We start from the raw sequence: 1066830 nt of genomic DNA on the forward strand, positions 1-1066830 counted from the left end.
GAAAGGCCCGTACAGGACCTGCAACATGCGGTCGTGCATTGTCGTGCTGAAATGTAGGGTTTCGCAGGGATCGAATGAAGGGTAGAGCCACAGGTCGTATCACATCTGAAATGTAACGTCCACTGTTCAAAGTACCGTCAATGCGAACAAGAGGTGACCGACACGTGTAACCAATGGCACCCCATACCATCACGCCGGGTGATACGCCAGTATGGCGATGAATACACGCTTCCAATGTGCGTTCACCGCGATGTCGCCAAACACGGATGCGACCATCAGAACCTGGATTCATCCGAAAAAATGACGTTTTCCCATTCGTGCACCCAGGTTCGTCGTTGAGTACACCATCGCAGGCGCTCCTGTCTGTGATGCAGCGTCAAGAGTAACCGCAGCCATGGTCTCCGAGCTGATAGTCCGTGCTGCTGCAAACGTCGTCGAACTGTTCGTGCAGATGGTTGTTGTCTTGCAAACGTCCCCATCTGTTGACTCAGGGATCGAGACGTGGCTGCACGATCCGTTACAGCCACGCGGATAAGATGCCTGTCATCTCGACTGCTAGTGATACGAGGCCGTTGGGATCCAGCACGGCGTTCCGTATCACCCTCCTGAACCCACCGATTCCATATTCTGCTAACAGTCACTGAATCTCGACCAACGCGAGCAGCAATGTCGCGATACGATAAACCGCAATCGCGATAGGCTACAATCCGACTTTTGTCATAGTCGGAAACGTGATGGTACGCATTTCTCCTCCTTACATGAGGCATCACAACAACGTTTCAGCAGGCAACGCCGGTCAACTGCTATTTGTGTATGACAAATCGGTTGGAAACTTTCCTCATGTCAGCACGTTGTAGATGTCGCCACCGGCGCCAACCTTGTGTCAATGCTCTGAAAAGCTAATCATTTGCATATCACAGCATCTTCTTCCTGTCGGTTAAATTTCTCGTCTGTATCACGTCATCTTCGTGGGGTAGCAATGCCCAGTAGTGTATGATGTCCGTGGAGTGATCCTCCGCGTATTCTCCCACAATTCGTGACGGACGAGGTCGTGCGTTCTCTTGCTGAAATATGCTGATAGATGTACAACGTACAGCTGTAGGCAAACAAACGGATGCACTTTGATCGGACAGTAGGCTCCAGTATCGCCCTTCTGTATGTGACAATGTTAGAAGCGTCAGTGGTCCGTGTAACTATCTCCGGCATCAAGACACCTCTACCGTGATTCGTCAGTGCAGACGACAAAATGCCGGGTTTCGAACGTCCAATAACTGCATTCCTGCGGCCATGCCAGTCGTGTAATTTTTGCAAAGTGAAGGTGGAGAGGGCGGAGAAGGGAAAGGAACGGAAAGGAATTCATGATGCCAGCTGCACCGAGACTTTATGCGAAGCCAGCGGCAGCGAGTGTAAATGTGTGCCGGTCTAGGATCCGAACCCGTGATCTTCTGCTTACTAGGTAGTCGTGTAAACCACTGTGCCACCCGAACACAATGTTTACCGCAAGTGCGCGGACTATCTCGGTACGCTCCCCAGCTGACCCACATTCCCACCCAGCGCCATCTATCTGCAGTCCCCTTCCATGTCCACCTCACTCGCTACTGTGAGATTTTGAGAAGAGGTCAAACGTTGATTGTGCATTTGCACTGAAGGTGGTGGTTTCGTAGCCCGTCTAGGCTAACAGTTATATGAACAAGTTGTTGTTGTCTTCAGTCCATAGAATGGTTTGATGCAGCTCTCCATGCTACTCTATCCTGTGCAAGCTTCTTCATCTCCCAGTACCTACTGCAACCTACATCCTTCTAAATCTGCTTAGTGTATTCATCTCTTGGTCTCCACGCTGCCCCCCAATACTAAAATGGTGATCTCTTGATGCCTCAGAACATGTCCTATCAACCGATCCCTTTTTCTAGTCAAGTTGTGCCACAAATTTCTCTTCTCTCCAATTCTATTCAATACCTCCTCATTACTTATGTGATCGGCCGGCCGCGGTGGTCTAGCGGTTCTAGGCGCTCAGTCCGGAACCGCGCGACTGCTACTGTCGCAGGTTCGAATCCTGCCTCGGGCATGGATGTGTGTGATGTCCTTAGGTTAGTTAGGTTTAAGTAGTTCTAAGTTCTAGGGGACTGATGACCTTAGAAGTTAAGTCCCATAGTGCTCAGAGCCATTTGAACCATTTGAACTTATGTGATCTACTCATCTAATCTTCAGCATTCTTCTGTAGCACCACATTTCGAAAGCTTTCTGCAAAGTGAGGTTAAATACACGTATGGGCAGTATCTTCTGTATCCTACAGCGAGAAGGCCGTTTCCCCATTTACTGTCCGGGATTGAATTGGCGAGAGATCTACTATACCGTAAACCACCTACCTTCTCTTACTATACGTACATACGACGGCCAAATCGTCTACACAGATGGATTCAAACAAAAGAATGTCGATAACTCACGATGCGCACATCTCTGTTCACATTTATGGACTAATCGATTATTCTGTCTGTCAGCAAAAGTGACTGCTTGCATTACGGAAAATATTATTTTCCTGGGGGGCAAAAACTGTCTTCCAGACTTTTCGAGTCTGGAAGCGCTTTGTTTTTAACGCTGAATGGAAAGACAGGGCAACTAAAAATACACCTTAAAGCTCCATGAAATCTACTAGGAGACGTCAGAACGTCGAGTTCATTTGGATAAACGTACACTCTGACGTTGAAGGGAACCAACGAGCTTATGAACTCTGTAAGGAGATCGCCGCGAAGAATTATTATTCAGTATTAAACTCCACAGGACGACTAAGGGAATACCTTTTATACAGTTTTGTTATTTGGGATATTTTGTCGCACTATGAGCATAAGCTTTCTCAGCTTCTAGGACAGAATCACCATGTATTTAACTAGAGTGAAGATGTACATAGTTCGTATCAGCCTTCTCATCTCTATGGACCATAGCAGTCACTGTTCCACATGGAGGTATCATGAATAACTATGTTTTAACAGCAACCAGTTTAATGCAAGGAGCGACGGGCCTTCTGTAGGCTTTCTGACAGCATGTTGCCGCTCGTCTTCCCCGATGCATTGGCGAGTTGAGGGCAGCTGTTCTGCAGCAGCGGCATTCATTCCCTACACAGCTTACACGCATATCATTTAATAATGTTCAAATGTGTGTGAATTCCTAAGGGACCAAACTGCCGAGGTCATCGATCGGTCCCTAGACTTACACTCTATTAAAACTAACTTATGCTAAGAACACTACACACACGCATGCTCGAGGGAGGACTCGAACCTCCGGCGGGAGGGGCCGCGCAATCCATGCATGGCCCCCCAAACCGCGCGACCACTCCGCGCGGCTACGCGCATCATTAATGCCGTCACACATTACTACGTGTACTGTATTGGTATTCGGAGTAAACAGAATGCATACTGACTAAACTGTGCCTTCGACCTGGATATGTGGGGTAAACTAATCTGTGCGTCAGACTTAATTATCTTTCAGCGCTCCATAATCAAAACAGCTATGCTGTCTCAAATCTTGACTAGCTTCTTACGCGAAGTTATTTTATTTGAATGTTCTCCCAATTCGAGAATTCCATGGAATATTGGCACAAAATATCCTATCTGCCCTCAGTATTATACTTCCGTTAATGATTTGCAAATTGCTAGCGCAGTTGATAGTGTTTGACCATGAGGACCAGGGATAATATACCACTACCGAACTGCAACTAGTGCTACTCTCTGCATACGAATCAATTATTCTCAAACATATTCAGATCGTAATTTATAATCAGGTTCTCTCTCTTTGCAAAATAATAGGTTTTGTACTTTTCAGTATCAGAACAACGTATACTGAGAGATATTATTGGATTTCATTTTCCATAATATTCAATATTCCTCTTTCCGTCAATTTTCAAAGTAACTTTTCACTTAAATAATCGGGAAAACAGATGGCGGAAAGGAAAATAAATGTTCTGGACGTCATCTACTTCCAGACACAAAAAACGGTAAATACTTTTCCCATCACACAACTTCACCTTAGATTTACGTATTTTCATCACAGGGTAGGTACAGCATATGCCACGTATTTAAAACTTGAAGTTATTACATATACGCTAACTGAAGCATGGCTCGAACAAAGTACTAAACACTTTTCATTAGATTCAGGAGTTCGTTTATGTCTTTACATTACTGTAGTAGTGCGCAAAGGAGTGGAGTGCAGCGTCTAGCTTCTTCTCGAACACGCGGCCGGCGACTAGGTGAAAATTTTATCCGGTGACGAAAAATCCTCGGGCAGCGCGAAGAACTGCTGTCGGCTCCCTTTCGATGCCACAAAGAAGCATAAACAAAACACTGCGTGGTCATTTTCACATTACATTGCCACTACCATAAAAATCATTATCATTGAACGAAGAAATTATAAACAAATCTCAAAATATGTCGTGGAGGCGGCAAGCTACCGAGTGGTACATCATCACACGACGTATCACTACACGTCTGTACCGCACTACCACGTCCATATTGTAAGTTCGGAGAGTTGCGCCTGTACTTTTACTTTCGTCTTATTTATGTCGTGTCATTTGTTCCACACTGTGACTGAGTTTGGTCGGGTTGAACATGTAATACTCGAATTACTATTATTTTTATTATATTTTCTCATTTAATTACGGAAATGAGTGCATGAACGTATTGAACACTCATTATAATTTAATTGTAATTACCCATCGTGTCACTTAACAACACAAAGTTAATCCAGCTGTTGGCTGATCCTGGCAAGGTTGGCAGTTTCTGGTTTCCTTCTTCAGCAACTGACATAAGCTGACATGAGATGCACGTAGAAACAGGCCGACTAGAGAAGCTTTTTGCTGTTTGACGCTGGTTTTTCTGTGTTAATTTGTACTGTTGACCACTTCTGTATTTATGGGGAAGAAAGCTTCACTGGGGTAGTGAGCACAAGAGTCAGACTTTCCTTCATCGGATTCTTTTTAGCGGAATTGACAAGCAGACTACGAAACACATACATGTTGCGTAACTGATGGCATAAAAGTCAGACAGACTGTGAGAGGAAATGGTTAATTTGCCGAGTTTGCTTTCGTTGCAAGAGGGATAGAACGAATTCTCTACGTTAGTTTGGATGATAACATTTTCCGTGATCTCTCTCTACTCACTGCCTTAAGATTCCCTTAATTATCAACAGGAAAGATTCTCACACAGATGTTTACAGCTGGTACGACGCATAATCTACATCGTTCCTGCCGCGCGGGGTAGCCGCGTGGTCTCAGGCGCCTTGCCACAGTTCGCTCGGCTCCCCCGTCGGAGGTTCGAGTCCGCCCTCGGGCGTGGGTGTGTGTGCTATCCCTAGCGTGAGTTCGTTTATGTTAGATTAAGTAGTGTGTAAGACTAGGGACCAATGATCTCAGCAGTTTCGTCCCATAGGAACTTATCACAAATTTCCAAATTTTACATTGTTCCACGGGGAATGGTCGGGGTGCGATGAGTCCTTATACGTTTAAAGCTATGTTCTCATTGTTACCGACAAAACAGGAAGTCATCATCATCATCTTGGACAGTTTCCAGCCACTGGCTGGGTCTGTCAGGAACACAAGCCTCTCCATCGTGTTCTGTTTTTCCACCATTCCCCCTCTTCCACCTTCGTCCAGTTCTCTCCTCTTCTCATCACACATTCCTTTACTCCCTTCACCCGTATATCTCTTGGTCTTCCTCTGGGCCTCTTCCCCTCCAGTTGCAGATCAAACATCCTCTTTCGAATTCTTCCCTCATCCACTCTCTTCATGTGTCCATACCACTGCAGTCTTGATTTTTCTATCCTGTCCTGTACTGGTTCCTCCTTTAGTCTTTCCCTCACATACAAATTTCGCAATCTGTCTCGCCTTGTTACACCCAACCTGCTCCTCTGGAACTTCATTTCACTAGCCTGTATTCTACTTTTGTCGCTTTTGTGCATTACCCATGTCTCACTTCCGTATGTCAATATGGGGACAAAGTAGGTTCGGTATATAATTCCCTTGGATTTCTGTGGCACCTCCTTGCTCCAAATAAGCCCCCTAATGCATTTGTAGAACTGCCCTGCTTTTCTGCACCTTTCATTTATTTCCATTGCGTTTCCCCCCTTACTTTCAATCACGCTTCCCAGGTACTTGAAGTTCTCTACCACTTGTAGTTTTTCCCCTCCACAAGTTATATCCACATTTGGCCTATTCTTCTTCCTTGTTGTGACGATTATTTCACTTTTCTTTGCAGAGAAATGCATTCCATATTGTGCTGCCGTTGCCTCCCATGCATCTAACTGCTCTTGCACCTCCTTCACGCAATTTCCCCATAACATCAGGTCATCGGCAAAGAGCACTGCTTTCATTTTATGATCTCCAATTGCATCTGATACTTGCTGTAGGATTTCATCCATAACAATAATAAACAATAAAGGCGAAAGTGCACTTCCCTGTCGCAGCCCATTTTCCAGCTTGAACCATGCAGTACGTTCCCTCCCCACTTTCACACAACTCTCACTTCCCTCATACATTTTTCTGACTTTTCGTGTTATCTCTTCATCTATCCCTTTTGCGTTCAGCACATCCCAGAGCTTGTCCCTACAGATACTGTCATACGCCTTCTCAATATCCAAAAAGGCCATGATTAAGTCCTTCCCGTACTCATAGTGCCTTTCCTGCAGTTGCCTTACCGCAAATATGAGGTCCGTTGTTGATCTTCCCGGTCTGAAACCGTACTGCTCCTCTTGCAGTCTACTTTCAATACTCCTTCTTATTCTCTTCTCCAGCATCTTTACATAGATTTTTCCACAGTGGCATAGCAGGGTGATTCCTCTGTAGTTCTCGCATCTCCTTTTATCCCCTTTCTTGAAGATCGGGACTATAATTCCTTTCTTCCAATCCTCAGGAATTCTGTTCTCCTTCCACACCACCCTCAGCACTCTGTATAGCCACTGGGTTCCTACTTCTCCTGCTGCTCGTATCATATCCACTGTTACTTCGTCCCAACCTGGTGCCTTGCCCCCTTTCATCCTCTTTATGGCTTCTTCCACTTCATTCCAAGTTAGATCATCAATTTCCCCACTATTATAATCATCTGCTGCCTTAGGCTCTCCATCGCTGTTAGTTACAGGAAGTGCGTTTGCTAAATCGCTTAACGTGAATACCACGACAATTTCACTCGAGTTTGTGCATTTATCTCTAATAAACTCATCGCGTGTGAGGTGTTAAACCCTAACCTGCCTTCCTCTTAAACCGGAAGAGAATAGAAGGCAGCTGGCTCATCAGGAAAATGTCGAGGGCAATCGCCTACCTTGACATCCCAAACAGAAGCGACCTCGTCCACGCTATCCACGCGACAAGAGGCACTTTTGTGAGTTATGGTCATTTGCGTAGGCTCTGATGACGCAATGGTTTCCTGCCCTTGTAGGTCAAATGATGATGAAAATTCTTATTTCTTCCCGCCTGAGTAGCACCATATCGACAACTTAAATGACTTGATCACATAGACGTCACATAATAATAACCTAATTACAACACTTAGTTGAGAGAATGTCAGAACCCTGCAACAAAAAAAATATATGAGATACCCGGAAAGCCACCGCTGTTGAGGCTATCGATAGAGGTGTTACGTAAGGCGAGCCTCTGCTCTGTCTTCCGCCGTAGGGCAGGCGCCTCTCTCAGAACTGGTTCACCTTGGGAGAGATAGCAGCCAACACACACGGCTTTGACCTGCATTTTACTGCAGATAAAGTCTTTCATAGCAACGGAAGACACAGGAACCTTCAGCCTCATAATAATCGGCCATTTGACATGTGCTCCTCTCGACACTTCCGTGCGTTGCAACCGTGCACATACACGCTGCTCCTGCACGTCCCCCATTAGGTTCATCGTCTCAGTTTTGTCTTATCTCTTCGAATACAGGACTTCCATGGTCCACATATCATCGACACATCTTGCTACATGTCCTCTTCAAGTCCGTTTTGTTTTAAGTACAGTCACAATTACTCATACTAATCAGTTCTGTCCTCTCAATCATTTGTTTATTTTATAGTTCTTTCCAGTAAATCGTAAACAGTTATTGTCTTACTAGTGAACGTATCATCTCCATATGTCAGAACTGATAATACACACACACGTTAACTTTCATTTTGCAGACACATCGGAAACTTATATTTGAAGAACTTGTTTAGCTTACCAAAAGTATGCAAGGCAATTTTTACTTTTCTGTTAATTTCTTTTGCTGTCAACCCGATCGTTTTTTGCGACTGCCTTAAATATAAAAACTTTACAACTCGTTCTTTGTCATCATTGTCTTTTCGATATGGACCATATATACTTTATCCTCCTCAGTCCTGAGGGTAGCTTTTATGAATGAGTAGTTTGTATTGGTGGTGAATGCGTTGTTAGGCGACAAAATGTGACTAAAATACCAACTTAAAAAAATTGGCGCGATTCATCAAAATATCATGGCATGTAGGTTATATGCTACATCAGGATTCAAACACGTTTCTATTCTAGTAATACAAGGTGTTCATAAATGTTTACTCTGATAACAAAACATTGTAACTGTTTATCGGGTACAGTAAATGAAACATCCGCTATACCACATTTGCCTCTACTCACTAATATTTCAACCTTACATAAACTTTTGGTGCAGGTAATACTCTTCAACATTTAAATCACTTCAACTTGGGAACCCCTGGTAATACCTAATGTATCAAACCGGTATTCAGTGTCTTGCCACATCCTGCAACATATCTGGTGTGATTTTGCCAAAGGCACCTCTGATGCGTTGTTGCAATGTCACAATAACAGGTAAAGCCCCTTTGTACACAGTATTTTCACAAAGAAAGAAATATAAAGGGTGACGTCAGATGACCTCGGGAGCCATGGAATTGGGCCGCCTCTGGCAATGCACCTGTTAGGGAAGCATTCATTAAGAAAATCGCGGCGTTATAGAGTCCTTTGAGGGTGAGCACCATCTTGCTGAAAGATGATAGTGTCTTGCATGTCCTGTAGCTGGGGAACGGCACAGTTCACCGTCATGTATAGGTGAACATAGCCACTTACATTGTTTTCAAAGAAGAAAAATTAGCCAGTCACTCATTACTCAATTAACCCACACCACACAGTAACGTTTGGAGCGTGCCGAATTTGTTCTCGTTCGACTTGGGGATTTTCTGATCCTCAGATTCGGATATTATGGCGGTTAGTTGAGCCACAAACATGAAACGTAGCCTCATCGGAAAAACAAACACACGTCAAGAAATCATTGTTCAGCATGTCCACTGCAAATTCTTAAATTTTTGGGCAATCATCTGGTTGTAGTGCCCGAGCAATTTGGACATTGTATGCATACAGTTTAAGACGTTTGCGAACCATTTTATGCACTGTACTCTTTGGCACTTGAAGCTCCGGCGTAGCTTGTCCGATCGATTTCTGTGGCGACGTCGTGAATGCCTGCACAGTCTTCTCTGAAACAGATGGTCTGCAAACTTCCGCTGCACAGTCACCGCTGATTTGGTTTCTGCTAGCCACACAACACAATGAGCTTTCTCCTGGAGGGAAGCAATTTTTACGATACAGCACACACAGCGCTCCTTGTGACGGAAGTGTTGAACGAGACACAGTTGTACAAAACTCCATGGGTTCCCTAGTAGATGAGCAACAAAAAAAAAACATTACCATGATAAATATAATTAGTATTTGATCTCAAAATCAGGGTAAACATTTATGGACACCTCGAAAAATGTTTTGCGTGACTGCTTTGATGGACAACTGTAATACCCTAAATACGTTATGCAAGTGCCACGGAATGTTATTTTATTACTATATGTGAAAATACAATCGGATAATTTTTCAAAATTGTACAAATTTTTTTGTGGATTTGTAAAAAAAGTTTCTTTTTTCTGTGAAACGAAAATATATTTTGCACAACTGTGAAACCCTTGCATCCAGGCAGCTAACATCTCAAACAACCTTTCTGAGTGCTGTTCATCGTTTCAGGTAGGTGCATGGCGAGGAACTTCTTTGCTGTCGGTAATGGCACAGGCTTTGGTGTCTTCTGGCACTTCCTCGTTGGAACTTTCACATCACGTTCCTCTTCTTCTTCTTCCTCCCGAATTCTGTTTTCTGAATGACAGAGTATAAGTCTTTGCCGAATGTAGACACAGACCCAGTGGTATGTAGAAAAAAAATGTGCCACCTTTTTGTTTTGATGAAACAAGCAATCACTTATTCCATAGGGTAGCGTAAATTAGTATACTTTATAATACTCTAAACACATTCTAGTTCAAAATTACCTTCATATCTCGATGTCATGCTGACGCTGCGATAGCCATCTTTCTTCAAGCCGATTCTACGACTTACTGGGAGCTTGCAGAAATCAAAAGAAGTGACGCGCAAAAAGCACGAGGTGCGAAGTACTCGCTACAGTCTGGTACAGCAGGCTTAGCTTATTTCCGAACAAAAAAAAAAAAAAAGAAGTTGTATGTAGTACATACACTACATGAGGACTGAGAAGATTATTGTTGTTATAACAGATTTTTGAGGACTACCTTCAAAGTACTTCCAATCGTTGTTGTTGTCTATCTGCACCAGGGGCAATCACTACCGTGGCATCAGAAAACCGACCATGACTTAGAAATATTCTTCATTTCCCAAGTTTAATGGTCTGAAAATTTCCTCCTGAGTTACAAAGAACTGTTTCTAAAATGTGTGTTTTATTGCTTGATTCTTCTTTCAAATCCAGATTTCTCACTATACTGGCTAAGTCTAATGCAAATTTAAACTTTGATGTATATAGTTTTCAGTTTTATACTACAAATACAAGCAGTGTTTCTCAATGGTACCGTTTTTGCTCAAACAGAATCAAAGCGTTCTCAAACGCTGTGAATCGTATGAAAAGCGGCATTCGATACTCTTTGCTATCTATCTTTCCTTGCAAACATTCTGTAAATAAATTAGCAAGTTCCTTTTCAATTACTTTACTTCTGCCTTTGACCATTTCCACTGAAAAAGCACATCTGCAGTTGCCATCGCTGTCTTCAAACACTAAATCACTTTACATGCCTAATGTGACATTACTTCCGGTATCTCTCTAATTACTTTATTGCTATACTTGCGATCGTGCCTTCTCTGGGTGTCTACGGCCGGACGACTTGCTTGGCGTAGCGATGATAACTTATATACGTAAACTTCCTCGTGAACCAGTCTGTCTGTTAGTGAAAACCGTGTCAAAGTAGCAACAGGACTCCCTGAAATTAGCCTTCATGCACCGACAGAAACACGCGGGGGGACTTAGAATTAGTGATAGGTATAGACGCGTTTGTGATTAATCTCGTGGGGTGTACATATAAACAAAACTTTTAATATTCCTTTAATTTTCTTCTTTTGGCAATTACTGTGTATTACACCATCTGCTATCTGAACTGATGTGAAATATGAAGTCTAACCAGTTTCTTTATTCTCTTGATATTACTGTTTCCACTAGAGATCATTTGAAATCACAAAATAATTTAAGATTGGTTGGTTGATTTTGTAAGAGGGGACCAAACAGCGAGGTCATCGGTCCCAACGGGTTAGGGAAGGAGGGGGGAAGGAAGTCGGCCATGACCTTTCAAAGGAACCATACCGCCATTTGCCTGATGTGATTTATGAAAATCATGAAAAATCCAAATCAGGATGGCCGGACGCGGGTTTGAACTGTCGTCCTCCCGAATGCGAGTTCAGTGTGCTAACCACTGCGCCACCTCGCTCGGTATGATTTAAGACCATAACACCCTGTGTAATTACTATATTTCTGAAGTGTTCCTGAAGGAACCTTCAATCAGAGCGGTGTAAGCAATGTTCATAACCAGTATTCGACCATTGCGAGGAGGAGAAGCGATGGAGAGTAGCTGCTAATCATCAGACCGTGCGGCAGGGTCATGGATTAGTTCGTAAAATTTCTCCAGAATATTTCATGAAGTGAGGGAATGTACGCCGTTGACTGTGATCGGTCAGTCACAGCTGAAGCTGAAAGGTACAATTAACGTCATTTGAACGGTACAGGATGTGTGCCAGTCCTGGATTGCACCTTCTTCCCAGTTTTCATTTTCATTTTCAGGATGTCCAGTGAAGAAGAAATCTGGAGCAGAACAACAAATTGATAGACAGGTGTTTGTTCAAAGGAGAACGTATTAGCAACCCACAGCAACAACCAATCAGAGAATTAGGTTGATAACGCCTACTGTTCTGTTCGAGATTATCATTCCGCTCTCTAACCTCAAGTATTAGTTAGGCCTACCACAGTCAGTTGCAGATGACACTTTAGGCCAGTAAGATAACAATGTGATTCGTGTTCGTCTTTTTTATTGTTTCTCTTTGAGGCGTGTTTATTTTATGCGATAAAATGTCTGAAACTAGCTGCGTTAAGAGCATAGGAAACTGATAAGGCTATACCATAGCGCTAAGCAAACCCAATACTGCACGTTCATTGGGAGTGTGTGACCCTATCTAGACTGAAAATCCACAGCTGTTACTGCTGCAGACATACTGTGTGCGCAGACAAACGTGAATCGACAACATAACCTCCTCTCATGCTCCACAGCCAATCACTTTGATACCTTGGTCGAGGTACAGACACAAGTGGCAATACCTTCCCTCGGTTTAATGTCTTGTATACAGTAAGGTCAATACAGGTTACCAACTTAAACCCCCCGTATACGATCAAATAAAACTTCACGCGTTTATCAAATTATATGGCAGTAAGCTGCTACGTTTGACGTGTTTGTTAACAATAGAATGTGTCTTATGTGTTTAAGAGAAATTTTGAGTGATGGCCGATTTGGCTAACAAATCTGACCGTTTACGCATGCGCTTGCCAAACAATAGGCATTTGCTTACGGGACGATTATCTGTAATCTTGAAATATTTTGCATCTGGAGCAGAATTCGAAGATTTAGTGTTTTTATCCTGCACTGATCGTCGTACATTGCACACTAGTGTCAAAATACAGGTAATTCGCGACACGATACGCGCAGCGTGATAGCTGCTTCAAAAGGTTAACTATGACAAACTTGTTTATTGTCTCTGCGCGCTTGTTTGATGAACTAGTCGATAGCAAACAGCGAATTTGACAAACAAGTCTGATCGTTTACAAGGACCTTTAGAGATAAATTGTATGAGCACACACTTGTGAGTGGAAGTAAATGCTCATGCAGTATCTGAACAGTGCGGTGTATGCAAGAGTTAAATGTTTTGCTTATCAGACTCATATTGGCTGGTACTTTAAAACTAAAAACACCTCTTCAATTCATTGTAACAAGTTCTTTCCCTAACGACGATTGTCATAGGAGAATTATTCATCTGAACTTCTCCACTGCGCTCAGAAACGGGTACAAGGATGAGACGAACAGCACAATGTTGTAATACTGTCGCTTAACAAGGATTTGATTAACAGTGTAGCTCTAAATAGATTTGGTTTCATGTCACAAACATATATGGCCATCGTTGAGTGAGAACTCTAAATGATTTATTTGAATAATGAACTCAGTGCTTTGGCATCTGCGCTATTAAGTATTTGTATCTCATATTACCATGGTCTTAGGCAGGCATGTCAGTTTGAATGCCCTAAATGCTACCAGACTAGTACATCAATACAGTGCTTACCTCAGTAGTTTCGCAGTTTCATTTATGCCTGTTTCTTCTTGCTTTTCTCTTCTGGTAGGTGTGACGTACGAGTACCACGGATAGGATTTTGTCGAAGGAGAAATAGTCCCATTTTATTAATAAGTGAGCTGGCAGTAGTCACTGTGGAAAGTCCATAAGATGATTCTCCCAGAGCTATCGCAAAACAAAAACTTCTGAGTGCGTCCTCATATTCAGAAAAGTTGAATGCACAGTTGAGAGCAATTTGATATGAGGTCCATCGTTAATAGATCAAGTTTAAAATCTCTTCTGCATAGCACTGTAGACATATTTCGTCGACACGGGTGGAATGATCACCATCACTTAATGCATGTACACGAATTTTTCATCTGTCGCTATCAATACTGTCTCATTCGTTCCAACATGCTAATATCTACGAGGGTTATTCGGAAAGTAAGGAACTATTGGTCGCGAAATGGAAAATATAGTGAAAAATCTGATGAAGCTTTGCACAGATGCGTTGGGTACTGTGTCTAGTACGCCCGTCGATCGCTTCATATCGCTCATTTCAGTTCTGAGCTCAGAGTGAGAACGCAAAGATGACTAGAAATTAGCGTCTCCCGCCAGTATGAGGGCCTGACGAAAGATTTCGCCTGAATTTATGCAATCCACGTAACATAACTGTCATGCGGTCCGTTCTGCACGACAATTCTCGGCCGCACGCTGGAGGGGCAATGAAGATGCTCCTGCAGTGTTTTCGATGGGAAGTGTTTGATCACCCACAATACAGCCCGTAATTGGCTACCCCTGAGGTTCATCTCTGCTCAAATGAACCGCTAGCTATGAAGACAATATTTCGACACAGACAACGAGCTGCAGTCCAGAGCAGAAAATTTTCGAAAAGCACTGGCAGCTGTCTTCTATATCGAAGGAATTGAAAAGTTGGTACAACGCTACGACACATGTCTAAGTCTGAGCGGCGACTGTGTAGAGAAGTAGCTGGAAGGTGTAGCTAACCATTGCAAATAAAACAGTTTTGATTTTCACTGTGGTTTCCATTTTGCGACCTATTGTTCCTTACTTTGCGAATAGCCCTCGTATACAACATCGTCTAATGAAGTGAAGGAGCTCCGCTACTCTGGAAGTAAAATTACGTCTGTCGGATCAAGTAAGAAGCATATAAGAAGCAGAGTAGAACAGGCAAAGAGAGAATTCCTCACAAAACGAAGTGTACTAGTATGAAAAACAGGACTTCATTTGAAGAAGAAATTTCTGAGACAGGCGTTCGGAACACAGCATTATGGACAATGAAGAAACCTTAGACAGTCGACGCGTTTGAGATGTGGCGTTATACAAAGATACAGAAAATTAGATGGTGAGGGATCTGCACAGAGTAGAAACTATAGTGAAAAACAGAGATTTGAATATACCAAAAAAATTACTGTAGGTGATGTGTATAAATGCTGCTCTGAGATGAAAAGGTTTACACAAGAGGGTAATTCGTGGTGGACCACACAAAACAGTCAGAAGACTGACGGCTCAAAGAAAAACCTACTGTTACTAAAATAGAGAACCCTTGAGCACTAGTATAGAGGAAGTTACTCACAAAGGCTGACATTTTCTTAAGTATTTAAATGAATTTCAAAAAATAATATGACATGCAGCCCTATGGCTCATGTCAAATCATATATGAACTAGAACATGGTGAATGTGATATGCAACTCCTCAGCTAAGATGTCAGAGCGAGTGTATACATTCTATGGCTCAGATGATGAAGATTTGTAGACCTGAGAACATATTAAGTGTCATGCGAAAATAAATTCAAACGGACATGAAATTCTTTCCATATACACTGAAGAGCCCAAGAAAATGGTATAGGCATGCGTATTCAAATACAGAGATATGTAAACAGGCAGAACACGGCGCTGCGTTCGCCAACGCCTATATAAGACAAGTGTCTGGAGCAGTCGTTAGGTCGGATTCTGCCGCTGCAATGTCAGGTTATCAAGATTTAAGTTAGTTTGAACGTGACGTTATAGTCGGCGTACGAGCGATGGGAACACAGCATCTCCGAGGTAGCGATGAAGTGGGGATTTTCCCGTACGACCATTTCACGAGTGTACCGTGAATATCAGGAATCTGGTAAAACATCAAATCTCCGACATCGCTGCAGCCGGAAAAATATGCTGCAAGAACGGGACCAATGACGACTAAAGAGAATCGTTCAACGTGACAGAAGTGCAACCCTTCCGCAGATTGCTGCAGATTTCAATGCTGGTCCATCAACAATTGTCAGCGTGCGAATAATTCAACGAAACATAATCGATATGGACTTTCGAAGCTGAAGGCCCACACGTTTACCCTTGATGACTGCATGACACAAAACTTTACGCCTCGCCTGGACCCGTCAGCACCGACATTGGACTATTGATGACTGAAAATATGTTGTCTGGTCGGACGAGTCTCGTTTCAGATTGAATCGAGCGGATGGACGTGTACGGGTATGGAGACAACCTCGTACATCCATGGACCCCGCATGTCAGCAGGGGACTGTTCAAGCTTGTGGAGGCTCTGTAATGGAGTGGGGCGTGTGCAGTATGATATGGGGCACCTGATACGTCCAGTCACCAGACTGCCCCACTGCCATGTCACATGGCTGCACCTCACCTCGGGATGAGCAGATATGCACAAGAGCTGTGTTGGTACTGCCAGCTAGGCAAGGAAGGAACTGAACTGTTGCGTCAAGTGGTCGTTATTATTATTATTATTATTATTTACTTTTCATGTAGTCTGCACATTGGCACATTGTAATGTTGACTGAATAGTGATTTAGATGTCAGAGAGAGCTTATGACAGGTAACAAGTACGTAAACATCCTGTCTGATCACCTGCATCCATTCATGTCGATTGCGTATTTCGACCGACTGGGGCAATTCCAGCAGGACAATGCGACACCCCACACGTCCAGAATTGCTACAGAGTGGTTCCAGGACAACTCTTCTGAGAATTAACACTTCCGCTGGCCATCAAACTCCCCAGAGTTGAGCTTATATGCGATGCCTTGCAATGTGCTGTTCAGAAGAGGTCTCCACCCCCTCGTACTCTTACGGATTCATGGAGAGCCCTGCAGGATTGATGGTGTCAGTTCCCTCAGGCACTACTTTAGACATTAGCCGAGTCCATGCCACTTGTGTTGCGGCACTTCTGAGTACATGCGGGGGCCCTACACGATAATAGACAGGATTACCAGTTTCTTTGGATCTTCATTGTATTTATGCGTTTATTTCTTCTGGCAAGTTTAATAGCGCCTTGAAGCTCTCTCTTACATCCAACCAGAAATTAATATTCAGTCAACATTACAATCTGCCAATGTGTGGACTACACGAAAAGTAAATAATAATAATAATGACCAGTTCACGGCACAGTTCAATTCCCTCCTTGCCCAGCTGGCGGTGCCAACACAGCTCTTGTGCTCCTGCCGCTACTGGAACATCCATATCTGCTCATCCCGAGGTGAGGTGCGGCCATGTGACACGGCAGTGCAGCAGTCTAGTGACCACAACTGTAGGGGCAACGATATCCTGGAGCCAGCACGTGGGGACCGTGAACAGCGGCGAGCAAGTCATCGGGTGCAGCGCCAGTGCCACGAATGGTGGTTCAAATGGCTCTGAGCACTATGGGACTTAATATCTGAGGTAATCAGTCCCCTAGAACTTAGAACTACTTAAACCTAACTAACCTAAGGACATCACGCACATCCACGCCCAGGCAGGATTCGAACCTGTGACCGTAGCGGTCGCGCGGTTCCAGACTCAAGCGCCTAGAACCGCTCGGTCACACCGGCCGGCGGCTGAGTTGTGTTGAGTGAGAATTTTTATTAGGCATTGTTTTTGATTTTCACTATTTGACTGTTCTTATTTACAGTGTCCAGACTGATCATACGGTTGGTGCCTTACTGTTGATTCTGTCTCTATCGTATTATCTAGTGTTTTAAGAAAGCCGTTCTAGGCGCTACAGTCTGGAGCCGGGCGACCGCTACGGTCGCAGGTTCGAATCCTGCCTCGGGCATGGATGTGTGTGATGTCCTAAGGTTAGTTAGGTTTAATTAGTTCTAAGTTCTGGGCGACTGATGACCTCAAAAGTTAAGTCGCATAGTGCTCAGAGCCATTTGATCCATTTTTAAGAAAGGTGTTGGCTTTGGTGCAGTGCAGGCCTATTTTAGGATTGGGTATTTTCGTATTCTCCTTTTATTGTGTACTGCTGTTTGTGGTATATTAATTCATACCCCATTTTTTGTATGGTCAGATAAATTCAGAGGGGCTGGTTAATGTCCTAAGGTTAGTTAGGTTTAATTAGTTCTAAGTTCTGGGCGACTGATGACCTCAAAAGTTAAGTCGCATAGTGCTCAGAGCCATTTGAACCATTTTTAAGAAAGGTGTTGGCTTTGGTGCAGTGCAGGCCTATTTTAGGATTGGGTATTTTCGTATTCTCCTTTTATTGTGTACTGCTGTTTGTGGTATATTAATTCATACCCCATTTTTTGTATGGTCAGATAAATTCAGAGGGGCTGGTTAATTGATTCTTTGCTCCATCGTATTAGATATTAAAAAGTTGTTAGTTTTTAATGCTGATTAGTGAATTAATTGACATTTTGTTAAGTGTTTCCATCTGCGCAACCCTCAACCACTTCCACTCCGACCATTTGGTGCATTAAAAGTAATAGTGCACATTGTTAAGATTTCAATAAACATAGTAAATTAGTAGTTCATACTACTACTACTACTAATAATAATAATAATGGTGCTAATGGTGGAGGTTGTCTTGATGATAGTGGTGGTGGTGATAATGACAATACATGTAGTACGGAATATATCGTATTTCAGAAATGCGAGTCTAACTAAGACTGCGGTTAGAAATATGTCGTTATGTCCTGATAGAATGTAAGTAATGATATCTGACAAAAAAAGTACGACAGCAGTACAGCAGGAATCACGTTTGATGAAGTACTAGACTGGCCCTTCGAAGAGTGAGAAATGATTGGCTAAGATGAAAGAAAGAAAACAGAAATGGATAATAAAGTAAGAGTAGCGTTGACGACGTGACACAAACACTCGTTCGCTGTTGGGTAGATGAGCTGAGAAGGAAGCTACGTCGCTGAAGCGAAGCTCTAATCTCTTGAATGCAGTGCGCTTTTGGATAAGGTGCAGGTTCCTAGATAGTTTATTACAGAACAATATGGCTGACATGTAGAAGGACAGGGAGAAAGATTCAGTGTAATAAATGGGTACAGTCAAAATGCTGGTTGTATCAGATTTTTTTATCGCAGCTGTGAAATGATAGGTATTTGATATAAGAGGAGAGATGTTGAGGACGTCAGTAGCTAAGAAACCGATGAAGAAAATAGAGCATGTGAAAATGGCTGCGCCTGTCCACCCTAAAGGTCCACAGGAAAGTCTTATTTCACCAAACAACCGAATGTTGCACACAAGTCTTACACGTGGCTAGCTAGAGTCGAGTGGAGTTTTCACTTTTTGTGCCGTGTTGAAGTACTTCACAGTAGTACAGAACCGGCACCACTGAAGACTGAACTAGTTCTGATTTTATTCCTAGGCTGTCGATGTCAAACAAACAAAATTTATAGAAATATAAAGTACGAGCTTGGATTCATAGTCTGATTAAAAACGTACTAAATAATATTTCTGAACAGACAAAATTTTATTTCTCCACATAATCTCCATCGAGCCAATGAATTTGATCCCGCAAGATTTCAACTTTTGAAGCTCTCTGAAAAGGATATTGTTTCCAATTCTATTTGTTTATTGCACTGACAATTCTTCCACCCAAATAATATTTCTTGTGTCCATCTCTGTTTCTGTGATAACAAGGATATAGGTCAGTAGCATCATACCTGGGGAGCAGTGTGAATGAGGAACCTCTTCTCACTCCAGCTCTTGCGACTACAGATGTTTGAGAAAGACGATTGTCCTAATGTAAAGGTTTTTTTTCCTTTTTCGTGCACTACCTTAATCGGTTCAGTTCACTAGGAGAGCTATCCAACAACTTTGCAATTTAGAGCCGCTAACTGTTAAACTGCTTTTTCTTTTCTTTTTTAAACTGCCGTTGCAATGATATCTTGTGAGTACCAAAAAGCAGCCGCAGTCACTTCTTGTGCAGCGTACTGGTCCTCTTAAGTTTCGATTACGTTTCACCTTTGTCAGCTACACACTGCGACTGCAGTTTTGTCTCCATGTTCTAAGTGTGGTTCCATGTTTCGTCTGCAATCTCATAACTATTTCAGATGTTCTGTGAATTACGTTTGAACCCATCCAAACATTAACTAGAAGTTCCCTACTGTCAAAAAACCTAGCACTTACACTCCTGGAAATTGAAATAAGAACACCGTGAATTCATTGTCCCAGGAAGGGGAAACTTTATTGACACATTCCTGGGGTCAGATACATCACATGATCACACTGACAGAACCACAGGCACATAGACACAGGCAACAGAGCATGCACAATGTCGGCACTAGTACAGTGTATATCCACCTTTCGCAGCAATGCAGGCTGCTATTCTCCCATGGAGACGATCGTAGAGATGCTGGATGTAGTCCTGTGGAACGGCTTGCCATGCCATTTCCACCTGGCGCCTCAGTTGGACCAGCGTTCGTGCTGGACGTGCAGACCGCGTGAGACGACGCTTCATCCAGTCCCAAACATGCTCAATGGGGGACAGATCCGGAGCTCTTGCTGGCCAGGGTAGTTGACTTACACCTTCTAGAGCACGTTGGGTGGCACGGGATACATGCGGACGTGCATTGTCCTGTTGGAACAGCAAGTTCCCTTGCCGGTCTAGGAATGGTAGAACGATGGGTTCGATGACGGTTTGGATGTACCGTGCACTATTCAGTGTCCCCTCGACGATCACCAGTGGTGTACGGCCAGTGTAGAAGATCGCTCTCCACACCATGATGCCGGGTGTTGGCCCTGTGTGCCTCGGTCGTATGCAGTCCTGATTGTGGCGCTCACCTGCACGGCCCCAAACACGCATACGACCATCATTGGCACCAAGGCAGAAGCGACTCTCATCGCTGAAGACGACACGTCTCCATTCGTCCCTCCATTCACGCCTGTCGCGACACCACTGGAGGCGGGCTGCACAATGTTGGGGCGTGAGCGGAAGACGGCCTAACGGTGTGCGGGACCATAGCCCAGCTTCATGGAGACGGTTGCGAATGGTCCTCGCCGATACCCCAGGAGCAACAGTGTCCCTAATTTGCTGGGAAGTGGCGGTGCGGTCCCCTACGGCACTGCGTAGGATCCTACGGTCTTGGCGTGCATCCGTGCGTCGCTGCGGTCCGGTCCCAGGTCGACGGGCACGTGCACCTTCCGCCGACCACTGGCGACAACATCGATGTACTGTGGAGACCTCACGCCCCACGTGTTGAGCAATTCGGCGGTACGTCCACCCGGCCTCCCGCGTGCCCACTATACGCCCTCGCTCAAAGTCCGTCAACTGCACATACGGTTCACGTCCACGCTGTCGCGGCATGCTACCAGTGTTAAAGACTGCGATGGATCTCCGTATGCCACGGCAAACTGGCTGACACTGACGGCGGCGGTGCACAAATGCTGCGCAGCTAGCGCCATTCGACGGCCAACACCGCGGTTCCTGGTGTGTCCGCTGTGCCGTGCGTGTGATCGTTGCTTGTACAGCCCTCTCGCAGTGTCCGGAGCAAGTATGGTGGGTCTGACACACCGGTGTCAATGTGTTCTTTTTTCCATTTCCAGGAGTGTAGTTTCTTCATGTTTGTACCTTTACTCAGATTATTATTTTCTTGATCGTATGGGATGCCGTCATCTCGAAAACCTCATGAATGTTGAAGTCAAGCTCTTGCTTTGCAGAAGAAACCTCTATTGGGTCTTCGGAAATGTGCCCCGCAGAGCTAGTACGCCCACGTACAAATTGATTCATCCAGTAGAAAACGGTCCTGAGTACCGATGCAGAGGCTGCTCCAACTCACTAGACCACGGCGTTCTACCGCTGTATGATATTCGCCTTTATGTGTCTCTACACGACGTGTGCCCCAGATAATTTACGATTGCTGCCTGCCAACGGACAGCGACTCGTTGTGACATGTAGAAGGCCGGGACGTAATCTGTACAAAAACGGCACCTGCTCATGTTCTTACTACCTGGTGAAATTTATCACACGTTTATATGTGTAGTAGTGAGCTTGTCCGGCTTCTTATAGATAGCATTCTACATCTACATCCATACTCCGCAAGCCACCTGACGGTGTGTGGCGGAGGGTACCTTGAGTACCTCTATCGGTTCTCCCTTCTATTCCAGTCTCGTACTGTTCGTGGAAAGAAAGATTGTCGGTATGCATCTGCGTGGGCTCTAATCTCTCTGATTTTATCCTCATGGTCTCTTCGCGAGATAAACGTAGGAGGGAGCAATGTACTGCTTGACTCCTCGGTGAAGGTGTGTTCTCGAAACTTCAACAAAAGCCCGTACCGAGCTACTGAGCGTCTCTTTTGCAGAGTCTTCCACTGGAGTTTATCTATCATCTCCGTAACGCTTTCGCGATTACTAAATGATCCTGTAACGAAGCGCGCTGCTCTCCGTTGGATCTTCTCTATATCTTCTATCAACCCTATCTGGTACGGATCCCACACCGGTGTGCAGTATTCAAGCAGTGGGCGAACAAGTGTATTGTAACCCACTTCCTTTGTTTTCGGACTACATTTCCTTAGGATTCTTCCAATGAATCTCAGTCTGGTATCTGCTTTACCGACGATTAATTTTATATGGTCATTCCATTTTAAATCACTCCTAATGCCTACTCCCAGATAATTTATGGAATTAACTGCTTCCAGTTGCTGACCTGCTATATTGTAGCTAAATGGTAAAGGATCTTTCTTTCTATGAATTCGCAGCACATTACACTTGTCTACATTGAGATTCAATTGCCATTCCCTGCACCATGCGCCAATTCGTTGCCAATCCTCCTGCATTTCAGTACAATTTTCCATTGTTACAACCTCTCGATATACTACAGCATCATCCGCAAAAAGTCTCAGTGAACTTCCGATGTTATCCACAAGGTCATTTATATATATTGTGAATAGCAACGGTCCTACGACACTCCCCTGAGGCACACTTAAAATCACTCTTACTTCGGAAGACTTCTCTCCATTGAGAATGACATGCTGCGTTCTGTTATCTAGGAACTCTTCAATCCAATCACACAATTGGTCTGATAGTCCATATGCTCTTACTTTGTTCATTAAACGACTGTGGGGAACTGTATCAAACGCCTTGCGGAAGTCAAGAAACACGGCATCTACCTGGGAACCCGTGTCTGAGTCTCGTGGATGAATAGCGCGAGCTGGGTTTCACGCGATCGTCTTTTTCGAAACCCATGCTGATTCCTAGTACCTAGGGGCAAACGACTTGTCTGGCGTAGCATATTTTTTTTGCGGGCCACTGCGTAGACTTTAGCAACTGAATATCAGCACTTGCATATAACACGCGATGTAAGCAGCGCACGGCAAGATAGTTGTCCGGAGGCATGAATGTTATGTTTTCCATACTAAACTGGCATTTGCAGTGACATCTCATGGCTATGATGGGAGCACATCGTGATGTAAGTAATATGTTTGCAACCAGTGTGAATATTATTTGCAAATCGGGGGTGCATGTGAGTGCGAGTGATTCAGTATGTAGAAGCTGACTGATGAGGCAAAAATTAAAGAAAAATAAGAAAAACATGTATGGTGTGCAGTCTTAACTCGTGTTACAGCACTCCTCTTGTGAAGCTTACTACGCACTGTGACGCATTGCTGAGACTCACTGGCTCAGTTATTTGTCGTGAACTCTTTTATAACAGACTTCTTCGCCATGCCACGCAAAGAATCGTGTCCACATCTATATCTGGTTCAAGAAAGGCAGAAAACTGAGAGCTGAGTCATCTGCTGCGGTGCTAAAAGAACGTACTATACGTAAACGAAGCAAAATTACTGAAGTAGTTTTTCGGAAAACGTTTTATTTCTAGCATCAAAAATAGAACAACACATATTTCGGATTCGTATGTTTTTGCCATGCAGTTGTTCTCAAATGATTTCAGGGCAACTACTGCTTAAAAATATTTGATTATTCATATTGTAAGTCTCACATCACAGCTTGATGATGAGGTGGTTATCTTTTCGTTATTGGTCATATTTATTACGATACTACAAAGATGAAAACTCACTGCCTATTGTGATTCTTGAAGTTTACCCGGCGTACTGAATGTTCGATGAGGTTTCTGGATTTGCAGCCGGCTCATGTTGACTTCTTGCCACGGTGACGGACACTCACCTGAAGATGGCTGGACGATTGCCAATCGAAATATTGTGGCAAGAAGTCAACATGATCCGGCTGCAAATCCAGAAACCTCATAGAACTCACTGCCTATTTTTCGAATAATTTGCAGTGAATTAAGAGTGCAAATTGTAATCGCTAATCTGAGCGGAATCAGAAATCAGCAGTCTGAAACTGTCATCATATTTCGAAATGTGTATGTCCACATCAGTGAGAAGTGAATATTAGATTAAAAAGGCAGAGTGAAAGAAACTGAACCAGCCGGGTTTCAATTCCACTGTCTTTCGATTTCCAACCACATGCGCTACAGCTATCCACCACACCACATGCGAATTAGGGCCCGCTTACTGCTTTCTTTAGGTACTGATATTCTCTCGAGTTATGGTGGTTGTTCGCTAGGTGGCAAGGAATTGTTTTCACAACTTCAGTTAATTATAACACACACAATTTGCACGAAATATTTATAAATTATATACAAAAACCTTTCTCGAGAAACAGTGCAACTATTAATTAAAAACGGATCAAAATCTCTGCAGCAGTTCCTGGGATGAGCCTGCATATACAGGCAGACACGAGCAAGCGAATTCATGAGAAGAGATTTTCAAACCGATGGTCAGCGTCTTAAATCTGAATCTCGCGCCATTCTACGTTTGTCACGTGTATCCGTCGTGTATCTGCAGAAAACTGTACATCACCATGACGGACGTTTATACATATTAGGATTTTTGACCTTGAAAGAATTTGCAAACAGGGACAAATAAAAAGTTTTTGCAGAGTTGAACATACGGTGCAGGGCTGAGAATGTTACACATTTCAGTGATACCTAACGTCTAAAGAAAAGTATCACATAGAGATTTTAGGAAAGACATATTTATGTATCTACACCACCATCAGCTGCTTCCCGGAACTCTGTTAAGTCGCTACAACTTTTGATCCATATGTGTAGCATGTTTTGGTACTGATCAAAAACTTCGCTATAGAATTTTGCTTTCTGATAGTTTACATATATTTCCCTTAATGTTACATTCAATAGACTAGCATCAGTGTTGCTATTACATGTCGCTAATATAGTTTTGCTATCTACACACTTGTGACCTTTCGCTTCAGAAGCTGGCAAATACATACAGGGCCATTCAGAAAGAAGGAACAGATTTCTGACACTTATTGCTTCCATACTGCAAACGACAGAAAAACAATTCCAACCTTCCTGGAAAGAGAAAAGTTCGAATCTGTATGCACTCAATGTGAGCACCAATGTTTTACACGACAGATCTCTAAAGGGTGACTCATTTTCTGCCACACGAAGCAACTGGTCTCTCGTTATCCAATTCACAACCTCAACAATGCGATGTCGAAGACTTTCAAGAGTGCCAGGTCAACGCGGTCTTTTACGTAACCCCACAGATACAAGTCACAACGTGTGAGCTCTCCTGGGAGGCCATCCGGCGATGAAGTTCATCTTCTGCTCCTGCTCCTCCAATCCAACGTCCTGGATTGGTGACATTCATGTAAAGTCTGACGTGATTAGAGAATTTCTCTAAGCGCGTTCGACGTTACCAGGTTTTAACCCCCCTATGCCTGACACTCTTGAAATCTGCAACATCATATTGTTGAAGCTGTGAAATGAGACCAGCTGCTTCGTGTATGGCAGGAAACGAGCCACTGTTGTGATATTTTTTGTATAACACATGAAGTCGCATTGAATGCATAAACGTTTGAACTTTTCTCTTTCCAACAGCCTTGGAATTGTGTTTCTATCTTTTGTAGTTTGGAAGCAATAAACGTTCGAAATTTGTCCCTTCTTTTTGAATAGCCCTGTAGTTTCGTCATTGTGGTTTCGTGTTAGTCGACGCCAGTACGTAAAATTGAATTACGTCTTCTATTCTCCATCAGTTTCCTACGCAGATTTGTTTAATCGTATGTAAAATGTTTATAGGTTTTTATTGTCAATGTTTATTTAATGTGTCTTAGTTTAAAGGTGTCGAAAAGTTGCCTGTTATTCATAATCAAATGTCAGAATCCACAACGATCTCTTGTAGTAAGCTTAGGGTCTTTACAGAGAGTGTCGGCTCACTCAGAAGATGGCCGAAAGATATACTACTAAAAGGTCTTTGTAAGATTATTTGCCATAGAACCATGACAAAATTAACCATTCTACGTACATAATGTAAGCCGAGTGCGATTTGAAGCATTACTTGACAAAAGTCATCTCTTTTAAACATAAAAAGTATTTCAAAGTGTAGTGCGATCTTTTCTTAAGGAAATATTTCTTGAAGTCTATGAAAAATGTAACAAAACGTGTATGAACTGTAAATTCAGATCAAATAAATCACAGAAATCAACCTATGGCTGAAACGAGTCAGAGGAATTGTATTTTCAAATGTTTTATAACAAAATGTAAGCGAGGAGCTAACGTAAGCGCCTCTCAGCAAACTGTACTCTTTTCTCATGTCTTCATCGTACTGAGCAGATGTATTTTATGTAAGTCTCTCTGTAGTAGAAATAGTTTTGATCTGTTACTAAATATGTTAAAAATGGGTTATATTTATGTCTCATTTGAAAGGAAATTTTCTTCCCGCAAATATTAAGTGGTACATGACTTGCGATTTTTTGTAACATTTGTTTCTGAAAAGCTAGAAAAGTTAGATGGAACTACGAGTTCAGCAGGTCACGATAAAGCGGAGCAATGTGCCGATTGCGATTCGCCTTCAGCCAGCGCGTCCCTGAGATTATTTGAGGATCATTTAACAGTGACTTGCAGTTGTTTCCAGCGAGCACAAATTACATATGATCTGGCTATTGTCTCAGAACTGTGAATTTGCTTCTATCTCGCTTCTGTCAAATACGGGCCCCGCAGAACTGACGGTGGTGTTAAAATTACTTTGGATCGTAAATGGTAAAAATTACAAGAACAAAATACGTTTTAAAAACAATGCAATCTTTTTAGATGCAAATCAGGCGCAATAGGAAAAATACCCATTGCTCAATGACAAACAAACTATAGCCGTTTGCTAATTCGATTTTCACGAATTCCGTCATTTTATTCAACTGTCGGAACCAACACTCGTTAGATTGTAAGTGGAAAAATATGTAATTTTAATCACGTGATGTGCACCCATATAAACGGTGCTCGTGATACTGGTTATATGACTACGACTACATTTTCTCTCATAAGCACGATGAGAGCGGACGCCATTCAATTATAACATGTGCAGAGACTTCTGTGACAAGTTCTCCGAATCACGGAACACATCAGCAAGAGTTTTAACTCCACCATGTCAACGGAAGCACTTTTTATCGACCTCCAAACCTCCTGCATCAAGAAAGGTCACAGTTGGTAGTAACTGACGGAAAGTCGTCGAGTAAAACAGGAATGATATCTGGCGTTCTCCAGGGAAGTGTTAAAGGTCCTCTGCTGTGCCTGATCTGTGTAAATGATTTAGGAGACAATCTGGGCAGTCTTCTAAGACTGTTTGTGGATGATGCTGTCATTTACCATCTCGTTAAGTCATCAGATGGTCAAAACCAATTGCAAAATAATTTAGTCAAGATATCCAAATGGTGCGAAAAATGGCGCTGACGCTGAAAAGACGAGCCTATCCTTGGCTCGAGGTGGTGCAGTTTGGACAAAATCTGTCATTGCTGCGGTTCCTGTAAAAGAGAGGAAGATATATTACCACTCTTGTTGATTGGTCCTAGCTGGTGTAACCTGAAAAAGAGAAAGACACACTCTGGTGGGGGATCAGTAAAACTTAATCCCTCAGCAGGTCAGGCCAACGCGTGGTTGGCCTGTGTTGAGGTTGTTGGCCCAGTCCACGGATGAGTCGGTTGCGGGTGTGTCCCGCGAAAAATGGCTGTTGGCTCTAAATAATGAAAACTGTGAAGTCATCCACACGAGTACTAAAACGAATCCGCTATATTTCGGTTGCAGGGTACATCACACAAATCTAAAGACTGTGAATTCAAATAAATAATTAGGATTTACAATTATGAATAACTTAATTTCGAATGGTCACACAGATAATGCTGCGGGGAAAGCGAACTCAAGACTGCGATTTATTGGCACAACACTTAGAACGTGCAACAGGCCTAATAAAGAGACTGCTTACACTACGATTGTCTGTCCTCTTCTGGAGTATTGCTGCACTGTGAGGGATTCGCCTCAGATAGGATTGACGGAGGACATAGGAAAAGTTCAAAGAAGGGCAGCTCCTTTTGTACTACGCGAAACAGAGCAGGGAGTACCACGATGTGACACACGAATTAGGGTGACAGTAATTAAAACAAAGGCGTTTTTCTTTGCGGCAGTATCGTCTCATGAAATTTCGATCACAAGCTTTTTCCTAAGAATGCGGAAATATTTTGTTGGCGCCCACATACTTAGGGAGCAATGATCACTGTAATAAAATAAGAGAAATCGGAGTTCGCACGGAATGACCTAAATGCTAGTTTTTCCCACGTGCTGTTCGTGAGTGGAACGGTAGAGAAGTAGCTTGAAGATGGTTCGATGCACCCTCTGCCAGGAAATTAGTTATGCATGGCAGAGCAGTCATGTAGATGTTGATATAGATGTGGCAACACAATTTAGTCTACAAAGTGTTGACGCAGGCGACCATTTCGGTCATATATATCAAAACCGTTGACGATTTCCTACGGATTAGAACATTTCTGCCGCGCGGAGTAGCCACGCGGTCTTGGGCGCCTTGTCACGGTCCGTGCGGCTGCCGCGGTTGGAGGTTCGAGTCCTCCCTCGGGCATGTGTGTGTGTGTGTGTTGTCCTTAGCATAAGTTAGTTTAAGTTATATTAAGCAGTGTTTAAGCTTAGGGCCCGATGACCTCAGCAGTTTGGTCCCATAAGACTTACCACTAATTTTAAAAGAACATTTCTGGTGGCACAGAGAGGCAAACGCTACGGCTTAAGCCGCATTTGGCGGGTACCCTCGAAGCTTCGTGCTATCATCCATTCTTTTCAACATATAGCAGGTTGGTGCATAGGTTCGTAGCTTTTTTGCTTTGCACGTTGATATTCGGGTTGCTAAGAGTTTATTTATTTCACTGTTGCTATGAGTTTACATATTATCATTTTGTCATTTGGAGGTAGTGAGCGGGGCTGTGGACACTATAAAATGGAGTGACAAGTGGAGAAATCGGAACATTTCTGACATATTCTTCTGTTTGAGTTCCATAGAGAGTAGCGGAGGCAGCCAGGAACATTTGCGCCGTGTATGGGGATAATGCCATCGAGCAGAGAACGGCAAGTTAGTTGTTTTCTTGTTTTAAGAAGGTTCGTTTTGACATTAGTGATCCGTGTTCAGGAAGACCTTCAGGGTTTGGTGAAGACCGTTTAAACGCATTAATCCACAATGATTCACCTCAGTGTACACGGGTACCGGCAAATGTGATGAACGGTGATCGAGCAGGATTTACATGTAATGGAGAACGCTCAGATGTCGGGTGTATGAGTTCCGCGTGCTCAAAGCCAAAATCACGAAAACAGCTTGCTCGTCATCAATTGGCTCCTGAACAACACCGACCATTCCTATCCTGTGTTGTTACTAGCGACGATGAGTGATGTCTTTTGCTAACACAAGGAAGATAAAGTAATGGTTGAGCCCAAACAAAGCAACAACTTCCCCTACAAAGATCTGCACGCACCCACAGATGATAACGTTCTGCATCTGATGGAACAGCAGCGGTGTAGCGTACTGCGAGCCGCTTTCCCGAGGTGTAAACATCTTGCAGACGCAGTCCAAGAAGAACGACCAGGAAAACTGCGTGAAGTGGTGCTGCTCTTCGATAACGCTCGTCCGCATTCTGATAGACTGACAGTAAACACTACACTGGAGTTAGGTTGAGAATTCATTCCTCACCCACCTTTTCACCTGATCTTGCGCTCTCAGATTTTCACCTTTTCCGCTCTCTATCGAACAACTTTCAAGGAACTTCCCTCCCGGACGAAAATACGCTTCGAACATGGCTCCATGAGTTCTTCGTCTCAAAACTAGGTGATTTCTACAGTCGCGGAATCGAAAAGTTGCCCCAGCGTTGACAGACTGTCGTAAAAGGTGAAGGAGAGTATGTTATTGATGACTAAAGTCTCTGTTGTACGAGAGTTGACTGAAAAGTAATGCCTCCAGCTTCGTAACTATTCAACAGTTGGCAGCATTGGTATGCGGCAGGTACTGGCTTGTTCCGTAGCCTCTTCTCTATAGCTCCAGTTGGCGGGAAGCCTTAGCATTGAACGGTTGTGTTGTTACAGTGTAAAGTATGGAACCCTGCGCAGACGGTTGGTCAATGCGATTTAAGCAACATGCAGTCATTGAATTCGTGGCAGCAGAAGGTGTCTCACTCCCCCATCCCCCCCCCCCCCCCCCAAAGGAGAGTATGAAAGAAGTTTAAGAAGTTTATGATGGTGATTGTGTTGAGGTGAGTACTGTGCGTCGTTGGATGAGTAAGTTTAAAGATGCTGAGGCAGGAACATCTGACCTGCGTGGCAAACAAAGAGTTGGACGTCCTGTGGTAGCAACCACCGAGTTTCAAATGGCTCTGAGCACTATGGGACTTAACATCTATGGTCATCAGTCCCCTAGAACTTAGAACTACTTAAACCGAACTAACCTAAGGACATCACACAACATCCAGTCATCACTAGGCAGAGAAAATCCCTGACCCCGCCGGGAATCGAACCCGGGAACGCGGGCGTGGGAAGCGAGAACGCTGCCGCACGACCACGAGCTGCGGACCCCGAGTTTCACAAGCAAAATGTTGAGAGATTGACTCAGCACGATCGTCGTATCACTCAAAGAGAAACTGCAAGCACAATCGGCATTTCACATGAACGTGTGGGTCACATTATTGCTTTGCTTGGATGTTGGGCACTTCACGTGCCACTACAGCAGAACTTCAGAGACTGAATCTCACGACCGTATGGCATCCTCCACACAGTCTTGATTTAGCACCGTCTTACTTCCATTTGTTGCCGATAATGAAAGACGATCTGCGGGGACATCATTATGCTTCTGATGAAGACGTTGAGAGAACTGTGTGACTGTGGTTGCGGAAACTAGTGTCGACTTCTTCCTTGACGGCTTCAGAAAACTTGTTCATCAAAATGGTTCAAATGACTCTGAGCACTATGGGACTTAACTTCTGAGGTCATCAGTCCCATAGAACTTAGAACTACTTAAACCTAACTAACCTAAGGCCATCACACACATCCATACTCCAGGCAGGATTCGAACCTGCGACCGTAGCGGTCGCGCGGTTCCAGACACTTGTTCATCTCTGGCTGAAATTTATCCATTTGGTTGGTGATTATGTGAAAAAGTGAATATTGGTAATTAAAGATCACATTCTAAGGATTATTTCTACGTTTGATTTATTAGAATATTCCCATATAACCCCAATTAACGAAGGTGGAGGCATTACTTTTCATTCAACCCTCGTATGTATCTGTTGTGTTTATTAAACTTGTGGAAGACTGCTACGAAATTATGCACCAACCTAATACGTTAACGACATGCCGTTAACCCCCCCCCCCCCCTCTGTCACTTAGCCCAGTACGCCTACGATACGGCGCTCTTTCTGTCCGGCCACAACAATGAACTCCTCATCAACCGTCTTCAAATGCAGGCAAATAAAACGATCCAATGGTGCCTTTGGTACAAAGTAGCGGTCAACGCAACCAAAACCACGACGAATTACTTCACTAAGAAACGACCTGTCCTTCGCAACATCGCCACGGTGGCACCAGCAATCCATCGTCCACTGACACTAAGTATTTAGGGGTGAAATTGGACAGTAAACCCCTCTTCCACCGCCACACTGAGTATATACCCGAAAAGGGCTCAAGCTGATGAAGGCTTTTTACCCTTTCTTCATTAGCAGAGGCGTGGCCTTCGATACGGAGCTCCGTCTGTATCGCGTAGTCGATTTACATATCTCATATATGGTTTCTCCGCTTGGACCACGACCAATGGCACGAGGATGCTGACTCTACAACGCCCCCAGAATAAGACACTGGGGTGGAGCCGCTTGCCCATCCTCTCACGAGGATTACTGCACTCCTCTAAGAAACAGAGATGTTGCCAGTCAAATCTATCACGAGGGACGAGGCGTGAAGGCATCTCTCATTCAGTGAATGCCCTACGCGAACGCTCAGTAGACTGCAACACGTTGGCACCACTCACGCATGTACTTGGCGCCGTTATCCAGTTCCTCTTACTCCCTTCGAGGTAATGTCATGGATGACATCAACGAAACTTAAAGCCACTAGCGTTGAGAAAGAATACACATTGGCATCGCAGAGACAGTACTCTCCGTGGGAGGATGATAGAGTACGTCAACTGACACACCTTCAAAGTGTAATTAAGTCAATTAACACACCTCCCAATCAAAACAGACAGCGGAACTGTGCCTACACCGATGTCAAGAGAAAAAAGGCTATTATGATATAATGTGCTGTCGCTGAACTTACGTATAAATACTTGAAAATGATCTCGGAACGGGACTGTACAATGGTACACAAATAAAGTAAAAAGTGACATGTGCAGGCGTATCAAGTCATTCCAACAAAATATCAGTTGGATAAATGGCGATTCTTTGGTTGAACGAGATCTTTTGCTGTTTTCTCTCTTAGCTGTATTCCCGAGGCTCGGCGGACACCTTCCAGACTCGCCAAAAGGGGGAATCCGTAGCCGTCCAGCGAATAGAATGCGCTTCCTCCGTATCGCTAACAGCACAGTTAGTACATAGACTGCGTAAAATACGAACATCAACTTTAAAAGCTTAGTTTACGCAGCAGCTCATTTTCACTGGAACCAACGGATAAAATCTGCATGGTCCCGAGAAATAGCCGTAATATCCTGCGTGTATACCAAGTTGACAAATTTGAAGGTCCCACCCCAGTCGTTGACAAGACAGCATCAATGGAGGCAGTCCACAGCACCTACATCCTAAAATGTATTTCGTTTTCCTCCGTATACTTCTTAACGTTTGAAACCAGTAGCCAATCTCTGTACCACTTTGAATTCTTATCCAAGTCTGACTGAATATTTGTTCAGCTTTTATCAGACAGTACTTCGTTATAGATAACTGCATCATATGCGATAAGTCCGAGGTTACTATTAATACTATCTGTAAGGTCACCAACATACAGACATGAACAACAAGGGTTCCCATACACTTCCCTGGGGCACAACTGAAGAACTGATGTTACTTCTACATCTGTCGATGGCTCGCCATTCACGGTAACATGCTGCATCCTCCCTACCAAAAATTCTCACTCCAGTCACAAATTTCACCGATACCCCATACGGCCATACTTTTAATAATAAGCTTTGATGTGGCACCGAGGATACTGCATCTATCTGTCTGCGTTGATCCGTGGCTTTCAGAATGTCATGTAAGAAATGTGGGAATTCAGTTTCACGTGGTCTATATTCTCAGAATCCATTCTAATTGGCATGGGGGAGATCATTGTGGTCGGAATACCTCATCACGTTTGAGCTCAGAATATGGTCTAAGATTCTACAACGAATGGATGTCTAGGATACTGGACGGTTGTTTTGTGGGTCACTCCTGGTACACTTCTTTTGAAATTTCATTTGTCTCGCAACAACACTCATACTAACATCAATATTACTCATCTTTGTAGTGGTGTAACAGTTCAACTAAGGACATAATTGGGGAAGGAATATTTGAAAACAGAGTTCAGCGCTTCTGTTTTTGCTTTGCTACCCTCGGTTCCAGTCCTTGTCTCGTCCGCGACTGACTGGACACTAACTTCGGTACCACTAACAGCCTTTATAATATATGGTCAAATTTTCTTTGGGTTTTGTAAGAAATCCTGCAACAACATTCTGCTACGGTAATCGTTGAAGGCTTCATACATTCGACAGCCAAAAATCTTTCATTCAGCAACTACTTATCTCTAGCCCTATGCTTTGTTTTATACCTATCATGCAGTAGTATCAGTTCCTAAAGAAGTATGCTTTACAAAGCCTGTATACCACGGAGAGTCCTTTCTAGCACGAACTGCCCTGCTAGGTACATACGAGTATGTATCAACTGCATGTAAATTTTTCTTCCAAATCTGAGTCATAGTTCTTCTACATGCTCCTCTCCATAGATAAAATTTTCGATTTCACTATTGTCTCTCTAGCTAGTCTCTCTACTATCTCTCTATCTAGTTTGCTGAACATATAAATTCTTCTACATGTTTTAGATGCTCTTTGTACTTGGTAATCACTGTTGCTACAATTGCATCATAGTTACTGATGCCAGTTTCTACTTGGACGTCCTCAAAGATGCATTAGAACCAGTATGTTTCCATCATGAGTGGGCTTACGAACAATTTGTTCAAGGTACTTCTCAGAGGGTGCGTTTATTAATGTTACGCAAGACATATTGTCATTCCCCCCCCCCCCCCACCTCACTTACAAAATTGTAATTTTCCCTCTTGATTGTCGGATAATTAAAATCTTCTCCGTAATGGCTTCATGGCTGAGGAACTTACGTACCAGTGAACTTGGGGTTTCTCTAAAAATTTCGGCTGTATCTGGAGTTGAGTGTGGTGGTCGATAGAAGGATCCAATTAAAAGTTTATACCCACTCTTATTCCTCTATGATGCAGAGTTCGAATACAAGTAATCGAGAATATTTTTATCGGCGTGTATTTGTTTTGTTTCGCAACAGATTAGATGCGAAACTGACTTGTCAGCTCGTTGCCTCTCAGAGTTATCAGTACTGTTATAGACAGGTACCTTGAACAATTCCTCGTCGGCACCTGGCATGCAGACATTGTAGTTGCGTGGGAACGAGAATTATGTTATCTTTCATTTGCTGAGTCACAACTACCTGATGCAATATTAACAGTGCGTTACATCATTGTACAAGATAAACGCTTGTAACATTTAAGGATGGTTGTGAAATCCAACTCCTCTTCTTGAAGAGAAAAACATTCGCCTTGAAGCTATATCAGTACTACCTGTCACCATTACGAGCTCATTCTGAAGATTGTTTTAGTTATGTTAGGACAGGAATACGAGTCCAAAACGAAGTTTAGCACCGAGTAATCAGTACGGTTTCTCGTCAATATGGTTTCTCGCCTGAAGGCTGGCTAGTGGAGTAACATGTCGACCTTCAAAAATCTATTTCAGGTTATACAATAAAAGTGAAGTGGTCTGTGTTGATTACGGAAACTCTTAACATTCATAGTGATTATAATTTATGATACGGGTGCATGACGCGGTAAATCACCAAAATTTCACGCAAATACGCGAACTTATCAGCGTTTTAAAGATGGAAATTTCCACCCACACTAAATGCAAACGATGCTGTCCCATCATAAAATACGGCACATGTTCAGGCTATCAAAAACAGGGGGATCCGCGAGTCGGATGGCCATGTGCAGAAATTGGATTCGCGGAAGATTCGACCTGGTAAGTCTTGATACAGGCGCACAGAGACATTTGAACGTGCTATTCTCATATGGTGTATTGCGAAATTCTCGTAAGATGTTACTCTGAAGTAATTATAACATCGCCTAATATCACAATATGTCTGTTGTGTATACGTTTAGACACGACAATTTTTTTTTTTTTTTTTTTTTACTCACTTGTTCGAAATTAACAGCGAAGAGCGAGTTGTTGGATCCTTCTGCCCGGACATTATGCCTGTTGATTTTTCCAGAAAAATGAAAATTTTAGTCATCACCAATGATGAATGATTCGCTCCAATAAACCCTTATACTATTTGGTGACGGCCATAAAACCTTCTCAACTCAGCTGCTTCTTTACGCTATGTTTAGATTGATGTTTACATATTAGCTGCATTTCGTACAGGACTCCCGACAGTCGTATCCGTAGAATTTTCTTGTTGTTTCGCTCTCTCCACAAATCTTTCTTGACTCCGCAGAAAACTTTCACGCAAACTGTCGATAATATCTTCGTATTCGCCTGTCCTTTCCGCAGATCGTCTTGATGAATTAATTTTTCGTTGTCATATTCTCTTACACTGATAAATGAATGTATTCGTTTACGACGATCGCATTTTGTCATTTATCTTTCATGACAAACACCTTTCCACTCCTATGGAACGCACATGAAAATGGGTTCACTTCGCCTGAATTCTCGTTGTGCTAGAGAAAACAATATTTTTGACTTTCTTATAGAACACTAACTATAGAATGCAACAACGCGTTTCCTTTTGTCATATGATGTTTATATATGATAACTTAGTTACATGCAATTGTGTCCATGTCATACTTTCAATATTACACAAGCTGTATAGCTATCTATTTCCTCTTACAGCTCGTCACTACAAACATTATTCATAAGATGTCCACCACTGAACTGATCTGGATTATATTTAGTGAACCCACGGAGAACGATTATATGTACTTTGCGGCTTCAGCATAGCTTCAAGGAAAACCAGTTAAGTTGGTTGTGCAGTACACTTTGTTTCCAGCAGACTGAAACTCCTGGTGCGCACAGTGGATCCCGGTAGGGAAAGGGAGCCCTCTGCCGGTGGGGATAGCGAGCCTAGCTACAACGTGGCTCCAACGATAATCTGGGGCTTCCAGAGCCGGCCGCTGTGGCCGAACGGTTCTAGGCGCTTCAGTCCGGAACCGTTCTGTTACTACGGTCGCAGTTTCGAATCCTGCCTCGGGCATGGATGTGTGCGCTGTCCTTAGGTTAGTTAGCTTTAAGTAGTTCTAAGTCTAGGGGACTGATGATCTCAGATGTTAAGTTCCATAGTTCTTAGGGCCATTTGAACCATTTGAAGCTTCCAGACCAGACTGGAAACGGACAACAGCAGAAACCGAGATAATTTCACACAGAACAGCAGATAGTAGTGTGCCACAACTTACGCCGGCCCAAGGCATGGAAGAATTGAGTAGGGGAGATGAGGAACTGAAGAGTCACTTCTGTGTGCGAGGCGTCTTCTCAGGTTGTGTTATGCCCGTTTTACACGATGAGCGAACTTGTAATCGATTGACAACCAGTTGCGTAAATGACAGCCTTCTGTTGTATGAACGGATTCACTATTATGATCGCGTTAGTAGCGACGTGCAATAATTCTAGGGATAAAGGAATGGGACCAGTTCTAAATTCGGTATTAGTGGTCTCACTGCGCATGCGCGAGCTAGTAGCTGTGTGCTGTGGTCACGTCTCAACTGAGTGCTGAGTCTGCCTTATTGCTTTCTGGTGCACTTACCGCATGTTGAGCCGGCCAGGGTGGCCGAGCGGTTCTAGGCGCTACAGTCTGGAACTGCGCGACCGCTACGGTCGCAGGTTCGAATCCTGCCTCGGGCATGGATGTGTGTGATGTCCTTAGGTTAGTTAGGTTTGAGTAGTTCTAAGTTCTACTACGGCAACAGACGACCGACGCGAGTGTCTTTGCTGACAGCACGACATCCCCTGCAGCGCCTCTCCTGGGTTCGTGACCATATCGGTTGGAACCTAGACGACTGGAAAACTGTGGCCTGGTCAGATGAGTCCAGATGTCAGTTGGTGAGAGCTTATGGTAGGGCTCGAGTTTGGCGTAGACCCCACGAAGCCATGGGTCCAAGTTGTCAACAAGGCTCTGTCCAAGCTGGTGGTAGCTCCGTAATGGTGTGGCCTGTGTTTACATGGAATGGACTGGATCGTCTGAATGTTCGGATACTCGGAGACCATTTGCAGATATTCATGGACGCCATATTCCCGAACAACAATGGAATTTTTATGGATGACGATCCATATTACTGGGCCACAATTTGCTCACAGTTGGTTTGAAGATTCTTCTGGGCAGTGCGGGTGAACGATTGGTCACTCTGATTGCACAACATGAATCCCATAGAACATTTATGGGACATAATCAAGAGGTCAGTTCGTACACAAAATTCTGCACCAGAAACACTATCGCGATTATGGACGGCTATAGACGCAGCATTGCTCACTTTTTCTACAGGGAACTTCCAACGATTTGTTGAGTCCATTCCACATCGAGTTGATTTATTGATTTCCAGAGGGGGGGGGGGGGGGGTGTTGACAGCAGCTTAATACGCTGCTCTACAGCCGAGAGAAGAGTTAAACAAACAATGGTTAGATAACAAACAATATAAAAAAGCCGATAAAACGGTGACTTTGTTAATAACAGTAAAATGGCGGAAAGTTGCGGAATTTAAAAGATAAAAACGCGGCGTTCATGATGCGGTTCAAAAGTGGCTCTGAGCACTATGGGACTTAAATTCTGAGGTCATCAGTCCCCTAGAACTTCTACTTTAACCTAACTAACCCAAGGACATCACACACATCCATGCCTGAGGCAGGATTCGAACCTGCGACCGTAGCGGTTGCGCGGTTCCAGACTCTAGCACCTAGAACCGCTCGGCCACTCCGGCCGGCTCACGATGCGGAAGAAGATACACAGTAAGGAGACAGGCACAAGTAAAAAACACGGCGACAGTCTGGTGTCTGTCCGCACGACATAAAAGACGCAACTAGCAACAGTATGATGGCTGTTCGCAACAGTGACAGGGGACGCACAGCACTGAACATTCACTGAAAGCAGCACTATAGGCGACACGGCGGTAGATGCTGGCGGGGGAAAGACCCTGGCCTATGAAGGGGAAAAAGAGGGGAGGAGTGGAAAAGAAAAAGGGGGGAACCGATGGGGGAAGAGGACATAGAAAAAAGCGGGGGCCGAGCGGACGTGAGAAGGAGTGGGGAAGGTAGTGGAGGAGAAAGCAAAAGGACTCAGGGGCGAGAAGGGAGTCAAAGAGAGGAGAGGTGGGAAAGAACAGCATGGAAGGGGGGAGGGAGCCCACGAAAAGAACAGAAGGAGGGGGATGGGAGGATAAGAGTTGATAGGAGGGATGAGTGGAGGGAGAGAGGGCAATATGTCGGAGAGGAGTTGATGGAAGCCACCTTGGGAAAGGAGATGAAGGGTGTAAAGGTGGAGGGTCTTTTTTTTTTTTGGTCATCAGTCTACTGACTGGTTTGATGCGGCCCGCCGTGAATTCCTTTCCTGTGCTAACCTCTTCATCTCAGAGTAGCACTTGCCACCTACGTCCTCAATTATTTGCTTGACGTATTCCAATCTCTGACTTCCTCTACAGTTTTTGCCCTCTACAGCTCCCTCTAGTACCATGGAAGTCATTCCCTCATGTCTTAGCAAATGTCCTATCATCCTGTCCCTTCTCCTTATCAGTGTTTTCCACATATTCCTTTCCTCTCCGATTCTGCGTAGAACCTCCTCATTCCTTACCTTATCAGTACACCTAATTTTCAACATTCGTCTATAGCACCACATCTCAAATGCTTCGATTCTCTTCTGTTCCGGTTTTCCCACAGTCCATGTTTCACTACCATACAATGCTATACTCCAGACGTACATGCTCAGAAATTTCTTCCTCAAATTAAGGCCGATATTTGATATTAGTAGACTTCTCTTGGCCAGAAATGCCTTTTTTGCCATAGCGAGTCTGCTTTTGATGTCCTCCTTGCTCCATCCGTCATTGGTTATTTTACTGCCTAGGTAGCAGAATTCCTTAACTTCATTGACTTCGTGACTATCAATCCTGATGTTAAGTTTCTCGCTGTTCTCATTTCTACTACTTCTCATTACCTTCGTCTTTCTCCGATTTACTCTCAAACCATACTGTGTACTCATTAGAATATTCATTCTGTTCAGCAGATCATTTAATTCTTCTTCACTTTCACTCAGGATAGCAATGTCATCAGCGAATCGTATCACTGACATCCTTTCACCTTGTATGTTAATTCCACTCCTGAACCTTTCTTTTATTTCCATCATTGCTTCCTCGATGTACAGATTGAAGAGTAGGGACGAAAGACTACAGCTTTGTCTTACACCCTTCTTAATACGAGCACTTCGTTCTTGATCGTCCACTCTTTATTACTCCCTCTTGGTTGTTGTACATATTGTATATGACCCGTCTCTCCCTATAGCTTACCCCTACTTTTTTCAGAATCTCGAACAGCTTGCACCATTTTATATTGTCGAACGCTTTTTCCAGGTCGACAAATCCTATGAAAGTGTCTTGATTTTTCTTTAGCCTTGGTTCCATTATTAACCGTAACGTCAGAATTGCCTCTCTCGTCCCTTTACTTTTCCTAAAGCCAAACTGATCGTCACCTAGCGCATTCTCAATTTTCTTTTCCATTCTTCTGTATATTATTCTTGTAAGCAGCTTCGATGCATAAGCTGTTAAGCTGATTGTGCGATAATTCTTGCACTTGTCAGCTCTTTCCGTCTTCGGAATTGTGTGGATGATGCTTTTCCGAAAGTCAGATGGTATATCGCCAGACTCATATATTCTACACACCAACGTGAATAATCGTTTTGTTGCCACTTTCCCCAATGATTTTAGAAATTATGATGGAATGTTATCTATCCCTTCTGCCTTATTTGACCGTAAGTCCTCCAAAACTCTTTTAAATTCCGATTCTAATACTGGATCCGCTATCTCTTCTAAATCGACTCCTGTTTCTTCTTCTATCACATCAGACAAATCTTCACCCTCATAGAGGCTTTCAATGTATTCTTTCCACCTATCTGCTCTCTCCTCTGCATTTAACAGTGGAATTCCCGTTGCACTCTTAATGTTACCACCGTTGCTTTTAATGTCACAAAGGTTGTTTTGACTTTCCTCTATGCTAAGTCTGTCCTTCCGACAATCATATTTTTTTCGGTGTCTTCACATTTTTCCTGCAGCCATTTCGTCTTAGCTTCCCTGCACTTCCTATTTATTTCATTCCTCAGCGACTTGTATTTCTGTATTCCTGATTTTCCCGGAACGTACTTGTACTTCCTCTTTTCATCAATCAACTGAAGTATTACTTCTGTTACCCATGGTTTCTTCGCAGCTACCTTCTTTGTACCCATGTTTTCCTTCCCAACTTCTGGGATGGCCCTTTTTAGAGATGTCCATTCCTCTTCAACTGTACTGCCTACTGCGCTATTCCTTATTGATGTATCTATAGCGTTAGAGAACTTCAAACGTATCTCGTCATTCCTTAGTACTTCCGTATCCCACTTCTTTGCGTATTGATTCTTCCTGACTAATGTCTTGAACTTCAGCCTACTCTTCATCACTACTATATTGTGATCTGAGTCTATATCTGCTCCTGGGTACGCCTTACAATCCAGTATCTGATTTCGGAATCTCTGTCTGACCATGATGTAATCTAACTGAAATCTTCCCGTATCTCCCGGACTTTTCCAAGTATACCTCCTCCTCTTGTGATTCTTGAACAGGGTATTCGCTATTACTAGCTAAAACTTGTTACAGAACTCAATTAGTCTTTCTCCTCTTTCATTCCTTGTCCCAAGCCCATATTCTCCTGTAACCTTTTCTTCTACTCCTTCCCCCATAACTGCATTCCAGTCGCCCATGACTATTAGATTTTCGTCCCCCTTTGCATACTGCATTACCCTTTCAATATCCTCATACACTTTCTCTATCTGTTCATCTTCAGCTTGCGACGTCGGCATGTATACCTGAACTATCGTTGTCGGTGTTGGTCTGCTGTCGATTCTGATTAGAACAATCCGGTCACTGAACTGTTCACAGTAACACACCCTCTGCCTACCTTCCTATTCATAACGAATCCTACACCAGTTATACCATTTCCTGCAGCTGTTGATATTACCCGATACTCATCTGACCAGAAATCCTTGTCTTCCTTCCACCTCACTTCACTGACCCCTACTATATCTAGATTGAGCCTTTGCATTTCCCTTTTCAGATTTTCTAGTTTCCCTACCACGTTCAAACTTCTGACATTCCACGCCCCGACTCGTAGAACGTTATCCTTTCGTAGATTATTCAATCTTTTTCTCATGGTAACCTCCCCCTTGGCAGTCCCCTCCCGGAGATCCGAATGGGGGACTATTCCGGAATCTTTTGCCAATGGAGAGATCATCATGTCACTTCTTCAATTACAGGCCACATGTCCTGCGGATACACGTTACGTGTCTTTAATGCAGTGGTTTCCATTGCCTTCTGCATCCTCATGTCGTTGATCATTGCTGATTCTTCCGCCTTTAGGGGCAATTTCCCACCCCTAGGACAAGAGAGTGCCCTGACCCTCTATCCGCTCCTCCGCCCTCTTTGACAAGGCCGTTGGCAGAATGAGGCTGACTTCTTATGCCGGAAGTCTTCGGCCGCCAATGCTGATTATTTATCAAAATTTAGGCAGTGGCAGGGATCGAACCCAGGACCGAAGACGTTTTGATTATGAATCAAAGACGCTAACCCTAGACCACGGGTCTAGGGGTAGGTGGGACATAATGGTGAAGGCGCGGCAGCGGGCGAGGGTTGGAGAGGAGGGAGCAACCACAGGATGAGGGGGATCAAGGCGGCAGGAGGTTTAGATGACGTGGATACGTTCTAGGAAAAGGAGAAGATGGGGGAAAAGAATCAGGTCATAGAGGATCTGCGTGCGGGACGGGTGGTGTATACGGAAGGCAAGGTGAAGTGCATGGCGCTCCATGATCAGGAAGGACTTATAGAATTTGGGGGTGGGGGCGGATATCCAAGTGGGACAGGCATAACAAAGAATGGGATGGATTAAGGATTTGTAGGTGTGGAGGATGGTAGAGGAGATCAACCCCCATGTCCGGCCAAAGAGGAGTTTAAGGAGGCAGAGGGGGTTGTGGGCTTTGGATTGGATAGAGTGGAGATGAGGGATACAGGTGAGGTGACGGTCAATGGTGAGGCCAAGGTAGGTGAGGGTGGAGGAAAGGTGTACAGGACGGGCGCAGATGGTAAGGGACATGACTTTCATCACCTCAGTGTATGTATGAAACGACCTACGGGCCAATATACAGAGAACACGTTTTATGTGGAGGGGGGAGAAAGGAAAATAAAGGGGAAGGGATTACTGATGTCAGCTGCATCAGGACATTATGCGGAATCACCGGCGACGAGTGAAAGTGTGTACCAGACTGGGGTTCGAACTGGGGATCTCCTGCTTACGAGGCAGGTGTGTTAACCACGGCGCCATCTGGGACGCAGTGTTATGGTAACAGCTCATACTACCTCGGCACGCCTGACGGCCGATCCACATTCTTACCGAGCACCAGTTATCCGCAGTCCCTGTTCATTTCCTCTGTGTTTGCTCTCTGAGATTCCCACAGCAAGTCGGACGTATTAGTGCACCCGAACTGAACAAGGCGGACCCATTGCCCATCCAGGCGAATCAATTATACGAATTCACAGTTGCGGATTCCGCGTTCTGTCCGAAAGAACAGACACCACTCACTCATAACAGATTTATCGCTTGTTGTAACCTGCAGCAAGACGTGTGGCTTGCATCAGCCCCACAAACGGTGTAGCTGAACTTACCAGTCTACTATGGTTTTCCAACTTCCTCCGCAGAACAAAATTCTGCGTACTATTGCGAGGAAGTACTAGCACTTGTGATCTGAGAGGTGACATTGATAGCCATTTTCTTTATTATTGTTAGCGGACCATTGTGGTATTTCACGCCAATCCAATATGGGTGAGGCGCAAGATTTGCATGTCTTTACTATCAGGTAGACAAGATTCGATAGCAGAATTATCGTGTCTTGAGCACAGAACGGCGGTCACGGTTGCAGAATTTCCGTGAATAAAGCTGCCGTCTTCGGAGGGCGCCGATCTCCCGAGAAGAAATATAAGGAGAACAATGAAAGCAAGTTTCGTGAAATAAAGTGCAGTTCAGTTTGAATGCTCTGCAGCTTCGTATGGAATTTGCGACGCAACAGTATAAATTTTTAATGCAACCATTGAATAAAATTTTAGGCACGTCTGCTTGGTGTGTATTTACGAAATCCAAGCCAAAAGTATGGCTTTCTGAAGTGCATACAGCACTTAGTCTTGCTATAGCTGTTAGTAGGTCACAGTCAAATCAAACCTTCTGGACAACAGACGTTTCTCAGCAAATTACTCGATATAACTACGCTGTAAACTTTTTAAAATTGACTGCAACGTTTTTTTTGTTATTGTATAATATTGTTTTTTATCTTCATAACAAAATTCGCTATGTAACTTATTTGTTTTCTTTCTCTTGTTCCTATATATCTTGAAGTAGTTGGTTTAACTACGATGGTTTATTCAGTTTTTTTATTATAGAAAGTGTTACTCGCACAGACACGATATGCATTACGCATTACCTCTTAGATGTAATATTGTTAATTTATATGTAGTCCACGCTTATCTGACGGCCATTTCTGATGCAGAGTTTCCAATGCAATGTACGCTGATATACATTTTACCTTGACTGGTACGTCATTACTTTTATTTCTTTCCTCACTTTCGAACTTTTATAAATTCGAGGTTTGGTACACAACATTTAACTTAGACAGTTTTCTGTTCTCCGATCTGAAGATGGTTGCTTAGTCAACTGAAACTCGTCAGCACATTTTAACGAGTAAGTGATTCAGGTAATTACAGAAAATTCAAAAAAATAAAAGTGTAAGTAATTTATATTTGATCGATTTCTCTTTTTCTGACATGTCATATACAGGGTGTCCCAGCTATCTTGTCCACCCAAAATATCTCTGGAACAATAACAGCTATTGGAAAACGACTTTCACCGGTATCAATGTAGGGCTGGGGCCCATGAATGTACATATTTGGAAACATTCTAAAACGAAAGCATATGTGTTTCTTAACACAAACTTATGTTTTTTTAAATGGACCTCCTATATTTTTTCTTCAGAAATCCATAGCATTACAAAGCACATACACAATGGTGTTGATTGCATCACAATATTGCCATTACATCCCGAGATATTGAGACGCGAAGTTGACGCTTGAAACACCCGACTTGCGCTGCTAGCGCACGTCCTGAGGCTCAGGCGTGAACCCCATACTGCCCGTAATCGCGATGTGATTGGCAAGTAAGTGTCCCTCTTGACAAGTATGGAGGTGTGATTACACATGTCAACCACATCGCGATTACGGGCAGCATGGGGTTCACGCCTGAGCCTCAGGACGTGCGCTAGCAACGCATGTCGGGTGTTTCAAGCGTCAACTTCGCGTCTCAATATCTCGGGATGTAATGGGAATATTGCGATGCAATTAACGCCATTGTGTATGTGCTTTGTCATGCTATGGATTGCTCAAGAAAAAATATAGGAGGTCCATTTAAAAAAACATAAGTTTGTGTTAAAAAACACATATGCTTTCGTTTTAGAATGTTTCACAATATGTACATTCATGGGCCCCAGCCCTACATTGATACCGGTGAAAGTCGTTTTCCAATAGCTGTTATTGTTCCAGAGATACTTTGGGTGGGCAAGATAGCTGGGACACCCTGTATAACTAGTAGAGTACTGAGTTACTCGTACTTTACACGTTTCTCGTATTGAGCTTCAAAATGAACAAAATGACGTAGCTGTGCGGATGCTGGGCTCGGACAGGAGAAGTGTGTGACAGCTGTGTGCACATATGCATCTTGATTTTGCTATTTCTGTGTATGTCCTAAGGTATTATCATCCAGATATTTTCTGATTCAGAAGCGCTATTGAAGTTAGAGTTGGAGTTGAAACTCAGTGCAGTGTTGATAATAGTGTCTTTGTCGCATTAAAAACATTCTTGACTAACATCAGCTCACCACGACCAATCTCAAAGGTAACTAACGCTGACGACCGTTAAGCGCGTATTTACAGCAAACCTGATCTGCACCCTCATAGCGGCGCTACGAGCGCCACTCTTACGCGACTGGTGCGAAACCTGAGTAGACATCATCTTTCAGATGCAGAAACACGCCTACCAACTTTCGTTTACGTCGCACAACTCCTTCTAGGTGTTGCGACTTTTTCGCATCAGTGAATATAACACATTAAGTATTTGTAAAGTAATCAGACATAGGAAGCTACTTTTTTTAATCTGGTTCAATTATTTTAAGAATCAGAAGGTGGCTCGTTACTACTTAACAGTCCCAGTCTCTAAATTCGCAGGGTTTTGTCAAAAACAAGTCACATTTCTTTTAAAGATTCCTATTGAGGATTCCTGAGTATCTGCGTCATTAACAGCGCATCTCTGAATTCCTTAGACACTTGCTGTTGTGCCTACTTGATAAGAACTTCAAGCTCTGGAGCCATATTCTAAAATTTGCTGCAGAGACATGTTGTAAATGGTTTCCTTCACTCGAGCAGTACAACTTACGGAACCCTTCCAACAAATTTAACTCGTCCATTCACCTTCCTTTCTAGTTTCACATGTTCCTTCCATGTCATGTCGCTTCTCAACATCAGCTCTAAATATTTAAACGCTGTAACCGGATCCATAAGTTTCGCCCTAATCTAGAAATCTGATACCACATTCTCCTTTTTGCTATCGGGGTTATCTTGCACTTAACCAATTTTAAGAACACTGAGGTTTTTATTCCACCAAATGAAAATTCATCCAAGTTTCTCTGCATTTCCTGACGATCATCCAACGACTGTACTTGAGAAGAGAATATTTTGAACACCAGTGGTCGTCTTACGCTTCCTTGAGGCACAGCGCGTGTTACTTTCGATTTTATTAAACATTTACCGGTTGGTCAAAACTAAAAGTCAATCAAACACCAAGGTATGGTTCCAACCAACCAACTGTAGCTACAAGGCAATACGAGGAACGATCTAAGATCGTGGAACATGTGACCAGAACGTCGTCAATCCCTCCGGCCGTTATTGCCAGCAGATGAATTCTGGTGATTCTGCTGCTTCCTTGCTCAAGTAGCTCCTCTTGTGGCCTCACAAAGGCTGAGTGAACCCCGTACCACACCCACTACCGGAGAAAAAATCCCAGACATGGTATGGGAATCGAATCCGGGTCCTTCCTCACCGAAGGCGGCGTTGCTAACAATTTTCTAAGGGATGCTTTAAAAACAGCAATAAATTTAAAAATAGTTGTCATCACCGGTTGAAGTTTCAACAGGATGTAATATTATTTACACACAGTACCTACCAGATATCAAAACTGTACACATCTGTTGTCAAAGAAGAAAAACTTCTGTAGCACTCTAGTTATCAACTACGCAACTTAAACCGCCCTAAGCTTGGAAATGATGTGTTTTGCGTAAATGAGGACCTAAATAAATATATCTTTGCATTACAGCTTCACAACTAGAGGTTTCGTTTATTATAGCAATAAATGTAAAGCAATATCCAGGTTAAAGATGAAAGCTAAAGTCATGTGTGTAGATACAAACAGCAGCACTAACACAGTTGTAGTGATTTTCTAAAACAGTGCTGCTATTTACAATACCACATACGAAGTCAGTTTATGTGAGTGCACAGACAGTTACATTATAAGCTATCCTGTAAGGTATACAATCGGTTGTCATCCCTTATTGGTACAATATTTGTCCAAAAATGTCCGCAGCTCGTGGTCGTGTGGTAGCGTTCTCGCTTCCCACGCCCGGGTTCCCGGATCCGATTCCCGGCGGGGTTAGGGATTTTCTCTGCCTCGTGATGACTGGGTGTTGTGTGATGTCCTTAGGTTAGTTAGGTTTAAGTAGTTCCAAGTTCTAGGGAACTGATGACCATGGATGGTAATTCCCATAGTGCTTAGAGCGATTTGAACCATTTTGTCCAAAAATCATGTCAAGAAGACACGAGAAACCAGCGGCGTATCAGAGAGGCCATCAGCGCCGGCAAAATGGCAGTATAACCATGTTGCCCAGCTGTGTTATTAACAACGGTAGGTCTGACAGCAGGATATAGGAATGAATGACAGGTTATAAGTCAGAGGTGCATTTTTCAGCAAGTTTTTTACGAGAGCAGAGTAATGGTTTAACTGTCTTAGATGCCAGTCATGTATCTGTCAACACTGAAGTAGCATACTGCATGTTACTGTGCAGCTAGTGAACAGAAAAGTAATCCTTATAAATAACACATGCGCACACTTCTCCAACAAATAACATTTCGGTGGACTGAAGTGCCAAAGAAACTGGTATGGGCATGCGTATTCAAATGCAGAGATATGCAAACAGGCAGAGGACGGCGCTGGGGTCGGCAACGCAGTATAAGGCAGCAATTGTCTGGCGCAGTTGATATATCGGTTACTGCTGCTACAATGGCAGGTTATCAAGATTTAAGTGAGTTCAACGTGGTGATATAGTCGGTGCATGAGCGATGTGACACAGCATCTCCGAGGTAGCGATGAAGTGGGAATTCTCCCTTAGGACCATTTCACGACTGTACAGTGAATATCAGGAAACCGGTAAAATATAAAATCACTAACATCGCTGCGGTCGGAAAAATATCCCGCAAGAACGGGACCAACGACGATCGAAGAGAATCGTTCAACGTGGCAGAAGTGCAACGGTTTCCCAAATTGCTGCGGATTTCAATGCTTTTCCATCAACAAGTGTCAGCGTGCGAACCATTCAACGGCACGTCAGCGATATGGGCTTTCGGGGCCGAAAGTTCGCTCGTGTACCTTTGATGACTGCACGACACTAAGCATTATGCCTTGTCTGGGCCCTGCAACACCGACATTGGAGTGTTGATGAATGGAAACATGTTGTTTGGTCGCACGAGTCTCGTTTCAAATTCTGTCGAGTGGGTGGATGTGTACAGGTATGGAGACAACCTCATGAATCCATGGACACTGCAGGTCAGCAGGGGACTGTTCAAGTTGGTGGAGGCTCTGTAATGGTGTGGGACGTGGGGAGTTGGAGTGACAAGGGAGCGCTGATACGTCTAGATACGACTCTGACTTAATCCTGTCTGATCACCTGCCTCCATTCATGTCCATTGTGCATTCCGACGGACTTGGTCAATTCCAGTAGGACAATGCGACACACCACACGTTCAGAATTGCTACAGACTGGCTTCAGGAGTATTCTTCTGAGTTTAAACATTTGCGCTAGCCACCAGACCCTCCAGACATGAACATTATTGAGCATATCTGGGATACGTTGCTGTTCAGAAGAGATCTCTATCCCCTCTTACTCTTACGGATTTATGGGCAGCCTAGGATTCGTGATGTCAGTTCGCTCCAGCACTACTTCATATTAGTCGATTAGTCGAGTCCATGTCACATCGTGTTGTGGCACTTCAGCGTGCTGACGGGGGCCCCACAGGATATTAGGCAGTTTCTTTGGCTCTTCAATGTATTTCTCTGCAGAGCATACCCGTTTATGACCACATGTGGGATACAAGTACCCAGAAGAGGTGTAAATTTCTCAAGTACGTTGGGTCCATAACTTATCGTTTTAAAAGGCAACAGCTTACTTGTAACCTTTTCTTCCGCGAAATCTAGAGCGATTATCAAGCAAAATCTTTTGCATTAAAAAATGTTGTTCGATAAGCGAAGTATTCACTGGGCACCGTTCCATCGTAGGTTGTCAGCCATTCGTGTGGAGTTTTCTTGTGTATTCTCACACTGCACTCTTCAGGAGGCACATTTAAAGATCTGCATGTGTTCCAGCACAACGAGACTTGTCTGCCAACTTCCCTTTTTGTCGACGTATTCAATCATTATGAAATTTTTCTGCATTTGATGAAAACAAACACTGCCATAACCTTACCATTCGGCTACGGCGGTCACTTGTCGAGAGTACTGAAGTTTGTTACTCAAAACGTGTTCGAGCAGATCACGTATCTTGAAGAAACTCACACCCACTGATTCATCAGAAAAGGGGACAGTCCTGGCTTTTAAAAACGTATCTGAGGGTTGAGGTGAAATGGTAAGACAATGGCATCGCATTCGGGAGGTCAGCGTTCAGAACCGGCTTCCACCTATCCAGATTTAGTTTTTCCGTGGTTGCTTTAAAAAAGTTAGGGCAAACGCCGGGATGGACTGGTGGATTCTTTGAAAAGGTTGCGGCTTATTTCCTGGCGATCCCTCCTACAATGAGCTGCGAAGGAAATCGATAACGTCCTTTTCGAAGAAACAAGTCGAGCTTGTGCGCCGCCTCTAAAGACCTGGACGTCGACGTGCCGTTAAATCCGACATTTTCTTACTTTTTTTCCTTTTTCGATCTAAAACTGGTTCTGCTTATTGTCGCGTTCCCAATTCTGGCAAAGAAGTATATCTTCAAACTTCCTTACAAATTTCAAGTACACAGTGGACCTAGACTCGAACGCGGAACTTTGCTGTGATCAGCTGCGCTATCCAGGCCCAACCAACTTCCCGAACCAGATCTTCTATGAGACAGTACCTCACTGCTTCTTCTTAAAGCCGACAGTGGATTTTTCTGCAAATGTTGCAGTACTATCACACGTGGCGGCTGCCTTGCATACGGTTTTCACGGGTCAGGAATTTCAGTTCAGGACAGAGAGAGAGTCATTCTGAACCAACACACCAGTTACAGCGACTGTAACTCACAAATGTGACCTCCAAAAGCATCTGCTGCTACAGCAGCAAAGTTCAAGGTCTGCCAGACTCTTTCCCAATCCTCACACGCAACAAGTCTCACCATTTTCGTTTCTCGTCGTCTAGCGCAGACCTTACTCACTAAAAAATACGTCTTGGAGGCCTGTGAGCCAACACACTCCAAAGGCTTCTCTGTAGAACTGAGGCTGTGCTGTAGTCACATAATAAACTGCAGGTAATGTTGTGTCGTACCAATTTGTGTTTTATGTAATTAGGAATCAGAAATCTGCTAGTAGGAGGTTAACGGGCGGAGGTCGTTGCGGTGCGGCGAGCGGGAATTTGAGAATTTGCATCTGACGGAAAGCGTGCCCAGCTGGCCGAGGCGCTTAAGGCAACAGTTCCAGAGAAGCAGGGCATCTGGGTTCGGACCCCAGTCCGGGACAAATTTTCAGCTTTCGCCGTTGCATTGCCACAACGCCCTGTGCGGTTGGAAGTCGTTATTTCTTCCCTATCTCTTTCCCATCCCGTTTCATTTCCATTCCCTTCGCCCAAAAATATTCAAGTATGTGTGTTACGTCGTTCCTTAGGCGGGAACTGTACCTGTCCTTTAGTATTCGCCATTGTTCTCTCAGATAGCAACAGACAGAAACAACAAAGCAAGCGGCAGCTTTGTAAACGAGAAGGCAGAACTTCCACTCGACGAAACCGACCCGATGTTGCGTAAGTCATACAACGAACACGCGTCCCTGCCGTGCGACAAGTGAGGAGTTGAACCATCCAGACATCTCCACTGCACACACTATTCTCCCACGTCTTAGAGGCCAGAATCATCAGAGGCAGATCACAAGCTCAGCTGGACAAGGATAGTGAAACAATTGGTCTTCGAATTAACCACTGTGGTATCTGACTGCAGAGGTGAAGTCTAAGTTGTGATAGTCAAACAAATATTTGAAATCTATTCTTTCTGAATAGTAGTGCATTGCTTTAATCGTTGCGCCACCTCGCTCAACACCTTCATCGCGTACTGGTGCGAAGAAGTGTCACTGCAGACAAATCTGCCCCTTTCACACTTGGCCATCTGCCGTGATTCCTTGAACGTTTCTTATAAATCACTCCTGCTGGGAAATATGGGGGACGGGGCTTCAGAGCCATTTGGGCTGTATCACAGAAACAGTTAATACCAGCCGAGACATAGATATTGCAAGAATTGCTCTGATAGACAGCTTTAGCTTTAGACTCTTCCCTCTGCCTGCAGTAAGCCGTCACGTAAAAAAGTTAAGCGACGTCAGTTTGTGTAATTGACTTAGCTACCACGATATTTGGACTAGTACTGAATAAGACAGAGTAGGTGGTGTAATGGTTCAAACATGTGTGGAATATTACGGAGGAGAAAGTTTCAAATTCTCAGCAGGATTCCTGATCGTTCTGTTTCACGCCCTATTCGCCTTGTTACAGACTATATCTATCAGTTCACGAGTCTGTTTATGATTTATCGATTTGATGAGGCAACATTTTACAGTCGGGTCTCTTGTCTCAGTGCAGATAGCGCTGGCAAAAACGCAGTACACGTGACATAAACAACCGGATCACGACCATTACGAAGCACTTATTCTTAGATTACTTAACACTGACTGCGTGCGTTCTGTTGCTAGTCAAGACCGGGGCGTTGCTTTCTAAAATCCCAAAAGGTTACCTGAAGAGTTCACCAAGCATAATCTGCAATCTAATGTTTGGTGTGGTTTCTCTGAAGAGTTATCACTTCTTAATATTTTTGCTGTTAGTTGTACACTTTAAATTTACACGCTTTTAATGAAAGTATCACCTGAAATGAAGAGACGCTAGAGAAACGTTTCCCATACGCCTCTGAGGTCTGATATACTTAACGTTGTGCTCCATAACCAACACATCGTAGCCTGTGCCGTGTTGAACAGAGGTTCCGGGAACTCATGTCCATAGCAGGCTATTCGCAAAGGAGCGTATGATGCATTTAGTTACGCTGAGGACCAGAAAGTTTTCGTGCACAAAACGCAAACTCTAATACTGTCAACTGAATCTTTTAATTTTTTTCCAGGTAGCATCGATTCCGAGGGACTATAACGACTTTGAAATCTGCAAATGAAGTGGGGAAACGTTGGTTGTGAGACAATATCTTCACTGACAAATGCTATTAAGTGGCCTGTCAGATTTAATTGACTTTTTTGTTACGTAAATTGGTCACTTTCATTTCAGGCGGGTCAAAAATGAAGAATAACAACTAATTCGTTATTAACTCACGCACATTGTATAGGTTAAACGACGATAAACACAAAGAAACAAACTTCGTCAAAATCGAAAGTTACCAGCATTTGTAATTTGTTGATGCTGACTGCTCACTTTCATTACAGGCGTCTAGAGTTGTAAAACTACCGTAGGCTACCGTAGACTATCACAAGTAAGCGAAGACTACGGTAGTTTCACTAGTAGCTTTGGTCAGTTAAAGTCGCACACGAGTTACCTGTCCATTAGGTGCGGTGCATATTTATCGGGCGTTGCCTCGTAACGATCATTTTCTTTACGTATGCTGTCACTGTCTTCCTAGACTGCCTTAAAAATCGGAAGCAGTGAACCGCCTAGAAACTGGTGATATATAAATGGTCGGGTAACCTTCGGAACGTTTTTGTTCTATACAGTTATCCTCCCGTCTATTGCTTAAAAGTAAACAGCATTTCAAGCAAAATTGGAAATGTCAATGTTTCAGTGTTACAGCCGATTATCTTCGTCATCCTTGTCGATCCGGAGATTGTGCTGACGGTCTTTCCGTCGACGGAGCTTTGAATTGTAATGTCCCTTCTTTTAAAATGATTTAAGTATTTGGAAGTTGGTTATGAGCCACCTTATGGTCATTCTAGTATATAAAGCAGCTAACGGAGCAGCAGTTGACCACCACGCCGAGTTTGGAGGTACGATCACATTCAGATTTTGCAGGCAGAGCAACTTTTAGTGAGGCTAGTACTTCAGGTTTTGTGTCTTATCCGAGGCTGAGCCACACGGTAATTTTGAAATACATGTATGGAGTGGACAGTCAGAACTGAGCGCATTCAAAAGCGGTGAACGTTGAAAAGCGAAGAGGTAGATAAGTACGAAATGAAGAAGTACTGCAGAGAACAGGATGAGAAAAAGTCTACTGGAGTCCTCAATGGCAGAAAGGAGGTCTCAGCACGGTATATGCTCAAGATTTTACAAATTGTTTACATTATTGTGGAAGGAAAAAGAGCAAAAAAACATTATAGGAGAGGACAATTTTTGAATACATAAAACATACTGACGAGGACACTTTGCATCACATACATGAAAGGCTGAAAGATCAGTGCAAAATGTTTAACGTCCCAACAACGACTCCGTCATTGGAGACGGACAAAAAGCTCAATTTAGGGGAAGGGTGGCTAGGAAGTTGACCATCTTTCTGTCAAAGGAGTTGTCCCGTTATTTACGGTAAGTGATTTAAGGACATCTCAGAAAAACCTACATCCGTATGAGCACGCGAGAGATCATAGTAGTCCCGAAAACAAAAGAAGGCGGGCGGTACTGTGTAGTCAGTAGAGAAGCGCTGGCAGCAGAATGGGTCGCTCAGGAGAGGTCAGCGACTTTGAACGTCGACTAATCAGTCACTGGATGTCACTTGAGTAAGAAATCCATCAGAGACATTTCAAACCTTTTAAAGCTGCCCAATTCGACTGTAGGTAATGTGACTGTGATGTTGTTCCAACAACAGCTGAATCAAGAGCCGGCAGGCACCTTGTACTGACTGACATGGGCCATCGAAAATTGCGGAGGATCCTTGTAAGAAATCGTTTGAAATCGGTGGGAGAAATCATTCGCGAGCTCCAGTGTGCTACCAGCAGTTCAGCTTATACAATGACTGTGCGTAGGGAGTTGAAAAGAATCCATTGGTCGAGCAGCTCCTCATTTTTCTGTAGCCACTCCTCATTTTTCTGTACCCAATCCTTACTTTTCTGTAGGCACTCCTCATTTTTCTCTAGCCACTCCTCATTTTTCTGTAGTCAATGCCAAGCGACACTTGAGGCGACGTAAAGAGCGACACCATTGGACAATGGAAACGAGTGCTTTGGAGTGATGAATCACGCTACGCTACACCATGTAGCAATCTCATGGAAGGGTCTGAATTAGTCGAATGCCATCAAATGTAGTGCCAATAGTGAAGTATGGAGAAGGTCGTGCTATGGTATGGGAGCGTTTCCCGTCATTAGGATGTGGTTCCCCTATTCCACTTAAGAAAACGCTAAATGTAGAACCATATGAGCACTTTTTACAACATTGTGTACTGCGTACGGTAGAGGAACAATTCGAGAACGATGTTTGTTTGTACCAGCGTGACACTGCACCATGTCATAAAGCGGAATCTGTGAGGCAATGGTTTGTAGACAACAACAGTCATGTAATGGATGGTTCAAATGGCTCTGAGCACTATGGGACTCAACTGCTGAGGTCATTAGTCCCCTAGAACTTAGAACTAGTTAAACCTAACTAACCTAAGGACATCACAAACATCCATGCCCGAGGCAGGATTCGAACCTGCGACCGTAGCGGTCTTGCGGTTCCAGACTGCAGCGCCTTTAACCGCACGGCCACTCGGCCGGCCATGTAATGGACTGGCCTGACCAGAGGCCAGATCTGAACCCTGGTGGAACACTTTTGAGGTGAGTCAGAACGTCGACTTCGCTCCAAATTGCAGCGTCCATCATCACTACCTTGCCTGGTTCGGGCTGTTGAGGAAGAATGGGCTACCACTCCTCCACAGACGTTCAGGCATCTCGTTGAAAGTGTCCCCAGCAGCGTTCAAGCCGTCATAAAAGCGAAAGGTGGACACACCCGATATTAATGTCCACTTGTAGCTGTCCGGATGCTTTTGGTGAGTCACTGTGTAACGCATTTATATCTGATACATAGTGACCTCTGGTTTTTCATCGGGATTCAGTAAAAACAGTCTGTTGTAATTAAGAAGATGACCAGATTATCGAAACCGGTAGTTAATAAACATTTATTTCATGGGCAGGTTTTGGTGGTTATGAGGTATGACTTTTTTTCTCGTCGGAAAGGTTTTCTTCAGCTCCACATACAATGCCCAGTGTGTGTGAGTTGCGCCATATGTGTTTCTTTTTTGCGTTCGTGACTGTAACGGTGGATAAAGGGTACTTTGGTGTCATGTTTGTCTTTTACGGTACCAGCACACAGTCTTCTCCTCTCAAATAGCACCAAGGAGTTCTACGAGCTTACTGCCCCCATCCGAGTGTCACATGCCCTCACTCCATGAGATACTGCAGAGTCGTAATCAGGAACTTTTACACCACCACCTCTCCTCGCCTCGCCAGCCAAACACGGGCAGTGAAAAACTCTTCCATCGGCAGGATTCGAAGCAGACTAAACAAATATTTTGCTTGGAATTCCCTTTAGTTTCATGCCATTCGCAAATTTCCTTGATATGTTGTGATTTCAACGTGATGTGCCGCAGAATGTACGAGGGCTGTTCAATAAATGATACAACACATTTTTTTCTCGGCCAATTTCAGTTGAAAAAATACGTAGGTTCTAATTTATTATGGGATCTATAGTGGAAATGCGTTCCAAGCACAGAGCTGTCATTGAGAACATCACAGATATTCATAGGCTCTTGCAGAATGTTTACCAAGACTTATCAGTGAACAAAAGCACGATGAGTTGTTGGGCGAGGCACCTGTCATCATCTACATCTACATCTACATCTACATTTATACTCCGCAAGCCACCCAACGGTGTGTGGCGGAGGGCACTTTACGTGCCACTGTCATTACCTCCCTTTCCTGTTCCAGTCGGCTATGGTTCGCGGGAAGAACGACTGTCTGAAAGCCTCCGTGCGCGCTCGAATCTCTCTAATTTTACATTCGTGATCTCCTCGGGAGGTATAAGTAGGGGGAAGCAATATATTCGATACCTCATCCAGAAACGCACCCTCTCGAAACCTGGCGAGCAAGCTACACCGCGATGCAGAGCGCCTCTCTTGCAGAGTCTGCCACTTGAGTTTATTAAACATCTCCGTAACGCTATCACGGTTACCAAATAACCCTGTGACGAAACGCGCCGCTCTTCTTTGGATCTTCTCTATCTCCTCCGTCAAACCGATCTGGTACGGATCCCACACTGATGAGCAATACTCAAGTATAGGTCGAACGAGTGTTTTGTAAGCCACCTCCTTTGTTGATGGACTACATTTTCTAAGCACTCTCCCAATGAATCTCAACCTGGTACCCGCCTTACCAACTTCCTGCATTTCGCTACAATTTTCTAATGCTGCAACTTCTCTGTATACTGCAGCATCATCCGCGAAAAGCCGCAAGGAACTTCCGACACTATCTACTAGGTCATTTATATACATATTGTGAAAAGCAATGGTCCCATAACACTCCCCTGTGGCACGCCAGAGGTTACTTTAACGTCTGTAGACGTCTCTCCATTGATAACAACATGCTGTGTTCTGTTTGCTAAAAACTCTTCAATCCAGCCACACAGCTGGTCTGATATTCCGTAGGCTCTTACTTTGTTTATCAGGCGACAGTGCGGAACTGTATCGAACGCCTTCCGGAAGTCAAGAAAAATAGCATCTACCTGGGAGCCTGTATCTAATATTTTCTGGGTCTCATGAACAAATAAAGCGAGTTGGGTCTCACACGATCGCTGTTTCCGGAATCCATGTTGATTCCTACATAGTAGATTCTGGGTTTCCAAAAACGACATGATACTCGACATGATACTCGAGCAACAAGGTCGCGCAAACCAGTCCTATATCCCACGTGCGGGCCGGCCGCACACATCTGTGAACCCTGCAATGTTGGAAATTGAAGAAACGACTTCAGCGTGTTAGTCGCCACAAAAATGCCAACGAACGTCTCCTTCTCCGTAACAATGAAGGCCTCAAACATGTCTGCGCACCCGAGACGAGCTCACAAAACTTCATTGGACTGATGTTCCTCATCCATCCTGCACCTCAGATCTCGCACCTTCCGATTTTAATCTGTCTGACCTAGTGAAGGGTGCACTCCGCGGGAAACAATACGTGGATGATGGGGAGGGTTACTGATGCAGCAAGTCGTTGCTCCGACGTCGACCAGTAGAGTGGTACCATGCGAATGCACAGGCCCTCCCAGTAAGGTGGAGTAAGGCCGTCGCATTGAGTGGAGATTGTGTCGGAAAACAATGTTCTGTAGCCAGAAGAGCAGGGTGTCTACGGTAAAAATGTGCTGCATTCCTTATTGAACGACCCTCGTACGTACTACATATGATTTGATTATCACATGCAGGTGAGTTATATCCAAAGACAAGATAATTATAGAGAGTAAGAGCAATACTACGTTGGCTCACTGTGGTATTCGATAAATAGGAGCTGCACAGATCGTACTGCCAATTTAGTGTTGCGCGTAAAACCAATGAGAACGGCATAGACAATGACAACAGAATGAAATATAGATTTAGGAACCATTTTTAATATTTCCTCTGTAAATGAAATCATCTGATGTGCACTTGTCGCCTTGCACTTGTTGTCAGAAGTTTGTTACTACCTTCCAAGCTATGAAGTGCCAATGAACATTCTTTCCACCATGAATTTGACGCGGCCGTTGTGGCTTCGTGACCTCGTCTACAGAGTCGCGTTCGTTCCAAGGAGCCGGTTGGTTTTTTTAACTGTGTGTCCAGCAACATGCTCGTGCAGGCTGGGTATTACGTAAGGAGGGATGACGCAGCGAAGTTCGGTGGCAAACGTTCAGAGGAAGGTCGAAGGAGCGTCCTGCGTCTGGAAGGAGTCAGCCTGCCACCACTGCGAGAGCGCCGAGATGGCTTCTCTCGATGTTACTCCTGCCGTCGAATGGCAGTCCGAGCTTCAGGGCGCCTGCATTCGAATCTACGACATTACCAACATTACACTTTCAGCAACGGGACTCTTTTTTTTTTTTTTTTTTTTTTTTTTTTTTTTTTTTTTTTTTTTTTTTACTCGATAATCACAGATTCGTAAACTACATTAAGGGCGAAGGGTTGCTGGACCCGATACGTCGTTCAAGAGAACTTTTTTTTTTTTTTGAGCCAACAGTCTTCTGACTGGTTTGATGCGGCCCGCCACGAATTCCTCTCCTCTGCCAATGTCTTCATCTCAGAGTGGCACTTGTAACCTACGTCCTCAATTATTTGTTGGTTGTATTCCTCTCTCTGTCTTCCTCTATAGTTTTTGCCCTCTACAGCCCCTTCTAATACCACAGAAGTCATTCCCAGATGTTTTAACAGATGTTCTCTCATCCTGTCCTTTCTCCTTTTCACCGTTTTCCATATGTTCTTTTCCTCTCCGATTCTGCGGAGAACCTCCTCATTCCTTACTTTATCAGCCCACCTAATTTTCAACATTCGTCTGTGTAGCAGCACATCTCGAACTCTTCGATTCTCTTCTGTCCCAGTTTTCCCGCAGTCCAAGTTTCACTACCTTACAATGCTGTGCTCCAAACGTACATTCTCAGAAATTTCTTGCTCAAATTAAGACACATGTTTGATACTAGCATACTTCTATTGGCCAGCAATCCCCTTTTTGCCAGTACTAGACTGCTTTTGATGTCCTCCTTGCTCCGTCCGTCATTGGTTATTTTGCTTCCTATGTAGTAGAATTCCTTAACGTCATCTACTTCGTGACTGTCAATCCTGATGTTACGTTTCTCACTGTTCTCATTTCTGCATTCCTTTCGTCTTTCTTCGATTTACTCTTAGTCCATATTCTGTACTTATTAGACTGTTCATTCCATTCAGCAGATCAAGAAACTCTTCTTCACTTTCACTCAGGATAGCAATATCATCAGCGAATCGTATCATCGATATCCTTTCACATTTCTTTTATTTCCATCATTGCTCTTCGCTATGCAGATTGAACAGTAGGGGCGAAAGACTACATCCCTGTCTTACACCCTTTCTAATCCGAACACTTCGTTCGTGGTTTTCCTCTCTTATTATTCCCTCTTGGTTCTTCTACATCTTGCACCATTTTACACTGTCGAACGCTATTTCAAGGCCGACAGATCCTATGAAGTGTCTTGATTTTTCTTCAGTCTTGCCTCCATTATCAACCGCAACGTCAGACGTGCTTCTCTGGTACCTTTACCTTTCCTAAAGCCAAACTGATCGTCATCTAACACAGCTTCAATTTTCTTTTGAATCCCTCTCTATATTATTACTGTCAGCAACTTGAATGCAGGAGCTGTTAAGCTGATTGTACGATAATTCTCGCACTTGTCAGCTCTTGCAGTCTTCGGAATTGTGTGGATGATTCTTTCGCGGAAGTCAGATGGTATGTCGCCAGTCTCATACATTCTACTTACCAACGTGAATGGTCGTTTTGTTACCACTTCCCCCAATGATTTTAAAAATTCTGATGGAATGTTATCTATCCCTTCTGCCTTGTTTGATTTTAAGTCCTCCAAAGTTCTCTTAAATTTCGATTCTAATATTGGATCCCCTATCTCCTCTAAACCGTCTCCTGTTTCTTCATTGGATCCCCTATCTCCTCTAAACCGTCTCCTGTTTCTTCTTCTATCACATCAGACAAACCTCCCCCCCCCCCTCCCCCTTCCCGCTCATAGAGGTCTTCAATGTTCTCTTTCCACCTATCCGCTCTCTCCTCTGCATTTAACAGTGGAATTCCCGTTCTACTTTTAATGTTACCACTCTTGCTTTTAATTTCACCGAATATTGTTTTGACTTTCTTATATAGTAAGTCAGTCCTTCCACAGTCATTTCTTTTTAGATTTCTTCACGTTTTACAAGCAGCCATTTCGTCTTAGCTTCCCTGCACTTCCTATTTATTTCATTCTTCAGCGACTTGTATTTCTGTATTCCTGAATTCCTTCTTTCATCGATCAGCTGAAGTATTTCTTCTGTTATCCATGGTTTCTTCCCCTTTACCTTCTTTGTACCTATGTTTTTCTTTCCAGCTTCTGTAACTGCCCTTTTTTAAGATGTCCATTCCTCTTCAACTGTACTGCCTACTGAGTTATTCCTTATTTCTGTATCTCTAGCCTCAGAGAACTTCAAGCATATCTCGTCATTCCGTAGTACTTCTGTATCCCAATTCTTTGCGTAGTGATTCTTCCTGGCTAGTCTCTTAAGCTTCAGCCTGCTCTTCATCATTACAGCATTGTGATCTGAGTCTATATCTGCTCCTCGGTAGACCTTACAACTCAGTATCCCATTTAGGAATCTCTGTCTGACCATGATGTAATCTAACTGAAATCTTCCCGTATCACAGGTGATACGGGAAGATTCTTGAACAGAGTATTCGCTATTACTAGCTGAAATTTATTACAGAATTCAAGTAGTTTTTCTCCTCTCTCATTCCTTGTCCCAAGCCCATACTCTCCCGTAACCTTGTCTTCTACCCCTTTCCCTAAAACTGCATTCAGCCCCCATGACTATTAGATTTTCATCTCCCTTTACATACTGTATTACCCTTTCTATATCCTCAAATACTTTCTCTAGCTCTTCATCTTGTGCTTGCGACATCGGTGTGTACACCTCAGCTATCGTTGTAGATGTTGGTTTGCTGTCGATTGTGGGAAGAACAACCCTATCACTGAAGTATTCACGGTAACACACTCTCTGCCCTACCTTCTTATTCGTAACGAATCCTACTCCCGTTATACCATTTTCTGTTGCTGCTGATGTTACACTGTACTCATCTGACCAGAAATCCTTGCCTTCTTTCCATTTCACCTCACTGACCCCTACTATATGTAGGCTGAGCCTTTGCATTTCCCATTTCAGATTTTCTAGCTTCCCTAACACGTTCAAGCTTCTGACACTCCGCGCCCCGACTCAAAGAACGTTATCCTTTCGTTGGTTATTCAATCTTTTTCCCATGGTTACCTCCCCTTTGGCAGTTCCCTCCCGAAGACCCGAATGGAGGACTATTCCGGATTCTTTTGCCAATGGAGAGATAATCATGACACTTCTTCAATTACAGGCCACATGTTCTGTGGATACGCGTTAGTGGCACTTTCCCACGCCAAGGACAAGAGAGTGCCTTAACCTCTGTCCGCTCCTCCGCCCTCTTTGACATGGCCGTTGGCAGAATGAGGCTGACTTCATATGCCGGAAGTCTTCGGCCGCCAGTGCTGATTATTAATCAAAATTTAAGCGGTGGCGGGTTTCGAACCTGGGACCGAGGACGTTTTGATTACGAGTCAAAGTTCAAGAGAATACCATTTGGAAAACTGAAATTTGAACTTTGATTCATCTGCGATTTCAGCAAGTATCGAGAAAGTGAAAAATTTTTTTCAAACTGTTCTGGGAAATGGATAGAGATGCCGCTAGAAACTGTTCTGGAAAAAAAGGGGTTAACGACGCCAGCGAAGAGTTCGCAGTTTTTTCGCACCCTAGTACTGAGTAATAGGAGCATAAGGTTAAACTTAAATAGTAGCTACAGCTGTTTTGTAATCCAACATCGTTTATTCAAAACTTGCTACCAGTTTCGACCTCGAAAACCATCATCTTCAGGCCCCAAGTGTAATCTGCCATCCACGCAAAAACCACAGTGACTAAGACCAACAGAGTCTTTAAATAGAAACGATACCACCTAGTAAACATGTCGTCTGCCCACTGGTGGGCTTGTTACTGATACCGAATTCGGTTGATTTTGACACCTCTACCTTTGTTGGTTGCACATGCTGGCGTAACTTTCTTAACAAGTGGTACAGTTTTCATTTGAAGACACCGTTGGTCTTTATCATGGTCTTTCGTACGTCGATGGCAAATTACGCTTGGAGCCTGAAGATGATGTTTTTGACGTCGAAACTGGTAGCAAGTTTTGAATAAACGACGCTGGATTACAATACAGCTGTTGGTTTCAGTTATCACTATTAAACTACTTCATGTCCGCACTCCACAGCCCTCTATGGATTACCAGAGACTTAAACATTCCGTTCACTCAGAGATTACGCTCGGTTGCAAAAGATGACGCAATACCGCTATTTAACGAACTGAGGGTTCTTCCAATTGTATCGTTGTTGTTAACGACGTACGGGCGAAGAACTGCTGTTCTTCCTGCAGATGAGCCAAGCGAGTCCGACCGACCGCCGTGTCACCCATGAGACAATGACTTCATGCGGAATCAGTCTGGAGGATTGGGGTAAGCACATCGCTCTCTTGGCCACTGTCACTTTTTGTGACCTGCAGCAGCTACTACGCGGTCAAGCAGCTCCTCAGCAGAGAGCGAAGCCAACGAGTTATTTGTTGTCTCGAGCTGGCGACGGAATGTCTCGAGATTCTGAGCGTTAATATATATTCAAATTATGAATAAACAAAGGTAAGGCGTGCGCGCAGGGAAGATAAACAAAAAGGATACATGCCGCTAACTGTAACGTGCTAGTCACTCTCACTAGTGGTGTGCCGCTTTGGGTGATTTCCCACAAACAGGATTTACATTTGGAGAATGAGTTCATAATATTCCAAATGTATTTTCTACGTAAGATGTGCATTGCAGATAAATGCATCTAATGGCACAAGTGACGTAACTTGTCAGTTTGCTTGATTCCCCTTTACATTATAAGTACGAGGGACGTTCAAGTAGTAATGCAACACTTTTTTTCTCGACCAGTTTCGGTCGCAAAATTGTGGAAATTGTTGTGGGACATGTGGAATATTTCCGCTTCAGCCCCTATAGCTTCATGAAGTTCCGATAGGTGATGGCGCTATACGTAGGCTTCAAAATGGCCTCTTGAACGGACTTGCGTTCCAAGCAGAGAGCTGTCATTGAGTTTCTTCTCGCGGAAAACCAGATTATCACAGACATTCATAGGCTCTTGCAGAATATCCGCGGAAAACTGGCAGTGAGCCAAAACACCCTGAGTCGTTGGACGAGGCATCTGTCATCATCGCGCAAGGTTGCGAAAACCAGTCCGAGCTCCCACGTGCAGGCCGGCTTCTCACAGCTGTGACTCCTTTAGAACTGGAACACGCGGACATTCTCATTCAAGGTGATCGACGGATAACAAACACCTCGCTGCTTAACTGGATGTCCCTGTTGGTGGTGTTGACACGCAGTTTGTGTGTATACATAATACTGACAGAGGCCTACTTGAATAATGCTCGTGTATGGGAGCCACACCAGGTCTGGCTAACAAAGAACATGGGGCATGTGCGAAGAAGGGCCACCAGTTTGTGTACCCGAAGGTGTGTGCCCACTAGGTTCCTCGCCGCATAACAAAGACCGTAAAGAGCAGCGAAGGACTACCTGTGCAGAATTGGTTGCGCGTTATGATACTGATCGTGAATTTTTTTGTCATCATCCTAGGCTGTGAAACATCGATTCATCACCTCTAACCAGAAACAAAATAGCAATTTTTGGTGTGGCGTCATACCAATTCTCCTCCGAAGAAAAAGTGCAAAGCCGCACCCTCAGCCGTTAGAGACATGGCGACGGTCTTCCGGGACTCTGACGGGATTATTCTGTTTGATGACCTCCCTCACGATGCAACAATCAACTCTGAAGTATTGTGCTACCCTCAGGAAACAACTTCAGCGTGTTTGTCGCTACGAATATGCAAACGAAGCTCTCCTTCTCCGTGACAACCCAAAGCCTAACACAAGTCTGCGCACCTGAGAGGAGCTCACAAAACTTCATTGGGCTGTTCTTCTTCACCCACCCTGCTGCCCGGTATCGCGTAACTTTTTGAAAAGAGAAAAATGTCCCGTTAAAGAAAATCTCTTTTACACCCAGCTAAATTTTTATTTCTCAGGACGTTATCGCCAGAAACATCATACGAATTCCATCGTGAAGACATCCGTCTTACTCACGATGCATAAAAAATATCTTTCTTTAGTGTTGCGAGATAAGCAAATTAAATATAATACTCAAACAATTATTTTGCTCTGTTAGGCTTGATGCTCCAGTATAGCTGCCTACGTGCAGTGGCAGCGTACACAATTAAAATAATTGTTTTCAATAAGACTGTACCTCTGGCCTAAAATGAAATGGAAATTATTATGAGACGAAGCTTTACATTTATTAAGATTAAATCCTTTCAATAGTTTCAGAATTAAATAACTATTAAGAAGTATTTGTCAATTTTAACAGCAATGGCGTCGCTTCAACAATGCAATTACAAATGGCCAGGGCAACATTCAATTGTTACGTAATAAATTAAATAAATGAAACAGGAAAAGTACTTTCTTGCTACTAACAAAAACACATACTGCATTAGATACTGGCATATACATTTAGCAGAAATTCTAAGTACACTACATATGAGTACATTAATTAATTACAGACTGTGATTTATGTGCGACATTCAGCTAGGACGTCAGAACCAAGAAGACAAAAGAACAACAGAGAGAACAAGAAACAAAGTTTCTTTCTTTTATACTACTTGACAAAGATCATGCTTATTATAATTTTTAGAGCACATATATCGCTTTCATTTTCGTTTAATATCGATTATTATATTTTATATTCCTTTTTTCAAGAAACAATACGATACCGGATCTCGAATCTTCCGACTTTCGTTTGTTGGGCCCTATGAGGGGATGCACTCCACAGCAAGCAATACGTGGATGATGGAGAGGTTAGTGATACAGCAGAACATTGCCTCCGACGTCGAACAGTAAAGCAGTACCCCGGGGCACGTCAGCGCCTCCCAGTGACATGGCTAAAGGCCGTTACAACGAGCGGAAATTATGCTGGAAAACAGGGTTTACTAGCCAAAAGATAATATAGTGTATTGGAATCCTGGATGAAACGAACCTGATTTCAGAAAAAAAATGTGTTGCATTAGGTACTGAACGCGCCCCATATTTACATTTCTATGAAATAGATGAAAATTTGTGCCAGAGCTAGATTCGAAATCTCATCTTCGGCTGATAGCGAGCAGTCGCCTTAACTAAGCATGCCATCCGAGCATGCCTGCAAACACAAACGTGCATCCATTCACGTATGGGCAAGACCGGCAGTTTGTATGCCTTTGTGTGAACTGTTTCTCACCTGACTGTACCTCCACCATATCTACGGGACAGATAAGAAAGGATGAAACAATACTCGTGGTTTCTGCGCTGAGGCGATCTTGAAGTTTTCGAAACAGGTTCTCACGGGATGTACGGCGCCTTCCTTCAGGTCGCTGCCAATTAAGTTTCTTCCACTTATCTGTTAAACTGTCTCAGCAGTCAAACAATCCTGTGATCACACTCTTCGCCCTTCTTCGTACATGCCCCATGTTCTTTGTTAGCCAGATCTGGCGTGGCTCACATACACGAGCATTATTCAAGTAAGCCTGTGTAAGTATTATGTATACACACAAACTGTTTTTCTCAGGGCCGTACCACTAAGTCACAGCCTACCTTTTACTCTACCTACAACCACAGACTATTACATACAGTCAGCACAATCTCTGGTGTGAAATCTGTTATATGGTTCAAATGGTTCTGAGCACTATGGGACTTAACTTCTGAGGTCATCAGTCCCCTAGAACTTAGAACTATTTAAACCTAACTAACCTAAGGACATCACACACATCCATACCCGAGGTAGGATTCGAACCTCCGAGCGTAGCAAACGAGCGGTTCCAGACAGTAGTGCCTAGAACCGCTCGGCCACCACGGCCGGCAAAACTGTTATACCCAGAGCGACACTAGCGCTCCAAACGGTGAGAAAGCAGACGTTCACCTGCATCGTAAGGATAATGTTTGTTTACAAATATTTACTGCTTAATTAACGAAATAGTTCTTACATTTGTTTGTTTCGAAAATGTATAATTGCAGCTTACGCCGCTGAAAGCAAGAGACTGTAAAGATATATTGTACGCATGGGAAGCACATATTTCGGTTGTTATTATCATAGGCACTTTCTATGACACCTAAAAGAAATTGTGGAATCTAATGATTCGCCGTTACTGACACTTCACACGACTGTCTAATACAGAGGTTCCCAAACTTTTGTTTGTCACGCCCCCCTTCCGCCGAAAAAAAAACTTCCGTGCCCCCCCCCCCTAAAAAAATATAGAAATTTTTATCAGTTATCAAGAAGCTATTGAAAAATTTGTGATGGTGACGTCATGTAACATGGTGGGCTGTTAATGTATCGAGTCGCAGTTATTACGTCATCACTCTAGTCTAGTGATTATAAGCCACTCCTAAAGTAAAGAAAGTCCTTGGTAAACAAGAACAAATATTTGCGACCTTTGTAGATTAGTGGATGTGGGACATTATTTTAAGTTGAGTGTAGCTTATTGCTTTCACTCATTATCAAAAATAGTCACTCAGTCACGGTGTTAACGAACATCACTGATTTGTACGCCTATAGTGCTCCCCATTGTCATTGCGCATAGGCTGGCATTTATGTCAACGATGACAGTTGCCGAACGGCGACAAACGCCCAGTTCTCAGAACCAGACAAAATATAAAAAATAAGTTTTGCGAAATAATTTTGCAGACTACACAGAACTTTAAAAAATATGAATAAAACAACTTCCTTACCTTCATTATATTCCCTTGCTGCACACCATTTCTTCACCAGTATACGATTTTAGGACTAATCTTCGCTTGCCATATCTAGGATAAACTTTCACTGTGTCTTCATCTAGAAGAAATACTATTATTAGTTGAAATAACATACCACATGTAACATCAGAATCCATAAGGATCACACGCAGTATTTATATTTAAATCAGATTGACTACGTTTATTTTATATTGTTTCTTCGAAATAGTTTTTTATAATTTTACAGTATTACCTACATGTAAGGATAGTTAGCAGAAAAATAACAAGTTCTCTTATAATGTGACGTATTTATTATCAAAATATTATTTCGACACACATATGGCAAGAAAAAAACAAATAAATCAATGTGAGGATGAGCTTGCATACTTTTTACAAGATTTTGAATTCTTGGCTGAATAGTAGAAACTGCACAACGTAAATCATTGGCAATACCGAGTTTGCTTCTAAGCTTATTTTTTATCGCCACTACCGCTGAAAATGCTCTTTCGCAAAAAGAAGTGCTTGAAAATGGTAAATACAGTTTCAGTGCTTGCTCTGCTGTGCTGGGATACACCGTGAGATATTTCACCCAAAATAAAGGCTTATCCATCTTCTCAAAGTCATACTTCGCTGCAGAATCATTTTTAATTTCTAAGACTTCCTCTTGTAGTCTGTATGGCAACACATCAACGTCAACGTAAAATGGAGCGTCGCTAACCTATACAAAATTTTATCATCACAACTGTTAGGGAAGCATCGTTTGAATTCATCAGTGAGGTGCTGCAAATGGTTCGATATTTTACTCTTAGTATCAGTATCTTTAAAATCGTTGGGAAATCGGACTTCTTACAGGATTCCAAACAATCTGGGAAAGCAGGAATAATTGCAGGCTGAAATTTTACGCTTCCATAGTTGCAACTTATCAGTAAACGCTTTGATGGCATCCCGATGAAAAATTATGTTTGACTCTCCACCTTGTAATTTCAAATTCAAAGTGTTTAAAGATTCGAAAATATCTGACAGATAAGCCAATGCAACATGAATACCGGGCTTTCTAAATTCCACATACAATTCAGTTTGTTTGTTATTTTCCAAAAACTGCATCGCTTCGTCTCAAAGTTCAAATAATCTTCCTAGCATATTTCCTTTTGAGAGCCAGCGTACTTCTGTATGAAATAAAAGTGTTTTATACTCTGCTCCCAAATCTTCACAAAGAGCCGTAAATAACCTGGAATTTAACGCACTCTTTTTAATATGATTCACGATTTTGATGCACAATTTCAAGACATCATTGAGTTCGTTTGGAAGTCTCTTAGCTGCCAATGCTTGACGGTGTATTACACAGCGGATAGCAGTAACACTAGGGTTTTTTTCTCCGACCATCTGCACGAATCCTGAGCGACATCCAAGCATTGATGGGGCGCCGTCCGTGCATACGCCTATCAGTTTCTGCCATCATAACTCATTTTTACAAAGGAATTCAGAGACAGTTGCCATTATATGAATTGCTTTTGAAGTTGTCTTTAACTCTGTAGAAAACAGCAACTCTTCTTTAATTGTTTCATTTTCTATATAGCGAACGAAAGCTAGCAGTTGGCAACAATTCGCAACGTTGGTACTCTCGTCTAACTGCATTGCGAAAAACTGCGATTGTTTGACAGCCGTAACTAATTGATTTTGTTATGTCTTCGGCCATATGACCATGCTTTGCCCACAAATGGCGTTCCAGACGAGAAGGTCTCATGGAATCATTGCTCAATACCTCATAGCAAATAACACATTGCAGCATTTTTTTGTATAGAAGCAAAACCGTATTTGATATAATCATCATTATATTTACGTTTTTTCACGACACTCATGGTGAAGTAAAAAGAAAACAAGAAGTTAACAGTATAATTTCGCACTAACACTGATTTTACTGAGGCACAACTGTGAAAGATTCAACGCGATTTCAGCAAAATCCAATACATCAGATGTGTCAGCAACTGCAAGCAACCAACTGAAATAAAGGAAAGCTACTGTCATCTGTCGGCACCTCAGATGACTGCCTGTGAGGAGTGGGGCTAAGAACGGGGAAGCCCAGCCGCAGCGCAGGTGCACTGTCTGTCTGCGACATGGTGGCCGAGCAGGACTCTTGCTGGGAGAAACGGGCTTTTCCCGGATTAGGGCGGAAACAGCCCACAGACACCCTAAGAATTTGCTACCTGTTCTGCGGTGCTGTTCTGAGCAGTGCAGCCTGGGGTTTTATGCGAAAATCGTTTTCGTGCCCCTATCTTTCGTTACTTATAATCGAAACGTTGTAAGTTCTGAGATAACATCAATGAATTGGTTGTCAAATTTCACAGTAATTAAGTAAGTCATGGATACACCTCACACATCGCTGGAAACTGTGCACAGTGCCAAGCAGTTGTCTCTGTACTCGTATCAAAAGAAGCCATTGTCGCAGCAAAGAACGTACACTAATTTCAAACGAAATTATGCCGTATTTCAAAAAGGCAGAAGAAAAATAACTGTTATGTCAGATAAGTAATCCGAATGAAAGAGCTGAAGTACTGAACGTTCGAAAAAAAAAAAATAGCCTCAGTAATGGACTTCATTGTCTACCCAGCTGGGTTATGTTTCATTGTTAGCATTCACGACAATGTTTCCAGAACGGCGTGAAGTACTCTGCTCAGAACGAACACTTGTACTAGTTTCGCATTCACGTCGTGCACATTTTTCTGGTGACAAAGGGCATAACCCTGGCGTCCAAATTACGAACCCGCCAGTTCATTTGAAGCGTATACAGTCTGTTAAAGTCACTGTAATCGCATCACATGGGGATCAGCGCGTTGACATGGTAATAAAACGGCATTTTTGCAGTTACGCAGTATAAGTGATTATTACTCTGATGAGCGGCTAAAAGTTATAACATGATTACGTTCACTTCACGTGTACAAATGTACGGAATAGTTAATACCTGACTTTTCTGTTTTCCAGTTGTCATAAGTAAGTTGTTTACAAATCTTATATACTACAATTAACGCATAATCGCCTACGTAATTTTGAGAGTTTCTGTGTGTGACATTCTAAACGTGACATTCTAAACGTGATCTTCAAAAGCTGTATGTTCTAGGATAGGTTATTGAGATAGGATTGCGGGAAGTGGGACGCCAAATGTTTGCATTTAGCACCGTAATCTATCATTAACACCTGCACATTCATTTTTATTAAAACATCGATATTAAAAAGAAATATTAGGTTTATACCGCTAACTCCAACCGCGCCCCTCCAGGGGGGCGCGCCCAGCAGTTTTCCCAAACTGGTCTAATACATAGATATTTTTGTAAATGTAATTAGTTTTGCTCAGAATTAACAACGGCTGTTGAACTGGTTTCTTCTCTGTTGGGAAAAAGCTTTATTGCTTTTCACGATTTATTATTACGTTTGTGGTTTTCCCTTAAGCTATACGTGTAGTGTCTTATTTGGTACATTAAACAATGTAGATATTACGAGGTATGTTCACAAAGTAAGTCCCATTTGGTTATATAAAACAAACGTGTACAGATACAGAAAAAATGTATATTGTACAAAAACCTACAACTGTTAAACTACTTTTCTACATAGCTTCCGAAATTTTGTAGGCAGTTGTCACAGCGTGCCACAGGTTTTTGTATGCCTTCTTCATAGAAATTTGCGCCTGTGTATTCAACCATGTGGCAACATGTTCTTGCAGCTCGTCACTATCGTTGATGTGTTGACCACCAAGGACAGATTTTAGGTGTAAGAAGAGACGAAAGTCCCTAGGAGCGAGGTCCAGGCTGTACGGAGGATGATCAAATGCGTCCCAGTGAAATCCCCGCAAGAGTTGTTTGGTCACATTCTCCGTGTGAGGTCGGGCACTATCGTGGAAAAAAACAACACTTTTGACAGTAATCCTCGGCGCTTGTTCTGTATTGCGCAGCGGAATTTCTTAATGGTCTCGCATTAACCATGTGCATTGATTGTTTAGCCTCATGGCAAGAAATCAATCAGCAAAATGCCTTTTCTGACCCAAAAAACGGTGCACATGACTTTTCAAGGTGTCAAGATTTGCTTACGCTTAACCTTCGTTGGCGATGAAGTGTGCCTCCATTCCATTGATTGGCGTTTTGTTTCAGGGGTGCCGTACGATACCCAAGTTTCATTCCCCGTGACTATCCGAGAAAGAAAACCATCTCCTTCTTTATTGTAGCGTGTCAAAAACTGAAGTGCACTGCTCATCTGCTGTTTTTGTGTTGTTCAGTAAGAATTTTGGGTACCCAACGTTTATTTATTTATTTATTTATTGTATTTTTTTGCATGGAGACACCAACTGGTGTCTTTTGCAAACGTCATAGCATTTTTTTACAAGTTTAGTACAGTCATATATACATATGTGATTACATATACATGATACATGATACATATACATAAATCTCCATACCCTAATCCATGGATAATTCTGATTGCTCTTTTCTGTAGGGTTAATATCTGTTCATATGTATGTCGGCAGCACAACCCCATATCTCTATCCCGTAATTAATCTGTGCAAAAATGGTTCCATAATAAATTGTTTTTAATGTCTGGTGTGGGACTACTTTTGATAACTGGCTGATTAGATGTAATGAACTGCTGATTTTATTACATAAAAATTTGATATGGTTTACCCATCTTAGATTTTCATCTAGGTGAATACCTAGAAATCTGCAGCCTTCTGTGTCCACTACTTCAATTCCACCTATGTTACTGATAGAGGTTTGGTGTGAGTTTGTAAGTTTAAATGGCAATAACTGAGATTTACTGATATTAACTTTCAAACCTTGATCGTGGAAATAAGTAGTTATTTGACATAGGCCCTCAGTTGCTACCAACATTAACTCATCATTTTGTTTACCAAGAAATAACAGTGAGGTATCGTCTGCATAGGTTACCAATTGGGGGTTGAAAGGTTGCTCTATATCATTTATGTACACTAGGAAAAGGAAAGGGCCCAAAATTGAGCCCTGGGGTACACCTTGCGTGACTGTCTCATATTTGGACTGGAAATTAATGATCTGATTATTGATTTTGTAAGTCAGCTTTGTACACTGCTTGCGGTTAAATAAATATGTAGCCAGCAATTGCATGGATGCAGCATTTACATTGTATGACTCAAGCTTACTTAAAAGTAACTCATGGTTTACCGAGTCAAAGGCTTTAGTGAGGTCTAGAAATATGCCAGCTGTTTGCATTCCTTGATCAAGGGCACCATTTGTTTTGTGAAGAAATTCTGTAATTGCTGTGACAGTACTATGAGCTTTTCGGAATCCATGTTGTGTGTCTGTTAGGAACATATTTTTCAAGAAATAGTCACTAAGTTGTATCAGCAGCACAACTTCAAATACTTTGCTGAAGACAGGTATTAATGATATGGGCCTGAAATTTGAAACCTCTTCCCTGGATCCTTTCTTATACACTGGTTTAACTGTGCTCCATTTCAATACATTTAGAAATGTATGTTCTCTAATACTGCAGTTTACCAGGTGGGAGATTATTTTAACTAATTCCTTATTACATATTTTAATCATGATACTACTCAAACCATCCCATCTGGATGAGTACTTATTCTTTAGGTTATTTATTATCCTGCCTATTTCTTTTTCACTTACTTGTTTGAATTCAAAAGGTGGCTCTTCAAAGGGGCAGAGCTTTACCTCACTACTCACAATTGTGTTATTAACTGGACTAACAGCTGCAGGTATAAAGTATTTATTGAAAACATTGCAGACTTTATTAGGATCTTTAATTGTGTTTCCTTCATGTCATATATTTACAATTTCAGTTTCTGGCTTCGGTGTGGCTTTACGAAATTGATTTACAATTCTCCATGAGGTCTTGGCTATATTGTCTGAATGAGCTATTTCACTGCTGTATATCTGTTTTCTTAGATTTGAAAGCTCTTTCTTAAAGATTTTCTTGGCTTCATTGTGCTTGGCCTTAAAAACCTGCAGGTTTGTTGACTTGTGTAACACATCCAGGTCCTGGATGTTTTGTCTGAGTTTTATCATATTTGCTGGAAGTATCAGTCTGTTGGTTTTTGCACTTTGGTTATGGGTGAACACTCTTTGTATTTTTTTAACAGGGCAGCATCTGTCAAAGTGTCTTAGCATAGTATCATAGAATTTGGCCCATTTGTTTTCAGATCCTTCAGTCTGGTAAACCAGATCCCAGTTCTCTATAGCTAATTTATTTCTTAGGGCAAGGATGTTACCCTCTTTTAGGATTCTTTTATTTTCGGTAACTTTTGTCATTTTTGGGATGCTTGTGTTTACATACTCTACAAGCTGGCATTTGTGATCAGAGTAGTGAAAATCCATATTCCAGCACCTAACACTGTCTTTAATATGTTTACATAGTATAACGTAATCAATTCTGCTAGATGTGGACTTTGTTAGCCTGGTATCACTATTTACTACATTTACGAGATTATATGGGTTAAGAGTATCTATTAACCTCATATTACACAAACTGGAAGATTTTGCCTCAATATTCAGATCACCAAGTATAGTTAGATCTCTGGGACCACAACGTCCCACTACTCTACTAAATATGTCTATGAAGCTAACTACATCAGCCTTTGGTGGATGATAAATCCCAATAACTTTGTTTTCTCATAATCTCTCTACACTCATTGGTGTGGACTTCGATGCCTGTCACTTCAATCAAGCCTTCTTTGTCGTACTGGTCTAGATAGTTTAATTTCTTGCACTCAAGATTCTCACTAATGTAAACTGGCACACCACCATCCTTATGTTGCTGTCTACAATAACTATTTGCTAAGGAGTAGCCCTCTAGTTTACAGTAAATAATTTCATCAGATTTTAATCCATGCTCAGTTAGCACTGCTATATGAGGTGACTGTTCATTTACAAAAACCTGTAATATATTAAGCTTATTTCTAAGGCACTGTATGTTTAGGTGCATGAGCCTGAGTGGTATTTTTAACTGGTCACTCTGATTATCTTCCTTTAAAATGCAGTGAGTTGGTTCACTTACATAAGTTCTGGATCCAGGCATTAAAAGTGTTCCTGTTCTTTGGCAACCTTGCATTTCTCGATCTACTACCCAACCTGGCTTCTGTCTGTCTAGTTGTCAAGCTAGCTGTTGAGGTGCCTTCTTGCTCCGTACAGTCCGAGGAGTTGCCGAGCTGCCTGGTGTTGCAGAAACTGGAGTTGTATACTCCACCACATTTGATTGAGTAAGTGATGCTGAGGAGTCTGCAGTTGATGCCACAGCTTCTGTTGTTTTGACTAGCTGGCTTGGCAAGTTGTTTTTACCCAGTCCTGGGAATTTGTTAGTTGCTTTACTTTCCCACAAAAACAACGTGAGCTAAGTTTTCGAAATTTCAGTTTTTCAGTAACAATTTCATGAATTATTGATCGTGAGATTTGCAGAACTTCCATAGCGAGGGCACTAAATGTGAATTTACGGTTGTGCTTAACCTTCTCTTCAATTGTGTGAACCAGTTCATCAGTAAGCACAGAGGGGCGTCCATTTCGTTCTTCATCGCGCAGTTGAGCACGTCCTTCACTGAACAGTCTGACCCATCATCTAACCATTGAATCACTCATAGCGTTTTGTCCGTAAACCTCGCAGGCTTGCCGACGAATTTCCTTTGGTTTAACTTTCTTTGCATTTAGAAAACAAATCACAGATCTGATTTCACACGCGGCGGCATTTTCAATTACGGCTGACGTTATAAAGAAGTACTACAACGCACACGTCGGCAGCAGCGATCTGAATATGGCGTGCATGTCTTCTCCTCGAGTCAGAGTAACAGCCGCGCATGCTCGTAACTGCGATCGTAGCGCTGCCGCGGATAGAAATAGAAACGGAACTTACTTTGTGGACGACCCTCGTACCTTCCATATAGGTTTTCTACTTGCACGTCCTCTGATTTTGGCTGAAAGTGTAGCGAATAAAATTCTGCATTGTTGGATAGATCCCTCCCAGGGGACACCGCCTTATCGTAGGCACCTTCAGTGTTAGGCGGGAGGGTTTGTGTCCTCTGATGAGGTAGAGAGCTGTACCGGCGGTAGCGTAGCGACTGGCAGGGTCACCCAAGCCGGAGTGGTCTCGACTGAGGAGCCAAATGAAGTGTGTCCCACACCGTAGGGAGGCGGGACTCTATAGGCTAGGCTGTCAACCCTGCTAGGGGAGCTAACCCCGAAATGAAATCCTGGTCCTTCAGGTTCTGGGTTGAGCGCCTTGTAAAAGATATATTATTGCGAATAATTCAATAAGGAACGCTGGACTGTCCCTACGTAGACCAGCTATCCTAGGAAACAGGAATATGGATTTATCGGTGCTTAAATTTTGAACATGGAACGTGTGTGCGCTGTTGCAAACAGGAGCGCTGATTAGTGTTGCAGAAGAGGTGCTAAGGTATGGAATGTGTAAGGGGTCCATAGGCCCTTACTATAACTTTGCACTCGGCGCAGGTCGATAGGGCGAACAATCGATTGTGATGCGTTGCGAGAGCGAGTGTCGAGATGCGCCAGAGTGGTTGGCGGGAATGGTGTGTATGTGGAGGCCATTATTGGAATACAGGGTTTTTAACCGAGAAGGGTGTCACCATCGCCGTGGTTAGACCCCTAAATAATAAATAAATACCTGGAAGGTGATGAAGTATCTTTATAAAAGTGATCAGTGACGTTACTAGTGCCGATATTTAGCTTCGCGTCTACCGCGCCAGCCTAACCTTGGGTTGCAGTGTTGGATGCAGTGATGGATTAGCATGTGACGATAATGGCAAATGAAGAAAGCCTGTGCTGAGATTAGCCGTAATTAGATATGTATGACGAAGGCAGTGGCTGTCTCCTTTTGTGTTTTGAGAAGAATATAAGTTCGTAATTAGTAAAACTATGTTGGTGTTCCTTATTACCATACATTCAGTATTATACACTCCTGGAAATTGAAATAAGAACACCGTGAATTCATTGTCCCAGGAAGGGGAAACTTTATTGACACATTCCTGGGGTCAGATACATCACATGATCACACTGACAGAACCACAGGCACATAGGCACAGGCAACAGAGCATGCACAATGTCGGCACTAGTACAGTGTATATCCACCTTTCGCAGCAATCCAGGCTGCTATTCTCCCGTGGAGACGATCGTAGAGATGCTGGATGTAGTCCTGTGGAACGGCTTGCCATGCCATTTCCACCTGGCGCCTCAGTTGGACCAGCGTTCGTGCTGGACGTGCAGACCGCGTGAGACGACGCTTCATCCAGTCCCAAACATGCTCAATGGGGGACAGATCCGGAGATCTTGCTGGCCAGGGTAGTTGACTTACACCTTCTAGAGCACGTTGGGTGGCACGGGATACATGCGGACGTGCATTGTCCTGTTGGAACAGCAAGTTCCCTTGCCGGTCTAGGAATGGTAGAACGATGGGTTCGATGACGGTTTGGATGTACCGTGCACTATTCAGTGTCCCCTCGACGATCACCAGTGGTGTACGGGCAGTGTAGGAGATCGCTCCCCACACCATGATGCCGGGTGTTGGCCCTGTGTGCCTCGGTCGTATGCAGTCCTGATTGTGGCGCTCACCTGCACGGCGCCAAACACGCATACGACCATCATTGGCACCAAGGCAGAAGCGACTCTCATCGCTGAAGACGACACGTCTCCATTCGTCCCTCCATTCACGCCTGTCGCGACACCACTGGAGGCGGGCTGCACGATGTTGGGGCGTGAGCGGAAGACGGCCTAACGGTGTGCGGGACCGTAGCCCAGCTTCATGGAGACGGTTGCGAATGGTCCTCGCCGATACCCCAGGAGCAACAGTGTCCCTAATTTGCTGGGAAGTGGCGGTGCGGTCCCCTACGGCACTGCGTAGGATCCTACGATCTAGGCGTGCATCCGTGCGTTGCTGCGGTCCCGTCCCAGGTCGACGGGCACGTGCACCTTCCGCCGACCACTGGCGACAACATCGATGTACAGTGGAGACCTCACGCCCCACGTGTTGAGCAATTCGGCGGTACGTCCACCCTGCCTCCAGCATGCCCACTATACGCGCTCGCTCAAAGTCCGTCAACTGCACATACGGTTCACGTTCACGCTGTCGCGGCATGCTACCAGTGTTAAAGACTGCGATGGAGCTCCGTATGCCACGGCAAACTGGCTGACACTGACGGCGGCGGTGCACAAATGCTGCGCAGCTAGCGCCATTCGACGGCCAACACCGCGGTTCCTGGTGTGTCCGCTGTGCCGTGCGTGTGATCATTGCTTGTACAGCCCTCTCGCAGTGTCCGGAGCAAGTATGGTGGGTCTGACACACCGGTGTCAATGTGTTCTTTTTTCCATTTCCAGGAGTGTAGTATTGAACGGGACGAACTGGAAAGTAACAACTTCCGTAGCAGTCAATTCCGATTACCAGCCCCATTAGGTTCACGGTCATGTTAATAATAAATATTGGGCTGCTATTCTATCAGATCAGGTCGGGATGAAAACGGAGGTGTTACAAATGGGAGTTGTTGCAATGCAGGAAATCGGGTGGAAGGGAAGAGGAGAGATTTTTAAGCAGAAATTCTCCATGTACTGCGCAGTGAAAGACGAAAGACAAAGGGAGTATGGTTTACAGTCTCCAAGGATATGCATAGACGAGTTATTGCTTTCACCCCATACAATGAAAGAATACGTACACTGCGTATGAAAGATAAATTTCACAATGTGACCTTCGTGAATGTGTATGCACAAATGGAAGAATCAGATGAAGATACTGTGGACATCTTCTATGATCAACTACAGGAGGTGTGTGACAGAATACTCAGATATGATTCCAAAATAGTTCTTGGCGACTATAATGCAAAACTGGGAAAGGAAGAGGCGTTCAGAAGTGTGTTTGGTAAGGAAAGTCTGCATCATGAAACTGATAATAATAGTATGAGGGTTGCCCAGTTAGCTTCTGCAAACAAGTTGAAGGCAGTAAGTACCCGTTTTTCAAGGAAAAATATCTACGAAGGGACATGGAAAATACCGGGAACAAATGAAGCGAACCAAATAAACCATATATTGATATCAAAGAGGTGGGCATCCGATATGGAAAATGTGCGCACTTCAGGAGGAGCGAATTCTGATTCTGAGCATTAGCTAGTAGGAGCCAAAATGAGACAGAAACTTGCCATGGCTGCCAGAGAAAGTAGTACCAGAGTAAAGAAATGGAATATGGAACCAGAACAGATTGAGAGAGGAGTTACAAACAAAAGATATGTTGTTGTTGTTGTGGTCTTCAGTCCTGAGACTGGTTTGATGCAGCTCTCCATGCTACTCTATCCTGTGCAAGCCTCTTCATCTCCCAGTACCTACCGCAACCTACATCCGTCTGAATGTGCTTAGTGTATTCATCTCTTGGTCTCCCTCTACGATTTTTACCCTCCACGCTGCCCTCCAATACTAAATTGGTGATCCCTTGATGCCTCAGAACATGTCCTACCAACCGATCCCTTCATCTAGTCAAGTTGTGCCACAAACTTCTCTTCTCCCCAACCCTATTCAATACTTCCTCATTAGTTATGTGATCTACCCATCTAATCTTCAGCATTCTTCTGTAGCACCACATTTCAAAAGCTTCTATTCTCTTTTTGTCCAAACTATTTATCGTCCATGTTTCACTTCCATACATGGCTACACTCCATACAAATACTTTCAGAAATGACTTCCTGACACTTAAATCTATACTCGATGTTAACAAATTTCTCTTCTTCAGAAACGCTTTCCTTGCCATTGCCAGTCTACATTTCATATCCTCTCCGACCATCATCAGTTATTTTGCTCCCCAAATAGCAAAACTCCTTTACCACTTTAAGTGACATGAAATACTGGTGTAAGCAAGGAGACTTAGGAATGAAGACTGGTATGATGATGAATGTAGACAGGCAGTGGAACAAGAAAAGGAAGCAGGGTGAAATGCTTGCAGGAGAATACTAGATCAAATCAGACATTATATAATAAAAAGAGAATAGAGGCGGCATGGTATGCAAGAGGAAGAAAAGGGAATCCATGAAGAGAAACATAGAGCACTACCAAAGGAATGAAAGCACAAAATTCTACAAGAAAATTAAAGATGGAATTCAAGAATATAGACCAAAAATAACAGCTTGTAAGGACAAAGAAGGAAATTTACTGACAGATAAACGTGATGTTCTGGATAGGTGGAGAGAATATTTCAAGTGAATTTTGGAAGGCAATCCTACCAGGAATGAGCAGCCACTCGATTATACCGTAGATCCAGAAATAGAGGAACCAACAATAAAGGAATTACGGAAGGTAGCGCATTGTCTAAAAAAGTATAAAGCACTGAGAACTGATAAAATAACTGCAGAACTTCTAAAAAATAGGGGAACTGATCTTGATAAGCGGACCCACAAACTTATTAAGTTGTTATGGAATCAGGAAATAATCCCGGAAGAATGGACTTAAGTGTAATCCACCAATACACAAGAAGGGAGACGAGACCTATTGTTCAAATTACCGAGGAATTACCCTGCTAAATGTAACCTATAAGATCTTCTCTAGTATTATCTATAACAGGTTAGCACCATATGCAGAAGAGATTCTGGGGGAGTATAAGTGTGGATTCGGCCTAATAGATCAACAACAGACCAGATATTTGTGTTGAGGCAAATACATGAAAGGCGTATGAGTATAACACTGAGCTTCATAACCTCTTCATAGACTTCAAACATGTCTTTGATAGTCTCGATAGAGCACAAATGCTAAATGATTTGGTGCTGCTTGGTATACCATCGAAGAATGTCTCACTTATTCAAGCAGCATTGGCTGGTTTCAAGGCTTCAGTGCGAGTGGATGGAGAACTGAGCAATTGGTTTAGCATTAGTAAAGGTGTCAGACAAGGGGGCCTCTCAGAGTGGTTCGAAAACTAAAGAAAGACAAATGTGAAGTAATTAAGGTCGATTTTTATGGCACTACATACACTCCCTATTGCAAAAACTAGTTTCAAATCAGTATTAATGTTTGTATTCGCGCTCAATCGTTACCGTATTCAGAACGGTCGCTTGCTGACCGCTAGGGGCGCTGTTATTGCAGTGGGTAACAAAAACCAGACGGAGTGTTGCGACTGTTATGTTAGACTGTAGTACAACTGAGCTTATATGATCGATCCGCTTCATGTCTCTGTACACTATTACTCCCAAATATTTGTATAACACTGAAATGTGGCTGTGTAAACCAGCTTTCATATTTACTGTTTGATATTGCTTAATTATCACATATGGGTTGCAGAGGCAGTTTTATGTGTGTTACACGCCCTCGGTAAGAGAATACATACAATGCGATTACATTTATTTTGTGTACAAACCAACATCCTCTCCCTATTCTCTCTATTTCCCCAGATAATATCTGCAAAGTATGAATCTGTGGATGCATGTGCGTAAATCTGCCGATGAGGGAAGCAGAGACTTTCTTGTGTGTCTGGCCCGTGCAGTATTAAAATCAGTAGCTTTCCGCAGAGAGGTTAGTAGAGTTGTTTCTTTGCGAATCAGAGCACTTTCCGCCTTTTCCCGCCAAACGTCAGGAGATGTCCATCCCTCACCACCTTAAAAAGAAAATAGACTTTCGAGGCAACTACCTTGGCTGGCTCTTTTGAAGCGGCACTCTCGATCCTATCACTGAGCTAGTAGGAGTTAATGTTCCTTGGAACATAACTTGGCATGGTTGTTGTCCTCATTAGAATGTTCGGGAGGGCATTTTTGTTTCGTTTAGTTCAGTTTTTAGTTAATTTTCAAGAGTAATGCTGGAACTGGTACTGCGACTTTGTCCATACCAAAAGTGACCATGCGCCATCAGAACTGGTCCCTCTTTGATTGAAAGCCTACCGTCTTTTGCTTAAGGAAAATGTATCTTTTAAATTTCCAAGAATAACGATGCTGATTTAAATCATCAGTGGGGCCTATCCTCTATGAAATGGAGCAATACCTACAGGACCTATTGAAATAATGAAGTCTATAGAGCACAAAATGCGGACTGCGAGTAACCAAAGAAAGATGAAAATATTGTGAAGTAGCAGAAATGAGATTGGCGACAAGCTTAATATCTCGAACCACAATGTAAGTGAAGTGGAGGAATACCACTATTTTAGATGAAATAAATAACACATTATGGATGAAGCAAAGAAGATATAAGAAACAGACAATCACAAGCAAAGAGAGCATTTCTAGGAAAATTAATCGCATTTCTATTGATAGCAAATATAGGTGCTATATTGAGAAAAGAATTTCTGAGAATGCACATCTGGGAAAGCCAGAAAAGAGAGAATAAAATCGTTTGAAATGTGGCCACGAGAGAATGCTGAAAATTGGGTGTACTGATAAGATAAAAGAAGGAAATCCTCCCCAGAACCGGCGAGTAAAGGAGTATTTGGAAAACTCCGAGTAGAAGAAGGGACAGGATGACAGGAATTTTGTTCAAGGAATCGCTTTCATTGTAATAGCTGGGGCCACAAAGAGCAAAAAAATTGTTGGTTAAGACAGAGACTGTCTGTCACTGTTGTTTTTACCTGTCATATAGTGGGTGCTCTTTTAAAAAGAAAGAAAAAAGAAAGTTCCTGATGGTGGGTAAGAAGGGAGATCTCTATCATTTTCAATTATTCTGTTCGGTACATATTTTTCTAGAATTTGGCCGACTATTCCTTTGATTTTAGCCATATTTTCTCTACATGTCCACTGCCTGAATGAAATGATTATAGTACCTCTCGAGTGTGGGGGGGAGGGGGACTTTTGGCCTCAGATGTTAAGTCCCATAGTATTTAGAACTATTTGAACCATTTGAACCTCTCTGGGAAATGCGACAATCTCCTCTTCATCCACTTTACTGAACATGTAAACTTTGGTGGGCGATCTTGCTACAGGGCATCAAATCACTGAGCTCAGTCTCCCACTGAGAATTCTCAGATGGCACTGTTTTGTACAAAAAAAGTCCATATTTCCACCACTGTCGGATGTCAAAACATGTGTTCTAGGTCATTTTCAGAGAGTGCTTTTATAACTATTTTGCAGGAAGTTTTCTCTCGTCTTCCACTTGAAGTTACCATTTTCACTGTTACTGGCTGATTAAGCTCTCCTCCAGAACCGAATGGGGTGTGTAAGGATGAGATACTCGTCACCTCCTCGGGAGGGCAATGGTTCAAATCCTTATTCGACTATGCAGATTCAGATTTTCTGTGATTTTCCTAAATCGCTTAGGGAAAATGACATAATGGTGCCTTTTAAAAGAGCACATCCAATTTTCTTTCTGCATCCGAGCTTGTGCTTCGTCAGTGACGCCTCTTCATCAATGGGACGTTTCTTCCTTACATCTCTTATAGCGTGACTAGAAAAATTGTATACTGTGAGGCGGGTGCTTTCTCCAGAGTTGTCAGATACTTCTACAGCTGTGTTGGCTTATAAAAGGATCCAACTACAGTGTTATTCCATTCATGCAGTTGATTCGAGATTCTTGTCTACTGCTACAAATACACCTCCTCCCATCCAATGGGGCCTATCTTTTCGGCAAACACTTCATTTTTTCCGAAGATTTCACTACTGTCAATTTATGACTAGCCAATTCTCAGTTAGTTCAAAAATGGCTCTGAGCACTATGGGACTTAACATCTATGGTCATCAGTCCCCTAGAACTTAGAACTACTTAAACCTAACGAACCTAAGGACAGCACACAACACCCAGCCATCACGAGGCAGAGAAAATCCCTGACCCCGCCGGGAATCGAACCCGGGAACCCGGGCGTGGGAAGCGAGAACGCTACCGCACGACCACGAGATGCGGGCTCTCAGTTAGTGTCAGCGTAATTAATGGTACTTCAAACTCTGGCACATTTTTGCGAAAGCTGCTGCAATTTATCATGAATAGCATGATATTCTTATCTGTTCCTTGATGTCTGATGTGAACGATGTCTGATGTGAACGATGTCTGATGTGAACGATGTCTGATGTGAACGATGTCTGATGTGAGCGATGTCCAGCGCAGTCCTGGATGAAACGTCAGGAACAGAAGAATTTCTTGGACCACGACCTCACATCCCGAAAGGTTTACCAGCAGCTATGTCATCCAGTCATGAAAGCCTTCATTCTATGAATAGGCATCGTTTATTCAGACATGAGTAATAATTTGCACCTGTTTGCACCTCTGCCCTCAACGTGTTCTATAGCTTGTAAGGTGGCAAAATAAATGGTCAGATTCGCACCTTACGTGAGACCTTTATAAATCGCAATGTGAAGGTGAAGATGACACCTAACGTAAATCGGCAGTTACGAGAACATTTGCCTATCAATATGTAATGCAAAAAGGGATGACAGTAAATCGACAGTAATTATCACACCATTCCTATACAATGCATGTCTTTGAGCGGAAGGTAGAACAGGGAACATGAGTCAAGTCGCGCGGGAGGAGTTACGCTGGAAACCACTTAAAGGGGTGGCAGGAAGGAGTACAGCGACCCCGGGCCAGGTGATTCAAGCTGGAGGGCAGCATGTAGCGGGCATCTGCACAAGGGCAGAAAAGAAGCTTTAGAAAACTGTATTTCGGAATTCTAATGGGATACGAACAAAAGAGCGACGCATTTTCGTCCAGCGAGTGCAACGCCCAGAATGGTCAATGTACTTTAGGCGTCTAGAACGGGCACAAAACGTCTGATTGGCGGAAACACACTAGGAAGGAGAAAAAATACTGAAGTTTGATATAAGGGATGTTGCGATTGGTAGAGTGTGTTTCTACAAAATAAGAGGAATGCTCCTATTGGTCAAAAAAATCCGTGACGTAAAAAAGGAACCCAAGTGGAGGGAGGCAGTTCTGCCATGAGTAGGACAAGAGAGAAATTTTGGAGGGACTCTTCTCTGAACTGGCGTCAAGTGCAGAACGGAGTGCTTAACGCTCCATACAACACAGAGAAGAAATTTGTGTGTAAACTGCGTTCACAATGGCTGCACTCCAGCTAAAAAATTAGCTGCAACAACGTTTAGCACCAACTGTGGAGAAACGAACCAGCCAAATTAGTTAATTGTTCTTGCTAGAACTGAGAGGGCCTTGTAATATGCAGGCTGCTCCAACCATGCACATGTATATTGCCTCATAATATGACTAGGGCTGAGTACATGTTTTCTTGCATAACAAGAAACATAGGGAAAGTTTCTGCTGGAAAGTTCAGCAAAGGCCAGGTTAGTATTGTAGGAATTTCAGTGGGAGAGAGCCGCCGTGCAGACAGGAGCACATCGCAGCTTAAGGTAAATACCGCGTGCAGAGGCGTAAACTTTGTTGGTTCATCAGCTTGCATCCACTATAAACTCGAGCGACCTTTGATAATCTTGCGCTCAAATTTGTCACTTGACTAACCATCCACTGTAGACTTGATCGTCATCCTAAATAGTACCCAACTTTGAACCGGAGTCGGACGATTTTCGTAGTACTGACCAACATCGTAACGTATGTGTAGGAGCAATTTTGTAAAGAAATGTCCAATTAAACTTTCATACTACTGTGCTTAGGATTAATGTAAAGAAACTTCCAATTAAACTTACATAATATTGTGTTTAGAACTAACGTGCTTTCAGAGAGTTAATATTGAACACTGTTGTGTATAAACTTATTTAACTTTTTGATGTTGGCAAAATGCGTTATCCATTACGCTGTTTTTATGTTGGCGAGTTGAAAACTGTGTGAAAGCTGTAATTTGGTGAGAAATAGTGTGACATTAAAGTTGTTATTTCACCTCACACAGTTGTTCTCAATTCTACAATAAGCAAAAAATCAAACCCCAACCGCTTACCAGCTTAGTGAGTGCACATCGTTCTCCTTCCGATCACTTGCAGCCATTTCTCTAAGGGACATCATTATTGGCTGCACGTTTGAACTATCGATGATTAATATAACCTTCCACTTCCGAATCTGCTTTGACCTGACGCGGGTTGTAGCCTTCCGATGTTTCCCTTCTGTTACTTTCGAGGAAACAACCACAGGTTCACCTTTCTGAAACAGCACAACTAGAGGAACGATAATTAGGAAGGACCATTGCTTCCCTATCCACAAGAATATGAGTCAGTTGAACTAAAAACACTGAAAAGAAATGAGTTTTATCAGTGGAAGTGAAGCAAATGAAGTACAATGACCTGAAATATCAGTGTAATCCACTCACAAATACTGAACCTTCAGTGCACAGACTATGTTAGAACAAAAGAAAACTTACACCAATCGGGGAATTCGAACGCGAATTTCGTGCCTGTAGCGGTCAGTCGTCTTATCCAAGTAGATAATCCGAGCACGCTTTCAAACTGAATCGTACTTTCAATGTGACTGATTGTTTTGTCGTCTTTGGGGGTCTAAGTGGCTAGTTACGAATGTTTGAAGGCGCATTTATTCTTAATACTTCCAATACTAAATGAGTTGTTGTGGGATCCTTGCTCAGGTTTCTGTTAACGAATAAACTGTAATACCTGTGAAATATCGCCGATATTAACGACGGAACTGAAACGCTTGACACTTTGTCTTTTACCAGTGCCAGGACCCTAAACCATCGACACAATTTCCGTTAGAGTGAACGAGAAAATTCTCTCCTCTTCTCAGTTCAGTTTCTTGCAATAAACAGTGTAGTCTCACTCTTCATGTAGTCTACTGAACGCCTTTTTCACAGGTCAGAACATACGTGGAATTTTGAAGTACGATGTTGCGAAGAGTTTGGTTACAAGGCTTTGCTTGCGTCACTTTGTGTTCTTCGTTTTTGCCTTTCGTAACCAGGAACAAGAGTTGTTATCTCCCTGTCCTATATATTGTACATTGCTGCGCAATTAAAACGGCTTGTGTGCTGTTAAAGATGCGTATTTCATTTTAAGATATCACGACAAGCGCACATTTGCTATCTCGCCCCAGATTATTTTTTCTTGCAACCAGTGTATCTCAAGCCACAGGAAAATTCCAGAATTGCATTCATAAGTATCGCGGAGAACATTAGTGTACCGTTGTACAGGAGGATTAACGTAAGATCACACTGAGGACAGCGAAATATCGCTGTTTTTTTTTTAAATTTGGAATAGTATTGGAAATTCAATTCATGAAAATGGTATTTCCACCGTGTACTGACCTTTTCATCTCTGCATACCTGCTCACCCCTATTCTGTTTAGTCTACTCTGTGTCTCCTATTTTCGAGTACCAGCACTATTTCTTCCCCATTCCTTCTAAATTTCTGATGCTGCCTTAGCTCTGCTCCCACTCCGACCTACTTCTGGAGTCTGCCTAGCTTCGGACAGAAGACCGGTGTTTGTCAACGAGATAAAATGTCAGTCAGTACAAACAATGTGCAGCGCGTAACAAAATCGTACGACCATGAAAGAAAATCTGAACACTTCCGTTCAAATTAACGTTCAAACAGATAATTTTCGCGTGTTTTTGTACCAGTTATTGAGTCAATGAGACAGTTCTACTGCTTACTTCTTGCAGTTTCCGTATATTCGGTTTAGTCTGAGACTAATCATATGTCATGTTCCATGTTAAATTAGTTGCTCATTATTGTTCCATTCCTACCGCAATCGAATGTACACATTCATATCTGTAAGTTGTGGTGAACGGTATCACTAATCCTTACGCTTTTACTGATAAAAGGGATACTGAAGTTAAAATCTTCTGGGTTATTAGGCCGCGTCATGTTTCTTCTAAAATGTTCGACGTTTCGACCCCTCTGCTGGGATTTTCCTCAGGATCTTTTTGTGTCCACTACTGCTAGAACACTGACACCAAAAGATCGTGAGGAAGATCCCAGCAGAGGGTTCGAAACGTCGAACATTTTAGAAGAAACATGACGCGGCCTAATAAACCAGAAGATGTTAACTTCAGTGACAACGGCCACGAAAGCCTGCAGACTTACATAAAAGGGATACTACCAACGACCTGTTACCACAATGTTACCAAATCTATTAGAACCTCGTTTTAGTGTTTCAGTGCATTCCCAGAGACCGAACGTTGGCTCAGATTTCGCTATCTGAAAATATTTCCTCATTCATCGAAATATTTCCAAGAACGCGGCACTTACTTTCCGATTTTGCAGATCAGGAAAACAGATGCTAATAATACTTTTGGTATGCGCAGATTTGATTCATCTGCGAACAACCATTTTTCACTTTTTGTGTTGTTCATTACTGTCAGTTCTTAGAATATCGAAACGTCCTAAACTTCTACGCCGAATTAGTAAAGCTACAATTTGCAAACAAAATATGCAACCTCATTTTGTGCTGTCTCAGTATTTACTCTATTTCCTTGCTGGACAACCTGAACGGATTTATTTCTCTTAACACATCCACCAGGCATGCTATCTGTTATTTTGACTCGGTCGGCAGACAAAAATCTGACATGAAGCAATACCTGAGAAGCTTGGTCGTATCACGTAGCAGTTGAGTGCTTGCAGTAGGGCTGCTAGTAGAATATCGATATCCCGATATATCGATACAATTTTCCAAAAGGCTCGATATATGTGTTATGTTTTCCCTGATATATCGATATCGACATGACAGTATCTAGTACCGATATTTTTATTTTATTTTTATTCGCAATTTTCGGCAAATATTTCAAACCGTGCTTTTGAAACCGTAGGGGAACATAATTTTACTTTCACTGTGTGAAGGAGTCTTTATCACGTGCAAGTCTTCGTCTTTGACTGTGTGAAGCAAGTACAGGAGTCACAAAGAAGTACTCCAGTTGGGCAGGGGGGTGCCAGGGGGGGGGGGGGGGAGGGTTAATGGAATAACAAGATTTCTGATGTGAAGAAATAGCACACCAGTTGCGTTAAAAACAATTTTTAATGCAATTAGTGTGTTACTTCTTCACATCGGTATTCTTTGAAAACAGTTGCTGAAAATGTGAACAAAAATCTGAATGAGAAGATTGGTCTTTGAGGTGGGCGGAGACGTATGGGTAATGCTGACCTAATCAGCGTTCGGCGTTACCGACAAAAACTGCAACGTTTAACTTCACCACGCAATTTTGACAGTACAACTGTTACGTCGCTAGCGTTGAGAGAAATAAAAATGACGAAGACAGGGAAGTCGACACGAAGTGTTTCAGACAAATGCGATTTGTGACGAAACCGAACGTCTACCCATCGGACACCTTTCCATTGCGCCACTTACATTCAGTTACCGTTGTTAACAAAATGGTTATCGCCATGGTGAACGTGCATCGTTTTCCTTTCAATTCTTGTTCTGCGGGGGATAAGCAAGCTGCTGGGTTATTGATGTGCAGAATATCTAATAATAAATAAATCAGCACTTAAATATACAGCTCTAAACTGGCAGTATATTTTATTGTGCAGCCGATATTTTTATCGGCCGATGCGTCGATATTTTTCCGTCTATACATCGATACTTTTTCGCGATATTCTGTGCGCCGATAATGATTTCTTTTTAAAGATCGATACATCAGACTCCTGATATTTTTAAAAAATCAACAGTCCTATGTTGCAGAAAGTTATAATCTACATTTACATATACGTGGTGATCCTTATTAAGGTTTAAAAACCCCCGAAGCGACGTAGATGAAGCTGAGACAAGTAATTTGAGACACGTTGGGCCGCAACTGTCGGGAAATTGCCCAAAAGTGAATGACAGATGTTGAACACGTGACATCACCTGATGACGTGCCTAGCGGCACGTACAGCGACCTGCCGCCACTCATCGTCCTAACCCCAGTCCAGTATTCACATCGGTGTGGTTCCGGGCGTACGTGCGCAACTTCAGCGCGTGGGACTCCGGGTTCGAGTTTTGCGTCTGGCAGGCACTATTTTTTGCATAGCGTTAGACAACTGTGTGTTTACATTGAGGTAAGGTTTATTATTTTATTTACCGGTCTCACGGTCGCCGCTGGTTTATTTCAAAGTACAGCACAGCAAAAATGGTTCAAATGGCTCTGAGCACTATGGGACTTAACATCTGAGGTCGTCAGTCCCAGAGAACTTAGAACTACTGAAACCTAACGACATCACACACATCCATGCCCGAAGCAGGATTCGAACCTGCGATCGTAGTGGTCGCGCGGTTCCAGACTGTAGCGCCTCGAACCGCTCGGCCACTCCGGCCGGCTACAGCACAACAGAAACCTTCCGTATTGCGTCACAAGTAAGTAAGTACAAGCATCCGACTACATCGGTAGCATTCAATGACCTACGTGTTCTTTACTAAATAAACACTGTAAACAAACAGAGGAGGGACAAAAGGAAAGAAACACAAGAATAGCTTTTGGTTGGTTACAGCAAGGACAATAATTTTGTAGAAATTCTTCCAGTCCATATGTGGCATACAGAAAACCAGTGCTTACAGTATTGGTTAAAAACAGCCTTGGTTGCAATATTATTTTTCAACGACACGTTTCGCCTTATGAACGCGTTATGCACATCTTGGTGCCTCTCGCGTCCATCTAGAAAAGATAACCTGAAGATGCCTAAATAAGGCGAAACGAGTCGTTGAAAAATAAAAAAAATAAAATTGCAACCAACACTATTTTTAACCTTTACTAATAATTTTGTAATTTCTACGTTTACAACAGATCACATTTACAAAATATGTTCAAAAACAGAACAGCCTAGCGAGGCAACGTGTAGTACTGTCCCCTGTTGTGGAGGGTAGGATCGACGAACCCAATCGCCGCACAAACGGCGAGCGAGGTACGTCATCTGGTGATTTCACATGTTCAACGTCTGTCAACCACTTTCGGGGTGTATCCGCATGTGTCTTATATAAAATTACGTGTCTCAGCGTCATCTACGACTCTTCGGTGTTTTAAAACGTTAATAAGAAATACCTCTTATACTCTGCAAACCTGTGTAGAGTGCATGACTGGGGTACCTAGCGTTGCATTCGGCATTTTCGCGTGTCTCTCTTTCTCTAGTGGGTTGAATGTACATTTACGAGTTATCAAGTAGATATGATAACGCATAACTGAAGTAGAAACTGTGAAAAAAAAAATGCCAGAAAATGCTAACAATATCAGATGTAGCTGTTACCGTCGTGCTGACTTTCTCTGCATACGCTCAGGATCCTTCGTTAGTCCTTATTGACCCCACGCACTTACGCATTTATTCTGAGATGGGATGTACGACTAATTTGTAAACAGTCTCATTTCGTAGACTCACCGCATTTTCCTAGTCTCCTGACAATGAACTGAAGTCTGTTACGTACTTTACCTAAGACTGAGGCTAAGTGATCATTCCCTTGCACACCGCTAAAAAGTGTTACGCCCTTGTATTTGTGCGAAGCGAACGATTCCAAATTCGGATTTCCAATATTGACTCATTGATGTTATAGTCGTTTGTTACTGTTTTTCTGTGTTTTGTCAAATACAGATTTAAATTGCTGTACACGTAAACGAAGAGCGAAATCTTTACACCACCTTGAAACCTTATCAGGCTGTGACTGGGTATTTGTGCTGTTGTTTCCACATTGTCCGAAATGTGTCCTCTTCAGATCGTACCATGCGTACGCTTCTCACGCGACGTCCGCGGTTTTGACGTTCCTTGAAACCACCAGTTTGACCCAGACGCTGATGAATAATCGCAAACGTAGAATGGTGTGTCTGACGCCTGTCTGGATATCTTTGCCCATAGACGTGTAAAGCTGCTCGCCCATTTCCTCTCGCTTCGCCATACTCGAAATGTGTATCACGCTGCTTTGACCAAGTTAAGTCCTCCATGATGCGACACAACAGCACGAGACAAACTGCGAATATGCACTGTGTTTCTACAGTATGTGTCTTGTCTTTCCCCTCTGGCGACACCGCTGTTAGCGGTCTCTACAGCGTTGTTGTCACAGGCTTTGCATTCATATTTCCTTTCCTTTAAATTAAATAAAAGCGCCGAATTCTCCAAAACTCTGCCGTTATCCACTGAACGCAATTGATGTGGCGCAAACTCCAACGGAGTAGACGGTGATAACTTCTGCGCAGGCAGACATTAGCCAATGTATTTCCGACGCTGTCGGCGTATTCCTATAAGGGACGATTAAAAAGTTTCCTTCTGAGGGCGTTGCTGTAGCATATATGCAACGTGGTGCGATTTCAGTGAGGATATACGAGGGCTATCCACAAAGTACATTACATTTTGGAATTAAAAATAAAGTATTGGAAATTTTTTTTTATTATATACAGATGAAAGCCACACTTAAATACTACTTTTCTACATAGTTGCCATTTAAATAAGGCACTTATCGTAGCGATGGACGAGCTTGGAAATTCCTTCGTCGTAAAATTCGGCCGCCTGCGCCTTCAACCACGTAATGACTGTCTTTTGGGACAGAAAAGGTGTGATTTTTGTGGATTTCCTGGAAAGAGGCACTACAATAAACTCTCAAAGGTATTGCCAAACTCTGCACAACCTCAGAAGAGCAATACAAAACAAGCGCAGGGGAAAGTTGGGCTCAAAGATCTTGCTGATTCACGACAACGCCCGGGCCCACACGGCAAATGCCACTCGTGAAGTTCTCGAATCTTTTAAGTGGGAGTTGTTCCCTCATCCGCCGTACAGTCCCGACCTGGCACCGAGCGACTTCCACTTATTCCCAGCAATGAAGAAGTGGTTGGCTGTGCAGCGTTTTGATGACGACGCACAGCTTCAAGAAGAGGTAACCACGTGGTTGAAGGCGCAAGCGGCCGAATTTTACGACGAAGGAATTTCCAAGCTCGTCCATCGCTACGATAAGTGCCTTAAATTAAATGGCAACTATGTAGAAAAGTAGTATTTAAGTGTGGCTTTCATCTGTATATAATAAAAAAAATTTCCAATACTTTATTTTTAATTCCAAAATGTAATGTACTTTGTGGATAGCCCTCGTATAAGCACTGACATGTATGCAAGATGTTAATGTAACATTCGTGTCTTTCCGACGTGCTTGCGGTAAATGCGGAAACGTAAACTGTGACGACGTTATTACCGAGTGAGTCCAAACCGGGCCAACGTGCTGTTATTCTTCTCTTGGCTGCCGAAGGGCAAACACCGGTCGACATCCATCGAATATTGAAGAATGTGTATGGGGCGCATGTCTGTCTAAAACCAGTGTTGTGAAATGCTGCGCCAAGTTCTGTGATGCTGCTTCACATTAACGCACATCCCATTATCGCAAATGTAACGCAGGAGTTACGCAGTTCGAGTGCGAAACACTCCACTCGCCCTGTAGTTCTGATCTCTCCCCATGTGATGATTACGCCTTCGTCCCTTAAAAAGGACCATGATTGGTCGACGATTTCTGTAGGTCGAGGATGTGGAGCAGGCAGTTACAGACGTCTTCTTCACACAGCAGGCCACGGTATTTTACCAAACGGGTATCTTCAACCTGAATCGATGGCGGGATGATTGTCTCAATGCTCAAGGTTACTTTACCAGATTGACATACTATTTCTGAACTGTTAAGCCCTACGAACGGAAACTTTTTAACTGCCCCTTATGTCACATCAAGTACACGAAAAAAATGGAGATTTTAGGGTGCAAGGAACAAAAACTGCGGATGGAAAACCGTTTACGAAACCGTCATCCACCGAGGCAACAAAGCATCGCATTCGTAGGAGAGAACGCCAGTCTACGCAGCAGCTGGCTCAATCTTCTCCACTTGGTGATCGTGGCAATCAAGTCTATTGCGAGAGGTACCGCCTGCGGTGTATCAGCGAACTAAATCACGTTTGCTGCCGAAGTGGTGGCATAGCGACAGGCGGCAGCGCCTGTAACTTCGAGGCTCTGCAGCATTGTTAAATGACGTTTGCGGACCTGGTTCCTACCCTCAATTTGTTTCTCAAGACACACTCCACAACTCCTCAAAATTTGTCGTATCGTTTTGTAACACCCTCCATATAGTACACATGGCGAAATATTGCTAGTAAAAGTCTCGAAAACTTCTTGACTGATTTACTGCAGATTTTTACACTATACTCTAATAAACATTTGGACATACATAGTATACATATTTTTCAAAATAGATATTATATAAATATATATACAAGATGTAATGGGTATAGGTTGCGGGCTTTCTAACAGAAAATGAAACGAGGTGTGGCCCTCAACTACGTACCCTCCGACTCAGAGTTGCAATATTACAAGTTTTGTTTGGTTTCGTTGTCTAGGGGCTGGGATACGTAGTTGCCGCATTACAGGCCAAATACTGCTGAGTCTACAGTATACGACAAGAATACACACATGAATCGAATAGTTGCACTCGGCAATTGCAAATTATGGATGTAACATATAAATTTATAAATGAAAGATTGCAACTAAATAAAATCTGCAGGTACTATCTCAACGACTTTAAATGATGAGTACGACAGTAGAAGTACTTTTGAGAATGCGGTATATTTCTGCAAAGCACTTATTGGTGTCGACAGTCCAACAATTAAATAAAATATAAGCTGAATAACAGGTAACAGCTACATCTGATATTGTTAGCATTTTCTGGCATTTTTTTCACAGTTGCTACTTCAGTTATGCGTTATCATATCTACTTGACAACTCGTAAATGTACATTCGACCCACTAGAGAAAGAGAGACACGCGAAAACGACGAATGCAACGCTAGGTACCCCAGTCATGCACTCTACACAGGTTTGCAGAGTATGAGAGGTATTTCTTATCAACGTTTTAAAACACCGAAGAGTCGTAGATGACGCTGAGAGATGTAATTTTATATAAGACACATGCGGATACACCCCGAAAGTGGTTGACAGACGTTGAACATGTGAAATCACCAGATGACGTACCTCGCTCGCCGTTTGTGCGGCGATTGGGTTCGTCGATCCTACCCTCCACAACAGGGGACAGTACTACACGTTGCCCCGCTAGGCTGTTCTGTTTTTGAACATATTTTGTAAATGTGATCTGTTGTAAACGTAGAAATTACAAAATTATTTGTAAAGGTTGAAAATAGTGTTGGTTGCAATTTTATTTTTTTTATTTTTCCTGCTTCACGTAATTAGTTATGAACAACAACATAGCTCGCGAGATATTGACTTCTAAACGCACACTACGTCTTCACTGTGGAAACCTCGGAAATCTCACAAGTTCACAAGTCCGCACTCCTAAGTATTTCCATCTCTCGCGACCACGCGCAGACGCTCCACCTCCAAGTCTCTCTTGCGACCGTGCGTCCCTCGCGCCGTACCGCCCCGCCACCTTCCATGTCCTGTGCCGTACTGTCCACACCTGCCGCACTTCGAAAACTACCTCGAGTCCTCTCCAGAAAATCGTGCTCCTCCTCCCCATCCTCCATACGTCTCTCTTAGTAACGAGCGCTGTGATTGGCGAGAGCACTCCCTCCATGTCTGCAAGCCAACGTATTCACACAAACATAATGAAACACATTCGAAATACTGGATTTACACGTAAATAACTTGAAATTAAATAAATATTCCTACGGCTGGACCATAAACACCGACCAACACACATTACTAAATTCATAAACAAATTAAATAAACATATATCAAAGGAACAGCAACAAAAGGTAGACAAGTAGCCTAATGTCTCTGTACTTTCTAAAACACAGTAAATATTTAAGCAATTTTTTTATGAATAGTATATATCTGATATAAACAAAGACATAGATGAATAAATATATTTGTAAGCATGCTGCTACCGTTTTTTCGTGTACCTGTGGAGTACTTATGGCCTGATGCCATCGATAGAAATCGGCCACTTTGACCACCAATAACTCATGTACTATTCAAGTTACATGCCTGTAATTTATACCGATTTAGGTTTACACTAATAGTTTTCTAAAGACATGGCGATCAACAAAATCGGATGAAGCGTTTGGGTTTTGGATATTCGTTGCTAGGTGTTACTTGTATAATTTACCGTCAGATACTGAACTTTAAACTGATGAAGATATTGAAAATCTGATTACACCATCAGAATGTCGTGCAAATAATAGTACTGTGCATGTTTCTTTTTGAGGTATCGTGATTCATCTGGCTACTATTAATTTCTATACGAACTGTGAAATGTCTGCCATTAACGTCTCACAAAATCCGCTATCTTTGGCGCTCCAGGCGCACAGCGTCACCAAGGAATTGCCAGCCACGTGCTCGATGGAGCACGCACTGGGGCTCCCCTCACGCTCAGCTAAAGTTCGGCCCAACGTTGTTGCTGCCGGGCCGCGGCTTTTACGAGCGTCCTGTGCGGCCGCCCAAACTCCGAACATATAATATTTCCAGGGCGCCATAACTCGCCCGTTACCTCACAAGGTGCAGTATTGCTACTGGTGACTGAGGACAGTGTACTGAACAACATTACATCATTTCAAAATGGCTCTGAGCACTATGCGACTTAACTTCTGAGGTCATCAGTCGCCTAGAACTGAGAACTAATTAAACCTAACTAACCTAAGGACATCACACACATCCATGCCCGAGGCAGGATTCGAACCTGCGACCGGAGCAGTCGCTCGGCTCCAGACTGTAGCGCCCAGAACCGCACGGCCACTCCGGCCGGCATTTACATCATTTGCAGACTAATAATTACACATGTTACAAGTCGTATGTTTTTAGGTTGGTACCATTGTAAGTAGGCTGTTTAGGTTCTTATATTGGTAACGCCACCGCCACCTAGCGCTCTGTATGAAAATCACTGTGCTGTGCTGCGTGCAGTCTGTGGCTGGGTGGCATTGTTGGAATTTGCTATTGTAGTGTTGGGCAGTTGGCTGTTAACAGCACTTAGCGTTGCGCAGTTGGAGGTGAGCCGCCAGCAGTGGTGGATGTGGGGAGAGAGATGATGGAATTTTGAGAGCGGACGATCTGGATGTGTGTCCATCAGAAAGAGTAAATTTGTAATATTGGATATCATGGACAGATATACAGGGTGAGTCACCTATCGTTACCGCTGGATATATTTCGTAAACCATATCAAATACTGACGAATCGATTCCACAGATCGAACGTGAGGAGAGGGGCTAGTGTAATTGGTTAATACAAACCATTAAAAAAAGTGCACGGAAGTATGTTTTTTAACACAAACCTACGTTTTTTTGAATGGAACCCCGTTAGTTTTGTTAGCACATCTGAACATATAAACAAACACGTAATGAGTGCCGTTTGTTGCATTGTAAAATGTTAATTACATCCGGAGATATTGTAACCTAAAGTTGACGCTTGAGTACCATTCCTCCGCTGTTCGATCGTGTGTATCGGAGACACCGAATTACGTAGGGATCCAAAGGGAACGGTGATGGACCTTAGGTACAGAAGAGACTGGAACAGCACATTACGTCCACATGCTAACACCTTTTTATTGGTCTTTTTCACTGACGCACATGTACATTACCATGAGGGGTGAGGTACACGTACACACGTGGTTTCCGTTTTCAATTACGGAGTGGAACAGAGTGTGTCCCGACATGTCAGGCCAATAGATGTTCAATGTTGTGGCCATCATTTGCTGCACACAATTGCAATCTCTGGCGTAATGAATATCGTACACGCCGCAGTACATCTGGTGTAATGTCGCTGCAGGCTGCCACAATACGTTGTTTCATATCCTCTGGGGTTGTAGCCACATCACGGTACACATTCTCCTTTAACGTACCCCACAGAAAGAAGTCCAGAGGCGTAAGATCAGGAGAACGGGCTGGCCAATTTATGCGTCCTCCACGTCCTATGAAACGCCCGTCGAACGTGTACCTCACCCCTCATGGTAATGTACATGTGCGTCAGTGAAAAAGACCAATAAAAAGGTGTTAGCATGTGGACATAATGTGCTGTTCCAGTCTCTTCTGTACCTAAGGTCCATCACCGTTCCCTTTGGGTCCCTACGTAATTCAGTGTCTCCGATACACACGATCGAACAGCGGAGGAGTGGTACTCAAGCGTCAACTTTAGGTTACAATATCTCCAGACGTAATTAACATTTTACAATGCAACAAATGGCACTGATTACGTATTTGTTTATATGTTCAGATGTGCTAACAAAACTAACGGTGTTCCATAAAAAAAGTAGGTTTGTGTTAAAAAACATACTTCCGTTCATTTTTTTATGGTTTGTATTTACCAGTTACACTAGCCCCTCTCCTCACATTCGGTCTGTGGAATCGATTCGTCAGTATTTGATGTGGTTTACGAAATATATCTAGCGGTAATGTTAGGTGACTCACCCTGTATATATATTATGACTATTGAACACTATTAAGGTAAATACATTGTTTGTTCTCTATCAAAATATTTCATTTGCTAAATATGCCTATCAGTAGTTAGTGCCTTTTGTAGTTTGAATCTTTTATTTAGCTGGTAGTAGTGGCGCTCGCTGTATAGCAGTAGTTCAAATAACGAAGATTTTTGTGAGGTAAGTGATTAGTCAGGGCCATTCTCTTGTAGGGGTTATTGAAAGTCAGATTGCTTTGCGCTAAAAAAAATTGTGTGTCAGTTTAAACACAGTCATTTATAATTTTTCGAAGGGGACATTTCATATGGCGACCCTGTCAGGATACCTCACTGGAATCTTCTGATTTTTTTTCTTGTAGTTTGTGTAATTAGTGTAACTTTTGTTTATTGCTAGTGCATAATTGTAGAGAGAACCTCCTTTGTAGTTGCAGTCTTTCATTGTTGTACAGTAAAACAGTTGTGGCATGCATGTACATTTGCACCAAATATTTCACGGCTGCGCTTGCGATTAACTAGATATTATTTTCAGTGCTATGTTAATGTGTTTTCTTATTTTTGCTCTTCAAATTGCGCTTTTCTGTGTTATTGTGTGAAACATTGTGACAATAATGGCGTGTGAAAAACGGAATACTAGGCTCCAAAGTAAACTAAGAAATGACAGTGAAGACGAAAGCAGTGTGTTATCGCCACCGTGTAATGAATTAACTAATGTTCAAAGTAGTAATTTGGTTATTGTGCATAGGGAAATGGAGTGGGCTGCCAATAATGGTGTAGACAGTGAAACAATTAGTGAACAGGGAAGCATTATCGATCAATCGGTCGGCAACAGCTCGTGTCAGAAATCCGAAATGACAGCACACAATCTTGCAAATACTGTAGATTCAGGTTTTGCGTCCTCGCCGTTTTCTCAAATAAGTCAAGACACATTTTCTGCTTTTCAAAATGCGAATATTGCTGGTTCAAATGCACTGCCGAATAGCACTGAGGAACATGTTTCAGACACCAGTGCATTGTTATTACAGTTATTGCAACAAATGGGACAAAGGCTACAAAAGTTAGACACAACGCTTGAACAAAATCAGAAACAAATTGGACAAAATCTTAAAAAGCTAGACACAATGGAACAAAATCTTCAAAAGTTAGACACAATGGAACAACACCAGAGACAAAACACAGCAACAGTTAGACGCAATGGAACAAAATATTCACACCACACTTGAACAAACACATGAAGATTTAACTACTGAGTTACATAAAATTGAATCGAAATGTCAAAAAGTCTGTAATGACGTAAAAACACAAATTTGTGAGCATGTTCAACGAAAAGTCTCTAATGACATAAAAACACAAATTTGTGAGCATTTTCAACCTATTTTTTCGCGTCATGAAAATGCATTACAGAAACACGAAGCAGCCATAAAAGAACTGAATAATATTTTTCATGAAAATCACGACACCTTGCACGCTATAATTGACTCAGTTGCATCTACCGATTCTGTTACGCAACTTGCAAAATCTCAGGAGAACTTAAAAGACACAGTAGATACGATTTCAACACAAATGGACACTCTGAAACTTGCTTCAGAAAAACACACTAAGGAAATCAGTTCACTATCGGAGAAAGTAACTGAACTTTCGGATCAGTTCACTAACTTACCTACAAAGGTAGATGATGACCTGAATGACACAAGACCTGTAGCCATCACTGACACAGAAGAGTATGAACAAATTGGAAAATTCAAACAAAATCAAAATCAAATCAATACACAACACCAAAGAGAAATCCGGGAAGTACAAGATCAGTTGACACAGGTAATACAAGAATTACATATTTCAGAGGATACTCACGCTCCAGTACGGGAAGAGGGACATCGAAATACGGAACAGCCACAAAATAATGACACAGGGCACTATGGAAATTATGAAAGAAATTGGCAAGGTACACCGAATTTTGAGATGGAACCGCCGAAACGAAGTAACAATGACCGATATCCGACTTGCCGACATGATGATTTTGACTATAAGCTGTTTGTTACTACACGTAAATTCAAAACATTTAAGAATTCCGACAACGACATTCATCCACAAGCGTGGCTTCATCAATTCTCTCATTGTTTTCCTCCCAACTGGTCATTAGAGCACAGATTAGAATTTATGTGTGCCTGTTTAGAGAATGAACCAGCTGTAAGAATGCGACCGTTCATTCACGATTGTCACAGTGAAAGAGAATTTTATCATGCCTTCCTCTCAGCATATTGGTCTCAAGCTGCACAAGACCGAGTAAAACATAGCGTCATAATGATGAAACATTTCGAACAATCTGAATTTTCCAGTCTTGTGAAATATTTTGAAGACATGTTGCACAAGAATCAGTACCTGTCAAACCCATACAGCCCCTCAGAACTCATCCGCATTTGCTTAATCAAATTGCCTGAACATTTACGACATATTATTTTGGCAGGACGTTGCAAAGACGACATTGAAGCTTTTCAGGGACTGTTACAAGAATTGGAAATTGACATTGAAAATCGCGGAACGCGAAAACAGGAGCATAACAATTACAGGTCACATCCGTCACAATTCCGCGATGAAAGAAATAATAACTGGACACGACAAGGCTATTCTTACAACGCAAATCGCGAACAAAACAGACACCACCCATACGACAACCACTGTCAGAGTAATGGTTACAGAGAAAGATCGCATTTCCGTAGTAATGAATATGACAGAGACAATCATATAAACAGACAATATGGCAACCAGAACTATTATTATCACGGGAGACAGAATAAATTCAGACGTTACAGTTCAGCGCACAATTACGATTCAGGGAGAAATTCTCCACCACGTGACCGACAAGAAAGAAATTATGGAATCTACCGACATGACGACAGACGATATAATCATAACGACAGACCTGAATTTCATCAGAACTGGCGGGATTCAGACAGGGCTGGGCCCTCTCGGTAAGGTGAATTTGTAGAAGTTACGTCTCCTAATCCCAATAACGACGCACGCCAACAAAGAGATAGCGGACAATGACTCGCACGGCAGGCAGCCACGTGCGCCGGCTGGCTCAGAGAAAAATAACATAGACGCTAACCTTGAGAAAAATTTGAACATTCTTTACCGATGTATCATATACCACATGATAATTCCGTTGAAGCTGGAGCTCTGCATAGTAGGAAGAGTAAAGGCTTACACCACATTTCACATGTAAAACCGTTTATTGAAAGATAATCTGCTTTTTAACTTTGTCTTTGCCATAAAACTTTTCACTTCACGTTACTAGTATGCTTTGTCACACTTAGAAACTGCTAACCCGCAACTATGTTTTAAAGTTAACTGTCCAGTCAAGAACCTGGGCAACTTACTTAGACAGTAATTACGAATGCATTGTTATAGTGAACAGACGACACAGTGTTATTGTGTGTGTACATTCTTGCTTGTTAGTTGCACGATTACGTAACGGCTATAAGGCTCACATACTTAGAACACTTCACGTTACTAGTATGCTTTGTCACACTTAGAAACTGTTAACACGCAACTATGTTTTAAAGTTAAAGTTCCTGAAGAGGGGCAGCAGCCTTTTCAGTAGTTGCAAGGGCAACAGTCTGGATGATTGACTGATCTGGCCTTGTAACAATAACCAAAACGGCCTTGCTGTGCTGGTACTGCGAACGGCTGAAAGCAAGGGGAAACTACAGCCGTAATTTTTCCCGAGGGCATGCAGCTTTACTGTATGATTAAATGATGATGGCGTCCTCTTGGGTAAAATATTCCGGAGGTAAAATAGTCCCCCATTCGGATCTCCGGGCGGGGACTACTCAAGAGGATGTCGTTATCAGGAGAAAGAAAACTGGCGTTCTACGGATCGGAGTGTGGAATGTCAGATCCCTTAATCGGGCAGGTAGGTTAGAAAATTTAAAAAGGGAAATGGATAGGTTGAAGTTAGATATAGTGGGAATCAGTGAAGTTCGGTGGCAGGAGGAACAAGACTTCTGGTCAGGTGACTACAGGGTTATAAACACAAAGTCAAATAGGGGTAATGCAGGAGTAGGTTTAATAATGAATAGGAAAATAGGAATGCGGGTAAGCTACTACAAACAGCATAGTGAACGCATTATTGTGGCCAAGATAGATACGAAGCCCACACCTACTACAGTAGTACAAGTTTATATGCCAACTGGCTCTGCAGATGACGAAGAAATTGAAGAAATGTATGATGAAATAAAAGAAATTATTCAGATTGTGAAGGGAGACGAAAAATTAATAGTCATGGGTGACTGGAATTCGAGTGTAGGAAAAGGGAGAGAAGGAAACATAGTAGGTGAATATGGATTGGGGCTAAGAAATGAAAGAGGAAGCCGCCTGGTAGAATTTTGCACAAAGCACAACATAATCATAACTAACACTTGGTTTAAGAATCATGAAAGAAGGCTGTATACATGGAAGAACCCTGGAGATACTAAAAGGTATCAGATAGATTATATAATGGTAAGACAGAGATTTAGGAACCAGGTTTTAAACTGAAAGACATTTCCAGGGGCAGATGTGGACTCTGACCACAATCTATTGGTTATGACCTGTAGATTAAAACTGAAGAAACTGCAAAAAGGTGGGAATTTAAGGAGATGGGACCTGGATAAACTGAAAGAACCAGAGGTTGTACAGAGTTTCAGGGAGAGCATAAGGGAACAATTGACAGGAATGGGGGAAAGAAATACAGTAGAAGAAGAATGGGTAGCTTTGAGGGATGAAGTAGCGAAGGCAGCAGAGGATCAAGTAGGTAAAAAGACGAGGGCTAGTAGAAATCCTTGGGTAACAGAAGAAATATTGAATTTAACTGATGAAAGGAGAAAATATAAAAATGCAGTAAATGAAGCAGACAAAAAGGAATACAAACATCTAAAAAATGAGATCGACAGGAAGTGCAAAATGGCTAAGCAGGGATGGCTAGAGGACAAATGTAAGGATGTAGAGGCCTATCTCACTAGGGGTAAGATAGATACTGCCTACAGGAAAATTAAAGAGACCTTAGGAGATAAGAGAACGACTTGTACGACTATCAAGAGCTCAGATGGAAACCCAGTTCTAAGCAAAGAAGGGAAAGCAGAATGGTGGAAGGAGTATATAGAGGGTCTATACAAGGGCGATGTACTTGAGGACAATATTATGGAAATGGAAGAGGATGTAGATGAAGATGAAATGGGAGATATGATACTGCGTGAAGAGTTTGACAGAGCACTGAAAGACCTGAGTCGAAACAAGGCCCCCGGAGTAGACAACATTCCATTGGAACTACTGACGGCCTTGGGAGAGCCAGTCCTGACAAAACTCTATCATCTGGTGAGCAAGATGTATGAAACAGGCGAAATACCCTCAGACCTCAAGAAGAATATAATAATTCCAATCAAAAGGGAAACCAGGTGTTGACAGATGTGAAAATTACCGAACTATCACTTTAATAAGTCACAGCTGCAAAATACTAACACGAATTCTTTACAGACGAATGGAAAAACTAGTAGAAGCCAACCTCGGGGAAGATCAGTTTGGATTCCGTAGAAACACTGGAACACGTAAGGTAATACTGACCTTACGACTTATCTTAGAAGAAAGATTAAGGAAAGGCAAACCTACGTTTCTAGCATTTTTAGACTTAGAGAAAGCTTTTGACAATGTTGACTGGAATACTCTCTTTCAAATTCTAAAGGTGGCAGGGGTAAAATACAGGGAGCGAAAGGCTATTTTCAATTTGTACAGAAACCAGATGGCAGTTATAAGAGTTGAGGGACATGAAAGGGAAGCAGTGGTTGGGAAGGGAGTAAGAAAGGGTTGTAGCCTCTCCCCGATGTTGTTCAATCTGTATATTGAGCAAGCAGTAAAGGAGACAAAAGAAAAATTCGGTGTAGGTATTAAAATTCATGGAGAAGAAACATAAAACTTTGAGGTTCGCCGATGACATTGTAATTCTGTCAGAGACAGCAAAGGACTTGGAAGAGCAGTTGTATGGAATGGACAGTGTCTTGAAAGGAGGATATAAGATGAACATCAACAAAAGCAAAACAAGGATAATGGAAGTAGTCTAATTAAGTCGGGTGATGCTGAGGGAATTAGATTAGGAAATGAGACACTTAAAGTAGTAAAGGAGTTTTGCTATTTTGGGAGCAAAATAACTGATGATGGTCGAAGTAGAGAGGATATAAAATGTAGACTGGCAATGGCAAGGAAAGCGTTTCTGAAGAAGAGAAATTTGTTAACATCCAGTATTGATTTAAGTGTCAAGAAGTCATTTCTGAAAGTATTCGTATGGAGTGTAGCCATGTACGGAAGTGAAACATGGACGATAAATAGTTTGGACAAGAAGAGAATAGAAGCTTTCGAAATGTGGTGCTACATAAGAATGCTGAAGATTAGATGGGTAGATCACATAACTAATGAGGAAGTATTGAATAGGATTGGGGAGAAGAGAAGTTTGTGGCACAACTTGACCAGAAGAAGGGATCGGTTGGTAGGACATGTTCTGAGGCATCAAGGGATCACCAATTTAGTATTGGAGGGCAGCGTGGAGGGTAAAAATCGTAGAGGGAGACCAAGAGATGAATACACTAAGCATATTCAGAAGGATGTAGGTTGCAGTAGGTACTGGGAGATGAAAAAGCTTGCACAGGATAGAGTAGCATGGAGAGCTGCATCAAACCATTCTCAGGACTGAAGACCACAACAACAACAACAACAACAACTTAGAACATATACCGGCACTGCTAGTGAGATTTTTATGCAACATTTTGGTTTACTTGAAAATCCATTCTGGATTTAAAGTACTTTCTGAAAGATATCAGATGACACAGTGGTTAGTTTATTTGACAGCTACACGATTATATCACAACGCTACTAATGGGTGACACAATTTACATTGTTGCTTTTGCGGTGTATCTGTTTTATCTCTTTGCACAGTTTTTCTGAATTCTTCTGGAAAGGAAAACATGTTTTAGTAGTAACTTTGTGGTATAGCTACAATGAGACAGCCTGTTCCGTAGCACAACACGTTGCAATACAGTACTTACTTCATCACGGCAATAAGCGTAGTAACTAAGATATCTATACGCATAGCATTTCACTTTTGTTTATTACGAGGTAAGTACATTGACTTCTACAGAACTTCGCTTATGGACGACGATAATTACGACACTTGGCACATTTTTACCGATAATTAATGACAGAGATTATCTTACAACAAGACGCACAGTTTAGCGCTAAAGGACATGTATTTGAGTGATTAATTTTGTACTTAAAACATTTATTTTTAAAGGTTTTTGAATCACAAAGATACATTTCATTCCATTGCTGTAATCTGTAAAACCTAAGGGTACAATAACATTAATTCTCAGGGGGATACAGGCTTACTTTGTGTACCATATGTTTGGCAAGCACAAGGAGCCCTACTAATATGGTATTTGCTTATACAACTTTACACATCGGTACCATATTTCTCTAACACATAATTACACAGCTATCTGATCATTTAACTGAGAGAGACAAACATTTTTTTACTACGTCAGTGACACATGCTTACGCAATTACATAGTTGGATAACTTCACACTTATGAAATTGTATTTTGTATGTACTCTGTGAACTGTTCATATATTTTTTCGGAACCATTGTGATACTATGAGAGCTTTGAATGGTGTATTTGGTATGAGATCATGATTTTTAAAGTACGTTTGAGGTAGATGACACTATTGAAATGACCAGAGAATATTTTTTAGGTTTTGAAATTATTGCAGAAAGCTACGACGTTTTTGAGATTTGACTGAGGTGTTATTATCACGATGACGATGTGCATTATGCTGTTGAGGTATGTTTATGATCAATAAGCTGATGCTATATGAGGAATTTGATTATGCTATGTATTCATTATGATGAAATATTGAAGAAGTGTCGACTTATATGTATATGTGTAATAAGGTAAGGAATAATGAGTAGTGGTTAGGGGCTCTGACTTGTGAAAAAGGATGTTGGAAACCAAGAATCGTACTTTAAGAGTTATGAAATGTGTGTATATGTGTGAATGTATCACAATGCCGGGAAAATTTTTTGGACGCTGTTATATTTATAGGATTTTGTTTCTACATATTCGTAACGCAAATTCTCGACCTGTGAAATTTTTTTTATATGAGACTGTCAGTGCTGTCGTAAATATTTCGGTAAGAAAGTTAAGTGACCTTCACGTAATGCGCCATGGACGCCGAGCTGTGCAACCTACCTGGAGAAAAAGCCATTAGATGAAAAAAAAAAAGAGAGAGCCATTAACCTCGCCATTGACATTCCTTTGTAGAAAGCATTGCAAATACGACATGCTCATTACTTGGAAACATATGATTATATTGTGGAGCGCGTACTTTGTGCTACTTACTGAAATGCTTATAAACTGATGGGAAATATTCTTACATCTGCACACCTGATTATGACAAGTGTCTTTCTACGAGAGTTGAGAGAATTTCTACTAACTTATGAAATGTCACATGACTATTGAATGATATTTTTATGCTTTGCTTTTCATGGCTGCTTATTTCATTTGATATCTGGTTTCCAACTGTGTTGCAGCATTGGTTTTATGAAATAAAATTAAATGCATTTGCTAATGTGAACACTTTCTGTCAACAGATCTATTAAATAATAATTTTATGATCCACATTCTTTGAAAAAGGAGCACTTGGAAAGGAAAGAACAATAAGAAGGGATTAATAACAGTTACTGCATACATATTTTCATTTCTACTACTTGGTAATTTTTTTGGTAGAATAACTTCTTGTGGTGCACCACTTTAATGACATAGATATTAAGATGTGAATAGACATTTCCCTTATTTGCATTGTTGCCTTTAGTGTAATATTTTTTCTGCTTGAGCTTTGTCATGTTACAGCATTTGCTGCTGCTGATTGCCAGGCATAGTGCTACTAAATTTCACTTAGTATTACTCTGTTAAGCCAGTTTTACTACTGATTTATTTTTCTTGTTTGCTGCACAGTGTCTTATATTAGTTGTAATATTGCAATTACTTTGCTAATTTAGATATACTGCTCCTTGCTTTGCCAATTTGCATTTTTTGTCATTGCTGTTTGTGTTAATTGTTTTGTACTGCTGCATTGCCTCGTCCCTTAGTATAGATATGTGAGCTCAGTAGATTTAAGTTAGCTTAAGAGGGGGTAGACTATATAAGAAACTGACTATGGAGAATAGGGAAAGAATGCATTGAGAAGTTATATGAAAAAGATTTGGGCCAAAATGAGTATTGTACAATGAGAAATAATTATTTTGAAAGAAATATGAATAGAATACAGAAAGGAGGTATAGATAGGACTTTTTGGGAATAATGATGAATGAAGGGAGATCTCCAAGAAGTAAAGAAAGTTTTGTTTGCAAAATACTGCAGTAAAACAAACCCTGTCCTTTCCTTTTGTATTATTTCGTTATATGTTTGTGTACCATTGTGTGTTTGTGTTCTTCCTCTCTTTATGTGTTTAGTTAATAAGCTTTATGTTGCAGAATTTTTCTAGTACTACACTACATTCACTATGATGAGGAATACTGTTATCCTCAAATATAATTTGCATTTATAATATGTTATTTTCTTTGTAAAGATGTTTAGACATTATTTATTCTGTTCTGTTTTAATGCTCATGTGTGAAATTAATGTTTCAAAAACTATTCTCATTATTTTATATATTTACTTATGTCATAATTCCCGTAACATTGATGTATATGTCTATTTCAATTCTTTTGTAAAGCCTGTATTACTACAAGTGTTATCTGTATTATTATGTTTTCATGATGTTTTCTGTATCTCTGTAGTTGTATTCTCATGTTATAAAATTGTAATGGACACCAGTTCTTCAAATTAAGTAACTTGTAAGCATACATTTCACTACACACATTTCTGTTGGTCATAGTATATGCACAATATGTGAAAAAAAGAGGACTGTTAGTGTTTGGACGTGTGTTGATAATTCAGCAAGGGACTGGTTAACAGCATTGCTGGTTCTAAGGACATTCCAAAAAGTTTTGTGACTGCACAAGTGGTGGTTCATGGACTTGCTATATTGTCCGCAAGACTCTTCAATGGTGATTGTGCACCTGCACAGTCGCAGCAGATGGCTGCTGGCCATCTCTACAAGGACTGCAGTGGGTCTGCACCTTTGACGACCCACCAATACCATTATTTCTACAAGGACTGCAGTGGGTCTGCACCTTTGATGGCCCACCAATACCATACTCTCTACCAGGACTACTGTGGGTCTGCTCTGTGATGACTTACCTTCCAATATTCTTCAAAACTTCGACTGACCCTGACAATCGCCCATCCACCTTTAAAAGGGAAGACAAGATGTCATCAAATATGCCCCGAGATCACGGTTTTGGAGTGGGGTAGAGCGTGTGACAGACAAGCTCTTCTACTACATTGGAGAACGTGATTGACATTGGGGATGAGCTCTACTATAATATAAATCCGGATAACAGTTAGTGCACAAGTAGGCAATATTTCGTTTACCACAATTTTATAAACATGTTCTGCTGTTAACGTGGGCTCCGCCGATCTTTAACCATCAGTAAAAGCAAATTCCTGGGAGCCTTAAGCACCAGATCTCGGGACATAAAAATACAGGGCCGTCTGCCCATACATCTAGGAAATGTAGCAACTGAATGCTAATTCTTAGCAGTCGATAGTTTATTGCTGGAGCTTTATTCCTGGAAATCATACCTTGTAGTTGATGGTCTTGGAATATCTGCAGATTTGCTATAAACGGACTTCAAGCATAGTAAATTTTGCCATGGTAAAAAAGGAAAGGTGATCAACAATGAGAGTGACGTAATGAATATGCAGCAACCTAAGGTAATTGTTGTTCCTTCAACTAAGGAGAATATTATGAATAAGGCAACCAAGTCTACATGTCTGAGTTGAAACCAGTGATCTGACCTGCCAAGAGTTTGTTAAAATATTCTGAACTTCTGAAGAGAAACTTATTGTAATCCTAGGTTACGATACCACCTTGGTGTCACTGCACAGAAGATTTACTGTCACAATTTTTATTCCATTAACTAGGCGAAAAGACAAGCCACATTAATGGTGGTAGAAAAGGCTCGTCAGAAAAGGAACAGCTTTTTAGCAAAATATTCAAAACACAGATGTTTCATTTCAGAGAGAGTACTAATATTAGAAAGTTTCCCAAGTCCTCAGTCCGAAGGAAAAGGAATAATAAATTACAGCTATTATATAAAGGGCTTGGGGAGCAAAATAACTGATGATGGTCAAAGTAGAGAGGATATAAAATGTAGACTGACAATGGCAGGGAAAGCGTTTCTGAAGAAGAGAAATTTGTTAACTTCGAGTATAGATTTAAGTGTCAGGAAGTCGTTCATGAAAGTATTTGTATGGAGTGTAGCCATCTATGGAAGTGAAACATGGACGATAAATAGTTTGGACAAGAAGAGAACAGAAGCTTTCGAAATGTGGTGCTACATAAGAACGCTGAAGATTAGATGGGTAGATCACATAACTAATGAGGAGGTATTGAATAGAATTGGGGAGAAGAGGAGTTTGTGGCACAACCTGACTAGAAGAAGGGATCGGTTGGTAGAACATGTTCTAAGGCATCAATGGATCACCAATTTAGTATTGGAGGGCAGCGTGGAGGGTAAAAATCGTAGAGGGCGATCAAGAGATGAATACACTAAACCGATTCAGAAGGATGTAGGCTGCAGTAGGTACTGGGAGATGAAGAAGCTTGCACAGGATAGAGTAGCATGGAGAGCTGCATCAAACCAGTCTCAGGACTGAAACCACAACAACAACATACAAAAGGCAAGGTGAAACTACGTTAATACTTCATTTTGAAGGCTGTCTGCTTACTTATCACGGAAAAAAAACAAGATTAAAGGGCTTACCCCACCACGGTCTGAAAACATACTTCCAATGATGTTTTATCAACATATTTGCAGATAATTGGATAATACATGTAGTAACTGCAGTGGGACTTTGTCTTACTGAACATGTGTACTGTCAGAGTAAAGAGATAGATAAACAAAAACTGTCAACGAATAATTATCTTACTATGATGTACACTGGGCGACAAAAGTCATGGTATAGAGAGCGATGTGCATGTATACAGTTGGTGGCAGTATCGCGTACCCAGTATGAACGGCCAGTGCATTGTCAAAGCTATCATTTGTATTCAGGCGATTCATGTGGAAAGGTATCACCGGCCGTTGTGGCCGACCGGTTCCAGACGCTTCAGTCCGGAACCGCGCTGCTGCTACACTTGCGGGTTCGAATCCTGCCTCGGGCATCGATGTGTGTGATGTCCTTAGGTTAGTTTAAGTAATTCTAAGTTCTAGGGGACTGATGACCTCAGATGTTAAGTCCCATAGTGCTCAAAGCCATTTGAACCATTTTTGAATACGATGGGGGTACAATAAGAATGCAACATATTTTTTTCTGAAAGCAGTTTCGTTTTATTCAGGACTCCAATACACGACATTATTCCCCAATCTTGGCTACAAAACCCTATTTTTCAACGTAATATCCGTTCAATGTGACTACCTCACGTCACCTTACAGGGAGGACCTGTATATCCGCGTGATATCACTGTACTGGTCGAAATCGGAGCCAACGTCTTGCTGCATCAGTAACCGCCCCATCATCCACACACTGCTTTCTGTGGGGTGCATCCTTCATTGGGCCTAAAAGACGAAAGTCGGGAGGTGTGAGATCCGTACTGTAGTACTGATGGGGAAGAGCAGTCCAATGAAGTTTTGTGAGCTCCTCTCGGGTGCGCAGACTTGGTTGAGGCCTTGCATTGTCATGTTTGCATTTTTGTGGCGCCGAACACGCTGAAACCGTTTCTTCACATTCCTGAGGGTAGAACAATACACTTCATAGTTGATCGTTACATCGTGAGGGAGGACATCAAACAGAATAACCCCATCAGAGTCCCTAAAGATCGCCGCCATGGCTTTACTGGCTGAGAGTGCGGCTTTGAACTTTTTCTTCGGAAAGGAAGTGACGTGGGCACCGCTTCATGGATTGCCGTTTTATTTCCTTTTGGAAGAGATGTTTCATCACCTGTAATGGTGTTCAATAAAAATACTGTCACGATCAGCTTCATAATGCGCAAGCACAGATGGTTCTTCGTTGCACTTTATGCTCCTGTGTTTGGTGGCGAGGAAACCAGTGGGCACACACATTTGAGTACTCCAACTGGTCGACGAGTGTGTCAGCACTACCAACAGAGACCAACAGAGACGTCCAGTTGTGCAGCGAGGTGTTTCACTGTGATCTGTCGAACATCTCGAATGAAAGTGTTCGCACGTTCCTACTTTTCAAGAGTCGCAGCCTGTGTGTGGCCGGCCGGCACAATGGAGATGGACAGGTTTGCGTGACCTCTTTGGGATGATGATAGACATCTCGTACAACAACTCATCGTAAATTTGTTGACTGCCAACTCTCCGTAGACACTCTTCTGGTGGCTATTAATATCTGTGATGCTCTGTTTTTCCGCCAAAAGAAACTCAATGACAGCTTTCTGCTTGGAACGCACTTCCGTCACAAAGCATTTTGAGGGCTACGTATAGCACGGCCATCTGTTGAAACTTCATGAAACTATTGAGGCTGAAGCGGATATATTCCACGATGTACCACAACAAATTTCGCATTTTTTCAACCGAATCTGGCCGGGGAAAAAGTGAACACCCTTGTATTTTCAATTTCGTACTGGGGAAGGTACATTACCATGCGTCTGCGCCTATAAAGATGTTTTTGCATTTTAAATGTTGTAGGAATTTAAGCAGTACTACACTAGAGCGAAAAATGACCTTTATTAAACATTGTTAAAGCTGTCAGTGGCTCAGAAAGGGATTAAGTAAAATGTTATGCACTAACAATAACTAGTCGTATGTACAGACTGATTTCACGTGTAATCCGTGGTGGCAATCTAAAATTGGCACATTGGAAAAACAGTGATTCAAACATTAATCGAGTAAATCCCTTTTTGATGAACACTAGCAAACTGGATGCGACGAAGAATAAAACTCTAACAACGCGTGCTTGGAAGTGTGAATTGTCACTCACTTCCTCTTAGCGATTTCGCCGACGTTGTACAGAAATCTTTATTGAGATGTGTGGAAAATTACACATGAACGCGAATCCCATAGTATCATGAATTGGACGATAAAAGACTCCGTATGAACCACTGAGTGAACTGCCGCACTGCTGTGCACAATCGTTTTTTTTTTTTTTAACAGGGTGAAATGGACACCTGTGATTTGCACGTATTCAAGTGTATAATACTGCGATACGCAAACTGCAAGGACGTTCTATGAATGCCCTTGTGAGTATTATGAGCAGCTTTGAAGTACTGCTAGCTGCATTTCGTGCTCAGGGTTCTATTACGAGGGCACGAATTACATCGAGCAGGTTACTAACTGTGCAAACCACTCGCTGTCTGTTTCTTGGCTTCTGACCAACTAGGGCTATTATGCCCGGTGTATACAGTATTAGCTGTGGGTGTAGATTGCAGTACGTCACCCAAAGTGCAGCGATGCATATCGCAGCGCTGCTCGACCAAAGAGACAAGTGTGTATTGGTAGAGCACGACATCAAACAAGTTTGCAGAAGGATAGTGTAAGTATGGTGAAATGTGTAAATGTGATACATCAGTTGGACACCTGTACGTATGCATCTAGTATGAAAAGAAAAACACGTGGATATATGAAAAGGACGGACAAATGAAAACTATTATTGATGCTTAGCACGAGTAGGCAAAAAATGTGTTTGGAAACAAAAAAAATATTCAGCTGCTAAAGACAGAATTTTTTCTAATCTACATGATAAACATAATAACCGCTTTCATCAACCTTAATACACTATGTACTACTGTCTCTCTTAATATCTAGGAGATTGGGTTTGCTAAACAAATCCGCAGTAGCTGTTGAATAATCCTTTATCAGGTACATCGGAAAATAAAAAACAGAGATTGGAGAAAAAATTAAATAATTTTTAACAAGAGGTCTGGTGAAATAAATATGTAACTTCAATGCTGTTAAGATACTAAACAAACGGAATGAATAATAAGTATCAGGTATACAATAAGCTGAATACTCACACTCAAATAATTTACAGTAAAAACGTAGAGACTATTGGATGCTCCCATCACTCTCAGTCATTTTGTATTTAATTGTCCTTAAAAGAGCAGTACTCAAAATAAAGAGTGGCGCAATGAAAGAGACGGCCATCATAAATGCCTCAAGTTCTAAAATGAAACATGGGGAATAACACACTGATGCGACAAAAGTCATGGGGTAGAAAAATGTACATGAACAGATAGCGGTAGTATCGCATACACAAGGTGTAAAAGTGCTCTGTATTGGCGGAGCTGTCGATGGCACTCAGGCGATTCATGTGGAAAGATTTCCGAATTGATTATGGAACCACGCCGGGAATTAACAGGCTTAGAACGCGGAATGGTGATCGGAGCCAGATGCATGGGACATCCCATTTCGGAAATAGGGAATTCAATATTCCGAAGTCCACAGTGTCAGACACCAAATTTCAGGCATTACCTCTCACCACAGACAACACAGTGGCGGACAGCCTCACTTAACGACCGAGAGCAGTGGCTTTCGCGTAGAGTTGTCGGTGCTGACAGACAAGCAACAATGCGTGCAATAACCGCATAAATCAATGTGGGGCATGCGACGAACGTATCAGTCAGGACAGTGCAACGAAATATGGCGTTAATGGGCTATGGCAGCAAACGACCGATCTAGTGCCTTTGCTAACAGCACGAAATCGCCTGCGGCGCCTGTCCTGGGTTCGTGACCATATCAGTCTGGCCCTAGACGACTGGAAAACTGTAGCTTGGTCATATGAGTCCCAATTTCAACTGGTAAGAGCTGATTGCAGGGTTCGAATGTGACGCAGACCCCACGAAGCCAAGTTTTCAACAAGGTACTGTGCAAAATTTTTATGGATGACAATGCGCTGTGTCACCAGGCCACAATTGCTCGCTATTGGTCAGAAGAACATTCTGAGCAATTCGAGCGTATGATATCGTCACCCAGATCGCCTAATATGATCCCATCAAACATTTACGAGATGTAATCGCGAGGTGAGTTCGTGCACAGAATCCTGCACCAGCAACACTTTGGCAATTATGGGCGGCTGTAGTGGCAGCATGGTTCGGTATTTCTGTAGGGTAGTTCCAACGACTTGTTAAGTCCACACTACGTCGAATTGTTGCACTACGCCGGACAAAAGGAGGTTCGCCACAACATTATATTAAGACGTAGCCCACGACTTTTCTTAACTCTGTGTATAATGAAAACATATCAACCGGATCAAGAACTGGAGAAAACCCGTAAAAGTTTGTGGTATCATGCTCACCGTGGTGGTGGTGGGGGGGGGGGGTGAGGGCGGGGGGGGGGGAGAAATAACCACATCATCGTTTAGGGCCAAGACGTAGACAGTACTGCAAAAGTACTAAAATCTCCAAAAAATAGCGGCTGCGATAGCTTTGTCATTTCCTTCGTAAACATCTTGTGCAAAGGGAGTGCAAAGAGTTTTGCACAGTCGTCTCTAATTTTTTATTTTTTGCAGAAGGAGAATGAAATTTTTTGTGAACATACTTGCGACATTTAGCTATAACTTGGTACATAAAAGTATTTTCTTTTATTTACAGGTGAGCCATGGACCGTGAAGTAGATGTCAGGTTGCGACAACGGTCGGTGATGGAGTTCCTCTTCAAGACCGGTGAAGACTGCACATCGATGCACAGGAAGTTTCTCCCTCTTTATGGGGAGGACACAGTGGATCGCAGCAGTATCCAGCGGTGGTTGGAGAGGTTTAAAGAAGGTGATTTCTCTCTACTGGACAATCCACGATGCGGTAGACCATTGACGGCAGTGAGTAACGTGAATAAGGAGACCATTGATCAAATCATCCAAAATGGCAGATGTGTGACGACACGACAGCTTGCCGAAATGACTCGTTTGTCATTGGGTAGTGTGGTATCACTGGTACAGCCACTAGGGTACAGAAAAATCTGTGCACGTTTGGTGCCTAGATTATTGACAAGAGAAATGAAAACGTTGAGCTAGAATGTGTGTGAGGGTTTCATGAAGACCTTTATTGAAGAGCAGAAACGGTGTTTTGACAACGTCATGGTTGTTTTTGTTCGAACCTGAGAACAAAACCCAATCTATGGAGTGGCGTCATCCGGGTTCCCCTCGGAAGGAGAAACCATGACTTTCACGAACAGCTGGCCCAAAGGTGATGGCCTTCTTCTTCTGGGACCAGAGTGGTGTCATTTTCATTGACTTTTTGGAACCTGGCTCCACAATTAACCGGGACCATTACTGTTTGTCACTGGACAAGCTGCGACGTGCCATCAAGACCCACAGACCACAGCTTCAGGGTCAGGTCATCAGACTACACCAAGACAATGCCAAACCCCATACAGCCCTTATGATGCAGGAGAAAATCAAGAAAATGTGTTAGAAAATTGTTCCTCATCCTCCCTACAGTCCGGACTTGGTTCTGTCTTATTTTTACCTCTTTGGTCGTCTGAAGGCCCACCTGTGCGGTAAAACATTTGATAGTGAGAAAGACCTTATTTCCTGTGTCAAGCGATGGTGTAAAAGTCAATTCCCAGAATTTTACTAAAGTGCATTTACTTCATGGAAAGAACATTGGGCCAGATGCATCACAGCTGATGGGGGCTTCATTGAGTAGGCTGAATGTATGTCTAAATGTTCCATGTATGTTCACAAAAAATTTCATTCTCCTCCTGCAAAAAATAAAAAAATTAAAGATGACTGCGCAAAACGTTTTAAACGCCCTTTTTATTGTGCACGGGTTGTCCAGGAGGAGGCATACAAGTAGGTGGCTTGGATCTTCTTCAGCCCCGCAGTCGCAAGAGGTGTCTGAGCTCGCTGGAAGGATTCCCCATTTCTTCAGGTTGGTGTTGCATAGGGGGACGCCCACTCTTAGGCGGTCAAGGGACCTCCATACAAGGTATTGTAGGTTCCCGCTAGGAGCTAGTTCTTCTTTAGGTGATATGTCTACGGGCAGTGAGTTCTTCCATGTTGAAGGACGAATTGTCTCTGGTGCTCCCTCCACTGGCGCAGTCCTAGCAAGGAAACTCTTGCGAGATTTGAGGTACGATCTTGCTGCCTGGTGACAATACAGGGGATGTCGGCGGTCATTCTCCTGCTTCGTTCTCTCATTGTCGGCAGCAGTGGCTCTCCGGAGGGCTATCCCAACAATCGGATACAATTTCTGCACTGGTGTGGCCTCAAGCATCCTGAGATGATCCTTGCAGTATCGCTGACCGCAATATCGACTTGCTTAGCATGCAATGAAGCGTTCTACACAGGAGCAGCATACTCAGCGGCTGATATACAAAGCGCAAGTGCAGAAGTCCTTAGGAGGAGCGGGTTGGCTCCCCAGCAGCTGCCAATCAGCTTCTTAAGTGTCCCACTGCGAACAATGACTTTCTGTGTCACGTTTAGACACTGCTGCTTGTACGTTAGAGTCCTGTCCTGTGTGACACCTAGGTAGATTGGTGTTGGGCAATGTTTCAGTTGCTCTCCTCGCCATGTGATGTCCAGCTTTTGCTGCGCTTCCCTGTTTCGTAAGTGGAAGGCGCTCACTTGAGTTTTACTGGGGCTGGGCTTCAAGTGGTTGGCATCATAGTACTTGGAGAGTTCATCCATTGCTAGAGACAGTTTTCCCTCTACTTCTTTAAAGGTTGGCCCCTGAACAGCTACTGCTGTGTCATCAGCATAGCTGAAGAGCCTAGTACTTGCTGGTATTGGCTGATCATTTGTGTAGATATTATACAGTGCTGGAGCAAGCACACTGCCTTGGGGGTGACCGTTCTTCTGCCTTCGTCATCATTATTCTGTAATGAAACTTGGAATCTTCTGTTCTGAAGTAAGGTTCTAATAAGGGATGTTAGTTGGTAGTCCTTAGTAAGGTCATACACTTTCTTTAACAGTTTCCTATGATCTACAGTGCCGTATACAGCTGTTAGATCAACAAAAGCGACTCCAGTAAATTACCACGCTGAAAACCGTCCTCGATGTGCTGGGTTGGATTCAAGATCTGACCACAGCATTATTTACTAGCACGAAAGCCTGCTTTTTGTCGGATAAACCTCACTTTGAGTGTGGCGCTGATTCGGTTAAGTACCAGTCGTTCTAATATCTTGAAGGTGTGGCATAAAAGGGAGATAGGTCGAAAATTTTTTGGATCGTTTGGTTCCTTGCAATGACTCGAGACTTCCGCCACATTTTGGGGATGTGTAGCTTGGCGACACATGTGTTCATTAGGCTTAGTAGCCACTCCATCGTTTTACAGCTGAAGTTCTTTATCTGTTCAACTCTAAGGTCATCGACACCTGCAGTCTTTTGCATCTTCAAACTGGAGATGGCAGCTTAGAGTTCAGCCATGGAGAAGGGATCCCAAAGAAAATAGTGCTCTGTTTCTGGGTCACGCTGAAAAGCTTCTTTGGGCGACCTTCCTTTTATTTTGCCTTTCTGCAGGAGCTGGGTTGCCACTTCATCAGAAGTCACACTCGTAAAATTGCCTTGCGATTTTACAGGGTTGTCACTCAGGTTTTTAAACAGTTTCTAGGCTTGTCCACTGTTCAGCTGCATGTTGAGGTTCTCTACCAGGTTACTCCACTTGGCCTTGCGAGTTGGTTCAAATGGCTCTGAGCACTATGGGACTTAACAGCTGAGGTCATCAGTCCCCTAGAACTTAGAACTACTTAAACCTAACTAACCTAAGGACATCACACACATCCATGCCCGATGCAGGATTCGAACCTGCGATCATAGTGGTCGCGCGGTTCCAGACTGAAGCGCCTAGAACCGCTTCGCCACTGTGGCCCGCCCTTGCGAGTTTCTGAAATGGGTTGCAGCAATATTTCACCAGCTTGGATCGTTTCTTCTGCGAATGGATCCTCTTCATAGAGAGTTTGGTATCTTTCTAAGAACAGTTTGTCGTCACTGGACATGCCTGGAACGTACTGAGTTCTGCATCCTTTCGGAATAGTTTTCCTCGAAACTTGTTGGACGCATTTGATGAAGGTTTCGTACATTTCAGGTTGCAGTGGAATGTTTATCACTTTTGAGTCAACCTCTTCACTGAACTTCTGCCACTCAGCCTTCTTGAAGTTAAACCTCCTCTTGAATAGTACCTGTTCATGCGCTACTACAGAATTCACAGTGCATATGACAGGTCTACGTTGGGTATGGGAGATGGGCTCTCCTATAGTCTTCATACAGTGTACAGCTACCTTTGAAGAACAAAGATGTCTGGGTTGTACCCTCTTTTCCACCTGCCACTGTTGAAAAGAAGGTGCGAGCTCGGGATCATGGATCAAATGTAGGTCATGAGTCTCTGCCCATGTTTCTAGACTCGTTCCGTTTGTGTCGGTATCTGGGTATCCCCATGATGTCCCTCTGCAATTGAAATCGCCTATGACAAAGTTCACGTCCTGATCGTTGAAGTTGGCTGGTGTTTTACTGGTGAAATTGGCATCGAGTGGTTTGTAGACCGATGCTACACGGAAGAATGGAGTTCGCACTGTGAGGAGCTCGATGTTGTTGTCTTCAGTCGGTGAGGCTGTGTGATATTCACGTTAGGTCTGACAAAGATGGCACTGCCGTATTTGTCGTGAGGCTTCTCCAGTATTAATTCCATGCAAGCAATTCTTGGGGAGTTTTTACTATTTCCCCTGTGTGTTTAGTGAACTAACAGAATGTTACATGTATATTTTTGACATAAATTTGCTACTAAAACTTCTTTCTCTCGGGAAAATCTCTCAATGTTTATGGAAATAAAAACAAATGGTCTTGAGAAAGACCGGTCAGAATGCAGTCCATTTGAATGGAGACCGGTTGTGAAAGGATCTGCCATCGGCGCGCTTCGTTGCGTCTTCTGACGTTGCCCACGGTACTCCTTTCTTGTTCTTCTCTTATTGCAATCTTCGTTGAGGTTCCTTTCATGTTCCCCATAAACTGTACTGAAATACAGGAATCCACAGTGAAAATAAGAGGAGCGGAAGTTAGAACGAGTGACAAGGAAAACAATATAAACTGAAGAATAAAAATCCTGGGTCTTTACTGTACACACCCAACGTATCGCGGTGAGAAGACGCACGAGCTGTCGCCATCTAAATACTGAGCGTGCGGAGAAGTGTCACGTTGATAAGGAAGTGCGAAGCAGAAGCGAAAATAGACAGCGAACCAAGTGGAAACAAGGACAGTAAATAATAAATATGATTTTTTTTTTTTTTTAAACATAACGCTATGAACGGAAGGGCGAGTCCCATGACTCTCATTGAGGGTCTTCTTTCCTCTTGCCAGGCCGCCTATTTCCGTGCCTGCTTCGCGCTTTCCTATCAACTTGACACGTGTCATGTAAACGTAACCCACAGAAACGCGTCTTTTCGTTATTGAAAGAATGTAACTGAAGTACGAGGGGCGTTCAATAAGTAAAGCAACAGATTTTTTTCTCGGCCAGTTTCACTTGAATACATGTGGAATTTATTGTGAGACATTGTGGAATATTCCCGCTTCAGACCCTCTAGGTTCATGAAACTCCGACAGGTGGCAGCCCTGTGCATTGCCATCAAAATGGCGTCTCTAACAGAGGTGCGAGCCAAGTAGAGAGCTGTCACTGACTTTCTTTTGACGGAAAACTAGAGCATCGTAGATATTCATAGCCCCTTGCAGAATGTCTATGGGGATCCGGCAGTGAACAAAACAACGAAGCGAGACGAGGTGAGGCATCTGTCATCATCGCAACAAGGTCTCGCTAACCTGTCCGATCTCTCGTGTGCCGGCTGAGCGCACAACGACTCTTGCAATGTTGAAACGTGCGTACATTCTCATTCGAAGTGGTCGACAGATGACAATCAAACACCTCGCTGCACATCTGGGTCTCTGTTGGTAGTGCTGACACACTCGTATCCCAGTTGGGTTATTCAGAGATGTGCGTTCACAGGATTCCTCGCCGCCTAGCTAAAGACCCTAAAGAACAACAAAGGACCGTCTGTGCAGAATTGCTTGGACGTTACTAGACTGATCATGACAACTTTTTATTGAATATCGTCACAGGCGATGAAACATGGGTCCATCACTTCGAACCGTAACAAAACGGCAGTTCCTGCAGTGGCGCCACACCATTTCTCCTCCGAAGATAAAGGTCAACAGCGCACCCTCAGCCAGTAATACCATGGGGGTGGCCTTGAGGGATCTGAAGGGGTTATTCTGTTTGGTGACCTTCCTCACACTGCGACGATTAACTGTAAAGTGTTGTGCTACCCTCAGAAAATTACAGAAACGAAATCAGCGTGTTTGTCGCTACAAAAAGGAATACCAAGGCCTCCTTATCGATGACAGTGCAAGTCTGTGCACCCGAGAGGAGCTCACATAACTTCATTGGACTGTTCTTCCTCTGATCTCGTACTTTAGAACTTCCAGTTGTCTGGCCCAATGAAGGATGCACTCCGCGGGAAGCAGCAAGTGGATGATAGGGAGGTTACTAATGCAGCAAGACGTTCGCTCCGACCTCGAAGGGCCAGCCGCGGTGGCCGTGCGGTTCTAGGCGCTTCAGTCCGGAACCGCGCGACTGCTACGGTCGCAAGTTCGAATCCTACCTCGGGCATGGATGTGTGTGGTGTCCTTAGGTTAGTTAGGTTTAAGTGGTTCTAAGTTCTAGGGGACTGATGACCTCAGTAGTTAAGTCCCATAGTGCTCAGAGCCATTTGAACCATCTGAACCGACCTCGAGAGTGGTACCGTGCGGGCATACAGGCTCTACCAGTAAGATGGCGTCAGGCCGGCCCAATGAAAGGATATTATGTCGAAATGTAGCGTCTTTTAGCCAAAACAGTGCGGACTAATATGGTGTATTCGAATCCTGAATAAAACTAACCTGCTTTCAGAAAAAAAGTGTCGCATTGCTTATTGAACACACCTCGTATATAATTCCTTTATTTTCTTTCCTTAAGGTGAGTCCTATGGTTTCAGTAGGTGTAGCTTTAAAAATAGGAATGCTACTTTTATTTATAATACTCAGTAGCAGAAAAATGTTGACAAAAATATCACTGTTATTTTGTCCTCAATAAAGTTTGTAAATATGTCGACCTTTTAACCATTCAACGAATCTTTGTTAGTGAATGCGTTCTTGTGTCCAGCATGCCATTTTAAGCGCGCAGAGAGACTTCTCGGGGGTTAATTATTCAATTCATTATTAAAAAAACATTCGTTTTTAGTATCCGATCGTTGTTAGATACGAAAGACCGCTATCGTTTTATTGCGGTATTATGTTTCACTAAGGATTATGTGCTAAGTCTTTTAGACCAGATATGACGTGTTCCAAAATCCCTGCTTCTGCGTCGAAACTGCTAGTAATCTGGCTTAGTGGTCCGAGTGCGTTCCTCCCGGATTATTAAGTGACAGGCAAATCTGAGATGAGAAACGAAAGTTGAAAGGACAACCTCGCTGTTACCAAGCGAAACGCTAGTTGCTATATCATGGCCATAACGAGTCACGCTAGGCTACTTTTGTATTCTATATGAGTGCTGTTATAGCACTGAAGTTGACCGACAACAGTTCTTTCTTTATTGTGCGCAACACCAGAGTGTTCCAACTATACTTTTATTCGTTACAGAGAGTGCTCACAAATGCCACAAGGCATTTCAGGGCTGCCCTTGCGTGCTTACTTCACCGCGAGCCACTGTGACCTAGCCCTTTTCTATTGCTCGTAATCAGCGCATCAATCAGAACTCATCAACCACAATGGAGTCTTTCTTTAGAGGCAGTCGATGTGGGCGCCGGCGAACCGTGGCTGCATCGCTGTTTACGAGCAGTTTATTCCAGACCCGTCGATGCTTGCGTAAGACCTGGTATCCACTTCATTCATCCTCTACTTTATAGCTTGTCTGCTTGCGACGCACGTCGGGCACACAGTCTGTTCTCCGTGGCTGGGTTGACATACAAGATTCGCAAGGTCTAGGATGTTGTCATTGATCGTCCTGTATAGCAAATTAGTAAACTATGAGTACCAGCTACTGTCGTTGCAGCTGCACTGAAACAAATTTGTTGCGTAAAAACAAATCCAAAATGTCTGCCTTTCACTAATTATTAAAAACTGAAAACATGTTTATTAGTTTTTTCTCTCCCATTGTCTATATTCTGACGTCACTACCTTCAATACCGAACATTTACAAAGCATGGTATCACGAATGGTCACAGGTTTGTTTAACACATGGGTGAGCTTAAAGAAGATGTTGAAAACACGAAATGTCAGATGCTCGAAAATAAACACCAAATAAAATTTCAAGAGGCAGTGTTGGGTGAGGAATCTAGGAATGTACTACAACCACATACGCGAAGGTTACATTAGAGTAAGAACAGTGCGCACCGAAGCGGTTGGGGAACCAGTCTTCCTGCGGTCCCAACACTAATCTAACGGGCAGGGACTTCTTAGTACATGGTTCAGTTAGAAGTACTATCTGCGATGTATTTCACAGTGTTTTGTGTAGATGGAGATGAACAACCTTCCCTCCTATATATGACAAGAAATCGAGAATCAGGAAGAATTAGAAATAAAATCAAATATAAACATATCATTAGCCGTTGCTTCCAGAAATTAGCTAAGGATGTAGATTTAAGGATAAGAAACATATTTTATCAGCATGGTATGCAAAAACTCTCATTTCAAGTAGGTTTCTATTGATATGTTTTGACAGTATTAGTAAGAATATCAATAAAAAGCACAAGGTCACCAGCCACTAAATTAAGAGTAAGATGTGGGTGTGTTTCATATTCTTGCACATATTTGCCATGAGATATTTGTGTGACATGCTAACTTCGTATCTGGTCGACTATATTAGAATTGAAAGAAAATATTTGTTAAGCTTCGTTAAGTATATAACTTAATATTTTTTTTCTAAATTAAGAACTAATTACTAATAATCGCGCAAAGATAATATCTTGTCAAGATATGGTTGGATAATTGTGACAAGTTGTACTGGTAGAAAATAGCATCAAGCCAGAAAAATGTATGTGTAGTGGCTATTGTGTTTTCTAGATTTATGCTCGGAATAATGTCTGTTTATGCCCTCTGTGTATCCTCCGCCATGCTTCTCCCTCCTTTACTCTCACAACTTTCTACTTATTTCAATTTATCTTCTTTCCCTTCTGTTGGTCTTTGTTAACTTTCTCTTCTGTTTAATTTTTCCTTTATTTTCACTACGGTTTCTCAGATCATGTCGGCAATCAGTTCAGGTCCGGTGGTTCTTCTCCTGTCTCTACCACCGCCACTTTTATTAGCTCAGAACTACTTCCAGATATAAATACGGTTTACTACATCAATAGAACAGTTATACGTATTATTATTTTCATTATATCACCATTTTCATTAATATTAGTATGAAATGAAATGATCTTTTGGCACTGGTGGCCGGGAGTCCCCACCTGGGGAATTCGGCCACCGAGTTGCAAATCTTTCCAGCTGACGCCACATTGAGCGGCTTTCGTACCGGTGACGATGAAATGATGATGACAACAGAACACTCGGCCCCCGTGCGGAGAAAATCTCCAACACAGGCGGGAATCGAACCCGGGCTCACTGCATGCCACCCAGCTAAGGAGGCAGACATTAATATTACTATTACCATTAGTATTATTATTAGAATGTTTAAAATGGTAGAGACTGCTCTATAAGAAGGAAGGAAGGTTGGGTTTAACGTCCCATCGACATGGAGGTCATCAGAGACGGAGCACGAGCTCGGATTGTGTCAAGGATTCGGAAAGGAATCGGCCGTGCCCTTTGAAAGGAACCATCCCGTCATTTGCCTGAAGCGATTTAGGGAAATCACTGGAAAACTAAACCTATCTGGCTGGACGCGGGTTTGATCCATCGTCCTCCCGAAAGCGATTCCAGTGTGGTGACCACTGCGCCACCTCGTTCGGTGATTGTGCTACAGCGTCTATGTATGGTGTTTATAGTCCCTGAGAACCCGTAAAAACAGGAGCTCGTGGCACAAAATAGTAGTTACCCCTTTAAAAAAGCACACGGGTCACTTTGCAATGCTGTAGGTAGTGTAGAACTGGCACCAGGCGAAACCGCCACCATTGATGTAAAGCATGGATAATGTTGAAAGGTGGCTACACTGTGCCACTGCGCCAGAGAGTGCGCCAAAGAGTACTATTAAGCCGCCTCCACAGTGTGTGGGCAGAGCTCGTAGTGGACAGTGCTTGGAGAGAACTCGTTGAAGTCAGTGATTGTCGGGAGTCCGTAGCAGTCAGTGCTAGTAGAGAGCTCGTAGAGGACAGTGCGTGTTAAGAGTCGTGCCGAGATGTGCTAGTGGGCACTGCTTGTCGTGAAGTCGGAGCGAGATGTTGTAGTAAAGAGTGTTGTTCCATGTCTTATGCAGTTATTTGATGGGAGAGATAGCAGATGTTATTGTAATGAGTGCATTTCGACAATATATATGAAGGTAAAACTTACAATGTTCTTTTATTGGTTGTGTATCTGAAATAATGTGTCACTACAGGTTCAGTCAACAAAGCATCTGGCTTGTGTTCTTGGATTAGAGTGTAATTGTGATTTTCTTGCGTAATTATAGTTTTTCTAAATTTCTTTTGTCACGTCAGCATAGTTGATATTTAAAAATTCTTGTCTTGTTGGAAAAGAACCGTGCCAGATGTGGACGTTGAGTCACACTCCCACAAACAGAACAGTTACATTTGTGCTTGGATTTTGTAGGTTTTATAGTTGCTGGGGACTTAATTAATTAACTGTGTTTACGAAAATTTTCTTACATTGTTCTTTGCAGTCAGATAGCGTAATAATACTAGTAAGGGCCAACCGTTTACGAGAAACAGCGTAATCGATCATATAGTTACTAAAAATCATTTTCAATCATATATATGTAATTAAGCCCCCATGCACGTGGCGACCCTGCCAGGATCGTCCCTTGGATTCTTCTGATTGTGAAAATTGTAGTATTGTTGTAGTAATTTGTAGTTTAGTAATTGTGGTCCATTTTGCATGTGTAGATTTGGTAATTGTCATTCTTCTAATGGTATTTTTTTTTCTCAGAATTAAATTTGTTGTCTTGTCAACGGTTTGACAATTTAGTGCAATTATTTCAATTGTTCGATTGATCGTGTTTGAGGGAAACATCTAGTGTGAATAGTATTGTTGGAGATAAAGAGTCACGGTGTGTAATTTTCGTACAGTGACGAATCTTTCGTATATTTTGTAAATGATTACGCGATCGATGAAAAAGACAAAAATGATGAATAGTGAGAACGAAATTGTTGACATGGCGAACTCGCCAACACAGGACAACTGTATGATGAATAATGGAGTTGAAAATAATTTAATAAGTCGGGAAGACAGTCCGGAACCATTTCAAAATTTTTCTCAATCGGAAAATTCACAGAATCTGAGATTAACGACAGAAGATTCTGAAATAGTATCGAACACAGATAGCCTTACAGCTGTGACGAAGGAAGTTAGTTTTGCGGGAGATGTTAGGGGCGAAAAGAATTCTGAACAATTTAACATGGAGCAGTTGATGAGTGTAATATTAAATTTTCAATCTGAATTAAAAACTGATATGGGAACAAAGTTAGACTCACTGGGATCACAGATGGGAACAATTAAAACTGAGATGGGAACAATTAAAACACAGATGGGAACAATGGAAACACGGATGGGAACAATGGAAACACGGTTTGGATCTGAATTAAAAACAGAGATGGGAACTTTACGGGCTGAATTAAAAACTGATATGGGAACAATGGAAACACGGATAGATTCACGAATAGGGACATGTTTCAAAAATATGAAAGATGAATTAAAGAAAGAAATCAGGGAAGAAGTACAACCGATTCTGAATTCTCACAATAATAGATTAATTGCAGTAGAAATCAGACAAAGGGAACAGGATAGAGAACAGGAAGAAAGAGATCGCGTGATAGTACAGAATTTTTCAGAGTTAAATTTACAACGTGCAAAGGATAAGAAAGAAATATTTGAAAGAATCGAGGAATCCGTACCAAATGACAGAATAAATAATCTAACACGACAATATGAACAGTTAACTACCAAATGTGACAATACTGAAACCCGAGTCGCGACACTTACGGAAGACGTAAACAAACAGAAAGAAAAAATAGGTGACTTATCGGAAAGAGTTGAGGAAATTTCAGATAAATTGACAAATCTTAGTTTACATGGGGACAGAGATTCGGATGATACAGTTCCATTACCATTTGCAGAAACCGAAGAGTATCAGAACATAAATAAGCATGTTGAAAATCAGGGAAGATTTAATGAACGCGTGAAAAAGGAATTTGAGGCATTACGGAAGCAAGTCAAGCAGATTGAAGGCGAAATTGTAGGAAAAGATAGCAGAAGAAATTTAGAATCACAGGTAGCAGAGGGGTTTGAAGAAAATAATTTGTTTCATTTACGGGATGCAACAAGAGAGCGCCAGGCGCGCGAACTTTACAATAATCGACATTCGGACCGGGACAGACGCGGTAGGTCTTTGTCGCCACGAGGCGAAAACTTTGATTATAAACACTTTTTGACTGTCCGGAAATTTAAGATCTTCCGCAATTCTAAGAATGACATACATCCATGTGCATGGCTAGATCAATTTATGTACGCACTTCCACCAAATTGGCCACTAAGTCACAAACTAGAATTCATGTGTGGATATTTAGAAAACGAACCGGCGACGCGGATGCGCGCACTCATTAGAGATTGCAATAATTTAAATGATTTTTATCATGCATTTCTATCGGCATATTGGTCCGAAAACACGCAGGACAGAGTTAAACACAGTCTTATTATGCAGCGTAATTTCAAACAGTCTGAGTTCCGCACGCCGGCAGAGTACTTTGAAGACATGATTCGAAAGAATCAGTTCCTGTCCAACCCTTATAGCCCGACTGAATTAATTCGCATTTGTTTAACTAAGCTGCCACAATCCATAAGACAAATTGCTTTGGCCGGAAGATGTAAAGACGACATTGAGACTTTTAAGACTTTGTTGCAAGAACTTGGGTATGACAACGACGACGGGACCTCTTGTAACTTTTTCAGTAACAGTATTTACAATAGATTTCCAGAGAAAAGAGATAGTGATCGGAACGGGCGTTATGTGAGTAACTTTGAGAACGATAGACGTAACAGACAGGACAATAGATACCAGCCCTATGACAATAACAGACGTTCTAACAGAAATTACACAGACAATAGCGGTAATTCGTACCGGAATGATCAATCATACGGAAACAGTAATCGGTATCATCAGGACAGAAATTATTCATACAGTAATAGAAATTCTTTCTACAGAAACAATCAGGGTAGTAGATACAACAATAATTTCAGAAGTGACAGTCGAAATTACACAAGGAGTAGTTATGCAGACAGACAGGAAAACAGAAATTTTAATAACAGACACAGACAAGAATTTGCATCCAACAGACAGGAGGGACCTAATTGGCATCCTCCACGTGACAGAACTTCAGAGAGACAAGTGCAAATCGTAGACATTGATCCGCGAAATGACGCGAATACTCAAAGACGTGACGCAAACAATCGACAATGACTCGCAGCTTCGGCTTCTGGCAGCAATATAGACGGCTCAGAAAGTAATGACACTACGACTTTACACTACGTACGCCTGGAAGACATGAGAGACATTTTGTTAGACGAAAAGGAAAATAATGTTGACGTATTTTTACATCCTGTTATTGAAGTATGTGTGGGTAAGAATAAGTTCACTGCAGTTTTAGATTCTGGGAGCCCATTGAATGTCATTAGTGAATCAGTTTTTCGTATATGTGAAAGAACTATTGCCTGTCCTGTGTTACCTATTTCTAAAACTACAATTCGAGGTGCTATTTCTGGAAAAAGTGTGGAAGTTAAACAACAGACCAATTTAAATTTCATTTGTCAAGGATACGAATTTTCTGCTAATTTTATTATTGTTCCATTACTCAGTACACAAATTATATTAGGTATGGAGTTTCTTAACGCACATAAGGCAATTTTGAACTTTAAAGAAGGAAGTGTAAATTTGACTGTTGCTGGAATGCCGAAATGTTTAAAATTTTTCGAGTGTTTAACAAGATCTGAGTCAGATACAAAATGTTTAAGGTTTCTTACTTCTGATGTTTTCGTTGAGCATTATGACGACAATGTGTTTATTCATGATAATGACAACAGATACAGAGACGCGGTGGATGATATAATTAATGGCGAAGAATTAATTAATGAAAAGGTTAAGAAAGCTGAAGTGCCAGATGACGTTGCAAGAGAAGAGCTGCACCACATTTTGACTTCACATGCTACAGTGTTTAGTCATCACACAGGAACTATACAAGGCTTACAATATTTATTTAAAGTAAAAGAACACACACCATTTCGCGGGAAAACGTACGCTATTCCTTTGGCTTACAGAGACAAGGTTAAGAATGAACTTCAGTACATGTTAGATCAGGGCATTATTGAGCCTGCAGTCAGTCCTTATACTAGCCCATTACACGTTGTTCTTAAAAAGGATGGATCAATTCGTCTGGTTCTGGATTCCAGACAGATAAATAATATCATTATTCCTGAAACTGACCGCCCACAAAATTTAGATGAACTTCTTCAACATTTCCATGGAATTAAAGTTTTGTCCACGATTGACATGCGCGCAAGTTTTTGGCAAATAGAACTCCACCCTGATTGTAGAAAATATACTGCCTTTTTAGCCTTTGGTAACTGTTACCAGTTTCGGAAATTACCGTTTGGACTTACTGTATCTTCAGCAGCATTTATTCGTAGCCTAAATGAAATTTTACCTGTTTGTCTTCGTGACAATATTACTTCTTATGTTGACGACATTCTTATCGCTAAACGTTCTTGGAGTGAGCACAACAAAATTTTGGATTCATTATTACGTATTTTTGCACGAGTTGGCATGACAGTGAACTTGGAAAAATCTGAATTTGGTCGTTCTCAGGTGAAATTTCTCGGCCACATTATTTCTACAGAAGGTATTCTTCCTGATCCAGAAAAATTAGATGCTATTCGTAATTATGCTGTTCCTACTACAAAACGTGATGTTCGTAGTTTCCTTGGTGTCTGTAATTTTCTTCGACGCTTTGTTAAATTGGACGATTTGGCCACACCTCGTTTATGTGAACTATCCGGAAAGAAATCTAATTGGTGTTGGGATGAGGAAGCTCAGTCAGAATTTGAACAGCTTCGTGATGCTTTAGTTGCTGCTCCACTTCTTTCACATCCGGATTTATCTAAAGAATTTTGTTTGGCGACGGACTCATCATACAAGGGCCTAGGTGCACATTTATTTCAAGAGATAGAAGAAAACGGCGTTGTAGTACAGAAAACTATTGCATTTGGAAGTCGTGTTCTTTCTAAATCAGAAAAGAATTATTCGATTACGGAACTTGAAGCTTTGGCTGTTGTTTGGGCTTTCACAAAATTTCGCACATTTTTGTTTGGCAGACATACTAAGGTTTATACCGATCATCGAGCTCTGGAATTTCTTATGTCAACAAAATTAACTCATGGCAGATTGTCACGATGGGCGTTGTACCTACAGGAATTTGACTTTAGTATTGTTTACATACAGGGTTCTTCTAATATTGTTGCCGATGCTTTATCACGTGCACCTATGGGTTTGAAACAAAGTGCTGAAGAGGACTGCAAGGAAAACAATTATTGTTTGATGTATATTCAAGGTGTTGCGTTTGAGAACTTTATTTCGTCTTCGCTCCAGGACATCGCTAAGGAGCAAAATAAGGATCCAATCTGGAAGGACATTAAGGAGAAGTGGAGGAGAAAGGAGAGCGTGGCGATTAGACAGCATTATTTAGTTCGCAATGACATTCTTTTTAAACGAAAATCCGTCGACAACTCCGTTTGGTTAGTTTGTATTCCTGATGAGTGGGTCAATAAATTGATTTGGTATACGCATCTCAGTTATGCACACTTTGGTCCCCGAAAATGCTTTCACAAATTACGAGAAAATTGTTATTTCAGTAATATGGAAAAACGTATTCGATCTGTTCTTGCCAAATGTAAATTATGTCAAATGGCTAAGCCTCCAACGATTTCTCACAGAGCACCGTTGTTTCCCGTCATTCCAGCGAAATTAAAGGAGATGGCTGCAGTCGATTTGTTTGGTCCAGTGGTTCGTTCTACTAATGGTTTTGCGTACATTTTCGTAGCAGTGGAGTTGACGTCAAAATATGTGTGTTTTACACCTTTACGCAAAGCAACAGCTCGTTCAGTATCTAACGCTTTCATCAAACATTTTCTTAAAGAAGTTGGTCATGTTGACAAGGTTATATCAGATAATGGATCACAGTTTCGTTCTAAAATTTGGCTTCGTACTCTACAGCGTCGTAAAATTAAACTAATCTTCATCTCACTTTTTCACCCTCAATCTAACGCTTCAGAGAGATGGATGAAGGAAATCAATAAATTGTGCCGTCTTTATTGTCATCAGAATCACGGAACTTGGGATCAGTACCTTCATATTTTTCAAAACATTCTGAATGAACTTCCTAATGACTCAACTTCTTTACCGCCTCTATTAATATTAAAAAATAAGGTACAGACAAATCGCATTTCTGAAATCGTTCCTTTTCCGCCTTCACGGAAACTGCGGCATTCTGAAGTTGTCAACCTGGCTCTACGAAATATTGCATCTGCGGCTGCTAGAAGAGAGAAATCAGCTAGACGTCCTGGTCGTTCAAAAATCTTGTCAGTTGGTCAAAAGGTATTAATTAAGTCCCACCGTTTGTCTCACAAAGGAAAAGGCTTGTGTCGCAAATTGTTTCTGCTTTATAACGGTCCATATAGAATTCGCAAAATTATTCATGATAACACTGTCGAAGTAGAAACTCTTAAATCTCGACGCTCTAAAGGAATACATCATATATCAAACGTTAAAATTTTTGTGGAATGACATACTTGTGAGAAACTAACAGCTAGATGTAAACATGCGGAGAGTACAAGGATACCGCGCTGTGTTTTGGCGGCGGCACATACTCAAAGCAACAATCAAGTCTGCGCGCCGCACAAGGCAGTCGTTGACCGCGAACAATAGCTTCCTACGTCACGCGCCTACAGCTGATCGAGCGCTCAGTGCGAATGCACTGACAGCCGTAAACAAATACACAGTCTAATTTCTCCGACTAAATTCTGTAAAAAGCTATAAGGACTTGTTGAATTGTGTTATTAACATTCAGTATTTTCCAGGATACGGTTGTGTAAAATATTTGAGAACTTCAGGTAAATTCTGTGTGTCTCCGACGTTAAGACGACTTGCTATCGAGAAATTTTCAGGAAGAATGTAATTTCGAAGAAGAAACTAATTAACTAAAAAAAAAAAAAGGGTAACTATTAATTGAGTTTATTTTCAGGTAACAAATTTCCACTTAGGTACGTACTTTAGACGTAATTTGCTGCTCGCAATTACGTGATTCACACTTTGTGCTAATTTCATGTTCTATGAATTTACGTGTGAAGCAACGCGCTTGCGCACAATTGCTGATTTTTGTCAATGTTTATTAATGAACAGGATTGTTATTTGTATATATTATGCATCGCTTGGCTGCTATGCTTTTTCACTGATGTCATTTTTTTTTAATTATGTGCCTGCTGAGCTTATTTATTTAAATTATAATTGTCACCTGATTTATTGTGTTGATGTGATTATGTATGGAAGTTATACTTTGTGATTTATCTGCTTGCGCCTTCATGTTTACTTATTAAGATGACATATGAACATTTATTTGCTTATGCTGATATGATGCTAAAGACCTGTTTATTACGTAAGATATATGTTTGCTGCTTTTTGTATGGATTACATATTTACACATTTCTGTTTTGTTGCCATAACTGCTCTTTAATTTGGTATATAGAAATGCTGATATACTGTGTATAAACATAGAGTTTAGGTCACACTATGGTATTAATTGTAGATTGTTCGCTTGGCAGAGTCTCGTTGTAAGAATTGTGCTGCAGCCACTGGTTGACATTCTGTTCTCTACTGGTATATTTACGCGCTATTGCATGTTTTGCTTACGCTCAGTGCCTTACATTTTTAAGATAAGAAAATTAACTGCTATAATTCGACGAACGACATTAGTACAAGAAAGTCATAGAAGTCACATGAGCTGAGGTTTTATGGAAGCTGTATAAATTTATGCTAATAGGAAGGAAGCTAACGACATGACATACCAATACTAGGTTTAGACCATTAACAGTTATTACACTGCATTTTTCGTGAGCAATTGAAATAGGAAGTGACACTTGACACAAAAAATACTCCACATGTTTGCTTCTGCTATGATTCTTGAAGTGGTGTACACACTGTGAAACATTATGATTATTCACACTCCGTAATCGTACTTAATTACTGAGAGTTATTCGAACTAAGTCTGTTAGAGGTCAGGTATGCATTTCTTTTATTTAATGATGGACAAGGAACCAAAATGTATCTTATAATTCATAATGAGCAGAAGATTTGGGTCAGATGGATTACACAGAGGTTGTGTGTTGGCAATGTGTCTTCAGATTGTATGGAATGATGAACTGAAGTTTGCATTAGGATTTTATCTGTACTTGTTCGAGGAGACTGACTAGAGGAAAGAGTTGTTATGGAAGTGAAATGAGATTGATAATAAGGTTTATATGTATCGACGCATTGAAGAGGTATTATTGAGGTATTATTGAGATTATGTGATGCTGATGATTATTGGAGTTTTGGTGTACAAGAGGTAAAGTAAGTGAGGAGCATTTTTTTTTTTGTTGGTCTTATGGAACAAGGAGGATGAAGATAGCAGACTAGAACACTAAAATAGAAGGAAGATAGTCTATACACACACTTTGTTAAATAACTAAGCAGTATATACTTTTTTTTGGAGAGAGGAAGTAATTGCATATCTTGGCTCACTGACAGTTGTTCAGCAACAGTACATTTTGATCTGGCTTGGCAAACATTGGTCTTGACATGATGACTATGACGTTGACTTAACTATTATTGACTATTATACATTGCTGCCAGTACTACTTGATACACATGATGAACATCAGATTTAGACAGAATTTCATTTACACAATTAACACTATTCAGTTACACAGTAGTACTTAATGTGGATGAGAGATGAGTGAGTGTGTTCTGTGTGTTTTCCTTTACTAATCCTACCCACCTATCTCCTAAATATTATTTTATTTGTTTGTAGTGGCTTGCACTGACACCCATGAATATTATAGGTTTACTGGTATTTGTGTATTGTAATAGTTAATAGGACAATTATCTGACATCATTTGTGTGTTTGTTATGATTTGTATGTTACTGTAAAAGCATTTGTATGTGCATTCAAACTATTGTTCATGCCTGAACTGTCTGATTAGTGAAGATAAATATTCTGAACTGTTACCTGCACTTTTCGACATGATGTGTGACATTTGGTCGTGTTTAATTTCTGCTGATGAACTGTGTGATCAGTGATTGTAAAAAAAAAAAAAAAAAAAAAAAAAAAAAAATTATTATGGACTGTTACTTGTACCTTTTCTACATGATTGGTGCCACTAGGACATGTTTAATTTCTGCTCATAAACTCTGATGAACAGTGTGATCAGTGCTAGTGAATTTTTTGGAACTGCTTCTGCTGAGAGATGAGACTTTTTGGTGTCTGCACCTGCTCAACATTGCTGGGTGCAACTGATGAACTGTTTTTACTGAAATGAAGTCACTTGTTGCTGTCTGCACCTACTCAACATTGCTGGGTGCCCCTGATGGACTGCTTCTACTGAAATGATGTCACTTGTTGGTGTCTGCACCTACTCAACATTGCTGGGTGCCTCTGATGGACTGCTTCTACTGAAATGATGTCACTTGTTGGTGTCTGCACCTACTCAACATTGCTGGGTGCCTCTGATGGACTGCTTCTACTGAACTAATGTGACTTGTTGCTGTGTGTACCTCTTGAACTTTACTGAGTGCCACTGTTAGAACTGTTTCTACTGAAATGATGTTACTTTTTGCTGTCTGCACCTACTCAACATTGCTGGGTGCCACAGATGGACTGTTTTTACTGAAATGGTATCACTTGTTGGTGTCTGCACCTGCTCTCAACATTGCTGGGTGCAACTGGTGAACTGCTTTTACTGAAATGAAGTCACTTGTTGGCGTCTGCACCTGCTTAACATTGCTGGGTGCATCTGATGGATTGCTTCTACTGAACTAATGTGACTTGTTGCTGGGTGTACCTGCTAAACTTTACTGGGTGCAACTGATGGACTGCTTTTACTGAAAAGATGTTACCTGTTGGTGTTCTTTTTTGTATAAACTAATCGTTGAAAGCATTTTATGTGAACATTTGTATAAACTGATTTTTTGTATATTGTGTAAACTATTATGTAAAGTCACATGTATGAAAAGAAGTTGTATTGCTTACTGTATTTCATATATTAGGTTAGTAAAAGGTCAGTGCAAAGCCAAAATTTTTAACTAATTATGTGATACTTAGGTATTAATATTATCTTTTATTTTTGTCTGTATTTTTGTGGACGAATTTGGTGGTATTTTCACCACCAATGCTGGCAAAAATACCATCAAATTCTGGCCTGTGGAGGAGGGGCATATGAAAGGTGGCTACACTGTGCCACTGCGCCAGAGATTGCGCCAAAGAGTACTATTAAGCCGCCTCCACAGTGCTTGTTAGGAGATCGTAGAGGACAGTGTGTGTTAAGAACTCATGGCAGTCAGTGCTTGTCGAGAGATCGTAGCAGTCAGTGCGTGTTAGAGATCGTAGAAGTCAGTGCTTGTTGAGAGTTCGTGGAGGTCAGTGCTAGTAGAGAGCTCGTAGAGGACAGTATGTGTTAAGAGTTCGTACCGAGATGTGCTAGGGGGCACTGCTTGTCGTGAAGTCGGAGTGAGATGTGGTAGTAAAGAGTGTTGTTCCATGTTTTATGCAGTTATTTGATGGGAGAGATAGCAGATGTTATTGTAATGAGTGCATTTCGTCAATATATATGAAGGTAAAAATTACGATGTTCTTTTATTAATTGTGTGTCTGAAATAATGCGTCACTACAGGTTCAGTCAACAAAGCATCTGGCTTGTGTTCTTGTATTAGAGTGAATTCTGGTTTTCTTGCGTAATTATAGTTTTTCTAAATTTCTTTTGTCACGTCAGCATAGTTGATATTTAAAAATTCTTGTCTTGTTGGAAAAGAACCGTGCCAGATGTGGACGTTGAGTCACACTCCCACATACAGAACAGTTACATTTGTGCTTGGATTTTGTAGGTTTTATAGTTGCTGGGGACTTAATTAATTAACTGTGTTTACGAAAATTTTCTTACATTGTTCTTTGCAGTCAGATAGCGTAATAATACTAGTAAGGGCCAACCGTTTACGAGAAACAGCGTAATCGATCATATAGTTACTAAAAATCATTTTCAATCATATATATGTAATTAAGCCCCCATGCAATGTTAATCACGATAACCCAGTTAAGATTTGAATTATTTTGCTTCCAAATACGAGTCCACTTGGAATATACCGGGTGGTTACAACTAGAATCCAGCTACTCACGTAGGTCTAGTGTGGGCTTTAATTATCGTCGGGCAGCGAAATGTCGTAGATACGCTAATGTGTTAATTAATGTGGAACCGGTTAAGCTGGAAAAAAATTACTTCCAAGCTGGCGTTGTGAATGGAAGGAAGACAAACAGAAATGTTTCCATATGTAATGGATTGGGGATGGGACGTGGACAGAAAAGATGAAACAACCGATAAAGACATTATGTCGATTTCATTATTAACTGCCACTTACACAATTTGTTCAATATGAGCACTGGAGACCTCGACGAGATGCTGCACCACCTAAACGACCTGATCAACAGTTGCTCACGCCAGTTCTGCTGGAGTCGGAGCAACGTATACTGGGTTTCAGATCAGGTAGAGAACGAACGTGACCCTGGTAAACGCGTTCTTTTAGATATATGCAGAGCCACAAGCCACATGGAATCGGATCAGGTGATCTTGCAGGCCATGCACTTAGAAAACCTCTGGAGATAACGTGTTTGTGGAAGGTTGCATGAAACAAATCTTTCACTGAGCGAGCGACGTGAGGTGTTGCCCCATCTTGCATGGAAACGGTTGTTTCCAAACAGTTGCACTCTTCCAAAGCAGGAAGCAAGTAGGTTTCGATAACGTGCAGATGTCACCTGACGGGCCCTCTGGGTATGTTCTCTTCAAACAAGAACGGATCAAGAATAAAGGCGCTTGTGAATCCACACCACAGAGTCACATATGGCAAGTGAATGACTTTTCGTGCACAGTACGCGGTTTGACAGTACCCCAGATTTGACAATTATGTGTATTCCTCCTTCCCGTAATGCAAAATGTGCCTCGTCACTCCATAGAATATTGCGCGGCCATATGCCATCGATGTCGACCTATGCCAGAAACTGAAGAGAAAATTCAGAACCTTTCTGTGGATGGCGAAGTTTAATTTGCTGCACCACTTAGATCTTATACGTCCTCAATTATTTGCTGGATATATCCCAATCTCTACATCCCTCTACAGTTTTTAACCTATACAATTCCATCTAGTACCGTGGAAGTCATTCCCTGACGTCTTTACAGATGTCCTGTCATCCTGTCCCTTCCTCTTGTCAGTATTTTCCATATATTCCTTTCCTCTTCAAATCTGCGCTGAACCTCCTGATCCCTCACCTTGTCAGTCCACCTAATTTTCAACATTCATCTGTAGCACCACATCTCACATGTTTCGTTTCTCTTCCGTTAAGTTTCCTGTTTCCCCACAATTCATGTTCATTACTATACAATACTCTGTTCCAAACATGTATTCTCAGAAATTTCGTCCTCAAATTAAGGCCTATGTTTGATACTAGCAGACTTCTCTTAGCCAGGAATGCCCTTTTTGCCAGTGCTAGGTTTTTTTTTTTTTTTTTTTTTTCCTAGGCAGCAGAATTCCTTAACTTCCTCTATATCGTGACCATCAATCCTGATGTTAAGTTTCTAAGTTTCTCGCTGTTCTCATCCCTGCTACTTCTCATTACTTTCATCTCTCTTCGATTTATTCTCAATCCATATTATGTTCTCGCCAGACTGTTTATCCCATTCAGCAGATCCTATAATTCTTCTTCACTTTTACTGACGACAGCAACGTCATCAGCGAATCTCATCATTGATATCATTTCACCTTGAATTTTAATTCCACTCTTGAACCTTCTTTTACTTTCATCATTGGCTCTTCGATTTACAGATTGAACAGTAGGGGTGAAAGACTACATCCCTGTCTTACACTCTTTTTAATCCGAGCACTTCGTTCTTGCTCTTCCACTCTTGTTATTCCCTCTTGGCTCTTGTACATGTTGTATATTATCCGTCTCTCCCTGTAGCTTACCCCTACTTACCTCAGAACTGCGAACAACTTGCACCTTTCGACATTGTCGAACGCTTTTCCATGTCGACAAATCCTATGAATGTGTCTTGATTTTTCTTTAGGTTTGACTCCATTATCAACAGCACGCAACGTCAGAACTGCCTCTCTGGCGCCTTTACTTTTCCTAAAGCCAAACTGATAGTCATCTAGCACACCCTCAATTTTCTTTTCCATTTTTGTCAGCTACTTGGATGTATGAGCTGTTAAGCTGATTGTGCGGTAATTCTCGCACTTGTCAGCTCTTGCGATCTACGGTGTTATGTGGGTGATATTTTTCCGAAAGTCAGATGGTATATCGCCAGTCTCAAACATTCTACACACAACATTCCAAACCCAATACGTTCGTACCAGAATCAATATAACAACTACACTCTCACGTTCTGTCATGACAAGGCCAAATTTGTTTCTTGTGGTTGGGATGCTAACATGGGCGATTGTCCTCGATGGTGAGTGTTCATCGGAGGTGAGGGTATCATCTGGAGTGCCCCAGGGAAGTGTGGTAGATCCGCTGTTGTTTTCTGTCTAAATAAATGATCTTTTGGACAGGGTGGGTAGCAACGTGCGGCTGTTTGCTGATGATGCTGTGGTGTACGGGAAGGTGTCGTCGTTGAGTGACTGTAGGAGGATACAAGATGACTTGGACAGGATTTGTGATTGGTGTAAAGAACGGCAGCTAACTCTAAATATAGATAAATGTAAATTAATGCAGATGAATACGAAAAAGAATCCCGTAATGTTTGAAAACTCCATTAGTTGTGTAGCGCTTGACACAGTCACGTCGATTAAATATTTGGGCGTAACATTGCAGAGCGATATGAAGTGGGACAGGCATGTAATGGCAGTTGTGGGGAAGGCGGATAGTCGTCTTCGGTTCATTGGTAGAATTTTGGGAAGCGACCTATTCTTGAGTACTGATCGAGCGTTTGGGATCCCTATCAGGTCGGATTGAGGGAGGACATAGAATCAATTCAGAGGCGGGCTGCTAGATTTGTTACTCGTAGGTTTGATCATCACGCGAGTGTTACGGAAATGCTTCAGGAACTCGCATGGGAGTCTCTGGAGGAAAGGAGGCGTTCTTTTCGTGAATCGCTACTGAGGAAATTTAGAGAACGAGCTTTTGAGGCTGACTGCAATACAATTTTACTGCCGCCAACTTATATTTCGCAGAAAGACCACAAAGATAAGATAAGAGAGATTAGGGCTCGTACAGAGGCATTTGGCAGTCGTTTTTCCCTCGTTCTGTTTGGGAGTGGGACAGGGAAAGAAGATGCTAGTTGTGGTACGAGGTACCCTCCGCCACGCACCGTATGGTGGATTGCGGAGTATGTATGTAGATGTAGATGTAGATGCCCACCTCCCTTTTCCCTGCTGTATCAATTGTAATGGCGACCATGCCGCCTCATCCCGTGAATGTTCCACATATATCGATGAGCAAGCTGTACAGGAGATCCGGGTGAAGGAAAAATTACCTTACCCTGTAGCTCGCAAGTTGTTGGCTAGCAGAAAGCTCTGTATTTTACCATTCGGCACTTTTAGTACCGTTCTTGCTATGCCTCGCTTCATGCTGGATGTGGTCACACAAACTTGCGACCTCCAATTCAGCAGTGCAGTTATAAACTCGGCCAGTATCAAGGAAGCATCCCCGTCTCCTTCTCCTACAACTGCACAACAAGCCACCAAATCTTCGCCCATGGCAGCGAATCACCTGCTACACTACCAACATGCCGGGAAGGATAACAGGAATACTCCTGTGAAGACTTTTTAGTCTCTTCTGCCAACAACTGTCAGAGTCTTCGTCTGACAATGTGAACGGTCTTCCCCTTCCCCTACTCGGAAATCCTCTTCAACGGTGTCGTCGAGTGATGCCCTCACACGGCCGACTTACATTTCACCGGTACGCGCCGCCTACCGTTTTACTCTTTACTCCCCTCGAATCCGCAGGCCGATCCAGCGAGAATGCCGACGCCTCTGTAGAGTCCACGGAACAGGATCGTCTAGCCTCTGTACCCTGTAGCAGTGAGTCTTCGAGAGCTTGGCAGCCACTGAGGTGAATACCCTTCCTTTATTCCCTCTTCCTCATTCCACATTATGATTCTTCTCCAATGGAACGTTCGTGATATTAGATCCAACAAGGAAGACTTATGGCTGCTCTTGGAATCGCAGCATCCGGTTGTTTTCTGCCTCACAACCACTTTGACCTCTTGCGTTTTCTTCCGGTCTGCTTTGAACTTCCCCTTAAAAATGTCATTGTGTTTCATGGGTGAGTCATCATGCTCCTTCAGGATGATGTCCATAGCAAACCATCTCACTGAACATCGATCTGCAAGCTGTTGCAGTCCATATTTTCCTTCCTCGCTTCACCTTTTCTCTTTGTAACGTCTACATCCCTCCGTCATTTGCAGTCACTAGGGCAGACTTCCCCCAGCTTACTGATCAACTCCCTCACCTCTTTTTGCTGCGCGGTGACTTTAACGTGCACCATCCCCTTTGGGGCTCTTCCAGGACTTGCCCTCTTGGCTGACCTTCTCATTCAACTCAACTTCATCTGTCTTAACAGTGGAGCCTCCAAGTTCCTTTCAGACTACACACACACCTATTCCCATTTGGACCTCTTGTCCCGCCTTGCCCAGCTTGCCCATCACCTCAAGTGGTTAATACTCCCTGACATGTAGTAGAGCAACCATTTCCCATCCGCTATCTGTTTGCTGACTCCCACCCCACCCAATTGGCAGCTTTCAAAGGTTGACTGGCAGCTTTACTCCTACGTGGCGACCTTCAAGGAACAACATTTCCCCAGTTGTGATGACCAAGTAGAATACCTTACGAATGTTATCCTTACCACAGTAGAATATTGCATACCTCACATTTCATTTTTACCACGCATTATTCCGGTCACCTAGTGGACTGAGGTGTGACATAGGGCGATTCGCGCACAGAGATGTGCTCTCCGCGTTTTTAACTGTTATACTACGATGGCGAACTGTATTCATTGTAAACAGTTGCGTGTGCAGTGTCGTCACATTCTTCAGGATAGCAAAAAAGCTAGCTGGATTTCATTTACTAGTTCTTTTAACAGTTTCACCCCCTCTTCCATTGTGTGGGACAACCTCCGTGGGCTCTCAGGGACCAAGGTCCATTCCCCAATTTCCAGCATGACTGTAGCAGATGCTGTCCTTGTGGGCCCTATCGCTGTCTCCAACACTTTTGGCCTCTATTTTACGGAGATTTCAAGCTCCACCCACTATCACCCCACCTTCCACTCAGAATCGTGGGTGCTACATTGCTACCTATAGTATGAGGGAGCTTGACCAGGCTCTCACTTCATACCTATCTTCCGCCCCAAGGTCGAACGATGTTCACATCTAGGCCAGCCGGTGTGGCCGCGCGGTTCTAGGCGCTTCAGTCTGGAACCGCGCGACCGCTACGGTCGCAGGTTCGAATCCTGCCTCGGGCATGGATGTGGGTGATGTCCTTAGGTTAGTTAGGTTTAAGTAGTTCTAAGTTCTAGGGGACTGATGACCTCAGATGTTAAGTCCCATAGTGCTCAGAGCCATTTTTTGTTCACATTTAGACGTTGCAGCAGCTTTCTCTTGTGGGCAAGCACTTTCTCCTTCATATGTACAATCGCATTTGGGTAGATTACACGTTTCCCAGATGCTGACGTGAAGCCATTGCCATATCTGTACCTAATCCCGGTAAGGGTAAACATCTTCCTTCTAGCTGCCGCCCCATTTCTCTCACCAGCTGTCTTTGCGAGGTGATGGAACGTATGATTCATGGATGGCTGGTATGGTTTCACAACCTACTGACCACTGCACAACGTGGACTTCGAGCGCGCCGTTCTGCAGCTGACCATCTCGTCACTTTGTCAACCCATGTCCTGAACTGTTTTCTGCGAAAATACCACACTGTGGTGGTGTTTTTTGATTTAGAGAGAGCCTGCGACCCCTGATCCTCCATACTCTAGACACGTGGGGCTTCCGCGGACGCCTGACCACATTTCCCTCAGGAATTTTTAAAAGACCGAGTTTTCAAGGTATGTGTGGTTCAGACTTATTGGGCATCTTTATCCAGGAGAACAAGGTGCCTCAAGGCTCTGTCTAGAGCGTCGTCCTGTTTGTTATAGCCATTAACCTTATTACAACTTGTCTCTCCCGCCAGGTTTCTCTGGCTCCCTCTTCGACGACTTTGCCTCCTATTGCAGTTCTCCATTGACTTGTCTCCTTGAGCGGCGTCTTCAGCGACATCTCGATCGCCTTTATTCGTGGAGCATCGACAATGGCTTTCATTTTTCCACACACAAAACCGTTTATACGAATTCCTGTCGGGGCAATGGGTTTCTTCCACCGTCTTTACATCTCGAAGCTGTTGCTCTTTCGTTCACTGAAACTACGAAATTCCTGAGGCTCATGCGAGATATAAGACTTTCTTGGTCCCCCCGCATTTCTTACATGGCTGCACGCTGTATCCTGTCCCTCAAGGTCCTACATGTTCTCAGCAGTACTGTAACGCCGGAAATGCATATCCTCGTATTTCCATCTATTGTACTATAATTTTTTTTCCTTATTTTGTTACCTGAATATATGACGTTTCTGTGTCATTGTATATTGTAATTGTTTTACTATTTCTATATACACTCCTGGAAATGGAAAAAAGAACACATTGACACCGGTGTGTCAGACCCACCATACTTGCTCCGGACACTGCGAGAGGGCTGTACAAGCAATGATCACACGCACGGCACAGCGTACACACCAAGAACCGCGGTGTTGGCCGTCGAATGGCGCTAGCTGCGCAGCATTTGTGCACCGCCGCCGTCAGTGTCAGCCAGTTTGCCGTGGCATACGGAGCTCCATCGCAGTCTTTAACACTGGTAGCATGCCGCGACAGCGTGGACGTGAACCGTATGTGCAGTTGACGGACTTTGAGCGAGGGCGTATAGTGGGCATGCGGGAGGCCGGGTGGACGTACCGCCGAATTGCTCAACATGTGGGGCGTGAGGTCTCCACAGTACATCGATGTTGTCGCCAGTGGTCGGCGGAAGGTGCACGTGCCCGTCGACCTGGGACCGGACCGCAGCGACGCACGGATGCACGCCAAGACCGTAGGATCCTACGCAGTGCCGTAGGGGACCGCACCGCCACTTCCCAGCAAATTAGGGACACTGTTGCTCCTGGGGTATCGGCGAGGACCATTCGCAACCGTCTCCATGAAGCTGGGCTACGGTCCCGCACACCGTTAGGCCGTCTTCCGCTCACGCCCCAACATCGTGCAGCCCGCCTCCAGTGGTGTCGCGACAGGCGTGAATGGAGGGACGAATGGAGACGTGTCGTCTTCAGCGATGAGAGTCGCTTCTGCCTTGGTGCCAATGATGGTCGTATGCGTGTTTGGCGCCGTGCAGGTGAGCGCCACAATCAGGACTGCATACGACCGAGGCACACAGGGCCAACACCCGGCATCATGGTGTGGGGAGCGATCTCCTACACTGCCCGTACACCACTGGTGATCGTCGAGGGGACACTGAATAGTGCACGGTACATCCAAACCGTCATCGAACCCATCGTTCTACCATTCCTAGACCGGCAAGGGAACTTGCTGTTCCAACAGGACAATGCACGTCCGCATGTATCCCGTGCCACCCAACGTGCTCTAGGTGTAAGTCAACTACCCTGGCCAGCAAGATCTCCGGATCTGTCCCCCATTGAGCATGTTTGGGACTGGATGAAGCGTCGTCTCACGCGGTCTGCACGTCCAGCACGAACGCTGGTCCAACTGAGGCGCCAGGTGGAAATGGCATGGCAAGCCGTTCCACAGGACTACATCCAGCATCTCTACGATCGTCTCCATGGGAGAATAGCAGCCTGCATTGCTGCGAAAGGTGGATATACACTGTACTAGTGGCGACATTGTGCATGCTCTGTTGCCTGTGTCTATGTGCCTGTGGTTCTGTCAGTGTGATCATGTGATGTATCTGACCCCAGGAATGTGTCAATAAAGTTTCCCCTTCCTGGGACAATGAATTCACGGTGTTCTTATTTCAATTTCCAGGAGTGTATATGCATTTATGTCGATGTATAATTGCTTTGTTGTGTAAAGATTATTTGTATTTTTACGCTGGGTCTGGCCTAGGGAAACTATGCTATCGAACCATTACATCGATAGGTCGTGTGGAGAACCAAAGTGTTTAGGATCTTTGGTAGTGTTAACTCTGCCGCGTGGAGCGCGGGCAGAGCAGAGGGAGTCTGGCTGGGGTGGTTCAAATGGTTCAAATGGCTCTGAGCACTATGGGACTCAACATCTTAGGTCATAAGTCCCCTAGAACTTAGAACTACTTAAACCTAACTAACCTAAGGACATCACATACACCCATGCCCGAGGCAGGATTCGAACCTGCGACCGTAGCGGTCCCGCGGTTCCGGACTGCAGCGCCAGAACCGCACGGCCACCGCGGCCAGCGGCTGGGGTGGTGCAGTGGAGCAGGTGTGTTGTGTGAAGCTCCCGCGAGTTGCCGCGCTTTCGGGGTTTGGCAGCATGTAATTGCGCTCGACTTGCGGTGATAGATTCTGACATGGTGTCGCGGACGGGAAGCATTAGCTGGCGCACATCAAGAGCCCGTTTCGTGTGGTGACCGTGTCGAGAAGAAGGCGCGCCAACATCCAACTTCTGCAACAGCGACGCCCGACAATGAGTGACTGTCGCCACCTCCTCGATCGACGGCTTCAAACCTTCAATCAGCCAACAAGGAAGTTTTAGAACTGTATGGCAGACCTCAGCTTTTCAAACTTTTAAAATCGTTGCATCACAAAATTACAGCAACTTAGCATGAACCTTTGTTGCTCATTGTCCCAATTGCATTGCCAAGCAGGGTCCCTTCCTTTTCCGGAATGAACCCGAGTGTCGTTGAAATTCAAACGCCAGTATCATTCGATTTCACTGCTTTAATTTCAAAGTTCAGTTAAGGTATTCATGGCTGGCTACAATATTTAGATTGCACAAGCACAAATTAAGAGTGCGAGTTTTGTTACCGTATTTTAGTTACCTGTGACTGCAGCTCAGCTTGGTACGTGCTAAATTGTACTATTGTTAATTGTTCAGAATCATTTAATTCAAGTTCAAAGTTAAATCTCTTATTTCTAAATTGCGTAGATTCAAGTAGCTTTTGAAATGATTGTTAAGGTAGTCCAAGACTAACCGTATTTTACTGAATTTCGATGTGCTTCAGAAAGAAAGCTCACTATTAAATTCAGTCACTAAATTAACTTTCGATTTTCCGGTTTTATTAATTCTTTTGCTAAATTAAATCCGAGTGTAGCGAAATTTATTACTTCTGACAAACTTTCAGTTTTCACACTACACGTGTCAACCTTCAGTTGCCACGCTTCTAGTGCTAATTATATGTGCAATAACCTTTCTTTTTTTCAGTTACTATAGTAACTGTCCTTAGGACTGGCGACCGTTATTTCCCCCAAATCTCAAATATCTAATTACCGCTAGTTAATTGTTAACGTAACGGCCGCATATTTACTTTCTTTATTAACTTTACCCCTTTTCAAAATTAATTTCCACCAGTTTCATTTGCATTTTTCCTTTCATTTAGATGTATCCCTTTCCTCCCTCTTTACCGACAAATTGACTTCGGTGACGATTACTTTTTCCCAAATTTTCATTAGGTACACGCGGTTTAATTTTTCACTGTCATTAAGGTCGATAAGTGAGGGGGAGGTTACACGTGGCGACCGTGACAGGACAATCTTCAGATTTGAGGTTGTTCTGGACACGAATTTTGCATTGTGCAAATCTCGTAACAAAGTACTGGTTTCGAAATGGTCGATACGTCAGCGAGAATATTATTGTGAGGAATCCTAATTAGATTTGAGATTTGGCATTTATATTGAAAATTATTAAAATGAGTGAAGGCAACAATTGCCAAAATTTGGTAGACTTGGATACGGAACAATCGGTCGAACAGTGGGAAACGCGCACCGCGGTACCCATTGTTCAGGGGCAGGCGGCTAGCATGAAAGACGCGACCGCCGAAACGCAACAAAGAGCGGAAATGGAATTCCAAACTTTAGAAAATGTTTCGGAATCGGAAGTGAAAATCAAATCTGAATGCCTTGATGACGAATACGGGGGAACAATTAAAGAGGAAGCCGCTACGGAAGTAAAACCGGTAGTTTCCGGGAATTTAACTGATTTACTGAATGTTTTGATTAACGAAACCAAGAGTCAATCGGCAGAAATTAAAGCTCTGTCTGCCAAGCAAGAAGATCAGGCTGCCATGCAAGAAGCTCAGGCTGCCAAGCAAGAAGCTCAGTCTGAAAAAATTGAACGAAAGCTAGACAATCAGAACAAAGCTATTAATGTTGATAACAACAGTGTTGGAGTTGTTAACACAAAAGTTGGTAAAATCAAAGAAGATATTGTTGTGATTAATACTGAAATCGGTAATCTTAAACAGGAAATGATAGGCGTTCGGGCGGAAATTGCGAGCATAAATACTCGTTTTTATTCCGAAATTAGCAGAATCGAGAAAAGTGTAGGAGAAGCAGTTGCTCCGATCATCGAGAATAAGGCGACGGAACAAATTCAATTAGTGAAAAAAAGAGGATCAAAAGAAGGTGGAAACTTTAAAGGCTTTAGTATCCGAAGTAGATACCAAAGTGACGAAGCAGGCTAACACCTGCGAAGAGAAAAAAAGGGAAGTAGAAACGCTTGCGACAACCACTTGCCAAGTAATTACGAGAGTGTCGGAATTAGAAAAGAAACTTGACGAAAAACAGAGCTATGTGCCAATCTGTGCACATAGTTCGGAATTGTTGACGAAAGCCGGCCGCGGTGGTCTAGCGGTTCTAGGCGCTCAGTCCGGAACCGCGCGACTGCTACGGTCGCAGGTTCGAATCCTGTCTCGGGCATGGATGTGTGTGATGTCCTTAGCTTAGTTAGGTTTAAGTAGTTCTAAGTTCTAGGGGACTGATGACCACAGATGTTAAGTCCCATAGCGCTCAGAGCCATTTGTTGACGAAAGAGGAGCGGTTCGACCACTTGAAAAAAGGCGGTATACACGCGACGGATTTCATTAAAAATTGTGAAAGAGTTTTACCCGGATCATGGACTAATGAGAGAAAAATTAATGCGGTTATTGATGTGCTGGCTGGTGATGCCAAGCGTTGGGGCTTAAACCTCAACATTACGAACCTGGCTTTTGACGAGTTTAAAAATTTGTTTCTGGCTGAATACTGGTCAGAGCAAAAACAGCAAAGTGTCTGGCGCGAATTTGTCGTATCGAGGCCTTTCGATGCGAAATCGCGCGGCTCGATGAAGGATTTTGTGAGGGTTGGATCCGCAAGTTGGAATATTTGCGTGATCGCCGCACGGAATCCGAAATAGTCTGGGAACTCTACAAGAAGCTTCCAGATGACACAAAACGCTACGTAGGAAGCAATTACAAGACAATCAATGATTTCCTGGAAAGAGTTGAGGACGAGGACAATTGGCGCAATAATCGCGACAGTGGTAGAGGCCGTGGTAACAACAACGGGAACCACAACAACGATAACCATGGAAATAATGCATACTGCAACCATGGCAGCAATAACAATAGTGGTTCGGGCCGTAATGACAATCGGTACAATGCAAATAATAATAGGAATGACGGAAACCAGTATCATACTAGCGTGATACGGGCTTCGCAGAATAGTAATAACGCCAATGGGTGTGATCAGCCGCCTCAGCAGCATCCGGGGAGCGTATCTGCTGGTACGAGACAGGGAAACCATTAGCCGCGCCGGTGAGGGGCCGACCGGCCGTGGAGAAATTTTGGAGGCCCAATAACAAGAGAAAACCCAGGTGTCGTCGTTATGAAAATTCCGTATGGAATAATCAACGGCGGGAGAGTGTGCCAGTGTTAAGAGAAAGGAGTGCGCCCACAAGTAGTAGATCAGCTGTATACAGGGCAGTAGAAAATACATTCACTGTCAGTGAGAGCAATTTAAGTAGTGTTCCGGAAATCGATTATAAAGTGGCAGCTGTAATACCCACAGCGGAACTGGGGATTGAGTTTAAGAATGATTCGCAAGTGTTGAGAGAAGATCAGATGTCGGATAAAACGTCCGTCATCGAGCTAGGGGATGCAGAGAGGGATGAGGTCTGGTTAAGGCAGTTCGGTCGCTTATACGACGAACTAAGAGATTATAGGGGCCTGTATGGGAGAAGTGTTTATGGGGAGCGCGTGCAGGATTTTCCGCGTCTCGTCCAGCAGGAAGATAGTGTTTGTGAAATGATAGAAAGTTCTGGCCCTAACCGGTAGACTTTACCAGAAACAGTTGATGTTAATGGGGAGCACGAGCAAGATTCGTCGTGTTTCGTCCCGCGGGAGTTAGATGTTGAAGTAGTAACGGAGAGTTCTGGCCCTAACCGGCAGACCTTACCGAAAGTTGTAGTGGTAGAAGTAGCCGACCCATCCGACGCAAACCTCCAGTTTAAACATTGCGAGAGTATTAAGGAGAAAGATTACGAAAATTTTAGTGATAGCCGGACACGATTGGTAGAAAAGCACGTAGATTACAGCGTGTATGAGGTTAGAGCTGACGTTATACGGTCAGACGGTAGCAGTGTGGGTTGCGCAGATCCAGAGGAAGTAATTGCAGATACTACTGGGCACATTCCTCCAGGTAGATTGTCAGATGAGATCAATCTGACCAAAGTGGAATCAACGAAGATGACAATTAGTGAATTGATAGCAAAGCAACACTCGCTAGTTGACGAGTTACAGGAAAAGGTTTCGGTATTGGAGGCGAAGCTTCAGACTAAGCCTCAGGACAAACGTGTTGAAATTAAAACTGTATGTGAACAGAAGCTGAAAAAGCCGCCAGATAAGCCGGATTTAGGATCAAAGCCAGATGGTTTTTTTTCTGGAATGACCTGGATATAGACGAGGATTTACTGTGGGAAAATAAAGAAACAGTCGAGGACAAGTGTAGACAGATAGTAGTGTCTGTTAATATGTACGGCCTACAACTAAACGTGTTGATTGACACCGGTGCAGAATTGAGTGCTGTATCTGGGAAAATATTTGAGTTACTGAAAGACAGACCTGGCATCGTAGTTATGCCAGTAACAGGAGTTATCGGTACTACTGGGAAGGCCAGTAAACCGGTCACAAAACAGATTTTTGTCAACTTCGAGATATGTGGGGCACGATTTGAACAAGATTTTGTCGTCGTGCCAGACTTAACTACGGAAGTAATTATCGGGTTAGATTGGCTATTAAAGTACTGTGCAGTGATTAATTGCGAAAGCAAAACTTTGACATGTACGTCACAAGATAAAGCAATAGTAGTTAGTTTTGACGAGGCAGGAGACGGTGTGCATAGGCAATACCAGCCTATACACATTGTTAACTGGCCGGATGACATTGACTTAGGAATGAATTTGAACCGCCGTAACGTGAGGAATCTCGGCATTGACAAAAGTGTAGAAAGTGAATTGGAAGAGATAATCATATTCCCTCCACGGATTGACATTAGTATTGGTGTGAAAAAAGATCGTTTGCGAGAGTAATGAAGCTAAAAGCCGATGCTCGCATACGTCGTCATGACGCTAAAGCGCGTTTTGCTAAGTTTCCAACCGGAGACTTAGTACTTGTAAAAGCTCATGAGAAATCGAGCGAGATAGACAATGAAATCTCTAAATTTAAGTTTGTTTATAATGGACCATATAAAGTCATTGGTATACCTCACACAAATGCTTATTGCTTAGTGTATCCAAGCTCTGGAAAACTATTAGGTATACGGAACATTGTAGACTTAAAATTGTACCAACCTAGGATCGATTAAAACCACAGAACGGGTAATTTGTAAAGTCTGTAAATATAGAGTGTAAGATTTAACGATTTGCTAGATTGTCATGCTTTTGCCTGACAAAGAGGACATTAAAGAAGTTGTAATTAATAAGTAATTAATTTTGACTAAATGATTTAAGAGAGAGTGATTATTAATCAATCGAAAAATCCAAGCTGCTAATTTGAGTTTTCAGCTGAGTCACAGTAGATTAAGGAATGTAAATATGATTTTGTAACTAGCTGTAAGATTTCATGAATTCTGTGTTTTACTAGTCGTTGCCGATGTACTTAGACGCTGTTTTAAGTTTCAGGCTAGTATATGCGTGTGATGATGGACAGTGTTGAGTTATCCACTGTGATAGTATTAATGGACTCCTTGAGATTACTCGGGAGTGAGTTTTTCCGAAAGAATTCAGTGAAACGGACGTTCTGCAGATGCCGTTACACAGGGCGAGTGAGATCAAGCGTGCCGCACAGGCGGGCGCAACAATACTGGCGAGGCGGAGTCGCTGTCGGCTCTTGTGCCGCTGTCAGCTCTTGTGCCGCTGTCGGCATTCTTTGTACTTGCGGGTACGGAAGGCGGAGTTGTTTTTCTTCCCGGACAGCTGATGTGAAAGAATTCTGCTGTCAATATTTATGTTTTTTCGATCTGCTGTATATTATTTTCTTGTTTAGCGTTAAGTGGACTCTCACATGACGAGCATATTAATTGTGAATAGGTTATATAAAATGTGTATTCTATGTAATTAATTATTAATTTGCGTATTTTGATATACCCGTTTTTTATGACCATGTATTCTGATTAATTTTGTAAATAGTATTCCATTTCTTGATACTGTTAGGAATTTTGACGATTTTAGAATAGCTAAACCATTTTCTATGTTTTCTATGAATTTTAATATGTTGTCAACCTGTTTTCTTTTGTGTAAGATGACAGAGTGGAATAAGATTAGGAGTGTCTCCACTCAATTATTATGGTCTAAAAATTGGTTTATCGTTAATCAGCCTAATGCTAAAATTTCTTGATGTTTTGAGTATATGCATTACCGCTGTTTTTTTTTTTTTTTTTGGGGCATTTTCTGAGTCTGTTTAGGTTACACGAACATCCTCAGACAATGTGGGGCACGTGTAACGCCGGAAATGCAAATCCTCGTATTTCCATCTATTGTACTATAATTTTTTTTCCTTATTTTGTTACCTGAATATATGTCTTTGTATATTGTAATTGTTTTACTATTTGTACATATATGCATTTATGGGAATGGACAGTGTCTTGAAAAGAGGATATAAGATGAACATCAACAAAAGCAAAACGAGGATAATGGAATGTAGTCAAATTAAATCGGGTGACGCTGAGGGAATTAGATTAGGAAATGAGACACTTAAAGTAGTAAAGGAGTTTTGCTATTTAGGGAGTAAAATAACTGATGATGGTCGAAGTAGAGAGGATATAAAATGTAGACTGGCAATGGCAAGGAAAGCGTTTCTGAAGAAGAGAAATTTGTTAACATCGAGTATAGATTTAAGTGTCAGGAAGTCGTTTCTGAAAGTATTTATATGGAGTGTAGCCATGTATGGAAGTGAAACATGGACGATAACTAGTTTGGACAAGAAGAGAATAGAAGCTTTCGAAATGTGGTGCTACAGAAGAATGCTAAAGATAAGGTGGGTAGATCACGTAACAAATGCGGAGGTATTGAATAGGATTGCGGAGAAGAGAAGTTTGTGCCACATCTTGACTAGAAGAACAGATCGGTTGGTAGGACAAGTTTTGAGGCATCAAGGAATCACAAATTTAGCATTGGAGGGCAGCGTGGAGGGTAAAAATCGTAGAGGGAGACCAAGAGATCAATACACTAAGCAGATTCAGAAGGATGTAGGTTGCAGTAGTTACTGGGAGATGAAGAAGCTTGCACAGGATAGAGTAGCATGGAGAGCTGCATCAAACCAGTCTCAGGACTGAAGACCACAACAACAACAACATGCATTTATGTCGATGTATAATTGCTTTGTTGTGTAAAGATTATTTGTATTTTTACGCTGGGTCTGGCCTAGGGAAACTATGCTATCGAACCATTACATCGATAGGTCGTGTGGAGAACCAAAGTGTTTAGGATCTTTGGTAGTGTTAACTCTGCCGCGTGGAGCGTGGGCAGAGCAGAGGGAGTCTGGCTGGGGTGGTTCAATTGGTTCAAATGGCTGTGAGCACTATGGGACTCAACATCTTAGGTCATAAGTCCCCTAGAACTTAGAACTACTTAAACCTAACTAACCTAAGGACATCTCACACACACCCATGCCCGAGGCAGGATTCGAACCTGCGACCGTAGCGGTCCCGCGGTTCCGGACTGCAGCGCCAGAACCGCACGGCCACCGCGGCCGGCGGCTGGGGTGGTGCAGTGGAGCAGGTGTGTTGTGTGAAGCTCCCGCGAGTTGCCGCGCTTTCGGGGTTTGGCAGCATGTAATTGCGCTCGACTTGCGGTGATAGATTCTGACATGGTGTCGCGGACGGGAAGCATTAGCTGGCGCACATCAAGAGCCCGTTTCGTGTGGTGACCGTGTCGAGAAGAAGGCGCGCCAACATCCAACTTCTGCAACAGCGACGCCCGACAATGAGTGACTGTCGTCACCTCCTCGATCGACGGCTTCAAACCTTCAATCAGCCAACAAGGAAGTTTTAGAACTGTATGGCAGACCTCAGCTTTTCAAACTTTTAAAATCGTTGCATCACAAAATTACAGCAACTTAGCATGAACCTTTGTTGCTCATTGTCCCAATTGCATTGCCAAGCAGGGTCCCTTCCTTTTCCGGAATGAACCCGAGTGTCGTTGAAATTCAAACGCCAGCATCATTCGATTTCACTGCTTTAATTTCAAAGTTCAGTTAAGGTATTCATGGCTGGCTACAATATTTAGATTGCACAATCACAAATTAAGAGTGCGAGTTTTGTTACCGTATTTTAGTTACCTGTGACTGCAGCTCAGCGTGGTACGTGCTAAATTGTACTATTGTTAATTGTTCAGAATCATTTAATTCAAGTTCAAAGTTAAATCTCTTATTTCTAAATTGCGTAGATTCAAGTAGCTTTTGAAATGATTGTTAAGGTAGTCCAAGACTAACCGTATTTTACTGAATTTCGATGTGCTTCAGAAAGAAAGCTCAGTATTAACTTCAGTCACTAAATTAACTTTCGATTTTCCGGTTTTATTAATTCTTTTGCTAATTTAAGTCAGAGTGTAGCGAAATTTATTACTTCTGACAAACTTTCAGTTTTTACACTACACATGTCAACCTTGCTTCTAGTGCTAATTATATGTGTAATAACCTTTCTTTTTTTTCAGTTACTATAGTAATTGTCCTTAGGACTGGCGGTTCTCGCTTCCCATGCCCGGGTTCCCGGGTTCGATTCCCGGCGGGGTCAGGGATTTTCTCTGCCTCGTGATGGCTGGGTGTTGTGTGATGTCCTTAGGTTAGTTAGGTTTAAGTAGTTCTAAGTTCTAGGGGACTGATGACCATAGATGTTAAGTCCCATAGTGCTCAGAGCCATTTTAGGACTGGCGACCGTAATTTCCCTCAAATCTCAAATATCTAATTACCGCTAGTTAATTGTTAACGTAAAGGCCGCGCATTTACTTTCTTTATTAACTTTACCCCTTTTCAAAATTAATTTCCACCAGTTTCAATTGCATTTTTCCTTTCATTTAGATGTAACCCTTTACTCCCTCTTTACCGACAAATTGACTTCGGTGACGATTGCTTTTTCCCAAATTTCCATTATGTACACGCAGTTTAATTTTTCACTGTCATTAAGGTCGATAAGTGAGGGGGAGGTTACAGTACTTCCTGGGGAGGCTATCAGACCACCCTCCTCCCATCCATCTTAAGATGTCTGAATACAATACATCATACATATTTGGCCACTGGCGCCTTTTACACTAGCCTGTTTGAGTCTCTATGCAGAAGCTGCCAAACTACCACTGGCATACCAGTGTGATCTTCTCCTAAACAGATACACATGCCATTTGTCTGCCATGCTCTGCCACCCATGTTATGTTCTCTTTTTCGATGACTCACTTGTCCGCCAGTATGGGATGTGCACTTCTTCTCGGTTACCTCCCGGAGTTCGCTTTTGGTTACTGCTCCAGCAGCTTAACTTTATGCTAACTGCCATATTCCCATTGGGTGTGAACCCTTCACTGCCTTGGCTTTTTGCGGCCGCCCGTGTTCATATTGGACTTCATTCGCTTGTCAAGGAAACTACTCTAGATTCGACCTATTGCTGTGAGTGCCGGGAGTTCCATGCGGCTTTTCGCGGATGATGCTGTAGTATACAGAGAAGTTGCAGCATTAGAAAATTGTAGCGAAATGCAGAAAGATCTGCAGCGGATAGGCACTTGGTGCAGGGAGTGGCAACCGACCCTTAACATAGACAAATGCAATGTATTGCGAATACATAGAAAGAAGGATCCTTTATTGTATGATTATATGATAGCGGAACAAACACTGGTAGCAGTTACTTCTGTAAAATATCTGGGAGTATGCGTGCGGAACGATTTGAAGTGGAATGATCATATAAAATTAATTGTTGGTAAGGCGGGTACCAGGTTGAGATTCATTCGAAGAGTCCTTAGAAAATGTACTCCATCAACAAAGGAGGTGGCTTATAAAGCACTCGTTCGACCTATACTTGAGTATTGCTCATCAGTGTGGGATCCGTACCAGATCGGGTTGACGGAGGAGATAGAGAAGATCCAAAGAAGAGCGGCGCGTTTCGTCACAAGGTTATTTGGTAACCGTGATAGTGTTACGGACATGTTTAGCAAACTCAAGTGGCAGACTCTGCAAGAGAGGCGCTCTGCATCGCGGTGTAGCTTGCTCGCCAGGTTTCGAGAGGGTGCGTTTCTGGATGAGGTATCGAATATATTGCTTCCCCCTACTTATACCCCCCGAGGAGATCACGAATGTAAAATTAGAGAGATTCGAGCGCGCACGGACGCTTTCAGACAGTCGTTCTTCCCACGAACCATACGCGACTGGAACAGAAAAAGGAGGTAATGATAGTGGCACGTAAAGTGCCCTCCGCCACACACCGTTGGGTGGCTTGCGGAGTATAAATGTAGATGTAGATGTAGATGTAGATGAAGTTTCTCGACCTTCACGTGGAACTTAGTGATAGCACCTTCATGTACACTGATGACTCTAAGACCGACCGTGGTGTCAGATGTGCCTTCGTCACTGGCACCGACCATTTTCGATATCAGCTTCCAGAACACTGCTCAATATTTTCATTGGAGCTCTTTGCCCTCTATCAGGCCACCCAGTGCATCCAGCGACAGAGGCTATTTGTGTCATATGGTCAGATTCTCTCAGTGCCCTTCAGAGCTTCTGTGTGCTACACAGTCCATCCCTTAGTGCAACGCGTCCAAGGATGCTCCCTCTTGCTCGCTGTTGAGGGAGCGACTGTAATGTTCATGTGACTTTCTGGTCACATCGGTCTGACAGGAAATGAGGCTGTCAATGCTGCTACCAAGGCTACAGTCCTTCTACATCTGCCTGCTAGCTCTTCCATTCCGTCTGATGATCTCGTGTTGCCGAACGTCAGCAGGTGGTGTCACTTCGAAATCACCACTGGTATTCTCTTCACGGAAACAAGGTCCGGGGCCTCCAGCAGCAGCTTGCCCGACTTCCTCTTGGCCGTCTCACCGCGAGATCATTTTAGCTAGGATGTGTACTGGGCACTGTCTGTTTAGCCATCGCCATTTGTTAAGTGGTGATACCCCACCACCTTGTGCTCATTGTCATCAACCTTTGGCTGCTCGTCATCTCCTGGCCGAATGCCCTTTTTCAACCGCTTACGTTCTATTGCATGTTTGCTCTCTGAGTTATCGGCCGTTTTATCGAACGACACGCGGCCTACCGACCGCGTTTTACTTTTTATCCATCGTAGCAATATGTCGAAGAATATTTAATCTTTGGTTCGGGACCTCCGCTGTCTATACCGCGTATTTTTGTGAACCTTTCTCCAAGAGGAAGTCCTTGTTTTTAGCTCGCTTTCCTTCCGTCGACTCGGCTCAAAGTGTAGTCGCATTTAACTTCTTTTTATTATTAGTGTTCTAAGGTTATCACATGGGCGCCTATGACCTCAGTTGTTTTTGCGCCCTAAAGCAAAAAGAAAGTAATCCTGTAATTGCTGCCATTCACGCGAAACAGTTTCACTAACAATGCAGGTCTCTCTTCTCGATAACCAGACAGTTCACTCCCTTCATGGCTTGTCCAATGACGGCGTGGATGTCGTACCATCATACAGTGTACAGCGCCAAATTTGCACGTGGTGGCGAAAACTGGAACTAATTTTTTTCCGGCGTTAATCAGTTCCACATTAACGCATTAGCATTTCTACTTAGTTTCACTGCCATACGATAATTACAGCTCACACTGGACCTCCACGAGTAGCTGCACTGTAATTATAACTACCTGGTATGTGTCAGAAAGCTGTATAGAATAAGCGCGGTAAGGCAGTTCGACTTGGAGACGTGACAAATGGCGGAAAGGAATGATCGCGTTTAGATATATCTATGGCCCCGCCTCGGATCAAGTTGCTTCATTTGTTAGTGTATCAACACGGACTGTCCAGTGTATCTACAAAGAATGGGGTACCGCTCGCGACATGTCTTCCAGTGGTTAATCGGTTTCAAGCCAGACAGGAATTGCTACTGTCAGTGAATGCTTGCCTGTTTCAACTGGCTTCCGCACGAATACTGCAAAAAGAACTGCATGCAACTGACATCTGCAGTCGAGCACCTCGCAAAAGACTATTGCTCACAATGGCACATGATGTCGCACGTCTTAAAAGGAATAAACATCACAGAATGAGCTGTAGCTGACTGGACACTTGTAGTGAAGCACGATGAGTTGCGATTTTGTCCCTGTCGAATAGTGCAAGGTGCTGTGTGCACTAACAGCCCTTTGGGGCTTCAGTCCATAGTGTGTGGCGGTTCTAGTAAGGGCCGGAGTTAATTCTGTGATGTTTTGTGTACCACGTCCTGGGTCTACTCATACAGGTTATCATGAAGAAGAAGCAGGAACTTTATTTCAGTTCCTCAGTGGCCTTTCTTCTACATCTGCATTATGAGTGTGCAATGGACTTTCCCATCTTCTGGTATGAAAAGGGGATGTACAAATACAATCCAGGTTTGATGGACATTTAGGCACTCCATCGTACCTCGAATGGGCCGCTAAATCGCACTATCTTAATCCCAAAGAAAATGTCTGGAGTTATTTGGTACAGTGGTTGGTTGGTTGGTTGTTTTGGGGAAGGACACCAGACAGCGTGGTCATCGGTCTCATCGGATTAGGGAAGGATGAGGAAGGAAGTCGGCCGTGCCCTTTCAGAGGAACCATCCCGGCATTTGCCTGGAGTGATTTAGGGAAATCACGGAAAACCTAAATCAGGATGGCCGGACGCGGGATTGAACCGTCGTCCTCCCGAATGCGAGTCCAGTGTCTAACCACTGCGCCACCTCGCTCGGTTTGGTACAGTGGGTGAAATGTAGGAACCAACATTCCCGCAAGATTTGGTATTTCTATGGGATCTAATAGTCAATGAATGCCCTCACCTGGAAATGGATAATTGCAGAAACTTGTGGGCTCTCTTCCTCGCCAAAATGATGCCCTTACCAAAGCTAAACCGTTGTGCATGATATTAGCGAGATGTCTCCCAAGGGTAACTAATTTCATGTCTGGTGTGCTTATCACATAAAACACAGCTTGCTGCCTTCATACCTTAAGACAGGCAAGGTAGATTCAGTAGTTCACAGCTTTTCCAAAAGTGTCAGTTTAAGAACCGCTTCGAAGCCTGCTACCGAAAATGGATCTACGTCTTTGCAGTTTATTAACGAGACGTTTCCGCATTTTTTTCAGGGCGCAATTCAGCAAAGCGCCCATTTTGCGCCTTGTTCATTCTATAACGAAAATTAATCTAATTCTTCCACCTGCTATACTACGCCGACAGTTATATACTTGTAATTACTGGTTGTCCAATACTTCGTTGCGCACTTTCGGGAAGATTTCATCTGTGGCTTCTGTTTAGCGGCGAGCAACATGTGGATCATCCCCGAGAGAAATATGAACTGCCTATTCGTCCTCTGTTGAAAATGAAGCTACAGTCTCCTTGTAAACCTTTACTGCCTTTGGCAGCCGCGCGGAGTGGCCGCGTGTTTTGAGGCGCCATGTCACGGAGTGCACGGCCCCTCCCGCCGGAGGTTCGAGTCCTCCCTCGGGCATGAGTGTGTGTGTTGTTCTTAGCATAAGTTAGTCCAAGTAGTGTGTAAGTCTAGGGACCGATGACCTAAGCAGTTTGGTCCCTTAGGAATTCACACACTTTTGAACATTTGTCTTTGGTTAGACTGTCCGTTGGTAATAAACGTGTCTACAAAGTATTTTGCAACTGTAGGTTATTCATGTGAACAAAACATACACAACACAATTGCTGTAAGAAGTTGTACAGTAAACAAACCTACTGCATACATCTAGTTGTCATTTGACTTACGTTACTGCGAAACTTGTAATAACGTAAGAAAATCGACATTTCACTGCAATCATCTTCATTTGTTTATCAGGAGACAAATTTTCATCTTGCATTCTTTATATCAACTCTGTGTTCAGCCTCATATCTAACTAAACGAGCAATATGATGCAGTAGACACTTATAGTGAAGGACGTCGGTTCAGATCGGCTACGATCTTTATGCTATTCACTAAGCATGCCTTCAACACTGCTTCAGGTCGCTAAATACCAAGAACACACTTGTCACAAAAACTTTACTTTCATACAGAGTGTTGTGTCAGGTGGTAACAGCATAAGTTTTTTCCTCCTCTGTGTAGACACATGCTCAGAGAGCGATGTACCCATAAGTATCAGCAACAATTGCAATTTTATGCTTTCCACACGAAAAAAGACTGATAAAAACTGAGAACCCAGTAAGTGAAAATAGCGGCCACCACCTATGTTTTTTTGTTCATTCAGTTGGTAACATTCTTGGTTTTAATCTTTTCCCAGTGACAAATTAGTTTTTCAGATCCATCCGAACTGCATCCTACCAATAGAGCCTACCAATAGAGATTTTCGTCTGTGAACACGATTGTCGCTTAAACGATAAAGTGATGTTCCGTAAGCAGCGGTTATTACTGACAGTTTTGGTGAGTTTGGAGACTTTTCCGCGTCATATTGCTCTAGTATTGAAGGCAACGTAGACTACAAGTGGTCTGCATTCATAGACGGTAAAACTTGGTTAGCTTCAATGCAGACGTATTCAATGCCTTGCCGTTCCTTTTGTTGAAATATTCCAATCAGCCCGTCTCGCAAGTTCATCAGTTCTTTTCCGTAATAAACGTCATGATCTGGGAGCGTTCAGAGTTGTTTGAACGAAACAAGCAACGTAGTCACTATATTTTGGTCTAAAACCACCGAGGCTAATTAATAATTATTTTTGAGAGAGAGTAATGCGTTCAAGAGTATAACTTTATTTTTGCATGTCGCTGAACACAGGAACAATACCAAACCCAAGATACATCAAAAGAGATGGCATAGCGCTAGAACAAAACCAAAGAGTAAACACATTGTAAATAACATTCTTCACAGAATAAACACCAAAGTCCACTATGCGATTTCGTTGTGTCACCAGGCGGTTCCTACTGTGGTGTTTCAAAAGTCTAATCAGGAAACATCGCGTTTATTTACCGCTTGATCGACGCCAGGTAAGAAATGTTAATATATGTATTTATTTATTTGTAGTATGTTAAGTGGAGACTTGTTATTTAAAAAGATTTTGTTTATTTTCTTTCATGTCGAGCGTGGCAGCAAGATGATCCAGTGGGGACTCCAGACGCGGCGGACGACGAGAGCTAACCACTATTGCACCGTAGTCGACGGCCGGCGGCTGGAAGAACCGTTGAAACATCACGCTGACCATTATTAAAATATGTTTTATGTTTTTTTTAAATTGAAAAGGAGTTCAATGTTGAATGTGGAATTATAAAGTTGGTAATTGGGTGTCAGTTGGTTATCAACGGTTAAATAAACTTCGAGTTGGAAGTTAAAACAGTCAGTTGACTCTGTTGTTACGACATACATCGTAAATATTACTTATGTGTGGAATTTGACTTCTTGAAGAGATTCTGGCAGAATTTTATCAGGAGTATGGATGATCTTCAATAATTAACTAGTTTAAAGCTTTAGTAATGAGAAGTCGACACGTATTGATATTTTGAAAATAATCGATGCTGTGAAGTGTAATAAAATTCTGTTTTAAAACTTTATCCGCGAATTGTGGTCAAGGAGATCGGTTTAAAGTGGAATATTTCTTTAAATGAGAACAAGATTGATCCTTTAGTGACATTAATTAATTATTTAAGGAAAAATTAGGAGAATTTCAATTTATTCTGGCAAAGATATCAAGGAGTGTCAGACCGCACAACGAACATATAGAAACTCTGTGACTTTGTTGAGCTGTCAGAATTTTTTTTTTTTACGATAAAACGTTTCTTCAACAGGGACTGGTGAATTTTGTTGCGTCTATCCTTTTCTTCTAGGTTGAATCTGCTACAGCTTAATGTTTTTCTTTATGGATTTGTCAAGCAACTGGGAAAAGAAGTTGTTATTTGATCTGCGGCTGACCATCGATATTGGGTACACGGTTAGGCTGTTGTGAAGCCTGTTGGTTTGCAGATTGCCTTTCTTTCCCCTGCTGCAGACATCGTTGCTGCGACAGGATCTGCGGTTCAGCGCACTACACAGCCCCCCAGCCCCCCAGCCCCCCCCCCCCCCCCCCCCCCTTTGTAGAGCGGAGCTCCGGGCACATAAGGATACTTGTATTTTATAATTATGCCCGCCCTAGAGCACTTCTCTGAGAACGGTGGGTCTTCCGATGTGGTTTCCTGCTTCTGGCTTGGCGTGTTGCTCTCTACGGGCAACACCTCTTCGCCATATTATGTAGGCGGCGGTTCTTCACTAGTGTCTTGATTTTCTTCGTCAGCTGCTGGTCACATGTGCGCCGGTTTAACTCTCTCAACGGAAACTTGTTTGTCGCTTCCCGTCATGGTTTATCTGCAGCGTATGTTCATCTCTCGCGAGTACTTTATAAGGCCCAGTATATGGCGGCTGAAGAGGCGTTCGTACAGCGTCTGTCCTCAGCCACACGTAAGGGCAATCGCTAAGCTGCTTGTGAACGAATGGCGTGTTGGTGCCATGTCGAGAACCAGGTGTCGGTCGTAGCTGTGCCATGTGGTTGCGGACTTGCGAGACGTAAGGCATGTCACCCGCTGTCGCTTCCGTCGGTTCAACGAAAAATTTTGCCGGCAGCCTGAGGTTCTCTCCGTTAACCAGTTCAGCCGTGGATGCACCTGGGTCTGATTTGCAGGCAGTTCGGAGACCTAGCAGCACCTCTGTCAACGCTGAAGTCCATCTGTCCTTATGGCACATCAGTTCTGTTTTTAATGTCCTGTGCCACCGCTCAACCACGCCATTGCTCGCTGGGTGATAAGCGGTGGTGCGGTGATGGCGGAATCCACAGAGCTTGGCTAATTGTTGGAATAAAGTGAATTCAAATTGTCGTCCTTGATCGGTTGTCACGTACAGTGAACATCCAAAACGGGAGATCCAAGAAACCAAAAAAACTCGAGCTACCGTCTCTGCTGGATGTCCGATAGTGGAGAAGCTTCTGCCCATCTTGTATACCGGTCCACCGATGTCAACAAATACTTGTAGCCTTCCGAAGGTGATAGAGGGCCCACAATGTCCAAATGAACGTGGGAGAACCTCTTTTTTACCGGGGGAAAATCTCCAACTGCTTTGTGTACATACCGTCCAATCTTGTTCCTTTGGCACAGCACGCATGTTGTTACCCAATCGCGGCAATCCTTCCTTATACTCGGCCAGACAAAACGCTCCGTGAGTAGTTTGATAGTGGCTCTGCTACCCGGATGACCGAGTCCGTGTATGCTGTCGAAAACCTCTTTTCGTAATTGCCTTGGGATGGAGACCTGGGTTTGTTCGTAGCTATGTCGCATCATATCTTCACATTCGCGCCCGCCAGCTGGATTAATTTTAACTGAAGTCCGGTTGTTACGTCCTGTAATTACTGTTAGAGTTGAGCGTCATTAGCTTGTGCTGTGGCTAATTTATCGTAGTCTATGGTTTTTGAAATAACCGAGACCCGCGACAGGAAATCGGCGACTATGTTTTCGACACCCTTGATATGTTTAATATCTGTAGTAAATTGACTGATGTATTCTAAGTGGCGAAATTGACGTGGAGAACAGCTATCCTGTGCCTTACTGAATGCAAAGGTTATTGGTTTATGGTCGGTGTATACAGTAAATGCTCTCCCCTCTACATACGGGCGAAAGTACCGGATGGCTTCATATATCGCTAATAGTTCTCTGTCGTATGCGCTCCACTTCCTTTGTGGGTCTGTAAGGTTTCGTGAGGAAAAACCCAAAGGCTGCCATTTCTCGTTTACTTTCTGATGGAGTGCGGTTCTCAACGTGTCTTGGCTGGCATCGACTACTACTGACAGAGGTGCTGTTGGTACTGGATGAGTAATGAGTACTGCTTTTCCTAACTCGGCCTTTATGTGTTGAAATGCTCTCTCGATATCCACGTTCCATTGCAAAGGTCGTTTGCCATTTGCATTTTTACCTGCGAGAGCTTCTGTCAAGGGCGCTTGTACTAGAGCAGCTCGCGGCAAATGCTGTCTATAGAAATTCACCGTGCCTAAAAATTTTCTGAGTTAATGGTAAGTCTCGGGGCGGTTCATGTTGTCGATTACTGCTACCTTGACCTCTCGCGGTCGTATGCCCTCCGCCGAAACTTCATATCCCAGAAACATCACTTACAGTTTTCGCAGTTCGCATTTTGCTTTGTTGACTATTATTCCGTACTGATTTATGCGGGTAAACACTGCGGACAGTTGCTTCTCGTGTGCTTCTGCCTTCGTTGATGAGATTAAAATATCATCAAGATATGCGAAGCATCCTTTCAGTCCGCGCAACACTTCATCAATAAATCGTTGCCATGTTTGAGCTGCGTTCTTTAACCCGAAAGGCATTCCGACATATTCGAATAAACCGAAAGGTGTTATAACTGCTGTTTTGGGCGTGTCTTCTTCTGCGACCGGTATCTGGTGATAAGCCTTTTTACAATCAATAATGCGAAAGATCGTTGCCCCAGCTAATTCATTTGTGAAATCGCAAATATTAGGCACTGGGTAACAATTTGGTATAGTACCTGCGTTTAACTTCCTGTAATCGCCACATGGTCTCCACGACCCATCTTTTTTCTTTACCAAATTTATGGGTGACGCCCACGGGCTGTCTGATCTACTTATGAGACCTGATGACAGTAATGCCTCGAAATCTGCTTTTGCTGCCACGAACCGATCGGGTGCTAACCTGCGCGGTCGTTGATGTGTTGGCTGACCGGGCGTGGTGTAAATGCAATGTACAGTTTTGTGAGTTACTGCGGATTTTTCTGCGATCGTCTTATCATTTACGGCATGTGACACCACGTCACAGTTTTGTTTGCCAGAGCGGTAAGTGTCACGTTCCGTGATGCCATCTGTTGTTGTTGTGGTCTCCAGTCCTGAGACTGGTTTGATGCAGCTCTCCATGCTACTCTATCCTGTGCAAGCTTCTTCATCTCCCAGTAACTACTGCAACCTACATCCTTCTGAATCTGCTTAGTGTATTCATCTCTTGGTCTCCCTCTACGATTTTTACCCTCCACGCTGCCCTCCAATACTAAATTGGTGATCCCTTGATGCCTCAGAACATGTCCTACCAACCGATCCCTTCTTCTAGTCAAGTTGTGCCACAAACTCCTCTTCTCCCCAATCCTATTCAATAACTCCTCATTAGTTATGTGATCTACCCATCTCATCTTCAGCATTCTTCTGTAGCACCACATTTCAAAAGCTTCTGTTCTCTCCTTGTCCAAACTATTTATCGTCCATGTTTCACTTCCATACATGGCTACACTCCATACAAACACTTTCAGAAACGACTTCCTGACACTTAAATCTATACTCGATGTTAACAAATTTCTCTTCTTCAGAAACGCTTTCCTTGCCATTGCCAATCTACATTTTATATCCTCTCTATTTCGACCATCATCAGTTATTTTGCTCCCCAGATAGCAAAACTCCTTTACTACTTTAAGTGTCTCATTTCCTAATCTAATTCCCTCAGCATCACCCAATTCGACTACATTCCATTATCCTCGTTTTGCTTTTGTTGATGTTCATCTTCTATATATGATGTCATCTACCGTCTCTTAATTTCGTTTAATCTGTGCATCAGCGACATCTATGGTAATGTGCATGTCACAAAGAAAGTCTGCACCCAATATCGCCTCTGACACCTCGCCAGAATGAAGGTACACTGACTGCTTTGTAAGAAACCTAAAGTGACTTCAATTTTACCTGTGCCATGTGCAACAATGGGCGACTTATTTGCTGCGGTTAACTGTATCAGTGGAGTGCTATCCGTCCCTTGATAGTCAGTAAAGGGGAGCACACTCACATCGGATCCCGAGTCTATTACACTACTGGTCATTAAAATTGCTACACCACGAAGGCGACGTGCTACAGACGCGAAATGTAACCGGCAGGAAGAAGATGCTGTGATATGCAAATGATTAGCTTTTCAGAGCATTCACAAAAGGCTGGTACCGATGGCGACGCCTACAGCGTGCTGACATGAGGAAAGTTTCCAACCGATTTCTCACACACAAACAGCAGTTGACCGGCGTTGCCTGGTGAAACGTTGTTGTGATGCCTCGTGTGAGGAGGAGAAATGCGTACCATCACGTTTCCGACTTTGATAAAGGTCGAATTGTAGCCTATCGCGATTGCGGTTTATCGTATCACGACACTGCTGCTCGCGTTGGTCGAGATCCAATGACTGTTAGCAGAATATGGAATTGGTGGGTTCAGGAGGGCAATACGGAACGCCGTGCTGGATCCGTGGCTCTACCCTTCATTCGATCCCTGCGAAATACTACATTTCAGCAGGATAATGCACGACCGCATGTTGCAGGTCCTGTACGGGCCTTTCTGGATACAGAAAATGTTCGACTACTGCCCTGGCCAGCACATTCACCAGATCTCTCACCAGTGAAAACGTCTGGTCAATGGTGGCCGAGCAACTAGCTCGTCACAATACGCCAGTCACTACTCTCGATGAACTGTGGTATCGTGTTGAAGCAGCATGAGCAGCTGTACCTGTAGACGCCATCCAAGCTCTGTTTGACTCAATGACCAGGCGTATCAAGGCCGTTATTACGGCCAGATGTGGTTGTTCTGGGTACTGATTTCTCAGGATCTATGCACCCAAATTGCGTGAAAATGTAATCACATGTCAGTTCTAGTATAATATATTTGTCCAATGAATACCCGTTTATCATCTGCATTTCTTCTTGGTGTAGGAACTTTAATGGCCAGTAGTGTAGATAGCAACGGTTCACCTTGACATCTCTGACATCAAGCCCTTCGATGGTGGTAAGAAAATTATTGACGTTACTCACCTGTCCATAGTCTGTGTCTGTCTCACCTCGTTGTTGCAGGCGTTCTTCCATGCTACCGCGGCCCGCTGCGCCTACTGATGACCCCCGCACACGTTTGGGTACACACATGGCTTGCGAATACTTTGTTGTTTGTTGCTCTAGTCACGAAGCGTTGATGGTACCAACATACCCGTCCTTATTAATTTCGTCTTTGGCCTTGCTGTTTTCATTCTGTAACAATTGTGAGACTTGTTGCTGCAATAATGTCATCTGTCGTGTTAGTTCTTGTATTTGTTTGTTGACGTCCGTACTGAGTCTTCTGTATTGCTGCTATCACTTCTGGCGCTTCTTCCCCGTTAAAGATTGCCATGCAAGCCATCTGTGGATTGCCTATGGTCGCATGGACTTTGTCTGCTATCTCCAAGAGGTTCTGCATTTTGTTTTATTCACGAGTTACTAGTGCGGCTTTTACCGTGCTTGATAATTGATCTAGCCAGATGTGTTTGAGCGTCGCATCTGACAATTCTTCTGCGAAAGAACTTGCCCCCTTTCTAACAGCCGTGTACCGCAAGTCTCTAGAGGAACGGAAGGTTCCAAACGATTGGAAAAGAGCACAGTTAGCCCCAGTCTTCAAGAAGGGTCGTCGAGCAGATGCGCAAAACTATAGACCTATATCTCTGACATCGATCTGTTGTAGAATTTTAGAACATGTTTTTTGCTCGCGTATCATGTTATTTCTGGAAACCCAGAATCTACTCTGTAGGAATCAACATGGATTCCGGAAATAGCGATCTTGTGAGACCCAACTCGCTTTATTTGTTCATGAGACCCAGAAAATATTAGATCCGGGCTCCCAGGTAGATGCCATTTTCCTTGACTTCCGGAAGGCGTTCGATACAGTTCCGCACTGTCGCCTGATAAACAGAGTAAGAGCCAACCGAATATCAGACCAGCTGTGTGGCTGGATTGAAGAGTTTTTGGCAAACAGAACACATCATGTTGTTCTCAATGGAGAGACGTCTACAGACGTTAAAGTAACCTCTGGCGTTCCACAGGGGAGTGTTATGGGGCCATTGCTTTTCAAAATATATATAAATGACCTAGTAGATAGTGTCGGAAGTTCCATGCGGCTTTTCGCGGATGATGCTGCAGTATACAGAGAAGATGCAGTATTAGAAAATTGCAGCGAAATGCAGAAAGATCTGCAGCAGATAGGCACTTGGTGCAGGGAGTGGCAACTGACCCTTAACATAGACAAATGTAATGTATTGCGAATACATAGGAAGAAGGAGCCTTTATTGTATGATTATATGATAGCGCAACAAACACTGGTAGCAGTTACTTCTGTCAAATATCTGGGAGTATGCGTGCAGAACGATTTGAAGTGGAATGATCATATAAAATTAATTGTTGGTAAGGCGGGTGCCAGGTTGAGATTCATTGGGAGAGTCCTTAGAAAATGTACTGTACCAGCAAAGGAGGTGGCTTAAAAAACACTAGTTCGACCAAAGAGTAGTGTATCAGCAAAGGAGGTGGCTTAAAAAACACTAGTTCGACCAAAGAAGAGCGGGGCGTTTTGTGACAGGGTTATTGATAAGCGTGATAGCGTTACGGAGATGTTTAGCAAACCCAAGTGGCAGACCCTGCAAGAGAGGCGCTCTGCATCGCGGTGTAGCTTGCTGTCCAGGATTCGAGAGGGTGCGTTTCTGGACGAGGCGTCGAATTTATTGCTTCCCCCTACTTATACCTCCCGAGGAGATCACGAATGTAAAATTAGAGAGATCCGAGCGCTCACGGAGGCTTTCCGGAAGTCTTTCTTCCCGCGAACCATACGCGACTGGAACAGAAAAGGGAGGTAATGGCAGTGGCACGTAAAGTGCCCTCCGCCACACACCGTTGGGTGGCTTACGGAGTATAAATGTAGATGTAGATGTAGAAGTTGACGATACCGCGCAAATGCTTCCAAAATTCCGACGGTGTCCTGTCACCTACAGCTTCTTCTTTAAGCACCTGCCGTATGCGTTGATTTAACGGTTTACGCATTCTGGCGAGTAATACATTTTTCAACGCCACGTGCGGTCGTTCTGCTAGAGGTCGGAGTATTACATCTTCTGCTGCGGTTGCTGCTCTAGCATCCAGCGCATTCACCGTTATGGCGAACTTCGCCAGCTCATCATGGATCTTGCTTTGGGCAAACGTGAGCTCAATAATTGCAAACCATAGCTGCAGTTTGTCAGGCAGGAACTGCGGTGTTCGAATTTTTACGTGCTGCATGCTTTCCGTAGGGCTGTTGGTTTGTACGGCCGCACGTGTGTTTGACGTTGGAGTAATAGGCGTCTCCAATGCTAACTTAAGTGATTCACGTTGTTCATGTATCTGTTCTTGAAGGTTCATGAGCTGCATCTCTTCATTCCTCCATGAACTTTCTGAAGTCGCTGAATTCTCTTGTTTGTATATCGTAATTTTCTTCATATTCACTGTTTGGGGTCACCACTAAAGCCACTGAGGCTAATTAATTATTATTTTTGATAGAGAGAGTGATACATTCTTCACGCCAGAGTGCACTGTGCAATTTCATTGTGTCACCAGGTGGTTCCTACAGGTGTTTAGCCTTCCGCATACATTTTTGCTCAGTGCCCTCTAAAACTGCAGTAATATGATTCCTATACGTACCTATCGTCAACAGTGTGTATTTATGTTTTCGATCTCCATTTTGCATCAACTGCTTAAGCAGCTCGAACTTCATTTCAATCAAATTAGCGTTTTGTTTTCGCTCTGATTCCTGTAACATAGCATACAAAAAATAAATTTACATTACCTGTATTTGAACAAGAAAAAAAAACACACACAAAACGAGTTTGCCTCAAAGTTCACTGATGTCGACACACAATTAATCGACTCTGGCACATACGTTAACGAATTCGAAAACTGATTGAAGTGTTGCGACCATGCTTTTAGAAATAAGCGGTAAAGTAGCAGCAGTACCATATTAACCATTGTTTATTTTATGCTGAATATCAGTGTGAGAGGAAGTGACTGGCGAACAACATTAATGTGTCCATCAAAATGGCTCTGAGCACAATGGGACTTAACTGCTGAGGTCATCAGACCCCTAGAACTTAGTACTACTTAAACCTAACTAACCTAAGGACATCACACACATCCATGCCCGAGGCAGGATTCGAACCTGCGACCGTAGCGAATGTGTCCATCCCCAGGGAGCAAAATCTTGTGAAAACCGTGAACTGACGGTAGTCAGAAGGTAAGCCGCCAACAAACATCTGATATTCGCCGTTAAGTTGTACCTGAAACACAATTGATTGTACCTTTGTAAGGACGTGTAACCTAAATTCTCAGAGGTATGTGTATTTACTAGTAAGGACAATTTCGATCCGTAAGTTATATTCTGGGTAATCTGATTTTGTAACCCGCTCATCCACACTGTTTATTAAGGTTTGTCTGAGACAGTTTGTGTAGGAGAAGCAAGAATTTTATAAATCTTGTATTTAGAGGAAAAAAAATACATTCTCCTACTTCTCATGCTAAGTGACCACTGTGTATGCTCGACCAGTCGAGTTTGTCACGAAGGTGTCCTGAAACACGTTTTCCAAGCATGTAGCATAAAAATAATTCCTTTTAGTAAGAGTTTCCAACGATTATTGACTAATTTCAAAGTTTATTGTAGGTCTGTTGTCAACTGTGTGTGTGTTTTCATCGTCATGGAAGCACAAGTCTCCGAAGGGGCATCAAATAAAAATATTTGCATTATGCGACCGAACTCCTCAAAAGAGTGTTTCTGGCCAAAAAATACCGCATGCGCGTGTCATTTTTTATCTGTGCGCAATAGGGCTGGCAAGAAACGTCATTATTTCATGCATCTGTTTCATTTTGGTGATAAATAATCTGTAGCAGTGAGTACTTGTATATGACGCTATTGTATACTTCCTCACCTGACACAACAAATATTAATCGTTCACTTCAAAGGCTGGCAGCAGTGGCTGACGGGAGTAGCAATTTTGCTATAGAAGTCCAAAGACGGTATGACATCGGACTGATGTTAACTGTTTCCGATCCAATTTCAGCTTTCACTAGTGTGCGCGAAGTTTATCTTCATTGAATGAATTTAAACAACTTCAAATTCAATTACTTATAGCATTTCTGAGTAATTTCCAAGAATGATTGCCTATCGAAATGGTGGGGTCCAAAAGATACAATCGAACGTGCGATCGTAAGATCAGTTATTTGTGATCGTCATTTCTATGTTTCCCGACGTTCCCTTAGTTGCTCTAAATTACATACCTCCGCGAATTATTTGTGGACTACTTGCGAATACCAGACGATTTATGTGGTTAGTGAGTGGGATGTCTGGTGCTCTTGAGGTTTCTTCGGCGGATTCTCTCATATGGAAAAATTTAATTCCATGTTTATCCAGCGTAGAAAATTGTTCGACTTTTTGTCGCAAATATGGAGTACTACTGGACGAGGAAATAATGGACTGTGTAGACTTCGTAAGAACAGTTTCGATGCTGAAATACCGTTTACAATTTCATTGTGGACTGTGCGGAAAACGAACGAGTATCAGGAAGGATACATGGTTCGACTCTTCCAAATTATCCATCCAGACCACGCTAATGGACTTTCTTTCACGTGATTCCAACACCGACGACGAGTAGGGTAAGTCACAGAACACCAGTATAGTAGAAGTGCAAAGACCACGTTATTATACGGAAACACAGAACGACACCAGCGCTACTTGTGGCCCGTCTGTGAACTTCAATACGAAAAAATATGGCGCGAAAATCTCTTATGTTTATTTCTACATACACGAATTAGATGACAGTATTTTTCCATTTAATCTTTGAATGTGGGCCGCATAGTGCAGTAATAAAGGTTTTTGAGATCTTGCAAAGTAACATATAAAAGAAATCTCAATCAAAAACAAACATTAAGTACTCGTAGCTGCAGTTTACATTGTGAAAATTTTCGTAAATTACGACGTCAGCTTTTGACTGTGAAATTTTTTTGTAAAACTCAACATTGCGATTTTGGCCGTGTGGCCATTAACATGTGGAAATAAACGAGCTTTAGCACATGTCAGACTAAAAAATCATCTGACATTGCATGCATACATAAATGATTTTTACGTTTCCACATATCCTAAAGCACATTATGTCCACTCGCATGATCGAAAGTGGAATAGTATGTTACACAAATAAATAACTACACAGCTAAAGGATAACCAAGGGGTCATTTACAAAAAAAATTGTGCTACAAACCAAGGATGTACTGTAAAGTCTACAAAATCCGATTTATTATTTTTTCTGTTGTTATTTATGGATAGTCAGTCATCTGAAATTGAACTTCTGCACAGTTCAAATAAATTTATTAAACACACAAAATACTACTTTACATCAACTGAAAAACAAATTGGGAACAGAGCAGGTAGACACTCCATGAATGTAGCCAAAATGTTTTTGCCAATGGGACACACAAAGAAAATGAACTGCAAAACATAACATTTTTTTTCTTTTTTCCGCAACTTGGCTGTTATTTTGGCAACACACACAGTGTTTAAATAATGAAAGAAGACGCTGGAACAACATTTATTTTTAACATTTTTATTTATTTACTTCCTCTTTGAAAACTTTGTTTGGTACACTACTGAAAATTAACACAAATTCCCCTTGACAGCACTTTATTCATTATACTTCTAGAGTCCAATCATCACATCTAGAAAGTGTTAACTTATGTTCCTGCTGAATTACCAGATTTTGTCATAACAAATCAAAGGCATGATTTTGATACAAGAACATGTAATTCTCTGCTTTTAACACAACATTTGTATATGTATAGTGAGCTTACTCTTATTGTACACATAATAAACAATGAAATATGAAATACAAAGTCTTTTAACATGATTTGAACTTCTTTTTAAGTTGTTGCATACACAATTTCCTCTTGTTTGTAAATTTCTTTTCTTTCACACAGGGTTGAGGCCCCAGTTATGGCCACATTAAGGGCAATTCGAGATACATCACATTTTTAGTATAGGAAGAAAGTATACAAATTACTTCAAAAAATCGTATCTATTGCTTCAAAGTCTACACATTACAACCATATAAAAACAAATATTGTAAGTTGTATAACAAAAGCAGAAAAAAAATATTAAAAATAAATGGCGCATTTCCCCAGTTTTGGCCACGTTAACCCTACCTTTGGCCAGTTGTTTCCCAACTTATGGCCACTTCATATTATAATAAAACTATGGCTAAAATAACTGTCAATCCATGTGCCAGAAAGTAATTTGTGCTTTATACAAGTATATAAGACAACAGACAACAGACAACAAACATACATAATATGGGTAAAAGGTACAGAAACTGAATGAACAGAAAAAAAACCATTAGGCAAAGTATTGTCCCAGTAATTACTTAAATCAACTTCCAGACAAGTTTATTTCTCACGTGTATCAATTGAACCAGGGAACTTTGTTTTTAATGAACATCCTTCTTGCATCAAGACTGGATCTGGCAGTTTCCCTGTAATATCTTCACCCGTTATAGTCGAAACATCATTTTCAATGTATTCAAAACAAGTTTTCTGAACATTAGAACGTTTTAGGCACTGAATTTCATATTCAGAGTCAGAAAGCACTTTCAAAATTACAGATTCATACTTAAAAATTGGAGGTCTTGTTCTTCTATTTCCTGTTAAACTAAATTTTACCAAAATAAAGCACCCTACTTTCAAATTCTCACTCGAAGATAGTTTCTCATTTTCTGGTGTTTCATCGTCATCTCCTTCTATGTAGTCATTTAAACTGCTCCCACTGTCCGTCTGTCCTTCTTCCTCTGAAGAACTTGTTGGCCTATCACTTAACTCTTGTCTGTTTCTTGTTTTCCCCTTTTTTATATAAGATAATGCCAAGTGCTGATGGTAAACGAGCCCCTGACGGACTGCCAGGAGCACCAGACCGAAGATGGAACACCCAGAAGTGGGACTGGTGGCGCGGACCGCAGAGGGAACATCCAGAGCCGCAGCAGATGAAAAACGGAGCGGCAACGCTCCAACAGGTCGTGGTGAGCGGGCGCGGACCGCAGGGGGAACGCCTGGTACCCCAGACCGTAGATGAAACCCCCAGGAGCGGGTTTGGTGGGCGCGGACCGCAGAGGGAACACCTAGAACCGCAGCGGACGGAAAACGGAGCAGCAACGCTCCAGCAGGTCACAGGGAATGGGCGCGGACCACAGAGGAAGCGCCTGCAGCCGTTGGTGGAGGGGGAAGTCCATAGACATAAATACTGGACCAGGTCCACTCGAGGAGCAGTCTCAGGTCGCACCTGATGAAGGTCTCGAGCTACATGACCGAAATATCGTGCAAGTACGACGCTGATATCCGGCAGAACACCCGACAACCCAAGATGTCATTAGATCGCCGGGAAAGCCTGAAGAGTTACATCAAAAGTCTCTACGGGGAGGAGATGTATCAGAATATCAAGAAGCTGGACAAGCTACAGCAGAAGAAAGGGAAGATGCTGAGTTCTCTCAGTTTTTTGCTGAGGTGTCTAGATGGAGAAGTGGTACCAGTATTTGCCAGAATTAAACATCACATCAACTCCAGAGCGGCGAACAAGATAAAACGCAGAGCTAGCATGGCACTGGTGAGAGAGAGGATTCGAGATATGCGCCACAGGTTAGATGTTGTGGCCAGGGAGCTGTTACACATTCATCTGTACATGGCAGCTTCCTTAACAAGAGAAGATTGGGATTGGGTAGACCGTGCCTCCTGGTCTTTAGCTGAGTGTGCTAGAAGGAATGCCTCATCTTGCCAATCTGCAAAGTTTGACCGCATGAGCAAGAAAGCACAGCAGATGGAAGAGACACGCACGGTGACGAATCTGAGTGGCATACAGTTTGATGATACAACCTTAAAGGTACTCAGCAGCGGTCTCAACTTTGCTACGACCCCTAGAAACGTACCCATTTCAGGTTTCGTCAGTGCAGTAGAGCAAGTTGCAGCCACACTTCCACCTAATGTGGCAGAGGAAGTCCGCCTAGAGACCTGCAGGGCCCTCACCAAGGCCAGGCCGCCGAAATCGAACATCACAACCGAGGAGAGGCTTGCACTCAAGAAACTACGGGAAGACAACAGCATTGTGATACTGCCAGCAGACAAAGGGAACTCCACTGTCATCTTGCAGCGAGTGGATTATGATGAGAACGTACGCCAACTTCTGGAGGACCCTGCATACAGAATTCTGGAGTGTGACCCCACGGACAGAGTGGCCAAGAAGACTAGTGCTCTCTTGAAGGAAACAGGGATGCCCGATAAGATCATCAGACAACTACGGCAAAAAGCGCCAGTGCCACCCAGACTGTATGGTCTGCCTAAAATACACAAGGAGGGTGTGCCCCTACGTCCTATTGTCAGTAATATTGGGGCACCTACGTACACTACAGCCAAGTACCTGAAAGGTCTCCTGGCTCCATATGTGGGGAAATGTATTCACCACATCCGCAACTCAGAAGATTTCCTGCAACGCCTCAAGCAACTGCACATCACAGATTCGGACATCATGGTTAGTTTTGATGTGGTATCGCTGTTCACCAGGGTCCCACTGAAGGACTCACTAGAACTGATTGCAGAGAAATTTGATGGTGCTCTGTTGGACCTGTTCAGTCATACACTGACATCCACGTATTTCCTGTACAGAAACCAATATTACGAGCAAACCGAAGGTGTAGCTATGGGCAGCCCACTGTCCCCTGTGGTTGCCAACATGTTTATGGAGAGTTTTGAGGAGAGGGCATTGGAGACAGCCACATTTAAACCCACATGCTTCTTTAGGTATGTGGATGACACCTTCGTGATCTGGCCACATGGGATGGGCAGGCTCAATGAGTTTCTTGAACATCTTAACTCATGCCACCCTAATATCAAGTTCACCATGGAACTGGAGAAGAATGGCCAGCTGTCATTTCTGGATGTACTAGTCCAGAGGAAAGCAGATGGATCAATTGGCCACAGTGTGTACCGAAAACCTACACACACTGATTTATATCTGCAGGCCAGCAGTTGTCACCACCCTGCCCAGAAGAATGGGGTTCTGAAGACTTTGGTCCACAGAGCACGTGCCCTATCAGACCAAGAGAATCTACCCATAGAGATAGAACGTCTCAAAACAGTTTTCTCCAAGAATGGATACATGGACAGACAAATTGAGAGGGCACTCCGACCAGCCACTATACCACAGGTTCCTGAAGAAGACCAAGATGAAGCAAGGAAGGTGGCATATCTGCCCTATGCTGGCTCTATTTCTGCCAGAATCAGTAGGATCCTGCGTAAACACAATATCAAGTGTGTTTTCTGTCCATCCAACAAGATCGGGGGACTGCTGGGGAGTGTCAAAGACGACCTGGGGTTACGAAAACCAGGGATTTACAATATACCTTGTCAATGTGGCATGTCCTACATTGGCCAGACGACAAGAACTGTGGAGATCAGGTGCAAAGAACATCAGAGGCACACTAGATTAAGACAGGTGACTAAGTCAGCCACTGCTGAACACTGTCTAGACCTAGATCATGCCATGAAGTATGAGGATACCAAGATTCTAGTACAAACACCCAGATTTTGGGACAGTGTCATAAGAGAATCGATTGAGATTAAAATGGCTGACGATCTTATGAATCGTGACACAGGGTACCAGCTAAGCAGAGCCTGGGATCCGGCTCTGGAATTGTTAAAGGAGCAACGGGGCCAGCTGCAACACTACACAAACAGAAGAACCAGAGACATGGAGATGGTAAACGAGCCCCTGACGGACTGCCAGGAGCACCAGACCGAAGATGGAACACCCAGAAGTGGGACTGGTGGCGCGGACCGCAGAGGGAACATCCAGAGCCGCAGCAGATGAAAAACGGAGCGGCAACGCTCCAACAGGTCGTGGTGAGCGGGCGCGGACCGCAGGGGGAACGCCTGGTACCCCAGACCGTAGATGAAACCCCCATTAGCGGGTTTGGTGGGCGCGGACCGCAGAGGGAACACCTAGAACCGCAGCGGACGAAAAACGGAGCAGCAACGCTCCAGCAGGTCACAGGGAATGGGCGCGGACCACAGAGGAAGCGCCTGCAGCAGTTGGTGGAGGGGGAAGTCCATAGACATAAATACTGGACCAGGTCCACTCGAGGAGCAGTCTCAGGTCGCACCTGATGAAGGTCTCGAGCTACGTGACCGAAATATCGTGCAAGTACGACGCTGATATCCAGCAGAACACCCGACAACCCAAGATGTCATTAGATCGCCGGGAAAGCCTGAAGAGTTACATCAAAAGTCTCTACGGGGAGGAGATGTATCAGAATATCAAGAAGCTGGACAAGCTACAGCAGAAGAAAGGGAAGATGCTGAGTTCTCTCAGTTTTTTGCTGAGGTGTCTAGATGGAGAAATGGTACCAGTATTTGCCAGAATTAAACATCACATCAACTCCAGAGCGGCGAACAAGATAAAACGCAGAGCTAGCATGGCACTGGTGAGAGAGAGGATTCGAGATATGCGCCACAGGTTAGATGTTGTGGCCAGGGAACTTTTTTTTTTTTTTTTTTTTGTTTGTGGTTTTAGGGCGCAAAACTTCTATGGTCATTAGCGCCCAGCCCGTGACGTAGAAAACAGGAAAAAAACGAAATTTAAAATCAGCAGCAATGGAAACAAAGTCAGAAAATTTGAGAAACTAAAGGCAGAAGGAATGCTTAAAAGTCCACTATAGAAAGGGGTTGGTTGTCCCCCAAAAAAAAACTTCAAATGACTGACGTCATTTCACTGTCTCTAATAAACTGTAGAACGCGGTCAGCTGAGCGCGTGTCATCTGCTAAAATCGACGATAGATCAGGCGATAGCTGTAGACGGGAGCGTAACGGATTAAAATAGGGGCATTCAATTAAAAGGTGTCTGACCGTCCACAGCTGAGAGCAGTGGGGACAGAGTGGGGGAGGATCACCGCTTAAAAGATGTCGGTGACTAAAAAGACAGTGCCCTATCCGGAGTCGGGCTAAAATTACCTCCTCCCGACGACGCGTTCGGGAGGAAGAGGTCCAAGCGCAAGGAACGGCTTTCACTTCCCGCAATTTATTGTGGGGAAGTGTTGACCAATGCGCATGCCATAAATGAGTGACTTGGCGACATAAACCGCTCCGTAGATCGGTAAACGGAAGAGACTGAAGAGCTGGCCGAGGAAGAGAGACTGCAGCCTTGGCTGCTACATCGGCCGCCTCATTTCCACAGATACCAGCGTGTCCCGGGAGCCAGAGGAACGCCACTGAGACGCCCCCCAGGTGGAGCAAGCGCAGACAGTCCTGAATACGGTGGACCAGAGGGTGCACAGGGTAAAGAGCTTTGAGACTGAGGAGAGAGCTGAGAGAATCTGAGCAGATTACGTACTGTATCCGCTGATGGCGGCGGATGTAGTGGACAGCCTGGAGAACAGCGTAAAGCTCCGCAGTATAAACCGAACACTGGTCGGGAAGCCGAAAGTGATTTGGGGTGTCGCCAACAATATAGGCACTCCCTACACCTAACGATGTTTTCGAGCCATCGGTGTAAATAAATGTGGCTTCCGTCATTTGTGCACATAGAGCAGCAAATGCCCGATGGTAAACAAGTGTAGGGGTACCATCCTTGGGAAATTGACATAGGTCTCTGAGCAAGTCGATCCGGGGACGGAGCCAAGGCGGTGCTGTACCCCAAGTTGTCAAGAAGGTTTTAGAAAAGCGGAAGGAAAGAGAATGGAGCAGTTGACGGAAGCGGACTCCCGGGGGTAGGAGGGAGGAGGAGCGGCCTGCATACTCGACATCAAAGGAGGCGTCGAAAAAAAGGTTATAGGCTGGATTAGCAGGCATGGAAGACAGATGGCTAGCATAACGACTCAGAAGGACTGCCCGCCGATTGGACAGTGGAGGTTCAGCAGTCTCAGCATAAAGGCTTTCCACAGGGCTGGTGTAAAAAGCTCCAGACACTAAACGTAATCCACGGTGGTGGATAGAGTCGAGACGCCGAAGAATAGACGGCCGAGCAGAGGAGTAGACTATGCTTCCATAATCCAATTTCGAGCGCACTAAGGCGCGATAGAGGCGGAGAAGGACCACCCGGTCCGCTCCCCAAGAGGTACCATTCAGGACACGGAGGGTGTTAAGGGAACGCAGACAGCGAGCCGAAAGATAGGAAACGTGGGAGGACCAGCACAGTTTTCTGTCAAACGTAAGACCCAAGAATTTTGCGACGTCGGAAAACGGAAGGTTGACAGGACCTAGATGTAAGGAGGGCGGAAGAAACTCCTTACGTCGCCAAAAATTTACACAAACGGTCTTACTGGGTGAGAAACGGAAGCCGGTTTCGATGCTCCACGAGTGGAGGCGATCGAGACATCCTTGAAGACGTCTTTCAAGAAGGCTGGTCCGTTGAGAGCTGTAGTAGATCGCAAAATCGTCCACAAAGAGGGAGCCCGAGACATCAGGAAGGAGACAATCCATAATTGGATTAATGGCGATGGCAAACAGTACAACACTCAGCACGGAGCCCTGGGGTACCCCGTTTTCTAGGGAGAAAGTACGGGAGAGAGTAGTGTTCACCCGCACCCTAAATGTGCGCTCTGCCATAAATTCGCGAAGAAAAAGGGGCAGCCGGCCTCTAAAGCCCCAAGAGAACAGTGTGCGGAGGATACCTGTCCTCCAACAGGTATCGTACGCTCTCTCCAGATCAAAAAATATTGCTACCGTTTGGCGTTTCCGGAGAAAATTGTTCATGATATAAGTGGAGAGAGCAACAAGATGGTCAACAGCAGAACGATGCTTTCGGAATCCGCATTGGGCTGGTGTTAAAAGACTGCGGGACTCCAGCCACCAAGCTAAACGGTAATTCACCATACGCTCCAAAACCTTACAGACACTACTCGTGAGAGAAATGGGGCGATAGCTAGAGGGGAGATGTTTGTCCTTTCCAGGTTTCGGAACGGGAACGACGATAGCTTCCCGCCATCGCCTGGGAAAGGTACTGTCGGTCCAAATTCGATTATAAAGGCGAAGGAGGTAACGCAGGCTATGGGTTGATAAATGCAGCAACATTTGGACATGGATACCATCCGGTCCTGGGGCGCAGGAGCGAGAAGAAGAGAGGGCATGTTGGAGTTCGCGCATGGAGAAAACAGTATTGTAGCTTTCGCGATTTTGAGAGGAGAAAGCAAGATGTCGCACTTCCGCTGCACGTTTCTTCGGGAGAAACGCTGGCGGGTAATTTGAAGAGCTCGAAATCTCAGCAAAGTGCTGACCCAATGAGTTAGAAATTGCGACGGGGTCCACTAAGGTATCATGCGCGACAGTGAGCCCAGAGACCGGGGAGAAACTAGGCGCGCCTGAGAACCGTCGAAGCCGACTCCAAACTTCCGAGGAGGGAGTGAAGTTGTTAAATGAGCTAGTAAAGAATTTCCAGCTTGCCTTCTTGCTATCGCGGATGACGCGACGGCATCGCGCACGGAGCTGCTTATATCGGATACAGTTGGACAAAGTTGGATGGTGACGGAAAATGCGAAGAGCACGTCGCCGCTCACGTATTGCGTCACGGCATGCCTCGTTCCACCAAGGAACTGGAGGGCGCCGGGGCAATTCGGAGGTGCGTGGTATTGAACGTTCCGCAGCTGTGAGAATAACGTCGGTAAAATGTGTGACCTCATCGTCGACGCTGGGAAAGCGACGGTCATCGAATGTCGCTAGAGACGAAAAAAGTGTCCAATCGGCTTGGGCAAACTTCCAGCGTCGCGAGCGCATATATGGCAGTTGAGGCTGCAGTCGAAGAACACATGGAAAGTGGTCACTCGAGTGTGTATCATCAAGGGCGAACCATTCGAAGCGCCGAGCTAGCGGAACAGTACCGACCGCAAGGTCCAAATGGGATAAATTTGCCGTGGAGGCAGACAAAAATGTGGGGACCCCAGTGTTGAGGCAGACTAGATCCGCTTGGTGGATGACGTCTAGCAATAGTGAGCCACGTGGACAAGGATGTGGAGATCCCCAAAGCGGGTGGTGGGCATTGAGGTCCCCAACCAGCAAGTAGGGGGGTGGAAGCTGATCAAGAAGATGAAGGAGATCAGCTCGTTCCATTGGTGTAGACGATGGAATGTATACCGTACAAAGAGAGAACGTGTATCCAGAAAGGGAAAGGCGGACGGCGACAGCTTGGAAGGAAGTGTTTAAGGGGATTGGGTGATAATGGAGAGTATCATGGAGCAGAATCATGAGTCCTCCATGGGCTGGAGTGCCTTCAACAGAGGGGAGGTCATATCGGACGGACTGAAAATGAGGGAGAACAAAGCGGTCATGGGGACGCAGCTTTGTTTCCTGAAGACAGAAGATGACCGGCGAGTAGGATCGTAAGAGGATCGACAATTCCTCCCGATTGGCGCGAATGCCGCGGATATTCCAGTGGATAATGGACATAGGGTGAACAGAAAATGGAGGAACGTCACCAAGGGTGCTGTCAACTCAACGACTGCTCAGAGCTTGCGACCGACAGGATGGAATGGCATTCAGTCGAAGGCAGAAGATCCTGATCCATAGGTTGGTCAGGAGCAGCTCCTGCCACCAACGATCGGCCAGTTGACCGGCCACCAACAGTGCGCCTCGGCGACACAGAAGATGGCCGAGGGCGATTTCCGCCAGGTGGTGCTGTAGATGGGACACGCCGTGGCGGAGAAGGAGAGGAACTGTGTTTCTTCGTAGCCTTCTTGGAGGTATGTTTAGATGAAGGAGGAACCGATGGTTGTGAAGTTGCAGTACGTAAAAACTCTTCACGAGAATGCTCTTTTTTTGAAGACTTGGCGTCTGACTTTTGGGCTCGAGATTTAGCAGAACTCGACGAAGGGTGAGCCATAGAGTGGGCAGGCGAAAGAGGTGAGGTTGAACGGGCGATCTTTGCGCTGGCCGATCTGACGACCGTGGTACTAAATGTGAGGTCGCAAGTCTGCGTGGCCGCCTCCTTTGTTGGCCGAGGAGAAGCAAGGACAGCGCTGTATTTTCCTTTCTGAGGCACGGTGGGCTGTCGACTGGCGAGTAACTTTCGAGCAGCAAAGGTCGACACCTTTTCCTTCACTCTTATTTCCTGGATCAGCTTTTCGTCCTTAAAAACAGGGCAATCTCGAGAGGAAGCAGCGTGGTTACCCATACAGTTGATGCAGCGAGGGGATGGAGGTGGACAAGCACCCTCATGGGCATCCCTGCCACACGTAACACATTTGGCCGGATTGGAACAGGACTGGCTGGTGTGATTGAACCGCTGACATCGATAGCAACGCGTAGGGTTCGGGACATAAGGGCGAACGGAAATTATCTCATAGCCTGCTTGGATTTTTGATGGGAGTTGAACTTTGTCAAATGTCAAGAAGACAGTGCGGGTTGGAATGATGTTCGAGTCAACCCTTTTCGTAACCCGATGAACAGCGGTGACGCCCTGGTCAGACAGGTAGTGCTGAATTTCTTCGTCAGACAATCCATCGAGGGAGCGTGTATAAACGACTCCACGCGAGGAATTTAAGGTACGGTGCGGTTCCACCCGGACAGGGAAGGTGTGGAGCAGAGAAGTACGCAGCAATTTTTGAGCCTGGAGGGCACTGTGTGTTTCCAACAACAGGGTGCCATTCCGTAGTCTGGAACAAGACTTTACAGGACCCGCAATTGCGTCGACACCTTTCTGAATAATGAAAGGGTTGACCGTGGAAAAGTCGTGACCTTCGTCAGACCGAGAAACAACAAGGAACTGTGGCAACGATGGAAGAACCGTCTGTGGCTGAGACTCAGTGAACTTACGTTTGTGAGCAGACATAGTGGAAGGTGAGGAAACCATTGCGGAAGAATCCCCCATGATTACCGGCGTCTCCGATGGCGCGCTCCTCCCTTGTGGGGGCCCTCACCGAGGGCACACCCGCCTTAGGTGATTGTTCACACCTCAGGTCACACCTCCCGACAAACGGACGGAGGGACCAATCGGCACTTTCGGAAGGTATCAGCTCGGGTAATCACCCCTCCCTGGGCCTGGCCTTTACCAGGGGGTACGTACGTGTCCTACCTGTCTACCCGGGGCGGGGAATTACGCGTTACCCCGTCACCGGCTACGCATGGAAGTGCGTGGGTCGGCCTTCAGACACGCACAGGGAGGAAGAAAGAGAAAGGGAAAGGAAAGAAGAGGGGGTCTCAAACGCCGCAGCGGAGAAAAGGGTAAAGAGAAGAGGTAAGGAATGGAGAAGGACAAAGGAAGGAAGAAGACATACAAGCAAGGAAGAAGAAGAATGCGGTACATTGACAAGCGTCCGTCTCCGGACGTAGGCGCAAACCATACTCCCAGAGGGGGAGAAAGTGAAGGAAAGAGCCAGAGGTGAGGGGGGGGGGTGAAGACAGGGGATGGGGAAGGATGCGGAAAGGGAAGGTATGCAGCCCGGAAAGGAAGGAAGGCCACATTAGCTCGGAGCCCCGTGCTCGCTACGCACGTATCCACAAAAGAGTTGTGGATCCCCTGGGGGGGGCCAGGGAGCTGTTACACATTCATCTGTACATGGCAGCTTCCTTAACAAGAGAAGATTGGGATTGGGTAGACCGTGCCTCCTGGTCTTTAGCTGAGTGTGCTAGAAGGAATGCCTCATCTTGCCAATCTGCAAAGTTTGACCGCATGAGCAAGAAAGCACAGCAGATGGAAGAGACACGCACGGTGACGAATCTGAGTGGCATACAGTTTGATGATACAACCTTAAAGGTACTCAGCAGCGGTCTCAACTTTGCTACGACCCCTAGAAACGTACCCATTTCAGGTTTCGTCAGTGCAGTAGAGCAAGTTGCAGCCACACTTCCACCTAATGTGGCAGAGGAAGTCCGCCTAGAGACCTGCAGGGCCCTCACCAAGGCCAGGCCGCCGAAATCGAACATCACAACCGAGGAGAGGCTTGCACTCAAGAAACTACGGGAAGACAACAGCATTGTGATACTGCCAGCAGACAAAGGGAACTCCACTGTCATCTTGCAGCGAGTGGATTATGATGAGAACGTACGCCAACTTCTGGAGGACCCTGCATACAGAATTCTGGAGTGTGACCCCACGGACAGGGTGGCCAAGAAGACTAGTGCTCTCTTGAAGGAAACAGGGATGCCCGATAAGATCATCAGACAACTACGGCAAAAAGCGCCAGTGCCACCCAGACTGTATGGTCTGCCTAAAATACACAAGGAGGGTGTGCCCCTACGTCCTATTGTCAGTAATATTGGGGCACCTACGTACACTACAGCCAAGTACCTGAAAGGTCTCCTGGCTCCATATGTGGGGAAATGTATTCACCACATCCGCAACTCAGAAGATTTCCTGCAACGCCTCAAGCAACTGCACATCACAGATTCGGACATCATGGTTAGTTTTGATGTGGTATCGCTGTTCACCAGGGTCCCACTGAAGGACTCACTAGAACTGATTGCAGAGAAATTTGATGGTGCTCTGTTGGACCTGTTCAGTCATACACTGACATCCACGTACTTCCTGTACAGAAACCAATATTACGAGCAAACTGAAGGTGTAGCTATGGGCAGCCCACTGTCCCCTGTGGTTGCCAACATGTTTATGGAGAGTTTTGAGGAGAGGGCATTGGAGACAGCCACATTTAAACCCACATGCTTCTTTAGGTATGTGGATGACACCTTCGTGATCTGGCCACATGGGATGGGCAGGCTCAATGAGTTTCTTGAACATCTTAACTCATGCCACCCTAATATCAAGTTCACCATGGAACTGGAGAAGAATGGCCAGCTGTCATTTCTGGATGTACTAGTCCAGAGGAAAGCAGATGGATCAATTGGCCACAGTGTGTACCGAAAACCTACACACACTGATTTATATCTGCAGGCCAGCAGTTGTCACCACCCTGCCCAGAAGAATGGGGTTCTGAAGACTTTGGTCCACAGAGCATGTGCCCTATCAGACCAAGAGAATCTACCCATAGAGATAGAACGTCTCAAAACAGTTTTCTCCAAGAATGGATACATGGACAGACAAATTGAGAGGGCACTCCGACCAGCCACTATACCACAGGTTCCTGAAGAAGACCAAGATGAAGCAAGGAAGGTGGCATATCTGCCCTATGCTGGCTCTATTTCTGCCAGAGTCAGTAGGATCCTGCGTAAACACAATATCAAGTGTGTTTTCTGTCCATCCAACAAGATCGGGGGACTGCTGGGGAGTGTCAAAGACGACTTGGGGTTACGAAAACCAGGGATTTACAATATACCTTGTCAATGTGGCATGTCCTACATTGGCCAGACGACAAGAACTGTGGAGATCAGGTGCAAAGAACATCAGAGGCACACTAGATTAAGACAGGTGACTAAGTCAGCCATTGCTGAACACTGTCTAGACCTAGATCATGCCATGAAGTATGAGGATACGAAGATTCTAGTACAAACACCCAGATTTTGGGACAGTGTCATAAGAGAATCGATTGAGATTAAAATGGCTGACGATCTTATGAAGCGTGACACAGGGTACCAGCTAAGGAGAGCCTGGGATCCGGCTCTGGAATTGTTAAAGGAGCAACGGGGCCAGCTGCAACACTACACAAACAGAAGAACCAGAGACATGGAGATGGTAAACGAGCCCCTGACGGACTGCCAGGAGCACCAGACCGAAGATGGAACACCCAGAAGTGGGACTGGTGGCGCGGACCGCAGAGGGAACATCCAGAGCCGCAGCAGATGAAAAACGGAGCGGCAACGCTCCAACAGGTCGTGGTGAGCGGGCGCGGACCGCAGGGGGAACGCCTGGTACCCCAGACCGTAGATGAAACCCCCAGGAGCGGGTTTGGTGGGCGCGGACCGCAGAGGGAACACCTAGAACCGCAGCGGACGGAAAACGGAGCAGCAACGCTCCAGCAGGTCACAGGGAATGGGCGCGGACCACAGAGGAAGCGCCTGCAGCCGTTGGTGGAGGGGGAAGTCCATAGACATAAATACTGGACCAGGTCCACTCGAGGAGCAGTCTCAGGTCGCACCTGATGAAGGTCTCGAGCTACGTGACCGAAATATCGTGCAAGTACGACGCTGATATCCGGCAGAACACCCGACAACCCAAGATGTCATTAGATCGCCGGGAAAGCCTGAAGAGTTACATCAAAAGTCTCTACGGGGAGGAGATGTATCAGAATATCAAGAAGCTGGACAAGCTACGGCAGAAGAAAGGGAAGATGCTGAGTTCTCTCAGTTTTTTGCTGAGGTGTCGAGATGGAGAAGTGGTACCAGTATTTGCCAGAATTAAACATCACATCAACTCCAGAGCGGCGAACAAGATAAAACGCAGAGCTAGCATGGCACTGGTGAGAGAGAGGATTCGAGATATGCGCCACAGGTTAGATGTTGTGGTCAGGGAGCTGTTACACATTCATCTGTACATGGCAGCTTCCTTAACAAGAGAAGATTGGGATTGGGTAGACCGTGCCTCCTGGTCTTTTGCTGAGTGTGCTAGAAGGAATGCCTCATCTTGCCAATCTGCAAAGTTTGATCGCATGAGCAAGAAAGCACAGCAGATGGAAGAGACACGCACGGTGACGAATCTGAGTGGCATACAGTTTGATGATACAACCTTAAAGGTACTCAGCAGCGGTCTCAACTTTGCTACAACCCCTAGAAACGTACCCATTTCAGGTTTCGTCAGTGCAGTAGAGCAAGTTGCAGCCACACTTCCACCTAATGTGGCAGAGGAAGTCCGCCGAGAGACCTGCAGGGCCCTCACCAAGGCCAGGCCGCCGAAATCGAACATCACAACCGAGGAGAGGCTTGCACTCAAGAAACTACGGGAAGACAACAGCATTGTGGTACTGCCAGCAGACAAAGGGAACTCCACTGTCATCTTGCAGCGAGTGGATTATAATGAGAAAGTACGCCAACTTCTGGAGGACCCTGCATACAGAATTCTGGAGTGTGACCCCACGGACAGAGTGGCCAAGAAGACTAGTGCTCTCTTGAAGGAAACAGGGATGCCCGATAAGATCATCAGACAACTACGGCAAAAAGCGCCAGTGCCACCCAGACTGTATGGTCTGCCTAAAATACACAAGGAGGGTGTGCCCCTACGTCCTATTGCCAGTAATATTGGGGCACCTACGTACACTACAGCCAAGTACCTGAAAGGTCTCCTGGCTCCATATGTGGGGAAATGTATTCACCACATCCGCAACTCAGAAGATTTCCTGCAACGCCTCAAGCAACTGCACATCACAGATTCGGACATCATGGTTAGTTTTGATGTGGTATCGCTGTTCACCAGGGTCCCACTGAAGGACTCACTAGAACTGATTGCAGAGAAATTTGATGGTGCTCTGTTGGACCTGTTCAGTCATATACTGACATCCACGTATTTCCTGTACAGAAACCAATATTACGAGCAAACCGAAGGTGTAGCTATGGGCAGCCCACTGTCCCCTGTGGTTGCCAACATGTTTATGGAGAGTTTTGAGGAGAGGGCATTGGAGACAGCCACATTTAAACCCACATGCTTCTTTAGGTATGTGGATGACACCTTCGTGATCTGGCCACATGGGATGGGCAGGCTCAATGAGTTTCTTGAACATCTTAACTCATGCCACCCTAATATCAAGTTCACATGGAACTGGAGAAGAATGGCCAGCTGTCATTTCTGGATGTACTAGTCCAGAGGAAAGCAGATGGATCAATTGGCCACAGTGTGTACCGAAAACCTACACACACTGATTTATATCTGCAGGCCAGCAGTTGTCACCACCCTGCCCAGAAGAATGGGGTTCTGAAGACTTTGGTCCACAGAGCACGTGCCCTATCAGACCAAGAGAATCTACCCATAGAGATAGAACGTCTCAAAACAGTTTTCTCCAAGAATGGATACATGGACAGACAAATTGAGAGGGCACTCCGACCAGCCACTATACCACAGGTTCCTGAAGAAGACCAAGATGAAGCAAGGAAGGTGGCATATCTGTCCTATGCTGGCTCTATTTCTGCCAGAATCAGTAGGATCCTGCGTAAACACAATATCAAGTGTGTTTTTTGTCCATCCAACAAGATCGGGGGACTGCTGGGGAGTGTCAAAGACGACCTGGGGTTACGAAAACCAGGGATTTACAATATACCTTGTCAATGTGGCATGTCCTACATTGGCCAGACGACAAGAACTGTGGAGATCAGGTGCAAAGAACATCAGAGGCACACTAGATTAAGACAGGTGACTAAGTCAGCCATTGCTGAACACTATCTAGACCTAGATCATGCCATGAAGTATGAGGATACCAAGATTCTAGTACAAACACCCAGATTTTGGGACAGTGTCATAAGAGAATCGATTGAGATTAAAATGGCTGACGATCTTATGAATCGTGACACAGGGTACCAGCTAAGCAGAGCCTGGGATCCGGCTCTGGAATTGTTAAAGGAGCAACGGGGCCAGCTGCAACACTACACAAACAGAAGAACCAGAGACATGGAGATGGTAAACGAGCCCCTGACGGACTGCCAGGAGCACCAGACCGAAGATGGAACACCCAGAAGTGGGACTGGTGGCGCGGACCGCAGAGGGAACATCCAGAGCCGCAGCAGATGAAAAACGGAGCGGCAACGCTCCAACAGGTCGTGGTGAGCGGGCGCGGACCGCAGGGGGAACGCCTGGTACCCCAGACCGTAGATGAAACCCCCAGGAGCGGGTTTGGTGGGCGCGGACCGCAGAGGGAACACCTAGAACCGCAGCGGACGGAAAACGGAGCAGCAACGCTCCAGCAGGTCACAGGGAATGGGCGCGGACCACAGAGGAAGCGCCTGCAGCCGTTGGTGGAGGGGGAAGTCCATAGACATAAATACTGGACCAGGTCCACTCGAGGAGCAGTCTCAGGTCGCACCTGATGAAGGTCTCGAGCTACGTGACCGAAATATCGTGCAAGTACGACGCTGATATCCGGCAGAACACCCGACAACCCAAGATGTCATTAGATCGCCGGGAAAGCCTGAAGAGTTACATCAAAAGTCTCTACGGGGAGGAGATGTATCAGAATATCAAGAAGCTGGACAAGCTACGGCAGAAGAAAGGGAAGATGCTGAGTTCTCTCAGTTTTTTGCTGAGGTGTCGAGATGGAGAAGTGGTACCAGTATTTGCCAGAATTAAACATCACATCAACTCCAGAGCGGCGAACAAGATAAAACGCAGAGCTAGCATGGCACTGGTGAGAGAGAGGATTCGAGATATGCGCCACAGGTTAGATGTTGTGGCCAGGGAGCTGTTACACATTCATCTGTACATGGCAGCTTCCTTAACAAGAGAAGATTGGGATTGGGTAGACCGTGCCTCCTGGTCTTTAGCTGAGTGTGCTAGAAGGAATGCCTCATCTTGCCAATCTGCAAAGTTTGACCGCATGAGCAAGAAAGCACAGCAGATGGAAGAGACACGCACGGTGACGAATCTGAGTGGCATACAGTTTTATGATACAACCTTAAAGGTACTCAGCAGCGGTCTCAACTTTGCTACGACCCCTAGAAACGTACCCATTTCAGGTTTCGTCAGTGCAGTAGAGCAAGTTGCAGCCACACTTCCACCTAATGTGGCAGAGGAAGTCCGCCGAGAGACCTGCAGGGCCCTCACCAAGGCCAGGCCGCCGAAATCGAACATCACAACCGAGGAGAGGCTTGCACTCAAGAAACTACGGGAAGACAACAGCATTGTGGTACTGCCAGCAGACAAAGGGAACTCCACTGTCATCTTGCAGCGAGTGGATTATGATGAGAAAGTACGCCAACTTCTGGAGGACCCTGCATACAGAATTCTGGAGTGTGACCCCACGGACAGGGTGGCCAAGAAGACTAGTGCTCTCTTGAAGGAAACAGGGATGCCCGATAAGATCATCAGACAACTACGGCAAAAAGCGCCAGTGCCACCCAGACTGTATGGTCTGCCTAAAATACACAAGGAGGGTGTGCCCCTACGTCCTATTGTCAGTAATATTGGGGCACCTACGTACACTACAGCCAAGTACCTGAAAGGTCTCCTGGCTCCATATGTGGGGAAATGTATTCACCACATCCGCAACTCAGAAGATTTCCTGCAACGCCTCAAGCAACTGCACATCACAGATTCGGACATCATGGTTAGTTTTGATGTGGTATCGCTGTTCACCAGGGTCCCACTGAAGGACTCAGTAGAACTGATTGCAGAGAAATTTGATGGTGCTCTGTTGGACCTGTTCAGTCATATACTGACATCCACGTATTTCCTGTACAGAAACCAATATTACGAGCAAACCGAAGGTGTAGCTATGGGCAGCCCACTGTCCCCTGTGGTTGCCAACATGTTTATGGAGAGTTTTGAGGAGAGGGCATTGGAGACAGCCACATTTAAACCCACATGCTTCTTTAGGTATGTGGATGACACCTTCGTGATCTGGCCACATGGGATGGGCAGGCTCAATGAGTTTCTTGAACATCTTAACTCATGCCACCCTAATATCAAGTTCACATGGAACTGGAGAAGAATGGCCAGCTGTCATTTCTGGATGTACTAGTCCAGAGGAAAGCAGATGGATCAATTGGCCACAGTGTGTACCGAAAACCTACACACACTGATTTATATCTGCAGGCCAGCAGTTGTCACCACCCTGCCCAGAAGAATGGGGTTCTGAAGACTTTGGTCCACAGAGCACGTGCCCTATCAGACCAAGAGAATCTACCCATAGAGATAGAACGTCTCAAAACAGTTTTCTCCAAGAATGGATACATGGACAGACAAATTGAGAGGGCACTCCGACCAGCCACTATACCACAGGTTTCTGAAGAAGACCAAGATGAAGCAAGGAAGGTGGCATATCTGTCCTATGCTGGCTCTATTTCTGCCAGAATCAGTAGGATCCTGCGTAAACACAATATCAAGTGTGTTTTCTGTCCATCCAACAAGATCGGGGGACTGCTGGGGAGTGTCAAAGACGACTTGTCAATGTGGCATGTCCTACATTGGCCAGACGACAAGAACTGTGGAGATCAGGTGCAAAGAACATCAGAGGCACACTAGATTAAGACAGGTGACTAAGTCAGCCATTGCTGAACACTGTCTAGACCTAGATCATGCCATGAAGTATGAGGATACCAAGATTCTAGTACAAACACCCAGATTTTGGGACAGTGTCATAAGAGAATCGATTGAGATTAAAATGGCTGACGATCTTATGAATCGTGACACAGGGTACCAGCTAAGCAGAGCCTGGGATCCGGCTCTGGAATTGTTAAAGGAGCAACGGGGCCAGCTGCAACACTACACAAACAGAAGAACCAGAGACATGGAGATGGTAAACGAGCCCCTGACGGACTGCCAGGAGCACCAGACCGAAGATGGAACACCCAGAAGTGGGACTGGTGGCGCGGACCGCAGAGGGAACATCCAGAGCCGCAGCAGATGAAAAACGGAGCGGCAACGCTCCAACAGGTCGTGGTGAGCGGGCGCGGACCGCAGAGGGAACGCCTGGTACCCCAGACCGTAGATGAAACCCCCAGGAGCGGGTTTGGTGGGCGCGGACCGCAGAGGGAACACCTAGAACCGCAGCGGACGGAAAACGGAGCAGCAACGCTCCAGCAGGTCACAGGGAATGGGCGCGGACCACAGAGGAAGCGCCTGCAGCCGTTGGTGGAGGGGGAAGTCCATAGACATAAATACTGTACCAGGCCCACTCGAGGAGCAGTCTCAGGTCGCACCTGATGAAGGTCTCGAGCTACGTGACCGAAATATCGTGCAAGTACGACGCTGATATCCGGCAGAACACCCGACAACCCAAGATGTCATTAGATCGCCGGGAATGCCTGAAGAGTCAGATCATGTGTTGCTTAAAGAAAACTTCTGCAAAAACCAACTTTTGCAACACTGACCATTTCACAAAATGGTGTCTCCAAACAAAAACAGACAAAAGAATGATTATGTAGACAAATGAACGAGCGTTTCACAAAGTTTATAATAATCTATAGTAGAACTGGCTGAACTGGTAAAACTGGAAAAACTTAAAAATTAACCTTTGACATCAAGGTGGCCATAGGTGGGGTAGTGGCCAAAACTAGAGCCTTCACCCTACTTGTATATTATAAATGGAATACTTGTCTTCAGAAGTGTCTCTTCAATGTCATGTTTATTACAAATTGTTGTACGAGACAGAACAAATGCTTTTTTAAAATTATCATGTAGTCTTGTTGTGTGATCATGACTATTTAGATACTCATACAGCTGATCATGGAGTGCCCTTAGGAAAATCATGACTCTTTCACTTGCATATTTCAAATGAGAATGCTCCTCACTATTCTCTTTAAATGAGGTAAACAAATGATTTTCAGTCACAACAGAAGAGTAGAGACTGGTATTACATGTTTCACAATCATCTGGTACATCTATGGCTTTTAGTACATAGCCTGCTACATAGGCTAAGGATTGTTGATCTTCTACAGACTCGATGATACCATCTGAGTAAGAATAAATTTGCTCAGGTGTATCAGTCTCATTCATCTCACATTCACTTAAATGTTCACTCCTACCACTAGCTGCCAAAAAGTGACACAAACTGCTCAAGGGAGTGTAATCATCATTTTCACAGTTACTTACACTCATGGCTTTGAAAGGCAAAGTCATATGATTGACAAAACAAGTCTTCAGAGCTTGTACAAACTGAAAACAAGTTGGGTTTGTATTAGCAATACCATGTTGTCTTATACAACAAAAGAAATTTTCTAAGGCATCTTGATTGAACGCCTTTAAATTTAAGTACTTACAGCCAACCACTTACAAGGTCTTCCACAAGAAAATAATAGACTGTAATGTAATCTGCCAACCTTTTACGAAGCTAAACATGTTAGTCTTATTTCTTCCCATTTTTAAATCTATTATTTGCCAGCTGCCTATTTCCCTCAATATGCTATACCACATTTCTAAATGTGACTAATTTTCTGATAAAGCACACCTAAATTGTTTTCCATCCCTGGGATATTGCTCATTACTGTTGAGTGAATCAAAGAGATTATCTACCTTTTCCACAAACTCAGTTATGTGTATAGCTGCAGATGGTAACGTGTGAGTAGAAACATATGTATCAATTGCAGCTGCAACAGTATGGCTCATTTGTGCAGCAGCAACTTTTACCTCCATTTTGACATGGGAATCAGAAAAGTTAAAGTGTTGTGCTTATAATTTGTGTGTAGTTTTGAACCTTTTTTTTTTAATCCAAAAAGAACACTGTACTGATGTACTCAAACTTTGCTGCTTTGTGAGGTTCAAATTGAATTTTATTATCCATCAAAGCATTTCTAGTGTTTTTGAGCAGATGTGGTACATCATAAATGGTAACAATTGGTTGATTATTGACGACAAAATGAAATATACTGGGCTTCAACAAATTTGCTTCACACAGTTGCTTAAGGGCCTTTTGGTTTGTTGCATTATGGTCAGATACAGTACAAACCACTTTGAACCCAATATTCTGTAGTTCACTTATGATGTGAACAATGAGTGATTTCAAATGGGTGTAGTGGAAAGTGGTTGCAGTAAAGTAATATGCTAGAACTTGTTTCCAAGTTCTCTGAATGCCTTTCAGCATAAAAACCAATGCTTGACTAGCAGCTACAGGTAAACGTCCTAAATGACCCAAGTCCTGATACCCATGGATTAGCTGTTTGTGTGCATCATAGTACATACCATCATCCAGAGACATTTCATCACAAAGTAGAGCACAATACTTGTCATTTTCATGCATATTACTTACTTCTCTTGCTAAAAAGTTTAATAAAGCTGGATTAAGTCCTGTATCAAATGGTATGTGGGAAAGCACTCCCTTGAGCAGCCTGACAGATGGAAGGGAGAAGTATGTGGCCAAATATCTGTACAAGCGGGGGCTACGCTTATAAATAGATAAAGCAAATGCCTTATCTTGTACAGACCACCGTACTGCTGTGGGCTGCATATTGGCATTTCTTAACTGACTACTAATAGAAGTTTTAGTCACTTCATTCAACTCTTCTTCAATTAACTGAAATTTCCTGTCATCATACAACTCTTTTAGAATTTTCAATTTATTCCTCTCATTCTGTAGCTGTTTTTTCAATTTACACACTCTGGAAACTGTAATTCTATGCAGTTTATACATTTTGTGTTTTCTTGGGGTTAAATCACGTTTAGAAACGCCAGATCACATTACACCTGGACTACTTTCAACATCATAAACAGGTGAGGATAAAAAGCTGTACTCACCATCATCTGTGCTCTGTAAAGGGGGACTGCTTCGTTGTATTACTGTAGATTTTGCATTGTGACCTGTCTCGTGCACACTTATACTTGCACCCGATGTGGTGAAACCGCCACCACCACCAGTGTAACACAGATGGGTGGGGGGAGGGTGATACAACACCAATTCTATGTGCTTTGGTATAACACCAGGATTTAGCCTGTGTCTAGTAAAGTTCACAAAATCTGCTTCATAAAAATGATCCTCACACACGTAATAATAACTACAGTTGACACCTTCATCTATATTAATTTCCACTTCTTTAAAGTCTCACTTTTTGATGCAGCTGGAAATTTATGGAAATGTTTATTCTTGTGTTTGGAATTTGTTTTTACATAATAACTACTCCTGCATCCGGGAAACTTGCACGAGTATTTCAATTTCAATTTCAAACCGGATTCTTCTCTTCCTGTATGATCCATCCTCATGTGTCTGAAATGTTATTCAAACCAAAAATTAGGAACGAGAAAAAAGATCAGGTATGGTTTACATTGATTAATGTTAAAGAAAACTCAATGTGAAATTAATTTCACTATCAAAAATCATATTAGCTTATGTCTAAATGCAGCTATCCTGTACTGAAGTATTGATAACTGTTATGATGGCTTGTAATCTGATGTGGTATTGCTACAAAATAGTGAAAAAACGAAACCAATTCTCATTTCTACTACGGATATGCACATCACTCTATATATAACTGCGTGGGAGTAGTTGCACTATATTCTATATTCAACACTCCTTCGTTAAACAGTGCTTATTGTACCATTTCAGTATATTTCAGCATGTAGATACCATGGTAGATACCAAATTCAACTGTACATTATCAGTAACAGTTACAGCTGTAAATCTGTATTACAATGTGTTGAGCATTAAAGTGCGAGAAGATTTCTACTGCATCGGATATTGCCACAATAATACGTGTAAATGTCCAGCTGCTTGAAGGACCTGCTTAGTGTGACTTCCAAACAAATGTCTTATTATGTGAGAACACAACCTTTGTCGATACAACAGCAACAAACACTTTTTACCTGGATAGTGTGTTATGTACTGTACAGAATATTTACTGTCGAAACCGGGAAATAGTGCACACTCGAGGCATTACGAATCAATTGTAACACGTCCAATATTTGGTATGTAGTGAACGGCACAATAAATGGTACTTATTATGTCACTAAGAGCACTTCGTGGCAAAAAGGAAGATGAATCAAAGCCAGAATTATATTCCATTACAGGATTCGGAAAATTGAATACCAACTAAGACAAAAGCTGTTAGCATGGGATTCTCTATGAAATACGAGGAAATACGAACACAAATAAGAAATATACTTACCCATTAAGTAAACTGAGCAACGGAAATTGTATTTCTTTGCAGGAACAAATATACAAGAGTCCACAGAACGTAAAGTGATGATACAGAGGTAAAGATGATCTACATGTTGAACTAAAAAATTTAACACTTGTACAGAAGGGAGTAAAGTATGCGGCTATAAAGACTTTTATTGCATTGCCTAATTATATTAAATGTACAACAGAAAATGAAACGCTGTTCAAAGGTATGTTAAAAAAATACCTGCTCGACCATCCACTGTACTCGTTAGATGAATTCTTTTCCAGAAGTAATGCCCTCCCTTAATAATAGATGTATTTAGTCTCTTAGTTATTAGATGGATGATACAATATTATGTTAATGTTATAGTGCTAATGTTATAGTTATAGTTATAATGTTATATTGAGAATTGCTATACTAGTTTAATGACAGCTTGTAATATCTATATTATTGAATTATATTACTATTCTGTAGCATTAATTGTATTTGTACAATTGTATTGACACGTTCCACATCCAGGCGAATCACTCGCATGTACGGATCTATGGAATACGCATACCAAATTAAAAAAAATAATAAAATAAAAATAAAAACTATATGAAACAAAAGTAAAAAAGTAAATACTAAATCATCACACCATCAAATATTACGAATGCATCCAAAAATTAAGCAGAATAATACCAACATACTAACACTGCAATTTAAACAAAAAATCACGATCACGTTGCTACGATATCAAAACAATAATGGAAGACTACGTCATCCAATAGGAACACGAGACTATAAATTGCTAAACTTGCAGCGCTCCAAGTGGCCTGGGACCAAACCAACGTCGTGTTACCGGAAATCCCTATATGAGTTTCACCCCCCTGGGGTAAGTCGTTTCCTTTGCAATTACAAGTATTTTTGTACCGCTCTTCTTTTGTCGTTGCTGTAGCGACCACCATAAGCATACTCATAACGCCCGCCACCAGTGTCGCATGATCGATTTACGATCGCACGTTCGATATGTAACGTTTGGACGCTGCCACTTCGATAGGCAGTCATTCTTGGAAACTACAAATTTCTGTGTGACTTTTAACCATAGTCTTAACATAAGACTGTGCCTTTAAAATGGCATTCCATATCTGCTTTCGTTTACGAGTTCGCAGACGCACTGAACCCAGCGTCATATGATAGCTAAAGTTGTGTAAGTGACTTGCATTTCATTCAGAATGACTTAAAAACCAGTTCTGATACAGGAAAATACTTCACTTGATTGATCGATTTTGCTGATTTTTTCCGTAGATTCTTTACGTTTCTTGCTTTCGGTGCCAGGGACCTGTTATCCTCGTTAGTCTCGGTCAGTGCACCCTTTACCCCAGCCTCGTTACTCCCCTAACTTGTGTACTAAGAAAAATCGACTTTTAAGCACAAACGGTTTGACAGAAAAATTAATGTTCTAAAATAACACGTGCAAGGTAGATAACCTATGAGCATCGCAGCCAGTTGTAGCTACTTTCTTTGCGATGAGCGCTTTGTTGTACCGTATGACAAGATGTTACCAGTATATCGTGAACGGATCTTCTAACTGCGTTGTAGTCTTATTTTTCCAATAGCTTTTAAGCGGCCACACCAGCGTGTGTTGGTAAACATGGTTCTCGATTTTCGAACCATCGCTACACATGCCACCCAAAAGAGAAAATTCATACACAGGATTCTACTTAAATAAGCAATTCACTGGCACGCTAGCTAGGCCTGTATTAACAGCATTTACTCATCTCAGAACGGACAAAAGGGATTCTGCTTTACACCCTCTGTTAAAAATCGGTAAAGGCCACACTGCCCCACAATTTTTGGACCAGCCGCATGACAGTTTGTGCCCATTAGCTCTATCAGCCACAAAGATAGCAACTGATTGGCGTGGCATATCACTGGTAGTGTTTTTGCAAGTGAAGATTTCATTTTAGTTACCATACCTTTAACACTCGCAGGTTATATTACTAATATTAATTTAAATACGAGACACATACAAGCTAGCTGTGATACCATTGATGACAGTTTCCTGTACAGACACATTATTAATAAAGGATTTGTAAATTGATGTCGAAACACTAGTATCGAAAACAAATAACAGCTGAGTTATTGAGTATAGTGGTTCTGTTAGTGGGGGGATTAGAGTTTGCATTTAATGGAAAAATGAATTTGTAATTTCTGAAGTAAGAACAGGTACTTAGCCCACTTTTCGTCTATAAACCCATTAGTTAACACCCACAACCACAAAAGTTAACTATCAAGTCTGAACCTTTATGGCCACAACTATTTGATCAAAATTCGGTATTTTATTAAAAGAAAAAAGTCTGTGTCACCCAATCCATAAAGGGGTTCTGGCCTGACTTCAGATAGTTCAAATGGCTCCGAGCACTACGGGGACTTAACTGCTGAGGTCGTCAGTCCCCTAGAACTTAGAACTACGTAAACCTAACCAACCTAAGGACATCCCACACATCCATGCCCAAGGCAGGATTCGAATCTGCGACCATAGCGGTTGCGCGGTTCCAGACTGTAGCACCTAGAACCGCTCGGCCACTCCGGCCGGCGACTGCAGATAGTGTACAGCCTTTTGTTTGCTGCAGTAATAGGAAGCCCATTGCTCTGGACGTCCTTTACCCCCTGGAAAAGATCCCCTGCACTCTTGTTGTTTAGACCTGTGGGTGTAGTGGAGGAGAAAATGAGGAAAAATGCCTGCTACTATGTGGGATTGAACTCAGTATCTCCAGGATCAGAACAAGCACTCCACCCACTTTTTTAAAAAAATCTCATTTTGTTTATTAATTGAGCATTGTATTTGTTCATGGCAGATGTCCCATGAAGATTGTTCAAGTTCATCGTTGATCCATTCACCCAGTTTTTTATTACAGAGGGCAGCTAACCCCCTGACCAAACATGCTGCGCTACCGTGCCGGCACCCATTAGACCAGCCAGGCCACTATTCTGTTAACTCTTGGATGCTTGATTGGGCCCTTTCAGGTGCAAGAGTGAATTAGTCATCCCTTTACGCATATTAAAAACATTTATAATTGGACCCTGTCTTATGAAAACCTTAAAAATACACCTAGGATTAAGAAACACAATAAAATTGTATTTAATATAGCAAAGATTATATGAAAACGGTGTTCTCATAATGCTATGCATACAGTGAATGAAGGGGGCTTTTCATGCCTATTGTAATATAGTGGTTTAGCAAGCAATTCTCAGCCAGTCTGTGAATGTTGGCACCTGTGATATTTTTTTATACTTTCAAATGTTGCACATGCTAGACTGTAGTAACAACAGTAATGGGCTTCGTACTCATAGTTGAAGTTGAGCTCAGGAGTAAAAGGAGTTGCTTTCATAGCTGATGTAAGTAATTATGTTTGTTACTCTCTCTGTTTTCCTCTCTTCTCAGACAAAGTAACTATTTACACTTTCTTTCTTTCTAACAAAGGAACATTCGTTTCTATACAGTATGGTCTCATTTAGTACTTCTCCAAAAAGACAACCTACTTATACTAGAAATGGAGATGGTCCAGGTGCTTCAAATGGTTATTTCTGAATGGTTGGATGAATGTGAATATAGTATTGCTTCCAAAGATGAAACTGATGTTGCACATAGACCCATGGTGGACAGCTCAGAGTATGAAGAAAGTAGTGAAGAATCTTAGGATGTAAATGATGTAGGCTTACCAATGATAGCTTGGCCTGCTAATACAGCACTGCCTGCAAATTCAAATAATGTAGCGAGTACACCCATCTTGCAGATACAAATAATATGTCAAGCGCAACCTAGAATGAAAATGCAAATAATGTGGTAAATGCAGCCCAGCCTGCAAATGTTTTCAGCGGACACGATGGAACTCAGTGGAGCAATACACCACCACCTTCTAGTAGAATACCTACCCATAATACAATGAAAGTTTGTTCCGGTCTTGTTAGGGTAACAAATACACAAGCCCCAGAAGATGTTAGCTAATCACAAATAATATTTTGGATGAAATAGTTCACTGCACAAATCTGGAAGGACAACATTCAGCAGCTAAAAAGCTCAGACATTGTGTGCCATCACAAATGACAAAATCAGCACATTTTTTGGGATTCTCCTATTAGCTGGCAGCTACAGAAGTTGGGATGTTCATATAAGAGAAACGTTTCACGACTCAACTAGTAACCCTGTTTGTATGGCAACTTCTTCTATAAACAGGTTTGTAGAAATAATAAGAGCTAAGAGATTCAACAGTAGATGCACCCGACAAGCTAGGAGCCAGGATGATAATATGGCAGCTTTCCAAAATTTGTGGTAACTACTCATAAACAGCTGCAGAAACAGATTTTATCCAGAAAAGTGCTCCACAATAGATGAGCAGCTAATGTTTTTCAGAGGGTGTTGCAGCTTTCTGCAATTTATTCCAAGCAAGCCAGGAAATAAAGATATTCTGGCTCTGTTACTCTTTGACATCATACTATGTAGATGGGCAAGTGTACTCTGGAAAAAATTCAGATCACCATCATCAAGCTAATGATGCAGCTCATGTGGTGAAGACCCTGGCAAAGACACTTAGAGGAAGGTCAACTAATTTCATGACAGACAACTACTTTGCAAGTGTTTTCCTGTTTCAAGATTTATTGAAGGATGAAATTACAAATTACAGCAGTCTGTACTCTTCGCTATAACAAACCACATATTCCACATCACATGAAATTTGGATTCAGAGATGACTTGACTGTTGTGAGTTGTGTACCAAAGTAGAATAAAAGTGTGGTGCTATTAAGCTCCATACATCATGCTACCACAATTGATGAGACTTACAGAAAGAAGAAACCAGAAATGGTTTTATTTTATAACAAAACAAAATCAGGTGTGAATTCTCTTGACCACAGGGTAAGTGCTTATGCTTGCAAAAGAGAGACAAGGAGATGGCAGTTTGTTTCATGGGCTAATGTAATGAATGTTGCAGCTATAAATTCTTTCTATTCATAAATCAACGTCCAGAATATCACAATGAGAAAAAATCATATAAAATAATTTTTTTGAAAGACTTGGCCCTATAAACTATTCGTCCACATGGAGTCCAGAGCCAAAACTCCAAACTTGCAAAGAAACATCCTGGAAGCATTGGCTAGATGCTGCATCAAAAGGAGCCAGGAAATAGATATCATCTACCAAAGAAAAATGCCCAAAAGACTATACTCATTGTGTCCACCTGAACTGGAAAGGAAAACTGCTCAGTGTCGTTCTAACAATGTATGCAATGAACGCAATGTGATTGTTTTTGAAGATTGTTTCCAGTAATGTGTACACCTTTGTGACACACAATCTAGTCTTTATGTGAATAAAATGCTGCATAGCTTAATTTTTCTTGTGTCTATGCGTTAAGCAGCTTACCCAATTTCTTTCTTTCTATTTTGTATTTGGATGCTTCATGCATAATGATTTGCATTGTACCTTACCAATGTGCAATTCTTAGTTTATATAAATGCTGATATAAGTTGTTATACAACAAATTAATAATAGAATAAGTAAAGAATAAAGTAAACTTATTCTATTAAAATTAATGTCCAAACCTTTTCTTTAATACTTTCCTAATTTAAACTAACTAAAGAAGTGTTTTATAAGATTGCATTCACTCATTTACAACAGCAAGTTTTCCTTATAAATGTAACAAGACTGAAAAATAATGACATTTATAGAAATCTCAATCAGGGCTCCTAAGTCCCCCATCATGCATTGATGTCAGCCTGAACACTCATGCATCCAAGGGTTAAAATAGTTAGTGATGATTATACTATCATGTAGTGTGGCCAAAATCCATCACATATGATTATTTGAACTGAAAACATGAGACACCATATTTTGCTAATAGGATAATCTAATTTAGGAAGTCCGACATACCACTGATCAAATATGTTTACCTTTGTCATAGTCTAATTTAAACAACAATTAGGTAATGGGAGGGGGGAGACATCATGTTGATTCTGAACAATAGTGTAGCCCAGCTCCCTTCACTTAGCATTGCCAAAGGTGAAGCAGTTCTTTCAATGCATGTTGAAATTTTTAGTTTAAGCGAGAATCGAACACAAAACTTTCAATATACCAAACAAAAAACAAACCAGTATTTCTTAAGCTGTTTTTTGTGGAACTGTGGGGTTGCATGGACATTACTTGAGGATACCACATAACTTACATGCCTTTTTTCAGAAGATTCAAGAAAATAACTTGGAAAAAAAAGAGTCAACAGCTCCACAGGGAGGGGGAATAACAAAAGAAAAAACTATGGAATTACAGTTAAAAGTGTATGTATTTTTGTTTGTAATAGAACTCTAGTTCACTCTCTCCTGCCTACTCTGCCTTTTCTACCCATTAACCCACTGACTGCCACAATGCCACCGGTGACCGCAGAAGGGACTCACCCATGCTTGATGTGTGCTTGCCAGCCTGGACATGAAACATCCATCACTATGTATGTGGCAGTCAATGTGTTAAGCAAATTACATAAAAGGTGATGCTTGTATTAATGTAATAAAGAACTGGACTTACAGATGATTGAAGAAAGATGCAAACTATCCCTTGAAAAGCTACTTAGAAAGTTTCTAGAACCAACATTAAGTGACGAGTCTAGAAATATATCACTACGCCCTACATATCGCTCCCACAGGGATCTCGAATACAAGAGTAGATGAATTACATCAACATGGTGACATTTTAAGCATTCATTCTTCCCACAATCCATACATGAAGGGGAAGGGAGGAAGCCCAAATAAGTGGTACAATGTGACATATCCTCTGCCATGCACTCAACAGAGGTTTGCAGAGTATAGATATAGATGTTGATTTATGTTTATGTATATTCATGTTGCAAAATAGTGTTACTACAGTTCATCAGAAACCTTTCTTTCCTATATCAACTCATAAGAATATAAACAGGACATAATAATATTATACAAGTGCAGATGTCAAAAATTGTATCCTGATGTTAATTTCTGTGTTATATATGCTGACACTTGAGCATGCAAACTTCAAATGAAGCACCCAGTACACAGAAAATAGTGCTGTATTGTGTGATACAATACCTGCTTCAGTATTGTAGTATCTAATGCATGATCTAACATGATCATACCAGCTCAAACATGTTAAACTTACTGAACTGAAATCTGAGTCATCATTCGAAGAAAAATTTAAATTAATACCTTTAGTGGAATTCTGATTCAGTTTTAAAGACGAGTATCGTCAGTGCTGATACTTTCACCAATTACCACTACATTACATGACCAAATCAGGGATCTCAACTTAAATGTCCCCAGAAACTAAACAACACAGCAGACTTGATGCTGAATCTGTCAAGAGAACTCAATTTTCATCTAGGAAGACTAATATTAAACGTGGCTACGAAAATAAGACTCCGTTTGATTAATGTCATCAAAATCTGAATTTAAAAGATGTTATTTTAAATCTAAGCTACTTTAAGAACATTTTTGCTAGTGTTGGAATCACATTTTCAAGCAAACAACTAGCATTTGAAAAGATTGCTTTTTTTTTTTTTTTGTAAATAAATCTTTTGAGAATGTTGCATTAAAAACATACGAAAGAAACAAACCAGGAGTTTTAAAAACGAACCACTTATCGAAAAGATTAAGACACACTGCGTGAGACTATCAGAACCTCAGAATCCACAGAAATGACACACAGAGAGACAGGCTTGGGATGAAATTGGATGTCTTTTCAGAGAATCGGACAGTTTACTTTGTGGAAATCAAAACCAGAGTTGCTGAGTTACTTGTAAGAAATAAAATTTTGTTCAAGCTTCAAATTTTTTATTTTCTTTTTAATGGTAGATACTCTGTGTAAAAATATGGAAAAAAGTTATCTGCACACAAAACTGAAGGATTTAGAAGCTGACAATCTGGTGTGGGTGGTCATGTAGTGGTTCAGCACTGTACTTTGCTGGGACTCAGTCAGCATGTCAGAATGAAAACATGATTTCTCATCAATGACCAAAAGGCGTGTAGTTTCTGGATAGCATCTCTCACATTTGCATAAATAGTGTGTTCCTGCAGAAGTATGAAAATTGGTAATGTGATGATGTGTGTTTTCCTTCTTCCGTTATTTTCTTAACCACGTACCTGTGCTAAAAATATCAGTACGATGGAAGCACAAAGATGATTTACTTCACTTTCTGAACCACAAGTAATAGCAAAACCTTTCAAAAAATTTTCTGTGAAAGAGCTTATGGCTCTGTATTTGTGTCCGAACAGTTTCTTCTCAAGAATTTACTCTTGATGTAGGTGACACCAGCCAGTATCAGCCAAGGTGATCACGACATGTCACATCTTCAGCCCATGGTCTACAGCACATGCTTCTGCGCTCACACTGGTAAGCATAGAATTATTTATTGTTGTAGTTTGATTTTCCACATGAAATATCTATGATGAGTCTAGTGGACACCAAGCAGTAACAACAGTGGCATGACAATTGCTCTTGCAACTTATGACTTCAGGATTATTTAAGTATTAATATACTAAATATGTAACATACTCCTACCAATAAAACTTACCTAAAAAATGTTGGCGCAGAGATCATGCTGCGTTTGGTTGGATTATTGGCCCGCGGGTTGGTATAAGAGTATTTACCAATTATAATTTTTTATGAGGTTATAGTATTATTCTTGTTGTGATGCATTAAATGTTGCACATTTGAAGGTTATGAGGACTGTTGTTTAACTGTTAAAAATGGAGCATCAAACAACAAAAAAAGTGTAACATTTAGTTTCCTTTGTGTTTTGACAGAGGGCTCTAGGCCAGTGGAGGCACCTTGAAATATTTTTCCCATGCATGGGACGAGTGCCATATAAGGAATCTCATCAGAAAATATTATTTTTGTCTGTTTTGCAATCTGGTCATATAAGGGGAATCAAATGAAAATGAGTCAGATGGCAGGGAAAAAAACAGGTACACTGTTTATTATTTCAAAAATAATTGCCGTAACTGTTAATATTTTTATCCCATTGTGAGACAAGACTGTCAATGCCTTCATGGAAAAATGTTTGTGGCTGTCTACGGAACCACAGTTGTACCCAAGTGTGCACCACTTTGCCCAAAGCAAATCCATCACCACAAATGTCTCTCTTCAGGGCTTGAAAAATACAGAAGTCGCTTGGACACAGATTGGGACAGTATGGAGGATGTGTGATGGCTTCCCAGTGAGACTTCTGCATCATAGTCAAAACAACCTTGGCAACATGTTGGCCCGCCCACATTGAGATTGGACCTTGGACCCACTCAAATGTTGCCAAGGTTGTTTCAACTACACTACAGAAGATTCACTGGGAAGTCCTTACACATCCTCCATGCAGTCCCAATCTCTCCCCAAGTGATTTCCACAGTTTTTGAGCCCTAAGAAAGACATTCATGGCTGTCGATTTGCATCAGATGAAGATATCAATGCCTGGGCACAATCCTGTTTCCGCAGGCAGCTGCAAACATTTTTTCCGTGAAGGCATTGACCATCTCATCTCACAGCGGGATAAACATATTTTCAGCTCTATTTTTTCCATGTGTCTCATTTTCATTTGTCTATCCCTTATACAATCATCTTGATATGATATTTCATCTTCTGATGAGAATGCAGTTTGCTAAATTTCGTCAGATTTGAGTCATACCATGAAAGGCAGCTCTTTTATATCCAGCAGAGAACCAAACAAGCCACACAGACTACTGAAATATTGTCAAGGTGATTATATTGTCCAGCTGGAGACCTGACAAGGATATTGTCAATTAATACTTCAGGAAAATTTATATAATCATGTCAGAAAATGATTTTCTATGAGGGTCATTTTTGAAGTAAGAACTGATTTGGAATGGAGTAAGAGAAACTTTATTTATGGATGGAAATTGTATCACAATGTACAATATGAACTTTTTTTTCACTTTTCAACATAGTTGACATGAATGTTTACAACATTTGTCAAGTTGAAACACCTGCTTTTGGATCCCGACATAAAGAACTCGGCCACCTGAGCATTGAACTAGTTCATAACAGTTTCTTTCAACATATCATTTTCCAAGTGCTTTCCACCAAGAAATTCCTTCAGGTTTGGAGACGTATGAAATAATTTACAATGAAACTTTTGCAGTTGCGACTTTGTACTTGCCATAACGTGAGGCTGAGCATTGTCATGAAGCAGAACGATGTTGCTAGAGAGCAGCCCCACCAGTGATTTTGAATAGCATGCCTAAGTTTCAACAATGTTTCACAGTACCTCTCAGCTTTTATCATCATTCCTCTTGGTAAAAAGTCTAACAGAAGACTGCCTTTCAGGTCCCAAAAAATCACGGCCATGATTTTCCATGTTGAAGTTTCTTATTTGAATTTTCATGGTTTTGTCAGGGAATTTGAATGATGCCACTCACTGGACTGACCTTTATTCTCTGGAGTGTGGTGTACAATCCACCTTTCATCACTCCTCACAGTGCGACTCAAGAATTCTTCATCATCCTTGTGATAGCACTCCAAATGGAGAGAGTGTTCCATTCACTTTGTTTTCTATTATTCTGTCAACATTTTTGGCACCCACCTTCCACGCATTTTTTTTATAGTGAAGTTTGTCAGTAACAATATGAAAAAACTACTGTTCTTGAAACTTGTGAAAATTTCTGATGGAGCTTGTCAACACCAAAGTACCTGTTTTGATGAAATGCCTCGTTAACTTTTTGTGTTAAGTCTTCATTCATGACAATATGCTGTCCAGATCATTTTTCAATATGAACATTACCCTTCCTTCATTGAACAACCTACACCATTTATGCACATTTCCACCATTTGTTACACCTGCACCATGAACTTCAACAAGCTGCCAGTGAATTTCAGTAGGACTTGTTTTGCATTTACGAGCTGAATAACTGAGCGCACTTCACAGTCGGTGGGTTTACTGGTTGACATGGCGACAAATGAAGCAGTATAACCATACAGCCAATAGGAACTGAGACCGGGAACATAATGGTGGCGTAGTGAGAGACTGGCCAAGAGTGGCCGACAATGAACACGTCATGTGGCGGATGCACGGATATGATCTGCTGTTGGTTCTTACTATAAAAATGACCCTCGTAGTTTCAAGGAGATTAATTTGACATTGATTAATCTCCACATTCAATAAGCAAGTTTCAAAATTGAAAAACGAGACAAGAATGAAGGCTACGGCTTAACATCCCATCAACATCGAGGTCATGAGAGAGTGAGTGTAGAACCTCCAATTTGGAAGGATACAAAAGGAACCTTCCCATCAGTATTTAATGGGTGGCAGAGGGGGGGGGGGCATAAGGTGGCCATATAAACATGCTTCTTTGCTGCTAGCAGCTGCCTTCCAAATAAATGTTTATGGGTGACTAGGTAGGGCACCTTTATGTTAACTTCATAAAAAGAAATTAATGGTTGAGCTATTTAAAAAATCAAGCAAAGTCATGTGAAAGACCACAAAAGGCAATAAGGCATGTTTTCCATCTCATCTCATAAAGAAGGTGGTGTACTATGAACTGCTCCCTAGGGATGTGTCCATCGTGAAGTTTGTATTTGTTGCCAACAACCTGAGATGCCTTGCAGTCACAATAGGTTATAAGAGAATCAACCCATAACTCTGTGTCAAGTGTTACTACTGCATGGTAATGCCCACATCCACTCTCCTCATTGTACAGAAGATGCTATCTAGCAGCTGGGTTGGGAAGTGATTCCACTCTACACATATAGCACCCTCAGATGATCACCTTTTATGTTCCTTATTGAAGAACCACAAAGAAAATTCACTCTCAAAAATTGGCTTAATGACATCTTTAATACCGAACTGATATGATTCTAAAGGTGTGGCATTGAAAAACTATCAGAACATTGCTCGACTGTTTGAAATAATGTGAGAGAAGATATTGCTGACAATAAATTTCCCTTTTATTTTCACCTATTGTGTTCATTAAACTACCGTAAAACAGCTAGGAAATATGCACTGTACTAATCCCAAAGAATTACAAATCATGATAACCTAATGATGAAAGTCTGTTTCAATACAACTAAGTATCCATAATGTGACCACCTAAATCATTACAAATTAGTAAGATTTCACACACTTTTGATGTCAATCTGTTTCCACCTGCAATACTGTGTTGTATGCGAGCAGCATTACAGGACTAGTGTGACTGTGAGGGCAGATCAATAAAGAGGATGACAAAAAGACTTATGATACTGAAATGTTCTTAAAATTTGCTTTCTTATAATTGATCTGATTGCTTGTAGCTCTGTCATAGGAATAAAAATTCTATCTCCAGTGAGTGTAAAACTAACAACTAAATGTAGCCTTCATTCTTAAGCTCTACCACTCAAACTAAGCTAATGAACTGCATCATTCAGCTCTCTCTTGTTGCCTCAGTGATGGCTAAAGGGGCCCTCACATCCAGTCATTTGCAGTCCTCAGTGTAAAAGATGTTCAGCCATTAGTGAGTGTGTGCCGATTCCATAGGTGTTCCTGATGTGATGGTTTTCCAAATCGTCCTTAGGTGGCTGGACTAGTGCAAAGGCCTGTGGCTGAAACAAGATGCCACGCAAACTTGTTACAGCTCTGATTGCTGCAAATACCTGGATTTTAAACAATTTCAGGGATTGCTGGGAACTTGGGAACCCAGCTCTTGCTTTCATTGAGGGTAGAAGAAAGGTTTTAGCATTCAAAGGGACATTTTGATAAACTCTGGTAGTCTGTCAGTTTCTCAGGACTAAATCGAACACTGGAAAATCCAGAATGATAATCTTATGAAAAGGGTAGATTGTTACTCACCATGTAGAGGAGACACTGAGTCACAGACAGGGACAACAGAAATATTGCTACACATTGAAGCTTTCAGCCAAAAGACCATGTCTTCACACAAATACTATGTACACACATATGAAAAGCTGGTGTTGGTAGGAAGGATCCACACAGCAGAGATTGTGAAGCACTCATTGGAGTGAAGCACACTGCACTGGGAAGCATATGCAGTAACTGCGTGGTCCAGCTACCTCTTTGCCACAGTTTGGCAATGTATGTATGAGACAGGTCTTGCATCTAGGTCCATTGCAGGGATATGAGCCATAAGACAAGGGGGGTTGGGATCAGGGGTGTAGGAAGTACACAAGGTAGAATATTCCCCTTTCAGGGCAAGACAAGAGTTAGTCCAAACCCTGGTGGAGAATGTGATCCCATTGCTCCAATCCTGAGTGGTACTGAGTTGCCGAGGGGAATTCTCCTTCGTAGATAGATGGTGGCTGTGGGGGAGTTGGAAGGTGACTGGAGAGAGAGAACATGCGGGATCTCCTACTGTGTAAGGTTGGGAGGGTAATTTTGGTCTGCGAAGGCCTCAGAGGCCCTTGGTATATTTCGAGGAGGACTGCTCATCATTACAGATGCAGCAACCACAAGTGGGTAGGCTCTAAGGAAGGTACTTCTTGGCAGTTTGAGGTAGGTGGCTTGTTGGATACAGGATGAGCAAGTGAAGTGAAGTGAATGGGGGAGAAGGTGTTGAGGGTGCCCTCGCCCTAAGCCCAGATCACAAAGACGTCGTCAGTGAATCTGAACCAAGTGAGGGTTTGCAATTCTGGGTGGTTAGGAAGGATTCCTTTAGACGATCCACGAATAGGGTGGCATAAGAGGGTGCCACATGGGTGCCCATGCTGTACTACAGATTTGTTTTTGGTTATGCCTTCAAATAAGCCAGTCCCAAGGCTGACATTTGAAATGTATGGTGTCTGGACAAACTGTGTTTCAAGAGCAGAAAGACTGGGAACTCTCTCAAGTAATGCTCCTTTATGTGGCTGTGGAATTTCATCAGCATATTCAGACCTTTAAAGGCCAGTGTTGTGATTTAGTATGGAGGTTCATGGCATTACATTAGCAGCTTTCAGCAGTGATAACTGATTGGGAATTTTCTTTTAGAATTAGCCTCTGTGTGTGTCTTATAAGCTGGTGTTGTTAAACACAGGTAGCCTCATAAGCAAATAAATAGTGATGGGAGATTTGTGGAAGTCAGAATAAACCACATTGTTCCTGTGGGAACAATTTATCTTCGATCCATCTTCTAAATGGGTGGAAAACTAGTGCTGTAGGATACTTTCTATGTTTTAAGTGTGCATAGTGTAATGCATTGAACATCAGCAGTGTACTCACATTTTACAGCACACTGTATCAGCTGTGGCTCAAAACTGCATCATTACCAACCATTCTATGCACCATGACAATGTCAAAATATTTATGTCCTGCCCATTATCCTTCTGGCTATAGTTATTCTGTGCTTGTAAGTATTCCCATGCTTTTCAGAGATTTATATTTACTTTCACACAATAACACTTCTCCTTCGCCCATTCTCCCCCTCATATGCATTCAGTTGATAGCATGACGACATACTCACATTGCATTTTCAATATTCCATGCCCTCTCTGTATGGAAAGCTTGGACAGTAAATTATGCCATTTAACATCAGGTCTGCATGGGAATAATTTGAGTAATGAAAGGGTGGTGGTGTCATTTTATCAATAGAGTTCCAGGTTTCACCAGGCTGGAGATTCCCAGAATTAATTTTTGTTGTTTGCAATGTAAATTTTTAGCTTACTTGTTTTCATGGTTGCAAAAGATTTTTTTTGTTTTCCCACATCATTTATTGGCTTTTATTCCAACATTAGCTAGAATTTACTGTTTTATCAGCAACTGTGTACATTTTAAGGTCTTGTCTTCCCTGGAAATTCCTTTGCTACTGTCATCCATCACCATTGCGTAACATGCAATTGCATAACATGCTGTGTCACCGTGCAGGAACTTCAATTACATGAGCAATCCTCATACAGACAGACTTTCAAGTTTTGTCACTGGAATGTAATACAAATAGACTTTCATAGCAGCGATCATCGTGCGTTAATTCAGACATTCTTCATGCTTTGGCCATTGAGGCAGGACACTGCAAGAAAGTCAGCCAAGTACTACTTTGTAGTGAAATTAGTATGAAAGACCCAAAGCCTGTATATTTAGTACTGATCTACAAAATATGTTTTCAAACATCATCTGTATTTTTATTTTTTATGTAATTAAAAACCCTATTTTTTGTTTGAATGATGAGATCACAGTTCTGTGACAAATTCTCACGTGAAGATTACACTTCAGCACACTTACAACTGTGCAACAAGAAGCAGACCTGAAGCCTGAGAACCTCAAGAGTGTGCAGTTCTCAACACCTGCATCTATCTGGTTTGAACAGACTTAAAAATTTCAATGTGGAGAATGATACTCTTAGGTGCACATTGAAAAGCATGCAAATCATCATTGAGGAACTCCTGAGTGTGGGTTTCAGTATGCTGAAGATTTGCAGCAAGAAATGCTGCCTACAGCGCATTGGAGAGTGCAAACTTAAGCTGTGAGCTCATAACCTGGCTTTAAAAAATTCTGTAGTGGCTTCCTTCAGAAACACTGCAAGACGGAACATTTCTTTCTGTAAATAGGACCAATGTATTTTCAGTACGGAAAGTGTAAAGGGTTGCTATTACACTGGATGAACTCTGGCATGCAGCAAAAAAAGGGTATGGACCAGTTAGCAAGGAGAGAACATGTAGCACTGCAGCCAAATTTAGCCAGTCATGAGAAACTCCAAATAAGCATCTGGCTTTCTCAACTAGCATGGAGCAGCATTTTTTGTAACTGGTGACTGAGGTGGAATTTTCTCAAAAGCAAACTTACAAACATTTAATGCACACACCACAGCATGAAAAACTAGGTCACCTTACTTCTGAATTTCCGCATCCTTATTCAATAGTAAAAATGTGAATTTAGAAAAGAATTAGGTTAACAATAGAATATTCATGTTAAGAAATGGTACAAGAATAAATTGAGCAGTGCATAGTTTGGAACTATTAAAATGAAACATGTTTATTATCTTGACTGAACACTGTGACTGAATAACAGACAGAGAAAACAACCGATTCACATACAGTTATTAACATGTCAATAATGACAGTTTGTAAAACAATGCTTTATGAGAAGCTATTTGTGTGTAGCTGTGTGGTGTTTAATATTTTTATTACGCATTTGAGAGTGATTTTTTGTAAATGTTATTGATGATGTTCAGTTGGTTAAAAAGGTCTATTTATTAAACAGTAAAGTAATGCACATCACTAAGATGGAGCAGCATAATGGGGAAGAGCGAATGGGGGGGGCAAGTTTAAAGTAGTAGTGTATGATAGCATAGTAAGATAGAGTTCGGTATCCATACTCCAGGGGATGGGGATGAGAACCTGGAGGAGGTGGCATTTAGACTCAAAAGTGTGAAGCGCTCTGTCTTCAGGATGCAAACTTATGAAGTTAGAACTTCTGGATGGCTAGTAGCTGTGTAGACTTAGATTATTATGAGTGTCGAGTTCACATCGCAAGTCAAGAGTTGTTGCATGTGTAAAGCCATAGTGGAATTTTGAAGTTTTTTTCAGGGAAGAATGCTAATACACATTGTAGATTTACAGTATTTTTTAAACTGTGAAGAACACATTGAGTCAACTCCTGGGAATTTGGCTGCCAGCTGACATTGCTGGGAGAACTCGTGGTGCCCCAACAGAGTTGTATTACAATGAAGAAACTATTGTATGTAATAGTGGTTTCTTGTGTCACCTAGTTCATTTGATAAAATCAACTCCAGCTATGTCTAGTCATTTATATTTCAATTACAAAGAAACTGCAAAGAACTTTATAAACTTATCCTTTTCCAAAAAAAATATGAACTGTTTTGCAGTGATGTGCAGTCGCTCTCAAGAAAACAACTGATGGGCTAAAATCATTTCAAGTAAATCTGATCAAGCATGTATGTTCTCCTTCCATGATATGTTTTATTACAACAGGTTGGTAGCAACATGCAAACAATAAATAAGAGTACCAAGGTTTGGGAGCACGCCGGACGTAACCACCAGAGAGCAACATACATTCTGCAGTTCAGTGCCCTTCACCTTTTCTTAAATGACTCCACATCCAGTTGTTTTGGAAGAAGGGTGATTTGTAACAATTGACTCAAAAGCATTTATTTCTGTCAATGAACAGTTCAACCCCCCATATAGAATCTCAGAATTACCAAACTTTTCCTGTAAATTCAGTTCCCTGTGAATTCATTGGCACCTCATTTCCCCTGACTGGCATTTGAAGTTGCTCTTAATTTCAGTTTCCTTAATTTGTTATTTCTCATTTTTTTTCACTTAATATGTACAGGTGTCCTTTTACATCCTTCTGTTAGTTCCCCGTAACACAGTTTCACTGGTAAATACCAGTAACTTCATCTCCCTCCCTCTACATGCTTCTTTTGTCTCTTTCATGATATAATCCATCACCATTAGAAATAGTAACAGTGACAGCACACTTCCTTGTACAAGCTCCATAACATTCCTTAAGCAATCAGTTCTTGTAACTTGGGTCTGGACACAGCTGAATCTTTTGTTATGCATTTCAAGAAGAATTTCAATTGCTTATTTTCCAACTCCTTTTCTGCTTAAAATTTCCTATGCCTTCTCTCATGGAATACTATCATATGTCTTTCCTATATGTCATCCTCAGATCTTTCTCATACTCCCAAACCCTTTCCATCATCTCTCTCATACTAATGATTGGGTCTGCTATTGATCTACAATGTCAAAGGCCTTAGTGCTCATTTTCTGACTGACTTTCCACTGCCTCCCCCCCTCCCCCCCCCCCCCCAAATCCTCTTTCCAGTATCCCCTACTTGTGTTATAAGTGTGATCTGTCACTAGTTGTCCAAGAACAGAGACAGAAAAATAAGTGACAACGGAATTATTACCCATTTTCTCCAGTCTTCAGACACTCATTCCTGTGTCCATATGAACTGTAGCAATTTGTATTATCCTTGTAACCCAGTAAGTCCAGCTGCCCTTATCTCCACATAATTCATCCACTACTAGTTCTCCTAACATTGCAGTATCTCTCTCTCCTGCCAGGTTCAGGCCCCCCTGCTGTACTTCTGCTCTCTTTTCATCACTATTTTTCACATTTACTAGTTTCTCAATGCACACTATCCATCTTTTCTTTATCTCCTCTGGTTGCATTATTAGCTCTCTTTTTCCAACTCATGTGAAATCCTCCCAACTTTTCCTCTTTCCTCCACTGCCACTTTCTTACATTTCTTCTTGCTTTCCATTCCCTTTTGCTTTCTCCCTTTTTGATGCCATTCTTTTCTATCCATGCCTTCTTTTTCTTTTTCTGCTTCCTACATTTGCTCATCCCACCTTGAAAACTCCTTATCCTTTGCCCTTGTAGATATCCTGCCACAGGTGCTCTCTGCAGAACTTACAAATGTCTCTTTCAACTTACTCTTCCACACTTTCACGTTAAGAACTCGAGATTTAAGCTAAGTAACTGCCTGAACTTTTCCTGTACTGCCACTTATTTTAGTTTCCACATTTCTTATTTTCTTATCTTTTAGCACTTTTTTCCCATTTTACCTGTTATTGGCACACCTACTTAGTTTCCACCAAAATTTCTCCTTGGACCACAGTTACATCCACTAACTGTCTACAATTTTGCATTTCCACCAGAACATAAGTAATCATGGTCTTCATCCTTCTCTCTCTCGCCAACCATATAATGTCACCATTTGGCTATTTTTCTTCCGGAACCCCATAATGCCCACAATCATACCGTTTCTTTCATAAAAAGTGGCCAATTTCTCTCCACCATTCTTTTGCCCATATCCAAACAGAACAATTCTCATACTTCCCTAGTCTCATTGCCGGCCGAAGTGGCCGTGCGGTTAAAGGCGCTGCAGTCTGGAACCGCAGGACCGCTACGGTCGCAGGTTCGAATCCTGCCTCGGGCATGGATGTTTGTGATGTCCTTAGGTTAGTTAGGCTTAACTAGTTCTAAGTTCTAGGGGACTAATGACCTCAGCAGTTGAGTCCCATAGTGCTCAGAGCCATTTGAACCCTAGTCTCATTCCCCACCTGTGCATTTAAGTCTCCAGTCACTACTGCTTCCACATCCAGCATTTCATTCTCTAATTTCTTAAAGAATTCCATGATTCTTTTCTCTGTTTCCTGTCCCTAGTGCATATACTTGGGATGGAGTCATTCACTCCATTTCTTGTCCTCAGGTACTGTTATTCCTGGGTATTATTATTCTGTATGATAAGGTTTATCACATAACCTTAAATACAGAAAAGCGAAAAAGCACTAGTTTTACAGAATATTCAAAATTATATAACTAAACTGTCAATGTATTGCAATTTGTTGCTTTTTTAAAAATTGGTGTTCTACACTTCTGTGAACCATGCAGCTGATCACAAAGAACTGATTTTACTGACAGATCTAACTGCAATGTTATCACAGATTTCTATCTGTTACTGGAGTCACTGTTCTACGACAAGTAACAAAAATGTGCGCATAGCTGTAGAGATTAATAATAGTAATAATAATAATAATAATAATAAAACTGTGAAAGGGAAGTATTTCAAAACTCTCCAGTCTGTTTTATTTTTCTGCTTTCTTTCTTGCCTGTTTCATGCTGCCTTCCCCCACCCTTCATAATTCAATCAATCCATTGCTAGTAAATATTTTATATAGTAGAAATACTTTCCACAGAATAGCTGTGGAACAAACAGCTGAAGACCCTTAATTTTTCCTGCTTTCCACATACATATCACTGATTTATGATTCACAGTTTGTTTCTGTTCAAGCATGGATAGATATCTCAAACAGAATATCTTCCCAAATAATTTAGTGGGTTACGTATTTAAGAGGTGACTGCAGTTTGTATAATGACTTTCATGGTATTTCGATAATTGCTGATTTTAACCAGTTGTCCAACTGTTAGGCATTATTCCTCAAATATGCAACAACCATTAAACATGTGCCAACAAGAATCTAAATAAGCAACCCAGAATTTTGAGGATATTTTAATATTTATCATTTAAACAAATTTATTCTGGAGTGATAATTATTTTGAGTTTATCCTGGGCACACACTGAGTTTAAAAATAAGTAATTACAATCTTACATTTAATGTACCATTACTGACGAAAATGGCAATTGCAATTGTGTTTTCAGATAAATTGCACTGTTTAGTTTTTTTTGTGTGACACAGAAATGCCATGCTTTTGTATTCATTCTTTGGTTAGTCAGCACTAATTTTTACTTTCAGCATTCGATGTAATTTTAAATGACATATTTTACTTAAATTGTGATTTTTACAGATGACTTGAATCCACTTGACAAGTTGTGCTTATGATGAGAAAAGTCAACATAAGTCCTTAATGACATTTTGATTCAAATAGTCTGTACATATCTACACCCATTTGAAATCTGGTAGAAAAAAAAAAGGTACGAAGTTAAAGTAAGCTTTCATATTGTAGACAGGATTCTCATATATAGGTGTGCTAATCAGAACACAAGTCATGTAAAAATTTCTATTTTATTTATGACATGATCAGATGCACATTTTATGGCTCCTGCCCCTAGACTATCAAATTTTTCATTTCCTACAGATGTTCCTCATTCCAGAATAATTACTCAGATTTCTCTGAACATACTTTTCATAATCTCACAGCATAAAGCAGTTTCTAACACTTCTCAGGACCCTCCTTAATTACAGAATTTAAAAAGCACACAACCATATACCATTTGCTATCAGCATATTACAGATGAATACTAGAGTTTTCAGTGAGTTTCAGCCCTTTTTATTGTTATGATTATTGCTCCGTGAATGCAAATTTCTTTTATATTGTACAAAAAGTATAACAAAATGCCAAATGAGACAACTATACACCAGTGGCTCATTAGCCAAACTTTTACCGCTAGCACTACTGTCTCTGAGATAAAGTTAATCTATCAAATGAAACTGAATTACAGTTTCAAAATTGTGATCATCTTATCTCTTACAGCAATGTTTTTCACTTTATGATCTCCTGTAAAAGTTTCTAGAAAGAGATGCATTATCGGAACACATGTTCTAATGAACAGATATTCTGAAAAATGGGGGTCACACTCTTCAATGTGGTAAAAAAAAAGGAGGCTTCAGTTTCCTTCTTTTTTTGTGTGATAACTAGTAAACAGGGCGGAACAGCAGCAATTCAGTCAAAATAGCAGAAATGCACATTATTATTATTAATAGGAAAGAACATGATCAAATACAAACTTATAGTGAATTTAAGGAGCAACACACAAACATAGGTACCGAAAAATGGTGACAACATTTATCATGTAGTATTCTTATGAAATCTGTTCTATGAAACTGGTTCTGCAGTGTGAGACTGACAACATTCACATTTTGAACGCCATTTTACATGCTTCTTTCACTGAGAAATGAGAACAATCAATCCCTGTATGTCCCTTGAATTTCTAAACCATTGCTGCTTAATATGCTTGTTGATCTTTCCTCAAATTTTAAGGTTCAAACTTCTCAATCAAGTGCCTAAAAAGCTGCATAATTCACATCACCAGTTCTCATAACTCACCTGGCAGAATGAGCAGAATATGTATTTCAGATTTAAATACTCAGAAATTCTCTTACACTGGCAGTGACTAAAAAACCACTTCACCCTATGGAGTTATTAATTGAATACTAGATAAATTGTAAAATTTATTCGATGCCCATTTAGGAAATTGGGGATAATGCTGAAAGACTGCAAGTATTGAACAGCAACTTAAAATGAATGAATTCTAAGAATTTGAACACCTATTAACAGTCACAACTAGCTGAAAACAAATTTAACTGTATGAATTTAAAATACTACCACAGGTAAGTCCTTTGAGGCTCAGTTTCACCTTTTCTCTTCCTGTAAGCACTTTAGAATAGTGGGAGAGGACCAGCACTCATTTTAATGTTTCCTAACTTATTTCATATGTACTCCCATAAGATTGGCACTATCAATTTTAATTTACATAGTGATTCCAAACTTTGATTTACTGAACAGTACCAGTCATTAAACAAAAGGTTACTACGAAAAAAACCTTGTTGAGTCTGTAGTTAAGTTTATTTAAACTATTGTTTTAACAAACAATTGTAATTTAGATTGGTAATTTAGCTGGGTATAAATGTGCAGCCAGTTGCTTTTTTGGATTTTAGATACAATTTATTGTACCATTAATTAGCTGTAAAGCCACAGCACGCTCATCAGATGGAGGTGTTACAGGAACAACATTGTATTTACACCTCATGTTTACATTCTGTGTGCAAGTGTGATACCAAGTGCAGCTAAACACTGTGTATATTTGTGTGCACTCAATAATGTACATTGTGGGTATAAATTTGCTATGGATACCACAACGCAGTGCACTGTAATTAGCAAAAATATAACATCATTTCTGTTTCATAAACATTTTGTTACCAGTTATTAAATTTCAGTCATTTCAGCCAGCCTCATCACCATACAGTCTAGCTACATTTGGTCCATGATGTGGTGCTCCTGTAACACCATCTGATCATGAGCTTCCAATGCCTTAAAAACTAGTTAATGGCACAACAAAACTTATCTAAAATCCAAAAAAGTGACTGGTTGCATATTTATGCACAAATAAATTGCCAGTTTAAATCACAGTTGCAGTTTGTCATCCATAATGGGTATACTGAAACTGTAATTTACTTTTACTATAGCTAAATTCTTAGGTACTGGGTAACAGTGCTTTTACATATTTCTTCTCTGTGGAAGTGCTGTAATTCAGACATATCAGTAGAGGTTTTCTCTTGTCACATTGGTAAGAATATGACCAGTTCTAACAGTGATTCGTATATCAATGAAATTTATAATATGGTGAACTACTCTCATTGAGACTGATATAACAACATATCTTGTGCCGTAAGAGAGATAAAATTTGAGGAATTGGTCTTCTCATGTTTGTGACCTTGTAGGGAACAATCTCTGTAAACACTTATGTGGTCTCAGATTTCATATCCAATACTACATAACTTCTTTGAAAAATTTTGATATTCACAATAATAGCTCCTTCCTTCAGTGAAAAGGCCCATTCAGATAAAAAAAATTTGCATAATTTCAAATTAAGTGCGTTATTAATTTTATTAAATCACTGAGCAAACAACTAATTTACTGGTTGAACTTTAACTGATTGTGTGCTTTTCAAATTTTCAGTAGTTTCTGTAATAATGATAAAAATGTGCAACAGTAAATGAATGACTAGTCAATGCTTACAAAAGAATGAAACAATGTGTAATGTAAACACTCATATCAAAAGGTTAACCTCACTTATCATGCACAATGAGATATGTATTCAAAAATTATTATTTTTTCCAGTTTACATTATTTAAGGCACACTACATTTATCGAGAGCGCAATGTAAGAACAATGCTGAATCATTTTTTTCAGCTACATGTAACATTCAGACATAAAACTACAGATTTATGTTCCTGAATGTGACGAACAGAATGAGTTTTTAAGTATCCTTCGATGCGTAAGTGAGAACTTATTTAGCACCAATTACAGCAGTCTCTGATTCATAAAGAATTGGAAGCATCACCTGTAAGCCTCAACTTTGTTAGTGAATACCACAGACTCACTCTAAAGAAAACCACGCCTTATTAACAAAAACGAAGAAACCATTTCTTTAAACAGAATACACTCCTTAGACATGTTAATTTTCATTGAATATTTTGTTGCTTATTTTATGAAACTGAACACCAAGACTGTCACAATATCATGACTTGTTTGAATGGTGCGCATTCTTAATATGCATACAGATGAGAATAATTCTATTCCTGGACCTATAGCAGTGATACTCTTAATATAATTAACAACCTTGAAAAATCTGCACGTTCCATTATTGCTGTGGAAGCTGTATTCTCCAGGAGTATACAATTTTATTTTTGACACTCATTTTTAATGGAAATGAATTACATTTTTTGAACTAACGGAAATACTTTTAACCATTTCCAGCACCAGGACTGTATGCTGTTATGAAGTGTTAAAAAATGTGTGAAAACTATTATGGAATGTCAACTAATTGGATACAGTACAAAGTACCTACTCAGCAAAATAAGTTCACTACAATATTTACAAAAATACTATACTGCCATCGAAAGTTTAAAATTCAAACATTAAGCAACAGCCAAAAGAACTATAAAACTATAATTTTTCAGAATACCTAAAACTATATATAAAAGATAAATCAGGTCTCTAGTCAGTACATGCTACTAATCACTAACATATTCACACTTCTTCAGGAAGAACTACTACTATGCATATGCAATGAAACAACTCTTTGGCTTTACACAGTAACACCAACAACTTCCTCAGAACACAGGCTGCAACTGTTAAATAACCTGTCATTTAAACTTTATTCATTTAAAAAATAGTTTGTGGTGAGCATTTACAGAAAAAAAAAAAACACCTGCGTGTAAAGTATCAGAATATTTTAGTGAAACCAATATGAGATTCTTCAACTCTCAGAAATAAGATGTACGATGCGCGCACAATACGCATGACTTCTTACAATGGTATACATCAATCAAACACAATGGCTAGGAAATAAAAGCAGAACATTATGTAAATGGAAAAGATATGTATACGAAATAGTGTGTGACTCAATTGCAGTATATGTCAACAATAGTAAAGAGCTACTATTGTGTCTGATGAAATGGCAACCCTATTGTATGATTAGGTTTTCAGATAATTCAGTAAACATTATTACTATTCTTCTTCACTGAAAATCTTTTCTGCAAAGAAAAATCAAACAAAACTTCAAATGAATTCAGGTAATAAGTGTTTCACAGTAACTGTCAAATTCATAACATTCTTCTGCAGGATGCGCTGTGCTTCTATATTTAAAAAAATTGCTTTAATCATAAGGAAGCTTGACTTCTGTAGAAAATTTGTAGTTTCTCTAGCATGACGAATAATGAATGACTAGATATTTTATTAGAACTTCAGTGACGTGTAAATGCTCACCACTCTGTTTTTGTCCAATAGAATCAAGTTTTTAATGTACAGACGTGAAATAAAAACTACTACTTATCAGTGCAGCTCAACAACAGATAACAGGTATGTAACAGCAATAATAACGTATCCTGAGTAGTCAGTTTCAACATCATCACCCAACCATAAATACAAGTTATAAATTTAGTGTACATTCTATAATAGAATCTTTCACCAATGGTACCTTTTTCAATCCCCAGTACCAAAATACCTAGTCATTGTTTGCATGACCATCATTAACAGAAAACAAAGAGAAACTACCTCTCTCATTACAAGAGAGGGAAAAATGATACAATTCACAAGTGCAAAGCCATCTTAGGCACAATGCACATGTTTCACATTTTTCTCAACACCTCACAGGAATACTCAAATGCATTCTGATGTGGTATTACAAATAACATGTAACAAGTATTGCTATTTAAGTCCACAGGTAACAACAAGAGAACAGATAAACGTATGCAACAAAGTTACAAAAACCCATTTATATATAATTTCTTGTATTTTTAAAAAATAAAATACTGTATGCATTAGCCCAAAAGGTGTCTCACTGTACATAATGCATATATAACATTAACAATGTTTCTCAAATAGTAACAATAAAATCAGTAACATTTTACTGACTCCATCACACACGCACACACAAACTAGGCCACTTTCAGTTACTTGCCCCTGGGCACTATTTGACAGCTGCAGAGGATTCCAGCACAACACAATGCTTTGCACTTGTGTTCTTGTATGGACAGACTATTTGTAACCCAGAAGAATGGTGTGCTGCAGCTTCTAGGAACACAGCTCCTAATAAATTTGTCACAGAGATACAAAAACAGAGCTGAGAGTTAACTCCTATGGCACTCTGGGATAAACTGAAAACTTACAGCTCTGGTGTACACTTGTCATTTTCCACAAAGGTATGTCAAGTACTGACAGTAGGCACACACTCACATCACTTATTTCACTCTTCGCTTTTTTCCCTTGCAGTTTTACACCTTTACCCTTGTCACTGGACTCTTAGTAATCTGCTCTGAAATCATTGCCCTTGTCTGTACACATGATGAATGCACTATGGCCTCACTAAGCCTTTTCAGCCTGTTTTCAACTTGATTTCACAACTTTTTTCTTTTCAGCATCTTTTATTACTTCTGAAAGAATCTCAGATTTTTCGTCCAAGAGTGCTGGAGAAGATTCCTTCAGCTGACGCTTCTCAATTTCAGCCTTGAAATTTTCGATGTCTTGCTGACTGCAAAAGAAATTGGGGCTATTACTAAGGAAATAAAGAACACACACCAGTAATGACAAAAAGAAGTACACAATGGGACATATAATAATCATCATATTATTAAGTAAACAAGTACAGAAAATCTTTACATTAACAGAGGATCACCCAATATCTGTAGTAACAAAAACAATAAGCAATAAAATATGCAAGGTTTGCATAAATAGTATACTTGTGATAGCAATAAACATTTAAGTACTGAAGACAAGCCATAGGTTAGTTATACAATTAATTTACATATCATAAACATAAATCATAACAATAATGAAGTTCCAAGACGTTAAAAATCATTATTAATACTGTAAAAGGTGATTTATTGCAGGCTAACATTAACAGATTGCTGCTAATCAAATTTATGATATACCCATCTAAATCTACATCTACATACATACTCTTCAAGCCACCACACAGCGCATGGTGTACAACTGCTGTTCCACTCAAAAATGGAGCAAGGAAAAAAAATGACTTTCTATATGCCTCAATATGAGCCCTGAATTCCCATATCTTGTCTTTGTGGTTCTTACGTGAAACACACATCAGCAGCAGCAGAATCAGTCCGCAGTCAGTCACAAAAGCAACTTATCTAAATTTTTCTCAACAGTGTTTTGTGACAAGAATTTCATCTTCCCTCCAGGGATTCCAATTTGAGTTCACGGATCATCTCTGTAGTACAATTTAAAGTCATATCTGCATGATACTCACATGCTGATCGAACCTACCATCACAACTCCAGCAGCACACCTCAGAATTGTTTTGATGTCTTCCTTTAACATTACCTGGTGTGGCTCCCAAACACTCTAGCAGTACTCAACAATTGGTCGCTCTAGTGTTCTGTATGGGGTGCCCATTGTAAGTGAACTAAACTTTCCTAGAATTCTTCCAATAAACTGAAGTCGATCATTTGCCTTTCCTATTACTGATCTCACTTGCTCATTCCATTTCATATTACTTTGCAGCACTATGCCTAGATATTTAAATGATGTGGCTGTGCCAACCAACACACCACTAATATTGTATTTGAATGTTACGGGATTGTTTATCCTACTCATCTCCATTAAAGTGTATTTTTTCTACATGTAGAGCAAACTGTCATGCATCACACAAATAGAAGTTTTGTCCAGATCATCCTGCAGTCACTCAAAAACAGCACTTTCCCATACACATCATCACTGAACAGTTGTAAATTGCTGCTCACCCTATCCATCAGGTCATTTATGTGCAGATAACAAGAGTGGTCCCAGCATGAGAGTTGGAAATATTAACATTTTCTGATTCCCGTTCAAATTTCACATATTGTCTGTCATATATGGAACATCATTTATGAATTTGTCAACTTTCTGCCGCATGCCATATCATTTTTTGTAGTTCCTGTGCCTTTACACAAGGGGTATTAATTTCAACGACAAATTTTTACTGTCATTTTCAACTTGCTTACCATCAGTCACCATTCGAATAAGTACATATGAGAGATATCTGAAAAGTAAACTCAGTTGGGCTATAAATGAAATACTGGACTGCTTAAAGCAAATTTATTAGAAAATGTCTTTTATTATTTCTCTACGTAATCACCATTCACATTCAAGGGGTGGGCAAAGGTATGGAAACACGAAAAACACAACACATTACCATGCCTAATGTGGTGTAGAACAACTCTTGCCATTCAAAACATCTTCCAGCCATCTCAGAATGGGTAAATACAGGTCCTGTATGGTTTCTGAGAGCATCTTTTATCAGTTTTCCTGCAAACTAGTGCCAAATTCAGGTAATGATGATGGAGATGGATAGTGATCATACACCTTTCTCTCCTGTGGTTGCCAGAAGAGATGCGACAATTCATCCTAATGCTCACAAAACCAATCTTAGACGATGCGAGCTGTGTGAACAGAGGCCCTTGTCGTCTTAGAAAACAGCATCATCATTGGTGAACAAACACAGTAACATGGGATGGACCCGATCAGCCAAAGTGATCGCATAACTGTCGGCAGCAATGCTACCTCACAGAATAACCATGGGGATCATGGAATACCATGATGTGGCTGCCCAAATAATCACCAAACTTCCATCATGTTTCACACTTGGGACATAAACTCAGCCAGAAGTTGAAAACAGTGTGAAACAAGACTCATCCAATCAAATAGCATCCTTCCGTTGCTACACAGTCAAGGTTTTATGGCTTTGGCACCATGTTATCCTGTTACATGTGTGTGCACCAGTAATGAGTGGTTTTGGAATTCCAGCTAACCCTGCAATTCCCTGCTTATGGAGCTCCCTTTATGTTGTTTTGGTGCTGACAGGGTTTATGAATGCAACATTCAGTTCTGTTGTGACCTTTTCAGCTATTATCCCTCTTGAATGACTGTCCATCATAATCACTCTTAACAGAGTTTTGTCTGTGTTGTGACTCAGTGGATGATGATTTTTTCCACCTTCCCTGTAAGCGGTATAAATCTTCAATATAGTGCATCTTGAAATAGCAAACCCTTCTGCTATCTTTGTTATGGAAGCATCCACCATAAGAGCATCAGAAATTTGCCCACCTTCGAATTCATTTAGCTCTGGCATAACGCACTCAACTACAGAGGAAACTCTTCAGACCATGAATGACAATATACTGAGAACATTGCACAGTTGATGTTTATGGGCAAATACGACACAGTGCAACCTGCAGGCTTAGCTAGCATCTGCATGTATGTTCAAGCAGGCACGAATGGCATACTCTGTGTATGCTTTTATTTCCTACTGAGTTGACAAATCCTTCTTTATAAAATTCTGCCACAGTAGATAGCAGCCACATCATGGCAATATGTAAGTTCTTTGTCAGAAGCAAAGCATTGGAACCTAAACCACTTTTTTACATGCTTGAAGAAGTAGAAATCTCTTTGAAGTAAGTGTGGGCTGTACAGCTCAATATAAGGAGTGTATCATTGGAATCAACAATAATTCTTTGTTTGCCAGTGTAATGGATCTGGGAGATGTGTTATTTTATAACAGATTTGTCGATACCAAATTGTAAATGTTTTCTTATATTTTTTGTCAGAATTTTTTAAATTATAATTTGCCTTATTATATGTTAATTTACTTATATTTTTGAGAGTGAAAGCATATTGATTACTATTAGAAAATGTGTCGAAGAATAGCAAAGAGACTGATTACAAGTGGAAGCTTGTGTGTTGTGTAAAATGTCTTTGACGCTGGAGTCGTCTTTGACTATAGTCAGTCGGCAGTTAACTCTTGGTGTGTGTTGACAGTAGAACAATGTGCAGGTCGCCGTCATAAATAATTTTGAATTATGTTACTATTTTTTTATATAAACTTTAAGAAGAAACTACATTCGAAGAAATGGTATTTGAAGCACCAAAAATGAGGCAGACACATTGAACCAGGTCATTTCTGCATCCGACAAAGATGCATTGTGGAATCATACTTCAGCTGGACAACTGAAGCCAAGACCAATATCGCCTTGTAAACATCTAATGGAGAAGGTACTGTCACGAAACATGCCAAATTTAAGTAAATAAAAAATAGTGAGCGTATTTCAACTTTGTGTCTCAACCGGGATACCATATTTCAACTGGGGACTGTAGCCGGGATATTGCGTTCACGAGATCTTCAACAGTGCTACGAGGAAGAAAATTTGTGTGTGTTAATACCAGTTTTTTCAGAATGTGTGTTACAGTATTTGTGTTCATCGGGAAGTAAAAGTTTTGGAGAAGTAGTGTTTCGGCAAAAAATGTAGTTCACGACAGAAGAAGTAATTTAAAGAATTTTGGTCAACAATCACATGGATGGAAAACGTGGATTTGCAACAGTAGAAGAGTGTTCCAGATAAGTCACAAAACCCTCGTATTTTGTTAAAACAATATTTTTATCTTGTTTTGTATTGTTGTGTATAAATTTTTTTCTTCACAATGACTTATGAGATTTTCGAGAGTATTGTGCCTAAAGTAGAAAGTAGTAATTTAATAGACTTCGAAAATCAGGACAGGTCAAATGAAACAGAAAGAACCGATCAATTTGATTTTAAAAGTTTTCTTGTAAATTTCACATAAGAAATTAAACAATCAGTTGACGACAATAAGACTTACTGGGATGAAAAAATTGACAACATTTTGTTGCAAGTCCAAGCAGTCAATACCCAAGTGGGTGATCTTTCGAACAGAGTTGGCAGCGTTGAGGAAAAAATTGAATCTGTGGAAGCAAAAGTAAATGAAATTGATGTGAAATTGAGCGATGAAATTAATACTGTAAAAAATGAATTACTGGCAGATAGGGAAAGAAATTTAATTGATTTTAATGAGATAAAAGGGGAAATTAAAAATTTGGATGAGAACACAAAAGTTTTAGTAAAAAATGTACAACAAGAAACTGACAATCGTTTGGTTACTCTAGAAAAAAAAAAGTGGAGTGCAATGACTTAGAAAACAAAAAATCTGTCAAAGAACTTAGCGAAAAAAATTGAAAGTTTTGACATTGAATTTCAAAGCAAAAATCACAATGTCAACACATGCAATCTTGTATCTAATATTCCAGTGAAGCACTTTTCGGTAGATGGACCCTTACATCCCGTTGATTTTACACAGTATTGTAAGGATTGTTTTTTACCTCACTCACCAGATGATATGAAAATTAGATTTGTGAAAAAATTCTTGAAAGGGGAAGCTTTGACTTGGGCAAACCAGATTGTAACTTTGGGGATGACCTTTTCAGAATTTGAATCAAAATTTCTGGAAAATTTTTGGGATGATCTTAAACAAACTAGAATCAAAAGTGAATTTTTGAATGGGAGAAACTATAGAGAATCAGATGGGAACATGAAACAATTTTGCAAAAGTGAACTTCAAAAACTTATCCATTTAACAAAACCTTTGGATGACTTGATCAAAATTGATACCTTAAAGAGAAGATTGGCCTCAGCAATGCAGTTGAGTTTAGTTCATTGTCCTGATAGTAATGTAGAGCAGTTTCTCAATTATATTGAAAAGTTGGATAGGGTAACAGCAAGAACACACAGTGGGTTTACTCAGAAAGATAATGGTCAAAATTGGGGAAATGACAACTTTCAAAAAAGGGAACAAAACAATTATCATGGTGTCAGTCAAAATTCATGGGGTATAACAATTTTCAAAGGAAGGACCATAATTTTTATCCAAAACAAGAACAACATTTTCGCGGAAATAATCAACAAAATAGAGAACACTTTAGGGATCAAAATCACAGAAATTTTGCTAGAGATCAGTACAATAGAAACTACCAACTATCAGGTAATGTTTGGCATAGGAATGGGAACAGAAATGTTGATCAGGGACATTGGCAGAACCACAATCAGCAGTTCAAGCAGGAACAAGTTGTAATTCAGGAAATAAAAAACGAGACTAGTACATGCCCCCTTGAAGGTCCGCAAGTTTGAGGCAGGAGGTGAGCATGATGAAAGGACCAATGGATGTGACTATCATAAACCCAAACATGACAGTTCCAAACCTAAGCTATCACATGAGGTCATTAGTTGTTACTTATTGAAGAAATTTCAAGAGGAAAATAATGATGATATTGATAAAGATAAAATTTTCAGTACACAAGAATATGCAGTAGATAAAAGTAATTGTGATTCATTTAATTTAACAGAGTTTTACACCTGAGCAAAAAAGAACAACACTTTGTCAGACCGAGCGAGGTGGCGCAGTGGTTAGCACACTGGACTCGCATTCGGGAGGACGACGGTTCAATCCCGGGTCCGGCCATCCTGATTTAAGTTTTCCGTGATTTCCCTAAATCGCTTCAGGCAAATGCCGGGATGGTTCCTTAGAAAGGGCACGGCCGATTTCCCCATCCTTCCCTACTCCGAGCTTGTGCTCCGTCTCTAATGACCTCGTTGTCGACAGGACATTAAACAGTAATCTCCTCCTCCTCCTCCACTTTGTCAGATGATGTAATTTGTAGTAGTTCAGAGACGTGTGTGAATGAAAGAGAGAATGCATGCTGTGAGAATGAAAATATTGGTGAAAGGGATCTGGTAACTTTAGAAAGGGGAAATTATATTTTGGGGAATAATTTGAATGTGTATGACCTGAATATGTATAATAATGATGATGTTGATGATAAAGTTGATAATGATAGTAATGGTATTGATGATGATGTTGAGGAAAGGTATTTCATTAGTTTAAATAGGGAGTTGGGTATACACATGGTTGAAAATGGATTAAATAGTGAAAATGTTATAGAAATTCCCAGAGATGTTACCAGGATGAATAAGGCTCACAAGCTGGGTGTATGTAAAAGTGTGAATTTTGATGTTGTTGGTAAAGAATCTGACTACACAAATAATGATGACACATGTATAACTTCTAGGCTAAGTGAAACTTTTACAGATACTAATGACACACACACACACACACACACACACACACACACACATTTCTTATGAATCTATGGCTGAACAGTGAAACTATTTCTTTTGACAAGAACTTTAGAAAGATGCTTATTAATGTATGTGAAACTTATGTCCTGAGTGGTGGAAAAAGATGAGATATTTTATTTTTGAAAAGCTGAAGGATAAGTACTTCAATAGTATACAATGTGATTTGGATGAAAATTCTTGGCTATTTGAGATAATAGAGAGTACTAATGACAATTTTGTATCTTGGGCAAATTTTATAACTGTGACAAATAATACATGTAATGATATACCATATGATTCTGATAAGTATAGGTTTGGGGAAATTGATAGTGATTTATTACATGAGGATACAGGTTCTGAGAAAAGTGATCAATTTTGCAGTCCTTATATAAAAGTTCAAATTGGGTCATGGATTGGTAAATGTTTAATTGATACAGGAAGTGGGATCTCGGGAATATCTGAAAGGTTAAGCAAGAAATTGAAAGTGGGGAAAGATTTTGTTGAAATGCCAGTTGTTGGGGTAAAGATAAAAGGTGCTACTGGGAAGAGCAGTAAATTGGTAAAAAGCCAGGCTTTAGTGACATTTTTAATTGAAGGCAAGTTGTTCACACATGGATGTTTTGTAATTCAGGAATTTAATGAGGATTTTCTTTTGGGTATGAATTGGATAGTAAAAGTAAATACAGCATTTGATTGGGTTGGAAGAAAACTTTTGATAGAAACTAGTGAAAGGGAATACATTCAGACAAATTTTGTGAACACACTTGGTGATCAGAGTAATGGAAATTTTGACAGTATCAATTTACTAAAAGAAAATAGATTGGAGAATATTGAAACTCATAGATTTGATACTGAAGTTGAATTTGGGAATTTAGTAAATTTGAAAAACACAAAATTTATCTGGGTAGCAAAAACAACAGTTAGAAAATCTGCTGTGGGAATACAGTGATGTTTTCAGTGACATACCTGGTAGGGTAAAGGGTTATCAGTGTGAGCTTCAGGTAAAACCTCATGAACCATTTTTCATAAAACCATACAGTATTGCAATATCAAAAAGACCTGCTGTTGAGAAAGAGCTGAAAAAGATGGAAGGATATAATATAATAGAAAGGAGTATTAGTGCATATAATAATCCTCTAGTAATAGTTTCGAAAAAAGATGGTGGAGTAAGATTGGTTTTGGACTCTAGACACTTAAACAAAATTTTGTTCAGACAGACAGACCATCCCAAAAATATTGATGAGTTACTCTATAAATTTACAGATATAAAATATATGTCAAGTTTGGATCTAACTTCGGGTTTTCATCAGGTACCACTTTCGATTAATTCTAGGAAATATACTGCTTTCTTGTACAATGGTAAGAGTTACCAATATTGTGTTGTGCGATTTGGGTTAAATTCTTCTGTTTCCGAATTTATAAGAGCTTTGGATCACGTACTGGGGCAAGAACTTGTGTCGAAACTGATAATTTATGTAGATGACATTTTGGTTACAGGGCAAAATTGGGAGGAACATTTTTCGATTTTGAAGTCAGTTTGTGAAAAACTTAGAAAAGGGGGGATGACATTGAAATTAGGGAAGTGTAAATTTGCAGTTTCTGAATTAAAATTTTTGGGTCATGTTGTCATAGACAAGGGAATTTTGGCAGATCCAGAAAAAATTAAAGCAATTTCAGAAATTCCTATTCCTAAGAATAAAAAAACAATTAAAGTCGTTCTTTTGGTTATGCGGCTATTACCAAAAACATATAAGTGATCAGAGTCTGAATGCACCATGTTTAAGTCAGTTACTTAAGAAAAACACTGTTTGGGTTTGGGATAAAAGTTGTCAGGAAGAGCTTGATAAAATTAAGCAAGAGTTGAGGAAGCAACACTTATTACACAGACCTGATTTTAATTTACCATTTTGTTTGAACACTGATAGCAGTAATTATGGGATGGAGCAGAGTTATTTCAAGAAAGAGTAGAGAATGGAGTTAAGATACATTGTACCATAGCATTTGCAAGCAGAATGTTGCTCAAGCATGAAAAAAATTATACAGTCACAGAGAAGGAACTTTTGGCAATTCATTGGGCTTTTACAAAATTTAGAATTTACCTTATTGGACATAAACCATAGTATTTTCAGATCACAAAGCTTTGAGTTACTTACAAGAGTGCAAATTATACTACAGTAGATTGACCAGATGGGCAATATTTCTGCAACAGTTCGACTTTGAAATCAAACACATGAAAGGTTCTGAGAATGTAGTAGCTGATTCACTTTCAAGGTTACCAATTGGGGGAGAAAAGGAGATTTTTGAACAAGAGGAGGAAAAGCAATTTAAAATAAGATACTTGAAAGGGGTGGAAAATGAGAAAACAATTAGAGCTATGTGTAACAAAATTAGAAAAAAAATCAAAATTTGGGTCAGAGTTGGAAATTAATCAAAGAATGTTTAGGCAAGAAGGGGTATGAGAAACTTGAAAATTTTACAAATTACATAAGGAGATTTTATTTCGGAGAACAGATGTAGATTCTGATAATTGGAAACTGTGTTAGCCAGAGGCAGATGCTGATAAGCTGATCATTTACATACATGAAAGTTTTGGTCATTGTGGGATACAGAAATGCATTCAAAAGATACAAGAAAATGTTTATTTTTACAATATTGGAAAGAAGGTAAGAAAAGAATTGGCAACCTGTGACAAATGTCAGAGAGTTAAAGTGAGCAATCAAAGATGTGGTGGAGAGATGCAAAACATTATTCCGGAAAAACCTTTAGATCTTATCGCAGTGGACTTATATGGAATGTTACCAAAGAGTGAAGGTAGTCACTGTTACATATTTGTTATGGTAGATGTATTTTCAAAATTAATTAAATTATATCCAGTGAAAAAAGCTACTAGCCATGAAATTATAATAAAAATTGAAAGAGATTATTTCACACAGGTGGGTAAACCAAAAGCTATATTATCAGATAATGGTTCACAGTTCACCTCTAAAATTTGGAAAAAGTTTATTGAAAGATCAAAATTGAAGCATATACTTATATCTGTTTATTCTCCATCCACCAATCCTGCAGAAAGATATATGAGGGAAATTAGGAGACTTTGTAGAACCTATTGTAGCCATAAACATCCAACCTGGTTTGAGCACATTCGAAATTTTGAAGATATTATGAATAGCCTACAACATAGTTCCACAGGATTTTCACCGTATGAGATTATGTTTAATATTAGACCTCCAAATCTTATATCAGAACTTATTGAATTTCCTAAATGTACACCTTTAACTATGCAAGACAGAGAAGATATTGTCAGGGAAACTATGAGGAAACAAGGGGAAAAAGAGGAATAAAAGACATAACAATAGGGTAAGATTAACCACTTTCAAAATTGGGGATCTTGTTCTGGTCAAATCTCATGAAAAATCAAAAATGTTAACTTCAGAAATTAAAAAATTCTTTGATATATATATTGGGCCTTTTGAAGTCATAGAAAATCCACACCCTAATGCTTATCGTTTGGTGTATCCTAAGTCAAAGAAATTATTTGGTCTCAGGAATGTTGTCTCTCTGAAACTATATAAACAGAAATCATAATTTCAAAATTTAAATAACCTATTATCATCTGAAACAAAAGTCCTCCACTGGACTACCTGTACAATCAAGTATGTATATTTGCATGTATAAATTAATAATTTGAAGTCACATGTTAATTGAAACTGATGAAAAAACACTGTTGTAACAAAGAATGAGAGAAAGATTTATTTTTACTTTTTTTACAAAAAAAGTCTCCCTAGTGAGCATTTCTGAATTTTTCTAATTTTTGGAAGCTAAGTCTGTGGGTGAAGGCATGCATGTGAGGACATGCATGCAAAGGTATAAGTTTCAAAAACAATTTTAGATAAAGCCTCATCATATATGAGCAATTTATTGTTGTTTATACTGATGTTGTGGGGAGCGAAAGTACTCTTCACAAGAATGTGACTTGTAGTAATATTGTAGTAGAGAGGCAAGTGTACATAAATAATTGCAAAAAATTTAGATAATACTGATGTATCTTTAGCTGTGCTAAAAGAAGAAAATCATAAGCAAAAAAATACAAAATAAAAAAAACATGAGTAAAAAAATTAAAAATTTTAAAAAGAAAATCATAAGCAAAAAATATATACAAAACAAAAAAAACATGAGTGAAAAAAATATAAAAAAATTTTAAAAAGAAAATCATAAGCAAAAAAAATATACAAAAAACATGAGTAAAAAAAATTTCTAAAAAAGAAAATCAGAAGTAAAAATATATGAAAGGCAAATATATAGAAAACAAAAACACTACACTATATATGTTCAGTATCATTTTTACTGTACAATATGTAAGCATAATGAAATTAACATTAATATAAAAAAAATTTTAATCTTATTCTAGGAAATGAGTTTTACTTTTATATTATTTTCAATCTGTATGCTGTATGTTAGAATATTTCTCATGTATGTTTTATACCATGTATATTTGTCATGTCAAATAATTTCTTTACTTGATTTTTTTGTGTATGAGATTGATGGGGAAGAATCATTGCAACAACAGCCAGTAACAAATCCACAGATTCAAAGAGTCCAAATTTGGAAGAGGTTATCAGACTGCATCATTAATGTACTAATTGTGTAATACAGATCCATTACTGAGAGTGGTCGGGATTTTGTCGTATATGTCCATAACAACAAAAGCCCTGGGGAGCAGTTGTAATGGATCTGGGAGATGTGTTATTTTATACCGGATTTGTCGATATCTTATTGTAAATGTTTTCTTATATTTTTTGTCAGAATTTTTTTAAATTATAATTTGCCTTATTATATGTTAATTTACTTATATTTTTGAGAGTGAAAGCATATTGATTACTATTAGTAAATGTGTCGAAGAATAGCAAAGAGACTGATTACAAGTGGAAGCTTGTGTGTTGTGTAAAATGTCTTTGACGCTGAAGTCGTCTTTGACTATAGTCAGTCGGCAGTTAACTCTTGGTGTGTGTTGACAGTAGAACAATGTGCAGGTCGCCGTCATAAATAATTTTGAATTATGTTACTATTTTTTTTATAGAAGCTTTAAGAACAAACTACATTCGAAGAAATGGTATTTGAAGCACCAAAAATGAGGCAAACACATTGAACCAGGTCATTTCTGCAGCCGACAAAGATGCATTGTGGAATCATACTTCCACTAGACAACTGAAGCCAAGACCAATATCGCCTTGTAAACATCTAATGGAGGAGGTACTGTCACGAAATATGCCAAATTTAGGTAAATAAAAAATAGTGAGCATACTTCAACTTTGTGTTAGATTAGATTAGATTTACTTTCATTCCAATTGATCTGTAGTGAGGAGGTCCTCCAGGATGTGGAACATGTCAGAAAAACAACAATACATGACAAATATTTAAACTAAAACAAATAAGCTAATGTACCATTCCACAGGTCCCAAGTGGAATGATCGTCATTTTTTAATGAACACTAAGAGTCATTTTACAAATACTATTGCACTGAATTTAAAATAAAAAAGTTTTTTATTTATTTGTAAGGTAAGAAACATGTAATACAACTACTGTAATACTTATTTACAATGAACACATTACTGCACTGAAATGGCGCAGAAGTTAGATTATACTTACACACACACACACACACACACACACACAAATTTTCAGTGAACACATTACTGCACTGAAATTGTGCAGAAGATATGTTGTACTTATATACAAATCAGTTGGTTTTCCTCAGAAATTCATCAATGGAGTAGAAGGAGTTGGCCACCAATAAATCCTTTAGGCTTCTCTTAAACTGAATTTCATTGGTTGTTAAGCTTTTTATGGCTGCTGGCAAGTTATTGAAAATGTGTGTTCCTGAATAATGCACACCTTTTTGTACAAGACTAAGTGACTTTAAATCCTTGTGAAGATTATTCTTATTTCTAGTATTGATTCCATGAATTGAGCTATTGGTTTGAAAAAGTGATATATTTTTAATGACAAATTTCATTAAGGAATAAATATATTGGGAAGCTGTAGTTAGTATCCCTAGTTCCCTAAACAGGCTTCTGCAGGATGTTCTTGAGTTCACACCACATATAATTCTTACTGCACGTTTTTGTGCCCGGAAAACTTTAGCTTGGCTTGATGAATTACCCCAGAAAATAATCCCATATGACATTATGGAATGAAAGTAAGCATAGTATGCCAGCTTTTTCATTTTTATATCCCCTATGTCTGACAAAATTCGCATTGCAAACAGAGATTTGTTAAGACGCTTCAGCAGTTCTGTGGTGTGCTCCTCCCAGTTGAATTTATTATCAAGCTGTAATCCCAAGAATTTAACACCGTCCACTTCTTCTATCTTCTTGTCATCATATGTTAGACATATACTCTTGGGACACCCCTTACAAGTTCTGAACTGCATGTAGTGTGTTTTTTCAAAGTTTAGTGACAAAGAATTGGCTAGGAACCAGTGATTAATGTCTACAAATATTTTATTGGCTGATCTTTCTAAGACTACACTTGATTTGCTATTTATTGCAATGTTTGTATCATCAGCAAACAAAACAAACTTGGCATCTGGTAATGTTACTGATGAAAGGTCATTGATATACACAAGAAAAAGTAAGGGCCCCAAAATGGAACCTTGTGGGACCCCACATGTAATTAGTTCCCAGTTGGATGATGCCTGATAGCTTGATACATGTCTCTTTCCTAATAACACCCTTTGTTTCCTGCCAGAGATATAAGATTTGAACCATTTTGCAGCATTTCCTGTTACACTATAATATTCTAGTTTACTTAAAAGGATATTGTGATTTACACAGTCAAATGCCTTTGACAGATCACAAAATATACCAGTTGCCTGCAATTTTTTGTCTAATGAATTAAGTACATTTTCACTGTAAGTGTAGATAGCCTTCTCAATATCAGAACCTTTTAGAAATCCAAACTGTGACTTTGACAGTATGTTATTTGAGATAAGATGGTTATAAAGACGACTGTACATTACTTTTTCGAAAATTTTTGAGAATGCTGGCAACAGTGAAATTGGACGGAAATTTGATGCTATTTCTTTATCTCCCTTCTTAAACAGTGGCTTAACTTCAGCATATTTCAGCCATTCGGGAAATATTCCACTGATAAACGACTGGTTACACAGATAGCTTAATATGTTACTTAGCTCAGAATCACATTCTTTAATTAACTTTGTTGATATTTCATCATACCCACTAGATGTTTTTGATTTTAAAGATTTTATGATGGACATTATTTCTGTTGGGGTAGTGAGGGTCAAATTCATATTATGGAAGTTACTTGAAATGTCTGGTCTAAGGTAATCCATAGCAGCATCTACCGAACCTGACAACCCCATCTTTTCAGTAACAGTTATAAAATGTTTGTTAAAAAGTTCTGCAACACTATACACATCTGTCACCAATGCATCATTTACTCTTAATGCTATTTGTTCCTCTTCATGTCTGGTTCTACCGGTCTCCTCCTTCACTATATCCCATATTGTCTTTATTTTGTTATCTGATATGACTATCTTTTCCTTGTAATATATTTGCTTTGACATCCGTATTACAGTCTTTAATATTTTGCAGTATTTCTTATAATGTGCTATAGCATCAACATTGGAAATGTTTCGGATTGACAGATACAGTTTTCTTTTTGTTTTACAAGATACCCCTATTCCTCGAGTAATCCATGGCTTCTTTGTAGACTTTGCTCTAACCTTGGTAAGTTTTGGGGGAAAGCAGTGTTCAAATAAGGTAAGCACTTTATTAGCAAAAATGTTATATTTTTCATTCATGCCATGAGCACTGTAAACATCAGTCCAGTGAATGTCTCTGAGGAGTGTCCTAAAATAATCAATTTTTGGCTTACTGATTACCCTCTTGAGCTCAGATTTAACAGATTTTATATCTTGTTCAGTATTAACATTTAACAGAAGGAACTGCATGTCATGGTCTGAGAGGCCATTGACTATTGGTTTTGTAATATAATTTTGTTCATTTGACTTTTCTATAAAGATATTATCAATGGCTGTTTGTGAGCAAGTGGTTATCCTAGTGGGGAACTTTACTGTGGGAATTAAGTTGAATGATAGTGTTACTAACTCAAATAGGTTCTTATTGGGAGAGTCTTTAAGGAAATCTACATTGAAATCACCAGCAACCACTATTTCTTTGTTTTTGGTTGTTAAATGGGCCAGTACAGCTTCAAGGTGGTTTACAAACAGATTAAAGTTACCTGCAGGTGCTCGATATACACTTAATATTATGAAAGATTTTTTGTGAAATTCTAATTCTGTTGCACATGCTTCCATATGCTGTTCTAGGCAAAATTTATGAATGTCTATGTTCTTAAATTTATGACAGTTCCTGATGAATGTGGCAACTCCTCCTTTCTCCATTTCTGATCTACAATAGTGAGATGCTAACCTAAACCCTGTAACACTTAAAAGTTCTATACCAGTGGTCACATGATGTTCAGAGAGGCAGATTATGTCAGCTGGGTTTGAAGACTCTAATTCATCTATGCAGATAGTTAATTCATTAATTTTATTTCTCAGTCCTCGAATATTTTGATGCAATAAAGATAGCTGACATTTCACATTGACTGACTTAAAATTGGATGGAGTTAAAATATCTGCTGACAGTTGAAAATTCTTAACCAATGGCTGTTTATGTTGATGTAATAAGCTGGAATTATGTTTTTTGATTTCTTTCTCAAACTGAAGGTTTGTCTCAGTTCTAACCTCTCTTAAAATTTGTTTTCTTTCTGTCCTCCCTACCCTAAAAAAGGGTCTTTTCTGAATCCTATAACCACTGGTATTTTACCACTCATGACAGTGCCTCCCCCCTTTAACTTTCCTGCTATTTCCCCAGCCAATTTACCCTTCCCCTTCCTGTTGAGGTGAAGGCCATGCCTAGTATAATCCCACCTACTGACAGAATCAACATGAACCACACCAATGTGTGACCCCGCACCCGACATGAGCAGCCGTTCCAGCTCCAAATTAACTCTCTTGACAGAAGAGTTCAAATGAGGTCGGTCATGGCGCCCAAGAACAGATACAAACTCAACACTGGTATGCCTCGATGCTGATGCAATCTTCGCCAGGTCACACTCTATGCTGTACCCAGGATCTCTGTCAATACTGTTACCTGCCCCACCCACTATAACCACGGTGTCTTCCTTAGTGAAATCTCAGCCAGGATACCATATTTCAACTGGGGGCTCAGCCGGGATACCATATTTCACCAGGCAGTGCCAAGCAGTGTCATGCAAAAACACTACACTGGCAATAAAAAAACAGGGCCACTTTTTTGAATGATTGTCTTTTGAAAGTCTCACAGAAGTTTTTGAATTTTCTCATCCTTTGGTGTTACATAAAACTGAGATACAAGAATCATTTAACAGAACAAAAAATTACAGCCACAATCTTCCTGGCTGACAGAGTCTGGCACATTTTTATTTGTTATTTGTTGGGTGAAGTGCAGTGACACCGTACCACGGATTGCTGTTTTAGCTTAGGAAACCTGTGTCTCATCCCATCAAATCTTTTTAGTTTATCATCTCTTTCTACACTGTAATGAAAAAGGAAGTCCAGGGAATTGTTATCTGTTGAATTTTATAGTTCTCGGGAAGGAGCTTTGGAACTCCATAAACATATGGCTTGCGGTACACTTGTCATGTAGTCACAACAGTTTGCAACCGTCCCACTCTTAAATGACAAAATCAACACTTTACTTATTCACTCATCCTATTTCATCCATACACAGCGTAAATGTTGTCCTGAATTTAGTACTGTGCCTTTCTTACTATCACAGTTCTAAGCACACTTACCCTACAGCACAAGTCAGTGTGGCAGTTGTTGACTGCTTACCATATTACATGAAAACTAAGCTTACTTTTCGGTTTGCCATTACAAAATGGTTCAAATGGCTCTGAGCACTATCAGACTTAACTTATGAGGTCATCAGTCCCCTAGAACTTAGAACTACTTAAACCTAACTAACCTAAGGATATCACACACATCCATGCCCGAGGCAGGATTCAAACCTGCGACCGTAGCGGTCACACGGTTCCAGGCTGTAGTGCCTAGAACCGCTCGGCCACCCTGGCCGGCTTAACATTACATTTTTACCCAGTTTTGAAAGCAGGTTACTGGTTCCACTTCCACATTTTCGATATGTAGAGAAGAACCAAAGAGCAGATGTGAACTTTATAAAGCATACATACAGGGGTGGTGGAGGGGGAAGGGGAGAATTTCCAGTTTTACAAACCTGATCTGCACGAACAAAATTCCATTGATGACATTCAGCATATCAAGAACGCTGCCCATTGAAGGAGGTTGTATTTGTATTGGAGGCAATGTTGCCCCTGGTTTCCCCGTATAGATTTCGTTCATTTTTTTCTGTAACACCACAGCTTGAGATGTTAGGTGTCTAAGACAGTCCGAAGATTCTCGTGTCTTTTCATGCGATTCACCTAGCTGAAAGAAACAATTTTAAATTAAAATACATTGAAGGAAATTGGAGAAATTGAAAACTGGTTAACGGAAAAAGTATCAGTTGCATCACATAATTCAATAATACGGTATTCTGAATTTAGTGAAGAATTTACCTATGTCTGTGTTACAACAGGAGCATAGTGCTGGGGAAGCATTTACGCAGTTCAAAGCATATCACATTAAAACCAACCAGTGTGAAGAAGGAAATGTTCTTATACAGTGCAAAGAAACATGAAAAGCGCTCAACGTTTCTATGAAACTAAGTATTACATATTTAAAGTGAGTAATGCTGTAGGTATGAAACTTCCATTTCAATGCACTCCCCACCTCCCCTTTTTACCCCTATTTTCTAGGGGCCCTTGCAGACTGCACCTCTTCAGTTTTCTTCATATTTATAAGATTTGAAAGTCAGTGACTGGATTTCACTTGCCTAAATCAGTGTGATGTAATTCCCAAGGAAACTCTAAACAACTGCCTTTGAAGTTTAGAAGAATTCAGAGCACTTTTAAGAACAAAAATCTTTGTAATTGTAAAGTTGCTGGTTCAAATCTCATTAGCAGTAACCTTCTTGTAACTTCCAGTTAAATTCCATATCCATACCAAATAAAATTGTCAATTAACAAATATTGAATCAGAATTTTTTATAAAAATGATAGCTTTTGATTTTTAATTATTAATTCCATGAAAATGTGAGTGCGGAATCATCATACTGAAAATAAAATCTTTTTTTTTATTTCCAGAGACTAAACAGTTCTATTGAAATCCCTTAAGTACAAACAAATTGAAAGAGTGTTGATCTGTAATGTCCCCTTCTTAGTTTCAATAATGTGAAAGTTTGCATCAGATATTAAGTCTTTTCATATGTAGGAAACAGTTTTGACGTTATGGGAGACCTATTGCAACAATGGTCAGAGCAGGACAGGGGACACATTAAATCAAGCAACATTCACCAAATAACCATAAGTTGCAAATGTTCCATTCTGCACACAAGAGCCATAAACAGCAGTCAGTCAACAACAACAAGTGAGAAGACGTTTGTTCCATGGCAAGGGGGGAAACCAAGTTGGGTGTGTCTCTTAGTGTACTTCTGCTACACTAATCAGCTATTACACAGTGCTATGCTAGTTGTCATTTATTGTATCACACTGCAATAATGAATCATGCACAGTTATGTAAACAGTGAGTTAGCCAACATTCATAATGCTTACAGAGCAGTAAGATGCTGCACTGTTGGTGCGAGAAGATGGTATGCTCAACATTTCCAAAACAGAAGACTACCAATACCCAAAAGGTTTGCAACTGTACTAACATCTGAGAGAAATGAGACTGCTTAAATCCAGAAACCCCAATGCAGGATAGAAAACAATAGTGAGAACTTTGGATTTGATGATGATGATCTCTGCTATTTCAAAAAATAAAGCTTTCAATTAGCATTTGAATAATAGCCAACATTAATCTCTATCACAAACACAGGGTTAATGCATGTTTACTAAAATCCAGTATGCACCCTTAAAGAGTTCGTTACAACAATTTCTGAGACTGTGGGAAATATTCACAAAGGCAGGCTTGCCTTTTTTTTTTCCTTTCTTTTTCCTGTGAAAAATATGATTTGCAAAAGCAAAAGTTTCATTTTAAAAATAAGTTCTTGTTTCCTTTCCAAAAAGTGTCTCAATATTAGTTTGTAGTTATTAATCACCTTTTCAGGATGGAAGTTAATTTATTGTTCTCCGTTTATCAGCAAATATTAAAACACATGGGCTTTATGGCCATTAGATTTTTATTATTATTGACATTGCACCTTATGGCACCTCATCTCAGCTTTGACTGCAGTGTTGTTTTTGCAGCACAGTTTATTATCATAATGACAGTTATGGCATTGCCAAAACATCAACTATATCCATTATGGATTATGCTGTGAAAACCACCTGGCTGAACAGCTAATTAGTAATCAAGCTTCACTCAATAGACAAATCTAAAGTTGTAAAGTTTTGACATTGGAGCTTAAGCAATTAACTCGAGTTAATTCAACAGTATCTGTACTCTTTATCATAACACACATCTGTGCACTCATTGTTACTGCCCTGATTTTAGTGTTATAGCTTTCTACTGTGGTAGATTTTCAACCTATGATTATCTGACTAGCTGTGTTTAATTAGACATCCACTATCACATTGTTACACAACTATTGATGATAACAGAAAGGCTACTGGGTGCGGAAGTTTGCTCCTGGCTACAGTCTGGAAATGGTTTTTATTTTGGTGGACAGCAGCTTCAAGGTCATGCCTACATAAATAGTTGTGAAAAGCTTACAGCGGATTTGGTGTATGATATGACTGCTTTCACAGTTGGCCCCGATCCTGGTAGGGTGAGTTAGACATATGACAAGACCAGAATACCATACATTGGAGGAGTGTGTACGACAGGAATACCACCTGGGTCTTCCGCAGTGATACAATCCATTTGCCAAAGGCTTTGGAATAGGTGTGCATAAGGATGAATGATGATATTTCATAGATGTGTATATGGTTAAAAAAATTATTTTAATTCTATTTAATTAACGTGTTGGGCACCATCTGAATTCAGCACTATTTCTAGTGTGCTCTGAAACCAAAGGGATTTCTACCTTATGTTTCTCTTTTTGTCTGTGCTCATTGGGGCAACTGAGTAGTTTGCACCAAACTGTCTCTGTGTAAGTACTGTGATGTGACAGTAGTGTCATTCTGTACAGTATATGTGCACGTTTATATGGATACGTTTATAAACAGTAATGAAGTGTGTGTTTTAGTTCAACCACCTATCCTCATCCACATCTCAGTAACATAACACACTAACAAAAAGAAAGAATAAGTTTGAACTGAACTACAGTTTTATTAGTACTGGATCATCATACCTGTTGCTTGTAGATTGCATATGTCTCCTTTTCATTGTTTAGGGCAGATCGAAAGTCACCCATGCAGCTCTGTGTACGAGCCACCAAATGGTAACTAACAGCAACCTTTAGGGACTTCGGGCCATAGTACCGGATATTGAGTGCTAAAGCCTTCTCCAAGAATCGTAATGAAAGTTCATACTCCCCTACAGCATGCAAGATCAGGCTGATGTTGCTCTGCAAAAGAGATCGAGAAATAAATTTCACAGCAGTTAATTACAATTTCTTACTGAATTTTAAATAGAACACTGATACATAAACAATTTGAATGAATGTATTTGTCTCAAATATTTTGATTTGTAAAATAAACTGTTAGAAAGAATTTCAGATATAAAACTTTAATGTGAAATTAAAAGAAAAATACATTGAAATATACTGACAAGTCCCACACTTATAATTCCTGAAACCAGAAATGGAATACCTTGTGTTTAATATCCCTATATTCTTTGCTTTCAGTTTTATTAAAATTTATGTTCTTTGCAAGTTTTGAACAGATTTTCTTCATATATTTTGATATATTATGTATCTTTGACACAGAAGATGAATTTTTATAACATATTTAGTTATTGCTGTCAACAGAAATGGAAATTTAATGATAGGAAATAAACAGCTGCTACAAAGGCAGACCGTAATTGTTGATTTAACGATAGCAGCACAGCAATGAGAACTAGATCCTCTATCCATACGATGTATCATTCTGCTTTTGACCTCTCTGACAGAGATATAACTGAAGACCTCTGAAATAGTTGATATGAATGTCTAACACTTGGTTTGTGCCATACAGTCTGAAGTTCATTTCTTTTAGCAATATACTTTTTATCCCCATGCCATAACATTATAACAAGGCATTCGTCTTCATGGATGACACTTTAATTGTGTGTGTCTGCAACTTAAATTGTCATCTTTATGTCAACTCACACTAACTTTTCCTACTCTCATGGTTAAATTTTATTTTGCATAATCTGAAAAATAAAAGGTCAGAAACTATTTCCTTTGTGATAAGTAATACATTTTCAACACAAAAAAATTGTAATCTGGCAGATTCTGTAAATTGGGTGGGACACATATACCCCATGAACCTAATTAGAGCCACATTTTCATGTAACCTAGGATTTTCAGAGTAAAGTTTTTAATTTCAGAAAAATTTTATCAGGGTGGAAATTATGGAAAAAAGTGTAACAAATCAGTAGCAAAACAGATTTGTTCTCTTGACAATGTAGAACATGAAATATCACACACAAGTTTTCAACATAACATTTGAAGATGGCTTTGACACATCTCACACACCAGTTTTTCTACATTCTCCGACCCCTGGGGGCTTATGGTTCTTTCACGAGTTCAAGCATGGTGCACATGGAGCCCTCAGCTATTGCAGCCCATTCTTACTTCCCAGACTGCATTTTCTTCCCCATACCTCCCCTCCTTCCCCTCTGTCAGTGTTCTTACTTATTTCAACCTGGTTATCGACCTGGTTTCCTGTATTCCTTGTGGTTTTGTTCCCCTTGCTTTTCCTGTCATCCTTCCTTTTAGGCATTATTTGTCCCTCTTGGGGTTTGACCCCCACTTCTAAATTCTCTTTCTGTAATGTGATCCATTTGGGGAAGAACTCCCTCTCTTGCATCTACAGTGTGAATTCCTCTCTCCCCTTCCTTCCCCTCTTCCTTCCCTCCCATAGCCTCCTCCACCCTGATAAGTCACCAGCATGTGTATGTAGCCAGTCTGTGTGGCGGGGCTGTTATGTACCCATTTGACTGAGCCCCCTAACAACACAGGGATCACCTGATACCTGAGCTGTTGCCTCCTCCATGTATGCCTAGGAGTGGTTGCTTGTCATTCCGGAATATCGGAACCCCACAGCAACGGCCGCCACGCCAGTCAGCCTTTGCTGTAGCTGGGTGGCACCCATGCGTAGAGCCCCTCATCGAATTGGGTGGTATCAGGATATATGCTTTGCAAATGAGGCATATCACACTCCAAAAATTTGGCTGTTCTCCTATGTCCATTTCTTCAAAGTGGTAAGTGATCATGGAGTGATGTTCTTATGACCCTGTGGCCTTCTTTTCCCTGGTTACACCCTGAGATGATGGGCAGGCTACCTGGCTTGGGGGCAAAACGCTTTCCACATTACCTGATCTGTACTATGATAGACAGGGATACGTTCACCACCACAAAGCCATTATTTTTGTTGAAAATATTGAAGGGGGACAAGTTTGATGAAATGGAAACTCTTAGTAAGATGCAGTCGGGTCCCCTATTGATCAGAACTTCTTTTCCCAACCAATCTGCAGCTCTTTGTTCTTGGGATCATCTTGGTGATATCCTGGAGTCCATTACATTTCATCATTCTTTGAATATGGTCCATGGAGTCATTTTTCAGAGAGACCGCATCCTTCAAAGTGATGATGAACTCTGGGCCAATCAGGAACAATGGGGCTTACATTTTGTTCAGCGTGTGCAGACAGGTCATAAAGGACAATTGCACCAATACTGGCACCTTCAGTCTGACTTTCAAGGGAGATACCCTCACAGAGAAGATCTAGGTCATGTGTTATTGGTGTGATGTGAAGCCATCCATCCCGCCACCCATGAGATGCTTTTGGAGCTTGCGTTTCGGGCACATGTCTTTCAGATGTACGGCGGACCCTCTCTGTGGTGACTGTGTACGCCCACTCCAGGAGGGGATCCACCATGTTCCACCACCTGTGTGTGTAAATTGTCACGATTGTCACTCTCCATGCTCATCAGACTGCCCAGCTTATAAGAAAGAAAAGAAGATACAAGAATGTAACTCCCTGGATTGTTTATCTGACATTGAGGCTCCTCAGAAATAGACCAACTTCGTCCTGTTCGATGATTTCTAATTTTTCCTCTGTTATGTCCTTTCCCCCTCCTCCCTCTTCCTTACCACAGTCCTGTCCCTCTCTCCTCCCCTCTTCCCCTGCAGTTCCCATGTCCCCCTCTCCGGGGGCTGCTACCCCTCCTCAGCCGAAGAAGTGGCCCCCCTCTTCTTGAGTGACTGCTGGTGATTGGACTCCCCCCCCCCCCAGGATTCCTTCCCCAGCATCTTTCAGCCCAGCAGCCTTCTACCCCAACTTGCTACGCACAACTCTTTCGGTTCTGGATCTTGCAAAACCATGCTCTCCCTCTGTTCCCTAACCTCCTCAACCTAGGAAAGAGAAGGAGAAAAAACAGAGGTCCCAGGACAAGCTCCCCTACCCCAGTGCCCCCGGATATGCAACTTCTGCTGTCTCAACCTGAGCCTGAAACCCTGTTCTGGATGCTACCCCACTCTCGTCAGTGACAGATGGCAACCCAACGGCCTGAGTGGTTCTAGCCCATTTGGATATCCGCTCCACGATTCTCCAATGTAACTGTAATGGGGCACTGCCATCACCTCCCAGAGCTGCAATTCCTTATTGCTATTTACTCATCACCTTGAGTCATTGTCCAGGAACTTCATTTCACTGATGTTCACTCACTGACCCTTCAAGAGCCCCGTGCTTTCTGTCGGAACCGGGTTGGCTCTTTGAGGGCTACCAGTGACGTCTCCATGTTGCTCCATATGGATATTGTTAGTACATGGATTCCACTTCGTACTCCATCGGAAGCAGTTGCTGTTCAAGTCCATTTGGACTCTGCTGTCACAGTTTGCAAATTCTATTTCCTTCCTAACAGGTCACCTACATCTGCTGCCAAAGTGCCTTCCTTCAGCAACTCCCACTTCTCTCCTCCTCGGAGATATGCTCATCACCCTTTGTGCGGCAGTGCTGCTTCATCTAGTCAGGGGCTCCTCATTGACCACTTTCTTGTTGACTACAACTTGTGCCTTCTTAAGGATGGTTCCCCTACTCATTTTAGTGCCATATATGGTTCTTTTCCTGGCACTGAATCCTTCACTCACATCCCCTCCCCTTCTTCCTTCCTTACACTGGTCACCGCAGAATGACTTCTGTGATAGTGACCACTTCCCATTCATTCTCTCATTCCCTTACCACCTCCCTCTGACCAGGTCACCTCGCTGGGCTCTCCATTATGCTGATTGGTCTCTAAATACCTCCAAGGTCATGTTTCCATCTTGTTTGCCTGGTTGTATTGATGAAGTCACATATATTTGTCTGATAAGATAATCCATGCTGCTAGCATTTCTGTTCCCTGTTCGACAGGCTCCATTCGCCATCGGCCATTCCCACGCTGGAGCATGGCCATTGCCACTGCTATCTGTGATCATCACCACAACTTGCAATTCTTAAGTGGTGCCTATCCTCCGCTGGTCTTATTACCTTTAATATCTTCATGCCAAAGCCCGTTCCTTAATCAAACAGAGCAAACGGGTATGTTGGCAACACTGTCTCCTCTCTAGGTTCTTCTGTCTCTTCATCACAAGTGTGATTTTCAGTAGCTGTCTTCCATTCCAGGCCTTAACCTTACAGGTGGCCTTTGTACCCATCTCCTCCAGGTGTTTAAGCATATTTGGTTCCAAGGCACTTTCCCCTCTCACTGGAGAGTGAGTATCGTGGTTCCTTTCCTTAAGCCTGGCAAGGATCCATCATCCCTTGATAGTTATCAGCCAGTCATCCTGACCAATTTCCCCTCCAAGTACCTAGAATGGATGGTGGCTTGCTGGCTTAATTGGGTCCTTGAATCTTAGGATCTTTTATCTCCTTACTAGTGTGGCTTCAGGAAGGACGGTGTCCGATCAATCATCTGCTTTGATTGGAAACTGTGGTTTGGCACGCCTTTTCTCAATGGCACCATCTTGCCGCAGTTTTCTTAGATCTTTGTAAGCCCTAAAACGTTGCTTGACACCATGATATCCTCCTTACGCTCCATGAGTGGGGTCTTCAGGGCCCTCTCCCAATTTTTATTCACCAGTTCCTGTTCCATCAGTCATTCACAGTTTGAGTTGGTACCACTCTCAGCTCTCTGCAGACCCAGGAGAATGGCGTTCCACAGGACTCCATACTGTGTGTCCTATTCTAATCGCTATTAATGGATGTTGGTCACCCCTGGTTCATATGGGGATGATTTCTGTATTTGAGCTAGCTCCCACTCACTGGCCTCTGCAGAACAACAGCTCCAGGATGTCATCTGGCATGCTTGCACATGGACCCCACTCACATGGTTTTCAGTTCTCTCCCTTTAAGTTGAGAGTGGTGCATTTCTGTTGCTGTACTGTGGTCCATCCTGACCCAGATCGCTGCCTCTATGCCCACTACCTTACTGTGATCCTCCAGTTTCGCTTCTTAGTTGTTCTTTTTGACAACAAGCTTATTTCTGTTGCTGTACTGTGGTCCATCCTGACCCAGGTCACTGCCTCAATGCCCAATAGCTTACTGTAGTCCTCAAGTTTGTTTCTCAGTTGTTCTTTTTGACAACAAGCTTACTTGGTTGCCCCCACATCCGTCATCTGAAGGTTGGCCGTTCTTGTAAACTCAATGTTCTTTGCTTCCTTGCCCACACCTCTTGGCACGTGGACCGTGGACCGTTCGGCCATTCTCTGTCATTACTGAGCATTAGTTCTGTCTCATCTGGACTATGGTTGTCAAATTTATGGATCACCCACCCCTTCCATGCTGTACCTCTTGGACCCAGTTCACCATTGTGGTATCCATTTAGCCCTGTCAATAGTCTTCAGGTTGATGCTGGGATCCCTCCCCTTTTGATTCAGCAGTCCCAGCTCCTGGTTTCCTATGCAGTCACTATCTGCTCTTCCCCTGTTCATCCCTCCTATTCCATTCTTTTCACAGCTGCACACCATCATGCACCTCCTGCCCACCCTTCAATGGGTTTACCAGTTGGACTCCACCCCACTACTCTCCACTGTGACTTCCACCTTCCCTCCTTATCCTCTTCCCCACGTACCCTCCCCAAGTCTCTTACATTCAAATATTATTACTGTCTAATGAACACTTCTTTTCATGACAGTCCAGTAACTATACATTTTGTCATTATTCTATGTGTGTGTGTGTGTGTGTGTGTGTGTGTGTGTGTGTGTGTGGGCGCGCGCGCGCATGTGTGCGCGCCTATGCTTGTGCCACTGTCATCCAATCTGCTACCACTCTGACACTCGTCGGAGTCTTTGGAGACACTCATCACCTGTGTCCATTGTCATCTGCACTCTCACCATGCAATTACTCTTTATGAAGTGCTGTAGATATTCCGTCTACACAGTTGTTCTTGAGATTGGTCTCAGAGCGATTTTGTTGTGTCACTGAGTGAGGGTGTTAGTCATCTTTCCTGTGACCATCAATAACAGTATAGAAATGTGTGCTTAGGGATCTCCCCTCTCTCCGAAGCCACAACCAGCCTCCTAATCTAGGTTTATGTGCAGCAAATGCATGAGGTACAGGCCATGGCCAATTAAGAACTGAACTATTCCCTGGCTGGAATTGACATGTTTCATGCTTAATTGCTCCCTGATGTTGGAGCAAAACACATATACCCTACACGCCTTGTTGCAGTTGCCTCACTATCTTTGCCAGGAATTTACACTATGTTTCAAACTCTCTCAAGGTCTATATTTCCTTCCCCTAAGAAGTCTCTCACTGTCTGGTCTAGCCCTTTCCAGCAATTATGTTGCTGTACGATACTTAATAGTTAAGACTATTGGGTATGCCCGAAGCACCACATACAGGTTCTGTACTGATGTAGTGCTGAAAGCCCCCTATAGCTGCAGCACCACACTCCTCTGTCTGCACTTTACCGCCATGGTATTAGCCACACTGCAGAGTCAATGTCCCTGTAAGCTGGCAGCAAAATATATTGTTGATGCAGCAGTATGCTGTTGTTATAGTCATGGATAATCTGTAGTTCACTGCATTGATCATGGCACTTGTTTTGCTGTTCTCTCTCTCTCTCTCTCTCTCTCTCTCTCTCACACACACACACACACACACACACACACACACACACACACACACTTTTCATCCTTGTATGCATGGTTAGCGGTTTGCCTGCTGATGTTATTGCTTATTCTGAAAAAACTTGTTCTCTCCAATATCCCTAATGTTTTCCATGGCATTATATCAATACCTGTAAATATTTATAAATCTCCAAAATCTGCACAACTGTCAGCCACTACAGTACAGTCATCCAAATAATTTTTCCAAAAACTGATGTAACAAGAACAGAGAAATCAAAGTGACATCTTAAAAAAAATATTGGGACCTCATTGATTGCGATAACAACATCTCCTCAGCATTGCAAAGATGTGATAGATAACAAACAGTGACAAGTTGTTTGCAGGCCTCTGCAATTTCAAGGAGATGTTATTGCTATTATCGACATCATTTTCGTGTGTACAAAAGCTTGAAAGCGGTTAGAAATGAAGTTACTGATGCTTCCAACAAACAAATTATTGAAGGTCCCAATGTATTTAGAAGATGTCATTTTGATTTCTCTGTTCTTATACTAAAATGTAGATTATGGAAAGCCCCCTAAGTCCCATAATTGCAAACTTCTTTATGGAGAAATTCGAAGAACAGGCCTTAGGTACTGCCAGCAAAAAACCAAATGTATGGTTCTGATACGTGGATGACACGTTTGTGCTGTGGAGACATGGTAGGGAGGGACTAAGCCAGTTCCACGAACATCTGAACAGTATAAACACGAGAATTCAGTTTACAATGGAGGAGGAGGTAGACGGCAAATTACATTTCATCGATGTGCTTGTTTTTAGAAACTAAAATGGTACTTTGGGCCACTCAGTATACCGCAAACCCACGCACACAGACCGTTACTTGCACCGGGATTCGAACCACCACCCACAACAGAAGCGGGGTGTTATCAAGACGTTAGCGGACAGAGCTAGAAACATTTGTGAACCCGAGTTGCTCGATGCTGAGATGGAACATCTCCACAATGCACTAATGAAGAATGGATATTCGTCCACCGAAATAAAACGTGCGTTGAGGCAGCCACGCAGAAATCATACTGACGTACAGGCTACTGCAAAATCTAAGGTTTTCCTGCCGTTTGTTAAAAATGTAACGGAAAGAATAGGGAGGATCTTGACGAAGCGAAATATTACCGTAATTTACAAGCCCACCAGGAAGATACAGGAATACCTTAAGCCTGCCAAGGACGCTCGCAAACCATTGGAAAAAGCTGGAGTGTATAGGATCCCATGCAGCTGTGGTGATGTTTATGTGGGTACCACTAAAAGAACGGTTTCTAAACGTTTGGAAGAGCACAAGGGAAATTGTAGAAGAGGAGAAACTGAACGATCAGCTGTTGTAGAGCATGCTTTCCAGCCAGGGAACCACAATATTCGTTTCAAGGAGACGCAAGTACTAGCGGCCACAAGCGGATATTACGAAAGGCTCTACAGGGAGGCAATCGAAATTGCTAACACCCAAATAATTTCAATCGAAAGGAGGAGGGCGTGAAATTAAACAGTATATGGATGCCGGTGTTAAAGAAGATGTGTACCACCCGTCCACTACTGGGTAATGGCAACGGTGATCGACGGCAACGGACAGCGGCCAATTGCACTGACGTTTTCAAAACACGTGACGTCACGCCGCGGCGTGGGAGCGCGCGGACACGGAATTTAGCGGTAGTCAGTAGCGAACCAGTGGGTGTGTTGGACCTTCCGTCAAGCTACGGACCCCCTTGAAGATGTCTCCCGCAGTCGGAGACGAAACGTTGGGAATCGACACAGAATTCATCAACCGACCACGGCATAACAGCCTGGATAATTATAATGGACATTCTCTGTTCTTGTTATGTCTGGTTCTGGAGGAAGTACTTGGATGACTGTATCTTTAGATGCTGGTAGGTATGCAGATTATGGAGGTTAGGAAGCATTTGCAGATACAGATTTATGGTGTGGAAAACCTCTGGGATTTCAGAGACAACAAGGTTATTTCAGAACCCATTCTACACCTTACTGGTTCTTTCTGCTCTAACACTTTTTCTGTTCCACCAGAAAAAGGATCCCTGTATCTGAAAGTTAGCAATTGCATCTTTCCACATGTTTCCATTTGTTGCCACTTTAAGGGGGATATTTTCTTAACAGTATTTATTTAATGAAAATCTTTCCAGTGATCACTTTCAAAACCATTGCAGTCTGCATAGTCATAAATACAAAATAAATAAAAAAAGTATAGTTTACTTACATCAAGTAGTGCTATTTCGGGGTGGTTCTCGCCACAAACAAGCAGTGCCAGGTATCGTGCTCTATATAGGAGTTTCAGTGCAGTGCTCACTTGACTGTTAGCAAAACAGTATAGAGCAAGATGTGTCTGGAACAAAAACAAATGGAGCATTTACTGACACACACACACACACACACACACACACACACACACACACACACACACACACACACACAAAATAATTTTCCTCTATTTTTATTTTTTAGTGTATTTCGTAACTTTTTTTATTAATTACAGTGAAAATTTTGTTTACATGTTAAAAATAAATAGAAATGGAATATAAAACATATAATATGGCATCTCACTACTGATTACCAATTTTATTGTTCATTAATGAGACACCAGGGTTATGTTATCGTCGTCGTCGTCGTCGTCGTCATCATCATCATAGTCATCATCATAGTCATCATCATAGTCATCATCATAGTCATCATCATAGTCATCATCATAGTCATCATCATAGTCATCATCATAGTCATCATCATCATAGTCATCATCATCATAGTCATCATCATCATAGTCATCATCATCATAGTCATCATCATCATAGTCATCATCATCATAGTCATCATCATCATAGTCATCATCATCATAGTCATCATCATCATAGTCATCATCATCATAGTCATCATCATCATAGTCATCATCATCATAGTCATCATCATCATAGTCATCATCATCATAGTCATCATCATCATAGTCATCATCATCATAGTCATCATCATCATAGTCATCATCATCATAGTCATCATCATCATAGTCATAGTTAGTGCTCTAAAGCATATTGTGGTAAATGGTAAACTGACAGCAACAAAAATACAGTCGTCAGAGTTCTGCGATATGAAATAAGCATTCATTTCAAAGTTTGTGAAGATAATTGTATTTATAATGAAGATATTATTTTAATACTAATTTAACACTATTGCTGTATTACATTACTGTGAATAATTCAAAAAAATTAAAAACAGCCAGGTCTTCTGAAAAGAGAAGCCTGTAAGGTTATCACGACCACTGAACAATCTTTAACATTGTAACATTCTCTAAAAGATAATATATCCCACAGATCTGCTATTGGAAAAAGCCAATGAAGCACTAGCAGATGTTTACAAATGGTTTACAGAGAACAGAGTAACTCTCAACATTAAGAAAACAAACAGCATGTGCTTTGGAATAAACAAGAAGTATGAGTCCATAAATTTAAAACCACACAACACTTCAATAGCAGATGTAGCTAACACTAAATTCCTAGGACTGTACATCGACAGCCAACTAAAATGGAATGAACATGTCATGATTATCTCAAACAGGGTCTCCACAGCATGCTACACGCTTAGAGTTCTTGCATCAGTATGCAGTGACATCTGTGTAATGTCAGCTTACTCTGGTTATGTGCATGCCATCCTTAGCTACAGAATAATCTTTTGGGGAAATAGTACCCAGAACCTACAAACAGTTTTCAGATTAAAAGAGAGAGAGCCGAAATAATAATGACTAAATGCAATAAATAGGCTCATTGCAAAGAATTATTTAAAAACCTGGGCATTTTGACTGTTCCTTGCGAGTTTATTTTTCAGACTATAATGTCTATAAGAAAAAATCTTGACAATTATAGCTTTAATAACATTATTCATGATCATAACAGAAGGTTGAGTCATTGCCTCCATTTAGATAGAAAAAAAGCTAAAAGCTCGGGAACAGTCCTGATTATTGAGGCACTATAATCAATAAGCTGCCACAGAATATAAAATAATTAGCAGTATGTATTATTTCCTACAAAAAACTTTGAAACAGTTTTTGCAAGACCATTATTTCTACACTTTGGATGAATATCTTAAATGAAAACCAAAGAATTGTTGGGAACACCTAACATAAGTTATACCTGATGACATATTTTTTCTCCATTCATGTATTATGTATTTATGCCTATGTATTTATGTCTGCTGTATGCAGAGCTTTGTATTTGTGTATGTTAGTTCTAGGTCAAAATACCTATGCTTATTAAATAATGTATATGGCATTTGTTAAGAAAATATTTAGACTTCATACCATAATTTGTACATTCACCAAAGACATCTATAGAATGTACATTGTCTAAGGATGGATAAATAACTAAATAAAAATCAACTACTGACACAAAAGTATCTCATGAAGGTCAGACAGACGATAAAACACCAAAAACAACAGGACAGAAACAAACTCAATAGAACAGAAACTGACCATATCTTAAGTTTTACTTGATATTTCACACCAAACGTCAGTAGCAGTCATTTTGCCATCGCAGTAGAATGGACATTTATGCAATCTGACTATCAAGAGACAATATATTATTATATACAGATATATTTTATCATAAGAAGGTCTGCTGGACTAGACAACCTCTCATCTACCTGCAGATGATTAATGGATAGCTGCATTTTTCCTTTCTTTCTTTTTTTTATTTATTTACATTGGATCAAGAGTGTGGGCTGCTTTTTGTTAGTTGGCTGTCCTCAATTCATGTCTTTGCTTGTTTATTGTTTCCTATGGTGGAATCTCCATTATTACAAACTTTTTGCTAATTGGGCTCTTTTTCCATTCTTGCACACAGTCTCTGTCCTCTCTTTGTTGCCATCCTCTATTTTGTCCGTCAACTGTTCTTTTTTATTTCCATTTCTCCCCTCTCTGGCATTACATATTTTTCATGGTAATGCAAAGTCCTTGGTGGAACATAAATTTAAGGAGTAAAAACAACAAACTACTAAATAGTTGAGGAATTGAGTTGGGATTCCCTTGCTATGTGTGGTGTAAAACATATCCACTGTTCGTACTGCGAATCCTGACCCCTTATTGTGCACCCTTACTTATGTCCATCTATTTCACTTTCATCTTTGCTTTATTAACAGTATGAATCTCTCCTCCTCCTCCATCACCTTTCCAGTTTTGACCATGTGAGGATCATGTTAATTTGAATCAGTTCTTTTTCTTCTGCTCTCAATTCAGCATTCTTTTTTTCTCCACCTTCAGCACTCTTTTATCCATGCTGTTTCTGCACTTAGCACTTAGTCTAATTTTGTCCTGCAAACCTACAGCAAACTCTTATTTTGAATTGGGTACATTATTATTCTTTTAAGTTATGCCAAACCAACGTGCTGAGGATTAATGTAAGCAAGTTACTATCATTATTTTCATCATCTTAAAATACTATACATGTTTTATTGAATATTTATTATTAGTAAATCTTGGGCAGCTGTGGTATGTTAAAAGTAGAAGTGACAGGATATTATAAGAAGTGTTCAAATGGAAAGGTTTGAAATGTCATAACAACCAAGCTTGTTGAAATTTGCGGAAGAATGTGTCATCAACTCCCCCTAAAAAATAATTCGAAGCTGTGCCCTCAGCAGACAAGATATTTTCTACGTCTGAGGTACAATACTCATTGAACTCCTCAATTGAGGAAAACCCTTAACGCTCACAGTACCAGTGTAGGGGTACTTTATGTCCACCTTTAAAAATATTTTAATCCAGTCAGGTATTTTATATTTTAAAATTATGAAAAAATATTTATTGTTTTTAATGAATTCTTCTACCAGATTTCACACATGTTTTAAATTATTCAGTTGAACTTAAAACAATTTAAGTCTCAATAGTAAGTATCACAGTCCCCAATGAAAGACATAATCAATATTTCAAGGTTCAGGGTCCTCCTTACACATTAGTATGTCTTTGAAAAGTATGTTGAGAGTAAAATTCAGCAACAGTGAATGAAACTTTTATTTTTAATTTTTCTTTTTGGGGTGGTAAAAGTCAATGGTACACAACATAGGAAGTGCATTAATATTGCTGTAAGTGTGCTAAAAGGTATTTTTAGGTTCTGGACACCTCTTTTAAAAAGTATGTTGTCCATAGCCTACGTAAGTCCACGAAGGGCAAACGGCCTGTGTTGCTAATGGAGGGAGTGATTCTGCTGCACAATAACCCAAGTCTCCGAGGTTACACAACATGTAATGGCCAATTTCATGTGGGAGCAGCTTTGGCACCCGTCCTGCAGCCCGAACATGTCACCCAGTGACTTCCATGTGTTAGGTCTGCTAAACACATCTAAAAGCTAAGCACTTCAACAATGGACTGAAGGACACAGCAGAGGACTGGCTCCTGTCAGAGCCACAGGAATTTAGGGAACAGGGACTAGTTCAGCTCGTGAAACAGTGGGATAGTTGTGCTCTGGCCTTTGGTGACTACTTCAATTATACCCATAGCACTTCAATTATACTCACAGTGTTTCACACCTTTTCTTTTGAACACTGCTCATGTACCTGAGAGGGGAATTGGAAGAAAGTACAGACTGTGAAAAATTGCCCCCCGCCCCCCCTCTCAAACAAATCCAATCATGGAAAGTGTGAAAGTTCTCCTAATGAATACAGTACATAAGAGTTTGAAAACCTAGAGTTCCATTTTCTGTTTCTCTTCTTAATTTATGACTGTATTTCTACATCCGCCAGCACTAGTACGTTTACTTCTGTTCCAGTGGAAGGTGTGGTTCTATCTCAAAAAAAGAGAATGTTCCATCTTTACTTTGTTTTATTATTGTATACTAGTGAAGGTTTTGATATTATGATGAATTCATAATCCTGACGAAGAGTAAAATCAATTAGCCAATCACAATCTAAATGGGGAGATACACTAATATAGTGCGATACTAACTTATCTGAAAACAAGCCTTAAATTAACACGACGTGGTGTTAGAATACTTGGACCTCTGACATTTCTCCCCCCATTCCCATACAAGAATTAACTTTGCCCTCAGACTGGTCAGCTGGTCTTAAGATGTTGTCAGTCTTAGTCTTACTAAATGCACATATGTAAAGAAAAACAATCTTTGTTGTACAAAGAAAGATAATTTCCATGATAATTCAGCCAATTTTGGCTGTTTCTAATGATCAGGTAAGAATACCCACTTTATAACTAAGTATACTCACATATTCTGTAATGGTGTAAGGGTGGTCAATGCCATTGACCCTCTCCGACATAAGAACAGCTTTCTGTTGGTAAGCCATTGCTTCAGCATGCTCACCCATTATGTAGTTCAGGCGTGCAAGCATACGTAAACACTGCGCAATTTCAGGGTGCATAGCTCCATACACATTATTGAGCAAATTGAGAGCCTCACTTATTAGTTCATACCCATCTTTTAAGTATCCTTGCTGAATCTTTGTCTGGCCAGTAGTGTAAAAGTTGTAAGCATCAGTTGCCTAAAAGATAAAAAGGATAAATAATGAATGGAAGGTATGTACAGTTCTCTCTCTCTTTAAGAGCAATGAGTGTGTGGCATTTTTTAATACATAGTGGTCAATATTTAGGCAACATAAACCAAAGGAAAAGCTGATGTCAGAGCAGCACACATACCAAACTGCCAAACATACAAACTAGAAAGTTATCTAATACAAAATGTGTTAAAACAGTACTTCCTCGTAACATGTAGTTCCCACTCATCCTGGAGTCTGAGTGACCTGTACATTTTTAAACTACTTGAAAGTATCCTCCTCCTCCCCCCCCCCCCCCCTCCCCACCCAAAAAAAGTAGTTGTGGACTGTGTGTGTGTGTGTGTGTGTGTGTGTGTGTGTGTGTGTATGTGTATGTGTATGTGTATATGTATATGTATATGTGTGTGTGTGTGTGTGTGTGTGTGTGTGTGTGTGTGTGTGTCAGCAGTACTAAGTATTTTGCTTCCTTTAGGCAAATACTTCCTGCAATTCTCTCTCATAATGTTATAGTTTTCTCGTGTAAACTTTCCTTTTAATTTTAGATTATGGCATACTATGGTGCCAATGTGATTTATATCCAAATACATTACTCTGAGAATCTCTGAAGATATTGTTCAGTGCAACAGAACTGTGCAGACATTCTTTAATAAAGTAGGATTATTGGTTTAACAAAAAACTATTTAATTAATGGCTGTGTTGTTGTGGTCTTCAGTCTGAAGATTGATTCATTGCAGCTCTCCACACTAGTCTACCCTGTTCACATATCATCATGTCTGCATAAAACGGCAACCTTCTATTTGAACCTGCCGACTGCTTTCAATCATCTGTTTCCCTTTACAATTTTTACTCTTCAGGCCATCCTCCATAACCAAGATGCTGATTATTTTAACAAAAAAAAAATGGATGAGTAGGTGTACTGCAAAAAACTTGTCAAAACAATACATCAACAAAAATAATCAATTTTTGAAAATATAATTGGTTAGACAAAAGTTCTGCTCACCAAGTTGCAGCAAGAGAAAACACACAGAAGTTAATGAAATGTGCTAGCTTTGGGAATCTGTGGCTCCTCATTCTGGCAGAAGGACTGAGGGGACAGAAGAGGGATGAAGGAAAAGGACTGGCAAGGTTTAGAAAATGGGAAAATTACAGGAAATTTGTCCATAACCCCAGGTCAGGAGAGAGGCGCTGGATGGGATGAGAAGAAAAGACTTACTGTTGGGGAATGCACAGGATCAGATTTGAAAACCTGAAAGCTTAAACATTGAAGATGGGGCAATAAGCAAGATAGAGATTGCTGACAAAACAGTGCAAGAGCTAGTAAGAATGGAAAGCTAAGGGCATAATACATAGTGGAAGTGGAAAAATGGACAGGTCAGAAAATAAAAGATGTAGAAAACTAAAACAGAGGAATAGTTATTGAGAAGGAATGTTGAGACTGAAGATATTAACATAAATTAAGCACAAGTGGGCGGTAAGAAACAAGGACATATTGGATTGGAACACCAGTTCACACCTTCAGAATTCTGAGAAACTGTGTCAGAGGGAAGAACCCAGATGGGATGTGTGGGCCAATGTCCATTCAACCAAAATGATAATTTGGCGGTAGTCATACCATTGAACATTGCAGAAAGCTGAACAGTGTTTACATACAGCTTTACAGCTACTACACAAGATGTGTCGTTTCGCATGTGGCTCTCCCTTTCATAGTATACGTATCGTCAATTATACAACTGGTGTAAGTGGTGGTAGAAGGGTGCGTAGGGCAGATCTTAAAGCAGGAATGGTCACAGGGGTTGGAGCTATAGTGTAGGAGTGGGCAGACGGAATATAGGGTTCTGACAATATATCTGTGGGTGGGGGGGACAAAGCCATATCCTCCCCCAAATCTCCACAATATCCTGGTCAGAACTCTATGCTCCTTCTGCACCCATTTCCCTAACATACACCTTCTACCCCTGTGACTGCCCCACTGCAATACTTGCCCTACACGCCTTCCTACCACCACCACCACCTATACTAGCCCTGTAACTGACACATACACTATCAAAGGGAGTGCCACCTGTGAAACAACACGTCATGTACCAGCTGTTATGTAAACAGTTTGGCCTTCTACATTGTTATGTCTACCACCAAGTTATCAGTTAGGTTGAATAGGATAGTCATAAGATGTGTGCTAGCAACGCACAATACCCTGTTGCAGAGCATCCTCTACAACATGACAATAATCACCTCAGTGCTTCTTCAGTCTCAATATTTCTTCTCAGTATGTATGTATGTAAGTATGTATGTATGTAAACCGGGGGTCTAGAAACGATTGAGAGGCTCCAACCCCGCTGCAGCCGCAGTGGTCCACACCCCCACGACGACTACCACAGTCCACTTCACCCCTCCGCCGCCCCACACCGAACCCAGGGTTATTGTGCGGTTCGGCCCCCGGTGGACCTCCCAGGAACGTCTCACACCAGACGGGTGTAACCCCTACGTTTGCGTGGTAGAGTAATGGCGGTGTACGCGTACGTGGAGAACTTGTTTGTGCAGCAATCGCCGACATAGTTTAACTGAGGCAGAATAAAGGGAACCAGCCTGCATTCGCCAAGGCAGATGGAAAACAACCTAAAAACCATCCACAGACTGGCCGGTTCACCAGACCTATACACAAATCCACCGAGCGGGACGAGGCGCTCCTTCTCGCCTGGAAAGCCATGCGTTAGACCGCACAGCCAACCGGGCGGGCTCTTCTCAGTAACTATTCCTTTCTTCACTCCCCTTTAATTTTCTATATCTTTTAGTTTCTGACCCGTCTATTTTCCTCTGCCCCCATCTCTACCACGTATTACACAGTTAGCTTTCCACTATTATTAACTCTTGCACAGTGTTTTGTCAATTATCTTTTTTTGCTAACTACTTGATCTTAAACCTTTAAGCTCTCAGATTTCAAATCTCATCCAGTGCAGTCACCAGTCCGTCAGTCTTTCCTTCTTATCCTGTACAGCAACTCTCTCCTGACCAGGGGTTCTGGGTGACTTTTCTGTAATTCTTCCAATTTCATAAACCTCTTCAGTCCTTTTCCTCCATCGTCTTCTGTCCCCTTCAATCCTTCCACCTGCAGGAGGAGCCACTGGCAGTTTTATCCATTTGTAATTTCAGAAACTTTGGACTATCTTACTTATATTTCATTATCTGAACGGATTACAGTTATGTAGATACTGTTACTCAATGACAAGTACTAAACTTTACGCATTGAGCCTTATCAGAAAGGTGAAAATCTGTTGGTGCTGTACCAGCTGTTGATATTGTCAAATATTTTGTGAATTAACATTTCAGTAAGGGGGCTAGCATTATGTAACAGAAAGTACCAAGTTTCCACATTTAATATGATCGTCCAGAATGATGTGATTTGAAACAGCTATGAGCAAGGATTTCTCTATCTTGAGGTATGATTAGTTTACAGACTGCAGCTACATTTTTATGTCTGTACACAAACATGAGCTAAGAGCAATTTTAAGGCTAGAATGATCCTGTACCGTACTCTGAACCATCTGACAGAGGCAATCTTATAGACACTACCTTATAAGCAATTCTGTTGTGAGTGAGGAAATCGCTAAGGCCAATAGTCAGTTTGAAAAGATTCGAAAAGCATTCCAGAATTCACAATTATTGTCTGTAGATTCCCTGGAGAGAAAACATTTCACACAACACTTTTTACATCGAAGTAGCAAGGGAAAGTCAGTATCAGACTACAAAATTCAAGACTCCCGTAATTCATTAAGCAGATGCAAGAATTGCAAATAATTTTAGACCAAGGACAACCACAGCTGAAGGACTCGTACATAGCTCAATTTTAACGACAACTGTAATTTCAATGTCATGAACATATTAGTAGCCCAAGGTCATATGTTACTTTATCCAATTTGGTCATCAACTACAACACTTTTAGTTGCTCTAATTGTATTGAATTTACTTTATTTAGTTAATTAACTGGGTTTAATTGCTTGTGTAGTGTATAGTGCCCTCCCAGACCACTCAATTGCCATGGCTGATACCTGACATTACGTCACACAAAAGGCCACTAATTTGATGTGATCTATATATTGATATTATGAACAGCAGTCTCAACTGTTTTCTTCAATTAAGGATGTGTATTGGGTTCTCACCACAGCACCGGTCATCAGTAAGTTCAGTCATGTATGTTTATGGTGGCTGTGATATTCGTCTTGATCTACGTTGCAGATAGACATTTTTCATTATAGTTACCACTTTACGGCATAAGTTTTATTATAGGGCCACTCTCATGATTTGGATTAAACATTTACAATTTACAACAGTAATGCTTTGACTGCAAAGGCTATCTGCATATTTGATATTGAACAGTATTGGCTTTAAGGTTAGTTGAACTAAATTTTGGGTGAATAAGCCATATGTTTACGGCTGAACGTAAGTCAATTTTATCACTTTCATTGGGGTTCCTGCCGGCATGACACTAAAGGTGTGCATGTAGGTTTTAATTTTTGCAATTGCTGAGTATACTTCACGTTGGCATCTACCATTACACCTTTTCAATCATAAACTACATTAGCTACATGTAACAACAATGTTAGTCTGCAATATGTCACAATATGTTCAAAATCATTATGCAAAACTAGCCCCTTATCAGAGGGTTGTAATGCAACGACTTTATGTCTAACTTTAAGCAGGTTGGTACTCTGGTTAATCCAATTCCAATTTGATGTGTTTTCTAACTCATTCAATCCACAAGTAACTTATCCTACGTAATTACTCACTCACTGCAGTAATAGTACTGGTAATTTTTTTTTACATAGATGAATCAGAAGATGCAACTAAAAGTGTTGTGAAACGTGTAGTGTGCAACTACAAGGACTTCAATAAATACAGCTATAGTGGATTAATGTCTCCCCCTGTAGCTGAGTGGCCAGTGTGGCAAAATGCCATGCGAGGGGCCCAGGTTCGATTCTTGGTTGGTTTGTACATTTTCTCTGCTCAGCAGCAGGATGTTGTCTTCATCATCACTTCATCCTCATTAACATATAAGTCACGCAAGTGCCATCAGCTAAAAAGACTTGACCAGGCAACTGGTACACTGAACAGGAGGCCCTAGCCACATGCACACACATGGATTCAGCTGTATGTTCATCAGTTTTACTCATTCTGACATTTACATTTTACTGCTTGAAAGTTCCTAGAAATATATATAGATGCAAGTATAGTGAGCCCATTATTCTCTTGCCTCATGTAGCCCAGTCAGCAACATCATCTGCAGCACAGCAACCATCGTCTTCAAGCAGAAAAGCCTACACCCCCCTGGTACCATCAACAACAGTATCAGCTGAACTGTAAGAAGTAGTAAAAACCACCTGCCCCTTAAGCAAAAGAAGACGGTCACCACCAGGCCATTTCAAGAATTTTTTTATTGCAGACAGGCAGCCATCAAATAATGAGATCAGCAATCTGATAGATCCTAAGGATATCATCATATTATTAGCCTTTTTTATTAAAACATTTAGGGTATAATAAATAAGATTTCTGAATTAGAAGTACTTTTGATTGATCATCTAAAGGATATTTCAACTTTATGTGTAAGTGAACAATGGTTAAAGGAAAACAAAGTTTGTACTGCCAAAATAACAGGATTTGAAATGGGTAGCAGCTTTCATTGAGAAACTCTTAAAGGTGGATGAACAAGCATATGTCACACAAGGTACTGAATGCAAAGAAATTAGTTTTGGTGCGACAAAAAAGTTTGAGTGTTGTGTACGGAAACTTGTAGAATAAATCTCCCCTGAATTGGGCTTCTGGGTGACTTTTCCATAATTGTCTTCGTTTCCAAACATTACTAGTCATCCCTCTTCCTTCCCCTTCAACCCCTCTGCCAGGAGGAGGAGCCACTGGCTCCAAAAGCTTGCCCATTTCTGTAGCTTTCACATGTATTCTCCTGCCTCTGCTACATGAGTAGATTTTTTATTTATACAGTTACATTAAATTACAGGGCAAGTGAGAAATACATCTACAGGAGATGACAACATTAAATCTTTTAACAAAGAATTGAAAATTCTAAACTGGGATACAGATAAACATGACACTGTAGATATGAAGTCTGAGTGATTTTTGAGTTGTTACAAACATAACCATAAAAAAATCACAGTCTCTCCTAAGAAAATTAAAGTAAAAAGCAAACTAACACATGGATAACACAGCAGATAACAAAACAAAGAGAGCAACTTAGAGAGTTAAGTAAATCAGCAAGGCTAAATCGAGCTCTGAAACAGTATGTCAATTGTTATCAGAAATTGTATATTAAAGTCATTGCCGTAACAAAAAATTAAACAATGGTTTATTCCTCAGTAGAAACAAGGGTAACAAAAATAATGAAATCAGTCTGAAAAGTGATAAATAAAAGCTTACCCAGAAGCAGATTAAGAAACAACAACATTGTTATTAAAAGTAAGGACAAAACTATAAATGATCCTTTACCTATTGCCAACAGATTCAACTGTAATTTACATATAGCACAAAACGTTATAAAAACCCGAGGCCGTATAAAGATTAATCATAACATCACTATAAATCCTAATACTGCATTTTTGTATCCTGTAATAATCCAAGAGCAAGAAAATGCCATCAGCAAACTAAAAAATTTGTTGTCCTGATACTGATGGAATTCCGGACAAAGTAATTGATCACAGCAAATATATTGGTTTTTTGCTTTTAGATGTAAGTAATGCTTCTTTCAGCACTGGTACTTTCCCTAAATAACTGAAGATAACAATAATAAAACCATTATATAAAAACTGTGGTCCTTATGATTTAACATATTAAAGACCTGTGTGAACACTGTGTCATCAAGCAACATTGCTGCCAGTCAAATGGCACCTTGCGCAAAAAAACTATCAGTTTGTTTGATGTCTCTGTTGAATCCGGATGTTTCTGATGTGTAGGCCTGTTTTGTTAAAAAAGTGTGCCACATCAATCAATGGAACATCCAGGATGGAATGTAACAATACTATGAAAATTATAGCTGCTAATCACCATATAGTGGAGATGCTGAGTCACAGGTAAGCACAGAAGCAGCACTGTCAGAAGGGCTTCAGCCAACCAGGCCTTTATCGGATAGGCAAAACACACACACGACCACGACCACAGTCTCTGCCTACTGAGGCTACACTGCAAGCCATTGAAGCTTCAGCAGCAAGAGACTGTTGTGACATGTGCGAGGGGGTGGGTGTGTGTGTGTGTGTGTGTGTGTGTGTGTGTGTGTGTGTGTGTGTGTGTGTGTGTGTGTGTGTGTGTGTGTGCACGCGCACGCGCGCACTTGCTTTCATTTTGTCTATTTCTGACAAAGGCCTTGTTCGTCGAAAATTCTTCTGACAGCCTTTTTGTTGTGCCTATCTGCAACTCAGCATATCTGCTATATGGTGAGTAATAACTGTCCTTTTCATAAGTTTGCTATATTGTACCTGGGTTGTGTGATTATTCATTGCCATCACAGTGTGTACACTGTAGCACTACATTGGTAACCCTGATGACCGTGTCTACACATAATTTAAATATTTATGACTATTGCACTGCAACTGTGTTGCCTTTGTCCCCTCATTGTGATGTGCAATTTATGGCATTGGACAATGGTTCTCATGTCACATCATCAGATGCAATGGATAACATCTTGCATGAATCTTGTCTGTTAAAAAGTGACAGTGATATTCTTCTGGACAACGGATTGTATCAGACAGTGTACTATTTGATCTTACATGTGACCTTGTTTCACTCGCAGACCAGGCTATTCCATAGTTACAGCAATCTAACCAGTTGGATTTGTGACTACTCACATTTTAACAGGTATCAGTCGTGTCTTATGTGAATCTTACCTCTCTGGAACTCATTCAGCCAGTTTGCACTGTCTCCTACTTTGCCTAACGAACGTCATGACATGCTGCACATGGACAATACTTGCCCAACAGTTCTTCCACTATGAATGTCACCTTGGCAAACCATTGGCCACAAGACATCTCAAGCTACCTCCTTTTTTGGCCAGATCAATAATTTTGTGGTTTGCCACTGTGGACAGCATTTTGCTTCAAGTGATGTCATCAGTGCTTGTACAAAATTCATTGTTTTGCTTAGCCACTAGAGGGAACACATGAATACTGTAAGTATAAGTGATATCTTCCCCTCCAACCTCTGCACCCCCCCCCCCCCACTTCCCCTCCCGGGAAAGCTGCTGTACTCTGCAGCCTCACATGCTCCCCGGAGGAGGAAGAAATCTATGTAAATTGTGGCATTGCCTCCACCCACAGATTGATCTCCTCCTCATGCTCGACCACATGTTACAGACCTTTTGGGTTGTGAAGCTTCCCCCGTAAAACTAACTTGCTTGGTCACTCATGAACATGAATCTTAGCATGCACGTCTTGAACTTGCTGATAAAATATATTCTACCATAGAGCATGGACAACACATAAATAATGTTGACAGCAATGGCAGAGAGCATGAATTGTGACTACAGTTGTTGCACAACCAACCTCCTGCTTACCATGAGCTGTGCCAACCTCACTTGACTTCCATCAATTCTGATGTCAATGTATTCAGTCAGAGGGATGACCTTTGCATAGTCACAACATACCCCCACTATCTTGCTGCATCCACAACTGTGTAGAACACCACCAACTGCACTGCACCTGCAGATAATGCCACTGACTATGCCTGTGCAGAATGTTTTGACCACGCTGAGCCTGCACAGAATCTCTTTTGCTGGTACCATGCACGATATGCCGATTCTGCTTGCAACTGTCTTACGCCATGGAGTTTCCCAAACTTCATGCACAATTACCAAGAGGCACACTGGACCATGCAGGATATCCAAGTCACTTGGACACCCAAAATGACGACAGACTGTATCACCCTGCCTTTTTCCCAACACTACTCTCTCTGTATGTGACTGCATCATGGCCATGGCCGACTGTATTTCGCCAACACTAGTTCAGAGGTCTGCATAATGGTGTCCTTTTCACCATGTCAGATGCCAGCCTACACATCCATCCAACTCTGTGCAGCAAATGCTACAACAATCCAAGTCTAAGAATCACATGTCTAAACACTAGTCCTTGGCCTCAGTGACTTATTCACTTAGACATTCATCATCGCAGATGTAGCCGAACCAGTTATGGGTGCAGACTTTCTCTGTCGCTTCCATGTGGTTCCAGACCTGTCCAGCAGCAATGCTATCTCTCATAACTAGCAGCCTCTCCACCACAGGTGTAATCAGCTGTGCCTTCTCAGTGCCCAACATACAGGCACAGCCCACTTCACAACATAATCCCCACCTGCAGTGAATATACATGAAAGTCATCAGGTCCTCGATCTCTGATCCATGAGACAGCACTCACATTTACTATCACCGTGGACTTAGGACTTCACAATTTTAAAGCATATGTAGGTTGACTTGACAAATTTAGGAATGAACACAATATCTCTTTTCCAACCATGTGTGGTGAATCCAGTTTGCGAACGAAAACATCATGTTAGAGTGGCAAAAAAGTGTAAGAGGAATTTGTGATGATTATGAAGAAGGAAACATTTTTAACTGTAATGAGACTGATCTTTTCTTCAGAAAAATTCCCAATAAAACAATGACCTTGAAAGATGAAAACTGTTCAAGAAGCAAAATTTCAAAAGAGTGACTCACCATACTACTATGAGTTAATATGACAGGCAAATTTGAAAAGCTCTTCATTATTGTTAAGGCTGCCAAGTCTAGATGTTTTAAGGATATTCATTCGAATAAATAGAACGTGGAGCGGAATGCTAATAAACCATCTGGAGTGATGAGGGCAATAATGACTAAATGGTTGCTGGCATCTGATAGAACAATGAAAAGACAAAGGAGCAAGGTGATTTTGCTTGTGGCTAATGCCCTTTTCCTTTATGATGCTGCACTAAAAAATGCAAAAATAATCTTTTTGCTGCCAAATTCAACTTCACGTAACAAGCACTGGATCAGGGGATTATTCAACATTTCAGAGTGTTTTACGTGCAAAAAGTGTTGAGACATATTTTGTCTCGAATTTTGTCCGGATATGAACTCAGAAAATCTATCAGTGTACTGGATGTAATTCTATGGATTTCTCCAGTCTTAAGACAAGTAATATCCACTACAAACAGCAACTGTTTCAAGAATTCATGGTTCATTCTTAATGGCTGTACTTCAGTGATTGATAATGTGAAGAAAACAATTTCAGACTTAAGTAGAGGAATTTGGTGGACCTGAGGCATATGCCAATATTGATGATAAACTGCTCATAAAAAATACATCAACTGACATAAGTGAACTCATACAAGAGCTTCATCAAGAAGACTGTGGTGACTGTTGAGATTGGACAACAGAATGAAGGTGACAACGATTTAATTGAATTGGACTTTACTCCACATCCAAACAAGCAAGCAGTTGAAGAACTAAGAAAATTGAAACACAATTTTTTCAGTAAAATGTGACAAAGAGGGACCCAGTATAACTTCTGCAGCTGAAACACACATTGAGAAGTCATTTACATAAAATGAGTCTGGTTCACAAAAAAATTACATGATTATTTCAAACCAACCTTCCAGGATATATGAAAAAATTTTTAATACTTTATTATGCTAGTGCTTGAAATTTAGGCTTCTTAAAATTGTTTATCATTTTTCTGAGCATTTTAGAAGTCAACCACAGCAAAACTTCTATCATACCACATCTCAAAATTTGCAGTTCTGTTTTTTTTTTTTTTTTTTTTTTTTTTTTTAAATCAGATATGCTGGTACGACATACAGGTGCATACCATCACAAATCCAGCAGTGACTGCATTTAAACAAACATAAATTTTCATTAATTTATTTATATAGTACATCTTAGTATAGTACTTTTCTATCCACAGTACATTGTACATACTGTATTCTATACTGTATTTTTATCCTTTATGAATAGTGGACACATTTTAAAAGCAGATATTTTGATTTTTCCCATAGATGTCCATAATTCAGAAGTTTTACTGTAATAATAATAATAATAATGTACAGAACTTTTAATATTTGTTCATTTTTTCTGCCCCAAAACATTTCTAGTGGTTTATTGGTAATTATACATACCCGAGGATTGATATGTTTTACAACAGGGAAAATATTAATAATGTCTTCTTCAAAAAATGTTAACCTGTTCTTATTATCAAAACTATATTCTCTCAACATAATTTGTATTCCTGTTTTTAAACAAAATGACCTGAAACAATTAAATTGCTATTAAATTTTTTTAAACATTACACAAAAATATAATTTTTAAACATTACACAAACACAAATATATAATTTTTAAACATTGCACAAAAACAAATATATAATTTTTAAACTTACACAAACACATATATATTCTGTGAACTCTGGATGTAATTTAGACCAATTTGTATGAACTACACAGCTGCACATTGAACAGACTTATAATGACCACAAACATGTTGTGTACATACCTAAGCAATGATATCTTTTGGAAAGAGAAATGTTCAACAGCTGTTTCAATAGAATCAGCTGGCAAGTCCCAGTCATAGTATGCTTTTAATTCACTCTTCAGTTGACTCCACAGAGACTTTGGAGTTAGATTAGCCCATTCATTATTGTCAGCATTCACAAGAGGATTAGAACGGCCCTTGCGTTTGTTTCGGCGCTTTGAGGTTTTTGTTTGTAGCTGCATGAACAATTGCAATCAATGAATCAGAAGAATGAAAATGATAAACTATTTTATGTAACTTTATTCTTTTTCTCATTGAACAAAATTTATTTTAATGCACTGTCTATTTTGCTTTTAATCATCAATGAAAGGCAAAGACCCTTCCTTATGACTGGTTATCATGCTCTAAGATTCCGGAGTATGAAACATGCCCTAGTTTTTCCAACACAATGCACTAGTATACCAACTTCTGCTTCTAAAAGTTTTATGGAGACTATTTTAACAGGGAGTGTCTCAAAATCCAGCTGCGATACACTTATTTGATTTTATTACATCATGCTCTACTGTCTCAATATTTAAATATTTAACTTTAAGGGGCAAAGGAGTTGCATTAAAAGTTTGTTTCAAGCTGAAAAAGAAAAGCTGCAGATGAAATCTGTCAAATGCTAAAATAGGCTTTTGAACAAAAACCCTATAACATTGGTGTGTCAACCTTAGGGGAAATCTCCCAAGGATGAAAAATATTTGGATTGACCCATCATGCACAACTCCAGGAATGATCACAAAACTGTGAGTACTGCTCTGTAATGATAAAAAGCAGACCATCCACAGTGCTCATATCGTTCAGGCATATCATCATAAGCCAGTCGCAGTGGCCGGGCGGTTCTAGGCGCTTCAGTCCGGAACTGCGCGACTGCTATGGTCGCAGGTTCGAATCCTGCCTCGGGCATGTATGTGTGTGCAGTCCTTAGGTTAGTTAGGTTTAAGTAGTTCTAAGTTGGAGGCGAATGATGACCTCAGATGTTAAGTCCCATAGTTCTCAGAACCATTTGAACCACATCATCTTATTCCAGCATATCAGCTGGCCGTGAGACTAATGACAGTCAGCGAAATTATTGGATTCAAATGTTCATTGTGCAACAGTTCACAATTATAATCTTGACCTAAAGAGAAAACACCACCAATTCCTTTTCAAAAAGTTCAGAGTCATTACAACAATGCTGACACACAACTTCCTTGGATTTATTGAATACAAACCTGAGCAGGCTATTCGGTGGTGACACTGGGGTAAGTATGTTGTGTACAGCTTATGATTTTTACTAGGCACTTTATGGAACTCTGAACAAAGAAGTGGGTGAAATTTGTCAAGCATCTGTGTGTCCAAGACTATACAAATATGCAGCAGTGCAGCGAGGAAAAAAAAAAAGGTAGACCCAGCGAAAGTATTCTGCACATCATCCAGACCATGGCAATGCTTTAGAGGTTTTGTGTACAAGACAGTTTCTAGAAAAAAGCCAGCTTTACATTTACACACAACTGAGCTGAACTTTGCTTAGATCTGCCATTTCACAAAATCAAATTGTCTGACAAATCAAAAGTTCTGCTGCAGTCTATACATGGGCACCTAACATGGTTGCCTGATCATTTGTAATGACATGCAAAATTAATTTGCATTTTTCATGGCAGTTTGTGGAAGTCTGAAAAGATGGTAGCAATTAGGTGCATAAAGTACCTCAAGTACATCATTCCTGCAATTTGTCTATACAATCTGTCTAAACTAAATTCACTTCTGAATGCAGGAGACAGAACTTTTAGAGGAAATGATCCAAATGATAACTAGAATATGGCAGAGATCTACTTCACTTTAAGTTGACAATATAATGGATAAAAATTACACATATGGTACAATCAAACATTCATATGCCCATTTTGTGCTCATTTTTTCTCATCGTTCATGGTATAGTGAACTATGATACAGAGACATACTGATATAACAAAGACCCCTGGAATTATTGTATTAGAAACAGACATTCTATAATTGCTAAATATTACACATTTCTAAATGCTCGGACAGGTAAAGTATTATGACATGACACTGACTGAAAGGCACTTTCAGACGTAGTGATATGGGTGGCTTTCTTGAACTCTGAGGTTTATGAACTATTGATAGTGTTCTCAGTTGCATCCAAAAGATATTCCACAGCCATGAATGTGTGTTCAGTTAAAGACGGCAGGAAATACATTGAACAGAATGCTGCAGATATTAATGTTAAAATATCTTAAGCAAGAAATTGCATAGTTAATGCAATAAGAATATTTTAATGTGCTCCATCAAATCTGCATTGAATTAATCTTAAGACAGTGTGAACACCTGATGAATTAAATTAAAATTATCTATCAGCCTGAGTAGTGATTTAAGAAATATTGAGTGCAACTTCTAGCAGTAATTCAAATGGGAAAAAATAATTTAACACAAGAGAATACACCGAGATCAAATGGCGTTTCTACTTGCTGTTACCAAGAACATTAAAATCATTAGTGGTGATACTGAAGTATTACTATGAGATAAAATGACCACGTTGTACTTTGACTGATTTTTTTATTTACTGCACACATTTTAATTGTCTTCTTTTTACAAAAATTAGGATATAGTATTACCTCATCAGCAACTTGCTGTGGATGAGGTACTTGACAGGCAGACAAGAAACAATTAAGGAAGTGACTTATTGCTGCAGACAGGTTCATCAGCTCTGTACTCTGCAACAAACAAGCGGACAAATGAATTTTTTGTAACATATAGTGTTCAGTCTTTATGTTATGATTTACTACCATTTTATAAAATCATTACTTTCATGCAACAGACTGAAAATTATGTACCTGCATGTAAGTCGTGAAGACGTGTTTTGCTGCCCTGGTCACTAGCTCTGAGGCAGCTATATTATATAAATACTCCAGCTGCTTCACTTTTGCCAGCATAGTTGCAATTTTTCCTAAATACCTAATGTTGATACCACGATTATGGATCATTTCAGAAAGGGTAGTTCCATCCAGTGGGGCTGTTGAATGATCAAGACAATCACGAATCTGCAAGGAGAGGAAAAGTTATATATTTCAGAAAGTGTCTGCAAATTAAGCAACAAAAAATTTTACAAATTATTCATAATACATTTGACCACCTCACTGTAACAGCACAGTTTTCCTAAGAAATCTGCTTGGACATGGGATATACAATGCTTAGATTACCTTGTAGCTACCTCTAAATGACAAGTAGTTCCCTTAACAAATGGCCCTACCATACTGATTCCTCCATATTTGTACAATTACAGCAAGTGCTGTAGCCCTGATGACATCAATGCTGAGAAGTTCTACTTACTAGTTAGAACCTGGGTGTTGCATGAAATATTTTTTGAAAATAATAAAAAAACCACAGGGGTATAATCTAAATCATCATGTTCATGAAAATTTGTAATGTTAGACTATGACAAAAGGAGTCTCAAACTCCCTGCCATTTAGTATGGTGAAGTGCATATTATGGGACTAAAACATGAACTGTGCTTCATCTGGTACATGCTATGCAAATCCAGTCAAGCAGGTCTACAAATTACATCTATAATTTTGGAACTTTACAAGATATTTGTTCTTATCACAGCTCACAGGACATCTATGTATCACTTTGAGGTGTTGGTAATGAATTGCTGATGTGGAATGTTGACACATTTCTGATAGTTATATAGTCTTTGGTGTGACGTCATAAGCGCGTGACTGCGTGTAAGATCGCTAAGTTTTCATCTATTTTTATGTTTCTGATATATATTTTAACTGTTTTTGTGATAATATTTACTATATAAGTGACTTATTAGTGGTTTCTTCATTCACCTCTGCATTTCTTGTGTTGTGGCCTGATATTTGTGAGTGTTTCGTATCGAGCAACTTAACCTCTTACCCGTGTTTACATTCCGCGCTGACCAGTTGCAGCTGTAGCGGCGCATCGAAAGCTAAGTACTAATTAATTGTTTGTGTATAGTAGCTTATTTAGGAACTTTAGTAGTCTTCAACCGGTGTTCTTGGTGTTTTCCGGTGAAATAACTTCAGAAGAAATTTTTGCGAACTGCTTTCAGTTTCGTTACTGTCATTAGACGTTTGATTTTCTTTCTGTGTTAGTATTTTGTTATATTCTCATTTGTTGTTGTTTAATACTGTCAATAATAGTAGTTACTTCCCTTGTAGAGCAAGTTTGTGATAATTGTAGTCAGTTTTTAACATCTTCTTATTGTAGTTGCGGAACTTAGATAAAGTTGTTTTCTTGTTTCAATAATTGTAAAATTTTACCATGAGTGAGAAGTGTGGGCTTTGCCGTAGGTTCGTGAGTAGTGGATTGCGGTGTGAGACTTGTTCGAAGTATTTTCACTGGGGGGAATGCAGTGGGGAAGCCTGTGGGCATTCTGGTGAGATCCTCTCCTGGAACTGTAGGTTATGTAGCAAGAGTAAGTTGATAGAGGAGCAGGAGCGTAAGATCTGTGCCCTTCAGGTGCAGTTGAAAAACGCACAGGAGGAGCTAGATAGGATGAGGAGGGAGAAGGGGGTTGGGGAATGGGAGCTGGCTGTTGGCAAGAGATCTGCTAGGAGAAGGAGATTTTCAGATAGTTTTACTATTGGTGTTTGTAATAGATTTGACCAACTGTCAGAGTCTAGTGGAGAGGAATCTCTAGTAGCTGTAGATGTAGGAAGTATGCAGCAGACCTCAGCAGTTACGGTGGCTAGGACAGTTGCAAAGTCTAAGAGAAAGAAGAAGGTTCTGCTGTTAGGTAGTTCTCATGGTAGAGGTGTAGGCCAGCAGTTGCAGGAAGTTTTGGGGAGTGAGTACCAGGTCACCAGCATTGTGAAGCCTAATGCAGGATTGGCTCAGGTGACTTTTAACATAGGGGGGTTATGTAGGGATTTTACTAAAGAGGATCAGGTAGTGATTGTGGGTGGGGCTGGTAATAGTATTGATAGGGATGGGGAGTATGACATAGATGGTGACCTGGAAAAGATAGCCACTCAGACTGGCAACACGAATGTGCATTTTGTGGAACTGTTTCAGCGTCACGATCGGCCTCATCTTAATACAGCCGTCAGGCGTAATAACATGAGACTTGGGGGTGCGCTGATGACAGAGGGCATGAGTCACATTTCAGTGGTGTCGGTGGAGTCTATCAGTAGGACGGGTTTCACTAGACATGGCCTGCACCTCAACAGGTATGGGAAGGGGAGGTTGGCAAAACTTATAGGTGACAGCATAGGTGTGGGTGGTGGGATCACTCATGGGAAAATTCCGGTAGTTGTGGGTGTTAGAGCTGTACCTTTTTTAGATTGAAGTCAGCTGATAGGTATTCCTGCTTAAGGGAAGTCTCTCTAACAAAGAAACCACTTTCTACAAAGCTTGGGTATTCGATTAATGAGGGAATTAGTATATTTCATCAAAATATACAAGGTATTAGAGATAAAGTTAGTGAACTGCTTATTGATGTTGACTCTGAAATTATTGGTATATCTGAACACTTCTTAAATAAGGAGATAATTCAGAGGCTTCCTTTACCAGAATACAGGTTGGCTGGCAGCTTTTCTAGGAGCTCTTTGCGGTGTGGGGGAGTAGCCATGTATGTGAAAAACGGTATCCCATTTGAGTCAGTTGATGTTTCAAAGTACTGCACTGAAAAGGTGTTTGAATGTTGTGCAGGTGTGGTTAAATTTAGTGGAGCTAAACTTCTTACTGTTGTTATTTATAGATCCCCAGACTCCGATTTCACAACATTTTTGCTAAAGCTAGAGGAGGTTCTTGGTTCACTTTATAGGAAATACAAAAAGTTAGTTATATGTGGTGACTTCAATATTAATTGTATAAGTGATTGTGCAAGGAAAAGGATGCTGGTGGACCTCCTTAATTCATATAATCTTATGCAAACCGTATTCTTTCCAACGAGAGTGCAAGGGAACAGTAGAACAACCATAGACAATATTTTTGTTCATTCGTCATTATTAGAAGGGCATTCTGTTAGCAATAAGGTGAATGGCCTTTCAGATCATGATGCACAAATTTTAAGTCTAAAAGATTTTTGTGCTGCTACACATGTTAAATATAGTTACCAACTTTTTAGGAAAGCTGATCCAGTTGCTGTACAGACTTTTGTAAACCTTATCAAGGAACAAGAGTGGCAAGATGTTTATAGTGCTGATACAGTAGACGATAAATATAATGCTTTCCTCAAGACTTTTCTCGTGCTCTTTGAAAGTTGCTTTCCGTTAGAACGTTCAAAACAGGGTACTAGCACAAACAGGCAGCCTGGGTGGCTGACTAAAGGGATAAGAATATCTTGTAGAACAAAGTGGCAATTATATCAAAACGTTAGAAACAGTCAAAATCTAAATGCAGCAGCCCATTACAAACAGTATTGTAAGGTGCTTAAAAAAGTTATTAGGAAGGCAAAAAGTATGTGGTATGCAGATAGAATAGCTAAGTCTCAGGATAAAATTAAAACCGTATGGTCAGTCGTAAAGGAAGTGGCTGGTCTGCAGAGACAGGTCGAGAATATAGAATCAGTGCGTAGTGGGGATGTCCGTGTTACTGATAAGTCACATATATGTACAGTATTTAATAATCACTTTCTGAATATAGCAGGTGAACTAAATAGAAACCTAGTCCCAACAGGGAATCATATAGCGCTCTTAGAGAAAAGTGTTCCGAGACTGTTACCTGAAATGTTCCTCCATGATACTGACAAGAGGGAGATTGAGTTAATAATTAAATCACTAAAGACCAAGAACTCTCATGGATATGACGGGGTATCTAGCAGAATACTGAAGTATTGTTCCACGTATGTTAGCTCAGTACTTAGCCATATCTGTAACTTTTCCTTTAGGAGTGGTCGGTTTCCTGACCGATTAAAGTACTCGGTAGTGAAGCCACTTTATAAAAAGGGAGACAGGGATAATGTTGACAATTATAGACCTATTTCTATGCCATCGGTGTTTGCTAAAGTTATCGAGAGGGTTGTATATACAAGGTTACTGCAGCATTTAAATTCACATGATTTGCTGTCAAATGTACAGTTTGGTTTTAGAAATGGCTTAACAACTGAAAATGCTATAGTCTCTTTTCTCTGTGAGGTTTTGGATGGATTAAATAAAAGGTTGCGAACGTTAGGTGTTTTCTTTGATTTAACGAAGGCTTTTGACTGTGTTGACCACAAAATATTACTGCAGAAGTTGGAACATTATGGAGTAAGGGGAGTAGCTTACAATTGGTTCGCCTCCTACTTTAAGAACAGAAAGCAAAAGGTAATCCTCCGCAATATTGAGAGTGGTAATGATGTTCAGTCCCAATGGGGCACTGTTAAATGGGGCGTTCCCCAAGGGTCGGTGCTGGGGCCACTGCTGTTTCTTATTTATGTAAATGATATGCCTTCTAGTATTACAGGTGATTCAAAAATATTTCTGTTTGCTGATGACACCACCTTGGTAGTGAAGGATCTTGTGTGTAATATTGAAACATTATCAAATAATGTAGTTCATGATATAAGTTCGTGGCTTGTGGAAAATAATCTGATGCTAAATCACAGTAAGACTCAGTTTTTACAGTTTCTAACCCACAATTCAACAAGAACTGACATTTTAATCAGACAGAATGGGCATGTTATAAGCGAGACGGAACAGTTCAAGTTTCTAGGCGTACGGATAGATAGTAAGCTGTTGTGGAAAGTCCATGTTCAGGATCTTGTTCAGAAACTAAATGCCGCTTTATTTACCATTAGAACAGTATCTGAAATAAGTGACATTTCAACACGAAAAGTAGTATACTTCGCATATTTTCATACGCTTATGTCATATGGTATTATTTTTTGGGGTAATTCTTCTGATTCAAAAAGGGTATTTTTGGCTCAAAAACGGGCTGTTCGAGCTATGTATGGTGTAAGTTCGAAAACCTCTTGTCGACCCCTATTCAATAGTCTGGGAATTTTGACATTGCCCTCACAGTATGTATTTTCTTTAATGTCGTTTGTTGTTAGCAATATTAGCTTATTCCCAAGAGTTAGCAGCTTTCACTCAGTTAATACTAGGCAGAAATCAAATCTGCATGTGGAATGCACTTCCTTGACTCTTGTGCAGAAAGGAGTGCAGTATTCTGCTGCATCCATTTTCAATAAGCTACCACAAGAACTCAAAAATCTTAGCAGTAGCCCACACACTTTTAAGTCTAAACTGAAGAGTTTCCTCATGGCTCACTCCTTCTATTCTGTCGAGGAGCTCCTGGAAGAGCTAAAAAATTAAGCAAATTCCAGTGTTACATTCTTGATTTTCTTTATTTAAACTAACGACTTGTCGCCTGAATATGTTTCTTATATTTCATTTTATCTGTTTCTACAATCGTGTTATAATTTCATGTATTGACTCGTTCCATGACCATGGAGACTTCTCCTAAATGTGGTCCCACGGAACAATAAATAAATAAATAAAATAAATAAATAACAACCCAGAAAAAATGTTGACAAAATAACATGCAAAGTTTTATCAAAGCAAGACTGACATCTCCTTTTTATCAGACTGAAGGCAGCACTTCACATTCATACCATGTTATGTCATGTTAAAAATAATAAAAATTAATTTGATACAAGACTCTCAATAAATATCTTAGGAAGTAAACTTTGAAGATACATATGTCTTCCACAATAACACAATTTTTATAAAAGTTTAAAAACTGAAATTGGAATAGGGACATTCAGTATAGGATGTAATATTAATAAAGTTACGCTGACATAGGATTTTAAGGATATCTGTGCAAGAATGGCTCCAGTTTTTAGTAATCTGTGTTTAAATACATGTTGTGATCTGTAATTTGTTAAATGAGAAGCTTATTGTGCTACAAGAGCCAAATGGCGTGAATGATTAAACTTTTCATCTTGTGTCTAGTCACACATAAAGGGAGGGAAGGAAGAAGAGCATTTAACATCCTTCAACAATGAATTCATCGAAGAGATTGTGTACAAGCTAGGATTCACAAGGATAAGGAAGAGTATCAGCTGTTGTCTTGCTGAAAAAACCATTCTGGCATTTGCGGAAACAAGAACCTCTGGAAACTTAAACCTGATAATTTGAATCCTGCCCTCCTGGATAAGAGTTCACTGTGACATCTAGTTCAGTGGTTCTACACAAACTGTCCCAGTGATGCAGACAACTGTGATAGGAACATTTCATGATAATTTGACACAGCCATTATACGTATACTCACAAGTGTCGGTATTTGTACAGTAAGGAGGAACTCGCAAGCATCCTTGACTAGCTGACGCTCCTTTTTAAGCCTTTCCCCATCTGGATCAATGTGCTGAACTCCAGGAGAATAGACATCAGGGTTGAAGCGGATGTCAAACTCCGTTTCCTTTAGAGACCCAACAGCAAGTGCTGCCTTCCGAACTATCTCCTTTGTGCTCTCCTCCACTACAAAAATCAAAATTTTCACACATTACTACATAAAAAATGTTATTGAAAAAAATTTTAATTAGACGACAACAGTAGGAAACAATTAACCTATATTGTGCTACAATTACCTTTGCTTGTTTTAGATGTTATAACTTCCTTATTTGTATAACAGTAGCAAGCCAGAGAAGCAACTACTGCTAAGGACAATTGCCATGAGAAATGGCCTTTGACACAATTCAAATACCATAAAATTTCTTAATCTCTTTGCATTAATAACGGTTTTTCATTTTAATGACATTCACTATAAGCATTTATGGTTTAGTACAAGTATGTTTTTTAGTAACATGTTACAATTTTTTTTAATTTATCGTTAACAGAAGCAGCAATAGAAATAAAAACTTAAAGCAGTGACATGAAACCAATTTTCCTTATTTTAAGGTATGTTGAAAATTATTAGTGACACCGATTTATTGCGTATAATTAGAATGCTAGATTACATGCATTTTTTAAATGTTTATAAACACATACATCAAAAAAATTTAATTACATACATTTCATATATTGGACTGATGAGTAAGTATAACTGAATGATAATGTGTGATAACAAAAAATGGTCTTTATTTCTTATTCACGTATTACTTACATTTTGCAATTAACTGTCCACAACTTTAATTTTTATTTTAGTATATTATTTGTGTGATGTGGTCTGCTGACTATACAGATAAATGTTGTACAACAAACCTCAAGATCCATCTTCAAATACAGGTCAGATCTAGGAAATCCAGTTTGGAAAAAGTGGCACTGTCATTTTGTCCTGTATTAAACTGAAGGTCACAAGAACGCTACTTCATTAAAGCCTTTCTGGTAGAGCATTGTGGTGGTCAAAGAAACACCCAGGTTTTAAGCAGCCTTACTTATCGTTTTTAATACCAACCAGTATATTTAATACTTGCCATGCCAACCATCCCCCGTAATGTTTTTTAATATTTCATATATGTCTATGCTGGCTCATTTCCTGCTACATATTAACACAACAGCTGTATATCTTTGAACACTATGAATATAAAAGTATAAATGGGAGAAGCAATATTTCTGAAATGATACTTTACATTACTGCCGTGCACTATGATACGTCAACTGTAAAATGCAGCCCCGCCTCCCTCCCTCCCTCCCCCCCTGACTACCAATCCAGGGTTTGTGGCACCTTTCCTGTCCTTTTTTCCAACCTTCAGATGTCTTACCTTTCCTTTTCTGTTTCTGATCATTCTCAGTTTGATAAAATTTTTATAAGTTATGAAAGTTAAGAGTGTATCTGAGCTGCCAGAAACTCTGGTTCGTGGGCTGTGAGTAAATACTCCTCTTCTGATGCACCTACTCCCTACCCCCCCCCCTCTCCCTCCATCCCTCTCCCTCGCTCTCCCAAGCTAAAAGACTTTCCAGTTTACAAGTCGTACTGAAAATATGAATCACTTTCTCCACCATGCTTTTGACTACCTCTGCTCATGCCCTGAAATGAGGAATGTCCGACCCACTACCCTCCTCACCCCACCCACAGTGATATTCTGTCTCCTACCGAACCTACACAATATCCTTGTCTATCCCCACACAGCCCCTGCTCCCAACCCCTTGCCTCATGGCTCATATCCCTGTAATAGACCTAGGAGGAGGACTTGTCACATACACCCTCCCACCACCTCCTACTTCAATCCAGTCACAATCATCATCTATCCCATCAAAGACAGGGCTGCCTATGAAACCAGTCACGTGATCTACAAGCTAAGCTGCCATCACTGTGCTGCATTCTATATGGGCATGACAAAGAACAAGCAGTCAGTCTGCATGAATGGCCACTGACAAACTGGACCACCCCATTGCTGAACAATCTGCCCAACATGACGTCCTTCATTTCAGTGACTGCTTCACAGCCTGTGCCATCTGGATCCTTCACACCACACCAGCTTTTCTGAACTGCAGAGATGGGAACTCTCCTTGCAATATATCGTACAGTCCCACAACCCTCCTGGCCTCAACCTTCTTTAACCATTGTCCTTACCCATCTAGTGTTCCCTGTTCCCATTCTAGCACTACACAGCCCTCTTTTCCACCATCACACCCACAGTCTTTTTACTTCTCTCCTTTTTGCTACACCCCCCACCCTGTGCCCTTCGTTTAACCTCCTGTCTGCACCTAGTTGCCCTACTCTCTTTCCACCATGTCCCAGTATGCTCCCACAAGCAGCACTTCAGTGTCCTCCAATGCTACCCTGCTATCTCTCTCCCCCTCCCCACCACACGGTTGCTTCTCTCATCATGTGCTCCCGCTAACAGTCTGGCCTCAGCAGACTGTGGTCTTGTGTGTGTGTGTGTGTGTGTGTGTGTGTGTGTGTGTGTGTCATATATATAATTCCAAGGCCTTGTTAGCCAAAAGCTCATTTTCTCACATTCTTTTTGTTGTACCTACCTACGACTTAGCATCACCACTATATAGTGAGTAGTAACCATCCTTTGCATAATATTGTTGAAAAAAAAAAATTAATTAAGCCGTTTGACTCCCATATTACACCAGAGCAGCATACTGAACTAGAATCAATTTTATTTACTTTTACTTCATCTACCCACCTCTAGCACATGTAAACAAAAACAGTATAAAAATTTGTCATTTATAAGTACAGTGTGAGCTTACATTCTTGTTTCTCTCCATTTGAGATAGAATCAGTAATACTCTCAACTATTTTCTTTGCTTCATCAGCTTCCATTTGATTCTCGGTTGAAGCCACTACATCAGTTTCTGGACTTTTCCTCGTACTTTCGGTTTTTGATTTGTCTACTGAGTCTTTATCCTGCACAAGAAAATCTTCATGTGAACACTAATCTTACATAGCTTTGAGCATGATATTTAGACATACACAAAAACATTTAAATTAAAAAGCTGTTGAATGAAAGTATATATACATATTTAAAAATCCCGTTACATACTCAAAAAATACCTAAATCTCATCACAGGCTAAAACCATGAAAAAGGTGGTAGTTCTGGGGACTGTCTTAACTGCTGTTATGGGCAGATGCAGGTAAGGTACATAATACTATTATTTTATCTACTCTCACAGTACTTCATCAGTAATCAGAGAAAAATAATGCAAGAGACATGTTTAATCATGAATATTCATCAAGTGGTTAAGTGCAAAGAACCTGCAAAATAGCCATCGGAATACTTGGCTATGTTAACATTCTAGCTGTTGAGAATGTGCTAGTCATAGAATAGTGAGCTGTTGTTTTGACTCTCGCACAAAAAAATCACTAATATTATTAAATTTGTTTTATTTGTTTTAGTCATCATTGTTGTTGTCTTCAGTCCAGAAGACTGGTTTGATGCAGTTCCCCACGCTACTCTATCCTGTGAAAGATTCTTTATCTCTAAGTTACTTAGAGTATTCATCTCTTGGTCTCCCTCTACGATTTTTACTCCTCACACTTCTCTCCAGCAGTAAATCAGTGATCTCTTTATGTCTCAGAATATGTAATACCGACCAATCCTTTGCTCCGCAGGTCTATTCAGTACTGCCTCATTAGTTATGTGATCTACGCACCTAATTGTCAAACTTTCTTCTGTAGCACCACATTTCAAAAGATTGTATTTTCTTTTTGTCTAATCTGTTTATCACCCATATTTCCCTCCCAGACATGGCTAAATTCCAACAAATATTTTCAGAAAAGGCTTCTTGATGCTTAAATCTATACTCAATGTTAACAAATTTCTCTTCTTCAGAAACGTTTTTGTTGCCATCGCCAGTCTACATTTTATATTCCCTCTACTTAATTCCTCATCAGTTGCTTGGCTCCCCAAATAGCAAAACTCGTCCAATACTTTTAGCGTCACATTTCCTAATCTAATTTCCTCAGCATTAACTTTTTACATTTGGCTACATTCCACTACCCTTGTTTTGCTTTTGTTGATGTTCATCTTATATCATCCTTTCAAGACACTGTCCCATTCCGTTCAATTGCTCTTAAAAATTCATTGTTCTCTCATAGAAAATTACAACGTCATCAGCCAACATCGAGGGTTTCAGTTCTTCTCTCTGGACTTTAATTCCTACTCCAAATTTTTATTTTGTTTCCTTTACTTCTTGCTCAATGTACAGATAGGATTGTAGCCTATTACCCTATGTTACTCTATTTCACTTCCTTCTCAACCACTGCTTTCCTCTCATGCCCCTCAACTCTTATAACTGCTGTCTGGTTTCTGTACAAGTTGTAAACAACCTTTTGCTCCCTATATTTTGTCCCCGATACCCTCAGAATTCCAAAGAGAGCACTCCAGTCAACATTGTCCAAAGCTTTCTCAAAGTCTACAAATGCTATAAAGGTAGGTTTGCCTTTCCTTCATCTGTTTTCTACGATAAGTGTTAGGGTCAGAATTGCCTCTCATGTTCCTACATTTCTCCAGAACCCAAACTGATCTTCCCTGATGTTGGTTCCTGCCAGTTTCTCCATTCTTCTGTACAGAATTTGTGTTAGTATTTTGCAACCATGACTTATTAAACTAACAGTTTGGTAACAGTCACACCTTCCAGCACCTGCTTCCTTTGGAATTTGAACATATTCTGTTTGAAATCTGAGGTTATTATGCTTGTTTCATACATTTTGCTCACCAGATGGAAGAGTTTTGTCACGGCTGGCTCTCCAAAGGCTATCAGTAGTGCTAACAGGAAATTATTTACTCCCAGGGCCTTGTTTTGACTTGGGTCTTTCATTGCTCTGTCAAATTCTCCTTCCAGTTTCATATCTCCCACCTCATCTTCATATATGTTCTCTTCCATTTCTATAATACTGCCCTAAAGTACATCTTCCTTGTATAGACACCTTATGTACTCTTTCCACCTTTCAGTTTTACCTTCTGTGCTTAGGACTGGTTTTCCATCTGTGCTTTTGAGATTCATACAGGTAGTTTTCTCCAAAATCCTCTTTAATTTACCCGTAGGCTGTATTTCTCTTTCCCCCGTGGTATATGCTTCTAAATATTAAAATTTGTTCTTTAGCTATTCCTGCTTAGCCATTTTGCACTTCATGTCAATCTTATTTTGACATTTGTATTCCCTTTTGCCTGCTTCATTTACTGCATTTTTATATTGTCTCCTTTCATCAGTTAAATTCAATATCTGTTGTGTTACCCAAGGATTTCTACTACGCCTTGTCTTTTTACCCATTTGATCCAACACTGCCTTCACTATTTCATCTCTGAAATATACCCGATCTTCCTTCTACTATATTCCTTTTCCTGCTCTTGTCAATTGTACCCTAACACTCCCTTTGAAACACACTACAACCTCTGGTTGTTTCAGTTTATCCATGTCTCATCTCCTTAATATTCTACCTTTTTGCTGTTTCTTTAGTTTTAATCTACAGTCTGTAACCAATAAATTGTGATCCAAGTCCACATCTGCCCTTTGAAATGTCTTACAATTTAAAATCTGGTTCTAAAATCTCTGTCTTGCTATTATATAATCACTCTAAAATCCTCTGGTGTCTCCAGGTGTCTTCCATGTATACAACCTTCTTTCATGGTTCTTAAACTGTTAGCTGTGATTAAATTACTCTCAGTGTAAAATTCTACCAGGTGGCTTTGTCTTTCATTCTTTTCCCCTACTTCATATTCACCTACTATTTTTCCTTCTCTTCCTTTTCCTACTATTGAATTTTAGACCCCATCACAAATTTTCATCTCCCTCAACTATTTGAATAATTTCTTTTATCTTGTCATGCATTTCATCAATCTCTTCATCTGTGGAGCTAGTTAGCATATAAACTTGTACTACTGTTGTGGGTGTGGGTTTTGTGTCAATATTGTATGAAAAAATGATTCTTTTAATCGTTTATTTGCATATATAATTTTTATTCATTGTTCGGCAGTTGTACCTCTGAATGTCTTGTAAACTGCAATGTTTGCAATGTAGTTTTCTTGTTATTAGTACAAACTAGGCTCTTTTTGGACATCATATTTCTTTAGGGGCCTATTTTAGCATTTGGCTTTAACTTAAAGTTCTTCTTTTTCTTGTGTTGCTTTACTACTGTGCCTAAACATTTATCCACAATACAGAAGACAATTTGTGACAATCTTACACTAATCTTTGCATTGTATTTACAGATCATTTGGTCACTCACCCCGTCCCCATATTTTGTGCTGTTATAGAAACGGACAGTTGCCTTTTTCTTCTCGTTTGCTTACTGCCACTTTTGAAAGCAAAGTGCTTAAGAAGAACAACATCCTTATTTTTCTTTCCTTAATATACAACCGAAATCAAGGTACAGGCCTTGTTACCAATCACTAGTCTTCATATCATCAAAAATCTCTCAATATTGTTTATTTTCCTCATTAAAGGCATTTACTTCTCCTGTAGCTTTTTAACTAGATCAAGAGCTGTAAAGAAACTGTTTGTAAGATCTGATACATCTATTATTTGTGTAGCTTTCATGTGCTGGAGTAGCAGTTCAGGAGTGATGGTTATATTATCTCCAGGGTGATAAAACTTAATTTCCAATGAGCTTCTCACAAGCTGTGTCTCAGAGTCAACAGCTAGGGTTGATTTTTTGACAAAAATGAAGAAATTTGCAGAGATGATATTTCTCTCTTGGAACTGAGTCCTTGTTTAATTTAGCCCCCCCCCCCCCCCTCCCCCAACTGCATGACTGAATTCCATCTGCTTAAGTTTCTTTTGTACCAATGAGACCACAGACATACATGATGGTAAACCTTTTTTCCCCCCCAACTCTTGAGTGGCACAGTCCAAGCACTGTTCTTTAGTTCTCAATTAGTTGACTGCCTTTTTTTTTTCTTCTAAAATCTAACAAGTCTTGATTCACTGAGAGTTCTGAAAGCACTGAAAATAGAGTTGTTGACTCATTAGCAGAGCTAAATACTGAGCCATTCTCACACTTTCAGGATGTTCATAACGAATTTACTTACAGACGACAAAAATTGTGTGTTCAAAACTTCTCTCGCTGTTCCAACTTCAGCTGCCTTTGATGCGGAAGCATTTGATTGAACCTTCTCAGAGGGCTGAGTTTTTCCTGAATTGGATCAGTAACTGCATCTTACTCTAAAATTCCATTCAAAAATGTGATTTTAACCTCATTAGTAACCGACACAAAGTCTTTATCACCCCCAGATAACACAGGTCAGAACCAGCTGTAGAATTCTCTGGAAGGCTCAAGATTTCCTCATCAGAAAGTTTATGCTAGTAATGCATGACTGAGGAGTCCTCCTTAAACAAAGAAAATGAGAACAGTGAGATGGGAAGCTAAATTTGCATGCTTCAAGTAATAATGTTTCACGTTTTCTGACTCTCTGTGATTACTAAATGGCATATTCTCATAGATCATTTACTACAGCTGCCAACTGACAGTTGGGATATTCACCACAAAACCACATTCTGTACTGTAGAATTCACAGAAGAAATGAAAGCAAAGCCAAACTGACCCCTTTTGCTGTACATAGAAAGTTTTTGTAAAAACACTACAGTGTGTAAATTTTTAGAAATTGCAGTACATCATTGTGACTGTGTCAGAAAACATAGAACAGGTAAAAGCATTCAAGTATTTGGGAAGTTGGATTACAGAAGACATGGATTGCCAACAAGATATCAAAGTGAGAATGGCTCTGGCAAAAGAGGCATTTCAAAAGCAGAAGAAGACTCCTAACTAGTTATTTAAACAAGGAATTAAGGAAGCAACTGGTTATGTGATTAATATGGAACGTGGCCTTGTTTGGAGCAGAAACAAGGACTTTGAGAAAGCAGGATGAGAAGAGAATTGAAGCTTGTGAAATGTAGATATGGCATAGAATGGAGAACATCAGTTGGATTGATAAGTCAGGAATGAAGAAGTACTGAGGGGAGTTGGAGAAGAACGGAGGATGCTGCTGATGGTGAAGAACAGGAAACTAAACTGGATACGCCACAATCTAATAAGAGATTGCCTTCGAGTAGAGGCAATTGAAGGCTTCATTCCAGGAAAAAGAGGGAAAGGCAGGAGAAGGATCCAGATGCTGGAAGATGTCAGCAGCCCACAAGAAGGGTTCCAAAAAAAGAAGAGGAATGCAGAACACACAAGGATGGAGGTCTATGCATTCAAAACCTGCCGCAATGCAGATAATCCGATGAATGAATGACTGTGACAAGGGAAAAAGTTCTGATATTTATTTGGTGCATTTGTTTAACAGTGGGCCTAGGAGCTTCATCCAAAAAATAGCTGACAGACCTTAGGATCACAAGCTGAGATCTGGTCAGTAGCTCCAGCCATTTAGTCCCATAAATTCTGAGAATGCTTCAGTGACCACTATGGGCCATTACTATAGAAAATCTTGTGTCTCAAACAGGGTGAGGTGGAGGGGTAGAGAAACTTTCAGTCTTATTTATGTCACTGTCAACAGCTCAGTGACTCTACTGTTTGGTGTGTTGTTACCTAAATTGTTTGCAGTCTATCACCACTTTCCATTACAATATTTAAAAGAAAATAAACTTTGCGAATACCCTCAAATGGTGGAAAAAATACACAACAGCCTTACTTCCTGTTGCAGAGTTGTATCATCCAAATGTAACAGGTGTATAGAGACCTAGTTTCTTTGTACATTCATTTGCACCAAGAATCAGCTTCTATGTAGAGATATTCAACTTTTTTCACCTTCTGCCCACTTTGGATCTGTTATAGTAAAATTTTCTAACTGTCCGCCTTTTCCTCAGTAATGGTGATTCTTAAGTAGGAAGTCACTTTACTTTACAAAATCTACAAAGCAGGGTTACAGAAAGTGAAAACATAATCCTAATTACTTACAAAATATTTTATCTCAAAATTTTATGAAAACCTAATGAAAATGTTTTTGAAACCCCCATCATCCACCACAACAGTCTAAATGTCCACTAGTGGGTGGTAGGGATCAGGTTGACCATCATTTTTCTACCTTGTACACGACACATACTGCAAAACTGTGAACTGACGTATCAACAGTATTACAAATGAACTTCATCCGTTATTGTTACCAATACTGAACCAGAAGTATTACATACTGAATGAAGGCCCCTTGCAATAGTGGCTGAAATACTGGTTCATCATTTTGCAGTGTCATGTGGACTAAAACACAGATGAATTTTGTGGAAACCAACTCATTTATTTTTGCTATTCAGTTGTTCTACTTAATTCAAACATATTGTTCATGGGATGATTTGCCTGGCAATATTCCTACACACACTAAATATTATGTGATATTTTAAGAGCCAGAAGTACAGTCACACCATTCTTACATGCAGAAGAGTATATTAGCGAAAAAAAAATGTGGCCATCAAACACACTAAACTGGTCACCAAACACACTAAACATATAATTTATCTCCCTCCTGTCAGTACACGTATAATGACTGAAATAGCATATGGTTCATACTGATGTGTCTCTGGTACATTAATTTTTTTATTGAAATTCACACGTTACAAATAGTTCAACCACAATCTTCTCAAGTTCATTTAACTATTTAAAACCGTTCATTGCCATTGTGTCAAATTTGGTTTCATAAACTTCACAGCACTTACACGAAACAATCCACTGTTTGTCATTGTTGGAAAGGCAGCTTAGTGTATATAGCAGCGTATGTGAACCATGGAGATACTGGCAGGCAAAAATGTTGTACCAACAGGAAAACATGTCAGACTGTCCTCCCTGTACCCCTCCCTCCCACCTAATCCCCAATTTGTGGCAGTAACTGTCTAAATCACAACAATGTGTGCATGAGACAGTACCCCTCCCTCCTACCCAATCCCCAATTTGTGGCAGTAACTATCTAAATCACAACAGTGTGTGCATGAGATAACAAACTATACCTGTTGCTGATAAGCTGCATCGTCACCATGAACAATTACATCTATCTATGATGAGGAATTGAATCATGGAAATATTGAAAGAATTTCGACAACTACATTTAATGAGTTACCCAAAATGCTTACGTGAAGTACAGACATGGAAAAGATACAACACATCCCCATTAAATTGCTTACCAAATGCACATGATGGAATTTAAAATTTTTAAGTTGTTCTAACGTGCTTTGTAATACTCCTTGAATATTTTAGAAGAAACAGGCAGGTATAAATCAGTTTCTGAGGGCATTATCTCTGAAAAAAGATCTTCAAAATAATGAACTGTATAAACATTATTCAGTTACCTGCATTACACTACTTATCTGGAACATTAAGAGGAATGTAGTGTTAATTAGTAAATTAATAAGAAAGCTTCTCACTTTGCCTTCTTGTTCCACGGCATTATCCCTCTCCTGGCTGCTACGTAAAGCTTCACGCTCACGCTGTTTCTTTACACCTAGCTGCTGGAGGTGTAACGCAGCATACTTTATGAACATCATGTATCGTGACCTGCCAATAAAATTATTTTGTTTCAGTTATGCATATGGTTGAGATTAAAATATTTTGAGCCTACAGGACAGTTAATAGTAGAAAAATTTGTTACTTACTCTACAAACGAGTCAATCAGCTCCTGACGCAAGCAACATAACTTATGTTTGTGTTCAACTGGAAATCCCAAGGCTTGCACTTCCTTAGAAAGCTCCTCTCCTTCCACTAAAGTGAAGAAAAAGATAATGTATCTACTATTGCTTGCTTAGTACTTACTCTTTTACACACACACACACACACACACACACACACACATTATTTCAAGCTATAGAAATGGATTCAGAAGAAAGGACCATTGGTGTAGGAAGGCACAATATATGGAGACTGTGAATCACTGTCCAGCAACATAACATTCACTCACTTCAAGAGCAAACTATTGTTAAGGGGAGTACATAGGCACGGAAACCTTGCTAAAATATGGGAGCGGGAAAAGGAATGTAGAAAATTGTAAGGGAAAAGGAGTAATCCAGTGGAAGATGGATCCTTGCAGATTCATGCCAGAAGAATCAGGAACCAAATGATATGTCCAGTTCCCATTAACACAGTTCAGAACAGCAGAGGGGGCTGGGAGGGGTGGGATTCAGAATGAGCAGGTTGTGAAGCTACCATTGGAGTCCACAATAATTTAGCTGAACCAGCTTTCTTTGTAATTAGATGTCTTGAAGCCTCTTCCATAGAGATGACTAGTTATATCCTTCCCCACAATTACCTCTTCTTTTAAAGCAAGATACGCAAACAGATCTGTGGCACAATCATGATTAACTTACAAAGTACCCTCAAGTGCTGCTTACAGGAATCATTCCTAATCAACTGAAAACCTAAACCCCTCAGACAGATTCAATTTGCTGACCACCAACTCCTTAACACCAAAATGTCTCTCCTGCACCAGCTTGGCACCACATTTGCATTGTGGAACATACTGGCAGAGGAACTGCTTGAGAGAGAAGGAGCAATGCAATGAAAAATGGGTCCTTGCAGATTCCGGCCGGGAGAATTAGAGAACCAAATGGTGTGTCCAGTTCCCACTAACCCAGTTCAGAAATGCAGAGGAGGCTGAGAGGGGAGCAGACAAGGGTGGGATTTCATTTAGCCTTCCACTACTTTTCATCCAACACTAAGCTATTTCAATATAGTGTGTACAAGTCATGATAGTAGAAAACAGAATATGTTTTATAAGCTTCTGTTAATCTGATGTCACAAGATCTGTGCAAAATACATCATGTTTTATCCTATGGAGGTATCTACTAACTGACCAGTGAGGTGTATATATATGTAACACGGTTATATTAAAGTTAAATCCATTTGGTGATTGCATGTTTCTATTGGTATGTTATTCTATTCAGTACCTGGGATGGAACACATACTTTTGTCTGATAGTTATGAATAACAATTGTAAATTTTGGACAATGTATGGGATTATCAAAAAATGAAATAAATAGGACTATGAGTAGATATAGAGAACTGATTGTCTGAAGGCAACTGGATGGAGAATTATTATTGTGTTCTAAGTGAGGGCTTATCTGCATGTTGTAATGAATTGATGCCTGTATAAAGGGATGCCCCCTCTAACATCACCTTTCTTTAGCAGAAGTTATCGATACCAAAAATACTTCCTATCTTTTAAACAGGTTAATATTATCTCAGCTGTTTAACTAAAAGAATGTCATATGATTCTGTAAACAATTTCAGACTAAAATGTGTAAAAGAAATATTTTATTACTTTACTACATTCGATATGTATTAACTCTGTACACAGAGTTAAAATTACTTTTGTTTTGGAAACTTTTGATATTATGAAATATCTGGCATACTTAAAATTCCTATTATTAATTGCAAAATCTAATGCTAATTATTGAATTTATTTCTTGATTCATTTATAAAATAATGACATAACTTTGTGAAGATTCTTCTTTTGTCAAAAAAGTTTGTAAACTCTCGTTTTGTAAACTCTTTGGAATATTGTTAGTACTGCAGAATGAGAAATAGTGCGTATGCCTCTGATGTGATTGGACATGTTTTTAATTTTGGCAATAACAACGTAATTTTATGGAAGTGGAAATTGTAAAGACAGGGCGATAAAGAAGAATGTGACATCATAATAAAGAAAACAAAACAGTAATTACACAGCAGGCTTATTTGATAGTTATCATGTCATCTGGAACCTACAAAGTCAAAAATTTCAGCCTCAAGAATCTACCCCTAGACGTGATGAACTGCAGCCAACTATGAGAAAATGAACATAAGAAAAAAAATTTATTTGTACATCTTACTCCTCTCGCAGCTTATTAAAAGAAGTAAAATATTATGAAGAAGAGATGTGGGGGAGGGCAACACTACACCTGCCAATGAAGAATACATCTTGAAGAGATACTTAGCAAAGACAAATATTGCAGACATATGTCCTGGGGGGAAAAAATAAGAGGAATGGCTTTGACAATGTTCATTTGCCAAGAACAACTGTTATTCAATCAATGCAATGGATGGAAGTCATGGCTGACAGAAAAGTTTGGCAATCTAATTCCCAAAAGGAATAACCACCAGTTCTACATCCACATCGCTACTCTACAATTCACACTGAAACGTGTGGCAGATGATTCACAGAACTACATTCAGAGTATTTCTCTATCATTCCACACTCTAATAGCATATGGGAAACGTGAGCATCTACATCTTTCCACGATAGTTCTGTCTCCTCTTAATGCATTATTATAGTCATTTCTCCCTATGTACATGGAATTACACAAAACGTTACAGCATTTGGAGGAAAAAGATGGTTACAATGTGCTCCAAACTGCCAATAAAGCTTTTAAGAGATTTGGGCTTAAGATACGTTTTGATTATCTTGCAATTGTACTGATAGTGTCCCTGCAATAGTTCGTGATTCAGTACAATAGTCCATGAAAATGCAACAGAAGTAGAGATACAATCAGAAAATTCAACGGTTTTTCATTATGAACAAAACGTGTGTGCAACAGAGCAAATATATTAAATTCACAAGTATTATGAAATTTGTAGTTAAATTCAATGTTATGAAGTTATGTGCACATAATCACTGGCAATTTAAGTGGTATTTGGTATAACTAATTTCAGATCCCTAAGATGTGCCTTCTTAACGAAAAGTGAGGTGGTAGTGAGGATGTTAAAACAGATATTATCTTTGAAACAAATTCTCAGATTTTATTGACATAAAAGGAAATACAAATAAATCTATTTAAATTCTGTAGCAATCACTAAATATTTCGGTGAACTACACCTTAAACTGCAGCAATAACAGCAGCTGGTTCACGAAATGTACGGAAAAAAAAAAAATCATAACAAACTAAGTTTGTTGGAAAGAAATCCTTAACACCCAACTTCAAAGTGTAAAATGTGTTTAACAGCATTTCCTGATCAGCTTGTCAACATGCTTTCTGTTTTAGTTTGTCATATTACTGGACAAAATGAAATTTAAATGTAGTTTATAACTATTAACACCTGTTTGATAATATCAAGTCTTTTTATCCATTTTCAACTGAATTACATTAGTCTCAGTTTGCCTGAGACAGACTGATTGCTTTTATCAGTTGCAGGCTGTAGAGAAGACAAAACACTCTACATGGTTACTATTGTTCAATTTTCAAGACTAACAGTGTCTATTTCCACCAACATAAAACTCAATCTCATTTAAAGATCTTGTTCATTGCATTAATATAGGTCTGTGTAACAAACTTATGCCTTGTCCAAGTACAACAGAAACAAGAATGCAGAAAAATCTTAACACAATTACCTGCCGATACAGATTAACAAGCCTTCCACTATCTCACAAAACAGGGAGGTTAGCCAGGCCAGGATCAAATACACACAGCACATTAATGTCCTTTTGTCTGGTGCACTGGCCAGCCTAAGCTCTCCACCTCTGAAAATATGATGCGCTAATAATTAACATAAATGCTAGGAAAGAGACACTGATGATGGTGATAAACTTTGGTGTGTAGCAAAAAATCCAGTTATAGTACTTTGGAATATAATTATCAATAACTTACACTGGGTACTCCATGCTTATTATTACAAACTTCTAAATGTTGTGGAAGAGGTTTGCATAGGAACCTCAGTCCAGAAATTGTCTATTTCCATACTAAAAGAAAACAAAACTCACTTATATTCTTAAATTTAATGGTACTATTGAGGTTTCTGATACACCTGTCACGTTCGGTACGTTGCCACATTGCATGCCAACATGCTTGTTTAGAAGGTGTTTCACTGATTAAGTTGTAAGTTGCTAATGAAAGCAGTTCAGTACTGTAGTTAGTAAGCCTGAATACATTATCGGAATACAATGAGATGTTAATTTACAGTAAAGCATAAAATAATCAGATAGAAGTTCACTGTCCATAAAAAATGTTGTCTGTATTGCTTTAGACAATCTTTTAAAATTTTTTGCCAGAGTAGAACAACTATGTGAAGCAACTGAAGGGGGCATGTATTTGAGTACCTAAGACTGGCCATTGTGGGGCTCCATGAGCAGTGTTTTTCATAAGGCCTGTTCAATCTGAGAAAGATCCAGATGCAGAGATTATAGATGCAGAATAAATAATGCACCATGTACCGTATACCTGCACCCTTAGCTGAGTTCACTAATGAATACTTGTAGAATGCCATTTGGTTCTGAAGTTTGAATCCAGGTAGTAGATGAAATTTTCATAAGTAATATTTGGCCAGCTAGAGGAGAAGATGTAGATGTGCCACAGCATTCGATTAAATCTGTCACTGTATCTGCCATTTTCTCTCACTTTTACTCTGTGGAGTAATAAACTAATCACAGAATTTCATTTCAAAAGCCAAGTAGATTTTTCACACTATACTTCGAGAATGTAGCACTAAGACTACGTACAGACATTTATTGTTGGTTCAGTTACATTGAACCATGACTTAAGTGTGTGCCAAGTTTCACATTCATCATGTTTTGAACTATAAGTTTTCCCGTAAGTGAAAGGAAGATGAGGATGATGACGATGATGATGAATACTGGTTCGTGGAGTGCTCAACTGCGCAGTCATTAGCACCTGTAGAAAAGTCTCAATTTTTACGCAATCCAATCTAGCCTGTCATGAATAATGATGACGATGATGATGATGATGATGATGATGAAATGATGATAACACAAACATCCAGTCTCTGGGCAGAGGAAATCCCCAACCCAGCCGGCATAAGTGAAACGGGGGGGAGGTGGAGGAGGAGTGTTTGATGCACAAGAAAAACACAACTTTCATGGCATTTTCATTTTTCACACATTACAGAACAAGACAAACTGATCAGCCAGAACATCATCACCACCGACCTACTATCAATATAAATCCATCAAGGCAATAGCAGCATTACCTGGTGTGGAATGACTGCTAGTCAGACATGCACAGCGCATGTAGTATTGGTGACTGTACTGTCCATGTGTAGCAAGCTGTCCATGTGTAGAATGGGGAAAGTGGGCGATCTGAGTCTGAGTGATTGAGTGAGGGCAGATTGCTGTGGGATGGAGACAAGATGGCAGTGGCTGCATTATGCTCTGGAGAACATTCACATAGATATCCACGAGTGCAGTGGAGCCCAAGCAAGGGATCACGAAAGCCAAGTGGTATTGTACACTGGTTGCAGACCATGTACACCCGTTCATGGTAATATGTTTCCAGATGGCAATGGCATTTTTCAACAAGATAACGCACCGTGTCACAAAGCCAGGAGTGTCATGGAGTAGTTCGAGGAACACAGTGGTGAGTTTAATTCATGTTGTAGCCCCCCCCCCCCCCAACTTGCTACATCTGAACCCGATTGAGTTTATCTCGCATGTAATTGCATGTTGCATTAGAGCTCATTGCCCCCTCCCTGGAAATTACAGAAATGGGTAACTTTGTGTGCAGATGTGGTGCCAACTCCCTCCAGCGACCTACCAAGGCCTCATTGCTTCCATTCCATGACACGTCTCCGGTGTTATCCATGCCACAGGTAGACAGACGTACCAGCTATTAGATAGGTCGTCCTAATATTCTGGCTGATCAGTGTACACTAACATTTAACTGTTACATCAACCTTTTGCAATCTAATGTATAATTAATTATTGCATAAGATACGTTATAGCCAGTCAGATGAAACTAGAACAAATGAAGGGACATGCAATTTAGACTCACATTTGAGGAAGTTGACATCGGGAGGAAATGTTCGAAGGAGATCGAGAATGTAGTGACGTCCATCGTTGCCCACAATTCCTTTGCATTCCACTGAAGAGCACAGCTCTATTTCCTCATGCTTGTCATTGTATACTTTATGTGGCAGGATCTTCAATTGCTGTCCAGCCTTGTTTAGCTGCGAAATAAAAATACCAAATGATATTAACAGAATACAGTAATATAAATGGACAGCTAAGTCTTCAAGTCTCAATACAACTCCCCCTCTAATGAAAGCGTAACTTTGGTTTCTTGTATTATATGTACATTTGCATTGCAGATGCCTCTAAAATAACATTAATTTGAATAAGAAAAATTAAATAAAAAGTTGTTTATATGATAGTAAAGAAGGGTTTAATAATAGTCCGAATGACACTGTTGGCCACAAAATACCAGTAAACAAATCAGATGTACTATATATAAAATGAATAGCTAATGATTGGTTGAAATCATACCTAGAAAAATCTAGTGCAAAATGTAGGGAGAGCACACACTTCAGATTATGCTAAATTTTTTTGTTGAAAGAAATTTCTCAGGGTATTACATGAAAAGCAGTTATTTTCTTAATATATATCTGTAACTCTCAAGAAAATATAAGACATGAAGAAAAAATTCTCTTTCTCAATCACTGCAGTATGGAGTCACTTATGAAACAGCAGAATTCTTAAAGAGATAGCAAATGAAATCCTGAATTATGTGTGGGCAGTATGTAATAAATTAATATTGAACATAAAGAAAACAAATTACATATACTTCAGCTTACAGTAGAAAAGTTACTCTTGTCACATTAAACATGAACAGAAGTCCACATACTGTGTAGCAATATTTTTAGAGCTGAATATTTATCATCAGTTGACATCGAATGAAAACATGAAGATACTGGCAAAGAGAATGTCATCTGTGTGTTATGCTGGTGAAGGTACTATCATTAGTGTGGAAAAACCAGAGCCTTGTGGTGAGATACAATTACTATGTACACTCAGCTCTTAGCTATGAGATTCTTTTGTGACCAAATAAACAAAAATATATCTAAAGACAAAGATTCTGTAACTTACCAGACGAAAGCGTTGGTACATTGATAGAGACAAAAAACACAAAAACACACACACAAATTTCAAGCTTTCGCAACCCACAGTTGCTTCATCAGGAAAGAGGGAAGGAGAGGGATAGACGAAAGGATGTGGGTTTTAAGGGAGAGGATATGGAGTCATTCTAATCCCGGGAGCGGAAAGACTTACCTTGGGGGAGAAAGGGACAGGTACACACACACACACACAAAATATATATATATATATATATATATATATATATATATATATATATATATATATATATATATATATATATATTACATTTTTTTTTTAAAACAAAGATGATGTGACTTACCATACGAAAGCGCTGGCAGGTCGATAGAAACACAAACAGACACATACATACACACAAAATTCAAGCTTTCGCAACAAACTGTTGCCTCATCGGGAAAGAGGGAAGGAGAGGGAAAGACAAAAAGACAAAAGGAAGTGGGTTTTAAGGGAGAGGGTAAGGAGTCATTCCAATCCCGAGAGCGGAAAGACTTACCTTAGGGGGAAAAAAGGACGGGTATACACTCGCGCGCACACACACACACACACACACACACACACACACACACACACACACATATACAGACACAAGCAGACATATTTAAAGACAAAGAGTTTGGGCAGAGATGTCAGTCGAGGCGGAAGTGCAGAGGCAAAGATGATGTTGAATGACAGGTGAGGTATGAGTGGCGGCAACTTGAAACTAGCGGAGATTGAGGCCTGGTGGGTAACGGGAAGAGAGGATATATTGAAGAGCAAGTTCCCATCTCCAGAGTTCGGATAGGTTGGTGTTGGTGGGAAGTATCCAGATAACCCGGACGGCGTAACACTGTGCCAAGATGTGCTAGCCGTGCACCAAGGCATGTTTAGCCACAGGGTGATCCTCATTACCAACAAACACTGTCTGCCTGTGTCCATTCATGCGAATGGACAGTTTGTTGCTGGTCATTCCCACATAGAATGCATCACAGTGTAGGCAGGTCAGTTGGTAAATCACGTGGGTGCTTTCACATGTGGCTCTGCCTTTGATCGTGTACACCTTACGGGTTACAGGACTGGAGGAGGTGGTGGTGGGAGGGTGCATGGGACAGGTTTTACACCGGGGGCGGTTACAAGGATAGGAGCCAGAGGGTAGGGTAGGTGGTTTGGGGATTTCATAGGGATGAACTAACAGGTTACGAAGGTTAGGTGGATGGTGGAAAGACACTCTTGGTGGAGTGGGGAGGATTTCATGAAGGATGGATCTCATTTCAGGGCAGGATTTGAGGAAGTTGTATCCCTGCTGGAGAGCCACATTCAGAGTCTGGTCCAGTCCCGGAAAGTATCCTGTCACAAGTGGGGCACTTTTGTGGTTCTTCTGTGGGGGATTCTGGGTTTGAGGGGATGAGGAAGTGGCTCTGGTTATTTGCTTCTGTACCAGGTCGGGAGGGTAGTTTCGGGATGCGAAAGCTGTTGTCAGGTTGTTGGTGTAATGGTTCAGGGATTCCGGACTGGAGCAGATTCGTTTGCCACGAAGACCTAGGCTGTAGGGAAGGGACCGTTTGATGTGGAATGGGTGGCAGCTGTCATAATGGAGATACTGTTGCTTGTTGGTGGGTTTGATGTGGACGGACGTGTGAAGCTGGCCATTGGACAGGTGGAGGTCAACATCAAGGAAAGTGGCATGGGATTTGGAGTAGGACCAGGTGAATCTGATGGAACCAAAGGAGTTGAGGTTGGAGAGGAAATTCTGGAGTTCTTCTTCACTGTGAGTCCAGATCATGAAGATGTCATCAATAAATCTGTACCAAACTTTGGGTTGGCAGGCCTGGGTAACCAAGAAGGCTTCCTCTAAGCGACCCATGAATAGGTTGGTGTACAAGGGGGCCATCCTGGTACCCATGGCTGTTCCCTTTAATTGTTGGTACGTCTGGCCTTCAAAAGTGAAGAAGTTGTGGGTCAGGATGAAGCTGGCTAAGGTGATGAGGAAAGAGGTTTTAGGTAGGGTGGCAGGTGATCGGCGTGAAAGGAAATGCTCCATCGCAGCGAGGCCCTGGACGTGCGGAATATTTGTGTATAGAGGGAAACATTCGACGTAGGAAAAATATATCTAAAAACAAAGATGATGTGACTTACCAAATGAAAGTGCTGGCAGGTCGACAGACACACAAACAAACACAAACATACACACAAAATTCAAGCTTTCGCAACAAACTGTTGCCTCTCCTTCCCTCTTTCCTGATGAGGCAACAGTTTGTTGCGAAAGCTTGAATTTTGTGTGTATGTTTGTGTGTCTATCGACCTGCCAGCGCTTTCGTTCGGTAAGTCACCTCATCTTTGTTTTTATATATATATTTTTTCCCACGTGGAATGTTTCCCTCTATTGGCAAAGAGTTTGGGCAGAGATGTCAGTCGAGGCGGAAGTGCAGAGGCAAAGATGTTATTGAATGACAGGTGAGGTATGAGCGGCAGCAACTTGAAATTAGCGGAGATTGAGGCCTGGTGGGTAACGGGAAGAGAGGATATATTGAAGGGCAAGTTCCCATCTCCGGAGTTCTGATAGGTTGGTGTCAGTGGGAAGTATCCAGATAACCTGGACGGTGTAACAATGTGCCAAGATGTGCTGGCCGTGCACCAAGGCATGTTTAGCCACAGGGTGATTCTCATTACCAACAAACACTGTCTGCCTGTGTCCGTTCACGCGAATGGACAGTTTGTTGCTGGTCATTCCCACATAGAAAGCTTAACAGTGTAGACAGGTCAGTTGGTAAATCACGTGGGTGCTTTCACACGTGGCTCTGCCTTTGATCGTGTACACCTTTCGGGTTACAGGACTGGAGTAGGTGGTGGTGGTGGTGTTGGTGGTGGGAGGGTGCATGGGACAGGTTGTACACCGGGGGCGTTTACAAGGGTAGGAGCCAGAGGGTAGGGAAATTGGTTTGGGAATTTCATAGGGATGAAACAAGAGGTTACGAAGGTTAGGTGGACGGTGGAAAGACACTCTTGGCGGAGTGTGGAGGATTTCATGAAGGATGGATCTCATTTCAGAGCAGGATTTGAGAAAGGCTTATCCCTGCTGGAGAGCCACATTCAGAGTCTGATCCAGTCCCGGAAAGTATCCTGTACAAGTGGGGCACTTTCGGGGTTCTTCTGTAGGAGGTTCTGGGTTTGGGGGGGGGGGGATGAGGAAGTGGCTCTGGTTATTTGCTTTTGTATCGGGTCGGGAGGGTAGTTGCAGGATGCGAAAGCTTTGTGCCGCAGGGGGGGAGGGGGAGGGGGCGCAAGCTGTTAATTGATGGTACTATCGGGACATGTTGTGATGCCTGTGAGAAAATGTGAGAGGGAAATGGCGTGAAATGTGGTGAGAGAATTCATGGCTCTTTTAACACGATAATACAGCCGCACATCCATCCCTGTTGGTGTGTGACTACTGCACAAAAAATGAAGTCATTGCACTGCCTCATCCTACAGACCTGGCCTCTGCAGACTTTATTTTATTTTCAATATTGACAACCCCGTTGAAAGGACAAAGATTTGTAATGACAGACGAGATAAAAGAAGAGCTGCAGATTGTACTTTGCGGGATCCAGCAAGTGGCATACCGAAACTGCTTACAGAAGGGAAAACAGCGTCGAAGTGATGTATCAATTGTGGAGGACAGAATTCTGAAGGAGACCATGCAAAATAAGTAAAAGGTAGACAAAGAAAAATTTTGTGGCCCAAGTTCCGGAATTTTTTGAACAGACCTCATATACCGTGGTTGTAGCCCACGAATAAGGGTGCTGAGCATGGGCGTTCATAGTAGATTATCCAGGGTGGGACAAGACTAAAATTTCCATTATTTATTTTTTATCTGATATTCCTTTCTGGAGTTTCCATTGTTATAGTAATTCAATGAATTCTAAGAGAGTGCTTGTGATGTGGACCAGTAATATAACAGCCATAAAGTAATAAATGTATAAAAATGCAACCACTGTAGTATGTAACATGTTTTTTAAATATAATTTTTGTCATACTTACCATTTCAAGATATTTAGGATGAGAGATTACTGTCTTTCCAAAATCTATAGAGCCATATACAACCGACTGCTCTTGTTCACGCTCCAGAATACCTGGAATGATGGACTGAGCTGTCACCCTGTAGCCACGATAGTCAATCACCACTGTTCCCAACGTGTATAAGCCAGGAAGGTCTACAGCACTGTAGACCCTGACGCCTTGCAAGTCATTTCGCTAAAAAGTAATTGTAAATTTTTTATCAACTGAACATATTTCCTGAAATGAATAGATGCTAAGGAAAATTAATATATGCTAATATGAGATTATAAATAACACATCAAATTCAGAGTGGCAATCTCAGTTTCACTCCTGATTGATGGGCAGGAATGGGACACTCGTTTTTTCTTTAAAATATTGTATATTCTAGATTAAGAGCTTACGAAAAGTAGAGAAAGAAAAGTTGTAAATTCAGGAATTAGATTTTTAATTCTACAGTAATTTTTAATAAATCCGATACAACCTTGTATAGCTTGCACAAAGTAAATTGGCCCCTGTACACAAACACACTTTCATACAGAATGCTGGGAGATTCCACCTTCGTTTGAAAGGGGCAAGTGCCCTCAGTTGACTGACACCTGCTGACCTGAACACTTTGAATGTTCTCATTGGTCTCTCTTTACTTCTTAGCCTGGCACCATAGAGTACACCCAACATAGATGTTCATACTCGGGCACACGTTATTACATAAAATTCCATTAAATTAATGTCATCAGACGCAGAGGAAGAAATAAAAAGATCTCATTATAAGGAGTACTTGACAGGATTGCAGCAACTACTAGCTATTCCAAACACACAATAAAGAGAGTAAGGGGGGGGGGGGGGGGGTACATACTAGAAGTACTTCCTAAGGACTCATTACTCCAGGAAAAGACACGGAAGAAGAAGAAGAAGAAGAAGAAGAGGAAGAAGAGAATTTTATATTTACATAATATTCACAAACCAGTTGTCAGGGGACTGACACATACCATTCATGCAATACCCTTTATATTATATTGTCAGACTTGTAGTAAACAACATTGTTGGCTACTGTAATGCGACAGAATTGGTATATACACACTGAATCTAGTGATACCATATCACTTTGGGTCAACCAGAGCTTGTGATATATCACAGTGTTTTTACTACTGACAAATACCTTTCAGCTTTATTTACCTGCTAGCATTTTTCCCCACATATTTGCCCACATATGCATTTGACACATAAATTGAAAACAACATCCCCTTTCCTGCCGCGACCCCCCCCCCCTCTGTGTCCACCTCATATCTATCACCTCCCCCCCCCCCCCATCTCTCTGTCTATTCATCTTCTCCTCCTCATCCCCCCTTCTGTCCATTTCCTCCATCCCCTCTCTCTGACCTCATCTGACTCCCCCCCCCTTCCCCACCCCCCCACCCCCCTGTGTGTGTGTGTGTGTGTGTGTGTGTGTGTGTGTGTGTGTAGCCCCTGCAACACCGTTCAGTAAAGCAGACCAGTACTACTCCCACAACATGCCTGTCATGCTGAACAGGTTATACATCAAGAGCTTGAAAATCACTTATGTGCTCCTGACGCACAGGTTGCCATGCAAAGCAGGTCAATACTATGATAACGCCTGTCATGCAGGACAGTCTACATCTCCATTTCTTGGCTCTGACATGTAGGCTGCCCTGCAAAGTAGGTTGCTATGGCAGATTATACTGGTCCCATAAAACCTGCCTGTTGTGAAGGGCAGTCTGTTTGCGAAGGGTTGGAAAAAATACGGTTTTGTGCATATCTCCAGTGCTATTGGAGCTAGTAGATTATAAAACCCACAGTGCTGATACTTGTGAGATCTGTTGTTTCTGTGCCAAATTTAGTTGGAAATCCATCTGGGGGTTTGGGAGGAGCCCCTGGAAACACACACACACACACACACACACACACACACACACACACACACACACACACACTCTCTCTCTCTCTCTCTCTCTCTCTCTCTCTCTCTCTCTCTCTCTCTCTGCTTTATAGCAGTTGCATTTGTTGAAGTCATAATGCCAACACTCCTGTTAACTGGCATTTAAGTAATTTTGAATTGAATGGTTTATACATTCATGACTTCACCAGACTGCAAAACATTTTGCCACTGTCAGTACATAAATGATTCCAGTATTTAGACATCGTTAACGTGTGAAGTTAAAGTTCTTGTTCCATAGAATCATTTCATGAGTCATTATAGAAAACGTGTGTAACAGACCTTCACCTCTTTTACCATGCAATGGCACATTCATAAGGGAAACCACACCACTACTATTCTCTCTACCTTGCAGTCTATACAGGAGCAAGCCAAGTGAATTTGTGCACATTCTACCAATAACCATATTCACGCACTACAAAAATGTTTCATTACACATTAAAAATACATTAATTATACCTGACTTATTTAAAATGTCTAGGGTCCCTTTGAACTACTGAAGAAAACAGTAAACATCAAATGTTTCTTTATATAAAGTGATACACAGTTTATATTTTGTTCATGGTATTCAAATGATCTATATAATCTGTTTAATAAAGTCTTTCTCTATATCTCTCTTTCTGCAGCATGGACCTGCAACAGCTCTAATACTACAACATAGCGCAATAGCAATACGTATGTACCCCTTTTTAATGACAAGTAGAAGAAAAATTATTTTATCAACAATTTTGTCAAAATTGCCATTTTAGTTTGTTATCAAAGATGCTTTCTATGCATCAACAAAGTAAAAAGATCACATTATTAGACAGCACAACATTGTCCTAAATGCTTTCTCCGAAAATTATTTCGAGCAGTTAGTCCACGAACCCACGCGAATTGTAAATGGTTGCGAAAACACACTTGACCTCTTTGCCACAAACAATCCAAAGCTAATAGAGAGCATCATGACTGATACAGGGATTAGTGATCACAAGGTCGTTGTAGCAAGGCTCAATACCATTTCTTCCAAATCCACCAGGAACAAACGCAAAATAATTTTATTTAAAAAAGCGGATAAAGTGTCACTAGAAGCCTTCCTAAGAGACAATCTCCATTCCTTCCGAACTGGCTATGCAAATGTAGACGAGATGTGGCTCATTTTCAAAGATATAGTAGCAACAGCAATTGAGAGATTCATAACTCATAAATTGGTAAGAGATGGAACTGATCCCCCATGGTACACAAAACAGGTCCGAACGCTGTTGCAGAGGCAACGGAAAAAGCATGCGAAGTTCAGAAGAACACGAAATCCCAAAGATTGGCTAAAATTTACAGACGCGCAAAATTTGGCACGGACTTCAATGCGAGATGCCTTTAATAGGTTCCACAACGAAACATTGTCTCGAAATTTGGTGAATCACCTCGAAGGGAATGATCTATTGATACGCAATCAGCATGGTTTCAGAAAACATCGTTCTTGTGCAACGCAGCTAGCTCTTTATTCGCACAAAGTAAAGGCCGCTATAGACAGGGGATTCCGTATTTCTGGATTTCTGGAATGCTTTTGACACCGCTCCTCACAAGCGACTTCTAATCAAGCTGCGGGCCTATGGGGTTTCGTCTCAGTTGTGTGACTGGATTCGTGATTTCCTGTCAGGAAGGTCGCAGTTTGTAGCAATAGACGGCAAATCGTCGAGTAAAACTGAAGTGATATCTGGTGTTCCCCAGGGAAGCATCCTGGGATCTCTGCTGTTCCTGATCTATATAAATGACCTGGGTGACAATCTGAGCAGTTCTCTTAGGTTGTTCGCAGGTGATGCTGTAAATTACCATCTGGTAAGGTCATCCGAAGACCAATATCAGTTGCAAAGCGATTTAGAAAAAGATTGCTTTATGGTGTGGCAGGTGGCAGTTGACACTAAATAACGAAAAGTGTGAGGTGATCCACAAGAGTTCCAAAAGAAATCCATTGGAATTCGATTACTCGATATATAGTACAATTCTCAAGGCTGTCAATTCATCTAAGTACCTGGGTGTTAAAATTACGAAGAACTTCAGTTGGAAAGACCACATAGATAATATTGTGGGGAAGGCGAGCCAAAGGTTGCGTTTCATTGGCAGGACACTTAGAAAATGCAACAAGTCCACTAAAGTGACAGCTTACACTACACTCGTTCGTCCTCTGTTAGAATATTGCTGCGCGGTGTGGGATCCTTACCAGGTGGGATTGACGGAGGACATCGAGAGGGTGCAAAAATAGGGCAGCTCGTTTTGTATTATCTCGTAATAGGGGAGACAGAGAGGCAGATATGACACGCGAGTTGGGATGGAAGTCATTAAAGCAAAGACTTTTTCGTCGCGGCGAGATCTATTTACGAAATTTCAGTCACCAACTTCCTCTTCCGAATGCGAAAATATTTTGTTGAGCCCAACCTACATAGGTAGAAATGATCATCAAAATAAAATAAGAGAAATCAGAGCTCTAACAGAAAGGTTTAGGTGTTCGTTTTTCCTGCGTGCTGTTCGGGAGTGGAATGGTAGAGAGATAGTATGATTTTGGTTCGATGAACCCTCTGCCAAGCACTTAAATGTGAATTGCAGAGTAATGATGTAGATGTAGATGTAGACCACAGTCATAAATGCGTACACTAAATTGTTTATGAAAACAAAGTCATGGCTTACAATGCAATTTTTCAGATTAATGGTGTAAAATATAATTGTGTGTTACAAACCATCACTGTTATTTTCACAGTTTGTAAAAAAAATTCCTATTAAATATTACATTTGGACAAATTTCTTGTCCAAGAATGGAAAAAGGCAACTTTAACCAAACATCAGACCTACCGGTGCAACAAAGGCTGCAGCATCTCCTCCTAATTCCTTATAGTGATCTCTGACATCAAATCCAAGTGAGAAGAATATATTGTTCCATATAAACATCTGCATTTTTGCTTCTTCACCAGGATTGATGGCCATTACGTTGCCATCTATAACAGCCATAGCCCCTCGAGTTGCAGCTGCGACAAAGTCACTGTGAACCTGAAACCATAGACCATTGTTCCATTATATCTCTCCTGTCTCAATATAAAATGTACTTCTACCGAAATATCAGCTGTCGGATAGTAAGTATTTTCCTTTGTTAACTCATTTGCATGTATACCTCTGCATTTGGATACATTCCAATAAAAATTCTTTCAACAAATCACGCTACAACCAAAAGTCAGGGAAAACTTTCCTATTAGGCACAAGAAGACAGATACACAAGAACCAGAATAGAAAATACAGGGTGGAGAAAAATTGTGTCATGAAATTTTAACCCTAGATAGCTGATGCCAGTAGGAACCGAAATTAGTAATGTTGTGTAGGCCGACAACGCACCATTTTTAAACTACAGAAACTTTGCGCCACATGCTCCAATTGGCTGCAGGATTGCCCTGTTGCCATTCATTGGTTGATGGGCAGCTCTATGGTTGTCAGTTCACACATACAAATGTCCCTCACCCTGTCAGTGCCCCGACATGATACGGGCACGTGTGTTGTCTAGAGCAAAGGGGTCCGCAAGATGCTATTAGAATAAAAGATATATTAAATATATTTTTATAATAGAGGGAAACATTCCACGTGGGAAAAATATATCTAAAAACAAAGATGCTGTGACTTACCAAACGAAAGCGCTGGCAGGTCGATAGACATACAAACACAAACATACACACAAAATTCAAGCTTTCGCAACAAACTGTTGCCTCATCAGGAAAGAGGGAAGGAGAGGGAAAGACTAAAGGATGTGGGTTTTAAGGGAGAGGGTAAGGAGTCATTCCAATCCCGGGAGTGGAAAGACTTACCTTAGGGGGAAAAAAAGGACGGGTATACAGTCGCGCGCGCGCACACACACACACACACACACACACACACACACACACATATCCATCCACACATATACAGACACAAGCAGACATATTTAAAGAGAAACTTTGTTTTTAGATATATTAAATATATTTTGTATGATAACAGTATTTTTTTTTTTGCCACTTCCTGCATGAGCAGAGTTTTAGCAAACGCTAACTTCTGCATCTATCATCTTCCTAGAGCCAACTGACACATAGAAAACGTTTAAAAAGACTCTTAATTTGGCTTTTTTAGGTACTTGATCCTGTGATATGACAAAGCACCAATCATGCTCGACGAGTGGGGGTCCTCGAGAAAATTTTGTTGGGAACCCCTGGTCTAGAGCATCTGGCAACAGGGCAATCCCACAGCCAATCGGAGCACACAGTGCCAAGTTTCCATAGTTTAAAAATTGTGTGTTGTCAACTTACACAACATTAGTAATTTTGTTTTCTACTGGCATCAGCTATCCAGGGTTAAATATTGTGACAATTTTTGTCCACCCTGTATATTAGCAAACAGAATCTGGGATCGAGTCATTTAGGAAGTAAGGAAAGGCCTTGAGGAAACTGCTGCCATAAGCAAATATATTATGTGGATTTTGCAAACAAACAAGTTCAACATTTTGAAGTAAGTGATTGCCAATAATTTGGAGTTATTTACTATGGATGGTCACCTATTTCAACAGTAAGACTGTGCCACATATTTCTCTAGTAACATCATTTACATACTCTTTGTTTTATGATCGATACTTTGAAACTCCTAACACTACATCATCAGCATGTACATAGGTCATATCCACATGAAACTAGATGAGAAACATGTAGTCTGTAGCTAGTGATGGCAAACCATAAGCCTTAGGAGCAACGACAACTACTTAGTCATCACACGTATCAGTGTCAACTTTTTTAAAAAAGTTATATTACTAGGAAGCAACCATGTGAATTCTCAGAGTGAAAAAACTCAGATTTTTCTAGCATTTCAGCAATTCAGTCTCACTGTGAGCCAAATTGATGAGAATATTAATACTACACGAAAATAAGGTAATTAATGGATCTTCAGCTGCCTAGTCTCTCTGACGATTCAGTACATGCCAGACCTACCAACGAACAGTAATACCTACAGTTTGATGACAGTTGTCTTCTTTTCCACACCTGCTGCAACTTCAGTCCTGTCACTGGGAAGACAACCCTCATCAAAGTAATACACAAAACAGTAACCTCGCTATCTATGTCATTACATATGCAACTACAATTCCTCTTTATGTATTAATGCCCAGAAGGTTTAGATGCAGTTCCACATGCAGATCATGTGTTCATAGTACAGAAAACCATTTAATAATGTTCCTCATTTTATTTGTTGAAGACATCAAAATGAAAAATATTCACTCAGCTGTGAACCTAGATCAAAGCTTTTTTTTAATACCGTGTATTCTACCTGTGAACAAAATCTTAATATTTCTTATAAACTTTATGTCACATCTATACAGCAAAGCTTCATTTCATTGACAAATACCTTAGAGATAACCCAACTAAATTGAACTGAATGCTCACACCTATTTAATTACAGAACATTAAAGAAACAGGTTCATCTTAATAATTCTGGAAATGAATGTCCTGGTTGGAAAATACTGATGAAAATTATTTACAGAAGAATGGAGAAACTGGCAGGTTAACTAAGGAAAAATTAGTTTGGGTTCCAGAGAAATACAAGCACATGAGAGATCCTGTAACTTATCTTAGAAGCAAGGTTGAAGGACGGCAAACCAACATTTATTGTTTACAGCATCTGTAGATTTAGAGAACGCTTTTGACAATGTCAAGTTGAATACATCCTTTGAAATTCTGAAGATAGCAGGGATGAAAGACAGGGTGCAAATGTTATCTACAACTTGTGCGAAAGTAAGATTGAAGTTTCTCAACCATCATTCAATCTGTACATGGAACACATTATGAAGGAAACCAAGGAGAAATTCAGAGAGGTAATCAAATTTCAGGTGGCAGAAATAAAAACTTTCTAAGAGCATTTTAATTGTGTCAGAGACTTGGAAGAGTAGTGGACAGAAATGTGCTGGTGGGGGAGATAGTCTTCAAAGTTGTACAGGGAGATCGTGGCTAGGTTGTCAGTGAGTAGGTTCAAATAGACATAGGTTGCAGTACTTACGCAGAGTTTAAGAGGCTGTCACAGGGTAGGCTAGTGTGAAGAGCTGCATCAAACTAATGTTTGGACTGACCACAACATAACACACCCTTTCTCGAAAGGAAACAAACAATGGAATGGCCAGTATGGAATAACAACAATATTACGAAAAGGATAGATTGTTACTCACCATATAGAGGAGACATTGAGTCACGACGAAAAGAGTGCTACTCTTTTAAGCTTTCAACCGAAAGGCCTCGTCCTGAATTAGAAAATGTTCACACTGGTGTGTGTGTGTGTGTGTGTGTGTGTGTGTGTGTGTGTGTGTGTGTGTGTGTGTGTGTTCTAATTCAGAAGAGGTCCTGTTGGTTGAAGCGAACAGCTGTCTTTTCATTGTGCCTGTCTGCAACTCAAAATCTCATCTATATGGAGGACAGTAATTTATCCTTTTCACAATATTGTCACCATCTCTAAATCAGAACACAAGAAGATCTTAAGTCCACTTTATTTGTATACAGAGAGGGGAAACCATTTCTCCTCTGCTTGCCTCCCCTCTCAGAATTCAGAAGCAGAACACATGAGGGAGAACACAAATCATGGGTGGAATGAGGCCATCATTTTGGATTGAAGGAGCTTTTAATGTCTCCAATCAAGACATTTGAAATTTCAAAAGCAAACATAAAAAAAGGAAAGGCTAGACAGCAATTAATTCACTAGTAGTGAACACTGATTTGCACATCAGTTTTATTTCAATCTATAGAGAAAATTTATGTACTACTAAATTACATATATCCTTTCACTGTTGTTGCAATTACAAACAGAAAAAAATGAATAAAACTACTGTAGCGATAAAGAGAAATTGGGAAGTACAATCATATCACTTTGAAACCTTGGAAAATGTATGTACATTTTTAATGTTTTTTAGCTGTAAAGTACTGTAACATGCAACTTATAATTTTTTTTGAAACAAAATTTCTTTCTCAAAATTACTTGTTTCTTAATAAATCTTGCTATTTTTCAGTACACACACTTCCTGAATTTTCTTGCCTTGAATATGGCCCGTTCTCTTAGCAGCCTCTCTGGCAGATTTTTTCTAGGCAATTCCCTCGTAGTCTGTAACTCCTCATTCCAGTCTCTTGTCTGCCCAGGAATATGTTCCTCATATCCCAGCTTTGATGAAAATGCTGTCAGTCAAAAGCAGAGAATTACATAAGGAAAAGCATTAGTTCTTCATAACAACACGTTTTAATTATCACTATATCTTTTGTGCTAAAAAACTTAAAAAGTGCAAACAAAATTTTAATATTATTTTCCAGAAAGAAATTGAACATCCATCACTAGACTATAAAAATAATTGGGCGTAAAGCAAATTTTTACATTCGCAAGCATAAGGATTCTTTTTTAAAAAATGTAAGTAGTCTGCTTTTTTCCCTTGCATGAATAGCTTTAACAGAATGGTAAAAATTTCTATTTTTTGAAAATTACACACAAAATCAAAACCGTCTTGCCACTGTAAATATTGGACACCAAGTAATAAAATAATTTACTTCCTGCATTAAGGTGTTCGACACAGCAGGCTATTGGACAGGATGTATGATTGGACAGGATGTATGAACGATACGGCACACAAAATTTTGAGTCAGGTTCCTGATACCAAATCCAAGGAGAAACTGCCATATAAATAATTTATAATGCTTCATTTTCAAGTTGTTATTGAAATAACATTCTAGGCAATACTGTCAATAGAAGCTGATTGGGACATGATGATACAACAGCAAAGATTTGTTTTTATATTTGTGGTATGAGCACATTGGTGGCTAGTCAGTCTCCAATATTAGATTTGGTCCTCCATGCACAATTAACAGACAATGTCTCCAGAGGTTTTATTGGAATCATCATTCCAGGTATTCCACAGAATGCACACTGGCCTCCGACAGCATTAGTTACACGGTCAGATTCACACTGATTGATATTTACCAAATGAATGGGTGAGTAAATGAGGATCAGTAACCAATTCCATGGCCTGCAAGTTTACTCTCCTGAGACTGAAATGCAATGGATACACTGCAGCGACTACTGAAGTATGCAAGGAAATGAGTGAAACTACTAAGTATATCTTGAGAGTCTTAGATGTGTATGAACCAAGAAGCAAATCATGTCTGAAGGTAAAAAGGTACCTTTTGAACATTTTCTGTGTGTTCCTATTAGTTGTGATACTGTAAATAATTCATTTTAATAGAAAATGCTCTTGTATAATGTACTTAAGTGCAAATCGAACAATGCAGCATACTGGGTGGACATATTACCGCACAATATTCTGCCTTGTTTGATGCGAGGAACCTGACCCAAAATTTATCCAAGTATTTTTTTATATTCCCTGTATGGGCAACTTTAGAACTCACTCTGCTGTATATTATAAATAACCCATTCTTCTATCGCAGTATCTAAAAAGATAATGACTGCAACAACATATAAATCTGCAATATTTCTGAACTGAGAGTTTAGTGTGGGAGTAATGACTAGTATTTCTATGGAAGATATTCAGAAGAGGCTGTAGGATATTCCTGTATTCACCCAGGAATTTTCTAAACCACTTTCTGCAAAACTACTACATGGTCTAAGAGAACTGCGACTATTCATACAGCATTTTTTGTACATGCTTCATGTCACCCATTAATCCACAATGATACACTTTCCACCATCTAAAGTGCCTTCCACTAAGAGCTGTCAATTTTTTTTTTTTTTTTTTTTTATGTATTTAGAATGATTCCTTCACTGAAGTGCAGTGTGCACTGTTGTAAAAGTTCTTTACAGACTGAAATGTGGACCCATACTCTTGCCTTCTGCAAGCAAGGCTCTTACCAACCTGCCATCTATCCCTGCAACTCTTATTTTGTCATAATCTTCATAAGCTCTCCCGCATACCTTTCTTGGGAGAAAGGATATTGCCAAAAATCTCCCATCCTTAGACTAGAATTTGTTTCTAAACTGGAATGAATAATATGGCATTTTTCTAATATTTATGTCCCTACCTCTTTCCCTCTCCTAGGATCAGAATGCCACATGTAGGTGTGTAACAGCTAATTAAAGACAGCAACTTGTGAGATTCCAACCATCACATGGTCAGATTAACAGCAATAACTGATGTCGAGGGACATGAAAGGGAAGCAGTGGTTGGGAAGGGAGTAAGACAGGGTTGTAGCCTCTCCCCGATGTTGTTCAATCTGTATATTGAGCAAGCAGTAAAGGAAACAAAAGAAAAATTCGGAGTAGGTATTAAAATTCATGGAGAAGAAATAAAAACTTTGAGGTTCGCCGATGACATTGTAATTCTGTCAGAGACAGCAAAGGACTTGGAAGAGCAGTTGAATGGAGTGGACAGTGTCTTGAAAGGAGGATATAAGATGAACATCAACAAAAGCAAAACAAGGATAATGGAATGTAGTCTAATTAAGTCGGGTGATGCTGAGGGAAGTAGATTAGGAAATGAGACACTTAAAGTAGTAAAGGAGTTTTGCTATTTGGGGAGCAAAATAACTGATGATGGTCGAAGTAGAGAGGATATAAAATGTAGACTGGCAATGGCAAGGAAAGCGTTTCTGAAGAAGAGAAATTTGTTAACATCGAGTATAGATTTAAGTGTCAGGAAGTCCTTTCTGAAAGTGTTTGTATGGAGTGTAGCCATGTATGGAAGTGAAACATGGTCGATAAATAGTTTGGACAAGAAGAGAATAGAAGCTTTCGAAATGTGGTGCTACAGAAGAATGCTGAAGATTAGATGGGTAGAACACATAACTAATGAGGAAGTATTGAATAGGATTGGGGAGAAGAGAAGTTTGTGGCACAATTTGACCAGAAGAAGGGATCGGTTGGTAGGACATGTTCTGAGGCATCAAGGGATCACCAATTTAGTATTGGAGTGCAGCGTGGAGGGTAAAAATCGTAGAGGGAGACCAAGAGATGAATACACTAAGCAGATTCAGAAGGATGTAGGTTGCAGTAGGTACTGGGAGATGAAAAAGCTTGCACAGGATAGAGTAGCATGGAGAGCTGCATCAAACCAGTCTCAGGACTGAAGACCACAACAACAACAACAACAACAACTGATGTCTAATAGGACACCTGTTTTCAAGCAGTATGCTAAACTGAAAAAACTGATATTGCTTCGAAATCCAAGTTTCCAATACAGAAGAGATTAAAACTTAATAATAATAATAATAATAATAATAATAGTGTAAAATAAACTTGAATGTTTTAATTATCAAGAAGTTATTTAAAACAATGTTCTTAATTTGTATTTATATGACAATAGCCCAAACATTCTGATAGTGAAGAAAGTCATACTAGAGGCATACACGATGTAGATGCAAGACTATGGCATCCACATCCATCTGTATGGTATCTGCAGTTTCATTGCACAGCTGCTAGAAGTAGCATAACTGGCCCATTTGTGCATGTGGGGTAGTAGTGAATACTCCAATGTGTGTGTGTGTGTGTGTGTGTGATTACACTGTTATAGTTGGACTGTGACAATCAAGGGTTTGCCAAGCATTTGGGAATGTGCAGGTAGGTTCTGCATTATAAAATTTAAAAAGGTGTACCAACAAGCAAAGTGGTTCATTATCTTTTTTATTAAAATAAGAAAATTATAACAACAACGGTGTGTACCAGGTTAGCTGGTGAAGTAGTTATTTCTAAATCAACTACCTCAAACTGGACAAACTGATAAATATGTAGTTCTGTTGATTATTTCATGTTAACATTTGCTGAAAATTTGTTGTACAAGATAATTATTGTTGAACCAAATAGGTTTTTGGATCAGATAATGTAACTGCAACAGCTGGTATTATCAAAGCAGCTGACTGGGCTATTCAACTAACAAATGAACCACTTTCAGATATCTTTCACTAATTGTCGATTATTTCACTTCCATCATATTTGAGTTATACTATCCAGAGTCAACTTCAATGTGTGTTCCCTCAATATTTCCCGTAAAAAAATTGAAAACTGGTGTATTGACAAATGGCACATATTGTTGGAATATTTGGGGATACTCAGTAAACAAAGGATCAAATAAGTAAGAAGGGCAGGCCTAGTAGAAATCCTTAGGTAATAAAAGAGGTAAGAAATGAGAATATATTATAAAAGTGCAGAAAATGAAGCAGGAGAGCACAGATGGAAAACCAGTCCCAAGCACAGAAGGTAAAGCTGAAAGGTGGAAGGAGTACATAGAGTGTCTATACAAGGGAGATATACTTTAGGGCAGTATTATAGAAATTGAAGAGGAAACAGATGATAAGATGGGAGATATGACACTGCAAGAAGAATTTGACAGAAGAAGACTGAAAGACCTATGCCAAAACAAGGCCCTGGGAGTATATAGTTTCCTCTTAGAACTACTGATAGCCTTGGGAGAGCCAGCCATGACAAAACTCTTCCACCTGGTGAGCAAAATGTACGAAACAAGCATAATAACCTCAGACTTCAAACAGAATATAATAATTCCAGTTCCAAAGAAAGCAGGTGCTGGAAGGTGTGAATGTTACCAAACTGCTAGTTTAATAAGTCATGGTTGCAAAATACTACCACAAATTCTGTACAGAAGAATGGAGAAACTGGCAGGAACCAACCTCGGGGAAGATCAGTTTGGGGTCCTGGAGAAATGTAGGAACATGAGAGGCAATTCTGACCCTAACACTTACCGTAGAAAACAGATGAAGGAAAGACAAACCTACCTTTATAGCATTTGTAGACTTTGAGAAAGTCTTTGGACAATGTTGGCTGGAGTGCTCTCTTTGAAATTCTGAGGGTAGTGGGTGTAAAATACAGAGAACAAGAGGCTATTTACAACTTGTACAGAAACCAGACAGCAGTAATAAGAGTTGAGGGGCAGTGGTTGAGAAGGGAGTGAAATAGGATTGTAGCCTATTACCCTATGTTACTCAATCTGTATACTGAGCAAGCAGTAAAGGAAACAAAATATAAATTTTGAGTAGGAATTAAAATCCAGAGAGAAGAAATAAAAACTTTGATGTTGGCAGTTGACATTGTAATTCTCTACAAGAGAACAAAGAATTTGGAAGGGCAAATGAACATCAACAAAAGCAAAACAAGGATAGTGGAATGTAGCCAAATTAAAAAAGTTAATGCTGAGGAAATTAGGTTAGGAAATGTGACACTAAAAGTATTAGACGAGTTTTGCTATTTGGGCAGCCAAGTAACTGATGAGGGATTAAGTAGAGGGAATATAAAATGTAGACTGGCAAGGACGACAAAAGCTTTTCTGAAGAAGAGAAATTTGTTAACACCGAGTATAGATTTAAGCATCAGGAAGAATTTCTGAAAATATTTGTTGGAATTTAGCCATGTCTGGGAGGGAAACATGGATGATAAACAGTTTAGACAAAAAGAATGTAGAAGTTTTTGAAATGTTGCTACATAAGAATGCGGAAGATTAGGTGGGTACATCATATAAGGCAGTATTGAATAGAACTAGGGAGCAAAGAAATTTGTGACACAATCTGACTGGAAGGAGGGATCGATCGGTAGGACATATTCTGAGACATCAAGAGATCACAAATTTCTTACTGGAGAGGTGTGTGTGTGGGGGTGGGGGTAAAAATCAAACAGAGACCGAGAGATGAGTACTCTAAGCATATTCAAAGGGATGTTAGTTGCAGTAGTTACTCTGAGATGAACAGTCTTGCACAGGATAGAGTAGCATGGGGAGCTTCATCAAACCAGTCTTCGGACTGAAGATCACAAGGAGACAACTTATTGACCGCTCCTTGTATTATCTCAAATACTATATATTTTCTGGAAAGTTAAAGTGAAATTCCTCCATTCAGCAAAATATGAGACTGGTATACTTTCTCTTACTATTAGACAACTTATTCCCGTTCTTTTAAAAATTCTGAGTGCATGCTTAATTAGTGGCAATGCCCAATTTAGTTTTATGTCTAAGAGAAATGTGAACTCACTATCCTCTGCTCTGATAGCATCAATTGTGTGTTCCAGTTGAGGTGCTCCCCATGTGTACACTTGGTATGGTGTGGCTACACGTTCAAATGGGTGCCGCTGTGTGCGCTTTTTCTGCAATACTGAGAAATTCCTCTTAAAAGCAGGGCTTATCTGGTTCAGTAGCTCTATTAATGAGTGACACAGATGGCTTGGGCTTGCTGGTTTTGGATTGAATTCATCCTCTGTAGACCTGGAACAGAAAAATAATGAAAAAATATATTGTAAAGGAGCATTTAAAAGTGAAGACAGGGAAAATTTGAAATTCAGAAGGGAACATTTTAAATTCTCTGAGACATAATACCACTGCTTACAATTACAGCAAGAAAAATTGACGAGACATACATGGCACATCGAAAAAGTAAGATTCTCTATTTTTTGAAGATAGACAACATACTTACATGAAAAACTTTATTAGCAACAGGTACAGCAATGTTTGAACTAATTTTCAACATAGTCACCAAAAGAATTGTGACAACTGTTATTATGGAGTCAACTTTTACGAATCTGTGTGACAGAAGTCTCCCGCCCATGAATGGAACCACCATGTGACAGCCGCTTCCACATTATTTCACCGTAACGGTCAGCGTTCACTGTTTCACCTCTGAGCAGAATGCCCTTTGTCACAGAACACTGTGCACATCATTTTCCACACAGACACAATGTGTGTGAATTTAGCCTTTCAACGCATTTCGTTTTGTGCTCAGGTGTCAGGCTTTCTTTGCACCCATCTGGCACACAATTTCATAAACAGCAGGTGCTTAGTGACAATTTCATGCAACAAGAATCGTGTTACCTGCAGAAAATGGCTTTTGAGTTCTCTAATCATGAAGCAACAGTTCCCCTGGATGCACTGCTGCACCAGCTCAACCAAGTGATCATTGATGAGGGACAGTCGCCCACTGCGCTCTACATCATGGACTGTTTGATGACCTCCAGAAAAAGCCTGCACCAGTGACCCACCATCTGTTTGCTCATTATGTTCTGCCCATAGACCTAACAGAGCTGACAATGAATTCCAATGGGCACTACATCTTGTGCATTAAGGAACCGCATCACTGACCGAACCTCGCAGGTAGTGAGAGAAAGAATAAAATGGCCACTTCTGGACACTGCTGCCACGGGGCTGGCATCAGGCAGAACTTATCTGGCCAGCATTCGATTGTCACGTCATAGATCTGTCGCGCATGCACAATTTTCCCAGGTAAATACATCTACTTTACTGGAAACAACATCAGGAAACTTATTTTGTGAATGCACCTCCTATTCATGTAGGGTGCATGCCAATACAAATAGTGTGTACCAGTTTCTAATGACATCACAGCTTTTTTTTTTTTTATCTTGGGGCTAATTTGTCGCTTTAAGCTGCAAATATTTTAACTTAAATATCTCTATTGTGGCAGTTTATGTCAAATAATGGTACTTTAATGGGAAAATTGGTGTTTGTTAAATAGCTGTGGACCCGTGGGCTATGGGTAGCAACTTTGTTTAGTAAACAAAGCATCCTCAACCCCAGGTTCAAAACCTGCCACTGCTTAAACTTTGATTAATAATCAGAATTGGCAGCCAAAGACTTCTGGCACAAGAAGTCACCCTAATTCTGCCAACAGCCTTGTCAAAGAGGGTGAAGGAGTGGACAGAGGTTCAGGGTACACTCTTCCCCTTGGGGTGGGAAACTGCATCTAAAGGCAGAAGAATCAGCAATGATTAATGGCATGAGGGTCCAGAAGGCAATGGAAACCACTGCATAAAAGACATGTAAAGTTTATCCACAGGACATGGGCCCGGGGGGGGGGACTGCCAAAGGGGAAGTAACCATGAGAGAAAGACTGAATAACCGATGAAGGGATAACGTTCTACGAGTTGGGGCATGGAATATCAAGAGAGGGAAGCTATAAAATATGGAAAAGGAAGTGCAAAGGCTCAATTTAGACAGTATGGGTCAGTGAAGTGAAATGGAAAGAAGACTAAGATTTCTGGTCAGACAAGTGTAGGGTAATATCAAAAGCAGCACAGAAAATGGTATTACAGGAGCAGGATTCATTATGAATAGGAATGCAGGGCAGAGGAGGAGACAGAGAGAGAGAGAGAGAGAGAGAGAGAGAGAGAGAGAGAGAGAGAGAGAGAGAGAGAGAGAGAGTGTGAGTGTGAGTGTGAGTGTGTGTGTGTGTGTTACTGTGAATAATTCAGTGATAGGGTTGTTCTTATCAGAATCAACAGCAAACTACCACTGACAACAAAAGTTCAGGTGTATGTGCTGACATTGCAAGCTGAAGATGAAGAGAGCAGATTACCGTGGTTGGCTGACCGTGAGAATAAAAAGAAGAAGACAGCCACTCTGCAACACATTAAAACTTCCACCCTAAAAGCACTACAGTGGAGGACATCTAAGGACAAAGGACATGTGCTAAAACTTAGATCAAAAGATAAAATCCACCCTCTCTAATTAAATGTAAAACTAAAGCTACTGCTGTGGCATTGCTGACCAACACTGAAGGTAGGGTGCTGGGAAAGTTAAAAGTCTGCCAGAGTGGCTAAAAGTGGGCAGTCGAGCAAGAGGTGGCCGACCATAATTTGTGAGCCACAGCGACACCGAGGTGGGTCCTCACGATGGAGGCCACATATGGCCAATGCAGAGCTGGCAGAGGACAACTGATTCCCTGCGAGAGAACCCCATGGAGGACTTCCAAACATCTGTAGTCTCCTTAATGACACACAGTTTGTTGTGCATACCGTTATGCCAATCCGTCTCCCAAAGTCTAAAAACCCTGCAGCATATGACAGAACACAGGTCAGTGGCCACCTCCAGAAGCAATTTCCACATAGCCTGTTTGGCCAGCTTGTTGGCAGGTTCGTTGCCTGGGATTCTGAGGTGTCCTGGGGTCACACAAACACCACTGAACAATGTGACCGTTCCATGGAATAGACAGACTCCTGAATGGACGCTACCAAATGATGGCGAGGGTCGCACTGGTCGATAGCAGTGGAGTCAGTACACAGGAGAAATGACTCACCAGAGCACGAGCAGATGTGCTCAAGAGAACAAGATATGGCCACCAGCTCTGCAGTGAAAACACTGCAGCCATCTGGCAAGGAGTGCTGTTCAATGTGTCCTCCATGAACATGCACAAACCCTATGTGACCATCAACAATTGAGCCATCGGTGTAAACCATTTCACGGCCCCAGCACATGCCGAGAATCGAGAGGAAATGATAGAGGAGAGCCGCAGGGTTAACGGAGTCCTTAGGGTCATGCAGAAGGTCCAGAAGAATCTACGGCCTAGGTGTACACTATGGAGGTGTACATGAATGAACCTCGAAGAGAGGTGGTAATGGGAAGGACTCGGATACGAACCGTAATTGTTAGCCCTGACCTGGGTCACCGATGCAGGAGATGAACCGCGATAGTTGGGAGAAGGATAAGGTAATTTGGATGTGCAGGAGAACTATGAACATGTGCAATGTAACTGACAAGCAGTTGTGCCCACCTAACCTTCAATGGAGGGACTCCGGCCTCCACCAGGACACTAGTCACCGGACTCATTCTGAAACGAGCGCCACAGTTGTGCACTGGGTTGAGTAAACGCAATGCTGAGGGTGCTACCGAACCATAAACCAGACTCCCATAGTCAAGATGGGATTGAACAAGGGCTCTGTAGGGCTGCAGCAGCATAGAGCGATCTGCACCCCAATTGGTGTTGCTCAGGCAATGGAGGGGATTGAGGTGCTGCCAGCACTTCCGCTTAAGCTGACGAAGGTGAAGTGGCCAAGTCAATCCGGCGTCGAAAACCAGTTCAAAGAATCAATACATCTCCACTACAGTGAGTGGATTGTCATTAAGATAAATTTCTGATTACAGATGAACGATACGACACCAACAGAAGTGCACGACACATGACTTTGTGGCTGAAAACTGGAAGTCGTGAGCTACAGCCCATGCCTGCACCTTGTGGATGGCTCCCTGTAGGTGCCACTCGGCAACACCAGTACTTTAAGAGCAGTAAGAGATGCAGAATTCATCGTATACAAAGAAGGTGAGGCCGACGGCCCTACAGCAATAGAGGCACACTCAATACGGAGCCCTGCAGAACGCCGTTCTCCTGAATATGGGGGGAATTATGGGAGGCACCAACTTGGGGACATAGAAAGTACGCAGTGACAGGAAGTTCTGAATAAAAATCTGGAGCGGACCCCACTCTTACAATGTGGCAATGGTATGACATTGACACGTCATGTCGTATGCTTTACGTAAGTAAAAAAAGACGGCAACCAGACGTTGGCATCTGGAAAAGGCTGTTCGGATGGCAGACTCAAGGGACACCAGATTATCAGTGGTAGAGCGACCCTGGCAGAAGCTGCCCTGACATGGAGCCAGTAGGCCACGTGACTCCAGGACCCAACAACTGCCAACACACCATACATTCTAGCAGGAATATGAGGAAGTGGTCACTACCACACAGTTTGTCATGTGCTCTCCAGTAGATAGATGGGACTGCAAACAGAGATCCATGGCTGAATATGTGCAATGTGCCACACTAAAATGTGTGGGGGCACCTGTATGGAAGAGGCAGAGGTTGAGTTACGACAGTAAATTTTCGACCTCCCTACCTCAGCCAGTAAGCATGGCACCACCCCACAAGGGGTTATGCACTTTAAAATCTCCCAAAAGTAGGAAAGGTTTAGGGAGTTTATCAGTCAGTGCAGCCAATATGTTCAGGGGTATGGCACCACCTGGAGGAAGACATACATTGCAGACAGTTATTTCCTGTGTCGTCCTTATTCTGACAGCCACAGCTTCATGAGGGGTTTGAAGGGGCACATGTTCACTACAAACCGAGTTTAGGACATAAACGCAAACTCCACCTGACACTCTATTATAGTCGCTATGGTTCCTGTAATATCCCCAATAGCTGTGGAGGCCAGGGGTCTACATTGCTGAGAACCAGGTTTCCTGGAGGGCAATGCAGAAAGCAGGTATAAAGCTTAACAGTTGTCATAGCTCAGCCAGTTGGTGGAATAAACCACCTTAATTCCACTGGAAGATTATGTGATCGTGAGATTGGGAAGGCATGAAACACTCAATGAGGCAGTCTATGCCTCAGGGTCACCTGCTGCCACCAGATGAGTACCTGTGCGATCAACATCCATTGTGTCCAAAGGCCCAGCGAGATCTAGGTCCTCAGCGGATGCCAGAATCTCCGTCTCATTCTCAGACACAGAGCTTGTAGGTAGCGGTGGTGTGGGGTGCCAACACAGTGCCTTGGTTCTTGGGGGTCTTTTTCTTTATACGTTTCTCTTGCTGCTCCTTAGGTTTGTCTGGCTGGGAGGGCTTCACTGATTCAGTCTCATGGACTGAGGATGACTGTGAAGCCTTACGACCAACTACCTGTGGCTGCTTCACCCACTGGTGGGTGTCAGCTTTGCCACTGGTAGGAACCTGGGATGGAGTGACCCAAGGGATCCCTTCCTGGTGAGAGGAGCCGAAGAAGACTTTCGCTTCTCTGGCTGAGAAGTGGGGACTGATGTCCCCGATGGTTTGGGAGGGGAGCGGAGGGGAGGGGGGGGGGGGGGGGGGGTGAGTGTTGCTCCTGAAGTAGGTTGCGCAGGATCAACAGGGAGGGAAGTACCCCCCACTATCAAGGGGGCAGGTGGAGTCTGATGGCTCTGAGAGCCAACTGTATACGGCAGAACAGAAGATGGTAGATTTGTTGTCGTAGCGGCGGTGTAGGCTGACGTCATATGCACAGGATGTAGCCTCTGTTATTTCCTCTTAGCTTCAGTATAGGTCAGTTGGTCCAGGGCCTTGTATTCCATTATTTTTCTTTCTTTCTGGAGAATCCTGCAGTCTGGTGAGCAACGCGAATGGTGCTCTCTGCAGTCGACACAGATGGGAGGCATGGAATAAGGAGTATTGTGATGTGAAGGACGTCCACAATCCCGACTTGTGACGCAGGAAGTACTCTGGGAAGACATATGGGCGAACTTCTAGCACTTAAAGCACCGCATCAGGGGAGGGATATATGGCTTTACATCACAGCAGTAGACTATCACCCTGACCTTCTCGGGTAATGTGTCACCCTGTAAGACCAAGATGATGGCACTGGTGACAACCTGACTTATCCCTTGGACCCCGGTGGACGCGCCAGACGAAATGGACACCTCACCGCTCTAAATTGGTGCACAGTTCATCGTCAGACTGCAAAAGAAGGTCCCTGTGAAATATGATAGCCTGGACCATATTTAAGCTCTTATGGGGCGAGATGGAAACAGAAACATCCCCATCTAGTCACAGGTGATTAGTGCCCTTGACTGGGCAGAGGATGCTGTTTTTATCAAAACTGACCCAGAGCGCATGTTGGACAAGCCCTCCACCTCCCCAAACTTGTTCTCCAAATGCTCCACAAAAAAACCCAAGCTTCATGGACATGAAAGATTCCCCATAAGCTCTCGAACATACAAGGTACTGGGGTGAATAAGCTTCACTGCCATCCTTAGCCTGGCATTCCTCCCATGGTGTGGCCAGGGGGAGTGGAGGGTGGGGCGATGATTTGGGGTCATATTTCTTAGCATTTAAGTTAGACCTTGACTGCTTAGAGACTGCTGGTGTTTTACCAACAGCAAAAGGTGATGTACTACACTTCATGGCGTGTCATCCACCCTGATACCATCCACTCTGACCAGGGGCCCTCCCCACGGGCGCCACCCAGCCGCAGCAAAGGCCACCTAGCAGGATGGCCATTGCCGGGAGTCCCGATGCCCCAGGATGACAGGTATCTACTCCTTGGCATACGTGGGGAGTTAACGGTGCAGGCATGAGCAGAGCGATCCCTGTGTGGCCTGGGGGCAACAACCAACAGGGTACATGGCAGCCCCAACACAATGGACTGGCTACTGTGCTGGATATCAGGTGCACACAAGTCCATTATCGTCAACAGTGCAGAAAGCAATACTGCAGCGAGGAGGGAGGAAAATGCACTCAGAAGGGTGACCTCGCCCAACAGCTGGAGAATGACCGGAAGTGCAGATCCACGTCAACGAAGGATTCGAGAGGTCTCAGTGCATCATGGATACTATGCACCATGTAAGGCACTCTGCCCCAATTGGTTTGCTCTTTGGGAAAATTTTGAAAAATGGAGGTCAAACCTTATAGGGGACCATCGCATAAAGGCCAAAACACATGAGACTCCTTTTAGTTGCCTCTTACGACAGGCAGGAATACCTCGGGCCTATTCTAACCCCCGCCCCCCACCCAGACCTGCAGGGGGGAGTATGGCCTCATCAACGGTGGTGTGTAGCGGAGCAGTAGGAATGGTAGCCAAGGAAAAGGCATCCCAATCCACATTAGCAAAGACCCCACATAGGAGGGCATCAAGATGAGTAATGCTGGAGAAAAGATAAAACTATCAGAAAAGATCACTGTTACACTAATTGTCATGAACTCCCCAGTTCAACAGAGGGGAGGAATCCAGCGCTAAAGACAGAAAGATCATGGCTGAGGAAAAGAGTGTAGGGGCTCCAACATTGAGGCAGTGGAGGTCAAGCCCTGCCAGCAGGTAGAATCCTAAAGGAAAAGGAAGGGGTTGAGGGAGCTGTCAAAAGAGCACAAGAAGAGCAGGACGCATAGGAGGCCAGTCTGGCAGGAGATAAAGATTGCATATCACTACCACAGAGTCTAACAGCCACCACTTCCAGCTCAGGATGAATAAGAACCCATGAACTAACATCACCAATATGGGCCAATGTAGGCACACCACCGGAGGCTCACTAAGTGGCAATCCGGTTCCAACAAAAGGCCTGGGAACAATGAAGAGGAGTCAGTGAATGAGTATCCATAAAACAAGATTCCTGCAATACAACACGAGCTACAGAGTAAAGAGAGAGAAGATGCTGGTATTCTGGAAGGTGACAATTTTAACCATTACAGTTCCAATGGAGGACACTAGTAAAAGAGGTCAGAAGAAGACTAGTCAAAGAGGCCAGAATTGGTCACTGTCCTGAGTCAGCTTCTGTTACCACTAAGGATGGAGTGGCCATCCATGAATGTAATATCAGACCATAATTGGGAGAGAGGAGGTGACACACCCTGGGATATTGGGGGGTGGGGGGTCTTGTCCTGGGATTTACACATCTTCTTCTTCTTCTTCTTCACGAGGAGAGAGTGTGGTTGGGAAGAGAGTAAGTCACAACAGTATCAGGATCTGAAAGAGATCAAGCAGCCTTGAGACCTGCAGAGCATGGGTCCTGTGTCCGACGAAGTAACAGGCTCCCTGTACTGGAAACAGCAGGGAGAGGGTTCCTAGAGGGGTGCCGGATGCCAGAGGAGGGGTTTTCTTCTCAGGCCGAATAGAAGCAGCAGTTTCCTGAGGGCATGGATGACAACCACCAGGGAGGAGGAAAGGAAATGGACGGGAGGGAGATTAGGAAGAGCAAGCAGGGGGAGGGGGAGGGGGGGGGGGGAGGAGGAGGAGGGGGAGGAGGAGGAGGGGAGGAGGAAAGGATGCAACAAAAGCAAAGGTAGATGTTAAAGATACCAGGTGGAGATGGCCAACTTTCCACTGGGCCTCAGAGTAGGGCAGAGGGTGGAGAATTTTGAATTTATGAATCTTCCTTTCAGCATTTTACAGGTCAGGCAATCCGGTGAGTGAGCAGAGTGTGGACTGGAACATATAACGCACGTGAGTGGTCAGATGCAAGGACTCTCCATGTGGAGAGGATGGCCACAGTCACCGCAAACAGGATTTTTCTCATATCACGAAGCCATGTGACCAAAACAGAGATGCCAGAAACAGCAGATGAGAGGTGGGATATAGGACTTCACATCACAACTGTAAACCATAACTTTGACTTTTTCCACAAGGGTATCCTGCTCAAAAGAGAGAATGAAAGCACTAGTATCAATGCAATTGTCCTAAGGATCTCTCTGGATGAACTGAATTCCACCCTGTGCAAGAACAGTCTCGAGTTCCTTATCAGATAGAAGAAATATATCCCTGTGGAAAGCAATGTCCTGGGTCATATATGAGGACTGGCAAGCAGTAATGCTCACCAGAATGTCTCCTAAGTTCTCACAAGCACAAATGGAAGCTGATTGACTGGCAGAATACCTTTTAACCAGTAAGGAACCAGACATCTTACTAAGTCAGTCAACTTCACCAAACACATCTCCAATACATTCTATAAAAGATTGCTGTTTGGTGACAGCAAAAGTCTCCATGTCTGTCCTAGAATGAACTATGTAATGGGGAATGGGTTTCACCACAAGCCAGCATGCCTAGTCCTCCTCCCAGTGGTTGGCCATGGAGGGTGAAGCCAAGGAAGCAAATGTAATGTAGGAGCAGAGAGAGAACCATTCCTGTCTGAAAAGATGGTCGCCATTGTAGAGTGGCCAGAAGTATGGATCTTAGTGCACTCCATGTGTAGAGTGTCCACCCTTGTACCACCCACTCCAATCAGGAGCGCACCCTGCAGGCACTACCTAGCCATGGCAATAGCTATCTGGCACAGCTGTCATTGTCAGGAGTTACAATGTCTCAAAAAGATGAGCAACCACTCCTGGGCACACATGGGATGGTGACAGTTCATGTACTAGAAGTGCGAACCCTGTGTTTCAGGTGTGTGTGTGGGGGGAGGGGGGGGGGGATGGGGGAGGGAGGGGGGGGGGCGTCAGCCAGAATGGTTCATAACAGTCCCTCTACATGGACTGGCTACATACTTGTATGCTGGTAATGTACCAAGGGGGGGAGGAGGGGTGGGGGCTAAGGTGGGTGAAGGAGGGTGGCAGAGAGGAACCCACACTATGGAAACATGGAAACAGAATTTAGAAACAGAAGTCAAACCCAAAGGGTGACTAGAAAACGCTGGAGGGAGGGGGGGGGGGGGAGAGAGAGAGAGAGAGAGAGAGAGAGAGAGAGAGAGAGAGAGAGAGAGAGAGAGAGAGAGAGAGAGAGAGAGGGGGGGGGGGGGGGGGAGGCTGGAAGGAAAGAAGCTAGGATGCAAAGAAGTGGATATGGGGAAGAGAATGTAGCCAGGGGGAAAGGAGGAGGAGGAAGATTATCTTGTCAGGTGGGAAAAGGTGGTTTTGGAGTTACAAGGAAGGGGGTACTGCTCTACAGGAACAGGGGACCAACCTTTCAATACATTCATCAAAAAGGCAGAATTAACTTTGTACAGTAACTGTTGTTTCAGCTTCCTTTCCGAAAATGTATTTAATTGCCTACAAATATTTCTATTTACAACATTGCCCAAAACTTTATTGCAATCACTGAAAGGAAAATGTTGGGCTCTGATCACATCAGGGCACTTCCCCGAACCAAAAGATGCCCCATATTTTAATTGTCAGTGTGGCACCTGCAGTGCTATTCATATAAAATATACTAGAAACTGAAACATTTGAATTGTATAACAAACAGTACTTTTGTGAAACATCCACTTCTTAAATATTTTTGTCAATATCAAACTTTTACAGTGGACTGTATGTGCTACACCTTAAAACAACTGAGAACATAATCTCTCATATACAAAACGCTATGTCCTGACTGACATTGACTGACTCATCACCACCCAGCCAAAACCACTAAGAACAGAAACTTTAAATTTGGAGAATGTGGGTTGGTGTTTAAGAAGTGATTTTTCGAAATTCCAAGCCTAAGAGGGTGAAACAGGCGATAGAGGGATTTTTTGAAAAATGTCACTATTAAGGTAATTTTGAAGACAGACCTACAAAAATTAGTATTTGTTTTCTTGGTTAGAAATAAAGACTTTGGGCTTCAGCATTTTTGGAAATTTACTCCTATGGGGGTGAAGTAGTCGGCGAAAGCTTTTTGCAAAAATAATTCAACTCAATGTGAGTGAAATGGGGATAAAGTTTTTATGGAAATATTTCCATGTACAAGCATTTTTGAAGCTAAATGAAAATTTGTCCTTTGCTTCTCTGTTAGAAATAATACATACACATGTCACTGTTTTTGGAGATATGTCCCCTAAGGGGATGAAACATTTTATGAAAATGTTTCATTGCAAAAGCATTTTCAAAGCTAAATTTTGGAAAATTAGTATTTGGCTTCTTGGTTAGAGATGAAAAAATATGTGTTACACTGTTTTTGGAAATTAAACACTTAAGGGTGTGACGTATGGTAACACTGATTCACCGAGACTAATTCACCGACTCCATTTTGCCCAGCCCAAACCACTAAGTATAAAAAATAGAAGTTTGGAGAAGGTGTAGATGTTATACTGTAGGCTCATTTAAGAAGGGATCGTCCAAGATTTCACTCTGAGTGAAATAGGTGACGAAAGGTTTTATGAAACTATGTCACTATTAAACTAATTTTGAAGCTAGAACTAGGAAAACTGGTATTTGCGAGGTGGAAAGAAGACAAATTGGTACTTACTGTATACAGGGTGTTACAAAAAGGTACGGCCAAACTTTCAGGAAACATTCCTCACACACAAAGAAAGAAAATATGTTATGAGGGCATGTGTCCGGAAACGCTTACTTTTCATGTTAGAGCTCATTTTATTACTTCTCTTCAAATCACATTAATCATGGAATGGAAACACACAGCAACAGAACGTACCAGCGTGACTTCAAACACTTTGTTACAGGAAATGTTCAAAATGTCCTCCGTTAGCGAGGATAACATGCATCCACCCTCCGTCGCATGGAATCCCTGATGCAGCCCTGGAGAATGGCGTATTGTATCACAGCCATCCACAATACGAGCACGTAGAGTCTCTACATTTGGTACTGGGGTTGTGTAGACAAGAGCTTTCAATGCCCAAATAAACGAAAGTAAAGAGGGTTGAGGTCAGGAGAGCGTGGAGGCCATGGAATTGGTCCGCCTCTACCAATCCATCGGTCACCGAATCTGTTGTTTAGAAGTGTACAAACGCTTCGACTGAAATTGTGTCGTACTTGTAAAGGCACATGTTCTAGCAGCACAGGTAGAGTATCCCGTATGAAATCATGATAACGTGCTCCATTAAGCGTAGGTGGAAGAACATGGGGCCCAATCAAGACATCACCAACAATGCCTGCCCAAATGTTCACAGAAAATCTGTGTTGATGACGTGATTGCACAATTGCGTGCGGATTCTCCTCAGCCCACAAATGTTGATTGTGAAAATTTACAATTTGATCACATTGGAATGAAGCCTCATCCGTAAAGAGAACATTTGCACTGAAATGAGGATTGACACATTGTTGGATGTACCATTCGCAGAAGTGTACCCGCGGAGGCCAATCAGCTGCTGATAGTGCCTGCACACGCTGTACATGGTACAGAAACAACTGGTTCTCCCGTAGCACTCTCCATACAGTGGCGTGGTCAACGTTACCTTGTACAGGAGCAACTTCTCTGATGCTGACATTAGGGTTATTGTCAACTGCACGAAGAATTGCCTCGTCCATTGCAGGTGTCCTCGTCATCAATTGCTTCAAATGTCTTCCTGTCAGGACACCTTCATTCTGGAAATCTGTCTCGATACAAATATACTGCGCCACAGCTATTGCCCCGTGCTAATCCATACATCAAATGGGCATCTGTAAACATTGCACTGACTGCAAAACCATGGTTGTGATGAACACTAACCTGTTGATGGTACGTACTGATGTGCTTGATGCTAGTACTGTAGAGCAATGAGTCTCATGTCAACACAAGCACCGAAGTCAACATGACCTTCCTTCAATTGGGCCAACTGGCGGTGAATCGAGGAAGTACAGTACATACTCACGAAACTAAAATGAGCTCTAACATGGAAATTAAGCGTTTCCGGACGCATGTCCACATAACATCTTTTCTTTATTTGTGTGTGAGGAATGTTTCCTGAAAGTTTGGCCGTACCTTTTTGTAACACCCTGTAGAAGACATGATAAGTTGTAGACAGGCACAATTAAAAGACATTTACATAAAGCTTTTGGTCACATCCTTCATCACACACACACCTCATGCACTCATGACTCCCAACTCCAACATCTCGGGCTGAGATGCTGCATGAGGTGGTCATAGGGGTGCATGAGGTGTGCTTGCTCGTGTGTGTGTGTGTGTGTGTGTGTGTGTGTGTGTGTGTGTGTGTGTTTTACTGAGATAGGTATTTGTCTTTTTGGTTAAAAATAAAAAAATTGAGAAAAATTTTAATGGGTGTTTCATTGTTTCCGGAAATTCAACATCTCAGGAAGTGCAATAGGGAATGAAAATTTTTTAAAAATATTTCGTTACATTAAAAAAATTTAAAGCTAAATTCATGAAAAATTGGTATTTTGCTTCTCTGTTACATATAAAGAAATATTTGTTAGTGGATGAAAGTTGCTATGGAAATGTCTCCACAAGAGTACAGAAGCCTTGATAAAGAAAAACTTTGGACTCCAGCTACCAGAATCACTTTTTGGTCAGAAGTACATTTGGAAAATACCAAGCTTATATGGCCTTAATTAGTGTGAAAAGCTTAATTCAATTTAAAAAAAAAAGGGGGGGGGGGCAAGCAATCAAGCCAGATAATCTACTTGAATGAAGCACTGGACAATAAGTTAGTAAAAAATAAAGAGAAAATATTTTATGAAATTTTGATGACTTTAAATAATTTTTTTTACACTATCAACAACTGTCAGTTATTAGGAAAAAAAAGGAGGTAATATTGTATGACGCAATTACCTGTTTCAACAGTCAGTTACAAAGTGTAACAAACAAAACATTGAATCAAAATGTCAAAATAGTAGAAACTGTTCTAAAGTCACTTACTGGTTCACAAAGAAGCCACGTGAGCATGCTGTAATGTGATAATGTTTCTCTTCAAGGGTGACCACATGAAGGTACAAAAGATCACCATGCATCTTCCGGTAGCCTGGTGGAGGGTTCCAGCCAGATGTTGTGAGCACCTTTACACATTGGGGACCTTTTTGTTCCTTTGCTTGAGGTTGTAATGGAAGCAACGGGCGTTCACGACTTCCTGGCATTATGTAGTCTGGTGGAGTACAGTCTACACTCTCTGGTCTCATCTTCTTCTTTTCTGACAAAGAAAAAGGTGCTGCTGGTTGAGAAGTATATTTGCCTTTCATACAAACTGGTGCTAAAAAAATGTTACAGAAATGATTACAGTGCTTTACATACATAATGTTTTACTGTCACTGATATGTTGCTGAGGACATTGCTTTTATCAAGTTAGAGAGTTTCACTCAGATCTGACGAAGTTCCAAGGTAATGGCCATAGCCCTACAAAAATTGTCTTGTTGCGTACTTTGTTATGATCTAAGATAATTGAAAGAAATGTAACTAAGATAGTCAGAGAAGGAAAAAAGTCCACAGCTCCAGAAAGTGTCGAACAGTAACTTTTCACTTATTCCATTTTATTCACTGAAATCTGAGAGTGTGAACTTTTTGTTGGAAGAAGAAGAAGAAGAAGAAGAAGAAGTGGTGGTCATCACCTTCACCACCATCACCAACACCTACACACTATCACAGTCTCAAATAATTACTCAAAAATTTATCTTTGCAGGCTAAACATCATTGTTAGAAGTCTCCTGTGCATATTCCCCCATTCTCAATTCTTTCTGGCATATGTGTATGAACATTTCTCTAAAGGAGGTAGATTTAGTCATATTATCCCTATACTTTCACATCAGTTATGTTTCAATCTCTTTCCCCATTTTTGTTTCAGATGTGAATAACAGAAATTATATTTTTGTGAATATGTTTTTGCTGCAGTCATCACAGACACCTATTGCAACAGCAACACTGCAGACAGAGCAGCAATGAAGGTTTCCAACTCCGCTGCGAAGTTTGGCCGACACAATAGTGTTTACAAGCAAGTACCACAGTTGACGACGAACATGTAGATGCTGCCAATGTCCATCAGAGGGCATCAACCATCAGCAGAGGAAGGGGGTGAGATGATCAATGAACTATTTCCTGGCAATCACGTGTGTGCAAATAGTCCTGGAAATATCCTTCTACCAGCTCAGTCCTCTTCGATGTGGAACAGTTGTACGGGTACAGAGTCGAACGGCACTCTAATTGTAGGAATTAGTAGTTATTTGCTTGATCCGCAGAAGGAGTCCTTATTGTCTTGATTGCTTTGAAGAGTGTGTTACTGCTGGTGGTTTATTGTAGTTTTCATAATAAATAAGGTGGCAAAACAAGTTGGTTCTCGCTATGTAGACTTAGCAGTTTTAACATTTTGTTTCCCATAATTAAGGACACTACTGTGTCAGATTTTCTACTGCTTACTAGTAGTTTTTAGCACACATATCAGCTTTACTTACCCAATATATCACCCTGTGTTACAACATTGAGGAATGAGAGAGAACTGCAATCAACACCATTATAAGCATCTGCAGGATCTAGGGATTTTAGTAGATCCCTAACATGTCTTACATGTATCCTTGCTTCCCTCATAGTATATGGTTCTTCAACAACCTGTAGGAAGGATAGCAGAATCTGTTACACAGGTGAAGTGCTATTTTAGAAATATATCAGTTTTTATTATTTAATATTACTGCTTGAGCAGCTGTATTGGGCACATATGGTTCTATGTCCTTACACTCAGCAAGCATATTGGTGCACTGCAGAATTAAAATATCAATCAAAGGTGATCGTATACAATGCAAATATAATCCAGGAGGTCACTCTTAACAATAGAAGGAACATTAAGGTCATATTACACTATCTGTAAATGTATATTTTCCATTGAACATACCTATACTCTTATTCTCTCAATAGTACTAGTTTGTGTTGGACTAGCTTTGGAACAGATATAAGTCAAGTTCAGAAAATAATGCTCTGCTGTGTACATTCATGGTCAGAAAAAACAGAACACCTTTAACGACTAGAGAGAATGTTAATATTCACAGGACATGTACATTAGTATGTTGTGCACAAATGATTAGCATTTCAGTCACCTCAGTTCAGCATGTGTTCTGTTGCCTAGTAGGCACAGGATCCACCATGGTCCCTGATAACTTGTTCCATGCATAAAGGCATCAACTCATATGGCACTAACAGTGTCCTGTGGTGTGGCCATCACGCTTTATTCATCTGTTTCCAAAGTTCGCTTTTGATGGTTGGCATTGTCTCACAGCCCTGCACCCATCATTTCAATGCTCCACACATTTTCGATTGGCAACTAGTCTGGTGATCTGGCAGGCCAGGGCAAAGGGCCAACATCTTGTGACACCAAGAAGGCACACGTTCATGCAGAAGCATGTGGTCGTGCACTGTCTTGCTGAAAAATGGCATCTGGGGCGTTGTGCAGAAAGGGTATGCTACAGGTTGCAGGGCGTCATTCACATAGGTCAAACTGGTCACAGTGCCCTGGACATGCACCAACTGTGATTTATGGTTGTATCCAATAGCGTCCCACAACATAAGGCCTTGAGCTGGTGCTGTATGTTTTGTGTGAATGCAGTCACTGTGATGCCACTCCTCCTGTCCGAGACTAACCAAAATGTGGCCATCATTTTCAAACAAACAGAACCTGTATTCATCTGAAAACACTATCTGATGCCATTCCTATCCCCAGTATCATCGTTCCACACACCATTGCCATCTAGCATATTTCAGCACACTCATCAGAAGTAGGTGGGGAAGTGGATGATGCATACATAGCTCACGGTTGGTTGATTTGGGGGAGGGGACCAAACAACAAGGTTATTGGTTCCATCAGATTACAGAAGGATGGGGAAGGAAGTCAGCCATGCCCTTTCACAGGAACCATCCAGGCAATTACTTTAAACAATTTAGGAAAACCTAAACCAGGATGGCTGGACACATGTTAGAAGCATCATCCTCCCGAATGAGAGTCCAGTGTGCTAACCAATGGGCCACCTCATTCTACAGAACCCATGCCATAATAAATATAATAAATGGTGACGGACTTTCACCCCTGATAGTGTACTCTTACGACGTGTTATGAGGTGTTGAGCTTCTGGGGAGGGGGGATGGTCTGGGTTGTGTGACCTGACCCATCTCGTGATGTTCTATGACCTTCTGTGAAGAATTCTGTACACACCTGTAGTACAAAACACTTCATCCCACACTAGCAACAATTTCCCACCGGTACTGTTCGCGAATATATCTGCGAGGCCTCCTGCAGGTCTGCTCAAGTCACTCTGATGCATTACCTTCAGATTATACTGACAACGAGAGCCACAGGCACATTTTACCAGTTGGTGGTGCCGCACGTACTAATGTACATATGTATATCCTCCTTATTCATGAACGACCTATCTAGTTGTTCAAGGTGTTCCGTTTTTTTTTCTGAACATGAATGTATTTCAGGAAGAATGTGAGATGAAAATGACAGTCACAAATGAAAATGTCAGGAAGTCATTTGGACTTTTTTAAAGAATGTTACATGGGCATAACCAGTTAAATCATAAAACTTTTATAACCATATTTAGATGTTTATATAAATTAGAGTTCTTTGATCAAAGATTAGTCATAGGAGGGGGGCTGCAATTAAGTTAATACCACTGATACTTCAACAATATGTTCAGGTTTTCAACATTTTCATTTAAGACAGACAAGAACATCAAAAATAAATGAGTCAATCCACTATGGGGTGTGGCAATGCATTAACTGCACTGCTTCATGTAGAGATCACTTCAGACTCTTGTTGTAATAATGCCAGTTGGCAGGAAATAACATTTAATAAATGCACTCTTGTAGAGACATGGTCTACATCTGGAGAAAAGTGGACACAGCCTCCTTTACCGTATTTGCTGCCAGGAACAATCTCTGGAATTCATGTCTACAATTTTTACTCACTTTGTGCATTAGGTCAAAGAAGATATTTAATTTGCTCCACTTTATGTCATTCTCTATCTCGTAATGATCACAAAATAAACTTGACTGCAATGTATTTTTATGGAAAAGCACTATCAACAGATTACAGTACTGTCATAAATGAGTAGTTCAGCACAGTACAACATATTACTGCTTGATGTTGCAAAATCTGTCTCGTTTGGTACAATCTCAAAGTTTTATAAACTTGGATACAAAACTGGTGTGCTAAAGTTGGTGCCCCTGTATAGGGTGGAGGGAGAGAGACTGAACAGTGTTGCATTGGTATAGCAACAGAATAACAACCAGAACCATGTGGAGTGATTTGCAAAGAACAGAAGGTTATTTAGGATCAACATCACACAAAAAAGACAAAAGTTGGTTCTATTAAGGAAAGTTACATAGATAAAATTTTAGTAATGTCATGCAATGAAATAATTCTAGTGACCACTGATAAAGAAATAAGAACATGTAAAATATGAAATGCTCACCCTAATAACAGACCCTTCTTTGAGACCCTCAACATTCTTCAGCTCAGCAAAATTGTCCAGTGCATTACCATCCAGTTGCAAGGAAAAGCAGGTACGGTGGCATGTATCCTCACGGTCCATGAGTAGCTGGTGAATCTCTTGAACCAGTTCCATACTTGATACCTGAATATCAAATGGCTCTGAGCCTGGACTTGCAATCTTAACTGTGAACCCCATGTCCTGTAAAACATAAACAATTTATCACTGCCGTACAATTTTATGAATTTTATTTACAGATATAAATAGTCCCCTCTTGTCACAGTACTGTCATAATCAACAACAAATGAACTATGAATATCCTGAATAACCACTCACCTGTATAAAGACAACTTCTGGATCATCTTTGTCTTTATCCTTGTCCTTTTCGTTATCATCATCCTTTTCCTTCTCTTCATCATCCTTTTCTTTCTTTTCGTCATCTCGCTCTTTTTCCTTCTCCTTATCAGTTACTGTTTTCTCTTTGCTTTTATCCTTGTCCTTGGGTTTTGATTTCTCTTTGCTTTGTTCCTCATCTTTATTCTTATCTTTTTCTCTCTCTCTAGCAGCTTCATCTTTTTCCATCTTCTCATTATCTTTATCGTCGTCATTGTCTTTTACTTTCTGCCTGAATTTATCTACATCATCCTTTTCCTTCTCTTCACAGTTAGCCTTCACCTTCTCTTTGGTCACCTGTTCATCATTATTTTTCAGTTTCTCTTTGTCTTTCTCTTCACTGTGTGTCTCTGACACCCTACCACTAATAGTCTCATCAATTGATGGATGTCCATTGGATAATTTCTCTTTTTGTTGCTCCTCTGACAGCAACCCATTTTTGGTCACTGACTGTTTGTCCTTAGATTTTTCAGGCTCCTCATCTTCAGCATGCCCATTGGTGAGAACAGGCTCTGGTCCCCTTTCACCGTTCAGCTGTTGTTCTCTCATCTTGCTACCAGAACTCTGGGGTCCATTGGCAACATTTCCTTGTGCACCTGCAATTAGATAGATGATATATAACACTGAGTGACTGTTCACAACAAAGCAAATAAAAGATAGTTAACTTATTTTGCACTCTTACACACTAACGATCTAACACAGGTGCGAAACATCCATCAGTTTTAGTTACTTAACTGAGAAAATGAATCCCTATCATTCTTTCCCCCTGCACATTCTAGAGGAACCTATACGTGTCATTTGCAATATGTATGTGCATACAATATGGCTATAGTTTGTAGCTCTTATGCTTGAGTAAGCAATCATGAAATGAATATAGTTTATATTAACACTCATCATTTTTGAAATCATAATGAAAATGTGAGTGAAATAAAATAGAGAAAACCTAATTGGGATAGAATATTAGCATTAATCAGAATTCTAGAATAGCAAAGTGCTGCATTTCGGTTTGCCTTAATGATGAGCTTAAACAAACTCAGAGCAGAAAAATTATATACATTTAATGCTACGAGAGAGGCTTTGGTACATATGAATCTTAGTATCTGTACTGCACAAAGTGAAGTCGTATCACATTTCTGTCGGAATGATTACACTATAAGTCCGTGATTGAGAATGCTGTTGCGGAATATCTGGCACATAATAACACCAGAAAATTAAAGTTAAAGCAGAAGAGAATATGAATTACTAATAAGTCGATTAACCAAATTGGAGTAGCAGTAGATTTTCAGACAGAGAGCAGAGCAAAGTGCAGCAGCAGCAGCAGCAGAAGAAGAAGAAGAACATAGTTTGTGCACAGACTATACATAGTTTAGTGGTACGCTTACATGCTTCTGAGTAGACGCAAACAGCATCTGTTTACTTATCTGTGTAGTGCAAGTTAAATTTGTAGAGTTGTTTCCTCTTTCTCAATTAGTTTCTGAGTGGTCAGCAAATTTATTCATGATCATAAAGTATTTTCAACATCAAGAAATACATAGGGACTGTGCCTGTTGTGTGCAGACCCAAGCTAGAAGTTACACTGACCACTGTTGAAAGCCTTCAATGCCGTGCCAATATTGGAGCACCAGTGGAATAAGCTGCAACACCTTTAGTGATGTTGGAATCCTCTGGCAATCACAATATTACTGTGTTTTCCAATGTGCATCATCCAAATAGTTTGCGCTTACTCTAAGGTGAGTGGCAGACTATGGTAGTTTGCATATCTCTAGGCTGAAAGCAGAATTGGGAACTGGCTGTACAGCTGCCACTTTATGTCTTAGCAACACACATGAGGTGCAGCACAGGGTTGACAAAATATCTGGACACATTGGATGCCTCACAGCCGTACTTCTGCCAGTACCTCGTCTCCTACCTTCCAAACCTTACAGAAGCTCTCGTGAGAAGAAAGCTTCTGTAAAGTTTGGAAGGTAGGAGACGAGGTACTGGCAGAAGTACAGCTGTGAGGACAGGGCACGAGTCGTGCTTGGGTAGCTCAGTTGGTAGAGCACTTGCCCATGAAAGGCAAAGGTCCCGAGTTCGAGTCTCGGTCCGGCACACAGTTTTAATCTGCCAGGAAGTTTCATATCAGCACACACTTTGCTTCAGAATGAAAATCTCATTCTGCCAGCTTTAAAACTGATGTCAGAAGAATATAGTACCTGTCGATGATTACTTTGAAGACCAGTATAGGTATTTTGTTTGTAACTCGTTTCCCTTTATTTTCTAGGACTGTTCACTGAACTTTGCTGACACCTTGTATTTCGAACAATACAAATGACAGTGATTAACTACAAACCAACATAAAGACATGTACATTAACTAGGGTGCTCAAAAATATTTTGTTGTATCTGACCCCATGAGCAATAAAAGTGCTTGGTATATCATTGCTGAATTGTAGTAAACTAAGACTGAAACTTCTCTATCAACTTTAATATGACACTCCCTAAAATTAACAGCTCCTGTAGTTTATCAGTTCATTAGATTTACATAATTGATCTTTAGAGCATAACAATGATCACGTCGAACTCCTATTATAGGTTTCTGATGTGCATTGTAGAGGGTAAAATGAAGTGAATAGCAAGTTGGCTAAATCATCAAAGGGGGAGGGGGTTGGGGGATATGCAGCGTTACCGGTGTGCAGAACAACGAAATTTTCGCGGTTGAAGGTTAACAGCGCAAACTGGGGTTAAAAATTTCAGGACAACAGAAATCTACCACAGTAAGGATGACAAATGGTAGACGAACGCGCAATGAAGGAGACCATGGAATTCTCCGTAACAGCGACAGGATGCAGTAGTCAAGAACCTTTTAGAAGGTTTTCACGTCTTCTGCGCTATCGCTGAGAATGGTGTAGAGAAGCGGAGGGCGCCACTTAAACGTGGGGACGCACCTGTCGCAGAGCGTCGGTTATCGGTTGTATAACACGGGCCGAGATAAAACTGTGAAAAGGCGGTTTGGTGCTGGTGACGGGTGAGGCGGGGAGGGAGGGGGCCTCCAACACTATCAGCAGCATTCCCCGGCACGCACTATGGTCACCAAATCGAGTACGCAGTCCAAGTTCTAGAAATCCGGCCCCAGTGCAAAAGTCTTCATCTAAAATGCTTGGCGAGACATTTATCAAAATTTTCAACGTAGAGCAAACGCTCCATCTCAATGGTGGATACACAAACCATAACAAAGACAAACCACAAGTATCACCAACAAAGCGTGCCAGGTGAGCAATGGTCATTTGTTGATTATCCAAGAAAGTTTGGTTTCACGTCGCTACCTGCTTACTCTGAACTTCTCTACAACACTACCTTCTTACTTTTTTCTTTCCTGGCTTTATATTTCCTTCGTTAACAGTTAAAAAGTTTAATTTCTGTTACTATGGTACGAGACTAATTTCGGTACGTTATAGCCTCTATACATAGAACGTGTATGTTTTTTATCTTAATTAAAGCCTTCAAGTCCGTAGAATTCCAATTGTAAAATTTTAATCGAATTTTCCCATCAGTTTTCATTGTCTTCGTAATTAATCCACTTTTCCCGGTAATTTAGTCTAAAGGTCAGTACATACTGAGTAGTTACCGTCTCTGCCCTTTTTACATACGATATAAAAATAGATAGATATATAGACTACAATTTTCATTGTATTTCTTATAGTTACACGGCAAATCAGAAATCTAACATCTAATCGCAAATATGTGATATTAATATAATATATTTACAATTTCTCCAAGCTGCAGAGCAGCAAATGTACAAGAACATCTAACAACAACAATTTCAAATACGTCGTCCCCCCTCCCCCGCTTGTATCCTTCCCATCTCGTTAAGGTTTCACTGATAAAGTAAATAATAATAATAGCAGTAATAACAGAAACAAAGATTCTACAACAGCCAGCCCTACTCATTTGGGCACGGAAAGAAGTTCACAGAACCATTACCTATGATAGTAGTTACTGACGAGGGATTGAGCCCCGAACAGAAATTTATGCTGCACGAGTGAATGACGTAAATGTCCGAAGAAGATGAACTTCCTCATTTCTAAAATTTGTAGAGACTGAAACGTCAGCAGTATGTACGTGTGCTGAATGGCTGGCAGCTGGCCAACTGGTCTTTTCCACGCCGTTCTCTAACAGCTTTGCAACGATCACAATGACTCTGCAACATAATTTGGAGATATATATCGATGTGGTCTTCACTATGGTTGTCATTCTCTGATGCAAAGTAATAAATGTTCGCCACTACTAATCCTTTTCTCGTGAGTCAGCTACAGAAGTGATTTATCAGTAAAGAACTTTTATTGTTAATTTGAAGCACTCATTTATGTGTTAGGTGACATAAAACTACATGTTACGTAGGACAGAGTGACGCATCCCCGGGCCCGCACGTTATTGTGAAAGCAGTGGAGAGTGATACTTGGGTATAGAATACTATAGATACTGGTTGTCGTCTTACGTGCTTTCTTCTAGCTCAGTATCCGCCTGTTTGATTTTAAACCGATTTACCAAAGCCAAAGATATTGCTGTTGCTGTTCCTCGAAACGCATTACAGATTCTCCGAATACTCGCTGGGTGCTTTGTGTGTTATAAAATAGATGCTAGTTAACAAATTTTTTCACATTTGGAAGCAAGGGAGGGAGGGGGAGGGGGAGAGGGAGGGAGGGAGGGAGAGAGAGAGAGAGAGAGAGCGCTATCATTACAAGTTGTATACGTTACTGATATGAACATACTTATTACCTTTTCGGTTTCCTCCTAATCTAAAATAGATCCTGTATTGAAATGTTGTACGCGGTCACACTATAAAGTTACGGCTCTCGAAACAAATCCACGGATTTAGTTGAACTCCGTATTTCTCGACAAGAGTGTACCAAAGATGTGAGAGAGAGAGAGAGAGAGAGAGAGAGAGAGAGAGAGAGTGTGTGTGTGTGTGTGTGTGTGTGTGTGTGTGTGTGTGTGTGGGGGGGGGGGGGGGGGGGGTAGTTTCACGGTGAATGACGAAACATTTTAGATTTCGAGAAAAATGGTTCTGATGCACTTGTTACTAGCCAGTATCCATCAATTCCACCATTTTACAAACTGATAATGAACTGATAGGTTGTTTGTCTGTCTGTGGTGGGGGAGAATTTGAGTTCGGCTACGAAGATTTTTTTTTCCCTTTTCTTCTAGCTGCTCCCACCTTTCTGCGCTTGATTTTCTTCTAAATCTTGCCACTGTCACTACCACTACTGCATCCGTTTGCACTACGTATCTGCATGATTACCTGAAGTTCTTTCTCAATCTCATCCAACGGTAATTTCAAAACTACGTATATCATAGATTTGAAGAGGGTGGTGTCTTGTACCTTCAGGGATAACAATACTTAGCATTTACGATCACATTTGTTGGTTTTATACCTCCCGTTAGTTTCATTTTACGTAATTAGGAGATCCATAAAGTATACTTCTCTCTTGTTAGAGCTTCACAATAAACTTTACTATAGGGTACAGGACACTCACTTGTCGCCACCTTTATTTCATTGTAATTACTTCTGTGTAATAAAATTTCACCCTAATACCTTCCACAACTCTTTATGTACGGGTAGAATTAATTTCCGGATCATTTATTTAAAAAAAACTGCTATTGTTTTAGATAAATCCGTTGCAATATGAACACAGCACAAGAGAACCGTAAAATTGGTCAGCCTGTTCCATGTCTGCTTTTCGAAAACATAATGTTTCTACATTTCAAGCGTGGGACCAGTTAACATCATAATCTTGATAAGGCGTCTGTGGTACCAATAGCGAAGTTTAGTTAGAAAAAAGAAACTGGACGATTCTGCACATTTTAATGGCAACGAATGAAAGCTGTGTTTCTCGTGAAGAAACTTGTACAAGTAGAAATGAGCCATGGGCTGTTGTCAAGAGGTGCGTGGTACGGGTCGACGATGTACAGGTATGAAGTTAGTTGAGTGGCACAATCGAGACAATTAGTGGTATGTGGCTGCTTTAACCACATGTCATGTTTATTCAAGAGCTACTTCAGAAATTGATAAGGATCCCCTATAAGATTAACGAATGTTTACGATTCTTTGCACAACACTTCTCGACCTCACTCTCGTCGTAAAGGCATAACGAAACCTTCTCGAAAGGTTGGCGAGTTGTCAGGTAAAATCGAGATTTATTGAATTTGCAGGGAATGTCCGGTAACTTTCAAAGAATTCTAAAAGACCCAAGGCTAGGGGGAGTTTAGCAGAAGTAGATTTTGTCGTTTTGTTACAAATCACCCTGAGAATCTGCTTAGGAAACAGTTGTGGAGTCGCGGAAGGAAATATGAAGCATATTGCATTGTTGTAATGTGTGTTGCTCTGAATGCCAGCGGATCTCTGCTATCTTCTTTGGCAACCCTAGGTTCTTTGATTCCAGGTTTTTTTCCCATTGAGTGATAGCGAGGACCATTGACTATCGCAAGCGTGATAATTTTGTCACAGGTGTTAAACCACGCAAATTTTTTAATGTAAAAATATAAATACGTAGCCATATGTGAGTACGGATCCATATCTGAGTACATATATTATGCAGATAAACATTAATTACCCAGGCTTCGGTTGTTTTCCACTAATTTCACTGCAAAGTTGATAATGTGTTACCAGTCCCATGCTTTCAGCCACCGATTGCAATAGTGTAATTAGATTAGGAAATGAGACACTTAAAGTAGTAAAGGAGTTTTGCTATTTGGGGAGCAAAATAACTGATGATGGTCGAAGTAGAGAGGATATAAAATGTAGACTGGCAATGGCACGGAAAGCGTTTCTGAATAAGAAAAATTTGTTAACATCGAGTATAGATTTAAATGTCAGGAAGTTGTTTCTGAAAGTATTTGTATGGAGTGTAGCCATGTATGGAAGTGAAACATGGACGATAAATAGTTTGGACAAGAAGAGAATAGAAGCTTTCGAAATGTGGTGCTATAGAAGAATGCTGAAGATTAGATGGGTAGATCACATAACTAATGAGGAGGTATTGAATTGGGGAGAAGAGAGTTTGTGGCACAACTTGACTAGAAGAAGGGATCGGTTGATAGGACACGTTCTGAGACATCGAGGGATCACCAATTTAGTATTGGAGGGCAGCGTGGAGGGTAAAAATCGCAGAGGGAGACCAAGAGATGAATACACTAAGCAGATTCAGAAGGATGTAGGCTGCAGCAGGTACTGGGAGATTAAGAAGCTTGCACAGGATAGAGTAGCATGGAGAGCTGCATCAAACCAGTCTCGGGACTGAAGACCACAACAACGACAACAGTAACAACAAGGAGTGTCTAGTTTTTAACACGATGTATTATTGTTATTGAAGTCTATTGGCATTTACACCCTGATAACAGTTCAATACGTGTTCCAGCGAATATTTCTCATATACTTGATGTCATTCCGCAATGACAGGGCATGGCACGGAGTAGTCACGAACAACGGTAACAAAGGAGTTTTCATGGGCAACAATAACTTACAACTTGCGGAATTTTTGATAAAATTGTAAATCCTAACCGAACTTTAATCACTAATAAATGAAGTGTTAACGCAAAAACTTTCATTTGCAACTGAATTGTGCAGAAACTACGTCGAGGAACCTCCATCTGCCAGATACTTTATAGTAAGGACAAACGAACACATACAACAAAAAACTGCGCCAGGGAACTTTGGACTGCCAAACCTGAATACCCTAGAAATCTTAGGCAAATATCTCGATTATAATCTCTCTATAATAAAATCTACTTTCGACAAGTAACTGCAAGTTTTGTCTTCCTATCTGCCTCTTAATCTATTGTCCTACCACAGACAGCAGGTTGACTACTGCGCCCCACTTTCTGGCATTACACAGCAGAAATTCTGAAAAATGTCGCAACAGAAACCGCTTCAGTGAGTGGTGGCCGAGCGTCCGCTTGGGCGGCCAGCAGTCAACCGCGCCACTGTCCTTGGTCGTGTTCCTGTTCCGCGCACCCCACCTCCGCGCACTGTGCTTTCCTCTCGATGGCGCCAGGCGGCAGTGTGTATAGTCACTCCATGGGAAAACTGCAAAGATTTTATAGAAGGGGGCAATCAAATTCCTAATAGGAACAGACACCCAACGGGCCACCGAGTTTGCTCAGCTTCCGCAAGACTGCAGTACGAATGTATGTACGTTTACGTGACTGCTATGTATTTAACACTCAAGCGCTTGGCAGAGTGTTGATCGAACAACTTTCAGACTATTCCTCCACTGTGAGAAAAATGAACATCTAAAGCTTTACGCGCGAGCTCTGATTTTATGACGGTCATTTCTCCCAGTGTATGTGGGAATCACCAGAATAATTTGGTGACTAAAATATCGTGAAAAGATTCCGTCACAACGAGGAACACCTTTGTTTTAATGACCGCCTTCCCAACTCAAGGATCATATTTGTGACAAACTCACTCTTTTTCGCGATAAAATGAAACGAGTTGCTTTTCGACATCCTCAGTCAGTCCGATCTGGTAAGGATCTCATACCGCGCAGCAATATTCTAGAACTGGACGGACAAATGTAACATAGCCAGTCTCTTTAGGTGATCGTACTACAAGCTAAACAGTTTGTCCACACCTTTTATTGCACCCACCCAAATCACGCACGTTGTGAGAATAAGTGGAAAGCGATCTGGTGTGGAAACCTGAGAGTCACTATAATGCTCCCGAATGTGTCAAGGTGTCCAGGGAATGTTTTGCAGCTAGCTACTGATAGTGTACAACAGCCTTTAACAATATAATGGTGGTTGTAGTAGGAATTTACACATTATGTAGAAGACGAGGAGGAGGAGATTGGTGTTAACGTCCCATCGACAACGAGGTCATTAGGAATGGAGCACAATCTCGGATTAGGGGAGGATGGGGAAGGAAAGGTACCTGTATGACGGTCAGACTGTCCGCACTATTGAACAGCACCGCAAAGAACATAAAAGGTGTTTCCGCCCACGCTATCCAGAAAAATCACCTGGGGCGGAGCATGCACAGGAAAACGGACACCGAACTGCATTCGACGATACTACTATTAATAAACGGACCCACGGCTTCTGGTATAGCGTAGTAAATGAGGCAATACAGATCAAAACAGCGGACAACACCCTCAATAAAGATGGTGGATTGCACCTGAGTAAGGCCTGGGATCTGTGATTGGGGAGTTGAAGGAGGCAGGACTGGGCACCAGTGACGTCACTGCGGCTGTATAAGCAAGGAAGCAGCATTCAGATGAGTCAACCACCTGACACTGGCAGAGATCTGCCGAAAGCTCATGGGCGGATTGAAACGCGAGAATATTTTATTAATGGTGTGCCATAGTTTGAAACAATTTTCCGAAAGTCTTCAAAACAATACTTCAGTTCCGGAAAATACTGAGAACATACGAATCGATTGAGACGTGTGACGAAAAAAATGGCGGCGGAGCTTATCAGCCAACCAGTCTGGTGCGAATTTCACCAATGCCTTCTCTCTACGTCTATGCTCTCTAGCCGAGTGTACATGTAGATGTAGACGAAAGCAACATAACCCAATACGACTGAAATGCGGTGTTTACATGACAATACCGTGTGTGTAAGCTAAAAACCGAAACGAAACTCTTATTTCAGTGTCGATATTTGCGACAGGACCTTGAGCAATCTGTTTGCGCAAAACCGGATTTGGAGACCGGTCAAATGGAGTGAGAACGTGCTCGGCAGTGTGTGGTGCCCGGCACTTCCTGGGCCGCGCGGTGCCGTACACCGTCCAGCACCGGCCGGAGTCAATTAACGCAGCGGAGCGCAGTGCGAGTCGAAACACTGGCTCTGACGCAACAGGCGGGCCCCCGCTGCCCCACTGACGCGCTCCGTGACAAACGGAGACATTCGCGGACGCGATGCTTCGCCAGCTCACCTCGCGATTCTACTAGAAATACTGCAACCTGCAATGATACAAGGGTGTCCATGAAATAATGTCCCAGTTATAAATTTTAACAGTATCAACTGTAAACCATGGCAGAGTACTGGCCCAAGGTCACATTCAAAAAGTAACTCGGGCAGTTTTCGGTAAACGCATGCGCGACTACTGCTTCGTGTTTCTTCCTCTTGCAGCGCCACACACTCAGTGTGGTTTGCTACGAGTGAATCCGTAGTTTCCGTTCAACGTGCGTTCCGTTTATTGTAATTTAACTAGCTGTGTAACGCGGCTACGATCGCATGTCAGTAAAATGAAATAACACGAGAGATGGCTTTATTGGCCGGGAGACCCCGTTCCGGGAGTTTTTTTTTCTCTTCATTTTGTTCGGTATTGTTCGTTGCGTTTGGTCTAGGCGGACGTCACAAGGCACCCGTTCAAGTTGATCGTTGATTCCTTTCGTCAGGTTTTTTTTTTTTTTTTCATAGGGCGAGCAGTCCTCTGACCGAACACGCTTTTTTCATTTTGTTCGTTGTTGACCGTTGTGTTTGGTCGCGGACGTCACATGACATCCCTTCAAGTTCTTTGTTGATCCTTTCACTCAGTTTTTTATTGCAAAGGCCAACCAGCTCTTCGACCGAACACGCTGAGCTACCGTGCCGGCAAGTAGTTGGTTGGTTGGTTTGGGGAAGGAGACCAGACAGCGTGGTCATCGGTCTCATCGGATTAGGGAAGGATGGGGAAGGAAGTCGGCCGTGCCCTTTCAGAGGAACCATCCCGGCATTTGCCTGGAGTGATTTAGGGAAATCACGGAAAACCTAAATCAGGATGGCCAGACGCGGGATTGAACCGTCGTCCTTCCGAATGCGAGTCCAGTGTCTAACCACTGCGCCACCTCGCTCGGTGTGCCGGCAAGTAGTTCGGGCACTTGGCGCAAGTCTTTTTTATTGAATCCCACTTCAGCGACTTGCGAGTCGATGATGTTAGAATTATGACGAAGAGGCACACACACACACACACACACACACACACACACACAGCAGCCAGCCATGCTGACCGCTCAAACGGTGGCGGACAATTAAAGTATAATACCAGTGAAACTTGGACCTTCTTTAACGGACACCGTGTATAACTAATATACTGTATTCTCAACCTCGTCATGTTTTTCGAGCAAGGAATTGTTACATCAGTGGCAGGCACTAAAACCTCGTAATTCCATTTTGTTAGTTTTGCACGTGAAGCAAAAACAGTTTTTAAAAAAATAAAATGATATTGGAAGTTGCTAAATGTGTAGCTGTATAGTAGAAGCTTAGTTATTGACAAATTAGAAAAATCCATACATTTTCAAACCTCTGATTATTGAGTTACAGGTTACTGGACTTATGAGTTTTCACAGAGACATGGGGTTACGAGGTTTTCATTGCCTACCATAGATATGGCACTGCCGTAGAGCTGATTCCTTTTATTTGCGCTCATTAACACTTTACACGAAGCATGAGATCTTCAAGAGTACGACTGTAGAGTAGGAATCTATATGTAGTAACCAGATGAGCAAAAAGAAATTTCGTCGCCAATGAACATTACCTCCAAAGTCAGGTGACTATTGTGCGAGGGTTGGAATTTTAACAGTGCAACTAATTATTTACAATGTATACAAAATAGATACACGTCTCGAAGTTTTACAGTTCTTCAAAGCAGCCACCAGCATTGTATATAACTCACTGCCAGCGATGTTGAAGTCATAGATACTCTTAGCAGCGTCGGTTGCATTGATTGTTTGAGTGGAGCGGTCTATTGCCTGACGAGTCTCTGGAACAGTTCTCAAGCGAATGCTATGAAATGCTTCCTCCAATTTAAGAATCAAAGTCACACGGGCTTAAGCCAGCGTGGTGGGTGATACAGCACTTCCCAGCCTCATCGCGAACAAATCAGTCACAGCCTGCGTCATAAGCGCCCGAACGTTGATTGGCGAGTCGTACAGAAAATGTCGCCGCTTCTTTCTCTTAGCTGGTCGCGGGCTGTGTTACAAAAACGAACGACTCAGAGAAAGAAGCGGCGACATTTTCTGCAGGGCCCGCCAATCATTTTACAAGAAAATGCTCGGGCGCATATGGAGCAGGTTGTGACTAATTTGTTGGATCAATGGGGCTGGGATGTGCTGTACCACCTCCGACATTCTCTGAACTTACCCCCTTGTGACTTCAACTTGATACCTAAGTCGAAGGACGCATTTCATAGCATTCGCTCCAGAATTGTTAGAGATTCGTCGGGCAATGGATCGCTCCACTTTAACTATCAACATAACTGGCAATACTGGGGGATCATACTATTTCTACATCGCTGGCAAAGGGTTACACATATTAGTGGTGACTACTTTGAAAGACAGTAAGACTTAAAAAACATATCTGTTTTGTATAAGATGTAAATAAATAGTTTTCAGTGTTAAAATTCCAATGCTCGTATTTTTCGGCGGCCTGAACAGCTGCGAGGTCAGCGCGGTGGGATTGCTAACCGTAAACGCCGTGTTTCGATTTCCGGCCGGGCCAGAGATTGTCTCCACTCGGGGACTGGGTAGTGTGTTATCCTTTCTTTCGAATTGTCACAACTGACATTCCACTATTCAGACAGCGCAGTCTTATGCGCCTCACCACAGTTCGCGCGGCTCCCTCCCGTCACAGGTTCGACTCCTCCCCAGGCATGGGTGTATGTCTTGTCCTTAGCGTAAGTTAATTTAAGTTAGATTAAGTAGTATGTAAGCCTAGGGACCGATGAACTCAGCAGTTTGGTCCCACAGGAACTTGTCACAAATTTTCCACTATTCAGACGGCTGTGTGGGGCACTTCCCAAAAAGTCAATAAATTAAAAACATACGTATTTCTACTTGCACCAGTAACTCAGCTATTCACCATTGCTGTTACTTACAAATACATGTACAAGAATAGAGCAAACTTACATTGTATAAAAATAGCAAACAAATTTAATATGAAAGTTTCGGCCTTAGCGTAAAATGTGACACAGCATTATAATAGCCCGCATCTCGTGGTCGTGCGGTAGCGTTCTCGCTTCTCACGCCCGGGTTCCCGGGTTCGATTCCCGGCGGGGTCAGGGATTTTTTCTGCCTCGTGATGGCTGGGTGTTGTGTGCTGTCCTTGGGTTAGTTAGGTTTAAGTAGTTCTAAGTTCTAGGGGACTGATGACCATAGATGTTAAGTCCCATAGTGCTCAGAGCCATTTGAACCATTTGAGCATTATAACATTTCGGTTCGATTTCGACGCCATGCGCGGTACATTATGCGCATTTCACAGCTATTCCTACTCTATGGTCAGACTGAAAAGGCTAATTTGCGCATATTCGCACTGTCCTTTAGAAAGTACTAACTCCTCGTGAATATGGCAAAGGTGGCCGTCGAGCCTAACATTCCTATTGAGCACAAGCAAAATTACGGAACGTCGTCACAACATGAGTAACGGCGACCTCAGCGAAGACCGTAGAGGCACTTCGAACTATATATTTCTGTCTTCAGAAACTAGGTAAGAGTAAAAATGCACGTAATTTATTGTGGAATGCGTAGGGGTTGTGAGACCGTGGGTAAATAAAATTCATACTTACGTAAAGTAGTGCACTTTTATGATATTAGCTTTACCACAAAGTAGCAGACGATGGCTGTAATATCGAGATGGCACGCTGATCAGAGAGAAAGAAGACGAACAAGCACATACGTACTGTTTAAAATAGGGTGACCAAACGTCCCGGAAAACCGGGATTGCCCCGGTTTTCATCCCTGTGTGTCCGGTGTCCTGAAAATTTGTTTCGGGACGCTCGAAAGTCCCGGAATTCAGTTTGTAAATACATTTCGTGAAACTTTCTCAAATTTTTGAGATTTCGCTATATTAAAGGAAATAAAACACAAGAAATTAATATATTTTAGCTTATTTGTCTAAAACATTGTCCCATACTAGTAATCACAGTATCAGTATTGATACACTCAGGCAATAATTTACTTTGAGCGGTACTTTGGCCAACATGTAGTAAGTTGTATTATTGTAACAGAGTTATGAAACCGTCCGGCCACTTACACACTCATTGTCAGAACAGTGTAGTAGTTGATGTTTTGTCAGACAAACTGCAATAGTTTTTTCTCATATTTACCCTCATCGCCGGTGTTTGATTGGATGTTACTGAAGAGAGTGCCAAAATGGGAAAGTGTTGAAGAGACTGTTTCTTATTTGAAGAGTAAAGAGATTGAAATCGATGATTCCATTCTCTTTGATCAGTTCGGCATAGTGACAAATTTTGTTGAAGAAAGTCTTCACAAGTGGAAAAGAAAAAGCACCATTGGAATGTCATGAGAAGTGGATGAGTTTTTTTAAAAGCTGTGACTGTTTGCAAGGTATTTATTTGCAATCCCAGCCCATAATGCCAATGTGGAAAGAATATTTTCGTTCATGAATATCCAGTGGACTGATGAAAGAAACAGAATGGAGGTGGACTCTATTGAAGCAATCCTGCAGATCCTGAACAACTACAAAATGGATTGTGCCGAGTTTTATCACTTTCTCAAAGAACAAAGACATGGTCAAGAAGGCTGGAGGCAGTGAAAAATACGCTTTTCTCCAAGGACAGTCAATTCCATCTACAAGTGCTCAGTAATGCTAATATTAATTGATTAAAAGTTGAATGGCTGTAAAATTTTGTAAAATCGTAATACATTTCTTTATTACTGTATACGTTTATTAAAGATAATTAATTATACAGATAATCTAGATTATATCAATCTTTTGTATCCTCTTATTAGTTATAATAATCGGGTTCACAAAATGTATCAACAAAACATTAATATTTAAAATTAAGAAACCTGGGTACATGTGGAATGAGGTGTCCGTTGGCACCCGGGTGAATGTGTCCCGGTTTTCACCAAAAATAATTTGGTCACCCTAGTTTAAAAGGTTCCACTCCGATTCTATGGAATCAAGTACAGAAGTAGAAATGCCAGCAAAAGCAGCTCTTACCTCCCTAAATTGGAAGTTACACGTCAAAAGCACAGTGTGTCTATTATCCCACCTTGTGAAATTTTTAGTGTTCCTTAACTTACTAAACTACAGAGGGACACCTATGACTAAGTCTCTGAAGTCTTGGGAAACTGGTATAGAATGGTGATTGCTCTCAGTTATAAACAGTTTGTAGTATAATAATTTGATTTCACTTTTCTGAAGTAGAAAGCTTCGGTTGCATTTACCTATATTTTAATACCTCCTAGTGGAATGGTATAACAGCCGAATCACTTTTCTCGAATGGCAAACTTTTATTTCTTGCCGTCAGAAGCTACCTTTAAACCTAGTTATCAGAACTACTATTCGACAAAGCGAACCACAGACTAGGCCGTACCGGAAACTGGAACATGTGACGGTACATAGCCACATTTAAGTTCGACGTTGCGCGCGTTAGAAACCTCGCGGTGCAAGCACACAAAGTGATTTCGGAAAATACGTTCGCGAAAAACAGCAATGACTTGCTGGCAACGTCATTAAATTTACTGTGATCTCCCAGGTTTTGTTGGCTTGATGCTTCCGGCTACTATACCGCCGAACTGATGTTTCCATTTTATGCACAACACTTCCGACGGCCGGCCGACCAACACTTCGACAACCGACATAGTTGTTGTCTTCTGGTGCTCCGAGTTGTGATGTTATATGTACTAACTGCCTAGACTCCAACAGTCGGCACCCAAGATGTATCCTATTGATTGTATGGGTAAATCTGTAATTTGTTTGAATAAATGTCTAATTAGCCAGAAATTAAGAAATTTGCGAAAACTTGCCAGCTTTCATCGAACAGAATATTGTAGCGTTTCTCCTCTTTAAGATAAGAAGGCGTTCCAGCCGCGACGGGTACACTAACGACGCTCCTCGTTTGCGGAAGGTTGTATGTTGAATTAACCGCAAAGGTAAATACTAGCAAATTACACTTCATTCTTCCCTAGAAAATCTGTGAAGGCTTGCTTACCTCTCTCTTCTAAAGCTCTCTGTATGTTCCCTGCGAATTTCTTCGCTGTAGATAGTGGTTCTTAATAAGCGATTTGAAGACAGTGAATTTTGGTGTGGCTTTAAGGAATGCTACTACGATGCTACAATTAAGTCTCGATGCATGGGATGCCACCTTGTGGCGTTCGTACCACATTCCTACACACATTTATTAAATTTTTGTTGCTATGCTTTATGTACTTTATAGGAATATTTTATTACGGGAGAGTAGCAAGTAGGTAGGATCACAAGGCAGACACTCAGAACGACGCGACAGATGGTCACAAAGCGTGGAAAAGACCGGGCGAACAAGAGGCGTGTCTTACTGGAACCGAGAGACAGTAGGGATTCATCTAACACGCTGGGCGTCAAGAAGCGGACCTTTTATTGATATTAGTGCTTTAATATTAATATACAGTTCCAATCGTGCCGATGACATTACTTGCAGTGGCAACTCGTTAACAATAATTTGCATATCAATCAATTCATCAGGAAATGCTAATTACACATTTTAGTTATCATTGCTTACTGATGGGAAGGATGGATCAATCAGGTGCGCCCTGAAAGGGCAGAGGCCAAACTGTAATATAGCATAGCAGTTTACGATTGGTTGTCGAGGTAGCAACACGCGAGCTAGTGATTGAAGTGCAACTCCACGTAAAGACGGAATTGTTATAATTGCCTCGGAAAACATATTTGTTCTATCTCATACGGATTCTAAGATCGTGTGAAGCATTTTTGTGACTTTGGCAGTGTCCAGGAACTAATGATCACGGTACTCCCTGTTCTCTGTCGTCGCTTATGACAACTCAGCCTATCCTTATCGCTCCGCCACACACTGTCCATATAGCTACAACAGCGTATGCTGTTTGATACGATATAATAAATCATGGGCCTGAAAGTGGCATAAACACCACAACATGACTTCAACTCTGAGGAAAAACAATGTCTCGTTTCAAAAGGTGCCAGATTAATGAGTCACGTGCGATCGAAACAGCTGTTTTAAAAAAGTCGTGATACAACAAATTTTTACGGAAAATGAAGCATCCGATTTAATCCTACAACACTAATGGGGGAAAACGTAACATTGTCAATTTTATTCAACGGAAATCACAATTTATTGTTTATGCACTGTTGATTACAATTATAATGTCTCGAATAGTATTTACTAACAATACCAGATTGGCAGGAACCTGAAATTGGTATCATATGCATCGTAAATTTTATGAAGGTTTAGTGATCTTGAGTTAAGGTAGTCAGAAGTGTGTTCAGACAAAACGTGATTCATACTCTTGCCGCAGTCATAGCGTGCCCGGAATATTCTCGAAAGAAAGGTCGTGGTCAGTATTTAACTGTTGCGCTATGCAGCTCATAAGCGCGTTGACTCTCAGCATGCGACAGCTCTCCACTTGCAAGAATATCGGAACGTGCACTGTCACTATCTCTCCGTCCCTGGTCCCCTGGCGTAAACACAACGGTGTGGCCACCACCCTGGCCAGGTCTTAAGTTCGCTTCGCTGAATAAATAAATATAAGTAAAAGATGATCGATCGTTCCCTAACATCTGAAACATAGTTCTTTGTGAGGTTTCCCGCTATTTGTGGCCCTGTTGCGCTGTTGGCTGGTTCGTATCGCTCACATTGCGTCACCCGGCAGCATGTTTATCCGTTATAACGCTTGTAATCAGCCAGGGCCACCGAGGGCGGGGTGGGGGCAAAGCCTGCCGAGACGTCACTGGATATGATGTGTCTACACTGGGACGGCTGCAACGCGCCGGTGGCGGGTCCTGTGTCGTGGGTCTCAATAGGATTACAACGAATATAGCAATATTTCCACACTTCAGTTGATAACAGAGTGCGTTAAAACGATCCTAGTGTCAACATATTCGAAACGGCACCCGAGTCTCACTCGTGAACGGGCTTGACCAAGACCCAAGTGAGGACCGGGACGCAGTCTCGAAAGGGTTAACCCTATGATAGAACAAGTCATCCACAAGCATAGAATCACCTGCCACTTGGCACGTCTTTGCCTATCGATAGGGTGTGGCGGTCGATGGGTTGCTTGTCAAGCACCGCTGCGAGGACGGTGGCAGTAGCCGGGTTGTTTTCAACATTAGGGATCGTGGAGCGGTAGCAAGAAAGTGCGGCGGTATGTGGGGCAGGAAGTAACGGCACGTGTGTGTGAGAAGTGGGGCTAGGGCAATCAGTGTTCAGTGACTGCCGCGGAAATTTGCAATGATTACTGTCGTTGAGTCGATGGAGATTTTGAGTCACTGCCATCACAGAAGAACGAAGCCCGTATAACATGGACATGATGGTATGTTTCAGATGGAACGTTGTAGACAGGAGCAGCTCCGTGTTCAGTATTATGGATGGGCCGAGTCAAGGGACTGTTATGTCGTAAGCCTTCTGAGTAATTCCGTACTGAATGGAATTTCCTACTCTAAGGTGATTATTCACTGCTTGTTGTCACTGTTTTGCCGCAAACTCTTGGGCAGATGGTCTTTGACCTCTGGCCTGCTAAGCATTACAGAACTCACATTACGCGATAGACGTTATTGGTGATTGTTTAGTTGTTAGGTTAGTGCGTATATTGTGGTGCGAGTATAAAATCCACAGTACGGTGATGTGGTGATTGTGTTACAGTGCATTTTTGGTACGAAATTATTTTCACTTGACTGCGGAGTGCTAACCGTCTCATCGGACCTCACGTGGATTTTTCTTTATCTTGCTAGGTAGCACGAGCTATATTGTATGGTACCTGTGTTTCAGTCGAACTTTATGTATGGTAACTACCAGTTATCTATGTGGACAGTGAACAGTAAGGCCCAAACAAAAACGGCGGTTAGATAAGTGGAAATGTACCACGCTGGTGACGAAAGAAGAAACTGAATGAGCCACTTTGCCGACGGTTGCAAGTTACGTAACTGTTTTGTTTCTGTATGTCCTAAATTAATGTGCTTTTAAATTTATTAATGAATGAATTACATTACAGTTTGGATTTTAGTACTGCTATTATTGGTAACAGATTGTCATTATTATATTTCTGGTATCAAATGAAAATATTCGAACAGTGCAGGGGCACCCTCTGTAGAAAATTGTAATATAGAGATGTATAGGCATAGAACGGCTGGCAGTACATGAAAGGTTCACACAAAAATCTGTTTTGGAATAATTCTCTTCTGGGCTCGTTTTGGAACCATATATGTACCGTTAGTATTAAGGGACTGTTGTTTTGGCTACGATATGTGGGATAATTTGTGTGTCTGGAAATAAGCTTTACAGAACCTGTGTGGAGTTGCTTTCGAATTTAGATGGAGCTGAAACATCGTGAACTCTAACGTCTTTCTGTAACGCCTTGCTGCCCATAAACGTTTCTTGCTCCAGAATCTGATTTTATTGTGTTTACTAAGAATGTTTTGGTAACATACTCGATAAATATAATATTGATGTTTTAATACATGTCATACTGTACTCATTTTCTGAGGTTAATTTAAATAGTTTAAGTTCCATGGTAGAATCGTTATTATTGCAATCACTTGAAAACACTGCCACATTACCCTCATTTACAGGTCTAATGATGTCATTGTCACTGAAATCGCCCTCAGAATAATACATTTATTCACACTGTCATCCGGATCTTCTTTCTTTCTAGAAAGATCTGTATAATCATCGTCAATAGCCTCTCTAAGTATTTCAGATTGGTTCATTTATTTTCGTTTTCTGAATAGGGCCATCTCTAATACCAGGGGGAACTTCAATATGGAAGTAGTAACTACTTGAAATATAAAAATAGTCAAAACGCTAAATAAGCGAACAGTACATTTAGGCCGTCATGTCTGATGCATTGACTGGTATCTACTCTTAAACGAAGTAACTAAAATATATATCAACAGATGACATCTACAGACAGCGTGCAGAAAACAAGAATTATCTCGAGATCCATCCGTAACGGACGGCGCGCGAAACACGAATAATCTCGGGACCCGTCCGCAACGCCAAAAAGGCAGAATACCTTTCGCTAGTGACGTCAAAGGTGACGTCGTCTACGAAGATACGCGAGGGCTGAACGATGCTCGAAAGGCGGCTTAGAAGCTAAACCACCGACGTATATCAACCGATAGTTTTATTTCACACAGCGGTATACGAAACTGGTTTGTTGCTGCTGCTGCTGCTGCTGCTTCTTTTCTTCTTAGAATGAACAAAAGTGTCATGGTAGTGAATAAACATCAGAGAATAAGCAAGTTGTTACCACTGCTAGAACAAAACTGTGTGAAGCAGATCGTTAAACCATACTGTTTCTTTTCCGAAAGTATGAAATGTTTCCTAATGTTAAGGCACCGTTAAGACATTCTTAGATAATTAACGGACACGATCGCTACTGATAAGCAAAGCTTTTCGAAACAAGCTTCTGAAATATATTTTATCGGTGGCACAAGAACGACTGCACCTTGTTCACATTACAAGCACTCAAAACGATGTCTTACATAAAGTAGACGGCTCAAATAACTAGACAGTTTTTTTTGTTGCGAAAATCGAGAAAGAGTATTAATAGATCACTTTTTTTGGAAAGGGGGGGGGGGGGGAGGAAGCTACTAATTTCTCATGACTATTGTCGCCTGCACATGATTTAATCTGGCGTTATTAAACTTAGAAGGAAACAACAACAACTTGATCCCACATTTTCAGGATAAACCCCCCCCCCCCCCCCCCGCGCACGCACGCACGCACGCACGCACACACACACACACACACACACACACACACACACACACACAAGGTATCATCACGAGGAAATGATCCCGGACGAAGATTGGTGCATAATTCTTGTAGTACGCAGTTAAAACCTGCTGGAAGTACAGCTTTTAAACTTCTGAGCGCACCGTTTGTTTGTCACTCTCTCCGACCCTCTCCAGCCACCGAATGCCCGTTCGCGAAGATTGTACATTGAAGTGCCAACGAAAGATCTCCTACTCGTGGGATGTTGAAAGTCAGATATGACCAGTAGGAAGGTGAACACATCTGCCCAATGTGTTCTGAAATTTTGTTCGGAAACATTATTTTACGCAAAAATAGGAAGTAATATGAGTATGTAATTTGTAACGCACATATACATTCATTACTGGTTTAACAATATTCTCTTATTGACAATCTGTAGATAGCTACATACATCAAAATGAATAAACCTAAGCAACTTAAAATTATTACGAAATGAAATCAATTGTGTGGCTAGAGCCTCCTGTCGGGTAGACCCGTCGCCTAGTGCAAGTTTTTTTTGAGTTGACGCCACTTTGGCGACTAGCGTGTCGATGGGGATGACTGATGATGAAGACAAGACAACACAACACCCAGTCCCTGAGCGGAGAAAATCAACCCAGCCGGGAATCGAACCCGGATCCCTTAGCATGGCATTCCGTCGCGCTGACCACTCAACTACCGAGGCGGACAGAAGTTAACGATTTTTGATTTACGATTTAATTATGGCAATCACGTTAAAGAACAGCGCACCTTGTGCAAGATGCAGTTCACTTTAACAATGTCAGCTTTAAAATACAAAGAAAATAACGCACAACAGTGATGTTAATATACAGTGCTATGCTAGAATGACATTTTGCTCTGCAGCGGAGTGTGTCCTGACATGAAACTTCCTGGCTGATTAAAACTTGATGTTGGACCGAGACTCGAAATTGGGACCTTTACCTTTTGCGGGGAAGTACTCTACTATCTGAGCTACCCATGCACGACGCACGACGCGTCCTCACAGCTTCGTTTCTGCGTGTCCCGTCTCCTACCTTCCAAACTTCACAGAAGCTCTCCTGCGAAACTTGGGAGTACTTGCCCGCGAAAGGCAAAGGTCCCGATTTCGACTATCGGTCCGGCACACAGTTTTAATCTACTGGGAAGTTTCAGTGCTACGTTACTTCTTTAATGACAAGTTCACTCGCTTCATTCAAACACTGCATTTTTCAATCCCAACATAAAAATGTTCCAAGTAAAGGAATCTCTGACACATCTACTGGTTAAAAACCATGCGATTTGACACATTAGAACAAAGCGTGTTACCAAGGTTAAAACAGATTTCACAAACTTCTCACTCCACTGTACAGTATTTCGCGCTCGGGTATTACGCGGCTGAGCGACTGGCAAACAGTGCGCGCCAAAGTTTAAAATCTGTACTTTCAGAAGGTCGTAACTGCGTACTATCAGAATTACGGCCCAAATTTTCGGACGGGGTCAACTGCTTCGGCTAATGTCTTGAGCAGTTTTTTCTTCTTAAAATATGTTTCCTTGTCTGAAATTGACAAAAAAAAGCAGCCGTGAACACGTCCTGCAGTCAAACTATGGCGGTATGTTGACACACCCTGCCACTATCTCATCTCCCTCCCCTACCCACTCTCTGCCACACAGCTTCCCTTCCGATGATATGGGTTTAACCATTGGGCTTTGGCAGATTTTACAGGAAGCATAGAATTTGTGTCTCAGGATGAGAGAACCGAATCATGTATGAAAATATTCTACCTTTACTCTCGAGGGCTAGATGAAACTATTTTTACAGAGTAAGGTGGCGCTGTGGTTATGACTCTGGATACAAATTCGAGAGTACCGTGTTTCAAATCGCTGTCTGGTTATTTAGATTTAGGTTTTCCGTGGCATCCCTCAATCATTTATGCAAACGACAGGATGGTTCCTACGAAAAAGAGCAAAGCCAACATTCTTACTCAATTTGAACGTAGGCTCTGACAGTAATACCCTCGACGTATTCACTTGCAGAAAACAGACAGAGCTACAGTGTAGAGGGTCTGGTGTAGCGTATACCAACCGGGAAAAAATGTCTGGATCCACATCGTCAAGTTATCGCTTAATGTCGCTGTAATAGTGTATCACAATTTAAAGAAAAATATCTAGACAGTACATTAGTTACTGGCCGGTCTTCTTTCACGCCGAATTAGGGCAGTTTATCTGCGTACTTGGATCGTGCACATATGACTGCGGAAACAGAATGACGTAAGATCGTGTTGATTATTTGCCCAGTGCAAGATATACAGCTGTTTCGCCTCATGATTGATTTACCGTAGTCGCTTCCACACATATCCAACCATATGGAACGCCAGTATTCTGCTAACGGAAAAGAAAGTTTTAGTGATACGTAGTTCAAGCATACATGGGTAATAGCAACAATGGCTTGCTAAGAGACCAGTGAAAAAAAAAAGTCAGAAATGGAAACAGCAACAGTCGCATAAATAGAATTAAGGTACAGAAAATGCTAGAAGTTGAATAAAATCTGTGGTTTATGCCATTCGCTTAATTTTGCATTTAACAGAATTTTGAAACAAAAGCTTCATTGTAGAAGGTCATACGGTGAAAAGCCTTGACTCAGGTTCTAAGAATTAAGCCCTTAGTTCAGATTATACTAGCTTCAGAGATTTTTTTATTGCGATTTGGTAGAACCAGCCTGAAACTTATTATTTTACTTCTACCGCTGTGGGGGTATATATAAATGTCATGATGATCTTAGGATGTTTTCCTCCGTTCTTTCCCTCTAGTGTACAGTTTCGTGCATGGAGGCAAACACACACCAGTAAAAAATACCGTGGTGATATTCATCATTAGTGTAAGCGAAGAACTTAAAGCAAGATTTTTTTCCTTATAAATATGGCTAGTCTTTTCTCTACTGATTTGATAGAATACAGTAAGGTAATTGTGGAGAACAAGTGAAATGTAATCCACGTGCCATCCTTTCACTGTATTATTAACAGTCAAATAAGCAGCCCAAACAAGTAACGAACAAATTTATGGAATTATTTGAGTACTATAAAGAAGTATAGCAATAATTTTTTCCTGGTATACAAAATTCTAGGTGTATTTCGAAATCGATGCCTCAGCCATTGCGGATGATTGGGGGCGTAATAAAGAATGTAACGTTAATCCAATTCTGCCAACGCTGCAGGACCTGAAGACAATGTGAGTGTCTTTTCTTTTAATCCCAGAGGCTTTCGTACGACCAGAAATTCTTCAGCAGTCATAAAGAGTAAAGGCAACCCCGAACGGGTCCTAATAACAGATCCCAAATATCAGTATTTCAGGAAGTTTCGTGAGCTCATTTGCCAATACGGTTCTCCACAGAAAATATCGAAATATGCAGATACCTGTCACGAAGATGTGGAAATTTAATACCACTACTGCATTAACGCCATCTAAGTTCTGGAAGACAGCGGCAAATTGGTTTCATTTTCTGTAACATACCTTAAAATCAGCGAAACTATTTCTCATACACATCCACCTCCGCTGCCATCACTGCCTGGCAAAAGATCTCCTCCTCCTCCAGTTCTCTGTTCCTCTACCTCACTCCTTTTCCTTTCTCAACCTCACCCTTTTCCTCCCTTCTACCTTCCATTCCTCCTTCGCGAGGCTGAATGCCGCCTGGTGGGGTTGAGCACTTGATGCAGTCAGGGAGTGAGTGGATCAGAGACGAATGGGGTGGGGGTTGGGGGGGGCGAGGATATCAGATGGGACGATAAGGACCACAAATGGGGAATTTCACTGACAAGCAACTTTAACAAAGGGCAGAGTGATATGGCTCAGCGGCTGGGAACGAGCATCTCGTGTGTTACTGCCGTGAGCATCTGGAGGATGTTCCATTCACGGTACCTGCTGTTGAAACAATAATACTCTCTTTACTCTTAACTCTCCAGCTTGCGTTCAGTGCTGCTGGATCCTGTCGTGATGGACAGGTATTCTGCTGAACCTCGTGCTTGGTATCACTGAATGTAGTGGAAGAGCGACACATGACGTACATGAGCTGTACTTGTGTTGATCCCGCACCGAGGGCAACCACGTCACAGTACTTTTTTATCTCAGTCAAGCGTTGTACGTTTTGGTGATTGCATATTACATACTTTTTACTGTTTTAAAGATATTTTCACAGAAACAAAGATAACTGGGTAACACAGCAAATAAATCATAATTATATAACTACTCTGTAACTACGCACCGCATACCACCTTATCGCTACAGCGCGGAAGCGCTCTAACGAAGATGTTTGAGAATATAGCGCTCAGAATCGTTGTTGGGGTGGGGGGCTGTCTCTCTGCTCGGTTCCTATGGAGGAAAAAGTATTTGGTTTTGCTCGATTTTCTTTTATCCAATAATTCAGCCTTCGTTCGAGACACGATGGTTTAAAGTGGACCTAAATGCGTGAACTCATAGTGCGGAAACGTTTTAATCTTCATACATACATATATATATATATATATATATATATATATATATATATATATAATATATATATATTATATATATATATTCTTACGGCAAAGTTGAAAATTCGCTTTAAAAAATCTAGCTTCATCCGGAATTTACGTGAGTTTTTTACGCGTCCACTCCTATAATTCAAAATTATGAGAACTGGTTCAAAATTTGTAAGAAAGTACACAAATACATGTAATTAATGGTCGTCCTGTTGCTTCGTGGAAGCTTTATCCACTGCCACGATATAACCAACATGGTTCGATAGACCATCCTATACCGAATCAGCAGTAGCCCGAGCCAAAGAAAGTCTACATCGGTTGTCGAGCTATGGCGGTCTAAGGTCAAATTTATGATAGGCTAAAAGCTAGGAACCAGAATAAAAAATCCTCCTTGCATAGCACAGAAAAGCGAATATGTCCTGGCAGAGTTAGGGATGTAAAAGAAGGGAACTAGCTTTTCGACTGTCTGGTAGCTTCAAGGAATTTAATTCAAAACCTCTTAATATATTTGCGCTTTTTTTACGAGTTAACCCTAGTTTCCCAACGCACACACTTAACTAAAGATGTTTGCACACCTACATCTTGCAATTTATAGGCTGAAGATTCGGGAGTCATAGTAAACAATGTTTAATATCATATGGCTAAAAGAGCGAACACGTAATAATAATTAAAGTTTCCTGGGAGGTAAAATTTCTGGGTTTGCATTTGTACCTGGGGGAATGACACGGTGTATCATGCTACTTTTTACTTGTCACGACGCATTATATTACCCGCGTACTAATACTAACAAAAAAAGCGCAAATATGTCAAGATGTTTTGAAGTAAATGTCTTTGAAGCCGCCAGATACGTCGAAAAGCTACTGTAGTTCTCTTCTTTTACATCCTTAAATCTGTCCAGGACATTCTCACCTTTTTTTGTGCTAGCACAAGAGCATTTTTCATTTTGGTGCCAAAATAACTCAGAAAATAACCCTGAAATTAGAGCAAATACGGAGACTTACAAGCAGTCGTTCTTCCCACGCACAATTCGTGAATGGAACAGGGAAGGGGGGATCAGATAGTGGTACAATAAGTACCCTCCGCCACACACCGTAAGGTGGCTCGCGGAGTGTAGATGTAGATGAACAACTTGCGAAATTTTGTCGGTAGTTTTCGGGTTGACTCTGTATGCTCTTAGAACTTCAATGTATAAATGTAACAGAGATCGCGATTTTGTAACGCAGTAGGAAGAAGACCAAGCGACGGTTATTAAGGGGAAAGTTGTCAGCTACACGCGAAGTTGCGTGAGAGCGGGTCTCCAGTGCCGCCATCTGCCACATCCAAATGAAGTACACATTCCGTGAGTCAGGTTACTGCTTCACTGGTCGAGAGGGAGCTGCCACAGTGCCAAGTTCGCCAACATTTGTACTCTCATCGGTCAATTAAAACATGGTCTGTGTTTAGCGGACGTTTTCCACGGACACGATATCCACGGCTTACGACATGAATCTACACGTGTACGTAGGTTACGCTGCAGCCTTTAACTTCTCAAGGAATCGTACAAACATTCAAAGTGGGCGTTTTTATATTAACTCGTTTCGATTACACATCCATATGATAACATGTGTAAAGGCAGATACTGTTTTACCAAACGATTTTCGTCTCCGTGGTTTTAACATAGATTTCCACTGCTCGCTTCAAACGTTTAGTCTGAATATGCTTCAGTAACTCTTTACGCATCTTGCGCCAAATTTTGCCACTGAGCAAAAAAAAAAAAAAAAAAAAAAAAAAAACTAGAGTTGCAATATAATACTTGGCAGGCGGAAAACAAATTCATAGTTCATCTGTTCTGAGGTAACATAATTCGATAAGCAGAACATACGTCAGAGAGAGAGAGAGAGAGAGAGAGAGAGAGAGAGAGTTATGTATTCCGCATATACGTGAGAAAGTTTTCCGCGTATTCACGTGGAAAAAGCCTCCAAATGCATTGAAAACTGTTTATAAATTACGACTTTTTTTCCTTGCAGCTTCTTTTTAATGTAAGACAATACGTTTTCAAAAAGATATTTTTGACGATGAACCAACGTTTGGCAGTCGGCATCAAAGATATTTGATAAACGCGACGCGTAAGTTTCACTCATGTCTCTTCTTGTGTATCTCAGACAAGAATTCAAAGAAAACTAATGCTTTATGGACACTGATGAAGGACAAGGTTTCCCTCTGTGGGCTGTGAAAGAACCATCTGTGTGTAATGCCGACCACGCTTTTACTGAACGGACTGTGGGTAGCATCTGAGATGCAGATGCACTTCACTAACTTGGTAGAATATGGCTATTTAGCGTTGGCCACTCTTGAGCAATAACTGGAGACGTCGCATATTAAACATTAGCGCATGTAACAGGATAATTTAGGGCGATTAACAAGAGTTAGGGACCAGAACACGTCCCTCACGGGTGAAAGGTAAAATAGCATATATGGCCATATTTCCTGACTATGGGAATTCTGGCAGCAAGTTTCATTACAGCTACATTAAGTGTCTGCAGCACATATGCGGCGCGAATGAAGACAGCCATACTCTTACTAGACGATACATCTGAGTATTCCTCATGGCAAGACTCGAAACGTCAATCTTGCAACACCTGTCTTCTTCTTCTCCTTCTTCTTCTTCTTCTTCTCCTCCCAACTGTACAAAATCTGTACACATACTTTACGTTTAGCCGTAAATGACTTAGGTCCGGGTTCGAGGAGTCGTCCGCTTCACAATTTTCATCTGTCAGGAAGAAGAGTAACATGATGGCTCATTTTCTTTGAAAACATAGCAGCACTCTTCCGCTCTTAGACAGGGCTGTGCTGCAATTTATTGTCTCGTGACGGTCCCTTGTCCTCGCTTCTCGTAAACCCTAACGAGCAGGCCTTAGTTTTCTGGCACAAACAGGGAACTGGCAATGAGACTGTCCGTCTAACGGCCGCTTGTCTTCTCCAAGTGGTGTCAGCACAGCGGCTGCCAAATGACATTTGTCAAATGACATTTGCGGACGCTCTGTTTTATACCCGCTGAATGGGACTGTCACAAGTTTAACGAGAGCCCATTCTATGTGAGAAGAAGAAAAAGAAGGTGAAACGACTGGTCGGGGGGCAAGTTGCTGTGTCTGAACAGCTGTACGCGTAATCACAGTGACCGATTCAAATAACAGCTGAGCGCCACTAATTGAGATCTTTCCATAGATCAGATACTGGATTCTTACTCGTGAAGAATCGGCCACAAGCCCTTTTCTGGCTATCCAAATTAAGTTATGCAACCGTTTCCTTCTATGACTTTGCGAAAGTAGCCACTATCTCCCTCACTTCGCCTACGTGAACTAGTGCACTATTTTTAACATCCTACAGCAAGGGTCACCACGCGACGGCCCGCAGGCCGGATCCGAGCCGCGACGTGAGTTCATCCGGCCTGCTGACGGTAGTCAAATTTTCTTGATAAAACGTATGGAACACGAGAAGTGCCCGCTCTACTCCTGGTGTTGGTAGGGCTACGTGCAGCCGTTACTCCTGACTTTGGAGCTTCGGCAGCATAATTTGCGTATCGTGAACCATTCTGAATCCCCTCGTAATTTTGAAAGCAACAACATGGCCACCCGTCACGAGAACCTTCGTTCCTACTACAGCAAGCCACGAGTTGCATCTCTACATTTCGCCTGTTGCCGGCATCCGGAACCGGTTATCTTTGTGCTCAAGGCTCTACAGATGTCTCATATCATGTCGCATGCATATTCTGTCAAATCGCCCTTACAAATAGCGTACACGGGCCCTTTCCCCGCATTAATCTATATAAAATTCATTCAGCGACATGCCCAATCGCCCTCAGTTCCGGACTTTTTTCTTTTTTTATGAAGAAATTGGTTCGAAGTTCCGTGACTTATCACGCAGCAGTGAGGTGACTCAGCTGCTGTAAAATCCTGTTTCGTTTTTACGACTCTGAAACGAAATGTGTTTTTCTCGCTCAAGAAGAGAGCTGATCCACAGCTGTCAGATACTGCCTGGCTGTCAAAGTTTTCAATTTGGTCGACATCACATTCCACTTGAATGAACTGAATTTGAAACTTCAGGGAAAGGATAACCCCGGCCGCGATCTCTTCATAACCAACGCATTTCCGAGAAAGCTGGCCTTGTTTGAGGAACAGCTGGAAGGAGAATACCTTTTTCATCTTCATTTCCAAGGGTTTTGTGCTGCAATTTCTGAAGACGTCAAGCTTGATTTTGCGAAAAATAATTATTTGTTACTTAAGAAGCATTTTTTCGAGAGGTTTCTGTTCTAGAATCCATCTGATCGTAACCTTGAAGATGTACCAGTTGAACTACAATTGGAGCTCACTGATTTACAAGCAAATGCCTTGTCGAGAGAGAAGCACAGAAAAGGGAAATTTGTTCAGTTTTGTGATTGCTTGCATGATACGGGCTTTCCGAAACTGAAGAAATGTTTCGCTAGTATGGCATCAGTAACTGGAACAACTTATGTGTATGAGCAAACATTTTCAAACATGATCTGTAGTCAGCACATCGAACGAGATTGATTAATGTACATTTGAAACCAATTCTCTTGACTAGATGCAGCCATACCGAATCTAACACTGATGATACCTACAACGCCAAAAGTCAGTTTCACAAATCTCACGAAGGTTTTTTGCTTTTTAGTTTCAGAGATTCTGATATGTGCACAGTAGAGCATCTTTTTCCTAACGTCGCCTTCTTTGATAACTTTTGTAGTAACTAAATAAGTTGATTGTCCTTGCTTTTTATGCATTGCAACCACTAACTCAAGATTACTGCGGAATTCTGAGGTTAGGATCCCGAACGATTTCCGAATTGGAATGTCCTATGCGTGTAGCTGCAACTACCATTCCGCATTCAATGTCTGTTAAATCCCGTCGTGAGGCCATAATCACCTGAGTACAAATCACAGTTACACCAACGCACTGCCCTTTTATACAATCTGTACGCGATTCTACCGCCATCTGTATATGTGCGTATCGCTATCACGTGGCTGTTGTCACCTCAATGTAATTTTGTCGTTTACATCTACATCCGTACTCCGCAAGCCACCTGACGGTGTGTGGCGGAGGGTACCTTGGTGCCTCCATCGGTTCTCCCTTCTATTCCAGTCTCGTACTATTCGTGGAAAGAAAGACGGTCGGTATGCCTCTGTGTGGGCTCTAATCTCTCTGATTTTATCCTCATGGTCTCTTCGCGAGATATACGTAGGGGGGAGCAATGTACTGTCATCGGCTGTGATACAATACGCCATTCTCCAGGGCTGCATCAGCGCATCAGGGATTCCATGCGACGGAGGGTGGACGCATGTATACTCGCTAACGGAGAACATTTTGAACATTTCCTGTAACAAAGTGTTTGAAGTCACGCTGGTACGTTCTGTTGCTGTGTGTTTCCATCCCATAATTAATGTGATTTGAAGAGAAGTAATACAATGACCTCTAACATGGAAAGTAAGGGTTTCCGGACACATGTCCACATAACATATTTTCTTTCTTTGTGTGTCAGGAATGTTTCCTGAAAGTTTGGCCGTACCTTTTTGTAACACCCTGTATTTGCAATGAGCTGGTACAATAATTGGAGATAATCTGGAGTCTCACGAATAGGACACACATTTATTGAGCATTTGTCGTATCATCAATCATCGGCGGCATGAACGTCGAGAGAGAGAGAGAGAGAGAGAGAGAGAGAGAGAGAGAGAGAGAGAGAGAGAGAGAGAGAAAGAGTTCTGCAGTATTGCCACATTCTGTGGGGCCAGGTATTCCTGTCACAGGTACAAAGAACACGACTACCCAGTGTTTAAACAAATAAATAACAATCTGATATCCCGCGAAGGTCGCAGCTATAGATAACACATTTCAACAACGGACACACACGGGAGACACTATTACATCCAGTGTCATCCAACAGTCAATGACGGCTGATGCTGATATAAAAGAGTAGCGTATCAAAGCCAATCTCATTATGCATTAAAACGTAAGAAAAGCTTATTGGCATACACCGGGATCGAAGGAAAGAGACAATGCCCCTCTATTAGCAAATTACCCATCGTAATGCTTCGTATCTCCATAATCCTCTTTTTAAGACTTCTCGAATGCCATTAAAACAGATCATTCGATGTTTCAGTAACTGGGTAGATGAATTAATATCGTTGCGCTGAACACAAAGGTACGCACTTCACTAATGACGCTACTAACACGTAACATGCAGCATCGTTTGGATCTCCAGGGAGCTATGTGGAACTCTAGCGACGCCGTGGGCGTGGTCGGCGGCCGGTATCCATGGAAACCGCCGCGCTGCGTATATCGCACTGGCAAGGGTCGGAAGGTCGCGACCGGACCGTGGCGCAGAAGGCAGACTTGGAAAAGAAGCGACCGGGCAAAACAGTACGTCGCGCACCGATGCACGGAAAGCATACAGGCCATCAGTTATGGAAGTTGCGTGATCTGTTTACAGTCAGCAGCGTTTTTTCAAAATTGTCATATTTCAAAACTGATAAGAGCTGCCGATAAAATAATTCTTCATTTGCTACCGGTTCCGATTTTCTTAAAAAATTCAGGTATTACCAAATTAATTATACTAGCCTAATTCACGATGTTCTTACTGTGGCGTTCCACTTTCTCGTGTGGAGACATTTTACTTTCTGACCCAGTATTTAAGTGGAGGCCAGGATGCGGATTAACTTCACACGAAAAGGTGGAAAACGTTACAGTAGACGATGCTTATTTAACTGTTTACGCAGGATAGTTTTTATTTTATTTGACGCCACAGCAAGAACGTCGCCATGTAGGCTATTATAAATAATTTTATGATACCTGAATATTTTACGAAAATCTAAACCAGTTGCAAATTAATTATTTCATCAGCAGTTTTTGTCGGTTCTGAAATACCATTTTTTTCATATGTTTACGAGATGTGGGGTATATATGAGGCACTGAGAGCACAAGCGGACTAACCCACACTTTTTGTGAATTTGAGGTATTGACATGTTGTGATAACAGTATACGAGTATTATGCAATGCATGTTGATCTGTTTGTTTATCTGAAGGTTTGTCTAATGTAGCAACGTAAACATTGCTGTTGCACTCAACCGCCGATAGATACCGTTGAGAGCAGGAGTGGACTATGCGTCATAGTCCATTTGTGCTCTATGCTCTCCGTCCACTGCCATTGCGCGTGACGCCGGCGAACGAAAGACTTGTGTATTTAGTGTGGAACAACGTATTGGACCAGTGACCACGTGGACGTGTATTTCAGTTGATCAGCATGGCAGCCCCTGCGAAAAGCGTGGAGGAGCAATTGGAAGGTTAGTTTGTATTGTGTTCCATTCCTTTTTTGCGGATAACATTGTCGATTGTACACTAACGCGTTCATATGCAAACACGTCTAGATGTACCGTATCTCGAATGGTGACTTTGTTCAGAAAATGCAGGTTGTTTTCCATACGAAAACAGAATGACATACAAACAATACTTTATGTATTGCTATTTTGTGTAATCAAGTAACGATCACTTGTAATGTTATGTGTACAACAATGTTTTACCGCCCGCCGAGTTGTGTTGAGCAATTGCTTCGCCTGTGGATACCAATGCACACGTTGACCATTACTGTAGTGTAGTTAATATTACATTGAGGGATGGATATTGTTATTACAGAGATGTTTGCGTCCGATGGGGAAGTGCCGGGAGACGCGAGAGCGAGCACGGCTGCAGCAACAACTGTTCCAGAGGACGTGCCAGAGACGAACGACGATGCCGTGGTACGGAGCCGAGGAAAGAAGCGCCTTAGAAACGAAGATAAATGGCTTCGTAACGTTAGGAAAGAACGGAGAGCTCTAGGTCAAGAGTATGTAAACCGTAAGGGTAACCTTGTACCTCGAAAGGAATTGCGGAAAATCAGCGAGTGTACGTGCCGGTATGAGTGCCACAAACACATCAACGAAGAACAGCAGGAACAAGTCTTCAATGAGTTTTATAATTTAGGCAGCCACGATCTGCAGTCGGCTTTCCTGTTTACCATGATTAAAGTCGTTGATAAAGCACGGTCTTACGTAGGTCAGCAACATTCACGTAGGGAGAAGACGAGATTGTATTACTTGCTCAATTCAAATGGGTCTGAAACGAGGGTGTGCAAAAGATTCTTTCAGAATACTTTAGCCGTATCTGCTGGAAGAATCGATAGGGTACTCAAGAATAAAGGGGAAAAAGCCACCGCTCCTCGTGATGGTAGAGGTAAAGGTGAACCTGGTAATAAAACACCTCGCCACAAAGTTGATGTAGTAAAACGTTTCATAGAAAAATTCCCGGCGTATGAAAGCCATTATGCGTATCATAAAAATAACGGTAGAAAGTATTTAGGACCAGATTTAAATTTATCAGTCATGTATTCACTGTACTGTGCAGAGGAGCAAATGCCCGTTTCTCATTTTATTTTCCGCAAAATTTTTTACGAAAACTTCAATTTGTCATTTCATCCACCAGTGTCCGACTCTTGTCGAACATGTGATGCTTTGCAGGTAAAAATAACAGCTGCCGATAATGATAAGGAGAGGACGGAGTTAATTGCAGAACGTGAATTCCATCAGCAAAAAGCTGAGTATGCACGGGCAGGTTTACATAGTGATACATTGCTTAGCAAATCAGATGGTAACGTTACAGTGATAACATTTGATTTGATGAAAACTTTGCCTACACAGATCATCTCAACTGGAGTTTGCTATTACAAACGTCAGTTGTGGACATATTGCTTTGGCATCCACAATATGCACAATGATGATGTATACATGTTTCTGTGGCATGAATCCATTGCGTCGAGAGGGCCACAAGAAATTGGTTCTTGTTTGCTGTACTTCATACGCAATTTTGTCAGGACTGAAAAACTAATTATGTACTCTGATCAGTGCGGAGGCCAGAATAGAAACATAAAGGTTGCTGTACTGTGCCAATACATTGTCAACAGCTCAGAGTTCTCTGTGAAGGAAATAGACCATAAATTTTTAGTTAGCGGACACTCGTACCTGCCCTGTGATCAGGATTTTGGCTTAGTTCAGAAACGAAAAAAGTATTTTCCTAATATTTACCGTCCTAAACACTGGAATGATGTGGTAGTGAGTGCCAGAAAAAGGAATCCATTCAAGGTAATTAATATGAATGCGGAATGTTTCTTTTCAACAAAACAACTCGAAAGAAACATCACGAATCGAAAAATGTCTTCTGGCAATTGTAAAGTACAATGGTTGAACATACAGTGGCTGCGGTATGAAGCAACCAACAGATTCAAAATATTGTATAAATACTCGAACCAAAACCAAGAGCCATTTCAGGAAATTGATGTGGCCAAACGAACATCCACATGCATCAGCAATCTCGAACTGCTTTATCCTAATGGAAATGTACTTACAGAGGCAAAAAAGAAGGATCTGCTAAGTTTGCTTCCGTATGTACCTCCACTTCATCATGATTTCTACAAAACTTTACAAACGTCATCAAATGCTGTAGAAACATTGCCTGTGGATGATTTTGAAATGTAACACAATGCGTAACATTACAGAAACCAATGTAAAATGGTACATGTAATGTGTACAATGTATACTAGTAATGAATACTATTGTCACATGCATCAGCGTACTAACGGACCTGTCATTGAGAATGTTCAACTACTTGGAGCGCAAATGGACTAAGCCACAACAAAACTGCTAATATTCTACTATATAGTACTTTTGTAATTTATCTATGTCAAAATATTGTTCAATAAAACCACAGTTACATCATATGCATGTTACAAGGCTGCAATGTATCACAAACATACATTATTTGTGGGCCCGTATTATGAGACCTGTTTCCTCCATATTGACTTCTCCGGGGTTAGTCCGCTTGTGCTCTCAGTGCCTCATATATATATATATATATATATATATATATATATAACGTACCTGTTCAAAACTATCTCGACATCTATAAGTGAACATTAATATGGGGTGTGTCCATCTTTCACCTTTATGACGGCTTCAGCTCTGATGGGGACACGTTCAATGAAATGTCTGAATGTCTTTGAAGGAATGGTAGCCCACTCTTCCTCAAGAGCCGAAACCAGTGAAGGTACGTAGGATAGACGCTGGCGTTTGGAGCAAAGTCGACGTTCAGCTAATCCCACATTGGGCTCAGGTCGGGTCTCTGGACAATCCAGTCTCTTCAGAAACGTTATTTCTACAAAACATTTAGTCACAGATGCTGATTTATGAAAGGATGCATTGTAATGGGGGCACATTCAATCATCCTCTTCGAATCGTTCCTCAAATGCACAGTGCTATAAAATGTATTCATATCTTTCCGAATTTAGAGTTTTCGGAAGTGCTCTATGGGGACCTTACTTTATACCGTAACACCACAAGGTCTTTACTGCGTTTCCGGGACATCACATGATGGCAGGTAATGTTCTCCACGCATTCGCCGTTCTTCCATCGGACTGCCACACAATAAAGCGTGACTCATCAGTCTACATCACTTGTTTCACTGTCCAGTAGCGACGTTATTTACACAACCTCTAGCTTTTTTTTTTTAGCACTGAATACAGAACTATGTGGCTTACGAGGAGCTGCTGGATCGTTGTACCCATTCTTTTTAACTCCTAAGGCACAGTCACTGTGCTAGCTGGACTGCTGGTAGCACATTGGAACTGACGAGTGATTTCTTCTGCTGGTTTCATCTGGGATTTACAACCATCCTCCACAAATCTCTACCGTCCCTCTCTGTCATTATTTGTCGTCAGCTGGGTCTTGGTTCAGCTGTTCACACTTCATGGTCACATCACCAACAGTCGATGTGGGCAGCCTGAGTAGTGTTCAGTCGTATCTGACGGATTTGTTACTCAGGTGACATTTCATGAAAGGACACGTTAGACCCACCCATTCTGCTATCATTGCTTCTCTACTGTCAACACAATACCGCTGGCTCCTGTTTTAATGGCGGGTCCGCCTCACCTAACATGTAGTCAGTTCAGCATTGCATAGGGATCTGCAGAGAGTTTTGATCAGATAGTTTAAACCGTTACTTCCACTTTAGCTCTATACTTACTTACTCGTAAGGCATAGGTGGCAGGTTGCTCAACGTCATATTGATAATAGATCCATATGTTTTATTCGTAGATTTCAGCAATGGGAGCTATTTTCCCGCGTTTCCTTATGATGCTTACGTGTAATATACAATTCTGGTAGCATAATTGTATTCTCACCTGGTATGTTGCTCTAAATTAATGCAACGAGCTGTTACAAGAGCAACTCTCTCTTACTTTCAACGATCCCCATACAAATTACCTGAGCTGCTTCACAGTATCATCGTAATGACCAAAGATTGGTCACAGCGCTACCTCCATGCATCTGTCTTACTTAGATTTCTTTCTTCAACTCGACTTCGTAATTGTCTGGAACCTCTGAGCAGTACAAGAACCTATCTAGAGCGCTGGTTAGGATTGTCATATCTAGCTGCGTCCTCGTCACCCTGAGATGCGGTTGTGGAAATGAAGTCAAAAATTTATTTAATATTTTTTTTTTACTTAGAAGACAATTACACGGAACTTGTCGCGGCAAAAGCAGTTGGTACATCATATTTTTCGGAAGATTTCACCTTTTTTCACGAAGTCTTTTTTCCCTTTTACGTATTTATAACACCCCATGCAAGTCGGCTTGTAGTCAAACTGGCACTGTATTATTGATTCCGTAGTCCCGCGCAGCAGTCGAATTAATTCACCAGTCCACTGAACCGACATCAGCGAAAATACTATTTCCACAGTGGCATTGTGTGCGAGAATAAAAAACAAATACTAGCATAATTTTAGCAGTTGGCATTTACGCTCAGGATTTTCGGTTTCCTTAAGAAAATAAAACCACCTTTCTCCCAATAGTGTGTTAAGGCTTTCATTCTTCCGATTCACGCTTAGTTTCCTACAAGCTCTTCAGATACATACACTTCTGAAAAAGATAGTCGTCTGAAATCTTCACACCAGTTTTAGTCACGTATATACCAGTGTTTTCAATCATGATCCAATCGGAGGTTTCACATAGCGTCACCCAGTCAAATTTACTTCAGTACTTGAGCCAACCTCAACAGTATTTGGGCTCGCAGCAGTATTTTGCAAAATTGGGTCTTGTCGGGATGTCGAGACAAAAAGTCCATAACGATGACGGTCCCGATATATCGGGACAGATAGCCACCCTAGCGTTGGTGCCTGTGTGGCACGAACTACGTCTAAAGATCGCGATAAACAACGCCGGCCTGTTGGCAGTCGCGTATGCGATCTTACTGTATGAAGCATTAGAGACGCTGGGCCGCCAGATTCCGCTGGAACGCTTCTTATCTCGATAACAGTGTGGAACTGAAGAGACAGCAGCAGCAGCAGATAAGAGTGCCTAGCGCGCTCCGCCATAAACCACACCGCAAATGTGAGGCCCGAGGCTGAGAAAGAGCCCCTTTGTCTGTGTTCCCCCCGCGGCTTCGCCGTGCGAGACGCTCCGAGGCCATCGATTTGGTCTGGTCGCATTCCTCGCCGCAGTCGCGCAGCGTTCGCAATTGCTCACGGCCAACTCCTGTTCGGCTCCCGATGCTAACAGTCCACTGTAATGTGTAACACAGAGCACATACTACATACCACATGCACGCACATAATACAGAAGAAACTCACTCCACTCATCAACAGACGTTTTGATTACTTTGTACGATTGATTTTGATATTGATCATAAAATTTTATATAAGATTTAATTACCCTGAAGTTTCAGTACCTTTCTTTTTTGCGTTTCCCAACTTTTCCTCTTCTTGTCTTACGTAATTTAACACTTTTCACAACTGGAGCTTGTAGTTGAAGCTCGACTCAACATCTTATTCCGTAAGCCACCTAATAGCGTGTGGCGGAGGGTACTTTCGGTACCACTATCTGACCCTCCAACACTGTTCCACTCGCGAAGAGTGCGTGGGAAGAATGGTTGTTGATAAGCCTATGTATCGGCTCTTATTTCTCGAATTTTCTCCTGGTGGTCAATACGGGAGATGTAAGAGTATTTAAGGGGAAAGTAATATGTTGTCCGACTCCTCCTGAAAAGGGCTGTCCCGAAATTTTCCGTGATGCTCAACGCTTCTCCTGTAACGTCTGCCAGACGAGTTTGTTTAGCATCTCCGTACGCTCTCTCGCCAGCTACACGATCCTGTGACGAAACGCGCCTCTCTTTGTTGGATCTTCTCTATCTCCCCTATCAGTCCTACCTGATAGGGATCCCAGATAGATGAAAAATACTCAAGAATCGAGCGAACAAGCGCCTCATAAGCCACTTCCTTCGTGGATGAGTTATATTTCCCTAAGATTCTTACGATGAATCCGAGTCTGGTATCTGCTTTTCTCACTATGTTTTATATGTGAGGTCGCTCTGAATAGTTACGCCTAGGTATTTTACGGCAGACGCTGTCTCCAGCTGTTGGTCATAAATAGTGTAGCTGTATAGTAGTGGATTTCTTTTCCTATGTATGCGCAATGTGTTACATTCATTTTAGGGTCAACTGCCAGAGCCTTCACCATTCATCAGTTCTCTGCAGGTCGTTCTGCAAATTCTTACTACCTTCTGGTGTTACTACTTTTGAATAGACAACTGCATCATCTGCGAGTATCCTTATAGAGCATCCGACGCTTTGTACTAGATCATTTATGTACACTGTTAACAGCTATCACAGTTCTATGTGGTACGTCGGATATCAACTTTACGCCCGTCGATTTTGTTCCGTTACGACCGACGAGTTCTGCAAGAAAGTCTTGACCCAATCGCAAGTCTGCTCCAATACTCCGTAAGCTCGTATTTTATTTTTCTTCATTAAACAGCAGTGCAGAAATGTGTCAAATGCCTTACTGAAACCAAGGAACTCGGTATCAACCTGAGTACCGTTGTCCACTGCGCTGTGGATCTCGTGGAGAAACAGAGCGATCTAAGTTCCGAAGGGTCTCTGTTAGCGAAACCGTGGCCTTCCGCCGTCTTCGTGAATTGTTAGCCTCCATGGGCTGCTTACACAACATCGGCCTGTTAGTAATATGGCGGAAGTACGCACATCACACATGATTTTAAGTTTTACTTACATTGGTTTTATACGACTGGTGTCTACCGGATCCTGGCATATATCTTATAGGATGTTATCCGGTAAGCCGTTTTTCAGATCTCTTCCACATTTGGAGTGTCTATTCAATACTAGAGTTTTTTTTATATTTTCCGTGCAGGTATAGTACTTCCCCTACAAGTTAGTTAATTTTTAGGAATTTCATCCCGTTCGCAGTAGTGTCCCACGCATTGTTTATTTTATCACCGCTTTTTTCTAAAAATGGTTCAAATGGCTCTGAGCACTATGGGACTTTACATCTGAGGTCATCAGTCCCCTAGAACTTAGAACTACTTAAACTTGACTAACCTAAGGTCGTCGCATACATCCGTGCCCGAGACAGGATTCGAACTTGCGACCGTAGCAGTCGCGCGGTTCCGGACTGAAGCGCCTAGAACCGCTCGGCCACCGCGGCGGGCGCATTTTTTTTTTCCTAGTTCTGAGTCATTCATCAGTCACGCCTCGTACACTCTGACAAGCATCTTTTAGGATACTCAAATTTATTGTGAGGACCCACCAATGTGGTTTGAACCTTAACGTGGATTACTTTCCAAATGCTGAGACTTCGTAATTGTCTATATGCGTTATGAAAAAATAGCTCTTGAGAATACTTGGCATTATTTTTTTGTTGAATGTCTGCACCATGATTCTGTATTTATACTATTTCAAAAATTCACACAGAGATTTGTATTCTTGACGGATAAATCTGAAGATGCGTCTATACTGTCGTGAAACACGTACTTGCGAATAAAGCACCTCCAAACAGCTATTCGGTTTTTGGAAAACCGCGTCATTCTTTACTTTTTTATTGTAGTAATTTTTATGATAATTTGAATGCTTATTGAGTGCTGAATGTTTTTTAATTGTTATTCACACTGTCTCTAAGCTATGGTTGCACTCCCCACCCAGAACGGTGTGTGTGTGTGTGTGTGTGTGTGTGTGTGTGTGTGTGTGTGTGTGTGTGTGTGTTCTAAACGTCGCCTGATTTAACATTCGATTACATTCCATCTGCTGCTCATCTTACAATCTCTTTTCAAGACACCATCCATTCCGTTGAACTATTCTTCCAGATTTTTTGCTGTTTCTCACAGAAGTATAATGTCATCGGTAAACTAAGTATCAGCTTTTATTGGAAGGACGCCGACAGTGAGGTTTTCGAGGGAACTATCCAGCCATTTATATTACGAGATTTTGGGAAACCATGGAAAACTTTAATCTGGATGTACTGACGAAGCTTCAACCACAATTCTCTTTCCAGTGGCTGAACAACTGTGCTGCCTCACACGCGTGTAACTCAGTAAAAGACGAGTGTACGCTACTGGAGGAGCCGTATGACGAAGTGTCAGCTCGCGTTCCATCGAGTCCATCGTTCCGCAATGTGCATGTCACAGAGCGTAGAGATCGCCATGTGAGCTAGGCACTGGACACACGAAGCAAGACAAATTCTCGACTGATGAAAAGAGGTACACGAACATCTAAAACATTAAACGATGTGTCTCTTGCATTAGCACATACGAGGCCCGAGATGGTATATGCGTAGGGGGAAATTTAATGTGGGATTGGAAAAAAAAAATAACTTCACGTCTGCATCATCCCCCACAGATGATATATACACCTGCTGGCAAGTAATGTGCTTCCATTTGTTCGTCCGTATGTACCTGCTGTTGGTTCGTCTCCAGTATTTCGTCATAATGACTCTATGAACAGTCTACGGTTATTTGGAGCTATGTATCGCCTCAGAGATCACAGAACATCAGTTCGTTGCACACAACGGCGATGGGCGATGCTGTGGAGTGAATGTATACACTTCGTATTCTGTCCAGAAGTATCTCCTCGAGTTGTGGGTGGTTTGTTGGGCGTTTGAGACAAGGGCACTGTCACTCGCAGGCTCCATTCTGGCGAGAACAAAGGGAAGGGAAAGGTGAGGGGAGGCGATGGGAACGTCGTAATCGTTACTGTGGATGCGTATAATTGAGTGATCCATTAATCTTGATTCGCTATAATAACAAGCCTATAGATATGTGACAATGTCTACTTGACAGTAAAGTATGTGCGTGGCTGAAGGACAGGCTGCCTGTAGCAAGGTACCAATGGCAGCTTTTCTGGCCTCCGCCTAAAGATCAGGCGTCCGACCGCGAGAAATGGAGTGCGCGTATAATCTTCAAAGGCGCACGCGGCAGGTTCCGCCAGTGGAGGTCAGCAACACGGACGCTCTTACACACTTCCTTCTCGCCAATAAGCGCCACTTGGCACTTCTAAATGTGGACTATGTATCATACTTCTACGGCATTTAATGTACTGGGCATGAAGCAACCTAAAGATAGGTTAAATGCGAGACGTCTACTGCTAGAAGGTGGAGCTTTGCAGGTGCAACACAAGCTTTAACTTAAAGACACGTAAACCGATATAGTTTCAGGGAGAGCATAAGGGAACAACTGACAGGAATGGGGGAAAGAAATACAGTAGAAGAAGAATGGGTAGCTTTGAGGGATGAAGTAGTGAAGGCAGCAGAGGATAAAGTAGGTAAAAAGACGAGGGCTAGTAGAAATCCTTGGTTAACAGAAGAAATATTTAATTTAATTGATGAAAGGAGAAAATATAAAAATGCAGTAAATGAAGCAGGCAAAAAAGAATACAAACGTCTCAAAAATGAGATCGATAGGAAGTGCAAAATGGCTAAGCAGGGATGGCTAGAGGACAAATGTAAGGATGTAGAGGCTTATCTCACTAGGAGTAAGATAGATACTGCCTACAGGAAAATTAAAGAGACCTTTGGATATAAGAGAACGACTTGTATGAATATCAAGAGCTCAGATGGAGACCCAGTTCTAAGCAAAGAAGGGAAAGCAGAAAGGTGGAAGGAGTATATAGAGGGTCTATACAAGGGCGATGTACTTGAGGACAATATTATGGAAATGGAAGAGGATGTAGATGAAGATGAAATGGGAGATACGATACTGCGTGAAGAGTTTGACAGAGCACTGAAAGACCTGAGTCGAAACAAGGCCCCGGGAGTAGACAACATTCCATTAGAACAACTGACGGCCTTGGGAGAGCCAGTCCTTACAAAACTCTACCATCTGGTGAGCAAGATGTATGAAATAGGCGAAATACCCTCAGACTTCAAGAAGAATATACTAATTCCAATACCAAAGAAAGCAGGTGTTGACAGATGTGAAAATTACGGAACTGTCAGTTTAATAAGTCACAGCTGCAAAATACTAACACGAATTCTTTACAGACGAATGGAAAAACTAGTAGAAGCCAACCTCGGGGAAGATCAGTTTGGATTGCGTAGAAATGTTGGAACACATGAGGCAATACTGACTCTACGACTTACCTTAAAAGATAGCTTAAGGAAAGGCAAAAATACGTTTCTAGCATTTGTAGACTTAGAGAAAGCTTTTGACAATGTTCACTGGAATACTCTCTTTCAAATTCTGAAGGTGGCAGGGGTAAAATACAGGGAGCGAAAGGCTATTTACAATTTGTACAGAAACCAGATGGCAGTTATAAGAGTCGAGGGACATGAAAGGGAAGCAGTGGTTGGGAAGGGAGTAAGACAGGGTTGTAGCCTCTCCCCGATGTTGTTCAATCTGTATATTGAGCAAGCAGTAAAGGAAACAAAAGAAAAATTCGGAGTAGGTATTAAAATCCATGGAGAAGAAATAAAAACTTTGAGGTTCGCCGATGACATTGTAATTCTGTCAGAGACAGCAAAGGACTTGGAAGAGCAGTTGAATGGAATGGACAGTGTCTTGAAAGGAGGATATAAGATGAACATCAACAAAAGCAAAACGAGGATAATGGAATGTAGTCGAACTAAGTCGGGTGATGCTGAGGGAATTAGATTAGGAAATGAGACACTTAAAGTAGTAAAGGAGTTTTGCTATTTGGGGAGCAAAATAACTGATGATGGTCGAAGTAGAGAGGATATAAAATGTAGGCTGGCAATGGCAAGGAAAGCGTTTCTGAAGAAGAGAAATTTGTTAACATCCAGTATAGATTTAACTGTCAGGAAGTCGTTTCTGAAAGTATTTATATGGAGTGTAGCCGTGTATGGAAGTGAAACATGGACGATAAATAGTTTGGACAAGAAGAGAATAGAAGCTTTCGAAATGTGGTGCTACAGAAGAATGCTGAAGATTATTAGATGGGTAGATCACATAACTAATGAGGAAGTACTGAATAGGATTGGGTAGAAGAGAAGTTTGTGGCACAACTTGACAAGAAGACGGGATCGGTTGGTAGGACATGTTCTGAGGCATCAAGGGATCACCAATTTTGTATTGGAGGGCAGCGTGGAGGGTAAAAATCGTAGAGGGAGACCAAGAGATGAATACACTAAGCAGATTCAGAAGGATGTAGGTTGCAGTAGGTACTGGGAGATGAAGAAGCTTGCACAGGATAGAGTAGCATGGAGAGCTGCATCAAACCAGTCTCAGGACTGAAGACCACAACAACAACAACAACAACAAACAAACAAACCGATATACATCACAGTGCACTAGGTAACAGACGATTTCTTCAATATGCATGGTCTGTAAAAAATTAAGTAACTTCAATGTGCTACGAGCCAATTCTTGAGAAAGCAAGCTTAGACCAGTGGGGACTGGGAGAGGCAGCACGTCCCACTCGGGAAAGTCACTCTCCCCGTGCTGTGTGCCTGTATAGTACAGAGCTTTGGAAGTGTGCATAGTGAGCGTCCTACTCCGAGAAGTAGTAGTTTTGGCAGCGCGTAGCTGGAGTCGGCACAAACAAATAGTACTCGCCACTTTTTTCATGCGACAGCCGGTGTCGACGGAAAGCGCCGGTTTATTTCCCGTAACCAACAAAATGATTTTTAAGGCGGAATTTTACGTGCCCATACAACTGACGGTCCGAAATTAGTCTAATACGATATTTGTTTTATTGATATGTATTTACAGCGACAATAAAACACGAAGTATGACCAGTAGTCCAGTAGCGTCTGCACCAACCAGGTCCGTGCTGACTGCTGCCGCCATGCAGTAGCGGTGTTCAGTCACTGCTGGAGTATTTGCTATTCTTCGTGTTTTATTGTCCCTCTAAATACACCTCGACAAAACGAATATCGCATTAGCCTAATCTCGGACCGTCAACTGATTGGGCATGTAAAATCCCGCCTTAAAAATAATTTTGTTTCTAGCGCGAAACGAACCCTAAGCTTTCCGTCCGCACTGGGCGTCGCATGAAAGAATTGATGCTCAGTATTTGTTTGGGCTGATTCCAGATACACATCGCAAAAACGTAATTGCAAATACCTGTCGAAACACCAGAGAAGATACTCCTGACGACTCTCAGTAGAGACAGCCTATACAGGGTGGTCTATTGATAGTGACCGGGCCAAATATCTCACGAAATAAGCATCAAACGAATAAACTACAAAGAACGAAACTCGTCTAGCTTGAAGGGGGAAACCAGATGGCGCTATGGTTGGCCCGCTAGATGGCGCTTCCATAGGTCAAACGGATATCTACTGCGTTTTTTTGTAATAGGAACCCCCATTTCTATTACATATTCGTGTAGTACGTAAAGAAATATGAATGTTTTAGTTAAACCACTTCTTTCGCTTTATGATAGATGGCGCTGTAATAGTCACAAACGTATAAGTACGTGGTATCACGTAACACTCCGCCAGTGCGGACGGTATTTGCTTCGTGATACATTAGCCGCGTTAAAATGGACCGTTTAGCAATTGTGGAAAAGGTCGACATCGTGTTGATGTATGGCTATTGTGATCAAAATGCCCAACAGGCGTGTGCTATGTATGCTGCTCGGTATCCTGGACGACATCATCCAAGTGTCCGGCCCGTGGCAAGATAGTTACGTTATTTAAGGAATAAGGAAGTGTTCAGGAACATGTGAAACGTCAACCACGACCTGCAACAAATGATGATGCCCAAGTAGGTGTTTTAGCTGCTGTCGCGGCAAATCCGCACATCAGAAGCAGACAAATTAATCGGGAATCGCAAAAACGTCGGTATTGAGAATGCTACATCAACATCGATTATACCCGTACCATATTTCTGTTGTTGTTGTGGTCTTCAGTCCTGAGACTGGTTTGATGCAGCTCTCCATGCTACTCTATCCCGTGCAAGCTTCATCTCCTAGTACCTACCGCAACCTACATCCTTCTGAATCTGCTTAGTGTATTCATCTCTTGGTCTCCCTCTACGATTTTTACCCTCCACGCTGCCCTCAAATACTAAATTGGTGATCCCTTGATGCCTCAGAACATGTCCTACCAACCGATCCCTTCTTCTAGTCAAGTTGTGCCACAAACTTCTCTTCTCCCCAATCCTATTCAATACTTCCTCATTAGTTATGTGATCTACCATCTAATCTTCAGCATTCTTCTGTAGCACCACATTTCGAAAACTTCTATTCTCTTCTTGTCTAAACTATTTATCGTCCATGTTTCACTTCCATACATGGCTACACTCCATACAAATACTTTCAAAAATGACTTCCTGACACATAAAACTATACTCGATGTTAACAAATTTCTCTTCTTCAGACACGCTTTCCTTGCCATTGCCAGTCTACATTTTATATCCTCTCTACTTCGACCATAATCAGTTATTTTGCTCCCCAAATAGCAAAACTTCTTTACTACTTTAAGTGTCTCATTTCCTAATCTAATTCCCTCAGCATCACCCGACTTAATTAGACTACATTCCATTATCCTCGTTTTGCTTTTGTTGATGTTCATCTTATATCCTCCTTTCAAGACCATATCCATTCCGTTCAACTGCTCTTCGAAGTCCTTTGCTGTCTCTGACAGAATTACAATGTCATCGGCGAACCTCAAAGTTTTTATTTCTTCTGCATTGATTTTAATACCTACTCCGAATTTTTCTTTTGTTTCCTTCACTGCTTGCCCAATATACAGATTGAATAACATCGGGGAGAGACTACAACCCTGTCTCACTCCCTTCCCAACCACTGCTTCCTTTTCATACCCCTCGAACCTTAGAACTGCCGTCTGGTTTCTGTACAAATTGTAAATAGCCTTTCGCTCCCTGTATTTTACCCCTGCCATATTTCTATGCACCAGGAATTGCATGGCGACAACTTTGAACGCCGTGTACAGTTCTGCCACTGGGAACAAGAGAAATTACGGAATGGTGACATTTTTTGCACGCGTTTTATTTAGCGACGAAGCGTCATTCACCAACAGCGGTAACGTAAACCGGCAGAATATGCTCTATTGGGCAACGAATAATCCACGATGGCCGCGAAAAGTGGAACATCAGCGACCTTGGCGGGTTAATGTATGGTGCCGCGGCATTATGGGGGCAAGGATAATTGGCCTCATTTTATCGATGGCAGTCTAAATGGTGCAATGTATGCTAATTTCCTACGTAATATTCTACCGATGTTAGAAGATGTTTCACTGCATGACAGAATGGCGATGTACTTCCAATATGATGGATGTCCGGCACATAGCTCGCGTGAGGTTGAAGCGGTATTGAATAGCATATTTCATGACAGGTGGTCGTCGAAGCACCATACCATGGCCCGCACGTTCACCGGATCGGACGTCCCCGGATTTCTTTCTGTGGGCAAAGTTGAAGGATATTTGCTATCGTGATCCACCGACAACGCCTGACAACATGCGTCAACGCATTGTCAATGCATGTGCGAACATTACGGAAGGCGAACTACGCGCTGTTGAGAGGAATGTCGTTACACGTATTGCCAAATGCATTGAGGTTGACGGACATCATTTTGAGCATTTATTGCATTAATGTGGTATTTACAGGTAATCACGCTGTAACAGCATGCTTTCTCAGATATGATAAGTTCACAAAGGTACATGTATCACATTGGAACAACCGAAATAAAATGTTCAAACGTACCTACGTTCTGTATTTTAATTTAAAAACCTATCTGTTACCAACTGTCCGTCAAAAATTGAGAGCCATATGTTTGGGACTATTACAGCGCCATCTATCGCAAAGCGAGAAAAGTGGTCCAACTAAAACATTCATATTTCTTTACGTACTACACCAATATGTAATAAAAAATGGGGCTCCTATTTAAAAAACGCAGTTGACATCCGTTTGACCTATGGCAACGCCATCTAGCGGGCCAACCATAGCACCATCTGGTTTCCCCCTTCAGGCTACACGAGTTTCGTTCTTTGTAGTTTTTTTCGTTTGACGCTTATTTCGTGAGATATTTGGCCCGGTCACGATCAATGGACCGCCCTGTATAGTCGGGGTACTTGCGCGCTGTCAGTTACGCTGCCTGAAGACAAACTTGGCTGCTAACTTTAAAACTTGTCATAGCTTGTTAAAGGCCTACATGAGAGTAGATGACAGAAACTCAGATTTTTAAATTCCGTCAATAATTATATGAAATATTGAAAGCCAAATTTTTGCTGCGCCTGCAAGCCGTTAGAAAGGCAACCTGTAGCTGGGACTGGTCTACTAACAGGGTTAGTCGCTTAATAATATACCGCACGTGAGTATTGCCCACGACAGGACAGGTTCAGAGTTGGTCCGTAAAACAGCTTAAATATGTCAGGAAGTTTCGAAACAGTGCACCCTCAGCTGCAAAGGAAAACGAACTCTTTTGTTCATAAGGTCACCAAACTGAATAGTCACCGCCTAATTAAGAGCATACTGGTCGCTTTCGAGCGCTGTAGATGATGTACTGCTATCAGCAGGAGGTCATATGACTGTCGGTCGTGTGCAATCTACACACCGAGATTAATTCATGTGGAACAATGACAGCCAGTATCTATGCGTTTGTATGTGTCCGTGACCACACTCCAAAATCTCGCCGATCGAAAAAACGGTTGAACGGGCCCTGCCAGCTGACAGCAGAGTCACTGGGGCTCCCTCCCCTTTCCCTGTTCAAATGACTGAGCACTATGGGACTTAACTTCTGAGGTCATCAGTCCCCGAGACTTAGAACTACTTAAACCTAACTAACCTAAGGACATCACACATATCCATGCCCGAGGCAGGATTCGAACCTTTCCCTGTATCACCATTTGTCTCACGCGGAGCAAAAATTCAGTTAGTATTGGACGTTTCCCTGTTAGCTGTATTTTACTGACAGACAGATGCAGCAGAAATATTCGACGAAGTCTAGCGGTGGTTCAAGATTTGTTGAAGATGGCTCTTATTATACCCTACTGAAAAAGAAGTGAAATGACGAAGATATCTTCAGTCCCTCTTCAAATGACATTCTCAGTCTCTTTCCGAAACGGTATTGTATATTACTTAATTATTTAAATAAAAGTTTTTAATATAAAGCGTTTTTATATAGGACTAAAAAGTATAAAATAATGTCTCCCCCTCCCAAACAGATTCCTTACACCATGCGAATAGTTTGAAAAATTGTGATTGTGTGTTTTAATAGGTATGAAAATACGAGTCCTTGCAAGATTTGTAACGATCAAAGTGGGCAGCATGCAGTAGGTAATGGTTAGGAGGTGAACTATTTATGCATCAATTATGCATTGCATGCGTACCGCGGCTTTCGTTGTTAGTCTTATAGGCATTTTCATAGCTATTAAAAATTCACAATCGCCTTCCTATCCATGCAGTCTTAAATGACACTCCTGCAGATCGCTTGTTATCACGCACCCCATTGTAGTAGCATAATAGAAGAAACAAAAAGAAGTTTGACATTAATGAAGAGTGGTGCACGAGACGAAATGCTGCAACAGTAAAACATCAAATTGTTCAAGATCCATCTACCAGGATTTGAACCGAAGAGAAGTGAGTGGACGAGACTAAACAGCCGCGTCAGGTGCACTGCTGCGATGCACAAATGGGGACGCTAAAACTCTCCAGCCTGTGATTGTACAGCCCACGAAAAATCCGTTCAGCAAATTGTCAGAAAGTATCCAGGACCATTCACGGACTTTTATTTATGCTGCTCCCTCTGCTATCAATTGGGTTCATTCACTAGATGTTTATCTCTGATTAAACAGTCCTGATTTTATAGTTTAAATCCTCTTAGTGTTACTGAATTAATAATTTTCATAATTTAAACATATTAGCTTTGTGCCTAAGCCATTAAATGTGTTACTGTAAACTACATTACCTCCTAGTATTTACTGTCCAAATGGCTGTATGCACTATGGGATTTAACATCTCAGGTCATCAGTCCCCTAGACTTAGAACTACTTAAACCTAACTAACCTAAGGACATCACACACAGCCATGCCCGAGGCAGGATTCGAACCTGAGACCGTAGCAGCAGCGCGGTTCCGGACTGAACCGCCTAGAACCACTCGGCCACAGCGGCCGGAGTATTTACTGTTGTCGCCTCACAATAAATAAATAAATGTGTTACGCGTATGGGTTAGCGAATCATGGGACAAAGAAATTATTTTATACCTTTTATCTGATCAACGTGATATATTAAAAATTATTTTTATTTAAATAATTATTTTCTGCTTTTTAGTCATGTGTGTAAAATTTTTCAATCGATTTCAAACGCCTTGAGATTACAAATTTGTAAATTTAAGGTTTATTTCGGTTTCTCTTCACCAGAGTTAACGACAACCAATATATTGCTTCCTCCCGCATATAGCTCGCGAAAAGAGTGAATGTAAAAATTAGAGATATTCGAGCTCAAATAGAAGCTTACCATCAACCGCAATTTTCGCACACCGTTCACGATGGAACAGGAAAATGGGGAAATGGCAGTGGTGCACAAAGCACCCTCCACAACACACCACGCAAGAAAGCGAGTTAATACTTCATTGTCGTCCAGTTCTGAGCTAGGTCGAAAGTTTGAAGATCTAACTAATCGGGAAGTTATTTTAAAATAAAATGAACATTTTTACCGATCAGACAGACCGACCTAATAAAAGCGTGTTGAAAACCAGGCTGGCGTAACCACGCACGCATAATGAGATTACCAGCGTCATGGGAAATGATGGGAACGAGCGGCTCGGCGCGGCGCGTCGCGCTCGATAGCGGCGGTGGCGGCTCCGGCGCCCAGCGACCCCTGACCTTTCCCGTGCGCGGCGCCCGGGTCTGCCGGCGCCGGCGGCCCCACAGACCCACCGGACACACCACGCGGTCCGGCACGCACGGCGAGGAGCTGGCTAGCGACCGCACCTTCCTCCAGTCGCTCTTCACAATGACGCAATCTGTACCTTGCCTCGACGAGAAAGTTTGGATTTTTTGTGGTCAGACTAAGGTATCGTGCAAACCACACCAACTATTTGGAGAAACAATGTTTATATTGCTGATGAATTTTCCAGGTTGTACGGCCGTGAGCGAAGAAACTTTTCGGTTCCTGACCCTTAGTCCAAAGCTGCGCTGGACGTCTTCGGAGGTGCTCCTGGCGACGCAGTCTTGCCGACAGCAGGCTAGACTCTGCGCCGCCAGGAACACCTCCAGAGATGTCCAGCGCAACTCTGGACGAAACTTCAGAAACCTAAACGTTTCTCCTACCACTGCCATACAACCCGCAAGATTCATCAGCAACTATGACATCCGGTCGTGATAGCCTTCACTGTATGACAATGTTTATGGCTTTCGAGATCCAGTAGCAACTGGGTCACTTAATATACAGGGTGACCCAAACGTCCATTAACATTCGGAAATTTAATACTTCACTGAATGGTGCAGGTGTTGTGGTCTTCAGTCCTGAGACTGGTTTCATGCAGCTCTCCATGCTACTCTATCCTGTGCAAGCTGCTTCATCTCCCAGTACCTACTGCAACCTACATCCTTCTGAATCTGCTTAGTGTATTCATCTCTTTGTCTCCCTCTACGATTTTTACCCTCCACGCTGCCCTCCAGTACTAAATTGGTGATCCCTTGATGCCTCAGAACATGTCCTACCAACCGATCCCTTCTTTTTGTCAAGTTGTGTCACAAACTCCTCTTCTCCACAATTCTATTCAATACCAACTCATTAGTTATGTGATCTACCCACCTAATCTTCAGCATTCTTCTGTAGCATCACATTTCGAAAGCTTCTATTCTCCTCTTGTCCAAACTATTTATCGTCCTTGTTTCACTTCCATACATGGCTACACTTCATACAAATACTTTCAGTAATGACTTCCTGACAAATCTATACTCTATGTTAACAAATTTATCTTCTTGCCATTGCCAGTCTACATTTTATATCCTCTCTACTTCGACCATCATCAGTCATTTTGCTCCCCAAATAGCAAAACTCCTTTACTGTTTAAGTGTCTCATTTCCTAATCTAATTCCTCAGCATCACCCGACTTAATTCGACTACATTCCATTACCCTCGTTTTGCTGTTGTTGATGTTCATCTTATATCCTCCTTTCAAGACACTGTCCATTCCGTTCAACTGTTCTTCCAAGTCCTTTGCTGTCTCTGACAGAATTACAGTTTCATCGGCGAACCTCAAAGTTTTTATTTCTTCTCCATGAATTTTAATACCTACTCCGAATTTTTCTTTTGTTTCCTTTACTGCTTGCTCAATATACAGATTGAACAACATCGGGGAGAGGCTACAACCCTGTCTCACTCCCTTCCCAACCACTGCTTCCGTTTCATCTCCCTCGACTCTTATAACTGCCATCTGGTTTCTGTACAAATTGTAAATAGCCTTTCGCTCCCTGTATTTTACCCCTGCCACCTTTAGAATTTGGAAGAGAGTATTCCAGTCAACATTGTCAAAAGCTTTCCCTAAGTCTACAAATACTACAAACGTAGGTTTGCCTTTCCTTAATCTTTCTTCTAAGATAAGTCGTAGAGTCAGTATTGCCTCATGTGTTCCAACATTTCTACGCAATCCGAACTGATCTTCCCCGAGGTCGGCTTCTACCAGCTTTTGCATTCGTCTGCAAAGAAATCGCGTTATTATTTTGCACCTGTGGCTTATTACACTGCTTTCTTTGGGATTGGAATTGTTATATTCTTCTTGAAGTCTGAGGGTATTTCGCCTGTCTCATACATCTTGCTCACCAGATGGTAGAGTTGTCAGGACTGGCTCTCCCAAGGCTATCAGTAGTTCTAATGGAATGTTGTCTACTCCCGGAGCCTTGTTTCGACTCAGGTCTTTCAGTGCTTTAACGTTTGATTTTTCGCAAAGACGACGTTCTTTATAACAAATGCTAAACATGTCGGCCGTCATTCGTCATCGAGACCTACAGCTGACGGAACATGTTGTGAACAGTACTGTACAGCGTATCTGTAGTATGGTGAGAAGTTGCCGTCGGATGTTCGGTCTTGGCGTCCCTATGAGGTCGGACGATCGCGGTGAACTTGCGAGTTCAGGCAACCTCACAACCAATGATTACACCGGCTGATGTCTGGTGACCTGGGAGGCGAAGCGTGACAGACTTTGCGGGTCAGCACGGATCCTCGCCGAACGATGTGCCGAACGATGTGCCGAACGATGTGCCGAACGATGTGCCGAACGATGTGCCGAACGATGTGCCGAACGATGTGCCGAACGATGTGCCGAACGATGTGCCGAACGATGTGCCGAACGATGTGCCGAACGATGTGCCGAACGATGTGCCGAACGATGTGCCGAACGATGTGCCGAACGTGTAGCAGTATGGTGTGGAGCGCCATCGTGCATAGAAGTCTTTCATTCCAGCGTGGCCATCCTCCGCATCGAGCACAGAAATACTTGCTGCAATTTAATTTATTTTTCCCAGACGCGTTTCGCCTTTTTCTTTCTCTAACGCATCTTCAATGCGATAGTTTGCTGTGATCTGCGTTTCCTCTCATCTGGTCTGAAGGTCGCAAAACCACTTTATTTTCGAAACATAAGCATAGTTTTGAATTCCGAACTTTGTCACACTGTTCATCAAGCTGCTTCTTTTTATGGTACTATTTCTCAGGACTGAAGACCACAACAACAACATTATTCTTTTGCCACTAGATACAGCTATTTGGTCGAACACTGCGCTTTTAACAACGTAAATATGAAGAAAGAAAACGCAGATCACTATCCCACTGAAGATGCCTTAGAGCAAGAAAAGGGCGAACTGCGTCTGGAAAAAAAAGCTGCAGCAAGAAAAGGCGGTTTTATTTACAAAGCAAGTATTCCAGCAATTGTTTATCAGCCAGGCTAGGAACGGTTCGGCTTCTTCTCGCATTACAGCTCATTTTACATACGATTTTCATGCAGCGTCACTGGCGTATTGCTATCCAGAACTATCTGTTTGGCCAAATTTTGCACTCGTTTTTGATTTCAAAAACACCATGTCATTTCAGATATGTATGTCAATTTTTACCTCTCTACCTACATTGCTCCGTGAATTAACTCTTTCTCAAATTTTACGGACTGTTCGATCACCCTGTATAGTTGACAGAAAAAGTGGGCGTGTTAGATACTTCCTACAGCTCATGATGAATGTTGTTCTGCGTGAGAATAAATTATTCTGGCGTTCCACAAAGTTCAATTCTCTGACCAATTCTTTTCTTGCTATATGTAAACGATCTTACAATGATAAAGCGCCGGCCGCTGTGACAGAGCGGTTCTAGGGACTTCAGTCCGGAACCGCGCTGCTGCTACAGTCGCAGGTTCGAATCCTGCCTCGGGCATGGATGTGTGTGATGTCTTTAGGTTAGTTATGTTTAAGTAGTTCTAAGTCTAGGGGACTGATGACCTCAGATGTGAAGTCCAACAGTGCTTAGAGCCCGTTGAACCATTTGAATGATAAAGCGAGAATAGTACTCTTTGCTGATTAGATAAGGGTCACACTCTGGCCTAAGACGTTTGCAACAACTGAAGGAAGAATTAATGGGAAGTTCAGCAATTTAACAAAACAAAGTTCACTGAATTTTGTACAAACCAAGATATATCGTCATCGACAACGACAGACCTCGACTGAGTATAATTACCAGAACATGAATTGGGAATCATGTATTATAGATATCAAACAATTGAGTTTATCAGCACTTTTTTTATTGTGGGGATATGTGAAGGAAAGTGTGTTCATCTTCCTTTACTTCGTGAAACTCATGTAGTGAAGAACGAAATAACAGCCGCCACAACTTCTGTAAAAGCAGATACAGTGTGTAAAGTTTATGAAGCATTTAGCTATCGTCTAGATGATGTTCGTGCTGCTGCTGATGGACACACAGCATTTTTAATAGCATAGCTAAAACTAAGATTTTTTTTAATTTGCAATTTATCCCATGTTTGTATTATGTTTTATAGATAAATATGGAATTTTGAAATTAGGTCATTTTTTAAACAACCTGTACTACGGTGCATTCTTAAACCAATCTTTTGTCGACTGTAGAAGGCTCGTTACTTCGTCTAATGGCTTTGGTTCAGGCGATCTGAGCAAAGGAACGTATGAACATAGGGATAATGAGGAATCTGGCAATGGGCGAAACAGGGAATCGCATCAGAAAGTTGCATAAAGACAATCTCTGCGAGAGCCTGTAAGACTTACAAGGAAGTGTCCGCGAATGGCAGAGTCCAGGCCAGCAGTGATTCTCACTTAAAGCGGATAGGTTTTGTGGGAAGAGGCGAGCCGCTAACGGCCCGGCGAGCGCGTTCCGTTGCGTAAGGTGTTATCGCTTATTTGCCGAGCTCCCGCGCCCGCCTTGGCAGACACATGTCTCCGTATCGCACACGGCCTTCGCCCGCGCCGCTAGAGTGACGCAGCACCGCGGCCACTCAAGTCCCACAGTGCTTTGCGACTGCTGGGGTAGACCGGCAGCGCTCGCTGATTATACTACCGGCTCCCTATAGCGTGCTCTCTGGGAACGGAACAAGCGCGAACGTTTCCTTATTTTATTTTACTAAAGCATTTTGCCCACACACGCATTCTTAAACCAACATTATGTCGACTGTATAGCAAGTATAAATATATGGTATGGTCACTGCTGCGTCAATGCAGCACAGCGTTGCGAGGGGAAGCCAGGGGAGAGATACGGAACAGGTGTCTGCCAGCGTGGGAGCGGGAATTCGGGCGAATTTCATCCTGCCGTTTCATCAGAGTCCTGATGAAATTTTAACTCTGCCTGGGTAAGAAGTACTCCGTCAGTCCATCAAGTTTCGAGACTGGATTAATAAAAATTAGAGAAATTTAAGATGGTGGTCTTAATCCTTCATGTATTGTATGTAGTCTCCTCTCACTTGAGAACAACACACAGAACATTCTTACAACCATGTGAAACTAAGTCTTGCTTTGGGATACTGTTCAACCCGTGCATCACAACTGTTTGCATGTCGCTAAAGCGTTGACTGTTCATGAGAGTTTCTGCACCTCGTAGATCGTATATTTAACACCAAAGCTCGTCACTTTTTAAGAACTGGCTGCGTTTTACATTTCAATCGAGTCACAGCAGGCATTCATGAGCCGTCATTTTTGTTCAGGAGTCAAGGCGTGTGGGATAACTTTGCACACACTTTTCGCTCCATCAAAACAGTCTGGAGAACGTCTTTAACGCTTTATTTACAGATAGTGCTCCATTGCAGTTTTGAGACAACGTTTACAGACTATGGCCGCACGTCCGCCACTACTTAGCATTGCCTGTTCACAATTGACTGGTTGAATGCAGTTGTTAGTTCAAACTACCGTCGTTGTTACTGGGGTGACGTCGCTTATACACCACGATTAAAATCAGAAAATCAGTCGCGGAACTGTTTGTACGGACGGTGTGTCCAGAAAATCGACGACAATCATTCAACTTTTTGTTGTGAAAATGGAACTGTTTTACATTTGTAATAGGGCAATCATTTCGTCTCATTTCTTCGCACTCACTCGCATCCTCCTCTTTTTAAAATTTTGCTTCCCAAAAGAATCTACGTTTAAAGGAAAAGTCGAGGAGTTCGTAAAACAAAATTTACTTCAATTTACAAACAGTACTCCATAAAAAATGAGCTTGTTGCGTTCGCCGTAAGTTGTAATCAGTTTCATTTTTTTTACATTAGTGTCGTTTTCTTCCTTTATGCTGAATCTGACTTCCGCAGAGAGAGTGACAAGTGTAACTGACTGTCGTTTCGAGAAAAAGGACTGTCGCTGGCAACTGCCTAATCTCCGCTGTTTTACGCCATGTGATTCCAGAGAGGACGGGAAATTATCTGCGGTGTTTTGCCTGGGGCGTGATCTTTGGCCCAGAAACATGCCGGAAAGCATACTACCTCGTAGCAGTACTCATTCTCGCGACCTTGTTGACGCACTGAACAACCCAAATAAGACCCATTGCGTTTCACACTTTTAAAGCATTTTAAATAAAATATGACTTATTTTCGAACATTTTTAGGTCGCACCCTTCGTCATCCTCACCCGACCCCTAGAAGTACAGGAGTATTTTACACCCACAGCATTTTTATAGAAATGATGAATCAAGTATGTACACAAATTTGGTTGACATTGCTTCAGGCACACCGCACTTATGCTCCCTTTTCACTTTGGGAGGTAGATAGGTTTTACCTCCGCCTCATCTTTCCCCGCAGTGCTGCTTTCCAGATATTGACTGATGTACCAATTTTGGTTGAAATGCTTTAGGATATGCGGAACTACATAAATACATTCAGCGATTTTTATAAAAATATAACATGTAGAGCAGATAACCTGCGCACGGGATGCTCTTCAGTGTGAAAAAGTCTCTCTCTTAGAGGAAAGTGGGATAAAATGAAAATTCTCCTGGAGCCGCGCGACCGCTACGGTCGCAGGTTCGAATCCTGCCTCGGGCACGGATGTGATGTCCTTAGGTTAGTTAGGTTTAAGTAGTTCTAAGTTCCAGGGGACTGATGACCTCAGATGTTAAGTCCCATAGTGCTAAGAGCCATTTGAGCCACTTGAAAATTCTCTAATATTAGGAGCAACATTTTTTTTTGTAAACGGGCAACTTAATTGTTAGAAGCGCTGGGTTTATAATGGAAAGAGGACATGCAATGTAATGTTCTGGGTGTCATAAAATTATATTACAACTACTCCAGATGTTAGGACCATGACTAAGACAAAAAGCAGCCTCGTTCTAAGCAACACATTGTTGTGTTACTTCCACCTGCTCGCCCGATCTTTCAATCACGGGACGACCGTCACTGTTACAGTTTCAGTTGTTTGACAGCGTTACGCATTTTCGTTGTCGTCTCGGTTATTTAAGTAAAGTAATCCACATCGCTGAGTTGGGGCATACTGTATCGAAGGTAGGTGACAACGCCTAACAGTAGTAAGATCGAACGCCAGTACAGCAAAAAACAAAACCCTCAAGTGATCTTCTAAAAGCTGATAAAATATACTTTATCCTTCTACAGCTACTCCAAAATTCCTTTTACATACTTTTTCCCCCTCAAATACGTGAAGGACTCTTAGTTTTCCAATCATTCCAATTGCTCTATCGGCACCGCTGCGATCATTCCATTTATTCCAAGAATAAATGGAATTTAATAGATTTTCTGTGTCACGTGAACTTAGCCTTTGTATCTACAGCACATATCTATTGCAGCGGCTGTTATTAAAACATGTGGACAAGTTGATAAGACTGAAAGAACTGTTACAGTTGTAAATGATTTATTTCTCGATATTGTCATGACGCTCTGTAGTATCGTTCAGCACAAGAGGCATTGTGTATAACCAAGTACAAAGCGGCTACATCAGAAATTTACAGTCGCTATTTCAACACCTTAAAGTCACAGAACGTAGTGTATTCGTTATAGAGTCACCGTGCCGGGGACCTCACTTGACAGAAAATCCTAGGAAGTTCTGGTCTTACGTTAAATCAGTAAGTGGCTCGAAACAGCATATCCAGACACTACGGGATGATGATGGCATTGAAACAGAGGATGACACGCGTAAAGCTGAAATACTAAACACCTTTTTCCAAAGCTGTTTCACAGAGGAAGACCGCACTGCAGTTCCTTCTCTAAATCCTCGCACAAACGAAAAAATGGCTGACATCGAAATAAGTGTCCAAGGAATAGAAAAGCAACTGGAATCACTCAATAGAGGAAAGTCCACTGGACCTGACGGGATACCAATTCGATTCTACACAGAGTACGCGAAAGAACTTGCCCCCCTTCTAACAGCCGTGTACCGCAAGTCTCTAGAGGAACGGAGGGTTCCAAATTATTGGAAAAGAGCACAGATAGTCCCAGTCTTCAAGAAGGGTCGTCGTGCAGATGCGCAAAACTATAGATCTGTATCTCTGACGTCAATCTGTTGTAGAATTTTAGAACATGTTTTTTTCTCGAGTATCATGTCGTTTTTGGAAACCCAGAATCTACTATGTAGGAATCAACATGGATTCCGGAAACAGCGATCGTGTGAGACCCAACTCGCTTTATTTGTTCATGAGACCCACGTAGATGCTATTTTTCTTGACTTCCGGAAGGCGTTCGATACAGTTCCGCACTGTCGCCTGATAAAGTAAGAGCCTACGGAATATCAGACCAGCTGTGTGGCTGGATTGAAGAGTTTTTAGCAAACAGAACACAGCATGTTGTTATCAATGGAGAGACGTCTACAGACGTTAAAGTAACCTCTGGCGTGCCACAGGGGAGTGTTATGGGACCATTGCTTTTCACAATATATATAAATGACCTAGTAGATAGTGTCGGAAGTTCCATGCGGCTTTACGCGGATGATGCTGTAGTATACAGAGAAGTTGCAGCATTAGAAAATTGTAGCGAAATGCAGGAAGATCTGCAGCGGATAGGCACTTGGTGCAGGGAGTGGCAACTGACCCTTAACATAGACAAATGTAATGTATTGCGAATACATAGAAAGAAGGATCCTTTATTGTATGATTATATGATAGCGGAACAAACACTGGTAGCAGTTACTTCTGTAAAATATCTGGGAGTATGCGTGCGGAACGATTTGAAGTGGAATGATCATATAAAATTAATTGTTGGTAAGGCGGGTACCAGTTTGAGATTCATTGGGAGAGTGCTTAGAAAATGTAGTCCATCAACAAAGGAGGTGGCTTACAAAACACTCGTTCGACCTATACTTTAGTATTGCTCATCAGTGTGGGATCCGTACCAGATCGGTCTGACGGAGGAGATAGAGAAGATCCAAAGAAGAGCGGCGCGTTTCGTCACAGGGTTATTTGGTAACCGTGATAGCGTTACGGAGATGTTTAATAAACTCAAGTGGCAGACTCTGCAAGAGAGGCGCTCTGCATCGCGGTGTAGCTTGCTCGCCAGGTTTCGAGAGGGTGCGTTTCTGGATGAGGTATCGAATATATTGCTTCCCCCTACTTATACCTCCCGAGGAGATCACGAATTTAAAATTAGAGAGATTAGTGCGCGCACGGAGGCTTTCAGACAGTCGTTCTTCCCACGAACCATACGCGACTGGAACAGGAAAAGGAGGTAATGACAGTGGCACGTAAAGTGCACTCCGCCACACACCGTTGGGTGGCTTGCGGAGTATAAATGTAGATGTAGATGTAGAGATGGACAGGCGCGCGTTGCTTTGACACGTGACGCGGCGCGGTGAAGCGCGAGTCCAGCCAGAGACAGGACAGCATAGCTCGCGAGGAGGTATAGCAGCATGCGTGGCTGTCGTCTGATCAGCAGACGGCACTTCGGCTTCCGATTTTCGCGAAGTATGAGTGTCACTGAGTAAGCCGGCTGTCACGAGAGCAGAGGGGTAACATTCGAGTGATTCCCCTGGGGGGCGAGTAACCGTTGTTGGCCCGCGCTTGGTGTGAGCTCGGAATGGGCTATACTGTGGGAATAGTTTAGGTACACACACAAGCTTACCTGTATATTGTTCTGTTGAAAATAATATACTAGTACATCTTGTAAATACTCTACCGGTACTTCTGAACTTTCGTTAGAAGTTATGTAGTGGGACGCCCCCTTGCGTTTTTCGTAGTTTATGTACGACGTATGTGCACAATACGTATCGAAATACTCGTCAGAACTTTGTCCATTATCTAATATACGTTTTCTGTATTTACTTGAACAGTGCGTCAAGTGTGTTTAAATACAATGCGAACTTAGGCCTGCGCAAGAGGTTAATCTGTTACCATAACTCGATTTATTTGACATTCACATTTGTTGGCTTCACCAACTCTCAACCGAATCATTAAATTTCAACCTAACCTAGACCTCGAGCTTCGTGACACAACCAAGATTCCAGAGAGATATGGGGTGGGGGGCCGCAACATCATACTCTAGGCAAACATACAGTGTTGCTGCCAGGTAAAGTGTAAAATTTTTCTCAGCGCAAATTAGCTTCTTGGTTCATTTCTTCGACCACGGGTAGGTACACGTACGTCCGTAGTGTCAAACATAATGCTCGTAGAACAAAGTACGAACTTCGGTCAACACAGGGCACATGGCGTTGAATGTTATGCTTAAATGCTACTTCTCGCTGATGCTTGCGACTTCCAGTTCTGAGTGAAATATTGAAGTCGTTATTCTGGAAAGTCGTTATTCACGAAACGAATTTCTTAATGACTGCGATTTGTGACATGCGATTTCTTGTCCAAGATTAGTGAGGGTGCTACCATGGCGCAAACTCAGAGCCGCAAATTATTTCGCGATAACCACGTAAGAAAAATTCATTATTCCCAACAATACATAATAGGGAATGGCGCCACATGGAAGAGAGAAACGAGACGAGGAAGCCCTTCTAAACACTTACTGTGTAGATATAATATTACTTTAGGTATTGACGATGGAAGGTATGAAGGGACTGAATACCTTTGAAAATTAATAATCTCTAAACGCCTAAAAAACAAAGCGTCGAAGCATAGTACTTACACAGCGCTGTATGAAAACAGCTTCGAAGCTTCTATTTAAGCAACACATTTGAGCAATGAGCCGGAATATTGATTCTGACGACTAGAGACGCATTTTAGTGCATAATAAACTGCAAAACAATACATGTAGGGGCAGTATTACATAATGAACAACAGTAACTATCTGCAGACATTTGATTCTCAATGCGTTTAATACAGATAGTATAAGGGACAGTCAAACGAAAACGAGAGTGTGAATAAAAGAAATTGAACTGTTTATTATTTCAAAAGTAATCGTTCTAACTGTTAATACATGTATCTCACTGAGAGATAAGACGGTGAACGCCTTCATGGAAAAATGTTCGCAGTTGCCTACAGAATCTTGATTGTACTCAGGTGTGAGGTGTGCACCTCTTCGCCTGAAGCAAATCGACGGCAACAAATGTCTTTCTTCTCTGCTCCAAAAATTTAGAAATCGCATGGGTAGTGATCGGAACTGTGTGGAGGATGTGTAAGGGCTTTCTAACGAAACTTCCGCAACGTTATCGAAACAATATGCACGCCAGCTCCGGCCTCATTCTTTTGACTGCGAGGGCCCGCTGTCCAAGTATTTCATGGAACACTGCGCCGTAATTAACGCACAGCAGCATGTGAAGCGTGCTATCAAGTCTAAAGCCCATAAATAGTGGCGGGCGGCATCGTTGTGTTGCAGGATAGCACCCGCACACTTGTTGCCAAGGTTGTTTCAGCTGCGCTGCAGAAGTTTCGCTGGGAAGCCCTTACACATCCATCATAGTCTCGGCCTCTCCCCACGCGATTTCCATATTTTTGGAGCCCAGAAGAAAGACGTCCTTGGCCATCCATTTACTTCGCACGAAAAGGTGCACGCCTTGTTACGATTACGATACCCTTTGCAACCGCACAAATTTTTCCATGTAGGCATTGGCCGTCTTATCTCGCGGTAGGATAAATGTATTAACAGTTATGGCAATTTCTTTCGAAATAGTTTAGTTACTTTTTCACCACGTGTCTAATTTTTACTTCACTGTCCATTGTAAATACTGCTAATGCTGACTATCTACCTGAATAAGATGTAAATTATTCAAAAACTAAGGGCCACAGAAAAAACCCAATTTTCCTACAGAAAAACTTGTGAAATTCTACCCTAATTCACTGGCGGCCGGACCTCACAATAACCATGGGTTCGGTGTGGCCTGTTGTGGGGTTGTGAACCACCGAGGGCTACGGCGGGACGGATCATCTCCGTCGTTTCTAGGTCCCAGGTTCAATACACAATGTACATTTTTGTGGGCACTGCAATGATCAATGGAGTCGAATAAGGGAATCGGCCATGTTGGCCTGGGGCCAGTTCGTTGAGTAGTCTGTGAGTTCGAGCGTGTGCCGATGAGCGGCGGGTCAGTTGCGATTGGAGCGTTTAAAATTTTTCGGGTGACAGGTAGAAAAAATAAGCTTGTAAAGTTCCTGCGGGAGTTCGGGAACTTCAAGAAATTTTTGGCAGTTGCATTCTGAACAGTAGGGCGGTTAAGATTTGACGAGTTCCGTTATATATTCGTGGACTTTTCTTCGGAATTGTAGTGTCGTGTTTACAGACTTGTGAAATTTCTGAACAGGTCCGTGTCAGTAGCTCGTGGTCTTGTGGTTAGCATTGCCGACTCTCGACCACGGAGCCCCGCGTTCGATTCCCAGCCAGGTCGGTATTTTCTCCAACTGAGACTGTCACTGTCGTAGTCGTCATCGTCATCGTCGGTGCGCTAGTCGCCGAATTGGCGTCATATAAAAAGAAGACTTGCACCTGGCTGCCAAATGCCCCAGAATCGAATGCCCGGCCAATGGACATTTTATTTTTTTGAATAGGTTCGTGAACTTCGGAAAGTTATCCACAACTGATTTCTCGCACCTTAACTATGAACAGCAAAGTGTGTGCCGGGCTTACTGCATTCTTAATTGAGCTAGTTATTCGATCTGTCGCTGTTGTTTCACGATATTAGACAACGGTTGAACACGCATTTTCGTAACTAAACGATACCCAGCTTATGTTAAGCACATTTATTCATTTCATTTCATCAGCCTCATCTTGCCTGCAATTTAATCAATTTAGAGAAAGTTTACAGAACAATAACAGCGTAATGCGAGAGGTGTATGGTCGATCCCCAAACACATAGGACGCCAACGAACTTTACAAATCGCTCACGCACCCTTTGGCAGGGAGCGCAGTGTGAGGAAAGACACAGTATGCTGCACTCTCCACCTGAGACAGTCCATATCGCGTCAACCGTCTAGTACTGCATCTCCGACGAGATATTAATAACGATCTGATGACATTCCTTAATGTGTGACTGGAGCTCCATAACGGCGTCAGCACTATTCCCTTAGTGTAAGCTTAAGTGTTCACTTTTTAACAAGAATGAATTGAAGTCTGATTAGACACGGAGCATTATCGTCGTTTGATTAGAGGAGGGGGTTGGGTGGAAGTGAAGGTGGCCTATTTAAAGAATCGTCCTGGCACTCGCCTGAAATCTCAATTTAGCCGAACATGGGAGTCCAACACCTCTAGTTCTAAATACGAGTTTGGTGCGCGTCGCCGTTTGATGCGGCAGGGACACGTGCTGCTTCAACTTTCTCTTACTCTATAAATTATAATTGATTCAGGGGCACGCCTGAATCTTTCGGAAAGAGGCACCTCATCATCAGATTCCGACAAATTTTTTCCCTCATGAATGAACGCGTCCATCAAACAACTCTTGGGGCACAAAAGCTACAGTCTTTATGTGTGTTAAATCATAACCGGAAATACTGTATCTGAATCACCACTCGATGTCGAATTATTCAGCAATTTTAGCAGCAGCGTTTATCTTGCTTGAACAAACTTGCTTAAACTTCTCTGCGTCCGTCTTTAGCAGCGTTCGGTGACGCGACTAGGAGGGCGTAGAAAATATATATTATTTTGTGCTGGGGAAATACGTCAGCGATAACTTTGACCAACGTAAGGGAAGTGAGTGTTCTTCCACGATACACAATAAGAACCAACGCAAGGAAGCGTATGAACACTTCGTGTGATTCCGTTCCGTATCGTCCAGAATTAAGATGTAAAATCGTTAACTGGTGGACCTCTCCGCCAAAGATAATGTGACATTTGTCTGTACAGGACTGAGGGACGCGCCACCGACTTTAAAACAATCTGAAGCAAGGCACGTCCTCTTACGAATTACAGAGGAGTGCATGTAATTTTAGTCTATCAGAACTGTCAGTTTCAATTGATTCTTCCCAGTGCGGCATTCCTATAGACCGACATGACTTGTTGAATATCGTCCAGTGAAAAGTAACACCGCTTCTACGAAAACTGGGTAACATCAGAGTTTAACGTGCCGTCGAAGACAATGTCGTTATGGACGATTGTTTTTGGAACTAGGCTTACCTATGTTCCTGTATACAGAAAATAAACGTACAGAGAACAGTGTATGTATCACATACTGTACATAAAAACTGCATATTGTGAACTATGAAGAAACAAATTAATATACATATGTCAAATTCGTCTAAGGCGGTCGAATCTTGACGAAATGACTAATCGTAAAACTACGTGTTTCACACAAAATTCCTGTACTATCCAAACGTCTATCCTTTTTTGTTTTTTGAAGCAACTACAATTTTAGTACTTCAGTGCTACGGTTAGCTCGTCGTCACTTCATTAAGAAACCAATCCGGCATTTTTCCGGAGGGAATGTTGCCCTGGGTTCCTCTAGCTGCGTGCTACGGCACTGTACCGCGCGGATTTCATTATGAATAAGAATTGCAGTTAACAGTTTGACTAACCATCGCATATTAGCTTAACAGTATCGAGTTTTGTGATGCTGTGAAATATGTTTAAAAAGATTGATTCTATAAAATCGTCTGCACGTGAACGAAGGTATATTTAGGAGAAGGATCTGAGGTTGGTATTCCGCCAACACATTTGCAATATATCGTTGAACATGTTGCGTGTCATATGTAAGTAGGTACCGCCAAAAATGTGACTAAACTGATACCAGCCGCGGAATAAAAAATTTCAATAGCATATTTTCTTGTATTTTAGTATATTTTTCCTTAAACGTAAACTGTGATTTCAGTCATTTAGTACAATGTGCAAATTGCAATGTATCTAAGTGCAATGCATTACGTACACGTAAAACAACAACACATGGGCCGTTTTTTCTTTCGTTCTTCCTCGGCAGAAAATTTCCACACTTGATTGTCTTCATTCGCATCACGAAATAGAAGTTTGTGTGTCTGCGCCCTCTATTTTCTTTGCACTTTTGTGTGATTTTCCGTATGCAGCACGCGATTCAGCTACGAGTTTGTTCAACGATTAGTGGACACGAAGGTCGTTAGAGGTGGATTAAACGCACTTAGCAACAGCCTTACCTTACAGCAATGGTCGGTAAACTTTTTTGTTCAAGAGCCAACTCTAAAACTGTGACCGAGCGAGGTGGGGCAGTGGTTAGCACATTGGATTCGCATTCGGGAGGACGACGGTTCAATCCCGCGTCCGGTCATCCTGATTTAGGTTTTCCGTGATTTCCCTAAATCGCTCTAAGTAAATGCCGGGATATTTCCTTTGAAAGGGTACGGCCGACTTCCTTCTCCGTCTTTCCCTAATCCGATGAGACCGATGACATCGCTGTTTGGTCTCTTACCGCAAACAACCCAACCCTCTAAAACTGTGTGACATCTGGGACTGCATATGTACCGATATTATTACTAACTGGTAACTTGTATAAACTGGCTTGTTACGAGGCCGCAATAGACTACCCTGTGGCTATGGTAAGGGCGCGGAAAGTCGGCCCCATTCGGAACACATCGTGTCAACTGTTCTCTGTTCCAGACTACTGCCACCCTCAGAAACCTCACAGTTGTGACACTAATTGCTGACGAACTGTTCCTGTCTTGTGTGAGAAGGTAATTAATTGATTGATAACAGTAACTGTTCTTGTATTTAAATGCATTATGCAACATACGACACCATCGCACACATGCACTAAATGTTTTGAATATCGCCTTTCTTCTGTTCATGGCGTGGTATTATAACAGCCTTAGTTTAATTTCGTGTTCCTTACAAACATGTAACGTACTTGATGATGACCATCTCTATAATGCGCATTCACGATTCCATGTTATTTCCGTTTGAGTTTTAAACCGTAGCTGCTGATTTGTTGTAAGGCGCACACGGCTATGAGTTATAAGCATTGGAAGATAAATAATAAAGCATCATCCTCTCACGTTCTCTAGTCTTGCAGTGGCCGCTCTGCTTAGCCCCCTGCCCCAGAGATAAACGGCCGACTTTGTATAGTTCACGGCCGAACACTAACGTCAATTAAAAGTCATCGCATCTTAAATATTACTGTCTCTGTAAGTATTTTTACTTGTTAGAGGTTGTGAGCAAGAGAACTACACTCTTAAGAATTTCTTACGGTTAGCTGACCAGTTTGGATTCGGCTGTTGGTAGATTCACAGTGTTATATAATACACACGAGAACCGCGGGCCCCACGAATATAGGATTCGGGCTGTATACGACCCGCGGGCCGTAGTTCGTAGACCACTGCCGTGCAGGAACAACTTTGAAGGCAATTTATGTCGGTGTACCATGAAGCACGCCATACTACGTTTCTACAAGAACGCGTGACAAAATACATCGTTAGTGGGAAGAATTGTTCGTTGGAGGGAGGGGGCGAGAGGGGGGGGGGTGATATTTTCAGCATTCTAAGCCGTATCAGCAACAGCTTAAAACCTTCAGACCTCTCAAAAATTCGTTACCACATATCGAACCAGACAAATCCTCTTAACTACTGAGCAATCCATTAACAGAGACAACGTAGACCTATGGACTTACCAAATCTGAACAAAAGGAAAGGAGGAGTCTTCAGCCTCGTTAATGGATCCATCTAGGCACCCAACTGAACTGTTTTTAGCTTAAGACAGGAAACCAAGATACGAATTCTCGTCGTGCAACAGGCGAATTGAGCGAAGGTATAGATTTAGACAGTAACATTAGGAAAGAAAGAGTATACAGTCGGAGTTGGTCTAATGTCATCAATGCTCGATGAATAAGTTTGCTGATATGACAGGATGCAGGTGATGACTAACAAGACGTTCTATATAAGGGACAACCTCGAAAAATTCCGGTTTAGTCGTCAAGCAGTGGCTGAAGAGAAGTCGAGTGGAACCGCAATCAGAGGCACTTTTCTCGTCGGTCAGAGTCCGCGCCATAGCCGATTACGCATCGAGGTTAGCGAGATAAGCGTAGCGCGCGCAGGACGTTATTTCCAATACACACTTCGCATTGCTGCCCACTTCCACGGTTTTCCCACCTAAAACTGGATACCGTGGCTTTCGTATCACTAGTTTCCCTTTTGGGGTAGGAATATCTTATCTACTTAAAGAGCAACGAGTTCAAGATGTTGGATTACAAATCAGCTACGATCTTGCTCGACTATCGCTAAATGAGCGTATTAACCTCATTCGAAAACTAAAGTTTCTTCAATACACTAACTACAATGTTAGATAATATAAGGAAGCGAGGTGCACCACGGAAAACAATTCTCAAAGAAATTACAGAGAACACGTTTCAAGATGTGTCGACAACCATTTCACTTAGAAATTATCTCGTCTAGTAATAATAACAATTATAATGCTATTTCTGAAGTAAATATGTCTTTCTCGCAACACACAGTAATCTTACAGAGATGAATGAAGGATCGTTAGAAAGGTTTTTCAAACGGCTTCTGACAATGCATACCAATCTTGCGCTTAATCTCACTATTTGCGGAAAATTTTAAAATACAAGAGTCTTGTGATTATCATGGGCAAAAGGGCATCATTGACGTTCCGCGCCCGCATCTCGTGGTCGTGCGGTAGCGTTCTCGCTTCCCACGCCCGGGTTCCCGGGTCCGATTCCCGGCGGGGTCAGGGATTTTCTCTGCCTCGTGATGGCTGGGTGTTGTGTGCTGTCCTTAGGTTAGTTAGGTTTAAGTAGTTCTAAGTTCTAGGGGACTTATGACCACAGCAGTTGAGTCCCATAGTGCTCAGAGCTATTTGAACCATTTTTTGACGTTCCGCTTCATACCTGTAACTTATAACGAGGAAGAGACTTCCTATTCATAAAACAAATACCACTGTATTTGTTTTAAAGTACTTATTAATTGGATAATTTGTCGTAGATAATAACCGCGAACACTACGGTAGTCCATTATCTCCGCCCGTCGTACAATTTGACTTTCTTAAACGGATATATTTTCCGAAACCAAACATCTGTACAAGGATGTATTATGAATTCATTATTATTTCACGTCGTTCGGTCCATTTTTAAAGATATTCTGTCTTCATTCCCACAACTAGCCTTACCCTGACGATTACGCTTATTCCAAATACTGTCATTATTTGAAACTATGAAAGTGCGAAAGTTTCGCATGGGTCGCCTGGTAATAATTATTTCAGATGCTGTATTAAATGAACTTATATCGCTCTCTTTCCGTAAAAGTGATGTTAAAGACGAAAATATGATTATGCAGGTGTAGACCCTACGTATCACACACTGCAGCCATTCACCCTGGTGGGCCCCCATTTGCGAATAATTGACAAAAAAACGGAATTTTTCATGACGTTAAGTTGCATTAAAAATGTTGTGTTAGTCCGACTGGATGTGTGATGTAATGGGTACGGTAAGTGCTGGGTTCGTATCTCATCAGGTGCATTGGATTCTTTATTTTTAAATCTTTATCGAAATACCATTGATCATTTTTATTCAATTAATTGAGTTAAATGTATTTTTTTTATTTCTCTTCCTTTCTCACACCATTTTAAATGTAACTACTTCATTTGCTCTCGTTTTTCTTCCTATCATTGTTTCTCCGCTTGCAAAATTTTTTTCATTTCTTTTTAATCAATTTTATGTATTAATTTCGATCTTATATCTTATCCTATTTTTTCGTCCAGGTTACTGCATTCATACTATCTACGCCTCATTTCACTCAAATGTTGTTTTACTTATAAATCCTCCTTTCGTTTAAATCTTTATCTGCGTTATTCTGTCCATAGCGCAAAACATATTTAAGATATGTTTTAAATGTTTGTACGACGAAAACCGTCCAAAAGGCTTGCACATCTTGTAACGAAAAATACATTTTTCACGACACTGCACGGTGAAAGTTACGTAATGGAGCGCCCCCCCCCCCCCCCTCCACCGCCCCCGCTGCCTTTTTACACATGGTGTAGACGTAAACATTAGGCTTCGCCACCCAATTTGTTACCGCATTCAGATTTTCTGCTTTCACATTCGTTGGCTTCGCTAGCTCACAACCAAATTTTCACTTTCCAAACTAGCCCTCGGACAGAGCTACAGAGAAACATGTCACATCCAATATTTCAGGGAAGAGGGGGGGTCCAAATAAGTAACTTTAGCCCCATTGCACAGTCGATATAAATAGATTACTTTGTCTTTTGTTTTTTAACTAACAGATCGCAATCTTCAGATAACTGAATAATACAATAGATAAACATAATTAAATTTACATTCACAAAAATTCCGAGTGGAAAAGAATGGTACCCTATGAAGAAAAAATGAAGTAAATGAAGTTGATATGGCGATTAAAATCATGTTAAACAGAATAGAAATAAAAAAAAATTAAATTAAACCAGTAAACTGGATAAAAATAATGATGCGAGCCATTTTGGTAAAGATTTAAAAGAAATTGATGCACCTGACAAGATTCGATCCCAAGACCTGCTACATATGAAGTCTTTACCTCACCCACTACACCACACAAACAATCTGATTAATACAACTTTTTTAACGATACTGACTGTCACGCAAAATTCCGAACTTTTTTCGTCAATTATTCGCAAACGAGGGACCCAGCAGGATGAATGTCTGCAATGTGTGATACCTGAGATCTTAACCTACATCACTGTATATTTGGTTTCAGATCGTCGATCCCACCGCTTGGTGACCTCTGCTTATAAAAAGTAACAACCTACTCGGACAGCACCAAGTGAGCTGCTAGACTGAACGTCGTCATGCAACGGCAAACAATACTACTGCATGAACCCACGCCCTAAGACAGAGCCGAAAGGATATGAAACAATGTTTAGTGACCAGGAAATGCCAACCAATCTACGGTGTTACAATTGCTTTCCGCCGCAGGAACTGATTCCGTTTGCTCTGCGTACCGCCACCGCATTGAAGGGACCTCGCTCACAGAGTCACTGTATATCTGTCGGAAACAAATACTATACCACTGGCTGTGCTACAAGATTAGCACGAACGCTCGGTGTCCGACCATATAAACTTATTCACTTCTTGTGCGCCGGTGTATTTTTCCTCTATTTACTATCCTCTTTTAAGCGCAATTGCCTCTATTTTGACCACACGATGTGACAAAGGTTAGAAATTAACATTCGTCGGCGCCGATGGTATTAGCAGGACAGCCCCAACATATGGACAAGCTGGAGGAAACCTGTCGTCGTCGTCAGAACGATCTAGACAAGTGCCAGAAGTGTCTTACTGGAACCGCTGGAACAGAACTGTGTGGCTCTGTCATCTTATGAGGCATTCGCCTGCCGGTTCGCTCCCTCATCCACAGACTGAGGCGTTACTGGAAGCAGGTTTGGAAATTTGAGGCGCTTTGTGTCTTCTAAGCAGACTAATTCTCGCGGTGAACATCCCTCCCTCCAACTATTGCTAACGAGGCTGAGCCAACACTATTCCTGTACTCCCAGCAATATGAACAACAATCATCGTAATAAAAAGAACTGCACCCAAAAGAACCTGACCGTTCCACAGCAAACTGGGTAGGTATGTCGTACACCATCATCTACGCCGATGATTACTTTTCAGGTCAGCTGTGCACTAGGGGAGCTTGAGCTGGCCATGACGTCGTGCTCATCGGTTGAAACAGCCCCCTACGACAGCGGGTTGCATCAGTCTCTGAACGTGCACCACGTCCAGGCAACACGTCCGAGAGGAGTTTCCCCAGCTAGGCGAGTTCGAGAGAACCATATCATAGAGCTGAAGAAGGCTGGGTGGTCCTACCGCATTGCGCGCCAAACCGTTCGTGTGGACACCACCATTCCCAGCTGGTGGTGGCTACGGATACAGGAAGGATCTGGGCGTCTGACGCGTACAACGAGGAGGGAGAACCGGCAGATTGCCTGCCAAATGCGAGCGGATCCAGCGGCAACGATAGGGGCCATTCAGCGGGCTGTCCTGCCTTCTGTGCAACATACCGTAAGTGCTAGTACCATTGGCAGGAGACTGTTGGCCGTTAGGACGCCTACCAATCACACCACCGTAGCGTCGCGCGGGTGCTAAAGACTGGCAGCAGATCAAGTTTCGGACGAGTCTCGCTGCTGCCTTGGAGGCGAAAACGACCGAGTCCGTGCTTGGAGAGACAGTGGAGAGCGCCACGAAGAGTGTTTTGTCGTTTCCCATTATTCAGCCAGCCAACCTTGTGTAATGGTTTGCTGTGTAATATTGTATGGTGCTCGGTCACCGATAGTGTTCCAATAGGATCTGTGACCGCTTCACTGAAGAATGGAGGAGGACCTGCAGCCAGCAGCTCTGTTGTCCAGACCGCCCACGCCCATGCTCTTTTTCAACGGGACATCTCTCGTCCTCGTACCGCTGCCACTTTCGAACGCGTCGTGCGGCTGTTGATACTCTGGCATGGTCAGCCGCATCGTCCGATCTCTTCCAGATTGAGAAAGAGTCCCATGGAGCGTGTCATCAGGACTTCACCTCCACCCACGAAAATGCAGAACTGCGCGCCCAGGTGCAAACGGCATAGGGTTTTCACAGGACTACATCCGAAACTTGTAGAATAACATGCTGCGACGTCTGGACGCTTATATTCACAATCATATGAGCCCGACGCAACACTAACATGTAAGTTCTGGCGCCGTTTAGCGCAATACACGCTGGTCCTTCATAGCTTAAAGTGTAATACTTTCATGTGGTGTGATACCACCTACCTACCTGCCAAAAATGATCGCACTCTGCCTTGTCCCTCTGGGTGCAGCTCTTTTTATGAAGTTCAGTGTTAACTTGATGCGGCGAGTGCTGTGTGGATCTTTCAGGTGGTAGTGGGAAGCAATGGTCGCTAAAGCCATACAAACTAACTTAGACTAACCATAGAAAACTAAATACCGACGACGGAGCAGGAAGTTCAATTTTGTTATTTGGCATACGAGTCGAAAGCCGTAACTACTGCGCAACATCGCTCTGTGGACTAGGTCAGATGCGGGGTACAGTAATAATCGGATGAGCCGTTTCTGGTCTGAGTGGGATGCCTACTACTCTTCACTTAAAACCTCTTGTGATTACGATTGTCGCATATATGCGACTACAGAATCAGCATGCCGAGTTATTACTGGGTACTCGAATCTCTGAAGGAAGCTCTCACTTTCCTGAGAATACTTTAGATTTACAGCAGTTCATCAAGTCTCTTCCATTGAAGTGTACTGTGATTTTCTTTGAAGAAATTATCTCGGTTGTAGCTATGTTTGCGGGCAAAGTGGCCCGTTACCTGTTTACATAACATTGCTCAACGCTCAGATCAGTAGAGCGTTGTCTTGTCCTGTTCATAGTGGTGTTGCTGATGGGCAGTTACGTACTATTTCAAACGGCGCTTCTGACTTCATCTATTTCAACATGGCGCCCCGGAACATCAGATTTCGCGATCAAGGTTTAATGCTTTATCTGTTACTTCAATCGAAAGTGTTCTATGAAAGTCTTTTTAACAGGCTAAACTTTTGCCTGTTGAGTTCAACCATTTCATGGGCGATAAGTGTTAGAGGAGACTACCGCATCTTTTGAACTCAAGGGGGAAGAACTCCGTATAAACGCTCACTGTTTTCTAGGACCGAATTGGACTTTGTTGTCTAAAAGGCAGAAAGTATCGTAATAATATAGAGAAGTTTATTACCTCCGACAGCTATAGGATTTAAAGAAACGGGCACCAAGTTTGTTTGAGTTAACACCATGAAAAAATAATACATGTAGTAAAACATTACACAATTAAGAACTATGACATAATTCTGTAATTTGTCTGTATGAACAATGTTGTTAGTGAAATACACACTTTACCGCGATTACAGCAAAGAACAACACCGCCAATGAATGTATCCACATATAAACTTAAGTTGTCCTCGTATGCCAACACCACTCGTGAAAATGTGAGTTTCCGCATTAATTGCTTGGGTTTATCTGTCTATCTACAGTATATGCTATTTAACATTACGCCCAAGAATTACGTGACCATTTTGGATGATCAAGTCCATCCAGTGGTACAATGTTTGTTCCCCAATGGTGATGCTGCATTTCAAGACGATAGGGCCACTGTTCATACAACTCGCATCGCCCAAGACTGGTTTTGTGAGCACGTGGATGTATTGAAAATTCAATATTATCGAGCCTTTGAGCCCTACTTTGGGGAGAAGGGTGTATGATCACCTTTGCACCTCCATCATCGTCATTTGAAGTTTCCACTATTTTGCATGACAAATGGTGTAACATTCTTTTGAAAACCATACAGGGCCTGTATTTATCCATTTCGAGACGACTGGAAGCTGTTTCGAATGCAAACGGATTTCCAACGCCGTATTAGTCAATGTGTTGTGTTCATGGCGTTTCCATTTTTTTGTCCACCCCCTAAACAGGCGCTATCGTCGAGCCGTTGCTGTCATTTACAGTTTTTCTTAGTCGAAGGACGTTTGAAACTTGTCAGCTGAACATCCACGAAGAAACTATTGTCTTCGACTTAGCTCGACATTGTTCCCATTCCACTTCTTTCATTTTTCAAATGTGCAGGCAGTACACCCCACCCCCCCTTCCCCTTTTCAACCCCGGGATGAACAAAGTAACATGGTTATAATGCTCAGTGCCAGTGGATGTTGGATGAGTTCCAGGCGAAAGCGAAATCAAATACCAGAATAAAGCGATGTTATCTGTATTCAGTGTGTTGCTAACTAGTTTGAACAGGCAATAAATTAAACGTAACACTGAAACGTCCATATCGTTTCCATCTGAATAAAAAAAACTCGGTAAAGTCCGTTTCCAATGTGATATCTACTTTATCTTTTAACGTACGTAAGATAATTCTAACGTCGTGTAACCAACTTTAATTTGTTCGTCGTGTCGGTCTTTCATTATGTACTAGAATCCAGAAAATTTACTTCCTTAGTCCTTGTACCTCCCATCTGGCTAGGCCACGCCTACTTCTAATTCATTTTGATTAGTCGTAATTCCGTCTCTCACTCCAGTCTGTTCCCAATATTCGATTAGAATATAAGAAGGAACAAAACAGACGCAGATAAATAAAGACGCGTGAATGGACAAGTCTGGATGTAATCTTGTATGAATCGCGTACATTTTATGGTTAAGTCGTATCATGAACGGTTGTAGTGAGGAATGTCCACAATATACTAAGACTATTTGTAAACTTAGTTGCATCTTCTGTTAAAATTTCTGAATAATTCCAAGTAGTTCATCATTCATTCACTAGCATCAGCTCTCATCATTGAAGCATAAACTGCACTCCCACACTGCTATTCAAATATCTCTCCTAGTCATTCGCATATATTACATAATGGGAACGCATCATACTCAAGACTGAAGGACACTGATAGGTTCGACGTTAACAGTAATCGCACTCTCGTTCTTTCCCAGCCGCCTGCGAGGTCGGCAAACCATCTTCGCGGGAGCAAATACAGCAGATACACAGTTACAAGTAAGCGAAATTTTATCCTATTCGCATGTTCCACCAATGTTCTCGTTTAAAATATAGTGGTTGCTTATGTTAAGCAAAAGCCTGCTGAAGATCAGATGGATTGACCGAACAAGGAACGAAGGCGGCCTACAATGAATCTACGTGGAAAAAAAAAATGGTTAATTATATTGAAGCGCCAAAGAGACTGGTATAGGCATGTGTATTCCAATACAGAGATATGTAAACAGACAATATGGCTCTGCGGTCGGCAACGCCTACATAACAAGACAAATTTCCGGTGCAGTAGTTAGATCGATTACTGCTGCAACAATAACAAGTTATCAAGATTTAAGCAGTCTGCGCACTAGCGATCGGACTCAGCACCTCAGAGGCGGCGATGGAGTGGGGATTTTCCCGTATGACCATTTCACGAGCGTACCGTGAATATCAGGAATCCGGTAAAACATCACATCTCCGAAATCGCTGCGGCCGGAAAAAGGTCCTGCAAGAACGGGGCCAACGACGACTGAAGAGAGTTATTTAACGTGGCAAAAGTGCAGCCCTTCCCCAAATTGTTGCAGATTTCAAAGCTGGGCCATCAGCAAGTGCCAGCATGCGAACCATTCAACGAAACATCATTGATATGAACTTTCGGAGCCGAAGGCCCACTCGTGTACTCTTGATGACTGCACGGCACAAAGTTTTACGCCTCGCCAAGGCCCGTCAACAGCGACACTAAACTGCTGATGTCTGGAAACATGTTGCCTCGTCGGACGAGTCTCGTTTCAGATTTTATCGAGCGGATGGACATGTGTGGGTATGGAGACAACCTCATGAATCCAATGGACCCTCTATGTCAGCAGGGGACTGTTCAAGCTGGTGGAGGCTCTGTAATGGCGTGGTGTGTGTGTGCAGTTGGAGTGATATGGGACCCCTGATACGTCTAGATACGATTGACAGGTGACAGGTACGTAAGCATCCTGTCTGATCACGTACATCCATTCACGTCCATTGTGCATTCCGACGAAGTTGGGCAATTTCAACACGACAATGCGACACCCGACATGTCCAGAACTGTTGCAGGTACACTTTACTGAGTTTAAACACTTCCACTGGCCACCAACCTCACAGACATGCAGACATGAACATTATGGAGCATATCTGGTATGCCTTGCGACGCGTTGTCCAGAAGAGATCTCCACCCCCTCTTACTCTTACGGATGTATGGACAGCCCTGCAGGATTCATGGTGTCAGTTCCCTACAGCACCAATTCAGACGTTAACGGAGTCCATGTCACGTCGTGTCGCGGCACTTCTGCGTGCTCTCGGGGCCCCTACATTATATTAAGCAGTTGTATCGGAGTCTTTGGCTCTTCAGTGTGTGTGCGTGTGGGGGGGGGGGGTGAGGGTGAGGGTGAGATAGAGAGAGAGAGAGAGAGAGAGAGAGAGAGAGAGAGAGAGAGAGAGAGAGAGAGAGAGAGAGGCATTGTTACCAAACATCTCTGAAAGTACTCAACTGATTTAGTTCAAGAGTTCTGGGGCGACTTACTACGAAGTTCTACATTCAGATGAAACAATGAAGAAAAACTGTTTAACAAACTAAATATCACAGTAAATTGACCATAATTCCTATCCCGACAAATTACAGCGGCTTTGACCGCCTTGGAGCTCGTGCTATCAGATGTCACTAGATCGCGGAAGGAGCGAAAGTTCGACAATGATAAACATCACTGCAAACTCCTATTGATCGATTAGATGCGTTGCTATATATGACATACCCTAGGAGATATTTTAGTCTGTGTTTGACAGTTATTTCTATTACTACAGTCCCCAAGGCACAGGATCAATCACTTTGTGTGGCAGATATTAAACACCCAGGGCAACGAGAGGCACTGCAGCTCGTTAACATTAAAGCTGTAAGAAACGAAGCTGATTGATTGGGTATGAAGGAGCGAGGCTGGGAGGAGATGGGAGGACACGATAGAAGTGGAAGGAAAATGGGAAGCTGCTGCAGTATAATGACCTGATTGTTACGTAATTCTGAAAACGAAACAACACGTGAAGGAGACAGGAATAAACCAGAAGTTCAGAGGCCCGCAATGTTCAGACGTTATCATAGCCGAACCATGTGAACGAGTGTGGACGTTACGGTTTCACAAGGGCTGGGCGCAGTCTAGAGACCAGGGTGCGAACCTGGACCGCGGCTGCTGGCGCGGCGCCAGACAGGCACGTGAGCCGCGGCGTCACGTGAGCGCCGCCAAGGCTATTCCTGTGCCCAGCCGCAGCTGATCGCGCCGCCCTCTGACTCACTCTGCTTTGTCCACACACCTCCATCTCGAAATCGCAATACCGCGTTTTCGAACTTGAGCGATCCACTCGCGGGTGGAGTTAGCCACCGCTGACGTGGAGCTGTACGAATTTTGTGACGTCACTCCTTGCTATTTCACGATGAGGAGCCATTTCGTTACGCAAAACACTACTTACGTTCCGCTATATTTCGGCAACGTGTCACATACAGCAGAACCAATAAGGAACAAGACCAATCTCTACGTCCCAAGCAGAACCCAGGAGACGTTGGACTGTGTTTTTTGCTTGCAGTTGAAGCCTGTATTTGGTGATTTTGTTGTTGTTACAACTTACCCCATGTGAATATGTTGTTGTTGTTGTTGTTGTTGTTGTTGTCTTTAGTCCGTAGACTGGTTTGATGCAGCTCTCCATGCTACTCTATCCTGCGCAAGCTTCCTCATCTCCCAGTACCTACTGCAATCTACATCCTTCTGTATCTGCTTAGTGTATTCATCTCTTGGTCTCCCTCTACGATTTTTACCCTCCACGCTGCCCTCCAGTACTAAATTGGTGATCCCTTGATGCCTCAGAACAAGTCCTACCAACCGATCCCTTCTTTTGGTCAAGTTGTGCCACAAACTCTTATCGCCAATTCTGTTCAATACCTCCTCATTAGTTATGTGACCTACCCATGTCATCTTCAGCATTCTTCCGTAGCACCACATTTCGAAAGCTTCTATTCTCTTCTTGTCCAAACTATTTATTGTCCACGTTTCACTTCCATACACGGCTACACTCCATACAAATACTTTCAGAAACGACTTCCTGACACCTAAATCTATACTCAATGTTAATTTCTCTTCTTCAGAAACGCTTTCCTTGCCATTGTCAGTCTACATTTTATATCCTCTCTACTTCGACCATCATCAGTTATTTTGCTCCCCAAATAGCAAAACTCCTATACTACTTTAAGTGTCTCATTTCCTAATCTAATTCCCTCAGCATCACCCGACTTAATTTGACTACATTCCATTATCCTCGTTTTGCTTTTGTTGTGAATATATGCTGTGCGTAAGCACCAGCACATTGAGCTTCTTCGGATTTATTTATTATCGTGTTGTAACTCGCGTATTATGAAAGAACGCCGTTTTATGACAGCGGTACACTAAATATCCAAAATCGCGTCGTTCTTGATTGGATTTGTAACAATTAAATGCTATTTATAACATATCATTGATCGAAGCCTTCAGAAGATCGTAACATAAAATACGCGAGCGGGGTGTGGGGGAGGGGGGGAAGGAGCCCAATTGCTAACCTCTGCGACGGATATTCAGACCACGGGGCTTACGATACGGCAAAGTAGGTTTGAGTTATCAAGCAAGTTTCTCCGCGCTAGGACAAAAACCCATTTTTGAAAACTTTTGTTCGTTCTGTGTTAGGTACAGTAAGCAAAGTTGGACAGAGGGTAGAGTCAGACAGAAGCGTTACTGTTTCGCAGATTCGGTAGCGCCCAAAGCTGACAGCTCTTCCTCCCATCGTTATAAGGCTCACTGCATTTGTTTCGTTTGCCCCTACAGTAGATTAATACGCAAAATTACGTTAACAATTTTTTAAGGTACAAAGGAATTAATGACATTAGCTGCCAGGGGGCACGAATTTAAATCAATGGGGAAAGTTGGAAATTTGTTCGGGACCAAGCCTGAACCCGGGCCTCCTGCTTACTAGGCAGATCCATTGACCACTTCCACACAGTGGTCATCGCAACTGCATGGACTATCCTAGCATGTCATCTGTCGGACTCAAATTCTCAACTTACGGCGTCTGTTCTTTCGGACATGTCCCAAATAACTATGTTTTAAATTATATTGTAAATATTTGCAACCATTCTCCCTTAACTGCTACTTCGGCGCTGCTTGTTTTATAGACAAGAATAATTGTACTCGCCTGTTTTAACTGAATTTTCATTTTTATTTAACCTATCTTGTTTCTCTCACCTGCTTCATGTCTTCAATGGTCTACAGGGTAACTTAAATACATTATTATTCGCGTAACTACAAATATTCTCTGTTGAGTTACATGTGGTGCTATGAACCACTGCGTATCTCTAAACAAAAGCCGGCTAGAGTGGCCGGGGCTACAGTCTGGAACCGCGCGACCGCTACGGCCGCAGGTTCGAATCCTGCCTCGGGCATGGATGTGTGTAATGTCCTTAGGTTAGTCAGGTTTAAGTAGTTATAAGTTCTATGGGACTGATGACCTCATATGTTAAGTCCCATAGTGCTCAGACCCATTTGAACCATTTCTTAACAAAATATTTGTAGTTACGCAATTAGTTATTACATTTGTTTTCTTGTAGAATACTAAAAATGCTGAAAACAGATGAAACATGTACGGATGAAAACAATAGAAAGCCAGTTGCAGGAGACGAGTAATACTTATACATCTAAGTATTACTCAAGCCATTGTATAGTACACAGCGGAGGATACATCGTACCAATATTACCGATTTTTTGTCGTCTTCTATCCTTTCGTGGAGAGAGGGGTAAAATGACTGCCTACATGCCTCTTTACACCGCCCGATCTCTCTATCATTCCCACGAACCCTAAGCGAGTTTCCGATGTGACAGCAGAATGACAATCCATTTTAAGGTTTCTCTTTCTGTCAGTGCTATCTTCTAATTTTTCCTTCGTTACGACATTCTGCATACTCGAGAATGAATCCTACCATTTCTTTCCCGTTTTGTTTATTTTACACTATATATTGAGTCAATCTCGTCAGCAATCTTCATTTCAAAAGTTATTTTCCTTCGTTACATCTCAGGTGCCTGTCATTTAAGACGTCTACTGCGATCACGTGCGACTCGGTATCCCAGTTGTAAAATGCCACACTTTGTACAAAGAACTCGGGTTCGATTCCCGGTCAATCCCACGACTTCAATCTGTCACATGTCACTTCTTTCGACTCTCGCAATTTCTGTTGACGGGAAAAATGCCGAGTTACACCGTGGTTCGGAATCCACATTTAACTGTAGGTTCCCCATTAACTGGTTGGGTAAGTCAATTCAAAGAAAAGAACGGCATATCACCTCCAACAAGACCATGCCTAGTGAAGCGCTGTGGTGTTCAAAATAATCTTCGATTTGAGGACAGCTTTACAGCTAAGGCTTTGTTTCTAAGGACCTCTACTCAACGGACATTCAAAAGCAATCTTCATTTTCTCTTTTCCTGCTACCTTTATTTAAGTTTCATAAGCGTACGAGACCGACGCATGATTTCTTCATAGAAACACCGATAAATGTGTTGCTTACGAGTGTTTCAGTTAGCTATTTGATAACAAACGGAAAAGAATATAACGTTGCTTCCCTTCAAGATTGCGATGTATTAAAAATTCACAACAGATATCTGTGTTGGACACCTCGTCTGAAACAGTCCTTTGGTTCAGTCGTTTTACCACCACCTTGTCCCTGAAACAATGGTCAATTATGGGTTGTGTAGCAAAAAAAGCTTAGGCAGCGGTAAGATTGTGGTACCCCCGCTTTGAGAAAGAGCGGGTAAATTTGCTATGGAATTTCGCGGCTCATTCTCGTTCGTCACAACATTGCGATAACTGCTCATGCTAGACAACCCAGATTATTCGCTGATCCCTGTTTAAGCCAGTCCAGCATATGTTTCTGATAACCTTACTCATGGGAGAAAAACACGTACGAAAGTAAAAATATTTCAAAATGCGCTTTTTTGTGTTTTGCTGAGTTATGGCCTGTCAGTGTTCCAACTATACCAACAATCTCATTAGAGAGCGTTCTTTGTTTTCTTTGTCTTATCTCGTGGTTATTTCTTAACAGTAGAAACGAGATGACGTTAGCTTCAACCGTCTCCTGAATGACTACTGGATACTTACTTAATATTAAGAAAATCTTAACTCTACAGCACGTTTAAGGAAACATGAAAAGTCTATTGCTTATATTATGCACAGTGACTGCACTGCCCTGATATAATCCGTAATAAAATCGGATGCATCCAAAGCGCAGGAAAGTTTATGAGCTCGGCTTTTGTTTTTATTGATCTATATTTGTCATTATTTTGAATAGTGTGATGCTACCTTTTCAGCCCTACAATTTCTCCCTTTTACCGGTTATTCCAGTGCGAGGTTTCTGATTCCTCCTTGTCTTATACATACGGAAGGAAAGAACCATTTTTGAGCTAATTTATTTTTGTAGTATTTCACTGTTTTTTCAATGTTATGTTGAAAATGAAAATATATCTATCCATCATCACCCTCATCAACCTTCACCTGACATGTACTAAATCTAATCAATTAGTGAACAAAACGACGGCAACTAAACATCGTTAGAAGTTTTCCAAAAGAGAGGTTTATCGAAACTATAGAATTCTCTGCTGAGATATTAAGCCCCAAACTATCAGCACTCCACTATAATATGACAACTGGCGCATCGAGTTTTTATTTCAACGTAGAAGCCAACTGGCTTAAGCATAACACGTCACATTCCCCAACGCGTTTTGGATAGATTTTTAATACGGAGCATCAGTTAAACTCCATATTTACGTAGTGCACAATTATAAAGATGAATACTGCCAATTACTTTAGCAACCACGAAATCAAAATGGCGTGTTCTTGGTTTGCTTCTTTAGGCCGATCACGGCACAGAACACACGTCACCCAAACATGTTTCTAGAGTGCAATATTTTTACTATTTTGTCTAGTAAGTCAGTAGTGATAGCCTGATCTGTACTTAAGTTCGATGTTTGGCTGGTAACAGTAAACTGCGCAGGCGCCATGTGGAGTTACGTGTCCGTAAAGCTTAAGTGCCGAAAAAAAAAAAAAAAAAAAAAAAAAAAAAAAAAAAAAAAAAATTTCAGTTGATGCACAGGATTAAAGACATCTGCAAATCGCATAGCTTTTGCCACCATTTGTTGTACATAATGGTCGGGAAGTTTGAAGTCGCGAGCTAGAGCTGTTACCAGCTAACATCACATCTAGGTATCAGTTCTTTATGAGGGAAATATATGGTCATTTAAAGGTTATATGCGTATCTCAGCTTGAAGAAAAAAAATGTCAAGATCAATCTGAATATTAAATAACCATCGTTTACCAATTCAAACACTCGCTGTCTTTAAATGTACGGCATTTATAGACGGGAAAGGAGAAAATACCGAATTCAGCAAGATTTTGTATAAACAGCTAGATTGGATTTATGTATGCAAAACCCGCCGATTCCGTGCTGTTTGTCGCGTTACCATTTACTGCAAATTTTCTACTCCCTATTTACACAACCCCTACAAACATCTACTCTTGCAATTTTAGTATAACCTTATGCTACTTCCTTTGCTTAGTTTTCCAGTGGCCCTCCAAGCAAATTTTAATTTTCTTTTGTACGAGTAAATTAAAAACCTTCTAATTTCTTCTTCTGTGATTTCGTCACCATCCACGTTTCACTTCCAGTTTTTGCTGCGCTAGAGACAATTTTCAGTAACTTCTTCCTCAAGACTAAAATTTCATACCTCTAGTAGTATGTGGGACTTCGATGAGATGGAAGCTCTTGTGCCTAACCCTGCTTCTTCAAGGTGTTTACTGTCCTAGGACAAACGTAATACTTGTCTCAGAAGATGTTCATTTATGTCATGTAAAGCCCCTGTAAATCAACGCATATGTGAGTAATTGTGAATGTGATTTCTGTATTATCTTGGCAAAGACGAAGGCGCCCATCTGAATCTTATCATTTTTCACAGAACTACAATCTCAGGAGTTTTAATACTGGAGTGCGGAACTTGACTGAGACACAAGAGTATTGTAGAACCCGAAATTAGCGGAGCTATTGCTGGTTTTTCCTAATAATATGTTTGTCGTCGTTTACTCTCTTCTTGTATTAATGTCATGTTTTTGTTCAGGCGACAGCTGCGCTTCTTTTGTACAACTCTTCCCTGCTGCTCTTATATGCAATAACGACGCTTACGCTACAAGCATGTCATCATTTACAAGCAGGTTAAAACTGCATCCAACCGAGAACAAAATGGTGTTTATGGAATTTTAATGACTGTTTGTGGTGTTAAACAATAACTAATATCGACAGCGAAGCTGTCCTTTGTACCAAGTACAACAGAGGAGGAATTTCCTTGCGTTACAAAACTGTGGAAAATGGCTCCACTGGAAATAAATAGCTGTAGTTGACACTTTCGCAGCAGGGCCACACGTCGCCGTGTAATGCATGCTGTTCTTGTACAAGTATTCATTTAGCTGTCTCCCAATATTTTTACAATATTGCGGAGATCTCTTAGAGAGAATGCAAATGACAATTTATACATACTGAGTTCGGTTCGACATGACTGTCATGTGGCAGCTCCAAACACACGAACGCCAGATAGAATCAACGCAATGACAACAGAGGGACATGCAGGCTGAAGCCGGTGTATTCACACACGTACCTGAAAGAGAGAAAAAAACATACTGCACTTGTGTAATGCACACATTACAAAATACATGTAGTTGCTTTATAACTAAAATTTCGTCCAGGGCACTGGCGCCTTTGCCCACTAAGTTTCCCGCCCACCTCTGATGACGCTCATAAAACGAAATTGGTCATGTATCACCTTCACCACTACCTGAGACATTACACAACTCAGTAAGCAATCAAAAACCGATACTATCGCCATCAAACCCGGAATTCAGTTGTAAAATTCTCTTAATGGGATCTGAACGTCTGAGATAAGCACCGTTTCTCGGCAGACTATGCTACACTAAATAGGCTGCCTGTATCACTCGACAGTTCTCTGACGACATCCTCCACAGACTCTGGCAGGTGAGCTATTTTTAGTGTATGCACTTTGCACTGCGATCTGTTCCCCTTGAGGATTTTCATTTCACTTTCTTAACAATTTCTTCGAAATACTAGTTCAACAGCGGTGATAAAATGCTGAAAGCTTGAATTACATACTTTCTAATATGCATCCGTTTTTCTCGCTTTTTCGTATTATAACTATTACTAATTTTTTGTGGATATTGTCGATTACGCATCTGTCTATATTTTATCCCCACTCTTCTGAAGCTATCACATATCTTATTCCAACTTGTACTGTCAAACGCTTCGCTTATTTCTACAAATACTACGAAGGTTGCGATGAGCAACGTCACAACTGCTTCCATGGTCCTTTTAAGTCGACTTATCCGAAAGAACAGACACCATATCCACATAAAATTGTTCAAATGGTTCTGAGCACTATGGGCCTTAACATCTCAGGTCATCAGTCCCCTAGAGCTTAGAACTACTTAAACCTAACTAACCTAAGGATATCACACACATCCATGCCCGAGGCAGGATTCGAACCTGCGACCGTAGCGGTCGCGCGGTTCCAGACTGAAGCGCCTAGAACCGCTCGGCCACCAGAGGCCGGCCCACATCCACATAAGTATATAGTTCTGGCAATACCGGCCATGACCTTCCTCTTCTGTACGGATGCACACACATTACCCGAACTCTTACGGGACTTGGTAAGAATGTGTTCCACGAGGAATAAGTACGTTACGTAGGGACACTACGAATGTAGTGTGTGGACATATAAGGTGAGAATGTGGGTCTCACGGAAGGCGTGAGCGAGATAGTCCCTGCAGTCGCACTATCCTCTGTGCCCTCGGTGGCTCAGATGGATAGAGCGTCTGCCATATAAGCAGGAGATTCCGGGTTCGAGTCCCGGTCGGAGCACACATTTTCACCTGTCCCCGTTTATATATATCAACGCCCGTCAGCAGCTGAAGGTATTAATATATAATTCTAATAACGATCAGTACGTGGGAGCATGTGGGAAACTTATTAAGCCCTTAATACAGCTGCTTTACTGGCTGCTTGTAAGATATTAATTTACGTAGATTACAAATTAATAATAGGATCGATATATATGCGGCTCGAGGTGCCGCCCCACAATGTCAATAATAGCTCTTGACCAATACGTTTGACAATCACTGATTTGAAGCATAGTTCGATCAGCTAAAGAAGGAAGGAGTAGTAAGACTAAACATTCCTTCGACAGTGATGTCATTAGAGACGAAAAGCCCAAGCAGAGGATTGTGGGTGAAGGACGGGGGTGCAGAAGGGGAGGAAATAGGAAAGGAAACTGACCGAGACCTTTCAAAAGATTTAGGGAAATAAAGCGAAAGCTGAGTCTAAATGATCAAACGTGTGTTTAAACAACAGTCTTTCCGAATTAAGTAATCTACGACGGCAGATTCGTTGCTAAACTGGTCAACAATAGTTTCCACGTGGATCAATGGCCCTAGTAGTCTCAAAAACACACAAGGCTACTCCCATCGCTTTGTGTTCTTCCAGCATTTTCCTTCCTTGACGGTTTTGGCTGTGGGGTCTCGCTGTCCATTTATTTACGTGGACGATAAGCGGAACAACCGAAGTTTTCATGAGGGCAACTCTCAAGGTACCCGTAGCTGTCAAGAGATCTTTACCAGTCTCAAAAACCGCTGTAATGTCTGCACTCCCTATGACCACAAAGATGAAAATCATCTTTTGCTGGTCTTATAAATGGTTTTCTTTTCCCCTGACAGCAGTTGCCGAAACGCAGGCCCACAGCCTTTCGGTCTCTTTCATATCTAATACGCCAGAGGCTATCGTACGGCATAACCATGTGTGTGACATACTCAGGTATCTGGCCACCGGCAACCTTCCAGATACGTGCGCGATGCGGTGCTCACATCGACTGCCTCCGGCGCCGCAGCTGCAGTATCGATCCCTGCGTGATCGACGCCGCCGCCACCGTCACGCGAGGCCCGCGATGAATTCCAGCCGCCATCTGGCCGATCGCCGGCAATTCCGCACTGTCAGGACATCGTTTCTCCTATCCACTCCGTCAGAAACGGATGTGGGAACAGACAGCTGCGAAACGCTCGGAGCGCCTCTTAACCTGGAATATTCGCACGGGGATAGTTCAAACAGAAGTCCGCTTTATTATATGACGCTCGGCGACTAGAAATTTTATTCATCCAAATGACATCATCAGTGGCTGTATAAAGACTGAACCTGAAACCTATCGAAAAGATTGAAGAGGTTCCTCAGGGAGTATTTTCGTGTAACTGTCTAGCCTCTTCGGTGGCTCGATACAGAGCAACAATGTAAATTGTCAGTTATGTTTGTTACACCAATGGTCTGCTTCTTCACAACAGCTTAAAATCTTGTTATAAGCAATCAATCACCAAAACGTACAACACAAAAAAGCGTATTGCAACAAAGCTCAGATGTAGAAGTACTGAGATGTGTCGTCGCTGTAAGAGTAGCATAGCATCGCAACGTGTGCCACACTAAATCCATATATGAGGTGCACATCGGTCATGTCTTCGTCACTAAACCTATCCAAAAATCTGTATATCGCTCTTAAGACACAACTAACCTGCCAAAGAAACAAACCTCCGACAGATCCGCGCAGTACGGAATGAAAACTGGAGTGTGAGGAGCGAAGTTGGTAGTTTTTGTTAACAGGAAGCGCCGTGAGTGAATGGACCAAGTTCGTCTTCGGACAATATACACAACGCAAGCAGTCGATACCTTCACTGTGGTGCAGGTATTTTCATTGCGATAGACACAATGATAAATGGGGGAAGAAATTAAACGATATGCAATTACTTTGGACCCTAGAAGGAGCCACCGAAGATCACGTGTACCTCGTACCAAAATGCTCAGAAAATATGCCGTAAGAAAGTAAGAAATCATGTCAGTGGAATATGGGTTCACCACGTCTGCCCATGTGGTCTCGTAACCAACAATGAAATAATTTGCCCAGCGCGAAATAGCGATGAGACAAGAGTTACACGAACAATGATGACACTGATTTTAAGCAATGACTATGTGTGTGCCTTTACATTTGTACTGCACACGCCATTCTGCAGCACGAACCTGGCCGTACAGCTTAATAGATATTGAGTACGGGATGTAAGCCAAGCTTTAACAGCGCCCACGTACTTTCAACTGTAAAACCAGTACTAGAGATAAATATTTGACTATAGATTTAGGTGGCTTTCTCTCTTCTTGATGAAACTACAGCTGGTTCGCAACCCCAAATGCGAAATGATATTCTCAACCATTTAAACAGAATTTCGACAGTTTACAGCTGGCTTTCACAGCACACAGAGCTACCAAAAGTGATCGCTGCCGGATCATGAGAGTGAGACACTAACTCCTCCCAGGTTGCGCAGGCACTGCTCTACTGCAATTTCCGCGTGCCGCCGTGTACAGAGTGTACCTAAGTAAGTCGACACTGGGACGACCATCGCCGGCACAAGACTGCCGGCACCACGTGCTGATGACAGGTGTTACCGTTAACCACCATAGATTCACCAGATTGTAATAGCGCGTAGTCGAGCAACACGTCAAGAACAGCGACATGTTTATGTGAAGCACGTATTTGAGGTGGCAGTTCCTAAGAGGTCACCTACACAGTGAAAATATTTCACGACCCTAGCGCGGCATCTCCCCCGTTACTGCAGCAGAACTGCAAGCCGCCCTTAGGCAGGTGGTACCGAACTGCAGGTGCTTAGGGCCACGGGCTTCCAAGAAGAAATCGCAAGTGTAGCGGCAGCAGGCCAGGCCGTTATCGAACGGTAGTACGTGTTGTCATGCTCTTTATTTTTCTGGGTTACTATGAAAGTCCTGGTGTGGGGGAGAGAGTTCCGATTTACCCCCTTAAGGTAAATTGGACTGCAGATATTACCAATGCCGCATTCGCCGTAATTAATATGCGCCATACCAGTATTCAGAAGTCATATCAACAGCAACAACTTCAGTCTTTTTATTTCCAATATTAGGAAAATCCTAGGATCGTTAAGTGTAGTACAAGTCTATTTCCGTAAAAACGATCTCACTGCCCGTTGACATACACCAAGTAATTCCAGTGCTTGCTAAAAAAAAAAAAAAAAAAATTGCCACCTTCGGTTGCAACTTTGCAAGTTGTCCTTATAAACCTCTACCCTTTGTCTTAGTTACAATTAATTTGACAAACATGATCATTCCGTTTAACTCCATTTAAGTAGGCTTCTTAAATTTATGAACGGCATGAATCGTTTAAGAAATACACCATTCATATACTGATTTTATTAACAATGTAATACGATTTTAGGCTCAATTTTTGAGGCACATACGCTCCGTCAGTTACAAAGCAAGATACGAGATGAGAAAAAGGAAACAGACAACTCTTTACAGAACCAGGTTTTAATTGGGATCTCTGGTAATACGTGGAGAACTGTTTGTCGTGATGAAAAGCAAAGATGTTCAACGATGTCGAAAAGAGAAGAAACGAACGAAGATCAGGGTTTAACTTCACGTCGACGACAACTTCATGGAGACGGAGCATAATGTCCGACTGCGTACTGATGGTACTGGAAATCGCCAATATCCTTTACAAAATGACCTGGCATTTGCCTTAACCGATTTACGGAAACAACGGAAAACGTTTATCAGGACGGCTGGATAAGAATTTGAATGACCAGCACCTTAATATGGCGCGTTCTCGTTGGGTGAATAGTGAAGAGGGCGTGCCAATGGCGATCCAATAGAGTAACTACCTTAGCTAACAAATTTCTTCACGCTTTGTAAGGCGAACAGCGATTACAAGATGAAAGTTCTTTAACTTCAGAGTGGCAGGAGCCCCAGTAACAGAACAGAGCCACATGCTTCACAGTGTGATCTGCAGCGTTTCCTGCACTAGACCCCCACCCCACCCCGCTAATAATAAAATTACGTAACTCACTCATATACGCTGCTTGTAGAACACCAATAATTACCAACAAACTGACACAGACACTTAAGTATGGAAACGTGGTGCAAACCTTATATGTCAAAAACACATTTAATTGCAATGTCTTTCGCCTAATAGTCTGTCGATATTGGGCTCAAATTCTCATAAAATCCTTGCTATTTCAGGAGAAGCAATTTTGGTAATCTCGTACTGTGATTACCAGACACCATGAAAAACGAAATTAGGATATTTGTACAGGAAAGTTACGACTTGTCTAATGCAAGTACACCGTTTCGAACCACGTCTCAGGCCGTGCCGGTAACAACAAAATTATTCCGCGGGAGATGCGGTGGAGATGATTCGCAGTACCTAAAATCGATATACTGGTTCCTTAACCTTTACTTTGTGCCATATTATCCCGCAATGAAATTACGTCCCGCCATCTACCCGTAACAGCACCCTTTCGCGATTAAACATACAGAAGTAATGCTGAAAGCGATTACTTTTTAGTGGTAATGTAATGTGTTATAATCTTTCGGGAGATAAGTGCTTCCAGCTTCCCATTTTTTGAAGCTATCAGGAAATTTCAAAGAGAAAAAAGTACCATTCTACTGCTTCATTTTTGACAGTATTGTCGCGTTTCGAAAACCCGAAGGATCTCACTTTGTGCACTGTACAAGCGCAACCAGCAGTGGATAGAACACCAACCGTTAAACAGTAACATATGCTTAGCAGCTGTAGGATTGTTCCATTGTCGATCTTTGTTATTTTACGTGCGCGATTAGTTCTTCTTTCTACAGTATACAATACGCGTTCCACTCATTTGCATAGTATCATTTTATATAATGGTACACAACGCAATAAAAATGTATTATTGGCGCGTCGTTAATGTATCGGCGGACAAGAACCATGCAACGCCATTCTGAGCTATAGCAATTTAAACGAAAAAGTTACTAATTTGTGCAGAACGGTCCGGTTTCTACCCAAAGTAGAAAGTGGGCTCGTTTTGCTGGCGTTCACCGTCTCTTATCGTGGTAAGGGACGTAATCGTCAGAGGCATCAAAAACAACTTCTAATTATATCTGTGTTTAACAGTAATAGTACAGAAACAGGAAAAAAAGAGGAAAAAATGTCGGCAGTACACAACTCAGATCAGTGGGAATAAGTAAAGGCGTTGCGCGTGAAGTGCGAAGAATTGATTTTATTTATTACAGATCTACTACTCGACCGGCAATTGTGCATCTTATTAAACTATATGGCTACAGAGACCTTTTCATGTCACAAACATCTACGCTGTAGATATACAGACTCAAGCGACGAATAAAAATTTGTACCGAGGTCAGGATTCGAATCTGGATCTCTTGCTCACTAGGCAGTTGGCTGACCACTGCATTACCCCCGTACAGTGGCTTTATACAACTGCACGGGCCACCCTACCATGCTTCTCTCTTCAATCCAAATTCCCATTCCCGCATCAGCTCATTTAATATGCCCCTAAACAGTTTTGCAAGAAACTCTCCAACTGTACTGGAAAAGCAGCTCAACATCGAACGAAATCGGGGAGACTTGGAAAGGTATCTGGAACCATATTGTTTCATCTGATTAAAGCATTTATGCCTGGATTTCACGCAGGATCCCCGTTTCGTTCGAAGCTGAGATCCTATTACAAAACTATTGGAGGGCCTCTTGAAATACTGTTTGATTTTAGGGGAATACTAAGTGGGATGAGGCGTGACTGGGAATTTGGATTGAGAAGATAGGTTTGCTAGGGTAGTCCATGCAGTTGTGCAAAACCATGCCAGGGAGGAATAGCGTTTAGCGAATGTGCCTAGTGAGTAGGAGACCCGTGTTCGAATCTCAACCTTGATACAAATTTTCATCCATCGCTTCAGTTTACACGGTGGGTGATATAAAAGTGGCCTGGACGAGTGGATACGACTGCACGTGAACATGTATAACCACACCACGTGCATGCCTGCCACGTGACCCACACCTGTACAGAACTTAGTGCGGGCTGTGTCAGCGAGTGGAGCAGTGCAGAGGGGACAATGGTACTCACAGTACAGCAGCAGTTGTTCGTTGTGGAAAGTTACATGACAACGAAATTGTAGAAACGATGTGGTCAGTAGTTTTTACTGAGAAGTTTAACGGCATTAAAATGCCAGCAAAGAGTGCTTAGACTGAAAATGTCATCAGACAAGATCTGTTTTGAACAAGTCAAAAAACATTTCGAAACGTTGCCGCACACCAGAAAATGCTTCAGAGTCACACCAAATCAACACGATACCTGTCGCAAGAGACCGGCATATCACGTCGATCATGTGGACAAATACTCCGCATGAACCTGCACATGCATCCCTACCGAGTGTGCGTTGTTCATGCATTAAAACAGCCGGATGCTCCTCAACGGTTCCACTTTTGTGAGTGGCTGTTCTCCGAGATAACAATGAATGGCTTGGACGTGGATCTGTACTTTATGTCTGATGAAACCTGGTTTCGCCAGAGTGGTTATGTCAATTCACAGAGTCCTAGGTTTTGCACAACGGAAAATCCGTCTAGCTTCCAAGAAACACCATTGCATGATCAAAAGGCTGGGGTATGGTTTGTAGTGTCTGCACGCCGCATTATTGGTCCCATCTTCTTTCATCACGAGCTAACTTCGTCGCGTTACATTGGCAACATTCTGAAACCATTTGTGGCAGCATTAACGGAGGAGGAAAAGACCTACAGTTTCTTCCGGCGGGATGGTGCAACTGCCCATACCGCCGGCCGAACCTTGGAGCACATTTACACAATCTTTACGTCTCACAGAGTTGTTAGCAGAGGGCTGTCTGGTGATCTGTTAGTGTGCGATTACTTTGTGTGGGGAGCGCTCAAGTGTAAGGTGTATCCCAACAACCTCCATAGTCTTCAAGAACAGTAACAGAATATTTAGGATAAGACTGCAGAAATTCCGGCACTCCAGCTTCGATCCGCCCCCAGCAAATTGCTGATAGGGCCCAAAAGTGCCACGAGATGAAGGGGGGGAGTCACTTTTACCATCTGATATAGTCAGGTTAGTATTGTAGTTCCTTTCGTTTGCTGTGTTTCTTTGAATCCTGGTACTCTGTATCTGGGCCACTTTTACTTGCCCCATCGTGTACATTATAATTGTGCATCTAGTGAATGTGTGGGTTTAGTAGACGCCCAAGAAGTGTTTTGTTGTTTTTCACTAATTCAGCACGTCTGGACCATAAACCTAAAATAAGTCATCTAAAATTTGTCTACTACAAACACCAAAAGAATTGTAAATGTATCATCAACCAGAAGGTTGGCTTGAAAGCCATAGCGCTCCATTACATAATATCTTACTGCAGATGGTGCACGCTCTTTTTATGGGAACTGGAGAAATGTCGCGAGTAATGAGGATAATGAGCAAGGGGCACTACATCCTTTGTGTGTAGGTAAGTTGACAATTTGGATCTGACGAGAGGGGGGGGGGGGGGGGGGTGCGCGCTAGGGTAGTTGAGTGCAGTTGTGTTGACCAGTGTGACCAGTTGGCACAGTGATCAGCATATCTGCCCAGTAAGCAGGAAACTTGGGTTCGAAGCCCAGTCCAGCACTAATTTTTCACCTTTTTCCATTGATAAAAATCAGTGCCCACTTTCAGATAATGTTTTTGATTCCTTTGTGTCTTAACAGAACATTGCCATTGATTAGTGTACCCAGTGCCAGAAGTAATCCAAGGATCAACTAGTGGTCGCACCGGAGACTTTCAGTGTGTGGGCTGACACTGGCGGAGCCACGAGGCCCCGAGAGCATCCTATCACGAGACTACCCCTGTTCGGTTTGTATCACTAGTCACATCGTGTTGCATCACTAGAATTCACTTCGTGGCTGAACCTCAATGAAATTTGTTCCTTAGACATTGTATCCGATCAGATATTTTCCGTCAGTCTGAGTTTACTGTTGCTCCTAGGTGACTATCACCCAACAAATTGTTAACAATTAATTATGTAGCTCTAGTAACTTAACAATAGGCAGCCCGAGATGGCCAGGAAGTGGTGGTGACTCCGCGAGTCTTTGGTGCGTACTGCACGCCGGACATGTGCAAACAACCAAGTTCTTAGGAGTGCGCTAACTGACAAAATTAGCAGCAAACCAAGCACAGCCACGCATCCGTTAGGTCTGTTGCACATGTTCCACAGCGTCGCTCAATTCACGCACCTCTGCGGCCTACGAACCTAACCCTTTGAATACCAACAATATAAAAGAAAATTAAAATTTCTCGTTAAATTGACCTTTGTCATAAAAGGAATGCATACAAGAAGAAATTGGCAAAAGCGAGCAATTAATTGTTTTTAAGGTGCGGTTTCATTTTGGAACCACTGGGACACACAGTTCTCAACCACACATTATTTAATTAGATATAACTGAAAGCAATTTCGCATTTTTTGGCGATCAGACCCACATCTCGAACCTTCCAGGAACTCAATGTCTAAAACGAATTATTAGATATCAAGCAAAACTGGGCCTAAAATTTAATGAACTTGTATCTAGTGGTTTGATTTGCGTCGGTGCCTTAATGCGAAAGACGATGGTATTGAAAAAAATTAAATGGTTTCAGGCAACAACCACTGGTACGCAAAGGGTTAAAAAGCGTTCCTTGAACACTGACGACGACATATACGATCAGTATTTTATGTTCGTATCTCATAGTCAACCAAGCTTCGAAACAACCCAGCATTTACCTCCACTCCATAACGGAAACAATGGAACACTATCAGTGTGTCCTCACAATGAATTGACATGGTAATCTACACTGAAGAGCCAAAGAAACTGCTACACCTGTCTAATGTCGTTTAGGGTACCCGCGAGCACGCGTAAGTAGTGCTGGACACCATGAATCCTGCAGGTCTGTCCATAAATCCGTAAGAGTACGAGGGGTGGAGATCTCCTCTGAATAGCATGTTGCAAAGCATACCAGATATGCTCAATAATGTTCATGTCTAGACAGTTTGGTGGCCAGCGGAAGTTTTTAAACTCAGGAATGTTGCTGGAGCCACTGTAGCAATTCTGGACGTGTGGGGCGTCACACTGTCCTGCTGGAATTGCCTAAGTCCTAAGTCCATCGGAATGCACAATAGACATGAATGGATGCAGGTGATCTGGCAGGATGCTTACTTACGTGTCACCTGCCAGAGTCGTATCTAGACTTATCATGGGTCCCATATCACTCCAACTGCACACGCCCCACACCATTACAGAGCCTCCACACCAGCTTGAGCAGTCCGCTGCTGACATGCAGTGTCTATGTATTCATGAGGTTGTCTCCATACCCGTACACGTCCATCCGATAGATACAATTTGAAGTGAAACTCGTCAGACCAGGCAACATGTTTCAGTCATCAATAGTCCAACATATGTGCTGACGGCGCGAGGCGGAAAGCTTAGGGTCGTGCAGTCATCAAGTGTACACGAGTGGGCCTTCGGATCCGAAAGCCCATATCGATGATGTTTCGTTGAATGGTTCGCACGCGGACACTTCTTGATGGCCCAGCACTGAAATCTGCAGCAATTTACGGAAGGGTTGCACTTCTGTTACGTTGAACATTCTCTTCAGTCGTCGTTGAGCCCGTTCTTGCAGCAGCTTTTTCCGGCCGCAGCGATGTCGGAAATTTGATGTTTTACTGGATTCCTGATATTAACGGTACACTCTTGAAATGGTCGTGCGGGAAAATCCCCACTTCATCGCTACCTCGAAGATGCTCTGTCCCAACGCTCGTGTGCCCACTATACCACCACGTTCAAACTCACTTAAATCTTGAGTCCCGAGTTCGAGACTCGGTCCGGCACAGTTTTAATCTGCCAGGAAGTTCACTTAAATCTTGATAACCTGCCATTGTAGCAGCAGTAACCGATCTAACAACTGTGCCAGACACTTCTTGTCTTGTATAGGCGTTTCCGACTACAGCGTTGTATTCAGCCTGTTTGAATACGCATGCCTGTACCACTTTCTTTGGCGCTTCAGTGTATATCCGCCTGGTAAATGTTTTTGTTCGTTATCCGCTCGATAGTAGCGTATACTCAGATGAATCAAATGCTACTCTAGTACGATTTGATTCTCAAGCGTTTCCGAGAAACCGAAGTTAAAAGTTTTACGAGCCTGAAACTTACTGACGGATTAAAACTGTGCGCCTGGTCCAGGAGCTTTGTCTTTCGCAGGCAAGTTCTCTACCAACTCAGCTTCCCAAGCATGAATCACGACCCACCCTCGCAGCTTCAGTTCTGCCATTACCTGATCTCCAGACTTTCATACTTCAAACGAGATTTTTTTCTTTACGAGTCTGTCCGCTAGCCGCCGAGCAGCAGTGTTAAGAGTAACGCTTTATCGTGGCAGACGAAGTTTGACCCCAGTGCGTTTGAGTATCAACCTTTTCTTTTTCTAGCCAGCCACCAACACTCCTCTGACGCCTCTTCAATCGTTATTGAAGGCCCTGGTAACGGCCCCACTTTCCAACATATATCTGCGGCGTACAGCGATACGAGTTGTTATGAACTGTTTGGCAATAACTCCATTAGTTCTGGTACCGAAATGAAGCGCTCTGTGTACAGCAGGTTGCAAAGCATGCAATTCCAAGCACATTCCTAGAATAGGAGACACAGCTGCTTTCTATTAATGCTCCGATAGCAATACAGATACAGTGCACATTTTTCGAAACACATAGTCCGGTACAAGTTCACTACAATACGCGCAGCAGTGTATCGGAGAAAATGAACCTAAGAAATACGGGCAGAATGCTGTCTAAAGCAATCGGCACATGGGACGAGGCAATTAATGTTGACGTGCACGCAGAAGGGTTTTCCAATGTCACGAGACACAGACCATTGGCACACGGGACGATCTGGTTAATGCGATTTTCCGAACTCGGGGCTCTCCAGTGCCAGTCGTCGGCTTCATTTGGTTCGCAAACAACGCAGTTTTTTTCACGCAAATTGACGGTCGTAAAATTCCTATGTTAGCTCTATCAAAACGCACATTTCCTCATTGTCCATATGCTAGTAGTGTTATTCTTTCTATGGTATACATAAATAAAAATTTTATGTATCTGTGAACACGTAATAAAGCAAAAAGGAAAGATATGTCCAGAATGGACGTCAGCTTATAACAGTTCTCCAAATCGAACAAACTCGCTCCTGATAAAGAATATATTTACACAACATCAGGTATTACATAAATTATTTCTTTTAATTTCGCAAAAAAGTTCCACCATCTTTCAGAAAACGCGAAGGAGATAAATTTTAGTTACAGCAGGACTCGAACCCTTTAACTACGACCTAACTGCTTTGCAACATGGTGCCTCTTCCCATTACGTTAGGCTCTAACTTAAGTGAATTAATTTTAACATTAAAGCCTTTTATACGATTTAATCTTCGAAATGTTATTAGTTTAAATTTAATTACAACAAATCCCAACAACAGCGACTAGGGTGTCAATGATTTTCAACGTGCCGTTGCCTTAAAATGGCATACTCTTACAATACGCGAGTTGTAACGCGATAGTAATTAACTACGAAACTTTTTTCATTAACAAAAAAATGGTTCATTACAACAAATGGTAACAATAACGAGCCGTTCTCGAGACATTCAATGTTCTGTTGCTTAGGAAAGAGCATACATTCATGGGATAAGGCATAACACGAAACCCACCTAACTTTCTGCGGCCATCGAGCAATCTGCTTGTGACGTAGGGAGCGTTCTTGTTTCATATTGGTCCTACTTTAATTGGCCCGTAGCCGAAATACAGCAGAACTTATTTTGTGTTTCATGTGTTCCTCAACGTGAAACAGTAGGGAGGCACGTCGCGAAACTAATAGAGTGCCACGTCAACGTTAGATAACTAGTTCCGTGTGCCATGGCTTCAGCCAGTCCCGCTGACGCCGCTACTGGACAGCTGGCGCTCTCTAATGGTATTCAATTGGTTCGTGGAACTTCGAACAGAGATTTCTCGAAAACGCTTTAGAATCGAATCAACATTCTACAGCAGTATTTGTTACAGCTGGTTATATTCTACAATCCTACAAAAGATGAGCAAATTCGGTGACGCCTTGGGTTTGTGCTTCCATTATGTATTCGAAACATTCGGAGAAAGAGACTGCCTTTAAGAAAATCACATCAAGAGTAAACCGTGCAGGTACTTTCCTAATTAACACCTGAGAGTTCCCACGTAAGTTTACTTAACAAAAGAAATTACAAATTAATAATTTTGGCGTAACAATCACGTTGTTCTAAAATAACTCGAAATAACTATCATCGTCCAGCACTTGCGCTAATAAACAAAGAGAAATTGGTCTTTTACAACTAAAGTAGGAATTGTTCGACGCCCATTGCAATCTGGGGAGGGGGGGGAGGGGGGGAGGGGGGGGGGATAAATTAGCTCGTTATATGGGCGGATTCCTGTCTAGCAAAGTGCCACACAATAGAAATGAAACCTCTGAGTCCCAAAAGATTCAAAGTCGTTGGGTATGTTTTTCGATCTAAAGTGTTGCAACAGTTGACTGTCAACTTCTCAGTTCTCAAGCGACAACTTTCATGAACCAATTCGGTCCGCTAGCCACTGACGGCGTATGTTCGGTATATTGACCAATCTGGCGGCGGCGGTAGCAGCAGCAGTACCACTACAGTAGTAGTAGTAGCAGTAGTAGTAGTAGTAGTAGTAGTAGTAGTCCGAGGAGCTTTCAATAAGTAATGCAACATTTTTTTCTGAAAGCAGGTTGGTTTCATTCAGGATCCCAATGCGCCATATTATTCTCATCTGTATTGGCTACAAAACCCTGTTTTTTAAACATAATATCCTTTCATTGCGACGGTCTTCCGCCACCTTTCTGGGACGGCCTGTGACGCCCGGAATGGTACCACTCCACTGATCGACGTCGGAGCCAACGTCTTGCTGCCTCAACAACCTTCCTATCATCCACGCCCTGCTTGCTGCGGCATGCATCCTTCATTGGGCCAAACGGATGGAAGTCTAAGTGCGAGATCCGGACTGTATCTTTGAGTACACTAACTGGTGGACGAGTGTATCAGCACTACCAACTGAGACGTCCAGTTGAGCAGCGAGGTGTTTGTGATTCACTCATCACCTCGAATGAGTGTGTCCACACGTCCCAACATTGCAGGAACCACAGCTGTGAGCGGCCGGCCAGTACGCGTGAAGTCTGACAGGTTTGCGTGACTTTGTTGCGATAATGACCGTCGCCTCGCCCAACAACTCACCGTGCTTTTTTTCCACTACCAGCTCTCCGTACACACTCTGGAAGCGCGTATGAACATCTGCGATGCTCTGGTTTTCCGACAAAAGAGACTGTGTCAGCTCTCTGCTTGCAAAGCACCTCCATTACAGATGCCACTTTGAATATTACGTACGGCGCGGTCACCCATCGGAAATTCATGAAACTAGGGGAGCTGAAGCGGGAATACTCAACGATGTCAAAAAAACCCATTTTTCAATCAGAATTGGCCGAGCAAAAAAATGTGCTGCGTTACTTACTGAACGCCCCTCGTAGTAAAATTGTACCAAGCAACTAGTCCTGATCATATCAGCCATAATACAACGTGAGCTGCAGATCTTACTGCAGGTCTGAAAACACAAAATCATCACTCTAAACAGTTAGTTAGAATAGCGTCTGATGAATGTGATTTAAGAAGAAACAATGCAAGGCTTGAAGGATACCTACGACAGCAGAAGCCCCGAAACGATGACACCATTGAGAAGTACCGAAAACAAAGACCATCAAAGGCCCTAAGCGAAAAACAGACAGTGTATAGATACAAAGAATAATGTCTAACGCTAATGTCTGCCCAGATTTCTGGATGCAGTGCAAGTAGAAACCGAAAGAAAAACAATAGTTTGAAAGAGGGAAGAAATTCCACCACACATTAAAGAGACCAAGGATTGGCGCAATATGGCATCCTTCAACATGTATGTATGGTAATCAGACAGTACATATATAATAATACGGGAATCGGCGAAAAGCCGCGAGTAATGAGGGTAATGGGCAGTGGCACTACGTCAGTAGGTTGTTGAGAAGCTGGGTCTGACGGGAGGCTTGCAAAGGTAGTCCGTGCAGTTGGGATTACTACTGTGTCCGCATGGCCTAGTGGATTAGGCACGGTAGCTCAGTGTGTTCGGTTAGATCATTGGCTGCCTCTGTAATGAACAAATTGAGTTAAATATTCAACGATAAACATGAAAGGGTGTCATATGACGTCCGCCCAGACCAAACAACGGCTCAGATCATCTGCGTTGTGAGCAGAAGATCCGGATTAGAATCCCGATCCGGTACAAATATTCAACTTTGCCCATTGATGCAAATCAGTCACCACTCACAAAGCTGAATGTCGGTAATTCCTCTGTTTTGAACAACAGATATTACATTCGGGAATCCGCAGATGGCAATATTCAACATGTAACAAAGACGCTACTTGGATCAACGAAGAAAGAGCAGGCTGTGGTGAGTTGTGCGCTCCACCTTTTCAGCGTTTTACGTCAACGAAATGTATCTAATTGTAGATCACTAGGACCCGACAAAATGCAAAATTTATACGCAAGAAACTTATGTGTCACACACACGATCAGAAACACGCACAAAATGAAGACCCCTATTCATGTCATCTATTATCTGTCTTTATACTCTGTACAAGATTATTAAATAACGCTTGTAATCACACACAGGGAAATACTGCGATGAACATACCAGTGCCGAACAACAAAGTGCTATAAGAAAGGCCTCAGAGGCTGTAAGTGAAACTAATCAGATTCCAAACAAGGAAACATCTATTAAATGCGATTCACTCAGCTCTCTATGGCTCATTATGCATGAGTACACTATCACACCTCGTTAGTTCCAATAGCACGGGTTCTCAATGAAAAAACTTTAGAATGTAAGCAACCATGTATGCAGCAATAACACACAAGGGAGCATGACGTAACTTATTGTAATTTTAGATAAAGACATCACGATAGAGTCTGGCGTGAAGAAAGACTCTTATCGCCGCTAAGAGACCATTACAACATTTCTCATACACGATTGAACATTGTGGATCGGCTGAGACGATGCTGACACATCAAAAGCCTATTCGAATCTCGGGATTAGCCAAGCGGAACACAATTACACTGAGATGGCGATAGAACTTGCTTAGAAATTTACACGGTGTGTTCGAAAGACCCTGAAAACTGACAAATCCTAATATCTGTAGTGATGGCGAATCACCTGCGTGTTCATGTCCTAAGGAGGTCGACCAAGAAAAAGCAGACACAAAAGCGTCGTGCTACAGGCACACCTTCAGGCAGTTGTCCTCGGAAAATGAATGGCATCATCCAGGTTACACAAGACCAACTGAGTAACGCAAGAAACTATCTGAAGCATGTCCCACAAGTGTGTTCTGCAGTAAACAACAACTGCCTATGAGACTGGTATTTTCTATGAGATGATACAGCACAAAGGGTCGACTGCAAAAAGCTTGACGGGACTTAATTCAGGCAGCTCTCGATTCGTAAACACCCCGCAATATAAATACGAGCGTTAAGGAATACTAGAAAAGACATGGCAAATGTATTGGCATCGAACAGTACTAGCAGACGTACAATATTTATGAGAAACGTCCTCACATAGTGCTCCTCCATAAATGTAGCCAGAGTTCCAGTCACTAACAACATAAATCTGAAGCGCACAGAGTAACTGTGTAATATCGTGAACTGACTGAACCATTACAAAGGCAGTGACGAGGTGCACGTATTCGTACAATTTCAATAACAGTTTTAAACACGAGGAGTCATAATCCATGCACTGCATAGAAGTCCTACAATAACTGGGCAAGGATTCTGGTGGTTGACGCATAAAGTCGTGATATTTCCAACAACAAGAATATTTCAGAAATTATTGGTAAGCAAGGATTAAACTTGGGTACATCACAGTATTGTATCTTCGCTTTCAACATCTTAAACATAACTTGCCACTATGAAGTATAAAACTATTTTTACTATAGTAAACAACATAATAAATCATCATTTAGGTGGTTTCCACATCAAAAGCGAAGAAAACGCTTAGTTTCCATTCAAAGCTCAATCATATGATTCGCGGGCAAAACACGGCGAGTAACAAACATTTAAGTACACATGTACTTACACCACCTATTCAGCTAACATTAGATTAACTGAAGAAGAGGCACACAAGAGGGTTGTTTAAGAGGTTGACTGATTCACTGTCAGGTTATGTAGTCCCAGCTGACGTAATATTTTAGTTTTGTTGCTGACGCTGCATGTAACGTGATGCTGAGTTCCAGTAAAGAAAAAAAAAAAAAAAACTTGAGTTTTACATCATACTGAGAGCGAGACGAGCACCAGCTCAGTTGCACAACGTTGACTGACAGAATTATGCTTGGGAACAGTTGGGAATCGTACCGTGATTCCAGATACATATTAATAAAATGTGCAACAGCTGTCATAATCGGAATGTCGGCTGGAACAATTCCAGAATAATTAACAGTTGAAAAGCCTTTCCGAGGCATATATGTAGGTACTCATGACTCAAGACACGTCTACATAAAAAAAGAATCCAGCAAGAAGTATTGGCATTTGAGTTAAAACAGGATGAATGAATGGAATGTTGTGTTGTGTTTAGATCTGTCGAATGGATAAAGAAGCATAACAAGTTTTTCCAAATATATTATGGTGGTTATTTGACTGATATGGTGGCCATCGGGAAACATTTCTTCACTGTATAGTTTGGCACCCATCTGGTTTCAGTAGTGGTCTTATTAACACTTATTTTAAATGGCTTTGTGTATTGTCCATATGGTGGCAAACAGTAACCAAATTCACGATTAGATTGAAACACTATTGGCACCATTCGTGAAGCATGTATACTGAAGTTTCTTTAGTCTAGGAATAAAATATTAAAGTGATGCTAGCATTGCGTAGCGTACGTAACAATGTTAGCTTAAAGTCAGCTTGATGGTAATGACCAGTCGAATTGTGCACACTCTCTTAAGGCATGACTACTTTCATTGAGCGTCTTGTGAGTTTATAACGGTTGGTCCAAATGATCAATCGAGCGCGCTGCCTCTGGAATGGCTCGGAACGCTGGTACAATAAACAAGTAAATGGACTTTTTTCCAAGCTTTTTGGCGATCATGTTTGCCTCCTGAGCTTACTGGGCCACCCTAAGGAACTTTCTGGTTGGTTTGAAGAGCACTTTGATGAAATTTGACGTATGATTTGACCATCGCGTTATACAAATATGAACCAGTGAAACGCCTTCGAAATACGATCAGGCAAATCATCTTTTCGCACTATACCCTAATATTTACAACAATGCATATGTGGCAGTCTAACGATGACTGGTGAGCATTCATCGGTAGAACCGAAGCTAGCTGAAGGAATTTTTCTTCCACGGCGGGGTGTATTCGGAAGTAGTGACTCTCGGCCTTTTGCAGTTCAGTACTCGCGACAAGGAGTGGCTTAGTTGAGGCTCCGAGATGTTTCTATCGTTATGAAGCACTACGTTCTGTTGTTTAATCATAGAATCACAACACGAGAGAGCGGCAGGGGGAGACGCGTTCCGTTTCATCCTACTAATATCCGTCACTGCCCGCGAATTAGGATCTATTGGTCGCATCATTTCGACCAGAGGGCGAGAATCAAGAGGAATACGGGGAAAAAGTTAGAAGATGACGGCAGACACAATCAGGCGTCCCCCTTCCAACGCCCTACCGAGAACGCTGCCCTACCCAATCGACGACTGTGGAGCAATCAAAACCGCAATCACCACACGCCGGGTCTTTGTGGCCGCTAAGCAGGAAGCCAGCCGAGAGAGGGCCAGCGTGGCTCGCCAAACCACTAGCACGCCAGATTACAGTTCGCGGCTGCGGGGACTTTCCGAGCGGAGGGAGAGCGCCCAGAACGACGTGCGTCGCTTCGCTCAATCAAGCCCTCACTCCGTCCTCTCCCCACAGATCAGTCTTCTTAAGCTGGATTTTCGGACGAGACATAGCATTACCAAATTTCAAAAAACGGTGGAAGCAGGCAATGCCATGATATTTCGCGTCTAAGAGAAAACAGCAACAAATAACAATTACGATTCCACTTTATTTTCCGATTTTCCTGCAATTCATCATTCAGGACCTAAAAGCATCCTTCGTCCGGTTCTTGGTAAACAAAGCTGACAGAGAGATCTGATAATTACGTCAATACTATATAAAACTGGGTTAGCCATTAAACAGTGTTTAATGACTACTACTTGAAAAACACGGCATTGGCATTCATTTTGCCAATTTCCTGTTAGAAACGAAAACGAAAAATAGACCGTGTCTGTACTGTAATATCGAAAAAAGTTCATTTCCATGTATTCGTAAAAACACCTTCGAACGATTGTACACAGAAATGTGTGTGCGTAATGTACAAATGTGTAACTACAATATCACGGACAGTCTATCTTCTGGGCGCAGCTGCTTCGCGTTTCTACAACGTGATATTCTAAACGTCTCTATGGCAACGCCTCATCTTCGCTCTTTAGCTGCTGTCTTTGTCTACAGCAGTTTGCGCTTTTCCTGACTAGACTATACGTCTCAGTGGTAAAGAATTAATATATTAAAACTTCATGAATGATACGGCATTTTTTCACGCATGTCCGTGTTTATGACGTCGTGCCTCTTAAATTATGAGTCGTACAACGTAATATTTGTGCGGGTGCATTCAATAGCATGTGTGTGAATCCTATCTACGAAATATGTTGCAAATAGAATTGGTAGCAAACACCATGCAGGATGCGACAGTTTTTCACGCATCTCGTATCCCCTGAACCGGACCGAAAGGAACGTAGCGTAAGGTCTCATAATATGACAAAGTTAAAGACTTAATTGGGCATATTTTCATTGACGTATTTTTTTTCTGTCTGGCGCCGAACGTAGCCGAGCGTTCGCAACGTACGTCGGGCAGGCGACTCGAGGCCCACGAGAAAGACAGGCCGCGGCCCGTACGTCACGAAGGTAGGCCAGAGCTCGCTCGCTCGGTCGGTCGCTTAACTCAGCAGGCAAATTGCGTGTCTAAACCTGTTGTCTCGCAGCTGGGTGTGTACGTACTAACGAAAATTCCATCTTCTACTGGAATATGCTATTATGAAGTCTTACTGATTATCAGACGTACAACAAAATTCAAAATCAATTCTCGATGTAAATGGTAGAACGACTTGTTAATAGCATTTAGTCTCTTCTGAGTAACTGTCCTCATTTCATAGAACATGTGGTGCCTTATGCAAATGATCGTCATTTCGGTATGACTTTAATTGAATTGTACCCAGTACGGCCGCAACAAATTATTAGTCGGCCTATGGACTTCCTATCATTGTAGGATTAATAACAGTATGATACCATACAAGTGGATTCCAGTAGAAGATTCAATTCTCGTTTGTACATAGACACCTAGTTACGGGTAAACAGGTGTAGAAACGTAGTTTGTCTGCGGCGTGGAGAGAGCTTGGCCTACCTTCATGACGTACGGGCCGCGGCCAGTCTTTATCGTAGGCCTCCAGGCGACTATTGTGACGTCAAAACTTCACTGGGTCCCTTCCTGAACTGTGTGTGGTACTATGATACAATTTCGTTGGTGCATTTAGCGGTATATTTGGACACGGACTGCGAAATTTATTGCAAATAGAGTTAGCAGCACAGAAGTAATAAATTTAAACGTCATGTGTGATATGGCAGCTTTTCATGCATCTCATTGTCTATTACGCCATATCTCCTGAACTGTGATGGTTCTTATCCCGACAGCGATTCTTGCTCTCACAGTAAGGGACATATGTACTAAGTTTGGTTGAAATGGATATAGTGGTTTAGGTGGAGATGTAGAACATACCCATATACAAACATTCATTTTTATAATTCGTATGTATTTGATCATTACTATTGCTACTGTTATTTAGTGGTTCTGGAGAAAAAGGAGATTAGGATTTAATGTCCTGCCGATGACAAGGTTAACAGAGAGCACAAGTCTCATTTGGGTAGGAAATCAGCCATGTCCTTTTTTAAAGGATACATAAAAGCATTTGTCTTAGGCTATGTAGGGACACTACAGAAAACTTAAATCTGGACAGTTACATGGCGATTTGAACCACCGTCATACCGAATGCGAGTTCAGTGTCTTGCCACCGTTCTACCTCGCTCGGTTTAAGGGTACTGAAGCGTAAGTCTTCCCTCCTAAAAATACTATGAATGTCGCTGCTTCACGAAGAGCAGCTTCGCGAGACAAACACATCCCCCACCATACTACAAAATTACAGGTAACATCAGAGTAATTGTAACATTAAATAAATGTCGTGTGACTAAGGCCTCCCGTCGGGTAGACCGTTCGCCGGGTGCAAGTCTTTCGATTTGACGCCACTTCGGCGCCTTGCGCGTCGATGGGGATGAACCGATGATGATTAGGACAATACAACACCCAGTCACTGAGCGGAGAAAATATCCGACCCAGCCCTTAGGATTGACATTCTGTCGCGCTGACCACTCAGCTACCGGGGGCGTTCAAGATACCATCCTTTTCGTCACCACTGTTTAAATTAAGTCTTCGTTGGGTGCTACAAACGCTGATAAGCATTTTTTTGTACTCTTGTATAACTAATGTGCCCAAGGTAGTTTCTAGGCGAGTGTACTCTAAGCTAAATTTGTAAAAATGAAAAGATGTGGTGCCTGTCGACGTCAGTGTCAACGATGCAAGAAAGGCAGTATCGAGTCGTAGCTTCTGTGGCTTCCACTTCGACATTTGACCGCAGTAGCACCTCGCACGCCGCTGCAGGCGTTAATCGACATCTACCGTGTTTGACAGTGTCCAAGCGCCGCTGGTTGCCTGACCTTTCACCGGAGCCTATCATGTAAATAATAAATAGTAATCCGCTAAACAGACGCAGTGCAACATAAGTACAGGCTTTTTCTGATAATCTGCATGGTCGATCCCAATCTGCGTGTATTTTTCAGGAAGCAAATGTCTTCTCAGCACACAAAAGAAATTACAGTTTAAATGTTTTCTTTACAAGCTAGGCAGCAATTAAGGCAGTGGAAGCTTTTCCTTGTTTTCATGTCGCTAGAAAGAACTAATGTTATACGCTATTAGGAAAGAGACGAACCGAGAAAACGAAGCGAGTGCCATCTGGCTGTGTGCGATGAAAATTTGAAAAAGGAGGAGAGAATAACCGACATTTTTTAATTATGCGACATCGTAAAAATATATTATTCTCTTCGATTTAATTCTGTAACCATGATATGTACAATTTCTGTTATTGTAAAAAGGCAGAGGTGGATAATAAAAAGTTGCTCGAGGTTTTAAAAGCAGATATTCTTTGTAGGTTGTCCTATACTGCAGTATAGGATATATTATTGAAAGAAGCTATTTTTTTATTTTCCAGACTGGAATTTTGAAAAAAATCTTTTGTAGAAATCTATAGGATTTTGAGTTTGCTGCGAAAGCGCTTTTAATTAATTTAGAGTCGGGCACAACGTTGAACTTACGTAGTGCACCTGTTCCAGATGGCAGACTGCTTTTTAAGTCACTATAGAAAAAGTCAGCTTCACGAGATTTGACTAAATGTAACCTCCGTTGTAGCTGTAGTGGTACAATATTTGTATGCAGTTACAAGAGTGTGGTTGGTTTGTTGGTTTCTGTTGCAAACAGCCGCGTTCTCTTCTGTGTATTTGGGGAAGTGATTGCTTCTTAGCGTGTGACGCTGGATATGCAGGGACATTTAAACTTTACTGCTTTTTTTTCTTTTTAAGCTGACCGAGCAGACTGGTTCTCCTTACAGATACTAGGGAAATATATTTATGGTGTTACACATCTCAGGAAAGATCACGAACTGATCATTTCAGGTTGGAATTTATACTTTCTACCAAGTAACTAGTTTTTTTTCGGATACAGGTATATTGGCCGTTAGTGTCCTGGCGATTCAGTTTTCAAAATAGCTTGTTTAAAACGGTACTTTGTTCGCTCCACGAACGATATCTTTGCTGAAATAGTATGCAATCGCGGGACTACCTACTTTAGTGTCATTTTATAATTACAGAAAACAGAGAAAAAGTATCGACCGTCACTATTTGATCTCCATTAGTGACAAAGACACATGCCAGTAAGAGCTGAGCCGAAGGTGCTGCGATGTCGGTTGGTGAGGATGCATGAGAAGCATTTGCAGTTGGCTCTCCATGCGAAATACAGCCGTTCGGCGATATTTAATGAAGGCAGTCGCACTTGGGCTCACAAAAACAGTACTTAACAGTTACGTCCAATTTCAAAGTCACTCACATCAGCAGTAAGTAAATCTTAATTTGTTGGCTCCACTTACTTGTAGGCATAGTCAAATAGCCCCTTACAGCATGAAGACGGAAATAACTAGGCTAAGTTCATGTGACGATGTCACTGATCGGCATTGGCTCCGACCCATACAGAAGCGGCGGGCGTCTGTAGGCAGCAGTACCTGCTGCGAGATGGAAGAATTCGGAAGCCAGCCTCGCTGGTGGATTATCCCAGGTAATTGCCCCCAACTGATCACCGGGAAATTGAAATCGGGGTTGGTTAAACAGTGTGAGTCCATCTCTTCTCGTGCCTTAAATACCGAGTTTCCTTCTTCGAAGACGTAAACTGTGAAATTTATGTTAGACTGAGTCTCTAGCAAATTATCCTCTAGCAGGTTTAGTTGCCTTAGACGAACTGCGATGTTTTGCTGTGACTCTCACAAAATGATGTGCAACGCATTGCGCGGTTAGTGAATAGTGTTTCAGTTGCTTGAAATCTTTGATAGCTAGTTAACAAACCACCAATCATATCAATAGCATTTCACAATAATGTTTTAACTGTATCTAGTTCGTTAGCATGTAGAAAAACTGGATTCCGTCCACATTTTTAAGCCGAGCCATTGGGTCATGGGCAGAAGTATAACTATCATTAGAGATTGCTCAAGACGAAACAAGCAGTTGATATTTGCTGTGTGCTACAAAATTGCCGCTACAGTCTGAAGTTTTATCGCGGTTCATAATCAGATCCAGAGTAAACAAACCACTGCAATGTTGCCGAATGACTTCCCAACTTGTAGCAACAGATTCCCAAGTTAATCGTCCGTATTACTATGATATCGGAAATCATTCTACTTACTGCAGCTCAGATTAGCACGCGGTTTTCAGAAATAATTTATTAATAGCAACTGTAAAATTTAGCAAGATAATGCGTATTAATATCACGAAGCGCACAAAAATGCGTTAGGTGTGTTTTCCACACCAACACCAACACTTCATCATCTGCTTCGTCTTGTATTTATGCCATGGTCATAATTTAAGCATATTGGCAAAGCTTTGCATATATTTGCCATATGTTGTGATTTTCCACTGTTCGTTTTCAATAGATAGTCATTGTACGTTGCTGATCGGTGATGTGTTACGGCTGTTGCATTATGCGCAAGCATCCAGATTACAGCGATGCGAGATGTTTGTAACAGTTTCCACAACGAAATTTTGTCTCGAAACCTGGCAGGAAATCCAAAGAGATTCTGGTCGTATGTGAAGTATGTTAGCGGCAAGAAACAATCAATGTCTTCTGTGCGCGATAGCAATGGAGATACTATCGAAGACAGTGCTGCCAAAGCAGAGTTACTAAACACAGGTTTCCGAAATGCCTTCACAAAAGAAGACGAAGTAAATATTCCAGAATTCGAATCGAAAACAGCTCACAACATGAGCAACGTAGAAATAAATATCCTCAGAATAGTGAAGCAACTTAACTCACTTCATAAAAGCAAGTCTTCTGGTCCAGACTGTATCCAATTAGGTTCCTTTCGGAATATGCTGATGCATTAGGTCCGTACCCAAAGACTGGAAAGTTGAACAGGTCACACCAATATTCAAGAAAGGCAGTAGCAGTAATCCACTAAATTACAGGCCCATATCATTAACGTCGATATGCAGCACGGTTTTGGAATATGAATTACCTCAAAGAAAACTGTCTATTGACACACAGTCAACATGGGTTTAGAAAACACCGTTCCTGTGGAACACAACTAGCTCTTTATTCACATGAAGTGTTGAGTGCTATTGACAAGGGGTTTCAGATCGATTCCGTATTTCTGGATTTCCGGAAGGCTTTTGACACTGTACCACACAAGCGGCTTATAGTGAAATTGCATGCTTATGGAATATAGTCTCAGTTATGTGACTGGATTTGTGATTTCCTGTCAGAGAGGTCACAGTTCGTAGAAATTGACGGAAAGTCATCGAGTAAAACGGAAGTGTTTTCTGGCGTTCAAGGTAGTGTTATGGGCCCTTGGCTGTTCCTTATCTACATAAACGATTTGGGAGACAAACTGAGCAGCCGTCTTAGGTTGTTTGCAGATGACTCTGTCGTTTATCGAGTAATATAGTCATCAGAAGATCAAAACAAACTGCAAAACGATTTAGAAAAGATATCTGAATGGTGCGAAAATTGGCAGTTGACCCTAAATAAGGGAAAGTGTGAGATCATCCACATGAGTGCTAAAAGGATATAGTTAAACTTCGGTTACACGATAAATCATTCTGATCTAGAAGCCGTAAATTCAACTAAATACCTAGGTATTACAATTACGAACAACTTAAATTGGAAGGAACACACAGAAAATGTTGAGGGGAAGACTAACCAAAGACTGCGTTTTATTGGCAGGACACTTAGAAAATGTAACAGATGTACTAAGAAGACTGCTTACACTACTCTTGTCCGACCTCTTTTACAATACTGCTGCGCGGTGTGAGATCCTTACCAGATAGGACTGACGGAGTAAATCGAAAAAGTTCAAAGAAAGGCAGCACGAATGAGATTTTCACTCTGCAACGGTGTGTCCGCTGATATGAAACTTCCTGGCAGACTAAAACAGTGTGCCGGACCGAGACTCGAACTCGGGACCTTTGCCTTCGGGGGCACAAGTGCTCTACCAACTGAACTTCCCAAGCACGACTCACGCCCCGTCCTCACAGCTTTATTTCTGCCAGTACCTCGTCTCCTACCTTCCAAACTTTACAGAAGCTCTCCTGCGAACCCTGCAGAAGGTAGGAGACGAGGTACTGGAAGAAGTAAAGCTATGAGGGCGGGGCGTGAGTCGTGCTTGGGTAGCTCAGTTGGTAGAGCACTTGCCCCCGGAAGGCAAAAGTCCCGAGTTCGAGTCTCGGTCCGGCACACAGTTTTAATCTGCCAGGAAATTTCTAAGGCAGTACGATTTGTATTACGCGAAATATGGGAGAGACTGTCACAGAAATGATACAGGATTTGGGCTGGACATCATTAAAAGAAAGGCGTTTTTCTTTGCGACGGAATCTTCTCACGAAATTACAATCACCAACTTTCTCCGCCGAATGCGAAAATATTTTGTTGACACCGACCTACGTAGGGAGAAACTATCAGCACGATAAAATAAGGGAAATCTGAGCTCGTACGGAAAGATATAGGTGTCCGTTCTTTCCACGCTATACACGAGATTGTAATAATAGAGAATTGTAAAAGAGGTCCGACGAACCCTCTGCCAGGCACTTAAATGTGATTTGCTGAGTATCGATGTAGATGATGTTCCTGGTTCTCGGTTATTCGAATCCTTCCAGTTACATCAATTGGGTTATATCTACATTTGCAGGGGCTGTCGATCACTGCGAATTTCAGACGGAGGGAACTCCGCTATCACCCGTGTATCCACAAGTAAATCTGTATGTTGAAGTACCAACATTTTTTACATACAGGGTGTTACAAAAAGGTACGGCCAAACTTTCAGGAAACATTCCTCACACACAAAGAAAGAAAATATGTTATGTGGACATGTGTCCGGAAACGCTTACTTTCCATGTTAGAGCTTATTTTATTACTTCTCTTCCAATCACATTAATCATGGAATGGAAACACACAGCAACAGAACGTACCAACGTGACTTCAAACACTTTGTTACAGGAAATGTTCAAAATGTCCTCCGTTAGTGAGGATACATGCATCCACCCTCCGTCGCATGGAATCCCTGATGCACTGATGCAGCCCTGGAGAACGGCGTATTGTATCACAGCCGTCCACAATACGAGCACGAAGAGTCTCTACATTTGGTACTGGGGTTGCGTAGACAAGAGCTTTCAATGCCCCCATAAATGAAAGTCAAGAGGGTTGAGGTCAGGAGAGCGTGGAGGCTATGGAATTGGTCCGCCTCTACCAATCAGTCGGTTACCGAATCTGTTGTTGAGAATCGTACGAACACTTCGACTGAAATGTGCAGGGCTCCATCGTGCATGAACCACATGTTGTGTCGTACTTGTAAAGGCACATGTTCTAGCAGCGCAGGTAGAGCATCCGGTATGAAATCATGATAACGTGCTGCATTGAGCGTAAGTGGAAGAACGAACTAAAATGAGCTGTAACATGGAAATTAAGCGTTTCCGGACACATGTCCACATAACATCTTTTCTTTATTTGTGTATGAGGAATGTTTCCTGAAAGTTTGGCCGTACCTTTTTGTAACATCCTGTATAATTCAGATGTCGACATGACTAAGGCATATTTTGTGGAGTTTTTCATTGGTCAAGAACTTGCCGTGAGGTGAGCAGAATCTCACCTGAATAAAACACGGTTTTGACACAGCAGAACTATGTACTCCCGGGAAACGCCTGATGCTGCGGATTCGACAGTACGTTAACGTCTCACCACAGAGAGGGAAACAAAGTGATTTGGGGGGAATGCATGTTGTTTGTCCGGTGCCAAAACAAACAGATGCTTCGAGAATGGCGCCTGGTGGGTCGGGCAGTAGACGTGGGAAGGAAGGTCTGGCGTTCCCCCCGACTTGGAAGCACGCCTGGGGGCTAATGGGCGCGAATGAACCGAATTCACAGCTCACGACCCGCCAGCTTTCTCTAGCGCCAAGTGCCACGTGTTCCGTTGCCTTCACACGTGTGTCTAGCACGTTGTGACCAGAACGAAACAAGGTAATACGGCAGCGATGCAAGTACTGCGTGTTGCAGACGCGGGCACCTAGTTCTGATGAATTCCTATCTAAAAAAGGATTTTGTATGACTATGTAATCACTGATGAAAGTAACTATAAAACGAGTTTCGTGGAGGATTGGATCACACACTTGTAACTGCATGCGAATATTGTACCACTACTGCTACAACGGAGGTTATATTTCCAATCAAATATCGTGAAGATGGATTTCCCTTTACTTACGTTAAAAGCAATCTGCCATCTGGAAGAGAAACTCGTAGTTAGCACTACGTAAGTTTAGGTGTGCCCCGACTCTAAATATGCTTTCACAGCGAACCCGAAATCCTGTACTATTTTCCGGTAAATGATTTTTTCCAAAATTGCAGGCTGTAGTCTGGGTAGTAAAAAGTAGCTTCTGTTAATAATATTACAGTGTAGAACAAATTACAAAGCACATCTGCTTTTAGCCGGTCGCTGTGGCAGAGCGGTTCTAGGCATTTCAGTCCGCAACCGCGCTGCTGCTCCGGTCGCAGGTTCGAATCCTGCCTCGGGCATGGATGTGTGTGATGTCCTTGGGTTAGTTAGGTTTAAGTAATTCTAAGTTCTAGGGGACTGACGAGCTCACATGTTAAGTCCCATAGTGCTCAGGGCCATTTGAACCATCTGCTTTTAAAACCTCAAACAACTTGTTCCAGTCCGCATCTGCCTATTTAGAAGCCCAGAAATTATATATATCATCGTTACAGAATTAAATCGAAGAGAAGTATACATTTTTATAACGTCACCGATGCCGCATTGCACATCAGAACTGAATGGGATCAAGGCTGTATAAATCAGTTTCGAAGCCACTATGGAAGCACTAATTTACAGTAGTTGTTTATTTTTATTCATTGTCCACCACCAAGCTAACTAAATGGGCCTTTTTTTACATTACCTCTGGAATCCAGCTACACAAAAAATTCACACTTTCATGTTTATTTCTTGAAATACGTAGTGTATATTTGTGCCTTCGTTACGTGCCGACAGATGACCATTCCGGCAACGCGCATTCCTTTAGATTTGTTTCTTCGAACACCCATGCCGGGAAAAATAGTAGTCAATGATTCTAATCTGCATAGAGGCATGGTGCCTTACGCAATTGCAGAGGTACGTATATAATTTTCCCCCCCTGTTTATTTGGATTATAACAGGACCTCGACTCAGGATTTTCATTTGTTGCTTCCTTCTGTTCCTGTGGTCGTTCACGTTCTTCACCTTACCTTACTTCAAGACGGAATCGCACTTTTTCTGTCACTGTTCTTTCTGTAAAATCCTTTTAAACGTCAGATAATTACAGTGATAAAACTTGCTACTTTTTACGTTACTCTTCACGTCTTTTACATTCATCATCCAACTACCATCGCTTTCTTTTCCTAAAAATGTTTCAAAAATCGTTGCTGCCTGCTATACTCGTATATAAACGTCTAACAATTATTCAGCTATCTTCTTCTTGTTTTCGTTATCACCCTTTGCTCAAGTGTAATTATTAAATGATTCTGCATTTAAAGAATTCTATGTAGTTGGTGGACCTAATATTCTTCTACGTATCATCTTTGCTACTTCAACTGACTTCCCAATTTTATAATTTAGAAGTTAGATTTCACTTGTAAACAACTGTCCAAGTTTCATAATAAAGTTGCAATGATTTTTATTATTTTAATGATATTGACACATACTTTCCACTTAAAAGCTATTTTAGCTATTGCGTTTTTTTACTAAACATTATGCTATGGATAATGCTTTAGCTGTATGTTAACTTCTCATGCTTTGCAATCAAATAGTATCTATTGATAACATTTTCATTATAAAAGGTTCTAATAAACAATATGTTAAGATTGTAAGCGTGTTTCGGGGTAGGTTGCGCCGAGAAAAAACTTAAGAAAAAATTCCATACATTGCGCTGTTTCCGAGTTAATTAGTTTAGAAGTCACTCAATCGAAACGTTGTTCGTGTAAATTGAAGAGGCCCGTCAGATACCAGTAGTGTCAGTTGTTCTATAGCATAAAAAATAGATGACAGCGCACGAGACTGCTCAGCCTTAGGCTCGGGTTCGATCCTTACTACCACACCACGTCAATATTTGTACCGTTCTCTTGCTCGGTTTTAGGAAACCGAAAATGAAACGTTTGGTGAGAACGCCTCTGGCGGGCTGCATGAATTTGTGCGCACAACGGCCTGACTGGCTAACTTCAATGCTGGTTAACTCTGAAACAGCCGGCCGAAGTGGCCGAGCGGTTAAAGGCGCTACCGTCTGGAACCGCACGACCGCTACGGTCGCAGGTTCGAATCCTGCCTCGGGCATGGATGTGTGTGATGTCCTTAGGTTAGTTAGGTTTAAGTAGTTCTAAGTTCTAGGGGACTTATGACCACAGCAGTTGAGTCCCATAGTGCTCAGAGCCATTTGAACTTTGAAACAGCGCAACGTATTGAATTTTTTCCTTAACTTGGAAGAGCAGTTGAACGGAATGGACAGTTTCTTGAAAGGAGGATATAAGACGAACATCAACGAAAGCAAAACGAGGATAATGGAATGTAGTCGAATTAAGTCGGGTGATGCTGAGGGAATTAGATTAGGAAATGAGACACTTAAAACAGTGAAGGAGTTTTGCTATTTGGGGAGCAAAATAACTGATGATGGTCGAAGTAGAGAGGATATAAAATGTAGACTGGCAATGGTAAGGAAAGCGTTTCTGAAGAAGAAAAATTTGCTAACATCGAGTATAGATTTAAATGTCAGGAAGTCGTTTCTAAAAGTATTCGTATGGAGTGTAGCCATGCATGGAAGTGAAACGTGGACGATAAATAGTTTAGACAAAAAGAGAATAGAAGCTTTCGAAATGTGGTGCTACAGAAGAATGCTGAAGATTAGATGGGTAGATCACATAACTAACGAGGAAGTACTGAATAGAATTGGGGAGAAGAGAAAGTTGTGGCACAACTTGACTAGAAGACGGGATCGGTTGGTAGGACATGTTTTGAGGCATCAAGGGATCACCAATTTAGTATTTGAGGGCAGCGTGGAGGGTAAAAATCGTAGAGGCAGACAAAGAGATGAATACACTAAGCAGATACAGAAGGATGTAGGTTGCAGTAGGTACAGGGAGATGAAGAAGCTTGCACAGGATATAATAGCATGGAGAGCTGCATCAAACCAGTCTCAGGACTGAAGAGACACAAACAACAACGATTATTACTCGGAGCACCCTACCCTGTCACAACACTCTTACAAGCTTTTCAACGTGTTTCTGAAGACCCTGTACATTTAAATGCCGGTATGACAAATTTAACCGCTACGATGATTTCAATACAGAAAATTATCTGAAGTAGTTAATCTGCTTACACAGAACATGTAATCTTTCTTCGCAATCTCGTTGGGTTACGTTTTGATTGCTTTTAAACTTTCAAATGTTCAAATGGCTCTGAGCACTATGGGACTCAGTCCCCTAGACTTAGCACTACTTAAACCTAACTAACCTATGGACATCACACACACCCATGCCCGAGGCAGGATTCGAACCTGCGACCGTAGCAACAGCGCGGTTATGGACTGAAGCGCCTAGAATCGCTCGGCCACACCGTCAGCTTTTAAACTTTCATTCAATATTTTGTTTAGTTTTTCTATGACATCGTTGAAAATGACTAAAGATGCACTATCATCCTGACACAAACCAGTTCTACACCTAATTTAAGAGCAAGTGTTTTTCATGGGGTATTGTTACTGGATCAAAGCTGTAATCTGTAGCTGAAAACGTTATTAATGGTATCACATTATTCGAAGTAATGATCCATTAGTATTAACTGGCCCTATCTGAGTCAAACTTACAGATCTCTCTCTCTCTCTCTCTCTCTCTCTCTCTCTCTCTCTCTCTCTCTCAAAACACTGTAATAGTTGCAATCATATTAATATGACGCACCGTCCAGATAAATTTGTGCCATTACCTCGTAAAATAGTGTTCTTGAGGTTCACCAAATGACAATATCCACCAATAAGGAGCTACTTTTTGTAGTAATCGACGGACAGGCCATAAAAGCCGCCCGGAGTGGCCGTGCGGTTCTAGGCGCTACAGTCTGGAACCGAACGACCGCTACGGTGGCAGGTTCGAATCCTGCCTCGGGCATGGATGTGTGTGATGTCCTTAGGTTAGTTAGGTTTAATTAGTTCTAAGTTCTAGGCGACTGATGACCTCAGAAGTTAAGTCGCATAGTGCTCAGAGCCATTTGAACCTTTTTTGAACATGCCATAAAAGTCCGTCGCATCTGTGGTGGTCTCACCGATGGCGTTGTAACAGATTTGTTGAATGGAGCCGGGAGGAAGGGAAGTGAGTGTGTGTAGTTTAAGAGAGGGGTACCTGAGCGATTCGAAGTGTCCTGCTCAATATTCGTCACGGCATGTAGGTTCAACAAGAGGGCACACTGCCTCGCTTTGCATAAGGCGCCGGCGAATACCGTAACGAGACTTCATTTGAATAACGGCCGCGGTGTGGTGGCACATTTGTTACCTTTTAAAGGCCTCTGTTCTTCAGGCATTCGTTCATCTGCTACATTTCCCATCGAGTCGAGAGAAGAAGCTGAGCTACGTGTAACAGACGTAATCACTCTCACGTGACAGAGGTTATGGATCGTTTTGATGCCTATCTGGGAGCTGAATATATGTTTGTCAACTGATGCGAGCGCAACCCTTCTAAGTTGGTCTTTAATTTAAAAAATTAAACGTTTACCCTCCCATTGAGGGGGTCAATATAGGCGAAGCGCTGGCTCTCAGACGGTCTGTGGAGTGAAATGTTGGTGTACTGTTTAAAGAAACCATGCCTGCATTTATCTTAAGCTGCTTATGTGACGAGAATGGCTTTTCACCATGCAGCGGAGTGTGTGCCAATTTACATCTTCCTGGCAGATTGTGTGCCGGATCGGGACGTCTGCCTTTCGCGACCAACTGCTCTACCTGCCGATATATCTAAGCGCGTCTCACGACCAATCTTCACAACTTTATTTCAGTTAGTATCACTCGCTCCAACTTTCGAAACTTCACTGGAATGTTAGTCCCGCAAGGTATGTAGAAGAACTTCTGTGAAGTTTTGAAAGCAGGGCGGAAATAATGGTGAAAATGAATTTGTGAGGCCAAGTCTCGAATTACTCTTGGATAACTCAGTAGGTAGAGCACTTGCCCGCGAAAGGGAAAGGTCCCAGGTTCGAGTCCCGGTCCGTCACACAGTTAATCTGCTAGAATTTGTGAGCTTCTACAGAGCATTAAACCGTCTCTGAGGTGCCTTTCCTCTTATTATCCATTCTTCAAAGTACCCATAACGCAGCATGGAGATTACAAATTACTGAAGCGTTTTTCATGATATGACCATCTTCTCAATGAAAGAACTCAACTTTCAATCTTTGCTTTTCACTGAAATGTTATCTAACGGGAAAAGTCTACCGTGTTTTTGATGAACGTGGCAACGTTACTGGCGTATCGCAGCTGGACTGCGAACTGAACATTCGAGAAGAAGCAGTGTTAACTGCAGCTCGACGAGCATTCATACAAATCTAGACATTGTAATGCTCCTGCGACGTCAATCCGAAGGTGATATAAGGTACTTCACGACAGAGGGCGCATGAGGAGACGAATAGAGACGTTTCTGTGTCCTGGCGGATGCAGTATAAGTGATATTCAGTTATCGACAGAGCACCTCAAGTTCTGTCTCTATAATAGAAAAATAAAAATAGTCTACATACGTATTACACGATCATCATCTGAATTGTGAAGCATTTTCCTCAAGTTTGGACGAATACTTGTAATCCCACTGTGCTTTAAGAGAGCGTTTAAATTTCTCTGTTTACAGTACCTGATGGACAGTAGCCAAACGGAACTCAGTTATACAGGTGACGTAATTCATTGCAAGAGGTGTACGAAACAGCGACTTTGGTCGTATCAACTCAACAGTACGAAACGATACATCAAAAATATTTTTGTATTTATTGAGAAAACACCACACACACACACACACACACACACACACACACACACACACACACACACACACACACACACACACACACACACACACGATTAGTTTTATTAATAGAGGCATGAAGCTTATAAGGATACCGTCAATTATTAGGGCTGTTTACCATCTGTGTGCAGCTCCATCAGTATCGATTACAATAGTAACCTCCGCCGCCTGCCCCCCCCCCCCCCCCCGCCCTCCTCCACCAAACACAATCCTGTCAGTTGTCAGCACCAGTTCTTTAAAGTATCGACTTCCCAGTATAAAAGTTTCCTCTGATTACTTTACAAATGGTTTAACGTGTTTAATACTTCGTGTTAAACACTTAGAACCTTTATGGGTGAAGATATAAAACACTAATTATGATAGTTTTATTAGTTTCGTATTATTTATCCCTACGGTAATGAAAAAGTCCAAACCAGATTTTATGATTATCGTCTGAACTATTTATCACAGAACGTTTTTATTTTGCAGGTATATTCAGTCGTGTATTTTGAAACTGCATACAGAATTTGTTGCGAATGGGATTAGTAGTAAAAAAGTAATAAATTAGATGGACATGTATGTTGCTGAAGTTTTACTGCGTACACAACGAAAATGTAGTAAGCAATAAACTTTAGTTTCATTACTTTGTGGAGGAGTCGGCGATAAAAAGTTTCTATTCGTTTGAAATTACATATGAAGTTTGTTGGAAGTAGCTAAGAGCTCTCATTCTTAAATATTGGACGAATCTGGTCTGGGTTATCTGCACATCGTGAGAGGCTCCCTCAAAACAGAGGCACAGTTTCTAACTTTAATACGTAACTTATTGTGTTAAACCTTTAACTTAAGATTATACCTTTTAATGAGTAGATTATTACAGAATTTTAAATTTAGTTACTAATTACTGTATATGTTGTTGTTGTGGTCTTCAGCCCTGAGACTGGTTTGATGCAGCTCTCCATGCTATTATATCCTGTGCAAGCTGCTTCATCTCCCTGTACCTACTACAACTTACATCCTTCGGAATCTGTTTAATGTATTCATCTCTTTGTCTCCCTCCACGATTTTTACCCTCCACGCTGCCCTCCGATGCTAAATTGGTGATCCCTTGATGCCTCAGAACATGTCCTACCAACCGGTCCCTTCTTCTTGTCACGTTGTGCCGCAAATTTCTCTTCTTCCTATTCTATTCAATACCTCCTCATTATTTATGTGATCTACCCATCTAAACTTCAGCATTCTTCTGTAGCATCACATTTCGAAAGCTTCTATTCTCTTCTTGTCCAAACTATTTATCGTCCATGTTTCACTTCCATACATGGCCACACTCCACACAAATACTTTCAGAAACGACTTCCTGACACTTAAATCTATATTCGATGTTAACAAATTTCTCTTCTTCAGAAACGCCATTGCCAGTCTACATTTTATATCCTCTCTACTTCGACCATCATCAGTTATTTTACTCCCTAAATAGCAAAACTCCTTTACTACTTTAAGTGTTCATTTCCTAATCTAATTCCCTCAGCATCACCCGACTTAATTCGACTACATTCCATTATCCTCGTTTTGATTTTGTTGATGTTCATCTTATATCCTCCTTTCAAGACACTATTCATTCCGTTCAACTGCTCTTCTAAGTCCTTTGCTGCCTCTGACAGAATTACAGTGTCATCAAAAGCAAATTTTTGTTGCCCCTGGAGGACAGACAATCTGCAGCTGCTTCCGGATGATTTTAGCTGTTAGTAATACAGACATTTTAACCTCTTTTTCGATTTGTACCGAAGGTCGCTTATCCTTCTAAAGGAGAAGGAAACATGAAACGCTATGTGTACAGGGAAGCCTCCATGACTATATTGCTTGATAATGGGTTGCCATTTTGTTTTAGCATATCCTATATAATTATCGTTCTTCATCTAAATCTTATCCAGGCTTGCACAAAGGGACACGAGAGCAGCAGCTGAGTTATGTTATTGAGAGGGAATGGTCTTAAGGAAAGAAATCGGGCGTATAATGAATACAGGAACTTCTTGTGTATTTGAAGGAAGCTCTAGTACAGAGTTGCGGAGCCTACACGGCTCGTCACGGTGTATGAAAATACCTCTCTGATGCAACCACTTTAATGTTGAGATATGGAGTCCTTGTTTCCACGTATGAGAAATTATCTGGGTACAAAGACTATTGCGTGGAGTGACGGAACGATGCGCTTTGTACGCCGCACGGGTCTTGGTTACGTAAAGTCCTGCTTGCTGAAAATGAAAAAAGACGAGGGACGAAACAGCTTCAACATGTCAGCTTTCGCTCAGTTAGCGGAAATTCTGCTGGCCGCTGGGAGAAACCCGTATAGCGGGAACTAGTTCGTCTCTTTGTTGAGGTTAATTTAACAGTTGTGAGTGAAATTAAAATAATCCGAAAATGAAAGTTCTGTGTACTTCAGCAACTTTTGAAAGACATCATGCTAGTCATCTACAAGATTTGTAGACCTGGCATTCACATCAGCGAGAAGTATTTAACCCAATATGGTACGTCATACGGAGACTGTTCTAAAATTAGGGTTCCTCGCGTAAAATACAAACTAGGATTTCTGTACTATCGTCTTGTGCTGCTAGCGACTGCCTCGAAGTCCAGACTTAATGCCACCTATACAGCTGCTGGTATTCTTGTTTTCCGGGAAGAAGTCTGTTTAGAGCACGACCATGGATAAGTTATGAGAGCTGATAAAATGCAGTACCACTAGGTCTGACGAGAGAGATATTTTCATGTGTTGAACGTACTGTGGACGGGAAAGCACATTATTACTTATGTCTAGAACATGAATTCGCAGTTGCCGAGGAACTGCACATTTATCTGAAACTTTTCTGCAACAACATTCTGCTCAGAAACAGTAATGCTGTCCATTTCGTCTTCATGATGGGCGGAATAGATTTACGCTGGAAAAAATTAATTCCAATTTTGGCCACAAGGTACAAATCTGGCGCTGCGAGTACAAGAAAGACGAAGGTACAGAAATGTTCCCGTGTGTGAGAAGATTCCGTCGCAACGAAAAACGCCTTTCTTTTAATGATGTCCAGCCCAAATCCTGTATCATTTTGTGATACTCTCTCCCAAATTTCGCGATAATACAAAACGTGCTGCCCATCTTTGAACTTTTTCGATGTACTCCGTCAGTCCTATCTGGTATGGATCCCACACCGCGCAGCAGTATTCTAAAAGAGGACGGGTAAACGTAGTGTAGGCAGTCTCCTTAGTAGATCTTTCTAAGTTTCCTGCCAGTAAAACGCAGTCTTTGCCTAGCCTCCCCCACAACATTTTCTATGTGTTCCTTCCAATTTAAGTTGTTCGTAATTGTAATATCAAGGTATTTAGTTGAATTTTCGTACATTCCGTTATTTAGGGTCAACTGCCAATTTTCGCACCATTCAGATATCTTTTCTAAATCGTTTTGCAGTTTGTTTTGATCTTCTGATGACTTTATTAGTCGATAAACGACAGCGTCATCTGCAAACAACCGAAGACAGCTGCTCAGGTTGTCTCCAAAACCGCTTATATAGATAAGGAACAGCAAAGGGCCTGTAACACTACCTTGGGGAACGCCAGAAATCACTTCTGTTTTACTCTATGACTTTTCGTCAATTACTACGACCTATGATCTCTCCGACAGGAAATCACATATCCAGTCACATAATTGAGACGATTTCCATAACCACGCAATTTCACTACGAGCCGCTTGTGTGGTACAGTGTCAAAAGCCTTCCGGAAATCCAGGAATACGGAATCGATCTGAAATCCCTTGCCAATAGCACTCAACACCTCATGTGAATAAAGAGTTAGTTGTGTTTCACAGGAGCGATGTTTTCTAAACCTATGTTGACCGTGTGTCAATAGACAGTTTTCTTCGAGGTAATACATAATGTTTGAACAACGTATGCTCCAAAATCCTGCTGCATATAGACGTTAACGATATGGGCCTGTAATTTAGTGGATTACTCCTACTACCTTTCTTGAATATTGGTGTGACCTGTTCAACTTTCCAGTCTTTGGGTACGGACCTTTGGTCGACAAACGGTTGTATAAGATTGTTAAGTATGGAGCTAATGCATCAGCATACTCCGAAAGGAACCTAATTGGATACAGTCTGGACCAGAAGACTTGCTTTTATGAAGTGAGTTAAGTTGCTTCACTACTCTAAGGATGTTTATTTCTACGTTACTCATGTTGTGAGCTGTTCTCGATTCGAATTCTGGAATATTTACTTCGTCTTCTTTTGTGAAGGCATTTCGGAAACCTGTGTTTAGTAACTCTGCTTTGGCAGCACTGTCTTCGATAGTATCTCCATTGCTATCGCGCACAGAAGGCATTGATTGTTTCTTGCCGCTAACATACTTCACACACGACCAGAATCTCTTTGGATTTTCTGCCAGGTTTCGAGACAACTTTTCGTTGAGGAAAGTGTTATAAGCGTCTCGCATTGAATTCCACGCTAAATTTCGAGCTTCTGTAAAATATTGCCAATCTTGGGGATTTTGCGTCTGTTTATATTTGGCATGTTTGTTTCGTTGTTTTTGCAACAGTGTTCTAACCCGTATTGTGTACCAAGGAGGATCAGCTCAGCCGTTTGTTAATTTATTTGGTATAAATCTCTCGATTGCTGCCGATACTATTTCTTTGAATTTAAGCCGCATCTGGTCTACACTTATATTATTAATTTGGAATGAGCGGAGATTCTCTCAGGACGGCATCAAGTGAATTTTTATCTGCTTTTTTGAATAGGTATATTTCTCGCAAATTTTTTGAGGATTTGGGGATTACAATATTCAATCGAGCTACGACAACACTGTGTTCACTATTCCCTGAATCGGTTTTGATGCTCGTTATTAACTTAGGATTGCTAAGAGGTCAAGTGTGTTTTCACAACCGTTTACAATTCGCGTGGGCTCATGAACTAACTGCTCGAAATAATTTTCAGAGAATGCGTTTAGCACAATTTCGGATGATATTTTATGCGTACCTCGGGAATTGAACATGTATTTTCGGCAACAGATAAGGTCAAAGAAGTGAGACAGGCATAATGTTGGCATTATTATTAACCCACGATTATACAATTTGTCCAGCGTGAGAACCGGAACGTCAATGAGATGCTGTGCAGCGCCAGGTTTGCACAGACTGGTCGAAATTGCAACTAATTTTTTTGAAGAGTAAGTCAGTTTGGCACTGATGCATCAAGTATATCTACTAAGATTCGCTTCCATACATGGTTTGTTACGGGAAGAAGGTGTTAATTCACGCTAAAAACTGTGAATCTAGCGTATGTACGTTAAGATAGATAAGCGATATACTGGGCATACGTTATGACTTAACACCTAATGCCATTAGCAAGGAAGCTATTTATCAGAGTTGCTGAAGAGAATTTCACTGCCTAACGAGCTGAGAAGGCGGGATTTCGGACGCAGCAAAATTATGGAACTGTTCGCGAGTACCTGTGTGTGTTCTGAGGTTATGAGAGGGTGTGAAAGGGGTTAACGTCCGAAATGCGCGTGCACTACGTCGAGAAGAGAGCAACAGAGACATGTAAGACGGCAACAGCACTCTGCTCAAATGAGCCGTGGGTCACCCACACAAGTGTCTAGATCAATTGTTCAACGTACTCGACTGTGTTCCGAAGTTGGGCCGAAGCGTGCAGCTACGCTTATACGGCGCATCAACGAAAAATACCTGACTTTGCGCGTAGTATCTAAACTAGACTGCTGCTGATGGCAGACAGGTTGTGCCCTCCGGTGATTTAATTTTTGAAATATAGGATGAATGGACGTCCGCATATATACTGAGATACCGGGTTATCAAAAAGTCAGTATAAATTTGAAAACTGAATAAATCACGGAATAATGTAGATAGAGAGGTACAAATTGACACACATCCTTGGAATGACATAGGGTTTATTAGAACCAAAAAATACAAAGGTTCAAAAAATGTCCGACAGATGGCGCTTCATCTGATCAGAATAGCAATAAATAGCATAACAAAGTAAGACAAAGCAAAGAGGATGTTCTTTACAGGAAATGCTCAGTATGTCCACCATCATTCCTCAACAATAGCTGTAGTCTAGGAGTAATGTGAACAGCACTGTAAAGCATGTCCCGAGTTATGGTGAGGCATTGGCGTCGGATGTTGTCTTTCAGCATCCCTAGAGATGTCGGTCGATCACGATACACTTGCGACTTCAGGTAACCCCAAAGCCAATAATCGCACGGACTGAGGTCTCGGTCTCCTGGAGACCAAGCATGACGAAAGTGGCGGCCGAGCACACGATCATCACCAAACGACGCGCGCAAGAGATCTTTCACGCGTCTAGCAGTATGGGGTGGACCGCCATCCTGCATAAACATCGTACGTTCCAGCAGGCCAGACTGGGGATGATGCGATTCTGTAACATATCGGCGTACCTCTCACCCGTCACGGTAGCAGTTACAAAACCAAAAATCACGCATTTCCTCTAAGAAAAAAGGCCCGATAACGGTAGATGTGGTAAATCCAACCCATACTGCGACTTTCTCGTCGTGCAATGGAGTTTCCACGAGAGTTCTAGGATTTTCGGTAGCCCAAATTCTGCAGTTGTGGCCGTTGACAGACCCTCGGAGCGTGAAATGAGCTTCGTCGGTCCACAACACGTTACTCAACCAATCGCCATCTTCCGCCATCTTTTGAAACGCCCACACCGCAAATGCCCTCCGCTTCACTAAATCGCCAGGTAAACGATTCATGATGCCGATGGATTTTGTACGGATAGCATCGGAGGGTACGCCTAGGTGCCAACCAAGCAGTAGTGTATGGAATGCCGGTGCGACGTGCGACTGCACGAGCGCTGACTTCCCCGTGCATAGACGAATCCGCTTAAGTCTGCATTTCTTCCTGAACTGTCTCAGCCGCATTACGGCTTGTGCTCGGTGGGCCACTACGGGGTCTATCGTCTAAACAACCCGTGGCTTCGAACTTCGAAATCATTCTCGCCACAGCTGCATTTGTCAACGGGCCTTTACCCGTTCGAATCCCCTTCCTATGGAGATAGGATCGTAACGCTGAACTAGCACATTCCCCATTCTGATAATACAGCTTCACTAAAAGCGCCTTTTCAGCTAACGTAAACATGCTGCGACTGCTGGCGCATCTGATTCTCTCTCTAATTACAGCTCCTTTTATATACGATTGTCATGCACAGTCACCGACGTTTTGCTGTCCAGCGCTATCTGTCGGACATTTTGTGAGCTTTGTTTTTTTTTTGCTCTAATAAAACCCCATGTCACTCCAAGCATGTGTCAATTTGTACCTCTCTATCTACATTATTCCGTGATTTATTCAGTTTTCAAATTTATACTGACTTCTTGATCACCCGGTACAAAGGAGGACAGACAATACAAGCATTTCTGAATTAACACAAGATGGTAGCGGCATTGTTGACAAGCGAATGTTTGCATGGTCTTCTGCATGACCGTTAATTTATGTGAAGTATCCTTGGCCGATTCGCTTGCAAATCCATTCTCGGTAATCATGTTTACCCACCCATCATGCAGTCATCTACAGCTGATGGTGGGTTTGTTTTAGGACACCCAGCTAAAAAAAGTTGTTTAAAATAGGCAAGCAAGGATATCGAATCGTAAAAATCGTGATGTTCAACCATTCCAGGAACGAGGATATTGACTATTTCTGCCTGTTACCGACATTGTTACTGGCAAGACGTCGGTTCCAGGGTCCCAATACTTTCGAGAATGTTTTAATTTCGAGTTTGAAGTCGGATAGTAAATGACAAAAATATTTTTGTGTGTATGTGACTGTAGGATTTCCGGCGCAAACTATCGAAGATTTCTCGGGTCTCCACCCGGCTGGAGATCCCAGAAATCCTCATCAATTCTTATGTGTGTTATAATTAAAAATTAACAACTTCGGTTTGTCCCTTTATTTGTACAGTGAAACCTTGCTTCTTGCCAAATTTCATGATTCTAGTCAACGGGAAGTATCCTATATGTTGTGATGGGTGAGTTTTCGAGCATCAAAATATGCGACAAATGGCCGTAAGCTCAAAATTTTTTAGACCTTAGTATGTGACAAATTTGAACCTGATACACCAAACTGCACATATAAACAAGACAAAGCGATGTTATAGGATTTCCGTTTGGAGTGATTTAGGGATGGAACTCTTAAGAAAAAAAGAAAAAAACAGTAAAAAAGTGCTCTAAAATGCGTACATTAAAGAGCTGTGAGCACTTGTTCAATGGAAGAGACCTGTTTCGCAGTAGCGAAGATGAAGACGTGGTCATAGCTTTTAAGGTATGTATTTTAGAGCCCATGCTTATTGGACTTTTTCTTGGTATGATGGGTACCACTACCTCTCAAACTATTCGACACTTTTTTAACGCCCAATGTGGATGCCCGGCCGGAGACGCAGAATTTCCATCCCTGTTAATGTGGGTCCAGTGTTCACCATCGCCCTATTTCCAACAGTAAAAAGGAGGAAGACGTGGGGTGCAAACATTCGAATGTTGGGACAAACGCGGTGGTCGTACTTAGTGGAGGTGGGCAGGCTGTGCGGCAGGAGGGAGGGTGCTGCAGTGACTCACCGTGCACGAGACTTGGGCCCCCGCGGTGCGAGCAGCCGGAATAGCAGTGCGCGCGGACCCGGCCCGCCGACTGGCGGCGGCGCGGCTGCTGCCGTTGCGGCGGCCGCCGGCCTTGACCGGCAACTAACCCGCTTCCCTCAGCTGACCGACCGCGCGCGCATTGTCTCCGGCCTCATACATTAGCGCCGACTCTCACACCCGCTCCCGACTGCCGCTTGCTACACAATCTCGCACTACCCGGGTCGCCTTCTGCTTACTATCGGCAATACGCAGTGCGGCATAGACAGGGTCATTCAGCTGCCCCTACCTCTGGCGTTTACGCAACCCGCAACACCTTCAAATACCGCGCCCAAGGTTTTCACGTTCTCTCACTCGCTACGCGTCCTACAGAAAAAGAAAAGATCGGATACTTTTTGTACGAAATTTAATGCAACGTTCAAGTAACTTGCGGGAATCCAGTCGGGCGACGTCGTCTTAACGGCCGATATTTCGACTGGAGGACACCCTGTCATTTTCAAGGCATAACTGCACCAGTAAATACTGTACAAGGGAATTTAAAACCTTGGTTTTCAGATGAACTCCAGAGAGATAATGCTCACACACACTGTAAACATTAGCGCCATTACAAACCAAGGGCGACCGACACCGTAAATTAGAAATTAATACTCAACAGGTGGGGGAGCATTAACTCTGTCCTGCTTTTTGACCAGAGAAAGAGCAGGATTCCACGCAGAATTTAAACAAAATCCACCATCTCTATTTTGCAAATTTAATTTCAACATCTTCCTTAACAACACTATTCCAGCAGCTGGAAGTGCATGCCAGAATCTCTGTATTGTTACATTCCACAGGATGACCGATGCCAAGACGTCGCTCAGCAATGGTGGACTTGCTCGCCTGTTGTAAGTGTGTGTGTGTCACTTGCACTCAGTACACCAGTCCTCAACAGTTCTGATAGTCTGATCAATATATGACATGGCGTAACTGCAAAGAATATGGTAGACAGCTGACTTACACAAACCAAGATCATACTTTAAAGACCCTAAGACCACCCTGATTTTAGATGGTGGTCGCAAAACACATTTCACATCATATTTCCGCAAAATACTACCAATCCTATTCGAAATGCTTTACGCATAAGGCAAAAAGACCATGACTGGTGCCACCTCGGTATTATGATCTCTCAGCTGGCGCACTTTGTCGATAGCGTAACTCGGCCGACAAACACTCAAAGTCCGAGATCACATGGGCCCTGTGAGCTACGCTACGAAGTATCCCTTCACATTCAGCCAAATGGTGACAACTATCAGCCAGCAGATACAGGTCAATGTGAGTGGACTTCTTGTAAATGGCACGTCCCAACCTATCAACACGCTCTCCCTGACCAACACATCAAGGAAGAGAAGACATCCTTTTCCATCTCCATTGTGAAACAAATATTCAGGTGGATTGAATTCAAGTGTTCTAAAAAGACGTTCAAATTTTCACTACCATTGGGCCAAACAGCAAAGAAAAACAAAAAAATTAACGCAGTTAAATCTGGCACTGGGATATGTTTTCGCTGGAGGCCATGGTATTCGAATTACTCAATAAAAACGCGTTTGAAGGTCACTTTTGTACACTTCTCTTGACTAATTCGAGAACTGCAACCCCTAGCGAAAACGTATCCAGTACAAAATTTAACTACATTAAGCTTCCTACAAATGAAGTCCTGTCCATTTTTTCTGTACGATGTATGAGTGAGAGTATATGAACATCTTGCTCATGGTATTTCAAGATACTGCGGGTTGCGTAAAACCCAACGGTAGGAGCATGTTAATCACCCTGTATACTGTTCACTGAACAGTGCATGGCGGCGGGTACTTCATACCAACATTACCGATTTTTTCTCCTACTCCATTCATATATCGAGCGAGATAAAAATGACAGACTATATGGCTCCTCATGCAGCGAACTTCTATCGTCTGGTTCCTCATGATATCTACGTGAGATGTGCATTGGTGGCAGTATAGGCTTAAAGCTCAACCCAGCCAGAACTCAGGCGGTCCTGGTTGGTCTTCTAGGCTCATTAGACCGAAATATGGGGAATCCCTACCATCTTTCTCTCTAAATGGTACAAATATCAACTTTTCTACTTCAGAAAAATATTATGAGTAATAATATATGAAAATCTAAATTGGACTGAGCACGTTAACTACAATGTCCAATCAAGCATCAGTATCTCCCCATGCTCTACAAAAATAGAAAAAGCTCTTCCCTCTTGACATGAAAAAGAAACTTGTACAAATACTTCCAACTACTAATTACAACAATGTTATTGTGTGTGGTATCGTCCAGAGATCGCGGTGCCACACCAAAGTCGGCAATACAAATCAATATCACAAACATTAGCGAGGGCTTACTGCAATCACCAACAACCAATGGGAGATACTCCAAAAGACCACGCCTCCACCTCAGGATAGCAGAGCCCTCATGCTGAGGTCAATACACTTTCGAAGATGCAACAGCTCGACCCAATTTATGACATCTGAAGGAGTCAACATTATTGTGTAGAAACAAAAAGTTATTAAAGTTTCTGAAGAAATTCTACTGAAGTAAACGTTGAACATTATGCTGCAAGAGAACAGTTTGTTAATAAGTGCATCAAATGGTGCTTTGCTGGTCAATGACAGATGTAAATTATACAACAATCCTGTGGCAGAACAGTGTGTCAAAGTCCAGTAAATTTTTATGTTAGAAAGTGAACTAGTATTTCATGCGTTCTAGTTTGATGAGCCTTCTCCAAGAGCAATCAAAGAACCCACAGTTATGACCAGATGAAAGTAGTTTCGTCTGGTCATAACATCCTGCAAGAACTTTCTTAGGAGAGCTCATGGCGCCTGAAACTGGTTATGGACGCCTGTGTTCGTTATATCTGTGACGCTCGACTCTTTTATCATGTTTCACCATCATATGCACAGCTTTAGCCGTGTGAAGACAAGTGTAGAGACTTCTATACCCTCCGTCTTCTCTACTATCTTAACTACGTACGCTGTCCCTCATATTTCTCCTCGACCTCTTAATGCCTGTGTCTGAACAACATGACAACACCTAGTAGACCAAAATCCTTGCTGTCCTACTTCGTCGCTCAGTCACTTTCTGTAAGTCCTTTTCAGTAACAGGAACAAGACTCAAGTTAATTCCCTCATTGTATTAGAGAACTGAATAACATCTGCAGTTTCAAAAGACTATTATATATCTATCGGAGTAACAATAATGACTACCACCCGTCAACTCTTACAAGCCTTTTTTACCCAGCCAGATCTTCATTTCCCACTATTTTTACCTGGCCCCGTCCAGCCGGCCGGAGTGGCCGTACGGTTCTGGGCGCTACAGTCTGGAGCAGAGCGACCGCTACGGTCGCAGGTTCGAATCCTGCCTCGGGCATGGATGTGTGTGATGTCCTTAGGTTAGTTAGGTTTAAGTAGTTCTAAGTTCTAGGCGACTGATGACCTCAGAAGTTAATTCGCATAGTGCTCAAATCCATTTGAACCTGGCCCGGTCTACTTAAATTTCCCTTCCCCAGCACTCGCTATATCAGTAAATATTTAATCTGTACAACTACAAATTCTTTTATATTTGCTTCTATCATCATCATCATCATCATCATCATCAAGAAGAAGAAGAAGAAGAAGAAGAAGAAGAAGAAGAAGTAATAGGAGGAGAAGTTCTGTCAAAAGTAAGTTTATTAGCTCTTGGTCGTACTATTTATTCGCGATGTCTCTAGACATTCAAATCGTTTAATTACCATAAGCCACATCAAAATTCTTATTTTTTAGGTAGCTAATATGTAAAAAAAAGGTACTGTATGTGTGAAAACATGGGCCCTTGTAAGAGAGGACCTCAAGGTCGTGATCTGACCCAGTTAAATACATTAATTAAATAATTAGTATAGTGAACAGAACGTATTCTTCGAAAATAGGTTCTTTAAATTTACCTAACAGTTTTACAAGAACTACACTGTCTGCTCAGAAGTATCCTTACACCTTTTAACTGACATTAATACAGGCCGTGCTCGCCTTCCTTCTTTATGGCTTGAATTCCGCTCTGAACGTTTTCAGTGAGGTGTCTGAATGTCTTTGAAGGAATGGCAGTCCACTCTTCTTCAAGTAGCGAAACCAGAGAAGGTAGTCATTGTATATGACATTCTTCAGCTATTGGGGCGATTTAGATCAATATGGAAATATAAGTAAGAAATTTCAAACAGTAACGATAGCTATTGTACAGCATTTGTGCTGTACTATTAGCGATCTTGGCTGTTTGCAGTTTTTATTCGCTCTCATCTATTTTAAAAGTAGTCATGTTGGACACTGGGGTCTGGAGCGCAGTCAACGTTCTGCCTCATCTCAAACGTGTCTCATTGGGTTCAGGTCGGAACTCTGGGCAGGCCAGTCATTTCAAGAGTGATATTATCCACAAACTACCACCTTCCAGATGCTGCTATGTGACACGGTGCATTGTCATACTGACAAGGAATAATCATCTCCGAATCGCTGTACGCAACCCAGTAAATTCTGCATTTAGGTTAGGCGCAATACGCGGACTACGAGAAACATCCCCCTCCCGTATTTCATTGTTGATGCAACGTTCTCCAGACATTCACCAAACCCAAACCCTTCCATCTGATTGCCATAGGATGTAGCGTGACTGATCATTCCAAATAACTTGTAGTCATCCATTGTCCAGCGATGCCACTCTTTACATCACCTTAAGTGTCGCATAGCAATGATTACAGAAATGTGGGGCTTCTGGACCATTGTACCCCATTCTTTGTAACTCCCCATGCACATTCACTGTGCTAGGGGAACTGTTGGTAGCACTTTAGAACTCTCGTGTTATTCCTTCCGCTGATTTCATGCGATTTTTCCCACAACCACCGTCCGCGAGTACATGAGATCTGCTTGGTCTTATTTTAACTATGGTTTTTCTCAACGTTTTCACTTCAGAATGACTTCAGTGGAAAAATGTGTCAGATTTGTTACTCAGATGACATCCAATGGCTAATCGACGATCGCAGTCACTGAGCTATCCTGATCGAACCACTCTGCTGTTTCTGCTTCTCTACTGGCAACGCAATACTCGCCGCCACCTTTCATACTGGCGGATCCACCTCTCGTAACATCTAGCGGTCAATTCACGTTACATAGAGGTGCACGGATACTTTTGATCACAGTGTATATTGTCACCTTGCCAAGGATTCCCATTTCAATTCCTAGAGTATTTTCGATACACTTTATTACAGGCTACACCGACCTGTTACGATCCTAGTAACGCGTCTCTGAATTCGTTCGACATCTGTGACCACGCCCACTACCTATGGACTTCAAATCACTGGCTGCAAGTTCCTTCACAGAAAGCTTCCAACAAATATGTCTTGCACTCGCCTTCCCTAATACCGGTTGTCCGTGATCGTTCTATCTCACATCGCTTCATAGTATCACATCTAAATATTTACGTAATTCGACAAGCTCAATATAATCTCTACTAATCTTGTAATCAGATAGCATCTAGTTAGTTGTTTATCTTTCTTGCTGCCGTTATCTAACAATTATCCACTTTTTATTAGAGCTACCATTCATTACATCGAGTGAAGTGTACAGTCAGTTCTCAGTCTTTGAGAACGGTCGAATCATTGTCATGGGGGATAGGGGAGCAAAATACCGAGAGATTGCACGGAAAGTTGGCTGCAGTGCAATCAATGACTGCAGAACGACTGGTGACGAGATAGACTGAGGACAGTGTAGCAAGAACAGTGGACACAGTGCCTTCCAGAAGGTCTAGACTACTAGGTGATTCCCGGCGGAGGTTCGAGTCCTCCCTAGGGCATGGGTGTGTGTGTTTGTCCTTAGGATAATTTAGGTTAAGTAGTGTGTAAGCTTAGGGACTGATGACCTTAGCAGTTAAGCCCCATAAGATTTCACACACATTTGAAAATACTAGGTGATTTATAAACTTGTTCGACTGGCTGTCCAACAGATGACATCCGAGCAGTGGCCACAGGCACTGTGCTCTTATAGACAGTCGGAAACGTGTTATTGGAAGCTAGATGGAATCACAAACTGCCATACGCTGTTTACCGTTGACACCACACGACGGAGGACGACGACTTGCATGGTGTAGCGCCAGAGCCACCTGGCGCAAAGTGGACTTCCTTGTTGTACAACGACGAGTCTCACTTCTGTTTGTGACGGTCATGTGGACGTAATTTTTTCCGCAGATAACATGGTGAAACGTCACAAGCAGCAGCAAATCTCTAGACTCACATCGCTCCAATCCCTGGAAGCATTGTGTGGGGACTGCTGAATATGTCAGTAGGTCTGATTTGCTAACTGTTGCAGGGAGGCTGAAAACTGTTCAGAATGAACAGAAGAATAATGTACCCCTTTGTCATACCCTTTATGACGAAGGTACCAAGTGACACAGTCCAACAAGATAATGCAAGAGTTCAGACTGTAGTTATCATCCCGAATATCTTGAGGAATGTGCGGATCCTCGACTTTCATGTCTGGTCCCCGACTTGTCGCCCACAGAGCATGTCAGGGGGAAGAAGTATGCTTTCATACATGCCTCCAACCAGCAATGTTCATGAACTGGCACAGGATGTGTTTCAGGTATGGCGAAACCGCGTAAAAGATGACATTCGGAGGCTGTATACCTCAATGCCAAAACGAATACAAATGTGTGTAATTGTGTGTCCACGGTGTCACACCTCATACTGATATGTATGATGGACATCAGTTCAAAATGGAATGAAAGTTTAATCATGTAATATTCGTTACGCAATTAGTATCTACACAATGTTTCATAAATACTGGACCGGCGCTTCTTAGTGAAACACTTTCCATTTGCATCAGTGCAATGATGTTCCAAATATAGCCACGAAAATGGGTCACGATCTTCGGGCGATGGAACTTGGGTCACGATCTTCGGGTTTAGTATGAGTACAGGAGAGTAAGTTTTGCTGCAGTAGACGACACCTAGCGCCCTATTTGGCTGGCTTGTCGGCAGGATGAGTCGGTTTGTGGGCGGGAAGCCCTAGAGAGCGGCGGCTGCAAAAGCTGGCGGTGGCGGTTCGATGCGAGGGCAACGGCCAGCGCGCGTGTCTCCGCCTCTGATCAATGGCCACAAGACGCGCCGCGCCGGCCGCCGCTACTGCCCTGGGGAGCAGCGGGCACCCGAGTCTGGTCCCACACCGCACACCGTGACCGCTGCTGGTATAACCATCTTCATAACTGAATCGTATGTTTTTAAAGGCACTCAAGTCAACAGACACACATTTGTGGGACATTGAGAAAACTGTGCAATTTGTATAATAATACAAGCATATTTATTGGCATTATATTATACACAATCCAGTCACAATAATGTGACCATGGTCGATGTCACAGGCGGCAGGTGTCAGCACAAACAGTGGAGGAAATATAAAGTATGTCCGGGGATGCGGAAAAATTGTAATGCGAAAATGGAGCGATTTATCTGACTCCAAAAGGGCAAGATCATTGGCTTTCGAGTCAAGGGTGGAAGCATTTCCAAAACGGCGAAGTCCGTAAACTGTTCCCGTGTCTCAGTAGTTAAAGTAGGTATACCCGTTGATAGCGAAATTTCACCATCCAAAACCGCCGCCGATGCAACTATAGTGCACCACGGGCCGTAGACGACAGGGATCAACGGCGGCTACAGATATGTTTGCGGGCGAGTTGTCGCCCAACTGTTGAGCAACTGACCCATTAGATGAACCAAGGGGCCACCAACAGTGTCTCCGCAATGATCATTCAGCGAACGATGCTGTGTATCGGCCTCAACAGTAGGCGCATGGTTCATGCACCCATGATGACTTGTTCATCGGCGACGAAGGCTAAAGTTGGGACGACGTAACTGAACGTCCAGTCAATGACGCTAGGTGGCTTTTTCAGGTGCATCACGTGTAAGTAGGCTGTTTAGGTTTTTTATGTTGGTAACGTCACCCAGCGCTCTGCGTGAAAAATCACTGGCTGTGCTGTGTGCACTCTGTGGCTGGTTGGCATTGTTGGAATATCCGCCATTGTAGTGTTGGGGAGTTGGATGTGAACAGCGCGTAGTGTTGCGCAGTTGGAGTTGAGCCGCCAGCAGTGGTGGATGTGGGGAGAGAAATGGCGGACGATCTGGACGTGTGTCCATCAGAAAGAGTAAATTTGTAATATTGGATATCATTAACTGATATATATATATATGATGATTTTTGAACATTATTAAGGTAAATACATTGTTTGTTCTCTATCAAAAGCTTTCCTTTACTAACTATGCCTATCAGTAGTTAGTGCCTTCAGTAGTTAGAATCTTTTATTTAACTGGCAGTATTGGCGCTCGCTGTATTGGAGTACTTCGAGTAACGAGGATTTCTGTGATTCATGAAAGGTGTAGGTTATCGTTAGTCAGGGCCATTCTTCTGTAGAGATTATTGAAAGTCAGATTGCGTTTCGCTAAAAATATTGTGTGTCAGTTTAGTGTTGATCAGAACAAGTAAAGAGAGAAATGTCTGAGTACGTTCAGTTCTGCTCAGCTGTTTGAAAATCAAATAACGTAAGAGGTTTATCAGCACAGTCATTCATAAATTTTTCTAAGGGGACGTTTCACACGTTCTATGTTCCATCGGACAGATGGCTGTTGGTGCGTACAGCCCTGCAACAATCGTCGAAAGCGTTCAAGCTGGAGAAACGAATTGTTATGGTCTGAAAAACGTTTTCGTGGCATTCCCTGGGTGATATCTTCATTCTGGAACGCACATTTAATCAACACAAGTATGCCTCTATTCTCGGGTACCATTTCTACTCCGACATGCAGTTTGATTTTCCTCGGCACTATGGCATCTACCAGCAGGACAAGCACCGTGCCACACTGCTCACAGTTCACGTGCGTGGTTCGAAGAGTACCAGGATGACATTACCGTACTCCCTAGGCCACCACACCACCTGGAATCGAACCCAATAGAGAATCTGTGGGACTACTACGATCGGACTCTTCGCGCAATGGATCCTCAACGAAGAAGCCTAGCGCATCTGGCCAGGTACTGGGGTAGGCCTGGCTTCACATCCCTGTCGCTGCAACCTCACTGACGCATCTCCTGCACGCCCGCCCCGCAAAAGGTGGTGACAATGTGAGTGGACCGTGTATGGTGCAAATGTGCTTGTCAGACAAGTGATTGAGTTTCTAGTGTTATCTTTTGGTGATGGAACTAACCATTAAAAGCTGGAAACAAATGCCTTAAAATGTATGTGAAAGATACTGAAATCGCACACTCCATTTTATTTACATTAACATTATCTTGATTGCATACAACACATTTCAGAATACTAATGTGTCATTCTACAACAACAATCAGCCTGTCACAATCCATTCATTCGTCGTTCTGGATATAGTTCTTTACAGGTCCCTTCAAAATTTCTTCGCAGGAAGGTTTGTCAGGCAGTTTTTACAAGTCCTCGATTGGATTGGAATGAACTGGAACCTTTCCGGATGGACAGTTAGTGTTTCTGGAGCAGTCAACAGATCACATAGGAGGCCCAGGCGTAAAGTGTGACTAATTATTCCATTTATCGTTGTAGAAGTTATAGTGCCACCCTTTCCTGTGTTATCAAAAACAAAATGTGAAGAAGTGCTGATGAAGTATAATCTCGGAACACCGAGTTTCTTCGGAAATTCTAATTTTTCTCTAATAAACCTGCCACCATGGAGAAGTCCAGTATTTCAGTAGCAGCAATTTCGCTGTCCAGAAATTTATTTGATTTCGAACTTTGCGGTGTCATGCACAGTATACAATCTGTCCTGTTTCCTCAGTTTCCTTTTCATAGTGCCCAAATACCTATCACAGGATACAACTGTGCCTTCTCCTTAAGAATTAGAATTGAATTTTGTTGAATTTCCCAGAATCGGTTAGGAACAACAGAAATTTCCTGGAAGTGTGATTCTTATTCTGAGCTGAGCAACTGTCAGAATAGTCGAAGTTCGGTGAATTCTTGTGTTATACTCTTGGAAGCACTCATTATATTACGCATAGTCGGCAAATATTACTGCCGACTTATAATGCAACGCACGTTTAATTGCGTGGGTAACAAAGAAAACAACGTACAACAGTCAAAACAATTGCAGCATTTTTTGTCTTGTGGACACTACTGATAACGCTATTTAGGGTGCGAATGGAATACTGTGAGGAGTAGACAAACACCTGATGCAAGAAAGAAATACTATAACGGAAAAAAATCCTTGGCACTTCGGAATTCCTAACTCGTTAATATTAGAATCTGATACTGATGTATTCGTGATACACACACTTTCTCCGTCGGTGCAAGTTTGTACAGTGCGCAACTAACGTCCAGCAGCAGCAGCTGACAGCAGAGTAGCGGGTTGTCTTTTCCACCAACCAAACCTGTGCTTTCTATATACGAAGGGAGTTGCTCCCTGCTTCAAACAGTCGAGTGATTCAGAGGTAACTGAAAGGCAGTACATTACACCCAAGAAATCTTCAAGGGGGAGGTGGCAATTGTGTGACGATTTTGATGACATTTTGCACAGCTATTAGTCGTCGGGAAAAGATTGGCAGTCCGCAGTTTCTGGAAAAATGGACATTTAAGATTTCAATCTCACTTAAGTCCTAATGACAACCTGACCGTGACCAAGTCGCTGTGGATCACAGGGGCTGATGCGTGATGCTCTGGATTTACGAACTCTGGCTCAAGTCCGTCTCAAGCTTAAGACGAAGCTCAAGGCAGTATGTACAGGGTGTTTCAAAAATGACCGGTATATTTGAAACGGCAATAAAAACTAAACGAGCAGCGATAGAAATACACCGTTTGTTGCAATATGCTTGGGACAACAGTACATTTTCAGGTGGACAAACTTTCGAAATTACAGTAGTTACAATTTCCAACAACAGATGGCGCTGCATGTGATGTGAAAGATATAGAAGACAACGCAGTCTGTGGGTGCGCCATTCTGTACGTCGTCTTTCTGCTGTAAGCGTGTGCTGTTCACAACGTGCAAGTGTGCTGTAGACAACATGGTTTATTCCTTAGAACAGAGGATTTTTCTGGTGTTGGAATTCCACCGCCTAGAACACAGTGTTGTTGCAACAAGACGAAGTTTTCAACGGAGGTTTAATGTAACCAAAGGACCGAAAAGCGATACAATAAAGGATCTGTTTGAAAACTTTCAACGGACTGGGAACGTGACGGATGAACGTGCTGGAAAGGTAGGGCGACCGCGTACGGCAACCACAGAGGGCAACGCGCAGCTAGTGTAGCAGGTGATCCAAGCAGCGGCCTCGGGTTTCCGTTCGCCGTGTTGCAGCTGCGGTCCAAATGACGCCAACGTCCACGTATCGTCTCATGCGCCAGAGTTTACACCTCTATCCATACAAAATTCAAACGCGGCAACCCCTCAGCGCCGCTACCATTGCTGCACGAGAGACATTCGCTAACGATATAGTGCACAGGATTGATGACGGCGATATGCATGTGGGCAGCATTTGGTTTACTGACGAAGCTTATTTTTACCTGGACGGCTTCGCCAATAAACAGAACTGGCGCATATGGGGAACCGAAAAGCCCCATGTTGCAGTCCCATCGTCCCTGCATCCTCAAAAAGTACTGGTCTGGGCCGCCATTTCTTCCAAAGGAATCATTGGCCCATTTTTCAGATCCGAAACGATTACTGCATCACGCTATCTGGACATTTTTCGTGAATTTGTGGCGGTACAAACTGCCTTAGACGACACTGCGAACACCTCGTGGTTTATGCAAGATGGTGCCCGGCCACATCGCACGGCCGACGTCTTTAATTTCCTGAATGAATATTTCGATGATCGTGTGATTGCTTTGGGCTATCCGAAACATACAGGAGGCGGCGTGGATTGGCCTCCCTATTCGCCAGACATGAACCCCTGTGACTTCTTTCTGTGGGGACACTTGAAAGACCAGGTGTACCGCCAGAATCCAGAAACAATTGAACAGCTGAAGCAGTACATCTCATCTGCATGTGAAGCCATTCCGCCAGACACGTTGTCAAAGGTTTCGGGTAATTTCATTCAAAGACTACGCCATATTATTGCTACGCATGGTGGATATGTGGAAAATATCGTACTATAAAGTTTCCCAGACCGCAGCGCCATCTGTTGTTGAAAATTGTAACTACTGTAATTTCGAAAGTTTGTCCGCCTGAAAATGTACTGTTGTCCCAAGCATATTGCAACAAACGGTGTATTTCTATCCCTGCTCGTTTAGTTTTTATTGCCGTTTCAAATATACCGGTCATTTTTGAAACACCCTGTATAAGAGGCTATCAAAACGTTTCCGTTGGCAGTACTTTGCAAGTCATCCCAAAACTATCAAATAATGTTCATGCCTGGGGAGTTTAGTGGCCAGCGGAAGTGTTTGAACTCAGAAGGGTGTTCCTGGAGCCACTCTGTAGCAATTCTGGACGTGTGGGGGTGTCGCATTGTCCTGCTGGAATTCCTCAATTCCTTCGGAATGCACAATGGACATGAATGGATGCAGGTGGTCAGACAGCATGCACTGACGTACGTGTCACCTGTCATAGTCGTATGTAGACGTATCAGGGGTCCAATATCACTCCAACTGAAAACGCCCCACACCCTTACAGAGCCTCCACCAGGCTTGAACAGTATGCTGCTTACATGCAGGGTCCATGGATTCATGAGGTTGTCTCCATATCCGTACACGTTCATCCGCTCGATACTATTTGAAAGGAGACTCGTCCGACACGGGCAACATATTTGGCAGTCAACAGCAGCCCAATGTCTGTGTTGACGGGCCCAGACGAGGCATAAAGCTTTGTGTCTTGCAGTCATCAAGGGTACACGAGTGGGCCTTCGGCTCCGGAAGTCCATATCGATGTTTCGTTGAATGGTTCGCACGCTGACAATTGTTGACAGCCCAGCACTGAAATCTGCAGAAATTTGCGGAAGGGTTGACTTCTGTCACGTTGAACAATTTTCTTGTATCGTCGTTCGTCCCGTTCTTACAGAATCTTTTGCCGGCCACAGCGAAGTCTAAGATTTGATGTTTTACCACATTTCTGATATTCACAGTTATTCGTGAAATGGCCGTACGGGAAAATCCCCACTTCATCGCTACCTTGGAGATGCTGGGTCCCATCGCTCGTGCGCCGACTATAGCACAACGTTCAAAGTCAAATCTTGATAACCTGCCATTGCAGCTGCAGTAACCGATCTAACACCTGCGCCAGATACTTGTCTTAAATAGGCGTTACCGACCGCAGCGCCGTATGCTGCCTGTTTACGTATCTCTATATTTGAATACGCATGCTTGTACAAGTTTCTTTGGCGCTTCAGTGTATATCCGCATCGTAGTCGCGCTGTGTTGCATATAAGCTGGAGCAAGGCCCTCAAACGGAAACCAAAACTTACTTAAATTTCTGTTCTAATTTAAACTTGTCCAAAACTGTACACATGGCACTAAGATAAACCTATCATTGTTAAAATATATGTTAGAGGTTGAGGAGGCTAGTCAAAATTTCGCGCGTGCCTGACAGCAACCAAACCTGGAAAGGTATGTGAAAGTGATGTGACCCGTTCTCGCAAAGGAGATGCTAACTGCACAAGTGACGGAAACCTGCCCGAACACTTCACGGTAGTCTGTCACTGAATACATATTTATTAACTTAAATGGTTCAAATGGCTCTAAGCACTATGGGACTTAACATCTGAGATCATCAGTCCCCTAGACTTAGAACTACTTAAACCTAACTAAACTACGGACATCATGCACATACATGCTCGAGGCAGGATTCGATCCTGCGACCGTAGCAGCAGCGTGGTTCCAGACGGAAGCGCCTAGAACCGCTCGGCCACAGCGGAAGGCTCATTTATTAACACACTACATTTTTTGCACGATCATGTAGCCAGATATATAACGCTTAGCAATTATTCAGCCTACACGTAGTCTAGGACCTGTGGCGACAAGCGTGAAGTTTATCATAGAGTTTTCTTCAAGTATTTTTGTACTGTTTTTGATATCTGAAAGTCATAATGGGTTCTTTAAACGATACTACGTCAAGTAGTCTTTGAAGCTATATTCCACTGTTTATCCCAAGCATATGCAAAATGATGCAACGAAGTCCTATTTTCTTCTCTAGAATAAGAGCAAAAAATATTTTAACTACCAGGTATTCGATATGATGAACGGGGTTACAGAATATTTGGAAACTATATAGTAAATTGACGGCTTTGTGGACGGTCACGTCTTCGCACTTTCTCAGCATGTCTCTGAGGCGGAGTTTTAAATCATGTCGATAATTTGAGGGTTGATTTCAGAAATTGTTTTTGGTTCTCGCGTTGAATGGTGGCCACACACTACACCTTAGTCGTCTACACGTCTACACGGATTTTCCTGGTCGGCTTCGACGCTGAATACAGCATAAATGGCGCATGAGGAAGTCTGGTTGTGTTTTTCTGACATGTTTGAAAGGAAAGAACTTGTTCACACCGACTTCTCGTCGCGCGTTGCCTTGCTAACAGCCGCTAAGTCGGTGAATTCGCAGCAGCCTACAGCAAGATTCAGTGACAGGTTCCCAAAAAGCACCTGAGTGAAGCAACGAATATTACGACAATTATTCGTCCTATTCATTGCCTTTGCTAATGGCACTTCACTTCATACAACGCATTCGGCTTTTCCAAAATGCGGACATCTAACAGCACCGCTTGTCCGGAACATTTCAATACTGCATTTCAAACGGCAACAGCAAGTGACAAAGCCTCGTCGACAAATGGCGAACTAGCAACAGACCTTAACAGAGGTTGTCAATGTTGACGGCACGCTTCTGAAAAGGGTCACGGTTAGTGAAATCATATTTGTTCCGTAAAGAAGGCTAGAACCCTACTTACTGTGTATCACTCCTAAAGGATGTATGTACGAAATACAAAAACTTCAAGAAACAGTTTCAGTCCACTACAACCCACCAATCTCCCAACGATATTACTAAATAGCACGTCTAGTAACACGAGTTGTCACCTCAGCAGTTTTAAATGTCCAGTTTGTACAATCTCCTCTCGAATGCTCCTTCACTACCAGCACAACCCAGATATAGTGTGTTTTGCGCTTTAGTGCGTAGTTTACAAAATTATTACCGGATGACAAACTTACAACTTCGCAACACCGTTTACTTTCAACACAATCCCAGCAGCAAACAAACGACTAATCACTGCGTGTGGTGGAGCCATTGGCACTGAACCTCTAACTGCATATAATAGCTCTGCCAGAAGGTTAACAATGAGTCCGTGATAGACCGATCCGTGAGAACGTATTCCTTCGCATACGAACTTCGTTATGCAAATGGTCTTCACACTATGCAACCGCAGACGATTGTTACATCAGAGTGGATTTTCCATTTAATGAGAGCTCACGATTGTTAACTTGCTAGGCTGGAAATGAGATACTCGGTCAGTGGTACATTAGCGTTAAATCCTTAAGACATTCTTAATCAACATTAACCTGTAACCCTGTTACGGAAACACCCCAGGGAACAGCCAGCAACTTGTACATTTCATGATTACCACTGTTGTCCAAAAAACTGCGGACATATGGAACTGTTTGTTCTCTTTGTAAGAGTCTTGCAATTGTAGGATTTAAAAACTAGTGACGATATTGAACATGTCTTTGATGTTGGTTGCGTATTTCTGAGCCTCAAGTCTTCATATCTATAAATATCCACGTCCTACAATGCAGTGAGCAATGCTAGGAAAAAAAAAGGAAAAATTAAATCTGCGACGAACAACAGGGCGATACTGCCATCTAAAGAGTGTCAACGCATCAGTAGCATTCAGTGCCGCCAAGATCGGCATTTCGCTATGAAAAAGCAAAGAAACAAGGCTAAATATTTCACTGGTAGTTTTGAATTACAGTAACAGTCTCTCAAATGCATGCACTATTGCGAAAACACTGTCAGTGGACTTTTCGTAACGGAGGGCCTGAAACACTGAAATTCTTTGTCTCAGTAGTAATGCGTATTTCACTCTTCCTCCTGTATAGAATTAAGTGGTGTTTGTCATATCATATACTTCGTAGTGAGCCATCACCTCTCATACAACGTAAGTGAAATTACCTAACAAAAACTTTTGAAGAAAGCTTGGAGTACCGTTTTACTGCCATGAAATATTTTCAGTGATAGCATCGTAGAGGAATTGTTTGGCCAACATTATACGCTTCTGCAAGTACAATTCATTTTTACACAATATCTTTGCAAACTTTACGAAACTGCTTAGCAGCTTATCAACAAGTAGGACGTATACGTACCCAGTTACATGTTTGGTGGTCTGTGCACTTGGTAGGGATTCTCCCACAATGGTCAGGTTTCACGAACACAGAGAAATATCTGGTCCTGCAAATTCACCGTACACGTACCTGAAAGAAGAAGAAACCAAATTGAATTTGCGAATAATTCACATATTACAAACAAAAGGTAAAGCAACGACTGTAAAGTATCTTTTTAAGTTAATGTTGCGCCTAATTTATTTACGATGCAGGTACATTACGACAGCAAACATGGTACGGATGGAGGGAGGGAGGGAGGGAGGGAGGGAGGGAGGGAGGGAGGGAGGGAGGGAGGGAGGGAGGGAGGGGGGGAGAGAGAGAGAGAGAGAGAGAGAGAGAGAGAGAGAGAGAGAGAGAGAGAGAGAGAGAGACTCTGTTGACAAATCTTCTAATTCTAAAAGTATCTGTAATCTACATTATTTTCTCGATTTCATTTGCTAAGTCATTCAGCGATGACGTCCCAGTAGAGGTGCTCGAAGCTGGCGCGATGCCAAACGAAACTGACATGCCAAGAGAACTGTAAACTGCACGCTGTGTACTATTAGGCGGAGAACAAATAGCTCACATTGTGCATGTCATCGTCACATTACTCAAATAAGGAGGATATCAAAACCAGAGAAATTTTTAAGATTCACCTTTTATGTGATGTGAAGAAAGTATATAGAATACTGCATGTATCGGGAAGTCCTCCCCATTACCATGGGAAACATGAGATCGGTCTTTCATGGATATGTCAGTACGCGTAATTTGAAAGATTTTTCAGAATCTACACAAAGTAGTTCGTATAAAGGTACTAGAACTACAGAACAGGATGGTCTTAAGGAAAAGTTGGGGAACTGCGACGTAATGCAGACAAACAGGGTCAGTTGCCCAAGTCGAAATTGAGGACTCTGAAGTCTTTGGAAAGGGTATGCATTAAAACTGTATGCGGCCGATGTGAGCATTGTGTTTCTGCACCTCACAGATGTCTGCACTAACGTGAGTGAGTAACCGAGGACTGTGAGTTTCGAGGCGAATTTCGAACGTGAGGAATTTCGAACGTAATAATTACACGGCACGCAGAGTCCACAATTCAACAATATCATTCGCATACATTGTCGCCCAACGAAGTAGAGATGGTAAGAAACTGCCGACGAGAAGTTCGAGCTTTGCATTACGATTATTACAGGCTGCATGAGACGAAACGGAGTGTTTTGCTTGAGCTGCGACCTGGCTGGCATCCAGACAGACGCGGACGTTGGCTCTGCACGGGATGCCGCGGGAGCCAAGCGCGAGACCTTTCCGATACTGCCGCTGCCGACACTAATAGTCTGGACAGGTATCAGGACACATCTCGAAACCGCCTCTCTTACGGAAGTAAAGATGAAAAGCAAATTTATTTGTATCTGGAACGTGTCCTATTAAGTACTAGACAAAAACACGGCTGAGTAGTATAAGAGGGAGAGACTGGCTGTTTGTGCAAAGTAGACTATCCACAGCTACCAGACACATTTGTGGATTTCAAACGTCTCCTGTTTAAAATGACTAAGTCTGAACAATGGAGTAAAGTTGCAGACTCATTCAACTAGCCACAGGGCGATATCCGGCAATACGGAAGAGTTACACAATCCTGGTAAAGCAGTTGTCCAGCAGATGTCATATTAAGCTCTACCTCAGGTATCTTCGACTTGAACGAGACCCAAGCGCAGATGCTATGTTTTTACAGTCCGTCTCCTGACCCCCAAGAAACTCAGTCCTAACGTACCTAGTGCGTTACCTGACGATTCAACTGTAACACAAGATCACCTTTGCCCCTGAGTAACATGCCGTTGGGCGTGCACGTTAACATTACATCTGCCATGTGCCAAACTCCAGAAAACCGATATTTAGTAGCGGCGTCTATAATACTCGTTCAACACATTCTTGAGTACTGAACCTCTATGTGGGGATGCTAGAGTATTATAGGAGGAGCAAGTTTTATAACAAGATTTGGATGTGCGACTCACCAGTTTTTGAGTATTACTTAAATAAATTTCCCAAGGAAAAATAAAAATTAAGGCCAGGACGTATTGCTGTACTCGAGCCCTGGGTTCTATATTGTGATTGTCTAAACAAATACGGAGAAAGAAGTCTTCAACAATTTTAAATCCAGTGTGTGCTTACAACATGCTAATAGTAAATTTATCCTTCGTGCGAGTCATGTTATGTTTGATAATGTAATATATTTTTGTACCACTTGGAGGTATTACGTTGAAAAATGCCCTTTTAAGTCACAGAGATACTCCGAATTTTTACCCCGTATCTACATTTCATAGAAGACTTGTTTCACATGACACTGGTCGAACAGACTGCTAAAACTGAGTACGCTGTTATTTGCAATAGGTTGCAAAACTCCTGAGAACCCTTCCTACAGACCCCCATTAGAGGTTGTGAGGTTTTCCCTTGATTTCACAATTTAAGTCTCGCTCACACGGGAGCGAATTTATATGGATGCGAGCTTCTGCATGCTTGAGGCGACGGATGTGCCCACTGCCAGTAGACAATAACGATTAGCAGCTGGAATCAGCGAAGTAATTACTGTAATTTTAAAAGTTAACTACATGGCGCTGTACTGTGAATGATACATAATACTCTCTGTATACTGTCTCGGTGTCCCGTGGTGTACCGCTTAGTGATAAGACGCAACGAGTGACTCGTGTCCCGCCGTAAGGAGAAAAGGCAAATTGTCGGGAAGCGCCGTTTTCTGTGGGACATGTACTCCATAGAATATCGACTAGTTGACGATGGCATTCCTTTTGTACTCTTTAGTTTACTAATGTTGAAATTACACGATGACCACTACCTTCTAAATTGGGGTGAACGTCATAATCGTGACAAGCTGACACCTTTTTATTCGAGCGCACAGAGTGAAGACTTTGGGGTCTTTGAGGTGAAAACATAGCGAGCTGGTGGGAACGGGAACAAGGGGGGGGAGGCGCTCCACTTGCTTGAATAATGCACAGCGGTGGCACAAAGGCAGGTTTCACTGGCTCACAACACACAAATAGATGCGACCAGAGGTTACAAAAGTTTAGAACCAGCTGGGCTACGCGCTATGCCCACTTCAAATGAAATCCAGGTTCTGTGAAACAACCGACATATCCTAATCTTCAACAGTGAGCTTCATAATTACGAATAACTTAAATTGGAAGGAACACACAGAAAATGTTGTGGGGAAGGCTAACCAAAACCTGCGTTTTATTGGCAGGACACTTAGAAAATTTAACTGATCTACTAAGGTGATTGCTTACACTACGCTTGTCCGTCCTCTTTTAGAATACTGCTGCGCTCATGTTGGATCCTTAACAGATAGGAATGACGGAGTACATCGAAAAAGTTCAAAGAAAGACAGCACGTTTTGTATTATCGCGAAATATGGGAGAATGTGTCACAGAAATGATACAGGATTTGGGCTGGACATCATTGAAAGAAAGGCGTTTCTCGTTGCGACGGAATCTTTTCACGAAATTCCAATCACCAACTTTCTCCTCGAATGCGAAAATATTTTTTTGACACCGACCCACATAGGGAGAAACGATCACCACGATAAAATAAGGGAAATCAGAGCTCGTACGGAAAGATATAGGTGTTCGTTATTTCCGCGCGCTATGCGAGATTGGAATAATAAAGAACTGTGAAGGAGGTTCGTTGAACCACGTGCCAGGCATTTAAATGTGATTTGCAGAGTATCCATGTAGATGTAGATAATCTTCAAAATTATATTCCGTGTAGTTATTTCGCAGAAACTGTCCACAGCTACCTTTGTTTGTTTCACGTTCAGTACTACAGTAATAATAAATGCAAAATAGGTTCATTAATCGACATCTTATCAGCGACATTTATGTACGTTCTCGACAAAATTACTGAGAGACGAAGCACTTAACGATTTAGTGTCAAGTCCAGTTACATCACTGCACAACTTCTGCTACTTTTTGATCAGTATTGTGACTTACTAGACTAGCCCTGTGGACAATACGGTGGTGTATGGATATTATCCCAAGCATGGAACTATCTCTCAAAATGACCGGCTGAAAACTGAAAGCCCTCGCCAGAGTGTTAGGTTTTCTATCTGTTTCAAGTAAAATGCCTGTGATACGCAAAACATGTTAATTCATGAACTGCTGATCTGCACTGAAAACTTTGGTTTCATCGTTATACAATAACCAGCAATTTACTAACATCCCTTATTAAAATGAAGAATTTGATTTTCCATTTCGTGTTGTATGCAAAACGGGACGTATCACCAATGATGTTCGTTTGGAGGAAATTGACGTGATGTGTACTGAGGCTAAACGTTATAAGAGTAAGACTAGAATTCTCAATACACCCTAGACTGAGTTACATGTCGTAATTGTGAAAATACCCAACAGGGGCCGGCCGAAGTGGCCGTGCGGTTCTAGGCGCTGCAGTCTGGAACCGCGAGACCGCTACAGTCGCAGGTTCGAATCCTGCCTCGGACATGGATGTGTGTGATGTCCTTAGGTTAGTTAGGTTTAAGTAGTTCTAAGTTCTAGGGGACTAATGACCTCAGAGCCATTTTGAACCCAACAGGTAACCTCAGTAGATATTCCAGGCACCACCTAGCTGTTATTCTCCACCAACCGATCTTACGGCTTTACATACATCACGAGCAAAATGAGAGCATTACGACGTCCCGCCGATAAGGATATGATTAATGACGAAGACGTGACTTAGACGAGGATACAAGGGAGACGGAAATATGTCGGATTCTTGTTGAGAGGCTGTAACGGCGTTGACGCGATTTATCAAAATATCACTGGGCACGTAACATATTTTTGCTTTTTCATAACTGAAACGAACGGTGGTGCCTTTGTATAGCACTCATTGTAAGCAGTCTTCTATTACAATTACTATAAGAACTAAATAAGTATCGAGAGGTAAGTAATATCCATTAGTGTCGTATCTAGCGCAGTATTTTGCAACTAGCGCTTTTTGTTATATTGCTGGCTGCTGAAAGAACATCGTAACTAATTCAAAATAAAATTACGAGCACTGTACACAACCATCACCATCCATGGTGGTATGACTACTGAAATTTATATAGTTTCTGCAGATGAGGCGTAGACTATCGAATACAATGTGACTGGAAGGGCTTTGTGTTTATGCATTAAAAGTTATTTACAAAACAGTATTTATGAAATTGCAAAACATTTCGTAGAAAGAAAGCTAAGATACTTTAGAAACCTGCAATCTGACTTTTTTTCCATTACTGGAATCAAGAGTTATTGATGAAAATGATCGAAAAGATATGGAATTGTTGCTAGCAATTTTATGGAGAAAAATAAAGTAGGTTGTTGTTGTGGTCTTCAGTCCTGAGACTGGTTTGATGCAGCTCTCCATGCTACTCTATCCTGTGCAAGCTTCTTCATCTCCCAGTACCTACTGCAGCCTACATCCTTCTGAATCTGTTTAGTGTATTCATCTCTTGGTCTGTCTATGATTTTTACCCTCCACGCTGCCCTGCAACACTAAATTGGTGATCGCTCGATGTCCCAGAATACGTCCTTCCAACATATCCCTTCTTCTAGTCAAGTTGTGCCACAAGCTCCTCTTCTCCCCAATTCTACCTCCTCATTAGTTATGTGATCTACCCATCTAATCTTCAGCATTCTTCTGTAGCACCACATTTCGAAAGCTTCTATTCTCTTCTTGTCTAAACTATTTATCATCCATGTTTCACTTCCATACATGGCTACACCCCATACAAATACTTTCAAAAACGACTTCCTGACATTTCAATCAATACTGGACGTTAACAAATTTCTCTTCTTCAGAAACGCTTTCCTTGCCATTGCCAGTCTACATTTTATATCCTCTCTACTTCGACCACCATCAGTTATTTTGCTCCACATATAGCAAAACTCTTATACTATAAGTGTCTCATTTCCTAAACTAATTCCCTCAGCATCACCCGACTTAATTCGACCACATTCCATTATCCTCGTTTTGCTTTTGTTGATGTTCATCATGAAGTAGGTAGAGGATGGTAAAGATGGACCAGATGAGAGACCATGGAGTCTTCGTCGGCTCGAATCCTATACAGGGCAGGCCGCCGTGTTTTTGGACAACGGCACGCTACTCCAGAGGTACGAACGGCGCCTTCGCAGCTGTAGCTGGTGGAGAGCAGCCGTCGCCGTCGGCTGATACCCCATTGAAGCCGCGAAGAGCGCCACCGCTATGTTTAGCCGCCATGCACCGGCCACGCCACTCAGGCCCCTTCCTCGTCCAGAAATAACACACACTGCTCGCTATAGTTCTCTCTAGGGGAGTCACCCACAGCGTTCCAGGCTTCTCAGCACCTGCTGTTGCTCTGCTTCTGCCTGAACGTTCTATTTGCCCCAGACGTTGTCCTCCTGGTTTCAAGAGATCACTCACAGGTGGAAAGAAAGGTTGGGTAGTGTCATTTTGTTGTTCACGTCGAGCACCTGAATCAGTGATGCAGCTGATATAATATACACGCGATTGCTGCGTTCGAAAACGCGCACACACACACACACACACACACACACACACACACACACACACACACACACACACACACAGAGAGAGAGAGAGAGAGAGAGAGAGAGAGAGAGAGAGAGAGAGAGAGAGAAAAAAAAAATAGGGGGAAGAAAAGCTTCACTGCAAAATTTGAACACTGTGAATAGTACCAGCAGAAACATTCTATTTTAGGAGGTACTGAGGAAGCTCTGTCGTTAAGATAATCTTCGCAGGTTTACAACCGAAGTTAACTGCTGTGAAACTGGTCATCTCCGAACTAGCCGCCTCCGTGTGCCCGTATACTCGACTCTCGCGTTTCTGCGCTGCAACCCACTCGTCACCTGAGGCTGTTGACGGATCAAGTGAACTCGGCTCAGTGAGAAAGGAGAGCGAGTACACGAGTTCGCAAGTTTTACCACGGACTCGCGGCATTCCCGCTACATACGCTACCGTTTTGAAAAAAAATTCCGCCATTAAACTGTAAATTACTATTCGTTTATTTAATTTTTATGGTTTGAGTCTTATAGTCATTGCCAAGTGCAAGTTGAAATGTCATAAAATGTACGACCAGCCTAAATAACTGTAGCAAGTTATGTACCAATGCGAGAACTGGTCGGTTACCAGTGAATATTGTTCTGTTTAAACATACATTTGTAGAGATAAAACTTTTTCGAGGACTGTTGCAAATTTATTTTAATATTAATATTTACTCAGAAAATGTTTAACACTTTGTTATGTATACACATTGCAGGTGTTGCGGGATCTGTAATGACAGTACCAGAAAACGTGACACGAGGATGAAGTGCAACTGCTAAAGGGGGATTAATTATTAAAATAAATTACAGAAACGAATGATAAGCTACGCAACTCACCGTTAGCCCCTAAATGCAAGTTGCCATGACCAAATTAATACAGAAATAGCGCACTTTTTTGTTGCTGGTGTGTAGCAGTGACGTTTCTCTGCGCCCAGTTTTAGTTTGACCCAGCACAGATGTTTTCTCATGGTGGAGGTGGAATAAACAACAATACAATAACTTTGTTTGCATCTGACCAAATTCGTATTTTTCCTTCTGAAGCATCGACTATAGCTTAAAATTTATTCCGGATATCACTCATCATCTAATGGAACACGTTTGCAACTGTTTACTTTGCATTAATTGATTTTCATCTTACACCCTCCACAGTCGAAAAAAAAAAAAAAAATTATCTTCGTTAAATGCCATGTGATCCCTGCAATCTATCATTTCGCCTTATCAGTGCTACATTCAAAAAATAGTTCAAATGGCTGGAAGCACTATGGGACTTAACACCCGAGGTCATCAGTCCCCTAGACTTAGAACTACTTAAACCTAACTAACCTAAGGACATCACACACATCCATGCCCGAGGCAGGATTCGAACCTGCGACCGTAGCAGCAGCGCGGTTCCGGACTGAAGCGCCTAGAACTGCTAGGCCACAGCGGCCGGCAGTGCTACGTTACAGCAGCAAGTTCGTACACTGATATTCGGTACTAACAATTAGTCACGCGAGGCCTTAACGCTCCTGCATGCTTCAGCAAGAGAGAGCGAGTCGCGTATGAAGCGACCGCCGCGCCAAACTTCGCCGATTGGTCATAACGTGGAACTACAGCGAGAACGAAGGAAGCACAACAGCAGTGCCTTGATTTATGAAGTATACAACCCGCTCCGTTTCTGATCTCTATTTTAAAGCAGGATGTAGAACCGTTGCTATACACAATAAACCGTTGTTTTTCCAGACCATGAAACACAGATTTACTTTTTAAACGCGTACAACTTACGACAGTCCAACTTCTTGTCTTGGCGGAAACCGTAATTCGTTGTCATATTTTTATCTCAAACCACTTGTTTTAAGAAACATCTGGACATCCAGATTTAGGTTGCCCGGATAGATTCCTTATGAAAGGACACGCCCGATTTCCTTTCCCGTTCCTATCCTCCCCGAACTTGTGCGTCATCTTTAATTACCTCGACGTCGACGAGATTTGTAAAACACTTCGCACAAATAAAATGAATGTACACATCGAGCTGCAGAAGTTCCCAGGCTTAGGAAACGACAAATTAAAATCTGAAGGCAAATTAGTCTTGTGACTTTATTTACTCGAAATAAGAGTCCATCTGGGACGATACATGGGTCAGCAATAGTTTTAAATCTCTTCGTGTTCCAATTGAACGTTCTTTTTTCGTGTTTTTCCGTTTGTCAGGCATTACCTTTTGGATCTTCTCATTCTAGTTGAATTTTCAACTCTTCAAAGGTGTTTATATTGTTGGGAAGAGAAAAAGTATTAGATATGACAAACTTTACACATGTGAGTGATCAAACGCCGAGATTTGATTTGCAGTGAGGGTTTTTATCTCCTTTAGTGTAAAGTAGCTAGCATAGTCGTCCAGGTTATAACTTAAAATGGGCCTTTTTTAAGGGGAAAGCACTCCTTGATTCTTTCAGTTAGTCGACACAGAGGAACGTAAATGGCATTAGTGATTCGGCGAAACTATACTGAATAATGAAAGTTGTCCTGAAACGCTCTTTAAAGCGCAATAAACAAAGTAGGATGATAATATGAATACCATCGATCTCCCTTTTTGTTAAGAGGCTGTTCGTTAAAAGCTGCAAAGATAACCGTTGGCCGCGGTCGAAAATTAAATCTCCTTCGCTATGCTGCTACGGCGAATAAAAAGTAGAACGCGTCCTACAGCCTGTGTTGTATCTGTTCTAACATGGACTAGCTGAGGTGAACGCACAATAAAGCGTAAGCGGTAAACCCCTTAATGCTGAATGTCGCGAAGTCGCATCGTAACAATGCTGTGTTAATAATTGGAAGGTTGAGCGCCTGTGCCGGTAGGTGCTGCATGAAGCTACCAACGCTTCTGACAAGTGCTGCATTTTCCTGAGGCCGGCCGCTGTGACCGAGCGGTTCTAGGCGCTGCTGCTGCGGCCGCAAGTTCGAATCTTGCCTCTGGCATGGATGTGTGTCATGTCCTTAGGTTAGTTAGGTTTAAGTAGTTTTAAGTCTACAGGACTGATGACCTCAGATGTTAAGTTCCTTAAGTTTGGTTTAGGGTGCGAAATGATGTTTTTATCAAGACACAAATGAATTAAAGACGTTAGCTGTCAGTGGGCACTGATTTACGAGGCTTTTTTTTCTACAAGTAAGGTCCGTTTCAACATAAGTACACAACGAAAGGTTATTTCAAAAAAGTTAATTTATTTTCATAAAGTATATACTTTACTATTTTTCGGCATAATTGCCAAGTTTGTTCAAACACGTATCATACCTCTCAACCAAATTTAAAATACCCTCTTCATAAAAACTTTCCGCTTGCTCCGATAACCAAGCGTTCACTGCCGTTTTCACGTTGTCGTCATCTTTGTAACAGTTGCCACTGAGGTGCTGTTTGAGGTGGAGGAATAGATGGTAATCGCTCGGCGCAAGATCAGGGCTGTAGGGTGAGTGGTCTAATATTTTCCAGCCAAAACTGTCCAATAAATAGCGGGTCTGACATGCAGTGTGAGGTCTTGCATTGTCATGGAGAAGAACAATTCCCTTTGTCAGCATGCCGCGTCTTTTGTTTTGAATCGCTCTGCGTAGCTTTCTCAGGATTTGGCAGTATGCTTCTGCATAGTCGTTGCATGAAGTCGACCAACAAACACCATGCCTATCCCAGAACACCGACGCCATGATTTTGCGCTGGGACAGAGTCTGTTTGGCCTTCACCTTTACAGGTATGTGTGTGTGTGTGTGTGTGTGTGTGTGTGTGTGTGTGTGTGTGTGTGTGTGTGTGTGTGTCCATTCCATGCTCTGTTGCCTCGATTCGGGCGTGATATGCGAAACCCATGTTTCGTCTCCAGTTACGATCTGACTCAAGAAGCCGACACCTTCTTCGTGATAACGAGTCAAGAACATCGCACACTCAAATCTTTGGTTTTTGTGGTCTCTGTGAGGAGTTTCGGGTCCCAACGTGAGCACACTTGCTAAACTTCAGATGTTCAGAAACAATGTTGTAAAGCACTGACCTCGACACGTCAGGAAATTCGTTTGAGAGACCTGTTATTGTGAAGCGCCTGTCCTCACGAGTCCTCGCTTCAACTGGAGCCACTAAATCATCTGTAATCAAAGAAAGGCGACCGGAGCGGTCCTCATCATGGACGTTGTCACGGCCATCTTTGAATTCTCGTACCCACTTACTCACGTTGCTTTAACTCATAACAGTATCACCGTACACTTCGCAAAACTGTCGATGAGTTTCTGCAGCAGACAGGTTCCTTGCTGACAAAAACCTTATCACTGATCGAACCTCACACGCGGCGGGCGAGTTGACTGTCTTAAAACATTTTGAAAGCACAGAACAGAACCGTACAGGTTAGCTACAGAGCTGAAACTGAGCACAGTTGTTCCCGAGGCATGACGGTACACGTCGCACGCGCTCGTTGCGGTATGCGCGCGAACTCCTAGTGCCTACAACAAAATGGACCTTACTTAAAAATGGTTCAAATGGCTCTGAGCACTATGGGACTCAACTGCTGAGGTCATTAGTCCCCTAGAACTTAGAACTAGTTAAACCTAACTAACCTAAGGACATCACAAACATCCATGCCCGAGGCAGGATTCGAACCTGCGACCGTAGCGGTCTTGCGGTTCCAGACTGCAGCGCCTTTAACCGCACGGCCACTTCGGCCGGCGGACCTTACTTAAAAGATACGCCTCGTATATCAATGGGGCAAGTTGAAAATTTGTGCCGAACTGGGATTAAAACCTCAGTCTCCTGCTTACTAGGCAGATTCGCTGCCCACTGCGCCATCCGGACACCGATCATCGCTTGCGGCATTTCGCTGATTCCATTAAGTTCGAGCTTGATGAGCATCTGCCCTGAAGGGATCACTGGCCGTCATCGTCCTAATTATATATGTGTTCCTTCGGAGATGTCTGGTGGTGTAAGTTGAGTATTTGGATCTGACAGGAGGCGCGATAGGGCAGTCCGTCCGGTTGTGGTGTCTACTGGGTCCGGACGGAGTCGTGGTGAGCTCATCTGTCTAGTAAGCAGCAGAACCTGATTCGAATCCCGTTCTCGTACAAATTTTCAGGTTGCCTCATTGATTAAATCAATGCCCACTGGCGGATAATGTCTAATTCCTTTGTGTCTTGATTCGTAGAGGCTGCAGGATGAAATTAGTGTCTGTTGTTTTCGGTTATGTTCGAAAGAAGACAGCACACGTATATGATGTGCTTATTCTGTAAATGCTGTTTAAGTTTATACACTACTGGCTATTAAAATTACACCACGAAGATGACGTGCTACAGACGCGAAATTTAACCGACGGGAACAAGATGCTGTGATATGCAAATGATTAGCTTTTCAGAGCATTCACACAAGGTTGGCGCCGGTGGAGACACCTACAACGTGCTGACATGAGGAAAGTTTCCAACCGATTTCTCATACACAAGCAGCAGTTGACCGGCGTTGCCTGGTGAAAGGCTGTGATGCCTCTGTAAGGAGGAGAAATGCGTACCATCACGTTTCCGACGTTGATAAAGGTCGGATTGTAGCCTATCGCGATTGCGGTTTACCGTATCGCGACATTGCTGTTCGCGTTGGTTGAGATTCAATGACTGTTAGCAGAATATGGAATCGGTGGGTTCAGGAGGGTAATAAGGAACGCCGTGCTCGATCCCAACGGCCTCGTATCACTAGTAGTCGAGATGACAGGCATCTTATTCGCATGGCTGTAACGGATTGTGCAGCCACGTCTCGATCCATGAGTCAACAGATGGGGACGCTTGCAAGACAACAACCATCTGCACGAACAGTTCGACGACGTTTGCAGCAGCATGGACTATCGGCTCTGAGACCATGGCTGTGGTTACCCTTGACGCTTCGTCACAGGCAGGAGCGCCTGCGATGGTGTACTCAACGACGAACCTGGGTGCACGAATGGGAAAACGTCATTTTTTTTTTCGGATGAATCCAGGTTCTGTTTACAGCATCGTCATGGTCGCATCCGTGTTTGGCGACATCGCGGTGAACGCACATTAGAAGCCTGTATTCGTCATCGACATGCTGGCGTATCACCCGGCATGATGGTATGGGGTGCCATTGGTTACACGTCTCTGTCACCTCTTGTTCACATTGACGGCACTTTGAACAGTGGACGTTACATTTCAGATTTGTTACAACCCGTGGCTCTACCCTTCATTCGACCCCTGCGAAACCCTACATTTCAGCAGGATAATACACGACCGCATGTTGCAGTCCTGTACGGGCCTTTCTGGATACAGAAAATGTTCGACTGCTGCCCTGGCCAGCACATTCTCAAGATCTCTCACCAACTGAAAACGTCTGGTCAATGGTGGCCGAGCAACTGGCTTGTCACAATACGCCAGTCACTACTATTGATTAACTCTGGTATCGTGTTGAAGCTGCATTGGCAGCTGGACCTGTACACGCCATCCAAGCTCTGTTTGACTCAATGCTCAAGCGTATCAAGGCCGTTATTACAGCCAGAGGTGGTTGTTCTGGGTACTGATTTCTCAGGATCCATGCACCCAAATTGCGTGTAAATGTAATCACATGTTAGTTCTAGTATAAAATACTTGTCCAATGAATACCCGTTTATCATCTGCATTTCTTCTTGGTGTAGCAATTTTAATGGCTAGTAGTGTATATAAGAAAACTATTATACTCGATGCTGATTGTTTAATAAGGCAGTAATTCGCCATATCTAACTACATATTTCAACTTTTGAGAATTCTCACACGCAGTATGTGCCACCAATACGTTTCCTCAGAAATGGTCTGAAAATAAGAGATGAAAGTACGGAAAAGATAAACGGCCAAACAAGATGGTGAACCTCATGGGTTCAGTGCCCGGTTCAGCCTCTCTGTAATTTTCGGACCTTGTATTAGGTTTCTGTATTTGTCACACGTCTTATGTTAACTAATCACAGTATTCTATTTACAATATATTACAATACATTCTTCACTGAGTGTGTAGCATCTGATTAATCCTTCAAAATAATCTACGAAACCTACCATGACCCCTTGGTGTACAATATACTGCTATTACATCCATAGCACATCATTCTGAAAACGGCGCTGTGCCAGAGGCCACATGTTCCTCACACCAGAGCCACTATCCGATACCTCTGAACGTCGTCGTAAGAGACTGATCCGGCGCCGCTGAAGTCTATTTGCGGACGAATGGAGTTTGAAATGAATGGCCGCTTGTGTCACACCTGGCACGCCGCGTCCCTGAGACGTCGGGGGCGGGGGCGTGGCCTTCCGCCGCTATCGGTGGAGATCGCGCGGCCCGCTTATGCAACTGGCGTGCTGCAAGAGCTGGCACGGCGCATGTGCAGCGGCTATCTGCCGCTAAAGTCAAGGGCGGCCGGGGGTCGCAACCTGCCGCAGCCGCTGACGTCACCTCCACGCCGACGGATATCACTCCACCTTTTCCTCACAAATACCGAGCACTCTGTACGCTCACCAGTCTGGGTTACGTCGTGACAAGAGACAAGATACCCCGGAATCATCGTGGATCACAGATTCAACGTCCACCATCATGCTTAATACGTCTGGAATAAAGGCTCACTAACACGAGCCCTCTACCTATTTTTGATCAGCTCAAATATCTACATCTACATTTATACTCCGCAAGCCACCCAAAGGTGTGTGGCGGAGGGCATTTTACGTGCCACTGTCATTACCTCCCTTTCCTGTTCCAGTCGCGTATGGTTCGCGGGAAGAACGACTGTCTGAAAGCCTCCGTGCGCGCTCTAATCTCTCTAATTTTACATTCGTGATCTCCTCGGGAGGTATAAGTAGGGGGAAGCAATATATTCGATACCTCATCCAGAAACGCACCCTCTCGAAACCTGGCGAGCAAGCTACACCGCGATGCAGAGCGCCTCTCTTGCAGAGTCTGCCACTTGAGTTTATTAAACATCTCCGTAACGCTATCACGGTTACCAAATAACCCTGTGACGAAACGCGCCGCTCTTCTTTGGATCTTCTCTATCTCCTCCGTCAAACCAATCTGGTACGGATCCCACACTGATGAGCAATACTCAAGTATAGGTTGAACGAGAGTTTTGTAAGCCACCTCCTTTGTTGATGGACTACATTTTCTAAGCACTCCCCCAATGAATCTCAACCTGGTACCCGCCTTACCAACAATTAATTTTATATGATCATTCCACTTCAAATCGTTCCACACGCATACTCCCAGATATTTTACAGAAGTAACTGCTACCAGTGTTTGTTCCGCTATCATATAATCATACAATAAAGGATCCTTCTTTCTATGTATTCGCAATACATTACATTTGTCTATGTTAAGGGACAGTTGCCACTCCCTGCACCAAGTGCCTATCCGCTGCAGATCTTCCTGCATTTCGCTACAATTTTCTAATGCTGCAACTTCTCTGTATACTACAGCATCATCCGCGAAAAGCCGCATGGAACTTCCGACACGGTCATTTATATATATTGTGAAAAGCAATGGTCCCATAACACTCCCCTGTGGCACGCCAGAGGTTACTTTAACGTCTGTAGACGTCTATCCATTGAGAACAACATGTTGTGTTCTGTTTTCTAAAAACTCTTCAATCCAGCCACACAGCTGGTCTGATATTCCGTAGGCTCTTACTTTGTTTATCAGGCGACAGTGCGGAACTGTATCGAACGCCTTCCGGAAGTCAAGAAAAATAGCATCTACCTGGGAGCCTGTATCTAATATTTTCTGGGTCTCATGAACAAATAAAGCGAGTTGGGTCTCACACGATCGCTGTTTCCGGAATCCATGTTGATTCCTACATAGTAGATTCTGGGTTTCCAGAATATGCGGACGGACACTAAATTACGCCTCATTAAGGCCATAGTATTCCCAGCACTAGTGCACGGTTGCACAGCATAACAATTAGTAAAACCATAATGACTAGCCTAAACGTAGACAGAAAAAGTTCTCTGGTGGAATGAGACTTTCACTCTGCAGCGGAGTGAGAGCTAATATGAAACTTCCTGGCAGATTAAAACTGTGTTCCGGACAGAGAATCGAACTCGGGACCTTTGCCTTTCGCAGCCAAGTGCTCTACCGACTGAGCTACCCAAGCACGACTCACGCCCCGTCCTCAGAGCTTCAATTCTGCCAGTACCTCGTCTCCTACCTTCCAAATGGTAGAGAAATTGCCCGCAAAAGGCGAAGGCCCCGAGTTTGAGTTTCGTCCGGCACACAGTTTTAATCTGCCAGAAAGTTTCTCTGGTGGAGCCTACAAGCTGCCCCCTCTCACTAGAATCACCACTCGCCATGAGGAAACCGACATGCCATTACTAAAAACAACTATCAAAAACCCAGGCTGTCGCCTCTATACGAAAGTGGACACACTTCGCAAAGCATCGTAGCCGAAAAACTGGTTTCGCTATACCGTCCCTCTCATCGTATTAGGAGACTCACAATGACCACCGTTAAGGAAAAAAACGAAAATTATCTACCGTCGAACCTGAACGAATACCTCCACTGGATACAGACAACTGCACCCACACCCTCCAGATGAACAACAATAAACGAAACGGTACAGACAACGCCACCTCCCATAGGACTGGACTAACACCGTCGAAGGGTGGTAGGGGACTAAGTCCCACAGAAAGTATCTTCTGAGCAAAATTTTTTAATACATAATGAATCAAACTACCACCAACTCAGTCAGACTAGTTTCACTAGTGGAACTGTACTTAACTTTGCAACACAAAAAAGAGGAAAAAACAAGGCCCTGCTCGCTCCTGTTTCAAGGATCTGTGTCACACGCATACCTCCTAAAGAGTTGAGAAAAGTAATGAGACTTTTCTTATTTATCAAAATTTTTATTTTTGCAAACAACAATATTGTCCCCTTCAAAATAGCTCCCTTCGGAAGCGGAGTCGTCGTTCCCAGTCTTGGTAGCAGTGCTGAAAGGCTTAAAATGGTAGGGCCTTTAACATGTCGGTAACGTTTCTTTGAATGTTCTCCATAGTCCCAAAATGACTTCATTTTAACACACTTTCAATTTTGGCAACATAAAATGTGACAAGGACTCAGATCAGGCGAATAGAGGGGCTGTGGAACATCAGGAATGCCTTTTAAGGTAAAAAAATCCTTGATACTAGTAGCCACAAGATGCAGCATCGACTTGCCAAATGTCCGGTCTCACCCTTTTCCTGAGCCTTTCAAGGACATCTTTGTAAAACACTTATGTGACAGTTTGTCCTGGAGGAACAAATCCTTTATGCACGGTACACCTATTGTCTCAGGATGGTACTCAAAAATCCAGGACCATCACCTGTGATCACACGACTGAACCATTTGTCGAAAATGGCAGTCCTCTCAAGATGATCAACGCAGACGTTTCTTCGATTGTCCTCCCGCTCAGTTGTTAGGTTCCTCGGCAACATTTTGGGGCAAACCTTTCGCATGTGAAAAGCGACGGTCAGAATTTCATGTACGCTGAAAGTGTTTAACAGATCCCCCATCATCCTTAAACGATTGTCTGAACGAACACGTTCGACGTCTTCGTCGGTTTCTGAAGTTAATAGTCTCCCTGAGCGAGGTTCATTTTCAAAGTGCTCTCGGCCTTCCAAAAATGATTTGTCTTGATAAGGAATGATCCCTATAGGCAAGTGTTAACCTTTCAAAGGCCACACTCGCCGATTCTCAACATTTAACATAAAATTTGATCGCATAACGTTGCTCTAAATTCCGCTGTTCAATTTTCGTAACACACACTTCACTAATGGCGTCCTCAAAAATCACTTAATGGCTGTATGGAGCTACAACACCTGAGCGTCTGGAAGGGATGAACACAAGTAGAACAACATAGCGTTGCTAAAACGCTCACTGTATTTTAAGTCTCATTACTCTTCTCACACCTCGTACTGAAGTTTTGCCACTACATTTTAACAAACAACGTGTTGTCGAGATACTTCTGTAAAAATTTTGATTGTAACCCCTGATTGTACAACCTATTGTTACAAATGAACGTAAAATGAAATGAAGGGAACGCGAAGTCTACTCTCCTTGAAGGAGCACCAAGGTGTCCGCTGACTGTCACGGTAATGAGGTATTGACGACATGTGTAGGCTTTCACGCAAGAGACTGCCGCATAATCGGCTGATGGTGATCACGAACTGTACGTAGCTATCTTTAGTCTCAAGGCTCGCCGAATTCTGGAAACATTTTTCGAATATTAAGTTTCAAGAGCATCAGCTGTTAAGAACTAATATACCTCGGGAGTCGAGCAAGTTTTCACTGTTTCATGACAGCAGAAAAAGTGTATTATATGTATACGCCACGGAAAGACTAACTAGGGACAAATGGAAATTATAAATTACTGATAGGTGACTCCTGCAAAAAATATCACAAATCAATATGGCCCTAGTGTTAATATACAACATTTTCCGAGACTGCCACCTAACAGCTTCACCGCACAGTGGTAACGAGTCAATGAAGTAATGATAATGACGGCCAGTGGACATAAATCTAGCTTTTAAATGTCTAAGATGCGTTTTGTGTTGTTCTGTGAAAACGACGCATATTTCTCATCGTCATGTGGTTCGACGATGTGTTGATGGAAAGTAGCACAAGGGCTGTGCAAAAGGTAGGATACGGGTATTACTTCCGACTTTTCAGCTTCCCTGACGTAGTGATTTGTGTTGAGAATAACCGAAGCTCGAAGGAGTCATGACAGGCACATATTAGGTTCACACCTGTTTTTTCATCCTGAATATTCCAAGACACATAATGGGACATGACCCTGAACTATCAGGCGCAACAGCTTAAGGATCAGTAAGAGGTTGCTTTCTCAAACGAGCCACATTGGTCTTGTTAGGCCGGTATTACACTGCCATATTTCTTCGGCAAAGAAATCTGATCAAATATTCGTCAAATTTCTTTGAGAAAGATCTTTGACGTGGCGCTAAAAAGGCGTATTACACTATCGTCATATTTATGGTCAAAGTTCAAGATGGCGGACAACAACTGTTATGCGCTGCAGCTGCTTGTATCATAACTGCATTATGTGTGCATTTGGAACAAAAGTGGCGGAAAAAGGGAAACTTAATAGGATGAAACCATAGGTATTACGTCGAGATAAGAGTATTCAGCAAAATTTGTTACTGCAAGTGGAGGACGTCAAGTCTTACAGAGATTACTCACAATTGGATGACAGTGCATTTCAGTCTTCTCTCAGTAAAGTGGCTTCTCATATTACAAAACAGAACACTCACTTGAGAAATGCTACATGTGCAGAACACAGGCTCACCGTGACACTACGATTTCTTGATGCAGGAGAGAGCTACTCCAGTAGCACTCTAATACCACACTGCACATAACCAAAATAATTCCAGAAACGTGTAAAGCGATTTATAAAGCACTAAAGGGGGAATATCTGAAGGTAAGTAAATGTTTGGTACACTATATGGGCAACAAGAACTATTTTTATTATTGAATAATTTAATTGAAAGAATTAGTGGACAACCAAGACTTTTTTGTTATTTTAGAATATGATCACTTCTATTCCAGCTTGCTGAAAAGCTGCCTGGATGTTTTCAGATTTAGAGGGGGATGACTGTAGTTGTGGATATGAAGTCGCCTGCAATGCATTCCATCTGCCCATCAGCACACGATTAATAGCCTGCATTGTGGCCCTTGCTCAGCCCCCATCCCCAACCCATTCGAAGCAACGTTATTAAAAAAAAAAAAAAAAAAAAAAAAAGAGCCCCAACCATTACTGGCCCCAACCGCTGAAGCAATGTTCACAAACACACAACAGAAACGTTAAGTATTTGTTACGATGCCAGCGCTCCAAGTGGTTACATTTCACACTGTGGTGAAAAAACCAACAACTTTTATGATCAAACCTACGGCGAGGCTCTAGATTTGATCGTATTTCTTAGACGGAAGACCAAATTTGACAAAGTTCTCCATTACACTGTCAAATTTTTTGACGTAATTGACATATCAACTTTGACAAGGAAATATGATAGTGTAATACCGGCCTTACCAAATGTATGCTATTTCTGTGTACAATTTGCAGCGTTGCATCACCACTGTAGTTGACCTGATGACAGAGTTTGCCTTTAAATTGACTGTCAGTTACAATGAACTGCAGATGCTTTCACCTTATTCAGGTAGAGCATGACATCGTGTCATTCTTCAGTATCATCTTAACAGTTATACGGTGCGTTTCAAAGTATTTTTATTAAACGTCTAGAGGTGATAGATCACGCCATGGATAACAACTTTTGTTAGAGACGATGTGTTCGCTGACGCTTATCTGGAGGTGCTAGAGGTTATCCTGTATTGTTATGCCCCTAAGAGGGGTGGGGGCATTGGCACCCTGCAACATGCATGTGCCTCAGGTGTCGCCTATAGCCCAGTCATCTGCTCCGTATGAAAGCGGCTGCCCCAGAAAATTTGAAGAACCTTGTTGGCTTCTAAAGTATCTTTCTCCACTTAGAGAAACTCATCCTTAAGGTTTTCCTGTTGAAAACCTCTACACGAGTTAACTGGGGTTAGGTAGTATGCAGCACGCTTGGTTAGTGGACCCTGCTAGTTTGGAGAAATCTCGTCGTCCCAGGACTGGCGAATACGAAATGATAACTAGCTCTGCCGTGAGGCATCAGTGAACATTTTGGCTCTAACTAAAGTTGTTCCCCGTGACGGAATCTATCACTCCTAGGACGTTTGACGCAAAGACTTTGAAACATCCAGTACAGTATATTTCAGAAAGACAATGGCACATCGCTTCTGCTCCAGTAAGTTGAGAATCTCAAGTTAATCGCTTTTTTTTCCTCACTCAGGTCGTCGGGAAATGTGAGCCAATATCGTAAATACCTTAGAGGTGCCCATAAAAAGTTAGTGGTTGTGAACGGTTGGCTCATTGAAAGAGTCCGTTAAAAAATAGCTCAATAGTGAAACGGCTTTCATGTTTGACGCACCATCGTAAAGAGCTTTCAAGAACTTCACACTAACGTACTATTATTAGTCAGAAAATCTATTCAGTAATTTTTATCATTCATCGCGGGTGGCGTAGGTTATATTCTTTGTATGGCGTTTAACTAATATGCTAGTTTAATCAGGAAACAATCACGCCCAACGAATTGTAGAAACGAGTCCCAGACAGCACCAACTTCTAATAGATCACAGAAAAGACTAATCACGTCGAGAAACCGAGCACACACTAGCGTATGTTTTATTTTTCATTAGGCAGAATCGAGCCATCTTTCGTCGAACTAGGTCACATTGTTTTGATTTAATCGCCGATAATACGGAGCGGTGGTATTATACAAATAAGGACACAGTTTTTCAGTATAAATATGTCGAAAATGTTAAAGACGGCATGAAGTAAGATAGTTTAAAGACTAATTTATTGTTTGCGTTTGTGTCACGGTAAACGTAGCACAGGATGATCTTGGAGAAGATGGAGGAAATTGGCCGTGGTCATTGTAAGTAATCATGCAGGCGTACGCCCCAACTCAGTTCAGGAAAATGACAAAACAGTTTAACTAATATGAAGTAAGGGGGGGGGGGGGGGCAGTACGGCGAACATAGGACCAGTGTCTAAACCACTGCACCACCTAAATCCTTTGGACAGGGTAATATGAAAACTGCAACTAATTAGCAGACTACATAAAGTCTGCTAACATAGTTTTCGAGGCACGGTCCCTCTTAAAGTAGTGCTTTCTTCGTTCTCCGGAAAACTAATTCCATTTCACATAATTCCGACAGCCTCTTACACAAAATCAGTTCAGACAGGAAAGTTTTAGTTTCTTCATTTTAAAAGCAGCACCATAGCTTGGATTGCCATAAACGTCTGCCGCATATGTCTGTAGTCTCTCTTGCCTTCCATGATACTAATCTTAAAAGTTGTGAAGGCCATATCGTGTTAAAACTCCACGTTTTCTCCAGAGAAGTTCTGCATCAAATACTTGTCGGGAGTGTGACCTGACGTACGACGAAACTTTCTCCAGTCACAGCCCACGTAAAGTCAATCCAAAATCACGTTTCGGAAAGTGACATTCTTTCCAACTCTGACCAAGCATGTAATTTTTTTTCTTTCTGTCAGAACCGAGAAAAAGTTCTCTTTACATTCAGTCGTTCTCTCCGTTTCTCATTTTTATGCGAAGTTTTCGCCATTGTACTAATTAATACCAGTTGGCCACAGGATATATTCAGGCTGCACCGTCTGCCGTTGGATCCAAGATTTGCTTTCGTTCCAGAAATATCCAAGATTAGAAAAGATTGGCAATGCTGAGAAAATGACATTGACCAATGGATGTGATGCTGCGGTTAAGGCAGCAGAGTTAATAAACGTGAGTACGGTTCATCTCCTTGTGCGATCATCCTGGTTGAAGCTTTCCGTGATTTCCGTAAATCTATTGTGGCGGCCTTCGCGATAGTTTCTTGAAGATCGTTAACGATGACTACTTGCCCCAGAATTGCTGTTCTGTTCGTGTCATCTGTGTAAGATTACGTCAACGCAAACGAGATGTAAAATATAGTAATTTTTCATTGCATCCACATTAATGTGGAATCATCAAAATTACAAACGTTGCTCAACCAGCTCACACAATATTTCACATTAACATAAACTATGATCTGTGTGTCTATCCAAGACCTCCATCAAAAACAAATGTGGCTTGTTGGATACCTAAAAAGAAGAGACCTAGAAGATGTCCTAATGGAAGATGGGTAGTAGAAGTCAGCAAGTCATGTATGCGTATAGCTGAAGACTGCAATGGATACAATAGTGTAGAGGAGGCCTTTCGATCAAAGCGAGAGTTCATGGAATGCGGAAGTGGACTTACGAGACCAAGTCGCAGACATGATATCATGAGCTACGACAAGAGTAAATTGTCCACTGAAGGGTAAACTGGTAGCATCAACGTCATGTGGTTCCTTTACGGGCACGCATGCCTCTTACGCGTCAGTACCATTCAAGAGGGTATTTCTAATTAGTTTCATTTCTCTCAGTAACTGGGACCATAGACTACAACTACTTTACTCAGAGTTCTGCGCTGTATTCTTGCGAAGACTGGTTTACAAATTCCATGTGAGGTTTCGCGGAGGTAACACTCTCGAACTGCATTCGGGCCATCAACTAATTCATGACGCTACTCCAATAATCGCAGCATTGTTTAGGGCTTGTGGCTGTAGAATTGTCTTAGTTTAACTAATCTATATTCCGCCGATTAGTGAAAGACTTCAGAAATAATACGGACCAAATTTTCAGCTTTCGTGATATCTTCAACAAAAACCAGTAGTTCAAAGCGTAATTGTCATAGTAGGCCTGTGAACATTTGGTAGCCTCATATCAAGCAACGTTGCGCAAATTTATTGTAAAATGTGGTTTATTGCAATACGATTACTCGTGTAATGTAAAGGCGAGCGCGATTCACCCGATGATATACCCCGTTTCCATTCTTCTAAGATCCAACCACAACTTACCAAAGTCTATTGAAATTTTAAGTAAAACGCCGCTGGATCAAGAGGGGCACACGTGATTGACGTGTGCTGCGGAATGAGGTGTGTTATGTGTAACTACGTGTTCTGAGATACCTGAGCCTCTTGCAGAACTGCACTATCATCAGCTGCGCCACAAGATTGGTGTTTAATTTGCTTTACACAGCTGGCACGCCTCCAATGTCCGCGTTGTTGAATGACGCAAGAACGTCCACGCATTGACCGGTAGCGGTTTCGTGACGGTCAGAGCTGGTTGCAACCACTAAACACGTTCTCTCAGAGCTTGTTACATAAGAAGCCGCTTTATACTCTGGACTGAACATGTATCCGACCGCATATACAGGGTGAGTCAGGAGGAAAAGTACATGCTTTGAGGGCTGTGATAGTATTAGTGATTCTGAACAAAAAAAATACTTCATATGTACATATACCCTATTCCGAATGGTTTCCGAGATAGAACACGTTTTGTTACTATTTTCTGTATTATTCCAACATTCTCATTGTTCACATCGTACCACAGTACAGTAGAGGAAGATGAGACGGAAAATTCGATGCAGGACACTTGTGGTCCAGCAGGTCGAGAAATAAATTCAAATTGGCCCACAAAAGGTACCTACGATACAGCGCACGCTCTCTTCGCGCAAACTACACTGAAGAACCAAAGAAACTAGTATAGACATGCATATTCAAATAGACGTATGTAACCAGGCACAGTACTGCGCTGCAGTCAGCAACGCCTATATAAGACAAGTATCTGGCGCAGTTCTTAGATCGGTTACTGCTGCTACAATGGCACGTTATCAAGAGTTAATTAAGTTTTTGTGTAGTGTTATAGTCTGGACGAGCGATGGGACACAGCATCTCCGAGGTAGCGATGAAGCGGGGATTTTCCCGTACGACCATTTCACGTATGTACCGTGAATATCAGGAATCCGGTAAAACATCAAATCGCCGACATCGCTGCGGCCGGAAAAAGATCCCGCAAGAACGGGACCAACGACGACTGAAGAGAATCGTTCAACATAACTGGGATCAACGACGACTGAAAAGAATAATTCAACATGACAGAAGTGCAACCCTTCTGCAAATTGACGCAGATTTCAATGATGTGTCACCATCAAGTCAGCGTGCGAACCAATCAAAGCAACATCATCGCTGTGGGCTTTCGGAGCCGAAGGCCCACTCGTTTACACTTGATGACTGCGCGACACAAAGCTTTACGCCTCGCCCGGGCCCATCAACATCGGCGTTGAACTGTTGATGACTGGAAAGATATTGCTTGGTCGTAGGGGTCTCGTTTCAAATAGTATTGAGCGTATGTATGTGTACTGGTGTGGAGACAACCTCATGAATCCGTGGACCCCTGATACGTCTAGATACGACTGACAGATAACACGTACGTAAGCATCCTGTATGATCACCTGCATCCATTCATGTTCATTGTGCATGTCGACGGACTTTGGCAATTCCAGCAGGACAATGCGACACCCCGACATGTCCAGAATTGCTACAGCGTGGCTCCAGGAACACTATTCTAAGTTTAAACACTTCCGCCGGCCATCAAACTCCCCAGACATGATTATTGAACATATTTGGGACGCCTTGCAACGTGCTGTTCAGAAGAGATCTATACTAGTTCTTTTGCCTCTTCAGTGTATTAGTCCCACAGAAAAATGAAAAGGACTTACTTGTAGGGAATTTAACGTAGTTTAATTTTGCACTACGATACGTTTTCGCTGGAGGGTGCGGTTTTCGAGTTATTCAAGAAAAACGTACAAAAGTGATGTTAAGTGTGTTCTGTCTCGGAAACCATTCGGAACAGGTATGTCCATATGAAGTCTTTTTGTTCATAATAACTAATACTATCACCCCTCAAAACATGTACGTTTCCTCCTGAATCACGCTGTATTGCATCAACGGAATACCTATCCTACTTCACAAGTAACTGTGCTGATAGGATGGTATCATTTCTAACAAAGTAGTAATCCATATCTGATAGATTCATCGTATATAACAGCGCACACGTACGTGTAATAGGCAAACTATACTATGTGCTACGTAGTATTGCTCCTTCTGTCGTGTTTCGCCTAAGTGGAAACTATGTGAAGCATTTCTGCCAATCAAAAACATTTTTGAATGCCAAATCATTTTCAGAGCAACTATAGTTTATACGGTGACCACCTGCTGTGCATTTTGTGAGGACCTGTACAGGTATAGCGTTACTAATCTCCCGGAAGGAGCATATATACATCGGATTATGATGTATTAGTACATCATAGAAAGTGTAACTCTCAAAAATTGCAGTGAAGTGTTATAAATGAAAGACATATTCGACCACAGCAGCAGCCAATGGACGTACATGCAATCAGGCCCCATCATTATATCACCAAAAACTTGCACATGTCGATGTTGGGAGGCAGTCTTCTAGGCTTAATGAATACCGCGACGGTGGAACGATTTAGCTGTAACCTAGCTAATAAAATTAGTGTTGTAAATAATATTTAAATTATTTGTATGCTTTGGCGCTTCCAGACGAGAACTGGTGGCTCGAAACGCGTGGCTAATAAATGAATGTAAGATTAATAATCGATAAAAATTTTGACTATCTGCAGTACATACATATATTTTTCAATATATCTCAATCACGAAAAACTAAACTGCCAATATAATCATTACATAGGAGATTGCTTGGAGTGCAATTTTTTTTAATGACATGGTTATCTGTACTGCAAACGAGTTTTGCACAGAGTTGGAAACAAATTTGGGAGAACAAAAATACCGGGTGATCAAAAAGTCAGTATAAATTTGAAAACTGAATAAATCACGGAATAATGTAGATAGAGAGGTACAAATTGACACACATGCTTGGGATGACATTGGGTTTTATTAGAACCAAAAAAATACAAACTTTCTAGTAATGTCCGACAGATGGCGCTTCATCTGATCAGAATAGCAATAATTAGCATAACAAAGTAAGACAAAGCAAAGATGATGATCTTTACAGGAAATGCTCAATATGTCCACCATCATTCCTCAACAATAGCTGTAGTCGAGGAATAGTGTTGTAAACAGCACTGTAAAGCATGTCCGGAGTTATGGTGAGGCATTGGCGTCGGATGCTGTCTTTTAGCATCCCTAGAGATATCGGTCGACCACGATACACTTGCGACTTCAGGTAACCCCAAAGCCAACAATCGCACGGACTGAGGTCTGGGGACCTGGGAGGCCAAGCATGACGAAAGTGGCGGCTGAGTACACGATTATCACCAAACGAACGCACAAGAGGTCTTTCACGCGTCTAGCAATATGGGGTGTTTTTTTTGTTCTAATAAAACCCCGTGTCATTCCAAGCATGTGTTTCAATTTTTGCCCCTCTACCTACATTATTCCGTGGTTTATTAAGTTTTCAAATTTATACTGACTTTTTGATCACCCGGTGTACGAATCTTGCTGGACCAGACGGATTGAGATCAGCTTCACTATTTTCAAAAAGTAATTCCCGATTTCGCAAGGAACGAATGTTAACTTACCCATTGCGTTTGCTGATAATGCTATAGGCTCCAGGGGAAAAGGGGCGCAGGCCGGATACATAGCTAAGAGGATGTAAGTAGTCCACGGTGTGACGGAGTGGAACAACAGCGAGAGTATTCAGGGCAGGTGTACGGGCCTGGTGTCTTCAGACTGCAGAGCAGGCTGCCAGGACAGAACAACGCTAATGACCGCGAGTAGACGGCAGACGGCTGCCGGCACGTGCGGCAGTGGGAGGGAAGCGGCCACAGGCGCGGGACAGACGACAACGGCGAGGAAATGCCGCGGTGAGGCAACGAGCTCATATCGACGGCTGCATTCTGCAGTAATTGCCTGCCGGCATTAGTCACTACCGCGAAGGAACTGCTGCTGCTGCTGTGCCAGCCTACTCGCACAGCGTCGATGCGCAACAGTAGTAGTAATGAGTCTGGGTCTCATTCACTACGTTTACTTGTGGCATCTTATGGAGGACGAAAACCGAATTTCGCTGTCGCGTTTCCATGTGAAGGTCTGAAGCGGATTTGCTAGACCTGTTAAATATGCAACTGGAAAACAGCTGATACAGTTCATTATTTAGTCAGCACACTCGCTATTCCTCTTCAATTACACGAGGTGTAAACAGCTTCATTGTAATATTTCTGCTTATAATTCACTGTACAAACATCCACACCGTCTATATTAACCGGAACTTTTTAAAAACAAGACGAAAACTTACAGCCCAAGCAAGTTTCAAAACTGGTTGCTTTTACATGGGAGCGAAAATTGCAGAACTGGGAAACCGGCAACCGGAGGCGGTTACACAGAACCGATTTTGAAATTTTTTCGCGACTTCCCAGAAGCGGTCTTGGGAAATCGGTTCACGAAAGCTGGTTTTGGGGACAGCATAAGCACGGGGTGATTCTGTGCCGCCGTGAATTCGTTACAAGTGTAGTGTTTTCACGCATCGAGGATGGGATGAGCGGCTTTAAGCATTCAGTTAGGAACAGTCCCAGTAGTTCTCTGCAAGACGCGAAGCAGTTATTTATGAGGAGTCACAATTCTAACCACTGTCAGCACAAATCGGCCAGTGATATTTACTGATGAGATACCTAAATACCCTCCTCCATTAAGGGGAGGGAGTGGGCGGGACGGCAGAGGAGGAAGTGGGGGGTGGAAGACGAAAGGGCCTGTGTTTAAGACATTCTGCTGCTTGTACTGAGATTGTCATATAGGTGTAGCGATTGCATGTAACCTCATACACTCAAGCTACGATAACGTCAGTAAACAGCGAAAATCAGTCTTAAATAAATATTATTTAAGTTTTAATATAGGAGGAAAAGACAATTCCAGTTTAGGTTCCGATACAGAATACCACTTCCCAAGTCGTGCAGGCCTGCACGCTCCTGTACAATGTTTTTCACCAACATTGCTTCCTTCTGCGTGACACTGTTCGGGGCAATGTCGACGGGAGGTTAAAAAGTGCGAACAGACACCTTGGTAGATCAGTCACTAATAAATTAAATTTATCGTTCCTCTGATAGTATTCTTGTGAGATATATGTGTGTGTAGAGAGAGAGAGAGAGAGAGAGAGAGAGAGAGAGAGAGAGAGAGAGAGAGAGAGAGAATTATTCTCAGGTCGACAAACAAGTAGAGCAAGCTTTTAAACCAGGCCCATTTTCTACACCTTCGCTAATGGTGAAGATCAGGCGACGGCGATGGCTGCGTTGGTAACGATTTCCGGTTTTGTTGCTCCGTTAATTCAAATAGGCACTGGAAGAATTTGAAAATTTATAATGTAAGGTATCAAACCGCAAAGCTTAATGTTTTCAAGGGAAGAAAATCATTCTGTTATGGAGGAACTCTATGAGACAGGAGGAAGAGGTTATTGTTGTAATCACATGGCGATTTAACACTATTTGACGGCAAGAGAAAGCTGCTAACACCTGTTCTCCCATCGTCGAATATATTGCCTGGCGAATGAGTGTCATCGAAACAAAGGGACTAATATCTCCGGACCACGTGCTCCTGAGATTCAGCGATCTTTGTCACAGAAAGGAAGGCACTTACAGTTCAGCGTCTCGTCGACTGCACTACAGAAGAGTCGAACCCATGTCCCGATATGAACGCTGGAATGGGTGTGTGGAATATTCACAGCAGGTAGTAAACCCTCTGGGTACTTGTGACCAGAGCATCTTTGCAAGAACAATGATGTACACTTCTTATGACGCTCATTTTCAGCAACATACATTCTTCTGTGTCCTCTATTGCTTCTCCATGTCATCACATACAGACCTTACTTGTACCGTAACAAAGAGATTTCAAACAAGGCCTACGTTCTAATACAAAATTGTCGACCTGATCCCTCCTTTCATGGAATGCTATTAGTTGTGCACGCTAGTCTACTTTCATAATATCTGAATTTCAAATTTTTCTCCCTTTTAGTGTTCGGGTTTTGCAAACTACTACTACTTTTTCTTGTGGTTAGTCCTGTATCAATGCAGGATTGGCTTTGTTATTAACGGATGCGGGGTGGTCGGATACCCTTCCTGTTGTCACTCCGTTAACCCCTCAGACAGGTGTGTACACCTAACTGCCTGAGAGTAGTGCAATTCATGTGGAAGCAGAGAAACTTCTCTCAAAGTTTGCGTATAGTGTAACTGTGGCGGGAACTGGACGCCGACCATGGTATTCACTCAGTGTGATGGAGGAAACCGCCTAAAAACCACACCAGGCTGGCCGGCATACAACGCCTCGTCGTTAATCCGCCGGGCGGATTCGATCAGAGGCCGAGGCAACTGCACGTTCCGGAGCGGCGCTTTAACACACCCAGCTATCCGGGAAGATCTCGAGTTGCACGAACTAGTGTGGATATTACATCAGTTCAGTAGGAAGAAGATTATTTTGCCACGGAGATACGGTACACTTTTTCTGTCTAAGACGGCAAAGTGGTACAGAAAATGTATAACACGGTAGCAACGTTGCAACCACTTGTGCTGACGTAGCTACAGCTGAAGACGACGACCCACGACTGCCGCCAAACTCTACGACCAGGCCACAGCTTCTCCATGCAGAAGGCGGCCGTTGCGTCATCAGCCAGCGCTCCAAATAACACTCACTCGAAACACGGCAAGCTTGTCCTACTGACAGGTGGCGCTGCCGGGCCCCCGTCCTCTCTGCATCTTCCATGAACTTCTCCGTTGGCAAGGACCGGACGTGTGGCCTGTTTAAACGACTCCGAATATCATATTTAGGTTACGAAATCATTTAAAATTTAATTTCAGTTTTTACAATGACTTTCGTTCATGCTGGGTAGTTTTTGTGAATTCTTTCGAAATGTTCGATATCATACAGATTCAGATTAATAATTTCTTTCCTGCCTGTAATTTGCATATTCCGTCTGGCTTCCTTGTTAGTACGACAACTTCCTGCCAGACATAATTGTAACCACATTAATTGGTCAAATGGACAACGATGGTGCCAGCTATCACGCGCATCTTTGTTTAGCTAAGTATAGTGACATTCGCCTCAGATGTGATTTCAGGGAATCACGTAAACTTCATTCAAGACTGACGGTGATTTGAGAATTTCGCCCCCCTCCCGACTACTGAAAAAAAACCAGCTAACTGCGGGCAGTTTGTGTCCGCGCCGTTGATTTTTCGTGAAAGCGTCGGGACGAATTCATAACACGTGTTTCACATTTGTGTGTGTGTGTGTGTGTGTGTGTGTGTGTGTGTGTGTGTGTGTGTGTGTGTGTGTAATCTTATGGGACTTGACTGCTAAGGTCATCAGTCCCTAAGCTTACACACTACTTAACCTAAAATATCCTAAGGACAAGCACACACATCCATGCCCGAGGGAGGACTCTAACCTCCGCCAGGACCAGCCGCACAGCCCATGACTGCAGCGCCTGAGACCGCTCGGCTAATCCCGCGCCGTGTGTTTCACATTGATGTGTAATTTAATTATCTATCTCTTTAATACAATGGTTACACAATGTAGTACAACGGTTACAAAATAGTTATATCACAGGTTTCGACTGTCGCTGCCCGCTGTACGCCTACAGGGTAACAACCATGCACATGCGCCTATACTGGTACGATAACGTCACAGGAAAAACAAATACTGCGCAAACACCGTGTACACACATGAGCTATCGGTTTTGGGCTCAACCATTGTTCTCGCATTATTTAGTCCCGTGGTGATCAGCGATTCGAATCAGACAGTATTTCATCACATAATAACGTTCTATCGATGAGTGTAGACGATCTCACATCAGTAACTCGACGACCGCAGAGCTTTTCTCTTTCGCCACCACGTAGCCAGTCGAGGCTGCCGATATTCATCAGATGGAGGAACCTCGGCAATACTTCTATCTGAATGTCGACACTATGATTTTTGTGCACCTACACCATGTAATATAACTGACAACAGCTCTGAAGGGAAACCTAATCCATGGTCGGTAAATAAAATATACGTAATTTTATCGTAAGAATACTCATTTTACTAAGGTTTGAAGTTCCTCTTTACTTTCTTCCGTGTTTGCGATTTAAAAACTGTGTGGTTTTCGAAATCAGCCTTATGCAAATAATTAGTTTATTTTTATATTTACCCAGACATGTTTCGACACCAATGTGTTATCTATTGTAGGCCAAATTTTTTATTTCTTAAAATGACATCGCTAACTGAACTGTATTATTATATATCGATTTTATTGCTCGTTTTCGTCGATTTTTTGACAGCATGTCATCTGTAAAATTTTCCGTCCAGTTTCGTGTCTCTGGTTGGGGTCTCAATCATCTGTTATTTAGTGCATTGCTTTCACTCTGTGTGCGCGCGGGCTCTTCTTCCCGTGGTGGCACATTGGAGTGTGAATGTATAGTGCGAGAGAACTTACTGTCCTCCCCTTGTTTCCACTCACAATAACTAGACGGAACAAGTTATCTGGTATAATTGTTTATTACATTAAACGTTACAACTTGCACAGGCAGCGCGCCAACTGCGGCTCCTGGCTTAGCTGGAAGACATACACGCCCGTCCGCTACGGGGTCTCGCAGCTACCTGCTCGGCCGTTACAACGGCTAATCCTACCTGTGCACACAAAGGACCTGGGAGGTCCACTTCCGCACATAGGTTGCAAATTCTTCCGACAGGGAGCAGACTATACTGGACAGTCTGACCTGGCCAGTCTGAAGCTGCCACTAAATGGCAGTTGGAGTGAGTAGCAGAGTCCAAACACTCTGTTTATCACAAATTTCACCTCACATGCACTTACACAAAATGTTGCGAAATGTGATCTCCACCAAAACCACCCAGTTTTTATTGCAAGAAACAAAAGTAATATCGCTTTGTGTTAGTCGCCAAATATTCACATCAAGTTACAATAGGCGTTTTGAGCTGCCACAAGCAACCATGGAAATGAAAATGGAAGCAATGGAGTCTGAGAAACCTGGTGACGACACTGAAGTATTGCTGAACAGCGCCGAATAAACATCCACACCATTTAGCGGCGCTCTCTGATGTAGACCAACAATCCATGATAACATCACCTATCTGAAAAATGTTGAGTGGTTTGTGATTTAATCCAGGCGCTGGCACACAATCAGGTTATCAGGAACTCTGTATCGTCATCTCTCCTACGCTTCTTGTATTACTCAGAATTCAGCTGGATATCTTCGGGTCGAAAGTGAACGCATATGCGTGTATTAGCTACGTCGACTACTACACCCGACATATATTAGCTCCTACTTAGCCTTCCGAACTATCCTCTTGTCATTAGTCAGATGACAAATAGATCAAAAAATGGCCCAAAGTCGCCGCTTCCAATATCTTAAAGCCTGCTTAACGGCAATGACGCCAAACGTCGCGATTTTTATCGAAACAGTAAACATAAAGAAGGTAGATTTTCCACTTTTGCTGTACTAATTTTATTTGTTCACAACTAGTTTCAGTCTTCTAGGCCATTCTCAAGTGATTTTGTGGTTCTGTACAAAATAAAATATTATTATTACCTCCACGAATAGCAAAGTGAATGTAATCGTATTTTAAATACATTTACCTGCAGCAGAAAATATAAAAACACTGAAATACAAATATCTGCCCATTGTTTAGATTTTGTGCTGGCATAAAAACCCTTTGGTAAAGTGAAAACTGAAGGTTAATTCTAAGAAAATTGCAGAAAATAAGTAGTATAGCACTTCCAACTGGCTGCTAGCGAATACAGCAAGAACGTCTACACAGATTAACTTCAAATACGAAACTTCCTAATACCACAAGAAAAAAGAAAACCACGCATACTTAAGAAAAGTAGCCAGACAATTGCACGCTTTTTCTGGAGCAATTTCAAGTTACTTACATGTTAGTTAAAAAGTGCATGAGTGAAAGAGTTGGCGTCAGTTCCCTCACATTTCCTCGCAGTTTGCGAGCGGAACCTGCCAATTACGTCACACTTAGGCTTGTTGCCAAGAATGTTTGTGAACAGCCGGGACCAATCTCAGTTAAATTTGTGGAAACAAGACAAAGACGCCAGTACGGGCTACCGGTGTTGTGCGCACTGCACTACGCATCTTGTAGCTTCGAACAGAATCAAGTCAGGTCCCTGAGTGAACATAATGTGGTCCGTACCTCGGTACTATGTCATATGAAACCACCCACTTCCACAGTTGAGATCGATGGTTATTTTACCACCGTAGTAGGATAATTTTTTTTTTATGACGCAGGTAAATGCTTTCATGCTCCGTACCCATTTACGTAAGATGGGCTGTATGCGACCGAGACATCTTTCGCAAAAACGTCAGAGAGAAGCGCAAGTACTGTGGCAAATCATCAAGAAAGTATGCGATTTAATAAGGTGTGCTGAAACACTATTACACACAAGAAAATTTTATACAGGGTGGTCCGACCGGGCTAAATATCTCACGAAATAAGCATCAAACGAAAAAACTACAAAGAACGAAACTCGTCTAGCTTGAAGGCAGAAACCAGATGGCGCTATGGTTGGCCCGCTAGATGGCGCTGCCATAGGTCAAACGGATATCAACAGCGAAACAGGAACCTTTTTATTACATATTCGTGTAGTACGTAAAGAAATATGAATGTTTTAGTTGGACCACTTTTTTCGCTTTGTGATAGATGGCGCTGTAATAGTCACAAACGTGTAAGTACGTTGTATCACGTAACATTCCGCCAGTGCGGATGGTATTTGCTTCGTTATACATTACCCGTGTTAAAATGGACCGCTTACCAATTGCGGAAAAGGTCGATATCGTGTTGATGTATGGCTACTGTGATCAAAATAACCAACGGGCGTGTGCTATGTATGCTGCTCGGTATCATGGACGATATTATCCAAGTGTCCGGACCGTACGCCGGATAGTTACGTTATTTAAGGAAACAGGATGTGTTCAGCCAGATGTGAAACGTCAAACACCACCCGCAACATATGATGATACCCAAGTACGATCGGGAATCTCAAAAACGTCTGTGTTGAGAATGCTACATCAACATCGATTGCACCCTTACCATATTTCTATGCACTAGGAATTGCATGGCGACGACTTTGAACGTCGTGTACAGTTCTGCCACTGGGCACAAGAGAAATTACGGGACGATGACAGATTTTTTGCGCGCGTTCTATTTAGCGACGAAGTGTCATTCACCAACAGCGGTAACATAAACCGGCGTAATATGCAGTATTGGGCAACGGAAAATCCACGATGGCTGCGACAAGTGGAACATCAGCGACCTTGGCGGGTTAATGTATGGTGCGACATTATGGGAGGAAGGATAATTGGTCCCCATTTTATCGATGGCAATCTGAATGGTGCAATGTATGCTGATTTCCTACGTAATGTTCTACCGATGTTACTACAAGATGTTTCACTGCATGACAGAACGGCGATGTACTTGCAACATGATGGATGTCCGGCACATAGTTCGCGTGCGGTTGAAGCGGTACTGAATAGCATATTTCATGACAGGTGGAGTGGTCGTCGAAGCACCATACAATGGCCCGCACGTTCACCGGATATGACGTCCCCGGATTTCTCTGTGGGTAAAGTTGAAGGGTATTGGCTATCGTGATACACCGACAACGCCTAACAACATGCGTCAGCGCACTGTCAATGCATGTGCGAACATTACGGAAGGCGAACTACTCGCTGTTGAGAGGAATATCGTTACGCATATTGCCAAATGCAATGAGGTTGACGGCCATCATTTTGAGCATTTATTGCATTAATGTAATATTCACAGGTAATCACGCTGTAACAGCATGCGTTCTCAGAAATAAGTTCACAAAGGTGCATGTATCACATTGGAACAACCGAAATAAAATGTTCAAACGTACCTACGTTCTGTATTTTAATTTAAAAACCTACCTGTTACCAACTGTTCGTCTAAAATTGTGAGCCATATGTTTGTGACTATTACAGCGCCATCTATCACAAAGCGAGAAAAGTGGTCCAACTAAAACATTCATATTTTTTACGTACTATACGAATATGTAATAAAAAATGGGGGTTCATATTTAAAAAAAACGCAGTTGATATCCGTTTGACCTACGGCAGCGCCATCTAGCGGGCCAACCATAGCGCCATCTGGTTTCCCCCTTCAAGCTAGACAAGTTTAGTTCTTTGTAGTTTTTTCGTTTGACGCTTATTTCGTGAGATATTTGGCCCGGTCACGATCAATGGACCACCCTGTATATAAGACGCACCACGAAGGAGTTATGCCTACTGGTCACTTTGGCGGCCGATGGATGTATGTGCGTGAAGCTGAAACGCTGTTTCACCATGCAGCTTTCAAAAAAATAACCAGAGGACACGTCGATACTAGGCCATGAAGTGTTTACAAATTTCATTCCGTGTACTCAATTGGACAGTAACTGCCTAACACACAGGCGCGTGAACAACAGAGGTAGATATCAGCATTTGAGAGAGGATGTGTCTCGAAGAAGCCTATTGCCGTAATCGGCGAATTGCTCGATATTTGAAGAGGAGTGATTACACTATCGGACGATGACGGCAGGATGAGTGACCCATGATCGAACAAAGCGTCAAGAAGAGAGCGGTAGACCTAGAGACGGGACATAACTTGAAGACAGTAGTAGAGAAGCACTTAGAGGCCCGGATTCATCGTAGTCATCGACGCTACATGCAACTGGTGCTCCAGTGACCGCAGGCACCATTGATAGGCGGCCCGCAGAAAGGGAGCTCAGCTCACTACTCTCCTTGCGCCGACTACCACTGACGTCTGTACACCAAGAAGTCCGTTTGCAGTGGTTTCGTGCTTATTTGGCCTGGAATCTTGTTGACTAGAGTAGACTTGTCACTGAAGATTTCCGCTTCGAATTAAGCCGCTGTGATCACTAAAGATGCTTCTGGAGACGCCCTAGACAGCGGTGGGACACCTTTATGACTGTCGCCCGACAACCAGGAGTGATGGTATGGGGGTGCCATTTCATTTCATTGCACGACCCCTTTTGTTGCCGTTCCTGGCAAGCCATCTTAGGTTTACATTTCAGCAGTTCCTCTTGCCTTCGTGTTTCCCGAACACTACCTGGGCCTGCAAGGTCGCCGGACTTGGCCGCTACTGAGAAAGTTTGGAGCATTACGGGCAGGGCCCTCCAATGGCCTCGGTATTTTGACGAACCTAACGCACCAATTGGACAGGATCTGGAACGGTATCAGTCAGGAGGACATCCATCAACTGTCAATTTAATGTCAAGTCAAATAATGGCTTAAAGGGCAGATGTGGACCAAAGCGTTACTGACTTGCTCAAACTGCGAAGCTCTCTCTATTAACCCATCCAATTTTTCTGAAACTGTTGGATAAATGTAATATAATGCCTGTAACAAACACGAAGATCCAGGTAGTAACTGATTACAAGATTACTGGAGAACATTTTGAGCACATCAAATCGTGTAAGTTTATAGGGTAATACTACGAAGTGGTATGAAACGGGCATATCGCACAAAATCGATATTAGGGAGGGAGAAAGGAAGACGCAGATTTGTTGGGAGGGTTCTGGGCAGATTCAGTTCGTCTGTGAAGAAAATCGCATACAAGACGCTAATGTAACGAATTCTAGAGTATTGTTCCAGTGATCGGAGTCCTTATCAAAAATGCGTGACGGACGGCATACATCAAACGATTCAGAGGCGCACTCCTAGGATCGTAAGAGGGCGCTGCATCCCATACGAAAGTGTAAACAGAATTCTCGGGGAAATTAAATTGGAATGCTTCGAAGGAAAGACGACTTAATTCTTTCGAAACTATGTTGGGGCAAATCGACAAACACTATGGCGACCATTTGTCGTGTAGGGATCATGAGAATAAGAGGTACTTAAGGACGCGTCGCACGACTTCCGCATGAGACCCCGACAATCCAAGAGGCATAACAGTCCTTTTCGTCTTCTCCCTCCTCTCTAATCGACACTAGTGGTACAATGCACCCTCCACCACACACTGTTCAAATGTGTGCGAAATCTTATGGGACTTATCTGCTAAGATCATCAGTCCCTAAGCTTACACATTACTTAACCTAAATTATCCTAAGAACAAACACACACACACACACACACACACACACACACACACACACACACACACACACACACACACACACACACACACCACCCATGCCCGAGGGAGGACTCGAACCTTCGCCGGGACCACACACTGCACAGTGGCTTGCGGACTACATATGTCCAAGAGGATTTCAAAAATTAAGTTACACGTCATTACGGCATGCCAAGTAATTTTTAATGAATACTGCACAACGCTTCAAAGTGACAAAGAAACAGGACACTGTAATTTCGACCAGTCGCGAAGCATCTGCAAACAGTGGTCGGAACGTTTCACCAATCATTCAAAAAAATATTCAAATCTGTGTGAATTCCTAAGGGACCAAACTGCGGAGCTCATCAGTCGCTAGACTTACACACTACTTAAACTGACTTATGCTAAGAACAACACACACACACACACACACACACACACACACACACACACACACACACACACCCATATCTGAGGGAGGATTCGAACCTCCGGCGTGAGGGGCCGTGCAATCCGTGACATGGCGCCTCTAACCGCACGGCCCCGTCAACTGGTTTCTCGGCTGTAGAAATCCTCTCTTTGGTTAAGAAGCCATTCGAGAATAGCTGCAAAAGCGTCGTCATCGCTGGAAAATCTCTTTCCTCCTCCCCAGATGTTATTTCAGCTTGCCCAAAAGATGGAAATCGCACGGTGTAAGATCTTCCTTTCTTCCCTATTAGCATCACCCATGCCTGTGCGGTCCTGGTCAATCTGTTGGGACGGCTGGTCGCGGTGTTGCATTTGGTCCATAGACCGCAAGAATTAAACGGTGAGGGAGATGTACTATCTTGAGACGATGTATCACTCTTGTTGCACAATGTCGTCGCGTTGGGACGACATGTGTAACTTATTTTCTGAACTCCATACGTAATTGCTGAGATCGACATGTGCATCCTATAATCAGCTCCGTTGATTCACAGTCATCTATGCAAGTATAAAGTACACAGCCAAGACCCGCAATGCAACGAAAAGTCGTTGTACAGAATGTGCAGTGTTAACGACCGTCACATCATATCTTCGTCCAGTTTATCAGTTTCGACGTGTCTCTTGAACCGGCGCATACAGTACTTCTGCGACGCTCGGAACAAAATCCACACGTGGCTGCGATAACTGCGTGCTGGCCAGCAAAGTCGGAGCCGGGCGGGGAAAGGATACCGCACCGAGGGCGATCGATTAAGCCGTTTTGCAGCTGGTTCGCGTAAAAAATAACGACTTTCTGCCGACACACTGTACTAGTTGCTGCAATCTGTACACATGAATCTCTCCACTACGTGCGCTTGTCGGTGCTGCCACATGCCCGCTTCTCAAATGACTGTTTGCATCGGATGTAGAAACAAACACGTCTTCCCTATCTCTGCCGCTTCATTCAGTATTGGAAGTAACAGTGTCAACACCATTCCGACGATACTGCACACGCTGGCTACGTGTTACAGTACTATTTTACGCGGCACAACACACTGAACAATAACTTTGGAACATGGAGAGAAAGCATTGCTGTAAACGTCCCAGTGAATAAAGACGGAAATGAAAACCGTTTAGAGCCGTGCAGTTGCTGTCAGTACAGTAGCGCGTGTCTGTAGCGCAAAAAACAAAACCTAGCGCACGATTCTCTCTCTCTGTCTCTGTCTCTCTCACACTCACTCACTCACTCACTCACTCACTCGAGCCCGGTCCAGTGAAAAGGTAATGTCTGCAGCCAAACAAAACAGAGATCGAGTTCCTGTTGCAGCCCAAACTAAAATAATAAACTAACCAAGGCCAATTTAACTGCCTCAGTGGACAAACTGAGAACAGCTTAATCTTCCTTTAAACTCATTCTTACGTATTCTTCCTCTGGGTGCTTCCTAGAACTATTATGAACAGAATGGAATATGTGGGTGAGGAGGACAATGTTCTCGTGGAAACGAATCTTCCTCATTAATGTTCGTGTCTTTCTCCTCTGACACAGAAACGCCGCCCCTATGTTACTGCATTGACTTGTGCGTAACCTAGGGCGCTCACATTTAAGTAACGTTTGTTCCCGCTTGACACAGAACGTAAACGAGAATGGATAATATATATGTATTATGCCGTTTCAGAAACGAATCTTTCGGAGAAGTTACAGTACAAACGTTGGATTCCTTAATGCTCGAATGGCTATTATAATGAACATCTAATAGCAAGACTCAAATTTAACCACGGACATTTCCGTAAACATCTTCGTAGTTCGCACATCGTAGAGAGATCTTTCTGCTCTTATGGAGAAGAGAATGCAGATCACTTTTTCTTTCAGTGGACTAGACTACATGGAAGTACTACAACCCTTTTGCAAGAGCCTGTGAAGCTTGGTCATTCGTTGTGAACTTGTGTGAAGGCTTTTATTACCAACACAGTTCATAGACTTTTCCACTCGATGTACAGAATCACTGGTGCAGCAGATATCCTAATCTAAAGGAAACTTATCACTGACAATGAGTTGCACAAAAGTGTTCTACAACACTTGATTTTACAATTATTATACGATATTACTCTATCTGTAACTATGTTCAGTAAAACGTGTGCAAACTGAGCAATTTTCTAACACCAGTTTTCTATCAGTACCTGGATATTTTATTTTCCTATGAGCTGGCTGAATGGTGTAAGCTGAAGGCCAATAATTTCAATAAAAATTGTTAGTGATTAAACGCCAATTTAAAGCGAAGTTGCTGGGAAGCATTGGTTTCATCAAATATCTCAAAAGATCGAAAGTTCCCTTGTTAAGGAATAGTCTCAGCATCTCATAACTACAGACTGGCCCAAGAAAATTTTTGCACAGTTAACTCCCACACTGAGGGAATTCTCTCATTTTTGCTGGTTTAATAGTTCATTGTTCTGGTAATTGACACTTCAGCGTAGTTTTGTAACGTGATAGTCACCACATAAGCGCTTTTGTTTTGTTCTCAATTGAGTAACTATGGCTGATGCATGGCTGACATTCGGTGAAAGGAAGGCATTTTTGAAGTTGTACCTTAATCAATGAGGTTCAAAGCCAATGACGAAATGAGTTTCAAGCAAAGCCTCGTAAGAACTGCGCGCACTCGAGACAAATTTGAAGTCTATGTCTTTGTTACAGATTTACACAAACAAAGATGTGGACGACTATGGACGACCTGCAACAGTACCAAGCCAGCGAATTCTCAAGGTGTGTTCAATTCGCTCGCTCACCACAGAAGTCTGCGAGACAGTGTGGCGAGTCTCCAAGTATTCAGTGCATTTTGAAGATTGCGAAGTTTATGGGCTACACCCAAGACTACGAAAACACAATGAACGAGGACAACCCACATCGCTGAATGGAGCATTGCGATTGGTTTAATGGCATAGTGTGCAACAGTGAAGAGTTGATTGAGTAGTCTGATGAGGTGCAATTTTAACTAAGTGGTACAGTAAACCACTTCGACATCGTCTACTGGCCCGCTGCAAATCTGCACATCAATGTGAACAAAGCTGTGAATTCGAACCGTTCTTTTTTGACGGCACAGTTACCGGCGAGATCTACCTAGAAAAGGTTCGGACATCCGTTTCAGCTGTCGTTCCTGAGTTGTGCAGGGATGAAAGGTTTCACTGTCAGACAGATGGTGCCCCACCCCAGTAGCATAATCTTATCAGGAAGTATCTCAACGAAAATCTATCCGCATGGCAGGTAGGCTGAACAGGTGCTGTCTAGCATCCACCACGTTCTCCATACTTGCACATACGCGTTCTCTGGACTTTTCCCTATGGGGCACCACTGAAGGACATCGTCTACCGACAAATACCACGCAAATTGGATGAACTTCGAGAATGCATCGAACATTCCTATGAGATATCCAACATGACCTGTTACAGCAATTCAGCGGCATTACCTCTATATGGAGGTCAGTGGCGATCACTCCGCACACCTACATTGATTTCAACAACTTCACGCTTTACTTGCACCGAAAATGAAGACTTCCGTCAGTCGGTTTTGAAGTTATAAGAAATTAAACAGTGTATACATTTTTTTGGGTCACGCTATTTGAGGCAACTTGTGGAAAATCTAAATAACCAAGTCGATCAGGTTTCAAGTGCACAAAAGGTGGAGATACAGATGACTACATGGTGCTTACTAACAATCACTAGTCAGCAAAGTGTTCTTACATAGACGCTTCAAGCGTGATACAGTGACTTCCACAATGAACTAAGAACAGTGTATATGCGAATAGTTTTTCAAATTTCAAGTAAGCTATTCAACAGAGTGTCACGTCCTTGCTTCCACTACGAGGAAGGAAAGTTTGAAATTTGTAAGTGGTATTTGCACGTAACGACAGCCGTTATCTCACCCGCTTAATTCGTATTACGCAACAGCTTCAGTCAAGGAGGTGTCTGGAAATCACAAATTCACTATCACGTAACTTCGGGAGGTGTGGCTCGCTTGTAAGAAAGCACTAACAACAGCAATCGTAAATTTCCAGGCACATAGCTGACAAACAAAACTAACACGTGGAACACTATCGAAATTACAATATCTCACACGTAGATAGCAGTGCCGTTCTTAATCATGAAGATAACGTTGGGCATACAGTAGGTGATGCAACAACGCGACGGTGACTTGTCATCGGGGAAATATAGTGGCCAATTCCGGTGCGCGCAAAGCAGCTAATCTTTTCCTATCCCTTCTCATGTGGATGCCGAATGGTTTCTTTATACTAGAGAAAGAGCGTGTCAAATAGCTTCTCTTACAATAGCGGATTAAATACGGATAACAAAATGCGTAGACAAATCAACACAGATGAGAACAGCGTTACAAGATGTTGACTCAATGTCAGTTACAGCTGATGTAAAACAGATTGTTCAGATTTCCTGAAATGGTAGCACCCAGTACCGTTAACGGCTCTTCTGGCACTTACACTGGGGAGGGAATCAGAAGCGACTCACACAAGGAAGCTGGACCACTGGTGCTTCCCCCGAGTGTTCCTGGAAGCTCGTCGGCCACTATGACGTTACGCACGAGGCTTTCTCAGACATCTTGGCCAGCTGCATGAACTATCAGCCACATTCCTCCATGTTATTAACGACTGCGCAACTATAATCACTGCGCATCTGAAAAAGTCGTAGAAAAATTTGGAAATATACCAGCAAACTCTGGCAATACATTTCCTAACAGATAATTGTTTTGTGTACAGAGATCTTTTGTGCCAAACCTACAGCAAAGCTTTAAAGGCTACACTAATAATTTAATTTGTAAAGCTGTAACTGTTTAGTGTCTTTCGCCTTATTTTAGACAGTCTTTGGCTAACATGCACTAATAAACAGCCTATTTGAGGTTTTAGCGTGTATTCCCTGTATGCGAGGTAGTAAATGCTTGGTACTATACCCCGCTACAAAAATACAGGGTTGTATACGGGAGGGCGAGTTACGTCGTCGCCTCCTGGCTTCGAATGTTCCGTTTGGTCGCTTCGTTAGTTTGTAAGAAAATTGTTAACTTTCCTGCAATGTAAAATTGATATTTTCATTAGGATGCCACATTTTGTAAAACAAAATTGTCAACGTTTTCTGTAATGTAAATTTGATATTTCTTTACTTTTAATGGCTCTGAGCACTATGGGATTTAACTGCTGAGGTCATTAGTCCCTTAGAACTAAGAACTACTTAAACCTAAGGACATCACACACATCCATGCCCGAGGCAGGATTCGAACCTGCGACAGTAGCGGTATGGTGGTTCCAGACTGAAGTGCCTAGAACCGCTTGGCCACTCCGGCCGGCCTTTACTTTTAAAATCTTATCAATAAAAAGACCTTGGCTGCGGAAGCAACACTGATAACTAATAGGTAGCCATTTGCACATGCGCGTATGTATGAGGGCAACACCCACAAAGGTGTCCTGTTGACTACTGTAGGTAATATTTGTCAGTTTGGTTGTGTCAGTAAGTAGCGATGGACGCACACTAAGATCAGTGAGGGTACTTGTTGCCCACTGTGTACTTTGCTGTGCCTTTTAGCACCATATTGTACCAATAATCACGGTTAATTGTAATGTATGTCTATAAGCATGTGAGTCCCTATAATATGGACAGAGATCAGGGCCGGCCAGAAATTCTGCACGCGTGCGGTGCTCCTGCACACGTGCAACTTCCGTGTCACAGCGTGCACGCCGCAGTCGTCAGCGTTCATGTAGTGCATGTTTCTACGCACAGATGTCGCTTTATCCACTTGCTGGGATACTCTGTACCGGCGCATTCTAGTGCTCTTTCCACAGCTTGCAAGCCAACCATGGGAAGGTATTTCGCGTATTAAACATTTAAAATACTGTCACAGTCTACTCATTGAGACTTCTACTTTTATGTTAACAGTTTAACCCAGTAAGACATGTAATACAGTTAACAACTGTGGATTTTTATTAAGGCAGCTTGACTGACGGCACGTAAATACGCGTAATGTTTTTTGAGCTAGAATTTAAGAAAGAGAGCACTTAGTGACTTCCAACGAACCTTATTCATGATTTCAAATAACATTAAACTAATGCAAGGTTTCCTATAACTAATTCGCGGTGCCCTCAGTTACACCCACATAATTTCTGTTTCACTGACCTCTGAACAGAATGATAACCGCAGACCTCTCAATGATCACCTGTTATTTCAATACCATTATTGCTATATCTTTCATCAGTTCCGTCTGAAATCTGCATTATAACCGACGGTTAGATGAATGTTATATTTTATCGACTTCAGCTGAGCGTAGCACTTCACACAATAAAAAAAACCCTAAATGTAAGTATACATTGAAACAATCGGTTTAATGACCAATTTTCCTCTTGCTTGTACCACAAACAGGGAAGTGGAGCCACCGCCGTTCATTTAGGACATGTCTAATAACAGATGTCGCTGTCGCTCCCTGTCGCACACGTGCGCACATGAGCAGCACCTCCGCACGTCTGCACATTGTGCAGCGATTGGCCGGCCCTGACATAAATACTGTTTGTACACATTAATTTAAGATATGTTCTTTGTAATTTTTAAATGTGAGGTTTGAAAATGGTCGTGTCAGCTTGAAACCAGTAAACACATACTCAGAATTTGCGTACTCTGAGTGTAGTATGACCCCATGTGAAGGTGTGTTCACATTTTCGAATCGCATAACTGAGGCGGGACGTAGTACCACCCTCCTATTCACCTCGTCAGATGTGAGAAACCACCTAAAACCCACACCGGCCCGCTTCATTAAACCACCGGGCGGAGCTGATCCGGGGACGGAATGCCTCCCCGATCCCGGGAGTGGTGTACTCATGAACGCGGCTATGCGGGCGGGTCTCCCAAATCACCTAAAAAATTAATTAATTCTGACTTCTAAGCTGTAAAGAAACCACAAGTAATATTTCGATATTTGCTATTCTTCCCGATTTTGCAGCTTTAATGGCCAGTAGGGTAAACATACAAGGCAAATACGTTGGCCGATCTCAGAACATCGTCATCGTGAAATGTAGTTATAAAATGTGCGAGATCCAAGCGGTAATGGACAAATAATTGATAGCTGTCCCTGACGGTAAAATGATAGTTTCGAGGATGTTATTAAAAAAATACTAGCTGGAAGTGCGGGTGAATTACGCTTGTAGTTAACCATACGGCAGCTACTTTTAGCTGACACTTTTCGAGTACATTTACGCATGTCTTGCGCATGCGCGGAGTCGACAACCAGCGCAGCGAGGAGAAGTTACGAGAGCGTCGCGGCGGAGCGCGCCTCGTGTTGGCTTGTGCGTCCGCCTTTGTCGTCCAAAATTACAGGTCCGCGCGCTGGCCGACGCGGGTGTTATTTCCGGCATCCCTCCCCCTCCCACTCCCAGCCCCCTCCATTTCGGCATGTGCTGAGCTGGCGCCAAGACAATCAGATACGCGACCGTCCTTTGCGCACCTCTCCTGCGTTCAGCGTTCGAAGCCGGATGCCTGCGCCTCGGAGCAGTCCTCTCGGAGCCAATAAGCATATTCTAACACCACACGGATAACTCATAACTGGGACCGCGACGACGACCCTTCCCTCCACCCCCTTTTTTCGACGACCATTCTCTATTTATGAGATTATTTTGTGGTATCCAGTCCAAAGATACAGCTTGTAAGACACTGTCCTGTTCACACCTTCCCAACCCAGTGTAACCACACACACTTCCCTCCAGTACTAAACTGATGATTCCTCGATGTCCCAAAGGTATCCTATCACTTCTTTTAGTGAATTTGTGCAATATTTTTTTTTCTCTTCAGTTCGACTCGGTAGCACATTAGTTACACAACATACCCATCTACTCTTCAGCATTCTGCTTTAGCGCCACATTCCAAAAGCTTTTATTCTCTTCTTGTCTGAACTGCTTGTCGTCCACGTTTTACATCCGTACAAGGTTGCACTCCAAACGAATATCTTCGAAACAGACTTCCTAACACCTGAGTCTGTATTCGATGTTAAATTTCTTTTCTTCAGAAACTCTTTCCTTGCCACTGCCAGTCTGCAGTTTATATTCTCTTTGCTTCGGCCATCATCAGCTTGCCCAAACAACAAAACTCATCTACCACTACGTGTCATTTCCCCGTCAAATTCCCTCAAAATTGGCCGATTTAATTCCATTAAATGCTACTGACCTTGTTTTGCTTTTCTTGATGTGCGTCTTATATCTTCCTTTTGAGGCACTATCCATTCCGCTCAGCTGCTCTTCCAAGTCCTTTGCTGTCTCTCAAGAGAATTACAGTACACGGACAAATCGCTAACTTTTTATTTTTTCTGTCTGAACGTTAACTCCTCCTCTAAATTTTTGTTTGGTGTCATTTATGCCTTTCGCTCCTTGTATTTTGCCTCTGCTACCATCATAATTTGAAGGAGTGTATTGCATTCAACATTGTCGAAAGCTTTCTGTAAGTCTAAAAAAGCTACAGACGTAGGTTTGCCTGATTTATCAAACAGACAGTACAGGGATATTCACATCTGTCAGCATCAGTTTTCTTTGGAAATGGAATTCCTGCATTCTTCTTGAAGTCTGAGGGTACGTCACCTGTCTTATACATCTTTCACACCAAGTGAAACTCTGTGCCTTGGCTAGTACAAGGATGACAGACTACAGTCCTTCCAAAATATCGAAGACAGAGGATTCGCGTAAGCTGTAGGAATATAGAACAGCAGACCCTGTAAGACCCCACTAGTTGGCAATAAAAGTATCAACAGTCTGCTAATGTGCAGTTAACCGTCACTGTATTTACCCAGTATTTCATTTCGAAATCATTGTCTATATACCCGATATCTAGTATATATTGTTTTTTCTACAGAAAACAGTCAATATTTTTACCAGCCAGTATGACTAAACAATCGTTTAAACCATGGTTAGAATTTCAACAGGATAACGCGATGTCACTCCCTTTCTGAGACGTAGCGAATATAATGGCCATTTTAAAAGTATGATGATGTATCTAGCTGCAGTCCAAATAGTCAATTGCTCGTTGGTTGTGTAATAGAGGCTTTATGCCTCCAGGGTAAACGCCATACTATCTGCTGATGGGATAGAGCTTTTTCTTCGAAGTGGCTATACCACAGAAATACCGGATTCGAGCCAGTGTCAAAGAAATTCGAGGTATTACGTCAAAGGAAAGGCGGCACCTGAATCAATCTGCTCTAATACATTTGATCTTATGAAAAGGATGGACAGTGATGTGCAGCGTAATAGCCACAGAAGAACAAGGAAGAACAGAGCATGCGAGTTCAGTGTCTGAACCACAGCACAGTACTCGTAGAGGAAGTTGCAATTGGGATGCCCTAGACCAGGGCTTCCCAACCTTTTCAGCTGGCGGACCCCGTCTTCAGTCGAAAATCCATGGCGGACCCCTAATCAGTCAAGAGCACAGTAACTTTAACTTTCAGAGCGAAATCCATGGGAACTGAAAGCTTCTTAATGCAAGTGCCATGTTCCAAATGACATGACCCCCACCCCCCCCCCCCCCACCCACCCGCCCAAAGTACGAATAGTCTTTGGTTTAGAGATAAATGAAAACAACTTTAAATTAACGCTCCAATTTGAATTTCCACTGTATCCAGACACTTGCTAGTGGATTTAATCTCTTTTTTTCAACACACTATAGCCTGATTAAAATTACTTTGTAAATGACATTTCACACGTTGGAGCTGCCTTCCTCCAAGAGCAATCAACGTCACGTCCAAACTGTTCGCTGACTGGTCGACAAAGCTCGCTCCGCGCACGCGTAAAAGGTTTCAGCGCATCTAGCGCCGTGAGCCGGCGCACAAACGGCCCCCCGTATTGCCGCGAAACAGTCGATCAGAGAAACCGCATTCTCCGGCACTAAACTGTGTATGCATTCTCGCTTAATAACCGCAAAGGCTGCTTGGGAATACGACCTGAAGTAAAAGTAAACATGTTTTACACACACACACACACACACACACACACACACACACAAAAAGTGATGAATTTGATTTTCACATCTTTATTCAATAATTTTACTCGTTATTTTTACACGATTTGGTGAAATGTGACCGCGGACCCCCTAGAAAGAGTCGGCGGACCCATAAGGGGTCCGCGGACCACACGTTGGGAAGCCCTGCCCTAGACCATAGGGACACACACATGCAACGTAAGTTCCTGATACTCATTGCTTTAGCTAGATAAACTCTTACATAAGCATCAGTAAATGTGGCAGCCACGATACCGTCAACCAATCACATCTTATCGTGTAGCTTGTAAGAGCTGGGTTTATTTTCAAGTACAGCCTGTCCTTGGCTGAAATCTCGTAATTATCTGAATGTTGTGCGTGCGATATCAGTTCCCTCTACATAACAGATATTCACCAAGCAAATAACTCGGGAAAGCTAGTGGGACTAACACAATTTTTGTACACTATTATTCCTAAAAGAAGAAACGTTATACTATTAGTGCCCCAAGTTCTCTCTTAACTAAAATAGTTCTTTCAGAGTTTCGCAGCTTATCACGTTGTTTGCAAGACAATGAGAAAATAAATCACAACGAATTTCCGTGACAGAGTGGAATTACTATTCGGGCGACGGATCGTGTCCCGCGTGCTTTGCTGGAGTGATATCACTGGGAGTAACGGAGAGGAAAGGGTATCTGGCGTAGCTAAAACAGTATTCGATTCACCGCCCATCACACAATATTTTAATATCTCATGATTTTCATTTCCGTTTTAAAGTAGATTCGACCTGAAAAAAAGCACTGCTCTATTGCTAAGCTGTATCACATCTGCCAGGAATGCTAGTCCAGCAAGGTGGGCAGGAAAGATTCAGTGAAGAGTGGGACTGCAGAAGGAAGCGCTCTGAATCCGTAAGTGTGGCCATGTGGTCTGCTGGAATTGCACGACAGGCACTATGTCCGTGGAATTTTCCTGAGCAATTGTGGCAAATCCGGAGCGAGAGCGCGTTGCATTGTCTTTGAAGATGTAGGGCTCTGTAGGGAAACAAACTGGCGCACATATACAGTAAGTACTGTACGATTCGCTAGAGAGAGACAATGGCAAACCTGTCAGATGCCAATCTGAACGGTGTTCTGTTCGCAGGCTGGATACATTGCCTCGTGAGAGTTTCTATCCTTCCATAGTCGCGAATGGTATATCTGCTTACTGGTGGTAGTCGTCCAACAATGGATTAGTGAACAATTTTCCATACTGTGTCCCGTCCATCCGCTATTACAATCCGCAACAGTCGACCCTTTTTCACTGCCAATAAGACGTTGTCCATAGCAGCTGGGTCAGGCGCAGCGATATTCCACGATTTGGGGTACTCGTTGAGCATCCTTCACACGGTAGCACGTGAAAACATTACTTTCATGTCACCTGAGACGGAGCATCCCATGCGTTGGTTATCACATGAGCAGATATCGCGCGTTTCCAGTCCAGCTCTGGACAGTCATCCAGACGACATTTATAAGGTGCTTAATCAGTGACTTTCTCCTTTTTTAAATGAAACTATATGGTTCAGAGACCTTTTCAAGTCTCAGAAGTCTATCCAGACTGAAGTGATGAGAAAATTCGTACCAAGGCCGGGATTCGAACCCTGGTCTCTTGCTCACTAGGCAGATGCGCTAACCACTACGCCACACTGGCACAGTGGGTTTGCATAACAGCACGGACCACCCTAGCTTACCTCCCTCCTCGATCCAAATTACCATTCACGCCTCAGCCCACTTGGTATTACCCACATCTGTAATTTTTCTACGTTTTTGCGAGTACTATGCACATGTCATATTAATACGGAGCGACATGATTCTGTTACTAGTGACTCACCTAGAGATTACAGTCTGCACAAATGGCCAGGAGAGCAGTGTGCTGAGCACACACCCCTGCAATGTTGTCGAACGACGACATCATAGGCAGAAGATGACGCAACTAGCGAGCAGCCGACAGGCCAAAATCCGACAAGACGACAGCACCGCCAACTTTCCTAACTTCATGGAGAAGTAACACTGAAGTATTGTTTTAAGTCACTTTAGTATATACCCGCCCATCTTCCTCTTGTATTTGTCATTCTTACCCGAAATCGTCTCCCGACGTATTGGTAAGGAAGAAAAGAAGGAAGATTAGAGTTTAACGTCCAGTCCAAGACGAGGCCATTGGAAATTAAGAACAGACTGCGCCACAGGAGGTGCAAAGTGCGGTTGTGACGATCTTATACGCAATAAAAGCTTCCTATGTCGCAATTTTGTACGAGATCTAATTTGACGAAACATTTCTAATACCACTGTATTTTTACGGAACTGGAGCACTACTTGATAGAAATAATTCGTCGTCAGGGCTTACGACACCTTACATGTTTTTCGTGCGAGGATTATTCTGTATGCTGGTCTGCCAAACGTCTAGAAATTCAAAGCGAAATACACGAAGACCCATTCTCTTCAAACTGCACACAGAACCGCAGTGAAAGTGCGGTATTTACATTGTAAGACATTCCTATCTTGACTCGACCCCTAATTACGAAAGCCTCTCCGCACTCGTTCGTTATCTTCCTGTCAGCGTCAAAGACACTACGTTAAAAAGAGTGCCTGTTTATAAGTAATCACAAATCCGTGGGTTGTTAGAATCTAAAGTCGTTTGTAAAATAGCAGTTTTGCACATACCAGCTGATAAGGTCCTGACAATTTCAACAAATCTCAGCCTTCGAGAAACATGTAACTGATTCGAAACATGTTAGCATACAGAAGAGTACATATGGCAATATTGTAATTTCTGTCGGACTTCAACAGGGAAGTGAGAAATTCAAAATTGAAAACAGAATCAAGAAAGAATATTCCGCACCATCAAAGCTTCCACCCTAGAGGAAGCATTCAGATGCTTAAACTTGGAAAATAGAACAGGAACACGTGTTAGTGGAGCATATCTTGGTTTTCTGATGATAGTATACTGTTTCCCCTGGTGCAAGGAAAAGTAAACAGAGCGATTGAAACAGGCCTAAAAACATGGTAAGTGTAAAATAACGCAAGATCAACACATCAAAAAAACAATTATACATATTTAGAAACAAGTATTTGAAGCTTTATATGAGTTTTGTTGTTATGCGAGATGAAGATGATTAGATAGGCAAAAATAAATAAATAAAGAGGATAAAAATGCTTTGGAGAAATTTTGGTAAAACTAAATAGGATTTTCAAAAGTAAATTGCTGGTACATCTTAAAAAGAATATTTACAGACGGTTTGTGTTATCTAAGTTGCTAGTATCCCCAAGATATGCAATACCATTGCGAAAAGCGTTCAAAAACTGATGGTTGTGCATAGAGCAATAGAAACATGCATGTGGAAATTTAGTAAGAGATACAGAAAGGGATGAAATAGATCAAACAATAGCTTGGAGTAGAGAACGTATGTATGACAAATGAAAACGAAACAGAGGTGGGCTGCTAAACGTGCAGCCAGGTGAATGGCAGTTAGATTCAAAGACATAAGACCGGCCATCCTGATTTAGGTTTTCCGTGATTTCCCTAGATCACTCCAGGCAAATGCCGGATGGTTCCTTTGAAAGGGCACGGCCGACTTCCTTCCCTAATCCGAGCTTGTGCTCCGTCTCTAATGACCTCGCTGTCGACGGGACGTTAAACACCAATATCCTCCTCCTCCAAAGACATAAGAAAAAATGCAGGAGTAACATGGATGCGTGTGAATGACAAATGATTGGAAGGGTCTAGAGGCGCCCTTTGTCCATCAGAGAATGACAAGTGGTGGTGGTGGTCGTCGTCGTCGTCGTCGTCGTCGTCGTCGTCGTCGTCGTCGTCGCTGCTAATGGTGGTGGTCAGTAACCAACCCCTTTGGTAATACTTTAGTTATAATTTGGATGTGGCAGGTAACTGGATGTGTGGGAGTATAAACGCACACCTAAGGTACACGTCGATGAGAACATGCTGTAAAAATGTTCCGTACTAACGTTCTAAAATTGGCAGAAACATCATGCTGCGGATTGCGAGCTTTCTGACGGGTTAAAACTGTTTATCGGGCAGCAACCGGAACCCAGGCAATCTATTAGTGCAGAACGATCTGACTGTCGTAGCTCATCTAAACTGGCAAACAGAAAAAACATTTGAAACATTAATTGCGATGAAAGGCATACAAATTCTGCAATTAAACACTGGATCGGCGTACTCTTCTTTGAGACAATGTCACACTTCTTACAGACAAGTGCTATTTTGGAGCAATGCTCTCTCGAGGACGCACCACCGCCACACTGCATGCCGTATTAACCTGCCTGTACCCCTTTTAAGTTTTCACCAAAGCTTTCCTTCATACCATGCCGGACAAGAACCCCTGACCAAAGAAAACGGCTCGGAAAGACAACCCATGGAGTTCAAACAGCTCTGCCTTAAAAGCAACGCTGAAGTGCGCAAGCAGTAAGCTTAAAGCTCTTAAGACTCCATTAACTAGGTTTCCGTATTTTTATTTGCTGACTTTTACGAGTTACAATAGATTCGGTGTTACAAGTCGAGCTGCATCCTGCTGTAACGGCTCGATTCTTCCCAGAACCAGTCCAAGAAACCAGAGTCTCACATCAGCTTGTCGCCTGAAGCTGACAGCAGTCGAAACTCGGCGGCACTTCAAAAGTACGAGAGAGTGGCATTCCGAACAGCCCTTGAGAGTTCAGCGGAAACGACAGTCGGGAGCGCTTGAGAGCAGTGCCTGCTTCTGCGGTTGCGCGGAAGCAGAAACGGCAACGGGAGGTCTTACGTAGCCGCCGTGACGATAACGAGACACCGACAAAACAAGGACAGAAGCACTGGCATGCCGCTAGCAGCAGCTCTTGCGTCTCCTTCGAAGCAGCGATAATGATGCAGGCCACCGTACGGGCTGTTATTTCCACGGCGAGCAATAGCTTACGCAATAGCAATTATTACTATGCACGACAATATAGCTGCTCCATTATTGTGAGTAGAGAGGAACTTTATTAGCATGCTCCGTTGTCTTTATTCCTTTATTTACGGTTACTTATATTTTTATCTTCCGCTTGCTGAGAAACCTGCTGCAAACTTTGAACACTACTGTAGTCACTTCACGCACGTACACATTACGGGAATACTGTACACACACACACACACACACACACACACACACACACACAGACACACACACACTTCTTTCACAATCACTGACCACTGATGAAATGAGTCACGTTAACTGTCAGAAAAAAAAACCTACGCTCACCTTGGGGTCAAAATATACACATTTGAATCTGGCATCTCAAACATATGAAACACCGAAGCCTCTTAAAAAAAATCATAACGGAAAACAAAGACTGTGGGCGATTTTGTTCATAGCAATTTATTTGTGGCGATAGTCCAGCTAGTCCATTCACTGATTTACTTCTTACGCCACGCTCTTTGGTACTTCATTATGTAGTAAATTACGTCTGTAACTAAGCTTCTCGCACTTTTAATGGCTAGAAAACTGCACACAAGGATTCCGTATTAGTCCGGCTATGGTTTCCGCAGTTTCTGTACAATTACTGTATAGTTATTTTAATACTAGTTGAAAAGACGGATTTTAAACACCTTCAGTAATTACACATGAAAGTTATAACCTTTTTCACATTCTCAGTGGCGTGCCCAAATATTTAATTACAGTTTAACAGGTGAAACGAAATATTCTTATCTCATGATTATATTTCCTGGCCTGCGAGTAAAGTCATCATTTAAGCCTGTTGTTTCATAGAACGGCTATTGTATTCAGAAATGTATTAACATTAACGAAAACGTAAATAAAATGCTTGATTAGGTGTACGCTCCTGTATGCGAAGACTAATTAGCAATACTGAATTATTTGTTAATCGCTGGTCCTTTATTTCCGGAAGTTATGCTACCTGCACGTTTTAACCTAGATTGTTAAACCCTCGTAAAATCTACGATTACAGTAGGATATAAAAATGGACTTTTTTTTACTTAATTTGTTATGTAACATATCACTGGGCATCTAATAACTGCAACTAACTAACGCAAAACCTGTAAATTATGAAGTTCTTTGAATAAAGTGCGGAATAGTAAACTTTACGATATTTTGTAGCAAATGGTTCAAATGGCTCTGAGAACTATGCGACTTAACTTCTAAGGTCATCAGTCCCCTAGAACTTCGAACTACTTAAACCTAACTAACCTAAGGATATCACACACATCCATGCCCGAGGCAGGATTCCAACCTGCGACCGTAGCGGTCGCGTGGTTCCAGACTGTAGCGCCTACAACCGCTCGGCCACCCCGGGCGGCTTTTGCAGCAATGTAACATTTTCCCCGTTTACTGTTCTAGAGTTAAGTTGAGCAAAAATACAGCGCTTTTTAATGAATTTCCAACTCTTAAGAGCGTGGCCTGCAGCGAACTGAAACACTTTTCAGTTTGCCTACTACTTTCACAATAATACTAATAATAACAAATTTAGAATGCTGGTGTTAGTACAGTCCATGTGGAGGAATCAGATACATCACAACAAGCAACTAGCGGCGTATTTATTGATGAAGAACCTGTTCAATTCATTTGCGGCCACTAAAAGCAAAGTCAGTGTACTGACTATGCAATTTCCTCATTCGAGTCCAGCGATTTAGTTCCTCGTCGTTTCTGGTCGTTGCGTCATAACCCAACCGTCAATAGGCACTGTTCAGCAGGTACGGCTTTATCTCAGATTACGCTCCGCTTCGTCGCTTTGCATTATTCATGCTGTATGAGTAATTAATTGAAAAGTTCCCTCACGCACTCCGTCGCTCTGCCGACGTCATCAGCCGCGCCTCGAAAGGGTCGCATTCTCGTTTACTCACAACAGTCTCAGACAGTCCATGCTCGGATGATGTCAGTCCACTTGCCTTTCGGTCGTACTCCCTCATGGTAGAATCTACTATTATCGCCTTTGCTAAGACAATGACAGCTGCTACACCTCAAAATGCACCCCATACTAAGTTCTTCCCCTTACCTTATTCCCATTTTACCCCGTCCGATATATCCAGCTGCAAACCCCAGCCTCATCATTTCGTACCGTATGTAGACTGTCAGGCACTGCAGTGTACGAACAATATAAAGTGTGCAACATTTTAGTAACAGGCAGTCGCTACGGACAAGTATTAATGGAGACGCCGCAGTTGTAGGGAAAGGCTTCAGCAATGAGATACTCCTGTAAAATATACTTTAACCTTTCATCTGAGCCACGATGTGTAAACTTACTCCTGCAAACGACCATACCACTTACTGCTGCAACATAGATAATAGTATCTTAATTACAGGATGATTCAGCTGTTCCTAGCAATATCATTACGCAACACGCAGTTCTGTATCTGGGTTTCAAAAACCACGCACGATATTTTCGTATTCTTTCGCTCGCTACATGCAAACTATTAGTCCTGCAGAAAAAATGAACAGGACATTTTTGTAGAAAAATTAATGTAATTTTGAGTTGGAATATGTTATCGCTAAAAGCCGTAATTTTCGTGTTATTCAAGCAAAACGTACGAAACTGACCTTTGCACTCTCCACTCCCACACACAGCCTCCACCGTTCGAAATTACTCGTATGTCGTTCATGGCACTCCCTCCTACCACTGTAAACATCCTGCGGCCGCGCGGGGTAGTCGCGAGGTCTTAGGCGCCTTGACACGGTTCGCGCGGGTCCCCTCGTCAGATGTTTGAGTCCTTCCTCGGGCATGTGCGTGTGCTTGTTTTGTCCTTGGCGTAAGTTAAAGTTAGATTAAGTGGTGTGTAAGCCTAGGGACCGACGACCTCAGCAGTTTTGTCCCATAGGAACGTACCACAAATTTCTAATTTCCAAAAATCCTGCGACTGCGCGAATTATTTCCGCGCGTTCGAACTTTTTTGGTCTTCACTGACTGGTCTTATTTTGCCACCGGCATAGCTGAACACTTACAAACTGTAAAACTGGTGTTTGTGTAAATTTTACCTATTGATTTTGTGACTTTTAACCGAATGAAATAAACAATTACGTTGCTGTATTCGTCTGGACTTCTAAGAAAAACCTGTGCTTGTAAGTCTGGATCGAACTGTCAACGTAATCAGTTTTAGCGTAACGTTTAGTAAAGTCATTTTTCTTTCATTACCTTCAGGGGCACGTTTAAATTGATAATGTTAAAATATAGTCGATTACGCTGTTGGCGTAACAACCCAATCAACAGCGACCAGAAAGGTTGAAATCGGAATACGTCGTGTAGTCTGAAATCTTTGTACAGTGCTAGGAGGGAGTGCCACGAATTACGAGTAGAAATTCCGACTGGAGAGGGATGTGAACGGGGTAGAAGTGTGTAGGGAGGTAAGTTTTGCACGTTTTTCGAGATTAACTCAAAAACTGACCTCCAGCGAAAACGATTCCCCTACAAAAATTAACTACGTTAAATGTCCTACAAAGAGATCCCATTCATTTTTTCTGAAGGAATAGTAATTTGTGAGTAGCGATAGAGAGAATGTGAAAATCTCGCATGTGGTTTTTGAAGGCCGGTTATAGAATTCCAAGTTGCATAAAACATATGTAGGAGCAGCTCACTCACTCTGTAAGTACACGGGTTAGACAAATAATACAGTACAAACTACACGATGAACCAAAGTGTGCAATCTTCTGCAGCTTCCCACTGAACACAAGTTGTGACGGCTTCCTAAACGCGGGAAACTATATTTAGTAAGTAGTTTGAAATAACGAAAAAAAATCGGTAAATAGAGCAACTACCACCTCCGGTGTGTATGGCTGATGGCTTTAATATTTTCGTCTGTCGACATACTGTGGCAACTATAGCAATCTGAGGGGCCTCGAAAAGAATAAAATAGCAATATACTGTCCCGTAACGCGATGTGGATGTGGCACACCCAATGGAAATACGTTGTGCAAACAGACAATTTCCCGTATACTTCTGCCAAAGGTTCACTGCAGTCCATGTCCGCCCCCGGCAGCTGAGTGGTAAGCGCGACAGGTCAATCCTAAGGGACCGGGTTCGATTCCCAGCTGGGTCGGAGATTTTTCTCCGCTCAGGGACTGGGTGCTGTGTTGTCCTAATCATCATCATTTCATCCCCATCGACGCGCAAGTCGCCGAAGTGGCGTCAAATCGAAAAGAGACTTGCACCCAGCGAACGGTCTACCCGACGGGAGGCCCCTGTCACACGACACATACATATTACGGTCCATTACATTATCATACCACTACGCTCCTCTTTTTCAGACACTCTAATGGCAATAAGAAACCATAGATTTCCGGAAATAAACCGCAGTAGTTTCAATAGCCCGGCAGAAAGTTATGAGTATTAATAATATGTGAGAGCAGTACTGTAACTTGTTGAGAAACCTGGTTTTGAAATTTTTAACTCATTGTGACACATTAACGCAACACACTGTGTTCCAGGATGTGCAGCTAGTCTGGACCTCCACAATGTCGATCCAGTGTCTGATGTGCTGCACCACCTCATTTCATACCAACCCACAAAGCTGGAATAATATCATACGCATTATAACAGCTACTTCGCTATTCATTATTGTTGATGTAATGACAGCTGTCGTAAAAGTGGATTTCGACTGTGTGTGTCTTCAGACACACAAGATAAGTCAGCTGCCGGGTCTGTGATGGCCCTTAACCTCTGTACGAAGGACTGATCCCTGTCCCGCTTTATTTAGATAAAGTGATGATTCAACCTTGTTGTAACGTAAATCGGTGTACAGTAAGTGGGCGTACTTTCAGTCGCAGATCAGAGACCCTGTGCATCTAATATCCAACCTAACCTCCTCCTCCTCCCCCCCCCCCCCCTCCACCTCTCCTTTCACGGACGAGCAATTTTGACTGAGGCGACGAGAAGCAGTTTTATTTTTCAGTGGTAAATATATTAATGAAAATTCGCGATGGAATATATGTAACGTGAATCTCTCTGTCCAGCTACTGTTTATGACGGTAGTTGCTAAGTGTGAGACAAAGAACGTCAATCATTCAACAGACTTCCTATATTTCACTTATGAAAGGTGTCCATTGCACAATCAAGTAATTAACATTACTTTCATCCTGATGTGTGCTGAAACCTTTGTTGTAATTCGTTGTTACATAGAATTTTGGGTTTTATAGCGTTGCCTTCTGTAAAACACAAATGATACTATCTGTTACGAAGACACGTTTCGGTTCCGATCTACCATCTTTTCCGAGTCTTACATTTCTCTTTATACTCAATTTTAAATGGATCGGGTATATCGTTATAGGGATAAATTGTTACACTTTGCGAATTTTTGTAGCGGAATAAAGGCAGGAATATAGTATGTGACTGCATTGCCAACGCGTAAAATTCTCCAACGTTTCGGTCTCTGTTGCAAATAGCCTCCCTCATAATGTTGAGCTGACACCGGCCGAAACGTTGGAGAATTTTACGAACTGATAATGGGGTCACATACTCTGAAGAATTTTATTGATGGTGACAACAGCCGCAGTAGCCTTCGCTTACAGACCATAGTAGTTAGGACTAAAATTATAACTCAAAAGCAATTAAATCTATGGCGCTTTCACGGAAATAAAGTGAGAACAGGATGTTCCGAATGGTCTGGATCTGGAGCATCCAAATGAGAAATCGCTGCCATTTTCAGAATGTTGAACTTCTAAAGTACAATACATATGGATACCACTATTCAAACTTTTAAGAAAAATAACATCCACATTATCTGATGAGATACACTGAACAGTCTCAATTCGAGAGTGTCAGTGGGACAAATATATACACCATTGGAAGAAAGTAACTTTTCTGTTCACAACTGAATCTATCTTTTGGAAAGAAAGAAGTACACAGCTATAAAAATTTACTCATGGAGATAATTTTTCAAGCAGACAAGAAAAAATTTGGTAAGCACATTAAATTTGTTCCTGACTGATAACTCATTTTAACGCTAAAGACAACTTCTCTTAAAAAAAAAATCAAGAAGTCATTTACAATCTGTAAATGGCCAGCTTGTGATTTATGAAATCGAAGCACGTGTGGCTCTGGTGTACAAATTCTATACATATGTGTATGTTCGACACACAAGCTTTACCATGGTTATATTATATCTAACATAAGGAGAAAATGTAATTGCTGTATATTTTCATCCACACTACCAACAAGAATTACCGAATACACTAGATTTGTTTTCTACGCGTGTGTTGTCTTTGCTCCCAAAGACGGCACCCAATTAAGTATGCCCTCTTCTTGGGCAGTTGTTAAAGCCAGAGTGAAAGACGAGCGCCACAACATCGTTGGGCAAATTTAACGGTTTAACAGCGCCATAAATGTCGTAATGGCCCGTCGGGATGTAGTGTTCATTAGCTGACAACTAGCGACATTCTGCAGCGTTAGACACTACAGTCTTATCTACGACTGTTAAGTCAGTTAAGGTTCTATCGACCTTGGCTTTATCACAGCTGTCACCCAATGACGAAGACTTTTGCATACGTAACTTGACGAGATTAAATTCCTTCACATTCTCGAAAGAAAAATGCGTAGTAGGTGAATAGTCCATTAGCGAAAGACAGCTTAGTGCAGTGCTGAGACAAGAGGAGTGGAGTGTGCGTTAGTGAAGATGTGACCAATCCGCCTCGTTTTTCTCTTAATTCCTTACTGCAGAGCGGTCGATATGAACCAAATCGGAAAACTTAAGTACTTCCTGCATATTTTTTCTCTAGTGAGAAAGGTATATGTATTGGCTTTTGAAGTTGCTGGACCATGTTTACAATCAATTCTGAAAACATAGCTTTTTTTTTTCAAAGTATAAGAAACATGTTAGTTTGGCACATTTCTGGCCCACCATGCATGTAACGTTCAGTATCTAGCAGTCTATTTTTTACTACTACTTTATTGCACGACATAACTACCACTTACGCTGTCCAGTGGCACATGATCTACATCAATACTCCTTTACTCATGCGTTATAGAACATTTTGAAACAGTTTCTGACGTTATTCACGCACAAATGAACTTCACACTTCATACACTGGACAAAAGATTTAGCTATCATTGCTTATAGAAATCAGCATCGCTCTCGATCTCCCCATATAAGTAGGTGTCCAATATTGTTTCATTTGTGTGTGAATAAGGACAAAAACTGTTTCAAAACGCTCCATACCGCATGAGTAAATGAGTATTTACGTAGTCTGTGTGCCACTGGACAATTAGCAAAGAAGTAGTAAAAACAAACTAAACTGCTAGATATTGTACCTTACATGGAAGATAGACCAGAAATGTTCCAAACCATTATTTTCCTATATTTTGGAAAATAAAACTTTCTTCCAAAATTTCTTGTCTGTATGGTCTACTAACTTCAAAGGCCAATATACATACGAGGGCAGTTCAATAAGTAATGCAACACATTCTTTTTCTCGGTCAATTTTGGTTGAAAAAAAAACCGGAAACTTCTTGTGGAATATTTTCAAACATTCCCGCTTCGTCTCGTATAGTTTCATTGACTTCCGACAGGTGGCAGCGCTGTACGGAGCTGTTAAAATGGCGTCTGTAATGGATGTGCGTTGCAAACTAGGAGGATGCTAAGTTCACCCAACCTGGATATGATGTGACGTCATTATGACGTATTTACGCTTTAGTCGATTAACGCACCTATCGACTTTTACGAACGTCTGAGAATCTAAACTGTCGTCAGCTAGTGGTTTGTTTTGACACGTGCGATTCTGAAAACAGCTCAGTGTGGCATCGTATATGTATTTCGCCAAAATAAAAGTAAAAGAGCTGGATATTAATAGAAATATTCCTGACCGTGGCCTTGAAAACACCTCGGACAACACGTTTCGTAAAAAAGTGAAGTCTTCTTATGTCCCGACCACATTAGATTGTGTGATTGTTGTACTGAATGCTTACGCCGAAAATAATATTTATTTATTATCAACATTTTAGTACGGTTTCATACAATTGGTCTTGTCAGTACATATTAGATTGTAGCATCATACTCTTGCTGACTTTTTTTTCTTAATTTATATAGCTGAAAGAGAACTCGTGCAAGTTTGTTAGCTAAGTAATTTATATGTCCATCCCAAGATAGTCTTTTATCAACCATAATTCCAAGTAATTTTACACTCGGACCGCAGAGACAGGTACCTTAGTGTCCAGTAATGACTGGTGTGTAGAATGATTGAATTTCGAACTTAAAAAGAAAAATATGAGGCATTGTTGAAGAAAAATCGTCGACCGGAGATGAAATACGAGGGGAAGTGGGTTTCTCAATGTAATCTTAACCAAAGGTTAGTGTCTAGTACTCATTGACGTATGAAATGATTGAATGCAGTGTCAAAGCATTCCATGGTGGTACGATAAACCAGACGTACTGTATATTATGTCATGTATACAACCACAATAGTTTTAGCATGTAATTGGCCATGTCAATGTGGTTTATGTCAGCAGTATAATTTGCTAAGACAAGATTATGCAAAATACGAATTGCATCACATCATGAGCGGATACCTTAAACTATGCAGAAGTCTCGTTACTTTTGCTGGATGCAGCTTGCAGAAGATGGCACCAGTAAAGGTCTCTTACTCGGAGAACCAATGTGTTTAGTCATCATATACTCAGTTCAGCTTTGGAGTCTACAGTTCACAAACGAATGGCGCAGAGCACAGCGCTACCCTGTCACAACCTCTCGAAAGTTCACAAAAGTCGAATAGTTGATGTACGATTTCTATCGTTTTCGATGTAGCGTGTATACGTCATAATGACGTCACATCGTATCCAAGACCGGTGAACTTAGCATCCTCCTGCAAACTACGGGCAGTGATCGAGTTTCTTTTGGCGGAAAACCAGGGCATCTCAGATATTCATAGGCGCTTGCAGAATGTCTACGGTGATCTGGCAGTGGACAAAAGCACGGTGAGTCGTTGGGCAAAGCGTGTGTCATCATCGCCGCAAGGTCAAGCAAGACTGTCTGATCTCCCGCGTGCGGGCCGGCCGTGCACAGCTGTGACTCCTGCAATGGCGGAGCATGCGAACACACTCGTTCGAGATGATCGACGGATCACCATCAAACAACTCAGTGCTCAACTTGACATCTCTGTTGGTAGTGCTGTCACAATTTTTCACCAGTTGGGATATTCAAAGGTTTGTTCCCGCTGGGTCCCTCGTTGTCTAACCGAACACCATAAAGAGCAAAGGAGAACCATCTGTGGGGAATTGCTTGCTCGTCATGTGGCTGAGGGTGACAATTTCTTGTCAAAGATTGTTACAGGCGATGAAACATGGGTTCATCACTTTGAACCTGAAACAAAACGGCAATCAATGGAGTGGCGCCACACCCACTCCCCTACCAAGAAAAAGTTTAAAGCCATACCCTCAGCCGGTAAAGTCATGGTTACAGTCTTCTGGGACGCTGAAGGGGTTATTCTGTTCGATGTCCTTCCCCATGGTCAAACGATCAACTCTGAAGTGTATTGTGCTACTCTTCAGAAATTGAAGAAACGACTTCAGCGTGTTCGTAGGCACAAAAATCTGAACGAACTTCTCCTTCTTCATGACAACGCAAGACCTCACACAATTCTTCGCACCCGAGAGGAGCTCACAGAACTTCAGTGGACTGTTCTTCCTCATGCACCCTACAGCCCCGCTCTCGCACCGTCGGATTTCCACATGTTTGGCCCAATGAAGGACGCAATCCGTGGGAGGCACTACGCGGATGATGAAGTTATTGATGCAGTACGACGTTGGCTCCGACATCGACCAGTGGAATGGTACCGTGCAGGCAAACAGGCCCTCATTTCAAGGTGGCGTAAGGCCGTAGCATTGAATGGAGATTACGTTGAAAAATAGTGTTGTGTAGCTAAAAGATTGGGAAATAACCTGGTGTATTTCAATGCTGAATAAAACAACCCCTGTTTCAGAAAAAAAATGTGTTGCATTACTTATTGAACTGCCCTCGTAGATTCTATAACTGAACGACCGGCGTCTCCAAGTAGATTAAGGACAAAGATTCCCCATATCTTCACTCACCGATAGAGAACCGTCATCCCCGCTACGATTAAGAAAATACCGTTCTCCAGTTAGCTAATTACAAGCTCCCTATACACGCAAGTAGGATGCATGAAAGTGTCAAAGGAAGACAGGTTACAATCAAACTCATCGTCGAAGTATCATTTGAGACTGACCTAGCTCTGTTCGCTAAGGAGGAAGGAGGATATGAAGGGTGGTATTTTAATAAAGAGGAACTACCCGTATACACGGCTGACGATTTAACGAGACTATGGTAAATAAATCAGAATGACCGGACCGAAATTTTAACCGCGCTGCTCCACACACTACGGTGTTAACACTGTGCAGTCTCACTCGGTAAAGTTCTCAGGCATTTAAAAAAAGGCATTCTGCTACGATACGGAGTAGTCTAGAGATTTTTCCTCGAAATGTTTCTGCCAGAAGAGCAGAGAAAGAGTTAATGAGAAGCAATCGAAACCTTTAAAAAAACATTTTACAAGTAAACCATACCAGGAGAGTGCTCTCAAAATAATGAAACTGAGGACGTTTCGAACGAATTTCCTGATAATCAGCCTCACCATTTCAAATGTGAAGAACTTTGAGAGACAAAACTCCAGTCCTTTACCGAGTTTCAGATTTCCTGTAAATAATGAGACTACTGGAGACATTTAGTCTCCTCTACCTACGAACACAATTTAGGAAGTAGGCAACTGCGAAACTAAACATGTGTAGTTTTCGTCACGGAGGTCTGAGGCACACTATATCAAGATTAATACGCGTCCTTTAGTAGTCTCGGGCAGATCAGATATCTTTTTTCTCTAACAGCCTGCTTGATTTAAGTATTAGTCTTTGCTGTGCTGGGCAACGACACTACTTAAGATGTCGTTCGTTAAAGTGTTGACGCAGAAGAAGACGGTCATGAAGGCGGCGCACTAAAAAGTAATTGAATCGGTTCCACAACTTACTTCAGACAATTGTTCTTGAAGCCTTGCCTTCCTCTGAAATGAGAATCGGCTCACTCGGCCTGTTGCAGGAGAATATTCAGTTTCACGTGGAATCCGGATCACGGTACAACTTTACGTTTTCCAACTAAAAACAGAGACTAAAGTCTCGTCGAGAACTATAAAAATTTCCAGAACCGGTCAATCACGACCCTAGTGTACTTGTATGTAAATTCATCACTTTCCACATTTGGAAAGTATATCAAAACATACCCTACTTAACATAAGATCTTTACGTGCTCAGTCAAGCGTATCTTAATCCATTATTTCCAGGCAGGAATATCATAGTTTTTCGTTATGCTTTTTTCCAAGAAAAGTAAGCCGTGTATGAGTATCGCAACTATAACACAAGATACAACGGTCAGTCAAATTAAAACCTTAAATATTTTTTAAAAATATTTATTGTGCAGAAGTGGCACAAGGCTGTATCACTTTTCAACATAATCTCCCCCACACTCAATGCAAGTCCTCCAGCGCTTACAAAGTGCACACATTCCTTTAGAAAAAATTCTTTTGGTAGTCCACGCAACCACTCATGCACCGAGTGGTGTACCTCTTCATCAGAACGGAAGTACTTTCCCTCCATTACGTCTGAGTGGTCCAAACATATACAGATCACTTGGAGCAAGGTCTGGCGAGTATGGTGGATGAGGAAGACACTCAAAATGCAAGTCTGTGATTGTTGCAACTGTTGTACGGGCAGTGTGGGGCCTTGCATTGTCATGTTGCAAAACGACACCTGCTGACAGCAATCCACGTCGCTTTGATTTGATTGCAGGCCGCAGATGATTTTTTAGGAGATCTGTGTATGATGCAGTGGTGACAGTGGTTCCTCTAGGCATGTAATGCTCCAAAATGACGCCTTTTCCGTCCCAAAAGAGTGTCAGCATAACCTTCCCTGCTGATGGTTCTGTTCGAAACTTCTTTGGTTTTGGTGATGAGGAATGGCGCCATTCTTTGCTCGCTCTCTTCGTTTCCGGTTGGTGGCAGTGAACCCAGGTTTCGTCCCCAGTAACGATTCTTGCAAGGAAGACATCACCTTCTCGTTCAAAGCGCCGAAGAAGTTCTTCACAAGCATCAACACATCGTTCTCTGATTTCAGGAGTCAGCTGCCGTGGTACCCATCTTGCCGACACTTCGTGAAACTGGAGCACATCATGCACAATGTGGTGTGCTGACCTATGACTTATCTGTAAACGTGCTGCAGTGTCATTCAGTGTCACTCGACGGCTTTCCTTCAATATGGCTTCAACTGCTGCAATGTTCTGTGGAGTCACAACTCGTTGCGCCTAACCTGGACGAGGAGCATCTTCCGCTGAAGTCACACCATCTGCGAACTTCCTACTCCATTCGTAGACTTGCTGCTGTGACAAACATGCATCACCGTACTGAACCTTCATTCGTCGATCTTCAGTAGGTTTCACACCTTCACTATGCAAAAACCGAATAACAGAACGCTGTTCTTCCCTGGTGCAAGTCGCAAGTGGGGCGGCCATCTTTATACTGATACTGCGACGGTGTGTGTGCATCTGAACTATGCTGCCACCTTCAGGCCATTCTGGACGCTGTTAGCACGCTCACCAACTTTCAGGATATCGGCGCGAAATTTCGATTTCTTATTACAAATTTAAGGTTTTCATTTGACTCACCCTCGTAAATAAAGCGAGGTAGTCAGTATTTAACGTACTATGAGAAATAACGCCACTTTCTTTGTATTCCATGAATAAAGTTTTTGTTTGCGGATTTCCTTTTTTTCAGTGGAAATATTTACCCGCTCGTATACAGTAATAGCTTTCGCGACCAGCAGTTACACGACATTCGAGTCTGCACACTGGGTAATCGATCTTTGACTAGCGTTTTCAACCATTGCCATTTCACACCCGTCGGTTCCCACTTCTCGCCAGATCTATGCGAACAGCACAAAAAGAACAGAGACTGCACAATTCCAAGCGTATATGACTTACCAATCTCGGGTCAATGTATCGTCGCTACACATAGTACCGTCGATTACAGAAACAAATTCCAAATTCGTGATTGCTAGTGTTCTTAGGATACGACACTTTAAGTGTAGATAAGAACATATTCACTAACATTTTCATACACAGTTCGCAGCCTTGTTCGTTGGACAGCAACAATGTAACGAAGAATACCGCATGGACAACGAGTACTCAGCCACTGTCCGCCTTTTATGTGCACCACTTTCGAGTAACTCGCAGGCAGGAACTTGGGAGGTTCCCCCTCCCATACATTCGTGGCGTTGTGCACGCAGCAGACTCACCGGAAGCCGAGAGGCGATACACGCAAAGTGGTGTGGCGCCGAAGTGTCGCTTGGATCGGAAGGCGGTGGGGAGCAACAGGTGGGCGCGCGCAGGCGGTGTTTACTGGCTGCTGGCAGCTCCGCGCAGGCTGCAGCGACGTTCGGCAACTGGCCGTGTCGGAAGCCTCAGTCTACTTCATAGATTCTAATGACGAAAGTGAAGAGAACATTTTCTGGCGGGTGGAACGAGTGTTCTACATGCTGTACCTTCTAGCCAGTAAAAACGCTGTACGGTCATCAGGCGATTTTTTCTTAGTTTCAGGGAGTCACATCAAAGAGCTCAGTGTGAATATTTATCGTCCAACCAGGCTAGAGCCACGTGCCTAACTAGCTCAATGTCGTTGAGACGTTAGACCGTGACCCTCCCCTATCATCCTCCTCCTCCTCCTCTCCCCCCCCCCCCCAAAAAAGAGAAATATTGTAGTAGTATAAAGGATGATTATTCTTACGCTACTGATAAATGTATGGCAGAATAAGAAGCGTTGCGATGTGGCTTATTAAAATAAATGGGAACTCCTCTCCATAAAATAGCTGGGAGAAAATGCTTCGTTCAGTCACCGAAACAAACATTCCGCACATCATAGTATCCACCGACAAATTATGTATTAATCTCTGTTGATCCATTGCGGATGAGGGACGGTCAAATATTTACCAAGGAAAATTGCGAAGCAACCGTATGTTTTGAGAAGTTATTTTATTTTCACAATCAGTTTTCCATAATGCAATCTTCAGGCCCCTATGCATCCTATGGATAGACAATCAGATATATCGATACTTGCATAAATGGAACCCTCAGTATCTGGATTCCGTAAATTTGTTTTTGAGTGTTTACTTCGAAGACTTTACCATAACTGGGCATAGCTGCAGCCCGAGACCTGTACAAACTTCTCGGAACATAACTCAGTCTGGTGATTTTCCGTGCTACAAATTATATCCTAAGATGCCTCTAGAAGATTAATGTGGCTAGGTAGGCAGCATTTAGTATGTACAAGATGATGGTTTTTTGTCGGTATTTGATGTTGCTGATTTGGGATTAAGGAGACAACGACATTACGAATGTCGATGTGGTGGTGGTGGTGGTGGTACAAAGGAGAGCTTCAGACAAGATTGTAATGCGCGCCTACTTCCTTCCTTCCTTCCTTCCTTCCTAACAGAACAAATTCGTACCATTTGTTTTGGACTTCTGGAAAATGGTTAAAATGGTTCAAATGGCTCTAAGCACCGTGGGACTTAACATCTGAGGTCATCAGTCCCCTAGACTTAAGACTACTTAAACCTAACTAACTCAAGGACATCACACACATCCATGACCGAGGCAGGATGCGAACCTGCGACCGTAGCGGTCGCGCGGTTCCAGACTGAAGCGCCTACAACCGCTCGTCCACAGCGGCCGGCTTGGACTTCTGGAGCACCGTTAGCTGCGTATTGCATCGTTACTGTCTAAGGTAATTGTGGCACTATTGACTTACACCTGTATTTCGTAGATAATTTCATGATCATGAACTGTACATTGACACTTCATTTCTTACCCACATGTCACTCATTATTTCCCTAAGTGAGATTCCAAACGACTTTGCATCGGTTATTTAAAACGTTTTAACATTGATATACACGTGATACCCATTCAGACACACTCCGGTGTGCCTCCCGAGCAGTGCCGTGAAATGCGTATGCCTCAACTACAGCACCTTAAGCAACCTGCTACTTATTTCCATTCCTATACCTGTACGAAAACGGCACGAAGACTTTACTGCAGATTGGCGGATGCTGGTATCAACAATTATTTTTGTGGTTTTGCTACCGGTTTCGTATTTCGAAATACAGCGGTATTAACTACGACGAATGTAGTTACTAGAAAGAAATAGGAATTCTGTCCTGAAGATATGCAGCAGCAACTGTTTTCATTTCTCTCAAATGGTCATGGCATAAAGAAAATCTGTTGAAACTTCCTGGCAGATTAAAACTGTGTGCCCGACCGAGACTCGAACTCGGGACCTTTGCCTTTCGCGGGCAAGTGCTCTACCAACTGAGCTACCGAAGCACGACTCACGCCCGGTACTCACAGCTTTACTTCTGCCAGTACCTCGTCTCCTACCTTCCAAACTTTACAGAAGCTCTCCTGCGAACCTTGCAGAACTAGCACTCCTGAAAGAAAGGATATTGCGGAGACATGGCTTAGCCACAGCCTAGGGGATGTTTCCAGAATGAGATTTTCACTCCGCTGCAGAGTGAAAATCTCATTCAAGAAAATCTGTTGACTAAAATTTATTGTTTATCAGATGCGGCAAATATTTCCAAGTATATACGAACATATTTCGGCAAATACATTACCGACTTCACTTAGCAAACAGAGATAGTGAAACATTGTATCCTATCTGTAAAAGATATTCAAATGTCAGTGAAATCTGTTCATTATTGGCATCTGAATTTCAGAATGGAATGTTCAATCTTTACGGTTTGCAGTGTTAAGTAAGGCCAGGAGAAGCAGTCTTATGTGCGAGATGTTACACTGTTAAGTCGCTACAATGACAATTTTTTAATTATATCTTCAAGAAAAAGTATCTGTTCATTAACTTACTCCGTCATCAATTTGTTAAAATCGCAGAAATGATTCCTTGGATTTCGTCGTAGTTTCAATGCGAAGCAACGATTTCAGCTGACAAAATTCAACCTCTCTTCAGGGTGACGACAAAACAAACGTCTAGTGGCGTAGCTGAATTAGCTGTTCACAAGGCCATCAGCTCCACTCTGTTAGAGTATCACTGTCGTTTGCCTACCACATGGTAGAATGGTGGGCGAGATCTATCCATGAACAGCAACCAATTCTGGAACGCTGATCCCGGGTGTCAAACTGTACTGCACTGCAACAGAGGTACTCACAACAAGAAAACAAATGTTACGTTCTCCACAGAAATCCAGTAGTTTGTTTCTCAGAGCTCCTTCTGAATATTATTTGTGAAATATCTGCAATCTTTTACATTCGTCTTTATGTGACTTACGAAACTGCTTTGTGCCTTTAAGAAACTTTGCGAACGTTTGCCTCAGTGGGCCTCCACCTCCCCTCCCCGCTTTGAGCGACATTTCAAGATCGACTTCTTTCTTGGCAATACAGGACTGAAATACAAGTAATACATCCCAAGAATGGACATGCGACGTAAATAAAGCCTTGGGCCAGGCGCGCACAGCGCGTCACAGACCGGTTCAGCCGTCCAGTCCTATATGTCACGGCCCGGTATAGAGTACGTGATATCCTTTGTCACCACATTTCTTAGCGGCAAGAAAAGTGTGGTCTGAATTACAGTCGAATTACGGCAGTTGGGTAATGTCGGCAGGTCGATTCACCGATACGATGCCGGTAAACCTTTCACTCACTCCGTTTCGAAAGTATACTTTCCAGGTTACGACTAACGTGACTGCAATGTGATAGAACAACATCAGAATGCACTCAGTATTTACTCACACGTAACACGTAAACTAAACAAGAATATTGAACTAATATGTGTTAAGAAGTAAGGGCTAGTAGAAATCCTTGGGTAACAGAAGACATACTGAATTTAATTGATGAAAGGAGGAAATACAAAAATGCAGTAAGTGAAGCAGGCAAAAAGGAATACAAACGTCTAAAAAATGAGATCGACAGGAAGTGCAAAATGGCTAAGCAGGGATGGCTAGAGGACAAATGTAAGGATGTAAAGGCTTATCTGACGAGGGGTAAGATAGATACTGCCTACAGGAAAATTAAAGAGACCTTTGGAGAAAAGAGAACCACTTGCATGAATTCAAGAACTCAGATGGAAACCCAGTTCTAAGCAAAGAAGGGAAAGCAGAAAGGTGGAAGGAGTATACAGAGGGTCTATACAAGGGCGATGTACTAGACGACAATATTATGGAAATGGAAGAGGATGTAGATGAAGATGAAATGGGAGATATGATACTGCGTAAAGAGTTTGACAGAGCGCTGAAAGACCTGAGTCGAAATAAGGCCCCGGTAGTAGACAACAATCCATTATAACTACTGATGGCCTTGAAAGAGCCAGTCCTGACAAAACTCTACCATCTGGTGAGCAAGATGTACGAGACAGGCGAAATCCCTCAGACTTCAAGAAGAATATAATAATTCCAATCCCAAAGAAAGCAGGTGTTGACAGATGTGAAAATTACCGAACTATCAGTTTAATAAGTCACAGCTCCAAAATACTAACGCGAGTTCTTTACAGGCGAATGGAAAAACTGGTAGAAGCCGACCTCGGGGAAGATCAGTTTGGATTCCGTAGAAATGTTGGAACACGTGAGGCAATACTGACCCTACGACTTATCTTACAAGAAAGAGTAAGGAAAGGCAAACCTACGTTTCTAGCATATGTAGACTTAGAGAAAGCTTTTGACAATGCCGACTGGAATACTCTCTTTCAAATTCTGAAGGTGGCAGCGATAAAATACAGGGAGCGAAAGGCTATTTACAATTTGTACAGAAATCAGATGGCAGTTATAACAGTCGAGGGACATGAAGGGGAAGCAGTGGTTGGGAAAGGAGTGAGACAGGGTTGTAGCCTCTCCCCGATGCTATTCAATCTGTATATTGAGCAAGCAGTAAAGGAAACAAAAGAAAAGTTCGGAGTAGGTATTAAAATCCATGGAGAAGAAATAAAAACTTTGAGGATCGCCGATGACATTGTAATTCTGTCAGAAACAGCAAAGGACTTGGGAGAGCAGTTGAACGGAATGGACAGTGTCTTGAAAGGAGGATATAAGATGAACAGCAAAACGAGGGTAATGGAATGTAGTCGAATTAAGTCGGGTGATTCTGAGGGAATTAGATTAGGAAATGAGACACTTAAAATAGTAAAAGAGTTTTGCTATTTGGGGAGCAAAATGACTGATGATGGTCGAAGTAGAGAGGATATAAAATGTAGATTGGCAATTGCAAGGAAAGCGTCTCTGAAGAAGAGAAATTTGTTAACATTGAGTATTGATTTAAGTGTTAGGAAGTCGTTTCTGAAAGTATTTGTATGGAGTGTAGCCATGTATGGAAGTGAAACGTGGACGATAAATAGTTTAGACAAGAAGATAATAGAAGCTTTCGAAATGTGGTGCTACAGAAGAATGCTGAAGATTAGATTGGTAGATCACATAACTAATGAGGAGATGTTGAATAGGATTGGGGAGAAGAGAAGTTTGATGCACAACTTGACTAGAAAAAGGGATCGGTTGGTAGGACATGTCTGAGGCATCAAGGGATCACCAATTTAGTACTGGAGGGCAGCGTGGAGCGTAAAAATCGTATAGGGAGACCAAGAGATGAGTACACTAAGCAGATTCAGAAGGATGTAGGCTGCAGTAAGTACTGGGAGATGAAGAAGCGTGCACAGGATAGAGTAGCATGGAGAGCTGCATCAAACCAGTCTTAGGACTGAAGACCACAACAACAACAACAACAACAACAACAAGTGTTAATACGCCGATTTTTTTAATAAATCAATGCTGTATGATGTCAGTCGTTAGTGCAGTTTTTATTCTATCCAAGATGCGAAAAACTGAACAAAAACGATTAGAAAGCAAAATCAGTAATTGTTCTGGTGTGGTCTAAATTTTGCATTTTGTTTCCCTGTGGATATTCACCCTGTAAGAGCAACGGTGTGGCGTGGTGACTTGGCATTTTTTTTTCTTACGTAGATCACCGCCATTGGTTGAAATCGTATTTTCTGCCCGTAGAATTTTACATACCACTGCGGATCGAACTCAAAGAATTTAACGTCTTATCAATATAGATACTATTAGGGACGTTGCTCTAGCTCGGATGGACATGAATATGGATCTTTGCTTTATTGGAAGAAATGTGTGTATATTTGCTTGGTGCGATTTAGTAACGTCAAGAATAACCGAAACAAGAGTGGTCGGACAGGTCTGAACTCCGCTTTTACCAAATATGAATCGATAACCACTGCGAAACCTCGATCGCACCTGTAGTAGGCTATACTCTTAGTTATCCCATTGATCCCTCACGCCCACATACTTGAGTGGCAGCAAAAAGTAACTGGCTTTATATTCGGAGCAACTGGAATCAATTTCCTGAACGTCTATTCCGATATACGCGTCCCTGGGCTGGCAGGAATCATTTAATGCGCGTTCCAGAGATTGTCATCAAAGTAATGCCAGAGTTGTCATCAAAGTAAAAGTCCTTAGAAGACTTGCTTTCTTTTAGATCAAAGGGAGATTGTTGCATTGCAGGCGAGTTCACTGAAGACTCGTAGAGTAGGTATAAACGAGAAAGCTGCCCTGTCCGAAGTTGTTGCGAAACTTTCTAATGTAACCAAAGTAAAACGTAATTTTGTCCTTGAGCTACAGTAGAGAACCTCAAAAAAATGGCTCTGAGCACTATGGGGCTAAACTTCTGAGGTCATGAGTCCCCTAGAACTTAGAAATACTTAAACCTAACTAACCTAAGGACATCACACACATCCATGCCCGAGGCACGATTCGAACCTGCGACCGTAGCGGTCGCGCGGTTCCAGACTGTAGCGCCTAGAACCGCTCGAGGAGAGAACCTCACCCAGCATATACAGATTTTCAGTCGACGCAAATCCGACGGTAAGGACAGACCATAACTCTTGATGAAGTACTGCATAAAAAAAAACAACAAAGAAAGACTTATGAATAGTACTTCAGTTGTGTAGTTTTCATTTATACTCATTATACACAATTTCTAAATCTGCGCTCCACAGCAGCGATTGAGTTGAACGTAATTACCGTGAATGTACTGAACTGCTTGCGTAACACTTTGTTCGGTAAGATTAACACAAATGTTAGCGTACAGTTCCTTATCACCCGATAGTGTGCGGACTTACTGGATAAAACCCGAAATCTCTCCCCAGCGTCCATCAATCAAGGTATGCGACTGCTGATGGCGACCTATCTGTCGGACATAGACGATAAGGTAGTACCCTGTGTGCCGAAATTGAATTTTATCTTACGGTGTTTCGGGTCCGTATGCATCCACAAAAACAGCACATCAGAACATAACGCTATACTGCAATCGCACTCATGGAAATAAACCATAGGACACAAATACCCCTTTCACACACCGTAACATGATGGAATGAGACATCAGCAAACCACGTCCACAACGAGCTGAAGTGGATTAGCACTGCTGGTTCTTGAATTGCTCAAATTGACCCTAAACAACGAAAACTGTGAGGTCATCCACATTAGTGCTAAAAGGAATTCGTTTAACTTTGGTTACACGATAAATCAGTCTGATCTAGAAGCCGTAAATTCAACTAAATACCTAGGTATTACAATTACGAACAACTTAAATTGGAAGGAATACATAGAAACTGTTGTGGGGAAGGCTAACCAAAGACTGCCTTTTTTGGCAGGAAACTTAGAAAATGTAACACATCTACTAAGGAGACTGCCTACACTACGCTTGTCCGTCCTCTTTTAGAATACTGGTGCGCGGTGTGGGTTCCTTAACAGATAGGACTGACGGAGTACATCGAAAAAGTTCAAAGAAGGGCAGCACGTTTTGTATTATCGCGATAAATGGGGGAGAGTGTCACAGATATGATACAGGATGTGGGCTGGACAACATTAAAAGAAAGGCGTTCTTCGATGCGACGGCATCTTCTCACGAAATTCCAATCACCAACTTTCTCCTCCGAATGCGAAAATATTTTGTGGACACCGACCTACATAGGGAGGAGCGATCACCACGATAAAATCTCGTACGGAAAGATATAGGTGTTCATTCTTTCCGCACGCTATACGAGAGTCGAATAATAGAGAATTGTGAAGGTGGTTCGATGAACCCTCTGCCAGGCACTTAAATGTGATTTGCAGAGTATCCATGTAGATGTATACTGACAAGTAGGATATCGACAACGAGAGCTCTACTTCGTACCACCTCAGAACTTTCTAAGACATACCTAGAAATCTTGAAGAAAAAAAAAAAAAAAAAAAAAAAAAAAAACTTATCGCGTCTTTTTTGTTCCTTAGTATATGACCTGAAAGAAACGAAATCCGTAAATCATTAAACGGATAAAACGGTCACCCAATACAGGCTCAAAATCTCCACCCAATGGCTTCCAAGGGCAACAAAAATTTGATTTTTAGTATTCCATGTAATTGTTGATAGAATTTACAGATTTAACATGCTGTCAAACTATTAAGCGGTATGATCTTACGTTAAAGATGTACCACAATAAGTCAAGTATTGAAGTGTACAGTCCGTGAGACAACGCTAATCACGACGCACAGATTCTCCTGATTACATTAATCCAGTGTCAGATAATGAGAGCATTTGGCGACTTTCAATAAACTTAGAAATAACGTAATTTTCGAAACTTTTCCTGGCTTCCAGCCTCACACATTAATGAAAGGAAAACGCTTGTTAAATGTTCGTTGTCCGTGTGATATAACTTTAGCGTCAAGCATTATGTTTTATTATTTCTTTACTATTAAGTCCATTCGCTGTCGATTTTGCAGACAGTGTTCACATATACCACTGAAGATACCCACAATTGCTCAGAAACAAATACATTGATATACCACTAAAGATACCCACAATTGCTCAGAAACAAATAAATTGGTGGACAGGAATAATCACAGGCAATGATGGACGACATGATATATATATATTTGAGAAGTGGAATGGTATATTCCTAACGAAAATTGGTACAGATTTCACCACATGGGAAAGCAGCATAACAGACAGACAAATTTCATGTCTGAAACAGGTCAGACTCCGAACATAAAGGTGGTATCGGACTCTCAATAAGAAATATGCCTCCTCGTGCACAAATGCACGATTTTTACCCGTTATTTATGCTGGCTGCCAAACTGTTGAGCAGTCCTTGAGGGGTACAACATCTCAGCGGTCCCGTGTGGCCGGGTATTGTCGTGCATAAACAGAAAGTCGGGATCCATCGCACCCCTAAACGCAGAATAACCTCCCTGCAATACCGCAGTGCTGGAATGGTACCTAGTGCAAAGATATGCAGCGGTGTTCGGCCACAATGCAAAACCCTGCACACACCGTAACGCCTAGGCCGTACCGATGGCGTTCATGACCATTCCGTGGTGCGTAGCGTGTTTCCTTCTCTCTCCACACTAACTTGATCACTTGCAACAGTGAAGCGGGATTCGTCGGAGAAAATCACTCTGGACCACTGCTGCTGACCCTCAACTAACCTACTCCCTACACAAAAAGCTTTCTTGACGATGGCGTGGCTGATGTGGGATACATCTAATAGGTTGTCGAGCATACACAACGGCCTGATTTTATCGCCGCGAAACGGTTCTGGCAAACACAGCTGTACCGGTAGCGGCTGCAAGGTCTTCCGCCATCTGCCTAGCAGTAAGACGTGTGTTCCTTTTCGCCACTAGGGCTAAGCATCGATTCTCTTGCAGCGTGGTGGTCCGTCTACGAACAAAGGCATGCTTTCGCATGGCATTTCCACCATCAGCGGCATTTTTTAACCGCGACATGACACTTTTGGACACTCCCATCACTGTGGCCACATTAGTGAAATTTTGACCGGCTTCGAGCCGTCAAACTGCTCGTCTGCATTCGTAAACACTCAAATCATGTCTTACAGACGTGTTGCCGTACCACACAGAATGTCCCACTAATCGGTTCCACAATAACCTTCGTCGAACACTGTTCTGCATGAACTGTCGAATGCATACATAGCGCTCATGCACACACTTGCTGCAGTTAGCACGTCCGGCCCTCTACATTTCCTTTTATCATCAGTGATCGGTTGTTCCTTAGCAAGTGTCAGTTGTTCCTTGGTAATTGTCAAGCAGTGTAGTTTAGGAGAAAAACTAGCTTTTCAGTCGCATGTAAGCAGTTCCCAATATCGATTGTAAAAAATTGTATAGATGTTAAAAAAAAACTGTGTTGGAAGGCAGTTTTAGTTCTGACTACTACTTTAGTGTATGGGTGGACATGCTGAACTAATAAAGTCAACATAATTAAGGTTCTGCATCTTCAGCCATAAACATTTTACATGCTTCACCTCAAACACTTAACACATTAACTAATGTGTAATGTAATTTGACGTTCGAAGTTATAGGTCGATTCTTTAAAGAATCTTGGGTGGGAGCTTGTGTTACTGGGAACGTTCTATTTACTTTGTTACTGGCGCTGTCTAAGAGCACTGTTCGCCTTATATCGGAAGCAAAAACCCAAAGAAATTGCTTTCTTTCATGTGAAAAAGGAATATTACTGATTAACCAGGGAACTGTATCAGCATACACGTGAATCACCCTTTGGGTTATGACAATCGACTCACGGGTATGAGAGATTTCAAGAGGAGAGCGTCTCTACAGGACAGCATTCTAAACATTGTCCATGCGTTAATCAGATAATCTAATGCACAGTGTGCACCGATCTTTAAGGTTTTTTTTCGATTGAACAGGACTTTTCCAACGAACAAGTGCTCGTTTGGAAAGAAACCATCCAAGCTGAAAGTATTAATGCCAGCAATGCTCAACTAGTTCGTAGCATTATGAGAGTCTGCGATGAAATTTGAAGCGAATGTATCTCGTAGGAAATGTGCTGGAAGTATCTTCTATTTGTCTCCGGGAGGCACTGAATCCAACACACCACTGTGCAGAAAGTCTATCAATATGTACGCTGTTGTCGATTGACCTACTTTCAGGGCTCGCACTGTCCGAGCCTTGTTAGCATGAAATGCCAACATCAGAAGTTTCAGTAAAAACTGTCAGCTGCCATCAGAATGGGCGAGAGCGGTGGCCAAGTCTCCTGAAAATGTCGCTGAAAGCGTGATTCATGGAATGTCGCTCGATGTATACATTGAGGAGGTTCCTTGTAGCCCAGGAAGCTTGCAATTTTTTATTGGCTTTCGGAATGTGCTTATGCAGCCAACTCAACATTGAAAATATTATACTACTGTTCTCTGTTGCCAATTCAGAGTACACAGTTTAATTCGTGCCCTGGTAAGAAGTTACACATTTTTAACAAAGGACAGATGTCGGCTTAAAATACATTTTCACATGCACAGTACGCTGAAGCAGGTAAACAAGTAGAAAATTTAACGTGGAGTACACAGATGTTTACAAAGTTGATAAAGTTTTTTACACATCCTGATGTCACAGCTGTGACGAAGACGATGGAGTCACTTATGCACTGTCCTAATATCTGATGAGAAACATCAGCCTTTTCTGACTATATTCTGTCTGAATGCACGTACCCGAGCACACTAACTGTGTTCTGTACACACTTTCCACCTCAGAGAAAGGTAGGGTATCCCATGTTGGCTGGTTGCCGGCGCTCCACTGCGCATCGCATTAATTAAACACGACAATGCGCAGAGTTTGTTCCTCACACAATGAATGGGCTCTTAGTTAACGTCAGTATGGATAGAGAGCCGGGTATTTATTTGCGTTGTACGTCTCACGGACATAATTGAGGGTGTTTCAAAATCATTCATACAATCACTAATTTCGGATGAATTGTAACTTATGCACCGATATGTTACCTAGGCGCTAATTGTAAGTTGACGCTAAGGATTTCCTTACCTTAAGTTAGCTAGCAAGTTCATCACCCAGCGAGTGTCTATATGGTGATCTCACACGAACAAAAAGCGTCGAGTTTCCGTTTAAACAGAAGTTATCCAGTTACAGTTATGTGGCATTTTCTTCGTCATGATCAATGCGCTGTACGTCCAGCAACTCAAAGCATTCCAACGACAGCCCAGCAGTTTCAAGACACTGATTGTTTATGCAAGGGGAAATCCACAGGTTGCCTTCGTCTGCTCGTTCAAGAAAAGATGCATTCAACAGGGTTCAAGAAATCTACTCACCATGCCAGCTGACCGTTAGCTATTCCTCATATGTATGTGACGTGTTTTGCGGAGGCTTTATCTTTCAAACCATACAAGATTCAAGTACCTGAAGGCCCGGTACGTGGTGAAAACGCGTAGAGCTTTTTGAATTTATTCTGGGCCTGGAGACTGAAGATACCAATTTTCTTTTACTTTGAATGGTTGGTGATGAGGCTATGTTCCGATGATGGATGTGGGGCGTTCAACAGCATGGTCGTCAACGCCCTTAGAAAGGGTCATAGCGTGCCGTTCGCTTGGGGCACGTAGGTTGGAAAGGGCGAGGGGGAGGGAGTGAAGGCTGTCATCACAGGCGGAGTTGCTCATAATGCATGAAAGCCCACCTATCACATTGGTGGCTGTGTGTTGTGCTAACTTTCTGGTAAGCAGTCTGCTTCTTGCCTCGATGATACGTTGGTTTTTGACCCAGCGTCACATTTTGCCTCTTTAGTTACAGGCGCGTTCTTGCTGCATGGCACAGGACGCTTGCTGTTGCCCAGCTTTTTGTTCACTGACTATCCACCCTACTGACATTATAGATATAACTATCAAGATTGCGCCATCTATATTCCGCGTCTCGTTGTTCAACGTTTTTTTAGTTTTTGTAAGTACATTTGTGTTTTATCTATTTTCGTAAGTGCTTATGATCCTGGTATTACACTGATCTATAGGGGTTCAATCACTATCATTGCTGAAACTTGCTGGCAGATTAAAACTGTGTGCCCGACCGAGACTCGAACTCGGGACCTTTGCCTTTCGCGGGCAAGTGCTCTACCAACTGAGCCACCGAAGCAAGACTCACGCCCGGTACTCACAGCTTTACTTCTGCCAGTACCTCGTCTCCTACCTTCCAAACTTTACAGAAGCTCTCCTGCGAACCTTGCAGAACTAGCACTCCTGAAAGAAAGGATATTGCGGAGACATGGCTTAGCCACAGCCTGGGGGATGTTTCCAGAATGAGATTTTCACTCTGCAGCGGAGTGCGCGCTGATATGAAACTTCCTGGCAGATTAAAACTGTGTGCCCGACCGAGACTCGAACTCGGGACCTTTGCCTTTCGCGGGCAAGTGCTCTACCAACTGAGCCACCGAAGCTGTGAGTACCGGGCATGAGTCTTGCTTCGGTGGCTCAGTTGGTAGAGCACTTGCCCGCGAAAGGCAAAGGTCCCGAGTTCGAGTCTCGGTCGGGCACACAGTTTTAATCTGCCAGGAAGTTTCATATCAGCGCACACTCCGCTGCAGAGTGAAAATCTCATTCTGGAAACTATCATTGCTCATTTCTTGGTTAGATATGCACCTGATGATGGGGCTACAGGCTACGAAACCGGCTGTGCCTTAATAAAACTGGCTGAAGATACAGCTGTTTGACGAGTTGTTACTATAAAATGTACTACCATGGTTGCGGATGCCACAACAACAGGGTCGTTTGTACTTATTAAAAAACCGTCGTCGTGATGCAATGAACTACGACTGAAAATCGATTAATAAAAATTCTAAGCTTCCTGAGCAAGCTATCCATTCAGAGTACGCTGACCTGCCCTTCCCTGCACTCAACTTCATAATCCGTGTTACACTGGTGTCGGCGTCAGTGAAGATGGTGGGCAGATCTGCAAACTGAGGGTTGCACTTATTTCTGTACAGCCAAGATACGATGAACCAAAAGTGGCGCTCTGCAAACTTGACAAGGTGACGGATCCTGCCGGCGGAAGAGAAAACCGTGTGTTAGTGAGCAATGTCCTATGCACATTCTGGTGAGCAGTCCGCCCCGGTAGCTGAGTGGTCAGCGTGACAGACTGTCAATCCTAAGGGCCCGGGGGGTTCGATTCCCGGCTGGGTCGGAGACTTTCTCCGCTCAGGGACTGGGTGTTGTGTTGTCCTAATCATCATTTCATCCCCATCGACGCACAGGTCGCCGAAGTGGCGTCAAATCGAAAGACCTGCACCAGGCGAACGGTCTACCCGACGGGAGGCCCTAGCCACACGACATTTCCATTTTTTCTGGTGAGCAGCACTTCCTTCCATCGGTGTGGTTGGTACCAAATCTGTCATGCCTCTGCGGTCTATTTGGGCGATCGCAGTTTTTTGTTCGCCACTTGCAACCATCCGATTTCCCACTGGCGCTCGATTCTTCTGGCAGACAATGAGATTAGGGCTTGCAAGGAAACAGAACATCGACGCACAATTTCATCCCTACAAGCTTCCTTGGCTGCTTTGTCAGATGTGGCATTTCCCTGTATCTCGACGTGTACAAGTATCCAGCAAAGGACCACGTCCTTGCCTCAGTGCTGGATCCGCTGTGTCATGGACGATCTGGATCAACTGCTCTACTGGATACATTGGGTGGACCGCTTGTAGCGCACTGAACGAGTGATAGCAGACGAGAAACTATACCGTGACGCATTTGAATCCACTCCAGTGCCGTCGTAATGCCATGTGATGTTCAGAATGTTCAAATGTGTGTGAATTCCTAAGGGACCAAACAGCTGAGGTCATCTGTCCCTAGACTTACACACCCATGCAGGGAGGACTCGAACCTCCGGCGGGAGGGGCCGCGCAATCCGTGACATGGCGCCTTAAGCCACGTGGCCACTCCGCGCAGCAATGCCATGTGACTTCGCATCGTAATTTGTAAAGTGTTCTGGAAGGTGTACTTGGACAACCCTATCAGAGAAAACAACTGAACAGCCGAGCGCATTCCCTTGCCATCCATATATACAACGATAAAACCGCGAGACGTACTTAAAATTGAAGAAAACAGTTTTGGAAAACTTAATCTGCGTCAAAGCTTAAGATCACATTGGGCCTCTGAAGACAAGGCTGAAATTCGCTCCATCGCTGGCTGCGTATTCAGAGGTCTGATATATCCAGATCCGTGAGACAGTCGGTTGCACATGAATGGCTTGGGTTACGTTCCAGCATATATATTACTTCTTGAGTCAACATCCCTTTTTCTCAACACAAACTAATCGTAAAAGGATGAATGAAGTATCGTTAGAAAGGTTTTTTTTTAACCGGGTGCTGACACCACGCACCGATTTTGCGTTAAATCTTACTATTTGCGGAACTTAACTATTAGAGGCAAACGGGCAGCACGGATTCCCAGATTTTACGAAGCTAACTTATTAATCACGAATAAGAGACTCCCTTTTCATATTATCTTATTACAGATAGTATTTTATTTGTTTTAAGTTACCTATTAACCGGATAATCTGTATGTAGCGTTGGAATAGATAACATCACCACTGTGATAGTCCATGATGTCTGCCCGATGAAGTTTACTTTCGTGAACGAATATACGTATCTTCTGAAAGGACAAGCATATTTGTCACTGTCGCCTTGAAATGTAATATACGAATTGCTACTGCATCCTAACGTGCTTACTGTAACTGAAAATGTTTGTCGAGGTTATAGATTATAAGACCCTACTGAAAGTCCCTGATCTCTGCCCGTCGTCCAAGACGGGACTAACATTCCGAATGTAAAAAACACCTTTTTGGACACATGAAACGTATATACAAGGATGTATCATAAATTCATTATTATTTTATGCCGTTCAGTCCCTTTTTAAGGTGTGTTCTCTTCATTCATACAACTACTCTTATCCAAATGACCACACTTATTCCAAATACTGTCACTATTTATTACTAAAAGAGTGCGAATGTTTCACACAGCCCTACGCATGTAGTTGAATCGACATGCCTATGGATTGTGATTTATTGTGTAACCGAAGTTTAACGGATTCCTTTTAGTACTCATGATGACAGCGTCGTACTCATTATACAGGGTCAACTAGCACTTTTCGTACCATACAGATACTGTATCTTCACTGAATCATTTTGTGGAATCAGCTCCGACGTCAATTTCATCTTGTGCCAGTACCCAGGGTACAAAGGACCGGTTACAAGAGTTGTGGGGCCAGTTTGCCCCGGGAGAAGGTACAAAGGGCTTGCGATACCCTTCCCAACCTAATTAGTACAAGAACCCACGCCGGGAGTGGCGTGACATGGACTCATACTGTCAAATTCATTGTAAATTTGACTAGTTTCTAGTCACTGCAGTAAAGTCACATATAGTCTCAATACGTGAAGTTTCATTTAGTTTCCTCCATCCTTCTGGAGGCGTTCTTTTTGGTATAGCAGTATATTTGTCGATCGTCACTTTTTTTACCCTAGTTTTCCTGCAGGCAACGTATATATCTTTTCTCTCGTGATATATGCTTCTACATCCTTACATTTGTCCTCTAGCCATAAATAGTAAATGTTGCATAAAATTTCTACGCTGTAGGATAACAATACCAGTAGACAGTATCACCCGCAAAGATCTTCCCATCACCCTTTATGGTGGAATATATGAGCAGTTTAACAGAACAGATATAATGGTGCCCTATGGAAGACATGCTTACAGTGTGAATTAGTGCGATAACCGTTGACAGTTGCTGTTGTTGAAATGGCGCGCCGAATCAAGTGTGTGAAAGAACAGAGAGAAATGCGAGTGAATGACCAAAAATGAATTTGAAGGACGGCAAAAGAGAAACGCTGAGCACATGTACGAATCTTCAAGTCTACAGACAGAGTGTATTATGTGCCCCAGAGTAAAACTTGAGAACTTTGTTGGCTGGAAATTAGGCCGCCTCTGAAATTAAAATAGAACTGTCACCTTTGAAACATAAGAAGCGATATGACTACCTTCCTAGTAGTAACTTCTTTGTCGAAATGCTAGCAACATCTACGAGTATAAAATCGACCAGAAGCTTAGCGCTGTCACAGAAGCCTAACCACTTCCTTGAGTGTGGCCTGGATGTCGAAGAGTGCGACCTCCATAGAAACTTATCACGTGTTCTCAGAGGCTAAATGAAGGTGATCGTTGTTCAAGTGACGGTGAGAAAAATTTTTCCAAGAATCCTGTCTTGCTCTCTATGCTGCTACTGCAGAGCCATCTGTAACCTATTTTAGACCAGATAATTTCCCTATACTACGAATCACACTTATTTAGCAATCAATTGAATAATTCCGTGATCTGTGTTACGAATTTAGTGACTTCAGACGTCTACACTGCACAGAAAAAATACGGCAGTTCTCGAGTGGTTACAGGGCACAGGGGTGTAAATACTGATTGTACATGAAAGGTAAAATTCACTTTATAAGAAACATTCATCTTTGAGGAAGGTCCACGAATAGATATTTACCATTTCATGCAGGGAAAGATGCTAAAAAATGGAATAAAATCCAAAAAAGAGAGGAGTGTTCATTCAAATGGGTTGAAAATCCTAGAAACCGATAACAGGCCAAAATTTCTAATTGATGTATGAACTACAGCTAAAACTAAATGAAGAAAAAAATAAGTTAATGCAGATGAGTAGGGAAAAACAAACCCATAATTTTCTAGTACAGCATCAGCACTGCGCTGCTTGACAAAGTCAAGTCGATTAAATATATTGGCATAACGTTGCAAAGCAATATCGTATGAAATGAGCACGTACTGATTATGGTAGAGAAGGCAAATCGTCGACTTCCGTTTATTGGGAAAATTTTAGGGAAGTGTGGTTCATTTGTAAAGTAGAGCGCATATAGGATACTAGTGTCACTCAATGTTGAGAATTGTTCGGATGTTTAGAATTCGATCCAGTCGGGTAAAGAAATACATCGAAGCAATGCAGTGGCTGCCTACTAGATTTGTTACCGGTATGTTCGTAAAACACGGAAGTATTATGGAGATTCTTCGGGAACTTAGATAGGGAATCATTGGAGAGAAGCCGACGTACTTTTTGAGGAACACTATTGAGAAAATTTAGACGGCATTTGAGACTGACCGTGGAACGATTCTACTGCCCCCAAAACAAACATTTCGCGTAAGGACCATCAAGAAAAGCTTAGAAAGAGTAGGACTCGTATGGAGGAATACACACAGTCGTTTTTCTCTCGCTCTATTTGCGAGTGGAACAGGAAATAAAACTCCTAGTATTGGTACAGGGTACCTTCCGCCACGCAACAAAATGTGTCTTGCGGAGTATGTGTGTAGATGCACATTTAACGGAAATTAATAAACGTCATGAAAAGTTTACATTACAGTTTTTGCATAAAATTTCAAAATATGAACTCTAAACAGTAAGCACTAACAGTTGAGTGTTTCTTCTGACAAGTGTGAACAGTTATCCAACGGTTGAGTGAACATTCCCTCCTGAAAATCCTTTCATCCAGCTCTGATATGTTTCCAGTACAAATACTCGCTTCTGGCATTTCACACTTTGCGACACACACAGTTCACAAAATTCGAGCCGGTATTGACAGTTAAATTAAGGACTAAAAAGTGAAGTTTTATGACGTCGATAGTTGGGCAATCTCTGGCAGGAGGTTCACCAGTTTTGGCAGCACATTGCTTTACTCGCACGCAAATGTTCTATACTAGAAAAGTATTAATTCTTCGTGTCTTGGCGTAACTTGTGATGATACTGGACTTAACTCCTATCTAATAGCATTACTAAGGCACAGAGCTTAGCATCCCCTTTTTGTGGATACATCGCGTTTAATTCGGTCTCAGCCATCATTTCATAGGATCTACAAGAAAAGTTTGGAGTTGGATTCAGAACAATGGCGTACAGTTTAGTGAATTGGAACTGTTCACTCGACCGCTTTTTTGTCACAGATGGATGACAAAATTTCTTCCGTCTCCATAATTCCTACTGTCTCGTTGAAGGCCACCACAGTACTGCGCTGGAGGCAGGTTTCGAACCGCACTCAATATCTACATCTACTTGGATACTCTACATATCACATTTAAGTGCCTGGCAGAGGGTTCATCCGATCACCTTCACAATTCTCCATTATTCTAATCTCGTAAAGCGTGCAGAAAAAACGAACGCTATATCTTTCCGTGAGAGCTGATTCCCCTTATTTTATTATGATGATCGTTTCTCCCTATGTGGGTCGGCGTCAACAAAATGTTTTCACATTCGGAGGAGAAAGTTGGTGACTGAAATTTCGTGAAAAGATTCGGTCGCAACGGAAAACACCTTTGTTTTAATGATCCCGTATCATTTCAATGAGTCCGCAGCTCGTGGTCGTGTGGTAGCGTTCTCGCTTCCCGCGCCCGGGTTCGATTCCCGGCGGGGTCAGGGATTTTCTCTGCCTGGTGATGACTGGGTGTTGTGTGATGTCCTTAGGTTAGTTAGGTTTAAGTAGTTCTAAGTTCTAGGGGACTGATGACCATAGATGTTAAGTCCCATAGTGCTCAGAGCCATTTGAACCATTTCAATGATACTCTCTCCCCTATTTCGCGGGAATACAAAACGTGCGAACTTTTTCGATGTACTTCGTTAGTACTATCTGGTAACGACCCCACACCGCGGAGCAGTATTCTAAAGGAGGACGGACAAGCGTAGTGTAGGCAATCTCTTTAGTAGATCTGTTATATTTTGTAAGTGTCCTGCCAATAAAATGCATTCTTTGATTAGTCTTCCTCACAACATTGTGTGTTCTTTCAAATTTAAGTTGCTCGTAATTGTAATTCCTAGGTATTTAGTCGAATTTACGGCCTTTAGATTTGACGGATTTATCGTGTAAACGAAATTTACCGGATTCCTTTTAGCACTCATGTGGATGACCTCACCCTTTTCGTTATTTAAGGTCAACTACAAGTTTTTGCTCGGCTCATATCTTTTCTAAATCTGTTTTGCAATTTGTTTAGATCTCCTGATGACTTTACTGGTCGATAAACGACAGCATCATCTGCAAACAACCTAAGAGGGATGCTCAGATTGTCTTCTAGATCGTTTATATAGGCAAGAAACACCAAAGGGCCTATAACACTACCTTGGAGAACGCCAGAAATCACTTATGTTTTACTCAATGACTTTTCGTTAATTGCTACGAACTGTGACCTCTCTGACAGGAAATCATGAATCCAGTTACATAACTGACACGAAATTACATAAGCACGCAATTTCACTGCAAACCGCTTGTGTGGTACAGCGTCAAACGCCTTTCGGAAATCTAGAAATACGGAATCAATGTGAAATCCCTTGTCAATAGCACTAGACACTTGGTGCGAATTAAGGGCTGATTGTGTTTCACAAGAACGATGTCTTCTAAATCTGTACTGACTGTGTCAATAGACCGTTTTCTTCCAGGTAATTCATAATGTTCGGACACAAATATGTTCCAAAATCCTGCTGCATATCAAAGTTAATGATATGGGCCTTTAATTTCGTGGTTAGTTCCTACTACATTTCTTGAATATTTGCGTGAGCACTGTGCAACTTTTCAGTCTTTGGGTACGGACATTTCGTCGAGCGAACGGGTTGTATATGATAAGTATGGAGCTACTGCATCAGCATACTCAAAGGAACCTAGCTGGTATACAGTCTGGACCAGAAGACTTGCTACTACTGCGAGTGTATCTACTTCTACGTTACTCACGTTGGCAGCTGTTTTTGATTCTAATTATGGAATATTTACTTCGTCTTCTTTGGTAAAGGAATTTCGGGAGGCTGTGTTTAGTAACTCTGCTTTGGCAGCACTGTCTTCGATATTATCTCCACTGCTATCGCGCAGAGAAGGCGTTGTGTCTTGCCGCTAGTATACTTCTCATGCGACCATAATGTCTAATGGCCTTGCCTGATTCTACATCGTCATCTTTACTCCGCAAGCCACCTATCTCCTCCTCCTCCTCCTCCTCCTCCCTCTCCTTTTCCTGTTATATTCACGAATGACGCGTGGAAAGAGTGAGCGTCGGTAAAGCTCAGTATGACAATTTCTCACCTCGTCATGCCCGTTTCGCGTGCCGTAACTGGGAGGAAGTAATATGTTCCCGACTTCTCTTGGAACGTACGCTTTCGAAATTTCAACAGTGAACATCTACGTGACGCACAGCGTCTCTCTTGTAACGACTACCAGCGGATCGAGTAAACTAGCCCATGACGAAATGTGCCGCTCTTTGTTCGATGCTCTCTCTCTCTCTCTCTCTCTCTCTCTCTCTCTCTCTCTCTCTCTCTCTCCTGTTAATCCTGCTTCGTAAGGGTCGTAGACTGATGGATAAAAGAATGAGATTTTCACTCTGCAGCGGAGTGTGCGCTGATATGAAACTTCCTGTCAGATTAAAACTGTGTGCAGGACCGAGATTCGAACTTGAGACCTTTGCCTTTCGCCGGCAAGTGCTCTACCAAGTGCTTGGACTTCGAATTGTGTTTGGTTTATTATTTTTTTCGAGAAGTATTCTCCGCTCTGAACTTTGTTCATTTTGGGGTTTTAGCTATTTTAAAAGAAACATTAAGTGAATAATTGCTGAATGATTGTGATTAATATTTGAGGGGTGCTGTTGAACTAACTCGGTAAATATCTGCGGTCGAATCAAGAACACTTAACAGCATTTCACTCGAATCTGTCCTGAACAAGTTAAAATAAACTCCAATTAGTTAGAACTGTGTTGTGTTCAACGAAAATTATTCCTGCCTGCTAACATTTGTTTTTATAAACTTGACATTAGTTTAAAATTACTGGGGATAGTGCAGCGGATGTGGTTGGCACCCCCCCAGACCGAACGTAGCCAATTTACACAATTTTGGTACACATTTTTGGAATACAGTGATCAAATTGTTATATTTAGATTACAGTTCAGTCTTGATCACGTTATGTCTGTTTTAATGAGTAACCAGTTTCGGTTTTTGGTTACTCATTAAAACAGACATAACGTGATCAAGACTGAACTGTAATCTAAGTAGCCAATTTAGTTAATGAGTCTAACAACATTTTACGGAACCCCAAGGGGATGCATGCTATGTAGGTGCCTGGATGATAATTTTTTTTGTTTTTTCGTCCAGAAGCACGTGGCGGGTCGAGCCATCTAGTTTTACTAGATAACTGACTTTGAACTAAAATTATCGTGATCACCGAGTACAACCAGAGTGTTTCTCCCGATCTCGCGCATAGAGAGAAACCGTAGCAGGTCGCAAATTGTTTTCTCGACCCAGCGAAGCTCGTAAATGGGTATTTCTCGTCCGTAGTAGCTCGCAAACTTCAAAGTTTTTGTGTGATGTGTTGGATGCTATTTGCGATACTCTAAAGACTAATTTAAAAGCTGTTTTCATCTTTCACACCAAATACTACGAAACCTTGTTACTTCCTTTCTCACATCCACTGGGCAAGTGTTAAAGGACCATTGAAGCTTCCAAGACTAGAATCTGATTTTCTGAATATAGTGCTAGTACTGAATTAATTTTCACCATTTTTAGAACAATAGTGAGCTGCTGTGAAACCACAAATCTACCTTCCATAAATTAAATAATTCTAGCCTGCTCTCACGCACATCTTATCGATGCATCATGTAATAGAAGCATCACCTACTTTCACCACGTAAATTAAAGATTGTGTGTACATAACCTTATTGACAAAACCTTTATACACCGAAGTCGGGCATCCTACCACAGTAACATCATAAACCGTACTCCCAACAACGAGTTTCCGAGAGATTCTTAATGTGGTGTTACACTGACGCTAATGGGTGATGGGAGGAGAGTGGCATCACAAAATCAAACCGTTTTTAACTTTTGAGAGACGGTGTTTTCCCTTTATCTCACATATCCAAAAATACTTCTCTGGTAATTCCACTAACTGATGACAGAGTATTCGACACGTTCTTTTCGAGACAGATATACCTCATTTACTGTAGCACTCTTCTCCAAGCAGAGAGCCGTCGCAGTATCCACCTCGCTATTTCAGGTTGAAAACTAACCTATTTCACACGTAGAATACATTCTAACCTAATCTAATAGCCTTTACACTGCTAAAAGCTGACGGAGATCGGACGCACCGTGACGAAGCTGTCAGCTAATGTTATCGGGCGACCTCTGGAGACGGCGTCTGATGACCATAGTCGGTGCCACTGTGAACGAACCTAACAGACGTACAAAAGTGGGCAGTAAGTAAAAACTGTTGACTACTCCTGCGCAAGATAATTAATATAAACTGTAAATAATAGCGGTGCTACAACACTTCCTTCGGCTATAACAGAAATCATCTTTACGTTCGTCGATTTTGTTTCGTTAAACCCGACGTGTTGAGTTCTACCTCCAAATAAGTCGCGTACTAAATCAGAACTCTGATCTGACAGTCGGTAAGCTTTTATTTTTTTACACTAAATGACACTTTGGAACTGTATCGGATGCCTTCCTAAAGTCAGCGGACATGGCATCGACCTGGTAGTCGATATCTACGGCACTCTTTGAACGCACTGACGAGCAGAGCGATCTCAACTTTCGCTAGATCTCCGTAAACAGAGTGCATGTTTATTTTTAGAAGCCATTTTCCTTCTCTATGAACTTCATAAAGCTTGAACACAAAACATGCTCTGTAATTCTACAACAGATTGACATCAGGGATGTAGGCCTGTAACTAAGCGCATCAGTCCGACGACCCTTCTTGAAAACCGGAATGACGTGCGCTCTTTTCCAGTCGCTAGGTACCTTTCTTGGACCCAGTGACCTAGAGTAAACTACGGCTACACAGGGAACAACTTCTTCCACACAGTTTCTGTAGCTCTGGTCCAGCTGCCTGTACACTGTTTAGAAGTTTTAGTTGATTTTCTATTCCCATTTCAGCATTAGTGCAGCGACTCAAATGCGGAATCGTATTATGAACTTCCGCGGTGAAACTATTTCAGAATACCAAATTGTCTCTTATCTTCAGTTTCGGTGCCATTATAGTCAATGGGCAGCTGAAGAGATGATTTCTATTCACTTACTGACTAAACGTAAGAGCAAATCTTGATAAGATTTGTAGTCAGATCGTTCGGCAAAATTTTATTTTGGAATTATCTCATGCTAACGTTTGTCTTTTCTGGACAATGCTATCCTCTAAAACCAGATAATTAACGGGAAAACTCGTGCAACAGATATAAGTGAAGCATCCACAAATTCTAAAAGTCTTTACCAGGTATGTTCATATGGCTAGGGTGCAGTATTCCTTCGCCTACCTGCGACTTCAGAAATTAACTTACCCAGCCAGTTGTAGGGAGAAGTGGGGGGGGGGGGGGATGAAGGATATTTGAACAGCGTAGCAGATCGAACGCCTATCATTTTGTATTTAGTACTGATACAAAGGAAAATAGTTGACTCAATTTGAGAGCAAATCTATTAAAGGTCTGTCTTCCTGGTGAAAGACTGGTAGACGTTAGCGAGTAACGACGTATTCATCTGAAGAAACTTTTTTGCACCACAGGAGACACTGAGTTATCGTAATTATAATGCTTCCAGCAAACGAGCATTACACAGTCTGATCTGAAAATATACGACGGAGAAACTCAATGAATAAAAAAAGAAGTGCGATTTTAGAAGAGGGATGGAGACGGTTGGTGGCGGCGGTGGTGGTGGTGAAGGGGATACTCCAACTCGTTCGAATTTTATTAATACGCCAAGAGGGAGGAATTGGATAGGAGTAAATGATAAAATCCAGCAAACGGTTGCACGGTTCTGACAACGTCAAGCAAGCGAGTAATAGGAAGGAAAATGCATTGACGTGTCATGGGATACCGATATGCACAAATACAACTGGCGGTAGTGTCGCGTACACAAGGTACAAAAGGGCAGCGCACTGGGGGTAGCTGTAATTTGTAATCAGGTGATTCAGGTGAAATATTTCCGCCGTGATCAACGACGCACGACGGGAATTAACAGATTTTGAACGCGGAATGCTAGTTGGAGTTAGACGCGTGGGGCATCTCATTTCGGAAATCGTTAGGGAACTCAGTATTCCGAGATCCTCAGTATCTGGAGTGTGAAGATAATACCAAATTTGAGGCATTACGTCTTACCATGTACAACGCAGTGGCCGACGGCCTTCACTTAACGACCGAGACGAGCGGCATTTGCGTAGAAATGTATCCGTTAGGACAGTGCGGCGAAATTTGCGTTAAGTGGGTTGTGGCACCCGACGACCAACGCGAGTGCCTTTGCTGACAGCACGATGTCGCTCGCAGCGCCTTTCCAAGGCTTGTGACCATATCAATTGGACCCTAGACTACTGGGAAACTGGTCTGGTCAGATGAGTCCAGATTTCAGTTCGCAAGAACTGATGGTAGGGTTCGAGCACACCGCATGCTCCACGATTCCAAGTTGTCAAGAATGGACTGTGCAAGCTGGTGGTGGTTCCATAATGGTGTGGACTGTGTTCACATGGAATGGACTAGGTCTTCGGGTTCAACGGAACCAATCATTGGTTATGTTTGGCTGCTTTGAGAACATTTGCAGCCACTCATGGACTTCATGTTCCCAAACACGTCACTGGACCACAATGGTTCGTGATTGGTTTGACGAACATTCTCGACTATTAGAGAGGATCATTTGGCCACACAGTCCGACATGAATCCCATCGAATATTTAAGGGCCGTGATCGAGAGGTCACTTCGTTCATAACATCCTGCACCTGCAACACTTTGGCAATTACGGACGGTTATAGAGGCAGCACGATTTATTATATCTGCAGGGGCTTCCAACGACTTCTTGAGTCCATGCCACGTTGAGCTGTTGCACTACGCCGGCAAAAAGAGGTCTGATACGACATTAGGAGGTATCCCACTACTTCTGTCATCTCACTGTACGTCAGCTGTGAGCAGTGGTGGTATTGTGAAGCATCTCCATATGCCTCTCCACACGGCAGGTAAGGATGACTAGCTGCAAATCTATATTCCTTGCTCATTACTTCTAAATAAAACTAGCATTCATCTTTATTGATATACGTTCCTTAGGCAGTATGACGCAGCACCGAGTCCTGACGAGTGGATAAATTTCTAGAAAATTCTGGCGTATTCAGCTCCGCCAAAAACCGGCGGTGCGAGGCAACGCGTGGCGGAGCGATCGCTGCAGTGCCCCGAGTGGCCGGACCGGTCCCGCGGTGGAGCCTGTGGCTGGCGGACTCTGCCGGGCTAACGCCCTGCCGCGGACCGCCCAGACATGCCGGATGTGAGCCATTTCTCAAGGACGGCCCCAGTCGCATCAAACGGCCTGCGACTGACGTGCGCCAAGCTCGGCCCATTTGTTAACAACACGAGGACGGAACCCAAAGTGCTTTATATATCGAGGGTTCTCGTCACTCAGTACATCGTAAAAAGTAAAAAGTGTTTGCCATCTTCTAACAGGAGATTTGGACATACACAAAGAAGGGCAGCTCCAATGGTGACAGGTTTGTCGGACGCATGGAAGAGTATCACAGAGATGCTGAAAAATCTGAATTGGTAAACGCTTGAAGATACGACGTCAAGTATCCCACGAACGCCTACTTATACAGCCTCCTGAAACCAGAAGTGAGAGAGAGAGAGAGAGAGAGAGAGAGAGAGAGAGAGAGAGAGAGAGACAGAGACAGAGACAGAGACAGAGAGAGAGGGGGGGGGGGTACTAATATACTACAACTTCCAACGTACCTCTCCCGCAAGTACAGCAAGTACAAGATTAAGCTAATTACGGCACATACAGAAGCATTTAATAGGTCGTTCTTCCCGCGCTCCATGCGCGAAGAAACAGAAGTCCTTTAGCAGTACAATGGAAACGACCACCCTGCCCAACACTGGTGCGCAGGGTGTAGACACGGAGGATACATAAATTCAGTGATTAATTCGTGCCAGATGGACGACGATGACAGTAAGAAGTCATTAATTCTTGTGACCTGACATCCACAGGGACAGTTTTAACTATAGAATGTTATTACCATCTGGACACGTCACTGGCATCTCTTCAAAAAGCTGGGCACACTCAAGTTGAAACATTACTAAGTATAGGTAGGGTACCGAATGGGCAATACAGGTACTGTTTATTGACGCCACTACTGCAACCAACTATTACACACTGTTCGTAATATACATCTACATGAATACTTTGCAAATCACACGTCAGTGCCTGCCGGAGGTTAGCCGAATCACCTTACAATAATTCTCAATTTTTCCACTCGAGCGGTTGATCTTAAAATGCCTTTCTTTTACAAATAGGTATGGCTGTTCTGAAAACCCTCATTAGCTACACCAAGAGCCTCTGTATGATACAAAAAAAGTAGTTTGTAAGCAGTTAATGCAGCAACACAAATTGTTAAGACTAATCTGTTTTCCATCAAAATGTACTTATAGGTGTCTGAGCATTTTGTTATTTCATGCAGACAAAGCAAGAGGAAACACCGTCAATTTGTCTATGACAGTACTACGATTGTTTCCGATCATGGAATAGCACCTTTAATTTTGCCAGCTGCTGCACAGTTTCCGAGCAACGAACCAGAGTTTCATGCAATGATCGCGGCTTGCCTGCAATGTATTAGTTTTCATAGAATTTATATCCAATACTCCGCTGTGCGTTGTGCAACAGTAAAATTCGGCACTTTTAATAATGTTCGGTCGAGGCGTTGATGTCGAAGGCCACCTACGTGTTTTTAGAGAAGAGAATGCTATGCGCCGGCACGGAAGTTTGCCTTCTCCCTATCACTGCAACAGTTATCCGGAACGGAACAAACAATTATACAAATACTCGTCACGTCATCCACTCGCGAAAGATGGATATCTGACATTATCCACCGGAGAAAGACAATAAGAAACTAGGGGGATTAGCGAACTGTCACGATTACAATATCAGGTGTGACACACAGCCGCTGCTCTCAGTCAGTACTTGATTCACTAGGTTACACTCGCACACGATTTGAGTTACTCTACGATAAGAACGAAAAGGTATCAGGCGTGTCAGTTGTGTCCACCGAGCGATACTTGACAATCAGGACGAAGTCTAATCAGAATGAAATTCTAAACACACGGGAAAAAATACCGGAATTGAAATAATTATTACGTGTATCCAGAATAACTAACAAGTATTCACAGTATCTTGCTTTGCCAAGAGAAATAAGAAATTAATGCGAAGACAACTGCCTTCGGGATCTACAGCAATTGTTAATACGTTGTTTGGTTTAATTTCAGACATAGCTACGAGAACAGAGCAGTGATTATTATTGGGTTAGACAATTACAGACCATCTTCAGATCTATTTGGGTGGTTAGAAAGTAACATGTCGCCTTCATACCCATGAATGGCTGTGTCCAGGGATGTATCTATACAGGTTCTAACTTACATATAAGTGAAAAACGTATTCGCAGGAGGTGGAGGGGAAATTGGCGCCGCCGCCGCCGCCGCCACCACCACCACCACCACCACCACCACCACCACCACCACCACCACCACCACCACCACCAATGAGCGTACTGGAATTTTAAAGGCACACCTTCTGGAAGAATATCCAGTCCCATAGTCATTGCCGGCGTCTCGTTACGTCAATGTTGGTTGTATGTTTGTGGGGCTGCTGCTGCAAGAGGAGATCTAGCTCAGATATACAGAGTGTAAATTTTAAGTTGACAAACCAGAATAACTCGAAAAATAAGTTTCACACGAAAAATGTGTAGAATCCAAAGTTGATTATTTTCGTGGAGGACATCTGCTGGTGCTAAAATTAGCTCGCCACCTCAGCCCCTTGGGGGTGGAGCGGGCGGCAACTTTCAATTTTCAAATGGGGACCCCATTTTTATTGCAGAATAAGATTCTACATAAAAAACTACATACATTTTGTCTTAAACATCTGTTTTGATTCTTGGTAGTTGGCGCTGTAATTCAAGAAAATCCATGTTCTCATTTTTCCGTGGAAAATGGTTACAAATAAATAAAAAATATTTATTTACATCGTAAATTTTGTTTCGCTAAAACTCTCCCTCTCCCCTATAGGGTGGGGTTTGAGAGGAGGAATTAGTTTTATAAATGTTGACCCAAATATGTTTTCCGCAAATTCGGATTGGGTCAACATTTGTAAAACTAATTCCTCCTCTCAAACCCCACCCTATGGGGGAGAGGGAGAGTTTTAGCGAAACAAAATTTACGATGTAAATAAATATTTTTTATTTATTTGTAACCATTTTCCACGGAAAAATGAGAACATGGATTTTCTTGAATTACAGCGCCAACTACCAAGAAACAAAACAGATGTTTAAGACAAAATGTATGTAGTTTTTTATGTAGAATCTTATTCTGCAATAAAAATGGGGTCCCTATTTGAAAATTGAAAGTTGCCGCCCGCTCCACCCCCAAGGGGCTGGGGTGGCGGGCTAATTTCAGCACCAGCAGATGTCCGCCTCGAAAATAATCAACTTTTGATTCTACACATTTTTTCGTGTGAAGCTTATTTTTCGAGTTATTCTGGTTCGTCAACTTAAAATTTACATCCTGTATAAATAGTACAGTAATGCTGCCATCAAACCGAAGACTGGTTTGAACTCCACAAGGCTGTACTAGGCAGGGGCCTGCCATTGCGTTTTTCAGCCCTTCGTACTAACTTACCTACAGTTTAGCGAAGACTCCGAACCACGACGCAGTCCGGCGTTTTTCACGTTAACCAACATTGCCAGAGGTGAAAGAAGTGATATGGCAAAGTCCCAACACTGATCGGTGGTCGGAGTAGAGATTCTTGGAACTGAATTCTGGTTCATTACCACTGAGTCAATACCAAAACGGCTTTAATGATTTGTAGATGCATATAAAGCTCATGTATGTGAATCTGACGGTAGACTGGCATTTTCCACGCGCTGAACTGGGTCGTCACACGCTCACGAAGTGAGTGTGTACTTGCACTGCGCGAGCCATGAGGGGCCAAAGTGCACTCATCAGACAACTGCTTACGTAACGAACGCGACACGACATAGCGGGGACCGAGACCCTGTGTAATGCGATGCGTGGCCCCGCCACATGCGTCGACCCCCTGAGGGCAACCTTATACGCATGACAACAGCTCTCCTCTTCACACATCGGCCGCGTCCGTTCCCAGGTGCGTACGGATTTGGGGGAAGGGTCCAAGGAATAGGCCCTCAACAGGGTCATACTCTGTATCCATTAGATACTGCTAAGAGGGTTGTAGTTTTGAGATGGGAAATTTCACGCGATGCTCAACAAAGCCAGTGCAGAAGAAGGCCACTAACGCAGTTCTTTCCAGAGAGGTTCTCTACAGCCTTTATAACATGACGCACGTACGGGTGAACAGTCTGCAGACATCAGCTGAATGAGTATCTGAAATACAATCTGTCAAGTAGATCGCATGTCTACTGCTCAGTTTAAATGTCAGGTGTAGTACGACTGTGGTTCAGTTGACTTCACTTGTTTGACCGTTGTATGAAAGGTCTAGGACGTCATCACTGCCTTGCCGTTATTTCGATAGAATTTAAATTACTAAGCCATTAGCAGCTTGGTGATCTTGTACAAGAACGTATCTTCACGACTGCACCGTTACAACCCCTTGAGGTTATAAACAGGACACTTGTTTGGTCTGGTGAAATGTTAATGAACTAACGAACACAGAAAATCTTTTGGACCAATTTCCAGCTGATACTCTCGGTAATTTTACCATATATAATGTAGTTTCCTTTCTGCACCAAGAAAAATTGAATACGCGTAATAATTACGTAGTAGGCTTAATATTCAATGACAGCACATATCTCTCCCTCCCTATACATCCACAAACAAGTAGCTTTTTCGCCATGGCTACTATGTACAAGCAAATATTCTTTAGTGTACAACGAATAACATGTTAAGGACGTAACTAAACATCACAAACAATATTTAACATATAGCTATATTTATTGCAGTAATGAGAATATCTGAAGTTAAATCTGTAGGTTGTACTTTCAATGCAGTAACTTTTCATTTCTACCGTCCATATTAAGAATATAAGTGATACCGAACTACAGGAACATCGGTCGAATGTCTTTAATCGAACGCCAAAAAATGTGGAGACGAATCTGAGTGCCACTGAACTAGGCCATTTAACTAGTCACGAGTAGATCAGCAGTGCATACTGTTTGAGAGCATGAACCACTACTACTCGGTCACTTTATATGTGAGGAATTTGGTATTCGGCAGCACGCAGACGATATTCGTCACACGAGATTTCACCACTTTGCTCTATGCTCTGTTAAGACACTGATACGGGAAAACTACATAAACAAAGCCAAATTTGGGCTGTAGCAGCGAGCCCACATTTTGAGTTGGTCGTTGTGCCAATAACTATTTTGGCACGGGAATTACAGCTGGACAGTTTCCCAGCTTACTACTGTCACCTGTAACTGTTCGACAAAACGGAAGGAGGAATGATTTTAACAGGAATGTTGCAGACATGTTCATCTTTATGGTATGCAATGCAACGCTCCAAATATAATAAGGGTTTAACAGTTGAGGAACAAGGTGAATCACAGTACTGTTTCTGCAGTATTATTACAGGATAATTTAATGACTTAAAAAAAAGTTCAAATGTGTGTGAAATCTTATGAGACTTAACGGCTAAGGTCATCAGTCCCTAAGCTTACACACTACCTAACCTAAATTATCCTAAGGACAAACACACACACCCATGCCCGAGGGAGGACTCGAACCTCCGCCGCGACCAGCCGCACAGTCCACGACTGCAGCGCCCTAGACCGCTCGGCTAATCCGGTGCGGCGACTTAACTCCATCTGGAACATAATCTGGCGTACGCAGATTTATAAGGGGCTATCAAAAATTCTCGTTCGAAAGCCGTACAGTCCAAATTAGTATGTCAATTAGGCAAAACTGCCATGAGCGTTGTGGCATTCATCCAACCGACGCATCAGGTTGAAGATATGCTTTGGTAAAACAGTGTGTCCCGTTGCACATCCTCGTTCGACAGAAATCTTTCAGCCTTCAAGGTTTTTTTAAGGGGCTGAAGGCGTGATAATCACATGGAGTGAGATTAGGGCAACAGAGCCGCCGATCGATTGTCTCGCACTAGAATTAGCATAACTTCTGCTTTACGACATTTGCTATATGAGAACGTGCATTGCCATGAAGCAGAAAGCACGCCCTGGCGCACCATTCCACAATGGAGGTTTTCAACAGACATGCTACCCTACACATTCTTCATTCTCAGATGGATGTCTACCAGTTTATATCCTTCGGCAGCTAAGAAAAGAACACCGCCACGTTGATCATGTATGTACGCGTCTGCTAATGACGTCACCAAAGTTCATGTTTCCGCCTTTACCGAACGCACGACGGAAAGATACGAATGCCACAGTAATCTCTTGTCTATATGTCAGTACTTATATACCCGCATCGGTGTGGGACTACGTTGCAGCAAAACCCTCAAGCGGAAACTTTCTTTGCGCCTTATACGACCGGCGTTCAATAACTACTGCAACATGTTTCTTCCTGAATGCAGGTTTGTTTTATTCAGTATTCCAACACACCACATTATGCCCACTGTTTTGCCTACAAAACCTCATTTTTCAACAATCTCCGTTCAGTGCGACAGTCTTACGCCACTTCACTCAGAGGGCCTGTTTGTTCGCATGGCAACGCATGGTCGACGTCGACGCCAACTTCTTTCTGCATTCCACGTACTGCTTCCCGCAGAGTGCGTCCTTCGCTGGGCCGTACGGATGGAAGCTGTTTATGGCCTTCTGCTAGCGACAAAGAACCCAGCAGGCACACACCTTTGATGATGATGTTTGGTGTGCGGGGCGCTCAACTGCGCGGTTATCTTCTCAGTGCAATCTCGCCACGTGCACGAATGATGATGAAATGATGAGGACAACACGAACAGTCATCTCGAGGTAGGCGAAAATCCCTGACCCTGCCGCGAATCGAACCCGAGACCCCGTGCTCGACACACCTTTGAGTACTCCAACAGGTGGACGAGTGTGTCAGCAGTACCAAAGGAAACGCCGAATTGAGCAGCGAAGTGTGTGAGATCCGTCTTTCACCTCCAATGAGTGAACCCACGACCCAACAGTGCAGGGTTGACAGATGTATACGGCCAGCCGGCACACGGGAAATCTAATAGATTTGCGCGACCTTGTTGCAATGATGAGATACGCCTCGCTCAACGACTCACCGTACTTTTATTCACTGTCATGTTTCCGTAGACATTCTGAAAGCGTCTATTCATATCTGAGATGCTCCGGTTTTCGCCAAAAGAAACTCAATGACAGCTCTCTGCTTGGAATGCACCGCCGTTACAAACGCCATTTTTAAGGCTACGTATAGCGCCGTCACCTAACTTCATGAAATTATAAGTGCCGAAGTGGGCATATTCCACGACGTCCCACGACAAATTCTGCATTTTTTCAACCGAAACTGGCCGAGAAAAAAAGTGTTGCCCCTCGTATATCAAAATAAGCAGCCTATCAATCAAATAGAGTGCGACCGGCCGTACCAGGAGCTTCATAAACAATACTAAGTAGTCTGTACGAGTACACATATGTACCAATTTTAGAATTTCGAGGAAACATGATAGCTGCGAATTTTGCAAAACTACATTCTGCATCTCTCATGCATCAATTTTCTCCAGTGATACTGGTGTCTCAAAAATTTAGAGATCAAGAAGTGTGCCCTTATGAATGGTAACTTTGTGCACTGCAAATGGGCACATTGTCGTAGTCATGAATAAAGTGACAGAACGGTACAGATTGGAATGCAGCCCGAGACTTCTCTGATCCGTCGAACAGTATCAGCAATACACGTATCCTCTTCACACGCCAAATATTATTTCTGTTCCTCCTAAGGGCGAAAGGAACCCTCGGTGAGCATGGTTTTTAGGCGTAGCAAGCAGCATTGCTGGACACCATTTCGAAATCTTTATATGCACTCCTCAAGCCACTACATTGTAGTGGGAACTTTGTGCCAATATTAGCGATTTTTGTCCTACTCCACTTGTCTACAGTCTTCAGTAGTTTTCATCTCTCTTTTCTTGCTCTCGTGATTCCTATGCCAAATGTAAACGGAGGCAGCCTTGAATACAGGTTCTCTAAATTTAACCTGCCGGGTTTCGCAAGAAGACGTTGCCTTTCTTTCAGAAACTCTCATTCGCGTTCCCTGAACGTCACCGTTATAATCAACCTGTTACGGTCCCGGCAGCGCGTCTGAATGTGTTCATGTTTGCTGTCATACCTACTAAATCAGTGGTTCCCAGTCTGGGGTAATTATCTCCTGAGGGGTGAAAACCAAATGGTTCCATCGTATTTTGATCATGAAAATTATTTTCAAAAGATCATTACTACTATCACTTTTAGTCAGATTGTAATATTGGTTACACAAGTTAACAATAATTACACTACTTAGTACTACCATTAACACACGATACAATGCGGTGAAAGTTACAGCTTTTGAAATGCATGTGTGAGCGTCCTCTTGCTCCTCAAATAATCCACCCACTAGGCACACACACATATTTCGTACATTATCCCATGACATTAAGAAATTGAGACATATGATGGAAAAATCGCAACAACAAGGAGTTGTGTAACAAACTAAAGTTGGTGGGCGTGTTTCTACATCTCAAAGATGATGTGTCTTCACATTTCGCGCCAGTCGCATAAGAGTGGCGATAAGAGCGCCACTATGAGGATGAACAGCAGGTTTGTTTTAAATACACGCAGTAACAGTCGTGAGCTTTAGATACCTTCGAGACTGGACGTGGTGAGGTGAGTTGATGTTGATGTTAGTCAAAACTGCCTTTAAGGCCACAGAGATGCCATTATTAACACCTCACTGACTGAACGACGTCTTGTAATAGGACTACGAGAAATTAGATATCCCTCATGTGATATTGAAGAAAGACTTGGCAGGAATGTAGCCACTGTACACGATTCCTGGCAGCGATGGTCACGAGAATATTTGGTCGCAAGAAGACCGGGCTCCGAACGGCCACGTGGCACTACCGAGAGGGAAGGCCATAGTGTTCGGCGTATGGCTCCGACGCATCATACTGCATCTGCAACAGCAATCTGAGCAGCAGTTGCCACCTCAGTGACGTAACGCATTGTCACAAATCGGTTATTTCAAGGACAGCTCCGAGCCAGACACCCCGTATCGTGCAATTCCCTGACCCCAAAATGCCGCCATTTGCAACGTCAGTGATGTCAAGCAAGAGCTCACTGGAGGACAGGGAGCAGGTCTTTTGTGTTTTCTGATGAAAGCTGGTTCTGCCTCGGTGCCAGTGATGGTCGTGTTTTGGTTAGCAGACGGCAGTTGAGGGCCTGTACCCAACCTGTCTGCGGTCTAGACCAGTGGTCGTCAAAGCTTTTTGTTCAAGAGCCAGTATTGACATTGAGGGACGACACCTCGGGCAGCATATGTACCAATCTTATTATTAATTGGTAAAATATACAAATTGGTATGTTGTAAGCGTCTAGTAGACTAGTTGTGGTAAGGGCGCGATAAGTTGTCAGCTGGCCCCCACGTAGTGTTAAAAATAGGCACCATTCAGACCACTTCGCGACCCCAAAGTCGTATCACAGCTTTGCCTAAGTCTTGTGTTGTCTGTGCGAACGGATGGTTAATTAAAGTAACTGTACTTATTAACATTCCATCAGAACTACTGACGGCCTTGGGAGAGCCAGTCCTGACAAAACTCTACTATCTGGTGAGCAAGATGTATGAGACAGGCGAAATTCCCTCAGACTTCAAGAAGAATATAATAATTCCAATCCCAAAGAAAGCAGGTGTCGACAGATGTGAAAATTACCGAACTATCAGTTTCATAAGTCACGGCTGCAAAATACTAACGCGAATTCTTTACAGACGAATGGAAAAACTAGTAGAAGCCGACCTTGGGGAAGATCAGTTTGGATTCCGTAGAAATATTGGAACACGTGAGGCAATACTGACCCTACGACTTATCTTAGAAGCTAGATTAAGGAAAGGCAAACCTATGTTTCTAGCATTTGTAGAGTTAGAGAAAGCTTTTGACAATGCTGACTGGAATACTCTCTTTCAAATTCTGAAGGTGGCAGGGGTAAAATATAGGGAGCGAAAGGCTATTTACAATTTGTATAGAAACCAAATGGCAGTTATAAGAGTTGAGGGGCATGAAAGGGAAGCAGTGGTTGGGAAGGGAGTGAGACAGGGTTGTAGCCTCTCCCCGATGTTATTCAATCTATATATTGAGCAAGCAGTGAAGGAAACAAAAGAAAAGTTCGCAGTAGGTATTAAAATCCATGGAGAAGAAATAAAAACTTTGAGGTTCGCCGATGACAGTGTAATTCTGTCAGAGACAGCAAAGGACTTGGAAGAGCAGTTGAACGGAATGGATAGTGTCTTGAAGGGAGGATGTAAGATGAACATCAACAAAAGCAAAACGAGGATAATGGAATGTAGTCTAATTAAGTCGGGTGATGTTGAGGGTATTAGATTAGGATATGAGACACTGAAAGTAGTGAAGGAATTTAGCTATTTGGGGAGCAAAATAACTAATGATGGTCGAAGTAGAGAGGGTATAAAATGTAGACTGGCAATGGGAAGGAAAGCGTTTCTGAAGAAGAGAAATTTGTTAACATCGAGTATAGATTTAAGTGTCAGGAAGTCGTTTCTGAAAGTATTTGTATGGAGTGTAGCCTTGTATGGAAGTGAAACATGGACGATAAGACAAGAAGAGAATAGAAGCTTTCGAAATGTGGTGCTACAGAAGAATGCTGAAGATTAGATTGGTAGATCACATAACTAATGAGGAGGTGTTGAATAGGATTGGGGAGAAGAGAAGTTTGTGGCACAACTTGACTAGAAAAAGGGATAGGTTGGTAGGACATGTCTGAAGCATCAAGGGATCACCAATTTAGTATTGGAGGGCAGCGTGGCGGGTAAAAATCGTAGGGGAGACCAAGAGATGAATACACCAAGCAGATTCAGAAGGATGTAGGTTGCAGTACGTACTGGGAGATGAAAATGCTTGCACAGGATATAGCAGCATGGAGAGCTGCACCAAACCAGACTCAGGACTGAAGACCACAGCAACGACAACAACTTATGTTTCAAAGCATCATTCACTATGAGACATTATTACATATGATTTGAATGTCAGTTTTCTTCTACTCATTGCACTATATTGTAAGATCATTAATGTGATGTTCCTTGCTGCAAATAAGTATCCCATTTGAAAATGACTGTCTCTGTAAAACACATTCACAAATCCGTGTTACTTCCGTCTCAAAATTCATACCGTAGCATCTGATCACTACGTTACACTCGCACACATGAGTTGCCGGTACTGGAAGACAAAACAATGAGAGTTTCCAGCTGTAACACAGCAGTGGCCGCGCTATTTGACCCCTATACCCCTGAGGTAAGCGGCGAACTTTACTTAGCTCATGGACAAATTCAACATCGATTAAAATTAAGCACATTTTAAAATCTTAACTCGCTGTGTAAGTATTTTTTTGTTACTAAGCAGCAAATGAACAGCTGTTAACGTTAGTTGACGTTTTGGATTCGGCTGTTAGTTGTCAAGTGTATATTGTTATAAAACACGGCTGAGAATTGCGGGGTACACGAATACTTGATTCGGGCCGCAGTTTGACGACCACTGGTCTAGACGCACTGGGCCTGCACCTGCAGTTGTAGTCTGGGATGTCATTTAGTATGACACCAGGAGCACTCGTGGTGATCCCACTCACGATGACTGCTATGGCGCCGTTCATGAACAACATTCCAGGGTGCGTTTTTCAAAACAACGCTCGTCCACATACAACATGCTCTACAGATTGCTGGACATGTTACCTCGGCCTGCTCGATCACCAGATCTGCCTCCAATTGAGAACATATGTGACATCATCGGACGACAACTCTAGCGTCATCCACGAACGGCATTAACAGTCCCTGTATTGAACGACCGAGTGCAACAAACATGGAACGGCGCTCCATAAACAGACACCCAGCACCTGTACAACACAATGCATGCTTGCATTTAACATTCTGACGGTTACATCAGTTATTAAAGTACCAGCATTTCACACCTGCAATGGCTTATCTCATTCTTACATTAACCTGTGATCTAGCAATGTTAATGACGGAAACATGTTACCTAGAACCATGTATTCCCGAAATTTCATTACTTTTTTGTGTTGCGATTTTTTCCATCAGAATACATCAAATATGCTGCAATATATCATAAAATGTCTACTCCGATTCATAGGTAGATCTTGCAATGAACCATAATAAATAAATGAATAAACTAAGTGACAGGACAGCACAACAGTAACTATATAATGGCTACTACACTGCTACACTGTTGTACGGTCTACACATTATTGTTGTTGTTGTTGTTGTTTTTTGGGGAAGGAGACCAGACAGCGAGGTCATCGGTCTCATCGGATTAGGGAAGTAAGTCGGCCGTGCCCTTCAAAGGAACCATCCCGGCATTTGCCTGGAGCGATTTAGGGAAATCACGGAAAACCTAAATCAGGATGGCCAGACGCGGGATTGAACCGTCGTCCTCCCGAATGCGAGTCCAGTGTCTAACCACTGCGCCACCTCGCTCGGTTATTGTTATTATTAGTATTTGTAGTAGTAGTAGTAGTAGTAGTAGTAGAAGTAGAGGGAGTGGTCATACGGAAAGCATTGGCAGCCAGGAGTTATCCAGTTTCTGATAATTCAGAAGTAACAAGTAGCAATCAAATGATATTGAGGATATGGTTGAAGCAGGTGTCGCTAGCGAAAGAAGTGGTGTCGAGGAACCCTATTTTGTACCAAGTTTCTACCTCATTGTGAACAGTTAGTATTCTTTCTGAGGAGTTGTAGGTAGCAATCGTGATGCACTAAGAACTACTCCATCATTCTATAAAAAGAAAGGTTTTTAACTAAGCACCACCAATTGCCTCATTAGTTCGCGGTTTTGTAAACACCTACAGAAACTAAATATCGTTTACTTTTCAAAACACAAGCGTTCAGAGAAAATTATTTTTTCTGAAGTTTAGTTAGGCGCTAATGATGATGGTCAGGGAGGGAGGGGTGGGGGCTCTACCTAATATCTGACGGCACTCAGGGGTAATGTCCACAGGAAGACTCCAATCGCTAGAGTAGCATTCTACAGTTACGTCAAATGGTGTGCTATAGTGTATTCTACTGTTCCGTTCCTTCAAGAGACGTAACTAAGTCTTCGAGTGCTATTAGAGGACAGAACGTCTATACAGAGTTTGAAGGGAGATACTTTGAGAAGATGTCAACGTGGCTATTCGGAAAAGATAGTCGTAAAAATTTCTGAAAAAGTTCCGGGTGACTTATTTCCTTGCGACCTACCGTATGTGTATTCTGTTATTAACGTTTAGTGTAACTTTTTTTCCGACAGTCTTTGGATAGCTTTGATTCGGCCAGCAACGATTTCCTCTTTCGCGACAATTTCTTCTTCCTAGAGGAGCTGCTGCAACCAATATAACGTAAAACTGCATTTGGGGACTTAAGTGGTAACCTAGTTGCAAATCATCTGGCTCTAAATGAATCCAATTACATTGTCAGAGCAGGCAGAGATACGTAAATGAAAGATAGCGTCGTGAGATAGTATATCGCTCGCCATCGGACACGACGGTAGCAAGCGCATAAGCAGATATATGGGCTAGAACATTCAGGAAGCTCCCTCTTTATAAACCACAAATCGGATGCTAACCATTTTACAAAGCGAAGAGTTAGTTTTTACGACTAATGTGTGTTTCATTATGTGGCAAACTATTTTACACGTTGTTCCACACAGAAACTCGTGTAAAGATGATCTTCACTAGCAACGAAAACAAATACAATGTACTTCATGAATCTATGACGCGTGAATGATGTAACGACTATCGATCTCAGGACAGACGCTGCAAATGAGTGAATGATTTTATTTATCTACTTCCGCTTATATTAATTTTCTGGGACTACAGGCAAGTTTGTTTGAAATGTACAGTATCAGAATTATATGCTAATTTAACCCTATAGTGGTTAATGACATGTATACTGTAAACTTCCTCCAAAATCGACCATGCTGTTCTACAAAAGCGAATAACCTGGTTCGCGATGCAGTTTGCCTACCTAACGGCTTCCAGGGACAACGAAAATTTGATTTTCAGTGGTTCATATAATTACTGACCAAATTTAAAATTTTAAAATGCTGTCATGAAACCCTCATTAAGAGGCAAAATCTTTTGTTTAAGGTCTAACACAATAAGACAAGTACTAGAATTAAAAACTGTGTATCTCGAGGAAGCGTAACTCTTGGGTACAAATTATCCGGACTTTATTCATCCAATGTTTGATGAAGAGAGCACTTAGCGACTTCCAACAACCTTAAAGATAACTTCCAACCTCTTCAAAACGTTTTCCGGCTTACATGCTTAACATATTGACACATTAACTCGTCTGCAAAGTAATCAGACGTTTGAAGCTGTTTTGTACCTGGTAGATCGACTGTTTAAAGAATCAAAGGTTGGGGTTACTGTTAACAGTTAAACCACTATTTCACACATCCGGCAATCACGAGGAATTTTTGAAACGAAGGTCGCCACTTAACACATATACGAATAGCAGAGCGGAATTCCAGAAATGAGTCTTCAAAATATTTGTTAAAGAGTTACGAGTGCCGTAATAGTACAAAAAATACGCAGTTTGCAGGGAAAGTCGAAGCAGACCTTATCTTTCATTGAGACGCAGTAAGTCTGCGGGTGGTCTCAAGTTAAAGAACTACCAAGAAACTGCATTTCTTGTCGTTAACAACGATGATATGGTCCAAGTATTTATTTATTAGACGCTTTTGTGTTTTTATGTTTTAATGGTTAGTCGCTAGCAAGAACATACGCATTTAAGCTCGTAAAAGGACGGAGTGAGTATATGGCCCTGGTGGTATATGCAATTATTCTTCCGTTGAACAAGCGCGTTCCTGCATGGATGTTCGACAGCGTAAAAAATCATGAATGCAAGATCGCCTTCACACTTGTCCGTAAATATCTTTTAGTCAACAGCTCGAGACGCTCATATCTAGTATGAACTAGCAATTGAACAGTGGGTATCAAGAGAAAGCGTATGAAGGATAATGGCGAGCAGATAAGCGGTGCGATTTTCCGAAACCCTGAAGTGATTAATGCTCTAATGAAATTCCTTCCGTGTTTGGAAAAGTCTGACACCCAGAGAGTTTAACGAACATTACGGGCGTGTCCCGTTCTGGGTGAACACTTTCTTCAGTGATGAGAATATTATCGCAGCCGGAAAAAATTGGAGGGTGAGAGGTGTCCGACATCACCAAACAGATGAAGCCATCGGGCTGCATGTGGCTACAAGTCACTATTCTTCACATCAGCATTACGTGATGAAGCTAACTCTGATCTGTAAGGAGGTTCGAATGACAAAGGCTTTTCGTGCAGAGAAATGGTACAGAATTCGCACAGCGTGTATTTTATTGAAGAAGAAATTAATACCTACATGCCAACTTTCTGGACAAGAAAGGACACAGAGTGAAAGCGTGAAAAGTACCATTTGTTGTAACATGAAAATCGCATCTTATCAAGAAAGAGTGTTGAATCTCTGGCACTTTTTTTTTTTTTACTGGCAGCTGAACCTGGAAATCGGTGCACATAACAATACTTGCCTTGGGTCGCAACGGGATTAAAACTATTCTTACGTAATCGAGATCTCACCCCAACACCATGGATACAGATTTGTTCTAATCATTTAGCTGCTATAGGCGCAAAGTTCTTTTAATATAATTTATCGCCCGTTACCTTACGCCATTAAGCCAACACACAATTACATAAAATATACAGATACTGGTTGAAACAGTGTCAGAATATTTGTTTGTTTTCAAAACACACACACACACACACACACACACACACACACACACACACACACACACACACTTATGTACGGAGTGAAGAGGGAATTATTTTGAGGAAGTACAATAAATGGGTCTTCATTTCGAGATGTTTTATCACTCTTCGAATTTTATGAGATGAATTCAGCAGTAACCAAGCACTTCCCCTCACCTCTGAAATTCTCCCCTACAATGTTTGTTGATAATCTCACTAGGTCGTCAAAAACTCAAACTTACATGTGAGTCCGACGACAGAGAACAGCTCCCACGATATACAGAATTGATACATCAAAACATGTACACACAACTCATCCATGGTCAATGGCTACAATAAAGAAAAATACACCACAAAAACACCAGGGGGGGGGGGGGCGGAGACTGGAATTAGCTGTTCATTCAACAAGTATCAAACATAACACACTCTACACAATTAAAAAAAAAACAGGCTACTACTAACAATAGGGAGATGTGTCTACTGCTATTTGTCCATCGGCGGACATACGAAACTCACATATACAGGGTCTTACATGTCAGAAAAAAGACAACTGATGGGACTGTTTCCAAGAAAATGTTCGTAGCTGTTTTCCGTATTTCTTCGAAATAATTCGCCGCCAGAGATATCCTCTGAAAAGTTTAATCAATTGCTCTTCCTTATTGTTGCTCAAGTGAAGCATTCATTCATGTGTTACCGATAGTTATAGCAATGTTTGTACTAAGCACGTAAATTTCGGACTTTAACAAACATTACCCTTAATACAATAAACGTAGAAACCATCCAATTACCAAAACAGTTGTTCAGTGCTCCCTAAAAAACACGACATTTTTTACACGACTGTTCATACCAACTCTGCAAATTTGTTTAGAAAGACTACATAAGAAAAGTAATAGATGACTAAATGTGTTAAAATCAAGTTTGTCTCTATAAAACTATCACGTCAGTCGTTAAGTGTGTGTCGCTGTATTTCGTACTACGACAATTGTAGACGAACTGCGAAACCGAGAGCATTAGTCCAGTCGCACACAAATCTACTAACCGTAAAGCAAGGACAGAACAGTTGTGGATAACGAAAGTGAACACTGAAATTCAGAATTTACGGCGAGGGGCACTTGCGCTCAGTCGTGCTAGACTCATCTTTGTAATTCGTTTGAAATGAAATATTCTCTTTTATAACTTCATTATTGCTGATATCTCCAACACTCGACACAGCAACGAATAAATCACTTCCAAACACCGTGCTCGTAAGGTACCGTACACAACAAAATTCGCAGCAAAGAATCACTCCACTACTTGAACGCAGTTTTAAACAGAACGTGTAACATTTCGATTAACCCGTGCCCTTTCGCCCAACACATTCGTTTTGGGACACCCAAACACACTCTCTGCCGTCAGCAGGCTAAATGACGGACACAAGAGGTTGCGAGAGGTACTTGTATAATCACACCGCTGTGTAACAATATAGCGGCCAGCCCGTGGACTTCGATCGCAGGGCACTCGGCGCATGCGCGACACAGTTGTCGTCACGATCTTTGGCGCAAAGCCAGAAATCTCGCTGTGTCCTCCGTGTAGGGCACAGGCGGAAAGACCGCAATTCGATAACCACAACTGCACAAAGTGGCTGAAACTGTTCCACAGAGACTTCCGTACACACTCCCAAGAGAGTGAACCGACGGTACTTCGTTACGTAATCCAGTAGATAGCCGCAGTTCACAAATGACGCTAAAATAAAGTGTTTCATAAACGGAAAGGACGCTCTATGCAATTATTACTACAGGCACACAGCATCTCTTCAGTTTTTAAACTAACTCGTCCTCCAAGCTACAATGTTACTCCTGACGAAAGGAAGTTTGACTAAACAATATATGAGGCGACCTCCTTTCTGTAATTTTTCGTTAATGCATTCCGCCGAAGGAAAAGTTTGTAGATCAGAACTGCTGTCCTTATGAGCCAGCATTTTTTGAACCAACGTACCAAAAAAGAAAACAACTGCGGCATCGTACCGGCTCAGAACTAGTTATTTGAACTGATACTAGCGGATCATCGGTTAAAGTTTTGGCCATACATCCTTGGGTTGGGGCACTTTTGATATCACGTGATAAGGTGCAAATTACACACATTAACGCAGTTAGGATGGAGATATTAACAACAATCTCACATCAATATACCTTCTTTGTTTCTACATTGTAGTACTGAAACTATTAGACTAATGAGGCAAAATAACCTCTAAGAAAGCAGTACGAGGAGAAATAAACGAACATTAATGCCTCAGTTAAGATTGGGCAATAATATACAAGTCCAGCTTTGGAGCAAATTTTCATTTGCTTATCCTGGTAGATTTCACCCACCTTGATTAATGGCTTTTACATCTCACAATATACTGATTATTCATTTATTTAAAACTAAACCGCAACATGAGTAAAACCTTAGCGTCAAAACAGAATTCGATGCGTAAAATACTCAGTTACATCATCAAGGTTGCCGCTGTACGTCGTCTGCGGCTACGGATAATTAAACTTTGACTGACCTTTGTGAGACGCCGAAGAACTCGAGTCAGTATCTTCTTTTTTACTGTTAACAGCGTTTCTGCTGGGTTCATCAATTCCATTTTCCGCCGCTGTTTCGACTTGGGAACCAAGAGCCATAATCACTCCGTGCTATAGGTTTTCGCCGACTGCACGTGTGTTCGAAACCTCGAAACCGAATGATTCTGATTGGCTGGCTTCTCTAGTACCATCTTAGCCAAAGATAGTTATAACGAAAAAAAAGACTGCCCCTACTATGTAACATTTAACCAAAAGTTTCCCTTCCTCTTTTTATGGAAACAAGAATACAAACGGAAAAAGTAATTTTTGCGTCTATCGTAATTAATATGTTAATAACAAGATGTGTGTTCTTTAAATCAATATTTTTGTCAGGGGCAACTTTCGCATCTCCTGGAAAGCAGAGTGATGACATATGCCAAATACCAGTAACTTTATTGTTCTTGCATAACTATTTTGTCATTGTGTATCTAAATAACGTCCTTCAAAACTCTGTGATAGTTCTTACTAAACGTATTACAAACAAACAAAATTTAATTTGCTTATTTTGTTACTAATAAAAATGAACCTTATTAAATAAAGAGAACCTTAATTTTAATATTCCATTTCGCTTTCAGCTCTACATTCTGAAAAAAAATCTATCTTTTCAACATAGTTTTCAGCACTGGTTTTTGTACTACTTCATAGTATGAAGTCTTTGACCAAAGATTCTTAATATAATGCACTGTAGCATGTTAACTTTGACTGGCGGTGATTTCACTCGTTTATTTTGAAACATCAACAAAAATAAATGAGTGGTAGTGACTACAGACTATGAGTTTTGACATCATGACGATTCGTTTGCCTATTAGATGAATTTGTAAATTTGTGTGAGGCATGCCATTACTCCGTAGTACCTTGGTGATGTTATTGCAATTAGACCTTAAACTTCACTTTTCATAACGAGGATGTGTTGTACTTCGACGAATTGACAGAAATAAAATTTGATTTGTTTGTGACAGTAATATTGTCATTAAATGCCAGTACCACGAAATAGGAGTTTTAAATTTTACTCGTCGCAAGTAATTAGTTTGGGATTTTATGTCAATATACCACTCTTATTTGCACATGTTTACTGTTTATGATTCCATGTTATCTTGCTTGCAGAAAGCGGAAGACTCTGCCATGGAGCTCGAAAAATTTCGACATTCTGTTATTCACAAAGCGGCAGAGCTAAGTAAGGATATCGACACCATCACAATTGGTCCTAACTCGTACAGGAATGGTGTCGGAATTGAACATGAAACGGACACTTCAGAAATAGAAGATTCGCCTAAGGACAAGAGCCCTGAAAAACATAAGCAAACTACCATGAACAGTTCAAGTTTTAACACTGATGTGGATGATCTGACAACACGTACCTTGAAAATAAACAACTACCTTTTGGAGCAACAAAGATGGAAAGCCGTTCTGGTAAGGAAAGAAAAACTTTGTTTTATTTAAAGATTCCCCTTGTAGGTCTTTTCAAGTCATATTCAGGCAATTTTGATGAAAATAAGAAGGTCTTTGTCAATTATGATTGTAGAACTTAATATATCGTAAAGTAGTAGCTTAGCAAGCTAACAAGAAAGATTCTGGATGTTTATTTTTTGAAATGCTGCTATTCATTCAGTCCACTGAAAAGTTCCCCAAGTTTGTGCATTGGTATTAGTTGTATTCATGTTGCAAAACAACAGACACATGGATGATATTTAATAGGTAAGGAATTCTAGCTGTGAAAGAATTAGGAAAAAATTGCCAAAGTAAGTTGCTGGGAACAGAGTACCATAGGTACAAACAAAAGTTGTCCCAAGCATTTATAATCTTTGATGCACACTTCAACAGGTATATCAAAGTGATGCAAAGGAAAATATATTGGAGATTGCAAATTGCAAGACAGCATTCATGATCCTGAGTAAAGATAAATACGATACTTGTTGGATAGACTGTACAGAGTTGCATGTCCTCACGCATTAGAGGGTTGTAACGGCTTGTTGTGAAACATAAATCTGAAAATTGCAAATTATTTCATAATTTTCAAATATTGGTATTATAGATACAAAATTTTTACAGTTTATTGGTTGAATTATTAGTTGTAAATTGACTAGGTACTCAGATTTTGGAAGGATACAAGTTATTGTTTAGACAGTGTCCCAGAAAAAATGGAGCAGGAGCAGTCCAGTTCAATGAAAAATATACTGTTTGTTTGGAGAAGACTGTTCAGTACTGTTTTTCCAACTTGCAACCTAATTGTCACTCTTCAAACTTACTTAGATCTTAGGTTATATTACAGAAAAAAAGAGATTTTCAATGTTCCATTCTTTTTTATCGTTGTCTCACACCACACCATCGGGATGTTACATGATATAGCTGGCATTTGGTATCGGTAGATTCATTTGACCCAAGAAAGTAATCTGTAGTAAGCTTAAGAAAGAAGTCAAAATCATATTGGGATTATTTACATTATATCGCATGGGCACCATAAATATCGTCAAATCAAAATACGAACATACACGTCCACGAGGTTTGATATCTACTTCTAATCTTGAAGTGATTGTAGACAGCTTGCTTACATCTAATCTGCTAATGAATGCAACATTGCCACCTGATCTCAAAAATTATCACAATAATATTAACTTCTCAGTTCTGACAACTAAATTTTTTTTTGTCCTTCTCTCCAAAAACAGCAATCACATTTTGTGGCTTGTTTGATTACTCATTGGTGGTTGGGGCATGCAGCAGTTGTTAGTTGTCCACTGTTTGTTGTCCATTGTTTGCAATGTCAGCAGTTTTACCTAAAATATGCAAAATGTGTAACTTTTAACTTTCAGTGTGAGTATAAACTTGAATTTCTTTTCCAGGCAGCATACTAACTTCAAAATTTTTTTACCCAAACATCTTCTAATTTATTTGATCATTGACAATAATGTCTGATGAAATCTGGAGAATAACTGTATCCAGCAGTTAATGTCAGATGGGTAATGACATTAAGGGAACTTGATTTATTGCCTAACCATTCATATTTCAGTTTTCATGATTGTTCTTGATTGTTGTGGTTGTTGTCCCCCTCTATTCTCTAAACTACATAATATGAATGCTATGATGATTCATTTGAAAAAAGAGCATGGCTACTTTCCCTAATATCCTTGTTCCATCTGAGCTTGGGCTTCATCTGTAATGAACTTGTCATCAATGTTATGTCAAACTTAAGAGTTCTTGCCTTCAAAATTTAATAAACCTTCTACTTCAAATTACTCAAAGCTCTTTTTGTAATGCAATCAACATATCAGAGCTGTTATTTAAAATTTGGCACAAACTATGATGATATAGACTTAGGTACAGCCTACCTGCCATTTTATTCTCTGCTACGTACTCACAAAGATGGTGTTCAGAAGATCCAATGAGGCTTGTTTCCCTTGCCTCAAATGGCTGAAACAGAGGAGACAAAAATGACAGGATGTTGAAAGACATTGCGGAATGTGCCAAGCACTTGACCAAACAATTGTAGTACAATGCTGGTGGTGTCATATCTTCCCTCCTACTAACACCTTCCCCTTATACATTGGATCCTAATGTACTCTAGATCAGCATATCTTAATTTCAGGATGCGGTAAAGCCACGCCTTCAGAAAATGAATACTTTAGCGAGTTTGAGTCAAAAGGAAATGGAGTTGCGGCGAGAATGTATAGAGAAGGAGGTGCAGGCGAGGGCATTATTAGGAGAGCATCAAATATGGCACCAGGTACAGCAAGAAGAACTTCAAGCAACAAAGAGGAAAGAACAACGCTTAGATGAGCACCGCCAGCATATTGTGGTAATAACACAAAATTAGAGATAACTAGTGTAATAACTTTTTGTAATTCAGTTATTGCTTTAATATCCACTATTCTAGGGTCAGTCAGTCGAACCTAACTAACGATAATTAATGTTTCTGTATGGTTCAGCTAATACATTTGTCTTTTTTGTGACGGGCTGTAAGCTGCTATTTTGTACTATAGTCAAGAGGTGACTTCTTTCCTTCTGTGAGTTAGTCTGTTACTTGTCACTTTATTTTCAAGTTGAATGATTTTCTTCCTCCCTCCTTCCCTCCTTCTCTCTCTGCATACACACACAGTGTGTTCAGAAACAGTCTGATAAGCTTGTACGGGTGTTACAGATTAAGTTGAACTGAGAAATAATAGTTAAGGAATAAATTCTATATGTTGCATCATTTCAGAGTTAATTAGCATTGAAGTTAGCCAATCAGGTAGTTCAGTGCACAAATTCAGTTTCTTGTTCGGTTTTAGGAAGCCAAATGAAGAACGCGTTTGGTGACACTGTCTCAGGCAGGGCGCTTGAATTTGCATGTACGACAGCTTCATTGGCTAATTTCAATGCTAATTAGCTCAGAAATGACACAATATCTCATCTGTTTGTTCTTCACAATTCTTCCTCAGCATAACCTACCCTGCAATACTCTTTCAAGCTTCTCAGATTGTTTTTGATCATTTTGCCCCCCCCCCCCCTCCCTCTCTCTCTCTCTCTCTCTCTCTCTCTCTCTCTCTCTCTCTCTTTCTCTTTCTCTTTCTCTCTCTCTCTCTCTCTCTCTCTCTCTCTCTCTCTCTCTCTCTGTGTGTGTGTGTGTGTGTGTGTGTGTGTGTGTGTGTGTGTGTGTGTGTGTGTGTGTGTGTGTGTGTGTGTAAGAAATTCTGTTACTGAAAAAAATAAAAGTGTGATACAATGTTTCTGCTAGCTGCCTGACTGCAGTGCAAAAATGTACAGTGCCCAGGAACTTACTCAGCATTGAGATTTCTTATTTAACTTTTTTAATTGAATTTATTGGCCTTTAGCTTACACCTTGCAGCCAGTTCATATACAGGGATTTGTTTGTTTGCACTCATACGCACATTGTAGGTAGAACACATACTTAGACAGACCTGGCCATTAAAGAGGGGAGTTGCCTAGGCATTGAATTTGTGTGAGATTTCATGGAATAGGGGACCAATAGGTGAATTATTGCATACATCTTGGCTTTATCTTTTTATTTCTTCCCATTCCCATTGCCAGTCTTCCATCATGCATCTGTTTGTAGCGTATTGGTAATCCCTACTTGGTCTTGCAGTGCAGGTGGTATGCCTTGTCACAGCAGCTCATTTTTTTTCTCCCCCCCCCCCCCCCCCACCCCACTAAGTGGTCAACATCTTCATTGTTAGTAACCCAACAGTTTGATTTCATCCAAGTGAAATTAATGAAATGGCCCTCTTCACGCATCAGTTCCAACACTACGATAATGTTGTGTACAGTGAGGTTTCCAGTCAAACAGGTGCTAAAATTTGTAAGTACTGTTACAGTAGATGCTTCAAAAAGAGTCACTGGTTTTGGAGCCATTAGTACTGATACATATTGCCTCTGGATGCTGTCTTAAAAACTGTGCCAAAGTTATATTGTTAAAGTGAGCCTCATTGTCAGAGGTAATGCCAGTTGTTATGTTCACCTTAGGGAGTTTCACTGAGAGTGGGGTGCTAAAACTCTTTGGTCTAGGTACTCTAATGTCCTTCTTTTACATCTCCTTGGATACACTTGGACAAGAGGAGGGAGAGTTGTAGTGATCCAGACGCACCCAGTTAAGGCCCGTATAATTACATTTGAGGTGATCAATTTGATTGTTGGATTCATATTGATTCTTTTTAAGAAGAAATTTGTTGCAGAGATAATGCTGGCATAGACGAGTTGGAGTTTCTTGTGCTTATAGATGAGTTGGAGGTTCATGTGCTTCAACCAAGAGTGCATTGGTAGGGGTGGAGAGCATTGCTCCCAAAGAAGCTCTTGGTGCTTTATATTGGCATTTATTAATACTGCTCAGGTAACTGTCAGTTTCAGTTGCAGATCAATAACGACCACTCCAACAATCAATAATTGGATGTTGCATTATACAGTAAAGTGTTGGTGCTGTGCCAAAATTCCAGCCCCTCCCAAGTGCTGTCGTAGCACTAATTATGTGGACAGCCATCTTACATTTATTAGCCACATATTTTGTGTCTCTATTCCAGTTTAGCTTATGGTCGATGAAGAGTACCAGGCTTTTGACTACCATCTTGGAAGGGGAGTGGTACAGATCTAGTACTATTATTGCTGACAGATTTGCTCTGTGCCTCAAAAACAACACTGCATTTGATTTAGCTGTGGATGTATCCAGTCCATTGCTTGTGAGCCACTTCTTGAGTTTGTCAGTTGTGACTTGCAGTCTTCTAGGGATATAATTTCCATGTAAATACATATATTTTATGCGTACGGCAAAACTTTCACGTTTTCCTGGATATATACCATGTAGGTCAGTGGTGTAGATATGAAATGGAAGGGGTGCCAAAACAAATTCTTGCAGCAACCCCATGCTTTGTAATTTGTGGTCCTATCACATGTCCTTTATGTACTACAAGTAGAAACTGGTCAGAGAAAAAAGATAACAGGTGTTCTGCAGATGTTTTGGGTAGGCATTGTTCCTTTAGTTTTATGGTTAGCACTAGCAGTTCTATGTTATTGTAGGCACTATTTTGGCCAGAAACAAAGCTTGGGGTCTGTTTCAGCTGAAGTATAGCTCTATGTAACTAACCACGTTGAACTGAAAATTAATAAAGTGAACATACCATACAGTGCAGGGCATAGGAACAAGAAGTCTTTCATATCTGAGAACATTACTTAAATTTTATAATATATCTGACCTATCTGTGTGACATGTCATCATTGAAAGAACATATTTCTGGTCTTACAGCCTAGTTGTTGCATTACAGGATATGAGTCTATATCGAAGGTACATAATATGGCTTACATCATGTGCAATGAATAACCATTAACACACAATAAGCCATACTGAAATCAGTACATTTATGTGACCTAAATTCATCGCATCTGTGCATCGTGTGATGTTAAGACATGTATATTCAGTATGTACTCAGATCCTGTAATACAACAACTACTCTATAAGACCACAAATATGTTTTTTCGATAATGACAAGTATCATGTAGACAGGTCAGGTATATTGTAACATGTGAGTGATGTTTTCAAATACGTAATAAGTTCTTGGTCCTGTGCCCTGCACAGTATGACATGTATACTTTATTAATTTTTTGTTCGACATGCACTTGAGAATGGCCAAAAACATGATCATGTGAAATAAATGAACAGTCTATAGTCAAATGGCAAAAAATTCTATATGACTGTGGTCCCCCATGGAAGAAAAATCATTTTCAGTACTCTTTCCTTTGTGAAAATCCATGTGATTCCTAGGGTATGGTATTTAAACCACAATTCTAACCAGATTTGACCATTCTTTCCGAAACTTTGGAGGGACATCATAGTCATGTTACTGATCGGTATGATACCACCAAACCAAGATTTTTCCTGGGTTTGAGTACAGGTACCACCCTGCTTATTTTGGGTGCACTGTGTTGTAATGTTTCGACAACATTTTATGGTAAATATGGAGTAGGTATTGTCCTTCATATGACAGAAATGAAGGCATATTGTAGTGGATATTATCTCGGTCAGGGTAGTATGTTTACCAGAGGTAGAAAGTTCTCTGCAGCTCAATCATTGAGAATTGCTTTTGAAGAGGGTGCCTGTCATCGGGGTTTGAATCCTCTATACTAGAAAGATGTTTGATAGATGGGGCTGTCTGCTTTGGTAACAACTGCTGCAACCCTTAGGGGCTCAGCTTTCATTTGCTGGGTATGGCTTTGGCGAGCCCAGTGTTCCTGAGCTGAGGACTGGTAAGTGCTGCCAGTCCTCAGTTACTGTAAGCTCTGGCACGCTTCAGTGACCACCGTGCAGTGTGGTGGTGGAGCATTGTGTGTCACAGGGAATGAGGATCTTCGCTTGACTGCCCGGGTCACGAGGATGGTAAAAATCCCTTAATCTCAAAGTGTGCTGCGCATTGATGAGATACCTTTGGGGAACCTGCCACACTTCACTTGTATAAGGCTTATGTAGGCACGCAGGGCTGTGTGTAGAGGGACTTGTATTTCTCTAGCTGCTCGTGGGACCGAGATGGTTCCTCCAAAATTTTCTCTTCCTCCTCCCAGCAGAAAATGGTGGGCTGCTGAAAAGTACAAACACCCAATCCAATAAGAGGGCTCATGTAGCCAGTTCACCCAACTCAGAAGTCTTTCAGAATTCTAGTATTTGCAGTAATGGAAGACATGCTGCTAATCAAAATGTACTTTTGTTACTTAAAAGGAAAAGGGGGAGCTCCAAAAAAGTCTCATCTTTTTACATACAAAAGATTTAGAGGGGGTTGCAGGTATGTTAAAATCTGTTTAGCAGTTGCGAAATGGGATGCTGTTGGTTGAACCTCAAGTTCTCAACAAGTGACAAACCTGCAGATGGCCAAAGCCCTTGGGGAATACGCCATTGAGACTGAGCTCCATACCACCTTAAACTACAGTAAAGGTGTTGCGATATGAAGAGTTCTTGTGGACATCCCTAAAAGAGACCTGAAAGTTTAGTGGGCCCAAGAAGGCATTGTAGGCATGCAGAATATCATGAAAAGCGTTGAAGGTGATCTGATCACATCCAACTCTTTTTAATAGCACAGAATTCCTGGGGCATATTAAGACAGTTTTCCTTCAATTAAGCGTGCAGCCCTACATCCCCAACTCAAAGTGCTGTTTTAAATGCCAGTGCTTTGGTCACACCAGTCTTGGCTGTAATGGAGAAGCCACTTGTGGCAAATGGGGTAAGATCGTCCATGAAGGAATCGGATGTTCATCTCCTCCAAAGTGCGTGAATTGCTCTGGGGCTCGGCCTATCCGGAGTAGGGTCCCTTCATTGAAAAATGGAAGATACAGGGATCAAAACAACAAAATGGATCCCATATGGTGAAGCCAAAAAGATATACAAGGCCATGCAGCCCCCATATTTGCTGCCTCCTTTGCTTCTGTTCTGAAACAGCCAGTCCAGAAAGCCAGTGCTGTTACACAAATGGATGTTTCTAGTGCAAGCACTAGTATCTGCATTTGTCAATGCACTTGTGCTACAGCAATTATTTTGAAGCCTGTCCCTCCCACCAGAACTTCAGAAAAGGCTGTGGTTGTCAGTGTTGTGAAACTATCTACCCCTCCAAAGATTGATTCTGTCCAGTTCTGCCACTCATACTTCCACAGTTGTGGTTCGAAAGCCCCCTCAGACCAAAAAATCAAAGTCAAAGGTGAGGAATTGCCCACTGATGGAGACGGGAAGTACACAGTCCGATGATGTTGATGTCATGAAAGTGCTACCCCCTTGGGACGCATGATAGGTGGCTCCCATCCTACAGTGGAACATTAATGGGTTTAGGACATACGTGGAGGAACGGAAACTTCTAACAAAAGAATGCACCCTATGCTTGTGTTTGCAGGAAACACATTTCAATGCCACTGAGACCCCTATGCTACAGGGCTGTGTCCTCCATTGAAAGGATAACCTGACTGGGGAAAGAGCCAAGGGAGGGTTGCTGTGTTTGTCAATAACACACACCACTCCTCTGTTATCTCCTTGGTTACTGACCTTTAAGTAACAGCCATTGCTTTCCATGGGACTCACAATATCACTATTTGCTTCCTGCTATATTTACCTCCACATGGTGCAATAGACTATGAGGCTCTCGGAGGCACAACTCCACCCGGCCGTTTCTCCTATTGGGTGATTTCAAGGCTGATAATATAGTTTAGGACTCAAACCATTCTTGCCCCAGGGGCCGAATCTTGGAGAACCTCACGCTGTATCAGGTGCTGTGCATCCTCAACATAGGCAGTCCCACTCATTTCTTGGCTGCTACTGGGTCGTCCTCAGTCGTCGACATCTCTTTCTGCTCACCAGCCCTTGTAGACTCAGCACAGTGGGAAGCAACTGTTGACATTCATTCCAGCGACCAGTTTCCACTGTTAGTCCACATACTGAATGGTGGATTGTTTGAACAGAAGCTACCAAAATGTATGATCAGCAAGGCTAACTGAAGGCTGTTCAGCATTGAACAGTGTGACAGTGTACAGAAATGGGTAGACCACATCACACGAGTAATCCATCGTGCCACTGAGTCATCCATTCCACAGTCTTTGGTCATCGTAGGTGGCAACCTGTACCTTGGTGGAATGTTGAGAGCCAATTAGCAATCCGGGACAGACATGCGGCTCTTTGACAGCTTAAATGCTGCCCAATAGCAGACACCCTCACAGCCTGTAGAGTCACGAGAGCCAGTGTTTGACATGTAATTAGAGAGAGCAAAAAAAAGGTCGTGGCAAGCATTCCACTTGTTCTACAAAAGTATAGGAAGTCACCCATAGGATTTCCAGTAAATACAGTCATTTACCAACAGCAACAGTACTGAAACAGGTGTCTTGAAACAGTGCCTGGAGACATCGCTAATATGATGGCGGAGAATTTTGTAGTGACTACTGCTGATTCCGGCCAAGATCTAACATTTTGCCGCTACTGTGCAGTTGCAGAGAAGGGCAAATTGGACTTCAGATCCCATAATTCTGAGTATTAAAACTGCCCTTTCTCTCGAGGGGGGGGGGGGGGGGCTGGAATTGACACTATCTGAGACTCATGATACTACACTTGGTCATGACCGTATCTGGTACTGTATGCTTCGACATTTGCCAGTAGCATCAAAGGGAATCCTTCTTGAATGTTTTATTTGATATGGCATACAGGCCAGTTTCTCAAGTCATGGAGAGAGGCAATATTGATACCTCTCCTCAAACCAGGAAAGGACCGCACATGTGTAGCCTTAAGGAGCTGTGTAGGAAAGACCCTGGAGCAAATGATAAATGTCATCTGCTCTATTTGTTAAAGAACAGGCAACTCCTTAGCCAATCTCAGTGCAGATTCCAGAGATTTCAGTCCACTGTTGACAGCCTGATCCAGTTAGAGGCAGCTATTCGGCAGGTTCAGCAGGCTTCGCTACATAAACTTCACTGTCTCAGCATAGTCTTTGCTATCGGTAAGATGTTTGCTATTACTTGGAGATGCAGTAGTTTCCCGTAACTCCATCAGTGAGTCTTTCGTGGCCTCTTCCCCATCTTCATACAGTGTTTTTAGGTCCCAATTTGGAGACACACTGTCAGATCATTTAGAGCAGGAGAATAGTGTCCTGTGGGGCAGTGTTTTAACTGTTACCCTCTTTGCCATAGCTATAAACAGAATCACGTGTATGGTGCCTGAACCCAGAAGGCACTGAATATCTTAAAATGTATCAGCCTCAGGTCTTGGGGAGCAAGCAGTTTTGCATATTCATAACCAGCTTCGTAGGGAAACCAGGGCTTCTTGTAAACTGTACAAAACTAGTAAGATGGATAGGCAGTGTGCTTGCTGTGTGCAGCTGCAGGATTAGCTGACTGTGGGTTGAATATTTGAAGACATGCTGGCCATGTTAAAGTGATTGTCTTGGGATGTGGTGGAGAACTGTCATGACACGTGGTGCACCTCAGATGGCTCTGCTATCAAGGCACTTTGCAGAGCAAAATATGGTTGAATTGTGCTCATCTCTGGTTGAGAGGTAGGTTGTTGCCAATTTTCCTTGCAAGGAAACATGGACTGCTCTCTCAGCTAGGTCTGGGTAGGCACAAGAGTTCCAGTGTTAGGTGTCTTGCAGAGGATCCTGTTAAGTAGTGTTGAGTGAAATATATGTGCACTTGATTTGTCGACCAGAGGGTCTCATTTGAAATACAGAAGTGACTACTTGTGTCTATTGAGGGTGCACAATACAGTCATCTGTAAGTGGTTTTTCATGACACCTATCATCTACATCTACTTCAGTACTCTGCAAGAACTCGATAGTGCATGGTGGATGGTACTTCCAATATCACTAACTAATGTGAGTGACATGCGGGAAGAATGATTGTTGATAAGCCTTTGTATTAGCTCTAATTTCTCAAATTTTATCATAGTGGTCATTTCACGAGATGTATGTGGGAGGAAGTAATATCCTGTCCAACTCTTCTTGGAAAGTACTCTCTTGGAATTTGAATAGTAAACCTCTCCGTAATGCACAACGTCTCTTTTGGAGCATGTGCCACTGGGGCTTGTTGAGCATCTCTGTAATGCTCTCAAACCGATTAAGAATCCCATGACAAAATGTACCATTCTTTGTTGGATCTTCTGTATCTTTTCTATCAGTATTACCATGGAAGGGTCCAAAATTGATGAACAGTACTCGGGAATTGGTCAAACAAGTGTTTTCCAAGCCACTTATTTTGCAAATGGGTTATATTTCTTTAAAATTTTCATGTGAATCTTTCTGGCATCTGCTCTTCCTACCGTTTGTTTTATGTGGTCATTCCACTTAAGGTCGCTCTGGACAATTACTTCTAAATATTTTACAGTATATGCTGTTTCCAACAATTTATCATCAGTTTTGTAGTTTTACAGTAGTAATTTCCTTTTGATATGTACGAGCAATATGTTACATTTATTTACAGTCGAGGTCACCTACTACAGACTGCAGCATACATCAATCTTCTGCAGGTCATTTTGCAAATCACTGTTGCCTTCTGGTGTTGCTACTTTCTAGACAACTACATCATTTACACCCCCTGCGGTCCAGGGGTTAGAATAGGCCCGAGGTACTCCTGCCTGTCGTATGAGGTGACTAAAGGGAGTTTCACACGTTTCGCCCATTATGTGATGGTCCCCTGTAGGGTTTGACCTCCATTCTTCAAAATTTTCCCAAAGAGCGAGCCAATTGGGCAAGGGCACCTTACAAGGTGCATTGTGTCCATCGTGCATTGAGGTCTTTAGCCCATTTTCTCGTCGTCGCATTGCCGTCCTGCCCATTCTCCATCTCTTGGGCGAGGACACCTTCCTGGGTGCATTTTCCACCATGCACTATGCAGTGTTGATTTCTGCGTCGACGATGACCATGGGCTTCTTTGCACTCGATATTCAGCACAGTAGCCAGTCCGTACCCTGTTGGTTGTAGCACTCTGACCACACAGGGATCGCTCTGCTGATGCCTGCACCGTTAACTCCCCTCGTATGCCAAGGGGTAGACACCCATCCTCGCAATGAAGCATAGTTCATCATCTCTTGCTGGTGGTGAAACACCAACAGTCTCTAAGTGATCATGAGCTCAATTCAACGCACAGAAGTACGACCCCAAATCGTTCTCCTTCCTGGCCACACCATGGGAGGAACGTCAGGCTAAGGATGGCAGTGGATCTTATTCGCCCTGGTACCTTGTATGTTCGAGAGCTGATGGGGAATCTTTCATGATGGTGAAGTCTCAGTTTTTTGTTGAGCATTTAGAGGACAAGTTTGGGGAGATGGAGGGCTTGTCTGAAATGAGATCTGGGTCAGTCTTGATCAAAACAGCATCCTCTGTCCAGTCATGGGAGTTACTCACTTGTGACAAGCTGGGGGATGTTTCTGTAACCATCACACCTCATAAGAGCTTAAATATGGTCCAGGGTATCATATTTTATGGAGACCTTCTTTTGCATCCGATTTAGAGCGGCGAGGTGTACATTTTGTCCAGCGTGTCCACCAGGGTCCGAAGGATAGTCAGGTTGCCACTGGTGCCTTCATCTTGGCCTTTGGGGGTGATACATTGCCCGAGAAGGTCAAGGTGATGGTCTACCAGTGTGATGTAAAGCCCTATATCCCTCCCCCGATGCAGTGCTTTAAGTGGCAGAAGTTTGGCCATATGTCTTCCCACTGTACTTCCAGCGTCACATGCTAAGATTGCAGACGCCCATCACATCCCAATACTCCATGTGCCCCGCATCCCATCTATGTCAACTTCGGAGAGCACCATTCACCTTGCTCGCCTGACTGCAGGATTCTCCAGAAAGAAAGGAAAATCATGGAGTACAAGACGCTGGACAGACTGACCTACACTGAGGCTAAGCGAAAGTTTGAACACCTGCATCCTGTGCGTATGACATCGTCTTACGCCGCCGCTACAACAGTTCTGGTGCCATCAGCTCCACCAACCCAGGTCACCTCTCAGAGCCGGAAGACTACACCTGCCCCCTTGATGGTGGGGGGCATTTCCCTCCGATGCTCCTGCACCACCTACTTCGAGAGCGACACCCCCCCTAACCATCAGGGCATCCATCCCCACTTCTAAGCCAGAGAAGCATAAGTCTTCTTCAGCATCTCTCACTAGGAAGGTTCACTCCCTTCTCAGGTTTCTTCTAGTGGGAAAGACTACATCCGCCAGTGGCTGAAGAGCCCAAAAGCAGCTGGTCGTAGGGCTTCATGTTCGTCCTCAGTCCCAGAGACCGAGCCAGTGAAGTCCTCCCAGCCAGGGAAACCCAAGGAAATTGCGGTGGCACCCACACCACCGCTACCTACAAGCTCTGTGGCTGAGGATGGGGTGGAGATTTTGGTGTCCGCTGAGCACCTAGTTCTCGCCAGACCCTCAGACACAATGGATATAGACTGGTCAGGCAATAAATTGGTGGAAGCAGGTGACTCTGAGGCGTAAACTGCCTCATAGAATGTTCCATGCCTTCCCAGTCTCACAGTGTCATCCTCCAGTGGAATTGCAGCGGTTTTTTCCATCGCTTGGCTGATCTACGGCAACTGGTAAGCTTTACACCTACTATCTGCATTGCTGTCCAGGAAACCTGGTTCCCAACAATGCGGACCCCTGCCCTCTGCTGCTGCGAGGGATATTACAGGAACTGTAGCGACTATAATCGAATGTCAGATGGAGTTTGCGTTGATGTCCTAAACTCGGTTTGTAGTGAACATATGCCCCTTCAAACCCCTCTTGAAGCTGTGGATGTCAGAATAAGGATGACACAGGAAATAACTGTCTGCAGTGTATATCTTCCTCCAGATGGTGCAGTACCCCTGAATGTATTAGCTGCACTGATTGATCAACTCCCTAAACCTTTCCTACTTCTGGGAGATTTTAATGCCCATAACCCCTTGTGGGGTGGTACCATGCTTACTGGCCGAGACAGAGATGTCGAAACGTTACTTTCACAATTCGATTTCTGTCTCTTAAATACTGGGGCCGCCACACATTTCAGTGTGGCTCATGGTAGTTACTCAGCCATTGATTTATCAATTTGCAGCCCAGGCCTTCTCCCATCTATCCACTGGAGAGCACATGATGACCTCTGTGGTAGTGACCACTTCCCCATCTTCCTGTCACTGCCCCAGCATAGGCACACGGGCGCCTGCCCAGATGGGCTTTGAACAAGGCGGACTGGGGAACTTTCACCTTTGCTGTCACCACTGAATCTTCCCCACACAGTAACTTCAATGTGATGGTTGAGCAGGTGACTAGCGCAATTGTTTCTGCGACAGAAAATGTGATCCCATACTCTTTAGAGTGCTCGAGGTGTAAGGCAGACCCTTGGTGGTTGCCGGAAGTTGCTGAAGCAATTGAGGAGTGTTGGTGAGCTCTACGGCGGCATAAGCAGCACCCTTCCCTGGAGCACCTCATAGCCTTTAAACGGCTCTGTGCCAATGTTCGCTACCTTATCAAACAACAGAAGAAGGAGTGTTGGGAGAGATAAGTCTCCACCATTGGGTGCCACATGTCACCTTCCCAAGTCCGGGCAAAGATCAGATGTCTTTTCGGGTACCAGGCCCCAACAGCTGTTCCCGGTGTTACCATAGATGTCGAGTTTTGTACCGACGCAAATGCGATTGCTGAGCATTTTTCTGAGCACTTTGCTCTAGCCTCTGCGTCGGAGAATTACCCCCAGCCTTTTGCACACTCAAACGGCTGCTGGAAGGGAATGTCCTCTCATTCACTGCACGCTGCAGTGAATCGTATAACGCCCCATTTACAGAATGAGAGCTCCTCAGTGCCCTTGCACATTGCCCCAACACAGTTCCTGGGCCTGATTGCATCCACAGCCAGACGATTAAACATCTCTCATCTGACTACAAGCGACATCTTCTCGTCGTCTTCCACCGGCTCTGGTGCGATGGCATCTTTCCATTGCAATGGTGGGAGAGCACCATCATTCCGGTGCTCAAACCTGGTATAAACCTACTTGATGTGGATAGCTATTGGCCCGTCAGCCTCACCAACGTTCTTTGTAAGCTACTGGAACGTATGGTATGTCAATGGTTGGGTTGGGTCCTGGAGTCACATGGCTTGCTGGCTCCATGTCAGGGCGGCTCTACCACTGATAATCTTTTGTCCATAGAGTCTGCCATCCGAACAGCCTTTACCAGATGGCAACACCTGATTGTGGTCTTTTTTGACTTATGTAAAGCTTATAGCAAGACTTGGCGACAACGTATCCTTGCCACATTGTATGAGTGGGGTCTCTGGGGACCACTCCCGATTTTTATCCAAAACTTCCTGTCACTCCGTACTTTCCGTGTCCAACTTGGTGACTCCCATAGTTCCATCAATGTCCAGGAGAATGGAGTACCGCAGGTGTGTGTCTGTTTTTAGTGGCCATTAACAGTGTAGCAGCAGCTGTCAGGCCCTCCGTCTCACCTTCTCTGTATGCAGACAACTTCTGCATTTCATACTGCTTCTCCAGTACTGTTGTTGTCGAGCAGTGCCTCCAGGGAGCCATCCACGAGGCACTGTCATGGGCTCTAGCCCACAGCTTCCAGTTTTCAGCCCAAAAGTCATGTGGCATGCACTGCTGTCGGTGTCGTACCATTCATCCGGAACCCGCACTTTACCTTAATGACGATCCACTCACTGTAGAGGAGGCATATCAATTCCTAGGAGTGGTTTTCAACGCTCAATTGACTTGGCTCCCTAATCTTTGTCAGCTTAAGCAGAAGTGCTGGCAGCACCTCAATGCTCTCTGTTCCCTGAGCAACACCAATTGGGGTGCAGATCACTGTACACTGCTGCAGCTCTACAGAACCCTTGTCCAATAGTGAATTGACTATGGGAGTGTGGTTTATGATTTGGTAGCGCCTTCAGCATTACATTTACTCAACCCTGTGCACCACTGTGGGGTTCGATTAGCAACAGTAGCTTTTAGGACGAGTTTGGTGACCAGCGTACTGGTGGAGGCTGGTGTCCCTCCACTGCAGATCAGATGTGCGCAAGTGCTTGCCAGTTACGCAGCACACATTCGCAGTTCTCCAGAGCATCCGAATTATCGTCTCCTTTTCCCGCCCGTGGCAGTCCATCTCCCAGATCGGGGTTAAAAATTGTGGTTCGCGTGCAGTCCCTTCTCTCCGAACTGGAGTCCTTCCCTTTACCAACTCTACTTGCAGTCTGTTTACGTATGCCTCCATGGTGTACACCTCGGCAGCAGCTTCATCTGGATCTTTTGCATGACCCTAAGGACTCCGTTAACCCCGCCGCTCTCCGCTGTCACTTCCTCTCAATTCTTGACGTGTTCCGGGGCTCTGAAGCAGTTTACACTGATGGCTCAGTGGCTGATGGTCACGTAGGCTTTGCATAGGTTCATGGAGGACATATTGAGCAGCACTCCTTGCCAGTTGGCTGCAGTGTTTTCACTGCAGAGCTGGCAGCCATATCTTGTTCTCTTGAGTATATCCGCTCATACCCTGGCGAGTCATTTCTCCTGTGTACTGACTCATTGAGCAGCCTACAAGCCATCTACCAGTGCTACCCTCACCACCCTTTGGTAGCGTCCATTCTGGAGTCCATCTATGCCCTGGAACAGTCCCACCGTTCCGTGGTGTTTGTGAGGACCCCAGGACAAGTCAGTATCCCTGGCAATGACCTTGCTGACAGGCTGGCCAAACAGGTGACACAGAAACTGCTTCTGGAGATAGGAATCTCCGAAGCTGACCTGCAGTCTGTCTTACACCGCAGGGTCTTCCGGCTTTGGGAGATGAAATGGTATAACATCAAGCACAACGAACTGCGTGTCATTACGGAGACTATGAATGTGTGGAAGTCTACCATGCAGGCCTCTCACAGGGAATCAGTTGTCCTCTGTCGGCTCCACATTGGCCATACATGGCTAATGCATGGTTATCTACTCCACCATGATGACCCACCTCAGTGTTGCTGTGGCTCTCAAATGACAGTCGTCCACCTCTTGCTGGACTGCCCACTTTTAGCCACTCTGCGGCAGACTTTTAACTTTCCCAGCACCCTGCCTTCAGTGTTGGCCGACAATGCCTCCACAGCAGCTTTTGTTTTACTTTTTATGTGTGAGAGTGGATTTTATCCTCTTATGTAGGTTTTAGTGCATGTCCTTTGTCCCTCTGTGTCCTCCACCCTAGTGCTTTTAGGGTGGAGGTTTTAATGTGTTGCAGAGTGGCTGGTTTTCCCTTTTTATTCTTGTGGTTGGCCAGCCACTATAATCTCCTTTCATGTTTTACTCTCTTCTGTTTCTAGATCTCTGTGTTGTTTTCTTGTCCTCTTTTGTTCCTTTTAGTGTTCGTTGCCTTCCCTTCGTTCTTGTGGCTTTTCCTTTCTCTCCGTTTTGTGTTATGTGTTTCGTCCATTTTATTCTCACACTTGTGGCATTGTTTTATTAGGAACAAGGGACCAATGACATCGTAGTTTTGTCCCTTCTTCTGCGTTTAAACCAACCAACTATCATCTACAAATGATCTTAAAGAGCTTCCAACTTTTTGTTCTAGATCATTTATATACATTGTAAACAGCAGTAGTCCTACCACACTTGCTTGGATACTCGGGTTCGTAGATGATCCTCATTTCCTATAGAAGGCTAGCAGTAGTAGTGAAAACTGGTGGCCTTGCTTCTGGGGTGCATGCATAACTTAACATTTCCAATACCACACCCAGGACTGATCAGCATCATCTGGTTTGGAGGTGGGTGGAGGCTCTCAGCTGGAGGCTCTGTCAAGGCTGGGATGGCCTTGGCTGCAGATTTCTGAGCATGCGTTTTGGGATGGAGATCTGTATGGATTCTCCTTCATAGATCAAGAGTACACTAGTTTTTGATAGCAGCAACGTAAATTTGATGTTTACTTGTTTTTATTTTTTATGACTTCATGAAATTTCAGTGCCCTCTGATGAACAGTTGAGTCCATAGACAAAGGCTGAATTTGGATCACAAAAAAGTACAGACACAGATGATGAAACCCAAAGTAGAAAGCTCTGAACATTTACTTGGATGTGGAATATATACTGTGCTTATGGCAATAGACAAGAAATAGTATGTCTAGCAATCTTGAAATTCAGTCCAAGTACAAACTTACATGGTGCAAGTAACTGGCTCAGGTGCCTTCATCTGACATGAAACTTGAGCTTATTCCAGCTTATCAAATGTTCTAATAACTTCCAGGAATGTAGCCAGACAATGTCAGTGACAACCCTCACTAGCAAGACAAGTGATCACTATAATTTTTATGGCACAAATGGAAAAGAGAGCACTGTGCTTGGGGATTTAAACTCTCAGTGCATGGGCTATGCCAGCAGGGAAGTGAAAGCAAGTGTATGCTGAAAGACAATGCGCACTGTTAACAGCTAATACCACTGAACAACTAGCAGTGACCAATGTTGGCTTTTATAATGTAACATTAATTAAAAGTTGGAGAGTACGTAACAGTAACTCTAACCCTCTGTTGTTAGACCAGGGAGAGTGGGGGATTCCAAGCAGAATTTAAGCAATAATCTCTGTATCCAGAATGAGATTTTTACTCTGCAGTTCGAGTTTCGGTCCGGTACACAGTTTTAGTCTGCCAGGAAGTTTCTATAATCTCTGTATCTGTGCTTAAGGTCACTTGCTAGTTTAAACTCAACAGCTTCCTTAGTAACACTATACCATCATAATAACTGAAAATGCATATCGTAGTCTCTTGGTTCTTATGTATGTTTCATTGGATAGTAGGTACCAAGGCAACATTCTGCAATCATAGAGTTACTTGGTTGCTATAAGCATGTGTTGTACTTACACACTAAACAGTGGTCCACTGTGTTACAGATGGTCTGACGAATGTCTGAAATGCCACAACTGTGGGGCTGTGTTTAGAAGATCAGGTCACCCAGATGTCAACCGTTTATGTTAACGTGTTGTTGTAGCTGGTCCTGAAAGCTCTTTGAGTATCATCAGTTATCATCTGATGTGGGAAAGCAATGATTTCCACCAGAATTGTAATCTTCTGGGCTGACTTGTTAAAATATACTCATGTCTTGAGATATCACGACAAAAAGAAGTCACATGAGCTTAGATAAGGGGAGTGAGGAAGCCAGTGAAGGTTGCCATATCTGGAAATAAGGTGGCCTGCAAATGAACCTGTAAGACAGCCATTGTTTTACGAGTTGTATGTGTAGTTGAATAGTTTTTGTTGAAACCATACTGTCCACATTGCCCATCTCTGATGCTGAAGTTCTGAGAGCAAGAAGGTGGCTCTGTCAAGGCTGGGATGGCCTTGGCTGCAGATTTCTGAGCATGCATTTTGGGATGGAGATCTGTATGGGTTCTCCTTCACCATTAAACATTATATTATGATCTGAATTAACAGTCATACTAATGTTGATTTTCTCAAAGTAGTACAGGACAATAATTCCCTTCTTCCCAACTGCCCACCATAGTGTTAATAATCAACAATGGAAAATCCAGGATAATATGTAACAATATTATGAGAAGGAAAGTTGCTGTTCACCGTATAGCGGAGGTGCTGAGTCACAGATAGGCACAATGAAAAGATTTTTACACTTTCGGCCAGTGGCCTTTGTCAACAATTGACATATGTGTGTGCGTGCGCCGTTCACGTGGGCATGCCGACGTGCCCCCCCCCCCCCCCACACAGTTTTTTTGTGTGTGTGTGTGTGTGTGTGTGTGTGTGTGTGTGTGTGTCAATTGTTGTTTAAGTGTGAACATCTTTTTGTTGTGCCTATCTGCGACTCAGCTTCTCCGCTATATGGTGAGTAGTATGGTGAGTAGCAACTTTTCTTCTCATAATATAGTCTTAATAGAGTTAGTTTTGGGCTGTGTGAAAAGGACTTGTAACATCAGAGGTTTCATGTTATACCAGTACCGACAATTTTGTTTGTTAACAAACCCATTTAAATGAAGATTACCTTCATTACTCATGAGAAAAATCATATTTTCATGATTGACAATAGTTTCAAGCACTGTTTGCACAAAAAAAGTCTTCATAATCACATTCACTAAGTAACTGACATACTTGAATTTTGTATGGAAGGTATGAAATCTTTGTGCAGAATCCTTGGCACTCCCTAAACATACAGCACATGAGCAAACTGACCATTTAGGGTCCTGGAATGCAGATACCTTAAACTGCTGGATGCTTTCGGCCTGTGAGACAGGGCTAGGTGGTTTTTTGTTCATTCCAGAGGTAGTTGTGTTGAAGTTTTCAACACATCCCAAAGTGATGTTGCTGTCTGGAACAGGTCAACAGACCATTATATTAAAATGGGTGTGAAAATGACATTGTTTCTCTGTCACAGATGCATAGTTTATGAAAAATTGGCACGAGAGCAAATGTATGACTCTCCACATTCCACAACATTGCTAAAACTAAACTTCCCACTCCAACAGACTATGGCCAACCCCCACCCAACACTATGAGGCCATTTGCTTGACTGTACTATCCAATACAAAAACACACGGTTTCCATGATGGATCCGTATTACTTGTGTAAGACAAAAAAGCTATGGGCTTAGGCATCACCTGATATTCTCTTCACTGATCCAATTGGTCAATAGTACATGTGTGATCTGTTTCCCACTATATCTGTTCAGGTGAAAGGTAACTCGGAGGTGGGCTAAGTCAGCTGACATGTGCCGAATGGTGATAACTACCATCCTGTAGATACAATGGCCTCTTGTAAATGGCGTGTACCTTCACACTTCCTACTAACCAGCTCATCAAGGAATTTAAGGAAACTATCCTTTTCTACCTCTCTAGTGAAGCAAATATATGGTTGGATTGAATGGAGATGTTGTAAAACAGTGCAAATTTTCACTACTGTGAGGTCAAGTATAAAAGTATTGTCTGCATATCTTAAAAAGCATCCATATTTCAGTGCTAGCAATTCCAAGGCACATTCCTCAAAACTTTCCTTTAAAAAATGGCAACAGTATGTAACAAAGATCTCCACATCATAAAATAATCTGCTGCTTGCAGAACTGATCATTTAATAAAAAATAAGTAGAAGTTGCTACATGTCGAAACAGGATACTTAATTTTCAGGAAACATTCCTCACACACAAAGAAAAGATGTTATGTGGGCATGTGTCCGGAAACGCTTAATTTCCATGTTAGAGCTCATTTTAGTTTCATTAGTATGTACTGTACTTCCTCGATTCACCGCCAGTTGGCCCAGTTGAAGGAAGGTAATGTTGACTTCGATGCTTGTGTTGACATGCGACTCATTGCTCTGCAGTACTAGTATCAAGCACATCAGTACGTAGCATCAACAGGTTAGTGTTCATCATGAACGTGGTTTTGCAGTCAGTGCAATGTTTACAAATTCGGAGTTGGCAGATGCCCATTTGATGTATGGATTAGCATGGGGCAATAGCTGTGCCGCAGTACGTTTGTATCGAGACAGATTTCCAGAATGAAGGTGTCCCGACAGGAAGACGTTCGACACAATTGATCGGGGTCTTGGGGAGCATGGAACATTCCAGCCTATGTCTCGCGACTGGGGAAGACCTAGAACAATGAGGACACCTGCAATGGACGAGGCAATTCTTCGTGCAGTTTACGATAACCCTAATGTCAGCGTCAGAGAAGTTGCTGTTGTACAAGGTAACGTTGACCACGTCACTGTATGGAGAGTGCTGTGGGAGAACCAGTTGTTTCCGTACCATGTACAGTGTGTGCAGGCACTATCAGCAGCTGATTGGCCTCCACGGGTACACTTCTGCGAATGGTTCATCCAACAATGTGTCAATCCTCATTTCAGTGCAAATGTTCTCTTTACGGATGAGGCTTCATTCCAAGGTGATCAAATTGTAAATTTTCACAATCAACATGTGTGAGCTGACGAGAATCCGCACGCAATTGTGCAATCACGTCATCAGCACAGATTTTCTGTGAACGTTTGGGCAGGCATTGTTGGTGATGTCTTGATTGGGCCCCATGTTCTTCCACCTACGCTCAATGGAGCACGTTATCATGATTTCATACCGGATACTCTACCTGTGCTGCTAGAACATGTGCCTTTACAAGTACGACACAACATGTGGTTCATGCACGATGGAGCCCTGCACATTTCAGTCGAAGTGTTCGTACAATTCTCAACAACAGATTCGGTGACCGACGGATTGGTAGAGGCGGACCAATTCCATAGCCTGCACGCTCTCCTGACCTCAACCCTCTTGACTTTCATTTATGGGGGCATTTGAAAGCTCTTGTCTACGCAACCCCGGTACCAAATGTAGAGACTCTTCGTGCTCGTATTGTGGACAGCTGTGATACAATACGCCATTCTCCAGGGCTGCATCAGCGCATCAGGGATTCCATGCGACGGAGGTTGGATGCATGTATCCTCGCTAACGGAGGACATTTTGAACATTTCCTGTAACAAAGTGTTTGAAATCACGCTGGTACATTCTGTTGCTGTGTGTTTCCATTCCATGATTAATGTGATTTGAAGAGAAGTAATAAAATGAGCTCTAACATGAATAGTAAGTGTTTCTGGACACATGTCCACATAACATATTTTCTTTCTTTGTGTGTGAGGAATGTTTCCTGAAAGTTTGGCCGTACCTTTTGTAACACCATGTATTGGTTAGACCATCAGGACTGTGGAGGACCAGCATATGGAATATCAGCATCACACACACCTACACCAGCCAAAATTGCAGTAGTAGAACATTGTTTCTGTACTGGTAATCCAGTGGAATATGACAACACAGACATAATGGTGTGCACTTCCAGTTATTGGGGTGGTGGTGTTAAGGAAGGTGTTGAGGTCAAACTAGCAAGTGGCCTTATTGAGACGGATGTTTATGCTTAAGTTCTCCTTGGAATTCCACACTGCCTGTTCAAAGAAAGAAACAGACAGTGCTACTTGCTCACCCATTGTTCATTTCGCTATCAGTAATGTGTTACTCAGTCACCATTGGCTGGATGGTAGTGCTAGTTGTTTACAGTGTGTATTGTCTTTCTGCATTTGCCGTGTTTTGTTTGTGTGTTGGCATTGCCCCATCCACTGAGTGTGTTTACTTGTTGAAGTATTGAGGTTGTTGAGGATGTTATCTGATTGTATTCCCATAAGTTATTTGAGTCATCAGAAATTACTTAGCCTTACTCTGCTACAATGATTATGGATCTATTCAAAAGTACCAGCACTTTGTACTGAAGTGCCCCAATCGTGCAGTGGCAGTAGGAGGAGTCTTTAACTTACCAAGTATAAAGTAGGAAGTGTATGCATTCACTGCCATTATAACAAACAGGAAGTCTTGCAAAGTTTGAAGGATTGTTCTTGTTCTCCACAAACATAAATGATCTGTCAGATATGGTGGGCAGCAAACTGAGATTGTTCACTGATGACACTGTTGGTTCATTATTGGCTGGTGATTTAAGATGGTTTGGACATAATTTCTGCTTTGATGATGACTCACAGCTTCCTTTAAAAGCGGTTACATGCAAGTTAATGCAGATGGTTGGAGAAACAGTCTTGTAATGCTGAAACACAGCTTCATAGTATGCTGTTTGACTTAGTCACATTGATTAAATATGTAGGCATACTATTGCAAAACAAGATGAAAAGAATGAGCACTTGAGGTCAGTTGTAAAGAAGGTGAATAGTCAGTCTTGGTTATTGAGAGAGTTCTGGGAATGTGTACTGCACCCTTAAAGAAGACCTAGTTCAGAATACTTGTGCAACATATTTTTGGCCACTGCTGAATTGTTTGGGATTACTACCAAGTAGGATTAAAGGAAGACATTGATGCAAATCAGAAACATGAAACGAGAATCTTACAGAACTGCTTCGTGAGCAAGATGGAAATCATTTTTTGCAAAATGCTAGTGTGGAAATTTAGAAAACTTACAGTTTCAACAGACTGCAGAGCCCTTCTACTACCACCATGAATGTTTGTCTCCAGTTAGAGCCATAAGGACAAAATAAGGGAGATAAGGGATTTTGGAAAGGGGGCTTAGATGCAATTATTTTTCCTTTGTTCCATTTGTGAGTAGAACAGGAAAGTAAAAAGATTAACTGTGGATCAAAGTACCTTCTGTCATGCTCAGTGCAGTGGCTTGCAGGAAATATAAGTTCGGTGAATGTAGGAACAGAACACATTACACCAAATTGATCAGTTACATTACATTAATTACTGTAAATTTAATAATCACATTGTTTATCTTCTGATTTGGCTATCTTCATATTTCAGAGGATTCAAGAAAGGAACCTGTTAATAAAGAAGGCTGAACAAGAGGAAGCTGCAGCAAAAGAAGAACAGAAACGAAAGTTGAAAGAGAAACAGGAATGCTTGAACAAAATGTATTCACATCAAGTTGGGTTCAGAGATACGTACCAGCAAATGATTGATGTATTCAAGTATGTTGCTATATAGTTTCAGGAATGTAAATGTTATTTCCATTTATATTTCACTTGTCACTGTTTGGTTACGAACGTAGTTTAATTGTTCTACCATGCTTAATACAGCACTATGGTTTTAGGCTCAACTTCAGTTTTAACTATACCTAAAATTTTTGAAAACATAGTCAGTGATCTTAAAATTTGTTAAAATTAAAATTTAAAACAGTCTTGATCGCAATTTATTATTATTATTATTATTATTATTATTATTATTATTGGAGTGAGTGACCGGTTTCGACTCTTTCATAATCACCTTCAGACTCCACAGCGGTGGATGGACACTGCCAGATGAGTTCCGTTGACCCCCAATGCTCGTGTAACTGCTCAAAGCAATTACACGGGCACGTCTGGCAGTGTCCATCAACCACTCTGGAGACTGAAGATGACTCTATGAAAGAGTCGGAACCGGTCACTCACTCCAATAATATGACTGTTTTAAACTTTAATTTTAACTTTACTTGTTACTTTCACAGATAGTCAATAGGGAAAGGATGGCTGTTAGTAAAATGACTGCAAATCACTCTTATCTTATGTGTTGATTTCAAGAGATGTTTTTGGGAGGAAGTAACTCTTTGCCAGAGCCTTTTTAGAACCTTATTTTTTCAGAATTTTAAATTTTTTATCTCTCTTTGATCCAGTTACTCGGAAAGTGAATATTTCTTTGGTATGTTACAGAAACAAGTCAAGGGACCTAAATATTAGTTACTATTACAGACTACTGGCTAATTTTCTCCTTAATTGTTGATGTGCGTGTATCACGTAATTTTGCTTTTAGCGGTCAAACCAGCGATGTTATTGTGTGGAGTGGCAACGGTATTCCAAAACACAGAGCTCTTTTTTTAAAAAAAAAAAAAAAAAAAATCACAGCAGCAGCTCCCCTCAGGGGGCTCAGCATTTAGTTGCCAGGTACGGGGCTTGGCGACCCTGGGATCCCTGAGCTGGGGACTGGGAAGCACCACCAGTCCTCAATACCGTAAGCTCTGAGCGTGCTTCAGCGACCACCGTAAGGCGTGACGGTGGAACGTTGTACGGTACAAAGCCTGGGGATCTTGGCTTAACTGTCTGGGTCGCGAGGATGGTATAAACCTCTATAAAAAAAAAACCTCAATCTCAAGGTGTGCTGCGTGCCGAGGAGACACATGGCTGTTGAGGTAGAACAGTTGCTAGCGGGCGACCTCTGGGGAACCTGCCGTCCTCCGTTTGTATTAGGCTTACCCAGGCAAGTGGGGCTCTGTCTGGGTGGACATTCCTTCCCCTAGATGCTCGTGGGACCACCATGAAACGAAATATGAATAATGCACAAGCACGAGTCTCTAAGAAAGGAAAGTTCAATGCTTTACAGTATGACCCCCAATTGTTCCCTTCCCTGTCCACACCAGGGGAGGAACGGTGATCTAAATTACCTGGTGAGACGTATTCTCCTCGATTTCTGTTGCAGCCGAACAGATGGGGACTCATTTCTGACCACAAAGCCTCAGTTTTTTGTAGAAACTTTAGAGGACAAGTTTGGAGAAGTTGAGGGCATGTCTAAAATGAGGTCTGGAGCAGTCCTCATACAGACAGCATCCCCAGCACAGTCACGGGCATTGCTTGCTTGTGACAAGCTCGGTGGTGTTGCAGTCTCCATTACGCCTCATAAGAGCCTCAATATGGTTCAGGGACTTATTTTTCATCGTGACCTGTTGTTGCAGTCTGACGACGAGCTCCGTGCAAATCTGGAACGCTGTGGTGTCCACTTTGTACGAAGTGTCTTCAGGGGACCTAAAGATAGTAGGGTCACCACTGGTGCCTTCATCTTGTCTTTCGAGGGAGACACTCTGCCTGAGAAAGTTACGGTGATGATATATCGATGTGATGTTAAGCCTTACGTCCCTCCTCCCATGCGCTGCTTTAAGTGCTGGAGGTTTGGGCATATGTCATCAAGATGTGACGTCAACCCTACCTGTCGGGATTGTGGACGTGCCTCCCACCCCAACGTCCCGTGTTCGCCGCCCCTGTTTGTGTCAACTGTGGACAGAACCATTCACCTTGCTCGTCAGACTGCGCGGTTTATCAAAAATAACGGAAAATTATGGAGTATAAGACCTTGGACAGGCTCGCTCACACAGAGGCTAAACGCAAGTACAACCGACTTTACCCTGTGCGCATTTCATCGACGTTTGCTGCAGCAGCTTTGATGTCGCCATCCCTGGCGACGAGCCCCCAAGCTCAGCTGCTTTTTGTGGGCCCTCCAGCCCAGCCGTCTATTCCTGCCCCCCAGGTAGTTGGGGGAACACCCTCTTCCATTGCTCCCCTGTTATCAACATCGGTAGTAACAACCCCTCCTTCTTTGGGGACTTCAGTCCTCACCTCTGAGCCGGAGAAGTGCCTTCCTCGTCCAGCTCCCCTCGTTCAGAACGAATTGCTTAGTGCCCTCCCTTCCACAGTTACTGCCCCTCCAGATGTCAGCCAGTGGCTGAAAAAGCCACCAACTGAGGGCCGTAGGGCTTCCAGGTCTTCCTCGGTCCGTGAGACTGGGTCGGAAAAGCCCACCCAGCCTGATAAACTGAAGGACAAATGGGACCCTACCAAAAAGAAGAAAAAGCAAAAGGAGAGGGACATAGAGACAGAAAAGTTCACCACTGCACCTGAAGACGATGTGGAGCATCTAGCGTCCCCTCAGGAGCTAGATGTTGCTTGACCTGCAGCTCCTATGGAAGTTGATCAGGCTACTTCGCAATTGGTGGTGGCGAGCGCTTCTAAGGCGTAACCTATCCCCCGTGGTTTTTTCCACCATCTTGCTGAGTTGAAACAGCTTTTGTGCCGCTTCCCTGCCACTTGTCCGGCCCTACAGGAAACCTGGTTTCCTGTTCGGCAGACCCCCTCCCTCTGTGGCTTCCGGGGTTACTATAAGAACCGCGTAGAATACAATAGGGTGTCTGGTGGTGTCTGTGTTTATGTTCTTGCCCCTGTTCCCCACTTCACACGGCTGTCGAGGCTGTGGCTGTTAGAATCCGGACAGGAATGGAGCTTACCATCTGTTCCCTCTACCTTCCCCTGGATAAGGTTGTCCCTCTTGCCAACCTAGCAGCTTTGTTCGCCCATCTCCCCCCCGCCATTCCTCCTTTTGGGGGACTTTAATGCCCACCACCCTTTATGGGGTGGGGCCCAGATCTCGGGCCAGGGTAGGAACGTTGAGGCTCTCTTGGCACAGCAGGAAATTTGCCTCCTTAACACTGGTGCTCCCACATACTTCAGCCTGACTCATGGCACATACTCGGCCATTGACCTCTCTCTTAGTAGCCCAGGTCTTCTTCTTCCATACCTCAGTTGGAGGATCCATGATGACCTCTGTGGTAGCAACCACTTTCCTATCCTAGTTTCTCTTCTTCAATCCCAACCCTCTGACCAGCTGCTCCGATGGTCTCTTCGTGGAGCTGATTGGGCAGCCTACATCTCAGCTACTATGGCCATCTCTCCGCTTCCTGGTGACATTGGTTTGGCGGTGGATGAGGTCACTATGGCCATTGTTTCTGCTGCCGAGGCAACTGTCCCGTGCTCTTCCAGTACCCTAAGGCGTAAGTCAGTCCCTTGGTGGACACCAGAGATTGCAGAAGCTATCCGGGACCACCGGCGAGCCCTGCAACGACTCTGGCAGCATCCTTCCTTAGAGAATCTGGTTGCCTTCAGACAGCTGCAGGCCCGGGCTCGGCTGTTAATCCAGCGGAGCAAACGGGACTGCTAGGAACGATATGTTGCCACCATAGGTTCTCGCACTTCCCCATCTCGGGTGTGGTCGCAGGTTTTTGCGCATTTTTGGCTTTCGCCCTCATGCATCTGTCCCTTGCCTTTCTCTTCGGGGTACACTTTGTACTGACCCAATCGCCATCGCTGAACAACTGGCAGAGTACTTCGCTCGTATTTCCGCGACAGCAGGCTACAGCGCAGAATTCCACACCATTAAAGAGCAGGCTGAACATATGCAGTTATAGTTTTGTACGCACTGTTTAGTGAATGGGAGTTCCAAAGTGCCATTACAGCTTGCCCCGATACCTCTCCAGGTCCAGACCGAATTCACAACCAGTTTCTTCGCCATCTCTCAGCGCACTGTCAGGGTGAATTACTCGCCCTGTTTAACCTCATCTGGATGGAGGGAGTTGTGCCAACTCGTTGGCAGGATAGCATTACCATCCCAGTGCTGAAACCTGGTGCAGATCCGCTGGTGGTTGATAGCTATCGCCGTATCAGCCTTACCAATGTTATGTGCAAACTCCTGGAACGGATGGTGAGTCGGCGGCTCATGTGGATCCTCGAAGCTCGGGGCCTCCTAGCCCAGCAACAGATGGGCTTCCGTCAGGGCCGCTCAGTGATTGACAATTTAATCTCACTAGAGTCGGCTATTCATACAGCTTTTACTCAGCGAGAACATCTAGTTGCTGTTTTCTTTTATCTTCGGAAGTCGTACGATACCACCTGGCGCCATCGTATCATTGCTACGCTGCACGAATGGGGCTTACGAGGTCCACTTCTGATTTTTGTATGGAATTTTCTCTCCAATCGCTCCTTTCGGGTCAGAGTTGGCACATATTTTAGCTCTGCTCATATTCAGGAGAATGGTGCCACGCAGGGCTCGGTTCTCAGTGTTCCCCTCTTTTTGGTGGCAATTAATGGTGTTGCAGCTGCGGTGGGCTCATCGATCTGTTCCTCTCTATATGCCAATGACGTTTGTCTTTATTACAGTTCCCCAAGCATCAGTGTCGCTGAATGGCGGCTGCAGGGAGCAGCACATTTTTGGGCATCCAACCATGGTTTTCAGTTCTCAGTTTCTAAAACCCGAGTGATGCATTTCTGTCGCCGTTGAACAGTCTAATTCCATCCAGAGCTCTACCTTGCCAATGAACTCCTTCGTAATGAGGAGACTCATTGCTTCCTTGGGATGCTGTTTGATGTTCAGTTCACTTGGACTCCTCATCTTCGCGAGCTTAAACAACGGTGCTAGCGGCACCTCAACATCCTTCGCTGCCTCAGCCAAACCGTTTGGGGGGCTGCAAGAACAACCCTCCAACAGCTCTATAAGGCCTTAATCAAGTTCTGTCTCGACTATGGGAGTGTGGTGTACAACTCAGCAGCACCTTCAATGTTGCAGATCCTCGACCCGATTCTTCATTGTGGCGTCAGACTGGCGACAGGTGCCTTCTGCACTAGTCTGGTGACTAGCCTTCTTGTAGAAGCTGGAATCCCTTGCCTACGATTCCACCAACAACAGTTGCTTGCGTCGTACATCGCCCGCGTCCATGCCTCACCCGACCACCCAAACTGCGGGCTCCTTTTTCCATCTTCTGCACTCCCCTCCCCACGACGGCGGCCTAGGTCTGGTTTCCCGATCGCGGTCTGCGTTGGTTCCCTTCTCTCGTCACTAGAGTCCTTTCCCCTTCCTCCATCCCTCCGGCCCTCTTCTTCTACCCCTCCTTGGTCCCTCCCTCGCTTGTGGCTTTGCTTGGATTTGTCCTGCGACTCCAAGTCCTCCGTTCCACCTGCCAGTCTTCGTCTACAATTCCTGGCTCTTCTTGTCTCATTTCACGATGCAGATATAGTTTGCACCGGTGGTTCTGTGGTCGATGGATGCACTGAGTTTGCTTTCATCCACGGCGACTATGTTGAGCAGCATTCCCTGCCTTGTGGGAGCAGTGTTTTCACTGCGGAGCTGGTTGCTCTTTATCGTGCACTCGCTCACCTTTCCTCCTGCCCTGGGGAGTCATTTGTCATATGCAGTGACTTCCTGAGTGGATTGCAAGCACTCAACCAGTGTTTCTCTCGGGACCATTTGGTGCACGGTATTCAAGATGCTGTTTCTGCTCTCGCTGAGTGCAGTTGTTCAGCGACATTTGTGTGGACCCCAGGCCACATCAGCATTCCAGGAAACGAACATGTCGATCGGTTGGCCAAGCAGGCCACCACTTCGCCACCCCTGGAGCTTGGTCTCGTGGAAAGAGACCTCCGGTCAGCCCTACATCCCAAGGTTCGTGATGTCCGGAGCTCTCAATGGTCTGTCTTGAACATGCCAAATAAGCTCCGCATGGTCAAGTCGTCCACAGCCGTATAGAACTCATCCTTGAGGGGCACGTGTAGGGACTCAGTTGTTCTCTGCCGTCTCCGAATCGGTCATACGCGGTTGACCCACAGCTATCTCCTTCATCGTGAGAACCCGCCCAAGTGTCGCTGTGACGCAGGGCTGACAGTGGTCCATCTTCTGATGGACTACCCACTTTTAGCCCCCTTGCGGCAGTCCTTTAATTTACCAGCTGCATTTCCTTTAATTCTCGGTGACGATACCTCTATATCTGACTCAGTTTTACGTTTTATCCGTGCATCTGGGTTTTATAACTCGCTCTAGTGTGGGCACTCTCGCATGATTTCTCAGGCTACACCCACTCCAGCGACTTTTAATTGTGACGTGGATACCAAAATAGTGTCTTTTATGGTAAAAAGTTGTGTTGGTACCTCTATCAATGCTTTCCAGCTGGAGGTTCTTTGTTTGTAGTTGAGTGGTTGACCTTTTACCTGATCCATCAACCACTGTAGTCTGTTTTACTCTAGTCAACTATTTGCTCTGCTCCTTTTAAGTGTCCTCTATTTTGTGTTACTGTGGTGTTCATTTTAACTCTGTACCTCTTGGTGTTCCCTCCCTCTGGGTGCAGAGGTTATGCTTTTACTCTATAGGCCTTTTACAAGTATGTCTGTTTTTAACTAGGGACTGATGACCTCAATGTTTAGCCCCCATCAGACCCAAAAACAAACCAACCAACCAAAAGCAGCAACTCTTGTCTAACTTTACTTTGCCATGCCCAACCATTTTTTAAAACTGAATCCACTCAGCCTGAAAAAAATAATGCATCTGATTGATTTTGTTGCTAGTATGTGAAGAAACTAAATTTGCTGCTAGAATGTGAAGTGTATTAGGAGATACTTTTCAGAGATCAATTTTTTATTATTCATATTGCATTTCACTAATAAATGCTGTATTTCATGAATATCAAGGCACATTCTCAGATATTAAATATTTTCTAGTACCACATTTTTCCTTTCTTCAAAATAAAACCAGTTTATAGTGGGCAAATTTAATTATGTTCTTTAACAAGTAATACTACATAGGCTCGTAATGAAAATAACAGTAAATGCTTTTTTCTTTTATTTCAAATCAAACTATCACAACAAGGCAAAAAGACAATTACGAGCCCACATTGCTTAAGAAATTGGGGATAAAAATGGTTGCTATCTCCTAATTGAAAGGTCAGCTTTTCTATTTTAAATAGAAAACACAAACTTCTTTCACCTACAACCATGGCGCAGCATGAGCAGTATAATAATTCTCTTCCCACTTTTATCTGTCACATTTGCTTCACAGCTGCCACACAAAACAATATAACAAAAATGACCTCTAATCAAAGGTGTCACTTTTCCCCTCACCAAATAAAATTTAACTTTTCCACTTCAGGTGTGATCTGTCTACTATAATATCATCCCAAAATTACACTACATAAATTAATCAACCCAGATGCTACCCACTCAAACTTGGGATGGATCAAGCATTGTACCTTAAACACTACAAATGTATGGCTCTCACTGGATACTAGTCGTCACACAGTAGGCAACTCCAACTTTTAACTACAGCAAATAGGACAATGATTCAGTCCCCTTACAACAGTACAGCATAATGTGCTAATAGGTGTTAGTTAATTCATGATTTATATAGTATTTTAATCCAGATTTGCTTCTGTCAGGAGTTACAGTAGCTGGCTCTTTATTGTCCTCCAGATACCACTACCTCTGTAGCTGACCAGCGTGGGTCTCCTGTCTGTGACAAGATGTCACTCTGTATACATTGAAATAGATAACAATTCTCTCTTAAACATTCATCATTATTATAAACAGCATTTACTATTTGTCAGTATATGCTTCGATGTATACTATGTTTGGCGCGAAAAAATTCTGTGTCAAATAAACAGAGGCTTGTGTACTGTTTCCATTGTAATGAACAACAATGGTTCTTCACGCCTATAAATGTGCAGTACTTCACATTTATTTATGTTGAGTCAACTGCCACTCCCTGCACGAGAAGTAGGTACTTCACAGGGCTTCCTGCATTATGCTTCAATTTTCTGGGATATAGATATTCTTAAAAATGACAGCGTTATCTGTGAATGGCCTCATGAAGGTTCCAGTATTATTAACCAAGTCATCTATGTAATGGGTGTCTCTCCTAAGAGTCATCAGGCACATTTTATCTTGTGTTTGACAGATGCTTGTAATTTAGTTTTTGCATTGTGTAGCTGGAGTCAGCCCAAACAATTAATGCTCGTCACTTCTTTCGTGCAACATCCAGTGTTAACAAAGTATTGGTGTGTCCATTATTTTAAAATCAGAATTATACGAGCCTGTCTGATAGAGCACTATGAAATTAGACTATACTGATATTTGTTTTATCAGTATGTATAAACAGGGACAGTAAAACATGAAGAATAAACAGTAATCCAGCAATGACTCAGTAGCACTTCACGCTAGGCAGTAGCATTCTGTGCAGGCCAGCAAGGTGGCGTTGTTGCTGCTTGTGCACTGTTTATTCTTGGAGTTTTAATGTTCCTGTTAATACATATCGATAAAACAAATATTGCACTAGACTAATCTCCCATCGAATGGGAACATAAGTTTCTGCTTTAAAAGTACACAAACAATGGAAAATTCAAGATTTTATATTATGAAAGGGAAAGTTGTTACTCACCATATAATGCAGCAATTCATCATTTCCACTATATGCTATAAAAATAATTTTTTTGTAATGGAAATAAACCGACACCTTACATCAACACTGGGTGTCGCACGAAAGACGTGATGAGCACTATTTGTTTGGGGTGACCTCAGCTACACCATGCAAAAACAAAATTGCAAATACCTGCTGAAAAACCAGAGAAAATCTGCCTGATGATTCTTAGGAGAGACACACTGTATATCATGAACACTAATTGTCATATAACACACTTTTCGGGTAAGTCCAGAGTTTTTGTCCAGTTAAGAATGAGTTACTGAGTTTTATCTGATAGGAAATCCCGAATCCAACCACATATTCTGCCACCTATTCTTTAAACTCATTTCATTAACTAAGCGACTGTGTGGAACTGTATGAAATGCTTGCCAAAACTTGGGGAAAACTTCATCAGTCTGGATATTGCTGACCACTGTCATTTAGATCTTGTGGGAAAACAGGACATGGAAAATTTTGCAACATCAGTGTTTTTGGAATTCCTGTAGATCATGCACAGGGGAGTTTTCGTTACCAAACTATTAATTTAACATGTGTACACAATTCGGGAAATGTGGTAGCAAATGAATTATTTCCCACAGGCTAACTAAAGCATTCAAAATGCAGTTGACAAAAACATTTTATTGATGAAGTTTTCAATGTATTAACCAAGTGAACACGGGTGAAAGCCCAAAACCCATCTTGATATAAATAAAATTTATATAAAAACCGTCTTTATGCTGCATTTCTTTGATTAAAGTTCTTCAGGCCCTGTTTCCTCACTTTAGACACCTTTTTCATTCCATCGTGCAGCATTTCATGACAAATAAAGTTCTCGTTCGCAGATGTAATGGAAACATTATCTGTACATAGGCCATTAAAACTGAACTGAACTGCACTGGTCACCTGTTAATCAGATTACAAGGCAGGCCTGTGTGGGGAATCTGCAACTTTTGAGGAGGAGTAAATGCCATGCAAGATGTGGGGTTTTCCCAAGGACAACAGAAGATTAAAGCAATGCATTCTTCAGCTGCTCCCTGTGCTAAACTATTCACCAGACAAAAAAACCCATAGCTCAGGAATTTTTAGTATTCTTTTGTGCTGGGTGATGTTCCCCTAGAAGTGCATATTTTTCAGACTGTAAGACAAAAATTGACCAAATGTGATTTCCCTTTCTTCTCCATTACTTTTAGTGTTCTGCCATGTTGTTTTGGGGGAGATTACAAAGCCAGCTGTCAATACTGCTTTCCTTCTCTGCACTTCAGCTGTGACAGACCTAGTTAACTTGCAATGGGGTTGTGAGACTCTTCATAGGGACTTTCTAATTGGTTCGATGTGTTTGGATACATTGTTGATGTGTGGAGATGGTTAAAAGTAGTCTGTATCCACAAAGCATTTCTTTTAAGATTTACAGACAGAATTGAAACAGAGTGCACTGTAGTGCCACTGCTAAATAAACTGTCATTCTGCCTACCATCCCTTCTGCAATAATTTTCTTATTCAGTGGCTATTCCCACATTACCTGTCAGTAAAATAAACCTTGTGCTTATTAGATTATATTTGCTCAGTACAAAGGCCATGTTGCAGTCCTATCAGAAGGTATGCACCATGAACATCATAGAGATGGGGGAGGCACCACTTTCAGTAATGGAGTCATGATTGCAATTGGAACCGTATTGATGCTGTCTCTACAAGTTGATGAAAGTGTTCAGCATTTGAAAATTTCTTAATTTGTCACCTATCTGATCACTGGGTAAGGTCACTCAGTGGGTCAGACAATTAATTATAACTCTAGGGAGGAGTGATGTCCAAACCCCCTCTCACCATTTCAGTTCAGTTTTTGAAAGCATTGTGTATGTTTCCAGTTCTGTTTCAGCACAAGAAGATTGCAATACTCGAAATAATAAACACAGATAGACATTAAGGGCAGGTGTTTGTGTTTTGATAGATTATAAATAGATTTTTTGGGTCATTTTATGTACATAATTTTTAACTGTTCTGGGTGATTGATCATGTGATTGTATATCATGTTTTTACCTTAACAATATCCAAAAATATTTTGATAACATTTGTGTCTTACTTTCTTTTCGCTTGTTTTGCAGACAGTCCAAAGATAGGCAAGCAGCAAATATTGCATTTACTGCACATTTGCCAAAGATCAAGAGTCTGAGTGATGCCTTAAGCCAGCTGATTAAACAGTGTATGGTATGTTTAACATGTTGAAAGTGTTATGGAATTCATGTTTTTCTTTGTTGTCATATACTCTCAAACATTATGAGGCATTAAAGGAGGAGTGACAGAAAGATAGAGTGATTTCATTAATTTTCTGGAATAGATTGTAATGACTGTTCTCACTTACGCACTTTGGAGGAGCTTATACTGGAGGGGAGAGTTACAAGTGACAGTTACAGAAGCAGCTATTGAAATTATTATACAATGATGGGAAAAAAATCGCAACACAAAAAAATAATTAATGTAGAGTAATGAAAATTTGGGTATAAATTTGTCTAGGTAACATATGTAAATGATAAACATTGGAAGATCACAGGTGAGATAAGGCATTGCAAACATGAAATGCTGTTACATTAATAACTGGTGTATCTGCCAGAACGTTGAATGCAAGCATGCAGACTTGCATGCAATGTGTTGTACAGCTACTGGATGACAGTGTCATGTCTGTTGCACTTGCTCGGTCAATACAGAGACAGTTAGTGCTGATTCTGGATGATGCTGGAGTTGTCATCCGTTGATGTCCCGTATGTGCTCGATTGGAGAAAGATCTCATGATTGAGCAGGACAAGGAGACATGTCAACATTGTTGAAAATGTTGGGTTACAACAGCAGTATTTTGGTGAGCATTTTCCTGTTGGAAAATACCCCTGGAGTGCTGTTCATGAACGGCAGCACACCAGGTCAAATAACCAGGTTGACATACAAATTTGTAGTCAGGCTGCAAGGGATAAGCACTAAAGCATTCCTGCTGTCATATGAAACTGCATGCAGAACATAACTCCAGGCATAGGTCCAGTGTGTCTAGCATGTGGAAAGGTTGGTTGCAGGCCCTTAACTGGCCTTTTAACCAACACATGCCATCATTGGCACTGAGGCAGAACCAGCTTTCATCAGAAAACACAACAGACCTCCACCCTGCCCTCCAATGAGCTCTTCCTCAATACCATTGACATTGTGGTGGTTTGGGGTCTGTGGAATGTACAGTATAGGGCACCTGCTCAGTGCTGTCCTTGAAGTAACTGATTTGTAACAGTTTGTTGTGTCATTGTGGTGCCAACTGCTGGTCAGATTGCTGCTGCAGATGCAATACGATGCACCAGAGCTATGTACCAAACAATATTCATCCCTCTCGGAGTGCCATATGGCCGACCGGAGCCTGGTCTTCTCGTGACTGTAAGTTCTCTTGACCACCACTGCCAGCATTCGTGCACAGTGGCTACATTCCTGCCAAACCTTTTTGCAGTATCATAGAAGGAACATGCAGCTTCTTGTAGCCATATTAAATAACATCATTGAAGGTCACTGAGGTGTTGATAATGGTGTCTTTGTCACCTTGAAGGTGTTCTTGGCAAACATCAGTTCACCACATCCAATCTCAGAGGTAGCTTACACTCATGACTGTTACAGCATATATTTAAAGTGAACCTGATTTTCATCCGTGTAGCACCACTCTTATGTGACTTGCGCAATATTTTAATAGTCATCATCTTTCAGATGTAGAAACTCACCTACCAACATTTGTTTACGTAGCACAACTTCTTTTTGGTGTTGCAATTTTTTTCCCCCCCATCAGTGTATGTTGTGGTGTGTAGCATATTTATCAGCTGAGTAACTGAGTTTGGGTTGCCTCACATGAATTGTGTATTAATAAATGCTAATTTAGTTTTGAGTGGTGAACTTAGGCATATTGCTGACAGGGAAAATGCAAGCCAGTCTTTGTGTTACTGCAAGAGGGCTTTAGTGATCAATTCCAACAACAAAGTTTTGATGGTTCATCATGAACTTGGAAGAGCTTTTTAATTTGAAAGTACTCAGGATGATAGAGAAAGGCTATTGATAGCTCAGCCAACAATTGTCACATAAACAGCTTGAGTATCTGTATTATCACAGATGGAAGTACATACCAATGCGGATATTTGAAAATCAATGTTTACTAAAAAATATCCAACTTTTACTGGAAATAAAGGGTTATAATTTTCTCTATTAGACAAATGAAATGCTGTCCTAGTTTAGGATAGTGAGTGACCTTCTGTAACACTTCTTACATCTTTTTCTTTCTTACTTTTCTTTTATTTCTCACTTTTCTTTTATTTCTCACTTTTCTTTTATTTCTCACTTTTCTTTTATTTCTCACTTTTCTTTTATTTCTCACCATGACATACAGTATGATATTGTATTTTTTTTGTGTTGTTTTTGGCTATACCTCAGTGTTTCTTTCAAAAGTAATGTTTTGATGGATTTTACTTTTTGACTCTGACCATTGTTATCTCAATAATAGTAATAGTAATAATAAAATTAATCATAATTGTAGATTGTCATGAGATATTAATACATAATTTATCATGTGTTTAAAACTTTGTATGATTTTTGCGTTTCTTTAACAGTTCACATTAGATTAGATAATTTGATTCTTTATGAGACACTGAGACACACCTGTTCTTTAAAGTATGCACACAAAGAATTTATGTCTTCTTCTTAATCACATCATCCCCCCCCCCCCTTTCTGCATGCCCAAAACACACACACACACACACACACACACACACACACACACACACACACACACACACACACACACACTCGCGCGCGCCAGTCAGTCAGTCAGCTGTGCTTCTGTCACATGTTCAAGAAAATTCATAAAGTTGTCCTTCAAACCTGTTGATACCTTGTATCCATTCTTGAGACTTGAATCACATTCGAACAGTATCAGAATAATATCTTATGTAAGCTAACACTATAGTCATTAGTAGAGACTGGATTACATGCATTTGCATGTTGCATATGCATTTGCATATTTGGCTCCTTTTTGCCGGGTAATGTATATTTTAACTAAAAACTAGTGACAGTGCATATTTTCGCTCTATGTTTACAGTATTTTAAAAACTTAGATGGGCGGTCTCTATCTCGATCTAGTTTTGATGTCTCACAGATTGACTGTGTCCTAGAAGTGCGTGCATTCGCTAACCGAGAGGCCACTGCCTAGCGAAATCATTACAGAAGAGGAACAGGAACAGGCAGACATAGTCAATGCCCCTGCACCCGCAGCCCCGGTTAATCCCCTCCGGTGACCTACCATTCGCATCAGCGACAATTAAATTAAACTACACAAGCTTTTACTCGCATGTCCATTGTTTCAGTTAAGCTTTCTATGTACTTGTACATGGTTGAACGTGTTTACAATGCGTAGTGTATAATGTGTTGTGCGCCATGCTGCCCGAAAAACGAAATGTCATTTCATGGATTGCTGACCATCCTGGAACATTTATATATGACGGAATTGTTTTATGTTGCCGAGTTTGTGAGAAAAACATTTTGTGCAAGACAAGTCTTTATATCACAGGAATGCAGAAGAAATGACCACAACAACTTCTGACAACAGCAAGTTGCAGTAGCAGAGATTTGCCCAAAGGTAACCAAAAAAAGTCAGTTTAATGTGGATCTAGGGGAAGCATTCATTGCAAGCAATATTCCTCTTCACAAACTTACAAACCCTATCCTCAGAGGCCTCCTGCGCAAACATTGCTTGAATCAAAATATACCAGATGAATCAACATTGCGTAAAAAGTACATAACGACAATTTACGTAAATGTTCTGGAACAAATATGCAATGAACTCAAGGACAGCATTATCTGGATTTCAGTTGGAAAAACTGCAGACACTTGTTGACGTTACATTCCAAATTTAATTGCTGGTGCTTTAAAAGAAGAGCCTTCTTCTTCCTATTTAGCAGCCTGCAAAGAACTTGAAAAAGTAAATCATTCTACAATCAACAGATTTGTGGATGAGAAAAATATTAGAAAAAATATTCCCAGATCTTCAGCAGATGAAAGGGTGTTTGTGTTTATTTCAGATGCTACTCCCTATATGATCAAATTGGGAAAAGCCCTCTGAATATTTTATCCCAATTTGATTCGTGTGACGTGATTTGCTCATGGAGTACATCGCCTAGCTGAAGAAGTACGTTCCACATTTGTGAATGTAAATAAATTGATTTCAGAATGTGTTTTTAAAGGCTCCTGCTCACATCAAGACCTACAAAGAAAAACTACCAAATGTGACTTTAGCTCCTGAACCAGTGGTAACTCATTGGTTACATGGGTTTGATGCTGTGTTGTTTCAGAATGAACATTTCGATGCCATTAGAGGGGTAGTAAATGGCTTCAGTAGTGCAGAGGCTCTGGCAGTTTTCCAGTGCAAGAAGTTTTTAATGATTCCAGTATTGAAAAAGACATTGCTGTGATTAGCACTCATTTTCCCATATACCTGCAAGTGTTAAAAAGCTTGAAACGCAACGTTTGGCATTGAATGAATCTATTCAGTTAATGAATAAAATTATTCTAGTGAACTCCTCATTGCCAGAGATATTCCCAAGAAAACTTAAAGAGAAGTTTGAAAACATTTTAAACAATAACCTGGGCCTTGAGTCCTTGTGCCAAATTGATAGTTTTATTAATGGGACAGGTAAACTTTTACCAGAAACAATAAGTGCTAACATCCAACATACACCCAGATTCAAATACTGCCCAGGTACCTAAGTTGATGCAGAACGGTCCTTTTCTGCTTATAAAAATGTTTTGTGTGATCGAAGACACAATCTTACTACCGAATATTTGGAACGGTACTTGGTCATTTATGTTTACAATAGTAGAAAAATGTAAAATAAATGCTTTGGTCCTATAGTATTAATTAAAAGTTAACGCTGTTCAGAAAAGTTCATGATTATATGTTGTTTTTTAAATGAAATATTACAGAATTTTTTAGCATGCCCCTCTGCATGTGGTATATCTCGAAGTTGGTCCTATACATATCGATTGTTCCGCTGCAACTCACTCGCATCGCATGTGCTTGTTACTGACAACAATAGCAAAACAGGAACAATTCCTGAAACACAGTATGCATCCCCATTTTGCATATTTTTAGAAAATAATTCCAGAAAGGCCCCCTTCCTAACCTCTACCAGAAAGGATTCAGAAAATGATATCAGCTATCTAAATGTACTGATTTTTCGTGTGGCTAGTGCTCTTCCTCATAATTGATATGCACGGGTTCCACTTTGAGATATATCGCACGCAGTGACTGCCATGTTTTTTAATTATGTGATCTTGCATATTTGACACTTTTCATGCATTTTTAAGCATATCTCATGCATATTTTAAGGTTTTTATGAGGCGTATATTCCTGTCTCTAGTCATAGGAACTCAATACTTTCTACATGCTTTATCCCCATTTCATTTTGGCTGCTCATCTGTTTATTGAATTATTTTGTCTTTTGTTTCATTTAACATATTCCAAACTATTTAGCTGTCCTTCATTTCCCATCTGTGTTGTTTAGACAGGCTGGTGGCGGAGGGAAGGATCCACATGGCCCGGGTTGTGAAACGGCCATGCGCTCAGCTGCATGTTGTGCCACTAGGTGGTCAGCTTTGTTCTTTGCAACAGTTTGGCAGTGGCTATTCATCCTGGTACACAGCTGGTTAGTAGTCACACCAACATGAAAAGCTGTGAAGTTTTTGCAATACAGTTGATCTATGATATGACTGTTTTCACAGGTGACCCGACATAGGGTAGGAAAAGCCTATAACAGGACTGGAGTGGGAGCTGCTGGGTTGGTGGATTGGGTAGTTCCTGCACCTTAGGCTCCACAAAGTGTCTGTCTCCTCCTCCTACATGCTTGGCCATAGTGATTCTATCCCAGAAGTCCAACATAACCTCCAGTCCCCACTGATAGCCATAGGCCCTTCCTGGAACTTCTCCCCAAAGTCCATCTCCCTCCTCACACCTAAAACACCCCACACACCCAACTTCTATAGGCTCCCAAAAATTCACAAACCCAACTACTTTGGACTCTCCATTCAGCAGGCTACTGTGCTCCCACTGAAAAAATTTCTACCCTGTTTCCAAAGCCTCCAACAAATTGCCCGAAACCTGGCATCCCACATCAAAGATAGCAACTACTTCCTTCATGAACTCTCCACCATCCCTACCCCTTTACCTCCTAGATCAGTACTTCTCAATATTAATGCCATCTCATATACATGAGCATCCCTCATGCCCGCAGCCTTGCCACTGTCAAACACTATCTCTCCTTCAGACCGCAAACCCACCACCTCTTTTCTATACACCTTACCAACTATATCCTGGTTCACAAACAGTTTTCCTTTGAACAGAAGGTATACAACCAAATCTGTGGCATAGCCACAGACACCCATATGGTACTCTTGTATGCCACCTGTTTATGGACCATGTGGAGGAAACTTTCCTAGCTTTTCAAAACTCCCAGCCTCTAATAAGGTTCAGGTTGTTTGATGATACCTTCATGATCTGAACTTATGGTCAAGATGCCCTATCCATACTCCTTCACAACCTCAAGACCTTCTCTTGCATCCACTTCACCTTATTCTCGTCTACCCAACAGGCAGCCATCTTGAATGTTAACCTCAACCTCTCTGATGGCTCCATCCACACCTCTGTCCACATTAAATCCACTAACCACTAACAGTACCCACCTTTCGACAGCTGCTGTCCCTTCCACCAATGCTCCTCAAACCTAATCCACAAACAGGCGCCGGGCGCGGTGGTCTCGCGGTTCTAGGCGCGCAGTCCGGAACCGTGCGACTGCTACGGTCGCGGGTTCGAATCCTGCCTCGGGCATGGATGTGTGTGATGTCCTTAGGTTAGTTAGGTTTAAGTAGTTCTAAGTTCTAGGGGACTTATGACCACAGCAGTTGAGTCCCATAGTGCTCAGAGCCATTTGAACCATTTGAACCACAAACAGGCCTTCCATTGCATATCCTCACAACCCCCCCTCCCCCCCCCCACCCCTCCACCCCTGCCCCCACTTTCCCAATCCTCCCACCATCCATTATCACCGTGGACTGGAACAACTGAACCCTGTCAGTTGCCAGGGCTTTAATTATCTCTCATCATGCTGTGAAATGAGGGACATCCTACCCGAGATCCTTCCCAACCCTCTTAAAATTCTGTTCCATTGCCCACCAAACTTACACATTGTACTAATCCATTCCTATCTTACTCCCACTCCCTTGCCACAATGATAATATCCTTGTGGCAGCCATGGTGTAAGACCAGCCCAATCAACCCAACTGACAACACCACATCCAGTTCTGTCATAGGCTTAATCCTACCCTGTCAGAGGCCACACCACCTGTGATAGTAACCATATCTTATACCAGCTCTACGGCAAACACTTCACAGCTTTTTAGTCGGTATGACTAGCTGTCCACCGGGATGAAACGCTGCTGCCAAACTGTCTCCAAGAACAAAGTTGACTGCCCAGCGACAGAATATGCAGCTGAGTGCAACATCCTCAATTTCAGTGGCTGCTTCACAACCCGACCAATCCGGATCATTCCCTCCATCATCAGACTCTCTGAACTACACAGATGAGAGTCATCCTTATAACATAGCCTCCACTACTGGCCTCAGTCTCCAGTAACCTGCTGTCTCCACATCCTCCACCCAACAGTTTCCCTCTCTTCCATCCTGTCACTGCCTCCCAATTCAATCACCACATCACTTTCAGCATGTACTTCTCTGGCAATTATGTGTCACATGCCTAGCCCATGTACCTGCCACCCCTCCATCCTACATTCATAGCCAGCAAACTTGCTGCTCCCTCTGAACTGCTTAGCCATCCACCACCAATACCTCTCTCTGACTTCTGCCTCCCACTCCCTTTACCCACCCCACCTGTCACACCCTCACCACAACCTAGCCCACCTGCCAAAATGCAGCACTGGCACCATATAGGAACAAAGGTACCCATGCATGCACCGTTGTTTTTAAATTCTGTATGGTCACCATTACAAAAAATACACTGGTTCCTATATCATGACAATACTTCGAATAAATACTAGTCATGCCAGTAGGGCATTCAGATTCACTCCATTTTCTCACTCCACAGACTGTCCCATATGCCTTTCTTATTGGCACCAAAAGATCCCCCCCTCCCCCCCCCTCTCCTTTCGAGCTGAATGGGGAAACCTCACACCAACTGTTACCTTAAGTCCTGAGAGACATGTAAGGGTAAGATTCATGGTAATGGCATCAATATCTGTTCCCTTACAAATAATAACCATTACTATTGTGCTTTTCTCTAAAGTGTAATCTATGTTGTGCATAAATAAAGAATGGGTGATGCAGACTTTGTACTCAATGTGCTATATCAGCTGTGTAAATCGGTGAATGACCATTCAGATGCAGAAGGGTCTGCACAATTCTTTTCCAGTTTACTAGCTAGTTACAGAACACATCTGCTACTATTAGACACTAATTCATTTTCATTTGCTCGTGCTTTTTTTTAAACTATCTTAGTAATGCATCAATGCATCTGTACTAATAGGTTGGGGAAGTAAGCAGCTTGGATTTGCAGACTGCAGCAGCCATAACACAACAGATTAACTCAATCCTGAGTCAGTACAAGAGTGACGTAGGTAAGTAAATGATTTTGACATCATGACATAATATTTGTTAATAAAATATTTTGGCTTTTGCTAGTCATCGTCAGATGGATTTCTTTACCTTCAAATTGTTTCATGGAGGAGATTTATTTTACAAATTCAGAGACGAGAAGTCTTATGTTGTGCGCATCTGGTTGGCACTCATTCATAGTTCCATGAAGTTTCCTTCACAATGTTACATTATGACTCCACTGGGTACTTTGACCTTGAAGCCTTGATTACTGTCACTGTCAATGAGAATACATGGAGGGGGTAACTGTTCTTCGTATTTACACCATTTTTTCAATTTTTAATGCATTAGTTACATTGTTTTTCCTGTGTAATTATTTTTCCTTTATATACTTCCTGACAAAAAGCAATCAAAATGGGAGGAGGAAATGAGGTAGAACTTCGTGAATTAAGAGTTGTGTGTTGCTATTTCAGTAATTACAGAATAGTATCAAGTTTACAAAGCACTTAACAGTATGAATCCACTGATAAGTATGACGTTGCATCTCATCTGGCCTGGATGCATGCACTGATTTCGTTGGGAAGGGTGTTATAAAGCTATTGCGTCCCTTTCTGAGGCAAGCTGACCCACAACTGTTGTAACAGATCCTTGATATCCAGGATACTGGCACTGGGACAGAGATGACATCTGAGCTGTTCCCACACGTATTCTATCAGGGACAGATCTGGGGATTGAAATATGCTCACTATTTTTATATATACTGTATTTAGCATATTTCGTGACAGTACCTTTTCCGTGAAATGTTTACAAGACGATATTTGTCTTTTTGTGTTGGCTTCAGTCGTCTAGTGAAAGTATAATTCCACAATGCAGTTCCGTCAGCTGCAGAAACGACCTGGTTCAATGCGTTTGCCTCATTTTTGGCGCTTCAAATACCATTTCTTCGAATGTGGTTCCTTCTTGATGTTTATATAAAAAAAGTAGTAACATAATTTATTTTTCCTGTTCACTAGCAAATTATTATTACGGCGACCTGCACATTGTTCCACCTTCAACACACACCGAGAGTTCAATGCCGACTGACTACGGTCAAAGACGACTCCAGTGTCAAAGACATTTTACACAACACACAAGCTTCCACTTGTAACCAGTCTCTTTGATATTCTTTGTCACATCTACTAATATTAATCAATATGCTGTCACTCTCAAAAATATAAGTAAATTAGCATAAAATAAGGCAAATTACAATTCACAAAAAAAATATTCTGACAAAAATATAAGAAAACATTTACTACTTCCCTCATTAGATTTGGTATCGACAAATCCGGTAGAAAATAACACATCTCCCAGATCCATTACAGGATCTTTCTGGCCAAGTGAATACCTCAGCTCCATGCAGATAGCTCACAGACACACATGCCCTCTACGGACGAGCATTATCCTGTTGAAAAATGGAACCAAGATACTATCACATTAGAGTAACCCATCAGGACACTAGATGTTTGCTAGGTACTGTCACGAGTTCCCTCAATCACTACTAGCTGTGACTTCAGATCATACCGGATGGGTTCGCACATAGTGACGCCAGGAATAACACTACTGTGCCTCCCCAAAACATTAAAAAGATGGGACATATCCCCAGATCATTGCCATGCCCACTGGTGATGCTTATGTGGGATAGTACAGAACCACAACGTCCAATGCATTTTATCAGTAGTCTGTGCTTCCAGGTCATGGCACCACTTCAAACACAGCTGTTCATGTTGTGTTAATGGCAACCTGCTCCAAACACAGCTGTATCTGTTGCAGTGTTAACGGCAGCCTACGCGTGAATTGTAATTCCTTAGATGGGCTGCTGCTAGTCTCTACCCAATGGGCAGGATATCCAATACTTGTTCTCAGATGGCAGGTGCAGATGTGAAGGCTTTACACCTTGCTTGCGCAGTACAGCGATCCTCCTGTGTGATGGTCAGACGTGATCAGCTGAAACCCTGACAACAAATATGCCTGCTGTCAAATTTCCATATCGTCCAATATTGGACAAACATGCTCACAAATCTGGATTCTTCTGAGTGCTTCACTTATTTTTTGCAGGCAGTACAGTTGTTGTTCTACTGTCTACACCCAAAATTGACTATATTAGTTTTTATCAAAGTGTTCCTATTTATGTTTCTTTTAAGAGGCAATACTGAAAAATGACAACTTCCTGGTGAAATAGCTTTTGTGGAACATTTCCATTTTAAGAATGTATTTGCTTTCTCGCCATGCTCTCTTGAATAATTTCATTGATTATCATTTTACTTCATTGATAGTATCCTTTATAACTTAAGCTGCTGGCAACAAAATACACAATAGAATGATACTAGCTAGAACTGTGTACTGAATCTGGTGGTTGAAATGATGAAATACATGGCAAAAAGCAGGTCAGATTCCTCGACATTGGTTACTGAATATACTTGGAGTTGCTTCTTCTTCCTTCATCACCACCACCACCACCACCACCACCTTCTTCATCTTCTCTTTTTTGTACTCTAGTAACTTAAATAATATACTTGAAGTAAGATCTAGTCTAAGTGGAAGAATAAACTCCTTCCATACTCCTAGAAATTTCTGCAGAGCGATTCTTCTTAGTATTTGATTTAAATCATCTGCTTAATTTTCTCTTGAAAAAATCACACACAGCTATGCTTTACTTTAAGACTAACTATCTGAGTTCCAAATTTACATCTAATCTTGCAAATGGGTATGAAAGGCTGAAGCTCCTTTAATGATACAGTTTGCATGTTAAACAAAATTAGGATCTATGAGATGATGCTTTCATTGGTAAATGCAAGGTTAACTTAAATGAAAACAGAGATAAGCAATAACACACATTGCTGACCACTTCATTTTGAGTAAAATGTGCTCACTTTTTATTGTCTGTGTTACGTCCACTCATCATCTGGGAGAAATGGGAATACTTCAATTCAATGGCTTCATTTCCTCTGACTGCTACCAACTTTTACGATAAAATAACATTTACATAAATAGAAACAATATGCACTGTTATTTAATATTCAGTGTATAAGGGAATTTCACTTTTGATTCACCCCTCCCCCCCCCCCCCCCCTCCTAGGGGCTTACTTCTCTTTCATGAGTATGTGCTTGGCCACCACAGGGCCCCAGACCTTGCAGCACTGCTCCCCGTTCTGTGCTGCAAGTCTATCTTTCTCATATTCTTTTTTTCCTGTGCACCATTCCATTCGATGGTCTTCTTGGTGCCGATTGCATTTGGATCTGGTTTGTGTTGTAGACATTCATTTTCTTACCGTTTACAGCTTTTCATTATTAATTATATGGCCCCAGTGTTGGGGACTGACTCACTACTTCTTTTCTAAATTGTACAGAATTGCGGAATGTGCAGGGACGATCACCCAATGTGGTGTATATTCCACCTTTCGTACCTTTATCTCTTTCCACCTTTCTTTCTTGCAATGATACTATGCCCAGAATGCAGCATGGTAGCCATTCCATTGTGGGGTGGGGGTTCATCAAGTACCTGTGTGGTGGTAGCCTCCTGACCATGTAGGGACCCAAGCCAAGGATTATGTGCTCACCATGACTGAAGGCAATGGTTTACTGGCCAGGTAACCATTGCTGTGGTTGGGTGACACCTGTGGGGAGAGCCCCCATTTGGAGTGGGTGGTACCATTTGCAGAAGATTTGCACTTGAAATGAATTAAACTTACTTCCGCTGGTGGCTCAGAGACAAGGGGAGAAATGCTCCCCCCAATATACTGGGTTTGTTCTTGAATGGGGATACCTATATGACTACAGAGACTTTGTTCTTCATTGAACACCTCAATGACAGGTTTGGGGAAGTGGCAGCAATTTCAAAAATGGAAAATGGTGCCATTCTGCTGAAAATGGCCTCTCCTGCACAGTCACAGGTGCTGCTAATCTGCGACAAGCTGGGTGATGTTCCTGTCACTATAATGATCCCACAAGAGTCTAAATGTGGCAACAGGTATCATTTTCCGCTAGGGTCTCCTTTTACAGACTGATGGCAAATTGCATGCTAATTTGTAACAACAAGGTGTGCATTTTGTCCGTCATGTCATGTGGAAATTGTCTAAGAACAAAAAGAAATCCTCCAAAAAGAAGGAGATTCTGATGGCTCCCATGTGCCGCCAGACTCCAAATGTTCTGCCTCTGTATCCAAGGTAACATCCCAGGTGGCCACTATGGCCCTGGACACCCCCCGCCCCCCTCCCACACAGACACACACACACACACACACACACACACACACACACACACACCACGTAACGAGATTCAGAACAAATATGTAGTGATGGTGTATCTTCTTCACTGGTGGCAGCAGGTGGCCCTGAGACATGACTTCCTTGGTCCCTTCATGCCCCTACAGGATAGTGATAACGTGATCCTCCAGTAGAACTGTCCCCTCAGCGGTATCTTTATCTTGTCGTGGTGGTGGGGCTTGCATGGTGAAATGATCCTGAGAGCTATGCTGGTGGTAGCTTAGCTACCGGTAGGGCGTCCTGAACTAGGACAGGTCAAAGGTGATGATCCAGACTATATGCAATACCCTGGTCCTCCAGGTTGGGGGTTGGGCGTGGGGCTAACAACCCCACCTCGTAAAACCAGTCGTGTTACGAAAGCTAGAGAGAAGCCTAGGATATAGAACAGGCATCCAATACAATGAACTAAGCATAGAAAAGGACTATGACTTGGAACATGGAATGTACAGTCTCTGTACAAACCTGGGGTGGCAATAACTTTAGTTAGAGAATTGGAAAGCAGAAAATGTCGGTGGTTACCCTTCAGGAAGTTCAATTGGAAGGTACAGGTACAATAGATGTAGAAAATTACACAATATTGTATGGGGAAGCAGTCAGTCACAGTTTTGGAACTGGTTTTTGTATTAACAAAGACGTTATACCAATGGTAAAGAATTTTACGACAGTGAACCCAAGAATCTCGGGCTTAACTTTATCAGTGAAAAATCGCAACTTACCTTTGTGAACTGTCATGCACCAACAGAGGAAAGTGAAGATCAAGTAAAGGATATATTCTATGCAGAGCTGGAAGATGTTATGGATTCCATCTCTAAAAACAGCTGCAAAATTCTCATCGGCAATTTTAATGCGAAGATTGGAAAGGAGACTAACTTTACTCCCACTGTAGGCCTTCATAGTCTACATGAAAATAGTAACGACAACGGAATAATGCTAATTAGCTTTGCTATGTCCAAGGGCATGTTTATCAGTAGCACTAACTTCTGACATCGACAGGTGCACAAAGGAACATGGGTATCCCCAGATGGAAAAACAGTCAACCAAATAGACCACATAGCAATTAACACAGAAGCCAGGAATTGTATTATGGATGTAAGAAATTCGCGTGGGGCTGAGTGTGGTTCTGACCTTTTACAGTAGTGCCAGAAACAGAGGACTCAGATGTAAATCAGCAATGGGAAGAAATTACAAATGTGGTTACAAAGGCTGCAGGAGCAGTCATTGGAAAAAGAGTGGCAAGGAAGAAGAAATGGTTCAATGAGGTCTGTAAAGAGGCAGTCAACAGAAGAAAAGAAGCCCGTGACAAGTGGTTACAGTCTGCATCTGATTAGAGCAGTAAGGCAGAATTTGACAGAGTCCAAAGAGAAACACAAGCAGTATTGCAGAGAGAAAAGAGGAAGTTAGTGAGTGGGGTTATTACAGGAGCAGAAGAAGACTTCCTGAGGAGGAGGATGAAGAACATGTACAGAAAGGTCAACTATCCGAGGAAAACCTATAAACCCACTGAGAAATTCACAAAAAATGCCAAAGGAGAGATGTTGACAAATGAATACCAAATTGCAAGGAGATGGGAAGAATATTTTAGTGACTTGTTAAGTTGCGAAGACCCAACAACTCTCTTTAACTTCCCCCTACCACAGACAGCAGACCCTGAATACCTACTGCCAACTGTAGAAGAAATCAGGAAGCAGATAAAATGGCTTAAAAAAGACAGAATCCCAGAAGATGGCATCCGTGCTGAAATAATTCAGGAAGGGAGTGAATACTTTGTTGCAAGGATTCGCAAATTAATAGAGACCATTTGGAACACTGAAAACATTCCAGAAGACTGTCCCATAATCAACAAGAATGACTGAATGGCATGTGAAAACTACCGTGGTATTGCTCTGCTCAATATTTGTTACAAGATCTTCTCAAACTGTCTCTTAGATCGAATCCAGCTGTTGGCAGAAACCATTATTGGAGAATATCAAGGAGGATTTTGCCACAGGAGATCTACTATCGACCAAATCTTTGTCCTACGCCAGAGCTAGGAAAAAAGGTGGCAGTTTGGTCAAGAACTTCACATGCTATTTGTCACCTTCAGAAAAACATATAATTGTATTCATCGGGAAAGTGCTATTGACAAGGGATTTCGGATTGATTCCGTATTTCTGGAAGGCTTTTGACACTTTACCACACTAGCGGCTTGTAGTGAAATTGCGTGCTTATGGAATATTGTCTCAGTTATGTGACTGGGTTTGTGATTTCCTGTCAGGGAGATCACAGTTTGTAGTAATTGATGGAAAGTCATTGAGTAAAACGGAATTCATTTTTGGCTTTCTGAAAGGTAGAGTTTATAGACTCTCTGTTCTTCCTTGTCTACATAAATGATGTAGAAGACAATCTGAGCAGCTGTCTTAGGTCCTTCACAGATGATGCTGTCATTTATCGTCCAGTAAAGTCATCATAAAATCAAAAAAAATTGCAAAATGATTTAGAAAAGATATCTGAATGGTGCCAAAATTGGCAGTTGACCCTAAATAATGAAAAGTGTGAGGTCATCCACATGAGTGCTAAAGGGAATTCATTAAACTTCGGTTACATGATAAATCAGCCAAATCTGAAGACCATAAACTCAACTAAATACCTAGGAATTATAATTGTGAAAAACTTAAATTTGAAGGAACACACCGAAAATGTTGTGTAGAAGTCTAACCAAAGACTGTATTTTATTGGTAGAACACTTAGAAAATGTAACAGATCTACTAAGGAGACTGCCTACACTACACTTGTCTGTCCTCTTTTAGAATACTGCTGCGCAGTGTGGGATCCTTACCGGATAGGACTGACGGAGTAGGTCGAAAAAGTTCAAAGAAGGGCAGCACGTTTTGTATTATTGCGAAATGTGGGAGAGAGTGTCACTGAAATGATACAGGATTTGGGCTGGACATCATTAAAAGAAAGGCATTTTTCGTTGCGATGGAATCTTCTTACGAAATTCCAATCACCAACTTTCTCCTCCGAATGCGAAAATATTTTGTTGACACCGACCTACATAGGGAGAAACGATCACCACAATAAAATAAGGGAAATTAGAGATATAGGAGTTCGTTCTTTCCATACGCTATACGAGATTGGGATAATAGAGAATTGTGAAAGTAGTTCAATGAACCCTCTGCCAGGCACTTAAATGTGATTTGCAGAGTATCCATGTAGATGTAGAAAGTATGCTGAGGTGTCTGGAAGAGTTCTGTTTTGCCAAAAAACTAGTAAGCCTCACGAAGGCCTGCCTGATGGTTACTACAGCATAGGTAAAAATTGGAAATAAGGTGACTGAAGCATTCAAAATAAAAACTGGGCTACACCAGTTCTTTTCAATCTTGCATTAGAGAAGGTAATGCGAGAGATGTCATCTAATGAACTCAGAGGAGTCCAGACAGGGGATGTGAACATAAAGTACCTCGGATATGCCGATGATGTAATGCTACTATCTGGGTAGCAAGAAGAATTTGGGGAAATGGCTGACATTATGGAAACAACAGCAAGGAAAACTGGACTTCAAATCAATCGTGACAAGGTGGAATACATGGTTCTACACAGTAGGCATAGAACCACTTCCACCCTTACAGACAACTGAAGGTTCTTATCGTCAAGTCAGGGAGTTCAAATATCTGGGTGCAGTATTCAGAGATGAGCCACACAGTAAAATGGAAATACAGCAAGATGACAGGCAGGTAATCGCTGTTACCATGGCCTTAATGCTCTCCTCAAAACCAGAAGTTTGTCAAGACAGTTCAAAATAAACATCTACGAAACACTCCTACAGCCAGTAGTACTATATGGATGTGCCACCTGGAGTACAACCAAGCTAGATCTGAACAGACTGACGATATTTGAAAGAAAAGTCCTTCTGAAGATTTTTGGACCAGTTTACGATAATGAGAGTGAAAAATGGAGGATTCATCAAAATACAGAGTTGTATCATATTTACAAAGAGCCGAACATCATGGCTGTAATGAAGACACGACAACTCCAGTGGGCAGGGCATGTTACTCGAATGCAGGACAACCGAAGGCCGCAAACTGTACTCAACACCAAGCCAACCGGCAGAAGGCCTGTAGGAAGACCTAGAACTTGATGGAGTGACTGTGTATCCAAAGACCTTCAGAGAGTGGGACTGCTGGAAGGGTAGCATAAAGAAGCTGAAGACAGGCTGAGGTGGAGGCAATCTCTCAAAGCAGCGTGTGGTCCATTGGGCCTGATCGTGTAAAGTAAAGTAAGTGGAATTGCAGCAGATTTTTTCCACCACATGTATGAGCTATGACGTATTTTGTGCGTTTCCCCTGTTGTTTGCATCGCCATCAGGAAACATGTTTCCCAGCAATGTGAAGCCTTACTCTCTGTGACTATTGAAGTCATTTTAAGAATCGCACTGTCTATGAAGGACCATTGGGTGCTGTTTGCACTTACAATTTGGACTCTGCCTACTTCCTTCTGTAATGTGTATCTTCCTTCCCATGGTCCCCATGGTGAAGTGTCCCAGGACATGTTGTCTTCACTGTTTGTCTTCACTGTTTTCTGAGCTCCCCTCGCCTTTCCTAATATTGGGTTAGTGCCCACAACCCTTAAGTGCAGTGGAACTACAATCATTGGCCGAGATAAAGCTGTCAAAAACTTGCTCGCATAGCTTGCTCTTCGCCTATAGAATACTGGTGTTCCCGCACACTTCAGCGAGGCATATGGGTCTTATTTGGCCATTGATCTTTACATTTGCAGCCTAGATTTTCTCCCATCCATCAATTCGAGAGTCCATGATGACCTGTGCAACAGTGATCATTTTCTGTTCATTTTGACCCTCCCTCAGCTTCATTAGCCTGGGTGTCCACACAGATGGGCTCTCCAAAAAGCTAACTGGGGTTCTTTCACCGCTATGATTGCCCTTCACACCCCAGCACATGGAGGTATGAATGTGGTTGTCCAGAGAACAACTGTGGCCATTCTGTCAGCATCTGACTTAGTGATCCCCTCTTCCTTGGGATCCCCTGTCAGAAGACAGCACTTTGGTGGACCCCTGAAATCACTGTGGCCGTTCAAGGTCATGGATGGGTTCTTCAATGCCATAAGTGACATCCGTCAGTGGAGCACCTTGTTGCTTTCAAATAGCACCTTTCCCAGGTCTGTCAACTCATGAAATGACAGAAACAAGAATACTGGGAGATATGTTACTACCATTGGATGACGTACCTTCCTTCGCAGGTTAGGGCGAAGATTTGTTGCTTCTGTAGATGCCAGTACTCCACGGGTGTATCTGGTATCCCTGTGAATGGTGATGTTTACAATGATCCAGATGCTTGTACCAAATATTTTGTTTTTCATTATGCCTGAGCCTCTCTGTCTGAGAATTATTATGACTGCATTTTGTGTCCTCAAACTGTGGATAGAGTGACTCCCTTTACTGTTTACTACATTTCACCTGGAACCTTCTAATGCTGCGTTCAGTGAGTGGTAATTCCTCAGTGCCCTAGCCCTTTATCGTGGTATGCCACCAGGACCAGACTGCATCTACAGACAAATGCACAACCACTTATTACTGGATTATCAGTGTCACATTCTTACCATTTTCAACTGTATCAGAAGCTGGGGTGAGTTCCCACCTCAGTGGCAAGAAAGCATGATCGTCCCTATACTGAAACCAGGTAAACGTCCCCTTGACGTAGACAGCTGTCACTCAATTAGTATTATTAGTGTTTTCTGCAAGTTACTCGAACATATGGTGAGCCAAGAGCTGTGTTGGTACCTTGAGTCTCCGGGTCTATTAGCTCCATCATAGGGCGGTTTCCACCAATGCAATTTACTGCTAACAATTTGGTCTGTCTCGAGTCTGCTATTCAGTTAGGTTTTACCTGGTTTAAACATGTTATTGCTATCTTCTTTGATCTTATTGCTACTTTCTTTGTCTTGCGTAGGGCTTATAACACCACATGACATCACCATATCAACATTATCATCCATGAGTAACGGCTCGGGAGCAAACTCCTGAGTTTTGCCCAGAACTTCATGTCTTGCCATACTTTCCACAGTACTTCCATATACAAAAGAATCGTGTTCCACAAGGCTCTATATTGAGTGTGTCTCTTTTTCTAGTAGCAATAAATAAATGTTACAGCTGCAGCTGTGGGATCTACAGTGTCACCTTCCCTGTATGCTGATGATTTTTGCATATACTATTGTTCCTCAGTTCTGGATGTTGCTGAACGTGGCCTGCAGGGTGCCACACGAAATGCACAGTTCTGAGCTCTTGCTCATGGCATCCAATTTTCCACTGCCAAGATGTGTCATACACTTCTGTCACTGTCATACTGTTTATCCCCAAGCAGCCTTCTATGTCTTTAACCAAACACTCAATGTGGTGGAGTCTTATGGTTTTTTTTTTTTTTTTGATTGGTCTGTAATGCCCGGTTGATGAAGCCTCACCATCTGCCAGCTTAAGCAAACATGCTGGCAACACCATAATACTCTTTGCTGTTTCACTAACACAAACTGGGGTGCAGACTGCTCTACACTTTTGCAGCTCTACAATGCTCTGCTCTTGTTGTGCCTTGGCTGAGCATCATCTTCAGCACAACAGATGTTGGACTCAATATACCATTGTGGGGTTCAACTTGTGACAGGTGCCTATCGGACCAGCTCTGTGAACAGCCTGCTTGTAGAGGCTGGCTTTCGTCCCCTACAGATCACGTGCAAATATCTGCCGCTCAGCTGTGCAGTACACATTTGCTGCTCACCTGAGCATCTGAACTATCATGTCCTTTTTCCTGGTTGGCAGATCAACCTCTTGCAGCAGAGGCCAAGATCTGGAGTCACTGTCGCAGTTAGCATACATGGTCTCTGCTCTGAACTCCCATCTTTTCCTACTGTCTGCTCTTGTCAGGGAAGAAGCAGGTGTGCTCCCATGGTGTCCATCCCGTCCTCGAATCTACCTTGATTTCTGCTTTAGACTGAAAGATTCAATAGAACCTATGGTTTTTAGCTGCCTGTTCCTGCATGTCTTTGATGCATTTTCAGGCTCAGACTTGGTATGGACTGACAACTGTATGGTCAACTGATGAACTGGATTTGCCTATCCACATACAAGAGAAAACATTGTGTTGTCACCCACCTACGTAGGGAGAAATAATCATCATGATAAAATAAGAGAAATCAGAGCTCGCACAGAAAAACTTAAGTGCTCATTTTTCCAGTGCCCCGTTCAAAAGTGGAATGGTAGAGAGACAGCTTGAAAGTGTTTCATTGAACCCTTTGCCAGGCACTTTATTGTGAATAGCAGAGTAATCACGTAGATGTAGATGAAGAGATCAGTGAAGTATGCTCCCAGCCAAATGGATGCAGTGTATTTACTGTTGAGCCCTCAGCCACCTTTGTTCTTGCACTGGCATATTAGTCTGAGTCAGCAGTGACTCCTTGCTTAGTCTTCATGTCGTCTACCAATGCTAAACACCCATTGGTAGTGACTGTCCATGATCTCTTGTATGACTCCACCATGCTGGATGGTCCTTCATCTTTTCATCTTTGTATGGTCCCCTGGTCACGTTGGGGTCCCGGGGGGGTGAACATGCTGACCGGTTGGCATGGGTGTATCGGAACTGGACATTCACTCGACTCTCTGCCAATAGTTGTTGAATGCGTGGAATGTGGATTTGTATGTTCTGGTTTCTCCAATTAAATTGAAAACCACAGGCCACACTCTTCAACATGAGTATCCATCCCACTGTTGGTGTGGTGTCTGTCTTGAGGAAGCCCACATCTAACTCGACTGTCTCAATTTGGCCACTTTATTGTGAAACTTTGAACTTACTGACACACTACCTTGGTGCTACTGGACAATGCGAAAGTGGCTGATTTGGTTTTATGTTTTATCTGTGAAAGTCTTTTACTCCTCTCTGTGATGTAGGACACATTAGCTTCGTCGACCGCTAGAGGGATTGGAGAGGTGCTCCATTGGCTGCTCTGACCCGAGGGGCCCATGGCTGGCTTTGCTGAGTGGTCCGGCCCAGCTCCTGCCCTTCCTACCTTTTTAATTCTTCTTATTCTTTTATAGCTGTTGTTTGTTGACAGACTCATCGTCGTTGTTCTCTTTCCTGAGATTTTTATCTTGTCAATATAGCTAGTTTTCTTATGATAATTTAGGGTGTGGAAACAACAGCCGAATGCACATAACGTATCGCGAGGCTTCCAGCAGCTTTCTGGGTGGTATGACTCCTTCCTTGATTCTTTTACCCCTCTCTCACTTCTACTTGCTTCTATCTCTTGGTTTTCTTGATTCTTGGATACAGTTGAGTCCATTGGGATTTCTTTTATGCATCCTTCCTCTCTGGAGACTATTCCTAGCTTGACATACACAGGATTAAGGGACCAATGACCTCTTAGCTTGATCCCTTTAGTTCCATTATTCCATCCCTCAGTTTATTTTGATTCCGCAGTTAATCTGTGTGTCACCTTTATATTTGTAGAAGCTCACTATAAAGCGCAAAGCTGTAGTCACATGTATGTTTTTGTTACATTGTATGAGGTAAGTGAAGCTTACTCTTTTAGACACTGTCCTCTCTTTACGTCGGTCTGTGCATGGAACATATCATCCTCCTCCACAAGACAAAACTGTGTTTAAATCAGCTCAAGAAAAATGTGTACACCATATACAGTTGTGCTTAAAATTGAGGTTAGCCTGAGACACGAGATGTTAGCTTATATTCTTCACTAGAATCATATCATCTCTTTGTTATTTTTCTAATTGAATAATATACAAACCATAACTTGCGGCTATCACTGACACCCACTGGTGTTTTCCAGTCAAGACCTTCTTTATGAGCTCCAAAACACAGAAGGTTGGTAGTAGTTCACTGGACCTCCAGGCACATTAGAATATCACAAAATGCTCTGTTGAATCATTTACTCCAGATAGCTACCAATAAGATATGTCTAAGAATGAAATATTCTGGGTATTGACTGTATCTCAGTGATCCCTGGTGTTGTGGAATAGAGGTGGTATGTTATAGTTATCACCAACAAGCTACACGCGCGCGTATTTTGTTTAATTCGGATGAAGGCATTTCTGGACAAAGGCTTGCTTGTTGACTCTTTTTGTTGTGCCTATCAGCGTTTCAACATCTGTGCTATATGGCACGTAGTTATCTATCCTTTTCATAATGTAGTCGTTATTCTGTCATGGATTTTCGAGCATTTGTTTCGTTGCATCTGATAGTCAGCATTTTGTGTCTTCTTTTCTCTGCCTGTGAGTGAATGAAGCGCCTCAATGGTTGTAGTCCCTGGACTCCCATCCAGTTATCCTGATTTACTTTTTCCACAGTTTCTGTAATTCACTTCATATAAATATTGAGGTGCTTCCTTCAGCAATACCATGGCCTATTCCTGAACTCGTCCTTGTGAAATCTAACAATGTTCCATCACTGGTGTTGACAAGACATTAAACTTTTTTCTTTCAGATACCTTTTTATATTTTTATGCTTCTTTTTGCAATTTCCATCTCAGCCCCTCATTTGTGAAGACTCCTTGCTGATTATTACATTTTTCTCTTATCATTCACTGCATACAGTCCATTGCATGTAACTGTTTCCACCTTCTTCATTACATTCAGCCAGAAGAGCAACATTAGTTGCTAACCCCCTTCCTCCCCTCTTCCTTCATTATCTTTTCAACAATTCTGCAATAACTGTGTTTAATGGTATGACTATTGCTTTTCATTTCTAATACCTACTTGACATGATGGTTTCTTTCTTTTTCTCCTGCTTGGTTTACACACACACACATTCTACATCCTTTTCAGTTACTGACAGAGCTGGCGTAGTGGTGAAGACAAAGGACTCGAATTTGGGAGGAATGAGGTTTAGATCCCATGTAGGTATCCAAATTTAGGTTTTCCATAGTTCCCCTAAATTGCTTAAGGCTAAAGCCAGTATTATCAGTTTGCAACGGAAATGACCAGATTTCTTCCTTAGTCCTCTCCAGTACACATTTATGCCTCATACACAATTATCTCATTGTCAGTGTGGCATTAAGCCCACATATCTCCCTTCCTTGAGTCATAATTACAAATACATCAACTGCAAAGGTAACTGTCACACAATTTAATTTGTGAAACACAACTGTTGTATGTTGCATGGTGGGGTAATATACTGACAAAGTTAGTGTCCCCATTTAATTTAGCTAGTGTGGGGTGCAGGTTTGAAACAGTGTTGTTACAAATATTGTGACACTAATGGTGGTGACAATGAGGAGATGGAATAGGGGTTCATTGTTATTTTCATTGCAGCAAACTTTGACTACATTGTGAAGTAAAAGAGTTTGAACGTTAGCTCAGTATTTTACATATTGTTTAGGACGTAAAATCATGATTATTTGCTTCCACTTATGTATCTTTACCATGAGTAGCATAGTTTGATTACGATGGTGTTACTGTAAGACAGTATAGTTTACGTGCAAAACACAGGCAAAATAAGTAAAAGCTTAGCATAAATATGCTCTTTGCTTTCAGCAAAGATCAATGATCAGTGTGACAAGAATGCTGCAGAATTAGAAGCCAAGGAGAAGTTGGAACAGCAGCAGCAGTTTCAGCAACAGCAGCAGCAGCAGCAGCAACAACAACAACAACAACAACTGCAGCAGCAGCAGCAGCAGCAGCTACAACAGCAGCATGAGCAGCTACAGCAACAGCAAAGTCAGAGACAGCAACAACAGTTGCAGCTGCAGCAGCAGCAGCAGCAGCAGCAGCAGCAAGCACAAGATACTCCATTAGATGTGACTGCAGGGATCACTGAATATGGAGACAAAGAATCAATAAATATGCACCAGACATTGATGCAGCATCTTCAGGAGCTTAAGACATCATATTCTGTTCTATTGAATGATGAAAAGCTGAAGAAATTCAAATTTGATTGTCAGGTGAGATGAAAATACAGAGTATCTTTCTCAATTACCCAAAATAATATGACATTTTCTGGAGAACCGATATGGACTCCTGCTTTTTCTATATGCTTCTTCAAACTACACTTTCCTTAAACATTTTGAAAGATTCTATGTAGGTTTTCTTAATGCCATGACTTTTCAGCAGATTGTATGAAAGTCCATGTTCATCCTTGATCAGGTGCACCATTTTTCATAACACGAGTGGGTGCGCAGCATACTTTGTACACATATAAAGAATAGCTGTTGTGTTACCAAGGTAAACATGTATGAGCAAAATTACACTTTAATCTCAATTTAATGAAATAACAGGAAAGTAAACCTACATTATATGAGTTAAAGTACTGTTTAATTGAACAATAACAAAATAAACTTTCATTATATTACTCTGCTGCCATGGACACGTGTTACTCCACAGTAATGACCCACTCAAAGCATTAAACAGCGCAGTTGCATCAGATCCCAGCCAACCACTTATTCAGTTTCTAATTATCTTTTAAATGACTGTCTCATTGTGGGACTGAGCTGCTAACTCGTAATCTGGGCCATTTTCCTGCACAAAACGTTCCCCTCCCCCCACCTGTTACTGCTTACTTGGGTGTATGACACCACTGTTTATCACTGTGTTAGCTGAAGCAGTAATGAAAGTGTACATATGGACTGGTAGTTGTAAACCAACAATGGAATAGTGAAAAACAGTTTTATTTGTAGTATGAAAGCTTTCACGACCGGATGTTGCAACAACAAAAAGAAGCGTAAATACATGGTTAAAAGAGCACAGAAGTCTTTGCCGCTTAGGAAAAACAGATAAATCGGCTGTAGCAGAACACGCTTTTCAGCCAGGAAATCATCAAGTGAAGTTTTCCGAAACAAAAATTTTATTTACGACGATGAACTATTACCCACGGCTTTGTAGAGAAGCAATTGAAATATATAAACATAGGGATAATTTCAATCGGAAAGAAGAGACCATGAAACTTAGTGATATTTGGACAGTAGCACTACAGAATTGCTAGACAGTTTTATCCGTGACGAGATTACGATCGATAGTTAAGTTTTATCTCTGACAAAGATTATCTCTGCATATCACGTGTAACTCTGGTCATGCCCACTTTCTACGATATATAAGTCGCTCTCAGACGTCCGACCCGTCAGTCGGCAAGACTCACCAGAGGAGAAACACCCCTCTGAAGATGTCCAGCGCAGCTCTGGACGAAACGTTAGGAGCTGAAGAGTTTCATGGACCACGACCTTACATCCCGGAAGGTTTACCAGAAGATAGTTTTATTTGTGATTGGCGCACTTTATACCCAGGCATACCCGCACGAGGGTTAATAAACATAAAATGCCTGTGTAACTGTTTTGGATTGACTTACTTCGGAGCAACAAATTTTTAAGCTGTTTTATTTGAAATCATCTTGGTAATCTTAAATGCATGGTATCATGACAGTGGGATTTAGTTTCCTTCTTTGGTTAAAGTAAACAGGTTCAAGTGGCTTTGAATTGTAATGGTTACTCTGAAATGAGCAGACTTGTACAGTGTAGACCAACATGGAGAGGTGCCTCAAACCAGACTTCAGGCTGAAGACAACAACTTCATTTGGCTCTAAAGTTTGACAGGATCACTAAAAATCAGCAGAATTTTTCATTTACCATTACCAGTAGTGTTGATATGTTCACAAACGCTTTAATGATATGAAAACAAAGGTTAATCTCAACTATATGAGGGTTTCACTCACACTTTTCCAGTCTCTGTGTGATCCTAATATCGTGTAGGCCTACACTACATCCACTTCACTTCATCTTATATCTTTTGGGTGAAGTATTACCATCTGCTGTTCGTTGTACACTGTGATGTGGAGGTTATGGTTACGGGCCAGTGATGGCTGGGTCACCACTTCAAATGATTTCTGGGTGGTATTAAGACTATTGGAGTTTGCTAGAACATTATACACACACATCAGTGTGCAATTTCCATATATGCTCAGAAAAAAACCTTCAAAATTTGATTATTGTTGATGACATTGTTCTTGTAACTGATACTCAATTCTGAATTCTATGTGACACTCTGATGAGGCTGCCTGAGACCCTCGGACATCAACGTGACCCTGGCTCCGACAAGGCTGTGTAAAAGCTGTTGCCTTCGTGGGCAGTTACCTAAGAACAAACATGCCTTCTACACTCCAAATTGTCATGGTATCAACAAGTATAAAAGCATTGGCAAATCAGATGCTGGACAGGATCCAATGAAACGGCTAAAGAGACTGTGTCACCAAATACAGCAATGCCATGATGCATCTTGCCAACATCTGTTTTTAATGAGACGATACAGACCAGCCGTAGTTTGCAAATGTGATGAAACTAAAGAGCTGAAAAAAAATTTCAGGCAGAAATTAAGAAAACATTTGGAAACAACCAAATATAAAACTCATAATAGCTGAAGAATAACTGAAGAACAGAGCCAAACGCCAGGTGACAAACAACACTCATATGTAAAGTGTGTCACACTGTGAACTCGAATGTGATGGAAACTAACCTAGTTTCATTTCTAATTAAGGTTATCGCAGTGTATGTCTGTCGAATTCTCCTTTTAAAGGATGCCACCACAACAAAGGAACTTATCAAGTGATGTCAGCACATAAATGCAATGTGTCAGAAAAGAGTATGCTGAAAAGTATTAGACACATTTTAGATATTGTGTTGATGGCAGTCATGGAAGACCACTTAAGATGTTGCATTGCTAATATCTCATAGTAAAGGAAGAGGTTTAAGGATTTGTAACATCCGTTAACGTCAAATGCAGTCAGCCAGAAGTAATAGCCTTGAAAATCAGAAACAGCCAGGAGGATGTTGCCTTACCAATGCAGGAAAAGGTCCATTGATCTTTGGCACCGATCTCGAAAAGACAGACCAGCAGTGAGCAGTAGACTTGGAAACCTCAGACTTAAACCACAACTGTTAGACACCATTCAAGATTCTCAACAACGCAGTTATAACCAGGTCTCTTGCCAGTTTGATCACTGTATAGAGAAACCAACATTTGGAGATTGGTGGACAATATTTTGGTTGTTTCCGTAGCAGATGCCTTGGTCACATTGTATACTACTCTAAAGAAATAAGAAAAAGATTTTGATGAAATTTACACCACAGTCAAACTGGGTGGATGTAGGCATGTGATGCAATTGAAAATGACAGCTGACTTGCAAGGTATAGCTTATCGCTGCATTCTGGTCATTGTCACCCTCCCGTACAGTCACTCTTAGCCACCATAAGGAGGCTCCAGCTGCTCTGTCAGTTGCTAAAATGAGGAAAGCTAAATGAGGTGACCGTCTGTGGAGGTGAGGCCATTGCAGATGGAAAAAGTCTTCTGTGGACAACCATTGTCAACTCTCAAAAAATCACATTGATATCATCATTGCCGACCAACCTATCCAAGAAGTAGAGCACTGCAATAAAACGGTGAAGCTGCATGACCGGTGCACATTCCCCGTTACTCACTTCACAGTCGTCGTGGAAGCACAGAGGCGGCAGCTTCTGCACTTGCCATCCAGTAGGCGTACACTCACTGATCGAAGACAAAGAGGCCAGTGGCTCTGCCATATATCTAAGGAAACATGACGTCTATACAACTCCATCATAATGTAGTGGCACTAATGGGCCCAGCAACTATCAGAATGCATTTAGATTAGAATTCCTTTTTAGCTGTCAATTTTACATGTTGTCTATGGAGAATAAGTATGCTGTTTATCTGAGATTCATCAAATGTTAGCACAGAAATTGAGTATGATTATGTATAACAAAGATTAAAGCAATAATTGAGTACTGAATTTTATTGGAGGTATGATTTAGCTGTAGAACTGTAAAATTGCATGAATGAGTTACTGATGAAGTGATGCTTGCGTTCAGTGTGCAACTAAAATTGCACTGACATTGAGACACACATGAGACAGAACAATTGAAAAAGATTTATGTTGAGGCACGTGATAACTTATTATACTTTTCAACTTTCTTTATGATTAAAAAAGAACTTCAGCCCAGCTGCACTGACCGTTATTATGAGAAAATTGAAGAAATGAACATATAGGACTTGTTACAGTTGGTAATATTAGCTGACTGACCAGAAAGAGGAAGGAAGCGTAAGGTGTAGTGGTAAGCAGAGTTGCATAAAAATACGTCATTGGCGAATGGCGTTAGCAGTTACACTACTGATATGACCTATTTCAACTGACTCCATACTTGCCCAAACTTTCTCCATACCCTCCTAATGTGCAGAAGTACTCTATGTAAGTATCCAAAGATTAGAAGGTAGCAAATAGAAACTCTTAATGTGCAAACCTTTCTCTACTGTACCATGATCCTAATGTTTCTGAATATGGATGTCTCATTGAAAATTATGCAAGTTGTTTGTGTTTGTAGTGCTACAAAATGAGTGAACAAAGTAAGAACTCGGTGGTTACTAATGTCTAACATCAACAAACTTCAAATCTAAAGCCTCCTAAAATATTTGTGGAATGCTGCTGGATGTCCAGTCATCCAAAAGTGTTTCAGAATGAACTCTTGAGTAAGCTTTCTGTTAGAAGATGGAATAGGTTTTTTTTTATCATCTGACGTGCATCTATGCAGTTACATAGAGTTCTGAAATTGAGAAATTTGGGAGGAGACACTAGGTTTGAGTACAAGAATTAATACTGCAGCACACTGGCAAAATTTTTATTGGGAAAGTGTCAAAACATGATTGGAAGAATTTTTTTCAGCTGTCTACACCAACTGCACTCATTGCACCAGTGTCTTATCCATGATTTAAAAACAAATAGTTCACATGTGTTGCTGTCCATGACTGAGGGAGACTTACAACAAACTACAGACATATAATATCCAAGGAAGGTCAAAAACAACATAAAACAATTTATTTTGAATGTGATTTGGGAGGTGAAGCCAATTTGGAATCAAAACACAGCTATTTGCCAAAATAGATGATTCCTAAGTTTTTGCTGAAGAAGATTGTGATTTGAAAGTCTTATATTGTTATCCTGAAATAATGATGATTTCAGGAGATATAACCACATAGATTTTCTCTTTGAAGATGAAGAATGTGTGGTATTTAATTTGTCACAGTGGTAAATCTTTGAAAATCAAATAAACTTTGTGATGAGATGTTTGAAGAAAGAGTTGTTCAGAAAACTGTCATGTATAAATGTAAATATTGTGTGACTAGGGCCTGCCGTCAAGTAGACCGTTCGCCGGGTGTAAGTCTTTCGATTTGACGCCATTTTGGCGACTTGCGCATCAATGGGGGTGAGATGATGATGATTAGGACAACACAACAACCAGTCCCTGAGTGGAGAAAATCTCCGACCCAGCCGGGAATTGAACCCGGGCCCTTAGGATTGACATTCTGTCGCACTGACTAGTCAGCTGCCGGGGGCGGACACTGTCATGTATAAAACAAATGTACCAAAGCTTATGAATTAAAAAATTGAAGCAATAACTGTCATTGGGTATCAAATTTGTTTATTATTCGTAACTCCTTTTATTAACAGAAGATGGATAAATGAATAATGCTCAGCTAAATATTTTTATTTGTTACACACACTCACTCTGCAGGCACATGTGGACCATTTGGATAGGCCACTCACTTGCAGGGCTCTGTCAAGCACTAATTGGTACAGATGTGTCATTTTCTATGATATCAGATGCTTATTGTCACCAACTGAAAAGATTATGTTCTGAGATTCAGTGGCCATTCCATTGAAAGGTTTTAAATGGAAAACACAACTACCTACTAGGAACCTGTTTCGTGGGACTATAATTGGAGCCACGAACCATGGCGGTCAAGTTTAGGAAAGTTCTGCGCACCTACATCAAGTGTTCTCCAACAACCAGTGAACGTTCAGTAATGTTCTAAGCAGTGTGAATGTTGTATGATATGTGAGCATTATAAGTGATCGTAGCGAGTTATGTAGTGAATTTTTATTCCATTTGTTGCAAGTTGCCATGGCTGATGGTGGTGGTGAGTGACAGATTCTACACAAGCAAGCAAGAGACGTAATTTGCAGTAAATACACTTTCATCAGGCGCAAAGCACATGCATGTGCGTACCAAAACAGTTGTTTGGAACCGGCAGCAATGGTATCCCCATACTTGTCTTGACCTGTGTGAACTGCCATCATTTATGGATCGGACTATCACTGCTAACAACAGAAAACAACCTTTTGAATTTGGCATAAAATGTTGTCATTTTATCAGAATGCAGCCTTAATGTTATCGTCGGATGGGGCATTTGCAAGCATCACTAGCAGCCAGTGACTATGAAAGATTTAAGATACTAATTGAGGTAGTTAATGCAACAAGTTGCTATCTAAAGCTATCTGCCATTGAAGGTGCACTTATCCCACTGTTATCAACAAGTTCTAATAAACAGTCTGATGCTCAGTTAATCTTCGAAACTGTAGTAGAGTGCGAAGAGAACTCTTTCAGAAAAAGAGATAGGCCAGCAAATATCATATTATCTTAATATGGGCAATGAGAGATCTGTCACCAGTTGTCAAGAACACTTGCAACTCTTTTGTAAGGATATATGAATACTGCAGATAACCAATGCTGGAAGGGCAGCTGAGTGCCTTCAATGGAGAATCTTGCTATGCTAGCATTACCAGCTATGCACCGGAGGAATCTACTATCCATCTACCTATAAGTCCCAGCATGACTGAGGAAAAATGTTGATGAGTGCTATATGTAAATTCTTGGGTGCCTTCAAGTCTGGACCAGCAACAAGGAAGATTGGCTAACACATACATATGAACAGTGTTGATCATTCCCCCAGTAGTGATACATGGTGTACTAGCTGGACGATGGATATTTCAGAAGGAAGATGATGATGTCAGACGATGACTTTCAGCAGTCAGTGTCTGTGGCCTTTCCAAAGGAGAAAAATGGAACATGAAATTTCTACGTTGTTTGCCAGTGGCTGAAGAAAATCAGTGAAAAGGATGTGAACCCATTGTCATGAATTGATGAAACGTTGGACTCTGAGAAGGGACCAAAATATTTCTTCATTGTGAATATGTGGACTGGTATCTGGGAGATCGATGTTGATGAAACTGATCAGTAAAAGACTTTTTTCATATAACGTTGTAACTTCTACGAGTGCAAAGTTATGCTGTTTTGTCTGTGCAATGCTCCTGCCACCTTCAAACACATGATACTAACGGATATTGCGGCTGAACGAAGGGAGAAACCAGTATTACTGAAGTGCATGGAAACCTTAGAGGAAAGAAGAAGCCGTTAAAGGAGAATTCAGGTTAGCAGATGAACATTATATAAAAGGAATGAAAATGCAAGGCGTTATAAATGGCTGCACATCATTACAGCCCATTTACAACTAGCCCTGTTGAAGTATGTTCAAGACACTCTGATGTGTCAGATCCAAGCTTCAGGACATTTGGAATTTGCGAAGACCCTTGATAAAATCAGAATGCAGATTGACCACATCTCTGCCAATCTGTCAGACATTATATAAGCCACTGTAGGGAACATCAGTGATGAAAGTATGTGTCTCTATTACCCTCAGGACAGCTGTAGCAATTCCTCCAGCAGGTGCTCCATTTCACCAGACTCCTGGAGAGGTTCCATAAGTCAATAAATGGATTATATTTAAAGAATAGCATTACAGAATCACTGAAGCTGTTGCAATAAAATTATAATAATTATTTACAGACAAGTAGTTTTGTTCTATTGACCATGTCCAAGACACAAAGATATACATAAAAATGCATAAGAAACATTACAAAGCAAAACATTGCAGTGAACTATTCTGTATAACAAATACTCGTAGGTCAATACTAGACAGAGTTCAAGGAAGACTCCTTGGCTTCAAATACATAATTGTTCTTAGCTGCAGCATCTGAATGAAATAGTTAAAAATAATTCTGCATAATGACATTAAAATATATTGTATTCATGTTTGGTTGTTACACCTCCAGAGTACTCTCCAAGTCTGAGAAGAACTACTCTCTGATTAAATAAGATAGACTAGCAGTTGCTTGGGCAATCAGTAAGTTCCAACCCAATTTATATGGCAGACCATTACCTTGAGTATGTGTCATACTGATACATAATGTTACAGGTTTTTGATCAGTCCCTAGTGAAACACTCAGCAGTCCATTATAATGTTAACTATACTGACGGGCTGATTCTGTACTACAAACTTACAACTAAATCAGCTGTTGCTTCTTTTCATTATGAGTACAGTGATATTGTTTACAGGTTAACATATCCAAAGTCATGTAGCTAACTGATAGTATCTCGGAGGTACTTAACTTAAAACATCTATGTTATGGATGATGTAAAAGAATACTGATAAAATAAGAGGAAACGTGTACAATGTCAAGTGTAAAACAGCCCTTCAAAGCATATTATTCTTGTGTGTTTGGATACAGTGTGATTGCCTCATAATATATGTTTTACATACAACAATTGAGTTTCCATGGAATCACAATATAAAGCTTTGGTATTTCATTCATGTAGTACAAAACTGCCAAGATTATATCACATTTTCAAGAATTAACTAAGCTAAAAACATGTTACATATTGGCAGCCTAGTTAAAAGCATTTGGATATTGCACAGTTTCATAAAAATTTGTACAGACTAAAGCAGGGCTTCCCAACTTTTTCAGCTGGTGGACCCTTAGTCAGTCAAGAGCACAGTAACTTTAAATTTCAGAGTGAAACCCATGGGAACTCAAAAATGGCCCTGAACACTATGGGACTTAACTTCTGAGGTCATCTGTTCCCTAGAACTTAGAACTACTTAAACCTAACTAACCTAAGGACATCACACACATCCATACCCGAGGCAGGATTCGACCATAGAAGTCGCGTGGTTCCGGACTGAAGTGCCTAGAACCGCTCGGCCACTGTGGCCGGCCCATGGGAACTGAAAGCTTCTTAATGCAAGTGCCATGTTCCCAATGACCCCCTCCCCCCGAAAAATTAATAGTCTTTGGTTTAGAAATGAATGAAAACAACTTGAAATTAACGATCCAATTTGAATTCCCACTGTATCCAGGCACTTACTAATGGAATTATTCCCTTTGTTTAACACACCATAGCCTGATTAAATTTACTTGGTAATAGACATTTCACACATTGGAGCTGCCTTCCTCCAAGAGCAATCAACGTCACGTCCAAACTGTTAGCTGTTGACAAGCTGCTGCTTGTGGTCTGTTCACTTCCGCTGTTTGACTACTGTTGTGCAAGGAGAATGCATATTTCGTAACAGGTGTGTGTGTGTGTGTGTGTGTGTGTGTGTGTGTGGTTTATCGTGAAATCTGAAGAAAAATGTTCAAATGTATGTAAAGTCTATGGGACTTAACTGCTGAGGTCATCAGTCCCTAGTCTTACACACTATTAACCTAAGTTTAACTACTGCTAAGGACAACACACACACACACACACACACACACACACACACACACACACACACACACACACACACACCCCGGAGGGAGGACTCGAACCTCCGGCGGGAGCGGCCGCGCAATCCACGACGACATGGCAGCCCAGACTGCGCGGCCATTCTGCGCGGCTGTGAAGAAAAGAGGCAGAGCCATGATTCAGGATAAAAACACATCATGAAAGAAAAGAGGCCAAGGAATTGCCTTTAAAGGACTATTGTGACATCTGTTGTGCAATGTGTGGGAATACATTCACCCAGTTTACATGCGTTTCCAAACCGGATTTTGTAAGCCGATGTCCCAGTTCCGCTTTTGGTTGGTCAAGTAAACGCTTCAAAATCGATTCTGCAAATCTGCTTTTATAAAGCTGTTTTCCAGTTCCACAATAGATTTTCGTGCCCATGTAAACAGCTTGGAAAGTCTAGTTATTTTTACGTCTTTGCGTATCTACTGAACGGCAGCTGTCAGTCCATAGCCGGCAGCTAGCAGGCGCCGTTGCAACAGTGTACTGTCAGTCGGTAGCTGGCAACTGGCAGGTGGCGTGGCAACAATTTAGCCACAGTTGACAACTGCAACTATTACTTGGGCACTATATCGTGGCAGTCAGCCTCGACTGTATACAAATTAGGAAAATAAACAAACAGACTCTCTTATTTCTATATAAGAAGACAAAGCATTTCACAGAACATAAGACTTTTTTCTCAAAGGAAACAATTCCAGCAGAGGAAGTTTACCTTTTAAAAGGTGGCACATGAAAAGTCTTCCTTTGTTTACACTCGCAGCCAGCTGCCACAATATCGTGTCAGAGTAATAGCTAGTAATTGTAATTGAAGTATAGGCAGGCCATATTTTTAACTGAGAGGACGGAATATATTATAAAGAAAAGAAATTATCTTTAGAGATCATTTTAATTTTCGTGACAAAAATATCAATGCAAACAGAATTCAGTTAATAATTATTTTGTAAACGATAGAAGACAGAAACAAAATTCCTACAGAGTTATAGTTCAGGTACGTTCACTGAGCATCTACGAAGAAAAATGCTTCCTTCTTTACTATAGATAAGTCTGCAGCAATAATAATGGAATCCTAATGTGATGGTTGAGGGTGTTTTTGCTGACACAATTTGGAAAAGTTGGGTTCAGTTCTTGACAACTGGAGATGGATGTCTGGTTCCGCATCTAGACAGCTTTGGTACGTAGTTTTGCGGGCAGCATAGCTCGAGAATCCAGATTCATACATGTATGTTGTGGCAAACGGAAGAAGTACACGTTTTGCCTTTTCAACAAGGGGATAGTATTTCTTGCTATCAGACGGATCCAAAAGTGTGAGTAACCGTCAATGTCAAAAGTTGATTTCAAGGTAGGGTCTGTGGCAATTTCTATCAACAACTCATATTCATTTGATGATAGAATGCTTGGCTTTTTGGATACAGTGAATGGGTTGACCACCCATTCGTATTTCTGCAGCTTCTCATTTTCAGCTGTTGGGGAAATAGTGCTCCAACAATGACATCAAGCTTCAGAGATGTTCCAGGATTTGATGAAACAAGTTCTTTCCAAGCGCCAATGTTTTGTTTTTCAAAAACTTCTTGAGAAGAGGAAAATATTCGACCTCCCCCTCCTGGACACACTCTGCCCAAAAATTGATTTTCCTCTTGAATGCTCGAACTTTGTCGATATTAGTGACCTTTGTTTCACTTTGCCCTTGGAGTGAAATATTCATTTCGTTCATTTTGGAGAAAATATCTGACAAATAGGCAAGTATACATTGCCAATTTTCGTCATTAATAAGGTCTGCTAATTTGGTGTTATGCTCCAAAAGGAAAGCTAAGACTTCCAATCTTAATTCATACAACAGAGAGAGTGCATTCCCACGTGATAGCCTCCTCACTTCTGTGTGGAGAAGCAGGGAATGATGAAGGCTTCCCATATGGTCACACAGTATTGTGAAAAGTCTTGACTTCAACGCCCTTGATTTTATGTAGTTAATGATTTGAATGGATTCGTCTGAAACTTTTTTGAACTAAACAGGCATTTGTTTCGTAGCTAAAATGTATCTGTGGAGAGCACAATGACTACTCCTGAAATTCTTGGCGTTTTCTTTTATTTTCGTTATTGTTCCGACTGTAGGACCCATCATAGCTTTTGCACCATCTGTGCAAGTAGTCCATGAAACTTTGTTAGTCCTTAAAAAATCATCCAATAGACAGAATATTTCAGCACCTGTTATGTTGGCAGGTAGTGGTCTGCACAATAAGAGGTCCTTCTCAAAACATCCAGAATTTTCATAACAGGCAAAAGCCAGTAAAATCGCTAATCCTGCAACATCAGTGGATTCATCTGTCTGCAGAGAAAATGAATTGTGTTGGATGCGAGAAACAAGGGTGTCTTTCACATCATTTGACATGTCAACAATGCGTCTCTTGACAGTATTATTTGATAATGGCACCGAAGATACAAGCCTTACTGCCTTTTCGTCTACCATGTAAGAAACAATATCATTAACACATGGCTTTGAGATTTTCTGCATTGGTATGAGCTTTGCCTGTTTTGCCACTCAATAACTAAGCAAGCAAGAAGAAACTTTTAATGAATTTTCATTAATTGTTTTTGCATGGGTTTTCATGCAATGCTGAGAAGCAGCTAGTTCAGCACTCTTCCTTTTGAAAAAATTGATGTCTTTAGCCTGGAATCCGGGTGAGTACCTTCAAAATGATGGCGCAATTTAACAGGAACCACTGAACTGTTCGGAAGGACTGTGCACAAATCACACACTGAGCTTTACCCTCTTTTGTCTCCATTAAGCCCGTTTCTAAATAGCTTTCATTGTACTTACGCTTCTTGGTTGTTCCACAGGATATTGCAACCAATGGAGTACTTGCAGCGTTTTCACATATTAAATCCGGCTGTGGAGCTTCTTATGATTGTTCTTCCTTTGGTCGTCCTCCCTCCTCATTCATTTCAACTGTAAACTTCCCTTGTTGTGAAGGCGATGGAGAAACTGCGCCCTTCTTCAGTGATCCTGACTTCAGTCACCGATCCATGTTAGAAGTAATAAACTGGTCAAAAATCGACTTATGAAATAGGTAGTGCACTGACAAAGCAAGTTTAACATTTAATAATGCCTGGGGCCACATACGTGCCAGCGAATGCTTTGATTGGTCGACAAAGCTCGCTCCGCGCAAGCGTAAAAGGTTTCAGCACATCTAGCGCTGTGAGCCGGCGCACAAACGACCCCTCATATTGTTGGGAAACAATTGATCAGAGAATTCACATTCTCTGGCACTAAACTGTGCATGCATTCTCAGTTAGGAACCGCAAAGGCTGCTTGGGAATACGACCTGAAGTAAAAGTACACATGTTTTTCACACGAAAAGAAAGTAATGACTTTGATTTTCACATTTTTATTCAATAATTTTACTGATTATTTTACACAATTTGGTGAAAGGTGGCCGCAGACCCCCTAGAAAGAGCCGGCGGACCCCTAAGGGTTCTGCGGACCACACGTTGGGAAGCCCTGGTCTAAAGCAATCCACCTTAATTGAAATCACAGTCTAAAACATAGCGATTTTAATATACAATCTTTTTAATCTTTCTGCACCACAAAGACTTTACTTATCACTGGTTAACATGTTATATACTAGAGCTGTCCCTGCTAACTTTGTATACTCAATAAAAGTGCTTTCAGTGTTAAGTGTTAGTTGTTGTTGACAGCCCTGGTGCACTGAGTTGTGGATTCTATATGTGAATATATTGGTTCAGTTATCTATATAAAACTGAAAACAAGTATTAATATGTTCCAGATAGGGCAGTTTGTTTAGGCCCTCCACAGTGATCTATCCTCCAGGCTTTCTAAATCTGAGTAGGGAATGTCATGTCTGTAATGTAACTTGAATAAATATCAGGTTGTTAAAAACATATGCAGTGGTGGACACAGATATACACCATTCTGATTACTGTCAGATGTAACATTATTTTGGGTCACCGTCATCAGTGTTACTGATGAGACAGTTAGAAAACCACTTTCGGCTGTGCTTCCATTCCTCTAAAATCTTTGTTTCTTTTCTCAGCCCCTTCAGAGATTCACAGCAATCCTGTCATTGCGATACATATGTAAGTTCATAGAGATGAGGAAAAAACACTTGTAAATGTAACTTGAACTCTTTTAAAGAAAAGGAATTAAAATTAAGATATAAGAAAATTGAAGGGTTAAGTAACTGATAGATATTGGGCTTCAGGCCAAAGTCAGACACTCACAAATTTTACTTGTCTGACACAATTACTGTGTTAACTTCTATCTATTCCTTTTGTTGCATTGTCTTTTAAAAGCTATGTTCTATCTCTATTGTTGTTTTGTATTCTGTACAGTTACTTAGTAGACAGTATACATAGTTCCATCACAGTGATGTGTGTGAGCTGTATTAAAATGTAATGGAATTATTTCAGAAAGCTGTGAACGTTCCTGTAAATGCTATTTCTCCAATCAGTGCAGCACATATGGAAGACAAGCTGAGGAAATTGAGTGCTCTCTTAAGTGGACAGGTAGTAGAAGCTGGGAGCAATCACATATCAGCCTCCATGCATCCACAGGGGATAGCGTACTGTAAGGATCTCCTTGCAAGGAAATTTGTGGTAAGTGTTTGTTTGACTTGCTATATAGTTTACGCATATTCTGTTTACTAGTCAGTTCATCAACTAACTGTACCTATTTCCACTTTTCATCCAAATCATCTGGCCAGTAAGGCATTTTAATGACTCTGCCACACAGCTTTATTTTCCTTCCAATAAACTTTAATCTATTATCAAGTGTTCTCCAAATATATAAATCTGCAAAAACACACACACACACACACACACACACACACACACACACACACACACACTCACTTGCATGAGCACAATTAAGGTGGAAGACACCAACAGTCAAAATGTAAAGCTGTAAAAGAGTGTATGTGTGTTCGTGTTCGCACATACATGTGTAGCGAGAGGAAGCATGGAGGTACAGTATAACCCTGCTTTTACGTTCCCAGAATTAACGTTTTTCCACCGTTTGACATTTTTTATGACTTCCATCAAATTTCCTATGTCCACAATGTTAATTCGCACCCAATTTTGCATCAAAATATTTATAATTTTCCTGTGACATACACTTTATGAAAAAAAAAGAAAACCTGGCATAAAATGACGCTGGCATCATGTTGGCCATCAAATAGTGTTTACAAACATTATGTGGTTTAGTTTCTTGACACCAGGGTGCTCTACTTAGTGGATTTAAATCGGTAAAAGTGTAAACGTTGGAACAATTCATGCTGTATCTCCTGCCGCTGCCAAACTACTCTGCGTGGTTGCTGGTACGAGTAACTAGGCTCATACGATAAAGGTGATATGACCAATCACAACCATTTACAAACTGTCTCTACAGCACATGCACAGTTTTGTGATTGTTGTAATCGTCGTCCCACCTCTGTCGAACCGTATTTAGTGTGTTTCATGTTTTGGTCGCTTGTAGCACTAGTTTACACCTTCATTCGATTTATGTTGCTCAAATGTTTTTGGTTTAAACACAGTGCGAATTATGTACATTCTCGTGCTTAGCAAAGCGTGTTTCAAGGATTTATTCTTCTTGTTAAGTGCAATATTTACATACATATTTTTTGTGATGTTACACAAAAAAATGTGAAGTTTGCGTGTGTGTGGTTTTCTAGATAACCGAGGAAGCACAGTACCGGATAACCTCAAAAAGATGACTGCAGTTCATGAGACACAGAACAACACGTATGCAAACACCTCACGAAATACTTATGTAAATATTTGCACTTGATACCGAAAAAAAATTCTCGAAATGCACTGTGCTAAGCATGAAAAAATATGTAACTGGTGCAGTGTTTTATTATTTGAATAATAAATGACAGCTGCAGGCGTTCCAAAAAAATGATAATGACGTATGAAATTGAGTCAAACGTTTCTGCTTCCCAATTATCAGCTCCCATTATATTAGTAGTTTTTATTAGATAATAAACGAGTCCCTGACGTAAGTATTTTAATGCATAGTAGGTGCACATACATAAAGTGTGAAAATCCAAAGGGTATCCTATACATAACTTTTACAGCTTAAAACATTATTTCCGACATTTTAAATTTTCCCGTATTTTACACCCTTTTTTTTTTTTTTTTTTTGAAGCCCTTGAAAAGTGTGAGTGCGGGTTTTCATTGTGTATATGTACATACATAAAAAAAGTTTTTGCCACCTCAGTTCTGGTACCTGTAGAGAAAATTGGAATAGAGATCAACATAAACATCATTTCTGCCCTTTTTATTGCTCATGAAAATTACACATTGCATGTTGTACCACCATACAGCAAGACCTTCAGAGGTGATGGTCCAGAGTGCTGTACACACCGATGCCTCTAATACCTAGTAGCATGTCCTCTTGCATTGATGCATGCCTGTATTTAAAGTGGCATGCTATCCACAAGTTCATCAAGGCACTGTTGGTCCAGATTGTCCCACTCCTCAACAGCGATTTGCTGTATATCCCTCTGAGTGGTTGGTGGGCCACGTCGTCCATAAACTGCCCTTTTCAGTCTAACCCAGGCATGTTCAATAGGGTTCATGTCTGGAGAACATGCTGGCTACTCTAGTCAAGCGATGTCGCTATCCCAAAGGAAGTCATTCACAAGATGTGCATGATGGGGGCACGAATTGTCGTCCATGAAGAGGAATACCTCGCCAATATGCTGCGAATATGGTTGCTCTATGAGTCGGAGGATAGCATTCACGTATCATACAGCCATTATGGCGCCTTCCATGACCACCAGCGGCGTACATCAGCCCCACATAATTCCACCCCAAAACAGCAGGGGAACTCCACCTTTCTGCACTCGCTGGACAGTGTGCCTAAGGCTTTCAGCCTGACTGTATTGCCTCCAAACACGTCTCCGACGATTGTTTGTTTGAAGGCATATGCAACACTCATCGTTGAAGAGAATGTGAAGCCAATCCTGAGCGGTCCATTTGGCATGTTGTTGGGCCCATCTGTACCACGCTGCATGGTGTTGTGGTTGCAAACCTAGTGGTGGTGTTAGTCCGAGCCTTAATCCGTAGATAGCGGTTGTCCACTGCAGTAGTAGTAGTAGTAGTAGTAGTAGTAGTAGTAGTAGACCCTGGGCGGCCTGAGCGAGGCATGTCATCGACAGTTCCTGCCTCTTTGTATTTCCTCCATGTCCCAACAACATTGCTTTAGTTCACTCTGAGACACTTGGACACTTTCCTTGCTGAGAGCCCTTCCTGGCACAAAGCAACAAAGCGGATGTGATCGAACCGCGGTATTGACTGTCTAGGCATGGTTGAACCAGAGACAACATGAGCCGTGTACCTCCTTTCTGGTGGAATGACTGGAACTGATTGGCTGTCAGACCCCCTCCGTCTAATAGGAGCTGCTCATGCGTGGTTGTTTACATCTTTGGGCGGGTTTAGTGATATCTCTGAACAGTCGAAGGGACTGTGTCTGTGATACAATATCCATAGTCAACATCTGTCTTAAGGAGTTCTGGGAACCGGGGTGATGCAAAACTTTTTTTGATCTGTGTATGTTGGGTTACTTTTTGGGTATGGTGAAGATTTTGTAGCTTTGGAGGTTAAAATACCAAACATTTGTATTCATTGTAGTCTCTTAATTTCAACTGAATGTCTGGAGTTGCGACAATGCATTGTTTCTTGCAGAGGTGTATATTGTGCAGATTGTGGCATTGTGTTCACAACACACTTTTTTTCTGCCTATTCTGTTTACCATAAAACCACTCTAAAAATCTGTCTGCATAATGGAAATTCCTAACTAATAAATCCACAGTTTTCCTGAAACATGATGTTTGTGGTGTAAGATGTCGGAATTATTAACGGAAAGATTTTGGAAATACACTTTCGAACAAGTTGTCAATCTCAATATAAGATTGGTAACCTGGAAATTCAGAATTGCTTCTTTGATTAGGCCTGTAATAGTTTTTGACACTTGATTTCATCTAATATTTCACCTTTTAACTCTTATTATTTTCTCCATATCCCCCGTCCTCTGAAGGGCTCACAATTTTTTGTGAGTACATACATGGCGAGCTCAGAGACCAGAGCCATTACAATACTTCTTTCTTTCATGTGCTGCAGTCTTACTCTCTGACATCTTTTCGTAGACTTCGTTTGTTGCTCAGATCCTCTGTTGACATCATTGCTTGTACATGGGACATTGATTGTGGCTCTTCCCATTTTGGTTAAATATTTTACTGCACTATTTCAATTAACTCATATTTAATCCCTACAGCCAGGCATGCACCTTTCCAAAATGATTGATAGACATGTGGGCCATGTGGGAAACGTTACCCAGTACCCAGCATAGCAGCCAGGTCATGTGGGGGCTAAACAGGTACCCATACTTTGATAGCATCATGACTGCGTAGGGATTGCACTGCGGATACCTGAACTGTTACCTCCTTGTGCATGCCAAGGAGTAGTTGCCTATCCGTTTGGGAGGTATGATAACTCTTGGAAATGGGCTTAAAGTCATTGCTTTGGCTTTGTGATACCCACAGGGAGAGCCATCATTCAGGGGAGGTGGTGTCATTGCAGATATCTGAAACAGTGAAAAGATCAAAGTTATCAGTGAGTGGCTATGTGGCTTGAACAGTTTCTTCAGACAGACCTGAATGCTTCAGTGCTGATCATTATGATGCTAGAAGCTTGCCCTCCTTGCCCATATCTTAGGAGGAAAGCAAAATCAAACCAACTGGAGAGACTTAGTTCCTGGTTTGCACCTGGACTGATGGAGGGTCATCTCTGTCTACTAGGCTATTGTTATTTGTAGAGAATATGGAAAATCCAGAATGAGATTTTCACTCTGCAGCGGAGTGTGCGCTGATATGAAATTTCCTGGCAGATTAAAACTGTGTGCCCGACCGAGACTCGAACTCGGGACCTATGCCTTTCGCGGGCAAGTGCTCTACCAACTGAGCTACCGAAGCACGACTCACGCCCGGTACTCACAGCTTTACTTCTGCCAGTACCTCGTCTCCTACCTTCCAAACTTTACAGAAGCTCTCCTGCGAACCTTGCAGAACTAGCACTCCGGAAAGAAAGGATATTGCGGAGACATGGCTTAGCCACAGCCTGGGGGACGTTTCCAGAATGAGATTTTCACTCTGCAGCGGAGTGTGCGCTGATATGAAACTTCCTGGCAGATTAAAACTGTGTGCCCGACCGAGACTCGAACTCGGGACCTTTGCCTTTCGCGGGCAAGTGCTCTACCAACTGGCTAAGCCATGTCTCCGCAATATCCTTTCTATTCAGGAGTGCTAGTTCTGCAAGGTTCGCAGGAGAGCTTCTGTAAAGTTTGGAAGGTAGGAGACAAGGTACTGGCAGAAGTAAAGCTGTGAGTACCGGGCGTGAGTCGTGCTTCGGTAGGTCAGTTGGTAGAGCACTTGCCCGCGAAAGGCAAAGGTCTCGAGTTCGAGTCTCGGTCGGGCACACAGTTTTAATCTGCCAGGAAGTTTCAATATGGAAAATGTTATTGATTGGCGACTCCATAGAGTGCTGTGTGCACAACGACCATAATATAAATAAAATTAGAAGGAAGGTCAGCATTGGCCGTAATTTTGATGATTTATTGACAGCAAAATCGATTTTCAATCACTTAATGATCATCTTCAGTGCTGGAAGTTAAAAATTTTCACATAGCAATCAGTGAGTAAGAAACAAAAGACCACAAATATACCTGAGTATAAACTAACTGTTGGTAAGAACATACCTTTAGCGTTACAAATTAAAGCTTGTAGGCACTGGTGTCTAGCCCCTGTCACACCGAGATCTGCTGTATAGGTGAATGTAAACAGTGGCTTCAGTTATTTTGATCGTTTCATAGCTTCTGTTATTGCTAATAACTAGAGACTAGTGCCTACGAGATTTACTTTGTATGCTAAAGGTATATTCTTACCAACAGTTGGTTTATACTCATGTGTATTTGTGGTCTTTTGTTTCTTATTCACTGATTGCTACGTGAAAATTTTTAACTTCCAGCACTGAAGATGATCATTATGTGATCGAAAATCAATTTTGCTGTTAATAAATCATCAAAATTATGGCCAACACTGACCTTCCTTCTAATTTTATGGAAAATGTATTTGGAAAAAAAATAAAAAAATATTTTCTTCTGTCATAATTAAAATAGTGAATCCTACCCAGTCCTGAGAATTGCTGTCCTGAAAAAATCCTTGGCGATGTGTCTGTTATCATAACACCCCATAAAAACCTGAAAATGGAACACAGTTTATGACGGGCATTTGAAAATCCGTGCAAAGTCCGAGAGATAGCACCACCGGCGCGTATCGAGGTCATGTTTAGTTAGTAGCATCTTTGGAAAGAACACACACCAAGTTTCAGCCATATTGGTCTATTTCTTTTTCTTTTTTTGGCATTCATGTGAATCAAGGAAGTCGAGTGATTGTAAAAAAATGGATGAAAACGAATTTAGTGTGGTGATTAAACATTACTTTATGAAATGCAAAATGCCTCAGGAGACTAAAGAGAAGCTTGATAAACATTACGGTGACTCTGCACCTTCGATTAGAACAGTTTATAAGTGATTTCAAAATTTTTGGAGCGATCATATGGGCACAAGTGATGCTGAACGTTCTGGACTCCCTGTGGGGGTTACGACTCCAGAAATCATTGATAAAATCCATGATATGGTGATGGATGACAGGAGAGTTAAGGTGTATGAGATTGCTAGTGCTGTGGGCATCTCAAATGAATGGGTACATAATATTTTGCATAAACATTAGGACATGAGAAAGTTATCTGCAAGATGGGTTCTGCGATTGCTCACGCTTGACCAAAAATGGAATCGTGTGAAGTGTTGCAAGGATGGTTTGCAGCTGTTCAGGGAGAATCCGCAGGGCTTTAAGCGTAGTTTCGTCACTGATGATGAAACTGTACTCCTGATACAAAGAAAACTCTAAACAATGGGTTACCAAGAGAGAATATGCACCAAAAAAAGATGAAGACCATTCCTTCAGTCGAAAAGGTTATGGCGACTGTCTTTTGGGATTCGCAAGGGATAATCCTCATCGACTACCTGGAAAAGGGTAAAACTATTACAGGTGCATATTATGCATCATTATTGGACCGTTTGAAAACCGAGCTGCAATAAAAATACCGGCGATTGGTCTGCAAAAAAGTCCTTTTCCGTCATAACAATGCACCAGCACACACGTCAACAGTTGTGGTCGCAAAATTGATGGAAATAGGATTTCAACTCGTTTCACATCCCCCCCCCCCCCCCCTATTCTCCAGACTTGGCTCCCTCAGACTGCTATTTGTTCCCCAATTTGAAGAAATGTCTGGCAGGACAAAGATTTTATTCAAATGAGGAGATGATTGCAGCAACTAATAGCTATTTTGCAGACTTGGACAAATTCCTATTATTTGGAAGGCATCAACAAATTAGAACAGTGTTGGACGAAGTGTGTGAGTCTAAAAGGAGACTGTTGAAAAATAAAAAAGGTTTACGCCAAACACATAAGTAGTTTTTATTTTTGCACGGACTTTTCAAACGCCCCTTGTAATTCTTCACCAGGCCTTTAATGCTACGAATGGGTGTGGAATTATGACGTGCTACACAAAAGTTTCCAAAATCTGAGACTAAATACCAGCATATCATAAAAGATTTTTATTCGCCACAGTCACCTTCAAAGTAGTTCCCTTGGAAGCTCTTGAAAGTCATTTTTAGTGTGTTCAGCACCCTATGCAATTCTAATTGAATCTCCTATATCGTGTCAAATCTTCATCCCTTCAACTTTGTTTTTAACATGATGATTTTTGGTTTATAGGGCGCTCAACTGTGCGGTCATCAGCACTTGTACAAAGTCCCAGATTTTACACAGTCCAATTTTTACACAATCCAATCTAGCCACTGCCACGGATGATAATGATGATGATGATGATGATTATGATGATGAAATGGTGAGGACAACACAAACACCCAATCCCTGGGCAGTTTTTAACATGGGAAAGAGAAAGAAATTTCATGTGGCCAAGTTAGGTGAGTATGATGTATAAGGAAGAACTGCCGGTGTTGCTTTTTATCAAAAACTGATAGATGAAAGTTGTATGTGGCCTCACACTGTGGTAGTGAAGGATCCAGTCAGTCCAGCACCACTTCTCTGAACTTTTCCTTGTTACACTTTCCTTTAGCCATCTTAGGACATCATGCTAGAATTTTCCCTCAATCATATGACAATGAGGTAGAAACTCCTTGTGGATAATGCCATCAATGTCAAAAAACAGATCAGTAAGGATCTGATGTTGCTCTCAACTTGATGGGATTCCTTTGACTATGGTGAAGATGGGCTGTTCCACTGGGATGATTGCTGTTTAGTTTCAGGTTCACATCCATAAAACCCAACTTTTGCCACCTGCAACGACATTAGGAACAAAATCTGAGTCAGCTCGAAGCAGATCACTCAGTTTCCTGCTGGCATTCTTGCAATACTCTTTTTGATCATCTCATATTCAGTTTTTTCCAACAAAATCCGCTGACGTGCCATATGACCACCCCACAATATTACACACGTCATGGATGGTCTGCCTACAATCTTTCAAAACCACATTCTGAACAGCACTGATATTTTTTTGGTGTAGCATTAGTAATGGCTGTCTTGAACATGCATCAGCAGAAAGTTTGGAAGGTAAGAGACGAGGTACTGGTGGAATTAAGGCTGTGAGGATGGGTCGTGAGTCTTGCTTGGGTAGCTCAGTTGGTATAGCACTTGCCCGCGAAAGGCAAAGGTCCCAAGTTTGAGTCTCAATCCGGCACACAGTTTTAATCTGCCAGGAAGTTTCAGGAAGTCGTATGTTTGTGTCTGGCCCAAAGTGTCATTACCAAATGCTTGCACTAACATTTTGTGCAATTCCGCAGCTTTTTTATGAAGTTAAAAACAGAACGTGATAAAACAATTCTGTTCTCTCATGTTGGTCATTGCAGATTTGCCAACACAAGCAAATGTCACAATGGAAAACTGTCTGACAACAATAAACATGTCCAATCAAATCGAAGCTGCTAGGCATACCGATGCATGAAACATGTATTATGCCTTTCTAGAGGCATTTGTTTGTCCTACTGTTGTGGGTAGCACGTTTCGTGCAGAAACTTGGAGAAGAGAGGGGGTCAAGTATTTTGAGGCCCACCAGACAACAAAGTGATACTAGAGCATTTATCCTGATTTTGAAGAGGATTCACTTCTTGACAAAGTTCAAATCATGGTCTGCCGCTGTTATGTAAAGTTGTATTTTTCACCCTTGACGTGGTGTTTTATGTGCCAGTGCCTTGGTAATATGTCTTCCCTTTCTAACAACATCCTTATTTGTGGAGACTGTTGTTTGATCCGTTATGAAAACTCCCCTTGTAAATCGTGGAGAACTTCACCCTTCCTGTTGTACTACCAGAATTAAGGAATGTGCGATTCAGGAACTCATAATCTCTAATCACCTTCCATATTTTTGAAACTTGATAAAAGTATTGTCACTTAAGCCCCATCCCAATGATATTGCTTTTTTCCAATATTGTGGCCAGTTCATTGGCAGAACACAGAGTACTTAATCCCTCCGTTCCTTCAATTTCAACCTCTGATAGTTGTGCAAATAAATTAGTCTGGTGTGTGTGTGGGGGGGGGGGGGGGGGGGGGCTGTGGACTCTCACCTGTTGTGGATTCTTCTGTCAGGGATCTCGACTCTTCATGCAACCAGAAAAGCCAATGACAGGGCTCCCATTAGGCAACCCCCTCCCTGGAAATCTACAGACCAGCTAGCCATTATCAAAAGGAGTCACAGACTGCTGGTCCCATGGCTTCTCACTCTTCCACAGTACCAATCCCCACACTGAATAAGCTTTGACAAGAGTTCTTCACTTGTATAATAGTTGAGAGGAGAAAAAAGACATGTTGGGGAAGCTGCTTTTGTGATACCAGACACATCAGGTCCCCAAACGCCATTGGACTCGGAGCCTATGTTCGTCAATGTTGTTCCAGCCCCAACCAGTGATGGACATGATCCTGGGGAGTGACCTGCCCCACTTAATAGTTTAATGGAACTTCAACAGAATTTAATGGAACTTAAGTGGTTATTGACTAGAGCCTGGATTTCTTGTTATTACGTATTCTTTTCCTTCACTGTGACACAAGGGAAATGTGTAAATTTTTATGAACTTGTTGCCAGAATTTTTTTTTATTTGTTTCACTATAATTGCATGTGTTCACATATTTTAACTTTACGTTCCATAAAATTACGTATTACTGCATTTTTACCCTTCTTATTAATTCTCCCGCACCTCCGGTAGATAGCTTGCTCAGAAAAAAAGTCCAAATCTGATGTCCCTCAAAAGTTGAAGAAAGATGTTGAATTGTCTCTAACAGTCACATTCTGGATCATAGATAAGTGCATTTTGAGCTTGATTATGAAGAAAGTGTTTTTGCGTAATTTTCTAAAATTTGGAGTTTTGGTTCTCAAAAGCAAAGCAGATACAATAACAGTACCATGTGTAACATTGTAGTACTCCATAAAATAAGGCATTGTCTGCAGTAGGCTGTAAATTTATCTTTAATTTGTTGTGCTATTAGCCAGTTTTGATGAAGTCATCATTATTAAGCACCTATAAAATCCTGTCTACTGCAGAAGACTGAAGTACATGACCTGTATAACAGTCTAAAAATCTTAAAAACACAATAAATGACAAAATCGTAATTTCTGCATTAGGTACTGTCTATTACTACAATATGCGGTAACAGTAAAGAATCTGAATAAGGTATAGCCATAAAGTAATAGCATAGATCAGCGCTTCCCAACCTTTTCAGCTGGCGGACCCCTTCTTCAGTCGAAAATCCATTGCGGACTCCTAGTCAGTCAAGAGCACAGTAACTTTAAATTTCAGAGTGAAACTCATGGGAACTGAAAGCTTCTTAATGCAAGTGCCATGTTCCCAATGACGAACCCCCCCACCACCACCACGAAGTATCAGTTGTCTTTGGTTTAGAGATGAATGAAAACAACTTGAAATAAATGATACAATATGAATTCCCACTGTATCCAGACACTTACTTATGGATTTACTCCCTTTGTTCAACACACTATAGCCTGATTAAAATTACTTGGTAACTGACATTTCACACGCTGGAGCTGCCTTACTCCAAGGGCAATCAACGTCACGTCCAAACTGTTCGCTGTTGACAAGCTGCCCCTTGTGGTCTTTTCAATTCCACTGTTTCGCTACTGTTGTGTAAGGAGCATGCATATTTCGTAACAGGCGTGCGTGCGTGCGTGCGTGCGTGCGTCCGTATGGTTTCTCGTGAAATCCAAAGAAGTATATTCAAATGTATGTAAAGTCTATGGGACTTAACTGCTGAGGTCATCAGTCCCTAGTCTTACACACTATTTACCTAAGTTTAACTTCCGCTTAGGACAAAACACACAAAAAACACACACACACACGAGGAAGGACTTGAACCTCCGGTGAGAGTGGCCGCTCAATCCATGACGATATGGCGCCTTAGACTGCACGGCCATTCCATTCGGCTGTGAAGAAAAGAGGCAGACCCATGATTTGGGATACAAACACACCATGAAAGAAAAGAGGCCAAGGAATTGCTGTTAAAGGACTATTGTAACATCTGTTGTGCAATTTGTGGGAATACATTCACCCAGTTTACATGTGTTTCCAAAACCGGCCTTCGTAAGCCGATGGCCCAGTTCCACTTTTGGTTGGAAATCGATTCTGGAAATCTGCATGTATAAAGCCGTTTTCCAGTTCCACAATCGATTTTCGTGCCCATGTAAGCAGCTCAGAAAGTCTAGTTATTTTTACGTCTTTGCGTATCTACTGAACGGCAGCTGTAGTCCGTAGCTGGCGGCAGCTAGCAGGTGGCATTGCAACAGTGTCCTGTCAGTCAGTAGCTGGCAACTGGCAGGCGGCGTGGCAACAGTTTAGCCACACCTGACAACTTCTACTACTACTTGGACACTACATCGTGGCAGTCAGCCTCGACTGTAAACAAATTAGGAAAACAAGCAAAGAAGCTCTCTTATTTCTATATAAGAAGACAATGCATTTCATAGAATGTAAGACTTTTTTTCTCAAAGGAAACAATTCTGGCAGAGGTGGTTTACCTTTAACAAGGTGGCACATGAAAAGTCCTCATTTGTTTACGCTCGCAGCCAGTTGCCACAATATAGTGTCAGAGTAATAGCAAGTAATTGTAATTGAAGTATAGGCAGGCCATATTTTTAACTGTGAGGACAGAATATATTATAAAGAAAAGAAATTATCTTTAGAGATCATTTTCATTTCCGTAACAAAAATATCAATGCCAACAGAATTCAATTAATAATTATTTTGTAAATGATAGAAGACAGAAACAAAATTCCAACAGAGTTATAGTTCAGGTACGTTCAGTGAGCATCTACGAAGAGAAATGCTTCCTTCTTTTCTATAGATGAGTCTGTAGGAATAATAATGAAATACTAATGTGATGGTTGAGGATGCTTCTGCTGACACAATTTTGAAAAGTTGGGTTCAGTTCTTGACAACTGGAGACGAATGTATGGTTCCGCATCGAGACAGCTTCGGTACTTAGTTTTGTGGGCAGCATAGATCGAGAATCGAGATTCACACATGTATGTTGTGGCAAACGGATGAAGTACACGTTTTGCCTTTTCAGCAAGGGGGGGTAGTATTTCTTGCCATCCAAACGGATCCAAAAGTGTGAGTAACCGTCAATGTCAAAACTTGATTTCAAGGTAGGGTCTGTGGCAATTTCTATCAACAACTCATATTCGTTTGATGATAGAACAGCTTCAGCTGTTGGGAAATAATGCTCCAACAATGACATCAAGCTTCGGAGATGTTCCAGGATGTGATGAAACAAGTTCTTTCCAAGTGCCAATGTTTTGTTTTTCAAAAACTCCTTGAGAACAGGAAAACACTCAGCCTCCCCTCCGTGAAACACACTGCCCAAAAATTGATTTTACTCTTGAATACTCGAACTTTGTCGATCACAGTGACCTTTGTTTCACTTTGCCCTTGGAGTGAAATATTCATTTCGTTCATTTTGGAGAAAATATCTGACAAATAGGCAAGTATACACTGCCAATTTTCGTCATTAATAAGGTCTGCTAATTTGGTGTTATGCTCCAAAAGGAAAGCTAAGACTTAATTCGTACAACCGAGAGAGTGCATTCCCACGTGATAGCCTCCTCACTTCTGTGTGGAGAAGCAGGGAACGATGAAGGTTTTCCATATCTTCACACAGTAAAGTCTTGACTTCAACAGCCTTGATTTTATGTAGCCAATGATTTGAATGAAATCCACTAAGACTTTCTTGAACGAAACAGACATTTGTTTCGTAGCTAAAGCGTATCTGTGGAGAGCACAATGACTACTGCTGCAATTCTTGGCGTTTTCTTTTATTTTCGTTATTGCTCCAACTGTAGGACCCATCATAGCTTTTGCATCATCTGTGCACACATCTCTGCAATTAGACCATGAAACTTCGTTAGTCCTTAAAAAATCATCCAATAGACAGAATATTTCAGCACCTGCTGTGTTCGAACATAGTGGTCTGCACAATAAGAGGTCCTCCTCAAATCATCCAGAATATTCATCACGGGCAAAAGCCAGTAAAATCGCTAATCCTGCAACAGCAGTGGATTCATCCGTCTGCAGAGAAAATGAATTGTGTTGGATGCGAGAAACAAGAGTGTCTTTCACATTATTTGACATGTCAACAATGCGTCTCTTGACAGTATTGTTTGATAATGGCACCGAAGATACAAGCTTTACTGCCTTTTCGTCTAGCATTAAAGAAACAATATCATTAATACATGGCTTTATGAGGTTTTACTGCAATGGTGTGATCTTTGCCTGTTTTTGTCACTCGGTAACTAACCAAGAAAGAAACTTTTAATGAATTTTCATTAATTGTTTTTGCATGAGGTTTCATGCAATGCTGAGAAGAAGCTAGTTCAGAACTCTTCCTTTTGAAAAAATCAATGTCTGTAGCCTGGAAATCAGGGTGAGTACCTTCAAAATGACGGCGCAATTTAACTGGAACCATTGAACTCTTTGGAAGGACTCGCGCACAAATTACACCCTGCGCTTTACCCTCTTTTGTCTCCATTAAGCCCATTTCTAAATAGCTTTCGTTGTACTTACGCTTCTTGGTTATTCCACTTCCACAGGATATTGCAACCAATGGAGTATGTGCAGTGTTTTCACATAATAAATCCGGCTGTGGAGCTTCTTGTGATTGTTCTACCTCCCTCCTCATTCATTTCAACTGGAAACTTCCCTTATTGTGAAGGCGATGGAGAAACTGCACGCTTCTTCAATGATCCTGACTTCAGCCACCGATCCATGTTAGAAGTAATAAACTGGTCAAAAATCAACTTATGAAATAGGTAGTGCACTGACAAAGAAAGTTTAACATTTAATGATGCCTGGGGCCTCATACGTGCCAGCGAGCGCTGTGATTGGTCGACAAAGCTCGCTCCGCACATGCGTAAAAGGTTTCAGTGCACCTAGCGCCGTGAGCTGGCGCATAAACGACCCCCATATTGTGAAACAGTTGATCAGAGAAGCCGCACTCTCCGGCACTAAACTGTGTATGCGTTCTCACTTAGGAACCACAAAGGCTGCTTGTGAATAATACCTGAAGTAAAAATACACTTGTTTTTCACACGAAGAAAAAAGTAGTGATGAATTTGATTTTCACATTTTTATTCAATAATTTTACTCATTATTTTACACGATTTGGTGAAAGGTGGCTGCGGACCCCCTAGAAAGAGCCGGCAGACCCCTAAGGGGTCCCCGAACCACACGTTGGGAAGCCCTGGCATAGATTTTGATGTGATTCATAAACTCTAGTCAGGAAGAGGAGGAACAAAGGAGGATAAGTAGTAAACATCTGAACAATTAAATAAATTGTTCACCAGTGTTGTCTACTTGTTGGTCAACATAATATGTGTGTGAAATTCTCTAAGAAGTTTATCTTTTTAAAGTCTGTTTGTTCATTAAGAACACACACTCTGACTTTGTACTGAAAACAGTATAACTTTCAGTGTCTTCAAAAATATTGATAATCCTGTCTTTATTGAGCCTATATAGAATTTCCAATGTTTCACTATTAGTTGAGTTGCAGTTAGTGGTGCTTCCTCAATCTTGTGCTGGTGCTCCCGCCTATCAGTCCTATGTAGAATCTGTCATAGTCACTGCAGTTAATCTTGTAAATGCTGAATTGTTGAAGTAGGTTGAAGTTTTTTAAGTTCATTATTAGTGTGAATACCTATCTGTATCATAGTACTGTGAAATGTTTGTACTGTCTTACCAGATGTAGGTCCATAATATGGTAATACAGCATATTTACCTTTTTTGTTCAGTTGCTCCTTAGCTAATGTGATTTGATTATCAGATATCTTATTGTTGCTGTTAAGTTTTTTAATTATATATTTCCTCAGCTCTTTTATTTCCATTATTGTTCTTGACAGCTATTTCATTCAATATTTTCAAATACTGATTAAGTTCATTGCTATCCAGTGGAACATTAATTACTCTACTAATCATGGACTGAAAAAAGGCACCCCTAATATGAATACGGATCACATGAATTACTGTGAATGACTGTATCAGTCGTTGTTGGTTTGCGGTAAACACCAACATTATGGGAACCCTCATTATTACTAATTTTCAATCTAAGAAGCTTATTGTGTGTTACTTTTCTAGTTCCAGCATGATGTTAATTTTGGGATGTATACTATGCAGTTGCATTAGCATGCAGTCTGTGTCATTTGTGATACCAGTGAATATCATCAACATATTTCTTGTAGTGTATTACCTTGTCAATTGTGTTTCTCTTTTTCTCAAAGAATTTATTTTCATAATTATTCAGACATGTCTGCTAGTGTACTCACCATACTCCCCCATGGCCACACTGTCAATTTGAGAGTGGAGTGAATCATTGAAACGCAAATAAATAAATGAAAATATCAGCATAAAATCATCTATAATCTAATGCATTTGTTCAACTATAATTTTGCTATATTTCAGGAAATTATCCTCTATTAATTTGCCTTAGTTACTGGTACATTCTTGTAAAGATTAATAATCTCAAATGAAACAAATTTACCTGTAATGGGCATCTGGATATTTCTGATGTATTCAGCAACCTTATCCCCCTTGTTTTACATTATAACATGGTTCATAAGTATAATATTTCATAATCATGGTGTTGAATTTTTTGTTCTCAATAGATGCTGGACAGGCCAGATGGGATAATTTGCCTTTTGAAATTTTGATTGGGCCATTAGTTGAGGTATCTTTATGAATGAGTGATCACATTGACATCTGTGTTGTTATTTTATGGTTATATCTTATTAAGAGACTATTTTTACATAGCAGCTATGACAGAATAGAACCAGTAACATGCATGGACATTCAGAATTGATATCCATATACATTACCTTTGATATAAATCAAAACAGCTCATTATGTCTTCAGTTTGTATGTTGATGAAACTAATGCATTACTTGACATTTGCACATAAGTGTGGTTCTGTAGTAAATGGATGTTAAATTCGGCCTCAGGTTATGCTTTATGTAGATCTTCCATATATTTTACTGTCTTTTTTGATCATATTTGATACAGAGAATGCTAACATTGAAGTGTGCTTCTGCACATTGACTAATGAATTGATTTCCTTGTCATGTGTTGTGCAAGTTTATGCTTACTGTTATTGCATGTGTAAGTAATGGATGGTACATAATGCTGAAATTACAACTTTGTCATTTATTATGTTTTTAAGATCTCTAGACTATTACACAAGTTATGTTTATCACTCTTCTGTAGTTAATGTTTTATAGATGCTTGACAATGATGCCTTAGTCAAAATTGACCAACAGCACAACAAATAAAAGATAAATTTACAGCCTACAACAGGTAATTTTTTCTTTTGTGAAGTACATCAAATTTGTGGACCCACAAACAAACACGATTATTGTAGTAGCCACAATTAGGTATAGTTAAGGGCTTTCTGTGCTGCTAAGACTGGCAGTGGGACAAACAAAAGACTAGCAGACCAAAGTTGGTTAACTAATAGGACTTCTACCAATCCAGAATAGGGGGTATGTGTGCCAAGAGAAGTTCACCCAATAGGACTTCTTAAGAGTTCATGGCTTTTTGTGTTCATGAAGCTTCCTGTTACATCAAAGTTATCATCTGAATTAAGATCTTGGGTTGCGATGGACAAAACTTTCACTATTGATGGAAAAATTATTCTGTGTCCAGCACGTATAAAGCAGATTAGGTGCTCTATGAATTCCCAACTTCAGCAAAATATACATATTGATGTACACTGAAGGAACAAAGCAGGGCAGCTATCTAAGAAGTAAATGTTATTAAGACAGTAAATAAAAGACTTCAAACTCCATAAATGAAGTTTTTGTGATATGTGCTTTTGCTATGGTTGCTGCCAACATTCCGTGGTACAGTCTTCAAATGCCCAAATGTTGCATGTTTCTACAAAAGTATTGTGGCGACACATTCCAGCTGAATTGAAATTATGGAAATGCTAAACATTTGTTATCAGGAGGCTCTGAAAAGTATGCAGTGCTTGCAGTGTTCTCTTTAAATATGTTTGTGTTTGGAGTAATTCTTGTGGTTTCTGGAAGTTCTGAAATGCTGCACCTGTAATTAAATTTTCTTCAGTCCATGCCAGTGCAGTCCAGTGGCCTTTGTTATCATTGCAGTTGTGCCTGTGCTGAAATTTGAGAACTTTCACCAAATTTTCACTTTCAAGAAATGAATACAAAGTAATCCTTCACTTAATAACCTCGTATATAATGTACCAATGTATAACAAGATCTTGAGATCTTGACATTTGAATGAACGCTAGATAAGTGGTGGTTTTTACTTTTCATCTGACATCTCGTGTTCAGCTCTGATGTCATGCTGCATTTTTATTCGGTGCTGCACTGCACTACTCCAAATTAGGACACCAACTCATGGACATTCCATAAAGCCCATGCAGGTATCACATCTTGTGGTAATACTGTGATCACTGTCCTACCATGAAGATACACAGCATAAGTCCATGTATGTGTCGCAGACATACAGATGACAGAAATCCACAAAGAACTTTCTGTTTCTAACAATTAAATTATTGTATGCCCTAACAGTCATGACCATACAAGATGCAAAGAAACTGTGTGTGACATGTAGCTGCTAGTAGGTTTTGATTTACATCAGTGGGGACATATGTAATCGTGACAATCATTTGTCATCGGGGTACACTCCACCAGAGTTATGTGTAATGCCGTGTGCTACATAGGTAATACCACATATGGGTAACTGATGATGAAACAGTAGACATATGTTTCATTAGCACTCTCATTGTTGGAAAATTCAACAGAGAAGAATTCTCAATGCTATTATCGATTTTATGCATGATGTTAGAACACACATGCTGTAGTTAATCTAAACTTGTTCTCATGATGCCTACAGGATTAATATGTAGGGGATAGTGGTATATTCCTAGAGTTATCATTTACAGCTGGTTTGTGAAACTTTGTAAGTAGTTCCATTTTTGAATGACAGTCTTAAAGTGCTGTAACCTGAGGAAATTCAAGAAGAAAAATTTCTTGTTATGTGTTTGAATGCCTACATGCTGAATGTGGCAATTGATCTATGCATATTCTATCAACACTTACTCCAGTTCAATTGTCTGGTCCATGACTGTGATGTGTTGCTGAAGGTGTGCGTGGTAGCTACTCAGAGTATATAAAATAATTTCACACACCAAAAAAGCTCCATGTTGTATGTTATTGCACTTGGAACTGCTGCCAAACCTTGTGTTGTCATGAGAGCATGTCCTAATGAGAGGGGGTACATCAATTAAAGATATTGATTTTTATAATGGACATTTTTAAGCCTTGAAATCTCTATCTCTGAGTAAGTCTTCAGTTTCAGCATGAGAGGCACCCCCCTTGAACCCAAAATTGAAACTGCTGTGGTATACATCCATAGCAACTTTAGCTACCTAGACAGCATCATTAAAGAATTAATCTGTTGGGTTAGCTTAGCAGAAATCATTAAAAATTGTTAAGAAAATCAAATGAAGACTGGCTTACATAAGAGGTGATACTGGTCACAGGGTAGTGAGTGTCTTTGACATTGTTTCATCAAGAAATTCAGACTACTTGGCTTTCGCTGCTATTTGCAATGTCCTCAGTTGGGCAGAACAAGACACTCAAGTGGATATCCCTCCATGAATATTTAATCACCTAAAATTTGCAACATCATTGTAGTATAATATTGAGAGATCAGTTTCCTCCTGCAAAAACATTCTTTCTGTTCAGCAATACCCTATGACTGTAGAGACTTGGGAGAAGTGTCTGGTTGCTCCTTGTACTTCAAAATGAGTGGTGAGGTAGGCTATAGTAATTGTGCCCATCCAGTTTTCAGTGGAATTGTCTTGGAATTTAAGGGACTGTCCAAGATCCCGGGTAAATGGGCTTGGCACACACTTTCATCCCACCTTGTGCCAAATTTAGGAATCGAGCAAAAGAATGTGTGAATTTTCTCCCTCAATCACTGTATGTGATTCAAAATACACATTTGCCTTTAAAATTATGGATTATTGGGTAGTTAAGGTGCCACTTGTTTCATTTCCAGTTTGACCATATTAGAATTAGAAAGGATCAGCATTCCGAAAAGATGTTTCATTCTTCCTCTAATGTCTGAGACATTTCATCTGTTTCAAAAAAGAAAGTTAAAATGTCTTATTGCTTTCAACAAAGACTGGTTAAAAAAAAAACACTTTTTGGTTTATGAGAAAAAAGACTTCACAGCAAAGTGTGTGATTTGATAAAATTTTAAGGAAGAAAAGCTGCAGTGGATCATCGGAAGACATAGAAACAGATTCTGGCACAGCAACAGTGTTTTAAAAATAAAAGAATTAGAACTTTTATTGTGAAGAAATGTACATCTGAAGAAGATGGCAGGTTGCTTCTGTTTATCACAGTGTAAAACGTGCTTCAGCTACAAATCATTGGACTGCCAAATGAAACTGAATTATTCCTTGTTTCTAGACAGTAATATCGCATCTAAAATTTTGTGTGGAAGAACTAAGAAATGGCTCATACAGTTGAGATGCAGACATAGACGAGCTTCATAAAGCCTTTTATTTTTCTGTGTTCTTGGATGCTTCAAACCAAGAAAGGATTGCTTGAACTTTATAGAGACTCCTGTGAGACCCACAAAGACATTACACTTGCACTAAATACCATTACAGAACAGAATCTGATGGTTTTCATTTGAATCAATACATCACTGACAATGCTCCAGTGAACTTGCGAAAAACAACTCAGTTTCTGTCTTGCTGAAAAACAAGAATCCACCCATTTTGAGAGCTGATTGCTATGCCATAAATAACACAGTAAAACATCATCTTAAAACATTTAATTGTGATGTAGAAGCATTAGTTCTCAAAATCTGCAGTGAATTTGGTTCCTCTGCGCCAAATGTTAGGTCACTGAGAGAATTTTCACAATTTACAGAGACAAAGTTTAAGGAAATATTACAAACTTCCATACACTGTGGCTCTCACTACTTCCTGCAATTGACAGAATTATGCACTGCTGGCCTGCCATCAAGTCATGATTTATTTCAAAGAACAAGGAAGGCTGTTAAAGATTGATTTGACAGTGTGATTGCTATCTATGTTTTCTGCAGTATATTTTGCTCCTGTTTGAAACTGCTGGTAAAAAAACAGCAAAACTTCTCAGATACTTCTGTTGAGCTGGACAGAATAATAAGGGACCTTAAGAGCAAGATAGAGAGCAGTAAATAAGATAAATTCCTAGGAAAGAAAGTTCATGAAGTTCTGCAAGAAATGCCAAAATCACAGTTGTTGAGTTTAGAAAATGATGCAGTGTTTGTTGTCACATTGCATCGATTAGTTATTCAAAAACTGTGATTATTCTTAGAACAACCTGTTCAATCGGCTTACAAGTTTTTCACGTAAAGAACAATGTCATTATGTTTTAAAGGGTACCAACAAATTGAATCTAAACCTGGATGAAGACCAGTTGTACAGTGAATTCTGTGATTTTTGGAATGCATATGAATTCCCAGTTGTGTAGGCTTATATCATACATATTTTCAGTTCCTGCCGGTAGCTCATTTGATGACTCAGTCTTTAGTATGATGAGAACAAGTGTTCAGAAGAAAGAAATGCAATTTGCATTGCTTTAGCAAAAAGAGAACTTCAAATAAAGGTGAACTGTTCTGAAAGTTGTGGTGAATTCTTGAATTTGATGAAATAGAGGGGAGATACTTTAGGACTACTGAAAGCAGCAAAGAACAACACAAAATCTGTATTCAAAAATATAAACCAGTGATCATGCTTCTCTCTCTCTCTCTCTCTCTCTCTCTCTCTCTCTCTCTGTATCTTAACTTTGAATTGAACTCATTATATTGCTTGTAAATTTTCATTTAAAAATTCATTTCATGCTTGAATGTCAAGTCCATTCATTAAAAATGAGAATGAAAAGAATAATACATTTTTTTTCATTTTTGGCATTAACACAGCATTAAAATTAAATTTTGATATGTTTAGAAATTACAGATGCAACAAATTTGTTATTTTACTTATAGTATTTGCAGTAAACTATTAGCTTTTTCTTCATTACACATGATCAAGTAGTTATTCAGCCCAGGGCTCCCTAGTAGGACGCCTTAGCAATTTCAGTGAAGATTGACATTTTAAGTAAACATTAATTACTAAAAATAGTTTTCTTTCGTAAGCACAGTATAGACATTCAAAATACAAAATTAAGTAAGGTAAAATCTACCTTAATTTTTTTTATTGTGTCAGGTACATTTAAATGCTTATTAATATAATGTAGTAGGCTATAGTGTAAATCAGAAGGTGATTTCAGTTGAAATTACTGTCTTAGGTTTAACATTTAATAAAATATATTCATCTACACTCTGAAACCCAGTGTGCGATGCTTGACGGAGGGTACCCTGTACCACTACTAGTTGTTTTCTTTCCTGTTCCACTTGCAGATAGAGCAAGGGAAAATGACGGTCTATTCACCTCTGCATGAGCCCCAGTTTCTTGTATCTTATCATTTGTGACCAATATACAAAATGTATGTTGGTGGCAGTAGCATCTTTCTGCAGTCAGCTTCAAATGGCAGTTCTCTAAATTTTCTTAATAGTGTTCCTCGAAAAGAACATCACCTTTGCTTCAGAAATTCCCATTTGAGTTCCTGAAGCATCTCCATAAAACTAGTGTGTTGAGCAAACTTACTAGTAAGAAATCTAATAGCAATCTGTCTCTGAATTACCTTAATGTCCTCCTTAAATCTATGCTGGTGCAGATCCCAAACATTTGAGCAGTACTCAAGAATATGTCACACCAGTGGTCCTATCTGTGGTCGCCTTTACAGACAAACCACACTTTCCTAAAATTTCCCCAATAAACTGAAGTCAACCATTTGCCTTCCGTACCACAATCCTCACATGCTCGTTCCATTTCATGTCGCTTCACAACATTATGCCCATATATTTAAATGACATGCCTGTCAAGCAGGACTCTACTAATGCTGTATCCGAACATTACAGGTTTGTTTTTCCTACTCTTCTGCATTAATTTACATTTTTTTCTACATTTAGAACCAGCTGCCATTCATCACAGCAACTAGAAGTTTTGTCCAAGTCATCTTGTATCAAACAACCACAGACTGCTAGCCATCCTGTGTGCCTGATCATTTTTGTGTATAGAAAATAACAGTATCCTATCACACTTGCCTGGGCTACTCCTGGTGATACAGTTGTCTCAGATGAACACTCACCGTCAAGGACAGTATACTGTGTTCTATTACTTAAGAAGTCTTCAAGCCATTCATATATCTGGGAACCTATTCCATGTGCTTGTACCTTCATTAACAGTCTGCAACGGGGTACCATGTCAGATGCTTCTCAGAAGTCAAGAAATATGGAATGTGCTTGTTGCCCTTCATCCATAGTTTACGTTTGAATGGAATTGAATTTCAGTTGATCCTGTAGGATAACATGGTGTACAGTGAACGTACATATAATATAGGACATGTCAAAAATAAAAACCTTCATTATCATATACTTCCTAACTATTCTAACATCCAGAATGAGATTTTCACTCTGCAGCAGAGTGTGCGCTGATATGAAACTTCCTGACAGATTAAAACTGTGTGCCTCACCGAGACTCGAACTCGGGACCTTTGCCTTTCGCGGGCAAGTAGAGCACTTGCCCATGAAAGGCAAAGGTCCCGAGTTTGAGTCTCGGTCCGGCACACAGTTTTAATCTGCCAGGAAGTTTTATTCTAATAATAATTAACAATATTTACAAATTTAATGTGTGCTGTACTCATAAACACTGTAAAATTCCTTTTCCACCAGATAGTCTTTTAGGTTCTTTGAAAACTTAGTGCCATGCACATTGTCACACAGTTTTTTAGGCAGACTTCTTAGTAATTTGATACCTGAGTACTGGGGTCCTTTTTCTGGAATGCTTGAGTTTCCCCATGCTACCGCTCCGTACTGCATGTATGGTTCAAAGAGTCCATGGTATACTGTGCACAGAAGCTGTTTGTGTGCATATTGTTCTAACTGCCTCATTATAAATATGTCAGAGCTGAATTTCTTGCAGACAGAATTAATATGTTGTTTCCATTTCAACTTGTTGTCCACAGTAATATCTAAGAATCTAGTGGATTCTACTTCGTCTAATCTCGTTTCATCCACCTCTAAACCCATGTGCACAGCCTTCTCTTTATTTCTGAACACTGCATACGTAGTCTTTTTTAGGTTTATAACAAATCCATTTTCCAGGAACCATTGAGCTGTGGTGTTTGCAGATATGTATGCTCTTCTCTCAAACAGTGCCACAGTTTGTTCATTGTTCAGTACTGTCACATCATCTCCATACAATATTTTCTTCTCTTTCTCTTCAACACCTGTATCATTAACAAACAGATTAAAAAGCAATGGCCCTGTTACTGATCCTTGCGGCACTCTATATTTGATGGTTTTGGTTTCTGATTGGTATGCATCCCATAGGTGGAAGCTTTTCCCTTTCAAGGAAATTTATTGTATTCGAGCTGAGAATATGTTCAGGAATTCTGCATCAAACTGATGTTAACATACTTTTGCGGATCCATACTTTTACCTTTCTTATATACAGGAGTCACCTTCATTTTTTTCCAGTTTCTCGGGACTTAACACTGGGAGAGAGATTCATGATAAATGCAAGCTACATAAGGGGCCAATGCCATAGAGTACTCTTTGTAAAACTCAATTGGAATTCCATCCAGACCTGGCGGCTTATTTGTTTCTCTATGCCAGGGATGCTTACTACTATGTTGTCCATATGGGACTCTGTGCAGTTGTCAAATGACAGTATGTTTGTATGATTCTTCTGCTTGAATGATTTGTCAAATGCAGAATTTGAAACTTTGACTTTCGTTTTGCTATCTTTGACTGCCACTCCAAATTGGTCAGTGATTTACTTACATATTTTACTCATAAATATGAACATATTTTGCCTGTTGATGGAACTTAAAAATCCACACCCTGCTGATGACCACTCTCCAAGCCTTCAAGGTTACCATGCCTTCTGTCAGAACTATACTGGCCATGAGAGAACATCTTTTGGGGTCTCTATTTTGGTTCACATACATGTCGTCAGTGAGTGAATTACCCTCTGCAGCATATTGGAAACAATAGCACTGCAAGTGTGAACAAAAACAACAATGATCATCTTTTGCATCATTTATTTACCCTGGCAAGCAACTTCCATACCAAGGTGTGACCACCTCAGTTCGACATCTGTCCTGTACATTTCTCCTGTTTGGAGATTTCAGTGCACATCACACCCTGTGGGGGAGTACCACACCATATGGCAGGAGCTTGCAGATTGATTGACTTCTTTTTAAATCCCGATCTGAGTTTTCTCATTAACAATACCCCTAGCCACTTTAGTTGTCTACCGTGGCGCACCTGTTCGGCTGTTGACCTCGTTATCTCTTCACCAGACTTCGTGACTGTCATGCAATGGTTGCTGTACATGATCTTTATGGCAGTGACCATTTTCCAATGATCCTGTCACTTCCTTATCTCCAACTGAGAGACCATTTGTCACAATTGGCTCTCTGAAACAGTAGCTGGCAGTTGTATGTGTCTTCCATCACCTTCATTCCCTCTTCTGTCAGATTACATCACTGAAGTGGTTGGAGACAAATATGATATGGTCATCTAAATCACTGGAACAGGTATCCCCCTCTCTAAGACCTCCTTCCACCAGTGGATAATACCATGGTGGAGCAAAGACCATTGTAACAGCTATTCGGGAACACCAAAGGACCCTGCAATGTCTCCAGTGACATCCATTTGAGACTGCCCACGTAACTTTTAAGAGGCTCCAGGCAAAGCCTCACTACCTAACTAAAATGCAGTTGGAAGGAATGCTTACATCTTCTCCTTGGTCATTTATGCCTCTCCATCCCAGGTGATGATGTTGGAGGGAGTGTGATGGGTAAAAATTATAGAGGGAAACCAGGAGATGAATACAGAAATATTCTTAAAAAAAAGGAAAAAAATTCTAAAAGGAATAAATAAATTGAAGAGTTACCATTGACTGCACTGCTAAAACAGTGAGAGATGGAACATTCCAAATCTCTTAGAATATAACCAACAAGCAAGTCGAAAATCTTAAATTTGTATCAGCTTTATCGATAGCAGTTGACGAGTCTCATGACATAAATGATATGACCTGAGTCTCACTTTTTATACACTATTTTTCATTACACATCCAAAGAAATATTAGGATTGTTACCACTCATAGGTCAACAATGTGGAAAGGCTATTGCAGTTGCTGTAATTGAGTGCACTGAAAAACATAATACGCTACTCGACAAAACTGTCTCATTTTCAACTGATGGGGTGGAAAGTATGATTGGCCTAAGAAACGGGTTTGTTGCTGTTTTGAAAGAAAAAATTAGTCTCAGGATACTTACTTACCATTGCATCATTCTTTAAGAAGTCCATTGTGTGTAGACATTCCCAGAAGAAACTTGCAAAGTTATGGAACATGTGATTAACATTATGAACTCCATTATAGCTAAAACTCTGTCATCAGCAATGTAAAGAATTTTTAGTTGAAATGGAGAGCGAATACACACATTTTCAGCTGCATAACGAGGAATGGTGGTTATCAAGAGGAAACATTCTGAAACGTTTTACTTCCTTATTAACAGAAAATAAAGCATTTCTCCCTGAGAAAGGTGTCTAGAACTAACAAACGCTCAATGGATCCAAAAGTTTTATTTCATGGTAAACATTACATATCATCTAAATCAGTTTAATTGTAAACTACAGAGGAAAGTAAACAGTTTGTTAGAAAAATTATTTAATTCAGAAACAATTTTTTTCCTCAAGTTTTTGAAAGAGAACATTGTCAAGAAAATAATCGGATATTGAAATCTGCAATTTCAAAACAACACTTTTATTAAATATAAGGGGAGCCCTTCTCAACTGGTTTCAGGACTTACGAAACAGTAAAACGATGTTAGCCTTTGTTAAAAATGTCTTAGTGCTACTGTAAAAGAATCACATTTTTCTTCCTTTAAGACCGACATTATTGACTTTGAGGTGCTATTGCTGCATTAAAAAAAAAAAAAAAAAAAAAAATCTGGTGCTCAAAATTTGAACATTGTGCTGAGATAGAATTATTGGAGAAAAAGAAATGTGAATTTAGTCCACATCACAAGTGGTCTGCTTTGAAAGATTTAGTATTCCAAATTCATATAATCAGCTGGAACAACTATTGTTTGCTGTTTTTTCCTTTTTCAGGTTTACATATTAATGTGAACAATCATTTTCAAGAATGAACCTTATCGAATGTAAATTGGGATGTCTTTTTATTGATATGAACTTGGAATCGTAGCTAAAACTAGCAAGAATAAGACAGAGAGAGAGAGAGAGAGAGAGAGAGAGAGAGAGAGAGAGAGAGAGAGACAAGGCCATTGTTCACATTTGTGTTTGTCAGTCATTGCCACGATTTAATTTTATGATTACCTTACAATTTAATTTTAATCACAGATAATATTGTTGCTAAGTATATCAAGTTTCGATGTACCTACAGCTTAACTAAGACTCGAAAAGTTTATTAAGTTAGCTTTGTGGAGTGGAAGAAGATGTAGTATAAAGTACTGAGAAAGTTATGTTGAGATGGTTTGGTCACACAGAGAGGATGAACGAAGGGATGTCGGTGAAACAAGTATGCAAGATGAGTGTGGGTGGCAGTGTTGGAACATACCTCAGTCAGATTGCATTATTATCAAAGGGCAGCTTCGCAGTACCTTAATTAATTTATTAATAGTATACATATCTACATAGAGTATAAAGTGTGTTATTGAACCATTTAACTCTCAAAAGAATTTTCAGTTGTTGGACTGTTGGTATTTAACTCTTTTGACTAATGTGTTTGCTGACCACTGCACTAGGCCATCAATCATAAATTCATTGTGTAATAGCACTGTATGTTTCATGTTTACATTTCTATTATGAAAGCACACATTTAATGCATTCACACCATGAAACATAACAAATAAAGAAAAAAGATTTTTATTTTTTAATCTACAGGCAACGGTTCCTGTATACTGTAGTTATAAGAGATTGGGTCATATACAAGTTGAGAAAACTATGCTCGTACAACACAATTCTGGTTTCAATTAATTTTTATTTGTGCTAATTTGTTAAGATCTGTCTTAACAGCCAAAAGGCATGGATGTACTAGTTACCAGGTAGATACAGAAAATCCAACAAAGAGTGACACATTTTGTCGTGGGATTGTATAGTCCACATGAGAGTGTTGGAGATGTTCAACGAGCTCCAGTGACAGATGCTGTAAGAGAGGTATTGTACATTATGAGGAAGGCTTTGCTGTTGACATTTCAAGAGGGTACTTTCTGGGAAGAGTTGGACAACATATTATTTCCTTCCACATACATCTTGCAAAATGACAACAATGAGAAAAATTCAAAAGTGAGAGCTATTACAGCAGCTCACCAACAATCATTTTTCCCACATGCTATTCACAAATAGAACAAGGGAGGGAGGATCAGTTAGTGGTACCAGAAGTACCTTCTGCCACACACCGTCAGATGGCTTATGGAGTGTTGATGTAGATATTCTTGCAGCAATATTTTTGTTGTTTTGTCATTCCACTTCTTATACCTATTACTGGGTCTGGAGTAGAGTTAAATTGTATTGTATTGTATTGTATTTATTTATTTATCCTGTGGATCACATATTGTACAAAGTACACATGATATAGGACAAGTCATTTTTCTTAACAAATATGTAGTTTGGAGAAAAAAATAGGCAATGGACTACCATTTAAAAAAATGTACACAAAATTGTTCATTGAAGAATATAGTAACTTCACATACAGAGAATACAAACAATTTACATGGGGAACTAAGAAACATGTAGGCAATGTAGTGCTACTTTAAATTTACACAAATAATCACTGAGATTACAGAATAGTGAAAATGTCAACTGGAAGCACAACAGAGGCACAATGTCATTTAAAAACTACATTAAACATGAAATTAACATTGAGATTTCACAGACAATTAAGTTTTAATACTAATAGAATGTGTACTTGTACATTCAAAAAGCGAGTTAAAAAATTTTGGGAAGTGAAACTGAAACATAGTTGTGTATAGTAGAAATTAGGTTATTATTTTGCCTACAGAATGTTTTACTCTAATCACAGTATTTCACAAAGGAACTTTATAATTTTTCATTTCCAGGAATTCTTGTACTGAATAGAAACAGTGCTTTGTCAGAAATGCCTTTAGTTTATTTTTAAATATTGGATCTGGAGCAGTTTTTATTTGTTCTGGAATTTTATTGTGTAATACGACACCCAGATGAGTTATATATTTTTGGTATGATGATGTCCTTGAAAAAATTTGATGGATATTAGATTGCCCTCTGGTATAATGAGTATGTATATCATTGTTTTGGATTAATTTGCCTGTTCTTGAGAGGTATTCCCTGGTGAATAGGATTGTTTCTTGAATGAATAGGGATGGGATGCTTAGAACATTAAGTTTTATAAATTGACATTTACAGGATTCCAGCTTTTTGAGGCCACAGATTATCCTCAGTGCTCTTTTTTTGTAGTTTAAATATATTTGTGCTGTGAGTTGAATTTCCTCAAAAGATGATTCCATAGCGGAGCAATGAGTGGAACTGCGCATGATATGCTTGCATTAGTGTGGATTTACTTGTAGTAGATTTTAGTATTCTTAGTCCATAGCACAATGATGAGAGTTTCTTTGATAAGTTGTTTATATGTCTGTCCCATTTTAAATTTTGTTGGACCCATAGACCCAAAAATTTTGTTGCATTTACATTTTCAATTTTATCATTATTTAACTTTACTTGGATAGTTTTTTGATTGGATGTGGGAATTAGATGGAAGTTGATACATACAGTTTTCCCACTATTAACAATTAGGCCATTTATGTTAAACCAATCAGAAAGTTTTTTCGTAGAGTTATCAGATATTGTCTGAAGGGATTCAGGGCTAGATCCAGTCAACACTATGCTTGTATCATCAGCAAACAGGTTAGTTTTTTGTGGGCTCATACGTTCAACAAGATCATGTATGTAAATGAAGAAAAGTAATGGCCCTAGAACAGAACCCTGGGGAACACCATATCTTATTGATCTTTCCTCCGAGAGGAAAACTGTGTTATTTATTTTATTCTGTACATTAATATCGTATTGAAGTGATACCTTCTGTCTGCGGTTTTGTAGGTAAGAGCATAGCCAGTTGTGAGCCACACCTCTTATACCTCTTCTTTCCAAATTAGCAAGCAGTATTTTATGATCTAGTACGTCAAAGGCTTTAGAGAGATCTAAGAAGATACCTGCAGCTATATTATGTTGGTCAATTGATTTCAGTATGTGGTCCAACAGTTCAAAAATTGCTGTCTGGGTGGATAAAGATTTACTAAAACCATGTTGTTGAATGCTGATTGGTGCGTGGTTTTTTATGAAATTTATAAGACTGTCATAAAGTTTTTCCAGGATTTTTGAAAATATGCTTAATATGGATAATACCTGTAGATTAAAACTGAAGAAACTGCAAAAAGGCGGGAATTTAAGGAGATGGGACCTGGATAAACTAAAAGAACCAGAGGTTGTACAGAGATTCAGGGAGAGCATAAGGGAGCAATGGACAGGAATGGGGGAAATAAATACAGTAGAAGAAGAATGGGTAGCTTTGAGGGATGAAGTAGTGAAGGCAGCAGAGGATCAAGTAGGTAAAAAGACGAGGGCTAGTAGAAATCCTTGGGTAACAGAAGAAATACTGAATTTAATTGATGAAAGGAGAAAATATAAAAATGCAGTAAGTGAAACAGGCAAAAAGGAATACAAACGTCTCAAAAATGCGATCGACAGGAAGTGCAAAATGGCTAAGCAGGGATGGCTAGAGGACAAATGTAAGGATGTAGAGGCCTATCTCACTAGGGGTAAGATAGATACCGCCTACAGGAAAATTAAAGAGACCTTTGGAGATAAGAGAACCACTTGTATGAATATCAAGAGCTCAGATGGAAACCCAGTTCTAAGCAAAGAAGGGAAAGCAGAAAGGTGGAAGGAGTATATAGAGGGTCTATACAAGGGCGATGTACTTGAGGACAATATTATGGAAATGGAAGAGGATGTAGATGAAGATGAAATGGGAGATACGATACTGCGTGAAGAGTTTGACAGAGCACTGAAAGACCTGAGTCGAAACAAGGCCCCCGGAGTAGACAATATTCCATTGGAACTACTGACGGCTGTGGGAGAGCCAGTCCTGACGAAACTCTACCATCTGGTGAGCAAGATGTATGAGACAGGCGAAATACCCTCAGACTTCAAGAAGAATATAATAATTCCAATCCCAAAGAAAGCAGGTGTTGACAGATGTGAAAATTACCGAACTATCAGCTTAATAAGTCACAGCTGCAAAATACTAACGCGAATTCTTTACAGACGAATGGAAAAACTAGTAGACGCCAACCTCGGGGAAGATCAGTTTGGATTCCGTAGAAACACTGGAACACGTGAGGCAATACTGACCTTACGACTTATCTTAGAAGAAAGATTAAGGAAAGGCAAACCTACGTTTCTAGCATTTGTAGACTTAGAGAAAGCTTTTGACAATGTTGACTGGAATACTCTCTTTCAAATTCTAAAGGTGGCAGGGGTAAAATATAGGGAGCGAAAGGCTATTTACAATTTGTACAGAAACCAGATGGCAGTTATAAGAGTCGAGGGACATGAAAGGGAAGCAGTGGTTGGGAAGGGAGTAAGACAGGGTTGTAGCCTGTCCCCGATGTTGTTCAATCTGTATATTGAGCAAGCAGTAAAGGAAACAAAAGAAAAATTCGGAGTAGGTATTAAAATTCATGGAGAAGAAATAAAAACTTGGAGGTTCGCCGATGACATTGTAATTCTGTCAGAGACAGCAAAGGACTTGGAAGAGCAGTTGAATGGAATGGACAGTGTCTTGAAAGGAGGATATAAGATGAACATCAACAAAAGCAAAACAAGGATAATGGAATGTAGTCTAATGAAGTCGGGTGATGCTGAGGGAATTAGATTAGGAAATGAGGCACTTAAAGTAGTAAAGGAGTTTTGCTATTTGGGGAGCAAAATAACTGATGATGGTCGAAGTAGAGAGGAAATAAAATGTAGGCTGGCAATGGCAAGGAAAGCGTTTCTGAAGAAGAGAAATTTGTTAACATCCAGTATTGATTTAGGTGTCAGGAAGTCATTTCTGAAAGTATTCGTATGGAGTGTTGCCATGTATGGAAGTGAAACATGGACGATAAATAGTTTGGACAAGAAGAGAATAGAAGCTTTCGAAATGTGGTGCTACAGAAGAATGCTGAAGATTACATGGGTAGATCACATAACTAATGAGGAAGTATTGAATAGGATTGGGGAGAAGAGAAGTTTGTGGCACAACTTGACCAGAAGAAGGGATCGGTTGGTAGGACATGTTCTGAGGCATCAAGGGATCACCAATTTAGTATTGGAGGGCAGCGTGGAGGGTAAAAATCGTAGGGGGAGACCAAGAGATGAATACACTAAGCAGATTCAGAAGGATGTAGGTTGCAGTAGGTACTGGGAGATGAAGAAGCTTGCACAGGATAGAGTAGCATGGAGAGCTGCATCAAACCAGTCTCAGGACTGAAGACCACAACAACAACAACAACATGGATAATGGTCTATAATTGGATACTAAATCAGGGGAACCTTTCTTTAGTAATGGTGAGACTTTAGCTATTTTGAGAGCATATGGAAAAATGCCAGTTTTTAATGATTGGTTGTAGATGGTTGATAATGGCTTTACTATATGGGGAGCGCACACCTTTAATATGAGGTCAGGTACTTCATCATAGCCACAAGAGATTTTATTGGGTAACAATTTTATTATGTTCCTAATTTCATCAGGGTTTGTTTCATAAACAAACATTGTAGCATTAGTGCTGTTTGATGTATTGGTGGAATTGAAGAACGATACCTTGCAGTTTGCCTGAATGAGATCTTCTGCTAGTGAGGTGAAATATTCATTGAACTTGTTTACAACTGTGTATGGACCTGTGACCTTACAGTCATTAAGTGTTAGAGAAATGTTTTCCTTTTTAGGTGTTGAACTACAAGTTTCTTTTTTAATAACTTTCCACATAGCTTTCATTTTGTTTGAAGAGTTTCTTATGAAATTGTCATTCCATAAAAGTTTTGCCTGTCTAATCACTCTAAGATAAGTTTTTTTGTACGCTTTACAATAGTCAGAAAATTCTTCAGTGACTATGTATTTTTTGGAGCAATATTGGAGAAATCTGTTTCTCTCACTAGAAATTTTGATTCCTTTTGTTACCCACGACTTTCTATTTTGATTGCTTGAAGTTTTTGTTTGAAAAGGAAATGCTGTATTAAAGTAATAAAGGAAGGTGTTATGGAAGCTTAAGAACATATTATCAACAGTTGTTTGCATGTAAACACTGTCCCAATTTTCCTTAGCTAATAGGAAGTTAAAAATCCTAATATTGTCATCTGAAAAGTTTCTTCTTTGAAATACTTTTTTGGGGCTGATTTTACTATTTTCCATGTCAACGCTCAGTAGCTGAGCATCATGGTCACTGTATCCCATGCTCAGTACTTCGCCAGTGAATTTGTAACCAGTATCAGTTATGAAGATTTGATCAATTATTGAATCAGTATGCTCTGTTGATCTTGTTGGAGAGTGTATTGTGGGGATCATATTAAAGGATTTGGTCATGTTTAACAAATCAAGTTTAGCATTACTGTTTTTTGATAAATCAATGTTAAAATCACCACAAAGTATTATTCTCATATTTAATGAGCTGACACTATTCAGCAGAACTTCTAATTTGGTCATAAAATTTGGAATATTACTACTTGGTGCTCTATATACATGTATAATTATATAGTATAGTTCAGGCAGCTTAACCACAGAAAGCTCAAATTCCTTATCTTCAGATAATGCAATCTGTTCATTTAGGCCTACCTCACTGAATTTTATCTGGTCCTTTACAAATATAGCAGTACCACCATGTGTGTAGAAATTCCTAAAATAAAAGCTTGTTAATGAGTACCTTGGAATAGAGATTGACTGAATTTCTTCTTTAGACAGCCAGTGTTCGGTAATACATATTACATCTGGATTTATTTGAGACTGAAGTAACACTTCCAGCATTTGAATCTTATTTCTGAATGACTGGACATTATGGTGCAATACAAGAAATGATGGACTTTGTGACTTTTCAGTTAAGGATTTAATTAATTTCTTTTCTAAAGGTATTTCTGACACAGCACTTGCCCTAAAAAATTGGCCGAGATTTTATTTTTGTGTGTGGCTTCTTGCATGCAATTTTCAGTAGCAGAGATGGTTTTGAGTGGGTGACACAGTTCTGCTTCCATCAAAGCTTGTGTTTTTGGCCTAAACCATTTTGTAATTTGTGGTTGTTTGGCGATCTTGATACTTGGGGCTGATTTCTTCAGGATACGATTTCGGATTTTTTTCTGCTATTTGGTCTTTTCCTAACATATTTAAATGTAGTCCATGAGCTGTATGAAATCTTCTTCCTAAATTGTATGTATCAATTATCTCTACGTTATGAAATGTAGAACATTTGTTGATAATCATCAGAATGTTTGTAGTGATCATATCTTGTACTCAGTTCCAGGGAGAGCTGACAGTGTCCAGCAAGCCAGAGGCCGCTTTTCCTATCGCAGCTGTGATTGTTGCTTTATGGGTGGACTTTCCAGATGTTGGACAATTGTTGTTAGGTCACTTTTATTCTGAGTGCCCATATCTCGTTCCTATATATCCACCTCAATTAGAAGGACAATCAAATGAAGATTATTACAAGTAAGTACTTGTACTGTCTTTGTGTAAATGACTTTTGAGATGCATAACACACTTATTTGCGCCGTAATACATTAATGATTCAATAAAACCCTTTATACTCTAGCTATTTTCCCACCTCGTAACTTTGTGTGAAAATTTGTAAGTACGTTTGTTGTGGAGATTATAACATCTGCACTACAACAATAATAATTTCAATCCTGTTTGTTTACCAGCGATTGCTCTACACCTCATCTTATTTCTACTCCTTCCATTATTTGTATTGTGCCCAGAACATGCCAGTTTTGTGTTTGATTATACAGACTGTCAGCAAGCAAAGATAAAGTACTTGAGACCCGTAGTCCTCTTTACTCCTTCTTATTGATATTATTGAGCTGGGAGCTCAAGGGAAAAAAACATATAGTAATGATGCATACAGTAATTATATGAAATGACTCAATAAAATGAACAGAGTTAGCTTAATTTAGGATGTTATTGTGAAGCACGGAAATAAGGATATTTGTCATAAATAAGAAGATACATACAGCACTTAAATTGTTGAGCACAGTAACTTTACAATGTACATTATTAAATCACTTCACTAGTACTAGTGTTTGTTAAGTGTAAGTATGTTCATTTCAGCTGTAGCCTTCCCTCTTTTCGTGTGTGTGTGTGTGTGGGGGGGGGGGGGGGGGGGGGGATTTGTCTCTAAATTTCTCCTCCTCAAATTTTCCATTATCTTATGAAATAACATAAGTATAAGGGGCAGTCAAATGAAAATGAGACGTATAGGGGAAAAACGGAAAACTGTTTATTATTTCAAAAGTAACTGCCATATCCATTGAAACTTTTATCCCACTGAGAGACAGGATGTCATGCCTCTGTGGAAAAATGTTTGCAGCCGCCTACAGAATCTTGATTTTACCCAGGTGTGCATCTCTTTCATGTGAAACAAATCGATGCCTATGAATGTCTTTCTTCAAGGTGCCAAACATATAGACATCACATAGGGAGAGATCAGGACTGTATGGAGATTGTGTAAGGGCTTCCCAGCGAAACGTCTGCAGTGTAATCAATACAACCTTGGCAAAGTATGAGCAGGCATTGTCCTGCAGCAAAATGATGCCATCCGACAATATTACTGTGTGTTTGGACTTGACGGCCCACTTCAGTTCGTGCAAAGTGTCTGTATTGTGCAGTGCATTAATTGTGGAACAGTATTCCAGAAAGTCGATGAGCAGCTGGCTCTCGCAGTCAAAGAGAAAGTCGTCATGATTTTCCCAGAGCTGGCAAACCTGTTGTTTCTAATATGCTGCAGAAGTTTTGCTGGAAATTCCTTACACACCCGTCATACAGTCCTCATACCTCCCCATGCAAACTCTGTATTTTTGGAGCTCTAATGAAAGACATTCATTTCTGCCAGTTTGCTTTAGATGAAGAGTTGCATGCCTGGGTACAATCATTGTTCCATAGACAACTGAAAACATTTTTTCCATGAAGGCATTGACTGTTTTGTCTTCCATTGGGATACATATATTACCAGTTGTAACAATTCGAGTCAAGATAGATGTAACGGAACTTGAATAGCGTATTTCCTCTATTGGTTATGGTAGAGAGATCAATCTTTCGGTCCTGTCTGCATATTTATATATAATATTGCATGAATAAAGGCTGGGCGAGTGTAACGCTATCGTTAAAAACACACGCTGCGCTATTTGTTAAGATTTGGTCGGTCATAATAATAATAATAATAATAATAATAATAATAATAATAACAACAACATGCTTTTGAATACAATCAAAATATAACGGCGATAACTGTTTAGTGTTATTGGAAATAATATGTAATAAATTAATGAGTAAGGTAGCCGATCCTATAAGATCAGGTAAAATTGGGCATATTGAGGTGTTTTGCTTTATATCGACGAAGCTGATGATACGGCATCATTTTTTTTTCGTTTACTCTTAGAAATAAACAAGTAAAGAAATGCTAATTGTGCATTGTGAAAAAATATAGGGGCGAGTTTTAAATAACTACGGTATATGATCAGAGTAACAAAAGGACAATTAGTTACACGAAATTGCGGATAGCGAAGTGTGGTCATTAAATTGAGTACACCTACAGGGCGGTCAATTCTGGGATAAATCTATACGCATCTCACGAGGGACGCGGTATTGAGACCGTTCTTCACCCCCCCCCCCCCCCCCCCCATTATATCGCGGAGTGCGGGCTCCAAATATGAAAAGGAGAAAACATTAACTAAAGTGTGTAATCGTCTTACACCTAACAAACATTCATGGAGGGCGGTGGCCAAACTAGAAGAGTCAATTACAAAATACTGTATCATTATCATTGACTGTTGGTGTCGAGCAACCAAAACTGTACATCAAAGGGTTTCGATGAAACTTGGGAGTTAGGGTTTAGACACTCGCATATACTCCACATCAGAGTGTGAATGAGTGGTGAATGCGAAATAAAACTGTGAACAAAGTTACGTTAAATAAAACAGAAGAAACAAGACAGTTTGGCTGTATCTGTTATTATTTCATAATCTGTAACATTTCGTATCGTTGTACGAAGCCTTTATAGACGATCTTTATGACAATTTGCTTCATAGGGATCTTGTTACGAGTTAAGTTTTGGGGACCTGGTCAAGAGGGGGTAGTTCATAGATCCTAACTACTGCAGCTATTCTGGAATCAGGTGCTACCGTGACCGTTGTGTGTTGTCAATGACTTAAGGTTACCATATCTCATGCTCTAAGATCGACGCTCCTTTCCACTTGGCATAACGGTGCCTCACGGCAATGACGACAACGCCGACGACGAAGGAAGATACGGTAGACAGTTACTTTTGAAATAATAAACAGTTTACTTACTTTTTTCCATGTATCTCATTTTCATTTGACTGTCCTTTATAGTATGGATAAGGAAGATGAAGAATTGTGCCTCAATCGTTGTGAGATAGTAAATAATTTAAATCGCCCTGCTTTAGTGTACAGATTCTGACTTTGATTTATAGATGATAACTGAAAGAAATATATTGTAAAATGTTATTAAATGTATTAAATTGTAGAACAAGCATATAACAAACATTATTAACTGAATCCTTTCAGCTTATTACAGCAGAGTTTAATTTCAGTTTTTTCTAGTAAAGACACCAATGTTTTGACTGGGGCAATGCTCTGAGAATTTTGAGGCAGTCCTTTGTGTATATGGCTTTTACATAAAAGTTTGAGAAATTTTGTGTACAGTTTCAGAAAAAAGGACAAAGAAGACAGCATACACATAACAGAAAGTCACTCTTTTCAAATCAACTTAAAATTTCTGGATCATAACAAACCAAATTTTTAATCTTATTTGTTGTGAAGAAAGTCTGTTGCTGTTTAATAATGTATCATGAAAAAATAATGTACAGGTAGTCTCCAATAAAAACATTGAAATCATTATGAAGAGTTCATACCTATGATTAAAAAAGGTATAGAGACAGGGAGTAGCAGAGGGGATAATAATTGTGAACCATATTTAGGCTTTGCGCAGTCAAGTGGTTTACAGAATCAAAAATTTGAGTGCTATCCAGCATATCCCATTACTTTGTCTTGTCTGCTAATAAATAACTTAACATATATAGTATACACTTAGCTTCTTAACAAATTTCACCCATTCTTGCCCAGTCAAAATGGCATTCATCATATAAGTATATATCTCTCAGAGCAAAGCAGCTGATGTGTCACTAATGTAATTGCACCTATTTGATGTTGGGTAGACATACCGGAAACTAGTTACATTTTGAATAAAAAAGAAATTATGAAATAATGACTTTGATATTTTATTTCATCAGAATACAGAATGTGTTCTTCAATTAAGTCTAAACAGCATGATTAGTAGTGCCCAACTTTCAGTTATATATGAGCCATTATACTTATTGTTGATATGCAAGCAAAAATCCAGTAGCAGTAAGCGTTTAATGATGGATGGATTGTAGAAATACAATAAGCATGGCCCCAAAGTAAATATATGGAATATATGAGCCATTCCATCATTAATCAGGTGGATCCAAGGAAGCAGGTTATTATTGTAAGGAATCTACATCTACAGGGATACTCTGCAAATCACATTTATGTGCCTGACTGAGAAACAGTCAGCTATAAAAATGATGGAAGAATTGTGGAAATACAGTAATTACATGGAATATATGAGCAATTCCTTCATCAATTGGGGGATTAAAGGAAGTAGATTATTATTGCAAAGAATGATGATGATGATGATGATGATGATGATGATGATAAGCAGTCAACTATGGAAATGACTGGAAGCAGCTTTTTGACTCAGTACTAATGAAGTGTGATGCCCTGGAAAGTCCTGGAAGCTGTTGATAAAAGGGGTCAGTCACTTACTTAATAGTGGAGTTAAAATATTGTATTTGAAGCTTTTTCAAAGATATCATGTTGTTAGTAATGTTTAGAAAGCTGTTGCAGCTCACCTCCATTAAGATAGAAATACGTAGACCACTACCAAACGATACACATTTTGAACTTATAATTCACCATTATGAATTTAAGTTTCTATTATTTCTGTTGTTCTGCTTTATTATATTAATGTTTAGTGTAGAATTTTGTGTGTGTTTGCTTCCCTTTGTGCATTTAGCTCTGTAGAATAATTGATAATTTATTATGTTCATAGATCATTAGGTTATCACTACAGTGAAAATGGTGAAGTGGAGAAGCAAGACAAATTTTTGAAACGGATGTCAGGAATAATGCGGTTGTACACAGCCATCATGATTACCCCATTGAGGCAGCGACAGAAGGGGAAGTTACATCCACATGGTCTGACAAAAGCTTGGAGATGGATTGCATGCCTGCTCAATATGGGTAATTCAATGTTACCTAATTATTTGTTGATTGGGGAATATCTCCGTAAAATATACACAGTGTTTGATGTAATATAGGCATTTTAGATGTTACCAGCTGTCACTTTACTGTTATTCAGCTATGAATTACAGGTATTCATGTCATTACTACCTTCTATCTCCCATTTTCATTTGAATTGCAATCTGTGGTCAGTTATTTTGTATGTCACTTTAATGCTACAATGATCAGTTGTTGCAGTCCTTTCACCTAACATTTAAAAAAAAATGTTTCATTTACCTAAAATGTTTCATTATTCACTCACATCAGAAATGAACCATATGTCTTAATATCAGGCAATGTTAATATTAGTAACAGCTTTGGGAAGGGCTTATGTGGGTGCAGAGTATTTTTTCATGTTCTAAAAATTGGGCTTAAAGCACATAAATAACCTCTATTTATCTCCTCCTGCTCCTCATTCCTTTTCTTCTTCATACCGAGTGCATTAGGGAAATGGGGAAATGGACCATCCGATTGCCACTATGAAAGGTGAAATTTTTCTAATGTTATCCATTATGATTGTCAAATGAAATTGATGAACGCAACAGAATGCAGATTCTTCTCATTTTCATACTAGCTTATTGAATGTAAATGTTGGTCTTCTCCCAGTATTATCTTTGGAAATTGCTTAGCATTTAAGTGAACCTCCGATACTGAACAACTGAGTTGTGTGAATGTGTGCCTGCACGTTTAAATTTTTCAGCTTCCTCCTCTTGCGCAACTTCATCCAAGTAAAAACAAAAAATGGATAATCCAGGCTGCAATGTAACAATATTATGAAAAGGAAAGTTGCCTGAGACTACAGTTGCATTTGTGTGAGACAGACAGACAGACAGATAGAGAGAGAGAGAGAGAGAGAGAGAGCATGGGCATCTGTCATCTATTTTTGAAAAAGGCGTTACTGGCTGAAAGCTTTATTTGTGACAGGCTTTTTGTTGTGCCTGTCCGTGACTCAGCATCTCCGCTATATGTTGAGTAGCAACTTTCCTTTTCATAATATTATTTGTATAAGTAAATATGCTTTGACAGAAATTTCTCATTTTTAGCTCTCTCCCTCACACACACACACACACACACACACACACACACACACACACACACACACACACACGGGAGGGAGGAGTGACAGGTGCATTGGCTAAGCATATGATAACATGGATACTGGAAGTCATGAGGTGCAGTGTACCATGATGGGGACTTGGAACCATGGACTGGAGGGAAGCGGGGATAGTGGGCTAGTGGAGATTGAGGCAAGGGGATGGGGTGTTACAGGAGTTAAGTGTGTGTTGCAAGGGTAACTCTCATCTGCTGCTAAGTGAAACATTCTCGAGTTCAATTGCTGCTTCACAGCCGAGGACATTTGGAGCCTGCCCTCCAGCACTAGTCTTTCCAAACTGCACAGATGAAAGTAACCCTTGCAACACATCCTTCACTTCCGTAACCTTCCTGGCCTCAATCTCGGCTAACCCATTCCTCTCTCCCCCTCCCTCCAGTCCATGCTTCTGAGTCACCATTGTTGTGCACTGCACCCCACCATCTCCAGTATCTGTGTCATCACATGCATCTACCACTCCTCTGCCCTGCATTTCTAGCCAGCAAGCCTGCTGCCTTTTTCGGACCCACTAGTTAGTGTGTGTGTGTGTGTGTGTGTGTGTGTGTGTGAGAGAGAGAGAGAGAGAGAGAGAGAGAGAGAGAGAGAGAGAGAGAGAGAGAGAGTTTTCTTTTTCTTTTGTGTGTGTGCCTGTCGGCTCCTGTAAGTCATTTAAAAAATTGTACATGTTTTTACTCAAAGTTGCAAAGTTTAGAATTGTTTATTTTGTTTCCTTTCACAGATCCAAGGCCAGATATAAGTGCAACACTGTTGTATGATTTTCTTGAGGTGGCAGGCAATGCAATGTACTCGTATTATGGGAAGCAGTTCCAGAAATTACTGCATGTCATATGCAAGGAGTATTTCCCAAAAATTGAAAAGGTAACACCTTAAATAACCCATTATGCAGAAAGCTTCCAAGACAGTTGCACATTTGCGTATACGATTTCCATAAAGAGTGTTTACAAATAGATGTCTGTGGCACAGTAATTAGCAGCAGAAAACAAGCTGCTTGTTGAAGACCACTTCCAGATCATGAACAAAATTGTAAAACAGTTTAATGAGAACAAATTGATGCTTTGTTTAGGAATCATAGATTTTGAGAAGATTTTGACTTCACACCAGTTAGATCTATGATAATAGTCATTCAAAAACTAGGCATTGATTCAGCCTATATTAGCCATCACCACCGCTACAGCTTCCACTAGGCCTTATAATTCAAAAAGGAGCCAAGCAAGGAGATTTCATTTCACCAAAACTATTCTCAGCAGCATGAGAAGTTCATATCTCTGAACTCGGGAAACAAAGAAGGGATATGGGTTAATGAAGATATTTGACAAGGGGAACCATCTGTTGGTCACTCCAACACACTTGAAACTTTGCTGGGTGAATGAAGAGTGAAAATAAAGCAACACCTATTTTGGCTAATAGTATCTGAGAAAATAACGATCAGTTTTCCTATGCAACTTTCATCAGTCTACTTGTGCAGCATTAAATCAAGTAAGTCAGTAGCACAGTGGTTAAGGGCACTGTTTCCAATCTTTGCGCTCCCTTTTCAAATCCTATCTTAAGTTTCTTTTTTCCCCCAATGCAGAATTCTGTGACATCAATATTTTTTGCAACATCATAAAATAAAATGTAATTATTGACATATGAAAGTAAAAAAATCAGATTTTATCATCGGATATCTTATATAATTAACAGAATTGAAAATGAAACCTTTTATAAATTCTGAATTTTCGATTTTTTCTTTGATTTGTGCCTTTACTGTTCAAGAGAACAAGTGAATCCCCCAGCATGAAATCTATCGCAAAAAACATTCTACATATAAACAGTCACTTTTTTAATGTGAGCATTGGGAAAGGCAACCTTGTTAACATTGCTGTACACCTCATGTACTGCGTAGTAGAGATTGAAACTTTGGGAAAGTTGTTACCAACAGTTTTTGTTTGTCTCCAAGAAGTCAGTGGTAGATTTGGTCCACAAATACAACAAGATGTAAACCAATTAGTGGAATGGCACAACAGCTACGAAATGTGCAAAGATCGTAAAAGAAACCTAGCATCAGTTTTTGATCAAAATTTTCTGACCTTATGGAAAAGTGGAGCCATTCCTATATAATATTGACTCGCTGGGTGGACAGTGATCTCTACTTTACTATGTGCTGTGTGTCAGTGAAATCAGAATACCGACTTGTTAATTAAAGGTAATTTTGCCAAAGTGTATACTTTTCTATCAGCTCTGTGATGTATATTATTACCAACAGTTGAAGAATTATGTTTGCCGATTACAGACATACCCTGTTCTCCTCGCTCTGCAAAGGGAAGTCACAAGTAGAGTCAGTGCTGTGAAAATATGTGCTTGATCCATAAGCAGTTTCAGTTCCAGCTTTTAAGAAAATGCTTTGCAGTGTGTGGTTTTCTGTAAAATTAGTGCAAGACCGTGAGGTATTTAGCAACATTGACGACATTGGTTTTGCTAATGATTAGGGATCGGAAGATGTAGCACCTATTCTTGACAAAATTCGCATCTGTTTTTGGCAAAATTCACATATTATTATTATTATTATTATTATTATTATTATTTCTTTCCTTTCTCAGACGTGACTTCCTTTTAACTGTATGGTATGTGCTACGTTGCATTTAGGAACTTTCGGGTAATTGAACATTACAGATTTCTGTAGTTGTATATATACGTTTGGATGTAGCTGTATTGCGTTGATGTACTGGTGTATATTGTGTGGTATGACTCCTGTAGTTGATAGTATAATTGGTATAATGTCAACTTTATCCTGATGCCACATGTACTTGATTTCCTCAGCCAGTTGGATGTATTTTGCAACTTTTTCTCCTGTTATCTTCTGCATATTTGTTGTATCGGGTATGGATATTTCAATTAGTTGTGTTAATTTCTTCTTTTTATTGGTGAGTATAATGTCAGGTTTGTTACGTGTTGTTTTATCTGTTATAATGGTTCTGTTCCATTATAATTTGTATTCATCATTCTCCAGTACATTTTGTGGTCCATACTTGTATGTGTGAGAATGTTGTTGTATTAGTTTATGTTGTATGGCAAGTTGTTGATGTATTATTTTTGCTACATTGGCATGTCTTCTGGTGTATTCTGTATTTGCTAGTATTGTACATCCACTTGTGATGTGATCTACTGTTTCTATTTGTTGTTTGCAAAGTCTGCATTTATCTGTTGTGGTATTGGGATCTTTTAATAATATGCTTGCTGTAATAGCTGGTGTTTATTGTTTGATCCTGTATTGCAATCATGAATCCTTCCGTCTCACTGTATATATTGCCTTTTCTTAGCCATGTGCTTAAGAAATTGCAATCGTGTTGCCGATGTATTTATATGAGCGATTGCTTTGTGTATTTTGCTAATTTCTGCTCGTTCCATAAAGAATTTTCTTAAATTGTCTACCTGTCCACAATGTAGGTTTTTTATGTTGATAAATCCCCTTCTTCCTTCCTTTCTGCTTAATGTGAATCTTTCTGTTGCTGAGTGTATGTGATGTATTCTATATTTGTGGCATTGTGATTGTGTAAGTGTATTGAGTGCTTCTAGGTCTGTGTTACTCCATTTCACTACTCCAAATGAGTAGGTCAATATCGGTGTAGCATAAGTATTTATAGCTTCTATTTTGTTTCTTGCTGTCAATTCTGTTTTCAGTATTTTTGTTAGTCTTTGTCTATATTTTTCTTTTAGCTCTTCTTTAATATTTGTATTATCTATTCCAATTTTTTGTCCGTATCCTAGATATTTATAGGCATCTGTGTTTTCCATCGCTTCTATGCAGTCGCCGTGGTTATCCAATATGTAATCTTCTTGTTTAGTGTGCTTTCCCTTGACTATGCTACCGTATTTACTCGAATCTAAGCCGCACTTTTTTTCCGATTTTTGTAATCCAAAAAACCGCCTGCGGCTTAGAATCGAGTGCAAAGCAAGCGGAAGTTCTGAAAAATGTTTGTAGGTGCCGCCACAACTAACTTCTGCCGCCGAATATATGTAGCGCTACACAGGCATGCTTCGTAGGCACAAAGATAAATACTGGCGCCAAAACCTCTGCGTCAGTAAATAAATTAAAAAAAAAGGTGGAAGACGAACTTTTTTTCGACCACTGCATTTTCATACATTATCCAACAAAGTAAATACAAATTCCGTATTGTTCATCTTTGAATGTAGCAGAATTTCAGTATACTACGAAAATCCGACTGGCAAGACTGTTTGGGATGTTTGTCAATATGGTCAACTCTGCGTTCTGAATTTTTTCCCGCCTTTGAGAAGAGATTGTTGCTAATAGGAACCTGATGAAATGTGAATCACATGCAGTATTCTCTTCAGCATAAGAATAACATTTTGCCATGTATTCTTTCGTGTTTGCTGCTGTCTCATTTAAATCCTGTCTGCCTAATAAACTACAAAACTAGAGTAGAGTGACACGACAGCAAATGTGGAAGAATATACGTATCGTGTCATGTTTATATTCATATTATTCTTATGCTTAATAGTGATACAATCAGAAATGAAGCACGGCAACTGACTAGATTTTTAAATCTAAGATGACTCTAATTTCTCTGCAGAATTTGATGTACTAAAGAAGCGGCCGCAAAGATTTCCAAATGGAGAAAAAGTTTCACCTAACTCTCGTTCAGAACATGTTCTATCATACACAGCCTATTATTTGGTTCTTGTTGATCATTATCAAAGAAAGCAGCAGTGTAAGTAACAACAAATAGCAGTCTCTTGCCATTGTTTCGCTAACGAGACGATTCCTCTCTCTCTCTCTCTCTCTCTCTCTCTCTCTCTCTCTCTTCTTTTTTTTTATTTTTATTTTAATTGTAAGCGGCGGTAGCGTGCACAAAAGCAAGCCATGCCGCGAGCGGCGACAGGCCGTAAACACGCACTATCAGAATGCGACAAACAATGCATGACACAGTACAGTAATGCATTTTCAGCTTAGAGTGAGGTAAACACCTATAACAAAGAAAACGGCACTTATCAGATCACAGCAAAATAAGCAATCGATTCAAACCAGACGAAGCACGTGAAAAAGGAAGGGTACCCGTATAAATGCGGACGGAGCGCCTGACGCATAACAGTGGCTATCTGGTAAAGCTTAACTGCTAAGCTTACGACTCGAACCAAACTACTGTAGCTGTATCGTCATTCATTCGACCTAAATTGTGTCTCATATTACAATGGACCAACTTTGTTTCGATTTGGAGGTGCAGCCTAAAACTTTTCTCCCCCCTTGAATTTCGAGTCTCAAATTTCAGGTGCGGCTTAGTCGAGGAATTTTTTTTTTTTCCTTTATTTCGAATCTCATTTTTCAGGTGCGGCTTAGATTCGAGTGCAGCTTAGATTCGAGTAAATATGGTATTTTTCTTAAATTTGTCTGTTCCAAAAGCCATATTTGTATCATTGCTGAATACTTCTGCTATCTTTAGTAATTGGTTGAGTTGTTGATTTGTTGCTGCCAGTAGTTTTAGATCATCCATTTATAGCAAATGTGTGATTTTGTGTTGGTATGTTCCAGTAATATTGTATCCATAATTTGTATTATTTAGCATGTTGGATAGTGGGTTCAGAGCAAGGCAGAACCAGAAAGGACTTAATGAGTCTCCTTGGTATATTCCACACTTAATCTGTATTGGCTGTGATGTGATATTACTTGAATTTGTTTGATATTAAGTGTGGTTTTCCAATTTTTCATTACCATGTTTAGGAACTGTATCAGTTTAGGATCTATTTTGTATATTTCCAATATTTGTAGTAACCATGAGTGGGGTACACTATGAAAAGCTTTTTGGTAATCAATGTATGTGTAGTGTAGTGACCTTTGTTTAGTTTTAGCTTGATATGTCACCTCTGCATCTATTATCAGTTGCTCTTTACATCCTCGTGCTCCTTTGCAGCAGCCTTTTTGTTCTTCATTTATAATTTTGTTCTGTGTTGTATGTGTCATTAATTTCTGTGTAATGACTGAAGTTAATATTTTGTATATTGTTGGTAGGCATGTTATGAGGCGATATTTTGCTGGGTTTGCTGTGTCTGCTTGATCTTTAGGTTTCAGATAAGTTATTCCTTGTGTAAGTGTATCAGGGACTGTGCATGGGTCTGTTAAATAATTTAGTTGGATGTGAATGTGTTGAGGTGAACTTCTTCATCCAGAAGTTTCCTATTTTATCTTTTCCAGGGCTTTCCAATTGTGCGTAGAATTAATTGCTCGGGTGACTTCATGTTGCAAAATTATCACTTCAGGCATTTGTGGTATCATCTTGTATGTGTCTGTTTCTGCTTGTATCCACCGTGTGCTTCTGTTATGTTGTACCGGGTTTGACCATATGTTGCTCCAGAAGTGTTCCATGTCTGTTATGTTTGATGGATTGTCTGTTTTAATGTGTGTGTTATCTATTGTCTGGTAAAATTTCTTTTGGTTTGTGTTGAATGTTTGGTTTTGTTTCCTTCTATTTTCACTTTTTTTGTATCTTCTATCTTATTATTTGTATCTTCTATCTTATTATTATTATTATTATTAATATTATTATTATTATTTTGTGAGTGACTGGATGCGTTAATATAAAAGGTTATCACTCTACACAAACAAAGCCTTAGTTGTTTGAAACTGACTGTTAAAAAGAAAGTACGGATTGGGAACATTTTGACTGGATTGTTTGCTTTTGCAAAAACTTCAACACTTTATGTTCCGAAATGGCCTTTGTTTTCCTGGTTTGGCAATATTTCAGCTTTCAAGAATGTATGTTCTAGTGAAAAGCAATAGCATTTTCCCACAAGTGAACTGAATGCCATGCCAAATTAAGGTGTTTCTGGACATTGTCTTTTTCCGCCCAATTTGATGATTACAAAATCTGAAAACTATTAATTTTGCCATTTTGTGGACATTCATAGCAGTGTGATCCATGTGTGACAATGCTACAAATTGTATTGACAAGGTACTTAGCATAGAAGAAGAACTGAACGTACGGTAATTCATTTTTTACTTCAAGGGAAGGATTTCAGCACAGTCGAGAAAAGTTACAAATTTCGTTTTCCACCCACTATAGCGCAGAGTGCGGAGACTATTGGCTATAGTGGCAAATAGCTGCGAGTGTAAACAAAGTAGAATTTTGACCACCAGATGGCACTGAAGAGGTGCACAGAAACAAGCCCCACCTCCTTATAGCAGCACAGCAACCTACAATTGGACTGATACATTTTTACAGTGATTGCCAACCTCTCCTGGTGTTGTAAGGGTGGTAATTGAAATCCATGATAGACCAGGGTTAGTCGCTTCTCTTTTCAAAATAAGAAAACAACAAGCAACACAGAACACAAGGCATTCAGGGATGGCTACTGCTCAATTGCTTGTTGAGGTTAGCAGAGTATTGTTAATGACGTAGTTCAGGCCTTACCTCTAGCAGTATTCGAAGCGACCCCAGTTCAAAACATTCACCATCTAATTTGCCACATTAAAAGTTTCTGCATTTTCAAAACAGTCTTATTATGTGTGTTTCATTAATTGGCAGTGGGAAAACTGGCACATTTGAAGTGTGAATTGTTAGAGCAAACGCTATATTCACCAGATTTGGAGCCCTCTGACTTCCACCTGTTGCCACATGCAAAGAAATTTGATTGACCTAAAAAGTGATTATGTTTTTAGAAATAAATGCATCTTTTACTTAGGCTGTAACTATACCATATTTACACGAATATAGGCTGCACTTTTTCCCTTAAATTTTGGCTTGAAAAATCTGGCTTGAAAAATCAGGGTATGGCTTAATAGAGATGTTCCCTCAGATTATAAGTCAATTTCGTAATGAAATGTACATGTATATTGTGAGTTAAAATTGATGACATCACAAGTTATAGCAGTGCAGTGCACAAACTCTTACATTAGTACCAGATAGGACACTTTCTCCCTTTGGGCAGGGCTTTCCTATTAAAAACAACATACAGTGACAATCTACATCCATCAGCCATAATGCTCAGCATCAGTGTGTACCGCTGATTTCCAGCACCACATGTATGTATTTGCACATAGTACTTCCCTACATTAGGTCCTATTTACTGTACTGCTGTTTGGCATATCAAAATAGACCAGCAGTTAATCTACTTTCTGTATTTGGGAACACACATAAACATTTTTGTGTCAAAGTTGGTTCACGTAATGTTGAAAAAGATATCAACCAGTTTTTGTAAGCTTTAGGCAGTTTTGTGCAATTGTAATTCTCTGCTGAACAGGTAAATTATTTCATTGCATAAATCTCCAAACCCACCCATACAAAACTTTAAATGCTGTCGGCGAAATGTTTCTTCTACGTGCTATTCATTTCCAAATGGGCCCAAGACTGTTGTTACTCTATACTACTCAGTTGTTATATGGGGTTGCCAACATAATTTAGTGTCTGCATCATGTATCTAATAGCTGTGCCACAGTCTAACATAATTGGACTGTGGTAGTACCTTGTAATTGGAGTTGTATTGGCTGTTTTACCTGACGCTTGGGCCACAGAATGTGTCTAATGAAAACAATAACAACAAGGGCCATGTGTGTGTGTGTGTGTGTGTGTGTGTGTGTGTGTGGTTTTTTTCACATGTTCTCCTAAATCACTGGACTGATTTCAACCAAATATGATACACCTATACTTTACAGTCATGTGACAAACGCTGTGGGGGTAAGAACCATCCATCTATCGAAGAGGTGGGGGTGAAAAAGAAGCATATCCCATGACATGTAAATTACCAGGCTTTATTCATCCAGTATGCGAGGATGAGGACACTTAACGACTTGCAACAAACTATTGCATATCCCTAAAAAAAAAAAATCTTCACGCTGACAACCCCTACAGAATGATGAAAGGAAAAAGGTCTATTGCTCACTACCTTTCCACTGTTCATGCAGCAAAAATACTGCTTGAGGTATAATGCTATAATTTATTATTTCATTACTACTGACTGTATTCAAGGGAAATTTTGCAGACAGTATGCACATATAACACTGAATGTAAGTGCAAAATTATATCACTGGACGGCACGTAGTTCAGGAGATCTTATATTCTAAATAATACGGCGCATGGCAGGTATGGGGTTGGATGCACAGCTATAAAAAAATTCGTGGGCAATGTCAGTTTCCTCATCTAGTGGGTTATAATGTGTGTGTGTGTGTGTGTGTGTGTGTGTGTGTGTGTGTGTGTAAGAAAGAAAACATGTATTGTAATATAAAAGTCTTGAGCGCACATTATTAGTTGCAATAATTTGTAGAATTTGGTCTTTACATTGAAGCTGCAAGAACTTAAAAGCTTTCTTGTGTTCTGTTTTTAGTTGTCAAGTTCTGGAGGACCTGTAGCCCGTTTGGAGTCATTCTTGCAGAAAATCCTCAAAGAAAACCGCATTCCACCTCCTGTGGGCCAGCTGCCACAAAACTTTTGGTAGATTTATATGCAGAAGACAATTATACTTATTTTTTTCATGAGTGTTTTCAATTTTTGCGATGTCATAATTATAAATTTCATGGTTTGGTCATGATGAGACTGATGATTGAGTGAAAGCATGTTGAGCAAGATCATTTTTACTGTGTACTCTACTGGCACATTTCTTTTATAATTCTGAATTGTACTTAAACCTGTGCTACAGACTGGCAATTGGAACGAATGTAAACACAATCAGTAGTATTACTTTGAACTTGTTTAATCAGTGATGGTATGATCTGATGTATTATGTAAATGAACGTTTTCTTTCTTGTATGTTGAACATTTACATATATTTTCCCGGAGTATTTGATGAACACATGTGATTTTGTACTGTTGATAAACATTTAACTTGAAAGGTATGTGCTATTTTTGATGTTTCATTCTGTGTATCAGTGTGACTTTCTTTTTAATTGTTAGTTGACTTTTGCCATTTATTTTGTATGATTGTACAATATGTAATGAAATTAATGTACTTTCAGAGTGTGGATTGTGTATGTGAAATGCAAGGGATTTTTTTACTATTTAATGTCAAAAATTAACTGTTGTATCACTTCACAAATGTTGTTTATTGCATTTAATTTAAGCCACAAGCCTTCTATCATCAAGTAATATACTTATGCTGAATCAAACAAAATCTGATATTGCACTTTGAACTTGCCTAGTAATCCTAGTAATTTTCTGCAGGCTGCACGGAAATATTGGATTCAACACTCCTGTCATTCTGCTGTATGAAGCAGGAGCTTATTAATTTTAACAGTGTAATCATCCAGTGTTAAGCCATGCGGGATTTCGGAATTTTCTTTTATTAGTATTTCTCTATGTAGGTATTATTTTATTGAGAAATTAATTTAATTATTTATGGTAATATAACACTATTCAAAGTGTATTTAGTTTTGAAAAAATTAACATTGAACACAAAGGTCTGGTTTTACAGTCCCAAATTAATTCCACATCATCTACATCTGGAGATACTGAAAAATCACATTGTTTTTCATGTTTATGATGTGGTTGCCTTTTTTGCTGTGATTGTGTTCTCTTCTTCTGCTACAGAATTCCTGAAAAATCAGAATTTAGAGCTTGTGCTAGAGCATCAGTTCTATTTCCTGCCAGGAAAACTTTCAATAGAATTATTTATTCTATTTGACTTTCGAAACTGTGCTGTAGAAGGTGGCTTTATCTGATAGGTGAGCACTTAAAAATGGATCCTTTCATTGAAAGAAATGAACAGCAATCACAAAAATACAAAGAAATAAAAGGCAGTCAAAATTTTACAGTTTTTGACTGTGTGCTGCTTCGTTGGGTTTCTTCTGCAGCTTGCCATGCAGAAGTTATGTGCGTTGAGGAACATCCAATTAAACATACTAAGTCATATAGCTCAACTTTGGAGTGACAACATTGACGTGTTTTTAAATTATTAATTAAAATTCTCACTTGAATATTAATTATCAGCTCTTAATAGGCAGAACTTTCCTATTTGGGATTTAATACATACTGTAGCATGCTATTATATCCTCACATTTTTGATTATGTTATCAAATGTTGTTGTAACGCATATTTGAGTTAATTGTGGTTTGTGAGCTATAACTTTGTAGTGCAATGTGTACTGTACTACAGCATTAATGATGAAGTCTGCTGTAGAAACTAATAAAGAGTCAATTGCACACTGATTACATTGTTCATGAGACTATTATCTGTGGTGAGAGGTTGAATGGTAACTAAAAGCAATACAGTCCTGTTGATTCATATTTAAAGTTCTCATACAAGAAAGAATTGGGTTGCTCTTCAGTTTTGTTGATAACGAGATAGCCAACAATGTACACAAGACAGAAATTTATTGTACAATTTTATATTATTACCACATTGAAATGTCACCTTTTATCTAGAGTACACACAGCAATTTGTTGTATTTCACCTTAGATACTTCTGAGGTTTGTTATGATGTTATTTCAGTTGATGAAATGCCCTAAGAAATGTTCACTATATTTGTGTAACTGTTTGTGCATTGTAAATAATGGTTTTAAATGTAAATAATATTGAGGTAGATGATTTGTACAGTTCTAATAAAGCATTTGATGGTGAATAACTTATCATCCTTATTAAATCTGTTGTTTTAACAACTGTTCGTTACTTCCATAGTATGTGACTCCCAATTGGCCTATAGCCATGCAGCAGTGCAGCACTTCTATATAAGTACCATTTTTAATGGCTATTCGATTATGAATTTTGTTAATATTGATTTACACAAAAAATTGAGATATAATTAAATGATTGAAACATGACAACAGTAGAAAACAATGCATAGAGTAATTGTATGATACGAAATACTTACACATCATATACACAGTATCTATAGATAGACGGATCACATATAGTAAAGTGACAGAACCTAACATTTAATAGAAGTCCTCTCTTTTGGGTTGTAAGCAAGAGTGTAGCCGATTCTGGAAGAGGACCAGTTGCCTTAACCAATGCTCAGATTAAAATATTTTTGTGAATGAAAATAGTGCAGGGTATCAGAGAGGTCCCTGTACCCCTCTTGACTTTGTATGATTGGAGAAATAAATAGTTGTCTTACTGGTATCCTAGTTTCAAGCTGACCATAGGCATTTTTATCAGTGTCGTATTAAGTTGTGAAGTGATAGCTGATGTGAGCAGACACAGTTATAGTGTTGAGGCGTGAGTTGTGGCATGTGTGTGGGTGCATGAAAATCCATAGACAGGGGAAATAATGACAGAGATAGAGGATGCATTTAGAGATTTCCAGGCTGTGTCAGAGACAGTGGATGTAAGAAAACACTAGAGAAAATGTGCCTCTGTTGCTCAACTGAATCTCCTGTTAAATCAATTTTCAAATTGAGCAGCTGAGCTTACGTGCCATGGTTAACAATACAATTCCATATTAAAAAAGATCTGACAATGAAAAAAAGGTAGAACATTGTTTATGAATGAATTATTTTAAAATGATATGGAGCAGTGAGTTACAGCCTACTGTGCTTTCTGTCACTTTCCAAATGTCATGTCTTGTTTAAGAGAATAATTTCCTGATAAATTTGTGATATATCACAGCCCACACAGGGGGAAATATTGTTTTCTGGTCTAAAGGAAATCCCCATTATGCACAAGTGTTTCCACCAATACTGAAATAGCCATTGTGAAGCTTGATCCATATCATTCCAGGCAACTCAACATGGATAATATTAAGTCCCATGTCACTCAACATCAGTAAAAGACTAATGAAGACATGCACAAAAATGTTGTCTTTTGAAGCACAACTTCTGAGATGTTCCCCAAGACACTGACGAGGACATGGAGATAGATCTCTCTGTAAGGCATGGTAACGCTCGAACAGATCCTCTGGGTACATAGCTTTTATATGCAGGTGCTCCAATATACATCATCATATTTTTATCTACAGATGTATGGACTTTTTGGACGCACTTTAGGTGATTCACATCATCTTTATTGCATACGTCACACAATGGAAATTTCTCCAATCCTGTTCAGAACAGGTTGGTAGGAAATTCCCCATAATTTAAGCATATGCTTTTTTTTGGTTTGCAGCCAGCCATAATGCAGTCCTTGTGAGATCCTATACTACAGTATCTGCCAATTGTTTCTTGCTTTTTCATTGAATAACGGTATTTTCTGGTAAGGAAGTCTATCATTTAATATTATGCTTAAGTCCATTTCTCATTTGTTTAAGCTGTCCACTATGTCATTTATGAAAGATGAAAGACACTATTGCACCCTGGTATCCGAAAAAAAAATCATCACTATTCTTAATTTCTTATTCATAATTCATAGTGACTTTGTTAATAATGTCTATATAGGTTATTCAATTTTTGGATTTTTTGAAACTCTTTGGTGAACTTGAGGAATCAATTAATATCACCATACTGCTCCGTGTGTAAGATCTTCCATATATTACTGCTTTCCTACTTGTGATAGCTTCTGTATACTAGGTTGTTGCCTGCTTGGGTGGAGAGTACAGTGCTGTCAACAGGTTTTGATCTGTCTGTATAGATCTGTGTCAAACCCAGGTAGATTATACTGAGCAAAACATTGTTTACAGCCTTCAAATTTGAAGAGGCTTGTCATATGATTTTCTTAAAAAGAATATATTTTATATTGCTGTGTTTTATTTTCATACACGGTCCACCATGTAAGCAAATTCATAATCTGTGGCTTTCTTCCATTTCCACCGAAGTTGTTAAGGTCTGATGAATACTTTATTATCTGTTGATTAAGGGGTATCTTGTCTGTGGGGTTTGTCTCAGTATGAATCTATTCACATTTCTTTTCTCCTTGTATTTTTTGGTGGTTCTACTGTGTCAATAAGGATATCATTCACAGGTGTGGATTGCATGGATCCTCATAATTAAACCAAATGTGTGACCACTTAGCTCGTGACATGTGAGCAGTGTGTTATGAGTTAGATTTAACTAAAATTATATTGTTTTAGTGACCTCTGACAATTTTAGTTTGGAGGAGATAAAAGTATGTTCTTTTAATTGAAGTTTCAACAGTGCAGAAGTTTCCTGCATTCAGTAACACCATAAGAAAATACGTTTTCACAAATATGCAATATATCATCTTAAAATTTTGTTGCTGTAAATACAACTAAAATGAAAATATAGTACAGTTCTTCCAGGATACATTGATTCCAGTTGCATCTTTGCATGCTGAATAGTTTGTGAGCTAAATGAAATGTAAGATTAGGGGTTGAAACATAGCAAAGTGGATTTACTCCACTTGCTAAACTACTACACCTTGAAATAACTGATTTTCTTTGTTGTCTTTAGCCTGATTCCAGTTATACATGCAGTGCACACAACATCTGTGCACAAAATTGCCAAATTGTTATTCATGCAGTATTTTATGTAATCTTATTATCTACCTTACATGGTGCAATCTGCTGATTATAATGGTACTGGTATAGTTGGTTTTCACCAATTTTTTTTTTTTTTTTTTTTTTTTTTTTTGTACAAAAAATCGGTGATTGAAATTATTCCCAGGTCATGTGATCAGGATAATTGTGTGAGCTGATAACAGTTTATACAGAAAAAGACCTAACTGAGTAGATAGCCCTAAACTGACTCTCTCTGATAATCAGTCTAGTTTGTCAGAAAATTCAGCAACTTAGAAATTATTTATAATTTAAAGTTCAGACACACCAAAAAATACTTTCATCACTTGAGCCCTTAAGCTTGTTTATTTCCTAGATTTAACGTTACAATTTTGTTACCCTAATTTTTTTGAATTTTGGTTACCAAAATAATCCACAGATTAAGAAATCGTGTAAATTAAAGAAATTATGAACCTCAAAATTTTGCGTGAAAATAAGTAATTCGCCATGTAGGTATACAATGTATCAGTCAAACAGCACCTTGAACTTCAATATTTCTCTTATCATTTAATGTAGAGTTAAGCAAGATTAATGGGCTATACAGATTAACATTACTGTTAAATCTGTTTCTTGCATTATTTTAAACTTAACAAAATATCCATAAACCTGTTGTTATGTACCTCATCCAGACAATGAATCCTCAGTCCACATTAAGCTAGCATCCAGTCAACATCACTGCCAGTCAGCTGAAGTGTTAAAACCAATTTTAGTATAATTCAGCTGAGCAACAACTCAGTGTCATTCCTCTCATTAACAACACGTAGTTTCCACTTCACTGAGAGTCTCTCCTTGGGAACTGTCACAATAACACCAGACTGTAAAGTGTCTGTGTCTAGCTCTCAACCACTCAATGTTAAAGTCTGACTTAGTCATTTTATTAATTTTTCCATGTCAACAACATGAACATCTACATATTGCTATCTATAGCTACATACATACTCTGCAAGCCACCATACAGTGTGTGGCGAAGAGTACCCTGTATCACTACAAATCATTCCCTTCCTGTTCAGATTGCAAATAGAGTGGGGCAGAAATGACTGTCTGCCTTCGATTGAGACCTAATCTCATCTGATCTTATCTTCATGGTTGTTAGGTGAAATGTATGTTGGCGGCAGTAGAATCATTCTGCAGTCTTATAGAGGACAACAGTGGTCCTATCACACTTCCCTGAGGCACTCCTGATGATACCCTGGTCTCTGATGAATATTCACCTTTCAGGAGAACATACTGCATTCTATTACTTAAGACTTCTTCGAGCCACTTACATATCTGGGAACCTATTCCATATGCTTGTACCATCATTAACAGTCTACAATGGAGCACCATGTCAAATGCTTTCTGGAAATCTAGAAGTATGGAATCTGCATGTTTCCCTTCATCCATAGTTCGCTGTATATAATGTGAGTAAGGGCAAGCTCAGTTTTGCATGAGCAATGCTTTCTAAAGCCGTGCTGATTTGTGGACATAAGCTTCTTGGTCTCAAGAAAATTACTATGTTCGAACTGAGAATATTTTCAAGGATTCTGCAGCAAACGGATGTTAAGGATATTTGTCTGTAATTTTGTGTGTCCATTCTTTTTGTCTTCTTATGTACAGGAGTCACCCTACCAGTTATCAGAAAATCTATGGTTTTCAATGACTCTACGATCATAACCAACTTCGTAATATTCATCTATCTAAACTCGCTTGTGAAAGCGTCCTGTAAAAATTTTGTCACTTTCCAAATGTTTCATAATTTATTGGAAGTGGCTGCTTATGCTTCATGTTCTGGATGACATCATGTTGCTATGAGTGATAATAAGTGTGAAAACCCATCAAATTAACTAAACACTGTGTTGCATACTTTATTTAAGAACTCATCAAACAACCAAATTACAGCAAGGCGATGGACATCTGGTGACTTGCTACCAAGGGCAATCAAGAAACCACAGGTAAGATACCTTCCAGGTTGTGTTCCATGTGTGATATGGCAATTTTGCTATGCGCCTCCATGTGCTCCTGTTGGTGTATTATTTTAAAGTAATTTTGAACAGAGTATAGTAATATAGTGGTGGTGGTGGTGGTGGTGGTGGTGGTGGTGGTGGTGATTATATGGAAGTGAACTTGGTGCACAAGAAGACATTAGAACAGGCGATTGCCTTATGGGCCTACAATGCAATATATTTTACTCTTAATAAATTATTTTCAAGACATAAATTGTTCTTAACATTTAGTTTTAAGATGAAAATGAGCTGCAAGAGTTTGTGAAAGAGTTCAGTTACTGCAGGAGTAAGAAAGAAAGAGTTGTCATTGGTAACTGTGCAGCACATGGTTACTGAGACAAAGTGCATGTTTGGAAACCAATAATGGGTGTGATCAGTTTGTTATCTTACGTGAAGACACTTATCCTTGAATTGAGGGGGGGAAATATTTGCACTTACGTGAACATAAATTAGTTAATGAAAAGTTATATTAAAATTATGTGAACCACGGGGCAAATGCATGTATGATCAACTGTACAATAAGAGTAATAAATAGTTTTTCTTCTCCAAAAAAACTGCTCCTACAGTAAAAATAAAAAAGTCAATATACCGCACACTTGCAGGATCAAAAATGTACAAAATGAAAAACAGGTCTGATCAAGAAGAATCCTTACTTTCAAGTCATGGAATTTAGTATTTAACTTTTGAAATCTTAAAATTACAAATTAATTTTGTAGTAGATTTAACTGATTGCCAACTAGTTTTCACAGTGTCACAATAATTACTTAAGTCAACATAACTATGATTTTAATTCTGATCCTCTGTAGTAATACTAACAAGGGAAGGTGTGACATGTGAGTAATTGCTTTTGATCATGTTGTGCAAGGGCATTCTGTATTGAAAATGAAGAGACATGTTTTGGTCTTTTTGCTAGACACTCCCTAGTTGTTTTTAAAAAACTGATGTCAAAGTTGATGACAGAAAATCATATTTTCAATTTACACATCATAAGATCATTCAAAAACAAATATTTTATTAATATAATATGGGGTCCAAAGTTAATAATGTTCAACTTATTAATGTTTTTGTATTTTCAAGCTAAAGCCTGGCCACCCATCATTCTATGCGTCAAGCAAAGCGAAGTCAGCAGTTGAGGCATTAGACTACCAAATCACTGGTCTGTGTTTGATTCTTGGTTACGGCTTTTGTTTCATCCAATACTTTTTTCGGTGTACGTGATAATATTTTGATAACTGCAATACTTTTCTCTGCCTGTTTTTTGAAGCATGATTAATAATCAAAAAAGTGTATGTAATGTATTTACAGTTATTTTCGTGGTGATACGTAGTACAAAAATACACCTGAAGTATATTATTGCATACTCCTAACTGATTGTCTATTTGTGAGTGTTCTAGCCACAAGTAGAGTGAAACTTATCACAAACACAGGCAAAACATAAATATTTCTTGCACATGTGCAACACAGGATAAAATCTTGCCACAGTGACATACTTTCTGGTATATTGCTCACGGGAAACATAAATGATTCACACTGCTAAATACACTTCTATCAGATATCAACACATTCATGCACACACAAGTCACACACACACACACACACACACACACACACACACACACACGACCAGTCTCCAGCCTCAGAGGCTGGACAGTGAGCAACCACGCATGATGGGAGAAGCAATCTGGGTGGTGGCAGTAAGGAGGCTGTGGTGGGGTGGGGAGGGGAGGGAGAGGGATAGCAGGGTAGGGATGGGGGATGATAAAGTACTGTCTCTGGGAGCTTACAGGGATGTGGTGGGGCAGCTAGGAGCATTTGGGTGGTTAGACAGTAGGAGGAGAGGCTTGGGAAAGGAGGGAAGCAGATGAGGGGAAACAAGACAGTTGGTGCATTGGTGGAATAGAAGGCTGTGTAGTGCTGGAGTTGGAACGAGGAAGGTGCTGCTGGGTGAAGGACAGGGAATAACAAAGGCTGATGCCAGTGGGTTACAGGAGCATAGGATATATTGCAAGAAGAGTTCCCACTTCAGCAACTGGGTGGTCCACCTGTCTCTTGACCACAGTTAGTCAGTGGCCATTCATGCGGACAGACAACTTGTTAGTTGCCATGCCCACGTAAAATGCAGCACAGCGGTTAGCATTAGTTTGTAAATGTATTAACCACCAACACCTACACTCTGCCAGCTGCCACCCATTCCATACCAGGAAGTCCCTTCCACACAGACTAGCCAACCATGACTGTTGCATCTACATCTATACTCTGAAAACCACCATGAAATGCATGGCAGAGGGCACATTCCATTGTACCAGTTATTAGGGTTTCTTACTGTTCTATTTGCTTATGGAGTGGGGGAAGAATGAGTCTTTGAATGCCTCTGTACCTGCAGTAATTTTTCTTATCTTATCCTCGTGGATCCTACATGAGAGATATGTAGAGGGTTGTAGTATATTCCTAGAGTAGTCATTTAAAGCCAGTTCTTGAAACTTTTTTAATAGACTTTCTTGGTATAGTTTATGTCTATCTTCAAGGGTCTTCCAGTTCAGTTTCTTCAGTACATTTGTGACACTCTCCCACAGATCAAACCAATCTCTGACCATTCATGCTGCCTTTCTCTGTATATGTTCAATATTCCCTGTTAGTCTTATTTGGTAAGGGTCTCACACATTTGAGCAATATTCAAGAACCCATCACGAGTGATTTGTAAGGTATCTGCTTTGTACAGTGATTGCGTTGCCCCAGTATTTTACCAATAAACCAAAACATACCACCTGCTTTACCCACAACTGAGCTTATGTGATCATTTCATTTCATGTTCCTATAAAGTATAACACCCAGGTATTTACATGGGCTGGCTGATTCCAGTAGTGACTCATAGTCATATGATACTAGGTTTTTGCACTTTGTGATGTGCACAATTTTAAATTTCCGAACACTTAAAACAAGTTGCCAATCTTTGCACCAATTTGAAATTGTATCAAGCTCTGACTGAATATTTATGCAGCTTCTTTCAGACAGTACTTCATCACAGACAAGTGCATCTGCAAAACGTCTGAGGTTACTATTAATATTGTCTGCTAGGTCATTGATGTAAAATTTTAGCAGCAGGGGTCCCAATACACTTCCATGGGACACACCTGAAGTTGCTTCTACATCTAATGGTGACTCTCCATCCAAGATAATTTGCTTCTTTCTCCATGCCAAGAAGTTTTCAGTCCAGTCACAAATTTCACTTGATACGCCGTATGATTGTATTTTTGACAATAAGCGTAGGTTTTGTACTGAGCCAAATGCTTTTCAGAAATCAAGAAATACTGCATCTATTTGACTGCGTTGATCCAAAGCTTTGAGTATGTCATGTAAGAAATATGTGAGTAGGGTTTCACATGATCAGTGTTTTAGGAATCCATGCTGGTTAGAACTGAGGAGGTGATTCTGTTCAAGATTCCTCATAATGTTTGAGCTCAAGATATGTTCTAAGATTCTACAACATATCAATGTCTAGGGTATTAGATGGTAGTTGTGGATCTCTTCTAGTACCTTTTTTGTAATCGGGTGTGACCTCTGCTTCTTTTCCAACAACTGGGCATGAGTTTTTGTTCGAGGGGCTGCGAATTCAGTAGAGAATCTGTTAGGGATTCCATAAGACCCTGGAGCTGTGATCAGTTTCAAAGAATTGGCTGTTTCTCAACACCCCTGACTCTTAACACCAATTTCAGTGGTACAAGGATTAAATTGGGGCAATTCTCCAGGTTTCCATTTGTAAAGGAACATTTGAAAATGGAGTTAAGCATTTCAGCTTTTGCTATGCTAGCCTCAATTTTAGTTCCTGTCTCATTCACTAGGCACTGGACACTAACTTTGGTGCCCCTAACAGCCTTTACAAACAACCAGAATTTCTTTGGTTTTTGTGAAATATCATTTGGCAATATTCAGCTACTTTAGTCACTGAAGGCATCAGGCATTGCTTGCTTGACAACCAAACAAGTTTCATTCAGCATCTCTCTATCTGTAGCCTTACACTTTGTTTTACATCTATTATGCAGTAATCTCTATGTCTACAGAAGTTTCTTTACAGTGTATATCATGGAGGGCCCTCCCACCATGAAATGTTCTACTGGGTACATATACACTAGGTGATCAGAAGTATTCGGACACCCCCCAAAAACCTATGTTTTCCATATTAGGTGCATTTTGCTGCCACCTACTGCCAGGTACTCCATATCAGTGACCTCAGTAGTCTTTAGACATCGTGAGAGAGCGGAATGGGGCGCTCTGAGGAACTCACGGACTTTGAATGTGGTCAGGTGGTTGGGTGTCACTTGTGTCATATCTGCATGCAAGATTTCCACACACTTAAACATCCCTAGGTCCACTGTTTCCGATGTGATAGTGAAGTGGAAATGTGAAGGGACACCTGCAGTACAAAAGCGACTGACAGTTGAATAGGATTGTAATGTGTAATAGGCAGACATATATCCAGACCATCACACAGGAATTCCAAACTGCATCAGGACCCACTGCAAGTACTACGATAGGCGGGAGGTGAGAAAACATGGATTTCATGGTCGAGCAGCTGCTCATAAGCCACACATCATGCTGGTAAATGCCAGACAATGTCTTGGATGTAAGGACTGTAAACATTGGACGACTGAACAGTGGAAAAACATTGTGTTGAGTGACAAATCATGGTACACAATGTGGCGATCCAATGGCAGGGTGTGGGTATGGGGAATGCCTGGTGAACGTCATCTTCCACTGTGTGTATTGCCAACAGTAAAATTCGGAGGCGGCGGTGTTATGGTGTGGTCGTGTTTTTCATGGAGGGGACTTGCACCCCTTGTTGTTTCGCATGGCACAATCACAGCACAGGCCTATACTGATGTTTTCCCATTGCTGGAGAGCAATTCAGGAATGGCAACTGCATCTTTCAACATGATTGAGCGAGCACCTGTTCATAATGCACGGCCTGTGGCAGAGTGGTTACACGACAATAACATCCCTGTAATGGACTGGCCTGCACAGAGTCCTTACCTGAATCCTATAGGACAGCTTTGGGATGTTTTGGAAGGCCAACTTTGTGCCAGGCCTCACCAACTGACATCGATATCTCTCCTTAGTGCAGCACTCAGTGAAGTATGCTCTGTTATTCCCTAAGAAACCTTCCAGCACCTAACTGAATATATGCCTGCAAGAGTGGAAGCTGTCACTAAGGCTAAGGGTGGGTCAGCACTGTACTGAACTCCAGAATTACCGATGGAGGGTGCCACAAACTTGTACATCATCATTTTCAATCAGGCGTCTGGATAGTTTGATCACACAGTGTATACATCTTTCTGCTTTTAGTTGACCTTTGTACTTTGGTAATCATTGCTGCCACAACCACTTCATGGTCACTGATACCAGTCTTGATGCAGATATTCTCAAAGAGGTCAGGTCTAGTTGTCCTAGGGAGTTTTTAGAGAAGGCATTTAGTAATGTTTCACAGGAAGTCTTATGCCCACCACTAACAAAACTGTAATTTTCCCAGTTAACTGTTTGACAAAGTCTCCAAAGGTGATTACAGTATAATTGGGGAACTTAGGTACAACTGAGCTGAGGTTCTCTCTACAGTTTTTGGTTACATTATGAGATGAGTCTTGGGGGCAACTGAAGCATCCAATTACCATTTTATGCCCAACCCTGATACTGAGTCTTGCCCAAACAGTCTCACATGCAGCTTCAATTTTTATCACAACATATTAGAGGTTCTTGTCTACTGCAATGAACACACCACCTGCGTTTCCCATATGCCTATCCTTTCGATATATACTCAAATTTTCCTCTAAAATCTCACTGCTATTGATTTAAGATTTCATCCAACTTGCTGTAATTAGTATTATGTGAGCTTCTCTGCTTCTCAGGAATACTTCAAATTCTGGCACTTTCTTACAAATTCTTTGGCAATTAACCATTAGGATTCTAATACACTCACCTGTGGAGGTATTTTTCTTTTTCAATCTTGCACTGATACTTCTGTATTTCCTACAGCTATCATTATCTGGATTGCATGGAGAGTCGCCTAGTCTAAAATACCCTTGTGTGCACTGCACACAGGGTCAATTACCTGAGTAGCACCCTCTGATATGTACTGCACACCTGACAGATTTAGAGAGACCCTACAGTTCTCAACCCGATGGTGCATGTCCAGGAAGTCACAGCCTATCTTGTCACAGAACCTTTGAAATGTCTGGTTCAGTCCTTCCACTCGACTCAGATCACTTCTGGGAACAATGCTGCAAATTCTAAGCTTCATTGAAACTCCATACACAAGGTTGGTCTTCTCAACCTTCTCTGCCAGTTGCTGGAGTAACACAAGTATGATCTCGGAGCCCAGACCACAGGCATCATTTGTTCCAACATGCGCCAGAATATGCAGTTGGTTGCACCCTGTTCCCTCAATGTCTGCCAGAATAGTTTCTTCAACATGCTGAATGAGGCCCCCTGGTACATAAACTGAGTGCACCTTGTGCCCTTTGTTGTCCTTTGCTGCCATTTCCCAAGGGGTACCATCATTTGCCATGCAGTTGAACTGCCGACAATTAATAGACCCTTACTCTTTTGCATTTGCCTCCTCTTGACACCAGACAGAACAGGTTTCCCCAAAACAGGTGAAGTGAGTCCCACTGGCTCGATTCCAATTTCAGTGAGAGACAGTACCTCAAATTTGTTGGTTAGGGGGATCATTACAACACCCTGAGTCCTCCATAGTTCCTGTGCACCCTGTACAAGACACCTAGATCTACCATTGACATGCCACTCACAGTCAAATGGATAAGTAGTGATGGATCCTGTACTTTCTGCAATGGAGACGGGATCTACGGGAGAGGATAGTACTTAAGGTACCTCTGATATCGGTATTGCAGGTACATGACTCTCAGGAGCTCTTTCGACAAATTGACTCACAGCAACTGCCAATCATTTGACAGTTGTCTGTGCAATTTACAGCTGCTTATGAATGTTAACCAACTCATCTAGTGTTGAAGAACAGCTTCACAGTGGAGCTACATTTTGGTTGGTGCAATGTATTATAGGAAAGTGAACAAATAACTTTAAATTTAGTCCACTAATTGTCTTTTAATCCATTGAGCTAAAAATCTGCTAATTTCCTATAAAATTGAAACAGATACACAATACAAGATTTCTATTAAGGCAACACAAAAACCTGTGGTGAAAACAGCTTGTTTTCTAAAACATTTTGAGGTTAATTATCATTGTTAGAAAATTAAAAAACAGAGCTAATTTATGATAAAGGTATATAATATATAGGGCTACTACTCTTTAGGGAAAAACTGGATATAACAAATATGTTTGTTAGAATACCTGCCAAACTAACTAAATCACAAGCGCCGAATTACTGCAAATTAACCACAGATTATGTAAAAGACAAGGGCAGCTTTCGAAAATTCTCAAAAACGCACTTTTATTAGTGTTGATATACAGTGGAACACGTGAGGCGATACTGACCTTACGACTTATCTTAGAAGAAAGATTAAGGCAAGGCAAACATACGTTTCTAGCATTTGTATACTTAGAGAAAGCTTTTGACAATGTTGACTGGAATACTCTCTTTCAAATTCTAAAGGTGGCAGGGGTAAAATACAGGGAGCGAAAGGCTATTTACAATTTGTACAGAAACCAGATGGCAGTTATAAGAGTCGAGGGACATGAAAGGGAAGCAGTGGTTGGGAAGGGAGTAAGACAGGGTTGTAGCCTCTCCCCGATGTTATTCAATCTGTATATTGAGCAAGCACTAAAGGAAACAAAAGAAAAATTTGGAGTAGGTATTAAAATCCAGGGAGAAGAAATAAAAACTTTGAGGTTCGCCGATGACATTGTAATCCTGTCAGAGACAGCAAAGGACTTGGAAGAGCAGTTGAATGGAATGGACAGTGTCTTGAAAGGAGGATATAAGATGAATATCAACAAAAGCAAAACGAGGATAATGGAATGTAGTCAAATTAAGTCGGGTGATGCTGAGGGAATTAAATTAGGAAATGAGACACTTAAAGTAGTAAAGGAGTTTTGCTATTTGGGGAGCAAACTAATTGATGATGGTAAAAGTAGAGAGGATATAAAATGTAGACTGGCAGTGGCAAGAAAAGCATTTCTGAAGAAGAGGAATTTGTTAACATCGAGTATAGATTTAAGTGTCAGGAAGTCGTTTCTGAAAGTATTTGTATAGAGTGTAGCCACGTATGGAAGTGAAACATGGACAATAAATAGTTTGGGCAAGAAGAGAATAGAATCTTTCAAAATGTGGTGCTACAGAAGAATGTTGAAGATTAGGTGGGTAGATCACGTAACTAATGAGGAGGTATTGAATAGGATTGGGGAGAAGAGAAGTTTGTTGCACAACTTGACTAGAAGAAGGGATCGGTTGGTAGGACATGTCCTGAGGCCTCAAGGGATCACAAATTTAGCATTGGAGGGCAGTGTGGAGGGTAAAAATCGTAGAGGTAGACCAAGAGATGAATACACTAAGCAGATTCAGAAGGATGTAGGTTGTGGTAGGTACTGGGAGATGAAGAAGCTTGCACAGGATAGAGTAGCATGGAGAGCTGCATCAAACCAGTCTCAGGACTGATGACCACAACAACAACAACAGTGAAATTCAGTGGTGATTTATTTTGTGCCAGTAACTGTGAGCCACAAACACTGATTTGCTTTGAAATGGGTTACATATCCAAATCACTCATATCACTGAATTTTACAACTGTCCAAGAATTCTCAAAAGTAACCTACTTCTCAAGTAGTTCACTATGAAGTTAGAGAATGATTATTTCGAATAATAACAGGCCTTGTAGATAGTTTTCACTGGCTTACTGTCGGATCATGTTGTGCAAATTACACAATATTTCCTCAGAGCAACTGTCCGACATCTTCAGGTGGTTCAACCTTGCTGGTGGGTAGGTACAACTGACGGTATCCACATGTTGATGCCCCATTTTCTAGAACATGCACGCAGAGAATTTGCAGGCATGGAAATTGTGCATGTGCAATAATTTGTAGATGGATGGTGCCATATTCAAACTCCCTGTGCTGAAAATTGCTGAGCGGCTCTCTTGCATGTGCACTGTACGCTGCGTTTGCAAACAGTGAGGCCAGACATTACTCACCAACAACCGTAGTAGACCAATTTTATGACAGGTCTGTTATTGATGAATCTTGATTTTTGTATCATGATTTAATAGCAGCCAATGCTGGGTTCCACACTGAGCTCAGTTGAAATCCCACACCCCTGTTGATGAGATTATCGGCTTGACTATTTACAACATTGAAGACTATTTACAACATATCCATCGGGAAAGCTTGAAAAGTCACAATGATAGGCCTACTGTTCTCAAAAATTTTAAAAGAGCACAATTAAGTTTAAGCGTACAATTGACAATAACAATAAGAATTTATTACGGCACTAGCAAATGTTTGAAATTTCACAATATATCACAACACAAATGGGTATTGATACAATCAATGAAAGATTATGGAAGTGACATGAACAGTAAAATATGCTAATCTAGAACTTCAGGTCAGCACACAAATCTTGTATATGCAATTTCACACAAGGGAAAATTCCAATGTCGGCTTTCATATATGTAAATGAATGCACGTATTGCACGGATCTTTCACATAGCTGATTCCTTACACACTTCTACACGCGCGTGCAAAAGAAGAACACTGCAGCATGAGTTTATCTTGGTCGAAATTGCTAAAATGTGCAGCACCAACAAAACATGTCGTCTGCCTGTTACAGACAGTGATGAGCAATCCCTCCAAATATTCCATAGGTCTCACTGAGGCCTCCACAGATTGAAAATACCGTCCAATCTCGTACAGAAACAGATCTCCCATGCCTTATTTCTCAAGCCACTCATCATTTCCCAGTCTCACTGTCCAGCCACAAAAGAGAATTCCCCTCGTGGCTCAGTACCATTCACATCTGGAGCAACTGAAGCACATTCTCAATCACGCTTTCAGCCATGTCTTGTCGTGCTCTGAAACGAGGACTGTTCTACCGACTACCCTTCCCAGACAGGGATAGCAAGACTGCGGGTACATTAGTGGAATAGAAAGCTGTGTAGCGCTGGAATGGGAGAGGGGAAGGAGATGGTGGGTGAAGGACAGGGTCTAATGAAGGCTGAGGCCAAGGAGATTTCAGGATGTTTGATGCCAAACAAATTTTCTCGTATTTGTTTTGTGACAATGACTTTGTGTCAGTTGTGAGTACATTCATTTCTGAAAGATTCCATTTAATCGGCAGTGAATTGTATTGATGCTTTTGACTGAGAAATGTAGAAGTCAAAGAGATTGTTTATGAAATGAAACTGACACTCTTCCAGATTTTGTCAAAGTTACCCATATCACTGACGATTCAAGTGTGTCAATGTCATCACATGTGAAATCAGGGTGAGAAAATGAAGATCAGGGTAGGAACCAGAATCAAAGAGATGTAAGGTGTGGGAGCAGATACCATTGGATGTCAAAATAACTGCACTTACGCTGGCAAAATGAAATCCAAACCAAGGGACCAGCTTCCAGGTTGATGAGAAAGGACTTATTGAAGAGATGGGAAACAGTCTCCCAAACACAAGGATCCATAGTTGATAAATTAAATGCGATTGATAAATGGATGATCAAAAGATTTGTTGAAACCAGGGAATGTGGAGAACATGTAACAATAACTACTACTACTACTACTACTACTACTACTACTACTATTACTCTTCAGCAGTGGGCAACAACAAGTATGCAGTATAAATCAGAGGACAGTAATTTTCAGTTAACAGCATCATCATCACAGCCAAAGAGATTAAAAATGAGACAGAATGTGCCTCTGCCACGTCACAAAATACATTTCCAAGAAAGAAGTGACATCGACTGAAAAAGCACTCGAAGCTGTTGAGCTCTTTCAGTGGCAGACAAAAGCCTGGATTGCAACCTATGACCAAGATTTCGTCATTAACACCAACCAAACAGGATGTAAATATAGTGTCAATTTAAAATGTACTTGTTTGATGCATCGAGGCAAGAAGAAAATGTTTGTGGCAGCTGGTACTGTGAATAAAATGAGACACTCATACATTGCGTAGTATTCTATTACAGCATCTGGAAAACTACTGCCGACAGTTTTCTTATGTTGGCAAGAACGCAATGGAAAGTCTGGTCCACAGGTCCCACAAGAACTTGATGCTCTCCAGATGGAATTGGAAACATTTTTGTGACATGCTCAAAATTGGGGAAGTTGACTCCCAACTGTATCAATGATATTTGGATCACATTGTGAGATGTCATGTGCTGCAACATAAATGTTTCATTACACTTGATTCATGTAGCTGCCAAACTGACATAATGCACTGTGACAGGCCTTTCATAGATGATTATGCTCACCACTTGCACCATGAAAGTGATTCCACTGAAATCTAACTCTCTTCGTCAACCACATGATCTTTATTTTTCAGACAGGTAAAGAATTTCATCACACATCTTCAAAATCATGCAACACTGCATCAGTGGAGAGAATTTCTTATAGGGTGAATGCTATCAAATTTCATTCATTGGTCCACACCTGTTTTTCAAGATAAGCTTTTATACACTCAGTACACATCCAAATTGATATCTAATAATGGAAAATCCAGGGCGGAATAATGACATTATTATGAAAAAGAGAGATTGCTACTCACCATCACCATGTAGAGGAAATGTTGAGTTGCAGACAGGCACAACAAAAAGACTGCTAAACACATGCACTTTTGGTGGCTGAAATGTCTTTTCCTAAAGGACCCCCCCCCCCCCCCCACGAATACCCACACACACACATATATTCATATATTCATCATGCAACCACAACTCACACACACATGACCACAGTCTCTGGCCACTGAAGCTGGACTGTGAGCAATTGCATGTGATGGGAGTAGCAATCTGGGTAGTGGGGGGAGGGGAGGGGGTTATGGAGGAGGCTGGGGCAGGGAGGGGAAGAGATAGCAGGGTAGGAGTGGGGGACAGTGAAATGCTGCCTGTGAGATCATGCAGGAATGTGGTGAGGGTAGCTAGGAGCTGTTAGGGGCTTAGACGGGTGATTGGGGGGGTGGGGGGGGGGGGGGGGGAAGGGCCCTCGGGGGGCAGAAAAGGAGAGAAGTAGAGGAGGGATAGCAAGACTGTGGGTACATTAGTGGAATAGAAAGCTGTGTAGTGCTGGAATGGGAGAGGGGAAGGGGATGGTGGGTGAAGGACAGGGTCTAATGAAGGCTGAGGCCAAGGAGATTTCAGGAACGAAGGTTTAGGCCAGGAGGGTTATGGAAATGAATGTTGATGCCCGAAGCAGTTCAGAAAAGCTGGTGTTGGTAGGAAGAATCCGGATGGCACATGCTGTGAAGCAGTCACTGAAGTGAAGAACGTTGTGTTGGGCAGTCTGCTTGGAAACTGTGTGGTGCAGCTGTCTCTTGGTTACAGTTTGTCGGTGACCATTCATGGGGTCAGACAGCACAGTATAGAAGGCAGCACAGTGGTTGCAGCTTAGTTTGTGCAGCACATGACTGCTTTCACAGGCAGCTCGGCCTTTAATGGGTTATTTGACACCTTTGACCAGACTGCAGTAGATGGTGTTAGGGGGATGAATGAGAAGGCCTTCCATCTACGTCTATTTCAGGGATATGAGCCATGAGGCAAGGGGTTGGAAGCAGGACTGACATAGGGATGGAGGAAGATATTGTGTATGTGGGTGGCAAAATACCACTGTGGGAGGGGTGGGAAGGGTAGTCGGTAGAACAGTCCTCGTTTCAGAGCAGTGAGTTCTTGTTTGCTTTCTTCGCTCATGTTTTTACCAACATCAGCAACATTTTCAACATTTTGAACTTCACATTCCACTGGAATACTTGTCGAAGGTTGTTGATGCGCCACCATTTTGATAGTTCACACACACACACACACACACACACACACACACACACACACACAAATTGACAGTGATATGAAACAATTTGATCAAGTCATGTTCACTTGCCAAGGAGCTCTCGATCTGGACACCCTGAATTTGTGAACAACATTTATGGATTAACTGGTGACCACTAACCTCACTCTGCTAGACCCCTAAACTCTCAGGCTACACCATGAAAATGCAAAAACATTAATAATTCAAACATCATTAACTTTGGACCCCATACTATATTAATAAAAATATTTTTTAGATGGTCTTTCAATGTTTAACACTGAAAATACAATTTTCCATCATCAACTTTCTGGCAAAAAGAAGAAACACGTCTTAATTTTCAATGTAGAATGTCCTCGCAAAACTTGATCAAAATCAGTGACCTGCATTTCAGACGCTACCCTTGTAAGTAAAGTGGGGAAAATAATTTTTCTTATTCAGATTAGTGACATTAAAAAGGAGAAAATTTTAGAAAATGCCGCTCATAAGTCATGGTCTTCTTGAATTAAGCTCTTAATGAGTAAAATTTCTATCTCATTTAGCAATTATAATATTAAAACTTTATCAGTTTATCTGTTTTCTGAAACCCTCTATAGGTAGGTTTCCTCTATCATATAGGTCAACACTTAGGTTGTGGTGGGAATTTTGTGGATACAGACAAGGGTGCAAGAAGATTTATTATTTGTAAAACTGAGAGTGGATAGAATGACTGAAAAGTACTTACCTTCCGAAGGTTGGATCTCATACTGCCAGTAGAGAAATTTAATAGTAAAAAAGACTATTCATTGCATTTGGAACTGTTAGTAAGTTCTTCAGGATGGGAAGAGGAGTAGATTTCGAAAGATTGGGAGAAATATCCACCTGTCATGAAAATGAGGGGTGATGAAGATTTATTATTGAATCTTTACTTTTGAAAAGAAAATATTTGCAATACTGTTAAGTATCAGGAAATGTAAAATAATAATGTTACAAATATTAATAAAACTATGTTGTTTATTATTGTAACATTCATAAATAAAATAATATATAAGTCATTACAAGACATATAAACACTTAAAGTAGGACATTGGCTCATTTCCTCCTTTGCCAAACAAGCCAGCAAGATAATGAAAACTTGATATCAGTAATAACGTATGGCATGATTTAGATCTCTTATGTACTCTGTTACAGTTCGAAGCTTGTCATATGAATCCACATGGTTTGTCACAAATTTCTGTATACCATATTGAGCAAATTTTGTTTGCCATATTTCACTCTTGTCAAAACTTTTCAGTGCTCTAACAATTGTTTCCTTAAGTTCACCTGTAAAAGGAAGGCAATTTTATCAGTGCTTGTTTGCTGCTTCCATTTTGAGCAATTTATGTGGGTTGAATTTCTATATTGTAAAGCTGCGAACATTACATTAAATAAATAATATTCTATGGATCTTATGGAGAGGGGTCTCTCTAATTTGGAAAGAAGTCAAGCACGTACATATTTAGATGCAATATAATGAAATGCATTTATAAAATACAGTATTGTAGTGCTGAAATTAATTATAATATAACATAATACATTAATTTTAAGAGTTTCTGTGGATTTGCTGTTCAGTTGAGTAGTAGTTGCCCAGCAGAAATCTCTTAAGTTGCACCTTTAATGCCACTACATTACCCACAAGGTATTCAATATGCTCTGAAAAATTGTTAAATATATGGATGCCCATGTATTTTGACTCCTTTCTATACTAATGAAATAGCCTGCATTGTGGTAATCAAGTGTGGCTTCTTTAAAGGACAATGCTTTGTACCAAACAGCATTGAGTGTGAGAGAATTTTTGGCTAAAACAAAAGGACAATTATTTCATGCCTACTCTGCCCACTGGGTCTGCTGTCCTGTGTCTTTTTCCTGATAGAAAGACATAGAACTTAAATATTTTCAAGATACAGAATAGGTGAAACAATAACTGTCAAGTCAATAACTTTAAAAACTGGACACCATTTTGAAGCTTATGAAATTTTGTTAATGTTCGGTGTGATATGGGATTTGCAGTTGAATACTTCTGTTTACTTTTGGATCACCCCTTACAAACTAGCTCATGAGGAATCTGTTCAACATTTTTGCATGAATAATACAAATCTATCAAAGACTAAATGCATAAGAACAGTTTGTACCCATAAAATTTAATATCCAATTGCAATATACACTCAGAAATATAGATGGAGATATCATTTTGCCCACCCACTTCATGATTTAAGCAACTAGAATCTTCTTCCAAGTACAACAGAAGATGTGTTTACTTTCCACTAAGCAGTTGGCCTCAACCTAGTCTAATCTCTGTTGTTCTTGCCTCTTTCTTTCTTATTTATCTAATGAAGCTTTCAATAAAAAGAGAAACTTATAGTTTGAAAAGCTAGATAAAGAGCTCAGGAAAAACTTGACTTAGTGTTTTGTCTGGAATGTGGCACTCTATGCAGCTGAAACAAAGACCTTGAGAAGAACAGACAAAAGGAGGCTGGAAGCACTTCGGATGTAAGTGTGGAGGTGTATGTGTTTAGCTAGGTATGGAGAGTGGCTAAATAAATAGGTGCTAAGGAATAGGGGAGAGAAGTAGACTAGGAAAAATAAAGAAGAAATGCCTTGTGATGGGACGATTTCGACGTTGATTAGTGTGTGGGAGAAGAATGATTCTGTCTGCCTCTCTGTTCAGCTTTGTACTTCTCTCTTTTTTCCCACACTGCCTGCAGTGTGTGTGTGCGCGTGTGTATTTTTGTCCAATTTTTTCTTCCATTTCACTTTCACAATTCATTTCCTTTGAACGTTGATTGTGGACAGTCTGTCTTCACTACACTTACTTTTCTGATTGCCATTCTTAATCTCTGACTTATTTACTGCCCCTTCTGCCACTTTCTTATTTCACATCTTTTAAAACAGTCCTTCCAAAATTTATTGTTAATCTTTCTTTCATTTTCTCTGCCTATAATTTTCTTAGAATAATTTTACTTGGTCTTTTAAAATACATTTTGCAACTGCTCTGTAGAATCTACATGTTTCATCATACAACTGAAAAGTGAAAATGAGGTAATAAAAATGTAGACCAATTCTATATCTCTTTATCTGTATCTCTTGTTAGCGAATCCATTACAACACACATCATATCTCTGATCAGAGGTTGCTGTAAAACATTATTTCATGAATCGACCTTCTGTTTCTAATGACGTAAACTTCTGTTGCCATTTGATTTCCCATTTCTTTTGATTTATTTCATTGCTCCTGCTCAACATATAGTGATCAAGGTAATAATTCATTGTCACATAAATAAAAATTGGAAAAAGCAACCACTCATATACAGCCAACTGACGTGTAGCACACAGACAAGTGACAGCACAAAGACGTAACTAGCTTTTGACATACCACTCATTCTCCAGTGTAAGTGCACACACACATACACACACACACACACACACACACACACACACACACACACACAACTGGCTGTGTCTGCACCAACATGGTGAGCTTATCCTCAAATACGCTTTTGTTCCCTAACTTAGAATTCACGTAACTGTAATCAGTGTTTTTACAAGGGGACTTTGAAAAGTAAGTTGCACATTATTATGGAAAGCCAAGTAACTTTTACTGAATGCTGGACCACGCTTCCAAATGGCACAAATAGATGACACTATTTTTCAACATAATCCACCATGCCTTTGTAAACAACGATTGGAACACTCAAATTCGTTCAATTCCTCGATGACAGAAATCTGCTCTTTGGTCACAGAGCCAGTTGAGAACCATTGTAGGAAAGCCCTCATCATCAGAAAATCTGCAACAGCTGTGAATCAGCTCCTCAAGTTATCTGGGTATCATTGTCTGTTGTCGATGTCAGTGACCTCACATCTTGGTCAGCATCGCCCCTGTGTGGGCGACGTTGGTCAGATTGTTGGTACTGATTAACTATGGATGGATGCATCGTCCATTTGGTCCATATGCTGCCAGAATTTCATGGTGAATCAGCATGCAATTTAGAGTTTTTGTCCACAAGAATCATACTGTCCCACATACTTCAACTATGAAATTCGTTGCCAGTTGCTGTGTCATTCCATTCCCACACAGTTTAAGTCTACATGTTTTATAATTGTAATCTAATTTTCCTCAAAATGACCTGCATGTTGTATACATATTCTTTGAAGGCATAATTTGCACAGGAGAAAGTCACACAAAGTCTGACTGACAGATTGTATTGATTTGATGAAAGTCTTCTACTAGTTAGACAAATAACTCACCGTCCATACGCGAGTTGACAACAATGGGATATGGTGGTAATGGCCCTATGCTGTCCAATACAAGCACATCCTTTCCCTGATCCTGCAAGTATCTTTTATTGTAAGCAAGTGTATTTGAATCAACAGCTGCTGCCTCTGCTTGTTTAGTCAACACCATCTGAATGGATTGGAGATGAGATCCAGATTCTGTAAAAAAGGAGAAAAAAAAACTTTGTTTAGATCATCCTCATCTACCACCATCTTCATCTATTATTGTACATCTCTCCACATTAATGACACCAGCTACTTCATCCAGTATCTTTCACAACTCCTGTCCCTTTACTAAGTGGGTCTCTGCTTATCACTGAACATCAATATTCCCAGTGTCTACGATCTTGCTGTCATAGTACATTACCTCTTATTTTCATGTTGACTCCAAATATGGTACTTCCTTTCTTATAAATACAATGTACTACACCAGTTTTCATAATTTCCCTTTTTGTTTGAAGATCAAGCGTTCAGATAATTTGTACCTAACAAAACTGTTTTGCGAACCACTTTCCAATGCTGCATCCATCTGTTTCCATTATATCTTTTAGCAACACTGTTAACTAATCATAAAAAAGCAGCCCCTTTATCATAGAGTACCATCATGGAGAGTAACAGCTCAAACCCCATTCTCTCATGTCTGTCACAGATTTTTACGATGATCTAAATTGAACAGCTTAGCCATGATTCTTCCTATAGCACCCAGAGCGGTATTCTGTCAACCACACATGCTATGTATGACTCTGGACCATTCATGTATAACATCTACCTCCAATTGATACCCCTATGAACAGCCGAGGTGTCCTGTGACATGCATGTCTCTTTCTAGCATATATGATGTGTACTAACTCTACTGTTTAAGAATGACATTAAAGTAGTTGTTTATTTGCATGAACAGCCTCCAGTGAACCAACACAAAGATCAAATTGTATCATCCAGTTGTAGAGCACATAATGGATTTCATAAGCTGTCTTGAAATATCCCTAGCACTTCCTGAGCATTCCGTCTCACACACTATTCTTTGTCACTATCCTACATCTTGCCTTTTATTCTAGCCCTAGTCTTCCTCGTGCCTCTTCAGGTCCTGTTTGGCTTTATTTTCTTTAGTAATTTTTTATCTCCCAATTTGTACAGATCTCCCTGTCCTCTACACAGTAACATCAAGCTACACTCTTGCATCACTGCATACATTGAAGAGAACTGTGACACACAGAGTAGTTTATATGACCAGTTTAGTCAAGCAAGAGTATCACAGATATGGCTTATTTTGTGTGTGTGTGTGTGTGTGTGTGTGTGTGTGTGTGTGTGCGCGCGCGCGCGCACGCGTGTGTGTGTGTGTGTGCACACGTGTGTGTGCGTGCGCATGTAATGGAAATGTTAGCATGTTTACTCCATCAAACGCTACAATAACAGGACAGTGCTGTCTCACACAATACAAAATTTTCCATACAGGAGAGAGGCATACTAGCAATAGCAATTGTGTTGCTCAACTTATGCTTATATGGTTACTGTAGGATCTATAACATGTGTATAAATTTAGCAGAATATTTACATTTTGAGAATAACTATTTATCATTTACATGTTTCATGAATCATAACTGCAACCTTTCACTATGATGTGGAATGAGTCGAGTTTACAATTACAGTACATCTTATCAGCAGAAGATACCCAACGTACTGAACACATCACACACACACACACACACACACACACACACACACACACACACACAAAGAGAAAAAGAGAGAGTGTGTGTGTGTGTGTGTGTGTGTGTGTGTGTGTGTGTGTGTGTGTGTGTGTGTGTTGTTGCTGTTGTTTTCAAACTGTGATGTATTGTTAACAATAAACTTTATAAAGGAGTAAATGCACTGTGAGACCATAGTCATTCTGCGTAATTGTTTAAACCGTTGACAACCATGAGTCTGCCAGTGGCCACAGTGGAGTCCTATGCCTGACATCGTGTGCCTGCTAGTGGCGACTGGAGAGCTTCACAGCTGACATCATGGCCTGTCTGTCCTGTTGGTGAAACATCCATCTCTTAGCATGTGGCAGTCAACATGTTAAAGAACTTTATATAAGTGTTTCTAGACTAGACAGTACACATTATCCTTATTACATGCTTCTGGGCAACAAACACTCTTCTTCCTCAATGATAAGTTACACCAGTATATAATGCCATATGATATTAGTGAATGTAAATAAGAAAATTAAGTCAACTTCTTTACATTTTCATCTTTCAAATCTCTAATGCAAAAGTTGCAGAGCTAAGATGTTTATGAAGATCTGCAACATGGGACTTCCAGTTTAGGTTCTTATCAACATAAGCACCTAATAATTTAGAATATTTTCTTTTATTTATTATTTGTAGTGGTTTGATCAGGCCTTGTGCAGCATTGAATTGTGTGATTTATGTTTTATTTAAATTCAGTAACAGTCCATTTGAAACTTCCAAGCAAATATTTTCATTTGTCAAAGTTACTCCACTATGCTTAATTATAATAGTTGTGTCATCAGCAAAGAGAATTATTTTGGTTTCTTGCATATATGATGGAAGATCATTTATATATAAAAAGAACATAACAAAGACTCCTCTGGTACTCCTTTGGTGATTATTCCCCACTCCGAAGATAATGTTTCATTATGTACCTTTCCTGAGTTTGTTAATGCAACACTGCAGCCTTATAGTTAGATAAGATAAAACCAATTATCATCAAGATGTCTAATTTCATAATACTTTAGTCTCTGTAGGAGAATACCGTGACCTGCAGAATCAAATGCTTTTGTCAAATCGCATACAATACCAGTTGGCAATAATTTATCATTCAAATTTTGTATTGCATGATTTGTGGATTGAATCTGTTTACATCTGCTTAAGTAACAGATGTACTGTTTCCCATATATGTTGTTGTTGTTGTTGTGGTCATCAGTCCTGAGACTGGTTTGATGCAGCTCTCCATGCTACTCTATCCTGTGCAAGCTTCTTCATCTCCCAGTACCTACCACAACCTACATCCTTCTGAATCTGCTTAGTGTATTCATCTCTTGGTCTACCTCTACGATTTTTACCATCCACGCTGCCCTCCAATACTAAATTGGTGATCCCTTGATGCCTCAGAACATGTCGTACCAACCGATCCCTTCTTCTAATCAAGTTGTGCCACAAACTTCTCTTCTCCCCAATCCTATTCAATACTTCCTCATTAGTTATGTGATCTAGGTCACAAATAATCATTTCAAAAAACACAAGTTTCAGCTTCTTGTCAGAAGCACATCATTGTAACTGTTTCAACCACAATGGTAGAAGGATGTTCATGAGGAATAAAACAGATCCTCTATCTTAAAACAGATGCAGGCCAAAGAAAGAAATAATATGTTTTAGCTCTTCTGTAGTGTGTAACAATTTAATCTGTCGAAACACCAACTAACAGAATCATGAATCATTTACGATTTAAATCTGCTGTTCAGTATATAAGGTAAGTAATATTTCCATACGTGCACATAAAGACAAAAAGAAATTACGTCCACTGCTTAAGTATGAGTACATGTTATAAATTAACAGAAACACACAGAAAATCTGGAGTACTCACGCAATGTATTTCCAAAAAATGTAGAGTTTTCACCATGTTCTTTCAGTGTTTTCAATACTATTTTGTATCCACTTAATGATTCTTCAGTGCTGTACGCCCATGTAGAACCACGAAGATCCAACAGCTCCTTCACATGTTTCCTGAAATGACACATTGTTTACAACTGTAATAAAACAGTGTAATGCTTCATTGCCTTCTGGAATAATATGTTGCCCATTACTAAAGTATTTATACTTCACACTTAAAGAACTGTTTCAACAAACTTGTAAAGCTCTACACAGTGTCAACACAGTGGCCAGTAAAGCTCCTTTTGAATAAACCCCACAAATTTATTGGCTTCCTGCATTTGCTTGGTGACTGAAAAAGTTTAAAATAACAAACATGTTCTATGATTTACTATCATAAATCATATTACACTTAATTTATTATAAATACAGTTCTTGTGAAAAACAATTTGCATTAAGACTATGAAAGCCCATAAGAAATAGTTATTTCCTGTTTCTTACAGTCATCCTCTCTTTGACAAAACATTTTTGAGAATAAAGATAAGCTGTGACATATTATCTGCTAACTGTTTTGTTATGTTATCACACTTACTGTTGTATATTCTTACCTCCCCTATATGGTGAGTAGCAACTGCCCTTTTTATAATATTGTCATGGTAGTGAACAAGACAAATCCTTATTGTATAAAACATTTATCAATATTAACATAAATATATTTTTGCTGGTATTTCCACCTATGTACAAGCAGTGCTTCCCACATTTGTAGTCTGCAGTGGGCTAATGACTTCAAAAATAATTTTTCTACTCTCCAACCTCCCCCCCCCCCCCCCCCCCCCACACACACACACACTTTTCACTATGTAATGTAAACTTGAGTGGAGAAGGTCTGTCTCCACTAACAGACAGCAGAGTCACTGAATGACTTTTTATTCGTCCAGTTTTATCATAAAGCACCAGTTGTACAAGTGATACTGAACAGGCCAAAATGAAGACACAGTTATATTTACTATCAGCAAAAAAGAAGTGAAAGTAAGTAGGTTCACGACACCCGCCCGGATAGCCACATAGTCCAACGCGCTGCTTCCCAAGCGGGAATGCATGCTTGTCCCTGGTATGAATCCGCCTGGCAGATTAGTGGTGAGGTCCGATGTGCAGGCCAGCCTGTGGATGGTTTTTAGGTGGTTTTCCATCTGCCTCGGCGAATGTGGGCTGGTTCCCCTTATTCTGCCTCAGTTACACTATGTTGGTGATTGCTGTGCAAACACTGTCTCCATGTATGTGTACACCATAATTACTCTACCACACAAACATTTGGGGTTATATTCATCTGGTATGAGATGTTCCCCAGAGGGGAGCGGGTTCACTGGGGGCCAAACTGCACAATAACCCTGGGTTCGGTGTGGGGCAGCGGTGAGGTGGGTGGACTGCTGTGGGATTGTGAACCGCTGAGGACTACAGGGGACAAAGCCTCTCCATCGTTTCTAGGTTCCCGGTTCAGTACACAATACCCAAGTAGGTTCATATGCTCAAAATCTAAGTTAATCAGTAACTGTTTAAGGACATATCAAAATAAGGACACCATAATACATAGTAACAGCATAATAAATTGGCATATTAAAATTGGGAACCTATTCTTAAAATTTATTTTTCATATTCAAAACTTCTTTTACAGAAATAATTTGCCAGTCCCCAAGAAGTAATCCTTACTAAATAAGATAGTTTCATAAATGGATAAGCATGAAACATTCAAAACACCAAGCACTGTAAAGCATAGCTTACAGGACTTCATTTTTTAAAGCCACAAATTATTCTTACAATTCATTTTTTTGTATTCTACAAACAGTTTTGCTATGAAATGAGTGTCTCAAGGAAATGGTCCTATATTGGAGCAGTGAGTGGAACTGTGCACAGTTGGTTTGCAGTACCTTGTTCTGCATGTTGTAGAATTTAATATTCTCATAATGTAGCACAAGGATGAGAGTATCTTTGACAAGTTATTCACATGCATGTCTCATTTAAGTCCTGCTGAACCCACATATCCAAAAGTTTTGACACATTTATATTTTCTAGAGAATCATATTTGATCTTACTTGAGTAGGTATGTGGCTAAAGGGCAGAAATAAATGAAAGTTGATGTACACAGATAGTTCTGTATTCACAGTGACTTATTTTTGGTGAACCACTCAGAGTTTTTTCATAGAACTTCCTACTATTGACCACAATATATCTTGGCTGGATCCACTGCTAGTGTCATCAGCAGGTGGGATAAAGAACTCATACATTCAACAAAATCAAGACAATAAAAACAGTCCTATGAATGAGCTACCAGATACACCATGTTTTATTAATGGTTTACTGGAAAGGAAGAAGTTGTTTTCTTGTTTTATTCTGAGTGTTTAACTTGTACTGAAGTGATACTTCTGCCTGCAGTTCCTTAGGTATGAACACATCCAGCAACATGCTACAATTCTTACACCTTGTCTTTGTAATTTTTTGACCAACAGTTTATGGCACAGTGTGCTGAAGGCTTTTCAAAGGCCTAGGAAAATATCTGCAGCTACTTTATGTTAATCAAGGGATTTTAAGCACAGTCAAAGAATTCATAAACTACTGTTTGAGTAGATTTAGACTTTCCAAAGCAATGTGCCTCAGGTTACCCAAATGTCAAACATACAGCACACACATTCCTCATTATTGTTATAAAGCCACCTGAAGATGAAGGTAGAATATCCAAAATACAGAGTGAAAGTATAGTATAATAAATGTGACTGGTTATAGCAATTTGTATTTTCAAGTGATATCAATAACAAAGTCAAGCCAAATTTAAAATGAAGATTTTGTGTCCTGTGAATATGTAAATAATAGTCTCCACCTATTGGAATCAATTAGCAAAATGCATAATTAATACATCCAAACATGTAGCAACATTCAAATATCCATTTGGGTGAATTTGTGCAGACCAAATTATGGTAACTATCACTATTACTTTGCATGCTATGCTCTTGAATCTAACAGAAGTGAATTTAGAATTAGTTCTTACAGATAAAGAAACACATATTATGTATACACCATCTCACACATTTTAACAAACATTATTATTATGATGTGTTATGAGATTTAGGTTTTATTCAAACTAGATTTATAAGCAGTCTTCTCCTTCAGTTTCAGCTGCTAAGAAATACGTGACTGCCATATTTCTTTTGATGAAGATCCACATGAAAACAAATACAAAAACAAAATCATTAACAGAAACTGGACCATTTGGAAAAGAATTTAATAGATTTTTTCCACAGTAAATGAGTCATTAGTCAACCAATCCACAACAGAAACAAAGCAATCAAGTAGTCAATGATTTAACACTAAGAAAGTGAAGTCAATTTAATCCATCAGAAAGATTATCGTCATGTTTTATGAGCTGCAAAAGGTATTCTTTTTGGTGATTACTCTACAAACTGTAAAGCAAGAACTGACAAATATATTCCTAGTCTTCTAGAGCAGGGGGCCAAAAATGTACAAGAGATGTTGCCTACATTGCAAAACAAAGAAAAAATTTCACCATACAATGTTCCTTTTCATAAAGGTCCTTTGGCAACAGAAAACTGTAGGATTTGAACTACACAGTATCAGGAGCAAATTTCTGCTATTAATCATATTTTGATCTGCTGACACCCACATATTCAAGGAAAGTGATACTTGAAATCTTTTAGAGTCCACTTTTAACAAAGCAAGCTAAAACAATTCCATGTACTATATGTACTATATGTAGCATTTGACCACATCTGCCAAAAAGTTAATCAGACCATATATCATACAAATTCATTATTCAGCTGATAATGTTCAATATTCTGATTAGGACAATGTGTTCAGTTTTCTGCAAATGATACTGATTAAAAGTAAAGGATAACTAAAACTATCATAATGGCATGTAGAGGTAGTCTCTGACTGAGCTAAACAGTTGTTTTGGAAATATTAACACCTAGCATTAGAAAGCTTGGCATCCAAACTTTACAGTAACATATTTTAATTTTCTGGAAACTAATTAACTTAATAGATAATTAGTACTGAAATTCATACACACCCAAAATTACAGTTGCCTTCTGTGATGTTATACTTGTTTATGTCACAGATTTACCGCTATACTTTTTTTTTCCCTAATTTTCTGGACTGAATGACACCCTTTATTAATCAATTAAGCTACACATTAAGAATTTGCAGAAACTATCAGAATTTCAAATATTAGAACTGTACTCATAATCAGGTAATTTGTAGTGGACACATACAAAATAGTTCTGTAGCCTTTTATAATTTACCAATTAACCACCTACTTTGCAAACCAAGACATTCATGGAACACATAGTTTCAACCATAGAGTTTTATAAACAAATACACAGTTGTTAAAATCCAAAAATATCATTACGCCAGTTTATAAATAACCCTCCCAATCCAAAGACCTTCAGTCTGCGTATCACAATCATCACCACACTAACATCTCTTTATCAGTACCCACAATCATGTAGTAAAAGTCGGTGTCTAGAAAGTACTCTTAAGTTTACAATGCAAGTTTGTGTTCATTTGTATCAAGTTTTATATATGAACTGTGCTCCAACTAACTGTGCTGTATTAACTGTGACTTTAAAGATGAAGAGTTTCACGATGAATGTTGTCACTGATACGTGAAGAAACTGGCCAGTGTCCCAACCAAAAAGTCAACTCAAGCATAACTGCGTGAAATAAGTGAATCTAAAAACAGTGGTGTTGTGTCCATTTATGTTTAACAGCAGTCAATACCCAAAAAGAATTTTCAGTTTTGAGACTACAAACTTGCACATTACTGGGAAGAAGAAATGTAAGTGACTATTAACCAGATTAGTACCACCACACATTGTTGAAATTATAGCAATCACAGGGGAGTATTTTGCAGGTCTTTCAGAATCACATAGATACAATATACTCAACAGATAGAATATACTGACTGAAAAAGGGTTGGGCGAAATGGATTGACTTAAAAGAAGACTACAATGAGAAAAAAAGAGTCAGGAAATGCAAGACTAATGGTAGTAGAGATGACTTAAAATATTTGCAGTATCTGTTGCTTGCATACTATTAGAAAGAGCAGGTGCCAAGAATATAGTTCTATCATTTCAAAGAAGATTGCTTTTAAAATTGAATGATTCACTATGGTATGTTCAATAGCCATCACACTTTGCCAAAAACCTTCTCAATGCTCTAATCTAACATGATTTCTTCTGGTAAACCAGAAAATTAGGACATGTTGAGCCATTTAAACTAAGTTTCATGGAACACAGATCCCATAAAAATTGCAAATAATATATCTATGGTGAGCATAAGTGAAAACCAGAGACGTTTGAGTGAGTGACCATTTGTGCTCCCATGCTTGCTCGTCATCACCTATAAAACGAACAATACAGAAATAAGAATCATGAAAGAAGGTTGTATACATGGAAGAACCCTGGAGATACTAAAAGGTATCAGACAGATTATATAATGGTAAGACAGAGATTTAGGAACCAGGTTTTAAATTGTAAGACATTTCCAGGGGCAGATGTGGACTCTGACCACAATCTATTGGTTATGACCTGTAGATTAAAACTGAAGAAACTGCAAAAAGGTGGGAATTTAAGGAGATGGGACCTGGATAAACTGAAAGAACCAGAGGTTGTACAGAGTGTCAGGGAGAGCATAAGGGAACACCTGACAGGAATGGGGGAAAGAAATACAGTAGAAGAAGAATGGGCAGCTTTGAGGGATGAAGTAGCGAAGGCAGCAGAGGATCAAGTAGGTAAAAAGACGAGGGCTAGTAGAAATCCTTGGGTAATAGAAGAAATATTGAATTTAATTGATGAAAGGAGAAAATATAAAAATGCAGTAAATGAAGCAGGCAAAAAGGAATACAAACGTCTCAAAAATGAGATCGACAGGAAGTGCAAAATGGCTAAGCAGGGATGGCTAGAGGACAAATGTAAGGATGTAGAGGTGTATATCACTAGGGGTAAGATAGATACTGCCTACAGGAAAATTAAAGAGACCTTTGGAGAAAAGAGAACCACTTGCTTGAATATCAAGAGCTCAGATGGAAACCCAGTTCAAGCAAAGAAGGGAAAGCAGAAAGGTGGAAGGAGTATATAGAGGGTCTATATAAGGGCGATGTTCTTGAGGACAATATTATGAAAATGGAAGAGGATGTGGATGAAGATGAAATGGGAGATATGATACTGTGTGAAGAGTTTGACAGAGCACTGAAAGACCTAATTTGAAACAAGGCCCCAGGAGTAGACAACATTCCATTAGAACTACTGATAGTCTTCGGAGAGCCATCCCTGACAAAACTCTACCATCTGGTGAGCAAGATGTATGAGACAGGCGAAATACCCTCAGACTTCAAGAAGAATATAATAATTCCAATCCCAAAGAAAGCAGGAGTTGACAGATGTGAAAATTATCGAACTATCAGTTTAATAAGTCACAGCTGCAAAATACTAACACGAATTCTTTACAGACGAATGGAAAAACTAGTAGAAGCCAACCTTGGGGAAGACCAGTTTGGATTCCGTAGAAACACTGGAACACGTGAGGCAATACTGACCTTACGACTTATCTTAGAAGAAAGATTAAGGAAAGGCAAACATACGTTTCTAGCATTTGTATACTTAGAGAAAGCTTTTGACAATGTTGACTGGAATATTCTCTTTCAAATTCTAAAGGTGGCAGGGGTAAAATACAGGGAGCGAAAGGCTATTTACAATTTGTACAGAAACCAGATGGCAGTTATAAGAGTCGAGGGACATGAAAGGGAAGCAGTGGTTGGGAAGGGGGTAAGACAGGATTGTAGCCTCTCCCCGATGTTGTTCAATCTGTATATTGAGCAAGCAGTAAAGGAAACAAAAGAAAAATTCGGAGTAGGTATTAAAATTCATGGAGAAGAAATAAAAACTTTGAGGTTCACCGATGACATTGTAATTCTGTCAGAGACAGCAAAGGACTTGGAAGAGCAGTTGAATGGAATGGACAGTGTCTTGAAAGGAGGATATAAGATGAACATCAACAAAAGCAAAACAAGGGTAATGGAATGTAGTCTAAGTCGGGTGATGCTGAGGGAATTAGATTAGGAAATGAGACACTTAAAGTAGTAAAGGAGTTTTGCTATTTGGGGAGCAAAATAACTGATGATGGTCGAAGTAGAGAGGATATAAAATGTAGACTGGCAATGGCAAGGAAAGCGTTTCTGAAGAAGAGAAATTTGTTAACATCGAGTATAAATTTAAGTGTCAGGAAGTCATTTCTGAAAGTATTTGTATGGAGTGTAGCCATGTATGGAAGTGAAACATGGACGATAAATAGTTTGGACAAGAAGAGAATAGAAGCTTTCGAAATGTGGTGCTACAGAAGAATGCTGAAGATTAGATGGATAGATCAATAACTAATGAGGAAGTATTGAATAGGATTGGTGAGAAGAGAAGTTTGTGGCACAACTTGACCAGAAGAAGGGATCGGTTGGTAGGACATGTTCTGAGGCATCAAGGGATCACCAATTTAGTATTGGAGGGCAGCGTGGAGGGTAAAAATCGTAGGGGGAGACCAAGAGATGTATACACTAAGCAGATTCAGAAGGATGTAGGTTGCAGTAGATACTGGGAGATGAAAAAGCTTGCACAGGATAGAATAGCATGGAGAGCTGCATCAAACCAGTCTCAGGACTGAAGACCACAACAACAACAACAGAAAACTCCTATCCAAGATTGTTACATCTGCCAACAATTTAACATAACCAAATTGCTTAAGATCAACCTCAACGAAAAGTTAAAATTTGTGAGTAACAAATTTATGCTTTATAAAATATTATTCTGTTCCCTGATGCATTAATTCATTGCGTTCTGATGACCCCATCATGAAGGAAAAACTTCAGGAATGTTTAACAGATCAAGGTATACATTAATAAAGCAAAACAGCTGTCAGAAGCTGCATTCTTAACAAATTGTGATTAAATCCCAAAGAACTGTAAATATGTACAAAAATTAATAATAAAACCACATTTTTATTGCCTATGAAGCCACGTTTATTAATGTAACATTAAATACATCTGCTGCCTTTTCCAACTTTATAATATTATTTCATTAGTATCAGTATTCCATTCCATTGATTTTCAAGTTGTATGGACATCATGATATTGGTAACATCTATGCATCGAAAATTAGTAAGTTATTTATTTGTAGGTATAAATACCACACTATTCATCACTCTCTGCTTCATAAAATCTGATCAAAATGATGGTAACCATCAAGGCACTTGGGGCAATAAATATTAGATTCCGGTACACATTTTCGTGTATCAGTGCTATGTTTTCAGCCGCATTAGTCTGGACACCTAACTCCTTGTCCATGTTTACTGCAATCTCGTAAATGTGATTTCAGATTTTCTCACAGGAAATAACCCAAAGAAGTGATGATGTGTGACTTGATGGACCAGGGAATGGAATCTCATTCTACACTCCAGCATCAAAGAACATAAGTTAAACATTTCCACACTGAAATGATACAATACTGCATCCTGCTGAACCAGTCAAAGTGCTTATGCTCTAACAACTCAAGCAGCAGATGATAATCAAGACAGAAACTTAATGCATTCTTTCATAAAATTAACAGTCTGCACTTATTCCAGACACATTCAAGGCTCCATCTGTATACAGTTTCCCAACTGCTCATTTACCATCTGCATTTGTTCAATAGAGAATTCCCTACTTTCCACTTAATTGTTACATCTTTTCAGAAAATAACCCTATACAGAACAAAAAACAGCAAAGTGTATCAAGATATCATATATAGCAGTCAGAGGAAGACATAAAAAATAATGCAAAAGCAGAAGCTTGAGGCTTGGTGGAAATAAGAACCATTCTCCAAATTTCATCATAAATTTTGTAGTCTGTACATAAAATGCCAGTAGTGCATGATATAAGAAAATTGAAGTAAAACAGCATGGGTGCAATGAATTCCTGGCATTTGTACATCTAAATAGTAAAACATCAATACACAAGGAGATGTAGATTACTCCATACCAGTGAACTCGCACATTTTCTGTAAATTATAAAAACCTGTAGTAACTTGGGAAGACATAACCAAATTGATATGAAAGCTGAGTACCACAATTATGTTGTTCCCACAGTAGTGAAACACAAAATTAACAAGCTAAACATTTGTAAAAACCATAGGTTCTGCAGACCATTTTTGTCATCTTGTCATCTGCACATAGCAGACAACTGGATGTCTGAGAGTAGGATCTCCACTCCCCAAGACCATCCACATCGCACCTCAACTTTGACAGCAAGAGGGAGGCCAACATGATCTTCATCCTATGAGAAATGGCCCAATTGTTCTTCACAAATAACCTGGCATCACAATACCTGGTCAGAAGAGGACAACGGAGAAAACGGTCCAGTCATGCTCTGCGTTGCTGTAGAATGACTGCTCATGCCCAGCTGTAGAATTATATCATCACTCACACCCTCACCTCCCAGTGCTCTGCACTGCAAGGGGGGAGGGGGGAGAGGGGAGGGGGACTGTTGTGACTTCACACCCAGACAGTGGTCAATAGTGTGCAATTACCTTTTAGTCACTGGTTCTTGGATTTGTGTTTTTTATCTTTGTAGTACAGCATGCTTTCACTTGGTTCTTTGTACCTACTCGTGTTAATGCTTTGTTCATTTGTTCAGTGATTTATTCAATAAAATACTGTACTTTCACTCTTCAACAACGCACTTGATAAAAGTGAGCTATGTTTAGGAGAGAGTGAAAGCATTTGCATCTGGTAACTTAAAAAAGAATATTTCTAGTTTCTTCCTTACAGTTTTTTTTAACTGAATTGTTTAAGGAATAATCCACATCACAATTCTAATGTTAAGTTTAACAAATATACAGGGTGTCCCAGCTATCTTGTCCACCCAAAATATCTCTGGAACAATAACAGCTATTGGAAAACGACTTTCACCGGTATCGATGTAGGGCTGGGGCCCATGAATGTACATATTCGTAAACATTCTAAAATGAAAGCATATGTGTTTTTTAACACAAACTTATGTTTTTTTAAATGGACGTCCTATATTTTTTCTTCAGCAATCCATAGCATAACAAAGCACATACACAATGGCGTTGATTGCATCGCAATATTCCCATTACATCCCGAGATATTGAGACGCGAAGTTGGCGCTTGAAACACCCGACATGCGCTGCCAGCGCACGTCCTTAGGCTCAGGCGTGAACCCCATGCTGCCCATAATCGCGATGTGATTGACATGTGTAATCACACCTCCATACCACTTCCATACTTATCAAGAGGGACACTTACTTGTCAATCACATCGCGATTACGGCAGCATGGGGTTCACGCCTGAGCCTCAGGATGTGCACTGGCAGCACGTCAAGCGTCAACTTCACGTCTCAATATCTTGGGATGTAATGGGAATATTGCGATGTAATCAACGCCATTGTGTATGTGCTTTGTCATGCTATGGATTGCTGAAGCAAAAATATAGGAGGTCCATTTAAAAAAAACATAAGTTTGTGTTAAAAACACATATGCTTTCGTTTTAGAATGTTTCCAAATATGCACATTCATGGGCCCCAGCCCTACATTGATACCGCTGAAAGTCGTTTTCCAATAGCTGTTAGTGTTCCAGAGATATTTTGGGTGGACAAGATAGCTGGGACACCCTGTATATTATTCAGAGACAGAAGGTTTTTAAATCATATGCACCATTTACACTGGATAGCATTTATACATTAGCCAATATACACTTATTTTAATACAATGACAAAATTAAAATGGATCACCAAAGGTATAAAAATCTCCAATGCTAAGAAAACGCAGCTACATAAGGAACTAAGACATAATAAAAAAATTGAATTTATTGAATATGTTAAACAATACAAAAGTACATCTAAGAAAGTTGTCAAAGCAGCAAAGCAAATGACAAATAATAAATTAATCTTAAAGCATGAGAATAAATCAAAGGCAGTGTGGTCAGTTGTAAAACATGAATTAGGTATCAAAGCCTCGAGACACGGAATTAGTACAATTAAGCTTGAAGATGAGATCATTGTAATTCCGGCTCAGATTTCAGAATGCTTCAATGAGTTCTTCTTTAATGTAGTGAAACCAGAGGTTAATGTTGCAGATTATGAGAACAATGTATGTCCCTTTGGACTAAATCATAATTCTGAATGCCTCACAAAATTCAAAACAGCTTCAACAATAGATGTAGAAAAAAAAATATATTAAAACTAAAAACCAAAAATTTGCAGGTTGGGATGGAATAGCAGCAAAAGTCCTTAAATTTGTGTGTAAAATAATAGGATACCCACTATCTAAAATAATAAACCAATCTTTTGAACAAGGAAGCTTCACAGAGGTGCTGAAGTATGCAGAAGTAAAACCGTTGCTCAAAAGAGGGTCAAGAGAGAATGTGGGGAATTATCGTCCCATCTCCCTCCTTCCAGTCCTATCAAAAATCTTTGAAAATACTGCTGCTATGCAGATTCGAAATTTTATGGAGAAATGTGATATTATTACAGAAAACCAATTTGGTTTCCAGCATGGCAAAAGTACTATTGATGCAATTAACAAGTTTATCAACAAGATCAGCACATCATTAGACAACCATAATGAAGTTGCAGGAATCTTTTGTGATCTCACAAAAGCCTTTGACTCTGTAAATCATGCACTGCTCATCTCTAAGCTTGACAAATATGGGATCAAGGGTAATGTTCTAAATTGGCTTACTTCATACTTATCAAATAGGAAACAAAGAATGATTGTCTCATCAAATGCAGAAAATTACTATTCAAAATGGAAAACAGTAGCCTAAGGTGTCCCTCAAAGCTCGATTCTGGGACCTATTTTGTTTTTGTTCTGTGTAAATGATTTACTGAACAATATAAATGCTCCATCGATTTTATTTGCATATGACACATCTGTATTATTTGGAAACCAGGAGTCAGAAAACATCCCTCTCTACATAACAAACAAAATGAACAAACTATAAACATGATTCCAAATGAATGGATTAAGATTGAACATCCCCAAAACCCACATGGTCCAATTCAGAACAAAACCGTCAAAGCCCCAAGAAATTAAAATAACTCATAAAAAGCAGGATATAGAAGAAGTGGATTCTGTGAAGTTTTTAGGGTTAAACCTAGATAAAAATTTAAATTGGAATAAACATGTTGACTACCTGTTAAATTATGTAGCTTTGCATTTGCTATGCAATATTAGCTGGTGCAACAGACATGAATACAAGGAAAATTGCATACTACAGCTACTTTCAATCAGTTGTAAGGTATGGTATTATTTTTTGGGGAAATTCAAGCAATATATTGTGCATACTAAAGTTACAGAAAAGAATAATAAGGAACATGTGTACTGCCCATCCAAGGACATCACGCGCCCACTATTTGAAAAACAACAGTTATTAACAGTTCCCTCCTTATACATCTATGATATTATTATCTTTCTACACAGCAATTTAGAGTTATTCGAGAAAAACTGTTTCAATCACACGTATAACATGAGAAACAAAGACAATTTTACGCTTCCCACTCATCGCTTAAACCTATATGCGCACTCTCCTCAATAATATCAATGAAAATTCATAACAAGCTAAAAGGAAAGAATGTTCTGAGTATGAACCTAGAGACACTGAAAACAAAGCTATATGATATACTTGTCAAACACTGCTACTACACTGTTGAGGAGTTCATGAAGGATGAACTGAACATTTGAGCAGGATAAATTTACATATAGTCTTGTGTGTAAATGTAGCTGTCCTTCACAAAAGGGAGGAAAGAAAATAAAAGTTTATATTAATGTTAAAATTAGGCCTAAGTTGTGTTATCCATTTTTTTGACATGTCTCCTGTACACTAATCATATGATTAGAAATTGTATGTTATGAGATGAATAAAACACTATTCACTATGTGATCAAAAGTATCTGGACACCCACAAAAACATAGGTTTTTCATATTAGGTACATTGTGCTGCCACCTACTGCCAGGTACTCCATAACAGTGACCTCAGTAGTTATTAGACATTGTGAAAGAGCGGAATGGGGCACTCTGCGGAACTCACAGACTTCAAATGTTGTTAGGTGATTGGGTGTCACTTGAGTCATATTTCTATACGTGAGATTTCCACACTCGTAATCATCCTATGGTCCACTTTTTCCGATGTGATAGTGAAGTGGAAACGTGAAGGGACACGTACAGCACAAAAGCGTTCAGGCCGACCTCGTCTGCTGACTGACAGAAACTGTCGACAGTTGAATATGGTTGTAATGTGTAATATGCAGACATCTATCCAGACCATCACACAGGAATTCCAAACTGCATCACGATCCCCTGCAAGTACTATGACAGTTAGGCGGAAGATCAGAAAACGTGGATTTCATGATGGAGCAGCTGCTCATAAGCCACACATCATGCCGGTAAATGCCAAACAGCACCTCGCTTGGTGTAAGGAGCATAAATTGAACTCTGGAAAAACATTGTGTGGAGTGACAAATCATAGTACACACTGTGGCGATCTGATGGCAGGGTGTGGGTATGGCGAATGCCAAGTGAACATCACCTGCCAGCATGTGTAGTGCCAACAGTGAAATTCGAAGGCAGTGGCATTACGGTGTGGTCCTGTTTTTCATGGAGGGGCCTTGCACACATTGTGGTCTTGCACAGCACTCAGCACTATCACAGCTCAGGCCTACACTGATGTTTTAAGCACCTTCTTGCTTCCCATTGTTGGAGAGCAATTCAGGAATGGCAACTGCATCTTTCAACATGATTGAGCACCTGTTCATAATGCACGGCCTGTGGCAGAGTGGTTACACAACAATAACATCCCTCTAATGGACTGGCCTGTACAGAGTCCTGACCTGAATCCTATAGAACACCTTTGAGATGTTTTGGAACACCGACTTTGTGCCAGGCCTCACCAACTGACTTCGATGTCTCTCCTCAGTGCAGCACTCCATGAAGAATGGGCTGTCATTCCCCAAGGAACCTTCCAGCATCTGATTGAACATATGCCTGCAAGAGTGGAAGCTGTCATCAAGGCTAAGGGTGGTTCAACACCATACTGAATTCCAGCATTACTGATGGAGGGTGATACGATCATATAAGTCATAGTCAGCTAGATGTCCTGATACTTTTGATCACATAGTGTATGTATACAAACTAATCAACAGACAGAAATTTCCTCTTTACTTACTTGCCATCAATGTGAATGATGATGTCAGAATAATAACCTGCTACATCATCCTTGTTTTTTCTGTGCCTGAACACTGGTGTAACTGGCAACAGCTCTGCATATTTATTCTTGTCGTCTAGTAGCTCCAAGAATGATAACACACTCATGAATCCTGCAGAAATAAATTAAACACACATTATGTTAATAAATGAGAACAACAATTCATAACCGAAAATAATTCATAACTCAAATAATATGCATTGACAAAAGAAAAATCGTAACACTAAAAAATAATTAATATAGAGTAATGAAATTTTGGGAATACATTTGTCTAGATAACAATTTAAGTTATTAACATTGAATGATCACAGGTCAATATAAGTGCAAGATAAGCCATATGGTGGTACATTAAAAACTGGTGTATTCAGTAGAATGTTGAATGCAAGCACAAAAACATGCATGCATTGCATTGCATTGTACATGTGCCAGTTGTCGGTTTGTGGGATGGAGTTCTATACCAGTTGCATATTGTCAGTCAATACAGGGACTGTAAATGCTGGTTGCGGGTGGCACTGGAGTTGTCGTCTGACAATGTTCCATACATGCTCAATTGGAAACACAGTTGGTGATGAGTGGATCAAGCCACCATGTTAACACTCTGTAGAGCATGTTGGGTTACAACAATGGTATGTGGGTGAGCATTATCCTGTTGGAAAATACCCCCTGGAATACTGTTCATGAATTGCAGCACAACAGGTCAAATTGTCAGATCTGTGTACAAACTTGCAGTCAGGGTGCAAGGGATAACCACGACAAAGCTCCTGCTGTCATATGAAATGGCACCGCAGACCATAACTCCAGGTGTAGGTCCAGTCTATCCAGCATACAGACAGGTTGCTTGCAGGTCCTCAACTGGCCTCTTCCTAACCAACAAATGGTCATTGTTATATCCTAGCCAGTAATGCCACCCGAGCCCGCTGCCAAAAGGTTGGCAGCATCAAAGTCCAGACGCCGTCCGCATAAGCAGCGCCAGTGAGACAGGAAATCGCCGCAAGTCTGTGCGCGCCACCGCTGGCTTCTGGCTTCTTAAGTGCTGGAGTCGCGAGCGCTAGGACAGTTCTGTATTCGCCGCTCAGTTGTATACTCGCCACCGAATTGTGTACTTGCTAGTCAGTCGTGTGTTCATCACAGTAGAGTTGTTGTTTGTCGTCAGCCGACGCTGACCTAGCCGCTCCGACTCGAACTAGACAGATTTCTGTAGACACGGAGTTCACTATTGTGTTGCTGTATCTTCGTTAATAAAGATAAGTACCGACTTTTATTTAATCAGAGTGTTTGGGTTTTCATCTTTCTGTTCACTGTTCCAGCGGACCGGTCGGCCCGCTATTAAAAGTGTGGCGGTGACTTCGTAAGCCGTTTCTACAGCGAATTGTTTGTCGCTACAAACACCGCCACAAAACTGGCGACGAGGACTTCCGAACTTGTGTGCAGGGCTGGTTCAACTTGTTTCTGGTTATACTAATTATAGCGAAAAAATTTTGGGGGCTGGTTTAATTTGTGTTCACTATGTCTGCCGAATTACAACAGTTGATCTTGTTACAGAGTCAGCAAATACAAAGTCTGGTGGAAGCGATCGCCAAACAAGCGGCTAATCCTCCAACACAAAAGGAACAAGCACAGGCAGCACCACCGTTCCGTGCTTTTGATGCATCAAGAGAAGAATGGCGAGAATATTTCGCGCAGTTGCAGGCGCACATGACAGTCTACAAAATCACGGGTACTGAGCGGCAGCTTTATTTAATTTCCACTGCAGGCGTGGAAGTCTATCGACTACTTTGTAAGTTGTTCCCGGAATCCAAGCCAGAAGCTTTAGACTATGACGTTGTTGTTAACAAGCTTGTTGAGTATTTCGAGTCGCGAGTTCATGTGGCAGCAGCCAGATTCAAGTTCTTCAGATTAAAGAAACTGCACATCAATCTAATAAACAGTGGTTAACAGATTTACGGGGCCTCACCCGTCAGTGCCGATTTAATTGTGTGTGTGGAGCTTCCTACAGTGATGTCATGTTACGAGACGCTATTACTGAAAACATTGCAGATTCTCGTATTCGTGCTGCTATCTTAAAGTTGCCTGACCCGTCATTAGAGACTGTGATGAACATCATTGAAGCCCAAGATACTTTTGACTATGCTGAGTGTGAGATAGATCAGCCATGTATTTCTCAAATTGCCTGTGCTAAGCAAGTTATGTCACGCCCGCGGCCCCACCGGCAGAGTCAGACTGTAAACACTAGCCGGCCGCGTCATGTTAAACACATTCGTCAGCCGCGTGTGCAAAATGATAGAGTTAAGTCTTGCCCTAAGTGTGTTCTTGCTCATCCTCGTGAACGTTGCCCGTTAAGAAACGCGGTTTGTCACTTTTGTCAAAGGAAAGGACACATCCAGACTGTTTGTTTGCGTAAACGCAAGAACAATTCTAGTGCTGCCCAGCCCATGGATATTCATGTTCTTCAAAGCCAGCCCGCCCAGAAGGTCGCGTTTAAAGACTCTTCCACGGTTCGTGTGGGTAATAAACTTGTTCGCAATAAGCCACCCACCCAGCCCTCTGCTATGCGACCCAGGCGTAATTCAAACGCTGTAAAAAGTAATGTACAGACTGCAAGTGAAGCGGGAGTTGTTGTTCCACCCGCCCAACCCACGAGTTGTCGTAAGCAGCGAACACGCGCTAAACGCGCTGATTTTGCGTCTTCCGCCTCCACTGCACCGATCCAGAGACAGTGTAATAAACTATTTGTGAAGCTACGCATCCAGGATAAGACCTTCAATTTTCAATTAGACACTGGTGCGTCTGTGACTCTCATAAATAGTGCTACGTATGCGGCTATCGGCCGCCCTAAACTTTCAGCGGCAAAACATTCTTTGGCTACTTATAGTGGAGAACAAATTCCTGTGTTAGGTGTATGTAGCATGCCAGCCACATTCCGTGGCAATAAAAAAACAGTTTCATTCACAGTGCTCCGCGCTACAGACAGTGTAAACATTTTCGGATTAGACTGTTTTGACTTGTTTGGCCTGTCTATCCAAGACAATGTGTTGCAAATTAATTCTGTTGTTGTTCCTCCAGACAGCATAACCGATTTGTGTAAACGATACAGTGACATATTTAAAGACGAACTAGGTTGTGCTGTGAACTTTGCCGCTCATATTACGTTAAAAGATAATGCTCAGCCTCGATTTTGTTGTGCTTGTCCAGTGCCTCACGCCCTCCGGGCACCTGTAGCAGATGAACTTCGTCGTTGGCAAAACAACGGTGTTATTCAACCCGTTTCAGCGAGCCAGTGGGCTTCTCCCTTAGTTATTATAAAGAAACCGTCTGGCAAGTTACGTTTGTGTGCTGATTTTAAGTCGACAGTTAATCCTCAGACTGTCATTGATTCTTTTCCTTTGCCTAGACCGGACGAGCTGATGGATAAGTTAGGGGAAGCTCGTTTCTTTTCCAAAATTGATCTCCGTGAAGCATATTTGCAATTGCCCCTCGACGAGCAATCACAACAGTATTTTGTCATAAACACGTCGTTGGGGTTGTTCCGTTTTCTGCATTTGCCTTTTGGTTGTGCGTCAGCTCCAGCTGTTTTTCAGCGTTTTTTGTCACAACTTCTGGCTAATGTGCCATCGTGTTGCAACTATTTAGACGATATTGTTGTGTCCGGTCGGACGCCTGCTGAACATTTCCGTAATTTGGAGTGTTTGTTTAAAGTGTTGTCTCAGGCAGGCCTACGTTGCAACATCGATAAATGTTCATTTTTCCTTACGGAGATGGAGTATCTGGGACATGTTATTAATGCTCAAGGCATTCATCCCTCCCAATCACATTTAGCAGCTATTCGTGATTTGCCCGCCCCTCGCAATCTGCATGAATTGCAAGCAGTTCTTGGCAAATTGACATATTATATTAGGTTTATACCTAATGCATCACAGATTGCTGCATCGTTGCATCGTCTCCGCCGTAAGAATGTTCCGTTTGTGTGGTCAGCTGATTGCCAATCAGCCTTTCAGCAGCTTAAAGAGGCTTTATTGAATGATCGTTGTCTGGTCCATTACGACCCTAACAAGCCTCTGGTGTTAGCTTGTGATGCCTCTTCTTTCGGCCTCGGTGCTGTGTTGTCTCACCGAGTCGGTAACACCGAACGTCCTATTGCGTTCGCATCTAAATTGCTAAACAAAGCTCAGTGTAATTATAGCCAATTGGACAAGGAAGCGTTGGCTATTGTGTTCGGTGTCACAAAATTCCATCACTACCTCTATGGTAGACCATTCTATTTAGTAACAGATCACAAGCCCCTGACGTCACTGTTTCATCCGTCTAAACCAGTTCCTCAGCGGACAGCTCAGAGACTACAACGTTGGGCTCTTTTGTTATCACAATACCAGTATGAGATACTGTATCGCCCTACAGCTCAGCATGCAAATGCTGACGCGCTTTCTAGATTGCCGATTGCTGCGGATGATGTCTTCGATTCTTCTGAAGACTCTTGCCATCAGATTGACGCTGATGAGCATCAATCCCTCCGGGATTTTCCGATTGATTATCGTCAGGTGGCACGTGAGACAGCTACGGATCCTCATCTGAGTTTACTAGTACGTTTTGTTCAACGTGGTTGGCCGTCCAAGGCAAAGGACATATCGGATCCTGTGGTTCGTCGCTATTATCCGCAACGTCATCTGTTGTCTGTTTCGCACGGAGTTTTGCTGTTACGCACCGAGAATGACCAGCTTCGTGTAGTGGTTCCCCAAGTGCTCCAATCCAAGGTCCTCGACTTATTGCATCAAGGTCATTGGGGAGTGGTCCGCACCAAGCAGCTTGCCTGCCATCATTGTACATGGATTGGCATTGATAAGCAGATTACGCAGATGTCTACAGATTGTTCGACGTGTGCCGAACACCAAGCTGCTCCGCCTCAACGCTATTTTGAGTGGGCACGCCCTGCCAGTCCCTGGCAGCGAGTACATATTGATTTCGCTGGTCCATATTGGAATTCTCGTTGGCTCATCGTGATAGATGCATTTAGTAATTTTCCGTTTGTTGTGCCCATGCAGTCTACAACGTCTGCACAAACTATACAGGCGTTGACTTCAATTTTTTGTATTGAGGGTCTTCCAGAAGTTTTAGTGTCCGACAATGGTCCACAATTTACCTCTGCTGAATTTGAAAGTTTTTGTTCTGCCAATGGCATTCGCCATGTTCTTACTCCGCTGTTCCACCCTCAATCGAACGGTGCAGCGGAACGTTTTGTACGCACATTCAAGGATCATATGGACCGCCTTCGTGCTACGCACTCTCGTCAGCAGGCCCTCATCACGTTCCTGTCGTCGTACCGGACCACGCCACGCGACGGCCCTTTGCCTGCGGAGCTTCTCCACGGCCGTCGTCATCGCACCCTACTACGGTTGTTGCACCCCCCAGATCGACCCGCCGCTTCTGAGCATCGCACGCATTTTCAGCGCAACGACGCCGTTTTTTTCAGAGTTTATCACGGTCGCCGTCGTTGGGAACGTGATACCGTGATAAGTGTCCAGGGTCGCGGTTTTTATACTGTTCAAGGTGCTACTGGGGTGCACAGGAGGCATCAGAACCAGTTGCGCCGCACTGGCCGCCCAGATTCTGCCGCTCGTTCTTTGTCCACAGATTTGGTCCGCGGCGGGTTCCAGCCGCGCCTTCCGACTTCGCTGCCGCCCCCAGGGCAGCAGCAGCAGCAGCCGTCGCCGCTACCACGCCGACAGCCCGTCCTGTTGATGCCTCCCGCGCAGCTTCATTCGGGAGCGCCCCAGGTGGTCGCTCCCGCGCCTGCGGTCCCTCTTCAGTCGCCACCGCCTTCGGAGCTGATGGACGTCGACCCCTCAGCCGGGCCGCCTTCCCAAGCAGTGGCTGTGCAGCCTGTCCTGCAGCCGCTTTCCTTGGGCACCCCCAAGGAGTCTGACACCGCAGCGCCTTGTCCGGCGCCCACTCAGCAGCCGTCGACGCAGCGTCAGGAGACGCTGCCTCTCTTCGTGGGTCCCGACGCCCCGTCGCGTCCAGTACCAGAAGCTGCGCCCGTGGTCACAGGCGTGCACCCTGACCTCGGTTTTCAGTCGGTGTTTCCCGAGGCCCCGCGCAGCCAATGCTGGGGTGCGGACCGGGGACTGCCACCGACAACAGTCTCCGCCCCCGTCTCTTCTGCTACGCCTGCGGCCAGACCCCTCCCCCGCCGTCGACGCTCGCCACGTCATTATTCAACTACGGTGCGGCGATTTGGGGGGGAGGAGTGTTATATCCTAGCCAGTAATGCCACCCGAGCCCGCTGCCAAAAGGTTGGCAGCATCAAAGTCCGGACGCCGTCCGCATAAGCAGCGCCAGTGAGACAGGAAATCGCTGCAAGTCTGTGCGCGCCACCGCTGGCTTCTGGCTTCTTAAGCACTGGAGTCGCGAGCGCTAGGACAGTTCTGTATTCGCCGCTCAGTTGTATACTCGCCACCGAATTGTGTACTTGCTAGTCAGTCGTGTGTTCATCGCAGTAGAGTTGTTGTTTGTCGTCAGCCGACGCTGACCTAGCCGCTCCGACTCGAACTAGACAGATTTCTGTAGACACGGAGTTCACTATTGTGGTGCTGTATCTTCGTTAATAAAGATAAGTACCGACTTTTATTTAATCAGAGTGTTTGGGTTTTCATCTTTCTGTTCACTGTTCCAGCGGACCGGTCGGCCCGCTATTAAAAGTGTGGCGATGACTTCGTAAGCCGTTTCTACAGCGAATTGTTTGTCGCTACGAACGCCGCCACAAAAGTCATCACTGGCACCAAGGCTGAAGTAGCTTTCATCAGAAAACACAACAGACCTCCACTCTGCCCTTCCAATATCTGTTGCTTGACACCACTGAAGTCGAAAAATGGCAGTTGTTTGCGGTCAACGGAATGCATGCTACATGGCACCTGGTTCAGAGCTGTCCTTGAAGTAACTGATTTGCAACTGCTACTCAAACTGCTACTGCTGATGCTGTTCAATGTGTCAGAGCCATACCCCGTACATCACGGTCTTCCCTCTCAGTAGCACCAAGTGGCCATCTGGAGCCTGGTCTTCTTGCGATTCTATATTCTCGTGACCACTGCTGCCAGCAATCATGTACCATGGAAGAAGGAACTTGCTGTTTCTCATAGCCCTATTACACAACCTCGTTCAAACTCAGTGAGGTGTTGATAATGGTGTCTTTGTCACCTTCAGGCATTCTTGACTAACATCAACTTACAACATCCAATCTCAAGGGTAAGTAATGGTAACAGGTGTTACAGCATGAATTTAAAGCAAACCCGATTTGCATCATCCTAGTGGCACTACTAGCACCAGCCTTGGGCGACTAGCTTGCAATTTGAATAGGTATCATTTTTCAGATGTAATACACACCTACCAACTTTCATTTATGTCACACAACTCCTTCTTTGTGTTGTGTTTTTTTCTATCAGTGTATCATACAATAAGCGAAGATACGCTTTTAATTCTGCAGTGTGGTTTCAGTTGTCTGAGTCTGCAGACGTGTGTGAGTTGAGTTTGCATGTGTGTGTATGTGTGTGTATGTGTGTCTATTGTTGACAAAGGCCTTAATGGCCGAAGGCTACAACTGTGTGAATCTTTTTGTTGTGCTTATCGCGACTCAGCATCTCCATTATATGGTGAGCAGCAACATTCCTTGTCTAATATTGTCAATATGAGTAGTGGGTATTGAGTTCCTCCATCTTATTGTTTCCAGGGAAACATGCTCCAGCTGATCTGTATTCTGCTTTCTGTTGTAGAAAGGTGTAAACAAGGGGCAACAATTACCCCTGGCCCTAGTTTCTCATTGATAACACCATCTTGACCTCCAAAAGCTACCCATAATTTGAAAGTAAATCTATGGTCATTAAATTACATTTTATGATGTAATGGGGTGACTTTTTCTATTATATGTTAGCCTACCAACTCTCCATGCAACAGCATACAGTAATTACATTAATGATAAGAGTGCAATTGCATATTTATCAAAATGACCAGAAGCACAAAGCACTGCTATCACAATGCCCCAGCAACTGAGTGATGGCTTACAAATCAGCCTCAGGTTTATATGATGGAATGCCCTTTATTCTATTTCTGTTTGTAAAACTGGTGGCCTTTTCTCAAATTACATCAGTATATCTTGACTGTTCTGCTTGTACTTGTTAACATGTGTAATTACAGAAAAAGATATGTCAATGTACCAATAGCTGTCTAATATCAACAAATATTTTATGAAGTATATAATTTTTATCATTTGGAGTACACCATGACCACTACAGTTAATAAAGTGGTGTTTATTTCTAGACTTGTGAACCATCCTGAGGTAACACTAGATATCTACATCTGGATGACTTGTCTGACGTAGCAGTAATTTTATTGACAGGCCACTGCATAGAGTTAAAAAAATTCAGAGAATGATATTAGGTAAGAGAATATAATAACTTTCATGTAACAAACATTTAAGCAACGCACACAAAGAAAATTCTCTGGAGGCACAAATGTTATCTATTCTACATTTAATTGGCATTTGAAATGACAATTCATAACTACGATGAGAGCTGCGAGATACCACACCTACCTGTCCGCCCAGCGCACACAAAGAAAGTTCTCTGGAGGCACAAATGTTATCTATTCCACATTTAATTGGCATTTGAAATGACAATTCATAACTACGATGAGAGCTGCGAGATACCACACCTACCTGTACGCCCAGCTGCAGTGTCAGCAAGGTGCAGTCTGCCTAACAAAACTGAGTTCAGCAGGAGCTACGGTCACCTTCTGGCAGTCCTATACAAGCACCACTCTTGCACAATCTACATTTTCTGTGTGAGCTTTTCCCACTGTTTCCAATGTAACGTCACTATGAAGCACCCTCTGCTATGCACAATTAGTACGAAGCACCGTCCAGCTTGAAACACATACCAACCACACTCTGCCACACTACATCAGTATATAGCACCCTCTGCCAAGTGACACTGGTACAAAGAATCCTCCGCCACATAACATCGTTACAAATCACCCTGTGCCACATAAACTTGGCAGGAAGCACCGTTCGCCACACAGCATTGGTACAAAAAGTGCCCTCTGCCAAGTAACATTGGTATGAAGTGCCCTCTGCCATGTAACATCGGTTGAAAGCAGCCGCTGCCATGTAACTTTGGTACAAAGCACCCTTTATCATGCAACACTGGTACGAAGGAATCTCTGCATACAACACTGGTATGAAGAACCCTCGCCCACAACGTTAGTACAAAACACTCTCTGCATGTAACATCGGTACCAAGCACTCTCTTCAACATAACTTTGGTACCAAGTATTTTCTGCCACATAACAGTACGTATAGAGTACTGCATGACCAACTGCAGTTCCAAGGAGTTCTGCCATTCACCACTTGATGACAATGGCATCATTTTCACAGTGCCGAGAGACTTTAATTCATCATACTTCAGCCAACTGGCATGAAATATTTATAAATCATATACATAAAACTTCCTCACAAATCAACCTGTCTATTACTGAAAACCATATTAAAATCACTATGGTAGCTCTTGAGATTAGCCTGACCTGACAGAACCATGGCCGGGGACTTCAGTTGGTATATGTATGGATAGAAGACAGAAGAAGGTAGATAGAAGACGACAGAATCATTTCTATATTTTCAGATCACTGCGTTGCACTGGATGGCCAGTCGCAATGCAAAGCACTTCTGGAAAACAGTAACCTGAAGATGGCCACTTGAAATGGTCAGAACTTGTAAACTGAAAATACAGATGAGACTTTATCCAGAAATAAAAATTAGTTTCAAAGTGATGAGATATTGTACTGAATTCTAGCTATCTGAAGTCCCATACTCAACAAATTGTTTTCAATATGTGCCTTTTGAAAACCATGTGTGAGTTGCATTAAGTGAACTAACGCTTTCAGTGGGAAAGTAGATTCCTTGAAACATCTTCAGGAAAAAAGTCAAACAACATTTTTTCTGGTATATTTAACTTAAAATAATCTCCAAGGAGGGTAATACAATATTTAAATGGCAGCTACCAGGAAACCTTTAGTCTGTTAACTAGTTCACAGTTCATACATTTCGTTCTCAACTGTATCGTCAAATTGTCTCTCTTTGCTATTAGTTATTTATTTTAGTGTGACATAATGAAGGTATGCTATGGCTTCCCTGATTAAAAAATAAATAAGTAAAAGAATGAATAAAAATAAAATAAAATATATCTAAAAACAAAGATGAGGTGACTTACCGAACAAAAATGCTGGCAGGTCGATAGACACACAAACAAACACAAACATACACACAAAAAATTCAAGCTTTCGCAACAAATTGTTGCCTCATCAGGAAAGAGGGAAGGAGAGGGGAAGACGAAAGGAAGTGGGTTTTAAAGGAGAGGGTAAGGAGTCATTCCAATCCCGGGAGCGGAAAGACTTACCTTAGGGGGAAAAAAGGACCTTTTTTCCCCCTAAGGTAAGTCTTTCCGCTCCCGGGATTGGAATGACTCCTTACCCTCTCCTTTAAAACCCACTTCCTTTCGTCTTCCCCTCTCCTTCCCTCTTTCCTGATGAGGCAACAATTTGTTGCGAAAGCTTGAATTTTTTGTGTGTATGTTTGTGTTTGTTTGTGTGTCTATCGACCTGCCAGCGTTTTTGTTCGGTAAGTCACCTCATCTTTGTTTTTATATATAATTTTTCCCACGTGGAATGTTTCCTTCCATTATATTGATACAAATAAAATATATCCTTTGATTGATGGTGATTTGACTGTGCTTCCATGTTCAGTTGGCACATTTACTTTTGATATGTACTCATTGTTAACAATATATACATTTCTACAATCTTCAGAGATGATGAGTGGATGTTAGCAACAATGAGAGTTGTTTCTATGTTGGAGTGATATTGATGTAATATGCATAAAATTGTGATACTGAAGACACTAATCTTATTCAGTTTTTCTTTTTTTCCTCAAACTCCATGACACCATGCGAGGCAAAGCTAATTCATCATCGAATCACTACATAATTCACAGAATAATGATAACAGATTTTTTAAAAAGAAAAAAACCACAAATACATGATTTGCAATGATATACAAGTAAATTATACATCAGACTACTATGAGGAGCTCTGGTACAGAATAGAAGCACTGGCACCCCAAAAAGCCCTTGCTTTAGGCTACAAAAACAGAATCTGCAGAACTTCTGTTCATTGTTTAAGGAAGTAATATCCAAGTGCAAATAGTTTTCATGAGCGGCTGCTGCAATTACTTTTGAATGAAACCACATTAACAACCAGAAATTGTCTAAGAGAATATATTTACAGGAATAGTAGAGTTAGAATTCTAAGATGCTCAAACATTATCTTGCGTGGATTTTGTGAAATGACATGTTACAGTTGTACCATGCTGGGAATGTTGGGAGATGAGAAAGTGATGGTGACAGGCCATGGGGCCCAGGGCAAACCCTTAACAGTCACATAGAATTTTTATTAACCTCGATACATTATGTAGTGAGGCCCATGTGCCTCTCTCCATTTTTCTGGCTGGTGCTGATGAATGGGCAGTGGCTTCCCCCCGTAACTGCTGAGCCAATGCCCTGTGTTGCCGAGACTGGGAGCCTTTGGAGACCATGGCCAATTATGTCAGCGGCACTATGTGTTGGGCTGTAATGGCGTTTTGCTCAGGGAATGGCTCCTCAGCCCTACACGCAGCCACACTGGAGGCAGATGGACTGTACTGTGCACACTGCCCTGGACAGGAGTCAGATTGTGGCTGCCACTGTGGCACCAGGTCCCACTATGAACTCAGCATCAGTAATAGCAGGCACGGGCAACAGGTCAGCACAGTCCAGTCTCGAATCCAGGGCTGCTACAAGTTGTGCCCAGTTGTCTCGCTGTCCAGCATGGTTCTGGCTTTGTGGCAGTGCTCCTGATCCCTGCCTTAAAAATCCAGACTTCTTTATATGGCTCTGGTGCCCATTTGTTTCATTAAAATCTAGGACCTAGTCAAGTTTGCATAACAGGAGATTCACTCTGGTATGGGGACAGGAATGCTACACACTTAATGCTCAACTTGACAATCGTCGCTTCACAATTCAAGGTGCATATGTTACTGTGACCCATATATTGCCACACTAACAACTACCAACCCACAGCTGTTAATGCAAAGCTCTATGGCAGCTTCCACACTACTTCTCTGCACTATTGCTAAAGACTTATAATTTTTTGTCTGAAGACTGGGTAGTGGCCCTACACAGTGAAAGGCTCTAATACACAATGAGTACTTTGTGCATCCAGAACTTAGGTCCCAATTTATAACTAAATTGGAAGTATTGACAGGAGGCAGTACACTTTTTCTTCACAGAGAGATAAGTATAGTTAAAATAATCAAGATGTTTAATAAAACAATTTGTGTGTGACAATGAAAACACTCAGTTTTTGACAATATAGTGTAATTGGATAGATGAAAAATCTACTCACCAAGCTGCAGCAGAACACACACATAAAAGAATGTTATAATTCAGCAAGCTTTGAGAGCCAGTGGCTCCTTCTTCCAAATGGTAGGAGGAGGGGTGAAGGAAAAGGAAATCCAAAAGCTAACCCTTTTCCTAGACCTCTCCAGTCTTTTTCCTTTATCACTCTTCCTTCCCCTTCAACCCTTCTGCTGCAAGGAGAAGCCATTGGCTCAGAAAGCTTTCCTAATTATAACCTTCTTTTCTGTGTGTTCTGCGCCACTTGGTGAGTAGATTTTTTTTGTCTATCCAGTTACATTATACAATTTGTGTGGTTACTCCAGCCCCGGGTGAGGACATTCCTGAATACAGAACAAGCTGCACACATTAGCTCCACACCAGCTGTTGAGCTACTGTGTGTGGCTTCCCTGTCCTCAGAAGGCAGATACAGTTATACAGAATAAGTCTCTCAATAACCTGTATCTGGGGCTTTAGGATGTAGCACCACTACACAACATGTACACAAAATAATAAATGAAAAGCACCAGTCTGATTTTGTTCTACAGTATTACTTTTATTGTGTTAACCAGTTTACAGCTTACAAGGCCATCTTCAGACATTTATTGAGTATTGTCATTAAAGAAGTTACAATGTTTGTAAACAATACTGGACGAGAAGTTACATGCCTAGATTGAAGCACAGACATACAGTAAGTAACATCTTTGACAGTGTGATAGTAATGCATTGAGAAAATTTTTTAAACAGTAAATAAATAAAAATGGAGTAGACAGGAAAAAACTAACACAAAACAGAAACAGCATGCATACATAACAGTTTCTATTAATAAAGAAAAATAATAAAATAAAATAAAATAAGTGCTTGACAGGGCTACTTCAGGAGGTATAAAACATGGAGAATGATACACAAACCAATTAAAAGAAGAAACAATTATCAATGTAACTACAATTAAAGATTGGTTAGGGTATTAGGGGTATAAGTGAACGTCCTGCAATATTCAAAATGAGATCATTGATCTACTTGATGAAACAGGTGATTCTTTGATTCATGAACAAGTGTCATTTTGTATTTGTACTGTCGATGATTCCTTAATCATCAAAGAAGACTTTATTGGCTTACACGAAACCCACAACACTGAATCACAACCTCTTTTTCATATTTTAAAAGATGTGTTTGCTCGTTTTGATTTGTGAATGGATAACTTAAGAAGACAGTGCTACGATGATGCCTCGAATATGAGAGGTAAGTTCAAAGGACTAAAAAAGTTAGTTTTGGATATACAACCAAAAGCATGTTATGTGCACTGCACTGCCCACAGTTTAGACTTTGCAGTTGTAGACAGTCTCCGCCATCTTACGTATATGATGGCTTTAGCCAAGGACTTAATAAACACCATAAGGGAATCCAACAAAAGGATGAGACTTTTCAGAAGCGTACGCTGTGAGAGCGCCAACGACCAAGCTGGTCTACGACCCCTCTGCCTGATTCAATGCACTATGCGAGCTTCTAGTATCTTGAGAATATCGAAAAACTTTGAAGAACTTCTAGAGTTTTTTGAAATATTTTCTGCAGAGGACAAAACAGAGGCAGGGTACAAATGTGCAGGCTACCTTGAGTCAATGTTACAATTCAAGACTTATTTCTTTTTACGTCTTTATAGCCATGTAGTGAACCCAGTAGAGGACGTCAATGAAAAAATTCCATGCCCTCAGCTAAGTGTTGCTGATCTGGAAAAAAAAATTGAGGGCTTGATTTGTATATTGAATGGAAGGCACGATAGTTCTGAACAGTTTTGGGAATTGTGTTTAAAAGAATAACCTTAACAAGTTGATGATCTTTCGCTTCCTCAGAATCTAAGTATCCCAAAGAAGCATGAAAACAATGAAGCCAGCTCACTGCACACTTTCAAAGCCCCAAAGGAATACTACAAAGCTATTTACACTGAAGTTTGTGAAATGGCGCAATCTTGCATTACTGAGCGGTTTGCTTCAACAGGTCTCACACAGGTCATTGCAGGTGAACAAGAGTGCTTGCTTTTAGTAAACAGAGATAAAACAAATTTGGAAAAATCAACTGAGTTTTTCAAAAATGACCTAGACATTGAGAGACTGTGCTTACACTTGAATATGTTAGCTGATATTGCTATTAAAAAACAACTGGTCTTAAAAAACATGCATCATGTAAGAAAGTACATTACACAAGAGTCTGCTGTTGGAGAAATGCTATGTGAAGGGCATTAAGCTTCTCCAAGTAGTTGGAATCATGACAGCAACAGAAGAATGATCATTTAGTGCCCTTAGATGTCTGAAGTCATATCTCCGATCAACAATGGGACAGAAGTGATTGAAGAACTTGGCTGTTCTTCATGCCCACCGACATGTTTTGAATGTATTGACTATCTGACTAGTCATCAATGATTTCATATTCAGTAATCCAGTGAGACAGTCGACATTTGCACCTTTCTAAAGACACTAGCATTTAGAGCAATATTAAAAATCTTAATAAAATAGAGAATTAAATACATACATAATGTTAAACTTTCAGTTTCAAAATATTAGTACTAGTTTAGTACTGTATTACTATAGTACTGTTTTAGTTATTTCCAAATACTTAAATATTTTTAGGGTATAAGACCGAATTAAAACTCGCTATTTGCATATATTTTCACTGAAAATATTAAGTATGCTGTATTAAAGCATTAACTTTGAGATATCGTTTTTATTTAATGAACCCTGAGCCTTAATCAAAGTAAGCTTACGTTAGCTATTTCACTTATTAATCAAAGTGCTATTACTGTGCGACAGCAATATCTTATGTTTTATTCTTTTAATGATAGTTTAGGATTTATTTAAATATAATTTCAGTCTTTTCAGAGTTGTATATTCACTGCTCTGTAATAGTCTATAAACATGATTATTATTGTAAATTAAATTAGCTTTTTATGAAAATACCATTTGTGTTTATGTTTTGTTTCTTTCTTCAAAGCCAAAAAATATGACAGGCTTGTAGAGTTTTTCGGAGTGTCAAGTTATCGATAGTCCAGTTTTCAGGGTTCTAATGTTGATCATATGACTAAAATGCTTAAAAAAGAAAACTTTAAAACTCACTATTTTTCATCTAAAATTTAGAAAATTTCCTGGGAGAAGGCCCCCAGTATGCCCTCCCCCTTCCCCAATATTTTTTTATAATATTTGATGTGCAAACATATAAAAAAAAGTTTTTCATCACCTCAGTTCCAAGAGTTCCAGAATCTGCACAGAAAATTGTAATAGAGATCAACATAAACACAATTACCGCCCTTTTAATTTCTCATGAAAACCACACATCGCACGTTGTACCACCATACAGCAAGACCTTCAGAGGTGGTGGTCCAGATTGCTCCACATGTCGGTACCTGTAATACCCAGTAGCACGTCCTCTTGCACTGATGCATGCCTGTATTCATTGTGGCATACTATCCACAAGTTCATCAAGGCAGTGTTGGTCCAGATTGTCCCACTCCTCAATGGTGAGTGGTGTAGATCCCTCACAGTGGTTGATGGGTCACATCATCTATAAACAGCCCTTTTCAATCTATCCCAGGCATGTTTGATAGGGTTCATGTCTGGAGAACATGCTGGCCACTAGTTGAGTGATGTCATTATCCTGAAGGAAGTCATTCACAAGATGTGCACGATGGGAGCATGAATTGTCGTCCACGAAGATGAATGCCTCACCAATATGCTGTCGATGTGGTTGCACTAATGGTGAGACAATGGTATCCATGTATCGTACAGCCATTAAAGCACCTTCCATGACCACCAGCAGCATATGCCGGCCCCACGTAATGCCACCCCAAAACAGCAGGGAACCTCCCACCTTGCTGTGCTCACTGGACAGTATGTCCAAGGCGTTCAGCCTGACCAACTAGCTTCCAAACATGTCTCTGACGACAATCTGGTTGAAGGCATATGTGACACTCATCAATAAAGAGAATGTGATGCCAATCCTGAGAAGTCTATTCAGCATGTTGTTGGGCCCATCTGTACCATGCTGCATGGTGTCGTGCTTGCAAAGATATACCTTGCCATGGACGTTGGGAGTGATGTTACACATCATGCAGCCTATCGCGCACAGTTTGAGTCTTAACACGGCGTCCTGTGGCTGCACAAAAAGCATTATTCACTGTGGTGGCATTGCTGTCAGGGTTCCTCCAACCCACAATCCATAGGTAATGTTCATCCACTGCAGTAGTAGCCCTTGGCAGCCTGAGAGAAGCATGTCGTCAACAGTTCCTGCCCCTCTATCTCCTCCATGCCCGAACAACATTGCTTTGCTTCACTCCGAGATGCCTGGCCACTTCCCTTGTTGAGAGCCCATCCTGGCACAAAGTAACAATGTGGATGTGATCGAACCGCAGTATTGACCATCTAGGCATGGTTGAACTACAGACAACAAGAGCCGTGTACCTCCTTCTTGGTGGAATGACTGGAACTGATTGGCTGTCGGACCCCCTTTGTCTGACAGGCGCTGCTCGTGCATGGTTGTTTACATCTTTGGGCGGGTTTAGTGACATCTCTGAACAGTCAAAGGGACTGTGTCTTCGATACAATATCCACAGTAAATTTCTATCTTCAGGAGTTCTGGGAACTGGGGTGATGCAAAACTTTTTTTGATGTGTGTACAAATATTATTATTATTATTTTTTTTTTTTTTGTTTACATGGAAGTAAAATAAAAAAAACGGAATGTTGTCCTTCAAAGAATGTTACTTGATTCTGAACCCAGAATAATATTTTATTTGATTATGAGAGACTGCAATGATTTGCTAAAGTGGGTTGCAAATGAGAAATTCAGTCACTGTTTGCATATTAGAACACCAGGTAAAAATATTGCCAGCTTTTAATGAGCTTTAGAACATGATGCTGACATTCAGATGAAACGAGAAGGAAAATTTATAGAGAATGAAATGTCTGACAAATGAAATAAATCATATATCATATTAAACTGACTGTAATTGTTGTCATGAGAATAAATTACAGCATCCTGTCATGGAGCTAGTGGCAACAGATGTCAGTAGTTGGCAGGAAGAGTGCAAGTGTGAGAACTGGACTGAATCATGATTTCAGTCTTTTATTTATGTATGAGTTGCTGTTGTTAATGTGTGCTATGTGTTGCAATGTTGTCGACGCTCACCGTGACATATGAGGGTAGTGCCCTGTTCTATGTCACCAATTAGAGAATGGTGAGCAGATGATATTTTTGGAAGCAAGTGCCATTGTAACATTCACACATCAGTATAGAAGTGAAATCCGACATGTATTCAGATAAAATCAGTGGTTTCGTCAAGTCCCACGGTTACCACAACCTGAGACATCACACCATATTCAGAACAAACAGCCAAATAGTTGTGACAATGAAGATATCAATTTCATAGTTGGTGCTACGAGGATAATGATGAATAAAAATAGTGATACTACAGATGACAGAGTAGTAAGCAAAAAATGTAAGAAGAAAAAATGATCTGAAAATTAATGCAGACCACTTGTTTTCATTATTTTTCTTCTTCTTATATAATCAAAATGCAGACAATCAATAAATGACATAAATTTAGAATAGGTAAAATGCTAACTTTTTAGACAGATACTTTATGCAAATGAATCATTTTGTAATTTTTATTAATCTGAATATGTTAAAAATAAATTTGTCTTGAGAAGCCTCCTGGGAGAACGGGAGTCATCTTATAATGAAGGTGGTCTTATACTTGGGTAAACATGATAAATCAATGGAGAATGGATGCTTGACGTCAAGACAGACAGATCTGCTAGTTCTGTCAAGTCCACAAAATCTTACCTACTATCAGGGAAAGACTTCAGTGGCAGCATGTCTCAAGGCGTGATTTACCTTTAAATGGTGCCTGGCCTTATCCTATGCACGTCCAATGGATCCAAAGCTGACAACAAGGAACATGTGACTCTGCTGTTAAACTTACTCCTGACCACACTGTGTTCAAAGGTCCATTGCACAGGCACACAAAACCTGAAGTGCCCACTGACAGTCCTCTAACTACTATTGTGTTAGACCCAGAGCTGTAAGAGATGATGCCTCTAGGCGATGAGGTGATATGCCATTTGGGTTATGTGTGAATGCATAGAATAGTAGTGAAGATTACAATGGCACTGCACGTGCCTGTACTTTTTGTGTGTGTTCAGCTGAAGTTATAGTAGTTAACGGACTCAACAGCAAAGGTTGCAGGTGCCAAGCAACTCCACTCCATCAATGTCATCTTCCACTACAGACACAGTTGCATGCTATATTGACATCTGAGGGAGGCAAACACTGATGATCATCAGGAATGACTGCAAAAACATGTAGAAAACAGCCAATATTTCAGTTGTATTACGTCTTTGATAAGGTTTAGTAACATGTTCAAGTATAACATTATGAAAGTATATTTTGCCCCTCAGTTCAGATGGAATATGTTTTTAGTTTTTATAGACAATCTAAACCAGTAAATTAAGCTTTGCAGGGCAGCCACAAGTCACAGTCAGTGCGTTTTATTGACCGATTTTGCTCTTTAGCAAGAGCCTCATCAGAAACTCTGGATTTTATAGTCTAAAGTACAGTTTTTGGCTAATTACATAGTCGAAGTCAGAGATTACAGCCGACTTAATCTCTGACATCAGCGATGTAACCAACAAACTACTGTACTTTAAACTGTAAATTTCAGAGTTTCTGTTGATACTCTAGTTAAAGAGTGAAACACTTTAGTAAAATATACTGAGTGCTTTGTGGCTGTCCTAAAAGCTTAATTACAATAGTAACCAGACCAGCATTTTCTCCATCTATGCTCCATGAACACTTCTTGATGTGTGGCAGGACTTTATAGCTGGCAGCTGATTGGGGTGTTAATGGCATTCTCAGCCTGGGGTCAGGTAAGATATTTCTGTTTTGGCACATTCTCTTTTTTTCCTGGTGGAATCCAAATCCTACAGTCTACTTATTTGCCTGAGTGTTTGTTTATTTTGCAAAAATCTCATATTCAATGAAATTTGTAAGATATTTATATTTAGGATTTACACATTTAGTTAGTCATAATATGATTAAAATAGTCATTAAAGCAAATGCAATAAGTAAAATTAGGGAAAGGCAACAACTTACCTACAGAGGATTGGTGCACAGAAACACATAATAAAAACCATTAGCTTTCAGGCTCTTCTCCTTTTTCTTGTAAGAGTAAACACATCCACATGCAAAACCACTCAGACACCCAAACGTCATACATGATCCTTGTAGCAGCAAGACTCGAGCACGTACAGCTGGGTGTCTGGTATGTGAATGTGTGTACGCTTACTAGAAAAAGAGCAAGAGCTTGAAAGCTGGTGTTCACTGTTTTTATTACATGTTTCTGTGCGCCACACACCAATCCTGTATAGGTAAGTGGTCATCATTCTCTTATTTCATGTATTTTTCCATCCAGAAATTTCCATTAAAAGAAATACTTAACTCCAGTTTCAGCAATACATGTCCCCAGCAACATACAATGAGGTGACCAAAGTCTTGGGATACCTCCTAATATCGGGCCAGATCTTCTTTCGCCCATTGTAGTGCAGCTACTCGATGTGGCATGGACTCAATGAGTTGTTCGTAGTCCCTGCAGAAATACTGAACCATGCTGCCTCTACAGCCATCCATAATTGCTTAAGTGTTCCTGGTGTAGGATCTTCCTCATGAACTGACCTCTCGATTAGCTCACATAAATGTTCGATGGGATTCATGTCTTGTGATATGGGTGGCCAAACCATTCGCTCAGATTGTTGGTTGGTTGGTTGATTGATTGGGGTTGAAAGGACCAAAAAGCAAGGTCATCAGTCCCTTGTTTCAAATGTGGTTCATTCAGTCCATTTGACATCTCAGGAAAGTCAGAACGATAAAAGGTAAGATGCTGAAAAAGATAAAAGTGCAGTCGGGTTGTCAATGGTAAAAACAAAATGACGGAAGTCAGCAAGAGAGCAACACCAAGGCTATGCTAGGGGCAGAAAATATCCCACCTCTCATGCAGTAGAGGCAAGACTACCTGCTATGTAAAAGTGTTCAACCACTAGAATGTAGAAGTGCGTATTGCAAAAGGAGACTAACCAATTCTAAAAAATGATGAAAACAGAGTAAAAGGGATAGAAAAGAGGATCTTGGCCGGGGGAGGGGGGGGGGGGGGGGGGGAAGTTGGGAATCTCCAAACTCAGCTTACAGTAGGAGACACCCCAACCCTCACTGCCCTGCCCCAACACCAGAGTGAGATTAAAAACCTTAAAACTGGGAATAAAAATCACTTTCATAGAGGAAACTGAGAACCAGTTCGACCACCCGGGAATCGTCAGCCAACATTAAAGGTAAAGTGCGGGGAAGTCTGTACTTAGTACATAGAGCCAAAAGAAGGGGGCATTCCACCAAAATGTGGGCTACTGACTGGTAGGTTCCACAACCTAAAAGTGGGGGTGGCTCATTATGAAAAAGAAAACCATGTTTCAGCCGGGTATGGCCGATGCAGAGACGACACAGGGTGGTTGAGGCCTTTCGGGAGAGGTGGAAGGAAGAACACCATGGGATAGGTGTCACCTTAATCGCACGAAGTTTATTAGACAGGGAGGTAGCCTCCAAAGAGTTGGCCCATGACTGTGCGAAGTGGGATTTGATGTGAAGCCGTAAATCTGCTGCAGAAGGGTTTACAGAGAAGGGGGTAAGTGACTGCTCCGCCAGCCAAACGATCAGCAAGCTCATTCCCCCCCCCCCCCCCCCCCCTCCCCGCCCCCGGATACACACATGGTCAGGGACCCAAAGGAAGTCAATGGAATAAGCAGCATGGTGAAGACCAGCGAGATGGTCATGGATGACCGACACCAAGGGATGGTGGGAAAAACACCAGTCAACAGCCAGAAGGCCACTCATTGAGTCCGTACATAACAAAATGCTGTTGAGTTGGGACTGTTTAATAAAGGTAAGGGCCTGGGAAATAGCTATCAATTCCACAGTAAACATCCCACATGTAGGTGGCAGGGAATGATTTACCGTGCCAACAGAGGGCGTGAAGGCATATCCCACATGACCAGTAGATTTAGAGCTATCGGTGTAAAAAACAACAGCATCCTGAAACTCCCATAAAATTCGGTGGAAAAGGAACGGATCACCATGGGGGAATGGAATCTTTCGGACCTCGGCAGAGATCCATCCGAATTTGGGGCCGAGGAACCAATCAAGGGTGGGTGTTGGGGTGAGAACGTGGGAAACAGTATAAAGAAGGAAGCTGAAAATCACGGTGGAGGGATGCAAGGCGGAGCCCAACCAGTAAACCTGCCCAAGGGCAAGAATCAGGTGGGTGACGTCCATGGTCTGTGAACAGGATAGAATAGGAAGGATGAGTGGGAGAGGAACGGACAGTGATTGAATAAGAAACCAGAAGCTGGGACCGCTGAACAGTAAGGGGGGGGGGGGGAGGGGGGGATCCCAGCTTCAACTAGGAGACTATCAACAGGAGTAGTAGGGAAGGCACTGGTGGCCAAACGGATATCATGATGGTGGATTGGATCCAGGAGGTGCAATGTGGAAGGAGCAGCCGAGCCATAAACTTGACAACCACAGTCCACATGAGACAGCACTAAAGCCCGATAAAGGCGGGGAAGGGTGGAGCGGTCCGCATCCCAAGAGGTGTGGGCAAGGAAGCGAAGGACATTGAGTTTACGGAAACATCCTACCTTCAGAAGTCTGATATGAGGCAGCTAAGTGAGCTTGTTGTCAAAAAGAAGACCCAGGAAATGAAACTGTGGGACCACAGGTAATCGTTGCGCATCAAGATAGAGCTCCGGATCGGGGTGGATCATACGGCGACAGAAGTGGACCACCCGCGATTTTAAAGGAGAGAACTGAAACCCATGTGAGAGGGTCCATGCAAAGGCACGCTGTATGGCTCCCTGGAACTGCTGCTCTGCAGAGGCCATTGAAGAGAAACCAACCCAAATGCAGAAATCATCCACATACAGAGCAGGGGCGACCAAAGGACCGACAGAGGCCACAAGTCCATCTATAGTAATGAGGAAAAGAAGTACACTTAATACAGAACCCTGTGGGATGCCAATCTCCTGGATCCTTGGAGAACTAAAAACAGTACCAACCTGAACCCTGAATGACCGATGGAACAGGAACTGCCGGATAAACAGGAACTGCCGGATAAAAGAAGATCCCTCTCATGAACTGTAAGTAAGATGTGATGGTGGCAAGCCGTGTCATAGGCCTTGTAAAGGTCAAAAAATACTGCAACTAAATGGCGGCACTGGGAAAAAGCCTGCCAAACTGCGGATTCCAAGCGAAGTGAATGATCTATCGGAAGCCACACTGGTAAGGGGACAATATATCCCGAGATTTGAGGACCCAATTGAGCCGGCGGGCTACCATCTGTTCAAGTAACTTGCAAACAACATTTGTCAGACTAATTGGCTGATAGCTTTCGACAAACAGGGGGTTCTTACCAGGCTTTAGTACAGGAACCACGATGCTATCTCTCCACTGAGAAGGGAAGTCACCCTGGAGCCAAATACGGTTAAAAACCCAGAAAAGATGTTGCTGTTGTAGAGCACTGAAATGCTGAAGCAGTTGGTTATGAATGGAGTCTGGGCCAGTGGCCGTATCATGAGAAGAAGAAAGTGCAGAAAGAAGTTCCCATTCAGTAAAAGGTTCGTTCTAAGATTCTAACTGACAAGGGGTAAAACATAAGGCAGAGGCTTCGGCCCGCTGTTTCTGGTGGAGGAAAGTAGCCTGATAAGAGGCTGATGCTGATGATGTCGCAAGATGTTCTGTGAGAGTCAACGGGTCCGTGCAAGGGCCATCCAGGAGGTGAAGGTCCAGGAGGGCAGACTGCCGATGGCAACCTTGGAGAGAGCGAAGTGTAGCCCATACCCATGACATAGGGACAGTAGAACCGAGGGAAGAAACAAAACTTTCCCAACACATCCGTTTGCTCTGTTTGATTAAGTAATGGGCTTTAGCGCAAAGGCATTTAAAGGTAATAATGCTGGCAATGGATGGGTGCCTCATAAGGTGTTGCAAAGCTTGACGGCAATCACGGATGCCAATGGGAATGGCTGTACTCCACCACGGGACTTGCTGGTGGCGAAATGGTCCAGATGAGCACAGGACAGCACGGCTTGCAGTGCGAACAATCACGTCAGACACGTCACGTAGGACGTCATGAATACAACCCGACAAAGAGGGAGACAAAACGACCTGTGCAGTATATAGAGGCCAATCAGCGCTTTGGAAAGACCAACGAGGTAACCTGTCCACCAGGGAGCGGGAAGGGAGTGACAGCACGGCTTGCAGTGTGAACAATCACGTCAGACACGTCACATAGGACGTCATCAATACAACCCGACAAAGAGGGAGAAAAAACGACCTGTGCAGTATATAGAGGCCAATCAGCACTTTGGAAAGACCAACGAGGTAACCTGTCCACTGGGGAGCGGGAAAGGAGCGAGAGAATCAACGGGAAATGGTCACCATCACAAAGGTCGTCGTGTGGCGACCAGTGTAATGAAGGGAAGAGGGAGGGAGAAGAAAGAGAAAGATCAATGGCAGAAAAGGTACCATGACTGGCACTGAAATGAGTAGGGGAGCCATCATTAAGAAGGCACAAGTCGTGGTCTACAGAAACTGGTCTATGAGAAGATCCCGACTAGATGTAAATGCACTACCCCAAAAGGGATGATGAGCATTAAAATCCCTGAGAAGGACGAAGGGAGGAGGAAGTTGCTGAAGAAGGGCAGTTAAAACAGCAGGTGTAAGCGTCGTGTCAGGACGGAGATAAAGATTGCAAACCGTGACCTCAGAGTCCAGGTGGACCCTAACAGCAACTGCTTCCAATGTAGTTTGAAGAGGAATCCACGTGCTAGCAACGTCCATACGGACCAACGTACAAACGCCACCAGAGGCCCGCAGGGGTCTGTCCCGATTTCGACAGAAAACACGGAACCCACAGAGGGTCGGTGAGTGAGCATCAGTAAAATGAGACTCCTGTAGAACCACACAAGCTGCAGAGTAAGACAAAATAAGTGATTTCAACTCCGGAAGGTGGCAGTAATATCCATTACAATTCCATTGGATAACCACAGAATGATGATTCAAATGGGGGTTGAACAGGCTAATGGCAGTCATGCCGCCGGGTCACCATCCGTCACCGACAAGGAGGGGTCGACATCCGTGAACAACACGTCAGGATCAGGGTGTGAAGGTGCAGATGGGACCTCTGGTGACACCAGAGGCTCCTTGTCCCAAGACTGTTTGAGATCGAGGAGAGCTGTGTGGCATAAAGGAGCCAGCTGCAGCTAGATCTGGAACAGAAAGAGATCGGGCGACCTGGGGGCCCACAGACCATGCTTCTCATGGTCGTCATGTGGCAGCAGACCAATGGCCTGGAAGGTGCCGGGAAGGCGTATCCCAAGAGGGGCGCCCTTGACCGGCAGATGCTGAAGAAGTGGGACACTTCTCCAGCTGTGGAGGGAAAGCGGCTCCCGGAGGGGAGGGTGTGAGAGCCGCAGAGGAGGGGGGAGGAGAGGGGTTCAGGACTGGGGTAAGGGAGGGGGAGGAAGGGGTGAAGATGTAACTAAAGCGTAGCTAGATGCCATAGACACAGGGTGAAGAGGTGCATACTTCTTACGAGCCTCAGTGTAGGTTAGACAATCAAGGGACTTATACTCCTGTATCTTCTTTTCCTTCTTATAAACTGGGCAATCTGGTGAACGTGGAGAATGATTGCTATGACAATTAACACACACAGGAGGGGGAACACAGGGAGTGGACGTCCACAGTCACCATAGAGAGCGGCCTGCGAACAGCGGGAAGACGTGTCCAAAACGCAAACACATAAAACATCACATAGGTGGTGGGATGTACGGCTTCATGTCACATTGATAAACCATAATCTTTACTTTCTCAGGGAGGGAATCCCCTTGAAAGGCCAGGATAAAGGCACCAATGTCAATGCAATTGTCCTTTGGACCCTTTTGAACATGCTGAACAAAGTTAACACTCCGCTGTCAGAGATTGTCCCGAAGTTCCTCATCAGTTTGAAGGATGAGGTCCCTGTGAAAAATCATACCTTGAACCATATTCATGGACTGGTGGGGGGTAATGGACACAGGTATTGTGAAAAGATGGTTACAGGCACAAAGGGCCGCAGACTGGGCAGCTGAAACAGTTTTGATCAACAACGAACCCGATCGCATCTTGCTTAGAGAGTCCACTTCTCCAAACTTGTCTTCAATGTCTTCCGCAAAAATTAAAGATTTGGTATTGGTGAAAGTATCCCCGTCAGTCCTGGTGCAAACCAGATAGCGGGAGAAAGGTTTCGCACCTTGCTGACGAGCTTGACCCTCCAACCAAGGGGTAGCCATGAAAGGGAAGGCTGAAGGGGCAGGCCATTGCCGGGAGTTCCAATGCTCCAGGACGACAAGCAACCCCTCCAAGTCTTACATGAGGAGGTCACAGCTCAGGTATCATAAGTGTGATCCCAGTGTTTTCAGGGGGCTCAACCAAAAGGGTACACAGCGAACCCACCACACGGGCTGGCTACCATGCTGGCTATGCACCCTAGCATCAGACAATGACACGAAGGAAAAAGTGGAATGAACTAGAAGGGCAAACGTTGGAGACACTAGGTAAGGTGCTCTTCCCCAAATGGCTCACGTTATGGAAGAGAACCCCAGAGGGGGACCAGAGAATGCCAAAAGGATGAGGTTATTATGCAACAAAACCAAATTGCAAAGTCAACATAACCAGCATAGTGGGGCCAACTTAAACATGGACACCAAGAGAGGAAGAGGAAGGGCAAAGGGGAAGGAGCAAGGAAAGGAAAGGAGGGGAAGGGCAAGGAAATGCAGCCCTGGAAAGAAGGAAGGCTGCAATAACTCAGGGCCCCATGCTCTCCACGCACATACTCACGAAAGGACCATGAGCCCCTGGGAGGCACTCAAATTGTCCTGAATGTTTTTCAAACCAGCTGCAAACAACTGTGGCCCAGTGACATGGTGCACTGTCATCCATAAAAATTCCATTGTTGTTTGGGAAAATGAAGGCCATGAATGGTTGCAAATAGTCTCCAAACATCTTTAGTCAATGATCAGTTCAGTTGGACCAGAGGACCCAGTCGATTCCATGTAAACACAGCACACACCATTATGGAGCTACCACCAGCTTGTACAGTGCCTTGTTGACAACTTGGGTCTATAGCTTGATATGGTTTGCGACACACTTGAACCCTAGCAATAGCTCTTACCAACTGAAATTGTGACTCATCTAATCAGGCCATGATTTTCCAGTCATCAATATGGTCATGGGCCCAGGGGAGGTGCTGCACGTGATGTCGTGCTGTTAATAAAGACACCCATGTGGGCCATCTGCTGCCTGAGCCTATTAGTTTGCAGGAGATTAGTGTTTAATGTTCTATTGACAACAAGGTCATTAGACACAGAGCACAAGCTCGGATTAGGGAAGGACGGAAATAGAAAGTGGCTGAGCTCTTTCGCAGGAACTATCCCTTCATTTGCCTTAACTGATTTAGGGAAATCATGGAAGGCCTAAAACAGGAAGGCTGGACGCTGGTTTGAACCATCATCCTCTCGAATGCGAGTCCATTAATGACAAATTTTGCTGCACTTCCCTAACGGGTACATTTGTTCTGCATCCCACATTGGTTTCTGCAGTTATTTCATATAGTTTTGAAGTCTGTTAATTCCTGTCGTGTGGTTACAATCACATCGGAAACCTTTTCACATGAATCACCTGAGTACAAATGACAGCTCCGCCAATGCACTGCCATTTTATATTTTGTGTACGCGATACCACTGTCATCTGTATATGTGCATATTGCTATCCCACAACTTTTGTTACCTCTCAGCTTTGTACTTATTTAAGTAGCAATATGCCCCAGAAATGTTTAAAATAGGAAATTTGTCAATAATTGTAAATCCTTGAGGTGAAGACTCATTCAAATGATATGAAACACTTGCATTCATGAAATTCAGTAAACATCACCTCTCAAAATTCCTAAACCAAGCCACAGGGAAATGGAGAATTTTCGGTTTCTTACCATTAAGACTAATGGTAGGCACCTCTAGAGTACCTAGTATTTATTACTACAAACAATTCTATCATCATCAGTGTTCTGACCTGACATTTTTAAGAACTTCTTATAAAAATATAAATCGTCTGTTTATCATTTAAATCATTATCATTTAAAAGTTACATCTGGAATATGCATAACAACAGTCATTAGCAGGCAACCAAAGAAGCAGGAGGCCACTCCCTGCATACCTCTTGCTCATGCCCGCAACATCCTCGAAGTATGGCTCACTTTCAGAGACATGTTACACCCATGCTGCATAACAAGAATTCACCTGCATACTCCTTATACTTTGTGCTCTCTTATTTCTCAAGAAATCAAAAGAAACATTTTCAAAATTTTCACATGCAGCCTTCTCACTGCCATGTAACATTTCATCAAATTACTTGTCTCTCAAAAGCTCTCAAATCTGTACACAAACACAGAAACCCTCTTTGACTTTTGATTCACTCAATCGTGGACATTTTCCCCTCAAGTACTTATAAACTTTGGCTTTATGATTCAGTTTCTTCACAAAAGTTTTCATGAGTTATATAAAAATCACTTTACAGCAAAACTTCAGGACAAATTACAATCACTACCCCTTCAGTACTAACTGAAGTACAATAAAGTATTGAACATGTATGACCTGCACTTTGAATAATATTTTTATACTGTTCATTCTTCTGATATGTGACAATTATACATACAGTGACAATACATTTCTTCTATTTTTCTTTATTGATGAAAACCTCATAAATAACAAACCAAAATTCAATTTTCTTTCTGACATTCATTGTCAGTGTACTGGAACTGACAAAATTTAATTGGTTTCATGCAGTTTACGTTTTCACTGTTGCACGGCGTTACCTATTTAACTATATACTTTGATACTCTGTAAGTTGTCTTTCTTTCTCATGCCGTCATTGTGTCTGACCCAAGGTTCTGGGCAGCTTTTTCATAAACCTCCCCATTTCCTAAACCTTGCCAGTCCTTTTCCTTCATCCCTCTTCCTTCCCCTTCAAGCCCTCTGCCAGGAGGAGGAGCCAATGACTCTGAAAGCTTGACATTTTCTTAACTTTTATATGTGTTTTCTCCTGCCACCACTCAGTGAGTACAATTTTTATCCATCCATGTACAGGTTGATCAAAAAGGACTCTACAACTTTGGAATGATAGTAGAAATTTGTTTAGATAACTTACAGAATCGTTAAAAAACTCATTTTGTAGCAAACTACCCAAAGTTTCACATAAAAGTGTCAAGTGTCATTTTGATTCGATGTGACTACCATTTGTTATCTGGCAAACATCCCACCAGTGATCGATTTCTTTCCACACTCGTTACAACAAATCAGGTGTAACTTGTTCAATGGCACTGTAGATTCGATTTTTCAGGTCGGCTAAATTGTTTGGTAGGGGAGAAACTTACACACCGTCTTTAATGAAACCCAAGAGAAAGAATACCAATGATGTCAAGTCCAGGGAGTGAGTTGGCCACGCAATTGGCCCTTCATAGGCAATCCACCAACCTGGGAATTGATTATCGAGGAAACCTCGAACTTCTGCGAGGAAATGTGGTGGTGGATCGTCTTGCTGGTAGTAAACCATCCCATCTCTGTCATCTTCATCGATCAGCAGAATTAAAATTTTTCAAACGTATCCAGACACACAATACCAATGATAGTTTTCTCCATGAGGAAGAAAGAGACAAGTACCTGGTGATTATCATGCCACAGTGAATGGCCCATTTCAACCAAGTTTTTGTATCAGGAATAAATTGTAGGCCTGCTGGAGGCTCTTCAGCATATTTGGCGCAAAATTTATGCAGAAAAGTTAGTGCAGAGTTCGTTTCACGAAACCAAAACAAACAGCAAACAGGGTCCACACCATGGAAGCAGCCATTTTAACTGTTCACTATGCTGGCGCTCTTGGTGGCAGGATGGAGTACTGATGTACTAGGTGATTTAAACTTGAGGTTTTTTACTACAAAACAGCACATCCACTGATTCTATAAGTTATCTCAATAAATTTCTATATCATTCCAAAGTAGTAAATTCCTTTTGACTCATACTGTGTATTATATTTGTAAGTTGACTGTTTTACTAGCCTATGCATTATCTGTCATCATGAACTGTACCTATGCAAAATGGAGGAGAATGTTGAATATAGATTCACACGTGAAGATGAGGACAGATTTGGAGGGGGGGGGGGGGGGGGGGGGGGCACTGTGAGAGCTAGATTCATTGTTTATTTCAATTTGTTAACTAAACATCACTGTTGATGCACTACATGTCACTACCAGAAATCTATGCTGTTATAATGTGAAAAATATCTCCAGAATAGGGCTGGTGCCATTCAGCAGTACAACCGATGTCCGGCAACAACAGTGAGAAATTTCTGTACAGATCAGGTGTGGCAATTCTTGTTGCACATCACACTTATATGTGTCCTTCAGCCACAACACCGGCAATGAAGATATTATTGTCTCAGCAATATGCCTTGTGGTTGTTGCTCGTTTCTGTTAGTATTATACTTAAAATAGCACTTATCACTTTTCCCATTTTCTGTAATAATGCAATCTTCCAAACCATAGCAAATTTTACAAATAAACATTAATCCTTTTTTAAAAAATATTAAAAACGAATAATTTTAACACTGCTGCTATGGCTGATAGGTATTTCAGTCTTTTTACTCGGTTATGAGTAAAAAATAAGAAAAAACACCTGTTATAACCGATTCGAAACATATGCCGAAAAATATTGGTTATTTGGAACTAAGTTACTGGTTTTAACAGGTTGGTTTTTTCCCCACCCCTACTCTGAACTACTGGTTTTAGACAGTTTTTCATGCTCCTTTAGGGAAATGCTGGAATGACCACCAGTTTTCATGTCAAAGAATACAATAAGCAAACATTTAAAATACGATTTCACACAGAACAAAGTTTATGCGATTCACAGACAGATACTGCATATGACTTCCCTCCCTTAGGTTACCTTGATAACTGTGGTGTCAGAGAGGCCATCCAGGCACAGATTCAAATTAATGGAATTAAATTTTCTAAGTTCTGAAAAAGCAGAACCCTTAATGGACGGGATAAATGTTTGGGGAAAAATATGGGCATGTACAGAGACACACAGATTGTATGGTAATTTTTTCCTTACTTAATACGCTAATAGAGCAGAACAGAAAATCAATATACTCGTTACATTGTGCTGCATACTGTACAGTGTCTAGTGGAATATACGTGTAGGTGTAGTAGACCTTAACTGAGCACATCTGGGATTTCTTCGAGAGACATGCAAGCCTTGTACCCAGCTCCAACCAGTCTTCATCTGTGGGCAGGAGTTGAGCACCTCCCAAGCTTTTGATGCCTTCTGGGAGCCACAGTGCAACTCGTCCAGGACATGACTTGGAAGATGTCTCAAAGTCAATTTCTCGTGAGTGTAAGTGTTATAAAGAAAGAACCAATTTGAAAGAACTGTCAACAATTTCAGACGGTGAGCACCGACCTACATACTAGGAAGGTACGTGTAATGATCTACATCTGCAGCTATACTTCATAAGCCAACTTATGGTGAGTGCCTGTGGGTACTTCTGGTCCAATACAGTTTCCAGAACCCGATCTTACAAGTGTTTTGTAAAAGACTTGTTACGTGGATAAATGTCTCCCAGCATGGACTCTGCTTTTCCTACAATTTGATTTATATAGTCATTCTAATTTAGGTTACTCCAGGCGGTTACTCCCAGGAATCTTATGATTGTTACTGTTTACAGTGGTTTATCACCAGTTGCACATGCAAAGAGTCTGTTCAGCTGTTTATGCACAAATGTGTTCCATTGTTTACATTCAGGCTCAACTGACAGCCTCTACCAATCACCAGTCTTCCGCAAATCTTCCTGTATTACGCTAAAGTATTCTGGCATAGCAGTTTTGCATAAAGAATTGTATCTGCATCTACATCCTTACTCCGCAAGCCACCTGACGGTGCGTGGCTGAGGGTACCTTGAGTACCTCTAAGTTCTCCCTTCTATTCCAGTCTCGTATTGTTCGTGGAAAGAAAGTTGTCGGTATGCCTCTGTGTGAGTTCTAATCTCTCTGATTTTATCCTCATGGTCTCTCTGTGAGATGTACGTAGGAGGGAGCAATATACTGCTTGACTCCTAGGTGAAGGTATGCTCTCGAAACTTCAACAAAAGCCCGTACCGAGCTACTGAGCATCTCTCTTGCAGAGTCTTCCACTGGAGTTTATCTATCATCTCCATAATGCTTTTGTAATTACTAAATGATCCTGTAACGAAGCGCGCTGCTCTCCGTTGGATCTTCTCTATCTCTTCTATCAACCCTATCTGGTACGGATCCCACACTGGTGAGCAGTATTCAACCAGTGGGCAAACAAGTGTACTGTAACCTACTTCCTTTGTTTTTGGACTGCTATTCTTTAGGATTCTTCCAATGAATCTCAGTCTTGCATCTGCTTTACCGACGATTAATTTTATATGGTCATTCCATTTTAAATCACTCCTAATGCCTACTCCCAGATAATTTATGGAATTAACTGCTTCCAGTTGCTGACCTGCTATATTGTAGCTAAATGATAAAGGACCTTTCTTTCTATGTATTTGCAGCACATTACACTTGTCTACATTGAGATTCAATTGCCTTCCCTGTACCATGCGTCAATTCGTTGCACATCCTCCTGCATTTCAGTACAATTTTCCATCGTTACAACCTCTCCATATACACTACTGGCCGTTAAAATTGCTACACCGAGAAGAAATACAGATGATAAATGGGTATTCATTGGACAAATATATTATACTAGAACTGGCATGCGATTACATTTTCACGCAGTTTGGGTGCATAGATCCTGAGAAATCAGTACCCAGAACAACCACCTCTGGCTGTAACAACGGTCTTGATACGCCTGGGCATTGAGTCAAACAGAGCTTGGATGGCGTGTACAGGTACAGCTGCCAATGCAGCTTCAACATGATACCACAGTTCATCAAGAGTATTGACTGACGTATTGTGATGAGCCAGTTGCTCGGCCACCATTGGCCAGACTTTTTCAATTGGTGAGAGATCTGGAGAATGTGCTGGCCAGGTCAGCAGTCGAACATTTTCTGTATCCAGAAAGGCCCGTACAGGACTGCAACATGCGGTCGTGCATTATCCTGCTGAAATATAGGGTTTCGCAGGGGTCGAATGAAGGGTAGAGCCACGGGTTGTAACACATGTGAAATGTAACGTCCACTGCTCAAAGTGCCATCAATGCGAACAAGAGGTGACGGAGACGTGTAACCAATGACACCCCATACCATCATGCCGGGTGATACGACACTATGGCGATGACGAATACACGCTTCCAATGTGCGTTCACTGCGATGTCTCCAAACATGGATGCGACCAACATGATGCTGTAAACAGAACCCAGATTCATCCGAGAAAATGACGTTTTGCCAGGTTCGTCGTTGAGTACACCATTGCAGGCGCTCCTGTCTGTGATGCATCGTCAAGGGTAACTGCAGCCATGGACTCCGAGCTGATAGTCCATGCTGCTGCAAACGTCGTCGAACTCTTCGTGCAGATGGTTGTTGTCTTGCAAACGTCCCCATCTGTTTATTCAGGGATCGAGACGTGGCTGCACGATCCTTTACAGCCATGCGGATAAGATGACAGGCATCTCGACTGCTAGTGATACGAGGCCGTTGGGTTCCAGCACGGCGTTCCGTATTACCCTCCTGAACCCATCAATTCCATATTCCGCTAACAGTCATTGGATCTCGACCAACGCGAGCAGCAACGTTGCGATACGATAAACCGCAATCGCGATAGGCTACAATTCGACCTTTATCAAAGTCGGAAACGAGATGGTACGCATTTCTCCTCCTTACACGAGGCAACACAACAACTTTTCACCAGGCAACGCCGGTCAACTGGTGTTTGTGTATGAGAAATCAGTTGGAAACTTTCCTCATGTCAGCACGTTGTAGGTGTCGCCACCGGTGCCAACCTTGTGTGAATGCTCTGAAAAGCTAATCATTTGCGTATCACAGAATCTTCTTCCTGTCAGTTAAATTTCACGTCTGTAGCACGTCATCTTCGTGGTGTAGCAATTTTAATGGCCAGTAGTGTACCACAGCATCATCCGCAAAATGCCGTAGTGAACTTCCGATGTTATCCACAAGGTCATTTATATATATAGTGAATAGCAACGGTCCTACGACACTCCCCTGCGGCACACCTGAAATCACTCTTACTTCAGAAGACTTCTCTCCATTGAGAATGACATGCTGCGTTCTGTTATCTAGGAACTCTTCAATTCAATCACACAATTGTTCCATATGCTCTTACTTTGTTCATTAAACGACTGTGGGGAACCGTGTCAAACGCTTTGCGGAAGTTAAGAAACACGGCATCTACCTGGGAACTCGTGTCTATGACCCTCTGATTCTCGTTGGCGAATAGCGCGAGCTGGGTTTCACATGATCGTCTTTTTCGAAACCCATGCTGATTCCTACAGAGTAGATTTCTAGTCTCCAGAAATGTCATTATACTCGAACATAATACGTGTTTCAAAATTCTACAACTGATCGACGTTAGAGATATAGGTCTATAGTTATGCATATCTGTTCGACGTCCCTTCTTAAAAACGGGGATAACCTCTGCCCTTTTCCATTTTTTTGGAACGCTACGCTCTTGTAGAGACATATGGTACACCGCTGCAAGAAGGGGGGCAAGTTCCCTCGCGTTCTCTGTGTAAAATCGAACTGGTATCCCATCAGGTCCAGCGACCTTTCCTCTTTTGAGCGATTTTAATTGTTTTTCTATCCCTCTGTCGTATATTTCGATATCTACCATTTTGTCATCTTTGCGACAATGTAGAGAAGGAACTACAGTGCAATCTTCTTCTGTGAAACAGCTTTGGAAAAAGACATTTAGTATTTCGGTCTTTAGTGTGTCATCCTCTGTTTCAATACCATTTTGGTCACAGAGTGTCTGGACATTTTGTTTTGATCCACCTACCGCTTTGACATAAGACCAAAATATCTTAGGATTTTCTGCCATGTCAGTACATAGAAATTTACTTTCGAATTCATTGAACGCCTCTCGCATAGCCCTCCTCACACTACATTTCGTTTCGTGTAATTTTTGTTTGTCTGCAAGGCTTTGGCTATGTTTGTGTTTGCTGCGAATAGTCTTGTGGAAACCATCATTTATTGATATATGGAAACGATAACGACATTATACGAGGATGGTTTCAAAGTTTTCGGAACGGAATAGAAAAAAAGGTATTTACATGACTGCAACTTTTTTTATTTACGATGTAGTCTCCTTGTAGTTTAATGCACTTGGTCCAACGATGTTCCAGTGCCTTGATCCCATCTCGAAAACGAGTTTCCTCCAGGCCTGCAAAATAGTTGTCAACTTCGGCCATCAATTCTTCGTTTGAAGAGAATCTTCGTCCACCAAGAAAAATTTTCAGTTTTGGGAAGAGATGGAAATCTGAAGAAGCCATATCAGGTGAATAAGATAGGTGTGGCAACAATTCATACCTTAGTTCGTGCAATTTTGCCATTCGACGGCACATGTGTGCGGGGGTGCGTCAAGAGTCGCGGCACCCATCTTGTAGACAATTTTTTTTCATTTCTAATTCTTCAGTTAAAATGTGATATACCCTTTCAGATGATGTCTGGCAAGCGTGAGCAATTTCACGCACTTTCAATCGGCGATCCTCCATGACCATTTTGCGCACTTTTGCAATGATTTCTGGAGTAGTGACACATCTTGGCCGACCACTGTGCGGATCATCATCTAAGCTCTCCCGACCAAATTTGAAATCATTTGTCCACTTGGCAACAGTTGAATATGAAGGAACATAGTCCCCCAGCGTATTCTGTAAATTGGCATGAATGTCCTTTGCTTTCATACCTTTCTTTACGAAGTACTCAATCACTGCTCGAATCTCGATTTTTTCAATCTTCGCAAATCACTACGCGGGAACAACAACAGAGCCACGTCACCGTCACAGCTCTCTTCCAAGAGCACTGACATAGCACGTGTTTACAGGCAACAGTCCAATGAATATCACGTGAACAACTCGTTCGATAGCGATGACCTCTCGTGATGATTCGTAGAAACTTTTCAAACCACCCTCGTACTTCAAACTTGTCAGTGCTTCCACTGTCAACGAATGAATTACATGTAATATGACTGTTTTAAAAATTTACATAATCAAAACTATTTCGCTTGACTTACTTCGTTGTCCAAAACATAGACAAAAAAAATTGTTATCACAGATATTTCTGTGTCGAGGCAAAGAACTACACAACTAGTTGTCACAGGTAATGTCCATATTGCAATGGTTATTCTCTGTTTGCTGAGGACGGATAATTTGACTTATCTTTGCACGTCATCATTATCATCACCATGTATGTCATCTTCTGTTGCAAATGCCTGTTGAATTTTCCATGCATTACAGTCCTCAGCTACGTTGACCCTTCATGTTTCCTAATGCCATTCATCCAGCTTCAATTAAGTCACTGTGACGTCTCTGTCTGTCACTATTCCCAACAAAGAACTTCCTCAGTCCATCTACCATGTATTCACCTGGCTACATGTCCGCCCCCGGTAGCTGAATGATGCAGGCAGGGTAGCTCAGCGTGTTCGGTCAGAGGGTTAGCTGCCCTCTGTAATAAAAAAAAACAAAACTGAGTTAATACATCAACAACGAATTAAACGGATGTCTTACGACGTCCGCCCCGAGCTGATGCAACGAACAAAAGTGAAAAAAAAAGTGGACAGCGCGACAGAATGTCAATCCAAAGGGCCCGGGTTCGATTCCCGGCTGGGCTGGAGATTTTCTCCTCTCAGGGACTGGGTGTTGTGTTGTCCAAATCATCCTCATTTCATCCCCATCGACGCGCAAGTCGCCGAAGTGGCGTCAAATCGAAAGACCTGCACCAGGCGAACGGTCTACCCGACGGGAGGCCCTAGTCACACGCCATTATTATTACCTGGCTACATGTGCTGCACGCTTCCATTTCCTTTTCATTAAAATCATTATTATGTCTTTCCTCCCATTTGGTACCTGATCCATTTGTTTATTTTCTGTCTCTCCTAATTATTCCCAGTAAGTGCCTCCTCATGATCAGTGAGCAACAGTCAGTTTTTTGATTTTTTTGTTTTAAAGGGTCACGTATCAGTGGCATAATTCAAAACAGTTAAACTTTTAGTTTGAGATACACTGGAAGCTTAAGTTCGAAATCTATTTAGTTTTACAAAAGGTTCCCAATCAATTTTTAATCTTCACTTCTTTGTTTGTCAATACAGTTGTGGTCTTCAATAACCCTAAATACAAAAACTTTGTCTTTTATGACTTAATAATTAATTTCTATAACTTTCTTATCTAAGTGCTGAATTTATGTTACTTTAGTCTCCTTATAACTGATTTTTCATTCTCACTTACAAACAAGTTCTATTAAGTTTTTCCATTCTGTGTTGGAAAGTGCATGTTATTACTACAGACATTACTTCCTCCCTCCCCAAGTCTCGCGAAATGACCGCAACGAGAAAATCCGAGAAGTTAAATCTAATATGGTGGTTTACCGACAACCAATCTATTCCCCCTAAGCACCATTCGCGAGTGGAACAGGGAAGGTCGGGGGGCGGTGGGTTGTTGGTGGGGAGGGGGTGGGGGTGGGACGTTGTGGTACCTTTAGTATCTTCCGCCACACTCTGTAAGGTAGCTTGCTGACTGCAGGCGTACAATCCGAGAGAAATACGTGCACACATTGAATAAGAGGATTGGAACTTAAATAGTGGCAACTATTTACTCACAACCTATACAAAACAGTCACATGTTTGCACCTGTTGCTGTCCTTCAAAGTAGTCATCACCATTGTGTAGGATCCGTTGCCAGGGATGTGGAAGGCGTAGTATACCGTCAGCAGAGCCTGTTCTGTTGATGGTGCGAATGGAGCGGTCTAACGTTACGGCGATTCTCGTGTACGACTGTGATGGTGTTGTCCTAACGCATTACGCTCCTCCGCTGCAGACGGTCAATGCACACTATTACTGTTCGTTTTTGGAGCATCACCTGCGGCCAGCTATGCGAAAGAAGCGGCGACACTTTCTGCGCAACTCACCTATCATTTTGCACGACAACGCGCGGGCGCCTACAGCTGCTCTATTCGGTCTCTCCAGCTCACTGGCAACGTATTCTACACAACGCTGGTGACTACTTTGAAGGACAGTTAACAGGTGCAAACATGTAAATCTTTTGCATCGGTTCTGAATACACAGTTGCCACTATTTAAGTTCCCAGCCTCGTACATTCTTCTGTGACAGTCCCCAGTAGTTTAGTTGTACGTCATGGCTGCGGTGGAGCTATTCCTCGAACACAAAAACAGGGCAGCAGGCGGTACTTACCTATGTCGACCGTGTCGTCTGTGAAGGGGTCAACTCTTCCCGGGAGGGGGCCAGCTCTTCTGGACTCATACTGGAGAGTGGCTTCCAGCCCAGTGTAGCGCTCCAGGTACGTCATGATCAGCTCGTACATTTCCACCGGGTGGCTGGGGCACATGTAAGTCACAAGCCGCAGCTTCTGCTTCTTCTGGTTGCTCATGTTGGTCGCTGAAACACGAATTTCCCCATGAGCTGCTCCATAATAAATTACAACAGCGATCAAACATACATAATTTACATTTCAACTTATGTCAGAAGAAAACCCCAACGGGCTTGCCGCAGTGGTACCACCGCCTCCCGTCAGATCACAGACGTTACGCGCTTCGGGTTTGGGTAGCACTTGGACGGGTGACCGTGTGGGTCCGCCGACCGTTGTTGGCAAGCGGAATGCACTCAGCCCTTGTGAGGCCAATAAGCTACCTGATTGAGAAGTTGCAACTCCGGTCACGAAAACTGACAACGGCTAGGAGAGCTGTGTGCTAACATCGTGCCTCTCCATATCCGTATACAGTGACGAACATATATTTGAGGATGACACGGCGGTCGGTCGGTACCGTTGGGCCTTCCGACGCCTTTTCGGACAAGAATTTAGAAGAAAATGATGAGTTGTAAGTTTGGCCTCTCAGTACATATATTAAAAAGGATTGTCAGCTGCTTATCTGCTGGAATAGAATAGTATCACAGTGTGACAGTACATAAACATAGCAGCATCAATATATTACGACGCAAATCAACTTACCAGCAGGGAACAAATGTTGATTTTTACCTCGTTTAATTTTGATTTCTAAGAAGTGGCACCATACCCTGAACGATTTGACGCAATTAAAATAATTTCTCACATTTAATTCTTTATATTCAGGGTCTTTAAATCGAAGAATCGATCCCTGCACGATAGTGAATAGTAGCAATATGTTCCAAAATGCTGCAGGCGAGAACGCAGTTTTTCAGAGGGTCATATCTCGGGTTCTATTGATCACAGAGGTAAGGGATCAAATGTTTTAGATAGTCCTTGGACTAGCGACCATTTGTATACCTATCGGAAGGAAAGTAATATCGTAGCTATCCTCCAGTATAGAGTCATAATTTAAACATTACACACTCTCTCCAGCCCAGGCAAACTGAGGAAATCGTTTGGTTCTTTCACATTACGGCCGACCGTTCTGGCCGTGCGGTTCTAGGCACTTCAGTCTGGAACCGCGTGCCCGCTACGGTCGCAGGTTCGAATCCTGCGTTGGGCATGGACGTGTGTGCTGTCCTTACGTTAGTTAGGTTTAAGTAGTTCTAAGTTCTAGGGGACTGATGACCACAGATGTTAAGTCCCATAGTGCTCAGAGCCATTTGAACCATTTTTTTACATTACGTGCCCTCTGTGGTAGACTTTAGACAGCTTATGAAAGCGCCATTTGTTCGCGGTGGTTCCTGAGAAAACGCCGAAAAAACATGAGTTTTTTGGGTACTTAAAGTTCCAATTGTGAATATAACCTCTTCTACAATATGTATTCATGCCAAACAGTTGAAATTTTTACCGTGTGTTATCGCAGAAGTTCGAAACATAAATAACCATAGGAAATGGCTCAAATTGTAACTGTACGTTGCTTAGACCTTTATCTAGAAGCGCAGTCTTTCTGTTTTCTAAAATCTTTATCCGATATTGAGGTACATCCGAAAAACAATGATTTTTGGGTACCAAAATTACTAGTTGTGGGGATGGCAACTTCTATAATTTCTATTCATGACAAATAGTAAAAGTTTTTCCATATGTTTTGAATATGATGTTCTCAGGCATTGTCGAAACGTTTTTGGATATCATTATCCGTCACGGAGTTCCACAAGTTCAAAGTTATCGCTCTTGCCCGCGTAAAATATGCGCGTAATACCCGATCTGATGCATAGTTTCAACTGACGTGAAAACGCGGCAAGGGTTCTGGGATCATCGCAAGGTTGGTTGGTTGGTCTCAAAGAGGGAGGCAAGTGACCAAACTGAATCGCAAGGATTCTGAGGCCACAAAACTATGTTTCTAGTCGCCATTTTTTCAGCAATGAGACTTTATGACCCTCTGTCTCTGTACAATGGGCATTTCATGCCTATACAGTCTGTCTTGACTTGGAGATTATTCGACAGAGCCATCTAGCGGGGTAAAGACCTTACAAAAATTGTTTTGTCACAAGCAATTCTTTGTAGGTGTAAATCAAACACCGCATTTTTAGTATACAGTAGATGTAGCCTAAAAATGTGCATTTTTGTGTAAAGTAACTTGCGTTGGATTGGAGACGAGGTTGTGTTCACGTTATGTAGTACTTATTTGTTGTATACACGAGGGGCGTTCAATAAGTAATGCAACACATATCTTTGCTCGGCCAATTTTGCTTGAAAAAAAAAAAAAAAAAAAAAGCGGAATTTGTCGTGGGACATCGTGGAGTATTCTCGCTTCAGCCTCTATATCCTCATGAAGCTCTGATAGGTGGCGGCGCTACACGTAACCTTCAAAATGGAGTGTTTAACGGAGGTGCGTTCCAAGCAGAGACGTTTAACTGAGTTTCTTTTGTCGGAAAACCAGAGTACAGCACATATTCATAGACCCTGCAGAGTGCGTTCGTGCCCCTGACATTGAACAAAAGCACGGTGAGTCGCTGGGCGAGGCGTCTCATCATTGCAACAAAGTTGGGGTACTCAAAGGTGTGTGCCCACTGCGCACTAAAGAGAAACGAAGGACCATCTACGCCCAAATGCTTGCGCGTTACGAGGCTGATCGCAAAAATTTACTGTCGAAATTCGTCACAGGCTACGAAACATGGGTCCATCACTTCGAACCGGCAACAAAACGGCAATCCGTGAAGTGGCGCCACACTAGCTCCCTTCCGAGGAAAAAGTTCAAAGTCGCACTCTGAGCCTTTAAAGTCATGGCGATGGTCTTCTGGGATTCAGAAAGGATTATTCTGTTTGATGAATTCCCACACGGTGCAGTAATCGACAATGAAGTGAATTGTTCAACCCTCAGACAACCGAAGAAACGACTTCTGCGTGTTCGTCCCTTTAGAAATGCAAATGAACTTCCTTCCCCATGACGATGCAAGGCCTCACACAAGTCTGCGCACACGAGAGGAGCTCACAAAGCTTAACTGAACTGTTCTTCCTCATCCACTGTACAATCCGGATCTCGCGCCTTCCGACTTCCATCTATTTTACCCAATGAAGGACGCATTCCGTGGGAATGCAATACGCGAATGGCGGGGAGGTTACTGAAGCAACAAGACGTTGACTCCGACGTCGACGAGTAGAATGGTACCATGTGGGCATACAGGCCCGCCCAGTATGTTGAGAAATACAGTTTTGTAGCCAAAAGAGTGGGGAATAATATAGTGTACTGGAATCCTGAATAAAATCAACCTGCTTTCAAAAATAAACGTGTTGCGTTACTTATTGAACGGCTCTCGTATGTTCCAAAATGTGTAAATGCGTTGAAGTGTATAAATAAACAGTTAAAACTTTACTGGCCTACAGAATTCGTTTTATACACTACTGGCCATTAAAATCGCTACACCACGAAGATGACGTGCTACAGACGCAAAATTTAACCGACACGAAGAAGATGCTGTGATATGCAAATGATTAGCTTTTCAGAGCATTCAGTCAAGGTTGGCGCCGGTGGCGACACCTACAACGTGCTGACATGAGGAAAGTTTCCAACCGATTTCTCATACACAAACACCAGTTGACCGGCGTTGCTTGGTGAAACGTTGCTGTGATGCCTCGTGTAAGGAGGAGAAATGCGTACCATCACGTTTCCGACTTTGATCAAGGTCGGATTGTAGCCTATCGCGATTGCGGTTTATCATATCGCGACATTGCTGCTCGCGTTGGTCGAGATCCAATTACTGTTAGAAGAATATGGAATCGGTGGGTTCAGGAGGGTAGTACGGAACGCCGTGCTGGATCCCAACGGCCTCGTATCACTAGCAGTCGAGATGACAGGCATCTTATCCGCATGGCTGTAACGGATCGTGCAGCCACGTCTCGATCCCTGAGTCAACAGATGGGGACGTTTGCAACACAACAACCATCTGCACGAACAGTTCGACGACGTTTGCAGCAGCATGGACTATCAGCTCGGAGACCGTGGCTGCGGTTACCTTTGACGCTGCGATGGTGTACTCAACGACGAACCTGGGTGCACAAATGGCAAAAAGTTATTTTTTCGGTTGTTTACAGCATCATGATGGTAGCATCCGTGTTTGGTGACATCGCGGTGAACGCACATTGGAAGCGTGTATTCGTAATCGCCATACTGGCGTATCACCCGGCTTGATGGTATAAGGTGCCATTGGTTACACGTGTCGGTCACATCTTGTTTGCATTGATGGCACTTTGAACGTGGACGTGACATTTCACATGTGTTACGACCCGTGGCTCTACCCTTCATTCGATCTCTGCGAAATCCTACATTTCAGCAGGATAATGCACGACCGCATGTTGCAGGTCCTGTACGGTCCTTTCCGGATACAGAAATTGTTCGACTGCTGCCCTGGCCAGCATATTCTCCACATCTCTCACCAACTGAAAACGTCTGGTCAATGATGACCGAGCAACTGGCTCGTCACAATACGTCAGTCACTACTCTTGATGAACTGTGGTATCGTGCTGAAGCTGCATCGGCAGCTGTGCCTGAACACGCCATCCACGCTCTGTTTGACTCAATGCCGAGGCGTATCAAGGCCGTTATTACGGCCAGAGGTGGTTGTTCTGGGTACTGATTTCTCAGGATCTATGCACCCAAATTGCGTGAAAATGTAATCACATGTCAGTTCTAGTATAATATATTTGTCCAATGAATACCCGTTTATCATCTGCATTTGTTGCGGGTGGTAGCAACTTTAATGGCCAGTAGCGTAGTGTATAAGCAGCACGCCCTACTGTAACAAGGAAAAGAAGGGAACCGGCTGAAAAATGGTCCTGTTGGAGCCCAAATAATGCGAAGACTGTGGGTGAGAGAATGTAGCAGTGAAAGATAAAGAGAGAGATTGATGAAGGCATTAGCAGTGCGAGCCATAGAGAGTGGAGATATTGATGGTCAGTGAGAGATAGTGGAAATAAAAGAGAAGGGGATAGATGGTTGGAGATAGCATTGGGAGCAAAAGAGAGAGCAGTGGAAATGAAAAAGAGAGATAAGTGGAGACCATACACAGATTTGAACGGTGGGAACGGGTCTTGACCCACCCAGACAGACAGACGACCTTTAACAAGAAAAAAAATTTGACCACTTTCCCCCATCCCCTTCAACCACGCACTAAAATTGCCCAGTGTTGTGGTCAAAAATCCGGACAATCCATTCCCAAGGACATGTGTGGAGAGGAGACGTTGGTGGATGAAGAGAAAGACAGCAAAATAAAAGTAAGAAAGAGACAGTGGTAGTGGAAGAGAAAATAGTACGGAACATAGATTATGCCAGTGGGACAGAGAGACAGTGAAAGAGACAGAGAAGAAGATGTGGTAAGGAAGAGCCAGCGAAAGGAATGAAGACAGTGTTAGTAGGAGAGACAGACAGGAGAAAGTGCCAGTGGGAGAAAAAGGAGAGGGAGAGCAACATATATAAACAATGCAGTGAGAGGGAGATGCTGAGAATGAAGGCTTCTCTACACAGAGAGACTGGGCAAAGGATTTAGAATGTTTTGTGTTAAAAAAGCGCATATATGTTCACATGCCAGTGTTTTTGGTGAGGAAGGCGACACGATAATTGAGGCAGTGGATTCCCCACTGTTATGTCAGAAGGATAAGAACATTCTCGCTTTCTACGCTACAACAAGAGCATTTTTCAGCTGATGTGACTATACTTCAGAAAAAGTAATTTATTGAATAGGCAAACGTAAGTTAAAACTTATTATTTATGAAAGACTGCAGCAGTATTTTAACAGCAATAAAACAAAAATTAAATAAAAAACCCAACCTCTAACCAATGGTTTCTGGAGTTTTTCTTTGTTTGTAAGACAAATCCGAATGTGGAGACTCCTTCCGGTACATATTTTCCAATTTTGAACCCCTCATCTCAATGCTAGTTCACAAACAAACCAGCATACTCCAACATCTCGTACTGTGCTCACTGAGTAAGGAATGAAAAATCTGATACGGAAAGTTACATATAAATTAATAGATAATATTGGTCTTTCCGAAAGAAAACCCAGTGTCTCACCTCGCTTGGTGGTGGCAACTGGAGGACACGTTGAGGAAATAGGCAGAATCCTTACAATAGTGGACAATCTGTGTAGTGTTTAGGGTATGAGCTTCAGAAGCAGTAAATCCATCACAGCGAGCGTTGTCAGACAAAAAAAAAAAAAAAAAAAAAAAAAAAAAAAAAAAAAAAAAAAAAAAAAAAAAAAACAAGAGAGAATCATGTGGATGAAATGTCTTGGATGGGCCACATAAAACAATATAAAAATGAAGAAAACACCTCAGTACCGTAATCGGTAGGAATACGAGTATGTGCAGCGTATCTGTTTAGGCTAGCACATTCAAAACACTCATCCGACGCACTTTTTAGCTTATGACTTAGCTTGAGGTCCTTACCGAGTAAGAAGAACCGATGACGTTGAAATGAGTCTAATAACAACAACATGATTTGTAGTGGGTTTGTTAAGAGATCGCAATGGAATTACAGAAGGGCTCGATAAACTCCAGTGAGGGGCATGCCAGAAAGCGTGATGAGCCTCACTCTAAGCAGTAACGAGAGATTTCACGATCCTGGTTTCGTGCAGGAGTTTACGGTGTTACTCCCTAATCACAAGGACATAAGCCATGCATATCTTGAAGTTTTTCCAACGTAATTAGTATTCCATAAACTGTCGGTATTGTAGCTGGATGGTGTTGACTCCTAGCCTCGATGTTTTTGGATGGCAACCAATCGGGCAATCATCTTCAGGAGAATTTTGTGGCTTTGGTTCAGCATCCCCATCTGCGTTGCGGGTGCTGGAACCAATCCTTCACAGCGGGATCCGACTTGCCACAGGTGCTTTCCGGACCAGCCCTGTGGACAGCATACTTGTGGAGGCAGGTGTCCCTCCACTGCGGTTACGGCGCCAACTTTTACTGGCCGTTTATGCTACGCATGTTTGTAGCTTGCCGTGGCATCCTAATTATCGTATTCTGTTCCCACAGTCGGTCGTCCGTCTCCCAGAACGTCGGCCCCGGTCGGGTTGTTCGATCGCGGTCCGCGTCAGAGAGCTTCTCTCCGGGCTTGGGGTTTTCCCTCTTCAACCTATTTTCCGGGCCCCTCTGCGTACACCTCTGTGGTGTGTGCCTCGCCCTTGCCTTCGGCTCGAATTGGCACAGGGCCCGAAGGACTCAGTCCCTCCGGAGGCCTTCCGCCGCCGCTTTCTTTCCATCCTTGCCACGTATCAGGGCTCTGGCGTTGTTTACACTGACGGTTCGATGGCAGCTGGTCGTGTCGGTTATGCTCTCACTCTAGGGGACCATTACGAACAACATTCATTGCCGGCTGGCAGCAGCGTTTTCACTGTTGCGCTGGTCGCCATCTTTCGTGCCCTAGAGTATATCCGCCCCTGCTCAGGTGAGTCCTTCGTTATCTGTAGCGACTCCTTGAGCAGTTTACGAGCTATCGACCAGTGCTTCCGGGCTCTCGTCTGGTGATGCCTGTCCAGGAGTCCCTCCATACTCTTGCCCGTTGCGGCCGCTCTGTGGTCTTTGTGTGGATCCCAGGCCATGTTGGGATACCCGGCAATGAACACGATGACAGCCTGGCCAAACAGGCCACCAGTAAACCATCTCTGTAAATTGGCCTCCCGGAGACTGATTTGCGAGCGATCTTACGCCGCAAAGTTTTCCAACTTTGGGACACTGAATGGCGCAACCTGACCACGCCAAACAAACTCCGTCCTATCAAGGAGACGACGACTGTGTGGCGGTCATCCATGCGGGTCTCTCGCAAGGAGTCTGTTGTCCTCCGCCGGCTGCGCAGTGGGCACACTCTGATGACGCACGGCCACTTATTGCGCCGTGAGGACCCACCTCTATGTCGCTGCGGATCCGTTTTGACGGTGGTCCGCATTTTGGTGGAGTGTCCACTTTTAGCTGTGCCCAGGCAGACGTTTGCGCTGCCTGACACGCTCCCTGCGCTTTTAACAAATGACACTGCCATGGCAGGCTTAGTTTTGCGTTTTATTCGGGCAGGGTTTTTTTATCACGTAGATGAGGACTCTGACCACAATCTATTGGTTATGAACTGTAGATTAAAACTGAAGAAATTGCAAAAAGGTGGGAATTTAAGGAGATGGGATCTGGATAAACTGACTAAACCAGAGGTTATACAGAGTTTCAGGGAGAGCATAAGGGAGCAATTGACAGGAATGGGGGAAAGAAATACAGTAGAAGAAGAATGGGTAGCTCTGAGGGATGAAGTAGTGAAGGCAGCAGAGAATCAAGCAGGTAAAAAGACGAGGGCTAGTAGAAATCCTTGGGTAACTGATGAAATATTGAATTTAATTGATGAAAGGAGGAAACATAAAAATGCAGTAAATGAAGCAGGCAAAAAGGAATACAAACGTCTCAAAAATGACATCGCCAGGAAGTGCAAAATGGCTAAGCAGGGATGGCTAGAGGACAAATGTAAGGATGTAGATGCTTATCTCACTAGGGGTAAGATAGATACTGCCTACAGGAAAATTAAAGAGACCTTTGGAGAAAAGAGAGCCACTTGTATGAATATCAAAAGCTCAGATGTAAACCAAGTTCTAAGCAAAGAAGGGAAAGCAGAAAGGTGGAAGGAGTATATAGAGGGTCTATACAAGGACGATGTACTTGAGGACAATATTATGGAAATGGAAGAGGATGTACGTGAAGATGAAATGGGAGATACGATACTGCGTGAAGAGTTTGACAGAGCACTGAAAGACCTGAGTCGAAACAAGGCCCCGGGAGTAGACAACATTCCATTAGAACTACTGACGGCCTTGGGAGAGCCAGTCCTGACAAAACTCTACCATCTGGTGAGCAAGATTTACGAGACAGGCGAAATACCCTCAGACGTCAAGAAGAATATAATAATTTCAATCCCAAAGAAAGCAGGTGTTGACAGATGTGAAAATTACCGAACTATCAGTTTAATAAGTCACAGCTGCAAAATATTAACGCGAATTATTTACAGACGAATGGAAAAACTGGTAGAAGCCGACCTGGGGGAGATCAGTTTGGATTCCGTAGAAATGTTGGAACATGTGAGGCAATACTGAGCCTACGACTTATCTTAGAAGAAAGATTAAGGAAAGGCAAACCTACGTTTCTAGCATTAGACTTAGAGAAATCTTTTGACAATGTTGACTGGAATATTCTCTTTCAACTTCTAAAGGTGGCAGGAGTAAAATACAGGGAGCGAAAGGCTATTTACAATTTGTACAGAAACCAGATGGCAGTTATGAGTGTCGAGGGGCACGAAAGGGAAGCAGTGGTTGAGAAGGGAATGAGACAGGGTTGTAGCCTCTCCCCGATGTTATTCAATCTGTATATTGAGCAAGCAGTAAAGAAATTAAAAGAAAAATTTGGAGTAGGTATTAAAACCCAGGGAGAAGAAATAAAAACTTTGAGGTTCGCCGATGACATTGTAATTCTGTCAGAGACAGCAAAGGACTTGGAAGAGCAGTTGAACGGAATGGACAGTGTCTTGAAAGGATATAAGATGAACATCAACAAAAGCAAAACGAGGATAATGGACTATAGTCGAATTAAGTCGGGTGATGCTGAGGGAATTAGATTAGGAAATGAACACTTAAAGTAGTAAAGGAGTTTTGCTATTTGGGGAGCAAAATAACTGATGATGGTAGAAGTAGAGAGGATATAAAACGTAGACTGGCAACGGCAAGGAAAGCCTTTCTGAAGAAGAGAAATTTGTTAACATCGAGTATTGATTTAAGTGTCAGGAAGTCGTTTCTGAAAGTATTTGTATGGAGTGTAGCCATGTATGGAAGTGAAACATGGACAATAAATAGTTTAAACAAGAAGAGAATAGAAGCTTTCGAAATGTGGTGCTACAGAAGAATGTTGAAGATTAGGTGGGTAGATCACGTAACTAATGAGGAGGTATTGAATAGGATTGGGGAGAAGAGAAGTTTGTGGCACAACTTGACTAGAAGAAGGGGTCGGTTGGTAGGACATGTTCTGAGGCATCAAGTGATCATCAGTTTAGTACTGGAGGGCAGCGTGGAGGGTAAGAATCGTAGAGGGAGACCAATAGATGAATACACTAAGCAGATTCAGAAGGATGTAGGTTGCAATAGGTACTGGGAGTTGAAGGAGCTTGCACAGGATAGAGTAGCATGGAGAGCTGCATCAAACCAGTCTCAGGACTGAAGACCACAACAAACAACACTGAGTGTTAGTTTTTTTTTGTTTTGTTTTTAGTCTGGCCTTTGGCCTACGATTTTAGATTGAGTTTTAGTGTGTTTCTCGGTGGTTGGCTTTTCCTTTTTTTATCTCTATGGTCGGCCAACCACTGTCACACTCTGTGTGATTTTAATTCGTTTTGTCTGATCTAAGTCTTTCTTGTCCTGTGTCGTCTGTCGTCTTTTCCATAATTCGTTTTTACTCTGTGTGGGTGTTTTCAAGTCATGGAACAAGGGACCGATGACCGTAGCAATCTGGTCCCTTTAATCCCCCAAACCAGCCAACCAAGTAATGCATCTCTCGATATCAATCATTGCCACCGACCCCTCCCCTCGCCCTCCTCCCCAGAAGGACGCACAGGAGGAACAGTGTTGCTGTTCTTCAGGTAAAGATATTAAAATATTTACACACATGAAGGCATAAAACAGTGAACGGGTTGCAACAAAATTTTACTTTTACCAGGTTTCGACACCGACAAAGGGTGTCTTCATCAAAAAATACACGATTATTCCTAACTCTTCAAGATCAGTAATCTGATCATCACAAATCTCTTTTTTGAAAAGTCGTAATTTTTTCCACAGAAACCAAAGTTGTTTAGACAGGTAAGTTCGTACAAAGAATTTTAATATCAAACGAAAATAACTTTGCATTTTGAGCTCAATATAAGTATTTTATTTTATTAACAAGATTCTCTGTTAGAAATTGAATAACTATTTTCAAATACATAAGATTTTTTTAACTTATCGTGAAGAAACTTTGGGTCACAGTGGCGGATATAGAAAAGCGCCAGGGAGGAGGCGCTAAAGATATCTTGAGCTACCTTCTCTTTCAGTGTAATAAAAAATAATCAAGTCACAAGCAACGTTTAAGGAAGTTTTATTGTGATTATTATACGCCGGCTGCTGTCGCTGAGCGGTTCTAGGCGCTTCATTTCGGAACCGCGCGACCGCTACGGTCGCAATTCGAACCCTGCCTCTGGCATGGATGTGTGTGATGTCCTTAGGTTAGTTAGGCTTAAGTAGTTCTAAGTTCTATGGGACTGATGACCTCAGATGTTAAGTCCCATAATGCTCAGAGCCATTTGAACCATCTTTTGATTGTTATACACGTATACAAGAAAATGCCATCTTATGATATAAAAAAGTTACAATTGTGGTTCTCTTTCTTAAACGATGTATTCTATGCGCCTATTCTTCCTGGCAAATTGGTTAATTACGTTGTCAATAAGACAATGTCAGGATGAGTGTTCAACAGAGCTAAGGCATTAAGTCGGTCCTCCTCCATTGTCGACCTCAGCCATGTCATTGTACGCCGCAATGTTGAAAAACTTATTTCTACTGTAGCAATAGATGCAGGTAGATAAGCAGATATTTTGTATAGCGTGTGCACAATGCTTGCATAACAGAATCACGAACATTAAGGGCATTTACGCTCGTCTGCTTGTATTGAAGATTCTCTCCCACTAGTCTCTTTTTAATCACAAAACAGTGGAATATTCGCGACTTTTCTCGAACAAATGCCAGACAGAATAGCGTATCGAGATCACGAGCGTGGCCGGGACCTTTCTTGTAGGTACGTGTTAGCTATTTATGTACCAGGCAGAAACGTACAAAATACACTACTGGCCATTAAAATTGCTACACCAAGAAGAAATGCAGATGATAAACGGGTATCATTGGACAAATATATTATACTCGAACTGACATGTGATTATATTTTCACGCAATTTGGGTGCATAAATCCTGAGAAATCAGTACCCAGAACAACCACCTCTGGCCGTAATAACGGCCTTGATACGCCTGGGCATTGAGTCAGAGCTTCGATGGCGTGTACAGGTACAGCTGCCCATGCAGGTTCAACACGATACCACAGTTCATCAAGAATAGTGACTGGCGTATTGTGACGAGTCAGTTGCTCGGCCATCGACCAGACGTTACCAGTTGGTGAGAGATCTGGAGAATGTGCTGGCCAGGGCAGCAGTCGAACATTTTCTGTATCCAGAAAGGCCTGTACAGGACCTGCAACATGCGGTCGCGCATTATCCTGCTGAAATGTAGGATTTCCCAGGGATCGAATGAAGGGTAGAGCCACGGGTCGTAACACATCTGAAATGTAACGTCCACTGTTCAAATTGCCGTCAATGCGAACAAGAGGTGACCGAGACGTGTAACCAATGGCATCCCGTACCATCATGCCGGGTGATACGTCAGTATGGCGATGACGAATGCACGCTTCCAATGTGCGTTCACCGCCATGTCGCCAAACACGGATGCGACCATCACGATGCTGTAAACAGAACCTGGATTCGTCCGAAAAAATGACGTTTTGCCATTAGTGCACCCAGGTTCGTCGTTGAGTACACCATCGCAGGCGCTCCTGTCTGTGATGCAGCGTGAAGGGTAACCACAGCCATGGTCTCCGAGCTGATAGTCCATGCTGCTGCAAACGTCGTCGAACTGTTCGTGGAGATGGTTATTGTCTTGCAAACGCCCCCATCTGTTGACTCAGGGATCGAGACGTGGCTGCACGATCCGTTACAGCCATGCGGATAAGATGCCTGTCATCTCAACTGCTAGTGATACGAGACCGTTGGGATCCATCAAGGCGTTACGTATTACCCTCCTGAACCCACCGACTCCATATTCCGCTAACAGTCATTGGATCTCGACCAACACGAGCAGCAATGTCGCGATGATGGCAGGCATTTCTTCTCCTTACACGAGGCATCACAACGTTTCACCAGGCAACGCCGGTCAACTGCTGTTTGTGTATGAGAAATCGGTTGGAAACTTTCCTCATGTCAGCACGTTTCAGGTGTCACCACCGGCGCCAACATTGACTGAATGCTCTGAAAAGCTAATCATTTGGATATCACAGCATCTTCTTCGTGTCGGTTAAATTTCGCGTCTGTAGCACGTCATCTTCGGGGTGTAGCAATTTTAATGGCCAGTCGTGTACGATTACGTGGACGCGCGTACTGCATAAGAAAGTACTACTACTCGATAACTTGATTCAGTCGAGTCGTCTGGCTTGAAAGAAACGAACGAATAGCGTGCGGGCTGACTAATGGGGCGGCGCGGGTGGCAATGCGGGTCCCGCAAGGGGCGGGTAGGGGGGAGGGGGGTGCGCCAACCACATGCATCCACCACTCGCCATAGTACGCACTGTTCGCACTATTCGATAATATTATTGAAGGGTTAGAAATTTTCGAAGACCTTTCTCTTAATGATGGTTTCATCCTTAATGAACAATTGCAATTTCGTAATAAAAAATTTTAATAGTATAAATCGGTTACCTAGAAAGCCTATAGTTGAGTCCCCGTTTTTCGCCGGAGTAGACTCCAAGATATCATTCTCTCTCTCTCCTTCTCATTTATTAGACAGAAATTATTTCGCGTTAAAATGTACCTAATATCTTGCTCTTGCATTGTCCTATATAATTTGTCAATTTACATTATACTGGCTACTGATATTTGAGATTAACACTTATATGCTATTTCAAATATTTTTCAAAAAATTAAGCAGTTGTTATCTTCGATTGTTACTGGATGGCGCGACCTGTTTCTTTTCTACATGTGCCTCTCAGTGTGACGCTACCTCCAGTGACTGTTACCTCTCGCATCCCTCAGCGGCGTATGCTGTGTACTCCATGTAGTTACAGTTTTACTGACAACTGCCAGCTTTATGCCAGTTTCAGTGCCTTGGATTTTACGTGGTTTTAATTCCGAAGTATTTTACGTGAGGAGAGCATTACTGCTCTTAAATTCGTTCCTCAGTTACTACATTTGAGAACAGTCTTCTTACAGGGTGACAACTATTGAAATATATGAAATAAAAATCATAACTTCTGAACGGTTTGCGTTACGGCGTTCGAACTACAAGGTTGGCCACGGGGCATGATGTGAATTGGTTTAGTGACGAAGCCCACTGTCATTTGGATGGGATCGTCAATAAGCAAAATTGGCACATTTCGCGATCAAGAAGTTTCTTCATCCTCAACGGGTGGGTGACTGTGTGATGTGTAATGTCCAGTCACGGAATAATTGGTGCGATATTCCTTGACGGCACGATGACTACCGTATAGTACGTGAAGGTTTCGGAAGATGATTTCAACCCCGTTTTCCAATGTGACCCTGATTTCGACAAAGTGTGGTTCATGCAAGACGGAGCTCGACCCCATGGAAGCAGGGGAGTGTTTGATGTCGTGGAGGAGCACTTTGGGGACCGCATTCTGGCTCTAAAGTACCCAGTGGCCTCTGACATTGGCATGAATTGGCCGGGATATTCTATGACTCATTTCTATGTGGGGTTATTTTAAGGCCAAACGTGAAGCAATAACCACAAAACCATTGCTGAGCTGAAAACAGCCATTCAGAAGGTCGTCGACACCATCGATATTCCGACAAAATGGTTCAAATGGCTCTGAGCACTATGGGACTTAACTTCTGAGGTCATCAGTCCCCTAGAAGTTAGAACTACTTAAACCTAACTAACCTAACGACATCACATACATCCATGCCCGAGGCAGGATTCCAATCTGCGACCGTAGCGGTCGCGCGCGGTTCCAGACTGTAGCGCTTAGAACCGCTTGGCCACCTCGGTCGGCGACATTCCAACACTTCAGCGGGTTATGCAGAATTTCGCTATTCGTCTGCGTCACATGATGGCAGGCATATCGAACATGTCATAACCTAAATCCAGGTATCTGTAGTGACGTTAACATGTTGAATAAAATGTGTGCACGCCGTATTTCGTAATTAACTTACTTTTTCTTCGTATATTCCACAATTGTCACCCTGCGTAAACCAGTTCCGAACAAAAACAGTTTATCTTTTAATTTTCTCTATGTGTATATTAATAAACTTTCTGGGTAATCGTGAATTTTCTGATGAAGACACCTGACGAAACCTCGTAAAAGTAAGATGTTGTTGCAATTTTTTGGCCTATCATATTCTTGTACGTTTGCTGCCTCACGGCCATGTTTAAAGTTGTATATACATAGCTTTTTATGGTTAAAAAGATTCAAAAAGGATTTAAGTACAACAAAAATGATTTATTTACGTGACAGTCCATAAGATACAGATGGCGATGGTTAGGCTGGTGCTAAAACGACTATGATGTTAATGCATTAAGCACGTCATTCGAGGTCAGTTCGCAGTGTATTATGTGGGTCGGAAGGAACGATGACCGTGAGCCCTACAAAAAGGAGTCACATGTGTTCGGAGCCGGAGAATATGGCGGCCAATGAAGGCGAATGCCAGTGGTCTCTGGGTGCCCTATAGCCAGAATGCTGTCCCCAACCGGCCGGAGTGGCCGTGCGGTTCTAGGCGCTACAGTCTGGAACCGAGCGACCGCTACGGTCGCAGGTTCGAATCCTGCCTCGGGCATGGATGTGTGTGATGTCCTTAGGTTAGTTAGGTTTAACTAGTTCTAAGTTCTAGGGGACTAATGACCTCAGAAGTTGAGTCCCATAGTGCTCAGAGCCATTTTTTTGCTGTCCCCAAAGTGCTCCTTCAGAACATCAGACACTCCCCTGCTTCGATGGGGTCGAGCTCTGTCTTGCATGGACATACCTTGACGATTACAGATGGGTCGCTCAGTCTGGGGACGAGGGGGAATGATATCGGGCTGGGAAGTTTGTGGCTGATCGCGGGGAAATGACTACCTTCTCTAATGTTACGAAGCAAGTGATTCCACTGACAGCAAAGGGTATACCTTCAATACAACGTACAGTGTACAGGGTCTCCAATGCGATACTGGATAAGCCAAGCCGTATCTGAGGTGCGACTGTGATTATTGAGGATACAACGAAGCAAACATAGTGTGCGTTAGTCCCAACCTGGCACATAGCCAGGAGAGGTCTATATGGTTAGGACTAATGTTGCTACACAGAGTGAGTCCAAAATGGGTCTTACGCAATAGCTTAGAACGACGGCAAGATTCCGGTAGTAGTCGCAGTATGTACCTTCTTGAGTGTCGAAATACTGCGCTGTCGACTATTTCATTTGTTCTGTCTCCAGAAATAAAGTGTTCCTTTCATTTAAGGATATGAAACGACAAGGAGTTGTTTAGTGTAGCAGATGTTTTATCTTTTATTAGTTTCTGTACGAGGTATGATTTACATGCATTATTCTCCCAACATGCTTAATATTCCACACATACTTAATGGTTAAGCGTCGAAAAAAAGCATGTTACAGTGACTGCATTTGGAGACTGTACGTCTCACTTTCCCCGCGAAAAGCAGCCGCACAGTTTTATTGCACAACCAGAAACTGTGTAAGTGTTGAGTTTTTACTATGGTCGATCAAGCGTTTAGTGTTTTTCTCGTAATGTTTGATTTGTATCTGACCGCGGTCAAGAAGTTATTTGATGTATACCAAAAGCCATTAACATACTGTATGATGGCACAGGAGACAACATTATCATTAATTAATGTGACATGCAAGAGCAGTTACGAAAAAAAGGAGGTGCCCTAAATGTTTTTCCGATGTATATTATCGGACGGTTGAACTTTGTTTCTGATAGCTTAGTCAGAGGTCAGTGGCTTTACACCTTTTTTTTTTTTATTTTTTTAGCAAGATAAAGAAGTGTCTCGTGCTGGCTGAAGAACTGCACAAGTCAGTCGAGGACCTTCAGATTTTGTTCTCCTTCCGCGTCAGTTCAGAATAACCGCCGTCTGTAGCTGTCGTTCAGCGTTAACATTTCATCTGCTGGCATGTTTGAAAATTTGAACTTTAAAACTAATGTTCGATTCTTTCTGTTACACTGTTATATTCATGGCTATTCCCTTACTATCATAGGTCTGTGCATAATGTACATTGTAAGTACTTCTACTACAGCTTCTAGTAAGAGTTTAATCCCCATCTCTGCGGCCAACGTCAACTGACGAGACGTTCTATCCCAGATTTCGGACGAATGCAGTCTTGTGGATCCGCGGCCAGGCCATGAAATACATCTACCGTGACGACCCCAAACACGTTCTTTATTTCTAGTGTTATCTACATGAGCGGCACAGCTATTGTTCGCCACCCACAATACGATCAACTTCTTTGAAATTACCTATGGAGTGATGATGATGTTTGGTTTGTGGGGCGCTCAACTGAGGTGTTATCATCGCCCATACAAATTCCCAACTTTTGGTCAGTCCAATCTCGCCACTTTCCTGAATGATGATGAAATGATGAGGACAACACAAACACCCAGTCATCTCGAGGCAGGTGAAAATCCCTGACCCCTACGGAGTGTCTTGCGCCATCCATTAGCTAGAACGTCCCCGGCGAGAGAAGTTGACATGACTGATTATATATTTTATAACGAAGGAACGTGGCACAACTCGGACTGAAAAGAGAATATACACTGGGCAACGCGGCGTGAAGTACGATGACGTGTCACTTCCGCCGTTTGTTTGTTTGTTTAGTTTAGGGCGCAAAACAACTAGGGTCATACGCGCCCATGTCATAACTGTAGAACAAGAAGAATCCCAATCGCCGGAAGGGAAGACAGCTAAACGTGGAGAAAGATCTATAAAATACGCCATAGAGAAACGGACGTCCCGAACTAAAAATTAAATGGCCTTTCCATACTGCTACGACGGATAAAAAATAAATCGCGCATCGTTCGGTAAATCGGCCGATAACTCAGACGGCAAACACGAACGAGAACGTAAGTGGTTAAAAAAACGGCATTCAGTATGGAAATGGCGGACCGTCAAAAGTTGAGCGCAATGAGCACGAAGTGGTGTGGGAGCACCACTTAACAAATGGTCATGGCTAAAGAGACAGTGCCCGATACGCAACCTAGCTAAAATGATCTCCTCACGGCGAGAAGGTCGAGAGGAGGTCGCCGAGCCACTGGAAGATGATGAATAACCCGGAGCTCGTACCTATGAAGGGGTGACCAGTGGTGATGCCAAAGTGACACCACCTACCAACAGACGGCAACACAGAGATCATCGAAGCGAATGGAAGAACTTGAGGGCCGAAGTACGAGGACTGCAGCCTTGGCAGCAGCGGCAACGGCGACGTTTGTTGTCAGACCGACATGAGCAGGAACCCTCATAAACATCACAGTGGCTCCATCAAGTGTGAGCAAGTGACAGCTTTCCTGGACCCGCCATGTCTGTTACTATTTTGTTTTTCACTTTTCTCTTCAATGTCCATCACGCGGTAGAAGCGTCACTTAGTTCTCCCCCTCCTACTTAGCAGGCGTATCATGGGTCTTCCTCTTTGGTTGTTCATGAACATAAAAAATGAAATAAAAGGCAATTGTTTCTTTTTGGCTGTAAACTACTATACTTTGTTTTTGGTTTGCCACATATTTCACCTTCTCTCCCTTTTCCTCAAGGTGACGAAAACACCATGGCCAGGTCTCGGTTTGCGACCTCTGCCCACTCTGCCTCCTGACACACACACACACACACACACACACACACACACACACACACAAACGAAAAATTGCTCCGTAATTGGAAAAAGGGCCGCAATGATTAACGCGAAAAAGGTCACTAACACACGCCTGTGTTGTGGCGCTCGACTATATTTGGCATGCAAGGAGAGGAAAGGTGATCACCGGACCTCGCGCCAATGTCCTGGATGAAATTCCAAACCTCTCCACAGTGTTTCATGAGGTGAGGACATGTGCTATTATTAATAGTAATGGGACGTTAAGCTTGGCTACACCGTTGGAGAGGAGCTATGTGCCGGCACCTGGTTTCACCCTCTCCATTATCACCATCATCAGTATACAAAAAAATGATCGTGGGCTACCAGTTTTGGCGATATATTACGCCATCTTCAGGCCCCCTGACTGACGTGTGGGAAGATTTCAGCCTCGGTTCCGGTCAAAATAAGGGCCAGCATTCAAAGACTGGTATCTTTAGATTTTTGAGACAGCGATCGCTTCAGGCATCACCTAACGACTGAACAGCCGAGGTCTCGAACCATCTCTGAAAAGATCGACATACAAAGACTCGTCTCGGATAGTTCGGCTATGCAGTACAAGTTGTTCTATGTGAAGCCACTTCTGCGAATTGCGCGTTTATGACGGTGAGATGAAATGACAACGCAGACACTCACGAGGAGAACACGATACGTTCGATAACCCGATTTCTCAGAAAATTCGCTTATTCGAAGAGGGGTCTTTATACGGCAACACGTGTCGCGGATTATCTGTAGGTACCCAACTATTTCTGAGAAGACGACGGTCGAAGCTCTCGATGGAATTTATGTGCCTTTCAGCGGATGATAATCTCGGCCAAAATGGCGGCACAGTTCAAAATGGTTCAAATGGCTCTGAGCACTATGGGACTTAACATCTGAGGTCATCAGTCCCTTAGAGCTTAGAACTACTTAAACCTAACTAACCTAAGAACATCACACACATCCATGCCAGAGGCAGGATTCGAACCTGCGACGGTAGCGGTCGCGCGGTTCCAGACTGAAGCGCCTAGAACCGCTCGGCCACACACGCGGTCGGTGGCACAGTGGCTGGTATCGTAGCCTCTCAGATTTGTGCCCCGCGTTTGAAACCCGATTATTATTTTTATTGTTGTTTTTCATTTATCTGCTTATGTCCGTAGAAAATTACTACACCAATGATTTCAAATGTCTACTGAAATAACGCTGTCTTTATTAGTCTACTAATTGTATGTCTGGTGAATGAAGTGAAAAAAAGAGAAAGGAACAATAAATGAATGAGAAAATTACTTGAAATTGTTTTCGATGAAATGCATGTTCTGTATCTTGATTCATAATCAACTGCAAGCACCAATTTTCGGTAAACTGATCCATTATGTGTGGTTTGCCGCGAACACATGTGGCCGCGTGAAATCTTCAGCAATTAAAGGTGTTTCTTTACCGAGTGAGATTCATATGAAGAAATGAGATTGTGGCAAGCCTGCCTTCGCGCGATGCTTACGGTGTTCGGAATTTTTATGTCTGAAATCTTTCTACGATCGCAGTCATCCAAGGAAATGCACCAAATCTTCCTGGAGAACAAACATAAGAGTAAAGTACAAGAATTAATATAAGAATAGCTACAAGAATATGAAAATTTAGAAAGAACCACCCTCCAAAAAAATCATACGCACATATATAAGAAATGTATGACACTTATTTTGAAACCGAGTTGTAATTTTAGAATTGATATAATGCCCTTTTACCCCTAACTTGATAAGCAACATTCATATAGTAACCTTCTAAAGACATGGGTAGATAAATGAAAAATAAACAAGTACATAAAATAAAATACATAAAAACAATAATTGGGTTTTGAGCACGGGCCACAAAAATGACAGATGCGATGCTAGCCACTCTGCCACCACTTCGGCTGAGATTAGCGCGCGCTGAAAGGCACCTAAATTACATCGAAAACTTTGACCGTCATTCTCTCAGAAACGGTCGAGTATCCATGGATAAGCTGAGAGACATGTTCGCTTACTTTGACCCCACTTCCACTGGATGATGTTCCTGGGATATTCAGTTATGGCACTTGCCGTGTTATCCGCTTCAGTGGCGGCGCGCGCTACGGGCATAACCAACAATCAGACCGTCGCGCGCCACGAGAGGATCAAAGGGGGAAGAGCTAAGGCCTAGGTGTACGCATACGACCGTCCGCCAAACCTTACTTATTCTCTTTGGTGGACGCCTTCGCCCTGAGCGTCGTCGTCGCCTTATTCGGGCGCAGCGTCTTGGGCTTCTTGGTTGGCACCTCCGAGCAGGCCGGGAATAGAACCGGGATCCAAGGATCCAGAGGCAGGAACGTTCAACTCAAGACCACGAGCTGCGGGCATCATCATACAATACAAAAATAGCACACTACCCACGCATCCATTACATCCACCTACAATCCACAAAAGGACATAAGTGACAACTTTCATATATATCCGCTCGGAAAGGGGCTCTTGTGCGCGGAGCAGGCGGCTGAAACTACCACCAGGTGCGTCGCAGCCAACAATACCATACGATTTTACTAGTTGAGAGTTTCATCTCCATACATCATGCATAAAAGAGCGGCTCTGACCGTCAGAACTGTATAAAGACAAGAAAAGAATAATACAGAAAAAAACGCGAGGTGTGTGTGTGTGTGTGTGTGTGTGTGTGTGTGTGTGTGTGTGTGTGTGAGAGAGAGAGAGAGAGAGAGAGAGAGAGAGAGAGAGAGAGAGAGAACGGTCACATTCATGTACGGATTTCCTAAAAATTTGGGCAGCACAGAGGGCAACAGGAACGAAATTCTAAGTGTCCGCATGTATCGAAGTAAAGTGATCATCAAAATGAAGATCGATCTCATCATTACAGTATCTTTCCAAGCTGGACACTAATCGCAGATGTGCGCCCTTAACTTCCTCGCGGATGAACACCTAACTGTCTCTCACAGGTGGATCAACTGTTTAACGTAAACTGATATGTTTTGATAAAGAAGGTTTATTTGTGGAATCCATATCATCCAGGAGGAGGCTCAAATGTGAAAATAGGCTACAAGATTCCTCACAATATACACGTCATTTAGAAACTATTTTCCCAAGGCGACTTCATTGATGACTGTATTTTAATAAAGAGATGGAAGAACTGTGTCCACAAATGGTTAGCGATGAGAGTTTTATGTAAGGAGAAGCAAATAAATCGAGAAGGAAATACCTTAAATCTGTTCTAAACTGATGTTCATTACTTTTTGGTTCCTCAGTGTTGCGTAAGAATTATTTCGTTGCAGAATACAGTGACCAATGATTAGTTCACTCATTTAGTTCGCATTTACATTTATTCCGTGGTATTTTTGCGTGCAGCTGTTTTCTTTACATTATAATCAAATTGTAACTAAGTTTGCTGTAATCACAATCTTCATTAAATACTGAACATGTTTAAATCAGTAGTACTGACTAAGTTACGATATTTCGAATTAGTCACCACAACATTACTTGTTAATTATAAATTAAATTGCAAGTGATGATGCCTTCAATTTACGACACTGCTGTCGCCGGTAGAATGAGTTCGGGCCCACTGCGCCCTGCACACGCATTTAACATGGTATCTGCCGCTTCTTGAAGAGAAGAGCTCTCCACCTCCGAGACACCGTATCGAGTTAGTGACGCAGTGACTAACACATTGAACTTGCATTCAGTAGGAGGACGGTTCAAATCCGCGTCCGACCATTCAGATTTAGGTCCTCCGTGCTTTCCCTAAACCGCTTCAGGCAAATACTGGGATGCTTCCTTTGAAAGAGCACGGTCGACTTCCTTTCCCATGCTTGAAAAATTCGAGGTTGTGCACCGTCTCTAATAACCTCGCTGTTGACGGGACGTTAAACTCAAGCGTTCTTTCCTTTCCCAGGCCCGTAGTGTCAGCAGCAAGAGCGGCATCTCGCTGCTCGGTAGAGCGCCATAGTGGACATCCTTCGATTAGCGCCGCACAAAAGACTGTTCAGGTAGTCCTCTGCCCTTGTCACATCAAAGGCGTCTAAACAGCGCTAGCAATGCATTTTATGGAACATTCGATCATTCTTGCAGTATGACGAGATGGTCGCGATGCAAATGGCTCAACGACTGCGCTTGAGCAGCTGGTTGCCTTATACAAGCTCTCAACGATAATCAGGGTCGGCAATAGATGTTTTGGTGAGGCCGTGATCAGCGTTGACCGCAAATGGATTTCCGTTGCTAGTCTATTTAACTGCGTAACCAGGTGTCTCGTATAGTGAGAACTTCATTTAACCGAGAGCCTTAGACTCATCTGTGTTTCGTCAAGTGATCTCTCAAGGATATCGCGGAATGTGGATTCCGATTTCACTGATTCAGTGGCGTCTACTCTCATTTTCGACCAAATGCATCAGGGATTCCATTACGACTTCTGCATCGTGTATGCTGAAACTTCGGGAAGTTCGACACAGGTGAGTGCGGGTATTGGAAATACTGAATATGAATGTACTTACGTTTTCCTATTGCCTTTAAGTAAGGCTGCAGGAACTGTATGCCAAACATATGCAGCGGTGCTAAACAAATTGATTTGTGGAACATACCACACTGCTTCTTGATATAAAATTGAAATAACCGCTACAAGGCGTCGAGGAGAAGATGGTTGAGACATGATGAAACATTTGATTACTAGGAAGTAGCAATTTTCCATCTGTGACTAAACAGATTTAAGTCCGCCAACACATACACTACACTTAAGTAAGTACTTGCTGACCAATATTGAGTCACATAACCCGAAAAGTAAGCAGAATAATCTCATTTCTTATCAAACATGTCTTGACATACAAAAGACCGGGAGTGCAAATGAGTTCATCTGGAAGAGGTATGATTAAAGGTACCCAAATATCAGCCATGATAGGAGTGAGATTTTGGGCACGGGACAGATTCTAATTTAACAGCGAGTGATACGATTGTAAATGGAAAATCCTGAGAGCTATAAACCTTCAACCCCAAGGAAAAAAAAAATTCAAAAAGATTTACAGGGGCCAGGGTTGGTTTTGACAAGTCTTGACGTGATACTGACTATCAACACAGTCAAATGTGGGAGTTGGAGAAAAAAAAAACTAGAAACATCTCAAATGTGGTGCTACAGAACGGATTAAAACTAAGGGGACAGAGAAAATAGGAAACGTACTACAAACAACAGTCGACGAAAAGATTCAATGGAAAATCATTATCATAAGCAGGCATATCTCAGTGGGGCAAGAGCTGAAACAGATAGCAGTAGTTAACTCGGTCACGAATGGAGTTGTAGAGAGTAATGTTATAGAGACAGATGAAGATTTTGACGTGTTAAATAGATTGTGGAGTTTGCTGGGCGTTGTAGATATGTAAGGATCAGAGTATGTGCTGCAACCGCATCAGCATGCGTTTCGGAGAAAGACTGAACAGTTCAGTTTTCAAATCCCTTTCATAATGCAAATCTGCAAAAGTATTGAGGACACACAAGTGTTAGCAACTGTAACTCTTTTGCCCCAGGAAATACATGAAACTTGGTGCCTAACTCTTTTTCGTTCTGTTCAGTGGTTAGTACAGCAAGCGATGGCAAAGCAAACCATTAGTTTTAACTAAAAACAAATGGGGTGCTAGAACTATGAGAGTCTAAAGTACACTGTTATAGATTTTGATATAGTAGCCTGTATGCCGACTCCTGACATCTGCGGACCTTATGATGAACCAGCTATATCTATACCTGTAGGCCCACGCTGTATATATGAACATTAATGAAATGGTGTCCCACCAACTTCTCGGATTTTCATTTCCATAAGGGCCCAATTCACAAAGCATGCTATTGTTGCTCTACACTGCACAGTTGTCATCTAGTGTTAGCGACATAATTTAGCGTCTGCATCATGTACGTAGTAATACTAGTAGTAGTTGTAGTAGTTGCAGTACTTTGTACTCGAAAGTACAGGGAGATCAAAAAGTCAGCATAAATTTGGAAACTTAATAAACCACGGAATAATGTAGGTAGAGAGGTAAAAATTGACACACATGCTTGGAATGACATGGAGTTTTATTAGAACAAAAAAAAGAACACCTCATATTACTAGACAAGTGAAAGATCTCTTGTGCGCGTCGTTTGGTGATGATCGTGTTCTCAGCCACCACTTCGCCACTTTCGTCATGCTTGGCCTCCCAGGTCCCCAGACCTCAGTCCGTGCGATTATTGGCTTTGGGATTACCTGAAGTCGCAAGTGTATCGTTCAAAAATGGTTCAAATGGCTCTGAGCACTATGGAACTTGACTTCTGAGGTCATCAGTCCCCTAGAACTTAGAACTACTTAAACCTAACTAACCTAAGGACGTCACACACATCCATACCCGAGGCAGGATTCGAACCTGCGACCGTAGCGGTCGCACGGTTCCAGACTGTAGCGCCTAGAACCGCCCGGCCACCCCGGCCGGCAAGTGTATCGTGATCGACCGACATCTTTAGGGATGCTGAAAGACAACATCCGACGCCAATGCCTCACCATAACTCCGGACATGCTTTACAGTGCTGTTCACAACATTATTCCTCGACTACAGCTATTGTTCAGGAATGATGGTGGCCATATTGAGCATTTCTTGTAAAGAACACCATCTTTGCTTTGTCTTACTTTGTTATGCTAATTATTGCTATTCTGATCAAATGAAGCCCCATCTGCCGGACATTTTTTGAACGTTTGTATTTTTTAGGTTCTAATAAAACCTAATGTCATTCCAAGCATGTGTGTCAATTTGTACCTCTCATTATTCCGTGATTTATTCAGTTTTCAAATTTATGCTGACTTTTTGATCACCCGGTATATCAACAGTTTTCTCTCAACCTAAAGCCACAGAATGTACTAAATAAGAATGATGATAAGGAGATCCCCCCATGAACCATGGACCTTGCCGTTGGTGGGGAGGCTTGCGTGCCTCAGCGATACAGATAGCCGTACCGTAGGTGCAACCACAACGGAGGGATATCTGTTGAGAGGCCAGACAAACGTGTGGTTCCTGAAGAGGGGCAGCAGCCTTTTCAGTAGTTGCAAGGGCAACAGTCTGGATGATTGACTGAGCTGGCCTTGTAACAATAACCAAAACGGCATTGCCGCGCCGGTACTGCGAACGGCTGAAAGCAAGGGGAAACTACAGCCGTAATTTTTCCCGAGGGCATGCAGCTTTACTGTATGATTACATGATGATGGCGTCCTCTTGGGTAAAATATTCCGGAGGTAAAATAGTCCCCCATTCGGATCTCCGGGAGGGGACTACTCAAGAGGATGTCGTTATCAGGAGAAAGAAAACTGGCGTTCTACGGATCGGAGCGTGGAATGTCAGATCCCTTAATCGGGCAGGTAGGTTAGAAAATTTAAAAAGGGAAATGGAAAGGTTGAAGTTAGATATAGTGGGAATTAGTGAAGTTCGGTGGCAGGAGGAACAAGACTTCTGGTCAGGTGACTACAGGGTTATAAACACAAAATCAAATAGGGGTAATGCAGGAGTAGGTTTAATAATGAATAGGAAAATAGGAATGCGGGTAAGCTACTACAAACAGCATAGTGAACGCATTATTGTGGCCAAGATAGATACGGAGCCCACACCTACTACAGTAGTACAAGTTTATATGCCAACTAGCTCTGCAGATGACGAAGAAATTGAAGAAATGTATGATGAAATAAAAGAAATTATTCAGATTGTGAAGGGAGACGACAATTTAATAGTCATGGGTGACTGGAATTCGAGTGTAGGAAAAGGGAGAGAAGGAAACATAGTAGGTGAATATGGATTGGGGGACAGAAATGAAAGAGGAAGCCGCCTGGTAGAATTTTGCACAGAGCACAACATAATCATAACTAACACTTGGTTTAAGAATCATGAAAGAAGGTTGTATACATGGAAGAACCCTGGAGATACTAAAAGGTATCAGATAGATTATATAATGGTAAGACAGAGATTTAGGAACCAGGTTTTAAATTGTAAGACATTTCCAGGGGCAGATGTGGACTCTGACCACAATCTATTGGTTATGACCTGTAGATTAAAACTGAAGAAACTGCAAAAAGGTGGGAATTTAAGGAGATGGGACCTGGATAAACTAAAAGAACCAGAGGTTGTACAGAGATTCAGGGAGAGCATAAGGGAGCAATTGACAGGAATGGGGAAAATAAATACAGTAGAAGAAGAATGGGTAGCTTTGAGGGATGAAGTAGTGAAGGCAGCAGAGGATCAAGTAGGTAAAAAGACGAGGGCTAGTAGAAATCCTTGGGTAACAGAAGAAATATTGAATTTAATTGATGAAAGGAGAAAATATAAAAATGCAGTAAGTGAAACAGGCAAAAAGGAATACAAACGTCTCAAAAATGAGATCGACAGGAAGTGCAAAATGGCTAAGCAGGGATGGCTAGAGGACAAATGTAAGGATGTAGAGGCCTATCTCACTAGGGGTAAGATAGATACCGCCTACAGGAAAATTAAAGAGACCTTTGGAGATAAGAGAACGACTTGTATGAATATCAAGAGCTCAGATGGAAACCCAGTTCTAAGCAAAGAAGGGAAAGCAGAAAGGTGGAAGGAGTATATAGTGGGTCTATATAAGGGCGATGTTCTTGAGGACAATATTATGAAAATGGAAGAGGATGTGGATGAAGATGAAATGGGAGATATGATACTGTGTGAAGAGTTTGACAGAGCACTGAAAGACCTTATTTGAAACAAGGCCCCAGGAGTAGACAACATTCCATTAGAACTACTGATAGTCTTCGGAGAGCCATCCCTGACAAAACTCTACCATCTTGTGAGCAAGATGTATGAAACAGGCGAAATACCCTCAGACTTCAAGAAGAATATAATAATTCCAATCCCTACGAAAGCAGGTGTTGACAGATGTGAAAATTACCGAACTATCAGTTTAGTAAGTCACAGCTGCAAAATACTAACACGAATTCTTTACAGACGAATGGAAAAACTAGTAGAAGCCAACCTCGGGGAAGATCAGTTTGGATTCCGTAGAAACACTGGAACACGTGAGGCAATACTGACCTTACGACTTATCTTAGAAGAAAGATTAAGGAAAGGCAAACCTACGTTTCTAGCATTTGTAGACTTAGAGAAAGCTTTTGACAATGTTGACTGGAATACTCTCTTTCAAATTCTAAAGGTGGCAGGGGTAAAATACAGGGAGCGAAAGGCTATTTACAATTTGTACAGAAACCAGATGGCAGTTATAAGAGTCGAGGGACATGAAAGGGAAGCAGTGATTGGGAAGGGAGTAAGACAGGGTTGTAGCCTCTCCCCGATGTTGTTCAATCTGTATATTGAGCAAGCAGTAAAGGAAACGAAAGAAAAATTCGGAGTAGGTATTAAAATCCATGGAGAAGAAATAAAAACTTTGAGGTTCGCCGATGACATTGTAATTCTGTCAGAGACAGCAAAGGACTTGGAAGAGCAGTTGAATGGAATGGACAGTGTCTTGAAAGGAGGATATAAGATGAACATCAACAAAAGCAAAACAAGGATAATGGAATGTAGTCTAATTAAGTCGGGTGATGCTGAGGGAATTAGATTAGGAAATGAGGCACTTAAAGTAGTAAAGGAGTTTTGCTATTTGGGGAGCAAAATAACTGATGATGGTCGAAGTAGAGAGGATATAAAATGTAGACTGGCAATGGCAAGGAAAGCGTTTCTGAAGAAGAGAAATTTGTTAACATCCAGTATTGATTTAAGTGTCAGGAAGTCATTTCTGAAAGTATTTGTATGGAGTGTAACCATGTATGGAAGTGAAACATGGACGATAAATAGTTTGGACAAGAAGAGAATAGAAGCTTTCGAAATGTGGTGCTACAGAAGAATGCTGAAGATTAGATGGGTAGATCACATAACTAATGAGGAAGTATTGAATAGGATTGGGGAGAAGTTTGTGGCGCAACTTGACCAGAAGAAGGGATCGGTTGGTAGGACATGTTCTGAGGCATCAAGGGATCACCAATTTAGTATTGGAGGGCAGCGTGGAGGGTAAAAATCGTAGAGGGAGACCAAGAGATGAATACACTAAGCAGATTCAGAAGGATGTAGGTTGCAGTAGGTACTGGGAGATGAAAAAGCTTGCACAGGATAGAGTAGCATGGAGAGCTGCATCAAACCAGTCTCAGGACTGAAGACCACAACAACAACAACGATAAGGAGATCAGTAATTGTGTGTGACGTGCCTGTAGTATCTGTTTTTTATGTTCTGATTTTAGTTTCCCATTACTTACAAAATTTAGAACTGTCAAAAGACATTATTATCACTATCTTATGTAAGGAAATTTTGTGAATTGACCTTAATAATAAATATAATCCTAAATATTAAATAACATTTCGTAACAAAGTGGGTACACTAAGTTTTCATAGGGGATATATGGTATTGAGACTTTGTTAAAAAACAAGTCAGACCTATGAGACTGTTAGTTTGCCTACAGATTTGATTTTCGCAAGAATCTACTTTTTGCGAAACTTTATACCTGTGGTTTGGGTTCTTATGGTTTTCAGTGCCTCAGTTCAAAAGATATTCTCAGAACCCCTCAATACATTGATAACTGCACTGTAGCTCTGCACATAATCATTACTGATGAATAAGATCTTAACTTACGTAAACGACTTGTATTCACTCAAAACGCAATGTCATTACAAAATTTGGAGGCAACAGCAGGCGGCTGAGCTGTGGCTGAGTCGGCTGTGACGTCAACATCCCAGCTCGCTATTGCGCACGCACCCCGTGATACCTAACGCGCTACGTGTGAATCCGGCCCTGCACAATGCAATGTAGACAATAAGATCCGCGAGCCCATTTGCTCGTTCCCTTTGGTGCACAACCAGAGTCCACGGTGCTGAGCAGACTTTCTAAACTAGCTACGCCGACCCCCCTCCTGCAAGTTGCGCGTAACTATGGTGCACGGAGTCGAATGCAAACCTGTATACGAGCGTCATTTCAAAAGCCCTGCACACTGCGCATGCGCGACCATTATGATGGCGTAGTCAAGTTGAAATTCATGTCAGTTTTTGAGCGAGAGTTTAGGCGTGATGGTCGTATATGTGTATACTCGTTTGCGTGGCTGCGTCGTGAGTAATTCAGTTTTAAAATTGAAGCTGAAACTGAGTCTAGTCGTATTACACGTAGTGAGTGCGCGTTCCTGCATCGAATTCGTAGCCCTATGCAGAAGGAACCCAACAGAAATTTACAATTTGAGAGGGGTGTATGGGAATAGTGTAGTGGATCTTGGCACAGTATCACGGTGGTCCGCACGTTTCTATGAAGGTCAGATAAGCGTTGAGGACAAACCAAGAAGCGGAAGGCTAACTACAACAGGTTATTGTTAGAGACATTCTGAGAGAGGATCGAAGAAAAACACTTGAGGAAATTGCATATGACGTCAAAATGTCTATCACTTCAGTTTACAGCATCATAACTGGAAACTTAAAGATGAGAAAAGTTGCTGCCAGGTGGGTGTAACTTTTATGAAAGTAGAATGATGACGTAAAAAGACTACACTCTGTCAAAACTGCTGATAGCCCTAGGAGAGTCAGTCATGAGAAAACTCGGGATGAGACACGCGAAATACCCTCAGACTTCAAGAAGAATTTAAATCCAATTCCAAAGAAAACAGGTGCTAACAGGTGGGCATATTACCGAACTATCTTTTTAATGTGTCTTGGTTGCAAACTACTAACACAAATTGTTTATTGAAGGACGGAAATACTGGTAGAAGCGGACTCTGGGGAAGATCAGTTTGGATTCAGGAGAAATGTAGGGGCATGCGATGCGACACTGACCCGACGACGTTTCTTAGAGGACAGGTTAAGGAAGAGCAAATTACTTTTATGGCTTTTGTAGACTTCGAGAAAGCTTTTGATAATGTTGAATGGAATACTCCTTTGAAATTCTGAAGTTAGCAGGGCTAAAATAAAGGGAGCAAAAGGGTGCAGGAACGAGAGGGCAAGTATAAGAGCCAAGGAGCATGAAAGAGAGGGAGTGGTTGAAGGGAGTGAGATATGGTTGTAACCTATCCCTGCTGTTATTCAACCTGTACTTTCAGCAAGCAGTAAAGTAAACCAAAGAATAATATGGGGTAGGAATTAAAGATCAGTGAGCACAAATAAAAAAAATTGAGGTTTACCAATGAAACTGTAATTCTCTAAGAGACAGCAAAGGACTTGGAAGAGCAGTTGAGAGGAACGCACAGCGTCTTCAAAGGAGGATATAAGATGAAAATCATCAAAAGCAAAAGAAAGATAATGGAATGTAGCGGAATTAAATCAGGCGATGCTGAGGCAATTCGAAAACGAGACACTAAAAATAGTAGATAAGTTTTGCTACTTGGACAGCTAAACAGCTGATGATGGTCGAAATAGACAGAATATGAAATGTAGCCTGGCAATGGAAAGAAACGCGTTTCTGAGGAAGAAAAATTTGTTCAAATGGCTCTGAGCACTATAGGACTTAACTTCTAAGGTCATCAGTCCCTTGGAACTTAGAACTACGTAAACCTAACTAACCTAAGGACATCACACACATCCATGTCCGAGGCAGGATTCGAACCTGCCACCGTGGCGGTCGCGCGGTTCCAGACTGTAGCGCCTAGAACCGCTCGGCACCCCGGCCATCGAAAAATTTGTTAACGTCGAATATAACTTTAAGGGTTAGGAAGTCTTTTCTGAAGGTATTTGTCTGGAATGTAGCCAAGTATGGAAGTGAAACACGGATGATGAACAGTTTGGACAAGAAGAGAATAGAAGCGTTTGAAAAAATGAAATGATTGTATGGCATTGTTGGCTGGGAGGCACCATCCAGAGAAGTTCGGCCGCCGGTTTGTACGTTTTATTTCAAGTGACACCACATTGGGGAATTCTGCGTCGGTGATGAAACGATGATGATGACAACTCATCACCCAGTGCACGAGAGGAGAAAATCTCCAAGCCGGTCGGAAATCGAACGCAGGCCTGCTGCTTGGTAGGCAAACACGTTACCACCCAGCTAAGTAGTCCGACGAAAATCTGAGCCGGCCGAGGTGGCCGAGCGGTTGTAGGCGCTACAGTCTGGAACCGCGCGACCGCTACGGTCGCAGGTTCGAATCCTGCCAAGGGATTGGTGTGTGTGATGTCCTTAGGTAAGTTAGGTTTAAGTAGTTCTAAGTTCTAGGGGACTGATGACCTCAGAAGTTAAGTCCCATAGTGCTCAGAGCCATTTGAACCATCTGAAACTTTTGAAACGTGGTGCCACAGAAGAATACTGAAGATTAGATGGGTAGACGAGATAAATAATGAGGAAGTACTGAATAGAACTCAGAAATTTGTGGCACAACTTGACCAAAAGAAGGGCTCGGTTGACAGGACGTGTTCTGAGATATCAAGGGCTCACCAATTTAGTATTGGAGGGAAGTGTAGGAGGCAAAAATCGTAGAGGGAGACCAAGAGATGATTACAGTAAGCAGATTCAGAAGGATGTAGGCTGCAGTAGTTATTCAGAGATGAAGAGGCTAGCATGGAGAGCTGCATCATACCAGTCTTCGGATTGAAGACGACAACAACAACAAATGGAAAAGTCAACAATTGAAGTTGCTTCGCGCTTGGTTCAGGGGGTAACAATGAAAGAAGCGAGCAGGTGAGTGGGGAGCGCAGACGGTGCCGCAGCGCCAGCAGCGGCTCCGGTATCTCGCGACGGCTGGCGGCGCGCGGCGACCTGTTCCAGCACACAATGGCGTGCCAAGGTCGCGGGCGGTAAGACATTAGCGCTCCCTCTGCCCTGCTCCAGCATCCACTTGTGCGTGTCACAGGCATGGACGCGGCTAAACTACAATGACGAAAGAGAATCGCAACCGCCAAAAATAATGTAGTAGAGTAATGAAATTTCGGGAGTACATTTGTCGAGGTCACATATGTAAGTACGAGGGTCACTCCAAAAGAAATGCACACTATTTTTGTAAAAATACAGTTTTCATTCTGCATGTGTGAAAGTTTTACAGTGTGTAGGTACATCCTTCCCGCTTGTTTTCAAACTTAGTTCATCCTGTTCCCGTGAGTGACGCTGTCGGAGCATGTCTTCAAGATGGGTGCTGCACTTGACGTTCGTCAGAAGCAACGTGCTGTCATGGACTTCCTGTGCTGTGAAAACGAGACAGTGGGAAACATCCACAAGAGGTTGAAAAAGGTGTATGGAGATGCTGCTGTCGATCGCAGTACAGTTAGTCAGTGGGCAAGCAGGTTACGTGACGAAAGTGGGCACGACAATATTGAGGATTGTCATCGTAGCGGCAGGCCTCGTACTGCACACACTCCAGACAATGTGTAGAGAGTTAACGAATTGGTGACTGCTGACAGACGCATCACAGTGAACGAATTGTCACGCTACGTTGGGATAGGGGAAGGAAGTGTTTGCAGAAGACTGAAAGTGTTGGCGTTAAAAAAGATTTGTGCCAGGTGGGTTGCCACGATGTTGACAGTGGCTCACTAAGAAACAAAGAAAACGGTATGCAACGAACTTCTGGAGCAGTACGAGAATGGTGGAGATGAATTTCTTGGAAGAATTGTGACAGGTGATGAAAACATGGCTCCATCATTTTTCACCAGAGACGAAGAGCCAATCAATGGAGTGGCATCATGCAAATTCACCCAAGAAAAAAAAAAAATTCAAAACCACAGCTCCTGCTGGAAAAGTTATGGCTACAGTGTTTTTCGATTCCGAAGGACTCTTGCCTGAGGACATCATGCCAAGTGGAACCACCATAAATTCTGATGGATGCGTGACGACACTGAAGAAACTTCAAGTTCGACTGAGTCGTGTTCGACCACATCGACAAAAGTAGGAAGTTTTGCTGTTGCACGACAACGCACGGCCAAATGTCAGTCAAAAAACCATGGAAGCGATCACAAAACTCAGATGGGCAACACTGAAACACCCGCCTTACAGTCCTGACCTGGATCCAAGTGACTACCATCTCTTTGGGAAACTGAAAAACTCTCTTCGTGGAACAAGGTTTGAAGATGATGACTCCCTTGTGCATGCTGCCAAACAGTGGCTCCAACAGGTTGGTCCAAAATTTTAATGTGCGGGTATACGGGCGCTGGTTCCAAGATGGCGTGAGGCAGTTGAGAGGGATGTAAATCATGTGGAGAAATGAAAATATTTTTCCTAAAGGATGTACCTACACACTGTAAAACTTTCAAACATGTAGAATAAAAGATGGATTAAAAAAAAAGTGTGCATTTCTTTTGGAGTGACCCTGGTAATTAACATTGAAAGATCACTGGTTAATGTAAGTGCGACACAACCATTTCGCATGTGAAATGCTGGTACATTTAATTACTCTCTGCACAATCGCCAGATGTTGAATGCAAGCATGCATATGTGCACGCATTGTGTTGTGTTGACAGTTTGTGGGATAGAGTTCCATGCCTTTTGTACTTGGTCGGTCAATTCAGGCACAGTTAATTCTGTTCGCACGTGACCTGGAGATGTCGTCTGATGAAGTCCCAAATGTGCTTGACTGGAGACAAATCTGTTGATTGAGCAGAGCATGCTGGATTAGAACAGCGGTATGTGGGCGAGCGTTATCCTGTTGGAAAACATTCTCTGGAATGTTGTTCATGAATAGCAGACTGGTGTACAGTTTCAGAGTCATGATGCGTGGGATAACCACGAGAATGCTTCTCAGCCCATAACTCCAGGTCTACGTCCAGTATGTCTAGCACACAGACAGGTTGTGCAGGTCGTCAATTGGCGTCCTTATAGCCAATACACGGCTATCACTGGCACGAGGCAGAAAAATTTTTCATCACAAAACACAATAGACATTTCACCCTGTTCTCCAATGAGCTCTCGTTTGACATCACTGAAGTCGCAAACAGTGGTGGCTTAGGGTCAGTGAATTGCACGCTACAGTGCGTCTGGCTCGGAGCTGTCCTTTACGTAACCGATTTGCATCAGTTCGTTGTGTCACTGTGGTGCCATCTGCTGCTCAGATTGCTCCTGCAGATGCATTACGGTGCGACAGAACTATACGCCGAACACGATACTCTTCCCTCAATAGCATTCCTGACCAAAATCAACTCGCCACGTCCAATCTCAAAGGTAACTACCGCTCAAGATCGTTAGACCGTTTCTTTAAAACAAACCTGATTTGCATCCTCAGCGCCACTTTCATGTGATTGACGCGAAATCTGAATACACATCATTTTCAGATGTAGATACACGCTTACCAACTTTAATTTTTGTCGCACAACTTCTTGATGGTGTGACTTTTTTCCGTCAGTGTATTAATTACGAGTCGCCGGTTATAGCTTTCCAGTCCTAGCTAAGTAACATCTTCCAGAAACCTATTAATTATTTGACAGTTCCGACAGAGTCAATGTAGCACATTATCTGTCCAAAAGCATCCGGACGTCTATTAGTGGACATCAATATGGCGTGTGTCCTCCCTCCGACTTATAACGGGTTGAAATCAGCTGAGGACACTTTCAATGAGATGCCTGAATGTTGTGGAAGAACTGCAGCTCGTTCTTCCTCAAGAACCGGAACGAGAGAAGGTGTTGGACGCTGGAATCTGGAGGGAAGTCGACGTTCTGACTCGTCACAAAGGTGTTCCATTGGGTTCAAGTTGAGACTCTGGGCAGGCCTGACCATTGCAGGAATGTTATCGTCTACAAACCATTGCCTCACAGATCTTGCTCTACGACAGGATGCATTACGCTGATACAAACAGTCATCATGTCCGAGCTGTTCCTTTACTGTACGCAGTGCACAATACTCTAAAACGCGTTCATATTCTTCCGTATTTAGTTTCCTCTTAAACGCAATACGTGGACCACACCCTAACCACGAAAAACACACCAATACCGCAACACCACCTCCTCCGCCCTTCACTGTTGGCACTACACACGACGGCAGGTAACGTACCCCATGTATTCACCCAACTCAAACCCTTCCGTCGAGTTGCCACATCGGATAGCGCGATTCATCACTCCAAAAAAAAAAAACTTTTCCACTCTTCCACTGTCTACTTCTATATCTTCATACGCATTCCGCAAGCCACAGTACGGTGGGTGGCTGAGCGTACCATGTACCACTCCTGGACATTTCCTTTCCTATTACACTCGCATAAAGAGCGAGGGAAAAACGACTGTCTATATGATTCATGAGCCCCAATTTCTCCTATCTTATCTTCGTGGTCCTCATACGAAATGTCCGATGGCGGCAGTAGAATCGTTCTATAGTCAACTTCAAATGATGGTTCTCAAAATATTCTCAGCAGTGTTCCTCAAAAAGAACGTCGCCTTCCCTCCAGCTATTCGCCTTCGAGTTCCCAATGCATTTCTGTAACATTTACGTGTTATTCGAATCTACTGGTAACAAATTTAGCAGCCCGCCTCTGAGTTGTTTCGATGTCTTCCATTAACCCGACCCGGTATGGTTCCCAAACACTCGAGCACTACTCAAGAAAAGGTCGCGCTAGCGTCCTATATTGCGGTTCGTTTATAGATAACCACACTTTCTCAAAATTCTCCCTACAAATCGAAGTCGACCATTCGCCTTCCCTCCCACAATGCTCACATGCTCGTCCCATTCCATATCGTTTTGCAACATTACGTCCAAATATTTAAACGATGTGACCGTCTCAAACAGGATAATACTAATGCTGCATCTGAACATTATGCGTTTGTTTCCTTCTGATACACATTAACTTAAATTTTTCTACTTTTAGAGTTAGCTGCCATTCATAACACCAACTAGAAATTCTTACTAAGTCATCTTGTGTCATCTTACAGTCACTCAACAACGAGACCTTCCCGTACACACCATCAGTAAACAACCGCAGATTGCTAACCACCCTGTTCGTCAAATCATTTTTGTATATTATAGAAAATAATAGCGGTACCATCGCACTTCCGCAGGGCACTCCTGACGATACTCTTGTCTCTGATGAACACCGTCGTCGAGGACAACATACTGGATTCTATTAATTAAGAAGTGTTTGAGCCACTCGCATATCTGGCAACTTATTCCACATGCTTCGTTAACAGTCTCTAACAGCCTGCAGTGCGGCACCGTGTCAAATGCTTTCCAGAAATGTAGGAAAAATTTGTGGTAAGTTCCTATGGGACCAAATTGCTGACGTCATCGCTCCCTAGGCTTACACACTACTTAATCTAACGTAAACTACATACGCTAAGGACACAACATACACCCATGCCAGAGGGAGGACTCGAACCTCCGACGGGTGGAGCCGCGCGAATCATGACAAGGCGCCCTAGACCGTGCGGCTACCCGGCGCCGCACAAATCTAGGAATACAGCGTGCAGTATGTCAAGTCAGAAAAGGGCAAGCTGAGTTTCGCATGAGCGATGCTTTCGCCGCGCGGGATTAGCCGAGCGATCTGAGACGCTGCAATCATGGACGGTGCGGCTGGTCCTGGCGGAGGTTCGAGTCCTCCCTTGGGCATGGGTGTGTGTGTTCGTCCTTAGGATAATTTAGGTTAAGTAGTGTGTAACCTTAGGGACTGATGACCTCAGCAGTTAAGTCCCGTAAGATTTCACACACATTTGAACATCTGATGCTTTCAAAAACCGTGCAGATTCGTGGACATAAGCTTCTCGGCCTCAACAAAATTTATTACCGTACTTTCTAAATGAGAATATGTTCAAGGATACTGCAGCACAAAGATGGTAGGGATATTGGTCTGTAATTTTGCGGGTCCGTTCTTTGGCCCTTCTTATACGCAGGAATCACTTGCTCTTTTCTATCAGTCGCTCGGGACTTCGCGCTGTATTAGAGATTCGCGATAAATGCAAGCTAAGTAAGCTGTCCAGTGGCGTCGCCCAGCCTTGACTGCAGAAATGAGTGGCTCATGAGGAGCTGCTCGACTACTGTACCTCCATTCTCTTTAACACCCCGCACACAGTTACTGTGGCTTTGGAACGTTCGTACCACTATGAAACTCACTAGCCATTTCTTACGCTGATTTTCTCTGATGTTTTACGACAACCTTCCGCAATGCTCGACAACTTTGTCCGTCAGCACATGATGTCTGCCTGGTCTTTGTGCAGCTGTGGTGGTTCCTTCGCGTTTCCACTTCCCAGTCACACCACCAACGGTCATCTTAAGCAGCTTTGGAAGCGTTTAAATGTGGATTTGCTACTCAGGTGACATCCAGTGAAGTCCTGAGCTCTCCTGACTGCCTCATTCTGGTGTTTGCTGTATCTCTACTGACAACACAACACTGAAGGGGGGAGATTACTATTTAACGTCCTGTCGACAACAAGGCCATTAGAGAGAGAGCACAGACTCGGATTACAGAGAAGGAAAACGGTCATGCCCTTTCGAAGGAACCATCTCGGCATTTGCCTCAAGCGATGTCGGGAAATCACAGATAACATGAATGACGGGCGCGGGTTTGACGTCCCAAATGCGAGTCTAGTGTGCTAACCAGTGCGCTACTCCGCTCGGTAACAAGTCCCCCACCGTTCCCTTCCTTTTATACCGGCGGATGCGCCTTTTGTGACATCTAGTGCTCATTTCTGCGTTAGACAGGGATGTCCGGATACTTTTGATCTGATAATGAGTATCATATTTACACAATACGCGGTTACAGGACTGCAGTCGAGAATGCTGTGAAAGCGTCACTCCTTCCGGGCCTGTACGTTGGAGCAGCTTGCACAGTGGGACGAATCTCCACTCTGCTCTCCCCCATCTGAACTGTTACCAAAGAACCGAATACATTTCAGCAGTAAATACGAGGGTAAGTCAATTAGTATCCGCAGAGTAGTTATAAAATTTTATTGTATTCAAATAGAAAACTCACAAGAACATCATTTTTCGACATAGTCTCCTTGCGTTCCAACGCACTTGGCCCATCGTTGTACAAACTTCCTGATGCCCTCATATAAGAAGGTTCTCGGTTGCGCTGCGAGCCAGGAATGCACCGCTTCATTCACTGCTCTTCGTCCGAGGCAAAGCGACGGCCCCTTAATGCCTGTTTGCGTGGACCAAACAAGTGATAGAAGGGGGCAAGATCGGGATATATGGACGATGACCCAGTACTTCAAATTTGAGTTTTTGGAGCGTTTCAGCAGTGTGGGCAGCAGTATGCGGACGGGCATTATGTTCAACAACACAAAATCTTTTGACAGCAATCTTCGGCGTTTGCTTCGAATTGCAGGCTTTAGCATCTCACTAACGTACACTGTTTACAGTTGTGCCCCTTTCCCCATAATGTTCCAGTACTAAACCTTGTGCGTCCCAAAAAAACCGTAAGCATTAGTTTTCCTGCGGACTGTTGGGCTCGAACTTTTCTTGCACGACGAATTTGGATGTTTCCGGCTCGTAATGGTTCAAATGGCTCTGAGCACTATGGGACTCAACTGCTGAGGTCATTAGTCCCCTAGAACCTAGAACTAGTCAAACCTAACTAACCTAAGGACATCACAAACATCCATGCCCGAGGCAGGATTCGAACCTGCGACCGTAGCGGTCTTGCGGTTCCAGACTGCAGCGCCTTTAACCGCACGGCCACTTCGGCCGGCGGCTCGTAATGATGGATCTATGTTTCGTCACCAGTAATGATCCTGTCTAAGCCGGCCGGAGTGGCCGAGCGGTTCTAGGCGCTTCAGTCTGGAACCGGGTGACCGCAACGGTCGTAGGTTCGAATCCTGCCTCTGGCATGGATGTGTGTGATGTCCTTAGGTTAGTTAGGTTTAAGTAGTTATAAGTTCTAGGGGACTGATGACCTCCGCTGTTAAGTCCCATAGTGCTCAGAGCCATTTGAACCATTTGATCCTGTCTAAGAAATTGTCCCCATCGTTACCACAGCGATCCAAATATGTTTTGCGGATGTCTAAGCGCGTTTGTTTATGCAATTGTGTGAGTTGTTTTGGGACCCATCTTGCACAAACTTCATGAAACCCAAGAATGTTTGGGATGATTTCGTAGGCAGAACCGTGACTAGTTTGCAGACGATGTGCCACGTCGTTAATAGTTAATCCTCTGTCTAAGAGAATAATTTCACGTGTACGCTCCATGGTTTCTTCATTTGTGGCGGTAAACGGTCGTCCGGCTCCTTCATCGTGCGTAACACTGGTGCGACCATTTCTGAATTTTTCAATCCATTCGCAGACACTCCGTTGTGGCTAAACACGGTTCCCTTACTGTACCGAAAGTCTTCGATGAATTTCGGCCCCTGATATGCCTTCCGACCACAAAAAACGGATCACTGAACGTTGCTCTTCTTTGGTGCAAATAGACAGCGGAGCTGCCATGATTAACAGTACGGCAGCGATAACGAAACTAACATAGCAGCTTGAAAATTGCAAAGATATAACAACAACTAAACAAAGTATCCGTCATCAACGTAAAACGACAGTACTACAAAAATAAACAAAAATGTCACTAAATTGCGGATAATAATTGACTTACCCTCGTAAAACCATGCCAAGATGGTCTTTCTACGAGTCACGGTTGCCGCACTGCACACTGCGATGGAACTTTCCGAAGGAGCGAACACACGTTGCAGTTGCGCGAGTCATCCTGACCACGCCGATCTATCTGTGACTAACAGGTTGTGGCTGTGCGGTTCTGGGCGCTACAGTCTGGAACCGAGCGACTGCTACGGCCGCAGGTTCGAATCCTGCCTCGGGCATGGATGTGTGTGATGTCCTTAGGTTAGTTAGGTTTAAGTAGTTCTAAGTTCTAGGGGACTGATGACCTCCGCTGTTAAGTCCCATAGTGCTCAGAGCCATTTGACCCATTTTGAACTAACAGGTTGCGAGACTCTGATGCAGCCTACTACAGTGGAAAAGTCACGAATGGTATTGATTTTTTTAAAACTACTGAAATGTTAACAGTAAGAAGAAAAGTACTGTGATAAAAATTGATACTTTTCTCACTGCTATCCAAAAACGAGGTGAACAGTGAAAACTCGCTGTCCTGTTGGCGAATTCTACTCTGTTAAAAATCTGCTAAGATCCAGTGTGGAATGTATTATTTGATTAACAGATACAGTTCAGTAACAGTTATTTTAACAGCCATGTTAAACATCGCCTATCCCTGTTGCTAAAAGTCCTCTGGCAGCGACACAAAAGAGGTTGCCAAGTAAGACTACCATTTTTCCCACGGATGGAGTTATTGAATTATGAGTGTATTACTACGACTTCAGAAACTTCATGGTCGTACTTACTTTTGAATTCATCGCAAATACGAAGTATTTTGTGTATAAATCGAGTATGCGATTATTGGTCTTCTTATGGTAGGCCCTGTAAGCAGGCCTAACCTGTTAAAAATGTTTTGTATCACACTAATGACTTGTATAACTTGTGTTTTTCGATCGAAAATCTCTTTGTCACAAGGGGAGGTCACTACGTTCCGATCACGGATTTACTTCAAACTTTGTACACTCTTAGTAGTTCTTTAGGGCCGCGCCGGATTAGCCGAGCGGTCTAGGGCGCTGCAGTCATGGACTGTGCGGCTGGTCCCAGCGGAGGTTCGAGTCCTCCGTCGGGCATGGGTGTGTGTGTTTGTCCTTAGGATAATTTAGGTTAAGTAGTGTGTAAGCTTAGAGACTGACGACCTTAGCAGTTAAGTCCCATAAGATTTCACACACATTTGAACATTTTTTGTAGTCCATTAGGACAATGTAACATGCAAGTAGTAAGCCGCACTACTTAGGCGATTTCGAGAAAATGGCCAACAGAAGTTTTACGAGTCAGTGATGTACCGGTGCGTTGTAACTCTGAGCACGAGCTGGAGGTGATCATATGGTTAGCTTTAACGCTTTGTAGTCGGTAGATCGCTGGTTCGAGTCCCGTTTACCTTTTCTTTAATTTTTTCAACACTAGTCATATTATTTCTTGCATATTACATCTGAAAGACAATATGATGAAAATACACGTGTATTTGAATGAACTTTCATTGAATTTCCAAGGTGTAGAAACCTCCAGACGGTGTACCCCGGGCAATGGACTGCTAACGTAGGATGGCGAAAAGTTTATTTCTATAGGCAAGTTAAAAACTTCATCAAGCGTCTTCAAACTTGTTCATATTTTATTTATAACGGACGAAAAATTGCTTCCCGTGAAGGTGTTCTTAAAATACATTCAGTCGTACATCACCAGTTTTCGACACCGATATTTACGAAAATGTTGCGTTACGCTTGGTTTGCACCGAAATTGTCGGAAGAAAGAGAAAGTTTCGAAAGTGGTTGTTTTTCCTTAGAAACTCTTACTACTCCTTGTGCATGCGGGTCTTCGATGAAGTAGGTGCTATTTTAATTTATGTTTTCCGTGTCTGTATGAAAAATATCATCCCGCAATTTGTACTGTCGAAAGTATATTCAACGATTAATCCTACATTACTCTCATATTCTGCCATATTGTAACTCATTGTAGTTTTAATAAACTTATTTACACCTTTACTTATCGATGTTTGAATTGAGCTTTCCAGGCATGTCCCTCGTCCTTGAAACCTGTGTCTGCAGATCGAAGTGTCCACGTGCAAGACAGCTCTTGGTACCTTATCCGAATGCAGGTACGGGATTTTGGAAATCACGACTGACATACATTTTCAGGTAAACAGTATGTGTTTGATCGTTTTCTTGTATAGTTACACATATAACACTTGTTCCGATAGTAAAAATTAGCATATAACAAAATAACATTGGGAATTCAATAAAAGTCCATGCAAATACACGTGCCTTTTCATCATATTGCCATTCAGACGTAATATGCATGAAATAATATCGCTAATGTTGAGAAAATATAAATTAAAAAAAAAGAACATGAGCGAGACCCGATCCAACGATCAACCACTTACGGAGCTTGAACCCAAAGCTCACGACCTCTCCCATCACGTGCTCAGGGTCGCAACGGACAGTAAATCACTGACGCGTAATACTTCTCTTCCGATTTTCTCGAAATCATCTAATGTACGCCTTACTTCTTGTACATTATGTTGTCCCAATGGACAAATGACAAGTTACGAAGTTTGAAGTAAATCTGTGATCCGAACGTTGTGGCTTCCCTTGTCACTCTTTTCATCACAGAAAATCGCTAGAGTAATGCACGTAAAAGTAAACCCAAATTTTAGAAATTCATCGAAAAAAGGAAACAAGATTAGGAATTAACATTCTGTCGACAACGAGGTCATTAGAGACGGAATTCAGTCAAGCGCTCTGTGTCTCCAATCCTGAACGGTGCCGTACTACACGGCTTGGTACGCTGATGTACACGGTCTAAGTCTGAAAAGTTTAAGCGATCCTCACACGGGCCGTGTACTCTAACGTCAGTGTGCTCCGTGATGAATTTCCGACATCAGAGGGTGTAAAACGCACGTTTCGGAGTCTTCCCGAACAGCGGACCAATGAACTGTAAGAACACCAACGCGTTACATGGACGTCGCTTCGCGATGCTATACGGAGAGAGAAATATTACTGCCTAGGCATGGGAAGAATTACATGTATCGATAGATGCTATTACAGAAGAGCAATGCCTACACAACGTCAAAAGTACAAACTACTGTAAGGAGCAGCATCTGGTAGAGATTGTGCCTCGTGTTTTTGTCAAAGTGAGAACCTAGCTCTTGACTGCCCATTTTCACAATTCTTGCGTTGTATGTGCTTGTCATCTGTAGCAGCAAATATCCGCTGGAGCTCGCTGAGGTCGCAAAAGATTGCTTTCCCGTACATGTAGCGTTGCGAGGAAGTTAGATCGTTTCTGAGCGATCAGGAGCATGATGGGTATCAAACCAGCGCGTTGCACGTTGAATGCCACAGCCCGTGTGAAGGCGGTTTCAGACCGGGTGTACATTGTCACTATGTGGTAAGAAAGTTTGTCAGAATGGAGATTTGACCGACGAGACAGCGTACGCCTCAGCGACGCCTTTCGAACATTCTACCGCTATCGTGAAACATAAAATAACAACCTCTGCCGTGAAACATAAAATAATGAAGGTCTACCTCGAAATGGTCGACCGCTGTCAATAACAGCTGATGACTGCTACCTACAAATAATGGCTCGCAGGTACCCTGAAAAGAATGCAACAGAAGTGTTAACTGACTTTTTGGAAGCAATTGGGAAAGCTGTGCCGACCCTGACAGTACACAACTTTTTTCTTACGATGTGTTTGTTCTCCATTAAAAACAGCAGAACAATCCCTTACTCTCCCCCGCCTCCCCCATCGGTTCTCTGGTAAAACATAAAATGTGGGCAAGGTACACATGGAATAGAAACTGGGCCAGCGATGTCGGGTTCTGTTCACCGACAAGTGCAGGATTTGAAACTTCCCGACAGATTAAAACTGTGTTGAGGACCAGGACTCGAACCCAGGACCTTTGCCTTTCGCAGGCAAGTGCTCTGCCAACTGAGCTGGAAGTTTGAAAGGTATGAGATGAGGTACTTACAGAAGTAAAGGTGTGAGAATGAGTCGTGAGCTGTACTTGGGTAGTTCAGCTGGTAGAGCACTTTCCTGCAATAGGAAAAGATCCTGGGTTCAAGTCCCATTTCGGCATACAGCTTTAATCTTCCACGAAATTTCATATCAGCGTACACAACTCCGCTGCAGAGTGAATATACATTCTGGAAACAATTCCTCAGGCTGTGGCTACAGCCATGTCTCCGCAATATCCTTTCGTCCAGGAGTGCTAGTCCTGCAAGTTTCGCAGGGGAACTTCTGTGAAGTCTGTAAAGTAGAAAAAGACGTACTGGTTGAAGTAAAGCTGTGAGGATGGGTGGTGAGTCATGATTGGTTAGTTCACTTGGTACAGTGCTTGCCAGCAAAGGGCAAAGGTCCTCTGTTGCAGTTCGGCACACAGTTTTAATCTGCCAGGAATGTTCATATAAGTGAAAATGCATTCTGGAAGTGTAGGATTTTTCTGGCACCTGACGCTAGTTGTATGAAATTGTGGAAGAGACCAGGTACCTATGAATGTCTCAGGCAAGCAGACCCACAGGTGCAGTACGAAGTTAGGTCAGTCATGTTTTGGGCTGGTATCACGTACGGTTGTTGGACGCCTATCTTCGATATAGAAGATAATTTAAGGGCTATACAGTATTTGGGCAGGGTCCACGAACATGTTGTCCAGCCACACATTCAACATTTCGCCGACAGGTTCGCCTTCTAAGACAGTAATGCGCAAGCACACAGCGTCCACCTCGTGAAGACCTTCTTCCAGGAGACAGCAATAAACCAAATGGAATGGTCTGCGGTAACCTCTGGCGTGAGCCCTGTTCAGACTTTCATTACAACACGTCGCAAGAATCCTCCTCACACACTGGTTGACCTCAGCAGGGCCATTGTCAAACAGTGGAACAGACTTGAGCACCACGTCTCGACCAGCATTTGGGCAATAAGCCAAAGAGGATCTAATTACGTTATAATGCATGGGGCGGGGCGACACGGCATTTCAACGCAGTAGCAGCAGATTTTGATTTAATAGATACGCAAAATTTTGCACTTTTGAACAGGCTGTCCTTGTTATTGTTTTGATGTAGAAACGTTTGTTCGCTCGTCGGTCGAACTTACTTGTGTGGCAAAATAACGTCCGATATCAACCGCTAATAGCTTCGACACCAATAATGTATTAACAATGTTTGAGCTCACAACACAACAGATAGATCATGTCTGTAGGTGTTTGTCGAGCAGTGTTCATTTTGCCTTTGACGTCATCATACCACTGTAGCGAATGCGCGCGTCTGTTACGAATTAACTTTGTCTAAAATTATAAATGGGGTAGCGTGGAAGCGCGTTTAAATGGGACATTGAGCCGGCTGTCATTGCGAACAGTTTGCGAAGCACTCCTACCCAAAGTGAGACAATAAAAATATTCGCCGAAATAAAAGTGAAAATTGGTATTAAACTGGAACTTACAAACTACTGAATGTCATCTCACATGACTCTTAAAAATGCTCGGAATTAAAAGAAAACGCAAGTCAGAGGAAAGTTCGCGAGGAAAGGAATCCACGAGGCTTAAGACGTTCAGTGCCAAGCGAATGCGATAGTTATGAGTGTCGAAAAGAAAGGCCATATACCGGCCAGCGACAGTCCAGACTTCTGACTTATCCATTGCGTACCCATTATATGACACTGTGTAACCATTGATTGATAATTAAATAACATATTAATACGAAACACTTGTTATTTGTTATGATTTTATCCCTAAGTTTGCACGAAAAATCTATGACGCAAGCCGGCCGAAGTGGCCGTGCGGTTAAAGGCGCTGCAGTCTGGAACCGCAAGACCGCTACGGTCGCAGGTTCGAATCCTGCCTCGGGCATGGATGTTTGTGATGTCCTTAGGTTAGTTAGGTTTAACTAGTTCTAAGTTCTAGGGGACTAATGACCTCAGCAGTTGAGTCCCATAGTGCTCAGAGCCATTTGAACCATTTGAACTATGACGCAGAACAGAACTGAGAACACCCCCTCCCCCTCCCTTCCCGCAAAAAAAAGAGTCAAATGTGTGTGAATCCCAAAGGGACCAAACTGCTGATCGCATCGGTCCCTAGACTTACACACTACTTAAACTAACTTAACCTACCTTATGCTAAGAACAACAAACACACCCATGCCCGAGGGAAGAGTCGAACCTCCGGCGGGAGGGGCCGCGCAATCTGTTACAAGTCGCCTCTAACCGCGCGGTCACTCCGCGCTGCACCCCGTGAACGACGGACATTGCTGTCGATGGGGTGGCTTGGTGGCTTGTGCCTCAGTTACAGTTACAAATACATCCGTATTAACTGACTGATCTGGCCTTGTAACATCAACCAAAACGACCTGCCGCTGCTGGTACTGCGAACCGTTGAAAGCAAGGGGAAACTACAGACGCAATTTTTTCCGAGGGCATGCAGCTCTACTGTACGGTTAAATGATGATGGCGTCCTATTGGGTAAAATATTCTGGAGGCAAAATAGTCCCCCATTAGAAACTACTGGCGGAAACTAACGAAGAGGATGTCGTTATCAGGAGAAACAAAATTGGCGTTTTACGGATCGGAGCGAGGAATGTCTGATCCCTTAATCGGACAAGTATGTTAGAAAATTTAAAAGAGGAAATGGATTGGTTACAGTTAGGTATAGTGGGAATTAGTGATGTTCGGAAAGCAGGACGTCTGGTCAGGTGAATACAGGGTTATAAATACTAAGTCAATGGGGATCATGCAGGAGTGTTTCTAATAATGACTAAGAAAATAAGAACACGGGTAAGCTAATGTGAACAGCATGGCGAGCGCATTATCGTTGACAAGATAGACACGGAGCCCACACCTAACATGGTAATACAAGTTTATACGCCAACAAGCTCCGCAGATGAAGAAAAAATTGTAGAAATGTATATGAGATAAAAGGAATTATTTAGATAGTTAAGGGAGACAAAAATTTAGTTGTGAAGGGGGACTGCAATTCGATAGTAGGAAAAGGAAGAGAAAGAAAAATAGTAGGTGAGTATGGACTGGGGGAAAGGAATGAAAGGGGAAGCCACTTGATAGAATTATACAGAGTATAATTTAATAATCGCAAACACTTGGTTTAAGAATAATCAAAGAAAATGTGGAAAGACTTGGAAGGTTTCATATTGATCATATAATGGTAAGACACATATATCGGAACCAGATTTTAAATTGCAAGACATTTCCAGCCACAGATGTGGACTCTGACCACAATGTATTTTGCAAGAAATTGCAAAAAAGGTAGGAAATTAAGGAGATGGGGCCTGGATAATTCGGAAGAATCAAGACTGTGAGTTTCAGAGGGAGTATTAGGAAACCGTTAACTAGAACAGGGAAAAGAAAAACAGTAGGAGTGGGTAACTTTAAAGAGATGAAATAGTGATGACAAGAGAGGATCAAATAGGTAAAAGGACAAGGGCTAGTAGAAATCCTTGGGTAACACAGAAGATATTGAATACAAGTGGTGAAAGGAGAACATACAAAAATTCAACAATGAAGCAGGTGAAAGGGAAATCAAACGTCTAAAAAATAAGATTGATAGAAAGTGCAAATGTAAGGATTTAGAAGCATGGTTCACAGGGGGAAATATAGATACCGCGTACACGAAAATTAAAAAGGCCTTTGGAGAAAAGAGAAGCAACTGTAAGAATATCAACTGCTCAGATGGAAAACCAGGTCTAAGAAAAAAATGGAAAGCTGGAAGGTGGAAGAAGTATATAGAGGGTCTATATAATGCAGATAAACTTGAAGGAAATATTATAGAAATAGAAGAGAACGTATATGAAGATGAGATGGGAGATACCACACTGCGAGAAGAATTTGGCAGAGCAATAAAACACCGAAGTCGAAACAAGGTCCTGGGAGTAGACGAAATTTTGTCAGAACTTCTGATAGCCTTGGGAAAGCTAGCCGTGACAACACTCTTCCATCTGGTGTGCAAGATGTGTGAAACAGGCGAAATGCCCTCAGACTTCAAGAAGAGTGCAACGATTCCAATTCCAAAGAAAACACTTACCGGCAGATGTGAATATTATCGAACTATCAGTTTGATAAGTCATAGTTGTGAAATACTGACACGAATTCCTTACAGAAGAATGGAAAAACTAGCAGAAGCTGATGTTGGAGAAGAGCAGTTTCGATTCAGGAGAAATGTAGGAACACGGGAGGTAACACTGGTCCTACGACTTAGAAGATAGCTGAAAAAGGGCAAACCTAGGTTTACAGCATTTGTAGACTTAGAGGAAGCTTTTGACAACGTTGACTGGAACAATCTCTTTGAAATTATGAGGGTACCAAATTACAGGGAGCGAAAAGCTATTTACAACTGGTACAGAAAACATACGGCAGTTATAAAAGTCGAGAGGCATAAAAGGAAGTAGTGGTTGAGAAGGGAGTGAGACAGTTTTTATAGCCTATCCCCGATATTATCCAATCCGTTCACAGAGCAAGCCGTAAAGGAAACCAAATAAAAATTTGGTGTGTGAATTAAGGTTCAGGGAGAAAAAATAAAAATGAGATTTGCAGACGACAACGTAATTGTGTTGGAGTCAGCAAAGGACTTGCAAGAGCAGTTTCACGGAATGGACAATGACTTGAAAGGAGGATTTAAGACAAAAATCAACAAAAGCAAACAAACGATAATGTAATGTAGTGGAATTACATAAGGTGATGCAGAAGGAATTAGATTAGGAAATGAGACACTTAAAGTAGTAGATGAAATTTGCTATTTGGACAGCAAAATAACTGATTATGGCCAAAGTAGAAAGGACATAAAATGTAGACTGGCAATGGCTAGAAAAGCGTTTCTGAAGAAGAGAGATTTGTTAACATCGAATATACACTCCTGGAAATTGAAATAAGAACACCGTGAATTCATTGTCCCAGGAAGGGGAAACTTTATTGACACATTCCTGGGGTCAGATACATCACATGATCACACTGACAGAACCACAGGCACATAGACACAGGCAACAGAGCATGCACAATGTCGGCACTAGTACTGTGTATATCCACCTTTCGCAGCAATGCAGGCTGCTATTCTCCCATGGAGACGATCGTAGAGATGCTGGATGTAGTCCTGTGGAACGGCTTGCCATGCCATTTCCACCTGGCGCCTCAGTTGGACCAGCGTTCGTGCTGGACGTGCAGACCGCGTGAGACGACGCTTCATCCAGTCCCAAACATGCTCAATGGGGGACAGATCCGGAGATCTTGCTGGCCAGGGTAGTTGACTTACACCTTCTAGAGCACGTTGGGTGGCACGGGATACATGCGGACGTGCATTGTCCTGTTGGAACAGCAAGTTCCCTTGCCGGTCTAGGAATGGTAGAACGATGGGTTCGATGACGGTTTGGATGTACCGTGCACTATTCAGTGTCCCCTCGACGATCACCAGTGGTGTACGGCCAGTGTAGGAGATCGCTCCCCACACCATGATGCCGGGTGTTGGCCCTGTGTGCCTCGGTCGTATGCAGTCCTGATTGTGGCGCTCACCTGCATGGCGCCAAACACGCATTCGACCATCATTGGCACCAAGGCAGAAGCGACTCTCATCGCTGAAGACGACACGTCTCCAATCGTCCCTCCATTCACGCCTGTCGCGACACCACTGGAGGCGGGCTGCACGATGCTGGGGCGTGAGCGGAAGACGGCCTAACGGTGTGCGGGACCGTATCCCAGCTTCATGGAGACGGTTGCGAATGGTCCTCGCCGATACCCCAGGAGCAACAGTGTCCCTAATTTGCTGGGAAGTGGAGGTGCGTTCCCCTACGGCACTGTGTAGGATCCTACGGTCTTGGCGTGCATCCGTGCGTCGCTGCGGTCCGGTCCCAGGTCGACGGGCACGTGCACCTTCCGCCGACCACTGGCAACAACATCGATGTACTGTGGAGACCTCACGCCCCACGTGTTGAGCAATTCGGCGGTACGTCCACCCGGCCTCCCGCATGCCCACTATACGCCCTCGCTCAAAGTCCGTCAACTGCACATACGGTTCACGTCCACGCTGTCGCGGCATGCTACCAGTGTTAAAGACTGCGATGGAGCTCCGTATGCCACGGCAAACTGGATGACACTGACGGCGGCGGTGCACAAATGCTGCGCAGCTAGCGCCATTCGACGGCCAACACCGCGGTTCCTGGTGTGTCCGCTGTGCCGTGCGTGTGATCATTGCTTGTACAGCCCTCTCGCAGTGTCCGGAACAAGTATGGTGGGTCTGACACACCGGTGTCAATGTGTTCTTTTTTCCATTTCCAGGAGTGTAGATTTAAGTGTTAGGAAGTCTTTTCTGAAGGTATTTGTCTGGAGTGTAGCCATGTATGGAAGTGAAACATGGACGATAAACAGTTTAGAAAGAAGAGGATAGAAGGTTTTGAAATGTAGTTCTACAGAAGAATGCTGAAGATTAGATTGGTATATCACGTCACTAAATGTGGAGGTACTGAACAGAATTGGGGAAACAGGAAATTGCGGCCCAATTTGATCAAAAGAAGGGATAGATTGGTAGGACACATTCTGAAACATCAATGGATCACCAATGTAATATTGGAGGGATGTGTAGGGGGCAAAAATCGTAGAGGGAGAACAAGAGATGAATACAGTATGACACAGCATATTTTTTGAATAGTTTAGATCCAAAGGGTGACAGCAAGGCCATCTTGGGAGCCACTGTGGAAACCGACATTTCATCATGGAACCTCTAGATTCTAGAGAACGTGAACAATAACAAAAACAGAAACCACAAAGCGTTATAATAAATTCGGCCAAGAACACAATGGGAAAATAAGATCACCAATCAGTTAGCTGGATTCTGGGGTTTTCATTTCGAGAATCCTTAACGGGTTGGAAGAATCAAAGAGAAACTATGCTGAGCAAGCACAGTTGTTCAAATACTGGAAAAAAGTATCACAGTCGCAAGTACATTTGCTAAACGTGATTCCTCACACACATTTTTTTACATATAGTTTAATGCAGTCAGTATGATTTCATAGAAGTAGCTAGTCAGATTAACGATAACGCCTGAAGTTGAGTCAGTCATTTATTCTCCAGGATCAACGGCGGTATCAATTATGACCTTTATTTTCTTATTCAGCGGGTTTACTTTGAATAATATAGACCGGAATATATAGGAGACATTACCGAACGATTCCACAACTGCTTTACCTGTGCATTTATTTTAATGTCATGATGGATATATTCAGAGTTTAACGGTAGAAAGAAGTTTATTTCTATTTGTAGAGTAGTTTTCCATCCAGTTTGTCGCCTGCTGATTTCGAACACATCTACGAAGGCAACATGTTCAGATGGACAGCTTCAGGGTTAAATATTTGTTTTCCACTTTGATTAATTTTCGATACAGAGTTACGAAATTATTACGATGGTAAAAAATAAATCTAGTTTATATACAGGATCTGATCGATAAATGATCATCCAAATAACAAGAACGGCCGAATTGTTATATTCATCGTGGTTATAAGAGTGGTTTCGAATCCACTAAATTTACAAAATGTTGGTTTTATAGCGTAAAAGAACAGATAGGGCTAGCAAACATTTGCAGCACGTATCCCACATCTTTGGTCATTTTAATTGTTCACTAGAGTTAACAGTTTTTAACCATTAACCAAAAAAGCAATCAACTCATAATGAAAACATCTAAACTGTCGCTGAGAAACGGATTAGGCTGTACAAGGCGGTGGATTTTACGCCCATATTAAAATACAAAAGAACAACACTTCTTTCTGAAATGTGAGACTATTTTCTACGAGGGTTATTCGAAGTCACCAACTACTTTGTAAAGTAGTTGGTGACTACTCTTAGGGGAACTCTACAAAATAAAATTACAAAATGTTGGATGTCACTTTAACTTAATATTACGAGGGGACTTCAAAAAGTTAAGTTACACATTTTTATTGCAGGACTAGTAGCTTTTATTGAATGCTGCACTACACTTCAAAGTGATACAGATGCATGACTATTTTTCAACAACTGTTGGAAGGACCATCAAACAAGTAAGTTCTTCGGCAATAGAAACCCACTCTCCGTTGGAAAATCTCTTTCCTCCCCAGACTTCCCTTCAGTTTGTTGGAAAAAATGGTGCAAGATCTTCCTTTCTTCCCTAACTGCATCAGCCACGTCGGTGCGGTCTTTGTCAATTTGTTGGCAAATTTCACTACTACCGGACGCGACATTGTACGAGGGTCACTCCAAAAGAAATGCGCACTATTTTTTTAAAAATCTATCTTTTATTATACATATCTGAAAGTTTTACAGTGTGTAGATACATCCTTTAGGAACAATATTTTCATTTCTCCACATAATTTCCATCCCTCTCAACTGTCTTACACCATCCTGGAGCCAGCGCCTGTATACGCGCACGGTAAAATTCTAGACCAACCTGTTGGAGCCACTGTTTGGCAGCGTGCACAAGGAAGTCATCATCTTCAAACCTTGTTCCACGAAGAGAGTCTTTCAGTTTCCCAAAGAGATGATAGTCACATGGAGCCGGGTCAGGAATGTAAGGCAGGTGTTTCAGTGTTGTCCATCCGAGTTTTGTGATCGCTTCCATGGTTTTTTGACTGACATGTGGCCGTGCATTGTTGTGCAACTGCAAAACATCCTGCTTTTGCCAATGTGCTCGAACACGACTCAGTCGAGCTTCAAGTTTCTTCAGTGTCATCACATAAGCATCAGAATTTGTGGTGGTTCCACTTGGCATGATGTCCACAAGCAAGAGTCCTTCGGAATCGAAAAACACTGTAGCCATAACTTTTCCAGCAGAAGGTGTGGTTTTTAATTTTTTTCTTGGGTGAATTTGCATGATGCCATTCCATTGATTGCCTCTTCGTCTCTGGTGAAAAATGATGGAGCCATGTTTCATCACCTGGCAAAATTCTTCCAAGAAATTCACATCCACCATTCTTGTACTGTTCCAAACGTTTGCTGCACACCGTTTTTCTTGTTTCTTTGTGAGCCACTGTCAACATCCTGGGAACCCACCTTTTTTAACGCCAACACTTTCAGTATTCTGCAAACACTTCCTTCCCCTATCCCAACGTAGCGTGACAATTCGTTCACTGTGATGCGTGTGTCAGCAGTCACCAATTCGTTAACTCTCTCCACATTGTCTGGAGTGTGCGCAGTACGAGGCCTGCCGCTGCGAGGACAATCCTCAATATTGCCGTGCCCGCTTTGATCACGTAACCTGCTTACTCACCGACTACCTGTACTGCAATCGACAGTAGCATCTCCAGAAACCTTTGTCAAGCTCTTGTGGATGTTTCCCCCTGTTTTCACAGCACAGGAATTCTATTACAGCACGTTGCTTCTGACGAACGTCAGCCATCTTGAAGACATGCTGTGATGGCGCCACTCACGGAAACAAGTTGAACTAAGTTTGAAAACAAGCGGGAAGGATGCATCTACACACTGTAAAACTTTCACACATGCAGTATGAAAACCGTATTTTTGCAAAAATAGTGTGCATTTCTTTTGGAGTGACCCTCGTATTTGTTCGTATACCGCCAGACTTTCATTGTCAGTCTGTGTGCAATTTAACTCGCATACTGTAATGCACTTGTCATCCTTAATGCAACAGAACTGTGTCTGTAAAAAACCCGAAACGTGTACTCTCTTCAAACAATTGGCTACTTTTGTTGCTCAATGCTCTTAACGTGGGAGGACACGTGTAGCTTACTTTATGAAGTCCCTACGTGTATGCACTTTAACAAAAGATTATTACTACAGAACAGCTGCATCTGCAAGCACGTACACAAGCTGGTATTTCTGGAGGTAAATCAAGGCATTATGAACCATAAAGTACGCTGATATTACAGGTAACGTCTTCCACAGTTAAAAAGATTATATGAGGTACCGGCTGTGCGCTGGCAACAAGTAGCCTTTGTATAGTGTCGTGGAATATAGCTTGCCGCCAGACTTCATTTAAGAGTTAGCTTAAAGTACAACTACTGGTAAACGAAAGGATTCTCTTGCAGTTGGGATTATAGGCCTCCGACTTTGACAACATTTTATTTCAGTGCTCCTGACGTGAACATCACAAATAAAATTGTGGACAAGCGACGTTACGACGTAGCGTTTATTTTCGTTTACTCTTTGCAATGTGCCGCTCCACACTGGCTCCTCGCTAGCATCACACAGCAGTATAAAAATACTCGCGTCACTGAAGAGTGGAAATGTCAAATGCGTTAAGCGCCATTTTTTCACAAAAGGTGTTATCAGTGCTACTGTCTTCTCAATACTCTGTTACATGTCTCTAGGCTTGTTCCATTGAGTCAAATCATGGAGACAATGTTCCAAACATTCATTTCTAGGTGGCGTATGCTGTCTGTGGCAAGAAGGGCGTTCCTCTGACGTTCCAAGTACCATGCGTCACATTTTCTTCCATTCAGTTGATGAACAGTTTCTGCGGTAACAGAGTGCATGAAAACTTTTGTTTGTATGAATAAAACATCTCTATAATGGAAGGAGGTAATCTGAGTTTCAAAATAGGAAAACTGTAAAAAAGGTGATCAAAGTGTCTCGTTTCACGTCAAACAGCTTTTAAAAATGTCAATGAATTCAAAAGAGGAAAGGCCATGTGTGATGTGTGCTATGGCGTAGTTCATCGGAAAGACCAACTGGTTTTATCATCTGCAAAACGGAAAGCCCTGTTGACAATGTTACTATTTCTTCGTCAAGAACGCAGGGCGTTGTACAGTAAAGTTCGAAACATCTGATCCCAAGAGTAGAGTTGTGTAAGAAACAAAAGTCGACACTGAAAGACTTTCTCTGTTAAATTTCTATTTTTACATTCTCTCGTAAAAATTTCATTGATATGAGAAACAGTTTTTTTTTTACATTTATACTAGCTAAAACATTACTGCTGTACTTCTAATATCAGAAATATAACTTAGTGCCTCAGCATTATTGGCACCTTAGACGAGTTCTTCCTTATTGGCACTTAGAACCAATCAGTTTCCTGATGCACCACATCGAACTTTTTAAATAAATTGTTTACCTTATAATTCGTCTTAATTTTTTTCAGTGATGAGGTGAATATCATAATTCTGTGCCATCAGAATAACTTCTCAGTTTTTTTAGGTAGAAATAAGTTATGTACACAGTCGAGAAATAGGGAAGAGAGTGCTATGTATATGATAAGCGAGTTGGTGCAGCAGTCATTAAAACAAAGAAATTTTTCATAGCTGTGAAGTATTTTCACATAATTTCAATCACCAACTTTTCCTCGGAATGTGGAAATAGTTTAATGTCACCAGTATACATGATGAGAAATGATCATTGCGGTAAACTAAGAGAAATCGAGCTTCTACAGAAAGATTTAAGTGTTCATTTTTCCCACGCGCTGTTGGAGAGTGGAACGATAGAGGCATGGTCTGAAGTTGGTTCGAAGACCCTCTGCCAGGCACGTAAGTGTCAATTGCAGAGTAATCAGGTGGATGTAGTTTGTTTTCTGACGAATATTGGATTTGGCACGGAGATCGTTTGACTTTTCTATCCTTCATTTGTTATCAGCACACCTACATTTGTGTGTAGTAGGAGGTGTTGGACGTGCTGTTGTTCTACATGTGAGCGCGTGGGTTTTCCTCCTACAGGTAGTGTTTGCCACGGCTGTAGATTCCATTTGCACTTTGACAATCCAGCACGAAGTCATCTGGGCGTCTTCACGTAGTAAAAGACAAATTGGTCACCAGTCAGCAGTTCTTTATTTAGTGGGACAATGGAACGGATGTTCTCCATATCTTAACTGCAGAATAACCATCGATGGGTGTCGTCAATGATAAGAAGCTATGGACTAAAGCGAGTCTGAGTGCAGCTCGTTGACGCAGTTGGCTTGAAAAGTTCAGCAGTGAGCTGCACCGTTTGACTGACGGCTGCATTACCATCTTTTGAGCAGGGTAATACACACCTTCCCGGAACAGCTTACTCGCTTGTTGTCTCCCAAGCACTGGGGCGTGTGCCACACACACTTTGCGAGTTGACTTTTGGAGGAGCCTGTTTCTAGCGAACATCTACCATTTGTCTTGAGGCGGTCTTGTTTGAATCTCAAAGAGCTTTCAAGGTTCTTTCTAGATGTATCAGATATAAAGTTGTGTTGCAGGTCATGAAACCGCCAAGATGTATTTGGCATTGTATCCACTGTCAGTCAGACATTAAATGAGGCAGCTCCTTGAGTTCCTGCCGGAGATAAGGCAGTAAACCATTCGTTTGTGAATTATTTTTACGAGCTTCAAACAGGAGCGACTTATTTTCAGTTATCTGTGTGGTTACTTCTTTTAATTTCTTGTGTGCTTGTGTGCCTACTAGAAACAGTCCAGCGTTCTGATAACAGTGTAGTGTAGAGTTTTGCCGTCTTTGGTATGGATAGGGGCTGTGATTGCCATGCTCAGTTGCGAGCCGAGTTGGTAACCCCTCGCTCACAGCTCCAGGTGCTGTTGGTTTCGGTCACACAGCTGGAGGCTGTTGCCAACAGGCATCACTGTGGGGGACTGGACGTGGAGATCCGAGGGATGCCCGAAACGTCCCACATATCCCCTGATCAGTCCACTACTGTGGCCACTTCAGGTATTGCCCACACTGAGTATGACCTCTCACCCTTGGTCGCAAGGGAAGTGGTTCCAAGCTGTGGCAGGCAGCGAAAGACTTTCTGGGTGACTGATAGAAGGGCCTCTCTGATTTGCCTAACACACAGGTTTCGGGTGCTATCTATGGCTGATGACGTTCCTGAATCAGGTGAAGGCTCTCGCCCTATTCCAGAATAGGCCTCCCCCTGTGCAAGGTCGGGGAAATCACAGAGGGTGGGATTGCTGGCAGTAGAGGGCTCCAGTGTTACGTACGTAGTGACACCCTTACGGATGTGGCTGTCAAGGTGCAGAAGGCATCCAGTGTGAACTCTGTGTGCGTACCAAGAGGTGTCATTCCACATGTGGAAAAGCACAGGGGTAGCCAAATGCAGACGGTGGCTCATGTCGGTACTAGCGACGTGTGTCGTTTTGGGCGACTTGCTAAATTGGTAAAGACTGCCAGCATTGCTTGCGAGATGAAGGTGGAGCTCACCATCTGCAGCATCGTCGAAAGAATTGACAGTGATCCTTTGGTGCAGAGCCCAGCGGAGGGTCTGAATCTAAGGCTCAGACGGTTCTGCAACCTTGTAGGCTGCAGATTTCTGGACTTGGGCGCCATTAGATGGTGGGTTTCAGGGTTCCACTTAAAGGGTCAGGGGTCCACTACGCACAGGCAGCGGCTACACAGGTAGCCGGGGCTATGTGGAGGGGACTGCGCGGTTTTTTACCTTACAGTGTCTCGAGGAACTGCAGAAAGAGCGTCAGTCTAAAAGGGTACAGGCCAAACACAGGAAGGTAGACTCAGCAACAGTCAGTATTGCAGCTGTAAACTATCGTAGCTGTGTTGGAAAAAAAAAAGTTCTAGCCGCTAACAGGAGGGCCTCACTGCTCACTCTACGCTGAAGCTCAAATCGTTATAACTACTGAAAGCTGGCTAAAGCCAGAAACCAATTCGGCCAAATTTTTTACAGGGGACCTAACTGTGTTCAAAAAGAATAGATTGAAAACCAGTTGGCGGTGGAGTGTTTATTGCTGTCAGAAGTACTTTATCATGTAGTGGAATGAAACAGATAGTTCCTGTGAGTTAGTGGGGAGGTTACACTTGTCAACCGGAATAAATAATAATTGGTTCCTATACTGACCCGCCGACTCAGATGACACAGTTGTTGAACAGTTCCACTTGAGTGTCGTATCATACAGGTACCCCTTTCATACAATTATAAGTGGTGGTGACTTTAATCTACCCTCAATGTGTTGGAGAAAATACATGTTTAAACTCGGTGATTGGCATAAAAATGTCGTCCGAAATCGTATTGAATGCGTTCTCAGTAAATTATTGTAAGCAATTTGTTTAGGCACACCCTCAGTGTAAATGATTGCAAAAACATACTTGACCTCTTAGCAGCAAATAATCCTGAGCAAATAGGGAGGATCATGACGGATACAGGGATTAGTTACCACAAGGTGATGTAGCGAGACTAAATACGCTAACATCCAAACCGATCAAAAATAAACGCAAAATACAGTTAAAAATTCGCTTATAATCTCCTTAAGAGATAATCTCCAGTCTTTCCAATTAGAGTATGTAAGTTTTGACCAGATGTCGTTTAAATTCAAAGAAATAGTATCGTCGTAAATTGGAGATATACAGCAAATACATTAATATGAGATGGCACTGACGCCCAAGGTACACAAAACAGGTCACAACAGTGTTGCAAAAGCAACGAAAAATGCCAAATTTAAAATAACGCAAAACCCCAATATTGGCGGTGTTTCACAGAAGCTCGAAATTTAGAGTGAACTTCAATGCGAGATGGTTTTCCAGAACGGAACTCTGTCTCGAAATCTGGCAGAAAAATTAAAGAGATTCTCGTCGTATGTGAAGTACACCAGCGGAAAGAGGCAATCAATACTTTCACTGCGTGATAGCAACGGTGATGCTACTGATGACAATGTCACTAAAGCGGAGTTACTGCGTCACAAATTGTTGAAGAATTTACTGTTGCCATGGCTGAGAATGCTGGACGCTATGTGAGAGCTGTGTCACGACAGCGAATATTTCATGTCCATCTTTCGAAAATAGCTGCAGACAATACTGAGAAATGGTATCTCTACTGCGGTTCCAGGGTGGCGTGGATGCATATGGTCGTCTATCGTGCAACGTTTACAACCTGCAAGGTAAACAAGCCACGCAAAAAAAAAAAAGGTTCAAATAGCTCTGAGCACTATGGGACTTAACATCTATGGTCATCAGTCCCCGAGAACTTAGAACTACTTAAACCTAACTAACCTACCTAAGGACATCACAAACACCCAGTCATCACGAGGCAGAGCAACGCAATTAACAAATGTTACTCACATGTGGAAATTCAAATGTGTTTCTTGCAAGCGTGTATTCGTTATTTTTCTTCCGTAAGTCCTTAGAAATGTTTACACTAAATGTCTTTGTCCTACGATCACGTGATTTTCATTAGGGCCTCTAAAGTAGTGAAAGTTTAATTACAACCACTGTGTGTATACGAGTCCAGCCTGTTCAGCTTTTGTTAGGCTTTATAGCGATGAAGAAGAGGACGCACAACTAGTCCCGCTCCCGGCTAATGACGCAGGCGCGAAGGGGATATACCATAAGTATATGTAGATATACCAACCAGTGCTATTGTTATGTCTGCGCCCTACGTCTTTCTTCATAGGCCGAACGAGCCAAACACACATTGTCACGAACGAGCCACGCTAAGCCGTAAAGCGAGAGAGCCAGAGAAGAATGAACGTTCCGAACAGCCGATGCCAAACTGCCCCGCCACTCTCGCGCGTCGCTTCTACCAGTATTCTTGTAAGTCTAATTGAAATGACCATAGTTATTGAACAGTTTTTCGTTTTCCGTCCCATAACAATAGATAACTGTTTATTTTGTCTAATGAGGAACTTTCAGTTAATTTTGACATAATATACCTGAAAAGAATACTGAGGAATTTAGAAAAGAGCACTTAGTTGCTATCATAATTGGCAAACTATACGGTCTTTTACTGGCATTTCGTTAGTTTAAGCATGTTTTAAGGTTGGTCTAAGCAAATAACCAATTGATTATTTCTAAGTGATTAAAAATACCCATCTGATTTAATTTCTGTCTAAAACAGGTAGTCCGGCTTTAGGGCAAAATGCCCGGCTAAATATGACGAACTATTAAAAAATGTTCAAATGCGTGTGAAATCTTATGGGACTTAACTGCTAAGGTCGTCAGTCCCTAAGCTTACACACTACTTAGCCTAAATTATCCTAAGGTCAAACACACACACCCATGCCCGAGGGAGGGCTCGAACCTCCGCCGGGACCAGCCGCACAGTCTATGACTGCAGCGCCCTAGGCCGGCCGGAGTGGCCGTGCGGTTCTAGGCGCTACAGTCTGGAACCGAGCGACCGCTACGGTCGCAGGTTCGAATCCTGCCTCGGGCATGGATGTGTGTGATGTCCTTAGGTTAGTTAGGTTTAAGTAGTTTTAAGTTTTAGGCGACTGATGACCTCAGAAGTTAAGTCGCATAGTGCTCAGAGCCATTTGAACTCGCCCCAGACCGCTCGGCTAATCCCACGCGGCAGTTAACTATCAATAGAAACTAATTTTAATTTTTGCAACAAGCATCTGTTAGGCGAACTTGTCTGTCTGTGCTACGCCATTTATATGGTGATAAATACACCGAGAAAATTTAAAATAAAATTTCGACCTCACAGGTCTTTGTTTCCATAATTTGAAGAGTGTTCCCAGATTCCACCCTATAGCTTTTAGTTCCTTGTGTTAGTTGTAGTATTATTCTATGGCACACATGTGAAATGTCGGCCGGTGGCCCTACTAACAGTTGCGACACTATAGTTGCTTGGTGAAGTGTGTCAAGTACTTTCTTTAATAACAGTATTTATAGTTATATTTAAATGCACTATTGAATATGAGATACCGCCACAAAAAATTTGATAAATACATAAATGCTTGTTTTCTTCTACTCACTGCGTTGTATTACAACAGCTTTAACTATTTTAATGTTCCCTGATACATGTAAGTACTGCATTTGAAGATGATCATTTGTGTAATGCGCATTCACAGGTTACTGCATGTCAAAAATACCATAGTCGCAGATCGGTATGCCCGTGACTTGTCAGTATAGGAAGACAAATAATAAAACATTCCCCTTATCACGCGCCCTTAACGCCGCAGTAGCCGCCCTCTGACCCCGAGGTAAGCGGCTAATCTTACTTAGCTCACGGCCGAATTCAGTAATGTCAATTAAAATTAAGAACGTTTTGAAATATTACTGCCTTTCCAAGTATTTTCGTTTGTTTCTAAACAGGAAAGGTACTCTCATGAGAAGCTCTTAACGTTAGTTGACTTCTTTTGATTCGGCTCTTAGCTGCCAGGTAGGGATTATTATAAACCGCGGCAGAGAACCACGTAACGCACAAGAAATCTGAAATTTCTGCTTTTCCTAAATCCTGAAAAGTAATGAAAGACGATCTGAAAGACAAAAAAAAAAAAAAAGAAAAGGCCATGTGTGAATAATAGGCCTCGCACAGTGAAGGCTCCTTACAAACTTAATTATCAATTCCGGGAATCGAGAATCTCGACGATTTTTGCCTGATATCGACACTGATACCGGCAAGATAACGGTCTCAGGAATTCCAAGACTTTCGAAAGTGATTTAGTTTTAATTTTGTACTCGGATAACAAATGACAAAAGAAATACTTTTTTCGCTTGATATAATTACAAATTATCATCTCTTCTGATTTTTTCCCTTTACTTGTACTGTGAAATCTTTGTACTTGCCAATTTTCGTGATTGTAGGTCGACGGGAAGAGCCCTATACGTAGTAATGAGTGAGTTTGCGAGTGTCAAATTATGTGACATAATTGCACTGACTTGGAAGCTCAACGTTTTTACACCACCGAGAAACTTTAGACCTATATATTGGTGCAAATTTCAACTTCATACGCCTATCCATTCCTGAGAAAAAGGGATCTTAACAGACGGACGGAGAGCAGTCGGACAAAAACGAGAAAAAAACATTTTTCGTTTGCTACAACTACAACTTAACATTTTTCGGATTTTTTCCCTTAGTTATACCATGAAACTTCGCTACTTACCGAATTTCATAATTCTAGGGCAACGAGAAGTATCCTATAGATTTTGATGTGTGAGATTGCGAGTATCAAAATATGTGAGATAAATGGCCACATCTTTTGACTGCACTGACTTAAATTTTTTACACTGCCAAGGGGCAGCAGAAGTTAGTGTTTGACATAAATTTCAACTTGATACATCTACCCATTCCTGAGAAAATGAGCTTTTAAAAATCGGACAGACGGACAACAAAGTGACACTATAAGGGTTCCATTTTTGCCGACTGATGTTCGCAACCACAAAAACTGCAAAATTTTCGCTGATTACTCACAGCCAGAGGTGTTTCACACGTAAACAGCCATGGCAGGCTGCCTGATGGTACCTTCGTGCATATTTATCTTTTTCTAAGGATAAAACATCCCATTGACAGCGAATTCATATAACGCCCACGCAAGTTGAATTGAGACAAAACTGAAACAGGACACGAAATGATTTTACTGCAGGATTGACTGAACCATCAACGAAGTGATTTAAAGTCGGTATGAAACCTCAACTCAGCGGGATCTTCAACATCTGAACAAGACTAGTCTGAAGAAGACACCAGCGGTTCCTACAACAGGGTGGCAGTCGGCTAGTTAAGCCAGTACAGCATCTGAAGTCGTATCAGCGAAACAAAAACCTGACAGGTAGAGTTTACAAAGCTGCTCTCATTGAAACAAGTTCTTAATCTGCATTTGCATCACTAGCGGTGCGTGAACCGTCGACCGAGCGTGTGTGGTAACTGTGGCCTAATAAGAAGCCGATTTATCGCTGCCGATCAAGAAATCCGGTTTCTACTTCGCCTAGGATGGTGAGATAACAGCTCCCGCCCTTGTGTGACTAATTTTAAGTTACTGCTCCGTCTCTTATGACCCCGATATCTACAAAAGACAGAGATGTAACAGAATAATCTGAAAAATAACACACAGCTATTCAGGTTTATAGGGAACTGTACACTAGTAAAATTCGTTGAAAAACGATTTCCGTAAACACGATGTTTAGGAGCAATGCAGTTGCAGTGAGGTACTTGTCGCATCAATTCTATAGAAGAAAAGAGGTACTGTGTTGCGGAAATAGCATTCTTACCTTCCAATATCGATAATATTTTAAGAAAATTTTTGGAAGACAAACTATAATGATCTGTTTCTTCATAATGGAAACTATTAGGCAAGTTTTAAGTGCTGTTGCATCTACCGATCTGACAGTTCGTGGTTCATCACCTTCGTGTATTGTAACAATTAGGGAAACACATGACATATTAAGTGGGAGAAAACTCTTCTTACAAACAGCTCAAATCAATTATGTGCCTCATGACATGAAACTAAATTCTGCCGTTGAGCAAGGTTGAAAGGTCTTTACTGGGGAGATAATAAGCTTCAATGTCCCTCATGTCAGATTGTCTAAACACTTGTTGCACATTTATTACAACATACTTCTAATAAAATGTAATTTGTATGCAACTGTTATTCACTTGTGGACAAACCACGCACATGTCTCACTAATTTTCTTTAACGAAAAATTACCCTCTGTACGTAATATACCATACTGTACCAAACTGTAAACTCACATGTAGACCTCAAACTATGTATTCAAACACCGTGGTAACAGAGGAGGAAATGGATGGAAGAGAGCAAAAAAATGATGAAAGAGGACAGTGAGGGGAGTAAAAAAGTCCTGAATGGAACTGTTAAGTTTAATAAGAGAGGTATGATGGAAAATGTATGACCAACGAAGAAGGAAAGAGTTCAGAATGTACATGAAATCAAGGAGATGCGGAAGGAATATTTTTAGAATTAGTAAATCCCAATGGAAATATGGAAGAGGAAAATTAGGAGCCAGGGAATGTAGAGAATGTCGAGATGAACTTAACCTGGACAGGAGTCGAGGAAGAGATGAAGACCATGAAAGGAGGGAAACCACAAGGACTGAACGAAGTAGGTGTGCAGATGGTTAGACCAGTTGGTTCATTAGAATGGTGTGGGCACCTGAAAACTCGACAAAGTGAATCATAGTAGCAAAATTTAAGAAGGTTTGCTGGAAACCATGTCAAAATTATAGGGAAGTTACTTTGATGTATCATGCTACAAAGAAAGTTGAGAAGATTCTGGAAAACAGAATACAGACGATAGTAGAAGGTTTAGACCAGGAAGGTCGACAGTGGATCAAATTTTTAACGAAAGACAGCCCCAACGAGATGTCTGATTGTGAGAAGAATAAAGGAATTGTATCAACGAAGTGTGAGTTGTGTAAAAGTAGAAGAAAAAAAGACAGACTAGTTCTAAAAGAAAAATGGGCTGCGGCAAGAGAGAGCAGGAGTGGCAGCGCGAATAGCAGATGAATACAAGCTATTTGCAGATTACTTAATGGTGTGGGTAAATGGAGAAGAAAAAGTACAAGAAAGGCCAAACGTATGGTAGGAATCGGTGGAACAGTATGAACTGTTCAGGTACTTGGAAAGGATGATACACAGTCCAGCCACATTAGTATGATACCGCCTTTGTTCGACATCAACGTGCAATAATCACGCACAGACGGCAGGTGGCTGCATTAGCGGTGGAGGCTATATAAAGCGTGTCAGGGGGACGCGGGAAACAGTGCAGTCGTTGTCGTAATGCGAAAACAGAGCGATTTATTCGATGTCCAAAAGGGCATGATCATTGGCTTTTGGGCCAAGGATGGAAGCATTTCCAAACCGGCTAAGTTTGTAAACTCGTCACGTGCCGCGGCGATTAAAGTATACCGTGCATGGCAAAATGACGTTATCCATAAGCGGCGCCGAGGCAAATGCGGTGCACCACGGGCCACAGAGGGGCGAACGAAGGCTGCGGAGATGTGAACAGGCGAATAGACGCGCAACTTTTGATCAACTAACAGCTCAGAGAAACCAAGGGGCTACCAATACTGTCTCTTCAACGACCATTCAGCGAACGTTGGTGCGTTTGGGCGTCCGCAGCAGGCACGTGTTTCTGGCACCCATGTTGAGTGCTGTTCTCGGGAAAAGAGGCTGGAATTTACACGCCAGTATAGCAACTTATTCTTCTTCTTCTTCTTGGTTTGCTCTACAGTCCTTGAAGAACCTTGGCCTCCTGTATCACCTGCCTCCATTCTTCTCTGTCCATCGCATTCCTTCTCCAATTTCTTATTCCCATCGCCTTTAGATCTTCTTCCTAGCCGGCCGCGGTGGTCTAGCCGTTCTAGGCACGCAGTCCGGAACCGCGCGACTGCTACGGTCGCAGGTTCGAATCCTGCCTCGGGCATGGATGTGTGTGATGTCCTTAGGTTAGTTAGGTTTAAGTAGTTCTAAGTTCTAGGGGACTGATGACCACAGATGTTAAGTCCCATAGTGCTCAGAACCATTTGCACCATTTTCTTCTTCCATATCGTCCAGCCATCTTTCCCTGGGTCTACCTCTTCTCCTTCTCCCGCAGGTTTTCCCATGAAAACTTCTTGACACTCTGAGTTTCTGGCGTTCTCTTTACATGTCTTGCCCATCTTATTCTTCCCTGCTGAATTTTAACAACAATATCCATCTGTCCAAAAAGTGTTTGTAGCCCTACATTTGTCCTCACTATCCTGCCATCTTCCTCTCTCACTGCTCCAAAAATCCTTCTCAGAATCTTTCTTTCCCATCTCAATAACCAGTTCTCCTCCTTAATGTCAATACCCAGCCTTCTGATCCATATATTACTATAGGTCTTAATATGGTCGTGTATATTTTGATTTTTGTATTCCTACTAACATTCCTGGAATTAAATACGTTCTGCAAGGCAAAATAACAATGATTTCCACTCTCTATCCTTTCTTGAATTTCTACTGCTACTTTATTGTCCTCCGGTATTACAGAACCTAAATATTTAAATGTTTTCACTCTTTCATATTCTTTCCCATTCATTACTATTGAATTCTTTTGTCCGTTTATTTTGGGCTCCCCCATCACCACATACTTTGTTTTGTTTATGTTTACCTATAAAGCTACTTCTCTTGCTGCTTCCTCTAACGCTTCGTAGTTCCCCTTTAGTGCCCTTCCATTTCTTGCCATTAATGCTACGTCATCCGCATATGCTACCACTTGAAATTGCCAATTAAGTATTCTTCCTCCTGGGTTTATCGGCATTTGTCGCATCACCTTTTCTAAAACTAAATTAAATAGCAACTGGACGTTCACTAAGAGGTAACAGGTGGCAATTTGAGATGAATCACGTTTTATGCACCATCGCACGTGAAACGTCTGAAAGCAAACACCCTGCTACAATCTTCGGAAGGATCCAGGTCAAAAAGAGAGTGTTACCGACTGGGGAGTGCTTCTGTGGCGTTCCCTGGGTGGTCGCGTCATTCTGGAGGGCATAATGGATCAACACAAGTATGTATCTGTACTTGGGGACGATGGATATCCCTAATGTAGTTCGTTTTTCCTCGGCGCAGTGGCATCTACCAGCAGGACAATGCAACGTGTCACACAGTTCGTAATGTACATGTATGGTTCAACGAGCACCATGCTGATTTTACCGTACTCCCCTGGCCAAAAAACTCCCCGGATTTAAACTCAATCCAATGTTTGTGGGACCAACTCGATCGGGCCGGTCGCGCCGTGGATCCTCAACCGAGAAACCTAGCGCAGCTGCCCTCGACACTGGAGTCAGCGTGTCTCCACATGACCGTCGGCACCTTTCAGAACCTCACTGACTCTCTTCCTGCACGTCTAGCAGCCATCTGCGCTGAGAAAGGTGTTTTTAATGAGGCTTTCGACGAGTGGTCGCATTAATGTGACTGGACAGTGTGAAAAAAAGGGGAAGAATGATACGGGGATTACTGAACGGGGAAGGCAAGGCGGTGTTCTCCTGGTCTAGAGCAAAGATGTACCACTAAAAGTAAGCTAATGTTATACCGAGCGTACTATGCTCCCATACTATTTGCGTCAGGAAAGTGGGTAATGAAGAAAAGGAAGGTTAGCATGATACGAGCTTGCGAAATGAATTTGAAAGAAGCAAATCAGAACTTACTAGAATTGACAGAGTGACGAATGAGACGCTGAGAGAAAAACAAAAGTGAAAGAGAAGCCCATGCAAGAGAGCACAGAAATGACATGCATGGCATGTTAAAAGAATGGGAATCGGCAGGTTACCGAGAGAGGCCCTCGAGGCAAGAGACTGTCAGGAAACTGTGAGACGGATGGATCGTTGGAGTGAAGGACTGTGTGAAGGAGAGGAGAAGCCTGGGACAGAGTGGAGAGAGATACATCGTGGAAGGGCAGAGTAGGATGGAGAGGCTCATGTTCTAAACTGATCCAGCCAGGGGTTGGAAATTCGACATGACGATGATGAAGATGCTGATGATGCTGATTATGAAGATGATGCTGATGAAGAAGTCTAACATGTATTTAATGATTTCACGAAATGACAAATGACAATTATTGTCATAAAATGTATATGCTACATGTTGATTAAGAACTAAGATAATTCAGATAAAGGCACTGTTGGTTCGTAAACTGCTATGGTTTATGCACGGACGTGCACTAGTATGCGCTGAACTCCCCTAAAACCTTTTTAACGAAGTCAGCGGCTCAGGACTCCTTGACACCTAGATGAGGGTGAAGTCGCCCCTTGCGGTTCTACCTTTTCAAAAGCGTCCTAAGAATTGTACGGTCTCAACCACTTACTTGAAGTCAGCTTAGTTTATTGGACACAAGGCCAGAAAAGAATGACTGGTGTACTATGTATCTCTGACGCAAGGCGTATAAAGCGCAACTCATTGCCAATCCAGTGCTGTCTGGATTTTCGACTTGCCTTGTTCTGTTCATCTTCAGTGATTGTTTTTGCTAGCACAGTTTTGTTCCTGTTTCGTTTTTTATGATTGGCAAGCTTAATTGAACAACGCGCAGCTGTGAAATTTTGTTTTCTACTCTGTCAAAATGCTGCTACAACTGTTTCAATGTCGCAAACAGCTTACGAAGATGACGCTATGAGAAAAACTCGAGTGCACGAGTGGTTTGCTTGATTTAAAATGCGACATATTGATTGATGACGAACCTCTTTCTGAACGTCCATCGAGGACGTAGTTCATCCAAAGTCTGTTCCCCCAGGTCAAACTGTCAAAGCAGGACTTTTATTTTGAGAAGATTACGCAACAGTGTCTACTGCCTTGCGTTCTGCTGCATTCCAACTAATCTATTTCCCCAGATATTTAAATTCTTTTACTGTTTCTGTTTTTGACTTTTAGGTACTTATTTAGGTATTTGTTATTTGTCATGATTTTTTTTAAAGGAAATGTTAAGACCTCATATGACTGCCTGTTTCTCTAGTTCAAGGATTTTCCCTTTGCTTCCTCCTTTGGTCAGCAAACACAGATAGACCATCCGCAAAGGCAATGTAGGTGATCTTGAGATTCTTCTTTTTGCAACCTAGTCTTGTTCCACTCTTTATATTTTCGTTCCATTCTCTGATTACTTTGTCAAGCGCACAATCAAACAATAACGGGAGAGCCATTCTCTGGTCTTACTCCTCTTTCTGTTTAAAATGGGTCTGATACTTCACCTACAAATTTAACTTTTGAAAAAGTATTTGTAATAGTCGCTTTTATTATGTTAGTTTATTTCTGATTCGAACCCAGTTCTTTTCTTGCTGGTATTAAGGCTTCTCTATCAATCGCATCATACGCCGTCTCGAAATCAATGAAGGACATTACGCACCTCTTTGTCCTTGGTTTTTGCTGTGCCATAATGTTTTTGAGGTTCAATATTTGTTCAGAAAATGATCTTTCCTTCCTGAACCCTTTGTGGCACTCCCCCAGTTGTGGGTCCAATTGTCGCTCTGCTATATTTAAAAAGACTTTTGAAAGAATCTTACTAGCTACACCCAGCAATGATATTTCTCTGTAATTTTTGGGGTCTGTTTTGAAGCATTTTTTTATGAAGAAGGTGGATGAGGACTGTTTTCTACTCGACTAGGATCTCTCGTTCTTCCAAAGCTTCATTGAAGACACATTAAATAAATTTAATGACATTTTTATTAGCTCTTTTTCCCGTAGTTCGGCCATTATTTGATTTTCATCCGACGGTTTATTACGTTTTTTTTATTCTGGAATGATTTTTTGTAATTCTTCAATTGCTGGTGGTTCTGAATCTGTTCATTCTATTTTATATTTATATGCTGAATGAGTGAGTGAATGCACGCATTGCCACGCCTGAGAGATTATAATTACTCATTTTACATCACCTCCTGTTATCACATATGAAGTCTGTGACACTGCATCGCATCAGTGTTTGCGAGAACGGTTTCGTTTTGTCGCTTGTCTTGTTTTGTTTGGTGTGGGGTACGAGCAATTTCACTGACACTGTTACTACTTTCAGGATGGGTCGATCGTTATTTGGAATTCAGTGAGAAGCAGGACTATTTTAATTCAGTTATTCACTATCAGTACAGTGGGGATGAGTGTAGCATCCTACGTTACTACAAACAGTCTCTCATTTAGAACCCAGCAGCTACCAGAAATAGGAATCGATGACTGCCTTCTAGTGAGGTTACTAGCTGAATATATATGAATTCATCGCTAAAGTTCTTTGCAGACACTCAGTGTTTTGTCACTTATCGTTTCTTTCACCTGTGGCAGGAGTATGAAAAATGACAAGTTGGATCTTTGTTTGGGGTCTGTATAAAGCTGTAGACGTGCCACTCACCCATTCGTAACTGGCTGGGGAAGTTATTTCAAAGGTTGGAGGAAAGTAAGGGCATGCCACTCCTAATACCACCACGATAGTGAAGCCCTGTGGCACTGAAACCAACCTTCCGGTTGAAACCAGCTTTGATTTTAATGACGTCCCTCGTCATAATGAATCGAGTTGTTGATTCAATTTTTCTGCACGATATTTCGTTGACCGCTCGTCGTCCTCAGGAGTCGCGAGCCATCTCATAATGCGCACACGCTGCCTGGTCTCCAACCAGTCTCCTGAAGAAAACTGGGTCGATCGTCGAATTACCGTGCAGAAAAGTGGAATGGATGTTGAGATAATTTTTTTCCATAATGGATAAATCTTAGTTCCTTTTATTCTGAAGAAGGTTGGGTTATCCCAACTGAAACCTAGGTAAATCTAGGTAAACATTGCAATTGAGACTGTTGTTAATTTAAAATTAATATTTATACAGTTGCTGACAGGGCCACGAAATGTTGAAAATATTGGAATCAATAATTCTGCTTAGATGGCACATTATTATTCAGTTACGCCCAGGAAAACCTGAGAGATCAAAATTTTACTTTGATATGACCGAGACGGCATTAACTGCGCCATTTTGACTAAGACGCGTATTCAGTTTTCCCTGTTTCGAGATGGTAACTTTACTTGACTCCGGTGATATATCAGCTGCTTTGTGGTTCATTCGCCTGTAACTCATTGCGAGGGACTTCGCTTTCCTGTCGCCTGAACGTGACTGCAAAGGAGTGTTCCGATGCGCCGGCTTTTTGTTGTGTTTGGCCACAACTCCACTATGCTGACGACTCTTCTTAGTTCTGAGGGAATACGTTTACCACAGCTCAGGGGAAGAACCCCTGACACAGTGCATTGTGTTAAAGGTAGACAACAGACGGAAACTGGCGCCACTGAGTGAGAAGCAAACGAGCGAACGTCAAGCGTAGTATGAGATGGTCACCAGATGCTTTTGATGACGTTGAGTCATGGACTTTTACTGCAATAAGGCTTTTCCGGTAGATTTTTTTGTGAGTCTGCAGATATATTACGACATTTCTGGGGACCGAACATCTCCTCTGTAAGAACCAACGTGGGTTCCGAAAACAACGATCGTATGAAACCCTAATCGCTCTTTTCGTCCACGAGATACAGGAAACAGTACACACAGGCGCCGAGATAGATACCGTATTCCTTGATTGCCGTACGGCATTCGATACAGTTCAACACGGCCGCCTAATAAACAAAATTCTAATGACTAGACTGAAGACTTTCTAGCAGACAGAACATAGCATTTCGTTCTGAACGGAAAGAAATCTTCAACCGTAAAAGAATTTCGGGCGTGCCCCACGGGAGTCTTATAGGACCATTAGTCTTCACAATATATATATATGACTAGTAGCTAACGTCGGCATTCCATGAGGCTTTTCGCCGATGATGCTGTTGTATATAAAGAAGTCGCGAAAGTAGAAAATTATAACGAAAGCAGGAAGACCTGCATAGGATCGGTGTTTGGTCCAGGGAGTGGCAATTGACCCGCAACATAAATAAATGTAACGTTTTGCTAATACACAGATCTAAAGACCCTTCAATATATGATTACAAAACTGCAGAACAATCGCTGGAAGCAGTTACCCCCATCAAATATCTAGGAATACGCATACAGAGCGATACGAAGTGTAACGATCACATAAAATTAATTGCGAATAAGGCAGAGGCCAGAGTGAGATTCACTGGAAGAATCCACAGGAAATGTAGTCCATCAACAAAGGAAGTAACGTACAAAACACTCGTTCGACCAGTACTTAAACATTACGGGTCAGTTGGTTCAAATGGCTCTGAGCACTATGGGACTTAACATCTATGGTCATCAGTCCCCTAGAACTTAGAACTACTTAAACCTAACTAACCTAAGGACATCACACAACACTCAGTCATCACGAGGCAGAGAAAATCCCTGACCCCGCCGGGAATCGAACCCGGGCGTGGGAAGCGAGAACGCTACCGCACGACCACGAGCTGCGGACTTACAGGTCAGTATGAGACCTGTACCAGATAGGGCTGATAGAGGAGACAGAGGTGATCTAAAGAAGAGCGGTGAGTTTCATTACAGATTCATTCAGTAGGCGTGACACCATCGCGGAGATGCTCAGCCAACTCCATCGGCAGTCGTAGCAAGAGAGGAGTTCTGCATAACGTTATGGTCTACTATTAAAATTCCGAGATCTTACATTCCTAGGAGCTTCAACCAAAATATTGCTTCCTCCAATGTATATTTCACAAAAAGGCCATGAAGATAAAATTTGAGACCACACGGAGACTTACCAGCAATCTTTCTTCCCGCGAACCATTCGTAAGGGGAACATGAAAAGGGGGAAGTGACACTGATACACAAAGTAACCTCCGCCACACACCCTAAGGTGGCCTGCGGAATGTAGATGTAGAAGTATGAAGGTGGAATGGTGCCAACGGCCTTTCCGCAGTGGTAACACCGGCTGCCGTCAAATCACCGAAGTTAAGCGCTGCCGTTTTGAATAGCACTTGGATGGGTCACTGTCAAGGTCTGTCGAGTGAAGTTAGAAAGCGGGGTGAATTCAGCTCTTGTGAGGCCATCTGAGGATCTACTTGATTGAGAAAACTGACAATGATTGGGAGAGTGGTGTGCTGAACGAATGCCCCTCCATACCTGCATCCGGTGACGCCTAAGGGCTGAGGGTGACATGGCGGCCAGTCGTTACCGTTGGACCTTTAAGGCCAGTTTGGACCGTGCTGCTTTTTTTTTTTTTTTTTTTTTTTTTTTTTTTTTTTTTTTTTTTTTTTTTTTTTTGAAGGCGGAATAGTACAGCCCAACATTACGTCGAATTTGAGGTCTCCAGAGACCGAAAGTTAGTTCACGTAGGGAAGGAAACTTTCCTTGGCGTACTGACGAAACTCCCCTCAATTTGCAAGATACCACGTGTGGGAGGGAGAAAAAGGTGTGAATTTTATTTAGATTTTATAAATGAAATGCAAGGAGGGCTGTTCATGATGTAAGTGGTTTATTCAGTGAAACTGCATTAAACTGCATATGCAATAATTACTGAACTTTTATCAAATTCATTAAACATTCACTCACAAATTATTCAAATAATGATAAACAAAAATTAAAAAAATTGGGTCGCCAGATACTGTAGAAAGTATTTAAAAAAAGAAAAAGACAACAAACAGAATTGAATTGGCACCAAGCGCTCACAACAAGTGAATTATATAAGGTGCTTCCCCTGGTATTTGTCTTTTAACATGAGCATTGTATGACTTCATTCTAATTTAACATATAAATAAATTACACGAGACGGGTTGACCTGGTATAATAAATGAGGAAGGAATAAAAATAACAGCTGAACATATGACTTTCTTAACTGGCAAACGGTGTATACTGTGCCTTGCGTCTTTATGAGCATCTAACACATTGCAAAGAAATTGAAGAAAGCGAAAGAAGAATGCGCAGCTAGGAAAGTTGGAGTTTTCTATATTACCATGTTCATAGCGTGGTCGGCGTGGCGGTGGAGTCGGCTGATTGCGTGCGGCTGCATCAAGACTCTGCCGGCGACGTAGTTGATAGCGTCTAACATGCCCTACGCTGAAAATAGTGACCGAAACCTGCTATTGGAACGGTATGTGTCCATCTGCAAGTGCAAACCTACGTGAAACTGCATTAAACAAAGCTCAAACCTGTTCTAACAGTACTACCGTCATTGGACATGTAGTAAATCAAAATGTGATCCTGAGTTAAGCTCTTGATAATGCGCACAGTGAGTGCAGCTCGCCTACTTGGATCTAACAAACTTTGCTCTCTACGCTGTTTGCGACGAATGCAAAGTCTCATGGCAAGCGATAAGAGAACCCTTGCGACTTATCGGAAGCAGTCAAGAGTGAACTCCTGCCTCCTCAGAAGCAATATTCGGAATGCAAATGCTAGTGCGCTCCTCGGACCTGGAGAGAGAGAGAGAGAGAGAGAGAGAGAGAGAGAGAGAGAGAGCGCCGCTACCCTCCAGCGTCTTGTCTCCGCCCTTCCGCAAATTACGTAGCTCGTTCTATTTTTCAAAGCGAACGTAAGATTCTTGCCAATGAAGTCCCTTTCAAAATTTCCTCCCTCTTTGCCGTCGCATTCCGCGAGGAAAAGAGATCCATACTCTGTGTGAGACAGAGAATACAAATAAACCAAGACTTCTCCCTTTGAGTATTGCCGCTACGTTCCCAGGTGTTCTGCTCGCGGGAAACGGCCAAAATTCCCCGGGCCACTTGAGATTCTTGGACACCCAAGTCGTACTGTTGCTATTCAACTCGCAGCTCTGTCCGCGTTACCCAGAATCGTGACAACACTGTTTTTCGCTCTAAGTTTGTAGTTTCCGCTGCCTCGGGCACACGTGCGGATGTCCACGGCTTCCCTTGGCAGCGTGTTGATGTATGCAGCGTCTTCGCCTGTCGCTAATCCTCTGGGGGCCTGCCCTCTGTGAAGCGTGCCGACATGGGCGCGCGACCGCCGCTCGCCCGTGGGCGCACTACCTGTGTCCACCTGGTCGCCGGGCTTCCCAGCTAGGAACGCATTAGAAGAATTCCTTTCATGCATAAAGTGTATCAAGTTTGCAAAGAGAAGAATTATTGTCCTTTACCGATGCTTAATGACACAATAATTCACCTCCATCACATTTCATATATTGCAATAAGCTAATGACTGATTTTAAAAGCAATTATCTCCTTTAATTATAAACATGAAAAGCTTTGACGCTTTTCAAATTGTTTCAGGTAAACCATAAGAAATTGAAATCGGAATGGCCGGAAGGGAATCTGAGCCTTGGTCCTCCTGTATAAGAGCTTTCGACAATCTAACTCAATGTATAAAACAGTTTGAAACGTGTGATTGCTTTATAAATGAGTTAAAGTGTTAAATATTTCACGTTAAACATGGAAACCGTACATGGCTGAAGACGCAAAAACCCTGATCATGTTGATTTTGTTTGCTCTGGATTATTCATTGAATGAGTGTACTCTGCCGGCCGAAGTGGCCGTGCGGTTAAAGGCGCTGCAGTCTGGAACCGCAAGACCGCTACGGTCGCAGGTTCGAATCCTGCCTCGGGCATGGATGTTTGTGATGTCCTTAGGTTAGTTAGGTTTAACTAGTTCTAAGTTCTAGGGGACTAATGACCTCAGCAGTTGAGTCCCATAGTGCTCAGAGCCATTTGAACCATTTTTTGAGTGTACTCTTGGTAACTTGCGCACTGTTTTACGAGAAGCTAGTTTTTCACGCATCTCAGTGTTTATGATGTCATATCTCCTGAACTATGGGTCGTACAATGATATAATTTTGCAGGCACATTTATAGTACATGTGCAAAAGATGTTGCGAATAGAGTTAGTAGTAAAGAAGATACAAATTGAAACGTCACGGCTGACACTGAAGTTTTATTGCATGAACAACGAAGATGTAGCATGCGACGAACTCTTTTCTCCATTATTTTGTGTGTCTGTGTTGGGGTGGGAGGGGGGGGAGGGCGGGGTGGGGTGTGGGGGTGGGGAGCAGGAGAAGTTTCTAAAACGTTTGAAATGATGTGTAGAGTTTGTTGGAAGTTTCCAACTACTCTCATTCTGAAATACTCGATGAATATGATCTGGGTAATTTGCGCGGCGTGACTTAGGCTACCTCAAGGCATATACAGTTTCTGACTTTAATACTTGACTTACTGTGTTAAAATTTTTACGCAAGATTATACTTCTTAAGGAGTAGATTACGACAGTACTTCAAATTTTTAAATTATTCCATTACTGTGTAAAGTACGACAATCAAATTTTTGTTGCCCTCGCAGGTTATTAGATAGGCAACTGGCAGCTCTGAGAATGTGTTTCGCCATTCAGGAACATACGCTGTCCCTTCACATTAATGTGGCCACCTTTCAAAAGCCCGAATAACCACCTCTTGCAGCGCGGACCGTTGCGAGACGTGGAGGAAGAGATCCATGCCGACTCCACTGCTGTGGCCAGTTGTGCTAGGTTCCTCGCTTGACGATCCATGCTGCAAACAGCTCGATCGAGGTGGTCCCACAGATTCTCGACTGGATTTTAATCCGGGGAGTTTGTTGGGCAGGGGAGTGCGGCAAATTCATCATAGTGCTCTTCAAACCACGTACGACATTGCGAGCTGTGAGACATGTTGCATTGTCCTGCTGGCAGATGCCATCGTGCCAAGAGAAACCAAGCTGCTTGGATGGGTGGACATGGTTTCCAAAGATAGATGCATACTTCAGTTGGTCCACTGTGCCTTCCAGAATGACGAGATCACCAGAGGAATGCCCTCCAGCCTGGACCCTTTCGACGATTGTAGCAGGTTATTTGTTTTCAAACGTTTCACACTGTACACGCCAATAGCCATCTGTACGTCGGAGCATAAAATGTGATTCATCTGAAAAGGCCACCTGTCGGCATTCAGTGGACGTCCAGTTGACGATGAACGGCAGTTAGCATTGGTGCATGAACCAGACGCCTGCGGTGAAGGCCTATACGCAGCAACGTTCGCTGAACAGTCGTTGAGGAGATACTATTGGTACGGCCTTGGTTCATCTGGCCAGTCATTTGCTCAACCGTTGGATCTCCGCGGCTGTCGTTTGCCCTGTCATTTGTGATCCGTGGTGCATCTTAGCTGCCTCTGCGCCAGTTCTTGATAGCGCATTTTTGCGCTGCATGGTATACCTTAACCAAGCGAACAAAATGATTCAAATGGCTCTGAGCACTAAGGGACTTAACATCTGAGGGTATCAGTCCCCTAGAACTTAGAACTACTTAAACCAAACTAACCTAAGGACATCACACACAATCATGCCCGAGGCAGGATTCGAACCCGCGACCATAGCGGTCGCGCGGTTCCAAAATGAAGCGCCCAGAACCGCTCGGCTACTCCGGCCGGCACCAAGCGAACAGTTTACAAACTTAGTCATTTCGTAAATTCTTGCGCCCTTGGCTAGAAAGCTTATGATCATGTTCTTTCTGATGCCAGGTAAGTCGCTCCATTTCCACATTACGACTACACTATTTCCCGTGCCCCCCGCCCCCTCTCCGACACGCTTTAGACGCCCTCCACTGCTAGTGCTGCCAACTGCCACCTGTAAGTGATTACTGCACGTTGACGCCGAAAGTCGGCGGTGGTGACATTAATGCGTTCGTGGCAGAATTCTAATGGCGGCACAAAACATGAACGACCGCTGGCGAGAAGTCTGTCGACCTCTGAGCAGAACTCAATGAAGTCACGGCCAGCGACTTCTGTGTGAGGGGTGCAGGGAGCGAGAGGCAGTCGGCATTTTATTTCCACACACGGCAGACACTTGTGCAGCCGCTGCAGCGCCCGCGGGCTCACGTGTTGCAACCTAGCCTGCCTCCTTGAGATATCCAGGTCGGCCAGCGGAGCGGAGCGCCGGTCACCGTAACTAGCAGGTAGACTGGTAGAGGCAGCTCGCGCTCCATGGCTTGTGTTTGGGTCTGGTACGATACAGTTTTGATTAAAGCACCCGACTTCTGTGCGCGCCCGCAGACACACACACACACGCACGCACACACACACACACACACACACACACACACACACACAGACACAGTTGTGCGCGTTCTCGCTGTAATCCATGGAAAAGCCTTTAGTGTAGGAAAAGCAGGGTCACAAGTGATCAACCTGCGGCCACATTCGATCCCCATCTTGGTCACATGTGTGATTGTTGAATCCAATCGTACTATAATTATGCTGAATTCCTTATTGTGGACTCCATTACACGTTGTTCTTTTCCATCTGCCTTGTGCATCTTGACGTGCTAGAAGCATAGGTATATTGTAATATTTTGAGATGTCTCTCAAAGACTTTTGTGTAGTTTTTTTTAAACGATATTTTTTGTTTTGTTTCAGGTATTAAATAATTACTAGCAATGACCAGAGAACCCAACGTGTGGTGTGGTCAGCGGAAACTATATCATCCATTGCTGTCTAAAGAAATTTCCGAAGTGAATTTCAGAGGGAGGCAAGAGACATTAAGACGTCTAACGCTTCGTATGACAAGTTTCTAGCCGGTGGGAGTGTAAACAGACAGACAGGTTCCGGCAGAAAATGCACACGACGACGAAATGGTGGAGGAGATCAAAGACACTTTCCAAAGAAGCCCATTAAAGTCAGTTCGCCGTGCATTGCGAGAGCTAAACATCCCTCATTCAACGGCGGATCACTAGGTGCTGCATAATTGACTTCACTTCCACGTTCACAATGTTCAAACTGTGCAAGCATTGAAGAGATAAGACTTTCACCTTTGTCACCATTTCTCTATTGAGCCGGCGGACGGACCGGGCAAAACCCCAGCAATCTAGGGACGAAATAACCTTCCACACGTGCAGGAAGGTTAATCAGCACAACATTCGGAACTGGCGTTCGGAAAACATCCTCTGTTTTCGGGAACATGACAGAGACAGCGAAAAGGTGCATGTGCGGTGTGTGCTGATGAAACACAGCACAGTTAAGTCATTTTTTTTCATCGAGCAAACAATAGGTGGAACCGTTTATCTGGACAAGCTTGAGCAGTTTACTGTATCGCAGCTTCTACCACTTCAACCGAATGTGGTATTCAAGTAGCGTTAGGTGCCACCAACACTGGGATTCGCATGGTCCTGACTTCCTGGACAGCACATTTCCAGAGCGATGGATAGGACGTGACGGACCAACTATCGTGATATCCGGACATAATCCCTCTCAATTTCTTCCTATGGGGCTACGTGGAAGACTTTGTATACGCCTTGCCTGTATGTGATGCTGCCGATTTTCGCAGAAGAAATCTGTATGTACACGGATTGAGATATACTATCGTCTACACATTTTACAGATTACGAAAGGAGCTCATGCAGAAACATATTTTTTTCTCGTACAAAACTTCTTGTGTTAATTTACATGATGCTCAAAAACTGCAAGAATCTAAAGAGTGTCGACAAAAATTTGGAAACACCAAAAAAATATCACATTACGATACCTAACAGGGTGTGGGAAACCCGTTGGTGGAAACAGCTTCTACACTACTGGCCATTAAAATTGGTACACCACAAAGATGACGTGCTACAGACGCGAAATTTAACCGACATGAAGAAGATGCTGTGATATGCAAACGATTAGCTTTTCAGAGCATTCACACAAGGTTGGCGCCGGTGGCGACACCTACAACGTGCTGAGATGAGGAAAGTTTCCAATCGATTTCTCATACACAAACAGCAGTTGACCGGCGTTGCCTGGTGAAATGTTGTTGTGATTCCTCGTGTAAGGAGGAGAAATGCGTTCCATCACGTTTCCGACTTTGATAAAGGTCGGATTGTAGCCTATCGCGATTGCAGTTTATCGTATCGCGACATTGCTGCTCGCGTTGGTCGAGATCCAATGACCGTTAGCAGAGTATGGAATCGGTGGGTTCAGGAGGGTAATACGGAACGCCGTGCTGGATCCCAACGGCCTCGTATCACTAGCAGTCGAGATGACACTATCTTGTCCGCATTGCTGTAACGGATCGTGCAGCGACGTCTCGATCCCTGAGTCAACAGATGGGGACGTCTGCAAGACAACAACCATCTGCACGAACAGTTCGACGAAGTTTGCAGCAGCGTGGCCTATCAGCTCGGAGACCGTGGCTGTGGTTACCCTTGACGCTGCTTTACAGACAGGAGCGCCTGGGATGGTGTACTCAACGACGAACCTGGGTGCACGAATGGCAAAACGTCATTTTGTCGGATGAATCCAGGTTCTGTTTACAGCATCATGATGGCCGCATCCGTGTTTGGCGACATCGCGGTGAACGCACATTGGAAGCGTGATGGGTGATAGTATGGGATGCCATTGGTTACACGTCTCGGTCACCTCTTATTCGCATTGACGGCACTTTGAACAGTGGACGCTACATATCAGCTGTGTGGCTCTACCCTTCATTCGATCCCTGCGAAACCCTACATTTCAGCAGAATAATGCACGTCCGCATGTTGCAGGTCCTGCACGGGCCTTTCTGGATACAGAAAATGTTCGACTGCTGCCCTGGCCAGCACATTCTCCAGATCTCACACCAACTGAAAACGTCTGGTCAGTTGTGGCTGAGCAACTGCCTCGTCACAATACGCCAGTCACTACTCTTGATGAACTTCGGTATCATGTTGAAGCTGCATCGGCAGCTGTACCTGTACACGCCAAGCTCTGTTTGACTCTATGCCCAGGCGTATCAAGGCCGTTATTACGGCCAGAGGTGGTTGTTCTGGGTACTGATTTCTCAGGATCTATGCACCCAAATTGCGTGAAAATGTAATCACATGTCAGTTCTAGTATAATATATTTGTCCGATGAATACCCGTTTATCATCTCCAATTCTTCTTGGTGTAGCAATTTTAATGGCCAGTAGTGTAGTAATATCGCAAGGGATGAATATATGCCCTTTATGGTTTTCAAGGGAAACTTACGCCATTCTTGCCGGCCGCGTTGGGCGAGCGGTTCTAGGCGCTTCAGTCCGGAACCGCGCGACTGCTAAGGTCGCAGGTTCGAATCCTGCCTCGGGCATGGATGTGTGTGATGTCCTTAGATTAGTTAGTTTTAAGTAGTTCTAAGTTCTAGGGTACTGATGACCTCAGATGTTAAGTCCCAGAGCCATGTGAACCATTGTTTTACGCCATTCTTCCAGCAAAATAGTCGCAAGTTCAGGTAGCGATGACGGAGGTGGATGACGATGAGGCACCCTTCTCTCCAAATTAAGCCACAAAGGCTCAATACTATTCAGATCTGGTGCCTGGTGGCGAGGGGAGATGCGGCAATGCATCCTCGTGGTCACAAAACCAGACCTGGGCAGCTGGACAATGTTGTCTGCGTGACGGGAGCCCTGTCGTCTTGGAGCACAGCACCACTACTGGGAGCAAACATGGGATGGACCTGATCAACCGACACGCTCACAAAATCCTTGGCAGTAACGTTACGTAGTAGCCACTGGAATACCACGAGATGGCTGGTCAAATTATCACCGAACCCCCGCCTTGTTTCACCCTTGTGATGGAAACTGGGTCAGAAGCTGAAGAGAGTGTGCAACAAGACTGATCCGACCAAACGACTTTCTTTCATTGCTCCATAGTCCAGGATTTATGGCTCTGGCACCACGTTTTCCTGCTACGGGCATTTACGTCACTGTTTTTGGAATTCCAGTTCGCCCTGCAGTGCCAGGTTATGGAGCTCCCTTCGTGTTGTTTTGGTTCTAACAGGGTTCGCGAGTGCGATATTCAACTCTGCAGTGACTTTTGGAGCTGTCATCCCCTCATTTTTTATCAGAATCCTCCTCAATGGCCTGCTGCCACGATCATTCAACACACACTTTCGTCCGCCTTGTGACTCAGCGAGTAATGGTCTTACCGGTTTGCCTGTACGTGATATAAATCTTCGATACAGTGCCCCTTGACACACCAAACACTTCAGCTACCTAGGTTGTGGAAGCGCCCATCATACGAGCACCAACAATTCGCCCGCGTTCGGATTCAGTTGTCTTCGACATAATGCACCCACAGTTACTCAGGACACTGTTCTGGCCTCGACTGATACCTACAACGTATTTATTTTTATTTATTTAATCGTGTCAGAAGCATCGTACATAAAATCAGAATGATTAACACATACATATCAAGTATATAACAAATACAGAAAGAGTATAAAAGTATACAGATATATAAGCAGGGTCAAGTAGTTTTTTTTATTTTTTATTTATGAAGTCTTGGACCAGAACCTGGCCATGTCCAGCGCTTCCGGGGTGGCATTCATCAAATCCTTCATGGTGCAGGTGCTTGGGCACAGCACGCACTGCGTGAGGTGGATGGTGGTTTGAGTGTGTCCACAGTCTCACAGCACCGGTTCATTTGAGAGGCCCCATATTCTCTTTGGATCCTGTGACACCAGAGCATAGCCTATTAAGAGATTTCCATGTCGTCCATCCTTCCATATTTCCGGGAGGGAGTTCTTCGTTTGGGACTAACCATTCCCCAAGGTGCGCGTTTTCTTCTCGCCACATTGCCAGCCTCACTTGCTGCGGTGTCCCGACGATGTTTTCTGCTGTGTGCAGGAAGCTTTTTCTAGATTTTAGTCGACGGCGGGCTGGCTGCTGTTTGTACAGCGGGTGGGCTGGTGAGGTCAACGCCTTTGTCTTTTCCTTCCTGGCTGCTACTTTCTCTCTAATATCTGGTGGGGCCACGCCTGCCAGGCAGTACAATTTATCAGTTGGGGTCGGTCTCAGACAGCCTGTGATGATGCGGCAGGATTCATTAAGCGGTATGTCCACTTGCTTGGCGTGGCTAGATTTGTACCATACTGGGCACGCGTACTCCGCTGTTGAATAGCACAAAGCAAGAGCTGTGGTTCTCACTATTCCAGGCTGTGCCCCCATGTAGTTCCCGTTAGCTTGGCAATGACTCGCGATTTTCTCCAGATTTTTGGAATTTTGCAGGCTGTCATGCAGTTGTTCATCATATCGACTAGCCATTTCCTTGTTACAGGTCCAAAATGCTTTATTTGCTCGACGCATATATCATCAAGGTCGCATTTTGCACTTACTGATCGCCTTCTCCAGTTCCGCCAAGGTAAATGGCTTGGATAGTTCTTCGGTCTCACACCGGACGCATCACAGTAGAGTGCAACGTATTGAAGACATTGCATAGGTAGCGATCGTTGTCAAATACAGCAACGCTATCTGCAGGCTTGGCCAACACGTGCATTTGTGTTCAAGTATCTAATTTTCGCGGTGTTTCCATAATCTTTTCCAACCCCTGTATGTCTCATTGTTTCTTTTAATTGTACAGGGTGTCTCACTCAAACCTCCCTGACATGAAAGACCCAGGGGAAAAAAAACACAGTAGATACGACAATGAAAAATGCACCACATTGTAGACCATCTCAAAGAATTTATTTATTTATCATCAATACTCCTCTACAAGTGAACCATTTGTAGCACGAAGAATATCGAGTCATTATTAAATTTCTTGCCAAGTTATTTGTAACATTTCTTCTGTTATTGTTGCAATCGCATTACTGATACGACGTCGCAATGTAGGAATATCGTCCACTTTGGTCGAACACACGCGGTCCTTCACGAATCCCCACATGAAAAGATCAAGCGGCGTAATATCGGGTGAACGTGGTGGCCAGGCAATGGGTCCTCTACATCCGATCCAACGACTGGGAAATTTCCTACCCAGGAACTTGCGAACAGCCGTTGACCAATGCTGCAGAGCTCCATCTTGTTGAAAACTTATGTTGGGTTGCAAGTCTTGTATCTGAGGGTATACAAACTGCTCCAACATGTCCAGATACACTGACCCATTCACCGTTCGTTCCACAAATAAGAACGGTCCAACAATCCTGTCGTGCATTATCCCACACCAGACATTTAGTTTAGGGCTATCACGAACATGTTCAATGACAACATGCGGCTTTTGTGAACCCGAAATACGAACATTATGCCTAGTAACGCTTCCTGATAGATGAAAGGTTGCCTCATCTGAGAATAAACATCTTTCCAGGAAGCTGGTATCCATATCAATACACTGCATCAAATTGTTATCGGCGTGGTTTGTCGTTCGGCGTCAGATGTTGCACAATTTGCACATTGTAAGCACACATACGAAGACGCTGGTGAACTACACGATGCAATGTTGATCGAGGTACATCAAGTTGCCTAGACGCTTGAAGAATTAACTTACGTGGCCTTCTGAGAAACGTTTGTCTGATGTCCTCAACTATCTCTTCTGAAACTCCGTAACGTGCACCGCCAGAATGTTTCAGAACACTTCCTGTTGCCAGAAACTTCCTATACTATTCTGAGCCGTGCGTGTCTCATGTTTGTGCCATCTCTTATTTAACATCCTGGCCCATGTACTGCCACCTCATTACGTTAGTTTCATTACTCGTGTCACTGAGTTGCTGCTTTGCCTGCCCGTGAGCGGCAGCAGCAGCGCTTATCGATATAAGCCCTGCTGTATTATCTTTGCGGCACTGCTATGACTTCCCGGTCGTCTTGTGCCGTGAAGGGGGTTGGAACGCGCCATCAGTGCAGTTCGGACCGGGTAATGAAGTCAGTTGGAACGCGCCAGCAGTGGAGTTCGGACCTGGCAGTCGGACGGTTGGGTCGCGGAAGAAGTTCGGTTGGGTTGGAGCGGCAGTGAGGTTCGGATAGCCATGACTCGCCCGACCGTTGCCGGCACACATGGCTGGGGACGGTCTTGGTTCAACGTCGGTTGGTCGTCTCACCGGACGACGTATTTGCTCGCCGATCGCTTATGGGTTGGCGGTGTGTGTCTCAACTTGTGGTTCGTCCTCGTGATTGCACAGTCACTGCTTTTAGCATTGGTCGCGTTCTTCGTCCAAGTGTTTGTGAAATTGTGTGTAGCCTGTGATGTTTACTGCCCAGTTATTTTAGTGCTATCTCCGTGCTCATGTCTGGCAGTTGGTCGGTTGGCGCAGTCGCGTTGTAGCACCATTGGAGCATGCAGCGCCAGTGAGGCGCGGATAGCCATCACTCACCGATGACTGCCGACACACACATTTGAGTGGCAACGACCTTGCTTGGCCGTTTGGTCGGTCGTCTAATTAGATGACGTGTATTTGGGTCTTCCACCGCTTATGGGTTGTCTGTGATCCGTTCTGGTTGTTGTTCCAGTCTCCGCTGTTAGCATCGTTTGAGTTTGGGTGCAAGTGTGGAGCGGAACTGATCTCGATCACTGGTCTTTTGACTGTCTGTCGGTTGGGTTCCCAGTGGATTGAAAATGCTTGGGCCGACTGCCTGTCTCACCTAAGCGAGCGTTAGCGTTTGAATTCCAGGCCGACCCTCGGACATCTGAGCGCCCTTGGGTGTACTGCCGTATTTTTTAAAATTTGTTCTTGTTTGTACTTGTATGGCTTCTGGCCGATTTGTTTAAGAATTGGAGTTGTTTTGCTCTTAAGGTCTTCAGCCTAAATTAAAGCACTGTTTCACGTAAGGCCTTTGGTATTTAAAAAAAAATTAATGTTACGGATTTTTAAGTGTTATTAAGTCCCAAGGAATAAAGCTGTGTCTTTTTTAAACAAAGTTTTTTGAGATCTTGTAATGTTTGATGAAACAATAAAGTTTTATGTTCGAGTGTAATTGACAGCCCCTTATTTTGGTCCCTTTCTACAATTTATTCTATCTGTCTTGTCCTGCTGGATTAACAGGGCATCTCACATTCCTTAATTGTTTTCACATCAGGTGGATCACATTCACGACGATAATTTCTTTGCACAGTAATCGACGATTTTGTTTCTGCAAACCACATTATCGCTTGCATGCGCTGCTGTGGAGTCGCCATTTTCACTTCATGCGACCATGCTGCACTCTGGCGACGATACTTGGTACTTCTGACGCGGGAATATAAATTCTTGGAGATGCTCTACAACGTGGTGCATTTTTCACTATCGTATTTACTGTGGTTTGTGCACTTCATGACAATTAGACGTTAGTTGTATACCAACTCATTGGTGTTGCAGTTTCAATTGCCGTTAGTGTACAACAAAATAAACTGATCCCATAGATGGGTTTTGTTACTGTGCCTGCATATACTACACACTGAAATGAACCAGAACATCACTTGCATAAAATGACACATGATGTGGTCAACGACTCTTTTAGAACAACAAATCTAAAAGATATTTTTATAAAGAACGATAAAACAGGTCAGTATATCTCGAATACACAGGTGGCTAGGCCGACAGCTTAAAATCAAAACTTTACGAAAAATAAAAGACTTTTTAAAAACTTTAAAGTGAAGATCACGTAGTTTCTGTTTTTTTTTTTCAAGAGATATGCTCACCTGCTTTAATTTCTTGTGGCGCAAAACACTCATATGGGCTGAAATTTTTTAGTTTTACATGTAGAACGTCACATTTGTGAACTGTGTTCTGTTTCTTATTACAGACTCATAACACGCTGTTCTTTCCACACTGCATGATGACATGCTGGAAATAGACAACATAATTCTGTGATATCGTCTGATAATGACCAAGAGGGCGACGTTTGCTAAAAGCAAATGAAATAATATGTTTATCTGAAGTAAAAACATCTTATCGACGAAGAGGTCATGGTGGACAGAGCGTACGCTTGAAGGGGGAAAGGACGGGTACGGAAATCAGCCATTCTCCTTCAAAGAAACCATTCCGGCATTTGCCTTAAGCGATTTAGGGAAATAACGCCGTCCTCCCTGATAACACTCTATATTGCCTGACAAGAAAAGTGATGCATCCAGGAAACATGATCAGATGCCAGTCTAACTTCATACACATACGCACTCTATTAGCGGGCACGTGAAATTGCATTTCTCTGTGACAGGTAGAACGCCCACCAGAATGCAATGGTGTTTTCGTGTTTAGGATTGTTACCTGGCATAACAGGGTATACGTATAAGGGGCGTGAACGGTGCTGAGCGATCACTGGGGGCATGCAAAGTACTCTAGTGAAGGCGCGTAATCACTTCTGACAGAATCTGAAACGCTCATTGTGGACCTCCATTTGGCCAGCTGGTCGAATCATGGAACATCCAGATTTGTGGGACATTCGGACATGGCAGTGTTCCGACGCCGGACTCCGTAGGAACTTGAGGGCGGACATACTCGTGAAGGTCTGAGTCGACCACATCTGGCTATCACACGGGAGGATCACCGTGTTGTGCACCAAGCACACCGTAAAACCTTCCCATCTACAACTACCATCCAAGAACAAGTAACAGATTACCTGCAACATTCTGTGTCATTCTGCACTACTGATTGGAGGCTAGCAGCACCCAGATTCACAAAATCTTGTTCCATACGTAGGTTGTCGTTAACGCCGTAACACTATTGACAGCGTTTCGAGTGGTGCCACGAACGGGAAGCATGGACTGCTGATGAACGGCATCGCATTATGTTCAGCAGTAAATAGCAAATTCCGCACTGCCTCAGATGACTATCGTCGACGAATAAGGCGGCGACCCGAGGAGAGGTGGAATTCTTCCAAGTTTTGGAGAGGCACAGCAGTGTTACTCCTGGAGTCACGGTGTGGGCAGCAATCAGATAATACTTCAACTCACGGCTGGTAGTGACTGACAGCACAACGGTATGCCACGAACATCCCACATTCTCATACGCTATTTCTCATGTGACATCTACATCTACAGCTACATGGATACTCTGCAAATCACATTTAAGTGTCTGGTAGAGGGTTCATCCAACCACCTTCACAATTCTCTTTATTCCAATCTCGTATAGCGCGCGGAAAGAATGAACACCTATGTCTTACCGTACGATCTCAAATTTCCCTTATTTTATCCTTATGTAGGTCGGTGTCAACAACATATTTTCGCATTCGAAGGAGAAAGTTGGTGATTGGAATTTCGTGAGAAGATTCCGTCGCAACGAAAAACGCCTTTCTTTTAATGATTTCCAGCCCAAATCTTGTATCATTTCTGTGACACTCTCTCCCATATTTCGCGATAATACAAAACGTGCTGCCTTTCTTTGAACTTCTTCGATGTACTCCGTCAGTCCTATTTGGGAAAGATCCCACACCGCGCAGCAGTATTCTAAAAGAGGACGGACAAGGGTAGTGTAGGCAGTATCCTTAGTAGGTCTGTTACATTTTCTAAGCGTCCTGTCAATAAAACGCAGCCTTTAGTTAGCCTTCCACACAACATTTTCTATGTGTTCTTTCCAATTTATGTTGTTCGTAATTCTAACACCTAGGTATTTAGTTCAATTTACGGCTTTTAGATTAGACTGATTTATCGTGTAACCGAAGTGTAACGAGTTCCTTTTAGCACTCATGCGGATGACCTCACACTTTTCGTTACTTATGGTCAACTGCCCCTTTTCGCACCATTCAGATATTTTTTCTAAATCGTTTTGCAGTTTATTTTCATCTTCTGACGACTTTATTAGTCGATAAACGACAGCGTCATCTGTAAAAAACCGAAGACGGCTGCTCAAATTGTCTCCCAAATAGTTTACATAGATAAGGAACAGCAAAGGGCCTATAACAATACCTTGGGGAAAGCCTGAAATCACTTCTGTTTTACTCGATGACTTTCCGTCAATTACTACGAACTGTGACCTCTGACAGGAAATCGCAAATCAAGTCACATAACTGATACGATATTCCATAAGCACGCAATTTCACTACGAGCCGCTTGTGTGGTACAGTGCCAAAAGCCTTCCGGAAATCCTTGTCAATAGTACTCAATACTTCATGCGAATAAAGAGCTGTTTGTGTTTCACAGGAATGATGTTTTCTAAACCCATGCTGACTGTGTGTCAATAGAGGTAATTCATAATGTTCTAAAATCTTGCTACATATCGACGTTAAGGATATGGGCCTGTAATTTAGTGGCTTACTCCTACTACCTTTCTTGAATACTGGTGTGACCTGTGCAACTTTCCAGTCTTTGGCTACGGATGTTTCCTCGAGCGAACGGCTGTATGTGATTGTTAAGTATGGAGCTAATGCATCAGCATACTCGGAAAGGAAGCTAATTGGTACACAGTCTGGACCAGAAGACTTGCTTTTATTAAGTGATTTGAGTTGCTTCACTACTCCGAGGATATTTACTTCTACGTTACTCGTGTTGGAAGCTGTTCCCGATTCGAATTCTGGAATATTTACTTCGTCTTTTGTGAAGGCATTTCTAAAAGCTGTGTTTAGTAACTCTGCTTTGACAGCACTGTCTTCGATAGTATCTCCATTTTTATCGCACAGAGAAACCATTTATTGTTTCTTGCCACTAACATACTTCACATACGACCAGAATCCCTTTGGATTTTCTGCCAGGTTTTGAGACAAAGTTACGTTGTGGAAACTGTTATAGGCGTCTCTCATTGAACTCCGCGCTAAATTTCGAGCTTCTGTAAAGGATCGCCAAACTTGGGGATTTTGCGGTTGTTTAAATTTGGCATGTTTGTTTCGTTGTTTCTGCAACAGTGTTCTAACCCGTTTTGTGTACCAAGGAGGATCAGCTCCGTCGTTTGTTAGTTTATTTGGTATAAATCTCTCAATCGCTGCCGATACTATTTCTTTGAATTTAAGCCACATCTGGTCTACACTTATATTATTAATTTGGAAGGAGTGGATATTGTCTCTCGGGACGGCGTCAAGTGAATTTTTATCTGCTTTTTTGAATAGGTATATTTTTCGATATTTTTCGAGGATTTGGGGATTACAATATTCAATCTCGCTATGACAACCTTGTGTTCAATAATCCCTGAATCGGTTTTGATGCTCGTTATTAACTCCGGATTATTTGTTGCTAAGAGGTTAAGTGTGTTTTCACAACCGTTTACTATTCGCGTGGGCTCATGAACTAACTGCTCGAAATAATTTTCAGAGAATGCGTTTAGCACAATTTCGTATGATATTTTATGCGTACCTCCGGAATTAAACATGTATTTTCGCCAACATATCGAGGGTAAATTGAAGTCACCACCAACTATTATCGTATGAGTCGGGTACGTGTTGGAAATCAAACTCAAGTTTTCTTTGAACCTTTTAGCAACTGTATCAACTGAACTGGGAGGTCGGTAAAAGGATCCAATCATTATTTTATTCCGGTTGCCAACAATGACATCTGCCCATACTAACCCACAGGAAGTATCTACTTCAATTTTTGACAAGTTAAATTACTTCTGACAGCAACAAACACACCGCCGCCAACCGTGTTTAGCCTATGCTTTCGGAACACCGTTAGGTTCTTCGCAAAAATTTCGCTTGAGCTTATATCCGGCTTTAGCCAGATTTTAGTGTCTGTAACGATTTGAGCATCAGTGCTTTCTATTAGTGCTTGGAGCTCTGGTACTTTCCCAACACAGCTACGACAATTTACAACTGTTATTCCAATGGTTCCTGTATCTACGTTCTTCCTGTGTTCAGCCTGCACCCTTTGTGACTGAAGCCCTTCTTGTGTTTCCCGAGACCCTCTAACCTAAAAAACCGCCGAGTCCACGCCACACAGCCCCTGCTATCCCTGGTAGCCGCCTCCTGCGTATGGTGGACACCTGATCTATTCAGCGGGACCCGAAACCCAACCACCCTTTAGCGCAAGTCGAGGAATCTGCAGCCTAAACGGTCGCAAAACCGTCTGAGCCCCTGATTCAGATCCTCCACTCGACTCTGTACCAGAGGTCCGCAATCGGTCCTGTCGACTATGCTGCAAATGGTCAGCTCTGCTTTCATCTTGCAAGCAAGACTGGCAGCTTTTACCACTTCTGTTGCCGCTCGAAACCAGAGAGACTCTCTTCTGATCCAAAATGAGACACATCATTGGTAGCGACGTGAGCAACCACCTGCAGTTGGCTGGACCATGTGCTCTTCATGGCATCTGGGAGGACCCTTTCCACATCTGGAATGACTCCAACAGGTATGTACATGGAGTGGCCATAGATTTTCTTACCCTCCTTGTCAGCCAAGTCCCTAAGGGGCCCCATAACGCTCCCAACGTTGGAGCTCCCAACTACCAATAATCCCACCCTCTGCGATTGCTCGGATCTTGCAGGCTGAGTGGTTTCCTCTGAAACAGGACAGGCGACAGCATCTGGCTCAGCGACAGTGTCAGCCACAGACAGCACCTGGAACCTGTTTGTCAGACAAACTGGGGAGGCCTTACGTGCGACCGCCTGGGAAGTCTTTCGCCGCCTGCTTCGCCCCGGGGCGACCTTCGCCGCCTGTTTCGCCCCGGGGCGACCTCCCACTCGACCACAGGTGAGGGGTCAGCGTCACAGTGCGAGCAATAACTGGGTTTGCCACCGGTGAGGACCGATCGGAGGACTCGGACGTGCTGGACGTCCGTTGGATCCCCACGGTCGGCCCACAACAGTGGCGCCCATCCACTGCAGCCTCAAGCTGTGTATCCGAAGCCATCACAGCCTGAAGCTGAGAGCGAAGTGTCACCAACTCGGCTCGCATCCACACACAACAATCGCAGTCCCTGTCCATACTAAAGACCATGGAAAACTAAACTATTCAGATAAACGGACTATCGGCATGTGCTGCGCAACTCTACTGTAGACCCTGACGTAAACGCACGAACTGTGTCTAGTAATATGCAGATATTCAAAAACCTGATTAGGAACTTTTAATATTTCACAAAATCGGTTTACTTTCCAACGCAAACGAAAACGCAAGAACTGTGGCTATTAGATGTTAACTTTACACGCAGAAACTTGAGAAACTAAACTATTAAAGCACACAGATGATACAATAAAATTCGCCCCTGGTTAGGAACTCGTAAATGACACGAGTCAGTGCCGTGGCTCCATTTTTTAACAGGACAATGTTCGTCCACACAAGGCACTTGCTTCTAGGAACTGTTTGCATGATGTTCAGGTGCTCCAGTGGCCAGCAAGACTCACAGATCTGTTCCCGATAGAGCATGTGTGGGACCGGCTCAGATGTCAACTCCCTCTTTAGTGTCAGTATCCAGGATCTCAAGGATCAGTTACAGTAGTTGTGGGACTGCTTGCCTCAGAAGAGAATACAACTGTTTTAAGACACCCTTCACAACCGAATCAGTGCCTGCCTCAAAACCTGAGGGGATGGAACATTATACTGATAAGTACTTCGCAAATTTGACTCTAGCTTATACTCACTGAAATGACATGACATATCCTCTCAGACCGCGTAGTTTGATTTCTTTTGCTCATCCCCTACCGGGTGCTTCACTTTTTTGTCATGTAGTGTAGTATCTTACCACTTAAATATCTCAGGAATTACTGGACTGTTCACATACTTTAAATAAGCTTGGTATACACAACTAAAAAGAATCTTAGGTTAATTCAGCCAGGGTGGAATTCACAGAATTTCTGTACTACTCTAGTTGAAGACCATAAACTTCATGTAAATTTCTACTCGAAAAATTTTGGCGTAATAACAGGCATAAATGCAGCAGCATTGCACCATGGTACAGTGGGATACAATGTCTCTGTATGGCCAGACGCTGCACATGGAAGGGAGCTTTATGTTCTCCCGAATGAACCTAAGAGTAACATGTAGGTATATTACATGCCTGCAATCCATCAGAAATATTTGATCACTTGACGTGTCATCATAATATTAATCGCAGAAACTACCAGGGAATTAAAAAAAGAAAAGACCAACTCACTGATTATTTCTCTGAGTCTCTGGTACATGATCTGACGATTCCTTATCGATTCGCTTCTGTTAGTCAACAGCAATAAGGTAACAAAAACCAGTTCCGAAATATACGGGCAAGTGTGGAGGATACAAAATGGTTCAGCAATAGATGAAGGTGTCCACGAAGTCACCCTATTATCCACTGATTGCTGCATTTCACTTTAGGAAGCCATCTCCTCTTAGCTTCCCCCCCCCCCCTCCCCCACACACTTTTTCGGCCTGTGGCTAAGGTGGGTCAGTTGTGTGTTTTCTCCAAGATACATACACAACTTCCAGTCCCAGGCTATTTTTCTTGACTTTATAGTCCCTGTTTGGGATTGCAGGTTTAGTACTGAATGAATGCATGAAAGCCAGGAGGATTCTTTCACATCCGTTGACAAATAGTACCTACCCTAGTACAACATTTTATGCACCCTTTTTTTATAATATAACATACACATGTGTCGATTACACTGAATAAAAAAAGTAATTTTAACCTGTGTTAGTCCGTTTTTATGTATTACTCTGCTTCATTTGTAACATGCTAGTGAATTTTTGTGTGTTTTACATCACAATTTTGCACACTTGTTTCGCTTGTTTCTCTTTCGCTATTAGCAGGGAGTCTACAGATTTTCATAGGATCAAGTTCATGATCTTCTCATGGCTGTTTCATTACCTCTTTATTTATATTCATGATCTCTCGAAAATGACAAAAACACTTTTTTATGAACCTGAAAGCTGGTTGAAATGAAACCTGAATGCAATAACTCTGATATCATTTAAAACTGTATGTCTGTATGAATAATGTAACTATGCATGACTTGTAGCATACCACTCATCAAATGCTATAACAATATTAAACTCTCACGTAGGATGGGTATGTCTATTTTCAGATATTTTATCACCACATCAATTAAAATGCAAATTGCCTTAACATAGCAATGTAGTGAAGCCTTAGAATTTTCCTTGCGGCAATATAAAAAGCTGGAAAGTACAAAATTTACGTCAAATGTTAAACTTTACAGCAAAAGATTCAGCTAAAACTTGAAATTTCAACATTTAAAACTTCAGCTGCTTCTTTTGCGTTTTCAGTAATCATTCTGTTCTTCCTTTTGAGCGCTTTTATTTATTAAATTGTTTTTCTTTTAAGACTGGCCACTTCATTTTCATCAGATTTCTTTTTTTTTTTTTTGTAAGGATTCTACTCTTTTTGATAAAGCATTCTTCACAGCTAGTATAACTTTTGTAATTCCCACTTACTGTTAAGTAAAGCGCCTAACGATTGTATTGCATTGTAAACGCTTCTCTCTGTAACAATTGTATGTTCTTCTAAGTTCTCAATTGAAACTTCTTTCTTAACAGAAAAGCGTCTTTTACCTGCAGTGTTTCCATGAAACACGCATAGCCGCTTCTGCGCGAACTCGATGAAGTCATGGTTCCGACTCTGCAGTAAAGTCATCAGAATGTATCAAGTTTGTCCTTCACAAAATACAGAATTTAACATTTTTTCTTTTCACTGTCAACTGTTGATGGTGTCATTTATTCTTTGACACAAATTCTTCCATTGCAATAGTCAGTCGAGAGTTTTTCAAAATGGAGCTCTGCATAGCTTTAGATGATAAACATAAGTCACCCTTGGCTTACTTTAATTTCAAAGGAATCCTCTCAGCAATTTTTACATATAGACTTTGTAAAATACCTGCTGTCTCATTTCTGAACATAAGGTAAAACTTTTCCATGTAGTTCTTCCAACCAGCGGTGGCACCACATCCAGTATCTACATAATGACTTGTTTCAGGAGTACATGCCTTGGTAACATCAATCGTAATTTGCCAGAATTCATCGCCATTTCAATAAGTTTTCTTTATGAACCACGAAGCAATGCTATACATTAAACTGAACAAATATTTGTACAAAAAGGGGAAAAGATACTAATTTGACTGATACTTAGTTAAAAACTCCTGAAGTCCAATTGATAATGATATAGGAAATTCAGGTTTTGTACACAGGAATTAGTCTTCTAAGTGAAGTTTAATTTTTTCAAGGTTTCAACCCCCAGGTGGTCTTTAATGTACTTCAGCAACATACTTCTTCAAATGTGGAATAAGTTCAAGTGCTCACTTCATGTAGTGAATAGAGCTTTGAAAAATACTCATAATAAAAGTGGTTGGATTGTTCACATTGATGTCAGCTAGGAGATTCTGGAAATGAAGGCGAAGCCCATAAGTAACTCTGTATAACAACTTTCCCTTTCGTAACCGTATTTTTTTGGCAATCATGCTGTCAGAAAACATGCCTTCAATACTTCTAACCCATCTTATAGGATAAAACTTGAGAGGAAACTTGCAAAACCCAGTGATATTTGAGAAGGTTGTCCTCCTTGTAGGAAAATCCTTCATAAATTACCAGGTCGCCCTGAGAAATTCATGAACATTCCAACCACTTTTATTATGAGCAGTTTGCAAAGCTCCATTCACTACATGAAGTGAGCAAGTGGCACAATTAAACCTTTGAGGCCGATTGTCTTTTTCATTGATTAGAATTGCTTGCAAATTATGCAACGTCTTCAAGTTCACATTTGGCGCATCCATTGAAATTCGAATTATATTCTTAGGTGACGAATTCAAACCATTCCGATCTTCCAGGAAACTTGACTGTAAATCAGAAGATGTGGCAGAATTCAAAAACATAGATGTTAAATATCTTGTAGATACAGACAGATTTGTTGATCCCGGAAATGAACTACCAAATCCATCTGTCCCGTTTCGACAATTTTATTTAAACTCTCATCATATGACACACAAAAGAATCCAACTTCCCTGACTTGTTTTAGCTACGAGATTCTGGAAATCAGGGCGAAGTCCATAAGTAATTCTATAATCTTACCCTTGTGTGACAGTACTTTTTGGCAAACACACTGCCAGGAAACATAATTTTGAATATGTCTGTTGTGTTTCCAGAACTTCTTACTGAAGAATGACAGATGACTTTATTCATAGCCCATATTATTTCAGATTTTACTATCTCTCAACTGGAGTTCTAGAGGTTGTAACAGAAGCAAGTGATGGTAATTCGTCACTGTCATTCAAATTTTGTTCAGAAGAAACTTATGACTGTGCTGGCACTAATGTCAAACTCATATTTGCACAAAATGATCGACAGATGTCCACTTATGGCCTACGAGCAGTACTCAAATGGCATGGGAAACCTTTTGGCTAGCGAGAAATCGATTTTACTCTTACTTTACTTTTAAAAGGCGATTAAAATTCCAATAGCTTTATATCAATTATTTAAAACCTTTAAAGAAATTCTTTCCAAAAAAAGACGTGGATTAAAGAGATTAAAACAGAAGTGGGAGTGGACAGAATTAAAGAAACAGTTGTTATAATTGACAATCCTTCAGCAACACATGAAATGGCAGTACTGTCATGGATAGAGCTACAATTTATACGCCATTTCTACTCGGTGTATACACCACATACATCTCAACGAAGACACATCTCATTTCACCATCTGCACCTGCCCCTCAGGGTTGCAAACCGCAGTAGAAGAGGCTTTAATAACGTGGCTTGCACAGATAGACACTTAAGTCACCTACACATTACAAAGACTTAAGAGTTCTGGTAACTCTTTACACAAAATTTTTTTATTAAATGGACTGCTGGATACAACATTATTGGCAGTGGCTCTAACCTGCTACTCTGTTCTAGAATCGCGCCTGACTGACACACAAAACAAAATTCATAAACACTGACTAAATTTCACAACCTTTTCATTACTTTCATGATCACCTGTACCTTTTTATTACTTTCTCATGACTTTCGTGACTTTTAGACACCCTGATTAATTACACATTTTCTGTGAGTCTCCCGTATTCCACAAGTAATCTGTAGGAGGTTCTATTTGCAGCATTATCGATTTGTACCCTTGTGGGTAGATCACTTGATTGGCGTTCGTGTCTCCATGCTGATGCATCGAAGTTCGGGACTACCTGTTGTTCTCTCCTCTCCGCAGCGGTATACTCCTCTAAGAATTCATACACTCTTACATGTGGATACAGGTGGTTTTCCAGTAGGAAGTGTACAACGCCCCAACTAGGTTTGTCGTGGACAATTCATAACACATCCCTGATGTTGAGGGACAACGAGTACACTCTTCAGCCCTCATCACTTTCCCCCCTCATCTATCCCACAGCCTTTTCGTCATTTACCCATCCGCCAGCTACTTAGATAGAGCTAGTAATTTATCCATGGTATAGTTATCCTTGGTGATGCTGCAGAGTTTGTCTGGGTTGCTCTTCTTCAGTCAGGATGCTTTATCTCCACACTGTCAAAGCCAGATCTACCAGTTGTACACCACACAAGGCAATTCTTCTGGTGTCATAGATAACGTCCCAGATAGTCTCAGACATACATGTAAGTACATTTGAGAGGCCCGGATTACGGTTTTGCTATTCTGGGTGGATGGATGGATTTAAAACCGCAAGGTCATAGACACCCTTTCAGAAAAAAGTGGTACTGGTGAATAAACAGTACTCTTATTAAAACCAGAAGCCAAGGCCACATAACGATAACCACAGCTAGAGAAAATGTCACATACAATTTCCAGAAGGTTGATTGACATGGGGTAGGGGGGAGGGGGGAGGGGGGGGGGGGAAGCAGCGAGGTCATCGGTCCCATCAGGTTAGGGAAGGATGGGGAAGGAAGTCAGTCATGCCCGTTGAAAGAAACCATCCTTACATTTGCCTGAAGTGATTTAGGGAAATCATGGAAAACCTAAATCAGGAAGGCCAGATGCGGGTTTGAACTGTCGTCCTCTCCAATGCGAGTCCAGTGTGCTAACCACTACGCCACCTCACTTGGTATTTCCAGTAGATCCAGACATGTCATTGTTGTGGTCTTCAATCTGAAGACTGGTTTAGCGCACTCTCCATGCCACTCTATCCTGTGTAAGCCTCTTTATCTCTGAATAAGTACTAATTCCTTATGAATCTGCTTACTAAATTCATCTCTTGGCCTCCCTCTACGATTTTTACCCCCCCCCCCCTCCCCCCCCATACTAAATTTGTGATCCCTTCATGTCTCGGATTGCATCCTACCAACCGATCCCTTCTTTTAATGAAGTTGTGCAACAGATTTCTTGTCTCCCAAATTCTATTAAATATCTCCTCATTAATTACGTTATCTAACCGTCTAATCTCGAGCATTTGCCCGTAGCACCGCATTTCAACATCTCCTATTCACAAAATGTTCAAATGTATGTGAAATCTTATGGGACTTAACTGCTAAGGTCATCAGTCCCGAAGCTTACACACTACTTAACCTAAACTATCCTAAGCACAAACACACACACCCATGCCCAAGGGAGGACTCGAACCTCTGCCAGGACCAGTCGCACCGTCCATGACTGCAGCGCCCGCGACCGCTCGGCTAATCCCGCGCGGATCTCTTATTCTATTCTAGTCTAAATTGTTTATCGTCCACGTTTCTCTTCCATACATGGCTACGCTCCAGACAAATATCTTCAGAAAAGACTTGATAACACTTAAATCTATATTCGATATTAACAAATTTATCTTCTTCAGAAACGCTTTTCCTGCAATTGCCAATGTACATTTTATATTTCTCTGTACTTCGGCTCTCATATCATTTTGCTGCCCAAATAGCAAAACTCATCTACTACTTTTAAGTGTCTCATTTCCTAATACAGTTCCTTCAGCATCATCTGATTTAATTCGACTACATTCCATTATCCCTGTCTTTTTACTGTTAATGTTCTTCTTGTACCCGCCTTTCAAGACATTGTCCACACCATACAACTGCCCTTAAAAGTGCTTTGCTGTCTCTGACTAAATTACAATATCATCGGTAAACCTTAAGTTTTTATTTCTTCTCCCAGGGCTTCAAATCCTACTACAAATTTTGGTTTGGTTTCCTTTACTGCTTGCTGAGTGTACAGATTGAATAACATTGGGCATAGGCTACAACCCCATCTCACTCTATTCTCAACCACTGATTCCCTTTCATGCTCCTCGGCTCTTTTAACTGCATTGTCATATTTCAAAAAGAATTACTAAAACAGTGGAAGTCAGAAGGCTGGTATATCGCGGAACTAAAACGATGAGCCAGACGCTAAGAAACACATTAAAACCTCCATCCAAGTAAATTGGGCAGTAGTCCTGCACGAGACACAGGTCGTATGCCCACGTGATAACTGCAATCAGATTCACTGCTCTGGTCAGCTTCAACAGCCACCCTACAAAATTTCGGCGTGACAAAAGACTGCGCGGAGCAAGAACTGATCCTGGAAGATGCAGTGACTTGACAACTCCCTACTCCCTAGAGTGTGAACAAACGGTATATTTCTTTCTTTTTAAAGAAATTTCCGCCACTTGACTGTTAATTGTTCAATTATTTTACATAAAACATGATCTCGGCTTTGTAGCTATTCTCGAGTGCAAGTTAAAATGTTAAACAGGTCTGTGACTTGTCATCATCGACAAAAAAATTTTCTGGTATTACAGTTGTTGTATTACAGGCTACAAGTACATATCGAAGATAAATCATATGGCTGACACTGAACACAATGAGAAACCATTAACATACAGCATGGCGTATTTAACAGCTAATACATTTCTGTGACCTGCATTCATCACTGACATTCATCAGCTTCCAAAAAATTCTATATGACTGTGGTCCCCCACAAAGGAAAGATCACAAGCGGTAGACGTTTTCACATTTCGCTGTGCCCAGAGACGGAAACTTAACGGGATTGGATTCATTTGCTGGCTGCTGCTTTATGGTGCAACATTTGCATTGTGGCTGTTAACTGCTACTTTAAACCGTTTCATCTCTCTGAGATCTGAATGGTACAAAACAGAGTCAAGTGCAATTAAAAGATTACGAGTCACAACGTCATTTCTCATAAAACACCAGTGGCATCTAGCCAAACGGGTAATAAACTTGGATGAAATTTTAAATGACAGGCTTTTTCTTATAACCAAATTCTCAGTCCAGTCAATGGTAAAGCAATGAATATTCTGCGGATGTAAAGTGATTCATTAAAGAGCATGAACTGAGTGGGTTATGGACGGCTACAACCAAAAATTGCATGATCTCCAAAATTAACCAAATAGAACGAAATAATGTGTCATTCCAGCATTACGAACATGTGGTTAAATCAGTCCAAAGATTCCCTCTCGTTCTTCCGTAGAGAACTGAAGGAACTGTAAAACTCTATTTGCACAATGAAAAAGGAGTCGAAAATCTTTACTACTTTCTTGCGGTAGGAACAAGATACTACAAAAAATATTAATCTGGACATCTGGTTAATGCAGAAAATCCTCTTCCAGCATGGGTTGAGGTCTTGCTGTCATCCTTTGGGAGTGGACTTTTTATTCCTCCATAATTAACCGAAGAGTTTTTTTTCAAAAATGTATTTTTACCACTTAATTTTTCATTGAAATCGTATCATAACATCTGCACAATTCCTGGTGTTCATAAAAGAAAAAAAAAAAAAATTGTTCGTGCGCCTATCCTTCACATAAAACAGCCGGGATCTTAGATAAAAACAAAAGCTATTTCCGCAAGAACCATTCACAAAAATACCAAGGCATATATAAATTTCAGATTCATTCTGATAACGTGCGAAATCAGCGTAAAAAACAAATTAAGAAATCATTGTAGACTGCATAAATTACACATAATTCTGCAATCTTTTTTTTTTCACGTGTTTTTCAGTCTACATCGATAGTTGATGTAACTGATTCCGGTTACATAATTGTTTCGTAATAAACCCATCATTGCTGACGAAAGTGCTCAGTAAATATTTTCACGGCAAAATCGGAACACTCGTGTCACGAACGATTAAATTATCACGGGGTACACTTAACAGACTGGAGTCGATCCTTTAACATACAAGAGGATACAAATATTTTTAACAACCACGAAATGAGTGCTAACAAGTGGCGTGCGCATACTTTTGGAAATTTCAAGATGAAATTCTGTTGTCGGCACGAGCATTAAGATCAAGCTCTAACGTAAGGGAGAGAAAAAGATTCAAGCAATTTTCCCGACAACGCATTAAGATTTCTAATTGTTACATCGGAGAGAGGCCCCACGAGACATTATTTTTAAGCAGTTCCTCACTTACGTGAGAGTATTCACAGGGAAGGTAAAGTAAAGAGAATTACGATGCGATTTTGCTCTTAGGTTTGTCAGGCATTTATTTTTGCTAGTTCTACATCTACATCTACATCTATATTGATACTCCGCAAGCCACCCAACGGTGTGTGGCGGAGGGCACTTTACGTGCCACTGTCATTACCTCCCTTTCCTGTTCCAGTTGCGTATGGTTCGCGGGAAGAACGACTGTCTGAAAGCCTCCGTGCGCGCTCTAATCTCTTTAATGTCAGCTGCAGCCTCCTGCGCCACAGTGATTTTTCATTTACGAAGAATGGAAAAAAAGGTTTAATGTCCAGTCGACAGCGACGTCATTAGAGACAGAGCACTGTTGGACAAGGATGACGAAGGCAATCTGCACTGAAAACGCGAAAAATGTAAAAACGGACGTATGCATTATCACATCGCACTGTACACACACTAAAATTATTTGTCATCGGCAATCTGTTCGGGTTAAAGAGTAACAATGAAATCTACAAATACAGAACTAGAAGGAAAATGAACCAACAATGACATCTAGTGAATACAATTCTTACTCGGAAGTAGCGAATTACATGGCTATGAAAATCTGTGACAATACACTCACAAAAATGAAGGGTCTGACAAACAACAATAGTTGTCTCAACAGTTGAAACAGTTATCCTACACAGATGAATGCCGGACATAACGACGTCTGTATGAATCCACGAAAAAGTATGTCTAGTGGGTAGATTCTGTTAAATGTCAGATTTCATACCATGAAAATAAGCGAGAATGTGATGTAATGAACTGGAAACTATAGAAAACCTGAGTAATTAACGGCTTCTCATCGAAGCGCATCGCTGACACCCTGTAGTTGCAGACAGTATTTGTCAAGCGGTGATTTGTAGAGAACTACAGCAAAACGTCAGTGGGAATGTAGTGCAAATCATGTTTGATTCTTAAGAAACAAATGCAATAATTTTCCTAACGCTGTTGGTTCCGTGTGCATTAACGCCAAAGGCAGTAGTTTACACTCTACACTGCTCACCTTAACTTAGGACGCCGAACGCGAGCTCACTTGCCGGCAGCAGACGCTCAACTGTCAAAACAGTTGCAGCACTACACGCTCTGCCGGCGTGCTCGCGGGCGCTGTTGCCGCGTTATCGACCGACGCTGTGCTCGCACTCACGAGTTCACTCCGAAGGGCTTCGCCGTGTTGCTCGTGTTGTCAGCGCCTGGCAACGTGGCTCGCACGTGCTTCACACGTGTAGGCGGGGCACAAGTCGCCGGCGGCCAATCGCAGCTGTTCGGGGCAAGGTCGACTGACGCACTGAGTCGTGAGTCGGTTTGATGTCAGGTCAACAATGCGATATGACGTCACGGCTCCGAAGTGATTACCGCTCGCGGAAAATTTGGATACTGCTAATTCTAGTGCGCCACAAAGGTAGAAAGGAAATCTTTTAAATTTACTATTTCCATTCCAAACTTCAAGAAGGTGTCCTGCAAGAAATGAAGTTGAGGTAGGAGTTTATGCTTTGGCAGAAGTAAACTCCTTTTCACACCATCGACTTTCTTGCCGCAGTAGACTATTCGAGGCAAGTGAGCCTATTACAGCGCTCCCAGCGTTTCATCCCTGTACTGAGTCTCGTCAGTTTCGAATGGTATTTTCTTTTACAGGTCGACGCAAAAATTACGTGTGTGTCAGAGCTGTCTATCGTGCAGTTTGACATGTGAACGGTGAAACTGAGGTTAAGAGGGAACGAAATACAATAACAAAATTCAGGAACAAGCAATGACAGTACAGTTTAGTGATGACCAACACGGAATTCATGATGGAAGTTAATGTCAAACGTCGTGTGGTAAATTCTCTGAGAACTGAAAGAATAGGAAAAGTGTCATCCTAAAATTTCAAAAAGTATGCATTTATTTGCTCGACAAAATATCTACTTGCAAACACCTCAAACAATATCTGTTGCTGTTGTGATCTTCAGTCCTAAGACTGGTTTGATGCAGCTCTCCATGCTACTTTTTGTGCAAAGCCTCTTCATTTCCAAACAACTACTACAACCTACATCTTTCTGAATCTGCTTACTGCATTCATCTCTTAGTCTTCCTCTACGATTTTTCCCACCCACACTTTCCTCCAATACTAAATTGATGATCCCTTGATAAGTCAGAATGTGTCCTATCAACCAATCCCTTCTTTTGCTCAAGTTTTGCCACAAATTTCTTGTCTCGCAAATTCTGTTCAGTACCTCCTCACTATTTACATGCTCCCCAAATGGGATATCCTGGCCAATAAATGCCCTACAATCATTTCATTTCAGTTAAATGATCGACCCATCTACTCTTCAGCATTCTTCTGTAGCTCCACATTTCGAACACTTCTATTCTACTTTTATCCAAACTGTTTATCGTCCTATTTCACTTCCATACATGACTACATTCCAGACAAATACCGTCAGAAAAGACTTCCTAACACTTAAATCTAAATTCAATGCCCACAGATTTCTCTGCTTCAGAAATGATTTTCTTGCCATTGACAGTCTACATTTTATATCCCCTCCGCTTCGGCCATCATGAGTTATCTTGCTGCCCAGAAAACGGAACTCATGTACTACTTTAAATGTCTTGTTTCCTACTCCCTTAGCATCACCAGATATAATTCGACTACATTCCATTATCCTTGTCTTCCTTTTGTTGATGTTCTTCTTATACCCTTTCAAGACACTGTCCATTCCTTACAACTACTCTTCCAAGTTCTTTGCTGTCCCTGACAGAATTACAATGTGATCGGCAAACCTCAAAGTTTTTATTTCTTCTCCTCGAACTTTGGTTCCTGCTCCAAGTTTTTCCTTGGTTTCCTTGATTGGTTGTTCAATGTACAGATTGAATAACATTGGCGATAGGCTACAACCTTGTCTCAGTCCCTTCTCAACCACCGCTTTCCTTTCAAGCCCCTCGACTCCAATAACTGCCGACAGGTTTCTGTACAAGTTATAATTAGTGTTACACTCCCTGTATTTTACTCCTGTTACCTGCTACCTTCGGAATTTCAAAAGAGAGTATTCCACTCCAAACAATACCTAGAATGCAGTAAATACCGCATTTTTGCTTTATTCTTTCTATCTTGTTTTCTTGATAAGTGGCAAATAATATACAAATTATTTTTCTCAATAAGTAATTCTCGCTATTTCACATAATTGTAACTGACATTAGCTGAATTTTCCGTCGGTGCTTGGCAGAATGTGATAATAATATTAATATTAGAAAATGTATTTCTTGTTAATATTAATTTTAGTTGAAGCACGTTTGTCTACTTACGTAGTCATTTATGTGTAGTGCAAGCTTTTTCTATGTAAAATGTAGATATATTTTTGCTTTCGTATATTTTGTCTCTTTGGTTGGAGAACACTGATGGGAAAAATGCAAAGACAGTATACATTAAGAAGGCGTGAAAGCAGAATCCATTTCGGTAATACGACAGCTCGACCAGAGTAGGTCAGCTTCTGAACAACAAACGTTGCCATAGTCCCTTGTTTCTGGGCTTGCGCAGTGTGCAGAATACTCGGAACTTAAAGAACTTCACACTCGACGCAATCTATAGATTGGGGGATGGGAAGACGAATTCCGCCTTATGCAAGACATCTTTTTTCTGTTTTGTTTCACCCAGACACGTTTCAGTACATTTTGTGCTATCTTCAGCGGGTTCTTTTTTATTTTTTAACTATAAAACTGTTGTTACAAATTAACATTTAACGAAGCTTTTGGTACATAATATTTAAAATTGTGAATGAATAATTGTTTTAAAATATATACATCGTTTGTTCATATTTAACAGTTGAGATATTTATTAACGACCTGATGTATTACGTGTTGTTTATAACGTTATGTGAAAGTTCTGTTTATAGCTAAATGGCAGAAAGAGTGGATGTGTGCATTAGTTTACATCCCTTACATGATACTATTGGACATCTATTTTGGTAGCTATTCTGCTACACAAGCTACAACTTCTCATCTGCAGAACAGCAAAACGTAATTTTTATTTTTCTGTTTATCATACATTTACAAACGGAAATGAATATGTATTACGTTTTTCGTGTTTATCTTACTGTTTTGATATTGTGGTGCTTTCTCGTATGTTGTTGGCGAAGTGAATAGGCAGAATTCGTGACTTATGATCGCTTGACACTGCACTTTCTCCGATTTTTCAAAACATAGGCTGAGTTTTCGCCGCTATTATGTGTTGTTGTGGCTGTGTGGTGTTCATTTGTTTCATAGCGCGTTTGGCTGGATGAGCCTCCCAAGTTTGAAGTGTATTTGGCGTATGCGGTTTTCGGTTTGTTTGAGTGTGTGTATGTGTGTGAGTGTGTGTGTGTGTGTTCAGGAGTTGGGCAGAGAGAGAGAGAGAGAGAGAAAGGGAGGGAGAAAGATTTTTTTAATGATTTGTTTCGGTGTGGGTGTTATTTGTATAGTTCTTCTATTGTAGCGAAGATGGTTTTATTGCACAGTGATGTGTATTCGTTTCCCATTTCGTAGCAAGCACGGACATAACAAGAAGAACTGCAACACCACAAGATGATTAAATCTAAAGATTATTGGCGTCACAGACAAACTCGCGCCGTAGTTGATTGCTGATTGACACGCAGGCACGAAAAGTACAGACACTTCGAATAGTCGATTTCGACCAAAAAGCAGCTCATATAAAACTGGCACAGAGCTATGAGTTTGGGTTGTATAGTCGTGCTTGGATAGTCCAGTTGGTATGCCGTCACAGTAGCACAGTCTGTTCGATCAGGGGCTGACCATCCTCTTGACCTGTCATGATAAATCCGTTATGAACTGTTGACGATAAACGGCGAAGAAAAAAAAGAAACAAAGAAAGAAAAAGGAAAAAAATTGGACAGGTGCGACTAGGATTCGCGCACTAAGAGTTCCGTATGAACTTAATTATGTATATACACTCAGACACATAAATTAAGGGTAGCTGCAGAATGTGGTGCCACACAACGTGGCACTACACGAAACTGGCGCTAATAGCATAGGCACATAGGGAACAGACACGACACAGATCTGTAAGTCCACGGTATTGGTGATAAGTTGAGAAAACTGTCCCAAAACAAATGTGCTACAAAACGCCACTGTTTCCTGCGCATGACCCCGACATCAATATGGGATATAATCACCATGCACACGACGTACACAGGCCGCACTACGGGTTGGCATACTCTGGATCAGGTGGTCGAGCAGCTGCTGGGGTATAACCTCCCATTCTTGCACCAGTGCCTGTCGGAGCCTCTGAAGTGTCCTAGGAGTTTGAAGACGTTCAGCGATACGTCGACCGAGAGCATGCCAGACGTGCTCGATGGTGTTTAGGTCTGGAGAACAGGCAGGCCACTCCATTCGCCTGATATCTTCTGTTTCAAGGTACTCCTCCACGATGGTAGCTCGGTGGGACCGTGCGTTATCATCCATCAGGAGGATGGTGGGACCCACTGCATCCCTGAAAAGGCGGACATACTGGTGCAAAATGACGTCCCGATACACCTGACCTGTTACAGTTCCTGTGTCAAAGAGATGCAGGGATTTACATGCACCAATCATAATCCCACACCACACCATCAAACCACAACCTCCTTACAGGTCCCTTTCAAGGACATTAATGGGTTGGTATCTGGTTCCTCGTTCACGCCAGATGAAAACCCGGAGAGAATCACTGTTCAAACTATACCTGGACTCGTCTGTGAACATAACCTGGGACCACTATTCCAATGACCATGTACTGTGTTCTTGACACCAGACTTTACAGGCTCTCCTGTGACCAGGGGTCAATGGAATGCACCTTGCAGGTCTCCAGGCGAATAAACCATGTCTGTTCAGTCGTCTGTAGACCGTGTGCCTTGAGACAACTGTTCCAGTGGCTGCAGAAAGGTCCCGAGCAAGGCTACCTGCAGTACTCTGTGGCCGTTTGTGGGCACTAATGGTGAGATATCGGTCTTCTTGTGGTTTTGTGCACTGTGAGCGTCCCGCACTGTAGCGCCTGGACACGTTTCCTGTCTGCTGGAATCGTTGCCATAATCTTGAGATCACACTTTGTGGCACACGGAGGGCCCGTGCTACGACCTGCTGTGTTTGACCAGCCACCAATCGCCGTATTACTCTCCTCCCTATAACGTCATTCATATGTGTTCTTTGAGCCATTTTCAACACACAGTCACCATTAGCACGTCTGAAAACGTCTGCACACTTACTGGCTGCACCGTACTCTGACATGCACCAACACACCTCTGCACATGTGTGGACTGCTGCCAACGCCACAGTGGGACAACCGCAGGTCAAATGCACCACATGGTCCAACCTCAAGGTGATTTAAACTGACAAACCGCCCACCAGAGCGTTGTTTCACCATGTATCACCGTTATCCTTAATTTATGAGCATGAGTGTAGAAAGTTAATCCATTCTGGTAATCGAGAATCTCGACCATTTTTGCCTGTTATCGACGTTCATACTGGCAAGATATCGGTCTCAGAAATTCCGAGATTTTAGAGAATGTTTTAATTTCAATAATATAATTTTGACATACTGTCATAAAGAAGGCAGGCGACCCTTATTATTATAATTAATAGTTCTGTATTCAGGCTGACTGGATTGCAATGATAAAAGTCAAACATTAGGACGTGTTTCGGAATTTATCCACCATCAGATATCCAGGAGCGATTGCTGCGTGCAGATACAGCGTTTCAAGTTGTACGTTAAACAAACATCCGCAGACTAGTACGAGTATGAGCAATAAAGTAATTCCTTGCCGGAAGTTTAACTTTTACTGTTGCGACCCAGTCAGCCAGAATACAGAAGTGCTGATTGTTTTAATTTCAAGTTTGACTTCGAATAAAAAATAACAAATTAAATGCTTATTTCGTGTGATTTAATTACAAATTAACAGTTTCGGATTTTTTTCTTTTATTTGTATTGTGAAGGCTTGTTTCTTGCCAAATTTCATGACTGTAAATCAATGAGATGTACCCTATACGTTTTGTTGACTGAGTTTTTCAGTATCAAAATAAGCGACATAAATGGCCGATCTTTTGAATGCATTGACTTAGAAGCTTATAACTGGATGTTACGTTGTTTTCAACATGTGACGTAAGTTTCATCCAGTACTAAAGGCCCGTCCACACGCAACGATCTGTCTGCGCAAATGTCTGCGCACATCACATCTGCGCAGGCAGATCGTTGCGTGTGAACAGAAGATTTGCACCAACCTGAGGTGTGTGCAAACCTGGAAGTTGGAGTTGGAGGTTTGAGCGAAACCTCTCAAATCTGTCGGTTCAAACCACATCTGCGCAGACAAGTCGGAGCGTGTGGACAGGAGATCGTCGCAAATCTGGCACGAAACAGCTGTTTGCTCAGTCTAGTGTTTGTATTTGTGTGCACAGGGCATTAAAATGGCTGATACTCGTCAGTGTTCTCGAGAGTTTGTAAGTGAATTCATTGAAATATACAGAAACCACCCATGTTTGTGGAAGATTTAAAGTAAAGAATATAGTGACCGAGACAAAAAGACAGCAGCATACAATGCTCTAATTGAAAAATTGCGGGCAGTTGGCGCCTCGGCAAACAGAGAAACGGTAATAAAAAAATAATTTCGTTGCGAACTGGCGAAATTATTTGCGGATGGATGTCGAAACTTATAATTATCTCTTAAAGCATGTAACCCCTCATATTATGAGAAAAATACTTGTATGAGAAGGGAAATTTCTCCTCATGAACGCCTGGCAGTAACATTAAGATTCCTAGCAACAGGAAGGAGCTACAATGATTTGGAATTTTCATCTGCAATATCGAAACAAGCATTGAGTGAAATAATACCCAACACATGTGAAGCTGTTTACGCTTTCCTGAAAGATGAGTTCATGAAGGCAAGTCAAGTAAATTAGTCTGTCAGCGAACTGTTTACCGAAAAGAGTTATCCAAAGTTCAGAAATCTAGAAGATCTGGTGTAGGAGTAGATCAAGAATACCAGCCAACGTTATGGTATTTTGATCTACTTGGCTTTCTTAGTGATCAAGAAACGCCAAGACCAAGCAGGAGTACAATTGAAGATGAAATTGGAGTGCCAATGTGCGAGGAAATGGAACACGAGGTTATGTAAAACAAAACAGGTTCGCCCTGCAACTCTCGCAGTAAATTTACGTGACAAAACTGCATTCGCTTTAGCAGCCACTGTCTGCACCATTTTGACCGCTTTCTCTGTTTCCTGCGGTGGTCTGAATGTTTTTTGCAACACAAGTTGCGAACACAGACCACAACAGAACTTCCTCCATTTCTTTTTATCAAAATAACTGAATTAAATTTTGACGTTTTCGGGGAGCGTAGTCGCTTGCCACTGATATTTCTTTTCTACACCGACAGATGGCGGGCGAGTAGTAGATTGGGGTTTGTGTCGTGTGAACACACCACATTTGCAGCGATCGTTTGCATGTACAGACATCTGCGCCGATGTCTGCGCAGACAGATCGTTGCGTGTGGACCGGGCTTAAGGCTGTTCATAAAATATCGATATTTCTTCCACTAAGGCTTCGACCATAGATATTTATGGTCGAAGCAGTAAGGTCAATTTATATAGGCGATATTTTCTCCTGCGATATATCGATATCATAATGACAGTATCGAGAGCTGATATTTTGATTTTATATTATATTTTTTCACAATTTTCGGTAAATATTTGAAGTTATTTTTTTGGAATTGTAGTAGTATATTATTTTACTTTCACTGCGTGAAGGAATCTTACTACTTTAGGAGCTTTCATCACATCCAGACTTCATATTGACTGTGTGAACTAAGTATATCTGGAACAAAAGAAGAAGAAGTCCGATTGCACTGGTGGTGTGGGTGGGGGTGACGGCGTGAATAGAATAACAAGACTTCCGATGTGAAGAAATTGCACACCAGTGACATGAAAAAATTGTTTTAACGCAATTAGTGAGCTATTTCTACACATCGCCGTTCTTCAAAAACAGTTGCCGAAAATGAGGAACAAAAATCTAAATGTCAAGATTATTCTTTGTGGTGGGCGGAGACGTATGAGAGGAAACGCTGAAGTAATCGGCTCTCAGCGCCTCCAATAGAAATTGCAACGTTTAGCTTCACCATGCAATTTTGACACTACAACTGCTAGGTCATTGGCGTTGGAAGACATGAAAAAATAGAGAAGTCGACACGAAGTGTTCCAGACAAATCTGATATGTGACAAAATAGAACGACGGTCCCATCGGACACTTTTTGCTGTGCTACTTAACACACAGTTACCCTTGTTAGCAAAGTGGTAGCCGCCAAGTGTGAACGTGCATCATTTGCCTCTCAGTTCTTGCTCAAAGGGGCAAAGTAGGCCGCTAGCTTGTTGATTTACAGAATATCTAGTTATAAATCAACTCTTAAATATGTTGTTGTTGTGGTCTTCAGTCCAAAGATTGGTCCGATGGAGGTCTCCATGCTACTCTATCATGTGCAACACTCTTCATCTCAGTGTAAGTACTGCAACCAACATCCTTCTGTATCTATTTCCCTCAGCATCACCTGATTGAGTTTGACTGCATTCCAATATCCTTATTTTGCTTCTGCTGATGTTCATCTCATAGCCTCATTTCAAGACACTGTCCATTTCGTACTTAAATATAAGTTCTGAAACTGCCAGTATATTTACAATGTGCGATCGATTTTGTTATAGGCAAGTACTTCGATGTTTCTTCGTCGATATAACGATACATTTTTATCGATGTATGATTAGATTAGATTAGTTTTTCGTTCCATAGATCCGTCCTGAAGAGATGCTCGTGGATGTGGAACTTGTCAATTTTTTTTAAGCTGAAATAACAGTGCTAATAGTATTAGTATATACAATACTTCATTTTTTAAGCTGAAATAACAATACTAATACTATGAGTATATACAATACATCGTTTGTATCTATTAAAAAATTCGTCAATGTGTTAGAAGGAGTTGGCCACTAGTAAGTCTCTCAGGTTCCTTTTAAACTCATCTTATTTGTAACTAAATTTTTTATGTTTGCTGGCAAATTACTGAAGATGAGTGTTCCTGATTAGTGGACCCCTTTTTAAACTAAAGTAAGTGCTTTTAAGTTCTTGTGCCCATCATTTTTGTTCCTGGTATTGTATGTATGAACTGAGCTGTTTGTTGGAAAGTAAATATACTGAGAGGCCGTAGTTAGTATACCCAGTTCTTTGAGGACGTCCGTGAATTTATTCCAGAAATAATACGTATTACACGCTTTTGGACTCTGATAAGTGAAAACTTTTGTTTGACTTGAAGAGTTACCCCAAACTATTATACCATATGACATTATGGAATGAAAGTAGGCAAAGTTGCAAGCTTTTTCATTTTTATGTCACCTATGTCTGCTAACACTCGAATTGCAAATACAGATTTGTTAAGGCGTTTCTGCAGTTCTGCGGTGTACTTCTCCCAACTGAATTTATTATCAAGTTGTAATCCCAGGAATTTAACACTGCCAACCTCTTCTATCTGCTCTTCTTCATACTTTATACATATGCTGTGTGGGAACCTCTTACAGGTTCTGAATTGCATATAGTGAGTCTTTTCGAAGTTTAATGTCAATGAGTTGGCTTAAAACCATTTTTTAATATCCATGAAAATATCATTAGCAGATGTCTCTAGAACTACACTTGACATACTATTTATTGCAGTACTTGTGTCATCTGCAAACAAAACGAATTCTGCTTCTGGCAGTGTAACTGATGAGAGATCATTAATGTACACAAGAAAAAGCCAATAATGATATATTTTTAAATATCAATATATCGTATTTCCGGTATTTTTAAAAATATCAGCAGTCTTGTCTTATACGTCTACATGTTCCTAAGAAAAAGGTTTTTTACAATCAGAGAAACAGACAGACATATGGACGACAAAGTGATACCATAAGGGTTTCTTTAGATTGAGGTACAAAACGTAAAAAGTAGAGAGAGCACCAGCCCACAAAAGGCAAAGGTCCCAGGTTCGAATCCCAGTCTGGCAGACAAGTGTAATCTTCCAGTAAGTTTGAAACCTCCGCACACTCCGCTTCAGGAAGCCTTCATTAGTAACCAAGAGTTGCTTTGAGAATGTGTAGACATTTTGGTAACTAAACTGTAAGATTTTCGCTACTTGCCACAAGCACTGCATTATCCATAGTAGTAATCGAATTCATATATTATCTTTACTTGCCTTTATCAAATCTCATCATTATGAAATTTTTTTGCCCACAGTGTCCCGTAACAATGCGAGTATGTGGGCGAGTTATTCACCCACCTCGGCCTGTTGCTGAGGAGAGATGAATTTATCACACGGCTGAACGCTAGCCGGCAGAGGGCGCACCGCAGCCAGCCTGGCTAGTTGACCGTTTCCGCCTCATGCGAGTTCAGGTGCAGACACTATGAGCGCGTCGCCGGAAACGGATAAGTCCCAGAACTGGGCTTTTGGACGACTGACGCTCGCACTGCCTTTGTGCAGAACATGCTCCAGGAAGTGGCGAAGTGTCAGAGATTGTTAAAGATGGCCAAATTACAGCTCTTTGAGACTTGACAATAACTCGCATCAAATACACTGAGGCGCCAGAGAATCTGGTATAGGCATGCGTATTCAAATACAGAGATATTTAAAACAGGCAGAATACAGCGCTGCGGTCGGCAATGCCTAATAAGACAACAAATTTCTGGCGCAGTTGAACGGTTACTGCTGCTACAATGGCAGGTTATCAAGATTTAAGTGAGTTTGAGCATGACGTTATAATCGCCGCACGAGCAATGGGATGCAGCATCTCCGAGGTAGCAATGAAGATGGGATTTTCCGGTACGACCATTGCACGAGTGTACCGTGAATATCAGGAAAACGTCAAATCTCCGACGTGGCTGCGGCGGGAAAAAGACCCTGAAAGAACGGGACCAATGACGACTGAAGAGAATCGATCAACGTGACAGAAGTGCAACCCTTCCACAAATTGCTGCAGGTTTCAGTGCTGGGCCATCAACAAGTGACAGCGTGCAACCCATTCAATGGAACACCGATATGGGCTTTTGGAGCCGAAGGCCCACTCCTGTACCCTTGATGATTAATTTGAAACTTGTTTGTTTTGCCATATGCAGTGTCACAGGAAAGAAGTACACAGAGATGGAGCTGATGGTTTTGTGTATATATCAAGAGCCACAAGATAAATGTTGGTTGCAGAAGTGTGCAATGTATCGTGGTGCTGAAGCGATTACTATTGAAGCATTACACATTCAGGATACTGACATTGACATAACCGACGCATTGTGTGAGGGACGAGAGTTGGTGAGAAAGACAGTAGAGTCAGAGAAGTTTGTTCTAGAGGTTAGGCATCGGGTCATGAAAGGAATAGCTGACCTTCACATCTGTAAAATTCAGAGACAGGCCATAGCAGAAGTAAAATCAGCCACATCCCAAAATACTGACACATTAGCTCTTCATTTGCTGAGAAGTGGTCTATAGCTTTGCAGAGCGAAATTCAAAGTTACCTCTGGCACACATCACAGGTATCAATATTCACATGTGTTGTTGACTTCCATGGGACATTACAATGTTTTGGTATTGTCAGTGATATCTCATTCATGACAGTACACATGCATGCTCTACTGTCAGCATGATAACTGATGACATAACATCTAGAAGCCATGCATTTCCTAAACATGTGTATGTGACTGATGACACAGCATCTCTTTTTAAAAATGCTTTCAGCTTTATGAGCTTGGTCAACACTGTAGTACAGAAATTCAGATAAAAAATGGATATTTTCAGCAACAGGTTATGGTAAAAGTGCATATTATGAAGTAAGAGGTCTCTGTAAACAGCTTGCAACTAGATTTAATCTCCAGCATGAAGCTGTTGATGCTATAAGAAATGCTACTGGGTCCGTACACACCATATCAACATTAGTAACAAACATGAAACTTTTAATTCTAAATTAAGGTACATTAAGGAAATTCCATTTAAAAAAAGAGAGAAGAGTGGTCTGCTATCAAGCCTGTGGTATGAATTCAATCAAGTCACCACTGGGTTGCATCCCAGAGTGGCACATACATTGCAAGAATGGTTCTCCACAAAATGCAGCCTGTTGCTGTGTGTGAAATGCAGAGATGTCAGTGTATGTTAGAAACCTTTGCAGTGAGCCACTTCATTTCTCATTTCCTGTGTGCATGGTAATCAGCAGTGGGTGGGAAACATAATAAGTGTCTCTCATGAGCTGCAGATGGCCATCATCAAAAGATGTGTGCAGTTCCCATGTCCCAAGTACTGCTCTTGTTGGATCATCCTTGTCCATGTGCAAATACAGCTGGGCTATTCAAGTTCAGTGAGAAGCAGATGGAAAAAAACAAATGAACTCTTTTCAACAATGCGGTGTTGGTTGCTAGATTGTAGGCAATTTTAATTCATGGAAAGTCATGAAGAGGTAAAATCATATCAGAAGACAATAATAATATGTGCATAATATTATAAAAAGAAAAGTGGGTATAAATATTCTGTATCTCATTTTTGTTATAAAATGCTTTCAAAGAAAATTATGAATTGTTTTCCCACTCACTTATAATGTTGTAAAGTAATTATTTCAATTCAGAAAAACCTGTTTTGCATGACATTTACTTAAAATCAGCGATCAATTTAAATATTTAAGTATCCATGATTTTATGACCTTGACGGTAGAGCTAGGTCTATTTAAAAAATTTCTAGCATTTTGTACAGACAGGTATTGCCACTCTGACTGTATGTTCCCTAAGTACAATGACCAACTAATATACTATGAAACTTTTGGAATGTTTAGGATGGGGGTTTTGGAGAAAATAATTTCTAAATAACCAAAAAATTTCAGACACTTTTGTCTTTATGTACAAATATTTCGACGATTTGAGAATTTCATGCCTTAATATCATAGCAGTCCTTCCACTTTATCATTTCTCAAGACACAAGACAGTTAACATCCTGTGACTATTCATATTTTCAAAACATAATTTTGAAATTTGAAAAAAAAAAAAAAAAAAAAACCTGGGGGCTCAGAAGTGATTACGTATCAATCACATCTCATAGTATTGGGAACAAAGTCTTTATTGAAAATGAATTCATATCTCTATCTCTTTTGGTTTCTTTATTACAATTTTTCAGTTTTTGCTTTTGTTACAACATTGTCACGAATACTCTCATTTAGAGAGGTCTGTAACATTTTAACAAATCACCAGAAAATCAAAATATTGCAGTCTTGGAGAGGTATCATGTGGAACTTCAACATATATTTCTTTCAGCAAACTTTGAAATAATGATGTGACACATTCACTCTTTATCTGTATGACTTGGTATGAAATCCCCTAAAAATACAATAAAAATTATGATGAAATCATCTTGATTATGACTGTAATCTTGCTCATCCCTTGGTTGACATCTGCAAAAGATGACAAAACTCACCCTTGTAAACTGAAAGTTAGTTACATGTTCCTTGGATCATTTTGCATGAAAGATCATAGTGATGTGGAATGTGCAATTTTACATTCACATCACAAATTAATCTGTACATCTTTTACACATTACAGTAATAGAAATTCTTCTGCAGAATAGAAGGAGTTGTTAAGGATAAACTTTCTCAGTTTGTTATCGAATTTTACTTTGCTCAGACTACCTTAATGTGTAGTAATGATTATCATTTTAATGGTATTGTAATTACGTACTTCATTGTTCCTTTTGAACTGTAGTGGATTATTTACAACAAACTTCATGAGGGAATAAATGTATTGTGAATCAGTAGTCAGAATGTCTAACTCCTCAAACAGATGTCAACAAGATGATAATGGGTGAGCTCTACATATTTTTAAAGCAGGTTTTTGGACAGTGAAAATTTCCTTTTTTAAAGATGAGTTACCCCAGAACATTATCTGTATGACATGGAAGGAAAATATGCAAAACATGTCAACTTACTGATTTATCTCTTTGCAAGATATGCAATGATTCAATGATTCTAAGTGCAAATGTGGCTGAACTAAGTTGTTTCAGGAGTTCCAGTTTAAATTCTCATCAATATGGACACCTAAGAATTTTGAAATTTTCATCCTATTTATTATTTCCTCACCCTGTGTTTGCAGAATTGAATATGTTGTGTCTTTTTCAAAATTGAGGGTTAGACCATCCACAGAAAACCAGTCAACTGTACTTTTAAGAACTTTGTCTACCATTTCTTCTGTTTGTATATGTATGCTTGGATTGATTACAATACCAGTGTCATCTGCAAAAAGAACTAATCCTGCTGTTATGTACTAGAAAGAAGATTGTTTACATACAGAGTCTGCCAGAAAAATGTATACACTCTTTGTCAGGCTCTATCGAGATATCAGTATTGTCGTTTGATTTGAATTACAAGCGTGTTGTAGTACGGTCCTCAGCTCAACAGATGTTAGTACTTTCATTTCAGTATTGAGGAAACAAGATAGCTGGAGCACGCTTAATATTCGAGCAACGAAAATGTATTGTGAAGTGGTTTTTCAAGTTTGATAATGCCATTGAAGTGCAATGTCAGTGAAGGCAGGAGTTTGAAACAGAAACACCAACCCTCCTAACAACTAACTGCATCATTGAGAAGTTTGAATTGCATAGAACAATTTGTGATATTCACAAAGGACGTTGTGGAAGACAGCGTACAGTTACAAGTCCTGCTTTGTTGGCTCTCATGTTGGAAACGTTTCTTAATTCTCCACAGAAATCTGCTACACAATTTGCATGTGAAGTGGGGGTTGGAATTACAAGTGTACGAAGAATTCTGAAAGTTGCAAAATGGAATTCTTACATTCCACAATTACTGATTGTGATTAATGATGACGATCCTGATTGCCAAATGCAATTTTGCAAATGGTATCAGCAAATGGTAACTGATGATGAACAATTTGTGACAAAGGTAGTGCAGAGTGATGAGGCACAATTTAAACTTAATGGTACTGTGAATTGGCATAACAGTATGGGCACTGGAAAATCCACATGTTTATGTGGATAAAGTGGTCAATCTACCAGGGGTTCGTGTGTTGAGTGGACTATCATCTAGGGGCTTGGTAGGACCCTTTTCCTTTAATGCTGCTGTCACTGGAGAAGTGTACCTGGAAATGTTATGCACATCAGTTTTGCCAGGTATATGTGTTCTTTATGGAGCTGATGAAGAGGTCTTCTACCAACAAGACAGGGCACCACTACAATACCACCTAGCCATACGAGCTTTCCTGGATGACAATTTTCCAGAGCACTGGATTGGATGAAGAGGGCCCATTGAGTTCCTTCCACGGTCACCAGATCTAACTCCTATGGGCTTTTACTAGTGGGGAACTGCTGAAAGATAATGTCTATCGACATAAGCCATGTGCAGTGGAGGAACTTTGCCAGGATATTACAGCAACATTTGCAGCAGTCTCCACTATACCATTGACTGACATAGTTGCGGCGACCACCAGTGGTGAACATTTTGAACATTTAAAGTAACCATGTGCTAAACCGAAGGTTGAAAGGTTGCACAACATATGTGATCAATTATTAAATGTAAAATAAACACATAAGTAATACTTTTCATGCCTTAAAGAGTGTATACATTTCTCTTGTGGACTCTGTATATGAGAAACAGTAGTGGACCTAAGATTGGACACTGGGGAACCCTGTAAGTGATTTATTCCCACCATGAATTATGTCCCTGAACTGTATTATTTGAATTACTAAGTACAACTTTCTGCATTCTTTTGGTTAGATAAGGCATTATCCATTGCATGGCTATAAAATCAGTCCTATAAAAAGTCAATTTATCTAGGAGAATACTGTGCTTCAGGCAGTCAAATGCCTTAGACAAGATGAAAAAATACCAATTGGTGCTATTTAATTATTTAATACATGTACAATCTGGTAAGTGAACATGCAAATGGCATTCTAACAAGGGAACCTCCCCATCGCACCCCCCTCAGATTTAGTTATAAGTTGGCACAGTGGATAGGCCTTGAAAAACTGAACACAGATCAATCGAGAAAACAGGAAGAAGTTGTGTCGAACTATGAAAAAAATAAGCAAAATATACAAACTGAGTACTCCATGTGTAAGATAGGCAACATCAAGGATAGTGTAGGCTCAAGAGCACCGTGGTCCCGTGGTTAGCGTGAGTAGCTGTGGAATGAGAGGTCCTTGGTTCTAGTCTTCCCTCGGATGAAAAGTTTACTTTCTTTATTTTCGCAAAGTTATGATCTGTCCATTTGTTCATTGACGTCTCTGTTCACTGTAATAAGTTTAGTATCTATTTTTTTGCGACCGCTCTGCAAAACTGTGCGATTAGTAGACGAAAGGACGTGCCTCTCCAATGGGAACCGAAAACATTTGATCGCAAGGTCATAGGTCCACCAAATCCTCCACAGGAAAACACGTATGGTATATTCTATACGATACTGGTGACTGCATGTGCGTCACATGACAGGAATATGTTGTCAACGCACCTAACTTGTACACTTAGCGAATGGGTAAAAAGATTTTTCTACCTTGCCCGATTTAGGTTTTCTTGTGGATGTGATAATCACTGCCAAAAAAGTGATGACGAACAGATAATAATTGTCTGAAAATAAAAAATTAAGCTTTTCACTCAAGGGAAGACTTGAATCAAGGACCTCTCGTTTCACAGCTGCTCACGCTAACCACGGGACCACAGCGACCTTGTGCCTACACTATTCTTGATGTTGTCTATCTTGCGTGTGGACTACTCAGTTTGTATATTTTGATTATTTTTTTCATAGTTCCACACAACTTCTTCCTGTTTTCTTGATTGATCTGTGTTCAGTTTTTGAAGGCCTATCCACTGTGCCAACTTATAACTAAATCTGAGGGGGGTGCGATGGGGAGGTTCCCTTGTAAGTAGAGCAATCCTTCTGAAATGCAATCTGTGATTTGCTAAGGATATTATTGTTGCTGAGGTGAGATACACTTCTAGAATACATCATCTTCTCAAAAATTTTGGAGAATAATGTCAGCAGTGAAAGAGGTTGATAGTTATTGACATCTCTTTTATCACCTTTCTTAAAGAGAGACTTAATAACAGCAAAGGTTATCACATTAGTGACACTCCGTGGTGTTTATCTTCATAGCAAAAAACAGAGGATGACATTGAGAAACTGGACCATTGGAATAAAATCAAACTCACAATGTGGTAATGTAGAACAGGGAACCTTGTAACATTCCATGTGCACTATGCTCATGTTTATAACCTTTGTAAGTAACTTTTCAATGACTTTAAATAGCCATTCAAAAATTATAATGTTTGATGAGGATTCTAGCATACTGATTACATCAGACACAATCTAAATAATAGCTTAACAGGCTCTTGGCTGGTTCACAGCAAACAAGTCCCTTAATCTCACAAACCCACATATCACAGCAGTTGAGAGGGTTGTCACAAGCTTCTTATCTTAGAATTTTATGACACACACATTTCCAGTTCTATGGAAAACAAATTTACCACACTTCAATTAAATTAGTTCTCCTCTACATCATGTAATGAAAACACTTTCTATTCAAATTGACTGTGCCTTCTGTATAAATGGAAGAAGGAATAACGTTTAATGTCTATTAATTATAAGAGTATTAGAAATGAGACAGCAAACAAACCATTTGGGTATTCACTGTGATTGATGTAGGGAAGCCGTAAAACTTACATCTGGATAGTCAGATGGGGATTTGAACCTTGTTCCTCCAAAATGTGAGTACAGTGTCTTGATCAAAGAATCCTCACTCTATTTCATGCAAATGTGTACTCTAATTGTCCTTATATTCTGGCCAATAAGATGTACACACTTTGCTGGTATTATATATGCCATGCACCAATAAACTGCTTCATGTTATGTGCCAGAAACTAAAAAATAGTTTTACGAATATAATGTCGATTAACAGCACCAATACAATTATGGAAACTGAAATTCTGACAAACAATAGTCCAGTTGTGGGATTACATCCACCAGAAGTGTAGGTGGTGAATATGGAAAACTTGTTGAATGTCTGGAAAATGTGGAAGCAGTAATTTGACTTCTAGGCCATGACAACTCAAATAAATACCAAACCAGGAAATATGCAAGTAGCAATATTTATGTCCACAATTGGTAGAGAAGCCTTGGTTACATACAGGGTATAATGGGTAGTAAGTGCAGATATTTTTATGTTTGGTACCTTAATATGTACACACATCAGTGGGTTGGTTGTTTTTTCCTGCCTTGAGTTATCTTTCCACAAACACATCACAAACTTTATGACTTGATGTTTCCTATACGGTTGTAACTGCACCATTAAGTAGACTACGCCTGTCAGTTTGGATTAACCATTTTGCTGACATGTGTCCACACTTCAGTACCTGACTTGCTATCTGGGGGAAAAAGGGCATTAATGGCTTGCTCTTGCCAAATTTACTTGGAGATACTACCCAATATAAAAATATATGACTTGCAGCAGCTATAATTGTAAAACTGCTGTCATGTAAATACTAATGTAATGTTGTTCTGTACACTGTCCTCAGTCACCAATAGAAATACCTGTACTTTTACCTGTTATACCCCATATAATACATTTGAACTTGGCACCAGTGAAGAATGAGATCTCCAAATGATTTCAAAACTGTTTGACAATTACTTTATCCCAAAAGTAAATATAATATTTGAAAGACACATATTTAACTCCTTACAATGAAAACCTGGTGAAACATTTGATGAATTTTACACTTCTGAGTATAATTTTGCAAGACAAAATTGTTATGGGTATTTAAAGTGAAGAGATTAAAAAAGGGGTGTTGACACAGACAGATCTCATATTAGATAAAGTAACTGATATTTGTAAAACAATCAACATGTGTATTAACTTCAATGCAGATGACTATTATTAACTCAGAAGTGGAACATGGAGATGTAATAACAATTCTAAGTCCAGAAACAACAGAAAACAATACTCTGATGTAAAGGTAAATATAATAAAAGATTGTTTAAGGTGTGGTGGTAGTCATCCTGTTGAGAAATGGCCAACCTTTAGAAGCAAATGTCATAATTACTACAAAATGGGCCATTTTACAAACAAATATAAAAGTAAAGTAAAAACGACTATAAATATAGCTTTATAAATGAAATTCATTCTTCCAGTGAACAGTCTGAAATTTTTATAAGTGCTCTGTGGAATGACTAATTTTGACAAGGACTGGTGTGAAACTGTAATTTTTAAAAATAATATAAGAATAGAAGCCAAACTTGACACAGAACAAAATGTAATGTCATAACCAGAAAAAATAGCAATGTAGCAGGTGCCAGTACATCAGATTCAGTGACAAAAAAACTACTTATCTGTAGTACAAGTAAGGTAGATATTCTGGGAGAAGCCACACTCTTCTGTAAGATTGGGAACTGTCTAGCAAATGTGAAGCTTTCAATGGTGGAACCTGATTTTCAGGTAATCTTAGGATGAGAAACATCTTCAAAACTGAATCTGACAAAAGAGTAGAGTAGATAAAAGTAAATGTGCCAGGAATCTGCCTTTGGGATGAGGAAATTTTTCAGTCTTCAAATGTGTTAAAGATTTTGTGTATGACATAGACCTCAAAGAGGATGCTGACTTGAAGATTCATTATCCAAAGAGACTACCACATAAATTGAGAAACTAAATATGAGATGAACTGGAGAAAATGATTTAAATGTGAGTAATCCAGCTCATAGAAGAAAATACACTGCAGTTTCACTTTAGATAGTCGTACTCAGGAAAGGGAAACTTCATATTTGCTTGGATCCAAGTGAAATTAATAAAATCAGTCTTCAAGCTCACTATTGAATGAAGCTGCTGGAAGAAATTAGTACAATGGTGACAGAACCAAAATATTTCACATGTTTAGACTCTGAAAAATAGATTTTGCCAAATTAGAGTGTTAGAAATATTTAATGTTTAGCACACTGTGGGGAAGATACAGCTGCACAAGATTACCATTTTGCTTACCTGCAGTCCCAGAACTTTTTCAACAAGTCATATCTAAATTCCTAAATGAGATCAAGACTGTAGAATGTTTGATGGATGTTATTTTGATTTATGCAAAAAACAATAAAAAACTTAATGAAGGAATGAAGCAAGTTATACAGATATTGGAAAATGTATGCATTAAATGGAATAAAGGCAAATGCAAATTTGGCATAAAGGAAACAAAATTCTTAGGTCACATTTTAGCAGAAGTTGGACTACACCCTAATCCTGATAAAGTAAGTGCCACTAACGAACTTCAAACTCCTCAAAATAAAAAATGGCTCCAATGTGTATTAGGGATGTGAATTACAATTATAAACCAAACTTTCTGAACTGACACATCCATTGCAGCAGCTGATATGGAAAGAAGCTGAATGTAAATGGAATTTGACACAACAGGAAGCACTTACCAAAATAATGTCTCACAACATTTCTAGTGTTTCATTATTATGATGTAAGTGAAGATCTGAAATTATCAGTTGATTCCACAAAAGAACTATAGAGCTGTCCTACTGCAATGTGAGCAGCTGGTTACATACTCTAATTGTCACCAGCACAAAACTTATATCCACAAATAGAAAAAAGGCCAAGGCAATTAAATTTGCAGTCCAAATGTTTCATGAGTGTTTATTTATTTATTTTATTTTATTTATATTTATGGCAAAAAGATTATCATTGAAAGCGATCACAAACCACTGGAGACAATTTTTTTTTTTTTTTTTAAAAAAAAGAAACCATTGCAAGGTGCACCTGCAAGATTAAAACTCATATTTTCCTAAAAAAAAGTTTTGCCGTATTCTCCTACAGTAACTTATACTAAAGGGTCAAATGTACTAGTAAATGATATTCTAAGTATAGACTGCAAGGAACAAGAAGATAAAGCAGAAATGGAAGAACTAGAAGCACTGCTGGTTTTACTTACCATTGTAGAATTAGGACACAACTAATAGAAGATATACTTCAGGATAAAGAATTACAGTTACTTCTATCATATATAATGCAAGGATTTACAGATACAGTTAAGGAAATGCCCCAAGATTTTGTTACATTTTTGGATCTTTAAAGAAATGATTGGTTATGCTGAAGGAATTTTCTCTAAAGGACAAGAGATAATTATTTCAGCACAGTTAATTTATAGGGCACTGAAATCAATCTATGAAGGACACCTTGACATAGAAAGTTGTTGCATAAAAGCTGAAGAATATGTGTACTGGAAAACATAAGACATCAAGAATCACATATCAAGATGTAACGTACGTCAACAGTATTCAAGACATGAGATACATGCATCCATTATAGTGAAATCAGCATGAAGTTATCCAGGCAAATAATTGCTTCAGATTTATTTTATTTTGGAAAACACAAATATTTACTGATAGTGGACAGCTACTCTGGATTTTTTGAATTTTAGGACATACCCAACACTACTACTGAAGAAGTTTTGAGAACATTAGGTAACTGGATCAGCTTGTTTGGAATACCTGAAGTGCTAGTAATGGATAACTGACCACCCTTCAGTTCTAGGAAATTTTAGCATCAGCTAACTGTTTATATGATTCATCATCAGACTTCAAGTCCTGGGTTTCCCAGAAGCAATGGCCGTACTGAACGTTATTTTCAGACAGCCGGTGGTTTATTGTCAAAGTGCCCAATGGATAAAACAAACATATATTTAGCACTTCTCAATTACCAAAACACACCATGGAATAAAAAGTTGGGGTCATCTTATCAGCAAGCATTTTCAAGGATATACAGAACCCTGCTATCCATTGTACGAGAAGCTCTCTGTCTGCAGGCTAAAAAACAGCAAGTTAGCCAAGAATTAAAAAATCTGAGGTACCAGTAAAAAAGGTATTTGATTTTACTTATTCTGAGCAATATTATACATGCACTTTGATAGCATTATGTATACAACACACCAATAAACACTTCATGTTAAACCCTTTAGTGGTGGTGCGAGATGCTGTGGACACCCCACACATCAAAAACTGCTTGTATTATTAGTTCATGTTTCATAAATGTCTAATCTTCCTTGTGCACATAAATGATCTACCGTCAAACATCAATTCCAGCACCAGTACACTCTTCGCAGATGATACCAGTATCCTCATAGCAAGCAAAAATGAACATGAACTCCAAGAGGCCATAAATGGAAATACAGACGAAGTTGATGATTGGTTTGAGAAAAACGAGCTCATAGTTAACACAAAGAAAACCACTTACCTAAACTTCCACCTAAGATCAAATAAAATTATGCCTGATATGAAATTACACGGTTCCCAAATATCCCCAAATATAGAAACAAGATTTCTACGCCTATGGATTCAGTATAATCTAAAATGGCAAACACACATTAATAAAACCAATAGTAAGCTAAACCAAGTGTGCTATGCCCTACGAATCCTTGCATTCTGCACTAGCCCAGAAACTGTTCACACAGCCTACTATGCACAATTCCACAGTGTAATGCAGTATGGTATTATATTCTGGGGAGACTCTACACATAGCCAAAACATTCTCCTCACCCAAAAGAGAGCTATAAGAATAATGAACAAGGCAAAGCCGACTGATGGCTGCAGACCTCTCTTCCAAAAGTTGCTCATCCTACCCCTTGGCAGCCTGTATATACTAGAACTATGCAAATTTGAAAAAAGTAATATTACAAAATTTAATAAGAATGTAAATGTCCATGACTATGGTACTAGAAAGAAAATGGAACTCCATATTAAAGAAATGCACACCTCTGCCTTTAAAAACTCTCCCCGCAACAAAGGCATTAAAATATACAATAGCCTGCCATCAGAAATAAAAAACAGTAAGTCCCTGACTGTATTTAATAAAAAATTAAAATCATTCCTACTTGATCATTGTTTCTACGGTGCAAGTGAATTTCTGCTCCACATGGGCAGAAAGAAACATGAAAAAAATTGCAGCAAAGAATTTTGTAAAGAGTAAAACATTAATGCAAGTATGTGCAAAAATCTTGCATCTATATCATCTGCTACTAACCAAATTAAGTGCAGAAAGAATATCCAACCAGGTACTGTTGTGTATATGTGTTAGAGGAATATAGCACTAAAATACAAATGTGTAACTGAGTATGTAATTTGTGTGTCCATAACTTGTCAGAAAATATGTATGTAAGCTCATGTTTGTGTAAACTTTTGGCATATTACTTCATGCCAGCAAATTATCACAATGTCCAACATCAAATATATGATTGTGCATCACCATGTCCATGTCATGTACAGTATTGATTCAGAGAAGATAAATAAAATAAATAAATAAAACTTTTGTCAACTTTCTGTCTAACATATATGTAAATAATTAAATTAGATCACACTAAATTTCAGTTGTCATTGATTTTCAGTTGTCAAAAACATACACTAGGGTACTCAGAACAGCCCACACTAGTATTAATGTAACGAAAAAACAAAATAATACCAAGTGTCACATTTAAAAATTTTATAGCTGTACCACTGTTGTTGCATTTCTTGTTATATTAAGTGACTCCATTGTTGCCTAGTAACTCCATTCTACCTTCTTTCCAAGAAAAATAAAATTCTTGGAGTCAGTTTGCTTTCTGCCACTGTTTGGTGACAACTCGATCTACAGCATGTGTACGCATGAAGAAAATGAAAGAGGAATACTGAGACCACTTGAAGCAGAAGAAACATATGATAAATCAGACACAGATTAGTGTGAGGAACTGGAACATGAAGCTGATGTATAGATGAATGGTGATAGTGAATTTTTAGTTGGGAAAAGACATATCAATGAAATTGATGAAGAACTGTCAAATAAGCACTGTAAGGACATGACCTCAAAATACTATTATCACATCTACAAGATCTGAAAGATGCAGCCAAAATTGCTTAATTGATCTAAGAGTACTTCCTTCTGTTTTCTGATGGAGCTATGTTCAAAACAAATGTGTGTGTATACCAATGTGTATGTAAGAAGCAATTTGAGGGATTATGTCCAGAAATGAAATGCCAAAGAGACAATGTGGCTGAAATTACAGTGCTGTTGGGTTATTTATCTTGCCCAGATTTTATCACTCTAGAAATATGAACCTAAAGGACCTGTACAACATGAACAACTTTAAAACTGAGATATTTCACACTACGATGAGTTTTTATGAGTTCCTGTTCAGATGCATACTGTTTGATGACATTCAAAGCAGGCAAGAGAGAAAGAAAATATAGTAGATAAACTTGCACCTATTAGGGGAATATTTGAACTTTTATGGAAAACTATGATAAGAACTACAAAGTGTCTGAATATTCTAAAGTTGATGAACAGTTAGTTCCTGTCAGAGGAAAGTGTAGTGTATGCCAGTATGTACCATGCAAGCCATTGAATATGATCTTAAATTTCTAATGCTCTCTGACACCAGATCCTTGTTTGTCCTTGCCTTGAAGATACATGTTGGAAAAGTCAGATGGGTTAGATGAAGTTTCAAACTTACCACAAGATGTGGTAATTCATCTGAGCAAGACAACTAAGAGGACTGGCAATAATATAATGGCAGACAGTTGGTTCACTAGTTGGAGCTTATCTAAAGAGCTTTTGAAGAAGAAACTTAGTTTGAGTGGAATAATTTGCAAAAATAAAACTGAACTTCTTTCTAATTTGTGAATGTGAAGCAACATGAAGTAAAAAGTAGTTTATTTGGATTTCAAAAGGATGTGCCAGTCATCTTGTATGTGACAAAAAAGTGCAAGAATATGATACTTGTTTAACCTATTCACTTTGATAATAAATTAAATGATACCAAGGGAGAGAAAAGAAGCCTGAAATTATCAAAATGTACAATTTCACAAAAACAAGAGACAATACATTGGATGAAATTTAGGCCAGCTACTCCAGGTCAAGAAAAACAAGACTTCAACCCTGTGCAATTTTTTTTGTATCCTGTATATTGCTGGAATAAATGCTCAAATAGCATTTAACAAAAATAATGAGACCAATAATTTGGTCACAAGATTGTTCCTATGACAACTAGGAGTTTAGTTATTACAACCAGTTACACACAAGAGAGCAGTGACAAAATCCCTATCCAAATACACCAAACAGAAAGTGGTGAAGATCACAACACAAGAAGATAAAAACCAAGGACCTTCAACAGACCTTGTGAACAGAAATGAGGGCTATGAAAGAAACAAGAAAGGATGACATACAAAGCACCCAAGAACTGAATACATGAAAATAGAAGGTTTCAGTATGAAGTTAATAAAAAATGAGACAAAGTCATATGGTAACAATAACAAATGATTGTTTTGATAAAGAACATGTTTCTGATTTTGAATGAAACATAAAATAATGTAGAAAACATTGAAATTTGACAGAACTAATAGATATACTGTATATCAATTGAAAATGGAAAGAAAGATGCATCACTGTTTTTTTACTATTTGTGATGTTAATCTTTAAATTGATATTACTAATCCATAGAAAGTGTATAAATCTTTTAAAGAGTTTAAGACTTCAATACAATAATACTACAAGATAGATTTTTTTGTACTATAACATTATTTAGGCTCTTTCCAACAATCTGTGCCAGCATTAACATTATAATGCAATGCACTTGTCTGTAAGGGTTAATCAGTAAGAGGCAAAGAAATTGTCGAAGGCAACAACCCAATGAGACATTGTGAATGCCTCACAAAGTCTCAGTGTAACATCCTCGCCAGAAGAGAAACTGGAATCTTGATTTACTTTAGGTCATGGTGTATAAACCTCAGAATGTGAAACAAACTCTGTTTTGGTCAGATAAACACAAAATCTTGTAACCATTCTTTACTTACTTTATAATCGTTTACTGCTTAATGGCAAGGCAGCCTTTGAAAGTTTCCATGCTCTCATAAACAGGGTTCCTAGCTTGTGAAGGTGGTCTTAGCCAACTGTGTTGCTAGACGTGATAGACACATCATTTAAATGCAATTATTTTTTTTATCTTTCTTGAACATTCATTTGAGATAAAACTTTTCTCAATATGTGACCACATTGTCATGTTTTGTAGACCAGCATTTTGTCCTAAGTGACAAATGGATTCATCAGAGTTATGAAGACCATTTGCAACATTGCCAAAAACTTTTGTCTATAAAACAACATGAATGGACAGTTGCACAGCCACAAAACTCCTATGAAAGACGGTAATATCCACAGAAGCCTGTGACATTACACTCCAAGAAAATCATCTTCATCATGAGCTCTGATGCACATGACACATCTAGAAAGGCACTGCTGGAGCAAATAGCATTTAAGTTCAAGATGATTACAATCAGGGTTTGACCAGTAATAAATGTCTTTCTTCCCCCTGCAATTGTCGCTGCCTGTCATTTGACTACCTGATCTCCAATGCTTCTTTCCCTTTCTTATAAGACATAGACATTTGTTTAACCACAAACTGTTTCACCAACAGAACTGATGGAAATGAAATAAACAGCTTCTTATACTCAGGAGTCCAACATAGCATTTTGGTCAACACGCCACAAAATTTACCATTGTATTCTGTACAGCTACAACCACATAACCAGTGTAGACATGCCAATACACATAATAATATCCACTTAAACTAAACCATGGATGCTTAAAGTTCTAGCAACTCTTGTGTCAAAAATGAGCTAAATAATTGCAATGTGCCGAAAGCTTTCTCGAGTGCCTCATTGTTGTTGTAGTTAGAAAAAATCTTCACATCCCCTAATGCTGTTGCCAAAGTGAACACCCTAACCTCTGCACAGCTTGTGAAATCTTAGTGATGGTTGCAACAACATAGTTGCTTTGGGGTCTCTCATATTATAGCTAATGCAAGTAAAAGTGGTATATGATTGAACCCTAGATAAAATAATTACTTGTCTGACAACCAAATGTTACTGCCTTAAAATCAATATGTTACATGGTGACTTTTCATTGCATTCATATGCAGAATCCATCTCATTATTAGGAAAATGAAACAAATAGCTCAAATTCTCATCTTGTGCCATTCTCAACAAATCCCATTCCCATTTATAAAACATGACAAATGAAGAAATTGAAAAGAAGCAGAAGTTACAAGTAAATAAGATTAGGGTTTAACACCCCTTCAACAACTAGTTCACTGGGGATGGTGTACAATAAGGATAGGGAAGGAAATTGGGAGTGGTCTTTCAAAAGGCCAGCATTTATCTTAAGCCTGGTTGTGTGTTCTGAAGACTGACATCTGTAAACTTTCTTATCAACTTGCAGCCAGACAGTTTAATGTGTGGTATACGTTCTTGAATTCAAATCTGACACAACACCATCAACAAAAACAACAACAACAACAGCATCAGAACCACCATCACCATCATCACCATCACCACCACCACCACCAGCAGCACCACCAACACCACTCTAACAAAGCACAAGTCTCTGCATACAATTTTCTTCAGAGAAAAGAAATTAGTTCACTGTAATGCACACAAAATAGAAATGTAAAGACTTAGTTTCAAACAAATGGCTCAAAAGTAAAGTCTCTACACACCTCTTGTGAATATAAACATTTCACTTTATCATTCTCTTTCCAAGAGACTCAGTTTTGCATGTTTTGTTCTGAGAATTATTTCTAAAATTGCTCCTCAGACTGGGCCAGACTGTCTTATTTTAGTTACTTCCAGTCCTTTGTAGCTTATGGTATAATTTTCTGGGGTAGAACTGTTAGCTGATTAATGGTTTTGTATGTTACAGAAAATATTTTTTTTTATATTAGAGAAAAGGTGCATCCAAATTTTGTCACATAGCTCTGCTAGGGTTCACTGCGAGCCCCTATTTAAAAAGTTATGTTTGCTTACTGTACCCTCCTCTACATATGCAAATGCGTATTGATGACAAGGGCTAGACTTGATGACCTGCAAAGTGCAAACCAACTCTGATTATGATAGTTATAATACTCACAACTGTGGGTCCCTTCATATAGAACAAGTTAGAACAACTTGTACTCAAAGACTTGTGAGCCATTTTGGTGTCATTCTTTGTAATGCAGTGCCACCATACATACAGATCTTGGAGATGGAAATGGTTTTTAGAGCAGAGTTAAAATCATTTCTTGTTGAGAAGTGTTTCTGCAATGTGAATGAATACATTAGCTCATAGCATTATTAGGCCCTCATTTACTGTTGAGTTCTTTTGATGCTGTTAACTGATATACCATCTATGCTGTGTTGGTATTTCCAAAAGAAAGTTTCTACTGCTTGTTTTCTGTTTCCTCTGTTGCAGATGCAGTGCAATACACTTCCTCTGAGAAGGGATCTGGTGCTAGCCTAGAGGAGATGAATATAGTGTTGACAGTTTTTTGTATGTTCACACATTATACTTTTCAGCTGTGTTATGTTGTGCGTTTTTGTAGTTTTATTTTTTTAAGTGTGTTTTATATCAAAGTTTCATGGTTTTATTATATAATTGATTTACTTACTGTGCTTGTTGTACTTTTTAGCAGTGTTATGTAATGTGTTTCCACTTTTACAGTAGCGTTTTTATAATTTGATGTTCTTGTTGTATCACTGATTTATTTCTTGTGCGTTTTGCAATCACATGTAGAGTATGTATCGAGTGAGGTGGCTATGCCAGTCTTAATGCACTGGATTTGCATTCTGGAGGAGTGAGGTTTATTTCTGATATGGCCATCCTGACTTGTGTGTTTCATTGTTTTCTCAAGTTGCTAAGGTGACTGCTGGGATGGCTCCTTTGATTAGGCCATGGATAACTTCCTTCCCTATCCTCTCCTAATAGAATCCTAATCTGTTAATTTTTATATATGTATATGTTACTTCATTAATGTATCCTATATGTCCAGTTCTGTTCTACTGAATGGTCTATGGATGAATACATAAATAAAAAATTAGAAGATGGACCTACACACCAAATGGTATATTAGCCTTTGAAACAGTTCTGCCTGCTTTACAAGCAGATATCTCTGTCATGGTGTAGACCAGCAAATGGAGTTACTGGCATACATCACTCAATACTGTCCTATGGCATAATTTTTTGGAGCAATGCAGTTAAGTTGAAAAAGTATTTATTGTACAGAAGTGTGCCGTGAGAATGTTGGGTAAAGATGATAACTGAACATCTTGCAGAAGCCTTTTTCATTTTTATGTTTCATGCCAAGACATATACACTGAAGAGCCAAAGAAACTGGCACACCTGCAGAGTCCCAGCAAGCATGCAGAAGTGTTGCAACATGATGTGGCATGGGCTGAAGTAGTGCTAGAGGGAATTGACACCACGAATCCTGCAGGGCTGTCCATAAATCCATAAGAGTAAAGACACAAAAACATTTTTTGTGTAGATTTTGTCTCATTGCACATGGTTGAACAAAGTTATGAAAAGGAGAGTTGCTGCTCACCATATAGCAGAGATGCTGAGTCACAGATAGACATGACAAAAAGGCTGTCACAAATAAGCTTTCTGCCAGTAGGACCTTCATCAAAAATAGACAACAGACATATCTACATCTGCAACTATGTGATTAGTGTGCTATTCACCATAACTGGCTGAGTGAGTTAGTTCATAGGTCAGAGGAAGGGAAAGATACTGTCGCCAATACCAGCATGCTTAACTAAATAAGTCTGTCAAACAATAATATTATTATGAGTAGGACTACACATATTACTTTATAGAAAATAATTAACAATTAACACTTAGACACTATGTCCATAAAATAATACATGTTTGATTCCACAAACTCCACCAGAAAGAAGAGCCTTCAGGGATGTGGATCAAATAACAGGCAGAAACAGACAACTTCTGTAAAGTATAGTAAAAAAAATTAATCTACTCACACTGATAATAACAGAAATTACTTTATATCTCCACCTGTACATTAGGAGAACTGAAACTGTTTCGAAAATCGACTTTGCTGCTCTGCTTACCTACTCAACAAATGTTTTTGTATCTAATACTTCGAACTAGACTTTTACATAGCTTTACACACAGTGCTATTTGCCATCTTAAATACAGACAAAGCCAAAACCTCTTCAGTCTGAAAACTAGATTTAAATGGTATTTACATACCTGGGTCCATACATTGTTATAAATATAATAATTTACCCAGTGTCTGAATATCAGCGGTTTTCAGGTTTTTGCCTGATATCTGCCAACATCCTGTTATAGACTTTTGTATCAGATTACTAAACTCCATTCTGAACCCTCAACATGGATGCTTTGTCTACAAGGGAATTATTTTTACTTCTAGTACTTCTACTTTTGTGGCTGTGAAATTCACAATTCATCCTAAATTCATTCTTATTATCGACAGTTAATACTATTAGCGAGTAAATATCTTGGAACATAATATTCTTATTTCATGTTTCTGTAGAATAAATCCTCTTTTGAGCTTATCTACACTGTCTCATAAAGTTATACAACAAAATAGTACTGATGAAAGTGTGCCAGCGACACCATCTGAAGTCAGCACATTGAAAGTGATAAGTTTATCATCCACCTAGATGTCTGAGAACATCACACATGGAGCAGTATCCAGTGTGTACCCATTGATATTTACTTGTGATACCTATAAGCCACTTTTATTTGTCTGGGATTGCATAATATTAATCATTGTGATATTAAGGTTAAGCTATTTGTTGTGAACCAGTTGAAAGCCTGTTCCATTACTGTCCTAGCAATGCCCAGTACGGATGTGTCCGGGATCTTCATCTATATACTTACGTCATCAGCACATAACACAATATTTGAAAAACTGTACAAAAGGAGTATGTTTAATACAACACCATTTGAGTTTCATGAGTAGAATTTCATTACCAAAACAACTGAAGGATTTGGAAAAATCACAGAAAAACCGAATAAGGTAATTTTTCTTGTATAGTTCTATCAGAAATGTATTTGTGGGAGCATACTTTACTTTCCTGGTGCAGGAATCTTTACAGAAGCCAAAGTAAGCTATTAGATTTTACTACCTGTGATTGTGTAGAACAATGGTTTTTGGTAAAGTCAGATTAATATCAGGTAAACCCAAATATTTGCAGAACTTTGTAATTTAACTAAACAGAAAAAAGAAAATGTTAGCATGCATCACTTAAACAGAGAAATGAAGTGATTTTAGCCAACTTTCTGTGAAGACAAGGACATTGCTCTTGTAATTTTTATGAGTCTTTTAAATTCAGAAACTGAGCAAACAGGTCCTTGAAATGAATGTCAAACTGAAAATGTTTCAAATCAAGTTGAAATCTGTGGGAAATGAAGTACATCAGCTGCCTAAAATGTGAAAGTTCTGAGAAATAGCTCGAAATTAGTGTTGCACAGTATGAAATCTTTGAAAACACACAATGTAGTGTTCACATCACCGAATCATAATCTTATTTAGTGCACCACTGCATGCGCTGAGTTCTAGGAACTTGTCCATGTCATAAACAACATGATTATTTTTTCTGCTGATTTGCTCTTTGTTTAAAAACAATATTAATTGCCATATCAGTGATAGAACATTTATCCTCATGTATTGAAAGGTTTAAGAAATCAAAATAACTGGTGATGAAAAACATCAGGATCGTGGTAGTGTTTACCTCTTTTACCCCTTGTCTGTAGGAACACTGATTGCACTTGGAATGGTTTAAATAACGGGAGTTTCCTCAAGTTTAAAATATAAGTGCTGGTCAATGTTGTAGCTGTCTGTCAGAAAGTTTGTCTGTGAGATAGTTTACTTATTTGTTTATTTATACTTTCTTTGCATGAAGCCAACACAATGATGTCTTTTGCAAATGCCAAAAATAATAATATAACAATAATTACATTTGTAAAATATGTTGCACACTACGATCATTGGATCATATTTATTTTACAAATTCATTACTTTACAATCTATGTTGTGTGGGGTAGCTGTGCGGTCTGAGGTGCCTTGTCATGGTCCGTGCGGCTCCCCTCATCGAAGGTTTGAGTCCTCCCTTGGGCATGGGTGTGTGTGTTGTCTATGGTGTAAGTTAGTTTAAGTTAGATTAAGTAGTGTCTAGGCTTAGGGACAGATGACCTCAGCAGTTTGGTCCCGTAAGATCTTACCACAAATTTCCAACCTATATGCTACTGGTCTGTATCACAAGTAGTGTCTTGGAAATCATTGAACAAATGTAAACAATTTTCTGTCAGAAATGATTTTAATTTTGTGTTGAAATCAATCCTCTTCCATGTTCACAAATAGTCTGTTAGTGTGTAAAACCAAATCAAATCACTGATTGATGGGTTTCTATCTGTCATTTTAATTGAATCAACTGTGTGTTCTTTGTGAAACATTGTAGATTAATTAAGGAAACACTATTTTTTGCCTTCTTTCACAAATTTTATTATGGTTATTGCACAACCTGAAATCTAAGTTGTGCAGTAACCATAATAAAATTTGTGAAATGAGGCAAAACACGATGTTTGTTTAGTTACTTATATTTTGTTCTGGCATTGTACTCATGTACAGCACTGAACTTTGTAACTTAGGTTGCATGACTCATGAAAATGTAATTTATAAAGAATATACTGTTTTGTGCCATTAGGTTGCATGACTCATGAAAATGTAATTTATAAATAATTCTGGCCTATTCCAGTCAGAAGTCTTTTTGTCTGTTTCTGTAAGAGCAGCATGTGGACATCAACTCCAGAGCCCCATAATTCAATTCCATGGTTAAGAAAGGGGTAAATTATTCAACACTAAAGGTTTTTTAATGTTTGGCTAGGAACCATTTGTGCGAGCTGGCTAAGGAGATATGCCACTGTTGACTTCTCCACATACAAAGTTAAAGTGGTTTGTCCACTGCAGATTTTCATTGAAGTGCACAGCTGGAAATTTACAGCTGCTAGTTTCTGTTGCTGAGACGTTACTGTTGTGACGTGCCGATCATTCAAAGTGATGCTGCACAATTACGCGCTTCCTCTACATGCGGCGCTGTCTGCCAGCCATGCAGCAGCCGCGCCACCTAAGCGGCCAGCTGGCCAGTGTCCACGTGACTTGGACTCAGTGCAGATTTGACCGTTACTGTGTACACATGCCTTACGTGGTCTACTCGCTCTGTGACTTACATGTATTGTGTCGTCTTCTGAAATATTTTGAAATATAAGTGTTCAACTTGACGTTATAACAGTTACATACATTGCTTACATTTGTGTGGTGAGAATGCCATGTTCTGTGAACCAGTAATTGAGATTTGGTGATATTCACCTTAAGGGACAGATTGTTGAAGTATTTTGTGAGTTCAGTTGCCACACTAGAAGCAGTTCTGTCTCCTTATATTCTCTGCCATAGAATCAGATTGAGATTTCATCTGTGTAGCTTATAAGAGAGAGTTAATGGGTTGTATATGAGGAAGAGTAAGGTCTGAGCTACACCTATTTCTGTTTCACTGGTGGAGTGAAAAATTATAGCTTTTTCATTTAATTGGTATGTTAGTTTAGTGCATTGCTCACAGTTCACCAGGTATGTTGCTATAAGGTCCATTACTCCATCGCCAATCCAATATGACTTAAGTGGTTTTTTGGAAGTAACCTGCAATTTACTGTGTCAAATGCTTTTGTCAGGTCTAAAAATATACCTACAGTTTGCATCATGTTGTTCAACAGACAGTATACTTCATGGAAGAACTGTGTAATTGTTGTGGTCATGCTTAGCCCTTTTCTGAAAACATACTGAGGATCTATAAGCAGTTGTGTTTTGTGAAAAAGGAACTAAGCCAAGACAGGAATTTTCAAATACCTTACTAACCATGGGAATTAGTGATACTGATCTATAGTTAGGCCCATCTTCCTTACTTCTGCTATTATACACTGATTTCATGACACTCTTTACTTTAATGCTGCAGTTAAACATGTAGGTATGAGGCTTTGAGATTTCTGTTGAGCAAACCTTGCCATTTCAATCAGGTAAATTTTTCACTTTAGGCTGCATATTGCCTTGTATACGTCCTGCTCATTCCTCTCCATAAATTCAAACTTGTCACATTGAGTGAGGTGACAAAGAGTCACAATCTGTGCATCTATGCTGATCAGTTGGGGTAGTGAAATAGTTATTAACAGTATTACATATAGTACTTGAGCTTTTCCACAAAGTTACCACCCTGTTTTATGCTGTATGGTTCCATGTTCATCTTGAGACCTTCACAGTATTTATTGATTAACTGACAGGATGCTTTACGTGTATTATCAGACTGCTTTGTTGGTTTGCTGTTGATCTGCTTTCTCATGTTAGCAATTTCAATTTTAAAAGTTTTCTTTGCCTGATTTTATTTTGCCTTAAAACTATATAGAGTAGAATATTTATAAAGCAGGTTTAGATCCTGTATACTCTGCTTGAGTTTAATCAGAGTTGGTGGGAGTTTGTTTAGGTTTACTTCCATCTAGGCAATGTTTAACTACCATCTGGGTTCCTCTGACAGAGCAGCAATAGTCATAATTTCTCAACAAGGTTGAACAGAAATCATTCAATTAGTTGTCAGATCCATTCACTTTATTCATAGAATTCCATTTCTCCTCTGCTAGTTTATATTTAAAGGCATTAACATTTGATGCATATAGTGTTTGTTTCTGCAGACCAACCTTTGTTATTTTTGGCAGAGCTGAATTTATGTCCTCTGTTACCTGACAAAATTCCAACAAAGGCAGCAATACACAGATGTCATCTCAGTGTCACTCAGCTTTGAAAGCCCAGTTCAGATAGAAGCTTAGAATGATAAGTGAAGAGGTTTCCATATGGAAAGCCAAAGGAAGAGTTCCCTGCCTGTATATCAGTGGAAACAGAAAAGCTCAGACAAAGACAATTCAGCACTGCAAATTGTACTCAGTTGGGGCAAAAAGGGTTAGTGGCACAAGTGTGCTGGCACAGCCTTCAATGTATATTTACCTTGGCAATGGCCTGTGTGAGGAGGAAAACTCATATTAGGGACTTACATGGAAGAGTTAAACTTGATATTATATAGATATTGAAATTCCACCCAGACACACTGAATAACTTATGAAAACACACCAAATTATTTAAAATTGGGCATGTCTTTACCTTTATCCATTTTCACACCTGTGCAGAATTATTGTCTAATGCCTAGCTACATTTCTAAATTGAGAAAGTGGCACAGAGAAAATAAACAAACAGTGGTATTACACACTGTACCATAGTAGAAAGTTATTTGTTGAAGTGATGACAGTTTCATAGTTATGCTTTTATATATTTTCTTTTTGTTCTCTATGTGTTTTTCTTCTTATGTCTATATTTTGTCTTCTTGGTGGTATTGTGAGTATAATTGTAATTATGATACATAACAAACTGACATTACTTATCTAAATACTTGGTAATTTTTAGAATTAATGACAAGTTATGGTCCAAGCTGCCAGGTTTTACATTACCACAAATAAATGTGGAAATTCTAATTAATTTAATACATAATCCACAGTTATGCCTCAGGAGATGGAGAAATACAGGATACCACTGTTTGATTGACATGAATGTTAGCAACTGGAAATTTAGGATTGAAACACTTAAGTGAGCTGGAATTATTGAATTTTGTGGAAAAGCACAACATGGAAATAATAGGGTCTTCTCAGTATGACACAGCTGAATTAGTAAAAATGATAAGAATTGTAAGTCACAAATAATCCAAAGAATTCCAGTTATATGGAATATGTCAAGGACAAGGAAACTACATGTAATTTGTGGAATTAATTAATTCAAGCTTTTAAGCAGAAAGATATGCTAATCAACTTTTATTAAGAAAGACTGTTGAAAACGAAGTTTAATGCAAGTGATGATACTGTTGAAAATCATTTTTTGAAGTCTGCCAAGTTAATATATTATTTGAAAGCATTGGATGCTAATATTGAAGAAACTAATATAGTGTGCAGTTTATTACTAACAATGCCTGGAGAATATAAAGCTACATGAGCAATCGATACTGAGTTTTGTGAAGGGTAGCCTATTAGGCGAAAAAGAAAAGCATAATAATTCTAAAGGTAGCAACGGTTATTCAATGAATTGTCTTCATCGACAGCATTTGTCTCACAACAGGGTAAAAGGAAGTACAAAGTGACAACCAAGTCTCAAGGTATGTATGATGCAGCCAAAGCTCTGTATAGAATTATTTGTTACAGATGTGGGAAACCAGGTCACATTAGGGTACAACACAAAGTTAAATTGTCACAAAAGCATAAAAGTAACAATTCTGTAAATGTAGTGAAAAGTGTACAAGAGATAGATGAAAGTGAAAATAAGTTTTCTTTCTCAGCTCATACTGGAAGTTTTGCAGACAGAAAAGTAGAGAGGTTTCTAGGCTGGGAAGCAACAGATCATTTATTTAATGAACCTGTTCCTTTGATGAATGTGAAGGAACTGGAAAATCTGATAAGAATAAAGGTTACCAGAACAGATACATTTTTATTTGCCAGAAAGGTTGGAGAAATTGATATTGAAAGCATTGTTTGGGGAAAGAATTTGCAAGCAAAAATACAACATGTTCTTGTTGCATTAGGTCTACTAAATAATTTATTGTCTGTGTGTCAGCTGGAACTGACTGGATACTTTACTGTTTTTTGAAAATTCAGTGGGTTCAGTTTCAAATGGAGATTGCATTAGGCTATGTATAGATGCTAATAAGAACACATTACTATTTGTTCACTGCAGCAGCTTTCTAAATATGTAGTAGCATTTACTCAACTTTTTGTTAAGGACTTCTTTATGTTTATGCCACTTTATATGCCAGTCTAACCAAATTCCTAAAAAATTTTGTATTTGAAGTTGTAATATCTTCTGTTCACTATCTTCACAGTTATACTGTGCTTTACATTATTAGATATCTGGCTGAAATTCATCCATAATATTTTTTAACTTTATAGTTTTGTAAGTAATAGTTTATGATCAATAACATCGAATGTCTTGGATAAAACTAAAAATACCCCACACTTTACTTCATCATGATTTATGGGCTTCAGAACAAGTTTAAGGAAATTATGTATAGCTGTTTACCTTGATTCATTTTTTTCTAAAATCATTTTGTTCACTGACAGATATTCAGCTTTTGTTCAGGGAATCAGAGAGATTTTTGTACAATACTCTTTCAATAATTTTCGAAAGAACTTTGATAAAGGTTTGAAGTTTTTTACGTCATAAGGATCACCGGTCTTATACAATTGTTTTTTTACTTATAGCTTAACTTTTCTTGGGAAAAAATACCAGAGCCAAAAGAAGCGTTAATTATGTCTACAAGCAGAAAGCAATCTATCTGCTGTGTTTAATTACTTTATCTAGAATGCCATCAATACCATTGAACAAACGGGAATGAGCTTTCATAGTTATGTCTGCAGCAAATTAAAAATGATCCAAACTTCATTTCTACATTGTCGTGTTTATCAAAGTTCCAGTTCAAACTTTTTAATACAGAATTTAAAATTCTGAAACATTCTAGCTGATTAAAAATGTGTGCTGAACCAAGACTCGAACTTGGAACTCTTGCCTTTCACAGGCAAGTGCTCTACCAACTGAGCTAACCAAGCACAACTCATGACCCATCTTCATAGCTTTAGTTCCACCAGTACCTCATCTCCTACCTTCCAGAAATAACAGAAGCAAAACTTACAATACTAGCACTCCTGGAACAAAGGATCTTGCGGAGACACTGCTTAGTCACAGCTTGGGGGATATTTTCAGAATGAAGTTTTCATTCTGCTGTGAAACTTTCAAGATGAGCACTCCTGGAAGAAACGATATTGTGGAGACATGGCTTAGCCACAGCTGGGGGGATGATTCTGGAATATCCAGGGGTGCCAGTCTTGCAAGTTTCACAGAAGAGCTTCTCTTATGTTTGGGACGTGAGAGGTGAGGTACTGATGGAAGTAAAGCTATGAGGATGGGTTATGAGACATACTTGGGTAGCTCAATCAGCAGAGCACTTGCCTGTGATAGGTAAAGGTCCAAAGTTCGAGTCTTGGTCTGGCACACTGTTTTAATGTGTCAGGAAGTTTTATATCACTATACTCTCTGCTGCAGAGTGAAAATCACATTCTGGAATTAAAAATCCTATTGTTGTCCTGATTAATACATCTTCTGTAGATGTATTTCTCACTTATCCTAGAGTTTGTATGGAATACGTATTTACACTAAGATTTATTCCCTTGTGAACTGATAATCCAGTGTCAATCACTTTTGCACCATGATCCAGGGTATGGAAATCAGAAAAAACATTTTGATCAATTATAGTTTCAGAGCATCTTCCAGGTCTAGTGCATTCATGAATAAATGGTGCTAAATTGTGTGAACATAACAAATTGGTCAGCTGTGATACTTTTAGATAGTTGATTTTAACGTTGACATTAATGTGTTGAAGTACTGGTACAATAATGCTTTCTGTAAAACATCTGAATTTACTAAAAAGTCATTCAACACTGTCCAAAAATGCCATAAAGTTACCTGTTGGGGAATGTTAGAGCACACAATTATTATTTTGAATTCTATAAGTTCGTATGCACAAATTTTGAACACTATTTCTATGTTTTTGTTTTAATCTTACTGAACATAATTTCTTTATATCAATTCCTTGTCTGACGTACATGCATATTCCTCCCAATTAAAAAGTCTCTCTAAAAAAAGACACTAACCATTTCAAATCTTGTTTTCTCACAGCACAAACTTGGTTTTCCTCTAGCCAGTTCACTTTCACATGAAGCTGAAGTATCCTTTAGCTGATCATGCAACAGTACGAGAGTTATTTGGAAAATAATATCCGATTTCTTATAAAACATAAACCATCACAGATTTTCAAAAAACTGCTTTTATTTAATTTCTTATATGTTTCTCTCCTTTTTACAGAGATTCCATATTTGTTTAAACATTTGTTATAATGTTCTACAAACGTTTATTTCTATAAGTCATATAGATGTCTGCCGCCCATGGGGATAACCAGTCTTTAACTACTTCTTTCACCTCGTCATGTGTTGTGAAGCGCTAACCAGCGAGACTCTCCTTTAGTTAGGGTAACAAGTGCTCGACGGTTGGAAAATCTGTTCCCATCCAAAAGATCTGATCAAATTATGGGTGTGAATGGCAGAATGGGTTCTGGCATTGTCATGCAACCACAAAACTCCAGACGTTGGAAGGCCACATAGCGTGTTCTTTTATTGAACGTCGAAATTGTTGTTGCCCCTTGTTGCATAAACTCGATTACCAGGACTCAACTGATTGATGAAAAGACACTGGTGTCATATGATAAACCCACGTCTCATCGCTTGTGGCAACGTTTTCTAAGAATTGATCACCTTCCTTGTGATATCAGTCCAAAATGTCAAGAGCACAAGCCATGCTTTTCGTTTTGTGTTTCTCATTAAGCAGATTGGAGACCCAACGTGTGGACAATTTCCAAAATTGCAACTGTTCAGAGTCAATTTTGTGCGCAGCTTTTCTACCGGCATTAGGAAATTCCAATGCTGAAGTTGAAAATCGCCGGTCTTCACGAATTTTTTTATCCATGGCTTTGGCAAAATATTCTGAGATCTCTGACGGTCGGGCTGATTGTGGCTCATCTCGGATATTTTTCCGTTTGTTGTTCAAAGATCTCACCCACTTTACTGTCATCCATCGCACTGGGGCCACGCACCTCAACTATCTGTCGACAAATTTCCACTGCTGCAACGTTCCTGATCACTGTCGAAGAGCCGATCAATAACCGTACTTCCGGTGTGTGCAACAGTATGTAACGTTTTCCAAACAGATCGAGAGTAAAAAGGACTAAAATGCTTTAAAAGAAGTAGATTTTGAATTTTTATTCGCAGGCGTAGAAATGATAATGAAACGCCATTCACTCGAGAAATAGACTACATAATGTTTTTGAATAACTTACCTAAAACTGGATAAGATTGTCGTCTTCATCATTATCGTCATCGTCCTCATGGGAAATAGAAGTAGAAGTTGATGGTCCCGATTTATTTGCTTCAACCGTTCCAGTTGTTTGAGAACTGACTCGGATAGTAGTTATGGTAGCACTGATTCTTTCTGCGAAGACTTGTACGAATCCCTAATATCCTTCAGTATTTCCGTATGCATTCGACTCCTGACCTCATCTTCATTTTTACGAGATCCAGTTCGCTGAATATTCTTTCTACCTCACCGTTCGACCAAGGAAGTAGGAGCCTAGAGAATGTAAATCCTGCAAGTTCTTCGAAAGGATTTTCACTGCTGGCGTTATGGTAATTGAAAACCTCGCACAGGAAATCGACAGAATTGTTGCCGTTATCCCATATGACGATGGTCAGTTTTTGCCACTGTAATTCAATTCTTGTAATTGTATCATTATCCAATTGAGAGTTTTCTGGCAGGGGAATTAAGCGTTCTTTTATCACTACAAGCGCAACTGAAACTGTAAGAAGCGATAATTTCATCAATATTCCATTGTTATCAGGCAATTTTTGCTGTAATTGTTTGACAAATCAACCAGCAAATTTCACACATCTTTCCTAATATTTTTCTTCTTATTTTGTTGGTAATTTCTGAACTTTTTTTTCAAACAAAGTCCAAGACACGGCTTTGGATGTAGATGATTTTCGAAATCATTGTCAATATATTTTCTCTGAGTAGGATAGGTGGGAATGACAGTTTTACTAAGAAGAGATTGAATAAGAAGTACCAGGTTATCTAATAACTTGCATGGGTCCACACTATTTGACTCGAATTCCATATTGACTGTTTGAAGACATGAAAGGATAGGTTTCAAAAATAGCAAATATACTAAATTAAGTTCGTCACTGAACAATAATAGTGTTTCAGCTGTGTAACATTTTTCACCTAGTCTAACTATTTCAAAATCAGTTTTTAACTCGAGCCATTGTGATCATTTATTCTACATACCGAAGGTTCAATAGACAACCATCTGGTGACACAATCTTGGAGCGTTTTCAGTGGTTCCTCCACATCATTTAGGACTGAGAAAATCTGTCGGTGAAAGAGCCGTCGTGAAGAAGATCGAGAAAACCAATTGTAACCTTCTGCAATCAAGAAGTTCAAATTTCTTGGAAGACATTTTGCAGTTGCTGCAGAGGTTGCCAACTGAATGGAATGACAGACACACCTTGAAAGTATCAAATGTGGAACCTCCCTTTTAAATATGTCTCATACACTCCGTTATTTATACCGACCATTACACTAGCACTATCTGTCTACCTGTCCCTATTCCCTGCAGTTTCCTAATTTAACTTCTTTCAAGGCTTAGCTTACACAATAGAATCAACAACGCATTTTTCAAGTTCGACTAGTGTACGAAATGTAGACACAATCTTGTAAAATGTTTTACTATGATAAATGATAGGTATTGCTAGAGGTTAAACGACACTAGTGTCAACTGATTCAATTAAAATACTGTGCATAGTATCATCATCATCAGTCCTCAGATCTTTCGCACAATATGGCCCAAGAACATTCTTGATAATAGCATGCGGTGTAATTTAATCTAGCTTACCATAACCCTAACTTTGATCCTGTTTTTACACTTTTTTTAGGTGATCACACGACATTATAGCACAGTGCGCGGACGCAGAAAGGACAAGTGACACATCAGCTTGGCTACGTCCTACGCAATCCTCCACTGGTCTGAAAATAATTTTTGCCTGTCTTGGAGAGAAAAAAGAAGAAACTGCAGATTTTTTTCTGCGTCATTTTATATATCTTCTACACTATCTCTTACAGTACAGTGGCACACTTCACAGAATCCGTTTGTGTTATCTCCTACAGCTTGTGATAACCAATGCACAGATTTCGTATTTTTTAACCACTCTTCCCTAAACGTTTAGACGTACTGGGGTTTAACTTTACTCATTTTAATGGAACTGTAATGAGTTACTATGACGAGAAACATATAGCATAGTTGCACGAAGCAGGTACCTTCTGCGGAGGCCCAAATGCAGCAACTTTTGCTGAATGGTCGTTGAGGAGAAACTGTTGGTACCCCTTGGTGCACCTGACTGGTCAGTTGCTGTTCGCCCGTACACGTCTTCGCAGCCGTCGTTCACCCCTGTCACCTGTGGCCTGTTGCGCACAACAGTTGCATCGGCGATGCTTTTGGATAGGGCCAATTTGCCACGTATGGTATACTTTAACCATGTCGGCGCACGAACAGTTTACAAACTTAGGCGTTTCGGAACTGCTTCAACCCTTGGCCCGAAAGCCAACCATCATGTCCTTTTGGGCGTCAGATAAATCTCTCCGTTTCCGCATTACAAGGACTGCGTATTGTCCACGTCTCCCACTACAATTTAAATAGCCTCAACTGCCAGTGCTGCTACCTACGTCTGTGAGTGGTCATTACACGTTGACGTCGTACATAGGCGGTGGTCACATTATTGTGAAATGACCACGTATATATAAAGTTCTTGTGTACACCTTGCAGTCCATCCCTGGAAATTTATTTACAGTTCCAAATTTTTATTTGTCTTCCCTTTTCATGCCTTTTATGGACAAGAGTAATAAATAAAATATATTGAGCATTGTTTCGGTTTATTTACAGTGTACTTAACATAAAAGAATAAAAAAAAGCGTTCCGGCATAGGGACTCGATTACGTTACTAGTAAATTCGTGATCGTCAACTAACATTTTCGGCTTGGACTCTTTTGAGCATCTGAGGATTCCGTGCCTCAATCGATAAAAGGGGAGTTCTTATAGGATTTCTATGCTGTCCGTCCGTCTGTCTGTCTGTCAGGCTGTTGAGAGCCTTTTTCTCAGGAACAGGTAGACGTATCAAGTTGAAATTTACGTCACATACTAAGGTCTATGGCCTCTTTACGGTGTAATAAATGTAAGCTTCTAAGTTATACAACCTAAAGCTACGGCCATTTAGGTCACATATTTTCAAACTCACAGACTCACTCGTCGAACCCTATGGCGTTGGCTAGAATAAAGAAATTTGGCAAGAAGCACGGTTTCACAGAAAAACCAAAGAAAAAATCGAAAAATGTAAATCTGTAATTATATCACACGAAAAACAATTTGTTTTGTCATTTGTTATCCGATTCTAAACTTGAAATTAAAACATTCACGAAAATGTTGGAATCCATGGGACCGATATCTTGTCAATATCAATGTCGATAACAGGCAATAACCCGTCGAGATTCTCGATTTCCGGAATGGATAAACTGTCTATAATCATAATCAAGTTACGGAACCCCCAGCGCGTTAGTCCTATCGCACCCGGCCAATTTTTAGTTTCTAAATTCAAGACAAAGCAAGCCTAGTTTCAATGGTAACTCGTTTCCACGAACTTGATGTGCACAAGCAACTATTTGAGTTTACATTAGGTCGTACATTAGGTTTTGAAGCGCACGTACCATTAAAACAATCAGCAGTTCTTGCCTTTTACAGAGTACAGCCCTATCCACACTGCGCAATCAGGTTAAGGTGGGAACTTGACAGATTACAAAGTATGGGAGTAATATCGTCAGTGTATCAACCGAGCACAGTGTTGCAGTTCTTGTTATTAAACACTGAAATACACGGAACCGATGCTGCACAATAACATTTATCTCATGTTTTGTTGCGAACCGGCTTTCAGCTTCCTAGACCATTGTCAGACAAATTAAGATTGAACAGACAGTCCGCACAACATCAGCGAGAACTTCTAGCTCTACAAAGACTGTTACTTCCGAAGATATATGGCAAACATTATGCTTCCATGCGAGAACACAGAAGTGGAATGCTTCACTCTGATTTGGGTATGAAACAAGAAATATTGTGTAGTGATGTACTGAATATTTTAGATGATAAACATATAAATCTGTGTCTGACGTTTGACTGATCTAAGAATATTGAAATACATCTGTTATATAAATATTTATTCAAATTTTAAACTATACACTAATAACTTTCTACACCAGGAACATTGTTGCTCACGCACTGTTCAACAATAAAGACAAGATACCACCTCTAGAAAAGAGTGGAATTTTCAGACTGGGCTATAATTACTAGACTGACTGGAGATGTAAGAAGATGGAGACGAAAAAAAGAATGATTGTTTATTTTATAAGCTTGCTCAGAATGATATTAAATGTCATGTTTTCCATAGATCAAATAAAGACAGAAAGCTAACATTACTGGATATTCTGACTATAGATAAATATCTGTCACAGAATCCTGACTTAATTATTAGTAATTAAATACAGTCCAATTATTCGCCCTTCTTAAAGCAGCAGCGCTCAATGAACATTGTTTTCGCATTAAGATGATATCCTTGGAGTTTATTATATATTCCAATTCCCATATGACACTGTCTCCTTCCTTCCCTGTAACCATCCTCTCCCCAATCATTCGTAGGTCTCCACATTCACCAACCTCTTTATTATTTCCATATACTTTAGTAGTCTGTGCCAGTACTCGTTTGCACTATATACTCATAGTACGATATTTGTAATCTTTGAGTTTCAATGTAAAATAAGGTTTTTTGATACTACTTACTATGTGTGTATTTCAGTATCAGTTTTCGTGTTTAGAGATGTTACATAATATCTGCATAATTGGTGTGGGTTGATATGTTTAGATCACTCAGACGTCAGGTTTACAAAGTTATTCATATCATTAGAGACTGAAATATTCAGTAAAGCATTACAATTTTTTTGTACTCATGTCAAATTAATGCATTACAGTTTTGTGTTTTTCGTATGGCTGCATGATGTTTAATTTCAACTATATTTGTAAATAAAAGTCTCAGTACAGCTAGAAGCTCTTTCAGATGTTGTGTAGACTGTCTGTTCAGTCTTAACATGGAGGTAAAAAAAGAAGGCAGGTGGCATTATAGACTTACGCTGTACGTTGTCTTGAAGCCAGAGTGGGCGGGGCCTGGCGCCATCTTAAATAGCCCAAGACTACTATTTACGATTGCTTCTTGTTCACTATTTCTGTCGTGTGCACGTAACGACTCTTTTAAATACTAAAAATTACAGTGTTTGCATTAGTAACATTGCGTCAGCAAAACAATTTCGAACGCGTTTCTGTTCTTGAATGCTGATTTGCTCTAGTAATGCGACGCATTAGTCCTCGTTAATGTAAGTTGTTTTTTCTTAATGTATTTCGAGTAATCAAAAAGAGAAGGTTATGATGCGAAAAGGACGCTTTCGTAATCCACGTAATTCCACTTTCACTGTATTTGTATAGATAGCAAACGAAGCTGGAATTCTTAAACCAATGCTTCTTTGCTTGCTTCCTGTTCGTTACCTTTTCAGCTTTCAGTCCATATTTACAACATTTTTAATGTCCATGTTTGCAAAAACTGTACCTATGAGTTCTTTGTTAGCCATTTAGCGTGTGCAGTGAAGCAAGGCATGCTATCGTATCAACAAAGTGAACGATTATTGAAATGTCAAAGAACCAGAACTGCATGCAGACTAGAGTTCTTTTTATATTAGTTTGTCAGTGCATTAATCTCACATTAGTTTACAAATCTTCTGACTTTGAAATGATGTGAAGCTCAGTATGTGGCCAATACTAGTAATTTACAAGGTAAAAAAACGACATAATTTTTTAAATCATATTTCAAAATTCTGAAATGCTACAGCTGTGATCAAGGGAATGGTCTCGAATGCTTCGACCCCGTAAAATGCATATTTTGTTTTAACATGTATGTAAGTCATTTTTACTGATGATAGGCTAGCCTATGTAACATCTAGACCTACCTTTCCAGTGGTAGTCTGTTTGCTTCTTTCCGTGGAATATCCTCCGCCAGTAACTCTGTCAGTTTCTGAGGAACAACAAAATATGTCACAGTTGGAATATATGTCTACTTTGATGATCTGTTTGGTTTTACTTTTGAATTTCATTTTGAAGTTTTCAAAATATTTGTGCCTGTACCAAGTTCTGTTATGTTCCAATAGTTAATTAGTTAGTTCTATGTTCCATCTATCATTTGCACGATAAATCATAATGCTGTGCCACGAGTCATTTTATATTAACATCAGTTTTTTGTGCATAAGCCTCCATGCTGATCGTTTATTAGTTTTTTGTTCTTAAATTAAAGACACACAAATGTTAAATCAGTAGTTCCTATCCATCGCAGATTACAATAATAGTCTGCTGCGCAACGGGAAGAGTTGTCGAAGGGAAATGTTTTCAGTTTATTTGCAAATTTTGCTTTCTGTCTCTCAGGTATTTTATATTACAGGGTAAGTAATCAAAATTTTTGGTTGCAGCATTGTAAACCTTTGTTAGTGCTACAGACAACCATTTTATGGCGCAATGAATGTAATTTTTTTCTTCTGGTATTGTAATTATGTACATCATTGTACCCGTTGAAGCGAAGTTGATTATTTACAACGAACTTCATAAGGGGGGTAACTATATTGTGAAGCGGAGACATTGCTACTCGCAAGCCTAGCAGCAAGCAGGCTCGAGTGTTCACACAAGTTTTCGGCCAAAGCCTTCTTCAGATAGCAGAAAGGAAACAAAGCACACACTCACCACACACACACAAACACACACACACACACACACACACACACACACACATATATATATATATATATATATATATATATATATATATATATATAAAATCATACACACAAAAATCACATTCACATGACCGCTGTCTCCGTCTGTTCTAGCCAGAATATTTTCTTTAAAGGGGGAGGAAATGTGAACAATGAATAATTATGAGGGAGGAGGGAGGAATTTTGGGCATGAGATGCTGCACCAGTCAGCGCTGCTACGTAGCTATGTGTCGTGTGGGGACGAGACCGTTGATACAGTGTAGATCGGATGTCGGGACGTTTGCGGTGTGGAAGGCAATGAAAAACACAGAAAAGAAGAGCAAGAACGGACACTAAGTCAAGTAAAACTTTAGAGGATACTAACAAAGGAAAACATCACTGGTTTGTGGACAGAAGAAAGACCGCTAGGCAAAATCAAACAGTGGGGTGTCCCGGTTGGAATATCAACAAAATGCGCCATTCCAGCTACAGCAGCAGGAGACAGCGGTCATGTATGCGTCAGTTTTGTGTGTAGGAGTGTGGGTGTATGTTTTACATCCTTTCTGAAGAACGTTTTGGCCGAAAGTTTCTCTCTTTTCGTTGAGTCTGCCTGCTGCTCGACGTGTCTTCTGTAAGGCGAGTAGCAAGCTATTCTTTTCGCAATATTGATTACATTCCTGCTTGTACTTTCCATTCCATTGTTTAATATCCTGCGAGACAATAGTCATAATGCTTAACACTTCATACAGCTGTCTGTAAGATGAGTGGGTGAGCACCACATCATTCTTACAGCACGTTTTTCCGAGCAATGAATATTTCCTTTCTTAAAGATAAGTCATCCCATAACATTGCTCCACGTGCCAATACTGAATGGAACTATGCGAAATATGCCAACCTGCTGATTTGACTCACCAAGATTTGCAATGACTCGCAGTGCAAATGTGGCTGAACTAAGTTGTTTTAAGAGTTTCGAAATGTGCTTTTTTTAGTTTAAATTCTCATCAATAACAAACCTAAGAGTTTTGAAGTTTCCACCCTATTTGTTATTTCCTCTCCATATGTTACTCTTATCATTGGGGTAATATCTCTAGATGTACGGAACTGAATATCTGGTGACTTCTTAAAATCGAGTGAGACCATTTCCAGGAAAAGAACGCTGTTTATAATTTCTTCTGTTACTGTATGTATGCATGGTTTGATTACAATACTAGTGTTTCAAAAATAACTAATCCTGCTGCAGACGTCTGCATTTGACTAAGTTTTGCAGTTCTCTGATGAACAAAATCCGTACAAATATATAAAAAGTGCTTTATTGGACTCTATGTTATCAGTTCTAAGGGTGATCTCTGAAATTCCGTTTATATATGAAGTTTTTTCCCAAAATAAAATTCTAGAACATCCAACAGATTGAAATTACCCATAGTGTACTGCTATATGTGAAAGTGCACTGGCAACTTTTGTAACGATGTTTTACAATTATTATTAAAATTCAGTATAATTCAGTTACTCTGCATAACGGAAAGCAAAGGCAAGAGCTCTTTATTAACTTCTTTTATCAAATTAATTAAGTCCACATAAACACACTATGTAATCAAAAGTATCCGAACACTCCCCCGAAACATACGTTTTTCATATTAGGTGCATTGTATTGCCACCTACTGCCAGGTACTCCATATCAGAGACCTCAGTAGTCATTAGACATCGTTAGAGAGCAGAATGGGGCCTCCGCGGAATTCACGGACTTCGAACGTGGTCAGGCGATTGGGTGGCACTTGCGTCATACACGAAATTTCCATACTCCTAAACATCCCTAGCTCAACTGTTTTCGATGTGATAGTGAAGTGGAAACAGGAAGGGCCATGTGCAGCACAAAAGCGCACAGGCCGGCCTCACCTGTTGACTGACAGGGACCGCCGACAGTTGAAGAGGGTCGTAATGTGTAATAGGCAGACATCTATCCAGACCAACACAAAGGAATTCCAGACTGCATCAGGATCCAATGCATGTACTATGAAAGTTAGGCGGGAGGTGAGAAAACTTGGATTTCATGATCGAACGACTGCTCATAAGCAACACATCACACCGGTAAATGCCAAACGACGCCTCGATTGTTGTAAGGAGCGTAAACATTGGACGACTGAACAGTGGAAAAACGTTGTGTGGAGTGACGAATCACAGTACACAATGTGGCGATCTGTAGGCAGGGTGTGGGTATGGCGAATGGCCGGTGTACGTCATCTGCCAGCGTGTGTAGTGCCAACAGTGAAATTCGGAGGCGGTGGTGTTATGGTGTGACCGTGTTTTTCATGGAGGGCGCTTGCACCCCTTGTTGTTTTGTGTGGCACTATCATATCATAGGCCTACACTGATGTTTTAAGCACCTTGTTGCTTCCCACTGTTGAAGAGCAATTTGGGGATGGTGATTGCATCTTTCAACACGACCGAGCACCTGTTCATAATACACTGCCTGTGGCGGAGTGATTACACGGCAATAACATCCCTGTAATGGACTGGCCTGCACAGAGTCCTGACCTGAATCTTATAGAACACCTTTGGGATGTTTTGGAACGCCGACTTCGTGCCAGGCCTTATTGACCGTCATCGATACATCTCCTCAGTGCAGTACTCCGTGAAGAATGGGCTGCCGTTCCCCAAGAAACCTTCCAGCACCTGACTGAACGTATGTCTGCGAGAGTGGAAGCTGTCATCGAGCCTAAGCGTGGGCCAGCACCATACTGGATTCCACCATTACCGATGGAGGGCATCACGGACTTATATGTCATTTCCAGCCAGGTGTCCAGATACTTTTGATCACATAGTGTATAAATAAGAGACGACAAGGAAATGATGTCTCACATACCACAGTACATGGCGAATTAGGTCCTCTTACAGCATGTTCAGTTACAATCAAAACTTGAAAGGCGTCTGTGCTGTATGTAACAACATCAGAAGTGAGGTCAAATGAACAGACTTCTGGTTAGTATGTTTTTGGCATACTGACAGGGTAGCCTATACAGTCTGTCGTTCCAGCAACTCCTTATTCATTCCAGGTATGTTTTCCAGAACACTAAACAGGATATTTTTTTCCTCGGTTCATCAATTAACGTATTCAGCGGTGAAACTTTCTTCTTTAGTCGTCACTCTGATTGTTGAAGAGCTTTAATTCTTTTCTTGAGTTCTTCATGTTTTGCAAACAGAATATTGTTATCCCTCTTGAGAATTTTCACAGCTTTTGACTTTTCAAATGGCTTTTGTCTCAAAGCAGCAGGTGACGACACTTCACTGCCAGTTGTAACGGCACCAGGTTCGCGGGCAGTTCTTATAGCAGCCTTATGCTGCTATTGCAGTGGTGATGGTGCTCTCTTCCTCTAATTCTAAGGAAAATGAGAAAACTAAAACAAATGGAGTTAAATGAGCTGCATGCTATGAAACCTTCAAATAATTCTGATGTAATTACACATCAATTCTGCATTAACTTACATAGCAACAAAATTAATGTCTGATACCTTACGGTGTAATTTTATAGGAGCTGAATTCAAAACTAATATTCTGCACTTTGCTTACCTTTTGTAAGTGAGCAGGAATAGCAGGAAAAATCAACGGCACAGCGTTATCCCTTGTACACACTGTCGAAAATCACGATCGATCTATGTCTTCTTATGCTGTGAACATATTGTGTTAAATCTGGTTGGTTCCCAAGCTTTCTTTTCCAAAGCGTTCACCCAGAGAACTTTGCAGGTTGGATTGATAGGAAATCTAAAGTCAAATGACAAAAATAAAAGAACTGCAACAAAAGTGAACAGCACAGCTGTAATTCATATACCCGGGTTCGATTCCTGGCGGGGTCAGAGATTTTCTCTGCCTCGTGATGGATGACTGGGTGTTGTGTGCTGTCCTTAGGTTAGTTAGGTTTAAGTAGTTCTAAGTTCTAGGGGACTGATAACCATAGATGTTAAGTCCCATAGTGCTCAGAGCCATTTGAACCATGGATGTATGTGATGTCCTTAGGTTAGTTAGGTTTAAGTAGTTCTAAGTTCTAGGGGACTGATGACCATAGATGTTAAGTCCCATAGTTCTCAGAGCCATTTTTTTGTAATTCATATATACAAAAGGAAACATTTCTTGAACAGCTCTGCTACGCGGGGTAGCCGTGCGGTCTAGGGGCGTCTTGTCAGAGTCCGGGCGACTCCCCCCGTCGGAGGTTCGAGTCCTTCCTCGGGAATGGGTGTGTGTGTTGTTCTTAGCGTAAGTTAGTTTAACTTAGATTAAGTAGTGCATAAGCTTAGGGACCGATGACCTCAGCAGTCCCATGAGACCTTACCACAAATTTCCAAAAAATTTGAACAGCTCCACTTACGAATGAAACGTGAATGAAATGCGACTCCTTTGAACTTCAGATCAGAATCAGATCGATTAGTACACCCGTAGACGACGCAGACTGGCATTTTTTACGAAACAATTACGTCTCCTCAGAATCAAAGGACCAGCTGTAATTTGGGATACGACCACGAAAGTCGATAGGTGTTCCCAACGGTTGAAATTGGGGATAGGCGCAGCAGAGTGGCGTCACGGGGAAGTATCACCTCGGTGGACCATTGAGGTATAAATGCGGTGAACCTAATGTTTTCGGGCTGTATAAGACGGTGGACTCGGCTTCAGATTTGTGACGTAATGGCAACTCGGTTCTTTTATTTACCTCCACGAGTCTCTAGTTGTCTGGCGATTCCCTAGAAAGCTTAAAGCCGATTCGCAACAATTTATAATAAAAAAAACATTGTTATGGAACAACGATACTGTTTATTTCAGTGTTCATATGTCTATATTCCTCCAAGTACCGACGGAATATTCCATAAATGCCATCAATTCCTATTAATTTGTGAAAGGATAGTTCCCTGCTGCAAAACATTACTCTGTAAGTTGTTACACATGGAGGACTACGTTGGATAAACTGCGAGGGTAAGGCCTAAAAGAACACACACTGGATTGTTGGAAGAGAAGTCTGTGTTCTAAAGATGTCTGATTGTCCTATCGAAATTCCTCCCCGCAGGTCGCAGTTTACAACATATATATGTTCAACAGTGAAAGTAAGTGTGGTCGTGAGCACCGCTGCCATTATCACTAATAGAATATTCAGTCTTTCGATTTAAGAAAACAGATGCTATCTTATGTGTTGATTTTGTGCAAATAAGAAAAACACCTTTTGCTGGCAATTTAGCAAAGTCAGTCCTGCGCGAGAGCTAGTAAAAATCCATAAGTCTACACCGTAATCACTGTCTCTTATCACAGTAAGTAGAACCGAGTCTGCTATATATCGCTGTGTATTCTTGTTGGAAGTCACTTGGTATCGCATCAAGTATCGCCTGGGGCAATTAACACATTTTTAATCAGTTTTAAATAGAAAGCCTGTAACCTCCTCCTCCTCCCTAATCGGCCTACTGGATTGCGATATAGCTGACCGTGATCACATATGCCTAATGAAATTTTATAGTTAGTAAAGCTATAGTTACCGAAGGAAAATAGCACCAGTTGGAGAAAAGTGTACAACAGACCCTTGTAAAGAAGAATCTATTCTAAACCTAATCTAAATACTGATGATAATTTTGAAATAGGTGGAAAATTTAGAAAAAGGTAAGCAATTTACTTTTGATTATTGAAAGATAGAATTGAATTTACTTTAAGCAAATGAGTAAATGATTTTACTTTTAAAATAAGAACAATAAAATACATACCAAGCCAGCAGAACTGACTCCCTAAGCTAAATACAAAATAAATGAAATTTCACACCCTTAACTTGTGCTGTATCTTTAGTTAATAGTTTCGCAGTGAAATTTTACGTTACTTTAAGTAAATGAAGTGAATACTCAATGTTGCAAGTTAGTTAAGACTCTGTTATGAAATACAAGAATAAACTGTTACAGAGGTAGAAAATTTAGACCGAAACTGGTCATTAGCAAACAAACGAAACTGGAACCAAGCAGTTAATCAATTTTCATATTCTACGACACTCGGTGATTACATGGAAAAGAAAGGGACCCTGCATGGTAACAATGTTTGAGGACAATGACAACAAAAGTGTCCTACAAGCTTTAACTATTGCAGGTTATTATACAAGTTAGTCATACTATGTGAAACAAACGTCACTGGGCAATGCATCTATTACAATACACCTGTCACTTTACGGTCTTACGATGTTGTAGGTGCGCGGACGACGAAGAATGTAGCCGACAATAATGCTGAGCTGCCTGCTGTTGCTGCTGCTGCTGGATGAGAACTCCGAGTCGTCTCCAGAGTCACGGATAATTACAATACAGAGAATAGTTAGAACTGCATCTTTCTCCGCGTGTCCACTCCTACCGTGCTCTCAATACTTGCGGGTTAACGAATCAGGCGCTTCTACACGGCGCAAGCATAGCTGCACACCACGTCTTTGGGAGCGCCCAATACTTTCGCACTCTTTCGTGGCTCAAGCTGCTCTGCTTCCTCTCTGCTGTCCATCTGCTTAGCTGCGTGGTAATGTGCTTGCCTCCCTTGCAGCAGGCCCGGGTTCGATTCCCGGTCGGGTTGGAGATTTTCTTCGCTCGTGGACTGGGTGTTGTGTTACCCTCATTACCGGCATGCGAGTCGCCCAATGTGGCCTCGACTGAAATAAGACCTCTACACTCGGCGGTCGAACTTCCTGGATGGGGCTTCCCTGCCGACAATGCCACACGCTCATTTCATTTTTTTCCTCTCTGCTCGCAATGCGATAAGGACTCTCCATACCCAAAGATAACCAACGGCACAGCTACTGCCATTTCTTCGTTGCTATCGATAAATTTAAGTTCCTTTGGATATTACCCAGCAATTTACAGTATTTTCATTATAATTACAATCAATTATATACAATCAGAAATAAATACGCTATTACATCTATTACGTATTAAATATAGTTCCTGTATTAAACATTACAATTTCAGACTCAGAAGTACAGTACAAGTTATCAACGGTTATTAAATGGTGAAAAATTTTGGATGGTGCAGATGGTATTTTGTCTGTATTTTAAGTGGTACAAGCCGTAACATGTTCATTCGATAAGAAACGACGAGTTAACATCACCGACCACCGAGCTAGACTGCTCAGTGACCTCTTCCAACCGTTTCTCACTTGCCTGCACAAGACGCACTTCGTCAAAGACTGGCCATTTCCGCCGACGCTCGTCACGTTGTTTCTGTTACTTATAATTTCTTCGTCTCTATGAAGTTCTTTTTAATAATATTACAGACTGTAACGTCAGAATGAATAAGGATTGTAGTGCGGTCAGCTTGGCTCTTTAATAAGTTATTTATTAATTATTAACATTCGAATTTTCTAGTATTGAATTTATTAATTATTAACATTCGAATTTTCTATTATTGACGCCAATTTTTGTACGGGAGTTTTTACGGTCTGCCGTGGCGCAAGGACATAGTATGCTGCCAACCACACTCCTGGTTTACGTTTCTTGATCGTCTCTCATTGTGGAATGGGTGGACTGGCTATCTCTTTTGATATGTACAATTATAGCAATGAATTTAACTCTATATTTAAATAAAATTACGACGCTTGATATGGCACGAACGCCACAATAGATCTGTGTCCATTCCCTAGCCCAAACGAATTGTTAGCTGAATTGGCTGCCACCCATTATTTCTCTAAAATAGATCTTGCTGATGAGTATTTGCATTTGCCTCTAGATAATAAAACCAAGCAACTTTTAGTGATTAAATTGCCTTTCGGCTGTATCGGTGTAGCAGATTTCCATTTGGAGTCGTAAGCATTCGCGCAATATTTTACAGTTACCTAAAACAACTGAGTCATTGTATTCCAAATTGGGCAACTTAATTAGACGAAACAATGGTGAGAAAGGCCCCTCGTGAGCAATATATGCAAAACGCACAGGCTTTATTTTTGCTGCTTCGAGCTTATGGTCTCGTTGCTAACTCTGTAAGTGTAGGTTTCTTCGAGTCCAGAAGAGAAGAAGGGTTAACACTCAATCAGGACTCTGTGGATGCAATTAATAACTCACCTGTCCGTATAAACCTTACGATGCTGCAGTCATTCTTGAGAAAAGTTAATAATTATTCAAATTTAGCACCAACAACTGCTAAAATTTTCCACCAACTTAATCATTTAAGAGAAAAAGGAAGTTGGATTTTTATGTCCATAAGCATGTGAGAAAGCACCCCTTCAGCTTAAAAAGTACCTTAGAATACCTCAGATTTCACTACTGGTGAGGTACTGTCGCACAAAAATATACCACCAACACAAAGAACCTATTCCATGTTTTTGCGCCCAAAAACATCTACATCTACATCTACATCTATACTCCGCGAGCCACCTTACGGTGTGTGGCGGAGGGTACTTATTGTACCACTATCTGATCCCCCCTTCCCTGTTCCATTCACGAATTGTGCGTGGGAAGAACGACTGCTTGTAAGTCTCCGTATTTGCTCTAATTTCTCGGATCTTTTCGTTGTGATCACTACGCGAGATATATGTGGGCGGTAGTAATATGTTGCCCATCTCTTCCCGGAATGTGCTCTCTCGTAATTTCGATAATAAACCTCTCCGTATTGCGTAACGCCTTTCTTGAAGTGTCCGCCACTGGAGCTTGTTCAGCATCTCCGTAACGCTCTCGCGCTGACTAAATGTCCCCATGACGAATCGCGCTGCTTTTCGCTGGATCATGTCTATCTCTTCTATTAATCCAACCTGGTAAGGGTCCCATACTGATGAGCAATACTCAAGAATCGGACGAACAAGCGTTTTGTAAGCTACTTCTTTCGTCGATGAGTCACATTTTCTTAGAATTCTTCCTATGAATCTCAACCTGGCGCCTGCTTTTCCCACTATTTGTTTTATGTGATCACTCCACTTCAGATCGCTCCGGATAGTAACTCCTAAGTATTTTACGGTCGTTACCGCTTCCAATGATTTACCACCTATGGCATAATCGTACTGGAATGGATTTCTGCCCCTATGTATGCGCATTATATTACATTTATCTACGTTTAGGGAAAGCTGCCAGCTGTCGCACCATGCATTAATCCTCTGCAGGTCCTCCTGGAGTACGTACGAGTCTTCTGATGTTGCTACTTTCTTGTAGACAACCGTGTCATCTGCAAATAGCCTCACGGAGCTACCGATGTTGTCAACTAAGTCATTTATGTATATTGTAAACAATAAAGGTCCTATCACGCTTCCCTGCGGTACTCCCGAAATTACCTCTACATCTGCAGATTTTGAACCGTTAAGAATGACATGTTGTGTTCTTTCTTCTAGGAAATCCTGAATCCAATCACAAACCTGGTCCGATATTCCGTAAGCTCGTATTTTTTTCACTAAACGTAAGTGCGGAACCGTATCAAATGCCTTCCTGAAGTCCAGGAATACGGCATCAATCTGCTCGCCAGTGTCTACGGCACTGTGAATTTCTTGGGCAAATAGGGCGAGCTGAGTTTCACATGATCTCTGTTTGCGGAATCCATGTTGGTTATGATGAAGGAGATTTGTATATTCTAAGAACGTCATAATACGAGAACACAAAACATGTTCCATTATTCTACAACAGATTGACGTAAGCGAAATAGGCCTATAATTATTCGCATCTGATTTATGACCCTTCTTGAAAATGGGAACGACCTGCGCTTTCTTCCAGTCGCTAGGTACTTTACGTTCTTCCAGCGATCTACGATAAATTGCTGATAGAAAGGGGGCAAGTTCTTTAGCATAATCACTGTAGAATCTTAAGGGTATCTCGTCTGGTCCGGATGCTTTTCCGCTACTAAGTGATAGCAGTTGTTTTTCAATTCCGATATCGTTTATTTCAATATTTTCCATTTTGGCGTCCGTGCGACGGCTGAAGTCAGGGACCGTGTTACGATTTTCCGCAGTGAAACAGTTTAGGAACACTGAATTCAGTATTTCTGCCTTTCTTCGGTCGTCCTCTGTTTCGGTGCCATCGTGGTCAACGAGTGACTGAATAGGGGATTTAGATCCGCTTACCGATTTTACATATGACCAAAACTTTTTAGGGTTCTTGTTTAGATTGTTTGCCAATGTTTTATGTTCGAATTCGTTGAATGCTTCTCTCATTGCTCTCTTTACGCTCTTTTTCGCTTCGTTCAGCTTTTCCTTATCAGCTATGATTCGACTACTCTTAAACCTATGATGAAGCTTTCTTTGTTTCCGTAGTACCTTTCGTACATGATTGTTATACCACGGTGGATCTTTCCCCTCGCTTTGGACCTTAGTCGGTACGAACTTATCTAAGGCGTACTGGACGTAACCGATAATTTATTTTTGTAGCTACAGAAACCCCTGAATGCACGGTTGTCATTCTGTCCACAATCTGCCCCAAATGCTCCATCTTCTGCACACACTGCATAAGATATTGTGCTGACTGAAAGTCTTAACGCAGTGTGTCACATTTACACATTTACAGACTCACGTCAATGTTGACGCCGCTATTGAGAACGCAGTCCGAAACTGCCAGGCCTGCGGCGGAAACCAGACAGCCACGGTGCAGCGTTTCAGCCTCCTAACCCCACCTTCAGCTCCGCAGGTATAGTTTCGGCATCGGTTTTGTCAGTCCTAGGTAGCAATGTGGTTGCTAGTTGTTGATGTTCTGTCTAGCTTTCCGTTTGCGGCATGGTTGGTTACTACATCGTCGTCGATTACCATTAGCACCCTGTCCATCATATTCGCAATAGATGGTCCATCTGCTAAGATATTATCTCAAAGTGGCCACAAATTTACAGCACGAGTGTTTCAGAGCTTTTGCAAACGTAATAGAATAGAGGACCTACCACTGATCCATCACACCCATCGATGGGTTTGGGTAAGGGCATTCAAAATGCAGTTGCACAAAATTGTAACGACAGCCACTTCCTGGGAACGTTTAAATAGCTTTCTCGCAACTTGCAGGTCTGTAGTAGGGCAGGCTCGGTTCTGGGCACTAATCTGCTGACATCAGCACTTTCTTATGTGTTGTGTCTTATTACAGCTGAGAGAATTCCAAACGTCATATTTCGCTGATATCAACATCAGCACTTTGTTATCTCCAAGGTCTTTCCTGGAATCATGACATCCTGCCACTTGCCGTGGTCAAGGTTAAGAGGAGGAGGGGGGGGGGATCGCTGGGAAAGGAGGGACATGTAGTTGGATCTGTTATATTTCGTTGACGACAGCATCATCACTTTCGTATAATCGTGACATCAGCAGCAGCACATCTGACCATACACCAAGGCCATGGAAGGGGTGCATACTGTAACACCACCTCGTCCATACTTCATTGTTGGCACTACACATGATGGCAGGTAACGTTCTCTGGGCTTTCACCAAACCCTTCTTCAGACTGCTACATGGTACTGTGTGATTCATCACTCCAAATTACTCGTATCCAGTCATCCACTGCCCAGTGGCGTCGCTCTTCATGCCACCTCAAATGTTGCTTTGCATTGACTATGGAAAGCCGGTCGGAGTGGCCAAGTGGCTCTAGGCGCTACTGTCTGGAACCACGCGACCGCTACGGTCGCAGGTTCGAATCCTGCCTCGTGCATGGATGTGTGTAATGTCCTTAGGTTAGTTAGGTTTAAGTAGTTCTAAGTTCTACGGGATTGATGACCTCAGAAGTTAAGTCCCATAGTGCTCAGAGCCATTTGAACCCTTTTTTGACTGTGGAAATGTGTGACTTATGTGGAGTTGCTCGACCATGGTGTCGCATTATTTTTAACTCTCTCTACCCATAGTTACTGTGCTAGATGAACTGCTGGTAGCACTGGAGTGATTCCTTCCGAAGCTTTCATGCGATTTTTTACAACCACCACCCACAACACTCGATGGTCCATGCCCATCGGTATGTGAGGTCGGCCTCGTTTGTTAGCTACAGCTATTCTTTCACATTTCCGCTTCACAACACCATCAACAGTCGATTCTGACAGCCTTACAGGAGTGGAAATATCCCTGATGTATCTGTTACTCAGGTAATATCGAATGATCATTCCAAATTGGAAGTCAGTGAGGTCTCCTGGTCGACCCATTCTGCTGTTACTGCTTGTCTACTAACACCCTACGTCCTTTAATACTGGCAAGACCGCCAGCCGTGGTGGCCGAGAAGTTCTAGGCGCTTCAGTCTGGAACCGCGCGATCTCTATGGTCGTAGGTTCGAATCCTGCCTCGGGCATGGATGTGTGTGATGTCCTTAGGTTAGTTAGGTTTAAGTAGTTCTAAGTTCTAGGGGATTGATGACCTCAGATGTTAAGTTCCATAGTGCTCAGAGCCATTTGAACCATTTGAACTGGAAGGACCGCTCTTCGTGGTATCTAGTGTTCAATTCCGCATTGCAGTGGGGCGTCCGGATGCTGTTGATCAGATAACGTATTTTTCTAGTGTTAACCGAGCTACCAGTGGTTCGAAGCTTGAGCTCTTGCACTGGAACGGCCGGTGTGGTGGTTCGTGGCTTCGCCTCTCGCTGTCACCTGTCCAATGATCATCTCGCCCGGGGTGAGGGCGTGCTTCCCGCGGCGCAGCAGCCACGCCTAGCGCAGGTGTCCGGCGCGCCGCAGCCGCCGGGTTTTTCTGCTCGCCTAACGGGCTGGGCTGCTCTGCCGCCGCCTCCTAGCAGCTAGCAGCCCGGCAGTCGGTCAGCCGCAGGCGTTGCACTGCAACCCTTACATTCCTTGCTTGAGTACCTTCGATCAGCCACTGCTTGGCACTTTTCACGAACACTACGTCTGTTCGGGATTAGCAGTTTCTATTAAAGGAAAAAGTGTTTTTGAAGAAATCCACCCTAATTTCGCAAATTAAACCGGCCTCTCTAAACAGAGAGCAACGATGAGGTCATTAGAGTCTGTAATATTAGTAATTTTTGCCTAACAAACATTAATATACGCTCAATGGTACACGCCTGATAGCCTAAAGTTATCGAACAATTGTAAAGTAAGAGAAATTAACCATCGCAGAATCTATTATTCTTTATCTTTGCCGTTCTTGCGCGGTGCCTGTAAATCTCTATGTACATGTATCAATTAATGATATTTTTATTTATTTATTTATTGTTACGTGGGACCAAGTTAAGGAGAAGTCTCCATGGTCATGGAACGAGTCAATACATGAAATTATAACACGATAGTAGAAACAGATAAAATGAAATATAAGAAACGTATTCAGGCGACAATTCGTAAGTTTAAATAAAGAAAATCAACAATGTAACACTGGAATTTGCTTAATTTTTCAGCTCTTCCAGGAGCTCCTCGACAGAATAGAAGACGTGAGCCATGAGGAAACTCTTCAGTGTAGACTTAAAAGTGTTTGGGATACTGCTAAGATTTTTGAGTTCTTGTGGTAGCTTATCGAAAATGGATGCAGCAGAATAGTGCACTCCTTTCTGCACAAGAGTCAAGGAAGTACATTCCACATGCAGATTTGATTTCTGCCTAGTATATATAAAAAAGAATTCTGTTGTTTCAAGACAAATGAGGCATTGGGCGCCTCACTTTTTACTGTTTGTATTCCATGAAAGGCGGACGCGGACTTGCTGCGTTCCACAACGGTATTTTATATTTCATGTGAAAATATTGAGTGAATATGCTAATTGTTATTTTTCCAATCAGAAAACATGTAGTTTCTTGTAATTGATTACGAACAGACAGCATCAAGAGTATATTTTTACTGCTATGTATAAAGTATTTAACCACAATGGTCATCTATTGTAATTTAATTATGAAAAGGTACATAGCATTAAAAAACGTGTGTTAAAGATAAGTGTGCTTATTTTAGTAAATTAACCTTGATGAATTCCATCTCCTTATTTACTTGAATGATAATTATTTTGTGTTAGTTCATCACCAGATATTACGATCACGCTGATGGGCTGAATCAACTCTTTTTTTTAATTGTGTAGTGTAACATTTCTTTTAAAGTCTATAAATCTTCCGGTCCCTTAGTGTTGTTCTGGGTACGACTTCACCGCGGCTATAAAAATGCACAGAAATGATAATGTTTCTTCCGAACGATCTCAAATATATCAATATGCTGCTCTTATTCAGGTATTTAATGCTCAACGTATGTTATTTAGTGTAATCAATCCCTGATTCTGTTACCAAGTGACCCACCAAAATATTCACTTTTTCGACATACACTCCTGGAAATTGAAATAAGAACACCGTGAATTCATTGTCCCAGGAAGGGGAAACTTTATTGACACATTCCTGGGGTCAGATACATCACATGATCACATTGACAGAACCACAGGCACATAGACACAGGCAACAGAGCATGCACAATGTCGGCACTAGTACAGTGTATATCCACCTTTCGCAGCAATGCAGGCTGCTATTCTCCCATGGAGACGAACGTAGAGATGCTGGATGTAGTACTGTGGAACGGCTTGCCATGCCATTTCCACCTGGCGCCTCAGTTGGACCAGCGTTCGTGCTGGACGTGCAGACCGCGTGAGACGACGCTTCATCCAGTCCCAAACATGCTCAATGGGGGACAGATCCGGAGATCTTGCTGGCCAGGGTAGTTGACTTACACCTTCTAGAGCACGTTGGGTGGCACGGGATACATGCGGACGTGCATTGTCCTGTTGGAACAGCAAGTTCCCTTGCCGGTCTAGGAATGGTAGAACGATGGGTTCGATGACGGTTTGGATGTACCGTGCACTATTCAGTGTCCCCTCGACGACCACCAGTGGTGTACGGCCAGTGTAGGAGATCGCTCCCCACACCATGATGCCGGGTGTTGGCCCTGTGTGCCTCGGTCGTATGCAGTCCTGATTGTGGCGCTCACCTGCACGGCGCCAAACACGCATACGACCATCATTGGCACCAAGGCAGAAGCGACTCTCATTGCTGAAGACGACACGTCTCCATTCGTCCCTCCATTCACGCCTGTCGCGACACCACTGGAGCGGGCTGCACGATGTTGGGGCGTGAGCGGAAGACGGCCTAACGGTGTGCGGGACCGTAGCCCAGCTTCATGAAGACGGTTGCGAATGGTCCTCGCCGATACCCCAGGAGCAACAGTGTCCCTAATTTGCTGGGAAGTGGCGGTGCGGTCCCCTACGGCACTGCGTAGGATCCTACGGTCTTGGCGTGCATCCGTGCGTCGCTGCGGTCCGGTCCCAGGTCGACGGGCACGTGCACCTTCCGCCGACCACTGGCGATAACATCGATGTACTGTGGAGACCTCACGCCCCACGTGTTGAGCAATTCGGCGGTACGTCCACCCGGCCTCCCGCATGCCCACTATACGCCCTCGCTCAAAGTCCGTCAACTGCACATACGGTTCACGTCCACGCTGTCGCGGCATGCTACCAGTGTTAAAGACTGCGATGGAGCTCCGTATGGCACGGCAAACTGGCTGACACTGACGGCGGCGGTGCACAAATGCTGCGCAGCTAGCGCCATTCGACGGCCAACACCGCGGTTCCTGGTGTGTCCGTTGTGCCGTGCGTGTGATCATTGCTTGTACAGCCCTCTCGCAGTGTCCGGAGCAAGTATGGTGGGTCTGACACACCGGTGTCAATGTGTTCTTTTTCCATTTCCAGGAGCGTATTTAGAAAAAATAAAAAAAATAATTCTTTTTCTTTTCACTCCCCAAGAGCAACGCTACAAGTCGTAGCTAACGTTCGGATAGGACTGGAATTGGGTAGGAAATCGGTCGTGGTTATTTTATTTTTTTTAAATGGTAAAGCAACCATCCAGGCGTTCACCTTAATCGCTTTGGAGAAACCACGGAAAACTTACTCTCCATGGTCGGACGTGGGTTGCAAACAGTCCTTCTGGAAGGATAATCTATATTGCAACCCGTTTGATTTTAAAATTGAGATCCTGTTTGGTTTCCCTCTCCCTTCCACTATCTCGTATTTTTAAATATTTTAATTTATAAGCTAGTTTGTTGTCTTTATTGCCTAATAAATGCATCGGCAATCTATTCGCGTTTCGCCTTCTCCTGTTCTAAGGCATCATTAGTGGGTTCTATAACGATACAGTTTTGTTAGTTTTAGATTATTAAACATTTCACTTCGCGATTAAATAGGTAAACATACCAAAGAAGATGAAACACGGAATGGAGTCGCAATATTTACGTTGTGAGAAACAGTGTACGACGAAATAGTTGTATCGAGTGATAAAAGAACAATAGTCCACCACAAAAAAGAGTAAGAAACATGGTGAACAGTGTGTGGAAGGCGAGAACACAAGGATGTGATTATATGGCAGTGATAAAAGTGGTGGTGCGACCTCCAGACCAGATGTGAGGAAACGCAGATCAGCAAAACCGTAAGTAATTACTTTTTTTTTTCAAAAAGTCACGAAGTGAACTGTTTAATAATCTAAAACTAACAAAACTGTATCGTTATAGATCTCACTGATGATGCCTTAGAACAGGAGAAGGCGAAACGCGTATGGGATAAATAAAGAAACTAGTAGCAGGAAAAAGCAGTTTTATTTACAAAACAAGTATTTATATGCTTTCTGCGGAGGATGGCCGCACAAACAAACTTGTTAAAACATTGTAACTTTAAATTAACCAGTACCTTAGTGCCAGTTCACATACAAAATCCACCTACGAAAATGGAAATGTTACACCATGAAGCACCAGTCCAATATCTGTCAGTTAATCATCTAACGCGATTTTATGATTAATCTTTCATGCCATCTGGAACTAATGTCCACCATCAACACTAGTATGAAGCGGGAAAGCAACCATCCTCATAATGTAATCTTGCGGAATTTCTTGCCCTTACTGAAACACATTCTATGTGAGTCCATAAAAATTTCTAGCTAGAGGCTGGGATGAAAATATGCGCCTTCCCATCGCATTGCACATGCTCTACGGGTGACAAATCAGGAAATCGGGCAGGCTTGCCTAGGACTCGTACATTCCTCAAAGCGTTTCTAGCGTGAACTGCAGCGTAGGGTCTTGTAGTAACCTGCTACAATATGCCATTTGGTACCTCCGCCAAAAAGGTTATGATAACAGGGCTAGTCATTATTGTCACATACTGGCTAGCATTCGGTCTCCATTCAGCAGTTTTCAAATCAAACTTGTCATATCCAATACGTCCCCATGTCATGATTCCAGAAACTGGAGAGGTATGGGTTTCAAGAATCGCTGCTTCTTTTGACCACTTATAAGGTGGTCTATGGACACGTGGGAGTCGATTTGACTGCCACAAACAGAAGCGAGAGTCATCGCTGAACATCACAGAATGCCACTGAACGTCTCAGCTGACTCTGACGCTACAACATGCAAGTCTTTGGTATCGTGCTTGTGTAAACGGCGCATGGTAAATCGAGATCGCAACACTGACTACAGTAATCTGTTCCCGACAGCTCTGTTGACACTCTGCCTGTAATCTCTGCTCCGATTTCAGCTGTTGTCATACGTCTTTTCGTCAGAACCAAACAATGCTATGGTCTAGCGGTTCTGGCGCTGCAGTCCGGAACCGCGGGACTGCTACGGTCGCAGGTTCGAATCCTGCCTCGGGCATGGGTGTGTGTGATGTCCTTAGGTTAGTTAGGTTTAAGTAGTTCTAAGTTCTAGGGGACTTATGACCTAAGATGTTGAGTCCCATAGTGCTCAGAGCCATTTGAACCAAACAATGCTATGATCTTCTGGTGAACTCATAAGGTAGTTTTCATCCAATAACAATGTGTGGTAGAGACAAGTTAAGTTTTCAAATTCTTCTTGTGGTGTAGTCTTTTGGAAGAACCTGTGCCTACTCTTCTCACAACCTTATTGTCGTTGTGGAAGGACTGTTGACTACTCATCTTGCCACCACGTTGCCCTATCTCATCACCAGTCGCTGTACAGCCATTGCACCGCATCTATCTGTCTGCGAGATCTGTCGATATGATGCTCCCATGTCCCTCACGTCAACGATTCGACGTTTTTCAGACTCCAAAAGATACCCATAAGCTACGTGGGCAGTCCTCTGGGCATGCTGTATAATGATCTCTTACTGAAAGGCTCTAGTAACGTTACACACACCCAGCAGTCATCATGTCCTACGTAAAATCTCTAAGGGGGTCTAAGGCTTCCATCCAGTCAACTCGTTGACCAGCCTGGTTTGGCGGTAGAAGATAGCAAAAGGAAGGCCAAAGTTTTAAATTTCACGTCTACGAAATCGATCACGCGGGACAAACGTACTGTCCTTTGACCACCGCACAGAGACCCGTGTGGATGACATAGTAATAAACAGACCTGGCGCAGAGAAACAACTGAAGGAGTTGAAAACAAATAAGGCGCCAGATCAGGATGGAATCCAAATTCGGTTTTACAAAGAGTACTCTGCGTCATTGGCCTCTTACTTAGTTTGTATTTATTGCAAATCTCTCGACCAGTGCAACGTGCCAATCGACTGTACGTAAGAAGGGTAAAAGAACGAACCCGCAAAATTACAGACCAATATCCTTAACATCGGTTTGCTGCAGAATCCTAGAACATATCCTGAGTTCGAAATAATAAAATTCCTTGAGACCGAAAAGCTCATGCCCACTAATCAGCACGGCTTTAGAAAGCATCGCTCGCGCGAATCCCAGCTTCCTCTTTTCTCACATGATATGCTGGGAACCATAGACAGATATTCCTAGATTTTGGAAAAGCATTCGACACGCTAACCCACTGCAGACTGTTAACAAAGGTACGTGCATGCGGAATAGGCTCCCAGATTGGCTCGAAGACTTCTTAGGTAATAGAATCCAGTATGTCCTCGACGGCGAGTGTTCATCGGAGACAGGGGTAACATCAGAAGCGCCCCAGGGAAGTGTGATAGGACCGTTGCTACTTGCTATATACGTAAGTGGTCTGGCAGATAGGGTGAGCGGCAATCTGCGGTTGTTCGCTGATGATGCTGTGGTGTACAGGCAGGTGGCCAAGATAAGTGACTGTAGGTAGGTAGAAGACGACCTAGACAAAATTTCTGGTTGGCATGATGAATGGCATCTGGCTCTTAATGCAGAAAAATGTAAGTTAATGCGGATGAATAGGGAAAACAAACACATACTGTTCGGATATAGTATTATTAGTGTCGTGCTTGTCACTGTCTCGTCGTTTAAATATCTGGGCTTAACGTTGCGAAGCGATATGAAATGGAACGAGCATGTGATTGTGGTAAGGAAGGCAAATGGTCAATTTCTGATTATTGGGAGAATTTTAGGAAGGAGTGATTCATTTGTAAAGTCGACCTCATATAAGACGCTAGTGCGACTTATTCTTGAGTGCTGCTCGAGTGTTTGGGATCCGCACCAGGTCGGACTGAAAGAAGACATCGAAGCAATTCAAAGGCGAATTGCTGGATTCGTTACCAGTAGGTTCTATCAACACGCAAGTGTTACGGATATGTTTCGGGAGCACAAGTGGGAGTTCCTGGAGGGTCGATGACATTCATTTCGAAGAACACTACTGAGAAAGTTTAGTGAACCGGCATTTGAAACTGACTGCTTCCAACTTACATTTCGCGTAGGGACCACGAAGATAAGGTACAAGAAACTAGGGCTCATACGGAAGCATATAGATAGTCGTTTCTCCCTTGCTCTGTTAGCGACTGGAACAGGAAAAGTAACGACTAGTTGTGGTAATGGGTACACTCCGCTACGCACCGTCGAATGGCAGGCGGAGTATATAGATGTAGATGTGATCATATCATTCTTCATCTGTAGGAATAGCTTCTTCCATAAGATATGGAAAATACTCTCACATAAGGATGAATTTTAATCAACTTATGATAAAGGCATGCGAATACTGGAGAATCAGTTTGGCAGGATACGGTGGTTGTATTCGTGGTAAAACACTTCTTATTTTCGTTAGTGTAATTTACAGCAGCTTTCATCCGTAGTGTAAACAGAATATCGTATGCAAAGACAGAAAGAAGAAGGTTTTGCTATTAGGTATTTCACAGGGTGGAAGCGTAAGCCAGCAGTTGCAGGAAGTGTTGGGGAGTGAGTACTAGGTCATCAGCATTGTGAAGCCTACTGCACGGTTGGCTCAGGTGACAACTTAGAGAAGTTATGTAGGAATTTTACGAAAGAATATCAGAAAGTGATTGTGAATGGCACTAATCTTGATAAGGTAAAACAATAAACTGGTACCAAGATCGCAGGAATTATTTTTATTCCATGATTACCGGTTTCGGTGGAACTAAAGCCGCCATCATCGGATCTTAGGACACATACAGATTACAACATAAAGGCAAACAATGGTGATACTCTAGGCAACTAATAATATCACTATTGTTTGCCTTGATGTTGTAACCTGTATGTGTCCTCAGATCCGATGATGGCGGCTTTAGTTTCGCCGAAACCGGTAATCATGGAATAAAAAGAATTCCTGCAATCTTGGCTACCAGTTTTTTGTTTTACAAGCATCGAGATTGCTCCCACATGGGCACAATGTGCTCTCTACAAAATCTTGATAAGGACTGGGAGTGTGATATAGGTGATGGCCTGGAAAAGACAGCTACTCGAACTGGTGGCGCAAACATCTACTTCGTGCAGCTGTTTCAGTGTAATGATCAGCCTCGTCTTAATGCTGCTGTCAGGCGTGTTAACATAGAGCATGGGAAGACACCGATGACAGAGGGTATGGCTCACACAGCAGAGGTGCCAGTTCAGTCTGTCAAAAGATCGGTTTTCACTAGGCATGGCCTGCACCTCAATAGGTATGGGAAGGGGAGGTTGGCAAAGCTTATAGGTGAGAGGGTAGTGGGTGATGGTAGGATTATTTATGGGAAAAATTCTATAGTAGTTAGTGTTAGAGATGCACCTTTTGTAGACTGAAGTCAACTGATAGGTATCCCTGCTTAAAGGAAGTCACATTAACAAAGGGACCACCTTCAAAGAATGTCAGTCATCCAAGTAGTGAAGGAATTAGCATATTTCATCAAAATATAAGAAGTATTAGAGATAGTTAGTGAGCTGAATATAGATGTTGACTCTGATATTATTGGTGTATCAGAGCACCACTTAGATAATGTGACAATTCAGAGGCTTCCTTTACCAGGATACAGATTAGCTGGCTGTTTTCAAAGGAGTTTTTTGCGGACCACGGGAGTGGCCATGTATGTAAAAACAGTATTCCATCTGAGTCTGTAGATGTATCAAAGCACTGCACTGAACAGGTATTTGAATACTATGCAGGGGCAGTTGAATTTAGTGCAACTTAAGTTTTACCTATATTTAGTTACATGTCCCCTATCTCTGACTTCAGAGCATTTCTGCTGAAGTAGAGAGGGTTCTTGGTTCACTTCTAAGCAGTGCCAAAAATTAGTTATGGTGACTTCTATATTAATTTTGTATGTGATTGTACAAGAGAGAAGATTTCAGATCTCCTAAATTCATAGTATCTGATGCAGGAGTACAGTAGCACAACTATTGACAATATAATTATTAATTATTCATTGCTAGGTGGGCTTTCTGTTAGTAAAAGGGTGAATGGCCTTTCAGATCGTAGTGCACAGATTTTACCACTAAGAGATTTTTGTACTCAAGCAAATGTTACTTATAATTACAAACAATGTAGAAAAGCTAATCCAATAGCAATAGAGAGTTTTTTAAATCTCATTAAGAAACAAGAGTGACAGGATGTTTGTAGTGCTGATAACGTAGATGACAAATGTAATTCTTTGCATAACAGATTTCTCATGCTCTTTGAAAGTTGCTTTCCATTAAAACGTTCGAAACAGTGTACCAGCAGTAAGAGGCAGCCTGGGTGGCTGACTGGTGGGATAAGGATACCATGTGGAGCAAAGTGGGAATTATATCAAAATGTTAGAAATAGTCACAATCGATCTTCAGTAACCCATTACAAACAATACAGAAAGGTGCTTAAAATGTTATTGGAAAGGCAAAGAGTATGTGGTGCGCAAATAGAATGGCTAATACATAGGATGTAGTTACAACTATGTGGTCAGTTTTGAAGGAAGTGTCTGATCAGCAACACAAATTTGAAGATATGAAGTCAGTACGTAGTAAACATGTTTCTGTTACTGATAGGTCAAATATATATAAAGTATTTAATAATCATTTTCTGAACATAGCTGGTCTATTAAATAAAAACTTAGTTTCTACAAGGAATCATATAACTCTCTTGGAAATGGTTTTCCGACACTTATATCTGAAACACTCCTCTGTGAAACTGACAAGGGGGAGATTGAGTCAATAATTAAATCACTGAAGACTAAGAACTATCATGGATATAATGGAGTGTCTAGCAGATTAGTAAAGTACTGTGCTGCACATGTTAGCCCTGCACTTATCCTTTTATAAAAAGGGAGGAAGGAACAATGTAGGCAATTTTAGATCTATTTCTAAGCCATTAGTGTTTGCTAAAGTTACTGAAAAGGCTGTGTGCTAAGGATAATTGATGATTTCATTTCACATAATTTGTTGTCAAAAGTACAGTTTGGTTTTAGAAATGGTTTAACAACCGAAAGTGCTATCTTCTCTTTTCAGGGTGGGACACTGGATGGATTAAACAAAATGTTTCAAAAGCTAGGCATCTTTTTCGATTTAACTAAGGCGTTTGATTGCGTTGATAACATAATATTGCTCTATAAGTTGGACAAATGTGGAATATGGGAGTAGCTCACAACTCGTTCACCTCTTACAGAGAGCAAAAGATCACTCTCTACAGTACTGAGAATGGTTACGATATGGGGTCCGAATGGGACACAATTAAATGGGAGGTGTCCCACCGATCAGTGTTGGGGCCACTCCTGTTCCTTATTTATGTAAATGATATGTCCTCTAGTATTACGGGTAATTATAAAATATTTGTGTTTCCTAATGACATTAACTTTATAGTAAAGGACGTTGTATGAAACACCGGCACTGTTTCAAACAGTGTATTTCAAGACATTAGTTCATTGCTTGTAGAAAATAAAATAACGCTAAATCAAAGTTTTTAGAGTTTCTAATTCACAACTCAACAAAACCTTACATTCCGATTAGACAGAATGGGCATATGATTAGTGAGACTGAACAATTCAAATTTTTAGGTGTTCAAATAGTAAACTGTGTTGGAAAGCCCATGTTCAGGATCTTGTTCAAAGAGTTAGTTCTGCCATTTTTACTATTAGAACAGTACGGTATCTGAAGTAAGTGATAGTTAGCCACGAAAAGTAGTCTACTTCGCTTATTTCCATTCGCTTATGACATACGGTATAATGCAATTTTGTCATATGTAGACATGATTGGAGACCGTGGCTGTTATATAAAATAAATTGTTAATGATATATAGCTGGCTGGTTGCTGTACACCATCAATAATTTATTTTATATGGTATTTTATTTTGGAATAACTTTTCGCATTCTCAAAGAGTATTTTTGGCTCAGGAACAGGCGGTTAGGGCAATAAGTGGTGTAGGTTCGCAAACCTTTTTCGACCCCTGTTCATGAATCTGGGTATTCTGACATTGGTCTCTCAATATTTGCACTTTTTAATGTTGTTTCTTGTTTACAATATCAGCTTATACTCCGTTAATACTAGCCAGAAATCCAGTCCGCATTTGGATCGCACCTCCTCTATTCTTGTGCACAAAGGCGGGCTGTATTCCGCTGCATCCATTTTCAATAAGCTATCACAAGAATTCAAAAACCTTAGCACTAATCCTCGCGCTTGCAAATCCAAATGAAGAGTTTACTCATGGGCCACTCCTTTTATTCTATCGAGAAGTTCCTTGCAAAATTAAGGTAATTCCTGTGTTATGTTATTGACTGCGTTTATAGCTTGCCGTCTTTTTAGGATTCATAAACATTTTATTTGATCCATTATCACTTTTCTATTGTAATTTCATGTTATGACATGTTCCATGACCATGCAGATTTGCTTCTCATTTTGGTCCTACGGAACTAGACGTCTAAAATGGAAAAAAATATATAAATTAATATCCTTTGTCGTCAAGTGAGTCTCCCTAGTCAACATTGCCACTCATCCTAACTTTAATGTTAATGAGAGACGATAGAATCGGTTTCACTCTGTAAAAATAATTCACGCAGATTAGCAATCTAAGAATAAAACCAAAATACTCTCAATCATTAATGGAGCCTTTGTTGATACATTAGCCCACACTGAAAATTCAGTTGTGACAGTTTCATCTATAAATTATGTCCGCACAGAGTCAATGTCTTTATGTATATAGACTAAAGCTGCGAGTGAAAATTTGTACCAAGGACAGGAATCGGACCTGGATGACTTGCTTACTAGGCAGATGCTTTAGTCATTAGGCCACCTTTGCACAGCGGTTCACAAAACTGCACAGATTACCCAGGAACGTTATTCCAGAACATGAAGAACCTCAGCAATTCTGTTCGTGTGTAAGGGGGGATTTAAAGCAGACTGGGTCAGCAGTGAGAATTTGGATCGAGGAGGGACGCGTGCAGTTGTGTGGACTGTTTTGCCAGGGTGGCTTAGTGGCTAACGCGGCTGCCTACTAAGCAGAAGAGCCAGGTAGCTTGGACTTGCTCGGTGTTGTGCACATTCCAATACATGTCTCCTTGTGTACTGGGGATAGGAGGCTTGTGTACTGAATGACATTGCCTGAGACTGGACCTGTAGAACAGCTGAAAACAGCTTTTATTTCCATTTCTTAAGGTATATTTCATTTTATTTTATTTTGTAACAAGATGTAGCCTCTGGAGCTGATTATTTACTTCGAGTGTCAGCGAAGGTACGTGCTGACAGGTTAGGCTAATTTGTTTTCAATATTTCCGTCGAGTGTTTTCAATTTAGATGACGATTATTTTGCTAGCGATGAAGTAATTCGAGAACGGTTATTACTTTTGTACAGCAACCAGTGAATGTTTTATTTTTCTGTCTGCGAATCAAGTAAGGCTGCAGGCTTTAAACTCTACTGCCGGACTGCCAGTTCGTCCATTTGCTGCTCATTATTTGGTTTTGAGAACAGAACAATACTTCAAGATAGTCGTTTCCAAAATTTGACTCACCAAGAAATAAACTTTCTGTTTTACCATATAACAAGGGATTCAGTTCACCCCAAGGGGCTATTGTCATGACACATGGACTACGAGGAACATTTACAATTTCACTTCATACCACTGATTTCGTTTCTATTGCCGTGAAGGTGAGAAGATTGTGAATCACACTTTTTAGGAATATGATATCTACGTTTTAATTTATCTAAAACAGTGAAGCTCTCCGATAAAGGTAACTTTGGAGAACGTAAGATAGGGCTGTGCGGGGAGAAAAGATAAGCAGGAGACCCGCTTTCGATTCCCGGCTTTGGTACAAATTTTCACTCGCCACTTCAGTCTATATGCATAAAATCATATCTGTGTGATACCAGTAAAGTCTCTGAAATTGTGTCATTTATTTGAGTCTATATAGTCTTACTACTGTGTTTGATGTCTCTCACATTTTACCGGACAAAGAGAATCCCCCGGGTTTTTAGTGTACATGTGTGCTTAAGAATGCGTATTCCGTCCAGTATGTGCCATTTCCTCGAGATCCTGCAAGTTCACACCCAAATTTATTGACGTTATCTTCCAACTTTATCAGAAAGCATATTCTCTGTAACATTTTCCGCAAGCTGGTGGGACCAGAAAAGTAGAGACAGCTAGGGCAAATATAAGGCCTTCACTAGGGGCTTGTTCACCTTGGTGTGTCAAAGTGGTAGACATACAAGCTTACTTTAATGCCCTTATATAAGCACAAAATGATCCGCTGATCTAATAATCGATAGACATGTTAGCAATTAAATAATAATAAAACAAATGTATAAACCCCGTAATCTTAATAATTTGACTAGAACAATAGAATTATAATTTAAATTAAATAAATTCTTATTATAATCAATAAGTAATCACTGAATGGTGGTCTCATATCAGTATGGATTCAAAACAAAAGCTGTTAATCAGATAACAAAGCATGAAGTACAGTAATATAATGTAAACACGGGACACGAGCGTCAAAAACTCCTCTCTTGAAACATTAAACTATTGAAAACTCGTGCGAGCTCTTAAAGCCTGGGAGCATTGTCCCTCCTCAAACCATAAAGTTAAATAATGTTGATAATTCTAGATAATCGATGCAAAACAAGTAATAAAGTCTGTCATGCGCAACAGCTAACACACATGGCAGCAAAATGATCTATTCAACGCTGTCTCCAGTCTCACAGGTGCACAGTTAAATTCAGACAAGTGTTCCAAAGGCAATTTTCCAAAACTGTGTACAGAATATTCCAAGTACCTCACAAGTTTAACTGTGAACTTGAGCTCATTTGAAAGCAAGCTAAGTCTAACACTCTGCACAGGAAGGAAGTTCGAGTGTTAACTCGCACAGCCGACTTACCATCCATAGTCTATCTCCAGTCTCCTCCGACTGATACCTACCGTGAACGCGGAAGAATGAACGTGAAGCGACAGATTAAGGGTGCTTTTACCCGCACCCAGATATTGTGTTTTTAATGCAACATGTCACATGTCTCATGTCACATACACACATGTTGAAATTTAATAATGATCACCATTGAAAATTAAAAGTAGTTATACATCTCTCTACTCTTCAACGATCATTTTGACACCTCTCAAGACATTAATAGCGTAATATGACGTTAAATACTATTTAAAATGTAAATCACGCTTGCACTTGCTTTTCGTACCAGAAAAAGACTATACTAAATAAATGTATTATTACAATAGAAGGGGCCAGATTAAATTAAGTTCCCTTCCACACGCTTTCCACAGGCGCATTTACATTTACCGAGCGAGGTGGAGCAGTGGTTAACTGGACTCGCATTCGGGAGGACAACGGCTCAAATCCTTGTCCGGTCATACAGTTCAGGTATTCTATGAAATCGCTTAAGACAAAAGCTACGACGGTTCCTGAGCCGAGCGTGGCTCGTCTTCCCGCCGTCATATATTTTACACCCTCTTTTTAACGTATTTCCACCTCACTACGTTAATTTAAATTATTACTGTCACTGAGTTGCTGCATTGCCTGACCGTGACAGGCGCTAGCAGCGCATATCGGTATATCCGCTCTTGTAGTATCTTTGATCGACTGCTATTACTTCCCGGTCGTTTTCTCTCGTAAAGGGGAGAGCTCGCGTCGCGAGTTCGGGTTTGCCAGTCAGTTGGATCGTGTTGGAGCGCAGTCCGGACCTGCCAGTCGGGGAGTTGCAGTGCGGCACTGGTGCAGTCGGGTTGGAGCAGTGAGGTCAGCGTCGACATGGCTCGCCCGACCGTTGCCGCCACGCATCACTTGAGCCGGGCCACGGTCTTGCTGGATCGTCGGTCGGTCTTCCTACCGGACGGCGCGTTTTGGCCGATCGTTCATGAGTCGTGTGTGTGTGTGTGTGTGTGTGTGTGTGTGTGTGTGTGTGTGTGTGTGTGCGCGCGCGCGCATCGACTCCCGATTTGTATTCGTGCGTGTGTAGTTACTGTTGGGTATCGTTCACGTCTTCATGTAAGTGTTTGTCAGGTTGTGCGTGTGTAGTTACCGTTATTTCCACTGACGACTATTTCTGATGTTGTCGGCGTTCTGAGAGCAGTGCTTCGTCTCATCGGGCGACGTGTAACTGGTCCTTTTAGCGCTTCTGGGCCCCTTCAATTACCATCTTGGGGAACCTAGGTCGATCCTTTTCTGGTGCAGGGATGTCGTTCATGTAGTGGGCGTGTTTCCTCTGCATGGTTGGGTCCGAGCCAATATTTCCGCCGTCGTGTGTCTGGAAGTGAGTGGGGGACGCACCAGCAGTGCAGTCGCGACGGAGCAGCAGTCGCGACGGACCAGCAGGCAGTCGGTCGATTGTTGCGGACGAGGGAAGTTGTCTCCTCTCGGTGCAGTCGGCTGGGACCGCTGGCAGTCCCTACGCAGTGTCGGAGCATGTGTGGAGCTGTCCCATCGCTACGAGCTTCGTGGTTCACCGACCCAGGACGTCAAAGTTGAGTAGTGGATTCAACTACCCAAGCCACGTCTACTCATGTTGTGGTGGTTCACTTCGGTGGTTTGCTGTTGGGGAGGTTTTCCTGTGAGCAATGCCGAGTGTTTCTATTGCTGAAATTTAGCCGCCATACGCTTCAATTTACTGTTTTGGTCGACTACAATTTGAGTGTAGCAGTGGAATTTTCTGTCTTGTGGCCGTTAGTGTTCTGGTTACCTGCCCTGAGCACTGACGTAAATTCAGGCAGTGTTCTTTTGAGTGAAGTTAACTATATTACCGATTTTCAAATTCAAGTGTACCAGCGGAATTTTCTGCCTAGTGACCATTAGTGTTCCGGTTACCTGCCCTGGCCACCAAGGTAATTTCAGGCAGCGTCCTTTCCTCACCTGTTGTCGCTCCTTTGACAGCTAATACATACTCCATTGTGGATTTCCACGTTTGTAAACTTTCGGTTTGGCTTCTCATGTACTGATTGACGGGAAGCAAGTCGTCGTGTCGGTCGGTCCATGGCTGTCCCCTGGTTGGGTTCTGATGGGTCAAGTATAGTTGGGCACACCGCCTGCCTCGCCTAAGTGAACGAGGGCAGACCGATCTCCCTGGAGGCTTCTGAGTGCCAACGGTGTTTAATTATCTGTTATCAGCTACTTTAAATTCAAGGCTTATGCTTTTTCTATTTTCTTAAAAATTTTGCAAAATTAAAATTAAAATTTATCTTTCAAGCTTTAACATTGCGGCCTTCTGCCTTTATAAGATTATGGTAATATATTTTAAAATTTGAAACTTAATTGTGGCCTTCAGCCATTGGTATTGCACCTTGCATATGTATGTTCTATCTGCTTAATCTTAAGGCTTTGCACGTAGCCGTGATAGGTTTTTTTATTTATTTGATTTACTTCTTTAATTGCATTTTAATCTTGTTGATTTTTAAGATTTCTTGTTGTTAAACATTCTGGCCTTCTGCCTTTAAAAGATTACGGTAATATATTCTAAAATTATGAAATTTAATTGTGGCCCCAGCCATTTGTATTGCATTTTGCATATTTTTGCTGTTTTTTTAATTATTTTATCGCTATCTGAATTGGATTTTTATCTAGTTGATTTGTTAAGATTTCTTGTTTGGAGGCCTTCATCCATCCATGAAAGAGTTGCATTCGGTATAGGTCCGGCTATGTGCCGTTTTGGTTGTAAAGGTTATTAAATTGCAATAAATGAAAATTAGAAGGAGAAACTGACCTCAACCTTTGGCCCTTTCCACAATCCTATTACCTGTTCTGCCCTGCGGGTTTAGCGGGCGTATCAGTTCCTTTGAAAGGGGGCAGCCCATTTCCACTTTAGTAATCATAGCTTGTGATCCGTTTCTAATGACCTCGTTGTCGACGAGACGTTCCGTTTACTTACTTCGTTCATTCAAATTTTACATAGCTCACAAGGTTTTCAAACTAATTAACATTTTTATCAAAGGCCATTTGCATAATCAGTAAGCTAATTACTAAATAAACTTAAACTTTAAATATTCGCCTCCTACGATTATAAGGAATGGATGTGAACAACATATGGCTGCTTTCGTACTGGTTGTAACCGTGGAGGACAGAGTTGTTGTTGTTGTGGTCTTCAGTCCTGAGACTGGTTTGATGCTGCTCTCCATGCTACCCTATCCTGTGCAAGTTTCTTCATCTCCCAGTACCTACTGCAACCTACATCCTTCTGAATCTGCTTAGTATATTCATCTCTTGGTCTCCCTCTACGATTTTTACCCTCCACGCTGCCCTCCAATGCTAAATTTGTGATCCATTGATGCCTCAGAACATGTCCTACCAACCGGGGAGGACAGAGTAACAGCATTACAAAATCGGCTTTTGCTGTGAATGATTCTTTGTGATGCGGACTGACGTCTTCAGTTTTAACCTGACATGTCATATTCTTTGATCACTCAAAGCGTTTGGTAGTTACTAATTTCACATTGCATGTCGTAATACACTCTTTAAACTTCTGAAGGTATCAGGTGTCAAATGCACGAAGCGATAGGTACGGCAGTTAAAACAGTCGAAGGGCGTGGTGAAAGGGAAGCTTTGGTGGAGAATGAATGAGACAGGGTTGTAGACTACCCCATTGTTATTCAGTCTGACGCTGGGGAAACTGTGAAGGAAAGCTATGAGGAATTTTGAAAGGGAATTGAAATTCAGGGAGAAGAAACAAAAACTTCGTGGTTTGCCGATGACATTGTAATTATCTCAGAGACAGCAAAGGAGTTGGAGGTGCAGCTGAACGGAATGGACAGTGTCTTGAAATGGGGATAGAAGATGAACATTAAGAAAAACAAAACAAGGATAATGGAATGTAGTCCGCATTAAATCAACCGATGCTGTGGAAATTAGAGGAAATGAGACACCAGTAGTAGGAGATGTTGTTTGTTACAACTGATGACGGCTGAAGTAGAGATGATGTAAAATCTAGACTGGCAATGACAAGAAAATAGTTCCTAAAGGAGACAAATTAGTTAACATCGAATATACAGTTAAGTGTCAAGAATTCTTTTTCTGAAGGCATTTGTCTGAAGTCCAGCCTTGTACGAAAGTGAGACGTGGACGGTAAGCAGTTGCGACAAGAAGAGAATAGAAGCTTCTGAAATGTTGTGCTATAGAAGAATGCTGAAGACTAGCGGGAAGGAATGAGGAAGAAAATTGTGCGTAATCTTGTCGACATCGAGGTCATTAGAGAGAGAGCACAAGTCTGGATTGTGTCAAGGATGGGGAAGGAAATCGGCCATGTCCTTTCAGAGGAACAATCCCGGCATTTGACTGGAGTGAGCTAGGGAAATCAAGGAAAACCTAAATCTGGATGGCCGGGCACGGGTTTGAACCGTCGTCCTTCCGAATGAACACTACAGCGATAGATAGCGTAACTAACGTGGAGACTCTGAGCAGAACTGGGGAGAACAGAAATTTGTGGCATAACTTGACTAAAGGAATAGATTGATAGAACACATTCTGAGGCATCAAAGGGTCTTCAATTGGGTACTGGAGGGAAGTGTGGGGGTAAACATTGCAGGGGGGATGAGGAGACGAGTACAGTAAGCAGGCTCAAATGGATGTGGGTTGCAGTAGTTATTCGGAGATGGAAAGGCTTGCACAGGATGGAATAGTGTTGAAAGCTGCATCAAACCCGTCTTCGGATTGAAGACCACAACAATAACAACGTAATTCTCATAATTATAAATAGTCATAACTTTGGTAACAATTGTCACGGAATTATAGTCTCAACTGTAAAGAACTCGTTTCAACGCTGTCGACCTAAGTGCTGACTTTACTTTTATTGTATCACCATTGTAAGTTTTGCCGTAATATTTTGTTGTTGTTGTGGTCTTCAGTCCTGAGACTGGTTTGATGCAGCTCTCCATGCTCCTCTATCCTGTGCAAGCCTCTTCATCTCCCAGTACCTACTGCAACCTACATCCTTCTGAATCTGCTTAGTGTATTCATCTCTTGGTCTCCCTCTACGATTTCTACCCTCCACGCTGCCCTCCAATACTAAATTGGCGATCCCTTGATGCCTCAGAACATGTCCTACCAACCGATCTCTTCTTCTAGTCAAGTTGTGCCACAAACTTCTCTTCTCCCCAATCCTATTCAATACCTCCTCATTAGTTACGTGATCTACCCATCTAATCTTCAGCATTCTTCTGTAGCACCACATTTCGAAAGCTTCTATTCTCTTCTTGTCCAAACTATTTATCGTCCATGTTTCACGTCCATACATGGCCACACTCCATACAAATACTTTCAGAAATGACTTCCTGACTCTTAAATCTATACTTGATGTTAACAAATTTCTCTTCTTCAGAAACGCTTTCCTTGCCATTGCCAGTCTACATTTTACATCCTCTCTACTTCGACCATCATCAGTTATTTTGCTGCCCAAATAGCAAAACTCCTTTACTACTTTAAGTGTCTCATTTCCTAATCTAATTCCCTGAGCATCACCCGACTTAATTCGACTACATTCCATTGTCCTCGTTTTGCTTCTGTTGATGTTCATCTTATATCCTCCTTTCAAGACGCTATCCAATCCGTTCAACTGCTCTTCCAAGTCCTCTGCTGTCTCTGACAGAATTACAATGTCATCGGCAAACCTCAAAGTTTTTATTACTTCTCCATGGATTTTAATACCTACTCCGAATTTTTCTTTTGTTTCCTTCACTGCTTGCTCAATATAAAGATTGAATAACATCGGGGATAGGCTACAACCCTGTCTCACTCCCTTCCCAACCATTGCTTCCCTTTCATGTCCATCGACTCTTACAACTGCCATCTGGTTTCTGTACAAATTGTAAATAGCCTTTCGCTCCCTGTATTTTACCCCTGCCACCTTCAGAATTTGAAAGAGAGTATTCCAGTCAACATTGTCAAAAGCTTTCTCTAAGTCTACAAATGCTAGAAACGTAGGTTTGCCTTTCCTTAATCTAGCTTCTAAGATAAGTCATAGGGTCAATATTGCTTCACGTGTTCCAATATTTCTACGAAATCCAAACTGATGCCGTAATATAAACGGTCCAATCACATTGATTTGACCACCTTCTAGATTAGACGTCAACATACAATAAACACTCATAGACTGGCAATACTAGCAGTGGATTGTATAAAAAGCGTGTCAGTGGGACGCGGAAAAGAGAGCAGTCGTTTCATAAAGCATAAACGGAGCGATTTATCTGACATCCAAAGGGGCATGATCATTCCTTTCGGGCCAAGGATGGAAGCATTTCCGAAATGGTTAAGTTTGTGAACTGTAAGCCGCCGTGGTTAAATTGCACCGTGAATGTCAATATGGCGCTATCTAAAACCAGCGCCGAGGCAACTGTGGTGCACCATGGGCCATAGATAACAGGGTAAACGATGGCTACAAAGATGTGTACGAACGAATAGTTGCGCAACTGTTGAGCAACTGACTACCCGGATGAACCAAATAATAACAAGGTCTCCTCAACGACCGTTCAGCGAACGTTGCGCCATATGGGCCTCCACAGCAGGTTCCTGTTTCATGCACCGATGCTGATTGCTGTTCATCAGCGACGAAGGCTGGAATTTACAGGCAATACCGCAACCGGATGTCCGCTGAGTGGCGACACGCTGGCTTTTCAGTGAATTACGTTCTGTGCTCCGTTGGTCAGATGGCCATTGGATTGTAAAGCAGACACCCTGCTTCTATAAGGGAGTGTTATGGTCTGGGGAACGTTCCCGTAGCATTTCCTTGGTGATCTTGTCTTTCTGGAAGGCGCAATGGATCAACACATGTGAGTATCTATCCTTGGGGACCATATTCATCCCTACGTGCAATTCATTTTTCCTCAGCATGGTGGCATATACCAGCAGGACAATACAGCATGTCAAACCAGTAGTTGTGTAATTGCGTGGTTCGAAGAACACCAGGATGTGAGACCATAACTTTTCCCGGCGAATTGAATGTTCAAATAACGTTTGCTGCCGGGTGGCGTCGTCGACCACAGTCGATATTTCGACAGGAGCACACCCTGCCATTCTCAAGGCACAAATGCAAGGGGGAAGCAATGTGCAAAGGAATTTAATACCTCGGTTCACAGAGGAGAAACAAGGAAGATACCACACACAGATCAAGTAATCGTTGAGGAACGTGCATTGGAGTCAGCTACCTTGAAACATGCGTGTTTTTTCAGATATGTAGACGATACTTTTGTTGTTAAACCGGTTTTTGGAACACCTGAATTCAATCCACCCGAATATACAGTTCACTATGGAGGTGGAAAAGAATGGATGCCTTCCCTTCCTTGATCAGTTTGTCAGAAGGAAGACTGGTGGTACGTTGGGATATTCTGTTTATAGGAAGCGTACTCACACTGACTTGTATCTGCGAGCTGATAGTTGTCACCATCCATCTCAGCGTGAAGGAGTGCTTCGTACCTTGGTTCACAGGGCCCACGTTATCTCAGACGCTGAGAGTTTGGCAGCTGAGCTAGCACATTTCGAAGTCACCTTTCGTCAGAATGGTTATAGTGAGAGGCAGATCAAACGTGCGTTGCGCTATCAGCCTTCTGTGCAACGGGTTAGTGACGATAACAACGAAGTGGCACCTAAGTCTACGGCCTTTTTACCTTACGCAGGAAGCAACAGGATTGGTCGTATTTTGCGGAAATATGATGTGAAATGTGTTTTTCGACCACCTTCTAAGATTAAGGCCCTGTTGGCGTCCGTAAAAGATGATCTTTGTTTGCGTAAGGCTGGTTTCTATCGTATTCCTTGCACTTGTGGCATGTTATATATTGGTCAGACAATCAGGACTGTGGAAGACCGGTGAATTGAACATAAACGTCACACACGCTTTCAACAGTCGAGGAAATCCGCTATTGTAGAACATTGCCTTGACACCGGTCATCCTATGGAATACAACAACACGGAGATTCTGGCTTGCATGTCCAGCTGTTGGGATAGTGTTATTAAGGAAGCTGTTGAAATCAAACTATCAAGCAACCTTATAAACAGAGATGGAGGATTTTCTTTAAGTGCTGCCTGGAATCCGGCTCTGTCTCTCATAATAAAACAGAGGGACAGAATTAGTGCTACCTCACCTGTTGATTAATAGTCACTATCGATATTTCTGATGTTGGTTATCTTTGGTTGTGTGTTGACTCTGCGGTTACTTGTTCTGTGTGTGGTATCTTCCTTGTTTCTCCTCTGTGAACCGAGGAATTAAATTCTCTTGCACATTGTTTCCTCCTTGCATTTGTGCCTTGAGAATGGCAGGGTGTGCTCCTGTCGAAGTATCAACGGTGGTCGACGACGTCACCCGGCAACAAACCCGTAAGTTATTTGAACAACAGGACGAGTTTACTGCACTCCACGGCCACTAGTCTTCCCCGACTGAAACCCAATTGAGAATCTGCGGGACCACCTCGATGGGGCTGTTCACGCTACGGGTCGTCACCCGATAAACCTGACGCAGCTGGCCACAGCACTGGAGTCAGCATGGCTCCACATTTCTTTTGGTACCTTCCAGAACCTCACTGACTCTTCCTGCCCGCCTCGCACTGCGATAGGTGGTTATTCAGAGTTTTAACTGGTGGTCACGTTAATGTCTCTAGAGAGTGTAGTTAGTGTTCAGTGGCCGCCTTTATGGTCCTTTCCTGCTTGGTTCACGTCTGCTTAAACCATCGTACGCCCCTTTACAGGCCGCAATAAACAAACCGCCGAACTCCTATTTGTGCTGAGTGTCAGCCTACCTATCTGATACCCGGCAGCCCTTCCATTCCCGGCACTGTGAAAACAAATCCCTTCCACTTTTACCCTCTGAGCGAGAAGTCACCTTCAGTGTCACAATCCATCAAAATTATTCTCAGGAAGAAACTCTTCAGTTTGAATGAGAGCTTTCTAGATTTAAAGCCTACTACTCGTACTTCAACACCATAGTATTAAAAAGGTGTTAAAATATTTGGTCTGTTAAGAGGTAGTGGCACTCACCTTTACAAGGAAAACAAGCTGGGTAAACATGAAGTCTTTCTGTATGACTTTACCCTAGACACACATTAGTCTCAACACTACATGGTTTCCAATCAGTTCACAACTGAGGGTGCTTGTGTCGTAATTTCAATTTACTCAGTCGTGTCAGTGTGTAGGAGTAAATTACTTGCAACTCTTACTACATACATAAAGGACACCACTTTTTCTGTACTTTTTAACGTTTTAAGGGTTCAGTATGTACAGTCCTAAAGAATCGACTGCACACCGACCAGCGCCGAGCCGCGAAACAGCATCAAGAAAGCTTTGACCCGCGCACCAATGGAAAGAGCGGGCAGCACCACACCTCCAGAAGACAGAATTCAGTGGCCCCTGTCAACGCTGACTCAACTAGTCACCTATCGCTGGTCAGGCCAAGTTCGGTCGCAGACTTCGAGAGCATCAGTACTGAGTGACTGGAAGAAGATACTTAGCCTACGTTCTACAAGTAGTAATAGAGCATAAATGTACACACATCAAAAAAGTTTTGTATCACCCCCGTTCCCAGAACTCCTGAAGACAGACGTTGACAGTACCTTTGACTGTTCAGAGATGTCAATAAACCCGTCCAAAGATGTAAAGAACCACACATGAGCAGCACCTATTAGACGGATGGTGTCCGACAGCCGATCAGTTCCAGTCATTCCATCAGGCAGGATATAAACGGCTCGTGTTATCTAGTTAAACCATGCCTGGACGGTCAATACCGCGGTTCGACCGCTTCCGAATTCTTACTTTGTGCCAGGAAGGGCTCTCAACAAGGGAAGTGTCCAGGCGTCTCGGAGTGAACCAAAGCGATGTTGTTCGGACATGGAGGAGATACAGAGAGACAGGAACTGTCGATGACATGCCTCGCTCATGCCGCCCAAGGGCTACTACTGCAGTGGATGACCGTTACCTACGGATTATGGCTCGGTGGAACCCTGACAGCGACGTCACCATATTCAATAATGATCTTCGTACAGCCACAAGATGTCGTGTTACAACTCAAACTGTGCGCAATACGTTGCATAATGCACAACTTCACTCCCGACGTCCATGGCAAGGTCCATCTTTGCAAGCACAACACATGCAGTGCGGTACAGATGGGCCCAACAACATGCCGAATGGATCGCTCAGGATTGGCATCAGGTTCTCTTCACCGATGAGTGTCGCATATGCCTTCAACCAGACAATCGTTGGAGACGTGTCTGGAGGCAACCCGGTCAGGCTGAACGCCTTAGAAACACTGTCCAGCGAGTGCAGCAAGGTGGAGGTTCCTTGATGTTTTGGGGTGGCATTATGAGGGGCCGACGTACGTCGCTGATGGTCGTTTAAGGCGCCATAACGGCTGTACGATACGTAAATCCCATCCTCCGACCGATAGTGCAACCATATCGGCAGCATATTGGACGACAATTCGCGACTCCATCGATCACACCATGCGAATGACTTTCTTCAGGATAACGACATCGCTCGACTAGAGTGGCCAGTACGTTCTCCAGACATGAACCCCATCGAACATGTCTGAGGTAGATTGAAAAGGGCTGTTTATGGACGGCGTAACCCACCAACCACTCTGAGGGATCTACGCCGGATCGCCGTTGAGAAATGGGAAAATCTGGACCAACAGTGCCTTTATGAACTTGTGGATAGTATGGCTCGACGAATACAGGCATGCTTCGATGCAAGAGGACATGTTACTGGGTATTAGAGGTACCGGTGTGTACAGCAATCTGGACCACAACCTCTGAAAGTCTCGCTCTATGGTGGTACAACATGCAATGTGTGGTTTTCATGAGCAATAAAAAGGGAGGAAATGATGTTTATGTTGATCTCTATTCCAATTTTCTGTACAGTTTCGGGAACTCTCGGAACCGAGGTGATGCAAAACTTTTTTGTTGTGTATAATTGCACGTAGGAGGCACAGGAAGCACACCAACCCACTTCATACTGAGAAGTTAAGGTATGTTTCTTTCCTCTTATGAAATAAAGGGCTCTGTTAACCTTCATGTGCATGTACAGGTCGGTTTGGGTTCCTGCCACTGGCCATCGCTACTTCTTTCCTTCCTTGTATGTGTTGGTGCCCGTTCCAACGGTAGCCGCGCAACACAGTACATTTTCTTATTTCATTTTCACTGACGGTTTTGTTGAAATGATTTCTGTTATGGTGTTGTAAACAAATGTAGTCTACGAGCCCGTGTTCTTTACGCTGAAAAAAAAAAATGTCGCGAGTAATTTCTGTTATACTGTTCGACCGATTTTCCACCGTCTTAGGGGCTCAGGTTCTGTGGCACCCCAAATACACAGTAGAATTATTCACTCAGGCTACAAATCTGAGATGTGAGAGCGTTTTCTACCTTTAGTTGACGAAAGATCAGTGGCAGATGTTGTGTAAGAGCACAAGATCACGTGAACATCCGAACTTTTGACACATTGTGGATTTATTGGTTATTTATCTTTTAATGCTATTAAACATAATGTAGATGCGGTAATCTGAAATACGCGGAATTATGCTACATGGCTAGTCCGTGAAACGTGGCATCAAGGTCGCGAGCACACCTCCAGTTGTGGGCGAAGGAGGTTTTGCGCACCCGGAATCGGCGTGACGTAAGTGCCTTACGGACGGGGCTCGCGAGATATACGGACCTCGCAACTAACTTGGGGCGTCACACTAGTTGGCTTGTCTGCCTCTTCGCGAAGGCTCGGTTCTGTGCTGGGTCCACGGGAAATTAATATCTGATCGAAAAGATACTCACTAAAATTCTTTAACTTTACAGTGTGTGCTATCGAGAGCTTGCATGTATTTAAACGCGAAGTCAAGAATTACTAAACACATCTAAAGTTACTGCTCCCCTCCGGAGACGGCTGCTGGCTTTCATAAGACCTACAGTATCACTTGCTGTGACGTCCAAACATGGCCTTTCTATCTGGTGGGCCTGGCTTACGGGCGAGGCCCAAATTCATACAGAGTTGATAAAATAACGTGCACGGTTCACGGCGTGCACAGCTAGCCCTTACCACTCAACTACTAGTTTACGTCAATGCTATCAGGTGGTAGCACACAGCAGCAGACTTTTATCCCAGTTCGCTTGGCAGAAATCCCGCTAGATGGTAGCACGCTTCTCACATGTGTCAGTTCACTCACTATATAATAAAATTAGATCGGACATCAATATATGTTATAGTTATACTGACAAAAAACCTGTTTTGTGGGATTGTGAATGAGATATAGGATACAAAATTTTTTGATTTTATCATACAGTAATCCATTTGAGCCGCTGAGAACCATAAAGTGCATCATCATCGATTGTGAGACTGTAGCTATTCATGCTTCCGACATTTGTTGACACAGCATTCGGGGGTTGGATTCCCTCATTTCCTTATCAAGGACTCACACTGCCTGGGCTACACTCAGGGTGTATCTTCGATGTGGAGGAGCCCCAACCTTTCCTGTCGTGTTGTCTGCACGCGGTCACTACTGCCAGCCGTCCGGTCCTCGCCACCGCCGGCGCCGGCGCCGCCGCCGGCGCCGCCTGGTCGCCGCCGTCTTCGCCCCCCTCTCACGCGCCGCGACCGTGTCCCAACCCACCACCACTATCGTTTTCACCTCTCCCTCCGCTGCTCCAACCACCATCACATGGAGCTCATCCTCCACCCCCATTCCTGTCCTTCCATCCCTCCCTGTCCACCCCACTCCTGCGCCCTTTTCGGCAGTAACTACCCCCAACTCTCCATCCCCTGTCACTGTCGCCCCATCGACATCTGCAGACTTTCCGCTGCTCCCTGCACCACCTCCGACAGGCTCCAAGCCAGCACGGATTTCGGCTCGCTGTTCCACAGTCTCTGTGCCACCCACGCCCCCTCCCTCTGCGTCATCCGCTCCTCAGGGTGGTACTGCCCCCCGCCATCTCCCCCTGCAACCCATCCCCCAGCCCCCTCTCCACCCTGTCGTGACCGCAAAACCTTCCAAGCGCCCTAATGTTGACCCTTCCCCCGAAATCTCCTCAAAGAAAGCCCCCGATCCCAGTCATCCACCCAGCCCCATGGACATGACCCCGACCCCACCCCCATGCCACGCCTGCCACCCACACCTTTGTCCTCTCCAATCCTGACCCTCAATTCTCTGATGCCCGCACCCTCACCCTAACCATCCGGGAATATTACCCCAATGGCCTCGTCTCCCTTCTTATTCCTCACAAGGGCTCCTCATTAAATCCCCCAATGCTTCCTTCCACACCGATCTCCTTTCCCACATCCCACGTATCCAATTTGGCCAACATGCAACCCTCACCCCTACCACACCCTGTCCTGTCCCCGTCAACCTCAACCTCCCCGACTTCCGCCAACTTTCACTGCTGTGATCACGAAACTTAGCCCCGTGGTCACGGAGGCTGAGGTGTTGGCGGAACTCAACTCCCGGCCCAACATCGAAATCCGCTCGGCCCTTCGCATCTTTAATGATGCCGGGCCGACTTATCTAATGCTGATATTCACCGAATCCTCCTCCTCCATTGACCGCCTCCTCACCAAGGGAGCCCTCATATACAATTGCCATCATAAGGTAGACCCCTCCCGTTCCCCAGTCCAATCCTACCGCTGCGAACGCTGCCTCACATACAGTGACCATGTTACCTCTGCCTGCAAGAACCCCCCTACCTGCCCCACTGCAAAGCTTCCCATTTCCTCAAGCACTGCCCCAGCCTCACCTCTCCCCCCTCCTGCAACACCTGTAATGAACCACATCCTACCTACTCCTCGAAGTGTAAAACGAAACCTCCTCCACTCATCCCTGAGCTCACTGTCCCTGTCTGTCCTGTTGATGACACCATCCACCCCAACAACTCGCTCTGCCCTCCACCTACTGCAGAGGACATCATCCGTTTCATCACCATTGTGCTCCAAAACATCCACCCCTTCCACACTCACACACCCTTTCCCAAATCACCCTCGCTGCCCATTCCATCTCCCATCTTACCACCTATGCCACCTAGTCCCACAATCAGCCCCACTTCACCTTCATCCCCCTCACCATCCTTGTCTAACTCTCCCCTCCCATGGTACAACAACCCTACCGTATCCTGTACCACAATATTCACTCCCTGCCCACCCACAAACTCCTCTTCCTCCACACCCTCCATCAGCACCGCATGGATGCCTTCGTCCTAAATGAAACCTTCCTTCATCCCCATACCTCCATCCCCACAGCGCCTTACACCCTTCACTGCACCGATAACCTGTATCCTATGGCGCGTGGCGGAGTTGCTATAGGCCACCTCAAGCACCTCCCTGTCAGGCCCCAACCTCTCCTTAACAATCCTGCTGAGCATCTCACCCTCAGCCTCTTCTTCCCCACCCTTACCGTCACCTGTGCCACCATTTATGTCCGCCTTCGCACCCCCATCCCATACTATTTCCTGGCCTACATTGACCGCACCTTCTCCACCTACATTATTGCCACAGACTTCAGTATCTACAGCCGTGATCCTGCCGACCTCCAGTGGTGGCATCGGTTTATCACCACCCTCCAGGGAGACGTGGTTCCCCTCTCCCAGCACACCTGACCCGAATTCAACACCACTCCCAATGTGGTCCTTACCTCTCCCAACCTCCTTGGCGCATCGCTGCAGATGTCCTTGACCTGATTGGCTGTGACCATGCTCTTGTTGTCCTCACTATCTCTAGTGGTCACCATCCCCGCCCAACTCCTCACCCTGACATTCCTCCTAAACTTGTCCATGATTACTCCCGTGCCAACTGGGATGCCTACCGGGACTCCATTCACACCCAGGTTGAAGGCCACTACCTTACCCTCCAATCTCCTGATGACATCTCTCGCACTGCTGCCTTCCTGCACTAGACCTTGTCTGACACCGTCGCCACCTATATCCCACCAAAGCCATCCACCCTCACCGCCCCACCCTGCCTCCACATGCCGTCCTTCTCCTTCAAGAGTCCTGGGACACACTTACCCGCCACCAGCAATTACAACGACACATTCGGAACCTGCTTACTGTGAAGAAATGCCGCCCCTGGCGCCAGACATGTACACAACTCAACACCACGCTCCCAATAAACTCTTCCAAGTATTGGTCTGCTTTCCACCGCCTCATTGGGAACCAACCCACCCCCAGTACCCTCTCCTCCTTGATGATTGTCCCTTTCCTGACAACCCCAGTAAGGCCAACCACTTTGCCTCTCACCTCTCTGATGTTTTTTCCACCCAGATGATCCCCACTTTGATTATTCCCTCTTCCCTGATGTCATGGACTGTATGAATACCTCTGCTCCTCCCTTTGCTCCTGGCTTCCAGTACTTGGGCCACACACCACCATCTGAACTTAACACTCCCATCACTAGACAGGACACCAGCCTCACACTCCACACTAAATGCAACACTGCTCCCGGCCATGAAGACGTTATCTACTGCCACCTCAAACACTGCCCTCCCTCCTTCCTTTCAGTCCTTGCCATCCTCTACAACGTCATCCTTGCCACCAGCTTGTACTCCGACCTGCGGAAAACCTCCCGTATCCTGATGTTCTCCAAACCCAACAAGCCTCCATCTGGTGTCTCTCCCTATCGTCCTATCTGTCTCACATCGGTGTTCAGCAAGCTCTTGGAATCCATCCTTATCCGGCGCATCCATCACCACCTCCACCAAAACCCTCTCCTCCCCAACACCCAATGTGGCTTTCGACCTTCTTTCTCTGCTGATGACCAACTCCTATGCCTCACTCATCTCCTCTCCCTCCAGCTTAACTCCTGTTGCTCCGCCATTTTTGTCTCCCTCGACCTTGAAAAGGCCTATGACCATGTCTGGCATCCCGGTCTCCTGTTTAAACTCCAAACCTATGCCCTTCCTGTCAACTACATCCGTCTGATGGCCTCCTTCCTCTCCCACCGCCCCTCCTATGTTACCATCCATAATGCCAATTCCCACACCTTCTACCCCTCTGCAGGTGTGCCCCAGGGCTCTGTCCTCTCCACTCTCCTCTACCTCCTGTACATGGCAGATACGTCCCAACACCCCCTCCCCCTCCAGTACACCTCTTGCAGTATGCTGATGACACCGCATTCCTCGCCCTCGCTCCTACCCTCCGACGGTCCCAACGCCTTCTCCAGAATCACCTTGACCTTTTTGCCACTCGCTCCTTCCGGCTCCTGGATTTCTCCCTTTCCGTCTGCACCCATCCTGTCTGCCTCTTCCCCACCCTCACCTACCTTGGCCTCACCATTGACCGTCACTTCACCTGGATCACTCATCTCTGCTCCATCCAATACAAAACCCACAACTGCCTCTGACTCCTCAAACTCCTCTCTGGCCGGACATGTGGGTTGCACCCCTCTACCTTCCTGCACACCTACAAATCCTTAATCTGTCCCATCCTCTGTTATGTCAGTCCCGCCTGGATATCTGCCCCCCCCCCCCCCCCCAAATTCTGTAAGTCCCTCCAGATCCTTGAGTATCATGCACTTCGCCTTGCCTTCCGTATATGCCTCCTGTCCCCCATGCGGATCCTCTATGACCTTATTCCTTTCCCCCATCTACTCCTATTCCTCGAACATCTCTGCATACTCTACACCTCCCGCCACCTTGATCCCTCTCACCCCTTGGTTGCTCCTCTCCTCTCCTGTCCCCGTCACCTGCCACGCCTTCACTGTTGTGTCCCCCCTACCCTCCATCCCTACACCCTTCATCTCCTTTCCCAAGGTGGGTTCCATCAACTCCCCCTCCCGGATGATGCCTTCTCTCCCTCCATTTATCCCTCCTATCAACTCTGATCCTCAACCCCCCTCGTGTCCTCCGTCCTTTCCCTGGGCTCCCTCTTCCCCCTTCTATCCTGTGTTTCTCCCCACCTAATCTCTCCCTACCTCCCTTCTCCGCCCTGAGTCCTTTTGTATTCCCCTCCTCTGCCTTCCCCACTCCCTGTAACGTCTGCCCAGCAGCCCCCACCCCTCTTATGGGTCCTCATCCACCATTGGCTCCTTTCCCCCCTCCCCCCTTCGCTTTTCCTCTCCTTCTCACCTTTTTTATTTTCCTATCATCTGTCCAGTTTCCCCCCACCTGCTCTCAGTTGTGGTATGTCATATTTGCCAACCTTTTAGTGCAATGTTCCAGTGAATGTTCGGTGTTGTTTCGTCTTTCCAAGTGTTGCAAACAGAAACCATGCTGTCGCTGGGTGTGAATTTTATGTCTTTTGCGAACAGAAACCAGACTGTCGCTGTGATTTTTACTAGTCTGTCTGTTATTTTACCTGTCTGCTTCATATGTATTATATTAGAATCATCATCCCTTTGTTCTATGTTTTAAGTCCCACGATTTTTTCGCCATGTTACCATTTAAGTCTCCGATTTTATCGCCTGATTTTATTATATATTATCTTCACCTTTTTAAAACAAAGTCTGTAGGCTGAAGAGCGGCATACTAAGCTTCTGCCAGCCTGCCTCCTTGGGGGGAAATCGAAATTCAATAAAGAAAAAAAATTGTTGATATTATGGTTGGTCAGGTTTATCTGTGCTTAGGTCCTCATTTTATATGTGGACATTCACAGAAAACTGTCTCACTGGTTTCTCTGATATTCAATTCAATGCTGGAATGAAGATGGCGAGCTTTTGGCCCTTGTGGTTCTCAGCACCTCATCTGTATTCTTGTCAAGCGACTATTTAGAATTGGTTGTTTACTGTGCAGAAATCGGCTTTCGTCTGGAGTGTCAACATGAGCTCTGTTCAATATGTTTTAAGTGCTAACAGAAAGAAAATTACCTGGAAAAGCTAGCTGCAAAGGAATTAAGGCATCCTAGATCAGATCCGTTGGCTGAGAAAATGTCGAAATAAAATAAGCGTGACTACAAGCGAACATTTAACAAAGAAGTTTATAATAAGCGTAAGTTGTGTGGGTTCAACGTAAGAGTGTCTGATTTTCGGCGCAGAAGTTAATTTGTTAACTAACAGATGTGTTATGGATTTTGTACATTTGTCAGAAAAAACAAATAAAAAGGAGGAAAACTCCCACTTACACAAAAATGCGAAATGGAGAGAACCGAAAAATTAAACATTATTTCGTTCTTGCCCTAAACTGTACTTAATTATGTACAAAACAACTGATCACCACAAAAACAATTCTATCTTTTTTCAGACAAGTTATGCATATTATTATTATTATTACTGGCAGTGGCTGTAGTTGTATAAATATGTTGATATGTGTAACTGCTGTACAGGAGACGCTATTAATTTCACATTCTTATATTTATTTGAGCTAAAAATTTGTTAATATCCAGAATGGGTACTCACAAGCCGCCACTGCGAAAGACTATAGCACAACGCAACTCGAGTCACACAACTGACTAGTGCTGAGACTGTCCTCTACGTAGGGTGGCGTGACACAGGAATACATCGGAACACAGGCGACCGAGCGCCAACGCGACTGTGCTCATTGCCGCAACCAGACGTTCTTTCAGTCCCATTTAGCAACATACACTACTGGAAATTGAAATAAGAACACCGTGAATTCATTGTCCCAGGAAGGGGAAACTTTATTAACACATTCCTGGGGTCAGATACATCACATGATCACACTGACAGAACCACAGGCACATAGACACAGGCAACAGAGCATGCACAATGTCGGCACTAGTACAGTGTATATCCACCTTTCGCAGCAATGCAGGCTGCTATTCTCCCATGGAGACGGTCGTAGAGATGCTGGATGTAGTCCTGTGGAACGGCTTGCCATGCCATTTCCACCTGGCGCCTCAGTTGGACCAGCGTTCGTGCTGGACGTGCAGACCGCGTGAGACGACGCTTCATCCAGTCCCAAACATGCTCAATGGGGGACAGATCCGGAGATCTTGCTGGCCAGGGTAGTTGACTTACACCTTCTAGAGCACGTTGGGTGGCACGGGATACATGCGGATGTGCATTGTCCTGTTGGAACAGCAAGTTCCCTTGCCGGTCTAGGAATGGTAGAACGATGGGTTCGATGACGGTTTGGATGTACCGTGCACTATTCAGTGTCCCCTCGACGATCACCAGTGGTGTACGGCCAGTGTAGGAGATCGCTCCCCACACCATGATGCCGGGTGTTGGCCCTGTGTGCCTCGGTCGTATGCAGTCCTGATTGTGGCGCTCACCTGCACGGCGCCAAACACGCATACGATCATCATTGGCACCAAGGCAGAAGCGACTCTCATCGCTGAAGACGACACGTCTCCATTCGTCCCTCCATTCACGCCTGTCGCGACACCACTGGAGGCGGGCTGCACGATGTTGGGGCGTGAGCGGAAGACGGCCTAACGGTGTGCGGGACCATAGCCCAGCTTCATGGAGACGGTTGCGAATGGTCCTCGCCGATACCCCAGGAGCAACAGTGTCCCTAATTTGCTGGGAAGTGGCGGTGCGGTCCCCTACGGCACTGCGTAGGATCCTACGGTCTTGGCGTGCATCCGTGCGTCGCTGCGGTCCGGTCCCAGGTCGACGGGCACGTGCACCTTCCGCCGACCACTGGCGACAACATCGATGTACTGTGGAGACCTCACGCCCCACGTGTTGAGCAATTCGGCGGTACGTCCACCCGGCCTCCCGCATGCCCACTATACGCCCTCGCTCAAAGTCCGTCAACTGCACATACGGTTCACGTCCACGCTGTCGCGGCATGCTACCAGTGTTAAAGACTGCGATGGAGCTCCGTATGCCACGGCAAACTGGCTGACACTGACGGCGGCGGTGCACAAATGCTGCGCAGCTAGCGCCATTCGACGGCCAACACCGCGGTTCCTGGTGTGTCCGCTGTGCCGTGCGTGTGATCATTGCTTGTACAGCCCTCTCGCAGTGTCCGGAGCAAGTATGGTGGGTCTGACACACCGGTGTCAATGTGTTCTTTTTTCGATTTCCAGGAGTGTATGTCAGAGAGTACGCGTTTCCGACCGCACATTTATTTGACTTGTTTTTCTTATACTACCGCTTCCCAAAATATTCGACACATTTCACTGACACCCTAGGTATCAGAAATGTTCCATTTAAGATATTTTTAAGTTGAATTATGATTTCCGGTACCGGCCGCCGTAGTTGTGCGCTCAGCGAGTTTGACCGACCGCCGTGTGGAAGACATGGATGGGCCCTGTTCCCACTACTGCGACAGATTTTGCCTCGGCGGCAGGACTGGAACGCGATATACTCAACCTCGTCAGGTGGCCGGAAGAGGAGATACTTGAAGGGGAAGTAGCGGCTGCAGGAACTGGAAAGCTGGCGGCAGCGGGAGAGCAGTTTGCTAGCCTTATGTCTCTCCGTAGCGCAGGGAGAGTGACACAGCGACCGGTCGGCATCGTGTGGTCCTTCGGATCTGATTGTGAACTTACCCAAGGCACTCCTGTTCTTTCCCGAAGGAGAAACAAAAAGTATTTTAGTGCGCTCCAGATGTTTCGAGGCCATTGTCTAACAACCCTGTCTGTCTCGTAATTTCAATTTATTCACAGTACCTTACGAGATATACATTATATGATGAAAAACATACACAAATTTCCCTTTGTAATACGGAACAGGCCACTAGGTGTCAAGAGAAGTGGACCGACCGGTGTAAAAGATGGCGGGGGTATTGTGCTGTCAGTAAACAAGCAGTAAACAAACACTGAGATCGGCAGATCTCAGTGACTTCGTAGTCATTGGATGTCTCCTAAGTAGCAAATACGGCGAGGACATTTGAACCCTTCTAAAGCTGCCCACATCAACTGTTGGTGATGTGATTGTGAAGGGGAACGTTAAGGAACAACCAAGACCAGGCTGACCTCATATACTGGCTGACAGAGACTGTCAAGCATTGCGGAAGTTGGCTGTAAAAACTCGCATGAAATCACCATGAGTAATCACTCGTGAGTTCCAAAGAACTACCAGCAGTCCAACTAACATAACGGCTGATAGTAGGTAGTTAAAAGGCATGTGGTATAATAGCCGAACGGCTTCTCACAAGCCGCACATTTTTGTAATCATCGCTATGCGGCTCTTGAAGAGGTGTAAAGAGCGTCACCAGTGGACAGTGGATGACTGGAAACGGGTGATGAATGACACAATGCTCTGTGGCAATCCCATGGAAAGGTTTGGGTTTGCCGAATGCCTGGAGAACGTCAGCTGCCATCACACGTAAATGAAGTATAGGGGAAGTGGTTTACACTCCGGGGGCGTTTTTCGTAGTTAGGTATGGTTCCCTGCTGCACTCAAGAAAGCGCTTCATTCAGGAGGATATGAACACATTTTACAGCGTTGTATACTGCGCACAGTATAGTATAAAGAAGACCGCCGGGTTAGCCGTGCGGTCTAACGCACTGCTTTCCGGGCGGGAAGGCCTGCCGGTTTTCGGAACGAATTCAACCGGCGGATTAGTGTGGAGATACGGTGTGCCGGCCAGTCTATGGATGGTTTTTAAGGCGGTTTTCCATCTGCCTCGGAGAATGCCGGCTGGTTCCCCTTATTCCGCCTCAGTTACACTATGAAATGATAAATTAAAGCAAGACACTAAGCTGTCGACAGGCGTTGATATATATCAACAGGGACTGTTGAAAATGTGTGCCCCACCGTTACTCCAACCCAGGATCTCCTGCTTACATGGCAGACGCTCTATCCATCTGAGCCACCGAGGGCACAGAGGATAGTGCGACTGCAGGGATTTATCCCTTGCACGCTCCCTGTGAGACCCACATTCCCAACTTAAAGTCCACACACTACATTCGTAGTGCCCCTGCCCACTACACTCATTACTCGCGGCAGACAATCATACCGTCCTGTAAGAGTTCGGGCAACGCGTGTGCATCCAGCACAGAAGAAGAAGTTTAATGGCCGGTTAGCCTTAACTATGTGTGGGCATTAAGTTGGGAATGTGGGTCCGCTGGCACGGTCGCTCAGCGTGTTCGGTCAGAAGGTGAGCAGCCCTCTGTAATAAAAAAAAAAAAAAAAAAACTGAGTTAACCGATCAAAGACGAACTTAAGCGGATGTTTTACGACGTCCGTCCCGAGCACATACAACGAACTAAAACGAATAAAAAAAAAAAAAGAGCGAAAGAGTGTCTGGTAAGCAGGAGGTCCCGGGTTCGAGTCCCGATGGGGGAACATATTTTCAACTGTCCCTGTTGATATATATCAACGCCTGTCGAACGCTTAGGGTCTTGATTTAGTTATTATTTCATTCTAAGAGAGCTGCATGGTCACAGATGGTATCTGTTCTTTCGGACTTGTGCGAAAGAACAGATCCCATCTTCATATATCAGTTACACTATATTAGCGAGTGCTGCACAGACACTTTCTCGACGTACGCGTACACCATCATTACTCTACCACGCAAACATTGGGGCTACACTCATCTAGTGTGAGACATACCTTGAAAGGGAGGGGGGGGGGGGGGGGGCGCCACTGGAAGCCGAACCGCACAATAACCCTGGGTTCGGTATGGGGTATCGGTGGGGTGCGTGGACTGCTGTGGCCTGTTGTGAGTTTGTGAACCACTGAGGGCTATGGCGCGGACGAAGCCTCTCCGTCGTTTCTAGGTCCCCAGTTCCATACAATACAATAGTATAAAGAAACATCTGTGAGCCACCGGTTTATGGACGGTAATATTCCTGAACTTAGCTGCTCTGCCGAAAGTCCCGATTTGAACCCAATGGAACACCTTTGGGATCAAAACGTCGACTTTAGTCCAGACTCCGTCGTCCAACATCACTAACCTCTTTGGTGTCGGTTCTTGAGGCAGAATGGGCTGCCGCTCCTCACAGACGTTCAGACACCTCACTGAATGTGTCCCAAGCAGAGATGATGCCGTCATAAAGGGGAAGCGTGGACACACTCCCACTAATAGGTGTCTTACTTTCAATCAGATAGTGCACTACTGTGACATCTGCCCTACTATCGAAGGTACCCTCTGCAACTAGTTCACTCACTATATATCGCACGGTGTTATGAGAGCAGAAAATCTGTCATTCCGGTTGTATGTTGTATGACTATATAGCTTGAATTACAGTCATGATGCACCTTCAGTAATGCTGACGAAACGTTACTTCCAAACATTGCTTAACTCATCAACTTTCCAGCAATTTATTCATATGTGCGATGTACTGTCAGTGGTGTTTTAGAGATGTCCGAACGACGTAACGAATGTTTACTCCATTTGCTCGTTAATCCAACGAGAAGTTTTGGAAATAGGGCAGATACGTAGGCGACAGCTGCGATAACGTTTAGAAATGGTCCATTGTGAGCTAGAGTTGTGTTGAGCCAGTGACGTAAATGTGTGTCGTCAGCCTGCATGCCGCGGCGGCGCGCACGACTTTTCCTAACACGGGGCCAGCGAGCGGAGGCACGCGTCCGTGCGAACGTGACCCCGCCTGCCGCACTTGCGTCACATCCGCGCGACGCAGTCAAGCAGCTGGACGCTGCGTCCCGGCGCGCCGGAGCGTCGCATACTACCCAGCGGCGCCTTAACGTGTACTAAAACGTGCAAGAGTTTGCGTCGCAACAGTGAGAAACGTACTATGTTCTGATTACTGCAACGTCACATCGCGCAAGTCTACTACCACGTCGTACACACATCTAGAAGGAGGGGTACTGAGACTGGGAAGAAGAATATACACTACTGGCCCTTAAAATTGCTACACCACGAAGATGACGTGCTACAGACGCGAAATTTAACCGACATGAAGAAGATGCCGTGATATGCAAATGACTAACTATTCAGAGCATTCACACAAGGTTGGCGCGGTGGCGACACCTACAACGTGCTGACATGAGGAAAGTTTCCAACCGACTTCTCATACACAAACAGCAGTTGACCGGCGTTGCCTGGTGAAACGTTGTTGTGATGCCTCGTGTAAGGCGGAGAAATGCGTTCCATCACGTTTCCGACTTTGATAAATGTCGGATTGTAGCCTATCACGATTGCGGTTTATCGTATCGCGACATTGCTGCTCGCGTTGGTCGTGATCCAATGACTGTTAGCAGAGTATGGAATCGGTGGGTTCAGCAGGGTAATATGGAACGCTGTGCTAGATCCCAACGGCCTCGTATCACTAGCAGTCGAGATGACAGGCATGTTATCCGCAAGGCTGTAACAGATCGTGCAGCCACGTCTCGATCCCTGAGTCAACAGATGGGGACGTTTGTAAGACAACAACTATATGCACGAACAGTTCGACGACTTTTGCAGCAGCACGGACCATCAGCTCGGTGACCATGGCTGCGGCTACCCTTGACGCTGCATCACAGACAGGAGCGCCTGCGATGGTGGACTCAACGACGAACCTGGGTGCACGAATGGCAAAACGTCATTTTTTCGGATGAATCCAGGTTCTGTTTACAGCATCATGATGGTCGCATCCCTGTTTGGCGACATCGCGGTGAACACACATTGGAAGCGTGTACCCTTCATCACCATACTGGCGTATCACCCGACGTGATGGTATGGGGTGCCATTGGTTACACCTCTCGGTCACCTCTTGTTCGCATTGACGGCACTTTGAAAAGTGGACGTCACATTTCAGATGTGTTACGACCCGTGGCTCTACCCTTCATTCGATCCCTGCGAAACCCTACATTTCAGCAGGATAATGCACGACCGCATGTTGCAGGTCCTCCACGGGCCTTTCTGGATACAGAAAATGTTCGACTGCTGCCCTGGCCCTCACATTCTCCAGATCTCTCACCAGTTGAAAACGTCTGGTCAATGGTGGCCGAGCAACTGGCTCGTCACAATACCTCAGTCACTACTCTTGATGAACTGTGGTATCGTGTTGAAGCTGCTTGGGCAGCTGTACCTATACACGCCATCCAAGCTCTGTTTGAGTCAATGCCCAGGCTTATCAAGGTCGTTATTACGGCCAGAGGTGGTTGTTCTGGGTACTGGTTTCTCAGGATCTATGCACCCAAATTGCGTGAAAATGTAATCACATGTCAGTTCTAGTATAATATATTTGTCCAATGAATGCCCGTTTATCATCCGCATTTCTTCTTGGTGTAGCAATTTTAATGTCCAGTAGTGTATGAATGCCTTGTTTTGAATGAAAAAGTAATACATTTATGGGCTTTAATAGGTACTACAAACCGACCCTATTGTGGTTGCATCACAGAACCTAGGTTTAGTCATCTCGGTGAGAAACATTTGTTTAGACAAGCAGATATCATCGGACGTGTCTTACGTGAGTGTATTACCCTACAGTTGACAGACACTGAACTGACAGTGTTTGAACATGACTCGAACTGTTCGAACAGTTTACGTCGTAGTTCGAGAAATGTCAGGTTCTGTTCGACATTTCCATCGGCCTGCGATCTAGTGACTTTCGTTCGTACTATCAGAAAGACGTGTCTTAGCGTTTTTAATGCAGTATGTATTTTAATAATAAAAATAACTGTGAAACACAGACTGAAATATCTTCTAGGGTGCGGATATATTAGTAACAAGGGGAACAAATACATAAATAAAATATTGCAATCATAATTCTGTCCCATTATGGAGCTTTCGCTCGTCACGCGATTTAGTGAGGTCTGATGGTACTATTTCCAACACTGATCTTGCTGCTGCAATTCATTCTCTTGATAAAAATTGCATTCACTTTATTACAATATGTTTTGTTTGTCCGACGTTGACTAATTTTCATTGATTCATCTGAATGGCGCAGTCTTGTTTAAAAACTGATTTAATTTTTTTTCCTTTTTTTACAGGATAAATTTCAGTCATCACTTTCAAATAAATTTTATTATGCTCTACCGGTTTCGCAAAATTAATTTGTCATCTTCTGAAGCTTAGTTTAGCAGACAGTCAATATCTTTTTCATAGAAGGATAATGCCATGATATGTTCAGAAATTCACGCATTGTATGTGATTATTTTAAACGCTTTTTGAAAATTTACAATAACTGAATGACATCTTTGTATCTGTTGTGATTCAGTTACTGTAAACTGTCAAACAGTGGTTTAAAATAATCACATAAAATATGTAAATTTCTGAAAATACCATGACATTATCATTCTGTAAAGAAGATATTGACTGTCTGCTAAACTAAGCTTCTGAAGGTGACAAACCAATTTGTCGAAACTGCTAAAGCATAATAAAATTTATTTGCAGCTGATGACTTACATCTATCCGGGAAAAATAATGCTACTTCTGCTGAAAATTACAGGCATGAATAAAATAGTAATTTAAATATGGTAATGTTTTTACTTCTTATTCTAGTATGTTAACAGAGATTGCATTTTATTTACATATACTGAAGTGGCGACTGAACATTTGCGCCAAGGCTGGGAATCGATCCTGGGTCTCCTGCTTACTAGGCAGGTGCGTTAGCCACTAAGCCACCTTGGCACAGCGGTTCACACCATTGTATGGATTATCACGGCACACCTCCCTCCTTGATGCAAATTACCCCTTACACACGTACAGAATTGCCAAGGCTCTCCACGTTCTGGAATAACACCTCACCATCAAATGTAAATGGAGGATCCAGCCTCAAATGCAAGCGGAGCTACCTTTACAAATGAAGTGACATAATTTCTGATACAAGAGACTGAACTGCTCATTTGAAACCTACTTTGTAAATCATTACCGTCTCTTATGAACAAAGAAAATATTGTAACTCTTCAGGTTTTCCTGGCGATCTAATGACATCTTATGTTGTCGGGTGTTCTGCTGGATATCAGCGCCGATATTTCGGCAATGTAGTGCGTAACCTTCATCAGGTGCGACCTGAGACTGCTCTTCGAGTGGACCTGGTCCAGTATTTATGTCTGTGGCCTTCCCCTTACACCGGCGGTGGCAGGCGTTCCATCTGCGGTCCGCGCCCGCTCGCTGCGATCCACTGTTTTCCGTCTGCTGCGGTTCTGGGCGTTCCCTCTGCTGTTCGCGCCCACCATATCCGCTCCTGGGTGTTCCATCTTCTGCCTGGTGCATTTGGAGTACTGTCTGGGTTGCCAGGCGTTCTCCCTATGGTTCTCTCGCTCACTGCGATCTTCTGGAGCGTCGCCGTTCCATTTTCCGACCGCTGCGGTTTTGGGTGTTCCCTTTGCGGTCCACGCCCGTCGGACCCGCTCCTGGACGTTCCATCTTCGGTCCGCAGAGCCTGGCACTCTGTCTGGCGATCATTTTCTATGTCCACGCCTTCAGTTCTTCTATTCATGGAGTGCTGCAGCAGTCCCCTTTGCTCTATTACTTCCAGAGCAAGATCCCAGGCTCTGCTTAGCTGCTACCCCATGTCGCGGTTCATGAGATTGTCAGCTACTTTTATCGATTCCCTTATAACACTGTCCCAAGATCTTGGTTTGATCATAATTTATGGCATGATCTAGTTCTAGTTAGTGTTCAGCAATGGATGATTTCGTCACCTGTCTTAATTGGGTGTGACTTTGATGTTCCTTGCACCTGATATCCACTGCTCTTGTCGTCTGGCCAATGTAGGACATGTCACATAGACAAGGTATATTGTAAACGCCTGGTTTCCGTAACCCCAGGTCGTCTTTAACATTTCCCACCAGTCTTGCTGGATGGACAGAAAACACACTTGATGTTGTGTATACGGAGGATCCTACTGATTCTGGCAGAAATAGAACCAGCATAGGGCAGATACGCCACTCCTTGCTTCATCTTGCTCTGCTTCTGGAACCTGTGGTGTAGTGACTGGTTGGAGTGCCATCTCAGGTTGTTTGGTAGTACATCCATTTTTGCAGAATACTGTTTTAAGATTATTTCCGTTGGTAGACTCTCTTGATCTCACAGGATACGTGCTGTGTGGACCAATGTCTTAAGAAGCCCGTTCTTTTGCGCAGGGTGGTGACAGCAGCTGGCCTGCAGATATAAATCAGTGTGTGTGGGTTTTCGCTACATACTGTGGCCAATTGATCCATTTGCTTTCCTTTCAACTAGTAAATCCAGAAACAGCAGCTAGGCATTCTTCTCCAATACTGTGGTGAACTTGATATTTGGGTACCAGGAGTTAAGATGTTCCAGGAACTCATTAAGCCTGTCTTTCCCATGACGCCAGATCCCGAAGGTATCGTCTACGTACCTGAAGAAGCATGTGGGTTTATATCTGGCTGTCTCTAATGCCCTCTCCATAAACCAGTTGGCAACCACAGGTGACAGTGGGATGTCCATAGCTACACCTTAAGTCTGCTCGTAATATTCATTTCCATACAGCAAATACGTGGATGTCAGTGTAAGCCTGAACAGGTCCAACAGAGCACCGTCAATTTTTGTCCACAATCAGTTCTAGTGAGTCTTTCAGTGGGATACTAGTGAACAGTGATAGCACATCAAAACTAACCATAATGGCCGTATCTGTGATACGTAGTTGCTTGAGGCGTTGCAGTAAGTCTTCTGAGTTTCGGATGTGATGAACACGTTTCCTCACACCCAGGAGCGGGTCTGGTGGGCGCAGAGGGAACGCCCAGAACCGCAGCGGACGGCAAACAAAATGGCAGCGCTCCAGCAGGTCGCGGCGAACCGGCGCGGACCGCAGAGGGAACGCCTGCAACCGTCGGATGAGGGGAAAGGCCACAGGCATAAATACTGGACCAGGTCCACTCGCGACGAGCCTGATGAAGCTGTACCAAGTCACTGACGACAAGGCGCAGCAGAGGGCGTAACAGCAACGCATGCGTTGCCGCGCCGAATTCCTTTGTTACAGGGAGGAAGCCCAGGAGGCTACAGACGAACCCAGCCGCAGCACCCGGACTGACCCAGTTAACGAACACGCAGCACATAGGTAAAGATGCACGATACCTCACACTAACCTTACCTCACCTTGCATGCTCTGTCGCAGCTAGCAAGCCGCTACTGCCCTTACTACCCGTCCTACTGTCGCAGAGGTTTTTTTCCCTCGGCGCTTGCCTTGGCACTTTTTTTCCTCTGCCCTTACAACCGCTACCCTTCGATCGCTTTCGTCCACTTTCTATCTCCTGATGGACCATGTTAATGAGTAATCTTACCCAGACGCATGGATAACATCACAGCCCGCATCCCGTGACGCCTGATTAAAAAAACTAACGTGTTTACGGAGGTGACATAGAACTTTTGGTTTGGTCACCACGTTGGTGTGGACGTGGAGGGGCCCCATCCTTAAAAACCTCGAGGAGCAGACGCACGATTCGCTGCGGCTCACTTCGTTACCGTCGCTCGTGCACGCCTTTCGTTCAACCGCAAGTCATGGCAGGACGCAAGGGCAGCAAGTTGGCGCCCGCGTTCGATCTCTTCATCAATGCGTTGGGGAGCGGACGCCGGAAAGTGTCCAGTGCTACTAGTGCCAGCAGTTGGGGCACGTGGCGGGTGGCTTTCAGAACGCAGTCGCGTGTTTGAAATGCGCGTCGGCGCACGACACCCGAAACTGCCCCAAGCCACGTGGAGTAGCCAGCAAATGCGCAAACTGCGGCGGTCCCCACGCCGCCAATTCGCGCAGCTGTAGCTATCGCAAAGAATTTCGCCGGCAGCACGCCACAACTCGCCCTGAGGTGCCTGCCGCCCCGCCACCCCGCTCCGGCGAGGGGCGCGCGACGTGCCGCGTTGAAGCCGCCACTGACCAGAGCACCGGCTTCCAAGCAGCCTTTGAGGCAGAAAGGGCCGCAATGAAAGAAGAGCTCGTGGCTGTTCACCGACAGCTTCAACAGCTGCGTGAGGAGCTGCGGGCTCTCAAGAAGGCGCCGCCTGTCCCTGCCCCCACCTCCCCTGTGAGGCGGCCGGTGGGGGTAGACGCCACCACCCAGACGTCCACCGCCTCGCCCCCTGCAGTAATGCAGGCGGCGCCGCGCACGGATATCGACGTCGGGACGCCTGCGCTGCCTTCTCCTCTGGAGACAGACGTGGACGAAACATCTGGGGACGAGATGCCGACCGCTTCTTCGTAAGATGAGGAAGTGGCAACCGACGGAAGGCCTGCCCCTTCCGCTCCCAGACGAGCGGAGTTTACAGCCCTTCCTGAAGAAGATGGTGGCGTCGCTGAAGGATGGGACGTACCCTCACGGGGACAACCCGTACCCCTTCACGCCAGTGCATGCGAAGCCACCCCTTCCTCATCGACCTGCGCCACACGCGTGGCATGTTGCACGAGGCGGTGACGAGGAAAGAGCTGCAGTTGCTGAATAGCCGCCCCATCTTCACCCTCTCGGACTGGGAGCACATCTACCAGACCACAGAGAAGTGGGCGAAGGAAGAGTGGCGTACCGGCAGACGCCAGCCTGCCTCAGAAGATCTTCCTGCATTCAACTACTTCGCTAATTTAAACAAAGCGAAGTAGCCTGAAGCCAGTTGCACTGAGAGGCCACACACACCACCAGCGCAGATCAAGGAGGAACAGCAGCCATGCTGCTTAAACTCCTGCATCACCGGATTTAGGCAGTCCGTGAATTAGCGAGACGAGACGAGACTCGAGGAGCAGTCTCAGGTCGCACATGACGAAGGTTACGAACTACGTAACCGAAATATCATGGAAGAACGGCGCTGATATCCGGCAGAACACCCGGTTATCAAGATGTCAATGAAAATATTGTTTGTCGTTCAGTTAAGTAATATTTTTTGGAGGAAATTTTCGTTTTTGTCCGTTACCTTCATCAAAATCAGCATAAATGTTTATCCATACATGCTAGCACTGTATGAGGACTCGTACAATAAATTTGGAGTTTGTGAAGTAGTAGGAATTAGTGCTGTTTCCTCCAATATGTCCCGAAATTGTCAAATTTTCAATTTTATGCAGAGCCATAGCTTATTGTTGTGGCTAGTTCGCAGTATCCTGCTTGACCCATGTACTCACGCCGCGCGAGTCGATAGCCACATTGATATTCAAATAGCTCGATACTGTATCGTACGCTGCGGCGTATCGAAAAACCACGGGCTCGTTCGAACGCGAGTATCGTTTGCCCGGCCATAGTGGCAAGAATTTTGTTCTCTCTCCTTTTCGTTTTACTCTTTAACATCTTATCAGTGAAGGAATAGAAATTAGTACGGATATATTTAAGACTGCGAAACAAGGTTCTAAATCTTCTTTTTTTACATAATATTCAATGACGTGAGCCTGGCTTGTCAGATCTTTCCTCCAGGTTGTGCTGTGTGAACTATGAGACGAAAGGTAGAACAGGAAATAGTTAAAATATTTTCCAACTGAGCACAACTCCCGCTCGAGAGACAATGAATGCTATTGGCGGACTTGGGGCGGACTCTCGTGTGGATTCTGAAAGAATTAGATGGAGCAATATAGTCACAGTGTGTTTCAATTCGAAGTGCAAGAAACTTTTGTGATAATGTTATCTGAAGAGAAATTTATTTTGAAAAGTAATTCAAGAATAGAAATATTCGGAAAAAAGCAATGGACTTACAGAATTGTCGGAAAAAAAGACAGTGGATCTTAGTGAGCTAATGAAAAAAATTATTGTCTGAAAAGGAGGTCCCTGTAGAATAAGTTAATATGTTTTTGATTTGAAACAAATGAAACATTACATTGTATAAGCTACGAAGAAAAGAAAAAATAGAATTTAGGTTTAGTTATTTAATTACCAGCGAATTATTTCAGATACAGAAGCTAATATATCATGAATTTCTAATTCCATTTGAATAATTGTTTGAATATAGATCTACACTCCTGGAAATGGAAAAAAGAACACATTGACACCGGTGTGTCAGACCCACCATACTTGCTCCGGACACTGCGAGAGGGCTGTACAAGCAATGATCACACGCACGGCACAGCGGACACACCAGGAACCGCGGTGTTGGCCGTCGAATGGCGCTAGCTGCGCAGCATTTGTGCACCGCCGCCGTCAGTGTCAGCCAGTTTGCCGTGGCATACGGAGCTCCATCGCAGTCTTTAACACTGGTAGCATGCCGCGACAGCGTGGACGTGAACCATATGTGCAGTTGACGGACTTTGAGCGAGGGCGTATAGTGGGCATGCGGGAGGCCGGGTGGACGTACCGCCGAATTGCTCAACACGTGGGGCGTGAGGTCTCCACAGTACATCGATGTTGTCGCCAGTGGTCGGCGGAAGGTGCACGTGCCCGTCGACCTGGGACCGGACCGCAGCGACGCACGGATGCACGCCAAGACCGTAGGATCCTACGCAGTGCCGTAGGGGACCGCACCGCCACTTCCCAGCAAATTAGGGACACTGTTGCTCCTGGGGTATTGGCGAGGACCATTCGCAACCGTCTCCATGAAGCTGGGCTACGGTCCCGCACACCATTAGGCCGTCTTCCGCTCACACCCCAACATCGTGCAGCCCGCCTCCAGTGGTGTCGCGACAGGCGTGAATGGAGGGACGAATGGAGACGTGTCGTCTTCAGCGATGAGAGTCGCTTCTGCCTTGGTGCCAATGATGGTCGTATGCGTGTTTGGCGCCGTGCAGGTGAGCCCCACAATCAGGACTGCATACGACCGAGGTACACAGGGCCAACACCCGGCATCATGGTGTGGGGAGCGATCTCCTACACTGGCCGTACACCACTGGTGATCGTCGAAGGGACACTGAATAGTGCACGGTACATCCAAACCGTCATCGAACCCATCGTTCTACCATTCCTAGACCGGCAAGGGAACTTGCTGTTCCAACAGGACAATGCACGTCCGCATGTATCCCATGCCACCCAACGTGCTCTAGAAGGTGTAAGTCAACTACCCTGGCCAGCAAGATCTCCAGATCTGTCCCCCATTGAGCATGTTTGGGACTGGATGAAGCGTCGTATCACGCGGTATGCACGTCCAGCATGAACGCTGGTCCAACTGAGGCGCCAGGTGGAAATGGCATGGCAAGCCGTTCCACAGGACTACATCCAGCATCTCTACGATCGTCTCCATGGGAGAATAGCAGCCTGCATTGCTGCGAAAGGTGGATATACACTGTACTAGTGCCGACATTGTGCATGCTCTGTTGCCTGTGTCTATGTGCCTGTGGTTCTGTCAGTGTGATCACGTGATGTATCTGACCCCAGGAATGTGTCAATAAAGTTTCCCCTTCCTGGGACAATGAATTCATGGTGTTCTTATTTCAATTTCCAGGAGTGTATATCATCATCATAGTACTAATCAATCTGAAGGCTCTTTTTCGTTTTCTGTTCAGTAGCGAGTCTAATAAATAAATATATTGTTCGATAGACACAATAGTTAAGTACACGTGGACTGCTAACGAACGTATGAAGTAAATATCAGTGTGGCTGTAATTACTTTTAGAGCAAACACAGCAAGGGACTGTGTTCACTGGGAATAACAGCGACAGGCAGGTTACCGGAAATCGCTGTCACACGTCTTAGACCGTGTTTTTCCCATGGACAATTGTAGGCCCGCTAGTTAATAAATGGTTCAAATGGTTCTGAGCACTATGGGACTTAACATCTATCGTCATCAGTCCCCTAGAACTTAGAACTCCTTAAACCTAACTAACCTATGGACATCACACAACACCCAGTCATCACGAGGTAGATAAAATCCCTGACCCCGCCGGGAATCGAACCCGGGCGCGGGAAGCGAGAACGCTATCGCACAGCTAGTTAATAGACAGGAGATATAATAATTCATCACGCCCGTAATAACTAGCTGCATTGATTGAATTACTAAAATTAGACCATTATTCTCCATTTAATACGATTCAAATAAGAACTTCTGTTACATGTAGTGGACATACATTAATTTGTGTATTTATTTAGGCTCGTCAATTCACATCGTCAGGTACTTACCTAACAGTGAACACGGAACTAGGTGAATCCTACTTCTATAGCTGTGACACCACACAACATCTTATTTGTATTAAATCAACTTACGTTAAGCGACTGCAATAAGCATCATCATCACGAGTAATTTGACTTCCTCTGTTGGGTAAATGCCTCATCTAGACCATCCCATATGTTGCGATCGTCAACTGTACGTAAACATGGTGCACCGGCATGTTTTCTGACCTTATCTTTATCTCCTTCAGATGCCTCTAGGAATCCTACGAAACAGACTAGCTCCGTCATTCATTTGTATGGTTAGTCATTAAGGTCATAATTACATGTTCCACTCCAATATGTTTGTGATATTGTAATTATTTTTTACAGAATACGTACATATTATAAAAGTGGATGAATGTTTGTGTTTATGAAGAGGATGTTCCACGTCTCCTCCTAAACCATTGGATCGATTTCAGACAAATTTGGTACACATATCACTTACTGTCTGGAGAAGATCACTGTGGAGGTAAGAAGCACTTCCCTCTCAAAGGGATATGGGTGGGGGTGAAAAAGCATGGACCACGTTTCACAAACAGCCAAGGTATATTTACCCAGTTTTAGATAATGAGTGCTCTTAGTGACTTGCAACAAACTTTACTCATAATTTCAAACGTTTACGAGACTTTTTCTTGCTGACTCTTACCGCGAAATGATGAAAAGAAAAAAAGTTTATCACTTACTGCATTTTCGTTGTTCATGCAGTAAAACTGTGGCATCAGGTATGACGTTTCAATTTATTATTTCTTTACTACTGAATCTATTCGCAACACATTTTACTGACAGTATTCACATGCACGACTGAGAGTATCTGCAAAAATATACCACCGTATGACACATAGTCCAAACATGTCTTCGCTGTCATCGGATCTTAGTTCGAAGCGGGTCTCATCTACTCCATTCAATGAGATTCCAGGCCGAACACATGTCTGGACACACCACGGACAATTGTGGGGTCAACCTGACTGTCGCATCGACCTGACTGTCACTCGCCATTTATTTTTTTGGGTCATCAGTCTTCTGAGTGGTTTGATGCGGCCCTCCACGAAATCCTCTCCTGTGCTAACCTCTTCATCTCAGAGTAGCACTTGCAACCTACTTCCTCTATTATTTGCTGGATGTATTCCAATCTCTGCCTTCCTCTACAGTTTTTGCCTTCTACAGCTCCATCTACACTCCTGGAAATTGAAATAAGAACACCGTGAATTCATTGTCCCAGGAAGGGGAAACCTTATTGACACATTCCTGGGGTCAGATACATCACATGATCACACTGACAGAACCACAGGCACATAGACACAGGCAACAGAGCATGCACAATGTCGGCACTAGTACAGTGTATATCCACCTTTCGCAGCAATGCAGGCTGCTATTCTCCCATGGAGACGATCGTAGAGATGCTGGATGTAGTCCTGTGGAACGGCTTGCCATGCCATTTCCACCTGGCGCCTCAGTTGGACCAGCGTTCGTGCTGGACGTGCAGACCGCGTGAGACGACGCTTCATCCAGTCCCAAACATGCTCAATGGGGGACAGATCCGGAGATCTTGCTGGCCAGGGTAGTTGACTTACACCTTCTAGAGCACGTTTGGTGGCACGGGATACATGCGGACGTGCATTGTCATGTTGGAACAGCAAGTTCCCTTGCCGGTCTAGGAATGGTAGAACGATGGGTTCGATGACGGTTTGGATGTACCGTGCACTATTCAGTGTCCCTTCGACGATCACCAGTGGTGTACGGCCAGTGTAGGAGATCGCTCCCCACACCATGATGCCGGGTGTTGGCCCTGTGTGCCTCGGTCGTATGCAGTCCTGATTGTGGTGCTCACCTGCACGGCGCCAAACACGCATACGACCATCATTGGCACCAAGGCAGAGGCGACTCTCATCGCTGAAGACGACACGTCTCCATTCGTCCCTCCATTCACGCCTGTCGCGACACCACTGGAGGCGGGCTGCACGATGTTGGGGCGTGAGCGGAAGACGGCCTAACGGTGTGCGGGACCGTAGCCCAGCTTCATGGAGACGGTTGCGAATGGTCCTCGCCGATACCCCAGGAGCAACAGTGTCCCTAATTTGCTGGGAAGTGGCGGTGCGGTCCCCTACGGCACTGCGTAGGATCCTACGGTCTTGGCGTGCATCCGTGCGTCGCTGCGGTCCGGTCCCAGGTCGACGGGCACGTGCACCTTCCGCCGACCACTGGCGACAACATTGATGTACTGTGGAGACCTAACGCCCCACGTGTTGAGCAATTCGGCGGTACGTCCACCCGGCCTCCCGCATGCCCACTATACGCCCTCGCTCAAAGTCCGTCAACTGCACATACGGTTCACGTCCACGCTGTCGCGGCATGCTACCAGTGTTAAAGACTGCGATGGAGCTCCGTATGCCACGGCAAACTGGCTGACACTGACGGCGGCGGTGCACAAATGCTGCGCAGCTAGCGCCATTCGACGGCCAACACCGCGGTTCCTGGTGTGTCCGCTGTGCCGTGCGTGTGATCATTGCTTGTACAGCCCTCTCGCAGTGTCCGGAGCAAGTATGGTGGGTCTGACACACCGGTGTCAATGTGTTCTTTTTTCCATTTCCAGGAGTGTAGTACCATCTAGTACCTTATGTCTTAACAGAAGTCCTAACATCCTGTCCCTTCTCCTCATCAGTGTTTTCCACATATTCCTTTCCTCTCTGATTCTGCACAGAACCTCCTCATTCTTATCATTCCATGTAATTATTAACATTGGTCCGTAGCACCACATCTCAAATGCTTCGATTCTCTTCTGTTCCGGTTTTCCCACAGTCCATGTTTCACTACCATACTCGCCATTCGGACCGACAGCTGGTGATGATGGTCTTGGATGCCATTTCTTTCCATAGCAGGACCCCTTTGGCTGTCATCCACGGCACCCTTACAGCAGAGACGATATGTCGACGATATACTACGCCCCCTTTTGTTGTCCTTCATGGTCAGCCATCCTGGGCTCACATTTCACCGAGATAATACCCTCCCGCTCACTTTTGAGTTTCTATTGCTTGTCTTCGTGCTTGACAAACTCTACCTTTCCCGGCAAGGCCGTCGGATCTGTCCTCAATTGCGAACGTTTGGAGCATTATGGGCGGGGGTCTTGCAACGATTTTACGATTTTGACGATCTAATGCTCCAATTGGACAGTATTTGGCACGATATCCCTCAGGAGGACATCCAAAAGTCTATCAATCATTGCTAATCCGAATAACAGCTTGCATAAGGGCCAGAGGAAGATGAACACGTTACTGACTTGCATAATTCGTGAAGCTCTTTCTCTTGAATTCATGATCCAATTTTTCTGACATTGTAATCATTTGTTTGTCTGTACATGTACATTACATCTACCGATTTCCGCCCCGTTCAGATAATTCCTTTGTGGTAAGTCGTTTTTCTTGTCGTAGAGTGTACATACCCAGGCAACGTCAGGTACTCAGGTACCGGAGCTACAAATAGAAAAATTTTCTCCCTCTATATTTTATGTCTCCCTGAAACGAGAGCGAGACGTAAATTACATGTTATCACTGCCTCTGTAGAGCAGTAACCGCTGGCCAGGTTAATTTTAGTTCAACGCCTTTCAGACTGTGATTATTGGTGGTCACCATGATGGCGGTGACTGCAGAGGGGCTCACTGGTTTGAAGGAGAACGCCAGGTGCGTATGGATACATTCCTCGCAAGAAATAGGCGGTTAGACCCTGCCAGGTAAAGGCAACTTCACAGATCTGCAGGATTCATTGTGAATTCTGTTGTAAGACGGACGTAGATTTTTTTTTTTTTTTTTTTTTTTTTTTTTTTTTTTTTTTTTTTTTTTTTTTGTAGGAACGAACGTTTAGGAAGGCAGTAGGAAACAATACCGACCCTGACAATCGTTGCTTCAAAATGTCCGAGCAGATGGTGCTACAGCTGTCTCAGGTGAAAGTTGTGTTCCAGGCTGTCCCTATGATCCGTGATGGGGAATTCCCTACACCAGTGGGGAGGAAGAGCAGCATTCCCACAAAGTTCTTATGAACCAATCTGGTATACGGCATGTTAGCAGGCGCTTTCACATAGCTTGGTGACGTTTTTGTCGCAGTATGTATTTATTTTGCTCTTATGTTTCATTACATCATCATCACTCCTTTCTTTTCAACCGCTGAGTAATACGTCTCAATGCATACATAAAAGCACCAGAGTTACATTATTTTGCAACGTCATGACCACATTACAAAGCACAAAACAGCTGACACCTATTTATCATCTCTTTTTCGGTACCACCATCTTTATTTTTACGAGAAAAATCTCTTTCTTCGCTGTTAGGTGAACCATCAATCTGCGATTTGCCATTGTATGGAAGCAAAATCAGGGAATGCGAAATTTAAGTATGTTATTTTCGGAGAGTTAAAGGATGTAACTCAGTAATATTGCTTTGAAAGACGACAGTCATTGTACGTTCAATAACAAACGCTTTCTCTGATCAAAGTGCACTATTAGTTAGGATATATACCTTGCTGAATAAATGTCCCTCAGAGTAAATCAATTCGAATAACTATTGATTTCAAGACAAATATTTTTAAAGCGGTCTATAAGAGACAACCTCGGATGAAATCTATAATCATCCAAATGCTGACACAAAATTTAATCTTTTCCATCATAAATTCACATCATTATTTGAAAATTGCTTTCTACGTAATGTTGTAAGAGGGGACGTTAAACAGCCGTATAAAGCCCAAGGATCACAGGAGGATTTGAAGTATCTTGTGAAAGGGAAAGGTGACTGTATCTGTTTGCAAGAACAACCAAAGGTCCTCCAGAAGTTGCACACTACCAAAACTACTCAAAATTACTAAGAAAAGTAATTTAAAATCAAGAAAAATGCACATCATGTCAGAAATCAGTAATCATGACGAACGACGTAGGGCTAAAACGAGAGACAGGATAACAAGTCACAGAACAGGATATAACTATCAACTTAAATGGATTTGCTATAAATGATTAGTTATAGGTAAGAGATATGTTTAACAATCATTTCTTGAATTTAGAAGAAAATGTAGGGATAAAACACTGAAAAGAAAAATCAAAAGTTTATGTTGAACAAGCAGCTTAGATAAATTTTAATCGTGTGGATGTTTCATCCACTTCTCGTTATGAAATTTAAAAAAATTATGTATTCTCTCAAAACAAAACGTCGTCTGCGTTTCCAACAGACTACTAAAGACTTTTTCCCTTATAATAAGCACTATTTTTTCTGAAATATGTAATGCACCACTAACTGAGGGCATTTTTCCAGAGGAATTGAAATATACCATTGTTAAACTGCTCATTTTCCGAAATGTTTGAGTAGGTTGTATTTTAGAATACGTGAGCAACAATAATATCCTTGGAAAATCACAGTTAGAATTCAGAAGAGAATGCCATTTACACGTTCACTCACAAAATGTTACAAGCTCTAAATAACAAAGTAGGACCAGCTGGCATTTTCTGTGACCCACATAAGGTATTTCACTTCTGTAATTATGTTACTTTGTAGGAAGCAATTTTTCTACTCCCCATTATTTTCATAACATTGAAAATATTTCTTTGGTAGACTACAAGATACATGGCAACCCAGCTTGTATTATGTGACTGGCCGGACGTACTTCATTCCGACTCGTGACGGTCGGCCACGTATGCTTTTTCCGTCCAAGACGATCCAAACGGAGCACCACTTGAATGGCAACAGCATGGACGATGTTACAGCGAAAATATCTCATTAACACATGTTCTATCTCAACCGGTTCCAACTAAAGATGTTTGTTACGTGTGCCAAAGATCATAGTGATTATGGTCATTGTCATCTGTCAACTAAAAACAGATGCAGCAATCTGTTAAAATATATTTGTATGGCTATATGCTAGTGACTGATAGGATTGATTACTGATTTCTGTTCAAAAGATCCTTTGCAACATAGAAGGAGCGTGTAAGTCGAGTGTGATGGTATCTGAAAATATACCTAATTGTAAGTTAAGGCGGGCACCAGTGTTATTGATACTGGTTTTGCGGCAAGTGCCACATTTGTACTCACAAACGCAATGACAGTACACCCCAATTCAAATACAACAAGTGCAGAGACTAGTACAAAAATGGTTCAAATGGCTCTGAGCACTATGGGACTTAACATCTGAGGTCATCAGTCCCCTAGAACTTAGAACTACTTAAACCTAAGTAACCTAATGACATCACCGTAGCGGTCGCGCGGTTCCAGACTGAAGCACCTAGAACTGCTCGGCCACACCGGCCGGCAGACTAGTACAGCATAATGTACCATTGCTGAAATTTTGTACAGATACTTAAAATGATCTATGACCGAAGTTGCACAACAGTACTACAAATAAACAAAAATGACAGCTGTAGATGGTATCAAATCATTGAAACCAGTGGTCGTCAATCCGAATCCAAAGACATCAACTGACGTTAAGAGGTTCTTAAGGGTACAGTTTTTCTGCCGAGTAACAAACATAAAAATTAAGATGTGCTCAATTTTAACTGACAATGGTGAAACCGGCATTGAGCTAAATAAAGTTCGCCACTTACCTCAGCGGCAGAGGCTGCGTAGCGCGCCCGCCGCAGGGTTAGAGGAAGCGAGAGAGGCAATGTCTTGTTATTTATCCTCCAGTACTCACATCTCACGAGCGTGCACGACTGTTACCGATCAGCTGCTACGGTATAAATTATGACACGGAACTAACATGGATTCGTGAATGCGTGTTACAGAGACGGTCATTTTCAAATGTGCTACTTATTTCAGCGAGAAACATTAAATTAAGGCAGTTGTAATAAAACGCAGTAAGCAGATGGAAATTGGCATGTAAGTCATTTATCATACTTTTATGATGTAAATGTAAATGTCGTGTGACTAGGGCCTCCCGTCGGTTAGACCGTTCGCCGGGTGCAAGTCTTTCGATTTGACGCCACTTCGGCGACTCGCGCGTCGATGGGGATGAAATGGTGAGGATTAGGACAAGAAAACACCCAGTCCCTGTGCGGAGAAAATCTCCGACCCGCCCAGGAATCGAAACCACGCCCTTAGGATTGACATTCTGTCGCGCTGACCACTCAGTTACCGGGAGTGGACACTTTTATGATGGTGTCTCATATTAAATAGCATATGTAAATATACGAGGTGTGGCTAGAAAAAAACCGGACTAGTACTGGTGAAACAATAAAACGAATGCAATAAGGCTGAAAGTCGCGTGGCCTGTCACGTGACTCTCGCTCCGCCTACTGCTCGAGTTTCATCTGCCTCCTGCACTCAGTCTGCCCGTGGCGTCTGTTTTAAGTAGTTGACGTTTTGTCTGTGCGTCGGAAAATGTTGAGTGTACAGAAAGAACAGCGTGTTAACATCAAATTTTGTTTCAAACTAGGAAAATCTGCAAGTGAAACGTTTGTAATGTTACAACAAGTGTACGGCGATGATTGTTTATCGCAAACACAAGTGTTTGAGTGGTTTAAACGATTTAAAGATGGCCGCGAAGTCACCAGTGATGACACTCGCACTGGCAGACCATTGTCAGCAAAAACTGATGCAAACATTGAAAAAATCGGTAAACTTGTTCGACAAGATCGCCGTTTAACAATCAGAGCAGTGTCTGAGTTAACAGGAGTTGACAAGGAAAGTGTTAGGCAGATTCTTCATGAAAGTTTCAACATGAACAAAGTGTGTTCAAAAATGGTTCCAAAGTGTCTCACAATTGAACAGAAGGAACGCCGAAGAATGATTTGTTCTGACATCCTGGAAAACATTGAAAGTGATCCCACCTTCTTACAAAATGTTATTACTTGCGATGAATCGTGGTTTTTTACTTACGATCCCGAAACTAAACGCCAATCGATGCATTGGAAAACTCCTGGTTCTCCACGACAAAAAAAAGCACGAATGTCAAAATCGAAATTCGAGGCAATGATGATTGTTTTTTTTTTGACATCAAAGGGATTGTGCACATTGATTGGGTACCAGAGGGACAAACAGTGAATCACCATTACTACATTAGCGTCCTGGCTACCCTACGTGAGCGAGTACGGAGAAAACGGAACGATTTGTGGAGAAAAAAGTCATGGATCCTTCACCAAGACAATGCCCCAGCTCACAGTGCGTTGTCAGTGAAGACGTTTTTGGCAAAACACAACATTCCCGTCTTAGATCATCCACCCTACTCACCTGATTTGGCCCCCTGTGACTTTTTTCTTTTCCCTAAAGTCAAGTCAGCTTTGAAAGGAACTAGATTTGAGACTGTTGAAGCAGTAAAAGAAAAAGCGACGGAAGTAATGTATGGACTTACCGAAAATGATCTGCAGCATTGCTATGAACAGTGGAAAATTCGTATGGAGCGGTGTAGAGACCGAGGAGGAGAGTACATTGAAGGAGATAACATGAAATTGTAAATAAATGTTTTTTCCAGCATCAGTCCGGTTTTTTTCTAGCCGCACCTCGTAAGTACGAGGAGCGTTCAACAGGTGATGCAAGTTGGTTGTATTCAGGAATCCAGTTCACCATATCATTCTCCACTCTTTTGGCTACAAAACCGTGTTTTTCAACTTATTCTCCGTTCAATGTGACGGCTTACGCCAGCTTACTGGGAAGGCTTGTATGTCCGTACGATACCAGTCTACTGTTCGATGTCGGAGCCAAAGTCTTGCTGCATTAATAACCTCCTCATCTTCCGAGTACTGCTTCCTTCGGATTGTATCCTTCACAGGACGAAACCGATGGAAAGTGCGAAATCCGGGTTGTAGGATGGATGAGGAAGAACAGTCCAATGAAGTTTTGTAAATTCCTCTCAGGTGGGTTGACTTCCTTGAGGCCTTGCGTTGTCAAAGAGATGGAGTTCGTTTGCATTTTTGTGACGACGTTCCAGCGTTGAGGGAGCTAGAGCCGTCTGCGGCCGGCCAGTACGTGGGAGATCGGGCAGGTCTGCGATGCTTTCTTGCGATGATGATAGACGATTCGCCCAATGACTCACCGTACTTTTGCTCACTGCCAGGTCTCCGTTCTGCACCTGCCTATGAATATCTGCGATGCTCCGCAAAAGAAACTCAGTGACAGCTCTCTGCGCGGAACGCACCTCCGTTACAGACGTCGTTTTGAAGGCCACGTATTGCGCCGCCACCTATCGGAACCTTTTGAAACTACAGAGGTTGAAGCAGGAATATTCCACGACTCTCCACATCAAATTTCGGAAATTTTTCAACAGAAATTGGCCGAAAAAAATTGTGTTGCATTTCTTAATGAACGACCCTCGAACAAATACTATTGTTAGCCAGTCATTCGGACACACAACACAACGAACAACAGTTCACCACGCAACTGTGATGTGGTTCAAATGGCTCTAAGCACTATAGGACTTAACATCTGAGGTCATCAGTCCCCTAGAACTTAGAACTACTTAAACATAACTACGCTAAGGACATCACACACATCCATGCCCGAGGCAGGATTCTGACCTGCGACCGTAGCGTAGCGCTGTTCCAGTTTGAACCGCCTAGAACCACTTGGCCACACCGGCTGGCAACTGTAATGTGAATCTGTTAAGTGACTGAGATTGGAAGCAACCTAGAACAGAGAATAGGCCGGTCGGAGTGGCCGAACGGTTCTAGGCGCTACAGTCTGGACCGCTACGGTCGCAGGTTCGAATCCTGCATCGGGCATGGATGTTTGCGATGTCCTTAGGTTAGTTAGGTTTAAGTAGTTCTAAGTTCTAGGGGACTGATGACCTCAGAAGTTAAGTCCCATAGTGCTCAGAGCCCTCTGAACCATTTGAACAGAGAATAGTCAATACAGCGTGTACAGAATAGCGGCGACTTTTAACGACCAATGCTTGGGACCAGTCGGCCCACTTATCACGAGTTTAGTGTGCTATAGCCAGTCTCATAACACACTAATTTATAGCACACTAATCTATGTAAAGTCAACAATTAATAGAAAGATGGGTACATACGTATGCTCCATGAGGTGCCGCCCGGAAATGTCAGCACTCACTCATAAGCAAAAAAGTTTGACGACAACTGATTTAAACAGTATATGAGTTATGAGATATGAAATACAGATGAAGAGTTTTTATAGCTGTTTACATCAGCTTTCTTCCTCAAAAGCAGCTTCGTTCTGGGGAATGATGTGATTCATTCTTCTAACTCGTTTTTGTCAATATCAATACTACTCTCAATTAATATGCTTTGAAACTGTAGATAATAGCTCCAACTGTTTTAGAGATGCCATCAAGAAAATGATTTGTGTAACCCATTTTTAATTACAATAACTTTGTTGCGTTTAATAAATGTTTTTTGCCCAAGTGAAAAGTTTCCCCAAGGCAGAGTCTAGACAGAAAACAATGATTTACAACACGGAATAAAGTTATTTCCCGTTTTCGATGTTTCCAAATTTCACAATTCCTCTTTTTTTTTAAAAGAACTGCTCCTAAACTTTTATATGAAGTGTAGTATATGGTCTTTCCAATCTAATAAATTTAAAATTTTTTGTACATACGCTGATCGTTATTGTAATATTTTTGATAGTACAAATTTGACAGTTCTATGGAAGTTGAAAGCAAATCTGCATGTGCACGGGGTATATAAAAGCGTTGTTTTATTACTCGGTTGATCTTTTCTTCTGTGATATTGACTATAAATGTATCGTTAGCGTAAGTTACTGTTTCTGCCTCATGCTTTAAGTTAACTGGCGGATCGTTCATGGAGAGCAACAACAGTACAGGACAGCTGATCTAACACTGTGGAGTACCTATGCAATTCATTTCTATGCAGACGATGTGTTGTCTCTCTATGAATTCTAGTATACTCAGAATCTTCTGAATCATTTTTCTCAGATATGCAGTAAATAAGACATATGCACAACCACACAGATGTATGGCCTTCATACAATACTCTGTATGTCTTGCTATCTACGTGATTACGTAGCTCTCAATTCGTTCGAGCAATCAGTCATTCATAATATGAAACACCGTCATAGCTCATTCACTCAAAACGATTCAGAAATTTTACTTTTTCGAATGAAATCAGGCGATGATTCTTCTTCTCTGCAGGCTCGTGCTTTGCGGCAGTCTGCCAATCTGTACAAATAAAATGCCTCGTAATTTTGGGAGCGTTGTATAATCAGTCGGGAAACCTCAGATCAAGCGGATATTTGACTTTGATGAAGTTTAACCTTCCGAAGAAGTAATGGAGCTCTTGGATTATTAAATGCAGGTTCGTATCCAGTCTTTCGGAAGTTCCATTCTGATTAACAATTACGCAATATATCGATGAATATCATTAATTCTCAAATGTCAAATACACACCTTTTGTATGAAGGAGCAATATATATATATATATATATATATATATATATATATATATATATATATTTATTTCCCTTTTAATCGTACAGTTCGTCTCAGTTATCTTTTTTCAGAAATCACAATATTCAGATTACAATTCTTCAAACCAAGCTCAGGCTAATCGGCACGAAGACAATCTCGGAAGCTTTTTTTCTAACAACCCCCAGAGAGAGTATTACAATGAATAATTATGCGCTCATGGCATAGCGATCGTATGAAACTATTTTGCTCATGGATTCTGCGAGTATGAAGATAGAAAATTTGTAAACGTCATTCAAGGGTAGAATTGTATCAGAATAATTCATCGAATATAAAAAGATATTACAGTAGGAACCTCAGTAACGTATTTTAAAAATCTGCTTTGTCTCATCGTGTTGGGTAAAACGGCTCAAAAAAATTCTTTTGTCGTTTCAGTGAAATGGTGTACACTTAAACTGAATTGTCTGTCCGACACACAAAAATCACCTCATGATTCCATCAAGTGCACTGTAATAGGAAGGGATGTGACCAGTTATTCCTCTCACATCTACCTTTAAAAAAATCGTTAAAGTAACGTGAAATGGAATATCGTGACGCAATGGGGGAAATATTACAAAATAATTGTTGAAGAAGAGAGACAATTAAATGGAATATGGAAAATCAAAACTCAGGAACGTTCATTAATGGAAAGGACTAAAGCTTGTCCATAGTTGTTAAGTATATTGCAGCCATACGTGCTTAGGCACTCAAAGCACTGTAAAAATAGCCAGTGACTCACGAACATCCTTCCTACGACGAAGGAAGATCCCTGACAGCTAGCAGCACGACGTGCAATCCGGTAACACTGAGGCATTGCCATACAAAAGTAAACAAAATCGTATCACGTGATAGATAGTGGCAGACGTGCGAAGCAGCGGCGCCAGTCCACTTTAACTACCTGGGCTCTTCCTCTTGCTGTACAGACGCCATCCAGTCCAGCGTGTTCTGCTAGGGCAGCCCCTGCGTTGTAGGCTGCCGGGAGAACAGCATGAGTTTGCTGACCTGTGTGCGCACGCTCTGGCGAGCGCAACGTTCAGGAAACCAGACTAACAGGGCGTGCTACTTGCTACGCCGATAGTTCGCCGCACTCATCTCTGTCAATTAATTTTCACATTTAAGATACTGATTTCACACTGTGGTCTATCTAATGGGGTGCGTCTGAAAAGCTGGCGAGTGGTCTCAGAAACTTAAGGAAACAAACATTACAAAAAAATACGATTACTGGCCTTCACAGTACATTGCTTTTCACAATATATTTAAATGACCTAGTAGATAGTGTCGGAAGTTCCATGCGACTTTTCGTGGATGATGCTGTAGTATACAGAGAAGTTGCAGCATTAGAAAATTGTAGCGCAATGCAGGAAGATTTGCAGCGGATAGGCACTTGGTGCAGGGAGTGGCAACTGACCTTTAACATAGACAAATGTAATGTACTGCGAGTACATAGAAAGAAGGATCCTTTATTGCATGATTATATGATAGCAGAACAAACACTGGCAGCAGTTACTTCTGTAAAATATCTGGGAGTATGCGTACGGAAAGATTTGAAGTGGAATGATCATATAAAATTAAGTGTAAGGTGGGTTCCGGGTTGAGATTCATTGGGAGAGTCCTTAGAAAATGTAGTCCATCAACAAAGGAGGTGGCTTACAAAACACTCGTTCGACCTATACTTGAGTATTGCTCATCAGTGTGGGATCCGTACCAGGTCGGGTTGACAGAGAAGATCCATAGAAGAGCGGCGCGTTCCGTCACAGGGTTATGTGGTAAGCGTGATAGCGTTACGGAGATGTTTAGGAAACTCAAGTGGCAGACTCTGCGAGAGAGGCGCTCTGCATCGCGGTGTAACTTGCTGTCCAGGTTTCGAGAGGGTGCGTTTCTGGATGAGGTATCGAATATACTGCTCCCCCCTACTTATACCTACCGAGGAAGATGTAAAATTAGAAAGATTCGAGCGCGCACGGAGGCTTTCCGACAGTCGTTCTTCCCGCGAACCATACACGACTGGAGCAGGAAAGGAGGTAATGACAGTGACACGTGAAGTGCCCTCCGCCACACACCGTTGGGTGGCTTGTGGAGTATAAATGTAGATGTAGATGTAGAAGTGACAAAAGTCATCAAATACCTCGTAATGTCGTGGCAGGTCTCCTTTTACCCAGCGTAGTGCAGCAACTCGACTTATCGTGGACTCAACAAGTCTTTGGTAGTCTCCTGCTGAAATACTGAGCCATGCTGCCTCTATAGCCCCCCCCCCCCCCCCCCCTAAATTTCCAAAGTGTTGCCGGTGTAGAATTTTGTGCACCAGATGACCTTTCGCTTATGTCCCATAAATGTTCGATGGGATTCATGTTGCGAGATCTGCAACGGCAAATAATTCGCCTGAATTGTCCAGAATGTTCTTCAAGCCAATCTCGAACAATTATGGCCCACGGACACGGTGCATTCTCATCCACAAAAATTGCATCGTTTTATGAGAACATGAAGTCCATGAATGACTGCGAATGGTATCCAAGCTGCCGAAAATAACCATTTTCAGCCAATGATCTGTTCAGTTTCATGTAAACGCAGCCCACGCCATTATGGAGCGACCAGCAGCTTGCACAGTGCGTTGGTGACAATTGGGTCTGTGGCTTCGTAACGTCTGCGTCACATTCGAACCGTACCATCAGCTCTTACCAACTGAAATCCAAATTAAATTGAACAGGCCAAGGTTTTCGAGTCGTCTAGGGTCCATGGCCATGAGCCAACGAGAGACGCTGAAGGTGACATCAAAGGAAATCGCGTAGATTGTCTCCCGACATCGCCCATTAATAACAAATTTCGCCGCCCTCTCCTAACGGATACGTTCTTCGTACTTCCCAGATTGATTTATGCGGCTATTCCACGTAGTGCTGCTTGTCTGTTAGCACTGACAAATCTACACAAACGTTTCTGTTCTCGGATGTTAAGTGAAGGTCATCGACCACTGTGTATTCCGTGGTGAGAGGCAACGCCTGAAATTTGGTATCCTTGACACACTTTTGACATTGTGGAGCTCGGAATATTGAATTGCCTGACGATTTCCGAAATGGAATGTCCCGGGCGTCTAGCTCCAACTGCCATTCCGCCTTCAGCGTCTGTTAATTCCCGTCGTGCGGCCATAATCACGTCGGAAACCTTTCCACACCTGAGTACAAGTGACAGCTCGGGCAGTGCACTGTCTCTTTATACCTTTTGTACGTGATTGTGCCGCCATCAGTATACACTACTGGCCATTAAAATTGCTACACCAAGAAGAAATGCAGATGATAAACGGGTATTCATTGGACAAATATATTATACTATAACTGACATGTGATTACATTTCACGCAATTTGGGTGTATAGATCCTGAGAAATAGCAGCCAGAACAACCTCCTCTGGCCGTAATAACGGCCTTGATAGCCTCGGCATTGAGTCAAACGGAGCTTGGATGGCGTGTACAGGTACAGCTGCCCATGCAGCTTCAACACGAAAAAAAAAAAAGGTTCAAATGGCTCTGAGAACTATGGGACTCAACTTCTGAGAGCATTAGTCCCCTGGAACTTAGAACTAGTTAAACCTAAATAACCTAAGGACATCACACACATCCATGCCAGAGGCAGGATTCGAACCTGCGACCGTAGCCGTCTCGCGGTTCCAGACTGCAGCGCCTAGAACCGCACAGCCACTTCGGCCGGCAGCTTCAACACGATACCACAGATCATCAAGAGTAGTGACTGGCGTATTGTGACGAGCCAGTTGCTCGGCCACCATTGACCAGACATTTTTAGTTCGTGAGAGATCTGCAGAATGTGCTAGCCAGGGCAGCAGTCGAACATTTTCTGTATCCAGAAATGCCCGTACAGGACTGCAACATGCCGTCGTGCATTATCCTGCTGAAATGTAGGGTTTCGCAGGGATCGAATGAAAGGTAGAGCCACAGGTCGTAACACATCTGAAATGTAATGTCCACTGTTCAAAGCGCCGTCAATGCGAACAAGAGGTGACCGAGACGTGTAACCAATGACACCACATACCATCACGCCGGGTGATACGCCAGTTTTTGGCGATGACGAATACACACTTCCAATGTGCGTTCACCGCGATATCGCCAAACACGGATGCGACCATCATGATGCTGTAAACAGTTCAGGCCATCGCGCACAATGCCAGTCAACACTGAACGAGAGCGAGGGCTACTCGCACATATCGGTGACAGCCTTTGAGAATGACAACAAAAAAACTGAAGATAATCAAAAACAGCGCAAGCACTATTGTTCACGGACATTTGCAGATGTTGTGGCACTTCAACGTATGAGCATGGTGGTCAACAGCTTCACAACCGATGTCAGAAGTGAACTGTAGCTAATGATGACTGCACTGAGGTGACAAAAGTAATGGGACATCGATATGAATATACACTACTGGCCATTAAAATTGCTACACCACGAAGATGACGCGCTACAGACGCGCAATTTAACCGACAGGAAGAAGATACTGTGATATGCAAATGATTAGCTTTTCAGAGCATTCACACAAGGTTGGCGCCGGTGGCGACACCTACAACGTGCTGACATGAGGACAGTTTCCAACTGATTTCTCATACACAAACAGCAGTTGACCGGCGTTGCCTGGTGAAACGTTGTTGTGATGCCTCGTGTAAGGAGAAGAAATGCGTACTATCACGTTTCCGACTTCGATAAAGGTCGGATTGTAGCCTATCGCGATTTCGGTTTATCGTATCGTGACATTGCTGCTCGCGTTGGTCGAGATCCAAAGACTGTTAGCAGAATATGGAATCGGTGGGTTCAGGAGGATAATACGGAAGGCCGTGCTGGATCCAACGGCCTCGAATCACTAGCAGTCGAGATGACAGGCATCTTATTCGCATGGCTGTAACGGATCGTGCAGCCACGTCTCGATCCCTGAGGCAACAGATGGGGACGTTTGCAAGACAGCAACCATCTGCACGAACAGTTTGACGACGTTTGGCAGCAGCATGGACTATCAGCTCGGAGACCATAGCTGCGGTTACCCTTGACGCTGCATCACAGACAGGAGCGCCTGCGATGGTGTACTCAACGATGAACCTGGGTGCACGAATGGCAAAACGTCACTTTTTCGGATGAACATCTGCAAATGTCCATGAACAATAGTGCTTGCGCTGTGTTTGATTATCTTCAGTTCTTTTGTTGTCATTCTCAAAGGCTGCCAACGATACGTGCGAGCAGCCCTCGCTCTCGTTTAGTGTTGACTGGCATTGTGCGTGATGACCTGAACTGTCATTCACGAACATTCGCTGATGTTGCAGGTATCCAGTAACGCGCGACCACGGAGCTACAAGCGATCTCACAACAAGCTTTTGCTGACGCTCTACAACAGCTTTACATCTGACATCCACTCCCTGCTTCAACACCGTACACTTACTCTAACATTCCATGGGTCTCCGTCACCATTTTCCCCACTTTGAAACAGAACTTCATGTTAACGCATTGCTCCATTTTGCGCTCAATTTTGCAATGACATGGAGCGGGCACGGATGTTTGGTGGATGATCAGCGGGTGCCTTTGAGAATGAGAGCAGAAGAGTTGAAGATAAACAAAGACAGTGTAAGCATTATTATTAACGAACATTCGCAGTCTTTGAGGATAGTCAACAACGCGTGCCAAAAATTACGTGAAACTGAAAAGATTGCAAATGAAAAAAATATTTCTAATAACATTTTTCCGCTATTAAGGCACAAATTATAAGCCAGGGGTTTTCAAAGAACTGCGTTCGACGAAGGAATTGTCCAGAAATATGTAAAACAAACGATGTGTTAACATTATATTACGCATGCCTTTTTGTTGTTTATATGTGTCAAAGTATGTAAATGTGTCGAAGGATACGAGTATAAATAAATTGTTAAAACTTTACTGACCTAGATATTTGTTTTACAAGCAGCACACCCTGCTGCAGCAGAGAAATGAAGGCAGCCAGCGGAAAAATGCTCCTGTCGGAGAACAAAAAGGAGAATATGTTCCTTTTCAAAAGAACCAGCTGTCTCAGTCCTCTTTCCGCCTTCCTCACGAAAACATTTTGTGTGCAAATGTATTCGTGCTTTATTGTGCTGAAAGAGAATAGCAGTGACATTGGAGGAGTGAGGAGACAGTGCAAGTGGGAGGGAGAGAGAGAGAGAGAGAGAGAGAGAGAGAGAGAGAGAGAGAGATAAAGAAGAGATAGTGATGGTAGGGGAGAAAAGTGGTAATGAAGGAGAGATGGATGAAGACAATGGGCGTGGGAACCGAAGTGAGAGGAGGTATTAATTGTCAGTGAGAGGCAGAGGCAGTAAAAGAGAAAGGGAGAGGCCTTGAAATAAGATAGTCTTGGCTGCATCTTGTTTTATCTATTTATTGACAGTAACCCATTTCGCCTTTGTGAAGATGCTTCACAAGGCCGAAATGCGTCATTCCCAATAAATAGAGAAAATGATTTGCAGCCATGACTGTCTTATTTCAAGGAATTCATATTCTGTTGCTGTAACTGGCGCCAAGCATGGAATGGAACCAATTTTACTTTTGGAAGGAGAGATGAGTGGAGATATAAGCAGTGAGAGCAAAAAGAGAAGAGACAGTGGAAATGATAATATACAGATGACTGGAGACCATACATAGGCCTGTGGGGTCTGCAGCCAGCCAGACTGGCGAACTTTAATATGCAGGTATAGCGGAGGGCACATGTTGGATCGAAAATTTAAACGCATGGGTACAAGGAAAAAAATGAGTTGGACCGCAGAATTTTTGAGCTGCCGAGGTATGGTGGAGAAAGTGGCAGAGGGTAAATCAATGGGAGAAAAGTGAGACAGTTGGATACGGACATAAATGGTGCCCATAACTTAAGTTCCAATTTCAAAACGCTGTAGAAAAACTATTGCTCACTATGGCCTCGAATTCGAACAGCATGTTATTAATGCAAGGGGAAACCTCATGGGAAAAATTGACAAACAGATGGCGCTGTAAGCGTCAGAATATGCTCACTAACAGACACGCGGCACGTGGTTGCTCCCCAGATTGGATCCGAGAATCTGTACACGACTGTCTCCGTGAAGGATCGCCCGCTGCAAGTAAAGCTCTTTTACAAGAACGGTGACTGTACGACAGCAGTCTGTAGAAGTCCCAAGCAAACAAGGCAATGAAAAAAGGCATTCATCCAGTGTCTGCTAAGAATGTGGAGGAAAATATCACAAAATTCACGAAGATAGGTTCTTTTGAAGTGCAGTGTGGCAGATAGAGGAAAGGAGTTGATTCGAAGGCTGTCGAAGACGTGGCCACAGCACAGGAGGGGTCGAACAGTGGTGTGCAAAACTGCAGTGCACAGGGAACTGTTCGAATGTTGGACATGCTTGCGAGCAAGGGGGATAAAATCATACGATACATCCTGCATTGCTTTGAATACAAACACCATGTTTAGAAGTGGCTTCCTGGTGGCCTGCCAGGAAGACAGACTTGCGCTCTGGAATCTCTTGCTCGCATGGAAGTGGACAGCGAATGGCCACGGAACATTCTGTGGTCAGACAAATCCCGTTTCCATCTTCAAGGACACGCCAGTACATAAAATTGCAGAATATGGGGAACGGCAAATCCGTACACACATCAACGGTCACCACTTCATTCTACAAAGACGACTGTGTGGTGCTGGTTGTCGGTATCGTTTATCGTAGAGCCATATTTTTTGGAGGAGATGAGTGCTGCCCGTCCTGTTACCTATATCCTCAGCGGCAATCGCTGTGAGAGTCTTTTGCGCGCCAACGTCATTTCAACCCTTCAACAGCGTGGATGTGAGGGTAGAATCATTTTTATGCAAGATGGCGCTCCTCCGCATATCGCACAGCCAGTGAAGCAGCTGTTGCAGTGGCATTTCGGAAATGCTAGAACTGTAAGCCGTCATTTCCCTATACCTGGCCGTCCATATCACCTGGTCTTAATCCGCGCGACTTCTCACTGTGGGTGTATTTGAAAGATATTGTGTTCAGTGCTCCAATTACGAACGTAGCTGAATTGAAGGCACGCAATTCTCAACACATTCCGAATGTGATCCCCGAGACACTCTGTTGTGAAACATGCTGTTTCTCGATTTCAACTTATGGTAGAAAACGGTGGACAGCATACTGAACATGTCTCTCGCAAGTTGACGATGGGTGGAAACCTATGTCATTTTCATTTTTATGCATTTTGTCATAGTTTTTATACGGTTTTTGGCCTCAAGATGATTAAAAACCATTTTTTCCCATCCAATGTAGTACGACCTTGCCGTGGTTGATGGTCTTACCTAACTAACAGCGCCACAACTGTTGACTGCCGACCTTATGCAATTAAGCCCATTGAACGGTATGGATGGTGTAATGTCCAGCTCAAATCATAGATTTACTAGAATCCATCTGTCGTTTGCAGCGGACCACATATACGTTAAGGGGCTCCGGAACGCCGTATACTTGCAATGTTATAATAACGCTTATAAATTACATCTTTCCTCACAAAGTATTTGAGGTAGGAAGTTGAACGTTTTACAGATTATTTATTGGAATATGGGCTACAACTTAACACAGGGATTTTACAAAATTTTAGTTCAGTTATTAAAGATGATTTTTTTTCAATTGTAATGAAAATTCACAACATTTTTTGCAATTTTTTTATTTATATATTCAAAAATATACAGTTTTTTCGAAAAAGGCTGTGTTAAATTATGCAGAAGGTACTGTGTAACATTTACTGAAAGTTTGAAACAAATATGTTTGGAAGATCCTTAGAAAACATGTAATTAGTATGAGAAAATAAAAGTTTTGGGAATCGAGCGACAAAGATTGGATTAACTTTTTAGTGCATTCCAGGTCCCTAGGATGGATTATCTTCATCCTCTGCAAACTCCTCCTCCAGCTTCCTCTTGTTCCTCCTCCTGTTTACTCTTGCTTGTATTTCTAGACTCTTTACAGCCCTGTCTGCAGCCCGAAGGCGTTCCTTGTCTAAAGCAAGCATCGCTCGTACCATGTTAGAACCTATCTTCATTCCCAAATTTCTAAATACCTTGCACCTTACAATGGTCTCCTTTTCTTAAAAGCCTTCAGAGGATTTCTAATAACTTTACTTTTACTCATTATTATACTTCAACAAAACAGAGACTCAAGAAACAGAATTAATTACGAATATTTTCGAGATAAGGACAGAGCAATAAACATGAAACAATCGACAATCACGCCAGCGATATATATTGAACCATCACAGGTTAGCCACAACATATACTTTATCTCACATCACTAAAATGTACCTGATGAACACGGACGTTAATAATAACACCATTTGACAGTAGTTTAACAGCGCCACAGTGGGTCACGCCCATGTAGAACACATTTCAAAAAAAATTTAAAAATAGTTGTAGTCTTCGGAATTGAATAAATTATATATCTATTAAAAGGTAATAGTCTGCAGATTCAGAAAACGCAAAAAAGTAAAAATTGAACTTTTCATGATTTTGAGCCTTTCCGCAGCCCCTTAAGGCGCTTACAGCGCCGTCAATTGATAAAATTTTAGTTAAGTCTTTCTGCTCCATTACTTCTGTACCTGCGACAGTAATATGCTGTTCAAACGTGAAGTCATTCTGAGCAGTGATTCTCTTTCTCCAACGTTTTGAAACTGGCACTCTGTATGCAGACAGAGGCAGTGAAAGGGAGACGCTGAGAATGAAGACTTAACTACAAAGAGAGACTGGCTAAAAGGATCTGTAATGTTTTGTGTTAGTTAGTCGCCTACCTAGAATTGGGATGAGGAGGATTTCCTTGTGCAGCTAAACGCTAGCCTGCATGGCCTACTGGCCGGCCCAGGACGGTCTTGGGTGGAGAGGCGTCAGCGAATGGCTGGATGTTGGTAAATCTCGGTTTGGGGAATTTGGCCAGTGTTAACTTGCCTAAAATGACCGGCGATGCAACAGCAATGGCGCAGTGTCAGAGAAGCTGAAAGATGGTTTCTTACAGCTCTTAGAAGTCCGATGGTAAATCGCAGTCAAACAATAGCGCAAATTTTAATTCATCAGTGAACACAGATACACGAGGAACATCAAATGAAACTATAATATCTTGAATTCTTTAACACTACAGAAGTTAACATTTTATAGTGACTACACATTTTCGGCTCTGAATTAGAACTTTTAAACACTTCATTCAATTTGAACAAACAGAATATAAGATAGCGTTGCACTGTAGCTGGAAATTTGGAAATTTGTGGTAAGGTCTCCTGGGACCAAACTGCTGAGGTTATAGGTCCCTAAGCGGACACACTATGTAATCTAACTTTAACATCTACATATATACTCCGCTAGCCACCAAGCCGTGTGTGGCGGAGAGCACAATTCGCGCCAAAGTCATATTCCCCCCCCCCCCCCCTCACCCTCTGTTCCACTCGCGGATCGCGCGAGGGAAAAACGACTGTCTGAACGCCTCAATACGAGCTCTAATTTCCCTTATCTTTGAATGGTGATCATTGCGCGATTTGAAAGTTACTCTACATCCTCGGCGAAGATCGGATTTCGGAATTCAGTGAGCAGCCCCTTCCGTTTAGCGCATCCTTCATCTGCAAGTGTATCCCAGTTCAAACTTTCTATGTAACGCTCTCGCGATTGCTAAATGTGTCAGTCACGAATCTTGCTGCTCTTCTTTGGACCTTCTCAATCTCTTGATAAGACCCAATTGGCAAGGGTCCCATACAGACGAACAATCCTCCAAGACTGGTCGAACTAACGTATTGTAAGCAATTTCCTTTGTTGAAGGACTGCATCAGTTCAGGATTCTACCAATAAACCGCAATCTGGAGTTTGCCTTGCCCGTTACTTGTGGAATCTGATCATTCCATTTGAGATCATTTAGAATAGTCACACCCAGATACTTGACAGATGTTACCGCTTCCAAAGATTGGGAATTTATTTTGTACTCGCACATTAATGGGGATTTTCGCCTTGTTATACGCAGTAGGTTACACTTACTAATACTGAGAGATAACTGCCAATCATTACACCAAGCATTTATTTTCTGCAAATCCTCATTGATTTGTTCACAACTATCGTGTGATACTACTTTCCTGTAGACTACAGCATCATCGGCAAACAGTCTCAGGCCGCTGTCAATACCATCAACCAGATCGTTTATGTAAATCGTAAAAAGCAGAGGACCTATTACGCTGCTCTGGGGCACACCTGAAGTTGCGCTTGTTTCTGTTAAAGTATTTACGCTATGCACAACACACACACCCATGCCCGAGGGAGGACTCGAACCCCCGACGGGTGAGCCACACGGAGAAGGCGCCCCAGACCACGGGGCTACCCCGCGCGGCTGCACTGTAGCTATCATCCCTGAAAGATACATACCCATTTAAATTTTATTTACTGATTTGTTACGTTTTTATATATTTTTCATTGTGTAAATGTCTGTCAGAACGTCATATTCACCACAATAACACAGAAACTGAATGCAGCATGAATTCCTCATATCTTGTCACACTTGTGCAATTACTTAACAAATATGTTACTAATTTTGGTAAATATTTATTTAATCAATGATTGCAATTGCCAATACAAAATCATGTTAATTTGGGAAGAGGCCAATCGCATGTGTTAGCTGACACCAGTATTGTAAAGAGTACAAAAAGATGGTACTATGAAGCAGACAAAAATATTTATTTAAACAATATTTATCGACGATCTGTTACCAATTAACTTGCGCAAACTTCTGCAAGAATGCTGGCTTATTTATGAAAAGACCTATATTTATGTTTATTGTTGTGTGACGAAATGTTTATAGTACGCCACTGAAGCCAAATGGAGAGAGGCATTACGAGTGGTGAGCTCAAGGGAGCGATTCTGGACATTTTTATGTTGTTCTCGAAGCTGTGGTAATGTGTGTGATCCGATCATGTAGGTGATTGAAACTGGGCTGTGGACGGCCTCTGCAATACTTTAACTTTTGAAGGGACTAAGTTTTTCGCAAGGTGTGCATGTGCTCCACTGTAGAACTCTAACTTTTTACGATTGCTCTACGGAATTGAGAATAAGCTTATACTCCTTGTCTCTCATGTTTCTTGTGCAAATTTTCATACTAAACTCAGAATTATTTTGAGTTAGTGAATATTTCATGTATTGTGATCACAAAATGGACTTAGTCTCTCGTACGTCTTGGATGACTGTTTAGCTTGGGGATTCTGCTATCATTCTCGTAACGCTCTCGACGCAACTTTATTGAATTTGATAGATTTTTTTCTGTTTGATTTTACACTGCCTATCGTGGGAATGCTTTCCGTTTATTTGAGATGTACTTTCTTGAATAAACATTATTCAACACAATGCTCTGTCGTCTCCATCAAATACAGATGTTAGAATACAACCCATTTTATTAAATTATTCATTAATCTTTTATTTTATATTTCTGTGTAATTTATTAATTCGCAATTCTAGCCAATGCATAGATTATTTGACTGCTGCCAGTAGTTTTCTATGTCTTCTGCACTACCTTTCTTTATCAGAGGTACAACTCTGCCTGTTTTACATGCTCTTGAATTTGACTGCAGCGAGTTAGCTGCTGGACGCGAAAGCAGATGTGTGCGTCTCGACTGCACAATCTTATCGAGCTATTCTTTTTTAAACAGAGCAGTGCGTAGTCCACTTACCTAAAGTACGAGAAACATCAGGTAAATTCGGAGCTGGTTTTCATTAAAGGAGAACATATTAACCTTTTTTGTCCTCCGACAGAAGCATTTTTTTCCCTGGTTCTATACTAATGAAGCAAAGAGAAGGAATGAAATCATGCGACAGCTGTCCGGGCCAAGACATAGATAGTGTGTCAGCCAAGTGCAACATTAGATTTAAAAGGACCAAAAGATCTGCCAAAAAGAGAACCTAATTCAGGAAAGGCGTAAGCTCAGCAAGGAAAACAGCGTAGGTTACAAAATAATTAAAAAACAAATCACCACCAAATGCAGAGAAGTAAAAGAGAAAAGGGCCGAAAAATTGAAGAGATAGAAGAAAAATGAAATTTTTACTCTGCAGCGGAGTGTGCATTGATATGAAACTTCTTGGCAGGGTAAAACGGTGTGCCAGACCGAGATGCGAACTCGGGACCTTTGTCTTTGCGGGCAAGTGCTTTGTCGACTGAGCTACCCAACCACGACTCAGTGCCCGTCCTCATAACTTTACTTCCGCCACTACCCCATTTCCTTACTTCAAAATTTAACAGCCGTTCCCCCGTGAATCTTTCGAGACTAGCAATCCTGGAAGAAAGGATACTGTGGCTTAGCCACAGCCTGGAGGATGTTTCCAGAATGAAATTTTCACCCTGCAACGGAGTGTTCAGTGATATGAAGTTACCTGGCAGATTAAAACAGTGTGCCGGACTGATGATCGAATTCGGGACCTTTTCTGGTAGAGCACTTCCACTCTAGAGGCAAAGGTTTCTAGTTCGCTTTGATGGTTGTACTTATTCAAGTAATTCATTAATCTGTCCTTCATAATTGATTCTATTTTTCAGAGAAATATGCCAATAATTTTCTCTGTCTTCTGGGCTACCTTTCTTTATTTGAGATACAACTGTCGCCTGCTTTAAATGATCTAGAAATTTCCCTGATGTGAATGACATCAAAAATGGTTCAAATGGCTCTGAGCAAAAAAATGGTTCAAATGGCTCTGAGCACTATGGGACTCAACTGCTGAGGTCATTAGTCCCCTAGAACTTAGAACTAGTTAAACCTAACTAACCTAAGGACATCACAAACATCCATGCCCGAGGCAGGATTCGAACCTGCGACCGTAGCGGTCTTGCGGTTCCAGACTGCAGCGACTTTAACCGCACGGCCACTCCGGCCGGCTATCAACATTTGAGAGCGTTTGAACGTGGTGTTATATTCGACACACGAGCGATGGGACACAGGATTTTCCTGCACGACTATTTCACGAGTTTACAGTGAATATCAGGAATCCGGTAAAACATCAAATCTCCGGCATCGCTGTCGCCGAAAAAAGATCCTGTAAGAGTGGGACCAACGAAGACCGGAGAGTATGGTTCAACGTGACAGAAGTGCAACCCTTCCGCAGATTTCAATGCTGGGCCATCAACAAGTGTCAGTGTGCGAACCATTCAACAAAACATCATCGTTATGGGCTTTCGGAGCCGAGGGCCCATTCGTGTATCCTTGATGGCTACACGACATAAAGCTTTACTCCTAGCATTTGCCTTGTGAACACCGACATTCGACTGTTGATGACTGGGAACAAGTTGCCTGGTCGGACGAGTCTTGTTTCAAATTGTATCAAGTAGATGGATGTGCTCAACCTCAGCAATCTATGGAACCTGCATGTCAGCAGGGGACTGTTCAAGCTGATAGAGGCTGTGTAATGGTGCGGGACGTGTGCATCTGGAGTGATATGGGGCGCCTAATACGTCTGGATACGACTCTGACAGGTGATAAGTACGTAAGCGTGCTGTCTGATTACCTACATCCATTCATGTACATTGCTCATTCCGACGGACTTGGGGAATTCCAGCTAGACAATGCGACACCATACACGCCCAGAATTGCTACAGAGTGCCTCCAGCAACAGTCTTCTGCGTTTTAACACTTCCGTTGGACACCAAACACCCCAGACGTGAACATTATTGAGCTTCAAAATATCCACGGGTGTACTGCCGGTCTACAGTGTCCAACGGGCATAATATTTCGGCGATCATACATGTCACCATCATCAGGTGAACTGACGGACTGAGCTCCTGTGAACGTGCCGGTACGGAGATCCGTACGCTATGGCTGCTCAGGGGGAACTGGGTTCGGTCGTGGCGGCGGCCGATTTAAATACCCGCCGCCCGTGGCGCACTCCCTCCGCCGTCCGCGCCCCGCGCCACGGTCACGCGGTGGAACAGATTGCGACGGTGTCTCAGATGACGTCGGTGTGATGGCTCTGTCCGCCGTGGTCGTCACAACTATACGTTTGCTCGATTTATTCTTGAGTAACCCAATCGCTGGTTCCCAAGCCTTGCTAAGATTATAGCCACAGTCACGGTTTATGAGGTCGTCATTGGTGCGAATTTCGATGGCCTCTCTAACAACGCTGTCCCAGTATCTCGACGTCTGTACCAGAATCCTCGTGCGTTCATACTCCATAGCGTGATTTTCCGACAAACAATATTCAGCGACCGCCGACTTGCTCGGACACATCAGTCGAGTGTGCCTCTGGTGTTCACGGCATCGATCCTCGACGGTACGCATCGTCTGACCAATATACGACTTGCCACATTGACACGGAATCTGGTACACGCCGGCCTTCCTCAAACCGAGGTCATCTTTGGCGCTCCCCACCAGTGCACGAGTTTTATTCGGAGGACAAAACACCGTTCCGACCCGGTGTTTCTTCAAAATGCGGGCGATTTTCCCCGAGAGTGCGCCTGTATATGGAATAAACGCAGTGCCTACCTCCTCCACTGCGTTTACGGATTTATGGACAATCCTGCAGGATTCATGGTGTCAGTTTCCTCGAGCAGTACTTCAGACATTAGTCGAGTCCATGCCACGTCGTGCTGCGGCTCTTCTGGGTGCTCGCTGGGGCCGTATACGATATTAGTCAGGTGTATCTGTTTCTTTGGCTCTTCAATGTACCTATGATAGAAATTTAATAACTACGGCTCATTATGACTCTTTCTCATAGAACTATGGTACTTACAAGTTTGGGAAGACTTCCTAATATCTGCTCTTATACACTTGTTTTTGTGAGACACTGACACTGATCAAAATTTAAATAATGACGAGAATTTAAAGAATTTGTCATTTGCATAGGTATCTCTATACACTTTACCCTAACTTTGGGGCGGCCGCAGTGACCGAGCGGTTCTACGCGCTTCAGTCCGGAACCGCGCAACTCCTACGGTCGCAGGTTCGAATCCTGCCTCGGGCATGGATGTGTGTGATGTCCTTAGGTTAGTTAGGTTTAAGTAGTTCTAAGTTCTAGGGGACTGATGACCTCAGATGTTAAGTCCCATAGTGCTCAGAGCCATTTGAACCCAACTTTGATTTGGTAGTTCTCTTGGGAAATTTTGTACTTTGATTTCTGATAAATATCCGTTGTAGACACGCAGTTTTACTGAGTGAGGTGCCACAGTGGTTAGTGCAATGGACTGGCATTCGAGAGGACTACGGTTCAACCCGCGTCTGGCCATCCTGATTTAGATTTTCCGTGATTTCCCTAAATCGCTTTTGGCAAATGCCGTGATGGTTCCTTTGAAAGGGCACGGCCGAATTTCTTCTGCAGCATTCCCCAATCGGCTGGGACCTATGACCTCGCTGTTTGGTCCCCTCCCCCAAATAAACCAACCAACCATGCAGTTTAGGTATTTTTTCCACACCCAGTTTTACTGCTATTATTTGGCAGAAATGGTCAAAGAAAACCAAGATCTTTTACTGCAACATCACATTTTTCCCTGTCCATATCTGTGGTCACATGGTCGCTTACTGATGAAGTCATTGTAGTAACCCTTGTTGCACTATTGACTAACAGGGACATGCCAAAACTCTGAAGGATATTTATGAGCGTGCTACTAGTTTCATTTATAATATCTGTGTTTATTTCTATGCACAAAATGACGTTAACTTTTGTAGTTGACATTTTATCTAGGGCTTCTGTTAATTTATTGAAAACATTACTACTGGGTCATCGCTTCACACGCAAAATTATTAATTTCTTGGTGATACCAAGTCCTGTAAATTTACTAGCTGACTTTTCAAAGAGTTTGTCTTCAATTCCTGTAGTACGGTCGTGACTTTATTTAAACTCTGTCTCTACGTTAGTGCTCAGTAACACAAACTACTGTGCAATTTAAAAATTGGAGCTCGTCTTCAAATTGCTGTATTTTATTTTTTGTTGCCTGCATGTTTGGATTCAGGATTCGTAAATCTGTGGATTGTCCCATGTTACTTTTTCCAGTAGTTTCTTTTTCTTTATGACATGTAGTATATCTGTCTTATGAGTGGTTATTGCAGAATATTTTAAAGTGCTGGAGATACTCTTTAGATAGGGAACCTGATGTTTGTCTAAGACTGCCACGTTTTCTTCTTATTAATCAACCTTATCAGGTTATGTGATGAAACCGTCTAGTTATTGTCAAGCAGCTCTTCGTAAGCCACATGTTTCAGTAGCCAGTTCCAAGCGACGCTTGAGGTGATGTAAAGAGCCATGCCGCTGGATCGTAGGTGACTGGAGTCAAAATGTTCAAATGTGTATTAATTCTTAAGGGACCAAACTGATGAGGTCATCGGTCTCAAGACTTACACACTACTTAAACTAACTTAGTTAAGAACAACACAAACAGCAATGCCCATTTGGAGACATGAATCACGTTGTGCCCTGTGGCAATCCGATGGAAGCATTTGGGTTTGGCGAATGCCTGGAGAACATTACCTGCCACCATGTGTAGTGTTGGGTTGGGTTGTTTGGGGGAAGAGACCAAACAGCGAGGTCATCGGTCTCATGGGATTAGGGAAGGACGGGGAAGGAAGTCGGCCGTGCCCTTTCAAGGGAACCATCCCGGCATTTGCCTGGAGAGATTTAGGGAAATCACGGAAAACCTAAATCAGGATGGCCGGACGCGGGATTGAACCATCGTTCTCCCGAATGCGAGTCCAGTGTGATAACCACTGCGCCACCACGCTCGGTGTAGCGTGAACAATGAAGTGCAAAGTAGATGGTGTTTCGGTATGAAGGTGTATTCCGTGGTTATGCTGTAGTCCCTTATGTCGTTCAAGAAACCGCTGAATGCGGAAGGATACGAAAATCTCAAGGGGCGCGTCGTGCCCAGTATAGCCAAAAAAACAAGCCATAATTTTCTTCGAAGTTGCTAGGGTGTATATCATAACTTATGTTGTTTTGTTTTCATTTTGTAACCCCGAGACAGTTGATTTCTGCATGTTATTTTCTAGCCAGCAAGAATGTAGCCAAATGTCGTCCCCTTTTGCGATGTTGTAAGCGAGTTTTGCGCGCCCTTGGTGGAATTTTTCGAACAGTTCCTTGCACAAATTGATACTAGCCTGATTTCGAGCTTCGATGAAATTGTGCGGATTCCATCAAGAACGGAACTGTCCCACAGCTAAACATTAATTTCAAACTGAGTTATATTCAGTCTTAGATATGCCAAAGTACACCTCTGTCTTACAGTACGTCACACGCTGACCCTCTTCGATCATGCAGCGCACAGCATTGGTTTTTTTGGAACAACAACAGATTTTAATTAAATTTATAGCTGACGGAAACACAACTTCAACGGAAATCTGAAAAATCAGATTCAAACAGTATTTTGTCAACGTGATTTAATCAAAAGTTGAACGAAGCATTTATTGGTGCCGTTATTGAGTTTGCCTTTCACTAAAATCGTAAAAAACATCGTCGAGCGAAAACTTCCGCCTGAACCTTTTTTTTAAAAAAAACGTTCAAGGCTACAATCGTAGCACGTAGCACATTTATGACGCAATCCCTTCGTACAGCGGAATAATTTACGTTGTTGAGCTTTCAGTATGATTTAAGTGTTTCACAACGGTAACTGGAAGGAAAGAGTGGAGGCAAAATACTGAGGCTTCAACAGAATGAATTTGCACTTGGAATTGCACCTGTAAGTAGAGGTTTATATCAACGATATTGGTTTTGCTTCTAGCAAAGCCTTTATTGCTGCTAAAAAATCACGGTAGTCTTACGTAGACTGGAAATATCAGACATTTTAAACGCCATTGTTCACAAAACTGTTTTCAGTACTATTGTTTTCTCGCTACTCTGTTGCTCGTCTCTAGACTTGTTCCAAGTGTCATATCATGGGGAAAATGTTTCACATATTGATTACCAGATGACCAAACAGTGCACCCTTCTGGAGCTCCAATTTCGAAGCGCTATGCGTCTAGGTCGTCACCGTTTACGATACTGCACTACCTTTGTTGGAAGGAAATTCGATGAAATTTTATTTCGGCCATGCATGCCCCGGATTTATCGCTTTAAGCGAGCGGTCACCTTAACCTCTTCGGCTATCCGAGCTCCACTCACTGCCAGACCTGAACTCCCACATGTCATCGTCCGTGTGTCTACAAGCTGTAGTCGTACACATCATGCAATTGTAAGAGGCGACATTTTAATTGAAAGCCGCTAGCCAGGTAATGACGGACCGTGGGTCGTGCTCGGATAGCCAAAGCAGTTAAGATGACCGTTCGCGCAAAGAGGAATATCCGGGTTCGAGTCCCAGTCCGGCACAAATTTTCACTGTCGTCATTCCATCATAGAGATGAAGGTTCTCCGTATTCGCCACTGCGATTACATTTAATGTATTCCTCCATTTAGCCTGGAATGATTTACGGAATAAACACCCAACACCAAAGTTTTTTGGTTGGTGGTCACAAAGTTTTGAGCTGTGACAGAGATTCTGCAGTTATACAGGAGGAATAGTCAGTATTCAGAGATAGAACAGGAACGACCATTTAAAGCAAAACGCTTCGTATGCTCAAATGCGCTTTTTCTGATTGGTTTCCGAGATTGAAGACATTTAATGTACCTTCTTTTTTGGGCTAGTGGCACGCACGTAAGTGTCTTACCCACCCATCCTGTTTTATTCCAGCCCAGCCTACCTCGTTGGTTTCGTGCTCTTTGCTTGGTACGCCTTCCTGTCTTTAAAGTAGCCCATGCAACGAGCAGTAGTCCATGCTGTGAGTGAAGTTGTGGAAGGGACTGATACTGTATCAGAGAGAAGCTCTGGTCAACTGTGTTTGTAAACGCGCTGGCTAAAATGTCACACATCTACAGTAATGAAGAACATGCATATATGGTGTATGTTTACCACCTCTGCAATGGTACTGCTCCAGCTAGCACAGAAGAATACCGTCGGCGCTTTCCGACGTGGCAAATTCCTGGTCGTAGAGTTACCAGAGTTTTCAGCACATTGCGTAAAACATGTATTCTTCGAAGATCGCATTTTTCTTTAGAACGTGTACTTCAGCAGTGCAGGCAGGAACAATGACACGCTGTTGAGATGGTGCAGCGTAGCCCTACTGCCAACACACGCCGACTTTCTGCAGTTACCAATGTCTCACGAACACGCACATGCCGAACAATACATGCGGTAAACCTGTTCCCATTTCATATAGAGCCCGACCACAAACTTTTCATTGGAGACAATGCCACACGAATTGAATATTGTCACTGGTTAAATGGCAATAGTCATTTGTTTCCATCAATACTGTTCACTGATGAATCTACGTTTACACGGAATGGAGTTAACAACACATCAATGACCGCAGAAAAATCCACGCGCTAATGCAGAAACAAATTTCCAAGTTTGCTTCTCGATCACTCTTTAGTCCAGCATGATTCGTAATTTATTGGTAGGTCCATTCATTTTAGAAGGACGACTGACGAGCAGAATTTCTTGTATTTTTTGGAAAATTCGTTTGTTGAACACTTTGAGAACGTACAACAGCTACAATGCGACGCGTACGATAATGCTTAGAGGCGAACGTGTTAAAAACACGCACTAGAGTAAGATATTTTTCAACTGATACTTTATAAAACGCACGTTGTAATGTATACTAACTGTTGTACACGGGTAAACCTAACAATCTATTGAATGATATATAAAATAAAGACTAATGTATATTAAATGTATTCGATCTCGGAAACGATTCGGAATAGGGCAAATATCCATATGAAGTTTTGTGCTTCAGATGATAGTTGCTGTTATATCCCTGGGCCGGCTGCAGTGGCCGTGCGGTTCTAGGCGCTACAGTCTGGAGCCGAGCGCTCGCTACGGTCGCAGGTTCGAATCCTACCTCGGGCATGGATGTGTGTGATGTCCTTAGGTTAGTTAGGTTTAATTAGTTCTAAGTTCTAGGCGACTGATGACCTCAGAAGTTAAGTCGCATAGTGCTCAGAGCCATTTGAACCTATATCCCTGAATATGGACCTTCCCACTTGGGATACCATGTAGAGAAGCAAAGAAAGCTAGGCGAGGCATTTGTTCCGCAAGATTTGCACAACACTGTTGAGTCACCTAAAACTGACCCCATTCCACGTAATTTCACTGCATAAAACTGAATGCTTTCATTTTAAAGATGCTGCTATGATGTGTGGATGGATATGTGTGTGTGTGCGAGTGTATACCCGTCCTTTTTTCCCCCCTTAGGTAAGTCTTTCCGCTCCCGGGATTGGAATGACTCCTTACCCTCTCCCTTAAAACCCACTTCCTTTCGTCTTTCCCTCTCCTTCCCTCTTTCCTGATCAGGCAACATTGCTGTCAATGCATGCGTGAAAGATCTGCAAATCCATTAAATAAAAGTTTTTGATACTTATTCATCTCAAATAGCTATGAGAATTCCTACTCTGAAACAGAAGAATGGAAAAATGTGGATGTATTCAATAGACAAAAAATCATTGCTCGTACAGGCCATGAAATACTATATCTGAAAGACCAGCCATTTTTATGAGTTGCAAAACAATAGCTCCTGTTGATGTTTTTGCCATTCCTTCATTAATAGCACAGGGAGACCTACGGTGAACATTGCGACATCTGACCACAAAAATTGATTTGTAAAAATTCAAAAGGTATGAGAAATGGTTTTTGTTGACTACAATTCTATTCTCTAGAACATTGCTACTTTATTTCTGTCCGTGGGTTATCACAAATAAAACGAATTAATGACACATGGTAACAAAAGCTTTTTTATAGGCACTAAGAACAAGTCAGTTTCATGGTACGACACTTGAAGTTCTTAACAAATTATTTAACTTTTAATTTGTCTCATTATTCTTGCAGTGGTCACGTCAGCAGTATACGGTATTTCTCAGTTTTTGGATCCAACTAAGCTACGTACGAAAAGAGGTACATTGTTTTTTTGATTCTCCTGGAAATTTGAAATTTGAAACTTAGAACTTTTGACGTTTCCTTTCTTCATATGTTTTACGATTCATTTAGGAATATTTTCAAGTGCTTCACTTTTTATTAACTGTACACTACGCAATGTGTAATTTAGCGCATCAGAAGAGCTAGAGAATTACAACTATAAGCAAATGAAAACTCGAGCATCATATGTTCCATTTCTAATTATTTGCTTGCAGCACACAAAATAAGTACTTAATCCATAGCGCAATTACGATATACAAAAATCATTCATTGTTAACAGAAAAATCTCAAAATTAGCACCAAGACACATTAGTTAGATCTGTTGGTAAAACTGTAGCTTTGTATCTGCCCGTATTTTGTGGTGACATATTAACAATAGCCGATGGCAGCCCAGCAATAAAATACGCTCTCCATCTATCAAATAAAGCAACACTATTTTGCAAGTCCCCAGTTAAAAAAAATCATGATTAATTTCTTGTGTAATTGCAGTGATGTCTAACATTATGCGAAGAATTTATGGTTGCTTGTAAGAGGGGTACCGGACAAACAAATCCTATCCGATTATTTAAACTAATAAAATTGTACATTCAAATTACTACGTTATCCGACCTATTACAGCAGCTCTTAAATTCCCTTGCCGAGGTGGGATGGCTTGAGTGCCACAGCGATACAGATAGCCGTGCCGTAGGTGCAACGACAACGGAGGAGTATCTGTTGAGAGGTCAGGCAGACGGGTGGTTCCTGAAAAGGGGCAGCAGTCTATTCAATACTTGCAGGGGCAACAGTCTGGATGGTTGATTGAGCAAGAAGAAACTACAGCTGTTATTTTTCCCGAGAGAATACAGGTCTTCTCTATAGTTAAATGATAACTTCAACGTCTTGGGTAAATGGTGACAGAAGTCATGGGATAACGATATGAACATATGCAGGTGGCGGTAGTACTACGTACCCACAAGGTATAGAACGGCAGTGCATTGGCAGAGCTGTCATTTGTACTCAGTTAATTCACGTGAAAAGGTTTCCGACGTGATTATGGCCGCACAATGGGAATTAAGACTTTAGATGCGGAATGGTAATTGGAGTTAAACGCCCCGGGCATTGCACCTCGGAAATCATTAGGGAATTCAGTATTCCGAGATTCACAGTGTGAAGAGTGCCGCGAGAACACCAAATTCCAGGCATTATCTCTTACCAGGAACAACGCAGTGGCCGATGGCCTTTACGTAGCGATCAAGAACAGCGACGTTTGCGTAGAGTTGTCAGTGCTAACAGACAAGCAACTCTGCATTAAACAACCACAGAAATCGATGTGTGGCGTACGACGAATGTATCTTTTAGGACAGTGCGGAAAAATTTGGCGTTAATGGGCTACGGCAGCAGAAGACCGACGCGAGTGCCTCTGATAACAGCACGATCTCGCCTGCAGTTCGTCTCCTGGATTCGTGACGATATCGGTTGGAGCTTACACACCTGAAAAACCATGGCCTGTTTAGATGATTCCCGATTTAGGTTGATAAGAAGTGACGACAGGATTCGAATGTGCCGGCCGTTGCGGTTGAGCGGTTCTAGGCGCTTCAGTCCGGAACCGCGCTGCTACTACGGTCGCCGGTTCGAATCCTGCCTCGGGCATGGATGTGTGTGATGTCCTTAGGTTAGTTAGGTTTAAGTAGTTCTAAGTTCTAGGGGACTGATTGATTACCTCAGATGTTAAGTACCATAGTGCTTAGAACCATTTATTTGATTCGAGTGTGCCGGCCGGAGTGGCCGTGCGGTTCTAGGCGCCGAGCGACCGCTACGGTCGCAGGTTCGAATCCTGCCGACTGATGACCTCAGGAGCTAAGTCGCATAGTGCTCAGAGCCATTTGAACCATTTGATTCGGGTGTGCCGCAGACCCAACGAAGCCATGGATAAATGTTGTCAATAAGGCAGTGTGAAAGCTGGTGGTGGCTCCATAGTGGTGTGGGATGGAATGGACTGAGACCTCGACTATGTTCGGCTACTTGGAGACTATTTGCAGCCATTCATGGACCTCATGTTCCCAAACAACGATGTCTTTTTTTTTTTTTTTTTTTTTTTTTGATGATAGTGCGCCACGTCACCGGGCCAAAATCATTCACTACTGGTTTGAAGAACATTCTGGTGAGTTCTAGCGAATGTTTTGGTCACCCACCGAGCATTTATGAGATATAATCGAGAGGTCAGTTCGCGTACAAAATGCTGCAACGTCAGCTCAAATTATAGACGGCTACAGAGGCAGCATGGCTCAATATCTCTGCAGGTGACTTCCTACGACTTGTTGAGTCCATGCCACGTAGAGCTGCTCGACTAAGTCGGGCAAAAGGAGGTCCGACACGATGTTAGAAGGTATTCCAAGACTTTTGAGCGCTCAGAGTAGTCCCCCATACAGACCTCCGGATGGAGACCACTCAAAAGTTATGGTCATTAGGAAAACTAGAACTGGCATCCTGTGTGTCGGAGAGTGGAATTTTAGATCCATTAATTGGGTAGGGACGTTAGAGAATTTGGGAAGAAATATGGATAGATTGAAGTTAGTTACAATGCGAATCAGTGAAGTGCTGTGGCAGGAAGAACATGACCTCTGGTCACGTGATTATATGTTTATAAATGCAAAATTAATCATGCTCAAGGCAGGATTCGAACCTGCGACCGTAGCAGCAGCGCGGTCCCGGTCTGAAGCGCCTAGAACCGCTCGCTTACAGCCGTCGGCCATTAAACAGGGGCAATACAAGATTAGGCCCAGTAATGAATGAGAAAATGGGAATGCGTATAAGCTGCTACGAACTGTATTCTAAACCGACTAGCATGGGCAACACGGAGATGAAGCTAACACCACGACGGTAGGAGAGTTGAAGCTAACAATGCCACGGTAATGGACATGAAGACAAAATCACCATGGTTGTACAAATTTATATTCCAACTAGTTTCGCAGATGATGAAGGGATTGAAAGAAAAATAAATTACTCAGATATTTAAGGGAGAGAAAAATTTAATTGTATGGGGGACTGGAATTCGATGACACGAAAAAGAAGAGAAGGAAAAATAGTAGGTGAATATGGACTGGGGAAAAGGAATGAAAGAGGTAGTCAACTGGTACAGTTCTTCACAGAGCATAATTTAATCATTGCTGACACTTGGTTTAAGAATCATGAAAGAAAGTTGTACTTGTAGGGGTGGAACAGAGCTGGTGAAATGATAAGTTACAAATTTATATTGTAAAGGTAAGGCATATATTTCAAAATCAGATTTGAAACTGACTGTGAAAAAGCGTTCGACCTTGCCAAAGGAGAAATATTTTCGAAATTCTGAGAAAAGCTATTGGGAGAAATGGGTAATATACAATATATACAAGAGCCAAGAGGGAATAATAAAAGTGGACGACCAAGAATGAAACGCTCGAATTAAAAAGGGTGTAAGACAGGGATGTAGTTTTTCCCCACTGCTACTCATTCTGTATATCGAAGAAGCAATGATGGAAATTTGAGAAAGGTTTAGGAGTGAAATTAAAATTCTTGGCGAAAGGATATCGATGATACGATTCGCTGATGACATTGCTATCTTGAGTGAAAGTGAAGAAGAATTACATGATCTGCTGAATGGAATGAATGATCTAAGGAGTACAGAATATGGATTGAGAGTAAATCAAAGAAAGACGAAAGTAATGAGAAGTATCAGAAATGAGAACAGTAAGAAACTTAACATCAGGATTGATGGTCACAAAGTAGATGAAGTTAAAGAATTCTGCTTCCTAGGCAGCAAAATAACCAATGAGAGACGGAGCAGACTAGCACTGGTGAAAAGGGCATTCCTGGCCAAGAAAAGCCTATTAGTATCAAACATAGGCCTTAATTTAAGGAAGAAATTTCTGAGAGTGTACATCTATAGCACACTATTGTACGGTAGTGAAACATGGACTGTGGGAAAACCGGAACAGAAGAGAATCGAAGCATTTGAGATGTGGTCCTACAATGTTGAAAATTAGGTGGACTGATAAAGTAAGGAATGAGGAGGTCCTGCGCAGAATAGGAGAGGAAAGGAATACGTGGAAAACGCTGACAAGGAGAAGGGACTGGATGCTGTAAAGGCATCAGGAAATGGCTTCCATGGTACCAGAGGGAGCTGTAGAGGGCAAACTCTGTAGAGGAAGACAGAGACTGGAATACATCCAGCAATTAATTGAAGATCTAGGTTGAAAGTGCTACTCTGAGATGAAGAGGTTGGCACAGGAGAGGAATTTGTGGCGGGCCGCAGATGTGCATTCTGGCCATAATTTTTTGGTTATTAACTTATAAACTGTAAGTTTGTAAGCTGACATACGGCCGGGAGAGCTGTGTGCTGACCATATGCTCCTCCATGTCCGCATCCGGTGACGCCTGTGGGCTGAGGATGACACGGCGGCCGGTCGCTGCCGTTGTGCAATAATTATTAACCGTTCCAGAGAGAGCATTAGGCAACATTTGACTGAAAGAGGGGAAGAAAATACACTACAAACCGAATAGGTAGTTGTGAGAGATGAAATGGTGAAGGCAGCAGTCGATCAAATAGATAAAAGTAGAAGGACTAATAGAAATCGTTGGGCAACACAGGAAATATTCAGTTTAATTGGTGAAAGGGGAAAATTTAAAAATGCAGCAAATGAATCAGGCCAAAGGGAATACAAACGTTTAAAAAATAAATGAGATTCTCGGACTAGCGCGAAATGGTTGAACGGGAGTGGCTAGAGGACAAGTGGAAGGTATTAAAAGTATGTATAACTCGAATAGAGGGTGATACCGAATATAAGATGATGAAAGAGGCTTTCGGAAAAAGAGCAGCAACTGTATGAATATCAAGAGCTCAGATGGTAAGCCGATGCCAAGGAAAGAAGGTAAAGCTGAAAGGTGTAAGGAAGGTACAGAGAGGCTCTACAGGGATATGAAATTGAAGACAATATTATAGAAAGGGAATAGGAAGCAGAAGAAGATGAAATGAAAGATGTGGTACTTCGAGAAAAGTTTGACAGAGCACTGAAAGACCTAAGTCGAAACAGGGCTCCTGGGGTAGACGACATTTCCTCTGAATTATTGGGACCCTTGGGACAGGCAAACACGAGAAAATATTCCGCCTGGTGTGTAAGATGATGAGACAGGCAAAATACCCTCACAATTTAGGAAGAGTCTTGTGACTCCAATTCCTAAGAAAGCAATTGATGAGAGAAAGCTACTGAACTAAGAGTTTAATAAGTAATGTTTGGAAAATACTGACACGATTTATTTACAGAAGGAAGGAAACACTGCTAGAACCTGACCTCGGAGAAGATCAGTAGGAGTTCAGGAGAAATATAACAGCACGGGAGGCAAATGTTGGCAGTACAACTCGTGTTAGAAATAGAGATTGAAGCAATGCAATTTTACGTTTATAGCATTTGTAGATTTACACAAAACTTTTGATAGTGTTGACTGGGATAAACCTTTCTGAAATTCTGAAGGTAGTAGGGACATCGTAGGAGGGATCGAAAGGCTGTATATAGTTCATATAGAAATCAGACATTAATGATAAAAGTCTAAGGACACGAAAGGAATGTTGTGGTTAAGAAAGGGGAGGGAGGTGGAGTTGCGACCTATCCCCGATGGTACTCCGTCTGTACATTGGAGTAAAGGACACCAAAGAAAAATTTGGAGAAAGAATTAAATTTTAAGGAGGAGGAGTGAAAAGTCTGCCCTATGGTTGTGACTGTAATTCTTTCAGAGACGACAAAGGATTGGGAAGCGCAGTTGAACGAAATGGACAGTGTCTTGAAAAGAGTTTATTTGATGAATGAAACTGAAACAAGAGTAATGTTATGTTGCAGAATTAAATCAGGCTATGAATTAGATTAGGAATTAACACACTGAAAGTTTTGCTATTTGTGCAGGAAAATAAATGATGACCGCCGAAGCAGAGAGGATGTAAAATGTCGATTGGCAATGGCAAGAAAAGCATTTATCAGAAAGAGGAGTTTGTTATCACCGAATATAAATTTAAGGGTTAGAAAGTCTTTTCCGATGAAATTTAACTTGAGTATACACTCGTAAACACAACGACCTTGCCGCAGCGGTAACACCGATACCCGTCAAGTCACCGTTGTTAAGAGCTTTCGGGCTTGGCTAACACTTGGGTGGGGCACCATTCGGGTCTGCTGAGCGCTGTTGGCAAGCGGGGTACAGTCAACCCTTGTGAGGCCAATTGAGGATCTACTTGACTAAGAAATAGTGGCTCCGGTCTCGTACACTGTCATACGGCCGAGAGAACGGTGTGCTGACCACATGGCCCTCCATGTCCGCTTCCAGTGAGGCCTATGGGCTGAGGATAACACGACTGTCAGTCGGCACGTATGAGCGTTCCGAGGCCTCTTTGGGCGGAGCTAAGAGTAGTACGAATGTGGAACGTGGACGATTAGCGGTTCAGCCAAGAAGAGAACAGAAGCTTTTGAAATTTGATGCTGTAGAAGAATGCTGAAGGTTAGAAGGGCAGATCGTGTATCTAATAAGGAGGCATTTAATCGAACTGGGTATAAATGGAATCTTGTGACACAGTTTCACTAAAACAAGAGAGGTGTTGATCTACATCTACATCTATACTCCGCGAGCCACCTTACGGTGTGTGGCGGAGGGTACTTATTGTACCACTATCTGATCCCCCCTTCCCTGTTCCATTCACGAATTGTGCGTGGGAAGAACGACTGCTTGTAAGTCTCCGTATTTGCTCTAATTTCTCGGATCTTTTCGTTGTGATCATTACGCGAGATATATGTGGGCGGTAGTAATATGTTGCCCATCTCTTCCCGGAATGTGCTCTCTCGTAATTTCGATAATAAACCTCTCCGTATTGCGTAACGCCTTTCTTGAAGTGTCCGCCACTGGAGCTTGTTCAGCATCTCCGTAACGCTCTCGCGCTGACTAAATGTCCCCATGACGAATCGCGCTGCTTTTCGCTGGATCATGTCTATCTCTTCTATTAATCCAACCTGGTAAGGGTCCCATACTGATGATCAATACTCAAGAATCGGACGAACAAGCGTTTTGTAAGCTACTTCTTTCGTCGATGAGTCACATTTTCTTAGAATTCTTCCTATGAATCTCAACCTGGCGCCTGCTTTTCCCACTATTTGTTTTATGTGATCATTCCACTTCAGATCGCTCCGGATAGTAACTCCTAAGTATTTTACGGTCGTTACCGCTTCCAATGATTTACCACCTATGGCATAATCGTACTGGAATGGATTTCTGCCCCTATGTATGCGCATTATATTACATTTATCTACGTTTAGGGAAAGCTGCCAGCTGTCGCACCATGCATTAATCCTCTGCAGGTCCTCCTGGAGTACGTACGAGTCTTCTGATGTTGCTACTTTCTTGTAGACAACCGTGTCATCTGCAAATAGCCTCACGGAGCTACCGATGTTGTCAACTAAGTCATTTATGTATATTGTAAACAATAAAGGTCCTATCACGCTTCCCTGCGGTACTCCCGAAATTACCTCTACATCTGCAGATTTTGAACCGTTAAGAATGACATGTTGTGTTCTTTCTTCTAGGAAATCCTGAATCCAATCACAAACCTGGTCCGATATTCCGTAAGCTCGTATTTTTTTCACTAAACGTAAGTGCGGAACCGTATCAAATGCCTTCCTGAAGTCCAGGAATACGGCATCAATCTGCTCGCCAGTGTCTACGGCACTGTGAATTTCTTGGGCAAATAGGGCGAGCTGAGTTTCACATGATCTCTGTTTGCGGAATCCATGTTGGTTATGATGAAGGAGATTTGTATTATCTAAGAACGTCATAATACGAGAACACAAAACATGTTCCATTATTCTACAACAGATTGACGTAAGCGAAATAGGCCTATAATTATTCGCATCTGATTTATGACCCTTCTTGAAAATGGGAACGACCTGCGCTTTCTTCCAGTCGCTAGGTATTTTACGTTCTTCCAGCGATCTACGATAAATTGCTGATAGAAAGGGGGCAAGTTCTTTAGCATAATCACTGTAGAATCTTAAGGGTATCTCGTCTGGTCCGGATGCTTTTCCGCTACTAAGTGATAGCAGTTGTTTTTCAATTCCGATATCGTTTATTTCAATATTTTCCATTTTGGCGTCCGTGCGACGGCTGAAGTCAGGGACCGTGTTACGATTTTCCGCAGTGAAACAGTTTCGGAACACTGAATTCAGTATTTCTGCCTTTCTTCGGTCGTCCTCTGTTTCGGTGCCATCGTGGTCAACGAGTGACTGAATAGGGGATTTAGATCCGCTTACCGATTTTACATATGACCAAAACTTTTTAGGGTTCTTGTTTAGATTGTTTGCCAATGTTTTATGTTCGAATTCGTTGAATGCTTCTCTCATTGCTCTCTTTACGCTCTTTTTCGCTTCGTTCAGCTTTTCCTTATCAGCTATGATTCGACTACTCTTAAACCTATGATGAAGCTTTCTTTGTTTCCGTAGTACCTTTCGTACATGATTGTTATACCACGGTGGATCTTTCCCCTCGCTTTGGACCTTAGTCGGTACGAACTTATCTAAGGCGTACTGGACGATGTTTCTGAATTTTTTCCATTTTTGTTCCACATCCTCTTCCTCAGAAATGAACGTTTGATGGTGGTCACTCAGATATTCTGCGATTTGTGCCCTATCACTCTTGTTAAGCAAATATATTTTCCTTCCTTTCTTGGCATTTCTTATTACACTTGTAGTCATTGATGCAACCACTGACTTATGATCACTGATACCCTCTTCTACATTCACGGAGTCGAAAAGTTCCGGTCTATTTGTTGCTATGAGGTCTAAAACGTTAGCTTCACGAGTTGGTTCTCTAACTATCTGCTCGAAGTAATTCTCGGACAAGGCAGTCAGGACACATTCTGAGACGTTCAGGAATCGTCAGTTCAGTATTGGAGGGAAGTATGGAATATAGAAATTGTAGAAGGCGACGAAGAGATGAATACAGTAAGATCGTTCAATCGGATGTAGGTTGTAGCAGTTATTCGGAGGTGAAGAGATCTGCACATGATAGGCTAGTGTTGAGGGCTGCAATAAACGTGTTCGGACCGAAGACAACAGAAACACAAACCGTGGACGTACATACACATAAAACGAGCAATGAGAAGTACATTAAAATTCACGATAACTCACTCGATTTTCCTTCTGTCTCAGGTAGAAGTATTTACTACTCTGTTTTTCCAGAAAGCGTCCCAGGAAGAAGGAAAGTTTCACTTTGTCGTACTGGCGGAAATTGAGCTTCGTAGAAGCGAAATTTCTGGGGAGATACGCACGGTACGGTTCCTGGTAGTACCGCTAGCTGAAAAGTGTATCTTTCGTAATACCGTGCCGAACGGTGGATGGCTGCATTCAGTCTCCTACCAAACATCCTGCATATGTCGTTATGCGAGCTGTAAGGAGATCTTCTAGATGTCGTGATTTTGAAAAGCGGAAGGACCAATGTTCCTTAAATATAACTCGCCACGCTGCTTTGATTGAAAGCAAAGAACTGATGTTACTGACTGCTGGAAGAAGCCGAGTCGTAGACTATAAATCTGATTCTCAAACAGAGATCGTGAGAGAAGTCGGTATTTCAGTCTACTGATCTCTTCTCACAGCTCTATGTGGAAGCAGCGGATGCTACGAACAGATTTAAGAAAAAAAATATGTTTAAGCATCGCCAAGAGCTGCTTATGAAATAAATCTTTATTAATTTCTTGTTTCGAACCTGACGATCCTCATCAGGCATCATAAAATTATTTACAGCAGCCTTCTTATTACGGCATCAAAACGAATAAAAACCATGATGCGGCAGTTTAATCAGTAGTAATTTGCGATACAAAGACAAGAGTAAATTGCATTGCTAGAGTTAATTAATTTTCGAACACTGTTGTAATCACTTTCCAGTTTTTTTTGAAAATGGATAAATAATTGCAAATAATTGGTACTTACCGTATCGAAGGACGTGTAGTCGCCGACATGGACTTTGCGTCGTACCTCAGATGCAATCATTAGGAGAGGTGGTACATGCTTTTCTTAGAGACTCTCAGCCGCAGGGTCACGACATCAGACATTGCCGCTGCCTTGCAGAGACGGCGCGCAGCACTACATAGGCGATGCAAACGGACGAAAGTCCCACCGACCCATCAAACGCACAGCCGGCGAGGACGATCGCCCGGACGCATCGCCCGACCCTGGTGCGAGGACTGAGGACTGGCTGCGTTGTTCGGCGCGGAGCCACTCGTCTCGCAGCTTCTTATCTTCCATTAGCTTCCGTTTTCTCCCCGAGCCGTTCTACGTTTGCGTGCGACTGCGAACCAAGTCATGTACGAACGCGAACGTGTAAAATGGACGTATGACCTTTCTGTTATACTTGTTTTACTAAATACTTTTTCTGGTCTTGAAGTCTACTTGTCCGCAGCTGGTGGTCGTGCGATAGCGTTCTCGCTTCCTACGCCCGGGTTCGATTCCCGGCGGGGTCAGGGATTTTCTCTGCCTCGTGATGACTGGGTGTTGTGTGATGTCCTTAGGTTAGTTAGGTTTAAGTAGTTCTAAGTTCTAGGGGACTGATGACCATAGATGTTAAGTCCCATAGTGCTCACAAGGGAACCTCCCCATCGCACCCCCCTCAGATTTAGTTATAAGTTGGCACAGTGGATAGGCCTTGAAAAACTGAACACAGATCAATCGAGAAAACCGGAAGAAGTTTTGTGGAACTATGAAAAAATAAGCAAAATTTACAAACTGAGTAGTCCATGCGCAACATAAGCAACATCAAGGAGAAGGTGAGCTGAGGAGCGCCGTGGTCCCGTGGTTAGCGTGAGCAGCTGCGGAACGAGAGGTCCTTGGTTCAAGTCTCCCCTCGTGTGAAAAGTTTACTTTCTTTATTTTCGCAAAGTTATTATCTGTCCGTTCGTTCATTGACGTCTCTGTAATAAGTTTAGTGTCTGTATTTTGCGACCGCACCGCAAAACCGTGAGATTAGTAGACGAAAGGACGTGCCTCTTCAATGGCAACCGAAAACATTTGATCGCAAGGTCATAGGTCAACCGATTCCTCCACAGGAAAACACGTCTGATGTATTCGATACGACACTGGTGACGGCATGTGCGTCACAGGAATATGTTGTCGACCCACCTAACTTGTACACTTGGCGAATGGGTAAAAAGGTTCTTCTACCTTGCCCGATTTAGGTTTTCTTTTGGATGTGATAATCACTCCCAAAAAAGTGATCGCATCGGACGGACGAACGGACAGATAATAATTGTCTGAAAATAAAAAATTAAAATTTACTCTGGAGGGAAGACTTGAACCAAGGACCTCTCGTTCCACAGTTGCTCACGCTGACCACGGGACCACAGCGCCCCTCAGCTCATATTATCCTTGATGTTGCCTATCTTGCACATGGGCTACTCAGTTTGTATATTTTACTTTTTTTTTTTCATACTTCCACACAACTTCTTCCTGTTTTCTCGATTGACCTGTGTTCAGTTTTTCAAGGCCTATCAATTGTGCCAACTTATAACTAAATCTGAGGGGGGTGCGATGGGGAGGTTCCCTTGTCAGAGCCATTTGAACCATTTTTTTGAAGTCTACTTACGTGACTCATTAAATATTAAATATATAGCAGACGCTGTGATGACGTTGACGTATTGCATAGTTACATTCTGGTAAGAGTAATATTCAGCATTAATGGAACATATTATTCTGAAATAAATTGCAGATATTATTTATTATTTTAATGCACGAGTCTCGTCATTTATGTGCAGCATGCAACTTAGTTGGTTCGGAGGAAGGTATTGCACAAATAAACAATACGACAAAGGCTTGGGAGGAAGGTATTTCACAAATGAACAAAACGAAAAAAAAATGGTTCAAATGGCTCTGAGCACTATGGGACTTAACATCTGTGGTCATCAGTCCCCTAGAACTTAGAACTACTTAAACCTAACTAACCTAAGGACATCATGCCCGAGGCAGGATTCGAACCTGCGACCGTAGCAGTCGCGCGGTTCCGGACTGAGCGCCTAGAACCGCTAGACCACCGCGGCCGGCATTAACACCAATAATTATTAACATTAACAGTAATAATTATTAACATTAGCAACAATAATTACTCGCAGCAGGCCGCATTAAGAAGAGAATGGTTTGCAAACTACTCTCTTGAAGATAGACGTTTACAGTGGCAATATTTCAAAATTCTAACACATGTGAATGGGGAGCACTGCAGCGACGTTTTAAATAGATGAATATTGAATAAAGAATGCAGTTTCTTGAATTTGTGTAGCCTATCCTCCTGTCAACAATATTCCTTAACAAAGAGTTGGCCACCTCGAACGATGAGATTTTAGTCTTGTAGACGAGAACATTGCCACAGCTAGAATTACACTTGCTTGTATTTTTCTCAATTCAATTGTATATGTGCTCCTAATTCAATAAAATTTGCCCTGCAGCTCAGATATTGTCAAACTATCTATGTTATGATCGCACATGACGGTCTCGGCGGCAGGAATATGTTGCTTATTTTTGTAATCAGCATCACTGAAATCCCACAAACACCTATGCAAAGCATAGATATCCAAAAAGTGAACATTATTCTCCGTTCCCCACTTCATATTCCAGTTTTTCTACACTCTACGAACACACGTAATCTCAAAACCGTGCAACTAGTGTCGCCAAAGTTGGAGCATGCCGATAGTGTTTAGTTTCACCAACGAGTTGCGCAAATGCGCGGCGCGGATGCGCAGTGGACGGTAGCGCAGCTGCCTGCAACCTTGTGTCGTTGTGTAAACTAGGCTTAAGGGCCGTCCAACGTTTATCTTTCCTGCTCAGCTGAATCTTGCAAGTTAATAGTTTTATTATATTTCGTGTCAGAGACCTGTTTTGGCGTTATTGCCACTGTTATTTAAGAGTATTACAGTTTGTAAATTCCATTTACTTTAGTAATATTTGTATATGGAGTAAACTGTACATATATACTTAGGTTCTCCTGAGCGAGACCTGCGTACTGCATCATTGACGAGTGCTTTTGTCAATTGTTGCTGTTTTTTAGTGGTTATACAGTATTGCATAGGTTGGACATCGTCTTTTAGTTAAATCTGTATTTTTAAATACAGCTGAAACGGGTTTTACATTTACTTATTGCCTTGTATCGGTGTTTCTTTTATGGTCCAGTAATGAATATCCCGCTCAAAGCGGAGGAATTTCATATCTGATGATTCGATTTGTCGTAATTGATCTGAAGTTAGGATCCAACACTTTTTATCATGTATCAGCAATGCCAAGGCTACTTATAAGGTTTCTTTCCGTTCGTTATATTTTGATAGTAGTAATAATAGTAACAATTGTAATACAGCTTTGGTCATTCCGAATTCTTCCACAATTAATGAATAAGCAGTTAAAAATGCACCAAGTTGCTATGATTTAATTGTTATCGAAGGGTACAAAATTTTTTGGCACCACAACATCTCGCCGAATACACACAAACAGTTCCTTTAGTTTATAGTCCTTGGATTCGCACGTGTGCTGCTCCGAGTTTAGACACAATTATTCTGGATGTGAGTTTCAACTTGGCCTTTTTAAAATTAGTTTTAGTAGCGTGTCGTCTTCTCTTGAAAATGACAAGGTTCTTTCCGTGTGGTTAAACTTCATTTCATTATTAACAGTAAATATTGACTCCAATAAAAGACGATCATAAACCGGTGATAGCACGTGCTGTCCAAGTTCTTTTTCAGCTTCAATGAAATTATTTCACAGTAAAAGACTATGTGGGTTCTAAATAATGTCTATAATTTCACTGTAGAACTTTGTATTAGTAACATTTTGTAAACTGAATCGCAAACGTAATATTAAACTGCACCGTCCAAAATTAATAAAAACAGTTTTATCGTTTGCGACATTAGGTCGATCGTTCGGCTGATGATTCATCTGAACATGAAAGCTCCATTGTGCCACTGACCATTTCCTGCAGAGACGTAGCACATCGACAAGTGAGGCGTTCGCTAGTAACGTGATCGAGCTAGGTAAACGCAAATGTGGCGTGACATCGTTGGCTGCGATATCCCATGGGATGATGCGGAGAGTGTTCTTCCTCCGCCCCATTTCACTGTGGATATGTGAGAGTTTTGTCGTACCTGTATAGTGTAAGTGATTGTAAAGGATGAGTGCGCAGGGTAGTGTTTGTTATCTTTATGCTGTATGATAGTGATGAGAGCGTGAAACCTGATGCTCCTCTCCAAAAGCGCCAAAGATGCCACCATGCTCAACGCCCCCTTTGACGGACCTGTCGCCATCAATAGGGTCACGTGCCCTCACTTCATGACACAGCGGAGAGGCCTGGAATTTAATCGAGGACACTGGTGGAAAGGCTGGTGATGAGGAAGCTTACACTACCATCTCTCCTCCTCCCGCCGGCAAAATACAGGCAGTGAAAATGTCATGCACCACCAACACCCGCACAGGCTTACCTCCGAGTTGAATACCACCGCGGCCGAGCGAAGTGGCGCAGCGATGGGGAACGCCGCGCTCGTATTCAGGAGCGATGCGTTTCAAACCTCCAACTTTGGGTGTTCTGTTGTAAGACGTGTATATTTCTATTGTCTAGTGTCAAACCACAATTTATGAAAGATGTTTTGAATTTTATTAATAGGATTAAGTGGGAATAATTAATATTTGTCATGTCGGAAAACTGTGGTAGCAGGGAATGTCTGCACCAAAGTATTGTTGGCAGGAGAGACCGCACATTGATATAATTTTAAAAAGGGCGGGAGAGACCACGTATGGATACATTTTAAGAAAAGAGCGGGAAAGACCGTGCATTGATAGATTTTGTAATGGTAGTAGGGATTGTCTGCACCAGAAAGCATTGTTGGCGGGAGAGACTGCACTTAGCGTTCGTAGGAAGTCGGTAGTAAGCGAGAAGTGAATCGAGTCGGTAGCAGGTCTGAAGCGATAGGTTGAGAGGAGCGGTGTGCCTGCCAGCCTCCAGCTATGATTTACAAGAGATTATAAACGGGTGTACAGAGACATCAGCTAACTATTATCATAAGAGGAACTAATATTACTGAATTATTTTTTTGAGAAACTCAAGACTATTGAAGGTATGTTTCCGCAATGCTAGTTGTAAGATTATTGTAAAAAGTAAGTCCCATTTGAACGTCTGTAAAATCATTTCATTCAGAATATAATTAATTTTTACCAGCAGTGTTGCATTACTGATTATAATCCATCCCAAAAACCATCAACGTAAAACTTTGCAAAGTTTGGTTGTTCTCAAGAAAAAGTTTAGCTATGAATTACGTAACTTCAGTCAAATTAATTAAAGAATAAGGTCAGCTTTGCTATTAAAGAATAACGTCAGCTTTGGTAATAAATGCAGCCACTTAATATGACAGCCCACCAGCAGCTAATAGAGTATAGTAAAACAGAGTAAGAATATTCATGTCGCAGTTCGATGTAGCAGTCAGATGGCGATCCAGTAACAGTAAAAAAAGGTAAGGAACAGTTTTGGGTTATTGCAGGTAACGACTGAGGGCCACGACGATGACACATTCTATGTTTCGTCGAAACAATCAGAAAATCACTTTTAATAAGCAGCATTTAAATTTGTATGCGAAGATTTAGGAAGAGAATTGATTTCAAAGGGAAGATTTCATTTGTTATTATTAAGCAAGAGATAGAAATCCTAAGGGAAGGTTTCATAGGTTATTGTGGAAGGGAAGGTTGCGTAACAAAAGAGATATAGAGGAAACGGGAAGGTTTTACTGTGATTTCCCTGATTAGGGCAAGGCGAATACCGGGGTGGTTCCTTTGAAGGGCCACCTCCGATTTCCTTCTACATCCTTTTCCCAATTTGGCCTTGTGCTCCGTTCCAGCATCTTTTCGAATTCCGTATTTGGTGGACCAGTGTCTACGAAAGGCTTAGGGCTCAGTAGTCCAAAGCTTCAATGTCTTCTTTTCAGTTAATGCAAGTCTGGAGAGCAGATAATTGCAATAATCAACCAGCCGAAACTTAACTGACGAGTCTGTTCGCCAATTTATTGTACTAGATCTACGATGGAGACTACCTGGTATCGTGGAGGTGCCTGAAGGTGGTTTAATGTAACAATGATATCGTCTGCAAATAGAATAAGACCTTTAAATCCACTGCAGTTGTTGTCCCTATCGCATAAAGACATAGTTCTGGGTACATATTTTGAATATGTGGGCACCTAGAATTTGAACGGCTGCGTCAAGCTGCAGGAAAAACAAACAGCTTATGCCGTCTGTCGGTTGCCTTAACATGAACAGGAGCACAGTCAGCCCCGTTTTTCAGTACGAGAATTTTCGCAACTACTAGACTAAAACGTTTTTCTTTTCATTTATTTACACGTCCAGTTCTGTAAAACTAAATTGAGGAGCCAATCTCCAAGGCCGTGGAATGAGTCAGTACACAAAACTATATCATCAAAAGTTAACAATAAATAAAATAAAATGTACACGTATTCTACGCAGACAACAAGGTACTGAGTATATAAATATTAGCACAATCAACAATGTTAGGACAGAACTTTGCTCCAGTTTTTTGCAGAATAGGAGTAGTGTCCCTTTACGAAATACTTCAGTTTAGACTCGAAAGTGTGAGTATTACTGCTACAATTTTCTAATTCTGGTGCTAGCTTACTGAAAACTGACGCAGCAGTATGTACGCCTTTCTACACAAGAGCCAAGGATGTTAGACCAAATGCAGATTGGATTTCTCCATAGTATTTACTGAGTGAAAGTTGCTAATTCTTGCGAATAAACTTTTATTCTTAGCAACAAAAGTCTTTAAAGAAAATATATACAGGGTGGTCGGAAAAAGTCTGAAAAACTTGTAAGAGTGATGCATGGTAGGTTGTGCTAAGAAATAATAGTTAAGAAAAAAATTCTATACGTTATCCAATTTCTGAGTTAATTAGGATCGAGGTTAACCAATGAGCGAACATCAAGCGGCCTGTCAGAGTAAGCGTTGACACACGTGTTCGTCGTTTGGTCTCCTGCAGCTGAACAAAAGAGCGATACAAAAACTGGACATGGGCGGTAGTAAGTACCGAACTCGAGTCAACGGCTGAATAATCTCCTGCGCTATCATCCACGCTATGAGAACAACTGATACTGCCGCTTGGATTTGCGCGCAACGGCGTGATTGGCTAACTTCAATGATAATTAACGCGGAAACGACGCAACGTACCTAATTTTTTCTTAACAATTATTTCTCAGCACAACCTACCTTGCAACACCCTTACAAGCTTTTCATATTATTTCTGACTACCCTGTATTGAGAAGCCAATGTCAGAATTCCCGCATATTCGACTAGGAGACGACAAGATGTTCGTCAGTTTTCACCACATATTGCTCGAAATGCCCATTTCTAAGTCAAAAATGCCCTTTGTGAATGGGAAGGGTTACCTCAGAATATAATGCCGTATGTCATAAGCGGGAGAAAATAAACAAAGTAGACAGATTTTCATGTTGGATTATCAGCAATTGTGGACACTGTTCTAATGATAAATGTATCAACATACGTTTTTTGAACAAAATCTAGAACATGAGCTTTCTATGATAGCTTCCCGTCTATTTGATGACATAGGAATTTACATTGTTCAGACTCACTAACCATATACTCATTCTGTGTAATAATAATGTGGGGTTTAACTTAATTTTGAGTTAGGAGCAATAAAAACTGAGTCTCGTGCTGATTTAGCATCAATTAATTTTCTACATGCCATGAACTTATACCTTCGATTGCGCTGTTTGACACATTGCCTATGGAAACTCAGGATACTGAATCCTATAGCTACCCATGATACAGTAGCGCCCTATCACGCCTAATGGTAAAAATAATGATGACGTAGACACGAACGTATGCTATTCCAGAAATGGCAGTCTTACTAACGTTCGATTAAGCAATGTCTTCGTTACATTGTTGTCGAAAGTGAGTATTGACGCCTAACAAAAATGTATAGGAGGAGTGCAGAAGGAATCAAATACCGGGAAACTGACTGGTCAGGAAAATGTCGAGAAATAATAGCGTAAGGTTAGCTGATGTGCGAGAAGATGAAAACAGAAACAGTTGGAGATTAGAAAAGCATGGATAATTTACAATGTGACGGAGATACTGGTTCTCTGTTGGACAGAACGAAAACAGCTCGGATATGCCGAAATGGAAGCTACCCCGATGATAACACACACGGATGTTCTCCTCTTGAATAGTGGGTGTGTTTCGTTAACGTGCAATTTACTGGGTAGTTTATTCGAGAACCGTATGGATGAAATGGAAGAGATGGGAAAAGATGAAGAGTTTTGCGTTGACCAAGATGCTAGAGGATTCCAGTCTTCTATTTCAGTTATGGATTGATGTTAGGTATCTGATATTTGAGGAGATGATGTTTGAGCATATCAATGACTAATAAATCTATAAATAAAACAGAGTGTGGATAAAACCACGTCGAATGTCCGGTCGCGTCCACCCTAATTGAATAAAGGAATGACTGGCGTAATCGAGCAATAGAATGTTACAGACATATCTTACGCAAGCATTCATGGCTATCTGGGTTCAACAGGAGATTTAACTATTTGTGCCTTGTTGAACTACATTACAGCAGTAAATGTTTGACACTAAATAACGAAATTATCTTTGTGACAACGGAGAGTAAAATAGTACTATATGTTTAATATGGTTGGTCTGTGTATACTTAGTTTATTTAATTATTAATTGATTTTTTCATTTCATAAGAAGGATGTGAAGAGTAGATGCGTACCATTATTAAATATCTACATTTTTCTAGAAAATTATTCCTACCTAAACGAGTGTTCAAACGTCAGCTGTTTCGTCTGAACCCATACTGGTAGTCTCATATGATGTTATCAGATATTGGCAATACTGAATGCAACAGGTTTTTAATAGGATACAAGTGAAGGTTGACTCGGTGACAGACTTGTTGTTGGGTCATAATTCTCCAACGTTCGAAAAAATTACGATTGTTTTTAAGTCACATGAGAGCTTTGCTCCGTTTATATCTGTTTATTTAAGTTTCCGAACTCCTTTTTGCATTCTAGGTCACTATATTTCCCTATATTTGTTCTACCCACATACATTCTCTCTCTTCAATTTTCCAGTAACTTATCTCATCACCCGTAAATTGCTTATTAATCTCTGTCTTATGTCCTCTGTTGTATCTTTTGACGCCAATATTTCTGGAAAGTATTTCGGTGTTTACGTCCTTTTACCTTCTCGTTAGTTAATACTTAAACATATTGTTACAGTTCCGTTCAGATTTATTTAACTTCTGGGTCATCTGTCGCACAGTTTAAACTAGCTGAAATTACACTCGCCTCCGTTAGGGTGGTTTATTGTTACACACGCGTTTATCTTGCCTCAGGAATGCAAGAGTTTCTTTTGTTGTCCGAAGAGAGTTTTTCATGTTATACGCCTTGCGTTATTTCTCTCGTCTCCTTTACGACAATGGTATTTTAAAGCATAATTCGCTACACCCTTTTCAGTTTCCTGTAACTGGAGTAGAACAAGGAATTGGAAGCCTTTTAAATGTACCATCAACGAATCTCTGGACGGATAAGGTAAGAAATGAAGAATAATTGAAGCATTTGTACTCTTAGAAGCAGAACAGAGTGGATTCAGCAGAAGCCGCTTCCATAACGATTATATTTTCAGCATTAGAAGAATTCTAGAAAAGTGTGACGAAGTCAATCTTGAAACACATGTTTTATTTACTTAGAAAAAGGTTTTGACTCGGTCGCTAGAAACGGACTAGAGACAATACAAGAAGAAATCAGATATGCCATACATCTTGTACAGAGAATCATAAGTTTATATGAAGGATCAAAAACAACCATAAACTCAGGCAGCTCAAAAAAAGAAGGAATAGAAATAAATCAAGGCAACAGGCAAGGATGTAGCGTGTCACCGACACTTGACTCATGTATATTGAGGCTCTCATAAGAAAATGGAAGAATGAATCACATAAAGGTATACAACTGCAAAGAAACTATCATCATAACGCTATGCTATATGCAGATGACGGTGTCTTAATACAGAGTAAGAAAGCAAACTTATAGCATGCGGTGTATAGTTATATGAACTAGGAACACAAAGACTACAATCATAAAATATCCTAAAGTAAAACTAAAGTTATGGCGCATTATGCAGAACACTCAGTTAAACTGTTGCTGAAGGTACTGGGCCAGCTCTCCAGTTTTACATATTTGGGATGTGATCTGAACTTAAATGATGGTAATGATGTACAGAATCAGTAAATTTCGGAACATATAAAACATAAAAGACCTTAAAGAACAAGACATCGAAAGACGCAAAATGAAAGTTTTACAAAACAACGGTTACTCTTGCTCTATGGCAGTGAATCTTGGATTGAGAAAACAGAAGGAAAAAATAAAGCAGCACACAACCTAATGAAACAAGATTCTTGAGATCTGTCGAAGGTTGTTCAACCAGGGATCTTACTGGAAATTAGAATATACGAGAAGAATTAGAAACATCTACGTTAACAAGAAAGTGGAAAAAATAGGGAGAAACGAAGGAAACATCTCGAACGCTTGAAAGAAAACTAAATTCCAGCACTGGTAAAGAAGTATCCGCTCTCAGGAAAAAGACATGTTGAAACAATGAGAAAGAGACAAAAAGAGACGTTGGAAGAATGAGAAAAAATACAATATTAGAAATGTGAAGTCGAAATAGGCATATTGCCTAAACCTTGAAGAGGAATGAAAGATTTGGTGAAGAAAGGAGCCTACGGAAGGCCCTTGCTAGAAGGGGCAGGTTGGTGGGACTTTTTCTGTGGCATACAGGAGTAGTTAGTTGGCACTGCAAGGAGCATCGGAGCAGGCGTACAGCAGGGACAGACAGGGACTAGAATATGGACAGCAGCTTACGGAGAATACGCAGGGAAGAAAAGATCATTACGAAATACGGAAGGTGGAGGACAGCATGGAACCCGTCCACGTTACTTCATTTATCTGCGCCCACATATGGTTTACAACTGTTTTGTTTTCGCCATTTGATTTTTTGATGCATTATAAAGAAAACTGCGAAAGTAAATATGGCTAATACGAATTATTGACCAACAAGTTACGAATTGTTGACATAAAAGTTCATTACAGAACTACATGCCAGCTGAAACGTTTACACCGAACAGTATGAATAAAGTGAATGAAATACTACGCAGAATAGCAAATGTATGACCTGAACATTGATTACGTTCAGTAAGTTTGATCGTAAACGTATTATAATATGAGGTGTTACTATCTAATGTTTAACCTAGAGACTGTATTTGTATTATTTGCTTCTCCTCGAACGAGCCCAAAGCACAGCTATTCCCTTTTTCCCAATGCACAAATTCAAAAACCAGCCAGCTTTACAAGAATATTAAGAATTATTAATTTATGTAAATATACGAAGTACCCACGGTTAGAGGAAAATCAGCGACAAATAATTGAGTGTACTTGGAGCTCTGATAAAAATAAGAGTTCACAGCGGTGTGTAAGTGAATGTGTTTCCGAACAAAGATCTGTAAATGGACGAAAATGGAAAAACATAACCCACAAGGAATCTCAAAGGAAAGTGCAGCTGATATATGAATTGCTTTGGTGAAGGTTCAAAAATGGCTCTGAGCACAATGGGACCCAACTGCTGAGGTCATTAGTCCCCTAGAACTTAGAACTAGTTAAACCTAACTAACCTAAGGACATCACAAACATCCATGCCCGAGGCAGGATTCGAACCTGCGACCGTAGCGGTCTTGCGGTTCCAGACTGCAGCGCCTTTAACCGCACGGCCACTTTGGCCGGCCTTTGGTGAAGGCTGAAATTTAGTCGAAGTGAAAATTAAAACGTCTGCAGAAAAACATCAGACTGTGCGTAGGTACGAGTAGAATTTCTGTTGCAGAGTATACCGTGCTAGCCAATAAAATTACAATACCACGAAGGGTGCACACGGCAAACGTACTACACGCATCGACATGAAAATGATTAACATTCCAGCGCAACCACACAACGTGGGTACGAGAGCGCCACGTAAATTCTGTTTGTAAGGAAAGACACGCAGTGAGTTTCTCATTAAAAATCGCAATGGAATATAATTTGCTTATGAGTAGAGCGCGCGCTATGCGTCGTGTAAGAAGGATAAACGTACACCAGCAGAAGGATCGTGGCCTATCGAGACTGCAGTTTATCGTTCTGCGGTATTACGGGTCACGTTGGTCGAGATTCCATGACTATCATGCGAATATGGACTCGATAGATTCAGGACAGCTATGCTCCATGCCACGCAGGAACTCAACGGCCTATGCGACTAGCGCTCGAAAGGAAAGACGTACTGTTCACTCGGTTGTACATGATCGTACAGTTACGCCACATAGGCTTATCTCGAGTCAGGAAATGGTGTTGTATGAAGCAAGAGAAATATATCTAATACCCTAATCAGCCAGAAAATTATGACCACCTATCCAACAGGCGGTATTTCCATCTTTGGCACCAATAACAGTGGCGACGCGGTGTGGCAGGGAAGCAATCAGCTCATGATGAGATGGGTCGTTCGCGCCATAGAGAGCCGGCCAAGGTTCCTCCAAAGACAAGTCTTAACACCTGACTTTGAGGTGATAGTGTTGGATCGTATGGCCGATCACCCAGCAATAAGCACTCGTAAACTTCCCCGTGAAACGCACACTTCGAAGGATACTGTATGGAGTTCAAATGGTTCAAATGGCTCTAAGCACTATGCGATTTAACATCTGACGTCATCTGTCCACTAGACTTAGAACTACTTAAACCTAACTAACCAAGGACATCACACACATCCATGCCCGAGGGACGATTCGAACCTGTGACCGTAGCAGCAGTGCGGTTCCGGACTGAAGCGCCTAGAACCACTCGGCCACAGCGGCCGGCTATTTGTGGAGTGTACTTTGGGAACAGGTATTACATCCCTCTCCCAAAGAACGCGTGCAAGCACTGGGACCAACAGATTTTGAGCTCCGCGTTCACTTCTGTCAATGTATTATCCACCGGAAATGCTGTACTGTGAACTTCACACAGATTTTTATTGTTCACGGATGGGGTCTCATTCACCGCGAAGCTGTCTGCAACAGCCTTAACAGCCATGTCTGGAGAGAGGAAATACCCAAGATACCCTCATCGGTGGTCACCAGTGACACTCTCTGTCAACATAAGGGCAGGCATCGTCCAAGATAACCCAACAGAAAGCTTTTTTGCTGCCTCTGCGTTTAACTTGTCGACATTACCTGATATTCCTGCCACGGTTCTTGGAGACTGCTTCCGTCGTTGTCTGTGAAAGGATATGGTCTCAACAAGACGGTGCACCAGCCCACTTCGATGCTAATGTCTGCGACCACCAGAGCAACAGATACAATCATCACTGGATCGGAAGTGGAGATTCTGTCCCATGGCCAGCGCGATCGTAAGGTTTCACACCAAAGGACTTTTTCCTCTGTGGTTACGTGAAGATGTTGGTGTAGAGACCCATGAAGTTCTGCTTACTACGGTACAAGCTATTGTCTCCTGGTACAAAAGACACCAGGGATCTTTCTGAAAATGCGGCAGAACTTCATCTACATCTACATCTACATCCATACTCCGCAAGCCACCTGACGGTGTGTGGCGCAGGGTACCTTGAGTACCTCTATCGGTTCTCCCTTCTATTCCAGTCTCGTATTGTTCGTGGAAAGAAGGATTGTCGGTATGCCTCTGTGTGGGTTCTAATCTCTCTGATTTTATCCTCATGGTCTCTTCGCGAGATATACGTAGGAGGGAGAAATATACTGCTTGACTCCTCGGTGAAGGTATGTCCTCGAAACTTCAACAGAAGCCCGTACCGAGCTACTGAGCGTCTCTCCACTGGAGTTTATCTATCATCTCCGTAACGCTTTCGCGATTACTAAATGATCCTGTAACGAAGCGCGCTGCTCTCCGTTGGATCTTCTTTTTCTCTTCTATCAACCCTATCTGGTACGGATCCCACACTGCTGAGCAGTATTCAAGCAGTGGGCGAACAAGCGTACTGTAACCTACTTCCTTTGTTTTCGGATTGCCTTTCCTTAGGATTCTTCCAAAGAATCTCAGTCTGGCATCTGCTTTACCGACGACCAACATTATATGATCATTCCATTTTAAATCACTCCTAATGCGTACTCCCAGATATTTTATGGAATTAACTGCTTCCAGTTGCTGACCTGCTATATTGTAGCTAAATGATAAGGGATCTTTCTTTCTATGTATTCGCAGGACATTACACTTGTCTACATTGAGATTCAATTGCCATTCCCTGCACTATGCGTCAATTCGCTGCAGATCCTCCTGCATTTCAGTACAAGTTTCCGTTGCTACAACCTCTCGATATACCACAGCATCATCCGCAAAAAGCCTCAGTGAACTTTCGATGTCATCCACAAGGTCATTTATGTATATTGTGAATAGCAACGGTCCTACGACACTTCTCTGCGGCACACCTGAAATGCGCTGTCGCCATATATGCACTGAGATTGACGTTCGTAACTTTTAAAAGTTACTGTAAGCTACGTTGGTGTTAAGCGGCGCAGGCTGTGTATGTCCGTAGCACAATAAATATGCACTTCCGACCATTGGTCTCCTATCTCAACGTAATTAGTTGTGGTTCCACTACCACCAGTTTCAATTTGACACATAAGATTTGAGACAACCTGTTTGTATTAGAATGTATCAAGAAGTACATTAAAGAAGAAATATCTGACCAGTTTCATTTCAGATCCCGAGTATTTAAGCTGAGAACACCTCCGCACGATACCTGACTGAGGTAGCTTCCAGTTGTGTTTATTAGAACACGATGATTAATACGTCGATACATGGGTGATGTAAGCAGTCGTATCAGGAGACCCCGTTGCTGCGCGTTCGTTCGGCATGCAGGCCGACCGTGGGAATGCAGGGGGCAGCGAACGTCGAACCGGGGACCGCTGGAATGCGGCCGCGCGTGGGCGGCTTGGCGCGGCTCGCTGACCCACATACCAGCCGTGCAGTCTGCAGGCGGGCGGCCGCTGCTGGCTGCTGGCTGGCCGAACGGGAGCGTCTCGCTACGTACCGCGCGCTGAGGCCGGCTGCTGCAAGGCGAAGGCCGCCGCAAGGACTCGCCGGCGAGCGCTCCGGCCGCGGCCCTTCGCGGTTCCTCCCGGAACTCGACCCGCGCTGGCCTCCTTTCTCCTCCGCCTCCTCCTCCCGCTGCCCCGTCCTCTTCCTCTCACCCACCGCGCTGCGAATAGATCGAGAGCTGTCGCGGCGAGAAAACATCACCGCGCGGCCACATGTCCGAGCCGGATATCCAACTTTCACGTTTGTGGGCTCTCCACTGCCAGGCCGCACCATAAACGCTGCAGATCGAAGGAACCAGCTGCACCCCGATTTTCATTCTGCACTGCTACGGCACTTCACACGGAAAATACAGGCTGAACCGTAGCTCCGCCGACAAAATTTCACAGGGCTATTTTCTGAGCCATTATATAATCAAATGGCTCTGAGCACTATGGGACTTAACTTCTAAGGTTCAAATGGTTCAAGTGGCTCTGAGCACTATGGGACTTAACATCTATGGTCATCAGTCCCCTAGAACTTAGAACTACTTAAACCGAACTAACCTAAGGACAGCACACAACACCCAGCCATCACGAGGCAGAGAAAATCCCTGACCCCGCCGGGAATCGAACCGGGGAACCCAGGCGTGGGAAGCGAGAACGCTACCGCACGACCACGAGATGCGGGCTAAATTCTAAGGTCATCAGTCCCCTAGAACTCAGAACTACTTAAACCTAACTAACCTAAGGACATCACACACATCCATGCCCGAGGCAGGATTCGAACCTGCGACCGTAGCGGTCGCGCGGTTCCAGACTGTAGCGCCTAGAACCGCTCGGTCACCCCGGCCGGCCATTATATAATCCATTTTTAATCCATTTTTAAAAATGGAAGCCAACGCCACTGTGCAAATTGTAGAGAAATTAGTGTTACACGAATGCATGGTTTTGCCGCGAAATGTTCTGATAAAATTCTCTCGAGCTTCCATCTGTGTCAAATGGTTTAAAATCCACGAGCTTTCGGTCGAGTATCCCTTGGCCATTGTCAAGTGGGGACTGTGTTTTAGTTGCTGCTACCGCCCTTATACAGTGGCGCTGCCTTTCGTGACGTCAGTGGTGCTCACTCCAGCGCCATATAAGGTAATGTTTCGGTTGCGCGCTCGCCGCGTCCGCGTCAATCTCCCGATGGCCCGATACCGAGACATCTTTAGCTGCGGGCAGCCATCTTTGCTGAAGGTGTTGTGAAAAATTTCTATTTCGGTCGCTTCTTCTTTGTCACCATCCCAGAAACTACCAGTCCGTATAATTTGTTCAAGCAACAACAAATCCTTAAAAAGAGGTTCTTTCTCTCATCTGAAATCTCCTTTCATCACCTACACACAAAATTTAGTAGAATTGCCCTCTTTCTCTCTGAGTTACAGTGAGCAATGCAAGCAATGACTGAGACGGTGCTAAGGACTTTGAGTGACCGTCTTGCGTAGCAGAACTCGCATTAGTCCTGATGGAAACTATTCCTTTCTTTCTTAATAATAAGATCGCTACTAATGGTTCAAATGGCTCTGAGCACTATGGGACTTAACATCGGTGGTCATCAGTCCCCTAGAACTTAGAACTACTTAAACCTAACTGACCTAAAGACATCACACACATCCATGCCCGAGGCAGGATTCGAACCTGCGACCGTAACAGTCGCGCGCTTCCAATAGTAACTCGTTCATATCATACCCATACATCGTTTATATCAATTTGTAACATAGTCGGTTTGAACGTAAGATGTACAAGGGCTATTCGGAAACTAAGGTCCGATTGGGCTCGAAGTGGAAACCTCAGTGGACATCCGATGAAGCTTAGCACAGATGTGTGGGGTAGTGTGTCTCTAGCGTGCCCACAGATAGCGTCACGTCTCTCTCTTCAGTTCTGAACACACGGTGAGCACGTAAAGATGCCCAGAAAGCAGTGTGTCCCGTCAAGTATGGTTCAAATGGCTCTGAGCACTATGGGACTTAACATCTGAGGTCCTCAGTCCCCTAGAACTTAGAACTACTTAAAATTAACCAACCTAAGGACAATACACACAGCCATGCCCGAGGCAGGATTCGAACCTGCGACCGTAGCAGTCGCGCGGTTCCGGACTGAAGCACTTAGAACCGCTCGGCCACACCGGCCGGCAAGATCGCTACTAAATTTGGATATTTTATATTCCGCTTTCTGCAAAAGACAGCGTACTTTTAAGTTCCATTCTTTACCTAAACATGTTCGACACCTATGTGCTTTTCTCAGTCGCTCTCGTTTATGTTTTTTTAAATGTTTTATTCCAAGCTCTTGGTTGCTTTTCTCATTGTAGTCCTAAAAACTGTAACACATACTTTTCAAATTTTTTAATTAGTTGCTCACCTGAAACTAGATTAATTGTGAAAATGTATCTGTTAAGATTGCCTCGCGTTCATGCGTTTCATACCTTGGCAACATGTCATCTGCAGAGTAGTAGGAATAAAACACTTAAGGAGTTACTCTTTTTATTACGTTTTCTGTGAGTATATGTGGTGAGTGTTCTGTACATACGTTTTCCGTCGCCATGTGCAGGGTGATTATAATTAAATTTTCTCTACTTGAGACAGTGCAGAGGGAAGGCTATTTACCGTATGGGTACCCAACTTTATAGGAATGATGTGCAGATTGTGCACTGAACGATTTGCGTTGTTCGTAGTGTTAGTGTCATGACTTGTCGTTAGGCGCCGTTGCTGGTACGGCGACGCGGGGTTGTGACACCAGCATAAGTGTGCATTACAGCTGCAGGCAGTCAAGAGGGATCTGGAAAAGGTGAGCAGGGGTTCACTCGTACATCTGTTTTGTCAAAACAGTAGCAACAGTGCTGATATTTGATTCACTTCCCATAGTTGGGATTCACAGTCATATAATACGAGGGCCGTTCAGAAAGTAACCTCCGGTTGATTTAAAAAAAATACACCAAGTTAAATAAAAATATTTTAATATATACATCTTACAACTACATCTTTGCACTATTTTTCTACATAGTCTCCATAGCGATTGAGGCACTTATCGTATCTCTTCACAAGCTTTGAAATTCCTTCTGCATAAAAATCACCCGCTTGTGCCTGGAGCCAGCCTGTGACCGCATCTTTGAGCTCTTCGTCGTCATCAAACCGCTGTGACCGGAGCCATTTCTTCAAATGCATGAAGAGGTGATAATCACTTGGCGCCAGGTCTGGGCTGTAAGGTGGATGTTTGATAACGTCCCACTTGAAGGACTCAAGAAGGGCCGTTGTTCTGCGAGCAGAGTGAGGACGGGCGTTATCGTGCAAAAAAACGATACCGGAAGTCAGCATACCACGGCGTTTGTTCTGTATAGCCCATCGTAACTTTTTTATTGTTTCACAGTACACGTCTTGATTAATGGTCGTACCACGTTCCATGAATTCAACCAACAACACCCCTTTGGCATCCCAAAACACCGTTGCCATCAGTTTTCTGGCAGAAAAATCTTGCGAGGCTTTTCTTGGTTTGGTAGGGGAATTTGAATGTGCCCACATCTTTGATTGTTCTTTTGTCTCAGGGTTCACGTACTTAATCCAGGTTTCGTCACCGGTCACGATTCTGTTTAACAATGGTTCTCCTTCGTCCTCATAACGTGACAGAAAGTCTAATGCAGAGGCCATTCTTTGAGTTTTGTGGTGGTCGGTAAGAATTTTGGGCACCCATCGTGCACAGAACTTACGGTAACCCAATCTTGCTGTCACTATCTCGTACAAGAGAGTCTTAGAAATCTGTGGAAAACCAGTAGACAACTCCGACATTGAGAAACGTCGATTTTCACGAACTTTTGCGTCAACTGTCTGAACGAGATCGTCAGTCACCAATGATGGTCTACCACTCCTCTCTTCATCATGAACGTTTTCTCGTCCACTTTTAAATAAACGTACCCATTCACGGACAATTCCTTCACTCATAACTCTTGGTCCGTACACGACACAAAGCTCACGATGAATAGCTGCTGCAGAATATCCTTTGGGTGTAAAAAACCTTATGACAGCACGCACTTCACATTTGGCGGGGTTTTCTATTGCAGCACACATTTCAAACTGCCACAAAAACTAAACTAGCGCAGGTACGACGTTCACTCGACCACGGCTTGATGCCGACTGACCTGTTGAGTGCGTGAACGCACAGATGGCGTCGCTACTCCCCCCACAACCCGCACTGTGACCAATCCGAGGTTACTTTCTGAACCGCCCTCGTATTTCTTAAAAGACATCATATTCGCCGTTGACTGTATGAAATACTTATTATTACGACTGCAATTTCGGCCTTAGGGCCATTTTCAAGTTGTTGTTGTGGTCTTCAGTCCTGAGACTGGTTTGATGCAGCTCTCCATGCTACTCTATCCTGTGCAAGCTTTTTCATCTCCCAGTACCTACAGCAACCTACATCCTTCTGAATCTGCTTAGTGTATTCATCTCTTGGTCTCCCTCTACGATTTTTACCCTCCACACTGCCCTCCAATACTAAATTGGTGATCCCTTGATGCCTCAGAACATGTCCTACCAACCGATCCCTTCTTCTGGTCAAGTTGTGCCACAAACTTCTCTTCTCCCCAATCCTATTCAATACTTCCTCATTAGTTGTGTGATCTACCCATCTAATCTTCAGCATTCTTCTGTAGCACCACATTTCGAAAGCTTCTATTCTCTTCTTGTCCAAACTATTTATCGTCCATGTTTCACTTCCATACATGGCTACACTCCATACGAATACTTTCAGAAATGACTTCCTGACACTTAAATCAATACTGGATATTAACAAATTTCTCTTCTTCAGAAACGCTTTCCTTGCCATTGCCAGCCTACATTTTATATCCTCTCTACTTCGACCATCATCAGTTATTTTGCTCCCCAAATAGCAAAACTCCTTTACTACATTAAGTGCCTCATTTCCTAATCTAATTCCCTCAGCATCACCCGACTTAATTAGACTACATTCCATTATCCTTGTTTTGCTTTTGTTGATGTTCATCTTATATCCTCCTTTCAAGACACTGTCCATTCCATTCAACTGCTCTTCCAAGTCCTTTGCTGTCTATGACAGAATTACAATGTCGTCGGCGAACCTCAAAGTTTTTATTTCTTCTCCATGAATTTTAATACCTACTCCGAATTTTTCTTTTGTTTCCTTTACTGCTTGCTTAATATACAGATTGAACAACATCGGGGAGAGGCTACAACCCTGTCTTACTCCCTTCCCAACCACTGCTTCCCTTTCATGTCCGTCGACTCTATCTGGTTTCTGTACAAATTGTAAATAGCCTTTCGCTCCCTGTATTTTACCCCTGCCACCTTTAGAATTTGAAAGAGAGTATTCCAGTCAACATTGTCAAAAGCTTTCTCTAAGTCTACAAATGCTAGAAACGTAGGTTTGCCTTTCCTTAATCTTTCTTCTAAGATAAGTCGTAAGGTTGGTATTGCCTCAAGTGTTCCAGTGTTTCTACGGAATCCAAACTGATCTTCCCCGAGGTTGGCTTCTACTAGTTTTTCCATTCGTCTGTAAAGAATTCGTGTTAGTATTTTGCAGCTGTGACTTATTAAACTGATAGTTCGGTAATTTTCACATCTGTCAACACCTGCTTTCTTTGGGATTGGAATTATTATATTCTTCTTGAAGTCTGAGGGTATTTCGCCTGTTTCATACATCTTGCTCACCAGATGGTAGAGTTTTGTCAGGACTGGCTCTCTCACGGCCGTCAGTAGTTCCAATGGAATATTGTCTACTCCGGGGGCCTTGTTTCGACACAGTTCTTTCAGTGCTCTGTCAAACTCTTCACGCAGTATCATATCTCCCATTTCATCTTCATCTACATCCTCTTCCATTTCCATAATATTGTCCTCAAGTACATCGCCCTTGTTTAGACCCTCTATATAATCCTTCCACCTTTCTGCTTTCCCTTCTTTGCTTAGAACTGGGTTTCCATCTGAGCTCTTGATATTCATACAACACTTTTTTTCAAGTAACACTGCAAAAGCTACATTCTGTCAGAATATAAGACTATTTGTCGACGACATTTGCTCAAGTCAGATAGTCTTATATTCTGACAGAATGTAGCTTTTGCAGTGTTACTTGAAAATGGCCCTAAGGACGCAACTGGAATCGTAATAATAAATATTTCATACAGTCAACGGTGACTATGATGTCTTTTAAGAAGTGCTGATGTTCTTCGCGAGTATCCACACACTTCCGCACCGGGGTTGATGAACATGATTAGTAAGTTCGAATTAACTGACGATTTGGCAATCACTCCTGGCAGAGACCTACGGCCAACTGCATAACAAATCGTTCAAGGAGTTACTGTGGCCATGATTGAGACGCAATATGTGATCTCCAAGCAGTACACGAGCTGTGTCACGGCAGCTGAACGTTCTAAGGTCCACCTTTCGAGAAGTGCTGCGAACAATTGTGAAATGGTATCGAAACGGGGGTTCCAGACTCTTGTGGATTCAGATGGTCGTCACACTGAGCAACGTTTGTGATCCGGAACGTAAACGTATGCAATTAAGAAATGTTACCTTCTCGTGTGGGAAATAAAATGTCTTTCTTTCACTGGGTTTATTCGTTATTTCTCTTGCGCATGCCATTACCAATGTTTCCAGAAAGTTCATTTCCCTACATTCACTCTTTTTTCATGGGAGCGCTCTCAAGTAGCGAAACCAGACCGTGTAACATCTTTGGCGAGTTTTTTTTGTCGATTGTAATTATATACTCTGTTTTCCCCACCTTTTTCGCTTCGCTCTCACCCGTGTAAAATTACAAGCAATAAAAATGCAAATGTTTTAGGCCTTAAAGAAACCAACCACGGCCATCGGATAATGTTTCTTACAGAAATGAAACGATTCACACTGAAGATGACACATGTCGTAACACGTTTAGATGAGGAGCAGAAAAAGACATACATTATGTTTGCAAAAGGTGGCGTGTTAGAGGCTCAAACATGTGGGCAGAAACGTTAACAGTAACTCCAGATTGCAGTAAGATCATTCAGTCACTACTGCTACTTTTTTATTGGGGCTATCTTATTTATGACTGGAGCACGTGGCCTCATTGCGTGTTTAAATGACTTAGTAACCTGCAATAAATTATCTGAGCATATTGTACAATTTACGGTGGTGTTTACCAGTTATCATAAATCCAACATTATTTCCGTCTATTCATGTGAGCTCAGTTATAGGGAAATACATCAGGTATTGTAGCATTAAAAGGAAAAATATTGTTGCCAATTACATCATAGTGTTTCACTTGAAAGACAGAAAAGTAAATGAATATAAATTTCTTCAGTAGGCTACAATAACAAAGAAGTAAGTATGTACTGACCGACAGTATTTTATCCATTAACAAAACAGCATATAAGCATAAGAGCCAAAGTGTTTCAATCCTATCAAAAGGACAAATTTGTGCGTTACACCTTACCAGTCATACTGACAATGTCTTCTATTGGCTTACTTTTTCATTCGAGATGTAAATCATATTTGGGTGTGCTAAATCGAATCAGAACTTATGTAACATGCATCACGCAGACGAAATTCCAAAGCTTATTTGCGAACGTCACAAGTGCGGTTTTAACCACAGTAGAGCCTTCAACATCACTAACGACGACAAAATGGCCACGATGAAAGGATAATTTTACTTTATATATATATATATATATATATATATATATATATATATATATATATATATATATATATATATCTGCGACTGTGCAAGCAGCTGTAGCTACGTGTCTAAATACTGAAAACAGAAAAAAGAGCGGCCTGAATGAATATAATATTGGACAATGGCACAAAGTACCGCCAGTATGTGCTTCGCGTTACAAACAGATGCCATCCACACACGTAAACTCAGGAACGTCCTCTCTTGTTTGAGAGCCTATATGAGAATGAGATTTTCACTCTGCAGAGGAGTGTGTGCGCTGATATGAAACGTCCTGGCAGATTAAAACTGTGTGCCGGACCGAGACTCGAACTTGGGACCTTTGCCTTTCGCGGGAAAGTGCTCTACCATCTGAGCTACCCAAGCACGACTCACGCCCCGTCCTCACAGCTTCACTTCTGCCACTAACTCGTCTCCTACTTTCCAAACTTTACAGAAGCTCTCCTGCGAACCTTGCAGAACTAGCGCTCCTGAAAGAAAGGACATTACGGAGACATGGCTTAGCTACAGCCTGGAGGATGTTTCCAGAATGAGATTTTCACTCTGCAGCGGAGTGTGCGCTGATATGAAACTTCCTGGCAGATTAAAACTGTGTACCGGACCGAGACTCGAACTCGGGACCTTTGCCTTTCGCGAGCAAGTGCTCTACGATCTGAGCTACCCAAGCACGACTCACACCCCGTCCTCACAGCTTCAATTCTGCCAGTACCTCATCTCCTACCTTCCAAACTTCACAGAAGCTCTCCTGCGAACCTTGCAGAACTAGCACTCCTGAAAGAAAGGATATTGCGGAGACATGAGTTAGCCACAGCCTGGGGGATGTTTCCAGAATGAGATTTTCACTCCACAGCGGAATGTGCGCTTATATGAAACTTCCTGGCAGATTAAAACTGTGTGCCCGGACCGAGACTCCTTTCTTTCAGGAGTGCTAGTTCTGCAAGGTTCGCAGGAGAGCTTCTGTAAAGTTTGGAAGGTAGGAGACGAGGTACTGGCAGAAGTAAAGCTGTGAGGACGGGGCGTGAGTCGTGCTTGGGTAGCTCAGATAGTAGAGCACTTGCCCGCGAAAGGCAAAGGTCCCGAGTTCAAGTCTCGGTCCGACACACAGTTTTAATCTGCCAGGAAGTTTCAGCCTATATGAGTGTTGCGCTACTGTCATTCAGTGAAGATCCATCGAAGTAGAATCGGGGAAGCAAATCAGCACGTGCATGTGGTCAAGGCGACCGGACGCTGGAATGCAGCTACACTGTACCGTGGCATTTGTGGTCATAAAGCCCACCTGCTTAGCTGGATGATAACGTGTTCGCCTCCATGCAAGCGTGCCCGGGTTCGATTCCTGACCGGGTTGTAGATTTCTCCGCTCCAGGACTGGGTGCTGTGTTGTTGTCATCATCATTTCAACACCGGCGCGCAAGCCGCCCAATGTGGCGTCGACTGAAATAAGACTTGCACTTGGCGGCCGAATTTCCGCGGATGGGGCCTTCCGGCCAACGATGCCATACGCTCATTTCATTTTTTATGTGGTCATAAAGCGCAGGCGTGTGTAGAACACACGGAAAAAAGAGAGTTAGACACCATGGCGAACGGCTACTAGCTGTAATGCAGCTGGCACATGAACGTCAAGCCGTCGATGGTCCAATGCGGAGTCAGCCAGTTCTACCAAGTCGTCGCATAGGTGTTAAGCAGTCGTGCATATTTAGGCGGAATAGCGGATAAACACTTTGGGCTCCATTTCCTACCACGCGTGATCTCGAATTCCATGTATTGAGGGTATTCCAAGCAGCAAGTGATACAACAGGGAGGTCTTGTGCCTCGACGTGCCTGCAGTCATTCAGAAAACTCAGCACTCAGTATTCCAGCAGGATCATGCCCGGACACACGATATCAGAAAAGAGGAAAGACGGCGAGCAGAACTGCTTCCGCAGGTTTCGCGTCTGTCCAGCGCGTCGCCAGTCGTACAGGCCGCAGACAGCGCTGGTTGGCGACGTGCTCGTGCCGCTCCTCCTCCAACGATCATCGATACTTTGTGGAATTCTATTCCTCAAAAACACTTTGAATTTGCTTTCTCAGTAACATTTTCCGTTTGAAAGATGAGAATGGAAAACTGACTGCTACAAATGAAGGGAATCTAAAGAACTGGAGGAGATACTGCATAAAACTGCTGAACAACTCGGTACACACCTACGACAGCGGAAACAGGGCCGAAAACATCCAGAACTTCCAATCGTTAGTCGAAGAACCAACTCTGACGGAGGTGAAGGAGGCAATAAAAAGACTGAAAAATGGGAAGTCCCCAGGCGTAGATACGATATCAGCAGAGCTCATCAAAGAAGAGGGAGACAAAGACGTATGAATTGTTAGCCGAACTGATAAAAGAGGTGAGAAGGAAACAAGTAATGCCGGACGAATGGAAAACTGCTATTATATGTCCCTTGTGTAAGAAGAGAGACAACTTGTCGACACAGAACTCTAAACACGTGGTATAAAATAACATCAGGAATTGTACTGAACAGGCTCAACCCATACATTGAAGAAGTACTAGACGCAGCATAGTCGGGGTTAAGCAAGAGTAAGTCAACAACTGACCAAATATTAACACTAAGACAAATACTTGATAAGAACTGGGAGCCAAATCAGGATACCTTCTCTATGTTTCTAGGCTTCAACAAGGCATATGACAGAATAATGAGAGAGGAAATGTGGAGGATAATGGCAGAGTGTGGGATACTAGACAAACTGATAAAGCTAACTAAAATGTGTGCGATGGAATCAAAGTGTAGAGAGTACAGGGGGAGTTCTCAGAAACGTTTGAGGTAAAAATAGGAGTCAGACAGGCATTTATTATGTCACCCACCCTGTTCAGTTTGGCACTCCTCAACACCCTGAAGAGAGTAACACAGGAACGTGCAGGAGTCACCGCATAGAAAAAGACAAATGTTCTGGCTTTCACGGATGATATTGTGTTGACAGGGGAGACCATGGAAGACCTGGAGAAAATGGGAACTGTACTGATGGAAGAAGCTAAGAAAGTATGTCTAAGTAAAAATGAAAATAAAACGATGTTCATGGTAATAGGAAGGAGAACTCAGTTAGGACCAAAGCATCTAATAATCAGGAACCTAACAACAGGGAAGACGGAGACAGTCACGTACCTTGGTGTCAGCATCAACCAACAAAACCTTATAGAACAAGAAATAGTAACCAGGGTTCAAGCCGGGGGAAATGTGTAGGAGCTATACATAACATCATAAGATCTAACTTGTTATCCTGACAGGCAAAGATAAGAACATATCAGACCATCATCAAACCAATGGTGTGCTACGCAGGCGAGACATGGATCCAGAAAGAGAAACTACATCATCACTTTTTAAAATGATGGACCAGTGAAAGAAAATGAGCAGTGGAGAGTAAAGAAAAATAGAGAACTCAGATACTTATACACACTACCTGACATCCTAGCGAGTGTGACTCAGGTGGTATGGACATGTGAGGAGGAGAGAGGAGAACACGCTAATAAATGTAGTAATGCATGGAGAAGCCGAAGGAAGGAGACCACTAGGACGGTTGAGAACGAGATAGAAGGATAATACCATGGGAGACATGCTGGGTCTGGGAGAAGAAGATGCAGCTTTCTAACAGGAAGGTGTGGAAGGCTGGACTGTGTGAGACCAAGGGCCGGCTGCGTTTTGTGTGGCCAGTATAACGCCGACACTAATACTTACATACCACGACGTTTCAAATTTTCTCATCACCACACGTGAGATTTTTAAGCAAACCGAAGCCTCACATTCCGATCAAATACAGACATGGACAACTAATCGACTTTAATACTATTCCCACTTCATAAAATGTTTGCCGGTCTATTGTAAGGGCTTTGTACATCTCGTCGCCTTGATGGCTGTAGCCTTTTGGATGTTTGGGGAGCTGTCTTATCTCCTATTCAGGTCTTCTACTGAACGTTGCGATAGTTAATTATAAATTCAATTTTTTCTGCAGAGTAATCTCATGTTACTCACGAAAATCACATTCCGGCACTTTATGTTGTGTTTAAGTTTGTCTTCGTAGATAGTATTCACCTTCACAGTAAAGTGCTACGATAGAAGTGGTTTGGTGGTGTTATTTTTTTTAACCTGTTACGAAAAATGACACAACTAATAGAAAACTGTCTACTTTTACTCCTAAAACTGTTTCTTAATTAGAGTCTCATGAAGCATTTTAGCTGTTGCACCTTTGACAAATCTTAATAAAGCATCACAAGTAACTCGTGAAATAAGGAATACACTTTTCCTTCAGACGTATAAGAAGAAAAGGTAAAATACGCGTAGATACAAAGAGAGAGAGAGAGAGAGAGAGAGAGAGAGAGAGAGAGAGAGAGAGAGAGAGAGAGAGAGAGCACACTCGTATGCTTTCTAATCCTAAAGGCATGTTGTAAGATCCCCACAGTTGTGCCGCAGATTTCTCTCTTGGTTCCAGGCGTTATTAGGAAACGGAGTTAGGTCATCACAGATCCACAATAGAGTCAAATCACGCCTGGTCACAGCCAACCTTCGCAGAATCCGGCATTTTAGTTTAGTGACTTACTTTTCTTGGTTTTCTTTGCGTATATACTATTTCCTTACGTTCATTTTCCTTCTCCATGCGAATGAATTTCATAAAGCTTCCCAAAACACAGTTTACTTTTACAATAATTTTCACCTTTTACCTTTCACAAATATTTTTTAAAGTAGCATGGCAATCTTACACAGATGTTTTAAGTACTTTGTGATTTCATGCGACGTTGTTCCACATATCAGATTCCAGTAAAATTTCTGAGAGTCGAGCGCGCCAAGTTTGAATATTCCGCCCAAGGTGAAGAAATTATCTATCATTATCTAGTCGACAGACCACGATTTTTGGGCTACATGAGAGTCATTTTCAAACAATCATTTCTTATTTTTCGACTTGAAAGGGAGATAATTTTAGCAAAACTTACTATGGAGATGAAGAAGGGGTATTCGGTTACCGCGTCTCGATGTCTTACATGGAACCCCTTCAGTACGAGGTCGCAAAAGGCCAGTGATATTTACGGCCCTCAACGCACCGCATGTTGTCTACCGTGCAGCCACAGTATTGGCTGCTAATGACTACAGAGGGGCGGGACTGGACGTATCCGATGGTGAGAACAGCATGAGGCTATGGAGCGTAACTGAACAGCTTAAAAAATGATTCAAATGGCTCAGAGCACTATGGGACTTAACATCTTAGGTCATCAATTCCCTGGAACTTAGAACTACTTAAACCTAACTAACCTAAGGACATCACACTCATCCATGCCTGAGGAGGATTCGAACCTGCGACCGTAGCAGTCCCGTGGTTCCGGACTGAGCGCCTGAACCACTAGACCACCGCGGCCGGCCTAGGAAAGCAGTGGATGGATGTATAACCTCAATTAATGCTGCAGATTTACAAGACGTAATATAACGAAATTTCAAACAAAGTATCAACTTGTCGATGCACAATAAACTGCGGAATCGGCTCGAAAATTCTTAGATGAGATAAACAAACTTATCCCCTCGTTCAGTAAGAAATTTGTTTTCAACTCCAACCAATCGAGACAAAGAGAGCTGTATCAAGATCAGTTAACATCAATGTCTTAACGCATTCGTGTACGATTATGCCGACTGTTAATCTGGATGATTAATTGGCTGGAAAGTTATTTATTGTTTTGCGAGAACTTGGACGTGCTCTGTCCCCTACGTTTCTTCCTCGTGTGCGTGATCTTGCAAGGGCAGTAGGGAATCTTTAAGTCACAGAAAGCAAGAGTGGGAAAATTGGCATAAAAAATTACAACTATGTTACGAGCACTGCTTTTGGCTAATAGCTGGTCAAACAGATTTGCTTTGCTTGATTCCTGGCTCTGAGTATAAAAATCATATTCCTTTAGAGCAAACTATCCCTCCTGAAAAGTGACGCAGTTCATACCACCTGGAACCACTGTACGAATTCAGCCTCTGGATGTTGTTTTTTCCTTCCCTATAAAACATAGATGGCACTAGCTGCAGCTGCGCCTTAAAGGATAGCCAGTTTCACGATAAGCTCCACGACAGACTTTTTTTCATTCTGTTGCATGCCATCACAGTCCATCAGTTTTTATCACCCCGTTACATCAGTGTGATTCTATATGCATTCCTTAAGAGTGGATAACTAACTGAACGTCCTGCACAGATTGTAACTCTCAAGGAATTCGCCTTCGATCTTGACGGTGCGAATCTTTGTGATCACTGTGGTGCGCCATTTTTCATTCGGTGTTCATGGTTCAAGTTAAGGGTTTGTTTTGAACATTTCTTGACTGTCGACGACACCCATTTTGTGAAGTGTAATACACACATCCCATAGAAGGCTGATCTCTGCACCTCCGGGACACTCATTTTCTGTCGCCCTCCTAATACACATGGTGAGTCATTAGCAGCTAATGTTTTTCGTGTCATACATATTAACGCTTTCAGTTGAGCCTTAATAAAGATTCAACTTGCCGCGCACTCAAGGGATTCCCTGTTAGTGCAAATTAACAGTGACGCCTCACTTGGACGTTCGATGTATCGAAATCTCACAACACACTACAAACCTGTATTAGTAGACTAACAGTTACCATCACCAGAACAGACGACGGGCGCACTCCAGGCTTGTTTTCATACCATCTCAGGTGGAAGTAGTCTGCAGACGGAATTGAAACATCTGCAAAATATATTCCTAGAAAATGTACTCTGTACAGCCAAAGGAACTGGTACGCTTGCCTAATATTGTGTAGGGCCTGCGCGAACACGCAAAAGTTCCGCAGCGCGAAGTGGCATGGACTCGACTAATGTCTGAAGTTGCGCTAGATGGAATTGACACCTTGAATCCTGCAGGGCTGTCCATACATTCGTAAGAGTACGAGGGAGAAGAGATCTCTTCTCAACAGCACGTTGCAAGGCAATCCAGATATGCTCAATAATGTTCATGTCTGGGGAGTTTGGTGGCCAGCGGAAGTGTTTGACTGAGAAGAATGTTCCTGGAGCCACTCTGTAGCACTTGTGGACGTGTGGGGTGTCCTGCTGGAATCGCCCAAGTCCCTCAGAAGGCACAATAGTCGCGAATGGTTGCAGGTGATCAGACAGGATGCTTACGTACGAGTCACCTGTCAGAGTCGTATCTGGGGTCTCATATCACTCCAAATGCACACGCCCCACACCGTTACAGAGCCTCCACCTGCTTGAACAGTCAACTGCTGACATGCAGGGTCCATGGGTTCATGAGGTTGTCTCCTTACCCGTACACG

General features: G+C 41.9%; 3 protein-coding genes, 1 long non-coding RNA gene and 2 other non-coding genes across 8 annotated transcripts; 3 read left to right on the top strand and 3 right to left on the bottom strand.

The window, feature by feature from the left end:
- The first annotated feature begins 193377 nt into the window (after window positions 1-193377).
- On the top strand, window positions 193378-325830 carry LOC126411109 (uncharacterized). 2 transcript variants are annotated; one of them, XR_007575215.1, is made up of 3 exons: window positions 193378-193504; window positions 200929-201016; window positions 325475-325830. It is a non-coding gene; the product is annotated as an uncharacterized LOC126411109 (long non-coding RNA). The 2 variants fall into 2 exon arrangements; XR_007575214.1 differs by lacking the exon at window positions 193378-193504 and adding an exon at window positions 193690-193819.
- Window positions 213073-582187, bottom strand: LOC126411093 (clustered mitochondria protein homolog). The gene is made up of 23 exons (XM_050081339.1): window positions 582028-582187; window positions 329395-330047; window positions 329041-329259; window positions 326032-326185; window positions 324512-324779; window positions 310739-310968; window positions 304806-304942; window positions 300579-300773; window positions 295787-295999; window positions 290670-290844; window positions 284571-284676; window positions 284343-284472; window positions 276746-276902; window positions 273876-274081; window positions 267488-267694; window positions 267269-267367; window positions 264633-264847; window positions 264260-264389; window positions 252842-253114; window positions 247848-247973; window positions 238690-238905; window positions 235573-235781; window positions 213073-218841 (listed from the first exon to the last, which is right to left on the bottom strand). Exons 1-23 carry the CDS (start codon window positions 582143-582145, stop codon window positions 218697-218699), a joined length of 4581 nt encoding a protein of 1526 aa, XP_049937296.1. The 5' UTR covers window positions 582146-582187; the 3' UTR covers window positions 213073-218696.
- Window positions 414122-414196, top strand: Trnai-uau (transfer RNA isoleucine (anticodon UAU)). The gene has a single exon. It is a non-coding gene; the product is annotated as a tRNA-Ile (tRNA).
- On the bottom strand, window positions 521338-521409 carry Trnat-agu (transfer RNA threonine (anticodon AGU)). The gene has a single exon. It is a non-coding gene; the product is annotated as a tRNA-Thr (tRNA).
- A 586-nt stretch (window positions 582188-582773) lies between the features above and the next one.
- LOC126411125 (mRNA export factor Gle1) lies at window positions 582774-707789 on the top strand. The gene is made up of 12 exons (XM_050081340.1): window positions 582774-583104; window positions 583190-583495; window positions 585666-585875; window positions 607279-607445; window positions 618366-618468; window positions 626859-626949; window positions 641756-642162; window positions 656086-656271; window positions 690040-690230; window positions 694890-695080; window positions 696949-697088; window positions 705540-707789. The coding sequence occupies exons 1-12, from the start codon at window positions 583060-583062 to the stop codon at window positions 705648-705650; spliced, it is 2148 nt and encodes a 715-aa protein (XP_049937297.1). The 5' UTR covers window positions 582774-583059; the 3' UTR covers window positions 705651-707789.
- An 18723-nt stretch (window positions 707790-726512) lies between these two features.
- LOC126411141 (uncharacterized) lies at window positions 726513-886974 on the bottom strand. Of its 2 annotated transcripts, XM_050081341.1 has the most exons (6): window positions 886823-886973; window positions 785750-785953; window positions 747691-747841; window positions 733415-733554; window positions 729800-729985; window positions 726513-726839 (listed from the first exon to the last, which is right to left on the bottom strand). In XM_050081341.1, exons 2-6 carry the CDS (start codon window positions 785943-785945, stop codon window positions 726658-726660), a joined length of 855 nt encoding a protein of 284 aa, XP_049937298.1. In that variant the 5' UTR covers window positions 785946-785953; window positions 886823-886973; the 3' UTR covers window positions 726513-726657. The 2 variants fall into 2 exon arrangements, with proteins under 2 accessions (XP_049937298.1, XP_049937299.1); XM_050081342.1 differs by lacking the exon at window positions 729800-729985 and having other exon boundaries at window positions 886823-886974.
- Window positions 886975-1066830: the final 179856 nt, after the last annotated feature.

This window comes from Schistocerca serialis, chromosome 1 (genome assembly GCF_023864345.2).
Source record: "Schistocerca serialis cubense isolate TAMUIC-IGC-003099 chromosome 1, iqSchSeri2.2, whole genome shotgun sequence".
Lineage (NCBI taxonomy): Eukaryota > Metazoa > Arthropoda > Insecta > Orthoptera > Acrididae > Schistocerca > Schistocerca serialis.

Excerpts from the sequence above, each read along its gene's own strand:
- LOC126411093 (XM_050081339.1), bottom strand. The coding sequence starts at position 582,145 with ATGGCTCTTGGTTCCCAAGTCGAAACAGCGGCGGAAAATGGAATTGAT. Across the intron at positions 253,115-264,259 it reads TAAAACATATCAATCCTCGG|GCAACTGATGCTTACAACTT; the intron begins GTATGTATAATT and ends TTTATCTTTTAG. Across the intron at positions 218,842-235,572 it reads ATTTTGTTCGTGCAGATCAG|TCAGCAAGACATCGAAAATT; the intron begins GTTTGTAAAACT and ends TTTCTTTTGCAG.
- LOC126411125 (XM_050081340.1), top strand. The coding sequence starts at position 583,060 with ATGCCAGTACCACGAAATAGGAGTTTTAAATTTTACTCGTCGCAA. Across the intron at positions 583,105-583,189 it reads TTAAATTTTACTCGTCGCAA|AAAGCGGAAGACTCTGCCAT; the intron begins GTAATTAGTTTG and ends TCTTGCTTGCAG. Across the intron at positions 607,446-618,365 it reads CAAATGATTGATGTATTCAA|ACAGTCCAAAGATAGGCAAG; the intron begins GTATGTTGCTAT and ends CTTGTTTTGCAG.
- LOC126411141 (XM_050081341.1), bottom strand. The coding sequence starts at position 785,945 with ATGAGCAACCAGAAGAAGCAGAAGCTGCGGCTTGTGACTTACATGTGC. Across the intron at positions 733,555-747,690 it reads ATCATTCACATTGATGGCAA|GAAACATGTGAAGGAGCTGT; the intron begins GTAAGTAAAGAG and ends GTGTCATTTCAG. Across the intron at positions 729,986-733,414 it reads ATTTTTTGGAAATACATTGC|AATCTGGATCTCATCTCCAA; the intron begins GTGAGTACTCCA and ends CCTTTTTTACAG.